The 984,592-nt window shown below is 41.2% G+C and overlaps 4 protein-coding genes across 5 annotated transcripts; 3 read left to right on the plus strand and 1 right to left on the minus strand.

Annotated features, from left to right (window-relative positions):
- Positions 1-56,347: 56,347 nt before the first annotated feature.
- Positions 56,348-319,007, plus strand: LOC124595494 (DNA polymerase alpha catalytic subunit). The gene is made up of 30 exons (XM_047134258.1): positions 56,348-56,475; positions 66,526-66,717; positions 66,873-67,194; positions 75,931-76,008; positions 87,978-88,055; positions 90,506-90,617; positions 92,109-92,225; positions 99,666-99,814; positions 120,666-120,810; positions 121,130-121,294; positions 132,351-132,542; positions 134,286-134,462; positions 137,715-137,922; positions 178,210-178,481; positions 187,989-188,108; positions 192,195-192,378; positions 202,536-202,663; positions 209,965-210,180; positions 231,139-231,276; positions 234,848-234,956; positions 235,041-235,180; positions 241,674-241,879; positions 248,546-248,813; positions 248,988-249,162; positions 260,508-260,625; positions 275,422-275,491; positions 298,560-298,691; positions 306,817-306,933; positions 317,792-317,867; positions 318,165-319,007. The coding sequence occupies exons 1-30, from the start codon at positions 56,460-56,462 to the stop codon at positions 318,344-318,346; spliced, it is 4,602 nt and encodes a 1,533-aa protein (XP_046990214.1). The 5' UTR covers positions 56,348-56,459; the 3' UTR covers positions 318,347-319,007.
- A 21,853-nt stretch (positions 319,008-340,860) lies between these two features.
- On the minus strand, positions 340,861-623,545 carry LOC124595659 (zinc finger protein DZIP1). Its single transcript, XM_047134501.1, has 17 exons — positions 623,204-623,545; positions 622,883-623,118; positions 619,875-620,027; positions 606,280-606,477; positions 598,184-598,318; positions 584,834-584,935; positions 537,026-537,182; positions 506,026-506,366; positions 498,828-499,105; positions 487,994-488,171; positions 469,777-469,993; positions 443,946-444,145; positions 398,860-399,155; positions 389,406-389,554; positions 360,130-360,196; positions 354,537-354,666; positions 340,861-341,694 (listed from the first exon to the last, which is right to left on the minus strand). Exons 1-17 carry the CDS (start codon positions 623,331-623,333, stop codon positions 341,503-341,505), a joined length of 3,159 nt encoding a protein of 1,052 aa, XP_046990457.1. The 5' UTR covers positions 623,334-623,545; the 3' UTR covers positions 340,861-341,502.
- LOC124595660 (dihydrofolate reductase-like) lies at positions 585,969-621,738 on the plus strand. Of its 2 annotated transcripts, XM_047134504.1 has the most exons (3): positions 585,969-586,102; positions 586,493-587,030; positions 621,662-621,738. In XM_047134504.1, exons 2-3 carry the CDS (start codon positions 586,526-586,528, stop codon positions 621,700-621,702), a joined length of 546 nt encoding a protein of 181 aa, XP_046990460.1. In that variant the 5' UTR covers positions 585,969-586,102; positions 586,493-586,525; the 3' UTR covers positions 621,703-621,738. The 2 variants fall into 2 exon arrangements, with proteins under 2 accessions (XP_046990460.1, XP_046990459.1); XM_047134503.1 differs by lacking the exon at positions 621,662-621,738 and having other exon boundaries at positions 586,493-587,160.
- A 679-nt stretch (positions 623,546-624,224) lies between the features above and the next one.
- On the plus strand, positions 624,225-888,867 carry LOC124593823 (EF-hand domain-containing family member C2-like). The gene is made up of 14 exons (XM_047132172.1): positions 624,225-624,266; positions 624,420-624,608; positions 720,359-720,509; positions 737,401-737,624; positions 741,727-741,975; positions 767,202-767,463; positions 815,561-815,741; positions 824,623-824,759; positions 824,872-825,068; positions 844,527-844,666; positions 859,965-860,078; positions 884,674-884,853; positions 888,109-888,211; positions 888,769-888,867. Exons 1-14 carry the CDS (start codon positions 624,225-624,227, stop codon positions 888,865-888,867), a joined length of 2,268 nt encoding a protein of 755 aa, XP_046988128.1.
- Positions 888,868-984,592: the final 95,725 nt, after the last annotated feature.

The following is a 984,592-nucleotide window of genomic DNA, read 5'->3' on the forward strand; positions in this document are numbered from 1 at the left end:
AGTGCTACTGGAAAACTTGTAAAAAATATTCTCAACCAGTGTTACTGTTGTAGCGTGTAAGTTAAAAAGTTTCTCTGCATTGAAATATCAGAGTCAAATTGTATCTCAAGAACTGAACTGCACCTCAGGAACTGAATTGTATCTCAAGAACTGAACCGCATCTCCAAAATCAAATTTTATCTGTGTGAACCGGATAAACGAAAATTTCCATTACCATACGTCATTGTTGTTGTTACTTTCAAAAACATCTATCCCCTATTGCACTGCGTATACAGGGTTTTACAAAAAGGTACGGCTAAACTTTCAGGAAACATTCCTCACACACAAAGAAAGAAAATATGTTATGTGGACATGTGTCCGGAAACGCTTACTTTCCATGTTAGAGCTCATTTTATTACTTCTCTTCAAATCACATTAATCATGGAATGGAAACTTACAGCAACAGAACGTACCAGCGTGACTTCAAACACTTTGTTACAGGAAACGTTCAAAATGTTCTCCGTTAGCGAGGATACATGCATCCACCCTCCGTCGCATGGAATCCCTGATGCGCTGATGCAGCCCTGGACAATGGCGTATTGTATCACAGCCGTCCACAATACGAGCACGAAGAGTCTCTACGTTTGGTACCGGGATTGTGTAGACAAGAGCTTTAAAATGCCCCCATAAATGAAAGTCAAGAGGGTTGAGGTCAGGAGAGCGTGGAGGCCATGGAATTGGTCCGCCTCTACCAATCCATCGGTCACCGAATCTGTTGTTGAGAAGCGTACGAACACTTCGACTGAAATGTGCAGGAGCTCCATCGTGCATGAACCACATGTTGTGTCGTACTTGTAAAGGCACATGTTCTAGCAGCACAGGTAGAGTATCCCGTATGAAATCACGAAAACGTGCTCCATTGAGCGTAGGTGGAAGAACATGGGGCCCAATCAAGACATCACTAAGAATGCCTGCCCAAACGTTCACAGAAAATCTGTGTTGATGACGTGATTGCACAATTGCGTGCGGATTCTCGTCAGCGCACACATGTTGATTGTGAAAATTTACAATTTGATCACGCTGGAATGAAGCCTCATTCGTAAAGAGAACATTTGCACTGAAATGAGGACTGACACATTGTTGGATGAACCATTCGCAGAAGTGTACCCGTGGAGGCCAATCAGCTGCTGATAGTGCCTGCACACGCTCTACATGGTACGGAAACAACTGGTTCTCCCGTAGCACTCTCCATACAGTGACGTGGTAAACTTTACATTGTACAGCAGCAACTTCTCTGACGCTGACATTAGGGTTATCGTCAACTGCACGAAGAATTTCCTCGTCCATTGCAGGTGTCCTCGTCGTTCTAGGTCTTCCACAGTCGCGAGTCATAGGCTGGAATGTTCCGTGCTCCCTAAGACGCCGATCAATTGCTTCGAACGTCTTCCTGTCGGGACACCTTCGTTCTGGAAACCTGTCTCGATACAAACGTACCGCGCCACGGCTATTGCCCCGTGCTAATCCATACATCAAATGGGCATCTGCCAACTCCGCATTTGTAAACGTTGCACTGACTGCAAAACCACGTTCGTGATTAACACTAACCTGTTGATGCTACGTATTGATGTGCTTGATGCTAGTACTGTAGAGCAATGAGTCGCATGTCAACACAAGCACCGAAGTCAACATTACCTTCCTTCAATTGGGTCAACTGGCGGTGAATCGAGGAAGTACAGTACATACTGACGAATCTAAAATGAGCTCTAACATGGAAATTAAGCGTTTCCGGACACATGTCCACATAACATCTTTTCTTTATTTGTGTGTGAGGAATGTTTCCTGAAAGTTTGGCCGTACCTTTTTGTAACACCCTGTATAAAAAGGATGTGCGTGATACAAGTGACATTTGCTTTATGAAGATGAGTGTTATTATGGAGGTGAAGTTTAAGATGGAGGATAACAAAATACGTATATAGAATGGTTGCATTGGATTTCGCATATCGTGCAGTACAAATTGGCTTATGGGAGGAGGAGGCACATGACCCTGTCCACTTCCAAAGACATGTAGCAAACATGTCTAATATTAAATCTCCAGTGCTCGAAGAAAACCACAAACATAGTATCTGCGTAAGATTGTATACTGTCAAAGGAAGAACAGGGTCAAAAAAAGTAGACACAAGTTGTGAGATAAAAAATAATTTAGCTTTCATCCAACTTAAAAGTAATATTACATTTTCATAAGCAGAAACAATAACACTATTTTTACAAATCTTCTTGTGTCGATGGAGAGCAGGATACCCATAGAATTCCAGATCTTGAATAGCAGCAAACTTGATGATTCGATGCATTCATCAGATCTTCTCCTTCCCCTTCTCATAGAAGGTGGTATCTGTGTGATTGAATAACTGAAGCACCATCACCATATCTTTATAGGGTATACCAGGTTTGTACCAATGAATTCCGTGATAGAAATGTATTAACCACTTAGCACTCTTCCGTGTTTTAGCAAACTTCACATCCTTGATAGACCTTGGTAATGCAAAGTTTTCTGAGAAGGTCTCCATTATTCCAGCATCGTGAGTTTACGCTATGAATGCAACATCTTTAAATGTGACCTGTCTATGCTCATCATCATAGAAACCCTGAGCGTCTGGAATGATGTTCCCACCTTGAGACAATATTGCAGTCATGTAGAACTAGAAAATATGTTACAGCGTGTTCTGGGAAATTTGCCAAAGATTGAAATACAATTCGTACATCTATAGGTCCAGATTTAATTAACTCATTCTATTTTGAGAAGTCTATTATGATGATCGGCACCAGTTCCTTGAATTTCCATGGACTAGTAGACATCCCTTCTCTTCATAGTATGATGCATGGAACCTCGCGTACATGTCAGATGCTATATTGTATACATTTTCATTCCACTGCAGGTGTAAGTTATCATATGGGTAGAATGAAGAGTTCAGGTAGACTCTGGCATTATTTAACTTGTAATTATAAAATGTGGTGGAACCATTTGATATATTCTCTCTTCTATTGGTCTGAAACGCAAGTGTGATGAACTGGGCGTCTCCAGCAGAGATGTGGTTTTAATAGACCACGCTTGTCTGCTTGCAGTCGGTAGGACTGGGTACTCAAAAACCTCCCATGAATGGAAAGATAACAGTAGAAATACACCGGCAGTCAGAACTTTTATAAGCTTCAAACGCTACTCATCCGATATTGTAATGTGTGGCATTTTCCATATTATGTTATTGATGGAGATCTCGTTCTCCTCTTGAGCTCCTGTACGTATGAGTTATCCCTTGTGTTCTGTGCCAGAATAAGTTCCTGTTTAGCATTCAAACAATGCGCCACATGTCCTCAAAGTACCCCATAAGCAGATTTAAAGGTATACATGCAGTAAAACTCTTGTGCTGTTCCACTGTTCTATCCGCTGACTCGTCAATGAACCATCCAGCATTTTCTAAATCGTTCAAATCCGAGGGAGAAGCAGAGACATATGTTTTAAGAGTTGATGTTATGCCTACATTGCGTGTATGGTCAACCTCGAACCTATTAAGTTGCCGGCCGCTGTGGACGAGCGGTGTGGTTGAAGCAGTATTGAATAGCATATTTTGTGACAGGTGGATTGGTCGTCGGAGCACCATACCATGGCCCACACGTTCACCGGATCTGACGTCCCTGGATATCTTTCTGTGGGGAAAGTTGAAGGATATTTGCTATCGTGATCCACCGACAACGCCTGACAACATGCGTCAGCGCATTGTCAATGCATGTGCAAACATTACGCAAGGGGAACTACTCACTGTTGAGAGGAATGTCGTTACACGTATTTCCAGATGCATTGAGGTTGACGGACATCATTTTGAGCATTTATTGCATTAATGTAGTATTTACAGGTAATCACGCTGTAACAGCATGCGTTCTCAGAAATGATAAGTTAACAAAGGTACATGTATCACATTGGAACAACCGAAATAAAATGTTCATACATACCTACGTTCTGTATTTCAATTTAAAAAACCTACCTGTTACCAACTGTTCGTCTAAAATTGCGAGCCATATGTTTGTGACTATTACAGCGCCATCTATCACAAAGCGAAAAAAGTGGTCCAACTAAAACATTCATGTTTCTTTACGTACTACACGAATATGTAATAAAAAATGGGGGTACCTATTTAAAAAAAACGCAGTTGATATCCGTTTGACCTACGGCAGCGCCATCTAGCGGTCCAACCATAGCGCCATCTGGTTTCCCCCTTCAACCTAGACAGATTTCGTTCTTTGTAGTTTTTTCGTTTGACGCTTATTTCGTGAGATATTTGGCCCGGTCACGATCAATGGATCACCCTAGGGTCATACTATTACTCTGCAGACACACACACGCTTTCTCTCCCACTCATTCTCTCCCTCTCACTGAATTAGAGTCCCCCGGCCTTTCTCTCGCTACAAGTGAGTAGTTTGAGTATGAGAGAATTTCAGTCCCGTCTATACAAATCAGCCTTTTAGCATCACGAGTCGACAATACGATTTTAGATTGCAGCAAAGTGTACACCTTGTGTTCTCTCGATTGAATACTAGTTTGCAGTAGCATATGTGGCAGCTGCAGTGCAGCACCGTGAACACCACTCTACTCTATGTGCAACGCAAATAGTCTTTGACAAGAAGGGCTCTGCATACCATATGACACACACCTTTAGCCTGCTTCCCGGTCGCATCTTCCAAAGTGCAATATGCATACATTTTTTATCACAGACCGACAAACTCCAAATTCGGCGATCCATTCGCCTCGTCTTTCATTAGACCGATAACCTTCTTGTTCTGTGGAACAATACCATAAGGATTATCGGGAGTGTATAAGGACGTGTCGAATTCATCACCATGGTACCTCATTACTTCATATGGATCGCAGTTCTATACCCAATGGATGAAGCTATATATAGTAATTTAGGATCTGCAAAATGAGATTTTGCAAACTCATAATAGGTCTAGTACGCACATCCCCACATAAATAGGCTTTGTAAACTCTACTGCAGTTTTCGCTATTCCACAGCAACAAAGTTCTTATCAAATATGGAGACCCACTTAAATTTGGTCTGGCAATGCAATTTCTTATGCCATAAGGCCTATCCCATTCAGTTCTAACCAAAATTTCACGTCGGTCCTTCAAATTTTCCATTGTTTTACAGAAAATTGAATTATTCATTAATTTATAAAAATCTTTTTCTAAGTCACACGTTGCGGAAGTTCTCTGTCTCATATTCAAATCAATATACTCCTTCAACCAGGGGGACTGCTTGAAGGAGATAGCCAGCTTGATTCTAACCAGCTCCATCCCCAAGCTGGGACACTGCTGGACATTACTATTATGTATAACGTATCTCCGCTTATTCCCCTAGCGTTTTCATCAGTTTTGGGGTGGAGCCACCTCGAGGAACTATTTGCTCTGGACACAGCAGAAAATCGGATTGTGTATCATGCAGACAAAAAGGGTATGTGAGTTCTGCCTGCACCATATACCCTACATCCGAATCAGCCACCATATCCCCCCTGGTATTTCCACCTAAACCCTTGCATTCGTCTTCAGGCACACATCAAAATTCATCAATCGGCAGTGTTTGCTGCATGGCGTGCCCATATTAGTTATTTACATCCAGGTACATTATACAGGGTGTTACAAAAAGGTACGGCCAAACTTTCAGGAAACAATCCTCACACACAAATAAAGAAAAGATGTTGTGTGGACATGTGTCCGGAAACGCTTAATTTCCATGTTAGAGCTCATTTTAATTTCGTCAGTATGTACCGTACTTCCTCGATTCACCGCCAGTTGGGCCAATTGAAGGAAGGCTGATTGGCCTCCTCGGGTTCACTTCTGCGAATGGTTCATCCAACAATGTGTCAATCCTCATCTCAGTGCAAATGTTCTCTTTACAGATGAAGCTTCATTCCAACGTGATCAAATTGTAAATTTTCACAATCAACGTGTGTGGGCTGACGAGAATCCGCACGCAATTGTGCAATCACGTCATCAACACAGATTTTCTGTGAACGTTTGGGCAGGCATTCTTAGTGATGTCTTGATTGGGCCCCATGTTCTTCCACCTACGCTCAATGGAGCACATTATCATGATTTAGTACGGGATACTCTACCTGTGCTGCTAGAACATGTGCCTATACAAGTATAAGTACAAGTTCATGCACGATGGAGCTCCTGCACATTTCAGTCGAAATGTGCACACTTCTCAACAACAGATTCGGTGACCGATGGATTGGTAGAGGCGGACCAATTCCATGGCCTCCACGCTCTCCTGACCTCAACCCTCTTGACTTTCATTTATGGGGGCATTTTAAAGCTCTTGTCTACGCAACCCCGGTACCAAATGTAGAGACTCTTCGTGCTCGTATTGTGGACGGCTGTGATACAATACGCCACTCTCCAGGGCTGCATCAGCGCATCAGGGATTCCATGCGACGGAGGGTGGATGCATGTATCCTCGCTAACGGAGGACATTTTGAAAATTTCCTGTAACAAAGTGTTTGAAGTCACGCTGGTACGTTCTGTTGCTGTGTGTTTCCATTCCATGATTAATGTGATTTGAAGAGAAGTAATAAAATGAGCTCTAACATGGAAAGTAAGCGTTTCCAGACACATATCCACATAACATATTTTCTTTCTTTGTGTGTGAGGAATGTTTCCTGAAAGTTTGGCCGTACCTTTTTGTAACACCCTGTTATAACTCGAATCAAGGGATGCACTGAACCTGTCACCCATCCGTGGGTTATTTGCCTTTACATGGCTATGGACACATTGGTGAAGTCCATCAAAGATCCCTCACTCAAAGAAAAGAAGCATGTGAGCATCGGCCAATAATTCAACACTTCGTTTTCTTGAGCATTGCATCCCAAGACATCCCAGGTGCCATATAATAAAAGATGGAATCCAGAGAATATGTGGTCATGCATAGACTCCGAAATTACTCAAAAACGTCAGCAAGCAAGCGTATATCTTGTATCCATGTACAGCCATGCATACTTTCGTAACTGGAGATTCCTGCCAGACATTCACAGCATGCTCATTCTCTGCATCCGTTAGGGCACCACCTGAAATGCTGCTGGATAATGCAGTTCTGTAGGGGAGCCTAGTTTCGTTGAGATTTACCATACTGTCCACATACTCACGTGCGAAAACCTCCTCCCTAGTCACAAGCTGAAACTTTTCCTCGTCAGAAAGAGGTAGCTCAAGTGATAGGCATATCCTCTCAATGTAGAGTTTCAACGAGTTTCTGAAGTGGCGCCTATGTGTCAAGAAAGTTGCGTCATTCGTTTGGAGAATGAAACGTATTTCTTGGTGCTCGCAGCCGAAATCAGCCAAATGAGTGTCATACTCGCTTAAATAATGGAAGAAAACGTTTATGTGCCTTAGTAGCTGGTACTTCATATTGTATGTATTGTGAACACCGCCATGGAACCTCCCTATAAAACGACAGTGGTTCCTATGAGGAGTGTCCACTTTTCTATGTAACAGCAGACTACAAATGTGACAGTCAATGGCGTTATTGTACAAATCTTCATTCTCTTTCGATATGGTCATGGAGGTGTTGTTGCTGTAAAGCTTATCAACTTCCCATGAAAGTTTTTCGAGCTCAGTGAGCAGCCAAACTGCAGGATTATCCCCAACATAAGATTTGCAGCGGTTAAAACTTGAATCATAGGACGATACAATTAGGTACTCTGCAGCATATGATACGTGTTTCTCTCTGAAGATGGCATGTGAGGTCGCATGGTCGCCTACAGAGCGGGTCATAGGAGCGTGGAGGCATTCAAAGTCGATGTACACTACAAATGGCCATCGCTCCTGATGGTGAGCATTTTTATGATTTATGAATTTGTTTTCCTCAGTCGGCATAATAACACGTACTGTATCCTTGGAAGCGCGATCTGATAGGTGCGCTGCTAATAACTTATCTGAGGAAAAATAATTGAGGCACCTTAAGCAGATATGCTGTTTATGTTCATCCTCATGTTCATGTTTGGGAGGCGAGAAGGCGGGACACGTCTTTCATCCAAACATAACGCTGATTATCACCTTGAGAGAAGAGCAGCTTGTTTATATGCATCTTTGGCTGAGTGGCAAATTTTGGGAAATGGGGGAGGCCGACGACAATATGCTTGTCCTGCTCATCTGGCTTCCTTTTCTTCTCCAGGCCATAAACATGGACTGATATTCTCGTATTCTGCACTTCAAATTTAGGTATGTCCTGGATCTTGATGGGGAACTCGATATTATCAAAGTTATAACACTTATGAATGTTAAAGTATTTGCCCTATTGATCATTTGTGTAATTTCTTTCGCAAGCCAGGATTGATCATGCAAATCAAGCCTGATCGCTTTTATTTTGAACATTAATACATGCCTGCTTATCAGCTATATCCTTAGGGAGTTTGATGTAGCTGGACGCTCCATTTACTGGATTCACGAAACCACTTGGTGATTGATGTGCTCCATGTCATCACGCCATTTTCCCGCCAAAGGTAATGAAGACCTGTCTCTTCAATACCAGAGGCAACTATGGGGAGGGAGGGGGGTGACGGATGCTCAGCACAACAGTGCATTTAATGGCAGAATGCTGCAGATCATTGACCGCCTCGAGAAGTCCATTTCTATGACATGAAGGCATGCTCTTACAAACTCGACAAGGCTGTAGTGCCCTCCTGCCAGATTCTCCATCTTTGTAATGAGACTCGCTCCTTAAAAGCATCTGAAATCACTGAGCTTTCTAACTGCGGTATGGTGTCCTTCACTAAAAGAATGGGAGAGGGAACTGCCACTAGCCACAGGATTGTTGCTATAACTACAACTAGATGATGAAGCTGCTTGTGGGGAGGTGTTGAGGGGTATGTGTCATAACTTGTGAGATTGGTGAGGACGAGATGGTGGTGGAAGCGGAGGAGGAGATACTGCAGTATCGGCTCAGCGCTAGCAGCCGGGTTGCTGCAGCCCTGACCCACTTGTTAGAGGGAGGGTGGACCATAGACGCCAGAGCAGTGCCAGGGCTGCACCAGGGGTAGGAGCAGCGACAGTGGCAGCGAGACATGCCTCACTGGGCCCCTCTTTGGCGAAGCAAGCTTCTCTGTCCCCAGTACCCGAACCAGGGCATATTGCTTGAATTGTATACTTGATGTTGCTGCTGTAGAAGGGAGACAGAATAATGAACACGATTAAGTACAAAGTTCCAAACATCGCCAGCTGCTGCAAAGAAAGGAAGAGCACAGATTATTTGTAAGGAGAGTGGGTATGTATTACCTATCTTGCTCTGGGCCCTTTGCATCTCCCTCATGCCTTCAAGCCGATGAACGTCTTTCTCCATCTCCTCCACCCAAAGTGGCATTTCGTCCTCACATGAACTGGGGAAAAACCATTTGTCCAGTTCCCCTACAGCAACTGCAACATAATGGTCTAATAATAAAAGTATACACCTGCAATACAAAAAATACGAGAAAAAATGTCCACTTACAGGAGATTTGCAATGTCTCCAGTTTATCCCCAATACATACTCCTCCCTGTTCGCCTCCTTCTATCACAAAATCATCTACAACAAAGAAATAATGAGATATTAAATGTATCTGATAAAATTTTTGTCAAACAGCAACATATTATGTATACACAAGTAGTAGAGCAACAAGGACGTCACACCACTCTCCACCTTTGACTAATTTATTTAAGATGACGGATCCAAGATGGCGGCGATAGATATGGCAACATCACAAAGACGTCATGCTGGGAAGTTCAAATTTTGGCGGGAAAATAGGTCAATTGGGCTACCTTCACTAATCTAACCCCCTTCCACCACCCCCCCCCTTCCCCCAGAAAATGATGGGAAGTTCAAATTCCAGCAGGACAATGCAACACACCGTACTACCTCCACTAACCTAACAAAATGGCGGAAAAATACGTCACTTGGGCTACCTCCACCTACCTAAGTCATCTGACCGCCACCTCTTTCTAGGATTTGGCTAGGAAATGACTCAGCCTGTGCTGTGCTGCTGGATAGGATGGACATAAGTCTTTATTTTGCATGCAGTGTTTATTTAAACATTTGAGGCAGTAGCTCCATCCAGTGTCTTCACCATGAGGTCTGGAGTCCAACTGACTTAGTACACAGTACGGCCACCAGAGGGCATTGTCATCCCTTCTGTGACATAATCCAGTATAACGGTCTGTGGGAAAAATGGCGGGAAAAGAACTCAGCCTGTTCTGGGCTGCTGGAGAGAGGAAGGACTGTACTTTATTTATTTTGAAACAATTTATTTAGGATCGGATTTCAAGTAACTTATTTGTTGCACTGATACAAAACACTAACCTTGGCGTGCTTGGGGTCTCAGTAAATAGTCTGCAGACCTGCAAACTACTCATAAATCACCGAAATAAAGAAGTACACTGATGTACAAACACGCAAACAACTCGTAAATTACCGAATTATTGCATAGCACACCCCAACATCCTGCTAATTACTCTTAGATCACCGAAATAATCCATGTAAAACACTTTGCGGACACGCTTGCTAATTGTGAACCGTCGCAATAATGTATTGCACAGCCTACAGACCTGCAAACTACTCGTAAATCACCGAAATAGTGCAGTTCAATGATGTGCAGACACGAAAACAACCAGTAAATTGTCAAAATAATGCATGTGTAACGCTATGCAAACGCTCACAACGCTTAAACAGCCGAAAATATTGCAGTGCACAAACACTCATTGCACATAAAATCGCTTTAGAAGTATAGTCAACGGCGACGTATCAGTGAACTGCCCCCCCCCCCCCCCCCCCTACAGAACTCCAAGGCGCGCACGCCGGGCAGCGGGCTCATGCCAGTCCCATACGCAAGATGCCTCCAGCCGGTGTGCACATATTTACCATACCTCTCTACCTGTGGATACTGATGTCACAGGTTGCACTACAGAAATCTGTTCCAATGCTTGCTAGACTAGCACAGGGTGCTTAGATCCTAGCAATCCTAATGGGACATGCGATCTGCATCTAGCCATGCACACGCGCTTACCTGCCCAGAGTGGCTGATGCATCACTGCAAACTGTTCGTGCCTCGACCAGGACCTGTTTACAAAAATAGCGCAGAAAATCACCAATGGTATTTTTCTTGATGGTACTAATGAGACATCATGTGTTCCCTTTCTGGAAATTGTGACGTCCTGCTGTCAACATACGTTTCATGAACGTTAAACGTTCTCACCGCTGAAAGCCTTCATCATATCTGTGCATGCTTGTGAAAACAGAGTTATCTGTAAAAGCATTCTTGTTGTTTGGAAAGAGAGCACTGTCTAAGCTCAGACGGGTGGAAATCTGAACAATTACGCAAACAGAATTCGAAGCATTGTCCTACAGAAGACAAAAATGCCTTGAATTTTCGGTATCCTGCAGCTACTGGTCTGGATATGTCGTAATGCCACAGTGGCGGATGAGTGACAGCATTCCCGCCAGAGATGGATGGCGTGCTTCGACTTGCTTTTTCAGAATTTTCTGTAGATAACTTGCCTCCATCTTCTTCGAATCAGTTTGTAGATGCTCCTATGCCCCATCACAATGATGTCTTGTGAATGAATGGAGCATTATGATTGGATCTTACTGAATTTACCCTCCAAATTACTTATAATGCTATTGTGGAAGCACTGTCTGCCTTTTCTTTCTTTCAACAGATGAGACTTTCAGTGGCAAAACTATTTTGTACAGATCATTATATTGCATTGACAATTAAACCCTACCAAGCAGCCTACAGATCGTCAAATACGGAAATACTCTTACTAAATTACACTGCTCTGCTGCTGAGGACGGATGATTGAATATTAGAGCATCAAACCGATCTCCAATAATACCGCATACCATGCCAATGTAGTAAACATACAATTCGTATCCTGCGCCATACAAAATCGCCCCTTTTGCACCTTTCATATAGCTATCGATCGTCAGAAACTCGTACATATACTGCAAAGACAGACAACACAAGCACATGCACTGTAGGTACTTCACGCTACACTAGATATTTCCCATGAGGTCGGGACAAAGACATCACGATTTCTAGCCCCTAACTGCTTGCTTGCTTGCTTTCTACACCAATCTCCGGATTCTGGGATTACAGGACACACATGGTTTACCTGAATGCTATACCATTTACGCGATACTTCTCGATATCAAGCACATAGCAATATCGCTTTCATAACAGTACCGCTTGCACAACATAATTCCGAAGATATGGACAGGAAATTATCTCTCTAGAAACCGGAAACTAAAGAGCGAGGTGGAGCATGCTGTAAACCTCTGAGCAACTAGAAACTTATCCCATCTGTGAAGACCATTAATGATAACTCGAAAAAAATAGAGGACACTGATATTTCCACTTGCCAATACCGATCTCAGTGATGTAACAGATTCCAAATCATCTCCATAATTTACAAAGACAACTAAGAAGCTTCTCATGTCTAGAGAACCAATAAACGTTTCTTCCACCTGGCTTTCACCTACTAGGTGCACCCACCACAATCGATGTTCGCTCGAGTAAGTAAAGATGCGAAATGTGTAGAAGCAGTCAACTGGACAATTTACATGGGAGGGAATAATGGTCCAGCGCAAACACATGTCCATATTGAATCTTCTCAAATTTCCATGTGATTACGAAAGCAGTCCCACACATATTTGGTATAAGTTCGCTATTCGGACGACCAGAGGATGACAACGTAAACTCAGCTACATTCCTACACCCCAACAGGTGTCTCCGTTTGACAAGCTCCTACCATTAGCCGGAAATAGGAATCATCCCTGCCACAGGTCACTGGCGCTGCACGCCAAGCACGCATAGACAGAATCGACCTACGAAAGCCGGCCACATATTTATTTTATCCCTGTACTCACAGTTAAATATTACGCTCGCGGTCTCAATTGCATGACATTCAACAATGAGCGAAGTATCAGAAACACGTCTTGCTGATGGCTGTGGCTCTGCAAGTAGAAATATCTATACCATTCTTATTACCTGATAAACTCTTCCCTTTGCTGTCACAGTATTTCATGTCAAATCCATACCTTCCTTACAACTGGATACAGTGATTTCCTTTGTACATGCCAGAACACAAACACATACTTCACACGCCTGAAGCTCAAGGCAAACCTATCACAAATCCCCTACTACTAAGTATAATACTCTCCCAATATCTGATTGCTGGCGATACGAAATAATACTGAGAGAAAATCAGCGATGGGTGAACATGTCTCATAAGTTTTTCCTGCGATTGCGACCACTGTGTCCTAGAAGGAGAGGCGTAATCGTCTTACAAACCGCCAGATGTTAAAAAACACGATCGCAACTACCATATTATTATCATAAGCGGTCTTAATTCTACAAGAACCCACCTTAAAAGCTATACCCGCTTTATAAACCGACTTATGGCATTACCTCCGAATGAATTGGAGGCAAATACCACGACACTGAATATAGACGTTTATCGCTGGAGTGTATACCATCAGACCAACAGTGCAGTTACACATAATCCATGATGCAACCTCGTGATAAAATCATGGAATTCTGAAAGTAATTCGACTAAGGAACGTGGTATGAAGATGGTATTTTAACTCCCTCACACTGCCGCTACATATTTCTTCAATATTTGTAATGTATTCTGTCTCGATGCCATGTCAGAGGTTCTGCGATATATCCAGTGGGTTTAGGCGAAGGTTGATTGAGAAGGATCACAAACTATACATGGATCGCTGATTGAGGTCGTAAGAAATGTACACAGGCTTTTCAGATCTCTAGTGTTACACTCTCCGGTAGAAATGTTGTCTGGGATTAGGAATCAAGTCTTTCCATTCAAACACATAACTGCATTGGATCCTATGAAGAAGTCCTTTAATGGCTACTGTCATTAATGAATCATATTTCTGGTTCTCTCATATCTTGAAACGAGTCACTTTTTTCAAACCTATCAGTTAAAGCAAAATTTTAGGTAGTCCCTATGCCTCCTACAGCTGCTGCCATTTCTGCAGCTTTGCGCATGTGGCACATTGCAATTTAAGACAGAGCTGAGTAGAAGTCGTAGAGAGCTATATCCACCACCTTCTCCAACCTGTGCAGAAACAGAGTGACCTGAGTTAGTGGGACAGGGCCGTGTTTTGACCATTCAATGGAAATGGGAACATGTGGTCATAGCTCTGCCAACAATGTATGATACGTAATGTCAGTGTCCGAAGCCTGCTCCTGCAACACGAGGTAGCATAAAAGTCAGTATGGGAATTGGGAGTAGGTCGAGGATTTTGCTACTGCATTGTGGTGCGCCACAAAACTACATACCAGTATTGCTGTCCAAAGCAGATCCATGTCCCTCAGGGCCCATTCACATCTATCAGCCCAACATGCTACCATCGATATTCTGTACCATCCAACAGAGAAATATTACGAACCATAAAAGCTCCACTAACTTCATGCAATACCGAAAAAAATGGCTCTGAGCACTATGGAACTTAACATCTGAGGTCATCAGTCCCCTATAACGTAGAACTACTTAAACCTAACTAACCTAAGGTTCAAATGGTTCAAATGGCTCTGAGCACTATGGGACTTAACTGCTGAGGTCATCAGTCCCCTAGAACTTAGAACTACTTAAACCTAACTAACCTAAGAACATCACACACATCCATGCCCGAGGCAGGATTCGAACTAACCTAAGGCCCTCAGGGCCCATTCACATCTATCAGCGCAACATGCTACCTTCGATATTCTGTACCATCCAACAGAGAAATATTACGAACCATAAAAGCTCCACTAATTTCATGCAATACCGAAAAAAATGGCTCTGAGCACTATGGAACTTAACATCTGAGGTCATCAGTCCCCTATAACGTAGAACTACTTAAACCTAACTAACCTAAGGACATTACACACATCCATGCCCGAGGCAGGATTCGAACCTGCGACCGTTGCAGTCGCGCGGTTCCAGACTGAAGCGCCTAAAACCGCTCGGTCACACCGGCCGGCTCCAATACAGAACTCGATAAGACTTTTACCTCATCTTAGGTTAGGTTAGGTTAGTGTTGTTTTAACGTCCCGTCGACAACGAGGTCATTAGAGACGGAGCGCAAGCTCGGGTTAGGGAAGGATGGGGAAGGAAATCGGCCGTGCCCTTTCAAAGGAACCATCCCGGCATTTGCCTGAAACGATTTAGGAAAATCACGGAAAACCTAAATCAGGATGGCTGGAGACGGGATGGAACCGTCGTCCTCCCGAATGCGAGTCCAGTGTGCTAACCACTGCGCCACCTAGCTCGGTTACCTCATCTTTCTCCTGCCATTAGTCGAAAACAAATACTGTCTGCATCCCGGCATCGGGCACATGTGACGATCCAATTAAATATACAGCTATTGATCCATTGTATGGACCAGTGTTAAGTTGCATTGCCTGTGCTGTAGGAAGATGACCATATTCCACAAACTATAAGTCGAAGAGACCCTCCCTGTGATCCTATGTCGTTGTTTGAAACACTGTTTTTTTTCTGCTGTAACACGCTTTGCACACTGCCTTACGTTGTTTTTTCCGCCATGACTTCGAGGCCTGTGCCAGGCTCTAAACTGACATGTTCTGATCCATTGCTTCTCACAGACAACTTAACGTTGCACGGTATAAGTCAAGTTGTTACTCCAGCTACCATAACACACCACACACACACTGGATGATTTTAAATAAAATTAAATTAAAACATACGTGAACTGGAAGGGTTTGGCAGCATTGTGGAGAGTTTCCAAACTGCTGTCCAAACGTTATTGATGACCTCTACATTTAAACTCAACTGTCACAGTGTCAGAATAGCAGATGGCTCTGCATTCCATTTCCATTGATTCCTCATATTGCAGTCATGTACGTGATCACTGTTTCGGTGCTAGCCATCCCCAGAAGGTGTTGCCCCTCCACAAAAACTCTTTCTCCAACTCAATCAAGTGATGTCAGTCAGTCAGTATGTGGTAACTAACAGCGTACCAGTGGATGGATGGGATGGAAAAGACACCCCCGATGTACTGAAATGACAAGCATTACAGTTGGTTGTTTGAACAATTTTACCAATTTTACAGTAATTTCAACACCGACCAATGATGTGAAAGCATGTTTCCCAGTTTCAGTATCACAGCTAAACCTCTCCTTCTTTACTTTGCGAGTATCATTGGGAATGTAGATAGATGACTGTGCAGTACATCCATTCTTTGGAGGTCGGTTAAGATGGAGTTGCAACGAGGTACGATTTAATTGTAGACTGATGATGCATGTAGAGAAAGAGAGGGAGAAGTTGCTGCAGGTCATTTGACAATTTTTTTTCCTGGTGTTCTGTCAGGATGCATCAGTTGTGTGACAGCCTGCGTTCGACTCATATACAACCGCGTGTTTTCTGCGGCTCTTAGAGCAGTGTCTATTTGCGATCGTTAACAGTAAACCTCTCGGTCATCAGAGGAGCCGGCCGGAGTGGCCGTGCGGTTCTAGGCGCTACAGTCTGAAGCCGAGCGACCGCAACGGTCGCAGGTTCGAATCCTGCCTCGGACATGGATGTGTGTGATGTCCTTAGGTTAGTTAGGTTTAATTAGTTCTAAGTTCTAGGCGACTGATGACCTCAGAAGTTAAGTCGCATAGTGCTCAGAGCCATTTGAACCATCAGAGGACCTCCGTCTCATTTGCGATGAAACGTGACACATTCTTCTAAACGTACGAAGGTTTATGCGATGTACTCAATTCCCCTGTCGCATCTTGGGTGTAAGATCGATAATTCAGTTTCATAACTAAGTTAGCGATAGGTGTTTGTGAGACACTGCAATCCCTGTGTATACATATGCTTGACAGATCTGATGTTTACAGAGTTAGTGGCAGCATGACTTGTAATATCACACGTTGGACGCTGCTGCTATGAGTTTATCTGTTTCCTTGTAAGAGGTTTTCTCTGTTACTAACGATCATTTTAGTATAATTTCTGAACCGTGATCGGATGTGAACAGTGGACGCTATACATCTCTGGAAAGCTATATTGTGCATGTATCACACAGAGCTGCTGTTTCAAGGAAGTGGTTTTTTCGTTTTCGGTTTCTTACCATAGTTTATCGAGGGAAACCTGCAAGAAGGATGTACGTCCTTCGCTGGAAATATATTTCTTACAACTGAATATTAACAGCGCTGCATTCCACATGACTGATAGGTCCGAAACTCAAGTGATCTAACATTATAGCCTGCTTTAAGTGCAGAACCGTGTAGCCTTAAGAGTGCGTGTGTTTATGTTCTCTCTTACCAATACTCTCCTGGTACTGATCCTAGACACTAGAACAATACTTTGAACTTGATAGTGTAGTTGATTCACATAAAATGCTTCGAACTCCATCCGTCTGGAGGTCCATCATGCATAAAAATCACCCGTTTCTTGTTCTTCCTAACTGTCTACTATTTCATACAACACTTTCAAATCTGTTACTATACATCGGTAAGGAGTGCTAACCTCCTTGACATGGGCGCATCTGGAGAAATATTATGCACTTCGATGGGCGAGGACTCGGCAAGCTACATTCATTCACATGATATAGAATGTAGCGGTCTACTTCTGGTCGGATGGAGATTAAATCATTAACGGTGCTGCAGGACGGGTTGGTCAAAGACAGTGTGAGGGAGTCTTTCTAATTTTATCCTAAGACTACGAGAATTCTCTGTGACTCCCATCCGCTTAGAGATATACCATAAATTAAGCACTATACTCGAGGTGCTAGTGTAGTGTTGGCAGAAGAGCCAACGTACGTAGATGATGTAATACTTAACTTTAATCCACAATTATAGAACATCTCTCTTGACGGTACATGTTATAACCACAATATACAGGGTGATTCAGAAAGAATACCACAACTTTAAAAATGTGTATTTAATGAAAGAAACATAATATAACCTTCTGTTATACATCATTACAAAGAGTATTTAAAAAGGTTTTTTTTCACTCAAAAACAAGTTCAGAGATGTTCAATATGGCCCCCTCCAGACACACGAGCAATATCAACCCGATACTCCAACTCGTTCCACACTCTCTGTAGCATATCAGGCGTAACAGTTTGGATAGCTGCTGTTATTTCTCGTTTCAAATCATCAATGGTAGCTGGGAGAGGTGGCCGAAACACCATATCCTTAACATACCCCCATAAGAAAAAATTGCAGGGGGTAAGATCAGGGCTTCTTGGAGGCCAGTGATGAAGTGCTCTGTCACGGGCTGCCTGGCGGCCGATCCATCGCCTCAGGTAGTTGACGTTCAGGTAGTTACGGGCAGATAAGTGCCAATGTGGTGGCGCTCCATCCTGCTGAAATATGAATTGTTGTGCTTCTTGTTCGAGCTGAGGGAACAGCCAATTCTCTAACATCTCCAGATACTGTAGTCCAGTTACAGTAGCACCTTCGAAGAAAAAGGAACCAAAAACTTTATTGGTTGAAATGGCGAACAAATGTACAACTAAATGAAACTTTATAGCTCCCTTAATTCGCCGACAGATAGTGCTTAGCTCTGCCTTTTGTCGTTGCAGAGTTTTAAATTCCTAAAGTTGTGGTATTCTTTTTGAATCACCCTGTATATAGCAAAGGATTATGGCGCCTTGCTAGGTCGTAGCAATTGACGTAGCTGAAGGCTATGCTAACTATCGTCTCGGCAAATGAGAGCGTATCAGTCAGTGTAGCTTCGCTAGCAAAGTCGGCTATACAACTGGGACGAGTGCTAGTACGTCTCTCTAGACCTGCCGTGTGATGGCGCTCGGTCTGCGATCACTGACAGTGGCGACACGCGGGTCCGGCGTATACTAATGGACCGCGGCCGATTTAAAGGCTACCACCTAGCAAGTGTGGTGTCTGTCGGTGACACCACACTAGAAATATGTAGAGTGCTGTCTGGTATACTTTGATGACGTATGTGTTCGAGAATTAACAGTGAATGGATGTACTGACAATCATCTATCTACATTCACAGTGACACTCGCAAAGCAAAGAAGGGAGGTTTAGCTATGATACTGAAATTGGGAAATATTCTGTCACATCATTGGTCGGTGTTGAAATTACTGTAAAATTGGTAAAATTGTTCAAACAACCAGCTGTAATGCTTACTATTTCAATACATCGGGGGTGTCTTTTCCATCCCATCCATCCACTGGTACGTAGTTGGTTACCACATACTGATTGACTGACATCGCTTGTTTGAGTTGGAGAAACAGTTTTGGTGGAGGGGCAACACCTTCTGGGGATAGCTAGCACCAAAACAGTGATCGTTTACATAACTGCAATATGAAGAATCAGTGGAAACGGAACGCAGAGCCATCAGCGCTTCGGTCACTGTATCACATGAGTTTAAATGTAGAAGTTGTCAATCACGTTCCAGTAGCAGTTTGGAAACTCTCCACAACACCGCCGAACCCTTCCAGCTTACTTATGTTGTAACTGTCTTTTATTTAAAATCATCCAGTGTGTGTGGTGCGTTATGGTAGAAGCAGTAACAACATGACTTATACTGTGCGAAGTCTAGTTTCCTGTTAGAAGCAATGGTTCAGAATGTGTTAACTCAGTTTATAACTGACACAGACTTCAAAGTCATGGCCAAAAAGCAAAATGTATGGCATTGTTAAAGTATAGTACAGCAGAAAAAAGAACAATGTTTCAAACAACAACATAGAGTCACAGGGAGGGTCTCTTCGATTTCTAGTTTGTGGAATATGGTCATCCTTCTACAGTACAGGCGATGCAACTTTACACTGGTCCGTGCAATTGATCAATAGCTGTATATTTAATAGGATCATCACATGTGCTCAGTGCCAGCACACAGGCGGTATTTGTTTTCGATATATGGGAGGAGAGAGATGAAGTAAAAATCTTATCGAGTTCTCTATTGGATGAAGTTAGTGGAGCTTTTATAGTTCATTATTTTTCTCTGTTGGATGGTACAGAATAGCGAAGATAGCATGTTCGGCTGATAGATGTGAATGGGCCCTGAGGGATATGGATATGCTTTAGACAGCAATACTGGTATGTTTGGCAGTGCACCACAATGCATTAGCAAAATCCTCGTCTTTCCCCCAATTCCCTTACTATACTACCCTGTATTGCAGAAGCAGGCTCTGTTTGGCGCCAACTTTGCACATCCGAAACTGTTGGCGGAGCTATGACAACATGTTCCCATTTCCACAGATTGGTCAAAACACGGCCCTGTCCCACTAACTCAGGTCACTCTGTTCACACATGGCTTGGAGAAGGTGGTGGATATAGCTCTCTCCGACTTCTGCTCAGCTTCGACTTAAGTTGCAACAGCCGGCCGAAGTGGCCGTGCGGTTAAAGGCGCTGCAGTCTGGAACCGCAAGACCGCTACGGTCGCAGGTTCGAATCCTGCCTCGGGCATGGATGTTTGTGATGTCCTTAGGTTAGTTAGGTTTAACTAGTTCTAAGTTCTAGGGGACTAATGACCTCAGCAGTTGAGTCCCATAGTGCTCAGAGCCATTTTTAAGTTGCAACAACCACATGCACAAAGCTGCAGAAGTGGCAGCAGCTGTAGGAGGCATAGGGACTACCTAAAATTTTACTGTACTGATAGGTTCGAAAAAGGTGATGCATTAATGACAGTAATCATTAAAGGACTTCTCCATAGGATCCAATGCAGGTATGTATTTGAATGGAAAGACTTGATTCCTAATCCCAGACAGCATTTCTACTGGAGAGTGTAACACAAGGGATCTGAAAAGCCTGTGTACATTTCTTACGGCCTCAATCAGCACACCATGTACAGTTTGTGATCCTTCTCGATCAACCTTTGCCTGTAACCCACTGGATATATCGCAGAACCTCTAACATGACATTGAGACAAAATACATTACAAATACTGGAGAAATATCTAGCGGCGGCATACGGGAGTTGCAAATACCAGCTTCATACCACGTTCCTTAGCCGAATCATTTTCAGAATTTCGTGATTTTATCACGAGGTTGCACTGTGGGCTATGTGTAATTGCACTGCTGGTCTGATGGTATACACTCCAGCAATAACAGTCTGTATTCAGTGTCGTGGTATTTGCCTACAAAAACCAATTAATTCGGAGGTTTATAAAGCGGGTATAGCTTTTAACAAGGATACTTGTATGCAACTGCAGAATTAAGACCGCTTGTGATAGTAATATGGTTATTACAATCATGTTTTTTAATATCTGGCGGTTTGTAAGACGATTTGCCTCTCTTTCTAAGACACAGTAGTTCCAGTTGCAGATAAAACGTATGAGACGTGTCCACCCATCGCTGATTTTCTCTCAGTATTATTTCGTATCGCCAGCAATCAGTTATTGGCAGAGTATTATACTTAGTAGTAGGGGATGTGTGATAGGTTTGCCTTGAGATCAGGTTTGTAAACTATGTGTTTGTGTTCTGGCATGTGCAAAGGAAATGACTGTGTCCAGTCGTAAGGAAGGTATGTATTTGATGGGGTGTACTGTGACAGCAAAGGGAAGAGTATGTCAAGTCGTAAGAATGGTACAGACATTTCTATTTCCAGAGCCACAGCCGTCAGCAGGGTCAATTTCCTATACTTTTCTCATTGTCAAATGTCATGAAATTGAGACCGCGATCGTAATATTTAATTGTGGGTACAGGGATAAAATAAATATGTGGCCGGTTTTCGTAGGTCGATTCTGTCTATGCGTGCTTGGTGTGCAGCGCCAGTGACCTGTGGCGGGAATGATTCCCGTTTCTGGCTAACTGTAGGAGCAGTCCAAATGGAGAGGCCTGTTGGGGTGCAGGAGTGTAGCTGACTTAACCGTGTCGTCCTCTAGTCGGCCGAATAGCGAACTAACACTTAGTATGCGCTGGACAGCTTTCGTGATCGTATGGAAATTTGAGAAGATTCAACATGGACTTGTGTTTGCCCTGGACCATTATTCCCTCCCACGTAAATTATCCGGTTGACTGCTTCTGCACGTTTCGCGCCTTTATTTAGTTGAGGGAACATAGATTGTGTTGTCTGCATCTAGCAGGTGAAAGACAGGTGGAAGACATGTCTGCTGGTTCTCTAGACATGGGAAACACCATAGTTGACTTTGTAAATTATAGGAATGATTTTGGATCTGTTACATCTCCGAGATAGGTATTCGCGAGTGAAAATATCAGTTTCCTCTTTTTTTTCGGGTTCTCACGTAAAGGTCATCACAGACGGGATAAGTTTCTAGTTACTCCGTGGTTTACAGCATGCTCCACCTCACTAAAGTTCCCGGTTTCTGGAGGAATAATTTCCAGTCTATGTCTTTGGAATCATCTACATCTACATATATACTCCGCTGGCCACCAAGCGGTGTGTGGCAGAGGGCACTATTCGTGCTATAGTTATATTTCATCCCCTCTGTTCCACTCGCGGATCGAGCGAGGGAAAAACGACTGTTTGAACGCCTCAGTACGAGCTCTAATTTTCCTTATCTTTGAGTGGCGATCATTGCGAGATTTGAAAGTTGGTGGTAATAATATATGCTCTATATCCTCGGCGCCGACCGTGGTGGTCTCGCGGTTCTAGGCGCGCAGTCCGGAACCGCGCGACTGCTACGGTCGCAGGTTCGAAGCCTGCCTCGGGCATGGATATGTGTGATGTCCTTAGGTTAGTTAGGTTTAAGTAGTTCTAAGTTCTAGGGGACTGATGACCACAGCTGTTAAGTCCCATAGTGCTCAGAGCCGTTTTTTGTATCCTCGGCGAAGATCAGATTTTGGAATTTAATGAGCAGCCCCTTCTGTTTAGCGCGTCGCCTACCTGCAAGTATGTCCTACTTCAAACTTTCTATGAGATTTGTAAGGCTCTCGCGATGGCTAAATGTACCAGTCACGAATCTTACTGCTCTTCTTTGGACCTTCTCAATCTCTTGAATCAGTCCCAACTGGTAAGGGTCCCATACAGACGAACAATACTGTAAGACTGAACGAACTAAAGTATTGTAAGCAATTTCCTTTGTTGGAGGACTGCATCGCTTCAGGATTCTATCAATAAACCGCACTCTAGAGTTCGCCTTACCCGTTACTTGTGTAATCTCAAAAATGGTTCTGAGCACTATGGGACTTAACATCAGAGGTCATCATTCCCCTAGAACTACTTAAACCTAACTAACCTAAGGACATCACACACATCCACGCCCGAGGCAGGATTCGAACCTGCGACCGTAGCGGTCACGCGGTTCCAGACTGAAGCGCTTAGGACAGCTCTGCCACAGCGACCGGCACTTGTGTAATCTGATCGTTCCATTTGAGATCATTTCGAATAGTCACACCCAGCTACTTGACCGATGTTACCGCTTCCAAAGACTGGGCATTTATTTTGTACTCGTACATTAATGGGGATTTTCGCATTTTTATACGCAGTAGGTTACACTTACTAATATTGAGAGATAACTGCCAGTCATTGCACTGCGCATTTATTTTCTGCAAATTCTCATTTATTTGTTCACACCTTTCGTGTGATACTACAGCATCGCAAACAGTCTAATGCCGCTGTCTGTACCATCACCCAGATCGTTTATGTAAATCGTAAAAAGCAGCGGACCTATTACGCTCCCCTGGGGCACACCTGATGTTATGCTTGTTTCTGTTGAAGTCTCCCCATTCAGGACAACATACTGCTCTCTGTCTGCTAGAAAACTTTCTATCCAACCGCATATGTCATCAGATAGACCATAAGCGTGCACATATTGGAGCAAACGTCAGTGCGGAACTGAGTCGAACGTCTTTCGAAAGCCGAGGAATATGGCATCAACCTGGGAGCCGGTATCTACACCCTGTTGTAGATCATGCACAGAGAGGGCCAGCCGTGTCTCGCATGACCGCTGTTTCCTAAAACCGTGCTGGTTTCTGCAGATGGGCTTCTCAGGGTCTAGAATGGTCATTACGTCTGAAAAATAATATCTTGCATGATGCTACAACAAATCGATGCCAGTGAAATTGGCCAGTAATTATGTGCATCCGATTTTCTACCCCTTTTAAAGTTGCTATGACCTGGGCCATCGTCCAGTGCCGTGTAACTTTCCACTGTTCCAATGATCTCTGATAGATGATGGATAAGAATAGTGCTATATTTGTAGCATAGTCAACATAAAATCTTATGGGGATACCGTTTGGGCCAGATGCCTACCTGGCGTCTAAGGATCTTAACTGTTTTACAATCCCAGATGCACTAAACACTATGTCAGCCATCCTGCGTTTGTTCAATAATTGAGAGGGGGAATGGTACTGCAGTCCTCTACTGTAAACGAGTTTTGAAAGCTAGGTTTAGAATTTCGGCCTTCTGTTTATCATCCATTACAATACCGGTGCTGTCAGCTAGAGAAGGTGTTGAATTATTTGTAGCGTTCATAGATTTTATGTACGACCAAAATTTTTTTGGGTTATTTTTAGAATCTGCAGATAAAATATTCCTCTCAAATTCGTTAAAAGAATCTCTCATTGACCTTTTGACAGCTGCTTTCATTTTCCTTAATTTCACCTTGTCAGCGGGGCAGTGACTATGTTCAAAATGACCGCAAAATTCTCTGTTTTCTCAGCAACTTCCTAATATGTTTGTTGAACAAAAGTTTTTTAATAGGCATATATTTCTCTAGCACATACCTTTAAATTCCGATGAAAGATGCTCAATATCTTTGTGTCCTGGGGTGAATGCTGACTACGAAGATATTCATTAATGACACTTTTATTTGCTTTCCCACACAAGAATCTCTACGTTGTTTCTTTGGTTTTTTTGCAACTTCCACTGGCATAGAAGCCACAACGACACTATGGTCACTAATACCTTCTTGTAGATTAACTTCCTCAAAAAGATCAGGTCTGTTTCTCGCCAAGATATCTAATATGTTCCCATCTCGAGTTGGTTTTCTAACCAATTCCTCGAAGTTGTATGTTGAGAGCGCTCCCAGAATAACTTCACACGAGTCTTTAATTCTGCCCCCTGTGATAAACGTGTAACTTTCCCCAGTCAATGGACGCCAGATTAATGTCTCCATCTATAAGTAATGGATAATTTGGATATTTATTTGCTGTGTACTTAGGGGAAGGTGGGGGAATTACACACATGTGGGTAATCCCACGCAGGCTGATTTACGCAGTTTGAATAGCGCAAGCTGTTCTTAGTTGGTGCTACATCCTGCCGACAGGAGTAACAACTACTACGCAGCTTATGCCAGCCATTTTCCAGTGGCATTGTTGGAGCAGTGAAGTATTGTTTAGTTTCGGCGTGTCTCATGTAATTTTGGTCAGCTGTATTTTGCAAGGTAAGTGCTACCATAAGTTGCTTTAATGTAATTCTTGCGTATCAACTACTAACTTGTAAAGGCACATGTTCTAGCAGCACAGGTAGAGTATCCCGTATGAAACCATGATAACGTGCTCCATTGAGCGTAGGTGGACGAAACTAAAATGAGCTCTAACATGGAAATTAAGAGATTCCGGACACATGTCCACGTAACATCTTTTCTTTATTTGTGTGTGAGGAATGTTTCCTGAAAGTTTGGCCGCACCTTTTTGTAACACCCTATATATGTATACAGGGTAAGTCACCTAACATTACCGCTGGATATATTTCGTAAACCACATCAAATACTGACGAATCGATTCCACAGACCGAACGTGAGGAGAGGGGCTATTGTAATTGGTTAATACAAACCATAAAAAAATGCACGGAAGTATGTTTTTTAACACAAACCTAAGTGTTTTTAAATGGAACCCCGTTAGTTTTGTTAGCACATCTGAACATATAAACAAATACGTAATCAGTGCCGTTTGTTGCATTGTAAAATGTTAATTATATCCGGAGATATTGTAACCTAAGGTTGACGCTTGAGTACCACTCCTCCGCTGTTCGATCGTGTGTATCGGAGAGCACCGAATTACGTAGGGATTCAAAGAGAACGGTGATGGACCTTAGGTACAGAAGAGACTGGAACAGCACATTACGTCCACATGCTAACACCTTTTTATTGGTCTTTTTCACTGACACACATTTACATTACCATGAGGGGTAAGGTACACGTTCGACCGGCGTTTCATAGGACGTGGAGGACGCATAAATTGGCCAGCCCGTTCTCCCGATCTTCCACCTCTGGACTTCTTTCTGTGGGGTACGTTAAAGGAGAATGTGTACCGTGATGTGCCTACAACCCCAGAGGATATGAAACAACGTATTGTGGTAGCCTGCGGCGACATCACACCAGATGTACTGCGGCGTGTACAACATTCATTACGGCAGAGACTGCAATTGTGTGCAGCAAATGATGGCCACCACATTGAACATCTATTGGCCTGACATGTCGGGACACACTCTATTCCACTCCGTAATTGAAAACGGAAACCACGTGTGTACGTGTACCTCACCCCTCATGGTAATGTACATGTGTGTCAGTGAAAAAGACCAATAAAAAGGTGTTAGCATGTGGACGTAATGTGCTGTTCCAGTCTCTTCTGTACCTAAGGTCCATCACCGTTCCCTTTGGATCCCTACGTAATTCGGTGCTCTCCGTTACACACGATCGAACAGCGAAGGAGTGGTATTCTAGCGTCAACTTTAGGTTACAATATCTCCGGATATAATTAACATTTTACAATGCAACGAACAGCACTGATTACGTATTTGTTTATATGTTCAGATACAAAACTAACGGGGTTCCATTTAAAAAAACGTAGGTTTGTGTTAAAAAACATACTTCCGTGCATTTTTTAATGGTTTGTATTAACCAATTACACTAGCCCCTCTCCTCACGTTCGGTCTGTGGAATCGATTCGTCAGTATTTGATGTGGTTTACGAAATATATCCCGCGCTAACGTTAAGTGACTCACCCTGTATGTGCTGCTTTCGGCGATATTGCAGCTGCAACTGCTGCTGCCACTGTTGGACTTATAACTCCAACTGTTCCTAGATTTGGTGAATGAAAAGCTGAAACAACAAGAAACACTATTAACACCTAGATCTGAACACAGATGCTACTAAACTTGTTTCTAACTTCGAAATCTGAACATACAATGGTTTGATATTATGAAGCTTTTTTTTATGAAAATATACTTAGAAATCTGAACTTGATACAGTGAAACTTTTTACGAAAATATACCACGCGAAATCCGGCTTTATGCTATGAAATTAAATATGTGCTTACCTGGTAATTCCCAATGCTTTGGGTGTTTGACGCCACTGGCGTTGCCTCTGCTGATGGTTACCACTGATCGCTTCATTTTAGACAACGACACACTCAACTAAGGAGCAGCCACACTGGCGAACTGATGCTGTCAGAATGAGGGTGATTGCACCACAACGATGGTTTATCTAACCTCCACCTGCTCCACCCACCATTTCACCCAGGGAGCCAATAAGAGTGTGGCATTCTACACCACCTGCTGACGAATCCTGGTCTGAGTATAACGGACAAGTTGGTGCTGGTCTACTGGCCACAGACTTCACGCACTTTTGCATGTGGGTTCTGGCACACTCTGGAAATACCAACTTGTTCCACTAATCCGGCACTTCGTATCGACCAGCGAATGGCTGATTGCGCGTTCGGAAGTTTGTTACAGCATAATTACGTGTGATGAGTGTTTCACGACGGTATTGCTAGCACAATTGGATTAAAAAAAGTGATCGAATTAATTAATTCCTTTCGATGTATTTTACAAGACCTACATCTTCCCAAACACCACTACAAATTGAATTTCTTATGAACAAACAATAAACCCTCTGTTATGAAACTGAATTTCCTGTCGTGAGATCCCTGCTCTCCAGCACAAAGCTGTTAATTTGCAGAAGGAAGGGGGTGGGGTGGAAGGGGAGGGCTGGTGGATTGCCAGAGGAGAGGGGATAATTAATTGATCAATTTAATTAATTAGTCAATCAAACTGATAGAATGGGAAGGGGTTATTCGAATAACTCAGGCCTTGAAGTGTATTTGCATCGGAGTAGGCGAGGGGAGAGGGTTGGAGGTTTCCAGAGTGCTTGGGAGGAACAGGGGAAGTGGTGGGGTTAGTCTTCTCAGAAGAATAGATTGTCCCCAGGGGTCGTAATCCATTTAGCAGAACAATAGATTAGGTACATGTCAGTCAAAAGGGAATAATAGGTTTACCCCTGAATGTATACTTGTCCCTGAGGTAGGCACCTCGCACTCGGCATCCATCAGTGTTGAAGTATGCTATGATTCCAGTTGACTGTACTGTCTTCCGGTACATTTGTTGTTGTTTTGCCGAAAGGCATGGGTTAGGAGTTCATCGTCTGTATATAAATGGCGACGTCTCTCGCTTCCAACTGTGTATGAAAATATTTGATGGATTTATAAGCCAGGTGGTTGGCACTAACAATTCGCGATCAGACACAGTCCATTGTTACTGAGCCCGAAAGAATTTTCGTGCAAGGAACGCGGGGGGCTGTCAGGTCTCGTCTACATACGGTTGCAACGTAGCGCAATTGGCATTTGGCTGGTGTATACTGAGAGTGTGAGAGGTGCTTCTAAAGATAGATGAGCAAGAAGGGCTGCATCTGCTATACATTTCTTAGTTGCTTTGAGCGTGTTTTCCATTCACTCTCTCCAATGCAGTAGCGTTTTATTTTTAATCTTAGAACCAGCTAAAGCTGCGGAAAGAAGCTCTTGGAGTTCTGCTGCATGAGGTAAGTAATGTCAACAAATTTTAGGAACTCCAAGGAATCTTCATTGTTCTTTAGCATTTTCCAGCTGTGGAATACTTAAAATAGCTTCGACTTTCTCCGTTGATGGTGATGGCCTGGCTGAAATATGAGATGGCCTAAAAAAATATTCTCTGCCTGACCAAAAACACACTTTCAGATGTTCAACACTACTCCATATTTGCAAGGTTCTTGAATACTTCAATCAGGTGCTGTTTGTATTCCTCTGGGATTGCTGAAAAAAAACGAGTCTATAATCAAGATATGCAAAGCAATACTGCAAGCATTGTAAAACTGAATTTATAAATATTTTCCATGCCTAGGCAGCATTTCTCAATGCGAATGTCATAAGCAGGTTCTCGAATAGCCAAACGGCATTATAATAGAAGTTTTCGGAATATCTCTTTCAGCTACAGGAATCTGTGTATATGCCAATGGGCAATGTAGTACGCTAAACACCTCTTTTCTAAATAATGCACAATTATAATCTCTCTGTAGAGGAACAGGATAGCAATCCGGTACTGTCCTAGTATTCATGGCGTGGTAATCACAACATGGCCGTCATCTACCGTTCTTTCTGGGTACTAAATGTACGGGTGACGACCAAGGTCCGCTAGACCGGCGAATGATACCTTCCTTCAACATGGTATCAAATTCCGCTTTGGCAACGGCGTATCGATCAGGGGTGAGACGTCTGAGACAACAAGAAGCCAGTGGACCTTCGGTAGCGTTGGTATAACTTACACTGTAGTGAAATACCTTGTGTGGGGCCACAGGAAGCCTTGTGATACCAGGAAAACTTTCTAGAAATTCGGTGTACCCATCGCCCTTCAACTGGATCGATTTGCGTCGTGTACTGCCGCGCTACTACGGCTTCTAACCGCAGGTAAGTCCGGTGAAGTTGTCTATTAGAGGAGCGTTGGAGACGTCCGGCAACAGATGATAATGCGCTAAAAAATCGGCTCCGATATTGGACTCGGTTACATCTACCACAATGAAATTAGACGTCAAGGCGCGTCGTAGTCCCAGGTCCAGCTCAGTGTGTTGCGTTCCACACGTCGCAATGATTGAGTTATTAGCTGCGGAAAGACACAACGATGAGACTGGAAGGTATTTGTGTAACTGGGTTCATTGCAAAACACTTAGGTCGGAACCTGTGTCCAACAAAAACTTGAGTTCTGTCTTTCGATCTGCAATGAAAAGGCAAAAGGATGACGAACGACTATCCAAAACAATTACTTCTGCCTGTCGTTTAACACTTAGGAAGGTACACGGCGAGGACAACTTGTGTGTCTGGTCTCCAAACTTCTTGTGGTACCAACGCAGGTCTGTTTGGGCTGAATCGTCGGGTGCTGGAGAATTCGCTGAGGAACGACTACTTGATCTTCTGTGAAACTGGCCTCGATAGAAGAGTAGGTCGCCCATCTGCTTATTCAGTGCGTCAGCTTAGCTCATGAGACTGTCATAATCCGCTCGAGTTACCACCTAGGCGCTATCACACGCCGTCATAGTACCAGGGCAGGAGGTCGGTACGATTGCGTTCTGAACTCGTCTGCTAGATCCGCTATGGCGTCGAGCACCATGTCCGTTAGCGATGGTATAATGGCGCTCACCTGTGCTGTGCTGACAGCCGGCTGCTCCACAATGTGCACGTAATGCATCAGACACCGTGCATCGGTAAATCTTGCTTCTTAAATGGGTCAAATGGCTCTGTGCACTATGGGACTCAACTGCTGTGGTCATCAGTCCCCTAGAACTTAGAACTACTTAAACCTAATTAACCTAAGGACATCACACACACCCATGCCCGAGGCAGGATTCGAACCTGCGACTGTAGCAGCAGCGCGGCTCCGGACTGGAGCGCCTAGAACCGCACGGCCACCGCGGCCGGCTTGCTTCTTAAATGACAGAGGTACTGGGATGGTTTTCTGTCGCTGAATCCTACTGCGTGAGAACCTGGCGCACTTGTTCCTGCTGTGAACCGGACACACTTCAAATTAACTTCCGCCTTAGCCTCTTGTACGAGTCCGTATCTAGAGATGAAGTTATAGTGTCTTGAACATCGGCTGCGTAGCGGTGGTCTAGCTGACTAACCAACAGCGCGAATTTAGTGGAATCGGTGGTCACTCCGGCACAGAGGCAACTTGCCTCCACCTGTGTGAACCATAGCGCCAGATTGCGCAGCTAAAATGCGTGTAGCCACGCTGCAAGTATTGATATTATTGATGTGTCTGTCATTCCAATAAATTCCGGTTCTCGGAGGTTTGCCACAATACTTCTGTGTTGCTAGTTTATTTTCTCAGGCTGTGATCACGTTAGGCACGCGCACGCACGCGACGCACGCACCGCCACGCCGGTACGCACACGCTGACGATCGGACATGGCCGGACGCAGGAAGAGCAGCAAGATTGCGGCTGCGCTGGAACTCCTGGTCGATGCTATCGGCAATGACCGCGAACGGAGACGGCGCCACACGAGGAAACAGCGCACTGTGCAGCAATGCTTCAAGTGCCAAAGAATGGGGCACATCGCAAAAGTGTGCAGGGGCACATTAGCGTGTCTGAAGTGTGCTGAGGCACACGACACACGCAACTGCACCAAGCCCCGCGACGCGGCTGCCAAGTGCGTGAATTGCGGCGGTGCCCACGCCGCAAACTCGCGCAGCTGCGCCTACGTGCGGGGCTACAGAAGCAAGATGGCCGCCCCATGCCCTGCAGAGGTACGTGGCGTCGAGACGGACGCCCCACCCCCCCGTTCCCACGAGGGTGGTGGATCGTGCCGCCGCGAAGCCGCCACGGACGACGCACTGGCCGCCTTCCACACCGCCCTCGCGGCCGAGAGGGCCGCCATGAGGGAGGAACTCGTGGCTGTTCACCGCCAGCTGCAACAGCTGCGTGAAGAGCTGCGGGTCCTCAGGAAGACACCTACCCCCACCGCCAGCTCCACTGCGAGTCGGACAGCGGGGGTTGACGCCTCCACACAGATGGAGCCACCCGCGCCGCCAGTTGACGTGAAGGGCGGCGTAGCGGCACCCATGGACGTAGAAGTGGAGCAGCCTGCTCTCCCTCCTGACGGGGAGGTCGAGCCGCGGGCACATGACGAGGAGACGCACACCGAGACACCCCCACTTGCTGCGGCCGAGACTGAATGCCTGCCGCTCCCTACGGAGTACAGCGTGCAGCCTGTGCTGCAGAAGGTCGCCGCGTCTCTTCGTGACGGGACATACCCGCACCTGGACAACCCCTATTCATTTACTCCACCCGACAGGACGAAACCGGCCATTCCGCACCAGCCCTACGGACCAGTGAGGAACAACACGGCTCTTAGAGGACTGGTATCGAGGAAGGACCTGACCATCATCAACCAGCACCCCGTCTTCACGCCCACGGACTGGGAACACATTTTTCTGGTCTCAGAACGGGGCGCAGCGGCTGGGAAAGTGCGCCCGGAAGTGCAGCAGCATCCAGCATACCAGCAATTCCTGGAGCTCGGAGAGAACCCTACCAAGGAGAGAACGTACCAATTCATGGCCCAAAATCCGGATTTCTTAGGCGTGTTATGCCGTCGAGACAATCCTGAGGACAATCCAAGCAGTTAGGCCAACAAATACAAAAGAGAGGTCCATGCAGGAACAGCAGCCATGCTGCTTACCCTGCCTTCACACCTGGCAGATGACGCCAGAGATATACAGCGAGCGAGCGAACGTTAGGATCACCACTGTTGCAAATCTGCGGGTTGCTAGACTTGCGAACTCTGTATTGTGTTCCAGTCACAACGAGAATTAGATGCGAACGAATGTGTCGCTTCGAGTAAGACTTTATTTCGTTAAATAGCTTGCCTTCACATTCAAAATGATAACCAGAAAAAATGATGTACTGGCTAACACAAAAGCGTATGCAAATTTTATTTTATTTTATTTTATTTTATTTTTTTTTTTTTTTTTTTTTTTTTTTTTTTTTTTTGCTGGCTAACCAAGCGAACGAAAAAATGAGCAAAGCATAAAACATCGACAGTATTAAAGTCACCGAACTCCGCGATTGCGGCCAGTGCGTGTTGATATCTGCAAATGATCAGCCGATCATCTGACGTCTGCCATGGCTATCGCTCGTCGTCGCAAGATCAGTCTTACATTCCCCAACAGGAAGTAAAGGCCTCGTGTCAAGCAATAGAATTAGCCATTTGCTTGCTTTCGCATTAACCTTAGTCCACTTGGCGAAATCGGTTTCGCAATTTTGTCCACTCTGTTCTGGCTTGAACATTGCATCATTTACGCCGTGAAAGATTTCCCAGGTATCCCAATCTTTTCCGCCACTGACTTTTTCTATTTACTATATTTCGTCGGCCACTGTGTCGTCTTTTGCAGTTCTGTAACGCACAGTTATCGTCGGAATGTCCGCGGCTCGTGGTCTTGCTGTAGCGTTCTCGCTTCCCGCGCACGGGGTGCCGGGTTCGATTCCCGGCGGGGTCAGGGACTTTCTCTGCCTCGAGATGACTGGGTGTTGTGTGTCTTTCATCATCATTTCATCCTCATTCACTCGCAAGTCGCCATAGTGGCGTTAAAGAACTTGTGGAGCGGCGGCCGAACCGCCCCGCGAGGGGTCTCCCGGCCACCAATATCATACGCTCATTAATTAACCGTCGGAATCGGCTGCCACTTTCGGATTTCAAGAAATCTTTGCTAACAGCTCACATCTGCTACCATGCTGATAAACATTAAATGCCGTCAAAAAAAAAAAAAAAGGAACGCAGCAGTTGCTTAAAACTTTACAAAAGTCAAAACTATCAAGGCGCAACCATCATCACTCTGAAGCCAACAGAAAAGGTTTCTATAAAGACAAATTATGAACTTTAAACAAGGATGTCTCTCATTCTTTGCTGCCCCCAATACATGCGAATGATATGTGACTGTCCATCAGCACAAAATGTAATTTCACAATGTTAGCTGATGAAATTTGGAAATTTGTGGTAAGGACTATGGAACCAAACTGCTGAGGTCATCGGTCCCTAGGCTTACACACTAATTAAACTAACTTAAACTTTCGCTAAGGACAACACACACACTCATGCCCGAGGGAGGTCTCGAACCTCTGATGGGGGGAGCCGCGCGAACTGTGACAAGACGCCCAAGATCGCACGGCTACTCCGCGCGGCTTAGCTGATGACACAAGCATTGTGATGGACAACAAATACGTAAGTTTCTAAAATAGATCATGATTGCAAGGACATGCTTGAGAAAATTTTGTCTTAGTTCACTACCAACTCCCTTTCAATTAACCAGATATATACTATTTTCATTAATTTCCACGTAACTCACCAGCACCCTGTATAAGAAGCTGAGAAGCTACAGGTACGAGAGATGGCTACGATACACTGAAGCGCCAAAGAAACTGGTATAGGCATGCTTATTCAAATGCAGAGACATGTAAACAGGCACAATACGACACTGCGGTTGGCAACGCCTATATAAGACAACAAGCGTCTGGCGCAGTTGTTATATCCGTTACTGCAGCTACAATGGCAGGTTATCAAGATTTAAGTGGGTTTGAACGTGGTGTTATAGTCGGCGCACGAGTGATGGGACACATCTCCAATGTAGCGACGAAGTGGGGATTTTTTTGTACGACCGTTTCACGAGTGTACCGTGAATATCAGTAATCTGAGAAAACATCAAATCTCCGACATCGCGGCGGCCGGAAAAAGAACCTGTAAGAACGGGAGCAACGACGACTGAAGTGAATCGTTCAGCGTGACAGAATTTCAACCCTTCAGAAAATTGCTGCAGATTTCAATGCTGGGCCATCAACAAGTGTCAGCTTGCGAATCATTCAATGAAACATCATCAGTATGGGCTTTCGGAGCCGAAGGCCCACTCGTGTGTCCTTGATGACTGCACAGCACAGAGCTGTATGACTCGCCTTGTCCCGTCAACATCGACATTCTACTGTTGATGACTGGAAACATGTTGCCTGGTCAGTCTCGTTTCAAATTGTATCGGGTGGGTGGATATGTACGGGTATGAAGACAATCTCATGAATCCAAGGAACCTGCATGTCAGCAGGGGACTGTTCAAGCTGTTGGAGGCTCTGTAATGGTGTGGGGCGTGAGCAGTTGGAAGGATATGGGACCCCTGATACGTCCAAATTCGACTCTGACAGGTGACACGAACGTAAGCATCCTGCCTGATTACCTGCATCCATTCATATTCATTGTGAATTCCAGCAGGACAATGCGACACCCCACACGTCCAGAATTGCTACAGAATGGCTCCAGGAACACTCTTCTGAGTTTAAACACTTTCGCTGGCCACCAAACTCTCGAGACATGAACATTACTGAGAATATCTGGGATGCCTTGCAACCTACTGTTCAGAAGAGATCTCCATGCCCTGGTTCTCTTACGGATTTATGGACAGCCGTGCAGGATTCGCGGTATCAGTTCCCTCCAGCACTACTTCAGACATTAGTCGAGTCCATGTCACATAATGTTGCGGCACTTCTGCGTGCTCGCGGGGGCCCTACACGATATTAGGCAGGAGTACCAGTTTATTTGGCTCTTCAGTATGTAACAAGTGGACTCATTAAATTTCATGGTATCCTTGTTAATAGCAGGCTGAATTAGGACGCTAAAACGGTTGTCATCAGTAAAATTTTCTCTACTTCTACGTCTATAGTTTACAAACCACTGCGAAGTGCGTTGTAGAGGGTAATTCCCGTTGTACCGTTGTTACTGTGGTGTCGTAAGCACAGCACGCACCACCAGACAGCGCCAAAGGCGTCGATAGGTCAACAACTCACTCCACAGACGGCGTACAGCCCAGCGATTGCTCCCGCAAGACGTAGCAGCGGTGGCGACGCCAGAGAAGTGGCATGCGTCGGCGCCACAGCAGAGCGGGCAGTTCCAAGTCAGCTCACTGCCGAGAAGATCGCCTTCTACTTATGTACTTCGCGTTACATTGTCGACAGGCGTTAGTTAGTAACATGTGCCTCGTACATTTTTGGTCCAGCCAAACCGGTGGCCTTCGCGGTTGATGCTTCTTCTATTGGTCTAGGAGCCTATCTGTTGCTGTGTTTTGGTTCAAAGGCTCATCCAATAGCATGTGCCTCCAAACTTCGGACTGAGACTCCTGCAAATTGGAGTCAGATTGAAAAAGAAGAATTGGCGATCCAACTTGTAACCAAGTTTCATCATTGCTTCTATGGAAGGAAGTTCTATTTGGTCACTGATCATAAGCCACTCACTTCACTCTTCCACCCAATTAAGACTATTCCACCACACACAGCACAGAAATTGCAAGGATGGGCTTTATTGCTGTCTAAGTACAACTACGAAATCTTGTTGCGGTTCAACACTCCAAGGCCGATGTGTTGTCTAGATAGAAGCAACATGTTGTCAGATAGATGCTCTCGACGGTTCTGCATTGCACAATTTTCCCGTGGACTTTCATCACAAAGAACAGGAGACAGCTGCCTATGCAGATATACGCATTGTGCTGAATTACATCCTCACAGGATGGCCAAAGAGAGTGAAAGACAATGTCCAGCCGGAAGTACGTCGATACTTTACTTACCTTCAAGCCTTGTTATTACAGCGTGGTGATTTACTGTCACACACTATGAATGACCAGGCCCGAGTCGTCATTTCACACACCCTTCAGCAGGATGTTTTAAAGTTGTTTCACCAGGGACACTGGGGTATTGTGAGGATTGTGAGGAGAAAGCAGCTTGCTCGACGCCATTCTTCTTGGTCAGGGATGGACGCCCAGATTGAAGACATGACACAGGCTGCACCGCTTCCATGGAGCAACAGGCGGCTCCAACTCAACGATTTTCTGAATGACCGCACCCCAGTGGTTCATGGAAACGCATCCACATTTAATTTGCTCTACTGTTCTGGAACATACGATGACTTGTTGTATTGGATGCCTTCAATCATTTTCTCTTTGCAGTTCCAATGAACTCTAGGACATCGGCCAGTGCTATCAGAACACTTACTTCAATGTTTTGCATTGAGGGTTTGCCGAAAGTGTTAGCGTCTGGTAATAGACTGCAGTTCACCTCATAGAAATTTGAACAGTTTTGCACGACCAGTGGTGCTGAACATGGGACCACAGCACCATTCCACCCACAACCAAATGGCGAAGCTGAATGTTTCGTGCAAACTTTCAAAGTGCAGATGAGTGAATTCTGTGGAACTCACTCACTGTGGCAGGCCTTGCAACTATTCTTGTACACATACTGTGCGATGCCTTGAGATACATCTATTGATACGTAATTAGCATGGTTTCAGAAAACATCGTTCCTGTGCAACACAGCTAGCTCTTTATTCGCACGAAGTAATTGCCGCTATCGACAGGGGATCTCAAGTTGATTCCATATTTCTAGATTTCCGGAAAGCTTTTGACACCGTTCCTCACAAGCGACTTCTAATCAGGCTGCGGGCCTATGGGGTACCGTCTCAGTTGTGTGACTGGATTCGTGATTTCCTGTCAGGAAGGTCGCAGTTCGTAGTAACAGACAGCAAATCATCGAGTACAACTGAAGTGATATCAGGTGTTCCCCTGGGAAGCGTCCTAGGACCTCTGCTGTTCCTGATCTATATAAATGACCTGGGTGACAATCTGAGCAGTTCTCTTAGGTCGTTTGCAGATGATGCTGTAATTTACCATCTAGTAAGGTCATCCGAAGACCAGTATCAGTTGCAAAGCGATTTAGAAAAGATTGCTGTATGGTGTGGCAGGTGGCAGTTGACGCTAAATAACGAAAAGTGTGAGGTGATCCACATGAGTTCCAAAAGAAATCCGTTGGAATTCGGTTACTCGATAAATAGTACAATTCTCAAGGCTATCAATTCAGCTAAGTTCCTGGGTGTTAAAATTACGAACAACTTCAGTTGGAAAGACCACATAGATAATATTGTGGGGAAGGTGAGCCAAAGGTTGCGTTTCATTGTCAGGACACTTAGAAGATGCAACAAGTCCACTAAAGAGACAGCTTACACTACAATCGTTCGTCCTCTGTTAGAATATTGCTGCGCGGCGTGGGATCCTTACCAGGTGGGATTGACGGAGGACATCGAAAGGGTGGAAAAAAAAGGCAGCTCGTTTTGTATTGTCACGTAATAGGGGAGAGAGTGTGGCAGATATGATACGCAAGTTGGGATGGAAGTCATTAAAGCAAAGACGTTTTTCGTCGCGGCGAGATCTATTTACGAAATTTCAGTCACCAACTTTCTCTTCCGATTGCGAAAATATTTTGTTGAGCCCAACCTACGTAGGTAGGAATGATCATCAAAATAAAATAAGAGAAATCAGAGCTAGAACAGAAAGGTTTAGGTGTTCGTTTTTCCCACGCGCTGTTCGGGAGTGAAATGGTAGAGAGATAGTATGATTGTGGTTCGATGAACCCTCTGCCAAGCACTTAAATGTGAATTCCAGAGTAATCATGTAGATGTAGATGTAGATGGACCTTCCCCAGCCAAACACATGCATGGCTGCCAGCATTGCTACCAGCTTCATCTACTGCACCCATCAACTAGTAGTACTGGTCAGTGAGGGGGGGGGGGCGTCCTCCAGTGTACGAGACTCCAATTCTGGGTGTAGGCATGAACCCTCCTGTGGATTTCCAGGCGTTTCCGTGGGGGCTCAGGGCAAATGGCCAGGTGTGAACAGGAGCTGGTCGCTGGCTCCAGTCCCAGTTCCTGTCCCATCTGTCCCCACACCCAGCCGCAAGAAGTTGCAGCGGTGGCACCACCAAAGAAGTGATACTTGCCAGCACCACAGCAGAGAGAGCAGTTCCAAGTCAGCTCAACAACTGAGAAGACCGCCTTTTACTTGTGTACTGCGCGCCATATCACTGCTTGTAGCTAGTCCACACCAGTCAGTCTTCAGTGAACATTCTAATGGGACAAGAACTGTTTGCCAACCAGCCTTCGCTTCTGAATAGTGGTTGAACTTCAGGATCTGCTGTCTGAGCCCATTTATGCAAAGTTCAGTATTCGTCAATAAATGTGGTGCACTTGTCACTAATTATTATCAATGTTTCAGTGTTCTCCTCGTTTTCCTCTTATAGTGTTCCCCATCAACCCACTATAAATAGTTGAGAGAGGTGACGAGTAAAATCTCCTTCTGTGGTTGTATCAGAAGTATGATCCAACCGCTGTGGTTTCTTTACTTTCCATTGACGTATGGTATGTTCGAAGAATTATGGTTTAAAAATGTCTTGGAGTACTGTAATTAGGCCAATTTTGTCCTTGTGATCCATATGGAACCGATAAGTGGAGGCTTGCAGTTTTTCCTAGATTCATCGTTTACAGCTACGTCTTGACATTTTTTATGCAGGCTTTCTCGGAATAGTCTGCTTCTATCTTCAAGCATCTGCCAGAGCAGTTTTTTCAGCTTCTGTTTCGGAGATTGCAGTAGCTCAGAGTCAGCTTGAGTCAGTTCTTTTCATTCAGTTATGTGTTATATCATAATATACTGGGACAATATGGAATAAAAAATCCGCAACGCATATAAGAGCACTTTGAAACATGAGTGTGCCCCTTCCTCCCCATCCTCCTCCCCTGTCTAACCGAAACTCATACTGTAATCTCTCCATACGACTCAGTATAATAGCTACAGCATATCAGCATATATACGCACTGCACTGTTCTATTATAAACAACTCAGCTCAGTATGAAACAGATTGCCAGTATCATGACCATAACACAAGAAGGAAGGACGGTCTCTACTCTTAGCTGAAGAATATGGTACTCATAAGAGCACAAAATGTGCTGGTGCTAAAATTTTCAATTCACTAGAAAATAATATCAATGGTACAAGAAATAACATATCTTTACTTAAAACTGAAGTACCAATATTTTCTGAGATATTTCAATCACATATGTATGGCCAATTAAGCAGCTATTTTCAGGCACATAACCTTCAGAGCAACAGTCAGTCTGGATTCGAACAGGGCAGAAATACCACTGCGGCGTATTGGAAACTATTGGCCAGACATTAACAGCTTCCGAAAATCCGAATATGGTGTCACTTGTCTTACTTGAGCTAAACAAAGCATTTCACTGCATTCCCCTTGACATCCTGACAACAAAACTAGAATTTTATGGGGTATGTAATCCAACATTAGCAATAACAGATTCATATCTTCACAATAGAAGATCTTTTGTCACAATTAAAAATAAACAGCCCCCTATAGCAGTATTTAGTACTGGTGTTTCATAGAGCTCAATTCTTGGACCATTCTTATTCATCGTCACTATCAATTACTTACCTCATTGCATAAATTGTACTGTCATGTGCTGTGCTGATGACACAACACTGCTCACCTTACATCAGAACATATCAGCTTTGGATAACAGTACACAGGAATCACTCATAACTATTCTCCACTGGTTCTCATCAAATAAATTACTCCAGAGAAAACACAACACCTTTTTTTGGGTTGTCCAAAACAATAGAAAGCAAATCTTTAAAACTGCTAGAAATATTTTTGATTCCAAACTCAACTGGGAAGAATATGTAAGTCTGCGAATAACCACTGACCGCTTGTTGGCTCACGCAGGGTGCGTCACGTCAGTAGCGCAGAAGAAGTAACTGACTGTCATCGTTCGTTGTGTGCACTATACAATTGTGATTCTCAATGTATGGTATTATTTCACGACTTCATAAATGCATAACTATGCCGAAACCACAAGATACGCAAAACATAAAGAATTGCAGTACAATAGTTTGCACATTATAATAGACGTAAAACAGGTTTTGACAATATGTAACTTACATTTATTAAGTGTAATAGTTAGCGTATGAAGTTTTAACATTTTTGTGAAATTTCTATTTTTTGCAAATTCATATAACATGGCCGAAAAATATATGTCCATGCGCCAAGATGGCGTAGAATTTCGAGATCGGACAATTGAAGTTCAGGCGCCATGCATGCCTACTGCAGAAAGTTTAAGTAGATCAGAGATGAGTGTGCCAGGAGTGACAAATGATAGCAATGCTCCACAACAGAATAAACTTGATGACACAATGTTTACAATTGACAATACAATGTCACTCATCTCCCAGAGCGACATACCGCTCATGAATGAAAGGTCAGAGAGCGATCTAAATATCAATCTTGACAACTTATTACAAACACCACTTGGTCACAACACAAACATTAACTTGGGAAGTACAACAAGCAGCAACCACGGTAGAAAAACTGACGCACTGCTATGGCAGTTATTACATAACATAAATACCAGTCTCAGTGATATGATACAAGATATGAATACCAAAATTGATAGTTTGACACAAAATCTCAACTCCATCACACAAGATATGAACACAGTAAAACAGCAACAAAACACTGTTACACAAGATCTAAATACAATGATGCAAGAACAAAAACAACTATTCAACGATTTGCAAGACATGGTCTCACAGAAATTCGATGACTTAGCGAAACATTTTTGCACTGAAATCGACGAAAAATGATAAGAAAACACAGGTAAAGCATGAAGTACTTTCTGAAGTTAACAGTAAAATTACAGAAGTAAAACAGAAGGTAGATTCTTTTAATGACCATCACAATATAGCTGAACAACAGATAAAGAAAATCACAGAAGCAAACACAAAGCATGAAGCCACACAAAACCAGTTGTTTTGGACAGTAAAATAGGTAACCACTGTCGTTAACAAACCAAATAATGACTATGAAGGTGTACTTTTAGCTGTAGAAGACCTCACTTTAAGGGTGTTGACATTAGAAGTTGACTCAGCATGTGCTAAGAAGGAGAGAAACAGGAAAAATTTATTTTTGAAGCTATTACTGTTGCATTTTGTTTCATCTGGTAATTTGTCAAAAAATTTTATAGCAGCATCTGTGCGATATCAGTTAGTTAGATTGGTAGTTGGTTGCATGTTCCATTGACCAATCACACAGTATAGAAGCCATTTTGATGTGGAACATGTCAAGTGCACAAGAAATGCATATACGATACAAGATATATATATATATATATATATATATATATATATTACAGTACAGTGTTAAAGATTAATATTTCCATTATTTACCCCATGCCCATAAATGGCGCAACATGCATATACTATACTAATAGATTTATTTATTTCTATTCAAGAATTCTTCTATGACATAGAAGGAGTTGTCAAGGAGATATGATTTGAATTTATTTTTTAAGCTATTACTGCTACAGTTTGTTTCAATGGTAATTTGTCAAAAAAATTTATAGCAGCATATTTTACCCTTTTCTGTGACAAAGATAGGTTGAGTAAGGGATAGTGTAAGTCTTTCTTTTTTCTGGTATTATAATCATGAAAGTCACTGTTTTTTTTTTAAACTGGTCCATGTTATTGAGAACAAATTTCATTAGTGAGTAAATGTACTGCTAGGCTGTTGTAAGAATTCCCAATCTTTTAAAAGATGCCTACAAGATATGTGACTATGTATCCCAAATATTATTCTAACCACTTTCTTTGGAGCAGGGAATACTTTCCGTCTAAGTGTTGAGGTACCCCAAAATATTATTCGTTATGACATCAGAGAGTGAAAGTATGCAAAGTATGTTAGCTTACTAATTTCCACATCCTCAAAATTGGCAGTTATTCTGATTTCAAGAGTTACTGAACCTAATATGAATTTTCCAATTAAGATTCTCATCTATATGTTCACCAAAAAACTTAGTCTGCTCTGGCCTGTCTACTGACTTCTGTTGATATGTTATATTTATTGAGGGAACTGTACTTTTCAATTAGAGTTTCTTTAACTGGATTAATAACGATTCTTGTATCATCAGCAAACAGTGTCAGTTCAGCTTCTTGATTCAGATAAGTAGGGAGATTGTTCACATATATCAAGAACAGAAGGGAACCCATGATTGAACCCTGTGGAACCCCTAATGTAATTTCACCCCAGTTAGATGAAGTGGCAAACTTACTTAAATCACTTGACCTATTGGAAGAAACTTTTTGTTTCCTGTTCTGTAGATATGACTTAAACCACTCACATGCTATTCCATTTATACCACAGAATTGTAGTTTCTGTAACATTGTAAGGTGACTATAATTTCGCACCTTACAAGCACTCATCTACATACTTTGGCGTGATTTGCAACCGGAATTTGGTATCATTTGGTAGGTTGTACATCTAATATAGGAGTATTTAAAGAAGACTGACATTGTCACGTGCACCTTGTAAGTAGTTGTAACACTTATTGCATGAAAGGTGATGGAGTGTATTTATTATCAGAATGGCGTAATGAATGATTACCTATACTAGTAGAGATTGGAACATCAATGGAAATGAAACAGCAGGCGTAACTCAAGCCCCGGGTGGAAAATCCCTCACAGGTGTGTTGGTCCTGCTTCACACAGGAAGTGCCAAGACGGACAATATGGGTACCTGAGCGTGGAAGCACAATACAGCGGCGGCCAGCCGGTATTGTAGTGGGGCTAGAAGGCTAACCAGATAATACTTCAGAAACTCTGAAAATGTTGGAAGCAGCAGAGAGGAACGAGGAAGCATTAACTCGGGAATCACAGGGTGGGTTATTTCCAAGGATTTTTACTCTGAGAAGCATACCATTCTATGCGTATAGGTATTTCCTCGCAAACTTTCAGCACTGGACGACAAAAGACTAAAATATGGTTGGTCTGTGTACGGAAGAATCTGTAGAGAGCGTATGCTGTGGTTTCAGGTACAGGGTTATTACAAATGATTGAAGCGATTTCACAGCTCTACAATAACTTTATTATTTGAGATATTTTCACAATGCTTTGCACACACATACAAAAACTCAAGAAGTTTTTTTAGGCATTCAAAAATGTTCGATATGTGCCCCTTTAGTCATTCGGCAGACATCAAGCCGATAATAAAGTTCCTCCCACACTCGGCGCAGCATGTCCCCATCAATGAGTTCGAAAGCATCGTTGATGCGAGCTCGCAGTTCTGGCACGTTTCTTGGTAGAGGAGGTTTAAACACTGAATCTTTCACATAACCCCACAGAAAGAAATCGCATGGGGTTAAGTCGGGAGAGCGTGGAGGCCATGACATGAATTGCTGATCATGATCTGCACCACAACCGATCCATCGGTTTTCCAATCTCTTGTTTAAGAAATGCCGAACAGCATGATGGAAGTGCGGTGGAGCACCATCCTGTTGAAAGATGAAGTCGGTGCTGTCGGTCTCCAGTTGTGGCATGAGCCAATTTTCCAGCATGTCCAGATACACGTGTCCTGTAACGTTTTTTTCGCAGAAGAAAAAGGGGCCGTAAACTTTAAACCGTGAGATTGCACAAAACATGTTAACTTTTGGTGAATTGCGAATTTGCTGCTCGAATGCGTGAGGATTCTCTACCGCCCAGATTCGCACATTGTGTCTGTTCACTTCACCATTAAGAAAAAGTGTTGCTTCATCACTGAAAACAAGTTTCGCACTGAACGCATCCTCTTCCATGAGCTGTTGCAACCGCGCCGAAAATTCAAAGCGTTTGACTTTGTCATTGGGTGTCAGGGCTTGTAGCAATTGTAAACGGTAAGGCTTCTGCTTTAGCCTTTTCCGTAAGATTTTCCAAACCGACGGCTGTGGTACGTTTAGCTCCCTGCTTGCTTTATTCGTCGACTTCCGCGGGCTACGCGTGAAACTTGCCCGCACGCGTTCAACCGTTTCCTCGCTCACTGCAGGCCGACCCGTTGATTTCCCCTTACAGAGGCATCCAGAAGCTTTAAACTGCGCATACCATCGCCGAATGGAGTTAGCAGTTGGTGGATCTTTGTTGAACTTCGTCCTGAAGTGTCGTTACACTGTTATGACTGACTGATGTGAGTGCATTTCAAGCACGACATACACTTTCTCGGCTCCTGTCGCCATTTTGTCTCACTGCGCTCTCGAGCGCTCTGGCGGCAGAAACCTGAAATGCGGCTTCAGCCGAACAAAACTTTACGAGTTTTTCTACGTATCTGTAGTGTGTCGTGACCATATGTCAATGAATGGAGCTACAGTGAATTTATGAAATCGATTCAATCATTTGTAATAGCCCTGTATTGTTTCCCCTTCTGAGTTACGAGTGAGGGGACCTGAGCTTTGCTGAGAAGCCAGCGGTGGAGAGAAGATGTATTCTGTTTTGAGCGCCCGTGTTTGATGGTCGCTCAGTATCAGCGTTTGTAGGTACAGACGGACTTACTGTCTGCTCTCAGGAGATTTTATAGTTAGAATGGTTAGGCACTGTACTGTTGCGAACTTATACGATTCTGGACTTCGCCTCTGGGCAGGGAGTCGTCGTTGAGTATGCAGCGTTCAGTGTTTGATAGCACTTCTTCTGTTCATACTCATGTACAGACGTTATCTGAATACCATCCTTATGGCTGTGAGTTGGTGTTTCTTGTCTATAGAACACAGAGAGGAGAAGACAGTACTAAATTATAATAGTCAGAGGACCGCCTTCTGCTGACGTAGTGTTTGAAAGAGTTTTATTTTGTGGCTGGGGTCCTTCAATCGTCGCAGACGTGTACAAGAACCATCAGCCCGACACACCGGATGCAGTATATGCGGTGATATTGCTAATTGCTTCACCTTATTAGGGCTATAAAGCTAAACAGCTGTGATCACGTATTTCCACAGTGGTTGCACACCACTGTAGATGATCTTTGAAAGTAGTGTCTTCTAGTGTTTGGTACACAGATGATGTCAGTCGTCTCATGTTATTTATATTAGATCGCGTAGCCATAAAAAGGGGCAGATTTGGGCAATTGGTCAATTGTATTAGTTAGGAAATTCATTTGTATCTCTTTATGCCCATTTGACATTGACATATAATCATTTGTAATATAAAGGGGTTTTAATCTACAATAAATGTATAAGGGGAAACAGCATTTATCATTTAGTGTTTACTAGTTACCTTAAACATTCATTTATGTTTATGTTGTAATTCATATATTAAAGACCAAGAAGGAGATAATCACCATTAACAGATCCTATGATCTGCTTCAGGAGTTGGTCAAACAGGGCCAAATCTTCATTTTCACGTTCAATATTTCCGTTGCTCACATTCATTTTACACCTGCCTGGAGTAGCATCGTGGAACATAATGTCATGTTTCACGCAATCAAATGCTTTGGAGAAGGCACAGAAAATTCCTATTGGTGACATTTTACTGTTTAAAGACTCTATTATGTGGACAGTAAAATTGTATATTGCTGTCTCAGAGGAACAGCATTTTTGAAATCCGAACTGTGATTTACTAAGTTTCCAATTACTGTTGAAGTGGCTAACCACTCTTACATACATCATTTTCTCGAAGATTTTTGAAAATGGTGTAAGCAAGGATACTGGCCGATAATTATTGACATCTGTGGTGTCCCCCTTTTTATAGAGAGGCCTGACAAAGATATATTTGAACCTGTCTGGGAAAATACCTTGAGCTAGTGATGCATTACATATGTGACTCAGAATATCAGCTGTAATTGCTCCACATTGTTTTAATATCTTATTAGAGATGTCATCCACTCCAACAGAACATTTACTTTTCAGAGGTTTAATAATTTTACTTATTTCACAAGAGGATGTTAGGTGAAACTTAAACTGACTAAAATTTTTCAAAACTGACCCTTCCATGTACTGCATTGCTCTTTCTTTTGAACTATTCCCACCAATTTTTTCTCCTGCACTTAATAAATGGTTGCTATTACATTAGCTACTTGTGTACTGTTGGTTACGATATTTTCATTCACTTTAATAGTAATACTTCCTACCCCAGTGGTCACTTTTCCTGTCCCACTTCTAACAACATTCCATACTGATTTGATTTTATTGCCAGAGTTGTTAATTTCTTCTCTGACATAAATATTTCTTGATTTCCTTACAACTTTTCTCGGTATGTTACTATAATTTTTATAGTGTAAAACTACTTCTAGATCTTTACTAGTTCTTGCTGTCTCATAGGTTTTCTTCTTCTTTCTGAAGACACTTTAATACCTGTGATAATCCAAGGTTTCTTTGAAAAATGTGTGGTATTACATTTAATAATTTTCTTTGGGAAACATTGTTCAAAAAAGGGTATAAATTTATCAAGAAATATGTTGCATTTATTATTAGCATTTCGCTCATTACATACATCTCCCCTTTTAGCATTTCTTAAACTTTCTCTGAAGTGCTCTATAGACACTGAACTGTACACCCTGTTAGGTATTGTAAGTTAATCTGTTGTGCATCATGTTCTGACAATCTGCTTACCACAGGCAAAGCATTCTCTTTCTGTACAAATACATTATCTTTTAGACTGCTGTTCTCTTGAGCTATACATGTAGGGAAATTGACCACTGATTCTAAGTTATATGTTGTTAATAACACATCCAGTTCACCTTTCCTATCAGAATTACTTAGAAAGTTTGCATTGAAATCGCCACAGATTAATAACATCTATTTTTTGTCTGACAGATGGCATAATAGGACGTCAAACTTTTTTTATGAATAGCTCCCAGTCTCCTAATGGGGGCCTGGACACTGTTGCTAATATCAATACTGCATTATCTTCAAAGTGCTAATCAACACAAAATTTGCTTACTTCTACAATTTTGTATTTATACCCTTGTTTTATGAAAGTGGCAACTGTCTCTTTACCTATCCTAGATCACAAGTGTAAGATACTAAATTATAGCCATTTATACTGACACTATCCATCTCCACAGTTACATGGTGTTCAGATAGACAGAGTATATCAATCTCATTTTCATTTTTGAGATCATCCAAACACACTAATAGCTCATCTACTTTATTTTTTATGCCCGTGATATTTTGATGAAGTAAGTTGAAACTGTCCTTAGCTTTGCCCTTATTTTCTGCACATGAAGTTTGTTTTATTCTATTTATCTTGATTGTTGTCTGTCTGGACTTTGGCTTTAACCTAAAAAACCTGTCGGCCTGGATCCATTAACCACATTAGTCAAGCTCAAGCTGGTATGCTAGATAAGTGTAACACCAGTGCAGAGAAGTTGGTAAACGATTATAAAAATAGTTCAAATGGCCCTGAGCACTATGGGGCTTAACAGCTGTGGTCATCAGTCCCCTAGAACTTAGAACTACTTAAACCTAACTAACCTAAGGACATCAAACACATCCATGCCCGAGGCAGGATTCGAAACTGCGACTGCAGCAGTGACACGGTCCGGACTGCGCGCCTAGAAACGCGAGACCACCACGGCCGGCGTAACCGATTATAAGTTATACACATATGTAGTAGACAAAGCTATTCAGAAAACGAAAAAGAAATCATGAAGGAGATAAACATTGACATACAACCCATAGAAGATAGGATCTGCAATCTTTTAGAAGAAAATATTACTGGATCTCGAAATATGCATGTAAATAGTAAAAAGCTTACAGTGAACAAACCACAAGTTGTTGGTATCTATTTACAAATTGTCACGAGTCCAACAGCAGGTATCAGTGACAGTTATAGGTTGCAAAATGTAAACATACACACAACTCCAATACCTGAACAAATACTAGCCGGAATTACAGGTAACTACAATAACAACATAAATACGATCAAAAATGCCACGAGACTATCAACTATTTTTGCAGACGAGGCTTTGCTGACACATCGATAGTTTCCTACATTCACTACCTGAGGCAAAAGAATGAATAGGGTAGTATGTATCTGTGCTTTTCGCCATGTATTTCCATGCAACTAGCTGGAAGCACAGAAAATCAAATTTGTCGTGGGGTACAAGCAAGGTGGTGAACTTATATGGGCAACTGAAGTGGCCGAACGTTGCAGCACTTACATCCAATGTGAACGAGCTTTCCTCGACAAATACTGGTCTGAATCAGTTTAAGAATGACTCAGATGCGAGGTTTTCAACCATGCAATGGCAAATATGGTAGTCTACGTGGATACTTTAAAAATACCTGAACCAGACGCGCTACTGGATGAACAGGAAGACGTGTTAAAAATTTTGAAAAGTCGTTTGGCATCGCACATTAGAGAAAATGCCCAAGTATGACACTGAATATTTTTTTGTCAGTACTTGATTCTATCGACTTAATCTATGAGGAAAGTCCTGTACCCCATAGAGCAACAGAAAATCAGGAGCTACGACAATATCACTACATAAATCAGTCAGTAAAACGTGATTTAAACACACAGCAAGGCTGGTACACACAGCAGCAAAATTACATACCCAGAGGAAATGAGTACGGTAACGTGAATGAAGAAAACAAACCATTTAAAGGAAATTTCCAGAACAACAGAGGTAATTTCAAAGCATGAGTGAATTACAATTCACTGTCACAAGGCCCTGCGACGAACATGAATAGAAACAGTCAGCCGCAGCAGTGGCCAACGCGTGGCAACAATGCCATGCCTAACGTTGTACCGGAGCCGACCTTTGGGCAACAATATAACTGCACAGCAGCTACCGACACAAATTGGCGAAGTACACACACAGTGCAACTGACTGAAATTTCTCCAGGTAATGAACTAAGTCACGCTACGCCGTCGGAAAAACACTAACCAGTCGTAGTTAAACCACAGGCTATTGACCTCTCAGGGAGTGGGGGGAGGCGGAACTACAAACATGTTTCATAAGATTTGACAAACGAGGTGACATCAAGGATGATTTGTGTCAGCATGCGTTAGATATAGTAGATAAAGTCAAGGAAGAACAAGAAAAAGCAATTATTAAGGTGAAAATATTTAACATTGACACACAGGTAATTTTAGATACAGGTTCAACTATCAACCTAATGTTAAAGAATTTTTTTTGTGAATTGAAGAAGAGAGGCAAGTTCTCAACATTTCCTGTACAAAAAAGGCAAGGTGGAAACTGCGACAGGCAGTAAGACTAGATTGGTTGAGCGTCAGACACTTATTCCAGTACAAGTTGAACACTTTATAGTGGAGTGCAACTTTCTAATAACTGACAAACTTATTGTTAATTTTGTTATTGGCATGGATACATTTAGAACGTACAAAACACAGATTGACATAGGTAATGGTAAATGCCAGTTTTATGTAAAGGGTCAGATCTTTTCTATTGATTTAGTCAAAACACCTGATGAAAGTAAGAAAAACAAACCAGTGTCAAATGTCGTAGTGCAATATTTTGTGTGTTTCACAAACAAGAAGCGAACTCTGAGGTTAGTTACGAAATGGTAGAGCAGAAACCAAGTGAATTACAGGTAGTAAATGAGATGCAACAACAAGAACTTTCTAACTTGTTGTTTAAGTATGCCAATGTTTTCAGTAAGGAGTCAGGAGTAATCAAAGACTATGAATATAAATTTGAAGTCTATCCACATGAGACATTTTGCGTAATATCATATCCTATTCCATGGGCAAAACGAGAGGCAGTAAGGGAAGAGATCAATCTCATGATGAAGTGGGGAATTATACAACCTTCATTTTCACCCATTTGTAGTCCAATATTACCAGTAAGCAAATTAGAGGGTTCTGTAAGATTGGTTCTCGATGCTAGAGGTGTCAATAAGATTATAGTACCAGCACCCATAAGACCAGACAATTTGGACGAACAGCTTCTAAAGTTTTACAATACAAGATATTTCAGTATACTCGATCTCAAAATGTCCTACTCGCAAATAAAGCTCCACAAGGAAACTCGAAAATATATTGCATTTGTTTGTGGGGGTTGTGGGGCAGAAGTTACGAATTCTGTGTTCTACCTTTAGGACTGAACATTAGCGCAGGAGTGTTTATATCTGCATTGGAGAAGGTTTTAGATCCAGAATTGCTTAGCAAAGTCACTGTCTATGTAGACGACCTGCTAATAGCCACACTTACTAGGTTAGAACATATGAGGCTCTTTGAACAGGTGCTTCAACGATCTGTAGATTACGGAGTAACAGCCAATTAAAAAAAGTCTAGTTTTGGTAAGGAGTAAGTAAAATTTTTAGGACGTGTTGTGTCAGAACAAGGTATATTACCTGATCCGAAAAAACTTGATGCCATACGCAGTTGTCCAGCTCTAGTGAATAAATAACAACTAAAAGCATTTTTAGGACTAGCTCCGTATTCTCGTAAATTCGTACCACAACAACTGATGAACAGTAATGCATTGCTCAACTTGTTATGAAAAAATAGGCTTTGGTTATGGGATGATAAGTATCAAGAGATCTTTAATAACATTAAGCAGGCATTGGTAAATGCAAACATTCTTAGCCACCGTGACACGTCCAAGGGTTTTTGTCTATGCACAGACGCCTCATCTCAAGGGCTGGGGCATGCTTATTCCAGATACGAGAGGAAGATGGTAAGGAAGTATTGGGTCATCAATTTTGCTAGTCGCAAGTTATCAGAAGGAGAAAGTTCTTACTCAGTGTCAGAATTGGAAAGTTTAGCGGTAATATGGCATTTAAAAAGTTTAAATATTTTTTGTAGGGAAAGAATACCAAAGTTTACTGTGATCACCAATCACTGTCATTTCTTTTAACATGTAAACTATTGCACCATAGATTAACTAGGTGGTGTCTATATTTACAAGAATTCAATTTTGAGACAATTTATATTAAAGGAAGTCAGAACATTATTGCAGATGCCTTGTCTAGGTTACCACAGGATTAGATGAATTTAGTGAAATAACAGAGCAAGATGCAGAAATCAAAACGTTATTAATGCAGGGTACAACACAACAGTCTGATTATCATGAGTTTTGTAAGCAAATGAAAATTATACAACAGCAAGGTCACAGATGTAGAAAAGTCATGCAAAACCTTAAGCAGGATGAAGGTGGAAAGGTAAGTAAATGGTATCAGGAGTTCAAGGGCGTTTTGTTTCATAGGAAGCATGAAAAATCTGATCATTGGTGTGTGTGTGCGCGTGTGTGCGTGCTTGTGTGTGTGTGTGTGTGTGTGTGTGTGTGTGTGTGTGTGTGTGTGTGTATTCCTGAAGATTATATCGACGAATTTATAAGACACACACATGAAGTATGGGGGCTTTATGGAGTAGGCAAATGTACTGAAAAAATTGCAACACTTGGTTATTTTCCAAATTTGAGAAGACGATTCCTACAGGTATTACGAAAGTGTGAAATATGTCGAAAGTCAAATCAGTCCAATGTGTCAAAATATACTGAACTACAACCAATACTCAAAAGAACCCTCTAGATATTGTATCCCTGGACATAGCTGGTCCATATCCAAGAAATCAAGGAGGAGTAAGAAACGTAGTAGCAGTATAAGATATTTTTTCGAATCATACGAAAACGTATGTCATTAAAAATGCAACAGCTACAAATATTAGAAAAAGAACTGAGGGAAACTATTTGAGAAGAGTAGGTAAACCAGAGGTACTACTAACTGATAATGCTTCATATTTAATTTATGCAAGAGTAGAAACAATTTATGACCTCAAAGGGCTTAAAGCACATATTAGTAAGCCGTTTTCACCCAGAAGCAATCTCAGTTGATCGAGTCTTTAAAGATTAGGGCACACACCCCTCACAAACACATCCGATGGGTAGAATACGTAACTCCTCTCATGCAAGTTGTAAATAACCTTCCACATTCTTCAACAGGTTTCACACATAATGAATTGATGTTCCACACAAAACAAATGAATGAGTGGGAGCAGCTCATACCAAAGGTACCCACTGCAGGAATGACACTACAAGACAAAATCAAACAAGCCATAGTTACACTAGAAAACTGGGCCGAGTTTAAAAGGAAAATTTATAGCAAGAAACTGAAACATGTTACACAACTTTTTGAAGGCCAACGAGTCCTCTTATGGATGCATCCTAAATCGTCACAAATTGGCAATCTAAATAAGAAATGGCAGTTACTCCAATCAGGACCATATGTAATTTTCAAAATACCATACCCAGGGACGTAGAGATAAGCCTATGAGAAAAGAGGGAGAGACAAGGGTCTCCACCCTCACAAAGATGTAAAAGCCTTTATAAAATGATGAAGCATGGTAACATTTATTTTTTATCGCAAGATAATTGTACATAGTGTACATAATTCTAAGTGTAACTTTTCTTCTGGCGTTTATTTTAAGATAAAGTAATGTGTATGGGCATAAGTAATTCTTTTCATTTGTACATGTAGGCATAAAATTAACCGCAATGAGAAGTGATACAGTGCTTCATGTGAAGCGAAAGTATAAACAGAATTAGCTTATGGTTCAGTTGTCACGCGCTCAACAATACGCACTGACCTCAGTAGCAGGACAGGAGACATTGACCTGTGCACATGCGTGACAGACTGGCAGAAGGTGCAATCATAATAGGAGTGCAATGTGTACTTAACTTAAATACAAAGTAAATGGGAATACTACGCAAATACATCTAGTGTCTAAGAACTAGGGAACCTATTGATATATGTAAACAGAGATTTAATTAAATACCAAGCTATATACAACATATTTACAACTAAACGGAAGCATTATGAAAACCTGTATGAGACATGTGTGCTATGGACTAATGACAAAATACTGTAAGAAATGTCAGATAATTTTCTTTGCGGGGTAAATGATCATAAAGCGTAACATAATAAACGAATGTCTACGAATTTAAACAAAGTATGGATGTATCTGCAGACGAATGTAATGACCAAATGTATCAGTGGCCACCGAGTTATGAAATGCAATTAGTTTTCAGTTTTTTCTTTCAGCGACCAGTGCATCGTCTCGGCACAGAAGAAGAGAATTATGTCGAGAGTAGCTGGTACCAAATGAAGGAACAGGCTGCACCTCCACTAAACAATTTAGTTATAAGGATAATTATACAAAGGTCATAAGGCAAATGAAATATGCATTGTTGCAGTGTGTCTCCCTGACATACCTACTCGCTGCAGAGTACAGATAAGCATTGAAGCATGAGATTATTAAAAAACCGATTAAATTTTTTTATTGTGTCACATGAAAGCTTGAATAATGGCATGTCTAGGTATTTGAGAAAGATAAGTATACACACGTGAACTGAAGTAAACAGCACTAGCACATGAGGAGAGAACATGACACTTCGTTAGTGATTAGTTGGTACGCATTATTTCAATGAACCAAAGTTTCTTAGCAACTAATCCATGATTGTATGAGTAACATTTCCACATAAATCCTTGAACCAGTAGATGAGTATTTCTCTTTTTCCCTCCCAAACAAAAGATATGGCTCCGAGCACAGTTAGGCCAGCCATGCACAATGTTTTAGTCCTATTTCGAATGTTTTTCTTCCTCCTCTACTTAAGATAGAAATGAGCTCCCATAAGTGATAAAGACCTATCTATAAAATGAAGCAAAAATGTATCATATGCTTGTATTGTGTTATAAAAATGTGATATGTAATTAATTTGTGTATGTGATGTGAATGAAGATAAGTTGAAGCTAACGAACAAGGCGCTACAGTCTGGAACCGTGCGACCGCTACGGTCGCAGGTTCGAATCCTGCCTCGGGCATGGATGTGTGTGATGTCCTTAGGTTTACGTAGTTCTAAGTTCTAGGGGACTGATGACCTCAGAAGTCCCATAGTGCTCAGAGCCATTTGAACCATTTTTTTTAACAAACAAACTGTAGTAACAGGACCCAGTTAATGAAAATTGTATTACTTTTTAAAACTTAAGGAATTTACGTTCGTAATATAAACAATGGATGGAATGTCAGCCATAGGTATAAGCTGTCATGTTATGTATACTGTTGTTACTCAACACTTGTATGAATTTTCATTGGAAACCAAACACTATACGAAGAAATGAACTTCAAAGATAAGCAGTTTCTGCAATGTCTTGGACGACTTTATGTGTATTTCAACAAGTGCACTCTCAAGTGTGGTGACATGAACATGTGTGTGCAACGAAATAACTTCTGAGTATCGTGGCTCACAGCACTTGATACATTGACAGGTGAACTATAGCCAGCCGGTGAGGCCAAGCGGTTCTAGGCGCTTCAGTCTGGAACCGCGCGACCGCTACGGTCGCAGGTTCGAATCCTGCCTCGGGCATGGATGTGTGTGATGTCCTTAGGTTAATTAGGTTTAAGTAGTTATAAACTCTAGAGGACTGATGAGCTCAGATGTTAAGTCTCATAGTGCTCAGAGCCATTTTTTTGGTGATCTTTAGTTGTTCTGGCAGGTAATCGCCTCATCGAAGGATGCTGTTGGTCAGGGTTCTCTCTGCTGAAAATGCGAGTACGACGGGTAGTAAAGACTCCTGGACCGTAAAAATGGAGATCTTCTGACACAGCTTCGCATTTTGAACAATAAGCACACACCCATTGCACCCAGCATGAAGACGAACGACACAGCAATTCTTAAGTATGTGACACTCGGGTGAAAGTGTGACACTCAATGTGACATAAACACTAAGAAAACGCACACACCCACTGCACCCAGAATGAAGACAAACGACACAGCAATTCTTTATATGGGAAAACAGTATAAAGTATTTTTTATTTATTGAAGTAAGTGAAGAGGAAAACTACAAGAAGAAGGTCTTCGTAACTACGACAAACACCGGTGTTCCCGGAGTCCGCTGCCGCCTGCAGCTTCAACTAGAAGGTCAGCGAAGTCCGATTGCCAAGAAAAATTAAGATAAGCACAGACATTTTAACAACGTAATTCATTTAAAAATTTTATGGGAGTAGGGGCATTTTCATTAGTGGTTTCCTGATGGTTTTTGCACTTGAAACTCGTGGGGAGCCCATTTTACCCATTGGCAACCCTGCGTATGACTTGCGGCCTTCTCATTTGGGGTCAAACTTCTTACGCTACCAAAACTTTGAAAAGAACATTACACATAATGTCCAAAACAGGCCCCAGGGAGCACTGTCGTCCTCTACTTACCAGGCTCAGAATATTGCCTGTTGTAAACTTGTACATATACGTCAGTGTACTATACGTTAAAAAAAAAAAGTAGCATGAAAACTGCTGTTACGGAAGAAATCCATTCCTATAATACTAGAAAGAAGGAAGTTTGTGACACACCAAGGTGAGTACTTCAAAAATCTTCAACAAACTATGACAAACTGTTCAGACCACGCCATTAGTATTTCGTGGACTATGCAACTGGTTATTTGACAACGAATTTTACTTTAAAAAAGGTTTATGATTTGAGTAGTGCTGAGATCAGTTTCTCTTTATCACATCCTATCATTTAACAAAATGGTGTGTATTGGTTATTAGCATGTAAGATAATAGTTATATTCACTTGTCTAAATAATGTCGTGCATCAGTTATATGAATTACTAATTGTATTTAAACATTGTGTTCACTGTATGAATATACTTTGTTTGTGTTCACCAAGTTAGTAAGTGTAGTGTGGACTAAACACTTTATTCACTGTCTTAATATTATGGAATTTACAAATTTCTTGTACATCAACTCTGTCTGTTCAATATAAGTTGTGTCAGTATGTATTGACTCGTTCCACATCCAAGCGGCTAGCACGCACTTAGTGATTGATGGAAGACGAACAGTACAGCGTAAATAAACTTTATTTCACTTGAAAACCTCTGTCCTGTCATGTGGATGTTTTTACAAAATAATAACTCCATTTATTATTCCGTTGCTAGCAGAATTCTATGGTTTACGGCCACATATCCCAATTCCTATTTGTTAGAAAAAATGTTATGAGAAGTGTGGTGTCGAAATTGCGATTAATCGAATCTTCAATCGATTAATGCATTTTCCCGCCAAATGCAATTCTGGCGCGCGGAGGGTGTGTTTACAACTTGTGTGTGGTGACAGGTTTTGTTGGTGTGTCAGTAAGTGGAGTTTCGCCGAATTTAAATACCACAGTGAAAGTGCGAATGGCAGATACAACACGTAAGAAAGAAAAAGCTATAAGGTTTTACGTTTATTGTGATTTGTTTATGTGTAAACTTTAGTGAGATTCTACGCTAAATGCAACTGGAAGGTTTGCTCTACACTGAAGAATTATTCAAGTGCAAACACGGCGATTGTGATTTTACTTGCAAACTCCACCCCATTCCTTGTCAGTAGACATTTTTCACGCTACTATTTAATGCTATGAAGTGATGATTCAATTTTTCATCCGTTGTCACAGAACGATGATCCACATAATGCCAACTCGTTTCTTAGCCATTTCACGTGCCACGTTTCGTCCTTTCTAATCAAACAGAGCTATTTATTGTAAGGCAGATAGGAACTGATTGTAGTAGATCTGTTGTCAAGTAGAAATGGTACTTCAGTTAATATCAACTAATTTAAATATTCTTTGTTTTTAAAAGTAATATGCAGATGAAAATCATTTGGCGGAGAACTGATGCTAATTCAAAACATTCACTGCCAGCGTGTTTTCAGAGAGAACTCTCGTCAGAACTCTGAAATTTTAGGTACGACATCCTATACATCGAAAGTAGCATATGATAATTTGGCCAGGGCCATGCCTTGGAAGTAGATTTATGTTTCCCCTTATGAGCAGCCTTACAAACTATTAGGCTTTCAAAATGTGGATGGGCCCAAATTCACACTGTCATTTAGTGACTTCCTCATTCTCAAACCCCTATGTGCAGTGATCTCCCACCATTGTAAGTGCAGCCAAGAAACTAGCAGTAGAATAAACTCCCAGATAAAAGTTTCATAGGACTAATAATGAATTGCAAGCAGCCATAATTGCGTTGAATAGTTCATATCTTCCCAAAGGCTTAAGATCTCATGAAAAGTGGTCAAAATAAGTAAGATGTAAGACTTTTTTCTAGTTCTTTTTCTGTGCAATGTGTTAAACATGATACGAGCGCCTAAGTATTGATTTCAGTGATATTTTACCATTGATTATGATAACATTTCTAATTCACATCAATATAAAGTATTGGAAAGAACGTTTTTGTGTGTATTTTGCTTATTGTGGGTTTCCTATATTTACTGGTGGTATGATAGATATTTTTATCATTTAGCTTCTGACAAGAATAAGGAAACATGGACCCTCATCTTTTCCCCAGTCCTCCGCATGTTGCAATATTTTACCTGTCGTGTCCTTTCTCTCTCACCACTATCTTGTGATTTTTTTCCTTGTTTGACTATTTGTCATTGATCTCTTTTACCATCAGCTCGTTGTTAATACTGTTGAAATTAAATTTTTAGATATTAGCCCATTGATAAAGTCTTATTCCTATACTTCTATACTTAACATCTATACTCTGCAAACCATTGTGCAGTATATGGCAGAGCGTATTTCCCAGTGTGCCAGTTGTTAAGGCTCATTTCCATTCTGTTCAGGTATGGAGTGTGGGAAGAATAATTACTTAAACATGTCTGTAAGTGCCGTAATTGCTCTGCTCTCATCTTGGCAATCCCTACAGGAGCTGTAGGTAGGAGGTTGTAGTGTATTCCTTGGTTTCTCACTTACAGATGGTTCTTGATACTTTGTAAGTAGGCTTTCATGGGAAAGTTTGTGTAAATCTTAAGTGTGTGCTGTTCACATTTGTGCTGACCCTCTTAGTGGACATTCAATATCCTGTTTTAGTTCTAGTACAAATCACACACTTCAGCAATATTCTAGGATGGGTCAGATGAGTCTTTTGTAAGCAGTCTCCTGTGCAGATTGACTGCTATTTTCTAGTATCCTACCAGTGAACTGACATCTGCCGTGTGGTTTCTCTCTGGGTGAATGTATATAATATATAAGAACTTTCCAACAGCATTTTTTGTAATAATTCCATTTCACACCACTAAAGACTGTTAAACCCAGATATTAATATGAGTTGACCGATTCCAACTGTGCCTTTTTGATATTCTTGTCATAGGATACTACATTTTACTATGTTGTTAAGTACACTATTTTACACTAACTTAAAACAATTTACCAATTTTTGAACAACTCTGAAATCTTATCAAGATCTGATTGAATATTTGCGTAGCTTTTTTAAAACAGTAGGTCTACGTCATTATAGATAACTATAGCAACTAGAAAAAAAAATTAATGTGTGTGGAAGAAGGTCATTCTGTTTGGGAGATTTTATTATGTTTTAACTGAGAATATGTTATGTAATATTCTATATAATGGAAGGAAACATTCCACGTGGGAAAAATTATACATAAAAACAAAGATGAGGTGACTTACCGAACAAAAGCGCTGGCAGGTCGATAGACACACAAACATACACACAAAATTCAAGCTTTCGCAACAAACTGTTGCCTCATCAGGAAAGAGGGAAGGAGAAGGGAAGACGAAAGGAAGTGGGTTTTAAGGGAGAGGGTAAGGAGTCATTCCAATCCCGGGAGCGGAAAGACTTACCTTAGGGGGAAAAAAGGACGGGTATACACTCGCACACACACATATCCACATATTTAAATATGTCTGCTTGTGTCTGTATGTGTGGATGGATATGTGCGTGTGTGCGAGTGTATACCTGTCCTTTTTTCCCCCTAAGGTAAGTCTTTCCGCTCCCGGGATTGGAATGACTCCTTACCCTCTCCCTTAAAACACACTTCCTTTCGTCTTCCCTTCTCCTTCCCTCTTTCCTGATGAGGCAACAGTTTGTTGCAAAAGCTTGAATTTTGTGTGTATGTTTGTGTGTCTATCGACCTGCCAGCGCTTTTGTTCGGTAAGTCACCTCATCTTTGTTTTTATGTAATATTCTGTTATAGGTGGGTGCCAGGGATATTGGACGGTGATTTAGTGGATCACATCTGCTGCACTACTTATATACAAATGTGACCTGTGCTTTCTTCCAACTACTGGGCACAGCTCTTTTGTTTGTGGGATTTATAGTACATTATACTTAAAATAAGAGCTACTTCGAAGAGTAATTTCTATATAGAGTAAGACAGTAGTTACATCAGTTCCTGGGGCCTGTTAGCTATTTCACACTACCACTGTAACCAATATCTACACCACTCCTCTTTGTAAGGTGTGAGAAGTAACCTAGGGCGGTTCACCTGTATCTTCATAGTAAAGGAGCATTTGAAAATAGAGCTCAGCATTTCATCTTTTGCTTTGCTATTCTCAGTTTCAAGTACTGTGTCATTCGTGAGTGTCCAGTTACTAATTTTGTGGCCACTGTCACCCTTTACTTACGACCAGAATTTCTTTGGGTTTTCTATGTACTTGCAGAGACATTTGAATTTTTGTAGTGATCACTTGATCAGGTCTTTGTTGAACTAGATCAGCAGCTGATGAACAGTTTTCAATCCTATCAATATGTCTCAGAATCATAAGGCATTTAGCAAACAGTACTGCTCCTGCATTAACATGTAAGCATATTCCAGACTCGTGTGCATAAAATGACAGTTGTTTCGCCTACACTGTTTTTGATATATTGCTGTTTGTAAAATGTAACATACCATAACTTTTTTCTCAACTGTTGTGGTGGTGATTCATTAAGCTATTGTCACATTTTATCTTGGCCGCTATCAGTTCGCTGTATGCCTACTACATATTGTTAATGGATTATTATTGAGACAGTCACAACAGTCCATGCATTGTGTGATTTTAGTGTTATACTTCAGACTTCCAATTTTCTCTATCTTTGAGCTTGTTTATGCACGTGTCCTCACTTTCCATCTTGAAGTTTTTTTTCCCCTTTTTTGTAATGTGGCACAATCATATATAGGCTAGATTTTTGTTATGCCTGCAATACTTACTTTTCACATAATATTATTTATGTTCCATTCAGAATCATTAACCTATTGGAAGTAGAATTGTGTGTCAGCAAATAATACCTGAGATACAGTTGAACTTGGATATTAATTATTAAGAGTTGCACAAGCACTGCAGGAACAACATACAAACAGACTGACTGTTCACACAAGTGTAAAACACACATGCACAAACAAAATAGGATCACCAACACAGCACAAATGATATCACTGAATTAATGCTGAAATGAGTTTGTGTTTGTTTCAAATATTTTAACAGTTGTTAAGGCAGTTTCTGACAGCTGCTTCACTTTGGCTCATTCTACATCACTAAAGATCTCCTTTATCGTGGGATCCATGGATTACAGTGATATAAAATGGTTGTGTTCTGTACTGTTCCTTCTGAATTCCTCATAACACATCATAATGTTGTTAGATGGTATGCCACTTCAGAATTCACATAAATATAGGCTGCACCAGCGTAGTGACCCAGATAATGGCACATTATTGAGTGATCCTGGTAGCGCCACATTCTTGAGTGACCCTGATAGTGCTGTGTTCTTGAGGCATGCCCAAACTCCCGAGATCCTTGTCATAGATCACACCATGACCAATCCTTACCACAGATTGTAGTTGATGACGCAAAGGAAGCAGCTCACATCCCACATTTCAACCTTCCTACAAGAAATTGGATATTACTACTTTATTCAAAACACTAATTTTAGTAGTTTTAGTTGTGGATATCATTTCATTTCCCTTAGCATCCTAGTTCTTTGTGTGTGTGTGTGTGGGGGGGGGGGGGGGGGGGTCTCCCTTCATGCTTGCTCCTACTGATCTAACTTTGTCCATGCACATCTTACATTTTATTTTATTGATATTCTCAGTTCACTGTTCTCCATAAGTCATTTCTTCTGTGTTACTGCAAAACTCTTATATTGTCTTGTTGATTGTGAGGTATCACACTGTTGGGTTCTTTGTAAAACTCATTCATCACCTTCATAATTAGAAAACGTTTTGTGTTTCAAATCATAGTCACCTTGTAGGTTAGGGAAGCATATCTGTGAATAAATTCTCAAACAAATCAATGTAATGTATACTTGTGATGTTAGGAAAAGGATAGATTGCTATTACTGTAAAGGTGACCTGCTGAGTTGCAGATGGGCATAGTGGAAAAACTGTTACACATTATATCTTTCAGCCAAAGCCTTCTTCTTGTGTTCTTTGCTGTGCTACTGTGTAAGTGTCTTTTTGTTGTGCTAGTCTGCAACGCGATGGGTCATCTTTATGGTAAGTAGTAGTCGTATCCTAACATTGTTGATATTCCAAACTAAAGTTTCCATTGTTTCATGTAGATTTGTTGTAGAAAAGTTCTGGTAAAATGCAAATGTATATTTGATAGTTGTGACACAGACAGTGGTTTGCACTGCTGCTTGTGAAGCTACTAGGTAAAATGTAAATATACATTTGATAGTTGTGACACAGATGGTGGGTTGCAGTGCTGCTTGTTAAACTATTGGATCCTGCCCCATGCCCTGCAAACATTCGTCTTCGGTCTGTAAACTCTGACTATTTAGAAAAAAACTTCCATATATAATACTTTACCAGGGCATGTGAAGTGCATGCTACCACATATTATGTTAGGATTTCTTCCTATTCCAATTGTGTATGGACTGTGGGAACATGACTGCATAAATGCCTCATCTTCACGGCCCCTGTGGGGACGTTGTTTACGGGGGCAAGGAATATCTCTTAAATTCCTCAGTTAATGCTTGTTCTTGAATCTCAAAGTAGATTTACTCAGGATATTTGGTGACTTTCTTCAAGAGGCCACCAAATCAGGTTTTCCAACATATCTGTGACACACATTCATGAGTCAGACTAACCTGTGATCATTTGTATTGCTCTTCTTTGTATACATTCAGTATCTCCTATTAGTCCTGTGAGGTATGGATCCCTCACGCCTGAGCATCGTTCTGAGGTGGGAAAAACAAGTTAATTATAAACTGTCTCTTTTGTTGACTGCATTTTCCTAGTTGACATCTACATGATTACTCTGCAGTTCACAGTTAAGTGCCAGGCAAAGGGTGCATCGAACTACCTTCAGACTATTTCTCAATGACCCCACTCTCAAACAGTGCTTCGGAAAATGAACAATTAAATCTTTCCTTTCGATCTCTGATTTCTCTTGTTTTATTACAATGATCATTTCTACTTACGTACATGGGTGCGAAAAAAATATTTTTGCGTTCAGAGCGGGAAGTTGGTGATAGAAATTTCATGAGAAGATCATGCTGCAATGAAAAACATCTTTGTTTTAATGATTTCTACCGCAATCTGCATATCATATTCGTGGAACTCAGTCTCCTATATTGCGATAATACAGGGTGACACAGAAAAATGGGAACATTCTGACAATACAGTAAAACTAGAAGTGATGAAGGAAAGAAAATGCATTCATAGTAATTGAAACCTTATAGCTTTGCCATTTACGAAACACTGATGGCATTTATCATTTTAAAAAAATTACATCCTTTAGATGGCATCCTCCTGTACCAATACATTCGTGAAATCTGCTGTTGAGATTCCTCATTGACTACAGCAAGATCTCAGCTGGGATACTGTGAATTGGATCCCAAATTCTCTGTTTTAACTCGTTCAGGGTTCTTGGTTGAGTAATGTAGATTTGATCTTGAGGTAGCTCCCCACAAGAAAAAAATCGCAAATGGATAAATCTGTCGATCTAGGGGCCAGAGAACAATTCTCGCACATATGCCATTGATTGCCCTGGAGTGTGTGATGTTGCTCCATCCTGTTGAAACCAGGCTTTGTGAACATTTGGAAAGTTGTCCAATGCAGGTGTAATGAATGTTCGTAACATCTCCACGTAACAATCGACATTGACAGTTATTGTGTTTCCCTGTCTATTTGCGAAAAAATATGGTTTGATAATCCCATATGATGAAACACCACACCATACTGTCACTTTACTAGCGTGTAAATGGTGCTCATTAATGTCATTAGGATTTGTGTTTGCCCAGTAACAGTAGTTCTGTTTGTCCACATAACCTGTGAGGTGAAAATGTGCCTCATCTGACATACACAACTTGTTTAGAAATTCATTGTCATTGTTTATTTTAGTTATCATCTGTTGACAGAATCCTGGTCATAACCGGTAATCACTGTCCTTCAATTGGTGCACCATCTGTAGTTTGTACAGATGGCATTTTAAATCAAGATGAAGAATTCTGCAAACACTCTCCCGGGACATTCCAACCACTGCTGCTTTCTTACGAATTGAACGCTGTGGGCTCCGTAAGACGGACTCGCGTACAACATCAATGTTCGCTAGAGAACATACACTTCTTGGTTGTCATGTTGGTTTCTTCTTGACGGCAGATCCAGTCTCTTCAATGTTATTAATCCAACATTTTATCGCGTGTTTCGACAGAATATCATGACGTCCTAAATTGTAAAAACATCGAAACTCCCTCTGCGCTGCTACCAAACTATCTTTGTTTTTGTAAAACATTTTTGTGGCTAATGCACACTGTTGCCTGTTCCACTGATCCATGATTACTGAAATGGCGGACTGTTTATTCACGAACTGTCATGAACCTGCAGTGCTGCCACCTGCCCATGGCTGCCACTACTCGTTTCAAACATACCCATTATTCTGTGTCACCCTGTACTAAATGAACTGCCCTTCTTTGACCTTTTATGGTATCCTCCATTAGTTTTACCTGTTGCAGATCCCACACTGTGTAGCAATACTCTAGAAGAGGATGGAATACTGTAGTGTAGGCAGTATGCATCATCTTAGTGTTCTGGCAATAATTCCCAGTCTTTGGTTTGCTTTCTCACAACATTATCTATGGCATCATTCCAATTGAAGTTTTATGTAATTGTTATTTCTTGAGTATTTAGTGGAATTCACAGCCTTTAAATTTATATGATTTATTGTGTAGCTGAAATTTAGCAAACTCCTTTAAGTACTAATGTGACAGTCTTCATACTTCATTTAGAGTCAATAGCCACTTTTTGCACCATGCAGACATTTGTCTAAATCATTTTGCATTTGGTTTTGATCCTCTGATGACTTTATGAGATAAGTGACAGCATCATTTGCAAACACTGTATCCTATCAATGAACAGAAGTATATTACCTACAACTGAGCCTATATCACAAAATATTAAATTTTTTAATTATGTGAAGTGCACAATATTTCATTTCTGAACATTTTAAACAAGTTGCCAGTCTTTGCACCACTTTGGACCATTGTCAAGACCTGACTGGGTATTTGTGTTGTTTTATTCAGATAGTATGGTAGATCATTACAGATACCTGCGTTATCTTAAAAAAAAAGAGGATTACATGTGGCATCCTCCATACCGAGAGATCCTCAATCCAGCCACAAATTTTGTGTGATACCCCCTATAACTGTACTTTTGATAATAAGTGTAGGTGTGGTACTAGCACAAATGCTTTTCGGAAGTCAAGAAATACTGTATCCATATGATTTCTTTGATCCGTAGTTTCTTGGGGAGTTATTTGTAGAAAGTGCAGGTTGGGTTGCACATGACCAATGTTTTTAGAACCCACAATGTTTAGTGTGGAGGAGATAATGCTGTTTGAGATCAGTAAGTTTTGGGATTCTATAATGGGTGTCTGTCAGGGAGATTGGACTATAGTTTTATGGATCCTATCTGCTATCCTCCTTGTACCCAAGTGTGACTGGTACTGTCTTTCAAGTACTGGACACAGATTTTTGTTAGAGGTATCTACAGTATGTTATAATTAAAATGAGAGCTAAATTCAACTGAAATTCTGTATAGAACTATCAGGGAGTTCATCAGGCCCTGGACTCTCATTTAGTGTTTGCTGTTTCTCAATGCAACTATAACCAATATCTGTACCACTCATCCTTACAGTGGTATGGAAAGTAAACTGAGGCAATACACCTGTCCCATGCTTAATAAAGGAACATCTGAAAATGGAGCCCAGCATTCCTGAGTTTTGTTTTTCTACCTTCAGTTTCACTACCTGTTTCATTCTTAAGTCTCTGGTGTCTTTGACATTCATTTGACCAGAATTTCTTTGGGTTTTGTGAGAGATCTTTCAATAAGGTACTGATGGGGTGGCCGTTGAAGGCTTCACATGTTCCTTTTCTGTTAGCCAATCATGTTTCATTCAGCATCTATCTATAGCCCTATGTTTTGGTTTACACCTATTTTACAGAAGTCAGTGTTTCATTAGAAGTTTCCTTATAATGGTTATCTACCTTGGAGTATTTCTCCCATCGTAAATGTGAATTATTGTAGCACCCCCACTGGCAAATGTTTTGAGTTCCTGTATTAGGTAAGACATGATTGCCTCTTTATTTAGCCTATTGAACATGTAAATATTCCTACTAGTTTTAGATATTCCTTGTACTTTAGTAATCAGTATTCCTACTTGTTTTGGATGTTGTGCTTTAGTATCAGCAAGAGAGCTAGTATTCCTAATTGTTTTAGGTGTTCTGTGTGTTTTAGTAATCATTGTTGTGACAACTACCTGTGTCACTGATATCAGTTTCATTAGGGGCATCCTCAGAGGTCTGATCTATTTGTTGCAATTATGTCTGTTATATTCCCATCATGAGCAGGCTTCGTAGCTATATGTTCTAGGTGGTTCCCAGAGAAGGTGTTTAGTAATTCTTTTGTGGAAAGTCATGTCACATCCACAACACAAAACTGTAACAATTGATTATTGAATTATTAATGTCTTCTCCAGTTTGATAGAGAAACATGTGTACTAACAAACTGAGATTTTCTGTAAACTACTTGGTTGTATCTGGGGGTGACTCTGGTGATCGGTAGAAAGACCCAGTTTTAACTTTATGCCCACTCTTGATACTGATTATGGGCCAAACAGTATCACATGCAACTACTCTTTGTTGGTCAATTTGAGTTGATTATCTATTGTGGCAAATCCATCGCCCATTTTGCATAAGCCAATCCTTCCATATGAACTTAGACTTTCCCAAAGAATCTCACTTCTGTTGATTTAGATTTTTAGCCATCTCTCTCTAATTAGTGTTGTATGACCTCCACCTCCTTTTAGGATTGCTTCTAAGTCTGAGACTTCGTTGCATATGCTTAGTAACTGTTGCTTATTCCACTGTGACCATTATTTTGCTTGTGAGAAGCTAGATTAAGAATTAACACAGTCATCTGAATGTTACTAAATGTCTAATCAACTTTAAGTGTTGGACTTACTAATTATATCTTCACTTCTAGCTCACAGGTCCCGGCGACAAAAAGCGGATCGTAATGGTCGTCTCGCTGCACTTGAAAAACTGAAACAGTTGAAAGGAAGCAAAAACAAATATGAAGTGGAGGACTTTGAAAATGTGTATGAGGAAGTGGATGAAAAAGAATATTCGAAGAAAGTGCTGGAACGTCAGGTTGATGACTGGATTGTTGATGACGGTAATATTTATGTAAAAATCTCACGTAAGGACTTCTGAATTTCAGTCATTGTGTTCTACTTCTTAACGAGATTGTTCTTATCACGTATGGTAATGTGTTTTTTTTTTTAATAACGTATGGTATGTTTTTTTTACTTAAAAGCTCTTTCTTTGTAGATGGCAGTGGATATGTTGAGGATGGTCGTGAAATATTTGATGATGACCTTGATGATGAATCAATTACTTCAGCTTCACGACAGAAAAACAGCTACAGTGGGAAACACGTTAAGAAATCAAATAGTAAAAATGATGCGAAGAAAAACGGTGATGGGTCAGCGAGTATTCGCAATATGCTTATGAACATGCCATCACGGAAGAGGAAAAGAGAAGCAAATGTGAAATTGGATGATGATGATATCCTAGGTGACATTATGCAGGAGTTACATGGTAACAACAGCATCAGCAAGAAACAATCATTAGACACAGGATTATCTCCACAGTAAGTAATTTTATTACCGATCATATATTAAAGGTTCTTAAGATATATCTTGTAACTAATTTGATTAAATCCAACGTTTCTTTTATGGTGGCAAAAGAGAGTTCATTACATGTCTTTAGTAATGGGAAGTTGTAATTTTAATAAGAATCCAAATTTTTAAATCAGAATTTCAATCGTTTAGGAGTGAAGGAGACCACTTGCTGAATAGTAGAAGCATTGAGTTGTCAACAGGCACTCCAAGCAAAAAAAGAATAAAAACACGGAACACACAGCAGGAAATCTATTTGCAGACTATAATTTGGGTGATAGTGTCTGCCTGTGAAGATCTATGTGAGACCTTGAGCATACTGGGCAAACTTATAAATCTGTATTCTCGAGTAAACCAGCAGCCTTTTTATATGGTCACGAGAACCTTTTTATATGGTCACCAGAAACTGAATTAGTGACATCTGTTGCATTGGAGAGTAAGTGCTCCTGCCATTGTGGCAAATGAAGTCGTTCAGTATGTTGTGTCTGTGAAACCTTGTACTTCTGTTGTCATTACAGAAGAATGCATCACTACTGGTTTGCAGGCATTGGGTTATTCATGGACATGTGTCAAAGGTGTACTTGCGTGCCTTGATTTGGGGAAACTGCTTCTGCCAGTCTACTGCTCTGGAGAGAGATAGGTATTCTCATGTGGGTGGTGGTGGTGGTGGTGGTGGTGGTGGTGTGGGATGAAATGGATCTGTGATAATGTCTGCCATCACCCCTCACTGGAAAGTCATATGTGAATCCATTGTCTGATTTGCTGTATCCACTTGCTTGCCTACAACATTGTGCAGGTGAGTAGGATGCTTACAAAATTGAATGGTGACAGGATCACCAGATGTGGGGTTACTTTGCTCTTTTCCCTCCCACTCCATCTATGATTCTGTGATCTTGTTCCTAATGAGCTCATCTGGGATGTAATTGAGTAAGTTGTGTGCTCACTGGACCTAGATTTTGCCAGTCCCATTAAGTTGTGGGTGGCAGTTGAATGATGACAGATAAAGATGGGTCCTTATTCCTTACGGTACTTTTGAACCCATGCAGTGATCCATCACCGCTTGTACTAGAGCAAAGGAGTTGGTGTGTGTTATTAGGTAGATGTTTAATTAAATTGGTCATGGGTCCATGCTAACAGCAATTTGAAGACATAATGTAAATTATTCAAATTAGAATATTCCCTTAAATCAACATAAAAATCTTTTATTGTGCACTATTCTTTTCTTTCTTTTAATGTTTGTTTTCCTTGTACCCATTCATATCGACTCACGGTTATCCATATTTTCTCCACCTGTATGTAATTAAGTGTGTATTTATTTATTTTATTTTTACAGTTATCCACCACTTCAAACATCATTCCCACTTTGAGGCAATTATCATGTCTAGAAACAAACAGTTTATGAGTCAGATATAATATTCCCCCACGAATAGTGGACCTTTGTGTGTTGGGATGAGTTGACTTCCCTCAGAGATAGAGATGTCCGTAGCACAGACACAACTTCATAAATCTGTGGAGAGGCCACATTTAATGTGTGTCTTCTGAAGATGAATTGTTATAGGAAAGACAGTATGTAAAATTAATCTATCCAGAAGGGGGGGGGGGGGGGGTTAACATAAGAAAATATGGCCTTGCTACGTCAGTACTATTGAAAGCAAGTGGACTGTAGCCATTATATTTTGCCATGGACATATAGCTCTGTTGTATGATTGTGGGTAAAACATTCCAGAAGTAAAATAGTCCCTCAATTGGGTGTCTGGGCGATGACTACTCACAGCGATTTTATCATTAGTAGAAACAAATATGGCAAACTTCAGGTCAGTGTGTGGTATGTTGCATTCCTTAACCCTTTAACTGCTCTGGACGTGTTAACGTGTGCTCCTTTGTACCTGTCCCTATGTGCTTTGAACGTGTTTATGCGCGCCACCAGTCCTTCTACATGGTACTCTGAACGTGTCTAAACGTAGACACATTCAGAGTACCAGGTAGAAGGACTGGTTGCGTGCGTAAACACATTCAGAGCACACAGGGACAGGTACAAAGGCACACACGTTAACATGTCCATAGCAATTAAAGGGTTAATTGTGTACATGGTTTAGAGAAACTGAAAAGGTAAGTAGGTAGGTTGAAGTTACATTTAATGGGGATTTGTGAAGTGTGATGGTAAGAATACAGGACTTCTATCCAGGTGAGTATAGAATTATCAATACAAAATCAAATAGGAATAATGAAGTATGGAGGTGCTGGTCTAATAACAAACGAGAAAATAGGGCCACAGGTAAACTACTGTGAACAGCATACTGAACAGATCATTCTAGAAAGATAGATTCAAAGACAAGTACCACTACAGTACCCCCCAGGGGGGCTCACGGTTCTTTCATCAGTACGTGCGTGGCGAACATGGGGCCCCGAGCTATTGCAGCCCTCCTTCTTTCCAGGGCTGCATTTCCTTGCCCTTCCCCCTCCTTTCCTCTCCTTGCTCCTTCCCCCTTGCCTTCTCCTCTCCCTCTCTTGGTGTTGGTGTCCTTGCTTATGTTGACCCCGCTGTCCTCCTGGTTATGTTGGTTTTGTAATTTAGTTTTGTTGCGTAATCACCTCCTCCTTTTGGCACTCCCTGGTCTCCCTCTGGGGTTTGACCTCCACTACTAAATTTCTCTTCCGTAGTGTGAGCCATTTGGGGAAGAGCACCTTACCTTGTGTCTCCAACGTGTGCCCTCCTAGTTCATTCCATCTTTTCTTTCACGTCATTGTCTGACAACAGGGTGCATAACCAGCACGTTAGCCAGCCCGTGTGGTGGGGTCGCTATGTACCCTTTTGGTTGAGCCCCCTGAACATATAGGGATCACACTTCTGATACCTGAGCTGTGACCACCTCATGTAAGCCTACGAGTGGTTGCTTGTCATCCTGGAGCATCGGAACTCCTGGCAATGGCCGTCATGCCAGACGACCCTTGCTGTGGCTGGGTGGCGCCCGTGAGGAAAGCCCCTGATCAGAGTGGGTAATATCAGGGCGGACACTATGCAAATGAAACACATATGGGTCCAGAACTCTGGGCGTTCTTCTGTGGCCGTCTCTCTGTGTGGAACTGATTCTTTTAGTGCTACTTCTCCTGCCCCTTCGGCCTTCCCTTCCATGGCTACCCTGGGAGGAGGGTCAGGCCCGTCGGCTAGGGGCGAAACCTTTCCCCCCTATCTGGTTTGCACCAGGACTGATGGGGATACTTTCACCAATACCAAAACCTTTATTCTTTGTGGAACACATTGAAGACAAGTTTGGCGAAGTGGACTCCCTGAGCAAGATGTGGTAGGGTTTGTTGTTGATGAAAACTGCTTCAGCTGCCCAGTCTGCGGCCCTTCGTGCCTGTAACCATCTTGGCACAATTCCTGTGTCCATTACCCCCCACCAGTCTCTAAATATGGTTCAAGGTGTGATTTTTCACAGGGACCTCATCCTTCACACTGATGAGGAACTTCGGGACAATCTCAGACAGTGGGGTGTTCACTTTGTTCGGCGTGTTCAGAAGGGTCCGAAGGACAATCACAGTGATACTGGAGCCTTTATCCTGGCCTTTGAAGGGGATACACTCGCTGAGAAAGTAAAGATTATGGTTTATCGAAGAGATGTGAAGCCATACATCCCACCCCCTATGAGGTGTTTTAAGTGCTTGTGTTTTGGACACGTCTTCCCGCTGTTCCAGGCCACTCCATGAGGGGAGTTCCTGTGTTCCCCCTCCTGTGTGTATTAATTGTCATGGCAATCATCACTCATTCTCCACGTTCACCAGATTGCCCAGTATATAAGAAGGAAAAGAAGATACAGGAGTATGAGTCCCTTGATCCTTTAACCTACACTGAGGCTCGTAAGAAGTATGCAAGTCTTCACCCTGTGTCGATGACGTCTAGTTATGCTTTAGTTACATCTTCACCCCTTCCTCTTCCTTCCTTACCCCAGTCCCAGGCCCCTCTCCTCCCCCCCTTTCCTGCAGCTCCCCCACCTTCTCCTCCTGGTGCTGCTCCCCCTCCCCAGCCAGAGAAGTGTCCCACTCCTTCGGCGTCTGCCTGTCAAGGGCGCCCCTCCCGGGATGCCTCTTCCCGGCGCCTTCCAGACCAAAGGTCTGCTGCCATGCGAGAACCGCGGTCTGTCAGCCCCCAGGTCGCCCAATCTCTTTCTGTTCCCGACCTTGCTGCAGCTGGCTGCTTTATGCCACACAGCCCTCCTCGATCTCAAACAGAAAAGAAGAAAAAACATAAGTCCCGGGACAAGGAACCTCTGGTGTCCCCAGAGGTCCCATCCCCGGCTTCACAACCAGATTCTGACCTGTTGTTCATGGATGTCGCCCCCTCCTTGTCGGTGACGGGTGGTGACCCGGCGGTATGACTGGCTTTAGCCTGTTCAACCCCCATTTGAACCATTGTTCTGTGGTTATCCAGTGGAATTGTAATGGATACTACCTTCACCTTCTGGAATTGAAATCCCTTTATTTCGTCTTACTCAGCAGTTTGTGTGGTTCTACAGGAATCTCATTTTACTGATGATCACTCACTGACCCTCTGTGGGTTCCGTTTTTCTGTTGAAATCGGGTCGGACCCCTGCGGGCTTCTGGTGGCGTTTGTGCGTTGGTTCATACAGACGTTGCTAGCACGTGGATTCCTCTTCAAACTACACTGGAAGTGGTTGCTGTTAGGGTCCACCTGAACTTTGAGGTCACAGTTTGCAATCTTTATCTCCCTCCTGATAGGACACTCTCACCTGCTGCCTTAACTGCCCTTCTTCAGCAACTTCCTCCTCCCTTCCTCCTCCTCGGGGATTTTAATGCTCATCATCCCTTGTGGGGCCTTCTTAATGATGGCTCCCCTCCTCATTTCAGTGCCGGTCATGGTACCTTTTCTGCCATTGATCTTTCTCTTTCTTCTCCCTCCCTCCTCCCTTCATTACACTGGTTGCCACACGACGACCTTTGTGATAGTGACTATTTCCCATTGATTCTCTCGCTCCCATCCCACTCCCCGTTGGACAGGTTACCCCGTTGGTCTTTCCAATGCCCTGATTGGCCTCTATACACTGCACAGGTCGTGTTTCATCCCTCTTTCTCGGGTTGTATTGATGACGTCCTACGTGACGTGTCTGACGTGATTGTTCTCGCTGCTAGCCTTGCTGTACTGCGCTCATCTGGACCATTTCGTCGCCGGCAAGTCCTGTGGTGGAGTACGGCCATTGCCATCTGTGATCGCCGTCGAGCTTTGCAACCCCTTAAGAGGCACCCATCCGTTGCCAACCTTATTACCATTAAACGCCTTCACGCTAAAGCCCGTTATTTAAACAAACAGAGCAAATTGATATGTTGGGAATAATTTGCTTCTTCCCTCGGTTCTACTGTCCCTATGTTACGGGTATGGGCTACACTTCGCTCTCTCCAAGGTTGCCATTGGCAGTCCACCCTTCCAGGCCTTCAACTCCCAGATGGCCTTTTTACGGACCCGTTGATTCTTGCGGAACATCTTGTGATCCATTTTGCAATGGCATCAGCATCAGCCTCCTATCTGGCTGCTTTCCTTCACCAGAAACAGTGGGCCGAAGCTTCCACCTTATGTTTCACCCCTTGTCAGTCAGAATCTTACAACAAACCTTTTACTGAATGGGAATTTCTTTCCGCACTTTATTCTTCTCATGATACAGCCCCTGGCCCAACTCCATTCATAACCAACTGCTTCAACATCTCGGTGCTCCACAACAGCAACATCTTCTCCAGGTGTTTAACTGTATTTGGCTCCAGGGTGACTTCCCTTCTCAGGGGAGGGATAGCATCGTGGTTCCTGTCCTTAAGCCTTGTAAGAACCCCCTATTTGTTGAAAGCTATCAGCCAATTAGTCTGACAAATGTTGTTTGCAAGTTACTTGAATGGATGGTAGCCTGTCGCCTCAATTGGGTCCTCGAATCTTGGGACCTATTGTCCCCTTACCAGTGTGGCTTCTGAGAGGGACAGTCTCTGATCGATCATTTACTTCGCTTGGAATCTGCAGTTCGGCAGGCTTTTTCCCAGTGCCGCTATTTGGTTGCAGTTGTTTTTTGACCTTGGCAAGGCCTATGACACGGCTTGGTGCCATCACATCTTACTTACACTTCATCAGTGGGGTCTTAGAGGCCCACTCCAGATTTTTATCTGCCAGTTCCTGTTCCATCGGTCATCCAGGGTTCGGGTTGGTACTGTTTTTAGTTCTCCACGGACCCAGTAGATGGGCATCCCACAGGGTTCTGTATTGAGTGTACTTCTTTCCCTCATTGCTATCGATGCACTTGTGGCCTCTGTCGGTCCTTTGGTCTCCCCTGCTCTGTATGTGGATGATTTCTGCATTTGGGTTCCTCTTTGATGGCCTCTGCAGAGCGGCAGCTCCAGGGAGCTATACGGTGTGCCTTTGAATGGACCCTCTCACACGGGTTTCAATTCTCTCCTTTAAAATCGCGGGTGGTCCACTTCTGTTGCCATACTACGATCCACCCTGATCTAGAGCTCTATCTCGATGCACAATGATTGCCTGTGGTCCCACAGTTTTGTTTCCTGGGTCTTCTTTTCGACAAGCTCACTTGGCTGCCCCATATCAGACTTCTGAAGGTAGGATGTTTCTGTAAACTCAATGTCCATCGCTTCCTTGCCCACGCCTCTTGGGGTGCGGACCGCTCCCTCCTTTATCGTGCTTTAGTTCTGTCTCGCTTGGACTATGGTTGTCAAGTTTATGGTTCATCTGCTCCTTCCACACTGCATGTGCTGGATCCAGTCCACCATCGTGGTATCCATTTGGCCACCGGTGCCTTCCCTACTAGCCCTGTTGATAGTCTCCTGGTTGAAGCTGGGATCCCCCCCCCCCCCCCCCCCCTTTCTGGTGTCTTATGCAATCACTGTCCGTTCCTCTCCCACTCATCCTTCCTATTCTATCCTTTTCCAAGACCATGGACGTTGCCCACCTGATTCCCACCCTCGGGCGGGTTTACCAGTTGTGCTCCTGCCTTGCATCTCTTCGCTGTGATTTTCAGCTTCCTTCTTTGTCCTGTCTTCCACACTCCCCCCCCCCCCCCCCCGCCCCCCCCCCCCCCCCCCCCCCCCCCCCACACACACACACACACACTCCCCCCAGTTAGTTCCTCAGCCCTGAATTCGGGTGGATCTCCACCGAGGTCCGAAAGATTCCATCCCCCCGATGGTGTTCCGTTCCTTTTTCCACCGAATTTTAATGGCAGTTTCCCAGGCCCTTGCCTTTATTACAGTCCCAACACAACCGCGTTTTGTTATGTATGGACTCAATGAGTGGCCTTTAGGCTATTGACCAGTGTTTTTCGCACCATCCCTTGGTCTCTGCCATCCATGACCATCTCGTTGATATTCACCATGCTGCTTGTTCCATTGACTTCCTTTGGTTCCCTGGCCATGTGGGTATCCCAGGTAATGAGCTCGCTGATCGTTTGGCTGGGGGAACAGTCTTTTACCCCCGTTTTCTGTAACCCCTCCTGCAGCGGATTTACGACTTCACATCAAATCCCACTTCGCACAATCATGGGCCAACTCTTGGGAGGCTACTTCCCTGTCTAATAAACTTCGTGTGATTAAGGTGACACCAGGCCCGTGGCATTCTTCCTTTCACCTCTCCCGAAAGGACTCAACCACACTGTGTCGTCCTCTGCATTGGCCGTACCAGGCTGACCCATGGTTTTCTTTTGCGTGATGAGCCCCCCCCCCCACTTTGTGGTTGTGGAGCCTTCCAGTCAGTAGCGCACATTTTGGTTGAATGCCCCCTTCTTTTGGCTCTGCATGCTGAGTACAGACTCCCCCCCACTTTACCTCTGATGTTGGCTGACAATTCCCAGATGGTCTAACTGGGGTGGTTTTTATTCTCAGTTTTAAGATTTTTAATCTTTCTCTGATGTTGGGGCAGGGCGGTGAGTGTTGGGGTATCTCCCACTGTAAGCCGTGTTTGGAGATTCCCGACTCCCCTCCCTGGCCGAGATCCTCTTTTCTTCCCCTTTTACTCTGTTTTTATCACTTTTTAGGATTGGTTAGTCTTCTTTTCCCATACACACTTCTACATCCTAGCAGTTGCACGCTTTTAAGTCGCAGGTGGTCTTGCCTCTACTGCTTCAGAGGTGGGATATTTCCTGTCTCTAGCATAGCGTGGGGTTCGCTCTCTTGCTGACTTACCTCATTTTGTTTTTACCATTGATGTCATGACTGCACTTATACATTTTTTTAGCCTTTTCCCTTTTGTTGTTCTGACTTGTCTGAGATGTCACACTATTGGAATGGACCACATTTGAAACAAGGGGCTGATGACCTTGCCGTTTGGTCCCTTAAACCCCAATCAACCAACCACTACAGTAGTAAAAGTTTATATGTTTACTAGTCCAGTGCTCTGTCTTGCTTATTGGGCCAGCACTACCATAACTAACTTTCATAATGCAGTTACAGATTGTTACTTTGTGATCTAGTTTCCATTGATCCGATTTTTACTGAATAGTCTCAGTGTGTTAGCTATTTTTAGTTTTTTTGGGAAGATTTTTAGTCTTTTTCCTTATTTTAAACCTTAAATATTGATATGCAGTCTGTATTGTGTTATAAATTATACTTGTGTCCTAAAATGCTTGGTAACTTTCATTTCTGACCCTTATAAATAATCATGGCTTAAGTCATATATATAATTTCAACTTTCTCTCTGCCTGTAGAAGTTACCTGAAATCGTTGGCAGAAGCTGCTCCTGCAAGGTGTTTGAAGGCTCCAGAGGAAAAACAACAGTCCCCTGTGTGAGTATGCATCAAAAGAAGAAACATTTCTTGAAACATTTTTTAATTTTGTATGTTATAGTTAAGAGCTCTAACTGTGTTACTTTTGTAAAGTATAGAAGAAACATTTACCTTATATTGTTATTTCATTCAAGATGCAATTTGAGCCCTAGAGGGTTATTCACCATCAAAGAAGAAGTCTCCTAAGAAACAGGAGCCTGCAGTGGCCCCTGCCCCACCAGTCCCCCACGGCTCTGTGTCCAAGCACGAGGTGGAGATCCTGGCATTCCCTGAGGACCTAGGTCTTGCTGACGCTTCGGATGCAATGGTACTTGATGCCAACACTCAGCGGGTGGCAGCAGATGATGCTGAGGCCTAATTTGTCTCCTTGGTCACTTCATGCCTTCCACATGACAGAAAGTGTCATTTTCCAAGGGAACTGCGGTCGTTTATTCTAAGTGTTACACCTGCTTTTTGCTTTGTCCTTCAGGAAAGCTGGTTTCCCGCAGTACAGACCCCCACCCTTCATAGCTATCGGGGTTACTGCAAAAACTGTCTTGCCTGTGACAGACCATCAGATGGAGTTTGCATCTTTGTCCTTACCTATGTCTGTAGCGAACCTGTGCCCCTTCAGACACCTTTAGAAGCCATGGCTGACAGAGTGAGACAACACAGGAAACTACCATCTGTAACATCCACCTCCTTCCAGATGGTGATGCACCATCCCATGTATTGGCTGCACTCACCTGACAACTCTCCCCACCTTTTCGTCTTCTGGGTGATTTTAACGCTCATAACCTTTGGTGGGGTGGATCTGAGGTTACTGGCTGTGGCAAAGATGTTGAGGATCAACTAACTCAATTTGACCTTTGCCTTCTAAATGCAGGTGCCTACACACATTTCAGCATTCCAGTGTGGCACATGGCACATATTCAGCCATTCATCTCTCTGCCTGCAGTCCTGGCCTTCTCCTATCTATCTACTGGAGAGCACATGACGACATGTGTGGTAGTGACCACTTTGCACTCTTCCTGTCCCTACCCCAGCATCCCTCATCTCGACGCTAGCCCATGCGGGCTCTTCCCAAGCCTGACTGGGACACTTTCACCTCCGTTACCATTGTTGAATCTCTGTTGCATGCCACCATCGACCAGGTGATTCACACCATCACTAATACCATTATTACCACAGCTGAATTGGCAATCCCTTGTTCCTCCGGTTGTGCCCTGCGGAAGTCAGTGGCGTGGGGGTTACCAGAAATTGCTGTGACCATTAGAGACCATAGGTGGGCCCTCCGTCATAAGTGCCACACCTCCCTGGAGAACCTTACTGCCTTCAAATGGCTCCATGTCCAGGTTCGCCTCCTCGTCAAATGAAGGAAGCAGAGTGTTGGGAACGCTATGTCCCCACCAGGTTTGGACCAAGTTCCGCCGAGTTTATGGCTATGAGTCCCCTGCAGGTGTACCTGGAATAGCCAAAAATGAAGCTGTATCTGCTGATCCAGACATAATTGCAGAATGTCTTGCTCAGCATTATGCTCACATCTCTGCGTCTGAGAATTACCACCCCACCATTAGTCTCCTCCAACACCAGGTAGAATGAGAACACCTCTCTTTTGCTTCACGCCACCCTGATTCACATAATGCTCCTTTCAGTGAGTGGGAATTTGTCAGTGCCCTTGCTGACTGTCCTGACAGAGCCCCTGGCCCAGACCACATCCATTTCCAAATGCTCAAACATCTGTCAGCGGATTCCCAGTGCCAGTTCCTTGCCATTTCCAACCGCATCTGGAGTGATGTTGAATTCCTATCGCAATGGCAGGAAAGTATTATCATCCCAGTGCTAAAGCCTGGTAAGAACCCACTAGATGTTGATAGCTATTATCCTATCAGCCTCACCACCATTCTGTGCAAGCTGCTTGAAGGTATGGTGAGCCGGCGGTTGTGTTGACTCCTTGAGTCACAGGGCCTTATGGCTCTGTCCCAGGGCGGTTTTCACCAAGGGTGCTCGACAATCGACAACTTGGTCCACCTGCAGTCTGCCATTCAGTCGGCCTTTTCCCGGCGACAACACCTTATTGGCGTCTTTTTCGACTGACGAAGGCTTACGATACCACTTGGTAACACCATATTCTCACTACTCTGCATGAGTGCGGTCTCCAGGGCCCGCTCCCGATTTTTATACAGAACTTTTTGTCGCTCCGCACTTTCAGATTTCTCGTCGGTGCTTCCCACAGTGCACCCCATGTACAAGAGAATGGGGTACTGCAGGGCTGTGTCCTGAGGATCCCACTCTTTTTAATTGCTGTCGATGGTCTAGCATTAGTAGTTGGGTTGTCAGTCTCTTCTCTCCTACATGCTGACGATTTTTGTATTTCCTTCTGCTCCTCTTCTGTTGGTGTGGCTGAACAGTGGCTGCAGGGAACTATACGGAATGCACAGTCATGGGCCTTCACTCACAGCTTTGTTTTCGGCCACCAAGACTTGAGTCATGCACTTCTGTCGTCGTCGTACTGTCCACCCCCATCCAGAACTTTACCTCAATGACCAACTACTAAATATAGTGGAGGCTTACTGCTTTTCAGGACTGGTCTTTGATGTCCGCTTAACTTGGCTTCCCCATCTTCGTCAGCTTAAGGCCATTTGCTGGTGGCATCTTAATATTATTCAATGCCTGAGCCACACTGACTGGGGTGCTGATTATCCTACACTGCTGCAGCTGTACAAAGCCCTCGTGCAGTCCTTTATTAACTGGGAGCCTGGTGTATGGTTCAGAATCACCTTCACACTGCATCTGCTGGGCCTATCTACCACTGCGGAGTTAGGCTCGCGATGGGAGCCTTCCGAATGAGACCCGTAAACAGCCCCCTTGTGGAGCTGGTGTTACTCCACTGCGGCTCCAGTGGCAATTGCTGCTTGCAAATTATACCACCCACATTCATAATTCGTCTTGTCATCCAAATTAATGTCTCCTTTTTCCTAACATGGCGATCCATCTCCCACAATGGTGGCCCAGAACTGGGAATCCACTCGCTGTCTGTGCCTGGTCCCTTCTTACAGAACTCAAAGCTTCCCTTCTACCATCTTTTCTGAGAGTCCACTTACGTACACCCGTACCTCAGCCACAGCTTCGGCTGGACGTACCACAAGGCCCAAAAGGCTCTGTTTCAACATAGGCCCTCTGCCAGCAATTTCTCTTTCTTCTTGGCGTTTTCGAGGGTTCAGAAATAGTCTACACAAATGGATCAGTGGTCGACAGTCCTGTTGGCTTCGCTTACACTTATGTTGGCCATACTGAACAGTGCTCCTTGTTGGATGGCTCTAGTGTTTTCACTGCAGAGTTAGTGGCCATCTATTGTGTTCTTGAGCGTATCCGCTCCTGCACTGGTGAGTCCTTCGTTATCTGTAGTGACTTCTTAAACAGCCTCCAAGCTCTCGACCAGTGTTTCCCTCGACATCATATCCTTTGGTAATGGCTACCCAGGGATCTCTTTATGTCCTCAGGAACAGTGGACATTCAGTGGCCTTCATTTGGACCCTAGGACATTTCAAGATACTGGACAATGAACTTGCTGACTGCCTACCTAAACAGGCCACCAGTAAACCAACTGTGGAGATTAGCCTGCTGGAGACGGATTTGTGATTGGTCTTCCACCGCAAAGTTTTCGGGATTTGGGATACTGACTGGTGCACCTTTAGTGCACCAAATAAACTACATGTTATCAAGGAGATAATGAATGTATGGTGCTCGTACATGGGTGCCACTCGCAGGGGAGTGTTGTCCTTAGCTGGCTCCGCATGAAGCGTGGGTTTTTTATCATGCAATCAAAGGGTGCTTGTCTGGCCTTCTCTCCAAGGCCTCCACCCTCTCTAAATTTTAACTCGTTTTCACCTTTTCATTGCACTTTGTTTGCCATGGTGTTCATCTTTTCCCTATGTGTGTTCATCTCTCCTTGACTTTTAGGCTAGACATTTTAGTGTGCTGCAGAGTGGCTGGCTCATCCTTTCTTATTCTTGTGAACAGCCGGCCCAGACCATCTGCTCTGTCATTTGCATAACTTCCTGTACTTTTGCTTGTGGTGTACATTTTCCCCCTTTTTGTTTGTTTCTTTCATTTTCTCTTTCGGTGTGGTTCCCCATTCCTTTTATGCCCTTTTACTTTCCCAGACTAATTGCGGTAGTTGTTTTACCTTGAGCCTTGTTTGCGTGAGGAGAAAGGAATTGATGTAGTTTGGTCCCTTTATACCCCCAACCAACCAATCATTCATTTGCAACTTGTGTACCATATATGCCATTATGAAGGAGAGCCAGCTGCTGTTTTTGTTAATATTTCAAACTTCTAAGACACGCGGAACACTCTGGGCTGTCTGTATACTGGAGAGGTAATAACATTGTTTAATGTGAACATTTGTGTTAACTAAAATTCAAATCTCCTATTCCAAACATAGGTCTCCACAAGAGGGACCATTCCCCCCCACCCACCCTCCATCTCCCATAAATGCCCCCCCCCCCCCCCCCCCCAATAATCTGTAGTACAGAGTTTTTGTCACAGAATTCTCACACACTTAAATTAGTAGATAAACATCAGTTCTTTGGGATATTTCGTATCACTTCCTTCGGCATGAATGTCTCGAAATTGACCAACCCATTTATACCAAATAGGGCAGTGTTAGTGTCTTGCCATCTTATCTCCATTCCCCTCCTGCATGAATTTTTGCAGATGTATATGAGACTGAACATTCTGATTAATTATAGAAGGCATCCCCCCTTGAACCATGGACCTTGCTGTTGGTGGGGAGGCTTGCATGCCTCAGCGATACAGATAGCCGTACCGTAGATGCAACCACAACGGAGGGGTATCTGTTGAGAGGCCAGACAAATGTGTGGTTCCTGAAGAGGGGCAGCAGCCTTTTCAGTAGTTGCAGGTGCAACAGTCCAGATGATTGACGATTCTGGTCTTGTAACACTAACCAAAACGGTCTTGCTGTGCTTTTACTGCGAACGGCTGAAAGCAGGGGGAAACTACAGCCATAATTTTTCCCGAGAGCATGCAGCTTTACTGTATGGTTAAATGATGATCTCGTTCTCTTGTGTAAAATATTCTGGTGGTAAAATAGTCCCCCATTCGGATCTCCGGGCGGGGACTCCTCAGGAGAAAGAAAACTGGTGTTCTGCAGATCAGAGCGTGGAATGTCGGATACCTTAATCGGGCAGGTGGGTTAGAAAATTTAAAAAGGGAAATGGATAGGTTAAAGTTAGATATAGTGGGAATTAGCGAAATTCAGTGGCAGGAGGAACAAGACTTCTGGTCAGGTGACTACAGGGCTATAAATACAAAATCAAATAGGGGTGATGCAGGAGTAGGTTTAATAATCAATAAAAAAATAGGAATGCGGGTAAGCTACTACAAACAGCACAGTGCACACATTATTGTGGCCAAGATTGACACGAAGCCCTTGTCCACCACAGTAGTACAAGTTTATATGCCAACTAGGTCCGCAGATGATGAAGAGATTGAAGAAATGTATGATGAGATAAAAGAAATTATTCAGATAGTTAAGGGAGACGAAAATTTAATAGTCATAGGTGACTGGAATTCGATAGTAATAAAAGGAAGAGAAGGAAATGTAGTAGGTGAACATAGAATGGGGGTAAGGAATGAAAGACGAAGCCACCTGGTAGAATTTTCCAGAGCATAACTTTGTCATAGCTAACACTTGGTTCAAGAATCATGTAATGGTAAGGCAGAGATTTAGGAACCAGCTTTTAAATTGTAAGACATTTCCAGGGGCAGATGTGGAATCTGACCAAAATCTGTTGGTTATGAACTGTAGATTAAAACTGAAGAAACTGCAAAAAGGTGGGAATTTTAAGGAGATGGGACGTGGATAAACTGACAGAACCAGAGGTTGCAGGGAGTTTCAGGGAGAGCATTAGAGAACGACAAGAATGAGGGAAAGAAATACAGTAGATGCAGAGTGGGTAGCTTTGAGAGACGAAATAGCGAAGGCAGCAGAGGATCAAGTAGATAAAAAGATGAGGCCTTGTATGAATCCTTGGCTAACAGAATAAATATTGAATTTAATTGATGAAAGGAGAAAATATAAAAATGCAGTAAATGAAGCTGGCAAAAAGGACTACAAACGTCTCAAAAATGAGATCAACAGGAAGTGCAAAATGGCTAAGCAGGGATGGCTAGAGGACAAATGTAAGGATGTAGAGGCTTATCTCACTAGGGGTAAGATAGATACTGCCTACAGGAAAATTAAAGAGACCTTTGGAGAAAAGAGAACCACTTGTATGAATATCAAGAGCTCAGATGGAAACCCAGTAATAAGCAAAGAAGGGGAAGCAGAAGGATGGAAGGAGTATACAGAGGGTCTATACAAGGGCGATGTACTTGAGGACAATATTATTTAAATTTGAGAGCATGTCCTTGCTTTTAAATGTCTCAGTGGTAAGGCTTGTTACATTATTAACCAGAGTAAAAAGGAATAGTGGGGACATATGCCTTTTCATCACAGGTTTGGTTCAAGCTCCGTAGTCTTCTGAGCCACCAGCGTCAGTCAGCTGTCCAGGGTCTTAATCTCCAAGATGCTCTATGCACTGATTCATTGGTCCTTGCAGAACACCTTGCAATACACTTTGTGACGGCCTCAGCGTCCTCTTCCTGTCCTACTACCTTCCTCCAGCAAAAACCCCGAGTTGAGCAGACTCCCCTCTGTTTCACCCCACACCATGCTGAACCATATAATGAACCCTTCACTGAATGGGAATTCTTGCTGGCTCTTACCTCTTGGTGTTACACAGCCCCAGGCCTGGATTTTATCCACGACCAGATGCTCCAACACTTTGACATTCCCCAGAGTCAACATCTCCTCTTCAACTGCATTTGGCTCATGGGTGCTTTTCCGTCACAATGCTGAGATAGTATAGTTATCCCCGTCTTTAAGCCCGATAAAACCCAATGTCTCTCAACAGCTACCGCCCAGTTCGCCTGATGAATGTACTTTCTAAACTGCTCGAGATGGTTAGCTTCAGATTATGTTGGATACTTGAATCTCGAGTCCTTTTGTCCCCATATCAGTGTGGCTTCCGGGAAGGACGATCTCCGACTGACAATGTGTTCAGATTAGAAACAGCAATTCGATAGGCTTTTACTAACTGCCGGCACCTTGTTGCGGTTTTCTTTGATGTGCGTAACATACGTGGCATGGCTTGGTGCCATCACATTTTAATTACCATCTGCGACTGGGGCTTCCATGGTCCCTTTCAGATTTTTGTCCACGAGTTTTCATCTCACCGGCCCTTCTGGGTTCCAGTTGGCACTTTACTCAGCACTCGTCGGATTCAGAAGAATGGTATCTCACAGGGTTCTATGTTAAGTGTCACACTCTTCTTCATAGCCATCAATGGGTTTGTAACCTCTGTTGGGCCTGTGGTTACCCCGGCATTGTATGTCGACAATTTTTGCGTCTTGTGCAGCTCTCCCCCCGTAGCATCTGCTGAGTGCCTGCTCCAAGGTACCATCCGATGGGCCTCTGTGTGGGTCTTCTCCCACGGCTTTCAGTTTTCTCCCTCCATATGTAGGTTATGCATTTTTGTCATCTACCCACTGTATACCCCAATCCAGAACTTCATTTAGGTGACCTGCTTCTCGATGTTTTAGCACAGTCCCATTTCTTGGACCTCATTTTTAATAAAAAGCTGACGTGGCTGCCCCATATTCACCACCTAAAGATTACATCCTTGTGGAAGCTTAATGCTCTGCGCCTCCATGCCCATACATCTTAGGCTGAAGACCATACTCTCTTCTCCATCTTTACCGTGCACAAGTCTTGTCCAGACCTGATTATGGTAGTCAGGTTTATGGCTAGCAGCTCTTTCCACTCTGCAGATACTTGACCCTGTTCACCATTGTGAGGTGTGTCTGGCTATTGGTGCCTTTCGCACTAGTCCCATTGGCAGTCTCTTCGCAGAAGCAGGAATTCCTCCTCTACAAATACGACGCAGCCAACTCCTGGTTTCTTATGCAATCGCCATTCACCAAGTCCCTGACCATCCTGTGTTTGAGAGATGTCTCCCTCCTGACAACCACCAATGGGTGGGATTGCCTGTTGGAATGCGTCTCACTTCCCTCTATCAGGATCTCCATCTCCATTCACTGGAATGCGCCCCATGTGTTTCTTTCCACCCCCACTTCCCCCCTCTCTTGGACACCGCCTAAACCATGGATTAAAGACATTCCAGGGTCCTAAGGTGTTCTATCGCCCCTATAGTTTTCAAGTGTCTCGTACGTGCCATCCTTGCATAGTTCTAGGTTAATACCATATTAAAACTGATGCTTCTAAGACAATAGATAAGGTGGGATACGCTTTCACGTCTCCTACTTTGGTAGAACACCATTTATTGTGGGGGTCATGTAGTGTATTCACAGTAGATCTCCTAGCCATTCATAGAACCCTCCATTTTGTTTCTCAGCCCTCTCTCCACAATGTTTTAATTTGTACCGACTTCATGAGTAGCCTGCAGGCTGTCGAACTGATGCTACTCTCATCACCCTTTGGTCTTTGCTATCCATGACCTCTGCCCTTGGCCGTGCCGCCTGCTCAGTTGTCTTTCTCTCTGTCCCAAGTCTTGGGCATCATGGGGAATAAACTGGCTGACCATTTGGCTAGAGAAGCAGGTACTTAAACCCCATTCCCTTCCATGATTCCAGTTGTGTATATGTGGACCTCTGTCAAATCTCTCTTTGCCCAAAAGTGGAATGACGTCTGGTGCACTACTGCTCACAGTAATAAATGCTGTACAATCACGGAGTCTATTGCAGTGTGGCACGCTTCCTTCCGCTCCTCACAGAAGGACAGAAGGAGTCTACTGTTTTATGCCACTTATGCATTGCTTATATCAGGCTCACCTGTTGTTTCCTTCTGTGTAATGAACCAACCAACCACAATGTGGTTGTAGAGCCAGACTGTGACCGTATCCCACGTATTGGTGGAATGTCCCCTTCTTTTGGCCCTTCGTGCTTCTAGATTCCTTAATTTTAATACTAGCAGACAATTCACGGACAGTTTTACTGGTCCCCAGTTTGCTCGGTGAAAGTGGTTTTTATTTACAGATATAAGGTTTTGCTTTCCTCCTGGACCAGGGCAAGGTGGTTGTGGTTGGGACCTCTCTTCATGTCTTCTCAGTCTGGTCCCCCATGACCACTCCCCCATGAAAGAATGCTCTTTTTTCAGGTTTTTTAATTTGGTCTCACTTTTGTGCCTTTTACTGTGTGTTTTAACTTCATTATTATATAATTTGACTCACCTGACTGGACCCATTCATTTTTAGCCGAAGCTCTTTCTTCTGTTAATAACTTCAGAATTGCGAGACTGATGACCTTGCCATTTGGTCCCATAAACCTTCTCAATTAATCAATCAATCAAAATTTTTATCTTTGCCTAGGCCATTTTGGAAAAGTCACTAAATTCATCACAAAGTTCACCTACCCAGTCTTTAGGCATAGTGAGTTTCACAGAGAGAATATTGTCTTGAATGTGCAAGCCAAACAGATCAAAGGAGTCCATACCAAAATATTTTCACTTCCACATGAGCACAAAACTGGGAACAAAACTGTCTTTGTCATGTTATGAAATGTGACAGGTAGGCTGCAAATGTCCACTGTAACAAGAAAGAGTTGACTATGACTTATGTAGCTTGGGGCTTGGCTGATATTTCTTATGGGCCTCTGTTGAACAAAGTCACTGACACACCACTGCTCATGTGCAAGCATATTTTGTGCTTGGCAATCTGCAGAGTGAAAAACAGCTGGGCAGTGAAACACTAGTCTGTTGCCTAACACACTGATTGTTTACATCACTACCCTTGCTGGGATTTTGGGTGCTGTGTATTCCTGAACTGTTATCCAAGTACTGAAGCTCCACTAATTCCAAAACTTCTTTTACATCCCAAACTCTGCCCGGGACATATTTGCCCCCCTCTTTTTTTCCGTACAATTAGATCACCCTAGCTTGGCAACTGATGTAGATTTTCGTTGACTCGGACAATGACTGATTGAGTATAAGTTATTTCTTTTCTTTTGAATGTTGTTGTTTATATCAGGACAATGGACAAAGCTTTCAGAAAACAACAGGACGACCATTAATTACATGTATTTGTTTACCTTCTTACAAAATTTGAACTAGTTTGCACAAGTTTGAAATGTAGAAATGATTCACATTAAAAAACACTCCAAATGCATTTTTTTGCACTAGAATATGAGTAAAGCTGAATTTTTGAAACCAAGTTTTCAATGTTGTTGTAGTAACCCATATTTTATTTATTTTATTTGATTCATTTTAAATGGTTTTCACGCATTCAATTCACATAAGATGAATTTTATGTGCTACATTTAGCTTGACTTTAAACCATTATATCTCGACAACAGATAAAGATTATTGGATAAAAAGAATTCGTTTTGACTTTATCCATTTATCTACCTTTGTGAAAAGTTTGAACTGATTTCGTACAAGTTTGAAGTATACAAGTGATGTGCTTCAAAAACCTCCCATAAAAAAGGTGTTTTTTAATTGCACGGAAACTCCAAATGCAGCACAGCTTTTTCAAACTGTCAAAACTTATCTTAGACTGTCCACTGAATTTGAACCATCAATCTCGCTTCAGTTCTGAGCTATTTAAGGGTGACTGTTTTTGCGCATAAAATTAGAATATTGCACATACAGTTGATGCCATTAGCTGATCATTAATTTCAATCCAATTAAAATCTTTTGCAAAAGGAAATAATCAATTCACACAGTTTACAAGGGGGTCAGCTCTGGTTTGTCATTCAAATCTTGCTTAGCATTCTGTAACATAGCTACAGTAAGGCAGATGACCTTTTAAGACATGATTACCTCTTTATCTGGTGGGAAACATATAGCAATGGGTATGAAACATGGAAGATGTGGCATGACTCAAAGAAGTTACAGATTAAGTAAAATGTACTGTATGAGCTGGAAAATACCTGCTGTCAAAACACTTATACCCTGTCTGACAAACTGGGCTCTGCAATATCAAAATGAGTATAAAGACAGCTGATCATCATAAGGTGTAAAAATTACAGAAATTGAAGTGCTAGTGTTAGGGGAGTTGCAAATCAACTTTAGTCAAAATAAAACTGGCCCAGATGCTATTTATAAGACTGAGGCAGAACTGATCCTTATTAATGAAAAGAACTGCCCACCACAGAAAAATATGAAAACAGTGATTTTGATACCCCCATTGGTTACCGTCATGTGACAGTGCTGCACACCTCCTCCATGCTCTGCCACGAGTGCTTCACTGTATCATTACATTTGAGTGAGTGAGAGGAGCAGATCTGCATACTGACTAGTAGAAAACTGCACAGAAAAGTCCTAACAATAAAATGACAAGTGTTCCTTGTAAAGTGTTATGCAAAGCACAATTCTTGGAAAACGTGTGTGGGATTTTTTGCACAAACAGAGTAATATGGAAGTGTTTTGGCGATACCTCCAGCAAAGCCTGTAATGCAAAAGTTAGTGGCAAAATGGCATAAAACCAGCTCTGTAGCAAATAAAAATTGTTAACTCTCTGGAAAGTGTTTAAACACCATGTCAGTCTTGTAAATATTTCCTGAGTCAGTTTTATTTGACCCACCTAATACATTTTATATTGAATTTATAGTGAAACTGGTATCTCAGATGGAAACTGTAATATAAATTATTTGGTAGATCATACTGTTTGATGGGGAATAGGGTTAAATTGTTACAGTTTTTATTAATTAAGTCATAGAATAGGTGTGGAGAACTATAGGGTCTTATTACTGCTGTTGATTAGTAGTATTAGGACTTTAGTTGTGTATTTGTAATATTACCTTACTGTCCTTCAAGATGTAACAGTCTGCTTGTTGTAGGCATGAATATGCTAATTTGAACCCATTTAAACATATTTTATGAGTAATCTGAACTTTCTATGTGCCTTTAGGAGCCATTTGAAATCATTTTCTGAAGCTGATTCCACAAGACGCCTGAAGTGTCCAGAGGGAAAAAAGCAATCTCCTAAGTGAGTATCGTTCAAGATCATGAAAACATGTATTTTTTGTGGGTTATCCATATATAAGTGTTTTATATACAAAAATGTCAGTTATTTAGAGAGTAATTTTTTTCGCTTCTGCTTGCTGATACTTCCTCTATAATTACATTTGTGTTAAGATTATTGGTCGTAGGACATGATATTAAATTGTATCCAAACTTTAGGCCCAGATGTTTACTGCATTAACTCCTTGAGTTTACAGTTCTGTTCAAGTGAGTATTTTTTTCACTGAATAAACAGCTGTGATTCATCATAGAACCAACTTGTATGTTACACGTAGGGACCGGAAAAAATCGCATTTTGTGATAAATGCGAAATACATGCGAGTTCTGCCTCAAAATGCGGAGATGTGAAATTACTTAATACATGGTTTCATAGCAAATTGTATCTAGATGAGCTATTTATCAGAGATAGTTTGAAACTGCTTTATTATCTGCGTACAATATTGAAAATGTAAGCATTTACTGGCATCGTACATCATCTGGCGAAGCACAATTTGGAAAGATAATATGTGCCAGAACCTACTTGCAAAATAAAGTGTATGAATGCAATGATGTATCAGTGTGCTCAATGCTATAGTGCCATGCCAATTTGGATGATTGAATGGTCTGTTTAAGTTACATGTCACATGATGCAACTTAGTACTTAACCATGAGACCTAGCATTTTATAAGAAGGAAACACAGATGTTTGTTAGCTAAAGCTCAAAAGATTGTGTAATATGGTCAGTTTTAACGTAGTAAATTAGGTAGTGGATGTTTTGTTCTGCAGTGCATAGAATACGGCTAGAAGTCGGGTCGTAACTGTGTTGTTAACAATACTCTGCTAACTTCAACAAGCAGTTGCACGGCACCTATCCCAGAATGCTTTGTGTTGTGTGTTGCTCGTTGTTTTCTTTTCTTCTTTTGAAATAAGAGAAGTGACTAGTCCTGGTCCGTCAAGGATTTCATTTATGACTTACAACACCAGAAGAGATTGGTGATTCCTGTGACAGTGTGTCAGTTCCTCTCTGGGCTGCTCCCCAGCAAAATGGAGGTGGGGTTTGTTTCCCTGCACTGCATCTTCCTCTGTGCTTGTCAAAATTCTAGTCTGTTTACTCTTGTGGCCACTTGCAACTGTAGCCTATAACGCTAGCTGTCTGTACTATAACGACTGGAAAACAAACTGTGACATTTTTCAACGGTGCCGAAATTCTTCCCCTAACGTTAAAATCTAGTTGCCATATGTTCCGTCCTACTTGTATGCTAAGTGCCACATCAGTTCTGTCTGTAGCGTTGTGAAGCATGTGTCATAGGGCTATGAATGCCCATTAAAGGTTGAAATTAGTAGTCTGCAGGCTTTTTAATCTTCAAATACGGTGGGAAAAGACAAATAATGCTCAGTAACACCTTATATCGGAGACGCAGTCACTTAAATGGAGGGAAAATGCTGCTGCTTTTCAACAGAACAATCATTTTCGAAAGCTGAAATGCAGCCAAAGGAAGAAAAGAAAGGCCATTTTGGAAGAAATAGGTGTTGAAGTTTTTGCAAATGCACACATTCCAGCAAAAAGTTCCCAATCAGCACTTTTTTTAACATTTTCAAAGAACTAGTAATTTGTTTGTCTTCCACTCATCTAGAGTGACAACCTTTTAAATTTGTGCATCTAATCATTTACAAAGAAAGAAAACATGTGAATTTGACAAAAATAGAATTTTGCAAAAAATAGAGACGAATTTTTGTCAAAAATATATGCTATGTTTTCTGGTCCCTAGCCATCTGCAAACCCAGTTTAGAATAAATTGTCCTTTTAAAGTATAGATATTTGCAATAGGTAGTCTTGAAATTTTGTCTGTGGTGCATTTTAATTATAAAAATGTCATTAGGGAAGGCATAATGTGGACAGAGAGTTGGTATGCAAACAAAAATGAATTTCAGTCCTGTAAGCATGTGCTCGACACACACACACACACACACACACACACACACACACACACACACACTTGAGTAAGGGGCAGAGGAGCAGTTTTTAAGTCCACATTTAATAATCCCTATTATAGATGCAGCGTCAAGATGTGTCCCACGCTTTTATCCTGCACATTCTGTTACATTCCAGACATGGTGTACACTGCACCATTTATAGCAGCCCCATGATTACAAAAACCCTGATGTAGCAACTGTGTAATCTTTTATGTGATTATCACCATCAACCTTCTATTTCCTCATTTGGTCATCAGTAAACAATAACACATTTAATGGTCCACTGGCAGAACACGGTGAGCTTCATTGGTCCTGCCTTTCTTCTGACCTCAGTCTCCACTTCTTCCAGACATCACATCTCTGTGAATAATGTTTTACTTGTTGTTCACATTCCAACCAAGAGTATCTGGTAGCATTCTATAAATGCAATTGACTAATAATTTTATTTCCTTTTTTTTCCAGGAAAGCTCGTGTTATAATTCCAGCCACACCTCCTGTGCATGAAAGGACTGACAGGATTAATCCTCAGTTGTTAGAGAAGATGACAGATGAAGAAATTGATGATTTTGATGATGTGAGTGTTTTGTGCTGTTTGAGTTACAAGCTTTACATGAATGAAACTAAAGCAAAATTAAACCTAAAAAAGATATGTATCCATTAAGTGTAACTGGAAAGGGAGAGGGTGGCAGGCTGTTCTGTATATTTGTGAATTCTGGTTAAGACATGGCTTTCTCCAATAGTGTTGAAACCTAGAGTCTGCTAAGTTAATCACGTATCACAAATGCAAATCAATGACATTCTCAGCTGAGTAACCCTTTTGAATTCTTAGCTATGGTTTGCCATGTTGTTGTTGTATTATAAAAACACAGATTCAACACTAAAAAGTTAAAGTTCAATGAATCAGTATTGCATGATACATTCCAGGAATCAATTCATATTTAGTTATTTATTAACTAAGTAATTTGGACTGGTATCTGTCTGAATGTTGTTTTTACTTTGGTTTAGTTATTTTAGTACCTGTTGTATGAAAACTGGAACAGTTGTACAAAAACCATGACAATTGTAGATGTGCCAGTGCTATGGTTAAAATTTAGTGCTACTGCATCAGCTGATACCTTTCCAGTCAAGTTTTCATGTTGGGGTGTGATTGACGTATTCCAAAATCCTTTGAAAATATCTGTGAGTGCCACTGATCAAAATGTTTTACCTTTTCAAAATACAATGTTGGAAATTAGAACACACACACACACACACACACACACACACACACACACACACACTTTTCAAAATACAATGTTGGAAATTAGAACACACACACACACACACACACACACACACACACTTGTGCTGCTACATTGTGTGGGCCGAAAACACTGTGCTGGGATGAGTAGTTCTGTCAGTTGGATGGGATGACGGGACAGAGGAGGCGGTGAGCAGCAGAGAAGGTTGGCTTATGGTTGTGATGACTGATAGATAGTCATTAGGTGCAGGGGATAGAATGTGGCGTGTACACAGGATACGAATGGAACATGGCCCTGGCACTGGTGTGTTCATTTAGCACACGATGAATATGACATGATGATGTGGAAGAGTGAATTGGGAGGGGGTGACGAATGGAAGGGAAGAGGGTATGGGTGCAGGATGAGTGAAGTTAGGGTTCTGGGGCAGGGTAGATGTAGGGCAGGCAGCTAACAAAGCTTGAGCCCAGGAGATTTACAGGAATGTTCCCTCAATCTCTGCTAATAGCCTGCCCAACACCCTCTACTTTGCCCCAAGACCCTAACTTCACTCATCCTGTACTCACACCCCTTCCTAGCAGCCTCTCCTTGCTCTGTTCTGTCATTTTCATGGTTTCTTGTGACAGTGTATTAAAAAATCTACTTATTTGAGCCTGCCTTACAGAATATGATGATGAACTCTGTGCAGTGTTAAGAAGATGCCAAAGACGTCATATGTACGGCCAAAAATTTTAGTGTAAAACATGTACTATGGAGAGGAGTAGAAATCAAAAGATTGCCACAACAGGACTCCACTAAATGGCTAAGTACCTATTAATTTTTTTCAGGACACTACAATTGTTGATGCTTCCCAACTAGAATCACAGCAAGAACAACAAATGCAGTCACAGATTATTGAAGACTTTGATTCAAATGATGGTTTCCCTGACAGCAGTGCACTTGCTGTAAGTATTTTTCACATACAAATATGTGTATAATTTTTGGTTGGATGTGTTGTTGTTGTGGTCTTTGGTCCTGAGACTGGTTTGATGCAGCTCTCCATGCTACTCTATCCTGTGCAAGCTTCTTCATCTCCCAGTACCTACTGCAACCTACATCCTTCTGAATCTGCTTAGTGTATTCATCTCTTGGTCTCGTCCTACGATTTTTACCCTCCACGCTGCCCTCCAATAGTAAATTGGTGATCCCTTGATGCCTCAGAACATGTCCTACCAACCGATCCCTTCTTCTGGTCAAGTTGTTCCACAAACTTCTCTTTTCCCCAATCCTATTCAATACTTCCTCATTAGTTATGTGATCTACCCATCTAATCTTCAGCATTCTTCTGTAGCACCACATTTCGAAAGCTTCGATTCTCTTCTTGTCCAAACTATTTATTGTCCATGTTTCACTTCCATACAAGGCTACACTCCATACAAATACTTTCAGAAATGACTTCCTGACACTTAAATCTATACTCGATGTTAACAAATTTCTCTTCTTCAGAAACGCTTTCCTTGCCATTGCCAGTCTACATTTTATATCCTCTCTACTTCGACCATCATCAGTTATTTTGCTCCCCAAATAGCAAAACTCCTTTACTACTTTAAGTGTCTCATTTCCTAATCTAATACCCTCAACATCACCCAACTTAATTCGACTACATTCCATTATCCTCGTTTTGCTTTTGTTGATGTTCATCTTATATCCTCCCTTCAAGACACCATCCATTCCATTCAACTGCTCTTCCAAGTCCTTTGCTCTCTCTGACAGAATTACAATGTCATTGGCGAACCTCAAAGTTTTTATTTCTTCTCCATGGATTTTAATACCTACTCCGAATTTTTCATTTGTTTCCTTTACTGCTTGCTCAATATACAGATTGAACAACATCGGGGAGAGGCTACAACCCTGTCTTACTCCCTTCCCAACCACTGCTTCCCTTTCATGTCCCTCGACTCTTATAACTGCCATCTGGTTTCTGTACAAATTGTAAATAGCCTTTCGCTCCCTGTATTTTACCCCTGCCACCTTTAGAATTTGAAAGAGAGTATTCCAGTCAACATTGTCAAAAGCTTTCTCTAAGTCTACAAATGCTAGAAACGTAGGTTTGCCTTTCCTTAATCTTTCTTCTAAGATAAGTCGTAAGGTCAGTATTGCCTCACGTGTTCCAGTATTTCTACAGAATCCAAACTGATCTTCCCCGAGGTCGGCTTCTACTAGTTTTTCCATTCGTCTGTAAAGAATTCGTGTTAGTATTTTGCAGCTGTGGCTTATTAAACTGATTGTTAGGTAATTTTCACATCTGTCAACACCTGCTTTCTTTGGGATTGGAATTATTATATTCTTCTTGAAATCTGAGGGTATTTCACCTGTTTCATACATCTTGCTCACCACATGGTAGAGTTTTATCAGGACTGGCTCTCCCAAGGCCGTCAGTAGTTCCAATGGAATGTTGTCTACTCCAGGGGCCTTGTTTCCACTCAGGTCTTTCAGTGCTCTGTCAAACTCTTTACGCAGTATCGTATCTCCCATTTCATCTTCATCTACATCCTCTTCCATTTCCATAATATTGTCCTCAAGTACATCGCCCTTGTATAGACCCTCTATATACTCCTTCCACCTTTCTGCTTTCCCTTCTTTGCTTAGAACTGGGTTTCCATCTGAGCTCTTGATGTTCATACAAGTGGTTCTCTTATCTCCAAAGGTCTCTTTAATTTTCCTGTAGGCAGTATCGATCTTACCCCTAGTGAGATAAGCCTCTACATCCTTACATTTGTCCTCTAGCCATCCCTGCTTAGCCATTTTGCACTTCCTGTTGATCTCATTTTTGAGACGTTTGTATTCCTTTTTGCCTGCTTCATTTACTGCATTTTTATATTTTCTCCTTTCATCAATTAAATTCAATATTTCTTCTGTTACCCAAGGATTTCTACTAGCCCTCGTCTTTTTACCTACTTGATCTTCTGCTGCCTTCACTACTTCATCCCTCAAAGCTACCCATTCTTCTTCTACTGTATTTCTTTCCCCCATTCCTGTCAATTGTTCCCTTACGCTCTCCCTGAAACTCTGTACAACCTCTGGTTCTTTCAGTTTATCCAGGTCCCATCTCCTTAAATTCCCGCCTTTTCACAAGTAATAGACCAAATGTGATTATTAATATAATTTGGTTCGCTAATAAATTCAGATCACCCAAAAAATCACTCTATTCAGACGTTAAATTTTTGAATGTAAGTGGAACGTTCTATTTTGTTATTCAGTGTGTGTACATTGTAGCTCATTGCAGTGATTTTTTTCCCTTTAAATACAGTTGGTAAAATGGAGAATCCGGATTGTATTTTTATTTCCAGCCACTCTAATCTGCTGGAAGGGGATGTGATCTGCAATGTTGACAGGGCACTGAACACCTATTTCCGTTCTCCTACTCTGTTTTCCTTACTTTAATGCTCCTCTTGATGCTTTTCCTCATTCCTTTTGTTCATATTGTTTCATTTAAATAGAAGTGGTGGTAGGGTAACAACCTGCTGCAGTGGCCTTATATAGCCCACAGACGGCACTTGATTGATTAGGAATTAGGTAATGCCATTGCAGATGGTGTCACTGTCTGGGCTGCTGGTACCACCACTTCAGTTGTCGCGTAAACATTGCAACGAATGTCTGTGGCTCTTCTCTACATCGAGAACTTGCTTCCATGCAGCGCCAAGATTATATGTGCTGTCATGGTTGAAAATCTTTTCACACATTCTTATTCTACAGCCTCTTTAATTAATAATTCCAGTTTGTAGAAGCCTGGGACAAAATGACTGTTTCATCAAAAAGTATTTTATATTTGTTAGTGAGCCTATTTCAGCAACTGCAGATTTTTCCAGTTCTCAATTTCTGATAAGCTGCACAGCAGTCAGAAATGGTATTTGTTGACTAACCAGTGTAATTGCATTTGTACTCTTAAGGGATGTTGTGAATCCCAGGGGTCTCAAGGCTGACAACATCACTTGTGAATGTGGAAGCAATTATATCGGTCAGTTCATCCGCACCATTTCTGACTGCTGTGCAGGACATCAACAGCATATCAAAAATTGAGAACTGGAGAAATCTGCAGTTGGTGAGCACAGCCTCACAAACAAACATAAAATACTAATTAATGAAACAAAAGTTTTGTCCCGGGCTTCTACGTACTGGGACTCTGTCGTTAAGAGGCTGTAGAAATAAGATCTTCAACCATAATAGTGGATCAATCTAGTGGTACATGGAAGTGAGCTCCCAATGCAGAGAATAGCCAGAGAAATTAGTTGCAATGTTCACACTATGGCTGGAGTGATGGCACTACCAGCACAGATGTTGATACCATCTGCTACGGCATTACGTAATTACAACCAATCAGAAACCACCTATGGGCTATATAAGCAGTTTTGACAGTCAGTTGCTCGTGACGAAGACGATGGAGGTATTGTTGAAACCTTGAAGTTTACACTGTATTGATGCAGCAAGAAGTCTGAGAATGTGTTATAAAACATTGATATTGCTGCAATCTCTTAAATCAGTCAGTCAGGATCTTAATAATGCTGATAGACACACAGAGGATTACATAGCATAATCCCACTTTTTGAAATTATTATTTCCTTTCTTAATGATTGTAGTTATGCGGGCATTACAGTATAGACTAAGAAATATTTTTGTCTCCTAATACCGAAGATATTGTCAGAGGCTATAAATACCTTTTTTGTTGGTTTTTGAACTTGACGAGCTGACCTGTTTTTATGTAGACATGGAATAGTGGGATCATTAGATTACGGTGTTGGCATTGGCATGTGTTATGGAGCTGGAAGGGTTGCTCTTTGTTATATTTAGTAGTAAAGCCCATATAAGTAAATTCAGTCCAAGGATGTAAATACTGTTCATGAAAGCCTGCAGTTGCATTTGTACTTTACTTGAGGAGGAGAGACAAATAGGTATGGGGACAGGTATATTCTTCCCTTAGGCTTCATTGGGGTAGTGACAAATTCAGAACTGAAAGAGGACTCTGGCAAGGAAATTACTTATCACTAAATCTTTGAGAAAATTATCAAATTATTAAACAAGGCAGTTGTAGGTTGGACCATACATGAACCACTTCCATTTCACTAATGATGTTATAATGTTTGCCTGTAATGGAGATAAACTTAAGCAATAAATGGAAAAACTTAGTAGTGCAAGTTTGCTGAAAGCAGGCCTTAAAACCATTAATAACAAGAATAAATAATGTAGAATGAACACATTAAAAGTGAGATATTACAAATTAATGGTGAAGTCATAGAACCAGTCAATGAATTACGTATTTAAGGCATTTGAAGACAAGCACTAGATGAACTGCAAAAGAAATTAACAGCTGTAGGAAACTGACAGGGAGTTCTTTGTGGTAAACCAAGTCTTTTCAAAACCAAGCTTGTGATCAGTGTGTATTACCACTTTTTATTTATGCAATTTACAAATGTTACCCTCTTATGTGAAAATTAAAATGTATTTCTTTCAATGGTTTATTCTTTATTTCTCTTCTACATGTCCTTGCAAATGTTTCCATGAAGTGTCATTGCCCTATGATCAATTGTTTTTCATGGGTCCCTCTTAGTGAAAGTTTGATTATGACCACGATGTACATTGTGAGAATTACTAGGGCAGACAGCAAAAAACATATTCCACACAATGTAGAACCTAGTTTAATGACCTATCACAAAGCTCATAATATGTGTTTTATGTCTTAATGCCACCCAAACATATGATGGTAGCAACACTTTCAAATGGTAGTGAAAAGATGAAACTACTGACTCAGTCATATTGCTTGCTAGTAGCTGACCTACAGAGGTAGGGGTGGTAATGCTTGTTGCACTCAGGGTGTTTTTGATGAAGCCAAATGCGTGCACCCCTCTCACCCCTGTGACCCCCTCTGACGCCCCCCTCTGACGCGGCCCCACCCCTCTGACGCGGCCCCACCCCTCTGACGCGGCCCCACCCCTCTGACGCGGCCCCACCCCTCTGACGCGGCCCCACCCCTCTGACGCGGCCCCACCCCTCTGACGCGGCCCCACCCCTCTGACGCGGCCCCACCCCTCTGACGCGGCCCCACCCCTCTGACGCGGCCCCACCCCTCTGACGCGGCCCCACCCCTCTGACGCGGCCCCACCCCTCTGACGCGGCCCCACCCCTCTGACGCGGCCCCACCCCTCTGACGCGGCCCCACCCCTCTGACGCGGCCCCACCCCTCTCTGACGCGGCCCCACCCCTCTCTGACGCGGCCCCACCCCTCTCTGACGCGGCCCCACCCCTCTCTGACGCGGCCCCACCCCTCTCTGACGCGGCCCCACCCCTCTCTGACGCGGCCCCACCCCTCTCTGACGCGGCCCCACCCCTCTCTGACGCGGCCCCACCCCTCTCTGACGCGGCCCCACCCCTCTCTGACGCGGCCCCACCCCTCTCTGACGCGGCCCCACCCCTCTCTGACGCGGCCCCACCCCTCTCTGACGCGGCCCCACCCCTCTCTGACGCGGCCCCACCCCTCTCTGACGCGGCCCCCACCCCTCTCTGACGCGGCCCCACCCCTCTCTGACGCGGCCCCACCCCTCTCTGACGCGGCCCCACCCCTCTCTGACGCGGCCCCACCCCTCTCTGACGCGGCCCCACCCCTCTCTGACGCGGCCCCACCCCTCCGACGCGGCCCCACCCCTCCGACGGCCCTCTGTCTTTCTAAATGGCAACCACCCTATGGAGCTAAGCCTTTGTTTGCTGGGGCGTGCTTCAGCGATGATAGTTTGGCGTGGCGGTGAAAAGTTGTATGTCACCAGGTGCAAGAATCTTGGCTTAACCGCTTGGATCATGAGGTTGGCAAAAACCTGTGTTGAGGAGGTGCATGGCTGTTGAGGCTGAACAGTAGTTAGCAGTCAACTTCCGGCGAACCTGCCACATCTCAGTTATATAAGGTGTACCCAAGCAAGTATGGCTCTAAGTGGACCGTTATTTGCCTAGCTGCTCGTGGAACTGAGATGGACCCCTCAAACTTAAACTTACCAACTCCTAGTGATATAGGTGTACTGCTTGTGGGTATCAACAACAAACCTAAAAAGGACTATTGTAGCCAGTTGTCCTGACACAGAGATTCTTCGAATACTTCTGTTAATAGTAATATTTGGTAGAATGTAGAGAGCATTGCTGGAACTTTAAAATCCATAAAGCAATTAAAAATAGGACATTGTTGGTTGGAACTTGTAGTTCCCAACAATCAACAGACCTTAGTTCCCAACAAGCAACAGACCTTCAGACTGCTAAATGCCTCGGGGAATATGCCATTGGAATAGAGCTGCACGACACCTTGAACTACAGCAAAGATGTCTATTGTTCGGAGATCTACAGATAGTACCAAAGAAGAAATGAAAGATGAGTTGACTCAGGAAGAAAATGTCACTGACATGCAACATGTAATGAAATGGGTAGATGATGAACTGAAGTGGTCAAACCAAATTCCTTTATTCTTATGTCAGTAGAACAACAATTTAGAGCATATAAAGGCAGGTTTCTTTCACTTAAATGTGAAGCCTTGTATGCACTGTTTCAAATGCCAGCTCTTTGGGCACACTTTTCTGGTATGTAAGGGAGAAGCCACGTCTGACAAATGTGGTGAGGCAGCCCATGAAGGAGTCATTTGTTCATCTCTGTGCTCTGTGTAAGTGTGTGGGGATCACATGGTCTGGAGTAGAGACAGCAGTATCTACCTCAAAGAAATGAAGATACAAGAGCTAAAAACAACAAAGCATATTCTGTAAGGTGAGGCAAAAATGTAGAGCATGCTACCTCTCACTTTCAATTTTTTTTTTTCCCCCTTGATTCAGATCTCAAAAAGCCTATTGCGGAAGTTGATGCCTCTATTCAAATGGAGGTTAATAGTGATGTGTCCTGTAGCTATGCGTGGGTTCTAAATGCAAAAAGAAGAAATGGGACAACAACAGTTATTTGAAATGCATTTGTGTAACTCAGTGAGCTGTCGCATACAATTTCAGCCAGATTCCAAGTGAATTTTGTAGAGTGTCCTGTTCCATAACCAAGTCCATTATATTGTAGTCACTGATAGAGACAGTAGCAGTGTGAGCTGTGCTGGCATGAATATATATATATCTGTGTGTGTGTGTGTGTGTGTGTGTGTGTGTGTGTGTGTGTGTGTGAGAGAGAGAGAGAGAGAGAGAGAGAGAGAGAGCACGTGCACAATTTCAGGAGAAGGACTTAATTATATGAAAGCTTACATGATTAGTAGTCTTTTTATTGTGCCTGTCTGCAACCTTATGCCTCTTCAAAGTGATTAGCAATCTGTCCTTTTCATATTGTTGTTATTCCATCCTGGACTTTTCATTGTTTGATTAAATTTAACAATTGTTTTGTTACAGATGATTGATGATGGTGATTCCTTTAATATAAAAGAAAATGGCACTGAGAAAGGTTTTGAAGACAATATAACAAGTAATATTGCAGCATGTGAACCTAAAGTCCCTGAGCTACCTTTGGAAAAACCGGATTCAACAGACAGGAATTTCAGGTTTGTGGCTGATGTACCTTTTGTTGCAAAATGGACTTTTGAAACATACAATTAAAGGTATTAATTACATAAAAAACGAAAAGAAGTGTCCGTGTAACTTGTTGTGAACGTGCAATGGAAAAATTGGTAATGATGGAAGATGAGCAACTTACAGCTCATATATGCAGCAGGCTTTGACTGTAATTTGTGTTTAAAATACCATTCATAAGCATGGCTTCACGTTTGTACTCGGTTGTGTTTTATTACGGAATATTTTAACAGTGAAACATGCTGAAGTTAAACAGTGCTTGGTTAGTCAAAATTTATGGCTTTTAATTTATTTCTCACTTTGTTTCTACACGTGGCATGTATTTTACATAAAAAATAATTAGAGTAATTTTTTTTGGAGTTTTGGTTTAAGGGATCTGGTGTGTTAATCCATGCATCTGTGTTGAATGCTTAATATTTATCTGCCTCTACTTCTCCGGATCCCATTTCACGTACCGAAGGGCCCACCTGAAGTTATTTTAACATATGTTGATTACTCTCCATCAAAGGTAACATGTTGTGTCATCCCTACCAAGAAACCCTCAATCCATTTACAGATTTTATCACGCGTCTTTCCTTCTCGTCCGTATGATAAAGTCTCCCTGACATTGGATTCTGGGCCACTTTTCTCATCTCTCCCCATTTCGTAAATCTTATTGATCCTTTTCCTCCTCCTCCTCCTCCTCCTCCTCTTCTTTCTCCTTCAACCCTGCTGCCAGAAGAAGAAGAAGAAGAAGAAGAAGAAGAAGCCACTGTCTTTGGAAGCTTGTTAATTGTAGTTTTTTTTACCCCTCTATCCAGTTACATTATATTTTCTGTCACAAATCTTGTTTGGTACCCCATACAATTATTATTTTGTTAATAAATACTAGTGTGGTACGCAGATTATTTTTGGAAGTCAAGAAATACTGCATCCACTTAATTGCCGTGACCTGTGGTGTTGCCTGAAAAAGAATGAGTTGGTCTTCACATGATTGGTGTTCTTGAAATCCATTCTCGTTGGTGTGAAGGAGGTCATTTTCTGTGAGATATCTTAATGCACTGGAACCCAGAATATTATCTCAGATTTTACACCACATGGATGTCAGTGATGTTGGATAATAGTTTTGTGGATCAATTCTGCTACCCTTATTATAGACAAGTGTGACATGCGCTTTCTTTCAACGGTGGGGCACAGTTTTTTTTTTAAGGGATCTATAGTATATTTGGTTAACTTCTGTGTTGAATTTGATAGGAATTAAGTCAGGACCGTGGCCCATGTTCAATTTTAGTGATTTCAGCTTTTTCTTAGCGCCACTGACAGTAATATCTGTACAGCTTATTTCTTTAATGGTACAAGAATTAAACCAGGGCAGTGGTACTTCTGTATCTTCTTCTGTAAAGGAACATTTGAAAACAGAGTTCAGAATTTCTGCTTTTGCTTTGCTATCGTCATTGTCAGTCTCTGTATAATCCGAGAGTGTCAGGACAATAAGTTTTGTGTCTAGCCTTCACATGTGACCATAATTTCATTGGTTTTTGTGAGATCTCTTTATAAGATTGTGCTATGTTAGTCATCGAAGGATTCGTGCGTTGCCCTTCTGACAACTAAATATGTTCCATTCAGTGTTTCTCTGTTTATAGTCTTGTTTTTTGTTTTACAACTCTTGTTAAGTAATCATTGTTTCTGTAGAAGTTTACTGAACACGCCAATCTTTCAATTTCTTTTAGTTATCCCTTTGTACTGTGATAATCATTGTTGCTACAGCTGCCTCACGGTCACCGATACCAGTTTAAAACATCGAAAGGATCGGGTCTTTTTGCTGCCATTAAGTGTAATATACTTCATTTGTGAGTGGGCTTCTGAACTATTGTTCCAAATAATTTTCAGAGAAAGCATTTAGTTAACTGATTCCACACCACATCTTGGTAGAGCAACTTCTTAATTATAAATGAAAGTCACTCAGTCTTATTTCACAGGATATTGTCGTGCCCACCTCTTACAAACTACAATTATCTTCACTGATCTTTCAACGTTTAAAGTCTCCTACAATAATGGCAATATGATTGAGGAACATACGTCCTAGCAAACTGAGGCATTCTCTAAAGCTTTTGGTTACATTTTTGGAGTGAGCGATGGTCAATAGAAGGACCCAGTCGTATATTTAAGGTCACCATTTCTTGGCCAAAAGGTCTGCATATAGTTTCAATTTGTGTCTCTTGTGTATTTGAGTTACTTGCCCAACACTGCAAATACACCACTTCAGTTTCCCATTTGTATATACTTTGATTTATCCCAAAAATCTCACTACTGTCAATTTGGGTTTTAGCATCATTTTTGAGTTTTATGTGAACTACACTGCTTTTTAGGAGCGCTTTGAACTGGGGCACTCAGCCGTGAATGCTTCAAGAGTTAAGAACTTGGATTTTAATAGTCTCATCTGTGTGTGCCATTACTTTGAGTCTTACTCTGATGCTAATACAAATTCTTATTTTTCATAATGGTTTATAATATAATTGTCTGTAGGTACAGTTTTGTGATTCAATTATGATTCGAGGTTGGTTTATATATAACACAGAGCTTCCCATTTTAACTTTTTCAGAGGAATATCATGAAAAATAAACCTTAGACAAAACTGTTTTTATACTTATTGCAGATTTGGGGGGCATGCAGGTTACTAAATTATTTCATGCTATATGGATCTGTAATGTGTGAAAATGGGTCACATTTATTTTTTTAAAATGGGAAGCCCCTTTTCTATTTCATGTTATGATTCTATGCTAGAAAGCAATTAACTTTTTTGGAAACTTGTTTTTGTTATTACCATATTACTCCATAATCAATAAAAATGGAGTATATTTAAATTTTATATAGAGGCCCATACTTTATGTTGCACATAGTGATTCTGTCAATACAAAATTGTATGGAACTGCACCTCTTTTACACTGATGTTCTTTGGACTTAGCTTTACATGATGATGTCCATTATGAGGAACATCATGGGGACTTTTCTAAAGACATAACTATTTTTGACTATGTGAGCCTTCATCTGCACATTATTACTGGTTATTAAGATGAGTATGTGCTGCAATGACATCAGCAGTGTAGTAAGAAATTGGCAGAAAATTTTGTAGGGGGACTATGTTTGTTCCACATTAAATTATGTGTAATGCAGCAAAATATAGCATTTATTCTGATGAATATGAAACTGAAGTCTTATTTTATCATGGCAGCATGTGTTAAATGTGATTAATTAATTATCCTGACGTTATGATTAAATATTAATAATTGGTGAAACTGTTTGTACTGAGTTATTTTGACCTCCTGCTTTACCTGAGAAATAGCTGTATTACTTCAGGAAGCTGCTTATAGAAAGTGATATTAAGTTTGCAGCGCTTTTGCGTTTTAGGTTTGTTGGGATTTGCTTATGGAAGCTGACTACTACAAACTGTATTACCTTACTTTCAATTAATGGTGGCCTTGACTGTCACTATATAATAGCAATTTCGGGTGTAAATTCAAAAAAGGAACCAGTTAACTGATATTGCATGCATAAGTGGATACCGTATTTACTCGAATCTAAGCCGCACTTTTTTTCCGGTTTTTGTAATCCAAAAAACCGCCTGCGGCTTAGAATCGAGTGCAAAGCAAGCGGGCGTTCTGAAAAATGTTGGTGGATTCCGCCACAACTAACTTCTGCCGTCGAATATATGTAGTGCCACACAGGCATGCTTTGTAGGCACAAGATAAATACTGGCACCAAAATCTCTGCGTCAGTAAATAAATTAAAAAAAAAAAAAAAGTGGAATACGAGCCTTTTTCCTCCGCCCAGAATTTCGACCACTGCATTTTGGTACATTATCCAACAAAGTAAATACAAATTCTGTATTGTTGATCTTCGAATGTAGCAGCATTTCAATGTACTACGAAAATCCGATTGGCAAGACTGTTTGGGATGTTTGTCAATATGGCCAACTCTACGTTCTGAATTTTTTCCTACCTGTGAGAAGAAATGGTTGTTAATAGGAGCTTTTATGAATTGTGAATCACATGTAGTATTCTCTTCGCCATAAGATTAATACGAATATAAACATTTTGCCATGCATTGTTTCGTGTTTGCTACTATCTCATTTAAATCCTGTCTGCCTAATAAACTACGAAACTAGAGTGAGACAACAGCAAAAGCGGAAGAATATACATATCATGTCATGTTTATATTCGTATTATTCTTATGCCTGATAGTGATACAGTCAGAAATGAAGCACGGCAACTGACTAGATTTTTAAATCTAAGATGACTCTAATTTCTGTGCAGAATGTAATGAACTAAAGAGGCGCCTGCAAAGATTTTGGAACGGAGAAAAATTTTCGCTAAATTTTCGCTAAAATTTCGTTCAGAACATCATCTATCATACGCAATCTGTTATTTGGTACTTGTTGATCATTATCAAAGAAAGCAGTAGTGTAAGTAACAACAAATGTTTCGCTAATGAGACGACTCCTCTCTATTTTTTATTTGTAAAAGGCGGTAGCGCGCACAAAAGCAAGCCACGCCGCGAGCGGCAACAGGCCGTAAACACGCACTATCAGAATGCGACAAACAATGCATGACACAGTGCAGTAATGCATTTTCAGCTTGGAGTGACGTAAACACCTATAACAAAGAGAACGGACTTATCAGATCAAAGAAAAATAAGTAATCAATTCAAACCAGACAAAGCACGTAAAAAAGGAAGGATATCCGTATAAATACGGACGGAGCGCGTGACGCGTAGCAATGGCTACCTGGTAAACCGTAACTGCTAAGCTTACGACTCGAACCAAACTACTGCTGCTGTATCGTCATTCATTCGACCTAAATTGTGTCTCATATTACAACTAGACGAGCTTTGTTTCGATTTGGAGGTGCGACCTAAAACTTTTCTCTCCCCTTGAATTTCGAGTCTCAAATTTCAGGTGCGGCTTAGATTCGGGAAAAATTTTTTTCCTTGATTTCGAGTCTCATTTTTCAGGTGCGGCTTAGATTCGAGTGCGGCTTAGATTCGAGTAAATACGGTAATTGTGTAAGTAAATGTATGTTTCGAATAGAAGTTGATTGTATCATACCATACAGTTTCAAGTCATTGACTTAATGTACAGGAGACCACTCAAAAAAAACCTGGTTACCAATTTTCCTTATATCAGTAATGTAATACACAGTTCTGAATAATTAATTAATCAATTATTAATTCTTTGTCAAAAGTAACAAACTTTTTACTAATTAACAATCCTAAGTACTTGCTCATTCCTGCTCAAATTTTCAGATTGTTATTCATGAATTCTTCTACTGAATAGTAACTTTTCTTTGCTAGTTTCTCATACAAGTTTTTTTTCAGTTTTTTCTAAATTTATGCTGAGCAAGTCTCTTCCTTTCACTTTGTTATTAATTTTCATAGCAGTACACTGTGGAGTTTGAGCATGAAGTTTGAAGCGGTGAGTGGGCAGCATAAAATTTTCATTTCTGGTGTTGTAATCCTGTTGAAAATAATGTGCTACAAATAAATTAAGATTACTATGTATAAAGATAATTAGGTCATAGATATGAGGGAACACTTTATATACTTAGATTTTATAGGACTGGGCGACATGATTTTATTTGCCCTACATTGTCCATATTTCCTAGGATGGGTTCCATGAATGGTTTTCTGAAGTTTTATTATTCGACACACATGGTTTGAGTTACCCCAAAATTCAATTCCATGCCTTATTATAAGTCCATATGTGTAGCATTGCACAATATCCTCACTGCAAATGCTAGGCTATTTAATTTATTTGCAAGGTACTGTATATGTGAGCCCCATGATAGATTTTTATCAAATTACATTCTTGGGAATTTCACACAGCTAGCTTCCTGGAAATCCTGGTTTCTGTGACTGATCTGTATACCTTTCAATTTTGCTTGTTTTGTTTTAAGCTGCATTAACTGAGTCATTTCCATTTTTAATTTTTACCTGTTTAAATCAAACTAGGTATCTAATTATTCTATATTATTTAATACAGTTTGGGTAATTTTGTCAGTGCTGTTACTTTCAATGATTACAGATGTCATCTGCAAATAAAACTGAGTGACAGACAATATTAAGTGGTAGATCATTTACGTAAAACAGAAACAGAATGGGACCTAAGACAGAACCTTTTGAAATGATTTTCTGTTTTGAAGCGTAATTTCCTCTTTCTGACGATATAATCACTCTTTGTCTTTGGTTGGTTAGGTAGGACTTGAAACCATTCTAATACTGTGCCCCTAATTTCATACTTTTCCAGTTCACAAATTAGGTAGGAGTGGTTCACACTATCAAGGTCCTTTGATAGGTCACAAAAAATACCTGTGGCTTGCAGTACGTTGTCTAGAGGAGAGTTACTTTTATCTATAAATTGGTGTGTAGCAGATACTGTGGTTTTGTTTTTTGCAATCCATACTGATTTTTTGATATTATTTTAAATTTTTCTGTGAAATTTTGAGTATGTATGGTGACTACCTTTTCAAATAGTTTTGACAGTGATGGAAGAAGAGAGGCTGTTCTTTTGTGCCTTTTTTGAATAGTGGCTTAACTTCTGCCTACTTAAGTGTGTCTGGAAAGTAACCTTCTTGAAGGAACTGGTTAACTATTGTAGATAGTGGCTGTGCAATTATTTTAGAGACTGTTTTTAACACTTTTGTTGGTAACCCATCCCATCGCATCCTGCTGTTGTTTTACATTTTAATGATTGTATTACATTTTCTATATCTTTCACAGTAGCTTTGGTAAATGTACTGGAAAGTTCACCATCAGATTGATCTCTTTTAAAGAAAATTACCCTGTTGGGAAGGTACGTGCAGTCAGGAGGTTAGATGCAGAAGGGGGGCGGGGGGGGGGGGGGGGGGGGGGGGGAACACGGAAAAGGAGAGAAGAAAAAGATGGGTGCATTGGTGTATGGATAAGGATAATGACTAACAAAGGTTGAGGCTAAGCAGTAGACGTGCAACCCACATAAAAAATTATATGTTTTCTTTGACCACTTAGTGGATTCGCACAAATTTCATTTGGTTTTTGCCTTTCACTATCAATCTACTCCGTCAGATTTCATCTCGTTTCCTCTTATTTCATTTGTTTCATCCTTTTCGTGATTTTTCCCATGTATTTGGGTGTATTTTTGTGAATCTTTTCGGATGTAATTCTGTGTTATTTGAGTCCCCCCCCCCCCCCCCTACCACCTTGGATCCTTGAACCTTCCATCTACATCATGGGGGTGGCTAACATTGCTATACGCACCTCTGTCAGCAAAGGGACTTACGGAGTTAATCAGACTCCTTATTTGTTGTGGAGAGTCAAATAACAATTCAGGAAATACAGAAATGTTCCCTTATCCCTAACCATAAACCAGTCCTTCATACTGTTCCTGCATTTTCGTTTGGCTCATGGAGTCCCCCCAAATGGCCATACTGTCAAATACCCATCTCCGGCTGCCACCCTTCCTTCCACGATGACCTCCATCTGTTCAGAATCCATCAGTCCTTAGCCCTCACCAACATGGTCCTGAAAAACCGGATCAGTTCAGTGCAAACCTCCTTGCAGTATCTTCTCTCCATCCATAAAATTCTTCTGCTATGCAATCCCAAATTTCTGGATCCCATAACATACACTGAAACTCTTTCCCTCCTGGAACTAGAGCAACATGCACAATGGCACCTCAAAAAACTCTTCCTAATCCCGCCTCGGACTGAAAGTGTCCACCGCCTCTACAACAACCACTAAACCTCCCCCACATCCCCTCATAACTGACAAATCCTGGCTTGCAGACCTGCTACATTTACCTCACCCTCCAAAACTCACTCCCACCACCACACACAATCCAGAACCTAAACAGACCCGAAACACAGTCAAGAAATTTCCCTCCAAATGTTTTAGCCTTGCAGAAATATCAGTCCTTTCCTAAGGCCTCACCTTTTGCCTCACTCCCAAATTTAATCATACAGGACTTGTTAAAGACCTTCTCTCTTTCTTCTGGCCCCTACAGAGGAAGCTCTTTTTTCGCCACCAACCCTACAAATCAGACTCAAAACCAAAGACCAACCCTGCCTAACTCGGTTGCTCCTTCATCCGAGCATGATCGACCCCCCCCCCTTGCCCTCAAATCACCTTCTGTTAATTTTCCAGAATTTATTAACCTCAAACCTTGCCTCACCGTCATTCACCAAGTCCCTCAACATGCAAACTAACCTTACTTCCGCAGAAAGAACCGTAGTGCACCATCTTAAAGCTGATCCTGGTCTTATAATCCTGCCTGCGAATAAAGGCTCCCACCAATGTTGTTTTGAATCGCAAAGATTATCTGAAAGAAGGACTCTGTCTGCTGTCGGATACATCCACCATACAAACCTTGCCACAGTGACCCCATTCCATAAATCCAGCAGGATCTCCAGTCACTCCTCAAATCCTTAGGCCCTTCCCAGAATCTCTGCCCGGAATCCATCTTTCTCCTCACCCCTACCACTCCCTGCACTCCTACCTGCTACATGCTACATGCTTCCTAAAGTCCATAAATCCAACCACACACCTGCTACATGCTACATGCTTCCTAAAGTCCATAAATCCAACCACACAGGATGCTCCATTGTGGCTGGTTACTGTGCCCCTACTGAGAGAATCTCTACTCTCGTAGACCAACATCTTCAGCCTATTACCCACAACCTGCTCTCCTATATAAAAGATACCAACCATTTCCTCCATTGACTCTCCACAATTCTCCATCTACATCTATACTCTGCAAACCTCTGTGAGGTACATGGTACAGGGTAGCGTAAGGAGTACAGGAATTGTTGGAATACCTCTGTGCATGCAGTAATTATTCTAACCTTATCCTCAAGACCCCTGTATGGGCGATATCTAGGGGGTTATAGCATATCCTTAGGGTAATCATTGAAAGCTGGTTCTTGAAACTTTATTAATAGACTTTCTTGGGATGGTTCAAGAGTCTGCCATTTCAGTTCCTTCAGTACCTCTGTGACACTCTCCCATGGATTAAGCAAACCTGTGACCATTCATGCTCCCCTTCTTGGTATACTTTCAATATCCACTGTTAGTCCTATCTGATTTGGGTCCCAGACACTAAGTAATATTCTAGGATGGGTGACCCTAGTGATTTATAAAGAATCTCTTTTTGCACTTCTCCAGTATTCTACCAATAAACCGAAGTCTACCACCTGCTTTACCCATGACCAAACCTATGTGATCATTCCATTTCATATCCCTACAGACTATCACACTCAGGTATTTGCATGAGCTGCCAGATTCGAACAGCGACTCACTGATATTACATTCATAGGACACTACATTTTTTTCATTTTTTGAAGTGCACAGTTTCACATTTGTGAACATTTAGAGCAAGTTGCCGATATCTGCACCATGTTGAAATCTTCTGATTGAATATTTATGTAGCTTTTCACAGCTAGTACTTCATTATAATACTGCATCATCTGCAAAAAGCCTGACTTTTTACTATTAACGTTGCCTGCGAGGTATTAATACACAACATGAACAGGATGGGTCCTATCACACTTCCCTGGGGCACACCCAAAGTTACTTTTACATCTGACGATGACTCTCCATCCAAGATAACGTGTTGTGTTCTCCATACCAAAACGTCCTCAGTCCAGACACAAATTTCACTTGGTACCCCATATGATTATACTTATGACAATAAGTGTAGGTGCGGTACTGAGTCAAATGCTTTTTGGAAGTCGAGAATCACAGATCTACTTGGTTGCTTTGATCCAAAGCTTTCAGTATGTTATGTAAGAAAACTGCGAGCTGGGTTTCACATGATGGATGTTTTCGAAAACCATGCTGGTTGGCTTTGAGGAGGTCATTCTGTTCCTTTACCTCATGGTGCCCTGCTCATCGCTACTGTTGCCACCTCTCTTTATACTAACATCCCTAATGCTCGTGGCTTTACCTGTATTGCTCACTATCTTTTCCCAATGACCGATAGATTCCTATCCGACAACCGCCTACCTAGTTGCCATGACCAGCTGTATTCTCGCCCACAATTACTTCTCCTATGAAAGCATTACCTACAAACTAATCTGGGGTACGGCTACAGGCAGCCGCATGGCATCATCCTAAGCCAACCTATTCATGGGCCGTGTAGAGGAATCCTTCCTAAACACCCAGAGTCTTAAACCCCTCACCTGGTTCAGATTCATCGATGACATCCTTGTGGTCTGGATCGAGGGTGAGGACACCCTACCTACATTCCTCCAGAACCTCAACCGCTTCTCCCCATTTACTTCACCTGGTCCCACTCTACATCTACATCTATACTCCACAAGCCACCCAACAGTGTGTGGCGGAAGGCACTTTACGTGCCACTGTCATTACCTCCCTTTCCTGTTCCAGTTGCGTATGGTTCGCGGGAAGAAAGACTGCCGGAAAGCCTCCATGCGCGCTCGAATCTCTCTAATTTTACGTACTCAACCCAATAAGCCTCCTTCCTAGATGACCTCCACCTCAAAGATGGCTACATCAATACTTCCGTCCATATCAAATTGACTAACCACCAGCAGTACCTCCACTTCAACAGCTGCCACCCATTCCATACCAAGAAGTCCCTTCCACACCGCCCAGCCACCTGTGGTCATCGCATCTGCAATGACAAGCGGTCCCTCTCAAAATATGCTAAGGCTCTCACTGAGGACTTTACAAACCATAATTACCTTCCCAACCTCATACAAAAACAATTCTTCTGTGCTTTTTCTATCCAGTCACGCACTACCTCCCAAAGTCCAACTATCTGGCCACAGAGGAGCATTCCCCTCGTGACTCAGTACCACCCAGGACTGGAGCAATTGAATCACATTCTCCGCCATGGTTTCAACTACCTTTCATTGTGCCCTGAAATGAAAAATGTCCTACCCCCTATCCTTCCCAGCACTGCGCAGTGCGCAAGTAGCAGCAAGTGGCTTATTTAGCGTTCATGTAAGTGTAGTAGTCAAGTTGTAAATTTGTTTGAGTGTTCTTAGTGAACTTGTTTATTTAAATCCATCAAATCATTGTGTAGTTGTGCAATTAGCAGGGGCAGATTTGCATTTTAATATCTGTGACTTGTAAAGTCGGGTAGTCGTTTGTCATTTGTTTATTTCTTTCAAATAGTCTCTGTACGTTACTGACAGTACAGTTAGCCTTCTGCCGCCGAGCAGTGTATCAGCAGTGCGCAAGTAGCAGCATTACTGCATTTACTAGGCAGTCTTGTATTTTAATAACAGTTTAAATTTTGTGTCGCGTTGTTTGTGCTCTCTGTAGATTAGTTCAGACATTCTTTGCACAACAGTATTTAGCATGGATAAGGACTGCAACTGCTGTGTTCGGATGCGGGCTGAGTTGGCCTCCCTTCGCTCCCAGCTTCAGGCAGTGTTGGCTTCGGTCACACAGCTTGAGGCTGTTGCCAATGGGCATCGCTGTGTGGGTCCGTACGGGGGTTTGTCGGGGACGGCCAGCTCGTCCCACGCATCTCCCGATCGGACTACGGCTGTGGCTGCCCGGGATACTGCCTACATTAAGGCTGACACCTCACCCATGGTAGAGTGGGAGGTCGTCTCGAGGTATGGCAGGAGGCGAAACACATTCCTGAGGGCTCAACGGAAGGCCTCTCCAGTTTTTCTGACGAACCGGTTTCAGCACTGTCTCTGGCTGATACTGATCTTTGGCCGGAAATGGCTGCTTGTCCTGTTCCAGAGGTTGCCCCTCAGTCTGCAAGATTCGGGTGGTCGCAGAGGGTGGGCTTACTGGTAGTCGGGAGTTCCAACGTCAGGTGTGTAATGGGGTCCCTGAGGGATATGCCTGCAAGGGAGGGGAAGAAAACCAATATGCACTCCGTGTACATAGCGGGCGGAGTCATTCCAGATGCGGAAAGGGTCCTTCCGGATGCCATGAAGGGTACAGGGTGCACCCATCTGCAGGTGGTCGCTCATGTCAGCACCAATGATGTGTGTCACTATGGATCGGAGGAAATCCTCTCTGGCTTCTGGCGGCTATCTGATTTGGTGAAGACTGCCAGTCTCACCAGCGGGATGAAAGCAGAGCTCACCATCTGCAGCATCGTTGACAGGACTGACTGCGGGCCTTTGGTACGGAGCCGAGTGGAGGGTCTGAATCAGAGGCTGAGACAGTTCTGCGACCGTGTGGGTTGCAGATTCCTCGACTTGCGCCATAGGGTGGTGGGGTTTCGGGTTCTGCTGGATAGGTCGGAGTCCACTACACACAGCAGGTGGCTACATGGGTAGCTGGGGTTGTGTGGCATGGACTGGTCGGTTTTTTAGGTTAGATGGCCTCGGGCAAATACAGAAAGGGCAACAGCCTCAAAGGGTGCGGGTCAAAGTCAGGACATGCAGGGACCAAACAGCAATCGTTATTGTAATTGTAAACTGTCAAAGCTGCATTGGTAAAGTACTGGAACCTCAAGCGCTGATAGAAAGCACCGAAGCTGAAATCGTTTTAGGTATGGAAAGCTGGCTAGGTACTGGAACCTCAAGCGCTGATAGAAAGCAAAGCTGAAATCGTTTTAGGTATGGAAAGCTGGCTGAAGCCAAAGATAAATTCTGCCAAAATTTTTACAAAGGCACAGACGGTGTTTAGAAAGGATAGATTGCATGCAACCGGTGGTGGCGTGTTTGTCGCTGTTAGTAGTATTGCATGTTTGTCGCTGTTAGTATTAGTTTATCCTGCAGTGAAATAGAGGTGGATAGTTCCTGTGAATTATTATGGGTGGAGGCTATACTCAACAACTGAGCTAGGTTAATAATTGGCTCCTTTTACCAACCTCCCGACTCAGCAGCATTAGTGGCAGAACAACTGAGAGAAAATCTGGAATACATTTCACATAAATTTCCTCAGCATGTTATAGTCTTAGGTGGAGATTTCAATTTACCAGATATAGACTGGGACACTCAGATGTTTAGGACGGGTGGTAGGGACAGAGCATCGAGTGACATTATACTGAGTGCACTATCCGAAAATTACCTCGAGCAATTAAACAGAGAACTGACTCGTGGAGATAACGTCTTGGACCTACTGATAACAAACAGACCTGAACTTTTTGACTCTGTAAGCGCAGAACGGAATCAGTGATCATAAGGCCATTGCAGCATCCCTGAATATGGAAGTAAATAGGAATATAAAAAAAGGGAGGAAGGTTTATCTGTTTAGCAAGAGTAATAGAAGGCAGATTGCAGACTACCTAACAGATTAAAACAAAAATTTCTGTTCCGACGCTGACAATGTTAAGTGTTTCTGGAAAAAGTTCAAGGCAATCATAAAATGCATTTTAGATAGGTATGTGCTGAGTAAAACTGTGAGGGACGGGAAAAACCCACCGTGGTTCAACAACAAAGTTAGGAAACTACTGCGAAAGCAAAGAGAGCTTCACTGCAAATTTAAACGCAGCCGAATCCTCCCAGACAAACAGAAGCTAAATGATGTTAAAGTTGACACAAGGAGGGCTATGCGTGAAGCGTTCAGTGAATTCGAAAGTAAAATTCTATGTACCGACTTGACAGAAAATCCTACGAAGTTCTGGTCTTACGTTAAATCAGTAAGTGGATCAAAGCAGCATATCCAGACACTCTGGGATGATAATGGCATTGAAACAGAGGATGACACGCGTAAAGCTGAAATACTAAACACCTTTTTCCAAAGCTGTTTCACAGAGGAAGACCGCCCTGCAGTTCCTTCTCTAAATCCTCGCTTGAACGAAAAAATGGCTGACATCGAAATAAGTTTCCAAGGAATAGAAAAGCAACTGGAATCACTCAACAGAGGAAAGTCCACTGGACCTGACGGGATACCAATTCGATTCTACGCATAGTACGCGAAAGAACGTGCCGCCCTTCTAACAGCCGTGTACCGCAAGTCTCTAGAGGAACGGAGGGTTTCAGATGATTGGAAAAGAGCACAGGTAGTTCCAGTTTTCAAGAAGGGTCGTCGAGCAGAACGTGCAAAACTATACGGCTATATCTCTGACATCGATCTGTTGTAGAATTTTAGAACATGTTTTTTGCTCACGTATCATGTCATTTCTGGAAACCCAGAATCTACTCTGTAGGAATCCACATGGATCCCGGAAACAGCGAACGTGAGGGACCCAACTTGCTTTATTTGTTCATGAGACCCAGAAAATATTAGATACAGGCTCCCAGGTAGATGCCATTTTCCTTGATTTATGGAAGGCATTTGGTACAGTTCCGCACTGTCGCCTGGTAAACAAAGTAAGAGCCTATGGAATATCAGACCAGCTGTGTGGCTGGATTGAAGAGTTTTTAGCAAACAGAACACAGCATGTTGTTATCAATGGAGAGACGTCTACAGACGTTAAAGTAACCTCTGGCGTGCCACAGGGGAGTGTTATGGGACCATTGCTTTTCACAATATATATAAATGACCTAGTAGATAGTGTCGGAAGTTCCATGTGGCTTTTCGCGGATGATGCTGTAGTATACAGAGAAGTTGGAGCATTAGAAAATTGTAGCGAAATGCAGGAAGATCTGCAGCGGATAGGCACTTGGTGCAGGGAGTGTCAACTGACCCTTAACATAGACAAATGTAATGTATTGTGAATACATAGAAAGAAGGATCCTTTATTGTATGATTATATGATAGCGGAACAAACACTGGTAGCAGTTACTTCTGTAAAATATCTGGGAGTATGCGTACGGAACGATTTGAAGTGGAATGATCATATAAAATAAAATTAATTGTTGGTAAGGTGGGTGCCAGGTTGAGATTCATTGGGAGAGTGCTTAGAAAATGTAGTCCATCAACAATGGAGGTGGCTTACAAAACACTCGTTCGAGCTATACTTGAGTATTGCTCATCAGTGTGGGATCCGTACCAGGTCGGGTTGACAGAGGAGATAGAAAAGATCCGAAGAAGAGCGGCGCATTTCGTCACAGGGTTATTTGGTAAGCGTGATAGCGTTACGGAGATGTTTAGCAAACTCAAGTGGCAGACTCTGCAAGAGAGGCGCTCTGCATCGCAGTGTAGCTTGCTGTCCAGGTTTCGAGAGGGTGCATTTCCGGATGAGGTATCGGATATATTGCTTCCCCCTACTTACCTCCTGAGGAGATCACGAATGTAAAAATTAGAGAGATTCAAACGCACACGGAGGCTTTCCGGCAGATGTTCTTCCTGCGAACCGTACTCAACTGGAGCAGGAAAAGGAAGTAATGACAGTGGCACGTAAAGTGCCCTCTGCCAAACACCGTTGGGTGGCTTGGGGAGTATAAATGTTCATGTACCACAGTGGTATTCTGATGCCCACTGTACCTACACAATAATCTCGTCCATCCGTACACAACCTCTGCTCACAACCCCTTGCTCATATCACTGTAATAGACCTAGATGCAAGGCCTGTCCCATACATCCTCTCACCACCATCTAGTCCATTCCGGTGACAAACATATCCTATCCCATCAAAGGCAGGGGTATCTGTGAAACCAGTCGTGATCTACAAGCTAAGCTGCAATCGCTTAGCTGCTTTCTATTTGGGCATGAGAACCAACAAGCTGTCTGTCTGCATGAATGGCTACCAACAAACTGTGGCCAAAACTGGACCACCCTGTTGCTGAGCACACCGCTCAACACAGCGTTCTACATTTCAATGACTGCTTCACAACATGTGCCATCTGGATCCTTCCCACCAACACCAGCTTTTCTGAATTGTGCAGGTGGAAACTCTCCCTGCAATATTTCCTATCTTCCTGTAACCCTCCTGGCCTCAATCTCTGTTAGTTATTGTTCTTACCCATCTAGCCCCCATTCCTGTTCCCATTCCAGCACTACACGGCCCTCTGTATCTCACTAGTGCACCCAGTCTTTTTGCTTGTCTGCTTTTCCACTAACCCTCCCCCCCCCCCCCACCCCCCCTCCATCTAACCCCCCGACTGCACCTATCTGCCCTACCTTCTTTCTCTCCATTTTATCCCCTTCCTTGCTATCCCTCCCTTTCCCTGTCCCTGCCTCCTTCTTACCCCCATCCGGTTGCCTCTGATCATACACACCTGCTCATAGTGTGACTTCAGGTGCCATAGACTGTGGTCGTTTGTGTGCGAGCTACATATGTATTTGCTTTGTGTGTGTGTGTATTGTCTACTTTCTTTGAAGGCCTTGTTGGGCGGAAGTTTATTTTGTGAGAGTCTTTTTGTTGTGCCAGTCTGCGACTCAGCATCTCCAGTATATGCTGAGCAGCAACTATTCTTTTCATAATAATGTTACTTTCCATCCTGGAGTTTCCTTTGTTTTATTTTACAATAGACTTGTATGTATAGTAATGAAAAGTAGGCAAAACAAAGTTTCCTTTGTTTTATTTTACAATAGACTTATGTGTATAGTAATGAAAAGTAGGCAAAACAAAAACTTTAATGTTATCTTTGACTTTCACGCAGTAATTGTATAGTTCTCTGTTTATCATTGGCGTAAATTTAATTTTAGTTACATGATAGTTTAAGTATATACAAAGAGGGTACTGTTAAAATTTTATTTATATAGTACACCTTTTACTGTGTATCTGCATCCCCTTCGTGGGACATTTTCTTCGTTACAAATACATTGCTGCTTACTTTTGAGCAGATTATTTCCATATGATTTTCCCAAATCATAAGTCTTGTCTGTCTGTCAATGCCAAGAATGTGCTACTGTCAGTTTCTGTTAGAGGCACATTGCGAAGTTTCATGTTTAGTTCTTCTACATGTGTTGTTCTCTTTGCATTTATTTCCATGTAAGTTGTTCTCTTTTCATTTATAAATAGACTGTATTCACTAAAATATTCATTTGCCCTTTCTATGTCCATGATAGTTCTTGTTTCTAAATTGTTTTTTGAGCTACTACTTGCAATGAGGGACAGGCGTATCATCTGCATACATGATGAGTTTTCTTTTACTGAGGCTGCCATGTTATTCACATACTATATAAACATTTGCAGATCAAATATTGAGTCTTGTACTATGCTACACTTTACCACACGAAAATCAGAGTGAAAAAATTTCCTACATATTGTTTCCCGTGTATCTTAATTCTACTTTTTGTTTCCTGCAGATGATTTTAATTCACTGGCTGCATTCCCTTGACACCATATTAGTGCAACTTACTGAACACAATACTATGGCACACACATAGAGATCATGAAATATGGTACAGACATTATTCTGTTCTTCCAAACTCTGACTGTGTGTCATGGAAATTGCTGCTGCTGTTTTTTTTGTACATTTCTCTTTCCTGAACCCATGCTCTGCTTGATCCAGGATAGCTTATTTTTCTATGAATTTTATTACAATGTTTTTAATAGCTGTTTCTACAGTTTTCAGTAAGGTGGGTGCAATTGTTATAGGTCCATAGTATCCAGGATCCCCTTGTCACCATCCTTATAAAGTGACATCAATTTACTCTTTTTCAGTCATGCTGGAGGCAGACCCTTCTCCATTACCAGTTTCGCTGTGAATGTCAGAGGCATAGTTAGATACTGTGTGCAATGTTCGATTATTTTTGGAGATGTTTCACATATGCCATATGTGTCTTGGTTTCATAGTGATCTGATCACATTTGTAAGTTCAATTTAATAGGAGTGCTTATTCTGTTGTTTCTGGCGAAACTATATGTTTTTTGAAGTCAGTGCTTCAATTTATTTTATTGGCTTCTGTACTATATTTACATGATTGTGATTTAAAGTGGAACATACTTCACATGAGCCAGTCAGTTCGTCCCCTTGTGCTTTAAGAACTCTGTTCCTACTTCCTGTCTTATTTGATTCATTCCTATTTGTATATATGTCTTAGAAATATTTGATGAAATTCTAGTTTGATGTTTGTAATATCTAGTTTTTGCATGCATTATCATTTTGCTATATTCTTTTCTCTTGTGTCTGTATATTCTACCATCTGCTTGACTATTACATTTCCTACATCTTTTAAACAAGTCTTTTAATGTTACTCTTCAGGCTTTCCCTGCAAGATCTTGAAATGCGGAGTAATCGGGTCTACTGCCAGATGTTTGTGTCACTTTGGCACCGTATTTTGGTCACATAACTCATTGCCTTCTTCAGGTGCTACCTGAGACTGCCGTATTAGGGGATCTTGTCCAGTATTTATGCCCAGAGAGTGCTGGGCGCTCTGTTTGCCGTCCGTGCCCGCCTGGCACTGCTTGTAAGGTGTTTTCTCTTCCCCAGTGCTCCCTCGGATGTCCGCACCCGACTTGGTCCTCATCTGTGTCAGCTTTCTGAGGCTCGTCCTGTGTTGGGCATTCCGTTTGCGGTCCGTGCCCGCCTAGTGCTGCTCCTGAGGTTTTGGCCCTTCCCTGGTGCTCCCACGGATGTCCGCGCCCGGCTTGTCCACCATCTGTGGTCGTGGCAGCTGTTTTGGGCTGGATCTGCGTTTGGCATTCCATTCGTGGTCCGCGTCCGCTTGGCGCTGTTCCTGAGGTGTTGACACTTCCCTGGTGCTCCGACAGATGTCCGCGCCCCCCTTGTCCACCATCTGCAGGTGTGGCAGCTGTTTGAGGCCCGTCTCGCATCGGGCACTCCGTTCGCGGTCCGCGCCCGCCTGGTGCTGCTTGTAAGGTGTTGTCTCTTCTCTGGTGCTCAGTCAGACGTCTGCGCCCGATTCTGTCATCATCTGTGGTTGTGGCAGCTGTCTGAGGCCTGTGCCGCGTTGGGTGCTCCCTTTGCGGTCCGCACCCGCCTGGCGCTGCTCCTGAGGTGTTGGCACTTCCCTGGTGCTCAGACGGTCATCCGCGCCTGGCACGTCCATCATCTCCAGTCGTGGCGGCTGTCAGAGGCCTGTCCCGTGTTGGGAGTTGTGTTTACAGTCTGCATCCGCCTGGTGCTGCCCCTGCGGTGTTACTACTTCTTGAGGAGTTTCTTGGTTCCTTTCGTTGGGCCCTGATAAGCTCCAGAGCCGGACTCCACGCCGAGCTGAGCTGGTAACCGCTGTCTCGGTTTATTATGTTGTCTGTGACCTTGATCTCGATGGCCTCCTTTATGACACTGTCCCAAAATCTTGGCGTCTGTGTCACAATTTTGGTGTTGTTGTAGTCCATTGAGTGACTGAGCTCCAGACAGTGCTCCGCTATGGCAGATAACGCGGGTCCGGCCCCAGACAGCTTCCACGACCACAGATAGTGGACGAGCTTGGTGTGGACGTCCGTGGGAGCACCAGGAAAGGGCCAAAACCTCAGGAGCAGCACTAGGCGGGCGCGGACCGCGAACGGAATGCCCGATGCAGGACGGGCCTCAGAGAGTTGCTACAGATGACGACCAAGTTGGACGCGGACGTCTGAGGGAGCACCGGGGAAGAGAGAACACCTTACAAGCAGCGCCAGGCGGGCGCGGATGGCAAACAGAGCTCCCAGAACTCTCTGAGCATAAATACTGGACAAGATCCTCCAATACGGCAGTCTCAGGTAGCATCTTAAGAAGGCAACGAGTTATGTGGCCGAAATATTGTTCCAGAGTGACACAAACATCCGGCAGTAGACCCGATTATTCCGTATGTCAAGTCTTTTAATTCTTCTTTGCCATTTACGATTTCTTTCGTGATCCATTTCCTAATATGTATTACATTTATCTCTCTGCGGACCTCTAGACAAGCAGTGTTTAGGTGAGTTAAGGTTGAACTGAAAGTTTTCCTGATATCTTTTCCATCTTTGCTTATCTGAGAAACATTTCCAGTGTGTTAAAATTTTTAGTGTTGTGACCAGACAAAGCTACTTCGTCCGGCCATAATTGTGTGTTCTATGATTCTTGGAGAAGTGCTCATCTAGAACAGATGAAACATTAGTTCACTTTGTTACGTAACTGAATAAAATATTTACTTAATTTTCACACACTTATTTGCCACAGTAGGACTGGATCATTTACAACTGTCATGGGCTAGCAAAGCATCACTTGATGCACTAATTAACAATCTGTTCTCTTGCAGTACAAAATGCGAAATTTACCAAAGTTCGTCAGAAACTTCAACTGTCACTGTCCTACACGATGATGTTGACTGCTATAGTTTAGGTCTTGAACATTGGGGCTGAGCTCCTCCAAGCTCGGCTCTGTACTGACCTCAGTGCAGGGCACTAAAGTGCTGGGGAACAGGCATGGACTTCAGGAGCACTTCCCATACGCCATTGTGGATTGCCGTGAGCCCCATCTAATGCCTGTGGTATCTATGCATTGCTGACTTTTGTGTGGCACTGTGATCTTTGGATGATACCACAGCCAGCATTTGTCAGTCAACAGTCTACAATTACATTTCCAGTTTCAGTATCCTTTTTTTGTGTTTCAGTTAACTGACGTTGGTGATCTGAAGCGAACTACTATTAAGCATGGGAATTCTTTAATATCTTTGCTAGGTAGTGTTTCAAGTTGTATTAGGAAATCTTTTATCCTAGATCTTGGAGAGCAATATATACCTAACACTAAATGTTTCTCCTCCTGAAAATTTGAACTGCTGCTGCTTCAAAACACTTTTTTCTATGGTTCACAACGGCCACAGAACACATTTGCTTGTACTGCTATCCACATACAGTGCTACCCTACCACTTATGTATGTTCAGTTCTATAAAAATATGGCTTTTTATGATAACACTGACAATTGTACGTTTTTATTTCATTTTCAGTCAGTTCATGCTCAATCATTATGAAGATGTTTGGTAACTTTGTATAAGTGTTCAAGACATCAGGGATGAGTCAATAAGCTCACAATTAGTGACACTGTCTTCACTTGTATATGTAGTGATCTTTATAAGCTGTGAATGGACATTCAGTGCGGTTTTTTTCCCCCCCTTCTATTATAGGAATAAGCAATTTGACAACAGAGATGATAACATATTAGCAGCATGGGCATCAATGACAGATAATATAAAACAAGAATCAGAAGCAGCTGCAGTCAGCATTTCAGGCTCTGAATTACCAGTTGTTGGAAATGGCAGCAACAAAGAGGTAAGTTTTGTGAAGTACCAGAGATAAATATCTTTTGAAGAATGTTTATTGTGATGAGATGGGAGTACAAGCTGTGGAGCCTCTGGAGATAACTGTGTTTATTGTTGTAGATCACAGAATTTAAGGAAGAGTTTTTTAAAATATGTTTTACTGGTTTTATATTCCCAAATGTTTATAAACTCACAGCATCTCAAATTCTCTGTCACATTTGCCAGTATTTAGTAAGTCCCTAAGCCCCTTTAAACTATAAAATTTGTTCTTGCATGATAAACTAAATTCTGAAAACGGATTTGTTTTAAATACATTGTTTAATTTGCAGGTACTTCGTTTCTTTTGGCTGGATGCCTATGAAGAACCATTCAAACAACCAGGTGTAGTGTATCTCTTTGGAAAAGTGTTCATACAGTCTGCAAAGACATATGTGAGCTGCTGTGTCAGTGTCAAGAATATAGAAAGAAAAATATATCTCTTACCTCGAGAAGAAGTTAGTAGTATTTATGAATGGCATTTCTGTTTTATTTGTTTAAAAATTCCTCCTCATCACATAAGATACAAGACTGCTTCAGTTTCTAAGGAATTATTTGTTGTAAAATATAAGTGTGGAGCTGCTACCTGAGCTTGAACTGTCATTACATGTGACATGTTTGATTAAAATTTATCAACTCAATGTCAGTTGACAAGCAGCCAGAATGCAGAAACTGCACAGCCCATATGGAGCCCCATGGAAAGGACATTCATAATTGTTTTTGAAAAGTGGGAGGAACAAATGCAGAAGTCTGTGGACTCAAATGATGCTTACTTTGAGGGTAATTGCCACCAACTGAACTGATGTTGTAAGTACACTACTCTAATTTGTGGCACCAGTCTTGTTTCATTTGTCGGATGCTCTAGAGAACATTTTTAAACAGAGCGTGAGACTATCTCCGTAGTAAAATGCCTTGTATTGCCACTGAACTGACTGAGTAGTGTAAAACATGTTAAAGCATAAAGACCGGTTTAAAAAGTGCCTTGACAAACAGTAACTTAATAATGTGAGCAGTCATGTTCCTTTTGTGTTGAGGTGACATCTCATGATGATGCTTAATTTATTTTGTGTGGTAAACTGATTCTGAATTGAACTGTCACAAAAAATTAAATCATTGTGTAACTTTGTGTTTGTGTGGTTGTTAAAATGTAAAAGAAATAATGCATCCGTTATTGAACTTCGATAAGGACATCAATGTTGTGCCACAATATAAAACATTTCTGTGGTCTCAGTGACACTTCATGTTCCATATACCATCATAAATCATCTTTTTACTGGTCTGTGTAGGTAGGAAGGGAGGGCATATGGAACTGGATGTCTTTCAGCTGAAAGGGATGTGACATTTTGGGGAAGTTGTTTCATAATGTATACATAGAACATGTTCATGAACTGATTTAAGTATTCCTCTTCAATTGGTATGCTAACTACATTCACCCTAATTTCTACCAAAACCTCCAAATTAGAAGATGTCTCATTGTCTGTTCCGTACAGATAGCATGCTTTCTGCAAATTTGTACTGATTAAAATTCTGGGCTATTATGCCATGGCTGGTTGAATTTCTTGATGAAACCCAACCTTTCATATTCGTCCATTAGGGAACTCTTGAAGAGTGTACCCATTTTAGAAGATTTAATGCACATCATGGTTTCCAGTACTCCCGCACAGAAGCACAATGTCAAATGTTTTGAATTCTCCAGTGTGCTTGGCCAGTATTGAATGCTGTTGCTGCTACCCCATGGTGAAAGAATGGTACATTTCTTCTTCCGCACCAGTATCCAGATGCCATTTAGTTTCAGACGATGCTTTTGATAGAAATTGTGTAGGTGTTTAGTAATCTCAGGGGCTCTCTGTATCGCTTTTCATAGTGTTCACATACAGCCGCCAGTACCTTAAGTCTTATTGAATCAGATCCCTTGGTCTCCTGGCTGCAAAGCGTGTCCCGTAACAGCTGATCAGTCTGTTTCTCTGTTTCTACAGTTGCTTTTGTGTTCTAAGTCATTTTTTGGCAGTTCTTACAGTAGTACGCAAGTACACCTCCCCCCAGAGGACTCACCATTTTTTGGTGAGTTCATACTTAGCTACCACGGGGCCCCAGCTTTTGCAGCACTTTCTCCTTTTCCATGTGTCTTGTCTCTCCTCCTGCTGTTCTTTCTCCCCTCCCATGGGGAATATGTCTGGGATGTTTCTGGGAATGTGTTCCGCATTTTCAGTAACTGACATTAGAACAGTCTAACCATTGTTTTTGTCCCTTTTTTCTTTCTTTGTTCATCTTCTCCGGTTCTTTCTCCGCTTCAGCATTGAGGTTCCTCATTTTCTTCTTCCTGCCTCTGTGCTCCTGAAGGCAGGCCCATGCGTTTGATGCATGACAGGTGGCTGGGTAACGCATAATTCCCAGCCCAGGCTGACAGGTAGGTAGGGTATAGGGCAGGACCATGGAGGGGTGATTGCCTGAGCTGTTATATCCCTAAATTGGCAATTAGTCCGCTTGTCAGGAGTTCAGGAGGTGTGACCTGAAGCATAAACGATAACCTAAGAAGGGTGGCCCCCCTCTGTGGGGACCCTCAGTTGGAAGGAGCATGCCATCGGATCCACTGGCAATCCTGGGAGATTTTTTCGTAATGAGCTAATCACCATCTCAGTCTACATCTACTAAATGTAAATGGAATGAGGCTAAAGATTCCAAGAATATCCCAGTTGCCCTCGGTTCCTTGTGGTATCATGTACTGAAAAGGTCAGTCCTTTGCCGCATTAATCTGCTTATTATTCAGAAAGGTGTTGAAGGAATTGCAGGCCCTGTGAAATAATGATCTCGTTTACATGATGGCACTTTGCCTTTGGAGACCAGTTGTGATTTTCAAGTCCAGCAACAGCTTGCAACTTTGCTCCACCATGACTGTTTGTCTGTGTTGAGACCCATCGAATGCCGAATTCTTTGCATGGTGTTATTTACACAAGACTGCTCAATGGTCTGACGAGGGAAAAATCCAAACTAACCTCTCTTACCAGGGCGTTGCTTTAGTCCATCGGCTAATGAAAAAGATTGATGCAATCTTAGCGCCTACAGTATTTTTTTTCCCTCATGTTTGACACAGTAGTGCTTCCATCAAATATCAAAGGAGGCTATGAAGTCATCACAGTCTGACCGTACATTCCAAACCCAATGTACTGCCACCAGTATCAGTGTTATGATGACACTCGCATGTCCTGTTGAAACTTGGCCAAATGAGTTAGTTGTGATAGGTATGCTCACGAGGGGGATTGCCTACCTCCTCCTCCCCACAGTATAAATTGCAATAGTGGCTGTGCAGCCTCATCCCGAGAATCTTTCATGTATCTCAATGAGTGGGCTGTCCAGGTGAAGGAAAAAGTGTCTTACCCTGTCGTTCGCAAGTTGTTGGCTGATCGAAAGCCCTGCATTTTACAATCTGGCACATACAGTACTGTTCTTGCTATGCCTCGCTCCACTAAGGAGATGCCTACCCAGACTTGGGACATCAAATTCAGCACTGTAGTTGTAAAATCACAGAGTATCACGGTAACATCCCTGTCTTCTTCTCCTCCAGCTGTGCAACAAGCCAACAAATCTTTGCCTCCAGTGGCAAATCCACCTGCTACACAATTGGCAGGCCAGAAAGAACAGAAGGAGTACTCCTACGAAGACTTTTTAGATCCCTCTAGCCAACAAACATCTGAGTCTTCACCTGCCAATTGCAAAGGCTCTAAGAAATCAAGCAAAGGAAATGGTCTTCTCCTTTCCCAACTTAGAAATGCTCTTCAAGCGTGGCACTGCGTGATCCCCTCACCTGGCTGACCTCCATTTTGCCGGTGCACATCGCCTACCATTTTCCTGCATTGGATTCCGCAGGCTCACCCAGTGAGAATACCGATGCCTCTGTAGATCTTCCAGCCTCTGCGCTCTGTGGCAATGAGTCTTCGAAGGCTGACACTTGGCAGCTGCTGACATGACTACCCTTCCTTTGTTTCCTCCTCCCCAATTGCCTTATGACACCTCTCAAATGGTATGTTTGTGGCATTAGATCCAATAAGGGGAAATTATGGCTGGTCGTGGAATTGCAGTGACCACTTGTTATCTGCCTCCAAGAAACAAATTTGTGCCCTATTGACCGCTTTGACGTCTCATATTTCCTTCTGGTCTACTTTGACCCCTCCCCTCGAGGATGGCATTCCATCTCGTGGTGGAGTCATGCTGCTGATCAGGGATGATGTTCATAGCTAATCCATCTCATTTAACATGCAAGTGCAAGCTATTGCAGTCCGCATTATCCTTCCTCACTTCACCCTCTACGTCCGTCCATCATTCAGTGTTGCCAGGGCAGACTTCTTCCAGCTTAGAGATCAACCCCCTCACCCCTATGCTGCTCGGTGACTTTAACGTCCACCATCCCCTTTGGGGCTCTTTGAGGACCTATCCCAGAGGTATCTTCTTAGCTGACCTTCTCAGTCAACTCAACCCCTTTTGTCGTAACACTGGAACACCCACATTCCTATTTGGACCTCTCATTCTGCACTGCCCAGCTTGCCTGTCGTTTCTAGAGTGGTCCGTTCTCTCTCTCTCTCTCGCTCTCTCTCTCTCTCTCTCTCTCTCTCTCTCTCTCTCTCTCTCTCTCTCTCTCTTGAGTGACAATTTCCTGTGTGCTATACATTTGCTGACCCCACCTATGTGCATACCCAATTGGCAGTTTTCTAAGACTGACGAGATTTTATTCCTCGCTGGTGACCTTCGGCGAACATCATTTCCCCAGTCATGATGACCAGGTAGGATACCTCACAAACGTTATCCTTGCTACCGCAGAATGTTTCATACCTCGCACTTTATCTTTACTGCACTGTGTCCAAGTCCCATAGGAGACTGGGGCTTGCCACGATGCGAATCACGTGAGGGGATGTGTTGTCCACATTTTTAATCGTCTCCCTATGATGGGAAACTGTATTTGTTATAAACAGTTGAGTGCACAGTGTCTTTGTGATAACAAAAAAAAAGTTGGATTTCGTTTACTAGTTCTATCAACAGTTCCACTCCCTCTCTTCCATTGTGTGGGGCAACCCCTGTCAGCTCTCGGGGACCAAGGTCCATTCCCCGATTTCCGGCCTGACCATAGCAGATGATGTCATTGTGGACTCTGTAAATTGTCCAACATCTTGGGCCACAATTTTGCTGAGATTTCAAGCTCCACCCACTATCACTCTGCCTTCCTCCCTCGCAAATGAGTGAAGGAGGCTCGGGTACTACCCTTCTCTCGGAATCGCAAATGCTACAGTGCTGCTTTTACTATGAAGGAACTAGATCATGCTGTCAGTTCATCCCGATCTTCCATTTCAGGGCCAGACAGTGTTCACATTCAGATGTTGCAGAACCTTTCTCTTACAGCAAGCACTTTGTCCTTGATATGTACAATCACTTTTGGACAGATGGTATGTTTCCCAGACTGGTGTGAAGCAACTGTCGTACCTGTACCTAAGCCCAGCCAGGAAAATGTCTTCCTTCTAGCTACTGCGTCATTTTTTTCACTAGCTGTGTTTGCAAGGTGATGGAACATATGATTTATAGCCGGTTGGTATGGTGGCTAGAACCTCTGTCTACTAACCACTGCACAGTGTGGATTTCGAACATGCTGTTCTACAGTTGACCACCTCATCACTTTGTCAACTCATATCATGAATAGTTTTCTGCAGAAATACCAGAATGAGGTCGTGTTTTTTGATTTCTAGAAAGCCTATGACACCTGCTGGAAGACTGGTATCCTCCATACTCTATGTAGGTGAGGCTTCCCAGGTCACGTGCCTCGTTTCATTCAGGAATTTTTAAAAGACTGAGTTTTCAACGTACGTATGTATTCAGCCTTGTTGGACAGCAAGAAAGGGTGTCTCAAGGCTCTGTCCTGAGTGTCATCCTCTTTGCTATAGCCATTAGCCTGTTATGGTCTGTCTCCTGCCAGACATCTCCAGCTCTCTTTTCATGGGCAACTTTGTTATCTGTTGCAGTTCTCCATGGACTTGTGTACTTGAACAGCGTCTTCAGTGATGGGCCGATCATTTGTGTACTGACAATGGCTTTTCCACTGACAAAACAGTTTGTATGAATTTCTGGCCGGGTCAATCAGTTTTTTCCTCCATCTTTACATCTTGGGTCTGTTGCTCTTCCCTTCACTGAAACTGTGAAATTACTGGGGCTCATGTTTGATAGAAAACCTTGTTGGTCCTCTCGCATGTCTTACCCGGCTGCATGCTGTACCCAGTCTCTGTGTCTCCTGCATGTTCTAAGCAGTACTTCCTGGGGAGCGAATCGGATCACCCTCCTCTGTTTGTAATGATCACTTGTCTGTTCAAAACTAGGCTATGGGGTGTTTTGTTTGTGCATCTGCACGTCCATCTTGTGCTGTCTTAATACAATCCTCCATTGTGGAATCCGTTTGGCTACTATCACCTTTTACATTATTCCCATGATAGTCTCTATGCAGAGGCTACAAAAATACCGCTGTTGTACTGGCATGATGTTCTCCTCAGTGGATATGCATGCTGTTTTGTCTGCTATGCCTGCCCACCCATCCTATGCCTCATTCTTCGATGACTCCTTTGACCTCCAGTATGGGGCTCATCCTTCTTCTGTTTTCTCCTGGAGTTCGCTTTCGGTTATTGCTCCAGTGGCCTAACTTCAAGCTACCTGCCACATTCCCGATGGGAACACTTCATAACCATGGCTTTCTTTGGCGGCAAATGTTCGTCTTGGACTTTATTCACTTCCTAGGGAAACTAGTCTGCATTCGATCTATTGCTGCAAGTTTCTCGACCTTCCCATTGAACTTAGCGATAGTACCTTTGTGTACACTGATTGCTCGAAGGCTGACAGTGGTGTCGGGTGTGTTTCCATCATTGGTGCAGACCATTTTTGGTCTCAGTTTCTGGAACACTGCTTAGTATTTACGGCGAAGCTCTTTGCTATCTATCAGACTACCCAGTACATCTGGCAACACAGGTTTTTTAACTGCCATATGCCCCGGTTCTCTCAGTGCTCTTCAGAGCCTCTGTGTGCTGTATCCAGTCCATCCCTTAGCGCAATGGGTCCAAGAAAACTTCAATTTTCTCGCCGTTGAGGAAACCACTGTGATGTTGTCGGTACCTGGTCACTTCAGTTTTATGGGAAATGAGGCTGCTGCCAAGGCTGCAGTCCTCCTACCTTGGTGCACTAGCACTTCCTTCCTTTCAGATGGTCTCTTTGTTGTTGTCTGTAGGCACGTGGCATCACCTGTGGTCTTCTCTTCACGGGAACAAACTCTGCGAAATTAAACCTTTCCCAGTGGCTTGGCCGACCTCATCTCAGCCTTGTCGCTGCGAGGAGATCAGTTTAGCTAGATTTCATACTGGGCGTTGTCGTTTTAACCGTTGCCATTTGGTGGTCTCCTGCTGCCTTGTGTTCATTGTCATCAACCTTTGACTGTTTGTCACTTCCTGACCAAATGCCCTTTTCTTTTAACTACTTAAGTTCTCAGGTATGTTTGCCATCTGAGTTGCTGGGTGTTTTAGAGAACGACACGTGGGCTGTCAACCATGTTTTAATTTTTATCCATCTTAGCAGTATGGCAAAAGGACATTTAATCTTTGATTTGGGAATTCCACTGTCTCTACAGCATATTTCGTGGATCTTCCTCCATGAGGGAGTCCTTGTTCTTTGCTTACTTTCCTTCCATCAGTTTGACTTAACATATAGTCTTTTGGCTTAATGTATAGTTGCTTTTAAGTTCTTTTACTTATTGGTGATCTAAGGTTGTGATATGGGTGCTTATGACCTTAGTTGGTGTTTTGTTTCATCTAGATTTTTGTGTGCAGCCACTAACATCTTTAATGAATGACAGGAAAACCCTTGATTTTGCAGGCACCTGTACATCACCAAGATCTTTTTGTGACTGTCTTCACGTCACTTTTATCTCAGTGGGCAAATATCAATTCTTTAGGAGCACATTGGTGTGGTACTCCAGTTCCATGTTGAGCATCTCCGGTTCATAGATGTTCTTTGTTATATTTGTGTACATTTTTATAATATCTCACTTTTGTTGTTGGTGGTAATATGAACCCGATGTAGGTAATGTTCCTAGCGTGTGGGTCTTTGATATACCATGTAGCCCAAGCCAGCATCTTCAAGGAAATGTTATCTGCTGTGTACTTCCACTTTTGTAGTGAATTATATCATTGGTTTAATCTCACTGAGATATTCATAAAAATGACCTAATTCACCTCTTTCATGTCTCCACAACACAAACATATCATCTGTGTAATAGTTCTTTGTTGGCAGTTCTTAACGCCTGTTTTTTTGAATTTTTCCATTAAAAAAAAATTGCTTTCACTAGGCTTAAGGGGCTCCCCATAGCCATACCATTCACCTGTTTGTGTAAGTCCATTTGAAGCACATGACAGTGAGACAATTTGGCAAGTAGTTCTGCAACATTGACAGAAGGTGTCCTTTGCGGACAACAAGACATTCATTTGACTATGGCATAATAATGAAATATTTTAATGAGTGTAACATTTCCAGGCATGAAAGTTTACTTGTTGATGTTTATTTACCTTTGTGACAATCACTTCAATTGCCTGGCTACTTATGCATTTTTCCACAGCAGTATGATTTTGTAAGTGTTCAAGGTGCATTTAGTATGGCATTAACTTGAATAGATGGAGTTAAGGCCAGAATTTAAATGTGATAATCTTCATGTGAGCTCAAATTATGTAGCCCAGTGTTCAGTTGTTAGAGACCTTTTTCACACCTCTAGGTTTTTCACCTTTTTCGTGACAGTCTCATGAGGTTCAAACAAACATGTCATCATTTGTGTTTCCCTTCTTTGTATATATTCAAAAATCCTGTTAGACCTATTTGTTATGTGTCTCACAGACTTAAGCAATATTCTGGGATGGGTCAGGCCAGTATTTTATAAGCAATCTTCTTTGTAGACCAATTATTTTCTTTATCCTGCTAGTGAACTGTAGTCTATCACCTGCTTTATCTTTACACTAAAGCTAACGAAATCAACCCATTTCATAGTCTTTCCTTCCAGTGCCCAATGTCCAGCCACTGCTGGGTTGGGACTGGTATAGGACTAATCCAGCATCTGCATATAGGCTATTATTATGATAGGGTCACCACTCCAAGGGAATTTTAAAGCTGCTGCCAGCTCTCCCCCACAACACCCCCCCCCCCCCCCCCTTCCTCCCAGGAAGAAGTCAGTGTACCCCTTCTGTGTGCTTCTAGTGTACCCCACATGGTCAAATGTGACATAGTTTTCCAAAATGTTTGCACATTGTTTAACTGAGATTGGTATGTACCTAGATGAATGTGCTTGGCTGTATGGATGGATCAGTCGTTTCATATCGTTATAAGTTGTTACACACAGATATGTCCGCCCCCTGGTAGCTGAATGGTCAGTGTGATGAATTGTCAATCCTCTGGGCCTGGGTTTGATTCCCAGCTGGGCTGGGGATTTTTCTCCGCCCAGGGACTGGGTGTTCTACGGTCATCATCATCATCATCATCATCCTATCATCTTCATCGACTGCAAGTCGCCGAAGTGGTGTCAAATTGTGAGACTGGCACCCGGCGAATGGTCTGCCTGGCAGGGGGCCCTAGCCATACGATTAAATAAATTTACAAATATGAGTTGACTTGTTTCAGTTGTGGTTTGCTGATATTGTAGTCATCAGATACTATGTTTTTGAATTATGTTAAGTGCCCAGCTTTACATTTCTGAACATATAAATCAAATTGCCGATCTTTGCACCACTTTGACTTCATTTGAAGATTTGACTGGATATTCATGCAGCTTTCTTCAGGTAGTAATTAATTGTAGATAACTGTATACTTCAGTAGATATGAGGGTCGTATTAATATTGTCTGACAGATCAGTAATATGCAACGCACTTCTCTGGGGCACACGTGAAGCTACTTCTACATCTGTAGATGAATCCCCATCCAATATAACATTGTCCATCCTCACTAGCAAGAAATCCTCAGTCCAGTCACTAATTTCAACTGATACCACTTTGCAAACTGAAATCCAATTATAATGAAATTCCTGATATTTTAAAATTAGTTCCATTAAATTATTGATAAAGAAAAATATCAGTAATTCACAATCAGTGGGCAGGTCATAGCATCTGGTTAATAAGTTCGAACTCGTGCCAATTTCCACATGCGACAGGATGTCATAGAAAACTTTGCCTTGAGGTCCTAGTGTAAAAATTGATTATATTGTGTTGTTTATAAAAGAGCTGAATTTTGTACAGTTAAAGTTGTCTAGTTATGGATAGCAAAAGAAACAAATTCAGCAGAGGCTGACAGTTACTTGTTATGCTGAAGACAATTGAAATGTTAAACTCTTTGACATAGCAAAGGAATATAATTTGGTGCCATCTCCTTTGTGCAATACATACTGAAAAGTAAACAGGCATTTGCAAATGTTGAAAATCATTATACTTCCGAATTGAAAAGAGAGAACATTTGTGCTTCATTGTGTAAAGACACCTACACACCATCCAATTTAATGCTCAGTTATCCAAACAAGTCAAAATCTGAACAGTTATTTAACTGGAACTGTGTAGGCTATATTCAGTTGTCTTGCCAGGTCTCTTAATTCTGTTATTCCTGAGGATAAAGTGACAATGGGGAACAGAGAAAGTAGATCTGTAGTTTACTATGTGGCAGCAGCTATGTTGGTTCTTTAATTCTCTCAAAAAAGAAAAGTGGATCAAAAATTATTTATTTGCTTCTCTCCATGACAAGTTGTGTCATGCCCCAGAAAGTTTCAGAGATTGAGGGACACAATATTGTGGTATTAAGAAACATTTGCCTTAGCTTATTTGGACGCTCTGCATGTTTCTTAAAACACTTCAACCCCGTTGCTTCCTTATTGGACATAACATTTTCTAGCAGGACAATTATCCAATCCCTATGACTAGAATCATGATCTTCTGTATTGAGGAGTATGACTATGAATTGGATAGTGTCCTGATCACCTGATTTACACAATACCAGCGGTATCAATTGCCTGTTAAGAGTTGAAAAACCACCCTCTTGTAAACTTTTGAAATGTGGTACCTACTGATGGAAACTGGCAACCTCTGCCTCTACATGTATCAAAACTAACAGAATTCATGAAATAACTTAGTAGCAAATTGTGCTGACTTTCAAGTCAGAGATAGCCAAACATACTATTAGGTAAGTAGCAGTGGCTGATTTAATGAAAATCTGTAATTTCCTAATTGCAACGGTCCTTCTAAAATTATTTCTTCCATATTTGGTGCTCGACAAAACCATGTGCTATATATCCAAGTAAAATATACATTTGGTTGCTTGCAGATTTTCACAGTGAATTAGTCTATGTCTTTAATGTACAGGATGTAATTTATCTTCTGCTATACATACGTAAAAGAAAACCTCCTACTCAGTGACATTGTATGGTCCAATTGTCTAAACGATTTGTAGAATAATACTTGTGTTTTGAATATGCAGCGGTGGGACCTTGAAGGAAATGTCAGCACAGGGCAAGAAGTAAAGTTTCCAGATGTTTATGAGGAATTTAACAAGAAAATAGCAGAGAAGAACAAGATTCTGCAGTTTAAATGCCGGAAGGTTGAACGTTCATACTGTTTCAGTGAGCCAGGGGTCCCATTGGTGTCAGAATATTTGGAGGTGAAATATCCTGTAAGTAATTTATGTATTTTGTAACTTTTAATTTACTGTATTTATAATTTCTTAATTAATTTAGTTTTTTTACACAGGTTTTATTGTAATGACGATGTTGATATCGATTAAAGGACAGAAATATTTTTTATAATTCGGAGTAATATCTCTAACAAAGTGAGAAGTATTTCATTATACAGTGCATGTTTTTTAATGATCTCTGTATAGGTCATTGATACACAAGTTGACTCAGAAACTGAACTGAGACCTAATTTCTAGATCTGGCAGTGTAACTTATACTCGTTGACCAGTTGGATACCTGTTGTCTTCAATTTCCATTTTTGTGCTTTTCTTGATACACATTGGGGGAAACAGAACTGTGTGAAATGATGATCCCAAATTGATTCTTGTTTGAAATCTGTTAACTGAACTATCCCCTATACATTTTATTATACATGGGTTTAGGGGTATAAGTGCAGATATTTCTGCTGATAACTGAGAACATTGTACTGAACAACATTGCATTATTATTTACTTCATTTGCAGACCAATAGTTACAGCTATTACGAGTAGTATGTTTTTAGGGGCAGCCTGATTCTGCTCCAGCATGAATGGGCAACCTGACACCATTGGCACCTGCTGGGATTATATGTGGATGCTCAGACCTTCATAATCTCAGTGGTCAAATGTGCTCCTGTCATGTGATTACTGTTTGTGTACTAATATTCTTGTTGTCACTCTGTGACCCAGTAAACCTAACAGTTAGTTATTTAAGACTTTGTGTTTCCTCGTGTCCATAGTTAGAACAACTTGATGGTAGGAAGATTGTCTGTTACTGTAGAATTACCAATGACAGAGAGCAATGTTTATGCAAAGAAGCACTGTGATGCAACTGACACGTCTCCATGGATGACAGCTGATTAACTGAGTCAAGGCTGCGCGGGGTAGCCGCGTGGTCTGAGGCGTCTTGCCACAGAGTGCATGTCTGCACCTATCAGCAGGTTCGAGTCCTCCCTCGGGCGTGTGTGTGTGTGTGTGTGTGTGTGTGTGTGTGTGTGTGTGTGTGTGTGTTGTCCTTAGCATAAATTAGTTTAATTTAGAGTAAGTAGTATGTAAGCTTAGGGACTGATGACCTCAGCAGTTTGGTCCCATAGAACTTACCACCAAACTGATAAAACCATTGTACTAAAAGCATCTCCTTTGCCAGCCGGAAATGACAGTGGTTTTGTATTACTGATTTCAGTAAGATGGGTATACGAAAGAACAGTGCAGTCAAAGATCAGCAAGTCTGTCTTCCAAGAGGATGTTGCTAGCACTTCGATGTCATATGGTGAATCTAAGAAAGAATCAGAAAATTTGGAGAGGAGATTATTGATAGCTTCTAATTAAGATAAAATGTTCTGTTGGAATAAAATGTTCTGTTGGACTAATATTTCTTTGTGAGTGGAATATTTCCTCTTTTAAAGACCAAGAGTGAGTGGCAGTACTCTTTATCCATATGTAGATGAAATTCATGAAATTGCATGATGATCAGTAAATGTAGACATTGTGTGAGGCATTATTTGGGGCAGTGGCGGGGTAATTTTTGGAAAGGAATTAATCTGAGGACAACATCAGTTTCTCTGTATTGTTTGTTCTTATTTATGAAAAATATCTTATTTGGTGGAAGAAATACAAAGCTGGATTATTGCTTTATTTTTATTGTTTGCAAATTGTATATATGCAGTATAATGACAAACTAATTTAGTGGAAGGGAATTTTCAGGCCCAGTATCCACCGCTGCCATCTGATCTGAAAGGTGAAACATTTAGCCATGTATTTGGTACTCGTACATCATCACTGGAACTGCTATTACTAGACAGGAAGATACGAGGACCATGTTGGTTGGATATCCACGAACCACAACCTGTAGCAAACCCAATTAGTTGGTGCAAAATAGAGGTTTGGGAATAAAAATTGTTTTCTTCAATTTGTTAATAGAAAGTATGAATTGCCTTTCAAGGCATGTATGTGCTCACACCCAATTACTAAAATATGCTGGGTTGGTTTACATTTTGAATGAAACAGTTCCTTCGTAGAAGCAAGAATAATGAGGCAAATGGACTTAATTATGTATGGTTGCAGTAGTATGTGGCAGCTAGCACATGTTTTTCAGTCCACAGATATAACTTTTAAATTAAAAAAAATAGAAAAAGAAAAGAAAATGCCTGCATTCAATAAGCTCAGCTCAACATTCATAGTTTCATTCAGAATGTGCCGACAGTCCGATTCCTGGTGTACATGTTTGTCGTAATTGTCCTCTCTCTCTCTCTCTCTCTCTCTCTCTCTCTCTCTCTCTCCACACCTGTGAGTGAAAATTTCATGATCACTGAGACTTGTTTTCAGTGTGCATTCTCAAAGCGCGCGCGCGCGCGCGCGCCCACACACACACACACACACACACACACACACACCCACACCTGCGTGCACATCCTGACAGCATGACAGCACAGCACAATATTCAGGAAATTTCCACCATTGCCAGGAACACATTTCAAACAAAGTACAAGAAAATTAAAAATTCTGCAATGTCATCACTGTATAGGTGACAGATGTACATTTGTGTACTACTCGTGCATAACTATGTACAAAGACTTTGTGATGATTTTATTTTTTTCGATACATACACTTGTAAAGGTGTTCTACTCCATGTGTACGTGGCACTGATGCAAATGCTGATATTCATTGGTAGTGCAGAATAAAATATAAATATATATTCTAGCTCAAAAGCCTTTGTGGATATGATGTCCTGAAAGCTTATTGGCACTGTGGTGTCTGACTGCAAGAAAACAATTAAGCGTAGTCGGAACCCATGTGTAGGTTGTGGTTGAGTTGTTTCAGTCGAGGGTGACATTTAACAGTGAGGATCTGTTCATTTTCAGTTGGTTCATGAGCTGGTTGAAGGATTAGGAGTATCTGTGGATATGGCAATGGAGATCTGTTATGGATTAGGTTTTGTCTTTTAATGCTGTGTGATGTTCGATGGATCACTTGGCATAATCACGCCAATGTCTGGCGAAGTTGTTAGGCGTGACATGGTAGGATGATTGTGCCGGTGCCATTCATGGCAGATTTAAGGACTCACGTGGACTGCCATATTCTCACTTGTCAACCACGCGCTGTTTACATCAAGCTCTCAGGTGCACCTTTCAACAACCACCTTCCAGGATTGTGGTTTGAAATTTATCTGATGACAATATTTGATTTGCACACAGATTTGTTCAAGTGTGATTTGAACTTTGTTGTTACATAATGGCAACATTTGGTTCCTTTCTTATTAATGTGGGGCTGTCTTGATTCAATGTGCAACTGACTGCTGTGTTCCCAGTGAAGTGACTGCATGTGGGATGCACTGAGAGCATGAATTGTATCTACTCTCAGTCGAACCTACAGCAGGGTTTTAACAGTTTGGTAAAGGCCATAATAAAATCGTCAGCTTATTGATCAAGGAATTACTCATCATTGCTAGTGTGCTATGCATAGGTTGTAACTTACCAGGCTTACCTGCACAGATATCCTTGGTAACAGCACCTCCGTTGAAAACTGGCTGAAAGTAGGCTACTGTCAATAATGTAGTCCACACAAAACTGATTTTCAAACACTCTAATTGCACTTGAAGCTTGTCAGAACTCATGTTTATGGCCAGTTTGTCTCTCACATACTTCAGTTTCGTGCAGATAAATGGATAATTACATACTACCTTCAGTTGATGTTCTAAAATGTAGTTCAAGTGTAATAACCTAACATCTGCATAGTCAAACAGTTCAAGTGTGAAAAATAACAGTCACTTAAGATATCACCCAATACACTGTCCTTCCACTTGTATAGAATTATTAATGTTACATGTGCACAGCAATACTCTGTTCTCATTAATCAACTCTGTTATTATAAGTCATTGTTAAGAATTAAGTCTTTTGTGTCATGTATATGATCACACATGTAATTATAAAGAATTGCCTATGAATTATTGACTTATGACCTAAGATGTTGAGTCCCATAGTGCTCAGAGCCATTTGAACCAACCTATGAATTATTGAGTCATAAACACTAGAACATGGAACATGTCACAAACATAGGCTATTTTTGGGGATAATATATCCACAGGATCCTTCATACAGATGGGCTTAGATGTTTCTCCATTGCAATCTCACTGCAGACTTAAGTATTTCATGGTAGAAGTGGATCTCGTAAATGGTGATGCCGACGCAAACTCTTATTTTGAAAACTACATAATGGTGGAAAATTTGGCTTGGCTCGAATTTACTGTTTTTAATGGACTACAAGAACCATTAAAATTGGGTTATAAAAAATGTTGCTAGTTAAAAATTTAGAAAAATGCACAGTTGTGAAGAAGCCCCTTATTTACATGAAAGAGCACCATATTACAGTGAATTATGTATTTTGTCTTCATTGTTTTTTGGCCTGTTTCTTCTGCACTTACAGTGACCACTGAAAATACTTTAGAATAAAGCAAAATGCATTTGAACTTAATATGACTTTCATTGCAGTTGCAAAAGACACTATTTAACCTATGCAACTTAAAGTGAATTACATGTAATTATTAATTAGTGGATTAATGAGTCACTGCTGTATGTCATTTTGTATAGAAAAATTGAACCAACGAAACTTTGTAGTCAGTCTAGAAGCTCACAGTAGTTTTGACAGAATTTACAATGAGAAGTTTCAGCCTCTCTGAACTGGAAAGTCAATTAATACACAACATAATTAATTTCAGATAAAATAAAATGCATTACAATGAAGCTCGATTCTTGTACTGTTGGATAGCATAGGTCCCAGTCTCCTAATCTCATCTCAAATTTGCATGTTCATACTGCATTAATATTTTCAGTAAATGATATTTTCTAATTAACATGCCCTCTAGCCATACTAATTATACTGATGGATTCAGAGTGATTGAAAGAGTGCACTGAGTGAAAATGCTTTGTTAAATCAAATAGTATCTATATGGAAGTTTAATAAAATTTAGTTCCTAATGCACTAAGGATTGTTTCTAAAAAGTCTCTTATTGGTGATTATCATGACTAGTTCCACATTCCGAAATTTTCTCTCATGATGGAATCTATGAAAAAAGATGAAAGTGATTAAATGCATGTGACATTGTTAATAGTAATAACTGTGTTTTGGTATTTGCAGGCTGTATGCAGTAAAATGGGACATTTGGAAGTGAGCCCTGTAGATCAAAAGCCACCACCACCACTTGTTATTCTTGCATTGAATATACGCACAGTGGCTAATGTTCGTACATCTCAGTCAGAAGTGGTAATGGTTGGCTGTCTTGTTCACAATAGCTTTCCCCTTGACCGTGGTGCACCACAACCACCATTCCAGCAACACTTTTGTGGTGAGTATAGTAGAGCTTAAAAATCTGTTACAACAAAATGAAGCTAATTCCAGAGAAGTAAAGAATGATCTATGGGTTCTACTCCCTTTATGCACATCATGCATTTTAATCATAAATGCAATAGTGTGTAGTAGGTCTGTAAGAAAATTACTAGTTGTACCTGGAAATATTGTATTTGGTCTTAATGCAGTTGGTAGTCCTGAAACACACTAGCCCTGTATTAATTCTGTCCTGACAAAGGTAAGTCATTATCATGACAGTAATGGTTTCTTAAGGGAATATTAATGTATTTGGTACATGTATTACTAACTGTAACGGTCAGGCACAACAGAAAGACTGTCACAAAATAAGTGTTGGGCCAAAAGGTCTTTGTCAAAAATAGACCCCCCCCCCCCCCCCCCCCCCCCCCCACACACACACACACACACACACACACACACACTCCAGGTAGTCGGCTTCAGCTGCCAGAAGAGTCTGTGGTCATGTGTGTGCAAGTTGTATTAGTATATATATATATATATATGTGTGTGTGTGTGTGTGTGTGTGTGTGTGTGTGTGTGTGTGTGTGGTCTATTTTTGACAAAGACCTTTTGGCCAAAAGCTTATTTTGTGACTGTCGTTTTGCAGTGTCTGTCTGTGATCAGCATCTCCGCTACATGGTGAGCAGCAACTATCCTTTTCATAATATTGTTACTTCCATCCTGGATTTTCTATCATTTGATTTTAACTATTCCAGACCTCTTTGATTAAATATTTCATGACAGCTTGCTCAAGACCCGAAGTTGTGTAGTCAAGGGATAAATTTGTTTCAGTTTTAGTTAAAACAAACCAGTTCATTACTACTCTAATTCCAAGGTAAGTGAGTAGTCCTTCATCATTTTATGTAGAACAAACAGTAACATGTTTCTTAGGAACGCTACTGCTCCTTGCACTTTTTATTCAGAGACAATAAATTGCAGAACTTAAGAATCCAGCAATAGACAATGGCACCATGCCTCTACAAAAAGCTACAGAACTGATAACTAACAGCAAATCCCAATAGCAAATTGGTACAGAAGATGGATGGCAAGAACAAAATGGGACTAGAAATCGTAATCCTCCTAGCCGGCCAATTTCTGACTCACAGTTATTTCATTTTTGAATACCAAATCTGTAAACAAATTCGTGATACTATCAGGGGTGTTCACTTGGCAGTATCTGACACCAACTTATTTATGGGCCATCTGGAGGAATCCTTCCTATCCACTCATCACCTGTAACACCTTGTCTAGTTGAGATTCATTGACAACATTTTTATGATATGGCCTCATGGCAAGGACAATATTTGCTCTTTCCTCCATAACATCAACACCTACCCCCAAATCCACTTCACCCAGTCCTCCTCAACTCAGTGAGCCACCTTTCTAGATGCCGAACTTCACCTCTCAGATGGTTCCATCAATATGTGTGTTATATTAAGCACACCAATAACCAATAGTACCTCCACTTCGACAAATATTATCTTTTCCATGTCAGGAAGCTACAGTCTCATTTCCAATGGTCGTTGCATGTGCAGTGGAAAGCAGCAATTGTTGAAATATACTTTTAACCTTGCCAGAGCTTTTGTTAACTGACAGAATTCTAACCAGCTCATCCACGAACGGAACTCCCATGCCATCTCATTTTCTGACACCAGTAACCCTTTTAACCAGCTACCAACCAACACTTCTCTAATAACCCAGTATTACCCTGGCCTCTAAAAGTTCAACCACGCCCTTCACCAGGGCGTCAACTATCTCTTGTTGTACCCAGGGGCGAATTTAGCTGTTTGCTGCCCCAAGGCAGAGAAAAATACTTCCACTCCTCATTTTGACGTTAATATACCACCAAGTAACTTACATCTGTACGTAACTGAATACTACAATTGCTGCTGCTAACAGTAGTAGTAGTAGTAGTAGTAGTAGTAATTATTATTATAATTATTATTATGATAAATACATGCATATTGAACGTAGCACACTCAAATCAGGCAGAGCTGTTTACAATGCGGTTTCTTTGTAGCAAATTAATCGATCATATCTTCCTCTAGTTACTTTGTCATATCAGAATTCAGGACTGTTGACTCGGTCCTGCGACGTGGGTGATCTCAAATAGCTCGAGTCTTTCGAGGAGAGGTAAAGAGCACTTGGATGAAAAGTTGGTTGCTGCAATTGACAAAAATATTCATAGTGCAATCTGCAAATTTGGAAACAGTTTTTGAACGATGTTTTCTTGCAACACACTATACAAAATAGTTAGGGAGTAGGTGTTTATTTTGTTGCTCTATATGTATGCTATAAAATCAACAACCTCATCACTAAAAAAAAAAGTTATGTTGCAGTTTTTAGCACATTACAATAGTTCAGTGTTTTCTTGTCCAGGAAAATTGATTTTTTTCTTTTCTCCAATTCAGTTATCGATCTGACCATAAAACCAGAAATGTATTCACCTGAAAATCTTCCTTTCTTTCAAAAGTAATGTCAAGCTTGGCTATTTTGTCCACTTTCAGTTTTCATGACTTTTTACTTTTTGTGACTGTTTTGTACATATTTATCTTCCTCTTTTCAGTGTCAGCTTTTTCATATGTGTCATACATACACTGATTCCTCAAATATATTCAAGTAAAGAATTGTTCAACTTTATTACTGTCTCATTATCATCATCAACTTTTTCCAATAGTTTATTTGTAGCATTAAATCTCTTCAACATCACTAATCACAGAGATGTCAGTATCACAGTTTCCAGACCCTGCAGACTGCTCAGCATTCCAGTCACCTTGCATCTTATTAAAGCCTTTTGAGTTTCATCATCCTGAACAACTTCGAAGCTAATATTATTTCTGCCAAGTGCATATTGAGACTATAGCAGGAACTGTGACACCCTGACCAGTTTGTTTTTGAAGTTCATTTTATGGAATCTGAAGTATTTCATTTTAACGCCAAAATATTCTAACCGCTCATCAAAGCAGAGAAGAAAGCATAAAATTGTTTCAACAAATGGAAAAATAATGCCTGCTGAGGAATTGCGTCACAAGCAGCCTTCAGTTGGCTTGAGGCAACTGACATTGCATACTTCAGCATCGGCTATAACACGACGGCAGCACTTGTATTGAATTTACACACGCCGTGTTGGGAGGTGCTCTGCCCTCCTGCCCACCACCGTTCTTCACCATCTGTTGTACTGCAGTGATGGTTGCCTTGTAGCAGTGAAGTTCGACGAAATTGGCCTGCCATCCAGATAGGGCCTATTCACTCCGCTGGAATGTCAGGTGCACTGGTGTCCTATCCTGGTGGGAAGGAAAGACTTCCACTTCCTCCCACCTGCGACAGAGGTAGACCGGTGTTGAACTCTGCGACTGTTGATTATGGCAAGGAAGCCATCTCTTCCTGTAGCGGTTATTGTTGTGTGTAGCATGCAGGAAACCTACAACAGACTTACGTCAGACGTCACTTCGCTGCAATCACGGAATTAAGTGCGAACGTCATTTTCGCCATTGATCCGTCCGACTGACTGCCTTACGAGCTAAACTGCTGGGGTATTTATGGAGTGAAGTAATAGCTAACATTTACCTGACATCACTTGTCATGACTGCATAGATCTTGCCATTGCAAAGGTATCAGTGGTTTTCCTTTTGCTGTGCTTGCTTAACGAGTTTGTTATAGTGTAGAACTGGTTCGTAAAAGCTGTTGATACTGTTTGTTGCACTTTGCTTTAGCTTTTCTTTTGTCACAGAATGAAGTTGACGTGACCCTGTTTTGGTACTCTCACCCACTACATTGTGCTGAAGTCTGCAGCCTGGCTCAGCAGAAACGCCAATATTGAGTTTTGCTCTGATCCAGTCTCGGTGGCAAGACATTTCCATTGCGGGTGCCTCGTTTCGAAATTGCTGGAATGTAGTGAGATAGCATTGCTCTGGAACATAAAAATTTTTACCCATTTTACTGCACCATATGAGGTTGGTACGCAACATACGTATCTTCTTTAAAAAAATTGGCCTGTATTTTTAGAAAAAACAAACAAACAAAAATCGTAATCTTTAATACAATAATCGTACTCCATTTATAAAATTCTTTATCAACTGTAACTATGTTACTATTTCTACCCCCCACTATATCGTAACGACCTCCTTATACTTTGGTGCATTCATATTTCCCAAGAATAGTTGTATTTCACATGATCAGTTATCCTTTTGAACTACTCATTCAGGACGAATAGTAATACAGTGTTTCAAAAAGGACTGTACAACTTTGAAAATTCGTATAAATTAATTCATAGTATGTACAGAGCATTTGCATTAAAGATGGCTGCCTTCACTGGACCCAAGTGTGCTAGCTGTTTGTTTTGGTTTGAGGAATCAGTCGGTGACAACAGTTCAGTGTAATTTCCGTACTGAGTATGCTAAAGGTCCTGCTAGGAAGAGGAAAATGACTAGAGAGGTCTTCTCCAGTCCTTTTTCCTTCAACCCTCTTCCTTTCCTTCAACCCTTCTGGCTGAAGAAGGAGCCACTGGCTCTGAAAACTTGCCAATTAAACCAAATATTGTGTGTGTTTTCTGCCGCCATTTGATGAGGAGATTTTTTTATCTGTCCAATTAATTAGTGAACCAGATTTATAAAAAGGGTGAAAAGATAATGTAGAAAATTACTGGCCAAATTGTTCACTCCAGCATTTCCAAAAGTTTTTGAGAAAGCATTGTGTAGGAGAGCAGTGGTACATCTCAGTACACACAATTTGCTGTCAAACTCTCCTCTGACTTCAGGAAATGAATATCACAGAAAGGACTATTTGTTCTTTCATGTGAGAGGCAGTAGCAGGGCTAGAAAATGGATTGAGGACAGTAGGTATTTTCCTCGATTTAACCCGCGACAAGCTCATTTCAAAGCTAATGAACTGATGATGTAGAAATGCTTTCTTTCATATCCCGTGCTTCAATTAATCTGTGACTTGACAGTTGATTTCAACAATAGCTTGCTAGTTGTGCCATTATTTGAAGTGATGTGCAGTGTTAGATTTTTTTCTAACACGGGAGTCTTTATATAACAATTACTTCTCCTTCCGTGGAATACCGCCTTGCTTAGTCTTTACGTAACAATTACTTCTCCTTTCATGGAATACCGCCTTGCTTCACTTTTAGTCTGTTTCTTGTACTTGTAATATGCAGCTGTGTTAGTTTGTTTTCTTCTGAAAGTGTTCAGCATATGTTAAATCTTTTGTAAGAAAAGCCAGTATTCTTATTGGGTTTTATGAATTGAATGAAGCAATTGTTTATACAGAGTACATGACATTCTCTGTCGGATATGGAAATATGTAAAACTTTATGTGGCTGGATGAACCACTAGACTAGGGTATTTAAATAAAGGGTCTGTCATCAGATAATGACGCACACTCTGAGCATGAAGTGATCAATACCATAATAGATCAGTCAGACAGCGAATATGATGCTTCTGATACAGCTGTTTCTCAATATACAGATCGTGAAACCTTTCTTGGTAAGGATGGAATAACAGAATGGTTGAAGCAACACACTCCTCCATCAAAAACTGCCTGTCAGAATATTGTAACACAGCCTCCAGATGTGAAGGGTGTTGCAAGAAATTCGAAAACAGTTTTGGAATGCTGAAAATTATTTTTTCCAGGTAGTGTAATGGGTCGCATTGTGGAATACACAAACCAAGAACTTGACAAAATGGCAGTATCTTATGCACGTAGTGTTCATTACTGCCCACAGACATATTTTGAAGATTTTTTTTGCTTTATTTGGTGTATTATATCTCGCAGGAGTGAAAAAGGCACAGCATCTCAATACTGATGAGCTATGGGCCACTGATGGGACTGCACTGCATTTCTTTATTGCATTGATGAGCAAACGGAGGTTCCACACATTTCTCCAAGCTATATGTTTTGATGACAAATCTACGAGAGCTCAGAGAAAGGAAACAGATAATCTGGCACCTATTAGAGAAATATTTGACGAATTTGTGGATGTTTGCTAGAAGAGATATAGTTCTGGTGCATTGACAATGATAGATGAGATGTTAGAACCGTTGTGTATATGTTAAGTCAGGCAGTATATAGCAAACAAGCCTGAAAAATATGGCCTCAAGGTATATGTATTCTGTGATGCCAGAATGTTTTATACGCTAAATGTGGAAATATATGCAGGCAAACAGCTACTGGGCCATATCAAGCAGCCAATGATGCTGAGCATGTGGTGTTAAGATTGATTCGACCGATTGACAAAACAGGCAGAAATTTGACGATGGACAATTATATTTCATATATACCATTGGCTAACCTAATGTATGACATTCATCGACTCACAGTAGTAGGTACTCTATGGAAAAATGAAAGACAGATTCCACCGGGACTTCTGGGCGTAAAGTGTAGGCAACTAAACAGCAGCCTATTCGTATTTTGAGAAAAACCAAGCAACAACTGCCTGATTTACTCATGCACAGTGACGATGCTATTGACGCTGACAGTGGCAAAGTGAACATACCTGAAGTCATTACATTTTACAATGTCACAAAAGGAGGTGTAGATGTTGTCGACTGTTTGAAATCAGAATAGTCTGTTTCAAGAATAAGCAACTGCTGGCCTCTTACACTGTTTTTCAGCTTTTTGAACATCGGAGCAATAAATGCTCAAATAATGTATAAGGTGAACACAGATGACTTAATTCCACGGAGAAGATTCATCACAGAATTGAGTATGATGCTTACAAATGCCCACGTGATCAAATGCCTGTCGATTACGAGGATATCACTTCGCTTGAAGGAGAAAAATAAAAGGTGTTGTACACATTTTTGTAAACTGCCATTAGCAAAAGAAGAAAATGAATCGAGAAAAAACAAGATGTCACTACTGCCCTAAAAGGAAAAACAGATTCACACAGCATCTCTGCCATGGTTGTTCCAACCCTGTCTGTAAAGAACATACAGCATTGAGTGTTCTTAATTTACCAGGAGTGTATGTCACAAGAAGCCATATCTGAATCTGATGAGTAAAAGGAGTGTGGTTAATTCATCACTTGCTATAAATATTACAAACTGCTGTTCTATAAATATTATGAACTGCTATTCACACAGATGTGTGCAGGGACTGCAACTGCTGTGTTCGGATGCAGGCTGAGTTGGCATCCCTTCGCTCCCAGCTTCAGGCAGTGTTGGCTTCGGTCACACAGCTTGAGGCTGTTGCCAATGGGCATCACTGTGGGGGTCCGGATGGGGGTTTGTCGGGGACGGCCAGCTCGTCCCACGCATCCCCTGATCGGACTACGACTGTGGTTGCCCGGGATACTGCCCGCATTGAGGCTGATCCCTCACCTGTGGTAGAGTGGGAGGTCGTTTCAAGGTGTGGCAGGGGGCGAAAGACATTCCGGAGGGCTGAACGGAAAGCCTCTCCAGTTTGTCTGACGAACCGGTTTCAGGCTCTGTCTCAGGCTGATACTGATCTTCGGCCTGACATGGCTGCTTGTCCTGTTCCAGAGGTTGCCCCTCAGTCTGCAAGATCCAGGCAGTTGCAGAGGGTGGGCTTACTGGTAGTTGGGAGCTCCAACGTCAGGCGCGTAATGGGGCCCCTTAGGGAAATGGCAGCAAGAGAGGGGAAGAAAACCAATGTGCACTCCGTGTGCATACCGGGGGGAGTCATTCCAGATGTGGAAAGGGTCCTTCCGGATGCCATGAAGGGTACAGGGTGCACCCATCTGCAGGTGGTCGCTCATGTCGGCACCAATGATGTGTGTCGCTATGGATCGGAGGAAATCCTCTCTGGCTTCCGGCGGCTATCTGATTTGGTGAAGACTGCCAGTCTCGCTAGCGGGATGAAAGCAGAGCTCACCATCTGCAGCATCGTCGACAGGACTGACTGCGGACCTTTGGTACAGAGCCGAGTGGAGGGTCTGAATCAGAGGCTGAGACGGTTCTGCGACCGTGTGGGCTGCAGATTCCTCGACTTGCGCCATAGGGTGGTGGAGTTTCGGGTTCCGCTGGATAGGTCAGGAGTCCACTACACGCAACATGCGGCTACACGGGTAGCAGGGGTGGTGTGGCGTGGGCTGGGCGGTTTTTTAGGTTAGATGGCCTCGGGCAAGTACAGAAAGGGCAACAGCCTCAACGGGTGCGGGGCAAAGTCAGGACATGCGGGGACCAAGCAGCAATCGGTATTGTAATTGTAAACTGTCGAAGCTGCATTGGTAAAGTACCGGAACTTAAAGCGCTGATAGAAAGCACCGAAGCTGAAATCGTTATAGGTACGGAAAGCTGGCCGAAGCCAGAGATAAATTCTGCCGAAATTTTTACGAAGGCACAGATGGTGTTAAGAAAGGATAGATTGCATGCAACCGGTGTTGGCATGTTTGTCGCTGTTAATAGTAGTTTATCCTGTAGTGAAGTAGAAGTGGATAGTTCCTGTGAATTATTATGGGTGGAGGTTACACTAAACAACCGAACTAGGTTAATAATTGGCTCCTTTTACCGACCTCCCGACTCAGCAGCATTAGTGGCAGAACAACTGAGAGAAAATTTGGAATACATTTCACATAAATTTTCTCAGCATGTTATAGTCTTAGGTGGAGATTTCAATTTACCAGATATAGACTGGGACACTCAGATGTTTAGGACGGGTGGTAGGGACAGAGCATCGAGTGACATTATACTGAGTGCACTATCCGAAAATTACCTCGAGCAATTAAACAGAGAACCGACTCGTGGAGATAACATCTTGGACCTACTGATAACAAACAGACCCGAACTTTTCGACTCTGTATGTACAGAACAGGGAATCAGTGTTCATAAGGCCGTTGCAGCATCCCTGAATATGGAAGTTAATAGGAATATAAAAAAAGGGAGGAAGGTTTATCTGTTTACCAAGAGTAATAGAAGGCAGATTTCAGACTACCTAACAGATCAAAACGAAAATTTCTGTTCCGACACTGACAATGTTGAGTGTTTATGGAAAAAGTTCAAGGCAATCGTAAAATGCGTTTTAGACAGGTACGTGCCGAGTAAAACTGTGAGGGACGAGAAAACCCACCGTGGTTCAACAACAAAGTTAGGAAACTACTGCAAAAGCAAAGAGAGCTCCACTCCAAGTTTAAACACAGCCAAAACCTCTCAGACAAACAGAAGCTAAACGATGTCAAAGTTAGCGTAAGGAGGGCTATGCGTGAAGCGTTCATTGAATTCGAAAGTGAAATTCTATGTACCGACTTGACAGAAAATCCTAGGAAGTTCTGGTCTTACGTTAAATCAGTAAGTGGCTCGAAACAGCATATCCAGACACTACGGGATGATGATGGCATTGAAACAGAGGATGACACGCGTAAAGCTGAAATACTAAACACCTTTTTCCAAAGCTGTTTCACAGAGGAAGACCGCACTGCAGTTCCTTCCCTAAATCCTCGCACAAACGAAAAAATGGCTGACATCGAAATAAGTTTCCAAGGAATAGAAAAGCAAGTGGAATCACTCAGTAGAGGAAAGTCCACTGGACCTGACGGGATACCAATTCGATTCTACGCAGAGTACGCGAAAGAACGTGCCCCCCTTCTAACAGCCGTGTACCGCAAGTCTCTAGAGGAACGGAGGGTTCCAAATGATTGGAAAAGAGCACAGATAGTCCCAGTCTTCAAGAAGGGTCGTCGAGCAGATGCGCAAAACTATAGACCTATATCTCTTACGTCGATCTCTTGTAGAATTTTAGAACATGTTTTTTGCTTGCGTATCATGTCATTTCTGGAAACCCAGAATCTACTATGTAGGAATCAACATGGATTCCGGAAACAGCGATCGTGTGAGACCCAACTTGCTTTATTTGTTCATGAGACCCAGAAAATATTAGATACAGGCTCCCAGGTAGATGCTATTTTTCTTGACTTCCGGAAGGCGTTCGATACAGTTCCGCACTGTCGCCTGATAAACAAAGTAAGAGCCTACGGAATATCAGACCAGCTGTGTGGCTGGATTGAAGAGTTTTTAGCAAACAGAACACAGCATGTTGTTATCAATGGAGAGACGTCTACAGACGTTAAAGTAACCTCTGGCGTGCCACAGGGGAGTGTTATGGGACCATTGCTTTTCACAATATATATAAATGACTTAGTAGATAGTGTCGGAAGTTCCATGCGGCTTTTCGCGGATGATGCTGTAGTATACAGAGAAGTTGCAGCATTAGAAAATTGTAGCGAAATGCAGGAAGATCTGCAGCGGATAGGCACTTGGTGCAGGGAGTGTCAACTGACCCTTAACATAGACAAATGTAATGTATTGCGAATACATAGAAAGAAGGATCCTTTATTGTATGATTATATGATAGCGGAACAAACACTGGTAGCAGTTACTTCTGTAAGATATCTGGGAGTATGCGTGCGGAACGATTTGAAGTGGAATGATCATATAAAATTAATTGTTGGTAAGGCGGGTACCAGGTTGAGAGTCATTGGGAGAGTGCTTAGAAAATGTAGTCCATCAACAAAGGAGGTGGCTTACAAAACACTCGTTCGACCTATACTTGAGTATTGCTTATCAGTGTGGGATCTGTACCAGATCGGTCTGACGGAGGAGATAGAGAAGATCCAAAGAAGAGCGGCGCGTTTCGTCACAGGGTTATTTGGTAACCGTGATAGCGTTACGGAGATGTTTAATAAACTCAAGTGGCAGACTCTGCAAGAGAGGCGCTCTGCATCGCGGTGTAGCTTGCTCGCCAGGTTTCGAGAGGGTGCGTTTCTGGATGAGGTATCGAATATATTGCTTCCCCCTACTTATACCTCCCGAGGAGATCACGAATGTAAAATTAAAGAGATTAGAGCGCGCACGGAGGCTTTCAGACAGTCGTTCTTCCCGCGAACCATACGCGACTGGAACAGGAAAGGGAGGTAATGACAGTGGCACGTAAAGTGCCCTCCGCCACACGCCATTGGGTGGCTTGCGGAGTATCAATGTAGATGTAGATGTAGATGTTGTAATTGTAATCAAAAAAGTTTGTGAAATCTTTGCATGTTGAAATATTTTTAAGTTTAGCAAATTACATGTTCCACACCATATTTATACTAATTTATAAGGCTTTGGTAATAATAAAGAAATTATTTGTTGTATAAATGTGTCTTTGTTGGGCATAAAGAGATAAAAAAGGAGCAAGATCTCATTGTTAGAAAAAGTCTAACACCGTAGTTATTGCGTGACAACAATATACCCGAGTGACCGCAGGTTAACACAAGAATTTGACTGTGTGGAACTACAATATTTTTGCATAAGTTGGAACACTATGGGATTAGGGAGAAAGCTCGACCATTGTTCACTTCATATCTGGAAGGTAGAAAGCAGAAGGTTGTCCTCTAGTTCCAATGAACAAGGAAGAGGTTCAAACCTGGCTGGGTTCGTGTAAAGTGAGTGATTGAGTGAGTGTGTGTGTGTGTGTGTGTGTGTGTGTGTGTGTGTGTGTTTTTTGGGGGGGGGGGGGAGAGGGGTGGTTGTTACAGGTTACTGTGCTGGGTCCATTGTGTCCCTTGATGTGTATCAATGATCTGCCACTCAAGATGAGAGAATATTAAAACATTTTTTACTTTGCTGATGGACACAAGGGTTGCTGTGAAAGACATTGGACATATATTAATGATGTCGCTAACAGGATAGTCAGTTACAACAGCATATGGCTTTCAGAAAACAGATAATGCTTAACTGTAACAAAGCACAATATGTATAGTTTTTGAATTGCAACTTGTCCAGAAAGGGAAATTTTATTGGCAAAAATGGTGAAACAGTCAGTGAAGTTAATCATTTCAAGTTCCTATGCCTGAGGGCAGATGGAATGCTTTATTGGGAGTATCATGTGCAACGTCTTGAACAGAAACTGAATGATCTCCACTGTCTGTCACACTGAAACACAGGGGCTTGTTTAGTTTGCTTATTTTCACTCTAAAATTTCATGTGGTGTTATGTCTTGGGCCAACTCTGTTTGCAGTCTAAGAATGTTCTTAGCCCAGAAGCTGGTAGCCAGCCTGATCAGAGGTGCCAGTTTGTGAACTTAATGTAGATCATTGTCAGGTGTGTCTGAATTCTAATTCTGCCACCTTTATACATGTATTTCACCATGGAATTTGTTGTTGACAGTATCAACTCATTTGTAAGAAATTGCAACATTCATTCAATGAACACTAGGCAGAAAAACAACATGCAGTTGGTCAACATTTCCTTGAGCACTGTATGGAAAGGCATGCACTGTTGAGCAGGTAGTGTCAAACCCAAGTTAAAAGGTTCTCTTGTGGCGTTCTGTAGAGGAGTTCCTTGCACTAATTGAGATTTTGTGTTTTATTTCCTTTATATGTTGTTTATAAGTTTTCTATACAACATTCTGTAAACTATGCACAGACTCATTCCATGGCCAAGGAGCTTTGGCTCACATGGTCCCACAGAATCTGATAGATGAAATAAATACATAAATAAATAAATAAATAAAAAATAACTCAGCTGACAAATTTTGAGACTCTGAGATAACATGGTCCCTATGGACCGAGGTACTGAGCACCCTTTCGCTCTAAGCCATATGATGACGACTAACAGCCTGATGTTACAGGTCAGTGTGGATTGGTTTCCTGTAAATTGCATGTTCAACATACCACATTTGCTGCTGACCGTGTCAAGGAAGGGAAAGCAGCCATCCTTTTCCTCCTCCATAGTGAACGAATATTCTGGTGGATTGAATTCAGATGTTCTAAAAAGCTGCTGAAACTTTTGCTTACGAGAAGCCAAACAAAAAAGGTATCATCTAAGAAAGCACACGGGTTTCAGTCGTGCAGACTCCAGGACACATTCCTCAAAATATTCCATAAAAAGATTGGCAATAGTGGTTGACAGAGCACTCCTCATTGCAACTATGTCTGCTAATAGAACTGGTCACTGAATAAAAGTAAGTGAAAGTCAATAGATGTTGGAAGAGGTTAGTTATTTCAGTACCAAAGCTAACCTCAATTTACCATAATGAATCAGACAGTTGAACACTAGGGAGGAATGAGATTACATCAAAAGTTACTAACTTATGAGAATCACTCAAAGGCAGTCACTGTAATTGATGTAAGAAATCTACCAAGTTCCTAGTGTGATGTACACACATACCTACTATTGGGCGCAACAGAGTAACAAAGCGATTCGCTACTGACAATAAGCGTCAGAGGAAGCCCTTCTTGTGGATATTTGGAAGGCTATACAATCTAGGAGGGACAGCACAATAAGAGTTAAGATTCTTAATATTCCCGTGTGAGAGATCTTTTATGCAGAGGATTGTTAGCCTTCTTCTGAACCTTTTATGTTGGATCAGCTCTGTGTCTGTGATACACTGAATCGGATAGTAAACATGGTATCTTTTGAGCATAATCCTGCTTGTCCAACACAGCACTGTCCTTGTCTGCAGGTAAGATAAGAATATCAGAATCTACCCTGAGTGAACACAGAGCAGCCTTTTCATCTGTTGTAATATTACTGTTGGGTGAAAATGTGTAGCTCAGGATGAATGTTGAGAGGCCAACTCCCCCTGCTTTGTATTTTCAGGCTGATAGTTGTCACCATCCAGTTAAGAGTGAAGAGGTACTTTGTACCATGGTTCATAGGACGTATATCAACTTAGATGTGAAAGCTTGTCAGCTGAGTTTGCCCACGTCAAAGTCACGTATCACTAGAAGGGTTACAGTGAAAGGCAGATTGGACACAGGTTGCACAGTCAAGTAAATGCGAATCAAGTGAGTGCCAAAAATAAAGCCTATGGCACTATTTCCTTATGCAGGAAGCGGTTTTAACAGGAGTGGTCATATTCTGCGGAAAACATGATGTGAAGTGTGTATTTTCAACCACCATATAATAACCCTTCTTGGGCCTGTAAAAGATAATCTTGATATGTGTAAAATGGATGTTTAACATAGCCCATGCAGTTGTGGCATGTTGTACATCGCTCAGAGCATCAGGACTATGGAGGGCACACACACACTTACAGCAGCATTACCTTGGTACCAGTCATTCCATAGAATGTAACAACACAGTGATTGTATTGTGTGTTTCCAGCTGTTGGGATAGTATTATTAAGGAAGCGGTTGAGGAGGTTAAATTAATAAGTGTCATTTTAAATACAGCGGGAGATATTTCCTTAAATTCTGCATGGAATCCTGCTCTCTCCCTGGTCAAACAAAGGAGGGGTGGGGTTAATGCTACCTCATCCATTGACTGTTGATATTCACTATTGATAGTTTCTGATGTTGGTCATTTTTGGTTGTTTGATGGTGCTAGTTGTTTACTCTCTCTCTCTCTCTCTCTCTCTCTCTCCCTCTCTCTCGTGTGTGCGGGTGTGTGTTTCTGTATATGATGTATTCTGGTTCTTGGTCTGCTTTGAGCCATTTCCCAAGGGTTCAAATATTCTTGTGCGACGGCATCTATGGCATCTATTTGCATCTGTGCTTAGGAAGTAACAGTGTGTTCATCTGTCAAAACACCAGCAGTTGTGAAAGATATCAGCCAGCTGCTTTTCTCCGTGTAGTTTGAATATTGTGTTTGCTGAGAGATGTCTCAATTTCACAGATAAAGAATGTGTGTAGGATAGGATACCCCTAAACCAATTTAAAATTGTTAGTGATCATAGACTTGTAAGTCACAGACTAAGAAGAGATTAAAACAATGGTAGAATGGGGGGGGATCCTCAAGTGGTGGGAAGTCAGAAACGTAGTTTCCATTATTTAAGAAAATGGGTATGTACCTTATTAAATTCAATAATTCAACAAAAAGTTCAAAAGGAAGTGTATGCAGGCATGGATGCGTGGGATAGTTAGTTAACAGAGGTACCTACACAAACAGACAGAGATGTTGCAGGTATGAAGAAAACAAAATAAAAGATGATCTGGAATGGAGCAAGGTAACTGTTAGAGAGATGGAAGAAGTTACAGTTTGATGATAACTGGAAATGATCGAATATTCTGAATCCATCAAAACTGTTCAAAATTGCTATAGAGAGAATGTGAGAGCAATAAAAGCATGTAGAATATAAAACACGAGCGTAACGTTGCGTAGGCCTTATATTTCATAAGTTAACATGGCATAGTAACTTACAACAGATGAAAAATATTAACAAGCATTAAATGTTTGTGTGGTTGAGGAGGTGAATAAAAAACACAGTAAATAATGATGTTAATGACATTTCAGAAGAATCGCCATTGGATTGGATTGAGATTTTTCTGTGTTTACTTTTGGACATTTAGTTGAGCCTCTGCTCCTGTGGATATACTTACGTTAGTTTTCTTTTCATCTAGAGACACTGGTCGACAGCTTAATCTGGTACCTGAGATTGTATTGTGGTTTGAATAACAAAGAATAACTTTTTGGAATATTTGTTTACTCTTTTCTTCCAGCGTAAGTATAGTATTCCCCCCCCCCCCCCCCCCCCCCCCCCCCCCCCCCCCTCATCAACCATGGACCTTGCCGTTGGTGGGGAGGCTCACATGCCTCAGCGATACAGATAGCTGTACCGTAGGTACAACCACAACGGAGGGATATCTGTTGAGAGGCCAGACAAACGTGTGGTTCCTGAACAGGGGCAGCAGCCTTTTCAGTAGTTGCAAGGGCAACAGTCTGGATGATTGACTGATCTAGCCTTGTAACAATAACCAAAATGGCCTTGCTGTGCTGGTACTGCGAACGGCTGAAAGCAAGGGGAAACTATGGCCGTAATTTTTCCCGAGGGCATGCAGCTTTACTGTATGATTAAATGATGATGGCGTCCTCCTGGGTAAAATATTCCGGAGGTAAAATAGTCCCCCATTCGGATCTCCGGGCGGGGACTACTCAAGAGGATGTCGTTATCAGGAGATAGAAAACTGGCGTTCTACGAATCGGAGCATGGAATGTCAGATCTCTTAATCGGGCAGGTAGGTTAGAAAATTTAAAAAGGGAAATGGATAGGTTAAAGTTAGATATAGTGGGAATTAGTGAAGTTCGGTGGCAGGAGGAACAAGACTTCTGGTCAGGCGAATACAGGGTTATAAATACAAAGTCAAATAGGGGTAATGCAGGAGTAGGTTTAATAATGAACAGGAAAATAGGAATGCGGGTAAGCTACTACAAACAGCATAGTAAACGCATTATTGTGGCCAAGATAGATACGAAGCCCACACCTACTACAGTAGTACAAGTTTATATGCCAACTAGCTCTGCAGATGACGAAGAAATTGAAGAAATTAAAAGAAATTATTCAGATAGTGAAGGGAGACGAAAATTTAATAGTCGTGGGTGACTGGGATTCGAGTGTAGGAAAAGGGAGAGAAGGAAACGTAGTAGGTGAATATGGATTGGGGCTAAGAAATGAAAGAGGAAGCCGCCTGGTAGAATTTTGCACAGAGCACAACTTAATCATAGCTAACACTTGGTTTAAGAATCATGATAGAAGGTTGTATACATGGAAGAACCCTGGAGATACTAAAAGGTATCAGATAGATTATATAATGGTAAGACAGGGATTTAGGAACCAGGTTTTAAATTGTAAGACATTTCCAGGGGCAGATGTGGACTCCGACCACAATCTATTGGTTATGAGCTGTAGATTAAAACTGAAGAAACTGCAAAAAGGTGGGAATTTAAGGAGATGGGACCTGGATAAACTGAAAGAACCAGAGGTTGTACAGAGTTTCAGGGAGAGCATAAGGGAACAATTGACGGGAATGGGGGAAAGAAATACAGTAGAAGCAGAATGGGTAGCTTTGAGGGATGAAGTAGTGAAGGCAGCAGAGGATCAAGTAGGTAAAAAGACGAGGGCTAGTAGAAATCCTTGGGTAACAGAAGAAATATTGAATTTAATTGATGAAAGGAGAAAATATAAAAATGCAGTAAATGAAGCAGGCAAAAAAGAATACAAACATCTCAAAAATGAGATAGACAGGAAGTGCAAAATGGCTAAGCAGGGATGGCTAGAGGACAAATGTAAGGATGTAGAGGCTTATCTCACTAGGGGTAAGATAGATACTGCCTACAGGAAAATTAAAGAGACCTTTGCAGATAAGATAACCACTTGTATGAACATCAAGAGCTCAGATGGAAACCCAGTTCTAAGCAAAGAAGGGAAAGCAGAAAGGTGGAAGGAGTATATAGAGGGTCTATACAAGGGCGATGTACTTGAGGACAATATTATGGAAATGGAAGAGGATGTAGATGAAGATGAAATTGGATATAAGCTACTGCGTGAAGAGTTTGACAGAGCACTGAAAGACCTGAGTCGAAACAAGGCCCCCGGAGTAGACAACATTCCATTGTGATTCTTGAGTTTCTCCCGGCGTATTTAATAATCAAAATATCCAGCTGTTGCGCCACCGTAGATGTTGTTTGCTAAGTACTCTTGCCTTTCTAAAGAGATGTCGTTCCGAGAATGTTGTTCCAAATTTTGCTAAGGTTATGCATCACATCGATTCTGCAGCAGCTAAGAGAATCAAGAAACGAGCCAGCCTCGCATTGGTACGTGAGAGAGTGCAATTCACCCGCCGGAGCCTTGAGTTTATCTCACAGGAATTACTCAAACTACATTTGCAACTGGCTAGTAAGTTCACTTCTTGTTCCTGGGATTGGATTGATGGTGTCACCTGGGTGTCAGCTGATTCCGCCCATAAGAAGGCTACGGGACGTCAAACAGCTAAGTTCTCATGTCTCCTTGACAAACCATCTCTGCAGGTTCTGTGCAAGACTGTCATCAATTTGAGTGACATAGTGTTGAGTGATGATGCGGTCTCGGTTTTGCAGAAAGGTCTCAACTTCGCTCCCACCCCCAAGTTCTCTCCGGTCGCAGAAATTGTTAGTGCTGTTGAACAGGTTGCAGCTCGACTACCGCCAGAATCAGCCGAGGAAATACGTCGTGAAACTTGTCGTGCGTTGACGAAATCCAAGCCGATGAAGTCAAATATCAGCAGTAAAGAGAGGGCGGCCATTCGTGATCTGAGGGAGCGCTCTGAAATTATTGTCTTACCGGCTGACAAAGGCAATGCGACAGTTGTTGTCTCCCATAAAGACTACACTGATAAGATGCAGAGCCTGCTAAATGACGATTCCTACCGTAAGATCAGCGTTGACCCTACAAAGAAGGTGGAGAACAAGATGAGGGCGCTTCTCAAGGACGCAGATTTACCCGAGGGCGACGCTAAGAAATTGTTACCCCAAGGTCCGGTACCGCCTAGACTATATGGACTCCCGAAGGTTCACAAAGAGGGGGTACCATTACGCCCCATTGTCAGCAACATCAGGGCACCTACATATTTGTTGGCCAAATACCTGACGGGAATATTAAGTCCTTATGTAGGTAAATGCCCTCATCACATCCGTAATTCCGTGGATTTTGTTAAACGCCTTGATAGCTTCAGGTTGGATGAGTCAGATATCATGGTGAGTTTTGACGTCGTTTCCTTGTTTACGAGGGTACCCCTGCGAGAGTCACTAGAATTGATTAGTCAGAAGTTTGATGAGAAGACCACTGAACTTTTTAGGCATGTCTTGACTTCCACGTATTTTCTTTTTAATGGAGAATACTACGAACAAACGGAGGGAGTCGCCATGGGTAGCACACTCTCACTGGTGGTAGCGAATTTGTACATGGAGAACTTAGAGGAGGAAGCCGTGTCGTCATCCGTATGGAAACCTACTTGCTTTTTCCGTTACGTGGACGACACGTTCGTCATCTGGCCACATGGTATGGATAAACTCCTTGACTTCCTTACACATCTAAACTCCATACACCCCAACATCAAATTCACTATGGAGACTGAGACAGGGTAAATTACATTTCCTTGACGTCTTGGTCAAGAGAAGGGCTGACGGCACCCTAGGTCATGGGGTGTATCGGAAGACAACGCACACTGATCTGTATTTGCACGCAGACAGCTGCCACCACCCTTCACAGAGGAATGGGGTACTTAAAACTCTAGTACATAGGGCACGCACTATCTCTGACGCAGAGAGTCTACCCCAGGAATTGGAACATCTGAGAACTGTATTTCGAAAAAATGGGTACTCAGAGTGGCAGATTCAACGTGCTCTCCGCCCAACCACTGCAGCGCAACCTGTTGAGATGGATGAAGTCACGAGGGAGGAGGTAGGCACTGCATTTATTCCATACACAGGCGCACTCTCGGGGAAAATTGCCCGCATTCTGAAGAAACACCGGGTCGGAACTGTGTTTTGTCCTCCAAATAAAACTCGTGCACTGGTGGGGAGCGCCAAAGATGACCTCGGTTTGAGGAAGGCCGGCGTGTACCAGATTCCGTGTCAATGTGGCAAGTCGTATATTGGTCAAACGATGCGTACCGTCGAGGATCGATGGCGTGAACACCAGAGGCACACTCGACTGATGTATCCGAGCAAGTCGGCGGTCGCTGAACATTGTTTGTCGGAAAATCACGCCATGGAGTATGACCACACGAGGATTCTGGTACAGACGTCGAGATACTGGGACAGCGTTGTTAGAGAGGCCATCGAAATTCGCACCAGTGACGACCTCATAAACCGTGACTGTGGCTATAATCTTAGCAAGGCTTGGGAACCAGCGATCGGGTTAATCAAGAGTAAATCAAGCAAACGTATAGTTGTGACGACCACGGCAGACAGAGCCATCACACCGAGGTCATCTCAGACGCCGTCGCAATCTGTTCCACCGCGCGACCGTGGCGCGGGGCGCGGACGGCGGAGGGAGCGCGCCGCGACCGAACCCAGTTCCCTCTCAGCAGCTATAGCGTACGGATCTCCGTGCCGGCACGTTCACAGGAGCTCAGTCCGTCAGTTCACCTGATGATGGCGACATGTATGATCGCCGAAATATTGTGCCCGTTGGACACTATAGACCGGCAGCACACCCGTAGATACACTCCTGGAAATTGAAATAAGAACACCGTGAATTCATTGTCCCAGGAAGGGGAATCTTTATTGAGACATTCCTGGGGTCAGATACATCACATGATCACACTGACAGAACCACAGGCACATAGACACAGGCAACAGAGCATGCACAATGTCGGCACTAGTACAGTGTATATCCACCTTTCGCAGCAATGCAGGCTGCTATTCTCCCATGGAGACGATCGTAGAGATGTTGGATGTAGTCCTGTGGAATGGCTTGCCATGCCATTTCCACCTGGCACCTCAGTTGGACCAGCGTTCGTGCTGGACGTGCAGACCGCGTGAGACGACGCTTGATCCAGTCCCAAACATATTCAATGGGGGACAGATCCGGAGATCTTGCTGGCCAGGGTAGTTGACTTACACCTTCTAGAGCACGTTGGGTGGCACGGGATACATGCGGACGTGCATTGTCCTGTTGGAACAGCAAGTTACCTTGCCGGTCTAGGAATGGTAGAACGATGGGTTCGATGACGGTTTGGATGTACCGTGCACTATTCAGTGTCCCCTCGACGATCATCAGTGGTGTACGGCCAGTGTAGGAGATCGCTCCCCACACCATGATGCCGGCTGTTGGCCCTGTGTGCCTCGGTCGTATGCAGTCCTGATTGTGGCGCTCACCTGCACGGCGCCAAACACGCATACGACCATCATTGGCACCAAGGCAGAAGCGACTCTCATCGCTGAAGACGACACGTCTCCATTCTTCCCTCCATTCACGCCTGTCGCGACACCACTGGAGGCGGGCTGCACAATGTTGGGGCGTGAGCGGAAGACGGCCTAACGGTGTGCGGGACCGTAGCCCAGCTTCATGGAGACGGTTGCGAATGGTCCTCGCCGATACTCCAGGAGCAACAGTGTCCCTAATTTGGTGGGAAGTGGCGGTGCGGTCCCCTACGGCACTGCGTAGGATCCTACGGTCTTGGCGTGCATCCGTGCGTCTGCGATGGAGCTCCGTATGCCACGGCAAACTGGCTGACACTGACGGCGGCGGTGCACAAATGCTGCGCAGCTAGCGCCATTCGACGGCCAACACCGCGGTTCCTGGTGTGTCCGCTGTGCCGTGCGTGTGATCATTGCTTGTACAGCCCTCTCGCAGTGTCCGGAGCAAGTATGGTGGATCTGACACACCGGTGTCAATGTGTTCTTTTTTCCATTTCCAGGAGTGTATTTTGATTAACATTCCATTGGGACTACTGACGGCCTTGGGAGAGCCAGTCCTGACAAAACTCTACCATCTGGTGAGCAAGATGTATGAAACAGGCGAAATACCCTCAGACTTCAAGAACAATATAATAATTCCAATCCCAAAGAAAGCAGGTGCTGAGAGATGTGAAAATTATCGAACAATCAGTTTAATAAGCCACAGCTGCAAAATACTAACACGAATTCTTTACAGACGAATGGAAAAACTAGTAGAAGCCGACCTCGGGGAAGATCAGTTTGGATTCCGTAGAAATACTGGAACACCTGAGGCAATACTGACCTTATGACTTATCTTAGAAGAAAGATTAAGGAAAGGCAAACCTACATTTCTAGCATTTGTAGACTTAGAGAAAGCTTTTGAAAATGTTGACTGGAATACTCTCTTTCAAATTCTAAAGGTAGCAGGGGTAAAATACAGCGAGCGAAAGGCTATTTACAATTTGTACAGAAACCAGGTGGCAGTTATAAGAGTCGAGGGACATGAAAGGGAAGCAGTGGTTGGGAAGGGAGTAAGACAGGGTTGTAGCCCATCCCCGATGTTATTCAATCTGTATATTGAACAAACAGTAAAGGAAACAAAAGAAAAATTCGGAGTAGGTATTAAAATCCATGGAGAAGAAATAAAAACTTTGAGGTTCGCCGATGACATTGTAATTCTGTCAGAGACAGCAAAGGACTTGAAAGAGCAGTTGAATGGAATGGATGGTGTCTTGAAGGGAGGATATAAGATGAACATCAACAAAAGCAAAACGAGGATAATGGAATGTAGTCGAATTAAGTCGGGTGATGTTGAGGGTATTAGATTAGGAAATGAGACACTTAAAGTAGAAAAGGAGTTTTGCTATTTGGGGAGCAAAATAACTGATGATGGTCGAAGTAGAGAGGATATAAAATGTAGACTGGCAATGGCAAGGAAAGTGTTTCTGAAGAAGAGAAATATGTTTACATCGAGTATAGATTTAAGTGTCAGGAAGTCATTTCTGAAAGTATTTGTATGGAGTGTAGCCATGTATAGAAGTGAAACATGGACAGTAAATAGTTTGGACAAGAAGAGAATAGAAGCTTTCGAAATGTGGTGCTACAGAAGAATGCTGAAGATTAGATGGGTAGATCACATAACTAATGAGGAAGTATTGAATAGGATTGGGGAGAAGAGAAGTTTGTGGCACAACTTGACCCGAAGAAGGGATCGGTTGGTAGGAGATGTTCTGAGGCATCAAGGGATCACCAATTTAGTATTGGAGGGCAGCGTGGAGGGTAAAAATCGTAGGGGGAGACCAAGAGATGAATACACTAAGCAGATTCAGAAGGATGTAGGTTGCAGTAGGTACTGGGAGATGAAGAAGCTTGCACAGGATAGGGTAGCATGGAGAGCTGCATCAAACCAGTCTCAGGACTGAAGACCACAACAACAACAACAACAACAACAAGTATAGTATATCAAAATAGCTTCAATATGTTTGTCATCAGTGTTGCCACCACACCATTAACCAAAAGGAAAATACAGTGCCCATCCCCTCCCTTAAGTGACACACAGCATGTACATTTTAAGGGGAAAAAAGCGCCATGAAGGAATTATCCCAATGGAATGGAAATTGAAAGATGTCATTTACATTTGCAGACAAACAAATGTTTACAATTTCAGAGAAATTGTATGATTTATTCAAGGGAAGTGCTTCATAAATTGGGCAAGTCAATAAGCCATTGGTCCATCTCTGGCCCTCCATGCAAGCAGTTATTCAGCTTGACACTGATTGACAAAGTTGTTGGTGTCCTCCAGAGGGACATCATCAAAAGCCCAAGCTGGTTGGATGGCCCTGCCCATTATACTCGAAACGTTCTCAATTTGGGGGAGAGCCAGTGACATTGCTGGCCAAAATAGGGTTTACCAAGCACTAAGGCAAGCCGTAGAAACTCTGGCTTTGTGCGAGTAGGCATTATCTTGCTGAAATGTAAGACCTGGATGGCATGCTGTGAAGGCCAACAAAATAGCATAGAATATCGTCGACATACTGCTGTACTGTAAGGGTGCCATCATGACAACCATAGAGGTTCTGCTATAAAATGAAAAGACATCCCAGACCATTACTACTGGTTGTCGCACCATATAGCGGACGACAGTGAGGTTGGTATCCCATTGCTGTCCGGGGCATCTCCAGAAACGTCTGTGGTCTAGAATTTTACTTATTGGAGCAGAATTGTCTGCATTGATGAGTCCCGCTTTGAATTGAGCCCTGAATACCAGCAAAGACGTGTCTGGAGATGCCCTAGACAGAGTGCCATTTCATTTTATAGCTGAACCCCTTTGGTTGTCATCCGTGGAGGTCTTACATAAGAGTCGTATGTCAACGATATTCTGCATCCTGTTTTGTTGTCTTTCGTGGCAAGCCATCCTGGGGTTGCATTTCAGCAAAATAATGCCAGCCCGTGCATGGTCTACTGCTTGTCTTTGTACTTGCCAAACCCTACCTTGGCCAGTAACATTGTCAGATCTCTCCCCAACAGAGAACATTTGGAGCGTAAAGGGTCAGGCCCTGCAACCAGCTCGGGATTTTGATAATCTAATGCACTGGTCAGGAACACATCGGACATTTATATCAACCAATGCCAAGCCGAATAATTGCTTGCATAAGGGCCATAGGTGGGCCAATGATTTGACTTGCACAATTTGTAGACTACTTTCTCTTGAATAAACCATTCAGTGTTTCTGAAATTGTAATTTATCTCTCCTGTTGCTAAGAGACCAATCACATAACCTGTCTGTCGCTGTCTGATACTCTCTCCCCACCTTCAGCTGAGGCAGCTACCATTGTAACGGTGATTGTGATGTCATTGTTATAGCACTGACTAAGCTATATGTCATAACTACGAAAGGTCTTTTAATTAAAAATATTTATAATAAGATTTCAAATTAAGTGAAGACCAATTCTGCGGAATGTCAAAATAAAAGTCTGAGTCCTCTCACAGATAGCTGATTATGATCGTATGCAAATCCTTTTTATCATACGTTAATTGCTCTGGGTTGACATTCAGGTTTAGAACATTTAACAAAATCAAAAATCATAATAAAAATTCAACAGAATGTTTTTGTTATGTTTCAAATGACTGCATTTGATAAGGGGAGTATGTGAAATCGGATTTTGCCAAGGAAAAGTATTTTGGAAGTTATCAGTACATTTTTATCACTGCTTCAATTAATTAACATTAATTACAACAGGGTCTTTGAAGTGAAACTTAAGTCTGATTTAAACTAGTTGGCACAAAACATTTGAGGTCCAAAGTTGCAACGTTGTTGCATGAAGTACTGTCTGGAGGCAGCCACCACAGCACATTGCTATTCGCAGCAATAGAAAATTGCTTTCAACCCCTCTGTCATGCACAAAAACCAAGTAGATATATCTGAAATTAAAATAAGATATAGATCTCTATAATGTGTCTCATAATAAATAAAAAAAATTTTCTTAATTTTAATTAGGGCAGTCTTTTGTTAATTTTAATTAGAGCCAGTGTTATGTTGGTTAATGAAATAGGAGAAATGTTCATGTCCGTAAAAGTTTCCTACTTTATCATTGCATATCTCAAACACTATTACAAACTGAAATAAGATCTTGTGTCTGCACAAAATGAAATATATTTAGAATGCAGTCTAACTTACCATAAGGAGATAATGGGAGCTTACTGAACAGTATTCTCGAGCTGGATCTTGCTGAACAGTATTCTCAAGCTACACAACAGGAAAGTGAAATCGTTTAAAACAAATTCACAAACACAAGATTTAATTGAAGCAAGAGGTCAATTAAAGTGCACTGTACACTAGTCAGACAGTGGGAAAACACTGCGTAATTCAAAGTTGGTGGAACTGTCCGTTTCGCTGCTCACGGTGACAGGTATTATAAAGTCTTCAATACACTGTTGTAACACACTTTCATTATTCCGTGTTTCCTGTATCATTCATTTCACATGATTTGGTAGCTTTTGCCAATCTTATGGTGTCACTTTTTTAATTGCCTCCTTCAAAAGGTGTCCCACTTCACTCAATGTATTTAGTTATTTTTATTTTTTTGGCAGTGTGATGTTTAACTTAGCACAAATCACTTCTGTTGTGTTGAAATTGCAGTGGTGGGGAGGCACTCTGCGCACTTTGTACCTGTATTTTTGATGTTGTTTCATCCACTATGTAAACTGGGTTCTTTGGTTTGTCTTGAGAGACAAGCTGTAATAATTCTGCCCTTGTCAAGCTACTGTCAATACATATCTTAGGTTTCTCTAGACATAAATGTCTCTTTCTTCATTGCCATTGTGGGTGCTTTATCTTGTAAAACAGAATGACATGGCATGTTATCCAGAACAATAGTGGAGTTTTTCATTAAGTTTTGAAGCATAGAGTTTTCAAACCATTTCACAAAAGTATTGTGGTTTGTCTGTCTGTGGTATTTGGAGGTCTTGCTTAAACTGAATAACAGCAGATGATTAGAAACGAAACCTTTTGAATTCCTGGCATTTACTACAATTACTCTTTTCCCAATTGGAGCTGCCAAACTACGGCTTGTCCAGCATTTTTTTTTCCTTCTTCTTCTTCTTTTTTTTTTTTTTACCTATGTCATACACACTCATGTTTCATCAAGCCAAATTATATCATCAAAATTTGCCCTACCAATTCCCTAAGAATGCTGCAATATCTTCATGTTCCGTTAATAATTTGTGACCAGAAATAAATTTATTGCTGAATCTTAACTTTTCACAATTCATGGCAATGATGATTTCCTACCCTGAAACAGGCTGCTGCTACAAAGGTAGCATGTAACTTTTTAAGTGTTGGACACTCCTTCCTGGAGTAATACATTGAGGTGACCAAAATCACGGGATACCTCATAGTACAGCAACTTGACGTGGCATGGACTCAACAAGTCATTGGAAGTCCACTGCCGAAATAACAAGCCATGCAGGCACTGTAGGCATCCATAATTGCAAAGGTGTTAGCAGTGCAGGATTTTGTGCATGAACTGACACCTCAGTTATGTCCCATAAATGTTCGATGAAATTCATGTTAGGTGATCTGGGAGGGTAGATCATTCACTTGTTGTGGCCTGGTGACATGGCATATTGTCATCCATAAAAGTTCCATTGTTATTAGGGAACAAGTAGCTGAACATGGCCATTTCCAGTTAATGATTAGTTCTGTTGTACCAGAGGATCCAGTCCATTCCATGTAAACACAACCAGCTTGCTCAGTGCATTGTTAACAGTTTGGATCCATGTCTTTGTGGGGTCTGTGTCACACTCAAACTCTACCATCAGTTCTTACCAACTGAAACTGGGACTTATCTGTTCAGGCCACAGTTTTCCAGTCGTCTAGGGTCCAACTGATATGATCATGATCTCAGGAGAGGTGCTGCAGTCAATATTATGCTGTTAGCAGAGGCACTTGCATTGGTCACTGCTGACATAGCACATTAATGTAAAATTTCGTTGCACTGCCCTAATGTATACATTTGTTGTTTGGCCCACATTGATTTATGCTGTTATTTCATGCAGTGTTACTCATCCGTTAGCACTGACTGGTCTACGCAATCGTGGTTGCTCTCGGTCATTAAGTGAAGGTCACTCCATTGCCTGTTGTGAGAGGTAATGCCTGAAATTTGGTATTCTCAGCATAGTTTTGACTGTGGATCTCAGAATATTGAATCCTCTAATGATTTCCGAAATGGAGTGTCCCATGTGTCTAACTCCGATTATCATTCCACGTCCAGAGTCTGTTAATTCCCGTCATGCAGCCATAATCAAGTCAGAAATCTTTTCGAACGAATCACCTTGAGTACAAATGACAGCTCCACCAATACACTGCCCTTTAAAAATACCTTGCGTAAGCGATTCTGCCACCTTTTGTATATGTGCTTATTGCTATCCCATGACTTTCGTCACCTCAGTGTATGTTTATAGCTCACACGACAAATCGCATTTCATGAAAAGAGTCAAGTTTTGTGACACTATTGTTGATGTGCCTCCTCTTCCCCAGTGTCACCAGTGTAGATGACTCGCCTGATACCTTCATGAAATTCTCCTTCCAAATTATCATTCACTGGTTTGTTGAGCAGCTGCAGTTCACTCCTCTGCTGTATCCAATCGAAAAAGATGTTCTCCAGCATCTCTCTCTCTCTCTCTCTCTCTCTCTCTCTCTCTCTCTCTCTCTCTCTCTCTCTCTCCCCCTCCCCTGTCCCTCCTTCTCCCCCTCCCCCTCCCCCTCCCCTGTCCCTCCTTCTCCCCCTCCCCCTCCCCTGTCCCTCCTTCTCCCCCTCCCCCTCCCCTGTCCCTCCTTCTCCCCCTCCCCTGTCCCTCCTTCTCCCCCTCCCCTGTCCCTCCTTCTCCCCCTCCCCTCCCCTGTCCCTCCTTCTCCCCCTCCCCTCCCCTCCCCTGTCCGTCCTTCTCCCCCTCCCCTCCCCTGTCCCTCCTTCTCCCCCTCCCCTGTCCCTCCTCCCCCCCTCCCCTGTCCCTCCTCCCCCCCCTCCCCTGTCCCTCCTCCCCCCCTCCCCTGTCCCTCCTCCCCCTCCCCTGTCCCTCCTTCTCCCCCTCCCCTTCCCTGTCCCTCCTTCTCCCCCTCCCCTGTCCCTCCTCCCCCCTCCCCTGTCCCTCCTCCCCCCTCCCCTGTCCTTCCTCCCCCCTCCCCTGTCCCTCCTCCCCCTCCCCTGTCCCTTCTCCCCCTCCCCTGTCCCTCCTTCTCCCCCTCCCCTGTCCCTCCTTCTCCCCCTCCCCTGTCCCTCCTTCTCCCCCTCCCCTCCCCTGTCCCTCCTTCTCCCCCTCCCCTCCCATGTCCCTCCTTCTCCCCCTCCCCTCCCCTGTCCCTCCTTCTCCCCCTCCCCTCCCCTGTCCCTCCTTCTCCCCCTCCCCTCCCCTGTCCCTCCTTCTCCCCCTCCCCTGTCCCTCCTCCCCCCCTCCCCTGTCCCTCCTTCTCCCCCTCCCCTGTCCCTCCTTCTCCCCCTCCCCTCCCCTGTCCCTCCTTCTCCCCCTCCCCTCCCCTGTCCCTCCTCCCCCTCCCCTGTCCCTCCTCCCCCCCTCCCCTGTCCCTCCTTCTCCCCCTCCCCTGTCCCTCCTTCTCCCCCTCCCCTGTCCCTCCTTCTCCCCCTCCCCTGTCCCTCCTTCTCCCCCTCCCCTGTCCCTCCTTCTCCCCCTCCCCTGTCCCTCCCCCTCCCCTGTCCCTCCTCCTCCCACCTCCCCTGTCCCTCCTTCTCCCACCTCCCCTGTCCCTCCTTCTCCCACCTCCCCTGTCCCTCCTTCTCCCACCTCCCCTGTCCCTCCTTCTCCCACCTCCCCTGTCCCTCCTTCTCCCACCTCCCCTGTCCCTCCTTCTCCCACCTCCCCTGTCCCTCCTTCTCCCACCTCCCCTGTCCCTCCTTCTCCCACCTCCCCTGTCCCTCCTTCTCCCACCTCCCCTGTCCCTCCTTCTCCCACCTCCCCTGTCCCTCCTTCTCCCCTCTCCCTCCTCCCCTGTCCCTCCTTCTCCCCTCTCCCTCCTCCCCTGTCCCTCCTTCTCCCCTCTCCCTCCTCCCCTGTCCCTCCTTCTCCCCTCTCCCTCCTCCCCTGTCCCTCCTTCTCCCCTCTCCCTCCTCCCCTGTCCCTCCTTCTCCCCTCTCCCTCCTCCCCTCTCCCTCCTCCCCTCTCCCTGCTCCCCTCTCCCTGCTCCCCTCTCCCTGCTCCCCTCTCCCTGCTCCCCTCTCCCTGCTCCCCTCTCCCTGCTCCCCTCTCCCTGCTCCCCTCTCCCTGCTCCCCTCTCCCTGCTCCCCTCTCCCTGCTCCCCTCTCCCTGCTCCCCTCTCCCTGCTCTCCTCTCCCTGCTCCCCTCTCCCTGCTCCCCTCTCCCTGCTCCCCTCTCCCTGCTCCCCTCTCCCTGCTCCCCTCTCCCTGCTCCCCTCTCCCTGCTCCCCTCTCCCTGCTCCCCTCTCCCTCTTCCCCTCTCCCTCTTCCCCTCTCCCTCTTCCCCTCTCCCTCTTCCCCTCTCCCTCTTCGCCTCTCTCTCTTCCCCTCTCCCTCTTCCCCTCTCTCTCCCCCTCTCCGCCCCTCTCCCCATCTCCTATCCCACCGCCCCTCTCCCCATCTCCTATCCCTCCGCCCCTCCCCCATCACCTCTCCCTCCGCCCCTCCCCCATCTCCTCTCCCTCCGCCCCTCCCCCATCTCCTCTCCCTCCGCCCCTCCCCCATCTCCTCTCCCTCCTCCCCCCATCTCCTCCTCCCCTCCTCCTCTCCCCTCTACCTCCTCCCGTCACCTCTCCCCCTCATATCCCCCTCCCCTCCCCCTTCCCTCCCCTCCTCCTCCTCCTCCTCCTCCTCCTCCTCCCATCCCTCCCTTCTGCCCTGGCCCCTCCCTTCCCTTCTCCCCCTCCCCTCTCCTCTCCCTCCCCTCTCCCACCCCTCTCCCACCCCTCTCCCACCCCTCTCCCGCCCCTCTCCCACCCCTCTCCCCATACCAAATATTCTCCCAAATTCATGCAACTGGCTGTGTATGATCACGCCATGTCTGACCCCTTGTGAAAGTTTCCTAGAAGTGTGCAAGTCTGCTCCTCATTTGTCAACTGTCATCACACATTTTCAGGCATGCAAAGCTAAAATTCACCCAAATGTCACACTATGATGTCTCTCTGAGGACTGGCAGACACATTGCTTTAGGTAGCACAGCACAGCGGAAGTGGCAACACAATTAGAGCCGACTGTGCCAAACTCCCATTGGCATATTGGTGACTGTAGCCATGCAGTCTGCTACCTGTCAAATGACAAGAAGTTTAAATCCAACTATAGTTATCTGGGCCATGTTATGTTGACTTGCTTCAACTGAGGTTTCCTCAGTTGTACAGGGTGTGGTAGATAAGTAATGAGACTGGCCGCCGCGCGGCGGCCCAGTCGCTCGCAGGGCAGTCTCCACCTGTACGTCACGTGGTGGGGGATCTGAGCTAACAATAGAACCGGTTCGCAGTCGCGTCGGAGCTCTGGTGCAGTGAGGGTCGAGCTTCGCGTATTACGTTGTTTGTGTGCCCATGACACTTGTGAAAACGCTGAAGATGGATCGCTCGATAGAACAGCGGTATGCAATCAAATTTTGCTTTCGCTTGGGCAAAACTGCTTCGGAAACTTTTGCTATCATTACGGAGGCCTACAAAGAAGACTCCCTATCAAGAGCTCAAGTGTTCCGGTGGTTTAATGAATTTAAAAACGGGAGGGAATCCGTTGAAGACATGGAACGATCTGGACGCCCTTCAACGAGTTGTGTGGATGAAACGGTGGCCAAAGTGAAAGAACTCCTGGACTCCGACCGTTGTTTAAGTCTCAAAATGATCGCCGATGAGGTCTCCGTGAATAAATTTACGGTTCACCAAATTGTTACGCAAGATTTGATGATGAGGAAAGTTTGCGCAAAATTGGTTCCCCGAGTGCTCACCGCCAAACAAAAGCAACAACGAGTGGACGTTTGCCGTGAGATGTTGAATGATTTGGAAAATAATCCACACTTTTTAGACTACGTAGTAACAGGCGACGAATCGTGGACATTCCAGTACGACCCGGAGACGAAAGCCCAGAGCTCGGAGTGGCACACACCGGCATCCCCGCGGCCAAAGAAAGCAAGAATGTCAAAGTCCCGCATCAAGACAATGCTAATTGTGTTTTTCGACAAGCGGGGGTTAATTCACAAAGAGTTTGTCCCTCAGGGGAAGACTGTCAGTGCCGAATTCTACAAAGAAGTCCTTCAGCGATTGCACAGAGCCGTCAAACGGAAGCGACAGGACCTTGCTCAACGCTGGCGTCTCCACCACGACAACGCTCCGGCGCACCCAGCGTTCCTCGTGACCTCCTACTTGACCCGAATTGGAGTTGAAGTTTTGCCACAGCCACCATACAGCCCTGACTTGAGTCCTCCTGATTTCTTCCTATTTCCGAAGGTCAAAAGATGCCTGAAGGGTCATCGTTTCGACGATATTCCGAACATCCAACGTGCTGTCACGAAGGCACTAACTGGGATAACTCAAACGGACTACAGTGGGGCCTATGAAGCTTGGAAAACGCGCTGGCAACGTTGTGTCGACGCCCAAGGGGAGTACTTTGAAGAATATTAACGTTTTGTACAAATTGGATCAATAAATTTGTTTTTCTAGACTGAGTCTCATTACTTATCTACCACACCCTGTATGACAGGGTGTTCCGAAAGCGTTGAAAAGTAAGTTGACTGGCATTCGTGTCGGGCCCGGTGAGTCCATGAGAGGTGATTCTGTCATTTCAATAAATGTCAGGCATAATTTCCAAATCAGAAACCAAATGCGAATATTTGAATCACTCTTGGAGAGCTGAAAGAATAAATATAATATCAGAAGAGGAGGACAATTTCAAGCCATTTTGTGTCACAGCTGAAAGTCTCTCTTATGTTACATCAGAAGCAAGTTTTAGTAAATGAAAATTTAGGTGATTGTGAAAAAAGAGCTTAACAGTTGAAACAGCCAGTCAGATCTAGATTCAGTGCTTGCTGCCGTATACTGCTACTAGTTTATGTGAATGGGAGTAAGCTCAGTGTACTGTCATTGCGTGCATGTACTTAAATCAACTGCCAGTTGTATCAGAGCAGGCTGGTCAGTAGAGGCTGCCAGTAGGAAGCATGCACAAAGCAAGATCTCCACCACGCCATCCACTGGTGACTCGTGCCTATATACATGCGTAGCAGCGGTGACACACTGCCACTACGTTCTTTTAGTTTGTACCGCTCACATCTGTTGTCCTGTGTATTGCCTATGTTGCACCCTATGTATGATTCTTTTGTCTTGCAATGTGTGAAGTTACGTGAGGCTTATTTCCATTATTGTTCAGTGGTTTATGAATAAAGCCATATTTATGTTACAAGGATTAGTTTCGTGTATTACTCGGTTGCTTCACTTGCAGTTGATCTTAGACTGATGAAAACTGTGGAGAATTCAACAGAATTATATAACAATAAGTCTGCTTCTGTGGTATTTCTGTTTTCTTACAAGATATTGACCATTTGCTTTCCGCTTTCTTCTTTCCCATGCCTCTTCATTAGTCTGCTGGTAACTGTCCACTTTTTATGTCACCCAGAATTCAAAGTCGTTTTCTTCTTCTTCTTCTTCTTCTTCCTCTTCTTCTTCCTGTCCTTCCCTTCCTGCAATCTTTCTTTCAGTGACTCTTCTTGTATGCAATTTGCTTACAGTATACGTCCCAGTGAAGATATTTTCACCCTGTTTGTCATTTGTACTAGTTTTCTTTCTGTTTTTATTTTATTTTTATTTTGGGAACGATTTATTTATTCATCTCACTTTTAATATTTTCCCTCACAAGCTCATTTCAAAACTAGCCGAGTATTTTTATGTCCACTGACACACCTATAGCTTTTAAAAGTGGGATGACCATTACTTCACTTTAGGAAGGTAAACAAGACTCTGCCCATAACTTGGCTGGCTCATACCATAAAATGACACTGTTGTTTTCCGCCAATAAAATCAATCAATTGGAAATTAAAAATCCCATAAGCACATGAGACTCCACATCACGTTTAAAATGAACATGGAGTACTGTAATCACGTGTTCAGTAAAAGGGTAAATCACATGTTCAGTAAAAGGGTAAAATACGTTTCTGCAGTGATATATTTTGGCAGTGTCTCCTGGTACATTGTTGCACTGGGTTTGCCTTCCAGTCATTCTTGGACCAACTATGTCACTTGGCCTCATCTGTTTTGCCTGCTCAAAAAGGAATGAGAATTTACTTTCGTTCCAAATATTTTGCAAAGTAATTTTTATTGTTTTCGCATAGTTGCAAGTGTTGGTAAAGTCCATATAGACCTTCTGCTTTGCTTTGTCTAGTTTCACTAGCTATGAAAAAACTTTTCTTACTCTAACTAGGGACACAATAAAGTGGCTGTTTTCTAAAGTGGTCTGCAGTTGGTATGCTTGAGTGTTGATATAGCAGCGCCTTGAAGAGTCTCAAGTGTTGCTTGTACTACAGGCAGCATTTCTGCAAATTTTTCAACAGCCATAAGCTTTTCTGTCCACCATGTCTCACAAAGGGAGATAAGCATCAAATGATAAGAGTTAATTAGTTCTGCAATTTTCTTCAAAAGGTTGTCCCGAATTGGAAATTTTCAAAAAAGGTTTACTGTAATTTTTATAGTTCTGATCCATTTCCGTATCATAGCTATCTCACATGAAGGCACTAGAACTAAATTAAGAATGTGTGCCACACAGTTTATGGTATCGTTCTGCAATATTTGTTCTCACACCTCGTAACTGGCTGCTCATCACTGCAGCACCATCAGAGCCTTGTCCAATAAATTTATTCATATCCAAATGAGATGCATTATAATTGTTGTTGGCAGTCCTTGAGCTGAAACATCTTCTACACAGATAAATTCAAGAAAATCCTCCCTGATGATTGATTTTCCAGATGACGAATCTACCTATCGTAAAAATAACGTTGGTTGCTCTTGCCATGATATGTCTTCTGTATTGTCAACCAGTACAGTAAAAAAAACCTGCTTCTTTTACTCTTTTAAGTTCTTTCGGTTGAATGGCATTACCACACAGTTTGATAATTTTATTTTGAGTTCTGGAAGAGGTATACATGGCCTTATTGTGACTATTTTGTGTAAGCAAGTGATTCTTACGTGTTTTATGGCTGGATCGAGAACAAAAATGAAGTAGTGCTCTAAAATTACCGTCTTATCTGCAGGTTCTTATAACTTCTCCAGAATCATGGGATCCTCTGAGGGTAGTTTCCTGTCTTCCGCACAAAAGAATTGTTTCCGTAACAGATTTTAATCTTTTTCTGTTCTCTTAAGCAATTTTACTATTTTCCATATTGATTTACTCAGTAAAATCAAATACTGCGCCTTCTGCAACTTTACAAAACTTCCTGTCTGCTCGGCAGCAGATTTATGATATTTCGTATCTGAATGGTGATCAAAGCTCTCTAAAGCTTTCATCCAGTTAGGAAATGGCTTGCTAACAAAGGCCCAGTGTTCTTGATGACCATGACCACCTTGTATTTTTCCAAGGAAAATACATACTTTCCAAAATGCTCCCTGCTTGACATTTGAATACACAAACCACGAGTGCCTGGTAGTCCAATGACGTTGAAAAGAAAGGTTTTGGAAACTTGAAGATACCTGATGGGGTCCAAGGCTCTTTTAGAGCTCTCAGCTTTTCCTCATCGTTGGTTGGAGGATGACCAATATACTTCCCAGTATCATAATCCATGGATGGAGACACAGATAAATTCACCCTGGTTGAGTGAAAGAAAGGTATGAATTAAAATCAAACACTAGAATAACACATCCATTTTTGCCGATGTACAGTTAGCTAGAGGAATGGTCGATAAACCACAGCATGCTGCTTCGTCCTGGATATTTTTGTGTATCGAATATGTCTGCAACACACTTCCTGAAATGCGTGCAGCTCTTTCACAGGATAGTGCATAGCTGTTACAGGATGGCCTGTGTCAAAAATAAAGCCTGTGACTGAGTGGTGACCAGTTGTAAATGTGACGGTCGTACAAGTCCTCCATTAACATCCACCATTAATGTGCTTTTGAGTTTTATTGTGAAGATCACCCAGAGTAATCTCCACAAAACTGATAATGCAAATGGCTGTTGAGCTCCTCTTAAAGAAATAACAATGATGGTATTACGATTTTATATATATATATATATATATATATATATATATATATATATATATATATATATATATAATTTGTGAAACAAATACTAACAAAGAGATAGAGGGGCTGGCCAGTACTTACCTCAGCTCAGTACAGCCGATAGATACACATAAAACAGAACTGAAAATTTACATTCCTAGCTTTCGGAACTTTGTTCCTTCATCAGGGAGGAGAGAGGGGGAAAAAAGGGAAGAAGGGAAAGTGGATTCAGTTACTCACAACCCAGGTTATGAAGCAACAGGGAAAGGTAAACAGGGAGGGTAGCAAGGATGGAGGCATGGTTGTCAGAGGGTATTCATTTTTCTGTAAAGTATTGAAGTAATTTGTTTGAATGAGTGTTATTAATTGTTCATGATTCCCTATTCAACAAAAAAGAGAGAGTCTGCTTTCTTTCTTATGTACAAGGATTGCAACAAAATTATGTGAAAGGGCAACATTAAAATTTTGGTAATGTTGGCTTTAAAAAAAATTTTAATTAGTTTTTATACAGTGTGAATTAAATAAAAATAAAATTTTACACAAACATATCAGAATTTTAGTAACTTCCTCCTACCAATGCTGTAGATTCCTAGATCTCAAAACAGGTATTTTAGAGAGAACATATATGGAGAATCAACGCAAAATCAGTAAATTTTCTTTCTGTGTTGCTTAAGATTAAACTGTGTTAAATACGGTCGTATCATCTACAAGCAGTATTGCTGACGTATTGTGTGATCCATATTTATTAAGGCCTGAGCTCCATAGTACTGCTCAGGCTTCACCAATACAATTCAGAAGCTTTCTTGAGTTCTACTGCTATCAATCTACACTTAGTGGTGCGGTGTAGCCATTATGCAGTGAACTCTTATTGTCTGATTTTTTTACTGTGGCCTTAATTTAATTTAATTCCAGATTTAATCTTCACTGAAACGACTATAGCATGTTGTAGGTGAATGTTCCACTAAGGACTTGTTTGGCTCTGTGCCTGAGGGGTGAATGCCACCTTGCTTCTTGCCCTAGTCACAGCATCTGCTGTTTAATCGATAGGTTTTACAGGCAAGCACCAATCACACGTAAATAAAGTCAGGTAATAAATGGCTCTGAGCACTATGGGACATAACATCTGTGCTCATCAGTCCCCTAGAACTTAGAACTACTTAAACCTAACTAACCTAAGGACATCACACACATCCATGCCCGAGGCAGGATTCGAACCTGCGACTGTAGCGGTCGCGCAGTTCCGGACTGAAGCGCCTAGTACCACTCAGCCACACTGGCTGGCAAAGTCGGATAATAATGCAAATAAATAAATAATTGATAAAACACTTCTAATAAACTTGAAAAAATAAATGGACGCATGTTTGAATAACATAGTCAGCACAATACAGAAATTGATTAAAATTGGAGTACTGTATTGCCAAAAAAAAATTCCACCCTAAGTTGAATGATGAAAGCTGTAGTGAGTGTTGTTATGTCACGTAAGATAGCAAACTATGTGGCAGAGCCCCCATACATTGCAATTCCACTAACCCAGCTGTAATCTCAAAGTCTAGATTCCAGTGAAATGCTACAGGGAACCTGCCTCACTTATCTGCACTACTATTAGTAAATCTTCATTACGATATACAACCCAACATACGAAAGCAGTGTGATAACGACACCATCCAGTGTTGGAAGGGTGCAGCTGTACTGCTTAGGAAAACCAAATCCTACTCCCATCAGAACACTATTCAGACTGTGTGTCAGTGTTCTGCATCTCCATTGTATGCTGACAAACAAAAAGACCCAGAGGCACTCCATTGCTGCCTATTTCAAAGCTTGGAAACCAGATCACACTGGTCATATTCACGATTTGTTACTGAGCTGTTAGAATTATTGTCATCAATTATTACATTGATTTCATTTTCCATAAAACATATCATCGTGGGCATCTTCTCAAGCTTATTACTCTCACCTTGCAGATCAATCTAACATGAACATCATAAGAGTTATCAACGAAAACACTGATGATGGTGGATTCGTGTGGCAACAGCCTTTTGAGTCGTGCCATCATACATTAATTTAGAATGAATAGAACATAAAGAAATATGTGCATGTAAAAGATCATGCCACATCAAAAACGAAGACATTCTGATATTCAATATTGAGATACACTCAATTTGTAGGTAACATACAGATTTGAATTATTCATTGTAAGTTCTCAAAGAGATTCTAGAACAATACGTATCTGAAAATGGTTTTCAGTTTATTTGTCAGTCTGCTCTTTCATTACAGTTGCTGATGTACCTCATTACTTCCAACTTGAGCTGATAGATTTACAGTGTAACACCCCACTCAACGACCAGTTGTCCAGTCCAGGAGTTTACAAGACTTTTATAAAATGATGCCCCAGGAGCAATATCCTAGACTGCACAGACTATCTGCTAAAGTGTATTCAATGTTTCATTCAATACATTTGTTAAAATTTTTTTCTGTTATGAAATTGAGATAGTCCCACCAGCATTTGGGTTTATAGGGGTTAACAGATTTTTAGCTTGCCTAATTCCATGCGTTTGACTTTATCACTAACCACAGTTACTGATGATGTATTGCATATTCCAAAATTGAAAATGTATAAATTAATGAATATCATAACTTTATGTTAAATGCCTGTATGTAAAGCTTTCCACAGCTTGATCTTAAATGCCTGTATGTAAAACTTTTTATAATTTTGCTTACCATATTGGTTAATATTTAGTCACGTAATAAATGTTACTGCTTTGGTAGAAAAATAAAAATATGAAAATAAATACGCATGATAAAATCCTGCTTATAACAGTGTGCTGCAATGTTCACCTCTTAGAAGTAGTGTTGCAAGCACATCTGCCCCAGTTTCCCGCATGCGCAGCCTTCGGCATGTGGGCATCTCAATCACACATCTGCCCAGAATAGTGCAGTGGGGGGAGCTGGGGGTGCTTAGCAGACTCAGCTGCACTTGCAGCTCTTAGAATGAAACACATCCTGATGTCGTGCTACGAGTTTCTGTGAATTACTTTGAGCCTTGATTCTATTTAATCATATTAATTAAAGTCATCTTTATTCTCATATCTTTTGAGTTTCATATAAACCAAGTTATAGTGTATTCACAGGATCTAAGTGTTACAATATGGCTTATCAGGGAAGGCTGTTGCTGTACTGGTTTGCCAGTATGTATTTACAGGATCTAAGTGCTACAATATGGCTTATCAGGGAAGGCTGTTGGTGTACTGGTTTGTCAGTAGTTCAACTTAAAATGTTTGTCAAACCATAGTTTAAAAAAGCTGTGTTACTCGTGAACTAGATGTACAGCTGTGCGATGCTGTAATGAACTTGTGAATTCAAGATGCACAGCTTGTTATGTGTCATGAATGATTCCATACAACTCTTGGCTTCAGTTGTAAAGTTTTTTACCTCTGCAAACTAATGCTGTGGCTGTGGCAGTAAGCCGTCGCACGATTACCCTTTCGTGGAAGGTATAAGATTTTTGTTGCTGAAACAGTGTTGATTACTGTTGCTGTTCTGTCTTTCTCCACCAACTAGCCTCCTCTCAAGCAGGGGTGGCTGTTTTCTCTGTTCTGGCTCTCCTCACCAATCGGGCCAGCCGTTCCCACCTCCCATGCAGGCTGTCCATCCTGATGTCTTACAGTGAACATTGTTGCAATGCACTGTCAAGAAACCTTGTTATTTCCACTCATCATTCTTAACATAGCAAGTGGTCAGGGCGTATCACCAGCTTCAGAACTGAGGAAGATACTCCCTGACCCCACCACAACATTCATAGCTCTAAAATTTCTTATCACTCCCCTCTCCACAAAGTGCACAGCTTATGTGTCATCTCAAGAAAAGTTGAATTGACTCTCACTTAACCAGCCTGTAACTTTGTCACAGATATTTGGCATTCTTGTGCAGAGGCCTTGTCGTAGAAAGCACGGACCTGCTTTAACACGTTCCAGTGTTCACACGATGACTCTTCAATATTACTTTTCACTTCAATATTACTTTTCATGTAATCCGTATCACACTGTACAGTCTTAGTCATTGTAATTTTCAGATTACCACGAAAAAGCGTTTCAAAGCAAAACCATGCCTTCTGTTATACCTTTGTACTGGGCTGGGAAAAGGTTGCTTTAGAAAAATTATAAAAGCTGTTTCAGACGGCCGAAAAAGTCTGTAAGTGAAGATTTGCACTACCAATACATGTGCTTATAACCTATTAAAGTTTCATTGACACCAGACTAATACTTTAGAAGATTTCAGAGTGAGAAGCTACATTCGTAGTTGCCAAAAACCTACACTGTCCTTGCAACAATCATACATTGAATATGAAAATCAGGTTGTCTCATACAGCCTAATGCAGAAGTATAAAAGAAAAATATTGCTGTAACTCATTTGCTCATAATTAAAGCCTAAATTCCAGTGTCCATATCTGTAATACAACAATTCAACAGTAGACAGCAAACCACCTTAACACAACCAAACTGCAAATGCAGAACAACTACCCTGTAAAGCACTCAAAAAATTAGTCACAACTGGCAATACCTATAAACAACAGATCAGATGAAAAGGTAATGGAGAAATAAGCTTTTTTCTTACAAAATTACTGTGCAAAATGAAATAAACCTCTTCTACACTTGATCCTCAGGTTTTCTGGAAGGGCCTGCTGCCACTAATTCTTCATGGTGTGAAATTCTGCACCAAGTAGAACCACACCACAGTCTTCTGAAGCAAGTTCATTAGAATCCAGTCTCTCTCTCTCTCTCTCTCGGAAAAAAAGCCCCAAAGAGATTTCTAACTTGTATGTTTCATAGGTTTTTCAAGTGTGGCTAATCAAACACATGCACACGATGTTTAAGCTTGGTTGATTCATGCCACCCTAAACTCTCACCTTTAATAGTTGACTGCCCAAAGTGAAGCTACACATCTGACTGGCTTTAGTTTGCGACGCGCATAGCAATGGGGATGGCGAGGGGTGTACGGGAGAACGGTAGGGGGGGGGGGGGGGGGGAGACAAACCCCAATTCAGAGCACAGCTATCGATGTTTATGTCCCATTTCAAAATTATGTTGTACAAACTGACAAGGAAGTTGGACACTTTTGTTTAAAGACAGACAAAATTCAGAACAAAGCTTGGTGTTTCAAACCTGAGTGAAGAGTGCACTGTTTCATCTCTCATCCACTGTCAAAGTCAGATATTGGCCTGTAAAACAGCTACGTGTATATGCCTTTAATTTATTTTATAAGTAATTGGGCTGTCCATGATTTGCTGCCGTATAATTACTGTCCAGACAAACGTGATGAATCTATTTCTTATTTCTGCAAATGTAGTATGTGGACATGTTTCACAGAGTTCGTACTTATTTTGAGCATTTAACCTGTTAGTCAGACTTCAGTTCATCCTTAACATTGAAGTTGAGGCTACACGATTTTCTAAGTTCATGTAATTATTTCAGTTTTTTTGTTTTCAACAGTTGTTACGAGACCTTCTGATGGTGCTTTCCCTATGGATGTGAAACAGTCCCTGTCTCGATTCCGAGCCACAAGAGTGGAACACGTTGACTCAGAGCGGGCTTTGCTTTGTTACTTGGTGGCGAAGGTTTCGAAGATTGATCCCGATTTAATTGTTGGGCATGATTTACATGGATTTGCACTGGAGTTATTGGTGCATCGCCTGCAGGTGCACAAAGTTCCACACTGGTCAAAGCTTGGACGACTGCGACGTGCAAATCTCCTATCTATTAAGGTAGATTATTTTTTTATTTTAAGGTGATTATTTTTTTGGTACGAAGTGCCATTACATGTTTTTTGTCTGGGTTCCCAAAACGTAAGAAGTTTGATTGCCTCTGTTAATTTTATTGACAGTATATATGGATTGTTGGCTGTACAGTTATATGGCAGAGTACAGATCAAGAGGTATGAGTTTCAAATTCCCAATTTGTGCTAGGATTTTTCTGCCATTTAACGTATTGTGCACTTTTGGCACTGCTGTGTGTAATAAAATTTGGCGTGGATTCAACATTAAACTGTACGCGAAATTTCTAACGTGGCTAGATGAGAGGGCTACCAGATTAGAGGAATAGTGACTTGGTAAAGTCATCACTTCTATGTAAGAATAAAACTTGACATAGGAGCAGTGTCCCCTAGTTAAATGCTTGGTGTAAACTTGTCTAAGATATGTAATTATAGTCATTGCCTTCAGTAAAATGGGAGGGGGCAGGCAGTTTTGGATAATTAAAATTTAACTTTAGATGGATTAGGGTCCTACGGTATCTTGCAAAAAAAGTGTTCCCACATTAGGTCTTCGCATTTCAGTGTAAATTTGTTCACCATTTGGTGCTGAGTGGTCCATATCTGTGTGTAGTATAGGGTTGTTATAGTTAAACTTTTGCTATTTGAGCCAGTGTAGACAGAAAACTATTTACCATATGGGTATTCAACTTTATATGAATGATGTTCAGACTGTGCACTACAGGATCTGTGTGGTTAGAAATATATGTCACAACTTGCCGTTAAGTGCCAGTACTGGTACAGTGAGGGAGGATTGAAACACAAGCCTCAGCATGCATTACAGTTGCAGAACATCAACATGGGTCTGGACAACATGAGTATGGCTGCACTTGTAATGATGTTTTATCAAAACAACAGCACTAGTGCTGCTGCTCTTCACAAGCACTGTCAGATTGAAGGAACACGGGGAGGTCCTCCTTCTCACATCATTGAAGAATATGATTTAGAAGTTTGAATTAACTAATGTCTTGGAAATTGCTCCTGGGAGAGGTGGACAAACAATGGTGCCACAAATTTTTGAAGAAGTTGCTGTTGCCATGGCTGAGAATGCTAGACGCAATGTGCAATTTTTAAGCAGTGCGTGAACTGTGTGGTGACAGCTGAACATTACATAGTCCACTTTTTGAAAAGTGCTACAAACAGTTGTGAAATGGCATCTTTACTGCGGTTTCAGGCTGTCATGGATGCAGATTGTCTTCTCATTGAGCAGCATTCATAAACTAGAACATAAACGTGATACACAATTTGCAAATATTATCCTCTCATGTGGAAATTAAAATGTGTTTCTTTCAATGGGTTATTCATTATTTCTCTTTTGTATGTCCTTAAAAATGTTTGCACCAAGTTTGTGTCCTATGATCATTTGTTTTTCATGGGATCACTCTCGGTTAGTGAAATTTTAATTATAACCACCCTGTACATGATGAGAATTACTATCTAGGGGAGACAGCACAAAAAACAGAAAGACATTTTGCACCCATTCAAGGCGATTTCACTTGAAATACAATTATTGTTTTTGTATTAGTCTTGTCCAGGTCTGAGTATCTTTTGCATAAACTAAATTCCCTTCTGGAACCTTGTTCATTGAAATATGACAAAACTCATAATATGTGTTTTGTCTCCAAACACCACTAAAACTTATATAGTGCCAACACTTTTTAAAGGTAATGAAAGGCTGAAACTACTGGCTCAGTCACATGTGCTTGGTCAGTCATATTGCTTATTGATAGCTGGCCTTCAGAAGTAGAGGCAGTAATGATTGCTGCACCCATGGGGTTTTCAATAAAGCCACATGTGCTCCTCCTCCCCCCCCCCCCCCCCCACTCTCCCTTTTGTCTTTATAAATGGCATGGAGACAAGCCTTCATTTGCTGGGCTATTCTTCAGCAACCATAGTTTAGTGCAGTGGTGGAAAGTAGTCAACTTCCAACAGTATGGATGTACTTATTTTGGGTATTAACACTGATCCTAAAAAGAGGTATCCTGTAGTCCTCTCAGACAGTGAAGATTTAATTATAATCACCCTGTAGTATTTCCTCAGGCCTTTGTGAAGGGAACATCAAAAACTAAAATATTTCGGGAACAATGGTGCACACTGTGCAAGCAATTATACTCTCTGTAAGTCTGTTAGGCAAATTTCCAACAGTCATATTTTTATTAGAAAAGTCAATGTTTTCAAATATTATGAGACATTTGTGAAATTACTGTTGGTTATTCTATAGACTTGGCATTCTGACTGTCAAAGGAGGCAGAACATGTAAACTCAATTAATACATCAAAATCTGAGCATAGAGCCCATAGAAGAATTTTGGCACAAAATATATATATGTGTGTATGAAACATTTCAGTTTAATACAACAATTAAACATAATTAAAAGTTAACAAACATAGACCTTTCTAATTATTTACAGGTTTAATTAATTACACAACTAATGTTACTCTATCTATTCACTTCCCATCATCAGTAATTACACACATTGCACTCTATGCACACATTACATTCTCATCCTTGTGGCTGAGATCTGGACCATATCTTTGTATGGCAAAATCCTTCCATAATCAAGATGTTGAGCTCAGGAAGGTGAGAGAAGTCCGGCATCTGACATCACAGTTCTAAAAACCTACAGTTGTCCATGCACATGGCATACATACTACAAGTGTATTCTGAAATGATAGAGATTTTTTATTTTGTAATTTTTACCAATCCCAACTTTTTTAATCAATCCCCTGCTTTGCATCATTTAAATAATATTTTGGTGTATAGCATGTAGTATTTAAGAAGTAAACATGTCGATTTTAGTTATATGTTTCATTCCTTGGGCAATTTATTACAGATTTATGATTCCCGGGTAGAAAATACTGTTTCAGTCTTCTGTTTAATTTTTCTTGGTATACAGAAGTAAATCTAGCTCTTGTTCCATGATTATTAATAGATCTGTTAGTAAGATAATTACTAGAGACTGGATTATATGCGTCATAAAAACCCTAAAATATTCATGAATAGTGAAGATCATCCTTTCTCCTAGTATTGTAGTTATGCACACTGCTATTACTTTTGAATTGGGTTTGGTTGTTAACAACAAATTTCATAAGAGACTATATATACTGAGAAGCTACTGTGAATATCCCTAGATCCTTAAATAAATGTCTGCAGGATGATCTTGGGTGGACTCCATCTATTATTCTGATTACACGCTTTTGTGCAATAAATACTTTATTCCTCAGTGATGAATTACCCCAAAATATGATGCCATATGAAAGCAACGAGTGAAAATAGGCGTAGTAAGCTAATTTACTAAGATGTTTATCACCAAAATTTGCAATGACCCTTATTGCATAAGTAGCTGAACTCAAACATTTCAGCAGATCATCAATGTGTTTCTTCCAATTTAATCTCTCATCAATGGACACATCTAAAAATTTGGAATATTCTACCTTAGCTTTATGCTTCTGATTAAGGTCTATATTTATTAATGGCGTCATACCATTCACTGTACGGAACTGTATGTATTGTGTCTTATCAAAATTCAGTGAGAGTCCGTTTACAAGGAACCACTTAGTAATTTTCTGAAAGACAGTATTGACAATTTCATCAGTTAAGTCTTGTTTGTCAGGTGTGATTACTATACTTGTATCATCAGCAAAGAGAACTAACTTTGCCTCTTCATGAATATAGAATGGCAAGTCATTAATATATATTAAGAACAACAAAGGACCCAAGACTGACCCTTGTGGAACCCCATTCTTGATAGTTCCCCAGTTTGAGGAATGTGCTGATCTTTGCATATTATGAGAACTACTTATTTCAACTTTCTGCACTCTTCCAGTTAGGTACGAATTAAACCATTTGTGCACTGTCCCACTCATGCCACAATACTTGAGCTTGTCTAGCAGAATTTCATGATTTACACAATCAAAAGCCTTTGAGAGATCACAAAAAATCCCAATGGGTGGTGTTCGGTTATTCAGATCATTCAAAATTTGATTGGTGAAAGCATATATGGCATTTTCTGTTGAAAAACCTTTCTGGAAACCAAGCTGACATTTTGTTAGTACTTCATTGTTACAGATATGTGAAGCTACTCTTGAATACATTACTTTCTCAAAAATTTTGGATAAAGCTGTTAGAAGGGAGATTGGATGGTAATTGTTGACATCAGATCTATCCCCTTTTTTATGCAAAGGTATAACAATAGCATATTTCAGTCTATCAGGGAAAATGCCCTGTTCCAGAGAGCTATTACACAGGTGGCTGAGAATCTTACTTATCTGTTGAGAACAAGCTTTTAGTATTTTGCTGGAAATGCCATCAATTCCATGTGAGTTTTTGCTTTTAAGCAAGTTTATTATTTTCCTAATTTCAGAGGGAGAAGTGGGTGAGATTTCAATTGTATCAAATTGCATAGGTATGGCCTCTTCCATTAACAGCCTAGCATCTTCTAATGAACACCTGGATCCTACTATATCCACAACATTTAGAAAATGATTATTATTTTCTGACTTTTTGTTCGTAAAGTTTTCATTCAATTTGATGGTAATACTGTCTTCCTGTGCTCTTGGTTGACCTGTTTCTCTTTTAATAATATTCCAAATTGTTTTAATTTTATTATCAGAGTTGCTGATTTCAGACATGATACACATACTTCTGGATTTTTTAATAACTTTTCTTAATATAACACAGTAGTTTTTATAATGTTTGATAGTTTCTGGGTCACTACTCTTTCTTGCTGTCAGATACATTTCCCTTTCCCGGTTACAAGATATTTTTATACCCTTAGTAAGCCATGGTTTGTTACAAGGTTTCTTACGAGTATATTTAACTATTTTCTTGGGGAAGCAGTTTTCAAATGCATTTACCAAAATGTCATGAAATAAATTATATTTTAAATTGGCATCAGGTTCACGGTACACCTCATCCCAGTCTAACTGCTGTTGGCTTTCCCTGAAATTTGCAATTGTTGAATCGTTGACTGAACGTACTACTTTGGAGGACTGTTTAGTATTGCTGAATGGAGCTATGTCATATATTGTAACTAGCTGTGCACCATGATCAGAAAGACCATTCTCAACAGGCTGAGCATTTATCTGGTTAAACTTATCTTGGTCTATAAAGAAATTATCTATCAGTGAGCTGCTATCCTCTATCACCCGAGTAGGAAAATCAATAACGGGTGTCAAATTGAAAGAACCGAGTAATACTTCAAGGTCATTTTTCCTATTACCCTCTTTCACAGAATCTACATTGAAGTCCCCACAAATAATAATTTGCTTCCCCCTGTCTGACAGATAGCACAACAAGGAGTCCAAATTTTTCAGAAATAGATGAAAATTTCCTGATGGGGACCTATATACAGTTACAATTATAAATGTGCCTTTATTTAATTTAACCTCACAGGCACATGCTTCTATATGTTTCTCTACACAAAACTTTTTTGTTTCTATACTTTTTGCACAATGATAACTTTTGACATATATGGCAACTCCTCCTTTCTCCATATTTTCTCTCATTACATGTGCAGAGAGCTTATATCCACTTACATTTACCTTATCCATATCAGTAACAAAGTGATGCTCAGACAGGCATAGTATATCTATTTCATCCTCAGCTTCTAAATCTTCTAAACAAACCAGAAGCTCATCTATTTTATTCTTTAAACTTCCAATATTTTGATGAAATATACTTACATTATTTTTAATTATACTTTTATGAGAACCTTTCCTTATTCTAACATTTGCAGTACTCTCCTGTCTGAGTTTCTCATTGTGCTTAGGCCTAGTTGCTATACCAGTGGTCACATGGTGTTCAGAGAGGCAGATTATATCAACTGGGTTGGGTGACTTTAATTCATCAATGCAATTACCTAGGACTGAGATACAACTTGGTGGAGATAAAATTTCTGGTGATTGGTGAAAATTTATAATTGACAGCTGTGATTGGTGATCCAATGTGCTAGAATTGTGCTGTTTAATTTCTTTCCTAAACTGAAGATTTGTTTCAATCATGACCTCTCGTAGAACTTGACATCTTTCTGTCTTACCTATCCTAAAAAAGGTGCTGCTCCAACACCTGTAACCACTGGTATTTTACCATTCATGGCAGTGCCTCCCCCCCTTAAATTTCCTGCTATTACCCCAGCCAGTTTCCCCTTCCCTTTCCTGTTGAGATGTAGGCCGTGCCTGGTATAGTCCCACCCACTGAGAGAATCAACAGGAACCACACCAATATGAGCCCCCGCACCCGATCCAAGCAGCCGTTCAAACTCCAAATTAACTCTCCCAACAGAAGAGTTCAAATGAGGCCGGTCATGGCGTCTCAGGACAGATACAAACTCAACATTGGTGTGTCTCGATGCCGACGCAATCTTTACCAGGTCACACTCTATACTGTACCCAGGATCTCTGTCGATGCTGTTCCCTGGCTCTCCCACAATAACCACGGTGTCTTCCCTGGTAAAACCTCTACAGAGTGAACCTAAATCCTCTGTCACCTGATCCAGACTAGCACTTGGTTTGAAAAAATTTGTGACCTGGTATTCTGGTCCTAATTCCTCCTGCAGAAGTTGGCCTACACCTCTGGCATGAGAACTGCCTAACAACAAAACTTTCTTCCTTTTCAATGGCTTTCCTACATTCTTTTTCAATTTCCTATTGAAAGTTTGTTGAGTCTTTTCTACACCTACCTCTGCTTGAGGCTCATCAGTTTCTAACTGAAGCAACAGGTCAAACTTATTTTTGACATTCACCACAAAACTGTCAGACTTAGTTCTAGGCCTGTTCCTTCTGCTACCTGTTGCCACTTCCCACCTCTCTTTGCCCTTCTCCCTCCTTAACCTGTCCAGATCTTCCCTAGCCTGATCTAGCTCAGCCTGAAGGGCAGCAATTTTCCCCTCCTGTTCCACTATCTTCCTATCTCTGCTGCAAATCCTACATAACCACTGATGAGCTTGATCCACTTTCCCGACACCCACGCCACTGCAGTCCCCCCCAATGAAAAAAACTACTGCATCCATCACACCAAACCCCGGAACTAACAATTCTACGGCAAGTCAGGCACTTCTCACTCATGGCTAAAATAATATTTTAGCTACAATAAATCAATTAAATTACCGAAAATCAAAAAAGACGTTACAAGAATTAAGCCTATTCACAAATGTATATAAGCAAGTTTCTGATTTAAAATTCCGCTGTTTTTCTGAGATCTGTATTAAAACAATGAAGGTATATGCTATTTATTTTATATTTCACTCGATGGAATGAAAAAAGGACAATTAAACGAGATACTTTAACGTTGATTCTCCAAAAACGTTACGAGAATTAGGCCTATAAACAAATGTATATAAGCAAGCTTCTGATATAAAGTTACGCTGTTTTTCTGAAATCTTTCTTTGTGGATGAAATCATGTGCATGTGGTCAAATGATTCACAAATGTGGAACGTGCTTCTTCAGCAGGGTGATGTACTCCATGAGCAAAGCATGTCACACAAATCAAATTGGGATAAAATACTCAGAGGGCTTTGCCTGCTTTGATCATATAGGATGCAGCATCTGAAATAAACGCAAACATCCTTTCATCTGCAGAACATTCTGGAAATATTTTTCTAATACCCTCATTCACAAATCTGGCGATCATAGAATGATTTACTTTTTTAGGTTCTTTGCAAGCCGTCAAATAGGAAGAAGAAGGCTCTTCTTTTAAAGCACCAACAATTAAATTTGCATCGCATTCGGGAGGACGACGGTTCAATCCCGCGTCCGGCCATCCTGATTTAGGTTTTCCGTGATTTCCCTAAATCACTCCAGGCAATGCCGGGATGGTTCCTCTGAAAGGGCACGGCCGACTTCCTTCCCCATCCTTCCCTAATCCGATGAGACCGATGACCACACTGTCTGGTCTCCTTCCCCAAACCAACCAACCAACCAATTAAATTTGCAGTGTAGCGGCCACTAGAGTGTAGTTTCGTCAACTGAAGTACAGATAACACTGTCCTTGAGTTCATTGCATATTTCTTCCAGAACATTTACGTAAATTGTCGGTTTGTAATTTTTACACATTGTTGATTTGTCTGGTATATTTTGATGTAAGCAATATTTGCACAGGAAGCCTTTGATGATAGGGACTGTTAAGTGTGTAAAGAGGAATATTGCTTGCAATGAATGCTTGACATAGATCCATGCTAAACTGACTTTTTTGGTTACCTTTGGGCAAATTCCTGCTACTGCAACTTGCTGTTGTCAGAAGCTGTGATCCTTTCTTCTGCATTCCTGTGATATGAAGACTTGTCTGGATATACTGGTCTATTTGAAACATTTTTTGCATGAAATGTTTTTCTTGCAAACTTGACAGTATAAAACAATTCCGTCATATGTAAATGTTCCAGGATGGTCAGCTATCCATGAAACATTTCTTTTTTTGGGTGGTATGGCACATGAGACTTTACACACTATACGTCGTAAACATGTTCATACATGTTCAACTGTGTTCAGGTACACAGTTCTCTAGAGAACCCCAATGGCAGTGCGGAGAATTTCAGCGATGTTCCTCCCAAAGTTAGAGAAGCTAAACTCACACATTTTGGAGAAACTAAAGCAATGGATAAACGAATCCTTTGGAAACAAACTATTGACGATAATTCTGACTTGTTCGTTCTAGAACTTTTTGTGTTGTAAAGGAAAATATACTCCATTCTTAACAAAGTTAACTATGGATGGTATTTATGCATGTGTTGTGACTCGCCGATCTTTGAAAGTGCCGCCGCGCAGTTACGCGTGTCCTCTACATGCGGCACTGTCTGCCAGCCATGCAGCAGCAGCGCCACCTAAGCGGCCTGCTAGCCAGCGGCCGCTGGACTTGGACTCAGTTATGATTTGACTGTTAAAGTGACACACGTCTTACTCTGTTTACTTGATCTATGACTTTCATGTATTGCGTCGTCCGTGAAATATATTTGTTCAACTTGAAGCTACAATAGCATGTAAGGCTTTTCTATTTGGCATTGTATGCTTGTCAAAGTTGTTGACATGATTAAGACAGTTTTGTGTATTAAAGACAACATGCAGCATGAGTAACTAAGAGCTCTCTGTTTGAGAGCCAGTTAACAGATTTAAAAACTGTCTGAGGGCATGGAATTTTCTTTCCAATCTTTAAGTGCCCAGGCTTTATATATTTTCATCTTCTTTAATGACATAATTAGCTTATGGTTTGAGTCTCCTTTCCTGTAACTTCAAAAGGGTACAAGTGGTCTATGTCCATGTCCTTTACTGGACAAAGCTGCTAATCCGAAGGTTAACATTCCTGTTAGTAAAACTTGCTATACGTCATCGTGCCTGGCACAACGCAAGCAGTTTACCATAATTGTGTTTTTTGAACTGGGTTGTCTGTTTTGTTCCATTCTCTGATGTTAAATTACTTTAGTTCTTGCCAAGTGTTAATGCTGACTATTAATATGATTTAACTCACGTACAGGGCAAACAAGTAGGGCTTGAGCGGCAAGTAACGAGTGGCCGACTTATATGTGATGTAAAACTGTCAGCAAAGGAACTGATTAGAGCTCGTAGCTATGATCTTGGAACACTGTGCAAGCAGGTAAGTTTTTGCATTTGAATATTTCTTCAGGTTTATTTTACCGATTAGATTCATGTGTATCATTGTTACATAAATGTGTAGGTGGCATGTAACTGTGCTGACCCGTGAACATTTTTGTGTTTTATAGTCATAACTACTTAGAGTATAAAATAGAGGTATGGCAGCATTGGTGTTTCCATCAATCTATGTGCTATTGCACACATGAGAAATAACTTAGTGTAGTCAGTGCCAAAGTCTGTCAGAACTATAACACTGTTAACTGGAAACTTATCCACTTACACAAAAATCCTTAACTTTAAGTTCATATAAATGCAGTAAGGGCACTGTAAGAGTGAAGACAGGATGTTTCACTAATCCTGTTACAGACTTCTAGGGGTTGTAGAGAGGACTTACTGGATGTAGTTTTCATAAGGAACCTATGTCTTGAAATGCGCCGTTTGTATATAAAATAAGTTTGAAGATTAGATCACTTTCAAATCTCCTGCTTCATGGTAAATAGTTAAATTGAGAAGAGGGTGCCATCATCTATATCTGTTGTAGTTATGACATCACATACCATTTTCATTTGACAACAACAACAGCTGCGAGACTCTCATATGCTCACAAGTGGAAGGGTTGGCGGCGGTGCTCCGCAGACATGCCGTACTGTTGACTTGGAGGATAGGACATCCTTTGTCATGTAGAAGAGAAATTGGCAAGTTACTCAAAACAGTGTCCATGCTATGGGCATAGGTTCCTTATCACAACTTCATCTGTTATGTTCCCTTTACAACCTCTAGAAGCCTGTATTAGGAACAGTGAAACACAATTATTTGTATACGTCTTTCAAAGGCAAGTGCTCTACCAACTGAGCTTCCCAAGCATGACTCTTGACCCATCCTCACAGCTTTACTTCTGCCAGTACCTCACCTCCCACCTTCCAGACTTCACAGAAGTTCTCTGCAGAATTTGCGGGGCTAGCACTCCTGCAAGAAAGAATATTGTGAAAACAGGGCTTAGCCACAGTTGAGGGGGGGGATGTTCCCAGAATGAATTTTTTACACCGCAGCTGTGTGTGCACTGATATGAAACTTTTTGCTGGATTAAAACTGTGTGGGAGACTGAGACTCATTCAGCCCTTCAGCCCTTGTGAGGCAAATGAGGAGCTGCTTGAATAAACAAACAATGGCATCATCATGATTCATCTACCAGCAATAACAGCTGGAGGGTTTAGTGACAAGGCCCATGACCGTAGATCGCTCCTTGTACTGCTTTGTAGGCAGCAGCCTGTCAGTCAGAACTGGATTAAGGCCAAAGCTGTGAGTGGTGTTTGTTTTCACATTTTATGTTATCTCGTTGAGGTTTAAGGCTGATTTCAGAATCCCCTTATTCGTCCTTTGGACAATGTTGTAAGTCCTCAGAATTTGAATGCGTACTTCTCATTTCCAGAAAATGGGAGGGTGATTGCTCCATGGGCTAGAAACTTTTACAAAATACATTGCTTTATGTGATCAGAGAAAATTTTCAGCTATACATCTGATGAACAGATATTAACCACTTTGTCTCTTCCTACAGAAGCGAAATGGATTTTGCAGGATCTCTTTTGCCAGCTCTGCCATATTGATGCTCTCCATCTCTGCCTTCATTGCCATTGGGCATCCCACATTATAAGCTAGCTCACTTTCCCTCACCTATTTCAAGGCAGCAAGCAATTCTTCTCTGTCTTTCATTTGGATCACTGGGGTTCTGAGCCACCCTGCCACTGGCAGGCCTAATCCATCATGGTGAGGTGGGGGGTGGGTGGGGGTGGAGGGGGGGGGGGGAGGAGATGCTATTGTGTTGGAAGAACAACAGTTTTTTAAACTGATTTGATAGGGGTTGGTTCTGCTTGCATTTAATCACAGTGACCAAAGGGTTTGCTTGTACGAAGCCTTATTTTGGTGGCAGTCGCAGGATAAAACATAGCAAAATTCATATACTTTTACTGAGAGAATCTGTTATAATAAATCCGATTCCTGTGTGGTTCAAGGTTATATAAGAGAATGCTTAACTTGAAACGAGTGGCACCTGTCAGTTGATGATACGGCTTCTTAAGGGGACATGTATGTCCTATGCCGCCAATGTTAAATTATCGAATTTTGTGACCCATTGTCTTGGAAACTTTTTAAGACACCAATTTACAATTTTCCATAATTTTGAATGTGCCTTTCTGGAGACACTGAGCTGGAATTATTACTAAAATTGCATTGTGGGGCATGTTATCTTTTATTTTTTATTCAAACACTCAATTTTTTGACAGAATTTTGTAAATAAATGTACATAAAAACTAAACAACTCAGGATATTTTAATTATTCTAGTTCCATATGTGTTGAATCTCACACTTGTCATGCTGTGAAAATTTCATGTCTCAACCATCAGTACTTTTTTAGAAATCGAGTCATTTATTGCAAAAAATGTAGTTCAGAATTATTGAGGTTTCAAACTTTTTTATTACAAATTCTTATACAGACTTATATTTCTGCAACTTTTATGAACTAGAATTGCCCTGGCCCATAGTCTGTGTCTTCTTCAGTGTCACAACAGCCCAGTGCTTGCCTCCTCCTTTTCTTTCTTGCGTCTTTTGTCATTTGTTGAGCAGCTAACTCTGCTCATCCAGTTCCTGCAGTCCTTTAGCTGTGTTCTGTCCAGATCTTACCTTTAACTTCTCCAGAACCAGAACGCTTAGTCATTTTATTTATGTATAAAAGGCAATAGAAGTTAGCTTACTACAAAAATAGCTTTCAACGAAAACTATATCGGAAACAAAGGGCTGATTTGTTTATTCATAATGCCAACTTTTGAGACGTAGCAGTAGACACAAAACAAAGCAATTCACAGCCTTCTAGACTGTGTAGTTCCAAGATTGCCAAGATATGACTGCTCAACTGTGGCAGTATAGGTGTGGCTGCAAAATTTGACAGTCACACATCAACATTCAAAATACTATTTGAAGATCTCACATTTGTCTGATTTTAATGTATTATATGCCAAAATGTTCAGGAAAGTCCAAAGTTCATTATGGAGTAGAAAACAGAAAATGTCAAATTTCACGTACAATGTCCCCTTAATGTGTTTAACATGAACATAATTTGATGTGACCAACGTGAGAAATAGTGAGAGATTCGAAGAAAACCTTTGTACAATTAGAAGAGAGGAAGGAATTAGCAGTCTCTGATAATTTAGTAAATAACATTTGTTACGAGTGTAGATGGCAAAGAGGATGATTATGAATGTGAACCACATCTCAGGCCATGATAACTTTAGAAAGCACCGTATAAACTGTCAGTCTGATTCTCATGATTGAAACCTGAAAAGTGAAATAAAATTAGTCAAAATGATGTTGCTTATCATCAAGAAATGTCTTGGGCTTGCTATCAGAGATACATGAGGAAACAGTTACTTGGTAGCAGGCATTCCGTAGCAGGCATTCCATTCTAAAACCAAAGGATAAAACAGTAAAAAGAATGGAGTCATTGACAGGCACACAAAACAGAATGAAAACTTATGGGGGGGGGGGGGGGGGACGTGCACACGGTAGCTCATCAAAGGATTTGAATTTGGGCGAAACCCAGCAAAGTTTACATTCTTTTTGTGTGCCTGTCAGTGACCCAACATGTCAAGTACTCGGCGAGTGTTCTCCTTTACCCTAAATTATTTACATTCTGTCATAACTTTCCTTACCAGATTTGTGCTATTTACTTTGTTATTTGGTTCCCAAGTAGCTGGCCTTTGTCATTGGAGATCAATTTTCATGTGTGCACCAATTCCATAGACAGGTAGCAGAGTGTACATGTCTTTTTGAAATTTATTGACAGGCAACTTGGTATGCATGGTCACAATTTACATATTTTTATGAATTTAGTTATTGCCTATGTGCTATTTTATGTGCATGTGAAACAGTTGTATTTGTATTTGTAATATTTGGCTTGATTTATAAGTAACACACCATATTTTGCCTATGATTAGGAGTTTTGGAAGAATTGTAATTTACAATTAAAGCAGTTGTTATACTATATTTTATTTTTTGCATTTTATGATGTGTTACCAATAACACGATTGAAATACAGGTTCTAAATGTTGATGAAAGTAAACGTTGGGACTTGACTGCTAATGAAGTGCGTAATCAGTATAATTCATCGGAGTCACTGGTACGCCTTATATCTCTCACAATGCAGGATGCTGCTTTCATCCTAAGGCTCATGTGTGACCTAAATGTTTTGCCCTTGGCACTTCAAATAACCAATATTGCTGGTAAGTACTGTGAAAAAAATTATTATATTTTGTGGACTCTGGAACTGAAGTTTTAGTCAGAATAATCCGTGAAATAAATTGTACTTCAAATGCTCAGCTTTATAAGAAAAGTTGTATGTGGCTGTCTTACATCTTACAAATATTCAGCCACAAATATTAGTTGTGAAAATAATCATTAAAAAAGGGATGCTGTTAAACATTGGAAACGCTAATTCAGACTTTTGTTCCTTTATTTATGTCATACACAGTTTCGTTTTATTTGAAATTATTTACAGTGAAACTAGTTCCCTAGTATCATAAGTCAGCAGTTTAATTACCAAAAGTATTTGATTCTGTCTGTCCAAAGGACGTTTTGTTGAAGAGACTTACACTGCTGAAGGAGCTTTCGTGTAACCTTAAAAATCTTTATTTGAAACAACCTTGAACTGGTTCATCTCAATGTTTAGAACACTTGCTACAACTGATGATGATGATCCATGATAGGAATTTTGGGAAGGCAAAGGTTGATCGCTCACTAGACAAATGGGTCTTTGATATTGACAAAATACTGTAAGTGTTCAAAAAAAATTATTGTTGTTTCTTGCCACAACAGTTAGTGCTGTGATTAAAATTAAAATATTTTGCCGTGTGCTATTTGTCGTCTGCGGTGGTGCAGCAGTTGCAGTCACTGGCTGTCAAACAGGCCATAGTTTGATTCCCACCTTATGCAGTTATTTATCATTTGAAATTTATGGTTTAAGGAGGTTTTTGAGACTTTGTTATTCACGGAACATTGGAATTTGCTAGAACTTTCTTCCGTGTGAAGTGTTAGTTCTTGTTGACAGCCCTGGCGTCATAAGTGGTGGTCAGTTCTGGATTCTATGCGAAAATATAAAACATTAAAGGTAAAACTCTAAAGCTAACAAATCTCCATAGATTGGGGGCCAAAGAGCAGTAGCCAGACACATAGTTACAAATGCTAAATCTGCTTTGTGCAGCAGTATACCGCTAAATCCTCAACTAAATGGTGAATGATCATCTTACCTCTTTTCATTTTTTGTGTTCCTCCCACGTTACACTTTACAAATGCTGTGAGCACGCGTAACAGCATAACTGGTAGAACCGGAAGAAAAAAGATTATTTGGTCAGTTCTCTAAATGTTGTGCAAAAATGGAAATAAAAACTTGCCTGAATGCCCGTAAGTACAACAATAATCAATTGCACTGAGAAAACCATGGATTAATGGGTGCCATATCCATGGAATTCGATAAGCCACTTGTGCTCCCCTGGCCGTGCTAAATGGTGAGCACTTCAGGGAGCTCAGTGTTCATTTGCTGGGTATGGGTTTAGCAAACCAGAGTTGCATTACCTGGGGACTGGCAAACCCTGCCAGTCCTCCGTAATCGTGAGCTGTGTGCGTACTTCAGCGACTGCCACGCAGTGCGGCAGTGGAACATTATGCGTCACAGCGATTGAGGATCTCGACTTCACCTCCCAGATCGCGATGATGGTATAATTGTCTTTAATATATGTAAAAATGAACCTCAGTTTCAAGGTGTGCTGCACACTAATGAGATGCATTGCTGTTGAGGAGGAACATTCATTCCTGGGCAAACTCTGGGGATGTGCCTCACCTCTGTTTTGTAAGGCGTACCCTGCCAAGCTGGGCTCTGTCTGGGTGGATCTTCATATCCGTAGATGCTCGTGGGAATACCATGATGAATCCACAACTTAAAAACCTTCCCAACACAATGGGTGCACCATTGGGAGTACTCGCAGTCATTCTTCCAAGAGACTGTGGAAGGCTAGTTCTTCCGATTCTCTGGTTGTCTGTAGTAACAGGGCTCAAGAAGTCATACATCAGTATCTTTTTCTAATGATCAACAGGAAGACGGGGTCATTTAAGAAAGTGCCCCTTTCTATATCCATAAATGTTTAGAAACATTAAGTGGTACCTTAAAATCCATTAAAACGTCACCAAGTGGTTCCTTCTTCATTGAAACCAACAGATCAAAGCAGGTGGAACTCCTAATGAATGGGGGGGGGGGGGGGGGGGAATTGGGTGATTATGATACGGTTGTTGAGATGCACATCTTTCTCACCAAGGATGTAGTCATATGACGTACTGTTGTGGACAGGGATACCTAATCCTATGTGATGGTGCAAGTGCCAGTGATTTGGCCACACAGTACTGAGCTGGAGACGCGAAGCAACTTGTAGGAAATGTAGGAAGGTGTAGCGGGGCTTTGAATTTCGCCGCGCTACATTCGTTCCCTCAGATAAAAAAATATCTCGTCGCAGCGGTATGAGCGCTCGACGACAGAGAAACTACCAAAATTGTTAACTTTTTTTGTTTTTTTATTCCGTTTTCAATTGTCTCTTGATAGCCGTAGCTTAAGGCAGGCGTGATCGGATGCTGACGTAAAAACTTAATGGCTAATCTTGATCTGATTGTAATGTGTAGATATTGTGGAAGTTATTAAGAAATTCGTTGGATGGAAGTAGCAAAGTGAATTAAATTGCATACAGTATCAAGATGATTTTAATTGGTATAAATTAGTGGCCCCTGGACTATTGCAAGATTTCGGAGCAGATTTTTTCACGCTGAAATGAAGGAGATTTTTGAAGACGTGGACGCCGCCCGAAAGAAGATAAGTTAATCTGGTAAAGGATGATCTCTCGTCTACGCCACTTCCCCCTGTCAGTTACATTCTGTTATTCTCTGTTTCTTTTCAATATCTTTTGTAGTGAAAATTGGTTTAACTTTTGCTCAAAAACGCCACAAGGACCACCCCAACAATAGCTTTTTCGAATAACGAAGTCCGATAGCTTTTCCGTAATACAAAGTCCGATCTGCATTTCTTTCATTCTTTCCCTTTTTCACGGTCTCTCTCTTCTCCCATTTTTTTTTTTTATTAACCACTACAAAGGCAACCCATGAATCTGGCACAGACTGCCTGTGCCCAGCTGTATACATCAACTGCTTTGGGAGTCAGTCAGCCTGTGGAGCCAAGCCTGGGCAACATTTGCTGAAGAGCGTAAAATATAGGAAATACAAACTGCCAGCTTAAATGGTTTACCCTTAAAATGTATGGAAATTGCAGCATTTTACGGTTTTACAGATGGACGGTGTCATTTTGCAACTTCACAAACAAAAATATGAAAAGTTAACATTCGATGTCGCCCCACTTCCATAAAATTGAGTATTTGCTTGGGTTAAAGGCAAGTCTACGATAGTTGACAACTCGTTGTTTGTAACGATTGGTACTTATAACTGTGTGATGTTTGTGTCTTCATTGGAAAGGAATTTAAAGCCTGGATAACAGTTCTTCCATGTGAATCTTATGTGTCTACAGGCTCTGCGCTGCAAATTCTTTGTTCCGCTCCATTTGCTTATTGTTATTTAATCCATATTCTTTGACCACATATGGACTAATTACATTCATTTCACGTGTGTGTGTGTGTGTGTCTGTGTGTGTGTGTGTCTGTGTGTGTGTGTGTGTGAGAGAGAGAGAGAGAGAGAGAGAGAGAGAGAGAGGGGGGGGGGGGGGGTACCATGTGCATATTCTTTGTTCACAAGGTTGACGTCACGTTTTAACCTTTTCATGACCAAACTATTTTTTGCTCAGTTTTTTAAATGTTTGTTTTGTATTTTGCTTAAGGAATAGCTTCTAAAGTGAAATGTATAAAAAGTGTATGATTGCTATGACCAGTTTTTTTAAAATATTTTAAGTAGGACTTACATGTCCCATTGGTCATTAGGTGGGAGTATTGCATAGGTTTGAATAAAAACAGAGCATAAGAGAGAACATTTAATTTCAGCTGCAACTTTTACAAAAAAATAATTAATTTTTGTGACAGTTTAAACAAATAGAAGGGTTATATTACAAATGATGTTTGATGTTAATTTTACCAATGCCGATATTAGGAACATTTATTTTCTATGAAATTTTTCGAAGCAGGGATGTGCACGTAGAGGATCTTTGCAGTGTATGCACGTCATGTTGGTTCGTACTTCCTTCTGCTTTGTGCTGCAGAACCTGCAGCGTTTCCTCGTGTCTTTTACTGGGAAATGTTTTACAGCTTGACAACTGACTTGTTTCTTCTTAGAAAATTCGGTCTTCCTCTTCTTTTGATTTCATGACCCGCTGTTAGTTGTCTGATAAGCGAACTGTGAAAGGATAACTGGTTATGACCTCCTCCGTGCTTACAGTTCCACATTATGAAACTGTTAACAATTGCCAGGTCAATTACGAAAAAGAAAAGACGATGCCACCACTTTAGAGATCGTCTTCTAGTTGCATATCTCCCACACATCTGATCAAAGCGATCCACACCTCCCTTAAGTGTATTATACTCGGCAACTGCTTTAGGACAGAATACCTCTGATGAAGTACCATCTCTGTTTTTCCTATTGAGGAAGGTTACAACTTTTGGGCTATGATAAGTGCGTAGTATTGTCACAGTCTTGTCTTGCCATTTTATTGCTGAGACACATCCCTTTGTTTTGAACTTAAACTGCCCCCATTGCAATTTGTCTTGTTTCTTCATCATGCCTGGAAGTCCCTTCCTGTTTGTCCTCTTTTCATTTGGTGACTTCATCAGGTTGTATGATATGAAAAAGCTATCAAACACAGTTAGTCGGTGAGACTGCAGGTGTGATTCAGTAAGATGAAGCACAACATTTTTTCCAAAAATGAACAATAGTCTTGGGTGTGCTTCTTTCCGGTATACACCTCGAACTGGGTTATGAAACCTGTTTTTGAATCGGTGAGACACCAAATTTTGTAACCTCGTTTTACATACTTCATTGGAAGCTACTTCTTTATAGAAAAGTGCCCTTTGAATGGGACCATACTTTCATCAAAAGCCATGATATTTATGGAGTGTGTACTTTTTTCAAATTGTTATTGATAGTGTCACTTATTGGGCGTAATTTGTGTAGTCCATCATAACAAGCTCCACCTCTTGGTACTGCTGTAGCATTGTCATTGCAATGAATCTTTTCAGTCAGTTTTTTTAAACCTAGTTTTACTCATTAGTTGAGAAATTGCACTTACACCTAAAAGTGGTCGGTGGACGGATAGTGACTTGGCTCAGACAGCCTATGTATTCCCATTAGAATGTGAATGGCAATAAAATATTTTATCTCTTCAACATCAGTGTCTTTACAATTGCAGCTGGCCTGTCTTACCCTTTTACCTATAGTAATGTTGTCACAAATTTGAGTTGCATAGAGGTTAGTTTCATCTTTGATCTTCCTCAAACAATCATCAGTAAAAATTGTAAAAAAATAATCTATTTCTTTATCATTTTGTCCAAAATCAAACTTCATGTCTGCACTTCCATCAAGAGATGCTGATAAGTTTTCAAAATAAGTTACGGTGTCAGTCCACTCTGTTTCAGTTTCATTGGCATGTTTGGCCCCATTCTCTTGTTCTGCACACACAATAACTTCCTTTGCAGTGTCATTGGTAACTTTGACGACATTTTCTTTTACTGCACACGCGATACCATCATTTTCTGCCACCTCCAGTCTAGCACTGTCACCATTGTTGTGACGACCATAGCTAGGTGGCTCAGCCAATGTCGTATGCGGTGTAGTATCAATAGATGTACTATTGGATGCATCAAGATGGGTGAGTTCATCTGCAGCTTCATCATCACTTGCTTCGTCTGAAAATTCTTCATTATCAGGAAGCGAAAAGTAATACTCAAGAAGTCCTTCATCTTTCAGACGTGACATTTCTAAAAAGAAAACGGAAGTAAGGTCTGCATTGTTGTTGTTATTTGTATTATTATTGTATGAATACTTTACTGTGCCAAGTGATGTAGCATTGCACAGAGAAAGAAATAAAGCCAAAATGTCGAATGTATAATGAAATTATAAATAATATGTGGGACAAATATGTCCCACTGACCACGTGATTGATATTTCATGCAGTCAAAAACTAAAACCTATTTACCAAGTCACTGAAACACATTTTACACTGAAATTCCATGTAATATTTACAAATAAATGATAAGAAACACAATAATTACAGTTATTATGCTTACCTTGCTTATTTGCAAAAGAAAAGTTGAAAAATATGCAAAAACTTTCACAGAAGTGATCAAACAAGTTCACTGCATCAAACAACTTCCAGCAGAATGCAGCTGTTTGGCGGGAAGAAGTCTATAATGGTTTCAGATAGTAGCGAAGGCTTCCAGTAGATGGTAGCACACCACAGATGTGGGTTTCTGTTGTCCCGTTGGTTATGAAGCACGAAAAAGTGAAGTGGGACACACATGTCCCATGGGTCATGAGAGGGTTAATGGTTTAAGACTTTGTTTGCTTTGACATGTTCCTTTTGATATTAATATTGCACATGGTCGAAGAAACAATTTAAGTAGTCATGTGAAGTGCGGTTAACAAGTAAATTATGTTAATCAAAGAAAGATAACAAGAAAGTCAACACCTCTTTTGCCAGGTCTGGAAACATTGACAGTGATGTAATTAGGACTGAGTGTCTGGTTTTACTTCCTTTTTGATGGAACACAGTGGCCCTCAAGTCGGGTGATCATGCTGGTGCTTTATTTCAGATGATATTTCCCACATAAGAAGTTGTAAAGAAATATAGGTGTGGTTGCATGAAAATTATATGTGTTGTGAATAAAATGACCAAAAAGGCGTCATCTGAAGTTGTTAATTGCCTTCGGAACAGACCATTTTCTTTGGCAGTGGCTGGGAGCAATTATACAAATGCCAAGTTGTATCCTGTTATTACATCCTGTGATATCCCGCGGGACCAAACAGTGAGCACTGTGCTATCCATACCAACATTAGATGGGGCTCAACAAGGCAAAAGATAGGTTACATGATCTTACCACAGCTGATTTCTCATAACATACCAATTGAAAACTTCGGTTTTCTGCTCTGACAATGCTCCTGTTATGATAGGACACAAAAATGGGGTTTCAGCAGTTCTGAAGGGCGTTAAACCAGGTATTGCCATCATAGGTTGCATTTCCCACCTGATTAATCTAGCAGCTGGGAAAGATGCTGGAAGATTACTTGTGAAGTGGATGAGATCCTTGGTGATATATTTTATTTCTTAGAGAAGAGTATCAAGAGGAAAAAACACCTTCAGAAATTTCAGAACTTGCACAATAAAGAGGCAAAGAAAAATCTGAAGTATGTGCATACTAGGTGGTTATCTTTAGGCAGAAGTTTGTATAGACTTTTGGACCACTGTGATCTGCATCTTTGTTTTTTCAAGGAGGAAGTAATATTAAGGACCCAAAACATTTCCACAAGCTTGACGTCTTTCAGAATACCTAGAGTTCAACAAAGTGGGTCCAAAGAGTATCAGAAGAATAGAATTCTTGATTCTGCTACTACTCATGCACCTAAAAGAAAAATATATTCTTCCAAATGTGTCGAACCTATCCTAAAAAGTAAGACTTCTGCTGCAGCATGTGATGAAAAATTATTTATGTTCCTTTACTCAGACTTGGACAAGGCCTTTTGCCCTTTGCTTCTTGTGACTATTCCTGTATTTGACAAATTGAATATTGCCCTTCAGACTTGTTCCCCACAAGATCACTTTTTATTACAGCTCCTAATGGATTTGCTGAAGCAGTTGTTCACCAGGTTTGTGAAGCCCAAAATCGTCAAAATCTCATCATTGCTTGAAGTTGAGTGCAACTTGATTCAAAATGAAAGAACTCATGACATCAAAACATAGTGAATGATCTCCAGGATACAGATATATTCCTTTTCTTTTCATCAGTGAGATACTACTTTTGTACTGCCTGTAACTATGTCATCAACAAGTTTCCACTCAAGGATGATGTGTTAAGCACACTCAAGCTACTTGGTTAGAAAAATTGAAAATGTACAGTTTTCTTCCATTTATGTTTTCTTGGGATAGTTTCCTATCATGTTATGCAAGGAAGAGAATGAAACTGCAGATGAGGTGGTGAATGGGCTTCAAAGGAAGTTACAGCTATTCAGGTAGGTGACAATTTGGTTACTTATCAAGGTGATACAAGTGATTCCAGTTGGGAACTTGGAGAGCGGATGAACTTCATAAGTATAACCAAATTTTTAGAGTAATGCTCTCTATTTTCACCACACTCCATAGCAATGCAAGATCTGGACGCATTTTCAGCCTTGTGAAGAAAAAGAGAACAGAGTTCAGATCACCCATGTCCATTGACTCTCTTGAGTGTATTTCTGTTTTCAAGACCAGGAATTCTGGTCCCTGTTATGATAAATCATTTTCTCAAGACTTTTTGCAAGAAACGAAAAAGGCCACGACTATGACTTAAAAGTCGAACTAGCATGCGATTTGCAGCGTCCATTATATTATTTCTTGCCCATTTTACATTAAACAAGTTTTATTGTGTAAAGCCTCTTTCAGTTTTCATAGATCTGCTTAATTTATAAAGGAAGTTCTGTTGTGTATGCTCCAAACCAATATTCACCATGCCTGCTGCTGTTTAACACGGATTTCTTCTTGATTGTTATGTCCATCTACAAATCATTGGCCTGTGATGTAAGTAAATGTGATTTCATTGAGGTATCCTGTTTAAAACATGAGTTATTGTATTTTGTAGCACAGAACTATTACTATTTTCATCAACCCGGGTATGTCAAAAATCATTAGATTTTTGGCCGTGCGTGAATTTTACTGATAGTCCAAGAAGTTGGCAGGTATGGAAATAAATGTGGCAATGTCCGTCTCTTATGCAGAAGCCAAGAAAAAATACAAGGCATATAAACACCCGGTCTTTGCCACTTATTTTGCTGTTCCACCATGTTCTCTGACTTCGTTCTTAGGATTGGGCTCCCAGAGCAGTTTACAGATTCTTATGCAGAATTGTTCGCTATCAACAGAGCACTGGAGTAGGCGAGAAGCATCATGGCAAGAAATTCCTTATCTGCTCAGATTCCCTAAGTGCCCTTCTTGCTATGCACTCATCAGATAGCTTGTGCAAGAAGTCAAGGACGTTCTCCTCTTTTTGCGGGATGAAAAAGGAAATTATTTGCTGCTGGGTTCCAGGGCACATCGGGATCCGGGGAAATAAACTTGCTGATGCCAAGCACACATGTTCCTTTTTACCTCCTAATCACTGTTCAGTTCTCGTGCAGGCTGTTACCACATATATGACTGAGAAGACAATGAGTTACTGGAAGGCTCAATGACTGGAAGTACAGAGTAATATACTGTGTGCAGCGAAACCTTCAGAGTGACCGTGGTTTACTTCCTTCCATCCATGACGAGCTGAAGAAGTAGCCCTTGCAAGGCTTCAAGTGGAACATTTCCCATTGACACACCTTTCTTTTGCACTGTGAGGGACTACCAGTGTCTCACAGATGTGGAACACAGTTATTGATATTTAACTGCTTGTGCGTGACAACGTTAGGACAAATGTGGGTCTCGCTCAGGATCTGCCCTATAATTTATCTAATAATGAAATGAGTTTGGTTTGTGTTTTAAGTTTCTGTGCGATTCCAGGACTCCTTCCCGAAATATTGGGAGATTTTAATGTGTTGCAGAATGGCTTTGTCATCCATTATTTCTAAGTAGATACCACACCACAATAATCAGGGCCCCTTTTGATGTGCCTGTACTGGAATTTTACCCTTGATCTTATTTTGTTATTCTGGTGTGATTTATCTGCATTTTATGGTTGCTTTTTTATTAATCTCAAAATGTCAGTGTTGTAATTTAAAATCATGCTTGTTGATGTAGCTGGTTTAAAACATAGTGTTCTTTTTTAGTTTATAGTCATCAACTTCATCCCTCTTTATTTCATTTTGGATGCTGGTGACCTTGCCATTAAGGGCCTTACAACACAAATAATGATGATGATAATCCTCATCCTCATCACACCCGCCACTGAGAAAATGTGAGAGATCATGTAGCATTGATAATGCTTTCAATTTAATGCATTAAGAGTGACGCTATTTTCATCAGTTAGAGAATACTGACTACATGAAATTTTGTTGTCTTTTCAGTACAAAGTTTCTGCAGTGAACCACATGCGCTGTGGCCTCCCTACCCACCACTACCTTTTTTATAACTGTTTATTACAGATACTGTAGTTTTATTGTTACATTCTACACAAAACATGATTTTAACACTTTTGTTATGTGCTTGTGTAAATACTTTGGTATTCGCTTGTTGTAGGAAATGTCATGTCTCGAACTTTGCTTGGTGGTCGATCTGAACGGAATGAATTTCTCCTACTCCATGCCTTCTCAGAGAAGGATTACATTGTTCCGGATAAAGAGTATGGCAGGAAAAAGGTTGCACATGTAAGTATTTCACAGTTAAACAAAAACTATAGGAGTTCATTGTTATAAAGTTAATACTCTTATTTGTAATGTGGATTTAGTTAAGAAATCATGTTCGTATAATCATTTGCTCAGAAATTCCCTAGATCTTCTATTTCTGAAACTCTGTTCCAGTTTTCATGTATTTTTGGCTGTGACTTTTCCAATGTGAAATACATGCTAGTCATATTTACATAAAGACTTCTTAACTTCATCCTCTGTTTGAAAGCTGTGTTGACTGATGTGAAAACTTCACCAAAAGTCTCCTCAATTTGGTGTATTCTATAAATTTGATAGTATGTCATTACAGAAAGTAATAAATCTTTGGGTAAATAATTGCATTGTTTTATTTTCTGAAAACATAGATGTTAATTTCTAAATAAATTGTAACTTAGTCACATTCAAGTGAAATTAAACAACTGAATGAAATACACAAAATGAAAAAGAAATCGAGAAGCATAAAATTAACCTGCGACATCCATCCCTCCATATTGTAGAGCCTGGGGTAGATAGCCTCTACAATGGTAGTGTTGATGATCAACAGACACACATTTTATTAGAAAACAAACTGCAGCACTCATGGCATTGTTCCATTGTGCCAATGCCCCTTTGATGTGTGATGACAGCAGTGAGCATGGTGTGCTGCTGCAGCGGATACTCAGTAGCCTGCTGGTAGCTGCTTCGGAATGCTGATACATGGCATGATTCTTCAGTTTCTTATGATGTATTTGTTGATTGAACAGTCCACGGATGTACTGCCATCTCACAGTGTCCAAAGGGCACAATATTTTGGCAGTCAGACATGTTGCCATCATCAGGTGCGCTGATGAACTGAGTTCTTGAGGGCAAGTAGCTGACTCACATCCCCTGCCTCCATGAGCTGCTCCCTCCAGTCTGTGCCCGCGGGTCGCATGTCAGCAGTTGTTGAGACGATTGCATTGCCATCTATGATAGCGTTAATGCCAGTTCTCTGTCCACCGTGGTCACCAGATCATGTTGTTTTCTGAGAGTCTTCTTAATTAAATTCAGTGCTGGTTCCCAAGACTTGCTAAGATCTTAGCTGCGATCATGGTCGATGAGATCATCCCTGGTGTGAATTTCTGACTCCTCTAGAAATTCGCATCAGGGATGATCTCATTAGCCAAGATTGCAGCTATAATCTTAGCAATGCTTGGGAAGCAGCACTGATTTCAATTAAGAAGACTCTCAGCAAACAAAATGATCTGGCGACCATGGTGGACAGAAAACTTTCATAAGTGCTGTCACAGTCATCAACGATAGTGTATCCATGACTCTCCACGTGTGGCCATGGGCACAGACCACCGAGGGACTAGATTTTGGGGCAGGAGATATCAGTTGACCACACACCCTCAGGAGTTGAGTTTGTTAGCGCACTTGACGATGACGACATGTCTGATCACCAAAATATTCTGCACATTTGACACCCATGGCAGTACACCCATGGACTATTCTGATAGGTGATGTCTGTTCGCCAGTGCAACTCAGGGCAGGGCGCCCCAGATGCAGAAGACTGTCATAATTCTTGTAGAGGAAGACAGCTACCAGTGGTGGTGTCCACCTTTGCTAGTAGAGGCATACATCAACAGTTTGCTGCACAAGTGCAGGCGGTGAAATAGCTGCACTGCGCTGATCACAAATGGTTGCTCTCCAGGGTGGGAAGCTGGCTGCAGCTGAAGTAAGCCCAGAGGTTGCCCGCCAGCTGGGAGAACCAGCAATAGGCTTGTCGGTGGTGGAGCCCAAGTCTCGTAGTGGCTGCAGGCAGAACAATGTCACTTGATCATCTGGTGTAGTCCTCCCCTTGTTGGTCGTGCTACCATACTGTGCTGCTTTTGCTGGGCTATTTGTACAGGTTCGGTGCCAACTTGTTGTGCCAGGGCACCGCTTCCAACGACACACACCAAAACATGGCGGTGGCTAGAAGGTTTAGCAATTGCCCTGTTGTTCCTTTGCCTTTTTGCAGTGTTGTCGGCACTGTGGGTGCTGGCCCCTGGTCTGCAAAGTGAAAACAGGCTGGTGGTATTGCTGCATCTGACATGTAAGTGTTTTGCTCAGTTCTGTGCTCAATGACAATCAGGGCCCTTTTGCAACAGCTGTGGCAGCACTGCTATTTCGTTACTTAGTGCTGAAAAATAGTGGCGGTGCTACATATCTCCCCTCTGATAGATCCAATCCTTGGATCATAGCTCAGAGCAATTCTGCAAAGACACAGAATGCATATGTTTGTCAACTGCATGTTAAGTCTTAAGACACTAGGCCAGTATATTTCCATTTATGTATGATCTGCAGTTTCCGTAAGTGACTACTTATCAATGAAATCATATGACTTTTCCCAATTTTTTCCCTCTTTATGACGGGGTATGAGGGTCTAAAAAATATTTATATTTTCTTGGGCATTTCATTTGCTATACCCAGAATGGCAGAATTTGACACTACTGTAATATCTTTTCTGAATACATGTAAATAATCCAACTAAGAGTTGTAAATGATCACCAATCACACAGACTTACTGCTGTCCATTGTTGTGTCCTGTCACTTGCACATTCCAATCTACCAAAGTTTATATCATCAATAGACACTGAAGTGCCAAAGAAACTGGTATAGGCATGTGTGTTCAAATACAGAGATATGTAAATGCGGTGCTGTGTTGGTAGCACCTATATAAGACAGCAAGTGTCTGTTGCAGTTGTTAGATCGGTTACTGCTGCTACAGTGGCAGGTTATCAACATTTAAGGGAATTTGAACGTGGTGTTATAGTCGGCGCACGAGCGATGGGACACGGCATCTCTGAGGTAGCAGTGAAGTTGGGATTTTCCCATACGACAATTTCACAAGTGTACCTGAATATCCGGAATCCGGTAAGACATCAAATCTTTTACATCACTGTGAGTGGAGAAAGATCCTGCAAGAATGGGACCAGCAACAACTGAAGAGAATTGTTCAATGTGACAGAAGTATAACCCTTCCGCAAATTCCTGTGGATTTCAGTGCCAGACCATCAACAAGTGTCGGCATGTGAACCATTCAACGAAATGTGGTCAATATGGGCTTTCGGAGCCGAAGGGCCACTTGTGTACCTTTAATGACTGCACAACACAAAGCTTAATGCCTCGCCTGCGCCCATCAACACAGACATTGGATGCTGATGACTGGATACATATTGCCTGGTTGGACAAGTCTCATTTCAAATTGTATTTGTCAGCAGGGGACTGTTCAAGCTGGTGGAGGCTCTGTAATAGTGTGGGGCATGTGCAGTTGAGTGATATGGGACTCCTGATACATCTAGATATGACTCTTACAGGTGACATGTATGTATGCATCCTGTATAATCATGTACATCCATTCATATCCATTGTGAATTCCGACAGATTTGGCCACTTCCAGCAGAAAAGTGTGTCACCCCACATGTCCAGAATTGCTACAGAGTGGCTCCAGGAACACTCTTCTGAGTTTAAATACTTCAGCTGGCCATTAGATTCAGAAGAACTGCCCCCCCCCTCCCCCCCTCCCTCCTCCTCCGTACTCTTACAGATTTATTGTTTATTGACAGCCCTACAAGGAATCATGGTGTCAGTTCCCTCCAGCACTACTTCAGACATTAGTTGAGTCCATGCCACGTCGTGTTGCGGCAGTACCGCATGCTGGTGGGCGCCTTACATGATATTAGGCAGGTGTACCAGTTCCTTTGGCTCCTCGGTCTAATGTAAATGGATAGATAGAAAAATCTGCTCACCAAGTGGCAGCAGAACACGCACGCAAACAGGTTTAAATTTTATATTCTTTTGGAGCCAGTGGCTCTTTCTTCTGGTAGAAGAATTGAAGGGGAAGGAAGAGGGGTAAGGAAAAGGACTGGAGAGGTTAAGGGAAAGGGGTAAAGTTCAGAAAAGTCACTCAGAACTCCAAGGGAGGCTTGCAGGATGGGATGAGAAGGAAATACTGATTTTCGGGGACTTATTTTCAGTAACGGTTGATAGGCAGTCCGTTTAGTAACACCCAAACCATATGATCTTTCTGTTCATAATGATCACTTCAACTTTCATTATGCACTGTGATGGTAAGCCCAATCTTCAGCCTTTAAGTTCCATGATTCGCAGTCCCGACAAGTTCTTTTTCATCTCAAATCAACAAACGCATGTCTTGCCACATTGTTGTACAAGCACTCACTAACTTTCCCTCACTGTACAAGGAGCGTTTTAATAGTTCATGCAAAGTCCCAGAGACGGCACCACCGGCCCGTATCAAGGTCATGTTTAGTTAGTAGCATCTTTGGAAAGAATGTACACCAAATTTCAGCCATATTGGTCTATTTCTTTGTGTTTGGCATTCGTGTGAATCAAGGAAGTCGAGTGCTTGTCAAAAAATGGATGGAAAAGAATTTCGTGTGGTGATTAAATATTACTTTATGAAAGGCAAAACACCTCAGGAGACTAAAGAGAAGCTTGATAAACATTACAGTGACTCTGCACCTTTGATTAGAACAGTTTATAAGTGGTTTCCAAAATTTCAAAGTGGCCATATGGGCACAAGTGATGCTGAACGTTCTGGACGCCCTGTGGAGGTTAAGACTCCAGAAATCATTGATAAAATCCATAATATGGTTATGGATGACAGAAGAGTTAAGGTGTGTGAGATTGCTAGAGCTGTGGGCATCTCGAATGAATGGGTACATAATATTTTGTATAAACATCTGGACATGAGAAAGCTATCCGCAAGATGGGATCTGCGATTGCTCACGCTTGAGCAAAAACGGAATCGTGTGAAGTGTTGCAAGGATGATTTGCAGCTGTTCAGGAAGAATCTATAGGACTTTAAACGTAGTTTCGTCACTGTGGACGAAACATGGGTACATTACTATACTCCTAAGACCAAACAACAATCTAAACAATAGGTTACCAAGGGACAATCTGCACCAAAAAAGGCGAAGACCATTCCTTTGGCTGGAAAGATTATGGCGACTGTCTTTTGGGATTCACAAGGGATAATCCTCATCGACTATCTGGAAAAGGGTAAAACTATTACAAGTGCATGTTATTCATCGTTATTGGACCATTTGAAAACCGAGCTGCAGGAAAAAACGCCAGCAATTGGACCGCAAAAAATTCCTTTTCCATCATGACAATGCACCAACACACATCTGCAGCTGTGGTCGCAAAATTATTGGAAATAGGATTGCAACTCGTTTCACATCCCCCCTATTCTCCAGACTTGGCTCCCTTGGACTACTATTTGTTCCGTAATTTGAAGAAATGGCTGGCAGGACAAAGATTTTATTCAAATGAGGGGGTGATTGCAGCATTTAATAGATATTTTGCAGACTTGGACAGTTCCTATTATTCGGAAGGGGTCAACAAATTAGAACAGAGTTGGACAAAGTGTATAAGTCTAAAATGAGGCTATGTCGAAAAATAAAAAAAGGTTTACCCCAAACACGTAAGTAGTTTTTATTTTTGCACAGACTTTTCAAACACCCCTTGTATATCACTGCTCAACTGTGTTTCTGATATTGCTGTGTGCGCTTTCATGTCTATGATTTACCTACCAGTTCATCACTTCATGGTTAATATAGCAGATGCAAATAAAATAAGCAAAAAAATTTAAAGCTTTTTCATATTCAGGTAATAATAAGAAAACAGATTTATCCTTTAGAGAAAAAGAAATATGTTTTAACATTATTAGCGATCATAACTATGCTACACCATCTAAGATAAGAATACTAAAATCAAAAAAAGTGAAAGAAATGACAGAAAAAAGACAAAAAATTACCTATCACTAATGGCTTTATCTTAACAAGTTCCATTTTTATCGTCCATGTAATCTCCCTTCCTCATAGTAGTTCAGTGCTACTACTACTTTAGCAATGTTACCATTGTATATGGAGTAGATCCAATGCAGCCTTGCCCACTGAAAATACGGCTGTGACTCAAAGATACCCTTTGAGCATCTCTTACTGTCTGCTTTACCTACAAATAACTGTACCTCACCTGTGTCTGGCAGTCTGGACCACATGGGTTGGGTATATGGGCACTTTTCCCCTCTGACAGTGACAGAATTCTTATGCTGATATTACCATGTATCTTCACTCATCCTCAGAGATTAGCACATATAGGGTGGGACAAATAAGTGTCTCAGAGGGTACAAAAAAATGTAACTTTGGAAAGGAAATACAGTACTAACCTGACTGTAACAGATGTTAAGAGACCGTTCGTCTCTCAGAACTTTTGGGCCCTGGTCAGCAAGTTGCTGAAGGTGGATCAAAGCTGGACTGTTTTAATTGCTGCAACACAATTTTCCAGAGCCCAAAATGATCTTCCCCAAGGTCACCTTCTATCAGTAAATAATTTGAATATACATTTTGTAACTATGACTTATCAATACCGCCCCCCTCTGGAATTGCAATTCTTGAAGTCTGAGGGTAATTCATCTGTCTTAAAAAAATATTTAGTTTGCAGTCAGGACTAATTAATCTGACGATTCTGTAATATTCAATCATCAGCACCTACATTTTTAGAAGATGGAATTATTTAGTTAGAACTCATTACTGTCGTGTATTCCAGAAATATGGCAAAATGTTTTATGTCATTCACATTCTCTATGACAGCTGCAGCCCCATGCAGCAGCTTTTCAGGTTTCTAATAGGTTATTAGCATATCTATTGACATCAGTAAACTCTGTGCCACAATTTATGTATTTCTATGCCAGTAAGAAGGTCCACTGAAAGTAGCCACACTTAACGATGTTTACATGTGGCGCAATGACATGCCACACATCGGGTCTACGGTAGGTGAGTGGTTGCTTTTCCCATAGTTTTGCATAGAGTTCCATCCGAGAGGTTCCAATAATGGTTATGATGGTTATGGCCAATTGTAATGTATCTTACTTCTCATTAGTTTATAGTTCAAGAGCCATTAAGTTCTTAAGCCATCATGAACATCTAACTTTCTCTGTTTCCCTTATGATGCAAAAGTTGGTTCCAAACCTATTGAGAAACTGTTTCAGATCCTTTATGGCAGTGTTATCTTCATCTTTGTACTTTCCTTCCTTTTGTAGGTACAAAAAAGGAGCCAACATTTAGTTAGTAAAAGAATTTTTAGTGGTCAGTTAGACAGAACACAAAAAATCAAAGGAAATAACTTTTGAAACTATGTGCTTCATTTTGAAATACATTTGTTCTAATAGAAGGATACATTACCAGTTTGCTCTGTATATACTTTTTAAGTTTTTGTTTAATCTTACCCTGAATAAATATGAATTAATATCAATACAGGAGGATTTTGATGGTGATAATGAAGAAGATGGAGACGGGACAATTCGTAAAAGCCGAAAGAAGGCACAGTATGCTGGTGGCCTTGTTTTGGAACCCAAAAAGGGCTTTTACGATAAACTGGTGCTTCTGATGGACTTCAACTCCTTGTATCCAAGCATTATACAGGAGTACAATATATGCTTCACAACAGTCAAACATTCCAACTTGAGTCATGAGGTACGGTTATTTATATCCTTGTCAGAAATAAGCACTTATGTGGCACATATACTTTTGATAAAGAAAAAGATATACTTGTGTGCTGAACAGCACACATCATGAATTCTATAACATATTAATGGAAATTTCAGGCTGAAAACAACAAACAAGAAATTGGAAAAATACACTTAAAAATCCCCTCCCCCCATCCAGCACTGCCCCCAACTCACCCCCACCCCCCCCCCCCCCACCCCCGCCACACACACACACACACACACACACACACACACACACACACACACACACACACCTGCGCCTCTGTGGCCAAGAAAGAAGGGCGAATGGGTAGTATATATGTAAGGAAAAGGGATAAAAAAAGTCCTTTTGTCAAAACAGCTTTGTGTTTGTTGTTCTTAATTTTCTCCAGCATATTTGTTGATAGAATGATAGAATAGTCTGCGGAGTGTTGTCGGTTCATGGTGTCCAACAGGCACAATATTTCGGTGGTCAGACATGTTATCATTATTTTTAGGTATTAAGTTGAATTTACAGCCTTTATATTTGTGTGATTTATTGTGTAACCAAAATTTAACGGATTTCATTTAGTATTCATGTGCATGACTTCACATCTTCATAATTATGAGCTCAATTGCCAGTTTTCTTGTGGAATAAAACAACAAATTAGCCAGTGTTTCACCCCAGGCCAGATTCTATCTAACATTGGCAGTTTCTTGGATTCAGTCTCAGAAAAGTAAATTTCTTACTCAACACGGGCAAAGCGAAATGAAACAACACTGCACAACTATGCTTGATGAATAGAGAAACAAGTTGCAGTCATATTGCCACACATCACTGCTAACCAGAAAGGCAGCCATCCTGCACAAATCACGTGTGGTTCATCAGATTGCCTGGATTTCCACGTGACCAGCGATCAGTGACTGACTGCTGTGATTTGTCCATACATGCTATCTATGAAGCGATTGGTTGCCCATATAATGGATTCCTGTGAAGCGATGCTTGTCTGTGGGGCCTTTTGGAAATGTAAACAGTTGCGATTTCACACTCATCAAAACGAGGCCCACAAGAAAGACGCAATAAAATCAAATCAATATGGAATGTTGTTAGAAGGGAGACAGAAAAAGTAACCACTGAGGTAGGTAGTATTACTATTGAAGAGAACGAGACCATCTTAACCAACAGTATACAAGTAGCTAATGTATTTAACAACCATTTCTTAGCTGTAGGAGAAAAAATTGCTGAGAACAGTTCAAAAGAAAAAGCCAGGTACCACATGGAAGGGGGGGGGGGGGGGGGGGAGAAACAGTACATCCAATTTTCTGCTGCAAAAAGTACAGTTCCTTTAATAAATGTAACACATCAACAGAAGTCAGTAGACAGGGTAGAGCATACTAAGTTTTTGGGTGTACATATAGATGAGAATTTTAATTGGAAAATTCATATTTTGGATCTTCTAAAGCGACTAGGTTCAGCAACTTTTGCAATCAGAATAATAATAAGCGGTTAGAATAATGTGTGGGGTTCATAGTCGCACATCTTGTAGGCATCTTTTTAAAAGATTGAGAATTATTACAACAGCCTCACAGTACATTTACTCACTAATGAACTTTGTTCTCAACAACATGGACCAGTTTAAAAACAACAGTGACATTCACGAATATAAATCTATAAATATACTATATGCATTTTGTGCCATTTAAGGGAATGGGATAAATAATAGAAATATTAATCTTTAACTCTGTGTTGTAAGATCTTGTTTCATATGTGCATTTCTTGTGCACTTGACATGTTCCCCATCATAACGGCTACCGTACTGTACAATTGATCAGTGGAACATGCAACCAACTAACTAACTAGAAGTGAATCAGGAACAAAACCACTATAAGAACCTGCGTGGACCACATCTAGCTTCTTTTCCTGTCGGCTGATGACCCCTACTGCTTGGAGTGTCATCCATCCAGCATTTACTGACAACTTTCCTGGCATTAATCCACATTTCATCTAGGTATATTATGGAATGAATTCCCTTGCCCACAATTTCGTACAAGAATATGCTTCGATTCTGTACGGTATGTGCCTTTTCCGACAGGACTTCCCGTCCATCTAGAGCTTCGTAATGGAAAACCATACTTTTGTGTATAATTTTCAGTGATGCTTTCCCACCCATGGAAAGTGCACTTTTTTTAACAACACTAGCAACTTTGCTACAGTAGGATACTCTTTCCTGCAGTAGTAAGCATAATTGTTCCTGCAAATAGCATCACTCTGGAAATAATCTTAAGTCGGTGATGGGGTGAGACTGCTTTTTCTTCTTTCTGGGAGTTGCTAAAATGACATTATCTGATCCAAACACCTCGGAATCATTATGGTTCACATCTACATCTTTCAAATTTTGCAGTAAGACTCCCTTACTTCCTGGTGTTCTTGCACTAAGTCCAAGAATTTTTTATGTGTGTTCCACTACTTTATCGGCAGGAACCGATGGCTCTCCATGAATACTCTTACATTCTTTCTCTTGTTCGTAAAACTCAAGATTTCTCTGTAATAACTCCAGTGCCTGACTGCTTAGCAGCACACGTCGAAGCAGCATTGTCAATAGGCGAACTAACTCTTTTTCTGTGACATTTTTCACGTATCAGAATTTCCAGAAGCACAGAACAATGCAAGTGCATGGTGGAAACTGACCACAAAGCACATTGTTTATGTCAAAAAAAAAAAAAAAAAAAAAAAAAAAAAAAAAAAAAAAAAAAAAAAAAAAAACAAAGCCAGCGATGCAGGAGCTTTGACATCACGACCGGGAGCAATTATTGCACTGTGATTGGTTTGTGCCACACGCTTGGTGCCCCACACTTCTCATTCTTCACTTGTCAAATGGTTCTGCTGCCAACTTGAAACTCATGCATCGAGTACAATGTATTACAGGCCCTTGTATTAGAAGTGTGTGTTGATCAAACCTACGAGTAACAAAATCTAGCAGTCTGCCCCTGTATTGCTTCGATGTCTTCCTTTAATCTGTCCTGGCGGCAATCCCAAACACTAAAGCAGTACTCAAGAATGGGGTAGCACTAGTGTCCTATATGTGATATCCTTTACAGGGGATCCATACTTCCCTAAAATTCTCACAATAAACCAGAGTCGACTATTTGCATATCCTACTACAGTCCTTACATGCGCATTGCATTTCATATCATTTTGCAACGTTATGCCTAGATATTTAATCAATGTGACTGTGTCAAGCTGCAGATTACTAATACCGTATTCGAGCATTATAGGATTGTTTTTCCTCCCTAACCAGGGCATGTGTCACAGTGTTGGCCTGTTGATTTCAAAAGAACTATAATTTCTGTGTAATGCGAAAAGTGATGTATTATCATTACCACATAATATTCCTTGCCGTGTCTTCCCAAAAGGACCTAAGATATCGAAACCAATCTGCTCAAATGATGTGCTGGCCTTTGGTTATCTCTGCAGCGGAATATGCTCGTGACTCAATTTGACTTAAGTGTATGGTACATTCTTCTTTAAAGATTGTTCTATGTCCTGCATATATGTTCACCACCAATATTATTGAGATATGTCATTCTGTTGTTCTACAACTATCAAGCCTTGCTAATGCATGATCAAGCACCTGTTTAAATACTTCATTTTGTAACACAGTTAGTACCACAATTTGAGATACAAGTGCATGACAATTTTTGGTTGTGTTATAAATAGCGTGCAGTATGCATCAGCTGCTAATGCCTTCTGCCACACTGCACAGATGGACCCCACTCATTGCATCACACTAACTTTCTGACTCAGATTGTTGACATTTCTGTTTGACTTGCCAGGGTTTATGAATCACCTCAGAATTGAACTCACTGAATATTAGCACCTAGCATGTTAACCGGATTGTCATCCTGAATTTTCTCTAATGCAAATAACATCAAAAACATGTTATACAATATATGAGACACAGAATTTCTTTCCTTCTCTGTTCAGGTGTGCTGATGCATAGGCAACCAGATGTTTTGCCCCATCCATTTCCTTACTTAATACACAGCTGCGGATAGCTCGCTTCAAATGAAGGACAAATTCCTCCTCCTAATTTATGAAAACTAGTATCAGTTTAGTTGTTAACAATTCTTTCAGCCAAATGAATGAATCGTTGCATTTTGGTGACCAGTGAAACTTCATTGGTGTTTTCAGTAGGTGAGTTAGTGGCTGTGCTGTTTCCACAAATTTTGGATTCAAACTTCCAGTAATAATTCGCCAGGTCCAAGAAATACTGCAATTCTTTTTCCATGCATGGAGCCAGAAAATTCTCTATACTTTTGTTATCCTGGGGTCTGTCTGGATTCCTTTATGACTAATTATATGCCCAGAGTACTGTACTAGTTCTAACACAAAATAGCACGTTTCTAAACTGAATGTTAGGTGTGTGCCACAAGCATCCGATTAAACATCTCCCTTATTCATATTGCATCCTATTCCATGTTCTTCACAAAGATAAGTATATCATTTAAGTACTCCATACGTCCCCACAATACCTTGATGGTGCTGAAATGTGGACAGTGCATTTTTCAATTCAAACAACAAATGCTGATACTGATAATGTTCTTATGCTGTCTTGGGTGATCCTCTGGTGCTACCTGTATCTGGTGGTATTCATTCCATAGATCTGTGGTAGAAAAATATCTGCATTGCCCCAGATTATCCAGAGTATCCGTATATTCAGGGTTGGATAAGCCTGTGATGGTACCGATACAACACAAACAATACTCCTTTGTCCATCTGCACTTATCTTCAGGTTGGTTAACACTGGTGCTCCCCAGGTACCTTCCTCAATAACACTATCTCATAGCTGTTGGTTAATAAATTCTTCCATCACCATTAGCAGGTAATGAGGTATAAATACGGCTTACAATAAACAGGCAGTTTGTTCCCATTTGGGATTCTCTGTCATGTCACTAGCAAAGATGCACAAGAAGTAAACAGTTCAGTATTCTAGCAATATTCTATACTCCTGCAGAGTCGCTACTTTCTCCTGTTATGCAGCTAAACTGGCAGCTTACTTAAGCTTAGGGTGCGAATTTGCTGTGCCTAAATCATCTTCATGCAAGATCTTCAAATTTGCGACTGTCAATCCCTGAGACAGTTCGACATTCGCGGTCCCAAAATTCTTATATAGTTCCTCATTTTCCTTTGGTGGCTCTGCTACGTGCAATAAGTTTATTGGCTAGTTATTTCATATGCTCACTCACAGTAGTTTCCTCATACCTTGTGGCACATTGTAGCACAAATTGATACTTGGTGGCCATGCACACATTCTTAAATGGTTCCTCTTGCACCAATGATGAACCTTGCATTATCTAGCTTTGTCGGCATTTTCACCCAGATGGAAATACGTGCTGTCAAGTTCTATCATGCTCTGATCAAGCTCAATTTTCGCTTGACATTCAAGCAAGAAATCAAACCTTAAGATTGTGCAGGAAGCATCACCTAAATGGAACAACAGTTCCATACAAACCTGAACAGTTTTTGCCCCAACCCGCAAGCTCAACAACACAGCTGAACCTAGCAAACACACATCATTTACACCAACTCCACTTAATCTACGTTGTGGCTTTGGCTAAGTTCTTAGGGAACCCTGATTGTACTTTTCTTAATATGTTGGGTGGCAACATCTATAGGAATGTATGTAATGTACTCTATTCTGCTTCTTGCAGAAGGACCGTGTTGGAATCATTATTTCTGTCATCTTGTTTGTGCCAAAATTTAATTTTCTAACCCTATCCACAAGTTTTCTATAGACACTCTTGAGTTTTTGTGTTACATAAAACCTAGTTAGTTTTTTGTGTGTTTCTGCACCAAGTCCAGCCTCAGAATTTCAAATGTCCATGCATAACTTAACTGCTCATGAACCAACATTGTGTAAGCCTTTCCATCGCCACCAGATGTAATTTGGCCATCAGTATATGCTGTTCACATTTATTGAATTCAGAAAAAGTCCTTTGTTTGTCAAGATCACAATTTATTATTTTACCAATAAAGGATTTCTTCCTGAATCCAAGAAAAGTAAACAATTACAGATCGTGTATCTCCAATTTGACCGTATCAGGTAACAACATAGAAACTGTTTTGCTGACCAACATTCCAGCTTAGAACCTGTTAACAGGTTGTCTATGAATGCTAAGAAATCCTCTTATGTCTTACTAGAAAAAGGAAAGACCAGGGTGGCATCACTACCACCTTGGACACACAGTGACATCCTGATTGAGGATTGATCCCTCCTGTCCTCCCTCAGTGCATCTAACTGCTTGTGTGGCTGTGTGTTATCTTCTTGGATTTACTCAATCTGATTCAATGAGCTCTGCAAAGCCTTTGTTGTCAATAAAAGGAAAAATTCAAAAGGAAAGTCATCAACACAAACACCTCAATTGTATTTCCTGCCACTGGGCACACCTAATTCTTACATCTGAGTGCTAATCATGAGCATTCTTTACATTCCCTGGCGTAATATTCAGGCCTCCCATTCTTGGAGATTTCGGATAGCGGAGCACTTGCCCACAAAAGACAAAGGCCTCAGGTTTGAGTTCCAATCCAGCACACAGTTTTATTGTGCCATGATGTTTCGTGTCAACAGTGGTGAGTGAAGAACTGCGACAAGTGAGATGCTGATTAACCGTATCCCTGTGTAACATAGACTTAATGTGCATATCAGGCAAAAATTTGTACTTGTCATATTTCAAAGAGGGCTAACATTTATCTCTTCCCATGTGGCTGAGCATTGAAAGCTGGCTTCTGTAGTTGTCTTTAAGATGATCAGTATCTTGAGATTTAAAAATTCCCTGATGTTAAATTTGCTGTTCAGTGTTCCCCTCAACACTACGCACTAAGGTAACATGTTCTGTTCGATGCTTCCAAAAACTTATATTTGGCATTCATTTGTTATGCCACTCAAGAATGCAGTCAGTTATATTGCATTATCATGGTACTATGTAACTCATTTATGTCATCATCACCATAAGACAATTTAAAGTAGTATTCATTCGGAAGCACCAGGTATTTCCACTCTGCATTCCAGTGATGATGGTATTCTGTGCTATTTTGCTGCCTGAGGTGTTTATGTAGTTTCTTGGCAAAAGAAGCCAACTAAGTGGTGTACAGTGCACTGTTCCAACCTGTGGCTGACTGCACTAACGGTTTGAGATTTTTGCCCCAGTGTAGATCAAACTGTGTAATCAGTTACGGTCATGCGTACAAGAATTCTGTAATCCTGTGCCATGGTCTCATTGTGTGATCAAGTATTGACTCTTGATTTTCACATCCTTTGGTTCAACGCACACCTGTCTCCCACAACACACTCTATACAAGACAAAATGTCTCAGTGTATCAAACCCATTTCATGGAGACTCATTAGTCTGGTGCATTTGATCTCACAAATTGATATTATGCCCTTTCATGTCAGAAAGTATACTGGCACTTGGTTTTACATTCCACTTTATATGATTTATATGACAGCCCTTTCTTGAGTAAGTTTGGTGTTACATTAAATTTTCCGTGACTTGAGAGGGTTTCGCTGGGACACTACAGTCTTAATTATTTACTCCTGGTACCGAACTGTACATATCCTCCAAAATTAGACTCATTGGGCCATTCTCTTTTGGAATTAAGTATTGGGTACATTGGCACCCTTAAAATGTAAGAGTTTTCCATATAATTCCTAATAAAGCTTTCCCTTGACCATTTCCTAATCAGTACATTTTATTTATCTTCCACTTTTTTGAAGTACATGTAGTGGAAATAAAGTAGCATGCTAAGAGAGAAGGCCTGTTGCAAGTCCTGTTTATTCATTACTGATTGTTAGTAACAAATATGCCATAGGACATGTAGTACCAATTCAGTACTTCCTAAAATGCTTTGTTTCTCTTATCTTATATGTCCTTATTGCTAATACATGCTTGGTTTGGTTGAGTCTGTAAGTTTTTGTGTTCCCTCAGTTCGTCTCAGTGAGCCAAGCCAGTACTAAGCAAGAACACATCACATGCTGTTTGTGCCCAATTCCAGTCAAGTTGTAAGCAACATGGAGTAATGAGTGTGTCTTCCATGTTGTTACTCTTGATGAATTTCTGTACTCTTGTGACTACTCTAGCCATGTGTACACCTTGCCATCAAAATGAGGGTGTTGTATGGGTCAATGTGTTCATGTAATATGGCAAAGTATTGTTCCAAAATTGAATCTCATTTCTTTTCTACACACTGTAAATAGCAACAGTGTTGACACATTAATCATAATGTGGTTTTAAAGAATCAGCAATCTTAATGCAATTGTCAAATTCAACAAGTAATATATGCATTATACATACAGGGTGAAGAAAAAAATGACACACTTGATGACCGGCCTGTGATTCCTCATCCCAGTTCGAAGAACAAAGTGTATCCAGCAAAACTTAGTCCCACCGATAAGTTTAATACAAATGCAATTTAAAAAATGGACTCTGTCAATGCTGTAAATGCCTGCAGCCTGGGCAAGAATAGATAGCGTGAACTTTGCAGTGTTGTGGGGCTGTCTATTTGCTCAATGAGATGAGGCAAGTCCATGGGGAATGGATATCCAGACTCGCTGATGTTTGAGTCACGTTCATGCAAAACGTCCCCCCAGCCAGTTAAAGCATCGAACTGTATCCAGTTTACACCTCGCCGATGTAGTATTTGCATCTTTCTTTCTGTTGTTGTTACCTTTATTTAAAGATTGAGAAGTAACGTGAACGTCTTACACGTGTAAACAATCACTTCGTTTCATCCATGACATAAATAAAGCCATTAGAACATAATGGTGGATACTGTAACGTCACATGCATCCATTGAGGTACAAAAAAACACAATAGGCTACACTAAATTGTACACCATGCCACATATGGTAATTTCATTCTGTACATTTGATGTCCAGGCTTATCTTCACGGAACCGATACATACACCTACGAGCAAAATTCACTTTAGAGATGATGATCAAAGCAACCACCCAGTTGCCTAAGCGGCATGCACGCTGGCTATTAGGTCATGTTTATCCATGAATAGAATACTATAAATTTGTTCCCTTAAATAAAATCTAGCGGGTTAAGGTCTGGGGGCACGTGGAGGCCAGAACAGTGGATGTCCATGACCAATACATTTCCTTGGAAACACTTCATTTAAGTAGTTACATACATTCATTCCAAAGTGTGGCAGTGCACCATCATGCTGAAACCATATCTGTCACCAAAAACCAAGAGGGATATTTTCTATTGCTTCAGGCAAAGTATTGCAAAGAAATGTATGCTAGAGGGCCGCATTCAACTAGTCTGGCAGTAGGTAAAGGGCCCTAAAGCACTCCTCCCACAATTCCAGCCTACAGGTTTATGCGAAAGCATACCTGAAAGCCACATTCATGGTTGATGTGGGTTGTTGGGGAGGGTGAAAATAACTTCACTAGTGAAGCTAGTGCGTAATGTATGCATGCAGTTTTTTATCTTGAAATACTTCAAAACCCAGTTTTTGAGATATGATGAATACTTTGCCAAGGTGATGGTGAACAGTTTCAAGAATTGCGACCTCTGTTTGTGGAGTAAGTCTAGTCCTTGGATGCCTCTGTCCGTTACTTGTGGATGAAGATTACCTGTTTCTCGACGGTGTTGTTCCAGCCAATGAAAAACATTCTTATCAGGATGGCACCTTTGAGAGAACCATACAGCATATGTACGAACCGCAGGAGCAGCTTGATTATCGGATACACCCCGCAAAAAATGCATATTGATGTATTCATCGCATGTGTACTCCATTGGGAAGCCGCCCATACATGAACGTAACAGGATCAGAAATGGTTGTGCAGTGCACGGTTGGTAGACACATGCATGCAATTTAATGGATCCTACTGGGATGTGACAAAATGATGTCCGGCATATAAACAATGAAAACCAGGAAACACGTCTAAAAAATAAAAAAGGAACCCGGTGGTTCGAAAAATAGCTCCATGGTGTGTGTGTGTGTTTCATGTCCCAGCAGTCTATTGAGTGAGCTATGACGGCTGGTATGATAGTGCAGGGTGCTTCTCTGTACATTCCAGTACACTACACGATGTGACAGTGTTGCCATCTCCCCGTCTTCATGCATGTGTTTTTAAAATGCACCCAATCTGATTTTGCTAGATAAACTTTTGTCTTGAAACTGGATGAGGACTTGCATGCTGACTTCCAAATGCGGCATTTTTTTTCCACCGTATGGGAACAGAGGTGTCTAGAATGAAAATATTGGACATTTACACAACAGATGTGAAAGTTAAATTTGATAATATCATTAATGTTTTCCAACAGTATCAGCTATTTACAGGTGGATCTTTGCTTCTGAAGAAAAGAAAAGAGCGTGTAGCTTTGAACCAGTGACAAGAAGTCTGTGAACTACCAATTCATCCTTATTGTAAGAAGTATTAATATAAAAATAATTACACAGAACTATTTGAATGTGTGGTAAAATATAATATACAAAGCAATAGCTTATCTCACATTATAAAATTTAACCCCCAATCTACAGCAGAAGAAATTTTCCATAAATTGAACTGTTATTGAAACTTGACTTAAAACTTTATTGGTTTAATTGCAAATTGAAATACACACCCAACAGGTCACTGATTTTTCTCATTGTTTACATTATGGTAGTACATCCTTAGACGTAACACAATTACTGCTTTAGTCGGAGCACTTTTCACAAGTTTTTGAGAAATCAGGTTCAGAGGTTTACAAGCCTGCCGAATATTATACATGAGCATAAGCCACCAAGCAGTGCTGTTAGCACAGCCAGATAAGACAGCAGGTTAGAAGACTGCCTACGCTATGTTCAAGTCACATCATTTCCTATTCATGACTGATGCTCTTGTGTGGTATTCAAAGTCTTATAAAACTTTTAACCTTGTTTTCTCAAATAATGATGCTGCAGTCACGCAAAAGATGGGTAACATTGGTTAACCCTTGCATATATGCCAGCAGAATGTTGTGCAGACATCACATTATTTTAGGTTTTTTTTCACTGGGCTACACCGCTTGCATCAGTTAGTAGCAGAAGAAATAAAGCTTTGAATTTTGCCTAGTGTAACCACGTAGCATATTAGTTCATACTTGCATAGGCACTTCCTTACAATTCTGGTTTTAATAGAGCCTTGCAATATTTCATGTGTGGCGTACGTCGGCCCAACATAATGCCACCCCCAAAACAGCAGGGAACCTCCACCTTGCTGCACTCGCTGGACAGTGTGTCTAAGGCGTTCAGCCTGGATAGGTTGCCTCCAAACACGTCTCCGATGATTGTCTGGTTGAAGGCATATGCAACACTCATCGGTGAAGAGAATGTGATGCCAATCCTGAGTGGTCCACTCGGCATGTGATTAGGCCCATCTGTATCACGCTGCATGGTGTCGTGGTTGCAAAGATGGACCTCGCCATGGACTTCGGGAGTGAAGCTGCGCATCATGCAGCCTATTGCACTAAGTTTGAGTCGTAATACGACGTCCTGTAGCTGCATGAAAAGCATTATTCAACATGGTGGAGTTGCTGTCAGGATTCCTCAGAGCCATAATCCATAGGTAGTGGTTATCCATTGCAGTTGTAGCCCTTGGGCGGCCTAAGCGAGGCATTTCATCAACAGTTCCTGTCTCTCTGTATCTGCTCCTTGTCCGAGCAGTATCACTTTAGTTCACTCAGAGACGCCTGGACACTTCCCTTGTTGAGAGCCCTTCCTGGCACAAAGTAACAATGCGGATGCGATCGAACTGTGGTATTGACCGTCTAGGCATGGTTGAGCTACAGACAACACGAGCCGTGTTCCTCCTTCCTGGTGGAATGACGAACTGTTTGCTGCCGGACCCCCTCCATCTAATAGGCACTGCTCATGCGTGATTGTTTACATCTTTGGGCGGGTTTAGTGAACAGTCAAAGGGACTGTGTCTGTGATATGATATCCACAGTCAACGTCTATCTCCAGTAGTTCTGGGAACTGGGATGATGCAACTATTTTTGATGTGTGTAAAAAGGGTGAAACTGTCCTCAGCCCAAAGGTTGGTTTGCATACCACAGTGATTCAGTAGACATGGTACTTTTGTAGGTGATGTGCTGTTGCCTTCCTCCAACCTTTGAACTAACTTGCAAAGCCAGTTGAAAGTGGCCCAGCAGTATAGTGTGAACTCCGAATCATGGTGCAGCTTGACATTTCTCACATTAACAGTACATCTGGTGTGATGAAAGGTGTAATAATGAAAAGAGAAAGGAAAACAAAGTGACTAAAAACAGTCTTTGAAAGACAGGTAATGGAAGCCGTGACGTCTGAATTTGTAACCGCACATTTACTCATTAAGCTACTGTGTAACCTAGTGGTATGCATATTATTTTGTGAAATTCTACTGTAACTGTGGTGCAATCCCTAAGATACCACAGTGGAATGTTGTGTATAGAGTCATTTTATTTTAACAAATTGTAGTAAAGAGCCATTGTTTTGATGGTTCAGTAGTGTGTCTGTGGCTAGAAAGATTTATTTATTTATTTATTTATTTATTTTATTTTTTTTTATTTTTTTTATTTTTTTTTTATAATTTCAGGAAATTTTATTAAAAGACCAAAATTAGAACACTTTGTTTTCAGAATATGAAATTAAATATGGAGCATGTACTGTCTGTTCTTCATCAACCAGTCAAAGCACAGTGGTAATGGCTTGTCTGTGGTTAGATGCAATTAGTAATGAATACTTTGTCACGGAAAGGTAGCTCAACAGTTCTGAATATGTAGGTTTTAAATTCACTTTTATAGGACCATAAGAGAATTTGCCATTGTTCTTTTTGTTTTGGCTGTCTGAGGACCACACTAATTTCCCATCAGTTTCACTTCTTCTGGTATTCATCCTTGTCCAGTATTCTTTCATTCTCATACTTTGCAACGTTTCTTTCTCTTCTGTCCAAAATGATAGTGTCCTCGGTCTAAACCTGCCCTGGAAATGTGTGAAAGCCTCAATTTTTTAAATGAAAATCATTGTGTTAGAAATCCTTGGTTTCTGTCTTCCCAGTTCTTCCAACTCTCTTTGTACCTTTTGTATCCAGTGTACTTTGGTTCTCGTACAAGAAACTGTATCATTTGCTGTATCACACTCCCTGGTCCATGCTAAGGTTATGTTTGGGGAACATGCTTCGTCTTTTACTGATTATGTCCATCCTTTATTCAGGTCATGAACAGTTTTTATGCCTTGCATATGTATGATTTTATTGTGTGTTGCAGTTGCATCTGGTTCAACTAACTGACCTATCTTGAATTTTAAAAATAATTTTGTTGTTGACCAATTGTGTGTTCTGTTATACATGGCCTGATATTTGGCTACAATTGGTCAGTGTTAATACATAATATTTCAGTTCACTCTTTTTTAGAAACTCGTACCTATAGTCCATTTTAAACTAGTTTCACCTTGTCAGTGGTAGCAAACTGGAGAGCTCCTGCCACCAATACACCAATGGGTGTCTGGCTCTGTTAGCGCCCACTGTGTTGCCATATCCACTGTGCTATCCTGCATAAAGCATTGTGCTAGCGAGTCCTCTTTGTGCTTGTGAGTCCTCAGAGGTCAGCTGTTGTAAGAAATTCGAGTTACTTTTAGCTTTGCATACTTTATAGTACATGGTGAAAGTAGTTGAAAAATGGGCAGATCAAGGCTGCATACTCCTAGGACACTCAGTGTGACTATACAGTCAGTTGAGTCTGTTCCTTGAGCGAATATTTTGAGGCGGAGAGGAATCCAGGCAGGTTTCTTGTTCCTTTGGACAAAGTGGTGTAAAATGCAGCTGCTCTGCAAATCGGTGATCAGTAATAAGAATTATCAAGGAGAAATTCGCAGAACAGCGATTAGGCAAGTCATCTAAATTGGGGAGACCAAGTAACAAGAAGCGCTGCAACAGGACAGTTACAAATCATGACTCTTTCCAGGAAGATGTGATTGGTTGGGTAATATATGCATATTATTCGAGGAAGGAGAATCTAACACTTAAAAATCTACAAACCACTCTTGTAGAAGTGGACTTGCTCAGCGTAGTAAATCATCCTTGCTACAAGATGTGAAAAGTCATGATTCCACTATAAATCTATTTGAGGCCAAAAGTTATTAATGGCAAGCCAAGCTGTAGCTGTGTAGTGCAACAGTCTTCTGAGGGGATTGTTATGGACAAATTTGATAATACTGTTTGGCTTGATGAAACATGGCTCACTGTGGAACACTGCTTAGAAAAGGCTCGACAGATGATACCGCCACTGGTAATAATGGGATCTACAGTCAGCAGAAAGGAAGATAATAATTGTAGCACAAGGCAGATCTTCAAAAGGATTCATTCCTAATTGTCTGCTCTTATTCATTTTAAAAACAAAGATGAGATGATAATTTTTCCCACGTGGAATGTTTCCTTCCATTATATTGATATCCTTATTCATTTTAAAGGAGATTTGCTACTACCACAAAGAGATGAGCTACAGTACTTAAATGAATTTATGTGTGATTGCAAGCTTTCTCAGCGTATTTCAGCTCTGAAATCTTCACGGGTTATCAGCCGAGTGGCGTCGTCTTCGAGTCACAACATTTCAATGGATTGCGTATCTGTCATCTTTAGGCGAAGTGTCACGATGCCGTCTGTCGTGCGCCTTTGTACACTCTGGACTGTTATCAGATTCTGGCCGCCGACCAATCGCATGCCAGCGGAATCGCACCGGGCACTTGGTGCCACTGGTGGTGGTGGGGGATGCGTGTGCTGCCGTCGATTCCTGGTGTCTGTTCATATCAGCACTGGCCGCAGTCCCCTTCAGACTGGGGCGTTCTTGCTAAATTTTCCTAATTGCGGGATCCCAAGCTGTATTGAGATGGTAACCACTGTCTCGATTAATTAAATTTTGGTGCAAACGAATCTCTACTGCTTCCTTTATCACCGAATCCCAAAATATGCTGGCGCTGCATAACTTCTTTGTTTCTTCAAATTCGAAGGTATGCTTTTCGTTGATGCTGTGTTCCACCACTGCGGACTTGTCAACCTGTACAAATCGCATGTTTCTTATATATCCTGTACGGTGCTGTGTAATGCAACGTTGCGTCAGTCCTATGTATTGCATTCCAAATTTACATCTAATTCTATAAGCACCCTGTGTCATTAGTCCTAGTGGGTCTTTGGTCGATCCAAGAGTATCCTTGATTTTCTTTGGTGCGTGAAAGATGGCCTTCACTTGGTGCTTCTTAAGGATTCTGGCTATCTTCGCCATTGGTGGTCCCGCATACGGCAGGAATGCACAACCTATTGCGTCGTCCTCTTCTGGTCTCTCTCCTCCTCTCTTCTTATTGTTCCTCAAAGCTCTTCCTATTAATTTCTTGCTGTAGCTGTTGCTTCTGAAGGTTTCCTTTAGATGTTGTAATTCACTCAGTAAGCTCTTCTTGTCGCAAATGGACTTCGCCATGTGTACCAAGGTGTTGAGTACAGAGCTGCATTGTGCTGGATGGTGACAGCTCCCAGCATTGACATACAGGTCTGTATGTGTTTCCTTCCTATATACCGAATGTCCCAGCGTGCTCCTGCATTTCTAGTAACCAGGATGTCAAGGAAGGGTAGGCTGCTGTTTTTCTCTATCTCCACAGTAAACTTGATGCTTTCATGTATACTGTTGAGGTGCTGCAGGAACTCAAGTAGTTTATCTTTACCATGTGGCCATACCACAAAGGTGTCATCCACATATCTGTAAAATGCTTTCGGTTTCAGTGGAGCCGTGTCCAATGCTCCCTCCTCAAAGTATTCCATGTACAAGTTAGCCATGCTTAGTGCTAAGGGGGAATCCGTAGCAACTGCATCTATTTGCTCATAGAATTTCCCACCATATTTGAAGTAGGTGGTGGTTAGTACATGCTGAAAGAGTTTGACTAAGTGTACCTCGAGCAGTGCTAGAGAATCTTCAAGTGGCACCCGTGTGATTAATGACGTCACATCAAAGCTGGCTAATAGATCTTCTTCATCCAAGCGCACTTCTTGCAGTGCCTTGACGAATGCACCTAGTTTTTCACAAGGTGGGGACAGTTCCGTATGAGTGGTTTTGGTAGCTGTGCCAGATGTTTGGCAAGGCCGTATGTCAGCTCGTTTATCATGTTTAAAATTGCACGTAATGGAAGCTCTGTCTTGTGAATTTTTGGTAGGCCATACAGGCGTGGTGGTGCTGGTGCCCTCAGATACAGTCTTCTGATAGTGTTCTTTTCTAGTCCTGAGTTATTGAGCAACTCGATGGTCTTGTGTGTCACTGATGCAGTCGCATCTTTTCCCACTTGTTTGTAAGCAGGATCTTGCAGGAGGTGTTGATTTTCTGCCAATAATCTTCTGACTTCATCAGCACCATTGCATTCCTGTTGTCCACTGCTAAGAAGACCACTATATCAGTCCCCTTCATACTGGAGCGTTCTTGCCGAATTTTCCTAATTGCAGGACCCCAAGCTGTACTGAGATGGTAACCACTATCTCGATTAATCAAGAAGAAGGCCACCGAAAAGCAGTCCAACAAGTTCCTTCGCCTTCCAGGTGTGCGACAACAAGAAGATAAACTTGTACTGACAAGGTGGTTATAAATGTGATGGAAAGAGAACTGGATGAGTGAACTGTTTCGGTGCTGTCAAAAGGCGTAAACTTCGCCCTGGTTCCAAAGACGTTGCCAAAACGCGAAATCATCAGTGGTGTGGAACAGGCCATAACAGGACTCCCCTCAGAGGCGGCAGAAGAAGTAAGAAGAGACATTTGTAAAGTACTTGAGAGAAGGCAAAATTGCCGAAGAACATCATTTCGGCTGCAGAGCACAAGGCACTATGGGCACTGTGCTGTGTCTGTCGTCTATTTTCGACAAAGTTCTTGTTGGCCGAAAGCTTATACAGGGTGAAAAGTATTTAAACCGACAAACTCTGGGAGGTTGTAGGGGAAATCAAAACAAATATTTTTTCCTAATGTCATTTTTTTCCTATGAGGAGTATTTAAACCGATAGTGGATGATTTATCTGGTGGCAAATTAATTAAACTAACAAACACTTTTCCATTTTTTTATGACCAAGAGACAACACATTAACGCAACCCAATTTCAATTACAGTAGATTTTCAAAAATGCCTCCGGTGACACGCAAACAAAGGTTACACCGTCGGATCATGTTCTGTCTGACACGGGCAAAAACCCCAGGAGTATCCTGAATTGTTCCTGCTGCTGTTACTATCCGGGCAACCAGATCCTCTTCTGATGCAACAGTAGATGCGTAAACAAGGTTGCACATCTCTCCCCACACAAAAAAGTCCAGAGGTGACACATCTGGGGATCGAGCAGGCCATGGTACAGGACCACCTCTGCCAGTCCACGTTTGTGGGAACCGTCGGTCCAGGAATCGACGCACACAACGACTGAAATGTGCCGGTGCCCTGTCATGTTGGAACCACATGCGTTGTCTTGTAGGGAGTGGGACGTCTTCCAGCAATTCTGGCAATGCTCTGGCGAGAAAATTGTAATAGTGCCTGCCATTTAGTGGCCTAGGTAGCAGATAAGGCCCAGTTAAACAGTCCCCAACAACACTGAGCCACACATTAACGAAGAACCGCAGTTGATGAGCGCTAGTGACTGTGGCATGTGGGTTATCCTCACTCCAAACATGCGAATTGTGCATGTTGAAGGCTCCATCACACCTGAACGTTGCTTCATCGGTAAACAATACAGAGGATGGAAATGTAGGATGCATTTCGCACTGTTCCAGGAACCACTGTGAAAACTGTGCTCTGGGTGGATAATCAACTGGTTCCAGATCGTGGACACACTGTAAGTGAAATGGACGTAACAATTGATCTTGAAGGACTGTTCTTACATTCTACATTCGTCTGATTCGTCCCTATGTTATGTGCAATTGGACGAGTGCTGATTGAAGGATCCTGCTCCATATGCTGCAAGACAGCTTCCTCAAATTGCAGCGTTCTTACTGTGTGACGGCGTCCCTGTCCAGGTAATCTGCTAAATGACCCGGTCTCACGCAGACATTGGTACACAGCAGCAAAGGTCGTATGATGTGGGATACGGCGATTAGGATATTGTTGTTGATAAACCCGCTGTGCAGCTCATCTGTTGTGGTGTGCTACGTAGTACGCACCAGCCATATCAGTGTACTCACTCCAGGTGTATCGATCCATTAGTAAACAGAGACAGTGCACTACTACACTGGTGGACAGCAGTTGTCTACAACTGAAGAGTGTATGTAATACGCCCTCTGAGAACTGAAGAGCATAATATGGCCTCCACTGGTTTAAATAATCCTCATAGGAAAAATGACATAAGGGAAAAATATTTTTTTTTATGTCCCCTACAACCTCCCAGAGTTTGTCGGTTTAAATACTTTTCACCCTGTGTTGTGACAGTCTCTTTGTTGTGCCTATCTGCAACTCAGCATTTCTGCTATATGGTGAGTAGCGGCTTCCCTTGTCATAAGATAGGTAGTATCCTATGACAATAATATCAATAAGTCACTGTTGGAATCAGGCAACTCATATGAATACCTGGGTGTAGCACTTTGTAGGGATATGAAATGGAATGAGTACATAGGCTCCGTCTTAAGTAAAGCAGGTGGTAGACTTAAGTTTATTGGTAGAATACTGAGAAAGTACAATCAGTCTACAAAGGGGATCACTTACAAATCACTCATGTGATCAGTTCTAGAATATTGCTTGAGTCTGTGAGACCCGTATTAAATACGACTAACAGGGGATGTTGAACATATACAGAGAAGGGCAGCATGAATGGTCACAGATTTGTTTGATCCATGGGAGAGTGTCACAGAGATACTGAAGGAACTGAAGTGGTACACTTGGAAATACACACAAACTATCTCGAGGAAGTCTATTAACTAAATTTCGAGAACTGGCTTTAAATGATGACTCTAGGAATATACTACAATCCACTATTGCTCAACAAGGAATCATGAAGATAAGATTAGAATAATTACAGCATGCACAGAGACATTCAAACAATCGTTCTTCCAGCACCCCATGTGTGTATGGAACAGGAAGAAACCATAATAACTGGTACAGTTTGATGTATCCTCTGCCATGCGCCTCATGGTGGTTTGCAGATTATTATTTGCTGATTAAAGAAATGTGATATACTGGTTGAAAGTAATTTGGGAAAAAAAAAAAAAAAAAACAGATTAATTAGACCTTGTGTTACAGTACGAATTAAAGTATACAATTTACTGTACAGATAAAATTGCAAAAAATATGGGCATACAATGCTCAGACTGTATCCTCCCCATTGCCAATTTAATCCAGCAGAAGGCAGTGGAAAAAGTGATGCCAGAAGAGTGTCAAAATGTAGTGAAAAGAGTGACACATGAAGTACACAATAGTGAACGTATATTACCATAAAGTGTTGAGGTCTTGATTGTATCTGTGACTATGAGCTATGACATTGATAGGTACACTGACTCTGGTTCTGAATTAAGTTTTGTTTTCGCACTGTCATAGTACACTTTGATTTCTCTTTCCTGTTTTGATATTAAGAAATACTGTTGAGCCAGCTGGCATATCTCCTTACGGTAAGTTAGATTCCGTTTTAAATATATTTCATTTTGCGTAGACATCAAGATGTTTTTCACTGGATGTAATAGTTTTAGAAATATGAAGTGATAAGGAGGAAACTTTTCTGGCTGCCTAAACTTCACCCTTTCAGTAACAAGCATAAAACTTCTCCTTATAAAAATTGAGAACTATTATTGACACGTTTAGAGGCACTATAATGATCTATACTATTTGTGAATTTGAAACTCTTTTTCTTAATTTTTGTCAGAAATAGAAGCTTATTTTCTATGACCATGGAGAGCAATGTGCTGTAGTGGCTGCCAACGGGTGTAAGTGATGTGGTACTGTCACAGCTTTGGACCTTAAATGTTTGGTGCCAATTAGTTTAAACCAGACTAGAGATGTTAGGTACTTACAGTCTACCTTCCTTGTCTAACAAGGAAAATAAAAGGCAAAAAAATATAAGTATCATAAATTAAAGAACACCACAGAAATCTGAAAAAAAGTGTAATGGAAGGAAGAATTTAAAGGCAGCAGAGAAATCATTAGAACCTACATAGCAGAGATGAATTAAAGAAACAGTAACAATGGGTAACATTGTGACATTTGCATGGCCTCATAATGGTGACTTGGTTATGTCATCACTTTTATGGGGGAGGGGGGGGGGGGGGGGACACAGACATAGATTATGTTTGCCAAAGGAAGGAGAGCAGTGGTGGTTTAATCAGAGTCCATTGTTGGTTGAAGTGAGAGACTGTGTGCAATCATTATTACGCTCATCAGTCCAGTATGAGATAATGCTATGGTCACAGGTTCGAATCCTGCCTCGAGCAGGGATGTGTGTGATGTCCTTAGGTTAGTTAGGTTTAAGTAGTTCTAGGGGACTGATGACCTCAGATGTTAAGTCCCATAGTACTCAGAGCCATTTGAACCAAAGATGAATGCAAATTGTGAAAATATTTGTAACTGGTTAGATCAAGGTTTTTCTTTCACAGTAGGTTAGATTTGCAGCTTTAAATTATTTCGTTTGATTTTCTTGAATTCAGATGAGAACACTGTTTGTTTCTAACTTCATCTAAAGTATAGTAATCCTAAAATTAACTCCCATAGACTGCATAAAATTGATGATGGTAATGATGATGATCATTATGAGACACTGTTTGTCCACTGGAACAAGTTCTGAATAAATTGTTTCAGCTGTACAGAGAAATACTTTTTTTTTTGTTGCTTCTAGTGTTTGACTTACAACTATACTTATAATGTAGCTACAATCTGGTTAACATTTTCTTCTTAAAACATTGGTTAACTATACTTATAATGTAGCTACAATCCGATTAACATTCTCTTCTTAAAGCATTGGTTTCCAATACAGGATATGATGGCTGATGTACCTGATAGCAATCAGAATGCAGGAATACTTCCAACTGAAATCCGCAAACTCGTGGAGAGTAGGCGAGCTGTGAAGAAACTTATGAAAGCCAGTGATCTCTCACCAGATTTGAAGATGCAGGTAATTTTAGTGTTGTGAATATATTTGTTATTTTGAAGTCTTACAATGAAACACAAAAATAATTATTTTCTTAATAACTGTGATTATTGTAATTCACATGAAATGGAAACACCTTTTGTCATTTTAATGTGCTACATGCTAGCCGAAAAGTTTTACAATTGCAATAGAGTCCTTGGGACTGGTTGAACTAATTAGTTCTAATGTCAGTATTTGCAGCAGCAATTATTAATTTCTCCCTAAGCATCTGCATGTATGTATATAGTCATTGCAGGACTGATAAGTGGTGCTGAAATATTGCAGTGTAGTGTTGATCAAATTATTGTCTATCCAAACTGATTTAGGGAGTTCTGTATTTAACCAACTAACTGCAGTTTGCTGGATGATGTTACGTCATACTCCAGGGCCACTTGCTTCCACAGAGTTAAAACATATTTGAGGCACATTGTAAACATGGGCATGCATTTTACACCAAGTTGAACTGTAGGGTATGGCAAATAATGGTGCTGTTCCGAAACTAGTTGGAGCAGAATAAAGGACAATTTAATATCAGATTTTTGCAGTATAAAAATATTTCATACAACATATTGAATCTGTATTTAAAGTGTTTTCTGCTTTTCCTGAAGTACATTTGTAGTTGTACTGTACTTCACTTGTGAAAACTATGTATATCGAAACTATGTAAATCAAATACTAAGTGGCAGCAGGAAAACACACACACAGAAACACACACACACACACACACACACACACACACACACACACACACTCAGGGGCTCATTCTTCTGGCGGAAAGGTTGAAGGAGAAGGAAAAGGACTGGAGTGGTTTAAGAAAAGAGTCCGAGTTTGGAAAAGTCACCCAGAACCTGGGTCAGGGAAGACTTACCAGATGGCATGAAAGGAAAGAGTGATGATTGTGGACTGCATCGGATGAGATGTGAGGATTTGAGAGCTTAAAGGTGGAAAACAGGGTAATATGCAAGACAGAGATTACTGATAAAACCTTGTGCACGAGTTAAAAAGAGTGGAAAGCTAAGTGCATTGTGTGCAACAGAGGTGGCAAGAGTATGGCAAAAAACACGTCAGGAAATAAAAGATGTAGAAAACTGAAACAGAGTCAAGAAAGGAGTCATTATTGTGAAGAAAGTTCCTAGCAATCAGTCATTCCTTCTCATCCCACCTGGTTCGTATCCCCTGACCTGGGTGACTGTTCCACACTCTAAGCCATTTTGTAAATCTCTCCAGTCCTTTTCCTTCACCCCTCTTCCTTTCCCTTCAGTCCTTTTGCTGAAAGGAGGAGCCATTGGATCAGAAAGCTTGCATACGTAAAACATTTTTTTTATATGTGTGTTCTCCTGCTGCCGCTTGGTGAGTAGATTTTTTGTCTATCCAATTACATTATATCGTCAAAAATCCTCCCCCACCTCTCCCCCCTCCCCCAGCACCCCCCCTCCCCCAGCACCCCCCCCTCCCCCAGCACCCCCCCTCCCCCAGCACCCCCCCTCCCCCAGCACCCCCCCTCCCCCAGCACCCCCCCTCCCCCAGCACCCCCCCTCCCCCAGCACGCCCCCCTCCCCCAGCATACCCCCCTCCCCCAGCATACCCCCCTCCCCCAGCATACCCCCCTCCCCCAGCATACCCCCCTCCCCCAGCATACCCCCCTCCCCCAGCATACCCCCCTCCCCCAGCATGCCCCCCTCCCCCAGCTCACCCCCCTCCCCCAGCTCACCCCCCTCCCCCAGCTCACCCCCCTCCCCCAGCTCTCCCCCCTCCCCCAGCTCTCCCCCCTCTCCCAGCTCTCCCCCCTCCCCCAGCTCTCCTCCCTCCCCCAGCTCTCCCCCAGCTCTCCCCCTCCCCCTGCTCTCCCCCCTCCCGCTGCTCATCCCCTCCCCCTGCTCTTCCCCTCCCCCTGCTCACCCCCTTCCCCTGCTCTCCCCCCCTGCTCACGCCCCTCCCCCTACTCTCGCCCCCCCTGCTCCCGACCCTCCCCCTACTCTCGCCCCCCCTGCTCCCGACCCTCCCCCCTGCTCCCGACCCTCCCCCCTGCTCCCGACCCTCCCCCCCTGCTCCCGACCTTCCCCCCCTGCTCCCGACCTTCCCCCCCTGCTCCCGACCTTCCCCCCCTGCTCTCGACCCCCCCCCCCTCCCTGCTCTGGCCCCCCCTCCCTGCTCTCGACCCTCCCCCTTCTCTCGACCCTGACCCTTCTCTCGACCCTCCCCTCCTTCAGCTCTCCACCTCCCCTCCTTCAGCTCTCCACCTCCCCTCCTTCAGCTCTCCACCTCCCCTCCTTCAGCTCTCCACCTCCCCTCCTTCAGCTCTCCACCTCCCCTCCTTCAGCTCTCCACCTCCCCTCCTTCAGCTCTCCACCTCCCCTCCTTCAGCTCTCCCCCTGCTATCCCCCACCCCCTTATCTCCCCCTCTCCCCCCTTCTCTCTCCCTCTCCCCCCTTCTCTCTCCCCCCTCCCTCCCTGTCTTTTTCTGTTCTGGATTTGAAAAATGTCTCAGTGGCAGGATGATAATAAATGGGAAGAATAGGTCTCCTGGACAAAGGAAATGGAAAAAAAACTGTTGTAACAGTGTTTTGAAGGACCTACCATGGTGTTTACCTAAAGAGAATTAAGATAATTAAATTAGGAATGTTGGATAAGGATTTGAAACTCTATGACACATCATTTAGCAAATTGTTTCATACCGATTTAGTTGTCTGACATGTCCGTGTGACAAATTCATCCTATCTTTGTTTCCTAATGTTTCTTTGTTCTCTCACTTTCCTTGGTTCTAACTGCTTCTGTGACCTTCGTTTTATTCTTGCTGTCACTTTATATATTTTTTCCCACACTTCTCTCTCTCTCTCTCTCTCTCTCTCTCTCTCTCTCTCTCTCTCTCTCTCTCTCTCTCTCTCTCTCTCTCTCTGTCTCTCTCTCCTGGACCTACTCTGTATTGCTGTGTATGGACATCTTTGTCCTATTTCTTTTGTTTTTCAATTTTTCTGGGCTTCTTTTGTTCCCCATGAAGCTTGTATCGTTTCGTTTTGTTGGTAGACATGCCTGCATATGTAGAAGAATAATGATGGTAATCATTATTATTAGATAATATATTTCTTTCTATTCCAGCAAATGTATTCTTTAACTTTTCTGATGATTTTTGACAGAAGTGCTAATGTACTCTTTAAGATGTGGAAGTGTCAGCTATATAAGAGTTCCTTCATTTAATGAACATGGCCATGTTTATGGTGTGCATTTAGTAAGTTAAGAGAAGTGCAATTGGTTTGTAAAATTAAGAACCATTTACTCATGTGTGCCTTTGTCTGTAAAATGAAGAGGTGTATTCCATACTGTTTTAAGACTGTGTGACCATTATTGAATTTGATTTTTGTTCCTTTGATTGTGAAGCTATGAGAGACATTTTTTCTATGTGTGCATTCAGTCATCCCCTATTCCTCTCTTCCTCAGCACTACTCCTGCCTTTTCTCAAGCATCTTCTTCACCAACAGGTTTTTATCTTTCTGTTTCTATTACATTGCACTGAGATAATGTGTAGAATTTGTTGACAGTATACTTTGTAACTTTGCAGTATAACATTCGTCAGATGGCTCTGAAGCTGACAGCAAACAGTATGTATGGTTGCCTGGGATTTTCACATTCACGATTCTATGCCAGACCAATAGCAGCACTTGTAACAGGTAACATAGTGTACTGAAAACTATAAACAACTTTATTTATTGTATTGACAGGTGTGTTTACATAGTTACCTTTATTATTTTTAGCTAAAGGGAGAGAGATCTTAATTAACACCAAGGACCTTGTGGAGAAAATGAATTACGAGGTTATTTATGGGGATACAGATTCCTTAATGATCAACACAAAGTGTCTTGATTACGACGAAGTATTTAAAATTGGAAGTAAGGTGAGTAGATGATTAATGATATCAGCCTGTCAACATAATAATAATAATAATAATAATAATAATAATAAGGCAGGGTTTAATTTAAGGAATAAAGGTAATAACTTGCCAAACAGTAGAGGCACTGATTCGTCAACAAAACCCCACCTCCACTAGTCAGTGAGTTGTTGCCTTTCAGACAGTGTTTTTGTTGTGCCTATCTGCAACTCAGCATCTTTGCTGTATGGTGAGTAGCAGCTATCCTCTTCATACATTGTTACTCCTTACTTATTTACATTCCTCTAGGACTTCCCATAATACAGCATTTGGTGTGAAATGGGATCACTGCTAACTACCTTTGAGTGGTGGTTCCCTGGTAAGAAATTAATGCGTTGGTTGTTTATTTTTAGCTCTTAAATGTATAGATTTCTACAGAATAAAACTTGGAGGTTATTGTTGTTGGAAACTGTGTGTGTCAGATTCAAATGACTAAAGAACTACCAAGTCAAAACTCAGTTTTTCTGATAATGTTTAAGCAGACCACCCATATTACAGACTCGTTTATTAGTCAGCACTTTACAAGAAATTGAAAATTTCTCAGATTACATGTTTAATAATTCCAGGCACTTTTAATCCTTCTTTGGCTCCACTTTTTAATCCTTTGTTGGGTGTTTAGCTACTTGATGATACTTAAAGCAACTGAAGGAAAGTTATTTACTAAAGTGGACTTAGTGAACTTCCTTCTTTGTGTATCTGCATTACCTTTTTATCAAAGTGAATATTTACAGATTTATGGTATGTATAATTTTGAGTGAATCTGAATGGAGTCTAGAAGGAATAATGACAATCTTATGAGACTCTGAATTCATAGACAGGCGGTTGCGGGATCTCAGCTGTTCTATATGTTGAATCAAAACTCCTTCAACCCTTTAAATTTCCAGTTGTTATTTTATTGAGCAACCCATTTCAACAATACACTACACCATCTTCAGGCCCCCTGACCGCCATGCAGGAGGAATCCCAACTCTGGTCCAGTCAGAATAGGGGTATCATTCTGTGATTGGTATCCAGAGATTTTTGACACAGTGATCCCATCAATCATATTTTGCCAGCCAAGTGATTATCGAAGGTGTTGCTTTGTCGAAAAATCTGCGCGTACCGGTCACTGAATCCTGGCCCCTATTTTGACTGGACCAGAGGTGGGACTCTTCCTACACAGCTGTCAGGAGGCCTGCAGATGGCGTAATGTAGTGCTGAAATGGGTTGCTCAATAAAACAATAACTGGAAATTTAAGTGGCTGAAGGTGTTTTGAATCAACATTCTCTCTCTCTCTCTCTCTCTCTCTCTCTCTCTCTCTCTCTCTCTCTCTTTCTCTCTTTTTAAATTCCTATAAGATGTTGGCGCTCTTAAGTCATTTTTCAGGCGTGCTTGACTAGCACAATTGTGGACACTGTGTCTGTGTGTACTGCACAATTTGAAGATTTACTCATAAACAGATTGATGCTGATGTTGACTGGGAAGATATTTCAGGGATCAAAAATTCCCCAATTATTGTATATTGTGGTAAAAAAGAAAATTGTAGTAACCATGTAATAAACAAAACCGATTCAAGTAACACAAATATGGCTTTATTCATAAACCTCTGAACAATAACGGAAGTAAGCCTCCTGTAACTCCACACATATCAAGACAAAGAATCATATAAAAGGTGCAACATAAGCGATGCAGAGAACAACTGATGTGAGTGGTGCCAACTAAAAGAACATAGTGAGTGCGAGTCAGAACTGCTCTGTGTGTGTATATAGGTGCAAGTTGTTGGCAGACAGCATGGTGGAGACAGTGTCATGTGCATGTCTCCTACAGGCGGCCTCTAGTGGCCGGCCCGCACTGATCCCGTTAGCAGTTGATTTAAGTACGCTAGTGTGGCGACACTACCTTCAGTACAGTCACCTGCACTAGTATCAGGATACAGCACCCCTCTCCCTCGTGCAAACAGTTTGCCCAGCCAATGGAGTAGACGCCGATAGCCTGACGAGACACACATCCATTTCATTAATCTCACTCCTGCACGTCTGTTGACTTGTACCCAACGTACTTGAAGAAAAACACCTAACTCGGTCTGCTCGGTGCTGGGCCCACATGTTTACTGCCACCATTGCCGTTCTCTCCTGCAAGCTATCTGTTGTCCTAGTGGGCACATCTTGTGACACTACTGTCACATTGCCCCACGCCTCAGTTTGGTCACCTGTTGCCCAAGAAACTTCCAAAGATTGTGCTATTTGCAAAACTTTGCCTACAGGGGTTTTCACAGAGTAAAGCCTTCCGATACAGTTGCTCGTCCAGAGCTAAACAGACAATTGCGTTGTGCATCTTACAGTCTGTATGAGAATAATTAAGGGCATTAGTAATGAACTGGCAATAATGGCTAAGACTGTGAAGTTCAGCAGCCCAGGCCCTGTTGACTGGTTTGCTTTCTTGGGCACCAATAGAGTTCAACTCGTGCTACTATGGCATGCATTTGTTTGCGATGGTAGTTAGACAGTAAACGGCACGTGTAATCAAAAGTAAGAGGTGCTGGTTCTTGTAAAGGGTCAAGCCGACTCGGTAATTGATACCCCTTAGGTGGAAGTCAGGAGAGGAATAAGACTTACCACAAATACAAGTCTTTCACACTGAAATCCAAAAAATGCTATCCGAGCTGAATCATCACACAGAGAAAAAATGGATGGATGGAACTGTGGTACGGTGCCCTGTCTGTTAATGGAAACCAACAAAGTGGTCACTGCCAAAGTAAGCTGTTTAATTAGAGCCGTTAGCATGGTGTCCAAAATGCCTAAAACTGATGAAACCGCACTTAAAGACTGCAGATGCAGAAAACATTCCATCCCCATCGCCAGTTGTGTAACACACGAAACCGATCCAAGTAACACAAATAATGCTTTATTCATAAACCTCTGAACACTAATGGAAATAAGCCTCTTGTGACTCCAAATGTAACAGGAAAAAGAATCGTACAGAAGGTTAACATAAGCGATAAGCAGAACAACTGATGTGAGTGGAACAAACTAAAAGATCGTGGTGAGAGTGAGTCAGTGTTGCTCTGCGCATGTATAGGCACGAGTCGCCAGTAGATGGCTTGGCAGAGACCATGCCTTGTGCACGCTTCCTACAGGCAGCCTCTAGCAGCCGGCCGATGCTGATACAGTTGGCAGTTGATTGTTTGGAAAAAGAGCTTGATTTAAACAACAGTACCCTGCACCCTTGAGGCTAGTGTCCATGACCTTATGTTCCTCATCCTTAGCAAAGGGGACAAGAAAAAGTGATTTTACCACTACCCCAGAAAGGGGAAGTGATGCCTCGTGTACTGAACTTGTGGCATAAAATGTTCTGTTTCACATCATGATGAGATAGGAGCAACCATTTTATCAATTGATCTGTCACCTGTTTTATCTTGTAATGAAAAGAAAGTGGTGCGAGTTTTAAGCTTCTGTGTATCTGATCTGATATATCAATTGTTAGGAGGTGGCATTGTGGTCTTCAGTCTAAAGATAGATTGGATGCAGTTCTCCATGCCCATTTATCACTTATCACTCATCTCTTTATAACTACATCACTCTACATATATTTGAACTTGCTTACTGTGCTCAGACCTCGCTCCCCCTCTGCAATTTTTACCCTCCCACACTTCCGTCCATTAGCAAACTGACTGTACCCTGACGGCTCAAGATGTGTCTTATCAACCAATCTCTTCGTTTAGACAACTTATGTAATAAACTTTGTATCTGTCCAATTTAATTAATTACCTGTTCATTAGTTTCCCCACCTACCCACCTAATTTTCAAGCACCACATTTCCAAAGTTTCTGTTATCTTGCCTGCACTGTTTGCCACCCATGTTTCACTTCTGTATGGGGCTACACTCCAGACAAATACAATCCAAAAAGACTCTAGCACTTAAATTTATGTTAAATATTTCTGAAGTTCTCTTTTTCAGAAGCACATTTCTCACTATTGCCAGTCTGCATTTTATATCCTCTCTACTTGGACCATCATCAGGTTTTTGCTGCCAAATAGCAAAACTCATCTACTACATTTAATCTCTCATTTCCTGATCTAATTCCTTCAGCATTGGCTGATATAATTCAGCTACATTCCATTACCATTGTTCTATTTTTGTTGTTGATTTTATAGACTCTTTTTGAGACTTGTTCCATTCCGTTCAACCGCTCTTCCAAGCAGTTTGCTATCTATGACAGAATTATAGCATTGTCGGCAAATCTGTGAGTTTTTATTTCTTCTCCCTGAAGTTTGATTCCATGTCCAAATTTCTCCATGGTTTCCTTTTCTGGTTTATCAATAAACAGATTGAATAACATTGGGGATAGGCTAGAATCCTGTCTCACTTCGTTCTCAACTACTCCTTACCTTTCATGACCTTCAATTGTGTTTATCTGTGATACGTGAAGAATTTCTAAGAGATTGCTACAGTCTACATTGCAAAAATGTTTCTCTAAATCTTTAACTACTATGAACATAGGTTTACCTTTTTTCATTGTGTCTTCTGAGGTGAGGTGTAGAGTCATTGTTACCCAGATTGTCTCCTGGGAGTCGGCTGCTAGCAGTCTTTCATTCATATCGGTCTCCGTCACTATTAAATTTTCATCTTCCCTAATGTACTGATGATATCTTATATCTCATCATACGTTTTCCCCCGTTATCTCCACCATTTGTAAAGTAGGCATCTTTACTTGTACTAATGTGATGTTTTTTGTACTTGTTTCTATTTTAGCTGTGACAATGTATTCACTGTGCTGTTTATAGTAGTTTGCTGGCATTCCTAATTTCTTATTAATTTTTTGAACTACTACTGCATTACTCCTACCTGATTTTGTGCTGATGGCTCTTTACTCACCTGACCAGAAATACTGTCATCTCCGCCACAACACTTTGCTAATTCTCACCATATTCAGCTTCAGTCTATCCATTTATGTCCCCAAATTCTATAAAGTACATACCCGATTAAGGATCTAACACACCATGCTCCAGTCCACAAAATGCCGGATTTGTTTCTCCTGGAGACAGTATTCTCTTCACCAAGTCCCAGACTGGGGAGATCTGAATGGGTAACTATCGTACCTCCGAAGTATTTTGCAGCGTTAAACCTTGCAGTAGAGCTTCATGTCCTCAGAGAGTATAACATCTGTAGTTTTCCTTTGCTTTGTGCTAGTAGAAGTACCAACATAGCGTGATCATGTGGACTAATGTTACAAGGCCAGAACAATCACCCAAACTGTTTCCTCTTTTGAAAACCACACCAATTCCTCTTCAGAAACCATATATTTGTGTTACTTCTCCACTGATACCACTCTGATATTATTTCACCTATGTTAATTTCTCAAATAAGCCCTGTAATGAGATTATGTCCCTTATACCCTAGCCCTCACCACTCAATGTTGCCTGTAGTGCACTAGGACATTCCCAAACCATTACTCCTATTTATATGTTCCTACACCTGTAGCCCTTTCTGCTGTAAAACTTACCCTATGCACCCACCCATTCACTTAGTCGTCCCACCACTTGTAAAGCCATGCTGTAGGCCATACAGAATGACTCAAGAAATCTTTGTGCCACATTCTTTTGGAAACTCTCACAATGGGAGCTAGGTCTTCAACACATATTTTCATATCCTGCACATGTTATTCATTAGCACTCCCATTTTTCAATGGTAGAAGTTCATTATCTACTCAATTAGTTATTACTATTTTAATTTGTACTCCCTCCATCTCTCACTCCTTCATGATCTTCCCCTCTCTGTTCTTTTTTTATGTACTTATTCATTGCACTTGCTATTCTTCTTCCTTTTTAATCCTTCTTTTAATTTTCACCCTTCCCTTCTGCCATCTCAAAACAGCAACTGGCACAATGCTTACCAGTATACGATCTTTGACCTCCTCCTCTCTCTAATGTCTTTTATCTTCATCCTTTCCTCCGCTTGTCCTCAGGAGTGACGAGCTCCACACCCCCACCCCCACCCCCTCCCCCTCCCCCAAACCACCCCCAAATCCAAAAAAAGAGTGCTTTTTCATTTCCAACTGTCTGTGTCCAATTTCTCTTTCTTCTCGGAAAAAGGAATGTATAAGTTTCTTGATAAAGTATTTTTAGTGGTAATATTGGCCCGCATCTCGTGGTCGTGTGGTAGCGTTCTCGCTTCCCACGCCCGGGTTCCCGGGTTCGATTCCCGGCGGGGTCAGGGATTTTCTCTGCCTCGTGATGGCTGGGTGTTGTGTGTTGTCCTTAGGTTAGTTAGGTTTAAGTAGTTCTAAGTTCTAGGGGACTTATGACCACAGCAGTTGAGTCCCATAGTGCTCAGAGCCATTTGAACCATTTTTTGGTAATATTGAGAATTTCGCCTCCTGAAGGTAAGTTGTGACCATCTGTTAATTCTAATAGTTTTCTCTGTTGAATTTACCTTTCGACATAAAGAATAACTTTTTAAAAAATTGTGTTTTTAATTCAGATCAAACAAGAAATAAACAAGCTGTATAAGCTTATTGAATTGGATGTGGATGGTGTATTCAAGTACCTCTTGCTTCTGAAAAAGAAAAAGTATGCAGCTGTTACACTAACCCGATTACCAAATGGTGAATTATTGGAGCAACAGGAACATAAAGGTCTTGACATTGTTCGTCGAGATTGGTCACAGTTATCTGCTGCGGTGGGAAGGTAGGAGTTTGCTGTTTTACTTTGCTTCCATTTTGGAATACCTTGTAATTGTATATACAATGTAGGAAAAGACAGATTAATACTCACTGTAAAAAAGACATGTCAAGTTGCAGACAGGCACAATTAAAGCCTTCATCAGATGAGAGAGAGAGAGAGAGAGAGAGAGAGAGAGAGACACACGCACACACACACACACACACACACACACACACACACACACACACCAACTCCAACTCCAATGTCTTGGGCTGGAATTTTCATTTTTTGTAATTTCTGTTGTTTTATAATTGTATATATTAACATGTCATTGTACAGTGTCTTCTAGAACCTCTGAAAATTTTCACTTAATAGAATCTGGAAGTTATAATAATTCAGTTTCAAGTCTTTCTTGAATTAAGGGTCTCTTGACATACTTAATCTCTTGGAAATATCAAAATCAAATGTGACATTCTCAGAGAGTGGTAAATCAAATATTCATATTCATCAAACAAACAAAAATTGTAATGTGATGAAGCCCCACCTTCACACTTTTCGAGGGACTTTAAAATAATGGCTTAAAATGTGGGAAATTTCTGTTTAGTGATATAAAGGTATGTGTAGGATTCCCCCTCCCCTTGCATTTTCATAATATATTTCATATATATACATCTAATAAAGGTTATCTGAATTCTATAAAACTTTTAGCTATTGATTTAACTGCAACTGGTAACTATCTGGGAAGCAGAAACATTTGAGTTATTTTCTTTTATCATAACTGATGTTTTTGGAAAGTCAGCAACTGTGCCATTCATTATTTAACTAATGCAGCATTGCACTGGTTACATAATTTTTGATGCCTAGCATGACACATTTTAGAATTTATTCTCTTTGTCAGGCACAAATAATTACATAAGTATTTTGTCATGGTGTTTGCATATGTGTCATTCCACCTCTGTTGCACTGTGTAGTCATCTTTTTGAGATTATACGGTTATGTGCCACCTCCATTATGCAGAAGCCCATGGATGTGCAAACCACCACTCACTTTGTTGGTTTGTTGAACAAAAGAAAAAATATTTGCATACGTATTTGCAGTTGACAACAAGAATAAATTTTCGAAACGCGTCTTGCTCAGCATGAAAAAGTATGTAACTGGTGCAGTGTTTCATTATTAAACCAGAAACATTTGAGCAATGCAAAGAGAGCAAAGCTGACAACTAACACTACAAGTGGCCAAACAGTGAAACACTTGAAATATGCATTTGAGTAACATGAAGGTGTCATGATGATCACAACAATTAAGAATTTGCGCTTGCACAGTAGAAACAAAGTGGTTGTGATTGGTCACAATACCTTTATTCAAACAAACCTGGTTACTCCTATCAGCCACCATGCCAGCGTTGGACAGCAGCAGGAGACAAAACTTGATTTGTTGTCACTTTTGTCAATTCAGATACGTGGAGTAGAGTGCTCTGGTGACAAGAAACTTACCAATATGATGCCTTTAAACATTACTTGAAGGCCAATGCCATACCAGCATTATTTTATGTCAGTTTAGGTCAGTTTTTTTCTCAGCCATAATTGCTTCCTAAAGACTGTATGAAAATTATAAAGATGTTAACACAAAACTGGGTGCAGATTAACATTGTGAACATAGTAAATTTGCTGGAAGTGATAAAAAATGTTGTAAATGGCGGGAAAACATTTATTCTGAGTGGGATTATACTGTATGACAAATGTAAATACAAAACAACTGTTGCAGCTTGATTACTGTTTGATTATGCTGTCAGCAAAAATCACTGGCCACTTCTAGCATCCATCTGGAGTGACCTAAAGTGAAAAAGCCACATTTTTACTATTATTACCCATTACCGTGTACAATTCCTTCTCCTTCCATGAGAGCCGGTTACAGGTCTTTGATTGTTACAGTGGTTAAACTAATCCATCTTAACGACCAATTAATACAAAAAGTTTTTTTTTTTTATGTACATGGAAGGCGACTGACATTTAGTGTTTTTTATTTAAAAAACGGTCTTAGAACTAATGGAGAGTTGAATTCCCATTTTAAAAAATTGATCATAAAATTTGCGATAGGGGTAGGGGCAGACAGTTTTTGTTACACTTTACACTTTAATATAATAGAGGGACACATTCCACGTGGGAAAAATATATCTAAAAACAAAGATGATTAGACTTACCAAACAAAAGCGCTGGCAGGTCTATAGACACACAAACAAACACAAACATACACACAAAATTCAAGCTTTCACAACAAACGGTTGCTTCGTCAGGAAAGAGGGAAGGAGAGGGAAAGACGAAAGGATGTGGGTTTTAAGGGAGAGGGTAAGGAGTCATTCCAATCCCGGGAGCGGAAAGACTTACCTTGTGTCTGTGTATGTGCGGATGGATATGTGTGTGTGTGTGTGTGTGCGCGAGTGTATACCTGTCCTTTTTTCCCCCTAAGGTAAGTCTTTCCGCTCCCGGGATTGGGGGATTGGAATGACTCCTTACCCTCTCCCTTAAAACCCACATCCTTTCGTCTTTCCCTCTCCTTCCCTCTTTCCTGACGAAGCAACCGTTTGTTGCGAAAGCTTGAATTTTGTGTGTATGTTTGTGTTTGTTTTGTGTGTCTATCGACCTGCCAGCGCTTTTGTTTGGTAAGTCTCATCATCTTTGTTTTTAGATATACTTTACATTTTAATAATTTTTTGCCAATTTGGGATAAGAAAAAGTGTTTTATGAAGGGAATTAATCTTTCTGTATACTCTGGTTAGTACCGAAACACGCGTGTGCAGGTCAAACAACACGCGGCCTCTTGGCTGGACAGCTGAGCGCCGTACTATGTCAAAGCGATGGCCGCTGCTTGGTGATCATTTTGAGCGGGAGAATGGTGTCCCTCAAAGCATTGTTTTAAGTGTTGCCCAATTTACCATTGCCCTAAACAGTATCAGATCTATGGTAAGGAATCCTTACAGTGCTCCTCATTTGTGGATGATACTGCTATTCTGTGTTCCTTCTCCAGTGTTGCATCAGTAAGCAGTCAGTTGCAACTTAATGTGCAGAGGTCAGAGGAGTGGGCTGCAAAGAAAGGTTTTCAATTTTCTGCGGATAAGAGTGTGTGTGTGTGTGTGTGTGTGTGTGTGTGTGTGTGTGTTTTAATCATTCTCGTCATGTTTTTAATTTATCTGCCTTGCATATGGGGGACTCTGTGCTACATTTTAAAGACTCACTGCGGTTTCTGGGCCTCATTTTTGACTCCAAATTGCCATGGTTGCCACACCTGAGAGACCTGAAAGCCAGAACCCTGATGGCACTGAATCTCGTAAAGTGCCTTAGCCACAGGTCTTGGGGAGCAGGTAGAGCATGTCTCCTCCAATTTTATGGGACTTTCGTGCATTCGCAGCTGGGTTATTTGTGCACAGTGTATGGATCAGCGAGGCCTACTTATCTGAAGATGATTGACGCTGTTCACCATGAGGGTATTTGACTGGCCACGGGTGCTTACCGGACCAGTCCCATACCCAGCCTCTGTGCTGAGGCTGGGGAACTGCCATTTACCATGTGGTGGCAGCTCCTTGTGGTGCATCAGGCATGAAAGATCCTTGCAGCTCCAACTTCACCCGCACACAATACTGTTGCTCTTCCACCTCTGGAATGCCTTTTCTTCAACCATCCACGAGCAACAATGCTGTTTGAGATCCGCGTACAAAACCCAAATCCAGGGTCTGCCACCCTGGTTACTGCAGAGACCCAGCATCATTTTAGATTTAGTGCAGTACAGGAGAGATTGCACTCCTGCTTCTGTTTTTAATTCAATATTTACAGATATTTTATATGGGCACTGCAGTTATGTAGCTGTCTTTATGGATTGGTCTAAGCAGGGACTCTGGTGATTGCTCTGTCATTTTCCTGGATTGTGTCCTCAAGGCCCAACTGCCTCGAGAATTTACTGTCTTCGACACACAGTTATATATGTTCTTCCGGTGCTAAATTTCTTGTCTGTTCGGATTCTTTGAGCACCCTTTATTCTCTCCAACGTTTGTACCCAGCAGCTAGTCATCCAGAATATCCAGGATGTCCTTCTCCAACTAAAACGACTGAGGAAGGAGATGTATTTCTGCTGGGTACCTGGGAACATGGAAATTGCGGGGAATGAAAGGGCGGACCACGCAACCAAGGAGGCATGTCATCATACTCAGGTATTTCAGTATGCCATCCCCTGCGTGCTATCGTCTCGCTGTTGAGGTGCATCAATGGGAAAAAGAGTGGCTGGAAGTGACTGACAACAAACTCCATGTCGTAAAGCCCACAACTTGCCTGTGGCGTACTTCCTTCCAGCCATGTCGACGGGACGAGGTCTTTCTTACTTGTCTTCACATGGGCCACAGCCCCATGACACACTGATTATTATTCTGGCAAAAGGACCCTCCAATGTGTGATGCTTGTGACATACAGATCACTGTGTGCCACATTTTATTGGACTGCGTTTATTTGCCAACCAGCGAACTGTGGCGGATTTGCTGACAGATTTGCCCTGTGTTTTAAGCAGTATTTAAACGAATGTAGTTCAAGTTTTAAAGGTTTGTGAATTGTCCAACATTTTTAACAAGATTTTAGGGAGATGTTTTTAACTTGTCTATAGGGTGACTGGCTCATTCCAGTTTTTTGTAAGTGGTCAGCCAGTCACATTTCTCTGGGCGTTTCTTTTGGCTCTCCTGTGTTTTGGTTTCTCCATGTTTTAATTTCATGTATAGCTGCTTTCTCTCATAACTGGTTTTGGTGCATGTGAAATAGTGACTGTGTGGTCATTTCAAATGCATGAGTTTCCAACAATTTTAGCTTCTCTGCACATTCGTTTGTTTTGATGTGTGTCCCCCCCCCCCCCTCTCCACCCCCCTCCCCCCACTGCTGATGATGACCTTGACATTGGGTTCCCATAAGATCCAAACACACACACACACACACACACACACACACACACACACACACACACTTAAATTGTTAATTTGTAGTTATATCACGCGCAAAAAAAAAAAAAAAAAAAACTTTTGTCATTTGTCATCCAACTTCAAATTCGAAATTAAAACATTCTTGAAAGTCTTGGAACCCCTGGGACCTATATCTAGACAGCATCAATGTCAATAACAGGTAAAACTTGTCACGATCCTCGATTCCTGGAATGGATGAGCTGTCTATATACATATTTCAGTTTTTACGGAACCCTCAGTGTGTGTGTCTTACTAGCATCTGGCGTATTTTTTAGTTGATTTGTCACTGTGGTAATGTTGTCCACCACTGTATTGAACATAACCCTTGCAGAAATGGAATGTATTGAACTTAAACCTTCTCGAATGTGTGTGAGAGCAGTTTTCCTTGACTGTTGGCATACAGTAGAAGTCCTTTACTGCATACTTATTTCGGAAAGTGAAGTTCTGAAATTTTTTGGTCAATGTTTTTTTGTTTGAATATGTTGGTTGTATTACCACAATCAGAACCTAGTATTGAAAATTTATTTGATTTCAAAGTGTGGGTATGCTAAGAAGAGCATCTGATCGTATTACGCTTATGTTGTCTTTGAGTTAACGAGGTGAAAAAAGGTTTTATTGGTCTGCTAATCCTAATTCCTTACATATTCTAGTCGTATTACTGTAACCTGTTATCAACAGATGACAATCGCTCAGATTCCAAAGGGTGATTGCTTACCAGAATGAAAGTAGCCTGTTGAGACTAATGTTACAACTTAATGTGTATGAAAACATACATATCAGAGGATTTTAAAGTGTTAATAACTTGAGGGTTTTGGATAGCTGTTCATAATGTTATTAGATTGATCTCTGAACTCAGCAGACCAAAAATAATTTAAAATTGTTTTTCTACAGTTTAATGTAATAAAATGTCAGCGAGGTGTGTGGACTGTCTTCTTTTCAAGATTTGCAGTTATGCAAAAATAGGTGCCTCCTTCCCACAGAGCCTCCCAAAGTGTAAAATTAGATCTTTCTGATCTCATACAAAACAGTTTAAGCTACTACAGATTTGATCCAAAAGATACAGGTCACAACTCGAGAAACTCATCAGTTTTCTTCAATACGTTTCCATTAGTATACATTGTAGAAGGTTAATGTTGAACAAAGTTTAAGGATATGTATAAAACTACACCATAAAGCAGAGAAAATGAAAAATCTCCTGCTAAAATATAGTGTAGAGTCATGTGAACTTTTGTTTTTTCTCTATTGTAATATTGTGGAAGCTCGTTTCCCATCTGGGGAAAGAACGATAATTTGTACACAGTCAATTAAAAAATATTCTGGACCATTATTGTGAATTTAAAAATGCAGAAATGTTGTGTAATTTATACATATTGCCTTGTGATATGGTTTTATGAAACCAGTAGACTTAGCTGCAACATTCAGTGTGAGTTCATGTGATACTGTTGAACAGTTGATGACCTGACACAGCTGGAGGCAGCAGTACAAATAAAATTGTGACAATTAGCATAATACTGCCATGTCAACAGATGAGCAAATGTGTATTACCTTCTACAATTGTAACCAAAACTTCCATAAATTATAGTAACCAGATTCTTACTTCTTCAGTAGATAGCAACATGTTGTTTATCACTCTAATATTATACAAAGTTATCAAAATTCTCTAAATTCTCATTTTGACTGGGATTCATTATTTCTTGCAGAAACATATTGGACCAGATTTTATCAGATCAGTCAGCAGATGAACGTGTGGAGAAAATCCACACTCAGTTAATGAAGGTCCGTGATGATCTACATGCTGGAGTTGTTCCACTAGACTTGCTTGCTATTACAAAGCAGCTGACTAAAGCTGTAGATGAATATGCTGACAAGAAAAGTCTTCCTCATGTGCAAGTGGCAATGCGGCTCAACTCACAGTCTGGTGGCAAACATGTAAAGGCAGGGGACACGGTATCATATGTTATATGTGATGTAAGTTTGTGATAGTTATTACATAGTTTTAACAAGAAATGATATTGCTATACAAGAATTTTTGTGTGCTTTGTAAATAAATATATGCATCCATACAGAGAAAGAGAACTGCAATATTGTTGCTGTCCAATAGCATTAAATGCAAGAGTTGTTTTAAGATGCTCTAATTTGCAGGATGGAAGTAGCTTGCCAGCTTCCCAACGAGCTTATCATGTGGATGAACTGAAGGAGAATGATAAACTGAAGGTGGATGTAAATTATTATCTATCACAGCAGATTCATCCTGTTGTTTCACGTCTCTGTGATCCTGTTGAAGGAACAGATGCTGCTCGAATAGCAGAATGCCTCGGTCAGTACTATTTCTTACTCATTCTTTTCAGCCTAAGATTAGTAACAGAATTTTTGTTATAATATAATGACACTGGAGTCAGGGTAGAGGAAGGTGATGGCATTGCTGAACATAGTAAGGCATCACATATGCTAAGACAATGGATTTCCATTCATTGTCTCTTTCTTTTCTCTTGATCTCCTTCCCCCTTCTCAGTTATTTTGTTCACATTATTTCATATTAAGATGTAAATTACTAAAATAGGAAAACTGAATTAAAATTATTATTAAGTCACTAATAATATTTGTTACAAAGAAAGACTGAAGGGCATGCTAAATCACAAGTCATCAGGAACCTCAGCTAGCTTTGCTGGGTTTGGTGTGGATAAGATTTGTACAATTAGAAGTGTCTTTATTTGGACAACTCAACAATTTTTCGCTGCAGAGAATGTCATATAACTGTTCATAATGTTTAGTGGACAGGATGTCCATAATTAGTGTTGCAGTTTCAAAATACTGTAGAAAGATTTATAGAGGTGGATCCCCTCCACGCCCGCACCGGCATAATGGCCAACTCAATAGGTCTACTGCCATCTCTGCATAAGGGTTAGTTTCCACTAAAGTGAGGTGTTGCAGGATGTGGGTACTGCAATGTTTGTGTACGTCTGGTTAAGGTTAACCATTAATACGCACTCATCTGGTGATAGATTGGGTTGAGAGTCGAACGAAGGATAGCGACTTGAAGGACAGGGGGGGAAAAAGTGCCAAGGCAAGAGCCAAGGGGAAGAAACCTCTGCTCTATCGAAAGAGAACCACAGCTCAGAATGATGTCAAATTTGAACTGCATATTATTGATGCAGGGGGAAACATAATGGGAAAAAATTAATGAAAATTTGACCTTAGGTGGAGCTATAAGAGTCAGAATATGCAAATCAGCGGAAGTGCAGCATACAGCTGTTCCATAGTTTGCCTCTGAGATGCCCAACATCATCGTCTCCATGAAGGATCACTCGCTGTTGGCAAAGCACTTTTATAAGAACAGTGATTGTGCACCAGTAGCCGTGCAGGAGTTCTATACACACAAGGGTATGAAAAAAGGCATTGATTTGATGTTTTTGGAGAAAATGTTTACAGAATTCAAAAATACAGATTCTTTTCAAGTGCAGTATGGAAGAGGGAGGAAAACAATTGATCAAATGTCAGTAGATGACGTGGCCGTAGCATTGGAGCAGAAGTTGAGTGATGGTATGTGAACGTGCAGTACATGGAGAATTGCCCAGTGTTTAGACATGCCTGTGAGCACTGTGCATAAAATTATAAAATTCTATGTAACATTCCACATTGCTCTCTACACACAACTACCCATGTTCAAGAGTTTCTTCATGCTGACCTGTCAGTAAGACAAACATGAGCTCTAGAATTTCTTGTTCAGATGGAACATTCTGTGGACGGATGAAGCCCCTTTCCATCTCCAAGGCCATGTCAGTACACAGAATTGCAGAATGTTGGTAACGGAAAAGCTGCACAAACATCAACTGGTACCACTTCATTCTGCAAAGGTGACTGTGTGGAGTGGGTTGATTGCATTGTATTTTTTCGAGGAGATGAGTCATACAGGTCATATAACCTGTTCTGTCAGTGATAAAAGGTGTGAAAGTTTTTTGTGCACCTACATGATTCCTACCCTTCAACAGCTTGGGTGTGTGGGTAGAATCATTTTCATGCAAGATGGCACTCTTTGGTACATAGCACAGTCAGGGAACTGGCTGCAGCAGAGACATTTAGGAAATGCTGGAATCATCAGTCGTCATTTCCCTCCAGTCTGGCTGTGCAGATCACCTGATCTTAATTGGTGTAACTTATGGCTGAAGGGTTTTCTGAAAGATGATGTGTTCAGTGCTTCAGTTATGAACATAGCTGGATTAAATTGAAGGCACACATTGTGCTATGCATTCTGTATGTATTCCCGAGGCACTCCAACCTGTTATCAGATGTGATGTTTCTCGAATCAACTTGTGGCAGAAAACACTGGACAGCACATTGAACATGTCTTGCACCAGTTTCACAATTAGAAACCAATCTCATTTTGCTTTTTATGCAGTTTTTGTCCTGAGTACAATCAAAAACGACTTACCTAATAGAGCCACAACTGGTGACTGCCAAACTTGTGCAATAACGTACGTTGAACAGTGCGAATGGTGTAATGTGCAACTCATACCTTAGTTGTTGTCGTGTTATTCATCTGTCATTTGTAGCCAACCCCATTTACGTAATAAGTTGTTCATATTTGAAATCATTCTGAGCAGTGGTTCTCTTTCTACAGCATTTTGAACTGGAGCTTTAATTGATTGTGAATGCCCTCTACTTGAAGGAGTTTATATTAAAATGGCCAGCTAAAGAAATTTCTCTATTTTTATATTTCCTGTGTACAGTAACAATGATTTTTTGAACATTTTGTTAGAAATCATCAAATTTATTTTTAAGACATCTGTACAGCACTGTAACTAGCTTTATTGCTGATATCTTAGATGCCATTTCTGCGCTCTGTTATGTGATGAAATCTGATTTTGTGCACTGTAGATGATCTTTAATACATATGTTCCTCCTCTGTCTATGTCCTGCTATCTACTAAATTTTTGATTAGTGCATGGTTATCAAAGGTTTATCATTGTAATAGAGTTATTAGAAGAATCATGTTCTGTGAGAAAGATCTCATCAACCTTCTCCTCATTTACTGTATGCTGTGATTGTATGCACTTGTTGCGTAAGTACTGAAAATTTTTATGTGGAACTCTTGAGATATGTTTTATTTTTTTGCTTCTTTGGGACTTTCCTTTTGGGGACTATATTTTCAAAGCTTTTCTGTGATAGGTAAGGTTTCAGTGTATTTACAGTATAACTTAGGTACACAATACTACCAGAGACCACAGTGAATGGGAGTTTAAGTGATATGGATCTTAATTCTGTTCTTCCGATCTTAATTCTGTTCTTCCTTTTCAATATTATGTTCAACAGTTTATCCCTGAAACCAGTTTTTTAAATATTACCATCTTTGCAAGAACAGTGTCCATAATACGTCACAGTCCAGTTCTCCTTATTGATAGTTTTTTTATTTTTATTCTAATTTTCTCAGAGCAGACAAAAAGCTTGCTTTAAGTTCAAGACAAAATAATCTGCAGTTTTTTTCTCTTTCATGTAGTGCACTTTCATATATGCTGAAGTTCAGAGATTTTGCTTTGTTAGGTACTCAACTGAAAGTATTTAACAAAGAGAGGATAATTACCTTAAATGGTTATTATCTAATCAATTAACACTTCAGGAAATTGCAAAATAATCTGTAAAGGAATACAAGCTGTTACTCATCCTGCATTTGAAACCTAATACAGCAAAGATGCTGTGTGGCATGGATTTGACAAGCCCTTGTTAGGTTACTGACAATTTGTGGGCGAGGAACTGATGTGTGGTAGTTTCCAGATGTGTTTGATCCAGTTCAGATTGGGCGGATTTGATGGCAAAACCGGCAGTGGGAGCTTACTATCACACTCTTCAAACAACTCTAACCAAATTCCAAGACGGACAGGTATGCTACTGGAAGATGCCATCAGTCTGAGAAGATTTCAGGCATGAAGGGATGCAGGTGGTCCACAATTATGTTCATGAAATCCACAGCTATCGTGGTGCCTTCAGTTACTACCATATGTCCCATGGAAGCCCAGGTTAATGACCCCCAGAGTGTAGTATTGTCCCCACTGGCTTGCATCCATAGTATGGCGCATGTTTTAGTATCTGTCCACCTGGATGGCAGAGTATCTGCACTCAGATGCATCCACCTGGTATAATAAAAAATGAGATTCATCCGCTGACACATTTTCATTAATCCACAATCCAGTCTGAATGATCTCATACCCACTGCAGTTGTAAAGGTCACTGTCGTTGAATCAGCATGGGAACATGTAGAATTGTCTGCTTACAGAGCCCCATATTCAGCAATGTACACTAAAATGTGTGCTCATTTCGTGATGAGCACGGTTGTGAAACACCTACACATCTTCTAATCCACTACCTATGGTTTCACCATCCTTCGACCACGTTCCATAGAGGATCACTACAGTAGTACATGAACAGTCAACCAACTTCACCATTCCCGAGATGCTGGTTTCCGGGCCCCACTCCATAACAATTTGTCCTTTGTCAAAGTCACTTATGTTACTGGATTTCCCCTTTCATCTCTGCTCTGCTTATATGCTTTCCTTACTGTGTCGCACCACCACCCTGTGGCATTCAGTTCCATGGTGGGCAGTAGTCATAGTGTTTTACTCATCAGCATACATAAGTACACCACAAACTAGTATAGACAACTAAACTTATTTGTGTAATTGATGAGAGGTTAAAACAGAGTGGTTGTGTCTGCAATTCAGTATTTTCATTCTTTTAATTTCAACTTTCATCTTATGGCGTCAGTGAAGGAGTAGTTTAGCCATGAAATACTATGTAATGCTTTTTTTATTGAAAAACTTTCAGAAACAGTGTCACCTTCTTCTGGCAGAAGGGTTGAAGGGGAAGGAGGAGAGGTAACATAAAATGACTTTATATACCTTTGAGTTAAAATTTGTGCATCATGGTCTCATAGGCCATTCACCCTTTTACTAATAGAATGCCCATATAGTAATGAACAATGAATAAAAATATTGTCTATGGCTGTGCTACTGTTCCTATATGCCTGAACAAAACACAGTCTGCATCAGATCATATGAATGTAGGAGATCTTCCAATAGTCTTTTGCTTCATAATCACATACAAAATTATTGTTGAAGTCACCACATATACCGTATTTACTCGAATGTAAGCCGCACTCGAATATAAGCTGCACCTGAAAAATGAGACTCGAAATCAAGGGAAAAAAAATTTCACAAATCTAAGCCGCACCTGATATTTGAGACTCGAAATTCAAGGGGAGAGAAAAGTTTTAGACCACACCTCGAAGTCGAAACAAAGTTGTAACATGAGACACAATTTAGGTTGAATGGATGAAGATAAAGCTACAGTAGTTTGGTTCGAGTCATAATCTTAACAGCTAAGCTTTACCAAATAGCTATTGCTGTGTGTCAGGTGCTCCGTCTGTATTGATATGGGTACCCTTCCTTTTTCAGGTGCTTCTTCTGGTTTGAATCGATTGCTTATTTTGCTTTGATCTGATAAGTGCCGTTCTCTTTGTTATAGGTGTTTACGTCACTCTAAGCTGAAAATGCATTATTGTATTGTGTCATGCATTTTTTGCCACATTCTGTCCGCAGCTCGTGGTCTCACAGTAGCGTTCTCGCTTCCCGAGCATGGGGTCCCGGGTTCGATTCCCGGCGGGGTCAGGGATTTTTCCTGCCTCGAGATGACTGGGTGTTGTGTCATATTTATCATCATCATTCATCCCCATTACGGTCGGAGGAAGTCAATCGCAAACCACCTCCACTAGGACCTTGCCTAGTAAGGCGCCGCGGGTCTCCCGCGTCGCTCCCCTAAGCTCTGTAAAGAAGCATGGGACTCACCATCACCATTCTGATAATGAGTGTTTATGACCTGTCACCGCTCGCGGCATGGCTTGCTTTTGAGTGCACTACTGCCGCTTAAAATTAAAAAGGAGAGGAATTGTCTCATTAGCGAAACAATGGCAAGAGACTGCTATTTGTTGTTACTCGCACTGCTGCTTTCTTTGATAATGATCAACAAGAACCAAATAATAGACTGTGTATGATAGATGATGTTGTGAACGAGAGTTTAGCGAAAATTTTTCTCCATTTGAAAATCTTTGCAGACTCTTCTTTAGTACATTACATTCTGCACAGAAATTAGAGTAACCTTAGATTTAAAAATCTAGTCAGTTGCTGTGCTTCATTTCTGACAGTATGACTATTGAGCATGTCTGCCCCCGGTAGCTGAGCAGTCAGCGCGACAGACTGTCAATCCAATGGGCCCGGGTTAGATTCCTCGCTGGGTCCAGACTTTCTCCGCTTAGGGACAGCGTGTTGTGTTGTCCTAATCCTCATCATTTCATCCTCATCGATGTGCAAGTCGTCGAAGTGGCATTAAATTGAAAGACTTGCACCAGGCGAGTGGTCTACCTGATGGGAGGCCCTCGTCACACGACATTATTATTATTACTATTGAGCATAAGAATAACACGAATATAAACATGACATGATATGTATGTTGTTCCATGTTTGCTGTTGTCTCACTCTAGTTTCGTAGTTTATTAGGCGACAGGATTTAAATGAGATAGCAGCAAACACGAAAGAATACATGGCATAATTTTTACATTCTTCTACCTTTTCTTTTAATTTATTTACTGATGCAGACGGTTTTGGCGCCAGTATTTGTTTTTGTGCCTGCAAAGCATGCCTGTGTAGCGGTGCATATATTCGACGGCAGAAGTTAGTTGTGGCAGCACCTACCAACATTTTTCAGAATTTCCGCTTACTTTGCACTTGATTCTAAGCCGCAGGCTGTTTTTTGGATTACAAAAACCAGAAAAAAAGTGCGGCTTAGATTCGAGTAAATACGGTAACTAATTTTTGGTACTTCCTATAAAGTGAACCAAGAACCCTCTCTAGCTTGTGTTATTAGGAAAGAGACATGTATTAAGTTATAAGGCATCATCCATCTGGGAAATAATTACATGTGGGTCCCACAAGGTTTCGTTTTAGGGTCCTTATTTTTTCTTGTGTATATCAGTGACCTTTCATCAGTAACATTACCAGATGCCGAGTTCGTTTTGTTTGTGTGTAATCTAACTTCTGCACCACTTCAGTGCAGTAATGTGTTCATTGTAAATAAGTATTATAGTAGTTCTATTACATGTTTATTACCTTATATACCAATTATTACCTTATATACCAATTGGAATGAATGTGAATCTAATCTAATCTCTAGCTTGAGAAGAAATACTCTGAAGTCAGAGTAACAACAGTTAGAAGTTAAGTAACATTAAATTCAACTGTCTCTGCACAATATTCAAATACCTGTTCAGTACAGTGCCTAATATGTCTATGGACTCAAATAGAATACTGTTTATTATGTACGTGGCCACTCCCCCACTCTGCAAAGGACTCAAATAGAATACTATTTTTTACATACGTGGCCACTCCCTGACTCTGCAAAGAACTCCTTGAAAATCAGCCATCTAATCTGTATCCTGGTAAAGGAAACCTCTGAATTGTCAAATTATTTAAGTGGTGCTCCAGTATACCAATAATGTCAGAGTGAACATCTATAAGCAGTTCACTAACTTTATCTCTAATATCTCTTATATTTTGATGAAATATGCCAATTCCTTCACTACCTGGGTACCTGACCTCCTTTGATTGGAATTCCTTTGTTGGAGGGACTTCCTTTAAGTAGGGATACCTATCAGCTGACTTCAATCAAAAAAAGGTGCGGCTGTAACACCAACTACTACAGGAATTTTTCCATGAGTGATCCCACCACCACACACTACACAGTCACCTACAAGCTTTGGCAGACACCCATTTCCATATCTATTGAGGCGCAGGCTATGCCTAGATGAGCTACGCTCTCTGAGAGTTCCCTCTGTAAATCAAGGTTGACTATTTGCCTTCCCTACTACCAACCATATGTGCTCATTCTTTTTCATATCACATTACGGTGTTATAGCTATGATATTTAATTGACATGACTGTGTCAAGCAGTGCACCAGTAATACTGTAGTCAAACATTAGAGGATTGTTTTTCCTTCTCCTCTGCATTTAACCTTTTTTCTATATTCCGAGCAAGTTTCCATTCATCACTCACAACAGAAGTTCTTTGTACACCATCCTGTATCCTCCTACAGTCACTTTATGATGACTCATCCAAAGTATATTATGAAATGTTCTCAGATTGGGATGACTTCAGCTATACTATTTGTTGGTGACATATGTCACAAATAAATAGTACATCTGAAGTCAGTCTAGATTTAAAATTTGTGAATAAAATTTTGTAATATTTAGTGAGCAGCTTTGGATCATGCTGCGGTGTCTGAAGGAGCATCACATAACGCGAATTGTCAACACAGACTTTGTATAATAACATAACAAACACTTCCAGTCAGTCACAGATGGCTGCTCACCCTATCCATCAGATAATTTATGTATGTATATAGTGGACAAGAGCAGTTGTATCGCACTTCTGTGGGGCAGCCCGGACGATACCCTTGCCTCCAATGAACATTGACTGTCCAGGACAGTGTCCTGAGTTCTGTTACTTAAACAGTCTGTGAGTGACTCTCATACCTGATAACATATTCCGATTGCTCAGACCTTTGTTAGCAGGCTGCAGTGGGGCACAATGTTGAATACTTTCCTGAAGTCTAGTAATTCACAGGATGTTCACCAAAATAAGGGCAAGCTGAGTTTTACAGGGTGATACTTTCTAAATCCATGCTGAGTTATGGACAGAATTTTCTGTGTAAATTTTTTTTATTTTGTGCATAAAAATATTATTAATTATTATATTATATTTAGAATAAGCTCAAATAATTCTGCAGAAAACCAGTGTAAAGAATACTGGGCTTTAATTTTGTGGGTCCGTTCTTCTACCGCTCTTATACAGGGTGTCCCGGGAGAATGGTCAATATTCAGATATATGATATGAATAGTCATTCAGAGCAAAAAGGCTTTAAAATGCATTCTGTAAGAGATATGAACACTTACTTAACTTTGCTACTGTAAAACAAATCTCTTCTCGTGAACAAGTGCTTATAGCTTTTAAGGTATGGATTTTAGAGCCCAAGTTTACTGTAGTTTTTTCTTTTGTTTTGGTCCATACTACCTTCTCCCATAATACAGAAGGCAAAGACGTAGCTCTAGAAGAGATTTGCTTCACAGTATTGTGTATCACAGTTTCAGCATCAGTATCACAGATCGTGTAGTAGTGCTCACAGCTCTTAAGGTGTGCATTTTAGTGCCCATGTTTATTAGGTTTCTTTGCTTCCAATTTGCTTCCAATGATTGTTTCCATCATGTCCCTGAATATTGACCATTCTTCATGGACACCCAGTATACTGGAGTTGCCTGCACTATTTTCTAGTTCCTTGGGCCTTAGCCAGAATCGAGACATATGTGATAAATTCAGCCTAAGTAAGTGGATAATGTCGAAGAGTACTCCATATGGGAGGCTGTGCGATAGTGTAGATGGTTTGTCTGTACAGTCCTGTTACATGAAAGATTTTTTAAAAGCAAAATTTAAAGCATAAGCTTTTTCTTTTGCTGGCTTCTATTGCAACATCAGACTGCTTGACAAGTGACTGAACAGAAGCTTTCGACCCACTTAAAGTTTTTAATAGGACCAGCATTTTCTTGGGTTCTCAACAAAATCTTTATCTACTGAATGATGGTGGAAGTTGTTGTGTGTGTGGTGTCATCAATGCCTGCACCACGCCACCTGCTGCCACGAAGTCACAAGTAAGACAGTCTCCAAGGCTAGCAGTTTTCGGCTCAGCATAGTACCGCTCAGCCAGACAGTTTTGGTGTAGCCACAGTGCATAGTTGCTGTATCATAGCAACATCGGCTGGTGTTCCCTTCCAAAACAGCTGTATGTCGACAATGCTCTAATCACTCTGTACCATGCCAAAGCAGACTCATTGTTGCCGCCAGTGCTCTGTAAGTGCGTGTAGCACGAAGCTCCAGCAGTCTTGGCTACTACCTTAAAACCACTGCCTTAATGCCTCACCACTCAGATCGATCTCATCTGGATGTCTACTCTGTTAGGTGCTGGACTTTCTTGGTATTTCTACTATACGGCATCCCGTTCTCCCGATTTGTCCGTGGGCTTTGCTGCTCGCCATGCCAGTTGCAGTACTCAGCTGGGCCACTGGAGTTTTCTTTTCCTGTCTTCGCTTGTGGAGAAGTAAACTGTTCTGCTTACTCATGCTTTCTATTATTTGTTGTAACTACATTCACTGATGCAACAGTATGATTTGTGCATCAGTCTTATAGATACATGAAAGTGTCAGCGAGATGAGTGACATCTCAATTGACTGCTGTGAGAATTGTCATTTCCAGGTTGAAGGTAATGAATTTATGGACAGAAATGTTACAGGAGGAAAAACCCTTGACCCACTATCACTAATGTGAAACAAAAAGGTAGCACAGGGGAATAGCTCTTTACCAGCCGAAAAAAATTCTGCACTTTGCCATCAGCAGGAATAGTCCTGCTTGCTCTCTTTGGGTCGCAAAAGGGGTAATTTTGTAGCATTTCTTGTGAAGAGGATTAACAGTGACTAGTAAATCTTACTCAGATCTGTTACAAAACCACCTTCAACTTAAAATTAAAGGATTATGATTTTTGACTGCAGATGTTAGTTGCAGCACGAAAGTACTCATCCCATTACTGCCCATTTAACTGTAGCAACAATACGGACTGTGAATACACACACCTTACCAGACCCTGCCCAGAATGAATCCCATATGTCCAGACATGTCATAGTAGTACTGGGAGGCAAGCATTTCAGAAGCGATAAATAGATGGAAACTGAAGTGCACAAGTTGCTGCAATCACAGCTAAATAAATTCTTCCCATGGGGATGTCGTGCCCTTATGAAGCTGTGGATGTGTAGTTACATGTCAGGGTTACCATGCTGGCAAAAAAACCCTCGTATTATTTGCAGTTGTTTCAGGTTATCATCTGAAATTGAGACTTTCAATAGAAATATTGAAAGACTGAAATATAAGTGTTTTAAAAATGTGGACACTGTTCATGTTGTTTTATGAAAGCACGGATGCATAGCTTAAAAATTCAAGCTTACTGTTTTAAAAATATTGCTATATGTTATTGTTAATGGACAGTATACCACTCACACTATAATTTCAATTAGTTTTTATTATATTTTACATTGTGGAATCGTTTCACATCATACACAGGTTCATGGCTGCGATTATGGCAATGTTGCTGTTCTGCCTTAATCATGTCTTGTTTACAATGGTTGTATTGTAATATGTGATTTATTTAAATCTTCTCACCAGCAGTGTCATTGCCATACTAAGCATTTTTGTAGAAATTGGTGACTAATAATAAGGAGTGATTTTGTAACATAACCTAATTTTATTTACATTTATATCAGTGAGTTTGCAGCTGTTGAATTTTTTTCCATACTTTACTCTCATGGTGTATACCTTAGTTCTAATTTACAGGCTTACTTTCTTACGTACAGAACAAAATTTTACTTACAACAAATCTGGCACACAAAGATTGGCATGTATGTTACGTATATCACTTGCTGATGAAGAAAGAAGTGCTGTTTTATTTCCTAAGGGAATTATTTTGTATAAATAGATTTTCATTACTGAATAACCAATTGCCACAAACAATATGTCTTGCAGGTCTTGATCCTAGTAATTATAAACATATCCAAAGGCAAGAAACCGAATCAAATACACATGATGATTTAGGTGATCAGCCCATACTATCAGATGAAGAAAGGTTTAAGCATTGTGACAGGTATGTATTCTTGTCATTTATTAGGAATATCTAAAATAATGGAAAGACAACCACTTACCTATAGTGGACTGGTGCATGGCACACAGGAACACACAATAGAAAACAGTTAACACTAACTTTCAAGCTTTTTCTCTTTTTCTAATGTACACACACACACACACACACACACACACACACACACCCTTGCGGCAGCCGCGAAGTTGATTACTGAATATTGAAAGCAGTTGCTTTTGTAGATGGAGGTGGGGAGAGAAGGGATGTAGTGGGGTAGTGCGAAGCAGGTCTTTCACCAGATGACTCTGCGACTGCATAACAAGAGAACAAGATGAAAGGGGTTCAGTGGATAGAACATATAAGATATAGGGAGCGGGTGAGGTGAAAAGAAGGGGAAGGTGGTGATGAAAGTGGAGAGAGGGAGGGGTAGGAAAAAAGTGGGAAGGGGGAGAATGCAGGCATGTCTGGAAGGAGAGGAAGAGTGGTGGAAGAAGGCAGTATATGATTTGGATGGGTAAGGAGTGGTGTGGACGGGAGAGGAGGGAGAAGGAGAAGGAGAAGGTGAGGTGAGGCATTGGGAAAAAGTTAGCAGAGGTTTGGATCAAGGGGACTGCAAGATCATGGGAAATGCTGGAGAGACAATTCCCATCTGTGTGTTTCGGAGAAATCAGTCTGTCTCTCCAGCATATCCTGCTCTCTCACAATCCCCTGGCGTAAAGCTCCTCCCCTAACTTCTTTCCCACTGCCTTACCTTTCACCTTTTTTTTCCAGTGGCATCTCTAGGCGAAACCTGAATGTTGGCGGCAAATCAGCTTTGGGAGGCCCCTTTCACTATCCAATCAGAAAGAAAATGTTAAATTAAATGCGGTAAATTATACACTAATAATAATTATACCAAATTTTATTATTATAATGTACAAGGATTAGTGCAATGACAAAAATTACATTAAACAAACTCGTGTTAAAATAAACGAAACTTCGGCTTTTCACCTCACTGAATTTTTTTTTTAAGATTCCATCATAGCTAATACCAGCCGCTATTTCCACTTCAATTGATAGTACTGACAATGCGGGTAGTCTTTCTTGGCACATTGTGCTTCTTAAGTATGTCTTAGTCAATTTTAACTCTGAGAAACTTCTCTCGGTAGAAGCAGTACTGACTGGAACTGTGAGCATTATTCTGGTTGTTATGTAAAGATTTATATATACTTCTTCCAAATTATTTTCTAATATGTACTGAAAAAGTTGTTAAGCATCTTCTCAAAGTATTGTACCTAAATCATTACAATGTTTGTGAAGTTCGTCTTTGGATAAAGATTTCAAATTATTCGTATCGTAAATAAAACCAAATCATTCAAAACATTCGTTGAGCGCTTTGAATTGACATTCGGTATCTGGTATTATAGCATCAATCATTGTGTTAAAAAAAGCTAACTCTGTACTGCATTTCAGCAGATTGTATGGTTCATCAATTTGTATATAACTGAACATTCATTTTGTCTGCGCTATTCTTTTTTTATTTTATTTTATTTTTATTTTTTTTTATAATCAGACTCAATTTTTGCAATTACTTCTTTCTACAAACAATTGAGCCTCTGCAACACTTGTTTCAAATCCTGTGCTACAGAATTCTTGAGTCCAGTCACGAAATGAATGTTAAATGTCAGCACCGGCTTTCAAGTTCGCGTGAACTGATTGCCACAGTTTACTAATATTGTTGACATGTAGCAAAATCTCACACGCAGGATTGCCACAGGTTCTGAAAATCACGGAATTTCAAACATGTCAGGGAGATATAAGGGAAACTTGGAAAAAAAACCTGGTAAAAAAACCTGGAAAAATCTCATTTTCTTTCAGTACATTAAATGGTTTGTTTACTGAGATGTCGTGCATTGTCGCTGATTGGGTGCAGCTGAGAACGTGCTCTGCTTCCATACTCCCTCATTACTACTCCTTCTCCCCTTCCTACCTCACCCCTTAGCTTGCAGTCAGTGCTGCTACCACTTCTTGCCACTAGCCTAGCAGCTGCCGACGAGAAGCAGGGAGGCGTGGGGAGTGGTTTGTTTGTATCTGATTCTCAGAGACTGTAGCTGCAGCGGCAGGAGACAGCAGTCGTGCATGAGTCGTGTCTGAGTGATTGTGTGAATGAGTGTGTGCTCTCATTTTCTCACAAAGGTTATGGCCCAAAATTTAGTTCAGAGAGTGTGACTGTCTTTTCTATGTGCCTGTCTGTGGCTCAGCGATCATCTTCTATGGTGAGTTGCTACCATCCGCATTATTATTGATTCTCAGGATAATTGAACAAGTTATCTGTTACATTGATTGATCACCAGGGTCTCATTCCATCAACGTGCTGTCTGTGGCTCGTGAGTAGCTGGCCACACAAATAGATTTCAGCGACGGACCAAAATGGCAGGCCATTTCTGCGGGTATCCGTAATGGTTTGGGCCTGCCAATTTGAAGGTCATTTGGTTCCCACTAATGTGCAGGAGCTACCCGTCGGATCTAGTCTCACCGATCTGCCCACATACCACGTCTGTTTGTGTGTGGCATAATGCAGTAGATTTTTGTGGTTTATCCATGGACCCAGGACTGCAGTGCTCCTCAGCAAGCCAGAGGCTCTAGGTGATAGATTTCAGGAATTGCGACTGTCTCATTGCAAGTATGTTGTACTGTGTGGTATTTTATAGACATTTTTGTGTGTTCTAGTACATTTTGATACTTCAAAAGTAGTTTATATGTTAGAAAGTATGGATGACAAGAAGGAGAAAATTGTCAACTGCTGGTAGTTTGTACTCTATGTACTCATATACATTGAAGCACCAAAGAAATTGATATAGGCACATGTATTCAAATACAGAGATGTGTAAACAGGCAGAGTACAGCGCTTCAGTCGGCAATACCTATACAAGACAACAACTGTCTGATGCAGTTGTTAGATCAGTTACTACTGCTGCAATGGCAGGTTATCAAGTTTTAAGTGAATTTGAATATGGTGTTATAGTCAGCACAATAGCAATGGGACGCAGCATCTCCAAGGTAGTGATGAAGTGGGGATTTTACCATACAACAATTTCACAAGTGTACTGTGAATATCAGGAATCCGGTAAGACATCAAATCCCTGATATCGTTGTGGCCGGAAAAAAAAATCCTGCAAGAATGGGACCGACGACGACTGCAGAGAATCGCTCAGTGTGACAGAAGTGCAATCCTTCTGCAAATTGCTGCAGATTTCAATGCTGGGTCACCAACACCCTCGATAACTGCATGACGCAAAGCTTTACGCCTCGCCTGGACCCATAAACACCAACATAGGACTGTTGATGACAGGAAAATGTTGCGTGGTCGGACGAGGCTTGTTTCAAATTGCATCGAGCAGATGGACATGGACCATGTACGTCAACAAGGGACTGTTCAAGCTGGTGGAGGCTCTGTAGTGGTGTGGGGCGTGTGCAGTTGGAGTGATGTGGGACCCCTGATATGTCTAGATACGATTCTGACAGGTAACACGTATGTAAGCATCCTGCCTGATGACCTGCATCCATTCATGTCCATTGTGCATTCTGGACTTGTCCGTTGTGAACTTGGGCAATTACAGCAGGACAAGGAGACACTCAACATGTCCAGAATTGCTACAGAGTGGCTCCAGGAACACTCTTCGAGTTTAAACACTTCAGCTGGTCACCAAACTCCTTAAGACATGAACGTTATTGAGCACAAGCAGCAGCATCAGTGACGGCCAGAAGCACCTTATTCTCATCCTCTCCGTTTAGTTATAGCACCTGAAGCCCATTGTTCACAAACTGTGCTATTGTTTGTTGGTTACTTTTTGCAAGCTGTTTTGAGTATACCAAATGAGCCCTGGATGGAGCATCTGGATCTAGCTTGCCAGTAATCAGGTTTGCAATATAACGGCCAAGACTGTCAGTAGTTTCATCCATAGAAATCCATATACAAGATTCTCAAACATCTTCTCGGATTCTGTGCAATGCAGCATTGTAAGCTGAATCCACATAATTCTTACGTAAAGTTTACTCTGCAGGAATAGACTGATGGAAGTACTTCTCAAGAAAACCTCTGAAAATAGGGTTTTTTAGTTTCCGAAAGGGGATGTTAGCTGCCACAAGTGCATGACACAAATCACTGCCGAACTTGTTTCTGTCAGAGGATTCACCAGATTTATTGATTAAAAGAATTTGCTCCAATTTAATCTAAAGATCCGTGATCTATTTTTTACATATGAATAATAATACACCTATAAAGAGTATTTGGTATTAACAGGTATAGCGATATAAAAAAATAAAAAAAGACCGAAGTGTTAGGCAAATACGAAGCATGAGCGCATATCAACTAGCCACCTTGCTGCACACTGGGCAGAAAATATTTATTTTCCATCTGTTGTATAGTGCGGAAAAACTTGAAGCCACTGTCTTGTTATGAAATAGGCACTTTTTAAGATATTAAAGCCGAAATATGCAAAAATAGGCACTAACGTCGAAATAGGCTTTTTTAGGTCATATAGATTTAACGCTATTAAGTGTAAATAGTCATGAAATGCATAAATACAAAATTTTATGCAAATAGGAACTCAAGAACAAAATAGGTTTTTACCTAAAATCTGCGGTCTAGTAATAACCGACAATAATGAACATAGTAGAACCAACATTTTATTTGCAGTCACCTACCCTGTTGGCTTGCATAATTCTTCCCCCCCCCCCCCCCCCCCCCCCCCCCCCCTTTCTACACTTCTTTCAAGAGGCCTAATTCAGGAGGACGACGGTTCAATCCTGCGTCCGGCCATCCTGATTTAGGTTTTCCGTGATTTCCCTAAAATCGATCCAGGCAAATGCCGGGATGATTCCTTTGAAAGGGCACGGCCGACTTCCTTCCCTAATCTGATGAGACCGATGATCTCGCTGTTTGGTCTTTTCCCCCAACTCCACAGGGGGGCAAGGCCATCAGCGGTCACTGATGTCTAACGCTGCCACTGTCCTTCTCTTCTGTCTTTGATCCACTACACTCCTTCCCAATCACGATTGTGTAATGCCTTCTCCCATCACTCTTCCTCCCTCCCCTTCCTCCTATATCATCTCTCTCTCTCTCTCTCTCTCTCTCTCTCTCTCTCTCTCTCTCTCCCCCCCCCCCCCCTCTCCTTCTACCTTTCCCTCACCCTCCCTCCCTTTCCTCCTTCCTACCCCCTCTTTCATTCCACCTCTCTCCCTTACTCGCTCTGCTCCCTTTCTTCCTCTTTATCACCAACTTTCCTTCATTCTGCTCCCTCACCTTTTTCTATCTAAGGCTACCTTCGGAAATCCTGCAGCCACTGACTCATCTGCAAAAGCCATTTCGAAACATCACAACAACCAGACTGGATGAAATTTCCGTATGCTATTTTGGTATAGTGTAGTGTGACATCGAGGGACACAAATATAGTGTCCGGCATGGTTGTGCACATGCGACGGGCCCGTGACGCTGGAGAGGAGGAGGCAGTTGTGTGTTCCATCCATTTGACATGGCAGTGCATGTGAGGACATTATGGATTTACATTGCAAAATTCAACAGTTAAGGAGCAACAAGATGTTAGATTTCTGACTGCAGAAGGGGTTAAACTGGCCAATATTCATCTCTGGATGATGACCGTATACAGGGCAGACTGTCCAGCAAGTTAGTGAAAAAAATGGAGTGCCTGTTTTCTTGAAGGCTGGGAGTTTTTGAGTGATGACCCGAGACCAGGTGGGGCATACTTGGTAATCATGGTCGAACTCGATGACTAGGTGCACAACCTGGTGAAAAGTGTTTGGCATGTCACAGTGCAAAAATTGGCAGTGATGATGGGATCCAGTGTTGGAACAGTGTGGTCAACTGTGCCCGACAGTTTGGGTTACCAAAAGTTTCATGTGCAGTGGGCTCCAAAAAAACTCTGCGAACTGCAAAAGGAACTGTGTATGAGGCTAGCGTTGTAGTACCTGTTACGGTATCACGAAGACACTGCTTTCCAGGAGCGGATGGTCACCGCGGACGAGAGCTGCTGTTATCACTTTGAGCCAGAGTCAAAGCAGGACAGCGTGCAATTGAAGCATGTGTCATAATCTCCCCCTAAAAAATTCAAAGCAGCCCCCTCAGCAGGCAAGGTGATGCTTACCATCTTTTTCAGTGTCTGAGACCCAATACTCACCAAATTACTTGAACACGGAAAAAACATTAACAGTGACGTGTACTTTGAGACGCTCTATAGCCTATGCATGTCCATCAGAAGCAAACGGGCTGGGCTGTTCACAGATGGAATGATTTTGCTTCACAATAAATGAAGTTTACATATCTCCAAGGTCACACATGGTTCAAGTTCAATTGAGAGCAGTTTGAGCATCCAGCCTACAGCCTGGACATGTCACACCACAACTATCAGGTGTTTGGTCTGCTAAAAAACATCTCGAAGGAGAGTGCTTCATCTCTGGCAATGAACTGAAGGACACAGCTACAGGAATTCTGGGATTTGACATCTTCCAGGGGAACACGAACTGTTCCCCTGGAAGATGACAGATTAACGCTCTGCAATCAGCATGATGAAGTATGTGTCGGGATTCATCAGACCATGCAACACTCTGTTACTGCGCCAGCAACCAGTGCCGATGGTCACGTGCCCATTTCAGTTGCAGTTGCTGATGTTGTGGTGTTAACTTTGGCACATACACAGCTTGTCAGCTGTGGAGGCCTATCGTTTGGAGTGTTCGGTGCACTGTGTGTTTAAGGTACACTTGTACTCTGTCCAATATTAAAGTCTGAGGTTAGTTCTTCCACAGTTCACTGCCTGTCCTGCTTTACCAGTCTTCCCAGCCTACGATGTCTGACATCTGTAATGAGTGGTAGTTGCCCAACCTGTACTGTGGGATGGAGACAAGCTGGCAGCAGCTCCATTACGCTCTGAGGGACGTTCATGAAGGAATCCATGGGTCCAGTGGCAATTGTGCAAGGCACCATGATAGCCATGGAGTATCATACACTGGGTGTAGACCACTTACACCCATTCATGACAGTTGTGTTTCCCAACAGCAGTGGCATTTTTCAACAAGATAATGCGCCGTGTCACAAAGCCAGGAGAATGGAGAAGTGGTTCAAGGAACGCAGTGACGAATTTGATGTACTGGCCCCCAACTCACCAGATGTAAACCCAATCGAACACATCCTACCAAGGCCTCATTAATTACATTGCATATAATGGAAGGAAACATTCCACGTGGGAAAAATTATATATAAAAACAAAGATGAGGTGACTTACCGAACAAAAGCGCTGGCAGGTCGATAGACACACAAACAAACACAAACATACACACAAAATTCAAGCTTTCGCAACAAACTGTTGCCTCGTCAGGAAAGAGGGAAGGAGAGGGGAAGACGAAAGGAAGTGGGTTTTAAGGGAGAGGGTAAGGAGTCATTCCAATCCCGGGAGTGGAAAGACTTACCTTAGGGACATATTTAAATATGTCTGCTTGTGTCTGTATGTGTGGATGGATATGTGCGTGTGTGCGAGTGTATACCTGTCCTTTTTTCCCCCTAAGGTAAGTCTTTCCGCTCCCGGGATTGGAATGACTCCTTACCCTCTCCCTTAAAACCCACTTCCTTTCGTCTTCCCCTCTCCTTCCCTCTTTCCTGACGAGGCAACAGTTTGTTGCGAAAGCTTGAATTTTGTGTGTATGTTTGTGTTTGTTTGTGTGTCTATCGACCTGCCAGCGCTTTTGTTCGGTAAGTCACCTCATCTTTGTTTTTATATATAATTACATTGCATGACGCATTGCTGCTGTAATGCATGCCCAAGACTGACATACCAGCTATTATATAGGTGATCATAGTGTTCCGGTTGATCAGTGTAATTCTGCTTGTTGTATATTAGGTGGAAGATAGATTACACGTATGAGGAGCAATAGCGGAACTAAGATTGAGCCTTGGAAACCCCATATGTGATTCCTCTCATCAGAATTATGTCCCTGACTATATTGGTTGAATTATCGAGTGCAACTTTCTGCATTCTTTCTGTTAGCTATTACATCACCCATTGTTTGGCTATACCATAAATCCTATAGAACTTGAGTTTGTCTGGGAGAATACTGTGGTTCACACAGTCCAATGTGTTGGATTGCTCGCAGAAAATACCATCTGGTGCTATTTTATGCTTGCAGAAACTGGTGAGTGGACATGAAAATGGCATTCTCAGTAGAGCAACCCTTCTAAAACTGAAACTGAGATTTGCTGAGGATACTACTGTGTGGGTAATGTTCTAAAAAAATTTGGGAAATGATGTCAGCAGTGAAACAGGTGGTATTTATTGACATCTGTTGAAGTGTTTTATGCTGTTGTTGGCTTGCTCCTTGAATCAGAACACTTCATGAGACCTGTCACCTGATGTAATATCTGACTATTTACCCCTCGTCTTTTTTTAAATCCAGTCGCTGCAGTTCATTCTCTTGAAGTAGAGGTCCTGCTAATTGGTGCCTCTGGAATCCCATGTGTAGCCGAGGAAATGCTTGACTTGTTCACATTCTGCAGCTGTTATTGGAGCAAAATAAGATAACTTCCATTCATGTCACAAAAAAGCCCATCCACTACTTTGCTTTTAGAAACGTATATTTCCTTGAGTGCTGTACAGATCAATAGAGCAGTTCATAAATTAAAGTAGAACACAACGTTTCATGTGGCATATATCTCAAAAGCTCAACATGACATCCAAGATTACAACACATTTTATTTGTTACAAACCATCGTGTCTTTTGTCTTCATTCATGAAGAGTGTGGTTGCTCCTTGACTGTCAAGTCACCACCAAGCCGCGACACCAAAAAGGTCCTGCCCAAAGCAGAAAGCCATTTACTTGTCATGACACCTTGCCATTTTCTCATATTCCATACCTGCTGTTTAATGTCTGCACATGCAAAAACAAACACTCGCATCCAGTGTACGTTCTGCAACTCGCTTCATACTCAGTGTTATTCTGTCAAGACCACTTCCCTTGTACTACACAAGAAATGTGAAATGTCATTTGCCTAAACAGCATGTAACATTTAACTGTCTTATCACCTTTCTGAAAGATGTGTTTGACAACGGCATATTTGAATCTCTCTGGAAAAATGCCACCAGTCAGTGATGCATTGTGTATTTCAGGTAATAAGCGGCTTATTGTATGGGAAAAAATCTTGGGTACTCTGTTGGAAACACCATCAAAACCAAATGAGCTTTTATTTTTGAGAGAATGCATAATTAATTTAAGAACAAGAAGTTGAAGTTGGTGATACTTTCAGATGATTCAATATAATGAGAGTTGTTTTTAAACATACTACTGTGATTTTTTTCTTGAGCTGTTTATCCCTATCCTTTCTACTGTATTTTTATCCTTATGATTCCTACTATATTTAAGCAATGATTATTAAATACATTTGTTTCCTGTGACTCCTCATTTATAGCTCTTCCATTCAGGTCAGTACTGAGATTATCCTGTTCCGTGAGTGATTGGTCTGTCTCATTTCACTACTTTCCATATAGCCTTAAGTGTGTTGTCCATATAGCCTTAAGTGTGTTGTCCATATAGCCTTAAGTGTGTTGTCCATATAGCCTTAAGTGTGTTGTCCATATAGCCTTCAGTTTGTTGTCCATATAGCCTTAAGTGTGTTGTCCATATAGCCTTAAGTGTGTTGTCCATATAGCCTTAAGTGTGTTGTTGAAATGACTGATTTCTGACATGAAATGCATATTCCTTAATTTTTTAATAACATTTCTTAGTCATTTTGAGTACTTTTTGTAGTGTGCAACTACTGCAGGATCTCTACTTGTTCTTGCCAAAAGATATATTCCCCATTTTCATTTCACAAGATTCTGTAATCTCTTTGGCTGTTTAATTTTCTTTCTGATTAGCTTATGTCAAAAGCTATTTTTCAAACAATGATATCAATCTTCTCGTGTAAACTATTCTTAAAATCTGTTGTCCTAGAGTCATTAATTATTCTGATTTCCACTGAGGATTATCCATACTGTAAGGCTCTCTGTTATTTATCCTAATTAATTGCGCATCGTGATCAGAGAGCATTTATTCATGGGTAACACTTATTTTCTTGTTTTGAGCTTCAGCATTTGCTACTTGATAACAGGTATTTTCCTATTTTGAGCTTCAACAAAAGAAAACATTATCAGTGAGGATCCTGCTGTCTTTATCCACCCGTTTAGGAAAGTTAATTTCTGATATCAAATTGTAGGGGCCAAATGAGGTTTCCAGATCATTGTTCCTTTCTGAATCCTTTAGAAAATCTACATTGAAGTCACAAAAGACTGCTTGCTGGTGTGACAGATAGCACAGTAAGGAAACGAGGTTGCTCATAAACATTTCAAAACTTCCCACTGGGGATCTGTACAGGATCACAGTTAAAAGTGAACTATTTTTCAGTATTAATTCAAAAGCACACCGTGCTGTGTTCTTATCACTACAAAATTTACTTGTCTTGATGTTTATGAACTTGTGTTCTGTTTTAATTTATGTAACAACTCCTGCTCTTCCCATATTAATTCTGCATGAGTAAACTGCTAGAGTGTAATCTTTTATATGTAACTAATCTAACCCTGTGGCTAGGTGGTGCTCAAACGGGCACAGGATGTCTTATCTTTAAAGTGCTTTCTAAATTTGCCAAACAGGCAAGAAACTCTTCTACCTTACTACTCAGTTCTCTACTATTGTGATGAAATGAGCTAATCTTACTTTTCTGTGCATTCCTAAGCATTTTGTGGGGCTCTTCTATTATTTTGACTTCTTTTAAAACAAAATCTTGATTCTGACCTAAAAATGTGTGTTTCTGATACTAACCACAGGGATCTTACTGTGTGTGATGGTGGCTGAAAGCAATGAACCTTAGTGCTCACATCTGTTTAAAAGTCTGAGCAGGAAGGAGGACTGTCCATAGCAGCGATCCCAACCAGTTGTCACTGAAAGATACACTTTGTGGTGACTGCAAGCCTAGAACTAATCTTGATGGCTTTACCTGTAGCCAATGTGAGATTTTTTTACATCTGAATACAGTAGTTTTAGCTATAAACAAATCCTTGCTGTTGTCCTGTTGATAAAAAAAAAAAGATAGCATCATTTTATTTTGTTAGTCAAACCTGTAAAATGAATCACCCAGATTGTAGTGAAATGAAGATGTGAAACCACTTGTATTTTGTGAAAATGAAATGGATGTGTGACTGCTGAACTTCAGGTATTATGTGATTGCTGTAGAATGTGTGTGCGATTGATTGAGTCCTATTGCATGGTTCTCCATTGTATCTTTCCAACATGTTCAACTCAAATACTGGTGTGCTTAGCAGCTGCCATAATTTGCACTGTGTATGCCATTGTTCAAAGCCTCTTTTATCCAAATGCTGATGAATTACAACACATTTGGAGTAGTGTAGTTGAGCTGAGCCAATTTAGTTGTTTGTATGTGGAATCCACAGCTGTGATACGTATTATGTAAACTGAAGGTGGAGGGAAAGGAATGGAAGGGACTATCGATGTAAGCTGCATCAGGGCTTTATGTGGGATCAGCAGGTACGAGTGAAAATATATACTGGAGCAGGACCTGAACACGGGATTTCCTGCTTACTAGGCAGTTGTGTTAACCACTGCACCATCCGGACACAGTGTTTATGGCATTTGTGCAGATTATCTTGGCACGTCTCCAGGCCGACCCAAATTCCCATCTAGCATCACCTATCCGCATTCCCCCTCCCTGTCCTCCGTGCTCACTACCTGGACATAATTGTGCATACGCTCTGAAGGTGTTGGATTCATTGCCCACCATGGAGGACATGGACGAGGACTGCGGACAGGTGGTGCTAGACGGGAATGTGAGTCGGACGGAGGTGTGCCGAGATAGTCTGTACAATTGTGATAAACTCTGTGTCTCTATGGTGCAGTGGTTAATGCAAACTGTCTAGTAAACTGGAGCACCCTGGTGTGAGTCCAAGTCCGGCTCATATTTTCATTTGTTCCTGCTGATTCTGCATAAAGTCCTGATGCAAGGACATCAATAGTTCCTCACCTTACCTTTCCTTTCCTTTCTCTCCCCTCTACCTTCAGTTTACATAATAATACAGATACGTTTGTGAGTAGCTGTGTGAAGAAATATGTCCATTTCCCCTTATAAACAAAATTAGTGTCATGTTAGCTAGACCTAATGAAGCACTCCATGGTGCATAGATTATCCTTGGCCAAACTGTGGAGTGCTGTACTTGCAGTGTAGCCCATTCTGTCTGCAAATGTACTCACTCATCCCAAGCCACATGTACAAAAATTGCAGCTTCTGTGTGTACTACTTCACTATTAGTGTCAAGTGTATAGCCTGCTGGCAGATGTTGACCCATGTTTCTCATGTTAGAAATCGTGGGTTGTCATTTGACATTATTGTATGGGGGTTTTACTGACACATGGCCATAATGCTGTTAATTGCACATAATCCAAGAACATATTTGCTGTATCCCTCCTACAAGACAGCAACCTGCAAACTTGTAACACCCTCACATCCCACAGGTGGCGAAGCTTCAGGCATTGTTTGCCACAACAGGCACAAATACCTGCAAGCAAAATACCAATTTGCATCGTCTCACATATTGGTAAGTGTTCCGGACAACGACGACGACGACGCACCCATTTGTTGTCCACCATGTCTCGGGCAGCCGCCAAGAGAGACACCAAGTCTGCTGCCAACAGAGTGCATTTCCATGACCGTGGCACCATTATTACAAACATTATTTTCCTACAGCATGTCATGTGGCCACCAGAAGCTTGCACTGTATCGATGAGCATGACAGCATTTAGGCCAGTGTTCAGCCACAGATCAGCAGATTGGTCTCAGCTATTGAACCAGTTACTTTTTGAGCTCTCCCGGCCAGGCACCAGCTGCATTCACAGCCCATCAATTGGAGATTCACTAAGGAATCATTGTCAGACAGTCATTTTGTAATGTGTATCTCCAAATTTCTACCGAACTCTGCAGTGTTTATCTTCTAATTTCTTCCAAGTTTAGGGCAGTGACTTCCCTTCTTCAGACTTTGACTTTACATCTATTAAGTTCTGATTGTGTGATTGATTTCAGATCATTCCAGATGGTAACTTGTACTGAATTTAAACTTGTTTGTCATGTGTGAATCTAGACTGTACTTTTGGACCAGGTTGTCCTAGGCAAGGTGGAATCATTTCAAAGGAAACCAAGTGAAGTTCAACTATGAGAGGCACCAAATATCGTAAGCAATGAAAGGAAAGATAGTCAAAAGCATTTATAAAATGGTACCCAAAAATTGAAAGGTACAGTTCGAAACATTCATTACAAATGTTGCACTATGTAAAATAAGGCTGTACATATGAGGTCTGTTCAAAAAATTCCAGAACTTTGACCACAAAATTTTTCTACGCTTATCTTTTACTTATTGTGCAAGGTCTCCTTTGAAATACTCTCCTCCACAGTCGATACATCACTCCCAGTGCTGTTTCCACTTCCGGAAGCAGTATTGGTACACCTCTTGCTTGATCGTGTGAAGTGCCGTCTGCGTATTTTCTTTTACCTCATCTACCTTTACAAAGCTTAAGACAAAGCTTTGCAATGGCAGATGAGGTAAAAGAACACAGGAGAGTAGAGAGGATGAGGCAGCATAGTGATTTCATTTTTTGTGCAATAGTCACGTCCCAACAGGGAGGAATGTATGGGTGCAATATCGTAATGCAAGAACCATGAATTGTCTTGGAGCATTCAGGCATTTCCCTACTTACATTTTCTCGCAATTGTCGCAACACATCCTTATAGTCCCGTTGATTAACAGTTGGTCCCTGTGGCATATCAGCATGGCCTTGACATTTTTTGGTCATGGAGACCCTTTCCCAACCCATAGTGAAGACTGAACTTTAGTCTCAACATCATAACCATAAACCCATGTCTCATCAGCATTTATGATTCTCTTAAGGAACACCTCGTTTTCATTTGCGTGATCCAAAAGCTCTTTACAGATTGTGAGGCGAACGTCTTTCTGGTCTTGACTCATGAGCTGTGGGACGAACTTGGCGGCAACTCAATGCATTCCAAGATACTGTGTCAGGATTTCGTGATGTCATCCAACTGAAACTGGCAAACACAATTTCGTTGACGTTCCTTGCTTGAGTGTCATCGGTAGACGTAGAAGGGCATCCTGAACGAGCAGTACCTTTAATTTCCATTCAGCCATTTTTAAACCGTTTGAACTATTCTTAACACCGAGTACAGCTTAAGCATTCACCAGTGTAGGATTCCTGCATCATTTGGTGCGTCTCTGTAAAGGTTTTCTTGAGTTTCACACAAAATTTAACGTTCTACTCCAAAGAGTACTGAATTATAACTGACTGACATACAACAATAAAGCTTCCAGCAGTTACACATTAACCACCGATATGTGCTGGGATGCCAACTGCATTTTGCTCCAACACACCATTGACATGAAATTATGAATGTTCCGGGATTTCTTGAACAGTCCTCGTACACCGGAGGTCAGCTGCTGCTCATTCCCACTACTTTGCTGGTGTTTATCACAGATTACCTCCATGTAACCTCCTCCTCCTCCAACAGTTGTGCAGCATATTGTGATTGCGGCATGTATTTGGCACACACTTTCTCAGGCAGATCTGTGATTTCGTATTTGCAGTTTATCAGGATGCAATAGCTTCCTACCTTCAGTTTGTGCCACCAGACAGAATTCAAATATTTTCTATATTATTTTGTTGCACCATTAATATTTGACATTGTTTCATCATTTTTATTTCCAGATTCAGATTTACATGTATGAATGAGAAGTGTCAACAAGTAATAGTTATGGATGGACCTTACAGGAAAACTGTAAGTATTACTAATAGGGTGTTAAAATATTATTGTTTAGATCATTCAGTTGCTTAATTGTCAACATAAAAGCAGTTAACTGTGAGTGTCCAGCAAGTTGTAGTTAAACTGAGTTTGGTATTTACTAGAAATCCTTAGTGAGTTAATATTGCAATATCCAAACTACATGAGCAGCAATTAATAATAATAATAATAATAATAATAATAATAATAAACCCCGTGGAGGCCCGGGAAAAGAATAGGCCTCCGGTATGTTCTGCCAGTCGTAAAAGGCGACGAAAAGAACAAACCACTAATAGGGCTAACCCCCCTTTTAGTGTGATTACTTTGTTCAGGACAGAACTAAAGAAGCTTCGGACAAGCGCCGTCATGGTCGGGGACGACGCTTGAACCCTATGCCCGCCCACAATGGTAACGACACTGCTAGCCAACTGGAAAATAATTTAAATCCAAATAGAGGCGTTTTGCAGGATATGCTTCCTGCAACCACCCTAGAAGGAAAACAAAGACAGAGGATGAGATGGTCAGATGAAGTTAATCGACACCTCATATTCTGTTATTACCAAGCAACAAACCTAGGAACCAACACAACTGGATACAGATCACAAGTATACACAACATTTATTACCAGATACCCAGAATTAAAATTTTTAACAGAACGACGACTAGCTGATCATATCTGTGTAATAATAAAAAATAACAGGATACCCCAGTCAGAATTAGAAAACATCGAACAACAAGTACAACAAATACAGGAACAAAATAATGTGCAATCAGAAGAAGAAGAAAATACAGTAATGGACTCAAACATCCCAGAGCAAACAAACAAAGACCAACACACATCAATTAAACAATCAGAGGAAAACGAAATCTTAAGACAGCCACCAGAACAAGCACAAATAGAACACGAAGTGACACACATGTTAGATATAGAATAGAAATTTCAGCTGACATATATAGAATACAAAGACACAAATACAGACATTAGACCATTCTTGCATAGACCGCCAAATAACCCACAAGTCGAAACAACAATAAAAACTATCAACACAATCATACACAACAAAGTAAATGAAAACAGAACTATGGAAGAGTTACAACTACTGGTTTATATAGGAGCACTCACTACACTAAATATACACACTAGGCAGAGATCAGAACCAACCAACACACAGAAGAAACCCACAAAACCAGCATGGCAACACAGGCTACAGATCAGAATAGAAAAACTAAGAAAACAGAATAGAAAAACTAAGAAAAGACATTGGACAGCTAACACAATTTATAAGAAATGAAATGTCAGAAAAAAACCGAAAAAGGTTAGGTAAAATCTCACAACAAGAAGCGATACAGCAATTAGATGAAAAGAAGCAGAAATTACAAGCATTGGCATAACGACTTAGAAGATACAAAAAAAGTGAAAATAGAAGGAAACAAAACCAAACATTCAACACGAACCAAAAGAAATTTTACCAGACAATAGATAACACACACATTAAAATAGACAATCCACCAAGCATAACAGACATGGAACACTTCTGGAGCAACATACGGTCAAACCCGGTACAACATAACAGGCATGCACGGTGGATACAAGCAGAAACTGACACATACAAGATGATACTGCGGATGCCTGAAGTGATAATTTTGCAACATGAAGTCAACCAAGCAATTAATTCTACTCACAATTGGAAAACCCCTGGAAAAGATAAAATAGCAAATTTCTGGCTAAAGAAGTTCACCTCAACGCATTCACATCTAACTAAATTATTTAACATATCTAAAAAGAAAGATGATGAAACTTACCAAACAAAAGCGCTGGCAGGTCGATAGACACACAAACAAACACAAACATACACACAAAATTCTAGCTTTCGCAACCAATGGTTGCCTCGTCAGGAAAGAGGGAAGGAGAAGGAAAGACAAAAGGATATGGGTTTTAAGGGAGAGGGTAAGGAGTCATTCCAATCCCGGGAGCGGAAAGACTTACCTTAGGGGGAAAAAAGGACAGGTATACACTCGCACACACACACATATCCATCCACACATACACAGACACAAGCAGACATTTGTAAAGGCAAAGAGTTTTCAACACACACTAACACACACTAACTCTTTGCCTTTACAAATGTCTGCTTGTGTCTGTGTATGTGTGGATGGATATGTGTGTGTGTGCGAGTGTATACCTGTCCTTTTTTCCCCCTAAGGTAAGTCTTTCCGCTCCCGGGATTGGAATGACTCCTTACCCTCTCCCTTAAAACCCATATCCTTTTGTCTTTCCTTCTCCTTCCCTCTTTCCTGACGAGGCAACCATTGGTTGCGAAAGCTAGAATTTTGTGTGTATGTTTGTGTTTGTTTGTGTGTCTATCGACCTGCCAGCGCTTTTGTTTGGTAAGTTTCATCATCTTTCTTTTTAGATATATTTTTCCCACGTGGAATGTTTCCCTCTATTATATTCATAAATTATTTAACAGTTACATTGCAGACCCATACACATTCCCTGATACACTTACACATGGAATAACTTATCTGAAACCTAAAGATCAAGCAGACACAGCAAACCCAGCTAAATATTGCCCCATAACATGCCTACCAACAATATTCAAAATATTAACTTCAGCCATTACACAAAAATTAATAACACATACAACACAGAACAAAATTATAAATGAAGAACAAAAAGGCTGTTGCAAAGGAGCACGAGGATGTAAAGAGCAACTGATAATAGATGCAGAGGTGACATATCAAGCTAAAACTAAACAAAGGTCGCTACACTACGCATACATTGATTACCAAAAAGGTTTTGATAGTGTACCCCACTCATGGTTACTACAGATATTGGAAATATACAAAGTAGATCCTAAATTAATACAGTTCCTAAACATAGTAATAAAAAATTGGAAAACCACACTTAATATCCAAACAAATTCAAATAATATCACATCACAGCCAATACAGATTAAGCGTGGAATATACCAAGGAGACTCATTAAGTCCTTTCTGGTTCTGCCTTGCTCTGAACCCACTATCCAACATGCTAAATAATACAAATTATGGATATAATATTACTGGAACATACCGACACAAAATCACACATTTGCTATACATGGATGATCTAAAACTACTGGTAGCAACAAATCAACAACTCAAACAATTACTAAAGATAACAGAAGTATTCAGCAATGATATAAATATGGCTTTTGGAACAGATAAATGTAAGAAAAATAGCATACTCAAGGGAAAACACACTAAACAAGAAGATTACATATTGGATAACCACAGCGACTGCATAGAAGCGATGGAAAAAACAGGTGCCTATAAATATCTAGGATACAGACAAAAAATAGGAATAGATAATACAAATATTAAAGAAGAACTAAAAGAAAAATATAGACAAAGACTAACAAAAATATTGAAAACAGAATTGACAGCAAGAAACAAGACAAAAGCTATAAATACTTATGCTATACCAATATTGACCTACTCGTTTGAGTAGTGAAATGGAGTAACACAGACCTAGAAGCACTCAATACACTTACACGATCACAGTGCCACAAATATAGAATACATCACATACATTCAGCAACAGAAAGATTCACATTAAGCAGAAAGGAAGGAGGAAGGGGATTTATCGACATAAAAAACCTACATTGTGGACAGGTAGACAATTTAAGAAAATTCTTTCTAGAACGAGCAGAAACTAGCAAAATACACAAAGCAATCACTCATATAAATACGTCGGCTACACCACTGCAATTTCATAACCACTTCTACAACCCTCTACATCTACATCTACATTGATACTCCGCAAGCCACCAAACGGTGTGTGGCGGAGGGCTGTACATATGAGGTCTGTTCAAAAAATTCCAGAACTTTGACCACAAAATTTTTCTACGCTTATCTTTTACTTATTGTGCAAGGTCTCCTTTGAAATACTCTCCTCCACAGTCGATACATCACTCCCAGTGCTGTTTCCACTTCCGGAAGCAGTATTGGTACACCTCTTGCTTGATCGTGTGAAGTGCCGTCTGCGAATTTTCTTTTACCTCATCTACCTTTACAAAGCTTAAGACAAAGCTTTGCAATGGCAGATGAGGTAAAAGAACACAGGAGAGTAGAGAGGATGAGGCAGCATAGTGATTTCTAGTTCACATAACATCAACAGATATGAAGAAAGTAAATTGGAAAAAGAAAACACTACATGGCAAGCACCCGTATCATCTTAACACAGCCACACATCGATCAAGACGCATCCAACACATGGCTAAGGAAAGGCAATATATACAGTGAGACAGAAGGATTCATGATTGCAATACAGGATCAAACAATAAACACCAGATATTACAGCAAGCATATTATTAAAGATCCCAATACCACAACAGATAAATGCAGACTTTGCAAACAACAAATAGAAACAGTAGATCACATCACAAGCGGATGTACAATACTAGCAAATACAGAATACCCCAGAAGACGTGACTGATGTGTTGGCAAATGTGCCAACACCTTGTAGATAGAGGAGGCCGAAAGAAAGGCACGCGTACACACACGCCGACTGGCGTGATTTCTGGAACAGGATAAGTAGTGAATTCTAATAAGAAAAGTATGCAGCTCCTCGAATACTTAACTTTTATTTCTTGTTGGTTTACAACGTTCTTGATGAGACATTTCATACAATAACTATCAAACTATGTAAGGCTAATGGCGCCTTGCTAGGTAGTAGCCATGGACTTAGCTGAAGGCTATTCTAACTGTCTCTCGGCAAATGAGAGCAATGGCTTCGTCCGTATAGTCGCTAGCAATGTCGTCCGTACAACTGGGGCGAGTGCTCGTCCGTATCTCGAGACCTGCCTTGTGGTGGCGCTCGGTCTGCGATCACACAGTGGCGACACGCGGGTCCAACATGTACTAAACGGACCGCGGCCGATTTAAGCTACCACCTAGCAAGTGTGGTGTTTGGCGGTGACACCACATTCCTCCCCCGCAAATCGGCGAACGGTCGTGTTATAAGGGTTCCGCCCGCCGTGGGGAGGACCTCATGTTGACGTATGCGATGAGGTGGGGAGCCTAACAACAGGCGAGGCTGTGCCACCCGCACCCGGCCATTCGGTCGGAGGGAAGCTAGGAAACGCCTGAAAACCTAGTCCAGGGTGCACGTCAACATGCGGTGTATGTGCCTGTAAAGAGACAGGAGGGGCCGAACGGTCGACCTCCATTGCGTCGGGGTACCCGACCCGCGATGACGTCATGTGGTCCTGAGCGGGCAAGAGTTCCATGGCGGAGGACAGCTGGTCACGGGAATAGGTCGGCGGCGCGTGACCCAGGGAGGCGCTTGGCGGCTGCAGCGAAGTGTCGAATGCGGGCGGCGCCGGCTGGAGGACAGGCTGCGGCGTCGCGTCGCCATGGGGCAAAATGGAGGGCATCGTCGGTAACACCTGGGGATGAGGTGAGCCAGTAGATGGGTCCCCAGGGCGCTGACCGGACGGCACCGTCGCTGAAAGCAGACGGGGAGCGGCAGAACCCGTGCGACGACAGAGGCGCAGCTGATTGAGATGCCGACGCACCTCACCAGAGGCCCCCAAAACCATATACATCGCGCGGCCGAGGCAGCGAAGAATGCGCCCTGCGAGCCAACGCCGTGAACCTCGATAGTTGCGATAAAATGCAACGTCGCCTGGAGCAAAAGCAGGAGTCTGCCGCTGCACAGGAACCTGATGCGGCGGATGCAGCAAAGACATCAAGGTTCGATGAGGACGACCGTGGAGCAACTCAGCCGGCGAGCGACCATCTCGGGGCTGAGAGCGATACGAAGACAAAAAGAGCAACAACGCGTCCTCCCGAGAATGCGACTCTTTCAACTTCAACATCTGTGACTTGAAAGTGCGGAACAATCGTTCAGCGGCACTGTTTGACTGAGGCGAAAACGGCGCGGATATCAGATGTTGAATACCATTGGCTTGGCAGAATCAGCAGACGCAGGCGTTATTGGATGCCCTTGGACAGCTCGTCCAGGGTCAACGTGCCATTCAAACCGATGCGGCAGCCACCGCTTCACCGCTACCGCAGCCACAACTCGCAGTTGCACCGCCTTTTAGGCACTACGATCCAGCGCAAGAATCTTGGACTGAATGGTCACGCCAGTTTGGATCCCATCCTCGTCGCCAATTATGTGTTGGCAAATGTGCCTACATCTTGTATGTTGCTAGAAGAGTGCACTGTCCTAACACAGGGATCTGCTTCTCCTGAATATGTAGTGAGCTTAACAGTTGCGGCACGCAACGGAGGTTTGCCCAGTTGTTTGTATGTGTCGTGATTGAGCAATGAAACTGCAGCTCCGGTATCGAGCTAGAATGGTATGACCTTGCTATTAAAGTCCAAATCTACAAAAAGTTTATTGTCCTGCTGGCGACAAGAGCGACTGCCTCGTGCAATTTGAACTGACACTGGTACAGAATCACTTGCTAATTGACGTGATTTCCGGCGACGTCGACGCACACTTTTTGTGGGACGAACACAGTGACTGTTAGAGAAAGTGGCACTGGACGGGGTGGAAGTAACTACATGAATGTCCATGGGCGAAGGTCCACGAGCCTGAGTGTCCTTGGTTCGATTCCGGCGTGAAGCAAAGGGCCTGGAATGGTTGTGATTGTCTGATCTGAGCTTTTTCTGGCAAACACTTTGAACATGTCCTTTCCTATTACAGAAAAAGCAAATAGCTTGGCGTGACGGGCAATGTTCACGCGAATGTCTAGTAGCACACCGCGGGCATGATTTCACTGTATTTGTATGCTGGCGCGGCACACCTGGTTTAGAGCGTGGCGGCAGCTGTGCGGACGTGCGCGAGGGCAGTTGACCGGGCCGCGCAGCGCGCCCGGCGGGCTGGTTAATGTTACACACTGCTGGCGAAGTTGCAAAAGATTCCTGAGCACAGTCAAGTGTGTCTTGTCTATCCAATATGTCTATCACTTGTTGAAGGGAGGGATTAACTAGTTTCAAAATTTGCTCCCGTATGCGAACATCAGAAACGTTCTGTGCAATTGCATCACGTACCATTGTATCTGAATAAGGAAGGCCACAGTCACATTCAAATGCACAGTCCCTTGTAAGGCCTTGCAAAGTTGCGACCCACTCCCTATTAGTTTGACCGGCCGTACGTTTCGTACGAAAGAAAGTATACCTTTTTGCAACTACATTAACTGTTTCCTTGAAATAGGCGTCCAATGCCGACAAAATTTCATCGTAGGACAGAGTCGCTATGTTGCGTCGGGGAAACAATTTCACTATCACACGGTACGTTTGCACGCCGACACAAGACAATAAGTGAGGCTGCCGCTCGTTACCTTGAATTCTGTAGGCGGCGAGATGAAATCCAAACTGGCGTGACCATTCAGTCCAAGATTCTTGCGCTGGATCGTAGTGCCTAAAAGGCGGTGCAACTGCGAGTTGTGGCTGCGGTAGCGGTGAAGCGGTGGCTGCCGCATTGGTTTGAATGGCATGTTGACCCTGGCCGAGCTGTCCAAGGGCATCCAATAACGCCTGCGTCTGCTGATTCTGCAAGCGATAAAATTCGGACAGTACATCTGGCGAAGCCATGACACAAGTAAATGTAAGCAATTAGAAAGAACACGTTTCCCTCGTCGCCAATGATGTGTTGGCAAATGTGCCAACACCTTGTAGATAGAGGAGGCCGAAAGAAAGGCACGCGTACACACACGCCGACTGGCGTGATTTCTGGAACAGGATAAGTAGTGAATTCTAATAAGAAAAGTATGCAGCTCCTCGAATACTTAACTTTTATTCTTGTTGGTTTACAACGTTCTTGATGAGACATTTCATACGATAACTATCAAACTATGTAAGGCTAATGGCGCCTTGCTAGGTAGTAGCCATGGACTTAGCTGAAGGCTATTCTAACTGTCTCTTGGCAAATGAGAGCAAAGGCTTCGTCCGTATAGTCGCTAGCAATGTTGTCCGTACAACTGGGGCGAGTGCTCGTCCGTATCTCGAGACCTGCCTTGTGGTGGCGCTCGGTCTGCGATCACACAGTGGCGACACGCGGGTCCGACATGTACTAAACGGACCGCGGCCGATTTAAGCTACCACCTAGCAAGTGTGGTGTCTGGCGGTGACACCACAGTGACAATGTAGCAAAAATAATACATTAACAGCTTGCCTTACAACATAAACTTATAAAACAACACTTTCCCACATACAAGTATGCACCACAAAATGTTCTGGAGAATGATGAATACAAATTATACTGGAACAGAACCATTATAACAGATAAAACAACACCACATAACAAACCTGACATCATACTCACAAATAAAAAGAAGAAATTAACACAACTAATCGAAATATCCATACCCAATACAACAAATATACAAAAGAAAACAGGAGAAAAAATTGAAAAATACATCCAACTGGCTGAGGAAGTCAAGGACATGTGGCATCAGGATAAAGTTGACATTATACCAATTATACTATCAACTACAGGAGTCGTACCACGCAATATCCACCTGTACATCAATGCAATACAGCTACATCCAAACTTATATATACAACTACAGAAATCCGTAATTATTGATACATGTTCAATCACCCGAAAGTTCCTAAATGCAATATAACATATACTGTACAGTTAAAAGGAAGTCACGTTTGATCAAGGTCCACGTCACTTTCCATTTTTGACCAGACATATTGTCTGAGAAAAGAAAGAATAACAATAATAATAGAGGCAGTAATGAATATATGAAATTTCAGGTATATTGGTCTTACTAACATTGTGTTAAGCAATTTCCTTGTTATGTTCTTGTGCAATCTGGGTAATGATATCTGTCAGAAATATATGACAACCACACAGAAGGTATTGACTTTGGAGAAAAAGTTAACTAATCAGTTGAGGAGTGATGAATAATGTTGTGAGGTTAGTAGATGAGGTAGGAGAAATAAACCAGGAGCAGATAGAAATGTGTGATTATTGTTTACAGTGTAACAGAAATATTAGTTTGCAGTTTAACAAAAGGAAAGCAACTGGAATGTGCCGAAAGCGAAACCACTTTGGTGACAGGTAAAGTTCTGATCTTAAGTGCAATGATTTTGGATAATACAGAATTACTGAGTAGTTTGTTCCAGAGTTGTGTGGCTGAAATGAAGGAGTTGGAGACAGGTTTAACATTAGACAGAGGTATAGCTAACATTCTGGATGTACATGATCTGGCGTTGCAGTTATGGAATGATGATAGATATTTGATATGCAAGGAGAAGTATTGATGACATTAATGACTAAGCACCGATGACAAAAGCTGAGTGTGTGAAAATCAAGTCGCTTGTTTGGTTGCACCCACCCTAAGTGAGAAAAGGAAATAATGAAGTGATCAAACAACCCAATATTACATAAGTATTTATGGCTAGTTAGAGTTATCTGGTGTTTTCACTAGATAAAAGTAGAAGATAGGACTTACTTTTGTTTAATATGTAAGCTGTCTTGTATGCTGTGACAGTTTGTTCTTACCGGTGCTTGTACAAGATTGTGCGACGATATTTTATTTTCTGGTGGTGTAATTAGACGTGATGAAGTATCGGAGGAACTGTTTAATGAAGACGTTTGCTGATCAACTTCAGGTGGGATGTGAGGAAGACATGAGACTTTTTGGAATTTAGTTTAAAACCCACATTTTGTGCCCACTGGAATGTTGAACAGTGGTTGCCATCAGCAGCTTTCTTAGGGCTGGCATTTGAAACTGGATGTCATTAACAGTAATTAAAAGAATGTAGCACATATGAATTATCATTGATATGTAGTGAAAAAATCAGTGGACCCAGGATTGAAGCGTGGGGACTCTAGAGAGCACATGCTTCTGTGATGACTTATCTATATACAGATGACTCGTTGAATTTTTTTGGTACCTCGAACCACAGTACTTCACTGTTTGTGAAATTCAGCTGTTTCATTATCAAAGTAGTACAAAAAATAATTGAGCCTTACTGGGATCAAATAGTATTAAAATGGTTGCTTCACGCCTGTCCATGGCACTTATTGATGTTTTCATTCAATTTGATTAATTCAGCTGCCATTATGTTGTTGTTTTCAAAACCTAATTGATATTTATCATGGATGTTGTAAGATTTCGGATAGTCTATCAGTTGTTCAAGAATAACGTACTCCACTGCTTTTGGCACTGCGTGTAATATGTCGATTGGTCTGTAGTTGCTTGGTGATTTTGGGTGATCATTAACGATTTTTTTGTCCATGCTTCAGAGTATTCCTGCTTTATTTTACTGGTCCTTGAAAACCACAGCAAGTTGTGACAGTATTGTTGGTAATGCATTCATTCTAGCAGTCGAGCAAGATGGAACACGGGAATAGTGTGTGCCATTCACGAAAACCATCCAGGACTAAATGAAATAATTGACAGTCGAGCAAGATGGAACACGAGAATAGTATGTGCCATTTACGAAAACCATCCAGAACTAAATGAAAAAATTGACAGTCGGGACTCTAGTGCAACGACTACAAGAGAAGCCTGTCGTTTTACCCTCCTGCAGGGCTTTGCCTTCGTGCAACCCCTCCCACCCTCCCATTGGACAGGCTTTAGAGGAACAGTGATTGAACTATTGATGCATGTTTGTGGAAAGTGGCATCATTTATATTTGGACAATTACTATAACAGTGTAGAACCTGTGGAGTGTTTGCTTACAGAGAAAATTTGAGTTTGTGGAACACTGCAGCAAAATAGAGGAGTTCTGGAAAAGTTACAGAACACAAAACCAAATGCATTTAAAACTAAATATAACAACAAAAGAGGTGAAATACTCGCAAAATTATGGAGAGCATTTAAGATCGAAATAACACAAATGATTTCTGCCATACATAATTAATTTAGTTGAAACACAGAATTATGTAGAAAAACCAATTACACTATTCAGAAACCTGATAATGTATTGAATTATACTAAATACATGAAGGAAGTGGATTGAGTGCACCAATTCCTTGGTTACCGTCCTTGTATATAGGGCAGTAACTAAGGAATAGGAGAACTATAAAATGGTCAAAAAAAGTGGTCTCACACTTGTTTAATTGTGATTTATAAAGCGCATGCAATTAACGTTGAGTATAGATTTAAGTGTCAAGAAGCCTTTTCTGAAAGTATTTGTGTGGAGTGTAGCAAGGTGCAAGGTATGGAAGTGAAACAAGGATGATAAACAATTTAAACAAGTAGAGAAGTTCTTGAAATGTGATGTTACAGAAGAATGTTAAAGATTAGGTGGGTAGATCACATAACTAATGAGTAGGTACTGAATTGAATTGGGGAGAAAAGAAATTTGTGGCACAACCTGACTAGAAGAATGGATCTCTTGATAGGACACATTCTGAGACATCAAGGGATCACCAATTTAGTACTGGAGGAAGGTGTGGGGGTACAAATCGTAGAGAGAGACCAAGAGACGAATACAGTAAGCAGCTTCAGAAGGACATCGGTTGCAGTAGTTACTTGGAGATGAAAAGGCTTGCACAGAGTATAGTAACATGGGAGCTGCATCAAACCAGTCTTCAGGCTGAAGACCACAAAACATATAATGGATTCATATTGCATCAGCATTATGATGCAGGTAGCAAATATCTTTATTTTCATGACTTTTTACTGAAAATATGTGATACATGGATCAAGGATAATTCACCTGCTACTGAAGAGAAATTCGAGGTCACTACTACATCGCATGCTCCCAATTGTGATTCAATCAACAGATGTACCAGGCAGTTCAAGCTACACCAGCCAACACACATGTCCAAAACCAACCCATGAAGAGGACAAATGTGCCATGTATGTTAAAAAAATAGGACAACAAATTTAATGTGTAAGTCTTGTAGAGTCACATTACACCTCAGAGATTGTTTTGCTTCCTACAATTGAAAGGAGAAATACTAAAGATTCAAGAAAATTTCAGTAAATAAATATACAAACAAATAAATACAAACAAATCTTGCATTTGCTTACGCACAGTGAAACTTGTTTTTGTGCAGTACATTGGGATCACAAAAACATTGGAGTAAAGAAACTATTCAGAAATTTTATAAATAACTATAACAAATAATTGTTTACAGCGTAGTAAAGAAATGCAGCAGGGAGAGACCACATGAAAAAACCTGCACAAAATAAATAGTGCAAAGAAACTAGCATAGAAAAGGACCACTCAAAAACAGTTTTGACTGTATATCTTCCAAATTTTGGGAAAATAGAGGGACAGGTTTGAGATCTAATGGGAACTGATGATGACGTTAGTAAAACTCTCAAGAACTTTGACAAACTGCTGGCGACAAGCAACATGATTGGAGGCAGTCCTACCTGCACCGAACAAAAGAATACCGATGAGACATGCAGATGACACAGTTTTAAAATTTATTTGACTGATGGTTTTGTAATCTACCAACACCCTGATTGTTGGTGGGTTGCAATTCATGAGAATTCTTCATATGAATCTGTCTGAAATGATGCATATTAGCCCTGAATTATTATTAGAAAGTAAATTATTCCTGCCAGTTACAAACAACAGATGTAATGGAATGTGACTATTCAGTTTCAATTTAAAGTGCAAAGTGGAATTGTTCAGATTAATTTCTTCTCCACTTTCCAATGGTCTGCTTTTCCTTCAGTACAGTGTTACATTCCAGATATGCAGTTTCGTTATCATCTTCCATGAGACAACCTTATCCTAGAAAGAAAGTTTTGGAGTAACATGTCGCTTGGCTTTTGACATACTTTTTGCATTGTCAACCCTGAATATATCACGGAGATTATTGAGAAAATTCCCAAAGTTACATGACATGTTGTTGTCTAAGCTCTTCTTGATCAGCATTCCACCACATTCTTTAAAAAATCACAGCCACTCGAAACTGCACTGGCTAAATTTTACACAAAGTGTAATTTGATTTTATAAATTGAAGAACATGCTAGTTGTATGGGTGAGGTGCTGATAATTATACGAGGCGTCTCGCAGCTGTTATTACAGGCTTCTTCTAGGGGTTAAAGATGAGACTTAGTAAGTATTATTGTGGTAAGAGACCCTTGCCCAAAAATGTATCATTTGGATGTAAAGCAAGTTTCCAGATTGGATCACTTCCATATTTCCCACTTCATGATATGCACATAGCAGAGGCAACCATCTCTGACCTGTGTGCTCTACAGGAGCTGCTCCATTGGGCGACTTTGCTGTCTGTTGCACAAAGTGTATGTAAAAGTTTTTTTTGCATGTGGTCCTTGGTGAATAATTTTTGCTGCCGCCAAAACTCGTGCAAGAAGATCTTCCAACTGTACAGGAATCTCATATGCAAGACTCTCCATATGACCCAACAAGAAAAATTCGAGAAGAGTTAAATCTGACGACCACGGTGGCCAAGGAGTTGGTCCACCTCGACCTCTCCACCTTCCACGGGATTTGGCTGAGATGTTCAGATGCCACATGTAAAATGTGTGAGTCCATTGGAACCACATGTTGGAACCACATCTGCTGACAGATTGAGGGTGGCAAACCTTCCAGTAACTCCACCAGTACCTCTTGCAGGAGTGTTGAGTATAAGGGACCTGTCACGCAGTGTGGAAGATCATGGATTGATAAGACGATCTTCTATGATACCATCCCAAACATTGAAACCAAACTGTTTCTGAAATGAGTATGAAATTGTGGCATGAGGATTTTTTACATCCGAAATGTGGCTATTAAGACAACTGAAGAAAGCTTCCCTGATAAAGTGAGCTTAAGGCATAAAAATAGCATGCTTTGGAAATTCAGTTGTGCATATACAGTGATGTAGAAACTACGTAAAAAAAATTGACACTTAGCAGAAAACATTCTGTCGGTGATAAGTGTGGAGTTTCTAGTCACACAGAACATGCCAGATACTTGTTGAGTGATGCAAGTACCCAGCATGGGCAATGTTTTGAGTCCTTGGGCAGATTCTCTTCTGCCTGATGGGGGATGTCCTTCTCAAAGTTGAGAGTGCAGCATGTCTTTGGAAACAGGTTCCTTATTCAAACTTTATATATAAAGTCCCCTCTACAGCTTCTAGAAGTCCATAATATGAATTGTGAAACACTCATGTATAATTTCTTTGTGATTTATGATATCAGTGTGGTAAACATTGCTTTTCTTATGACTCTGATCACTCAGGCAATATTGCTTGGTCTGTCTGAATAAAGTTATATTAATTCCTTGAAAATGTATGTTGCAATTGATTCTCATGTCCAACTGTTTTAAATCTTGCATGACAGTTTTATGTTACGTATGCTGAACATTTTTGTTAATTTATTCTGTATCTTCTGTTTTCATTTCTGTAACATGTCTCACATTTGTGCAAATATCTGTATTTGCACATTTAAAAGTAAGTTTCATCTTGCAAAACATTTCCAGACCACTTTCCCTATCCCACAGTTCTCTCAGTAAAACTTGCACCCACACTACATTTTACTGCATCCCCGTAACCAGACATGCCAAACTAGTCTTCGTCACTTATCAGCTTCCATCAGGTTGTCTATTGGTCATAAAAGTAATGAAAATGAACAGATGGCTATGAAACTAATGAAACCGAGTGAATGGGCTTGAATTTTGTTTTGTGTGTCACTCAGGTATGGTTCTAGAAGGGAATTACGTATTAGTGCTACCCAAGAATTGTTGTATCCAGCAGTCAATTTAATAAAAATTTTATAAAGATCCACCAAAACTCTTAAAAAGTCTTTGTTATCGGTAGGAGCTTTTATATCAATCTCTACAAGTCATGTTAGCACAGTCTCTGCTATTTCAGTGTGGAAGTTTGAGTGGCAGGTGCGGAGGGATAAATTGGAGTTGTGGCATTATTAACAAAGAGCTATAAGAGGTGTATACACATACCGGAAATGACGTGTAAACTGTAGCTCTGCCCAAGACAGTGCTGCCATTTAATGTTGTGCAGGCGTAATGTCAATTAGAACAGCTGTTTCTTTAATTCTATTCACTCTTTCTTCTATTTAAATCTCCTTAGAGGTTTTAGATGGTGAAATTTCAAGTTTTACTAAGAAATTTAACACTGCATCTCTTATTGTTAAATTTAACATTTGACATGACTTTACGAGAGCATGCTGAAAAGGAATGCGTCCGAATTATTTATGTGAAAACTCTTAAAACTTTTTAAATAAAACAATGTTACTAAAATTCAACATCTTTATTCTTCATGTCTGTGTATAAGCGGTCCTGTGCTGCTAGAGGGCTCCAAATTGTAGCGTATAACACGGTGGCATGTAACGTAACTATGTCCATGTGTGAGAAACAGCTTACTGTAATCGAGTTTCGAATTTGAAGAGTTTGTCTACACATGGTGCACCATCTCCTTCACCAGAACAATGCCTGACCCCACACAAGCACTATGACGTGTGCAACAACCCATACAATTTTTATCTGTTTCTAAAACATAAAAAGAACCCCTATCATTTTGATAGTGAAGAAGTGATGCAAAGAGAGATGAGATGTTCCCGTCAACAAAGTCAAACATTGTGCAGTAATGGTGCCAACAAGCTGTCTCTCAATGGGAGAAATGTCTTCATTGCCAGGGTGAGTGTCTTGAGAAATAAATGTAGAGATGTGGAGAATAAGGATGTTTGTAATACTTAAAACTCTTTAAGAGTTTTCAAGTAAAAAGTTCAGAGGCAGTACTTTTCAGCAGGCCCTCAAAGTTTTGTAATTGTTATATTGTCTTGAGAAAAACTGGAAGTTTTCGCTTCATTAGTATATTAAACAACTTATATTTTAAGTGATGCAATGACAAACAGAACAGAATAGAATAGAATAGAAGTTAATTATCTCGTAACATACAATTTCAAGCCATTGACTTAATGTGCAGGAGACTCATCAAAACACTAAAACTGGTTTACAGTTTTCCTTATAATATCAGTTATATAATATATGGTGCTGAATAATTAATTAATTAAGCAATTAATAATTTTTTCAAAAGTAACAAACTTTTACAACTTAACAGTCCTAAGTACTTGCTTTCTCCTGCTCAAATTTTCAGGTTGTCATTTATGAATTCTGCTACTGAATAGTAATATTTTTGCACTAGTTTCTCGTATAAGGGTTTTTTTTGAGTAGTTCTCTTCCTTTCACTTTGTTATAAATTTTCATACCCACAATATGTGGAGTTCGGGCATCAAGTTTTAAACAGTGGGTGGGCAGCATACAGTTGTTTTGCTTTTTCAATGTTGTAATCCTGTTGAAAATGATTTGCTACAAATAAATTAGGATTACTATGAATAAAGATAATCTGGTCATAGATATATACTGAGGAAACACTTAATATACTTAGATTTTATAGGACTGGACGACATGATTTTCTTTGCCCTACATTGTCGATATTTCCAATGATGGTTTTCTGAAGTTTTAATATTCGACACATATGGTATGACTTACCCCAAAATACAATTCCATGCCTTATTACTGACTCGAAAAAGGAGTGATGTAGTGCTTTTCTTAAGTCCATACTTGCAGCATTGCACAATATCCTCTTTGCAAATGCTAGGCTATTTAATTTATTTGCAAGGTATATGTGTATATGTGAATCCCATGATAGATCTTTATCCAATCGCATTCCTGGAAATCCTGGTTTCTGTGACAGACCTGAATATCTTTTAATTTTGCTTGTTTTGTTTTAAAGTGCATTAACTGAGTGTTTTCCATGTTTAATTTTAACCCATTTAAGTCAAACCAGGTATCTAATTTTTCTAAAGTATTTAATGCAGTTTGGGGGATTTGGTCAGTACTGTTATTTTAATGATTACAGATATGCCATCTTCAAATAAAACTGAGTGACACTTACTGTTAAGCGGCAGATTGTTTATGTAAAGCAGAAACAGAATGAGACCTAAGACAGAAGCCGGCCGGAGTGGCCGAGCGGTTCTAGGCGCAGGTTCGAATCCTGCCTCGGGCATTGATGTGTGTGATGTCCTTAGGTTAGTTAGGTTTGAGAGTTCTAAGTTCTAGGGGACTGATGACCTCAGCAGTTAAGTCCCATAATGCTCAGAGCCATTTGAACAATTTTAACCTAAGACAGAACCTTGGGGTACTCAATGTGAAATAGTTTTCCATTCTGAAGTATAAGTTCCTCTCTCTTACGATATAACCACTCTTTGTCTTCGGTTGGTTATATAGGATTAAACTATTCTAATGCCGTGCCCCTAGTTCCATACTTTCCCAGTTTACAGAGTAGCAAGGAGTGATTCACACCATCAAAAGCCTTTGATAGACCACAAAAAATTCCTGTGGCATGCAGTGAGTTGTCCAGGGACCAGCTAATTTTATCAACAAATTGATTTGTAGCAGATACTGTGGTTTTGGCTTTTTGAAATCCATATTGATTTTTTTGAGATTATTTTAAATTTTTCTATAAAATTTTGAATTTGTTTGGTGACTACCTTTTTAAATATTTTTGACAGTGATGGAAGAAGAGAGACTGGGCGATAGTTTGCCGTATGTTCTTTTGTGCCTTTTTTGAATAGTGGATTAACTGTTGTGTACTTCAGTGTGTTTGGAAAATAACCTTCTTGAGACTTTTGTTGGTAGCCCATCCCATCGTTTACTGGAGTAAAATCAGTGAAATTTGCACTGAAACCTGATATTTGAATCAGATCGATGAATTTTGTTGATTTGTTGGCTTCACTGGCTAGATCTCCAGTATGTGATCAAAAGTATCTGGACACCTGGCTGAAAATGACTTAAAAGCTCATGGCACCCTCTGGAATTCAGTATAGTGTTAGCCCACCCTTAGCCTTGCTGACAGCTTCCACTCTCACAGGCATATGTTCAATAAGGTGCTGGAAGGTTTCCTGGGGAATGGCAGCCCATTCCTCATGGAGTGCTGCATTGAGGAGAAGTATTGATGTCGGTTGGTGAGGTGTGGCATGAAGTCAACGTTTCAAAACATCCCAAAGGTGTTCTATAGGATTCAGGTCAGGAGTCCATGCAGGCCAGCCCATTACAGAGATGTTATTGTCATGTAATGACTCTGCCACAGGCCGTGCATCATGAACAGGTGCTCGATCGTGTTGAAAGGTGCAATCGCCATCCCCAAATTGCTCTTCAACAGTGGGAAGCAAGAAGGTGCTTAAAACATCAATGTAGGCCTGTGCTGTAATAGTGCCATGCGAAACAACAAGGGGTGCAAGCCCCCTCCATGAAAATCACGACCAACCATAACTCCACTGCCTCCAAATTTTACTGCTGGCACCACACGGGCTTTCGGATGACATTCACTGGGCATTCACCATACCCACACCCTGGCATCAGATCGCCACAGTGTGTACTGTGATTCGTCATTCCACACAATGTTTTTCCACTGTTCAATCGTCCAATGTTTACACTCCTTACACCAAGCAATGCGTCATTTGGCATTTACTGACATGATGTGTGGCTTATGAGCAGCCGCTCGACCATGAAATCTAAGTTTTCTCACCTCCTGCCTAACTTTCGTAGTACTTGCATTGGATCCTGATGCAGTTTGGAATTCCTGTGTGATGGTCTGGATAGATGTCTGCCTATTAAACATTACGACCCTCTTCAACTGTCGGCAGTCTGTGTCAAGTCAACAGATAAGGTCATCCTGTACGCTTTTGTGCTGTACGTGTCCCTTAATATTTCCACTTCACTATCACATTGGTAACAGTAGATCTAGGAATGATTAGGCGTGTGGAAATCTCGCATACAGATGTATGACTCAAGTGACACCCAATCACCTGACCACGTTCAAAGTCCGTGAGTTCCGAGGAGTGCCCCATTCTGCTCTCTCATGATCAGGTTGCGGATATGGAGTACCTGGCAGTAGCTTGCAGCACAGTGCACCCAATATGAAAAATGTATGTTTTTGGAGGTGTCCGGATAGTTTTGATCACATAGTGTATGGTGAAAGCAGCAGTTGTTATAATTCTCTCTCTCTCTCTCTCTCTCTCTCTCTCTCTCTTTTTTCTTTTTTTTATAGACACTATAATTTTCAACAAAAAAGTTTTGTTATTTGTGCACCTGGAATTCTATACACAGATAAAATTACAATATTTTGCTCCAGCACTATGCAGCAGCTTTGAAATATATATTTTTTTCATTAAGGGAATCAAAATCAAATCTTGCTCTGTATTCCGTTGATCTTTCTACAAGTATTACTCCTACAAAAACTACTGGCAACATAAAAGTTTTCAAGGTTATTTAAGATTTTGATACGACCCTTTGTAAGCCATTGTACATTCAAGCATACAACCTTGATATTTGGTATTTCTGACAAAATGATTTGCAAGTCGTTAAGTTTTGTTTCTCTGGCATTTGTATAGTTTGAAGTTAACCCATTTTTGTTCAAATACATTAAGAATGCATTGTTACTTTTTTGAATATTCCTAATGGCATTTGTTTTGAAATTCTGTTTGTGTATTTTCGTTTGAACTTCGTTATCAATTTTTACAACTCTATCTCTGCATACTAATTTCCCTTACTAAGTATGATCTTACAAATATCACTATACATATTGCTCTATTCCTATCCAAATGAACTCCACCATGGTGAAGTCCTGTACATAGTTACTGAGCGATACTCTTGTCATAACTCAAAGAAATGTAGCATCTGCTGGACCACAGAGCCCAGTTGGATCATCCCAGTAGTGATGAGAACAACTGAATGAAAACAATTGATTCAGCTGGCTGTTGGAAAACAGCTGACTCATCCAGTTGTAATTTTATGTATTGGTTGGACTATTCACTCACTCTTTTGAGTGAAACCAGTCTGTGGGAGCAACTGAATGAAAACGATCAATTCAGTTGGTTGAAGTTTTGCCTATTGGGTGGATTATTACGCATTCATTTCTTTAGAGTGAAATAAGTCTGTGGGAGCAGAAACATTACATTGTTTTGTCATTGTTAATTAATTATTGTTGACTGCACTTTGTCCTCCCATGTTATCACTGTTGTTGTTCTGATATTTGCTTTTTATTGAGTTTTCATTAAGTAGCTTTCAGTTCAGTTTTTAGTCCATGTTTGTGAATAGGTAATTACTTAATACTGGACTTTGTGTCTGGATCAAAATGTCGAAACATTCAGTGTTGAGGGAATGGAAGCATGATTGAATAAAAAATGACCCTCAAGATAAATTCAATGCGATATACAGTATGTGCAGGTATAATTTATGTTCTGAAACAGTGTTAATGAAAGAAGTTCAAAGAAGATTAACAGACAATGGTAAGTATTTCTTCAACAACAACAAAACAAGTGACAATATATGCGTAATAGGCAAATGATTAACCTCCCAACCAGTTAACCCCCCAAGAAATTAAAGAAATGTGTCTTATTTGGTTTCTGTTCATGTCGCTTCAGTGTTTAGTGGAAGAGAATTATCGGTGACAGTGAAAACTAGCCAGAAGAGAGAGACAGATTGACATTGCCTGTCTCTAAAAAAGTTAGCAATGCTAGTCATGGTTCACATATAACTGAAAGGCTGAAACAGTATGTATGAGGGTGGAATGAAAAGTAATGCCTCCACCTTCGATAATTGGATTTGCATGGGGATATTTTAATAAATCAAATGCAGAAATAATCCTCAGAAGGTGATCTTTAATTACCAGTGTTCACTTTCCGACATAATCACCAGCCAAGTGGATACATTTCTGCCAATGATGAACAAGTTTTCTGAAGCCGTCTCAGAAGAAGTTGACTATCTGTTTCTGCATCCACAGTCTCACAGTTCTCTCAGCGTCTTCATCAGAAGCATAATGATGTCCCCGCAGATTGTCTTTTGTTATTGGGAACAGATGGAAGTCAGACAATGCTAAATCTGTACTGTGTGGAGGATGCCATATGGTGGTGAGATTCAGTCTCTGAAGTTCTGCTGTGGTGGCACATGAAGTGTGTGGTGTGGCGTTGTCATGCTGCAGGAAAACATTTCCCTTTTCCTTTCGGACCCTTATTAGCTGTCGTTTCAGCGTTCGCAGCATTGTGATGTGACACTCTGAATTTATTGTTGTTCCATGGTCAAGGAAATCAACATGAATAACACCATCTGCATCACAGAGCACTGTGGCCATGAGTTTTTCAGCTAAGGGCTGCATCTTGAATTTCTTTTTCTGGGCGAGTCTTTGTGTCAATATTCCATGGACTGACATTTCGTCTCTGGGTCGTAATGGTGTACCCACGTTCCGTTATCCTGTCACAGTTGAATGGAGAAAGGCATCACCTTCATTCTCGTAACACAAGAGGAGTTCTTGGCAGATTTCAAGTTGGTGCACTTTCATTTCAGGGGTCTGCATCTGGGGTACCCATCGTGCACAGATCGTCTGATAGCCAAGCAAAGCAATAATGTGACCCACACTTTCTTGTGAAATGCCGATTGTGCTTGCAGTTTCTCTCCGAGTGATATGACGATCGCCCTGAATCAATCTGTCGACATTTTGCTTGTGAAACTCTGTGGTTGCTGTCACAAACCATCCAACTCTTTGTTTGTGACGAAGGTCAGATATTCCTGCGTCAACATCTTTAAACTTACTCACCTAATAATGCACAGTACTCACATCAACACAATCACCATAAACTGCTTTCATTCTCTGATGAATCTCCTTTGGGGTGACACCTTCTGTTGTCAAGAATTCAATGGCTGCATGTTGTTTAAATCGCATTGACTGAGCGTATGCGCAGGGTTCCACACTTTACACTGTAACAACACAACTGTTCAATGGGAAGGCTTCCCGCCAACTGGAGCTGTAGAGAAGACGCTACGGAACAAGCCAGTACCTGCCGCATACCAATGCTGCCAACTGCTGAAGAGTTACGAAGGTGGAGGCATTACTTTTCAGTCAACCCTCATAAGTGAAATCATTCAGACCCAGGGACAGAGTGAAAACATTCATATAACCACCACAGACTGTGTCAGTCAATTGTCTCGCATTAAGTGAAACAAATCAAACCAAGAGAGTGAGTGAAAATCATTCATGTAACAGACATGGCTACAGAGTCTTGTTTCATTTGACTGAAAAAAATGAAGAAATGAAAAAAAATAATTGACTGGCCAAGTGAGTTATCCCATGACTACATCCTGGGCAGCATGAGTTTTGCCAAACTCTGGAAATGGATACTTGCTGTCCAATACATCCTCTCAATTTACAACCTCCCCAGATTTAAAATAATAATTTAGACAACACTACCTTTTGCCGTTAATGTTTGTTAGAAATTTTAAAATGTGAAATTCTACGAAGATTGGTACGGGGAATGCCATTCAGATTAAATGCTGAAAACATTGACAATATTTTATTTGTAATATTGCAGAGCACACATATTGTATACTGATAATATCGAAAATTAAGGAAGTCAACTGTTGGGTAACGCTCAATTCAAAGAATACTAAGTTTGACACAATAAGTTGTCACTCAGACCCAAAGTTCCAACAAATAGTTTATTTCTTCATTTTCCCTTTTTTATTGTATATATTAAACTATACTAATTATATTCTCTCCATTTGTCATTTTTCTTCTGTATCCATCTTCACTTCTCATTCTCATTACATTCTGTGGTATCTGAAATTTAGGTGGCTTCCTTTCTCCTCAAGATAAATATCCCCCCCCCCCCCCCCCCCCCTTTCTGTTCAGACAAATATCTCCCCATCCCACTCCACACTTCTCAAATATGTGTCTTACTAACTGTACTGGGACCTGTCCCCAGTGAATGTAAGCAAGAATGTGTTTAATTTTGTGTAGCTTAGAAAATATAGCTCTAAATTAAATCAGTTGATTGTGTGGCAGTTGCAGACAGGTGCACACTTTAATCAGTTTGCCCATTAAAAGTCTCACATCTTTGAAAGTTTAAAGTTGATTACATTCAGCAAGTAAAAATGATGCCTACATAGCACAATTCTCTTACTATTTTCTTGCATAATAATTATTGTGTCATCTGTAATGGAGCAGTGCAGATTTATAGGAAGATACTCTCGTACCATATAAAAATTTGGTCCCTGAATTGGAAACTTGCCCACATGTATCACATGCAAGAGAACTACATACCATAAAACTGTGTTATGTTTTTCAGGAGGCAGGACCTATTTTACATCTTGAAAAGTGCCCCAACCCACAGTGTGCGGTATCTCCACTCTCCTATCTTGCAAACATACAAAACCGCTTAGCAGTTGCTATTCGTCACTACATACATCTTTATTATTTGGTAAGTGTATTACTAGTCATATTATTAAAATTAGTGTAAGCACAGCACAGTAAGTACATGCTTAAAAGCACACTGATTTTAATTGCACTATATTTAATGTACTCATAATATCTTTTCACAAGTTAAAGTTCATGTATATTGCTCTGTGGCTTTGAGATTGTTTCGGATGATAGTGGTCAGGTAAAGAAAATTATAAATGTGCTTTGAATTAGGCTCTATAATGGGATGGTGGTGCAAACCCCAATTATTTGCCAGGATACATGTCTCTTAACTGAGGGGAACAGGTCAATGGGTTGCATAACATCGACAACTTGGCTGTCGAGGAGTAGAGTTCAAATGGAAAAATACATTCTTTATTTAGGAAGATACTTGCACAGTGGTTGAAGGAGGTAACTCAAAAGTGTGCATTGACCGTAGGCAGCAGAGTCTACCTCAGCAAATCAAAATGTTGCATGTTTGGCTGTGAGTACATGTGGTCACCGTCCAGGCAAGCGGTCTTGACGAAGTCGCAGCATCAGTGCCTTTTTCGACGTGAGACTGCTGTTAGGCATTTCCGTGCGCCAGTCAGCAGGTGGCTGTGGTAGTGGGGTCAGGTGGATGGCATGCTGGAGTGCAGGCCCCAACCCAAACCCTTGGAGATGCCAAGAGACTGGTTGAAGTCACTCCAAAGATGGCTTCCTAGTGTTGGCTCTGGCTAGAGCCCCGAAATCGTCAGGTCTAGCAGTTTAATTTACAGAAGCCAGTATGTTGTCTTCGACAGCAAGCATTTGTCAGAAACAAGTGTATTGTCAGGAGGGCCCCAGAGCAATGTGATAGGACAACTATTATTCTCTTATACATAAATAATCTATCAGACAGTGGGCAGCAATCTGTGGTTGTTTGTTGATAATGCTGTAATGTACGATAAGGTATCGAAGTTGAGTGACTGTAGGAGGATACAAGATCAAGATGATGTAGACAAAATTTCTAGATGGTATGATTAATGGCACCTAGCTCTAAATGTAGAAAAGTGTTAAGTTAATGCAGATGAGTAGTAAGAGGGGAAAAAAAGAAAAAAAAACACAAGCAGCAGCCAACCTGTGATGTTTGATGTTAGGTTACAGCGTTTGTAGTGACCTGCTTGACACAGTCACTTTGTATAAATATCTGATCATAACATTGCACAGTGATGTGAAATGGAACAAGTATGTGAGGATTACGGTAGGGAAGATGAATGGTCAACTTTGGTTTATTGAGAGAACTATAGGAAAGTGTGGTTCATCTGTAAAGGAGACTGCTAGGGTGGTCTTTTCTTGTGTACTGCTTGATTGTTTGGGATCTGTACCAGTTCGGTTTGAAGGAAGACATTGAACAAATTCAGAGAGTAGCTGCTATATTTGTTACTGATAGGTTGAACAACACGCAAGTCTTACAGAGATGCTTCAGGAACTGAAATGGATATCCCAGGAGGGAGTATGACGTTCTTTTTGAGGAACATTATTGAGAAAAATTTAAGAGACCCAGTATTTGAAACTGACTGCAGCATGTAGACTAGCAGCTAGTGGATGAAGCTGCTAGATATAGACAAAGCCAGTTTGTCCACATGGGACCAGTACGTCTGTGTCAGTAGTAGTCAGAAGACAGTATGCTGCGAAACTTGAATTTGAGTAATCAAAATATCCACGGGTGTACTGCCTGTCTACAGTGTCCAACGGGCACAATATTTCAGCGATCATACATGTCGCCATCATCAGGTGAACTGATGGACTGAGCTCCTGTGAACGTGCCGGTATGGAGATACGTATGCTATGGCTGCTCAGGGGGAACTGGGTTCGGTTGCGGCGGCGGCCGATTTAAATACCCTCCGCCTGCGGCGCACTCCCTCCGCCGTCCGCGCCCTGCGCCATGGTCGCGTGGTGGAACAGATTGCGACGGCGTCTGATATGATGTCGGTGTAATGGCTCTGTCCGCCATGGTCGTCACAACTATATGTTTGCTCAATTTACTCTTGATTAACCCAGTCGCTGGTTCCCAAGCCTTGCTAAGATTATAGCCACAGTCACGGTTTATGAGGTCATCATTGGTGCGAATTTCGATGGCCTCTCTAACAACGCTGTCCCAGTATCTCAACGTCTACACCAGAATCCTCGTGTGTTCATACTCCATAGCGTGATTTTCCGACAAACAATTTTCAGTGACCGCCGACTTGCTCGGATACATCAGTCGAGTGTGCCTCTGGTGTTCACAGCATCGATCCTTGACGGTACGCATCGTCTGACCAATATACAACTTGCCACATTGACACGGAATCTGCTACACACCAGCCTTCCTCAAACTGAGGTCATCTTTGGCGCTCCCCACCAGTGCACAAGTTTTATTCGGAGGGCAAAACACAGTTCCGACCCGGTGTTTCTTCGAAATGCAGGTGATTTTCCCCGAGAGTGTGCCTGTATATGGAATAAACGCAGTACCTACCTCCTCCCTCATGATTTCATCCATCTCCACAGGTTGTGAGCTGTAGTGGTTGGGCAGAGAGCACGTTGAATCTGCCATTCTGAGTACCCATTTGTTCGAAATACAGTTCTCAGATGTTCCAATTCCTGGGGTAGTTCCTCTGCGTCAGAGATAGTGCGTGCCCTATGTACTAGAGTTTTAAGTACCCCATTCCTCTGTGAAGGGTGGTGGCAGCTGTCTGCGTGCAAATACAGATCAGTGTGCGTTGTCTTCCGATACACCCCATGACCTAGGGTGCCGTCAGCCCTTCTCTTGACCAAGACGTCAAGGAAAGGTAATTTACCCTCTGTTTCAGTCTCCATAGTGAATTTGATGTTGGGGTGTATGGAGTTTAGATGTGTAAGGAAGTCAAGGAGTTTATCCATACCATGTGGCCAGATGACGAACGTGTTGTCCACGTAACGGAAAAAGCAAGTAGGTTTCCATTCGGATGATGACAGTACTGTACAGTGCCAAGCCTAGGGTGTCATTTGTGTACTGTCGGACACCTTTGGCCCCGTCAGTCTGCAAACAAAGCTTAATTCTGCATTGTACTGTTGGAAACTTTAAAATGAACAAGAGGTGATACCTAACCGAGTTTAAACATCCATCAGTTTCTTTAGTGTTCTCCCTGAATTCACTCAAATCTACCCAAGTCCACTTTCACAAATCGAACATTTAAACTGACTCTCCAATCCAACTATTTTGCTGTCGTCAATCACTTGAATAGAAAGCAGTACAAAACACTTTTTCACTCACCACTTTACGATGCTGATGCTGGATGTTGACCATTGATGTCACTAGTTGTCACGGGCTCTCTTCTGACACCATTGGCTGCCTCCATCGCTGAGTGTGCAGTACAGCAGAATGCCATGCCAGGGGCCCAGGTTTGATTTCTGGCTGGGTTGGAGATTTTCTGTGCTTGGGAACTGGATGTAGTGTTGTCTTCATCATCATTGATATGCAAGTTACCGAAGTGGCATCAACTAAAAAAGACTTACATCAGGTGACTGGTTTACCCTATAGGAGGCAATAGCCACACACACATTTCATTATTGTTATGGGTGGCTGTGCCAAACCCGATTAATTGGCAGGATGGACATCTCTTCCCTCAGGATGCAGGACAATGGACTGCGTAACACAAACATCTCTGTGTCTGTGGAATCGGTGGAATTCAAATGGAAAAATGCATTTTTCATTTAGAAAGATGCTCATACAGTGGTTGAAGGTGGCATCTCAGAGGTGTGCATTGACTCCACGCAGGAGTCTGCCTAAGCAAAGTACAAAACGAAGTGTTTGGCTGTGAGGGCGCATGGTCACCACCCAGACAAGCGGCCTCTGCAAAGTAGCAGCATCAGCGGTCTTGAGGATGCAACACGAGAGTGGCAACAAGTGTTTCTTCAGCAGCAGGATGCTTGTCTGCCAGACAGCCAGTGGTTCTGGCAGTGGGTCAGGTCAGTTGCAATGCTCGCTGGAGTGCAGACCCCAAACCCAAGACCCCTTGGAGATGTAAACAGATGTGAAGTGACCTTATAAGAGCATTCTAAGCAAGAACAGGCTCCTAGATACACATAAAACAAGAAACACGTAATTTAGTATAATGTAAAAGAGAAGCTTCTCATTTCACAATGGCTGCAGCTGTTCAATCACGTGATCACCACAAAAATGTATAGGTTGAAAAGAATCCGGACTACTGTCATCACAGCTTGACGGTCAGTGACAAGCGAGAATCACATGCCCAAAGTGGACTACAATCACTGCGAGTTTAAACAGTATAAATTTTATGTCCAAACGGATCACAATTAAAACGGTGTCTGAAAATCACAGTCATGAAAGTCTGTGAATCAGTGAATACAAAGTCCTGACACCTGCTCCCTGATAGGCCAAAGTTGGTGAGCGTTGCTAATAACAGATGGCTGACGCCTCATAGAAGGCTTCGAAAGTGATGGTGTCCAGGATGGTGCGTCTGCTTCAACTGACTTCGCTGTGGCCATGTGGCGGCCTAAACAAAGTGTCTGTGGAGTAATATGACATTGCAGATGCAAGAAGTGCTGTGATCATCGTGCCACCTAGTGGCAATGTGGTTGCTGGCGGATGGGGAAGCAGGTGCCGCTAGCCACAGCGGCCTACCTTGTTATAATGGTGGACTACGTGTTCCGATACGGCAAGACCAGATGAAGTTACTTCGTACGTGGCTGCAGCATAAGTACCAGAATCATCAGATCTAGCAGCAGCATGTAGACCAGCAGCTAACGGATAAAGTGAAGCCTGTTGAGCTACATGGGTCCATTGGCTCTCGTAAAGTATGTGTTGGTGTTGGCAGTAGTCAGAGGCAGGGTACTGCTAGCTACGAGTGGTGAATATTTATAGCCACTCTGGCTGGCTCTGTTTTTATCACCACCTTTACTAATGTAGGGGAATAAGGCAGTGCAGCATCACGGCATGGCATGCCATGACATAATTTAGCTTGTCACGACAGTGGATTGGTGCCTTGCACCATGCCGCCTGAGAAATTTTCCAGCCCTAGTAACAATATTTCACAGACAGCTTGTTTACCCCCTTGTCACAGGTTGTGAAACCTGCTTGGAAGAGTGTTTCTACAGCAGCTCAAGTAAAGTGCCTGACAAAAAAGTGAAGCCTCCAGAAGAAATGATCAGATGTCAATGGAACTTTGTACAAATACACGCCATTGGCAGGTGTGTAAATTATTAGAGTTTTAATTCTTTGTGACAAATAGAATGGCCGCCAGTGTGCATTAGTATTGTTCATATATAGTATTTTTACCATTCTTAGTAGGGTATATAAGTGGCACGAATTATCATCAAATGTTGAGTGATCACTGTGCAGGACACAGAGGTTCCTCACACTCATGTGATAATTTATCAGCACCAGACAGAGTTTGAAAGGACCCCTGTTATGGGCTGTCCATATGTCCAGATAGTCAAATTGAGAAATACCCGGAGTTGTGGGGCATTCAGATATGACAGTGGCCCGGTGTTCGACTGCGTGGGAAGGTTAGGGCAGGCATACTCATCAGGGTTCCAGGAAACCACATCTGACCACCACAAGGAGAATCCACATGGAGAAGCACATTGTAATCCCTTCAAATCTGCGCTTGCCATCTGACAACAAGCAATGGTCTCCCTGCAACATTCCGTGTCATGATGTAGCAGTGAATAGAAACTAGCAGCAACTGGACTAGGGAATTTCCATCCACGTATTGGTTGCTGTTAACACAATACAAATGGCTGAATATGGAATATTCCAGTGACCAGGAAGCATGGACTGCTGATGAATGGCATTGCATTGTGTGCAGTGATGAATTGTGGTTCTGCACTACCATGCATCATCAGTGAGTATGATGGTGAACTGGGAAGAGGTCCCCTCCTCCTAATGTTTTGGATAGGCACAGCAGTGTTACCGGGCATCATGATGTAGGAAGCCATCAGGTATGACTTCAGATCATAGCTGTTTGCAGTTGAGGGACCTCTTGATGGCACAATGGCACATCTTGAGCATCCTGCGTCCTCATATGTTACCTATAAAATGATGAAAATTCATGGATGGAGCAGTATGAAAATACGGGAAGGTAACCACTCGCCCACAGTGGATCTATTTGTGGATCACTGAAACACACAGTAGAAAATGGCATTCACACTAACTTCCAAGCACTGGCTCTTTTTCTAGTAATACCATACACATTCACATGCACAGACACCCAAATGCACAATCCTGTGGCCAGGGCAAGACTAATTATTGATACTTGATGATTGGAAGCAGTTGCCTGAGCTGATAAGAGATAGGGAGGGTGTAGGCAACGATACAAGGAGGGGTAGTGGAAAAGAGGCAGGTCTCTGGGCAGATGACTTCATGGCTGTGCAACAAGATGAAAAGAGTACGGAGGGCACAACAAAAAGAGATGTAAGGAGAGGGAGAGGGGGTGAATCTGAGAGCAGAAAAGATTGAGGGGAAGGGAAGGAAAAAAGATAAAGAGGGAGAAAGGGAGGGAGAGAGAAGGGAGTGTGGTTAAGGAGGAGGGAGAGGGATGATGATGATGATGATGATGATGATGATGATGATCGGTTTGTGGGGCACTCAGTTGTGCGGTCATCAGTGCCCGTACAAATTCCCAATTGTTACACAGTCCAATCTAGCCACTTCACTAATGATGATGCTGATGATGATGATGAAATGATGAGGACAGCACAAACACCCAGGCCCCGGGCAAATAAAATCCCCAACCCGGCCCCGGGAATCGAACCCTGGGACCCCATCATCTAGAGGCAGCAACGCTAGCCACTACACCATGAGCTGCAGACAGAGGTAGAGGTAGGATGCCTGCATTTTGGGTTATGGAACATGGTAGTACATGATCTGGATGGAGGAGGAGTGGTGTGGACACAGGAGATTAGGAAAAGACAAGAGTGAGACATTGGGAACAGATTAGCGGAGGTATAGGGCGAGGTGGGAGGGGGGGGGGGGGGGGGGGGGGGGGAACTGTGAGAATGCAGGATGTGTTAAAAAGACAATTCCCATCTGTGTAGTTCAGAGAAACTTTTCTGAAGTGTGTTTCCAGGTGCCATGCCTAGTGAAGCAAAGCGAGTTTACGGATGGGGTTGCAGCATATTTAGCAATTGGATTGTTGTCAAGTTTGCAGTTTGCCATAGGCCATTCATGCCAGGATCGATCACAAGGGAACAATACAAAGGATGCAGGATTGGGAGAGGAGTGGAGTAAGGATGGACAAGGATATTCTGTAGGTTTGGTGGGTGGTGGAACACTACTTTGGGGGACATGTGTAGGATGTGAGTCCTGATCATTACGCGGACCACTTGGATACTTCAAGCACAAGTTTCTCTTAACGGTGCCTGTGGGAACTGTCTCTTCACCACATACTGCACTCTCGCAATCCCCTTGGCCTAATTCAATAGTGCCATTTTTCTACAAGACAATGCTCATCCACATGTGGCACGTGTCCCTGTTTACATGATATTGTACTCATTTTTCTATCAGGATCCTCAGATTTGTCGCCGATCAAACGTTTGTAACCAGCTCAGACATCGACTCCACAGTTATGAGCCAGGTACCCTCAGGAGAGGATACAACGGCTTTGACACCCTTCCCAAATGAATTAGTGCATGCATCCAGGCCAGAGGAGGTGTGATATCAGACTGATACGTGAGCTCGTTCTGTTAAATTCTTTGTAAATTCATCTTGATGTTCTTAATCATTGAAATAACATCCCGTACCTTCTTAACTTATGAAATTTCATTTCGTTTCCTTCTCCTCTTCTGGGTGCTTCATTTTTTTCTCTGTCTGCGTAGATAAAAACTTAAACAGCAGCATTAGAAATAGAAAGGCCAACAATAGTAGTTGAAAAAGAATGTGATTGCAAGGACTTAGTTTTTTGTGTTAAAAGCTAAACAGGGAATTGGAGACGAGCATAAATGCAGAAATTGAGCAGAAGATTCACTCTGAATCACAAATGGGGGAGCAAAATGCAAAGTAAGGTAATACTTCCAGATATTTGGCTCCTAATGATCCTCATTTTGATGGGTATATATTTGTTAATGTAACATTTGTATTATTTTTTATTTTATGTTTCATTTTATTATATCCTCATTATAAATACTGTTGTTAATTTGTTTCCTAGAACTGGCTCGTGTGTGAAGATCCTGCGTGCACAAATCGCACTCGCAGGCTGCCACTGTGGTTTGGCCGTGGCTACCCAGTGTGTAACTTGTGTGGCAAAGGACTGATGTATCGTGAGGTGAGTGTATAAAATGTGATACTTCCATGTGTACCAATCCATAGATATAAGTAATAGAATTAATGTTGTTATACACAAACAAATGTTCAAATGTTTTGTAATATTTCAGCTGTAAAAGATTTATTTAAATAATGAAATGTTTGAATGCCCCTGTTTAATATTCAGTACTGGAATTGGGAGCTGACAATATTTGACACATATTCATCCATAGATGCACATCTGGAGTAGGGCTGACACAGACAGTTTCATCTGCTTTTCATATCTTTTATATAAATTCTTCTTAGGAGAAAAATAGGGTTTTATATAAATCCGTCTTAGGAGTAAAACAGGGATACAAAGTTAATGAATGTGAACATGTGCTGTAAAGAATGAAACCCCACTAGATGCTGACTAGAATAGAAAGAGGATGCAGGGCAAGAGAGACAAGTTAGTGCTATGTTTGTCTGATCTCCCTTACTCATATACTCTTAAAATTAAATGTGATATAAAAGAGCTGAAAGGAGTACTGCAAATGAGCGGTGTTGTGGATTAATTCCCTGCAATGAAAGGTCTTGTGGATGCCAGGCAGGTCATTAATATTGCCCTTCCAGAGTGTTATTCAAATCTGGTGGCGATGGACAAATGACTCAATACCAGCTATGAAATACACCACAACCAGAGGATGTGCATATAGCAGACACAAGAACAAGGATGGTGTTGTGGGTGTTTGAGAAAACAATTCCTTTATTCCCACATACATTTAGCAATAACTGAACACTACACACATGAATGAATTGTGTAGACATGAACAGCACGGAATAACTAACTAAAGCTAAGTCAAAGGATAACTATATCACTGCACGTAAATTAACACTTCACGGAATGTTTATGAACCACTGTACACTTGTAGGGATTGATTGTCAGAAATAGGTCACTACATGATTCCCCCCTTTAACGCTAACGATACCACAGATTAAATTTCACACACCGTCCAGCTCTTGTAACTACTTCTTTCTTGAAACCGGGCGGTGCGTCACGCGTGTCAGTGGTTTGAAGGGAATTCAGTGCAGGCAAAATAGTATAGAAGAAACACCGAAAACAACTCGGGATCAGACAGTTGTCACTTTGCCCGTTAACACAGAATGTTAATGTCCCTGGGAGACAGATGTGACTCCGCCCGGATCCCATGGATCTGACATTAACCTCATTCAGTTGCTTACGGACCAATACTTCTCGTTAAGTTTTGTGTGAAAGCCTCCCCACAACTACCACTTTACTAGGTAACACAACATCAGGTAAAATTATTCTATTTTGTAGTGGTTAATAAAAAAGAAAGGAAAAGGTTGTAAATGTGGGAAGAAATGGTGAATAAAAAAGGTTTATTTTTTATTTTTATTTTTTTTTTTTTAAATAGTTAATGATCGTGAAAAAGGGAAAGAATGAAATGCAAATCGGATTTCGTATTACAGAAAAGTTATCGGACTTCGTGATTGGAAAAGCTGTTGCTGGGGTGGTCCTTGTGGCGTTTCTGAGCAAAAGTCAAACCAATTTCCACTACAAAAATTATTGAAAAAGAACAGAGAATAACAAAATGTAACTGACAGGGGGAAATGGCGTAGATAAGAGTTCATCCTTTACCATGTTAACATGTCTTCTTTTTTGCGGCGTCCATGTCTTCAAAAATCTCCTACTTCATTTCTGCGTGAAAAGTCTGCTCCGAAATCTTACAATAAGTTTCATCGTCCAGGAATTTCTAACGTATACAAAACCGTCTTGATATTAAATGCAATTTATTTTATGTTGCTTCCCTCCTCCAAATGTCATAACAACTTCCACAATATGTCTTTACATTAAAATCAGAGCAAGACTAACTAAAAGTTTTTTACGTTTGAATTAAGCTTCTGCTCTCGAGAGACAAAAAAGAAATGGATAGAAAAAAGGAAAACAACAACAAAAAAGAGTTACAATTTTACTATTTTCTCTGCCGTCGAGCGCTCATACTGCTGCGACGGTATAATTTATATCTGAGGGAACGAGTGTAGCGCGGTGAAATTCAGAGTCCCGCTACTATATTCTACTCTGTCATGGACAAGTTGGAATTCTTCGAACAAGTTGTCTAAAACATTGCTATTATCATTAAGTTTCAAAAAAAGCAACTGACAAAATGTTTCCGGAGATTGTCCTCGCGGCAATTTTTCGAGCGTTTTATTTCCTCTACTTGTTCCTCCAGAATACTTATATTTATTAAGTCTGAAGTGACTAGTTTCTCTTTAAAGTGACGGTCCACATTATCTACTCGCGTGTTAACGCCTACAATTTGCGATTGGACTGTAGAAATAGTTTGTCTTGCTTTTAAACATTTTCCTTTAAAGTTTGTAACCTTTGTTTTACAGCATCAAATGCAGCATTACATACACTTTGAAATGATCGTAGTTTTTTCAGTCAGTTCAGACTCTACACTATTACATTTATCTTCGGTATCAAGTTCTAGTTTCTTTACCAATTCCTGGAATTGGTTACTCTGTGTATGACTAGTCAGTGAACAGCTGCTTGACGTGACTACTTAAAGAGCTAGTTAATTCACCTTTCATATCTACCTAAAAAATTTCCACTTTGGTGGTTAAAATATCAAATTCAGTCTTCAAATATCCCATACCTTCACGCAACTGGCTAAATTCCTTGTTTTGTTCTTATACTTTTGCGCTTAACGATCCTAAAGTCTTATTCTGAATGTCCAATTTATCATTTACTTGAATATTTACTGTTTCTACTTCTCTACTTAAATTAGCGCTTGTGCATCTAGCTTTTCACTTAAAGTTACACTTCGTGCTTCTAGTTTTTCACTTAAATTCACACTCAGTTCATCTCTCAAGGAAGCTTTCTGAGCATTTAAAGTTTTACTTAGAGTTGTAATTTGACCATTTGACTCTGTTTTTTTGTTCTTTGATTATTAGACTTAGTTCTTTGATTAAATTTGCTACTTCAGCCCAGTCTGGCGTTTCCTTATTCACTGTCATAGCCATGGCTGGTTCTGCTAGTTGCTGTTCTTGATGCATCACGTTATTGATTTTAAACCTAGTAATCATCTAAAAGAAAATTCACCACTGAGTACAATAACTACACTAACAGTTTATCATTAAACAGTTCTATCAACTTCACCAAACAATTATTGTTTCTCACTCACTCGGCGTAGAGTTCTAGTTGCGTTAGTGAGCGGATGTGCAATCAGCGCCGGTGGACAGCACTGGCGCCACCAACGTCGAATGTTGGTTTCAGCGTCGTCGTCGGCAAGTGGACACGGAGTCAGCACCAGTGAGCAACAGCTGGTGCAGTCGGCGTCAGTCGCTGGTTACTGTGTCGGTGCGATGTCGTGTGTGAAAACGGCTTACTCTCCATGCCCAATCTTCTTAGTTGAAAAGTTGAGGGCCTTCTATCCGGTCCCTCCCCCCACTATTACTTTCTCATGTCTTTTACTGCATTGCACTCGCAACTTTCTTCCATTGGTTTATTGGACTCAATACAATTACTGGAAACAGTCCTCATATCTTGTTAGGCCTGGTTGCTATGGCAACACCTAATATCTTCTTCCCATTTCTGTTGTAGGCGACTTGCCTACAACAAATAATTGCATAGCCGTTCGGTATAATGTGTTAACGAAAAAATATTTATTTGCAAAAACTCACAATGAGAAGAAACTAAAAAAACAACAGAGAAGTAACAAAAACTAGGAGACTCTGTAGTCTTATGGGAAAGACAAAAAAACAACACATGACCAGAAAAAAACTCTGATGACACAGTATGGCCGAGGAAAGTGACTTGGTTCTTGTGCATGACGCATTTATTTTCGTTTAAAACAACTCCGTAGTCAGATAGACGCTTACGAAGTTAACACAGATGCAGTTCATGTGTTTGACCAGCCGGAGAGAAAACAAAGATGTCATCAAGATAAGCAAAGCAAAATGTTAATCCCTTTATCACTTCGATAAAATGCTGGCAAGTCTGTGCTGCATTCTTAAGGCCAAAGGCATAAATAAAAACTCGAATAATCCAAATGGTGTAATCACTGCTGTCTTCTGAACATCTCTTGGAGCCACCAGTATCTGGTTGTATGCTTTCTTGCAATCGAGGACGCTAAAAATTTTCGCGCCGGCCAAAGCACATGTGAAGTCCTGTATATTAGGTACTGGGTATCTATCTGGAATGGTTCTTGAGTTTAATGCTCGGTAATCCCCACACGGTCTCCATGATCCATCTTTCTTACGTACTAAGTGTAGGGGTGAAGACCACGGACTGTCTGACAGGCGAATTATTCCCGACTGTAACATTTCCTCGAATAACGCCTTGTTTCTGTCAATCTCTACATCTACATCTACATCTACATCCATACTCCGCAAGCAACCTGACGGTGTGTGGCGGAGGGTACCCTGAGTACTTCTATCGGTTCTCCCTTCTATTCCAGTCTCGTATTGTTCGTGGAAAGAAGGATTGTCCGGTGCGATTCTACGTCCTCGTCATGAAACGGGTTGTCCTGGCATGGTACGAATATAGTGAACCGTACTGTGTTTAACTTCTTTTGTCTGTCTGTCAGAACATCTCCGATTCTTCTCTTCGTCATGTAGCTCTTTGGCTACAGAGTTGCAAATCGCCTATAGCTTCTCACAAGTTGTATGCCCTTTAGTGCTTGTTATTGCACTGTTGTCTGTCAGATTTAACAAACGCTTTCCTTGTAAGTCGACCGCCAACTCGAAATCAGCGCTCAAAATAGGTTCTGTTATACCAGCTATCACAAAAGACCAAGTAAACTGTTTGGAAAAACCCACATCAATCTTGCACACTTTACATCCGTACATGTTAATCACAGAGTTATTCACTGCCTTCAAACGTGGCTGTATGTCGTTTTCGTTGTGTGGCGCATGGGTGACAGGAAGCGAACTAATGTCTGACCCGGTATCCATCAAAAACCTTGTACCCGTAAGTACGTCTGATACATACAATCTTTTCGAAGCAGGAGGCATATGTATTGATGATTGCTGTCACTGACATGAAAACACTGCACTGTTTCTGTACATACTTTGGTTGTCTGAGTAGGCGCACGGTGATGTACATCTTGTAGCATCTCTCCCAAAATGTTTATGGTACCAACACACCTTAGCTCTTCCTCTTGTTGACTTCGTGTTTCACACCCAGCCCGGTCTCTCTTGCACTTAAAGATAACTTGTGGTCACTGTAGCGTGCGTAGCTGCGTTCGCAAATCCTCTATTGCAGTTTTTAAATCTCTAATTTTGTTTGAACTTTTTGTTGTTCGTCGCGTTTCGACCGCGGCACAGTTTACTGTTATATCGTCAGTTTGGTCTTGCTGGTAATGGTAGTTATCGTACGTGGCATCTGTTGACGTCATTGTGACTGTTGCAGTAGGCTCGTGCGTCTCGTAGATTCTGTCTGTGGCGAGCAGCAGTTCGTCTACTGATCTTTCGTCATATGTAGCTAGTGTAGTTCTTACTTGCGTTGGTAGCTGTTGTTGCCATACGTGGAGTAACAGTCTATCAGAGACTGTCGAGCTATCTACCAGGCTGCGTAAATGACGCCAGTATTCTGACGGGCCCTATCTCCCCCGTTTCTCTTGGTACAGTACTTGTTTGACTCTGATGTCGACTGACTTCACACACCGAGAAATTAATTCTTCTTTCAGACTACAGTATGCCAGACTACAGTATGCTCCTTCTGTAGGCGGGTTCACTATAATGTCAAATATCAAAGCCAAATTACTTATCACCAAGGTCAACTTCTCGTGATCACTGACTATTCTTTGTTGTAGAAATATATTTTTCATTACCGCGAACCATGAGTGTGGCTGAGAAGGCATGAATGGGGGCGCTCGTAATTGCAACCGTTGAGTCGGTGAAGCGTTCAAACCAGTGGGTAGTTCCATTGCTGTTACTTGCTGTGATTGTGATGTAGTAGTCCCAGTTTCCGATGATGTTGCCTTGCTGGTATGTGCCACGGTTGTTGAACCAATGTCATTCCTTTGAATGAAGTTCGTATCTTTCGAAATATGCAACTGTAAAGTTTCTATCTCGTTCTGAAGCCTATGAATTTCTTCTGTTATCGAACTGTATCGTTTGCCATCGTCGTTCATTGCTTTTGCAGTTAATGTTCGACGTAGCTAACGAAAGGTTTAAAGTTCCTTAATCGGAGGTCACCAATTATGTAGGTGACTTGCCTACAGCAAATAATTGCATAGCCGTCCGGTATAATGTGTTACGAAAAAGTATTTATTCACAAAAACTCACAATGAGAAGAAACTAAAAAAACAACAGAGAAGTAACAAAAACTAGGAGACTCTATAGTCTTACGGCAAAGATAAAAAACAACACATGACCAGAAAAAAACTCTTGCGCACTTTTGATATCACTTTGCACCAGACATGAAAAATATCACTGCCACACTGTCTTGAAATTCCCATTTTCTTCGGGTCCTGACTTGGGTGCCACGTTCTTACGTTTTTCACCACAGAAAATAATATCTTCTCATTTCTGTAATCTATTGATCACATATATGAACTTAAGTGTCAATGTACTCGTTGATTAACGATGTACTAGAACTGCTGTGCGAACAAAATTCTCTTCTTAGACATAAATATCTTCATCTTCTCACTCATATCTCGAGCTTTAGAAATAATTAAGTACATTAAGACATAAGAGTTGGTTTAAAAACCATATGAAAATATGAACATGCGTCTTGACTTCTCAGAGTCCAATACGTGAAGTAAGTTAAAAGTATCTAGTGTCAAGCGAGTCCAATACATGAATGTACATAGAAATCCATATTCAATTGTTCATTAGTCTTTTTGCAATCATCACAGACACCAAAGAGCACAGAATATATCATAAACTTTTCTTTTTCTTCTCTACCGTACAAACTCTGTAGAGCATACAGCAGGTACATGTCTACCGCCATTCGGCCACCGGGTCCATCTTTTTCTCATAACTGTTTTTTGACCTGCACATACAAATAGGCGATGCGCAGTAGGGTGTATTCAATTTTCCCACTCACCTCTAAAATATCAGGTATTCGAAACGGTGGAAGGCCAAGTGGTTCTAGAATTTACTTCGATATTCTCAAAGCACTACACAGTGTACCATATGTTTCGTGCCAATTCATGGAACAACGTTTTTAGTAACCATTTGTGCACAATAAAACTGTCTAAGATTGCAACAAAGACACAGGTTTGACAGATATCAATGTTGGAGAAAACCACTAGCTCTGATTCTTACGAGGCGCAGAGTTATGTTTGCTTTAACAGTTCTTCGAAATGAAAGCACTCCTAAAGTAGTTTAAAAGTGTCCTGATTTTGTAGTGGAAGGGAGTAGTATTTTTCTGATTACTAGGTCACCGAGTAAGCTGACATACGAGCAAGGAACTGACGTATGATCAAGGAAGTTTATTGAAGAGACACCATGGTAAATGGTCCTTTGTCTCTTTGAGAGATTGCCTCGAAGTTCAGCCAGCAGGTCTAGTTCAATTAAGAGGGAAAATGGCTGGAAATGAAGGACAGTAAGATGTGGTTGGTGAAATAAACTTCTTTTTCTGTGCATTTGGAGGGAACAAAGTAATAAGTCTCCATTAAGGGCATGGCCATCTTACCTTTGGCTATTTATTCTGTTGAGACGAATTGCATACCTGTCATGATTATGTATGTGTGTTTCAGTATGCCAATGCCACATGTTAATATAATGTGTCTCATATTCTGAAGAAGAGGATTCTGTATGTTTTAAGTAGGAGATCTATCCTCTATTTTAGCTGGCAATGGGAAGACTGTGGTGTGTGTGTGTGTGTGTGTGTGTGTGTGTGTGATTTTGTTAATTGTTTGGGCTGCAATCTAAATTTTATAATATTTTATTTTACTTTAAGCATCATGTCCTGTTCAGATTTAATAGTAGTTAAACTTTAAACAAGAAGTTCATAAGTTAATGCTTTTCCCATCAACCGCCACTAATTCCATGGTATTTATGTTAGTACATTACAGTCATAGCACTGCTCTTTTTTGTAAGGATTAATAGAGCACTATAGAAATATATTCACCAATATTACTGACAATGAACTTGTTAACATGATTTACGTGTGTTTCTTAGTACAATTTGCTGATGGACAGTGGGAGACGACATGTTCCGAGGTGAAAGCTATTCTTATGAACACTAGAACAACGTGAAAAAACTGAGGTCTTAATTCTGAGAATAGGTACTGGATAGACACCACTTTAATAAGACCAACTTAATATAGGGAGCTACAGTGTGATGGAGCAAAATACAATGAAGGTGGCTGCTGAGGAGCTTGGCAAGGTGCAGAGACTGGCCTGCTTAGCCATAACAGGCAGAATTAGCAGCACATCCACTACTGGAATGGAGACCATGCAGGACATTGCACTTGTGGGTTATAATGGAAGCAGAACTAGAGCATATAGGATGATAACTGGAAATATTGGGTATCTTTAGGGTATCCTGAATCCACACCAATATGGGATGTGTTATATATGGGAATGGTCAGGGAAATGCCAGCTACCATATAGCAACTTGCAGTTGCTCCAACAAACCTTCCATGTAACAGTTGGAAGTAGAGAGCAGTGGAAGAACAAACCACAACACCATTAGGAGGCATAATCTGCTTCACTGATGGGGTCAAAATCACAAGGGCCTTGGGATGGGTGTATGGGATGCAGCCTAGACTAGAGAGAACAGTCTCTGTAGGAAAGTTGGCCACATTGTTCCAGGCAGAAATAAATGCTATCAGGGTGTACATGGAGGAGAATCTGCATATCATTCAGACAGTCAAACAGCTGTGAAATCACCATCAGGCACTGCAGTGAGATCAAAGATCATTGCAGAATGCTACAAAGCCCTTTTGGGAAAACAAGAGGGTACACCTGCAGTGGGTTGCTGGTTACTCTGGAATCAGTGGCAATGTGGAAGCTGATAGGCTAGAAAGGACAGCTGTTAAGACTCCATTTATTGGATGGGAACCAGTCCTAAGCACAACTAAAGTGACGATTAAATAGAAAATACAAAACTGGATCAGAAGACAGCATGCTGAATATTGGACTGTGACCCAAAAACAAAAATATGGCAAGCTAATTATACCAGAGCCATGATTTAAGAGTAGTTCTGTAATCGTGGGCTTGAACAGGAAACAGACTAAACTCATGGTAGGACTAATGCCAGGCTGTTGAAACTTTAAGAAACACCTACACATGATAGATGTAAAGAAGCCTCTATGTGCAGGCCATGTGGTGAGGATGATGAAACACAACCTCACCTAATCATCCAGTGCAAAGTGTTGCGTGATCAAAAGAGAGAATATTTGTTTGATAAAGTCCTGAAGAAATTATGCCTAATAAAGAACTAGCAAATGGCCTACTACTGTATAAGGGTACTGGTTGGCTTTACTGGAACCATAGGTAGCAAAATGGTGCAGCAATTGTGGGATAGGATGTTTTTTGTTTTTATCTTCCTGACCAAATAAAATAAAATCAAATAATAAGAAGTATGTAAGTTTATGCTTTTCCCATCAGCCACCACTAACTCCACAATACTACTGTCAGTACATTACAGTCAGAGCACAATTCTTTTGTGTTAGGACTAATAGAATGGTAGAGAAATATATTCACCAATATTAGTGACAGTGAACTGTCAATTTGATGTACATGTATTTCTCAAAACTATTTGCTGATAGAGAATGGGAGACAAGGTGCCTCTTGATATATTTTTTGTATTTAACACTTTCTAAAATATGTGCCCTGATGTAAGATTTAAAGAGTTACATATTTTGGTAAGAAGAGAATAATTTGGGCTAGAAATACAAAAAAAAAGTCAAGAGGCACCTTGTCTCCCATTCTCTATCAGCAAATAGTTTTGAGATATACATGTACATCACATTGACAGTTCACTGTCATTAATATTGGTGAATGTATTTCTCTACTATTTTATTAGTCCTTACACAAAAGAATTGTGCTCTGACTGTAATGTACTGACAGTAGTATTGTGGAGTTAGTGGTGGCTGATGGGAAAAGCATAAACTTACATACTTCTTATTATTTGATTTGATTTTATTTGATCAGGAAGATAAAAACAAAAAGCTGGCTCTGGTCAGTATTCCCGTCCCCTTGTTATTGACAAATAAATGCCTATGCTGTTCATACACTGTTACATTTCACACATTGTTGACTGTGACATTTTGCCTTGGAGAAAGATGGTGAGAGATGGCACAGTGGTTAAGACACTGGACTTTAATTTAATTTGAAGGATGGTGCTTCAAATACTTACCTAGCCATTTAGATTTAGGTGTATGTGGTTTCAGTAAATCACTTAACAGTAAGTTCTAGAATAGTTACTTTGAAAAGAATGGTGCTGATGTCCTTCATTATCCTCCAATCTGAGTTTGTGCTCAGTCTCTTAATGAGATCATCATCATCATCCCCTGCAGATAGTGTTTTTTTCCTGTTTGGCACAGTGAGAGCCTTGTACAATGTCTGGTGAGAGGCAGAGTCAGTCAAGCTTTAGAGATTAAGTGCCCCACTCTGTGGTCTGGAGCATTGTGATCTTGCTCCTAAACCTGTATCATATTGTAATAGTCACAAGCTTATTGCAGTATCAGTTCCCATCAGTTATATGTTGTGTCTACCACCATATGTTTAGCTAACAGTTTCTCTTCAGCATGTGTGCTACAATGGATGCCATCCCCCAATGACATCCAAAAGGCATTTTCACTAATCTCACTGAATCACGTCTGTTATACATTTATATTGCTGTTTAATGAAATATTTACTCATCGTCTTTCTGTAAACAGATGGCAAGAGATTTTATTTTCCTTTTCCTTTTTCTTTCAGTATACCGACAGTGAGCTGTACAATCAGCTGTCGTATTTTCGGCACATATTTGATTTGACAAAAGCTCCCGAGCACAGTAAGTAAACATTATATGAATGCATTTACTTCCAATTAATATTAAAATTTCTAATTAATATACATCTCTCATTCTGGTGATTTGAATGCTGGGGTGCTGGCTTATTTTGCACATTCTGTTTTCTGTCAGTTCAAGAAAGCTAAAATATTTTATAGTGTTGATTTCTGGACGCCTTCTACACTCAGTTTAAAAATAAGGTTATAAGAATTTGTTACTCTCAGTATTTTAGTGATAGCAAACAGTCATGAATAAGTAGTTTGTTTTTAACAGCAAAAAAATAAATTTTATTGTCCACAGAACCAGGTGCTGTACGAGTACAAAATGATGTTGATATGGCATACGTAAAATTACAGAAGCAGGTGGACTTGATACTAAGTTCTAGTGCCTACTGCTCCATAGATCTTCACAGATTATTTGCAGATATGGGTTTTGGGATATCCGAAACTCCAGGAATACAGGAACTTCCCAGCTCAAGCTGATTTCCCATCAAATGTTTTTTACTGTTGCTTTTATATGTATAGATTGTCTTTTATTAGAAAAAAACTTTGTACAAAATTTAGTTGCATGTATTTTCAGGAGTTATTTTAATTTATATTTGTAAATATTTTTAGCTGTACAGTTATTCTGCAGTGTTCATATAACTGTCTTTCTCACTTCTTTATTGTACATACAGAATGAACTATTTACATTTGGCACATACTTTTATATTTCAGACAGTTAAATAAATGTAAAAATTTGGTCCTATATTTCCAAGTGCCTACTTCAAGAATTTATTTTTTGTTAACCAAAATTATACTATATCTGAAAGTTCATTACCTGCTCAAGTAACAGTATCCTTTTATGACAGATAATGCACATTTTTATGACTTTGGACAAACTTAAGGGACACACTTTGGGAAATATTACCAGTAGATAGAATACCAGCACACCTTGCTAATCCAACAAAAAATTATATGACTTATACTAATCCTATGCTTATGCTTCACAATGTACGTTAAAGAAGAACCTCTTGTATAAGTCAATAAGTCAACTTTTTAAGGGAACTCGTGTCATAAGCAGACAGCAGGTAAAGCAGTATACATATGAATCTATGTAAATACAAAGAACAAATGCAAAAATTAAAACTATTTATGACATATTCAGCAGTGTTTTATGTCTCCAGAGTGTGCCCTTACCTTGTTCCATTACTAGACTGGTGTATGTTTATTTGCTATGTAAAATCACTTCTGTGTTGCATGAACTGTGGAACAGAATTTTTAACACCATTTCATATCTAGTTTATCTGTTCAAAGGTTCAGTTTTGAAATGCTTTTTCATTGGCTGGCTTTGGTATGTCACAAATGTTTTTGAGACGGTGGTTTTCTATGTCGGGCACCTCAGATTTGATCTGTGAAGGGGTCTCCCTCCTTCATAAATTACTTTCTGGCACTTCGTCACTGTTGTTGTGTGTGTGTGTGTGTGTGTGTGTGTGTGTGTGTGTGTGTGTGTGTTCGTTCGTGTTCAATTCTCCTCCTCCTTCATACTGCTGAATTTCTGTGTTTGTTTCTTCTCTAAACCTTCAATGCTCGAAGACTGATTCACAGTTAGTGCGTTGTTTCCTTCTTTCTCAGTGTTCATGTCTCGAACAGCCTCACAGTTGTCTTGTAAACACAGTGTTTCGATGTTTTTGTTAGCAGTTTAATACTGAATTGTTTATTAATTTCAGACAAGAATCACTCTCTACAGACTTGATAGGACTCATTATTTCCTGTTCCCTTTTGTTACTCCAATTAACAGTGCTTCCTAGGTGTTTTAAAGATCCATTGTTCTTAAGGTACAAGTTGCTTATCTCCAGTGTTTCCCTGCTTATTATTTGTCTTGTTATTACCATACACTTTGATCAGTTTTCAAATCCACTTCTTGCTTCTCTTATTATTTAGTCTTCCTCTGTTACACTTCAGCTAAAATAACTCAGTGACTGGCAGATTGCAGTGGGGGGAGGCATTATTGGGTGGCATGCAGCTAGCCAAGTTTGTGCATGCTCCTAAAGAACAGGCAATACTGTGAGTCACATAGCACTTGAGAAAGGGCTATAATTGGCTGGCATCTACAACTCAGCTCTTTGAAATGTCAGTCACAATGATATTTCAGTGGAAGTATATAAAAACTATTTTATCTGCAGAGTCTAACAAGTTCACATCTCTGCCAACTGATTATGTCTATTTTAGTGCCTTCTTCAATGTCAGGTACTTTGAAACCTGTCATGAGTGTAAAAAAAAAAAAAAAAAAAAAAAAAAAAAAAAAAAAAAAAAAAAAAAAATGCAGATTCTCTGTCTTCAGTCCTTACTTTACATTTAGCAGCCTCAAAGCACATTCTAGTCAGTCTGGTTGATTTAATAAGATTTCTTTATTATTCCATTATCTTTCATATGCCTTCATAGCCTACATTAAAGTTTGTAAATAGACAGTGGTTTCAGAAGATGATTGTTTGAGAACAAGATATACAGGAAAAAGAAATATCAGTGGGTAGAGCATCTCTCAGTTTCATTTCATGTTTCGCATAATTGCAGAGCACACCACTAGAAGTTTGTCTTCGTCTGCTATACTTTGATTAAAGTAACCTTGTGACTGACTGCCATGGTGGCTGGCAATGTTGCGAAGTGGAGCACTAGGAGGCTGGTGTGTCACAACGTGGTGAATAATGGAGAGACATGTGCATTTTGTACCCTTGAATTCACTAAATGTGAATCGATTGTGACAGTCCAACAATGATTTCACACCAAATACCAGGTAAAAGCTCCATCAGACAAAGGAATCAATGGGGGTCACAACACATTCCGTAAGAGTAGCTGCTTACAAAGTGCAAAGAAAACAAGCCAGCTGGGATCATCACTAGACAATGTGGAGCATGTGAAGGAATCATTTGTGCAGATACTGCAGTCAACTGTCTCGTGCATCCTTTGCAAATGCATGCTTGTAAGATCATATTGGCTGCATTTGTTAAATCTGCAGACTAATCAAGACAATAAACTTCATTATTACTTTTGCTATGACTTGCACTGTCTATAGGAGAAAGATAGTTTTCCATAGAAGTTGGTTTTCAGTGACGAAGCCATGTTTCATGTGTCTGGAAAGGTGAAATGTCATACTGTGCATGTTTAGGGCTCAAAACATCCACATAAGATTGTAGAACACGTTCATAATTTATCTAAAATTAATGTCCTGTCAGTGGAGTCTTCATTTTCAAGAAGACTGTGCTCCACCACACTTTCTTTCTGGCATCTATGATTACCTCTTTGTCTTAGCATTGGATTGAATGTGCTTCCCATCATGACTCGGTTTATCAGGGCCCCATGATCACCTGACTTCACTGCATGTGATTTCTTCTTATTGGGGTTATGTCAGAGACTGTGTTTTCCTGTCTCCACTGCCACGTAATCTGGGAGAGTTGCAAGGAAGGATAATTAATGTGGCCGTGGGTATCAACCATGACGTATTGGTATGTGTATGGGAAGAGTCTTACTATCACAATTACTTTGCCTATATCACAAATAATGCCCATATCAAGTGCGTGTAATACGAGTTAAAACTTTAGAACAAAGCTCCATCCACATATGTGTGTCTGTGTCTATTTTCTGCATGTCTTTCAGTTTTCCATACTGTTGTCTTCTGAAATACTTTGCACAGCTTTCTTTTGAAACACCGGCAGTACTTAATGAATAATGCTGTGTACCTTATTAACAAATTCCTACTTTTTCTCAATCAGTCATTTGTCTGAGTGTGAATATTGGTCTGCCAATGACATGCTACTCCAAAAACAAGCCTGTTGTTCCAAGGTTTTCCTCCATACCAGAAAGTAACTTTTGTAAGACAATGCTAATGAAGATCTTGTATGTACTACATAGTTCACCTCCCTAAAAATCTCATATTTGGACCTTTTCTGTGTGTTATGTATACAGTGAAACTACTATTTTATGTGTTCGTGCAGTCCAGACTTAATGCACAACTGAGAAAAATGTTAAAACCCTTCAAAATACGAGCAAAAAGATGTGGAATTGGCACATATGATGAAAAATCGCAATCCTCTCCAATACATTGTATAAAATATGCATAAGTGAAGGAAATTAAATTACAGTTCTAAGTTTATATAATAATTTGCTGTGATGAATTTCATCAGTGTGTAACAGCAAGTAAAAACTCGTCAAAAAATTGAAAATGGAATTTGGGCACAAGGTAATCGAGCAACTTTCTGACATGCTACGACCACAGATCATACGTCAAAACACACGTTTTTGAGAGATCTTTCCTCTGTGCTCATAAAAAAAAGCAAAAACTGATGAACATGGTAAATTAAAACAAAAATATCACACCAGTTAAGTGGTTAAACCATAGGCATAGATGCAGACATCTGCTTAGTGACAAAATTTGTCAGCATTGCTGTTACTGTTTAATGCTTTTCTTACGAGCCACATTATAGATGCTTGCCACTGTCAAAATGTTATTTTAGGCTCAATGAGAGAAACAGACACAGGAAAGCTCAGTGAATTTGTGTATACTGTGTAAAATGTAAATTTGAAAGAAAGCTCAAGGCGTTACTGTTTTGCTTCATGTCCTCTGTCACTGCTGCCAATCGTTACGGTCTACTGTGTGTGGTGCAAAGCATATGTGTGAGTAGTCTATGTAATTGTTGCAATGGTATTGCATCAGAGTTGAACACAAAAATCTTTAAAATGTGCTATAGCGTGTAGCACATGATCTGCATAAAAAGTAATTTTCAGCATTTCACAAAATGCTTTCACCCCTACCTGCACTCCTGTTGTTGAAGGGCCACTCCCTCTCTCCACACCTCTAGCAGGTGAGCTCATTTTGTGTGTGTTAGTGTGGTGTGATGGATGCACTGGATGTTAAGTGACTTAAACAAGTCACCAGCAAATAAAAGCCCACTAGCTGGAAATAGCCAATGTTTCCTCGAATATGAGAGGATATTCAAGACTTAGTGTTTGGATTTAAAAGGTTAACAATTGATATTGTTGCTGAACACAGTACATCAGAAATACATGTAAAAAGATGAGACTGAATGTAAGTGGAATAAGAAAAGTTGGTGACTGGTCCCCTTTGTCACCTATTGGCTGGGTCTGAAACACTTTGCGTCAACTGTTTTGCTTTTCCATTGTTGCTGCAGTCTAGCAGTAGTTGTATCATAATTTCGTGGTGAAGCTAAACTTTGCAGGTTGTACTGGCAACACTGATTGTGGATTATGTCAGCATTTCCTTTCTCATGTCTCCCCTCTCCACAATGGACTAAAATATTCCCTCAACTCTGCCACCACCTGCGGACCAAACCATCTCTTTGTGCCATTTATAACTTGTTCAGTCACTTTAAATGTCAATAGGAAGAAAACGGTATGAAGTCAAGCAAGACTTCGAGTAAGAACTTACTAGGAGGAAATGTAAAATCAGGGAATTTTTAGTATTCGTCTTACGGGTTTTTTGCAAGTGTTATGAATTATGGTGTAGAATTGCGAAAAACATAAAATCGGAGAATGTAAAATTGAAGTTCCGCTGTATTAAGAATTCCGAGAATTAACAACGTGAATATAAAAGAGTGCACTTGAGTGATAACATACCACAGCAGCATATTTGCAGATGACCGACACAGGGGGATATTAAAGTGAAAGCTGGAACAATGGCCTTCAAGTTATTCTACTGTCAGAAATTTTGAGGCTTTACTTAAGGTATCGAAAGGCTTACATTGCACAGGTGTTTATGTTCCCGAGGGTGTTTTCATTCCGTCATCACACCAACAAGAAAATGTGTGTTTTTGTCACCAGGTGTGTTTGCTTTATTGAGGCAAACCATCATCAGTGGTATGTAGCTAAAGATATTTACAATTTGGTTTTGTTTACAATTTGTTGGATTTGCTTACAGTAATTTCTGCTTGGTTTTTACGTGCTTTTTGGAAACAGCACAATGTATGATTAACTAAAAAGTAGGAATAGATATTTAATAATACTAGTACATAATGAAAGCTGAACCTGTAATATCAACCAATACTGCAGCAAACACAGGCTCCCTAAAATGAAGTTCTTGTAATAGTAGCAGATAGTTCATTTCACTTGGAATTTACTAGTGGGTTACTATCTCTTAAAAAATCCATGATTATTTTGCAAGCTATGTATGATGGGATAAAGTAAATCATTCAGATAGTTAAGGGAGATGAAAATTTAACTGTGGTGGGGGACTGAAATTTGATAGCAAGAAAACAAAACTAATGACAAATAATAGGACAACGACAGGGGCGGGGGTTAGCACACTGGACTCGCATTCGGGAGGACGACGTTTCAATCCCGCGTCCGGCCATCCTGATTTAGGTTTCCCGTGATTTCCCTAAATCGCTTCAGGTAAATGCCGAGATGGTTCCTTTCAAAGGGCACGACCGACTTCCTTCCCTGTCCTTCCCTAATCTGATGAGACCGATGACATCGCTGTCTGGTCTCCTCCCCCAAACAACCAACCAACCAACAAACTGCAGATCAAAACTGAAGAAATTGAAGAAAGGCTAGATACTAAGGAAATAGGACCTGCATAAATTGCAAGAAACAGAGATTATTGGAGTTTCAAAGGGAGCATTAGGAAATGATTAATCGAAATTGGGAAATGAATATAACAGTAGATGAATGGTTAGCTTTGAGAAATCAAAAAGCAGCAAAGGATTAACAGCCAAAATGACAAGGTCCTGAATAAATCCTTGGATGAAACATGAACTACTGACTACTTATTTAATTGACAAAAGGATAATATATAAAATGCTGTAGGCAAAAGGAAATGCAGACGTATACAAAAGTTTGACATAAATTGTGCAATGCCAAACCAAGAATGGTTAGAGGAGAAGTGGAAAGCTTTAGAAGCACGCACTACTGTGAGAAAGATAGATACGGCCTGTAGGAAAATTAAGAACACCTTTCAAGAAAAAAGAAGAATATGAATACCAAGACCTTGGGTAGCAAAGCCACTGTGAAGCAAAGGAGGGAGAACTGAAAAGAGGAAGGAATATACAGAACTACACAAGGAAAACAAATGTGAAACAGAATTGACAAAATTTTAAAAGTAGAGAGAAGAATTGCTAGAACATGCATAAATAAGAAATATCAAAAAGCTGGGCAATGGCGGATAGTTCCAAATGAAGTGGTATACAGAGAACTGGAGCCCACCACTGATACTATACGAAAGAAAAGGATCTCTTTTTGTGGTCACATTCTGAGGACACCAGAAACCAGATTATCAAGGAAAATTATTGAGAAACTCTGGAATTTGAAACAACAAGGAGGATGGCTTAAGGAAATAAGAGAGGATATGGAAGAACTGGAAATAACTCTGGATGATTTGCAGAACAAAACGCCAAATTTAAAGAAGTTGAGGGACACAGAAATAAGATTTGAACCAAAAATTGACAAACGACATACAATGAAGAGGGTATTTACAGATAAGGAACGACGAAAAGCATCGGAACGAATGAAGAGATACTGGGCCACTCGGAAGGGGAAAATACCAAAGAAGAGGACCAGAAATGATTGACTGAAGTGGTCCAATGAGGCCGTAAAAGCAGAAGAAGAAGAAGAAGAAAGGAAAGAGGAAGTGAGATGGGAGATGTGATAACACAAGAAGAATTTGACTGAGTATTGAAGGGGTTAGTCAAGAAAAGTTCCTGGAGTACACAACATTCCCTCAGAATTAATGAGATCCTTGAGAAAAGCAACCATGACAAAACTATTCCAGTTGGTATGCAAGATATATGAATCAAGCCAAATACTCCAAACTTCAGGAAGAAAGACAAAGTGTCGTAGGCAAAAGAGTGAAGTAAAGGAAATATTTGTAGATTTAGAGAAAACATATGACAATTTTGGCGGTACACACCTTTTTTAAGTTCTGAAGACAGTAGGAATAAAATACAAAGAATGAAAAGCTATCTACAACTTGTACAGAAACCAGACTGAAGTTACGGGGAGTAAAGAATTTGAAATGGAAGCAGTAGTTGATAAGGAAGTTAAACAGGTTTGTAACGCGTCTCTGATGTTATTCAATCTGTACATTGAGCAAGCTATGATGAAAACCAAGGAGAAATTTAGAAAGGGAATTAATGTTCAAGGTGATGAAAGAAATCTTTGTGGATTGCTGATGACATTGTAATTCTGTCGACAGTTATGGTCTTGGAAGATTAGTTGAACAGAATGGATAATGTTTGTAAATAGGGTATGAGATCAACATCAACAAAGTAAAATAAAGGTAATGAAATGTAGTCCAGTTATATCAGATGATGTTCAGAGAATTACGTTAGGAAATGAGACACTGAAAGCAGTCAATGAGTAACTTTATTTGGGCAGCAAAATAACTGACAATGTCTGAAGTAAAGAGGATATAAAATGCAGACTTGATAACAAGAAAAGCATTCCTGAAAAAGATAAATTTGGCAACAGAAAATATAAATTTAAATGTTAGAAGATCTTTTCTGAAGGTGTTCGTCTGGAGTCTAATCGTGTACGGAAGTGAAATGTGGACAGTGAACAGGCGGGACAGCAAGAAAACAGAAGTTTTGAAATTTGGTGATGCAGAAGAATGTGGAAGATTACATGGGTAGACCAAGTAACTAATGAGGAGATAAAAAAGAAACTTGTGACAGAACTTGACAAAAAGAAGGGGTGAGTTGAAAAGACACGTCCTGAGGTGTGAAGTAATAGTCAATTTTTTTATAGAAGAGGGGGGGGGGGGGGGGTTGCACGCGTGTGCGGGTGTTGGGGGGTATAGAAGTTCCAGAAAGAGACCATGGCTTGGCTACAATAAGCAGATTCAAAAGGATGTTTCTTGCAGCAGTTACGCAGAGATGAAGGGACTTGCACAGGATAGACTGGTGTGGTGAGCTGCATCAAACCATTCTTCAGACTTAAGAAGACCATGACAAAGATGACATTAGCTCAAGGACAGGACATCTCTGCTTCAGTTTCGTAAATTTGAGTCCATGGTGCTCCTATGTGTCACTGTATGGCATAATATCATGTATAGATTCTTTTTCTTGCCTCCATAAGTCTGGTCACAGTCACAACAGATGCTACCTTTGTATGTGTTTTATGGTAATATGAGAGGGTAATCCTTCACAAATTGTATATGTTGTTCTCACTGTCTACATCTGTGTGCATCCATTTTACATACACTCCTGGAAATGGAAAAAAGAACACATTGACACCGGTGTGTCAGACCCACCATACTTGCTCTGGACACTGCGAGAGGGCTGTACAAGCAATGATCACACGCACGGCACAGCGGACACACCAGGAACCGCGGTGTTGGCCGTCGAATGGCGCTAGCTGCGCAGCATTTGTGCACCGCCGCCGTCAGTGTCAGCCAGTTTGCCGTGGCATACGGAGCTCCATCGCAGTCTTTAACACTGGTAGCATGCCGCGACAGCGTGGACGTGAACCGTATGTGCAGTTGACGGATTTTGAGCGAGGGCGTATAGTGGGCATGCGAGAGGCCGGGTGGACGTACCGCCGAATTGCTCAACACGTGGGGCGTGAGGTCTCCACAGTACATCGATGTTGTCGCCAGTGGTCGGCGGAAGGTGCACGTGCCCGTCGACCTGGGACCGGACCGCAGCGACGCACGGATGCACGCAAAGACCGTAGGATCCTACGCAGTGCCGTAGGGGACCGCACCGCCACTTCCCAGCAAATTAGGGACACTGTTGCCCCTGGGGTATCGGCGAGGACCATTCGCAACCGTCTCCACGAAGCTGGGCTACGGTCCCGCACACCGTTAGGCCGTCTTCCGCTCACGCCCCAACATCGTGCAGCCCGCCTCCAGTGGTGTCGCGACAGGCGTGAATGGAGGGACGAATGGAGACGTGTCATCTTCAGCGATGAGAGTCGCTTCTGCCTTGGTGGCAATGATGGTCGTATGCGTGTTTGGCGCCGTGCAGGTGAGCGCCACAATCAGGACTGCAAACGACCGAGGCACACAGGGCCAACACCCGGCATCATGGTGTGGGGAGCGATCTCCTACACTGGCCGTACACCACTGATGATCGTCGAGGGGACACTGAATAGTGCACGGTACATCCAAACCGTCATCGAACCCATCGTTCTACCATTCCTAGACCGGCAAGCGAACTTGCTGTTCCAACAGGACAATGCACGTCCACATGTATCCCGTGCCACCCAACGTGCTCTAGAAGGTGTAAGTCAACTACCCTGGCCAGCAAGATCTCCGGATCTTTCCCCCATTGAGCATGTTTGGGACTGGATGAAGCGTCGTCTCACGCGGTCTGCACGTCCAGCACGAACGCTGGTCCAACTGAGGCGCCAGGTGGAAATGGCATGGCAAGCCGTTCCACAGGACTACTACATCCAGCGTCTCTACGATCGTCTCCATGGGAGAATAGCAGCCTGCATTGCTGCGAAAGGTGGATATACACTGTACTAGTGCCGACATTGTGCATGCTCTGTTGCCTGTGTCTATGTGCCTGTGGTTCTGTCAGTGTGATCATGTGATGTATCTGACCCCAGGAATGTGTCAATAAAGTTTCCCCTTCCTGGGACAATGAATTCACGGTGTTCTTATTTCAATTTCCAGGAGTGTATAATCCCACAGTGCTTACGATGTTAGATATTTGGCACATGCTTGTTCTGTATTAATAAGTGATGGCATTACAGAACTGCTTCAAAATGGCTGCAGACCGAAACCAATAGTGGAATTTACTGAATTTCATATATCAGACAGTTGCCTGGTGAAAATGTTCTCTTTACGCGAAAGGCAGGTAGTTGGACTTCGCCTGGCTGTAGATATACTTTTCTTGTTGTGGTCTTCAGTCCAGAGATTGGTTTGATGCAGCTCCACATGTTACTCTATCCTGTGCAAGCTTCTTTATCTCCCAGTACCTACTGCAACCTACATCCTTCTGAATCTGCGTAGTGTATTCATCTCTTGGTCTCCCTCTACGATTTTTACCCTCCACGCTGCCCTCCAATACTAAATTGGTGATCCCTTGATGCCTCAGAATATGTCCTACGAACTGATCCCTTGTTCTAGTCAAGTTGTGCCACAAATTCCTCTTCTCCCCAATTCTATTCAGTACCTCCTCATTAGTTACATGATCTAACCGTCTCATCTTTAGCATTCTTCTGTAGCACCACATTTCGAAAGCCTCTATTCTCTTCTTGTCTAAACTATTTATTGTCCACGCTTCACTTCATAGAAATACTTTCAGAAATGACTTCCTGATGCTTAAATCTATACTCGATGTTAACAAATTTCTCTTCTTCAGATTTTTTCCTTGCCATTGCCAGTCTACATTTTGTATCCTCTCTACTTTGACCATCATCAGTTATTTTGCTCCACAAATAGCAAAACTCATCTACTGCCTTAAGTGTCATTTCGTAATCTAATTCCTTCAGCATCACCTGATTTAATTCGAATACATTCCATTATCCTCGTTTTGCTTTTGCGTATGTTCATCTTGTCTCATCCTTTCAAGATACTGTCTATTCCGTTCAACTGTTCTTCAAAATCCTTAGCTATCTCTGACAGAATTACAATGTCATTGGCAAACCTCAAAGTTTTTATTTCTTCTCCATGGATTTTAATTCCTACTAAAAACTTTTCTTTTGTTTCCTTTACTACTTGCTCTATATACAAATCAAATAACATTGGGGATAGGCTACAACCACTGCTTCCCTTTCATGCCCCTCAACTCATATAACTGCCATCTGGTTTCTGAACAAATTGTAAATAGCCTTTCATTCCCTGTATTTGACCCCTGCCACTTTCAGTATTTGAAAGGGAGTATTCCAGTCAACATTGTCAAAAGCCTTCTGTAAGTCTACAAATGCTAAAAACGTAGGTTTGCCTTTCCTTAATTTATCTTCTAAGATAAGTCGTAGGGTCAGTATTGCCTCACATGTTCCAAACTGATCTTCCCCCACGTCGGTTTCTACCAGTTTTTCCATTCGTCTGTAAAGAATTTGTGTTAGTATTTTGCAGCTGTGACTTATTAAACTGATATTTCAATAATTTTCACACCTGTCAACACCTGCTTTCTTTGGGATTGGAATTATTATATTCTTCTTTGAGTCTGAGGGTATTTTGCCTGTCTCATACATCTTGCTCACCAGATGGTAGAGTTTTGTCAGGGTTGGCTCTCCCAAGGCTATTAGTAGTTCTAATGGAATGTTGTCTACTCTCGGGCCCTTGTTTCGACTCAGGTCTTTCAAAGCGCTGTCAAACTTTTCACACAGTATCATATCTCCCATTTCATCTTCGTCTATATCCTCTTTCATTTCCATAATATTGCCCTCCAGTACATAGACCCTCTATGTACTCCTTCCACCTTTCACTTCTTTGCTTAGAAGTGGTTTTCCATCTGAGCTCTTGATATTTATACAAGTGGTTCTCTTTTCTCCAAAGGTCTCTTTAATTTTCCTGTAGGCAGTACCTATCTTACCCCCTAGTGATATATGCCTCTACATCCTTACATTTGTCCTCTAGCCATCCCTTCTTAGCCATTTTGCACTTCCTGTTGATTTCATTTTTGAGACATTTGTATTCCTTTTTGCCTGCTTCATTTGCTGCATTTTTATATTTTCTCCTTTCATCAATTAAATTCAATGTCTCTTCTGTTGCAATACACATTAAGGATCAAATGAAACAGACCCACTTAATAAGTAGCACTTAGCAGTGCCTTAACCCAGACGATAGCAACAACACTTTGTGACATGAACTCCAAGAAAATCCTAGCAGGTATCCATGATTGCTAAGCCACCATTCACATTAACAGATTGATAATAGCAGAGTCCAAGGTGCCATGCCAGATGCGCCCAATATATTCTTAAGAGCCTGACTTAACCCAACCCTCTCTCAAGTTTTCTAATAAAATGTATATTTTTATACAAGGTAAAAATATATTTAAAAAAAATGGTGTGACTTACCAAACGGGAAGTGCTGGTAGAGAGACACAATAAAAAACACACAAACACACACACAAATATCAAGCTTTCGCAACCCACGGTTGCTTCATCAGGAAAGAGGGATGGAGAGGGAAAGACGAAAGGATGTGGGTTTTAAGGGAGAGGGTAAGGAGTCATTCCAATCCCGGGATATGTCTGTATATGTGAGGATGGATATGTGTGTGTGCGAATGTATACCTGTCCCTTTTTCCCCCTAAGGTAACTCTTTCCGCTCCCGGGATTGGGAAGGGAGTAAGACAGGGTTGTAGCCTGTCCCCGATGTTGTTCAATCTGTATATTGAGCAAGCAGTAAAGGAAACAAAAGAAAAATTCGGAATAGGTATTAAATTCCATGGAGAAGAAATAAAAACGTTGAGGTTCGCCAATGACATTGTAATTCTGTCAGAGACAGCAAAGGACTTGGAAGAGCAGTTGAACGGAATGGACAGTGTCGTGAAAGGAGGGTATAAGATGAATATCAACAAAAGCAAAACGAGGATGATGGAATGTAGTCGAATTAAGTCGAGTGATGCTGAGGGTATTAGATTAGGAAATGAAACACTTAAAGTAGTAAAGGAGCTTTGCTATTTGGGGAGCAAAATAACTGATGATGATCGAAGTAGAAAAGAGATAAAATGTAGACTGGCAATGGCAAGGAAAGCGTTTCTGAAGAAGAGAAATTTGTTAACCACCGAGTATAGATTTAAGTGTCAGGAAGTCGTTTCTGAAAGTATTTGTATGGAGTGTAGCCATGTATGGAAGTGATTTAAGTGTCAGGAAGTCGTTTCTGAAAGTATTTGTATGGAGTGTAGCCATGTATGGAAGTGAAACATGGACGATAAATAGTTTAGACAAGAAGAGAATAGAAGCTTTTGAAATGTGGTGCTACAGAAGCATGCTGATGATTAGATGGGTAGATCACATAACTAATGAGGAGGTATTGAACAGAATTGGGGAGAAGAGGAGTTTATGGCACAACTTGACAAGACGAAGGGACCGGTTGGTAGGACATGTTCTGAGGCATCAAGAAATCACAAATTTAGCATTGGAGGACAGCGTGGAGGGTAAAAATCGTAGAGGGAGACCAAGAGATGAATACACTAAGCAGATTCTAAAGGATATAGGCTGCAGTAAGTACTGGGAGATGAAGAAGCTTGCACAGGATAGAGTAGCATGGAGAGCTGCATCAAACCACTCTCAGGACTGAAGACAACGACAACAACATCATGCATTAACAAAATGAAAATGGCGTGTCAACTGATTATAGGAGTCTACAATAAGATATCGATATCTGTAAATACCAAAATTGAGCACTACCTGCCCTGATGCTCTACTGGACGCCCTTTATGTGGCAGAGGCTATTAAAGTGAACAAGAATGTCTAATGGAGAAACTTGAGGCCAAATGAAGGAAGATACTGAGAAAAATCCTGGGCACCATCAAAGAAAGCATCACAACCATGAACTATACAAACACATGGAGAAGATAAGTGAAAGGTAGATTGCCTTTTATGTGAATGTGACACAAACGAGTCAAGGAACAGTATCTAAAAGAATATTAACCTACTTTTGAGATAAGAAAACCAGAGGGGCATGGTTCACAGCAGTGAAGTCAAATAGATCTACGGGAACTGAAATTAATTCTAAGGATATCCGGGAGCATGATCCGCTTAAGGCAAAATTACAAATTCACTGACATTTCCCAGGAAAGCTGAATACAGGGAAGGCATAGACCAAAGAGTGAGAAGAACACCAACGGAGAGAAATGTAGGAGCATTGGGCGGCAGGTAAAGTTTGGGAAAAGAGGCAATTGAACTGACATGAACCCTAGTTTGTAGAGATGAAGACATGTGGAAAATGTTTTATGGTGTTTGAAACTTACTGTCAAGTGCTTTGTGTTTTGAAGCATGCAATAATTTCCACTGTATAAATGTACAATATTCACTTACCTCTCAAATTTTATGTAATTTATTTACAAAAGGGGATTAATAAATATGAGTGAAAGAAAATAATACTTTAAAAACCAATTATTATGTTTGTTATAATAGAAACAATTTATCATAGAATTTAAAATACAAAGAGTTCATATGCCGTTGTTATTCAGAAGTCGATGGATCACAAATTGCAGTACTGAGGAACTTTCACCATTATTTTCCCTGTCTATAACTTGTAAAATTTCATCAATTTGCGAGAGTATTGGGTCCCCGAAGAAGCCTCGAGCTTTTAAATAGCCATCCATGTATCATCCCGAAAATTCAGGCTGTAGTTTTGCAAAGAAACAGTTGATAGCATTAAGCCGTGTTGATTTTAAATTTATTGGCGCAAAGTTTTTTGTTTTAACAATTTTCATTTTGCTGGAACAGAAGCCAATAATTTTTTTTTGTAAAGTGCTCATTTTCTTTCTTGGCTGAATCACTCATTTGAAAAGTACGAAATCTTGCATCATTAAAACATGTGCACTGCTTTGTGCTGTAATTATATAGAGCAATAAGCTCTTGAACCACCTCAGTTTTTTTGCTGATGAGAAATCATCACCACCTGTTCGCGATGCAAAAGTTCTTTTATATGTTCCGTTCTTTGAAAAAATTTTAGGTCGGACTCATCCTTTATTAGAGAAAGCAACAGCGTAATCACAGCCTGTAAATGTGTGAAATTCTGGTAGACTTAGGTACAATGAGTATCATGTAATTGATGTAGTTAAAGGCTTTATTATTTTTTGTCCTAATTGCTGAACGTGGCAACTAAATTTCAGATTCAGAACATTAAGCATATTGGCCAGCAAAATTATTATACATCAGTATAGGATGCTTTTTCTAAATGTTTAAAGTTGATGGCACTTTGCTAACATGACACATACATTGCATATCCATTTCTTCATGTTGACATTCATAATCTTTACATCAGTTGCATTTAGTTAATACGAGTAGCACTGACTCCCAATGGTTATACAGACTTTGTTTGCTAAGTTGATGCCAAAGTGGTCATTCACAATAATCATTAAAGCCTAAATTGTAGAGGGCCTGTAATTCTATACAGAATATCAAACCATTGATGTCATTCAAAATCCTTGACGGTAGACAATAATTAGCTATCAAATATAATATGTATCTCTGCAACATTACTTGAACAAAGTTTAATTAGAACCAATTGAGCTAACTTACCAAAGATTTGCAGCAAGGAAAATCCAATCTGGCATAAGAAGTAAAATCCATTATTATTTCGACATTAATTTCTGTTGGCTGCTAATGTGGACTTGTCTGCTTTTAACATTTCACTCGTACCCCAGGAAAGAGCAGGCAGCATTGGTGCTAGTGTAAATGTCAGTGTTCAACTTGGCTAATTGCGAGTTGCCGACCAAAGACGTCTTGTTCCATTTTTAGTGCTGCTTGTTTATCTTTATTCAGCTTAACTGTGGAGGTGCACTGTGCAAAATTAAGAATTTTGTTTTGTGATATCAGTATCTCAAATATTCCACTAACAAATTCCATTAACTCCTTCTGCTTTCCCACTGACTTAACAATAAGCAGGGAATCAGTAATATTCTGTATTCATGTCAGCTACATAGGGACTTCAAGCAGCACCAGTGGCAATGAGGGAAAAGGTGTGCCAGAATGGGGTTCGAACCCGAGATCTACAGCTTACTAACCGGTTGTGTTAACTACTGTACCACCAGGACACAGGGTTTATTGCAATTCCATGGACTATCTCTGTATCTCCCTTCCCACCCAGTGTCACCTATCCCCAGTCCCCGTCCAAGTCCTCCACGTTCATTACTTTGAGATTTCTGCAGGAGCTCAAACGTAATAGTACATCTGCGCTGAAGTTGGGGAATTAATTATTTTAATGCGTGGTGTCTGTTTTTTCGGATGTAGCCAAAAAAACATTTCGGACGTGTCTGGAAGAACAGTCACCACACATTCAAATACCAAACTGAATCCACATAGAGAAGCAATGTGCCTATCAGTGATCCTTCTAAACAACTCTGCCAACTCCAGTACAGTACTGCGTAACAATGAATTGGAAAGTTACTCCATAGAGTACAATAAAATCAAAACCTTGGCATTCCTGTCATATTGTATTGGAACTCGAGTTATCCAAAAAGATGTGAAAATATGTATGGAAGATGATCTGATTTACCATGGCAATAGATTCTGCCTTAATAAAAGCTAAATTTGGTTTTTAGATACCATGGAAACTGTAACTACTTTGAACACACACACTATTTGTTGCAGACTTTGCAACAAAAGATTGGACTTTTAAGACATTTTTCTCTAATCATTAACAAGCCTGAACTTTTGATATATGTTATCAAACACAGACTCAATGATAGATAATAAAAAGTGAATGCCTATACAACATGGACAGTCATCAGACTCCACCGGTAGATGGCTTCAAAATCCACAGTTGAAATGTTAGTTGATGAAGCCAACTAAATCTTATTGCAGGCCTGAAATATGAGTATTAGTAGCCTGGGGCAATCTGAAAAGCTGTAATTAATGTACTCTAAAGCATATTGTAGTGTTTGTACTGTAAAGGATGAAAAGAAACAAGGCTACAAGTTACTGTATAAAATTTATATTCACTGTACACTCTTCACTCCTAAGTGGCACAGCAGAAACATCTGGTATTTAACGTACTGTGCTGATACACATTCTGACAAATAGAAACTGTACACTTTTATGCCATATTGACAAGCACCAAAACTGTATTGCTATATGATGAAACAAAATTTTACACTTCTGTTTAGGAATAAACAAGTTACGGATGACGTATCTCAAATTTTGACTTGAAGATGAGCCATATTTGTTCCTCAGAGTGACTTTCACTTCATTTGATGTATTGTTGGACACAATACTGGATGAAATAATAAAACCAAAGTTGAACCACCAGTTTTTAGTTTTTTTTTACTTTTATTATTATTTACATGAAATATATAATGCTTCATACAAATTAATTCTTATGCTGTGGACGTAGACTCACATCATTTCCTCTGTTTTGTGTTTGGCATCTCAGATGTGTCGAAGTGGCTCAGTATAAGTGGTCCCAACTGTTTATGACACTGTCTAGATATATCATCAAATTTCAATGCCTATTTTTTTAACTAACAAAAATGATGAAAGGTAACTAGTTGCCTGCAAATAATTGATAGACGACACATATGTGAGTGCACAGAAAGTTGACTAACTTTTGAGGCATCATGGTTTTCCGGGTTAAGTACACACAGACATTCAAATGCATGTAGGAACACACACACTCACAGCCACAGTGGGGTGGCACTGTGTGACAGAATGTAAATTTTAAAAAATAAAAATAAATTAAAAAAAAGAGTGGCAACTTGAAGGTGTGTGTGTGTGTGTGTGTGTGTGTGTGTGTGTGTGTGGTGTGTGTGTGTGTGTGTGTGTGTGTGTGTGTGCAGATGTCAGACACTCATATCAACCAAACCTCCGATTTCGTTCGTGCTATGTGCTCTCATCCAGCATCTGTGAATAATTAATAGATTTGGCTACTGACTGTTTGGAGTTTACAGCAGTGTCCTCTTGGCAGTCTGTTTTTGCTTTGTTTATTTGAAAGTAGTAAATATATAGGGCACATCTGCAGTTTCACAGAATACACAATCGGAACAGAGAAATAAAGAAGCAGTTGCATCACACATGTGGAAGTAATAGTAATACACATAATAAAATTAATAATCGTAATAATAAACAAAATAATAATATGAATAATAAGTACATAATGTTCAAAAACCAAGAACAGTGTCCCCTCACGCTCTCTCACACACAGTGTCATTCATTCAGGAGCAAAGGCTTCACAATAATGGTTGCATATGAAGAAGTGTGACATTTGATGAATCCTACATTTGTGCATCCATCCTATAGATTGCAGAATGATAGCTTGTGTTTAAAACAGAACTTTGTCAAAGGATCTGGGTTCATCAGTAAGTTCAGCCATTATTCACCTGCAATGGTGAGAATTATAGAAACATGGAGAACTCAACTGATTGTATGTGACGGACTGCAGCTTAAGAAGATTATTCTGTTGTTGCAAACTAATCTCTTTCAAAGAATCTCAAGCAGCATCAGATATTTTACATATCATATGCTTGTACATTCTGAAGAAATGAAGATCAAGGGGTTGGCAAATTGAGGTTGTGTTTGCTGCAATTATGTGAGTCATGGTTTTGTCTTCTGGCAAGTTATTCTGTACATGCAGGTCATGCACACTTGCGTCTTTGTGGGGTTCGTAAGAATCTAGTATTAGCACAAGTTTCTCTCCACTGATTTGTTCCACTACGGTTTCTTGTAAAAATGTCCTGAACTGTTCTTTGGTCATTTTGCCAGAAGACTGAGAGTAGATGATTACATTGCCCATCGATGAAAGCAAGGGGATAAATGTATACGTATGGGCTATTGTGTGAACAGACTGTACAAACCCTACAATATCTTTAGAACCTCTAGTTGCAAGAGTGCGACCAACAGGCATCTTATTGAATCTGCTTTCACTGGCATTGTAGATATTTTCTCCTGTGTAGGCTGTCATGAGTGCTCGAGTTGCTCGTTGCCAGTCCTCTACCATTTTCTGGATGTTATTCCTGTTGTGGTACATTTTCACTGTAACAAAAGATTTGTCTTTGTGGTTTACAATATTGTTTTTGCGCTTACTGGTGTCAAATCTTAGGAAATTAAACTGTCTTGCTTTTGTTTTCACCCACAATTGACATTATGAATACATCAACCTGCCTGGTGGTGGTGTTCGAATGTCTCCATCACAAGCATTGTGATATGCTTGTACTTCTCCTTCACAGACATTAACTCTCCACTTTCCCACTCCCGTTTCCGTTCATACAACGTACACTATGCAGAACATCTAGTGTGAAATCTGTTTTTCATTGCAGATGTCATGCGATATGCAAATGTTTGGTTTGGCTTCGGCTGCTTTTTGACATTAAGTCAATATTTGAGGAGTCCAATTTTCTCGTTTCTTGAGTAAAACACTACCCTGTTCTCCTTCTGTGGTATTTCATTATTTACATCACTTGGAAACCCTTCTGGCAACGATATCAAAGAGGTCGACTCTAGTCCATTCACTTGGTAACAAACAAACTATTCCACTCCAACTGTGTTTTCAACAGATTCCATTATTGATCAATTACGTCTAATATGAATGCTGCACACTTTTCTCACCTTCAGTTATTTCTGTTGTTGTACGTACACACCAGTCACTATGCAACAGTTCGATGAGAATGTCATGTCAATAATGTTCCACGGATTCATGTTCCACAACAGCAGTACCTGTACCTTGAAGACTGAACAGCAACTGCAGACCCATTTGTCTGTGTATGCACAAACACAAAACTCTAGCCACAGCTCGCACATTTAATGTACACAGCATTGCCATCTGCAGTCAATAATTATTATTATTGTTAAAATCAAACAGTCGAAAATCCAGGATGGAATGTAACAATATTATGAGAAGGAAAGTTGCTACTCATCATATAGTGGAGATGCTGAGCTGCAAATAGGCACAACAAAAATACTCACAATTAAAGCTTTCGGCCATTAAGGCCTTCGTCAACAATAGACACACAAGCATGTGCACACACACACACACACACACACACACACACACACACACACACACACACACATGACTGCAGTCTATTATTGCTACTATTAATTCCGCAGCTGTGATGTAACTGTTTCTTTATTCTATTCTCTCATTATTTAAGTTTATTCTGTGAAACTAGAAATGCACTAGCTGCTTCATCATGAGTGGTGTCCATTCTGTTGCACATATCTGACTGAACACCACACCTACGTATACAAATGTACTCTATAGGTTTGATATTTCAACTAACGAAGCAAAAGCAGACTGCCAGAAGAACATTCCTACAAATTCCGAAAAACCGTTTTACATGTCAGGAAAATGTTCTCCTATATAACAGTTCCACGCCTAAACAATTAAAAAAAATTGTTATTAGGATTTGAACCCATGAGTGTTGGTACGATGATCTAACACTCTACCAACTCACCCATAGTAGCCACATCTCCCAATGTCTAACAGATGTGCTTTTCCCATGCTCTGGTAGTTCTGGTGTTACTTTTGTCTAAATTGGAGTTTTCATTGATACTCTATCGACATACAATGTTTGATACCGATCTGTGTGTCTGACATTTGGAGGTTTTATTATGGCACCTTGAAGAAGCAGTTTTTAAGAAATATTATCGAACTACCACTATCTTTCCCACAAGTTCTCACACACATCTGTGGTGACAGTGGCTATTTGCAACTGGCAGCCACAGCTAACAAGTACAAAGAGGAAAGGAGTGAGGCAACTTCTTAGAAAAGGCTTGTGACTTGTTACCTTCTATTCAATTGCTCCCCCTCCTTCCCATTAGTCTGGACAACTACTGCGTGCATACATGTATTTGTGCGCGCCCGATTGGGGTGGCAGGGGTGGGTGCGCAGGCACACACATGTGGGTCCATCGCCAAACGTCATTTAGCTGCATATGAGTGGTAGCCTATCCTCATACATAGCCTACCAATGAAACAAGATAATTTCAGAAAGTAACTGTTCTTGAGGAATTATTTCTTATATTTTATTAGGTATAAATTCAAATAACAAGAACAGCTTATGTATAAATTGAAATAACAAGAACAGCTGGTGTACAATACCAAGAAAATTATTTTCTGAACATTGCGTCTGACAAACATACTCCAACGTCAGTAAAGCTTTACCTCTTGCAGCATATGATGGGATTCCACAATCTCATGTACAAAATGTTGTCAGTACACCAGCCTAAAATACTTTTTTTTGTTTTTACACCCAGAACAAAAGTCAGGGAGTTAAATCAGGAGAACAAACAGGGGCCAATGAATATCCACATTGTCAGAAATGACAATTCAGGAACAAAGAATTTATTCAGGTTGGTGTGCCATGGCTTGTAGCCTCATCTTGCTGGAAAATTATGCTCTCATTTGCTGAAAAAATGTCAAGTTATGGTGTGAGAACATTACACATCATTTCACCTCATCACTAACAGTGACTGAATTATGATGAACACACTATACTAAAAAAGAAAAAGAAATATTGCAAGAAGACAGGATTTTTCAAAGAAAAGCAATTGATGTGTGCAGACCTGGTAGATCATCAAAGAAACGGAACAAAATTTGTCACTGTTTCTTTATAGTAGTAAAACCTGGCGAAGACAAAGGAATGAAAGCTCTACAAACACTTTTTCTTAATCTATCATTGAAAAGATATTCATTGCTGGTTAAGACATGAAAGAAAGTAGTAAGGAAAAAGTTAAAAGGGTTCATCATCAATAGAGAAGAGATGACGGAAGAAATTGTACAGAGGGTCTGAATCCTGTTAAGTTTGCCAGTATGTGTCAGTAATGGAAATGTCAGTACTTGTACAGCATTGGAAAGATTAGATTAGATTCAGTTTTCAATCCATAAAACCAAAAAAATGATATGATTCTTGTGGGTGTGGAACATGTCAGAAAGAATAACATAAAATCATAAAACATTTGAATATAATACTTACTACCATGATCATTTGTCAGGAGATAGTCAAAATAGGTTAATACAATGCAGTAAACTGGAACAGCTAACATTTACAGAATTAACACATTATCAGAATGAAACACTGTTATGCTCTATTAATAAATTTATCATACACAAAGTACCTAATCTTCACTGATGTGACCAAGTGTTGTCAAAACCGAAATCTAACAGATTACTTAAGCTGGCTTAACAGTCTCTGCTAAGGTATTCATCTATGGAGTAGAAGGTGTTGCCTATCAAAAAGTCTTTCAAACTCTGTTTAAACCGTGCTTTATGTGAAACTAAGTTTGTAATGGTTGCTGACAATTTATTGAAAATGTGCGTTCCTGAATAGTGGACCCCTTTTTGGACCTAGGTAAGTGATTTTAGGTCTTTATGTAGATTGCTCTTATTCCTAGTATTGATACTATGTATTGAACTATTGGTTGGAAATAAAGAGTATTACTTGCAACAAATTTCATTAGGGAATAAATTTACTGAGAAGCAGTGCTTAGAATACAAAGTTTCTTGAACAGGTTTCTACAATACGTTCTTGAATTCACACCACAAATGATTCATATCAGACACTTTTCCACCCTAAAAACTTTTGCTCAGTTTGCTCATGAGAGTTGGAAGTTCACAGTTAGGAGGACATTAAAATAAAGTCCATATGTTAATGGTCAGTTTGGTATAATGTCACACTCTTTACAAATTTGAGTACAGGGATACACGCATTTATTTCAGTCACTTCATCTCATATATAAAGGCTGCCTGTGTCTAAAATGTTATACAGTTGATAAGAGTTAGCTTGGAGAGAGAGAGAGAGAGAGAGAGAGAGAGAGAGAGAGAGAGAAAGTAAGTCGTCCTATCATTCATTGCCTACAGTATACCACATGAATGTTTCTCTTTTTCTGCCTTGCTCATCCTGACCCCTTCCTTATACCCAAGGAAGGGTGCTCTGTTATGGAACATAAAAAGGTTGTCTTATTTCATTTCATTTTTGCTGCTATTCTGCATTGTTGTAGGTTTCATTTCAAATTTTGTAGTTCTAGTGGCCAGTACTTAATATATAATTACATACTCTGATATAACACTTCAGAGTTTGTACAAAGATTACACTAGTCAAAATCTTCCAAGTCCTCAATGTCCCATTCTGATAAGGGTAACTGCTTCATACTCATTGTACTTGAATGAGTTTGTTGTTTCATCTGTGTATACCCTACGAGAGCTTGAGCAGCAGAAGTAGTGGACACAGGTAAGTAACTCAAAGTATCTACTCCTCCTGTTGGCTTTTCCCCTCTAGCAGATATCTGAAAGGCAGAAAAACAAATCTGTATAACAAGCTTCAGAAGTGAGCTGTCTGTAATAACACATAATCACCATTAATAGTACCATGTAATGCCTACAAAGTGTAACTTACTTAAAAAAGAAACAAACCATTATTTATCATCATGAAAGTAGCCCCATTAATTGTTTTAGAAACATCTTTTAATACTATCAAATCAATACCGTGATGTAACCCTTAAGTACTTGCATGATATTATGATACAAAAACTCACATTTGGTCTATTTGACCTGAATCTAAAAGACAAAGAAGAAGACAATACTCCATCATTCTATGAAAGACTTTAATTATTTTAAATATAAATATGGTGTGGAAAGTTCTGGCAGAATGTAAATAATTAGGAATAAAGGAGACAACTAACTATATAGTAGAAGCATTGAGTCACTGACAGATTCACAATAAACAATAAAAACAGGTGTGTGTGTGTGTGTGTGTGTGTTTATTTAAAATATACATTTTTATTCCCTAATTTGGAAATAACTGACGATGCAGATATCCCTGCTATATTATGACTAATGTCAACCCTTTTTCCAATGGAGTTGCTGCATGATCCATGCTCATGACCCAGTTGTCAGTAGTCACATTTCTGCTAGTACCTACAAGAGGAATAGTAAGGCATTGCACAATTTCTGAAAGCTTTATATATATTTTTTTTCTTCTTCACCTGGCTGTGTGCCAACATAAATTTCAAAGTTCATAAAATAATGTGCTCTGGAGCCCAACAGAGCAAAACCTTTGTGCCGTATTTCCTGGCTTGGCTTTTTTGGCAGGTATTATCAGAAGTAACATTGTGTTCAGAATGGAAAGAGTCAATTGTCAGTTGTCACATACTCTCCAAGAGCATACAACTTCAAATGCATGTCTTGCAATGGAGTGGTAAGGTCATGCACAGAAGCTTTCTAGTCAGTTTTGTTTCCTCTTGTCTCTCAATGTTTTTACCATTGAAGCAAATACAATGATATAAAAACAGGATACAATGATACAAAACCAGGACTCTACTATATGGCATAGTAACTGTGAATACACCATGCTCATGCCCATCTACATAGATGGGAAGCTTTGCAAGTTCTGCATATAGCAGGAGGCTCAGGAAGGCATTCACATCCACATGATCTGTATCGTGTGAAAGATTACTCTCCCTTCATTCACTTACACAGGAACAGAATGTACAGAAAAATGATATATTGGACAGCTTTGATGTAATGTCTCCTTCACAAATGTAACAACAGAAGAGACAATCAACATCATTCAGGACCTGATATCTGTAACCTGGTGCCATTATGTTTATCATCAAACTATTTCACCTAGCATGGTAAATATTGTGTAAATGTTATGAACAAATGAACGGAATGGCAACTGTATACCATCTCCCTCCATCTCTACAGACTACGCTGAGAACACCCGAGAGCACCATGAGAGATATAACTAAAACTATTCAATATTGGAAAGGCAACAGTTCTTGATGGCATACAATAAGGATTCTACAAAGAGTATGTGAACTATTAGGTCACTGGAGGAAAGTTCTTTGAACAGATGCACAAAACTATAATCCTATATCAGTGACATGAATCTGTTGTACAATTTTGAAACATGTTTTAAGGTCCCATATTAAGATTTTTCTAGAAACCAAAGATCTCCTTTGTAGGAATCAATATGGACTCAACACAGGCAGTACAAACCAACACCCAGATTGATGCTGTGCTCCTTGATTTCTGGAATGCAGCTGATACAGTTACGCATGAATTAACAGACCACTTTTGTGACTAAATTATAAAGTTCCTGGCAAAAACAGAACACAGACATACACAGATCTGATAAACAGTGGAGCTGGACAAGCTCATTATTCCACTTCTGAGAGGAAAAGAGAGAGAGAGTTGGTAATTGTCATGTGACAGTAAATATGGTCATAATAAAGCATCCCAGTGTCTGTGAGATTAATCAATGTGCTACACTTTGCTTTGACATTTTGTTTTGAGAAACACAAATTAAAAAGTAATAAAAACACCTATGATTCATTACCAATGATATGACTGAAGAAAATGGGGGAGGGGAGGGATCATTTTTCATTTGATCAAGAAAGTTAAGCTACATATTCTTCTTACAATTTTTTTTTTTTTTTTTTTTTTTTTTTTGTGAAGGTTTCTGGGGTCATTTTGGTTCATGTATTTATCTTAAGGCTAGCATGACGTAAATGTAATTTGACATCCATATTAAATGATGATCTTTCCTCATAAGATTCCTCATTCATTCCACATTTTATCAGTTTTCAATAGTGAAGGCATCCCTGAACACAAGTTTGACTTCCATTGAAAACCTTTACTCTTGGTAATAAATATTTCCCATTAACTAGTTGCAACATTTTGTAAATCAAACTTCCAGGTTCTTCAAACTTCACAGAAATTTTGATGGCACACTACTGCTTAAAATGCTTTTTTGTAATACATTACAAAACCACATTGTCATTTACACTATGTGATTGTCATTTACACTATGTGATCAAAAGTATCCGGCCACCTGGCTGAAAATGACTTGCAAGTTCGTGGTGCCCCTCCATCGGTAATGCTGGAAATCAATATGGTGTTAGCCCACTCTAAGCCTTTATGAAGCTTCCACTCTCGCAGGCATACGTTCAAGCAGGTGCTGGAAAGTTTCTTGGGGAATAGCAGCCCATTCTTCATGGAGTGCTGCACTGAGGAGAGGTATCGATATCAGTCGATGAGGCCTGGCACGAAGTCTGCAGTCCAAAACATCCCAAAGGTGTTCTATAGGATTCAGGTCAGGACTCTGTGCTAGCCAGTTCATTACAGGGATGTTATTGTCTTGTAACCACTCCGCCACAGACCATGCATTATGAACAAGGGCTTGATCGTGTTGAGAGATGCAATCGCTATCCCCGAATTGCTTTTCAACCGTGGGAAGCAAGAAGGTACTTAAACATCAATGTAGGCTTGTGCTGTGATAGTGCTACACAAAACAACAAGGGGTGCAAGCCCCCTCCATTAAAAACATACCGTAATACCACCGCCTCCAAATTTTACTGTTGGCACTGCACATGCTGGCAGATGATGTTCACCCGGCATTTGCCATACCCACACCCTGGGTCTGTGGCGGAGTGGTTACAAGACAATAACATCCCTGTAATGAACTGGCTAGCACAGAGTCCTGACCTGAATCCTATAGAACACCTTTGGGATGTTTTGGAATGCAGACTTCGTGCCAGGCCTCATCGACTGATATCGATACCTCTCCTCAGTGCAGCACTCCATGAAGAATGGGCTGCTATTCCCCAAGAAACTTTCCAGCACCTGCATCGCCACATTGTGTACTGTGCTTCATCACTCCACACAACATTTTCCCACTGTTCAATCGTCCAATGTTTACGCTCCTGACTCCAAGCAGGGCGCCGTTTGGCATTTACTGGCATGATGTTTGGCTTATGAGCAGCTGCTCGACCATGATATCCAAGTTTCCTCACCTCCCACCTAACTGTCATACACTTGCAGTGGATCCTGAAGCAATTTGGAATTCCTGTGTGATCGTCTGGATAGATGTCTGCCTATTACACATTACAACCCTCTTCAACTGTCAGTGGTCTCTGCCAAGTCAACAAGCGACACCCAATCACCTGACTACGTTTGAAGCCTGTGAGTTCTGCGGAGTGCCCCATTCCGCTCTCTCAAGATGTCTAATGACTACTGAGGTCGCTGATATGGAGTATCTGGCAGTAGGTGGTAGCACAATGTGCCTAATATGAAAAATGTATGTTTTTGGGGAGTCTGGATACTTTTGATGCTACACTGTTCTGAAGGAAAAAGATAAATCTTGTACTGCGTAGCATATCAATAAAGGATTGACTTTGAAATGTGTGAAAGGGAAAGTCTGCTGTGCTGCCTCATGTTTCATAACTTTTCTACCATGTAATTTGCACTCCTATAGTTTGGAATCTTAACAAAGAGACTACTTACAGATCTCTGAAGTGACCCATGTTGGAATATGGCTCAAACGTGTGGGATCCATGCCACATAGGACAAACAGGGTGTACTGAACATATAAAAGGAAGGGCAGCTAGTGGTGATGGCATGTTAGACTCAAGGGAGAGTGACACAAAAATGCTATAACACCCGAACTTTGTGCACATTGTGTAACTACAAATTATTTTCATCATTCATGTGCTTAAATAAAGCCCTGACATCCTTTTCTTTTTCTGGTCTCACTATATTAGTGGTAAATTCCACTGTTGATAGTCTCAGGTTTTTCAATACTCCATTACGGTATTTCTGTTTCCAAAGTCAGAATATTGTATACAGATGTTTGTATGTTAGTGAGCCTAGTACTGAACCACGTGGTTTTTCTTTTTATTTCAGAACAAAATAGTTCTAAATTTTATACACACAGTTTCCTCCGTGATACGTTTCTTGAAAACATCTTTGTCATGACCTTGTTTCCACTGCTTTATTAGTTTCTATCCATAAGAACAATAAAGGGTGATGGACAACTTCTGCACATCATCATTACTTGTAAAGAAGGCTTCGTTGCTTTCATGCTGCCCAAAGGAATGTCCCCTAGTTGTGAAAAGATGAGTAACCTCCATGTGGAACACTCATGCTATCCATAGCAAAAATGACACTACCTTCAAGTTCTTATTCGGACCACCTCGTGAACGGAGAGCAGAATAATATGCTTAACGTGTGGAAAGTCTTTCAATTTGATTTCTAGAACATTATGTATGAATGATCCAATTATGTTGGGGACATTTTTAGCTTGCATTTCCATGAAGCATTACATATATGAGGAGTTGTCATGATGTAGATGAGCACTGAAAGCATATGACCATAACAGACATTTGTAAAAGTGGCGGGTCACATTCAGTTTTGGTACAGGCAAGTTCAATGAATAATCAAACTCAATCACAAGATGCGCAGAGTCAGATTTGGCTTCGTGAATAAAGAATTTCTTAAGTGGGAGGTATGTCTAAGCATTACTTTTATGACTTAAGTACTCTGCTAATCTGGGGTCATTTTTATTAGCTTGAAGGTTTTTTTTTCAGAAGCAGTGCAAAAGGCCCAGACATATGCTTTAGGTTTTATGAAGCTGTAGTCACAGTTTAGCTTGAAATACTTAAAATGGGTTACATAACTCATTTTAAGCTTTTCACCCGTAGTTTTAGAGAATCAAGTGAGGGATTTTTTTAAGAAATACATACAAAATATTCCCAGGTGTCTTCCATGAATTGTTCTTGATTTACTGTCAGCTCCTTGTTAAGCAAACTAGATTACTTCACTATACATCGACATGAGATAAGACACCACCTTGTACTGCTTTACCTTGATCTGCGTAGGAATTGTCAAAGAGTTCTTCTTGGTGGCTACCATTACTTGAACATAACACTTTTTTTGACAACATGATGACATAAATGAAGTTTCTTTCCTTTAATGCGAATGCTGCTGGCAGAAATGTAGCTGTCACTTCTCTGCCATTTTATTTTCCTATTGTCTTTCTCCATATTCAACTGTCATAGGATTGTCATTATTCCCTACCCATTACTACTACTTATTGTTGCACAACTTTGAAATGGGTTTCTTCATAATGTAAACACAATACCAACTGCTGGTACTCCAAGCAAGCTCACCTGCAAATAAACCCTCTATACATTAAACTGAATGAGAAGTATTGCACTCATGCATCAATAAAATGCTGCTTTGACCTCAAGCACTGGGATAATGAAACAAAACCTACATAGATTATTCTTCATAATCTGCTCTTTAATTTTAAACAATTTCCCAAAAAAAGGGCACACAGACCAATGGACCGTTCTTTCGGAAAATACCTCAACTGTCTGTATGCATCATACAAACATTACTGCGTTGTTCTTAAAGGCAGATTAATGTGAAATCTGAAATTCATGGTTACTGATCCACTGCCTGAAATGTACGGGAAATGCAGTTGTGAACAAGGCTGATGGTGTATTTCAAGAAGGTGGGGGGGGGGGGGGGGGGGGGGGGGGCAAGCAGGCTGGCTGCACATTTTTGTAGGATACCAGTATACCAAAGCTGTAATGAGAACATATGGAAATGACACCAACAGTTACTGTCTGCTGGTGCATACTTATTGAAGTATACAGCTGGCTATCAAATGATTGTCAACATAAAAAAAGAACACGTTGAAATTTCTTTCTGAAAACGATTGATGTGTTCTAAGAAGTCTATCACTTCATAACCATCATTCCAAACTGAAAATAGAACCATGGGAATCCATAGACACTAGGAGTGTCCTCTTTATGGAACTGACAATAAATATCACATAAGATGGTGCCTTCGTCTTTTCCACAGTTGTACCAATGACTTGTTTGCATGCCTGCCTTTCAAAGATGAAGAAGTTATTACTGAATGGGAAACTAATTTATAGCTTTTTATTCCCTGTCAACAATTAGTGGTTATTTACTAATGTACTATTTTTCATCTTTTACGGTTATGTTTTTATGATTGTGGTAAGCTTTAAACTATCTGCAGAACATGAACAATCCTTATCTCTATATGGAACTGAACCAGCATATATCACCGAGAGCTCTGTGCCATCAGCGCGGTGTAGCAGTTAAAGTCACTGGCTGGTATGCTGCTGGCCGCCAGTTCAAACCTGACCACCAGCAATTGTTATTTTGAATTTATCATTTCTGGACACTTCTTGAAATATTTTATTTTTTAATGTTTGTACATTTGGAACATTTGATGTTTCTTACACATACTAGCTTCCTGGAATACCAGATGTCTGTATAAATAAATGCACTCTACTTCCAGGAGATTATTTCTGTTCTGGCTGTAAACTGGTGTTAAGTGTTCTACAAGAGCTGTTCAATAAGGAATGATGATAATTTTTTTTGACAACATACCTATAATCATCCTCATAATTTTGATGGTCCTTCTCAAAGTAGTCTCCCATGAATGTGATGCACTTGTCCCAGTATTTCTGGCAGTCTTCAAATACATGCTGGAAACCATTTTTTGAAAGGTCCTTCAAAATTGCCTCTGCAGCCATCACCACTGCTTCTGATGATTGATAGTGCCTCCCACAAAGGCATTTCTTCATGTTAGTGAACAGAAAAAAGTCACATGGGGCTTAATTCAGACTATATGGAGGGTGAGGGATGTATTCACTTTGATTTTTGCAAGATATTCAGCAACATCATTGGCAATATGCAGCCGCGCATTATCCAGGCTACTTCACAGAAATGTGGTCTTTTGTGCCAGATATGTTTTCATGACATCCCTGCAATACTGTCCAATTACTGATGTTTGTGCAGGTACTACATGCTAATAAACCACTCCATGAATATCAGAGATTGCGATTACCCAACTTTCTCAGCAGAAGCAGCCACTTTTGCTTCTTTGAGGGTTGGTGATGAAGGAGATTTCCACATTGAGTTTGCTGTTTGCTCTCAGGATCAAAATGTTGTAGCCAAGTTTCATCAGCAGTGATTACATTTGAAAGAAAATCTGGATCTTCCTCTAACATCAATTTTAACTGCATGCAGACCTACACGCGAATGTCCTTTTGTTCGGGAAGCAACAGTCTTGGAACCCATCACGCACAAACACGTGTCATGTGTAATTTTTCTGTCACCAACATGTCGGTGGCACCCAATGAAATGTTCAGTATTTCAGAAGGTGATCTTAAAGTAATTCATCGATCCTCTCTCACAATGACAGCGGCAGTGTTCATGTTTTCTTCCATAACAGCAGTAACTGGAGCACCAGGTCCACCTTCCTTTGAAATTCATTGTCTTCCCTCTTTAAACATTTTAAACCACCTTCGAGCTGTGCTGTAGGGAAGAACAGACTCTCCAGAGGCCTCCTGTAACACTGTATAGGCCTCAACTGAAGATTTGTTGAGACGAAAGCAGAATTTCAAACCCATATATTGTTCCTCGCGTGTTACCTCCATTGCAGCAGTAGGCGATACTGAACATGTATGACCTTGCCTGCCTCTCACAGTTGGGAACCAGGAGTCCCAACAATGAAACTACTATGGCGTGTTTGTTGCACATTAAGCTATTAGAATATCATAAGATTAAATTTTAGTGCGAGAAATTATGACCATAAAAAAATTATGATCATTCCTTACTGAACAGCCCTTGTATTTCACAGATGACCCAGCTTTCAAGTCTGGATGACATAACATTGTTTAGTGGAGACACAGGGTGTTTCAAAACATCTACATCACCGAGTCTCCAATTAGGCAACATAAAAGCCTTCACCTGCAAGGATAGGTACCAGAATACGAACAGTACAGTGTTCCCACAGTCCATATATTCAGGAGGCCAAAAGGTTTCAAGCCAGCAGTAAGTCAGCTCTACATCAGGCATCCATCAGTGTTCTCCAGAGATGCTGGTCAACACACAACAAAATGGCTGAAAAGATTCGACCAAATCACCAAATATAACAGGTGGTATGACATAATGTATTTAGCTAATGTGTACTTCTACTTGGATGGCGCAGCCTAGCAATGGTTTCAGAACAACGAAGAGAAGCTCAATAACTGGGATCAATTCCAGGTCAAATGAAGAAAATGTTTTGTGACCATCAGACAAATATGGTTGAAATTGCATGTGTTTCTCGTAAACCACTTGGCCAAAATGCTACACAAAGACAGATTTGAACGCATGCAAAAAACTGAATCTTTTAACATGAGACATAGTGAAACAAAGTGCAAAATGGGAGAACCCTGGACAGGCACATTATTTTTGCACGTATCTCCTTGTCCAGGGTGGGGACATCCATGCGCCTAAGCACAGTGACCAGTGTGCACAATTCAGAGGCATGCATGACTGCACCGGTGCATGCATCTTCTTGCCTCTTTATGCAGTGGTCACATTCACCTAGTGTGCACAGAAAGTTGCACATGTGAAAATGCACCTTAGCTAATACCAATGACAGAAGCATATACTGCAGTTACCTCTGGAGCATCTGGTACCCATACTGCCTGAAGCAGTGTCATTCCACCAATCAACCTCTCGGGAAGGTTCCCGAAGTCAACAAACAGGAATCAATGGATAATAGTCTGCAATGTCACCTCATCTGCTTTGCTGTCACTAAAGCTGTACCAAATGCTACGGCTCAGGAAATTTCAAAGTTCCTTGTAGAAGACATCATTTTGAAGCACAGAGCACCCTATGTGATGATCTCTGATCATAGAAAAGTTTTCCATTCGATATAGTATCACAGATAATTTCATATTGTGACACCCACAGCGTGACACTTACTATCTACAGACGAATGGTCTCACAGTACACATCAATAAGACATTTGCAGATATGCTCTTGATGTACGATGAAGTCAAACAGAGAGATTGGACATTCACATACAACACAGCAAAGCAAGACAATACAGGCTTCATACCGTTCTTTCTGTCCCACGATCATAAGACCAAAAGGACAATGGATACACAGCTCCCATTTTACCCACGTGATACGCAAGACGAATACATGAAACACCTCATCACAAAGACTGACAATGCCATGCAGCTGGCTCACATACGAACCCTGGACGGCCAGGAGAAAGACTGAGAGCACTATAACACCAAGCACAGCCAGTTAGATTGTAACATTACGTGTATACAAGTGAGCTGATTGGTTGCCTAGAATTGGCATGAGGTAATACGAATTTGTTGAATGGCTGAACATTAGAAGGCCCAGGGCTCTGGGCAAGCTGCAGCCAGCCAGGCTAGTTGATCTTTCTGGCAAGCCAGGTGCCAGAGACGAGCAGCGTCAATGGAAACAGGAAACTCCTGGTATGGCGAATTTGGATGATGTGTCAGTCACTTAAGAGGGCCAACTATGTTCTCAGTAATGGCAGGCTCTGAGACAAACTGAAAGATAGCTTGTTACAGCTCTTCAAGAGTCTATAATAATTCACATGAAGTACTAAAGCAAATTTGATTACATCAGCAATCTGAGATAAATGAGGTGCATCCAATGATACAACAACATTTCAATATCTTTACAATTACAGAAGTTAATGTTTTGCAGTGAATACACATTTACACAATGAACCTCTGAACTAACATCTTTTAACTGATTCATGTGATTACAACAAACAATATCTCAAGGATAGCATTGTACTACACCTATCATCTCTGAAAGCTACTTATCTGTATCTATTTTATTTATTGGTTTACAGCACCTTTTATATCTTTTTCATTATGCAGATGTTTGTCAGAACATTATATTCTTCACATTTACACAGCAAATGAACACAGCATCAACACCTCATATTTTGTCATACTTGTGTGTTTATTTAATGAGCACTTTATTATTTTGCCAGAAATTTTATTCAAATGTTGATTGCAAGTGCCATTAAAAAACTGTGCTAATTTAAAAGTGGTCAACTGCGTGTGTCAGTAGACTCCTCAGTTTTAAAGAGAACCAAAAGATGCCTCTGTCAAAATGTAAATAACTGTTTAAATAATATATAACAAAAATTTGTTATCATTTATAGTGAGTCCACCTGCACAAGAATACTGCCTTATTTATTTATGGTCAAACCTTTATTTATTATCATTGTAAATTATCTGAGGGTGACAGAATATTTATAACATTTCTTCACTTAAATATTGTTATAATATATTAATTTAGTAAGGAAAAGTGGTCATGTTGAATCAAATCATGTCTTTAGAGTTGAAGAAAGATGTATTTTTGGTGAGGATGAAGTAGACACTAGCAGAACACTACGAGAGTCAAGTGGAGCTCAAGGCAGCCATTCTGGACACTTTTCTGTGAGCTCTGGAGGGAGGCAGACCTGCTCGTGATAACAAGTGGTATTCGGTTGTGGAGATGATTAATTCTGGGCAGTGAACGACTGCTACCACACTTTAACTTCTGAAGGGACTTACATTTTGTGAAGTCTGGATGTGCCCCAGCGTAAGACTCTAACTTTTGCCACTTGATTTAGAGAAATGAGAATAGACAAAGTATGAGTTACTACTGTTCATATCACATGCATTAATTTGTGAATCATCATGTTGAACTCTGAGCTCTTTGAGCTGGTGAATATTTCGTGTGTCGTGACTGCAATATGGACTTAGTTTTTGCATATTGTTGGTGACTATTTAGTTTGAGGAATTTGCTACCATTCTTGTAACACTCTCAACATAAGGGTATTTTCTGTCTGTATTTTAAATGAATATTGTAGGACCACTTCTCATTCATTTGGGAAGTGATTTGTCATCTACAGTGGTTACAGATGATAAGATACAACCCTTTCTATTAAATTATTTATTTAACTTTATTTTTTATTTTTGTGTATTTTATTTACTCGCAATTCTAGCCAATGCATAGACTATTTGGCTATACAATCACAGTTGCAAGTTATTTTTGCAGTGAATCAGCTGCAGGGCATGAAAGCAGACACGCGCGGCTCGATTCCGTGAGTACATCGAGTTATTCTTTTTAAACAGAGCCATGCATAGCCCATCTGCCTAGAGTATGAGCAACTGCAGGTAAAGACGCAACTGCTTTGCATGTATGGTCTGCTGTTAGAAAGAGCAACTGCTCAGCAGTAACCATTAGGTACAATTGCAAGACACAGCCTGGGAGACTTGATACAGCTTTTTATGCCTATGTGGGAAGTGGGAATATCAGAAAAGTTACTAAAACATATATCCTTCATCACTTGTCGGATGTAACATACGAAGTCAAGGATTATAATCATCGAGGAGACGAAAGTACAGAAACATCATTGATGTCCTCTGTATGAAACCCTACTTCAATCTAGAGGCTCAGATTGATGATGGGAGCTTCCAGGAAAACGTTGAATCACTCAACTACCGTGAAGCTTCAATAGGAGGACTTGGCTGTGATGGGAGGAGCTCTTTTCAATTCCCGTCATAGCGAAGAGAACATAACAACATAATCAGAAAATGAGTATTCACCTGCATTGCCATACAGAGGATCAGTGACAAGATATACCTGGTTCAGTGCTTGGCTCCAGTGAGGACTTCTGAAACTGCACGTTACTATTTTTACAGGAGAGGGAGCAATGCTGCAAGCTCAGGTGTCATCAGTGTGGTGTAGTGGTTAGCGTTGCTGGCTGGTGTGGTGTGGGTCGCTGGTTCAAACCCGATCACCAGCAATTATTTGTTGTTTTGTATTTATCACTTCTGGAAGGTTTTGTAATGTCTATATGTCAGAATATTTGATAGTTGTATAAATACTAGCTTTCTGCAATACTTGATGTTAGTATAAATAACTGCCCTCTCTGTCCAGGAGTCAGTTCTGTTCTGACTGTAAGTTGGTGTTCTTAATAAACGGACCTTCAGTGCTAAGAGTTCTGTTTCACTGATGAGACAACATCTGGATTTAGACTCGAATGTGGCTACAGTGTGACAATATTCTCTCAATACCCATTTCTTTTGCATCTGAGCTACTATTTTTTTAATACTATAGGCAGGAGGCAAGATATTAAAAATATGATAGTGACAGGTTAAACTCTTAAAAGTATATGGTTAATACACTCATTTTTTGGAGAACAAAGAAAAGTGCCTATGTTGGATCAAAGTTGTTACGATAGTATGACTGAGGATAAAAACAGGAATAAACTTCAAGTATGCTTCTGCTGTCAGTCACTAACTTTGAGTTTTCAGAATTTATTAAATAATACTATGTTTACTGGATGAAAAATGCAAAAAGGAATATGAAAGGATGAAGGAAATATTCATTAGTGATAGAGGAAGAAACTCCACTCTGTCTCATTATCATACTTTCCAGAAGTCCAATATAATAAATAACAAGTGGCTTGTTTGTGTTTCATATCATACCTTTTGTTGTATTTCTCTGCTTTTCTGAGCAACTATGTTTGCAGGAGAATTACCCTTTTGCTTTGCTGTCTGTAGCTCTGTAGCCATTTTTTCCTGAGGTTTCTTAATGAGCTCTAGTGCTTCATCATCACTAAACAAAAGGGAAAAAATGTCAAGTGCCATGCAGTTTTTAAAGCATAGCAGACATTGTTTCATTAGTCTCTTAATTTATCATAGTGGTTTTGCAAGTATTAATTGAAACATACCATTTACTGCGTGCACAATTCATTCAAACTTTTTCAATATTTCCCTTGTCAAATATATAATGAAAATTATAGTTTACCAGGTCATTGCTTCATTCTTTACCATGCAGCAGGGTATCACCAAAAAAACAAAAACTACAAAACTCATAAGGTTTGAGAACTTTGAATTCCCTCACCTGAAAGAAAAAGGCTGCAGGCAGTTTGGAAAGATAATAGAGCTAGGAGGAAATTGGACCTTTTAAAGCATTACAATTCTAGAATGAGATTTTCACTCTGCAGCGGAGTGTGCGCTGATATGAAACTTCCTGGCAGATTAAAACTGTGTGCCTGACCGAGACTCGAACTCGGGACCTTTGCCTTTCATGGGCAAGTGCTCTACCAACTGAGCTACCGAAGCACGACTCACGCCCGGTACTCACAGCTTTACTTCTGCCAGTACCTCGTCTCCTACTTTCCAAACTTTACAGAAGCTCTCCTGCGAATCTTGAAGAACTAGCACTCCTGAAACTAGCACACAGTTTTAATCTGCCAGGAAGTTTCATATCAGCGCACACTCCGCTGCAGAGTGAAAATCTCATTCTGGAAACATCCCCCAGGCTGTGGCTAAGCCATGTCTCCGCTATATCCTTTCTTTCAGGAGTGCTAGTTCTGCAAGGTTCGCAGGAGAGCTTCTGTAAAGTTTGGAAGGTAGGAGACGAGGTACTGGCAGAAGTAAAGCTGTGAGTACCGGGTGTGAGTCGTGCTTCAGTAGCTCAGTTGGTAGAGCACTTGCCCGCGAAAAGCAAAGGTCCCGAGTTCGAGTCTCGGTCGGGCACACAGTTTTAATCTGCCAGGAAGTTTCATATCAGCGCACACTCCGCTGCAGAGTGAAAATCTCATTCTGGAAACATCCCCCAGGCTGTGGCTAAGCCATGTCTCCGCTATATCCTTTCTCTCAGGAGTGCTAGTTCTGCAAGGTTCGCAGGAGAGCTTCTGTAAAGTTTGGAAGGTAGGAGACGAGGTCCTGGCAGAAGTAAAGCTGTGAGTACCGGGCGTGAGTCGTGCTTCGGTAGCTCAGTTGGTAGAGCACTTGCCCGCAAAAGGCAAAGGTCCCGAGTTAGAGTCTCGGTCGGGCACACAGTTTTAATCTGCCAGGAAGTTTCATATCAGCGCACACTCCACTGCAGAGTGAAAATCTCATTCTGGAAACATCCCCCAGGCTGTGGCTAAGCCATGTCTCTGCTATATCCTTTCTTTCAGGAGTGAGTTCTGCAAGGTTCGCAGGAGAGCTTCTGTAAAGTTTGGAAGGTAGGAGATGAGGTACTGGCAGAAGTAAAGCTGTGAGTACCGGACGTGAGTCATGCTTCAGTAACTCAGTTGGTAGAGCACTTGCCCGCAAAAGGCAAAGGTCCCGAGTTCGAGTCTCGGTCGGGCACACAGTTTCAATCTGCCAGGAAGTTTCATATCAGCGCACACTGTGCTGCAGAGTGAAAATCTCATTCTGGAAACATCCCCCAGGCTGCGGCTAAGCCATGTCTCCGCTATATCCTTTCTTTCAGGAGTGCTAGTTCTGCAAGGTTCGCAGGAGAGCTTCTGTAAAGTTTGGAAGGCAGGAGACGAGGTACTGGCAGAAGTAAAGCTGTGAGTACTGGGCATGAGTCGTGCTTCGGTAGCTCAGTGGATAGAGCAGTTGCCCATGAAAGGCAAAGGTCCCGAGTTCGAGTCTCGGTCGGGCACACAGTTTTAATCTGCCAGGAAGTTTCATTACAATTCTGTATAAATTCTGTGCACATTACACTTAGGTGAGAGCTGGCAAATAATGATACATCAATCAACAAAAACACAGTTTGTTTAAAAGACTTTCAGTTTCATGTGTTCGAGTTTGCTACTACCTGTTAAGCAGTTACTCATTCTGTAACTATTTGTTAATTGCTAATACATAAGTAACTATGTTAATTTCAAATTCATACACTACTGGCTATTAAAATTGCTACACCAAGAAGAAATGCAGATGATAAACAGGTATTTATTGGACAAATATATTATACTAGAACTGACATGTGATTACATTTTCACGCAATTTGGGTGCATAGATCCCGAGAAATCAGTACCTAGAATAACCACCTCTGGCCGGCCTTGATGCGCCTGTGCATTGAGTCAAAGAGAGCTTGGATGTCGTGTACAGGTACAGCTGCCCATGCTGCTTCAACACGATACCACAGATCATCAAGAGTAGTGACTGGCGTATTGTGATGAGCCAGTTGCTCGGCCACCATTGACCAGAAGTTTTCAATTGGTGAGAGATCTGGAGAATGTGCTGGCCAGGGCAGCAGTCAAACATTTTCTGCATCCAGAAAGGCCCGTACAGGACCTGCAACATGTGGTCATGCATTATCCTGCTGAAATGTAGGGTTTTGCAGGGATTGAATGAACGGTAGAGCCATGGGTCGTAACAGATCTGAAATGTAACGTCCACTGTTCAAAGTGCCGTCAATGCGAACAAGAGGTGACCGAGACGTGTAACCAATGGGACTCCGTACCATCACGCCGGGTGATACGCCAGTATGGCGATGTCGAATACATGCTTCCAATGTGCGTTCACCGCGATGTTGCCAAACACAGATGCAACCATCTTGATGCTGTAAACGAAACCTGGAATCATCCGAAAAAATGAAGTTTTGCCATTCGTGCACCCACGTTCATCGTTGAGTACACCATCGCAGGCGCTCCTGTCTGTGATGCAGCATCAAGGGTAACCACAGCCATGGTCTCCGTGCTGACAGTCCATGCTGCCGCAAACGTCATCAAACTGTTCGTGCAGATGGTTGTCGTTTTGCAAACGTCCCCATCTGTTGACTCAGGGATTGAGATATGGCTGCACGATCCATCACAGCCATGCAGATAAGATGCCTGTCATCTCAACTGCTAGTGATACGAGGCTGTTAGGATCCAGCACGGTGTTCCGTATTGCCCTCCTGAACCCACCGATTCCATATTCTGCTAACAGTCACTGGATCTCGACAATGCGAGCAGCAAAGTCGCGATACGATAAACCAGAATCGCGACAGGCTACAATCCAACCTTTATCAAAGTCGGAAACGTGGTGGTACGCATTTCTCCTCCTTACACGAGGCATCACAACAATGTTTCACCACGTAACGCCGGTCAACTGCTGTTTGTGTATGAGAAACTGGTTGGAAACTTTCCTCATGTCAGCACGTTATAGGTGTCGCCACCGGTGCCAACCTTGTGTGAATGCTCTGAAAAGCTAATCATTTGCATATCACAGCATCTTCTTCCTGTCGGTTAAATTTCGCATCTGTAGCATGTCATCTTCATGGTGTAGCAATTTTAATGGCCAATAGTGTAAATAACTAAAATACCTTCTAAAATATTATGAACAAATTAGAACAGGCCAAAACATAAATTTCTGCATTATGTTATAACACTGTTAGATGTAGGGCATTGTAAATCAGTATACTTGCTGAGTTTACAAATCTTCTACTTCTATAATGACAATGAAAGTGACACTAGACATGTTAGATGTAACATCACTGGTTATACTGTAAGACTACAACAAACGAAGTAGAGGATTCCTGATATAATGAAAACTAGAGAGCTAGCTACAATGCAATAATCACACCATATATTTCAGTTTAAGAAGTAACAAATGTGTGAATTAAAGCAAACTCTGCTGTTAAACTTTTCCTGGAACAGTTAAACATTATTTTTTTAAAAATTGTATCAGATTAAAATTCTCAAATATCCTTCTTTCAATCAACCAACAAAATAAACTTATTATTTTATTCAAGGCTGTAATTTTCAGTGACTTTAGTATACATTTTTCAGAAAATATTCAGTTGTCAGTTGCAAACATATTTTTATTATACTTTACTAGTTTCAACAAATTAATTTGTCATCTTCAGGCACTTAGTATTGATTTAGCAGGTGTCGATATCTTCTTCATAGGTGCGTAATGCCATAAAATGTCCAGAATCACATAGATTTGATCCAGTTTAGGAAATTATCAATCTGTGTTTACAATAATCACATACAATATGTACATTTCTGGACATATCATGGAATTATGCTTCTATGAAGAAGATACTGACATCTGCTAAATTAATAGGGTTGTGGGTTGTTTTTGGGGAAGGAGACCAGACAGCAAGGTCATTGGTCTCATTGGATTAGGGAAGGATGGAGAAGGAAGTCGGCCGTGCCCTTTCAGAGGAACCATCCCAGCATTTGCCTGGAGTGATTTAGGGAAATCACAGAAAACCTAAATCAGGATGGCCGGACGCGGGATTGAACCGTCGTCCTCCCGAATGCGAGTCCAGTGCCTAATGCTAAATTAATACTCAGCTTCTGAAGATGATGAATTAATTTGCCACAAGTGGTAAAGCATAGTAAAAATACCATCTTATTTTCCGTTTTCTGTTTTTCCTTCAAAATTCACACATATATAAATGCATTATGTAGTAGTTACAAGTATGTTACATTTTCTCTTTTTTTTCTAGTTTCTTATGTTAGAAACACCTTTCGCAGCAAAGTTTTGTGAAGTTAACCAAGTCTATTCTGGAAATCTTGCTCTTTGTGCTACCAAAGGGTTGTTTCTGAATTTTGTGTTAATATAATGTGGAATTACATTATTTATTTGTCAAGACTAATTGAACCTGATATGTTGGATGGTCTTGTCGAGTCTGATGTGGGTAGTCTTGAAACTGTTGCATAACATGATGGGAAATGCCTGTCATGGCTGTATTATCACTATTTTTTCCATTTCCCATCACTTCTTTGCTGCTTCAAAAGTCATGCAGACATGTTCTGCCTTTGCAACTAAATGAAAGGCAGTTTGTTATTTGCATATACATTTCACTTTTTTTCATTTATCAAGCATCTTCAGTGGCCTGTAATACATGTTTAAATCAGTTTTGCAAAATAAATAATGTAATTCAACATTATATTGATGTTAAGGTTAGAAACAACTCTTTGGTAGCATGGAGAACTAAATCATTTGCAGAAAAATAATGGTTATCCTCATGAAATTTGTGCTGCAGAAGTTGTTTCTAACCACAATAAAATGAGAGAAAAACATGAGAAAATGTAATGTAGTAACATATTTGTATGTACTAAATAATGCATTTACTATATACATAGGAACAAACATGTATAATAGGCCACTGAATATGCCTCATAAGTAAAAGAAATGAAACGGATGTTGCAAAAAACAAACTGCCTTTAATTTAGTTACAAAGAGGAAACATAACTCCACGAGCAATAAAAAATATTTGTGTCCGATGACCACATTTTATTCTGGAAAACAAAATAAACCTTAAAATTTTCACATAATGTTATTTCATTTTTTAACATACCTGCTGTCCCAGGTGGCACTATGCCTTTCCTGTTGTTTCTCTGATGGAGTACTGGAGTATTTAACAGCTGAAAGCAGAAGTAGAGAAATTGAGCACTCTGCACATTATCGTACCATTTATATCAATGAAGCTGGCATTCATAAACTTAATATTTTTGTTCAGTGCTCTAACCCAATTGTTTATAAATGGTACTGCACATATTTTTGAATAAGTGCAGTACAATTATCCAAAAATACTAAGTAATAAGGAGAACTTTACAGAACACAACACTGATAAATTATCTTGGTAAAGCATAGTTTGTAAGAGTGAAGTATGGGCATTTGTTTCAGCTTATAGGTTTATAGCTACTTGTAATAAGACATTTTCAGTGATCTGTCTGGTGGTCAATCAAATTTACTCATTTACAGAGGATGGAGAGCTGAGAGGGTAGAAAAAGTATGTAAATACAATACCGGATATAAAACGCAAAAGGCTGTTGATATTTTCACATGAAAATTAAAGAAGGAAGTACATACAAACCAAATTAATAACATGTCGTTATATACTGTATTTATTAGTATTCTGTATTTTGTGCTGTTTTTGGTAGTCACAGGCTCTGAAGCATTGTTCCACAGCCTGACAGACTGAACAAAGCAACCATCCATCAAATACATCACCTAGTATAACTTTACTACTACTCTCACAAGAAGTAATAATCCTATGAAAGAATGACAGATTATTTTCTCGGAACGTCGATCTAGGATTAGCCAAGTTTAGGTCAGACGCACATCATCTCACATTGTCATGTGAACAGCATCAGTGTAAGGCATGTTATTGTGTAACTCAAAACGATAGTAACCACACTAAGGAGGCACTGGATAAAAAAAGCTTACTACATATAATCAGCTATGAACTAAATCTCTCTTCAGATGCAGATCTCTCTCTCTCTCTCTCTCTCTCTCTCTCTCTCTCTCTCACACACACACACACACACACACACACACACACACACACAAACACTTTTGTCTTTGGTTGCTAAAATCCAACTGCAACTGTGTTGGACATTAGTACAGAAGAGGTGGGGGATGGGAAGGGGTAAGGATAGCAAGGTAGGAGTGGAAGAAGATACTAGTGCTGCCTGTGGGAGCATGCTGGTATGTAATAGGGACAGGATAGTGGACTGCTAGGTGCAGCATTGACCATTGGAGAGCTGTTCTGTGGTGGAGGTGGAGGGGAAGGGGAAGGGGAGGGGGGTGGGGTGTCAAATGGGAAAGGAAAGGAAAGAAAGAAATATAGAAGGATAAAGGGCTAATGCAGGTGCTCTGGCAGGAAAGAAGGCATGTTTAGAGCTGAACTGGGAGCAAAGAAGGTGATAGACAGGTGGAGGGCAAAGACTACCAAAGGTTCAGGCTAGGGGTTATGAGAACAAAGGATATGTTGCAAGTGGAGTTCCCACTTCCCCGATATAGAAAAGCTGGTGTTATTGAGAAGAAAATCAAGTTGTGTGGTGAGAAACTGGACTCTTGGCCACAGCTTAGTGATGGCCATTCATGTGGACAAATAGCTTGTTAGATGTCAAGTCCACATAGAATGTGGCACATTGGTTGCAGCCAAGTTGATAGATCACATGCCTGCCTTTGATATGGTAGCAGATGCCTGTGATAGACTGAGTAGGTGGTAGTGGGAGGATATATGGGACAGGTCTTGCATCTATGTCTATAGTGGATTTGAGCCCTGTGACATGGGACTGGGAGCAGAGGTGAAACAGGGACAGACAAAGGTACTGTGTAGGTTGGGTGGGTAGCAGAATACCACTGTGGGAGAGGTGGGGAGGATATTGCTCACTCCAGTGCATGACAAGAGGTGGTGGAACACTGGCAGGGGATTCAGTTTTTCTAGTCCTGGGTGGTGCCTGAGTTATGAGGAGGACGATCCTTTGTGGCCAGACAGTGGGTATGTGGGAAATGGTATGTGACCAGGGAGACAAGCACCACAAATCTGTTTCTGGTCATGATGGGAAGCATAATTTCGGTCTGTGAAGGCCTCAGTGATAGCCTTGGCATATTTGGAAAGATGCAATTGGAGAAGGTGTTATGGTTCTAGAGGAATGTGAGGATAAAGTGTCTTCATCCTCCATCCAGATCTTGAAGATGTCATCAGTGAATCTGAACCAGGTGAGGGGCCTGGGATTGTGGATGTTTAGGGAGAATTACTCTAGATAGTTCATGAATGAATTGGTATAAGAAAGTGCCATACAGGTGTCCATTGTTGTACCATGAATTAGTGACAGGTAATGCCTTCAAAGGAGAAGTAATTGTGGGTGGGCATACAGCTGGTCATGGTGACCAGAAAGGACAAACTTGCGTCCGACCATCCTGATTTAGGTTTTCCATGATTTCCCTAAATGTCTTCCTTTGAAAGGGCATGGCTGACTTCCTTACCCTTCCTGCCCTAATCCAATGGGACCAATGACCTCACTGTTTGGTCCCCACCTCCAAATCAACCAATCAACCATCTAGGAAGGAAGTTGTAAGTCTGGTGTCAGTCAGGTGCTGAGAAAGGCAGTGTTCCATAGCAACAAGAATGGGGATGTTAGTGCAGAGGGAAGTGTGGCATTGATAGTGATCAGCAGGGTGCCAGGTGGTAAAGGGAGAGGAAGTGTGGAGAGTTGGTAGATGAAATGATTGGCGTCTTTTATATAGGAGGGCAAGCAGTTGGTACCAGGCTGAAGGTGCTGGTCTACAAGGGCAGAGATTCTCTCTGTGGGAGTGCAGTAACCACCCACAATGGGCATACTGTGAGGTTGGATTTACATACTTTGGGAATTACGTAGAAGGTAGGAGTACGGGGAGTGGCAGGTGTGAGGAGGAAGACAGATTCAAGGGAGAAGTTCTGGGATGGACCTAGAGATTTGAAACGTTACTGGAGATCCAGCTGGACTTCTGGTATGTATCGCTGTGGTAGGTCTTGTAGATGGACACATATGACCAATGGCAGAGTTCCTGTGTCAGTTAAACCCTTTGGTTCATAACTACCATGGTGGAGCCTATGTAGGCAAATAGGATTATAAGGCTAGGATCAGTTTTTAGATGGAGGGTTGAAAGTTCCCTCTATGCATGTGAGGTTGGTGTCCATTTTGAGGGATTTGGGGATTGATAGTGAGGCAAGGTTTGGGGTTAAGAAATTCTGGGAACTTAACAGGGGATGTTTTGAGGGCAGTGGGAATGGATCAGTGGATCACAGTTAGGTGGAGGAGTAAACTGAGTAACTTTGGGTCTCTCATTCACTAATATTCTTTTATTTGCTGACTCATCATCATCAACATTTATTCTGAGGATTCTCTTCATGTTCTTGTTTTCCCTTTGGACAGAATCACATCTCCATTATTTTTGCTCTGAACCACCACTTTTCTCATATCCTCTTTACTGATTCCACACTACCCTAATCCTTTATTTCTGTTACTCATGGGACTCTTGTCTTTCTAGTTTCCTGGTAAGCCGATATCTTACTTGCAACATTTCTGGTTTCATGCTTTTAATGGATCTATTGACCGGGATCTCATCCCACAAGCAATGATGAGGAGGAGTATGCGGATTGTGAATCTCATTAAAAAAACAGGGCCCAGATGGTCTCACTTTGTTACAGATCCCTGTCTAGAGATACTAATTCAAGATGGTCAATGGTCTCTATGGTGGGGGAGGAAGTATTTCCCTGTGAGTTGAAAGTGCATAGAGAGCAAACCCTGAAGAAACACAATAAAACTAAGTCAGTCTGTTTCCATTTTATGTGACTTCCTAATCAATGGTTGCTCCCATGTAACAAACAGATATTCTTTTACAGCTCCAGGTCTTACAACTCAGTTTATGGGACCTACTGCTATCCCATAAATGCAATCACACACAGTTATCTTGCTGACTATGTAGAAAGAGTTGGATATAATTTTCATTTGGTTAATGAATGACATCTAATTTGGTCTGGGTGCAGAAATGCATTCTCATTCTCAGCACTGGGTGAGTCCATCCCTCTACTCCAAATGGGCATCCACCTCAGTTTGCTGTTGCCTACTGAGCTGTGAGCTTCACCCATTACAAACAAAACATTCTCTACCAGTTTTGGTTACACAACATTATTGGAGGCTTGCACACACTTGCGTTTCTACAGTCTCTCTGAAATGATTTTACAGAAACTATTTGGTAACAAAATTTGATTCTTTTGCCTGTCACAGGCTCTTTCACCAACTTCATGAGGAACTGCCCCCCCCCCCCCTTTTTTTTTTTTTTTTTTTTATCATCAGTCTTTTGACAGGTCTTATGTGGCTCACCACGAATTCCCTCTTGTGCCAACCTCTTCACTCAAAGTAGCACTTGGAACCTACATCCTCAATTATTTGCTGGATGTATTCCAATCTCTGTCTTCCTCTACAGATTTTGTTCTCTACAGCTCCCTCTAGTACCATGGAAGTCATTCCCTGATGCCTTAACAAATGTCATATCATCCTTTCCCTTTTCCTTGTCAGCGTTTTCCACATATTCCTTTCCTCTGCGATACTGCGTAGAACCTCCGTGTTCCTTACCGTATCAGTCCACCTAATTTTCAACATTCATCTGTAGCACCACATCTCAAATGCTTCGATTTACTTCTGTTATGGTTTTCCCACAGTCCTTGTTTCACTACCATACAATGCTGTACTCCAGATGTACATTCTTAGAAATTTCTTCCTCAAATTAAGGCTTATGCCTGATACCAGTAGACTTCTTTTGGCCAGGAATGCCCTTTCTGCCAGTGTTAGTCTGATTTTGATGTCCTCCTTGCTCTGTCCGTCATGTTAAGTTTCTCACTTTTCTCATTTCTGCTACTTCTCATTACTTTCGTCTCTCTTTGATTTACTCTCAGTCCATATTCTGTACTCATTAGATTGTTCATTCCATTCAGTAGACCATATAGTTCTTCTTCACTTTCACTCAGGATAGCAATACCATCAGCAAATCATATCATTGATATTCTTTCACCTTGAATTTTAATTCCATCCTGAAACTTACTTTTATTTCGATCACTGCTTCTTCAATGTACAGATTGAATAGTAGGGCAAAAGACTACAGCCCTGTCTTACAGGCTTTTTAATCTGAGCACTTTGTTCTTGGTCATTCACTCTTATTATTCCTCCCTACAGCTCACCCCCACTTTTCTCAGAATTTCAATCTTCTTGCACCATTTTACATTGCCGAATGCTTTTTCCAGGTCAACAAATGCTATGAACGTGTCTTGATTTTTCTTTAGTCTTGCTTCCATTGTCAACTGCAACATCAGAATTGCCTCTCTGGTGCCTTTACCTTTTCTAACGCCAAACTGATCATCATTTAGCACATCCTCAATTTTCCTTTCCATTCTTCTATACATTATTCTTGTTAGCATCTTGGATGCATGAGCTGTTAAGCTGATGTGCAATAATTGTCAAAATTGTCAGCTCTTGCAGTCTTCAGAATTGTGTGCATATTTTTCCAAAAGTCAGATGGTATGTTGCCAGACAGTCAACACACCAAAGTGAGTAATTGTTTTGTTGCCACTTCCTGCAATGATTTTAGAAATTCTAATGGAATGTTATTCATCCCTTCTGCCTTATTTGACCATAAGTCCTCCAAGCCTCTTTTAAATTCTGATTCTAATACTGGATCCCCCACCTCTTCTAAATCTTCTCCTGTTTCTTTTTCTATCACATCAGGCAAAAATCTTCCCCCTCATAGAAGCTTTCAGTGTATTCTTTCCATGTATCCGCTCTCTCCACTGCATTTAACAGTGGAATTCCCATTGCACTCTTAATGTTACCACCCTTGCTTTTAATGTCACCGAAGATTGTTTTGACTTTCCTGTATACCGAGTCTGTTCTGCCGACGATCATTTCTTTTTCGATTTCTTGACGTTTTTCATGCAGTCATTTCATCTTAGCGTCCCTGCACTTCCTCTTTATTTCATTCCTCAGTGACTTGTATTTGTGCATTCCTCAGTTTCCTGGAACATTTTTGTGCTTCTTCCTTTCATCGATCAACCAAAGTATTTCCTCTGTTACCCATAATTTCTTTGCAGTTAAGTTCTTTGTATCTATGTTTTTCTTTCCAACTTCTATGAAGGTCATTTTTAGAGATGCCCATCCCTCTTCAACTGTACTGACTACTGAGTTATTCCTTATTGTTGTATCTATAGCCTTAGAGACTTCAAGCATATCTCTTAACTCCTTAGTATTTTTATATCCCACTTCTTTGCATATTGATTCTTCCTGACTAATGTCTTAAAACTTCAGCCAACTCTTCATCACTGCTACAGTGTGATCTGAGTCTATATCTACTTATGGGTATGCCTTACAATCCAGTATCTGATTTTGGAATCTCGGTCTGACAATGATGCAATCTAACTGAAATCTTCCCACATCACCCGGTCTTTTCTGAGTATACCTCCTCATGTTGTGATTTCTGAACAGAGTATTCACTATTACTAGCTGACATTTATTACAGAACTCAATTAGTCTTTCTCCTCTCTCATTCCTTGTCCCAAGCCCATATTCCTATATTTTGTTAATGGTCATAGTTATTTTAATATTCTGACATTATTTAAGGTGCTTCAAAAAATACAAATAGTTTGCAATGGAAAATATGGGTCACTATGAATTTGCATTTGGTGCATGTTAGGTCATATATTTCTGTGTACAAAATGGAGTTAATAATTTGAATTTTTCTTAAACTTGAGATGAGATCTGTACCTGTCTCCAGCTTCTAGAACATGGAATGTATGTAGTGAACTCATTTCTGATCACCTGCACAAGTAACAGAGTGAAAGTGAAATATTCGTAACATCTCTCTTATCTCATACACAGGGTAGGATACCAAAACAAATTATTGCCTAACTATCTCCTGTGACAGATGAGTGACTATAGATTTTTTTCCAATTGAATACTGCAATTATTTTCAGGGCCACCAGCAGCTAGTGAGATAACAATTAGTATGTGTTTGTAACAACATAAGTGAAGGATTTTTTTATTTTTATTCCCAGCAAGCGCTTTTCTTAAGCTATTGGCCTTACTTGCCGTCAACTTTTTGTTGAATTGTAGACTGTTTCAGGATCCTGTCGCAACTGCAACTGCATTAGCATGTTAGCAAGGTGAAACTGTGTAAACCCCACAGTGCTTTGACAAAAGAAGCTAATTTTAACATGAGAACAACAAGAAAAAAAGAAGGTGTACAAGAAAGGTGAAAATAAATTGCTGCAGTTTCAGTATAATCCTGTGCACATAACTGGTTGACTTGTCGAATTATTGATTGTACTGGCATAACCTGTTAATAAAATCATTTGCAGATTTTCTAGCTGTAACTTACAAATTCTGCATGGTAGGTGTTTGTGTGTGTCATTCAGCGATAGAACTATGCCTCCCTTACAGTGCTGTCTCATCACAAGGAAGTCCCCACCACTACCATCGTCTCTTCCCCTAACCCATCATCTGGGACACTAGGGACCAAGTAATTTTATACCTACTCTACTAAAAAACTGGGACCCAGCTTGAAGTCCTATGATTAAACATGTCTGTATCTTACCATTTTTGGTTGAGCCCCTTGGGTGTGTCTGCTATATTTTTACTGCTGATATTTACTCATTCCAGTGTTCACATTTACAAAATTCCACATAATCTACCCTCAGAAATTGCATGCCTAGCAGACAGATAAAAAGATATTTAAAATACAGATTAAAGTTGTTTCTTAGGAAAATGAGAGGGTTATTGATATTTGGTAAAGAACATATTTTTTGGGTCATAAGATCTAATGTTTCAACCCCTTGAACACAATTAAATATATGTAGCATTTAAAGATTGCTGTATCAAAACTGCTGCCAACAGAGGGAACAAAATAATTGTCAGAAGAGCAGTGGAAAATAGCAGAAAGTTAATGAAGGCAACTACTGGGTTAGAAAACTGATATATCCAGCTTACATAGTACTGTAGAGCAATGAACCACTCTATACACGCCTGATTTGACACAGCAACAAAAATGTTAAGCCTATTCCACAAAATTTCCATTACTGCTATGCCTCACATCATTTCACCAGTAGAAATGACAGCTCTGTTGTCATAAGCATGCTAACTACACTGCCTGATAAAAAAGTGAGCCACCCAGAAGAGATGGTTGGATGTCAATGCAACTTCATATACATCTAAAAACAAAGATGATGTGACTTACCGAACGAAAGCGCTGGCAGGTCGATAGACACACAAACAAACACAAACACACATACAAAATTCAAGCTTTCGCAACAAACTGTTGCCTCATCAGGAAAGAGGGGAAGGAGAGGGAAAGACGAAAGGATGTAGGTTTTAAGGGAGAGGGTAAGGAGTCATTCCAATCCCGGGAGCAGAAAGACTTACCTTGGGGGAAAAAAGGACAGGTACACACTCGCACACACACACATATCCATCCACACATATACAGACACAAGCAGACTTTCTAGTTCATAAACAGTTCCATGTCTGCTTGTGTCTGTATATGTGTGGATGTGTGTGTGTGTGCGAGTGTGTACCTGTCCTTTTTTCCTCCAAGGTAAGTCTTTCCACTCCCGGGATTGGAATGACTCCTTACCCTCTCCCTTAAAACCTACATCCTTTCGTCTTTCCCTCTCCTTCCCCTCTTTCCTGATGAGGCAACAGTTTGTTGCGAAAGCTTGAATTTTGTGTGTGTGTTTGTGTTTGTTTGTGTGTCTATCGACCTGCCAGCGCTTTCGTTCGGTAAGTCACATCATCTTTGTTTTTAGATATATTTTTCCCACGTGGAATGTTTCCCTCTATTATATTGATATCAGTAATTTGAACCCAACAATTACGTTTTTTATTGTCACTGTTGCATTTCGAATTCTTTTCTGTTGTCTTATTTTCTCTTTCTGTTTTTGCCAGTAGTTTCACTTTGTACTCACCTTCTCCTTTTTACCGTTATCTGCTATACAATTTTATCCCGCCTATATATACTTAATAATACGTAACCCACTTCCAAACCATAACCAAAAAAATTTTTTTACCGCTTTCAACACTACCGCCGCTATAAAATCCACCATTTCTAGTTCACAAACAGTTCCATGTCTGCTTGTGTCTGTATATGTGTGGATGGATATGTGTGTGCGTGCGAGTATGTACCTGTCCTTTTTTCCCCCAAGGTAAGTCTTTCCGCTCCCGGGATTGGAATGACTCCTTACCCTCTCCCTTAAAACCTACATCCTTTCGTCTTTCCCTCTCCTTCCCCTCTTTCCTGATGAGGCAACAGTTTGTTGCGAAAGCTTGAATTTTGTGTGTATGTATGTGTCTGTTTGTGTTTCTATCGACCTGCCAGCGCTTTCGTATGGTAAGTCACACCATCTTTGTTTTTAAATATATTTTTCCCGCGTGGAATGCTTCCCTCTATTATATCAACTTCATATACATACGCACTACCAGTGAGTATGAAATGATTACAGTTGCAATCCTCTGTGACAGGCAGAAAAGCCATCGGAGTGCATTAGTGTTGTTACCAACCATGGTACGGTATACAAGGGATGTGACCAGCATCAGATGTTGAGTGAGATCACTGTGAAGGACACGAAGATGCTGCATATTTGGTGAGACAGCATTATCAGCACCAACCAGAGTTTGGAAGAGGCCTCATTGTGCGTCTCCATTTGGTCGGCCGGTCATATTGTGCAATATCTAAATTTGTGTGGCATTCAGATGTGAAAGTGGCCGAATGTTGGACTGCATTGAAATGTGAATGCAAGCAGGTTCACTTTCATTGTGCCTGCCGTCCAAGAACAAGTAATGGGTTCTGCAATGTTTTGTGTCATCCCGCATCATTGGTCACAAACTAGCAGCACCCTAACTAGGAAATTACTGTCCCATGCATAGATTGTTGTTACTTTCTTCTGTTGTAGTTCTACAACTCATTGTGAGCATTGGCTTCTTCAACAATATTCTGCCATTTATCTCACTCTGTTGCTAAAACTCTCCAATATCTATAACCCATTTTCTAGACATCCTCAATGACTCCATCCACCCATCTGATTCTTGGATGACCATGCCCTCTTGTCCTCCTGGACTTCCTTGTACATAATACCTTTTTGGGTACTTCCGCATCATTCACCCATGCTAGATGCCCAGCCTTCCTCAATAAGTAAGATTTCACTAATCTTGTGAGAGGTGGGTCTTTATAAATGATGTAAAACTCATGACTGTATCTTTTCCTCCACATTTCTCTTTCACAAATTGGGCTGACAACTCTCTGAAGAATCCTCCTTTCAAATGCATCCAGTATTTCATGGTCTTTTGCTATTAGGGCCAAAGTTTCGGAGTGATAACTGGTTCTATAACCGTTATGCAGATAAGTAACTTGGTGGTGCAGGTCAGAAGCCTTGATGATTACAGGCCTGATAGAGCAAAATAGCTTCTATTGGCTGCTATTAGTCTCTGATTTAATACAAAGTGTTGTTTAAGCAGATGACTATCGAACCTAGATACCTGAACTGCTCAGCTCTCTCGAAGGTATAGTTTCCCACTGTTATTGAGGCTGACATGTTCTCCTTGTGTGACTTTCTGGCAGCAATGTATTTTGTTTTTTGTTGGTTAGTGTTTAATCTCATGTTCCTGATAGCCTCTTCAAGAGTGATAAATGTCACTTTCACTGCATTTCAGGTTCTTGCCACTATATCTATGTCATATGCATACATTAGTACTAGGACTGATTTCTGAAAGATCATCCCCCCGCTGAAAAGATTTGCATCCCTCACTGTCTTCTCCAGGCTGACATTAAAAAGGAGGCAAACTAATACATGGCCTTACAGTACCCCATTTTCAATGTTTAGTGTATCAGACACACGTGTCTCGTTCATTCTCATTCTCATGAGACTTACCAATTTTCCAGTGACTCCCAGTTCAGCTAAGGCATGATATAATTACTCTGTATCTATACTACCATATCCTGCTTTTAAACTCTAGAAAGAGGTGATGTGTGCCAATCCTGAATTTGAGTTTCTTCTCTAGAATTTGCCTTAGAGTATAGATCTGGCCCGCAGTTGATTTTCCTGGGAGAAATCCACACTGTTACACTCCTGTCCGTTTTTGAATTATTGGGAGGAGATGGTGAAACAGCACATTGGAGAATAGTTTAAATCCCAAGTTAATTAATACAGTTATCACATCCGTATCACTAAGTGACTGTCTCTGAACCCAGAACGAAGGTTGTCTAATGGCCTCCAGAGGCAACAAAAATTTGATTTTCAATATTTCACTTAATTATTGAACAAATTTAAAATGCTACCACAAACTATTCATTAAATGATATAATCTTAGGTAAAAGTTTAACACAATAAGACAAAGATTACAGTTAGAAACTGTATTTGTCTTGAGGCAGCAAAACTGCAGAGGCCCGGGCTTTATTCACTCAGTATTTCAGAATGAGAGCACTTCATGGCTTAAAACAAAATTTACACATAATTTCAAATCTTTATAAAACTTTTTCTCATTGACACCCCACAAAATGATGAGAGGAAAAAAGTTTGTTGCTTCTATATTTTTGCTGTTCATGCAGTAAAACTTCAGCATCAGACATGACATTTTAATCAGTACTTTTTTTTTACTACCACTATATTTGCAGTGCTGTACCTGCAAAATTATATAGTAGCATGAAAACTGTTCAGGGGATTATGACATCATAGACAATTAGATGAGAGAAAAACAAGCTTTAGTTTAAAATGGCACACAGTAAGACTTCAGCGTCGGGTTGGTTGGTTGATTTTAAAGGGGGGGGGGGGGGGGGGGGGGGGACCAAACTACGAGGTCATTCGATCCCTTGTTCTTCATAAAAAAAATGCCACAAGTGTGAGACTAGAACAGACAAGAGATATAACACAAACCGGAAAGAAAGGAAAAACCACAAGAATGAAGGAAAGGCAACTAACACTAAAAGGAAAAAAGGAGGACAAGAAAACAACAGAGATATGCTAGAAACAGAAGAGAATGAAACAAGAAAGCAGATTACAGTGGCTGGCCAACCATGAGAATAAAAAGGCGAAGCCAGTCACTCTGCAACACATTAAAACCTCCACCCTAAAAGCACTAGAGTGGAGAACACAGAGCGACAAAGGACATGTGCTAAAACTTAGATCAAATGATAAAACTCACCCTCGCGAATAAAACATAGAACTAAATCAGCCAATGAGGCATTGTCAGATAAAATGAGTGGCATTGAATCCGGTAACCCATGATTTCGTTGCTGGGCAGTCAAAGTGGGTCAGTACACCAGAATATGGGCCACTGTCAGCTGGGTGCCACACCAACACAGAGGCAGGTCTTCAAGGCGCAAGAGGTAACCGAGCGTCGCCCAAGCATGGCCAATGCAGAGCCAGCAGAAGAAAACTGATTCCCTGCGAGGGGCCCGCATGGAAGACTTCTACACATTTGAAGTCTCCTTAATGACACGCAGTTTGTTGTGTATACTGTTACGCCATTTCGTCTCCCAAAGCCGAAAAACCCTACGGCGTAGGTCAGAATGCAGGTCAGGTTCAAAGAGGCCCATCTCCAGAAGCGGTTTCCACATAGCCTGTTTGTCCAGCCTGTCGGCAAGTTTGTTGCCTGGGATCCTGACACGTCCTGGGGTCCACACAAACACCACTGAACGGCAGGACCAGTCCAGGGCATAGATGGACTCCTGGATAGACGCCACCAAAGGATGGTGAGGGTAGCACTGGTCGATACCTTGTATGTTGTTCAAGGAGTCAGTACACAGAATAAACGATTCCTCGGGGCATGAACAGATATATTGAAGTGCACAAGATACAGCCACCAGCTCTGCAGTGAATACACTGCAGCCACCAGGCAAGGAATGCTATTCAATATATCCTCCATGGACATACGTGAAGCCGACGTAAGCATCAACCATTGAGCCATTTGTGTAAACCACTTTGTGGCCTCCGTACTTGTCAACAATCTAGAGTAAGAGGCAGCGGAGATCCGCGGGTTAACTGAGTCCTTAGGGCCATGTGAAAGGTCCAGGTGAAGCTGCGGCCCAGGTGTACACCATAGAGGTGTACGTGAATGGACCTCAAGTATAGGTGGTAAAGGCAAGGACTCCAGTTCAGAAAGAAGGGATCGGACATGAACTGCAATTGGAAGCCCTGACCTGGGCCAGCGATTCGGGAGATAAACCGCCGTGGGTGGGAAAAGGAGACGGTAATTTGGATGCTCAGGAGAACTACGAATGTGTGCAACGTAACTGGCGAGCAGTTGTGCATGCCCAACCTTCAATGGAGGGACTCCGGCCTCCACCAGGATGCTGGTCACCAGACTCATTCTAAAAGTTCCAGTCGCTAGGCAAACGGCACAGTGGTGCACTGCGTCGAGTAAACGCAACGCTGAGGATGCCGCCGAACCATAAACCAGACTCCCATAGTCAAGGCGGGATTGAACAAGGTTGCTGCAGAGCTGCAGCAGCGTAGAGCTATCTGCAGTCCAGTTGGTGTTGCTCGGGCTGTGGAGGGTATTGAGGTGCTGCTTAAGTTGACGAAGGTGAGGAAGCTAAGCCAATCTGACATTGGTAACCAGTCCTAAGAAATGATATGTCTCCACTACAGTGAGTAGATCGTCATTAAAGTACAGTTCTGGTTCTGGATGAACGGTATGACACAGACAGAAGTGCATAACAAACGCTTTGCGGTGGGAAACTGGAAACCGTGGGCTAGAGACCATGACTGTGCCTTGTGGATGGCTCCCTGTACATGCTGCTCAGCAACACCAGTACTGGTGGAGCAGTATGAAATGCAGAAGTCCTCTGCATACAGAGAAGGTGAGACGGACGGCCCTACAGCTGCTGCTAGACCATTAATGGCCAGTAAAAATAGAGAGACACTCAATACAGAACCCTGCAGAACCCATTCTCCTGGATATGGGTGGGAACTATGGGATGCACCAACTTGGACACGGAAAGTACGAAGTGACAGGAAATTCTGGATAAAAATATGGAGTGGGCCTCGGAGACCCCACTCGTATAATGTGGCAACGATATGCTGTCGCCAGGTCATGTCATATGCTTTTTATATATCAAAAAAAGATGGCAACCAGGTGTTGGTGTCTGAAAGACACTGTTCAGATGGCAGGCTCTGGGACACAAGATTATCAGTGGTAGAGCGACCCTGGCGGAAGCCGCCCTGACATGGAGCCAGTAGGCCACGTGACTCCAGGACCCAACCCAACTGCCAACTCATACGTTCCAGCAGCTTACAAAGAACATTGGTGAGGCTGATGGGCCGATATCTATCCACATCAAGTGGGTTTTTACTGGGTTTGAGCACTGGAATGATGGTGCTCTCCCACCACTGCGATGGAAAGATGCCATCGCACCACATCTGGTTGAAGATGACGAGGAGATGTTACTTGTAGTCAGATGAGAGATGTTTAATCATCTGACTGTGGATCCGATCTGGTCCAGGAGCTGTGTCGGGGCAATGTGCAAGAGCACTGAGGAGCTCCCACTCTGTAAATGGGGCATTATAGGATTCAATGTGGCATGTAATGAATGAGTGGACTTTCCCTTCCGGCTGGCGTTTGAGAGGGTGAAAGGCTGGGGGGTAATTCTCCAATGCAGAGGCTCGAGCACAGTGCTCAGCAAAGTGCTTGGCAATCACATTTGTGTCAGTAGATAACACACCATTTACGTTAACACCGGGTTCACCTGTTGGGGTCTGGTACCCGAAAACACGTTTGATCTTTGCCCAGACTAGGGAAGGTGACATATGGCACCCAATGGTCGAGACATCTCTCTCCCAACACTCCTGCTTCCATCGTCTGATAAGATGTCAAACGCGAGCACAGAGCCATTTAAAGGCTATGAGGTGCTCCAGGGAAGGGTGCCACTTACGCTGCTGCAGAGCTTGCCGATGCTCCTTATTTGCTTCAGCAACTTCCAGCGGCCACCAAGGAACTGTCTTTTGCCGGGGGCACCCTAAAGAGCGAGGGATCGTGTTTTCTGCCACAGAAATGATTGATGTAGTCACCTGCTCAACCATCACATCGATGTTCCCGTGTGGGGTAGAATAAAAGGTGACAGCAGAGGTGAAAGTTTCCCAGTCCGCCCATCTGGGCAGGAATCCGTAGGCTTGATTCTGGGACAGTGACAGGAAGATGGGGAAGTGGTCACTACCACACAGGTCGTAATGTGCTCTCCAGTGGATAGATGGGAGAAGTCCTAGGCTGCAAATTGATAATCAATGGCTGAGTAACTACCTCAAGCCACACTGAAATGTGTGGCGGCCCCAGTATTTAAGAGACAGCTAGTAACCACAGTGCCACCCCACAAGGAGTTATGGGCATTTAAATCTCCTAAAAGTAAGAAGGGTTTAGGGAGTTGATAAGTCAGTGCAGTTAATACATTCAGGGATACTACACCATCTGGTGGAAGATATACACTGCAGACGGTTATTTATTGTGTTGTCCTTATTCTGACAGCCACAGCTTCAAGAGGGGTTTGAAGGGGCAAAGGTTCATGACAGACTGCGTTTAGGACATAAACGCAAACTCCACCTGACACTCGATTATAGTCGCTATGGTTCCTGTAGTATCCCTTATAGCCATGGAGGCAGAGGTCCATTTCCGGGAACCAGGTTTCCTGGAGGCCAATGCAGAAAGCAGGTGTAAAGCTTAACATTTGCCGCAGCTCAGCCAGGCGGTGTTAATAACTGCTGCAATTCCACTGGAGGATAACATCATTGTGAGACTGGGAAGGCATAGAACATTCAATGAGGCAGTTTACGCCTCAGTGTCCTCTGCTGCCACCGACTTTTTGCCTGAGTAGTCTATATCCATTTTGTCTGAGGGTCCGGCAAGATCTAGGTCCTCATTGGACACCAAAATCTCTACCTCATCCGCAGACGCAGAGCTTGAATGTAGAGGTGGTTTGGGTGCCACCCCAATTCCTTTGGTCTTGGGGACCTTCTTTTTGGATTTCTATTGCTGTTCCTTGGGTTTCCCTGGCTGGGAGGACTTCACTGATTCAGTCTCCAGGACTGAGGATGAGTGTGAAGCCCTGCAACCAGCTGCTTCTGAGCTCTTCTACCACAGGCAGGTGTCATCTTTCACACTAGCAGAAACCTGTGAAGGGAGTGAGCCAAGGGACCCCTTCCTAGCGAGAGCAGCTAGCAGCAGAAGAAGTTGTACTCTTCTCTCGCTCAGAAATGAGGACGGACGTCCTCGATGTTTGATGTTTGGGTGGGGAGGGGGGGGGGGGGGGTTGCTTCTGAAGTAGGTGGTGCAGGAGCAACAGGGAGGGAAGTGCCCCTCACCATCAAAGTGGCAGGTGTAGTCTTCTGTCTCTGAGAGGTGACTGGGGTTGGTGGATCTGATGGGGCTAGAACTGTTGTAGCGGGGGTGTAAGAGGATGTCATGCGTACAGGATGTAGGCGTTCAAATTTCCTCTTAGCCTCAGTGTAGGTCAGTTAGTCCAGGGTCTTGTACTCCATGATTTTCCTTTCTTTCTGGAGAATCCTGCAGTCTGGCAAGCAAGGCGGATGGTGATCTCACAGTTGACACAGATGGGAGGTGGGGCACATGGAGTATTGGGATATGACGGGCATCTGCAATCTCGACATGTGACGCTGGAAGTACAGTGGGAAGACATATGACCGAACTTCCAACATTTAAAGCACCGCATTGGGGGAGAGATATAGGGTTTTACATCACAGCGGTAGACCATCACCTTGACCTTCTTGGGTAATGTATCACCATCGAAGGCCAAGATGAAGGCACTGGTGGTAACCTGATTATCCCTTGGACCCTGTGGTGGACACGCCAAATGAAATGTACACCTCGATGTTCTAAATTGGCACGCAACTCATCGCCGGACTGCAAAAGAAGATCCCTGTGAAACATGATACCCTGGACCATATTTAAGGTCTTATGGGGCACGATGGTTACAGAAACATCCCCCAGCTTGTCACAAGTGAGTAACGCCCGTGACTGGGCAGAGGGTGCTGTTTCAATCAAGACTGACCCTGATCTCATTTTGGACAAGCCCTCCACCTCCCCAAACTTGTCCTCTAAATGCTCAACAAAAAACTGGAGCTTCATCATTGTGAAAGATTCCCCATCAGCTCTCGAACATACAAGGTACTGGGGTGAATAAGAGCCTTCGCCATCCTTAGCCTGTCGTCCTCCCACGATGTGGCCAAGGAGGGAACGATTTAGGGTCGTACTTCTGTGCACTGAATTGAGCCCATGAACGCCTAGAGACTGCTGGTGTTTGGCTCGCTCTTTGGGAAAATTTTGAAAAATGCAGGTCAAACCCTATAGGGGACCATCACATAAAGGCCAAAACGTGTGAGACTCCTTTTAGTCGCCTCTTATGACAGGCCACCTGGCAGGATGGCCATTGCCAGGAGTCCCGATGCCCTAGGGAGATGGGGATCTGTTCCTTGGCATACACGGGGGGTTAACGGTGCAGGTATTAGCAGAGCGATCCCTGTGTGGTCGGGGGCTACAACCAACAGGGTACATGGCAGCCCCACTACAACGGCCTGGCTACCGTGCTGGATATCAGGTGCAACCAAGCAAATAAGTCCATTATCATTGTGAGTGCAGAAAACGATATTGCACAGTTGATGGAAAAATACACACCCAGGAGGGTGACCTCACCCAACAGTTGGAGAATGAGCAGAAGTGCAGATCCGCGTTTACGAAGGATGCAATAGGTCTCGGTGCATGATGGACACAATGCACCATGTAAGGCGCCCTTTCCCAATTGGCTCACTCTTTGGGAACATTTTGAAAAATGCAGGTCAAACCCTATAGGGGACCATCACGTAAAGGCCAAAACGTGAGAGACTCCTTTTAGTCGCCTCTTATGACAGGCAGGAATACCTCGGGCCTATTCTAATCCCTGAACACACAGGGGGCTCTGCGTCAGGCACAATTTTTCAATGCAATACTTCTTTACTACTTACTCTATTTACAGCAAACTTTGCAGACAGTATCTACATATCTCACTGAATGTACCTGAAAAATTATTTCATTGTAAAACATATAGTTCTAGAGATACGACATCATAAACAATGAGATGCTTGAAAGACTTGCTTTTGCTTAAAATGGAGTGAAATTTTCCAGACTCTCTTCAACTAGTGTTCCATAATGATAACACTTAGAGACTTCCAACAAACTTTAAATATTATTTCAAACCTTCTCTAAACTTTTTCTTGCTTAATGTCAAACATTTAACACATTAACTCATTTGTAAAGTAATCAGATGTTTGCAGCTGTTTTATACATGTAAGTTCACATCTTTAAATAATTAGGAGCTTATTGATTCTAACTAACCTTCCTCATATATGGGGCATATTATTTCTTTCCATTGGTGGGCATTTTCCCCCCTTTCCACATCAAAGTAATTGTCTTTAAAGAGATCCCTTGAAGTTCGATCCTCCTGGCTTAAGCAGCTGTGCCGAGATACAGTCTCTTCCTGCTTCCTTGTTGTTTTTTCAGTTTCTTCATGGCAGTTCTCATTTCTTTTAGGTTTGGTGGACCTATCTCCTCCATGTAACCCTGATGAGTCTGTTATTCTGGGGTACAGGTATTTGTCAAAGTGTTGGTGCCATCTTCAACGTATCTCTTTCCCCATACATATTTTATCAGGCTTGTTTTACCACTGAAGGGTTTCAATGTTGCATTCATTCCTCTCTAAAATTTCCTTGCCTCATCCTTACTCTTCAGAAGGCCCATCAATTCATTTTGCTTCCACGCACTCTCTCTTTCTTCTTCAGTTGGCCCTTTTTTCAATCTTCTTTCTTTATAGTCTCTCATCATGCTTCTTGCACACTGTGACTGTAGGATCTTTTTTATGCCTTGTTCTTTTCTATTTCACACTCTGCATCAAACCATGGAGACCTCATATGCCTTAGTTCACTTTCTAGCACTTCATTTGTTGATTTCCCCACTGCTTCTTTAATTATTTCCCACTGGTATTCAATGTTTATGCATTCTCCAGCTTTTTTGAGTAGTTGTGTTATCCTCTCATGGTACTGTTCTCTAATTTTAGTTGATTCTAAACATACTACAGTATATTTAGTCATACTGGGTTGTGTTCCTTGCACTGCACTGGAGATCCTAACCTTCATTCAAACCCAAATCAGAAAATGATCAAAATCTATACTTGGGCCTCTAAGGCTTCTCACACCCAATAGATCTGATCTGTGCCTTGCATGGTCAGTTTGACGATGTCAGTGTTCCTTTGTGTATTTCTTTACATGAGAACAGTGTTGAACCCATCACTATATTTCTGGGTGCTGCAATTTATATAAGCCTTGTTCTGTTATCATTACTTATAATATGTTTCCTCTAAAGTCCTAGTGTTGATCTAAAGATCTGTTCTTTCACCGCTTCAGCATTTGGGGCACCAGCTGTTATTCTAATGCCATAACATATTCTTTCCTTAAGTTCATAGAGTGCTACTTCTCTTCTTCCTCTGATTTTTTCATTAATGCATTGACATCAATTATAGAGTAATGAAAGAATTTCCCCTTTACCCAAAGAGTTAATAATCTTGGATTAGTATGTGTAAAGCCAATTACCAAATGTTTTAGTTGGTGATGTACCATGAACCTGTGACAAACTTGTACTTCCTCTCATTGTAGCTGTAAAATATATTAGCTTATCTCGTTTCGAGAATCCCACTTCCACACCACCTTAGTTCTTGCAGCACTATGACACCATACTTCAATTTTGTTATTTGATCCAGCAGCATTCTCACGGCTCCCAGGCAGTACATAAGTCCCACATTCCAAGTTACAATCAATAAATCTAGCTTACTCTCCATGTTTTCTCCCCCCCCCCCCCCTCCCCCTATTTATTTGTCCATTACCATCAATTATTTCCATGCAAAGTCCATCTTGATTGATCTGTCTGGTATCCCTTTTCTGAAGTTTCACAACAGATGTTTTTCTGTGGGTGGGTTGTCAGCCTTACATACAACCTCTGCTGGAGGACGTGTGATTTTTAAAGTAGGATTTTCTTCCTTAGCCTTCACAGAGCCAACCCAATCAGCTAAAATGCAGCAACTTCCCTCTTAATTAACCCCGAGACAGAGAGAGAGAGAGTGCCTCTTCTACCAGCTATGCCTCCAAAGGACTCGTTTTCTGCCACAGCTGTCACTGTGACCTTTATCATATTCTTGGTTAGGAGCCCTTACATGGTGCTATTACCCAGGCTAGGTGATCTAAGATTTTTTTAACAAGGTGTTACTCCTCTGATTCCTCCTATACCACACCTTGTGGGACCCCAGACTTACCACCAGTTTAGTGGAGTTAGGCTGCTGTTAATACCACAGCACTAACAGCTGTGTTTTAATGAATAATGATGATTCAAGATTCTGCATTATCCCAGATTACCACTGTTGGCAAGTATGGCAGCAAACTGGGCGGAGGTCCCATTCTTCCAATGTTTTGGAGAGGCACTGTGGTGTTACTTCTGGCATCAAGGTGTGGGGGATATCAGGCATGACTTCATGTCATGGTCAGTACTGACTGAGGAAATCTTAAGGCACAACAGTATACATTGTCACCCTGTGTCGCCATGCGTTACCTCTCATGCAACAGATTCATGGTGCCATTTTCCAACAGGATAATGCTTGTCCACAAACTGCACACATATCTATGAACTGGCTGTGTGATGTTGGCATGCACTCAGAAATTCAGGCATACAGATAGGTGGGGTCATACAGTGAAATTATCTGCAAATTTGACTTGATTTTTTAATCACTGAAATAACATCTAAAACAGCCTCTCAACCCATAGAGTTTCATTTTGTTTTCTTCTTCTGTTCTGGAAACTTTACTTCTTTTATGGGGCAGTGTGTATGGTTGATGAAGAAAATGGTGTTTCTGTAGTGAGCCACCACTGTTCCTGCAGTCAACTCCACTCCACTCTGCAACTGCATGTGTGTGTGTTTGGCATCAACAATATAAGGCTAACCGTCCATCGTACCCTGTGTCAACAGTTTGGGTCAGTGACACCAGCAGTCACGGTGTGGTGAGAAGAAATTGAATATCTATAACTACATCTACATCTACATCTATACTCTGCAAACCACCATGAGGTGCATGGCAGAGGATATGTCCCATTGTAACAGTTATTAGGGTTTCTTCCTGCTCCATTCATGCACGCAGCATAGGAAGAATGATTCTTTGATTGCCTCAGAGTGTGCAGTAAGTATTCTAATCTTATCCTCAAGATCCCTAAATGAGCGATACATAGGGGGTTGTAGTATATTCCTAGAATAATAATTTGAAACTAGTTCTTGAAACATTGTTAACAGATTTTCTCGGGATAGTTTATGTCTATCTTCAAGAATCTTCCAGTTCAGTTTCTTTAGTATCTCTGTGACACTCTCCCAATGAGTAAACAAATCTGTGACCATTCATTCTGCCCTTCTCTGTATACGTACAACATGCTCAGTTAGTCCTATCTGGTATGGGTCCCACACACTTGAGCAATATTCTAGAATCAGTGACACGGGTGATTTGTAAGCAATCTCCTCTGTAGACTGATTTCACTTCCCCACTATTCTACCAATAAACCGAAGTCTACCACCTGCTTTGGCCACAACTGAATCTAAGTGATCATTTCATTTCATGTCCCTACAAGGCATTACACCCAGGTATTTATTTATAGCAACGAAAACAAACAATTACTGGCAACATTATTTAATTGGATAGACAAAAAATCTACTCACCAAACAGCAGCAGAACACACACATAAAAGACAGTTGTAATTGGCAAGCTTCCGTAGCCAGTGGCTCTTTCTTCAGGCAGAACAAATGAAGGGGAAGGAAGATAGGTGACGGAAAAGGACCGGAGAGGTCTAGGAAAATGGCTAGATTTCAGGAAAGTCACCCAGAACCATGGGTCAGGAGAGACTTACCGTACGGGAAAGACTGACTGTTGGGGACTGCATTGGATGAGATTTGAAAACCTGAGAGCTTAAAGATGGAAGACAGGGTAATATGCATACAGACATTACTACTTAAATATCACGCATTAATAAGAGTGAAAACCTAAGTGCATTGTACATAACAGAGGTGGAAGGGGGACGGTGAAAAATTGATGGGAAAGACAATGAAAGATGTGGAAAACTAAAACGGAGTGAAGCAAAGAGTAGTTACAGTAAAGAAATGCTGAGACAGAAGAAATTAACATAAATTAAGGTCAGGTGGAAGGTGAGAACCAAGGATATTTTGTAGTGCTAGTTCCCACCTGTGGAGTTTTGAGAAACTGGTGTCTGAGGAAAGAATCCAGATGGCACATGTGGTGAAACAGGTGCCGAGGTCACGAATGTCTTGTTGTAGAGCATGCTCTACAACAGGGTATTGTAAGTTGCCAGTATACACCCCCCTGCCTATGTCTATTCATCTTAATTGATAATTTGGTGGTAGTCATGGCGATATAGAAGGCCAAACAGTGTTTACCTAACAGCTGGTATATGACATGTCATTTCGCAGGTGGCTCTCCTTTAGGTAGTACCTGTTTTGCCAGTTACAGGAGTGTTATAGGTGGTGGTAGGAGGGTGCACGGGCCAAGTCTCACAGTGGGGGCGGTCACAGGGGTAGGAGCCATAGGTTAGGGAGGTGGGTGCAGAAGGAACATAGGGTCTGACAAGCTATTCTAGATGTGGTGAGCAAAATTTCAGACACGATGGATTTCATTTCAGGGGATATTTTAGGAAGTCATGTCGCTGTTGAAGTAGCTGATTAACACATTCCAGACCAGGATAATACTGAGTCACCAATGGTGTGCTCTGAAGTTGTTTTTTGGAGGGATCAGCAGTACCAGGATTGCATGTGATGGCCTAGGAAATCCACTTTTTAACTAGATTGGTGGGGTAATTATGTGCAGTGAAGGCTGAGGTGAGAATGGTGGTGTATTGCTGTAAAGGGTCTGCATCCAACAAATACATTTGCCTTGGATGCCATGGTTGTATGGGTGGGAATGTTTGACATGGAAAGGATGGCAACTGTCAAAATGTAGGTACTGTTGTTTGTTGGTATGCTTAATGTGCATGGAAGAGAGTACGTGGCCTTCAGTGAGGACAAGATTAACATCAAGAAAAGTGGCATGGGACTCAAGTGTAGTACCATCTGAAATTTAATAGGGAGAAGGTATTCAGATATTCTAGGAATTTTAGCAGGTCAGCCGCACCATGAGTCCACATGGTAAAGTCATCATCAATGTATCTAAACCAAACCAGTGACTAAAGACATGGATTCAAGGAAAGCCTCCTCAAAGCAACCCATGAAAAGGTTGTTGGCAAACTGCTCTGATCGACTTTTATCGCTGTCTGTTACGTCACTTTAATTGCCAAGCTAAGTAGTTTACATTTTCTCCTATGACATTCACTTCTGTTTACACAGTTCTTAAAATTACACCTGTTTCATGACTTTCCCAATTGATTTTTCCTTTTTTCTTTTCCAATCACTTTTTTTTTCATATCATGTAGACCACACACTCCTTACCTCTTATTAATGATTTTCATATGAATTTTTCCAATTTTTCCAACTTTTTTCCTGGCTATTCTTCCATTTTTCTATTTTTTCCACCCCCTTGCTTATTTATTTGCCACTCCCAAGATTTCTAACTCTCCAAACTGTCCTCTCTTGCAATGATGAATCCCATCTCATATTACATCTGTTCTTTTTGAAAACATGCTCTTTTACTATCAAAACTAAGATCCCACATTCTGTTTCTTGAAATCTGCCTGTTCCTTGGAGTTACTCCAAAAGACCTAACATTGTAAGTCCATGTTTCTGGATGCAATACTACACTACACCAGGCTCTTTTACAGTTTCAAATATACCAATCTCTTGGTCTTACCTGGCTGATCTGTGACCTATATGCCTCATCTGCCAATTTACATTCTACCAGACTTCTCTCCTTCTACAAAATCCTGCAGTTATCTGCCCCTCATGTTTCCTTGAATGGTATCATCCACCTAGCCAACTTCAAACTGCAACAACACGCCAGACTTTATCTCAAAAAGTTATCTCACCTCCTCCTAAACTATCTGAACTGTAGTGTTTCCCTTCCTGTCCCTCTGCAGCTTCCTATACAGCCACAACATCAACCAACACTTCTCTCCTACAAACTGAGCTTGGCCAACCTCCTTAACATCCCACAGCCTTCACCACTACCTCCCAGACCAAGAATAACCCGTAACCCCAAGAACCAGTCTCAACAGTACATGCCTCTCATCTAAAGCACTCTCCCCTCCTGAATTATGCGTATTATCTAAGGGCTCACTTTCAGCCCTAAACCTGCATTTGAAGATGCTCCTTTGGTGAAGGAGCTACTTTCCTTCACATGTAATATCCATAGGAAATATCACTTTGCAACCCAATCCAAAAACCTTTCCAACAGCAAACCTGGCACTGCACCCTGCCTTGAACAGTTCAGACCACAATCCCAACTTGATCCACCACCACTACCTCAAAATCATCTGTTACATGCCTTCCAAGAATTCCTCACATCCAGCACTGTTTCACAGCCCTTCCACAGATCCCTACAACATGACCCTACCCTGTCCTCTGCAGAACTCCAGGCTCTATGTTCCATAAAAGCTGACAACTCCATCATGAACCTCCCAGCAGACAAAGGATCTACCACTGTAGTACTTGGCCAAAAGGAGTATGTTAGTGAAGGTCTAAGCCAGCTGTCTGACACATACAGTGTCTGCCATCAACATCCCATCTCTGTGATTCAACCTGCCCTGCAGTTCCTTCTTAAAGCCTCAGGCCCCTCACAAGGACTAACACCTCAATCCACAGAACTTCTCACCCCACCCAAAACATGCACCACCATCTTTACCTTCTTCCTTAGACCCACAAACCCAATCATCCTGGCCATCCTATAGCTGCTGGCTTCAAAGCACCCACCGAACGTATATCTGCCTTAGTTGATCAACACCTGCAACCCATAGTATAAATATTCCCCTCCTACATCAAAGATACCAATCATTTCCTAGATCGTCTGAAATCCTTGCCCATCCCACTCCCAAAACACACTTTGCTTGTTACCATTGACGCCAAGTCACTCTATACCAACATCCCCTACATACATGGTCTGTCTGCTGCTGAACATTTCCTAAGTCAGTGCCCACATGATTCAAGACCTGTGCCATCCTTCGTACTCAACTTTGAGAGGCAGACATACAAACAGATCAGGGGCACGGCTGCAGGGATCAGGATGGCTCCTTCCTATGCCAATCATTTCATGGGTCACTCTGAGGGGGCTTTCCTGGGATTCATAAGTCTTAAGCCCCTGGTTTGTTTTAGATACATTGATGACATCTTTAGTATATGGACTCATGATGAGGCTGACCTGCTAAAATTCCTGGAATCTCTGAATACCTTCTCCCTATTAAATTTCACATGGTACTATTCCGAATCCCATGCCACTTTCCTTGATGTTGATCTTGTCCTCACTGAAGGCCACCTATTCTCTTCCATCCACATTAAACCTACCAACAAACAACAGTACCTACATTTTGACAGTTGCCATCCTTTCCATGTCAAATGTTCCCTCCCGTACAGCCTTGGCATCCAAGGCAAACATATTTGTGCGGATGCAGACTCTTTACAACTGTACACCACCATTCTCACCTCAGCCTTCACTGCATGTAATTACCCCACTAGCCTAGTTACAAAGCAGATTTCCCTGGCCATCACACTGAATCCTGCTACTGCTGATTCCTCCAAAAAACCACTTCGGAGCACACCCATTTGTGACACAGTATTATCCTGGTCTGGAATGTGTTAATCAGCTACTTCAACATGGCCATGAATTCCTATAATATGCCCTGAAATGAGATCCATTGTGTCTGAAATTTTGCCCACCACATCTAGAATAGTTTTTCGTTGCCCTCTCAACCTCCGCAATATTCTTGGTCAGAACCTATGCTCTATCTGCAATCATCTCCCTACCCTGTGCTCCTACCCCTGTGAGTGTCCCCACTGCAAGACTTGCCCTATGCACCTACATAACACCACCTATAGCAGCCCTGTAACTGGCAAAACATATACTATTAAAGGGAGAACCATCTGTGAAACAACACGTAATTATACCAGTTGTTATGTAAACATGTTCGGCCTTCTACATCGGCACGACTACCAACAAATTATCAATCAGGATGAATGGGTATAGGCAGGGGGTGTATTATGGCAACTTGCAATATCCTTCCATGTAGGCTTTCACGGCCGGCGTCTTTATCAGTAAACTCTTCCGGGCTAAGTTGCCGTGGTCGATCTGTAGAACTTCTTCTCCCTGACATTTCGTTCTCAACTACGGAGAACATCTTCCGAGGTGAGTCGACGACTGGCTGCTAGGAGCTGGGGCCGCCGCTTATATAGAGATCGTAGGGGGCGCCACCACAATATCCTGTTGCAGAGCACGCTCTACAACATGACATTCATGACATCGGCGCCTGTTTCACCACACACATCTGGATTCTTCCCCCAGACACGTTTCTCAGAACTCCGCAGGTGGTAACTAGCACTACAACGAGTCCTCGGTTCTTGCCACCCACCTCGCCTAAATTTATGTTAATTTCTTTGGTCTCAGTATTTCTTCACTGTAACTACTCTTTGCCTCACTATGTTTTCGTTTTCTACATCTTTCATTGTCCTTCTCAATTTTTCATTGCCCCCTCCCACCTCTGTTATGTTCAATGCACTTAGCTTTTCACTCTCATTAACTCATGATGATGTTTAAGCAGTAATGTCTGTATGCATATTGCCCTTTCTTCCACCTTCAAACTCTCAGCTTTGCAAATCTCGTCCAATGAAGTCTTTGCTGACCTGCAGGTCTGGATGACTTTCCCAAAATCTGCCCCTTTTCTTAGACCTCTCCACTCCTTTTCCTTCACCCATCTTCTCTTCCCTTCAACCTTTCTGCCTGAAGAAGGAGCCACTGGTTCCGAAAGCTTGCCAGCTACAAATGTCTTATGTGTGTGTTCTGCCACTGCTTAGTGAGTAGATTTTTTATCTGTCCAGTTATCTGTTTGTATGAGTTGGCCAATTCCAACAGTGAATCACTGATATGATTGTCATAGGACACCACATTTTTTTCATTTTGTGAAGTGGAAAATTTTACAGTTCTGAACATTAAAACAAGTTGCCAATCTCTGCATCAAGTTGAAATCGTATCAAGATCTGACTGAATATTTATGCAGCTTCTTTCAGACAGTACTTCATTAGAGATAACTGTGTCACCTATAAAAAGCCTGTTTTTAATATAATATTGTCTACAAGGTAATTAATATACAATATGAACAGCAAGGGTTCCATCGTATTTCCCTGGGGCACATCTGATGACTCTCCATCCAAGATAACATGCTGTGTCCTCCCTACCAAGAAGGTCACAATCCAGTCACAAATTTCACTTGATACCCCCATATGATCGCACTTCTGACAGTAAGCATAGGTGCGGTACCGAGTCAAATGCTTTTCGGAAATCAAGACATACTGCATCTACCTGGTTGCCTTGATCCAAAGCTTTCAGTATAGCATGTGAGAATAGTGTGATTTGGGTTTCACATGATTGATGTTTTCAAATCCCATGCTGGTTGGCACTGAGGAGGTCATTCTGTTCAAGGTACCTCATTATGTTTGAGTTCAGAATATGTTCTAAGATTCTACAACAAATTGATATCAAGAATATTGGACAGTAGTTTTGAGGATCGCTTCTACTACCCTTCTTGTAGATAGGTGTGACCTGTGCCTTTTTCCAAGAACTGGGTATGGTTTTTTTGTTTGAGCGATTTACAACAGTATGTAGTTAGAAGAGGGGCTAACTCAGCCGCAAATTTGGTATAGAATCTGATTGGGATTCCATTGGGGCCAGGAGCTTTGTTCAATTTTAATGATTTCAGCTGTTTCTCAACACCACTGTCACTCCTCTCATATGAAAGGAGAGATGTACAAGTGGTTTCTGTTATTGCAGCCTTCTTAAAGTTGAATGAGTTTGTCATGTGTAAGTGGGTGTTAATGATGAGCTTCTGCCAGTTACTGAATAACAGGTTATTGAAAATCCCTGCAGTTCACAGAGAGATGCATCATTTCACACAAACCAAGCATTATGATTTACATATCACAACATAGTAAAATTGCACTTAACAAGGAAAATATTCCCAAAATGTGAGGCACAACAGGACAACTTAAATACAAAAATACTTAAGACTGCTAGCAGTAAGAGTTTTTGATGATAAAAAAGGTGCTATACAATGCAAGCTTTCAGGGCCAGTATTTGTGTCCATGGTGATTTTTATTTTATGGGCATCAATCCATATTCCATAGCATGTTTCTGTCCCTAGCATTTCATCTCTTGATGCTGGAGACATTATCAGAGACTGTAACAGCTCAAATAGCACTTTCAAACTTAAACAAGCTCAGCTTTATTTATTTATTTATTTTTACTTATTTTGTGTTCTTTAGGTCCAGATAGTGAGGAAATCACAAGGATATGAAATGGTTCAAATTGTATATAGCTCAGAGGTAACTTACACAAGTACAATACAAGATATAATGTAAATAAAATATCAGGTTACAAACATACACTCAATTAACGTAAAGTTGTGCCACACTGAGGAAGAATCAGTAATATATACAGGAAGCAAAGTTAAGTATTACAATCAATAAATAAATACATGAATTCCAAAACCCAGATTTTTAATGGCTATGATAGTGCTCAAAATGAGTTTTTGTAAAACAATTGTGAGTTTAGTAGTGGTATTTATTTTATCTCAAAAATTAATGAACTGTATAAAAAGATTTCTCTGTTAGGTACTCTTTCAGAACTTGTTTGAATTTTGGCAATTGTTTATGAAGGCATTTGATATGTGGTGGGAGCGCATTAAACAGCTTACTGCTGGAGTAATAAACTCCTTTTTGAACCACAGACTTCCATTTAATGTGCAAACTGTTTTTCATTCTTGTATTGTGGTCATGATATTTGCTGTTGTCATGGTACAGAGAAAAGTTATTACACACAAAAGTCTGCAAGAAAAAACTTTTATGGGACAAACTAAAGACTGAAATGCCAAAAATTAACAAAAGTGAAAGCTAACAAATATTTATAATTGTAACAAACCACTGTCACTTATATTTTATGCTTGCATTTCAAATGGAAAACAGTAATAAAACTGGTATGGTATGACCTCTCTTTGTTTCATTGTTACAGTAGTCAGTCTATATTTAAAAACACATTTACAACTGTCATACTTACATAAGTCTTGGAAGGCTACATGCTTTTTAGGGAGACTACTGCTGCTGGAAGAATGTTTCAAAAAAGCACTGTTGGGTTTATTGGTGTCTGCTATCTCACACTGATTATCAGTATCATTTATTCTGCTTGGCAGGTGAGAGTTTTCACTCCTGCAAATAATATTCATCATATTCAGTTGCTTCTGAAGAGTTAATCAAATGGACTGAAATAATGAGCCTCTGATGGAATACTTTTTAAAAATATAACAATTTGAGAAACACAAATGTTGCTTTCTCTTTTACCACGTAATTATATAATGGTATTAACATTAATTAAATTTATATTTGTAGTCACAAACACTTCATGATTAAAAAACATAGAATTACATGCCAAAACGAATTGGTGCCAAGGCAATAACAAAAACACAATGGAAATGGTATCAGAGAGTTAGTCCTATTTATGCCTTTCACAGGTACTGAGATACTTGAGGTCTTAGAATCATTTAATAAAAGAAAACTTCTAAGTCAAGTAGCGAATCCATTGAAAGGCATTTTCTATGAATTGTCATGCTCTTTTGCAAATACAGGAAAATATTTTTTATTAAATTTGCAAATTAGTGAATAGAAAAATATTTCTACAGTAAATAAAATGAGTCAAGCTTTTTGCTGTACTTAACCAAAGAAAATAATGGCAGGAGGCCTGAAAGCTATATAATCATTACTTTTCCTCAAAAATCCTATTTAGTTTACTGCCATTTTTGTTCTTCCCTTTGTTTCTTTTGCAGTTCATTGTCATTCTCCTCAACTGTTCTAAATACAAACACTCGTCTACCAGTTCAATAACGATAACGTCAATTTGTACTATTTTATTTTCAGTATGTTGGTTATAAATTACTTTAGTCTCATTGTAGCTGATTTTTTAACTTCTTTCAGATCTACTCTATTACATTCTTCTATTTGTACTTGATGTTTATTGGCACTAGAGGCAAACAGTACAACGTCATCTGCAAAACAAATGTTGTTCAGGTATGTTCCATTAACATTTTTTTTTTTTACTTTCCCAATTCAAGGATTTATCACTATTCTGAAGAAGTCTAGGGTGGTGTGCAGGAAAGAAGGCAGCTGAGCATTGGTTCTGTACACACACACACACACACACACACACACACACACACACACAGAGAGAGAGAGAGAGAGAGAGAGAGAGAGAGAGAGTGTTCTGTTTGCTGTCTGTGTGCTGACATTTCAGCCTAGGCAGATGGCTGCATGGGATGCACATGCTTAGCAATACTATTATACATTAGATTTTAGAGACCCCAATTAAAATGCTGTGCACATAGTAGGCAATAAACTACTGCTTTGGTAGACAGTGCAATTGTCTGGTACCGTGACAGAAATATCATAGGACACAACAAGAAAAATAAGACTTAGAAATGATTTTTGGACATGAAAATTAAGAAATTGATGGACAACCAAAGATGACAACAATGAGATCAAATGTTATTCCATCTTGTAGAAAAATATACATAATTACTTATCATAAAGATGACACACTGAGTTGCAGACAGGCACAATTAAAAGACACTCACATAAAAAGCTTTTGACCAGAGCCTTCATCAGCAAAAGAGAAATACACACTATTCTTACACACAAGCAAGCACACCTCATGCACACATGACCACCAACTCAGCAGCTCAGGCCGGAATTCGTTTTTACTATTATTAGCTGGAGATATTCTTTTGTGTATAATAAATAAATCAACAGCAAAAAAAAGCACACATAATGAAAATTCATCACAGTAGTTATGTCCACAACTGTAATTGTCATCCACAGCAACAAACACAACAGAAGATGTGACCAAGTTCATATTCTGATATGCTACTGCTATGGTAGCTCTTCCGTAGACCTCTACCTGTCAATCACTTTTTTTAATCTGATTAGGGTAAGTGTGTGTGTAGTAACACTGATATATGCCAGGGGCCAAAATAAAAATAATAAACTATGTGCTGCTAAAAGAGGTTTATTTATCTATATAAACACAATCACTGTTCCAAAGATGGAGCCTTGGCTAGTAATAATTTGCAGTCCAACCACAGATTTAACAGCCACAGTTTAATAAATTCACTTCATCATCTTCATAGTTTGATTAAGATTAGTATGTTTCATAAAGATTTATGATGAAAGGCTCCATAACAGAATTCTTGCTAATTTCTCATTATTAATCTTCGAGTTGCATGTCTTTATCAGTCTGCCCAAGCAGAGACTTTTGTACTTTTGAGAGCTTCATTTCTAAGATTCTCAACATCGCCAATTTTAAATATACTGTTTTTCTCTGCAATGTATGATTGTATCAGTGCCTATTTAACCTCTGCAGGACTGTAATGACTTGGTCTCCATGTTGTTTTGCATTCTTGTCTGATTCACAACAAACGGTTGCAGACTTGTGGGCACTGACAAACAGCAGCACCAATCGCACTTTCTGATAAGTTGTGGGAGAAGCCACTGCTCTATAACTGATGATGATATTTGTTTTCCCAGTACTTGCAGTATGGACTTTGCTGGTTTTCACTGAATGGATTATGGCATTGTCCATCAGAGAGACACAACCACACAAACTCACAATTATCAGAGTGTCATGCCCTCAGTTCATTTAAATCATATTGATCTTATGTCAGTCTGATTTACACGTGTTCATCACTGTAACAAATGTGAGAATTTCCATGTTTCGGATATTTTGTGTTGTTCTTTGCAGTCACATGATCGCTCCTATTCACAAATACATCATTGTACAATGACTGAAGTCCACATCCTTTAATATTCATATTACCCATCATGTTTCGTTAACAGCTGCAGCTTCATTCTCACAGAAAACAACATTTTCTGCAATATGGTATCAACCTTTATAATACACATTAAATATTGTGTGAAGGATGATTTTTTTTTTTTTAGTGACAGTATCACTTCCCTCATTATGATATAAAAGATGGGCACCCACCAATTTTAATGCAAACATTTACTTAGCTCAGTATCCACTGCACAGTCCTCACACACTTCAGTTGCTCTCACCCGGGAATTTACAATACATGGGAATATCTTTTCTGTTTGTGACTACTGAAGAAATCCATACATAGCCCTGTATTATAAAAACAGATGTATGTTTGTGTGTTCCATATCTTCTTCTAAACCACTGGACCTATTTCAATCAAACTTGGTACATGTATCCCTTACTGTCGGGCAACAAGTGCTGTGGGGGTAAGAACCACCTACCTATCATAGTTCAGGAGAGAGAAAAATCATAAACAATGAGATGCGTGAAAAACTGCCAAATCATGCATGGCATTTAAATTTATTACTTCTGAGCTACTAACTCTATTTGCAATATATTTCACAGACAGTATACACGTATGCTGCTAAATGCACCTACAAAATTATATCATTGTGTGACATGTATAGCACATAGATTAGGAGATATGATGCCATAAACATTGAGATATTTGAAAAACTGCTGCATTATGCATGACATTTAAATTTATTACTTCTTTGCTACTAATTTTATTAGCAACATATTTCACAGACAGTATCCACATATGCTGCAGAATGTAACTCCAGAATTATATCATTGTATGACATACAGATTGGGAGATATGATGTCGTGAACACTGAGATGCATGAAAAACTGATGTATCACACATGACATTTAAATTTATTACTTCCCTGTTACTAACTTTATTCGCAACTTATTTCACAAACAGTATCCACATATACCGCTGAATGTACCTACAAAATATATCATTGTGTGACCCATAGTTCAAGAGTTATGACACCATAAACACCGAGATGCATGAAAACATGCTGTATCATGCATGCATTTTTAATACATTTATTCTTTACTACTAAATACTTCTACACTGGAGTCAACTTAAGGAAATCCGTGATACCTGGCAGTGCTTTTGACAGCTTTCAACTGCAAAGCACAAATGGCTGTAGGCCAAAACAATAGTTGTCTATAGAGTTACGAAGAAGTGTTGCCATAGAAATGTTTACAAAACTGCATTGCAGACATGTGAAGCAGCTGCACCCAACATACAGAAACTGTCCTGGATCAACTCAAACCAAGTCTACTGCAGGTGTACATATATGGTTTCATTTCTATTAGAAAATTGGTAAAATGAATACGCGATAAATGCGGGATTTGCCAGCTAGTTATACATACAAAATACTATAACTCTAGCCTGCTAGTGTAACAATGGGTTTATTTATTTTCTGTCATTCTAACAAACATTACCAGAATGATATAGCTGTCAACAAAGGTAGACTCAAATGATAATCACCAGTGGCGATTCAAAGCAAACTCAGTCACATCTGAAATTAACAGGAATGGAGGAACAACAATACTGGCTGCAGCATTACATGGTTTACAGTTTCTTGTTACTGTGGATCCTCGCATCACCTGTCCTCTAAAAGAAGCAGTAGCATATAAACTCAGTTACTTTTCTATAGATACAGAAAGTACAGATAATTTGCAGACAAAAATTTCTCTTCCTCTCTCTCTCTTTTTGGCTTGGGCAATGGGTTAGACAGTAGACAATAGTTAATGTAAAAAGTTTTTGTTTATACATGATGTGTCTAAAAAGTTTGGTGAATGGTGCCATAACTGAACGGCAACTTGGAGCATGTGTGCGTGCATGCGCAGTGGTCTTCAGAGACTTGAGGAGAATCGATACACAGCATGCACTGCATGTGATTGGCTCTGTAAACAGATTGCAATCAGCTGACTGTAGTCAGTGTGAGAGGAAGTGTCACGGCACAATAGAGCAATGTGTAAACATCTAGTTCTGTTACAAACTGGGGAAGACTGCAACAGAGGCACATGGAATGTTGGTGCAGGTGTACGGGAGGGCAGCTGGGGCAGAAAATGTGTTTATAAATGGTTTAAACAATTCCATGAAGGGAAGGAAACAACTGAGGATGAGCCACGTTCCAGTCAGCCATCGACAATCAGAACCTCAAAAAAGATCGAGAAAGTGTGACAAATGCTGGCACAAGAACGGCATCGGACTCTCACATTGATTGCGGAGGCATTGGGCATTAGCAAGTACATGATGAACCCCATCAGCCACGATGATTTGAGTAAGCGGAAGATCTGCTCCTGATTTGTGCCACACAAGCTCACAGATGAGAAGAAAGCAAAACGGATGGAAACTGCTGGTGATTTCATTTCCATGTGTGACCAGGATCCATTGCTTCTGAGCACCATCATCACGGGAGATGAGATTTGGTGCTACCAGTTTGATCCAGAATCAAAACGGCAACTGATGTCATGGTGCTCACCATCTTCCTCATGACAAAAAAAAACCTGTCTGCAAAAATCCAACGTGAAAACACTGTTGATCGCCTTCTTCGACAACAACAGCATCATTCACAAGGAATTTGTTGCTGTAGGTCAGACCATTAATGCTGTGTTTTACCAGTCCATTTTGAACTGATTGCTACATATCCAGCGTTTGGTCCGAGTTGCACAGGACCGGAAAATGGATGCTGCTCCATGACAACACACCTGCACACTGCGCGATCCATGTGCGCCAATTCCTGGCGCAGAAGATGGTAACTGTTCTTGAACACCCTCCATAATCCCCTGATCTGGCTCCTGCCAACTTCTGTTTCCCCACTTGAAGGTGGCCATGAAATGTAAACGTTGTGCGGACGTGAATGCCATCAAACGTCTTGTGGCAGCTGTTCTGTGATCGATTCCACAGGAGGCCTTTGCTGATAGATTTCAGAAGCTGTACGAGTGTTGGCAAAAGTGTGTTGTAGTGGGTAGCGACTATTTTGAAGGGCAATAAAGAACATTTGATGTACGAGGGTGATTTGAAAAGTTCTCAGAACTGAACAGAAAAAAAGTACTTACAACACTGAAATTTTTTTAATTTTTCAATGTAGTCTCCTTGTAGATTAATGCACTTGGTCCAACGATGTTCCACTGCCTTGATCCCATCTCGAAAATGAGTTTCCTCCCGGCCTTCAAAAATAGTTGTCAACTCCGGCTATCAATTTTCGTTTGAAGTGAATCTTCATCCAACAAGAAAAATTTTCAGTTTTGGGATGAGATGGAAGTCTGATGGAGCCATATCAGTTGAATAAGGTGGGTGTGGCGACAATTCATACCTTAGTTCGTGTAATTTTGCCAAGGTGACAGGACACGTGTGCATCGCTTCACGTCAAGAGCCATGGCAACCATTTTGCAGACAATTTTTTCCATTTCTAATTCTTCAGTTAAAATGTGATATACCCTTTCAGATGACATTTGGCAAGCGTGAGCAATTTCACACACTTTCAATCGGCAATCCTCCATGACCATTTTGTGCACTTTTGCAATGATTTCTGGAGTAGTGACACACCTGGCCAACCACTATGCGGATCATCATCTAATCTCCCCCAACCAAATTTAAATTCTTTTTTCCACTTGGCAACAGTTGAATATTAAGGAGCAGAGTCCCCCTGTGTATTCTGGGAATCAGCATGAATGTCCTTTACTTTCATACCTTTCTTTACGAAGCACTTAATCACTGATTGAATATTGATTTTTTCCATTTTCGCAAATCACTATGCTGGAACAACAACAGAGCCAGGTCTCCACCACAGCTGTCTTCCAAGAGCACTAACATGGCACATGTTTACACGCAACAGTCCAATGAATATCACGTGAACAACTCATTGTGCTAGCGCTGACCTCTCTTGGCGATTCCGAGAACCTTTCAAACCACCCTCCTATCATTTGTTTCGTTTGTTGTCTGATAGAGTTCACCGGACTTTTTAGACACATCACATATGAATGAGCTTCAGGCACTCCCAGTGGCCAAATAGGAAGCTGTGCACAAATGCCAGAACAAGAAGCTATGGGTGAGACTTCCTGGTTTGGGTTGAAAATATGTAACAGATCTGTACAAGCGAAAGTGTGTCACATTTGCTAGAAGACCCACACCAGTGAATGCCAGAAAAAGTAGGGTTTCCCCAAGTCATGGCCTTCTTTTGCTTCTTGCACATGTTTCATTTAGATAAAGCACCTTGAAATCTTTGTAATGTGTTCATTCTAGATAATTAATTTTATGATCTTACAACTTCTTTTTCATGACCTGCAGAAAAGTAGTGATAGCTCTGTAAATACTGGTTTGTGTTAAAAATAGTACAAACTTTTCAACTGCTTACAGCATTATCTACACACCATTTGATTACCCATATACATAGAAAAGTTAATATATACAGGGAGTTCCCAAGAAACACTGACACACTTTAGGGATCCTTACACCATCACAAGAAAGAAATATCTGGTAAACAAGGGCTCTAAAGTGCATACCTTAAGAGATATGAGCACTTGTTCATCTTAAATACTATGAAACACATCTCTTTTACTGCAAACTATTTGCTTTTCACAAATATCCCCCAGGCTGTGGCTAAGCCATGTCTCTGCAATATCCTTTCTTTCAGGAGTGCTAGTTCTGCATGGTTCGCAGAAGAGCTTCTGTAAAGTTTGGAAGGTAGGAGACGAGATACTGCAGAAGTAAAGCTGTGATGACAGGGCGTGAGTCGTGCTTGGGTAGCTCAGATGGTAGAGCACTTGCCCGCGAAAGGCAAACGTCCCGAGTGTGAGTCTCGGTCCGGCACACAGTTTTAATCTGCCAGGAAGTTTCATATAAGTTTAAGTTTTGTTTTCTTCATACCTTTTTATGTTTCTCTACTCAATTTTTCATTGTACTTTCTCACAGTCTACTGAAAATATCTACAAGCGCAGTTTTATTTAATTCAACACATTTTATCATATTACTATTATGATTTCCTTTAAATTTTCACCCTCTCTTTAACCCTCGAGCAGGTGCATTGTTTTTCACAACACCAGCAAGGGCATGGCACACATTGCACACATGTAAGGAATTGCTGTATTTATATTACCGAGATAAATGTGAATGAGTAAAATTACAGCTTAATCATATTTTAATTAAATTACAATAAAATAAACTAAAATTATTTGAGCTAAATCACTGTTTAATTAAAAATTACAAAATAAACCTTTGATTGTATGACTCTGTTGCTGCACACATCACCCAACCATAATAACATACTCAAAGCATTAAACACTACAGTTGCATCAGATCCCTTATTTGATTCCTAATTATCTCATAGATAATTCCCTCACTGTGAGATTGTGCTGCTAGCTTAGAACCTGGGTTATTTTCTTGCGTGGATCATAAATTTTTTCCTCACTTTATTTGCTGTTTATTTTGTATTACTGTTGATCACTCGGACATCTGAGAACACATTACTGTGGTAACTGAAGCAGTAATGAAGGAATAGGTATGGGCTCACAACTGTAAAACAACTATGAAACTGTACATAACAACATTATTTTTATATATATATATATATATATATATATATATATATATATATAAATGGAAGGAAACATTCCACGTGGGAAAAATTATATATAAAAACAAAGATGAGGTGACTTACCGAACAAAAGTGCTGGCAGGTCGATAGACACACAAACAAACACAAACATACACACAAAATTCAAGCTTTCGCAACAAACTGTTGCCTCATCAGGAAAGAGGGAAGGAGAGGGAAAGACGAAAGGATGTGGGTTTTAAGGGAGAGGGTAAGGAGTCATTCCAATCCTTGGAGCGGAAAGACTTACCTTAGGCGGGGAAAAGGGACAGGTATACACACACACACACATATCCATCCGCACATATACAGACACAAGCAGAGATTTGTAAATGCAAAGAGGTTGGGCAGAGATGTCAGTCGAGGCGGAAGTACAGAGGCAAAGATGTTGTTGAATGAAAGGTGAGGTACAAGCAGCGGCAACTAGAAATTAGCGTAATGTGTTACCCACCAGGCCTCAACCTCCGCTAATTTCTAATTGCCGCTGCTCTTACCTCACCTGTCATTCAACAACATCTTTGCCTCAGTACTTCCGCTTCGACTGACATCTCTGCCCAACCTCTTTGCATTTACAAATATCTACCTGTGTCTGTATATGTGCGGATGGATATGTGTGTGTGTGTGTGTGTGTGTATACCTGTCCCTTTTCCCCGCCTAAGGTAAGTCTTTCCGCTCCCGGAATTGGAATGACTCTTTACCCCTCCCTTAAAACCCACATCCTTTCATCTTTCCCTCTCCTTCCCTCTTTCCTGATGAAGCAACCTTGGGTTGCGAAAGCTTGAAATTTGTGTGTTTATTGACAGCATCTTTGTTTTTAGATATATTTTTCCCACGTGGAATGTTTCCCTCTATTATATTATTAACAACATTATTTGTGAGACTGGCTCACTTTATACACAGGCGAACCCACTCAAGAGTTAATAAATGGGTTTTTAATTTGATATTTAACTAAACAACTTTGAAAGTTTTGAATTTTTCACTATACAGTGTCGTCAAAACATATAAATTGTACAATACATATCGATTTGCATTACTTTTCTTTGGGTACTGTACTCTGGTTTCCAGAGCTTCTGCTGCTGATCACTGTTGAGTCTTGTAACAGGATTCCATTCTGTGAAGTCTGTGACTTCTCCTCATCCCGCGTTGTAGACAAACCAGTTGAAGGAAATGTCAAGCCAGATAAAGAATGCCTCTCCTTGGACCTCCTTGGACTAACAACTGTTGTCACTGATGACTCAGTGCTAGAGTCATCACTCTCACCATTCATGGTAAGTTTTGGCTCTGTTTCTGGCTTTGTCAATTTAGCATTTCCTTCTTTGACACTGGAAGCCTATAAATTAATAGAAACACAGATATGAATTCCAAATACACAGTAAAAATCAAGGTTCTTGCTATTAGTAAGACAAAGAAAAATTTGTGATGAATATACACACTAGTAAAAGAAAAAACAAGCAGTCATCCCAGGAAAGAAGTATAATACACTCATGTTTTTAGAGAGTCTGGGGAACTACATATTTAGCACGGCAACATACAACTCTTCATTCCACAACTATAGCAATTTGAAAAACACTCAAAGGATGTGGGGACATTTGGGTCACTTGATCTCAGTTCTACCGAGCATGTCAAACTCTATGTGAGAGATTGCAATGGCTCATGGGTGGCTGAGGGAAAAAATATGTGAATGTCATTGGGCTGCTAATTACAATCCGTAGGCTCTTCTTGTCATTACTGGGGATGATAAATTTAGATTCCCTTTCCTGCATTAGTAATTATAATGATGAGATAAAACTGCTCCTGATGATATTAACTAGTAAGATAATCACTAGGATTAGCCAATCCAGGTGCAAACTACGTGAAATGATGAACTGCATTACAATGTTTCAAAAGTTTATTGTCTTTAAAATGATCACACAATCTCGAAGAATGGTGACACCAACTATTTCACTGAGTGGTTAAAAGGAACTTGAACCCACAATATTGCGGCTGGTAAGCTCATTATATAAAATTTTATAAATTGAAAAACTGCTGAAAACATTAATGAAGATCACTGCTAATTATTAAAGGAGAATAAATCACAGACTAACTTGCACCTAATTACAGTCAAACTGCACATGACAGGAAATTCTATGTGCTGATAGGTAAAACTGAGACAAAGTTCAAATTTAGTGTTCAGAAATAGTCTGAAACCCACTTAACATAAGAATCACAGTTCCAGACAGTCACCTGGCAGAATATAATCAGACAGCTAACTAGATCCTGAGTTTTCTAAGTTCACCTACTAAACTAACTGTAAAAACTTTTCTCTTCCTAAAGCATATGCAGCAGGAATCACCTCTCAGCCTGACCAAGATCTTGCTTCAATGAGCTCACACCAAACACTCCCTGACCAGCATAGGTCCATCTCCAACCAGGTCGTACAGAACTCTTCCCACGTCATGATGGCCATCACCCTCACATAGCTCAGTCTATGTGCCTCCACAAAATTCTCCTTTATGTCACTTAACGAGGTTCACAGTTTTCACTAGCATCACTTACATCTTTTTATACAGGGTACTTATGAATGATTTGACTGCGCCATTAACTGTGCACTGAAATTCTAGTTTAAAATGATACATAAAGTTGTATGTGTAATAATTCACCCAATAATTAAAGTTGAATAACTGCAAACTTTGTTGCAGTGCTCAAAAAGGGTTCTTTCACCTTGTACCATTAATGTTACTACAATTATTAATTTGGCACCAATTTCATAATGAAATTTTACAGCTCTTTTTGTTGTATTACTCAGAATTTACATATCTTTAATAGCTCACTAGTTACTAATGAAAATACGCAAAACAACAAACAAACATACAATAACAATTATAAATCTTAAGAACTAATGATTGTAAATTATGTTACAATCTCTGCCAATGTGTATTGCATTGCTGTATGTTAACATATTTTGTAGTAGTGTTTATATCAATTTTCAATTAATTCCAATTAAAATGTGCCTCACTCACTGCTGAATTAATTACACTACAAGCCATGTTAATGTAATAGTTGAAGTGCCTCACTGAGAGCTACAAATTGATTGTCTGATCTTCATTGTACATTAATTAGTAAAGAAATTATTATACTTTTGCATGGGAAAATGTCTCACTGCTGTATCTTTTTATATACAATGGTTACAGATAATATTTATTCATTGGCAGAATTTTAATGCTCCCCTCTTTCACATGATGTATCATCCATCATTGTATGACTAACCATTTGCTTCCTATGAGCACAAATGTGAATAATAGTCAGCCGCCATTGTGCAATCAATGACTGAGCTGATGCCACGTCCATAGTATTTCAACTTTGACAGATAAGCATGGCGCAGCCATTTTACAGTTGTCAGCACGCATGGAAATGGGACCAACACAAGTTAGCGCATGGACCAAATACAGCACTGCATCTGACTACGCATACAAGCCCAGCTGGCAACATGGCTGACCTGTAAGTCATGAAGCATGTGCCATTCAAATGCCACTCACAACCAAATGTCTCTTTCATACATAAACACAGAGTCATGTCACAAGATACATCATGACTATCCTCCAATCAGTATCAGAGAACTTTTGTAGTAAACAGCTAAGTGATCATACTTCTGTACAGCTTCCTATTATTGTCATTGTTCTGTGATGATCTAATGATGAGATCAGAGAGAGTTGAAGTTCAGACATGACTAAAGAGAGATCTCTAATTCAGTAGCTCACAGCGTACATAGACAATGTGCAAAATAAAAATGGTCTGTAAAGTGTTTGTAAAGCTGATCTGGGACTGTCCCTTGTTAATGTACAGGTAAACTGCCCATCAGAGAAAATGCTGGAAACCATGATAGCAATGCACCATTCGGTTGCTGCCACGTATCTGTGCATATGCATTTCCTGCATGCTATGTCCTGAGTATTTCACTGTGTCATTATGTATGAATGAGTGAGAGGAGCAGACACGTTTAGTGACTTATTGAATTCAGCACAAAATGATGCTTACCATAAAATAGCTTCCAAATTTTTTTTTTCTTCTCCCCAAAATTATTAGTTTTTTCCTTCAAATTTTATGATATATTCAATCTGTCGATTTTTGTGAAATGTGCACATTCCCTAAAAATTTCAAATATTGACCCGGGCTTATTCAACTTAACATGAATATCTATTACACGCCTTTGATTATTAGGAGTTAATGAGCTAACTAGTTTGCCCAAAAACTGTGCTAACTACATCAGTAATTGCAGATGTCATTATCATACTTCATATGTAAATGTACACTTGATTACTGACTTCCTGATAAAGCATATGGCAAAGATGTAGAACTCAGTAAACCACCCATCCAATGATGAAAATATGTTAGCAATTCTTGGAATCACTTAGTTTCAGAGTAATTAAAATTCTTAGTTAAATCATTGTTACTGAAATAGAATCCCATATTTAGACAAACAAGCCAGTATAATTCAATAGAAATTATTTATGTAAATTGTAATTTATGAAAATCCAGCAAACAACAATAGCTAAATTCAGTTCTAATTAATGTGAACTTATAACTGAGGCATATTGGAAGCTTTCTTAAGTCAGGCTGCAGTGAGTTTGAAAAGAGCAAGTCCTATGTCCACCAATATGGGGAATGTACCACAGTCAATGTGGTATAAATTACAAGTTAGAAAATGTAGGATTTCTTGTCTGAGAGTTTATTCAATAATTCAGTGACCGTTTTAAGTGATTAATCAGACTGTGAATGTGCTAACTAGTATCATGGACTGTATCAGATTTCAATAATGATCATCATCACTGTTACAATAAGGTCAGATTGTGAACTGCTTTGTTTCCAATAGTTATTTACTGTGCACATCGCTTTCCTTTCAAGAAAAATGACTTACGAACTTTAATCAATGATTGTGTTAATTATTTGTTTGCCATCTGTGTACTTTTGTGAATAATCACTTCAGTGTTGGGTTATTGCACTCAAACAATCACATCATGCGATATGAACCGAATGTAGTATATACCTATCTGTTTATCAGTGCGTAAATTAAAATTAGATGCTACACGAACTGGCCATAAACATTAGTTCCTTCAGTGATCAATGTGCAATTATGGTGTCTGAACTGTAATCTCAGTGTAGACTAGTTTATTGACAACAGCCTACTTTCAACACCAACTTTTCAGCCAGTTTCAATGGACGCGCAGTTACCAAGGCCAAATTTCTACAGGTAACAGAAAGGCTACAGGGTCAACCATATATCATTCTTATTGTAAATATTTTCTGGGCCAGTTTTATTCTGCCCATCCCATACAAGAATAAACAGAAATATTTGTATCACATTAATAGAAAAAGAAGGAAACATCGGCACAGGTATTTACAGCAAAATTTTCTCTTTCTATCAAAATTTATGACCATGCCGCTCAAATTTTAAAGGGGAAGCTGAAGCCATCAGATTGTAACAAGTCAGCTAAACAACTTTTCACACACATTCAACAGAGTAGTAATATATTTGGATTACAGAGCAGCAGTATCCACAATTATCAATATACGAGATCAAAGAATAATTAAAACACTACAACAGAAGAACAAGATAACTGAAGTTCAGTGGATACCATCTCACTGTCGCTTAGATGGGAACAAAAAGCACATTTTCTAGCCAATAATAGAACAAAAATCAAACAGATTGAGATAGACCACTATTAACAACATATTTCAAGAAGAATTAAAATGATCCAACAAAATTTTATTTGAGGGAAAGATCTGGAAAAACCTCATGTATGACTTGTTAGTACCAGACCAAGAAGAGAAGCAGTAACCATCTTCCACTAGGCTACTGGACATGATTGTTTGCCCGCCCACCTGCATAAGATGTACAGAATGTTTTCTATGTCACAAGATTGGTTCAATCATGAACAAACAACATTTAAAAGAGCATACAAAATTAAAAGACTGTAATTTAAGCCTCAAGACATTGTATTGCGAATCATAGACCCAAATGACAATAAGTCAAGTGCAGGACACTAAAATAATAATGATGATAATAATAATAATAATAATTATTATTACTACAACAGCTGACAGCTAATATCACATATAGAGAGATCCTTTTATAACGATTGTTGCTGAAATAGTGTCTCTCTATTCCATATCTGCAAAAGTTCTCTTTCATACAACTGAAGTTGGTTGGTACTACAGGCTACTGAGGAACATGGTCTGCTTCCTAACTGCTGTTTATGATAATGTGCTTAAGATATTACTGAAAAATGATAAAGGAGTGCGATGGCGTTAGCATATCAATGTGCTATGTGGCCAATGCTGACTAACAATTAAGCAAAATAACTATGTACCCTTCACATAGCTTCTAATATCTATGAGGCTCCCTGGGTCTTACTCCAGGGCTCCAAATAAGGTAAAATCAAAACACAGGTCTTCTAAGAGGTGAATGATGTGATGTGATGACTTTTTAGTCATGAACACAGGAGAATGGAGGTTTTTCTTCATACTGGGATTTAGAAAATACAATGAGATTGGGAAAAATCTGAATCCAAAGTATCACATGTCACAGTTAGTATGACTAAGAAAAAAGAAAACAGGATCACAGGCGAAGAGAGAGAAGTGAAGAAGAAAGCAGGAATGAATAAATCTACGAGGGACATAATATGAGGTTTTATTTTTTATTTTATTTTACACGTCTAGTTCCTTAGGAACAAATTGAGGAGCAAATCTCGAAGGTCATGGAATATGTCAGTACATGAAATTACAACAAAAAAGTAATAACAGGTAAAATAAAATGTTTATGACCCCAAAAAAGATAAGCCATAAATTTATGCAAACACAATCAACAATACAACACAGGAATCATCTTAATTTTTAAGGACCTCCTCGACAGAATAGAAGGAAGGGGGCTCCTTGACAGAATAGGAGGAATGCATTCAACAGTATAACACAATAATCATCTTAATTTTTCAAGGAACTCCTCGACAGAACAGAAGGAGTGACCCATGAGGAAACATTTCTACTTCAATTTGAAGCACGTGGAATATTGCTAAGATTTTTTAATTCTTGTGGTAGATTATTGAAAATGGGTGCAGCAGTATACTGCACACCTTTCTGCACGAGAGTCAAGGTAGTGCGATCCAAATGCAGACTGGATTTCTGTCTAGTCCTAACTGAGTGAATGCTGCTAATTCTTGGGAATAAGCTGATATCATTAACAAGAAAAAACTGTAAAAAAAATATGTATCGAGAGCTCAATTTCTGAATACCCAGACTAGTGAAGAGGGGTCGACAAGAGGCTCATGAGCCTAAACAGCTTATTGCCCGAACTGCCCATTTCTGAGCCAAAAATATCCTTTCAGAATGGGAAGAGTTACACCAAAATATAATACCGTAAGTCAGAAGCAAATGAAAATAAGCAAAGTGGATTAAATTTTGTGTCAAACTATCACATACTTCAGATACCGTTCCGATAGCAAAAATGGTAGCGTTAAGTCTTTGAACAAGATCCTGAATGTGGGCTTTCCACGACAGTTTACTATCTATCTATTTGAACTGATCAGTTTCACTAATCATATGTCCATCCTGTGATATTAAAATGTCGGTTTTGTTGAATTGTGTGTTTAAAAACGTAAATACTGAGTCTTACTGTGATTTACCATTAACTTATTTTCTACAAGCCGTGAAGTTAAGTCATGAACTGCACTATTTGAAACAGTACCAATGTTGCACACAACATCCTTTACTACCAAGCTAGTGTCATCAGTAAACAGAAATATTTTAGACTCACCTATAATACTAGAGGACATATCAATTACATAAACAAGGAACACGAGAGGCCCCAGCACTGATCCCTGGGGCACATTCTCTCTCTCTCTCTCTCTCTCTCTCTCTCTCTCTCTCTCTCTCTCTCTCTCTCTCTCTCTCTCTCTCCCCCCCCCCCCCCCCCCCCCCCCCCCCCCCCCTCAACCCATGTGACTATGCCCCACTCAGACCCCACATCCCACATCATAGCCATTCACAATGCTGTGTAAATGACCTTTTATTGCTGCCTTGTAACTACTCTCCTTATTCCATAACGGTGCAACCTCTGGATCAATATTTTGTGATCAACACAATCAAATGCCTTAGTTATATAAAAAATTTGCTTAGTGTTTGAAACCTTTTGTTTAATCCATCCACTACCTCACAGGGAAAAGAGAATATAGCATTTTCTGTTGTTAAACCACTTCAAAAACCAAACTGTACATTTGATAGCAAATTATGTGAAATAAAATGATCAATTATTCTTATATACACAGCCTTTCCAATAATTTTCGCAAACACTGATGGCATAGATATAGGTCAACAACTGTCTACATTATCTCTTTCTCCCTTTTTATAAAGTGGCTTTACTATGGAGTACTTTAATCGTTCAGGAAACTAACCATTCTTACAAATATGGCTAAGTAAAGGGCTAACATGTGCAGTGCAGTACTTTAATATTCTGCTAGGTACTCCATCATATCTATGAGAGTCATTAGTCTTCAGTGATTTAATTATTGATTCCATATCCCCCTTGTCAGTATCACAGAGGAGTACATGGTGTATCAAAAAGAACCATCTGATTTGGCACATCTGTATTTCTGAAACTAATAAAAATATTCAATGGATTTTGTTTTTTGATGAATGGGAAACTCAAGAAGTTTTTTTTTTTCGTACCTTTTCATAGGTGTTCAATATGCCCCCCTTGAGATGCACAGCATATATCAATGCAGTATTCAAACTGATCAGTGAGCATGTCTTGAATTACAGCTTCCACAGCTGCTGTTATGCGATGTCTCAATTCATTCGCTGTTTCTGGTAACAGAGGCACATAAACAGAGTTTTTTATAAACCCCCACAAGAAATAATCACATACAGTCAGGTCTGGTAACCTTGGAAGCCAGTAATATAAGGCTGAATCATTTGGTCCAGTGCAAACGATCCATCGTTCAGTAACCCTGTGATTCATAAATTCCTGCACTTCCAGATGCCAGCAGGAACCATGTAAAACTCGAGAGTTTGTTCTTTCCAACAGTATGTTTTTCATGCACATATCTCAAATAACATAATAGTTATGATGTTTTTGAATCAGATGATTCTTTTTGGTACAACCTGTAATACACTCTGTATTTCAGACATCAGTCTTGGTAAGGCATTTTCCAAGAGAGTTATACGATTCCCTGTAGAAACTAAATTTTTATTTAATTCACCAGCAATTCTCAGAAAGTGATTGTTAAATACTATAAATATATCTGACTTATCAGTAACAGAAATATTTTTACTATGAACTGATTTTATATTGTCGACTTTATGCTGCTGACCAGACACCTCCTTCTATTCTATTCTATCACTTGAGCCTTGTCCCGCAGTTACACAGGGTCAGCCATCGTTAATCGGATTTGACATGTTAATGGTTAAGGGGTGGCAGGATGTCCTTCCTGCCGCCACCCCGTACCCCCCAGGACGGAAGTAGTGTACCCCAACTGTCTGTGTCGAGTGTAATCCACGGAATAGTGCGAAAGTGTTCAGATGTCTGCAAGCCACATAACTGAGGCGGAACATGGGGACCAGCCCGGTATTGACCTAGTGGGATGTGGAAAACTGCCTAAAAACCACATCGAGGCTGGTCAGCACATCGGCCCTCATCATTCGATCCAGGGCTGGCGCACCTACTCGAGTCCAGGAAGCAGCGCGTTAGCGCTCTCAGCTACTCTGGCAGGTGACCAGACACTTCCTTTGTGACTGATCATATGGTTTTAACTTTAATTGTACATCAGCTAATCTATTTGTGCACTTCCTAATAATATTTTTAGCACCTTACAATACCTTTTGTAATGGGCTACTGTAGCTTGATTGTAACTACTTGGGACCGATGACCTCAGCAGTTTGGTCCCTTAGAAATTCACACACACACACACACACACACACACACTTTTTTTTAACTAATTCTAAAATTTTGATATAATTCCCACTTTTTTCTACATGATATCCTTATCCCAATAGTCAGCTACCTAGGCTGGCTTTTACTGCTAGTACCCCCGCTTAGAATGTTCTAATGGAAAGCAACTCTCAAAGAGCATGAGAATTGTGTTAAGGAAAGCATTATATTTGTCATCTATGTTACTGGCACTATAAACATACTGCTACTCTTGTTCCTTAACGAGGTTAAAAAAAACTCTCTATTGCCATTGGATAAGCTTTCCTACATAGTTTGTAATTATATGTAACTGTTGTTTGAGTACAAAAGCAAGCATTCTGAAGCAGAGGTGGTAATGGTCTTGATGGTTGTGTAAATCGCCTTCCTCCCTCTTCCCATCCTCAATTGTACAGTGCACTAACTAGTATTCATCCTTTAATACAGAGTCTTAATTGCTTTCACGTTGGTCACTATTTTCAGCAAAGTTTCCTCACAACAAATATTCTCTGCTTCCTACTCTTCTGCACTCAACATGCTTTCCTCAACTTCTTCACTTTTGTGTTAGGCAAACATACCCAAGCTTGAACCTCTCTGCTTTCTCAAGTCTCCGATCTGCCCCCATGGGCCCCTCCCTCCCACCCCTTTCACATCCCATTCCCGTTAGAGATGTGGTTGAAGCTCTCTCTTCCAGCTCTCCAGCTCTGTAAATCTTGGTGGTTATGTTTTTCTGAGACATGACAGATATAACAGATTAGACAGTCGAGTAGCTGTGTGTGTGTGTGTGTGTGTGTGTTTGTGTGTGTGTGTGTGTGTGTGTGTGTGTTTTCACTGAAAGTAAGGCTCTCAACAAAAATTGTCTTATCTGTGTAATATACAATCCACCCAAAGTTGGACTGATCTCCAACTTTGAATCCACACTCTCAGTTGTTTAATCTTTGTATGAGCACACAATTGTACCCAGAGATATAAACATAATTTTTCTAAATAACAGTCCTTCCACAACAAAATTTACTTGTACACTTTCCTGGACAAACCTTACATTGCTTCCAATTGAAAAAACTTGTCATACAACACTCATACCTCTATCAATACAGTTGCAACCAAGTCTCTAAATACAATAATTTGCACTGATCAGATCTCTGTACCTGGCTTGTCTGCTTATGATGTAATATTCATGACTTACTCATTGTGATGTTCAAAGAACAAATCGCAAGTGGTGACTTTTAAAGATTTTAATCACGTGAATATGTCTGAACATACAGCTGCTACTCATGATATTTCTTGGCAGACAATAACTTTGACATGAATTATGGAGTATCTTATTTCACTGAGAGACTCAATAATTTATATGATAAACATGCTCCTATAAAAACTGTAAGAGATAGAACCTGCACCATGGCTTACCAATCAACTCAAATGTCTTATGGGTATCAGGGAAACAGCACACACTAAATATAAATGACACCCCATCTCTGAGAATCATCTTGCTTACAAGCAACTACATTACTCAGTTTGCGAGAAATGCAAAACTCAGGTTCACCTGCTCGTTAACTGAGGACTTTCATAGGCTCTCCATCTTGCGAAAAAATCTAACGAGGTCTTGGGATCACCAGACCCAAATCCACGGCTCACAGCTGCACCTCTATTTCTTATTCAGGATCTAAATGAATATTTCACCAAGCCAACACCTTTACTTGACCAAGACAAAAAGAGTGCAAACCATCAATTCCCTTAAAGAATCGGGGGTTGGTAGAAATGAAAAGTTTATTCTGCATCTGGTAAGCTTTAATATGCCACGAAGTCAATCACACAAATTCATTTGGCAGTGGCAGGACACAACAATACTACAGTGGACATGACCAGTTTCCTCACTGATCCACTTCTGCCCAAGATAACAGACTTTTCAACAATTCTCAGCCTGGTAGCAGGGGCTCATAAAACCAATACCCAAAAAAGAATCTGCCAAAGAACCCTCCGATTACACGTTCAGTTGCATTCTGCCAGCGTTATCTAAGGCTTCAGAATACACAGCTCACAATCGGCTTACAAACTGCTTAACATCAAGTAACCCTCTAGATGAACACCAGTCTGGTTTCTGGAAAGAAATGCAGCTCGATCACTGCTCTTATAAAAGTCACTGTTGACCTGAAGCTAGCTATGGACAAACAAGAGGCAACTGTTATGTGCTTTTCGGATTTCAGCGAATCTTTCAACCCTCTCGACTTTGATATTCAACTTGCTAAACTCAAAATTTTCCTTCAAATGCTGTACAATGGTTTCACTAATACCTTACACATGAAAAACAGTGTGTAATGATTGGAACAGAGGTCACAATGGTGGGGTTTTATTTCAGGGGTCTCACAAGACCAGTATTGGATCTGCTACTTTTCTGATCATATTTGTCATATTATCTTCCACTGAAAAATTATACATACACTGGTGACCTACAGTTATACCTAAGAGCTAGTCCCACAAACCTGTGCACAACCATCCAGCATGTAAATGTTGACTTACTCGCTTTAAACCCATCTAAAATGCAAGAAATCTTCATCACTTACAAAAGACATTACCTGTCAGTGCAGAGAGTCTCTTCCACCTTTAGTTCCAAACAGCACAGAAATAACTTTTTCTTCTTCTGTAAGAAAATTGGGGTAATTTTAGACCATCATTTGGGTTCGACTCAACACAACCCACAGACTGAAAGATGTCAGCGTCACTTCGTTCATTACAGAAATATAAAAAAAGTATTTCCTCTCAAGCTTAAAAAGAAACTTGTACAGTCACTAACACACTCCATTCTTGATTATGATTCTCCGAGTGCCCCCGCCCCCCCAAAACCATGGACCACGCCATTGGTGGGGAGGCTTGCGTGCCTCAGCGATACAGATAGCCCATTGTAGGTACAACCACAACAGAGGGGTATCTCTTGAGAGGCCAGACAAACTTGTGCTTCCTGAAGAGCGGCAGCAGCCTTTTCGGTAATTGCAGGAGCAACAGTCTGGATGATTGACTGATCTGGCTTTGTAACATTAACCAAAACGGCCTTGCTGTGCTGGTACTGCGAGTGGCTGAAAGCAAGGGGAAATGACAGCCATAATTTTTCCTGAGGACATGCAGCTTTACTGTATGGTTAAATGATGATAGGGTCCTCTTGGGTAAAATATTCAAGAGGTAAAATAGTCGTCATTTGGATCACCAGGTGGGGACTACTCAAGAGGATGTCGTTATCAGGAGAAAGAAAACTGCTATTCTACAGATCAGAGCGTGGAATGTCAGATTCCTTAATTGGTTAGGTAGTTTAGAAAATTTAAAAAGGTAAGTAGATAGGTTAAAGTTAGATATAGCGGGAATCGGTGAAGTTCAGTGGCAGGAGGAAGAAGACTTCTGGTCAGGGGAATATAGGGTTATAAATAAAAAAAACAAATAGGGGTAGTGCAGGAGTAGGTTTAGTAATGAATAAAAAAATAGGAGTGTGGTAAGCTACGACAAACAGCTAGTGAACACATTATTGTAGCCAAGTAAGACACGAAGCCGACACCTACCACAGTAGTAAAAGTTTATGTGCCAACTAGCTCCTCAGACAACAAAGAGATTGAAGAAATGTATAATGAGGCAAAAGAAATTATTCAGATAGTGATGATGATGAGGTCTCACACTCCAAGGAGTGTAGGGGACGATGCGGGAGACCCTCACTGCCATACTAGGCAAGGTCCTAGTGGACGTGGTTTGCCATTGCCTTCCTCTGACCGTAATGGGGATGAATAATGATGATGCAGACAACACAACAACACCCAGTCATCTCGAGGCAGGAAAAACCCCTGACCCCACCAGGAATCGAATCCGGGACCCCATGGGCAGGAAGTGAGAACACTACCGCAAGACCATGAGCTGCAGACAGGGAGACAAAAATTTAATAGTCATGGGGGGACTGGAATTCGATAATAGCAAAAAGGAAGAGAAGGAAAAGTTGTAGGTGAATATGGAATGAGGATAAGGAATGAAAGAGGAAGTCACCTGGTAGAATTGTGCACAGAGCATAACTTAATCATAGCTAACACTAGGTTTAAAAATCATGAAAGGAGGTTGTATACATGGAAGAGGCCTGGAAACACTGGAAAGTTTCAGACAGATTATATAATGGTAAGATAGAGATTTAGGAACCAGGTTTTAAATTCCAGGGGCAGATGTGGACCCTGACCACAATATATTGGTTATGAATTGTAGATTAAAATTGAAGGAACTGCTAAAAGGTGGTAATTTAAGGAAATGGGACCTGGGTAAACTGAAAGAACGAGAGGTTGTAGAGAATTTAAGAGAGAGCATTAGGGAACAATTGACAAGAACGGGGAACAATTGACAAGAACGGGGGAAAGAAATAAAGTATAAGAAGAATGGGTAGCTTTGAGAGATCAAATAGTAAAGGCAGCAGAGAATCAAGTAAGTAAAAAGAATAAGGCTAGTAGAAATCCTAGGGTAACAGAAGAAATATTGAATTTAATTGATGAAAGGAGAAAATATAAAAATGCAGCAAATGAAGCAGGCAAAAAGGAATACAATGTCTCAAAAATAAGATCAACAAGAAGTGCAAGATGGCTAAGCAGGGATGGCTAGAGGATAAATTTAAGGATGTAGAGACATCTATCACTAGGGGTAAGATAGATACTGCCTATAGGAAAATTAAAGAGACCTTTGGAGAAATGAGAACCTCGTGTATGGATATCAAGAAATCAGACAGAGAAACAGTTCCAAGCAAAGAAGGGAAAGCAGAAAGGTGGAAGGAGTACATAGAGAGTCTATACATGGGCGATGTACTTGAGGGCAATGTTGTGGAAATGGAAGAGGATGTAGATGAAGATGAAATGGGAGATATGATACTGCGTGACGAGTTTGACAGAACACTGAAAGACCTAAGACAAAACAAGGCCCCAGGAGTAGACAACATTCCATTAGAGCTACTGAGATCTTTGGGAGAGCCAGCCCTGACAAAACTCTACCATCTGGTGAGCAATATGTTTGAGACATGCGAAATACCATCACACTTCAAGAAGAATATAATAATTCCAATCCCAAAGAAAGCAGATGTTGACAGGTGTGAAAATTATCGAAGTATTGGTTTAATAAGTCATGGCTGCAAAATACTAACACGAATTCTTTACACATGAATGGAAAAACTAGTAGAAGGCGACCTCGGGGAAGATCAGTTTGGATTCTATAGAAATGTTGGAACGCGTGAGGCAATATTAACCCTATGACTTATCTTAGAAGATAGATTAAGGAAAGGTAAACCTAAATTTCTAGCATTTGTGGACTTTGAGAAAGTTTTTGATGATGTTGACTGGAATACTCTCTTTCAAATTCTGAAGATGGCAGGGGTAAAATACAGGGAGCGAAAGGCTATTTACAATTTTTACAGAAACCAGATGGCAGTTATAAGAGTCGAGGGGCATGAAAGGAAAGCAGTGGTCAGGAAGGGAGTGAGATAGGGTTGTAGCCTATCCCCAAAGTTATTCAATTTGTATACTGAGCAAGCAGTAAAAGAAACAAGAAATAAAAACTGTGAGGTTCACCGATGACGTTGTAATTCTGTCAGAGACAGCAAAGGATCTGGAAGAGCAGCTGAACGGAATGGACAATGTCTTGAAAGGAGGATATAAGATGAACATCAACAAAAGCAACACGATGGAATGTAGTCGAATTAAATCGGGTGCTGCTCAGGGAATTAGATTAGGAAATGAGACGCTTAAAGTAGTAAATGAGTTTTGCTATTTGGGGAGCAAAATAACTGATGATGATGGTCGAAGTAGAGAGCATATAAAATGTAGACTGGCAATGGCAAGGAAAGCGTTTTTGAAGAAGAAAAATTTGTTAACATCGAGTACAGATTCAAGTGTCAGGAAGTCTTTTCTGAAAGCATTTTTATGGAATGTAGTCGTGTGTGGATGTGAAACATGGATGATAAATAGTTTAGACAAGAAGAGAATAGAAGCTTTCAAAATGTGGTGTTACAGAAGAATGCTGAAGATTAGATGGGAAGATCATGTAACTAATGAGGAGGTCGGGAATGGAATGGGGAGAAGAGAAATTTGTGGCACAACTTGATTAGAGGAACAGATCGGTTGGTATGACATGTTCTGAGGCATCAAGGGGATACCAATTTAGTATTGGAGGGTAGCGTGGAGGGTAAAAATCATAGAGGGAGAGCAAGAGATGAATACACTAAGCAGATTCAGAAGGATGTAGATTGCAGTAGGTACTTGGTGATGAAGAAGCTTGTACAGGATAGAGTAGCATGGAGAGCTGCATCAAACCAGTCTCTGGACTGAAGACCACAACAACAACAAAAACAAACAACAAGAACAACAACAATTCTCCAAGGACTTTGCTACAAAAGCTCACGTCTCATAAACTGCTACTGGTCATGAATGCTTGTGAGATACATTTGGAAGAACAGTGTTGATAAGTGAACAAATTGTCTTCCCTTGTGACAGCTATAATGTCTTCTCAATCATTGCACTCCCTCTTATTTATCTTGAACCTTTACATTACTATCTGAACAGCATACAAGAAATACACCTTCACAACAACGTAAAATCCCCTCTGTGCCTCTACACAACACTGCTATGTCCTCTAAATCATTTTCTTTATCAGGAACTCAACCTTGGAACAATTTTTTTCAAAGTATTAGAGAAAGTAAAATCCTTTCAAACTTCAAAAGACAGCTAATGGTCAACCTTCTATCACAAAGCTGTCTCTTTCGTATACTTGTCTGCAGCTCACTCTCATCAACCATCCCTCCCCCACCATTTTTCCTCCCCCTTATCTACAGAATCCTCTATTGAAATTCTGTTTTTTTCCTAACAGCTGTTGTCAGTTTCACTGCAATCTTCTTTTCTTTCACTATCCCTTCCACTTCTTATAATACTGAAAATGGTTTCACAAGTGCTAAACTAATAAATATCATTCTTAATGCCTTTATTTTATTTTTACTATTATTATAACTGAAAACAGTCTACATTAGCTTTTAACTGCCTGCAGGTATGTATTTTTGTGCACCATGCACCAACCCTCTGTAGGTAAATGGTGCCCTCCTTTTATTTTATTTATTTTTCCATTCAGGAATTTCCATTATTATTATTATTATTATTATTATTATTATTATTTCCAATGATTATTTTTATCAATAAGGCAAATTATCATTACTGTGATTGTGACATAATACTGTTTTGGTATGTATTGTTCCTGGTCAGATGTTAAGAGAGGCTCTTAAAAGTTCTAGCTGGTCTTGGTAAATAACCAATAAATAAATAAAATAATGTGTTCATCAGTATATTTATACAAGACTTTGTTAAAATAAATCTTGACTAGTGTCACTGAAACATAACATTCATATGTCATCATAATAAATTGATATTATAATTAAGAGGGGCAAAGGTAGAAAAATGTGATTGTTGACAACTTCACAAATAAAATGAAAGGGCCAGCCACTCTGAAACGTTAATAAAACCTTATCCCCAGCAACTTAGTAAAGAAAGTACTCATTGACTGCAACCAGGCAACTTGAGCTGTTTTACAGTGACAACGATCAGGCATATAATTATAAAAGTTGCACCACATTAACCATCAGCTAAATCAGAGGACAATACAACATTATGCCTGCCATGTGTCCTCCCAGTCAGCCATAATTCAACAAAAAACTTTGTGATTGACATTCCAATGAGTGGAATGGTGGTGCCAAGCCACCAGTCAGTCACAGTTCTTTTTTAAGTTCCTTGTGTTGAGTGTGCTGCATGTTTTGTAAGCACATGTAGAATCTTGTGAAGTGTGGCTGGCTGCAGATTGGCAACACCGCAGCCCTCCTCTCCCTCCTACTTTGGTCACTACAATCTGTCACTCATTAAATTATTTTATTCGGGCTATATACTAGTAGCATATTACTTGATACGTGCAATACATGAATATGTTACAAAGTCAATAATCTGAGACATCCTTGAGGTACATCTACAAGTATATTCCCAAATTTTTGTACTCCAGCGTCACGAATGCACTGAAGGCAAAACAAGTGGACCGGAAAAACAGATGAAACTCATCTATACCTGAAGTGATAGGTTTCATTAAGACTTGAATGTGAGGATATCAATGCGATAGAATCAGACAACATGTTAGAGAAGATTGTTGTCCACTGGCTTACACATATTTTGAGAAGATATGATGAAACATTGTTTACTGGTGTAACAAGTGGTGGGCAAAGAATATGGTGTTTGAGATTCACAGAAAAACTGTAAAATTTGATGGAATGAAAATAAACATAAATAAAATGAAAATAATAAAAGCAAGAGGAGGTGAAAGGTATACATTCATGCTGGATGGAGAGAAACTGAAAACTGTGCAAGATTTCACGCACCTGGGAAACAGAATGTAAAGCAACTGGAGGTGCATCTCAGACATTAAATTAATAAAAACAATTCAAAAAATGGCCTTCTCTAATAGAATGGGGATTTTCTGCAAGAAATGGATTAAGGTAAAGAATGATGAAACACAGGAAGCAGTAGGAGGCTTCTGAAATATGGTTACTGAGGAGAATAGAAAAAATAAAATGGGTAGAGAGAGTGACAAAGAAAGAAGTTCCAGGAAGGACAGGACAAGAAAGGCATTACTACTTTAAATGCAGAAAAAAGTTGTACAGCACATGTACTGAATAAGAAGGAAGGGATTTAAAAAAAAATGTTTTGAAAACTTATGTAGCAGAGAGACAAGTGAAAGGCAGAAGACATCTCAGATCCTGGGTGACCTACTAAACTGATATCAACAAAAGAACTGAAGAACAAAGTGATTGACTGTGAATAATCAAAACAACAACAACTTTCTCAAAGACCAGAAAGCTGCTGCTCCTGCTGCTGCTGCTGCTGATGATGATGATGATGACATGATATCACAGCTATAGCTTTTTGTCTTATGATTACGATAAACTGAAAAAAAGAGGTAAATACGAAATTTGGGAAACAGTCTGAAAGATGAAATATGAGGTCTGTTCAAAAAATTGTGGAACTCTGTCTACAAAACATTTCCTTGCAATCCCAAAGACATTTTCTCTTCCGGAAGCAGTCTTGGTACGCTTCTTGGTGGATTGTGTGAAGTACCATCTGCGAATTTTCTTTTATCTCATCTACTGTTGCAAATCTTCATCATTTCAATGGTAATTTCAACTTTGGAAATTAAAAAAAAAATCCGCAGGGCCCAGGTCTGGGGAGTATGGAGGCTGAGGCAGGGATGAATGTGCAGGTGCATTATCACAATGCAAATGCCACAAATTGTCTCACCATGTTTCAGGCCGTTTCCTTCTAACATTTTCTTGATGGTGTCACAACATGTCCCGATAGTACCATCAATTAACAGTTTGTTCTTGTCACACTAATCCTTCAAAGTCAAAGAAAACTATCACCATGACTCTGAGATTTGACCTAACCTGATGAACCTCTTTTGGTCCTGGAGAACCTTTCCCAACCCATTGTGAAGACAGAACCTTGATCTCAACATCATAACGTAGACCTACGTCTCATCACCAGTTATGATTCTCTTAAGGAACATCTTGTTCTATTTTGGTTGGTTTGTGGGATTAAAGGGACCAGACTGCTATGGCATTGGTCCCCTTTTCCAAAACTTCAAACACCCACACAGAATAAAAACGAACAATGGACATGACAACAGACGAAATAGGACAAGAAAGACGCAGACTGAGACCAGACAAAAGGAATTAAAATCACACAGAGTGTGACAGTGGTTGGTCGACCATAGAGCCAAAAATGAGAAGCCAACCACCTAGAAACACACTAAAAAATAACCCAGTCAAAAATCGTAGGCCAAAGGCCAGACTCATAACAAAAAAATGACAAACACTCAGATTAAGTGATAAAAACCCCTGCCCGAATAAAAGGCAAAACTAAGCCTGCCATGGCCCAGTGTCATCTGTTAAAAGGGTAGGGAGCATATCAGGCAGCACAAATGTCTGCCTGAGCACAGTTAAAAGCGGACAGGCCAACAAAATGTGGACCACTGTCAAAGCCGCCCCGCAGCGACTGAGATAGGGGTCCTCGCGGTGCAGTAAATATCTGTGCGTCAGCTGCGTGTGGCCAATGAGGAGCTGACAAAGGACAACTGAGTCCCTACGAATGGCTCGCATCGATGACCGCCACACAGTCGTAGTCTCCTTTACAGCACGGAGTTTATTGGGTGTGGTCAAAAGAGACAGCACGGAGTTTATTGGGTGTGGTCAGACTGAGTCCTTCAGGCCCTCTGCCAATTTGAGCCGAAGGCAAGGGCGGGGCACACACCATGGGGGTGTATGCAGGGGGGCCCGGAAAGGAGGTGGAAGAAGGAAAACCCCAAGCCCGGAGCGAAGCTCTCTGACGCGGACCGCGATCGTACAACCCGACCGGGGCCGACATTCTGTGAGATGGACGACCAACTGAGGGAACAGGAGACGTTAATTAGGATGCCCGGGCAAGCTGCAAACATGTGTAGCATAAGTGGCCAGTAAACATTGGCGCCGTAACTGCAGTGGAGGGACACCTGCCTCCACAAGTATGCTGTTCACAGGGCTGGTCCGGAAAGCTCCAGTGGCAAGTTGGATCCCGCTGTGAAGACTTGGGTCCAGCACCTGCAATGCAGAAGGGGATGCTGAACCATAAGCCAGGCTCCCATAATCCAGACGCGACTGGATTAACGTCTGGCAGAGCCGTAAGAGGGTAGATCGGTCGGTGCCCCAGCTGGTGTGGCTCAAGCACCGCAGAGCATTAAGATGCCGCCAACACATCTGTTTAAGCTGCCGAATATGTGGGAGCCAAGTCAACCGGGCATCAAAAACCACACCCAAAAACCGATGTGTCTCCACCACAGCAAGAAGTTTGCCAGCAAGATAAAGCCGTGGCTCAGGGTGAATTGTGCGTCGCCAGCAGAAATGCATAACGCAGGTCTTGGCAGCCGAAAACTGGAAGCCATGTGGTACAGCCCAAGACTCTGCCTTGCGGATAGCGCCCTGCAGCTGACGTTCAGCAGCTGCAATGCCCTTGGAGCTATAGTAGAGGCAGAAGTCGTCAGCATACAACAAAGCTGAGACAGACGTTCCCACCACCGCAGCGAGCCCATTAATTGCAATTAAAAACACGAAGACACTTAGGACAGATCCCTGTGGAATCCCATTCTCCTGAACTCAGGAGGAACTATGGGAGGCTGCAACTTGCACATGGAAGATACGATGTGACAGAAAATTTCGTATGAAAATCGGCAGCAGACCCCGAAGACCACAACCCTGAAGCGTAGAGAGGATGTGATGGCCCCATGTCATATCGTACGCCTTCCGCATGTCAAAAAAGACAGCGACGAGGTGCTGACGGCGGGCAAATGCCGTACGGATGGCTGACTCCAGGCTCACCAGATTGTCGGCGGCAGAGCGGCCTTTACAGAACCCACCCTGAGACGGAGCCAGACTCAAACGCCGGCTCACCATGCATTCGAGCAACTTGCAAAGAACATTGGTGAGGCTAAAGGGGCAGTAGCTGTTCACCTCCAATGGGTTCTTGCCAGGTTTCAAAATGGGAATAACAATGCTTTCCTCCCATTGTGAAGGAAACTCACCCTTGACCCAGATACGGTTGTAAAGGTCGAGGAGGCGTCGCTGACAGACCACTGAGAGGTGTTTCAGCATCTGACAGTGGATGCGATCTGGCCCGGGAGCTGTATCAGGGCAGGTGGCTATGGCACTATGGAATTCCCACTCACTGAATGGAACATTGTAGGATTCAGGATGGCAGGTGTGAAATGAAAGGCTCCAACGTTCCAAGCGCTCTTTAATGGAGCCGAACGCCAGTGGGTAATTCACAGAAGTGGAACTGACCCACCCCACAGAGGGTTATGGGCGTTTAAGTCACCCAGTAACAGGAAAGGCGGCGGCAATTGGGCTATCAGTGCAGCCAGGACATGCAGCGGGGCATCACCATCTGCTGGAAGATACAGACTGCAGACAGCCTGTGGTGTCCACACCCGAACAGCAACAGCCTTTACAGATGTTTGGAGAGGGACAAACTCGCTGTGAAGAGAGTGAAGGACATAGATGCAGACGCCACCAGATACCCTTTCATAAGCTGCCCGGTTCTTATAATAACCCTGATAGCCACGGAGGGCGGGGGTTCGCATCACTGGAAACAAAGTCTCTTGAAGAGCAATGCAGACGAAAGGATGAAGGCTGAGAAGTTGTCGGAGCTCAGCAAGATGATGGAAGAAACCACCGCAGTTCCACGGGAGAATGACATTGTCCATTGCTGAGAAAGGCGTGAAGGGACTGGGGAGGCAGATTACGCCACTGGGTCACTTGCTGCTACCGATTCAGTACCCACGCAAGTGATATCCATTGCATCCGAGGGTCTGGCGAGATCCAGGTCTTCAGCAGACGCCAGAATCTCGACCTCATCCTCAGACGCTGAGCTTGTAGGAAGCGTGGGATGGGTGCCACTGATATGGCTGGATTCTTGGGGACCTTTTTCTTTTTCAGCTTTTTGCGCTGCACCTTCAGTGGTTCTGGCTGGGAGGGCTTCACCGGGTTAGTCTCAGGGACGGACGAGGACAGTGAAGCCCTACGACCAGCACACTGTGGTGGCAAGAGGAGCCAAAGAAGTCTTACGCTTCTCCGACTGGGAAGTGGGAACTGATGTCCCCGATGGTTTGGAGGGGGGGAGGGGGGAGGTGTTGCTCCTGAAGTAGATGGAGCAGAAGCAACAGGGAGTGAAGTACCCCCCACAATCAAGTGGGCAGGTGGATTCTGTCGGATCATACAGCCAACCGTACATGACGACACGGGAGATGGGAGAACCGTTGTTGCAGCAGCGGTGTAGGTTGACGTCATTGGCACAGGATGTAGCCTCTCATATTTCTGCTTAGCCTCAGTGTAGGTCAGGTGGTCCAGGGTCTTATATTCCATGATCTTCCATTCTTTCTGGAATACCCTACAGTCCGCCGAGCAGGTGGAATGGTGTTCTCCACAGTTAACACAGATGGGAGGTGGGGCACATGGAGTATTGGGATGCGAAGGATGTCCACAATCTCAACACGTGATGCTGGAAGTTCATCGGGATGACATGCTCAAACTTCCAGCATTTAAAACACCACATCAGAGGAGGGATATATGGCTTCATATCACAGCGGTAAACCATCACCTTGACATTTTCGGATAAGACATCACCCTCGAAGGCCAAGATGAAGGCACCGGTGACTACCTGATTATCCCGTGGACCCTGATGGACGCGCCGGACGAAGTGAACACCTCGTCATTCTAGGTTGGCGCATAGTTCATCGTCTGATGGCAGAAGAAGATCCCTGTGGAATATATAGAACCCTGGACCTTGTTTAAACTCTTATGGGGCCTGATGGTAACTGAAACATCCCCCAACTTGTCAAAAGCAAGCAACCTTCGTGACTGCGCAGAGGATGCTGTTTTGATTAGAACTGATCCAGAGTGCATTTTGGACAAGTCCTCCACCTCCCCGAACTTGTCCTCTAAATGCTCCACAAAAAACTGAGGCTTCATCGACATAAACGATTCACCATCAACTCGCATACAGACGAGGTACCGGGGTGAATAATCTGCACTGCCATCTTGAGCCATATGTTCCTCACATGGAGTGGCCAGGGAGGGAAATGATCTTGGATCATATTTCTTGCCACTGAGGTTAGACCTTGATCCCTTAGAGACTGCTGGTGGAGGCCCACCAGCGAGAGATGATGTACCATGCTTCATTGCAGGTCATCCGCCCTGATGCCACCCACTCCGACCAGGGGCTCTCCCCACAGGTGCCACCCAGCCACAGCAAAGACCACCTGGCAGGATGGCCTTTGCTGGGAGTCCTGATGCCCCAGAAGGATAGGCATCAACTCCTCAACATACATGGGGAGGTAGCAGCTCAGGCATCAGTAGTGCGATCCCTGTGTAGTCAGAGGGCTACCACCAAGATGGTACATGACGACCCCAGCAACACGGACTGGTTACCGTGCTGGATGTCGGGTGTTGAATATCCATGTATATCACGAGGGCGAAGATGGAAGTGCACAATGGAGGGCATGTATGCTACCTGTAACACACTGCAGCTGATGTGGCCGGAAGCTCAGTGAAAGTCCAACTACAAGACAATATCGGGTGTGCCAGATCTTAGGGCAAGATGGATTTAAGATGCACCACGTAAGGCGTCCTTCCGCAAATGGTATGCACTAATGGAAAATTTAGAAATGTAGTGGTCAAACCCCTTAGGGGACCATCACATTAAAGGCCGAAACAATGAGGCTCCTTTTATTCACCTTTTACGGCAGGCAGGAATACTGCGGGCCTATTCTCACCCCCAAACCTGCAGGGGGGTGTTCTAATTTGTGTGATACAAAAGCTCTTCACAGATTGTGAGACGAAGGTCTTTCTGGTCTTGACTCATGAGCGATGGGGCAAACTTAGTGGCAATATGATGCATTCCAAGATGCTATGTCAGGATTTAGTGACATCATCCAACTGAAATGTTACGTTCTTCTGCAACCTCTCGGACAGTCAATTTTTGATTGGCATGCACAGTTTGATTAATGTTCCTGACATGAACATCGGCGGTAGATGTTGAATGGCAGTAGATGTTGAATGGCATCCTCAACAAGGATCATCTTTAACTTCCATCTGGCCAGTCTTAAACCATATGAACCATTCGTAACACCGAGTATGGCTTAAGTACTCATCACTGTAGGCTTCCTCCATCATTTGGTGTGTCTCTGTAAGAGTTTTCTTGAGTTTCAAGCAAACTTTAATGGTCAGTTGGTTGGTTGATTGATTCAGGGAAGGGGACCAAACAGCAGGGTCATCAGTCACATCAGATTAGGAAAGGAAGTCAGCCGTGGACTTTCAAATGAACCACCCTGGCATTTGCCTGAGGCAATTTAGAGAAAACCTAAATCTGGATGGCCGGACATGGGTTTGAACCGTTCTCCTCCCAAATGCGAGTTGAGTGTTCCAACCACTGTGCCACCTTGCTCGGTGTAAATTTAATGCAGATGCATTGCTCCTCGAATTTAGCCATCTTGAAATTCGCAAACTATGTGACACAATGTTCTATTCAATGTAGTAGTGAAAAATAACTAACAGAGGTGCAACAATGAAACTCCCAGCAGTTACAATTAAACACATGCATGTGCAGGGATGCCAATCACATTTCGCTCCAACACACCACTGGCGCGAAATTACGAATGTTCTGGAATTTTTTGAACAGAGCTCGTATAGAAGACATTGACATAACTAAAGTATAGTTGGTTAGATAGCCAAGTATATACCAGAAAAATCCATGCCATTTCCAATGTTAAAATGCACTAGTGTTAGATTCAGAGAAGCAAATGATAAGGATGTAGCAGTGACTAGTGTTGAACTGAAAATATTAATGTTACTGGACTTAAAGGAAACAGAAGTATGAAGACACAGAAACAGGACTCAACACCAAGGAATGCCATATGAGGTTTAAATAATTTTGCAATAAATTTTACAGAAGGAAAATAATTAAACACTACAACAAATGAGTTCATCCAGCAAAGATGCCATCATAAGCCACTCATAAAATATATTACTGTAAGAGAGAGCCATACACTAATCTTTCGTCATGTTTGGCACCTCTATTGAATCATATTACTTTTTAGTTCTTTTCTTTTCTTATATTTGTGCTATACGTAAACTGAATGAGTTATAAAACACCGACAAAGGTACATTAACGAGTTTTTTGTGGCAAGGATTTTTGTGGTGTCACCGCCAGACACCACACTTGCTAGGTGGTAGCCTTTAAATCGGCCGCAGTCCGCTAGTATACGTCGGACCCGCGTGTCGCCACTGTCAGTGATAGCAGATCGAGCGCCACCACACGGCAGGTCTAGAGAGACCTACTAGCACTCGTCCCAGTTGTACAGCCGACTTTGCCAGAGATGGATGACGGACCAATAAGCTCTCTTTAGCCGAGACGATAGTTAGCCTAGCCTTCAGCTAAGTCATTTGCTACGACCTAGCAAGGCGCCATTATCCTTTGTTATTATTGCTATTATACTTCTGTATCATCAAGAGCGATGTTCTACAATTATGAATTAAAGTTAAGTATTCCAGAAGCTATGTACTATTTTTGGCTACTCTAATTCCTTGTAATGTTCCAGACCTCACGCCAGTCTGCGTGAGCGTAAATGCGTGCATTTCGGCTTCCTCGCATAGTGACTTGGCTGTCTTGCCAAGACACAACATATTTGGCGACGAGTCTCAAAAGAGGCTTTAGCGTTTGTATTGCCCTAATTTCCTTGTGTCATGGCTTCGCCACAATCTCCAGATGTACTGTCCGAATTTTATCGCTTGCAGAATCAGCAGACGCAGGCGTTATTGGATGCCCTTGGACAGCTCGTCCAGGGTCAACGTGCTATGCAAAACGATGCGGCAGCCGCCGCTCCACTACTACAGCAGCCACAACACGCAGCTGCACCACCTTTTCGTTATTTTGATGCGGAAATGGAAAGCTGGACGGAGTGGTCATGCCAATTTGGATTCCATCTCGCTGCCTACAGAATTCAAGGTAACGAGTGGCAGCCTCATCTCCTTTCTTGTGTAGGTGTGTCCACCTACCGTGTGATAGTGAAATTGTTTCCCCGACGCGACGTAGCAACTCTGTCCTACGAAGAAATTTTGTCTGCTTTAGATGCCTATTTCAAAGAATCAGTCAATGTAGTTGCAAAAAGGTATACTTTCTTTCGTACCAAACGTACGGCCGGTCAGACTAATCGGGAGTGGGTTGCAACTTTGCAAGGCCTTACAAGGGATTGTGCTTTTGAGTGTGAATGTGGACTCCCTTATTCAGATACTATGGTGCGTGATGCAATTGCACAGAACATTTCTGATGTTCGCATACGGGAACAGATTTTGAAACTAGTCAATCCCTCCCTTCAACAAGTGATGGACATATTGGATAGGCAAGACACACTTGACTTTGCTCAGGAATCATTTGAAACTTCGCCAGCCGTGTGTCACATTAACCGGCCCGCTGGGCAAGCTGCCCTACCGCGCAGCCACGTGTGCCGCGCAAGCATGCAAACGCAGTGAAATCATGCCCGCGGTGTGCAACTAGACATTCGCGTGAGAATTGCCCGTCACGCCAAGCTATTTGCTTTTTCTGTAATAAAAAAGGACATGTTCAAAGTGTTTGCCAGAAAAAGCTCTGAACGGACACTACCAACCATTCCAGGCCCTTTGCTTCGCGCCGGAATCGAACCAAGGATACTCAGGCTCGTGGACCTTCGCCCATGGAAATTCATGTAGTTAATTCCACTCCGCCCAGTGCCACTCTCTCTAACAGTGACTGTGTTCGTCCCACAAAAAGTGTGCATCGACATCGACGGAAATCACGTCAAGTCGCAAGTGATTGTGTACCAGTGTCAGTCCATGTTGCAAGAGACAGTCGCTCTTGTCATCAACAGGACAATAAACTTTTTGTAGACTTGGACATTAATGGCAACGTGATCCCATTCCAGCTCGATACCAGAGCTGCAGTTTCATTGATCAATAAAGACACGTACAAACAACTGGGCACACCTCCGTTGCGTGCCGCAAATGTTAAGTTACATAGTTATTCCGGACAAGCTATCCCTGTGTTAGGACAGTGCAGCCTTCTTGCAACATACAAGGGACAAACAAAACTTGTGTCATTTTACGTCCTTCGTTCTTCTTCTGCAGTGAACTTGTTTGGTTTAGATTTATTTCAGTTGTTTAAGTTGTCTATCGTAAATCAGGTCCTCTCAGTGAACCAGACTGTGCCTTCAGCCAGTGTTTCTCGTCTATGTGAAGAATTTGCAGACATTTTTGCACCGGGCCTTGGTTGCGCTAAGAACTATGAAGCACATTTGGAACTGAAAGTAAACGCGCAACCGAAATTTTTCAGAGCGCGCAATGTTCCCCACGCATTGCGTGATGAGGTCGCAAGAACATTAAATGATTTGGAATCACAAGGTGTAATTGAACGTGTGCAGGCTTCTCTCTGGGCTTCACCCTTAGTCATTTTGCAAAAACCTTCCGGAAAGTTGAGACTTTGCGTGGACTTCAAGGCAACAGTGAATCCACAACTTGTGACTGCTACTTTTCCTTTACCCTGCCCGGAAGATCTTTTTGACAAACTGTGCCCGGGTAAATATTTTTCGAAGTTGGACCTAGCAGATGCGTACTTGCAAATACCGGTGGACGAAGAATCCCAACGCGTATTGGTGGTTAACACGCATCTTGGATTGTACCGATTCAAAAGACTGTCATTCGGGTGTGCATCCGCCCCTGCATTGTTTCAGCAATATCTGCAAACTGTTTGTGCGTCGGTCCCTACTGCAGCAAACTATCTGGACGATATTGTGATCTCCGGGAAGACGGAAGAAGAACATTTAGCCAACTTCAGAACATTATTTCAGGTCTTGCGACAAAATGGTCTTCGCTTGCGGAAGGAAAAATGTGTGTTTTTTTCTCGTGAATTGCCATATCTGGGACATGTACTCAATGCCCAAGGCATACATCCCAGTCCAGAGCACCTCCGTGCCATACAAGACTTGCCTTCACTGCAGAATTTGAAGCAGCTACTGAGTGTGCTGGGAAAAATTAATTATTACCATAAATATATCCCCCATGCCTCTTCCATTTCAGCTCCGCTTCATCGCTTACGCCGTAAAGGTATTCCGTTCGTCTGGACGACGGAATGCGAATGCGCCTTTCGCCAGTTGAAATCGGCGTTGCTTTCCAATACTTGCCTTACGCCCTTCGATCCCCAGAAACCCCTTTTGTTGATGGTAGATGCATCGGAATTCGGGATCGGTGCTGTGCTTGCGCACAAAGATGGTTCGCATGATCGCCCTATTGCCTTTGCGTCCAAATTGCTCTCGTCAGCACAAAGAAATTATTCACAGATCGAGAAAGAAGCTTTGGCTCTCGTATTTGGTGTTACAAAGTTTCATGATTTCTTGTATGGTTGTCACTTTGCCATCATCACAGACCACAAACCTTTGACATCGCTTTTTCATCTGCCCAAGCCTGTACCTCCACGTACAGCGCAGAAATTCATTCGCTGGTCTATTTTCCTCTCGCAGTACCGCTACGATATCTTGTATCGGTCCACTGCTAAGCACGGAAACGCCCATGCGTTGTCCCGTTTGCCTGTTGCTGAGGATAGAGCATTCGATTCCTCCGAACTTGCTTGCATGTTCATTGATGCGGAAACTGATGACGTGGTCGAATCGTTTCCGATTGATTTTCGTCGTGTAGCTACAGCCACAGCTGCCGACCCTGTCCTTGCTACCGCTTTGCGTTTTGTTGCTACGCAATGGCCCTTGTCAAAGTCACGGATCGAGGATCCGTTGGTTCGCCGATTTTTTGCTCACAAGGAGAGACTTTTTGTACGACGTGGTGTTTTGTTGTTGCGTTCTGATAATGATCAGTCCCGGGTCGTGGTCCCACATTTGTTACAGTCCTCTGTCTTACGGCTTCTCCACCAAGGACATTGGGGTATAGTGCGAACGAAACAACTTGCTCGTCAGCACTGTACTTGGTTCGGAATTGATGCTGCGATTACGCGTATGTGCTCTTCTTGCATGGCGTGTGCCGAACAACAATCCGCACCACCACGGAAATTCTTTGCAGGGCCAAAAGCCACTTCCCCTTGGCAACGCTTACACATCGATTTTGCCGGTCCATTCTGGAATGCTCAATGGTTGGTTGTTGTTGATTCATTCAGTAATTTTCCTTTTGTTGTCCGGATGTCTTCCACTATGTCTTCTGCCACCATCCAAGCGTTGTCCGCTATCTTTTGCATTGAAGGTCTTCCACAGACTATTGTTTCCGACAATGGCCCACAATTCATGTCCGCAGAATTTCAGTCATTCTGCAAGGCCAATGGTATTCAACATCTGACGTCCGCGCCATTTTCGCCACAGTCAAACGGTGCCGCTGAACGTTTGGTCCGGACTTTCAAGTCCCAGATGTTGAAATTGAAAGAGTCGCATTCTCGGGAGGACGCGTTATTGCTCTTTTTGTTTTCGTATCGCTCTCAGCCCCGAGATGGTCGCTCGCCAGCTGAGCTGCTTCACGGTCGCCCTCATCGAACCTTGATGTCTTTGCTACATCCGCCGCATCAGGTTCCTGTGCAGCGGCAGACACCTGCTTTTGCTCCAGGTGACGTTGTATAGTATCGCGGTTCACGGCGTTGGCTCGCAGGGCGCATTCTTCGCTGCCTCGGCCGCACTATGTATCTGGTTTTGGGGGCCTCTGGTGAGGTGCATTGGCATCTCAATCAGCTGCGCCTGTCGTCGCATGGGTTCTGCCGCTCCCCGTCTGCTTTCAGCGACGGTGCCGTCCGGTCAGCGCCCTGGGGACCCATCTACTGGCTCGCCTCATCCCTAGGTGTTACCGACGATGCCTTCCATTTTGCCCCATGGTGACATGCCGCCGCCGCCGGCGGTCCTCCCGCTGGCGCCGCCCTCAGTGGATGCATCGCTGCAGCCGCCAAGCGCCTCCCTGGGCCACGGGCCGCCGATCACTTCCCGTGACCAGCTGTCCTCCGACAGGGACCTCTTGCCCGCTCCGGACCAGATGTCGTCTTCGCCTGTCGGGTACCCCGACGCGATGGAGGTCGACCCTTCGGCCCCTCCTGTCTCTCTACGGGCGCATACACCGCATGTTGGCGTGCACCCTGGACTAGGTTTTCAGGCATTTCCTAGCTCCCCTCGGACCGAATGGCCGGGTGCGGGTGGCACAGCCTCGCCTGTTGTTGAGCTCCCCACCTCGTCGCATACGTCAACATGGGGTCCTCCCCACAGCGGGCGGAAGCCTTATAACACAACCGTTCGCCGATTTGTGGGGGAGGAATGTGGTCTCACCGCCAGACACCACACTTGCTAGGTGGTAGCCTTTAAATCGGCCGCGGTCCGCTAGTATACGTCGGACCCGCGTGTCGCCACTGTCAGTGATAGCAGATCGAGCGCCACCACACGGCAGGTCTAGAGAGACCTACTAGCACTCGCCCCAGTTGTACAGCCGACTTTGCCAGAGATGGATGACGGACCAATAAGCTCTCATTAGCCGAGACGATAGTTAGCATAGCCTTCAGCTAAGTCATTTGCTACGACCTAGCAAGGCGCAATTATCCTTTGTTATTATTGCTATTATACTTCTGTATCATCAAGAGCGATGTTCTACAATTATGAATTAAAGTTAAGTATTCCAGAAGCTATGTACTATTTTTGGCTACTCTAACTCCTTGTAATGTTCCAGACCTCACACCAGTCTGCGTGAGCGTAAACGCGTGCATTTCGGCTTCCTCGCATAGTGACTTGGCTGTCTTGCCAAGTCACAACAGTTTTGATACATCATTAAATATCTGTATGCTTGGGTCAGTTCATTAAAAGTGTTATAAAAAGTTATTGGAAAAGCAATATTTATTCAGATGGTTAAGAGGTCAACTCATATCTGTTCATCATTACACTCGCAGCCGAGATCATACATCATGAGGTTTGGTGCAGAGAAGAAGAATTTACGCGGTATCCGCAGGAGCGTTCCTGCATCGACATTGCCACAATCAATACTAAGCATAATGGAATTAACGTGAAGCAGTACATAATGCAAATTATGTTTATTGACCTTTAATGTATTGATATTAAAGGTCTGTTGATACTGGTATCAGTTGAACTTCACTCTGGTTCATAAATTACCTTCAAATTTCTTTCAACGATTCTGTTGAATCAATTTTTCCATATTATTCAAGCAATTATAAATCAATTTCCATTCCCACATCCCTATTCAATGTCGACAGTTTAATGAACTGTGTTGAGTGAAATATGAACAGACCGTTCAATTGTTGAGATAAAAATTTTCAAGATAAATGACTCATACTATTGTTACAAGAAACTAATGAAACTTTCATCGTATTTGTTATATGCCCACAGAATTGGAAATGTTAAAAACATTGAAGGAGCAAATTAAAATTAAATTCTGCCTAAAAATGAGATGAGCTGGGAATGCTGATTTCAATGGTAAAGGTAGGCAGCTACTACGCTGTATGCTTGTATGGCTGCACTTGGCACCGCCTGTCTGGCAGTAGATAATCTCTTTTCCTTCCAAATAATATCCTTTACAGAAAGTACATTTCTACAGAAAAGACGAAAATTTGTACAAAGTCATCATCAAAGAGCAAGATAAGTCATTCAAATTCCATAAGACTATGTCAGATAATATTCAGGTTCATTAGTAAATACACAGTTAAACCTACTTTAATTTAAAAGTGCCGACACAGACAAAAATTCATTTTTGAAAAATTTTGTCCATTATTTTGTTAAAAACTGTTCACAATGGAATCAAAGGAAATGACCATTGTTGAAAATTCATTACAAAATGCATTATGCCAAGATGTCGGAAATCCAAGCTTGGCAAAAGCTGAATGTAACATGCCAACTTGTAAACTTGCTGATGGCAACCAAAACAATGAGGACGGTGTCCCACTATCAATAAATGATGATGACACTGGTAATATAACTAATTACGATGTCATGAATATAATAGAGGGAAACATTCCACGTGGGAAAAATATATCTAAAAAGAAAGATGATGAAACTTACCAAACAAAAGCGCTGGCAGGTCGATAGACACACAAACAAACACAAACATACACACAAAATTCTAGCTTTCGCAACCAATGGTTGCCTCGTCAGGAAAGAGGGAAGGAGAAGGAAAGACAAAAGGATATGGGTTTTAAGGGAGAGGGTAAGGAGTCATTCCAATCCCGGGAGCGGAAAGACTTACCTTAGGGGGAAAAAAGGACAGGTATACACTCGCACACACACACGTATCCATCCACACATACACAGACACAAGCAGACAATTACGATGTCACTTTTATGAAGGTTGATGAGACAATTTCTCAGTTCTACACTGGTAAACATTCTTTGAATAGTGAAACTGAAGAGCACAACAGAAAAAATTCCTTTGATTACTTGCTCACGACATTGCGAATGCAAGAAAAGGAAAGAGTTCATAAAAACAATGTAAATACTAGTGAGACATACAATACAATACAACTCGTGCAACAAACAACACAACAGTTTACAAAACAACAGGAATTTCAGGAAAGCGTAACACAACTACTTAAGGGTACAGGACAACAGTTTACACAGCAAAACGGGCATTTAATGATTTCCAGAATAATATTAGTCAACAGTGAGGTGAGGTGAGCAAAACTATACGCACTGAATTATCTGATGAACTATCAGGGACGTTGACAGAGCAGGATAAGCAACTGAAACAAGAAATAATTATCGACATATCCCACAATATAAATACATTAACGGACAGAGAGTCAACCGTAGATGATAAACAGGAACAACTAGCAGGTGAGCTACAAAACCTCAGTGAAGCATATTCCCAAATTCAGGAGAGACAATCCCAAGTCCATGTATCGGTATAAAATGTGACAAATGCAGTCAGTGAGCTGCAAGACATAATGCAAAAACTTACTTAGAGAAGTACAAAACTTAAGTCTAAGAGTGAACCAGTTAAGTTTAGAGTCAAAATTTGCCAAAAAAACACAGAGAGGTAAGATATTTGCGGGTGTAAAGGAAATAATGGAAAAGCTGAAGCTGGGTTGCTGGATAAGGGCAACACCCTTGCTAAAAATGTAGCGTCAGAGTGCAGGATTTGTGTAGATATAGTAGAAGCAGCTCTAAGAGAGAAAGAAAGTCAATTTCTAACTACAATAGGTTCCGGTTTAAAAGAAGCAGAGGAAAGGTTACGAGGCAGTATTGTTAAAACTACTGATATTCTGAAACAACATTTGATAGAAAACAAACCCATGCTTTTAGAGAAGTTAGATACTTTCACTGGTTACCCACAATAGCTGGCTAGCCTGCCGAAGGAAAATAGCAAAGGTTTCAGAATGCAGCAACACTTGCTGGCAGCTGTACCTGTCAAGTAAGTGCAATTGACATGCACTACACCACAAGCGAACATAAACATGCCTGTCAATGACAGCGCAGCATTTTTGTCAACATAACTTGCAGACAAGGGATTACTTAGGCATCGACAATTTCCAGTATTTACCTCTGAAGGGAAAGGAATAAACCTCGTGGGTGATCTTCGTCAGAGCATTTCGAAATGTCTTACCTCGTACCTGGATCCAATCCCACAAAATTAGATTTGTTGTTGAATACACACAGGGTGACATTCTGCTATGGGCTACAGACATGACGGAACACAGCCACTACTATGAACAGTTTGAGAAAGCCTTTCTGGAGAAATATTGGACTGAGGCCGTATAAGAGAGGCTCAGATGTGAAGTACTCAATCCAGCTCTGTTCAATAGCAAACATGAAAGCTTAAGGGGTTATTCTGAAAAATATTTGAATAAAACCAGATACTGGACAAACCCGGTATCTCAAGTAGGCGTGCTGAAAATTTTAAAGTGCCGTCTTCCTGCCCACATTAGGGGAAAACTCATCACCATTCCAGAATATGACACAAAATACTTTCTGTCTGTACTGGACTCAATAGATTTGATATATGAAGAGAGACCAGTACAAACCAACCCTGTTAACCTGCAGATAGTGCCACAGAGATTTACGGACCAACAAGTGAACAGTGGATTCATAGTACAACATGGATGGCAACCTTACCCCACACAAACCTAATGTAACAGTACTGGTAATCACAATGACAATGGCAAAAGATGTAAATTCAAGGGCAGATGTAAGAGAAATGGGCAAAAATTTAACAAAAACAACTACAATGGACAAGTAGAGTATGGCCAGCCTGTACAATATGTACGGACACGAGCTACCAGCAATACCCCCAATCGCTTGGCAAACACAAAACAATACCAAACATTCAAATAATCCACAGACAGTGGAATTCGGCCAGCAAAGGAATGCACATATGCTGAATAACATGCCAAGGCAAAGAGAAATTCAGTTGATAGCCTCACAGGATACTAACCGGCATAATCAAACACCAACAGTCCATATAGTTGAAGTTACCCTAACCCACAGACTAATGCAAACACGACGCCGGATAACTTGAACCGGTCATGGTAGGCCCCCATTCTGTGACTTGGGAGGAGAGCTGGGGCATGTGTTTGATCAACTCTTGCTTTATCAGATACAATCAAGGTAGTGATGTGAAAGATGATCTGTATCAAAATAATGAGTGTAAATTGGAAAACAGAACTGTACGTGGCAACTACTACACACCGGACCATACATAATTACTAAAACCCTTACCTGGGAGAATACAGATTGGTACACAAGAACATGGGTAAAGACGAGGGTGTTTACCCACAAAAAGACTTGAGAACGTTTATATATTTTGTAGAAGAGCTATGTAACCTGTAAGTTGTATATATGTATAATTATATTAGATTTAGGATGCTGGAAGGTCACATTCCAGAATTTATCTTTTTAGTTGTTAAGGAAAATTTCTGTTCGTGTTTTTTCTTATATGTAAAATGTGTAAACGATGAGATGAGTGGTTGTAACAAGGAATAATTTTACTTTAATGTGTCTAGAGACGATGATACTCTAAATACAACGCTTTGCCTTGCGTGTAGCCCAGTTGTAAACAAATGAATGAACTTGTGAAACACACGGTAGTAAGCAATGCAATAAGCAACTTGCCGTGATGCAAGTGGTATCAGGACAACACAGCACATGCACAGCTGGATGTGCTACAGCCCGCACTAGCAGTTGTAAAGCCCACTCAATAAACAGGGACATAGAAAATTAAGAGACAGTCTATACTACAACTATGACTATCTACACAATACACAAACACACATAGATATTAGGTAAGGAATTATATACACAGGAAAGGGAAGATAAACTACGAGATATTTATTTAAGGCATGCTACTATATACATTATATCTATATATGTTCAATATTTACAAATTTAAGTGTTGAAAGTGCATGTACTAATTATATTTGATGGACAAGAAAAGTCTTATTGCAGGTAAACAAGCGAGTACAGTATAAGTGGCAAACTGAATAAGAGGTCACACCATGTCTCTAATACATTTTATCTTTCAGATTTATAAAGTAAGTAGCGATGCACATATGACATTAAATAAGTTTTGTGATAGCATGACTGTACATTGAAGTGAATGAGTACATGGTTGACTGCATGAAAGAGGTATTAGTAGCCATCGAGCCAGTATACACGTATCTATGAAGAATTAGTTTTAAGTTAGTATTATGTTTTTTCTTCCAGGGGAACGATGAATCGACACGTCCTAAAGTGAAGAAAAATAAATGCTTGTAGAGTGTTAAGTACCCTATAAACACAAGAAAGGACCGCACTACAAGTAAATACAGTTGTAAGTTTATGATATGTATAAATGTGTTAGTGTGAAAGTATGTGAAGAAGCAAAGAGTTGCAGTAAATCACATATCACGATGATGAACTAAGGTTGAGTACTACCAAATAATAAAGGGGTTGAAACCCAACTACTTTGAGTGTCGACTACCCATGAAAGCGTCAAAAACCTGAATTACGTTGAAATTTTTATGCACATTTGTTACTTACATGCCCATTGTTTACGCTCATTATATGTAACATACCACATTTGTGATACAATTCTGTAAACCTCAGCACATGAAGTGGTTATCCTTTATACAATGAACATAACAAGTAAATACTGAGCTGCCCTTTATACACTGAATAAATATTTGATATGATTGGTATCATCAGATTTGAGTTGTGTTTATAAACAACAAATTATTTTCTTCTTGGGATCACAGTTAAGTCCATTAATGAGACATAACTGAGCACATAAATGCCTTTCCATGGAATTTCCACAACCCTGTAGTGTGTAGGTCCTTTCTAGAGATTGCTATAGAGGCAAGGCCATGTGTAGTTATCTGAGCGGCGCGTAGTATCAATTGTAGTGATTACGGTTTGCTTCTCTGATTCTTTTGAATTTATAAATATGCTCCGACAAGAAGTCACTGTAAATTGAAATGAAATGTATGTCAATTTATGCTATAAATGAAAATAGACTCTATTATTGTATGAATGTTATATGAACCATGTATAACTAAATGAGAATAAAATGTGTACTCATGTAATTGGAATCGAATAATGTAACGAAAAAAAAATCAAACAAAATGACAAGTAATGACCCTACATATAAATAGGAGAGAGCATGTGTTACAGACTATAATGTATATGAGCGACGATAATGGCATGTCAACAAATGAATAGGGTAAATGTATTTTGTAATTGAATTTGTATTTTATTATGTTATGTTATGTGTACAGTATGTGGAAAGGACACTATAGAAACTTTATGTACTGCAACTGTATGAAAGACACTCAAAAACAAAGTGCAAAGACATATGAAACCTGGCTCCAAAGTGTAAGCGTACGTGTGTTACGACAATACATGGATGTGCACGTGGTAAACTTCATGTAGCATGAATTTTTTGTGCTCGGCAACTGCATAAAAGCAACAACGAACTTACCTTGTCGATGGATGTCAGATGTAAAGCTGGTCTCCCCACCGAATAAGTGAGAGCAACAACATGAAATAAATTCCTCAGGCCACTGATACGGAAACCAGTTGGCACGACATCGAAGATTTCACAAAGGATTATGCTGTTGAACACAAGCTTCACGAATCTGTGCAGTGTAAGCTACTGTAAATCCACGTCATGGACACTCTGGCCTTGTACTGATCATGTGTGCACAGACTGTGACAATACTGGACGTTGGACTGCGCATGCATACTTCTCAAGCTAAACACTGTGCAGATGCTGACTGACAATAATGGGACTATGCAGTTACATCAAGCACTTTGTTAGGAGAGAAAACTTTTACATATATGGGTTAAAAGAAGCTAACATACCCATATAAATTGATAACAACTCAGGATAACTCCAACGTCTGAAGATAAAGGCTATGCCCATACCGGCTAGGATTATCAACCTTCAAAAAAGGAAATAAGCTCAGACACTGTGCACCTCCGTATGAAGTCATTGCACAGTGAGGGCAACTGCATTGAATCATATTATTTTTTCATTCTTTTCTTTTCTTATACGTGAGCTATATGTAAAATGCAAGAGTTATAAACACGGCCAAAGGTAAATTAATGAGTTGTTTTGTGGCAAGGATACATAATTAAATATCTGTATGAAACGAAATAAGAAATATGATCTCCAATTTATTATTTCCTGTATCTTCACATTCTCATTTTGAGAAGTGGTAGCGTACGGACGTTGCTTGGATCCGTCATACCAGCATTGTTAAAAATGCGTACTTCAACCGCATTCATTAAATGTGTTATACATAAAAAGTTATTGGAAAAGCTATATTTATTCGCATGTTTAAGAGGTCAACTCCTATCTGTTCATCATTTCACTTGCCGCTGAGATTCTGCATCAAGAGGTTCGGTGCAGACACGAAGAATTTATGCGGTATCCAGAGGAGCATTCCTGCATTGACATTGTCACAATCAAGACTAAACACAATGGAATTAACGCAAAGCAGTTTATTGACCTAGACTGTATTGATATTGGTATCAGTTAAGCTTCACCCAAGATTGTGCACAGATTCATAAATCACCTTCAAATTTCTTTCAACTATTTTTCCCAATCAATTTTTCCAATTATTCAAGCAATTATGAAACAATTTCTATTCCCACATACCCATTCATGCCATAAAAGAGACAATTATTGGTCAGACAAAGGGAACAGGAATCACAGTGAATGAGATCAAGGTCTGAAATCAAAGGAGTGGTAAGCAGTTTACACTCTGTGTGTATGAGTGCAGGCAGATTCGACATCGTATTGATAAGTGTAATGCCTGATGGCATTATGTTTATGTGTGAAGGTTTCAGATCACTGAAAAAGTAAAATAGTGGAGGTGGATTTAGTATGGAACTTAAAATAGCCAACAAAAAAATGGTCCGGTTTAATTTAAGATGAAAGTTTCTCTCTGTAGTAGAATATGTACTGAATAAACCATTATAGCAGATTAAAACTGTACCAACCTAAAGCTTTGCTCTCTATAAGCAGGTCTTTATCAAGGAAAATGAAAGGATCAATTTCCCATCAACAACAAAATCGTCAGAGATAAAGCACAGCCTAGACTGGATAACAATAGCGAAGGAAAGTGGTCCTTTTCAGGAAAACCTACATCTGAATGAGCGGATGGGGATTTTAGCTCCACTGACATCAACTGTGAAGTATTCATATTTCCAACATTGACATAATGTGTTAAGTTATTGATTTCTGTAACTTCAAAGTTGGTGATAATCATTACAACAAAAATATGTAGACCTAAATATTTCAACAGATCTGTGATTTTCATCAATTTATTTGACCAAGATCTTATAACTTTCTACTCTATTTATTCTTTTTGATGGCAGACCACATTGAATGAAGGATAACAAACAATGAAATGAGTAAAGGTAACAACTCATAATATCATGGAGACACATGGTAATTGTATAGCTATATAAAAAAAAAAGAGTTCAGATTGCAATCTTGTGTTCTTCAGACTACACAGACACATACAGCTGTGTTCTTCTGAAAAGGATGTGCTGGCTTATTCTGGGCCTTTAGCATGTATGATATAGCACTTGAGGAGTGGTTGCCCGTGAAAGCAGCCATATTGTAAAAAAATTTGTTCCAATAACTATACGACCACTAACCAGTTAACGAAGGTAAGTTCACTACCAGTGGCAGAGCCTGTTATTAAAGACAGCACGTTGGACTTGAATGGTTGCTTCGCACACACACACACACACACACACACACACACACACACACACTAGCAATTCAGAATTGTGAAGCTGAAAGGTATCCCTCCAACACATTCCATATATGCTTTATTCCCACAGACCATGTTCTAATTCTATGCATGTTTCTACCTGGCTTACACCCCTACACAGCTTTTCTGTTAGCACATGGTCTACACCTATCTACACAGCTCTTCCCATTCCTAATCCCCCCCCCCCCTCCCCTCAATCAACCATCGTATTTTTTGAAAGTGGAAAGTTTTACACTTTTTCTTAGCTTGATAATTATAATTTTAACAAAAGCAGAAAAAGTGCTCCTACCACAACTGTCCAACGAGACTCCTGAACCTTGTTCTGGCCATTGGCTGACAGTTGAGTGCAGGATGGGCATTATATGTGATTTTGGTGCATTTGATGATGGCCAAATCATGGATGGCTTAAGCATGGGACACTCCATCTCTGAGATCATGTAGGTTTTGGGTTCTTTACGTTCTACCATGACAATGTGTATATGGAGTACCTCAATTCAGGGAACATTCTTACCTCCAGAGTTTAACAGCCATGGTAACTGTGGTAACACCATAGCACCTACCACCACATGACCACAAGTCACACGTCACACAGCCTACGGCTGGCTTTTCCTGACTCATGCACAGTGCCACCCAGCTGTACAATGCAGGAGTGGCCCTGCACATAGCTGCCTCCACAGTAACTTAGCAACACCTGGATGGTATACCCACATCAAATAGCTGCACAATGGTACTACACCAATAGCACTATGCCACATCTTTGTAGACTCAGCAAAGGTGAGCATATCTCTCAGCCGCCAGGGCTTTATAAGCGCATGCAGCACACCACTTTGCAGTCTTATCTTGTACTTCATTGTTACTTCACCACTGCTGGTACCTCAATGCCACAACAATTGGTCTTCCCTCATCTAGACTATCGACTACAGCTGGAATTGGACTATTCAGGGATTTCTGCTTCTCGGCACTTAAGTCATAGAGTTCTTCCACCGACTTAGTTGATTGCCGTCCCAGGGACAGTGCTTGCTCAGTTACTAAACTGATGGCAACACAGCAGGTTGAATCTCCAGACTGATGTACAAATTTGCAGTCAGGGTGCACGGGATAACCACAAGCGTGCTCCTGCTGTCACATGCAATCATATCCCAAACCATATTTCCAAGTGTAGGTCCAGTGTGTTTGGCACACAGATAGGTTGATTGCTGGCCCGCAACTGGCCTCCTTGCCAACACATGGCCATCACTGCCATCAAGGCAGAACCAGCTTTCATCAGAATACACAACACACTTTTACTCTACCCTTCAATGAGCTCTCACTTGATGCCACTGAAGTCGCAAATGGCAGTGTTTGGGGGTCAGTGGAATGCATGCTACAGGGCATCTTGCTCAGAGCTATCCTTGAAGTAACCAACCTGTAACAGTTCGTTGTGTCATTGTACTGCCAACTGATGCTCACATTGCTGCTGCATACAAAGTACAATGTGCCATTATGCTGAACACGATGGTCTTCCCTCTCAGTAATGGCACTTGGCCATCCAAAGCTTGGTCTTCTTGTGACCATACGTTCCAGTGATCACCGCTGCCAGCAATCATGTACCATAGCTACATTCCTGCAAATATTTCCGCAGTATTGCAGAAGGAATATCCAGCTTTTCCTGGCCCTATTACATGATCTCATTCGAACTCAGTGAGTTGTTGATAATGGCATCTTTGTGACCTTAGTCATTCTTAAGTTACGTTAACTCACTACATCTCATTTCTAAGGTAACATGCTCACAACCGTAAGAGCATGTATTTAAAACAAACCCGATTTGCAGCCTCATAGGGCACTACTAGTGACACTCTTATGCAACTGGCGCAAAATGTGAACAGTCACCATCTTTCAGGTGTAGAAACATGCCTACCAACTTTTGTTTATGTTGGACAACTCCTCCTTGGTGTAGCAATTTTCTTCCATCTGTGTAGTACTATTTAGGTAGTTGCTGAAGTAATTCATGTATTGGGGGATATTTACACAACACAAAATGAGACCCTTTTATCTGCCATATCTCTCACTGATCGTGTGCCTCCATTTGTTCACATTTTGAACTTCGGGAAAACAATCTACCACCCACTGCTCTCGAATCATGTCAAAATGATCTGAAGAACATAGCTGTAAGTATGCTAGTGTGACCTCATTCAACCCACCCCTCCGCAAAGATGCCTCATCTCAATTCTATTGAACACTGTAATGGACTTTACTACAGAGACCTGGCCACCCCACACCCAGTCACCGGCCTCCTCTGTAGGAGGCACGCATGTGCCAACTGACTGAAGAGTGATCGCCCCATACCAGACATAAACATTATTGTAAGTGAGAATGTTTTTCTGTGTTTTTGAGTAGAAGGAACACATTAACAGATTAAGGTATGGAAGGGACAACTGAATGCCTCTACAGGACATGAGATGCCACTGTGACGATATGCAGTTTTCCGATTGCTATGAATGCCTTTTAACATTTGCGTGTTTTCTGTTGGTGAGAGATGTAGGCGAAAGTTAGATGAGGAAGAGGAGATGGTGACAAATGGATGAGACACAGGATATTTATACTTAACTGGCAACCAAGAGTTTCCCCACTGAAGGAATCCCACCTACAATAAAGTCAGTGTGTGGTCTTCCTGTGTGAACTCACTGAACGCTGATGTCAAACTCATTAATTGGAGCTCGAACTCCCACACTGACTGGCAAGCTGCTGTGCAGTGTCCTTTGAAGACTTACTTGTATCACGTGGCCTGCAGAGGCAAGCTGCTGCTTGCCAACACATGGCCCTGTAATGTTCCCATATACTGCAGTGGCTGACAACCTACGGAGTAGATGATGGACCACTCAGCTCCCCCTTTATGTAGTCAGCAGCTGCAGCATAGGTGACAGCCAAGGATGCAGCATCCCTGATGTCAAACTCATTAATTGGAGCTCGAACTCCCACACTGACTGGCAAGCTGCTGTGCGGTGTCCTTTGAAGACATACTTGTATCACGTGGCCTGCAGAGGCAAGCTGCTGCTTGCCAACACATGGCCCTGTAATGTTCCCATATACTGCAGTGGCTGACAACCTACGGAGTAGATGATGGACCACTCAGCTCCCCCTTTATGTAGTCAGCAGCTGCAGCATAGGTGACAGCCAAGGATGCAGCATCCCTTTCCTCCACAGAGGAGATGGCTCCACCATCCCTCTGGAATTGGTCAGCTATGACAAACATGACACTGCAGATGCAGCAAACCTTCTTTCCCAAGGGAGAGATGACAAAGCCATCACAGGGAAGTGCCTCCTCGAGGAAGGCAGTGTCCCAGTGTGGAACTGCAGAGCCAAAATCATGGCAAAGATCTGGACTGGAAGCAGGGAGAAGAAAATATGAGACACCTGTGTGACAGAAAACAGAGAGTAGCAGACCTAGAAAGTAAGACACACAATTCTGTCATCAAAACAGGGTGACCAGACCACTGAATGTGCTGTGACCTTGCGAGACCATGCTTGCACCAAAACTTCCACGATCGGCACATACTGGCGCACTGGGGAAGTCCAACTGAAGACTCATGGAGAGTGTCCTGAAGAGAATAGACATGCACTCTGCTGAGACTGGAGGATACAGGAGATGACTATGACCGAATATGTCCAAGACAGGAAACCTGAGTGCTGGGATGCAGAGCAGGGCCCAGGAGAAAGTGTGTTGTGTTTCACAAAGGAGGAGAAAACAAGTACCTGAGGCAAATGGGAACCACATGCTGAAGGAAAAAACCCTAGGAGAGGATGCAGGGCTTTGAGGATGTGAACTAAATGTCTGGAACAGGCAGAAGAGGGGGGGGCAAACTAAGGGCAACATGTCCAGAGGGGACAAAGTGTGGTCGGCAGAGTCACCAGTGGACAGAGCATTGTTGCCACCAGATCAAGATGCTGAGGTCACAAAGAGGACAGGACTTGAAGGCACTGGAAGCAGAAGTGCAGGGCCAATGGAGGAAAGCATTTAGTGTGCTGGCAGCATGCAGGACAGTGGCATATGGGCTGGTGGTGCGCAGGACGGCAACGTGTGGGCTGGCAGCAAGGAGGATGCCAGTGGAGCTAGAACAGAAGAGAGGCTTGGACCAGTGGCAAGCGTGGTGGCCATCTTGGAACCAAGAGAGACAATGCTGTGGGTGGTGGTGCCAGGGCTGCAGGGCTGGAGGTCATGGGGTGGGAGATGTCAGAGCTGGAGATGTTGGAGTGGGGCAGCACAAGAGCAGGTGGCACTGGAGTGGGCAGTGCAGCACCAGAATTGGTGACACTGAATTAGGCAGCACCAGAGTGGGTGGCACTGGTATGGGCGGCATTGGAGCATGAGGTGTCAGGAGTTGCAGGCGGAAGGGGGGGGGGGGGGGGCGCGGCACAGGCAGGAACCAGTGGGGGTCGTGGCTCAGAAGCTAGCAGGCACCATGGCAGTACAGGATCTGGTGACACTGAACTGTTGGTGCAGGAACTGGTAGCATTTGAGCAGGAGGTGTCAGAGCAGGAGGGACCCACTGCAGAGGAGCCAGTCGGGCCCTTGACTCAGGAGATAGTGGGACTCATAGCTGAGGAGACAGTGGGGCCCATGGTGCAGGAACAAGCAGGGCTTGTGGCTTAGGGACCAGATAGGCTCATGGTTCAGGATCTGACAGGGCTCATTGTGCAGGAATCTGCAGAGCCCATGCTGCAGGAACCAACAAAGCACTATGTGCAGTAACCAATGGAGTGCTAGGTGCAGGAGCAGGCAGAGCCTGAGGTGCACGAACCAGTAGCCTCAAAAGCAGAGCCTGAGGCACAGAAGTGAGTGCTCGGTGGAACCAGTGGCATGGATCTGGTGGTCCTGGAGCCAGTGGTGCTGGAGCCTGCAGAGGCGCCAGGGCCATCACCGAGTGTGTCAGCAATGTCAGAACCTGAAGAGGTGGTCTCAGTGCAGTGGTGTTGGGGAAGGTCAAGGGAGGCAATGCTGGGGGCAGGTATGCTAAGCAAAGGGAAATAGCAGAAAGATGAAGGAGGTGATCCAGTGCAGCAAGGAAGGCAGGCCATGAAATCAATGTGTTGCTGAACTTCAGAGGGAGTGGGAGCAGCACAGCTGACTCCTGGGCAAGGGTAAATTGAGACAGGCAAGGCACTGTACAAGTAGTTTGGTGGCGTGCAGGAAGTGTTGTGCATGATGTAGAAGCTGTGCTGTTGCATCAGTTGCACATGATGGCAGCACCAGCAAAAAATGCAGTCAAGCAACTGGTGTTGGTGCAACTACTGACATATAACTGCTTCTGAATGAATGCAATAGAAAGATAGTCCAAATCTGATGTCAAACTGGAATACTCAATAACATTTCTTGAAGGTAAAGTTTGAGTACACAGTCTGCACCATAAGGAAACACAACTGTAGATAGTATCTATATCTGCTACGCTACTGACATCCTGGTTCTGACTGGCATGCACTGCACTATGACAAATGGAGCTCAATGAGCATACCGTAACTCGCAGGCTGAATGGCAAGCTGCTAGGCAACATCTTATAAAGCCACCTAGCAGAGGAGTACTGGAAAGTCATACTTGTGTCATGTGGCCCGTGGATATGGGCTGGTACCAGTAACTTCAGTGCTATGGCATCCACTTGATACCACAGCAGCTGTCACAGGTACGATGAGCTGCAGCTCGGTTGTGTGCGTCTTAGCAGCATAGCAACCTGTGGCACTCTGTTATGCGGCTGGTGACTGGATTGTCAGGTGCCAGTCAAGATGCCACATATCTCTTTACTATGGAGGAGATGGCAGTCATCTCACTGCATAGTTCGGAACTGTGATGTAGGTGACAGCTGAGGGAGTGGCAGTCTCAATACTTTATTGTTTCTGCACCCATTTTCAGCAATATACTACTGTTAAAATTTGTATAGTGTACTGCAATTCCAGTACAATTAGGCTTATTTTCCATTAGCAAACAAATGGATATTTTTACATGCAATATTAAGAACAGGACCCACAAAAATTCGTAATGCACTGATACTTTAATTTAATCCAGTGATGCAGTTCAAACACTTGCGGATGTCAAACATGTGCTCATAGATGCATTTTTTTTACTCTAAATATGAATTAAAGTATATGCACAAACACAGAGTGAAACACGTAAAACTCGCACAGAAAATATTTCAGAAATGGGAAGTGCTGTTGATGTGCAGTTTTCACAGAATGAGTTGTTAGTCAGGGGCTTGTACTGTTAGTCGATAAATGGATAGCAATAAAACTTAGAAAGCATATTTTTTGTGCAAACATACACCATATAATGTTATTTATATCAAACATACCCATTGTGCTGGCTCAATGTAGACTTTACTTTGTGAGGGAACATTCGAATTTGTGTGAGAGTTCTTCATAGAAGTTCGTGGGCGATTTCCTAGGAGTGAGGTATTTTTATTATCAAAAGCTCTGGTTTCTAGCCTGTGCTTTGAAGTTGCATTCCTTTCACCAGAAAATCTTTTACCTATGAGAGACTGTGCCAGTAATCCTGCAAACACAAAAATAATTATACATCTCTACAACTCAGTACTCCAAATGCAGCTCATGATGAACAAAATGTGAAAATTTGAGATACTAAATTAACCTCCCATTAATACAGAAAATCTGAAAGTAATCACAGAATTAATACAATGAAAGGATCATTCTACTATTGAAGAGTAAAACTGATAAATGAGATGAAGCAGTCACTTGCATTTAATTGTAACTGTCAGATTTTAAAGTAGCAAAATAAATCCCCCCCTTACAATCTGATTTTTAGAAACTAGCTGTAAAATGGAGAAGTGTGGTTTTTGCTTTCTTCCCAATGACAGGAGTTCTTATTTAAATTAATGAGGAAAATTGGAAAATTCAAAGCTATAAAGTGTAGCATTCCTAATCTCATTGCAGAAAAAACCTGTCCAACATGCTGAGCAACCCAGTGGCCTATGAGAGAAATAGACAATGCAAAGCATTTCTCATATCATTTGTTGATCTAAACATGACAGCACTCAGTGACTTGCAACAAAATTTACATATAATTTCAAGTCTTTATGGAACTTTTTATCACTGACACCAACCACAAAATGCCAAAACAAAAATGAAGTTTATCACTTATTACATTTTCACTGTTCATGCAGTAAAACTGCTGTATCAAACATGACATTTTTTAATTAATTACTTCTTTACTACTCACCATATTTGCCACACAACTTACATACCACTGAATATACCTACAAAATTACGTACCTGTGCGATACATAGTTTACGAGATATGATGTCATGAACTTTGAGATGAGTGAAAAACTAACTTTTACTTAAAATGGTTCACAAATCATGCAGTGTTTGACAATGAGACCACTTGGCGAATTCTGACAAACTTTAAACATATTTTCAAACTTTACATTAGATTTTTCTTGCTTGCATGCTTTATATCAAATATTTGAATACATTAACTTATTCATAAAGTAATCAGGAGTTTGAAGTTGTTTTATACATGGTGTGCTCCGTACACTGGCACCAGCACACCATGTGGCATAGAGGTTACTAGAATATCGAAAGAATCCAACAACAAGACTCGCTGGAAACACACCGCCAATGCCCTCTCAGCTGCCAGTATTTAGGATTACTGCCGTGGACCAGAGGGCTGTTGAGTTACATCAGTTCATTCCAGTTAGTTCGAATCTGTAAGCCATGGAGTTCCAGCATGTCACCAAGACGGAGGCGCAGACTTAGCCTCTAGCACAGAGACACGTAGCACATAGAAACCTCATAGTGAAAGTAGTGGACTTCTATTTCAACAGCATTGAGGCTACATGGACTATACAGAAGAGAGCTTGTACCACAGCACATGGAAACTTATGTTAAGTAACTCTTTGTTTATGAATAAAGAACCCAGTTATTAATTTCATGCTGTTTGTGTTATAGGAGGAGGATACCAGCCACTAACCAACATCCCCTCCTAGCTTCCCAAGGCAGAGCTCCACAGAGACAACAAGACAACATAAAAGTGGCTAATGAGAATACAACACATGGGAGTTAAATTATTAAGGAATTGGGGGTTTAGTGGTAATATTAAATAACAAATATTTGCTGGTGATCAGATCTAAACTGACGATACACGGCACCCCAGCCAGCGATACTAACTGCTGCTTCACCATGTGAGAAGCACAACCTGTAGCATTGCTCCCTCTCATGGAGAAAGTTAGATCCACAGTTTCAGAAGCTTTCATTCGAGCCAACAACAGCATCCTACATCTAGATCTTGTCAATGGTCCTCTGCATGACAACACTGGAGGACCCTTGCATTCAGGTCATTTTGTAATATCTTCATCTTCTTCATTACGATGAGCATCAAGTAGCCCTCCATGACCATCAAGTAGGCCTTCTGTTCCCTTGGACAAGAGGTCTCCATCACCAATCTGCACCTTAGGACTGTAGTAGGGCTACATCAGGGGACATAGACAAGGTATCTGCATGTTTTGTCTTCCTGATGAAGGGCCATAATCCTCAACTTTGTATATGATGTCTGACAAGCCACAAAGGATATGACACAGCCCAAAGTAACATTTTAGAAACCATCTCAACAGTATCTTTTTCCACTCAGGACTAAAAATTCATACCAGGTCTCCCAGGCTGTATCTCATAGGTGGGTGCTTGGTGTTACAGTGGTACTGGTCAGTCTGTTGGGCATCCAGGGGCCGTAAGTGAGCCACCTGTCTTGTTTCATCAGTCCTGGTTATGAGGTGTTGCACATAGTCACTCTGATTACTGTCTGGTGGAAATAGGAAGAATGCATCCACTGTTGTTTCAGCCTTGTGACTGTGGAGTAGAAAGAACACTGTGGAGGCTGTAGTGTGCAGCTTCACGGTGTTATATGTGAATGTCACACAAGACAGTATTGTACCCCAATGTCTTATATTAAAGCATTCAGTGAGGCCATTCGGGTGTGGGCAGTATGCATTTGTCATCCATTGAGAGAAGTCGCAACATTAAATTACCTCTGATACTAGTCTCGACAGGAAAACTTTCCAATGATTAAAGAACATCACATGGAGTGCTCCATGCTTGAGACTGATCTCTTTTACATGGAACCTTGCATTTTCTGGAGCTTCAGCACTTGGCACAGCTCTGGTGGCAGCTTAGTGGGTGGAATAATTTTGATTCCTCAGTGGATGGTGCTGCTGCAGGTGACATTTATATCAGATGCCACAGAAGTAACTGTGCCATATGCTTCTGCTGCTGGCACTCTTTACAGTGGCTCATAAAGCATCTAACAGAACAATAGAGACCTGGTCACTGATACCTAGGTCTGATTCTGTTTGAAATCTTCCAGAATACCAAGTGACCAGATGTTGGAGCATCATCAAAATACTTCAAGATAGTCTGCCGTAGATGGACTGAGGCAAAGCCTGAATACCAAGTGACCAGATGTTGGAGCATCATCAAAATACTTCAAGATAGTCTGCCGTAGATGGACTGAGGCAAAGAGCAACCATTCATGCCCATTAGATCACAGTTACTCTTATCCAATTTCCACTTAATAAGTGGCACTCTCCTTTGGTCAGTTCCTCCTTATTCAGTGTTTGATGATTTTCAGCGGTGTTGAATCTTTCAATATAACACATATGGTGGCGAGCTATCAGCAACCGAAAGTTATTGAAATCTTATAGTTGTCAGTAACAGGTTGGTTAAGGAGCTGAGGCAAGGTATGGAGGTGCTGAGTCGGGCTGCGGCCAGCCACAGTGACGAGGGTCAAGCGGTCGCCAGCCAATTTAGAGGAATGGAAGTGGGCTTTACCAAGGCTTGGAAGGGGTGAGATGAGCATTGGCTTGCGTACCAGCACATGGATGAAAGTACTGGAACTGAAGATGGCGGCTGTTGCAATATGGTAGATTGGGGTTACTTACAATGAATCACATCAGAGTAATCTCGGCACTGAGGTGCACATATTGAGACATTAATATCATGTATACCACAAAAACTACAAAAGTTACATCATAACAGTAAGTGACTACTCTTATGAAAATCATTAAAAATTAATAACAATTACAATGGTTCAAAATAAAAATGCCTTTTACATGTTGCACATTAAGCTTTTTATTTAAATTGTGCACAAGATAAATAAAAAAACTTAATGTGCAGCATCAGAAGGCATTTTTCTTTCAGCCACTGTAATTTATATACAGCTGCTGCGAAAATGGCCAGCAGAAGAAACTTGGAATTAATAATTATTCAACACTTATTGTGATCTTGACAAACAAGGTATTACATAATAGCGGAGGATACCAGCTATACCTTTTTAGTTATATAAATGTGCAAGATCATCGTATTCTCCTCGCTGACAGAACATGAATACAGCACGGCATTCCTCATACCTTACCCTTTGTAACTATGTATTATATGTATGACTTAGTATGTGAGTCCTAGTTTATTTAATTAAATATTAAATTTGGGCTATAATAAAGACTCTCAACACTTTACAGTGCTAATTTTAATGTAATATTTGATACCAACACTGAATAAAGCACAAAGGTATGCTTCTATTGAACAGGCAACCTTTATTTTTGATTATGCTTTAATGACAATTTCTTTGTCATTATCATAAGCACATGTGCACAGATTTCATGTTTTATTTTATAGTACATAAACTATTATACATAGGATAATGTATATGATCTGAGGGGGACTGGGAGAGAAAGACTTTTAACATATATGTTGTAATTGTAGTTCGTATAGCATGTATGTATTTTAAATGATGGTCCCTTTTCCGTACTTTATGTTCGTTGTAAATTTTGGCAGGACAACACAAGACTTGTAAGTGTGAGCTAATGACAGCTCCAGATCATTCTGGCTGGACAGTCATACGATGCAAATCAGTCTTGGAGGTAACATGAATGTTCAGGAGCTTATAGCACGAGTTTAGGACTTGGAAAGTGATAGGTTTAGGGCTGCAAGTGGCCACTTGAATACTTTCAACATTTTGAGTCGAATGGGACTAAGTCAACTGGAACTTTAACCCTTTGTGAATAGTAGGCAGTGTCGAGTGTTGAACTTTGATTATTTTTGGCTGCAAATCTAGAGTTATTATTGAATAGACTGTGGGCATCAACTCATGATCACTAGATTTCTGATATGTTGATTGCCATAATGAACTTTACTTATTTATGGGCTGGTGAATATTTTGTGTTTAGTTTAACGGAATGGGACTGGGCTTTTTTTCACCGATGTTGTTTAAATAGTAATTGGGGGATCTACTACCACTTTAAATACTCAATCAAGAAATCTGATATTTTTTTAAAATTTTGTTTCTTAGTTAAATGGAATGCTCGTATGGCTTTTATTGGCCGGGGTACCCCCTTCGGGGTTCAGCCGCCGTATTGCAAGCCTTTTTAGTTGATGCCACTTCGGCAACTTGCGTGTCAGTGATGATGAAAGACACCATTTCGGCGACTTGCATGTCAATGACGATGAAAATGACGATGGACACACAACACCCAATCCCCTGCCGGGAATCAAACCCAGCCCCTTTGCATGGTTGGTGGTAACGCTACTGCTGCGCTATGGAGGCAGAATGTTTCATGGTCAAACAATATCTGTAGGACCACCATTTTGATATGTGTATTCTTTACCTGATCAAATAAATCATCAGTGTCAACTACATCAATTTTTCTTATTTCTATTAATTTCTGCTTTTACTGCAACTTGTATTTATTTAAATTCACATTACTTGCTGATGCTTGGATAAATCTGAATAAAATATCACAGGATAGTAATATTTCTACAGCAAATTTAGCTACTGGGCATGAAAGCAGACTATGCACAGCTCAACCTTACAATGATAACAAGCCAATATTACAAATACAGCCATGCATTGCCTAACTGTCTCTCGTGTTTAATCACATCACAGCGATTTCTACAGGAAGCAGCATTAGGTGAGTTGGAGTTTCAGCAGAAATGTCATTTAATACTTATACTGATGCTTGTAATGTCATTTAATGCAGTGAGGACCGAGATTTCATCTACACTGCTGTGTTCCACTAGAGGATTCATTGAAAGGCGGAAAATGTCCTTATGTTTGTGTGCACTTTTGTATATCATTGTGACATTATATTCCTGAGCCCTCCACACCCATCTCGCATGTCAACCCGACAGCTCCTAAGTTAGCCAGGATAAGGAATACTGGTCCATCAAAATGATGAATGGTTTTCCAAATAAATAAGGAAGGAACTTGTTGATGGCCCATCAACTGCAAGGCAATTTTTCATGGTTTGCCAAATAAATATGGATGGAACTTGTTAATGGCACATCAACTGCAAGGCAATTTTTCTCGGTTGTCCAGTTGTTCATCTTGGACTTGAAGAATACTCTTTAAGCATTGGTAGTAGAACTGCAACTACCCCATAATCATGTGTGTGTGTGTGTGTGTGTGTGTGTGTGTTATGAGTGCTCAGCGGTGAAGCTGTCTGTACCCTTATAAAAATTAGTAGAAACAAATGTAGCTGTAACTTCAAAAATTTGATAAAAGAAGTGAGAAGCAAGAGGATACAGAACTGCACTCTCTCTTTCCCAATCTCACCTCCGGTCATCAGCGCACTCTCACTGGCTCACATCCTGTAACAGAATGCTAAATGATCAGGTGCTCTAAAAGTGTTAATTAAAACACATGAAACACGAGAAGATACAAAGGAGTATGTGGTTGGCTGATCACTAACAAAAAATATGGATGAGCCAGACACCCGATAGTACATTAAAAACTTCACCCTAAAGTTTTAGGGAAAAGTACAGCATTTCACAAAATATTAAAACATGTACCACATTTGTCTGATTGTCAATTAAAGTAGAGGGAAAACCTGTTGGCAACTAATTTTCTTCCCTACTGTCAGGCTATAAAATAAAGTCCACTAAAATGTAGCACACCATGATCTGTATGTCACAAGCATTACACATCAGAGAGCCCTCTCACCAGAAAAAGAAGGCGTGCGTCATAGGGCTGTGTTGTATGCCAAGAAAAGTGAGAAGAACCTCATGGCTCGGAGCACTATGGGACTTAACATCTATGGTCATCAGTCCCCTAGAACTTAGAACTACTTAAACCTAACTAACCTAAGGACAGCACACAACACCCAGCCATCATGAGGCAGAGAAAATCCCTGACCCCGCTGGGAATCGAACCCGGGAACCCGGGCGTGGGAAGCGAGAACGCTACCGCACGACCACAAGATGCGGAGAAGAACCTCATTCTGTCTGCATGGATGGAAGGAGGTACACCATGAGTGAGTAGTTAACTTAATCATTTGCAGCTAATTGTCAATTCTAGCCATTCTTCTTCCCATCGACACATGACTCTACGCTGCAACACAGAAAGACACCTGCTTCCCCAGTCTTTGTAGGCGGAGAAGGACATCCTGGATAGTCTATATTAACTTTATCTGCTCGGTACAAATGTTGTAGAGAGGTAAGGGCACTCTGAAAGGTGGAACAGACACAGAATTTTGCATGTCATCTGCTGCATTGCCCTCAAGATCAGTACAATTCTGCATCAAACACAGTGGATTCTTGAGGCAATCAGATCTTGAGGAGTCCATCTGTGAAAACAACAGAGCAACCAACAGCGTCCCCCTGTTTCCTCCCATTTGTGAATACAGCTATATAGCTGTGGGACTCTTTTAAAATGTTGCAAAAGATGGTATTAAGAACACATGCGGGAGTGCAGCCTCTCCCGTACTACACTAAACATAAAATTACTCTGGTCAATTGCAGTAACCAAGGTAGCAGTCAGTTAAAACCGTGGATTTGTGTTTGTACTTGCTCCACACTAAGTGACTACTGTACATGCTTCATGCAAATGCGAAATGACCTTGATGCCTTTAGACAACTGGAGATAAGGTGTTCCATACCTGGACAAACAACATTACCATACACTGGGAAAATGGAAGCATTGAGTATCTTATATGCTTTACACACCATGAGGTGTTGCCACCAGATGGTGAGTGACACAGAGAAAGGGGTATGGGGCTGGTCCTGTAAAGCACCTGCATACAGTCTGATACCCTCATAATGGTCTCATTGATCCACACACTGAGCACCCACAGCATCATCACACAAAAGCCCTATAAAACTGGAGCACACACACTCTGACAGAACTCCCCCCCCCCCCCCCCCCCCCCCCCCGACATCTGTGGCTAAGACATTTTAAAGACATTGTGCTTTCTGGGTCCTCACCTTCAAGTTCTTTAGGTGTGGTTACCTCAACAGTTTGGAATCAAAAAATGTGACCCAGAAACATTGATGATGAAATGAAGTCCCATGCTTCTTTACAGAGCGTAGGGGAACTTTAAGAAGTAGAATGGTGTTTCTCATAGGCAAATCAGGAAAATTAAAAATATTATGATGATGGTTAAAATGAACACACTCACACTCACACACACACACACACACACACACACACACACACACACACAGAGAGAGAGAGAGAGAGAGAGAGAGAGAGAGAGGCAGGCTTATCTGCAGAAAATGTAAAACCCTTCTTTGCGGCCCACTCCTCCAACCTCATCACCTTAAGTCGTAACTGACAAGTTACTGTTGCGGAGTTGGAGGAGGAACAAAAGAAACTGCAAAATCATCCACAGATAAGGAGCACTGCACAGGACTCCTTACCACAGGCATTACGCAGTTTATGGCTATAACAAAGAGGGTGACACTATAAACATTTCCCAAGGGGACACCATCCTCCACCTAAAAACTATATGACAGCATGTCACCAACTCAGTACAGAAAAAGTATGTTTAGATAAGAAGGACCAAATAAATATGTGCAGGTGGCTGTGAAAGCCTCATTGGTAGAGCTCTCCCAAAATATTGTCTCTCTAAGTAATGCCGTACATCTTATTGATGTCAAAAAATATCCCTACACAACGCTGTCTATGGTAAGAAAGCCTGCTGGATAGCTGCCTCTAGCAGGATCACATTGTTGATCAGAAACCAACATCTCTAATATCGAAACTGAGAGCAGCTAAGGAGCAGTCTCATCTCTAAAATCCACACCAGATGCTGGTTGACAATTCATGCCAACGTATTTCCTATACAGATCACGAAGGTGATGCTCCATTAACTACTGGGACACATTTGTTCCGTTTTCTTTTGATTTGACGAGAGGTATCAAAATTGCCTCCCTCTATGAAACAATGAATTAAAACATTCCAGTAGGACCGGATTCGATGATGTCTGCAAGTGTTACAGGATGCTGTATCGGATTTGGTCATGACACGCAGAAAGAGCAGTAGTAATACTCAGAATAGTTGACTCTGAAGTTCAACTCATGCTTCCCAATGGTTGCACAGCAGTGGAGGAATGGCTGGTAATGTCAATAATCATCTCAAAATGATCCGCCAGAGTCTGGGAGATGGGCTGTTTGGCACCGCCCCTGCTTCAGTACCACTGCTATAGTTACATGACAGTGTTAAGTATAAAACCTACTGAAGGCTTCCCCAAAATTTTTAGAACAAATGGAGCAGGAATGCATGCAATGATCTTTTCTTACTCTCTCTAAGCATTCATTGAGCTTTGGCTCTTGCAACATGAAAGACTGTGAGGTTTACTGCTGTTGGGCTGCAGCTAAACTGTCAAACAGCTGCATGCCTAACCCAAATTGCTGAGCAGCACTCTTCAGTTCACAATTGCAGGACTTCAGAGTGGATAAGTTTGTGGCATGATGGATTGTACGTGTGATGTCGTCCACCCACTCTTGGACACTGCCTCAGTACTCAAACATAGCCAGGTGGTTGAAAAGCATCAACTTAGCTGTGATTACCATCCATCTTGATAGCTTCCTTTCAAGAATTATGTGGACCTAGAGTGGGACATGATCAATGGAATTGCGTCATTAGTAACCTCTCACTAAGCAAAACCTGTGAGGGCTGAGTAGCAGAAAGAGAGATCTATGGCTGATAATGATCCAGTAACAATACTGAAATAAGTTGGATTGCATGTGTTGAACATGCACAGCCCTTGACACATCATGAGGCTCTCTAAAACTCAACCACTAGGGCATGTAAAGGTTGAGCCCTCTAATACATTATGGGAATTGAAATTTCCCAGTAGGAGAAATGGTTAGCGAAGTTGATCTCTAAGAGCCGTGAAAGCCTCAGGATCTAATGCTTCCTGTAGCAGTCAATACAGGAAGCATATTGTGACCCTGTGACCCACACGAACTTCAATGGCAACTGCTTGCAGGTCAGGAATGAGGATAGAACAGAGGAGTGGTGTGTGTTATTGACAAACACAGCCACCCCTCTCCTGGCCTTTCCCCAGTCAGGTCATCCTTGTGGTGGAGGGCAAAGCACTGTAGCACAGGGGCATCAATAAGCGTAAATCAGTGAGATTTTTCTTTTGCCCTTGCTCTCTGCCTTACTAACCAGTCACTTTTGTTAGTCGATTGCTGGGCTGTGACAAGTCCAAGTTGGCAGAGCCCATTCTTCAGGGCCCATTGAACTGGTGACAAAGATTGGTGCTAAAAATTGATACATCTCTTTTTCAACATTCTCTATTACCTACTGATGTGTGGGTTTAATTCATGGCTGCTAGCTCTCATGTACTCAGTCCAACATTTCTGGCTGCCATAAACTGTTGTATCTCTCCTCATGCCACCCATGTATGAGAAAGGCAAGGTCATGGAGGTTGTCCACAACAGCCCTAGGAAAAACATTCCGGGATAACGCTCTGCTGGCACTGTGAAATTTTCTAAGTCCCTTATCTCTCGCCGCGCCACTGTGCGGCCATAAAAGCGAGCGCTGCCCGCGGAGCGGATCATTCGCGCTGCTGCTGCTGCACAGGCAACTGCATTGAACGCTGCCAAGATGCCATACAGAAGATACAGTCGCCGTCGTCGTGCAAGACAGACTATATATAAAACAATTGAAGACGTTGAAATGACCACATCTGCCGCCGACAAGAAAAAGAATACTATCAAATCTGTCGCTGCACACGCTCTACTGGATGGACCTGCAGTCTTTTGTGGATGCAGACTGAACTTCAGCATCGACATCAATGATTCGTTTACCCACGGAAATGGATGGCTAACAGTCGCTGTTGTACGTGGTGGAACAGGCGTACCCAATGTATCCGGACTGGAAAGCTTTGTTGATCGTGACAAGGACAGGTATACACTCGCACACACACCCATATCCAACCGCACATACACAGACACAAGCAGACATTTGTAAAGGCAAAGAGTTTCCTAATGTCTGCTTGTGTTTGTGTATGTGCGGTTGGATACGGGTGTGTGTGCGAGTGTATACCTGTCCTTTTTCCCCCTAAGGTAAGTCTTTCCGCTCCCGGGATTGGAATGACTCCTTACCCTCTCCCTTAAAACCCGCATCCTTTCGTCTTTTCCTCTCCTTCCCTCTTTCCTGACGAAGCAACCGTTGGTTGCGAAAGCTTGAATTTTGTGTGTATGTTTGTGTTTGTTTGTGTGTCTATCGACCTGCCAGCGCTCTCGTTTGGTAAGTCACATCATCTTTGTTTTTAGATATATTTTTCCCATGTGGAATGTTTCCCTCTATTATATCCATATTTATAAGATCTTCTAGAAATGATAAATACTAGATAACAAATAAATGTCAGCAATCAGATTTGAAATGGACATCTGCAACATACGAGCCAGTGACACCTACTTGTCTATAAAACACTAGTGCAAATAATGCCACGGCAACATTTAGGCAATTTATAATTAGGGTATAGAAAACGCATACAATTTTTCAATTCAATTTTCAGTATATTTGGTATAATCAATCCATGAACTATGAAGAACAGCAAAGCTTTTTTTCATGTTGTCTACTGTACATGCATGTTACCAAATTACTGAGTGAATTAAAATGACACTAGAAAATATGTAGAAAATACTTCATGTGTAAGAACTCCACAGTTTAGTGAAAAAACATAAAGCATATACGGTAGTGCATAAACTATTATTTTTGTGACATTTTACATAAAAATATGATAACATAAATATCTTAATAAAACTTTTAATAGTGCATAATTTCCAAAAGCAGTAGGCAATCACTCAGTGTTGCATGAGAGTGAGTGCCTGATGTGGAGAGACTGGAGAGCACACTTGTCTTACATTCTGAATTCCAAAACTCATAACAACATTAACGTATCAAACACAAACTGACTTTTCAGTACAAAATCAGATGTCAGCTGTCTTTTCACCAATCAGTTTTCAATTCTGATGAGGACAATGCAGTTAATCACCAAAAGCAAAACTGTCAACTGTATAAGGCATGGCAAGGGATGTGAAACCCACACGGTAAGGTAACTTCCCCAAACTTTTTATTTCAAAATTATCATTAACATGCACAGCAAAAATTTCTAAACTGCTGTGTTTCAGAAGATCTGCAAAACTGTATATCTGATTAATCCTTGACTTAAGGAAGGTGATAAAATGGGTTCTAATAACTAATGCTGCATTTAATTGTCTTCATAACATATAAAGTACTATCCAAAGCATGGTGCATGAGGTTAGTGGAGCAGATATATCATCAGCTTGTAGAATACCAAGTGCACTTCAAGAACAAAGATCGCAGAGACTGGAGTGTGACCGAGCGAGGTGGCGCAGTGTTAGCACACTGGACTCGCATTCGGGAGGACGACGGTTCAATCCCGCGTTCGGCCATCCTGATTTAGGTTTTCTGTCATTTTCCTAAATCGCTCCAGGCAAATGCCAGGATGGTTCCTTTGAAAGGGCACGGCCAACCTCCTTCCCCATCCTTCCCTAATCCAATGAGACCGATGACCTCGCTGTTTGGTCTCTTCACCCAAACAACCCAACCCAATCCTGGAGTGTGAAAGTAGCACTGGAAATCAATCTCTGCAAAAATCTAGTAAGAATCTTGATGATGAGGATTGGTGGTGTTGGTGCATGACACCAAGGTCTTTAGCACAATACAAAAAATATTGATAAAAAGCAACTCATGGAATTATAAAATTTCAACTACAATAAAAAAAAAAAAGGATGCAGCAAAACGTGTGTGCGTGCGCACTCACTCTCACACACACACACACACACACACACACACACACACAAAAGTACAAAAATTATGGTGGTATCTAAACCTTAAGACTAAAAAAGGAAAAACTGATGGAAAGCACTAAAATAGCATTAACATATAGTTGTGGTTGGTTAATGCTGGAATAAGAAGGATGAGCCAGCCACTCTGCAAAACACTAAAATGTCCAGTATTAAAAGCTTGACCATAATCATCTCAGCATCAGGTAAAACAGAGGCAGACCTCCACTTAAAACTGCTTCTGCACACTTATCAAAATTTAAAATGCACTCATTTAATATGTGACATACAGTGATTTGCACCAAGCCACAGGTAGCACAGACTGGGAGGGGGGTTCTTCTTGCTGGCATAAAAAGCCATGTTTTAGGAGACAGTGCCCAATTGAGAGACAGGTGAGGGCCATTCATCGAGCCTGAATGATCAACATGTGGAACACCACAGCTGGACGGATGGCTTTACCTGCTGCAGCTATTTGTCCCTCTCTGTTAGTCACTCCTTCTCCCACAACTGCATGGATCTGCAATTCACGAGCAAACTGACAGCCTGCATATTGGACCATTTTCTAAGCTGGGTACATAAGCTGCCATGATTGTAAGGCACTAAGGGAATCAAAGTAGATGAGAAACCTTTTGCCTTGACACCTGAGGTAGTCCCATATTGGGATTCATCAGTGTACACAACTTCCAAACTGAAACGTCTATCTCAAAAGTTAAAAAAACAGAGATTTAAATTTAAATCTGCAGTCCACGCTTTCTTGAATTTTGTCAAGTCTTAAATAACTTTGGGCCTCTTTAGTACCCAAGTTAGAGATCTGCTCCAACCTTGGTGTAAAACAACCAGCCACACCCACCTCTAAAAGTTAGCCCTTCATGCAAAGTCCATAGGGCCTCATCACCTATTGTCAATAACAATAAAGTTCTTCCATTCGTGGTCAAGTAAGGGTATGGTGCATAGGTGTGTATGGCATGAAAAGTGTTTCACACACCTTTCATACCATGAGGAGATGTCACCTGATGTGAATGTTCACTGGCCTCAGTGTAAAGGCTCAATATCTGGCTGTTTCTGAAGGCACCAGTAGCCAGCTGAATTCCTGCATAGTGTACATGTCAGATATTTTCAAATAAGAGGGTTGTGGAGATCCTTAAACTGTACGCCCATAATCAGGCCAAGATCACATGAATGGACTGTGAAACTGGAGCTGAAAAATTCAGTCTAGTCCCCTTGAATTGTGACCAAGACATTTTCAAATACTAAGTGCTTTTAGGAACAGTCTATTAGGTGCCTAAGGAGTGGCAACCATGTAAGTTTAGAGTCAAAGGTGAGGCCCAAAAACCACAGCATGTTTTTAAAATTGGAAACAGTATTCCTCATCCTCAACTCAGGAAAGTTTAAAACAGAAAGTGAATAGTTAAAAATAACATTCACAGATTTCTTGGTGGAGAAATTTAAACTCTTCTTCACTGCCCATTCCTCCAACCATTGAATAGTCAGTTACAACTGACAAGTTGTTGCAAGGCTCAAGGAGGGAAAAAAAGGCAGTGAAGTCCTCAACAAATAAAAATCATTGGACAGGACATTTAACAACTGATGTGACACTATTAACACCTATGACAAAGACAGTCACACTTAAAACACTACCTTCAGGGAGATCGTTGTCCTTCTCAAAGCAATCTGAGAGGACACCACCAGTTCAAAACTAAACTAGTGTGGTAAGAGGAAGGACCATATACAGGAGGGAAGACATCATCTAAAACCCCACTCATGGAGCTGTCTGAGCATAATATGCCTCCAATTATTATCCTCAGCCTTCTTAGTGCCAAAAGATACATCCAGTAAGTGATTCTGGTACAAGAAAGCTTGTTGTATAGTCACTTCCATTAGGGTCACGTTATCGAAGGTGGAGCAATATTCTGGGGATCTACAAGGTGTATGATGAAAGTAATGACACTGAGAAAACTATGAGCAATGTGGCAACATGTGTTGTTGTTCTTGAGTACACTGGTGTGTTCATCCCTTCCAGAGGCTCAGTCCAAGTTTCATCTCCGTACAATTATCACGAGTTTTGAGAGCACCATCAGTGATGCTGTTACGCCATAAAGTTTTGTGTTAAACTTGGGGAATCCATGAGTGTTACCTGTGAAAAGTTTAAACAGGGCTTTGGGGAATGTTTCTTATTAAGAGCACAAGCTTTTTGCTGGAACAGATCATTTTTAGAAGGCCAAGAGCACATTGAAGATGAACCTTGTACAGCAAGATCTTTAACTTCGAAAACCAAGGAAAACATCAACCCTGTGCATGCTCTTGTGAGATCAGACTGATGTATGATGAGTGATTAGTTAAATTTAAACACTTTCACCATACAGCAAATTTTGACCAAAGATTTACACATGTGAAAAGTTTGTGCCAAAATGGTTCCGATAAACTTTACAACTGATTACAAGACTAACTGATGAAACCTGTGCTTTGATCTTCTTAATAAGATTGCCAATGACTACAAAATGTTTTGTCATGTGATCACAGGTGATGAATCCTGGATTTTTGAGTACAATTCTGAGTCAAGGTGACAAAGTGAGGAGTAGTACACTGAGACGTCTCCTTGACCGAAAAAAGCTCAAATGAGAAAATAAAAAATCAAACCAATTCTGATTTGCTTTTGTTTTTGGCAGTACGGGTATCGCACATAAAGAATTTCTTCCTCTAGGACAAACTGTTAATCAAGTGTTTTACACAGATCTTCTTGAAAGGCTCAAGAAAAATATGAACTGTGTGAGACCAGACACTGCAGACAAGTGGATGCTGCATCATGACAATGTCCCACGTCACACAGCCTCTTCCATGACAAAATTCTTGACCTCAAAAGGCATTCCTGTTGTTCCACAGCAGCACCCAATTCACCTGATCTTAGTCGTTGTGACTTTTTTCTTTTCCTAAAATTGAAAAATGTCTTAAAATAACATCAGTTTGAGACCCTGGAGAACATTCAAAGGAATGTGGCCCGTATGTTAAAAGGTCCCACCAGATGAAGCCTTTCCGTGCTGCTACCGAGACTTGGAACAATATCTTCGCTGGTATATAGCTGTTGAAGGGAACTACTTTGAAGAAGATGATGATGACTGGTTTGTGAGGTGCTCAACTGCACAGTCATCAGTGCCTGCAAAAAGTCCCAATTTGTTCAAAGTCCAATTTCTTTCTTTTCACAGTCTAATCTAGCCACTGTCACAAATGAGGATGAAATGATGAGGACAACACAAACAGCCAGTCCTCGAGCAGAGAAAAATCCCCAACACGACAAGGAATCGAACCCAGGACCCCATGATCCAGAGGTAGCAATGCTAGCCACTAGACCACGAGCTGCAGACGGAACTACTTTGAAGGGAACAGTGTTGCTGTCTGAAAAAAATAAAAACTTTTAGATAAAAAAATCAGTTTCAATACCCTTCTCACACGCCTTGAATACTGAAAGTAACAGAAGCTGCCTGGATTCTATGATCCCGACAAGGTGACTGACCATCCACTTCAAGTTCTTTCCCAAGCAGCTAACAAGGTAACACCACAATAACTACTCAGGCATGTGCAGTCCTTCCCAGGTTTTAAAAGTGGAATTAAAATTGCCTCTTGCCATGAGTTGGGAAAGTGTCCTGTAGCCCAAATGACGTTAAAAAGCATGAGGAGGATTTCTTTGCTCCACCCTGTGTGGTGCCATAACATATTACAATGGATCCTGTCATGACAAGGTGATGTGTCACAAGCCACAAATAATGGAGAGTCCACCTCCCACAGGGAGAAGGGACTATTGTATTCTTCATCAGTAGAGGAATTGAAGTCCCTACTGCCTGCCCTCTGCAGCCACTCAGTAGCATCAGAAACCTGAATCCTGATTGGAATTTGTTGTAACTGTGGAAAAATAGGCTGCCATAGTCTGGGCAATGTCTTGTGGGTTGGTCTGTAGTCTTCCACTCCTCACTACAGCAGCCACTGTGTGGTGGTCCCACCTGCTTTATTTATTTCATAGAACATTTGTTGTTCTTGGTGTCGGCATACTGCATTGCTACACTGGCTGAAAAATGGAGTTTGTAATTTGGACAATGACTACTGTAAATAATGTAGCTGACATACGCACAGTTGTGTTTCACTGTCTTTTATTTTCACTGTTTACAACTGCCCCAATATTACACAGTTATATGACCAGTGCACTATTGTTCAACTTTCCATAAGCCTCATTAATAGTGTGCAGGCAAACCTCCACGTACTGCTACAATAGTTTACTATTGAACATCTACAAGCAGTAAAAACCTAACCACATAGTTCACAATTCTTGAAGAATAGAAAGGTACATATGGAACAGACACTGTCATTGTTTTTACACATGGCCTAACTGTTTAACACTTATTCCACTGTTAATCGGAAGCATTGTTGTTGTCCTAACCAACACAGATTTCTCGTCTGAAACTTGGATGTGGACTGACTGTCTTATGACCAAAAATCGGGCCCTTATATATCATCACAATAATAGGCCCAAAAACTACACACTGTTTCAAGATAAATTTAAATAAATTACAATTTAAACTTAACTCATTAAATTAACTGATCACATCAAAAAACTCCGTCTTTTTAACAGTTTCTTCTACAACAAGGTTTAGGCCTAATTATTTGTTTAAATGATGAAATTAACATACATCATTATGTGAACAATGCTTCTGAAAAACTGTTAATTACTTTGGAATTAATGAAGGGCTGGCTTTGCTAACACGTTTTCGAATAGAGACAAATAAATACTTTAAGATTACTAATATTTCGTCTTCCAAATGTTTATAATTAGTACATAGCTTATATTTGTTTATCAGTCAACAATAGAATTTAAGTTATGAAACAATTACTGATTTTGTCCTATAATGAAAGATACTAACTAAGAGTAGTCAAAATAAATTATAAAATCAGTTACAAACATAAAACTAAGTACAAAATTAGGCCTGGTTTTTTAAAACTACGGGCCAATCTTACTCTTTTATGACAATGCAGATTATATTCACATATGTTAATGGTAACTAGTTAAACATGAAAAATGAAATTAAGGAGGCAGAAGGCAAAACAAGAGGGTTATTACAATTATCCCAGCCTGCTTCGTCACAACTGGGCACCTACCTCCTCTTCCAGAAATCTGCCTGATGGTCTCCCATACAATTAATGGAATGATTGATAGGGCTCAGGAACTGTTGCCACAATCTCCCTTTACTGTCCCTAACAATTCAGCAACATTTCGCATCACTACCGAGAGACTACGAGGTTCTCTGCTGTTGCCCAGGGCTTGAAGCTATGCGCAGAGGGCCCTCTTGTTCCTGCTTGCAGAGCAGCATTTGTCCAGCCACCAAGGAACAGGCTGCCTTTTCAACTGACCCGAACACTGCAGAATGGATGCCTCATTGGTGTGGTGGATTATTTTGATAATATAATCCACCCATTCCTGGACACTGTCACAATGATCGAACACAGAATGTGGGCTGCAAAGTGGCCAGTCTATGCTACAGAGCACCCAATGCAGTGGTTTTCTTTCAGGTGCCACTCTGTCTGGCAGGTGAATTCAGATCAGGAACTTATGCCTCACAAAATGATCACAATGACAATATTTGAGAAATCAGAGTTAATACTGAGACTTACCAACTATCATTCTTTCCATGCACCACTCGCAAGTGAAACAGAGAATCAAGGATCAGTCAGTGGTAACAGAAGTACCCCTGCCACACACCATCACGTGCCTTTGCAGTACTGATGTAGATGTAGGAAGTGATCGCTTGAGCAAAAGTCTTCAACCATTTCCCACTGAGCAGCGTGTCCAGTGGCTAGAGAGCATACCGACAGATTGAGTACAATGAACGACCATGTTGCATTGCTGAGGTGTGTGTGCTCTATTCCATCTTCAACAAATACACACACACGAGAACATGAGAATGCTCTCAATTGCTCTGCCCCAGGGGCAGCTGACTTAGAGCACCAAAGCAAATTGTGTGTGTTAAAATTACCACAGAGAAGGAAAGGTCAAGGGAGCTGAGTAAGGAATCCACTGGGAGCCCCTCTGTCAAGCACATCATAACGGAAAGGAAGAGTGAATATAGTGTTAACTTATGAAGCACATGTACTGATACAGTGACTGATTCTGGCTGGTTGTGAGGGAGAGAAGTGAGGAGGGTAGTTGTTTCTTACGAAAAAAGCCTCTCCTCCTTAGCTCTCCTCCACTAAGATCACCCTTTTCTTGGAGAATGTAGCCACATATCTTGCAGGTATCAGAAAATTTTAAATGTGTCTCTTCAAGACAGATACACATTGATTTACTCTGAGCTAATAGATGCAGTTCCTCTAAATGTGTCCTATACCTCTTAACTATAGAAGCCATCTTAATGGTGAGGTTTTCCTCTGTCTTTTCTTCCCCCTGTCGTTTCTCTTTGGTCGAGAGGTTGCAGCAGAGGAGGGAGGGAGGGAGGGAGGGAGGGAGGGAGGGAGGGAGGGAGGGAGGGAGGGAGGGTGGTGTTACTTGAGGGACTTGCTGGTTTTCTCAGGCAGATGTCAATGTTCGTAGCATTGATGATGGTTAGCATCTGATCTGTCAGACAGGACCACGGTCATATGGTCTGATGGCTTCAGACTTCATCATCTTAGCCTGTTGGTTTTTGTCCTCAGTTTGGAGCTGGTGGCAAGGCCATTTTAACAAAGATATTTTGCTGTCTCTCTTTTATTGTCTACCATGAGAGTTTGCTATTCTTTCTGATATTAGATTCATTAGCCATCATTACTTCAGTGGTATGAGAGGTTGGTTGTGGGACTAGTGATGCAGGCTTGCAGCTGCACTGACAGGTTCATGTGCTCTGCTCAGCTGTCAAAGTCTGAGTACCAACACTAGTCTTCTCTACAGTCCGCTTTAATACTGAGGTAACTGGATACATGAAAGCAGGTGACTGTGTGGCCTTAAATGCCCCCCCCCCCTTTTTTTTGCAGGTTAGGAGATTTGTTGGGTGACTTTAATCTAATGTATTTTCTTCTCTTTCATGAAGACAGGACATTCCTTGCTCCAAAGCAGAACAGACTGGGAGCAATTGACATACACACTGGAGGGGCATTACATTAAATACTTGATTTATGGACAACGGGGCAGTGCATCTTTCACATGTGTTACACAGCCTATGGCGGTGTAACCCAGGCATTGAAATGTAAAGCAGCATACTGGATTAGGTACATAGGGCTTGACTTTCCACTTTCCACAATATATACAGGCAACTCTGGTAGATTGAATGTTGAATGACTTTGGTTGCTCATCATAAACACTTTTTACAAAATTCTGTTTTTTGGTGACACATTCGTTTTTCTGTTCCTGTTGGAGTTCCATGGTATCTATATCATTTTATCAAGTTGTAGCAAATCACAACTCTTTTATAACACTTTAGCCCAGCGTGCAGTAACTGTTGCTGTTGATAGCATATTCTCCACGTAGTTTAGCGTTCAAGAATTTGTTCACGTGGGAAACTTTCAGTGTCTCCCGCTGGAGTATATGATTATGCAGCCTCTTGAAGACTTAACTTGTCCTGGAACCCCTTCACGAGCTCTCCTTTTTTGAGTCATCCGTCTTCTGATTGGTTTGATGCAACCTGCCAGAATTCCTCTCCTGTGCCATCCTTTTCATCACAGAGTGGCATTTACAATCTATATCCTCAATTATTTGCTGGATGTATTTCAAATCTCTGTTTGCCTCTACAGTTCATATCCTCTGGAGCTCCCTCTAGTACCAAGGAAGTTTTTCTGTGATGTCTTCACAGATGTCCTACCATCTTGTCCCTTCTTTTTGTCTGTGTTTACCATACAGTTCTTTCCTCCAATTCTCTGGAGGACTTCCTCATTTCTTACTTTAACAGTCCACCTGATTTTCAACATTCTTCTGTAGCATGACATCTCAAATGCTTCAATTCTCTTCTTTTCCAGTTTGTCCACAGTCCATGTTTAACTAACATAGAAGGCTGTGCTCCAAACATACATTCTTAGAAATTTCTTCCTCAAATTAAGGCCTAAGTTTGATACTAGCAGACTCCCCCTGGCCAGGAATGCCCTTTCTGCCAGCATCAGTTTGCCTTTTTTGCCCTCCCCACTCTTACAGTCATGGGATACTTTGCTGTCTAGGTAGCTGAATTCCTTAACTCCATCTACTTCATGATCAATAATTCAGATGTTAACTTTCTTGCTGTTCTCAATACTGCTACTTCTCATTACTTTCATCTTTCTTTGATTTATTCTCAGTCAATATTCTGCACTTATTACCAAATCTGTAATTCTTCTTCACTTCCACTGAGGATAACAATATCACAAGAAAATCTTATCACTGATATCCTTCCACCTCGAATTTTGATTCCACTTTTTAACCTTTATTTTATTTCTGTCATTGCTTCTTTGATGTATATAATTGACAGTAGGGGTGAAAGACTACATCTCTGTCTTACAAACTTTTTAATCTGGGAACTTTACTCTTGGTCTCTCACTCTTATTATTCCCTCTTGGCTCTTGTACATATTGTATATTAGCCATCTTTCCCTACAGCTCATCCCTATTTTTCTCAGAATTTCGAACATCTTGACATTGCCAAATGCTATTTCGAGGTCAACAAATCCTATGAAGATGTTTTGATGTTTCTTTAGTATTACACCCATTATCAATCGCAAAGTCAGAACTGCATCTCTGGTGCCTCTCTCTTTCTTTTCTAAAGTCAAACTGATCATCATTTAACACATCCTCAATTTTCTTTTCCATTTTTCTGTATTTTATTCTTGTCAGCAACTTGGATACATGTGCTGTTAAGCTAAATGTGTGATAATTCTTACACGTGTTGGCTCTTGGAATCTTTGGAATTGTGTGCATAATGTTTTTCCAAAAGTTTGATGCTATATCACCAGTCTCATAGAATCTACACATCAATGTGAATAGTCATTTTGTTGCCACTTCTCCCAATGATTTTAGAAATTCTGATTGCATCACTTCTACCTTATTCATTCTTAAACTCATCCAACGCTCTTTTAAATTCTGATTCTAATACTGGTCACCTATCTCTTTCCTGTTAACTTCTGTTTCTTCTTCTGTCACAGCAGACAAATTTTGCCTCTCACAGAGGCCATAAATATACTCTTTCCAATTATTCACTCTCTCCTCTGCATTTAACAGTGGAATCCCAGTGTTACCACCCTTGCCTTCAGTTTCACCAAAGATTGTTTTGCCTTTTGTATAAGCTGAGTCAATCCTTCCGACGATCATTTCTTTTTCAATTTCTCCACACTTTTCTTGTAGCCATTCTGCTCTAGCTTCCCTACACTTCCTATTTATGTTGTTCCTAAGTGACTTGTATTTCTGTATTCTTGAATTTCCATGAACATTTTTGTGCTTCCTTCTTTCATTGACCAACTGAAATATTTCTTCTGTTACTCATGGTTTCTTTGCAGTGACCATTTTTGTACGTATGTTTTTCTTTCCAGCTTCTGTGGAGGTCCTTCTTAGAGCTGTCTATTCCTCTTCAATTGAACTGCCTACTGAGCTATTTCTTATTGCAGTATGTATAGCCTCAGAGAATGAATCTTCCTTACTAGTCTCTTTCAACATTTGCCTACTCTTCATCATTACTAAATTGTGATCTGAGTCTATAGCTGCTCCTGTGTAGGTTTTACAATCCAGTATCTAATTTTGGAGTCTCTGCCTGGACATGATGTAATCTAACTGAAATCTTCCCATATCTCCTGGTCTTCTCCAAGTATACCTTGTCCTCTTGTGATTCTTGAACAGAGTATTCACTATTATTAGCTGAAATTTATTGCAGAATTCAATTAGTCTTTCTCCTCTGTCACTCCTAGTTGTTGTTGTTGTTGTTGTTGTTGTCTTCAGTCCTGAGACTGGTTTGATGCAGCTCTCCATGCTACACTATCCTGTGCAAGCTTCTTCATCTCCCAGTACTTACTGCCTCCTACATCCTTCTGAATCTGCTGATTGTATTCACCTCTTGGTCTCCCTCTATGATTTTTACCCTCCATGCTGCCCTCCAATGCTAAATTTGTGATCCCTTGATGCCTCAGAACATGTCCTACCAACCAATCCCTTCTTCTTGTCAAGTTGTGCCACAAACTCCTCTTCTCCCCAATTCTATTCAATACCTCCTCATTAGTTATGTGATCTGCCCATCTGATCTTCAGCATTTATCTGTAGCACCACATTTCGAAAGCTTCTATTCTCTTCTTGTCCAAACTATTTATCGTCCATGTTTCACTTCCATACATGGCTACACTCCATACAAATACTTTCAGAAACGACTTCCTGACACTTAAATCTATACTCAATGTTAACAAATTTCTCTTCTTCAGAAACGCTTCCTTGCCATTGCCAGTCTACACTTTATATCCTCTCTACTTCGACCATTATCAGTTATTTTGCTCCCCAAATAGCGAAACTCATTTACTACTTTAAGCGTCTCATTTTTCTAATCTAATTCCCTCAGCATCACCCAATTTAATTCGACTACACTCCATTATCCTCGTTTTGCTTTTGTTGGTGTTCATCTTATATCCTCCTTTCAAGACACTGTCCATTCCATTCAACTGCTCTTCCAAGTCCTTTGCTGTCTCTGACAGAATTGCAATGTCATCGGCAAACCTCAAAGTTTTTATTTCTTCTCCATGGATTTTAATTCCTACTCCAATTTTTTCTTTTGTTTCCTTTACTGCTTGCTCAATATACAGATTGAATAATATCGGGGATAGGCTACAACCCTGTCTCACTCCCTTCCCAACCACTGCTTCCCTTTCATGTCCCTCGACTCTTATAACTGCCATCTGGTTTCTGTACAAATTGTAAATAGCCTTTCACTCCCTGTATTTTACCCCTGCCACCTTCAGAATTTGAAAGAGCGTATTCCAGTCAACATTGTCAGAAGCTTTCTCTAAGTCTACAAACGCTAGAAACATAGGTTTGCCTTTCCTTAATCTAGCTTCTAAGATAAGTCGTAGGGTCAGTATTGCCTCACGTGTTCCGATATTTCTACGGAATCCAAACTGATCTTCCCCGAGGTCAGCTTCTACTCGTAGTACCAAGCCCATATTCTCCCTTAAACGTTTCTTCTACTCCTTCCCCTACAACAATATCCCTGTCCCCCATGACTATTAGATTTTCATCTCCCTTTATGTACTGAATTAACCATTCAATATCCTCACACACTTTCTCTGTCTCTTCATCGTCAGCTTGTAACATTGGCATGTGCACCTGAACTAATGTTGTAGGTGTTGGTTTGCTGTCGATTCTGATGGCAACAGCCATATCACTGAACTGTTCACAGTAACTCACTCTCTGCCCTACCTTCTTATTTATGACAAATCCTACTCCCATAATACTATTTTCTGCTGCTGTTGATATTACCCTATACACATCTAGAAATCCTTGACTTCTTTTCTTTCAGTTCAATGACCCCCCCACCCTACGTCTAGTCTGAGCCTTAGCATTTTCCTTTTCAGATTTTCTGGTTTCCCTACCACATTCAAACTTCTGAGATTCCACACCCCGACTCATAGAATGTTATCTCTTCACTGGGTATTCAATCTTTTTCTCATGATCACCTTCCCCTTTGCAGTCCCTTCCTGGAGATCCAATGAGGGACAAGTCTGGAATCTTTTGCAAATGGAGAGATCATCATGACACTTTTCTATTACAGACCACTTGTCCTGCGGATACACCTTATGCATCTTTAATGCAGTGGTTTCCATTCCTTTCACTATCTCATGCCGTTGATCACTGCTGATTCTTTGGTCTTTAGGGGCAGTTTCCCACCTCAAGGGCAAGAGTGTGCTCTGAACCTCTCTCCACTCCTCTGCTCTCTGTGACAAGCCCATTGGCTGAATGGGGTGACTTCGTATCATGGAAGTCTTTGGCCACCCTTGTAGGTGAATTTTATTCAGAATTTCAGCAGTGGCAGGGTTCAAACCCAGGACCGAGGATGTGTTGATTATTAATCAAAGACACTACCTATAGACCACAGTCGCCAAGAGCTTTGCAAATGTAGAAAGCTGACAACTTTTCAGAGGAACCTTTTACTCATTTAAGAACAGTATGCACATTATCTACCAAAGAGTGTGGTCTGCTTCACTGCTCTGTTGTACATCCACCAACATACCAGGTGGACTAGCGACACATGGTCTTTTAGGAGTTGGGGTGTTAATACTGCCCAACGGACCACCAAAACAACAGGGAGTAGAAAAAATGATTTAGGGTTCATGGAAATCCCACGCGTAACTAGGGAATTAAGTGTATACCCAGACAGAGCCTGTTTCTCTGCGTAGGCCTGGTGTGTGTGTGTGTGTGTGTGTGTGTGTGTGTGTGTGTGTGTGTGTGTGTGTGTGTGTGTGTCCCAGTTTGGCAAAATAGGGACGAAGTGCCAATTTCAATTTCTTCCCATCTTTTCTTTTCTTTTCCTTCAATATTCTTTCACCATTTTATCATGTCTCTTTTTTTCTTTCTTCAGACCACTTCAGACCTATTCCCTAACTGCTCCTGCCCTTAACACTTTCTTTCCAAAAATGTTTTTTTCTGGTGCTTCTGTCTTTACATTGCGTACATCTAAAACTTTTTTAACTTCTCAAATACAGCTTCTTGTTAATTTTTTTTCCCACAGACACTTGAATATATGTTTTATCGGCATATTGTCATTTATACCATATAAATGTCCAAATATTATCAGTCTTCTGTTCCTCATTTTTTTCTATATTTTGTAAATATGTATTACAGTTTATTTTCTTTTCTTTTCTGACATGTTCTACACTAGTAATCTCCTCACTATTGGTCTACAAAATAAACTGTATATCTAAGCTAATTTTATGAGAGGGAAATGGCTAGGAAGATGATAATGATGAATATTTGAGAAAAGTTGGTTTGAAAATGCCATAAATATTAAAAATAAAATTACAGAGTCATCATATATCTACATGAATACTATTTCTTCTGTATGTTTCTATTAATGAAATATTTATTAATAAGAAAACTATACACAAATAAGTCATTAAATTAAAGATAATTTACTTGAATTTCCAATGTCCTCTGATTGGTTCAAACCATGTGCTTTTCTTTTCACACGGTTTATGATGCTGTCAACTTGCAAAGACCTGGGATTCCTCACAGCAGCTGTCTTCTTTGTTGAAATATCATCTCTCAATGTTTTTGTGCCATTAAGGGTAATGAGTCTCTGTCTGACCTTATTTAGTAAAAATTCTCTGACTTTGAAGTAATCCACATACCTCTGTAAAATAAATCATCATTTTCATCAGCATCACAATCATGTAGGCACAGAAACATATACACACAAGGTTAATGAAGCATATTTTGAATTTCTCTTTTCTTGTGATAATATTTAACTATTCAAGAAGTATTTTGATAAAGGTATATACGATAATTCAGTAATTATATTTTGAGTTTGAAGAATGATTCATTCACACATTGCACTCCATATAGCCATATAGAGAGGATCCTCAACTATGAAGAAAGGGACAAAATATACATTATCATAGATGTAGATCATGATGAAGTGTGTCTGTTGATTCCATTAAAAACTACAATGCTTGGAGAAAAATCTATCTATACACTCTCAAAGCCACCTTATGGCAAGTAGTGGACAGTACTTCGAGATTCATTTTTCCTGTCACGATCATCATGTGATATGTTTGTTGGGGGAGTATTGTGCTGCCCGATTCTTCTTGTAGTGTAAATCCTCAGAATATTACAGTAAACCTTTCATAGCACACAATACTTCTCTTGCAGCATCTGCCACTGGAGTTTAATGAACATCTCTGCATTGCTCTGCCGCTGTCTGACAAGACACTGATGAAACATTCTACTAGTCTTTAGATCTTCTCTGTCTCCTTTCCTTCTCTGTTCACTGCTATTCCCACTGCAACTGAAAATGCCAAATGGTTCTTGGTTCTAAAAGCTTTCAGCAGTGATGTACCTTCGATTTATGATTTTTTTCTGGTACTAGCAGTCAATATCAAAAACTACTAGCGGATAGGGGAATGCCTCCTAGATATAGGTGGTACTGAAGAAATGAAATACTCGGGGCGGACCAAAACTACTAGTAGCGTCTGTTCCCACAGTGGGCGGCTACAAAAGGCGTCTGCTCCACATGTCAGTGGCGGCCTCAACCAATCTCCTGATCTGGAAAGTCAGGTTGTAGTCGGCAGCATGCCATACATCCAACTACTAAACATTATGATGGTACAACGAGAAAAATCTCATTACCCCGGGCCCCAGTCAATAGACTGGGATTGTCGTGAGCATCGGATTCCGGGGGCTCACGGACATCATGAGAAGAATCGGAGCTTCTCAAACTCCCTCAAGACCAAATGCAAACACTACATCGGCACACTCAACGTGAACACACTGATGAAGACAGGAAAGATGAAACAACTGACAGACACTCTCGAAAAATTTCAAATCAAAATATGTGCACTGCAAGAAACACGATTCACAGACGAAGACCATTTCAACACGGAGAATTTCAGAATATACAAAGGAAAACCATCGAGACAACTGAAATACCTAAGGCTTTTTGGCACAGGATTTGCAGTACACAGGTCCATCACAGACAGCATAATCGACTTTTCGTCACCAAACGAAAGAATCAGCACCATCACAGTGAAATCAGCCAATAAATCCTACACAATAATCAACGCACATGCACCAACTAATGACTACAACAGGAAAAACCCGGACGAAATTGATGACTTCTGGACGACAATGGAAGAAACTATCAGAAAAATTCCTGCACATAGAGTCAAAATAATACTGGGAGACTTCAACGCCAAACTCGGAAAAGAAAAGATATACAGACATATCACAGGAAAACATACTCCACACAAGGACACCAAAAAGAACAGAAAACATCTGATAGACTTTTGCAAAAGCCACGACCTCGCCATTATGTCAACAAAATTCAAGAAACCAACACGAAAACTTACCACATGGAAATTCCCCAGCGGAAAGCAAGAACTACAAATCAACCTCGTAATAGTGCAGAAAGACTCACAAAAAGAAATTTTGAACATAGACACCCGTAAAGGCTACTTCGACTCAGACCACCACCTACTACAGATCAAGATTCGTCTTTTGCCCAAGAAAAAGCTCCAGAAGAACAAAATTGTTAGACCAGATCCAGAATACGTTACTTTAAACCAGACACAAATATTACACAAAATTAAAATGGAGAAAACGACAGACTGGACACAACTTTCACGAAGAATCCGAGAGGCCATGAAACTAGCACAAGCACCACGCACACGGAAACACTGTTGGTGGAACCACACATGTGACCAAGCTACTGACCAACGAATCCGTGCATGGAAAAACTTTAGTAGCCATAAATCCCAAGAGAATTGGATGAACTTCTTGAAAACACAGAAGCAATCAAGCACAATCATTCGCAGTGAAAAACGACAGTATGACAAACGGCGACTGACAGAGATCGAATCGGACTTCATGAAGAACAATACAAGAAACTTCTACAGAACGTTCAGAGAAAATATGACTGGATATCAACCACCCAACTTGTGCTTCAGAAGACTTGATGGAACCCTAGAAACCAATACCAAAAACAATTGTGACATTCTGGCAAAGTACTTTGAAAAACTGCTCAACACGGACCCCCCCCCCCCCCCCCCCCCCCATGGAAGAAATGATGACAGAAACGAGCACATACAATCATCGCGGAAATCTGGAAGTTACAAGACCCAGAACTCACCAAAGACATCCACAGGATCTTGGAAGACATCAGGAAGACCATGAAAATTCCTGACGACTGGAAAACTGCCCTGATACACCCACTACACAAAAAAGGTGACAAGACTGATCCGAACGACTACAGAGGAATATCCCTACTACCGGTCACATACAAGATCCTCTCTAAAGCTTTACTGAACAGATTAGAATGCCAGACCGACCACTTGATTGGGGAATACCAAGCAGGCTTCCGTAAAGGGCGGTCTTGTGCAGAACAAATTTGGAACCTGAAAATAATTTTACAACACAAACAGAACCTGATCATTACCTTTGTTGACTTCAAAAAGGTGTACGACTCTATCGACCGGAAAACTCTCTTCAAAATTCTAGCAGAATACAAAGTAGACAACAGAACACGGGCTATCATAGAGCAAACTTTAACCAACACAACCTCCAAAGTAAAGTTCTGTGGGGAACTATCAGGGCCCTTTGAAATTCACACAGGTGTCCGACAAGGCGATGGCCTCTCACCTCTCCTTTTCAATCTGGTGTTAGATAAGGTCATAAAAGAATGGGAAACATCACAACAGGGGATAACCTTAGGAAACCTACATATTAAATGCCTGGCTTTTGCAGACGATTTGGCGATTGTCACGAAAGGTATAAAGGAAACAAAAGACGCTATTGAAAAACTGCACGAAATCGCTTCCAAAACTGGACTACAGATCTCTTACGAAAAGACACAGTTTATGAACACAAAGAAACTCTCATCTCGGAACACAAAGTATGGCACGATTTACAAAATGGCAAACTTCAAATACCTCGGTGAAAAACTACAAATGAGTGGACATAACAGAGACTCAAACGAAGAAAGAAAGACTAAACTGGACAAGGCATACAAAGTAGTGTGGAATCATTACAACAAGAAGTCTATCTCACAAAAAGCCAAATTACGCCATTACGACACGTTGGTGCTCCCCGAGGCACTATATGCAGCAGAGACCACACTAATCCTAGGGCATACACGTATCAGACAACTAGAAAAAGTAGAACGGAAAATACTTAGGAAAATATTTGGCGCAACTAACAACAATGGAATTTGGATCAAGAAACCTACAGAGGAACTGTACAAACATACGGAGACAATCACAGAAAAGATTAGAAAACGCAGACTACAATTCTATGGACACCTATACAGAATGCCATCACACAGGCTGACCAAACAGATCTTTGACTGGGTAACCACTAGAAACAACAAATGGGTGGCAGAGGTAGAAATCGACCTGAACCAACTCAACATAACAGCAGACACAATAAACGACAGAATAAAGTTCAGAAACATCATTAAGAAAAGTAAACTACATGAGATACAATGTGACAAACAAACAGGCATTAAATGGACCGAAGAACGCAAGCAAGATCACAGCCAGAAGATGAAAGAAATATGGGCAACCAAAAAGGCAGTCAAGATGAAGCCGAAGACACAAAGCCGACAAGAAGCATGGACAGAGGACCGGAAACAGAAACACAGCAAGAAAATGAGGGAAGTTTGGGCAGCAAGGAAGGCAGCAAAAGGAACTGGCCATGTAGTTTAGTCAAAATGCGCTCTTTAAGGGCAAAACACCAATAATATATATATATAAGGTAAGTCTTTATATATATAAGGTAAGTCTTTCCGCTCCCGGGATTGGAATGACTCCTTACCCTCTCCCTTAAAACCCACATCCTTTCATAGTATGAAGGCTTTCACGACCGAATGACATATCTTCTGGTAAACCTTCTGGGATGTAAGGTCATGGTTCATGAAACTCTTCAGCTCCTAACATTTCGTCCAGAGCTGCGCTGGACATCTTCAGAGGGGTGTTTCTCCTCCGATGAGTCTTGCCGACTGACGGGTCGGATGTCTGAGAGCGACTTATATATCGTAGAAAGTGGGCGTGGCCAGAGTTATACGTGATATGCAGAGATAATCTTTGTCAGAGATAAAACTTAACTATCGATCGTAATCTCGTCACGGATAAAACTGTCTAGCAAGTCTGTAGTGCTACTGTCCAAATATCACTAAGTTTCATGGTCTTTTCTTTCCGATTAAAATTATCCCTATGTTTATCCCTTTATTTACTATGATTCCAGTTAATGAAGTTATGGATTTTATAACGGATATTTTTCCAGAAGATCTGACTACTCTTTTCAGACATTGTCTTACTTCCTGTCAGTTCCAGTGGAATAATGAATTTTATGAGCAACTTAAAGGCGTAGCAATGGGTAACCCATTGGGTCCTGCAGTAGCTAATTTCTACATGGAGAAATTCGAGCAGTCAGCCTTGGAAAAAGCAGATAAGAAACCATCTCGCTGGTATCGGTATGTAGACGATACATTTGTGGTCTGGCCACATGGTAGAGAAGCCTTAAACGAATTTTTTGATTACCTTAATAATATAAATCCAAGAATACAGTTTACCATGGAGAGAGAAAATGACAACAAAATACCGTTTTTGGATGTATTAGTTATGAGACAGACAGATGGAAGATTGAAACAACAGATTTTTAGAAAAATAACGCACACAGACAGATACTTACATAAAAACTCTAACCACCATCCACAACAAAAGAGAGGTGTGATTAAAAGTCTCGTTGACAGAGCCAGACGGATTTGCACGCCGGAGTATCTAGACACCGAATTAAAACATCTGAAGCACGCTTTTGAGAAAAATGGCTACTCAAAGAAAGAAGTAAGCAGAATTCTGCACCCAAACAACAAAAAGCCTAAGGACAAGCCCGAAAAACGATGGAAGAATACAGTCTCTCTCCCTTTTATAAAGAAAGTAACGGATCAGATTGGAAAGATTTTAAGTAAACATGATATTAGACCTGGTTTTAGACCAACGAAGAAAATTTGTGGCCGGTCTGTAAAAGATAAACGTGCTCCTCTGTCAGCCAGAGGCATGTATAAAATTCCGTGTACATGTGGTAAAGTTTATATTGGAACAACAAAAAGAAGCGTAAATACACAGTTAAAAGAACACAGAAGTCTTTGCCGATTAGGAAAAACAGATAAATCGGCTGTAGCAGAACACGCTTTTCAGTCAGGAAATCATCAAGTAAGTTTTCCGAAACAAAAATTTTATCTACGACGATGAACTATTACCCACGGCTTTGTAGAGAAGCAATTGAAATATATATACATAGGGATCATTTTAATCGGAAAGAAGAGACCATGAAGCTTAGTGATATTTGGACAGTAGCACTACAGAATTGCTAGACAGTTTTATCTGTGACGAGATTACGATCGATAGTTAAGTTTCATCTCTGACAAAGATTATCTCTGCATATCACGTGTAACTCTGGCCACGCCCACTTTCTACGCTATATAAGTCGCTCTCAGACGTCCGACCCGTCAGTCGGCAGGACTCACCGGAGGAGAAACACCCCTCTGAAGATTTCCATTGCAGCTCTGGACGAAACGTTAGGAGCTGAAGAGTTTCATGGACCATGACCTTACATCCCAGAAGGTTTACCAGAAGATATACCACATCCTTTCGTCTTTCCCTCTCCTTCCCTCTTTCCTGATGAAGCAACCGTTGGTTGCGAAAGCTTGAATTTTGTGTGTATGTTTGTGTGTCTATCAACCTGCCAGCGCTTTCGTTTGGTAAGTCACATCATCTTTGTTTTTAGATATATATCCCGTGTATCTTCTCCCCTTTCCATGAAACTGAATTGTCCAATCCCACCCTGCTGTTCAGATACTGGATGCAGTTTTGTTGAATCCTCCTTGGAACCAATGCACTGGATCCCGAGTGATATGCAATTACAATATCATTCCCTTTAGCAAAGAAATAGCTCCATTTTTAAGTTTCTTTTTAAAAAATTGTTGAGATGAAATGAATGTGGTTAATGGACTCTTAATAGTTTGTTCATCAGACTACAATACCCTAATTGCACCCAAAACCAGAAGTTACAGAAGCCAGGGTGCAGTTTTATCCGCAAGCTCAGCAAGCTGATATTGAACATTTCAAGCAGTGTGAGTGGAAGCATCATCAACTTGGAAGATGCAGTTCCCAGCTAGGAATTGTTCTCACAGTAATGAATGACATAATGACCGAGTCATGAAAGTTTGCCAGAACAATCAAAAATTGTCTAAGTGCCAATTTTAGCAGTAAGCTTTGTGGCTTTGGTTGAGACTTACAGCACCAAGAGACAAAACCAGTCACTTTCACCAGTTCGGTATGTGACTATATGCATTCAACAACTCCCAATGTTATGATCACTGATTGCAAACTGGACACAATAGGTGACTCAGTCACGAGCCATTTGTAAGGCCAATTATAGCAACAGTAACTGGCTTCTTTCACGATTCATGATTTAAATACCATATTTAGATGTTACTTTGGGTACCCTAATCATTATACAGTATCAGGCCACTGTGGCAATTTGGTCTGGTAATTGGATGAATCATCTATTAATAGCTTGAAGATACAAGCCTCGTCCACCTTTTATACTTATGTTAAGTGGATCCCAGATTCAAGTAATAAACCAGTGTGTGTGTTTTCGGCATAACTGTGTAAACTTGTGAAGAACAAATAAAAGAAACATGTGAAGAACAATTAAAAGCAGACCAGAAGCCAACGCAGAGTCTCAGTTCCATATCAACACCATATCTACCTCACTGGCCTGACATCTAAGTCATTTTGTACTGTCTCTCACCACAGAGACCTAAAACATCTCAGCCTGACCTTTGTCTCCATCCCAACTCTGCATATATCTACTCCCATGCCAAAGATGGCAGACCTAAAATCCTACATCACCTTCAATCTAATTTTGGGATTCAAATTTTGCAAAGCATGTCGGGTTACGAGAATGAAGATGGTATGTTAAAATTCATTTGATATGTACTACAAGTAAATCTTCCTCCCAGTGTAACTACATGACCCAATTTTAGTACTCCTTGTACTATTAATGTCTCTACTTTGTATTACTTTGATTTACAAGAGTTTAGACAGCAGTTTCTCTACCACGAATCTTGTGGCACTGTCACAGCAGACTCAAACAAAATGTTTCCATTGTTTGGCAACAGAGTTTTATGCTCCTTGTCCAACTAAATTCTCCTCTTTTATTTATGTTTTACTAGTGAGCTGACAAGAAAAACCCTATTGTGAATATTTTCTTCATGCAACTCCCATCAAATCATTTACTCAAAAACACATACATTCCTCTGTCACTTCTGTAGCAGTAGTCTTCTAATATTAGAAGTAACAATCATCCCCAATATCCTGTCCTTATCAGCAGGTAATGTTTTCCTTCTATTACTGTATTTAGTAGATCAACTTTACTAATGAACTCTGTAGTCTGATGAATTCTTCAATCAGTTGAATATCTTGTTTGATGTGTAACAATGTTTTGACAAGTTTCGTATTTGCCATCTTCAGGATATGCCTAGTAACAAACTTTGTGCAGCACTGCTGTATGTTGTCCAATTTATCACATTTAATTCTAAAGTGATGAGCCAAAACATTATGACCACTGCCCACCACAAGACTGAATGTCACCTGGTGGAGTTGTGACTATGTAAAGCAGTAAGAAAAGTCTACAAGTGGAGCAGAGAGAAACGGGGAATCATTCTAGTGATGATACGGACCACACATGGGGAAGTCACCCAACATAGCAACTTTGACAAGTGGCTGATTATTGTGGTCCAGTGTCTGGGAATGAGCATTTCAGAAATGTCATACCTGGCTGGCTGCTCATGTGCTGTGGTTGTGAGCATCTGTGGAAACTGGTGGAAGCATGGTGAAATCACAAATAGAAACCAGGTGTTGATTGTCATTACCTCATCACAGACTGTAGAATTCGGAGGCTTGCCGACTTTGTAAAGCAGGGTAGACAGTGATATGTGGCAGATCAGAAGACAGAGTATAATGTTGGTACTGAAGCAAGTGTTCCTTAGCACACTGTTCAGTGCACAGTGTTAAACTACGCAGCAGTCAACCACTATGGGACCCCATGTTGATTCGACATTGTCAATTACAATAGCAGCACACACAGTATCAATGAGATTAGACCATGTATCAATGGAAATGTGTTGCCAGGTCAATAAATCATGTTTTCTATTACATCAGGTCAATGTCTGAGTCTGGATATGCTGTCATCCAGGCGAATGGCTGCTCGACTCTTGCACATTGTCATTGACACAGGTTAGTGGGGGCAATATTATGCTACTGGAACATGAACCTGGTCTTCCATGCAGTCTGTGGTAGTAATCAAAGTCACCACGACAGCTGTGGATCATAAGAGCATTACTGTAGACTGCCTGCATACCTTCATGCTATATGTTTTTCTCAACAGCAAAGGTATCTTATAGCAGGTAAATATCAACGTCACAAGGCCAGAATCGTACTACAGTGGATTGAGGAGCATGCTGTGTATTCATACTATGCCTTTGCCACCAAATTTACCTGATATGAACCCTATGGAAAACATCTGGGATGTTATCATGCACCAGCTCCACACCCACAAACAATCAGCCTGTAATTTACACGATATGCATAATTTGTGTGTAGACATCTGGTGCCACATACCTCTGGAAATCTACCATGGATTTATTGACTCTACGCTATATAAAAACACAGCTGGGTTGCATTCCAAGAAAGCTGACCAACCTACAAGTGGTCATAACATTTTGACTCAGAAGTGTATATGTTGCCATGACTAACAGAGTCTCTGACTGTAACACTTTTTGGTTATGGGTTGTTGTACATTTGAGATACTGGGCAGCACTGATGCTTGCTTGCTTACTTGGTTTAAGGCATTATTAAGCTGGTCAGCACAGTCATGGGTGAGCTGACAGTTCCCTGACGTGCATAAGGGAGAGACCAAAACTGTACACATGTGTCAATGTGTAGGAGTTGGTGCACGAAACACAAATATTATTTATGAAAGGTGAATGCAATGAGGAAGTGTGTTCAGCAAATGAAACATAAAATATAAAAGCAGAATCTGTTTGAATGATCATTAACCATTTAGCGGGTGCACTGGTTTTCATAATCTGAGTGGGCGCATGGTGTGCTTTGTACACATGTAAAGGGTAGCTGTCTTTATGTTACCAAAGTAAACATGTACGAGCAAAATCACAATTTAATCTTGATTTAATTAAATAATGGTAAAATAAACTTATATTGTTTGAGCTATATCATAGTTTAACTAAACAATAATAAAACAAATTTCCATTATATCACTCTTGCAGTCTCTTGCACAGTAATGACCCAATCGGAGCATTAAACCGGGCAGTTACATCAGACCTCCACCAAACATTTATTCCATTACTAATTATCTGATAGGTAACTGATTAATTGGCGATTTGTGCTGCTAGCTCACAATCTGGGTCATTTTCTTACCACGATCGTGAATTTTTTTCTCACCTGGTTCGCTGTTTATTTTATATTACAGCTCCTCACTTGGATGTAGAACAACAAGCTTATCACTGTCTTAGAAGAAGCAATAATGAAGGAATAAAAGCAGGTTTGAAATTGTAAAACAGCAATGTAACAGTGAGAAACAATGTTATTTGTGGTTGGTGCACTTTATACGTAAGTGCACCCCCTCGAGGGTTAATAGTTAAATGGTATGTGTGTGACAATGCCCGTTGTGATTGTTACTGAGTGTGACAGTAACTTGCAAGCTAGATTATTCTAAAGCTGGCTATAACAAATACTATTTATTTTTTAAAGAGACCAGTAATTAATGCAGTAACTTGTTTGGAAGTAAATGTCAGAAAATGTGAATAATCTGTGTGAATTAGACTACAACTTGATAAATACATACCAATGATCTAACTGACAATAAATGCAGGATTCTTTGACCTTTATCACTTGTTTTACATCTGATAACGATTTGTTAATACAAAAGATAACCAAGTTGCACTGTAGTTCAGAGTACGTACTAAACAATAGCTCACACTATAACTGGCCATGAAAGTTACTTCAAAAGGTCAGAGGAAAGTAATGCATATTATTATTAAAATCATTCCTAGTAAAACACTGTGGTGTTCAAATCAACCTTTACGGTGAGCACAGCTTTACTTTACTAACTGAGCTTCATGTTTTCAGTTGCAGCTTTTGCATCTGAAATGCAAAACAAATGTTAGAGGCAGTGAGATATATCAGAGAAAAACAATGAATGACTATTAGAAGGTGACACTAACAGGGGTATATAATGACAATGTTATGAAAAGACTGCTACTCACCATATAGCGGAGATGTTGAATCGCAGACAGTCACAACAAAAAGACTACTACATACGTACAGTGGCAAACCGATCCTTCCAAAAATAGCAGATGCAACTTTACATGTTTAGTAGTCTTCTTGTTGTGCCTGTTTGCAATTTAACGTCTCTGCTATATGGTGAGTAGCAATGCTTTCACAATTTTGTCATTATTCCATCCTGGATTTTCCAGTTCTGATTTTGTCCAACAGCATTATATATGAAAGCAAATGTGGACAGGTGCTATGTGACGTGAACAAACTGAATTACAGTGAAGAATTATAGACCCTGAAAATGGAATGCAAGCTATCAAACTTCAATTTACCATCAGATTCACATTGGAGGAAGTCAACCACTGACCAGCAGAAGATAATGCATCAGTCTACACTTTCAATGTTGCACATGAAGTAAGGGTTGCAAAAATACCACATGCATTTGGAACAGTTTTGATGAAATACCTCCTCTCCACATGAGCAGTGCGCTAGTGCAAAACATGAGAGATGTGAAACAGTTAACAGAAATGAAACAGAATCAAGAAGCCACAGAAAACTGATAAGTACAACTAATAATGGGCATACAAATGCTGGTGTCTTATCACATTCCTGATTGGTCTGGATCCAGAGTTTCATAAAGAGGAATTACTTTGTTTTCACCTAGACATGGAAGTTCAAAATCTTTTTGATGCTGGCTGGACAAACCTTTGGGTCAAGCTTGTCATCCTTTGAGAAATTATTTTGCATTACAAAATCAGGCATTGTTGGGGAAATAGCTCACGTTGTTGCAGCCTGCCCACAGTGTGCCAACTATCAGGTGCCTCCTCGTACTTCTTTGTCACTGTGGCTGGATCCACAGCAGCCTTGGGAATCAACTCTCATAAATATTTGCACCAGAAGGCCTTCCATATATCCTAGTTACTGACAATTGCTCCTAGTTCATATTTCACAAATTTGAAGTTTTTTGTAAAAAAAAAAAAAAAAAATTAAAAAAAAAAATTGTGTTCGTCATGCCATGGTTCCTCCTTTCCGCCCTCAACAAACAGGGATGCAAAATGACTAGTGCGAACATTTAACACTATGCCATCCGGCGACACCACAGTGGAGTCGTGTGGATGGTATTGCTCAGTGGCCGGTGACACCATAGAGGTGTCGTGCGCAAAATAGAGGTCAAGAGCTGGTGACACCACAGTGGTGTCATGTGCATAGTATCGCTCAGTGGCCGGCGACACCACAGTGGTGTCATGAACACAGTATTGCACAGTGGCCGGCGACAACACTTTTGTATCTTTTGCATTCTGTTGGTGTTTTGTTTAGGTAACAGTAAGTTACACACGTCATCAAGTTTTTTGCTTCTATAAGTACTTGTGGCCTTTCATCATGGCAGACGAAAGAGACGATATGATTATTTACGACGAATGCGTGAGCATCTTGTCTGAAGTTCCGGACGACTTGGCCGATTGGGAAGAAAAGACTGGATACAGAAAAAATGAAAGTGAAGCAAAATCATCACAAGATAGTGAAATACATCGAAGAAGAATTTGGTGAACGCCACGGTTGGCAACTGATTTGGATGAATTGGACGAAGAAGACAATACACAGTGGTCGGACTTTGATTTACCGAGGACCAATAATGAATTTGAAGGATCTCCGGGTCCAAACATATTTCCCAAAGATACATAGAGTGTAGAGGATATTGTAGAATTATACATTAGGAACAATCTATCTGAATATATTAGCAACGAAACCAACAAGTACTACAGTCAAAATTGCAATATAAGGAAACTGGATTTAAAAAATGTCAAATTTGTCGATGTTACGGGACCCGAACTTAGAAAATGGTTTGGGCTTGCTATCCTTATTGGAACTGTAAAAAAAGCAAGGATCGATGATTATTGGTCAATGAATTCATTGATAGACACACTGATATTTTGCAAAACGATGTCCCATATCCGATACAGACAAATATTATCACTTTTTACATTTTTCCAACAACAACAATAAACGGGATAATGCCGACTGGCTTTTCAAAGTGCAATTTGTAACTGATTATTTTTCCAAAAAGTTTAAAGAACTTTTAATCTAAGTCAAAACACTGATGAAGGAATGTTACCGTGGCGTGGACGATTAAATTTTAAAGTTTACAATCTGTCAAAAATTACAAAATATGGCATACTCATTCGGATGCTGTGTGATTCGAGAATGGGGTACATCTCCTCATTGAAAATATATTCCGGTGCTGGACAGCCTTTAGCAAAAACAGTGGTGGAATTATTGACACCTTCTTATCGAAAGTGGCATCACCTCTACATGGATAATTATTATAACAGCGTAGAACTTGCAGAGAAGTTACTTGAAAAGAAAATTTGAATTTATGGAACGATATGAAAAAATACAAGATTTCCGAAAAAATTAAAGCGCACAAAAGTCAATGTGTGTGCAGATTGTCATCAATGGAAAGGTGAAGTACTTCCACGGGTATGGAGAGCTTTGAAAACTAAAATGATACAAATGATCTCTACAAAACATAATGCCACTTTGACTGACACTCAAATAAAATGTAGAAAAACCAATTACACAATAAAAAAACCTGAAAGTGTATTTGACTACAACAAATACATGAAGGAGTGGTTCAGGCAAACCAATATTTGAGTTGTTACCCCATATACAGAAAAACTATAAAATGGTCAAAAAAGGTTTGCATGTAACTCTTTACTTGTTCATTATTTAATGCATTCTGTACATGTCAGTATTTCAATACACAACACAAGAGTCTCTCCAATTTCATGATTTTTTATTAAAAGTGTCCGATTCGTGGATAAAACACCATGTACCTGCATCTGAGCAAAACTTTGAGGTTGCCACTACATTGTGTACGTCTCATCATGATCCAGTTGACAGACTTTCCAGCCACATAAACCAACACCAACTAATACTTATTTCCAAAACGAAAACAAAGAAACTGCCATTTATGTTCCAAATACAAAAAAATAAGAACAACAAACTTAATGTGCAAGTCTTGTGGAGTTGCATTACATCTTGGAGACTTTTGCTGCATATTATATGAAACAAAATACTAAGTACCAAAGACAATGGAAATCAACAAAGATATGAAAGAAACAAATTTTGTATTTATTTATATATGTTGTTGTTGTTGTGGTGGTGGTGGTGGTCTTCAGTCCAGAGACTGGTTTGATGCAGCTCTCCAAGCTACTCTACCCTGTGCAAGCGTCTTCATCTCCCAGTACCTACTGCAGCCTACATCCCTCTGAATCTGCTTAGTGTATTCATCTCTTGGTCTCCCTCTACGATTTTTACCCTCCACACTGCCCTCCAATACTAAATTGGTCATCCCTTGATGCCTCAGAACATGTCCTACCAACCAATCCCTTCTTCTAGTCAAGTTGTGCCACAAATTTCTCTTCTCCCTAATTCTATTCAGTACCTCCTCATTAGTTATGTGATCTACCCATCTAATCTTCAGCATTCTTCTGTAGTACCACATTTCGAAAGCTTCTAGTCTCTTGTTGTCCAAGTCTCTTGTTGTCCAAACTATTTATCGTCCACGTTTCACTTCCATACATTGCTACATTCCATACAAATACTTTCAGAAATGACTTGCTGACACTTAAATCTATACCCAGTGTTAACAAATTTCTCTTCTTCAGAAACGATTTCCTTGTCATTGCCAGTCTACATTTTTTATCCTCTCTACTTCGACCATCATCAGTTATTTTGCTCCCCAAATAGCGAAACTCATTTACTACTTTAAGCGTCTCATTTCCTAATCTAATACCCTAAGCATCACCTGATTTAATTCGATTACATTCCATTATCCTCATTTTGCTTTTGTTGGTGTTCATCTTATATCCTCCTTTCAAGACACTGTTCATTCCGTTCAGCTGCTCTTCCAAGTCCTTTGCTGTCTCTGACAGAATTACAATGTCATCGGCGAACCTCAAAGTTTTTATTTCTTCTCCATGGATTTTAATTCCTACTCAGAATTTTTCTTTTGTTTCCTTTACTGCTTGCTCAATATAAAGATTGAGTAACATCGGGGATAGGCTACAACCCTGTCTCACTCCCTTCCCGACCACTGCTTCCCTTTCATGCCCCTCGACTCTTATAACTGCCATCTGGTTTCTGTACAAATTGTAAATAGCCTTTTGTTCCCATATTATACCCCTGCCATCTTCAGAATTTGAAAGAGAGTATTCCAGTCAACATTGTCAAAAGCTTTCTCTAAGTCTACAAATGCTAGAAACGTAAGATTGCCTTTCCTTAATCTATTTTTTTAAGATAAGTCATAGGGTCAGCAGGGCCTCACGTTTTACAACATTTCTACGGAATCCAAACTGATCTTCCCCAAGGTCAGCTTCTGTCAGTTTTTCCATTCATCTGTAAAGAATTCGTGCTAGTATTTTGCAGCTGTGGCTTATTAAACTGACAGTTTGGTAATTTTCACATCTGTCAACACCTGCTTTCTTTGGGATTGTAATTATTATATTCTTCTTGAAGTCTGAGGGTATTTCGCCTGTCTCGTACATCTTGCTCACCATATGGTAGAGTTTTGTCAGGGCTGGCTTTCCCAAGGCTATCAGTAGTTCTAATGAAATGTTGTCTACTCGAGAGGCCTTGTTTTGGCTTAGGTCTTCCAGTGCTCTGTCAAACTCTTCATGCAGTATCATATCTCGCATTTCATCTTCACCTACATCCTCTTCCATTTCCATAATATTGTCCTCAAGTACATCACCCTTGTACAGACCCTCTATATACTGCTTCCAATTTTTCTGCTTTCCCTTCTTTGCTTAGAACTGGGTTTCCATCTGAGCTCTTGATATTCATATAAGTAGTCTCTTTTCTCCAAAAGTCTCTTTAATTTTCCTGTAGGCAGTATCTATCTTACCCCCTAGTGATATATGCCTCTACATCCTTACATTAGTCCTCTAGCCACCCCCACTTAGCCATTTTGCACTTACCTGTCGAGACATTTGTATTCCTTTTTGCCTGCTTCATTTGCTGCATTTTTATATTTTCTCCTTTCATCAATTAAATTCAGTATATCTTCTGTTACCCAAGGATTTCTACTAGCCCTCATCTTTTTACGTCCTTGATCCTCTGCTGCCTTGACTATTTCATCCTTCAAAGCTGTATTTCTTTCCCCCATTCCTGTCAATCGTTCCCTAATGTTCTCCCTGAAACTCTCTACAACCTCCGGTTCTTTCAGTTTATCCAGGTCCCATCTCTTTAAACTCCCACCTTTTTGCAGTTTCTTCAGTTTTAATCTACAGTTCATAACCAATAGATTGTGGTCAGAGTCCACATCTGCCCCTGGAAATGTCTTAGAATTTAAAATGTGGTTTCTAAAACTCTGTCTTACCATTATATAATCTATCTGAAACCTTCGAGTATCTCCAAGCCTCTTCCATGTATACAACCTTATTTTATGATTCTTGAACCAAGTGTTAGCTATGATTAAGTTATGCTCTGTGCAAAATTCTACCAGGTGGCTCCCTCTTTCATTTCTTACCCCCATTCCATTTTCACCTACTACGTCTCTTTCTCTTCCTTTTCCTACTATCAAATTCCAGCCACCCATGATTACATATGTATATCTTCGAAATTTCATGAAAGTAGGGGAACAGGATTGAGAACTTATGAGAACTAATGATGAGATTAGTAAAACTTAACAATTTATAATCTCCTGATGTCCGCCCCGGTAGCTGAGTGGTCAGCGTGACAGACTGTCAATCCTAAGGGCCCGGGTTCGATTCCCGGCTGGGTTGGAGATTTTCTCCGCTCAGGGACTGGGTGTTGTGTTGTCTTAATCATCATCATTTCATCCCCACCGACGCGCAGGTCGCCGAAGTGGCATCAAATCGAAAGCCCTGCACCAAGCGAACGGTCTACCCGAGGGGAGGCCCTAGCCACACGACATTTCCATCTCCTGATTATGTCAAGAATGGCTGACAACAAGCCAAGTAATCTGAATTAGATCTTCTGATGCCAGCAGATAAATTTGTTTGAGACATGTGAACGACAAAGTGTTAAGACTTGGAGCAAAAAATACGTTTTGGTTGTGTCACCAGAAGCAGCTCTTCATCGGTTCCTCAGTTCTTATAGGTTCACCCCTGTTGGTGAAAAGTGTTCAGCAGGGTTGTTGCACAGTCATCAGCCCCAGACTCTGCTGCATCTGCTACCACTGTCCATCAGCACTGGCACCGCGATGTTTCTTGTTTGGCACAGCTGTTTGGGCATCATCCACATGGCTGAGCGGAGAGTGTCGTGACGTGTCAACCAGCTATGACCTCGCAAGGGTGGCTGCATACCAGGTGTGCCTCCGCTGCTCCCACATCCTCCGTCTGCCCAAGAGTCTTCCACATAGTGATTAGTGCCCTCGCCATCTCCACTACTGCTGCTGACATTTTCAAAACTGTCCCCTCTGTTGTGGGTGCCCCCTTCAGTTGCCAGGGGCCATGGCAGTCGCCCAGCTCCTGTGGTGTCGCTGCCATGCCTCCGCTGCAGCTGCCGCCATCATCACAGCCGGTGCCACCAGTACCATCACCTTCACCACAACCTCCTTCCCTGGGGTAAACTTCTTAAGTGATGCATTTAATTAATTATAAATCTCAGGTCAAAGGAAAGAAAGGGTACACCACCTTACATGGCTAGTAACAAACTGTGGTACTCAAACTAACATTTGAGGAAGACCAGTTTTAATTTCGACATATGTATAAGAGAGTGATGTGACTCCCATGATGCCTTGTTGCAAATCATACTATCAGTTTAAGCATGGTTCATAAGGACACTCTGACAGCTGTGTAGTTCGGTGTTGCCACCCACTATGGCTTGTACCACTGGTGGTCACTAGTCCGATGCAGAAGAAATACAAGTCGACAGAAAAATCTAATGCAGGGGGCAGTTGATTATTTGGTTGCTTTTGATGATGATGATTATAGTGAATAAAGAAGTATGGAAGCAATTCATCATCTAATCATTCACAATATAATGGTCAATACGTTTTATATAAATTTATTTGTGCTCAATATTTATATTTAAATTTTTTTTAAATTTGTATGTTTTTATGTCTCTGTAACAGTCCACAGCTGGAAATGGTAGTGAAGCTCACTACTGTTTCCCTCTTCAAGGCAGATTAACCTAAATGGGCCTGTATGATGTTACTTCTTCATGACTTCCTTTGTTCCTTTTCGTATTTAACAAAAATGAATCTTTTAAGTTGAGGCCCATAAAAGTCAATCTATACTTATAGAATGATATACCTTAGCAGCAATATGTTGATGATGTTTCAGAGTTGTCATCTTGTGCTGCAAAGAAGCTCGGGGTAAATGAGACCAGTCTGGATCAACACCCATTTCCCGTAGCCGACGATCTAGAATTAGCTGCAGTTCTTTACGCAGGTCAGCTTGCAATTGTTTGCTTGTAGTATGAAACTTTCTCCTGTGTTAGCAAATGACAAAATTACATTACAATCAAGCAAGTAGCAAAAAAATTATCAACTGTTTTCATTCAGATTAAGAGCTCTTGTCAGATTAAAAAATCAATACACATGACAGGTACAGGGAAAGACCAGCTACAAATAGCAAATAAAATTTTATGCAATTTTTAATGCACATGAAAACGAGTTCCACAAACTGTATCTGTTATCAACCATAACTATGCATTTAGGACTCTACTGAAACGATCTTTCAGTCTTCTTACATTAATTTGATATTCATTGCTTCACATCTTCGTTAGAACACTATCATGTTATAATTCATCAAAACAAAGTTAAATGTCTGCTGTAATTATACGTACATAATTAAGTCTAACGACATTTACCCAGGGTTTTCAAAGTACCAGAAAGACTGGAAACCACTATCACATTTATGGAATTGTGAGCCAGAAAGTGAAAAGGGACCTCTTGTGAGACCTTAGTGTCTCCCAGCATATACACTGTTCAAACAATGTTCAAACAACTTACAGAAATGCAGCCAGGTGACTTCTTCAACAAATGCTGATATTTTGAAGGCAAAATTGCAGCAAGTATGGACTGTGCAACAGAATTTAATACATCAGTTTTCACAGAAACTCTGTAAAGAATACACACGCATGCACGCACGCACGCACACACACACACACACACACACACACACACACACACACACACACAATGTAAACGCTGCCACCATCAACAACCAAAAACAATTATGTCAGAAACTATCAACATTGAAATCAAAAAATCAAAGGGTGAGGTAGCATAAACTCTGTCGCTCTGTTTTTTGACACGCGAAAGAGCAGGATTCCATGCAGAATCTAAAGAAAAACCACCATCTATATTTGTAAAGTTACTTGCTAATTTAATTCCACCATCTTCCTTAATAACACTATCCCAACAGCTGGAAGTGCAGGCCAGAATCTCGATGTTGTTACATTCCATAGGATGACCAGTGCCAAGACAATGTTCTGCAAAGGCAGATTAGCTCGGTTGATGTAAGCATGTGTGTTGCTTATGCTCAGTATACCAGTCTGCCACAGTCCTAATAGTCTGGCCAATATATGCCAAGCCACAACTGCAAGGAATACAATAGACACTCACCTTACGCAAACCAAGATCATCCTTTAAGGAACCTAAAAGGACCCTGATCTTAGATGGTGGTCGAGAAACACACTTCACATTATATTTGCACAAAATACAACCAGTCCTGCTTGAAATGTTCCCTGCGTAAGGCAAGATGGCTATAAACTTTGGTGCTACTTTGGTATTATCATCACTCACCCACTGCATAGCACAACGCATGTCTGACCTGTTTTTCACTATAACCATAATGACGAAAAGTGGTAGTGAGAATTTGAATAACTTTTTAGAACACCTGAATTTAATCCACCTGAATATTTGTTTTACAATGAAGGTGGAAAGGGACAGCTTTCTTCCCTTCCTTGATGTGTTGGTCAGAAGGAAGGTGGATGGCATGTTGTATTTGCAGGCTGACAGTTGTCACCACCTGGCTCAACATGAAGAGGTACTTCATACCTAGGTTCAGAGGGCTCATGTCACTCAGACCCTGCGAGTTTGTCAGCTGACCCAGCCTATTTTGAAGTCACCTTTCATCAGAATGATTATAGTGAAAGACATATTAGTCATGTGCTGCCCTTTCGACCAACTGTGCACCAGGTGAGTAACGATAATACCGAGGTGGCAACAAAGTCTACAGCCTTTTGCCTCACGCAGGGAGCATTTCAAACAGAACTGGTTGTTTTTCAGTTGTGGCATGTCATATATTGGCCAGACTATCAGGACTGTGTAGGACTGGCATATTGAGCATAAGTAACGCACATGCTTACAACAGCTGAGCAAATCTGCCATTGCAGAACATTGTCTTGGCACTGGTCATCCTACGGAATATAACAGACGTTGGTTTTTGTTTAAATTCTGCATGGAATCCTGTTTTCTCACTTGTCAAATAACAGAGGGACCGAGTTTATGGTGACACACCGTTGATTATAATGTCACTTTGGTTTGTGATGGCACTAGTGTTTACAGTGTGTGTGTGTGTGTGTGTGTGTGTGTGTGTGTGTGTGTGCGTGCGTACGTTACCTTTATGAAGTTTCTGTGAAAACCGAGGTATTAAATTTGCTTGCACTGTGCTTGCTTGCTTGAAAAGGCAGGGTCGAAATATCAGCAGTTGTTGACGATATCACCCAGCTGCATTTCCATAAGTGTTTTGAATAAAGGACCTCTTGTCGAAAATTTTGGATTTTGCGCTATTGTAATTTTTACATTCAGGATTAAATTCTGAATAATCTGAAAAAAAACCTCTGACCCTAAATTTGATTGAATTATAACTGGTTGAATATTGATGATGGAAAATAGGTGTATTGAGATAATGTATTTTAAAGTTTCACTATATTGTCATTGTTTAATTTGACATATTTAAGATACAAATTCTGCATATATTACCCTTAAAATGTCTTTTATAAAATGGTACACAGTTTTTTAAATTATAACAACATATTAAGTGGTTAAACCTTTCAGACCTATAGCACACTGTAGTGTACAAAAACTTAAAACCAAATAAATTGGCCTCAAAGTGAGAAAAATTAGCATACCCAGCACAGATTTTTTTAATGTTTGTTTTTAATATTTATTTATTTATTTTGGGAGGAGAGGCAAAGTATTGGTATTTTTACTTTGTGTTATGTCATCTTTCTGACAAAATTTTGATTACTGATAGAGCATATTTTATAGTGGCCACAGGAGTTGATTTTCTACTTCTAAAATACTTGTGTCTGAAGGGGTTCAAGATCGTTCATGAACATTATTTTTGCCTCTTCCTGTTTGTTTCTGGAATATCTGGCTGGTAAGATTCTTCCTCAGGATCCTCATTCTCACTAACTTGAGATTCTGGTTCAGTTTCTGTTTCCACTTCAGGACATACAACATATTTTTATTCCTCTTTGCAATAGGTCATGATGTTTTTAAAAAGATAATCTTTTCATTGTTTTGTCATCCCTGTTTATAATTACTGCACCAGGAAACTCAACAGATCCACTTGCTTCATGAAAAATGTGGTGCACAAATTCATTTCCATCAATGTCTATTTTGCAATGTACACTATCTTTGTAGCTACCAATCAATTCAAAGTGGATACATTTAGTTATGTGAGGCACTTTCTTAGAGTTAGTATTCTTCAAGAGATTTAGCCAGTCATATGTTTCCACAGCAACTTCCCCCTTTTCATTTTTAGCAGCAATAGCAGAGTTAACATGTTGTAGGTGTATGTTTTTGTTACTGCAGTAATGTAAGCTATTAGCTGGTGTTTTGGGGTGGGTGGTGACAGCTTTCCTGTGGCCTATCCTGTGTGTAGGCATCTAGTGGATTAAGCGAGATGACTGATCAAGCACGGAGGAGGTCAGCTTGATGTACTGTCACCCAAACGCGACGGCCAAACGCATTGCTGCCTTGTAGCATAACCAGATGAGTAGTAAGAATAGCAAGAAGAAGAATACTTGGGATAAAAGGAAGAAGGCCCCCTGTCAGCTGAGTTTTCATCTGAAACATGAACTGTGGGCATCCCAGATTAATGTCGAGTGTTTTAGCAGACCCAAAGGAGAAATCCTCACTAGACTGGCTACTGACAAAGATGTTGACATACTGGCTCTCCACGAGACATACCTACAAAATATTAACAGTCAGAAAGCACACGGATTCACTGTAGTTAATTGTATTAACACAAAAAATTTGGAATCGCCATACTTGTAAGAAATGGGTTGGAAAATATGACAGATAATCTAACACAAGTACATGAACATGCAGTTGGAGTAAAAATAAATAGAATAGCTATCTACAAACCAACCATCTACATAGGTGGCTTTAACTCGCGTCATGATAGATGGGCCTATGCAACATGCAGCGAAGATGGCCTGAAACTAATGGACTGTGCAGACTTGAACAACTGCCACTTAGTATACACTGGCAAAGATAAATGAACCTTCCCGTCAAAGACTTATGGCACAACAACATCACCCAAACTGTGCTTTATAACAAAGTCAACATCCGGCATAGCTCAACCAATCACAATAGCTCAACCAATCACAAGAAAAGTCTTAGCTCAATTCCCAAAATGTGCAATCATCTCAAGACTCAAAACTACGGCTACAATTACACATTGTAAGAAGTAAACCACTTCAGAAGTGAAAGCTCAGGAAAGCCAACTGGCAACTATTTTCACAGACTGCTGGGAAAACAGCAGAACTACATATGATTTGTGAACTGATACTAAAATCAGCACAAATGTCCATACCTCGATGATGCCAACTGGCAACTGTTTTCATAGACTGTTGGGAAAACAGCAGAGCTACATATGATTTGTGAACTGATACTAAAATCAGCACAAATGTCCATACCTCGATGATGCTATAAGAAATAAGTTACTTCCCGGACTAAATAATGCACAGCCCTACTGAAATAGAATAACAGAACTCAAGCCACAAAAGTTGGCGACTCCTAAGAAAGCTGGGACAAGCCACCCACCAACCCAGATGAATGGGCAAAGTCACTCCAAACAATATTAGTTCTAACATACTTCGGACCTAAAAAATATCTGTGACTACAAAACAAAAGGAAATAATGGCGGAGAACATGAAAGAAGCAATGAATAACTGTGAAGATGAGAATACGGTGACATAAGGCAGAGAAATAGAAAATGCACTAAAATGCACCAAAAATTGGAAAGCAGCTGGTGTGGATGAATTGCTCCCCGAATTCTTGAAGAATATCTCACATCCCATTTTTAAATTCACAGGTATTTGCATGTGCCAATGACTTTGCAGTAGCTGCACAAGCAATGTTTTTCAAGAGATTAGGAGAACTAGTTAACATGATATGAAAACCCTTGCAAAATACTACAGTGAGTGGCATTTAATCTCCAGCCCAACAAAAACTGTAAGTACCGTGATGCACCTAAACAATAGGGAAGCAAACAGAGAACTAAAGCTAAATGTAATGGGCCAAGCATTAGACATGAGAGAACCCCCAAATACCTGGGAATAAAACTGGACCATATACTAACACACAAGTACCACTTGGAAGAAGAAGCCCAGAAAATGAAAACAAAAAATAATGTAACAGGAAAGCAAGCAGAACAACTTGGGGCAGTTCAGCAGTGGCATTATGCCCTTCAGCACTGGTTCTTGTGTACAGTGTTTGTGACTACTGTGCCTCAGTAAGGGATGGGCCAGGAGCATCCACACAATAAACGTTGACATCCAATTCCATGAAAACACAAGGATAATCTCAGGAACAGTATGATCAATCCCCTTTCCCTGGTTTCCAGTCCTAGTACATATTGAATCTCCACACATCTGAAGATGAGCAGCAGTTCAGCTGTTAGCTGACTCGATCAGACACACCCATCCAACAAAATATTCCCACCAATGACCATCTCAAATCCCAAAAACCCTTCATGATGTATGAAGTAACACCCAAGGATGCAAAGACTACATGGAGAGAAAAATGGCAGCAGATAGTCGTGAAAAACAGCAGCCTGGTGACTGACCTAACAGCGCAAGTGCCAGACTTCGACCTGCCACAGGGGCAGTGGACTGCGGTGAACAGACTGCAAACTGGATCTGGGTGATGCAGACAATTAATGATGGAGTGGGCACTTACCATAGATGCCAAGTATGAATGTGGAATGGAACACACCGAGCACCATATTTTAAGTTGTGATGTGTATGGTTTTCCTGGTGGGTGTCTTAATGACATTCACATACTTACAGACAGCACCAAAGATTTGCAACAAAATTCCATGTTTGTAATGTAATAAAGTATATTTTTGTGCTTTGTTGTTTCTGGTTTAGTTTAAAACTTATTTTAGTAGTCTGAATGTTGAACACAAAATAAATAGTTGGTGTTTTCAGGCTGCCAATTGCAAATTGGAAACATCAATAGCCATTTATAACTCCCACATAAAAAGGGACCACTTACTTGTCTTTTTTAGCATTACTATATTCACAAAACATTCTTCACCTACACAAAGCAACTCTGAGGTCCTCAAAATGCCTGTAAAATTTAGGAGATACTATTCTGATTTCAGGTGTTACGCAGGGAAGTGTCGTAGGACCGTTGCTATTCACAATATATATGAATGACCTTCTGGATAACATCAGAAGTTCACTGAGGCTTTTTCCAAATGATGCTGTAGTATATCATGAGGTTATAACAATGGAAAATTGTACTGAAATGCTGGAGGATCTGCAACGAATTGACCCATGGTGCAGGGAATGGCAATTGAATCTCAATGTAGACAAGTGTAATGTGCTGCGAATACATAGAAAGAAAGATCCTTTATCATTCAGCTACAATATAGCAGGTCAGTAACTGACAGCAGTTAATTCCATAAATTATCTGGGAGTAGGCATTAGGAGTGATTTAAAATGGAATGACCATATAAAATTAACAGTCAGTAAAGCAGATGCCAGACTGAGATTCATTGGAAGAATCCTAAGGAAATGCAATTCGAAAACAAAGGAAGTAGGTTACAGTACACTTGTTCGCCCACTGCTTGAATACTGCTCACCGGTGTGGGTTCCGTACCAGATGGGGTTGATAGAAGAGATAGCACACTTTGTTATAGGATCATTTAGTAATTGCGAAAGCATTATGGAGATAGTGGATAAATTCCAGTGGGAGACTCTGCAAGAGAGACGCTCAGTAGCTTGGTACGGGCTTTTGTTGAAGTTTCGAGAACATACCTTCACCAAGGAGTCAAGCAGTATATTGCCCCCTCCTACGTATATCTCGCAAAGAGACCATAAGGATAAACTCAGAGAGATTAGAGCCCACACAGAGGCTTACCGACAATCTTTCTTTCCACGAACAATACAAGACTGGAATAGAAGGGAGAACCGATAGAGGTACTCAAAGTACCCTCCGCCACACACCGTCGGGTGGCTTGCGAAGTATGGATGTAGATGTAGATGGAGGGATACAGCACGGGAGATCTGTTTTTGTACAAGGTTGGCGGAGGGGGGGGGGGGGGGGGGGGAGGGGGAGAGCTACATTTTGTGAAGGTCTCAGTGAGACGCTCAGCATATTTAAAGAGGGACTGCTCATCAATACGTAAGCAGCAGCCACGGGTGGTTAGGCTGTGTAGAAGGGACTTCTTCAAATGGGACGTGTGGCAGCTGTCAAAATGGAGGTTTTGCTAATGGTTGGTAGGTTTGATGGAGATACTGATGTAGCCACCTTTAAGGTGGAGGTTGACATCGTGAAAGGTGGCTTGTTGTGTTGCATAGGAATGGAAGAGAAGGTAATGAGGTTCTGGAGGAATGTGGATAGAATGCCCTCACCATCGGTCTAGATCATGAAGATGCCATCAATGAATCTGAACCAGATTCCTTTACACTAACATCCCTATGACCATGGTCTTACCTCTATTGAACACTACACCTCCCAACACCTGACAGTTTCCAAACCTACAACCTCCTTCCAAGTCCCCATGACCAATTATAGCCTCACCCAAAATTACTTATCCTTTGGAGGCATTACCTAAAAACAAATCCAGGGTACGGCTATGGGCACCTCATAGCACCATCCTATGCCAACCTATTCATGGGCCATCTAGATGAATCCTTCCTAAACATCCAGAATCCCAAACCCATCAGATACACCGATGACAAATTACAGAGACTGTCTGCTGGCTGGCAGCAATGGGCATGATCTTCTTTGCAAAACATCACAATGTTGTTGGGCATCTTTGCCGGAAATGCTGACAAGTTGTAAGTTTAGCATTGAAGTGACATTGGTGATGGAAGTCCGGACACTTGGTTGTCCTGCTGAGCCTGGGCCTGTTCCAGAAAATCGATAGGTCTTGAAACATTGCTGATGCTTGATAGAGTCAGCCACTACATTATTAATGCTAGAAATGTGTTAAATGTCTGTACTAAATTGGCTTATAAACTCAAGAGGATTGTATGATGGAGGGGAGCAGTTTTGCTATTCTGCTTGAAGGTGTAGATTAGGAGGTTTGTGATCCATGTAGATCATAAATTCTCTCTCTTCTGTCTGTGAGCCGAAGCATTTAACTGTCTCATACACAGCCAGGAGTCCACAGTTGTAGGCACTCCACTTCTGCTGTAACAGTGGCAATTTATATGGGAAGTGTGCAAGCGGTTGCCGTGAACCATCCAACAACTGCTACAAAGCCACACTGATGGCTTGAAATGATTACTAAGATCAAGGGTGCGTCAAGTTAGAGGTGTACAAGCAGTGCTGCATTTGGCAAACTTTGCTTTGAGACATTGGAAGCGAGCACACTGCCTCTGTCCACTGCAGTGGGGTGCTGTCTCTGACCTTTGGGCTGGTGAGTGCCATACTTAATGGTTCCTGCAGGTGGTAGATGGTGGCAGTAAAAGTTCAACATCCCCAGGAACCAGCATAATTCCTTAATTGTTGAAATCCTTGGAATCTGCAGGATGGCTTCGACTTTCTCAGTTAATGGTAGGGAGCCTGCAGATGATATCTGGTGGCCTAGGAATATGAATTCGGATTGTCCAAACATGCACTTGGCCATGTTTAACATCACACCATACTGTTCCAAATGACTGAATACTTTGTTAAGGAGCTGGTGATGTTGCTCCTTGTTGGCTGAAAACACATGGAAGTCATTGAGGTATGCAAACCAAAACGGCAGGCCTTGCAGGACAGCATCGATAAATCTTTGCCAGGTTTGAACAGCATTCTGTGACCAAAATAAATTAAAAAGCTTTCACATATTAAAAACAGAGTAATAATTGCCATTTTCAAGATGTCTTTCTGCATCACAGGAATCTGCGTGTAAGCTTTGGCGCAGTCCAAAATTCTGAATATTGTTGCTCCATGTAATGTGTAATTGTAGTCTAGCAACAAGAGCACAGGATAGAAACTGGGCACAGTTCTAGAGTTGAGCATATAAAAATCACCATATGGAGTGAGGTATAGAGCAGATGACCAAGGGCTAATTGTTGGTTGGATTATTCCTTCTCTAAGCATTGTGTTGAATTCAGCTTTAGCAATGGCCATGTAATTTGGTGCAAACACCTAGGCCTGGAAGACACTGGCAGACCATCTGTGGTTTCTATGTGATGCACCTATTGTGTAGAGCTTTCTCAAGTGCACCTGGAGGTTTGTAATAATTAGGGCATTGTCTTGGCAGAGAGGTGTACTCCTCATCACACACCTGCACCAGTTTAGCACTGTGCACAGTTGCATTGTGATGAAATCCTGCAGCCATCAGTCCAGTAATGCTGTCAACCAGGCGAATGTTGGCTACATTCAGCAAGAGGTGGTAATGTTCCAAGAGATCCGCTGCTATAATTGCCTCTTTGATGTCCACGATAGTAAAGTGCCAGGTGAATGAGCAGCATAATCCCAAATTCAATTTGATCTGCTGTGTTCCATATATCAAGACGGACAAGTTTTAAACAGAATGCTGTCAGTGGTGATGCATCCCTATCGATTTCTCTGTGGGCGCAATTGACGCCATCAACATCGATGGCGGAAAGCTGGAGCAGACATGCTCTGTGGCAAGGAAAAGGCTTCTAAGCAGTGCTCTGGACGAGAGGTGGGGTTGAATAGAGTTGGAGGTTGGTGAGTGGGACACGAAGTGGCGTGGAAGACTTTGGTGCTCACAGTAGCTCTCCATGTGGCAGTCACAAGAGACTGATGTGGATGATGGAACTGAGCAAGCAGTGCAGGCTGAATAAGACACCTCATTTTGACGTGCTGCAATGTGCAGACATCCTGTGGGGTGTGAGGTGTCCAGTAGCAATGTTGGACAGCTGTTTCTATGGTGATCTGGTGCTCTGAACTTTGGAGTACTGTGTTGGCATTGCGAGTCATTAGACATGTTATACAGTACCTGCAGTGCTTTAATTGCTAGTATTAATCTCACCTCTATTCAAGTGGCTGCTTGTATATGTCTTTACTGGAGGTTTAAAATTGCAAAAGAAGCTCTTTTAGATAGTTGACACATTTCACCGCCAAGTAAAACATTTTTCAAAGAACCATTTTGGTTTGCTGTGCTTGTTGATTGTGCACGTTGGTTTGCTGTATTGCCTCTAGGAATTTAATTTTGTGAACGACTCCAGAAGCTTACAGCTAATCATTTAATAAGGACCCTCCTGCACAATTTTTCTGATTTATGGGTATTACCTTGCACTTATCCATTTTGAAAGAGAGCTGATATTCATTACACCAAATGGAAACAATAAATGCATCACTAGTACAGACTATTTTTCCAGATAGATTACAGTAGGACATTGCGAAACCCCTTACAAGAAAAGGTGACATAAGAGGTATCAATTAGTGATGTTTTTCATTGCTTACATGCTTTTATGGAATGTCTTCTATAAAAATCGAAATCTTATGGAGTTAATAATGTAGCACATGTCAGACACACACACACACACACACACACACACACACACACACACACTATTTAACCAAAAGAATGAAGATAGCAGGGCTAAATAACTCAGCAAAAGGAGAAAGGGTAACTTTTTGGACTTGCTTGAGAAAATTGGAATTTCACAGTGTTTTACCTTGGATGGGCTGAAGCATGCACAGATACTCACTTCTGCTGAAGGTCATCAGGATCTGTTGCCTTCTTTACCAATTCAGAGGTAATAGATGTTTCAGAGTTATCACCTTCTTCTTCTTCTTCTTCTTCTTCTTCTTCCTCCTCCTCCTCCTCCTCCTCATCACCATCCACCTCTTCCTTTTTTTGTTCTCCATCTTTCTCTGTTACATATTCCTCTATTGTCTTTTCTTTCTCATGTATTTCATGCCTTTTCTTAAATTTTGTTGCCACAGGGGATGCATTCAATTTGTTATCTTGATCCTTCCCCTTAACCTGGGATGTGTAGGGAAGAAAATGAAGCTGTTGAATGTATACAGTGTTACTACGAAACAAAAGACAGCACATTTCTGTTTAGGTGTAGATCATATTTTAAACTTAATCTGCATGTAACTATATGGCTTTCTAAAATAAAGCACAACATATATGATCTATACAAGACACATATTAATACATTTTGAATGATTACATAGAATATCTGTTACAAGAGAACACTGTGTGTGTGTGTGTGTGTGTGTGTGTGTGTGTGTGTGTGTGTGTCAAACTTGATGAATTCTACATGAAATATTACTATCTTGCCTGATCTATAAATTCTGTAACAATGATGTCTTGCATAATGTTCTGTCAAATCAACTAATTATTCACACAGAGTTGTCTGTGTAAGGAGGAGTTCATTTAATACACTTGACTGTAACTAATCAGTATTAGCTTCTGTGCACCAGCTGTTAGGAAATGATAACAACATTATAAGAGATACAAAATTTCATTTTAATAGTTCTATGATCACCACAGAAAGCAAAAACCTAACTTAAGAATGTTCAACTACAACTTGTCATTGCCAAGTCTTCTTCAGTAAATATGAAACCAACTGTAAGTACCCTACATGAGAGCAATTTGATAACAAGCCTCCATTAGGCTATTTATAAGATACTGGAATTTAAAGCTAATTTATTAGAAAAATATTAAAACTACAGCTTCATATTACCTCTTTACATATCAATCAAATTTTAATATTTATCATATCTCTTTGAAGTTGACAAGCTCCCTCTATATAAATTTCTGCTGTCTGTGACTGCAGACCGCTTGTGACATCATCTTGAAGTTCTTTATCAGAGCAAAAAGTTGGTAACAAAGTAACATTAGCATATGCTCGAACAGGTGGAAATCATTTAGGAACAAGGCCAGGTGATAGTCTAGAAGTTAAAAAATTCTTTTGTTTGCCACACAAAAAGTGACTAAGCACTGCACACAAAACATGACACTGGTAGTCAAAAAGATGCATTGCTTGTTTTGAATGGCTCTTCTCAGTTTTCTAAAAATCTCGCAGGAAGTTACTGAATTGATTGACCTTCAATATTCCATAAAAATTACAAACAAGATTCCTTTAGTGTACCAAGAAACTGAAGCAATAATCTTTCTGGCTGGCATGGTTTGGCATGGTTTTATTATTATTATTATTATTATTATTATTATTACGAGGCAGTTTGACGTCTAAATTTGAGCACCCATTTGTCTCTCCATTAGCATTTGAAACCTACATCTCATTACTGGCCACGATTCTGTTCAGTAAGCCTTCTCCTAGAGCATCATAAAAAAAAAAAAAAAAAGGTCCAGAGAAACAGTAATTTGATACATTTTGGGATATTCATGAAAACCCAACAACCCAGAATTTGTGGAACCCTTCTTAGAAGAAGACTTGCACTCATCACCCATGTGACTCGGCATTGTTGTGTTCAAATGTGGCATGTAGAGTTGCTAAACGGAGAGGGGAGGGCAGTACCTAAAACTTCATTAATGTGATAGTTCATATTCACACTGATTTCAATACATACGAGACAAGATCACATATTCTATCTACTAGCACACCAAAACATCACACTTCAAGTTTGTCTACTGTATCACACAGAAATGTAGGGTGGCAGATTATGGTCATTATGATAGTGTTTAACACAAAATGAACCATCACTGTAGTGAGCATCACATTTTGCCACAAGATACACCAACAATGGCACTCACATGCCAATTGCAGTCAGAAGTGTGTTTGACCAATGGAAACCTATGCAATGACAAAAATTTCACAATTCTGCGGTAGCTGGAGTTGTACAATCAATAGTTTGATCCATCCCCACTGCAGTGCTCCAGTGCCAAGCCACCACTGTGGCAAAAGCTATTTGGTCTGTTACTACTACGTGGACAAGAAAGTGATCATCCAGTGGCTCTGTAACATTACACGGTCCACTATCCATTTGTCACTTCATACAGTCTTCTTCTACGAACTGGTTCTACATGCCCATAGTAGCATGCCCTGTACGGTCAGAGTGTAACATTATACCAAACCCATTTACTGGGGATCTATCATTCTGCCCCAGTAAAACTCACTGATGGTTACATTGGGCCCTTTCATTTCAATGAAGCACCCTGGCATTTGCTGTCAGGTTTGAAATTCATTTGATGCCTCTGCATTGGGTGAGATTGGCATAACACTGACTTTCCTACTCAAACAAGGGGGGAATCACAGGTGACAACTCCATGGGGCCTGAGGGGGCTCGAGCCCCCTCAAAAACTCATTTCAGGTGATGGAGCCCTCCAATAATTTAAGAAAATTATTAGTTATATTATGCTTAGTAAAATCACAAAATTACGTTGGAATTTTTTATTTTCCTTGTTTGACGATAGCTACCTTTTAAAATACATTCAGTAATGAGTTAAAACAAATAATTATTATGGTAGTAAGCAAGTTAACTAAAAATGAGTGGTGCGAATCATGACAGTGTTACGGTGCTGTGGGAAAACTTAGAATTTGTCCCCTTTTGTGAACCTTCGGGTAAAGTCTGGCGCAGGCACGCCAGCACTGCAGCCACAGCATCATCAAAAGGACTGGAGCAGAAGCACCTGGAACCCTCCCCCTCACGTCACCTTGATGCTTCGAGAGATTACGACGACGCGGCAATATAAAGCTCACCCTGCTGTCACAGTCATTCAGTGTGGATAGTTTCATTCAGTTCATGCTGAAGATATGTTTAGTGTTCCAAATTTAGTGTCTAGTGGACTATTTTATATGACTATTTTTATTCATTTACTTTAGTCTCTTAGTGTATTGAGAATTAAGTTTGCAATGGATAAATTTGTTACCAAAAATGCACGCTTGGAAGTTGATGATACTGCAAGTCAACCTCCTACAATTATTCCGTCATCAACTGCTTCGTCATCTTCAGGCGAGAACCATTCACAGCCGAAATCTGGACAATCTGATAAGGGAAGATCATTTCAGAAGTCTTGGTTGATCAAATACACATGGCTAGAATATGAAGCATCTACCGAAAAAGTTTTTTGCATAACCTGCACAGAGGCAAATGCTAAAAATCTATTACAATTTCCTTCAAAAAAAGTAGATGCATTTGTTTTCTAACTGCAAAAAGGCTTTGGAAAAATTCCGTCTTCGTGAAAATATGTTTACGCCTAAAGAAGGTGTTCTGAAACTAAATTCTATCACAAACGAAGTGTGGCCTCCCAATTGAATTAACAGTTAGATAGTGATATGAAGAAAGGCCGTTTAGCTCTTGAGACAATTTTTACAACCGTGCAATTTCTATGCCGACAAGGACTAGCAATTAGAGGACACAAAGATGTAAATTCAAATTTTTTCAATTGTTGGAACTCCGAAAGAATGACATACCTAAGTTTAAAGATTGGTTAGGGCGTTCGGGGTATAAGTAGATGTTCCACGATATTCAAAACGAGATCAATGATCTAATAGGAAAGTCTGTGTTGAGAAAGGTATTGGCTTCAATCAAGAAGACTGAACATTTTTTTATTATGGTTGACGAAACAAGGGATTCTTCGATTCATGAACAAGTGTCATTTTGTATTCGTACTGTCGATGATTCCTTAATCATCAATGAAGAATTTATTGGCTTATACGAGACCCCCAACACTGAATCACAAAATCTGTTTAGTATTTTAAAAGACTTTTTACTCGTCTTCATTTGTCAATGTATAACTTATGAGGACAGTGTCTCAAATATGAGAGGTAAGTTCAAAGGACTAAAAAAGTTAGTTTTGGATATACAACCAAAAGCACGATATGTGCACTGCACTGCTCACAATTTAGACTCAGCAGTTTTAGACAGTCTCCGCCATCTTATGTCTATGAGTAATACTATAGCTTTAGCCAAGAACTTAATAAACACTGAAAGCGAATCCAACAAAAGGATGGGACTTTTCAGAAGCATGCGCCATGACAGCGCCAACAACCAAGCTGGTCTACGACCCCTTTACCCGAATCGATGGACTATGCGAGCTTCTAGTATCTTGAGAATATTGAAAAACTTTGAAGAACTTGTAGAGTTTTTTGGAACATTTTCTGCCGATGACAAAACAGAGCATGCAATGAACCCAGTAGAGGATGTCAATGAAAAAATTCAATGCCCTCATCTAAGTGTTGCTGATTTGGAAAAAATATATGAAGGCTTGAATTGTATATTGAATGGAAGGCGTGATAGTGTTGAACACTTTTGGGAATTGTGTTTAAAAGAAAACCTTCACAAGTTGATGATCCTTCGCTTCCACAGAATCAAAGTATACCAAAGAAGTATGAAAGCAACGAAGCCAGCTCACCGCACACCTTCAAAACCCCAAACTACAAAGCTATTTACATTGAAGCTTGTGAAACAGTGCAATCTTGCATTACTGAGCGGTTTGCTTCAACTGGACTCGCACAGGTCATTGCAGTTGAACAAGGGTGCTTGCTTTTAGTAAACAGAGGTGAACCAAATTTGGAAAAATCAACTGAGTTTTTCAAAAATGACCTAGACATTGAGAGACTGCACTTACACTTGAATATATTAGCCGATATCACTAATAAAAAACAACTGGTCTTAAAAAAAGTGTGTGATGTACAAAAGTACATTACACAAGAGCCTGCAGTTAGAGAAACGTTATGTGAAGTGCATTAAGCTTCTCTAAGTAGTTCCAATCATGACAGCAACAACAGAACAGTCATTTAGAGCCCTTAGATGTCTGAAGTCATGTCTCCAGTCAACAATGGGACAGAAGCGATTGAACAACTTGGCTATTCTTCATGCCCACTGAGATGTTTTGGATGAATTGGATATCCGACCAGTCATCAATGACTTCATATTCAGTAATCCAGTCAGACAGTCAACATTTGCATCTTTCTAAAGACACTCTAGCGCTAATAATGGCGTTTAGAGCAATATTAAAAATCTTTATAAAATAGAGAATTAAATACACACAAAATGTTAAATTTTCATTTTTAAAATATTAGTACTAGTTTAGTACTGTATTACTATGTTACTATAAAACTGTGTTAGTTATTTTCAAATACTTAAATATTCTTAGGGTGTAAGACCCAATTAAAACCCGCTATTTACATACTTTTTGACTGAAAGTATTAGGCATACTGTATTGACTTCATTAACTGTATTAAAGCATTAACTTTGAGATATTGTTTTTATTTAATGAATCCAGGGCCTTATTCAAATGAAGCTTGAATTAGCTATTTCACTTATTAATCAAAGTTCTATTGCTGTGCGACAGCAATATTTTATGTTTTGTTGTTTTAATGATAGTTTACGATTTATTTAAATATAATTTCAGTCTTTTCAGAGCTATACATTCACTGCTTTGTAATAGTCTATAAGCATGATTATTAGTGTAAATTAAATTAGATTTTTATGAAAATATTGTGCATATTTATGTTTTGTTTCTTTTTTCGAAGCCAAAAAATGTGACAGGCTTGTCAAGTTTTCTGGAGTGAGGAGTTATCGAGAGTCCAGTTTTCGGGGTTCTAATGTTGATCATATGACTCTAAAATACTTTTAAAAAACTTTAAAACTCACTATTTTTCATCTAAAATTTAGAAAATTTCCCAGGGCAAGACCCCCAGTATGGGTCCCTCCAATATTTTTTATAAGTCAATGTCCCTGGGGGGAATACATCTAAGACTGTAATTTTGTCTTAATTTCAAGATGCTGATGCACTGTTCTACACATATTCTCCAAGCATGGATTCATTTGGGTCATTATTTTTGGGTACTGCAGTTTCACAGCCATCAGAGTTGTTCAATTGATTCTCAAGACTGATGTTATTGCGACACATTTATATGAGGATAACAAAAGAAAAATTCGGAGTAGGTATTAAAATTCATGGAGAAGAAGTAAAAACTTTGAGGTTCGCCGATGACATTGTAATTCTGTCAGAGACAGCAAAGGACTTGGAAGGGCAGTTGAACGGAATGGACAGTGTCTTGAAAGGAGGATATAAGATGAACATCAACAAAAGCAAAACGAGGATAATGGAATGTAGTCAAATTAAATCGGGTGATTCTGAGGGAATTAGATTAGGAAATGAGACTCTTAAAGTAGTAAAGGAGTTTTTCTATTTAGGGAGTAAAATAACTGATGATGGTCGAAGTAGAGAGGATATAAAATGTAGACTGGCAATGGCAAGAAAATCGTTTCTGAAGAAGAGAAATTTGTTAACATTGAGTATAGATTTAAGTGTCAGGAAGTCGTTTCTGAAAGTATTTGTATGGAGTGTAGCCATGTATGGAAGTGAAACATGGACGATAACTAGTTTGGACAAGAAGAGAATAGAAGCTTTTGAAATGTGGTGCTACAGAAGAATGCTGAAGATAAGGTGGGTAGATCACGTAACTAATGAGGAGGTATTGAATAGGATTGGGGAGAAGAGAAGTTTGTGGCACAACTTGACTAGAAGAAGGGATCGGTTGGTAGGGCATGTTTTGAGGCATCAAGGGATCACAAATTTAGCATTGGAGGGCAGCATGGAGGGTAAAAATCGTAGAGGGAGACCAAGAGATGAATACACTAAGCAGATTCAGAAGGATGTAGGTTGCAGTAGGTACTGGGAGATGAAGAAGCTTGCACAGGATAGAGTAGCATGAAGAGCTGCATCAAACCAGTCTCAGGACTGAAGACCACAACAACAGCAACAACAACAACCACTTCATACATGTCATATAGAATACACTAAAACTACAGCCCAATCTGATCTTGTTGAGGGTGCAGTCTTATGGTGGAAGGTTGTAGATTACTAATTCTATACTTGAAATATTAAGTACATTCATATGGTACAAGATAGAGTTTCATGGCGGTTGAAGAATGCTAGAAGGGATTCTGTAATAGGTAAACATCTGTTTGTATATATATTACCATGTAAATAGATACAGATCTCTCTGGAGAGCTGAGACATGAACCCTTAGATTCTGGAAAACTGGAAAATTTTCCAGGCATGTGAGCGGTATTCAAGGTGGAGCTAGATGATGAACTTGATGATGTACTCATATGCTGCTCAGTGGCAGTATTAACATACATTTGAACATCAGACTCATTAGATTTAACTTTATGCATGGATGTTGCATCTAAAAGAGCCTTTTTCATTAACTCCAGTTCACTAGATTGTTGTTGGAGCTGATTTTCTTGTTGTAAAGATACTTGATGCAACTGGTTAAGACGGGCTTCATAAGTGAGAAAATTTATTTTGTCTGAATGCCCTGCAAATAAAAGAAAACATTGTCTTACTGTATGTCACTATTCAAATGCAAGTGAGGTACAAATACATCAAATTTGGAAGTTCATGTGGAAATTTTAAAGTTCATTAAATAATTTTGAAACAGCAAAACTTGTATCATTTAAAAAATGAGAAAATCACCAAGATATAGTTATAAAGTAACCTGATCATTCAAATCACTTAATATGACTGTGGAAAAATCATATGGAATGTAACAATGTTATGAAAACGATAGTTGCTACTCAGATAGGCACTACAAAAAGACTGTCACAAAGTAAGCTTTTGGCCAACAAGGCCTCTGTCAAAAAAGACCACACACACACACACACACACACACACACACACACACACACAAACGACCACAGTCTCCGGTGCTGAAGCCATACTGTGTTTGTCAGTGAATGTGGCTTCAGCTGCCAGAGACTGTTGTCATGTGTGTGTGAGTTGCATTTGCGTGTGTGTGTGTGTGTGTGTGTGTTTTCGTCCCTGTTGGCCATAAGCTTATTTTGTGACAGTCTTTTTTTGTGCCTATCTGTAACTCAGCATATCCACTATATGGTGAGCGACTATCTTTTTCATAACATTGTAACATGGTGGGATGTATGTAACAGCCATTAAGTTACAACAGACATGTAGAACTTTGGATATGATTTATATGTCTTATACAAACTACGTATTTACACCAGAAAGATGGCAGGTACGATGCTGGGTTCAGTTTCTTACCCCCAGTAAAAATGTCAGGTTTCTTGAGGTATAAAAATGAGTTGAAACCACACTGGTATCTTCATTAACATTCAAAACAAGAAATCAATTACCTTCAGCAATGCATGAAAAAAACCCAGCGATATCACCGAGGTATGAATCTTCTTGGCTCTGTGTTAGATACTCACTTTTGATGCATAGTGAACTGGAGAAAACCTTCATTCAGATTTTGTTAAGGCCGATGGAAATAACAAAATGTAACTTGTGGGCACATGCAATTGCTGCAAATGCTCTTGAAGGAGAGATGCTTCTTAATCATATTCACTGTTAGTTTTATAACAAAAGTGACACTCTGTAAGGTTGTTGGAATACAATTAAAACCACTGTCTGGGTGTCACCATCTGTGTGTCATATATGCACTGCAGACTGGCACTGAAGCAAGTCTTGATGGTACCTGTGATACCATCGCATGGACCTTTATCATTTAATATGGCGAAGAAATGCCACTCTCCACAGACACTGAAATCATTCTGATAAAAAGATATGTTTGCAAAATTTTTGAAGTTTTTATACTGAGCTACAGCATCATCTGAGAAGTAATAAATGTACTTGCATGTTTAATGGAAACAGGATATCATGGAGTTAACCAAGTGACACTGGAAAATACGAATACTCATCATGTCATATTTATGGCATTCTGATAGGATAACAAATAAAATGTGATCTATTCTATAGGTTTCTGGTTGTCTCTAATAAACAACAAAAGGATGAATAGTAATCTGTGCATTGTTCCAGTGAAATCACTGGATCTAATCGTGCAGGCCAAATTCATAATTCTCTGCAAAATCACATATAACCACGTACTCATTGCCAAAAAGTGTCTCTTTCAGATGTTGCAGAAATTCAAACAGTTAGATGGCTATGAAGGAGTGGAGCAAGAACTTTTTTAATTTGTTGATGAGGTTTTCCAAGAAGTATTCCACAGAAGGCAGGTGAGTCTGGAGAGTTGTTCTATTTGTAGACATCCACAGTTTAAATATTATTTCATCAATTCCATTTTTCTGCACAAGGCAGTAAAGTCTGGAGTGCTGTTATGCTTGTAGATGTTCACAGCTTGTAGATGTTCACAGCTTGTAGATGTTCACAGTTTCATCAATTCCATTTTTGTCAAACAACTCTCCCATGTATCTCAAAAAAGACTGTGTACCTAGGCCGTTCTCATGTGCTGACATAATTACAACACTTCAGCTTGGCGAGATTACAAATGATATGAGCAGGACAGTGTTTGTATGTGTTAAGTCGAGAGTTGGATCACATGTTTACTACTTCAGTCTGGAACCTCCTGACATGAGCTTCACATTTTGGAGAATACTGCACACAAATGAACAATTAGAATTGGTTGCATCAGCCAGAACTCAGTTCTTGGCTTGTAACTGGCAGAATTTGAATAATCCTACTTTCAGTCCTGGGTGTTTATCTTTGAATGCTTGATGCAGCTCATTCAGGTTTCCCAACATCACTCATTTCTTTTATGAACCCTGGAACCATTTTCCTTGACAAAAACAGCGGCTTATGAGATATCTTCTCTGTGGAGAATTCTACGACATACTTCACAATATGTTTACTAAGGACACGCCCAGGTCTCGGATTAGGAGTTACTAAGATATCACAATATGTGACTCATTATCTTGCCTTCCTCATTAAATAGTTTGAGGCACCAAATTCATTTGCAGTCTTTCAAATTCTCCAAAATTTTGGAAAAAGTGTCAACATTTGGATCTTATGGTGGTAGATCTAAATTTCCATTTCAGTTACATTATAATTTCAGTTTCCACATTTGTTTCATCCTCAGCATTTTCTCATATTTACTTTGGAATACTTCAAACATTTCCTTGACATTTTTCTGAGCATATGTTTTCTGTGTCTTCTTTTCCACCAACCAATGTCCAAGGGATACAAGATTATCATTTAATGCAACTAAATTGATACCTTAGGCTACAGATGTGCCTGTATTATCCTTTCTCAGCTAAGTGCCTTTTTCACAAAACATAAACTGCTTGTAGATTCACAGCATGGCTTCAGAAAAGAGCTAAGTACAACCACAGCAGTTACTCAGTTCATCCATGAAGTTTACTATCTGTTGGACCAGAAGATGCAGACTGTAGGTATATTTGTGGACCTGACAAGAGCATAGGGTACTTCTGAAAAAGCTAAAATCTTATAGTATTGGGGATCAAGCCATGAATCTTCTAACCACATACCTGCTGAATCGTAAGCAAAGCCCTAAATTGTCATACAAACTACATAATAAAATCATGAACTCCCAGTCCACCAGTGAACCTGTATAACAAGGTGTACCACAGGGCTCAATCCTTGGACCCTTTCTCTTCCTTATATACACTCCTGGAAATTGAAATAAGAACACCGTGAATTCATTGTCCCAGGAAGGGGAAACTTTATTGACACATTCCTGGGGTCAGGTACATCACATGATCACACTGACAGATCCACAGGCACATAGACACAGGCAACAGAGCATGCACAATGTCGGCACTAGTACAGTGTATATCCACCTTTCGCAGCAATGCAGGCTGCTATTCTCCCATGGAGACGATCGTAGAGATGCTGGATGTAGTCCTGTGGAACGGCTTGCCATGCCATTTCCACCTGGCGCCTCAGTTGGACCAGCGTTCGTGCTGGACGTGCAGACCGCGTGAGACGACGCTTCATCCAGTCCCAAACATGCTCAATGGGGGACAGATCCGGAGATCTTGCTGGCCAGGGTAGTTGACTTACACCTTCTAGAGCACGTTGGGTGGCACGGGATACATGCGGACGTGCATTGTCCTGTTGGAACAGCAAGTTCCCTTGCCGGTCTAGGAATGGTAGAACGATGGCTTCGATGACGGTTTGGATGTACCGTGCACTATTCAGTGTCCCCTCGACGATCACCAGTGGTGTACGGCCAGTGTAGGAGATCGCTCCCCACACCATGATGCCGGGTGTTGGCCCTGTTTGCCGCGGTCGTATGCAGTCCTGATTGTGGCGCTCACCTTCACGGCGCCAAACACGCATACGACCATCATTGGCACCAAGGCAGAAGCGACTCTCATCGCTGAAGACGACACGTCTCCATTCGTCCCTCCATTCACGCCTGTCGCGACACCACTGGAGGCGGGCTGCACGATGTTGGGGCGTGAGCGGAAGATGGCCTAACGGTGTGCGGGACCGTAGCCCAGCTTCATGGAGACGGTTGCGAATGGTTCTCGCCGATACCCCAGGAGCAACAGTGTCCCTAATTTGCTGGGAAGTGGCGGTGCGGTCCCCTACGGCACTGCGTAGGATCCTACGGTCTTGGCGTGCATCCGTGCGTCGCTGCGGTCCGGTCCCAGGTCGATGGGCACGTGCACCTTCCGCCGACCACTGGCGACAACATCGATGTACTGTGGAGACCTCACGCCCCACGTGTTGAGCAATTCGGCGGTACGTCCACCCGGCCTCCCGCATGCCCACTATACGCCCTCGCTCAAAGTCCGTCAACTGCACATACGGTTCACGTCCACGCTGTCGCGGCATGCTACCAGTGTTAAAGACTGCGATGGAGCTCCGTATGCCACGGCAAACTGGCTGACACTGACGGCGGCGGTGCACAAATGCTGCGCAGCTAGCGCCATTCGACGGCCAACACCGCGGTTCCTGGTGTGTCCGCTGTGCCGTGCGTGTGATCATTGCTTGTACAGCCCTCTCGCAGTGTCCGGAGCAAGTATGGTGGGTCTGACACACCGGTGTCAATGTGTTCTTTTTTCCATTTCCAGGAGTGTATATTAACGACATTGCACAAACCATTAACTCCTATATTGTAAGCCATGCAGATGACACATCAGTCTTATTCTATGGGAGGGAATCTAATGAGCTAGTATCTCTTGCTACTAGTGGTGTAACAGAAATAACAAAATACCTCAATGATCAGGGACTCTAGGTAAATGTCACCAAATCTCAACTAGTGACATTTAAAACAGGCAGTTCTCACCACAACAATATGAATAGTGTGTGTAATATCTCTGCAACAGAAAATGGTAACTGTAAATTCCTGGGTGTGTATGTTGATGAAAATTTGCGGTGGACATACCACATTAATTTCGTATGTGGAAAAGTCAGTAGTGCCGTATATCTCCACAGCTAGCTCGCAAAGATAGTTCCTAGCCAAGCACTGAAATTAGTATATTATGGAACACTTTAGCCCTTTCTCAAATATAGAATTGAACTAAGGGGCTGTGCAGCTGATGTACATTTGAAAAGGATACTGCTACTACAGAAAAGAGCACTAAGACATACACATGGGATGGGACATAGAGATTCATGTCGTGAAGTGTTTGTGCAGTACAAATATCTAACAATATATTCTCTGTACATCTTCAAAATAGTTGCATTTTTTATAAGTCAACCAACAGAAGCTATCAAGGGCAGTGATGTACATGATTTCAACACTGAAACAAAGTGTATCTATTTCCGTAACAGAACAACGTTAAAGATGACTGGTAGAAGTCCACATATCAGTGGTTTGATTTGGTATAACAAGCTACCAAACGCTCTAACAACGTACACGGGAAATGTTTTTAAAACAAAATTAAAATCTTTTCTAATAGAAAAATGTTTATATTCTTTCAATGAATTTTAAGATAGTGATTGTAACATGAGGCATTAGCATTTCAGTTGTAATGTGATAAATGTAAAAAATAGACATAAGAAGCAACAGCTACAATGTAGTGTATTTTAAAAGTGTAAATATAACCATAGTATTAAGTCTGACATTTGCAAAAGCCATCAATTTCCTACATATATCACATATTTTGTGGTCTGTCATTATGTCACTGATAATATCAATCATCCTCATTTGCACTTTGTATATTACAATTGACTGCTAATGGCCTGTTCATATTGTTACCTTACTGTGAACTGCTATAACACCATCTTTTTAACAGTTTTTCAGTACTTTATGTCATTCTGTTACAGTTTGCATTCAACTGGTATTGCTTTACTGTATCACATTGCTGTAGATATTAATTTATATCTTCTGTTCCAAATGCCATCTCACCTTGATTTTTTACTATGTTATGTAATGTACCATAAAGAAGCAAATATATTTTTTCAGAAATTCTGAAGGTGACATGTTTTGAGATATTCAAGGTAAAAGATCAAGGTCACTGACCTTAATTACACACATTAATGAATATGGCTATGTTGGATGTCTTCTGAAAGCTTGTTATTAATCCTTTCCTAAATTATCTGTTTCACAGCTATATCTCTATTAGAATAGATGTTAAAGCCATTTTTGTCAGCAATGTTTGTCAAATTTTCCGCACATTTTTTAGAACTTTGGGCAGCTATATTTTTGTTTTGCTTGTGCTACAATTCTGAAATTTGGCATTTTCACTCCCTTGACATGTGCAATGAATACATCAAATTTGAGGAAATTTGGACTTGATTGAGTCAAAAATGGTACTTTTCTGTATTGATCTGTCATGGAATGACTCACAAGTATGTACACTTATTCACTTTTATAAGGGACTTTCTTTTCTTTGTTGAAATCCTTACCAATACAACAGCAAAAAGTCTCATATCCTCTCAGTATCCAGAAGATATGGTCAGACATCAATGTAACTTTGTGCACATGCACACCATTGGGAGTATATAAACGATTAGAGCTGCAATTCTCTGTAACAGGTGGAATGGCCACCAAAGTGTGTTACTGTTGTTCACACTTAGTTTTGTTATTAATCTCAGTAGACTGTATAAGGGGCATGAAGAGTCATATCTTGAGTAATCATTGAGTGCTGACTTGTTTTCTCTCTGGCACTTTTGAAATCACTTCACAGCCATTGATTCAGTAGTTCCTCTGCTGCTTCACCTACCATGCATGCACTGCTATCGAGAGGCACTGCTGATGCCTGGAGTGTTCAAGAGGACAGAGTGCTTTCTGGGAGGCTCTGAGTTGCTTGTTGTCAATGATTACAAAAAGAATATTGTTTAAGGACTCTAAGCGTATATGTCGAGTTTTGGTGTTTGCCGTAGTCCTGGTATTCTATTTGGTTCAGCAGAACATGGTTGTAATTCGGATGCCTCGAGATGGTAAAAGGTGTCATTGCTTGTATAGATTAACCACTGCTGATTGGTATGTTTAGTTGCTTGGTCACAGTGAAGGTATGGGCCAGTGTAATCGCCAATAGAGTGGTGCTGTTGGTTCCAAGTGTTCGCTGCCTTGTTTGCAGATCGTTACACTGTTATTGGCAAAGTTGATAATGGTATTTTTAATTTACTGAGTTATGGCTCAGTCACCATTCACATCAATTTACATGAAAGTAAGCAGCAGCCGGCACACAGCCATGAAGGATACCCCTGTTTACATTGCTGCTGTATATTTCAGTAAAACTTGATAGCAACAACAATGTCAGTTTGTGTCAAATAGTTTTTCCTTGCCACAGTGTGTTGATTAATGCTTAATTCATGAAGTTGAGAATCCGAGGCGAGTGTAGCTATGTTTGTGAACACCTACAAGTTAAAATGGCTTTATGCTTTTGACTTCCTTAATCTGGCCATTTTCTGCAATTGATTATTTGAGTAAGTGTTGCGGAGTGTTGACAATTGATCTATGTCTGGTTATGCACCAGCAAACCTTGTAATGAGGAAGGAATGCTGTGGATCTGAATTATGTTGTTGGATGGTCAAGCAATTCCGGGAGCAGACTCATGTTCTGAAATGATTTCATTCTGGCCATTTTTTTATTTAATGGTATGGCTAGGGCCCCCCCGTCAGGCAGACCATTCACAGGGTGGCGGTCTTTCAAATCGCTGCCACTTCAGCTACCTGCAGTCAATGAGGATGATAGGATGATGATGAGGACAGCACAACATCCAGTCCCTGGGCAGAGAAAATTCCCCGACCCAGCCAGGAATCAAACCCGGGCCCAGAGGATTGGCAATCCGTCACGCTGACCATTCAGCTGCTGGGGGCAAACATTCTGGCCATGACTGAGTGTCATACACAGTCTTTATTGACTAAAAAGGATCTTGTGGAAGTTATTCTGTGTGGTACGTTATCAAGAAGTAGTTGTACAATTCCTTGGTTAATCTAGTAGTGGTGAACCACTGTAGTTATCTATTTCATTTAAGTTATTGATTTGACTGTAATTATTGATCTGGGTGCAGTTGCACTGCCTGGTGGTTAACCCATACAACATAGCTAGTCTGATTATTCAAGGGTACACACAGTGGACTGGCATCATACACCTGAAAACGTGTTGTTGTGAGATGTATTTAGTCAAGGCAGCAAAGCCAACCTGTTATCCAGTGGGTCTGCTGTGTGGCCACATTGCACTGACAGAGTGTAGTGTGTCAATTGAGAGATTCTGTGCACCCCTTCTGAAGTTACCATTATCACCTTGATGTTTTGTTATACTCCTATTTTAAAATCACATTGCACTGGCAGTGTGTAGTGTGTCCATTGAGAAATTCTGCACACCCATTCTGAAGTTACCATTATCACCTTGATGTTTTGTTACACTCCTATTTTAAAATACACTTAGCAGGTATATTTGGACAGTATTTCAGTAGAGTTGCATATTTAATTGCTTATTAGGGGCCTTTGTAACTAGTTTGCCAAAGCAGCTTTGGTTATTTTTAAGGTTGTCTAATAACTGACAATTACATAATTCTTTTCTAAATTTCATTGGTAAAGTCTTATTCCAGCTTTAAAATGACTAGTTCTAGTTAAATTTATTGCTGAGATATGATGAGCTTGTTGTATCTGTAATTTTAAGGGTCGCTCTTAAATAGTACTCTTGGTTATACAGATTATTAGATTTAAGATGGGTTGCATAGTTCTCGTTATGCACACACAAAGCAACTGTTTTGACTGAAGGAATGATTTCATTAAATATCCTCAGCTTTGAATGGGAGTGCATTCAAGGGCAAATTAAATTGCTCTTAAAGGATTTTCTTTAATGTCATATTGGTCATCAGAGTCTGTACTAAGCTATCACCAATGCTGCTGTAGTGATTTATGGTGATGGTTTCAGGCTCTACCAGGGCACTACATTGGAAAATTCTGCTGTGCACAAGTCTCTGCAACCAGGGTGCTGAAGATGCCTCCATGCAGCCTGAGTAACAAGTGGACATAATGTGCCAGTCACCGTTGAGAGCTTCAGCTCTTCTGTCTCAATCTTTAATTAATAAAATCAGGATACAATCAACCTCATCAGAATTAATATCCAGCCCTCCACTCCCACTGTGTGATCATATCCCGGTTCAACTGTGAAGGACATGGAGATGCTGCACACCCATGTGAGATAGTGTCATCACACCTGATACTAGTTTGAAAGGGGCCACATTGTGGGTTTCCATTTAGTCAGCTGGATGAATAGTGCAATATCCAGATTTGATGGTCATTTGGATGTGACAGTGACCCAATGTTGTAATGCTTGAGTACAGGCCTACTCATCATCAACATCTGATTAACTATGTCTGGCCACTACAAGAAAGGATCATTACATTGTGCTCTAAACACATTATAACCCCTTCACATCTGCATCTGCCTCAGAACAAGTAATGGACTCCCTGCAACATTCTGTGTCATCTAGCACCATTGGTAATTCATCCAGCACCATTGGTCAAAGACTAGAAACAGCTGCATAAATGAATTACCGTCCCACTCGTAGGCTACCTTTAACACTACAACACAAACGGCTGTGTTTGGAATTGTGCCATAACTGGGGAGCATGGACTGCTGATGAATGGCATCACACTGTGTTCAGTGATGAATTGCAGTTCTGCACTACCCTAGATAACAATAGAGGTCCCATTTTCCTAATGTTTTGGAAAGTCATAGTGAGCTTGCTTACAGTGTCATGGTGTGGGAGCCAACTGGGTATTACTTAAGGTCACGACTGCTAGTTATTGAGGGAACTTTGATGCCAACAACTGTCTGTTAAGGACATCCTGTGACCATATATGTTACCTTTCATGCAACAGTATCGTGGTGCCATTTTTCAACAGGACAGTGCTTGGTCACTCCTGGCAGGTGTCCCTGTGACCTGTCTGCATAATGTTTAGGCACTCTCAAGACAATCAAGTTTACCAGATCTGTCCCCAGTGTGTGGGACCAGCTCAGATGCCGACTCTATCCCAGTTGCAGTATTTGTGATATTAAGGACCAATTACAACAGTTGTGGACCAGCTTACTTCAGGAGAGCATACTATGGTTTTACGTCATCCTTCTCAACCAAATCAGTGTGTTAAACCAGGTCAGAGGGGGTGCAACATCATACTGACAAGCAGACTCATATTGACAAGTTCTTGGTAAATTTGCATCGATTTTGTAATCACTGAAATAACATCACATACCCTCTTCAATGGTGAAGTTTCATTTTGTTTTCTCCTCCTCTTCTGGGTGATTTTTTTCCAGGCAGTGGAGATACAGCATAACCTCCTAGGGAACCAATGATCAGAATATCCACACAGACTTAAAAAAAGTCGACCTGTCTGGCATAGTGGTAATTTTGTTTACAGGCCATTGTGTAGAGTTTTGCATAAAATTCAGAGAACAATGTTAGGTAACTGAATATCATCACTTACATACAACTCAAAAAAAAAATTCAAGCAGTCCATGACAGGAAAGTTTTTAGGAACCAGGATTGTTATCTCTTCCATATTTAATTGGTGTTTGGTGTGACATCTCATGGCAATGACTGGAGCTAATCATGATTTTATTAACACTTAGGCGCCGACGCCCATAAAAATACGGGCGTGCGCGACCTGCCCAAAAGTCCGGCACCTGTAATTTTATGGGCGCGTGTTCTCATTCTTCCCCTTCTGTCCTTTGTGTGTTCTTACGGCTCCCGCTTGTCTGGGAGGCGCTGCATGGACTGTAGTTCGAGTATTGGTCACTAGATAGTGTGGGCATGCTGTGAAAGGTGTGCTTCCCTTTTTATTTGTCGGGTTTTGTGAGCGGCGATCTTTTCCCGCGCGGTGTCAGTAGCGTCGACATGGTGAAGCGTGGCTTGACGGTCGAAGAAATTGCTCGCGAGTTATATCGTGATTTAGAAGAAATTGACGTTGATTTGTCAGAGGAAAATATTGTAGATGACTCTGATGATGATGATGTGGACTATGTTCAAGAAGAAGATTCTGGCAGTTCAGGTAAAGAATTCTGACAACAAAACATCTATAATTTTTGTTCAGATTTTCACTGAAAAAACTCTCAGTACATAATTATGATTTTATTTGCAAATACTACTCTTCTGATAGACTCAGAAGAGGAGAGCAGGTGTCCAAGCACTTCAGCAGCAAGTAATCCCGTCGATATTGTGCCTGAAGAAAGAGTGAGACTTAACAGCGAGAAAGAGTGAGACTAACAGCGAGGGGGAAGCCGAGACATGCGCGCCAAACCGATTCTGAGGAAGGTTGGACGACTACTGATTGTGCACCAGATATCAATCTATTCTCAGGACAATTTGGAATTTGCAATGTTGTCAGTTTAGACCAGAACAGTGCACCTCTAGAATTTTTTTTTATATTTCCTGACAGACAGTATGATGAAACAGATAAAGGAACAAACTAATCTGTATGCTCAACAATGCATCAGGAAATTATGAAGCACAAATTCCCTTTCACCCACCTGCTCATTATCAAACTGGAAAGGAGTTACACTTATGAAAATAAGGAAGTTTCTGGCAAAGTGTGGCGAAAAGACACAAGCTACCAGTGTAGTGAATGTAAAGTAGCATAGTGCAAAATGCCGCGCATCAAAATTTACCACACAAAGAGCAAAATTGCATCCTAAAAGAGTTACAGGAGGTTACTGTAGATAAGACATACTGTATCCATCATAATTACAATTTTTGTGTAAGAAAAAAAAAAATTCCTTCTAGAAAATACAGTGAATATACCATTGATCAATTTTTCCTTTTTTCAAAAACAATGTTATAATAATAACACTTGTCAAAAGTATGTATTAATTCAAGAGAAAGGTATTATATATGGTTTTAAACAAGAAAGTCTAGGTTTTTCATTAAGAGTAATTTTATTGCTATAACTGAAACCTTTAATGAGTTGTAGTAGTTTAAAATACGTTAAAATCAGGCAGTCTTTATGGTAGACAGCCGCGCGCAATGGCTCAGGACCCAAAGTGTTAATATGTTTACAAACAATGTGAACATTCTATGCAAAGAGTGTGTGTGTGTGTGTGTGTGTGTGTGTGTGTGTGTGTGTGGGCGCATGCGCGCGTGTGTGCGTGTGAGAGAGAGAGAGAGAGAGAGAGAGAGAGAGAGAGAGAGAGGGAGGGAGGGAGAGTGTGTGTGTGTGTGTGTGTGTGTGTGTGTGTGGGCGCGCACGTGAGAGAGAGAGAGAGAGAGAGAGAGAGAGAGAGAGTTTAATTTATAGCATATTATGTATTGGAGGCACGTGCGCGTGAGAGAGAGAGAGAGAGAGAGAGAGAGAGAGAGTGTTTAATTTATAGCATATCATGTATTGGAGGCTGGGTGAGTAGGTCATGCCTGAGAACCACAAATAAGACAAAATAAAAATGAAAAAAATCATGCTCGATCTAAATGTTTAGCATATGACAACACTCCCCTCGTAAAACTTGGTAAGCATTAATTCATTGTTCAGACTCACTGCTGCAATTCTTTGTCATGTATGTTTTGTGGTAGACTTTTTCACTTTGCCACATAAAGAACTGAGTCCACATTCAGGTTTGATTCAAGGAAATCAGAAAGCTGAAAGCTTAGTCATCTGCTGCACCACTGAAAACACTTCCTTTATGAAAATGAAGCAAAGTAGCATCACAAAAGTTTTACTTTTTCCATAAAAAATTAAAAACCATAAATTTTGGATTCATGTGTATTTCACCATGCAATTGTTCTCATATGATAGCTTATAATGCTTTAAGATTAAGTAATTCACTGCCCACTGTTCAAAAAACGTGCAGTGAATTGGGTGTGCAAAGTGTGATTGCTAATCTGAGAGAATTATAAATCAACAGTCTGAAATTGTCACCTTTTTTCGAAATGCATCCTCCAAAAATACACAAAAATTTTTCAAAATCGTCTGTAGTCAACCACAAGGAATTTCTGAATCCCATTATAACCTCTATATTTGAGGTGTCGAGAATATCATGCCCATGTCTGTTTCTTCTTTAAGCAGATCACGAATTCACCAACATTTATGAGCATGCTGCTACTTTTTGGTTGCCGCACTTTAGGTTATAAAGTACACTGCTGTTCATAAAATGTAGCTAAAACACTTTTTTTTTAAAAAAAAAAAAAAAAAAAAAAAAAAAAAAGGATCATAAAATGCTTATAATTTGTTCTCGCTAGTGGAGATTTGTTTACTGGTCTTATGCATAACTTCACAGCATCCAAACAGCTAGTATCTGAATATGTTAACGTATGTCCACACTGATTGCACAGAGTCGAACATATTCTGCCTGTTGTTGGTACCTCAAAGGGAGTGGAGCATTTGCTGGTTTTCAGTTAGGCTGGAGCTGCACAGAGCTGTGCTTACAAGGAGTTCTGTCAGTCACTGTTAAATCAGCAAGGGCAACATTTTCAAACCAGCAATGTACTTTTATTCATCTTAGCCCCAATCAATTTGCATGAAATATGTATAAATAATATACACAAACTTTCCTTGAGAATCAGTCTATCTGCTAGTAAAAAATGTATTAAAATCCCTACAGTAGTTTCTGAGATTAGCCTGAACATACAGACAGAAAATGTGGTAGGGGATTTTTATTTAAATATATATAGATCAATGTATGATGGATTTAATTGAAATATGTATGGATGGATGGATGGAAGTAGCAAGAGAATTCACTGCATTACATTGTTTACAGCTATTGGACTCTTGATAAGTCCATGTGAATACATCTTGCAAGCAGTTATCCACAGAAAGAAAAACATTGTTCAGTATACACCGAACACGTCTCCTCTACAGATGAGCATTGAACAGATCCAGCCACCACAACAAAAACAAAAACCCAGATTAGTTTACTACATAAGGGAATTAAAAAACAACCAACTTCCACAACTGACCGAAAATAATGGAGAAACACCCTAAAAAATTATCTGTTAGAAAAGAATTTTTGTAATAATATTGTGAAATGGGAAGTTGTCACTCAACATATAGCAAAGATGCTGAGCCACACATAGGCACAATAAAAAATCTGTCCCAAAAGTTTTCGGTCAGTAAGGCCCTCGTCAGAATTAGACGGCAAACACACACATACACACTCACGCAAACACAACTCACACACACGACTGCAGTCTCAGGCAACTGAGGCCACACTGCAAGCAGTAGCACTGGTGCATGATTGGAGTGGCGACTGGTTGGAAGTAAGGAGGAGGCTGAGGTGGGGCGGGGAGAGGGGGACAGTAGGGTAGGCATGGCAGACAGTGACGTGCTGTTGGGGAGCACGGAAGAACGAGCTGGAAAGAGGGTAGAGCAGCTACATGCAGTTGGGAGGTTACACAGAGGGAGCAGAGAGGTGGGGAGGTGGGGGTGAGGGATAGCAGAAAAGGAGAGAAGTAAAAAGACTGGGTGTGAGGGAGGAATGAGGACTGTGTAGTGCTGGAATGGGAATGGAGAAAGGGCTGGATGGAAGAGGACAATGACTAACGAAGGTTGAGACCAGAAGGTTCAAAATGTTCAAATGTGTGTGAAATCTTATGGGACTTAACTGCTAAGGTCATCAGTCCCTAAGCTTACACACTATTTAACCTAAATTATCCTAAGGACAAACACACACACCCATGCCCGAGGGAGTACTCGAACCTCCGCCGGGACCAGCCGCATAGTCCATGACTGTAGCACCTTAGACCGCTTGGCTAATCCCGCATGGCAGACCAGAAGGGTTGTGAGGATGTAGGACATATTGCACGGAAAGTCCCCCACCTGTGCAATTCAGAAAAGTTGGTGTGGTGGGAAGGATCCATATGGCACAGGTTGTGAAGAGTCATTGAAATGAAGGATGTATGTTTGGCAGCGTGATCAGCAACAGGGAGGTCCACTTGTTTCTTGGTCACAGTTTGTCGGTGGCCATTCATGCGGACAGACAGCTTGTTGAATGTCATGCCCACATAGAATGCAGCACATTGGTTGCAGCTTAGTTTTAGCATCACATGACTGGTCTCACGGGTAGCCCTCCCTTTGATGGCATACGTGATGTTTGTGACTGGACTGCAGTAGGTGGTGGTGGGAGGATGTATAGGACAGGTCTTGCACCTAGGTCTTATACAGAGGTATGAGCCATGAGCTAAGGACTTGGGAGCAGGGGTTGTGATGATGAAGTTTGGTTTGTGGGGCACTCAACAGCGCAGTCATCAGCGCCCATACAAAGTCCCAGTTTTTACACAGTCCATTTTCTTTTCACAATCCAATCTAGTCACTCTCACAAACGATGATGATGAAGATATGATGAGGACAACACAAACATCCAGTCCCCAGGCAGAGAAAATCGCCAACTCAGCAAGTAGGGGTTGTGTAGGGATGGATGACTGTATTGTATCAATTCAGTGGATGGCGGAATACCACTGTGGGAGGGGTGGGTAGGATAGTAGGCAGGACATTTCTCATTTCAGGGCACAATGAGAGGTAGTCAAAACCCTGGCAGAGAATGTAATTCAGTTGCTCCAGTCCTCAGTGGTAGTGGGTTACGAGGGGAATGCTCCTCTGTGGCCATACAGTGGGACTTTGTGAGGTGGTGGGAGACCGGAAAGATAAGGCATGGGAGATTTGTTTTTGTACAAGGTTGGGAGGATAATTACTGTTTGTAAAGGCTTCAGTGAGACCTCAGTATATTTCAAAATGGACCGCTCGTCGCTGCAGGTGCAAGGACCATGGGTGGCTAGGCTGTATGGATGGGACTTCTTGGTATGGAATGGGTGGCAGCTATCAAAGTGGACACACAGAATCCAGAACCTAAACAGACCTGAAACACAATCAAGAACCTTTGTAGCAGAAGCCTTAGCCCCACAGAAATATCAGTTCTGTCCAAAGATTGCACTTTTTGCCCCACTCCCAAATTCAATCCCTTTACACTAACATCCCTAATGGCCATGGCCTTACTACTACTGAACACTGCCTTTCCCAATGCCTGACAGATTCCAAACCAACTACTTCCTCCCTAGTCACCATGACCAGCTATATCCTCAACCACAATTACTTCTCCTTTGAAGGCTTAACTACAAACAACTCCACAGTAGGGACAAGGGCACCAGCATGGCACCAACCTATGCCAACCCATTCATGGGCCATCTAGAGGAATCATTCCTGAACATCCAGAATCCTAAACCCCTCGCCTGGTTCAGATTCACTGATGATATCTTCGTGATTTGGATCGAGGATGAGGACACTTTACCCACATTCCTCCAGAACCTCAACAACTTTCCCTCCATTTACTTCACCTGGTCCTACTCAACCTAACAAGCCACCTTCCTAGATGTTGACCTCCACCTGAAAGATAGCTACATCAGTACCTCAATCCATATCATACATACTAACCACCAACAATACCTCCACTTTGACAGCCGCTACCCATTCCATAGTTCCATAGCAAGAAGTCCCTTCCATACAGCCTAGCCACCCATGGTCATCACATCTGCAGTGACGAGCGATCTCTCTCGAAATATACTGAGGGTCTCACTAAAGCCTTCACAAACCGTAATTATCCTCCCAACCTTCTACAAAAACAAATCTCCTGCGGCTTATCTTTCCAGTCTCCCACCAACTCACAAAGCCCCACCAGCCGGCCACAGAGAAGCATTTTCCTTGTAACTTAGTACCATCCAAGCCTGTAGCATGAGAAATGTCCTGCCCACTATCCTTCCCACCCCTCCCACAGTGGTATTCCGCTGTCCACCGAATCTACTCAGTATACTCACCCATCCCTACACAACCCCTGCTCCCAACCCCTTACCTCATGGCTCATACCCCTGTAATAGACCTAGATGCAAGACCTGTCCTATACCTCCTCCCACCACCTTCTACCCCAGTCCACTCACAAACATCACCTATCCCACCAAAAGCAGAGCTGCCAGTGAAGCCAGTCAAGTGATCTACAAGCGAAGCTGCAACTACTGTGCTGCATTCTATGTGGGCACGACAGCCAACAAGCTGTCTGTCCGCATGAATGGCCACCGACAAACTGTGGCCAAGAAACAAGTGGACCACCCTGTTGCTAAGCACGCTGTCAAACATGACATCCTTCATTTCACTGACTGCTTCACCGCCTGTGCCATATGGATCCTTCCAACCACACCAGCTTTTCTGAGCTGCACAGGTGGGAACTTTACCTGCAATATATTCTACGCTTCCGTAACAATCCTGGTTTCAAGCTTCGTTTGTCATTGTCCTCTCCCATGTAGCCCCTTCTCCATTCCCATTCCAGCACTACACAGTCCTCATTCCTCCATCACACCCAGTCTTTTTACTTCTCTCCTTTTCTGCTATCCCTCTCCCCCACCTCCCCACCTCTCTGGTCCTTCCGTCTAACCTCCTGACTGCACATAGCTGCCCTACCCTCTTTCCAGCTCATCCCTCAGTGCTCCCCAACAGCATGTCACTGTCTGCCACGCCTACCCTACTGTCCCTCCCTCTCCCCACCCCAGCCTCCTCCTTACTTCCACCCAGTCGCCACTCCCATCATGCACCAGTGCTACTGCTCGCAGTGTGGCTTCAGTTGCCTGAGACTGCAGTCATGTGTGAGTGTGCTGAATTTTCGTGAGTGTGTATGTGTGTGTTTGCCATCTAATGCTGATGAAGGCCTTACTGGCTGAAAGCTATATTTGTGACAGTCTATCTGTGACTTAGCATCTCCGCTGTATTGTGAGTAGCAACTTTTCATTTAACAATATTGTTACATTCCATCCTGGATTTTCCTTTGTTTGAGAAAATCATTTCTGTACTGTCAAGGTTTACCTGAAATGATATTAAAATATGTTGACAATAATGCTAATGATTAACTGCTATTATTAAGAGCAATTTTACAATATGTTCAATAGAATAGTGAAGTAAGTGTGTAAACATGTATTAACATATTAAGCACATAACTCAAATAGCTGTACATGTATGCATTGAAGTATTTATACCTTAGTGTTGAATACATTTATTTTTTAACAATATGCTTCAACAATACTGTCTATGAATGGCTAAATTAATAAATAAATAAAATTATTGGTATATGAGGGGTAGTAAAAAAACCACTGCTGTGGGTGGAGCTTGTGTAGTATGCATTTCTGCCATTAGGCATATCTAGTACAACTCACTGCCAGTTAAGAAATACCTGTCCCTTTTTCCCCCTAATGTTAGTCTTTCCGCTCCCTGGATTGGAATGACTCCTTACCCTCTCCCTTAAAACCCACATCCTTTCGTCTTTCCCTCTCCTTCCCTCTTTCCTGATGAAGCAACCATTGGTACAGAAGCAAATAACCAGAGCCACTTCCTCATCCCCCCAAACCCAGAGCCTCCCACAGAAGAATCCCAAAAGTGCCCCACTTGTGACAGGATACTTTCCGGGACTGGATCAGACTCTGAATGTGGCTCTCCAGCAGGGATACGACTTCCTCAAATCCTGCCCTGAAATGAGATCCATCCTTCACGAAATCCTCCCCACTCCACCAAGAGTGTCTTTCCGCCATCCACCTAACCTTCGTAACCTCTTGGTTCATCCCTATGAAATCCCCAAACCACCTTCCCTACCCTCTGGCTCCTACCCTTGTAACTGCCCCCCGGTGTAAAACCTGTCCCGTGCACCCTCCCACCACCACCTTCTCCAGTCCTTTAACCCGGAAGGTATACACAATCAAAGGCAGAGCCACGTGTGACAGCACCCACGTGATTTACCAACTGGCCTGCCTACACTGTGAAGCTTTCTATGTGGGAATGACCAGCAACAAACTGTCCATTCGCATGAACGGACACAGGCAGACAGTGTTTGTTGGTAATGAGGATCACCCTATGGCTAAACATGCCTTGGTGCACAGCGAGCACATCTGGGCACAGTGCTACACCGTCCAGGTTATCTGGATACTTCCCACTGACACCAACCTATGAGAACTCCGGAGATGGGAACTTGCTCTTCAGTATATCCTCTCTTCTCATTACCCACCAGGCCTCAATCTCCGCTAATTTCAAGTTGCCGCCGCTCATACCTCACCTGTCATTCAACATCTTTGCCTCTGTACTTCCGCCTCGACTGACATCTCTACCCAAACTCTTTGCCTTTACATTTGTCTGCTTGTGTCTGTTATGTGCAGATGGATGTGTGTGTGTGTGTGTGTGTGTGTGTGCGCGCAAGTGTATACCTGTCCCTTTTCCCCCCCAAGGTAAGTCTTTCCGCTCCTGGGATTGGAATGACTCCTTATCCTCTCCCTTAAAACCCACATCCTTTCATCTTTCCCTCTCCTTCCCTCTTTCCTGATGAGGCAACAGTGTATACCCGTCCTTTTTTCCCCCTAAGGTAAGTCTTTCCACTCCCGGGATTGGAATGACTCCTTACCCTCTCCCTTAAAACCCACATCCTTTCGTCTTTCCCTCTCCTTCCCTCTTTCCTGATGAGGCAACAGTTTGTTGCGAAAGCTTGAATTTTGTGTGTATGTTTGTGTGTCTGTCGACCTGCCAGCACTTTCATTTGGTAAGTCACATCATCTTTGTTTTTTTATATATATATATATATATATATATATATATATATATATATATATATATATATATATATATATATATATATATATATATATATAGAAGGAAACATTCCACGTGGGAAAAAATATGCCTTTTAATATGTCTGCTTGTGTCTGTATATGTGTGGATGGATATGTGTGTGTGTGCGAGTGTATACCCGTCCTTTTTTCCCCCTAAGGTAAGTCTTTCCGCTCCCGGGATTGGAATGACTCCTTACCCTCTCCCTTAAAACCCACATCCTTTCGTCTTTCCCTCTCCTTCCCTCTTTCCTGACGAAGCAGCCGTTGGTTGCGAAAGCTAGAATTTTGTGTGTATGTTTGTGTGTCTATCGACCTGCCACAAACTGAGCTGCTAGTTTGAAAAAGTGATATATTTTTAATGACAAATTTCATTAAGGTATAAATATATTGGGAAGCAGTAGTTAGTATCCCTAGTTCCTTAAACAGGCTTCTGCAGGATGTTCTTGAGTTCACACCACATATAACTCTCACTGCACGTTTTTGTGCCCGGAAAATTTTAGCTTGGCTTGATGAATTACTCCAAAAAATAATCCCATTCGACATTATGGAATGAAAGTAAGCATAGTATGCCAGCTTTTTCATTTTTATATCCCCTATATCTGACAAAATTTGCATTGCAAATAGAGATTTGTTAAGACGCTTCAGCAGTTCTGTGGTGTGCTCCTCCCAGTTGAATTTATTATCAACTGTAATCCCAAGTATTTAACACTGTCCACTTCTTCTATCTGCTTGTCATTGTATGTTTGGCATATACTCGTGGGACACCCCTTACAAGTTCTGAACTGCGTGTAGTGTGTTTTTTCAATTTTTAGTGACAAAGAATTGGCTAGGAACCAGGGATTAATATTCACAAATATTTTATTAGCTGATATTTCTAAGACTACACTTGATTTGCTATTTATTACAATGTTTGTATCATCGGCAAACAAAACGAACTTTGCATCTGGTAATGTTACTGATGAAAGGTCACTGATATACACAAGAAAGAGTAAGGGCCCCAAAATGTAACCTTGTGGGACCCCAGATGTAATTAATTCCCAGTTGGATGATGCCTGATAGCTTGATACATGTCTCTTTCCTAATAACATCCTTTGTCTCCTGCCAGAGATATAAGATGTGAACCATTTTGCAGCATTTCCTGTTACACTATAATATTCTAATTTATTCAAAAGGATATTGAGATTTACACAGTCAAATGCCTTTGACAGATCACAAAATACACCAGTTGCCTGCAATTTTTTGTCTAATGAATTAAGCACATTTTCACGGTAAGTGTAGATAGCCTTCTCAATATCAGAACCATTTAGAAATCCAAACTGTGACTTTGACAGTATGTTATTTGAGATAAGATGGTTATAAAGCCGACTGTACATTACTTTTTCTAAATTTTTTGAGAACGGTGGTAACAGTGAAATTGGACAGAAATTTGATGCTATTTCTTTATCTACCTTCTTAAACAGTGGCTTAACTTCAACATATTTCAACCATTCAGGAAATATTCCACTGATAAACGACTGGTTACACAGATAGCTTAATATGTTAGTTAGTTCAGAATCACATTCTTTAATTAACTTTATTGATATTTCATCATACCCACTAGACGTTTTTGATTTTAAATATTTTATGATGGACATTATTTCTGATGGGGTAGTGAGGGTCAAATTCATATTATGGAAGTTTCTTGAAATGTCTGGTCTGAGGTATTCTATAGCAGCATCTACCAAACCTGACAACCCCATCTTTTCAGTAACAGTTATAAAATGTTTGTTAAAAACTTCTGCAACACTATACACATCTGTCACCAATGTATCATTTACTCTTAATGCTATTTGTTCCTCTTCGTGTCTGGTTCTACCGGTCTCCTCCTTCACTATATCCCATACTGTCTTTATTTTGTTATCTGATATTACTATCTTTTCCTTGTAATATATTTGCTTTGATGTCTGTATTACAGTATTTAATATTTTGCAGTATTTCTTGTAATGTGCTGTAGCATCAACATCAGAACTTTTTCGGATTGACAGATACAGTTTTCTTTTTGTTTTACAAGATATTCCTATTCCTTAAGTAATCCAGGGCTTCTTTGTAGACTTTGCTCTAACCTTGGTAAGTTTTGGGGGAAAAACAGTGTTCGAATAAGGTAAGCACTTTATTAGCAAAAGTGTTATATTTTTCATTCATGCTGTGAGCACTGTAAACATCAGTCCAGTTAATGTCTCTGAGGAGTGTCCTAAAATAATCAATTTTTGGCTTATTGATTACCCTCTTGAGCTCAGATTTAACAGATTTTATATCCTGTTTAGTATTAACATTTAACAGAAGGAACTGCATGTCATGGTCTGAGAGGCCATTGACTATTGGTTTTGTAATATAATTTTGTTCATTGGACTTTTCTATAAAGATATTATCAATGACTGTTTGTGAGCATTTGGCTACCCTAGTGGGAACTTTACAGTGGGAATTAAGTTGAATAATAGTGTTACTACCTCAAATAAGTCCTTATTGGGAGAGTCTTTAAGGAAATCTACACTGAAATCACCAGCAACCACTGTTTCTTTGTTTTTGGTTGTTAAATGGGCCAGTACAGCGTCAAGGTGGTTTACGAAGAGATTAAAGTTACCTGCATGTGCTCGATATACACATAATATTATGAAGGATTTTTTGTGAAATTCTACTTCTGTTGCGCATGCTTCCATATGCTGTTCTAGGCAAAATTTATGAATGTCTATGTTCTTAAATTTATGACAGTTCCTGATGAATGTGTCAACTCCTCCTTTCTCCATTTCTGATCTACAAAAGTGAGATGCTAACCTAAACCCTGTAACACTTAAAGTTCTATACCAGTGGTCACATGATGTTCAGAGAGGCAGAGTATGTCAGCTGGGTTTTAAGACTCTAATTCATCTATACAGATGCATCTACATCTACATCCATACTCCGCAATCCACCATACGGTGTGTGGCGGAGGGTACCTCGTACCATAACTAGCATCTTCTCTCCCTGTTCCACTCCCAAACATAACGAGGGAAAAATGACTGCCTATATGCCTCTGTACGAGCCTTAATCTCAGTTATCTTATCTTTGTGGTCTTTCCACGAAATGTAAGTTGGCGGCAGTAAAATTGTACTGTAGTCAGGTTCAAATGCTGGTTCTCCAAATTTCCTCAGTACCGATTCACGAAAAGAACGCCTCCTTTCCTCTAGAGACTCCCACCCGAGTTCCTGAAGCATTTCCGTAACACTCACGTGATGATCAAACCTACCAGTAACAAATCTAGCAGCCTGCCTCTGAATTGCTTCTATGTCCTCCCTCAATCCGACCAGATAGGGATCCCAAATGCTCGAGCAGTACTCAAGAATAGGTCGTATTAGTGTTTTATAAGCGGTCTCCTTTACAGATGAACCAAATCTTCCCAAAATTCTACCAATGAACCGAAGACGACTATCCACCTTTCCCACAACTGCCATTACATGCTTGTCCCACTTCATATCGCTTTGCAATGTTACGCCCAAATATTTAATAGACGTGACTGTGTCAAGCGCTACACTACTAATGGAGTATTCAAACATTAAGGGATTCTTTTTCCTATTCATCTGCATTAATTTACATTAATCTATATTTAGAGTTAGCTGCCATTCTTTACACCAATCACAAATCCTGTCCAAGTCATCTTGTATAATCCTACAGTCACTCAATGACGACATCTTCCCGTACACCACAGCATCATCAGCAAACAGCCGCACATTGCTATCCACCCTATCCGAAAGATCATTTATGTAGATAGAAACAACAGCGGACCTACCACACTTCCCTGGGGCACTCCAGATGATACCCTCACCTCCAATGAACACTCACCATCGAGGACAACGTACTGGGTTCTATTACTTAAGAAGTCTTCGAGTCACTCACATACTTGGGAACCAATCCCATACACTCGTACCTTAGTTAGCAGTCTGCAGTGGGGCACCAAGTCAAACCCTTTCCAGAAGTCATGGAATATGGCATCCGTGTGATACCCTTCATCCATGGTTCGCAAGATATCATGTGAAAAGAGGGCGAGTTGTGTTTCACAGGAGCGATGCTTTCTAAAGCTGTGTTGATGCATGGACAGCAACTTCTCTGTCTCAAGGAAATTCATTATATTCAAACTGAGAATATGTTCGATAATCCTGCAACAAACTGATGTTAAGGATACTAGTCTGTAATTTTGAGGATCCGTCCTTCTACTCTTCTGATATACAGGCGTCACCTGCGCTTTTTTTCCAGTCGCTTGGGACTTTATGTTGGGCAAGAGATTCACGATAAATGCAAGCTAAGTAAGGAGCCAATGCAGTAGAGTACTCTCTGTAAAACCGAATTGGAATCCCATCAGGACCTGGCGATTTATTTACTTTCAACCCATTCAGCTGCTTCACAACCCCAGGGATGTCTATCACTATGTCCTCCATACGGGAATCTGTACAAGACTCGAACGGCGGTATGTTTGTACGATCCCCCTGCGTGAAAGATTTCTCAAATGCTAAATTTAAAATTTCAGCTTTCGTTCTGCTGTCTTCCATTGCCAGGCCAGACTGATCAGTGAGTGACCGGATGGAAGCCTTCGGCCCCTCTTATCGATTTTACGTAGGACCAGAAATTCCTTCGGTTTTCAGCAACATCTTCTGCTAAGGTATGACGGTGGTAGTGGTTGAATGCTTCGCGCATCACTCTTTTTACAGCAGCAAGAATCTCTACTAACTTTTGCCTGTCCTTATTCTCCTGATCTTTCTTGTACTGTCAGTGCAACTGCCTTTGCTTCCTGAGCATTCTCCGAATTGCGCTGTTAAACCACAGTGGGTCTTTTCCGGCCGTAACCCACTTTTTCGGCACATACTTGTCCAATGCGTGATTTACAATGCGTTTAAAATTTGCCCATAATTCTTCCACATCCCTCATACCGGAAGTAAATGAAGTCGATTCATGTACTAAGTGGGATGCTAACAACTGCTTATCTGCTCTTTCTAGTAAGAATACTCTCCTAACCTTCTTGACTGACTTTTCAACTCACATAACCATAGTCATAATGACAACATCATGATCACTAATCCCTGTCTCAACACTGACACCGTCGACGAGGTCTGGTCTGTTCATGGCTACCAGATCTAAAATATTTCCATTACGCGTTGGCTGTCGATTTAGGTGCTCAAGACAGTTTTCGAATTATGTGTTCAAAAGTAATTCACACAACGGCTTGTCTGTACCACCTGTAATGAATCCATAGACATCCCAGTCTAATACTAGGTAGGTTGAAGTCGCCTCCGACTAATATAGCATGATCCGGGTACTTCTGCGATACAGAATGTAGACTCCCTTTGAATGATTCTAGAACTGTCATGGTGGAACCTGGTGGCCGGTAATAACACCCAACAATTAACTTTATTTCCCCTAGCCTTATTAAACGTGTCCAGATAACTTCACAATCACACTCTACTTTGACCTCAGTAGACACAATATTTTTGTCAACTGCAATGAAGACACCACCCCTACGGTGTCTAATCTGTCTTTCCGATACACGTTCCAACCCTCACTAAATATTTTAGAACTTCCTGTCTCAGGGTTCAGCCAGGTCTCAGTCCCGAGAATAATTTGCGCACCACATGCTTCCTGCAGGGCAGTAAATTCAGGAACTTTATTCCGAACACTCTGAAAATTTACTGCGAATATCTTGATAGCTGAAGTGTCTTTACACTGAGCACGTCCTGATTTCCCTGCATGCACGTCGACTGGTGAGTGTTCATCAGAACACCTCGCACTACTGCCTAGCCTAAAAAGCTCCCATGTGCATGCCACAAGTACTCTGCTACCCGAGTAGCCACTTCCTTTGTGAAGTGCACCCCTGACCTATCTAGGGGCATCCTCAAATTCCCCACCCAATAGCGCAAGTCTAGAAATCTGCAGCCAAGACCGTCACAAGAGTCGACGAAGCCATTAGACCCTCCACTCGGCTCCAAACCAAAGGACCGCGATCCACTCTTGGAACAATGCTGCATATAGAGAGCTCTGCTTGCACCCCGAGTTTAAGGTCAGCGGTCTTCACCAAATCCGCCAGCCGCCTGTACGAACTGAGGATCGCCTCAGAACCCAAGGCATCACTGGTGCCGACGTAAGCAACTACTTGCAGACGACTGCACCCTGTACGCTCGATAGCCACAGACAAGGCCACCTCCACATCTTGGAATGAGGCCCCCCGGCAGACAAACCGAGTGCACGTTGGAATTCTTTCCAGCCCTGTATGCTATTTCCCTAAGGGGCTCCATCACCCACCTAACGTTGGATCTCCCAATAACCAGCAAGCCTTTGCCCCTGTGTGCCTGCTCAGGTCCTGCTGAATGAGTGGCCACCTGCCCACTGACAGGACAAACGGGCGAGGCCAGCCGGCCAGCCTCCACATTGACCCTCCGCCTCGAGCGACGTGAACGCATTGCAGTCCACCACTCACCCTGAGGTGAGGGCGGCCCTAATGCACCAGGTACACTAGAAGGTGTCAGCAGACACAGCAAGCGACACCTGGGGTGTCTCAAGCGACGCGCCACATCCTCCGCCGTCGCTGAACCTTGAGGCAGCAGCCTGAAGGCGGCTGACCATGGCCAACAGCACGCTCAGCTGCTCGCGAACTGCAGCCAGTTCCTCCTGTGCCTGCACACAGCACGCACACACCCTATCCATCCTACTGCTAATACCTAAGGACTCCGCGAATTTATACTCTATGGCTATAAATAAGCAATATTACTCCTCTCAAATACGAGAATACACAAGGACTTTATGTAATTAAATATGCAAGCACACAAATAGTTAATTCATTAATTTTATTTCTCAGTCCTTGAATATTTTGATGCAATAAAGACAAGTGACATTTCACACCGACTGAGTTAAAATTGGGTAGAGTTAAAATATCTGCTGACTTGAAAATTCTTAACCAATAGCTGTTTATGCTGACGTAATAAGCTAGAATTATGTTTTTTTTGTTTCTTTCTCAAACTGAAGGTTTGACTCAATTCTAACCTCTCTTAAAATTTGGTTTCTTTCTGTCCTCCCTACCCTAAAAAAGGGTCTTTTCTGAACCCTATAACCACTGGTATTTTACCACTCATGACAGTGCCTCCCCCTTTAACTTTCCTGCTATTTTCCCAGGCAATCTACCCTTCCCCTTCCTGTTGAGGTGAAGGCCATGCCTAGTATAATCCCACCTATTGAGAGAATCAACAGGAACCACACCAATGTGTGACCCTGCACCTGACATAAGCAGCCGTTCCAGCTCCAAATTAACTCTCTTAACAGAAGAGTTCAAATGAGGTCGGTCATGGTGCCCAAGAACAGATACAAACTCAACACTAGTATGCTTCGATGCTGATGTAATCTTTGCCAGGTCACACACTATACTGTACCCAGGATCTCTGTCAATACTGTTACCTGCCCCATCTACTATAATCATGGTGTCTTCCTTAGTGAAATCTTTGCAAAGTGATCCTAAATCCTCTGTCACCTGCTCCAGACCAGCACTAGGTTTAAAAAAAATGGTGACCTGGTATTCTGATCCTAGTTCATCCTGCAAAAGTTGGCCAACACCTCTTCCATTGGAACTACCTAACAACAACACTTTCTTTCTCTTGACTGATTTCCCTACATTCTTACTTTTCAATTTGCTGCTGAAAGTTTGTTGTGCCCTGTCTACACCTGCAACTGCTTGAGGCTCACCAGCTTCTAACTGAAGCAACAGGTCAAATCTGTTTTCCACGATCATCACGAAGCTGTCAGACAAAGTTCTAGGCCTGTTCCCCCTGTTGCCTGTTGCCACTTCCCACCTCTCTTTACCCTTCTCCCTCTTTAACCTGTCAAGATCTCCCCTGGCCTTGTCTAACTCAGCCTGAAGGGCAGCAATTTTCCCCTCCTGTTCTAGTATCTTCCTATCTCTACTGCAAATCCTACAAAACCACTGATGAGTCTCATTTACTTCCCCTATTCCCACGCCACTACAGTCACCCACATGGAAAAACCACAGCACCCATCACACCAAAGCCCCGACCTAACAATCCTATGGCAAGTCACGCACTTTTCACTCATGATAAATGTAACAGTTTATTAAGAATAAGTCAGTTAAATTACAGATAAACACGAAAATATGGTTCCATGAATTTGGCCTACACTCAAATGTGTGTAAACAAAAACAACAGTGCAAAGTTTGTGAAACAACAACTTAAACTTTACGCTACTATCTGGAAATGCTAGTTCTACATCTACATCTCCATCCATACTCCGCAAGCCACCTGGCGGTGTGTAGCGGAGGGTACCTTGAGTACCTCTATCGCTTCACCCTTCTATTCCAGTCTCGTATTGTTTGTGGAAAGAAGGATTGTCGGTATGCCTCTGTGTGGGCTCTAATCTCTCTGATTTTATCCTCATGGTCTCTTCTTGAGATACACGTAGGAGGGAGCAATACACTGCTTGACTCCTCGGTGAAGGTATGTCCTTGAAACTTCAACAAAAGCCCGTACCGAGCTACTGAGCGTCTCTCCTGCAGAGTCTTCCACTGGAGTTTATCTACCATCACCGTAACGCTTTCACGATTACTAAATGATCCTGTAATGAAGCGGGCTGCTCTCCGTTGTATCGGCTCTATCTCTTCTATCAACCCTATCTGGTACGCATCCCACACTGGTGAGCAGTATTCAAGCAGTGGGCGAACAAGTGTACCGTAACCTACTTCCTTTGTTTTCGAATTGCATTTCCTTATGATTCTTCCAATGAATCTCGGTCGGGCATCAGCTTTACCAACGATCAACTTTATATGATCATTCCATTCTAAATCACTCCTAATGTGTACTCACAGATAATTTATGGAATTAACTGCTTCCAGTTGCTGACCTACTATATTGTAACTAAATGATAAGGGATCTTTCTTTCTATGTATTCGCAGCACATTACACTTGTCTACATTGAGATTCAATTGCCATACCCTGCACCATGCGTCAATTTGCTGCAGATCCTCCTGCATTTCAGTACAATTTTCCATTGTTACAACCTCTCGATACACCACAGCATCATTTGCAAAAAGCCTCAGTGAACTTCTGATGTCATCCACAAGGTCATTTATGTATATTGTGAATAGCAATGGTCCTACGACACTCCCCTGCGGCACACCTGAAATCACTCTTACTTCGGAAGACATCTCTCCATTGAGAATGACATGCATTCTGTTATCTAGGAACTCTTCAATCCAATCAATCTAGGAACTCTTCAATCCAATCACACAATTAGTCTGATAGTCCATATGCTCTTACTTTGTTCATTAAATGGCTGTGGGGAACTGTACGAACACCTTGCGCAAGTAAAGAAACACGGCATCTACCTGGGAACCCGTGTCTATTGCCCTCTGAGTCTCGTGGACAAATAGCGCGAGCTGGGTTTCACACGATCGTATTTTTTGAAACCCATGCTGATTCCTGCAGAGTAGATTTCTAGTCTCCAGAAAAGTCATTATACTCGAACATAATACGTGTTCCAAAATTCTATAACTGATCGACGTTAGAGATATTGGTCTATAGGTCTGCAGATCTGTTCGACGTCCCATCTTGAAAACGGGGATGACCTGTGCCCTTTTCCAATCTTCTGGAACGCTATGTTCTTCTAGAGACCTACGGTACACTGCTGCAAGAAGGGGGCAAGTCCCTTTGCGTACTTTGGGTAAATTCAAACTAGTATTCCACCAGGTCCAGCAGCCTTTCCCCTTTTGAGCAATTTTAATTGTTTCTCTATCCCTCTGTCATCTATTTCGATATCTACCATTTTGTCATCTGTGCAACAATCTAGAGAAGGAACTACAGTGAAGTCTTCTTCTGTGAAACAGCTTTGGAGAAAAAGACATTTAGTATTTCGGCCTTTAGTCTGTCACCCTCTGTTTCAGTAACATTTTGATCACAGAGTGTCTGGACATTTTGTTTTGATCCACCTACCGCTTTGACATAAGACCAAAATTTCTTAGGATTTTCTGCCAAGTCAGTACATAGAACTTTGCTTTTGAATCCATTGAACGCCTCTAGCATAGCCCTCCTCACACTACATTTTGCTTCGCGTAATTTTTGTTTGTCTGCAAGGCTTTGGCTACATTTATGTTTGCAGTGAAGTTCCCTTTGCTTCTGCAGCAGTTTTCTAATTAGGTTGTTGTACCACGGTGGGTCTTTTCCATATCTTACGATCTTGCTTGGCACATACTCATCTAATGCATATTGTACGATGGTTTTGAACTTTGTCCACTGATCCTCAACACTATCTGTACTTGAGACAAAACTTTTGTGTTGAGCCGTCAAGTACTCAGAAATCTGCTTTTTGTCACTTTTGCTAAACAGAAAAATCTTCCTACCTTTTTTAATATTTCTATTTACGGCTGAAATCATCGATGCAGTAACTGCTTTATGATCGCTGATTCCCTGTTCTGCGTTAACTGTTTCAAATAGTTCGGGTCTGTTTGTCACGAGAAGGTCTAATATGTTATTGCCACGAGTCGGTTCTCTGTTTAACTGCTCAAGGTAGTTTTCAGATAAAGTTAAATAATGAAGAGGTACGCTAAGTTAAATTTCTGGAGAGAGCAAAGAACAACTAAACGAAAATCTATAAATTTGCTGTGGCAAAATGTAAACAGAAAATACGTCTGTACGATCTTTTCGCGTTTTCTGCTATATTACGTAAAGAAAAATGAAACCTTTAATGGTACACTTAAAAGGCACACTAATGCACCTATTTACCACGTAATCAATACTAAACTATATGTTTTATAATCTAAAATGACTTATCTTTACGAGAACACCAAAACTCGTGCTAGTCGCCTGGCTGCAGGGTGTATCTGGTTCAGTCGAAATTGCTGAAGGCATTCCAGAGTTATACCGGAATGTACACATACATTTTCACACAGTAATATGGTATGGAAAGTTCTGCCAGCATGTAAACAGACCATTAGACCTGTGCAAGTTGACAACCTACTGTCTCTGCTATTTGGTGAGTTGTTACTTCTTACCTTTACCTCTAAATTATTCTCACACATTAATATACACAAATTTCCTGCGACTGTATCAGCTGTGGAGAGCTGCATTACAGGAACAGTTATGAATACAGTCAGTATTTCAACGGAACTAGCACTGCTGAAGTGTTTATACCTTCTAAAGCCCCTGTACGATTCATCAATTGCTGCGTTAACTCCTCCACCTTTTTAAGAGCTACAGCGTGTTGTTGCTCTAACTCTTGCAAATGGTTCTGCCATTCTTTTTCTTGTGAATCCAACTGTTCTTTGACCGTTTTTTGTGCATTCTCTGCCTGGAAAAAAGTAAGACATTTTAGTGATAGGGAGCTTCTAGTGCAGAAAGAACTGTATCATCATAAAAATAACTGCTAAATCCTTTGTCTTTTCTAGGACAAGTGAGTCAGATGCAAACAATTGTTTTTGGGCTGAAAATTAACATAAATGCATCAAATACAGTACATAGACTCATGACAAGTCCATGACAGTTTTCTGCTTAGGCCTCTGCATAGTAAGATAATACTATCTACACAATACTGTGATGCTAACTCAACCATTAGTTCTTTTTCCTGGAAGAACTGTGATACAAAGTGCTGTGTTAGTATGGGTAATATTTTTAACCAGGCATTAGTCTACAGTCTTCCAGTTAATCTTGCTGGTTCCCCTTTTCTTAGATGTAGTGGTTCTCTAAGCATAGGCTGGTTTGATGTTTTTTAAAGGTTTATTTCTAATCATTTTTCTGCAAATCATGATGATCCAACACATCACATATATCTCTCTAATCAGCAACACTTCTGTGGAAAATATTTTGGGAGTTGCCCACATATTATGCTACCCGTAAAAGAGTGCACCTACCTCTGCTTATTGCTCTGATTTAGAATTATTGGATGACTGATATTCCAGCCTCGATTACCTCCAAATCATTGAACACGAAAATCATCAACTAGAGAATCAATGGGTGAAAAGTACTGGCAGTCACTGCTAGTGGGTTTCATTCATAAATGTGTTGTTCTGAAGTACATGCAGTCTCACAATGGCATTAGTGAATTACCACCATTAAAAAACATTAGTCAATTCTGGCAGAACATTTGTAGGAATCTGATCTCTTGTAACTTACCAGATTCTTCAAACACTCATGTGAATGTATTAGTGCTCCATGAGTTATTTCCTCAAGCTAGAAAATTAATTGCAATTTCCAACTGACTAAGTGCATTGAACTCCTGTTAATCAGAAAAATGTAGCAGTAACAATTTTTGATATTTTTACATTCTGCTGCAGTAGCATTCTGATGCAGTTATTCAGTGTATTTGACAGAAGGGGCTGCAACACATAACAGCCTTACATTCACAGCAACTACTAATAACAAGCCTTTGAAATCTATTCATCATCAGCTACCATATATTAAAGTCTACCACCCTGCTTTCCTCCAGAATATTTTTAGCTCACAGCAATACTTTTGTATCAGTCCTCAATTATGGTAAGTGAAATATCAAGAATGGCTCTACCTATTCTGTTCTCCTCACCATCCCTTTTATTTTGCGAGTTAATAATCTGAAACTAAGAATCAAGTAGACATGATAGTATAGATTTCTCTTGATAATGTAGTGGTCCGAGACAAAAATATTCAGGCAAAACTATTTAAATTTAAACATTCAAATAGAAAATATGTTGTCATAACTGAAAATCTGTGCTAGGCAAGGTCTCAAATGCAAATTTCTGCTTTTTACAATCATTAGAATATCTGAATATGCCACTAACCAGACTCAAACTATTACTGTCATTAGTGTTCAACATAACTAAACTGTTTTATGTAAAATGAAGGTGGGGAGGTGGGAGGGGGGGGGGGAGGAGGGGACGAGGAGGAGGGGGGGGGGAGGAGGGGGAAGGGGGGAAGTGGGAAAGTGGGAAGGAAAGGGAAGGGAAGAAACTATTGACGTCAGCCGTATTGGCACTTCATGCAGAATCAGCAGCGATGAGATTTGAACCTGGGTTATCCTGCTTACTATGCAGTTGCGTTAACCACTGCGCCACCCGACATAGTATTTATTGCAATTGCGCAGACCTTCTCAGCTTGCTTGCCAGTCACCTCAAATTACCACCTATGCCACCCACCCATAGCCCCAGTCTCCGTCCTTCATGCTCGCTGCTTTGAGGTTCCCACAGGAGGTTGAACATGTTATGCATCCACACTGAAAGCAGTGGGTTCATTACTCGTGGAGGCAAATTAATTATATGAATATGCAGTGTCTGTTCATTTGGACATGTCCAGAAGAACAGACAACATGCATGCATATAAAAACTGAACTGATTCCACTAATATTACATGTGTCACTGTACTTACTTCAATTTTTTTTTCATTTATTTATATTTATCTTCAAATGTATGTATCTTTTATTATGAAAAATTCAATACTTGTCGGTTCTGTTCAGTAGTTTCCTTAAAGCTCAGTTAATATCAAAGAAAATAGTACAGCAATCTTAAGTTTATAACTGCTCCTCTTCCCTATCAGATTTTCCTTTAATTCTGAACTTTCCTTTCACTTCTTTATAAGAACTGAAATGTTGTTCAACATGCATCAGCAAAATTAGAAGGGAAAGAATTAGTAAGGTCCAGTAGGCTATCTAATACTTTATCATGAATGAATTGCCTACAGAACTAGAAATGACTAATATAGTCCTCCCAAAGGAGAGTGTAAAACTAATCAGAGAGGATTCCTGAAGCAGCAGAAATAAAAATAATATTTCAGGGAGAGTAAAGGACTAAACTAACACTAAACTGATCACTCTCTCTAATATAAATAGTTTACAATAGGAATTGGGAGTAATTTTACGTTAAATAATCAAGATATTCTGACACACAGTGGCAGGTGATCTAAATATATGTACACTGAAAGACAATTGTCATATAAAAACCATTTGTAGTTTAATCAGTTCTTACAATCTGATATTTGCAGTACAAAGCCTCATAAGAATTAATGTGCCTCAGAGTAGGCAATCCGCAAGTTAAAAATAAAGCGTAGAAAGATGAGCTTGCAAAAAATATTCGTGAAGTTTAGGCAAACAAAACCAGAAAATTTAAATGAGCTACACACCTCACTGAAGTTAGAAGGCTGGAGAGCAATTGACTCATGTGAGAATATAGAGAACAGATGGGAAGATTTATGCTCAACAATAAGTTGTTATTTAAATCTAGCATGCCCCATTGAACACAAGAATAAAAAGTTAACAAATTAGCATACAAATACTGACAGGCAGACAAAATCCAGGATGATTCTGACATCTAAGAGAAAAAGAAATCAATACAGTAAATTAATAAGGGATACCAAATTTAGAGTTCATCAAAAAATACTTACAGTTTCAAATAGTTTTCTGAAAACTATATCGCAAATACAAATAAAAGCAAGATAAAAATCAAACAATGAAAAATCCAGGATGGAATGTGACAATATTATGAGATGGAAAGTTGCTACTCACCATATAGCGGAGATGTGGTAGGCACAACAAAAAGATTTTCGCACTCAAAGTTTGCGGCCAATGGCCTTTGTCAAAAATAGGCACACATGCGCAGGCACACACATGCATGCAAACGCAACTCACACACACGACTGCAGTCTCAGGCAACTGAAACCACACTGTGTCTCAGCTATATGGTGAGTAGCAACTTTACTTCTCATAATATTGTTAAAAACAAGATAAGTTTTCATATCAAATTTTCTCAGTGTTCATGCCATGTCAAATGAGTCAAAGCTGCAGCTTTCAACAGTAACCTCTGTTCACGTTGTCAGGAGCAATTGAAACTCCTCAGCTGTTTTTCTCCTGTATGACAGAGTTGGATCATGTTTTGGAACCTGTATGTATTGTTCTCCAACAGCAATTACATTTTGCTATGATACTCTGCAACATTAAGAAAGACAATGACATTTTTCCCCTCAGCTGGCTGAAACAATTATATCTTTATCTAATCTGAGGTTTTCCTGGTGTATTTCTAATTTATAGAAAACTTGAGTGTCCAGCAGGATCACATCATAATTCCTCTACAATATTTTGGCAAACAGACACGTTGCAATTATCAGGTGGTCCCTGATGAAAGCTGCACTCCTCCCCTCAGCATCCTCAATATGCTGGCCATTACCCCCTCCCCCACCTTGCTTTGCTTGTCGCTGACATGACGGATTGTGGGGGAAGCAGTGTCTCAGTTCGTGCTCAGGTCGGCAGTGTCCGCACTATCTTGGAAAGCGAGCACAGCGAGGTGGTGGAGCGTACAAAAGCCAGCACATATAGGAAGCAGAGAGGAGCAGCGCAGCATTCATCAGGGACCACCTGAAGATGGCAACATGTCTGATTGCCAAAATATTGTAGAGGAGTTACATGACCCAGCCAGACACTTGAGAATTATATAAATATCTTCATCCTTCCACAAAGCACCGAGATGTTCTCTCTCTGCTCTGCTGAAGTTCAACTTGGGAGGAGAGGCTTGACTGCAACTAAAATGTGACATGTGACAAGCCTTATCTCATTGGTAATGTCCTGTGAGTGCCATCGCATCACCTGGTCCACTCCACTAGTAATGTCCACAGTAGACTCTGTAAGTAATGTAAAAGTGATATTCAAACATGTATTCTTGGCAGAAAGGTTCTTTCATGAAGATTTCTAGCTGACTGATTGATGACTTACATAGGTCTTACTAAATCATCCCAGGCCTAGGGTAGTACAGGGTAAATTTTTGCATTAATTTTGCTGAGGTGTAGCTAACAGTAACTCTGCTGCTGCTATTGCCTTATTCTTCTTCTTCTTCTTCTTCTACTACTACTACTGCTACTACCACTACTATTATTATTAATATTAGTGAATATGCCCAATTGGAGTACACAAAGTACTTCCTTTGTGCCCATATATATTTTTTTTTTTTTTTTTTGCATTCTCTTCCTGTGGGCTTCCTTCTTCTTCTCAGACCACATTGTTCAAATCTTCTTTTGCTTTTCCTGTTGGTCAACTTACCATGTGTGAATTTTGGAACTGTACGCTTAAGCTTCTGGACAAAAAAGTGCTTCTTCAAAAATAGAAAAACAAACACACATTTACACAAGCACAACTCACACACACACAGCCACTGTCTTTACATATTCAGGTAATAGTAGCTGGAGACAGTGGCTGTGTGTGTGTGTGTGTGTGTGTGTGTGTGTGTGTGTGTGTTGTGCTTGCATAAATGAGTGTGTTTTCTACTTACAAAAAACTATTTTGCCCAAAAGCTTAAATGTTTAGCAGTCTTTTTCATTATGCCTGTCTGGAACTCAATGCCTCCTCCATGTGATGAGTAGCAGTCTATCCTTCTCATAACATCATTGTTATTCCAGCCTGGACCTTCCACTGTTTGATTTTGGACCTGAAGGTTTTGCGGTTATGGACCATTTCTGGAGTAACTACTGCCAATTTCATATCAGTTTTGATCTTGGCAACCAATCCATCATGTCCATTTTGGCTGTACACTTATTGTCAAAACAATAAATAACTGTTCTACAACTGGTGGCGCTACTGTATCCTGATGTCATGGTGCCAGAAATGACTTTGGTGTTAATGATGCCACTGCTTCTGTGAATTTCTCAGTAATCTCTCGGTGTTAAGAACTCACTTTCATGCACCACTAATGTTACAGCCATAGTCTTGATTACAGCATTTGTTGCAAATCCTGTTCGCTACAGGTTTTTGCTGGCAGACACCCATTAGAGGGCAGCTGTAAGGAAATTGTCCAAATGTGATGTTCAAAATAAACATCAAATAAGATCTCATGAAAGCAACAAGATTACGGAGGACAAGACCAGTCATCATTAAAGAAGGGATAGGGCATATCAGTTATAAATGGGATACTAATTGTCTATGTTCTTGAAATAAATTAAAACAAACTCCAATCCCCCCCCCAGTTACAATCCAGGTTTTTGGGAGTGTTCCCTTAGTTGTAAGGCATATGCAAGTTCTCGTTATCCCTTCCCAAACATTACCAATGAATATCCCCATTTTCCCACTATCATCTACCCTGGTATTTGGCTGAGAACTGGATTCTACAATAAGTCTGATCTCAAACAACCTGCTCTAGCCTTTAGGGAATACAATGAAATGTTAAAAACAGAAAGATCTGCTTTGTAGAATTGAATAACCTAGTACTTTAATCAAATTTCGGAATCTGCCTAGACAGCCACCATACAGTCAATTTTGTAATTCTTTGGTTTTTAACATTTCAAAATTAAACAAGAAATACAAAGTTTGCTAAACGGAATCTTGCTGTACATCATGTAAAAATATTTAACTGCTAGGCCAGTATTTGGACAGTATTGCAGTAGCATTACTTATGTCTATATCAAGTAACATGTCTCTTTATGATGTCAAAATTGATGTGGGCCTCTTGGTATGCAGGTTGTCATGTGTACACAGTCTGTCAAATGCTAAATGGCCAACTTCTTTGTCGTATTGAACACTACTGTCACTAGTAGAAAATATGGATACAAAGTTACCTAAATAAATTTATTAAAGTATAAATTTTCACACAGTGTTTACCACAAAAAGTGGATAACATGAAGAATAATCCGCAGGATACCACAGTACTCTAATTGGAAATTCAGTATAAATTGATATGATTTTTAATATTGTATAGGTTCTTTAAACGGGAAGTGTAAACCTAATTAAAATTATATTACAAATTCCTGAATAATAACAGCTTTCCAATCTTTCAAACTAGGAGTAGGTTGATATTACCACATCATTTCACCAAAGACCTACTCTCAGCTACACCACAGCAAAATGAACATTTCAGGCTCAGCTTTTTCAGTAACATTTACTTAATACCGAAAGACTGAAATCTAAATTTAACATCAAAAAAAGATTATGCCCTTGGACCTGGAGGTAGATACTTCCACAAGTAGCAGTGGGCCCCCACTCCTTCCTTTATAGATTTTGTTTTCTATCCAGACAATTTCCCTTTCCCATTCCTATCAAGACATAGGCTTGTCTCGTAAAATCTCCTGTAAAACTTCACCTGTCGATGTCATCAACAGAACCCAAATCTATTTTGAACTCTGCAACTGACAGTAGCAATCAATCCAACTCCATATTTACCTGATTTTCAAAGATCTTCAACAGGGGCTAATCACAACTGATTTTTACAGGAACATATTCAATGTTTGCTTGGTTCATTTCCAAAGCTATCTTTATCAGGCTACACTCAATAACATAGGGTTGATACCTCTCAATACTGTTTCCTATCTACCCATTATCACACAATTTTCATTTCCAAAATCCTTGTACAAAGAACCTGTATCCTCTGTCCCTTGGCGAAGACGTGGAGCTGGTTGAAAACATTTGCAACCCTGTACTTGTTTCCCAATTCTTTCTGCAACAACTGGCCCACATCTCTTACATGAACACAGTGTAATAGCAGGACCTCATTAGTTGCTTTGTTCCCTATTGAATGTTTGCCTTTACTTCAGTACACTTGTATCTACTAAAAACTATATACTGATTGTACCTTCACTCTGTGTCTATGACACAATCCTAATCTTGAAGAATAACGACTAAGTTTAGTTCAATAGAGGCTTATATAATAATAATAATAATAATAATAATAATAATAAAAGAAATATGGGTGATCATCATCTTTAAATGCAATGGCTTAAATTAACCAAAAATGATCCTACAGTTGCTGAACCAAGGGTATTAATGACAATTTATGTAACGGGGGTCGGGGGTGTGGGAAGATTCTAAAATTGCAATTGTTTATATAACTGGTTGGTATTTTACAAAATGTGTTGTGCCCCATGAAATAACTTTAAAAGAAAATACATATTTCCAGAATGAGACTTTCACTCTGCAGCAGAGTGTGCGCTGCCAGGAAGTTTCGAAATACATATTGTATCACAAATGTCTGATGATTATCCAACAACATTTTTTTGAAGGTAGATATCTAGAAGGTAACTATATTCCATTAGTATGAGGGCTGTTCAATAAAGAACGATTTTTTTTTTTTTGACAGTCTTCAAAAATATGCTGGAAACCATTTTTTGAGAGGTCCAAAATCGCCTCTGCAGCCTTCACCACTGCTTCTGATGATTGATAATGCCTCTTACGAAGGCATTTCTTCATGTTAGGTAACAGAAAAAAGTCAGATGGGGCTAAATCTGGACTATAGGGAGGGTGTGGGATGCACTTCATGTTGATTTTTGCAAGATATTCAGCAACAACATCGGCAATATATGGCCATGCATTATTGTGGTGCATCATCCAGCCTGCTTCACAGAAATGTGGTTTTGTGCCTGATATGGACTTGCAATGTTTTCAGAACATCCCTATAGTATTGTCCAGATATTGATGTGTGTGCAGGTACAACGTGCTGATAAACCATTCCATGAATATCGAAGAATGAGATGACTATAACTTTCTCAGTAGAAGCAACCACTTTTGCTTTTTTGGGGGTTGGTTATGAATGAGATTACCACACTGAGCTTTGCTGTTTGCTCTCAGGATCAAAATGATGTAACCAAGTTTCATCACGAGTGATTACATTTGAAAGAAACTCCGGATCTTCCTCTAACATCAACTTTAACTGCATGCAGAACTGCACACGAATGTCCTTTTGTTCGGGAATCAACAGCCTTGGAAACCATCGCGCACAAACACATGTCATGTGTAATTTTTCTCTCACCAACGGGTTGGTGGCACCCAATGAAATGTTCAGTATTTCAGAAAGTGATCTTAAGGTAATTCGTTGATCCTCTCTCACAATGACAGCAGCAGTTTTGATGTTTTCTTCCCTGACAGCAGTAACTGGAGCACCGGGTCCACCTTCCATTGAAACTGATTGTCTCCCCTCTTTAAACATTTTAAACCAGCTTCGAGCTGAGCTGTAGGGAAGAACAGACTCTCCATAGGCCTCATAACATTATATAGGCCTCAACTGGAGAATTTCAAAGCTGCATATTGTTCCTCATGCATTACCTCCATTGCAGCAGTAGGCGATACTGAATATGCCTGACCTCGCCTGCCTCTCACAGGCAGCAACCACGAGTCCCAACAATGAAACTACAACGGCGTGTTTGTTGCATATTAAGCTAACAGACTACCATAAGATTAAATTTTAGTGCAAGAAACTATGTCCACGTAAAAATTATGATCATTCTTTATTGAATAGGCCTCATATTATTATGCAAAACAGATCTTCCTATCTTTCTTTGTTATTAATATGAATATGGATGTAATCTTTTGGTTTAAGAATCAATATCCTCATATGCTGCAAGGAGTTCACTGTGAAAGAGAGGAGTTGCCACTTATGACTCGTGTAAAGTTTCACTCAAAAGAATTGATGTACCAAAACATTGTGAAGAACAAATATCTGTGTTGTGCAGTAGGGAAAATAATTTCAGTATAGACCTCTACAGACCCCCAGTTAAGAACACTGGGTTTTACTTTCCATTTCTGGTGCTGTGCTACATTCGGTTCTCAAGAAAGATGTGTGAAGTTGACTCTGTGTGAGGATTTAATACTCATTTTCTGACCGATTCTCCAAATATAAAAATGTTAATGCATTTATTTAAGTCTTTCAACCTGGTACAGACGGTGTGCTTTCCACAAAATGCAAGGAAACAGCAGCACAACACACACAAATATTCGCGTATTATGATTTTTATTATTACTTATATTGGTCCCATGTATTACCTTTTGTGCAGTTATGTACTTGTAACATAGGCCACAAAATCATTCTTACAATCTAGACAATGTATACATATAATAATATATATAAAAAGTACAATGATTTATAATAATGATGTTACCCAATAAAAATGATTTACATTACCAGAGTTTAAACAATATAATTTTTGGATAAAATATTATCTTTGATAGTACATGATAAGTATAAGACAACACTGGGTCTAATGCTAGTTCATTTTCTCTTATAATAATATATATAAAAAGTACAATGATTTATAATAATGATGTTACCCAATAAAAATGATTTACATTACCAGAGTTTAAACAATATAATTTTTGGATAAAATATTATCTTTGATAGTACATGATAAGTATAAGACAACACTGGGTCTAATGCTAGTTCATTTTCTCTTAATATGGCACATAAAATTTATTATTCACAGAATGAGCATGTAACTTTAGGTCACTACCTATTCATCTCCTCTGCTATCCTATTTTTGTTTTTTTTTATATATATATATATATGTGTGTGGATGGATATGTGCGTGTGTGCGAGTGTATACCTGTCCTTTTTACCCCCTAAGGTAAGTCTTTCCGCTCCCGGGATTGGAATGACTCCTTACCCTCTCCCTTAAAACCCACTTCCTTTCGTCTTCCCCTCTCCTTCCCTCTTTCCTGATGAGGCAACAGTTTGTTGCGAAAGCTTGAATTTTGTGTGTATGTTTGTGTTTGTTTGTGTGTCTATCGACCTGCCAGCGCTTTTGTTCGGTAAGTCACCTCATCTTTGTTTTTTTTATATATATATATATGTCCTTTTTTCCCCCTAAGGTAAGTCTTTCCGCTCCCGGGATTGGAATGACTCCTTACCCTCTCCCTTAAAAACCCACATCCTTTTGTCTTTCCCTCTCCTTCCCTCTTTCCTGACGAAGCAACCGTTTGTTGCGAAAGCTTGAATTTTGTGTTTATGTTTGTGTTTGTTGGTGTGTCTATCGACCTGCCAGTGCTTTTGTTTGGTCGATAGACACACAAACAAACACAAACATACACGCAAAATTCGAGCTTTCGCAACCCCTGGTTGCTTCGTCAGGAAAGAGGGAAGGAGAAGGAAAGATGAAAGGATGTGAGTTTTAAGGGAGAGGGTAAGGAGTCATTCCAGTCCCGGGAGCAGAAAGACTTACCTTAGGGGGAAAAAAGGACAGGTATACACTCGCACACACACACATATCCATCCGCACATACACAGACACAAGCAGACATTTGTAAAGGCAAAGAGTTTGGGCAGAGATGTCAGTCGAGGTGGAAGTAAAGAGGCAAAGATGTTGAAAGACAGGTGAGGTATGAGTGGCGGCAACTTGAAATTAGGGGAGGTTGAGGCCTGGCGGATAACGAGAAGAGAGGATATACTGAAGAGCAAGTTCCCATCTTCGGAGTTCTGACAGGTTGGTGTTTGTGGGAAGTATCCAGATCACCCGGACGGTTTAACACTGTGCCAAGATGTGCTGGCCGTGCACCAAGGCATGTTTAGCCACAGGGTGATCCCCATTACCAACAAACACTGTCTGCCTGTGTCCATTCATGTGAATGGACAGTTTGTTGCTGGTCATTCCCACATAGAACACTTCACAGTGTAGGCACGTCAGTTGGTAAATCACGTGGGTGCTTTCACACGTGGCTCTGCCTTTGATCGTGTACACCTTCCGGGTTACAGGACTGGAGTAGGTGGTGGTGGGAGGGTGCATGGGACAGGTTTTACACCGGGAGCAGTTACAAGGGTAGGAGCCAGAGGGTAGGGAAGGCGGTTTGGGGATTTCATAGGGATGAACTAAGAGGTTACGAAGGTTAGGTGGACGGCGGAAAGACACTCTTGGTGGAGTGGGGAGGATTTCATGAAGGATGGATCTCATTTCAGGGCAGGATTTGAGGAAGTCGTATCCCTGCTGGAGAGCCACATTCAGAGTCTGGTCCAGTCCCGGAAAGTATCCTATCACAAGTGGGGCACTTTTGGGGTTCTTCTGTGGGAGGTTCTGGGTTTGAAGGAATGAGGAAGTGCCTCTGGTTATTTGCTTCTGTACCAGGTCGAGAGGGTAGTTGCGGGATGCGAAAGCTGTTTTCAGGTTGTTGGTGTAATGGTTCAGGGATTCCGGACTGGAGCAGATTCGTTTGCCACGAAGACCTAGGCTGTAGGGAAGGGACCGTTTGATGTGGAATGGGTGGCAGCTGTCATAATGGAGGTACTGTTGCTTGTTGGTGGGTTTGATGTGGACGGACGTGTGAAGCTGGCCATTGGACAGACGGAGGTCAACGTCAAGGAAAGTGGCATGGGATTTAGAGTAGGACCAGGTGAATCTGATGGAACCAAAGGAGTTGAGGTTGGCAAGGAAATTCTGGAGTTCTTCTTCACTGTGAGTCCAGATCATGAAGATGTCATCAATAAATCTGTACCAAACTTTGGGTTTGCAGGCCTGGGTAACCAACAAGGCTTCCTCTAAGCGACCCATGTATAGGTATGCGTGCGAGGGTGCCATCCTGGTACCCATGGCTGTTCCCTTTAATTGTTGGTAGGTCTGGCCTTCAAAAGTGAAGAAGTTGTGGGTCAGGATGGAGCTGGGTAAGGTAATGAGGAAAGAGGTTTTAGGTAGGGTGGCAGGTGATCGGCGTGAAAGGAAGTGCTCCATCGCAGCAAGGCCCTGGATGTGTGGAATATTTGTGTATAAGGAAGTGGCATCAATGGTTACAAGGATGGTTTCCGGGGGTAACAGACTGGGTAAGGAGTCCAGGCGTTTGAGAAAGTGGTTGGTGTCTTTGATGAAGGCTGGGAGACTGCATGTAATAGGTTGAAGGTGTTGATCTACGTAGGCAGAGATACGTTCTGTGGGGGCTTGGTAACCAGCTACAATGGGGCGGCCGGGATGATTGGGTTTGTGAATTTTAGGAAGAAGGTAGAAGGTAGGGGTGTGGGGTGTCGGTGGGGTCAGGAGGTTGATGGAGTCAGGTGAAAGGTTTTGTAGGGGGCCTAAGGTTCTGAGGATTCCTTGAAGCTCCGCCTGGACATCAGGAATGGGATTACCTTGGCAAACTTTGTATGTGGTGTTGTCTGAAAGCTGATGCAGTCCCTCAGCCACACACTCCCGGCGATCAAGTACCACTGTCGTGGAACCCTTGTCCGTCGGAAGAATGACGATGGAATGGTCAGCCTACAGATCACGGATAGCTTGGGCTTCAGCAGTGGTGATGTTGGGAGTCCCAACTCCTTTGGTTCCATCAGATTCACCTGGTCCTACTCTAAATCCCATGCCACTTTCCTTGACGTTGACCTCCATCTGTCCAATGGCCAGCTTCACACGTCCGTCCACATCAAACCCACCAACAAGCAACAGTACCTCCATTATGACAGCTTCCACCCATTCCACATCAAACGGTCCCTTCCCTACAGCCTAGGTCTTCGTGGCAAACGATTCTGCTCCAGTCCGGAATCCCTGAACCATTACACCAACAACCTGAAAACAGCTTTCGCATCCTGCAACTACCCTCCCGACCTGGTACAGAAGCAAATAACCAGAGGCACTTCCTCATCCCTTCAAATTCAGAACCTCCCACAGAAGAACCCCAAAAGTGCCCCACTTGTGACAGGATACTTTCCGGGACTGGATCAGACTCTGAATGTGGCTCTCCAGCAGGGATACGACTTCCTCAAATCCTGCCCTGAGATGAGATCCATCCTTCATGAAATCCTCCCCACTCCACCAAGAGTGTCTTTCCGCCATCCACCTAACCTTCGTAACCTCTTAGTTCATCCCTATGAAATCCCCAAACCTACTTCCCTACCCTCTGGCTCCTACCATTGTAACTGCCCCCGGTGTAAAACCTGTCCCATGCACCCTCCCACCACCACCTACTCCAGTCCTGTAACCCGGAAGGTGTACACTATCAAAGGCAGAGCCACGTGTGAAAGCATCCACGTGATTTACCAACTGACCTGCCTACACTGTGAAGCGTTCTATGTGGGAATGACCAGCAACAAACTGTCCATTCGCACGAATGGACACAGGCAGACAGTGTTTGTTGGTAATGGGGATCACCCTGTGGCTAAACATGCCTTGGTGCACGGCCAGCACATCTTGGCACAGTGTTACACCATCCGGGTTATCTGGATACTTCCCACTAACACCAACCTGTCAGGACTCCGGAGATGGGAACTTGCCCTTCAGTATATCCTCTCTTCTCATTATCCGCCAGGCCTCAACCTCCGCTAATTTCAAGTTGCCGCCACTCATACCTCACCTGTCTTTCAACATCTCTGCCTCTTTACTTCCACCTCGACTGACATCTCTGCCCAAACTCTTTGCCTTTACAAATGTCTGCTTGTGTCTGTGTATGTGCGGATGGATATGTGTGTGTGTGCGAGTGTATACCTGTCCTTTTTTCCCCCTAAGGTAAGTCTTTCTGCTCCCGGGACTGGAATGACTCCTTACCCTCTCCCTTAAAACTCACATCCTTTCATCTTTCCTTCTCCTTCCCTCTTTCCTGACGAAGCAACCAGGGGTTGCGAAAGCTCGAATTTTGTGTGTATGTTTGTGTGTCTATCGACCTGCCAGTGCTTTTGTTTGGTAAGTCTCATTATCTTTGTTTTTAGATATATTTTTCCCACGTGGAATGTTTCCCTCTATTATATATATATAACAAATTTTTCACAGTTGCAGGGAAAGTTTTCTCAGTTTCAAGGTGTTGTAAAGCTCTTTGCATTGCTTTCATCAATCCAATACTGGAGTGCTGAGATCCTTTTTAAAAAATCTATAGGCTGTATGAAAGGCACCATAATTGTTGTGTGTTTCTTGTTTTGCACGGATGAACTGGTTCATTAGTTTCCAGTTTTGTGATATCTTATAATGCAGTCAAAATGAACTTGAATATACATAGCAAAGGAAATGTTAAAATATTACAGTCTTTGAAACAACTTTTACAAGGGTCTCTTCGCTCTTTTTTCAATATGGCTTTTTTCTTTATACTGGTATCAATATTCTTTTCATTCCTATGATGGTAGGGTTTCTCCACACTGTGATTCCATATTACACATATGGCTCAAAAAGTCCATGACAGTGCACAAGAGGTCTTAATGTGCATACTGAGCCAGTTGTTTCATTACAATTGTTATTATGCCTAACTTACTGTTTATCTGCCATTTCCAGTTTAGCTCGCTGTCTATCAATATATGAGCGTTGGAACTTAAATAGTGGTAACTGTTTATTCACAACTGATACAAAAGAGTTACATGTTTGCATCTGTTACTGTCTTTGAAAGTAGTCATGAGCGTTTTGTAGAACCCATTGCTAGCGATGTGGAAGGTGTAGTATATCGTTAGCAGACCCTGTTCTGTTGATTGTGCGAATGGAGCGGTCTAAAGTTAAGGTGAGTCTTCTTTATTACTGTGACGGTGTTATCCTAACGCATTACGTTCCTGCACGGCAGACCATCAGTGCACAGTATTACTGTTCGTTTTTGGAGCATCACCTGTCACCAGCTTTGCAAAAGAAGCAGCGACACTTCCTGCGCAACCCACCCTTACACAACAATGCGTGGGCGCATACAGTGCAAGCTGTGGCTGCTCTGTTCAGTCAATGGGACTGAGAAGTACTGTACCATCCACCATACTCTCCGAACTTATGTCCTTGTGACTAAGATTTGATTCTGAAGATGAAGGAACCTCTTCGTGGCATTCGCTTCAGAACTGTTCCAGAGATTCAACAGGCAGCAGACCACTCCATTCACACCCTCAACAGAACAGGCTCTACTAACAGTATACTACGCCTTCCACATCGCTGACAATGGGTTCTACAAAACACTGGTGACTACTTTGAAGGACAGTAACAGGTGCAAATATTTAACTCTTTTGTATCGGTTGTGAATAAATAGTTGCCGCTATTTAAGTTCTAACCCTCATATATAGCTAAAAATTTAGCTGAAGCTATTTCTTCCAGTCCTTTTTCACCTACAGGTATATCCATGTGTTCCTCTATTTATTTATTTATTTATTGTTGAAAACCACATAAATAGTTCATTTTTTTCAGGTTAATAATCAGCTCATTTTCCTTTAACTACTGTGCTGTATTAATGACAGGTATTAAAATATTTTTCTCAAGTACCTCAAAATTGCTGGCCATGTTCAGACAATCATCTTATTTTCATTTTCATGTGTTTGTACACTGTTTACACGTAAACTGAACAGGATCATATCCAACAGATTCTCTGCCTTTAGCTTTTTTATTTACTCATCTATTACGTTCTGTGAAACCACAAGCACCAAAGCAACATGGTCAGGGAATGAGTCATTACATAGTTTGTGGAATGCTCATTAAAAAATTTATAAACAAAATAATACAACATGAAAAAACTTTTAAGGGTCTACATGAATTAACAACACATCGCATAGAAAAGGTCTCAACTACTGTGAGGAGCTCCTGAACAGAATAGAAATAGTGTGCCACAAAGAAACCCTTCAATCCTGATTCGAATAACTGGGGTTTATTCACTCAGTTTTTTCTGTTCTGGTGCCTATTGAAAATGAAACTGGCTCAATAGTGTATTATGTTTAAGGAAATGTTATCCAGCTGCAAATCATTTTTTCGTCTAGTTTCCAGTGATGAATGTTGCAGTTTCTACCAAAAATGTCAATATTGTTAACTGATGGTATATATGTACAGGGATGTCAGATCAGAATTCCAAGACACATATAAAAACAGCCTACACAAAATTATGAACTGACACTGAAAATCAATCTGCCTGCCTTTTTCTGAGCTAAGAATGCAATTGTGAGAGCACAAATCACCATACAAGGTAAAAGAGTGAAAGTAAGCAAAGAAATGCAGCATTTGCATTTCAGTGTCAGAGACAGTCGAGGCCATCCTTACATTTAAGATAGCAGTGTTCAGTTTCTGTACAAGTCTTCCACCTACCCTCTCTGACTGCCTTGAGACAGTAAAATTTTACTTTTCCAAGATTTTCATGACAGAAACTGTGTCCATTGTAGTTTGTTGCTGTTAAACATTAATCTGTTGCCTGAAAGTCGTGTGCGGACGTTAGACACTATCCTGTCAGATATATCATTTACATTGCCTTCCATGTCTTTGACAGTAACATTTGTTTCACCTTCAAAAGAGAAATATTTTTGAGTCATTGGTCGTGATTAGTGGCAAATCACTGATACATGTCCAGAAAAGCCACGGACACAATAGAAACTCATGGCACCCAACACCCAGATAGATTCAAACCTCTTCCCTCTTTCTTTGTGTCATTACAAAAATGTTATAAACAATTTAGTTCATTTTGAGTAAATACTGCCATAACTATAAGATCCTCCACAGATATATAATTATTATTAGCATGAATATCTCTTACCAATCCAACAATTTTGACGAACTCAAACAATCGAAAATCCAGAATGGAATGTAACAATATAATGAAAAGGATAGTTGCTACTCACCTTATAGCAGAGATGCTGAGTCGCAAAGGCACAACAAAAAGACTGTTAACGAGTTAGCTTTCGGCCTACAAGGCCTTTGTCAAAAGTAGACAAAACACACACACACACACACACACACACACACACACACACACACACACACAGTCTCTGGAAGCAGACCAGACAGATGTGGCAAAATATATATTTAAGAGCTGTCTGAAATTACTGAAATGATGCACAAATGGTTTTTTTAAAAGGTAGCAAACTGACTGCAAAGATTTATAAAATGTTGTATCATATGTATTAGACTGGTGCATAAGTTCATATCATTTTTCTGTAAGTTTAATAAACACAACAGATACACATAACAGAGACCTAGTCATGAATAATATATTCTCTTTCACTATTTACAACAGTCTGCCAATGCTGGGGTAACTTTTTGAGTGTGCAATTGTAGAAATAATTATGCTTTTGAGGCGAAGAACTTGTCAAACCATGTTCAGAGCAGATTTTGATCTGGAAAGGAAGTTCCCTGAAGGTTGTTTGATAGAGAGCTGGAAAGGTAGAATCTGACAGCACAAGAACAGGTGAATAAGGTGGATGCAGAACGACTTCCCAACCCAACTCCTGTACAGCATTTTTTGTCAGTCTAGCAGAGTGTGGAGTAGCATCGCTTCGCGCAGCCTTCCTGGTGGTTGTTCTTGTATTGTGTCTGCAAGACATCTCAGCCGTTGACAATAAATCTCAGCAGTAATGGTTACAAGTTGGGAAAGGAATTTGTAGTACACCACATCATTGCTGTTCCACCACATGCATAACATTATCATTTGTGGATGCACACAGGTCTTTGTATGGAGAGTTGCTGCTTTGTTTGGGCTCAATCATTCCTTTCTTTTCCTTATGTTAGTGTAAAGATACCATTTCTTGTCACCATTAATGATACAGGATAGGAATGCTCAGCGCTGTTCATAAACCAGTCGACAATGAGCTAGTGGAGATACACATATGGCCACCCACTGATTTTTGTGATTTAGGCTTAGAGTTTGCCATTTCCGTACACCCCATTGTAAAATCTTCCTCACTGCATACAAATGTTGCATGATGGTGGAACGATCATAGTTCATCACCAGTTCTAGATTACACTGATGTGGACTGCTGTGGGTTAATGCATTTAAACAATCTTCATCAAACCCCAAAAATATTCCTGAATGTAGAGAGTCACTTAAGTCAAAACGATCCTCCTTAAAATGAGGAAACCATTTTCTTGCTGTGCTCTGTCCCACAGAATCCACCCCCCCCACCACCCCCCCACCACCCCCCCCACCCCCACACACACACACAGCGCAAATGTTTCTGGCTGCCTCCACTGCCGTCATCCCTTTATTGAACTCAAACAGAAGAATATGTCGGGAATTTTCCGATTTCTCCACTTGGCACACCATTTTCTAGACTCCACAGCTCCACTCAGTGTCTCCAAATGACAATATGCAAACTCAAATAGCATCAGTGAATTACAAATAAAAAATGACAATCAATACACAAACCAGAATGCCAACATGCAAAACACGAATGCTACAAACCTATGTACCAACCTAATACCATTTTGTCAGGATTCTTTTTCTACTTCATTTTTCCTACACCAGCTCCTCACAATGAAGAATAAATTGGGCCATCTGGCCATAACGCCAGAGCTCTTAGAACAAAATTAAAACTATATTGTCAATTATAAAAGAGCTATTAGAGCAGAATGTGGATACTCCAACATATCACAACTCTCTTATGTGAGAATGAAACTGTCAGCTATCCACCAAAGGTGTGTACAATAAATAACAATCACTTCTTGTCAGTATTCAGGGGTGAAGATAGCCTGAAGACCCTGCACCAAAATATCATACCAGCAAGTTACTGACATCCAGCAGTTCTGAAATTTTTTTGAACAATTCTTCTCCACAGTTGGCAAGTTAAATCAAAATTTTACTGATGTAGATAAATACGCAGAACTCTTGAAACTGGTGTTATGATGCAACTACGTCACATCCAACAACTCAAAAACAAGCAACAATGAAACTGAGTCAACAATTACATCATTAAAGAGTGAAGATTCTCATGGCCATGACCAGATTTCAAGTACAATTATGAAGACCAATGCACCATATATCAGTTCTGTATTTGTTCAACTTTGCAATTTGTCTTTCAGGAGTGGTCAGCTTCCTAACTGACTGAAATACTAGTTAGTAAAACAATTTTATAAAAATGATGAGAGTGAGGATGTGCACAATTAACGGCAGTTTCTCTGTTACCAGAGTTTTCACACATTTTTGACAAAGCAATGTGCAGGAGAGCAGTGGCAGATCTCAATACACATAACTTGTTGTCAGAATTGAATCACAGTTTGGTTTCAGGAAAGAGATTGACATCGAAAATGCAATTTATTCATTTGTGTGTAAGACACTAGGAGGACTAAACAAGAGGCTGAGGACAATAGGCATTTTCCCTAACAAAGGTATTTGGTCATGTGGACCATGCAGCGCTTTTGCCAGTGTTGGAACATCATGGAATTATGGGAAAAGCTCAATAATGGTTCACTTCGTATCTAGAAAACAGGAAACAGAAGGTTGTACTCCAGTGTTAACAAACAAGGAAGAGGTTTGCAACTGACAAGACTTACTGTGAAAGACAAAGAACATAATATAACAGATGTAGCTAATAGGATAGTCATTAACATCAGCATGTGGCATTCAGAGAACAGATTAACATTTAATTGTAACAAAATATATGCATACAGTTTCTGACAGGCAACTCTTGTAGAAGCAAAACTTTATTGTCCCAAGGTGATTAGCCAATGAAATTGTCCATTTTAAATTCACAAGACTGAGGGGAGATGGTTGGCTTTCTTGGAAGTATAACATTCAAGGTATTTTTCAGAAACTAAATGCTACTATTGTCATTATGAAAATGATCTCCACTGTGTCTGATACTGAAATGTAAAGTATTGTTTACTTTGCTTACTTTTACTCATTATCTCATACGATGTTATATTTTGGGATAACTCTGTATACTCACCAAGAATGTTCTTAGCCCACAAAAGGGCAGCCGGACTGATTTGTGGCTGTAGTTCGCAAACTTCCTGTAGGCAGGTGTTCAGGTGTTTCAGAATTCTAACTTTGTCATCCGTGTACATACACTGCTCTGTAAAACTTAACACAGTAACTACTTGGTGGAAATGAGCAAGATTATGGGAGCTTGTTGTTAGAGGTCTCCCAGTCACATACAGAAAGCTTGTCATCACATGACACGAGGTCAGCATGACTAGTAGTGCCAAAAGGGGCTGGCCCTGAGGCATAAGGCAGTTGAAGGAACAGGAAAGAGATAGTGTATCATCAACGAGCAGTTACCATGCACTGTGGTGGTGGTCTTCGTTCTGGCCTGGGGACATCATTCAGATGACTTCACACTGGGGAAAATTGGGAAACTGAAAGGAGGACAAAGTGTAGAAAACTGTAGCCCAACAGTTTGGTGCTACTCAGAGCAATGATCCACATGCATGGGGAACTTTCCAAACAACAGTTACTGCTGCCTGAGAGAGAGGTGGTGGTCAGCCACAGTCAGCTACAGCAGTAGATGATCGAGATGATGGCTACATTTTGGAAAGGCAAGAAGGGACACACATCAAACAGCGGGTACAATTGAAATCAAAACAGGACTGTAAGGCAGTTAATCTCACGATCCACAGTGACGCAGCAACTACATTGTAGTGGTCCCTCTGCCCAACAACCAGTATGTTGCATTCTGCTGACACCCGCACATCACTGCAATGTGGCAAGGGACTGGATCAACGAGGAGTGGTGCCACTTGCCCTTCTCATATGAAAGCAGTTGCAGTTTGAGTAATTATTCTGGTTGCACACTCAAAGGACGAGAGTTGGGTATAAATAATGCACACAAGAACATTGTTGAACATGACTGTTTTGGTGGTCCATGTATTATAGTGTAGGGGGGGGGGGGGGGGCGGGGTACAATGCCACATGGGCATACTGACCTCCAAATCTTTCATCATGGTACACTCACTGCTCAATGTATTGCAAAACTGTATCTCCCCACATAGCTCTTTTCAGGGGTGCATTCAGCCCTGACTTCATTTTTATGGATGGTAACACATGACCGCATCAAATACCACAGATAGTGAGGCACTTGGAAGCACAGCATATTTAGCAAACAGACTGGCCTATCTGTTTCTTCCTGACTTAAATCCCACTGAGCACCTGTGGGAGGCATGGGGGTGGGGGGGGGGGCATATTGCAGCACACCCACACACACCAACAACCATCCAGCCACATTACCAACTTTGTAGCCAGTGAGGAAGCACATTGGAGAGCATGCACTGCTTGTATGGTGATCACACACACTGTTGAGAAGCTTTTTTAATGTCCAGGGGACCATCATAAATTTCATTGATTTCAGTGTAATTACTGTCTTCAAATAAAAGTGTCATTCTTGTTCATCTGCATCTTTGGTTACCTTCTGTGTTATAACTTAGCAGTTCTTTCTATGTATGGTCCAAGTTTCATCAAGCTATGTTACTTGACAATAACACATCATGCAAAAGTTACTTTCATCCTAAAGTATTGCACATCAGTGTATATACCATAATGTGATTTGTTACAGACAATATTGACTTATTCAGGAGAAACTGCAACATTCATTCTCTGAACACTAAACAGAAAAACAATGTGCATTTGGACAACAATTACTTAAGCACTGTACAGAAAGGTGTGCACTATTCAGCAAGTTTAATCTTCAGTAGATGTCCAGCAGAACTTAAAAAATTGAGTCTTAAACCTCAAGTATTCAAATATAAGCCGAAAGTTTTACTTGTGGCATTCTCCTATTCGGTATCCTTGCAGTTGTTCAAAACTTTGCTCTTTAATGTGTTATTTAGTTGCATGTCCTGTAATGCCGGAAATGCATATCCTCCTATTTCCATCTATTGTGCTATAATTTTTTTTCCTTGTTTTGGTACCTCAAGATATGACATTTCTGTGTTTTTATATATTGTAATTGTTTTACTATTTGTATACATATGCATTTATGTCGATGTATAATTGGTTTGTTTTGTGAATATTATTTGTATTTATACGCTGGGTCTGGCCTAGGGAAAACTATGCTATCGAACGAATACATCGATAGGTTGTGTAGAGAACCAAAGTGTTTAGCATCTTTGGTAGGGTTAACTCTGTCGCGTGGAGCGCGGGCAGAGCAGAGGGAGTTTGGCTGGAGTAGTGCAGTGGAGCAGGTGTGTTGTGTGACGCTCCCGCGAGTTGCTGCGCTTTCGGGGTTTGGCAGCATGTAATTGCGCTCGACTTGCTATGTTAGTTTCTGACATGGTGTCGCGGACGGGAAGCATTAGCTGGCGCACATCAAAAGCCTGTTTCGCCTGGTGACCGTGTCGAGAAGAAGGCGCGCCAACATCCAGCTTCTGCAACAGCGACGGCCGACAATGAGTGACTGTCGCCACCTCCTCAATCGACGGCTTCAAACCTTCAATCAACCAACAAGGAAGACTGGAAGCACGTAAAGTTTTAGAACTGTATGGCAGACCTCAGCTTTTCAAACTGTTCCATTTGCATCACAAAAATACAGCAACGTAGCATGAACCTTTGTTGTTTATTGTCCAAATTGCATTACCAAGCAGGGTCCCTTCCTTTTCCGGAACGAACCCGAGTGTCGTTGAAATTCAAATGCCAGCATCATTCGATTTCACTGCTTTAATTTCAAAGTTCAGTTAAGGTAATCATAGCTGGCTACAATATTTAGATTACACAAGCACAAATTAAGAGTGCGAGTTTTGTTACTGTGTTTTAGCTTACCTGTGACTGCAGCTCAGCTTGGTACATACTAAATTTTACTATTGTTAATTGTTCAGAATCATTTAATTCAAGTTCAAAGTTAAATCTCTTATTTCTAAATTGCGTAGATTCAAGTAGCTTTTGAAATGATTGTTGAGGTAGTCCAAGACTAACCGTATTTTACTGAATTTCGATGTGCTTCAAAAAGAAAGCTCACTATTAACTTTAGTCACTAAATTAACTTTCGATTTTCCGGTTTTATTAATTCTTTTGCTAAATTAAGTCAGAGTGTAGCGAAATTTATTACTTCTGACAAACTTTCAGTTTTCACACTACACGTGTCAACCTTCAGTTGCCACGCTTCTAGTCCTAATTATATGTGTAATAACCTTTCCTTTTCAGTTACTATAGTAATTGTCCTTAGGACTGGCGACCGTAATTTCCCCAAATCTCAAATATCTAATTACCGCTAGTTAACTGTTAACGTAACGGCCGAACATTTACTTTCTTTATTAACTTTACCCCTTTTCAAAATTAATTTCCACCAGTTTCATTTGCATTTTTCCTTTCATTTAGATGTAACCCTTTCCTCCCTCTTTACCGACAAATTAACTTCGGTGACGATTGCTTTTTCCCAAATTTCCATTAGGTACACGCGGTTTAATTTTTCACTGTCATTAAGGTCGTTAAGTGAGGGGGAGGTTACAGTCCTCTCACAATTTACTTTGTGTTTTTTTTAATTCTTTTGTCCATAAATATTTTAATCTGCATTTTGAGAACTAAGTTCTGAATATTCCATGATTACGTAGCTTTTGGCACCATGACACCTGATTAATGAAAGAATGACTGAATGAATAAGTAAACAAATAAATAAATCCAACAAGCTTACCGTGTGAGGTGGCACGGTGATAAGAGACTCTTAATTGTTAACTGCGAGGACAGTGGCTCAAATCCCCATTCAGCCACCTAGATTTGTATTTAGTATTATTTCTCGTAATGGATTAAGGTGAGTGCCCACATGGTTCCTTTGAAAGGGAGAGCTTATTTCCATTCTCCATCTTTCCACCTGTCTCTAATGACCTTATTATTGACCTCATATAAAATCCTAATATCTGTTCCTTCTTATTTTCTCAGAAAAGGAAGCTTACCATCCAGACTGTTCCACTCTTATAGGAGCTTGATACACTAAGCTTCCTTCATTTCTACCTTAAGAGTTACACAAAATGAAGCCAAAAATTTATGTCAGCCAATTATGTTTGGTTGACACTAAAATTAAAAATATGAAATAGAAAAAATAAAATAATTCTGATAATTGAGGAAATTGTTTTTCATATCAACAAAAATAACCAGCAAAACATGTCACTAATTAATATTGCTCAAATGGGAGAAATGAAATAAACCTTAAAATACAACTGTAACACATTTTTTCTAGATTAGATTAGATTCAGTTTTCGTTCAATAGACCCAAATAATGAGATGATTGGTGTGGGTGTGGAACATGTCAGAAAGTATAACATAAAACATTGAATATAAATACTTACTACCCTGTCAGGAGATAGTCGAAATAGGTTAATACAATGCAGTAAACTGGAACAGCCAATATTTACAGAATTAACATGCTGTCAGAATGAAACACCGTTATGCACTATTAATAAATTTATCATACACAAAATACCTAATCTTGAATGTCATGACCAAGTGTTGTCAAAACTGAAATCTAACAGATATTTTTACTTCAGCTGGCTTAACAGTCTCTGTTAAGATATTCATCTATTGAGTAGAAGGAGTTGCCTATCAAGAAGTCTTTCAAACTCTGTTTCAACCGTGCTCTATCTGAAACCAAGTTTTTAATGGTTGCTGGCAATTTGTTGAAAATGTGTGTTCCTGAATATTGGACCCCTTTTTGGACCAAGGTAAGTGATGTTAGGTCTTTAAGTAGATTATTCTTATTCTTAGTACTGACTCTACATATTGAGCTATTGGTTGGAAACAGAGATGTATTGTATTACTTGCAATAAATTTCATTAAGGAATAAATATGCTGAGAAGCAGTGGTTATAATATAAAGTTCCTTGAACAGGTTTCTACAAGATGTTCTTGAATTTAAACCACAAATGATTTTTATCACACGCTTTTGCACCCTTAGATTTTTTCTCAGTTTTATGAGTTGCCCCAGAACATGATCCCATATGACATAACAGAATGAAAGTAAGCAAAGTATGCAAGTTTTTTTATATTTATATCTCCTACATCTGACATCATTCTCACGGCAAATACAGACTTGTTTAGGTGCTTAAGCAATTCTGTGGTATGCCCTTCCCAAATGAATTTTTTACCGAGTTGTAATCCCAGAAATTTAACACTGTCAACCTCTTCAATCTGCATGTCTTCATATGTTATACTCATGCTGGAAGGAAATCTCTTACAGGTTCTGAACTGCATATAGTGGGTCTTCTCAAAGTTAATGACAGTGAATTAGCTTTAAACCACTTACTAATGTCAGTGAAAATTTGATTAGCAGCTATTTCTAAATCTGTACTTGACTTGCTAGTTATTGCAAAGTTTTTATCATCTGAAAACAAAACAAACTTAGCATCTGGCAATGTAACAGATGAGAGGTCATTAATATACACAAGAAACAGCAATGGAACCTTGAGGAACACCACATGTTATTAATTCCCAGTCAGATGAAGACTGGCTGCTTACTGCACAGGTATTTCCAACAACACCCTTTGTTTCCTGTTGGATAGATAACATTCAAACCATTTCGCAGCACTGCCGGTGACACTATGACAGAATTTCAGATCTGATCAACTTCATTAATATATTTCATTACTTTAATGCTTATCATTTACAATGTTGATTAATATAACAAAAGCTGAACAAAAGTGTTGAAAACTTTTGGGTAGGCCCTAATGCAGGGCCAGTATTCCACAAGATGAACACTGGTAACCAGCCAAAGCAACACTCAAATCGACTGGTACTATTGACTGAACAGCCAAGGACTGATTGTTGTCATTCAGTGTTTGACACACAATTGTGCAGTTATACTAACAGGAAAGTAGAATTCATTTGTATACTACATGTCAATTTAATTGTGCAGCAGGGAAAGAGACTGTCTGTATGAGTATTGGGGACGAAAGTCAGGCAGGTATTACTCAACAAAATGAACTGTAGACCTGGCAATAGCAGGAACCAGGTTCATGATGTGACCAGGCACAGACCCATTTCTGAACAAAGTGTAAGTGTTGTAACCTTGCCGTGAAAACAAGGAAGGAGATTATGTACAATACTTTTGCAGGCAGCCATGGTGGTTTGCTGTTAATGTTATTACACTTATTAATAATAAGAAGGAGAAAGGAGAGTAAGTGCTGATGGAAAATGTGATGGAACTTCAAACCTCCCTACTTATTTCTCAAGATTAAATTTACTGTAAAAGTGGCAAACCCTTCTTTGTGTCTGTTTGTATGATGATTGTTGTGCCACTTAGAACAAATATGAGTGGAAGATGACTTATTTATAAAATTATGTTTGTGTACTTTGACATCTTTGTTGGCTTGTCCAATGGAATGATATCTGCCTGCACTACAACATTTAGGTTTAGCTTTAAAATTAGTACAAAAAATGAGCTGTTGCAGGCAATATGAAATCTTGAGATGGTACAGCTTCAATTTCCCAATGTAACAAAACTCCACAGTAAAATATTTCCAACAGTACAGCACAGACTCCGGACTACTACTTATAATAACACATGCCAAAAAACATGTTAGATAAAGAAGGACAAAGATATAAAAATGAGTCAAGATGCAAATTTCACAGTACAGAGATGATGATGTCTGCTTATTGATTTTTTAGTCACAGAATGCAAACATAACACATCATTTACTTTACAAACATTTTCATGTTGTTAGCTAGGGTAAAATACAGAAACAACAATAACGTCAATAATTTCAAATGTAATTAAAATTTTGAGTTATTTCAAAAATATGAAAATTAATTATAGTATCATCATTTTTTCTATTTATATTATTTGGAAAAAAATCATGTCCATGTATGTGTCACATACATTGTTTGAACATCAATTTTTTAATTAATGTCACTTCCATTGTTAGAACACCAATTTTTTAATTTGGATATCAATAAAATAATACGCTCCTGTCTCAGGTTCTTCGGCCGACGTTCATCTGACGATTTTACTGGCATTTTTCCAGCACGAGTGGCTGGCATTGTCAAAGCTTCACCTCCACTGCCGGTGGTGAACTGGAGCCGAGCTTGTGGACACAGACTATATGTACCTGGCACGCCAATGTCTGAGGGCTTCTCCGCGGTCATTTACGGTGCAGTCCTGCTCTTGCTACCAGCAATGGTCATCGCTGCAGTATGTTTACATTAAGGCTTTCTTCTTTCTTGTTGAAGCTATTCCCATGTTTGTGTATTTCTACAGCTTCTCTGAACAAGCGGGTGTGATAGTGTTTCTCTAGAGCCAGCACTTCCGTGTTGGTGAATTTTATTACATGGTTGGTCTCATTCAGCATGTGCTCTGCCACAGCGAATTTCTCCACCGGCCCCAACCTGCAATGTCACTTATGTTCTTTGATCTTGGTGTGGACTGATTGTCCAGTCATTCGGACATAAACTTTTCCGCATGTGCATGGTATACAGTATATTCTTGACATTACAAGTGGGCCCCTTTTATCCATTGATGATCTAAGACATTGTTTGATCTTCCTTGTTGGTTTGAAAATTGTCTGTACGCCATGTTTGTGCAATATTCGGCTGATTCTGTCCGTCACTCTGGAAATGTATGGCACAAAGGCCATACCCGACATTTCTTTTTCCAATTTCTTACTTCGTCGAGTGTTTGGCTCCGTTACACTTCTAATATAATTTGTAGAGTACCCACTGCTCCTCAAAACACCTTCCTGGTGTTGCATTTCAGGTGCTGCAGCTCCCATATTCACCCTGATCACGTTATGAGCGTATGAATCATGGCTCTTTTCTGGCTTGGGTGGTGCTTTGATAGTTTGTGCAGGTATTAGTCCGTGTGTGTCAGTTTTCAGTACATATTACGTCCCAAGTTTTCGCCATCCCTTGTGACCAGCACATCTAGAAACAGTAGTTTTTTGTCCTTTTCTACTTCTATGGAAATATTTATGTTGGCATGGAGGCTGTTCAAGTGGTTGGCATGTTCAAGTGTCTTAGGAAGTCACTGAGCTGTTCTTCACCATGGCTCCACACAACAAAGTATCATCGACGTATGTGTACCACACCTTAGGTTTACAAGTAGCTGAATCCAGTGCCTGTGCTTCGAAATGTTCCATGAAGAAGTTGGCCACCACTGGACTAAGAGGATTACCCATACCAACGCCTTCCAGCTGTTCACAGAAATTGCCATTCCATGTGAAATAGCTTGTGGTGTGACATGCATGGAAGAGCTTTATGATGTCTTGCGGGAAAATGGAACCAATGTGCTCCAGAGCATCACTGAGTGGCACTTTCATAAACAAAGAAACAATATCCGAGCTGCCCAGGATGTTGTTTGATGCAAGTTTTAGTTTCTTCAGCTTCTCAATGAAATGTCCTGAGTCCTTTATGTATGTGTCAGTCTTCCCCACATGCGGTTGGAGCACAGAGGCCATGTGTTTTGCCAGTTTATACTTCAGTGTGCCAGGAGCGCTAACAATCGGTAGTAGTGGAACATAGTTCTTATGGACCTTAGGTAATCCACACAGCTGAGGTGGTAGGGCTTCTGTGTTGTGCAGGTTTCTCTGTATGTCCGCCGGCAGAAAAGACCCCTTGATTAACTGATTTGTATTCTGTGTGATACACAGCATTGGATCTATGCTTAGTTTTTGGTATGTCATTGGATCTAATAGGTATCAGATCTTTTGCTCACAATCTTCGGTCTTCATTCAGGGTGTATATGAGGACAAGAAAAAAAATTCCCGGATTTTCCCCGGATTTCCTGTTTAAAATTACACTTTCTCCCGGGTGAAAATACACTTTTTAAGTGACAGTGTACTTTTCCTCGGAACTGTAAAACTTATCAATCCTTTGAATGGTTATGGTTTTATACACCAGCATAGTACTTCTCGACCCTTTAGAAAACAAAACTCAGAAAAAAAAAACCGTTTAGGAAACATGTACGCTGCATACTTTCGTATTATGAAAGTGTAAATTTAAATTCCACCAAACGCCACATGTCACTTTCCGAAGCATTGAAATCAAGATTGCAAATGCGCTTTTGTACCCAGTCATAGTTCATGTCACGTGATCTCACCAGCGGATATTCGAGCATAGGACACGTGATGTAGTCAGCCAATAGCAATGTCACTGTTAAGTAGCGCGTACACACAAATAGGAAACGTTAATGGTTTAAATTAATGTACCTACTGTTACTACAGGAAAAGCAGAGCATTCACATATAATATTGGTCTCTAAGATTAATAAGCTGCAAGAGAAGCAAAGCTTTCACCTGTAATGTTGATCTTTTTTGCGTGTGTTACACTTTAAGATACGTCCCACAAATGTGACAGTAAAATTTTTAATAAAGACATAAATGTCTGATCTTCTGGGCTTGAAAGTTTTCTAAATGTTCATACTCAAAGACTTGATTTTTAAATGAGTGCCAAACGCTCTGTGATTTAAGAAATTCATCCTACATTCTCAAACATAGTTCATCTTACATAAAAGGAAATTTACTTTGAAAGTAACGCTTTTCAAACAACCATTCCCAATATTATCCCGTGACCTGTTAGAAATAGGCTCGTTTCAGTAGTTGGATAACAGGCGTCACCGCACTTGCGCAGCTACTAGGATGCTGGAAGCGCGTATGTTTGTAGGTGTAAGACATTAGAAGATCTTACAGTGTCATAAAAGAAACAAGACATCAGAGGATACTCCAAGAGCATCGAAATTTCGTGGCCCATACTAAGTACACATTCATAAGTCCAGATTTGGATGTAAATTTTATTGGAGTACCAGTACTGTATTATCTCGTGTTTGGTTCTTAATAATGCCATAATGTCATACGTGCTAGAAGATGAAAAACATGCACTTTTGAAATGCGTCGAACAGTTGAAACTAGCCAATAGTGTGGAATTAAACACTTCGTTTCAAATAAATTGACTGCCTCAGCGGAAAAGATTAACAAAAGCCAAATTTCTTTAGCAAATTGACAAAAAGAACTTCATTGTTGTGCAAGGTGATTAATGCTTGACTGTCAGAAAGGTGGAAATAAAATAAAATCTGAAACTAATAACATATTTTAGCCTTCCGTACTCACGTCAATGCATGTTAATTCACTTGATAGCTCCCAGCCACAGAAATCCATTTTGTTTTCACTCGACGTGAGAGCAATAAACGAAGTGGAAACAGCAAAATCACTAAACGTGAACGCTAGTCACATGGAGATTATCCACTTTCCCACTATAACTCAGACTGCTCTGTGCATCAGGGGGGGAAAAAAAAAAAAAAAAAAAAAAAAAAAAAAAAAAAAAAAAAAAAAAAAAAAAAAAAACACTCGCAATCAATATTGGATGGGACAATTTGTAACCAGGAGAACAAGAGAACAAGAACTCTTCAGAAAATTTGCATTATTTACTGCCTACAGCTAATAACCTGCTTTTTTGTGTGACATAAACTTAAATATAGGATACATGAAACCAGCAGAAGAGACAAGCAAGACAGTACACATTCCTTCAATCCTTAAGTCCTAGCATTTTTTCTCTCCGTTCCAGCTTTACATGATGTGCTTTCCTTTCTGGGAAAGAATCTATTACCTCATCAAAGATCATCAAATGTTTTGCTACACAAAAAAAGAAATGTCTTCGTCTAATACTGAAACAGCTAGAATCAAATTTTCACTCTTCAGCGGAGTGTGCGCTGACATGAAACTTCCTGGCAGATTAAAACTGTGTGCTGGACTGAGATTCGAACTCAGGACCTTTGCCTTTCGCGGGCAAGTGCTCTACCAACTGAGCTACCCAAGCATGACTCCGCTCTATCCTCACGGTTTTAATTCCACCAGTACTTCATCTCCTACCTTCCAAACTTTGCAGAAGCTCTCCTGCATACTTTGCAGAATGAGCACTCCTGGAAGAAAGGATATTGCGGAGACATGGCTTAGCCACAGCCTAGGGGATGTTTCCAGAATGAAATTTTCACTCTGTAGTGGAGTCTGAGCTGATATGAAACATCCTGGCAGATTAAAACTGTGTGCCGGACTGAGACTCGAACTCAGCACCTTTGCCTTTTGCGGGCAAGTGCTCTACCAACTAAGCTACCCAAGCACGACTCACGCCCCACCTCACAGCTTTAATTCCACCAGTACCTCGTCTCCTACCTTCCAAACTTCGCAGAAGCTCTCCTGCATACCTTGCAGAACTAGCACTCCTGGAAGAAAGGATATTGCGGAGACATGGCTTAGCCACAGCTTAGGGGATGTTGCCAGAATGAGTCGTGCTTGGGTAGCTCAGTTGGTAGAGCACTTGCCCCGAAAGGCAAAGGTCCCCGGTTCGAGTTTCGGTTCGTCACACAATTTTAATCTGCCCGGAAGTTTCACTGAAAAAGCTGTTAATGCAGACAGTACCCAAGACTTGTGTGGTTTCTCAATCTGATTACATGTTTTTGTCACTGTCTGCTATGTAAAACAAAATAGGCCTGTCTAATATTGCAGCTATTGTAACAAACACCAAATAAACGAGACTGTTTTGGCACAAATGGTCATTTTTATAACACGAGAAAATATAATTCATGAAGTACCAATATCAAATGCTTATCAGGCCTACTACAAGCAAAAGGTTTTATGTTCGGAAATAGTTTCATACTTCATTCATACGCTCCAGCTTCTCAAGCATGAGATCGAAAAGTATTACTATGAAATTTTTATATAAATTTGGAATCGTCTTATTCTTCCCTAATTTGTGTGATGTCCCTGTTTCTTCTCCTTCCTCATTCTAACAAACAATCTTGTCATCACTAATTACGTAACTTATTCTCCAGTTAACTTCACTAACCCTGCCACAATCAACGGTTCAGTTATCCCGCGTTTATTCTCCGGTTAGGCGTTATTACTTAATCATACAATGCGTTTTCTGCGCTACTCCCAGAATAGAACTCGGGCAGCTGCTACCGGGGACGGTAGAACTGGTTCTTACTAGTGTAGCGGTCTGGCCTAAAATTTTCTATCAAAATTTCATTTTCTTGGATACACCAAGAAGAAAATACGAAATCTTTCTTACCTATCAATCCTGTGTCGTTTACTTCCACTCTGGCAATCTGAATCTATGGATTCTGCTGGTAATTATAACAACGCTGATCATTTGCAAACCCAGTCAACCACATAAACAAACAGCGATAGCCATTCACCCGTTCGGGTTTATTTTGCTCAGTTCGTATCTCCCCGTCCCCTTCTGTCTGCAGGAAAGTTTATTTCTAGATGCAAAGGGGATACCCCTGGCAGATACATGACGTACAGTATACACACATTCAAAATTCGTCTTGTGATTCACTCAGAAATAAACTTAGAATATGCTCAAAAATGTTTAAAAACCAACAGGGATGCGTTTCAAAATCATATGACTAATCAACAGACCAATGTGCGCTGGATATAGGCGCTTTGTGAAACAAGGGTTTTTTCCTCTATGAATTTGGCGGCCCCCTCCCATTCCCTGAAATTGCTGCCCGGGGTAGATTCCCCGGTTTGCCCCCAGTGAATGTGGCAACTTGCACGCGCCAGTAAAATTTTGCCAGGTAACATCTTGCTGCTTGTTGCTGCTGCTGCTTATACAGCTAACAGCCACACTTCTGCAGCCAGAAGCGGGGAGAAAGTACTACACATGCGCGACTCAACAGCGCATGCGCATGAGACCACCCACAACTGCTCAAATGAATCTAAAGTAAACAATTGTGACATCATGTTCATTGGAGACGGAGGCAATTTGTTGTTACGAAGCATTGCACAGTCTTCCTAAGGCCTTTAACACCTTTTGCTGTTGGCAGACGCTTGTATGAGCACCGTGTTTTGTTGTTTTATATGGCGCATTTCCTTTGCAACATAGGATTTTTTTTTTTTCTCATTCATGTTTCATTGCTGAAGTATTATTCTGCAGAAGTGGGATACATAATATCTTTTGTTAGAGTACTGTTTCTTACCAGTCAAAATTACAAAAATTTAACTGAAAGCCAAAACAAAAAAAATTCCTGAAATTCCAAAAAATTTACTGGTTTATCCCAGTTTTTTCCCAGATGAAAAAATTCCCGGGTTTTCCCCGGATCTCCAGGTAGTCCTGGGTCACAGACACATAATTACGACGGTCGCATTCCCCTCATTGGCAGGCAGTACCAATATACTCTTGTCAATGTTAAGATTCTTAATAGCTTGTACCTCTTCTTTCTTCAGATTACAAGCTGGTGGTTTAGCACAGCGCAGTATCCTGGATGTTTCAGTGTGTATTTCCTCAGCCCTTTCATAAGGAAGGGTCCGAATCACTGCTTCAGTGTTAGCAATGATGTCCTCAATAGGTATAGTTCACAGGATGATATCGAAATTCCCTCCTTTTTGAAGGACAGAAACTTCCTTGTGATAGTGCACAGGAAGTACCAACAAACAGCCAGGATACAGCACTGATCTAAGCCACCAACTTGCAATCTGAAGAAAGAAGAGGTACAAGCTTTTAAGAATCTTAACGCTGACATGAGTATATTAGTACTGCCTGCCGATGAGGGGAATGTGACTGTCGTAATGAAGACCGAAGATTATGCGCAGAAGATCCTAGACCTATTAGATCCGACGGCATACGGAAAACTAAGCGCAGATCTGGCGCAGCATATCGTATGGAATACGAATCAGTTAATCAAGGTGTCTTCTCTGCCGGCAGACATACAGAGAAACCTGCGCAACACAGAAGCCGTAACACCTCAGCTGTATGGATTACCTAAGATCCATAAGAACTGTGTTCCAATACTACCGATTGTTAGCGCTCCTAGCACGCTGAAGTATAAACTGGCAAAACACTTGGCCTCTGTACTCCAACCACACATGTGGAAGATCAACTCATACACAAAGAACTCAGGACATTTCATTGAGAAGCTGAAGAAACTAAAACTTGCACCAAACGACATCCTGGTCAGCTCGGATATTGTTTCTTTGTTTATGAAAGTGCCACTCAGTGACGCTCTGAAGCACATTAGTTCCATTTTCCCGCAAGACATCACAAAGCTCTTCCATGCATGTCACACCACTAGCTATTTCACGTGGAATGGCGATTTCTACGAACAGCTCAAAGGCGTCACCATGGGTAGTCCTCTTAGTCCAGTGGTGGCCAACTTCTTCATGGAACAATTCGAAGCACAGGCACTGGACTTGGCGACTTGCAAACCTAAGGTGTGGTATAGATACGTCGATGATACTTTCGTTGTGTGGAGCCATGGTGAAGAACAGCTCGCTGACTTCCTAAGACACTTGAACAGCGTCCATACAAATATAAAATTTACCATGGAAGTAGAAAAGGACAAAAAACTGCCATTTCTAGATGTGCTGGTCACAAGGGATGGCAAAAACCTGGGACACAGCGTGTGTAGAAAACTGATACACACGGACCGATACCTGCACAAATTACCAAACCACCACCCAAGCCAGAAAAGAGGCATGATTAATACGCTCGTAACGCAAGCAGGACGAATATGTGAGCCGCAACACCTCAGATGCGAAATTCAACACCTGGGAAGTGTTCTGAGGAGCAATGGGTACTCCACAAATTCTATTAGAAGTGTAACAGAGCCAAACACTCAGAGAAGTACCGAATCAGAAAAAGAAATGTCGGGTATGGCCTTTCTGCCATACATTCCCAGAGTGACGTACAGAATCGGCCGTATATTGAGCAAACGTGGCGTAAAGACAATTTTCAAACCGACAAGAAAGATCAAAGAGTGTCTTAGATCGGCAAAGGAGGAAAGGGACCCACTTGCAATGTCGGGAATATACCGTATACCACGCACAAGCGGAAAAATTTGTCGGAATGACTGGACGATCAATCAACACCAGGATCAAAGAACATAAGCCACATTGCAGGCTGGGGCAGGTGGAGAAATCGGCCGTGGCAGAGCACGCACTGAATGAGACTGACCACGTAATAAAATTCGCCAACACAGAAGTTCTGGCTGTACAGAAACACTATCACACCTGCTTGTTCAGAGAAGCTGTAGAAATACACAAACACGGGAATAGCTTCACCAAGAAAGAAGAAAGCTTTAAGGTAAACGGATCCTGGCTTCCCGTACTGCAGCGAACAACCATCGCAGGTAGCAAGAGGAGAACCACACTGGAAATGACCGCGGAGAAGCCCTCTGACATTGGCGTGCCAGGTAAATATAGTCTGCGTCCACGAGCTCGGCTCCAGTTCATCACCAGCAATGGAGGGTGAAGCTTTGACAATGCCAGCCACTCGTGCTGGCGAAACGTCAGCAAAATCATCAGATGAATGTCGGCCAAAGAACTCGAGACAGATGCAAATAGGTAGTTTGTCAACAATTTTGTTATAAAATAATATTTCACTATTTGTTTCTTCAACAGCTAAAATTTACATTATTTCAGGAAAATTTCTCTGTACTGTGTGATCCAGCTGTTTTACTGTATCGGGTACTCCAGGTATTTGTACTTACCAAGTATTCAGCTTGTTTGTGGGTATCATAAAATACAAAACATTTCAAAAATGGCCACAAATCAGTTCCATCACAAACTTATAAGCAACATGTTAATGTTAAGTAAGTTGATGGTGCGCAGATTGTTGGAAGAGGAACACAATGCTGGAAGGAGCAGGATTCAAGTGTGTACCCCAAAGAAGAAGAGGCAAAAAGAAAACATCTCATTAATGATGCGGATACATGTGTTTCTGGATGAAAGTAGCTACAGTACTATGGACAGTACAAATAAATATGAACTATACGAAAAATTAACAAGTTTTGTCACACAGAATTTGTCTTCAAGACTTCCAAGAAAGTTGCGTGAAAAAATTTCCTGTCAGTGGGATATGGTTTTACAAGTGCTGGAATAAATGACTGATTATGTGCAAATGAGATGACATAATTTTAAAAATGGCCAGATTACATCAGAATTTCATGAAAAAATATTCAGAATCATGGGGGCCAGTGGTTTATTCAGGAAAAACATTGATTCATACACATCAGATAGTGAATAAATGTTTTCGAAATTACAGTTTGCAGGAAGTTTAGTTAAACAAAAGCGTCAGGCAATATTTAATTTTTGGGCTTTGCAGTGCAAAGACGTGTGACTGTGCTTCAGTTGTAAGAATACTGGGGTGTAACTGTTGCTAACATCCTCCCCCCTTGTCTCCCTCCTTATTTCTCTGACAGAAACACAATGATCCTGTCATTCTGATCTTCAGTTCACTGCTGGATATTATATTGTAGCCAAGCTTTACTTCACACTGGCTACTGAAACTACAGCTTGATAATGGCTATACTACAAAGCAACAAACGAAAGACTGGGGACTCCATTTTAGCAATGTTAACACCTGTCGTGACTGTGAACTGTGATATAGTACCAAAATTACTGACTTGCCCCAGAAGCAGCATAATTTACTTTCATCAAGCTCACAACAAAATGAACCCATGCTATGTACTGGTTGTTAAGGCCCACTGCATTCAGCAGTGCTAAATATGCAGTTTAGGTAGTCATTCTTTGGGGTGAGTGGGAAGTCTGTAATGAGTAAACAGTCTGTACTCTATGTTCTAGGATAATTTAATCCCCCCCCCCCCCTTCCTCTCACAAGTCCTGCATATTTTTTTTTTCTATTTAACTTTACACATTTAGTTCTGCAGGACTAAACTGAGGAGCAAAATTCCATGACCATGTAACGAGTCAGTACTTGAAAATAACACCAGAAAAGTTAATAACATGTAAAATACGTATTTTCTGTTTCCCAGCATTGACCCCCGAGACACTGACAACTTAACTGTAGCCCAGTCAGACACCATGTCATATCCCTTCTCATTACATTTACTGTCTTATCTTAAACTAGTTTTATCTAATATGGGAAAAGGAGGAATCAATCAGACACAACACAAGTTCAAAAACATTGAGACAAGTAGATTTGTAGTGATTAGTGATGAGCACACAGAAGTGTGCACTTGTGAATTAATACTGAAAACTAGCTCACTTGCAATAGTAACTGTATACAGATCCCCACTAGGAAATTTTGAACTGTCTATGATGAGTCTGGATTCTTTATTATGCAATCTAAATTAATTGGATAGACAAAAAGACTACTCACCAAGTGGCGGCAGATCACACATACAAAAGGAGGTTATAATTAGGCTCATTTTAACCTTATTTTATGTGTGTTCCGCCACCACTTGGTGAGTAGATTTTTTATCTATCCAATTAATTTATTTAGTCAAAAATTGATTGTTTTTGTTGTTTTACTATGCTATCTGTCAAACACCAGCAAGCATTTAAGGGTCTGTGGTGCCTTCAATATAGATTATCTAAAGGACTCTGATAGGAAAAATGATCTGGGAACCTTATTTGGATCCTACAATTTAATCTCAGTAATTAACTTTCCAATATGGGTGGATAAAGATAGTTGGACCCTAATAGATAATGTTTTCTTTGGTGATACACAAAGTAAGAAAACATATGTCTACCCAGTGACAAATGCTCTCTCTAACCATGATACACAATTAATTAGGACAGATAAGATAGGGTCTTACATTATGGATACTCCTCAGTGGAAATCAGTCAGAATAATTGATGACTCCAGGACAAATGATTTTGAGAGCAGTTTACATGAGATGACCTGGGATGAAATTTATAATGAACCAAATGCTAACATAAAATTTAATCTATCTCGTGTTGTTATTGTGGTGCAGAGACTGGTTTGATGCAACTCTCCATACTACTCTATACTGTGCAAGCTTCTCCATCTCCAAGTAACTACTGCAACCTACATCCTTCTGAATCTGCTTAGTGTTTTCATCTCTTTGTCTCTCTCTACGATTTTTACCCTCTATGCTGTCCTCCAATACTAAATTGGTGATCCCTTGATGCCTCAGAACATGTCTTACCTACTGATCCCTTCTTCTAATCAAGTTGTGCCACAAATTTCTCTTCTCCCTAATTCTATTCAATACCTCCTCATTAGTTATGTGATCTACCCATCTAATCTTCAGCAATCCTCTGTAGCACCACATTTCGAAAGCTTCTATTCTCTTCTTGTCCAAACTATTTATCGTCCATGTTTCACTTCCACGCATGGCTACACTCCACACAAATAATTTCAGAAAAGACTTCCTGACACTTGCATCTATACTCAATGTCAACAAATTTCTGTTCTTCAGAAGCACTTTCCTTGCCATTGCCAGTCTACATTTTATATCTTCTCTACTTCAACCATCATCAGTTTTTTTGCTTCCCAAATAGCAAAACTCATTTACCACTTTAAATGTCTCATTTCCTAATCTAATGCCCTCAGCATCACTTGATTTAATTTGACTGCATTCCATTCTCCTCATTTTGCTTTTGTTAATGTTCATCTTATATCCTCCTTTCAAGACACCATCAATGCCATTCAACTGCTCTCCCAGGTCCTTTACTGTCTCTGACAGAATTACAATGCCATCGGCGAACCTCAAAGTTTTTATTTCTTCTCCATGGATTTTAATTCCTACTCCAAATTTTTCTTCTGTTTCCTTTACTGCTTGCTCAATATACAGATTGAATAACATTGGGGATACGCTACAACCCCGTCTCACTCCCTTCCCAACCACTGCTTCCCTTTCATGCACTAGACTCTTGCAACTGCCATCTGGTTTCTGCACAAATTGTAAATAGCCTTACGCTCCCTGTATTTTACCCCTGCCACCATCAGAATTTGAAAGAGATCCCATGATAAATTTATATAATTATCTGAAAATAGCTTTCTGTGTAAGCTAATCAGAAAAGACATCAAAAACAGCCATGCAAAAAACTATTGATCACTAGAAGGGATTAAAGTATTGTGAAAGAAAAGGGGAAATGTATCTGTTCTCAAGAACAAGTAGAGATCCTGGAGTAGCTGCATGCTACAAAAACTTCTCCAAATTGCTAAGAAAACTTATCAAAAAAAGCAAGAAACAAGCAGTAATGTCAGAAATCAGTAATCAAGACAACAGACTTAAAAGACTATATGGAATGTAGTGAATCAAGATACACGATAACTAGCCACAGAGCAAGACAACATCACTACTGAACTGAATTGAAGGGCTACAAACGATGAGTCACAGGTAGCAAACATATTTAATAATCATTTCTCAAATATAACAGAGAGGATAAGGATGAACAGTTCTTGAGAAAAATCCCAGCAATAAGTTGAAGAAACAAATCTCATAAAATTCAATTACATGACTGTATCACCAACTTCTTGTATGGCTAACGGAGTCAAATGCCTTTTCAAAGTCAACAAAGGCAATGCAGAGAGGCAGTTGGTATTCATTTGCTCTGCTTATCACTTCACTAATGGTCAGAATGTGGTCAATAGCGCTAAAATTGCTTCGGAATCCTGCTTGTTCTATAGGTTGGGCTGAGTCTAGGGTGGAACTAATTCGGTTTAACAAGATCTTTGTGAAAATTTTGTACAAAATTGAGAGCAAGCTGACAGGACGGTAGTTTTTAATATTGTGAATACTTCCTTTCTTGTGTATCAATATAATCTTAGCCTTGTTCCACGATAATGGGATTGAAGCATAGTGCAGGCAGGAAGTAAATACTTTTGCCAAGTGATTTATTGTTACCTCTCCTGCCAGTTTGAAGATGTCAACACTGAGCTCATCATCACCCGGCACTGTTCCCTTCTTCATGGTATCTAGAGCACACTTGACTTCCGATGGGAGTATATCTGTAACACTAGGTACATCATTTAATTTAGATACACTCAAATTTTCCCTTGGATTGCTATACAAATTGCTATAAAAGTCTCTGATGAACTTCAAAACCTCCTCCTTTTCAGTGATTCGACTGTCATTTCCATCGAGTGCGATGATCTGCTTATTACCGATTGTAAGTTTGCATTTGGCTGACTTTAAACTTGTGTTGTTCTCCAAGCTTGCTCGTAAGGTGTCTTCAGTGAATTTCTGTATGTCAGTTTTCATTTCTCTTCTCACTGCCTTACATAGTTCAGAATACGATACCATGTCACGATCGGTTTGGATTTTCATTTCTCTCCTCTGTTGTAAAAGGGTTTCAGTTTTGGCACTGAATTTCTTTGGTTGTTTATTTTTTTGGCATAGGCCACCGACTTCTTGTGCACTTGAAACAATCATTTCCACCAAATCACCATCTTTAGTTATGTGGAACTTGCTTTGGAGGACTTCTTGGAATTTCGAGGAACGTTCTTCCAGATTTTTGAGGTTGATTACCCTTCTCTTCCCCTTTCATAAGTTTATTCCTTTCATTTCTTACATTGAGTTCGACCCTTGCTCTCACAAGACAGTGATCACTGCCAGTGTTGAACTGATTTAGCACTGATACGTCTTTTACAATCTGTGGAATGTTTGACAGAATAAAGTCTATCTCATGAAATTTGGGCTCCTCCAAGTCCATTTTCGGTCAGGGTGCTTCTTAAAGAACGTGTTCATGATGGACACACTGGTGTACTCAGCGTACTGGACTAATCTCTCACCTCTATCATTTCAGTCGCCAATCCCATAGTTGCCCACCACTGTGTCGCCTTGTTTCTTGGTGCCAACTTTTGCATTGAAATCGCCAATGACCATCTGGAAGTGACAATCGCTACCTTTTTTACAGGTGCTATCCAGACTTTCATAAAAGGATTCAATTTCTTCGTCATGGTGACTTGAGGTGGGAGCATACACCTGAACAATCTGTATTTTGTACCTATTCGACACCTTCAGGACCATTCGAGCTGTCCTGCTGGAAGTTCCTTCTAAGACAGATACTCTATCAGCAATATTCTTGTTGATTAAGAACCCAACTCCATTGAGTTTTCCTTCTGGGTCGCCACAAAAGTAAAACAAGTTGCCAGACTGCAAACTGAGACAGTCTTCCCCTTTTCGGCGTACTTCGCTTAAACCGACAATACTCCAGTTGATTTTTGTAAGCTCTTTGTCAATCTCTTCTAGTCTGTCGTTGCCTATTAGAGAGCGATAGTTATATGTACAGACTTGAAGAGTCTGTATCTTCTTCTCAGCACCACTGAGATCCGACTGTGGGGCTATTACTTTGGAAAATTTAACATTAATGTCACACAACATAACTCGAAGGTGAGAAGGGAAACTTAGGACAGCACAGAGAACCATGGAGAGATCAATGCTGGGCTATACAAGAAAGGACAGGAAAAGGGCAGATGACATCCGGTCTGTGACGAAGGTTAATGACATCTTAGAGACAGTAGGTTCCTTGAAATGGCAGTGGGCTGGGCACGTCGCAAGAAGAAAAGACAACAGATGGACGAAGCTAGTACTGGAGTGGAGTCCGAGAGAGCACCGGAGGCCTAGAGGAAGACCACCAGACAGATGGGACAAAGACATCAAGAAGATCGCTGGCAACACCTGGCAGAGAACTGCCCAAGACCGTCCCACTTGGAGAAGACTGCTGAAAGCCTACCTGAATCCACGACTCGAAGAGGCCACATTATTTAATGATCGAATTGGCTGCTGCTGCTGCTGCTGCTGATGATGATGATGATGATGATGATGATCACCAACTTCTCCTGCTGAAATTAAGAATATATATATCCTCTCAAAATAAAAACTCATCTGATTTTGTCAGTGTTTCCAATTTATGACTTTGATCTGTTACACTGCTGACATCATTTTCGAACGTTTTTGAGAGAGTTAAGCATTCTATAATAGTAGCTCACCTGAGCAACAATAATATTCTCAGCAAATCACAATTTGGATTTCAGAAGATTTACTCCACTGAAAATGTCATTTACACGTTAACTCACCAATTTTTACAAGCTTTAAATTATGAAATAGTGCTGGTTCATACTTTCTGTGATTTACCTAAGGCAGATAACTGTGTGAATAACAGCATTCTCCCACATAAACTGAAGTTTTATTGGACTGATTGTATAGCCAACCAATGAATAACATCATATCTAACAAAAAGAATGCAGAAAGTTGTTCTTAGTAACTCAACCAATGAAGACATTATTGTCACTTGTGAGAAATCACATATGGGGTTCCCCAAATAATCTTCCATCTAACATACAACAATCAAAATTAGTTATTTTTGCAGATGAGATGGCATTGTAATCAATCCAAGCATACATACAGAAATGGAAGAAATGGTAAACAAAGTTCTTAAAAGTATCATTGAGTGGCATTCTGCAAATGGTATCCCCCTCAATTTTAAAATGAAAGAACATATTCAATTCTGCACATAAAGAGATACTACACCAATGATAAGTATAACACAGAGTGAGGAAATAATAAAATGGTAAAAGCTTTAAAAAATTCTTGTGTGTCCATATTGATGATAATTTAAACTGGAAAAAGTGCATTCTGGAACTCCTAAAACAACTTAGTTCAGTCACATTTGCACTTAGGATCATTGCAAATCTTGGGATGAGTGTTGGGCTAACATGCTATCACAGTGCTTTAGTACCTTACTAGATACCCTGTCATATCCACGAGTCTTTAGTCTTCAACAATTTAATTACTGACTCAATCTCCCCCTTGTACAACAGTTTATCACAATGAATAAAAAACATGTGTGTGTGTGTGTGTGTGTGTGTGTGTGTGTGTGTGTGTGTGTGTGTGAGCGCGCGCGCGCGCGCGCGCACAGGACTATTGCTGTAAAATATTTTACTTCTAAATTATACATATTTAATTATTGTCATCCTCAATACACTCTCCTCCTCTATCCATACGGAACTCCATGCAAATCTTCCATTGATAGAAAAAGTATTGGAAGTCTCTATCCGTGTGCTCCTGGAAGACACATGCCGCTGTTTCTTTCAATGCTTCAATGGACTGATATTCTGTTTAATGCGGTACACGCAAGTGCGTTGTCTTGATGCAGAACCCAAGACTTATTCTTACACAATTCAAGTCTTTTTTTCTTATTTTCTCAGAGTTGAGCACGGACCTCAAGGCAGTAATGTTGGTTAATAGTTTGATCTTCAGGAACCCAGTGAAGATACACAAATCCATAAAAAAAATCTTCATTGCTTTGAATCTTGGATTGCCTCATTCAAACTTTTTTCGCTCTTGGTGAAGTTGAGCACTTCCAATGCATGAATTGGCACTCAAAACATGGATCATATATGAAAAACCAAGATCAATCATGTTTTCAATTTTTCCAAGGAATTAGGATCATTTCTGATGGTAATCGAAGTGTCAGTACAATAATTTTCACAAGGTTCATTTTGTTCAACCTTGAGAATTTTTGGCACCAGTTTCACATCCAATTTTCTCATGTTACACTGGTTATGTAAAATATGCTTTATGTATTCTTTCTCAATTCCTACAGTTTCAGCATTTGACTTAATACTCAATCATTGGTCAGATCGAACCACGTTACCTTTTCTATACTTTTCATATGTTTTGATTTTAAGGGCATCCAGAGTGTAAGCCATTTTCAATGTATTCTCAGCTGTATTGGAAACCCATGAGACAGTCAAAAACTTGTGTGCGTGATAAACAGTCTTTGCCACGCACTTCTTTTAGTAAAATATAGTTTTCAGTAGCAGTTTTTAAAAGTTTCATATGAAACTTCATGACAATTCATTGATCTATTATTACACTTATCATTTTCCTGGTAAAAGGAAACAACAGCTCTTACACAAATGAAAGCTATGGCCACACTGATTTGTCTACAGAAACCAGAGTTACTGCATTCAACTGAGAAAGCTTCATGCTTCACAGCTACTGGTTGTTCATTTTTGGTGCAAGCATACTACTTCTGTGACAGCATCAATCCCATCATTTTATAGCCGCACTTTGTACACTGATCAGCTAAAACATAATGAACATTTGCTTAGTAGCATACTGATTCCACTTTGGAATGCAAGACAGCAGTGATTCTAGCTAATATGGATTTGACAAGCCCTTGGTAGATTTCCAAGGGCATCAGATGTCTACACACAGGTCACACAAGTCACGTAATTTATGGACTGAAGGTCAGTTGGTGCAGAGTTGATCCCCAATATATGCCACGTTTTCCAATCAGTTTCAAATGATTGAAAGTTGGTGGCCAAGAAATCAATGTGAGTTTATTATCACATCACTCAAACCACTTTAGCACAATTCTGGCTTATGTGGAGTTATCTTGCTGGACGATGCTGTTGCTGTTGGGGAAGAATCCTTCATGAATGCATGCAGGTGGTCCATAATGTCCATGCAATCCACAGTTGTCATGGTGCCTTTGATTACCACAACAAGTCCAATGGAACCCCACGTCAATCTCCCACACACTCTAATACTGCTTCCACTTGCCTATGTGCATGGCAGGCATTTACCTAGATGATGACTTAACCACACAAAACCAGTTAACTGGTGTAACAAGTAATGGTATTCACCCGACCAGACATGTTTCCACTGATGCACAGTCCAATCTTGATAATTCTGTATCCTCTACAATCATCACTGACAGTGTCATAAGGTCAACATGGGAACACTTAGGAGCCAATGTTGAACTTGAGCCTGCATCAGCACTGTGCCTGCACCATCATTATACTCAGCCACAAGTCATTGCCTATCCTTCTTCCAGAGCTCGCAAATGCCCGACCTCTACGATATGTGACAAGGTGTGGATGCCCAATAATGTGTCAACCACTCGTGGTTTCACCACCCTTTAATCACTTACAAGACTCTTTCCCTCTTGTTCGTGCGGTAAGTCTCCCCTGAACTGCGGTTCTGGGTGACTTTCCCCTAATCTACCCCTCTTTTTAGACCTCTGCAGTCCCTTTCCTTTACCCCTCTTCCTTCCCCTTCAACCCTTCTGCCTGACGAAGGAGCCACTGGCTACGAAAGCTTGCCTAATTACAACCCTCTTTTATGTGTGTTTTCTGCCACCATTTGGTGAGCAGACCTTTTATCTATCCAATTAAATTATTTTGCAATTATATTGTAGAAAATTGATTAATAGAGTTGACAGCATAGTCATGTTACCAAATTTTATCAGTACCTACTCACCTCTAATGTAGATGCTGTCTTACAGTTAGAGATACAACATACAAATGTGATGATGACAAGCATATTATGTTACATTATTTTTAGGGTTTGACATGTATTAAAGCACAATTAGTTCCATTTTATAATAGCCAAATTGTCAAAACTGCAATAGTGGGTTGTTAAAATAAAGAATTTTACCATCAAAGGTAAATGTGATGTTATTTTACAAAGTTTTGCTTGACTGTGAAACCCAGCTATGAGAAGCTAATATTTCTATTAACATTAATTGCTGTGTAGGATAGCCCACTATCCTACATCCATTCATACACTAGGTCCTTTCTTGCCCTAACTAAAGCAAAACATATGTGGTCAGTGAGAATTTTAATAGAAATGTAGATCTCTCATACAACGCCAACAAGTTTATAGGACTTATATCTTTTGTGTTCCCTTTCCTATTAGTAATTAAAGGTATTACAATCTTTTTTACAATCACATACAATTTTCTTAAACAAACACTATGTAAATAATTCTCCAAGTATTACATTCACCATATTATACTGTCTTTCTTGTTATTCCATTTTTCCGAGATGTTTCCATTGTTCGGTGTTCTGAACTGGGGGAACTATGCAGAAGTTTTTAGATTCTTTTAATTTCTTTATGTCTTCCATAGGATCACTGGCACCATCTGCCTTCCTCCAACCTATGAACTGTCTTACCCAGACAGTTATAGAGGGAGTTGCAGTTTATTAGACTGCAAATAATGATACAACTTCAGATTTTTCACATACAGAGAGAAATAATAACAGACAAAATCCTGGAACTGATTGATACTGAACCTTCAACCTCTAGGTTTGTAGTCCAGTACTGAGCAAACAACATTAATGTTCTTATTTTTACATGCTTTTGGAAGTAGAAGTACAGTATAAAATCACAGAATAAAACGTAGTTCCCCGTAATACCAATTTTGTACAAAATCTGGTTATAAACAAAGTTTTAAGCTACCCCTCCAGCAGCAAGACTAAAAAACTATCAAATGAAACCAGTCCCCTGAGTGTGCCACAAAAAGCTGTCTGTGGGAGAAACTTAGTGATCTCAAATCCACACCACAGTATTTAAGAACAGGTTAGTTTGTAAGAAAAAAAATTACTACATCAAGAAAGGGTTTAAAGTCATGAGCTGGACAGTACAGATATTTTAAATGACAAAAAAGAACCTATCTGGGAGGGTTAGCCACTAACAACTTTCATACTTATATGACATTAGTACTGCATAATTCTGAGGAACGTGATGCAGATAGCCAAGCAAGTTTATTATGATAGACACACCAGGCTACAAAAGAAAATAGCATGTGGTATATTGAAAGAGGAGACAGGTAAAACCGAAATGGAGAAGCAGCACACCACTTCAAGAATAAATCACTCACTGACAACATGTGTAGTGGAAAAATTAATTTTAATAAATACTTTATCTCTGGTACTAATAACACAAAGTTGCCAACTTCAATAAATAATGCTGAGAAAATCTCAACTCACCATTACAATAACTTTATCACCATCAGTATGACACACTTCATGAGAAAAAGAAAAATCTGCCTTCAAATCTTTTGATCTTAACTACTGTAGCTATTCTGATAAATATTAACAAAATTAATTAAAGGGTGTGCCTGTGAGTTTAATAAGATCTTAAGTTATTTATGTAACCAATCATTTATATAAGCAGAACATTACCTGATAAGCCAAGTCACACAGCAGTTAAGCTTCTGTAAAAGGAAAGATATATACCACTAAACTTTTGCCTGCATCTCAAAAATTTTAGAAAAGATTATGCCAAAGTAGTTTCTTAAGCACCTGAAAAGAGGTACTGTACTTTCAATTTCATATTTTGGATTTTGAAGAGTTCTTATATTGAGAACACTATTTCATGAAATGAGAATTTTTTCAACTCATCAAATAAAAAATTAAAAGCTATCAGTATTTTCTGTGACTTGTCAAAGGTGTTTGACTGCATAATTACAAAAAATAATTCATTTTTACTATATTAGAATAGCATGCCATGATAGACATTTTGCAGAATGGTTCAAGATTTTTCTAACAAAAAAAGGGCATTAATATGAAAGAGCAATAAGTATGTTATGTTGTCATCTGACTGAAACGTAATTGTGTGTGGTGCACCCATGCTTCAATCTTGGTACCTCTAACCATTGTGTCTATTAATGATCTTTCAAAAATTGCTCCGCAAAATTTCAAATTTGGTTTACCTGAAGACAACAAATGTATCCTCAGAAACATTAAGTGAAATGCAGATTTAAAAAGGACAGCTTATTAAATTTCAAAAAGAATTAGATCCTGCAAGAGATCTCCAACCAATGTAAGCACCACATGGAAAGAGATCCAAAGTATTCACATCATGGGATTACAGCTTGACAATAAATTCAGTTCCCAGATCTCCCCATTATTGGTTTATGGAATAACGCAAACATCTAACGTCTTGAAGTGTTGGTGAAAATAGCACACCTTTATCAGCAGGCAAGGTTGCAGTAATTATAGAAAATAATTAATTTGCTAGTAAAAACACACTGCTGACAGCTTGTTCAAAATTTTTAAGTCTTTAAATGACATATTTTTTTCTTAACAATAATCAAGGAGCAAATGGGTAAACAAGTCCCTTGTAAAGTTAGGGTTAATTGCAGCTTTTTTAAGTGGATGGTGTTCAAACAGAAAAGTATAATTTATACGCTCTAATAATAAAACAAGCTGAAAAAATATAGGTAATAACACCTTTGATAAGAAGTTGTAATGCAGTAAAAAAAGGCACACACCTGTGCATTAAGTAAATCTTCCAGATATTTAATTTTTTTCTCTTGTTCCTGTGTTACCTCATGAAGTGCCTTAATTTCCATAGGAGATGCTGCAGTTGTTTTCTGTGAACAACAAAAGTTTTACATGAGACTAATTCCAAGTCAAGAAGGTTGCTATCTAACCAACACATGTCTATCTATTGCAGCAGCAGTCTGGGGAAAAAAAAAACTTCAGTAACTTTGATATCCTATTTTGTGTTGGGCTTCTATCATTATCAAACTGCGCATCTCCGCAACAAAGTGTTTTGTAAAATAAACAGTTGCTAGATAAAATAAAGTTATGTCAAAATAATGAATATTATTTAGTCCAGGAAAGTAAAAGAGAGGTAGAGGAAAGGCAATTTGTGAGGTGTCAAAAAGCAGCTCATGTAATTAAAGTTATACTGTTCTGATTTAATGAATCTAAAAGTATAAAACAGAATATAATTATTTTTTGTTATTTTTTATTACAGCTTATCATATCTATTCCATTTCAACTGTAGCTTCCTACAATTATATTCTAGTGTTCATGCAAACAGATAATTTGACACACATTTCACAGAAATGACACTAATACTCAAGAGACACCTATACAAACAAACAAAAAACACCATTACTAATACTACCGAAAACACTTAAGTTGGCAATCTGGAGGAAATCAATGTTTTTATGCAGGGCAATACACTGATACTTTCACCAGATGTTGGCCACTGCTCCAAGCTGTGAAGCAGTCAGAGGAGTCTCCTTAACTGTACAAGCAATGGAAATTTCCTCAAGCTTGAGAAAAATTTTTTCTTCCAGTATATTAAGTTAGAAGTAAATACAAGAAATCATAACCTCTGTATGACAAAATTCATAGCAAGCTACAAATCTGGATTAATGAACACTCCACACCTAAAATAATGTTTACTGTGCTCACATACCTCTAAGAATAGTATCTATTCAAACAGCAAACCTGGGTAAATAACTTCAAAAGTAATTTCAAAGGCATTAGAATTAGGTATTAAACAGCCTAACTGAACTCAATGTTTTTAAGATGAGTAGTACACCAGGACTTTGCCACATAGTAAATGTGAGAAACCAGTTATGTAACTGATTCACATGGCAGTCCCAAACAGGCTGGAAGTGTAGATTCTCAACAAGATTTGGAAGCCTTTATATCAACTGAGAAACATTTATTCCCAGCTGAAGAAAGTAACAGAAAATTAACTGGAAAAAATTACAGATTAAGAAGAGAGAAAATTAGAGCAGGTAAGCATCCTGTATAAAAATAATATTTGCCAAAAGTAAATAACTAATTTTGGAATGAAAACAAATTAATTATAAGATTATTAACAATAATTAAACTACTTGGCTTGTTTATCATACAACTCTATTAATAAATACAATGAAATAATTTATCAGTACAAGTGAGGCCTCTGAATAAATAATGAAATTTGTATTTTTGTTAACAATGACATTTAAATAACTGTGAATTCTCAAATATAGTGTTACATATTAAGTGAGATGCTGTGAGTCATAAAAATTTGACTGAACACAATGACAGAAATACTTTCACAAGTATAATAAACTAAGTACATATTACACATTTCCTATGCCTACAGGATATTACATTAATATTTTGTCACATGTTTTTCACAGACATACAGAAGTTTTGTCACCATCAGCATCAATATGGAGAAATCTGTTAAGTTAGACCTTATAGCAGCTGCTGATAGAAATATGGGTATTGGACAAAAGAATATGCTTCCATGGAAGCTCACTTCTGAGTTCAAGTATTTTCTCAAAATTACAAAACCACCACAAGGACAAAGGAATGTCATAATAGTTGGGCACAGAACATGGGAAACAATGGGAGAAGTGGCTACACGTCCCTTTCCTGGTGCAATGAACATAGTTATTAGCAGGTCCATGACTACTGTTCCTTCTGATATATCTGACACAGTAGTGTGCAGTTCATTGGACAATGCAATTAATTTCATCAAGAACCTCCAGCCTCAACCATACAGAGTGTGGGTATTGGGTGGAGCTCAGATATACAAACTTTGCTTGCTGTCACCTTATTTTCATCGTCTGTATCTCACACGAATCAATCGAGTACATCATTGTGATGCATTTTTCCCTGAAGAATTCAAAGTGGAAGAATATGTGAGGGTTCAGGATCCAGATGTCCCACAAGGTATGCAGACTGATGAGTTTGATGGAACACAGTTTGAAATTTATGTTTATGAAAGACGTATACAAGAACATCTAGCAAAAAAGAAATTGTGACAGAAATAACAACGTGAAAAGTAAAATCACAGCCTCTATCAACCAAAAACCACAAATAAATTTACTTTCTCACATTATATGTGCATTTTTGATTATCAAACAGAAAAACTGAAAGAAATAACACTTTCTGTCAGAATATACTTCATAATTATTGTATAAGTTTGTATTATATCATAATTATTGTGTAAGTTTGTATTATAGTTTTCCAGTATAATATGTTGTATCCACCTGTTAGTGCTTAAGATGTTATAAGTACCAACAATAGAAACACCAAGAACACAGTCTTTAATTCTGGTTGGAGTATTTTGCATCTTTACAACTGATTACTACTCGCCAAATAGTAGAGGCACTCAGCAACAGACAGACATGTAGGAATGTTGAGAAATTGTCCTCCTCCTGACATAACTAAAACAAACACACACACACACACACACACAACTTTGAAATGTTAGAAATTTATTGTTCTTTCTACACATCTGTTCACTGGTCAGCATTTCCTCCTATATTTGAGGAGTGTAATCTAGCCTTGCACAAGCATTTATTCTATCCTCGATTTCTTATCAATATACACTTTTAATTTAGGAATGTAACATCAAATGTAGTGCACATTTTTATACACAATGGTTAAAACAGTCTTGTCCAAACAAATATTTTGTTCTTTCCTAGAGAACAATTGGTGATTGCTGTAGTACAATTGGAAATAATCTATGCTTTTTAACCACAAATCATATACTGGTACGTATACCGTGACAGTAGAGATAGAATTCTGACAAAAAGGTTGCAAATGGATGCCCCAAAATTTTTCAGTTTATTATTATCTAGATAAGAATATCTTTAAATTTCATGTTTAAAAAAAAATGATTCAATAGTTCTATTCCTGGCACTCCCTAAACCCATATTCCTGGTACAGTACAATGAAATGTGTTACTTCTCCTTACAGCACACACAGTCTGCATTACATACAGAAAGTTGGCTGAAATTGATAGCAGCATAATTTTTGGGTAAAATGTAAGTGTGCTGAAATGATACACTAATGGCAAATGGAGGTGGTGTATTTGTCACAGCAGACAAGACGCTCAAATCCACCAAAACAGAAATTGAAGCAGCATGCAAGATTGTTTCAAGTGTATCAGGTGTGGACATAAAATGGTAATTGGATCCTTCTATCACCCACAAGACTACCCTCCTAATGTAACTGGAAACTTTAGAGAAAACCTCAGTTCACTTGCATGTAAATTTCCCAATCATACTGTAATCATCAGTGGAAACTTAAATAATCCAAAAATCAAATGGGAAAACTACAGTTTTGTTAGTGGCATGCTTGACAAGACATCCTGTGAAACATTACTAAATGCTTTCTCTGAAAACTAACTAGAACAGATAGTTCAGAGCCCCACTCATCATGAAAATACAGTGGCCCTAACAGCAACAGACAGACCTGACCTTTCCAAGGATGTCCTTATCAAAGTGACCATGACACAATTGTGGCAACAATGATTACCAAAGCACAAAGGACAAACAGAAGGGACAGACATATAAAAACAGATCAGGGGTACGGCCATGGAAATCAGGATGACTCCTTCCTATGCCAAACCTTTTCATGGGTTACTAGGAGAGGGCTTTCCTGGGATCCATAAGTCTTCAGCCCCTGGTTTGGTTTAGATACATCAATGACATTTTTACCATATGGACTCATGCTGAGTCTGAACTGTTAAAATTCCTCGACACTCTGAATACCATCTCCCAATTAAATTTCACATGGTCCTATTCCGAATCCCATGCTACTTTCCTTGATGTTGATCTCGTTTTCACCAAAGCCCAACTACACACTTCCGTCCACATAAAACTTACCAACAAACAACAGTGCTTACATTGTGACAGTTGCCATACTTTCCATGTCAGACATTCCCTCCCATACAGCCTTGGCAATCTAGGTAAACATATTTGTTCGGATGCAGATTCTTTACAGCAATACACCACCATTCTCATCTCAGCCTTCACTGCACGTAATTAGCACATCAGCCTAGTACAAAAACAGAATTCCTGGGCCATTACATCCAATCCTGGTAATACTGATCCCAACAAAAACCATCTTCAGAGCACACTGCTGGTAACTCAGTATTATCCTGGTATGGAATGTATTGATCAGTTACTTTGACAGGTCCATGACTTCCTAAAATCATGCGTTGAAATGAGATCCATTCTATCTGAAATTTTGCCCACAAAACCTAGAACAGCTTTTTGTTGCCCTTCCAATCTTTGCAATATTGTTGTCAAACCCTATACTCCTCGTTCACCCATCTCCCTACCCTATGGCTCCTACCCCTGCGACCATCCCCGCTGCAACACTTGACGTACGCACCCTCCTACCACCGCTTATAGGAGCCCTGTAACTGGCAAAACATATACTATCAAAGGAAGGGCCATCTGTGAAACAACACGTCATACTAGCTGATATGTAAACACTGTTCAGCCTTTTACATTGGCATGACTACCACCAAATTGTCAATTAGGATGAATGGACATAGGCAGAGGGTGTATACTAGCAACACACAATATCCAGTTGCAGAGCGTGCTCTACAACATAAGAATCATCATCTCAGCACCTGATTCACCACACATGCCGTCTGGATTCTTCCCCCAGACACCAGTTTCTCAGAACTTTGCAGGGGGGAGCTAGTGCTACAACATGTCCTTGGTTCTCGTCACCCACCTGGCCTTAATTTATGTTAATTTCTTCTGTCTCAGCATTTCTTCACATTAACTACTCTTTGCTTCACTCCCTTTTTTGTTTTCTACATCTTTCATTGTCTTACCCACCCATGTTTTACTGCCCCTCTCCCACCTCTGTTACATAGAATGCACTCTGCTTTTAACTTCTAGTAATTCATGCATGATGTTTAAGCAGTAATCTCTGTGTTGAATATTACCCTGTCTTCCACCTTTAAGCTCCCAGGTTTTCAAATCTTGTCTGATGCAGTCCCCAACAATCAGTTTTTCACTTCTCATACTGGGTGGTAAGTCTCCCCTGACCCACAGTTCTGAGTGACTTTCCCAAAACTTACCCCTTTTCCTAGACCTCTCCAGTCCATTTCCTTACCCCTCTTCCTTCCCCTTCAACCCTTTTGCCTGAAGATGGAGCCACTAGCTCCGAATACTTGCCTAGTTACAACCTTCTTTTACATGTGTGTTCTGCTGCTGCTTGGTGAGTAGCTTTTTATCTATCCAATTAAATTATTTTGTCAAAACAAGAAGAAAGATGTATATATTCAGTAAACTAGATAAAAAAGCAGTACTGTCATATCTCAACACAAAACTTGAGACTTTCAGTACAGGACATGAGCATATACTGGAACTATGGCTCAAGTTCAAATAAGTAGTCGTCCATGCATGGAGAGATAATTGCCCAGTAGAACAGCTCATGTTGGGAAGAACCCTCCACATGGTATACAATCACAATAAAAAGCTTCTAAAGAAAGAGAGACTACTGCATAATAGGTGTAGGACAAAGCATAGAGCTGTAGATAGAGAGATGCTGAATGAAATGTGTTTGGCTGTCAAGAGAGCAATGTATAAGGCCTTAAATGACAACAATAGCAGAATATAATCAAATGATCTCTCACAAAACCCAAGAAATTCTGGTCATGTGTAAAGGCTGTTAGTGGCACCAAAGTTAGTGGCCAGTCACTCATGAACCAGACAGAAATGAACTTCAGGGTAACAAAGCAAATGCAGAAATGTTTAACTCTGTTTTCAAATGTTTCTGTACACAGGAAAAAAACAGGAGAATTGCCCCAATTTAATTCCTCATACCACTGAAGACATGAGTGAAATCAATATTAGTGTCAGTGTGTTGAGAAACAATTGAATTCATTAAAATTGAACAGAGCTCTCCAGGATATAATGGGATCCCTATCAGATTCTACACCCAACTCGAGGCTGAATTAGCCACTGTTCTAACTGTAATCTAACATACATCCCTTGAACAAGAAACAATGCCCACTAGAAGAAGGATGAAAGCACATGTCTCACCAGTTTACAAGAAGGACAGTAGAAGTGATCCACAAAATTATCATCCAATATTCTTGACACTGATTTATTGTAGAATCTTAAAACATATTCTGAACTCAAACATAATGAGGCATCTTGAAGAGAATTACCTCCTCCATGCTAACCAGCATGGATTCTGAAAACATCAATCATGCAGAAGTCAACTCACACTTTTCTCACATGACATACTGAAAGCTTTGGATCAAGGCAACAGGTAGATGCTGAATTTCTTGTTTTATGAAAACATTTGACACAGTACCACAACTATGCTTATTGCAATCAAGCAAAATTTGTGACGGGATTGAGAACTTTTTGGTAGGGAGAATGCAGCATGTTTATCTTGGTTGCAGAGTCATCATCAGATGCAGAAGTAACTTCGCGTGTGCCCCAGGGAAGTGTGTTGGGACCCTTGCCATTCATTTTTTACATTACTGACCTAGGAGATAATATTAATAGTAACCTCACACTTTTGCAGATAATGCAGTTATCTACAGTGAAGTACTGTCTCAAAAAAAGGTGCATAAATGTTGTCCAATCTTGATAAGATTTCAAAATGGTGCAAAGACTGACAACTTGCTTAAAATGTTCAGAAATGTTACACTGTGCACTTCACAAAATGAAGAACAGTACCATCTGATTATAATATCAACCTGTCACCGATGGAATTGGCCAACTCCCACAAATGCCTGGGTGTAACACTTTCTAGGGATATGAAACACAATGATCACATAGAGTCAGTTGTGGGCAAAGCAGGTGATAGACTTTGGTTTTCGGTAGAATCCTGGAGAAGTGCAATCAGTTTACAAATGAGATTGCTTACATGTCACTCGTGTGACCTGTTCTGGAATATTGCTCAATGTATGGGACTCAAACCAAATAGGACTAACAGGGGATACTGAACATATACAAAGAAGGGCAGCACGGATGGTCACAGGTTTGTTTGACACAGGGCAGAGTGTCACAGAGATTCCGAAGAAACTGAACTGACAGACTCTTGAAGATAGATGTAAACTATCTCGAGAAAGCTACTTACAAAGTTTCAAGAACTGACTTTAAATGATGATTCTATGAATACACTGCAACGCCTGACTTATCACTCACACGGGCTCTGTGAGGACAAGATTTGATTAATTAGAGCATGCAAAGAGGCATTTAAAGAATCATTCTTTCTGCACTCAATACATGAATGGAACAGGAAGAAACCCTAATAACTGGTACAATGTGGCGTATCCTCCGTCAAGCACTTCACAGTAGTTTGCAGAGTACAGATATAGGTGTAGAAACCTTTAAACTAGGAAGAAAATGGGTTTTTTATTGTTTACATATTTTCTTTGTTTTCAAACTATTTTAGTTTCACAAATAACAGCATCTGATAGACACATTGTACTGGTGAGTTGCTGGGACCCTGATGTATGGTACACACACATATTCATAAACATATTTAATATTTCATCAAGCTCATGTGAGTTTTTACAAATAGTATTTCCTTTGTGTGTATGTGTGTGTGTCTATATTACATATAGTATCCATCAAGCTTTTGTTTATCACCTTCACACAGCAAAGGAAGCACAAAAATTGCAATTTAATACTGCAGAGTCACTGTTATGATTTCTTCCCAGGTCAATGCAGTTGTTTCACTGTGTAGATGTGTGAAAATTCATTGCCTGGCATACATTATAAAAGGGCAAGTCTATTGATTACCCTCTTGTTTTAAAAGAAATCTGATTAATTATGATAAGGTTAAAAGACATTCCATCAGGAGCAGCTTTCTTGAACTGAAATCACAACTCCATTAATTAGCAGTAACAACTGTCCAGCCACCTGTTTCAAATTGTTCTTAGAACAATATGTAAATGGATGACTACGCAGAATATTTGGCATTTGCGATATTAAACAGATGGCTTAAGCTAAGACAGAGCATTTCTCTGAAAGTCAAATGTAGCTACTACTGTGTTGTAACCTGACACAAAAGAAGCAGGTAGTTACTGTGAATCACAGCATGTCGAAAACAATGTCATTGCTAAATCAATGGTTAAAGAAACAGACAAGAGAAAATGTTATGACTGCAAGTAACATGAACTCAATTTATTACAGGTAACAAAACCAGAATTGCCTTAAACAGCAACACAATCACACATATCTCAAAGTCAGAATCCAGGTTCAGAAAAGTGAGTTCTCTGATACGAGATACAAACTGCAACAGCATCCACAGGGCTGGGTATTTATTTCCTGAAGAGGGTCAACGACCACCCCATATGATGTATTTGCTATAAACCCTGGAGGTTTGTCAGTCGTAAGCAGAACTTTGTGCTACACAAATAACACCACTACCACTCTCCAAATCTGTCTCCATATCGCTGGGGTGGTGGGATATTAGAACAACAACCACAAAAATGTTCCTTACTTCATAGCATACATCCCAAATTTCACTTTATCCATTTTATAACACAGTGGCGTACACCATTTAAAATTTTAACATGTGTAACTGTCTATGAAGAAATCAATCTCAAAATTAAAATGAAACCAAATACCTAATTACACACTTGTGAACTGATCGGCACAATTGCTCAACAAATATCATAGAAATGAATGGGAAGTTCAGTCTGCTTTCCCAACAACACAATGAGGACCACAGATCCAAATGCAGTGCCATCAACTTGACAGCAAGAGAGACACTGGTGCCATTTTGGCAATTAATAAACGAGTTAATCGTACACCTTTGCTGCTGGACTTCCCTCTCTTTGAACTGATATGTGGCATTAAATGAGCAGTTCACAAGTTAACCAGAAAAACAGTGGACAAAATACATGTGAAACAAGTCATATTCCCACTTAAACAAAACCACCAATACCCAAAGTGAACAGGGGTAAGCATAATAACCTGATTGCACTATGCAATGAACAACATAGTGTGGTTCTTTCTGCTGATGAGGGTAGTGCAGTTGTAGTTACAGAACACAATATGAAGATCTGCACGCTACTGGATGAGGATGCCTACCACATGCTTCCATGTGACCCAACACTGTGAATAATGAAAATGACATCCAAATTTCGTGCTAATCACGGGAAGAAAGTATCGTCAAGAACCTTCTTTCTCAGTATCTACAACCTAATATGGCTTACACTTTACTTAAGATCCACGAGGATTTTACATCCTTCCACCACCAATGGTTCACCAATGTACAAATTTGTGAAATACTTCACTAGCCTTCTCATTCACATGTGGATTTCTTCATGCATAATATAAATAACTCTGAGGAATTACCAATCTTTGGCAAAGTAGTACATTTCATTTAGTCTGCCATTGCTAATGAGATCACTCATTACACACACTTGGTACAAGTTAAAGAGAGAATCAGGTATTACTTTATAAGGTTCAATTTGAATTTGGATGAACTACGGGGTGTTTATAAATTATATATACAAAAGTGGCCTTTAACTGTGACAAGGGTAAATCACTTACAGACAAGTTTGATACAGCATTGAATGCAATATATGTTGAAGTTTTACTCCAACCAAACATTGTTATGTCCTGACATTCCCACTAGGCAACATGTGCAATTGAGTTATTTCAGTGGTCATAATGGAGTCATATAATGGTGCAGACAGTGTGCTGTGGTATTTATGGCTGCATGGACCAAATCTGCTACTACAGCTCAGGGACAATTCAGGACTAATATCGCAAGCCACCACTTCAAAAACAAACTGTTATTAATTGGTACAACTGTTTCACAACAATGGGCCATGTAGCACATAGGATGCTGGGTCTGCATCAGCCAGCAGTCAAGTTTGGCAGTCTTACATTCTTAGTCCAGGTAAATCAATGAGATGTGCTGCTTAGAACTGAATATGCCTAGTGTTACAGTGTGGGAGGTATTATGGAAACACTTGTCATTCAAACCTTACAACTGGAACAGCTGCAAGCTTTAACAGAAAGTGACAAAGGAAAACAACCTGAGTTTTGTGTAGAAATGTTTAACAAAATGCAGACTGAAGATGATTTTCTTAATAAAACTGTGTTCAGTGATGAAGCCATCTTTCAATATCTGTGGTAAAGTGAATCGGCATAATGTTCGAATATGGAGTGGGAAGAAACCGCATCACATAACTGAACACGTACAGGACTCACTAAGGTAATCGTTTTTTGTGTAGTAAACTGTAACAAGGTCACAGTCCTCTCTCTCTCTCTCTTTCTCTCTCTCTCTCTTTGCCAAGTCAAGTTCTGTAAATAGCATGCCGTACCTGGACAAGCTAGAACATTATCTGATGCCTCAATTACAACAGGATATGGGCATAGAATTTATTTTCCAGCAAGATGGCATGCCACCACATTATCATCATGTAGTTGTCACGAATCTCAGTAGGAATGTGTCAGGTTGGATTGTATGTGGTGAAACAATGTCCCGGGCACCATGATCACCTGATTTAACCGCATTGGGCTTCTGTGTATGAAGTTACATTAAAGACGGAATGTTTGTCCCTCTGCTTCCATGAAACGTTGACAAGCTACAAGAACAGACAACAAACAATTGCCATCATATATCTAGACTCGTTTCATAGAGTTTGGAAGCAAACTGATTACAGATGGGACATTTGTCGTGTTCCAAATGGTGGCCACACTGAACATTTGTAAATAAAACTTGAGGATATTCTGCAGTCAGTGCGGTATCAAACATTTCTATAAGTTATTTACCTTTCTCACAATTAAATGTTACTTTTGTATAACTAATTTATAAACACCCTGTATATTACTTATATCTCAAATAGCAATTAGGTTCCCTTCTATTTCCTGGGAGTGGCCTGGTGGTATAACTTAACCATGCACTGTTATTGTATAGTGTATATTGTTTATCCTATGTAGCTTTTGCCAAACTGATGAGAAATTTCATAAATATCTGCTTTCTGTGAAAGTAGCTCATGTTTCAGAGATCCCAAAAGAGCTGCCACCCTGTTTGGTGTGTGGAAGATGCACAGCTCAGTGCATTATTTAAGCATGCACCAACTTCCACCAAGTTCAGTATTATAAACATATTGAAGGTGTCATCAAGGATTATAAACATATATTGCTATGAAGAGACATTTACATAGAAAAGAGGTACAATTTGCTTGAGGATATGACATATTGTAAGGCTGGCAAACATCCCACCAAAGAAAAACTGCTTCAGTTCTGTACTCCAGCTCTCTATCCAAGGAATTTACCAACAGACTGAAGGAACACAGCTCTGGGACTCATAAATTATACAGTCCTCCCAAGGTCGACAAAGTTATACAAAAAAGTGGCTCAGAGAAAAAATCACATCAATATCTCAGCAGATTTTATTAGTGGGTTCAGTATTTTGAAACTTAAATGGCTCTGATTTTCTGGTTAGCTTTGATGTCTCCTTGCTTACTAAAGTACCCTTTGTTGACTCTTTATCATCAATTAGCAGCAAGTCTGAGGCAGACACATCAGCATTATTTAAGCATGCACTAACTTCCACCAAGTTCAGTATTATAAACATATTGAAGGTGTCATCAAGGATAGCCCTATCTCTCTCACACTGTAGCTAATTTATTTATGCAGGATTTTGAAGAAAAAGCTCTCAACTCTGCAATTTTAAAACCATCAGTGTCGTGGAGATTTGTCGATGGTACAGTCATAGTTTGATCTCACTGTGAGGATAAATTAGTGGTGTTTCTTGACCATCACAAGTCCACCCATAAGAACATCAGGTTTGCCATGGAATGGTTTTGGGTGCATCAGTTCGCCATAAGGAGGACAGGTTTTTAAAGCACTGTGTGTACTTTAAGTCCACCCATACCAGTTTGCATTTGGAGGTGTCCAGCTGCTACCATCCCTCACAAATTACGAGGGTACTTAAAACTTCATCCGTTAAGGCCCACATAGTGTCCAATATTAACAGCCTACAGGATGTACCAGTACAAATGGAAGAGGTATTTAGTAAAAATGGATATACAAAACATCAGATTAAGAGAGCTATGCATGCAAAAATGCCACATCAACCAAAGGGAGAGCAGGAAGAAAGAAATTTCAAGACTGCAGCCTTTCTACCATATGTGGGAAATGTTTCTTCAAATATTGCAAGAATAACAAAGAAGCACATAACAGATGTGATCTTCCACACACCAGACAGGGTGGCAGCTCTTTTGGGATCTCTGAAACATGAGCTACTTTCACAGAAAGCAGATATTTATGAAATTTCTCATCAGTTTGGCAAAAGCTACATAGGATAAACAATATACACTATACAATAATAGTGCATCGAACACCAGTGACACAGTGGCCTTCTACAGCTCAACAGATCTGGAGTGGCTGAAAATTACATTTCCACAGGCTAGTCCTTGGATTACGGAAAAGTCAAAATTGTGGCCACAGCCTTATCCTATTGGGATTCATTGGTCAAGGAAGCAGTGAAATTACAAACAGAGGACAACCTGCTCAACCAAGGCGAGGGTTTCCTCTTCAACAAATCATGGAAAACACTCATTTCACATCTGCACTCCCAGGGGAATTATTGTTCTGCATCTTTGGTGTCAAGCATTCCAACATCTTCCCTCCATTTTAATAATCAATCACATAATTTGTAAGCACTATGGATTTGCTGACTTGGCACTTGCTGTTTTATTCTTAGATGCATAAAGTTTCATGGATGACTTATGCTCTTGTGACAGTTGTCTTATCTATGACACAAACACATTAACTCCACACTATGTTTGCATCAAGTGTTTTTAATTCAGACACCAACACACATTTAAAATAGCTGTATGTGTATCAGCTAAAATATTGGAAAAAGAAACAATTATGTCTCAGATGCATGCCCACAAGATGATGATATATTCAGTCAACTGGGAAAATAGCATGAAACACATCTTATTATCAATTTACTTATTAAATGCAAACATACACTGTCTCCACAAATTTTTAATGATAAAAGTGCTCATTTATGTGTCATATAGCCGGAAAACTATTAAGAAGGAAACCAGAGCAAAACTTATGTTTTGTTATTGGTACCTCAATTTCAGCTTGCAAAATTTGTTGCAATTTTGCAAGTTCTTGTTTCTTGCTAGTTTGGTTAACTTCTGCTAATTTATCTTCAATTGCTTTTTCAAACTGTTTCACCATTCCATGGTACAAGACATTTTCTTCCTGTAAAAATAAAAAAAAAATACTTTGTATATTTATGGAAAAGACACACACACACACACACACACACACACACACACACACACACACACAGAGAGAGAGAGAGAGAGAGAGAGAGAGAGAGAGAGAGAGAGAGAGTGTCTGGCTGCTGAGGCCACACTGCAAGCAGCAGTGCGTGATAGGAGAAGCACTCAGGTGTTAGAAGATGGGGCAGCGAGGGGAAGGGATAGCAGTGTAGGGGTGGGGAATGGTAAAGTGCTGGTTGTGGGAGCACACAGAAACGAGGTGAAGAGAGTGCAGGGTAGCTAAGTGCAGTCACGAGTTTAGATGGAGGTTGGGATAGTTAGTAGAAAATGAGAGAAGTAAAAAGACTGTGGGTGCATTGGTGGGAAGGATCCAGATGGAACAGGCTGTAAGGCATCCACAGAAATGAAGAACATCATGCTGGGTGCCATGCTAAGCAACTGTGTGATCCAGGTGTTTCTTGTTGGTGACCATTCATCCAGACAAACAGCTTGTTAGTTGTCATGCCCACATAGTATGTACCGAGTGGTTGCAGCTTAGCTTGTAGATCATGACTGCCATCACAGGCAGCCCTGTCTTTGATGGGATTGGTGACGCTTGTGACCAGACTGAAGAATTATTACAGGGATGTGAGCTGTGAGGCAAGGGGTTGGCAGCAGGGGTTGTGAAGGGAGGGACTAGAACATTGTCTAGGTTCAGTAGATGACAGAATACCACTATGAGAGCGGTGGAAAGAATAGTGGGTAGGACATTTCTCATTTCAGGGGATGACGAGAGGTAGTCAAAACCCTGGCGGAGAATGTGACTCAGTTGCTCCAGTCCTGGGTGGTAGAGTGTGGGAATTTGGGAGGTGGCAGGTGGCTGTAAAGATAAGGCAAGGGAGATCTCTTTTTTACAAGGCTGGGAGGGTAATTATGGTCTGTAAAGGCCTCAGTGAGACACTCTGTATATTTTGAGTGGGACTGCTCATCACTGCAGATGCAACAGACACAGGTGGCTAGGCTGTATGGAAGGGAAGGGAATTCTTGGTATGGAAAAGGGGGCAGCTGCCATAGTGGAGATATTGCTGATGGTTGGTAGGTTTGATATGAATAGAGGTACTGATGTAGCCATCAAGGAAGGTGGCTTGTTAGGTTGAATAGGACCAGGTGAAGCAAATGTCGGAGAAGACTCTGAGGTTCTGGAGGAATGTGGATATGGTATCTTCACCCTCGATCGAGATCACAAAGATGACATCATTGAATTTCAGCCAGGTGAGGGGTTTAGGAAGAATGTAGAAGGTAAGAGTGTGGGGAGTGTTAAGGGTGAGGAGAGAGATGTAGGTTCTGGGATGGGCCAAAGGATTTGAGAAGAGACTGCAGATCCTCCTTGATTTCTGGAATGGGGTCACTGTTGTAGCATTTGTAGGTAGATGAATCTGACAGCTGGCAGAGTCCTTCTGCCAGATAATTGCTGTGGTTCAAAACAACAGTATTGGAGATTCAATGATGACATTTTTGTGATCTGGATCGAGGGTGAGGGCATCCTATCCACACTGCTCCAGAACCTTCTGCCCCATTGCTTCACATGGTCGTGTTTAACCCAACAAACACCTTCCTTGATGTTAAACTCCACTTCAAAGATGGCTACATCAGTACCTAGTCCATATCAAACCTACCAACCACCAGCAATATCTCCACTTCAACACCTACCACCCATTCCATAGCAAGAAGTCCCTTCTATAAAGCCTAGCCAACCATGGCCGTCACATCTGTAGTGGTGAGCAGTCCCTCTCGAAATGTACCAAGGGTCACACTGATGCCTTCCCAGACTGTAATTACCCCCCCCCCCCCCCCCCTCCACAACCTCATACAAAAACAGATTTCCTGTGCCTCGACTCTCCAGTCACCTGCCACCTCCCAAAGCCTCACCATCCGACCACAGAGGAAAATTCTCCTCGTGACTCAGTACCACCCAGAACGGGAACAGCTGAATCATACTCTCCACCAAGATTTCGACTGCCTCTTGTCATGCCCTGAAATGAGGAATGTCCTACCCACTATCCTTCTAACCCATCCAACAGCAGTATTCTTGTCACCCACTGAACCTACACAATATCCTCGCCCATTTCTACACAACCCCTGCTGTCAACCCCTTGCCTCACAGCTCATATCCCTATAACTGGCCTAGATGCAAGACCCGTCCCATACATTCTCCCACCATCACCTACTTCAGTCTCGTCAGTAACATCACCTATCCCATCAAAGACAGGGCTACCTGTGAAGCCAGTCATGTGATCTACAAACTCGCATGAATGGGCATCGACAAACTGTGGCCAAGAAACAACAGGACCACCCTGTTGCTTAGCAGGCACCCGACACAATGTTCTTCATTTCAGTGACTGCTTCACAGCCTGTGCCATATGGATGCTTCCCACCAACACCAGCTTTTCTAAATTGTGCAGGTGAGAACTCTCCCTGCAATATACCCTATATTCCCATAACCCTCCTGATATCAGCCTTCGTTAGGCATTGTCCTTATCCATCAGCCCTTTCCCTGTTCCCATTCCAGCAATGCACAGCCCTCTATTCCACCAACACACCCACAGTATTCTTACTTCTCTCGTTTTCCACTAACCACCCCACCCTCCGTCTAACCTCTTGACTGCACCTAGCTGTCCTACCCTTTCTCCACCTAGCTTCTGTGTGCTCCCACAAGCAGCACTTTACCATCCCCACCCCTACCCTGAGATCCCTCCCCCTCATTGCCCCAGCCACCTCCTTATTCCCATTAACCAAGTGCTTCTCTCATCATGCACTGCTGTTCACAGTCTGGCCTCAGCAGCCTCATGTATATGAGAGGTGCATTTGCATGTGCATGAGTGGGTGTACGTTTTCTGTTTCCCTTGAAGAACTTGTTAGCCGAAAGCTTACTTTCTGACAGTCTTTTTGTTGTGCCTATCTCTGCTACATGGTGAGTAACAACTATCCTTTTCATAATATTGTTTTATAGGATTTATACTGTTGTTGTTGTTGTGGTCTTCAGTCCAGAGACTGGTTTGATGCAGCTCTCCATGCTACTCTATCCTGTGCAAGCTTCTTCATCTCTCAGTACCTACTGCAACCTACATCCTTATGAATCTGTTTACTGTAGTCATTTCTTAGTCTCCCTCTACAATTTTTACCCTCCACACTGCCCTCCAATACTAAACTGGTGATCCCTTGATGCCTCAGAATACGCCCTATCAAGCGATCCCTTCTTCTAGTCAAGTTGTGCCACAAATTTCTCTTCTCTCCAATTCTACTCAATACCTCCTCATTAGTTATGTGATCTACCCATCTAATCTTCATCAATCTTCTGTAGCACCACATTTCGAAAGCTTCTATTCTCTTCTTGTCCAAACTATTTATTGTCCACGTTTCACTTCCATACATGGCTACACTCCATACAAATACTTTCAGAAACTACTTCCTGACACTTAAATCTATACTCGATGTTAACAAATTTCTCTTCTTCAAAAATGCTTTCCTTGCCATTGCCAGTCTACATGTTATATCCTCTCTACTTCGACCATCATCAGTTATTTTGCTACCCAAATAGCAAAACTCCTTTACTACTTTAAGTGTCTCATTCCCTAATCTAATTCCCTCAGCGTCACCCGACTTAATTCGACTACATTCCATTATCCTTGTTTTGCTTTTGTTGATGTTCATCTTATATCCTACTTTCAAGACACTGTCCATTCCGTTCAACTGCTCTTCCAGGTCCTTTGCTGTCTCTGACAGAATTACAATGCCATCGGCGAACCTCAAAGTTTTTATTTCTTCTCCATGGATTTTAATACCTACTCCGAATTTTTCTTTTGTTTCCTTTACTGCTTGCTCAATATACTGATTGAATAACATTGGGGAGAGGCTACAACCCTGTCTCACTCCCTTCCCAACCGCTGCTTCCCTTTCATGCCCCTCGACTCTTATAACTGCCATCTGGTTTCTGTACAAATTGTAAATAGCCTTTCGCTCCATGTATTTTACCCCTGCCACCTTCAGAATTTGAAAGAGAGTATTCCAAAAGCTTTCTCTAAGTCTACAAATGCTAGAAACATAAGTTTGCCTTTCCTTAATCTAGCTTCCAAGATAAGTCGCAGGGTCAGTATTGCCTCACGTCTTCCAACATTTCTACGGAATCCAAACTGATCTTCCCCAAGGTCGGCTTCTACCAGGTTTTCCATTCGTCTGTAACGAATTCGCAGTAGTATTTTCCAGCTGTGACTTATTAAATTGATAGTTCGATAATTTTCACATCTATCAACACCTGCTTTCTTTGAGATTGGAATTATTATATTCTTCTTGAAGTCTGAGGGTATTGCACCTGTCTCATACATCTTGCTCACCAGATAGTAGAGTTTTGTCAGGACTTGCTCTCCCAAGGCCGTCTGTAGTTCTAATGGAATGTTGTCTACTCCCGGGGCCTTGTTTCGACTCAGGTCTTTCAGTGCTCTATCAAACTCTTTACACAGTATCATATCTCCCAATTCATCCTCATCTACATCCTCTTCCATTTCCATAATATTGTCCTCAAGTACATCGCCCTTGTTAGACCCTCTATATACTCCTTCCACCTTTCTGCTCTCCCTTCTTTGCTTAGAACTGGGTTTCCATCTGAGCTCTTGATATTCATACAAGTGGCTCTCTTTTCTCCAAAGGTCTCTTTAATTTTCCTGTAGGCAGTCTATCTTACCCCTAGTGAGATAAACCTCTACATCCTTACATTTATCCTCTAGCCATGCCTGCTTAGTCATTTTGCACTTCCTGTCGATCTCATTTTTGAGACGTTTGTATCCCTTTTTTGCCTGCTTCATCTGCTTCATTTACAGCATTTTTATATTTTCTCCTTTCATCAATTAAATTCAATATTTCTTCTGTTACCCAAGGATTTCTACTAGCCCTCGTCTTTTTACCTACTTGATCCTCTGCTGCCTTCACTACTTCATCCCTCAGAGCTACCCATTCTTCTTCTACTGTATTTCTTTCCCCCATTCGTAACAATTGTTCCCTTATGCTCTCCCTGAAACTCTCTACAACCTCTGGTTTAGTCAGTTTATCCAGTTCCCATCTCCTTAAATTCCCACCTTTTTGCAGTTTCTTCAGTTTTAATCTACAGTTCATAACCAATAGATTGTGGTCAAAGTCCACATCTGCCCCTGGAAATGTCTTACAATTTAAAACCTGGTTCCTAAATCTCTGTCTTACCATTATATAATCCATCTGATACCTTCTAGTATCTCCAGGATTCTTCCATGTATACAACCTTCTTTTATGATTTTTGAACCAAGTGTTAGCTATGATTAAGTTATGCTCTGTGCAAAATTCTATCAGACGGCTTCCTCTTTCATTTCTTACCCCCAATCCATATTCACCTACTATGTTTCCTTCTCTCCCTTTTCCTATTCTCGAATTCCAGTCACCCATGACTATTAAATTTTTGCCTCCCTTCACTATCTGAATAATTTCTTTTATCTCATCATACATTTCATCAATTTCTTCATCATCTGCAGAGCTAGTTGGCATATAAACTTGTACTATTGTAGTAGGCATGGGCTTCATGTCTATCTTGGTCACAATAATGCGTTCACTATGCTGTTTGTAGTAGCTAACCCGCACTCCTATTTTTTTTATTCATTATTAAACCTGCTCCTGCATTACCCCTATTTGATTATGTATTTATAACCCTGTATTCACCTGACCAAAAGCCTTGTTCCTCCTGCCACCGAATTTCACTAATTCCCACTATATCTAACTTTAACCTACCCATTTCCCTTTTTAAATTTTCTTACCTACCTGCCCAATTAAGGGATCTGACATTACATGCTCCGATCCGTAGGATGCCAGTTTTCTTTCTCCTGATGACGACGACCTCTTGAGTAGTCCCCACCTGGAGATCCAAATGGGGGACTATTTTACCTCCAGAATATTTCACCCAAGAGGACGCCATCATCATTTAACCATACAGTAAAGCTGCATGCCCTCGGGAAAATTTACGGCTGTAGTTTCCCCTTGCTTTCAGCTGTTCACAGTACCAGCACAGCAAGGCCGTTTTGGTTAGTGTTACAAGGCCAGATCAGTCAATCATCCAGACTGTTGCCCCTGCAACTACTGAAAAGGCTCTGCCCCTCTTCAGGAACCACACGTTTGTCTGGCCTCTCAACAGCTACCCCTCCATTGTGGCTGCACCTATGGTACGGCTATCTGTATCGCTGAGGCACGAAAGCCTCCCCACCAACGGCAAGGTCCATGGTTCATCATCTAAAATATTTACTATGTGAATTTATGTATTCTATTTGAGGCAGATACTTCAGTCCTGCTCCACTTGGCATTGTGCTCATCCTTCCATAATTTGCACACCAGTGACTTACTTAACTTCTGATTTAAATTTCTGTCAAACTTTTTATCAGCACCATTGCACCTTTCTCATTCTCACTGTTAATACCAATAAAATTAATGATGTTAATAGCAAGTTTTTTTTTTGCCATCCATGATCACTTTCTGTGCTTGTGCTGCGAGGTAACAATGCACATTACTTTGAATTGAATCGTAATTATCCCTAGACATGTGACCAGATTAGTTCCCACTTTGGCTGGTAACCTCACCAAGTTATACATTCAGAGTTAGTAGCAGTAGTAGTAGTAGTAGTAGTTGTTGTTGTTGTTGTTGTTGTTGTGGTCTTCAGTCCTGAGACTGGTTTGATGCAGCTCTCCATGCTACCCTATCCTGTGCAAGTTTCTTCATCTCCCAGTACCTACTGCAACCTACATCCTTATGAATGTGCGTAGTGTATTCATCTCTTGGTCTCCCTCTACGATTTTTACCCTCCACGCTGCCCTCCAATGCTAAATTTGTGATCCCTTGGTGCCTCAGAACATGTCCTACCAACCGGTCTCTTCTTCTCGTCAAGTTGTGCCACAGGATCCTCTTCTTCCCAATTCTATTCAATACCTCTTCATTAGTTATGTGATCTACCCATCTAATCTTCAGCATTCTTCTGTAGCACCACATTTCGAAAGCTTCTATTCTCTTCTTGTCTAAACTATTTGTCGTCCATGTTTCACTTCCATACATGGCTACACTCCATACAAATACTTTCAGAAATGACTTCCTGACACTTAAATCTATACTCGATGTTAACAAATTTCTCTTCTTCAGAAACGCTTTCCCTGTCATTGCCATTCTACATTTTATATCCTCTCTACTTCGACCATCATCAGTTATTTTGCTCCCCAAATAGCAAAACTCCTTTACTACTTTAAGAGTCTCATTTCCTAATCTAATTCCCTCAGCATCACCCGATTTAATTCGACTACATTCCATTATTCTCGTTTTGCTTTTGTTGATGTTCATCTTATATCCTCCTTTCAAGACACTGTCCATTCCGTTCAACTGCTCTTCCAGGTCCTTTGCTGTCTCTGACAGAATTACAATGTCATCGGCGAACCTCAAAGTTTTTATTTCTTCTCCATGGATTTTAATACCTACTCCGAATTTTTCTTTTGTTTCCTTTACTGCTTGCTCAATATACAGATTGAACAACATCGGGGAGAGGCTACAACCCTGTCTTACTCCCTTCCCAACCACTGCTTCCCTTTCATGTCCCTCGACTCTTATAACTGCCATCTGGTTTCTGTACAAATTGTAAATAGCCTTTAGCTCCCTGTATTTTACCCCTGCCACCTTTAGAATTTGAAAGAGAGTGTTCCAGTCAACATTGTCAAAAGCTTTCTCTAAGTCTACAAATGCTAAAAATGTAGGTTTGCCTTTCCTTAATCTTTCTTCTAAGATAAGTCGTAAGGTCAGTATTGCCTCACGTGTTCCAATATTTCTACGGAATCCAAACTGATCTTCCCCGACGTCGGCTTCTACTGGTAGAAGTAGAAGTAGAAGTAGTAGTAGTAGTAATGGTAGTACCTCAGCCTTATGTAGAAGTTGTTCAGCAGCTTGCAGACGGTCCTTCAGTTCATGGATTTCAGTAAACAATGCCACCGTTTCCCTATTATCTTCTTTAGATTGTTTTTGTACTTGTTGTTCAGGGTCTTTAGGATGACGACGAGCAAGATGTGCATCCAAGAATGTCCCATTCAAGAAAGATTTGTCACAATACATGCACTGTAACAAAAATTTGCACTATTTAGATACATACATCACATAAATAATGTCCAAATGCATATAAGGTATAAGCAATAAGAAGGAACACAGGGTAAGAACTAAATTAAAAGTACTCGCAAACACACAGCTCATCAGAGAAACTGATACAATACCCTTTGCATTTAACAATGACCAGCATGTATACTTAATGAAAGCACACTAAAGTTTTACATCATTCAGTGAATGTAGGTGATATCTTCTTTACTTTTATTTACTTCCCGTCTCCTTGCCCCTCCCGCCACCACCACCACCCTCCCTATGGATAAGTCATTACTGAAGGCCAGAAAACTGACTAAGGTCCAGTATCAATTATCATACATATCACGAGTTAAAACAGCCCTAATGTAGCTCATTCACTGTAGCAATTGAGGTATTCAGTGTAACATTTTAACACCTTCCTTTCATAAGGACTGCTAAATGAAATTTAGCCAGATGTCAGTGGCTTGATGCAACTATACTCAGTACAGAGCATTCTGGCAATATTCACTTATATACTGGCAAAAGTGCTAATCACACACTTTAACTTGGCTCCCATGCAGACGATTTTGAGAGTCAAAAATTGCGATCAGCTCATAGCCTGGCTCATAGTGCAATGGCTGCTAGGATAAGTGCTGCCTCTGCCTCCTCCTCCATGCCACAACTTGTGAAGAAAATGAACAAGCAATGGGCTAATGCATCACAGATGTGACTCAAAATTACGCATCACGTAAACAGAAAATGGGTCTTACTGCTATGTAAATGTGGTTGGCAGAGGTCCCTTTGGCTGATGGCCTTGCATGGGATGTATGCAGAGTTCACAATCTGTAGAATTGTTTCCAAAGTTGATACGGGTCCTGTGATTTCGAACTCAGTGGAGGGTCTCAACAAAAAGCTTCATCAACTTTGACGATCTTGGATGGGTTATGATTTGGGAAATTATGGACTCCCCTTGATAGGGGTCAATCCATACCAAGCGGTCCAAGAAAAAAATAACTGGTTGCTTGACCATCTCAGAAAAATTTTATATTTTCTGGGTGAATTCCCCAATGTTTAGTAGTCACAAAAACATTTTTTTAAAATTTATTGTTTATTATTTTGAAATGGAGGCCATATTTGTTCCAGGCCGCATGCATTTTTTTTTCTTATTTGCAAGCATCTACATTTTTTACAATTATTCAGTAGTGGATTGTCCTAAGCCTTTCAGATAAAATGCATTTAGTTCAACACACTCTGGGCTACAAATTAACACCATTATCACTTAGCTGAATGTATTCTTTAATACATTTTTTAATAGTTCCAAGTTATCAGCCACAAATTAAAAAAAACTCAATTCTTGAACAGTAGTTTTCCAAAGAAAGATTAATTTCTCAGCTTCAATATGTTTTCTGCTATTACACTGTATAGTATATTTACTTTTTAAAGAATATCAATGGTGAGCAGCTTACACTTAAAAAATACACTATTTTAAAAAATGGATTTTTTTTTAATTTTTCCATTTTGTGGCCTGCAATATCTTTTTTGAGGGACCAGATAAAAATCTGAAAATTTCACAGTTTATAGACCTTTATGATATCAAACTTCAGTATAAATTTCAACTTTGAGATTCAGTTGGAAGTTACGGAAAAAAATTACAAACATGAGTCAAAAATACGTTTTTTAACATCTGCAATATCTAAGCTTATGGAATAAAATATATCAGTTACAGTATATAATTTAACCAAACCTATGATTACTTACTTTTTTTATTGAAAATAAGCTTACTAATTACATTATTTGTTCTCTTGTTATTTGTTTTTAGTAAATCGCTCACTGAACATCTGAGACATTTGTTCACTCAGTTTGGGTGTTAGATTATAAGTTCGCCCAGTCAACGTTGTAAATTCCATGAGAGACAGTTTCCTTAGTACATTTTTAAGCGGCATCCAAACTTGATCCTTCTCAATTTTTTTAAAAGATGTCCTCGGTCCTGGAGGGTGATAAAATACATCATGTACATCTTGGTTTTGACTCTCAATATTATCAACTTCGCCAATCCACCACTGTTGATCACAAACACAAGCCACTATGTTTTTATTTTGAAGAAATAGTTGTACAAGTTTTCCACACTGACAAAGTTCACTATCAGGAGAAGCTGATGTGATCTTACACTTTAGTAAGTTGTGTAAATACGGAACAAAACAATGAAAAGATCGAGTGCCTTTAATCTTCTGAGAAGAGTTGTACCTTTCCTTCAAGACACTGTCATAGACTTCTTGTATTTCCTCTCATTGTACAAAAACATAGGTAACTCCTTTGATATGTTTTTTTTTTTACAGAATTCAAACATTTCTTGAGGTGTTATGATATGATTGTCATCGGTCCACTGCAGACTTGCTTTTATGACAGCTCGCTTTGTTGTACCCCCGACACCATCATAAGCATTCTTCCCATGGGATGAAGTGAAAAAGTGTCATTCTACATCAAACCCAAAATCTTCTTTATGATGTTAATAACTTTTTTTTTATTGACTTGCCGCCCCATCTGAAAAGTACATCAGTTTTTTTATGGAAGGGTGGTGCTGTTTAATGTAGTTTGTTAATTTTAGTTGAAAAATGTGCACTGCTGTAGTGTTGTGTTCAAGGAAGTCACTTATGACACAAAAGCTGTGGCTCATTAGTTTATCTTCATATTTATAATAGAATACAAATGGATGAACTGTGGCCTGTTTGTTTACCCACTGGTGCCCTTGTACTTCATCTTGAACAACGAAGGAATAATTTTCCGAAAAGTCAGCAAGAACTATGCATTCATCAGCTGCAAAGGTTTGATTTTTGTCTTTCAAAAATTTACTTTGAGCTTTTGCAATAAAATGATACATTTTGAGATTTTCTAAGGTTAGCCACCAACACTTCAAAAAACTCTTCTTGTGATTTTATGACTGTCACCATTTCAGTTCTGTCTTGTGTCACCCATTGTTTGTATTTTATATTGTCAGGCATCAAATCGTCTTCTTCGGATTCTTCAAACGTGTCAAGTAACACTTGTTTGCCTGGACAATCTTCACATTTTCCCTTGATCATACAATTTTAACCGTCAATATTGCATACCATAACTTCCAAAAGGTCTTTATAGTCAATTGTAAGATTGGCCCCACCTATCATCAACTTTACGTTGTGATGATACAAACAAACACAAATATTATGGGTGCCAGATGCCCCTGCAACAATACACCATCTTGGTCTCAACTCACAAAACTTTGATCTTCCAATTTTAATGTTAGGATTTTCTTTTTTAAAATTCAGTGAATATTTCATTTAAATTACACAATATTAACTTTTTTTGTCTTTGAATCTCATAACCATTTTCTTTCACAGAAACATAGTCTTTTTTGCCAGACATCAAACAGCTGTTATTGTCATCGTCATAATACTTAATAACTTTATTGTGTTTTCATCGACCAAATTAGATGCACTTTTCTTAGTAATGCTGGAAAAATTCCCTGTTTTTTTACTAATTGTCTTGTTAACTTAACAAGACATTCTGACATATTACATTCATCACTAACTTTTGCTCGACTCCAAGAATTTGACAGTAAACTGATAATCTTAATTTTATCCTCTCTGTTTGAAGTACTGCACTGAGTTTTTAGTTTTTCTATCAAATCATCATATTCGGTTGGTGAAGTTTTAGAACTTCCATCTGTTTTAGTACAAATTGTATTTTGAAATGAAACTTCCAAATTCTTTCTGACTGTAGCTGCCACTTTCTCAATTTTTGTATTCAAGCACTTGGTCTTTTACCTTGACTTAGTTTCCTAATTTTACTCGCAGGCAATACACTCAGGATTTCACAAGCTGTATCTACTTTTTTAATGGTTGCTGATAAGTCACAAAATTCTGTATCTGAGGTTTCACTATCCTCTCTCTTGTGATTTTATGAGACTGACAAAAGGGCTTTTATTTTTAGAATAATGATCAAATGTTATTTCTCGCAAACCTTTTGTTATAGTTTTCTTATGTTTCTCAAAAGGGTCTGTGCAAGACTGACCAAACAGGTGATGAAATTGTTTTAAGTATTTCATTTCATGGTACTTGCATGTTGATTTGACCATTGGGCCGACTTGTAAGTAAAACAACCCTTTTTCTTCTTCACTGTGATCTTCGATTAAAGTAATGTCTTTAGGATACACTCTATACTCACTTTTATGACATGTTTCATTAATAATAACACCAACAGAACACAGACACCATTTTTCAACTGCACACTTCAAGAACTTCCTGCTAAATAAGTGTGAGTAGACAATTGTTGGTGTAAGGGGTAAGACAATAATCAGACTTGTATAGGCTTGCAGATGCAATTGTTAGCCTGCTGAAACAATTACCAGAGCATTGTTTCGACAAAAAATCATTACCTAGTGTAACATGGTGTGTTACATTATGCAATTGGTATACTTTATTTGATTAGCCTACCAGGTATCGCAGATGTTAAAAAACGTATTTTTGACTCATGTTTGTAATCTTTTTTTCCATAACTTCCAATTGAATCTCAAAGTTGAAATTTATACTGAAGTTTGATATCATAAAGGTCTATTAACTGTGAAATTTTCAGATATTTATCTGGTCCTCCAACAAAGTATTGCAGGCCACAAAATGGAAAAACTAAAAAACATTTTTTAAAATAGTGCTTTTTTACGTGTAAGCTGCTCACCATTGACACTCTATAAAAAGTAGCTATACCATACAGCATAACAGCAAAACAAATATTAAAGCTGATAAATTAATCTTTCTTTGGAAAGCTACTGTTCAAAAATTGTGTTTCTTAATTAGACTGATAGCTTTGAACTATTAAAAATATATTAAAGAATACATTCAGCTAAGCAATAATGATGTTAATTTGTAGCCCAGAGTGAGTTGTAATAAATGCATTTTATCTGAAAGGGTTACGACAATCCATTTCTGAATAATTGTGAAAAATGTAGATGCTTGCAAATACAAAAAAACAGCATGTGGCCTGGAACAAATATGGCCGCCATTTCAAAATAATAAACAATAATTTTTTTAAAAAAATATTTGTATGATTACTAAACATTGGGGAATTCAGCCAGCAAATATAAAATTTTTCTGAGATGGTCAAGCAACCACTGCTGGACCACTTGGTATGGATTGACCCATAGGTCAGTCATGCACTACAAAAAAGGAAACAGCTACCCAGGTAGCAGAGCACTTTTGGAGTGCACATGGGAGCTTTTCAGCAAGTAGAAAGCTCTGAGATATTTGGCGAGACATGGAACCTATATTGGAAAAACAGAACAGGCACCATAAATGGGAGAGTGTTCATTGTAGTTGACAGAAATACTGTCTCTATTGATGCTGAATCTGAGTGTGACACTGAAGTTATCTGGTCGTATACAATGAGGTCCAGGTGGAAATCAAATTAATTGTTGGATGTTTTTACCAGTCATCCGTTTCCACAGTGGCAGTTTTAGTCATTCGAAGAAAGTCTACGGTTAGTAATGTAGAATACCCAGATCATACAATATTAGTTGGAGGTGACTTTAACCTACCAAGTATAAACTGGGACATTCATTGATTCAGTGCATGGAGTAGAGAAAAATGGTACTGCCAAGTACTTACGAACACTTTTTCTGAAAATTGTCTTGAGCAGCTAGTCAACAGCACACGTGCAGTGGAAATATTTTAGACCTTGCTGCTTTAGCAGGTATGACATTATTGACAATGTCAGTAGAGGGACAGGATTAGTGAGCATGATATCATAGTGACTATTGTTACTAAAGTTAATAAATCAGTCAAAAAGGACAGGAGAGTATCTCTTCTAGAGAGAACAGATAAGCAGCAGTTAACATCTCACTTGGACAGTGAATTGGCATTATTTAGTTCTAGTATGTTGCATGTAGAGGAATTATGATCAAATTTTAAATGGATTATCAATTGTGCTCTGGAGAAGTATGTGCCTAGTAAGTGGATTACAGACAGGAAAGATTCGTGAATCTGTGAAAAGATCTATGTTCGAAGCATACAGCTACAGCTGTCATATCTTATGAAAGATCTGTCAAAGAAGTCGAGAAAATTCTGGTCCTGTCCCACGTCAAATTGCTAAGCAGGTCTAAAATTTCTATTCAATCACTCGTTGTCAAGTCTGTTGTGTCAGTAGAAGATAGCAAAAGGAAAGTTGAAGTTTTAAATTAAGTATTTAAGAAATTTGAGCAGGGGAATCATATAAATATGCCATCATTTGACCATCACTCAGACTCAGTTACAGATGACATAGTAATAGGTAGCGTTGACATAGAGAAACAACTGAAAGAGTTGAAAACAAATAAATCATCAGGTCCGGACAGAAACCCAGTTTCGTTTTACAAAGAATACTCTGTAGCATTTGCCTCCTACTTAGCTTGCATTTATTGTGAATCACTCATCCACTACAAAGTTCCAAGTGACTGGGAAAAAGTGCAGGTGAGACCTATATATAAGAAGGGTAAAAGAACAGACCTGTAGAATTACAGACCAATATCCTTAGCACTGGTGTGCTGCAGAACTCTTGGACTTATTTTCAATTCAAATACAATAAATTTCCTTCAGACAGAAAAGCTGTTCATGAATCAGCACTGCTTTAGAAACTTGGCTTGCCCTTTTCTCACAATATACTATGAACTATGGATTAAGTTCAACAGACAGATTCTATATTTATTGATTTCCAAAATGCGTTTGACCTGATGCCCCACTGCAGACCGTTCTCAAAGGTGGAATAGGTTTCCAGATACGTAAGTGGCTCAAAGACTTCTTAAGTAGCAGAACCTAATATGTTGTCATCGATGGTAAATGTTTATCAGGGACAAGGGTACCATCAGGAGTACCCCAGGGATGTGTGACAGGACCATTATTATTTTCTATATACATAAATGATCTGGCAGGTAGGTTGGGCAGCAATTCACAGCTGTTTGCTGATGACGCTGTGGTGTACAGGAAAGTGTCATCGTCGAGTGTTTGTGGAAAGATACAAAATGACTTGGACAAAATTTTTAGTGGTTGTGATGAATGACAGCTAGTTTTAAATGTAGAGAAATGTAAGTTAATGCAGATGAGTAGGAAAAACAAACCTGTAATGTTCGAATATAGCATTAGGACTGTTCTCCTTGACACAGTCATGTCGTTCAAACATCTGGGCATGATGTTGCAAAGTGATATGAAATGGAACAAGCTTGTAAGGACTATACAAGAGAAGGGGAATTGCTCAACTTTAGTTTATGGGCAGAATTTTGGGAAAGTGTGGTTCAGCTGTAAAGGAGACCACATACAGAACACTACAGTGCAACCTATTCTTGAGTACTGCTTGAGTGTTTGGGATCCCCACCAGGTAGGATTAAAGGAAGACACCAATGCATTTCAGACACAGGGTTCTAGTTTTGTTACTGGTAGATTTGAACAGCATTCAGGTATCAGGGAGATGCTTCGGGAACTGAAATGGGAATCTCTGGAGGGAAGGTGATATTCTTTTTGAGCAACACTATTGAAAAACTTTAGAGAACCGTCATTGGAAGCTGACTGCAGGATACTCCTACTGCCAACGTACATTTCGCACAAGGATCATGAAGATATGATAAGATAAATTAGGGCTCATACGGAGGCATTTAGACAGTAGTTTTTCTCTTGTTCCATTTTGAGTGAAGCTGGAAAGTAGTGGTACAGGGTACCCTCCAACACACAATGTACAGTGGCTTGCAGGGTATGTTCATTTAGATGTAGATTTTATGCTGAGGTATTTGAAATTAAATTTCTAATAAGCTTTCACAGACTGTCCATCGTAGTGCTACAAATATTGATGGTAACACTGATGTCTTCCCCACATTAATTCTGTCAGGTAAATATTTATAAATCTTTCCTTCAATATATTTACATTAGCTTTATTCCAAAATAGTCACCCAGTTTTGTTTGTTTTCTGTTTCATGTAGAGTTTGTGAGATTATGACTGCATAGTATTTCTCTTTAGACAGTGACTTGCTGTGCTGGTCATCGTGACATACTAGCTTACAGCCAGCGACCATGAGAAAATGGGATTTGTGTTGTCTCGAGCCTTGATGCACACTGTTGTACTGTTGTTGTGGTCTTCAGTCCAGCAACTGGTTTGATGCAGCTCTCCATGCTACTCTATCCTGTGCACACCCCTTCATATTCGAGTAACTGCTGCAACCTCCTTTCTTTCTGTATCTGTTTACTCTATTCATCTCTTGGTCTCCCTCTACAATTTTTACCCTCCATGCCTCCAATATCAAATTGATGATCCCTTGATACCTCAGAATGTGCCCTACCAACCGATCCCTTCTTGTAGTCAAGTTGTGCCACCAATTCCTCTTCTCCCCAGTTCTATTCAGTACCTCCTCAATAGTTACATGATCTATCCATCTAATCTTCAGCATTCTTCTGTAGCACCACATTTCGAAAGCTTCTATTCTCTTCTTGTCTAAAATATTTCACTTCCGTACATGGATATACTCCATACAAATACTTTCAGAAAAGACTTCCTGACACTTAAAGCAATACTCAATGTTAACAAATTTCTCTTCTTCAGAAACACTTTTCTTGCCATTGCCAGTCTACATTTTATATCCTCTCTACTTCGACCATCATCAGTTATTTTGCTCCCCAAATAGCAAAACTCCTTTACTACTTTAAGTGTCTCATTTCCTAATCTAATTCCCTCAGCATCACCTGATTTACCGGTAATTCGCCTACATTCGATTATCCTTGTTTTGCTTTTGTTGATATTCATCTTATATCCTCCTTTCAAGACACTGTCCATTCCGTTCAGCTGCTCTTCCAGGTCGTTTGCTGCCTCTGACAGTATTACAATGTCATCAGCAAACCTCAAAGTTTTTATTTCTTCATCATGGATTTTAATTCCAACTACAAATTTTTCTTCTGTTTCCTTTACTACTTGCTCAATATATACGCTGAATAATGTAAGGGATAGGCTACAACACTGTCTCACTCCCTTCTCAACCACTGCTTCCCTTTCACACTCCTTGACTCTTATAACTACCATCTGGTTTCTGTACAAACTATAGATAGCCTTTCGCTCCCTGTATTTTACCCATGCCACAGTCAGAATTTGAAAGAAAGTATTCCAGTCAGAATCATCGAAAAGCTTTCTCTAAGTCTACAAACCCTAGAAATGTAAGTGTGCCTTTACTTAACCTATCTTCTAAGATAAGTCCTAGAGCAGTATTGCCTCGTGTGTTCCCAACATTTATATGGAATCCAAACTGATCCTCCCCAAGATCGGCTTCTACCAGTTTTTCCATTAGTCTGTAAAGAACTCGTGTTAGTATTGTGCAACAATGACTTATTAAACTGACAGCTCAGTAATTTTCACACCTGTCAACACCTGCTTTCTTTGGGATTGGAATTATCATATTCTTCTTGAAGTCTGAGGGTATTTCGCCTGTCTCATACATTTTGCTCACCACGTGGTAGAGTTTTGTCAGGACTGGCTCTCCCAAGGCTATCAGTAGTTCTAATGGAATGTTGTCTACTCCTGGGGCCTTGTTTCGACTGAGGTCTTTCAGTGCCCTGTCAAATTCTTAATGTAGTATCATATCTGCCATTTCATCTTCATCTACATCCTCTGCCATTTCCATAATATTGCCCTCAAGTACATCACTATCGTATGGACCCTCTATATACTCCTTCCACCTTTCTGCTTTCCTTTCTATGCTTAGGACTGGTTTTCGATCTGAGCTCTTGATATTCATACAGGTGGTTCTCTTTCCTCCAAAGGTTTCTAATTTTCCTGTAGGCAGTAACTATCTAACCCCTAGTGATATATGCCTCTACATCCTCACACTTGTCCTCTAGCCGTCCCTGCTTAGCCATTTTGCACTTCCTATCACTCTCATTTTTGAGACTTTGTTGTGCTAATAAGATAAATAACTAAATGAAAACACTGTAATAAAGCTAAGTATTTAATGCTGGTTAAGTGCCCAGTAAAATTATGAGCTGGCTGACAGCAGACATGGTCTGTTCATATTGATGATATTTTTATTGTTTACTGTTGTAGATACCCTTAGCACCATGTGTGTAACACATAGCACTTTCTACAAATAAATGGTGTTTTAAGCATTAAACAAAGTGTTTTGTATTCAGCCCACTCAAGATCAAATTATTAACTCAAGCATTACCGATTAGAGAAATTAAACCAATGGAGGTGTTACTTCGGATTCCATTGGCAAAATGCGAAAACCATGAACTTCAAATCTGAAAAATACACACCATGAATATAATGAAGTAAATTAATTACTATGAGAGTAAAATCAACATTAATCATTATTTTAAATGATGGTTTTGGTATCATTCACCTCTTATTTGTGTTATGCAATAATGCAGCAGTATTCTACTATAATAAGAATAAACATAAGTATCTCATAACCTCACTTACAACAAAAAGACTCGATACCCTTCTTGCTTTGAACTTTCTTTTATTATCTTTGGGGCACGAGCATTATAATCAATCCTGATAGACATACAGCATCAGAAGAAATTGTAAATATGATATTTAACACAAAAGTGCAAAATTTTTATGGTCAAGATAGAGCGATCCAGATGCTTGAAGCTGAAGAATTTATACTAGTCATTGATAACACCTGGATAGCAATAATTTCTAGATGAACAAACTGACAACAATTTGAAATGGAAAGAAAAAATTCTCGAGTTGTTCAATCAACTCAGCTTCCAAAATTTCAGAGGGAAATAATATTTTAAGTTAACATAGTTTATTTCCCCTCAATAATATCCTGCAATATTATATTCTGGGCAAACTTATTTTTATGATCAGTCATTTCTATTTGGTGTGTTCTGGATGTTAATGGGTGTCACAGCAACGTCAATCTATTACTGGTCACTAGATGTTTTCATTACTGGATTATTGCTTTGAACTTAAATGTGCACAAAGGTAGGCTGTTTTTCAGTTTACAGTAATATGGAAGAAGTGACCCATACGTTGAGGCAGAGAACAGTTTGGCTAAAATGCTCTTACAGTGTTCCATGGATTTTCCATTGTGTGCTGCTGTCGGCAATTCATTGTTGTTGTTGTTTGTAGCCAATCAGGTGGTAGTACATGGCAGCCAACGAGAATCTCTCAATCTAATGACTTGTTTCAGCGGAAGATATGAATTGATTACTTTTGTTTTCAACATGAAGAGTGCAAGATCAACAATTATTGATTCAGTTGTTCTGTATTATAAGACTTGTTGGTGATTTTTGTATTTACTTCTTGCATTGTATATTTCTTGGCATCTGACATGATTCCTTGGCCTAGTATTTCGTATTCCAATGTTATAGTTTTGTTGAAACTTGGTGACGCCAATTAACATGACTACATGACTGAAGTAAAATTGGCTGTGGTGACTGACTGATGCACAGAGTACCCTGATGATCCTTACACAAACTTCATTGCGTGTTTTCAGAAGGCCCCAATTTCCATGGTGGTGGCTATACCGGAACCTAAGAGGACAGTTTAGATTTTACAGAACATTCTGTTTCATACAACAGCATTCTGCACAATTATTCCATTAACGTGCCACATACTTTCATACATTTGACAGCACGACATTTATTGAAAGCTATTTGCTCATTGGGTCCACCATCTTGTCTTATCATTCATCTCTTGATCCGTCATGTCCATTTCCCCTCATTCACCACACCAATAGGCATCAACTGCAGTATGCAAGAGAAAAGCTGTGGTACACTGTAAGGTGCACTTTTACTGATATTTTGATTCCCTCTGTAAAAGGGTGATTAGAAACATGAGCTATCGCCACCTGTGTGTTGACTGAAGTAACGTGTGGTATTCTTTCCCAATATTGATTGGTGCTTGTTAGCTACATAGAAATGATGATGCTCCCAGAAAACAAGTGAGGACAGATATGTCAGTATGCAAGAAATATGATAGAGAGAAAGATAATAGCATATGTGAAAGGAAGCTACTGTTGATGTAGAGCTGCAGACTGCTTGGTGTTCAATGTTCTCTGGTTTGAAAGAAGCACTAATCGTGTATTAGTCAGCGAGAAAAGGTTTAACTAGAAACACAGCAACATCTGCAAAATTACTGAATAATACAGTACTTGAAAGCCAGCAAGTGTGACAGTAAGCAGACTAACTTGGAGACACTGCTGAAGAATGTGTGAAATTCTGTGAATGGGCGGTAGTGTGATCAGGCAGAACAAAGGGATACAAGTTGGTGAATTTAAAGTAAGATGAGGACTTTTTTGTAGAAATAAGCATTTTTAAGTCTGTTGCTTTGCATGAGCAAGTATGTCGAGTTGATTATTTAAATATATTTAAATATGGAGGGCCACATAATAAGAGCACGACTCTGAAAATGTACAGCTGTCAGTTAAAGTATTTTGCCCATTTTATGATGAATAACATAACAACTGACTGAGCAACCACCACCTTTGATCTATATGAAGGATGACTGAAATACATATCCACTTGCTTTATTAAACTAAACATTATTTAGCACCAAACACCCATTTTGTAAATGGTCAGCAAGCAATCATATTTAAATATGAATCACTCTGGACAGCGCTTATTCCAATTCACTTCTCACGTTTACTGTACAAATGATACATGGAACACTGTACACTAAACTGAAAACTTCATAAAATGACATAGCCTTCCTGATTTGTCAGATCATGACAGACCTGAGCTTTCTAAGAACAGCTTCTGGGTCATTTGAAAGCTTCTTTCTTCTCTTCCAAATTGTAGAGACGCTGCTGTTAAATCAAACAGAGCTCTCTACGAACTACTTACGGGTCACTTGGAAGCTTCTATTACTATCTATGTGATTTCTTCTCTTGCAAACTGCAAAGACTCTCCTGCTACCTCCTTTGGAGAAAAGCCTCATTGGATTGGATTCAATAAAGAAAGATTACTGATATACAAGTGTTTGAATTATGGCACAGCAACTCCAATAACTTACGAGATGTTTTAAAAATCATACTGCAGTGGACATTTCACAAAGATATAGTCCTTTTTTGAGAACTAAAAGCACCAGTTAGTAGAGCTAGCACAGGTGAAGTTTGAGTTTCTCACTACTTCATACAAGAGTCTCTCAAAGCATACAATTAGTGGCACATCTTGTGTGAATGAACAGCACAAATCTGGAAAAGCTCTTACAGCCACCAATTAAGAGACTAATTCTGAGAAAGTATATGGTACAAGGAAATAGCAAACAAATAATGAAACATGCTGTTCAAAGCAGTTGTCAGACAAACCTGTGGCTAGCATGAGGCAGACATCCAACCGGAACTAAAACATAGCTTGCATATAGACTCAACTGCAACTTTACAAGTCACGTTTAAGGATGGTTGGTAACTTACCTACCTTGAAACATTGCGAAATAAAATTCATATAGTACTGAGTCTTGTGGTACTGATCCAGAACTTTTTTCATATTTTCCCTCTCTTTCAAGCTTTTCTTCATATACTTTAATTCTTCATTTCTTCTCCTGCATTCATTCTTAAGCTTCTCATTTTCCTGTAACACAATACAATGGTACATCTGTTACACTCCTACTGGTACTTAGAACACACTCGTTAAGCATTTTCATAGTAGCAAGCTAAAGAGACTAGTGTCTTCCTCTTCTTCTTAGTGGCTTTATTCCCATATCTTCACAGGGTTGGCACATTACTCTGGATCTGTCAGCGTCAGGGGCAGGGTACTCTCAAGTGCCGAAAGATGGTCAGGTGCCAAACTAAGAGACTAGTTTATCACCTGGCAACTACATGAAAGACACAGTTACGCTTCACCAGCTCTCAACCAAACTGCCACCTTTCAGCCTAAGCTTGAGCTAGACTAGACAGCAGTCTGTCACCCTACATGCATTGCAAAAAATATAAACACAGAAAAAGAGATTGTCAGTTTTCTGTTCTCCTCCTGTTAGCACATGTATGATGTCACATGCCTCATCATCGTGTCATGATACAAAATGTACATCTGGTATCAATTGACTCACATAATTTGTAAAAGGCTAACAAGGAAATAACAAATTAACAATGCCTACTGAAGGAATCAGCACAAATGACAAAACATCCACTCTGCTGTGGACCATTACCTTAAATAACCTTTCCTGACACGAAGCTTCACACCACGAATTGAACCCTGATCATCTTTCTTCTGATAGCTGTAATCAACCAAGAATTTTTTTAACAGAGCATGTGTGGAATTTGGAGATTTAGGAGCAAGCTCTAAAAAAAAAATGAAGCTTTGTGTCAGAGTGTTAAAATGTTCCCTGAAAACAGAAATTGTCCTGATCTGAGTTCCCGCCCAGCACATTGTTTTAATACAGTATGTCAAGAATACCATAAACTTCCATAAGCACATTACTTGATGAATGTTGAAGACCTATGTTCAGTTCCTTATCATATTGTTAGTCATTGTGTGTTGGCAGTTCATTTTTTTCTTTTTTTTTTTTGCATTTATAACATGTTTAATTTAAACAATATGTTTGAGATTGCATTCATAATTATTTCTCAACCACTCATTCAAATATCTTTACCTACATCTACACAAATAATCAGCAAGCCACGATACGGTGAATAGCAGAGTGTACCCTGACAACTGCTAATCGTTCCCTTTCCGTTTCAAATAGCAAATGGACTGAGGGGAAAGCTACTTTCTATAACATAGGGCAGTACGTGAAAGTAAAAATAAGTTAGCCTATGTCTACTATCTTAGTGAATTGTATAATTGTCATCAACATAATGAAGAAAGAGATTATGATTACTTTAGGAAAATACATACAATTTCTATCCTTCGGTTTTCCTGTATCAATTAACTGCTAGTATAGATATTATTTCTATACCTCTTAACTGTCATTACAAAACAGCGACAACGATAAACCAATGTGTATTCATTTGTCCTTTACACTTTACTCGAGGAGTGACAGGCCGTGTTTACGTCAATCACAATCCATTTAGCCACAGACATCAGTTGGTCTGATACACAGGTTTTTTGACCAATTGAGATATACAAAATTCAATAATAGTTACACTATGGGACCTCCCCTCCATTACTTCTTGTAGCTTTTGTATAATATTTGTACAGAATATGTATCAAACTAGTGATTAGAGTCTTGTCCTTTATCTAATATATGTTTTTTGTTGTTTTAGCTCTTACAGCAAAAACTGGGTTAAGTGTGGGACAAAAGTAGCCTGATGGCTATGCTACAAATCATTGTTACTACAGCAAACACAGTTTACAGATCTGTCTAAAATCTCCAAGGAACTCTGAAACAACAGAGCAGAATCAGTTCATAACATTACTTGGCTGACAGACTAACAGCAGCATTTCGCTATTCCACGTCTTTTACTGTTAAATAACACTGCTGTACAGTGTATTTCTATTCTTCTGGCTGCATTACAATCTGAAGTGATGTGTTGCAGGTCTAAACCCATTGACTATTACTATTTTGAAGCAAGCTCCACTTTCTAACTGTCTGCATAGGAACTGTGGTTTAGGCCTACTGTATGAAACACTGTTTTATTGTTACTGCGACCTCTGTCTACATGTGGAATGAGTCACTTTTACAATACTCATATACTTTCTCACTGGAAAAATTGGCAACAGGCTGAACATTTACAGAAGTTTTTAAGTTGCAGCTCTTTGCTCTCAGACACTGCTACTGTGTTACATTTATTTTTTCACATATTAAATTGTTCACATCACTGGATATGAGACCAAAGATTTTTATGGCTCAATACCCTCACTCTTTTCTATGCTACACTAAGGGTGAGTAATTGACAGTGTACATCATTTCTCCTTCTGGTGTTATGCTTATGAATATTACTTTGGTTTCCTAATTGTGACTCATTATTAACAATAAGGTTTACATTGGTGTAGATGCACTGTGAAGATGTCAATACTGTCAACTGTTTAATGAGCTGTCCACAAGAGCTTATAGTGGGCACACCACCTATTATTCATATTACATACTTGTGTGTAATTAAGAAAACGTTATTTCCCTTAATTGTTAAAACATAAATCATGCTCTCTCTTTCTATATGACAATTCCTACAATATGTAAATGATAAAATGGATGATAATAAATTGAAGTGTGTGACAATTTTTTTCCTTCAGTGACAAATTGCCCTAGAATATGAAATCATAAGACATTAATGAATGAAAACTGCAAAAGTGCACGTTACTGGTAGGCATTTAAGTCAACAATCACGAATACCCAGTAGCTACTATGAACTATCTGCCATCTGGTGCTCTGCTAATCCTCGATATTTTCGTATCAATCTTTTACAACTAGGACCTTTCCAGCTCTGGAAACGATATGTGGAGACAAATACCGACAAACCAACTACTGCTAAATGCCTTTAACTTACCTCCAACGCCGTATTCAGTTGAGCTTGAATTTTAATCATTTGCTTACTCGTATATTCTTCCATAAACCCGAGATAATCAACTGACAGCTGCGCCAATTTAAAAAGCTTCACAAAACTCGGATCCAATACCCTAACATCATATTCTGTTTCCAAACTGTAATTCGTTATGTTGAAAAGATTGGCTCGTATTGTAACTATATCTCTCTCTTGTACTACTCGGTCGATGTCGATCGCATCTGTAAAGAAGTATGAGCAAAACAGGCATAATTTGGAATCTAAATCATCAACTCCATTCATCTGATTATGTCACAAGACCCTTACTTATTTTATTCCAGTCAATACGTCCTTGCTTCAGACAAAAGTAAAAACCTGCGTCTCTTGCGATTTTGGCATAATATTCAGGTGTCCTAGAAACCTCATCCATCGTCAGTATTTCAGCTTTTAATATCATCTCTCTTATTTTGGCCTTTACGAAAGACGAAATAACCTTGCCATTATACAAAAGAGGTACATATCTATTCAATTGTACTGGTATATCATTGGTTTGTATCTTTTCTATTACGCTGAATAACACCTCAGCTATTAAATTATCTACAGCATACAACTTATTTAGTTATTAGACAATACACATTGAGTTCCTAACTTCATTCAAATTGGCGTCCACCTCGAAATGCCACTAATCGATATAACTCGATTACCGACGTGTGTGTCCCACTTGAAATATCCATCTGGTGCTGACTGAAGACGCGAAGAATGCGTTGTACACATATCTTTGTAGTCGTTGATATATTTAATTTTATTTTAAACATTAATACAGTTCAGTGACCGACTTGAATATTATGAATACTTTTGTACTGCCTAATTTGATGTTTATCTTAAGAAGTGCACTCACTGTGAGTGCCAAACAACAGACACAGGTTTACATCGACTGTAATATTTGAAATGACGTTGTCACTACGAAAAATTTTCTAGCTTCAAAAGAAAGATGATTACTTCTTTAATGGATCAGTCTGGTCCCAATTCTTTTAAGATTTTTTTTCATATTCGTAGACGTCATTCACTTCAATAATGTTGCGGTGGAGAACAATTAATGAACAAGATTGTTACTTTACGTGACACAGTAAGGTGTTGTTTATTGATGTGACATCTCTTCGCTCCACTAGAGATATGTTTCCGCCTTTGTATATTTACAGTTTGGTTGTTATGGCAACAGTAGTAATATCGTAGCTACAGCAAACTAAGCACTAAATTACGCCGCTTCGGGAAACTGATATTCCGGTTGTTTCACAAAACTCACTTTTATATACATTATAACATTTCGTCTTTCAAAATGCTAAGGAGTATGCCTCTACCCTTCCTTCCAGGATTTACATTCACTAACACGGTAAGTCATATTACGTACAATTTTCACGATTGGTCTCGTCAGTTGCATCTAGAACGATCACTGCTACTACCGATACTAGTAGTAGTAGTAGCAGTAGTTGCGTTTACTTTGAAAACGTAATCTACGCACTCATTCGAAACAAAATATTTTCAGATTGGGCAGACTAGATTTCATAAACCACATCATTTCGAACTCTACAACAAACTCCCGATTTTATCGGTTAGAGAAAAGCCTGGAATAGGAGGAGAATCTGTAACAAAATCAGAATCAGAAAAGCGCATAAATCTACCAAAGCCAGCTGAAGCTCCAGAACTTCCGGCATGGATTGCATATGACAAACAGGTAACGTAGTTTAAGATATTTCCAATTTTCCTTGCACTTGATATGTAATGTTATTTCTTACTGAATCATCCGACTTGACACGAGCAACGTTTGCCACCCTCTACTACGGAAACAGCGGGGAAAGGGTACTAAAGATCTTACCGCTTGACTTAAAACAGTTTTAATATTTGATATTTACCAAGTGTGGTAAGTAACAGTGACGAAATCCCTCCCTCATGGCAAGTGGTATGTAGTATTTACTGTAAATTTGTAGTGATTCAGTTGGTCCACAGCTTAAGAAATCAGCGAGTATTCTTGATAATACGAAGTTATCCAGATTGTGAAAAATCCTAAGACATGCTATGGTACTAACGATATCCTTACGCAAGAATTCAGTGTTGTTCTGGAAGAGGTCCAGTGCTTTACCGAGTGGCTGGCGAGAGGCCCCCATGAAGGGTGCACGCACAATAGGAGCGCAAAAGCTGACCAAAAAACAAACAAGTCAGAAAGTCGATTTAAGAATCAATCGGGAGAGGTACCCGATGTTCGTCTATTCTGTGTGCAACAATAGCGGGTTGATTCGTGCAAACAGCACCCTAAGAAATCTACTTACATAGCTCGCTCAGGTGCAATAGCGGAGTTCTTGCTACTGCCTCGTTACGGTATTACAGGATCTCAATGGCTTGTGACTGGAGCGAGACGCGACGATGGCAGAAACAAGAAAAATAGGTAAAAGGGGTATGTAATTTATCCTCCTCCAGACAATATATTTGTTGCCCCTGAGTTGTAGGTGGTACGATCTACTGGATAAATAAAGAAAGATCGAAGAATAAATCTTCTGTGACTGACAATAACGTTACAGGAGCTGTTATACTTTGATTACAATAATCAAATAATTTTGCGATTGATGTTTCAGCGAGTGAAGTGGCACCAACGTCGCCGTCACCGAATTATTATTACTGCTTTCTTCTATTCTTTTTATGCCAGTATGGTAGTGATTCTGTTATATGAGGTGGTTTGCAGATGTGATGTATGTATTTACACTTTTCAGTGCTTTGAGTGCTCACAGTAGCTTATTCTACAAATTTACAGGTATTCTAACCTCCTCCCCTCAACCCCTCCAGAGCCATGAGGTCGATTTTTTTCTAATTTTTTTGTTTTTTTTTTGGGGGGGGGGAGGGGGGGAGAGCGAGAAGTGGGCATGATGTCTTAAGGTTCGTTCGAGTGAGGTTATCACAACCGAGTGCGATAGTTTTCAAAACTGCCTCTATTGCGCATGCGCAGTCTCGCGATCGTTTCGACAGTTCGATCCCTTAAGGTTTCCACGGACGCGTATTTCGCGTTTTTTGTTGCCTGACTACCAGTAGCGCTAGTTGACACCTGTGCTGTCTTGGCATTGCACAAATGTTTATGCTTTAAATAATGATACAGTGCACCGGGTACATATTTTTTTCATACTTAGCCTTACGCATTTCGAGAATTCATTCTCATCGTCAATCGAAAATATTTGCGTAAGTATTTTGTGTGCTTATGTTTTTGGATGGGGTCCGCCTTAAGCAAAACACAATTTTGTTTTTTGTCCCAAACATGTTTCAGTGCAGTTGCAGCATCATCAGTGGGTTTTTTTATTTTATGGCTGTTAAACATAAGGAATGTTCTTTACTGTTTATATACATGTCAGTAGTACTTTTTAAATTGTAGTTACAGATTTTTGAAGAGCACGTAGAATTATGTACTTTTACCTTCTTACCACATAGTGTGGTTTTCCCGCTGTACTACATTTTTACGATGTCTGTTTTTCTTTAAAGTTTGTCATCTGCAACCATATACAACTTAATATAGACAAAACATTTACGCAAAAATTACGATTTCTAAATTGTTGTGGCTATCTCTGAAATTAATTAATTTTATGTGAATAATTTTGTGTGTGTGTGTCTACTTATTGTTTTTATTTGTGTTTCTGTGATTTTTTTACTGTATTCATTATAACATGAAATATATCATAGATTTGGGACCAAAAACAAAATTGTGCTTTGCTAAAGGCGGACCCCATCCAAAAACGTGTGTATGGTTGAAGCAAACACAGACAAAAGAGCTTCAACCTCAAGATGATTTTGTGGGCTGTTTGTCAATTTTGCCAATTTATTTGTTTCCCAATTAGATCCTTTTTTTTAAAAAAAAAAAAAAAGGCCATCTGGTTGGGAAATTTAAGATCTGCTTGCTAGTGGGAGATTTAGTCTTTTTAAAACATTATCTGGCTGAATTCTAGTCTTTCTAATATTATATTCTTCGAAAAGTTTATTTTGTTCGTTCTAGTTCATTTCAGTATGCTCAACAGGTTATAGAAGAAATTACTTTCTTGTAACTGCTTATACTATAAAATCTGTTAAACATAAAACGTTCGTTCGAAAGGCTGCTTTCTGGCTACCGCGCATGCGCAGAGCGGAAGTCTCGTTCGAAGCGCGTCTGGTCCCAAATTTGGCTACTTGAAGTGGGGCGCCAGCTGTTTGAAGAGCAACTGGCAAGTAGCATCAAGTAGCCAAATGCTACCTGAGGAAAATTTTCTGGTTCTGTCAAGCTGTCAGTTTCGCGCATGCGTGTAATTAAGTGGTTTGTAGTCAGGGTACGTGGCAGCGTTTTTCCAATTGTTTTTCAATTGCCGAACTATTTCTGTATCTACGATAATTGCAAGGTAAGCACTTTATTTGTTCTTATGTTTTATTTTTATTTATTGTTATAAAGTCACCTGTAGAAGTTCAGCTGTTCGTCACTCGGTGACAGTCGATCAGTAAAATGCGTTTGAAAAGGCCAGACGCGAAGCACGGGCTCTTGACGTCAACGTTGATCCGTATGCGCAGTAGCGCCTGTTTGCTGGTTCTTCAAGTAGGTTCCTGGCAACTCTTCGAACGAACCTAAGCTTAATTGCTACAGTTACTCGGCAATGTAAATAACGAGTGCAAGAAGTATTTAAGTACAGAACTCTCATACTTTATTTTTGTAAAATTATTTTAAATGTAAGAAAAACTGAAGTGGTAATGCATGATACGTTATAATATTTCTATTATATATTCCTACTGTCGAGGACCGAGCAGCTGGACGAAACGCAAACTGCTTGTTATTATCCAGTTATTGTCGAGTTCGAGTCAGAAGTGGCTGTGCTTAGTGCTTGTTCTTCTCGTCATAGTGATTGATTATAGTCCTGTTAAAATGGGTAAACTTAAACCTCAATGCACCCAAAAGTTTAGGGAAGAATGGTTAAAAAAACCGAAATTTGTGCAATGGTTATCACAATCTTTAGGAGATAACACAAAGGCATTCTGTAAAGAGCGTCACTGTTATGTAAGAGCTCGGTTAGCAGATATAGAAAATCATGCAGAAAAAAAACATAAATCTGCAGTTTCTTCCTTTTCCTCCCAAAGACAGACAAAAAGTTCATTTTAAACCAGTTCAGGATTCCATACAACGTTACGAAGCTGAAGGGTCACTCGCCCTCTGTATGTCTGCACATTGTGCTATAATGTCCTGTGATGAGTTAGGAGAAATGTGTAAAAAAAGGTTCAAAGAAAGTCTTATTGCAAGTCAGATTAAGTTACGTCGTACAACGTGTAGTGCTAATGTCAAGAATGTTCTTGGGCCCTATTTTACGAACGGTCTGAGAAGTGATGTTGATGGTGGTATGTTCAGTACTTTAGTGTCACTAAACTTCTAGCAATGGCTATAATTTATCATAGTAAAACATCTCACAAGAAGATAATTTAGATTTAAAGAAATTGCAGGAAATAGGAACAGAAGCACTTTAGAGGGAGATTCTGCATTTGGTACTTATAAGGTGTGTCTCTCGTTCTATGCAGTTGGCAACCTCTGCAGCAACTGCTGAATGTCTCCCAAGAAATTTGGACTTTTTGATTAGGGAAACTTACAACTGATTTTCTCGATCTTCTTCATGACAGCTCTTTTACCACCAGATTTTCTCAGTCCTAAATGATGGGGAGGAGCCACTGAAAATCTCCCACACTTGTGACTCAATATGGTTATCTATTGAACATTCAGTATGTGGAATAATTCATCAATGGCTCGAGTTAAAAACTCGTTTTGAAATTGTTAGGCAAAGAGAAAAATGCTACACAGCTGGACTGCTCTATTTGATGTTCAGTGACAAACTTAATTTAGTAAATTCGCTATTTTTGAAACCTATCCTTTCAAGTCTTCAGAGAGTCAATAAGGAGTTCGAGTCAAATGTTATGGATCCATGCAAGTTATTAGATGACCTGGTAATTCTTATTCAATCTCTTCTTAAGCAAGTTGTCATTCCCAACTATCCAATTCAGAGAAAATATTTTGACAATGATTTCGAAAATCTAGATCCAATGCCATACCTTGGATACCTGTTTGAAAAAAAATTCAGAAATTAGAAACAAAATAACCGAAGGTGAAGAAAAAAAATATTAGAGAAAGATGTGTAAAATTTGTTTCTTCACTTGTTAAACAATTACAGCAAAGATTGCCTGATAATATTGAAGTATTGAGGAAATTATCTCTTCTTGCAGTTTCAAAGAGGCTTGTAGCGGTAAAAGAACCCTTAAATCCCCTGTTAGAAAGCTCTCACTTGGATAATGATACAATTACAGCAATTGAATTACAGTGGCAAAAAATGACCGTCGGCCAATGGGATAATGTTAACAGTTCTGTCGTTTCTGGCGTGAGGCTTTCAGTTACCATGATGCCAGTGCTGAAAATCCTTTTAGAACTTGCAGAATTTGCGTTATCTAGGCTCATATTTTCTTGGTCCAACGGCGAGGTCGTAAGAATATTCAGCCATTTGAATCTCGTCAAAACGAAGATAAGGAATCGAATGCGTACAGATATGGTAAATGCCATATTAGAGATTCATGCAAGTCTTCGCGGAAAGAATCAGTGCAGCCATAATTACAAATTTCCTGAGTCAGTTCTCAGAACAATTGGGACAACTGAAGCATATAAATCGAGACCATCAGCTTCTACTGCACCTTCTCTTTTCCATAAGGACGATGGCGATAATGATGTAGACGATGTTCTTATCCAGATTTAGGTAAGTTTAGTAAGAAATATGTTATTTGTGTAGTGTATATCTCGAGTGAGTGGCGTTTCATTGTCATTTCTATGCTTCTGAATAAAAATTTAAACTCTAGTTCTTTTAAGGCATTTTTTAGTCTTTTTTACTCTCAATCTGGTTGGAAAAGGTTGTATACTGTTGGCAACACTGCTGTTTGTATGTGTGTTGTGCTCTCTTACACTGTATTGTACCGTCTTTTTGAAGTTAAGATACCGTACTGTGCCAATTGTATTAAGCAGAAAAACGAACTTTGTGAAATTTCACAAACAGTATGAATGATGGTTTTCGTGTGTCTTTTTTCTGCTTGATGGAGATGGCACAGTGTCTTATATCGACAAAGAGACGGCTACAGTGGAAGACAGGCAGCACAACACACACGTACATATGTAAATATTTGATCATGACGATGAGAAATTCTCGAAATGCGTCGTGCAGAGCACGAAAAAACACGTAAGTGGTGCAATGTTTCATTACCATATTTAAAGAATTAACGACAATTGAAGGATTTCCAAAAACATCGATTATGACGAACGAAATTGAATCAAACGTTTCCGCTTTTCACTTGTGGTCGGCACTTCTTGGAGAACCAGTGATATAAAGTGTTAACTGATGACGTTCTTCATTATTCCTGACACCACTTTCCTCATCAACATCCTGTTTTCCTTCACATATTTTGCTTATATGCATATGGTGAAAAAATTTGATCAGCTTGCCTCATTGGTTTTGGTAACACAAATTTTATTGCTGATTCGCAATACATAGCAGATAATTAGTATCAGTGTTAATAAACAACAAGATAGTAAGTGCCGAAGCATTAAAAGTGTCAGACATTATCTAACTCGAAGAAAAATTATCATTGGTGGGGAGTGACCGCAATGTGTTCACTGATGAGGAATGTGGTATACAGCTTAATTTCACAGGATGCTTATCTCTACTTATTCCACCTCCCCTCTAAATGAGCCACACTAATGTGTGCGTGTCATTTATAGCAATGAGTATAGTATGTGACCCCCCATTTCGCCTCTTATGATCGGATCTTTGTATGCAAGAAAATAATTTGCTCGTTTTCAAAGTGACATTAAAAGATAGTGAGATCCTTTTGCTTTTGACTCCCCAGGCTTTATATATGCAACACATTTCTACAGAAAAACTCCTCAAAGGAATAACATTACACGAGGATGTACGGTATTAAATTTTACGAAGTTTGAGATATACAGTTGCTTTAAAAGTGTAGCAGTAATTTGAAACTTCTTATCTTCAACGTGAATACTACGAGACTGAACAGTAAAAAGCTCTGCACATGCGGGCGCTGATATCTTTGCAGCAGGCTCAGTAAAAGCTTTGGAGCCAATCAGAAGAATTTCCTATGATCGGTCGAAATTGTTTGCAACTGTGCATTGCCCACAATTCGAACAGCTTTCACTCAGTCACAAACCATGGGACCTTGGAGAATGCCTGCGTCAGCCGCATTCGCGTAGTTGCAACGATTGCAGCTGTATCTGGAACGAACCAATTTTTTAAGTTGTCGATTCTAAGTTGACCTTTGGCTCCAAACCTGTTGCCGGTACATGTTGATATATTATGTGTCGACTATCTTAAGTTTATTACTGCTGCGAACTGCAGTGATCTAACAGCTATAGCATCGTAGAAGAACGACAAAGAAGTGTTGTGTGTGTCAACTGTAAAATAAATAGCGTGACGAACGTGTTCGAACAAGAAAAACTTAACGATATTCTTTCACATAACATTATAACTTCCGTGTGTAATTTACATCATAGCTGCTGATTATCAGTGCACATGCAAGCCTAAAGATGCATCATTGTGCAGCAGACATTTCCCCTCTCTTACGCCCCTCCACAAGTTGCGACGAAGTTCTCCTTCCACCTCACACATTACGTTTATGTACGACACATCTTCCGAACGACTAAAACCGAATTTCGGGAACCGTTTTGCGCTGTCGTGCTTACATGTTAAGGTCTGAAGCGGATTTGCTAGCCCAGTTATATATGGCTCCCGGGAAACAGCTGTTGCAGTTTATGATTTAGTCAGCACAATCGCTACCTCTCTTCAATTAGACGAGGTGCAAAGAGCTTCAGTCTAATATCCTGCTTCTCCTTCACTGTACAAAAGCCACTCCGTCCATATTAGCCAAAAATTTGGTTACGAAATCTGGTTTTGGGAGCCCCATGCACCCCACTTTATATGGGGCCCGCAACACCAGATTACGGAAACCGGTTTCCCAATACCGCTTCTGGGTGGTCATATAAACACTTCAGAATCAGTTCTCGAAATCCGCTTCTAGCTGCATGCGTTCAAATTTCGCAATCGATTTTTTTCTTGACATGCTTTGGTTCTCAAGCTACATCTTGTTTTCAGAATGTTCGGTTAATATGGACTAATCGTGAGGTGAAGTAGGATCAGAAATATCAAACTGAGCATGAAGCTGTCTACCTATAATATTTAAGTGAAGAAAAATAACGATTGTGTCGTGTGATCGGAGGCTTTCCAGCATACGTGTTGTTTCCAAGGCTCTCGGGTGTCCAGCCGGATGTGATAGTTGAAGTCCCATGATATTTCGGCGAATAACCTTTCCGCCATCATCATGTGGTTCAGATGGACTGGTCTGTCTGCTCCTTCCTTGTTCTCTGTAAATGACAGCCTCCCAGAGGTTGCCTAAAATGTGAAGTCTTTGTCATTTGACATTTACTCCAAAAATAATGGGGTGGAGATTGTATCTGGGACAAGAGGAAAGACTGGACTTGCCTGAGCAAGTCAGGATTAAATAACTGGTATGTGCTAGTAGGACTAGCGGTTTTTTTCCTTAATCCTCGCTCTTGGTACCACATCGATGATGCATTGCCAATCACAGGGCGTGAAGATGGGACGAGAATTGATCAAGGCTAGGTCTTTTTTGGAGACGAAGTTGTGCAGGTTTGCGGCTGCCCAACCAAAGACATATGGTTGGTGGGTAAATGGAGGTTTGAGAACACTGGGAGGGGTAAAAGGGATATGGATGGTATAGGTACAAATATGTACCATCTCACAGCGAATATGCTAGCATGTCCATCACCATCTTAGCAGCTTGCGGGTTGTCTAGCAGTGATAGGTGGTTGTGTTAGGCAGCCTCTTCTTGAACCACAGCAGTGATGGGAGCGACTTGTGCTGCTTCTTCCGGCTTCTGTGCCGCCTCCGCCACCTCCTCGACCACCTCTCCAGAAACTTGCGTTTCTGCGTCAGCCAGAGAGGCGGTCGTCTGGGTTTCCACATCTACCCCCATCCTAGTGGGGTTCAGCGCCTCTTCTTTGTGAGTTACAAGGATCAAGGCATTGGTCAGTTGCCACATCTGATGCCGCGCCTCTTCCGGTTCCGCCCTCAGGGACGCCCTATCCTCCGCCATGGCGGATTTGAGTGCAGCGATGGTTACATCCGTGGCTTTCTGTAACGATTCATGGAAATTATCATAGTTGTCTTCTTCGCGGCGGGGCGGCACGCTTTCCATTCTTGGATAGGGGGGTGGGGTGGCTGCCTTGTCTTGTTGGGCCACTTCTTCAGATTTAGCGGCCTCAGTTTTCTTATTCTGCTTGCTCCAATTCTTGATATAGCTGCAGCGACGATGATTTGCAGCATGTGCGCCACCGCAGTTGATGCACTTCAGAGCAGCATCTCATGGCTTTTTGCACTTGGGTGTATCATGCGCCTTTACACACGTCATGTACCTGACCGTGTTGCCACAGGACTCTGCTACATGGCCAAACTGTTGGCACTTGTAGCACTGCTGTGTCTTCTTCTTCTCGCTCTTCTTTCTGCTTCACACTTCATCGGCCAGGTGCTCCAGTAGGATGGCAAGAAGGCGGCATCTTGACTTCTCCTTGGCTTTGCTTCCCTTGCCACGACCAGCCATGTCTGCAACGTACACCAATGGCAACAGCGACAGTGACAGTGACGAAGTGAACTGCATTGAGTCCAGCAGCTGAGTCCCAGTCTGTCTGCTCTCTCTCTCTCTCTCTCTCTCTCTCACCTTTTACTTTTCCCTCCTTGGGGAAGTGTATGGAGGAGTTTATAGTCTGTTGGCTTTTACTCCATAATGTATGTTGTGTATATGTGATTATCTTTGATTGTTTTGGTTGTCTGTGTATTGTGGTGGTGTTCGGGTGGTGTCTTGTACTTGCCTAAGGTTGGCGAGATGTTGGGTATCTTAAGGATTAAGGATTGGTATTAGGGATTGGAGATTTTGGGATTTTTCTCTTCGGAAAGACAGATTAGACACCGTAGGAGGTGGTGTCTTCATTGCAGTTGACAAAAATATTGTGTCTACTGAGGTCGAAGTAGAGTGTGATTGTGAAGTTATCTGGACACGTTTAACAGGGCTAGGAGAAATAAAGTTAATTGTTGGATGTTATTACCGGCCACCAGGTTCCACCGTGACAGTTCTAGAATCATTCAAAGGGAGTCTACACTCTGTATCGCAGAAGTACCCAGATCATGCTATATTAGTCGGAGGCGACTTCAACTTACCTAGTATAGACTGGGATGTCTATGGATTCATTACAGGTGGTACAGGCAAGACGTCGTGTGGATTACTTTTGAACACATTATCCGAAAACTGTCTTGAGCAGCTAAATCGACAGCCAACGCGTAATGGAAATATTTTAGATCTGGTAGCCATGAACAGACCAGACCTCATCGACGGCGTAAGTGTTGAGACAGGGATTAGTGATCATGATGTTGTCATTACGTCTATGGTTACGAAAGTTAAAAAGTCGGTCAAGAAGGCTAGGAGAGTATTACCAGAAGGAGCAGATAAGCAGTTGTTAGCATCCGACTTAGTAAATGAATCGACTTCATTTACTTCCGGTACGATGGTCGTGGAAGAATTATGGGCAAATTTTAAACACATTGTAAATCACGCATTGGACAAGTATGTGCCGAAAAAGTGGGTTACGGCCGGAAAAGACCCACCGTGGTTTAACAGCGCAATTCCGAGGATGCTTAGGAAGCAAAGACAGTTGCACTCGCGATACAAGAAAGATCGGGAGAATGAGGACAGGCAAAAGTTAGTAGAGATTCGTGCTGCTGTAAAAAGAGCGATGCGCGAAGCATACAACCACTACCACCATCATACCTTAGCAAAAGATCTTCCTGAAAACCCAAGGAAATTCTGATCTTAAGTAAAATCGGCAAGCGGGTCGAAGGCTTCCATCCAGTCACTCACTGATCAGTCTGGCCTGACAACGGAAGACAGCAAAACGAAAGCTGAAATTTTAAATTTAGCATTTGAGAAATCTTTCACGCAGGAAGATCGTACAAACATACCGCCGTTTGAGTGTCGTACAGATTCCCGTATGGAGGACATAGTGATAGACATCCTTGGGGTTGTGAAGCAGCTGAATGGGTTGAAAATAAATAAATCGCCAGGTCCTGATGGGATTCCAATTCGGTTTGACAGAGAGTACTCTACTGAATTGGCTTCTTACTTAGCTTGCATTTATCGCGGGACAGATCCTCAAAATTACAGACCAATATCCTTAACATTGGTTTGTTGCAGGATTCTCGAACATATTCTCAGTTCGAATATAATTAATTTCCTTGAGACAGAGAAGTTGCTGTCCATGCATCAGCACGGCTTTAGAAAGCATCGCTCCTGCGAAACGTAACTCGCCCTTTTTCACATGATATCTTGCGAACCATGGATGAAGAGTATCAGACGGATGCCATATTCCTTGACTTCCGGAAAGCGTTTGACTCGATGACCCACTGCAGACTCCTAACTAAGGTATGAGCATATGGAATTGGTTCCCAAATATGTGAGTGGCTCGAAGACTTCTTAAGTAATAGAATCCAGTACCTTGTCCTCGATGGTGAGTGTTCATCGGCGGTGAGGGTATCATCTGGAGTGCCCCAGGGAAGTGTGGTAGGTCCGCTGTTGTTTTCTATCTACATAAATGATCTTTCGGATGGGGTGGATAGCAATGTGCGGCTGTTCGCTGATGATGCTGTGGCGTACGGGAAGGTGTCGTCGTTGAGTGACTGTAGGAGGATACAAGATAACTTGGACAGGATTTGTGATTTGTGTAAAGAATGGCAGCTAACTCTAAATATAGATAAATGTAAATTAATACAGATGAGTAGGAAAAAGAATCCCGTAATGTTCGAATACTCCATTAGTAGTGTAGCACTTGACACAGTCACGTCGATTAAATATTTGCACGTAACATTGCAGAGCGATATGAAGCGGGTCAAGCATGTAATGGCAGTTGTGGGGAAGGCGGATAGTCGTCTTCGGTTCATTGGTAGAATTTTGGGAAGATGTGGTTCATCTGTAAAGGAGACCGCTTATAAAACACTAATACGACCTATTCTTGAGTACTGCTCGAGCGTTTGGTATCCCTATCAGGTCGGATTGAGGGAGGACATAGAAGCAATTCAGAGGCAGGCTGCTAGATTTGTTACTGGTAGGTTTGATCATCACGCGAGTGTTACGGAAATGCTTCAGGAGCTCCGGTGGGAGTCTCTTGAAGGAAAGGAGGCGTTCTTTTCGTGAATCGGTACTGAGGAAATTTAGAGAACCAGCATTTGAGGCTGACTGCAGTACAATTTTACTGCCGCCAACTTACATTTCGCGGAAAGAGCACAAAGATAAGATAAGAGAGATTAGGGCTCATACAGATGTTTATAGGCAGTTCCCTCTTTTTGTTTAGGAGTGGAACAGGGAGTGAAGATGCTAGTTATGGTATGAGGTACCCTCCGCCACGCACCGTATGGTGGATTGCGGAGTATGTATGTAGATGTAGATGTAGACTTAGCTGTCGGAGATCGTCATAGGGCGTTTGTGCTTATCATGGGACATGTCATACCGACCTAAGGAGTGGTTGAGCTTACTTACAGATCTGGAAGAGCTCATGTAGTAAGCCCTTGCTAGATCTTGGAATCTATCCTTGAGGAGGAGGATTTCGGCAGCAGCGTGCAGATTGTTGGTGGGGAATCCCATGGGTAGATGCAGAGCTCCCCTGAGGGTGCGGTTCTGCAGCCTCTGGAGTTTGTTCAGATGCTGCTTCGCCGCATATCCCGAGACAGGACACACATACTCCATTACTTTCCGTATAAGGGCCTGATAGACATTTACTCCTACAGAGCAGGGAAGGGAGCTGGTTGTGTTGAGGACTGGGTATAGGATGGACATTCTGGCACAGACCGTCCTGTGGACATCGTATATGTGGGGTTTCCACGTTAGTCTTGAGTCCAAGGTTTGCTGAGATACTTGGTGGATCTGTGCCAGGGGAATCGGGATCCATGTAGGTGTAACTGAAAGGGGGGGGGGGGTTGAGGGAGTCCACATCTCCTGAGAGTCTGGGTGATCAACATAGCTTGTGTCTTTTCAGGGTTGATGGTGATGCGCCAGCGACAGGCTCAGGAGGCGCTCATAGATCTTGCTGAAAGTTGGCAAGAGGCTAATCAGCCTATAATGCTGTGGGAATAAAGGGTCTTTCCCTGGTTTGTGTATCGTGACCACTTCCGTGTGTTTCCGGTAAGCTGGGAACTCACAGGTAAGAGTAATCTCGTTGAAGACGTTCGTGAGGTGTTCGATAGCCGAGGGTGGGAGGTTTTTGACTATCTGGTTGGTGACGCTGTTGTGTCCTGGCTCCCTTTTTGTATGGAGGGACCTAATTACTTTTGCCACGTTTTTCGGGGCGAAAAGTGGTGGTCTGTCCTCTGGGTCCTCCTCAGCATTGAGGAAGACAACCATCTGACGACAGACTACCTCTTCGTGTCGTTATCCTGGGGTTCTGCCGCTTGAAACTGCTTCTCAGAGGTGTCGGCGAGAGCGTTGGCCTTTTCAGTATGGCTGTAGGCCAGATCCCGGTCGCCGTGCAGTGGCGGCATCCTAATGCGTCTTTTGGTGAATTGCTTGGTTGCTTGCCATAGTGGGTGATCGTCCACTTTGAGGGCTATGAGGTAGTTTTGCCATTGCTGGTTTCTGTGCTTGTTGAGCGCTACCTTCAGCTCTCTCTGTAGACGATTGAGAAGCCTCCTGGTGGCCTGATTTCTGGTGATCTTCCACTCTTTTGCCACCCTGTTCTTGTGTCAGATTCGAGCTAACAAATGGTCTGGGAGTTGTACTTGCGGGGGTGGACCGTCCCTTTGTGGGGGAGTGGCATCTTCCACTACCTACAAGATGGTACCTGTTAGGTCTTGTAGCGCTTGTTCTACTGTTTCGGCAGTGGGTGGTGGAGCACGAGCGATATCAGAGGCGACAGTTTCTCGGTATCGCTCCCAGTTTGTACGTTTGTAAGACGTCTGGTACCGTGGGAGTGCTACCTATTCTCCCACATCGACCTCTAGAATCGCTGGGTTGTGGTTAGAGGACATTCTGTTGATTGTCCATGCAGCCACAAACACCGCGATCCTCCTAGTGAGGTCTATGTCTAACATGTCGAGCCTACCTCTATTTTTTGGAAAATGTGTGGGCTCGACCGGACTCCATGTTTCGTAGTGGTGGTTGCATGCTAGTTGTTGCAGTTTGGCGCCGACTCTGGAGATTACTCTAGAGTTCCAATTGCGGTATTTGGCATTGAAGTCTCCTTCTGTTATGAGTTTGCCTTCAACTTGCCCTAGAGCATCTATGTCTCCCTCGTCTATCTCGACTTGTGGGAGATCAGTAGATTGCAACAATTGTTAGGGGTCCTGTGGCAGTGGTTACTTCCATCGCCCCTGCTTCGATTTTATTGGCAGCTGGTAAGAATACCTGGAGGTGAGGGATCTCTCTTTTTAAGTATATGGCCACTCCTCCACCTTGGGTTGACCTGTCTTTACGGTAGCTAACGTAGTTTGGAACTGTCGCTTTTATTCCCAGTTTTAGGTGGGTTTCCCCCATCAAGCATATGTCGATGGAGAACTCCTTCATGAGTTCTCTGAACTTGACCTGTTGATTAACAATGCCATTTACGTTAAAGACGCACATTGTCAGGTCTCGGATATTTGGTCGTCTATCCATGATGGAGTTTTGAAACTACTGAGGAAGTCACAGAGGGGAGCGACTGCTGGACTGCTGCCTGAAGGACAACGAGGATCTGAGTGTTCTGCTTCTGGGCCTTCCTGAATTCCTTCATCATTTCCATGACGAGGTTCATGGTTATGGGGTGGACTGAGTGTGGGGTTCCGTAGAGCTTCCTCTGTCTTGGTGGACCTGGTCTTTGTTGTATTTTCCCACTCTGCCAACGCACCAGAGCTCTTCCAGCCTCCATCCAACTTCCACTCGATAGGACAGTAACAGAAAATTCCCCCCCCCCCCCCCTCCCAGAACCGATAGGTACATTCTTCCGAAAACGACGCCTGCACCAAGACGACAGACATCAGACAGGGGTCAGGTACCACTACATCAATCCCTAGACAGAGGAGAAGGTTCCCTCAAACGAAACAGGTATGTTAGGGAATCGGAAGAGATAGCCAAGGGCTTGCTAAGAAACGTGGGGTCGGAAGACTCACTAGAGAAGTCCCCTGCAGCTAAGCGAGGCGCCCAAGAAACAGCCCCCACAAAAGCACCCTTGGACATTCCGATAATCGACGACACGGTTCCAGAGACGAACATTAGTCTACCATTCGACAGCGAGCAAGCCAACGAGAAGGGCGACGAGCCGCCCTTCGAAATGGCCAGAAGAACGGCTCACTGTGAGTCACATCCAGGAACAATCCACACCCACCTTCCCACCGAAAACAGGTTCGATGCAATTGCGCCATCTTCCGTGCTGGCAACAGGCGCACCAACACGCCCGCCACCACCAGCTAGAAAGTACAAGATCCCAGCCATAGTTGCAGGATTTCCGACCACATACTCGGACCTCAATAACATGATCAAAGAGGCCCTAGGGAACAGAGACTTTCAAGCGAAGTAAGCAGGGGGTGGGGGGGGGGGGGGGGACAGGATCAAAATCACCCTGTCAAACAGAGAGGGCTACCTCACAGTCAAAAACGCGTTAAAAGAGCGGAACAGCTCTCTTTACACGTTTAGTATAATCAGAGAAAAGCCACTAAAGCCAGTCTTCAGGGGAACACATATCAAAACAGCCACTGAAGACATCAGGAAAGACCTCATCTCCCAAGGCTTTGAAGTACGCTTTGTTGGGCTACTCAGAAAACCAGGGAGGAGGAAAACAATGCCACTGTTCCTAGCGACACTCCCTGACACCCCTCAGAATAGGAGAATCTTTCAAGTCACCAGAGTAATGGCTGTAGATGTGGCTGTAGAGACACTCAGACAAAAAACAGGCTTCAGGCAGAGCTACAAATGCCAAGGGCTTTCACAAGTTGCAAAAGACTGCGACATGCCCCCCAAATACGTGCGCTGTGCAGAACACCTCCCACCACGAGACTGCCCCACGAAAGAAATGGAGATAAAGTAAAATGTGTCAGTTGCAAACAGACAGACACCCCGCTAGCTACTAAGGCTGTGAGGTAATAAATTGGGCAACAGACCGCACGAGAGGAAAAAAACAACAAAACACCTACAAACCAAACAACCGAACAGCACACGCCCAAACAAGGACAGGGAACAACACAGCTAGGCAGGCATCCACTATACAAGCTCCAACTACCACCACAAGCGCACCAGCACGGAACAGGCAGGGAATCGCCGATCTTCGTCGAAATAATGTCCCCCAGAGCCAGAACCGATCAGCCAGGAGAGGACAACAGATTAGGCGACAAACACCATTCCGTGTTCCCTGCGTCTGAACCAGTACGACAGTCTAAGGAAGCAAAAGGCATGCAAGCACGACCGCCCAGGAACGACACAATTTGTGACCTGCAACGAATAGCTGCAGTCCGTCCTGCAGCATGCAGCAGCCATTCCGACCTCCAACAGGACACGCAGGTTGCATAGTTGCCCAGTTCAATGAACACAATCATTTTAGCAGTCACCAAGACTCTCGGCATGCTGCAGGAACTAGCAAAGCAACTTGTGCAAATTTCAGCCTCTATGGCAGTCATGTCTTCGCACTTCGCTGCGACAACCCCAATAAACACCACCTTCCACAAAAATGAATAGAACACACATCCAAGGCCTAACCTTTTGCATCTTCAATGTAAACGGTCATCAGGTTCAGGAATTCAGACAATTCCTAAAAGATGAAGACATCGACGTATGTTTGGTATCGGAAACTCACATGAAGCCAGGCATTAAAGCCTCGGTGCCAGACTAATCTAGTTACCGACAAGATAGGCCACCAAGTCCACTCCCCAGCCACTCAGCTAGAGTCAGTTGCCATAGAGATAGCCACAGCCGCAGGGCCACTGACCACCATAGCAGTATATAACAAACCCTCCTAGAGCATACGAGATGAAGACATCGCGGCACTGGGTCAGCTAAGAGGCAAACTCCTCATTGGAGGAGACCTCAATGCTAAACACCCGAACTGGCACTCCAGAACCACCAACAGAGCTGGCCGCCAGCTCCGCCGACTTGCGCGCGCACACCACTTCTATGTGTGGGTCCCAGAGGAACCCACACATTTCCCCCTCAACGGAAATCGTGAGGGCACCCTAGACATAGCCATGACAAAGGGGGTACCGGGTTTTGTGGCCACAAGTTCACTGAACAGAATGTCAACCTACCACAACCCCGTAGTCCTCGAACTCGACGTAGGCGAATTGCTCCCCATAATGCAGCGTCAGTACCCATGCAAACACACCAACTGGGAGCAATTCCGTGATGACTTGGCCACGGGCACCTCTGACACACCGCTTCCCACAGCAGGAACCACAGAACAGGCGCTGCACCACCTCACCAGAGCGATCCTACAAGCAGCTCAGGAAGTCACACCCAGGCCTCCAGAAAGCGACGTCCCCTCTAAATAGCTCCCACCGCACCTGCTTGCTCAGATTAGGAACAAAAACAGGATCGTGAAGGAATTGAAACTAACAAGAAATCCAGGCACCAGAAGACTGCTTAACAGGCTCCAGAGAGAGCTGAAAGCAGCCCTCATAGAACACAGAAACCAGGAATGATCCGCACGTCTCTCCACTCTTTAAAGTGGAAGACAACCAAACAGTCTACCAAAAGACGCGCAAAAATGCCCCCTCTGCACGATGAGCGAGGCCACGCGTTCAGTGCTGCTGACAAGGCTAAAGCGCTCGCGGACGTTTTCGAAAAACAACCGGCAGAGTCACAGGATAGGGGACACGACGCCATCGTCAGGAGGCAGTTGGCCGCCTTCCTCACTATAGAAGACGACGAAGTTGACGCACTAACGCTCTTCACCGCAGAAGACGTAGTAGCAGTCATAAAATCGCTACCAACTAGCAAGGCGCCTGGCCACGACAAAGTCACAAACGAACTGGTGAAACAACTCCCCCCCCTGTAGCGATTACGCACATTGCGAACATCTTCAATGAGATCACGCAGTCACGCAAGTTCCCTAAGGAATGGGAACATGCAGAAGTGATCGCGATCGCGAAACCAGGCAAAGATCCAATCTTTCCATGACATTACAGGCCAATAAGTTTGCTAACATCACTAAGCAAACTATACGGACGCCTCCTGCTTCTCCCCATACAGCAGCACATAGCAGGAGAGCAGGTACTCCCAAGGACGCAGTTTGGCTTTCAGAGAGGCCATTCTGCCCCACAACAACTAATGAGGGTGACAGAGGCCGTCACCCAAGCCCTTAACCACTGAGGCTACTTTGGAATGGTCCTACTAGACGTAGCCAAAGCTTTTGATACGATCTGGCACGAGGGACTACTAAAAACTGTACACGCAGGGTTTCCCAGGGCCCATAGTCAAACTCATAAAAAGCTACCTCTCAGGTTTAAGTTTCACAATAAAGTCGACAACACACAGTCAACAAAAAGACGCATCCGAGCGGAAGTACCGCAAGGTAGCGTCATAGGACCCATCCTACACAATTTATACACAGCAGACACCCCCACCAAACTGGCAGTAGAAACAGCGCAATACGCTGATGACACTGCCTACTTCGCACAGTGCTCAAATAGAAACCTAGTCACAAGACGATGACAAAATGTACTTCACAAAAAAGACAGATGGGCCAAGAAATCGCGCATAACCCCGAACAGTGAAAAAACTTACACAGTTATGTTTACACATAGAAAAGGAAAGAGATCTCCACGCCGCCGCCCACACCCCATCCTCCATCTCCACAGGCGCAACGTCGAGTGGTGGCCCGACGTAAAGTATCTCGGGGTGACTATGGACCAATGCCTCGCATGGCGTAGGCACATAGAAGCACTGAGGATAGAAGAAAGCGAAAGGCTCTACGTACTATACCCCATTCTAAACAGAGAAAGCAGCCTAGCAGCCAGCGTAGGAGTTAGGGTGTGCTGCAATCTAGTGCGTCCTATCCTCGAATACGCCTGCCCTGTATGGGGCTACGCTGCAAAAACCCACATAAAAAGATTGCAAGCAATATAGAACAGAGCCTTGAAAAGAGCCATACATGTAGACTCACGTTTGCCCACTGCAGACTTGCAGGCTGCCGTCAACATAGAACCACTTAAAATACATTTTAAAAATCTCGCCCAAGCATTCTACGATAGATCCAGGCAATCCCCAAATGCGCTGATACGTTTCCTTGGTAACTACAACTCAAGAGAATTCAGGATCAAAACCTCCAAATTACTACTAACATGAAAATTCACAAACTCACTACCTAGTCCCAGATAACCCAGGAAAATAAAACACATCTCTCACAAACGACAGGACCCCACAAAAAAAGCCAGGACCATTACCCTTCCCCTCCAAAAAGCAGAAACAAATGTCGCAAAGACAAAACACTTCTACAAATTCAGCCTTCAAGTAAGGCTTATAGTAAGACAGAGGGAGACAGACAGACAGACAGGCAGACCATTTCATCAGAACCACCTCATGATGGCGGAAAGATTATTCGCCGAAATATCGTGGGACTTCAAAGATCGTATCCGGCTGGACACCCGAGAGCCCTGGGAACAACGATTATGTTGACTGAATCAGAAACTGGATTAGCTATTTTCCAGACGCCATATTACCTGAGGTAGCAAATCCACTTCAGACCTTAACATGTAAACACGACAGAGAAAAACAGTTTCCGAAATTCGGTTTTCATCTTTCGGATGATGTATCGCATGTAAACATTGTGATGCAAACAAGGTGACACTCCACTGAGGTCGAAGCTTAACTTAGCAACGATAACTTATACCGACTTCTATCGATATATACAGAGTGGAACTATGGCGCCTGAGATCATTAAAATTTCAAATAAAAGAAACATGGCTTAAACAATGCAGCAAACACCAAAAACCTGAAGGCTTTTAAAACTTTTAGAGTACCTCAAAGTTTAATTTATAGTGATGTAATTACAGTGCACCTAATACTTAAGTTGGACCTGTTTCCAATAGCCCAACACCACCCAGTGGCTGTGTCCTAGGGTCACTGACCAATCACCCAACATGTGTTTCTTTGCATGAGGGTGAAAAGGCGAATAGAGACTAGGAGTGCAAACAGAGACTGTTGGAGTTGAAAGGAACAATGGAGTTGTAGTACTTGGTATGATTGAAATTCTGTTGATTGTTCAGTTCGCCTGAAGTGGTATTTCATAGGAAGATTCTTTATTTATATTTTGGAAGAGTAAAGTGTTACTAAGCCAGTTGGCGCAAAATGGTTCAAATGGTTCTGAGCACTATGGGACTCAACGTCTTAGGTCATAAGTCCCCTAGAACTTAGAACTACTTAAACGTAACTAACCTAAGGACATCACACACACCCATGCCCGAGGCAGGATTCGAACCTGCGACCGTAGCAGTCCCGCGGTTCCGGACTGCAGCGCCAGAACCGCACGGCCACCGCGGCCGGCCCAGTTGGCGCACAAAAAAGGCAAATATGCACCTCTTGACAAATCTCTAACAGACAGACAGAGTACCACCAGCCTCAAGTCTCATTCTGCCGCCTCACCATAAACATTCCGACATTTTCGAGCTCTTTTAATATAGAACATTCTACATCTTTTTACCCAGTCTCCTTTCCTGTAGTAAAACCTTCATACTTAGCATCTCCCTCTCACTGCCACTGTCTGCATACGTCTCTCTCTGTCTCCTTTTTCTCCCATTGTTTTCCAGTATAACCAACTGTCACTGTCTCCTACTGTCTCCTCTCTCATCACTTGCACTGTCTCGCTTTGTCTTCTTTTCACACTGCCACTGTTTCCAACATATCTCGGCAGCTCAAAAATTCTTGGGGTTTAACTTTTTTTGTACTCTATTCACCTGATTAAAATCTCAGTCCAAAATGCCCCCCCCCCCTGTACCCATATATAAAAATTCGCCGGTCTGGGATGGTTCAGAACCCCCCTCCCCCTCCTTCCCCCCAATCCTCTCACCTATATTTCATTTTGACTGTCTCCTCTCTTTTTTGTTCCCACTGCTTCTATCTCCATCTATCTCTCTATCTCTTTTACTACCTCTGACCGTATTCTCACTGAACATCAGTATATCCCCTCCCTTGCACTCTCACAGATATTGTCTTTATTTCTTCTTCTCTTTCACTGCCACTCTCTCTCTCTCTCTCTTATCATCACTGTGGCGTCTCCCTTTCTGTCCCACTAGCACTGTCTTCTCTCTCTTCCACAATCACTGTACCTGCTTCTCTCCTTCAGCACAAAAAGCTTGAATATGTTCCCATGCTAAAATTCTTGGTGAGGAGGATGGAATGAGGAGTGAGGCAGCTAGTTACTTTTCTGTTTTAAAGAGGAACAGATTCGCATCTTTCCCTGCTACAACAGGGTGCACTGTTTATACAAAACGAATTCTATAAATCAGTAAAGATTGGACTGTTTATTTATCTACTTCTATACATTTATATTCTTTGACACATACAAGCAACAAACGAGTATGCATAATATAATTTTAACACAAAACTGTTTGCTTTGCACTTTTCCTGGATACTTTGCTCATCGCTTGCCATTTAGTCAAATTGTATCTTAGAAGAGAAGGAATGTTATTAGAAATAGTTTGCTGAATTTGCAGTCTTTCCAGTTTTACAAAATATCTGGTGATCATTTTAACTTCTTTTCAGGCATGTTAAGACACTTCTTAGCCCATTTTTGTCCCACTTTGGGCATATTTGTACAGGTCTGAAACGTCCATCATACGGAGACGGCGTATCAAAAAGATTAGTTGGTAAAAAAATGCTGACTAAAAACATAGTTTGGTGACCTCAGAACCGTTGCGATGACCCTAGAAGTAGTAGGACAAAGTTCGTGTCACCCCACTCTCCATTGTTTCCAAATTTATTTAAGATGTCTGATCCAAGAAGGTGACAGTAGATATGGCAATGTTGCAATGATGTCTTGATGGGAAGTTCAAATTTTGGCGGGAAAATAGGTCAATTGGGCTAATTCCATTAACCTAATCCCCTCCCCTCCTCTCTTTCCTCCTCTCCCCCAGAAAATGGCGGGAAGTTCAAATTTTGGCAGGAAAAAGGTCACTTGGGCTACTCCACTAACCTACGAAAATGGCAGGAAAAAAGATCACTTGCGCTACCTCCACTAACCTAAGTCATCTCACCGCCACCTCTTCCTAGGAATTGGCAGGAATAGGACTCTGTGCTGGGCTGCTGGATAAGATGGACATACGTCTTTATTTTGTAGGCAGTTTGTATTTAAGCAATTTGAGTTGCCATGGGCAGTGTGTTCACCATGAGGTCCAGAGTCCAACTGACATAGTACACATACTGCCACCAGAGGGTGCTGTTGTCCCTCCTGTGACATAATCCAAGATGGCGGTCTGGAGGAAAAATGGTAGGAACCAATAGGAATCCATAATCTAGTCACAAGTTAGACTTCAGCCAGTGGGATGGCTGTGTCTGGTAACGTCACTGGAGGGGGTATAGGGCAGGCACAGTAGGTCTGGGACTTCAGCCTCGCTTAGTTAGCCAGCAGCAGGAGGAGAAGAAGAACCATGAAGTGTCAACAGCAGTCGAAATCCAACACATACATGGAGAACGGGAAAAAACGGAAAAGTAAGTATTCCCTATCACGTCTTTGTCTGTGGTTAGCAGTATTATTATTATTGTTATTGGTTGTTTTGGCGTCTTGGTCCACATGTAATGCTTAATCATCTTTGTTCAGCAGTAGCCTTAGACGTGTCCAAGCCTGCAGGGTCGAGTGCCAACTTACTGACCTCTGCCACATCCAAATCTGTAGCAACCTCAGCTGCCATTTTGTCGAGACCTGCACCGACCTCTGGACCTGTGGCAGCAACAGCCTCCAGCATGTCTGAACCTGTGGCGACCACGTTGGATCCTGTAGCGCACATAGTCCATTTGCTGGAGTAGGACAAGGTGCTGTTGTTTTCTGTCCCACTCATCTATTAGTGTGATGAGGACACGTGATCTGCTCCTAACACATCGAACACTTCTGGTGGTCCTAAACAACAGCAAGATGGAGGACAGTACAGCTCACCAACATATGACCCATTCCAGCAGAAAATTCCTGTGCTAGTGCAGGCACAGAGTGCAGATGCTGCGGATAAGAAGGCATCGAGTGTACCCATACTTTTCAGTCCTACATACAATTTAAATCCCAGTGGAACGAAAAGTGTAAACGATGGTATAGAAGCATATCATATCTGGGGCTTGCATGCGAGAATAGAAATTGAAAATGCATTGAAGGGTGTTAAAGTGCCAATTTCTGAGGTTCACTGGGACGAAATATGTCGTGCAGAACACTACATCAATCAGCAGGTAACTACAGAGTATTATCCAACTCGTTCCCCCCCAGAATTCGTCTTACAGGTGTGACACTATCTATTACAACAGTATATGATAACTCTGCACTATGTGTGATATCAGGTGACAAGTGTGTTTATCTATGGCAAGCCTCAGTTATGAACTTATATCATCTGAATACTGTGCTACGTATTGCATTGTAGAGAGTGAATCGTTGGTTCTGAGCATAGACTCTGCATACAGTGATGCTGTAAACTCCCTACGTGTGCGTAGTGTGCATGTTGATGATTTGGAGCAGTCCTTTGTTTGCACATGAATGCTGAACTCAAAGAGAAACAGATTAAACATGTGTGTGAAATACCCAAGTACTGTGAGGTATCCATTGGCTTGAGGGAGATACACATGGAATTTATTGCATATCAAAAAGCTTTGTTTGGGAAATACTGTACAGGTGTGAAGAACAAGTTAAAGAAAGAGTCAGACGATTTTTTTAAATACTGCTTCCGATGTATGATATTTACATAAACAGTGTATGTATATATAATCTCAAACTGTGTTTGTGTTTTATTTCATCCCTCTCTCATTATAGTCCAAGTATTATGCCTATTAACATCATTATTTTCAGTGCTACACGTATAATGATGCAGCATCAGCAGCAGACAGTTACCCCAAAATCTCCTCACTGGTCATTGACAAAATGAGTGATCAAATTACTCTATATAGCTGATACGTCTGTGTAGCCAGTATAGCTCAGTTGGTTAAATGATGGAGTTATAGTGGCTGCACATATTTGTACAGTCCCTACAAGTGTATCTTTCTATATATGCCAACTACTTGTCTATACCTGGCGTAGTTAGCATCATGGCAGTGTGGGCGAAGCATCCTCACCATAAGGACTTTGTTGTTGGTGATTGGTCCTGTGAACATGCAAAACAAAACACGAAGAAGTCGAACGGAATTCTCCTTCCTGATAATATACAAGCAATTATTGTAGATCCACCCAATTGTGGCAAGACTTGTGTTCTCATAACGCTGCTAACACATGTAGATGGAGTCTGACATGAACATGTTTCTGTATTCTCAAAAACAGCCTAAGTATCAGCTGTTACGGGAGATATTGCGCGGTGTAGATGGTGTTACATACACGACATTCAGTGAAACTGGTGATATCCCCCCACCTGAAAAAGCAAAGCCAAACACCGGCTTCATATTTGATGATGTTGCTGTGGAAAACCGAGACCAAATTCGAAAATATTTCTTTTTCGGTCGTCACATGGGTGCTGATGTATTTTATCTAAGCCAAACATATTCCAGAATCCCGAAACAATTGGTTAGGGTTAATGCAAACCTCATTATAGGCTTTAAACAAGACAATCTGAATTTAAAACACATGTACCAGGCACATGTAGGAACTGACATGTCGTTCAATGATTTTGTAAAGATACGTGCTGATTGCTGGAATCATTCACAGTATGGGTTTCTCGTTACTGATAAAACAAGAAAACTGAATTATGGTAGGTACAGGCGAAATTTTCAAGAGTTTCGGTATACATAGCCGGATAGCCTTATAAAAGAGGTTTGTACATCAGTATACGCTGCTCTATTGACAAATTCATGCGCATGTCTAGCTCTCACCCCAAGAGAATGGGTGTACACAGACAGAACATTCGCCTGTACATGGATGCGAAAATTCAGGCTTTTGTGCATGAAGTTGGAGGTATGCTCAGGGAACTAGAGGCATATTACCAGACTCCTCTGAGAATGGTCAATGCGTTAAATGAGTTAGTTAATAAAATCGGTAAGAAAGTAACCGACTTAACTGAAAAGGTCGAGCCTATTGAGGGGAAAATAGACGTAGAGTTCCTTGTTGAGAAGGGAGGGAGCAGGCACGTAGTAAGTGAAAGAAGAGCGGATATATAAAGCCTCACGCTGCGGAGACGTCTGATTAATATACACTGAGATATCAACGAAGCAGTAAGTCATTCAAGCGCGGAAAGCAGTTCGAGAGAAACTACGGTTGCTAATGTTAGAGCATATGGATCGATAATAAACACAAAGAGAGACCTTTAAGCCGGTTACTAAATCTCTCAGGCAGCTCTTAGCAAAAACAAATTCACACGACAACGATGGTGTTGCCATTGACGAATTCATTATCCGTCACGCCTCTGGTCAGATAGATAGAACATCCGGCGTTAGCAGGGGGAGACCGTACATGTTAGGCATGCATCCTATAAATTTAACTGATGACACAATACAAGTTGTTGACAGGCGATTTGAGAGAACACCTGACTTAATGAATCTTATTTTCCTAAGACCTACCAAAAGACCTATAAATTATTCAGTTAATGATAGGGGAATGGGTCATGAAATACTGCATTTAACTCATGTACATAAGATCGCAAAAAGCCTGAGCAACAAGAAATATAAAACCATTATAAAAACAATACTTTATGACGAAAACAGCAACAACAACAGCAGCAGCAGCGGCGTTGGTATTGATATTGAGCGTAAAGCAGTGAACAATAGAATCCCGCAGTATATATATTATGATGACCCCAACGAGCTAATAGATCGACTACGGCTGCTCATGGCATCAGCTGCTGCAGGTAATACGGCTCATTCGAATAAGGCTGTTTCAGTAATCTCTGAGCTAAGAGAGACAGATATCGTCGAATAAGTATGGAGACAGTAGTTCGAGAACTGCACAAACCAGCACGCAAAACATACCCCTGTAGGCATGTTATGATTAAAGGTTTGGATAACTTACGACAAGCTGATCTTATAGATATGAGGGAATATTCACATGAGAATAATGAATTCAAATATATTTTAATGGTTATTGATACATACTCCAAATTTGCCTGGGCATTACCTGTTAAAACAAAAACGGGTAGAAATGTCGAGGATGTGTTTGAGCGTTTGCTACAGACAGGGACGAATCGATACCCAGACAACCTTCAAGCCGATCACGGTGGAGAGTTTTGTAATAGGTATTTCAAGACCGTGATTCAGCGGTATGGAATACATCAGCACTCAATATTCACTCACTTGAAGGCAAGTGTTGTGGAGCGTTTGAACAGAACAATAAAAGGTCGAATGTGAATGCGTTTTAACCTTCGCGGCGCATACAAATGGACAGATGTCCTGCCTGAAATAATTGCTCAGTATAATCGAACCGAACATAGCAGAATAAAAATAGATCAATCGACGTCCACGATAATGGACTCATGGATACTGTGTGCTATCGCATTTAAATGCTGGATCCACGCAGACAGAAATTTAATGTAAGTGATTTGGTACGCATCTCAAAACAGAAGACGGCATTTGAGAAATTATACCTACCGAAATGGTCAACAGAGATATTTGCAGTTTCAAAGGTGCAAAGAACGAATCCTAGAACTTATATATTGAAGGATAGTAAAGGCGAAGAGATTGCAGGCTGCTTCTACACCGAGGGATTGCAGAAAAGCTCAGAACAGGATGTGTTTCTCGTGGAGAGAATCATAAGACGTTGGGGAAATAAAGTACTAGTCAAATGACTTGGTTTTCATGGTGCACAAAACAGCTGGATTGATGCTAACGATTTGCTATATAATGGGGGTGCACAGTCCTCAGCCACCGCAGTAGCACAGTACGCGTGCTAGGAGACGCATTAGAGAAGGTGGTGGTATTCTAGACAAACTACCAGTGGAATTACACATCCCAAACAAGGCCCCCGGAGTAGACAATATTCCATTGGAACTACTGACGGCCGTGGGAGAGCCAGTCCTGACAAAACTCTACCATCTGGTGAGCAAGATGTATGAAACAGGCGAAATACCCTCAGACTTCAAGAAGAATATAATAATTCCAATCCCAAAGAAAGCAGGTGTTGACAGATGTGAAAATTACCGAACTATCAGCTTAATAAGCCACAGCTGCAAAATACTAACACGAATTCTTTACAGACGAATGGAAAAACTAGTAGAAGCCAACCTCGGGGAAGATCAGTTTGGATTCCGTAGAAATATTGGAACACGTGAGGCAATACTGACCTTACGACTTATCTTAGAAGAAAGATTAAGGAAAGGCAAACCTACGTTTCTAGCATTTGTAGACTTAGAGAAAGCTTTTGACAATGTTGACTGGAATACTCTCTTTCAAATTCTAAAGGTGGCAGGGGTAAAATACAGGGAGCGAAAGGCTATTTACAATTTGTACAGAAACCAGATGGCAGTTATAAGAGTCGAGGGACATGAAAGGGAAGCAGTGGTTGGGAAGGGAGTAAGACAGGGTTGTAGCCTCTCCCCGATGTTGTTCAATCTGTATATTGAGCAAGCAGTAAAGGAAACAAAAGAGAAATTCGGAGTAGGTATTAAAATTCATGGAGAAGAAATAAAAACTTTGAGGTTCGCCGATGACATTGTAATTCTGTCAGAGACAGCAAAGGACTTGGAAGAGCAGTTGAATGGAATGGACAGTGTCTTGAAAGGAGGATATAAGATGAACATCAACAAAAGCAAAACAAGGGTAATGGAATGTAGTCTAATTAAGTCGGGTGATGCTGAGGGAATTAGATTAGGAAATGAGGCACTTAAAGTAGTAAAGGAGTTTTGCTATTTGGGGAGCAAAATAACTGATGATGGTCGAAGTAGAGAAGATATAAAATGTAGGCTGGCAATGGCAAGGAAAGCGTTTCTGAAGAAGAGAAATTTGTTAACATCGAGTATAGATTTAAGTGTCAGGAAGTCATTTCTGAAAGTATTCGTATGGAGTGTAGCCATGTATGGAAGTGAAACATGGACGATAAATAGTTTGGACAAGAAGAGAATAGAAGCTTTCGAAATGTGGTGCTACAGAAGAATGCTGAAGATTAGATGGGTAGATCACATAACTAATGAGGAAGTATTGAATAGGATTGGGGAGAAGAGAAGTTTGTGGCACAACTTGACCAGAAGAAGGGATCGGTTGGTAGGACATGTTCTGAGGCATCAGGGGATCACCAATTTAGTATTGGAGGGCAGCGTGGAGGGTAAAAATCGTAGAGGGAGACCAAGAGATGAATACACTAAGCAGATTCAGAAGGATGTAGGTTGCAGTAGGTACTGGGAGATGAAAAAGCTTGCACAGGATAGAGTAGCATGGAGAGCTGCATCAAACCAGTCTCAGGACTGAAGACCACAACAACAACAGGGTATGACTACTGTGGACCTGGAACAAAGCTTCAGAAACACTTGGCACGAGGTGATAAGGGGGTTAATCTGATCGACAAAGCATGTATGGAACTTGACATTGTATAAGCTGCAAATAAAGATCACTCAAGTCGTCACATTGTTGATAGAAGTTTAGCCGATAAGGCTAAGGCGATACGGAGAAGAAAGGATATTGGTATAGGTTAACGCATCGCAGCATTTGCAGTTGATAAAACCATGGTGGGATAATTAAGCTGGGTTTAGGAGTGATGAATTTCAAACGAGTTATGAATGCTGCCACGTTGTGCACTAAACAAGAAGGACAAGAGCGGGAAGCAGTGCTGTTTGAAGAACTGTATCCTGACAGCGATGTATGCAGCTAAAAACGTACTGAAGCAGAAAGGTGCGGGAAGAAGAAGAAGAGGATCGGTTAAAGCACCTCGAGTTCTACCAATACGCAAGACATCTGACAGTTTTCTTCCATTTCTCATCCCGGCCCTCTCCGCGCTCTCGGCGGTAGGGTCCCTCGCTGTTGGTACTGTAGCTATTGCTCGAACGGTCAAGAACGTGCAAAACCCTCAAGCGCAGTTAGAAGAGGCAGCCTTCGGGAAAGGACTTGATCTATTCCTAAATTTAAAAAAAAGCCCATTAATGGTCCTACCAGATGACCACTCAAAATACTGATCATCTTAAGTTTGTTAGAAAAAAAAATTCAACACTCCAAGATTCCTTGGTGTGTTTGTGCGGGATACATTACCGAAGACTGTGCGGAAAACTGGTGAATGTGATATTTAGAGTTCAGATGTTGCTGCAGGCTCCGGCACCCACTGGATATCATAGATATGAAAAATGCGGACACCGTCTACTACTTTGACTCATTTGGTGACCAGCAACTGCCAGAAGAATTACGATATTTCACTCACAGAAGACGTGTGTTCTACAGTTTTTGGAGCTATCAGGGCTTTAATACATACCTCTGCGGACATCAATGCCTTATGTTTCTCTTGACGTTTACAAAGAAGAAGAAGCATGCTATATAAGGAGGAGCTTTAAACATTCCTTCATCAGTTGAGGTTCAGGTGCAATGTTGTACACCTTGACGTTAAAAGAACGATCGTCTGTATTGTGTGAAAATTACTTCCAACCAATTAATTTGAGCATTGGTGAATGGAGTATTGCATTCATTGGACTGGAGACGTACAACAGCACCCCAAATATCACCGAGAATAACAGCAAACTTCACCTGGATATTAATGGTGAAAAAGATATTGTGTAAATAGAAATGGGTGCATACGATATCGACGATTTAAACGAAGCCTTAAAACAGTCTAGAAAAGACATTGAGCTACGCGCAAACATCATTACGCTTAAATCTGAAATAAGGACTGTCAATGCAACGATTGACTTTAACCAGAAAGGTTCAGTAGGGCGCCTACTGGGTTTCACAAACGGCAGGTTTTGAAGAAGGATCCTAGTAAATTTTAGAAGTCAGATCAGACTGTGGACATACTGCCTGTCAGCACAATCCGAGTCGAGTGTAAAATTGCAACGAACTCCTATCTCAACGGCAGTCTGATTCATACTATTTACAAATTCTTCCCAGTTGCAACGGGGTATAAGATTGTTGAGGCCCCCACCAATGCAATATACCTTCCAGTGACAGCTCAGACACTGGACTATTTCGAGCTGCGTATTGTGAACCAGAATAACCAGCTTGTTGACTTTCGTGATGAGTAAATCATTTTATAATTACATGTAAGACAGGATGGGCGTACGGTATAAAACCAGTGTACGCGATCCACAGCACATCACCTAGCTGCTGAACCCCTAAGTGATAACATGTGCGAACTACGAATTTCTTAAATCACTTGGCTTGAAGCCTCGCAATGATGTCCTCTCCCAATATTACACTTCAACCACATTTAACAAGAATGATGAAATTATAATTGTCATCCAGCAACAAGACACACTGACGCTTCCATGCAAGAGTTTCATAAAGCTAGAGGGATCATTCAAGAAAACCGACGGAAGTGATACAACGGGATCCAAGCTTACATGTAATGCTATAGCATTCTTGTTCCAAGAGATATGCTGTGAACTCAATGGGTCTGAGATCGGCCGTACATGCAATGTCAGCATAACATTAACCCTTAAAACATATGTATCTGCATCACCCGCGGATCTGCATAGTTTAGAAAATGCGGGATGGTTCATAGACGACCCGGAAGATAGAACAGTTGCAGAGTACAAGCGATTTACTGCGTCCATACCTCTAAAAGTGCTTCTGGGCTACTTTGAGGACATGAAGGAACATTATTATGAAGGCTAAAGAGGAACTCATTCTGGTACGGAGTGCGACGGATACTAACTCATACATTCAAGGAGCTGAAGAGGCGCATATGATCACAATCAGCAGGATAATATGGAAAACACCTCACATCAGTGTATCAGACGAGGAGCGTTTGAAGCTCTTAAAAGTCCTGAATTCCTGTACATTTCTATCACTGACATTTCACTCGTGGGAGGTTTTCGACTACCTAGTGTTACCGACTGCAAGCAGACAAACATGGGCTATTAAAACCTCTTCGCAGCTAGACACACTTAGATTCATCATACTTGCTTTTCAGACTTATAGAAGAGGGAATATAAAAAAAATGATTCCACCATGTTCGACAACTGCAAGTTAACTAATGCCAAAGTCTACATGAATTCAGAATTCTACATACACTCCTGGAAATTGAAATAAGAACACCGTGAATTCATTGTCCCAGGAAGGGGAAACTTTATTGACACATTCCTGGGGTCAGATGCATCACATGATCACATTGACAGAACCACAGGCACATAGACACAGGCAACAGAGCATGCACAATGTCGTCACTAGTACAGTGTATATCCACCTTTCGTAGCAATGCAGGCTGCTATTCTCCCATGGAGACGATCGTAGAGATGCTGGATGTAGTCCTGTGGAACGGCTGGCCATGCCATTTCTACCTGGCGCCTCAGTTGGACCAGCGTTCGTGCTGGACGTGCAGACCGCTTGAGACGACGCTTCATCCAGTCCCAAACATGCTCAATGGGGGACAGATCCGGAGATCTTGCTGGCCAGGGTAGTTGACTTACACCTTCTAGAGCACGTTGGGTGGCACGGGATACATGCGGACGTGCATTGTCCTGTTGGAACAGCAAGTTCCCTTGCCGGTCTAGGAATGGTAGAACGATGGGTTCGATTACGGTTTGGATGTACCGTGCACTATTCAGTGTCCCCTCGACGATCACGAGTGGTGTACGGCCAGTGTAGGAGATCGCTCCCCACACCATGATGCCGGGTGTTGGCCCTGTGTGCCTCGGTCGTATGCAGTCCTGATTGTGGCGCTCACCTGCACGGCCCCAAACACGCATACGACCATCATTGGCACCAAGGCAGAAGCGACTCTCATCGCTGAAGACGACACGTCTCCATTCGTCCCTCCATTCACGCCTGTCGTGACACCACTGGAGGCGGGCTGCACGATGTTGGGGCGTGAGCGGAAGACGGCCTAACGGTGTGCGGGACCGTAGCCCAGCTTCATGCAGACGGTTGCGAATGGTCCTTGCCGATACCCCAGGAGCAACAGTGTCCCTAATTTGCTGGGAAGTGGCGGTGCGGTACCCTACGGCACTGCGTAGGATCCTACGGTCTTGGCGTGCATCCGTGCGTCGCTGTGGTCCGGTCCCAGGTCGACGGGCACGTGCACCTTCCGCCGACCACTGGCGACAACATCGATGTACTGTGGAGACCACACGCCCCACGTGTTGAGCAATCCGGCGGTACGTCCACCCGGCCTCCCGCATGCCCACTATACGCCCTCGCTCAAAGTTCGTCAACTGCACATACGGTTCACGTCCACGCTGTCGTGGCATGGTACCAGTGTTAAAGACTACGATGGAGCTCCGTATGCCACGGCAAACTGGCTGACACTGACGGCGGCGGTGCACAAATGCTGCGCAGCTAGCGCCATTCGACGGCCAACACCGCGGTTCCTGGTGTGTCCGCTGTGCCGTGCGTGTGATCATTGCTTGTACAGCCCTCTCGCAGTGTCCGGAGCAAGCATGGTGGGTCTGACACACCGGTGTCAATGTGTTCTTTTTTCCATTTCCAGGAGTGTATATGACGATTTACACCTGCAGTGGAAAGAAGATGTATACAGTCTAGCATATGACATGTATGCAAGGTTTCGTGCTTCTTCCTATGAAAGTCCATGGAAGTTCAAGGAGCTACCACTGATCATCGTAATAGATTGCTCGAAACAGAATGAGATAATTAAGTCTGGACCTATAGATGTGCGAATTGAATTTGAATCTTCGACAAAGTTCCGAGATCACACTGCAGTGTATGCCCTAGTTCTACATGAGCATGTGATCAACTACTGCTCACTCACTGGTGTTGTGCAGCGAGCTGTATAAATGGACAGGTGCTGCACCATACCTAGAGGATTCCACAATGGCATCTCAAGGTGTGAACATCATTGCAGTCGCTCAGGGTTTCTATGATTGTAAGCGTAGACAGTTTATATTTAAAGATGTTCCATTCGTAGCATACACATATGATGAAGGAATAATAGAGACGTTCTCAGCAAACACTGCATCACCAAGGTCTTTCAAGTATGTGAAGTGTGCTAAGACACAGAAGAATGCAAAGTTGTTAACACATTTCTACCATGGAATTCACTGGGATTATCCTGGCATACCCTATAAAGATATGATGATGTCGCTTCAACTATTCGACCACATGGATACCACCATCTATGTGAAGGGGAAGGAGAAGACCACATGGATGCATCGAATCTTTAAGTTTGCTGCTATTCAGGAGCTGGAATTCTACAGTTGTTCTTCTCCTCATCGACTCAAGAACATGTGTGAAAATTGTGTTGCTGTGTCTGCTTATGAAAATGTAAAATTACTTTTAAGTTGGATGAGAAATAAATGAATTTTTACCTCACAATCTCTGTGTTCTTTTTTTTTTTCAATCCTGTTCCCGCTTTGACATTGTACAGTTTTAACGACATGCTATTTCTGTGGTTTTCTTCAAGCACAGGAGATACAATTTTAGGCATGTCTGCTATATATCTGTGGAAGCAGACACAGTCATGTGCCTCCTGCTCCCATAACCCAATTTGTGCTGCATGATAGGTGTAATTCCATCCAACCATTCTATATATTTTGTTGTCTTCCATCTTAAACTTTACCTCTTTAATAGCACTCATCTTCAGCAAAACTAATGTCTTTTGTGAACTGCACATACTTTATATACATACTTAATGCAACAGGGGATAGGTTTCTTTTTTGTAAATAACAACAACAAAGACGTAAGACAAAGGATTATTTTTTCTTCATTCATTCAGTTGACACAAATACAATATAATTCTTGAGGTACAATATAGAATTTAAGGTACAATGCAGTTTTTGAGGCTCAATATAGTATTCTTGAGGTATAAATTGAGTATGCTATTCCAATGCAGAAATACTTTTAACTTACTCACTACAACAGTAACACTGATTGGATTTTTTTTTTACAAATCTACGCTAAAAACTTATGCGGAGTTACTTTCTTTACTACAACTAAATTCTACAGCCCCTGTAATTCTGATGGACTTGCACACTTAGAATCCGATTTCAACAGCCCCGATAATAAAGGTTTTTACAATAACAATTCTGATGGACTGTGAGGTATATATACACACTTAAAAACTATTCTGACTTGAATGGCTAGCGGCAGGTGAAAAACTTAAAAGCTATTCTATTTACAAGATGCACATGGAGCATAGACATATACACTCCTGGAAATGGAAAAAAGAACACATTGACACCGGTGTGTCAGACCCACCATACTTGCTCCGGACACTGCGAGAGGGCTGTACAAGCAATGATCACACGCACGGCACAGCGGACACACCAGGAACCGCGGTGTTGGCCGTCGAATGGCGCTAGCTGCGCAGCATTTGTGCACCGCCGCCGTCAGTGTCAGCCAGTTTGCCGTGGCATACGGAGCTCCATCGCAGTCCTTAACACTGGTAGCATGCCGCGACAGCGTGGACGTGAACCGTATGTGCAGTTGACGGACTTTGAGCGAGGGCGTATAGTGGGCATGCGGGAGGCCGGGTGGACGTACCGCCGAATTGCTCAACACGCGGGGCGTGAGGTCTCCACAGTACATCGATGTTGTCGCCAGTGGTCGGCGGAAGGTGCACGTGCCCGTCGACCTGGGACCGGACCGCAGCGACGCACGGATGCACGCCAAGACCGTAGGATCCTACGCAGTGCCGTAGGGGACCGCACCGCCACTTCCCAGCAAATTAGGGACACTGTTGCTCCTGGGGTATCGGCGAGGACCATTCGCAACCGTCTCCATGAAGCTGGGCTACGGTCCCGCACACCGATAGGCCGTCTTCCGCTCACGCTCCAACATCGTGCAGCCCGCCTCCAGTGGTGTCGCGACAGGCGTGAATGGAGGGACGAATGGAGACGTGTCGTCTTCAGCGATGAGAGTCGCTTCTGCCTTGGTGCCAATGATGGTCGTATGCGTGTTTGGCGCCGTGCAGGTGAGCGCCACAATCAGGACTGCATACGACCGAGGCACACAGGGCCAACACCCGGCATCATGGTGTGGGGAGCGATCTCCTACACTGGCCGTACACCACTGGTGATCGTCGAGGGGACACTGAATAGTGCACGGTACATCCAAACCGTAATCGAACCCATCGTTCTACCATTCCTAGACCGGCAAGGGAACTTGCTGTTCCAACAGGACAATGCACGTCCGCATGTATCCCGTGCCACCCAACGTGCTCTAGAAGGTGTAAGTCAACTACCCTGGCCAGCAAGATCTCCGGATCTGTCCCCCATTGAGCATGTTTGGGACTGGATGAAGCGTCGTGTCACGCGGTCTGCACGTCCAGCACGAACGCTGGTCCAACTGAGGCGCCAGGTGGAAATGGCATGGCAAGCCGTTCCACAGGACTACATCCAGCATCTCTACGATCGTCTCCATGGGAGAATAGCAGCCTGCATTGCTGCGAAAGGTGGATATACACTGTACTAGTGCCGACATTGTGCATGCTCTGTTGCCTGTGCCTATGTGCCTGTGGTTCTGTCAGTGTGATCATGTGATGTATCTGACCCCAGGAATGTGTCAATAAAGTTTCCCCTTCCTGGGACAATGAATTCACGGTGTTCTTATTTCAATTTCCAGGAGTGTATATTTACAGGCTACACATACGTTGCGTATGAACAAATAAATAAATATACAACTTTTTTCTGTTTATGATTTTTAATATATATGTATATATATATATATCATTTTTTATCCTTTTTTCTGCACTTGCTCTCTAAGTGTGTATATACATGTGTACATAGTACACATAAATATTTACATGATACACACACTTACAAACTACTTACACTATGATAAAAGAGTCATACTACTACTCTGCAGGTGCACTCTCACTCTCTCTCTCTCTCTCTCTCTCTCTCTCTCTCTCTCTCTTGTCATTAGGCGACAGGCCGATTTTAGACTGCAGCACAGTGTACACCTTATGTCCTATCGATTGGATACTGGTCTCTCATACCATATGCAGTGAATGCGGTGCAGCACTGCGAACACCACTGTACAGGCACCACAAATAGTCTTCGATAGAGAGGGCTCTCGATGCCATATGATGCACACCCTTAGCCCACCTCTGGGTGGTACCTTCCAATGTGCGATACACATAGATTTTTTTAGTGTAGACCTAAAAACTTCACAATCGGCAATCCATTTGCCTCGTCCCTCATAAGACTGATAACCTTTTTGTTCTGTGGAATAAAGCCATAAGGATTATTGGCCGTGTATGAGGACGTGTCGAAATCATTACTGTGCCACCTCATTACTTCATAGGGATCGCAGTTCTTCACCCAATAGTTGAAGCTATCTGTATCCATATAAAGTAATTTAGGATCTGCGAAATGAGTATTCACAAACTCACAATGAAAGCGCTACATGTGGAGTTTGGATAGGTCTAGTATGCACATCCCCACATAAATAGGTTTCATAAACTCTATTGCAGTCTTCGCCATCCCCACAGCAACAAAGTTCTTATTCAGTATGGTGACACGCTTGAAATTTGGTCTGGCAATGCACTTTCTTACGCCATAATGCCCATCCCATTCAGTTCTAATCAAAATTTCATGTCATTCCATCAAATTCTTCATTGTTTTACCAAAAATTGAATTATTAATTAATTTGTAAAAATCTTTCTCAAAGTCATACGTTGCGGAAGCTCTCTGTCTCGTATTCAAATCAATATACTCCTTCAATCAGGGCGACTGCTTGAAGGAGATAGCCCGGGTGATTCTAACCAGCTCCATACAGAAGCTGAGACACTGCTGGAGATTATGGTAATGAATACTGTATCTCCGCTTATCCCCCAGCGTTTTCATCAGTTTTGTCGTGGAGCCACCTCATGGAACTAGTTGCTCTGGACACAGTGGCAAATCAGCGTGCACATCATTCAAACTAATAGGGTGTGTGAGTTCTGCCTCCACCACATACCCTATGTCAGAATCAGCTGCCATATCCCCCATGATTTTTCCATCTAATCCCTTGCATTTGTCTTCAGGCACTCATCAAAACTCGCCAATCGGCGGTGATTGCTTCATGGCATGCCCGTATAAGTTATTTACAACCAGGTACATTGTGTAACTCGGATCAAGGGATGCACTGAACCTGTCACCCATCCGCAGGTTATTTGCCTTTGCGTGCCTATGGACACATTGGCAGTCCTCCACAGATGCCTCACTCAAAGGAAAGAAGCATTGGTCAACAATTCAATGCTGCACTTCGTTTTCTTGAGCATTGCGTCCCAAGACAACCCAGGTGCCATGTAATAAAAGGCAGGATCCAGAGAATATGTGGTCATGCATAGACTCCAGAATTTCTCGAAAATGTCCGCAAGCAAGCACACATCTGTGACCATGTAAAACCCTGCATACTCTCCTAAAATGGAGATGTTAAATTCCCACCAGACATTCACGGCATGCTCATACTGTGCATATGGCATCGCCTGTAAGGTTGCTGAAGTATGCAGTTATGGTGGGTAGCCTGGTTTCGTTGAGTTTTGCCATACTATCCGCATACTCATATGTGGAAAAACCCCTTCCTAGTCACAAGTTGAAATTTTTCCTCGTCGGGAAATGCAGCTCGAGTGATATGCATATCCTCCCAAGGTAGGGTTTCAATGAGTTTCTGGAGTGACGCCTGCAAAAATGTAGCGTATCAAGGAAGCAGAACATAATTCTTGGCATCATTCGTTTGGAGAATGAAATGTATTTCTCGACGCTTTCAGGTAGGGCATTGACGATTTTTCTCCCAATGGAAATCAGCCAAGTGCTCAACCAGAAAGTGAGCGTCATACCCGCTTAAATTATGGAAGAAAATGGGGGTAATAATACATACAGGGTCCTTGGAAACACAGCCTACTTCAAATTGCACGCATTGTGAGCTGCACCACAGAACTTCCCCGTAAGATGACAGTGGTCCCTACGAGGAGTTTCCGCTTTTCTGTCTAATGGCAGCCCACAAATATGACAATCAACCGTATTGTTATACAAATCTTCATTCTCCTTCGATTTAGTAATGGGAACGTCGTTGCTGTAAAGCTTATCAACCTCACATGAAAGTTTTTTGAGCTCAGTGAGCAGCCAAACCACAGGATTATCCCTGACATAAGATTTTTAGCGGTTAAGACTGGAATCATAGGACAACACAATTTGGTACACTGCTGCATATGGTACATGCTTTTCTGTAAATGTGATATGTGGGGCCGCGGGTTCACCTTCACAGCGGGTCAAGGAGCGAGGAGGCACTCAAAGTCGGCATACACTACGAACAGGCATTGCTCCTGGTGGTGAGCATTCTTAAACTTTATGAATTTGTTTTCCTCTGTAGGCGTAAGAACACATACAGGGTCCTTGGAAACACAGTCTACTACATGCGCTTGTCTGAGGAGAAATAATTCAGACACCTTAAGCAAATATTTTTAACACAATGATTAGTCAATAGTTGGTAGGAAAGGAGTCGGGACATGTCTTTGATCCAAACATAGTGATAATTATCACCTTCAGAGAAGAGCAGCATGTTTACATGCAGCTCACGCTCACCGGCAAATTTTGAGAAATGGAGGGGCCCGCCAACAATATGCTTGGCTTGCTCATTTGAATTGCTTTTCTTCTCTAGGCCATAAACATGAACCAATACTCTGGTATTCTGTACCTCAAACTTAGATACGTCCTGGATCTTGCCAGGGAAATCTATACCATCGAAGGTAAAAGACCCACGAATATTATCACATATGTGGTATGTACTGGGACGCTCAGGATGATCTCTGTAATTGTAATTTCTCTCGCTACCCAGGACTGACCATGCAAAACAAGCCTGATCAGTCTTATTTTCGACATTAATGCGTGCCCTCTTGTTAGCTATATCTTTAGGGAGCTTCATATAGCTTGACCCTCCATTTACCGGATCATAGACATGTGTATGGATGTCCAGGTGTAGTATTCAGCTGAGTGCTTTAGCTGACCCTCTGACCTCCATCTCAGAAAACCGGGCCAGTATAGCACTCAAGGTGGATTTTCGAAACCACTCAGCGGTTGACGAGCTCCGTGTTATCACGCCATTCCCCCCCCCCCCCCCTCCACCACCCCCTACCAAGATAATGAAGCGTTGTCTCTTCAACACCAGAATCAACTTTGGGGGTGCTATAGTTTGATGCAGAGCACCACACTGCATTTAATGGCGGGATACTGCGGATCATTGACTACTTTGAGAAGCTCCATTTCCATGACAGGAAGGCATGCCCTTAGAAAAACAGCAAGATCGCCGTACCCTCCAGCCAGGTTCTCGATCTTCGTGAATGAGATTCGCTCCTCAAAGGCGTTTGCAATCACCGAGTATTCTAACTGCGGTATGGTATCACTGACCTTACTTCCTTCTCTAAAAGGATGGGAGAGAGAACTGCCACTAGCCACAGGATCATCTCTATCACTATCAATGCTATTCTGAGTCCATCCCATTGATGATGGTGCTGGGGAGGGGAAAGTCGGCATGCTCCGTAGCACACACGTCTTGCATTTACACCGATTCTGACGAGGCTGATACGATGATGATGACGGAGGAGGATACTGCGATGATATTGGATCAGAGCAGTGGAACAGCCGGGCTTCAGTGATGGTTCCCGATGCTGTTGTTGCTGCTACTGTAGACCCGACCCAGTAACTTGAGGTGTGGTGGTTTGTTGCTCGGCCCACAGACGCCAGAGTTGTGGTGTCGGGGCGGCTGCGGCGGCGGCGGCGGCAGACGGCGCCCTTATAGGCGATGCATACCTTAACAGGCTCCACTTTGTGTTGTGACTGCGGTGACCCCTACAGAAGAAGAGATAAAAAATAATAGTTAAGTACACTGCTTACCGCTGCTGGTGCGGTGAAAGAAAGAATTCTCACAATCACAAGATTATAAGCAGAGTGAGTAATTACCTTTTTGGTTCTGGCTCCAAGACATTAACACTTCATCGGGCAACTTCATTACACCCAAAGAGAAGTCATCATCATCATCTTCATCTAATAGGGCCATATCACAGCGGCTTTCCTCCTCTAATTCAGTGGCCCTTTGTATGACCCACTCAGGCATGTCATTGTCCCTGTCAGAATCGACATCTGGCAGTTGGTCTGCCTCGTCTACAACAACAACAGCAAACCAATTACATAAACCTAAAAAACAAGTATGAAAAAAAATTTGAATCGCTACTATACAAGAAAAAATTACAATAAAAATTATACTCACATGGCAATTCTGGCTGTGAACCCAACACAGGATGGTGGACTTCGAGAGTCTGCCACGGTCCTGCCCTCTCCTCACTCTCCAAGTTAAAATCCTGGAGTTGTACTATAACAAGGAGACGGAATTAATAAGGCGAATTTAACATACACACGAAAATTTACACTCAAAATACAAATTATTTACTCACTTAGTACTCCTGTCTCCAGAACGCTATGCCTCTTGCCACTACACTCTGAAGCATTGCTGCAGCAACCTCTCTTCATCTTGGGGAGAGAAAACAACAAGTACACACAGAGACAACAAGATGGGTAGTAGCGGACTGAGGACAATTGAGGTTGGTTGTGGGTTTATATATAGACCGAGGCAACCAATGGAAGAGCTTCATTTGAATGTACAGCCAATGAGAAGCTTTTATGGAAAGTCACTATTTCTGGAATGGCTTGATGCGACCATCGTCTTTCTCTCTCCAAATAACAATAATGCTGTTATGATTAATGGTGTGTTTGCAAGCGTGCACATAGTTGATAAAGGCTTTTAGCGCTGAGAAGTTTACCATTTCTGAGGCGTATGTTGAAAGCAGGACATACGATTTCTGGGAAGGGTAACACATGATGCCTCGTTAGGACCATCAGGAAGAATGCAATCGGTGTTATTTTGGGCTATTTTCGCGAACAGGTCCTGTTAGGACAAAAATTTCCATGCAGACAAGCTGAGACGTCACGAAAGCTCCAACAAAAGCGATGGTTAACTATTTCTGTGACACTTTACTGGACTTGGCTCTTATTTACATAGACATGTGACATCAGTATAACATTGAGAAACTTTTAACTGCACCTGTGCAGGTGAGTTGCTATGCAAACATCTTGCACATCGCAATTAGGTCTGCACTGGACTGGCAGATATGCGTGGTGGCTGAGTAAACATGTACATGGCCAGAGGCATCTTGCATGTCCAGTTAGGATTGCTAGGGAGAATTCTGGGAAGCATTGCAACACATTTCTATAGTGCGCCCAGAGAAAGACTTGCCTGTTATTTACATAGACATGTGATGTCAATATAGCATTGAGAACCTTTTAGCTGGGTCTGTGAGGGTGAAACATTATGCAAACATCTCTCTTGACTCTGGACCAGCAGGTATGCCTCAGCTATGGTGGTTAGCTAAATATGTGCATGTCCAGAGGGTGACTTGGCTGTTATTTACATAGACATGTGATGTCATTATAATACTCAAAAAATTATAACTGTATACCCAAAAATACATGGACTTTCACCTGCTTGCTGTAGGTGGCAGCAGCCTGAGACCAATGGCTCACACCCCTGCATTCGTCTCTCCGGTGGTGGCTCATGTCCAGAGTTGGCAGTGTCGGTGCGTGCGCGAGTTGGACCTCTCATATGTCACGGTCGAATTCTTAATGATAGGCTGAAAGCGATTTTACGTGCAATTAGTGTTTGTGCACTACATTATTTTCGGCTGTTTAAGCGTTGTGAGCGTGTTGGCAGAGTGTTATATATGCATTATTTTGACAATTTTACTTGTAGTGGACATGTCTGTTGCATTATTTTGTGAATAGGTATGTAGGCTGTGCTATGCATTATTTCGGTAATTTACGAGTTGTTTGCATGTCTGTACATCAGTGTACTGCATTATTTCTATAATTTACAAGTAGTTTGCAGGTCTGTAGGCTGTGTATTGTGACCCCTGGCACGTCAGAGCAAGTGTTTTCTATCAGTGTAATAAATGAAGTATGTGAAATCCGTCCCTAAATAAATTGTTCCAAAATAAATAAAGTACATTTCTTCCTCTCTCCAGCAGCCCAGAACAGGCTGAGTCCTTTTCCCCTCATTTCTCCCACAGACCGCCATGTTAGATTATGTCACGGAAGGGATGACAGCACCCCTCTGGTGGCAGTACTGTGTACTAGGTCAGTAGGGCTCTGGACTTCATGATGAACACACTGGATGGAGCTACTGCCTCAAATTGTTTAAATAAAGACTGCCTGCAAAATAAAGACTAACATCCACCCCATCCAGCAGCCCAGCACAGGCTGAGTCCTTTCCCTGCCAATTCCTAGGAAGAGGTGGCGGTAGCCCAGGTGACCTTTTTTCCGCCATTTTCTTAGGTTAGTGGAGGTAGCCCAAGTGACCTTTTTCCGCCAAAATTAGAACTTCCCACCATTTTATGCGGGAGGGATTGGTTACGTTAGTTGAGGCAGCCCAATTCACCTATTTTCCCGCCAAAATTTGAACTTCCCGCCATGACGTCTTGCGACGTTGCCATATCTACCGCCGCTGTCTTGGATCCGACATCTTGAATAAATTTGGCGACAATGCAGTGTGGGGTGACTCGAACTTTGTCTTACTACTCCTAGAACCCCTGACATCTGTGTGATACATCAGTTAGAACTACATTTACACCTCAGACCAGATGTTATGTGGATATTAATGTGCATAAGTATGGTAACTTTGAACCTCTGGACATTGGTAATGGATAATCGTATCATAAAATTTTTGGAGTTCCCTGAGAATATTGTCTGGAACATATCATAAAAAGTTCGACGATCTACCATGAATGAAAATTACAGAAATAACCATCCCCACAATTTTTACTTTGTGTACCCAAAAATCATGGTTTTTCTGGCTTTTCTCAGGAGTGGCTTGTGAACAAATGGTGCTTTCACAAGGCGCCTAAGGCCCACCCTAGGCCATACCTAATGCAATAGAACTGACAGATTTGTTCAATTTGCGTGGGGTGGAAGAAGTGTGTAATGTTTCAGTTTCAACTCTGTGCTGTAGGATAGCTACAGTATACTCGTTTTTCCTATAGGTTTACGAGTGATCACTATGTCAAGGACTACCCAAAGCAGTTGCCCCTTATCTCTGTGGTCAATAGAACCTGAGATATGACCCCATCAATAATCACGTTTTCGTGCAAAGATTTTTTGTACTTATTTGTACCATGCACAGACTGATAATTGTGAGTTTAATCATGCTAACATTACACGACAGTAAATGCAACTTTGTAACAGCCATTCAATATTAGTGTTAGGGGGCTGCCATTTAAACAAACCACAAATACCGGTAACTTATTTTTAGTGGACTTTTAAATGCATTAAAAAATAAGGGTAATGCTCCAGAAGACATATTCGTTAGGGTCAAAACACTTTAAGAATGGAAATGTGACTTCATGAGTACTGTAAAGTACAGAATAATATTCGCAAACTAACGGAAAATGCTTCATTATTCACCAAATACATGGACATAATTACCATGACCACAAGACCTGTCGTGTGTGAGAAGAGGGGTGCTATATAGCGATCCTCTAGTTTTGTATACCTAAATACATACTTTTGTTTTTTTATTCGTATTTCATTATGGTAATAGTTCCAAAGAGTTGCCGATCCTTTCCTTGATATGACATCTACAAATTGTATGTGAGTGCAGGCTTTCTCGGCGAATTTCATATATGAAGTCTTCATGGGTTGTCAGCCGGGAAGCGCCGAATGTAGGATGCAATGTATAGGACAGACACAACGTTGCATCTCACAGAGCCGCAATGAACACATCAGGTATGTATGCTTGGGTCTGACCAACAAATCTGCTGTGGCGGAACATAGTATTGACGAGAAGCACACCTTCGAATTCGAGGACACAAAGAAAATATGCAGTACAAACGGATTTTGGGACTCAGTAATCAAAGAGTCCATAGAAATACGGTTACACGACAACCTAATCAGTATTACAGTAACTGTGGAAAGAGCGTACAATACTTACTACATTTGAATAGATTTTGTCCTCCTTGGCACAATAGACTCCAACCACCCAAGCACTCTAAAAACTGATGTAGGGGATCGGACGTACTGTGACAGAGCTGTTGGCCATTGTTATTGGACGACATCTAGCAACAATGTCTAGTGACCATTGCTACTGCTTTTTCGGGCACTGCAGAATCTTGCCCGGTGAGACAGGTACACGAAGTGAAGGGGTAAATGGCAAAATGTTTCATCCAGCATAGCTATGAAATATATGTCAGTACGTACTCTTTTGGAATAGTCACCAATAAAACTGCTCAACTTACTAAGCATTTCGAAGTTCACCCTGAGTTATGGAGTGATAAATATTCATACTAATGAATCAACTGCAAAAAATCTTTTCTGAAAAAGACTGAAAACATCTGCAGGAAATTAGTAATGTCAATTTCTCTTCGTAAATACACTCCTGGAAATTGAAATAAGAACACCGTGAATTCATTGTCCCAGGAAGGGGAAACTTTATTGAGACATTCCTGGGGTCAGATACATCACATGATCACACTGACAGAACCACAGGCACATAGACACAGGCAACAGAGCATGCACAATGTCGGCACTAGTACAGTGTATATCCACCTTTCGCAGCAATGCAGGCTGCTATTCTCCCATGGAGATGATCGTAGAGATGCTGGATGTAGTCCTGTGGAACGGCTTGCCATGCCATTTCCACCTGGCGCCTCAGTTGGACCAGCGTTCGTGCTGGACGTGCAGACCGCGTGAGACGACGCTTCATCCAGTCCCAAACATGCTCAATGGGGGACAGATCCGGAGATCTTGCTGGTCAGGGTAGTTGACTTACACCTTCTAGAGCACGTTGGGTGGCACGGGATACATGCGGACGTGCATTGTCCTGTTGGAACAGCAAGTTCCCTTGCCGGTCTAGGAATGGTAGAACGATGGGTTCGATGACGGTTTGGATGTACCGTGCACTATTCAGTGTCCCCTCGACGATCACCAGTGGTGTACGGCCAGTGTAGGAGATCGCTCCCCACACCATGATGCCGGGTGTTGGCCCTGTGTGCCTCGGTCGTATGCAGTCCTGATTGTGGCGCTCACCTGCACGGCGCCAAACACGCATACGACCATCATTGGCACCAAGGCAGAAGCGACTCTCATCGCTGAAGACGACACGTCTCCATTCGTCCCTCCATTCACGCCTGTCGCGACACCACTGGAGGCGGGCTGCACGATGTTGGGGCGTGAGCGGAAGACGGCCTATCGGTGTGCGGGACCGTAGCCCAGCTTCATGGAGACGGTTGCGAATGGTCCTCGCCGATACCCCAGGAGCAACAGTGTCCCTAATTTGCTGGGAAGTGGCGGTGCGGTCCCCTACGGCACTGCGTAGGATCCTACGGTCTTGGCGTGCATCCGTGCGTCGCTGCGGTCCGGTCCCAGGTCGACGGGCACGTGCACCTTCCGCCGACCACTGGCGACAACATCGATGAACTGTGGAGACCTCACGCCCCACGTGTTGAGCAATTCGGCGGTACGTCCACCCGGCCTCCCGCATGCCCACTATACGCCCTCGCTTAAAGTCCGTCAACTGCACATACGGTTCACGTCCACGCTGTCGCGGCATGCTACCAGTGTTAAAGACTTGCGATGGAGCTCCGTATGCCACGGCAAACTGGCTGACACTGACGGCGGCGGTGCACAAATGCTGCGCAGCTAGCGCCATTCGACGGCCAACACCGCGGTTCCTGGTGTGTCCGCTGTGCCGTGCGTGTTATCATTGCTTGTACAGCCCTCTCGCAGTGTCCGGAGCAAGTATGGTGGGTCTGACACACCGGTGTCAATGTGTTCTTTTTTCCATTTCCAGGAGTGTATATGTCATCAGGAGGAAGAAGTTTCCCAAAGGACTGGGATTTACAACCAGATTAAGATCATGCTCATAAATCTACATTTGCAGCCACTTCAGCATCAAGTAATTTTCAAGACTTACGAAATGTTTCCTCAAGCACAAGCAAGCAGTCTACTACAGCTGTTGCGACTGTACTAGACCTTTTACGCAATGATCCACTTGGCTCGTGTTATCTAGACTACCATCATTTACTGTAATTATGTTTGAGACAGTAGAAATACAGTCACAGCTTCTGCATCTGAATCTCCTCTAAATTCTGGCTCTTCTTTGTGTTCTTTGCAGAAGTTCATTACACAATCAACCAGAACCTCATCTACCATGCAACTATGCCACCTCCATTAAGTCGTTCTTACAGATCTAAAACAAATATACATGAATGTTAGTATGACACCTCTAAATATACAAATCAACAAAAAATAACTGAATAATATTCCTATTACATTCAAGTGTTTGCATAAACTGTTTTCGTCATGTTGCTTATTTTCAGTAATCATCCTAAATGTACACTGTCAGAGAAAAAAATTTATATTATCTCAGCAGCTAACTTTTTCGAGTTAATTTTTAAAATATTACTATATGCAATGATAATTCTTCAGAAGGAAAAGGTTTTCACAGCATAAAAACAGTAAAATTGGTTGTAACTAGGAACAGGACTCACAGCTAAAATGGTTCAAATGGCTCTGAGCACTATGGGACTCAACTTCTGAGGTCATTAGTCCCCTAGAACTTAGAACTAGTTAAACCTAACTAACCCAAGGACATCACACACATCCATGCCCGAGGCAGGATTCGAACCTGCGACCGTAGCGGTCTCGCGGTTTCAGACTGCAGCGCCTAGAACCGCACGGCCACTTCGGCCGGCGGACTCACAGCCATCTGTTTGTTTCCACATACGGCGCAGAAGAAAACTGGATGTAAATGTGCTTTGGGGGCTTTCAAAATACTAAAATGATTGAAACGAGGTGGTGGTGGCCCCCAACTACGTACCCTCCGACTCAGAGTTGCGATATTAAAAGTTTTGTCTGGTTTCGTTGTCTAGGGGCTGGGATACGAAGTTACATCTACATCTACATTGATACTCCGCAAGCCACCCAACGGTGTGTGGCGGAGGGCACTTTACGTGCCACTGTCATTACCTCCCTTTCCTGTTCCAGTCGCGTATGGTTCGCGGGAAGAACGACTGTCTGAAAGCCTCCGTGCGCGCTCTAATCTCTCTAATTTTACATTCGTGATCTCCTCGGGAGGTATAAGTAGGGGGAAGCAATATATTCGATACCTCATCCAGAAACGCACCCTCTCGAAACCTGGCGAGCAAGTTACACTGCGATGCAGAGCGCCTCTCTTGCAGAGTCTGCCACTTGAGTTTATTAAACATCTCCGTAACGCTATCACGGTTACCAAATAACCCGGTAACGATTACCGCGTTACAGGCCACATACTGTATACGATAAGAATACACACGTGAATCGAATGGTCGAAGGTTTCTATAACTCGGCAATTGTGAATTATGAATGCAACATATAAATTTATAAATGATAGATTGCAATTAAATAAAATCTGCAGTTACTTTCTTAACGACTTCAAATGATGAGTACGACAGTAGAAGTACTTTTGAGAATGCGGTATATTTCTGCAAAACACTTATTGGTGTCGATGGTCCAGCAATTAAATAAAATACAAGTTGAATAACAGGGAAACGATAGACTCCTACTTCCCGTAACTGGTTATGAACAACAACATAGCTTGTGAGATATTCACTTCCAAACGCGTACTACGTCTTCACTGCAAAAGCCACGGAAATCTCACAAGAACAGAAGTCAGCATTACGAAATGTTTCTATCTCCTACGATCACGTGCAAACTGCTCCACCCCAAGTCTTTCCCGCGTCTGCCTGTCGCGCCTTTACGTCCAACACTTCCCGCGTCCTGTGCGACTGTCCCTCGCGCTGCACTCCCAAACTGCCCTCTCCCGAGCTCGCTTCCATCCGGTCTCCCCATTCACGAGCGCTGTGATTGGCTAGAACGCTCGCGCCATGTCTTCAAGCCAACGTACACTCACAAACATATTTAAGCACCTACGAAATACTGGATTTACATTTAAATACTTGGAATTAAATAAATTGTCCTACGGCTGGACCATAAACACGCTCTAACTCACATTATTAGATACATAAACAAATTAAATAAACATACATCAATGGAATAGAACAAAAGGTAGCCAATAGCCTAATGTCTCTGTGTTTTTTCTAAAACACAGTAAATATTTAACCAATCTCTACGTTAATAGTAAATATCGGCTATAAACAAAGACATAGATGAATAAATATATTTATAAGCATGCTGCTACCGTTTTTTCGCGTAATTGTGGAGTACTTATGGCCTGACGTGATCGATAGTAATCGGCCACTTTGACTTCCAATAACTCATGTACTATTCAAGTTACATGCCTGTAATTCATACTAATTTAGGTTTACACTAATAGCTTTCTAAAGACACAGTGATCGACAAAATCGGATGAAGCGTTTATATTTTGGAAATTCGTTGCTGGGTGTTACTTGTATAATTTACCGTCTGATTGTTGTTGTTGTCGTGGTCTTCATTCCTGAGACTGGTGTGATGCAGTTCTCCATGGTACTCTATCCTGTGCAAGCTTCTTCATCTCCGAGTACTTACTGAAACCTACATCCTTCTAAATGAGCTTAGTGTATTCATCTCTTGGTCTCCCTCTACGATTTTTACCCTCCACGCTGCCCTCCAATGCTAAATTTGTGATCCCTTGATGCCTCAGAACATGTCCTACCAACCGGTCCCTTCTTCTTCTCAAGTTGTGCCACAAACTCCTCTTCTCCCCAGTTCTATTCAGTACCTCCTCATTAGTTATGTGATCTCATCTAATCTTCAGCATTCTTCTGTAGCACCACATTTCGAAAGCTTCTATTCTCTTCTTGTACAAACTATTTATCGTCAATGTTTCACTTCCATACATGGCTACACTCCATACAAATACTTTCAGAAACGACTTCCTGACACTTAAATCTATACTCGATGTTAACCTATTTCTCTTCTTCAGAAACGCTTTCCTTGCCATTACCAGTCTACATTTTATATCCTCTCTACTTCGACCATCATCAGTTATTTTGCTCCCCAAATAGCAAAACTCCTTTACTACTTTAAGTGTCTCATTTCCTAATCTAATTCCCTCAGCATCACCGTCAAATACTAAACTTTAAACTAATAAAGATATTGAAAATCTGATTACACCATCAGAATCGTCGAGGAAATAATAGTAATGTACATGTTTCTTTTTGAGCTATCATGATTCATCTGGCTACTATTAATTTCTATACGAACTGTGAAATGTCTGCCATTAAGGCTTCACAAAGTCCGCCATCTTTGGCTCTCCCGGCATGTCTCCCTCATTGACACAGCGTCATCATGGAATCTCCAGCCACGTGGCTGGAGCGGCAGTTGTGGGGCATCACGCGGTTGCTAAGCTAAAGTTCAGCACTACGTGGTCGCTACCGGGTCGCGGCTTTGACGAGTGTCCTGTGCGGCCGCCCCAGCTCTGAGCATATTTCCAGGGCGCCACAACTCGCCCATTACCTCACAGCTTACTAACGGCTTCCATACTGATTTTATACTTTACAATATAGGAAATGTAGCTGTGAACTGAATTTATCGTCTTTTAGATCGGAAGTGTAAATCCACATGTAGCAAATACTAACTGAACACAAAAACAGCTCTGAAGATGAGTGCTTCAAAGGCCATCGGCAGATATTCATACCATTACTCACTCATCCACTGCTATCTCAAGACTACTGACTTAGACACGTAAAGATGGTATGCATGCTTATCACAGAAACTATTGTGAATACGCCAATATCAATAGAATAGACTGTTTACAGTAAATGAAATAAGAAAAATAGTATTTAAGACCAGTGGTATATACAGTATATTTGCCAATGTCACTCAAAAGGTCAATCACAAATTTACTTTATTCAAGGTGAAGACGTTTTACCTATTGATAGTTTTACTTTCGGCATCTAAGTTGAACACTCGTCTAAACAAACATAACGCTCTGGTACTGGTGATGATTAGTCATGTGGCTGAAAAGTGACACGACCTAGGTTTGCTGCCATTCCACTTCGGTGCTTCAAAAACTCTAATGAGGTACCTTCACTATTAAGCATCCACGAACAAGGCGCCAAACACTTTTAGACCCAAGGGGAAAGTCATGGGGACCATGATCCACCCCAAAAAACAGTTTATTAAAAGTATTTATATTTTTTGGTATATTAATAATTTCCAAATTATGGCAGGATTGCAGTCCGTTTTGCCTCCTCTACTTAAGAAGGCACCTACGAAAGACACCTGGTGAGCAACTAGCAGCAAGTTTTAATAAACTGTTTTATGGGGTGGATCATGATCCCCATGACTTCCTCCTTGGGTCTAAAAGTGTTTGACGCCTTGTTCTTGGATGCTTAATAGTGAAGGTACCTCATTAGAATTTTTGGCAACAATGTACTGCAACTTTAAGTACTACTAAAGATGCGAGCATAGTTTGCAAACATGCAATATTTCCGTAATCTTCGAGACTTTTACATTCAATAGAACAATTCCTTTGGCCATATGCATAATTTTTAAGCAGGATATCAGTGTCAGATGAGGTCCTCACTGGACCACAAGTGCAGTTCCTGGAGAAAACCTTGTGCATGCGGAAATGATTAAGGAATTATTCCCAAATAAGTTTTAGGAGGAATGATCCTTGAACATCGAAGCACTGCAAACTTTCACTAATCCTTCATACACACGTATTCTTATAAGAAAATTCTGCCTCCTTTAGGTGTCACATCTCACAGACATTCACAAAGATGGAGTGGGAAAGGGGGCCACATGCCACATCTTGAAATCTAGGGTACACACTTATCTACATCCACAGCTATACTCTGCAAACCACTGTGAATTACATGATAGAGGGTACTTGCTATTGTACTGCTTACTAAAACTTCCTCCTGATTCACACATTGAGCTTAAACCTCTCTATGCATCCTGTAATTAGTCTAAACTTGTCTTCACAATTCTTGTGGAAGTGATATGTAGGGGGTCGAAGTACATTCCTAGCCTCCTCACTCAAAGCTGATTCTTGAAACTTTGTAAGTAGGCTTTCACGGAATAGTTTGTGCCTATCTTCAAGAGTCAGCCAGTCCATGTTTTCCAGCACTGCTGCGACACTCTGGCCTGTGATCATTTGTGTTGCCCTTCTAGTACACATTCAACATCCACTGTTAATCCTGTCTTGTAAGTGTCACACACACACACACACACACACACACACACAAACATATACACATGCACACTTGAACAATATTTCAGAATGTATCACATGAGTGTTTTGCTAGCAATCCCATTTGTAGACTGCTTGCATTTTCCTAATAGGCTGTCAGTCAACTGAAGTCTGCCACTTGCTTTAGCTACTCCTGAGCCTATGTGATCATTCCATTTCATATCCCCACAAATTGTTACATCCGGGGATTCGACTGAGCTGACTGATGCCAACTGTGAATCATTGAGATTGTATTTTTTATTAACTACAGAATTTTCGTGAATTTCTATACATGATTTTGAGTTTATTAAATGTTGGATTTGGAGTTCTCAAGCACAGTGCGTGATACTATGGCCTTTGCAATCACTACATAACTTGAGTTTATTTGGTTTGAAGGCTATTCATGGGAAACTATCGTTTCCTTGGCGCAGCAGTGGTTTCAGTGATGCCCTGCAGTGAAGTCAGATCTGAACAGAGCTGAAACAAGAGGCTCCAATATTTTCTTTGTAACTTCGTCACACAACTCTTATATAGCTGCAGAAAACCACAGGTTCAGCACCAAGGGAGTGCCATGTATCTAGGGCAGCAGAGAAGAGGGGGTGGGATGGGCTTCAGGGATGAATGCCAACACAGTTTTCATGCCAAATGATTCTAGGTTCACACTACTACTAACTAATAGTCAGTGTTCATTAACATACTGTCTTTCTTGAAACTGATGCCGAACTGATATATTTTTATGTGTGACAGGCCAGGATTCGACTTTGGTTTGTGATGATCACTTTTCGTAATTGGGAGGGGGGACGAGAAGTAGTACCCCCACACCCAATTGGATACAAAAAGTAATGGGTCAGTGGGCACATGAGATAATCTTAACCACAACCTAGAGGCCACTCTGGGGCTCAGCCAATTGTGCTTGTTATGTTTTGCTCACATCAGCACTTTCTTATCATCAAGGCCATTCCAAAGATTATGCCAGCATCACATCTGACCATGTGTACCAAGGCCATTCTGGATATCCTAACATAAGCATCAGCACCTTTTTATTACTGAGGTCACTCCCCTCCCTCCCCAGATCCACACTCACCTTTCTGCATTCCCAACCCATGCACCCCTACCACTGCATACCCGCCCTCAGTGCCCCCGCTATCCAGCTCATCAACGACGTCATGCTGTCAGCCAGTGCATGCAAAGCAGTTTTCCTGCTGCTTATTGTAGAGAAACTGTGATCTGGTGAAGCATGCAACTGCAAAATCACGAGAATGGCTTAATATGTAAAACGCATAGCCCCAACGTAAACGCCATCATATCATTGTCTGTAAGTATGTGTAGGTCTCGAGTTCAATTGACAAGACGCTTGTGTTGAGCAAAGAGTAGTTTGAGAAGTCGAATGGTTGAAAACACCCTTCAGAGAAAGGCACATACAGTTTTCTGCATCAAGAATGAAAATGCATGATAGCGGAGGAGTGTATGACTGTAGACAAGAGATATTTTGTTCGACAAATAATGACAATGCAACAGAATGGCAAGACGACTCATTACTTGACTGGAACCACCAACCTGTCGTGGTGCATGTGCTGGAATTTAAAACATCTATCCAGTCTCCTACCATACAAGAAGAGCCAGCAATCGCAGTAAGTATTCATCCATCTATAATTAACATTAATATGTTTGTATGACGGTATATTTAGGAGTTCATTATTATTACAGTGTTAGCAGAGCTACTACGGGACCAATGCAGGTGTTGACAGCAGCAGCAGTCCACAATCAGATGGAATATTGTAAAAATGTGTTGCCATGTAAACAAATATATCCTAAGAATATTTTGTTTTGCACCCAACCCGCCACATGCATGAAATTTATAAAGGGGGGGGGGTGTTCACTGATAGCCATGCTTATAATGGTGTAACAATGCCATGCAGAGTGATATTCAGTACTCAGTGTACATAGTCACAACAACCGCAGCTGCGACTGCAACACACAAACCACCTAGAATAATTTCCTAAATGTTTTTAATATTTGTATTTTAACTACTTGTACCTAGACAAGGGTAACTGCAAATTTAGTATGAAAGATAGTCATAACCTTGGTGAACTGGCAGTAGAGGTCGCGAATAGTAATATGTTTACTCTGATCGATAAAGAGTTTACCCAGTTGTGAGACGATTGTCCAAGGTTAAGGATGATGAGATGTATATCAACACTCTCTGCTGTGAGGCACTGTAAATAATAACGCAGTGGTGATGAATAGGAATGTAGTCCAATAAAGAAACAAATATGCTTAACTAATAACTCCTTTTCCTCGCGGGCGAAGTGAAGTCATTCCAGCAACAGCCATCCCTGACATGGAAATAATGGATTCAGTCAAACCTACTGTTTGGAACACCCGTGGCTGTAAGCATGCCAATGTCAGTATGAGTTCGAATTGGTAGTTCTGTCTTATGGTAGTATTTGAAAACCCTCGATTTAATGACATCAACATAATATTATTCATGGATGAGTGGCATTGACCACGCGACATGTCAAAGCAGATTTTAGCCTTCTTTCACGGAATGTTCACTGTCCATCAGTGACACTGGATGATCACACAATCTCTATAAGGGACTCCACTGGGACAGTTAAAATATTTAACGACAGTGAGTGCATACATCTACAGGAGCAGACTTTTAAAAATTTAATGAATACCAGTTACGCAATACAGCATGAATTAGAGGGTCGACTGAGGTGACAACATGTGTCCACAGATTCTGATTGTGGAGTAATCTACACTCTCAGAAGGAATCATAGCTCAACGCTATAACGCTTGTTGTGTGTCAATGGAGGTGCAGATGTATGATTCAACTTTGACAGATGTGGGCATAAACTATGATCTTATTTAAGTTTGTTTGTATACTCAACTACATGCAAGTGTTTAGGTATTAAAATAAAAGTTTAAGGGCCATGTGTGAGTTATCTATTTTCCTATAAAACTTCCTCCATCCTAATGTAAATGAACAGTTACCACCAAGACTGAGTAGATGAAACGACCTTGCCATAAGGGTCTTGCAGGAAGCGACTGATCCTGCAATGATGACTCTGGAAGCTGTAGGAAGGGCAGTGGGTCGTTACTTTCTGATAACATAAGTGCTTTAATTATCGAACCTTGTGTTTGTGGGAAGATTAATCATGCTTTAATACTGTTAACATATCCTGAGGGAGTCCTTTTGAGTATGGTTCAGCTAAAATAACGGCTATTGCAAGAGATTTTGTTCAGCATTGAAAGAGTAACATACCAAACGTTCAGCAAAAGTAGTGATACTCCACCACCTGAAAAAGTAAAGCCAGACAACATATTCATATCTAATGCATCTCATTGGAAAATCAGGCTGAGATTCAGAGATATTTCTACTTTGTCTGCTGTATACAAGTCAATATATTTTTATTTGAGCCAGACACACTCGAGGATCCTGAGGCAGTTGGTCTGGGATAATGCAAACCTTATTATCGCTTTCAAACAGGACAATATGAATTTAAACGTATTTACCAAGCATCAGTATACTGTAGACTACAGAGCAATTCACACATGTGTTGCACTGTCGTTCGTAGTGTGCAAAGCACATGCATCTATATGTCGACAAAAATCGAGGCATTTACGCTAAATTAAAGGAACTGGAATGTCTTATCGAGTCGGTGGCTGGAAATGGTGACGTGTTGGAGCACTTTAATGATAGAATCCAGCAATGTGGTCTATATGTCAATGAGAAAATTGAAGAAATCGACTCAGAACTAATGGACATGTGTGGATATATGAATGTGATAAGTGATAACTAACCAGCTGACTCCCATCTTCATCATCAGTAGTCTCAGAGTATATATAAGTTGTACACTATCTCAGACACGACTTATTGTACAGCAGCACGTCGTCAACTAAGTTACTGAAGCATGGAAGGCTATTCAGCAGAGATTATGATTGCTGAAATTAGGGCAGTTGCAATGAGATCAGTCGCTGACACAAACGTTTAACCAGTAGCTGACAGTCTGAAAAGCCTGTCACACACTATGGACAGAGGAAGGAAATAAGAGCAAGAAGAAGAGGAAGGAGATGAAGATGGTGTATAAGCTACCACTGATTTCATTAACTGATAGACAGAGCACATGGGGCCAGCAGGAAGAAGCCATATATCAGATATTGACCCAGTGTGTTTAAATGAGAATGGAATACGAGTTGGCGATAAGGAATATGAAAGAATGTCTGGTTTAGTAGAGCAACGTCATTAAGTATTTCCCAAAAGAACTAAAATATTACACATGAACAGGAAGCATATGAAGAGCAGCACCTCAAAAGGACGAATGAAAGCGTCAAAGAGTGAAAAATACAAGAATATAATTAAACCAGGGTTAGTAGATGCACATAAGCAGGCACAGGGGTCGAAGTTCAGCATAAAAGAATGGACACTCTACCTGTGGAGTATATATATTAAGATGATCTTAATGAAATCATAGAACACTTATGACTACCTGCCTACTTGCAGCATCAGCTGCTGCAGGAAATACAGATCACATGAAGGAAATCATACCAATCATTTCAGGGCTTTGACAAAGATGCATCATCCAGTAATTATGGAGACAGTTGTCCTTTTGATCTCGACGGGCCAGCACCGAAAATATTGCTATGCAGACATTTTAATATGAGGGCTGGATGATTTATGGCAGCCTGATCTCATAGACATGTGAGAATAGTCACAATCGAATAAAGGTTTTAGGTATCCTAATGGTCATAGATACGTATTCCAAATTCACTTGAGCTCTACTGTGAAGGTAAAGCTGGAGAAGAGTGTTGCAGAGTTGTTTGAACAATTGCTGCAAACTGGAATGAATCAATATCCTGACAATCTTCAAACCAACCACAGAGGCTAATTTTACAATAGGTATTTCAAAGCAGTAATGGAACGATACAGAATAAACAACTGCTCAACATTTCCTCATTTGAAAGCTGGTATTGTTGAATGGTTGAACAGGATGATCAAAACCCATGGGGATGCAATTTAATCTTAGAGGGTCATACAAATGGCTAGACATTTTACCACAATTCATTGACATGTATAATCAGACTACTTGTCGTGCACTTAAGACAAGACCTATTGATGTCCATGATAATGGGCTTCTAAATACAGTATACAGTGGTATTAAGATGGTGGATCCATGGAAGTAGAAGTTCAATGTACGTGATTTGGTTTGTATTTGGAAAAAACAAAATTGTGTTGGAAAAGTCCTACCTATTGACCTGGTCAACGGAGATATTGACAATTTCCAAAGTGCAACACACAAACCCAAGCACTTACTAAAGGACAGCGATGGTGAAAATTTTGCAAAGAGTTTTTACATGGAGGCATTACAGAAAAGACGTGAACTGGACTAGTTCCTTGTAGAGTGGGTTATAAGACATTAAGTGAGCTTGACATTAGTCAAATGGCTGGGCTTCCCCATCAAAGCACAACAGTTGAGAGAACACTTATGATTCGTTGTGTAATATGACACACAAACCTCAAACCACGCAGTAGCAGGACATGAGTGCTAAGGAATGCATAACCAGAGGTGATGATTCTATTCTCAATATCCTACCAGTTGAACTTCATATTCCTGGATAGAACTTTTGTGGACCTGGTACGAAACTGTAAAAGCTCCTAGCTCGAGTGGATAAGGACGTTGATATAGTAGATGATGCGTAAAGGTGCACGGTATTGTGTAAACTGTAAATAAAGATCGTCACATTGCGGACCAAATATTAGCTGATAAAACTGAGCAGACACAAGAAAGAAGAGACCCTGGTACAGGATAACGTATTGCTACACTCGTGGTTGATAAGGCAATGCATGCTAAATTGGTTGCTGGAATGATTGTCAGCCAAATTATGAATGTAGTTCATGGCACACTAAAGAATAAGATATGACCTATGAGATGTTTAAAAATAACGTCTAATCAGCAGTGGCATCGTACCGTATTGGTGATAGAGTGGCGTATGGAGATGTGGTGTCATCGTAGAGACAGCATAGTTTACATCAAAGGTCATGACAAGATGTCCTGGTTTAAGAAAGTGCATTTATTCAGAATCTGAAGACACAAGTGTGTTCTGCATTCAAGCAGCTGAAGCACAGACATGGACAACATGAGTTTATGAAAGCCTCAGAAAAAGTACAATTGCTATTGAATTGGTTTGCCAATAGATTGTTTCTTTTTTTTAAGTCTTTGTATTTATTTCTTCAGTTCCTATTTCCACCTCCTCGCTTACAGGCTTGATGTAAGTATTTCAAATATGCTCTCTGTACTCCTCTTCAAGAACAGGAGAAATAATTTTGGAGACATCCTCAATACAATGATGGAAGCACCAGTGCTGATTACTGCTTTTATCCAGGGGCATTTGCGGGCCTCTCCATATGTAGTAAAATACCAGCCATTCAATATGTGAATTGACGTACACACATTGTGCAGAAAGTTAACTCTTTTTCCAACTTCCATGTCTGAACATGGTACAGTCTTGACTGATAACGAGAAGAGGCTTATCGACTCCTCAGTTCTGAGGTTGCTCCAGCGGGCTTGGTACAGTCTTGGCAGATAATGAGAAGAACCTAACAGACCCAGCTGTTGTCAGGCTGCGCCAGCAGACTCTTCTATTCTTCACCGTAGGTGTCCACACTTAGTTTGCCACACTTTTCGGAAAAATGTATTTTTTTTTACCAGAGTCACTTTCTGCATGAATGTGAGAATGAATGACATCTCCTAGCCACAGAAGGATCGCAGAAATATGCATGACAATATTGTTTTTGTCATTAGGATGAGTGACAGTCCTGGACACAGCAGGAACGACTCGCGTCAGAAAAAAACCACAAAGTTATTTATGTGGAAGCGGTAGCTTGCCTGACGATTTCCGTCAGTACACATATACCCACAACTGTGTGATTGCACATCCTGCCCACCACATATAGATAGGGTGGTCCATTGATAGTGACCGGGCCAAATATCTCACGAAATAAGCATCAAACGAAAAAACTGCAAAGAACGAAACTCGTCTAGCTTGAAGGGGAAACCAAATGGCGCTAAGGGTTGGCCCGCTAGATGGCGCTGCCATAGGTCAAACGGATATCAATTGCATTTTTTTAAATAGGAGCCCCCATTATTATTACATATTCGTGTAGTACGTAAAGAAATATGAATGTTTTAGTTGGACCACTTTTTTCGCTTTATTCATATATAAAAAAAAGAGAAAGAAAGAAACTGCGTAGAGTTTTCTTGTGTGGGAAAGCAAATAAAAGTGTCATTAATGAATATCTTAATAGTCAGCTTCAAGCATTCACCGCAGGACACAAAGATATTGAGCATCTTTGGTCGGAATTTAAAGATATTGTCCACCACATGCTAGAGAAGTATGTGCCTAGCAAAGATATAGGGGAGGGAAAGAATCCACCTTCCTACAACAAACATGTTAGGAAGTTGCTGAGAAAGGAGAGAATTTTGCACAGTCGTTTTAAATGTAGTCACTGCCCCACTGACAAACAGAAATTATGCGACATGAAAGCAGCTGTCAAAAGGTCAATGAGAGATTCTTTTAACGAATTTGAAAGCAATATTTTATCTGCAGTTTCTAAAAAACACCAGAAAATTTCGGTCGTACGTAAAATCTATGAACGCTACAAATAATTCAATACATTCTCTTGCTGACATTACAGTGTGTTAACTGTAAGACGGCTGAGTTGTGAAGGGAGTGCGGGGAGAGGAGGAAGCAAGCATTGGCTGGCGAGGGGAGAGGAGCCGTTGGCGGGGGGACAAGGCACGCCTACCAGCTGCAGTGCAGGTGCGCGTCATGCTTACACGAAAGCAGACGAAAGGCTGGGAAGTAAAACTCGCTTTAAATGTTGTTCGTAAACGAAACTGAAATCGTCATATATATATATATATATATATATATATATATATATATATATATATATATATATATATGGTGAGTCACCTAACATTACCGCTGGATAGATTTCGTAAACCACATCAAATACTGACCAACCGATTCCACAGACCGAACGTGAGGAGAGGGGCTAGTGTAACTGGTTAATACAAACCATAAAAAAATGCACGGAAGTATGTTTTTTAACACAAACCTACGTTTCTTTAAATAGAACCCCGTTAGTTTTGTTAGCACATCTGAACATAGAAACAAATACATAATCAGTGCCGTTTGTTGCATTGTAAAATGTTAATTACATCCGGAGATATTGTAACCTAAAGTTGACGCTTGAGTACCACTCCTCCGCTGTTCGATCGTGTGTATCGGAGAGCACCGAATTACGTAGGGATCCAAAGGGAACGGTGATGGACCTTAGGTACAGAAGAGACTGGAACAGCACATTACGTCCACGTGCTAACACCTTTTTATTGGCCTTTTTCACTGACGCACATGTACATTACCATGAGGGGTGAGGTACACGTACACACGTGGTTTCCGTTTTCAATTACGGAGTGGAATAGAGTGTGTCCCGACATGTCAGGCCAATAGATGTTCAATGTGGTGGCCATCATTTGCTGCACACAATTGCAATCTCTGGCGTAATGAATGTCGCACACGCCGCAGTACATCTGGTGTAATGTCGCCGCAGGCTGCCACAATACGTTGTTTCATATCCTCTGGGGTTGTAGGCACATCACGGTACACATTCTCCTTTAACGTACCACACAGAAAGAAGTCCAGAGGTGTAATATCAGGAGAACGGGCTGGCCAATTTATGCGTCCTCCACGTCCTATGAAACGCCCGTCGAACATCCTGTCAAGGGTCAGCCTAGTGTTAATTGCGGAATGTGCAGGAGCACCATCATGCTGATACCACATACGTCGACGCGTTTCCAGTGGGACATTTTCGAGCAACGTTGGCAGATCATTCTGTAGAAACGCGATGTATATTGCAGCTGTTTGGGCCCCTGCAATGAAGTGAGGACCAATGAGGTGGTCGCCAATGATTCCGCACCATACATTTACAGTCCACGGTCGATGTCGCTCTACCTGTCTGAGCCAGCAAGGATTGTCCACGGACCAGTAATGCATGTTCCGTAGATTCACTGCCCCGTGGTTTGTGAAACCCGCTTCATCGGTAAACAGGTAGAACTGCAACGCATTCTCTGTTAATGCCCATTGACAGAATTGTACTCGATGATTAAAGTCATCACCATGTAATTGCTGATGTAGCGACACATGAAACGGGTGAAAGCGGTGACGATGCAGTATGCGCATGACACTACTTTGACTCAGTCCACCGGCTCTCGCAATGTCCCGTGTACTCATGTGTGGGTTCATGGCAACAGCAGCTAACACACCAACTGCACCCGCTTCTCCTGTGACGGGCCTGTTACGGACCCTTTTGCGTGCTACGACCGTACCTGTTGCATACAGTTGGCGGTAGATGTTTTGCAATGTGCGGCACGTCGGATGCTCTCTGTCCGGATACCGTTCTGCATACACCCTGCGGGCTTCAGCTGCATTTCGTCGACACTCGCCATAGATGAGTATCATCTCCGCCTTTTCAGAGTTCGAATACACCATGGTCACAGTTCCTACAACACTACACTATCACAGACGTCTGGTAACCCGGTGTACTACAGTTGGTCTGCGTGCGGAGACGAATGCAGAATAAAAATAGCAGCAAGCGCTACATGCGGACACTGCGACAGCTAGACCAAACCACAACAGTGCACTACAGCCACACTCGTGAACACGGTCGTCATCGTAAACATGTCCCTGCAGATGCTGCTCGCCGACCGAGCCCCGTGTTTGTTACAACACGCAACTGAACGTCGGAGGTTTCAAGCGTCAACTTTAGGTTACAATGTCTCCGGATGTAATGAACATTTTACAATGCAACAAACGGCACTGATTACGTATTTGTTTATATGTTCAGATGTGCTAACAAAACTAACGTGGTTCCATTTGAAAAAACGTAGGTTTGTGTTAAAAAACATACTTCCGTGCATTTTTGTATGGTTTGTATTAACCAATTACACTAGCCCCTCTCCTCACGTTCGGTCTGTGGAATCGGTTCGTCAGTATTTGATGTGGTTTACGAAATATATCCAGCGGTAACGTTAGGTGACTCACCCTATATATATATATATATTACAGGGGCCGTGTGGCCGAGTTTACATGGGCCTTTAACACAGGGAGATAACGCCTTATACACAGGCCTGCAGACTCCGCCACAGCGTGTTACTGAGTTCTGCAGCGCCTGGCGTTATATAAGCGAGCGATAAGCGCCTTAGCGTCATTCGCGCTGCTGCTGTCGCACACGCAACTGCATTGGACCGCTGCCAACATGCCGTATAGAAGACGCTTTTCCTTTACACCAAATAAATACAGTTTCATTTACATTAATTTTAGCTCTCTTACGGGTATACAGGACAAAGGGTGAAGGAGACATATATGATGATTTGCCAAAGTCTTTATTAGCATTTTCGGTGACATGATATGTTTTGTAGGCTATGATGTCTCTGTCGACGAAGCTTTCCAGTCCAGATACATTGGGTACACCTGTACCACCTCGTACAATTGCAACAGTTAGCCAGCCGTTCCCATGGGAAAATGTATCATTCAGATCAATACTGAAGTTCAGTCTACATCCACAAAAGACGGCGGGTCCATCTAGTAGTGAATGTGCAGCAACAGATTTTATAGTATTCTTCTTCTTGTCAGCGGCAGATGTTGTCATTTCGACGTCTTCAATTGTTTTATATACTGTCTGTCTTGCACGGCGTCTCCAGCGTCTTCTATACGGCATGTTGGCAGCGATCCAATGCAGTTGCGTGTGCGACAGCAGCAGCGCGAATACATTTTCCCATGGGAACGGCTGGCTAACTGTTGCAATTGTACGAGGTGGTACAGGTGTACCCAATGTATCTGGACTGGAAAGCTTCGTCGACAGAGACATCAAACACCTTTTCCTTTACACCAAATAAATACAGTTTCATTTACATTAATTTTAGCTCTCTTACGGGTATACAGGACAAAGGGTGAAGGAGACGTATATGATGATTTGCCAAAGTCTTTATTAGCATTTGCTGTATATATATATATATACAGGACAATGAAACTGTGGTGTGTTGTTCTCCGAACGCCCGAAAAGAGTAATGGACAATGTTTCAACAGTTAGGTCACTGTAGCATGCTTTGTTCAAATGGCTCTGAGCACTATGGGACTCAACTGCTGAGGTCATTAGTCCCCTAGAACTTAGAACTAGTTAAACCTAACTAACCTAAGGACATCACAAACATCCATGCCCGAGGCAGGATTCGAACCTGCGACCGTAGCGGTCTTGCGGTTCCAGACTGCAGCGCCTTTAACCGCACGGCCACTTCGGCCGGCAGCATGCTTTGTCCTGTGTATGTAGCAGCTTTCACTGAAGATTTGTAAATGGGGTGAAGCAATTTTCTCTGCTCCCTTTCCCTTTCGCAGCGTTCAATCACACGCAGTACAATTTTGCGAGCATCGCTACGTAATACTGGTTTCCTTCTAACCGTAGGCCTACCGGTAGGGGTTGTTGGCGACTCCCGAGATTTTGATAATGTTTAGCACAACTGCACAATAAAAACACGCAGAACAGTACAGCGCAAAACAATAACGAAGCAGACGACAATGGCTACCTTGTACAACACAGTCAGTCAGGTACGTAATGTTGTCAGCAGTCGAAACTGCGTGCCTACCGAAGCCTCCCGACGTTTACCGACTTCTACCGATTCAGGACTAGGGAGAGGTCTGCCATCTAAAAGTTTACACACTGTACAGGTAATGTAATGGATGATGATAAACAGAAGGCCGGAATTCTAAATCTAGCTTTCAGAAACTCGTTTACGGTAGAGGACTGCAGCACCATTCCCGCTATCAATTATCGAACAAACTCAAGGATGGCTGACTTAGTGTTTAGTGTATCTGGGATTGTAAAACAGTTAAGATCGTTAGATGCCAGGAAGGCATCTGGCCCAGACGGTATCCCCGTAAGATTATACGTTGACTATGCTACAAATATAGCACCATTCTTATCCATCATCTATCAGAGATCACTGGAACAGCGGAAAATTCCACGGGACTGGGAGGAGGTCCAGGTCATAGCAATCTATAAAAAGGGTAAAAATCGGATGCACATAATTACTGGCCAATTTCACTGACGTCGATTTGTTGTAGAGTCATGGAACATATTTTGTGTTCAGACATAATGACCTTTCTAGACTCTGAGAAGCTCATCTGCAGAAACCAGTACGGTTTTATGAAACAGAGGTCATGCGAGACATAGCTGGCCCTCTTTGAGCATGATATACAAGAGGCTCTAGATACCGATTCATAGGTTGATGCCACGGTCTATCCGATGACATATGCCGTCGGATAGGAAGTTTTCTAACAGACACAGAGCAGTATGTCGTCCTGAATGGGGTGACTTCAACAGAAACAAGCGTAACTTCAGGTGTGCCCCAGGGCAGCGTAATAGGTCCGCTGCTTTTTAAGATTTACGTAAACGATCTGGTTGATGGTATTGACAGCGGCGTTAGACTGTTTGCCGGTGATGCTGTAGTCTCCAGGAAAGTAGTATCACACGAAAGTTGTGAACGAATCAGTGAGGATTTGCAGAAAATAAATGTGTGGTATAATGACTGGCAGTTATCTCTCAATATTAGTAAGTGTAACCTACTGTGTATAACAAGGCGAAAATCCCCATTGATGTACGAGTACAAAATAAATTCCCAGTCTTTGGAAGCAGTAGCATCCGTCAAGTATCTGGGTATGACTATTCGAAATGATCTCAAATGGAATGATCAGATTACACAAGTAACGGGCAAGGCGAACGCTAGATAGCGGTTTATTGGTAGAATCCTGAAGCGATGCAGTCCTCCAACAAAGGGAATTGCTTATAATACATTAGTTCGTCCAGTCTTATTGTTCGTCTGTATGGGACCCTTACCAGTTGAGTCCGATTCAGGAGATTGAGAAGGTCCAAAGAAGAGCGGTAAGATTCGTGACTGGTACATTTAGCCATCGCGAGAGCCTTACAATTCTCACAGAAAGTTTGAAGTGGGACCCACTTGCAGATAGACGACGCGCTAAACGGAAGGGGCTGCTCACTAAATTCCAAAATCCGATCTTCGCCGAGGATTTAGAGCATATATTATTACCACCAACTTTCAAATCGAGCAATGATCACCATTCAAAGATAAGGGAAATTAGAGCTCGTACTGAGGCGTTCAGACAGTCGTTTTTCCCTCGCTCGATCCGCAAGTGGAACAGAGGGGGTGGGGGGGGGGGAATATGACTTTGGCGCGAATTGTGCCCTCCGCCACACATCGCTTGGTGGCTAGCGGAGTATAGATGTAGATGCCAATTGCTGTGCAGTACTAAAGTGGTACCGTCGTGACCCTGCGGCCAAATAACAGTCGTCTCTTTTTGATGTCACAGATGGTCGGCCCTGCCCTGCTCTTCAGGATACTGTTTAAGTCTCTATAAATTGTCACCACATCCGAGAAACAATAGAACGATTCACATTAAGCCTTCGGGCCACATCAGTTTGCGACTGTCCTGCTTCTATTCTTCTTATGGCCCTCCACTGCAGAGAGTCTGGTAGGCGTGTTCTTTTTGCTATACTGCACCGTCTGTGACTATATACACAGCGATTGTGGATGTGGGACTATCTGGCAAACACTACACCGTTTGATAGGTGTCCTGACGTCGTCACTAACTGGTCCATTTACCAGAATGTCATCTTTCATGCTGAACACGATTGTACGGACATCTGTTTACATTTTGTATGATTATACAATGCATTAGACCCAACACAGGGAAACAGCGGTTTGTTGCTTTAATTTTTGACACAAGTGTATTTTTCCCTCTACTTCACTAGTTTTTTTTTTTTCAAATTTCAGAATCCGTCGGTCTTAATCCACCATTCCTGATACTGTGAATCAGAGGGACAGTGTGTGGAGATAACTCCACATGTTGATATGTTAGCCATACCATCTCAGATATCTACCAATAATGATGAAATCATCATCACCACCTCATCTGGGCCCATTTGGCCACCATCCCCAACCTAGAAGTAGCAGGACAGACCTATTATTGATTCAGCTACTGAATTCTCCCTCGTGATCATCATCTCGTCCAGGCCCATGTGGCAATTGTCCTACACCTAGCTGTAGCAGGGCAGACCCATTGTTGATACAGCCATTGACATATACATTACTGTCATGTATCGTCTGGACCTGTCTGGCTACCACCACGAATATAGCATTAGCAGAATGGAACTGTTGTTGCTGCGGCTAATGACATGTATGTCATTGTCATCACCTCGTCCCCAGTCTAACAATAGAAGCCCACAGCCCGCCTTGTTCACCAACGCCCGGTAAATCACACTGCCATATTAGACTACTCATTGGTTGTTGGGGCTTTCATCGATAGGATCTCGCAATCCTGCTTTCATAATGCCAACGTGGGGTATCGAGATCCAGCTACAGTTCTTTATGCATGCCAAGCAGCGTTGGAAAGGGAGATCCTTGAAATCATCAACACTCAGTGGCATCCTGCCATCAGTTTCAAAGCAGTTCTTTGTTGCAAGCTGAGGCACCTTCCTAAAGAAGACAGTAACTATACTGCAGAGAATAGTATCGTCAGACTTTGGGGGCAGGATGACCTGATATTGTGAGGCTAGTCAATTCCAGAGTGGTGTGGAACTTTTCCCGAGAACGTCATCCTGAGGTGTTTTTTCGATACGAATGGAAGAGGCTCTGATTAGGCGCCCAGATGTGCACTCCATCTTGATGTGTACTCACATGTTTGAGATCCAGTCAATGCGGGCTCCAATTTCCTCCCTCTTGCAGACGATATAGCCGTTAAACAGTCATGTATTAATGTCCAGGCTCTAGATCAGAAGGATGAATGCTGCTTCGAATGGTCACTTCTGACTTGTGACATAAATTACTCAGAAAATGCAAGTACATGCATGTACATACAAGACATCCAACGCCTTTGGACGTTATAAATTCGAAGGTATCTCATTCCCCATCACAATCATATATCTGCCAAAATTCGAGAAGCAGAACCCTAATTATTCCGTTCATATTTGTAGTCTGTGTTTAGATGAAAAAAGATGCAAGCCAGGCGATGTGAAGCGTAATGTAGCTGTCCCCTCTACTTTTTCAACGTAGCATGTCATTATCCTAAACACGTAGAATTACTGCTATTCTTTAAAGGTATGGAGCATCACTACTTCTGAAGCAAGAACACGCCTTGCCTACTTTCCACTCAATTGTCCAAACATCATGAGGCAAAAGCATCTGCCAGGAAGTTTCATATCAGCGCACACTCCGCTGCAGAGTGAAAATCTCATTCTGGAAACATCCCCCATGCTGTGGCTGAGCCATGTCTCCGCAATACCCTTTCTTCCAGGAGTGCTAGTTCTGCAAGGTTCCTAGGAGAGCTTCTGAGAAGTTTGGAAAGTAGTAGTATGTGTGTGGAATAGGTTGACGAAGCATTTGTCATGGTTGTGTATGTCTGTGTGTGTGTCAATGATTGCATATGACGTTTGCTTGCAAATTGTATATTATTACGTGTACCATGTACACCTTTTTCCTTGCACACTTTGTATGTGGGGTTCTTCATTGCGGCTGCTAGCTGAAATACACTACAAATATGGTATACAAGACAATTCTGTGGTAGTTGATCAGTTGCCGATATGTAAATATTGTGAGTTTTGTCAATAAAAACTCACTCTCCTCCTCTCTCAGTATAACGCATGTTTGCTAGTCATGTATAGTGTATGGAATATTGTATATAAAAAATCGATAGTAGTTGGTCAGTTACTGTTACGCACATATTGTGTATAAAATCATTTTCCTCGTCTCTTAGCATGATGTACCTCTGCAATTATGATGTGTCTCTCCAATTATTTCTTTGAGAAATGTACTGTTACCGATAATAAACCAGAAGTTAATTTGCTAAATCTGTGTTATTATTTGAGCCTCCCACCAATTAAAGTTATTGTAGAGAAATAGCAAATACACTGCAAGAAAAAGATTAGTACATCCTTTTAGAAGTTTCCAGTCTACTCAAGATTTATTGTTGCAACAGTGCATAAGGAGTAAATGAAATGATAACATTTACAGATCAATAACATGAGTGGTTCTGAGGTAGCAGGTATTGACTCATACTGAAACACACATATCGGTATGTGGTGCAGCCTCCACATTCAGCAATGCAGGGGCTGACTCTGGTATCCAGTTAATCATATGATAGCGGATAATGTCCTGGAGTATGTTTGCCACCCCTGCTCGACCTATTCATGTAGTTCTGTAAGACATGTTGGTTGACAAGTCGCATGAGTCACTTATCGTCCCTTCATATCCCACACATGCCTGACTGGAGACAAGAACGGAGATGGTGTTGGCCAGGGAAGTTGCTGCATATCTTGCAGAGTGTGTTCAGTTTTACAGGCAATGTGTGGGCTAGCATTATCCTCTTGGAAAAACACATCACCTTCCTGTAGCAAGAATGGAAAAAGAATGGATCTAACATCATTCAGCATATACCGTGCAGTGGTTAGCATCCCTTCCAGAAACACCAAAGGTGAACAAGAGTTGAAGTTCGTCACATCCCAGACCATTAGATCTGGTTGGGATCAGTGTGTCTTGCATGAATTCCTCTATGAGACAGAACTCACTAGGTCTACATCGTACACGCAAATGACCATCACTTGCATGCAGGTAGAATCTGCTTTCATCTCTGAGGATCACAGCGCACCATTCCAGCTCCAGGGGATCGTCTATTGGCACAAGTTGAGTCATGCACGTCGATGCTGTGGCGTGAGTGGAAGACGGGCTAGAGGTGTGTGCGCCCGCAGTCCCACTGCTAATAACCAGTTTGCAACAGTTCGTGTGGACACATCTGGTCTCACAAGCCCAGTTCTCCGTGTTGTGGTAGCTGTACAATCTGCCACTGCTGTCCTTACAACACGACGATCCTGGCGGGCATCTGTGCTGTGTTGACGTCTAGAACCTAATTTATGGATGTGAGAATGTTCACGTGACCGTTGATACCACCTTTGTTACACAACCGACGCAGCACGTCCAACTGTGTGGCAGTTCTCCGAAAGGACCGTCCCACCACTCGTAAAGCCACAATTTTACCCCTTTAAAACTTGCTCATTTGGCTGTAGGAAGCACGAGTGCATCTTCATGGCATGGTTGCCTGCTTCCTTCACACGTTTGCACCACATTGAGCCTTCTGACTGTGAGCATTCCCTGTGAGCATTCTCTATTAAAGGGTAGACACAGATGGTGCTGTCTTAGCTATACCACTTCGCCATCTGCTGACATGCGATGCTGATACTATTACCAGCACATCTCCTATCTCCAGGTGGCATATGCTGTCACCAGATAAAACTGATGTCGTCTTTCCAGGCGTAATACTTTTTTATCTGGCAGTATAAAAACAATTTTTCAGAACTTTTTTATTTACACAAATATATACATACACACAATCGCTTGGTTTTAAAATACTGTCAAAATAATTGTTTTCTATAGCCCCTAAATTCGGCCTGAATCATACACAAGCCTATAGGCGCAATCATGTATACATGGGCATTCCTTCAGTAAATTCAGACTACACTGATTTTGTAGTTACAGTTTCAACACTTACACACTTTGGTACAGAGGGAATATAGGCACTGATGCATTACTTCACTTGGTCTATATTTACGCTGTTGCTGCGCAAATACTTAACAAATTCATAGTATGTATGAGGAGGGATGGGGTAGGAGTGGGGAGGGGGGTGACCTTGATGACAAAAAGGTTCAGACCATGATGTCAGGATTCCTGGAATGGCCTTAGTGCACATTACCAGACGTGATGATGGTGGACTTCTGGGAAAGGCTTTGATGATAAATGGTTTTTGCTGTCAGCGAACTATAGCAAGCACAACTGCCTGACCACTGGAATGACCTGTATGTTGGGATCAAGCTTATTTCCTGTGCCCACTGACCCACTAACAGCCCATGTTCAACACTCTGACACACCAAACCTGGTGCTAACTCCCATCACACCATAAACTTCACTCCTGTATACCTCCTTAATATGTGTTGTGATTCCAGAAGCCCCCTTCCCAATAGTTACCATCATTTATTGCACAGTATAATCACATAACTGAAATACTTTTTTGTATGTGGACAAAGGAGGTCCACTTCCTGAGATTACATTCAGTTTTGTGTAGTAGAGCTATTGTTACTGTAAGCTATGATGAACATGACCATGTCATACTGTAGGTGTGATCATCTATATTTCATTTATGGATTTAAATTCATATGACAAAATGAAATATTAGCATTGAAAATAAGTTTTGTCTAACTCTATGATAGTCAACAATTAAATAATCCATCTCATTTTCGTGTCTGTTTAGATTTTTCGATTTCATTGTCAATTTAACATTTTTGGTACATGACTACAAATATTGTTAGTATTTGGATTTAACAGTATATGATGATGATAATTTCAGACTGTGCAAAGAAAAATAATCATTTACATGGCTGGCTGGCTCTGAGCACTATGGGACTTAACATCTGTGGTCATCAGTCCCCTAGAACTTAGAACTACTTAAACCTAACTAAGCTAAGGACATCACACACATCCATGCCCGAGGCAGGATTCGAACCTGCGACCGTAGCAGTCCCGCGGTTCCGGACTGAGCGCCGGAACCGCTAGACCACCGCGGCCGGCAATAATCATTTACAGATATGTAGAGTATAGCGGGATATATAAACATAAATATAAACTTAGCAAATGTGGATGAAAAATGGTTACCTTTTACGTATCAAAATCGTGTATCTTTTAAAAACGTGTTGAGTGGATAATAATCAATCATTCGATATATAATAAGATTTGCGTGTTTCCTGTCAAATTGCAGTGTACAATACATCGTCACTGGTAGTGGACGTTTTTACCTATCAGTTTTTGTTATAGTCTTCAGTCCAAAGAGTGGTTTGTACGGCTTTCCCCAGGCCAGTTTAAGGTGGCACGAGGTCCGTGGCACCAACCATCTGCAGGGTCTTCTATTCATTAATATGTATAGTTTGTTCATAAAGTTCTGAACGAGGGCTCCCTAGTTCTGGATCGTTTGAAGCTGGTAGAAGTCGGTCGACTTCGGGCCACGTTGCCAGCACTGGCAATCGAACAATGCAGTAGTTGTGTCTAGCGTAGCTCTGGGGAACTTAGTAACCAGTGAGCAGAACCAAACACATTTCTGCTATTGCGCACTTGACATCACTGAGTAACCCTGGGGCACCCAAACTGGTAGTTGGTTGCTGTATGATTTCAATATGCTCACAATCGTAGCACGAAAGGAACTGAAGTAATGCTTCCCCTTGCGATACAAGTTCACAAAATATTTTGATGTTGAAATGCTATAGGAAAGGCCCTGCGAATGTTGCAAGCGCTAGACTGTCTTACAATGTATTTATCGACAATGGTTTCAATCACTGATCGTATCCACAGTGGAAAAATATTGTGAGAACTTCACGTGTTGTACATGCTATTTAACCAGAAAAGCTGCCATAGCTGACTTGCAAACACCAGAAAATATATAAGACAGCTCAGTGTTTACCATGCATTTCTCCAAGTATGTCGATGCTGTTGGCAGTCACCTGAAAAAATTTTTGAGCTAGACTGTGCTATCGACATTTCGAAGAAACTGACTGTGTGGGAGACTTGCGTCGGGAACTGCCAAATTCACGGAAACGAGTGCTTAAGGCTGATGCATTACCGTCGTCTTATTTGCCTTGTAGCAGCACGAGTGACAGCACACCATGTGCAACAGAAGAAACTTAGATTACTGCCAGAGGCTAACCGTCAGCAGTTCAAACATATGGCGAGTGATGGTACCCCTTATGAAAATGGCAGCAAGGGACAGGAAAGCATAACAGGTGCACTGAGTTGAAGAGGCTATTCCGGCAGCCACTGAGGGAACAGGATGCAAGCAGCTGCAGATCGTGGCGCACATTTAAACAAATGATGCCTGTCGTCTGGGCTCCGAGGTCATATTTGGATCATTCTAGTGACTGGCAGAGAAGATTAAGAAGACCAGCCTCGCACACCGAGTTTCAACGAAGCTTACAATTTTCAGCAATGTCACCAAAAGTGATCGTGACCCTTTGGTTCTGAATCGAGTGGAAGAACTGAACCAGAGACTTCGGAAGTTCTGTGACAAGCTAGGCTGCGAATTCCTGGATTTGAGCTATATGGTTGAAAACTGTAGGGTGCCCCTAAATGGGTTAGGTGTGCACTACACATCAGAGGCTGCTACCTAGATGGTTGATTTTGTGTGTGTGGGGGGGGGGGGGGGGGGATATTAGGCACAGAAAGTTGGTTGAAACCTGAAATTGGTTACAGTGACATTTTTGGGAAAAGGATAGACTGATGGGAAATGGAGGTGGAGTATTTGTCGCCATAGACAAGAAACTCGGATCCACTGGGATAGAAATTGAAGCTACATGTAGGATTGTTTGGGCAAGACTCTGTATCAGGGGTTGGCATAAAGTGATAATTGCATTCTTCTGTCGCCCACCAGACTCATCTCCTAATGTAACGGAGAACCTTAGAGAAACCCCAGTTCGCTTGTATGTAAGTACCCAGTCATACTGTAATCATCGGTGGAGACTTCAATCATCCAACTATCAACTGAGAAAGTCACAGTTTTGTTAGTAGCGAGCATGATAAGACATCCTGTGAAACGTTACTAAAAGCCATCTTTGAAATCTACCTGGAAAAAATACCACTTATGATGGAAACATATTGGATCTAATAGCAACAAACAGACCTGACCTCTTTGAAGGTGTCCACATCGAAACTGGTATCAGTGATCATGACGCAGTTGTGGCAACAATGATTACCAAAGTACAAAGGGCAACTAAAACAAGCAGTAAATACATATGTTCAGTAAACTAGATAAAAAATCAGTAGTGTTACATCTCAGTAAAGAACTTGAAACTTTCAGCACAGGGCAGGAGCATGTTGAGGAACTATGGTTTAAGTTTAAAGGAATAGTTGACCATACACTGGATGGAATGAACCCAGCAGAACAGTTCAAAATGGAAGGGACGCCCAGTGGTATACACTGACTGTAAAGAAGCTTCTAAAGAAACAGAGATTACTGCATACTAGATGTAAAACAAAGCATAAGGCTATAGATAGTGAGCCAAATGATCTTTCGCAAAACTAAAATAAATTCTGCTCACATGTAAAGGCTGCTAGTGGCACCTTAGTTAGTGCCCAGTCCATAGCGAATAGAACAGAAACTGAAATGGTGGGTAGCAGAGCAAATGCATAAACGTGTAACTCCGTTTTCAAATGTTCCTTTACAAAGGAAAACCCCAGAGAAATGTCACAATTGGATCCTCATACCACTGAAAAGATGGATGAAATGAATATTGTATTGTATAGGAGAGGCTCTGTCCCCGTTGCAGCCACAGTGGTCCACAACCCCACGACGACTACCACAGTCCACTTCACCCCTCCGCCGCCCCACACCGAACCCATGGTTATTGTGCGGTTCGGCCCCTGGTGGACCCCCCAGGGAATGTCTCACACCAGACGAGTGTAGCCCTTATGTTTGCGTGGTAGAGTAATGATTGTGTACGCGTACGTGGAGAACTTGTTTGCGCAGCAATCGCCGACATAGTGTAACTGAGGCGGAATAAGGGGAACCAGCCCGCATTCCCCGGATCAGATGGAAAACCGCCTAAAAACCATCCACAGACTGGCCGGTTCACCAGACCTCGACACAAATCCGCCGGGCGGATTCGTGCCGGGGACCAGGCGCTCCTTCCCGCCCGGAAAGCCGTGCGTTAGACCGCACGGCCAACCGGGCGGGCGAAATGAATATTAGTGTCAGTGGTGTTGAGAAACAGCTGAAATCGTTAAAACTGAACATAGCTCAAGGGCCTGACTGAATTCCGATCAGCTTCTCATTGAATCTAGGGCTGAGGTAGCCCCTCTTATAAATACAATCTACCGTAGATCCCTCGAACAAAAAACCGTGCCTCGTTTTTCGGAAAAAGGCACAGGTCACACCCGTCTACTAGAAGGGTAATATCCAATATCTTTGACACAGATTTGCTGTAGAATCTTAGAACATATTCTAAGTTCAGACATAATGAGGTATGTTGAACAGAATAACCTTATCATTGCCAACCAGCGTGGATTCCGAAAACATCGATCATGTGAAACCCAACTCGCATAATTCTAACACGACATACTGAAAGCTTTGGATCAAGGCAGTCAAGTAAATGCAGTATTTCTTTACTTTCGAAAAGCATTTTACTCAGTACAACGCCTAAACTTACTGTAAAAAATTCGATCATATGGGGTATCAAGTGAAATTTGTGACGGGACTGAAGATTTTTTGGTAGGGAGGACACAGCATGTTATCTTGAATGGTGAGTCATTGTCAGATAAGTAAGTAACTTCGGGTGTGCCCCAGGTAAGTGTGTTGGGACCCTTGTTGTTTATGTTCTCTATAAATGACCTTGCGGACAATATTAATAATAACTTCAGACGTTTTACAGATAATGCAGTTATCTATAATGAAATACTGTCTGAAAGAAGCTACATAAATATTTAGTAAAATCTTGTTAAGATTTCGAAGTGCTGCGAAGACTGGCAGCTTTCTTTGCATCTTCATAAATGTAAAATTGTGCATTTCATAAAATGAAAAAAACGTAGTATCCTATGACTATAATATCAATGAGTCACAAGTAGAATCGGCCAACTCATACAAATACCTCGGTGTAACACTGTGTGAATGTGAAATGGAATAATCATATAGGCTCAGTTGTGAGTAAAGCAGATGGCAGACTTCGGTTTATTGGTAGAATACTGAGAGAGTGCAATCACTACAAACGAGATTGCTTACAAAGAACTCATGTGACCGATTCTGGAACATTGCTCAAGTGTGTGGGACTCATACCAGATGTGAAAAAAATGGTTCAAATGGCTCTGAGCACTATGGGACTCAACTGCTGTGGTCATAAGTCCCCTAGAACTTAGAACTACTTAAACCTAACTAACCTAAGGACAGCACACAACACCCAGCCATCACGAGGCAGAGAAAATCCCTGACCCCGCCGGGAATCGAACCCGGGAACCCGGGCGTGGGAAGCGAGAACGCTACCGCACGACCACGAGATGCGGGCCAGATGTGACTAGCAGGGGATATTGAACGTATACAGAGAAGGGCACCACGAATCGTCACAGGCTTGTTTGTCCCATGGGAGAGTGTCACAAAGATACAGAAGCAACTGAACTAGAAGACTCTTGAAGATAGACGTAAACTATTCCGAGAAAGTCTATTAACAAAGTTTCAAGAAGAGGCTTTAAATGACGACTGTAGGAATATACTACAACCTCCTACGTATCACTCACATACGGATCAGGAGGGTAAGATTAGAATAATTACTGCACGCACAGAGACATCAAACAATCATTCTTCCCGCGGTCCATAAGGGAATGGAACAGGAAGCAACCCTAATAAATGGTGCAGTGGGACGTCCACTCTGCCATGCACTTGCAGACTATGGATGTAGATGTAGATGTAGAATTGAAGCCCCTGACAATGTTTGTGTGACGACATTGGAACTCCAACTACCTAGCAAGATTCCAAGATAAAAAGTGTCAAGGTCCGGCTAATTTTTCACATCCCATCCCAGTGCTGTGCAGAAGAGAAGGCATAGCAAGTGAACTCGGTTATTTTTCCTGTAAATCATATTTTGCTGCGGTGGTTTTCGACCTAATGTCGTTTTTGTGGATGAATTTCGACAACATTCCCACTTTGACAGAAAATCCAAAGGGCTGTGGTGTGACTGAAAGTGTAAAAATCTATGCAGCAGGTAGATTAGCTGATAGAAATGCTTTCCAGAACTAAGGCATTTGAAGAATAACCTGAGTGAAAGCGGCGGCGTCTATAAGTTGAAGGTTTTTTTCCCTACTTATGATGCATACAAAATGAAAATAGTGTCCTGCTTAAATCTTGTTTTCTCATTAAAACTTTCCTCAGGGCCAACTTAGAAAATTGCATGCCTATTTCCAACTTTGACAGAAAACTGCACAGACAGGCTATGTTTTGCGATTTCTGAGAGCTATACGTGTTCCCAAGGGCCAGTTGCATGAACGTTTTTAAGTCAACTGTGTCTGTTTAAAGGCAGAGTACATTACAGAATGTAGCACTAAGGTTTTAGCAATAGCAGAATAGGGATTTACGTTTCATTATTTCAGTAGAATCTGAAGCATTTCATAAAAACAGGGTGAGCCTGGGGCTGTTCCTCAGTGACGTCACAGTGTCAGGTAATAGTATCTCAGAACGCTTATTGCTAAGCCTTATTTTTTCTATGGACCCTGTAGTAGCCGTTACGAAGGGATTGACGTACCGTGCCGTGCCGAACCAGTAAGCAAACATGCAATGCCAGAACTGCTAGAGGAAAGTACGGCCTGTTTCCCCTGTACCGCCACTCTCTCCGCAACAGTCAATGTACATCTACATCTGCGTGATTACTCTGCTATTCACAATAAATTGCCTGCCAGAGGGTTCAATGATCCACCTTCAAGCTGTCTACTACCGTTCCACTCACGAACGACGCGCGGGAAAAACGAGCACTTACGCGAAGCTTGCTTCCTGTGATACTCGCACTCAACTGAAAACTCGATCAGTACGTCATGAATAAAGTATACTTATTTGAAATGTTTTATTTTACTGCCGCATAATAGGCGAAGATAAGGTGAAGATGAGAAGATAACATTTTAGCTCGCTAATAACGGTACTAATAATTGGTATACAACTTGATTTTTTATTACACTGCACAATACATTTAAAGCATCACTTTTTGAATCGTCGTAATCGTTTCCCGTTGCGACGTGTAATGCTGAAATTTAGCTCAAAGGTCCCTGCAACCCTCCTCTGTTATGATGCAAACCGTGACGCCCTGCGACGTCATCATCGGGCTTCAAATAGCTAGATCTCAATACATGTGAAAAAAAAGGTCAGAGTTCAGAAGTACATGTGAACTGCAAGGTTGGTTAATGGCGTCACATTGGCACCAAATTTCACCACAACTCTGCCCAACGCCACCACGGACGTGTCACACGATTGGAAGGCCGTCACATCCCCTCTTAAAATTATTTTACCGCTTTTTTTAACGTCTCTACGATGGAGATCAGAACCGCGACGCCCATCGTTGGAATCACGTGGTCTTCTTACGTGTGGACGAGGAAAGCTTATCAGACACACCGTTGCTCAGAATCGACAAGAAAAGGCCTAAGAGGGTGGCATAAAGAGCGTCAATGAAACCACCCCTTCCCTTGACGCTTGAATTCCCACACATGTTGCGGTCTAAAACCACAGTCCACACTGCGATCAGCAACAACACGACGTTGTTGACAATTTTTGACACTGATGACACTCCCACTTCGAGTCAACCCTTCTCTAATTGCATCATGGTCTAGCAACCCCACTAAATGTGATCGCACCCATTTGGAATGCAGCACGACTGCAGTACACTCTGGTGTACTGTATATTTAACCACAAGCGACCGTTCCAAACCAGTCAACGAAACCTGAATGCGATCAGAAGTAGTAAAGGTTGCTTACACCTTCCCAGCCCTCCTGTGTCATGATCACAGAGGGGTCGGCAGTGACACAAGCGTGAATAAAACGGCAGAGGGTCCCTCTAAGATCCCTCAGTTCGGCAATACTGTCAGTGCAATCCGTCCACATTGGTTTAGCACTTTGAAAATATAACTGCACAGAGAAAGCCCATGGGAGAGTCCCAGCCTCCTGCTAGTAGACATGCCAAAATGGAGATGTGTCAAGTGGTTGCACACCTGCAGGCGCCTAAAACTCTCATCACGACTTTTCTCTATACACTTACATTTTTAAAGTGTTCAACAAAAGTAGACAGGTGACACTGAGGGTGCTGCTAAACTCGGGGGTTTTCGAGCAATCCTTTACCGTTTTATTCACTCACATGACAATGTCACACCCCTTCATGATCGCGGCACTGGACAGTGTAAAGCAGGAGGGCTAAAAAAGCACATTAAACCTTTGCTGCTTCGGATCACGTTCAGATTTTGTCGAATGGTTTTGAACTGTTGCCGGCCGGAGTGGCCGATCGGTTCTAAGTGCTTCACTCTGGAATCGCGCGACCGCTGCGGTCGCAGGTTCGAATCCTGCCTCGGGCATGGATGTGTGTGATGTCTTTAGGTTAGTTAGGTTTAAGTAGTTCTAAGTTCTAGGGGACTGATGACCTCACCTGTTAAGTCCCATAGTCCTCAGACCCATTTGAACCATTTTTTGAACTGTTGCTTGCAGTTCATAATGTACACCAGAGTGAAAAATGCTATCGCACTGCACACTAAAGGGGTGTGATCACATTGAGTGGGGTTCATGGCCTGCGATGTCTTTAGAAAAGGGTTGAAGCGTCCATGGGATATATGCAGTATCGAAGATTGTCCAGAACGTCGTCCTGTTGCACATCGCACTGTGAACTGTTGTTTTAGACGGCAAGATGTTTAGGAATCAACGCCTCAAAGTGGTTTCATTCACACCCTTTATGCCACCCGTTGAGGCTTTTCGTACCCATTCTGAGCAGTGGTGTGTTTGAAGTGTTTTCCTCTGCCGCACATAGCAAAACTGCGTGATTTCAAAGGTAGGCGTCGCCATTATAACCTCTATCGCGAAGGCGTCAAAAGAAGGGGCGAAATCTAAGAGGGGGTGCGATGACCTTCCAATCATGTGACACGTCCAGAGTGCCGGTGGACAAAATTGTGATGAAGTTTGGTGGCAATGTGACATCATTAACCCACCTTACACCTCACATGAACTTCTGCACTCTGGCCTTTTCTGCATGTGTCGAAACCTTGCTGTTTGAGGTGTCGCCACGCTTTTGCATCGTTACAGAGAAAGGCTGCAGACACCTCTGAGCCAAATTTCAAATTTATACGTCGCAATGGTAAATAATTACGGGGTTTAGAAAAGTGATCCTTTTAATTTTGTTGCACAGTGTATTATCTGACCATTATGATCATCGAAAGACAGCTAAATGACATTCTTTGGCTATTATCTACTTAGTCCAGAATTAAATTGACTACATGGGGAAGGTGCTGTTACTCTTGTATTTTCTAAGTGAGGAGAATACAGTAACCACTTTAGAAATGCCATTACATAATACCTTAACCTGCTGTGTAAGTTATTCCTTAATTTAAACAACAACTTACAGTAGTATACAGGGTGAACATTAATAAAACTGACAAACTGCAGGGACGGTTTCCTGACTGGAAATGGAGGAAAAAAGGTCCTATGAACATGTGTCTGGAAATGGACGGTGTACGTGCAAGGATAACAAATCAACCCAGATACAGTACAGTGCTGCATCACATCCACGTCATAACAGATATTTCAAAGTGGGCTCAATGGGATTGCAGATGATACGGATAGTAGAAGTTGTCATGCAGGATACACATAATCGTACTTTGTCTTACATCACGTTGGTGGGCCATGTGCCTGGAGCTTGTACTAGTGTAGTCTCGGTATCATGTAGAACCCGGTCCTCCAAATTAGGTGTATGTGAAGTCCGCTGCCTCTCTGCATGTTCGTCTGTTTGGAAGAATCCATGATCGCAAACTCCCAAAAAGAGCTTGAAATGCTGTGTGATGTGGTTGGCGTCTGTGAGGGTACTTGTTGTTTTGGCATAACCGTGCTGCCTCTCGACCGTGTCCATCTACTCGGCTGTACACCATCTCGGCTTGTTCCCGACATGAATACCGGACCATTTTGCTGCTTTACAGTACGCTGTGTCAATCACACGACTGCAACACGCAAAGAACACACGGCACGTGGTCAGAGGAACTGTCATTCGTCAGTGCCGTCTACTGTGGCCACCGTCCATTTCCAGACACATGTCCATAGAATGTTTTTCCTCCATTTCCTATAATGTCATTTCTAAAGTTTATCGAAGCAGTGGAACACACAAGGTGACCAGTGTTCCAGGTTTTTACCATCTCTCGAATTACCAGCACGCAGAACTGACTTTGGACACCTATGATGGTGCCGGCCTGTGCATACTGTGTCGAAATGGATTACACATTACTACAGCTCACGTGGTGAGGGGGTTAAGAGATACAGTAAGCTGTATTATAAATTATGTAGAGTATAGCTCTGGACAGAACAAAATTTTGACAAAACTCCATAATTCTGTGCTACAAAGCAAAACATGGCGACACACTGACTTAGTGGTGGAAGGTGAAGACGTTTATCAGAAGAGAATGAGAACACTAGCGTATCTGAATAGGTTAAACATTAGAGCAAGCATGGAAACTTAAAAAAAAAAAAATCATTCAGACTTGGGAGACAAATGCGGTCTAAAGGCACATTGCGGCTGAATTAAAAAGTAGAGAACGGAAGGTAAAACACAGTAGCTGAAACAGCACCACGTGAGGTAATTTACCACTAACCTACTGGCAAAATTTAAAACGAAAAAAATGGGGCGCTTGCAATGGGTAATATTAGGGAGGTGAACTACTCATGAAACAAGAATGTTTTGCATGCATTCCACGTTTTTTTTTTTCGTTTTAAATCTTACAAATATTTTCGCAGCTGTCAATAACTAACAATCACAAATTTTCCCAAGAATGTGTAGGGCGTTAGGAAATTGCATGGGGCTAGGAGAAATTGTGCTATGCTTTGAAGCCAATTCTAAAGCATGGCATATTAAAAACAAATTTTTTATTAAAATAACTATTTTCTGCTTTTTAGTCGTGTGTGTATGAAATTTCTTAATCGAATTCGAACATTTTGATGAGGTTGCTGTAGCGATATGTGATGAATTCCTGTATTATTTCAGTTTCTCTTCACTTGAATCAGTCAATATATTTTTTCCTCATGTGTATCTTTCGTGAAAATACCATTTTTATTTCACACAACGGTTTATCAGCAATCGTTCTTCCTGCGAACCATCTGTGACTGGAACAGAAAACGGTTGACATGGCAGTCCTACGCAAATCACCCTCTGACACACGCCAGACAAGAAAGCGAATTAACATTACTATGTTACTTTGTCGTCCAATTTTGAGCTATATTGAAGGTTTCAATTCTTTAGCTCATAGGGAAGGTAGTTTAAAATCAACAGCGGATTTCTACCTAAGAGTCAAACAGACAGACAAGAAAGCAATCTAATAAAAACATGTTTGTAAGAAGTAAGCTGCAGAATGGGGTCAGCTGAACCTACCGACCTGGATCTTTGTTTTGTACCCAATGGTAGTAGTAGATCAATGTATGTCGTACAAAATTTATGGGATAACTAGCTGGGGTACCAGGCTTCACTCAGGGAGTTGATATGAGATTGTGTAGTAGTTGGAACAAAAGCATAAACTTTAAAGTATAAGAGGTAAAAAAAATATTGAGAACACATTCTAACTATTTACAATACTTGTTAGAGTATAAGAGGTAAAAATTTTTATTGAAAACATATTCTAACTATTTACAATACTTGTTTATAAACAACATCTTTCATTTTGTTATCTGGGGTATACATGTACAATTTTTCGAATTTCCTACTCGAGAGCAAGCTAAATATAGCTGACTGTGAGAGAAGCAGGAGTCTTTGAGGTTGATGCTGCAGTATTGCAGCTTTGTTAGTTATAAGACTTCAGGCTAATTTGATTGTAAATTGCAATCCTTTGAATTGGAATGACAGTTCAGTAGAGATCAGTGGTGCTCTGTCGATAAATAATGCATGTCCTAGGTACTTTCCACTCATAATTTTAGCTTCGATGATGTTATTTGATAGCTGTTTGAAGATTATCCTTGTTCCATTAAATAATTTTGGTGAGCTGTGATTTCTGCGTAGTGTGATCGGAGATCCAATTTTAAGTCAAAGGCAGCTTAATGACTTCCCTGGTACTTAAAAGAGTTTAGAAGCACTGTAGGGAAGTTCACACTTTCTTCAATGTGTACCATCGTCTTGATCGACTTGCATATCATTTCTTCACAGGGAATTTTCTTTTGAATATTAAAGTCGATATCGTCGACAATATTATTTTTAGTTGCCAATACTGCCCTTTCAAATAGCCAGTCCAGATTGGTACAGTCGTGAACAATGTTTGGATAAATTTGGTTGATGAGTTCATTTTCAACAGTGGCAAAATTGCTGTTGAGGTTACTGAGGCCGGTCGTCTGTTCAGTAGGATATGTGCCTTCGGCTATTTGTAAAAGTTGTTGAGCAAAATGTGGTGTTGTTTCGTCTTTCGATAGTGCAACTCTCATATTTTTTGTTAGTCGCAGTATTTGTATGTGTGGACAGAGATGTGATTGAGCATACATTGATCTCGTCTGCTGGTATTGACTTGGGGGTAACTGTAAGTGTCCGTCGAAAATCTGCTGAGAGTATGAGTAGGGTTTCCTCGTAAGTCTTGTAACGTTTTGTCCATGGTTTCGAGTGGTTTTTTTATGTGTCATTGTGCATTCGTCCCAGAAGATAATTTTATCTTGCTTTAGCAGTTCACCCCGTCCAGATGCTGTTGAGATTTTACATAGCGGGTCAGTGCTAGGTGTAGGGCGGAATGGGCAGTTCGTCCTCCTTCCACAACTGTGGATGCAATGACGGATGGTGCCAGTGCAAGAGCGATGTGTTGTTTAGCACGTATTTCCGCCAGCAATAGATTTATCAGAAACGTTTTTCCGGTACCGCGTAGTGCGACCAAGTAAATAATTCCACCAGTGTTGTCCACGGTGATGTAAATTTGCTTGTGAGTGTTGTTGAGGAGTGTTTTTTGTGAGCAAGTATTGAAGTAGTAGTTTGTTGATGTTATAGCATTTTTCCTTTGTAATTTCGAAGTTCAGCACACTGATAGCATCTTCCAAAGTTGTACTTAAGTCTGGTTTTTTATTGTTAAACATTTTGCTTCTAGCCAAATGAGTGTTTCATTGAAGATGACGTCGTTAAATTCAACGGTCAGTTCAGGATGAGCCTCTAGGGTTTGGTACAGTATTTCAACACTCATACTCTCTTTGAAGGAGTCCCGTAGCTGTTTTGGAATCGATGGGTTACATGTTGTTAGAATTATGGCGAGTAAATCTCTCATTTGTTCAGCTGAGGCTGTGAGTGAGGCTTCGTGTAGTGTTAATTCCCAGTGGTTGTTGTTTTCCAGTAGTCCTAAGTGTTGACATGGTTATCTGTATGTCTGACATACAACCTAGGTAACCACAAACAGTCTTGAGATCTGTGAAACTTGTTGGTCCCAGCATTTCGTGTAGCAACATCCGGAGATAGAAACATTCGGGGTTGTTCGGATGTACGGTGTATGCTCGGACTAGTGCGCCAGTTTTCATGATTCCTGGGTGATTTTCTAGTGGAATAACTTGTTTGCGTCGTTGTAAAATTTTTCTTCCTGTGTTCCATGTATAATAGGTAGGGACGTCGACAGTCAGTAATGTTTTCGAGAATTGATCGTTTGGAACAGTCGGCAAAACAGCTGTTAATATTGTGTTCTGAGGTGGCTCGCATGCAATTTTTCTGGTGGTGATTTTTGTGAAGTACACTGTCTATCCAATCTCCAAATGTACTGCTAGACGTTGCACAGCTAGTTCGCGTTAGTGTATGGAAAAACTGAAAATCCGTTACGCTGCTTCGTTAGTGTTGATGTTTCTTCCCATTTGGTACATGAAGATGTCGTCGTTTCTGTTTTATTGTTCGCTGTCTTTGGCTATTTGAAATACTACCATGTCACTGCCTTTGTTCACATACTTACAGACATATTTGATGGATTTCACTGAACTGCAGTATTCTAAGTTTATGTGTGCCTGAAACATTTTGGAAAGCAGTCTGTTATATGGCGCTACTCATTAATTATCTATTTCCAGGTCGTCGCTGGCTCGTATTCGTATTTTTGCTGTGAAGCCACCGTTTTTAGGTGATCGTCTTCTGTATTTGGGATAGCCATCAACTGCGGTTTGTGTGTCGTCCAGGTATGGTTTTGGATATTTTTGACATTTTTCTTCCATCAGTCATAAATGGTGAATTCCGGTTTAATGGCCTCATGGTCCGTGAATCATGTTTTGCACTACTATGTCGTACAGTTCCGGATCTCCTTGTCCATTGAGAAGTTCAGCTTGGATGATTTTGTCGATATCCGCGGGGTGAATTCTGGCGTGTAGCCAATGAGACTGTGTGAGTGTTGCAGCCTTCGTTTGTGCCATTTGATTGCGTGCATCCAGCATCTAACGGTTTCAAAAATGTGGTATTTTGTGATGGCTTCAATAAATCTCATTTCTTTTCGTGAGAAAACTCGGGCCATTAGGTCGTGTCGATGCGTGGGGGCTTGTCCGTATCTTAGTTGTTCTCTGATTTCTGGTCATGACGTGTTGCATGTGAACATTACGAAGAGATCGTGTCATCCATATTTTCTTACATAGATCATGGCATTTTGAGTGCATTCGTGCTTATGTCTCGGACTTCCTATTATGATGATGGTAAGATTACCATTGTTCCAATGTCCTCATTATGATGGCGTCCCGAAGGTCGATGTTTTCTTCTGTGGGTAGTTTCTTCTGGTTCAGTCTTATGTAAGGTGCCCGTTCCGCCTCTAGTTTTGCATACAAATCTATCAGGAATTGGAATAAACGGCGAGTGCTGCCGAGGTGATTGTATATTTCATTGTCTCTGATCATTAAGCGGTAAGCGTAGAACTCCTTGGAAGTGAGTTTTTTGTTTGTTTCTACGCCTTTTTCAGGTTTAATTTGTTTTCACATTAAAATTATTTCCATCCTCTCCGTGCAGAAATATTAATGGCTATTGGAGGGCATCATATAAACGCAAAGCGCTATAGTCCTTCTTTCTCCGCTGTACAGTTATTTCACAGCTTGCGTTTTCGCTGTCCACAATTACGATGGTGATTTCGTGTATCTGAGGTGCATTAAATCGACGTTCGTCTTCTCCAGCGGTCCTTTGTCGGCTCGAGTCATAACTTTACAGTCGTCGGAAGTGCTGTTTTGTACATGTGAATCAGTTGACTATATTTGTGTAGGATCCTCTGTACATCCTGGACTACTACTAGTCGCCTGCGTTCGAGAAGACCACCAACAAGAGATGGCATGAATTTCAAGAACAGCAACTACAAAACTACCATTGAATGGCAGAAGAGACTTAACGACAAATGCTGCCCAACAATGCCTCCTGTGAAGAAGACGCCGCCACCTGGTTTCAATCTCCTTCGCAGACAATGGTCCACACTAAACAGAATCCAAACCAACCATAGGAATTGTGAAGCCTCCCACTTCCAGTGGAACATAACTTCAACCCTTGAGTGTGACTGTGGTGCTACACAACAAACGATCCAGCACATCATCGACTGTAGGACGAGAAAGTATAATGGCAGTGCTAGTGACTTTTCTATCGCGACTCCACAAACTATAGACAACATTCGTTATCTAGACATACAAATGTAAATTTCAGTCATAATAGATGTCGTATCTCTAGACATACGCTAGATAAATAATTGGTAATAATGATCCCATGTTGTGACAGATTTGTCCATGGACAGAAAAAAACATAATCGATTTCATCTATGTTAATGTTGATCGAAGTGACAACGAAAGAAGACATTTGGAAGCAGGCGTTGTACACTCTTATATATACTATGTGATCAAAAGTATCTGGACACCCACAAAAAATACATTTTTTATATTGAGTGCTCTGTGCTGCCACCTACTGCCAGGTACTCCACATCAGCGACCTCAGTAGTCAGACATCGTGAGAGAGCAGAATGGGGTGCTCCGCGGAACTCATGGACTTCGAACGTGGTCAGGTGATTGGGTGTCACTTGCGTCATACGTCTGTACGTGAGATTTCCACACTTCTAAACACCCCTGTGTCCACTTTTTCCGATATGATAGTGAAGTGGAAATGTGGAGGGACACGTACAGCACAAAAGCGTACAGGCCGACTTCGTCTTTTGACTGACAGAGACCGCCGACAGTTGAAGAGGGTCGTAATGTGTAATAGGCAGACATCTATCCAGACCATCGCACGGGTAGTCCAAACTGCATCGGAATGCACTGCAAGTACTATGACAATTAGGCGGTAGGTGAGAAAACTTGGATTTCATGGTCGAGCGGCTCCTCATAAGCCACACATCACGCCAGTAAATGCCAAACGACGCCTCGCTTGGTGTAAGGAGCGTAAACATTGGACGAACGAACAATGGTTAAACGTTGTGTGGGGTGACGAATCACGGTACACAATGTGGCGATCCGATGGCAGGGTGTGGGTATGGCTAATGCCCGGTGAACGTCATCTGCCAGCGTGTGTAGTGCCAACAGTAAAATTCAGAAACGGTGGTGTTATGGTGTGGTCGTGTTTTCCATGGAGGGGGCTTGCACTTCTTGTTGTTTTGCGTAGCACTATCAACAGCACAGACCTACATTGATGTTTTAAGCACCTTCTTGCTTCTCACTGTTGAAGGGCAATTCGGCGATGGCGATTGCATCTTTCAGCACGATCGAGCACCTGTTAATAATGCACGGCCTGTGGTGGAGTGGCTACACGACAATAACATCCCTGTAATGGACTGACCTGCACAGAGTCCTGACCTGAATCCTATAGAACACCTTTGGCATGTTTTGGAATGCCGACTTCATGCCAGGCCTCACCGATCCACATCGATACCTCTCCTCAGTACAGCACTCCGTGAAGAATGGGCTGCCATTCCCCAAGAAACATTCCAGCACCTGACGGAACGCATGCCTGCGAGAGTGGAAGCTGTCATCAAGGCTAAGGGTGGGCCAACACCATACCGAATTCCTGTATTAGCGAAGGAGGGCGCCACAAACTTGTAAGTCCCCGGATACTTTTAATCACTTAGTGTAAGTGTTTTGATTCTGGAGTTTCCCCGGTTACGTAATGTAAAAATTCCTGCGGAGGTGCTTCTAGTGGAGGTAATCGAATTTTTCCATTCATGTAACAGAGTACTTCGTTTCTCTACTGAATTTTTTCGTGTTGCAAAATTGGCAGATGTTATCCATTTTTCCGATTACGACGTGTTTGTGTTTGTTATTTTCTTTCGTCGGGTCGTAGTGGAATACTTCTTTTGTTAGGTTGTACTGTTTACTTGTCCTCGTCCGTGCTTCTCGGAATGTGGTATTTTCATGGCTGGCTTGATTTCGCAGTCTTTTATTCTAACATTGTGTCGCAGTTATTGATTCTTCAATCCGTTCACTTCGTTGTCCTTCGGTTTCTCTGCCTCTCAGAGTACTCATTCTCGTTCGTTGGGAATTTAAACATGCTTCGCGCTCTTTGTCTGTTTCGTTTTTTCGCTGTTCTTTTTGTTTTCGCCGTTTTGCTTCAGAACTGACAAGATCTCTGCTTTTACGTTTGGGCCTAGTCTAAAATATAAATCAAATCAACTTTTTATAAATAAACACGTTAAGTACATCTACATACATACTACGCAATCCACCATACGGTGCGTGGCGGGGGTTACCTCGTACCACAACTAGCATCTTCTCTCCCTGTTCCACTCCCAAACAGTACGAGGGAAAAATGACTGCCTATGTGCCTCCGTACGAACCCTAATATCTCTTATCTTATCTTTGTTGTCTTTCCGCGAAATGTAAGTTGGCGGCAGTAAAATTGTACTGCAGTCAGCCTCAAATGCTGGTTCTCTAAATTTCCTCAGTAGCGATTCACGAAAAGAACGCCTCCTTTCCTCTAGAGACTCCCACCCGAGTTCCAGAAGCATTTCCGTAACACTCGCATGATGATCAAACCTACCAGTAACAAATCTGGCAGCCCGCCTCTGAATTGCTTCTATATCCTCCCTCAATCCGACCTGATAGGGATCCCAAACGCTCGAGCAGTACTCAAGAATAGGACGTATTAGTGTTTTATAAGCGGTCTCCTTTACAGATGAACCACATCTTCCCAAAATTCTACCAATGAACCGAAGACGACTATCCGCCTTCCCCACAACTGCCATTACATGCTTGTCCCACTTCGTATCGCTCTGCAATATTACACCCAAATATTTAATCGACGTGACTGTGTCAAGCGTTACACTACTAATGGAGTATTCAAACATGACGGGATTATTTTTCCTATTCATCTGCATTAATTTACATTTATCTATATTTAGAGTTAGCTGCCATTCTTTACACCAATCACAAATCCTGTCCAACTCATCTTGTATCCTCCTACAGTCACTCAACGACGACACCTTCCCGTACACCACAGAATCATCAGCAAACAGCCGCATATTGCTATCCACCCTATCCAAAAGATCATTTATGTAGACAGAAAACAACAGCGGACCTACCACACTTCCCTGGGGCTCTCCAGATGATACCCTCACCTCCGATGAACACTCACCACCGAGGACAACGTACACTTTATACACTTTTGACACTTTATTTTAGATTTATATTCAGCCACTGTATCACTTTGACAACTCACGCGTCTCTGTTCGTTTTTATTCACTCACTGCACTATCTTTTCGGTTTCTCACTTCGTCACTGTTAAGAAATTGACATTCGAATCCACGACGGGTCTTGCTTTATACATACCTACCAATGGGTAGCCCAACCAGAGTCGAATTCGAGAACGTACCAGAAAGGCTTAAAATGGTCCACAATGTTCCAGAACATTCCACAACATTTGAGAGTGTTCTGGAATGTTCTACAATGATCTGGGATGCTCTGGGATGTTCTTGAACATTCTGGAATCTTTCCGAATGTTCGAGACAATTCCCGAATATTCCAGAACATCCCGTATCATTGTGGAATGTTCTAGAAACTTCTAGAGGGCGAAACTTCCCAGCCCTTACATCTTCAAAAGCACACCTTTCAGGTAAATCCCGCCATTTCGTGGGTGTGGGATCTAGGGATACCACACCATATAACTCCCTTGAGTGTACCGAAACTCGTTTCTGAGTTCTAGCAGCATGCACACTGTACACTTACTTTATAATATATATTGATACTGATTACGCAAATGAGGTTTTACTTTCAGGAGAGAGAGAGTCGTACTGCAACACATGGTTAGCGCAACATTCACCCACCCCTCCCCAGTACTTGATATGCAGCAAGAAAAACACGCCACTCACGTTGATTCAATTTTCGTCAGAAGCTGATAGCCTACAGCTCAGGGACGCAGATGCGGATTGTGGCCGCAGATGGCAGCCTGTGTATGGTAGCCTTGAATCAGTTATCACAAGTATGCCAGCCACAGTCAGACATTACTCTGGACACGTTCAAGGGAGGCAGGGACCCCAAAGTGTACCTTAATTCAACTAACACATTGCCATCATCCTGCAAGCAGATGGCAGGGCATTGCGCTGTCACCTGGAAGCACTGCGGCATGTTGGAATGGATAAAATAGCATCACTATTTGAGGGTGAGCTCCGTCGGATTTAAGACCTAAAAAAGTCTGAATTCCCTCCAAAATAGTTGTTCAAATTTCCGTAAACAATGGGAAATTCAAAAATGGTGGGAAAATCTATGATATCTGGATTATTCCAAGAGAAAATTCAAAAATCTCACTTAAGCTTGCTTGTTCCAAGTGCTGCATCCCAGAAAAGTTCAGCGTGTGCAGTGTGAATTTTTACAGTTTTATCTTTACCACGACCGGGCAGTAGAGGCCAGCCCAGCCAATGTGCTAATTAGGTACGTCACTGGACAGTATTTTTGGCATTATGATAAAACACTCTGGCAGGTGGGGGTTTGTGACATCGGTCACAGGTCGAGTGTGTGGAACAGCTAACAAAGACCAAGAGTGAAGTATTATTTTGTAATTCAGGCACTTGTATGCTAGAAAGAGCCTCACTCGTTGAAAATTTAACTGCACCTGGCGACGCATGCTCTGTGCCAAACGAGCCAAGAAAAGCTGACACGACAAGCAATATAAAGCAGATGTACTCATCCCATTTCAGAACAGCTGCTTCAGAAGCATAGCTACAAGGGTATAAATAATCGAGCTTAGAGACTGAATGCATTCAATCGTCCTGTCATTCTGTCTGTGTCTTGAACTGGAGAGGATGATGGGCTCTTGAATTTCAGAGAAACCATGACTCACCCTTAGTGCTGAAGATCGGCTGACTACCTACTCACTGAATGACTCATCAAGTTCTGGTGAGGCATGCCTACATGTTGCTTAGCGGCAGCGGAAGTTGGGAAACTTCACCAATGCATGGAGCTGGGGTGCAGGGATTTTGGCCAGTGGACTGCAAACTGTTTATGATCCAACTTGAGGAGGTGTGCCCTCACAGCCCACCTAGATGTCATCATCGACCATCGTTCTGACCGGTCCCTGGAGGGGAAGGGGGTTGACCATGGCACCACCGTTCACCAGTGTGCATGTGGTATTGACTACTGCATTCGAGCACACGACATGGGGACCATGAGTAGGTGTGGAGGTGTGTAGCTGGCAAGACTCGAGAGGAACTGGGCAGGTCACACTCATTCTTCACCACTGTTTGCACACATGGTGTCGCCTGCTTGTGGGCTGCTTGGCATTGCAGGAGCTGCTGTCAATGACCCACGCCAACAGGTCACTGATGCATTGGGGCGTCAGCGCATTCTGCAGTCGTCTGCATTTGCAAGCACCCAGTGCAGCCATGAGGACGGCCATAAAGCTGTACAAGGCTGCTTGAATAAGCACCTGTCAATACTATGACTGTTTAACTGTATGCCCTAGTGTAAATCGTCCCTCTCCCTCACCATTTCTCTTCCCCATACTGATGCTTAGTGCGCTGATATACGCTGGGTCTTTACAGTTGGTGTCAGTGAATGGTCCTTATTCTCCACAACACAGGTTGTGTCGGGAAGTGTTTATCCAACGTCCAAACGCTAAGGTATGCTGAGAGAAGTGCTTGTATGGTAATTTTTGATGTATTGTTTATAACACAAGAACCGACTGCGACAGCTTTTCTCAGCCACTCAATTTCGTGAAAGACGTAGGGGTGGAGGAGGGCTGTGGGGAGAGTGTAGTCGGATTACAGGGGAGCACGGGAGAAGGTAATCACGAAAGTGGCAGCTCACATGCATAAACTGTGCCATGACATAAATTGCTCCACTATTGATGATGCTGTGGTGTGATGTAATACATGCACTTGCAAAAAGACAACAGAACACTGCGGATATTTGTTTTACGTGTGTATTATTTTTTTGGGATATGTAGGTTATGGTGACAGAGTGGCTTGTAGTGTAGCCTAAAGTCTTGGCTAGGTTGAAAGGTGACAGACTGGTTGAGGTGAAAATGAAATCTTAGTGGGGTCACGAGCAGATCTCGGCTTGGGTTTTGAAATGTGAGGTGTCATAGTTTCTTAGTTTATTCTTCCTGACCCCTCCCCCAAATATAATTTACTGTCATCCTCATTTCTAACGGACCACAGATAACTACGATTTTAATAATAACAATAAATATATAAAATGTTTTAATATAATAATAATTTCTTTATATTAGTACTCAATACATCACTTTAGTACGGTTTGCAGTTCTGAAAATTACACTATTTTAAAAATATTTGACCGAAAATTTTGGAACTTACTAGGTCATGCACTTAAGTTAAGAATTATAATAGCAACAAACTCTCACAAGTTTGACAGTGTCGTAATTTACACAACACTACATCGTAGTATGCACTCCCATTATAAGTATTTCACTTAACACTACGACTGCCTACACATTGTGGCTATGTGAGAGTGTAGACGGGGCGGGGGGAATATCGTCCCTCTCTTCATCTTCTCCACTTACTTTCGGGAAAGGCAGTCTTCCTGATGTATATTTTTTTCTTTCTGATGTACAGGCGTAAGAGAAGAGGAGCCTGGTCAGGATGGAAGAGGGGCCGTGGGAAGGGAGGTGGCTTGAAATTAAAGAGCGAAGTTTACTGTACCCTCTGTACACTGTGCAGAAGAACTTAAGGGTCACTTTTATGAAACCCTGTCATTTTCACTCACAGCGAGGCAGAAGTATAAAATTTGGGTCAAAGGTCACTGCAATGGTCCTCTGAAATAGTGCAAACGTATGGCAGCCTGCGACCTCACCACATGGCACAGCGACGTTTCAGACTACAAGGTGTCGATACACACGAAAAAAAGGCCAGAGCTGAGAAGTCTATCTGAGATGTACAATGGGTTAATGATGGCACACTGACATCAAATTTCACGTCAGTTTTGCTCTACACTACCGTGAACGCTTCTCACGATTGGTAAGTCGTCACCTCCTACACTCCATTATCCACATCTCACCCTTCCTCTTGACCCCTCTGCGATGGAGATCAGAACCGCGGCGCTCAGTGTTGAAGTGAGGTGGTTTTCTTATGAGTGGCAGAGGAAAACGTTTCACACACAGTGCCGTTCAGAAGCAACACGAAAAGGCCTCAAGAGGCAGCATAAATGGTGTCAATGAAACCATCCCTTCCCTTGAGGCGTTCATTTACACACATTTCGCGGTCAAAAACGGCAATTTGCCGTACGACGTGGAACAGAATGACGTTTTTGACAACATTTGACGCTGTTGACATTCCCTGTACGATTCACCCATTCTCTGTGGCCATAGTAAGGCTGTAGCCTCATTAAACCCATATTGAAGTGTAACGCGACCGCAGTTTTCACTCTGGTATAGAGGGTGGAATCACTAGGGAGCGCTCAAAATTATTCGACCAAAGTTGGACGTGATGCGAAGCAGAAAAGGATGTTTATGGATGTGCAATCCTCCTGTTTCGCGTCCTCCGATGCAGTCATCACTAGGGGTTGCGATATTGACATGTGCATGAATAAAACGGTAAGGAGTCCCTCTAAGACCCCTACTTCGGCAACACCCCCTTGGTGGCACCTTTGGCACTCTACACCTTAGTGACACTCCACTGCTGCCCTAGTGCCTGCTCGTGGTCATGCAGAATGTGAATGACACCCTCTATGCCCCCTTCTGGTGCCTCTTCGGGTCGTATCTGAACGGTGTGTCAGAAATGTTTTGCTTGGACACCCACAATAAAGTCGCATGATTTCAATGCTGACCGACGGCGTTCTGATCTCCATCGCAGGTGCATTAAGGGAAGGGGTGGAACATGGGTAAGCACACATCCACCGTGGCGGTGGGCAGAATTCTCTGAAATTTGGTGCCAGTGTGATATCATTAACTTATTTTACACCTCACATGAACTGAGCCGTATCATTTGATTTTCATTGTCGACACCTTGCTGTTTGAAGCGTCGCCGAGCCCGACGTTGACGTCGCACGGCGACTCTCCTTTGTGCTATTACTAAGGAAGGATGAGCCAGATTTCACACTTCTGTGACGCATTGGGGGAAAATGACGGGATTTCCAAAAAGTGACCCTTTAATTCTCTTGCAAAGGGTATATTCTGAAATTACGGTATACAGAAGGGCTCACTTGGGGCGGCAGTGAAGCATAACTGCCAGTCTACGTGTAGAAAGGGAGCTTGAGAGGAGGCTGTGCACGTTCCTCTGGCTAGTAGGTGGTCCCGGTGAACAGGACCGGAGATAAACGCTGTGAGCTTTCCGCTCTAGCGGAAAGCTGAAGTACAAAAGAGCGGCTTCGCTGCTCCCTGCCCTTCAAGACATTCCGCCAACTACACAATTGATTCGTCTCCCATGTTTCCTGTTTGTCGTCTGGGTAGCGCATGTAGATAGTTTTGTCAGCACGGAAAGGGTGGCACGGTGTTTACGTATACAGCAACAACAAAAAGAGTGATATGGTGCTGACGTTTACACATTCCACCAGGTATGTACGCCACTGAGAAAGTGTTTGAAAGACGCTGCTGGTAACTTTTGACATAAACATTTTGTAACCAATTCCCAAAATATTCCCAACTGGCTGGCGATCCTGTGCAGTGTCTTTCCTTATGCAACTTCAAATGGTTTGCAGGTCCTACCTATGTACTGCCAGCTTGTGAATGGGGGTCTTTTGCTGGATGGAATATCTTCCTCATCCAGACGAACCACAACTTGATACGTGTTCAGAGCCTCATGCAAGCAACTGAAACACATGCCGCATAGAGTAAAGATTGTAGTTCCATGCGATTTTCGAGATTCGGTTTTCTGATGTTAACTGAGATACTTAGAAACTGATACATGTAAAAATATAAATGCGTATAGGAAAATTGTCTTGTTTTGGGACGGGCGGAGTCATGGGCCCTATGACCTCCAATGGGAATTTAAAATTAACAAGCATGGAGAACATGGGCGGGGACTGTGAACAGGTGGCGCTAGGAGGGAATGTGAGTCGGACAGGGAGCGAGCCGGGGTAGTTCTCGCATTTGCGATAAACCATGTGTGCAGTTGCCGCAGTGGGTAATGCAACTGCCTATTAAGCACGAGGTTCTGCATTCGAGTCCCGGTACGGCAAGCATTTTCACTCGTCACCGCTGATTCCGCACCAAGTCTCGATGCAGCTGCCGTCATTAGTTCCTTTCCTTTCCTTTCTTCTCTCTCCCCCTTCAATTTACCTAGTAAAATGATTCGGTTACTTAATTATCTCTACGACCTTCCTGTGCAGCCTTTCATAGTATCAGCTTGTGGTTGCTATTGTAAGTCTTATCAACTCGAATCCGGTGATCTGTCTGCAAAGTGTGTTTGGTAAATCTGAGCTCTCCGTTTTTCCCATTTTACAGTTGATCTTGTGTTCTTTTAGTCATTTTTCGACCTTTCTTTTAGAAGTAGCCACGTACACGTCTCCACTACAACACGGAATCCCGTAAATTGCTGCGTTTTTCAGCGCTTTCTTACTCTAGGTAGCGCCTTTATTGAACATCAGGAAAATCCTGTATTTTACACACTTTCATTTTCGTGGTTTTCTTAATGCTCTCCCTGTCTAACAGACTAATACCCATTCTTCAGCAACCCCTCGGTAAGATATTCAATTCCGCGCCGAGCAGCTGCATTTCACAAATGTTCCTCGCTCTGTCCTCTGTTGTTATTATAGCACCTCGTTTTGTCGTGGGTCGTGATTGGTATCCAGTTGTGGGTAACGGCCCATGTGCCCGGGCGGACACAGAAACAGAATTTTGCTTCAGTCAGTAAGTCAGTTGCAACCCAAGGTGTGCATTGGACCTCCGAAAAAGGTACCACTGCCCCCCTCCCCCCCTCTTTGAAGATGTTCTCCGCGGGAGGCGACGAAACGTTGGGTTGCAAGAAGGTTTTCATCCTACATCGGAATAATAGCGCGGAATATTTTAATACGTCCGATACTTGCTACTGAATTAACACGTGCTCTTGCCGAGGCAAGCTGCGAGATATGCGTTCGGTTTGGCAACTCATTGGGCACACCCTTGGCTCCTTGTCTTTTATTACATACGCTGAAGTGACAAAAGTCATGGGATACCTCCTAATATCGTGTTGGATCTCCTTTTTCCCGGCGTAGTGTAGCAACTCGGCGTGGCATGGACTCAGCAAGTCGTTGGAAGTCCCCTGCAGAAATATTGAGTCATGCTGCCCCTGTAGCCGTCCATAATTGCCAAAGCTTGATGATGCAGAATTTTCTGCATGAACTGACCTCGTGATTATGTCCCTTGAATGTCTGATGATATTCCTATCGGGAGATCTGGGTCGGCAGTTCACTCACGCGAACTGTCCAGAATGTTCTTCAAGCCAATTGGGAAAAATTGTAGTCTGCTGACGTGGCGCATTGTCACCCCTAAAAACTTCGTCGTTGTTTGGAAACATAATGTCTATGAATGGCTGCAAATGGTCTCCAAGCAGCCGAACATAACAATTTTCTGATAACCATTTTCAGTCAACGATCACTTCAGTTGGACCAGACACCCAGCCCAAACGATTCTGGCGCCACCACCAGCTTGAACAGCCCATTGTTGACAACCTTGGTCCATGGATATGTGGGGTCTCCGATTAGTTGTTGCCAACCGAAATCTGGACTCATGTGACCAGCCCACGATTTTCCAGTCGTCTAGGCTCCAACCGATCTGGCCAGGAAACAAGGAGAAGCACTGTAGAATATGGTTTGCCGTTAGCAAAGGCACTCGCATAGGTTGTCTGCTGCCATAGCCCATTAACGCCAGATTTCGCCGTACTGTCCTAACGGATACGTTCGTCACACGTTCCACATTGATTTCTGCGGTTATTTCACGCGTTGTTGCTTGTCTGTTAGCACTGACATTTCTACGCAATGCCGCTGCTCTCTGTTGTTAAGTGAAGGTCGTCGGCCACTGCGTTGTAGATGATTAAGAGGTAACACCTTAACACCTGATACTTGGTATTCATTAGAGGCTCTTGACACTGTGGATCACGGTATATTGAATTTCCTATTTCCGAAATGGAAAGCCCCATGCGTCTAGCTCCAACTATTATCCCCCGTTCAAAGTCTGTTAATTTCCATTGTGCGGCCACAATGACGTCGGAATCGTTTTCACATGAATCACCTGAGTACAAATGACAGCTACACCAACGCACTGTCCTTTTATACTTTGTGTACGCGATACTACCGCCATCTGTATATATTCATATCGCTAACGAATGACTTTTGTCACTTCCGTGTATTAAGAAGCTTACAGATGTGCAAGTAGAACAAATATTTGTTACAGTTCATAACTGCATTCTTGTCTTTTTTCATTCAATTACCATTCATCAGGTGGAAAGTGGTAGAAATTGCAAGAGACTACCCTGTAGCAACACTTTTGATAACTATAATATTCAACCAAATTCGTCAGGGATATGGTAACTGGCCACTGTGTCACGCGTGTAGAGGAAATTTACGTTGGCTATAAATATGAAACATGGTGCAGTGTAAATTATTCACTGTAAATATATACTAATAGTAACTGTTTTCTGTACTGATCGGTAAAATCGGATGTAGTAGTGGCATTTGTTCTCGAAACTGTTTAAAAAACTACAGCGATCCTGTTATTTTTCAGGTTCTCTGTTTCGATGGCTTCTTTCAAGAGTCTGTTGAAGAAACGAAAGGATACGCCTACCAAATACGAAAGTGCAGAATATATTTTTATCTTGAAGATGGTACTGTGCAAGTTATTGAGCCAAAAGTGGTCAACAGTGGAATTCCGCAAGGTAAGTGCGTCTCTACGCCTTTGAGAACTTCAAACACATCTCATCATCGCTCAGTACATCAGTATGCCACTTCTTGCCACATTGATTCATCCTGGACGATACTCTTGAACTTCAGTCTGCCCTTCATCGTTACTAAATTGTGAGCTGATACTGTATATGCTCCTGGATACACCTTATGATCCAGTACAAGATTCGGAATGTCTATCTGAGCATGATTTCTCCCAGTTGGTATCTACTTTTGTGTCCAGATCTTTTCCAAGTATATGTCCTCCTCTTTTGATTTTTATACAGTGTATTCGCCATTACTAGCTGAAATTTATTGCGTCCTAATAACGTGCTGTAACTCATCAGGTGTCATGTCTGTCTTTTGTCATCATGGTATTAACTTAGCAAGAAATCAGAATCATTGGGAAACCGTTTAAAACAATAATTGACTATGCATTTGATAGATATGAGTGGTACAGCTGAGTGAGTTTGATCGCTGGGGCAAGGTAGGTGGCCAACCTGCTCTATGCATTGACAGGGACTTCAGATAGAAGTATAGCTGTGCAGGTTCTGAAACAAAGGGACCACCACCACTCTGTCCCACCCCCAATGACGACATCGATGATGTTGTGCATTGTTGCCAGCTTCCTCCCTCTCTGACAATGACCTGTGTATAAAATGGTGTAAAATTCAAAAAATTCAGAGAAATTCAAAACAACCCAATTGTTTTACATGTTGACTCCCCCCTCCCCCCTCTCTCCTTATGATTTCACGCAGGAATAGGACTGTTGTCTTAACTATAAATCGGGAGGAAATCCAAGATAGTGCATTTTTCTGTTGGTATGAAATTCAAGAACAGTTTGTATGACGTCAGAGTCTAAAATGGCGATCCAAAAACGCGACCTTTGCATGCTAAGACAGTCTGTACGACGCCAGAATGCAATGTATCAATCTAACATAGCACCAGCCGCTTACCAGTACAGCCTGTATCATGTCAGAATCCAAGATAGCGATCCAAGATGATGGACAAAACATTGAAAATGTCAGTCATGACCACACAGTGCTCTGTGTAGTTATGAGTGCATTATGCTGGAGCTAAGTGACTTCGAACATGGGTAAATTCTTGGTACTCATATGCTGGTGCTTCCATAACCAAGATAGATAAAGTGTTTGGTGTTTCTAGAGCCACTATTTCGAAAATTTATACCGCGCACAAGGAAAACTGAAAAACGTCATCTGCTAAGTCGCATTGTGTACGAAAGTGTGTACTGAGTGTTTGTGACCGACGGTTATTGAAGGAAATTGTGACGAAAAGAAAAAGGACAACTGCTGTAAAAGTCACTACAGAACTGCGTGTTGCACTCACGAAACCTACCAGCACCAAAACCATACGACTGGAACTCCATAAACAGGGAACTACAGGGCAAGCTAGAATTCAAAAGCATAAATCTGTGATGCGAATGTCCGTCGGAGGTAAATGTGATGCCAGAGCCATAAAACTTGGGCTGTGGAGCAATAGAAGAAAATCATTTGGTTGGATGAGCCTTGTTGCACAGTATTTCCAATTACGAGTGAGTTTACGTCCCAGGAGAGAAACATTGCGGAGGTTCAGTAATGATCGAGGCAGCCACATCGCGGTATTCCATGTGCCCCATGGTTATTCTGCAAGGCGTCATTACTGTCAAGGATTGTGTGATTATGTGATAATTTTGGCTAGTCTGGTCCATCCCACAGTACAATGTTCGTTCCCCTATGGTGATGCTGTGTTCCAAGACGACAAGGTTCCTGATCATACATACATCGTCCACAATAGTTTTATGAGCACGACGAAGAACTGTCACATCTCCCCTGGCCACCTAAGCCCCCAAATACAGCATTTGCTATACCCTCCCTATGTGTTTCACTATTTTGTTTAGAACCTGTAGATGAAATAAATTATATTAAAAGACTTGACAACTGCTGTCGATAAAGCAGAAACCACTTTAAAATCATTGACTTGCTGGCTGGTTATATTAGAAGACATTTTGATAGTTGTAACTTTCACTGTTTTAACAGACAGCGGTAACCTTTTTTCTTTTTTAAAAAAAAGAGCCACACTCAGTGGGCGTATATCACTCACGAACTGTGGTTTGCCGACCATTGATCTAGAGGAACTATTCAGTGCCAAGCATAAAATGACCTGAAAGAGGCCAGAGTGTTTCCAGCATAACATAGCTCTCTACAAGTTATGCTAACTTACCGATGTGCAGAGACATTTTTGCTTCTCTCACAATCGGTCTCTCTAGTACTGGGATGTCTTGATGCACATGATCTGCTGCACATTGCCAATAAACTTGGAGTCTTGTGTCAGCTTGCTCTGACTGTTTGGCATGTGAAGTCTTTGTGTGAACAAGCTCTCTCCTGGTGGTCGCTGAAGTATGAGGACCTGTCTCACAGGAGCGGATCCAGTGGGAGTCATGACGCTTCCCCTCAAAATACACTTAAATAGAAGCATTTACATTTTGGCATAGGCCAGTTACCTAATAAAGGTTTCTCGGGCTTCCAGTCGCGTCAAGTGGTTTAAAATGCACCAGCTTTCGGCCGAGTACTCCTCGGCCGTTGTCAAGTGGTGTTATCTTCTTGTTGCTGCTGCCATCCTTATATAGCCGCGCTGACTTCTGTGACGTCACTGGTACCCGCTCCGGCACCATTGGAACTTCCCCTTTGAACATTTCTACATGACTGTGCTTAACCTGACACACAATATTTTGTTAGCGCAACGCAATCTGACTTTCAATAATTCGTACAAAAGAATGGGCCCTGACTAACATTAACCTATACCTTTCACAAATCACTTACCTCACAAAAATCTTTGCTGCTCAAGCTACTGCAATACAGCGAGCGCCACTACTGCCAGCTAAATAAAAGATTCAAACTACTGAAGGCACTAACTACTGATAGGGATAGTTAGCAAATGAAAGATATTAATAGAGAACAAACAATGTATTTACCTTAATATCATCACAAGTCATAATATATATATCAGTTCATGACAAATTACAAATCTCCGCCATCTCTCTCCCCACATCCACCACTGCTGGCGGCTCACCTCCAACTGCGCAACGCTACGCGCTGTTCACAGCCAGCTGCCTAACACTACAATGGCGAGTATTACAACAATGCAAAGCAGCCACAGACTGCACACAGCACAGCCAGTGATTTTCATATTGAGCGCTACGTAACATTGCCAATAAGAAAACATAAACAGCCTACTTACATAGAGAAAACATAAACAGCCTACTTACATAGCCCCCATGCTCCCCACAAAAAATTTTACAAAATTTTTTTGGGCAGTGGCCAATAATGATTTGATAAAATTTTTCATAATTACAATAACAAAGAAATCAAATGCACACACTTATTGATATTATGTTGGTCAAAAGCTCAAATTTTCTCACAGTCCATAAAGACAGTCCTAATCGTACATAACAGGAGAATAGCAGTGTTTTTCTCAAAGTCTGAGCAGTAAAAGAAAATGCACACAGAAGTAGTGGATTTCCATGCAGTCTTGAAGAAGTAGTGTTGTCCTTCCAACGGAAAGACAGTGCTGACTCTCGACATGCAGACAAGTATTGGTCCACAACAGAGCAAACCCACAGCAGAGTCAGTCGAAGTTTTGATGAATATTGGTAGGTAGGTCATCACAGAGCAGACCCACTGTAGTCCTGGTAGAGATTACGGTATTGGTGGGCCATCAAAGATGTAGACCCACTGTAGTCCTTGTAGAGACAGCCAGCAGCCATCTGTTGCAAATGTGCAGGTGCACAATCACCATCGAAGAGTCTTGCAGAGAATATAGCAAGTCCATAAACCACCACTTGTGCACTCACAACGTTTTTGGAATTGTCCTTAGAACCAGCAATGCTGTTATCCAGTCCCTTGCTGAATTATTAACACACGTGCAAACACTATCAGTCCCTACTTCTCACATATTGTCCATGTACTATGACCAACAGAAACGTGTGCAGTGAAATGTTACTTAATTTGAAGAACTGGTAACAATTACAATTTTATAACATGAGAATACAATAACAAAGGTACACAATACATCATTAAAAACATAACAATATAGATAACATTTGTAGTACAGGCTTTACAAAAGAATCGAACTAACATATACATCAGTGGAATTATGACATGAGTACATACATAAAAGATCACAATAACTTTTGAAACATCAACTTTACACATGAGCATTAAAACAAAACAGAATTAATAATGTCTAACATCTTTACAAAGTAAATAACATATTATTAACGCAAATTATATTTGAGGATAACAGTATTCCTCATCATAGTTCATGTAGCTGAGTATGAGAAAAATTCTACAACAAAAGTCTGATGAGGTAAACATATAAAGACAGGAAGAACATATATACACAAGGGTACCCAAACACATAGTGGGATAACACAAAAGGAAAGGACAGGGTTTGTTTCATTGCAGTATTTTGCAAACAAAACTTTCTTTGCTCCTTGGAGATCTCCCTTCATTCATCATTATTCCCAAAAGTCCTATCTAAGCCTGCCTTCTGTATTTCGTTCACATCCTCTGTCAAAAATAGTTTTTCTCTCTGCTTTCTGTATTCTGTTCACATCCTCTGTCAATAATAGTTTTTCTCCACTGTACAGTATCCTTTTTATTTTGCCAGACCATTTTCTGATAGCTTCTCAATGCATTTCTTATAAATTTATAATAGTTAGTTTCTTATATAGTCTCCTCTTAAGCTAACTTAAATCTACTGAGCTCAGATGCTAAACTAAGGGACGAGGCAATGCAGCAGCACAAAATAAGTAACACAAACAGCAATGACCAAAAAATTGGAAAATTGCAAAGCAAGCTACAGTAAATCTAAATTAACAGATAAAATGCAAAATTACAACTAATATGAGCCAATGAGCAGCAACAAAAAAAAAATCAGTTGTAAAACTGGCTTAACAGAGTAATGTAATGTGAAATTTAGTAGCACTATGCCTGGCAAACAGCAACAGCAAATGCAATAACTTATATCTAAACATGACATAGCTCAAGCAGAAAAAATAATACAGTAAAAACAACAATGCAGATAAGGGAAATGTATATTCACATCTTAATATCTATGTGATTAAAGTGGTGCACCACAACAACTTATTGTAAAAGAAATATTACCATGTACTTGAAAAGAATATTATGTATGCAGTTACTAGTTCCTTCTTATTGTTCTTTCCTTTCCAAGTGCTCCTTTTTTAAAGAATGTGGATCATAAAATAATTATTTAATAGATCTGTTGACAGAAAGTGTTCACATTAGCAAATGCATTTTATTTTATAAAAGCAATGCTGCAACACAGCTGGAAACCAGATATCAAGTGAAATAAGCAATTACGCAAACCAAAGCATAAAAATATCATTCAATAGTCATGTGGCATTTCGTAAGTCAGTAGCTCTCAACTCTCATAGAAAGACACTTGTCATAATCAGGTGTGCAGATGTACAAATATTTCCCATCAATTCATAAGCATTTCAGCAATTAGCACAAAGTGCGAGTAATCATATGTTTTCAAGTAACGAGGGTGTCGCATTAGCGATGAAAGGCACACCCTAATGGCTTGTTCTCCAGGTGTTTTCCTGTGCTCTGAAAGGCACGCGCTAATGGCTTTTTCTCCAGGCGTCTGACACAGCTGGGTGCCCACGACGCATTATGTGTAGGTGGTCCGTTAACTTTCTTACGGAAATATTTACGACAGCAGTTTCCGCTACAGAGACAGTCGCATATAAAAATATTTCACAGGTCAAGAATTTGCGTTACAAATCTGTAGAAACAAAATGCTATTGATATAACAGTGTCCAAAAAAAATTTTCGTCTGCATTGTAATACATTCATGAATATACACACACATTTCATAACTCTTAAAGTACGTTTCTTGGTTTCCAACATCCTTTTCATAAATCAGAGTCCCTAAACACTACTCATTATTCCTTACCTCATTATACATATACATATTCGTCGACACTTCTTCAATATTTCATCATGAGAAATACGTAGCATAATAAACATTCCTCAACAACATAATACACATCGTCGTCGTAATAATAACATCATAACACCTCAGTCAAATCTCAAAATCGTCGTAACTTCCTCCAATAATTTCTAAGCCTAAAAAAATTCTCTGCTCATGTCAAAAGTGTCAGCTGCCTCAAACGTGCTTTAAAAATCATGATCTCATACCAAATACATCATTCAAAGCTCTCATAGTATCACAATGATTCCGAAAAAATATGAACAGTTTACAAAGTACAGACAAAATACAGTTTCATAAGTGTGAAGTTATCCAACTGTATAATTGCGTAAACATGTGTCACTGATGTAGTAAAATAAATGTTTGTCTCTCTCAGTTAAATAATCAGATAGCTGTGTAATTTGTGTGTTAGAGAAATATGGTACCGATGTGTAAAGTTGTATAAGCAAATACCATATTAGCTAGGGTTCCTTGTGGTTGCCACACACATGGTACACAAAGTAGGCGTGTACCCCCCTGAGGATTAATGTAATTATACCCTCAGGTGTTACAGATTACACCAATGGAATGAAATATATCACGGAAAACTTTCTTTGTAATTCAAAAATCTTTAAAAATAAATGTTTTAAGTATAAAATTGATCACTCAAATGCGTGTCCTGTAGCGCTAAATGCGCGTCTTGCTGTAAGATAATTCTGTGGAACTGTCGTAGTTATCGTCCTCTGCAAGCAAAGTTCTGCTAAAGTCAATGTACTTACCTCATGATAAACAAAAGTAAAATGCTTTGTGTATAGATATCGTAGTTATTACGCTTATTGTTGTGATGAAGAAAGTACTGTGCTGTAACGTATTGTTGTGCTACAGAAAAGGCTGTCTCCTTGTAGCTACACCATAAAAGTTACTACTAAAACATGTTTTACTTTCCGGAATAATACAGAAAAACTGTGCAGATATAAAACAGAAACACCGCAAAATCAACATTGTAAATTGTCACTCATTAGTAGCGTCGTGATAAAAATCGTGTAGCTGTCACATAAACTAATCACTCTGTCGTCTGGTATCTCACAGAAAGTACTTTAAACCCAGAATGTATTTTCAAGTAAACCAAAATGTTGCATTAAAATCTCATTAGCAGTACCAATATAGTATGTGTCCTAAGTATGTAAGCCTGATAGTCGTTACGTAATCGTGCAACTAACAAGCAAGAATGTACAAATACAGCACTGTGTCGTCTGTTCACTATAACAATGCATTCGTAATTTCTGTTTAAAAATGTTCCCTAGGTTCTAGACTGGATATTTAACTTCAAACATAGTTGTATGTTAACAGTTTCTTAAGTCTGACACAGCATACTAGTAATGTAAAGCGAAAAGTTTTATGGCAATGACAAAGTTAAAAAGCAGATTATCTTTCAATAAACGGTTTTACATTTGAAATGTGGTACAATCTTTTACTCTTCATAGTACTCAGAATTTCAACGTCAACCCAGTTATCGTGCGGTATACGTCGGTAAAGAATACTGGGATATTTCTCAAGGTTAGCGTCTTATGTTATTTTTCTCGGAGCCAGCGGGCGCACGCGGCTGCCTGCTGTGCGAGTCATTGTCTGTTCCTTTGTTGGCGCGCGTCGTTATTGGGATTTGGAGACCTAACTTCTACGAATTTACCGTGACGAGAGGGCCCTGCTCTGTTTGAATCCCGCCAGTTCTGATGCAATTCAGGTCTGTCGTTACGATCATATCGTCTGTCGTCATGTCGGTAGATTCCATAGTTTCTTTCTTGTCGGTCACATGGTGGAGAATCTCTCCCTGAATCGTAACTGCGCGCCGAACTGTTGCGTCTGAAGTTATTCTGCCTCCCTTGATAATAATTGTTTTGGTTCCCATATTGTCTGTTTCTCTGATTGTCTCTGTGATAGTCATTACTACGGAAATGCGATCTTTCTCTGTAACTATTATTACCTTGCCAGTGGTTGTCATATGGGTGGTGTCTGTTTTGGTCACGATTTGCGTTGTAAGAATAGACTTGTCGTGTCCAGTTATTGTTTCTGTCGTCACGGAATTGTGACGGATGTGATCTGTAGTGATTGTTTTCCTGTTTTCGCATTCCGCGACTGCCTGTGTCGATTTCTAATTCTTGTAGCAGTCCCTGAAAAGCTTCAATGTCGTCTTTGCAACGTCCTGCTAAAATAATATGTCGTAAATGTTCGGGCAATTTGAGTAAGCAAATGCGGATGAGTTCTGAGGGGCTGTATGGGTTTGAAAGATACTGATTCTTATGCAACATGTCTTCAAAATATTTGGCAAGACTGGAAAATTCAGATTGTTCAAAGTGTTTCATCATCATGATGCCATGTTTTACGCGGTCTTGTGTGGCTTGAGACCAATATGCTGAGAGGAAGGCATGGTAAAATTCTCCTTCACTGTGGCAATCGTGAATGACCGATCGCATTCTTACAGCTGGTTCATTCTCTAAGTAGCCACACATAAATTCTAATCTGTGCTCCAATGACCAGTTGGGAGGAAAACAATGAGAGAATTGATGGAGCCATGCATGTGGATGAATGTCGTTGCCAGAATTCTTAAATGTTTTGAATTTACGTGTAGTAATGAACAGCTTATAGTCAAAATCATCATGTCGGCGAGTCGCATATCGGTCATTGTTAGGTCGTGTCGGCCGTTCCATCTCAAAATTCGGTGCACATTCCCAATTTCTTTCATTACTTCCGAAATGCCCTGTGTTATTATTTTGCAGCTTTTCCGTGTTTCTAAGTCCCTCTTCCCGTGTTGGAGCGCGAGTGTCCTCTGAAATGCGTAATTCTTGTATTACCTGTGTCAGCTGATCTTGTACTTCCCGGATTTCTCTTTGGTGTTGTGTATTAATTTGATTCTGATTTTGTTTGAATTTTCTTATTTGTTCATACTCTTCTGTGTCAGTGAAGGCTACGGGTCTTGTGTCATTCAGATCATCATCTACCTTTGTAGATAAGTTAGTGAATTGATCCGAAAGTTCGGCTACTTTCTCCGATAGTGTACTTATTTCCTCAGCGTGTTTTTCTGAACCAAGTTTCAGAGTATCTACTTTGTCCTTTAAGTTTTCTTGAGCTTTTGCAAGTTGCGTAACCGAATCGGTAGATGCAACTGAGTCAACTTTAGCCCACAAGGTCTCATGATTTTCATGAACAATGGTTTGCAGCTCTTTTATGGCTGCTTCGTGATTCTGTAATGCATTTTCATGCCGCGAAAAAATAGGTTGAAAATGCTCACAAATTTGTGTTTTTACGTCATTACAGACTTTTTGACATTTCGATTCAATGTTATGTAACTCAGTAGTTAAATCTTCACGCGTTTGTTCAAGAGTTTGTTCCAATGAGTCTAACTTTTGAAGCTGTTGCTGTGTTTGTCTCTGGTGTTGTTCCATTGTGTCTAACTTTTTAAGATTTTGTTCCACTGTGTCTAACTTTTTAAGATTTTGTCCCATTTGTTTCTGATTTTGTTCAAGTGTTGTGTCTAACTTTTGTAGCTTTTGTCCCATTTGTTGCATTAACTGTAATAACAATGCACTGGTGTCTGAAACATGTTCCTCAGTGCTTTTCGGCAGTGAATTTGCACCGGCAACATTGACATTTTGACATGCAGAAAATGTGTCTTGACTTATTTGAGAAAACGGCGAGAACCCAAAACCTGAGTCTACAGTATTCGCAAAATTGTGTCCTGACATTCCCGATTCCTGAGGCAAGCTGTTGCCGACCGATCGATCGATAATGCGTCCCTCTTCACTAATTGTTTCACTGTCCACGCCATTGTTTGCCGCCTGCTCCATTTCCCTATGAACAGTTACCAAATTACTACTTTGAACATCAGCTAATTCATTACTCGGTGGCGCTAACACACTGCTTTCATTTTCACTGTCATTTCTCAGTTTACTTTGGAGCCTAGTATTACGTTTTTCACACGCCATTATTGTCACAGTATTTCACACGACAACACAGAAAAACACAATTTGAAGATCAAAAATAAGAGAACACATTAACATAGCACTGAAAATAATATCTAGTTAATTGCAAGCGCAGCTGCGAAATACTTGGTGCAAATCTACATGCATGCCACAACTGTTTTACTGTACAACAATGAAAAACTACAACTACAAAGGAAATTCTCTCTATGATTACGCGCTACCAATAAACAATAGCTACACCAATTACACAAACTACAAGAAAAAATCAGAAGATTCCAGTGAGGTATCCTAGGCTAAGGGTCGACATATGAAACTTCCCCTTTGAACATTTCTACATGACTGTGCTTAACCTGACACACAATATTTTGTTAGCGCAACGCAATCTGACTTTCAATAATTCGTACAAAAGAATGGGCCCTGACTAACATTAACCTATACCTTTCACAAATCACCTACCTCACAAAAATCTTCGCTGCTCAAGCTACTGCAATACAGCGAGCGCCACTACTGCCAGCTAAATAAAAGATTCAAACTACTGAAGGCACTAACTACTGATAGGGATAGTTAGCAAATGAAAGATATTAATAGAGAACAAACAATGTATTTACCTTAATATCATCACAAGTCATAATATATATATCAGTTCATGACAAATTACAAATCTCCGCCATCTCTCTCCCCACATCCACCACTGCTGGCGGCTCACCTCCAACTGCGCAACGCTACGCGCTGTTCACAGCCAGCTGCCTAACACTACAATGGCGAGTATTACAACAATGCAAAGCAGCCACAGACTGCACACAGCACAGCCAGTGATTTTCATATTGAGCGCTACGTAACATTGCCAATAAGAAAACATAAACAGCCTACTTACATAGAGAAAACATAAACAGCCTACTTACACCATATATGGTAATGTTTGCGTGTTGCGGCCGCTGCGCCCGCTTCAACCGTCCGATGGCCGAGTCCCGCGCTGTGCTTAGCTGCAGGCCGCCGCCTTTATTGAGCGTGTTGTCACAAATTTTTATTTCGATCGCTTCTTTTATTATGCTATCCCAAAAGCTGTTAGTCCGTGTGATAATAGATGTCTCGTCGAATGCAACACGCCGGCCGCGGTGGCCGTGCGGTTGTAGGCGCTCCAGTCCGGAGCCGCGCTGTTGCTACGGTCGCAGGTTCGAATCCTGCCTCGGGCATGGGTGTATGTGATGTCCTTAGGTTAGTTAGGTTTAAGTAGTTCTAAGTTCTAGGGGACTGATGACCACAGCAGTTGAGTCCCATAGTGCTCAGAGCCATTTGAACAATTTTTGAATGCAACATGATAACCGTTTCCTAATGCATGCTCTGCTACCGCTGATTTCTCTGGGTACCGTGGTCAAGAACATCTCTCGTGTTATACATAGCGCTCTTCAATGGTACGCACAGTCTGGCCGATATAGAACCGTCCACATCCACATGGTATTTTATATACTCCTGGCGTTCTGAGGCCTACGTCGTGTTTCACAGGCCTCAAGAGTTGTCGAATTTTTGCTGGAGCCCTGAAGAACGAATCGATTTTATGCCTCTTTAGGAGCCAGCTTATCTTTCCTGTTATTGAACCACAGAACGGCAAGAACGCAAACTTCTTAAAGTCTTTCTTAGAGTCTTTTTGCTTACGTATTTTCGGAAAGATAGCTTGCGAAATCTGGTGGTTGTTGTAGCCGTTTTCCTTGAATACTTTCCGCATGTGGCTCTGTTCCTTCTGCAAGTTTTCAGAGTATGAGACGGTTTCGGCTCGATACACTAAGGTCTTCCGAACAGAACTTTTCTGCGACGGATAGTATAGCTGTTAGCGTGCAGATATCAGTTTGTGTGGGTGGGTTTCCGGTAAACGCTGTGGCTGAGACACCCATTTGTTTTGCTGCGGACGAGGACATTAAGGAATGGCAACGCACCATCTGTCTCTATCTCCATCGTGAAATTAATGTTGTCATGGATGTTGTTGATGTGGTCCAAGAATTCTACCAGCTTTTCACGTCCATGAGACCAGACCACGAACGTGTCGGCGACGTAACGATAGAAACAACTAGGCTTTTCAGGAACCGTGTCCATGGCGATGTTATCAAAGTACTGCATGAACAGATTGGCTACAACTGGAGCTAATGTGCTCCCATCGCAACACCGTCCGTCTGGTTGAAATTTTCACCATATGGAGAAACCTTTGTTAGTACATATCGCCGTGAAACTATGCACTTCTATGCCAGTTACCTTTCGGAGAATAAACTACCACGAAAACTTAGAATCTAGAAAATGGCAAGGAAGTCTATAAATTAGAAGCACTAATAACTTTTTATAATACTTTTAATGACGGTGAAAATACAAATTTCTTACAATGCTGGTACGACAGATCCAAACATACATCCGTACGCTACCACTTCCCGAAAGAAAAGGGTGAAGATACATGAATTAATAAATTGAAGAGCGAATTTCTTACTTTGTTTCATACAGAAATTTAACGATGTATCAAAACATTATCCTTGCCAAAAAGCAACTCCTTTTGCGGTGTCCTTGGTTTATAGTTCATTCAGTTTACATATATCTTATATATCATGAAAAAAGAAAAGAAAGAAAAATAATGTGATTCAATACACGGTGTAACATATATGATTGTCAAATACTTGTCTATGTTATGTAGTAGATAGGATCGAGAGAGATGTGCATTATCATAATTATGTAATCACCATGTTGTGCCATGCCAGGGGATTGTAGAACTCCTCGTGATGACTGGGTGTTGTGTGATGTCCTTAGGTTAGTTAGGTTTAAGTAGTTCTAAGTTCTAGGGGACTGATGACCATAGATGTTAAGTCCCATAGTGCTCAGAGCCATTTGAACCATTTTTTTGATTGTAGAACTGACACCACATCACACTAAGTCCATCAGCTACTTTGTCTGCAAAGAGCTGTCGCCATTAGGAGTGGCCCCCATGTTAGTAACTGGATGCTCAATAGGTTGCCGGCCGACCACACGCAAGGGAGCCTAGTGTGGAATAACTGCAAGGATACAAGAGCAGCTGACACATCATTTGATGTCATACAGTGTTTCTGTACCCACCCATCTGGCCAGAGCCTGCCTCTACTGACATGTCTATATGATGTTTGGAGTGCAGGTAAACATCCAGTGTTTGGAACAGTCTGTGTTCCCCACTATAGCCAGCTACATGATTTCACACTTTAGAATGGCGTTGTCTTGTGATGCACGCTGGTCCTCCTCATCTACTGCGACTACAACACACGCACTGCACCTCTTTCTCTTCCCGAGTTCATCGAGCATAATAACACAATGTTTATCTTAGCCGTATTGAAGCATAAAGTACATTTCATCACAGGGCCCCACATAACAGGTGTTCACACAGGGGCATTCCTAAGGTCTTAATCAAAATGGCTCTGAGCACTATGGAACTTAACTGCGCCCGCATCTCGTGGTCGTGCGGTAGCGTTCTCGCTTCCCACGCCCGGGTTCCCGGGTTCGATTCCCGGCGGGGTCAGGGATTTTCTCTGCCTCGTGATGGCTGGGTGGTGTGTGCTGTCCTTAGGTTAGTTAGGTTTAAGTAGTTCTAAGTTCTAGGGGACTTATGACCACAGCAGTTGAGTCCCATAGTGCTCAGAGCCATTTTTTTGAACTTAACTGCTGAGGTCATCAGTCCCCTAGAACTTAGAACTACTTAAACCTAACTAACCTAAGGACATCACAAACATCCATGCCCGAGGCAGGATTCGAACCTGCGACCGTAGCGGTCGCGCGATTCCAGACTGTAGCACCTAGAACCGCTCGGCCACTCCGGCCGGCTAGGTCTTAATCAATCCTTAATTTTAGAACTGAACAGTACCCTATTATGTCGACGAGCGTCCATCCTGAACACTCAATAAAATTGCCTCGGTTTCAACTGTTGGGGAGAAAAGTATGACCAGCGTGAGAAATAGGTCTGATGCTTTTAAAAAAAAAAAAAAAAAAAAAAAAAAAAAACATGAGATAGTTACTTCCCATTGCTTTGTGTGCACACGTTTCCAGAAGAAATTCGCAAAGTCATGAAGTTGGTGATGAAGATTGTTAACTCCGTAATAACTAAAGCTGTTAATCATCGCTAATTTAAAGAATTTTTAACTGAAATGGAGAGTGAGTACATAGCTCTTCTGCTGCATAAGAAGGTATAAGGGGCTTTCAAAAAGAAACGAGCCGGAGTCTGGAATGCGCAAACCGGTGACAGGAGGGTAATATCGTGGCGTGTGTAACGAGGAGTGGTTCCAACCAGAGCGTGGAAGCTCACAGCCCATCGCTAGAGGGCACACGTGCACGTCAAGTGACTATACAGAGCTAGCAGCGGCATGCATCAATCGTCCAATGCTGCCGGTCGCATTGCAAACAGTGGCATCGAGGCGTCAAAATATGAACAGAGAGGTGCTGTTCGTTTTCTGACAGCGGAAGGAGTAGGAGGAACAGACATTCATCGACGAATGTCACAAGTGTACAGCGAACACTGCATGTCCCTTGCAAGGGTTAAGGTTTGGCACAACCGCTTCAGGGAAGGACCGGTGTCGTTATCCGATGATGCACGGTGGATGCACTGATTACCCAGGACCGCCGAATGACAGTGAAAGCCATAGCCGCCATGGTCGGATTGAGCGTCGGAAGTGTTCACACCATCATGAAGGAACGACTGTACATGCGCAAAGTGTGTGCCAAGTGGGTGCCCCACAGTCTTCAACCACACGAGGAAGCATGTCGAATGGTCCACTGTATTGTTCATCTGCAGCGCTACGCTCGGGAAGGGAATGCGTTCCTGGCACGAGTGGTGGCTGGAGATGAGTCATGGTGTCATCACTTCGAACCAGAATCAAAACGACAAAGTCTCCAGTGGAAGCATCCAGGGTCACCACCACCAAAAAAGCCAAGGCCATCCACACGAGTGCAGGAAAGGTTATTCTGACGATCTTCTTTGACCAAATGGCCCCCTACTGATTCACTTCTTGCGGCACGGGACAACAGTGAATGCCCAGCGTTACTCGCAAACATTGATCACCCTTCGGCAAACGATCAAATCAAAAAGACCAGGCAATCTCACCCACTGGGTCATTCTGCTCCATGACAATGCAAAGCCCTCATACGGCCAACACAGTCGCAGCACTCCTGCAGAAATTCAAATGGGAGGTTCTCGGCCACCCTCCATACAGTCCGGACCTCTCTCCCTGGGATTAAGCCATTTCTGGTCCCCTTAAAAAGGCTCTAAGGGGCAAACGATTCATCTCGGACGACGACGTCCAGCTGTACATGCGGAACTGGTTAACATCACAGCCCCGAAAATTTTATGAGACAGCCATTCTCCGCCTTGTGTCACAGTGGGCCTAGAGTCTCAACAGCCAGGGTCAGTACTTCTAACATACAGGTACTGGTTTCTGTAATTATACCTCCGGCTGATTTCTTTTTGAACGCCCCTTATAATTGATCATCAAGAGGACATGTTTTGAAACGTTTCGTTTCCTTATTTAAAAAATTAAAGCATTTCTCCTTGGGAACAATCTTCATTATCCGATACTAATGAACGATCACTGCAACCAAAAAGTTTATTTCATGGTAGAAACTACGTCTGATTTAAATCGACTAAATCGTAAACTACACGGGAATTTTTAAATGTTAGAACAAGCTGTTTCATTTGAAAACTTATTATCTCTTTTTGTTTAAGACTGTGAAAGAGAAACTTTGATTCACTTTCGAAGCCTGTTGAAACATCGCCAAGAAAACAATTCTGATATCGACATTTGCACTTTTAAATAGGAGGGAAGCTTTTTCTCAACAGATTTCAGCACTGTAGAAATAACAAAGCAACATTAGCCTTTGTTAGAAAACGTTTAATGCTGTTGTAACGGAATTCAATTTTTCTCCTTTTAATAATGGCAATGGCAACTTTGAAATGCAATTGCTCCATATAAAAAAAACTAATTCTGTAGCTCGAAATTTGAACGACTTCGTTATGATATAGAAATACTGGAGAAAAAAAAAGTGGACTTACTTCACAGCCTTGGTGGTCTGCTTTGAAAGACCTGGAGAAGGAAAATACATTGATTTTTAACATCTGGAATAATATTATTGTCACATATAGTCAAGAAAACAGTCATGTAAAAGAATGAACCTTATCTAGAGTAAACTGAGGAATCGAGTTATTCGTGAGAACATAGAATCATGTGTAAAAAAAGAAAAAGAGAAAAAGACACACATACACAAACACACACACACACATACACACACACACACACACACACACACACACACACACACACACACAGCATACACATTTGACCTTCGCACACTTTTCCAGGAGATACAAGACCATTGTTCACATAAATGTTTCTATCAGTGTCATGATTTAATTGTATGGATACCTCTGAATTTAATTTTATCAATCATTAATAAGTACGATATCGAGTTTTATTCACCGTAACTTCAGTTTAATGAAGACTTAAAACATTAAGTAAACGTTATTACTTTAATTTTAGGGATTGTTGTGGAATGAAAGAAGAGGTAGCATCGAGTTCTGAGAAAGGTATGTTGAGGTGGGTTGGACATATAGGGAGGATGAACGAAAGGAGATAGACGAAACAAGTATACAATGTGAGTGTGGATGGGAGAGTTGGAGAGGGTGGACCTCAGCTAACCTAAGTCAGTCAGACTGAGGGCACTGCTAGCAAAGGCCGGTTGAAGAATACTCTAATTAAGTTAATAACAATGTACCTACCTGTATACTTTAAATCTAAAAATTTAGGCTATCAAAATAAATTTCAATCTTTCTACTGTGAAATTTGACTCAACTGACTAATGGATCTATGTATCGAATTCGAAGTAAGTAAGCTGACAACAACCTTCACGCCACGTGAACTTAATGCTCCAGGGACGCTCATCAACCGACAGCGCATCCCGCGGCCGCCGCCGCACAGCGACGAGTTCTACGACATTCTCGACTTCAACGTCGGCCGCGAAATTGAGCTGTTCGGGCGCGTCTTCAAGCTCACCAGCTGCGACGCCTTCACCCGCGCCTTCCTCAGCCGAATGGGCGTTCCCGTTCCAGACGCCATCGCTCAACCCATTGATCCGTACACCAACATCAGAGAGCAGGTCAGTAACACGTAAGGAATGAGTCACCTCCACTCAAACATAGAGGAAATGATTATCAAGTACTTATCAGAATGGAACAGTGACCCATTTCCTTTTAATTGGTGTAGTGCTGGCAACTTCCCAGTACAGACAGTAAAGAAACGCTCATAGCTAAAGAGCAGAGGAGTTAAAGGAAAAGTATTTATGACTAAGTTTTAGCAGAAAGAAATTAAAAAAAGTAGTCCAAATAATTCATACACCAATACTCTATCCGTAAAACCTTATTCTTTTAAGTGAGACATAGTTACTGGAGCAAGTGTACACCTTTACACCTTTACTTGGTATAATAGGGTCCATACGTACACTACTGTTTGGAAAAAGTGAAACACAAAGATCGAGAGATGTGATCGCAATGAAATTTGTTCCACCGATTAGGGACATGACACTACACAAATGATTACCATTACAGACCTGTATGTGCACTGTGACTCGAAATTCAATATGGAGTAGCGCCACTACGTGCTGCAATCAGAGTCGCTACACTTCATGTCGTGGAATCAAAGAGTGCCCTAATGTGCTGCTGAGGAATACTCTGCCATGTGGTTTGTAAGCGTGTCCACAGAACATCAACTGTGGCTGCAGAAGGACCTGAAGGAAAAAGTTGCTGACCGACCGTATCCCAGACATGTTCGATGGGTGACATGTCAGGCGAATGGGCAAGGCGAGGAATGCAGTGCTACCATCATTCTTTGAAGGAGGCTTGCACATCCCTCACCACATGCAACTGGGCGTTGTCTTGCTGAAATATGGCATTGGAACAGCCTGCAGGAGGGGTAGTTGTAGAACCTCCCTGATGTAGCGGCAGCTGTTCAGATTGCTCTCAAGACGTAAAGGCGAGATGTGTGCTACAGGCAATGGTACCCCAACCAACACACTTCGCATTTGTCCGCCATATCGCCCAGCTATACAGTCTACTGGATTGCGTCTACAACGACGGCGGTGAATAATTATGTGGCCATCACTGTGGGACAAGTTGAAGGAAGACACACCCGAAAACGTTACTTTTTTCCACTCAACACGGCAGTGTCGGCGTTCACTTGCCCATCGTAGTCTGCAATGTTGGTGGGTTCTGGTCATCGGAAGCCGCCGCAATCGCATGCATGCAACCAGTCCAGCCCACAGAAGGCGGCGTCTAACCATCAATGCAGACTTGTCCACACCAGCTGCAGTGCCCCACTGTCACACCAACACTGTGGATGAAGCTGTCTGTCTGTTACCCAGGATGACAAGATGGCCTTCATCTCGGGCTGTGGTCATATTGTGTCGTCCAATACCCTGTTGGCGCTATGTACGTCCTTCTTCTATCCATTGGTTCCACGTACGGCTCGCTGTTGAAGCAGCATGCCCTGCACAAGCTGCAGCGATCTTGGAACGACAGATCCACTTCCCAGAGACCAATCATCCCGCCCCGTTCAAAAGCACTCACATGCCGATATTCCACCCTGTGATGTCTGCGAGGCACAGTGGCACCTGGTTACACGTTTGCACTACGTACGAGGGTGCTGTTGGACCGAGGTGCACGCCACCACTCTGCTGTTTCAGTCACTTATTATGGCTGCGCTGTTCTACTTGTTCTCTAATCATGGTGTAGTGCAGACCATTGGTTCTGAGTGTTTCACATTCTGCAAAAAGCAGTGTATCGTGAAACTGGATGTGTCTATATTGCACATCTCCTAAACCATTGGACCAATTTCAACCAAAGTCGGTACACATATCCCTTACTGTCAGGCAACAGTCGCTGTGGGGGTAAGAAACACCTACCTGTCATAGTTCATAAGATATGACGTCATAAACAATGAGATGGGTTAAAAACTGTCTCATCATGCATGACTGTTAAATTGATTACCTCTGTTCTATTAATACTATTCGCAATAAATTTCGCTGACAGTATCCACATTAGCCGATAAATGCACCTACAAAATTGTATCATGACCCCACGCATAGTTCAGGAAATATGACGCCATAAACGCTGAGATGCGTGAAAAATTGCCAGATTGTGATGAAGTTTAAATTTATTACTTCTTTGCTACTAAATCTGTTCGCAACGCATTTTTCAGACACTATTCACATATGCCGCTGAATGTACCTACACAACTATACCACTGTACGACAACACATAGTTCCAGAGGTATGACGTCATAAATAATGAGATACATGAAAAAAATTACATTGCATTTATTTTTAAACTAACGAAGAGAACACGGCAAGTGTCATAGCCCGATTTTCCAGAAACTTCGCTCGGTGAAAGAGGGGCCAAAATAAGAGAACATATGTCTCGGCTTATCAATAGATAATTGACCGTTTCTGAGAAAACGACGGTCAAAGTTTCCGAGGTATTTTCCAAGTAGTTTATGTGCCTTTTTTCAGCCATATTCTCAGAGGAAACGGTGGCACAGTGATAAGTGTCGCAGCTTATTAATTTTGCGCCCCTTGTTTGAAACGCGATTGCTACTTTTATTTTTGTTTTTCATTTATATGTCCATGTCTCTAGAAAATTATTAAACGAATGTTTTCCAGTATATACTGATTAACATTGTCATTCTTCTGCTAACTGTATGTCAGATGAATGAATTTAAAAAACAAGAATGAGAAATTATTTGTAATTGTTTTTGGTGAAATTCCTGTTATATATCTTGAATCATAATCAGTTGTAAGCGCGTTTTCAGAAAAAATGCATGGTTTGCCGCTAAATTATTTCGAGTGTGCGAAATCTTCACCAATTTTAACGACATATCTTTCCCGACTAAGAATCGTATGAAGAAATGTCACTGCGGGGAAACTGCCTTCGCACGATGATCGAGGTGTTCGGAATATCTATGTTTCGAATGTTTCTAGGACCGCTATTATCCAAGGAAATGCACCAAATCTCCCTGAACAACAAACGTGTGAATAAAAATACAAAAATTAATTTAAGAATTTATATGAGTATGAAATATCGTAATATGAGACTTTAAAAAGATTGTAGCCCCTCAACATACTATACACAGACATGTATAATATAATAAATGTGTGACACTGTGAAATCCAGTTGTATCCTCTAATTTGATAAGAAACATTCGTGTAGCTATCTTTTACCGACGTGGGTAGATAACTGAAAACAATAACCGCTGAGCCACCATTTCGTCTATGGATATCGTGCGGTAAAACGCATACTTAGAAAACCCTGACCGTCATTTTCTTTTTAGAAATGGTCGAGTATCTACGGATAAGCCGAAACAAGCGTTCGCTTATTTCGACTGCTCTTCCACGGAGCGAATTTCCTGGGAAACTGGCTGATGGCACTAGCCGCCTTCTCCTCTAAGACACTCCAATAGTCAACTTAAGAAAATCCCTGACACCCGGAAGCGCTTTTGAGAGCTTTCAGCTGCTCAGAGCAAACGGCCGTAGGTGAAAACACTAGCCGCCCGCCTCTGTATTTGCACTGTCAGCGCAGCTGGATTGTTATCCTAAGGGGCTTCGGTTCGGTTCCAGGCCGGATCGGAGGTTTTCTCCGCTCCTGGACTGGGTGTTGTGATGTCCTTACGTTCGTATCGTCGTAACTGCTATTCCACCGTTGAAAGGGCTGTGTAGGCACGTCCAGAAAGCCACTAAATAAATTATAAAAAAGCTGTACTCGATGCTTAGGGTAAATGGGATACCCTGATACTATGGAAAATGATTAATGATTTTCTTAATTTTTTCCAGCTTTTGAAGTACTGTTCGTTAGAGCAGTCTTTTTTTTCATGGCCGGCCGTTGTGGCCGAGCGGTTCTAGGCGCTTCAGTCTGGAACCGCGCTGCTGCTACGGTCGCAGGTTCGAATCCTGCCTCAGGCATGGATATGTGTGATGTCCTTAGGTTAGTTAGGTTTAAGTAGTTCTAAGTTCTAGGCGACTGATGACGTCAGATGTTAAGTCCCATAGTGCTCAGAGCCATTTGAACCATTTTTTTGTAGGGGACTGATGACCTCAGATGTTAAATCCCATAGTGCTCAGAGCCATTTGAACCTTTTTTTTTTTCATGGCTCAGGAGGCTCTATTCTGTGAAGCTTACGTTTTTGACGTGGCGCTGTGCTGTTGCTTGCAGACGGACACGCGGCTGGCGAAGAAACCGAACCGCACGATAGACACTCGCGGGCAGTTCCTGTCCCTGGACCGCAAGGTGCTGCGCTTCTACGGCTACTGGGACGACAGAGAGAGCGAGCACGGCATGCTACACCGGCTCGAGCTGCAGTACTTCCTGGCGGACGACACGATCGCCATCAAGGAGCACGTGCCGCCCAACTCCGGCCGCGACTCGGGCTTCATGTTCTGCCGCCGGGGGAAGCTGCCCAAGGTGTGTACAGCTCTCTGCGCTACACGCCATTAGTTTGTCCCTTGCCGTACCGTTTAATTCGACGTTATCCGTGCCCCAGCACTTAGAGACAACTCAGTACAAGCTGACATGTAGATGCTATGACGTAGCTGTACGATATTTTTTCACAGGATACTACTCTTGTGGCTGTATATACATAGGGCGATTCAGCTGCCACTACCGCTGGATTTTATGCAACTCACAGCGCCATCAAAATACCAACTCACTCATTGCGCACGAACTGTTAGGCCTAGAGACAAAATGAAGAGATTCTTTTAGTAGGAAATTTAATGTAGTTAAATTCTGTACTGGGATGCGTTTTCCTAGAGGCCATAGTTTTCGAACTATTCAAGAACAACGTGTTTGAAGGTTACTGTTGTACGTTTTTCATGAATATTTCGAAAGCTATGGCCTCTAGCGAAAACACATCCCAGTAGAAAATTTAACTAAAATTTCCTACAAAAAAGATCGTGATCATTTTTCTGTATGAGAATAGCTTGTGCTTCGTGAGCGAGAGAATATGAAAATCTTGCACGTGGTATCTGAAGGCGTAGCAGGTTGTATAAAACCCAGCAGTAGGCACATCTCTACACATATTAATACAATTTTCAAACAGTACCTGTTCTATAAATATAAAAAGTTATACAAAAACACTACTTTAACAGAAATTATAGTTTTCTCGGGCATCTTCAGGTGTGACTTCTGCAGAAGGAATGTAATAGCACGACTCCTCAACGTATATACTGTCAATATAAATGTAATTACGGGAAGAAATACTCAACTAGAACGAATTTCTATTAGGAAAATACCTACAACTCTACAAATTAGTACTCCTGCATGGTGTGGTATTTTCGGTAGGGTAGCATTGTTGTAGACATAAAGCCACTTTACGCCCAGTGCAATCCCATGTTGTTTCGCTTCGTACTTCGTGTTTCATGCGAACTTCGCACATTCTTGTTGAGTGCTTTTTCTTCTTAGGCGCTGGATAGACATGTTTGGGGAACGGGCCCAATACTGTGCTTGGAATTGAAGAAGGTTTTCCACGTTTTTCGCAGTCCGGTAGTTCGACATATTTTTTAAATTACCTCTACTATATTTATTCGGTAATCAACATGTTTTTCCTTTCTTTGACAGTGTATTGTTTTACAGATAATATAAATAATAATGTTGACAATCAATTCTACCCATTCCCCTATTGTATTCGTGGACGCATTTGGGCTTCACTGGTTTCCTAAACTGTTCGTCTATGTTGTAAGTAGGCTGTTTAGGTTTTTTCATTGGTAACGCCACCTCTGTATGAAAATCACTGGCTGTGCTGTGGGCAGTCTGTGTCTGCTTTGCATTGTTGTAATACTCGCCATTGTAGTGTTGGGCAGCGGCAGCTGGCTGTGAACAGCGCGTAGCGTTGCGCAGTTGGAGGTGAGCCGCCAGCAGTGGCGAATGTGGGGAGAGAGATGGCGGAGATTTGTAATTTGTCATGAACTGATATATATATTAAGACTTATGATGATATCAAGGTAAATACATTGTTCGTTCTCTATTAATATCTTTCATTTGCTAACTATCCCTATCAGTAGTTAGTGCCTTCCATAGTTTGAATCTTTTATTTAGCTGGCAGTAGTGGCGCTCGCTGTATTGCAGTAGCTTGAGCAGCGAAGATTTTTGTGAGGTAAGTGATTTGTGAGAGGTATAGTTTAATGTTAGTCAGGGCCATTCTTTTGCAGGGATCTTTGATAGTCAGATTGCGTTGCGCTAAAAATATTGTGTGTCAGTTTAAGCACAGTCATGCATAAATTGTTCAAAGGGGAAGTTTCAATGTGTTGAACCCTATCTGCCTTCTTGTTTCGTTAATGTCATGTATACGTCACGATTGTCTTTCCATCTTAGAGCCAACAAATTATTACAGCTACTCAATAAATATTTTCCTTTCGTTAAAATTTGTTTTTGAATATTTTTGGTATATTTTGCTTATCGCTTTGTACTATCCAGATAACATCTGTGTTTTCCTGCTGTAATATTAAAAAAAGGTCGGGGGAGGAGTCCACTTGTCAAGAAACAAAGTATATTGTTCAGTATGGATTTTGACAAGTCCATGACAACATTCAATATGCTCTATTATTCCGATCAGTTCTATCCTGGCCAGTATATAGTTTGAAACCGTAACAATAATCGCGTTCTTTGCGACCGCTTAAGTTGTTTGTATGCTAAACATCCTTTGTATTTCAGTAAGGATTCGTCTATACTGACATTTTCATCTGGTATGTAAATCTATTATTCCAAAAGTTCATGAAATGTCTTGCCTCTCGAAGTCGGTCAGTACTATTAGCAGTTTTCTTATTACCAGTATGTAAGATTCTGGAAATTTGTTAAATCTTTTACGACGGATTTGGATATTTGGTTTTCTGACTTACGCCATTAAAATGCACAGTGCATAGTAGGTCTTCATTTCGTCAAAAGTAACAGGATTCCAAGTGTCGCCTACTCTCCGTTTCTTCCCTTCGATGTCTGTTATCTGACATGCGAAGAGATTTGTTTCCATAACAAGCATTTCCCACAATTTGTCGTCAAACATAATAGAAAAGAACTCTAATAATCCTGGGTGATCACTTAAATAATTTGAAACAGGTACTTTTACGCCACGAGTGTCAGAATACATCCAAATGATTGGTGTGTTTTTCGCTTCCTGCTAAATGCTTGATTTAGGTATTGCATTTCCCTCTTCACTTGCGTCGTCTGTATTTAAATGTTTTGCACGCTTTCCCCTTCGTACAGTCACATAACTATTTTGACGTAAACGCCCGTCTCCTGACGGTATGTAAGTGTTTATTAAATATTTCTTCAAAAACGAAGGTCCAAAGCCACTAGCACGCTTGCTTTGCAACATAGATTTAACGAGTTGTGGCCAATTCTTGGGGCTCAATGGTAAGAACTAAAGCAGAATTATAAGTAACAAGTGTTTGTTTCTTCGGTTACACTTGTGATGTTTGCGTTTGGCCCGACTTTCGTTCCTGCAACTGTGACTCGTGATGTTTGCGTTTTTGGGGCTCAATGGTAAGAACTAAAGCAGAATTATAAGTAACAAGTGTTTGTTTCTTCGGTTACACTTGTGATGTTTGCGTTTGACCCGACTTTCGTTCCTGCAACTGTGACTCGTGATGTTTGCGTTTGGCCCAAATTTGTTTCCGCGAATCGAACTCGTCATGTTCATGTTTGGCCCAAAACTGTTATCACGAGTCAGACTCGTCAAAATATGGGAAGGTTTTAATTAAGCGCCTACAAGCGAGAAAATCGGAAATGGGCGAGTGCACTTTCACACGCAGTTTGGTGCTCAGTATCGACTGCTGTTTGGTGTGTACTGCAGACAGTTCTGAAGAACGTCTGCATAAGGTGAGGTGGAGAGCAAGGAAACACCCCTTCCCACTGCTCTCTTCCGTCCCGTGGATGCCTATGGTGTATGATATTTTCCATCTGGAAAACCTTATTATCAGGTTTCCAGTAGGCCTACTGTGTTTCACTGTTCGATATTTGTTCTCTAAATTTTGTTCTCTAAATTTGGCGTTGCAGAAGGCTCTTACGAAGTCTCAATGTACTGGAAAAATTTGACTATTTAACACACTGGCTGACAAAAACGGTGAAGCAGCCAGAAATGGAGGAGAAACTAAATGAAATTTTGTGAGGTGAGAGGGTATTTGATGTTATTTCAGTGATTACAATATCGAGTCAAATATACAAAAAAACTTGGCAGTTTGAGGCTGCCTATCAACATGATGTTTACACCCCCTAGCCTATTCCCACACATATTCTATGAGGGGGCAGATAGGGGTATCTTGCTGGCCATAAGAGTACCTCAACATGATGCAAACCAAACAGCTGCCATATATGGACGAGGATTGTCCTTTCGAAAAATAGTACCACGATACTGTTGCATGAGTCGTAACACATTAGGACACATTATGCCCGTGGCGTTATGTCATCAGAGTCCTCTCAATCAGTAACAACCGTGACCTGAAGTCACAGGATGGCTCCCGAAGGAATGGCGCCAGGAGCAACACCTCTGTGCACCTCCATAACATTAACGGGAGGTATACTATCTTTTGGTTTAAAAAAAAGTGATTTTTTAAAATTGCATTTTTGGATCCATAAAAGTGTTTAGAATCCACCTCTGAAACGGTTTTTCCGAATACGGAACGAAAATGTTTGTTATTCGCGGTTGAACAAAAAAATGCACCTGCCTGAAATCAGCCTTTTTCAAGCACCAGTTTTTTTCTTCCGAGGACGAGTTGTTGTACCCGTGCTTGGAAGAAAACACACAAAATTCAAATGAACGTTTCAACGCGTGTGTTTTGAAGTTAGCCCCCCAAGCATTTACATTTTGGTGCGAAGACTGTGGAGATTGCGACTTTCCTGGCAGTGAGCAGCTTCAACGAAGGGTATTCAGCAATTCTGAAGACCGTGACAACGATGGACGTCACCCTGGGACTCTATTCGACGCAGTTCGCCAAGCATTCGGACGACCACCGGATTCAAGGGGCCGAAAACCGCTTGTCACCGGCCGTACGAGCGGCTCTGGAGCAGCGCAGGATGGCCCAGATCGAGCAGAACGCCCTCTGTGAGGAAGGGGAAGGTCTAGTTTATGGACCCGGAATAGCAGATTGAACGCACATTGCATAATATTGCATTTATATGTAGTCAAAACCTCAAACGCTTTTTTCTCGAAATGACTTTTCTTTATCGCGCGGTACGGTAACTTCTAATCTACTGAACCGATTGGCATGATTCTTTGTTTCCGACGAAGCCAAAAAATTGTCTAGGAGTTGTACCACTTTTATTCCGATCCATCAACTATAAATATTTTTGCTTGGGCGACGAAGTCAGAAAATCGATGAAAAAACCCTATTTTTTTTAAATGACCGCCATTTTTTTCCTATGGTCCAAATAACTTAAGCGAGGTACAACTCCTAAAGAATCTTATACACTTTCCTAACGTCAACTCAATTTTGATTTCAGACGAGCCGGCTGACCTGTGACATACCGCGCGTGGAGGTCTACATCGAAATCTTGTTTCGTTCCGACGGCATTTCCGCCTTTGCTCTTCGACAGATCCGGTCGAAAAAATTCCGGTTTGTAGAGGAAATATCAATAAACATTTTGACCAAATGTGACACTGATATCTAAAATAAATTCCGAGAAAAAAATTCTCAAAGAACATGCTTTTTTCGAGCCAAAGATAGTAAACCTCCCCTTAAAAGAATGTGATCTCTTCCCAGGTCGGCACCATACCCCCTGACGATGGTCATCCAGACTAACGCAGAGCGGTGATTCATGACAACACAATGGGATACCATTCATCAGCAATCAAAGCTTTCCAGTCAAGACACCACTCACTATGTTCTGCAAAACATAAGGACGAGGACGTAGTAGATGAAATAACATAACGCATTCACAAACGAATCAACGTGTGGGAGCATGTTGCCAGAGATCTCCCAGTGCACAGAAAGATGGACGTCAAATGGCGCGAGGTCAGCGTGACTATAGCACCCATCCGAGCTGGCTCCGCAACACGAGGCGGTTGAAGGAACGTGAAAGGCAACGTGTGTCAATTAGTGAGCAGTTGTGATGTACTGTGGTGGTGGTTTTCATTACAACATGGACCGCAGACAACATTTGAATGACTCCACACAGGGACGAATCATCGGGAAACTGGAAGAAGGACGAATTGTGACGAGTGTAGCCCAGGAGCTTTGCATTGCTCACAGCATTGTTTCACATGCGTGGAGAGCGTTCGGAACCACAGCCACTGCTGCCCGAAGAAGAGGAGGAGGTCAGCTACACCAGCAGATGACCACCACATTGAGCAACTCGCAAGGAGGGACCCACGTCAAATAGCGGGAGCAATTGCAACCACATTTAACACGACTGCAAGGCACGCTGCCTCACACTCCATCGTGGCCCGGCGACTGCATCGGGATGGTCTCTTTTCGCAGTGCGTTGTGTTCCGCTACATCCGCACATCGGCGACATCATTTGCGAAGATGGCGAGAGCATACGGAATGGACCAGCCTACCCGTTCCTTCGACTTAAAACCCATCGAGCACATGTGGAATGCGCTGGAGAGACGTACTGACATGCATGAACGGCTATCCAATAACCGTCAACCGTGCTGGAGGATGAACGGAACGCTTTACAACAACTTCTTAGCAACCTTATGACCTGCATAGGAGCACGTTACAGAGCATGCACTGGCATCTGTGGTGGTCACACACGCTATTAAGAACCACGTCCCACCTTCTGTAATGTGCAGGGGGCCATCACAAACCTCGGTGACTTCACTGTAATTATGATCTTCGAATAAAAGTATCATTTTTGTTCGTCTCATTGTGTATTTCTTTCAGTTGTCATGTGTACTATACTGTAGCAGTTCTTTCTATGTGTGCTCCAAGTTTCATCAAGTTATACTTCCCTTCTTACGTTTAGCACACTAGTATACCTTGCAGCGAAGTTATGACGCATCTAGTAATATAACTAGCCGCAAATCTTATCCTGGGAGAGGTAGAGAAACAGATTACGTAGAATAGAAAATGAGTACAATAATGAATTAGTTGAGCAGACTTGCATCGAGCATCCAACGTGCTTCTGACAGAACTCGGAGTTGAAAACCCAAAATAATACTTTTCGAAAGAAAGTTAATTTAGCTTCCTGTCAGAAAAAGAACTATGTAAATCCCAGCACAGAAATAACAATGTAAGAGAAGCCATGGGTATAGCAACAACACTGCCGGCGGGGTTGTACCTTCTTGCTACTGGGTACCATTTAAGGAACCTCTCACACCTCTTTCGACTTGAGAAAACAATTGTTTCTGTGTTCCTAACCTGATATTTTAATATTCTGTTTAATCGCCCTAGTATTCCCATCAGCTTTCCAATGCAGCGATTGCAGCAGCATTGGTTGCTTTATTTTTCTATTGTGGGCTTTTCACATTGTACGTTCAAAGCGGCTGTACGTGACAGTCGTACCATCGCTGCGACAAACCACATTGATGATCCGAGAGAAAGAGGTGATTGGAAAGGGAGAGATATACGAAGACAGGCTTCTAATGCACTGTAATAAACACATGGTGCTCACACTAGTCCAGACACGCAGGGTTTAAGTGACTTGGAGTGGGGGGAGCTGCTTGACGGGCTACTACCTAACTTACAGGATCGATTCCACTAAACTGTTTTACTAAACTACTCGACTAAACACTGTTGTCCAAACTTTAATTACTTCATCATTCGGCAATTCACTAAGCTGCTAGCCTAGCGTGACTAAGCTTTACATTGAGGTGCCAAAGTCATGGGATACCTATATGCACATACACAGAGGGCCGTAGTATCGTATACACAAGGTATAAATGAGCAGTTCATTTGCAGAGTTCTCATTTGTGCTCAGGTGCTTCATGTGAAAAGATTTTTGACGTTATTATGGCAGCACGACGGGAATTAACGGACTTTGAACGTGAAATGTTAGTTGGCGCTAGACACGTGGGATATTCCATATCGGAAATCGTTTGGGACTTCAGTATTCCGAGATCCACAGTGTCAAGAGCTTGCCGAGAATACCAGATTACAGGCAATAACTTTCACCGCGGACATCGCAATGGCCGACGGCCTTCACTTAACGACCGAGAGCAGCGGTGTTTGCGTAGAGTTGTCAGCGCTAACAGAAAAGCAACACTGCATGTGCTAACCGCAGAAATCCGGGTGGGACGTATAGCGAACGTATCCGCTAGGGCAATGCGGCGAAATCTGGCGTTAATGGGATATGGCGGGTTGGTAAGAGCTGATGGCAGGGTTCGAGTGTGGTGGAGACCCCACGAAGCCATGGACCCAGTCTGTCAACAAGGCACTGCGTAATCTGTTGGTAGCTTCATAATGGTGTGGGCTGTGTTTATATGAAATGGACTGGGTCCTCTGGTCCGGCTACTTGAAGACCATTTGCAGCTATTCATGATGCAGTTTTTATGGCTGACAATGCGCCATGACACTGCGCCACAATTGTTCGCAATTGGTTTGAAGAACATTCTGGACCGTTCGAGTGAATGTTATGGCCACCCAGATCGCCCGATATGAATCCCATCGTACATTTGTGGGACATAACCGAGAGGTCAGTTGGTGTACAAAATCCTGCACTAGCAAGACTTCTGCTGTTATGGACGGCTATAGAGGCAGCGTGGCTCCTTCCAACGATTTGTTGAGCCCATGGTACGTCGAGCTGCTGCACTACGTCGGGAAAAAGGAGATCCGACACGATATTAGGAGGTGTCCCACGACTTTTGTCACCTCACTATATGTTGACCTTATCCGCCTTTAGGTTAAAATGGCGCGGGAGCAGGAGGAAGTATAGTCCAGGAAGAAAGAAAGGGGCTTAACTTTCTGTCGACGACAAGGTCATTCCAGACGGAGCACAAGCACGCTGCGGACAAGCGTGTGTTTGCTAGCATTTGAGGCATTGTACATCTTGCTATTTAATTTGAATTTTTTACATGTTGCTTCACGTACAGTTTGTCGTATATTTTAAGACTCCTGTTTCCCGTACTGTGTTACAGCGGATGAGAATTACTCATTGAATCATACCTTTCTGAATTTTTGTCGTTTCGTCGCAATAACGTTCCAACATACAAAGCAAAAAGTTGTGCTGTTGTAACAAGTTTAAATATTTCTTCGCTACCCAGCTTCCTTTTCACTTCTTGCAATATGTCATTTTGCCTCTTTCGAGAAGTAATGAATTGGTAAAAAGGTGCAATTTTCTGTGGCTGAAGAGTTCCTGAAGACATAGCACATTAATTATGCCATTTAGTTGTTCCAAAATATGAATAAAGGATTGAGTGTAGTGTAATTACTTTGCAAAAGAAATGATACGATTGGAGATATAACGGAAAATTTTCACACTTTCGTCACTAGGCAGCTCTATAATGGAAGTTAAATATATGTTCTTATTCCTCCTCATTCCATTTTTTTTGAAATTATGCTATTCACTTCTAAAGTGCTGCTTTTTCTGGAATTGTAAAAATTACTTAGAAAAATTAAGTTTTGCAAATGTAAAAACATGCTCCAAGGGAGAACATAATCATGTACCTAGGAACAAGTACACTCTAAAAATTTGAAAGCGTCGCAGTCAAACCGCTGCACTCGAGAAAATCTTTCTAATACTTTATTTAGTCGTCTGCCTGTATTTTTACTCTATTACACACCAATAATCAGTATGTGACAAATTCAGCAGAAGTATTATCAAAACCAATTACACGTTAAATACGTATTGAAATTGAAGCTATTGGAAACCAACCCAAATTTTCATTTTCAAGGCAGGTAAAATTATTACGACATTAACAGAACTCATTTAATTTGTCAATATCCCAAATTCTATGTTAAAAGACCTCCTTCGGTATGAAGGTACAAGATGGTGTACGACCGACGAATTATATTTGTACCGTCCATACGTTATGCAGCTAGTTTTAAAAACACAGAAAATTTTACTTGCCATAAAATTCGGTAACTGAAGAAGTAACAAAATATTGCAACTAGCTTCAGTATAGGCGATGTTCGAAAATTCCCGTTACAGACTTCTAGGTGTTGTAGAGGGGAGTGAGTACGTAACATTTTGAATAGGAATCCATCTCCGAAAACATACGTATTTGTTCTACGACGGCTTCGGTTCAGATATTTAAGTCATCCACCTCTACTTCAAGAACTGAATTAGGCATGATGTAGTACAACTATTAGGTAACAGTTCGAAAGGAAACATAACAAAACATCTATTTGTCGCTTAAGCACATTTGTTTGTATTAATATTTAAACATTACGTGTTTACATTACTAAAAAACAAAAAAGAACCCAGCACATTGTACGTGCAGAATAGTACTGAAGCCTTTCAACAGTGGCTCGACGTGGCGACCACCAACCTTGTTACAGACATTGTATTTACGAAGTATGTGCTGGTACACTCTCTTAATCCCACCTCGCGTCTTCAGTTTCTAGTGCAGCGGCCAGAACTCGTGCCAGCAGATCTTCTTAAGTAGTCCACAGGACTTAAATCTGACGGTCGCGGCGGCCACGCGGTTGGATCACCTCGGCCTATCCAGCTTTCACCATATCGTCTGTTGAGAAGTGAGATGGTGCACCATCATGCTGTAACCACTGTTCCTGACGGACATTCAGTGGCACAGTTTACAAGAACGCGAAACAGGTGTGTGTCGATGCAGCGGTGCGGGAACCACGTACGGTAGGCAATGCGTTCTTGGAAAATCGGTTGGACCCATAGTGTAAGTGGTACGGTTGTAATTTTTGCTCACGCACAACGTCCCAGACGATACTATGAGTAATACCCATTGCATTCACAATTGTTCAAGTACTCGTTGACGGGTTCTCTTCAACGTGGTGCAGTGCATCTTCTTCAAACTCGGGCGTGCGGCGTTGCCGTGCAGTACCACAGCCCTGCCTCCTCAGGTGAAGGTCCCTGTTTCTCGGAGCCGCTGCGTAACTTGAACAAAAGGTTTGTGCGATGACATGTTACGTTGCGGAAAAAGTCCGTGACAAGGCCGACTAGCAGCTCTTCTGTTACCTCGAGCTTCGTCTAACACAAGGAACATGTGTCTGTATTCCGAAATCGTGTACCGAACCGCGTTTACCGTATCGGAGACGCGTAGGCATTGAAAAGGCCTCGCATCAAGGCAGACCCCTTAACTGACATTAGGTGAGCGTGTGACGTAGTACATGTCATCGTGTTATCCTCCTGCATACCAGGACAAGCAGCTCTGAGATTTTACCCTTTCCCTCAGGAGACGTAGACACGTTACACATCTGAACTGAAACCGTCGTAGAACGGAAAAGTTACGTTTCCGGACATGGGCTCCTATTCAAAACACTTTGTACTCACTCGCCTCTACATGTCCTGAAGTCTGTAACGGAAATTTCCGAACATCCTGTATTATACAGCACCAAATGTGTAGACCTAGAAACGCTAACAAATGCTGCCCAAAGCGCAACATCATGTCCAGCAACAAGAAAACTGTGGAAAATGACGCAAACTGCTCAGCGCTGTCTCTAGTGTTCATTCCTCCGTGCACTGAGATGGTCATAAGTACACTGTACAAAAAATAGCTATCTCCGGAAGATATTACGCTGATACCGCGAAACGCAACTTCTAGCCTCAGTAACGGCCTTAATTTGGTGAGGAAGAGAGCCTACAAGTTCTTCAGGTATGACATATCCAGCTGAAGCCACTCATTGGTGGTTTAGTTCGTTATTTGTGTGTTTCGTGGATTATATGAAACGAATCATATTTACAATTAAATTACGTCATCTCAACGAAAAATAGGGCAACATGCTGACTATTTAGAAAATTTCTTAACGTGTGCTTTTCCGATGCAGACAGTGTTTTATACATGACTATACACACCCACACACAAAATCATCCTACTGTATAGAGTGTAACGGGTCTAAGAGTAGATATTTCTGAAGTGACTGAGGATGGTATTCTGAATAACATTACATCGGCATTTACATCATCTGCAAACTAAGAATTATAGCTATCACAAAGTCATATGTTTTAAGGTTGGTTAGTAGCGTAGACAGCCGCGGTGGCCGAGCGGTTCTAGGCGCTTCAGTCCGGAACCGCGCGACTGCTACGGTCGCAGATTCGAAGCCTGCCTCGTGCATGGATATGTGTGATGTCCTTAGGTTAGTTAGGTTTAAGTAGTTCTAAGTTCTAGGGGACTGATGACCTCAGAAGTTAAGTCCCATAGTGCTCAGAGCCATTTGGTTAGTAGTCCCAAGTATATGTGGTAAGAGCAAGCCATTAATGTTTATTTTCCCCTGGGCAGCAGGTCAGATGTTGAAGAGTGGACGGTTGGATGCAAAATGGTTAGTCGGTACTGACAGCCGTAGTCCATTTAATGGTGCAGCTACGGCCCTGCAGAAAACATCGGGCCGTAAAGTTTGTGCTATGTTTATGGGAAGACAATTTGACACAGAGAAAAAACAAACAATAAGTAATCTCAGTCATTTTGTATGGGATTAAGATCAGGTGATTTAGCAGGCTAGTGTAAGTGGCGGTAGGATGCCTGAGAGTTCGTCAAATCAGAAACGTATGCTTGGAGCCCTGTGAAATGACTGCTTTTACCCTGGAAGACGGGACTGTCTACAGCTTACTTATCATGAAGATGTCTAAGAAGGGCAACATTTAGTCACCAACGATTTTGAAATAAAAGTCCTGGTACTTGATCACGGTAACCTGAATTAGTGGACTCAAGTCATGGTCCAAAAACCATTACCAAAACATCACTTAACCACCCCAACCTGACCTACACCATCCACATACTTCAGATTGAAGGCCTGAGTGGGCCTTCAGTGTTCTCTACACGTCGCATCATCTGAAAAGAGGCAAAATCGCGACTTGCCTCAACCCACGGTACATACTTGAAGTCAACTTCTATCTAGTTTCTATGCTGTTGGGCCCATCGAGGCGTGCAGCTTGCCATTTTTCGTGCTTTTTGTCAGAGAAAAGATAAATGCTAGATTGCATTGTGCCTCAGAATGCTATTGTTCTCAGATGGAGAAAATCGCAAGGCAGTGAAAATGATTCTGTTTAATTTTGAATTAAGGTATTATTTGAAAAGCTCCCTCTATAGCTGACTCTCCGTGCATTACTATTATTTTTCCTGCTCTGATGAAACCATGTGCCGAAATCGCTGTAGGAGAGCAGTAATTTGTGTGATGGCTAACAGTGTTGAAATGCAGTACCTTGCAATGAAATATATCGCAGAGCGCAGCAAGAGTATTCGGACTTCGAATAACAAACAATTTATTTATTTATTTATTTATTTATTTAACCTGATCAGATTAGGGCCATCAGGCCCTCTCTTACATCGGACCAGTGTTCCACACATGCAGCATTTCACACATCAGAGTAACATCATGAACATAGTTTAAATGAGAAAATTAGCTTACTCTAGTGACAATATGAATAAAGACTAGTGACTAAGACCTAATAAAGTAAATGCGGAAGTATTTTTACAACAGTTGCTATACATACAGATTATGATAAAAGCAATAATAATAACAGTAAAACAAAAAATCAAATAATAATGATAAACATGACTAAGACCTAATAAAGTAAATGCTGGCAGTATTTTTACATCAGGTGCTATACATACAGATTATGGTGAAAGCAATAATAATAACAGTAAAAAAACAAATAATAATGACAAACATGAGAAAGATTCGCAATAGTAATGAAGGTTTGTGCAGATGTACATTAATATTTTGGTGTGTAAAGTAGATGTTTACTAGTATAGCGAGTTTTGGGTAAGGGAGGTTTAAGGAGGGGGAGAGAGGGAAGTAATGAGGTGAAGTGCACTCATGTACAGAGGAAGGCATTACTGTTGCTTAAGTAGATACGTCATTAATTGTTTTTTGAAGCCGGTCATGTTTTTAAGTTCTCTAACATAACGAGGGAGGTTATTCCAGAGTCGGGTTCCCGCTACTGTAAAGGACTTGGAGAAGGTGACTGAGCGATGCAGTGGAACGGAGAGGATTTTATTATGATGGGAACGTGTGTTTCTGTCATGTTGTTCCGACATGAGTGTTAGGGACGAGGAGAGATATGAGGGACAGTGTACATTTATAAGGCAGTAGATGAGACAGAGTGTATGGAAATCTCTGCGTTTGTCTGCACGCAGCCAGGACAATTTTGCATATGCTGGTGAAATGTGATCAAAAAGTCGAACGTCACAGATATATCGGACGCATGCATTCGTGACCAGTTCTAGACGTCGGGAATTTTCCTGAGAGAGGCCTTGTAGGATAATATCGCTGTAGTCAATGATTGGGAGTATAAGCGTTTGTACTAATTTCTTTTTCAGATCGAAAGGGAAGAGTTTTTTATATTTTTGTAGGACATGAAGGGATGCTGATGCTTTTTTGCACACTGCAGTTACGTGCTCTGTCCAGTTTAGATTTTCATCTATTATTACTCCCAAACTCTTTGCTGAGGGCGAGAAGTTAATAATTGTTCCATTTAGGATAAGAAGTGGTACGGATTCCCGATGTTTTGGGCTAATAAGCTTAGAGTGACCAACAAGTACCGCTTGGGTTTTAGATGGGTTTAGTTTTAGACCTATGTCCTGTGCCCATTTTGACAGTGCGTTGAGGTCAGTATTGAAATTTTCAATAGCTTTCTTGAGATTGCTTGGTTTCGCACTTAGATACAACTGAAGGTCATCAGCATACATATGGTATTTGCAATAGGTCAGGACCGATGACACATCATTGACATAAAGAGAGAAGAGTATAGGACCTAATACTGAGCCTTGGGGAACGCCTGACACTACCTGCCGCCATTGTGATTTTATATCCCCAGACAGGACGCGTTGCTGACGAGACGTCATGTATGAGCGAAACCATTGCACTGCGCTTGGTGAGAAATTTAGACCGCTAAGTTTGGCTAGTAAGATGTCGAAGTCGACAGTATCAAATGCTTTGCTGAAATCTAAGAAGCAAATGATAGTCGCTTCTTGTCTGTCCATGGCAAGTTTCAGGTCATCTGTTACCTTTATCAGAGCGGATGTTGTGCTTCGATGTTTACGGAAACCTGATTGGTATTCGTCTAATAGGTTGTTAGTAGTTAGGTAGTTGGTGAGCTGGTCATGAACTATATATTCTAAGGCCTTTGATAGTGCAGGAAGAAGGCAGATGGGGCGGTAGTCAGAGGCTGCAGTGGCGATGTCCTTTTTAGGCAGTGGTTTAATTTGTCCCAGTTTCCAGGCCTCAGGGAAAACACTTGTGATTAATGAATCGTTGAAAATGTCTGTTATAGAGGGCAGTAGTTGGTCAATAATAAGTTTTACCATCTGGATAGTGATACCATCATGTCCAGTAGATGCTGATCTAATCCGCATTATGGCTTTCTTGACAGTACTGCAAGTGACGTGCTGTAGATAGAATTTTTCTTTGCTGCAGTCGTTCATCCCAATGAAGTAATCAATGATTCTCTGTTTTTTTTGCGGATCAATTTTTGTTGCAGGTAATGTGAAGAGTCGGTTTAGTTCTTCAGCTGGGACCATGGGATTTTCTGCAACTTTTATTTTGCCTAAACCGAGACTACGGAGATTTTTCCACAGGATAGCTGGTCTACATCTATTGTCAGCTAATGTACGGGCATGTCTGAGCTTAGCGTTTCTCACCGCTTGACTGACTTTGTTTCGTTTCTGCTTGTATACAGCGTGATTTTCAGGTGTAGGGTGTATCTTGTATGCTCGATGTGCAGCATCTCTGAGATTCATGAGCTGTTTTAGTTCATCAGTCAGCCAAGGTGCAGGTTGCCTTTTTGCTTTTCTGTTCTTTATTGGAGCATATTTGTCACACAGTTGAGTAATTTTGTTAGTGAAATCGTGGAGTTTGTCGTTTATGTCCATGAGGGGAGTAGAGGTCATCCCCCAAACTATTTCTTGTGCCCCAGTTTCGAGTTCAGGCAAATTTATGCGTTTGAGGTCTCGGTATGTAGACAGTTTTTGTTTCTTTCTAGGGCATTCTAGTGAATACGTCATGGAAATGATGTCATGGGCAGACATGCCAGGCGCAGAGATTTGAGAGGTGCGGATTATTCTGTTCGGGGATTTCGTTGCGAATATATCTATAAAAGTGTGACTGGTAGTCGTGTGATGAGTAGGTGCCAGCTGAAGTAGCGTCATATTTGAGGAAGAAAGCATCCTCTTAAATTTCCCAGTGGAAGGACTATTGCACAGAAAATTAATGTTAGTGTCACCAGCTATAATTACATGTTCATATGACGATTCGAGACTAGAGAGGGCAGTTTCGAAGCAGGCGAACCCACCTACTTTAGGAGGTTTGTAAAGGACACATATTAAGCACTTTCTGTTAAGTGATTTGATCTCTATGAACATATATTCCACTTGTTTATCTACATTGTTGTCGGATGTGTGTAGAACTGTAGGTGACAAATCAGAGCGTATGTACGCCCCTACTCCGCCCCCTCGTCTGTTGCATCTGTCGTTCCTGAGAAAGATATAGCCATCTAGGTTTACGGAAGTTGTAGGAATACTTGGTTTGAGCCAAGTCTCTGACAAAAGTATTACGTGTACATCAGCAGTTTGAAATATATATTTGAACTCGTCGAAGTGAGCTGGCAGAGACTGGACATTTGCATGTACAATATGCAGCTTGGTGCGTTCGGGTGTTGATTGCCCGAGGAGGCTGCCGACCGATGTTTGCGGGTCATGGTTGGCGGTGACAAGAGGGTCTGGCATGAGGAATGCGGAAGGCGTGTGAAGGAGGGGGGTGAGGGAGTGTCCTCCCAGTTCTGTGCAGTGAAAGCGGCCGGGAGGGGGAGGGGGTAGGTCCCCGGGGAGGCAACAGGATCTGCAGCCAAGGTCAGCGAGGTCTGCAACGGTTATGGAAGTAGCCGTGGGCTGGCAGGGGAAGGAATTTCGCTAAATACAACGGGAGTAATCTGCACGTTATGACTGCAGATTGTAAGATAAAGGCTGCAGATATGCATATGATAGCAAGCTGATGGCGTGTAATAGTCATATTACCGAACTCAGGCCTCCCAGCGGAATTAGATAGTTGTGACGTATACGGTGTAACATGTATGAGTGCAGATACTTTTATTTGTGGTGTCTTAATACGTACACACATTACTGTGTTGGTTCTTTTTTCTCTGCATTGAACAGCCTTTCCACAAACGAGGCACAAGCTTTTCGGCCTAATGATTTCTGCTCGATCGTATATGTAGCAGTAAATGCACTACGCCTGTCAGTATAGACTAACCAATTTGCGTCCAACACCTGACCTGCTGTTCAAGGGAAAACAGGCACTAATGGCTTGCTCTTGCCACATGTACTTGGAGGCACTAACCAACGTAAAAACATACGACTTGTAATGGATCTAATTATTACTCTGTAAATGCCGTAAATACTGATCTAATGTTGTTCAGTATAGCGTCCTCAGTCACCAACAGAAATCTCTTCGCTTATACCCATCACGCTATGTATAAGAAACTTGCACAGACGATTAGTGACATTTAAAATATATAATCAATAAATAATAAGTCACTTTTAGCTCAAAAATAGGATTATTCTTCACAATTACCTGAAAGACATTCTGCCGGCCGGAGTGGCCGTGCGGTTCTGGGCGCTACAGTCTGGAGCTGAGCGACCGCTACGGTCGCAGGTTCGAATCCTGCCTCGGGCATGGATGTGTGTGATGTCCTTAGGTTAGTTAGGTTTGATTAGTTCTCTAAGTTCTAGGCGACTAATGACTTCAGAAGTTAAGTCGCATAGTGCTCAGAGCCAACCTTAAAGACATAAAAATGGCGTTCCTACACGTATCAATATAAAAGTTGGAGCGGGAAGTACGTAGGACTCTAGTGAACTTCGTTTGTTTCATACAGAAGAAGAAAGAAAATAATCTATTGACACTAATAGATAAAAATAAAGGATAATCACATATCTCTTCATAGTACTTAATTAAACGACAAAAATTAATGTACACTGAAGCACCACAGAAACTGGTATAGGTGTGCTTATTCAAATACAGAGATACATAAACAAGCAGAATACGGCGCTGCGGTCGGCAACGCCTATGTAAGACAACAAGTGTCTGACGCAGTTGTTAGATCGGTTACTGCTGCTACAATGGCAGGTTATCAAGTGGTTTTATGATCGGCGCACGAGCGTTGGGACACAGCATTTCCGAGGTAGCGATGGAGTGGCAATTTTCCCTTACGACCACTTCACGAATGTACCGTGAATATCAGGAATCCTGTAAAACATGAAATCTCTAACATCGCTGCGGCTGGAAAAAGATCCTGCAACAACGGGGCCAAAGAGGATTGAACAGAATCGTTCAACGTAACAGACGTGCAACCCTTCCGCAAATTGCTGCAGATTTCAATGCTGGGCCATCAATAAGTGTCAGCGTACGAACCATTCAACGAAACATTTTCGATATGGGCTTTCGGAGCCGAAGGCCCAGTCGTGTACCTTTGATGACTGCACGACACAAAGCTTTACGCCTCGCCTGGGCCCATCAACACCGACACTGAACTGTTGATGACTGGAAACATGTTGCCTGGTCGGACGAGTCTCGTTTCAAATTGTATCGGGCGGATGGACGTGTATGTGTATGGAGACAACCTCATGAATCCATGGACCCTGCATGTCAGCAGGGGACTGTTCAAGCTGGTGGAGCTCTGTAATGGTATGGGACGTGTGCAGTTGGAGTGATATGGACCCCTGACACATTTAGATACGACTCTGACAGGTGAAGCGTCTGATCACCTGCATCCATTCATGTCCATAGTGCATTCCGACGGACTTTGGCAATTCCAGCAGGACAATGCGACACCCTACACGTCCAGAATTGCTACAGAGTGGCTCCAGGAACACTCTTCTGAGTTTAAACACTTCCGCTGGTCACCAAGCTCCCCAGACATGAACATTATTGAGTATATCTGGCATGCCTTGCAACGTGCAGTTCAGAAGAGATCTCCGCCCCCTCGTACTCTAACGGATTTGTGGACAGTCCTTCACGATTCATCGTGTCAGTTCCCTCCAGCACGACTTCAGACTCTAGTCGAGTCCACGCCACCTCGTGTTGCGGCACTTCTGCGTGCTCGCTGGGACCGTACACGATATTAGATAGGTGTACCAGTTTCTTTGGCTCTTCAGTGTATTACAAGCTTTATATGGCCGTGTGAGAAATGGCCTTTCACGAATCCGCACAATTCAATCGGAGAATGGATGAGATGGACCTGGATTCATTGACAATTCCTGTAGAGTTTGAAACCGATTCTCATTGACTAGGCATGGCACTCGTATCCTGCCGCTGCAGATTTTCATGCCACTGTTTGTATACTGTGTTATAGGCGTACGAATAGTACACAATTCCTTCTAAACACGTTGGTTAGCGCATTGATAAACCAGCGAATGGGGTAACTTCTTTCATGGTGTGATCACAGACACGTTGAAACACGATGGCTCCTTTCTGCCATTCTGTCACCTGTCCATGGCGACTTGTCTTACTGCACCGATTCCTCACAGTCGAATGGCACATACACATCACATCAATGGCATGACACCGAGGGAAGTGCAGCACACTGGACTCGCATTCGGGTCGAACACTGTTCAAATTCGTGTACAGCCATCTAGATTTAAGTTTTCCGTTTTTCCTTAAATTGCTCCAAGCAAATACTAGGATGCTTCCTTCGAAAGGGCACGGCCGATCTCCGTCCCCATCCTTCAATCAGTGCGAGCTTGTGCTCCGTCTCTAACGGCCTCTATGTCGATGGGACGTTAAGGGGACGCGGTCGTGAGCGAATATCCTTTGATTCACCATACTAACGTTAGTCATTTATCTCAAAAACTATTTGTTCAAACCAAACCAAATTTGAAACATACTTAAGTTTTCGTATTTTTTTTTCAAGTTGTTTTACTTCTATGACAGTAGCATTGCTATCACAGCAGATATTCGAAAATATCTTTGTTACCTAAAAAACTGGCATTTAAAAAAATAATTTCTAAATATTTGTCAAACCGTTTACTCGAATGCCGTAACTCTATTACATTTTATTTAAAGTGATGTAGTTAATCTCTGTACCAAGTTCCATGAATAAAGATGTATTACTTTCAGAGAAAATTGTACCTATGTCATACCTCAAGGAAAATGCACTTAAAGTTTTTGATACAAATCTTTTCAGCCTACATTCAAAGTTTAGACTAGACAGGTCCATAGTTGTCATCGTTGAGGGTTTCTGTATCCTGCAATTTACGTCTGGAGGTCCTCGTTTGAATTCTGGCCTCTTTTATTATTTGTAGTGCACTTTTCTCAGCCTCCTGCACTCTCAGCTGCTCAATTGACAGAAGCGCATTCTTCATGTTCACCCTAGGTTCTATGCCCATATGAATGAAAACTTTCAGCCTGCTGTCTGACTCATCACTGAAACTCAACACTGCATCCATGACACCAGTTTTTAGCGGCTTGAGGCTCACAAATACAGTTTTAGGCAAGCGTTCGCACACACAGTTATTGAAACATTCGATGGGATTTTGTGTTCTCCCGTGGATGCATTTAGCAAGCAAGGTTTTGCTAGCTAACTCTCTCTAGATAGGTGTCAGAACATTTGCTACTGACATTGGTACGGAATTGTTATGTTCATATACATCACCAGTTACACTAGCTCTCTGATACTTACACCATGACTCGTAGCCCGTTGAACCGAAAGAATGATAGGGATCGTCTTTTACCTTTAACCTTATTTCTACTGTTGAAATTCCTATTCTGCCAATATTTACGATCTGCATAGATAAAACAAAACTATCAACACAGGAAGATTCCCTTCTAAAATCAAGTACTATTTCAAATCACGACTACGAGTGTAACGAAAACAGAACGGTGAACTGATTTTAGCTGTTACCTACATTCGCTTAGCGCCAAGTTGACCAACTTCCGACGTAGTGGTTACAGAATAAAGGCAAGGAACGTCTGCTCCAGCTGGGATAAACACAACTCAATTGACAGCCGACGGAAGGGAGAAGGGGCATGTTGTTTAGAAAATGCTCTTTCTGTCCTGTTAATACAACGTATAAAAGCCATACACATTCTGGTTCAGGAAGGAGTGGAGTGTAACTTATCAGTAAAAAAGAATTCATTTTATCCATTGTTTTTCAGTGTGTCGTCCGCGACTGTTTTACTTTCGTAAAATGAAGAACAAACCGCCTTCAGTCACAAGTTGTGTTTATTTACTGCACTATGCATTTCGAGCCCTCGAGGCTCATCTTCAGGTGCTTTTTAGTGATTTACATCAGGTTTTTTAGTTGTTTGCCTGTTGATATTACATTTTTGTGTTACAACATGGTATATTGTAGATGATGGCACTAAAGATGAACTTGAAGAACTCCTCACATCATTCAACTCACTCCACAACAAAATAAAGTTCACAAAAGAACATGAAACAAATCAATCCATAAATTTCTTAGACCTCAAAATTGTGAATGAACAACAAGAGCATAACTTGTACATTTACCGAAAACCAACCTACAATGACATCACAATACATGAATCTTCACACCACCCGAACACGCATAAGTATGCTGCATGTAGATCAATGTTGAACAGGGCACATACATTACCTTTAAAACCCAAAGCACTAACACAAGAAATAGATACTATCAAAACAATTTCAGTAAATAATGGTTACTCTGTAAAATCAATTGATAAACTATCTAGAAAAATGCAGACCAACATCACTCACAAAAACACTGAAAAGAAAACTACCGACACAAAACAAATCTTCACAAGCATTCCATACTTAGGCACAGTATCACAAAAAATAGCTAACTTATTAAAAAAAACGAGTATTAAAATATCTTTCTCCACAAACAGCAAACTTGGATACCACTTACCTCACACAGTGAACACAAACAAGCCAATAACACAACACAGTGGAATATATAAATTACAATGTAACAGTTGCCCTGCATTTTACATAGGAAAAACTGGAAGAACCTTCCACACACGGTATAAAGAACACACCGACGCCTTTCGACTAAACCATTTTCAAAAATCTACAATAGCTAACCACATGTATATTAATAAACACATACTTGACGACATCCACAACAGCCTAACTGTACTTCACACATAACCCAACAGTAAAAAACTTAATCTACTAGAACAGTTAGAAATAATGCTACACAAAGAAAAATATTCCGAAAACTTGTTGACTGAACAAACAGAGTTTAACAGCCACAATTTTTTCTACACCTTTAAAAGTTTATTTTTTCCTGAGGAATCAAATCTATAATAATACAAACAGCTGACAACCTACAACATGTTGCCAAATAATTATTTTAATAATACCTGTGTGCTAGTAATACTATATCATATTATCTTCTGTGAAACAAGAAAATCGATTATATTTAGAAGTAGAACATCTATATGAACGAGAATCTTTGGCATGTTTACGTTCTGCTACTACAATGTGCGAAAAAGTGTGTGACGTTATATATATCCCAGTATGTACTGCAAAATTAAAGAAGTGTATTATGTATACCAACTGCACAACAGAAGCAGACATCATACAATGTTAAACTGTAAGTTAGTTTCATATTATTAACGCTGTTAAACTTATATCTACAATATACCATGTTGTAACACAAAAATGTAATATCAACAGGCAAACAACTAAAAAACCTGATGTAAATCACTAAAATGCACCTGAAGATGAGCCTCGAGGGCTCGAAATGCATAGTGCAGTAAATAAACGCAACTTGTGACTAAAGGCGGTTTGTCCTTCATTTTTAAAAAAGAATTCCTTATTTCAATGGATTTTTAATTCCTGTTACCCTTAAACTGCAATCTTCCTCTCTTTCTTCACTGCATGACCTATGCCAGTGGAAGAGGCGTTATGGCAGTCTGGTTACAGATCTATGCTATCTACAACGCTCCGCGACCAGTGTGCTCTGTTAACGAGGTAAATAATATTTTGTCCGGTGTGGCTCCTTGTTACTCAGAGTGGGGTATCTTATTAAGGTTAATTCGTTCCACGGTGAACGCCAGTTCAGAGAAACATTGTGCATACCTCACATGTTGTTGTTGTGGTCTTCAGTCCTGAGACTGGTTTGATGCAGCTCTCCATGCTACTCTATCCTGCGCAAGCTTCTTCATCTCCCAGTACCTACTGCAACCTACATCCTTCTGAATCCGCTTGGTGTATTCATCTCTCGGTCTCCCTCTACGATTTTTACCCTCCACGCTGCCCTCCAATACTAAATTGGTGATCCCTTGATGCCTCAGAACATGTCCTACCAACCGATCCCTTCTTCTAGTCAAGTCGTGCCACAAACATCTCTTCTCCCCAATCCTATTCAACACCTTCTCATTAGTTATGTGATATACCCATGTAATTTTCAGCATTCTACTGTAGCACCACATTTCGAAAGCTTCTATTCTCTTCTTGTCTAAACCATTTATCGTCCATGTTTCACTTCCATACATGGCTACACTCCATACAAATACTTTCAGAAACGACTTCCTGACACTTAAATCTATACTCGATGTTAACAAATTTCTCTTCTTCAGAAACGCTTTCCTTGCCATTGCCAGCCTACATTTTATATCCTCTCTACTTCGACCATCATCAGTTATTTTGCTCCCCAAACAGCAAAACTCCTTTACTACTTTAAGTGTCTCATTTCCTAATCTAATACCCTCAACATCACCCGACTTAATTCGACTACATTCCATTATCCTCGTTTTGCTTTTGTTGATGTTCATCGTATTCCTCCCTTCAAGACACTATCCAGTCCGTTTAATCGCTCTTCCAAGTCCTTTGCTGTCTCTGACAGAATTACAATGTCATCGGCGAACCTCAAAGTTTTTATTTCTTCTTTTTGTTTCCTTCACTGCTCGCTCAGTATACAGATTGAATAACATCGGGGATAGGCTACAACCCTGTCTCCCTCCCATCCCTTTCATGCTTCCCTTTCATGCCCCTCAACTCTTATAACTGCCATTTGGTTTCTATACAAATTGTAAATAGCCTTTCGCTCCCTGTATGTTACCCCTGCCACCTTCAGAATTTGAAAGAGAGCATTCCAATCAACATTGTCAAAAGCTTTCTCTAAGTCTACAAATGCTAGAAACGTAGGTTTGCCTTTCCTTAATCTAGCCTCTGAGATAAGTCGTAGGGTCAGTATTGCCTCACGTGTTCCAATATTTCTACGGAATCCAAACTGATCTTCACCAAGGCCAGCTTCTACTAGTTTTTCCATTCGTCTGTAAAGAATTCGCGTTAGTATTTTGCAGCCGTGATTTATTAAACCGATAGTTCGGTAATTTTCACATCTGTCAACACCTGCTTTCTTTGGGATTGGGATTATTATATTCTTCTTGAAGTCTGAGGGTATTTCGCCTGTCTCATACATCTTGCTCACCCGATGGTAGAGTTTTGTCAGGACTGACTCTCCAAAGGCCGTCAGTAGTTCTAATGGAATGTTGTCTACTCCCGGGGCCTTGTTTCGACTCAGGTCTTTCAGTGCTCTGTCAAACTCTTCACGCAATATCATATCTCCCATTTCATCTTCATCTACATCCTCTTCCATTTCAATAATATTATCCTCAAGTACATCGCCCTTGTATAGACCCTCTATCTACTCTTTCCACCTTCCTGCTTTCCCTTCTTTGCTTGGAACTGGGTTTCCATCTCAGCTCTTGATATTCATACAAGTGGCTCTCTTTTCTCCAAAGGTCTCTTTAATTTTCCTGTAGGCAGTATCTATCTTACCACTAGTGAGATAAGCCTCTACATCCTTACATTTATCCTCTAGCCATCCCTGCTTAGCCATTTTGCACTTCCTGTCGATCTCATTTTTGAGACGTTTGTATTCCTTTTTGCCTGCTTCATTTACTGCATTTTTGTATTTTCTCCTTTCATCAATTAAATTCAATATTTCTTCTGTTACCTAAGGATTTCTACTAGCCCTCGTCTTTTTACCTACTTGATCCTCTGCTGCCTTCACTACTTCGTCCCTCAACGCTACCCATTCTTCTTCTACTGTATTTCTTTCCCCCATTCCTGCCATTTGTTCCCTTACGCTCTCCCTGAAACTCTGTACAACCTCTGGTTTAGTCAGTTTATCCAGGTCCCATCTCCTTAAATTCTCACTTTTTTGCAGTTTCTTCAGTTTCAATCTACAGTTCATAACCAATAGATTGTGGTCAGAGTCCACATCTGCCCCTGGAAATGTCTTACAATTTAAAACCTGGTTCCTAAATCTCTGTCTTACCATTATATAATCTATCTGAAATCTGTCAGTATCTCCAGGCTTCTTCCATGTATAAAACCTTCTTTTATGATTCTTGAACCAAGTGTTAGCTATGATTAAGTTGTGCTCTGTGCAAAATTCTACCAGGCGGCTTCCTCTTTCATTTCTTAGCCCCAGTCCATATTCATCTACTACGTTTCCTTCTCTCCCTTTTCCTACTACCGAATTCCAGTCACCCATACCTCACATAAGCTGTTAAATTTTGAAGAGTGTGATTTGTGACTTACTGAACTATTTTTTTTAATTACTGTGCCGCTTTTGCATGTGCGTGATTAATAGTGAACCCAGTAGGTGAGTAAGTGGTAGAAGCAAACTGTGTGGTGTGAAGACGTTCGAGGCGCTGCCGCCGGTGGGGTCGGAGTCTCCGCTGACGCTGCTGAACGTGCTGTCGAGCGCGGGCAAGGGCGAGGGGCCGACCAACTACCGCTACGTGGCCGACGCCCTCGGCTGCGCCGCCGCCAGGCCGCACAACTTCTACCGCGACTCCGACCTGGCCATCGGCGCCTGCATCAACTGCTTCGGCCGCAAGGTCGTGCTCACCGACTGCGACGACTTCACCAAGGCCTACTACCACGCCAAGTACGGAGTCGGTAAGAACTGCGGCCGGGCCATTTCTGTCCGTCAGTGCTGCATCGTAAAGTCTTGGCAGTAAGTCGAGAGATCCTCGAGGTCTACGAAACAATGTTAAGCCGTAGGCACAGGGGCTGTGCATCCGAACGTTGAGCGTTGAGCGTGCCGAGTTTCTGACGTCAAAGCGTGGAAACAGCACGTTGGGGAATCTTTACGAACGTGCAGAGCAAAATCTAGTATGTCAGATATTCTGAACGTGCTTTTGAACGTAGTCCAATGAGGTGGCAGGACGCCATCTACGTCACATGCGTGTCATCTCCCTTCGGTACAGAGTTGTGAGGCGCCATATTGGCTCCCAGTTGAAGCCCGTAAGTATGAGCACAAACAAACTGCAGAGCTCTCGAAAACCCTCCGTTAATTGTGTCATTCGTTGTGATAAAATGACGAGAAACGACATATTCGTGTAAAAGAATTATTGTAACTGGCGTATTATAGGAGTATCCCATTTGAAATCAACAACATGTTGAGAATTCATTAACAGCGCATTGTTCATGGTACAATTCGTTATTATTAAATCTCTATTAGTAATGTAACTGTAATTAAAGTATTCTACAAATAGTAACCTTTTTGTCTCTTATCATCCGCCGTTGTGTAGCGCAAGTTTCGTAACGAAATTCTGAAGTGATGGTGGTTCCCGTCCAACTGCACCTAATTTTTTTTCCTAATCTTCGCGTTTTTAACAGGTTCTGATACCTTCTTATTAGTTTAATACGAGAATATACTATAATATTCAATGTTATATAAATATAAGTGCGTTCTTTCTGAGGGGTGAGTTTGTTCTATTGTCTTAATCTACAGGACACCTTACACAACTTGCAGTAAGATATTTTGCCCTTTTCTCCCTTTAAGTTTTGCAACTCACATGTAGATATTCTGCTGCTGGGCATGCATTGTAATCAAGTAAGAATGACCTTAGGGTTTTACTAAAAAGTGAGCATGATGAAATAATTTTTATCTTATGTGAAGAACTATTGTAAATTTGTATTGCACTGTTTGTAATGGAACTTTTATAAGCCGATCTCCTTACTGACCGGATATGGTACTTTCCTTTTTACCTTACAATATTTTCACGGACATAGAACTTTTTATTTTTGTATACTACAGACAGATCAACCTAATTAGCATATGGACAAGGAAGTAAAAAGTACATTTTAACAGAGCTAATATGGCAATTCTGCGCTCGTCCATTTCGTTAAGAGCGTGATCTAAGAGCCAGATGCAGCCGACGACTGCCATTGGAGCGTGTTGCGATCACGTATACCACGTTGGGGCCCACGTACCGTCTGCACAAGTCGCATCATTTCTGAGCGTTCACCGGCACGTTGAACTCGCCACGCCGGCCGGTGTGGCCGAGCGGTTCTAGGCGCTTCAGTCTGGAACCGCGCGACCGCTACGGTCGCAGGTTCGAATCCTGCCTCGGGCATGGATGTGTGTGATGTCCTTAGGTTAGTTAGGTTTAAGTAGTTCTAAGTTCTAGGGGATTGGTGACCTCAGTTGTCAAGTCCCATAGTGCTCAGAGCCATTTGAACCATTTTTGAACTCGACACGCTCAACGTTAACGTTCGACAGCACGGTCCGTGTGCCAACGGGTTTAGGTACGATAGTAGTGTTTACACTAAATGGTGCCCTAGCAATATAGTGACACGTGATACAGTCACAAAGAGACTAGATATACTGGAAAACCGACCATTAAGCGTGAGTGGAAATTAATACGTGTTGTATTCACTGACGCATTTTTTCTCGGCCAATTTCGATTGGAAAAATACGGAATTTGTTGTGGGACATCATGGAATATTCCCTCTTCAGCCCCTATAGTTTCATGAAGTTCCGATAGGTTGCGACGCTATACGTGGCCTTCAAAATGGCGTCTGTAGTGTAGACGCGTTCCAAGCAGTTAGCTGTCATTTGAGTTCCTTTTGGCGGAAAACCGGGGTATCTCAGGTATTCATAGACGCTTGCAGAATGTCTACGGAGACCTGGCAGTGAACAAAACACGGTACGTTGTTTGGCGAGGCGTCTGTCATCATCGCAACAAGGTCGTGCAAACCAGTCCAATCTCCCGCGTGTCGGCTGGCCGCACACAGCTGTATCTCCTGCAGAGTTGACACGTGCCACAAAAATGCAAACGAACTTCTCTGTGACAATGCACGGCCTCATACATGTCTGTGTAGCAGCGAGGAGCTCACTAAACTTCATTGGACTGTTCATCCTTATCCTCCCTGTAGCCCGGATCTCTTATCTTCCGATTTCCATCTCTTTGGCGCAATGAAAGATGTACTCCACGGAGAACAGTACGTGTATGATGGGTAGGTTATCGACAAAGCAAGACGTTGGCTCCGATATCGCCCAGTAGAGTGGTACCATGCGGGCATTGCGAGCTTTCAAAATAATAAAATGAAATGATGAGTGTGGTGGGGTGGCCCTGAACTACGTACCCTCCGACTCACAGTTGAAATATTAAAAGTTTTGACTGGTTTCGGTGTCTAGGGGCTGGGATACGTAGATGCCGCATTACAAGCCAAATACTGCTGAGTCTACAGTATATAATATGAATATACACATGAATCGAATGGTCGAAGCTTCCTATCACTCGGCAATTGCGAATGTAACGTAGAAATTTATAAATGAAAGATTCCAATTACATAAAATCTGTAGGTACTATCTTAACGACCTTAAATGATGAGTACGATAGCAGAAGTACTTTTGAGAATGTGGTATATTTCTGCAAAACACTTATTGGTGTCGATGGTCCAGCAATTAAATAAATTGTAACTTGAATAACAGGGAAACAAGAGATTCCTACTGCACGTAATTAGTTATGAACAACAATACAGCTCGTGAGATATTCACTTCTAAACGCACACTACGTCTTCACTTGCAGAAGCCACGGATATCTCACAAGTGCACCCGTCGGCACTCCGAAGTATTTCTATCTCTCGCGACCACGTGCAAATCACTCCACTCTCCAAGTCTTTGCGTGCGTCCGAGGCCCCGTCACGTCCAGCGCCTCACTTGTCCTGTGCTGTGCCCTTCCCCTACTTCCATCCAGTCTCCCGATTCACGAGCGCTGTGATTGGCTAAAGCGCTCCCCCCATGTCTTCAAGCCAACGCACATTCGTAAACATAATGAAACACATACGAAATACTGGAGTTACATTTACATAACTAGAAATTAAATAAATATTCCTACGGCTGGACCATAAACACGCTCTAACACACATCATTAAATACATAAACAAATTAAATAAAATATATCAAAGGAATAGCAGCAAAAGGTGGCCAGCAGCCTAATGTCTCTGTGCTTTCTAAAACACAGTAAATAGTTAACCAATTTCTTCATGAATAGCATATATCGGATATTAACAAAGACGTAGATGAATGAATATATTTATAAGCATGCTGCTATCGTTTTTTTCGTGTAACTGTGGAGTACTTATGGCCTGACGCGATTGATAGTAATCCACCACTTTGACCTCCAATAACTCATGTACTATTCAAGTTAAATGCCTGTAATTTATACCAATTTATTACAATTACAGTAATAGCTTGCTAAAGACTAGTCGATCGAGAAAATCGGATTAAGCGTTTAGATTTTGGAAATTCGTTGCTGGGTATTACTTGTATAATTTACAGTCAGATACTAAACTTTGCCGGCCTGTGTGGCCGTGCGGTTCTAGGCGCTTGAGTCTGGAACTGCGTGACCGCTACGGTCGCAGGTTCGAATCCTGCCTCGGGCATGGATGTGTGTGATGTCCTTAGGTTAATTAGGTTTAAGTAGTTCTAAGTTCTAGGGGACTGATGACCTTAGATGTTAAGTCCCATAGTGCTCAGAGCCATTTGAACCATTTGAACTAAACTTTAAACTAATAAAGATATTGAAAATCTGATTACACCATCAGAACCATCGTGCAAATAATAGTAATGTACATGTTTCTTTTTGAGGTATCATGATTCCTCTGGCTACTATTAATTTAAGGTTCCACAAAGTCCGCCATCTTTGGCCCTCCCGATGCACAAGTCTCTTTCATCGACACAGCATCACCAAGGAATTCCCAGCCACGTGCTCAATGGGCCACACGCTGGGGCTCCCCTCATGCTCAGCTTACGTCCGTCACCGCGCGGTTGCTGCCGGGCCGCGGCTTTGACGAGCGACCTGTGCGGCCGCCCCAACAATGAACACAGAATATTTCCAGGGCGCCACAACTCGCCCGTCACCTCACAGCATACAGGTCCCCCCAGTTAGGTGGTGTGAGACAGTCGCATTGAACAGAGACTATGTTTAAAAATAAGATTTTGCAGCCAGAGGAGTAGGGAATAATATTGTGTATTAGAATCCTCAATACAACAAACTTTCAGAAAAAACATGTTGCATTACTTACAGAACATCCCTTGTACTTTACATCAGCTCATCCAGCATGACCAGAGATAGCGCCTTCCTTTGCTAGCGAAGTGTTCTCCAGAGATTACCAGTGATTCCTGATGGCCGTATTAGAGCTTCTGTATTTTGATCTAGAGTGTTCCATATATTTTCAGTCATAGGTAAGTCTGCTCCCCAGAATGAGGTGGTCACTACAGATCTGTGATGTCCTTTGGTTGGATTGTCATCCATCGATTCCAAAAAAGGTACTCGTACTTGGTGATTAATCAAACCTACATCAGCTGTACAATTATACTTTTGTTACGATTAGTTTCATTGTTAGAACATCTCCAGGTTGCCCGAAGTTAAATAAAACAGAAAATTAGCTAAAGCAACAGCATCTTAACGAATTAAATAAGCAACTCACACTGACAGCAGTATTATGCTAAATTCTCTCTGCATTGCGCCAAAACAATGATAAAGTGGTCCGATTGTCGAAGGGCCAAATCCAGAAACAATGATCACAATCATTTTGCCGACTGCCTGGCGGAAGTAGGCGAACAGCCACGGCATGCTGTGTACAGTAAACTGCGCAGACAGAGCAGCTCCACGAGAGAGAGAAACGTCTCAACGTAGTACGTTACTTGGCCTCTGTAGAGTGGTATAGTAGATCGTGCGATCATAATACGTTACAAGCAATGAAAAAACCGTGTAATAGCAATAAGAAAACCAAAAATCTGAAAGCTTTAAGTACAGAATTGATATTGGAGAGTAAAAAGCCACCACATATTTAATGAAAACAATTAAAAAATAGATGCGAATGAAGGTTAAAAAAGGTGCTACATAAGTAAGATAAAAAGTGTTTAAATGATTAACAGTAATGTATACCAGCCATACATACCATAAAATAATCCGATGTAGTATCAACGTCAAACCAAACATGTAAGACATAGTAAGTGCTGACGATGATCGGAATGCGTCTGGTATTTATACAAAAAGCGTTATGTCTTCAATTGATAAGTCTACCATGTAGCCACAATAATGGCCGTTTACGGCAACAGGGAGTGGGTCGGCAGGTAGGCAATGGTGAGCACAGCATGAGGCTACGGAGCGTAGTTGAACTGGTTAGTCGACAAGTAACTGACAACAGTGCTACAATGCTAGTGGTACTGATACAAATCAGAGCAATGGCAACGATAGGCAAAACAAACATTGCATTATGTCTACGACAACTGTTGTCGAAGTTCATGTTTAGTCATAAAGAAACCCAAGGAATTTCGCACAGGAGAAAGAAGTGGCAGATGAAATATTAGCATTACTGCAAGATCAGTCAGTGGAATGTATGGTGTCGTACACGCTCGACTGTGCGGACAACGTACATGAGATTTACAATGATGACGATACGTGCTTAACAACCGAAAGCGATATTGAAACAGCTGTCGAGTCATGTAGTTCATCGTCCTTGTCGGACAGGAAGCCACAAATCTCATCTACAGTAAAACGTAGTAAAGGACAATTGTTGTCGGAGGGGAGGATACTAAACATAATTACGTACATAAAAGATCATCCACAGCACAGTTTTAAAAAAGAAAAAAAAAACAGTTATGAACAGATGTCGAATAAGTCCACAGCAATATGACGTGTAATGCATAAGAAAAACTACGGATATTCAAGGGAGGACAAGGTACACTTGTTACAGAAACTGGTGTTTGTGGATTTCAAGGATGTTAGATACAGTTTACAGATGCGCATGGTAGTGACCTACTACGTTATATTCATCAAAATGCGCACGACATATATTACAGTGATTTCAAAGGATGCACAGAATGGCTGCATAATTTCAAACAGTGCTACAGAATTGGAAGACGTAAAATAACGGAATTTCACCCAAAACGTCAATTTAACGATACATAGCAAACTACGGAATAGGGCTGAAAATTTGTAGATGAGACAAACAAATTTATCGCATCGTTCAGTATGGAATTTGCTTTCAACTCCCACCGCTCGGGATCTGAAGAGGAAATGCAAATTAAAGGAACCCTGGAAATTAGAGGTATAGAGAGTTGTAACAAGATCAACGAACATCAATGCCTTAACGCATTCGTATACAATTATGCCGACTGGATGGTAAATTGGCTGGGAAGTTATTTATTGTGCTGCGAGAAGTTGGAGATGCCCTGCTGCCTTCGATTCTTTCATGTGTGCGTAGTCTTGCAAGGACAGTAGGGAATATTTATGTCACAACAAGCAAGAGTGTGAAAATGAGTGTAAGAGAACTACGACTATGGTATGAGTGGTGCTTTTGGCCAACAGCTGGTCAAAATAATTTTCTTTTGCTGATTCGTGGTCTGTGTGTAAAAATCGTACTCCTTTAGAGCAAAATATCCTTCCCGAAAAGTGTGTGAATTGCAGTTCATACCCTCTGGAACTACTGGACCAATTCAGCTTCTGGATGTTTGTTTGGTTGTTTTTTCTGTGCCTATAAAACATATTATCTCACTATCTGCAGCTACGCCTTTAAGACAAGCCAGTTTCACGATAAGCTCCACAACAAACTGTTTCGCATTCGATTGCATGCCATCACATTCCATCAGTTCTCATCACGCATTACACCAATATGATTCTATATGCATTCTTTAAGAGTGAATACCTAACTGAACGTCCTGCACGATTTGTAACTCCCAACGAATTCGCCTTCATCTTGATGATCACTGTGGCGCACCGCTTTTCGTTCGGTGTTCCTGGTGTAAGTTAACAGTTTGTTTTGAACATATCTTGAATATCGAAGATGTCCTTTTTTGTGAAGGATAATACACAAGGCTCATATGAGACTAAACTCTGCTCCTTCCAGACATTCATTTTCTGTCGCTCTCCTGATGCACTTGGTGAGTCACTAGCAGCTAATATTTTTCCTATCACAATTGTTAACACAACATTTTGAAATGAGACTTACTAATGATTGAATTTGCGACCTTGCACTCCAGTGAGATATCGGATCACGCAGTTCGTCTGAAGTGACTAGCTGTAGCCACTGACGATGTGTTACATCAAGGTTATCGTCAATATAGTGACCTGAGGGTAGAAGGCGGCCGGGGCGAGGGAGGACCCTAGGGAGGCCCACCCCTCCGTCTCGTCGTAGTACCGCAGTGGATAGAAGGGCTGTAGTCAGACAGATGGTCTGGCAGGTCTGGCTTTACCTTACCTTGCCCTGTCAGGCATTCTGAGCGGTCTCTTGCCGGTATGCTGTATGTCTTAAATATATTAAATACACTACTGGCCATTAAAATTGCTACACCAAGAAGAAATGCAGATGATAAACGGATATTCATTGGACAAATATACTAGAACTGACATGTGATTATGCAATTTGCGTGCATAGATCCTGAGAAATCAGTACCCAGAACAACCACCTCAGCCGTAATAACGGCCTTGATACGCCTGGGAATTGGGTCAAACAGAGCTTGGATGGCGTGTACAGCTACAGCTGCCCATGCAGCTTCAACACGATACCACAGTTCATCAAGTGTAGAGACTGGCGTATTGTGACGAGCCAGTTGCTCGGTCACCATTGACCAGACGTTTTCACTTGGTGAGAGGTCTGGAGAATGTGCTGGCCAGGGCAGCAGTCGAACATTTTCTGTACCTAGAAAGGCCCGTACAGGACATGCAACATGCGGTCGTGCATTATCTTGCTGAAATGTAGGGTTTCGCAGGGATCGAATGAAGGGTAGAGCCACAGGTCGTAACACATCTGAAATGTATCGTCCACTGTTCAAAGTGCCATCAATGGGAACAAGAGGTGACCGAGACGTGTAAGCAATGTCACCCCATACCATCACGCCGAGTGATACGCCAGCATGGCGATGACGAATACACGCTTCCAATGTGCGTTCACCGCGATGTCGCCAAACACGAATGCGACCATCATCATGCTGTAAACAGGACCTGGATTCATCCGAAAAAATTCGTGCACCCAGGTTCGTCGTTGAGTACACCATCGCAGGCGCTCCTGGCTGTGATGCAGCGTCAAGGGTAACTGCAGCCGTGGTCTCCGAGCTGATAGTCCATTCCGCTGCAAACGTAGTAGAACTGTTCGTGCAGATCGTTGTTGTCTTGCAAACGTCCCCCTCTATTGACTCAGGGATCGAGACGTGACTGCACGATCCGTTACAGCCATGCGGATAAGATTCCTGTCATTTCGACTGCTAGTGAAAGGAGGCCGTTGCTCCTGAACCCACCGATTCCATATTCTGCTAACAGTCATTGGATCTCGACCACAGCGAGCAGAAATGTCGCGATACGATAAAACGGAATAACGATAGGCTACAATCCGACCTTTATCAAAGTCGGAAACGTGATGGTACGCATTTCTTCTCCTCCTTGCACGAGGCATCACAACAACGTATCACCAGGCAACGCCGGTCAACTGCTGTTTGTGTATGAGAAATCGGTTGGAAACTTTCCTCATGTCAGCACGTTGTAGGTGTCGCCACCGGCGCCAACCTTGTGTGAATGCTCTGAAAAGCTAATCATTTGCATATCACAGCATCTTCTTCCTGTCGGTTAAATTTCGCGTCTGTAGCACGTCATCTTTGTGGTGTAGCAATTTTAATGGCCAGTAGTGTACTTGTTAAATGGACTATGAAAATCTCTTAACTTACGAACAACAGTGCCATTGCTGTCGTCATAAAGTTCTGAAATTATTGCTATGACATTGGTTAATTCTTTTGTGCCAGTTTGATTTTGTCTTAATTTTACGTTTCCTTGTACTGCCTTATCCCAACTTCTAGTCGGAGGTGGCTAATGCGCACTGGTATAGTGGTTCTTGGTTTGCGGATAAATATTTCGAATCCGGTCATCAAAAGAATTTGGCCAACATACAACAAACACATCGGTTACACAGTGATCGACGGAAGGCACTGCTTTAAAATCTGGAACTGAGCAACTCTTTACTTTTTAAGTCGACGGGGCATAGTGATCCCACAAACAATGTTTATTTTATCACTGGCAGGCACAGTGCCCACCATTCAGCCCTTCCCGATTTTTTTTTTCATTCATTTTAGTTCGTAACATGGCGATGTGCTGACAGCATCTACGTTGCTACTCAGCACCCTGTAATAAGTTAATATAGAAAAACAGGTTGCTACAGCACAATCGTTGAAGTCCATCAGATTAAAACACAATACAGAATGCACTACATTAAAGAAATATGATGGTGAGACGTTGATAATATGGAATCCTTAGATAATTTCAGTTTCAGCGAGCTGCTCTTTCCCTAAAGCCGACACATCTCTCTGTCGTGCTTCGGGCAAACTATCTTGTTTAATGGCCAATTTAGACGAGCTCTAGTGTAATTAGTTTGTGCAGGGAAATTACAGTAACTGATGCTAGACTTTTTCAAATGTTTGTAATACCCCCTAATACTTCCAAATTCGTAGACCACGTTCAAAGAGTGCCACAGCAAGACGATTTATATCATCATTTGAATTTTGAGGACTCATCTGTTGATTAAGAACAGAACCACTACGGAATAAATATATGGTCTTTTATTAAACTTTTTCGTTACACATGTCCGTATCATGTACCTCTAACAACTGCTTCAGAGAAAAACAATTTTCATGCGAATATTTGCAAGCAGCAAGCTACAGAAAGCTATTCAAACCTTAAATCTTGAGCATACCAGGCCAAGAAAACATTCGACGGAAGTTCACACAAACGGCCTCGAAATGAAAAGTGCCGCTAGTATGTACCGCCAGTTGCCACCTGTACACTATTTGCCGGCCGGAGTGGCCGAGCGGTTCTAGGCGCTACAGTCTGGAACCGCGCGGCCGCTACGGTCACAAGTTCGAATCCTGCCTCGGGCATGGATGTAAGTGATGTCCTTAGGGTAGTTATGTGTAAGTAGTTCTAAGTTCTAGGGGACTGATGACCACAGCAGTTAAGTCCCATAGTGCTCAGAGCCATTTGAACCATTTGTACACTATCTGACCAGAAGTGTCTGGACAACTGTTAGTGGACATTAATAACCCTTTACAACATCTTTAATTCTGTTGGGGACCCTGTCAGCGAGGTATCTGCAGAGGAATGACAGTCCATTATTCCTCGACAGACGAAACCACAGAAGCTAATGATCTTTGACGATGAGTGCTGGAGCAAAGTCGACTTTCTAACTCATCCGAAACGTTAATCAGTCACGCTGAGAAAATCTGGGATATCACAACAACCCAGAGGTGTTCTACTGGGTACAGGTTGGGACTCGAAACAGGCCAGTCCATTTCAGGAATGTTATTGTCCACAAGCCATTACCTCACAGATAACATGGAGCACTGTAATGCTGAAACAATCAGCATGAGCGAGCTGTTCCTCTACCGTACGCAGCACACAATGTTGTAAAATGTGTTAGTATCCTTCAGCATCTAGGATTTTCTTAAGCGCAATAAGAGAACCACACTCTAATCAAGAAAAACACCCCGATACCATAATACCACCTCCTCTGTATTTTACTGTTGACACCACGCGTGATGTGTAAGTTCTCTCTTCCATCGGACTGCCACAGAGTATACCGCAATGCATCACTACAATTCACTCGTTTTTAGTCACCGACTGTCCAATGGCGTCGCTCTTTGCAACCTCTCAAATGTCACTTAGCAGTGACTATAGAAATGTGGAGTTTATGAGGAGCTGCTCGACCATGGTAGCCCTTATTTTTAACTCTCTAAGTACAATCATTGTACTAACTGGCCTGCTGATAGCACAAGCGGTTCCTTTCGTTAATTTCAACCGATTTTTTAAAACTACCCTCCCCAATGTTCGACGGTTCTAGTCCGTGAGGTCTTCCTGGTCTTAATTTAGCTGTAATTCTTCCTTTCGCGTTTCCACTTCATATTCACATCATCAACAGTTATCTTGGGCAGCTCCTGAACGGCTGGAATTTTCCTGATGGATTTGTTACTGATGAGGTATCCAGTCACTGAGTGGCCCGTTCTGCTGTTATTGCTTTTCTAATTACGACATAATACTCGCCACCTCCTTTTATACATGTTGGTCCACCTCCCGTGACATCTAGTGGTCAGTTTCGTATTACATAGGGTATCCGGATACCTTTGATTAGAGAGTGTATATTTCAATGTTAACACAGTCAGTTAGTTCCAAAATCGCTCATACAACTGAATATGCCCTCCTGTAGTATAATACGACTATGGAGATTAAGCTACACTACTGGCCACTAAAATTGCTACATCTACAGACGCGAAATTTAACCGACAGGAAGAAGATGCTGTGATATGCAAATGATTAGCTTTTCAGAGCATTCACACAAGGTTGGCGCTGGAGGCGACACCTACAACTAGAGTTGTACATGTCTCGCTTTTAACCCGCCCATGCTTGCCCGGTGGCCAGGCGGGCAGGCCGCCGCTCGTTGTCAACAGAACGGGCAGGCTGCTTCACTCCCAGCCAAGCCAAGCAGAACCCAACCCGGGCAGGCTGCGGGAAACTTGCTTGCCTGCCCATATTACTGCTTAGCTGCGCTACGCAGCCGTTTAGTCTGCGCGCGTCATTGTCGTATTATGAACGTTAATCAAAAGTTTTTATTTTACCTGAGCACCAAAAGACAAACCCCAACATTATATATATATGTATGTATTAATTTCAGGTAAAAAAAATATTGGTTTTATTTGTATATTCTTCCTTTACGCGTATATTTCGGGCTTCTTATCTATATAAATAAAAATTAATTGCCAAATGTGTTGATAAGCGTAAAACTCGAGAACGCCTGGACCAGTTCGGCTAAATTTTTTTGCTGTGTTCGTGATTCTCAGGACAAGGTTTTTATGAAATAAAATTTTTCGAAAATCGACCGAAAAATTGGAAAATTTGACAAAAACTGAAAGTGCGTTTTCATTGTGTCCGTGTGTTTGTATTGCATACAATCTTGATGAAATTTTGCACACTATACCTTGAAACCAAGAGGAAGGTCACAGTCTACATAAAATTTAATATGGTGCATGGCAGAGGTTCCTTTACATAACGGAACTCGACAAATTGTACGTATTTATTCCGATCTTGATGAAATTTGGCACACTTGATATTCAAAGCAGGATGAAGGGCGCTGCCTGCTTAAAATTCTGAATGGTGCATGGCGGAGGGTACTTTACGTACACACTTCTACACCAACCTACAATTTTATTCCGATCTTGAAGAAATTTTGCACACTTGACCATCAAGAGGAACATCACTGTCTACATAATATTTCGGACAGTACATTGAAGAGAGTACCTTACAAAAGATTTTGACATCGTTTGCAGGTTACCATGAAAGTTCACTATGTACGCATGTTTCCATGGAGAAGGTTTTTGAATATTTACATGTGCATGTATATATATATATATATATATATATATATATATATATATATATATATATATATATATATGTATATGTATATATGTTTATGTATATATATGTATATGTATATGCGTATATATATGTATGTATATGTATATATATATGTATTTGTCCATGAGTATAGACATTTCGTTTAAAAGAAATGTGTATATATATATATATATATATATATATATATATATATATATTTCTTTTAAACGAAATGTGACGTTTCGTTTAAAAGAAATGTATATATATATATATATATATATATATATATATATATATACACATTTCTTTTAAACGAAATGTCTATGATCTTTTTGAAATTTGAGAGCTGTCTGACACATTCACAGTCATTGTGTTGGACAATTCGCGCACAGCAAATGTCATTTAACAGTTGCAAACCATTTTTGGTTGAGTGAACGTGTTATATTGGCTGCAAAAAACCTTGATGTTAACGAAATGAATTTTCAGATCCAAAATATGACACCTGGCGAATTGCTGACATACAAGTCGGTTTATTCCGTTACTAACCAAGATGATGTAGTCAACTATCCTACGGAATTTTTAAATTCGCTGGATTTCCCCGGATTACCGCCTCCCAATCTGTAATTAAGTCGGATCGGCAATCATGTTGCGAAAGGTAAACCAGCCACGTCTTTGTAATGGCACCCGGCTTGCGGGGAAGAAGTTAAAGAACAACGTAATCGAAGCCACAATTTTAAAAGGAAAGTACAAAGGTGAGGACAGTTTGATTCCAATATCACTAAGATTCCGACCGACGTGCCATTCGACTTTAAACGGTTATAATTTCCAGTGCAGCTTACATTTGCCATGTCGATAGATAAATCGCAGGGGCAGTTGTTATATGTTTGTGGCATCAATCTTGAAAATCATGTTTTTCACATGGCTATTTGTATGTCGCATATTGCCCTGTCGGGACACCTTCAACTTCATTTGTTTACGCACCAGAAAACAAAACTATCAACGCTGCGTATCAAAAAGTACTACAATAAATGCTACCTAGCAATAAACTTTGACACTGATTCACTGATCACCACAAAAGTTGACAGATATATATGAGTTTTCATAGATAGGTGAAGAGGAGATGAACTGAGGTGGCGGAATCCAACAGAGAGAGGACGAGGAGAAGGATAGAGGGTGGGGGGGGGGGGAGATGGGCCAAGGGATGGGTTCAAAAATGGTTCAAATGGCCCTGAGCAATATGGGACTTAACTTCTGAGGTCATCAGTCCCCTAGAACTTAGAACTACTTAAACCTAACTAACCTAAGGACATCACACACATCCATGCCCGAGGCAGGATTCGAACCTGCAACCGTAGCGGTCGCGCGGTTCCAGACTGTAGCGCCTAGAACTGCTTGGCGACTTCGGCCGGCCAAGGGATGGGGAGTGGGGGGGGGGGGGGGGTGGAGGTGATCAAAGAGATAGTGGGAGAGGACTAAATGGATAGAGAGAAAATACGGGAGGGAAGATGGACTAAGAGAGTATGGAATAAATAAATGCCCAGGCAACGCAATGCAGTCTGTGCTGCACTTTTCAACACCGAAACGGATGGATATTTGTACTAAAGAAGTGAACCTCCACCCCCCAAAAAGAAGATTGGTCACCTCCCCAGAAGAATAAATTATATACGCCCCTATCAACCACTGTACTGCAATGAGAACCAAATTAAGATTTTGGAAGTCTAGATTCTTTAACTTTAGTATGTTTCAGCCAAGTATGACACCAATTATATAAATATTTAACTACGTTTCCAGGATGTATTTTACTGGTTCTGTGAATTCATTCGAAGTTGGAAAAATCATTCTAAATTGCCAAAATGCATTTTAACAAAATCGAAGGACTTGTTTCGTATCCAGTTCGTCTAAAAACTATAGTACTGGGAATACAATGGCGACCCTGAGCCATTTTTCGCGGCTCCTACGTTTGCGTCATGAGAGTCCACACTTGTAGTCTAGGTCTGCATCATGAGGGACCATATTTCGGCCCATCATGATGCAGACTAAGACGACGAGTGTTTACTTGCATGATGCAAATCTAAACAACGACTCTAGACCCTCATAACACAGACCTAAACGACGAGTCTGAATCCTCATGACGCAGATATAGACGCTGTGGAGAGTGGCTCAGAGTTTCCATTATATTCCTACTACAATACATTCATGGAAAAAGACGCTCTTCATTTTAGGAGTATTTGTAGTGTCTAGGTCCTCAGCATTTTGACTCTGCATGTGGGATTCCCCTTAATATAGAAATACAAAAATAAAATTACATTTTGCAATGTGTGTGGAACTCAACAAAATAAATTGTAATTTAAACTCATAATGTGTATTGCCTTACTCCACAAATGAATATTTTATTTTGCAGAACACTTTTCAACATAAAATCTTCACAAATTTTCCTTCAGTTCCCCTGAAAGTATTATTTAGGCCAAACCAGATACTCCTAAAAATATTTGGCTACTTTTGCAAACCCAAGTAACAGAAAATGGTTTACAAACAATAATTAATGTCACTTGGAAGGATTGAAATCAAAAAGTTTAGTCTAAAATAAAAATGAACTGTATGCATTACAAAATTTCTATCTCAGAAATTGACGCCCAGAAAGCACAAGAAAGAAATCTGCACTCTTAATTAGTAAATTTGCGCTCAAACTCATAGTTTCCCGTTTAATGTTCTACTGTATTTTCAATGTGTCTGCTGATTAGTGTTTGAATTAATTATGACGAGATCGTTAAGTCTGTCTGCATTAAGACGTGATCGTTTTTCGCTAATTAGGTTTCCAGCGCAACTAAAAATTCTCTCACTAGACGCACTAGTGGCTGGTATATTTAATATTTTTCTTGCCACACACGCAAGTCGAGGAAGTCGTTGAGAGTTATTTTTCCACCACTGTAGAATATCTCCCTTGTTCACACAGTGTTCTTGCAAGTATCTGTTGACTTCATCGTGTAGGAGAGGAGGCTCTTCTGCCCAGTCCTCAAATTTCGCCATTTTGTACGGCCCTGGATTTGTTTCTTGGTTGCTGTGATTGGGCACTTGTACTGAAACTGTACAGGTTCCAATTAATATTTGCAGAATAATGTGAAGATCGTACTACACATAGTTGAAATTATAATAGGTTTTAGATGATGCTATCATTTATCGTCCTGTAAAGTCACCAGAAGATCAAAACTAACTGCAGGACGATTTAAATAAGGTATATATTTTTGGTGTGAAAATTAGCACTTGGCAATAAATAATGACAAGAGCGAGGTTATCCCTGTGTGTACTAAACTAAGTCCGTTAAACTTCGTTTACAAGATCAACCAGTCAAATCTAAAGGCTGTAGATTCTACTTAATACCTCTGATTACAATTACGACCTACTTAAATAGGAATGGACACACAGAAAATGCTGTAGGCGTTTTAATGACAAAACACTCTTTTGGAGCATTGCTACGAAGTTGGAGAGCCTTACTATTGACGGAAGAGGTCGAAAGAGTCTAAATAAGGGCAGCTGGTTTGGTATTATCGTAAAACAGGGGAAAGAGTGTCGCGGAAATTACACAAGAGTTGGGGTGGTAATCATTTCAACAATGGCGTTTTTTGACGTGGCGCGATCTATATATGAAATTTCGATCACCAACTTACACCTCCGAATTCGAAGAGATATTGTTGAGTCCCATATACATTGGAAGAAATGATCATCAGAATAAAATACAAAAAAGCAGCGCTCAGACGGAGAGCTGTAGGTGTTCTATCCCGCGCGAAATTCGAGAAAAGGAGACAAATAAGTTGAAAGTGGTTCGATGAACCCTCAACTAAGCACCTGCGTGTGTCTTGTACATGTAGATGAAGAATATATGCATTATCTTAGGAGCTTACCTTCAGCACACATCTGTCGTGCTGCTTGGTAAATTTCAATTTTTTCATCCTCGGTTAACTTTCTTAATGTGCGGTAGTTAGCCACCATAAACGTTGCAATTTTATGCAACATACTAACGCACATTTTCTGTTCTAGGAAGGCATCAGCGGCTTGTTTCAAAGGTTTAATGTCCTGAAAATACATTTTCTCAACATACATATTTCACAAGTGGTTCTATAATATTCAGATGGAATAAAATTACAAACCTCTTCATCGTTATCCCGTACGGTACAGTGAGTTTTTAAGGCATAAAACCACGGTAGAACTAAATGTAGGGTTGGATCCTTGTCACTCTCTAGATCAACTGTGGCTTCTTTAAACGGCTTAAGAAATTCTATAAGCTGGCCAGTTATATGGTGGTCATAACCCAGCATCTTATCAGAGGCACCTTCATTATGTAAAACAGCCTTCACTGAATCAATCTGAGAATGGACTGATACAAGCATGTCAAAATAACTATTCCAACGGGTTGAAACCCACTGCTTTAAAGATGAGTTCAGTCTCACACAGAGACCTCTTCTCTTGAAGTACGAAATCGTAGCCCGCACTGTATTAAGAATGGCTAATATACACTCCTGGAAATTGAAATAAGAACACCGTGAATTCATTGTCCCAGGAAGGGGAAACTTTATTGACACATTCCTGGGGTCAGATACATCACATGATCACACTGACAGAACCACAGGCACATAGACACAGGCAATAGAGCATGCACAATGTCGGCACTAGTACAGTGTATATCCACCTTTCGCAGCAATGCAGGCTGCTATTCTCCCATGGAGACGATCGTAGAGATGCTGGATGTAGTCCTGTGGAACGGCTTGCCATGCCATTTCCACCTGGCGCCTCAGTTGGACCAGCGTTCGTGCTGGACGTGCAGACCGCGTGAGACGACGCTTCATCCAGTCCCAAACATGCTCAATGGGGGACAGATCCGGAGATCTTGCTGGCCAGGGTAGTTGACTTACACCTTCTAGAGCACGTTGAGTGGCACGGGATACATGCGGACGTGCATTGTCCTGTTGGAACAGCAAGTTCCCTTGCCGGTCTAGGAATGGTAGAACGATGGGTTCGATGACGGTTTGGATGTACCGTGCACTATTCAGTGTCCCCTCGACGATCACCAGTGGTGTACGGCCAGTGTAGGAGATCGCTCCCCACACCATGATGCCGGGTGTTGGCCCTGTGTGCCCCGGTCGTATGCAGTCCTGATTGTGGCGCTCACCTGCACGGCGCCAAACACGCATACGACCATCATTGGCACCAAGGCAGAAGCGACTCTCATCGATGAAGACGACACGTCTCCATTCGTCCCTCCATTCACGCCTGTCGCGACACCACTGGAGGCGGGCTGCACGATGTTGGGGCGTGAGCGGAAGACGGCCTAACGGTGTGCGGGACCGTAGCCCAGCTTCATGGAGACGGTTGCGAATGGTCCTCACCGATACCCCAGGAGCAACAGTGTCCCTTATTTGCTGGGAAGTGGCGGTGCGGCCCCCTACGGCACTGCGCAGGATCCTACGGTCTTGGCGTGCATCCGTGCGTCGCTGTGGTCCGGTCCCAGGTCGACGGGCACGTGCACCTTCCGCCGACCACTGGCGACAACATCGATGTACTGTGGAGACCTCACGCCCCACGGGTTGAGCAATTCGGCGGTACGTCCACCCGGCTTCCCGCATGCCCACTATACGCCCTCGCTCAAAGTCCGTCAACTGCACATACGGTTCCCGTCCACGCTGTCGCGGCATGCTACCAGTGTTAAAGACTGCGATGGAGCTCCGTATGCCACGGCAAACTGGCTGACACTGACGGCGGCGGTGCACAAATGCTGCGCAGCTAGCGCCATTCGACGGCCAACACCGCGGTTCCTGGTGTGTCCGCTGTGCCGTGCGTGTGATCATTGCTTGTACAGCCCTCTCGCAGTGTCCGGAGCAAGTATGGTGGGTCTGACACACCGGTGTCAATGTGTTCTTTTTTCCATTTCCAGGAGAGTATTTGGAACATTTTCTTTCAAAAACTGTTCGCTCAGAACATGTTTCAAGACTGTGTTTATACTATGAGCCATGCATGGAAGACGCTGATATACTTCGAGAGCTTTGACAATGTTACTGCCCTGGTCTGTGACAAACGTAATTTTGGCAATGTCTTCACGAGAAACACCCATAGTTTCTAAGCCATCTTCCAACTCGTTTCGAATATTCGAGCCAGTTTTTGGGCAGTTAGGAAACGCAGAGCACATTAGTACATATTTATTCAAACGCCAGTCTGAATTTATGTAATGCATTGTCACGGACATGTAATGCACCCCTTTGTAATTGTCTGTCCATAGATCAATTGTACTGGCACATATACCAGAACGAATCGCATGCACTATATCTGGGAGCATTTTGCTGCGCACTTTATCAGCTAAGGTTTGAACTTTCCTAGCTACTGTCACTCGGGAAGGCATAACATTTTTAATATCAACTGAGCCATATTTTTTACCTATGTCGATCAGTGTCTGCCCTAAATTAAGAAATCCTTCTCCCTCTATACTGCTAAATGGTCTCAGGTCCTTAGCACACATATCGACGCACTTTTCGGCCACTAAATCTTTGTCCTCTTTCAAGATATTTACGGAGTGAGGGAACTGCTTGTCAAATTTGCACACATGTCGTAACATACTCGAGGTTCCCGAATAAGTACTTAAGAGCTTTTTACATAGTTTGCATTGAGACACACCTACCGATTTACTTGAAGCGGCCTCATAAACACACGAAAACGTTTCCCATGCGGCACTTGTGCTCTGTTTCGTTACCAGCATGTATTCGCCAGTTGTCAATTTTTTTTCAATCTCACTAAAGTTCGACCTATTCATTGTGCTGCCTCCACCGTTGCGATAAATGAACTGCAGGCTAACTACCTGGCTACTCTAGTCACGGTAGCTTGACAGCGCAACCTGTTGTCAGGCGCAGCAAGCTGAGCGGGTCCCGTGAAGCTTGGCAGGCTTGCGGGAACCCAGGTAGCCCGGGCTTGCGGGAGCCCGTATCGCCCGCATTGCCCACTATGCCTCAGTACACGCGCACTCTTGTGTTTACATCGCGGCAGGCTGACCTGCATGAATGGTTGCAGAGGTGCTAGGGGCAAGCAGGCTGCAAGGGGAATTTGTACACCTCTGCCTACAACGTGCTGTCATGAGGAAAGTTTCCAACCGATTTCTCATACACAAACAGCAGTTGATCGGCGTTGCCTGGTGAAACGTTGTTGTGATGCCTCGTGTAAGGAGGAGAAATGCGTACCATCACGTTTCCGACTTTGATAAAGGTCGGATTGTAGCCAATCGCGATTGCGATTTATCGTATCGGGACATTGCTGCTCCCGTGGTCAATATCCAATGACTGTTAGCAGAATATGGAATCGGTGGGTTCAGGAGGGTAATACGGAACGCCGTGCTGGATCCCAACGGCCTCGTATCACTAGCTGTCGAGATGACAGATATCTTATCCGCATGGCTGTAATGGATCGTGCAGCCACATCTCGATCCCTGAGTCAACAGATGGGAACGTTTGCAAGACAACAACCATCCGCACGAACAGTTAGACGACGTCTGCAGCGGAATTGACTATCAGCTCGGAGACCTTGACGCTGCATCACAGACAGGAGCGCCTGCGATGGTGTACTCGACGGCGACGAACCTGGGTGCACGAATGGCAAAACGTCATTTTTTCGGATGAATTCAAGTTCTATTTACAGCATCATGATGGTCGCATCCGTGTTTGGCAACATCGCGGTGAACGCACATTGGAAGCGTGTATTCGTCATCGCCATACTGGCGTATCACCCGGCGTGATGGTATGGGGTGACATTGCTTACACGTCTCGGTCACCTCTTGTTCGCGTTGACGTCACTTTCAACAGTGGACGTTACGTTTCAGATGTGTTACGACCCGTGGCTCTACCCTTCATTCGATCCCTGCGAAACCTCACATTTCAGCAGGATAATGTACGACAGCATGTTGCAGGTGCTGTACGGGCCTTTCTGGGTAAAGAAAATGTTCGACTGCTGCCCTGGCCAGCACATTCTCCAGATCTCTCACCAATTGAAAACGTCTGGTCAATGGTGGCCGAGCAACTGGCTCGTCACAATACGCCAGTCACTACTCTTGATAAACTGTGGTATCGTGTTGAAGCTGCATGGGCAGCTGTACCTGTACACGCCATCCAAGCTCTGTTTGACTCAATGCCCAGGTGTATCAAGGCCGTTATTATGGCCAGAGGTAGTTGTTCTGGGTACTGATTTTTCAGGATCTATGCACCCAAATTGTGTGAAAAAATAATCACAAGTCAGTTCTAGTATAATATATTTGTCCAATGAATAGCCGTTTATCATCTGCATTTCTTCTTGGTGTAGCAATTTTAATGGCCAGTAGTGTACATACCTTACACAATCATATTAGATTCTCTGAAAGGTTGCCACTGGGACATAGTCGAGAATAATCAAATGCGGGATAACAAAGCTACATTTATTATATCGATACTCATCAAACAATTGTTGGATATAAGAAGCCACAGTGGAATAAATCGTCACAGGTAGAGCAGATCACGCTTATGCTTTATTTGTCCCGTGATCTTAATTGTTCAAATCAGATGGTTCAAATGGCTCTGAGCACTATAGGACTTAACAGCTATGGTCATCAGTCCCCTCGAACTTAGAACTACTTAAACCTAACTAACCTAAGGACAGCACACAACACCCAGCCATCACGAGGCAGAGAAAATCCCTGACACCGCTGGGAATCGAACCCGGGAACCCGGGCGTGGGAAGCGAGAACGCTACCGCACGACCACGAGATGCGGGCGATCTTAATTGTTATAATTATTAATAGAGTGCTTATATCAAGGAAACCACATATCAGTGTGGGAATCCATCAGCTTTGACTGCCAAAATGACTAAGTTAGAGCCTACACTTTACGCTTTCGTCCTGAATCTGGGAAACGCTCCTCTGCTTCCAGATCAGCTGGCCAAGTGGTTGCACCACTGCTTGAAACTGGCCTCTCTCTCTCTCTCTCTGTCTCTCTCTCTCTCTCTCTCTCTCTCTCCCAAAAAAAGGTGGCACTAACTGACCAGCCACGCGGCTTCACTTCTCTCACTAATTCACCTTCCTGTCCTTACTTCGATACTTATTACGACTTTTGCGATTAAATTCAGATACTTGTGGCAACTTCCGAGTTAAATGTGTGAAAACAACAGTGTCTCGTTCCACTATTGCCTTTTATCCATTTTATTAATCACGACTTTACCTTTGATTGCAGCCTCGTCCTCAGAGACAGCTGCTCAGGTTGTTGTTACCTACTGTTTCCTGCGCTTGGATGACCTCGCTTGGTGCCAGCAAGCTATGGTACCGTTACAAATATGAAAGCGAATGCAGTCTCGCCCTCCGGCTGAACAGCACCTCTCACTTCCTCTATGAAAGCATCGAGATCCCTTCTCTATCCCGACAGAATACAACCTCCAATGCCTTGAATATTATCCTGATATTTTTTGATGAAAAAGGTGAAAACAATGATCCCCAAGGCTCAAAGTCCTGTAACAGACCAATTTGCCTTCTCAATATCTTAAGGAAAGTGCTGTAAAAGTTGCTATCCGTAAATACGAGAGAAAAGATTTATTTATGAAATCAAGTCCCAACAATATGCGCTTCAGAAGTGGGAAGTCAACAGAAGGCGTTGTAAATGGGGCGGAAGGCACAAAGAAAACGCTCTGTATAATTGTGTTGCAGTCATAATGGTTGATATCGCAAAGCCCTTTCGATCACTTATGGTGGTCAGCTCTTTTTTTACCGTCAGAGGACGTGGACTGCCCATCAGCGTATGCAGTTGTTTTAGAACCGCCGTCAAAACAGAGAAGCAACTCCGTCGTGCCCAGGAGAGACCATTACAAATACTTTCCAAAAGGCTGTCCATAGGGATGTGTAAGTCTCCCTGCGTTCTGGTACTAGACCTAGTATTTGGAAAAATGCAGGACAATGAAGCGCTCGTGTGAGTAGAGACACATGCCAGCACCATGACGGTCTCTGTGAAGGGGAGTTCCAGATTAATCTGAAAGAAGTGTGTGAAACAGTCCTTCAAGAATTACATCAGTGGTGCCAAGAAGTTAAAATTGTCTGTTGCACCTAATAAGAACATGTACATGTTATTAAAAGGAAATTCCTTAAGAGAGCCGGCCGCGGTGGCCGTGCGGTTCTAGGCGCTCCAGTCCGGAGCCGCGCTGCTGGTACGGTCGCAGGTTCGAATCCTGCCTCGGGCATGGGTGTGTGTGATGTCCTTAGGTTAGTTAGGTTTAAGTAGTTCTAAGTTCTAGGGGACTGATGACCACAGCAGTTGAGTCCCATAGTGCTCAGAGCCATTTGAACCAGCCTTAGGAGATCTGAACACGAAATTAAGCAACAGATCTATAAAGAGAAAGACCGTCACCTGCAGTATCCAGAAATTTGTATATCGATTGAGTTGCGCGGACTAGGTTATTCTATATGCTCCAGACAAAGAAGTTAGGTCCTTCCTCGGAAGAAGAGCCTAGAATTGCAGAAGGCTTAGAATACACTTCAAAAACTGCAGCACCTTGACAAGCATACTCTAAGGTTTCCGCCTTTTGTACGGCAGAGAGGGATAAACAAACGGTACGTCAGGCAAGGAAGCAGGCTAAAGCAAAGAATAGTTCTTGTGAACAACCAAGGTCACGAATGTGCGCTCCCGTGGAGCAAAAGAGGCAAGTAACTTCCTCACACTGTAGTTTAAGTTCAGAATCTCCATCAAGCAACTGTAGTCAGAATTCAGTGTTACGTAATTCCCGAGGTTCGTTACTTTCTTGCCTTAAGCTAAGATGGTTGTTTCTGTAGTAGAAAACGAGGACACACTAGCAGTATTTCTAATTGTCGCGCTTCTCGGAAAACAAAGACGTCATGTGACCGTCTGACAGTGCATAAAATTCAAACTCTAGTTAATCCTTAATCGGAGAAACGACTCAAACTGTTGACTGATCACGTGTTTAGATAAACCGTAGTTCTTCGAGTGGATTCGAGAAATTCAGCCTCCTTTGTTAACTGGAATGCATTTACAGAACTTGGTTCACCCAATTGCTAAGAGGGTGACAACATATACACTCCTGGAAATGGAAAAAAGAACACATTGACACCGGTGTGTCAGACCCACCATACTTGCTCCGGACACTGCGAGAGGGCTGTACAAGCAATGATCACACGCACGGCACAGCGGACACACCAGGAACCGCGGTGTTGGCCGTCGAATGGCGCTAGCTGCGCAGCATTTGTGCACCGCCGCCGTCAGTGTCAGCCAGTTTGCCGTGGCATACGGAGCTCCATCGCAGTCTTTAACACTGATAGCATGCCGCGACAGCGTGGACGTGAACCGTATGTGCAGTTGACGGACTTTGAGCGAGGGCGTATAGTGGGCATGCGGGAGGCCGGGTGGACGTACCGCCGAATTGCTCAACACGTGGGGCGTGAGGTCTCCACAGTACATCGATGTTGTCGCCAGTGGTCGGCGGAAGGTGCACGTGCCCGTCGACCTGGGACCGGACCACAGCGACGCACGGATGCACGCCAAGACCGTAGGATCCTACGCAGTGCCGTAGGGGGCCGCACCGCCACTTCCCAGCAAATAAGGGACACTGTTGCTCCTGGGGTATCGGCGAGGACCATTCGCAACCGTCTCCATGAAGCTGGGCTACGGTCCCGCACACCTTTAGGCCGTCTTCCGCTCACGCCCCAACATCGTGCAGCCCGCCTCCAGTGGTGTCGCGACAGGCGTGAATGGAGGGACGAATGGAGACGTGTCGTCTTCATCGATGAGAGTCGCTTCTGCCTTGGTGCCAATGATGGTCGTATGCGTGTTTGGCGCCGTGCAGGTGAGCGCCACAATCAGGACTGCATACGATCGAGGCACACAGGGCCAACACCCGGCATCATGGTGTGGGGAGCGATCTCCTACACTGGCCGTACACCACTGGTGATCGTCGAGGGGACACTGAATAGTGCACGGTACATCCAAACCGTCATCGAACCCATCGTTCTACCATTCCTAGACCGGCAAGGGAACTTGCTGTTCCAACAGGACAATGCACGTCCGCATGTATCCCGTGCCACCCAACGTGCTCTAGAGGGTGTAAGTCAACTACCCTGGCCAGCAAGATCTCCGGATCTGTCCCCCATCGAGCATGTTTGGGACTGGATGAAGCGTCGTCTCACGCGGTCTGCACGTCCAGCACGAACGCTGGTCCAACTGAGGCGCCAGGTGGAAATGGCATGGCAAGCCGTTCCACAGGACTACATCCAGCATCTCTACGATCGTCTCCATGGGAGAATAGCAGCCTGCATTGCTGCGAAAGGTGGATATACACTGTACTAGTGCCGACATTGTGCATGCTCTGTTGCCTGTGTCTATGTGCCTGTGGTTCTGTCAGTGTGATCATGTGATGTATCTGACCCCAGGAATGTGTCAATAAAGTTTCCCCTTCCTGGGACAATGAATTCACGGTGTTCTTATTTCAATTTCCAGGAGTGTAGTAGTCATAACTTACATAAGAAACGATTTTTTCAGACTGAAGTTTTTATAAGTGTGTAGTCAGACGAATTTCTTTATTGAGGACGGCTCATGAGTCGTGGTTGGGTAGTTCAGATGGTACAGTCCCTGCCTGGGAAAGGCAAAGGTGCTATGTTCGAGCTTAGGTCCTGGACACAATTTCAATTTGCCAGAAGGTTTCATATCAACGCACGCTCTGCAACAGAGTGAAAATTTAATTCTGGAAATTTCTTTCTTGGTTATCAGTTCAATAAACACTGACGATATCTTTGTCTTATTCGTTTTCTCGAATTCAGTTTCTCAGTTAATGAAAAAATCCACTTAGTTTTCCCTGAGATTCGATCTTAAGATGTCGATGAACTATGCACAAAGTTTCCCAATCTCTGTTCTCTGGGTCTAGGCTATGCGAGGGACATATAGGCTCAGATTCTGCCTATTTTTCAGCACCTACAACCATTGACAACATGCCTCCTGCTCACAGTCTAAAAGTACTGTATCCGGTTTGTTGTTGTGTTGTTGTGGTCTTCAGTCCTGAGTCTGGTTTGATGCAGCTCTCCATGCTACTCTATCCTGTGCAAGCCTCTTCATCTCCCAGTACCTACTGCAACCTACATCCTTCTGAATCTGCTTAGTGTATTCATCTCTTGGTCTCCCTCTACGATTTTTACCCTCCACGCTGCTCTCCAATGCTAAATTTGTGATTCCTTGATGCCTCAAAACATGTCCTACCAACCGATCCCTTCTTCTAGTCAAGTTGTGCCACAAACTTCTCTTCTCGGCAATCCTATTCAATACCTCCTCATTAGTTACGTGATCTACCCACCTTATCTTCAGCATTCTTCTGTAGCACCACATTTCGAAAGCTTCTATTCTCTTCTTGTCCAAACTAGTTATCGTCCATGTTTCACTTCCATACATGGCTACACTCCATACAAATACTTTCAGAAACGACTTCCTGACATTTAAATCTATACTCGATGTTAACAAATTTCTCTTCTTCAGAAACGATTTCCTTGCCATTGCCAGTCTACATTTTATATCCTCTCTACTTCGACCATCGTCAGTTATTTTACTCCCTAAATAGCAAAACTCCTTTACTACTTTAAGTGTCATTTCCTAATCCAATTCCCTCAGCATCACCCGATTTAATTTGACTACATTCCATTATCCTTGTTTTGCTTTTGTTGATGTTCATCTTATATCCTCCTTTCAAGACACTGTCCATTCCGTTCAACTGCTCTTCCAAGTCCTTTGCTGTCTCTGACAGAATTACAATGTCATCGGCAAACCTCAAAGTTTTTATTTCTTCTCCATGAATTTTAATACCTACTCCGAATTTTTCTTTTGTTTCCTTTACTGCTTGCTCAATATACAAATTGAATAACATCGGGGAGAGGCTACAACCCTGTCTCACTCCTTTCCCAACCACTGCTTCCCTTTCATGCCCCTCGACTCTTATAACTGCCATCTGGTTTCTGTACAAATTGTAAATAGCCTTTCGCTCCCTGTATTTTACCCCTGCCACCTTCAGAATTTGAAAGAGAGTATTCCAGTTAACATTGTCAAAAGCTTTCTCTAAGTCTACAAATGCTAGAAACGTAGGTTTGCCGTTTCTTAATCTTTCTTCTAAGGTAAGTCGTAAGGTTAGTATTGCCTCACGTGTTCCAACATTTCTACGGAATCCAAACTGATCTTCCCCGAGGTCCGCTTCTACCAGTTTTTCCATTCGTCTGTAAAGAATTCGCGTTAGTATTTTGTAGCTGTGTCTTATTAAACTGATAGTTCGGTAATTTTCACATCTGTCAACACCTGCTTTCTTTGGGATTGGAATTATTATATTCTTCTTGAAGTCGGAGGGTATTTCGCCTGTCACATACATCTTGCTCACCAGATGGTAGAGTTTTGTCATGACTGGCTCTCCCAAGGCCGTCAGTAGTTCTAATGGAATGTTGTCTACTCCCGGGGCCTTGTTTCGACTCAAGTCTTTCAGTGCTCTGTCAAACTCTTCACGCAGTATCGTATCTCCCATTTCGTCTTCATCTACATCCTCTTCCATTTCCATAATATTGTCCTCAAGTACATCGCCCTTGTATAAACCCTCCATATACTCCTTCCACCTTTCTGCCTTCCCTTCTTTGCTTAGAACTGGGTTGCCATCTGAGCTCTTGATATTCATACAAGTGGTTCTCTCCTCTCCAAAGGTCTCTTTAATTTTCCTGTAGGCAGTATCTATCTTACCCCTAGTGAGACAAGCCTCTACATCCTTACATTTGTCCTCTAGCCATCCCTGCTTAGCCAATTTGCACTTCCTGTCGATCTCATTTTTGAGATCGACAGGATCTCCGGTTTACCACTAACATAACCCAACTTTTGCATACTCTAAATGCACTGCAAAAGATGGGAGCTAAATTTATCTGGTCTTCAGAGCGCAATAAGACGTTCTGCACCCTTAAACAGGCACTCAACTCAGCACTTTCCTTAGTCCTGTACTCCTCAGGGAAACCATTAATACTAGCAACGGATGCCTTGCAGTATGAATAAAACTGGACTAAGACAGATCCGAATACCATGTCACGTTTTCTCTCGAAGAATCTGAACTCCTCTCAGCAGAACTATCGTCTGATAGAAAAGGGGGCTCTTCCTGTTGTACAAGCTGTTCACAAGTTCCATACATATCTGTAGGCCGTGAAGTTTCGTCTGGTGATTGATCACAAATACCTGCTGGCTTTGTTGGTCCCCAGTAGTCACTACCAGCCGAATCACGCAACACTTACAGTGGTGGACCCTGTTCATGTCATTGTACAATTATCACACTGAATACTAACCTATTAGTCACCATGCCTACACAGATGCATTATTCAGGCTCATGCCTGGTCCAGATCCTGAGTTCGACCAACAGAACGCCATTTGTTTTAAGACACATGCTGAGACATGTCACTCTGTATAAGATTTCCCGTTTACTGCATCAGTGACTTTGCCAATGAGATTAGGCTGACCTAACGACCTACCCAGTACTGAGAATGTGCAGGCATGAATTATGTTCTAACAGCTCAGGATTTCGTGTGATTTCTTGATATGAGGAATGAGTCTCATCAGGTAGTCTTTCCATCTACACTCTGTAGCGAAGCGCATTTGATGCTTTGTGTAGGGCAATGGGATTTCACCTGCATGAAAACCTTGGCTCGCTGTCACGTGTTCTGACCAGTAGTGGACACGAAAATCGGGCACCTGGCCTACGCATGTTCAGAATGTACACCTCACTAGGCTGCCCCTCCCAGCCTTCTTAACTGATTTATTGGCTTTCGTAACCGTATTTGCTGTAATGACATCATGATCGCTAACCCACGTTTCTATACTGACATTGTCGATAAAGTGCGGCCCATTTGTAGCTACAAGATCTAATAATTTCCGTTACGAATGGGCTGCCGAGCTAGCTCCTCAACACAGTTTTCAGAAGTATTTCGCATGACTGACTGTTTAACCCCCCCACTCCCGGCAATGAATCCATATACATCCCAGTCTATAGTTGGTAGGTTGAAGTCGCCTCCATGATCTGTGTATTTACACGCTAGTGGCCATAGTCTTTCTTTGAATGACTCTACAACTGTCACAGCGAAACAGGGTGGCCAGCAAAAACGTCCAACAATTTACTTGGTCTCACCTACACCTGTTACACGCGACCAGATAACTCCAATATCACACTCAAATTAGATCGCAATAGAGACAATAATTTTGTCAAGAGCAGTGAACACTCCACCTCCTGTGGCCTCTAATCTGTCTTTTCGATGTAGTTCCACGGCTTGATTAATATCTCAGAGCTTTCCACCTCGGATTTCAGCCAGTTTTCGGTCCAAAGAATAATGTGATTGAAAGAACTTTCCTGCAGGGCAGTAAATTCGGGAACTTCATTACGAATACTTCGACAGTTTATTGATAACATGTTGACGGTGGAAGTGTCTTTATTCTGAACTTCGTCGAACTTTTCTTGTTGTCAACCGACTGGCGAATGTTTATCAGAGCACCTCAAACTACTGTCTGTCCTAAAATACCCTCATGTGCACTCCAAAGTACTCTGCTACCCTAGTAGCTGCTTCCTTTGTGTAGTGCACCCCTGACCTATCAAGGGCAGTCCTACGAATCCCCACACTATAACGCAGATCTAGAGATCTGCAGCCAAGAACGTTACAGAGTCGACGAAGCTTGTGGTTGTGGCCCTCCACTCGGCTCCAACACAAAGGACCCTGATCAACTGTGGAAACAATGCTGAAAATTGCGGGCTCTGCTTGCGCCCAACATCCGAAGCCACTAGTCTTCACCATCTCCGCCAGCCGCCTGTATGAACTGAGGATGGCCTTAGAACAATGCGACACGCGTCGTTGAAACCGACATGAGCCACAACTTGCAGATGACTGCATCCTGCACACTGGATAGCCCCAGGCATGGCCGCCTCCACATATCGGATGAGGCCCTCCAGCAGACATACCGAGTGCACATTGGCTTTCTTTACAGCTCTGAACGCTATCTGGCTAAGGGGCTCCATAACGCGCCTAACGTTGGCGTTGCCGATAACTAGTAAACCCCTCTCCCCGTGTGCCTGCTCGGACTCTGCTGAAAGAGCCGCCACCTGTCCACTGACAGAGTGAATGGACGAGACCACGCTGCCTGTCTCCACATTGGCCCTCCACCTCGAGCGACGCAAAAGCGTTACCACCCGCCACTCACCCTGCTCTGAGGGCGGATCCACCACATCAGTTGCACTAGGACAGGGCTTCACAACATACGTGCTCGCGGAGCAAGCCGTGAGCAGCAAGGCGCGAGCACGGAGCAACGGGGAGCACGCTACCCCCACTACCGGACCAGAGCGGAAAGTGGGGAGAGTCACGTGGGGCACACAACAGCTGCCGCCAGTCAATGTAAATCCGCGGCCACCTTGCAGGGATATCACTCACGAATTGTTACTGCGACAAATGAAACAAATAAAGGAGAATGTACACGTGTCACATAATTTTATTAGCTTAGTGTCTGCCTCTACATTCGTATTAATTTGTGAACTGTTACACAATAAAAGGTGTCACTGAAGTGTGGGATTCTCGGTTATCTTGTACTTTTTGTCCTTTACAATTGCGTTTATGTTCGGAGTAATTGTTCTTGTGCATTGTAGGCGCAGCGTGTAGTTTAAATTTCGATCAGACAATGCCTTTCTCAGGCGCGTCTTGTTACATTTCATTGCAGAGAACAGTTGTTCACAAACATACGTGGAACCGAACATTGATATTATTGTAGCCGCCAGTTTGTGCAAACGAGGAAATCTATCCTGAGGGAAGTGTCTGTAGAATTACAAAATGTTTTTCCTGTTCTGAAATTTGTCTCTATTCTCTGTCACACTGCAGGTCAATAATTTCTAGTTGCAGCTCAGGACGAATCTTTTCAATATTTGCTGAATATGGAGAGGCGAACAGATCAAAATCTCTGTCTAGTGCTGTCAGATCTTGAAAGTGTTGATCAAATTCTTCCTTAAAGGCAACTAAACTATGTGAATGACGTTCACAGTCTTTGTGAACATCTTTCATGGATGATAATTTAGGAAAATGAGCTAGATTTCCTGTTTCCAGCTGACTCACACGAAGTGTCAATTTCATTTTAAAAGCTCGTATTCGATCTATGAAATGAGTAATTAGCAGATCTTTACCTTGTAGTGAAATGTTCAAAGCATTCAGATGGCTAGTTAAATCTGCTTAGGACGCGAGATCACATTTCCATGAAGGCTCTTTCAATTCAGGAACACACATGTTATTAAACTTCCTGGCAGATTAAAACTGTGTGCCCGACCGAGACTCTAACTCGGGACCTTTGCCTTTCGCGGGCAAGTGCTCTACCAACTGAGCACACAGTTTTAATCTGCCAGGAAGTTTCATATCAGCGCACACTCCGCTGCAGAGTGAAAATCTCAGTCTGGAAACATCCCCCAGGCTGTGGCTAAGCCATGTCTCCGCAGTATCCTTTCTTTCAGGAGTGCTAGTTCTGCAAGGTTCGCAGGAGAGCTTCTGTAAAGTTTGGAAGGTAGGAGACGAGGTACTGGCAGAAGTGAAGCTGTGAGTACCGGCCGTGAGTCGTGCTTCGGTGGCTCAGTTGGTAGAGCACTTGCCCGCGAAAGGCAAAGGTCCCGAGTTCGAGTCTCGGTCGGGCACACAGTTTTAATCTGCCGGGAAGTTTCATATCAGCGCACACTCCGCTGCAGAGTGAAAATCTCATTCTGGACACACGTTATTTATTTCCATGAACATATTTATCTCATCTAATAGGCAAAAAAATCGATTTAATAATTCGCCACGACTAAGCCAGCGGACCTCGCTGTAATAAGGCAGGCTACCATACTGGCTTTCTACACCCTCAAGAAAGCTTTTAAATTGCCTGTGTTGTAGTCCATGCTTCCTTATATAATTGGTTGTACGAACAACAACAACCATCACATTTTTAAGAGTGATACTCTTTGCACAAAAGTTTTCCTGGTGGATCACACAGTTAACGCCCCTTATTTCATTCAGCACGGTCAGTTTTTGCTTTTTCTCCTTCAACAGCGCAACGAAACCTGATTTTTTCCCTGCATTCGGCATGGTCAGTTTTTGCATTTTCTCCTTCAACAGCGCAACGAAACCTGATATTTTCTCTGTCATCGCTGGTGCACCGTTTGTAGACACTGCTACTAACGAATTCCACGACAATCCTATATTTTCAACATTTTCTTCAACACTACTTAATATATCACCTTCGGTTGTAGTGTTCTTCATGGCTACTAAATCGAGGAGCTCTTCTCTCACCTGAAGATCTCTATTAACACCTCTAATAAATATGGCAAGCTGCGCTGTTCCAGTGATAACAACACTTTCGTCCAGAGCTAGAGAATACGCCATAAAATCTTTACAGATATTTGCAAGCTGGCTCTGGACTTCGTCTGCCATGTCCTGTATGCGACGCATAATGGTCATGTTAGATAATGGCACAATCCGAAACTGTTCAATTTGAGATGGACACATATGTTCCGCTGCAACTACCAAACATTCTTTTATTAAATCGCTAAATTGCTAAAAGCAAAGCAATTTTGTAACTCACTCTGAGAGCTGCCTCAGTTGATTTTTCTTCGTCGTCCAGATCTTCTTCAGGTAGCTTCCTTTAAAGTTTAATAACTTCCTGTGCACGATCTCGTCCATCACATTTTCCACTTCCGTAGTCTTTCGCGTGGTACGACATATAATGTCGGTGCAAATTAAATTTCCTGAAAGAATTCAGCGTTTTGTGACATACTAAACATTTTGCAAATCCATCTTTTTCTGTGAACAGATACAATTCCTCCCAATGGGGGTTGAACTGCGAAAGCATGGTTGGGGTTACACAACGGCGACTTGACATGATTCTTAACCAGCACAATGACTGTTAAGAGCTGATCGTAGTGCTTTAAACGTTACACAGTCGGCGCAAATTCAATAGGCACGCTGCGGCCCTATTTAAACGTGCGCGCGCATTTGCCCTCCCTCCCCTCCCTCCTTACTCTGCGACCTTGCACCTGCTCGCGAGCACGTGCCTGAGCAGACGCGAGTACTCGCGCTCAAAACCGGCCAGTTGTTAAGGCCTGCACTAGGAGGTGCCTCAGAAGCAGAACCCTTGGGCAGAACAAGCGCCAAGTGAGGTGCCCATGCGACGCGGTAGATTCTCCGCCATCGCTATACTCCGAGGCAGCAGCCTGAACGTGACTGACTGTAGCCCAAAGCACATTCAGCTGTTCGCGAACTGCGGTCAGTTCCTCCTGCATCTGCAAACAGCAGGCACACATCCTAACCATCCTAGAGAGACTAACTGAAGAGGTAAACTATAAAAGCAGACAGAATCCTAGATATGCAACTTGCTGCCCTCCTGATGCATGCTGATGCATTAGTGAGTTACGTAGCTGGCTATTCAGCGAGAAACTTCTGCATTACAGAGTGAATGAATTTACACTTACAAAAACACGAGATTCAATCTCCTAAACAGAAAAACACGCACGAAATTTAATAAATATAGCACCAGAAAAACACAGAAAAAGATAGCCGCTTAATTTCGCTCTGTAGATATGTATCAGCCGAGAGCAGGAACCTTTGGCCGTATCGCGCCACCCAAGGAAATAGACCTGGATTGACATGGGCTGGTCCACTCACCGACAACAGTTATGATCCTTCGAAACAAGGCCTCATCCCTTGCAACCAGGCAGCCAGCAGACAACGGGAGAGGCATATTCCACCACACGAACCCTGCAGTGCCCAAGCAATCGTCAGGATGGGCCTATGAACTAGTGAGCGACGGATGCGTTGTGAAATGTGGCAGACAGAAAAACTGGTGTCATTACATTCATAATTAGTTAATAGTGCATATGAATGACAAATAATAGGGAAACAAACTATGAGACAGTAGTAGTAATAGTAGTAGTAGGTATAGTCAGGTATAGCAGTACCTGTAGTCTTCATTACCTGAAGAAAAAGTTATTATAAGGGAAACAGTATTATGTTAGCTTCAATAATATATTTTGTATCATTAGATGCTAATGTATTGCAAAAAATTTAACTGTTGATAGTAATAGTCTGAATACGAATGAATACAGCTTGTTTTATACTTATAGGTAACATGCTACAGTGTAATAGATAAATAAATAAATATTGTGTAATATATCACCTCGCGTAAAGTCCAAAGCACACGAGAAATGAACGAAAGAACAAGCGGTCAGACCTCCGTATGGCCTGTAAACTGACTGGTCTACGAGAAAGCTGAAGCAGAACATTCTGTGGGGCTATTAGCTACACCCGTAACAGTGCCCAACATCGAAGTCTCACGGCCCGGTCAAGTGCTCGTTCGTAGGACATTTCGGGCTTCAGGGGGTGCTTTTGCGGATATGATCGGCAGAATTAAATGATGTCATGAAACGTGATAACTACATTCTCGTAGGAAATGTAGTTGCAAATGGCGAATAAAGCACCACAACAGCTATAAAATTTACTGGAAAAAAAAGAAAAGTTGTGCCAAACTGGAGCCCGAGATCGCATTTTCCGCTTTACACTAACAGTCATCTTAACAACTTCGGGTATCCGAGCACGCTTCACGAACGGACCTAACTTCCATATGTCTCATGTCTACTTCTCATAGAGCTAGCACAACTATGTTAATAACGCACACGGCGAGACTTTTTCGTCAGGTTTCCTTGTTTCTGCATGAAATACCTTAGTGCAGTGTCCGTTCACTGCTCGTCAGCATCTGTTGCTGGTTAAGACAATGAATTTATATTAAAATACCTATTCTTCCGTTCAACACTATTGTAGTTCCAACACTCGAACCAAAATTTCCCTCTTATCACGAGTACCCGCCACAACATCGTACATCTGAGCACGTCTCCAGATCTTACTCAAACTTTCATTGCCACTAACGTTCCCGTCTATGATTTCCGAGTGAGACATATACGCTCATATTGCACCGCAGGTTTACTCTTAAACGTTTATTGCGAACCTAGCTAAATTCTCTGTACTGATACATTATTAAATTAGTCTAAATAAGGGCAGCCAACCTCGCATAGATCCGTGAGACTGGGTAAAACTTCTTACTACACCAAAATAAGTAACTGAAAGCACTATAGGTATCTTAGCAACATTCAGAAAGAATCCGAGATCTGACCACTGGAGCGAAAAATGACACCGTTAACAGATCATACCCCACCTCATCATCATCATCATCATCATCATCATCATTTAAGACTGATTATGCCTTTCAGCGTTCAGTCTGGAGCATAGCCCCCCTTATAAAATTCCTCCATGATCCCCTATTCAGTGCTAACATTGGTGCCTCTTCTGATGTTAAACCTATCACCTCAAAATAATTCTTAATCGAATCCAGGTACTTTCTCCTTGGTCTGCCCCGATTCCTCATACCCTCTACTGCTGAACCCATGAGTCTCTTGGGTAACCTTGTTTCTCCCATGCGTGTAACATGACCCCACCATCTAAGCCTGTTCGCCCTGACTGCTACATCGATAGAGTTCATTCCCAGTTTTTCTTTGATTTCCTCATTGTGGACACCCTCCTGTCATTGTTCGCATCTACAGGTACCTGCAATCATCCTAGCTACTTTCATATCCGTAACCTCAACCTTGTTGATAAGGTAACCTGAATCCACCCAGCTTTCGCTCCCATACAACAAAGTTTGTCGAAAGATTGAACGGTGCACAGATAACTTAGTCTTGGTACTGACTTCCTTCTTGCAGAAGAGAGTAGATCGTAGCTGAGCGCTCACTGCATTAGCTTTGCTACACCTCGCTTCCAGTTCTTTCACTATGTTGCCATCCTGTGAGAATATGCATCCTAAGTACTTGAAACCGTCCACCTGTTCTAACTTTGTTCCTCCTATTTGGCACTCAACCGGTTTATATTTCTTTCCCACTGACATTACTTTCGTTTTGGAGATGCTAATCTTCATACCGTAGTCCTTACATTTCTGATCTAGCTCTGAATATTATTTTGCAAACTTTCAATCGAATCTGCCATCACAACTAAGTCATCCGCATATGCAAGACTGCCTATTTTGTGTTCACATATCTTAATCTCACCCAGCCAGTCTATTGTTTTCAACATATGATCCATAAATAATATGAACAACAGTGGAGACAGGTTGCAGCCTTGTCTCACCCCTGAAACTATTCTGAACCATGAACTCAATTTACCGTCAACTCTAACTGTTGCCTGACTATCCATGCAAAGACCTTTAATTGCTTGCAAAAGTTTGCCTCCTATTCCATAATCTCGTAGAACAGACAATAACTTCTTCCTAGGAACCCGGTCATATGCCTTTTCTAGATCTATAAAGCATAGATACAATTCCCTGTTCCACTCATAACACTTCTCCATTATTTGCCGTAAGCTAAAGATCTGGTCCTGACAACCTCTAAGAGGCCTAAACCCACACTGATTTTCATCCAATTGGTCCTCAACTAATACTCGCACTTTCCTTTCAACAATACCTGAGAAGATTTTACCCACAACGCTGATTAAAGAGATACCTCTGTAGTTGTTACAATCTTTTCTGTTTCCATGTTTAAAGATTGGTGTGATTACTGCTTTTGTCCAGTCTGATGGAACCTGTCCCGACTCCCAGGCCATTTCAGTTATCCTGTGTAGCCATTTAAGACCTGACATTCCACTGTATTTGATGAGTTCCGACTTAATTTCGTCCACCCTAACTGCTTTATTGCACTGCAATCTATTGACCATTTTCTCCACTTCCTCAAAGGTGATCCTATTTCCATCATCATTCCTATGCCATTCTACCTCTAAATCTGAAACATTACTGATCGCATTTTCACCTACATTGAGCAACTCTTCAAAATATTCCCTCCATCTGTCCAAGGCATCCACAGGATTCACCAGCAGTTTTCCTGACCTATCCAAAATACTTGTCATTTCCTTCTTACCTCCCTTTCGAAGACTGCTAATTACACTCCAGAATGGTTTTCCAGCAGCTTGACCCAAAGTCTCGAACCTGTTTCCAAAGTCTTCCCAAGATTTCTTCTTGGATGCTGCGATTATCTGTTTGGCTTTGTTTCTTTCTTCAACATAACTTTCTCTGTCTACCTGAGTTCTAGTATGTAGCCATTTTTGATACGCTTTCTTTTCCCTTTTACTGGCTGCCTTGACTGTGTCATTCCACCAAGCTGTTTGCTTCATCCTACTTTTACACACTACTGTTCCAAGACATTCTTAGCCACTTCTAGCACTGTGTCCCTGTACCTTGTCCATTCCTTTTCCAATGACTGTAATTGACTACATTCAACTAACTGGTACCTTTCTGAGATCGCTGTTATGTACTTGTGCCTGATTTCCTTATCCTGAAGTTTCTCCACTCTTATCCTCCCACATATGGACCTGACCTCCTGCACTTTCGGCCTCACAATCCAATTTCACTGCAGATTAAATAATGACCAGTGTCATCAAAGAATCCCCAGAATACACGTGTGTCCCTCACAGCCTTCCTAAATTCCTAATCTGTTATTATATAGTCAATGACAGATCTGGTTCCCCTGCCTTCCCAAGTATACCGGTGAATCATACCCCACCTGCATCTGGATAATAGAAACTTAAGCCAGTAACCGCCTGTACAACAAGAAAGGAGGTACACCACCTGACAAGGAAAACTGAAACACCCGCAAGGGGTCTGATAGGGTATGTGATGTCCTTTCATTGATTACAAAATCGACTCAGATTCACAAAGAACTTGGCAGTGTGAGCCCACTTACCAGTGCGAGGTTGCATCCTTTCTCGCCTGGATGCATGCACTGATTATGCTGGCAGGGTGTCATAAGACGGCTGTGTCTTCTCCTATACAATCTGGGCCACAAACGTTATAACTCCACCTTACTATCCCAGGTACTGGCCCTGGGACGGAGTTGATACCCGATCTGGCCCCACACATGTTCTATCGCGGACAGACCTGGGGATCTTGCTGGCCACAGGGGTACCCCGACATCATCCAGACAGATTATAGAGACACGCGTTATGTGTGGAAGAGCACTGTCGTGTTGAAAAATATTGTTTTGTTGTGTTAACGGCAGCCTACGAGTGGGATTGTGGTTCCCTAGTCCGGCTGCGGCTAGGCTTCCATCAGATAGTGCGGAATGTCACAGAGTATTGGAAGGGTCCAGTACCTGTTTTCATACGGCAGGCACAGATATAGGTGTTAAAAAGTACTTCGAGCACAAAACGATGATCCTGCCTTGTGGTGGTCAGACGTGGTCGACCGGAACGACGAATCTGCCATGCAGTCCAACTTCTGATCACCGTTATATGTGAATGTCCGAAAATTCAGGATATTGTACGATTGGACCAGCCGACCAAATGGAGGCTCTTGATTTAACCTCCATTCTAACTCTGTCAGGTGCTATCAACGCTGTCTCACATTACTAAGGGGCGTCTCCTTGTCCTTGACAGTGATCACTCAACACCTGACTTTGTTCATACCCGTTGTATTATATATCCTAGCAGGTCTGGTAACAACACGAAAAATTTTCACACCTGCCGATGGTATGTACGGTTAAGAAGTTACATTGATGTCCGACTATGTCTTCAGGTTGCTCCTTTTTTTTTTTTTTTTTTTTTTTTTTTTTTTTTTTTTTTTTTTTTTTTGAGTGGCCGTTGGTGCGGAGGCTTGCATGCCTCAGCGATACAGATAACCGTACCGTAGGTGCAACCACAACGGAGGAGTATCTGTCGACAGGCCAGACAAACGAGTGTTTCCTGAAGAGGAGCAGCAGCCTTTTCAGTAGTTGCAGGGGCAACAGTCTGGATGATTGACTGATCTGGCCTTGTAACACTAACCAAAACGGCCTTGCTGTGCTGGTACTGCGAACGGCTGAAAGCAAGGGGCAACTACAGCAGTAATTTTTTCCGAGGGCATACAGCTTTACTGTATGGTTAAATGATGATGGCTTCCTTTTGGATAAAATATTCTGCAGGTAAAATAGTCCCCCATTCGGGTCTTCTATCGGGGGCTACTCACGAGGGCGTAATTATCAGGAGAAACAAAACTGGCGTTGTACGGATCCGAGCGTGGAATGTCAGATCCCTGAATCAGGCAGGTAGGTTATAATATTTAAAAAGGGAAACGGATAGGTTGAAGGTAGAAATAGTGGAATTAGTGAAGTTCGGTGGCGTAAGGAACAGGAGTTCTGGTCAGTTGAAGGGTTATAAATACAAAATCAAATATGGGTAATGCAGGAGCAGGTTTAATAATGAATAAAAAAAATAGGAGTACGGGTAAGCTACTACGAACAGCATAGTGAATGCATTATTGTAGCCAAGATAGACACGAAGCCCACTCCTACCACAGAAGTACAAGTTTATATGCCAACTAGCTCCGCAGATGATGAAGAGACTGAAGAAATGTATGATGCAATAAAAGAAATTATCCAGATAGTTAAGGGAGACGAAAAATTAATAGTCATGGGGAACTGGAAGTCGGTAGTAGGGAAAGGAAGGGAACGAAAATAGTAAGTGAATATGGACTGGGGGTAAGGAGTGAAAGAGGTAGCCGCCTGTTATAATTTTGCACAGAGCATAACTTAATCAAATCTAACACTTGACTTAAGAATCATGAAAGAAGTTTGTCTACGTGGAAGGAGTGTAGAGACACCACATAGGTTATACACTCCTGGAAATGGAAAAAAGAACACATTGACACCGGTGTGTCAGACCCACCATACTTGCTCCGGACACTGCGAGAGGGCTGTACAAGCAATGATCACACGCACGGCACAGCGGACACACCAGGAACGGCGGTGTTGGCCGTCGAATGGCGCTAGCTGCGCAGCATTTGTGCACCGCCGCCGTCAGTGTCAGCCAGTTTGCCGTGGCATACGGAGCCCCATCGCAGTCTTTAACACTGGTAGCATGCCGCGACAGCGTGGACGGGAACCGTATGTGCAGTTGACGGACTTTGAGCGAGGGCGTATAGTGGGCATGCGGGAGGCCGGGTGGACGTACCGCCGAATTGCTCAACACGTGGGGCGTGAGGTCTCCACAGTACATCGATGTTGTCGCCAGTGGTCGGCGGAAGGTGCACGTGCCCGTCGACCTGGGACCGGACCGCAGCGACGCACGGATGCACGCCAAGACCGTAGGATCCTACGCAGTGCCGTAGGGGACCGCACCGCCACTTCCCAGCAAATTAGGGACACTGTTGCTCCTGGGGTATCGGCGAGGACCATTCGCAACCGTCTCCATGAAGCTGGGCTACGGTCCCGCACACCGTTAGGCCGTCTTCCGCTCACGCCCCAACATCGTGCAGCCCGCCTCCAGTGGTGTCGCGACAGGCGTGAATGGAGGGACGAATGGAGACGTGTCGTCTTCAGCGATGAGAGTCGCTTCTGCCTTGGTGCCAATGATGGTCGTATGCGTGTTTGGCGCCGTGCAGGTGAGCGCCACAATCAGGACTGCATACGACCGAGGCGCACAGGGCCAACACCCGGCATCATGGTGTGGGGAGCGATCTCCTACACTGGCCGTACACCACTGGTGATCGTCGAGGGGACACTGAATAGTGCACGGTACATCCAAACCGTCATCGAACCCATCGTTCTACCATTCCTAGACCGGCAAGGGAACTTGCTGTTCCAACAGGACAATGCACGTCCGCATGTATCCCGTGCCACCCAACGTGCTCTAGAAGGTGTAAGTCAACTACCCTGGCCAGCAAGATCTCCGGATCTGTCCCCCATTGAGCATGTTTGGGACTGGATGAAGCGTCGTCTCACGCGGTCTGCACGTCCAGCACGAACGCTGGTCCAACTGAGGCGCCAGGTGGAAATGGCATGGCAAGCCGTTCCACAGGACTACATCCAGCATCTCTACGATCGTCTCCATGGGAGAGTAGCAGCCTGCATTGCTGCGAAAGGTGGATATACACTGTACTAGTGCCGACATTGTGCATGCTCTGTTGCCTGTGTCTATGTGCCTGTGGTTCTGTCAGTGTGATCATGTGATGTATCTGACCCCAGGAATGTGTCAATAAAGTTTCCCCTTCCTGGGACAATGAATTCACGGTGTTCTTATTTCAATTTCCAGGAGTGTATAATGGTAACACAGAGATTTAGGAACCAGGTTTTAAACTGTGAGACAGTTCCAGGGGTAGATGTGGACTCTGACCACAATTTATTGGTTATTAACTGCAGATTAAAATAGAAGAAACTGCAAAAAGGTAGGAATTTAAGGAGCTGGGACCTGGACAAATTGAAAGAACCAGAGTGTTTCAGAGAGAGCATTAAGGAACGATCGACAAGAACAGGGAAAAGAAATACAGTAGAAGAAGAATGGGTAGCTTTGAGAGATAAAATAGTGAAGGCAGCAGAGGATCCAGTAGTTAAAAGACGAAAGCTAGTAGAAATCCTTGCGTATCGGAAGTGATATCGAATTTAATTGATGAAAGGACAAAATATAAAAATGCGGCAAATGAACCAGGTGAAAAGGAATACAAACGTCTCAAAAATGAGATCAACAGGAAGTGCAAAATGGTTGAGCAGGAATGGATAGAGGACAAATGTAAGGATGTAGAAGCACACATCACTAAGGATAAGATAGATACTGCCCATAGGAAGATAAAAGGGCCTTTGGAGAAAAGAGAACCACCTGTATAAATATCACGAGCTCAGATGGAAAACCAATCCTAAGCAAAGAAAAGAAAGCAGAAAAGTAGAAGGAGTATACCTATACAGGGTCTGTATAAGGACGATGTACTTGAGGGCAATACTATGAAAATAGAAGAGGACGTAGATGAAATGAGAGATATGATACTCCATTAAGAATTGTACAGAGTACCGAAAGACTTAAGTCGAAACAAGACCCTGCGAGTAGACAACATTCCATTAGAACTACTGATAGCCTTGGGATAGCCAGCTGTGACAAGAGCAAGATGTATAAGACAGGCGAAATACCCTCAGAAACCCCAAAGGAAGCAGGTGTTGGTTTGTCTGAAAACTACCGAACCATCAGTTTAATAAGTCACAGCTGCAAAATACTAACGCGAATTCTGTACAGACGAATGGAAAAACTAGTAGAAGCCGACCTCGGGGAAGATCAGTTTGGATTCCGTAGAAATATTGGAACACGTGAGGCAATACTCACTCTACGACTTATCTTAGAAGCTAGATTAAGGAAAGGCAAAGCTACGTTCCTAGCATTTGTAGACTTAGAGAAAGCTTTTGACAATGTTGACTGGAATACTCTCTTTCAAATTCTGAAGGTGGCAGGGGTAAAATACAGGGAGCGAAAAGCTATTTACAATTTGTTCAGAAACCAGATGGCAGTTACAAGAGTCGAGGGGCGCGAAAGGGAGGTAGTGATGAGAAGGGAGTGAGACAGGATTGTAGCCCATTCCCGAATTTATTCAATCTGTATATTGGGCAAGCAGTATAGGTAACAAAAGAAAAAATTGGAGAAGGAATTAAAATCCGTGGAGAAGAAACAAAAACTTTGAGGTTTGCCGACGACATTTTAATTCTGCCAGAGACAGCAGAGGACCTGGAAGAGCAGGTGAACGGAATGGATAATGTCTTGAGAGGAGGATTTAAGATGAACATGAACAAAGCAAAACGAGAATAGTGGAATATAGGCGAATTAAATCAGGTGATGCTGAGGAAATTGGATTAAGAAATGAGACGCTTAAAGTAGTAGGTCGGTTTTGCTATTTGGGAAGAAAAGTAAGTGATGATGGTCGAAGTAGAGAGGATATAAAATGTAGACAAGGAAAGCGTTTCTGAAGGATAGAAATTTGTTAACATCAAGTATAGTTTTATGCGCCAGGAAGTCGAGTCGTTTCTGAAAGTATTTGTATATATTGTATCCATGTATGGAAGTGAAACACGGACGATAAATAGTTCAGACAGGAAGAGAATAGAAGCTTTCGAAATGCCGTGCTACAGAAAAATGCTGAAGAGCAGATGGGTAGATCACGTAACTAATGAGGAGGTACTGAATAGAATTGGAGGAAAGAGGAGTTTGTGGCACAACTTGACTGGAAGAATGGAGCGGTTAGTAGGACATACTCTGAGGCATCAAGGGATCACCAATTTAGTACTGGGGGGAAGCGTAGAGGGTAAAAGTCGTAGAAGGAGACTAAGAGATGAATACACTAAACGGATTCAGAAGGATGTAGATTGCAGTAGTTACTCGGAGATGAAGAGGCTTACTCAGGATATAGTAGCATGGAGAGCTGCATCAACCTAGTCTCTAGATTGAAGACCACAGCCGGCCGAAGTGGCCGTGCGGTTAAAGGCGCTGCAGTCTGGAGCCGCAAGACCGCTACGGTCGCAGGTTCGAATCCTGCCTCGGGCATAGATGTTTGTGATGTCCTTAGGTTAGTTAGGTTTAACTAGCTCTAAGTTCTAGGGGACTAATGACCTCAGCAGTTGAGTCCCATAGTGCTCAGAGCCATTTGAACCATTTTTTTGAAGACCACAACAACAACAACCTACTCTCCCTCTCTGATTTGCGTTTTCTGTGGTTTCTACAAAACACTTGAGGCGAATGCAGTGGTAGCTCCTCAAACAAGTCACTACCGCCGCTTTTCTTTATCTTTCTGCAAATGAACTAGTGTCCCGCCCCTCAGAACTCGACGATGACGAGACGGTAAACTCGAACTCTCCATTTCTCTTCTTTTTGCTGTTGCTGGTGACACTTATGTCATTAATTCAGCGTTGAAAAAATGATTTTGCCCGTAGTTTACCATCTTTAACACGTCTGCAATAAAGTATTGACTCTGATACCAACTTGAAATGTGAGCACACGCCTTTCTTTTTACTGATTTGGCAATGATAACGCTGCACTCCAGTTTTATAAGAAGCAGCTCTTTCCCGTCTTATTAAATCTGCGTCATCAGACTCTGTTAGATCAGACTCTCTAGTGGAGGTGGTTTGCCATTGCCTTCCTCCGACCGTAATGGGGATGAATGATGCTGATGTTGAAGACGACACAACAACACCCGGTCATCTCGAGGCAGGTGAAAATCCCTGACCCCGCCGGGAATCGAACCCGGGACGCCGTTCGCGGGAAACGAGAACGTTACCGCGAGACCACGAGCTGCGGACATCTCTGGATTGTGTCCCATAAATGTTCGATGGGATTCATGTCGAGCGATCTGGGTGGCCAAATATTAAGCTCAAGCTCGAATTGTCCAGAACGTTCTTCAAACCAATCGCGAACAATTGTGACCTGGTGACATGATCCATAAAAATTCCATCGTTGTTTGGGAACATGAAGTCCATGAATGACTGTAGATGGTCTCCAAGTAGCCGAATATAACCATTTACTGTCAATGATCGATTCAGTTGGAACAGAGGACTCAGTGCATTCCTTGTAAACAGAGCCCACACCATTATGGAGCCACCACCAGCTTCCACAGAGCCTTGTTGACAACCTAGGACAATGGCGTCGTGGCGGGAACCCTAAACATCAACTCTTACCAACTGAAATCGGGACTCATCTGACCAGGCCACGGGTTCCCAGTCGTCTAGGATCCAGCTGGTAAGATCACGAGCCCAGGAGAAGCGCTGCAGGCGATGTCGTGCTGTTAGGAAAGGCACTAGCGTCGGTCGTCTGCTGTCACAGCCCATTAACGCCAAATTCCTCCACACTGGCCTAATGGACACGTTCGTCGTCCGTCCAACATCGATTTCTGCCGTTATTTCAAACATTGTTGCTTGCCTGTTTCCACTGACAACTGTACGCAATCCTTGATGCTCTCGGTCGTTAAGTGAAGGCCGCCGACTACAGCGTTGTTCTTAGAGAGAGGTTAACACTTGAAAGTGGGTACTCTCGGCATACTCTTGACGCTGTGGATCTCGCAATTTTGAATTACCTAAAGATTTACGAAATGGAATCTCTAATGCGCCTAGCTCCAAATACCATTCCGCGTTCAAAGTCTGTTCATTTCCGTCATACGGCCATAATCACGTCGGAAACCTTTTCACATGACTCGCCTGAGTAGAAATGACAGTTCCGCCAATGCACTGCCCTTTTTTATACCTTATGTACGCGTTACTACCGCCGTCTGTACATGTGGACATTTCTGTTCCATGACTTTTGTCACCTCAGTGTGTCAGTTAAATACAAACTGGGGCTATGGCATAGTAATATTAACTCTTTGTTGTTGTTGTTGTTGTTGTTGTTGTGGTCTTCAGTCCTGAGACTGGTTTGATGCAGCTCTCCATACTACTCTATCCTGTGCCAGCTTCTTCTTCTCCCAGTACCTACTGCAACCTATATCCTTCTGAATCTGCTTAGTGTATTCATCTCTTGGTCTCCCTCTACGATTTTTACCCTCCACGCTGCCCTCCAATACTAAATTGGTGATCCCTTAATGCCTTAGAACATGTCATACCAACCGATCCCTTCTTCTAGTCAAGTTGTGCCATAAACTCCTCTTCTCCCCAATTCTATTCGATACCTCCTCATTAGTTATGTGTTCAACCCATCTAACCATCAGCATTCTTCTGCAGCACCACATTTCGAAAGCTTCTATTCTCTTCTTGTCCAAACTATTTATCGTCCATGTTTCACTTCCATACATGGATGGCTACACTCCATACAAATACTTTCAGAAACGACTTCCTGACGCTTAAATCTATACTCGATGTTAACAAATTTCTCTTCTTCAGTAACGCTTTCCTTGCCATTGCCAGTCTACATTTTATATCCTCTCTACTTCGACCATCATCAGTTATTTTGCTACCCAAATAGCAAAACTCCTTTACTACTTTAAGTGTCTCATTTCCTAATCTAATTCCCTCAGCATCACCCGATTTAATTCGACTACATTCAATTATCCTCGTTTTGCTTTTGTTGATGTTCATCTTATATCCTCCTTTCAAGACACTGTCCATTCCGTTCAACTGCTTTTACAAGTCCTTTGCTGTCTCTGAAAGAATTACAATGTCATCGGCGAACCTCAAAGTTTTTATTTCTTCTCCTTGGATTTTAATACCTACTCCGAATTTTTCTTTTGTTTCCTTTACTGCTTGCTCAATATACAGATTGAATAACATCGGGGATAGGCTACAACCCTGTCTCACTCCCTTCCCAACCACTGCTTCCCTTTCATGTCCCTCGACTCTTATAACTGCCATCTGGTTTCTGCACAAATTGTAAATAACCTTCCGCTCCCTGTATTTTACCCCTGCCACCTTCAGAATTTGAAAGAGAGTATTCCAGTCAACATTGTCAAAAGCTTTCTCTAAGTCTACAGATGCTAGAAACGTAAGTTTGGCTTTCCTTAATCTTTCTTCTAAGATAAGTCATATGGTCAGTATTGACTCACGTGTTCCTACATTTCTACGGAATCCAAACTGATCTTCCCGGAAGTCGGCTTCTACGAGTTTTTTTCATTCGTCTGTAAGGAATTCGCGTTAGTATTTTGTAGCTGTGACTTATTAAGCTGATAGTTCGGTAATCTTCATATCTGTCAACACCTGCTTTCTTTGGGATTGGAATTATTATATTCTTCTTGAAGTCTCTTTAACAACATCATATTGATAATATATGTTTGTATGAATCTTCTGTGAATAAGATTCCTCTTGTTTTGTCACTGTCCGCTGTTAATGCTTTTCTTGACCCAAATCTCCAGAGGCCTCCGTGAGACACTTCGGAGACGTTTGGAATTTGAACCACTGTATTGATGCAAAGCCTGTTGATCAGAACTTAACGCTACCGCCTATCCTCCCTTTACTATTGGCACATATTTCTTTCACCGCCAGGTTTCGAACTGTCTACCTCCGAGTCGAGCGCCAGGCCAAAGGCGTGCGTTAGCGACCTCAACTGCGAAGGCTGGTGAAACCAGTGTGCGACGCTTGATTGATAGCAATCCCTAACTGCACGTCATCTCCTCTTCAAAGCCTCTCAGATATATCAATCGTACATTCCACATGTAACAATTCCTTAAATGAATAAATTATATCATTATATTATGAAAAGGATAGATTGCTGTCCGCCTCGTTTGCTGAGGGGTCAGCGCGGCGGTCTGTCACGCCCAAGGGGCCCGGATTCGATTCCAGGCTGGGTCGGAGATTCTTCTCCGCTCAGCGACTGAATGTTGTGTTGCCCTCATTATCATTTCACCATCATCAGTGTAAGGCAACGGGAAACCACCACTGGGATCGCTTCTCTAGACGCTCATGCGGTGGACCTCTCTGTCGAGGCTTTCCCCATGACAAGACCTGCCGTAAGGCAGAGCACAAAAGTTATAGATTGCTACTCACCATACAGAGGAGACGCTGAGTCGCAGACAAGAACAACAGAAAGACTGTTATACATATCAGATTCCGACCATCAGCCGTTCTTGTGTAGTAGAAAACACACACACACACACACATTCACTCAAGCTTGCCTATTTATTGTGCACGTCTGTGACTCAGTGTCGCCTCTATATGGTGAGTAGCAGTTTGTCCTTTTCATACTATTTTTGTTCTTCCATCCTGGACTTTCCATTGTTCAAATTAAGTATATGTTTTTTATAATTCCACCTTTGTCATTATGTATCTATACAGGATGTAACTGATATAAGTGCAGACATTTCTATTGGTGACTGAGGACGGTGTACTGAACGTCATTACATCAATATTTACGTTATTAGCTGACTAATAAATATAAGTGTTACAAGTTATGTTTTTAGGGCAGAAAGTACCTCCACATAAGCGTGGCACAAGCCGGCCATTAATTCTTATTTTACCCTGGGCAGCAGGTTGAGTGTTGAAGAGTGGAGGCGTGGACACAAAACGGTTAGTTTACACTGACAGTAAAGTTTGTGACGTCTTTTTGGAAAGACTCTTCGATACAGCGAATAAACAACCAACATACTGATAAGTGTACATTTTAAGTTACCCGTTACACTCTATATATTTTATGGATTTTGGCTTACTTCGCTCGATTGTACACAACCATGACTTCATAGCTCTGGCACTGACGATGTTTTGTATTATGTCCTATTCTGTAGCCCACTACCTCTGCTTCATTTACATTGTCCATTTAATTTACCTTGAAAAATGCTAAATGCTTCTCGTAGTTTTGCTATGCTAGGCGTTATTGTTATTTTCTTCTCGTGCCTTCATCCTTTCAGTCACTTTTTTTTATTTCCTTGAAGGTGACTGTATTTAGTTTATATTGCTAACTTTTCTGTTTACTGATCAGGAAATATCTTTAAGAAACTTAAGCAGAAATTTTCAAATTCGTTACGAATCATTTTATATTTTCTTTTGCTCTGTTGCAGGAGACATTAAGCCCATTGAACAGCCAATTTCGCTGGAGGACGCCCCGTGTGAGAAGCCACCACCACGAGAGCTACCGCCTTATAACGGTTACGGATCTTACGAAGATTCCGCTGGAAACTGCCGTACTGTCTTGCCGACTCCACCAAGACGCGACTTCGTCAAGTTCCTGCACAAAGACAGGTCCTAACACTAGTACAATAAAAAATAGAAAAACTACTGACTGTTTTGGCATTGCTGTCGTTGTACATATAGAATGTACCTGAAATTTATAACGCATCACCATCAGGTATTTTCATACTTCAGTAGGAAATAACAGCTTCCTATGATGAAGGGAACCCTTGCCGACTCGGCTTCAGAGTTTTGCGTGGAAATGTACATATCTTTCCTGCTGTAAACTGGTGACTAAATTTTGAAATAGTGAGAGAAATGTGTAAATAACCATAAATATCAACACAATAACACTTATCTTTACTGGTATTAATTAAAAACATAAAATAATTTTGAAGACTTCTGTGCTCTTGCATACAAAGGTGAAAAAATTATTTCTGGACGTCCTCAAAGACGATCAATCCTTGAAATTTTTGCATTACTTTCACTCCTCTTTTTGTTGTATTATTTACACTTTATTTTGTGTTATTTACACTTTCAGAGACGAAAATTTTCTTTAGGGGAGGAGGAACCTTCAGTCGGTCAGCAAGAGCTGAAACAGATTTTTCTCTTTCTCGACTGGAAGTCATCCAAAGATATTCCTGAAACTAAGAATTAAATATCTAAGCTTGGTTAAGGCAAGATTATGTATTGTAATTATTAATTACAATAACTCTTTCCCGTATTAAGGGTTTGATAGTTTTTCCTTATGAAATATAGCTCTTCCCAAGATCAAAAATTTCTCACGTTGTAAGTCTGAAACTATTCTCATTTTCGTGTGTTTATCTGGAAGTGCTAAAGCAGGAATTTCATCAGACATACCACAAGTGTTGACAGAATTTACTCGAAACTGCTTTTGAAACTGACTTCCCAAGTTCCTCATGCTTCTTGAACGCTATCAAGACAAGCACAGACATTTCTACGGTGCTCTTACTCCCAAATTGCATTAAAGCTAGGCTTTATAGGATGACGCAATCAGTGAGGAAACATCTTGCAGTTCTCATCTTTCCTTTGCACTGAATAAACTGAAGTTGCAGAAAATATTTTCGTAGATTAAATGGCCCTTGCACTCGTTTCGCTTGATGAATGATTTATTTTAGTGATGTAGTTTCAACGATATTAAAAGCAGTTTGATAATTTGACTGTATTCCTCTTTCACATTACGTATGCTCAGTGTGCCCCAGCAGAACGTAACGAATTTGTTGATTTCTATATCCACTAACTGTATTTTCTCAGAATCAGTGAATATTTGGATATAATCCATATTAACATTTCTAGTTCTCTTTAAAGTTTCTGAAAAGCAGAAAATCTGGGAAGCTAGTGACTTCACGAATTTGCGCATGAGAGGCTACTCAAAACTAGTTCGTCAAGAGGATAGTGATACGCAAAGAGTAACAGCACTACTTTCAATTTTTGTTCTACGATCGCACAATATCCCTAAAACGAGCTGAACTGGAAGCCTTCATGTAGCAGTACGTCGTTTATACCACGCCCTCTAAAGTCCCAATTTTGGAGCACTTTAAAAATGTAGAGAACTTGCTATATTGCGGGGTAGAAACTAAAGTTTTCACTCATAAGAACACATTGGCGGAAAACTATGTAAGTATGCAGTTCTGTGTACGAGAGCGTAAGTTGATCTAGATGCACTTGTTTTTGCCCGCCAACTCACCCTCTAGCCAAACAATTTGTTAGCCTCCTGTAGTGAATGGTTCTCGTTGTGCTATCAATGATATGATGTAAACCTTCTATTTAGAAACGAGCTCATCTAGATCTACTTATGCACTCGCTCGCAGAATTACGGTCTTAGAAATTATCCCGCCAGCGTATTTTTTATGGGTGAAAACTTTAACTTTCGTTGCTTAATCTCCAAGTTGTTCTTTGTTTTTATACGCAATAAGTTCTTCCTACGAGCTTCTTACGTCCATGCCAGGTAAAGTTATGCCGACTCAATGGATGGTCGCCATACCGCGAATATTATTCTGAAAATTTGTTTATTATAGCCTCATTGCTCCCTTCCAGGTGAACTGACGAGATGTTTGTAGAAAATTCTTCAATAGTGAGGCGTAATGCTTTTGTTACAACCTAAAAAATGTAAATATAATCTCTTATGCTCATCTGACATCTGTCTAAACCTGCAACTTACTTCGGCGTGACAAAAGTACTCCTGCTTCGCTTCGTAGAAGTTTAGGACGGTGTCGGCGTGGATTCATCCGAAAAATGCTCACTTACGTCAGCCTTCCGGTACAACTGCTAGACATTTTACAACACATTAGATTCTGCCTGCCACAGCATGAGCACTGCTTTGTCTAACAGGATTGTACCATGAGCGACACATGATGTTTATGTTCACATATGGATATTACATGGTACGAGTTTCTATTGTGGAACAGGCATATCATTCCATGGAGTCCATAACAGTAACTGCTTCTGACGTTACTTTAGAATAAGTGATATGCAAGCATAGTCTCAGTGTTCACATATGTAAACTGGCTGATTTTGTCAGTGTGCGTTACACATGACGACCTTTTATTCTGACATAATTTACAAGAAGAATATAATAATTCCAATCCCAAAGAAAGCAGGTGTTGACAGATGTGAAAATTACCGAACTATCAGTTTAATAAGTCACAGCTGTAAAATACTAACGCGAATTCTTTACAGACGAATGGAAAAACTGGTAGAAGCGGACCTCGGGGAAGATCAGTTTGGATTCCGTAGAAATGTTGGAACACGTGAGGCAATACTAACCTTACGACTTATCTTAGAAGAAAGATTAAGAAAAGGCAAACCTACGTTTCTAGCATTTGTAGACTTAGAGAAAGCTTTTGACAATGTTAATTGGAATACTCTCTTTCAAATTCTGAAGGTGGCAGGGGTAAAATACAGGGAGCGAAAGGCTATTTACAATTTGTACAGAAACCAGATGGCAGTTATAAGAGTCGAGGGGCATGAAAGGGAAGCAGTGGTTGGGAAAGGAGTGAGACAGGGTTGTAGCCTCTCCCCGATGTTATTCAATCTGTATATTGAGCAAGCAGTAAAGGAAACAAAAGAAAAATTCGGAGTAGGTATTAAAATTCATGGAGAAGAAGTAAAAACTTTGAGGTTCGCCGATGACATTGTAATTCTGTCAGAGACAGCAAAGAACTTGGAAGAGCAGTTGAACGGAATGGACAGTTTCTTGAAAGGAGGCTATAAGATGAACATCAACAAAAGCAAAACGAGGATAATGGAATGTAGTCAAATTAAATCGGGTGATGCTGAGGGAATTAGATTAGGAAATGAGACACTTAAAGTAGTAAAGGAGTTTTGCTATTTAGGGAGTAAAATAACTGATGATGGTCGAAGTAGAGAGGATATAAAATGTAGACTGGCAATGGCAAGGAAATCGTTTCTGAAGAAGAGAAATTTGTTAACATCGGGTATAGATTTAAGTGTCAGGAAGTCGTTTCTGAAAGTATTTGTATGGAGTGTAGCCATGTATGGAAGTGAAACATGGACGATAACTAGTTTGGACAAGAAGAGAATAGAAGCTTTCGAAATGTGGTGCTACAGAAGAATGCTGAAGATAAGGTGGGTAGATCACGTAACTAATGAGGAGGTATTGAATAGGATTGGGGAGAAGAGAAGTTTGTGGCACAACTTGACTAGAAGAAGGGATCAGTTGGTAGGACATGTTTTGAGGCATCAAGGGATCACAAATTTAGCATTGGAGGGCAGTGTGGAGGGTAAAAATCGTAGAGGTAGACCACGAGATGAATACACTAAGCAGATTCAGAAGGATGTAGGCTGCAGTAGGTACTGGGAGATGAAGAAGATTGCACAGGATAGAGTAGCATGGAGAGCTGCATCAAACCAGTCTCAGGACTGAAGACCACAACAACAACAACAACAATTTACAACATTTTCGCACTGGACTGTATAACAAACTATCCTGCTCAAACCATTTGTGACTGTGCGTCCTGCGATTTGGCCATTGTAAACTTGTTATGCAGACATATCGCAGGTAGCGATACTGCAGATGGAATGATGGAGACCTTAAATGCCAAGTACACTATGTGATCAAAAGCATCCGGACACCTCCAAAAACATACCTTTTCATATCAGGTGCATTGTTCTACCACCTACTGCCAGGTACTCCATATCAGCGACCTCAGTAGTCATTAGATGTCGTGAGAGAGCAGAAAGGGGCGATCCGCGGAACTCACGACTTCGAACGTGGTCAGGTGATTGGGTGTCACTTGTGTCATACGTCTGTACGCGACATTTCCACACTCCTAAACATCCCTAGATCCACTGTTTCCAGTGTGAGAGTGAAGTGGAAACGTGAAGGGACACGTACAGCACAAATGCGCACAGGCCGACCTCGTCTGTTGACTGACAGAGACCAGCGACAGTTGAAGTGGGTCGTAATATGTAATAGGCATACATCTATCCAGACGATCAGGATCCACTGCAAGTACTATGACAGTTAGGCGGGAGGTTACATAATGTGGCGATCCGATGGCAGGGTGTGGGTATTGCGAATGCCCGGTGAACGTTATCTGCCAACACGTGTAGGGCCAACTGTAAAATTCGGAGGCGGTGGTGTTATGGTGTGGTCGTGTTTTTCATGGAGGGGACTTGCATGCCTTGTTGGTTTGCGTGGCACTATCACAGCACAGGCCCACATTGATGTTTTAAGCACCTTCTTGCTTCCCACTGTTGAAGAGAAATTCGGGGATGCGACTGCATCTTTCAACACGATCGAGCACCTGTTCATAATGCACGGCCTGTGGCGGAATGGTTATACGACAATAACATCCCTGTAATGGACTGGCCTGCACAGAGTTCTGACCTGAATCCTACAGAACACATTTGGGATGTTTTGGAGCGCGACATCGTGCCAGACCTCACCGACCGACATCGATACATCTCCTCAGTGCAGAACTGTGTGAAGAATGGACTGCCATTCCCCAACGTATGCCTCCGAGAGTGGAAGTTGTCATCAAGGCTAAGGGCGGGCCAACACAATATTGAATTCCAGCATTACCGATGGAGGGCGCCACGAACTTGTAAGTCATTTTCATCCAAGTATCCGGATACTTTTGATTACATAGTGTATCTATGGTTTATAAACAGATCGAGATACACACAAAACACATGTGCTCATAAATCTAAAGCGCCCGTCAGCAGCTGAAGGTATTAATATATAATTCCAATTTCGAGTCAGAGATTGTTGCTACTCTGTAGTTGCAGTGCTGTCCAGACAACTTCCTCGTTGGAACACTCGCTGCCATGTCGTCACAGAGCCCCCCCCCCCCCACCCCTCTTGGGAGTGCAGAGCATAAGGGAGGGGAGGATGCTGTGGCTCAACTTCACACAGGTGTGCGCGACCACCCATGCTGTGGCTGGCTGCATACACAGATGCATGGATGAACTGTTTCTCGCTTCAATAAATGCAATAAGCAGGTGGAACAAGCGTGGTCGGTAGCAGCCAAAAGAGGTGGTACTGCGCGAGATGAAATGGAAGCTGATGAGGTCGTCCAAAACGAGAATGACGATTGTGGTAGGAAAGTTATGGTGGCTGAGGTGAGGGTGCGACGGGGGCGATGCAGTGGATGTGTTTTGCTCTTATGCCGGAATTGGGGCTGGGGATGACTTATAGCTACAATGACTATGAGAAACGCGTCTACAGTAAACGTGAAAGTGACAGAATCCAGATCGACCTCCGAGGAGAGGCAGTGCTGTTGGAAATGTGCAATCGTGGACATGTTGCACATCTTGTAGTCGTCAGGTAGTTTGTCTGAAATCTCCTCAGGTCAGAACTGATGTAAGTTCACTAACTCTGTAATTACTTTGTCGTTTAGGTTAACTGCAGAATACTTTGTACGTGATTCTCCAGGTGGGTTGGTGATGTCACGCAGGGTCTACGTCAGTTTAAGTCTATTGAAAGTAACAGTGATCACTTTACCATGCAGCAAAATGTCAACAGTATTGTTGTCCTGTCTAATTACTTTATAAGGTCCTAAGTAGAGTGGGTGTAATGTTGGTCAGGCGGCATCATTGTGCAACATTACATGATCACAGTCCTCCAGAGCTTTGTGGCGGAAGATTTTCTGGGGTCTATGTGCTTTTACTGGCGGTATCTTTACGTGTGCAATATGTTCCCTGATTTTCCAAACAAGTTGCAGCAGTGTTTTGTCTGTAGGCAGTTGCAGCATTCCATGAAAGAGTGAGGTTTTCTCTATAAATTAATTCACAAGAGATGTATGGAGATCATCTTTATAATCTGCACACATGCCTGGAAGATTCCATGGGAGGGTGTGTATCCATTCCCCTCCATGGCACATGAGAGCAGTTTTTAGAATGTGTTGCCATCATTCTATAGGGCCATTAGTTTGTGATTGGTAAGCTGTTGTTCGAAAGTGTTGGATGCAGTACATGTGACAGAGTTCAGTAGAAAGTGCTGACTTGAATTGCCTACTGTGGTCTGTTGTTATTGTGATAGGGCAACCGAAACAAGATATACGTTGGCTGATTAATGCTTTTGGAGTTGTTTCAGTAGTGATGTCCAGAATTTGTCGCCTCAGCCCACTGCATTACTCTGTCAATCACTGAAAGAATATATCTATACCCATTTGGATCAGGGAGGGGCCAAAGGGGGCTAGATGAATGTGCTGAAAACAGCTCTTAGGAACTGAGTAACGACCAAGTCATAGTTGTGTGTGCCATTCTATTTTTTAACACTGGCAAGCAATACATGCTTGTGTCCAAGACTTAGAGTCTGCCTTGATATTTGGCCAGATGAAGCGGTCAGTGACAAGCTTTCTAGTTGGGCGAATTCCAGGGTGTGAAAGTCTGTACAGTTTATCGAAAATAGGTCATCTCGAGGTGCATTGTAACATCTGATGAAGGAGGTTTTGGGACACAGAACATAGTACTTGTTTTGAAGAACCGAGGACGTCACAGCTTTCGATGGGCAATCCTGTTGTGTTGTTGTACAGAAATTCCTGTAACTGTGAGTTCTCTAGTTGTGATATTGTAAGTTTATCAATATCAGTATCTATTGAAATGGTTTTATACGCAAAAGGATATTATCTGCGCCATGCTGCTGTCAGATATCTATTTTGAATTGTGCAATAAAATCCACATGACCGAAGTGCCAAGGACAATTAACTTTTATGGGTTAGAATCAGCTGGGAGGGGGACGATGATTTGTATAAACTGTGACAGATCTGCCATCATGGTAACCTTTTAAGTATCGCATTGCTTCATATACTGCCAACAGTTCTCTGTTGTAGGCTGATCACTTACATTGTGAGTCTGTCAGCTTTTTGGAAAAGAAATGTAATGGTTGTTGTGTGTCTGCTATTGAAATAAGCACAATTGTGAAATAGCCATAAGTAAATTATGATCCAAATTGTTAAGGTAAATAACCTCTGTACAAAAGGATATCATACTCTGTGGAAGACCTATAAAGTCAACTCTGTTGACTACTTATAGGAACATCTGTGTAACTGTATTGTTTATGTAAAATGTTTTCTATGTTTAAAAGTGTACAACAAGTTGTGTGAGAGATGTTTAGTGTGTGTGAGACTCTGTAGAAATCGACCATAAGGAAACTGTAAGGACAAATTCTTCTAAATTTCACCGCTAAGTTCACAAAAAGATCGACAACCAACTAAAAATCGCGTGTTTTGTTATATATTGCAGTAAAGTCAACGAAATGAAGCAGAATCTCACACATCGGAAACATCACATAGGAATGACATAACAAACACAAAAGCCCACTTGAAAATAGGAATCATTTCCCGAAACGCGTCGTGTGAAAAATAAAACAAAGAAAATCGTGACTGGTATCAGATGAGTTATCTATAAACAAACCTATTGTTTTCACAGTCGCAGGCTTTCAGAACCGTTTATAATGGATCAAATCAGATTTGCGTAATTGTGTTATGTAACAGTATCTAAATAATGAAGTCAGTAGCTATTCTTAAGCGTCAAAAATACATTAAAAAATCACATCTAAACTAGCCACATCGCTCCTTAAGAGTAGATAGAAACAAGAATTAATTTCTATTTATTTTCTTAATCTGGAATCTGCTGGATGTTGCAGTACTACAGACCATTAACCATGAGAGTATAGCATTATTTGAATCACATATCATTGATAATATAGAAACAATAGACATGCATTTTTAAAATGCAAACCGCTCGAAATGTGAAACTATACATGTTAATTTAAACATTAATGCCGCGCGAGATTAGCCGTGCGGTCTAGGAGGCTGCAGTCATGGACTGTGCGGCTGGTCCCGGCGGAGGTTCGAGTCCTCCCTCGCGCATGGGTGTGTGTGTTTGTCCTTAGGATAATTTAGGTTAAGTAGTGTGTAAGCTTAGGGACTGACGACCTTAGCAGTTAAGTCCCATAAGATTTCACACACATTTGAACAAACATTAATGTGTACTCACGAAACACATATTAGTAGAGCCTGCTGTGTAGCTGATTGCATTTCTTGAGGAATTTGAAGTAAAATACTAGTCAAAATAATAACATAGGTAATTAGGAGATTCAGAATACTATAAGCGCATTTTGGAATGATTTCTGTCAAATATACGTTAGCTGCGGGAACGCAGAAATGAATCACACCAGATACGCATATGGTGACGATGGAACAGACATAGCGATAGGCAGTTAGGTGCTCCCGTAGAATCTTCTAAGTGTTGTCATTTAAATTATTAGCCTTTGCCGCAAGAAGATATCAGTTGTGCTCATCAACAGCAAACAATTCGATCGCAGTAGAAGTGACGACAGAAACAGCGCTTCATTTCAAATTCTTCTCGCTGAATGACATTTATACAGTTATGTGCTGCCATATGTTATATTGCATTGCGTTTTATCCTGTCTCGTGTTCTATGATAATTGTGTCTTCTACAGGCAGGGACTCGATAGTTTCGTGCTGAGATTCAAAGCCGAAATGATCAGCAAAATACCAGAAAACCGAGGACGAATATTCATCATCAGTTATTTTTTATCTGATGACACAATTTCGGTATTTGAAGCCCAACAGACAGGTGAGTGACAAAACAAAGCCTCATACTACATACATTATGATACTGTACAATACATTTACAATATAACATGTGAGTAATGTTTAATTTTAAGACATTGTTTAATTTTTGGCAGGTTTTAAGGGAGGTATGTTTTATGCACGTGACAAGATGTACAAACCTGGGCAAGATTTTTTTACAAATAAAGAACCAGACGCCTACACTACCCAGGATTTGTTCGTTGGGAACGTTCTCAATATCCACGAATTTCTTTTCCGACTAGTCGCCGCCGACGAATATGCTCTGCGATATATGGAGATTAATTCTAACGAGGTTAGTGATTGCTGATGATTATGTAGCTTTCGTTCGTTTTATTTCTGTCTTTGATCTTAACAGATATGGAGCTAAAAAATAAATCTGCCATTTATAGAACGTAGAAGTATAACACTCGGTTTGTCCACAGCTAAATTGTAAATTATAGGTTACTGTGCTTGTACAGCTCTCAAGTTCATAACATAAATTTACCATGAGGGTAAGACTGTTATTCCAATTAATCACCGTTCTACTGAGTAATCGTCACTGTTAAATCTGTAATTGCCACAACTGAGTCTGAATTACATTCGTTTTCTTGTTTACCATTAGCTGTAGTTGATGTTTAGTCGAGACCATCCTCTGCCTGAGATATGACCAAGAAAACGCCTTTAATTAATGAGCAAGCATCACACCTAATTCGAGGTAATAACTGACTCAACCAGGAGTTTGCCGTAATCAGAACTTGCGCGCTAATGGCAGTCATTCAAGTAACTGTACTAACCGAGAAAATCAAAGTTGAATCATAAATTTATTATGTTCGTAACAGTTATTTGTCATTGTGTGTACGAAGTAGTATTTTTTATTTTCCTAAAAAGGTATACATTTTATACTCAGTCTATAGTTCAGCGGAAGATTAGAAATCCGTGTTATGGTACCATGAAATTATTCACTTTGAACGACGGCGGTGGATATTATGTGTTATTTTACTTGATGTGGCGGGAACGCACATCATAAAGCAAGTAACCGAAATTAAAAAATACGTGACTGGTATTTTTTATGTCAGTGGCTGAAACTACTTCACTCTGCAGCGCCGTCACGCTCAATACCAGGCATTTCGTGCATGGATAATAGCTAACAGTCATTCAGTTACTACTGTTTGCTGATGAACCCATTTTCACCTTGACAGCATATCGATGACACAACGGAAGTAACATACATTATAGAGGCACATTGTTCAACATCGCTTGTCTTTAAATGTGTGGTTTTCTGATATCGACAGTCGAATAAGAAGGTCTTGCCCAATCGTCCGTCTATCACAGTCCATGTGAGGATTAATTCAGCAAACCGAGTTGACACAGTAGAACCATTGTAAAAGTTCCCTTGGATTAATGGCTGGGCATGAACTTTCAGCGTCTAGGTCAGCTAACAAATCTCCTATGGATCGCCCTGTTCATTGGCCACAAGAGCCGACATTATGTTACGTTATTCACTGGCTGGTGGATGAACTTCTTATTCTTACTTCTAGGCACAATCACAGAACACGTTTTTATTCGTGTCTCATTTCGATCCTGCATGGGCTATTTTTAGAAACTTCAGTGGAAAAAGGAAGAAACATTTACTTTAAAAACTTCAATATTATGTCAGCTCAACTTACAAGTGACGCAAAGTAAATTTCAGAATCTGTCCAGCGCATGCCGATAGGTGTTAACTGGTATACGGCAAACAAATGATTTGTCATGCTAAACCAGTGAATGAAAACTGGGAATCATTTAGGCATACCAAGCGCTACCTTACTTTCTTCACTCCTTGTGCTAGGTGGACGTTGTCTTCTCTATGCCAGTGCTGAATTTGGCATTAAGATACCACCCTCATAATGATACGACAGAATCTCATCAGCAGAATTGCACTTAATAATGCATAAAGAGCCGACAATAACACTAAACTTTGTATCGGATGTTTTAAAAAGTAAGGTAAATAGTTGCTGATTACTTTTCATAAATTTCTTTTACGCCTAAATTCTAGTATATGTTACTGTACATCCATTCGAAACTGACTCTAAGTATATATAAGTTTTTAAAAACGCAGCTTTTCGCTCTTCGATTTCCTGAAATATTCATCATTCCGCCTTCGACATTGTAAGTTAGCTGTCTGAGCTTTTGGCTTTTTTTGCATTTCGCTGATCGGTATAAACATATCTGACATGGAGGTAATAAGCTTGGAAAACACAGACGCGACTTGGATTATGCCACATAGAAAACGTATTCTGCTACTTCAGTATAGTTGGATGTTGGTTGAACAACTATTCAGTAACGTCGTTTCTCACTGTTGCGCTGTTGATGTTAACATGGCCATATTTATGCATTAGTTCACGGTTAACAATTTTCAGATTATTTCTTACATTCCTAAATGGCTAAAACTGATCATAAATGCTAGAAACAAGTAGAGTGATATGCTACGGCGCCCATACGATAATCTATAGGAGGGGGGGGGGGCGGAAGAGGGGGAAGCTCGACTTCGGGGTATCGAGTATTTTTAATATTTTACAAGACGTTCACTGAGAGCAAAGTGGGGGGTGGGGGGGGGGCGGGGGGAGGGGGAGACGCCCACCTGCCTCGGGTATGCTCGCCCTTGGCGATATGGAGCAGAAGTGAATAGTTATAGTTCGTGCTGCAATCTGCTGGTGATTGCTAAGATTAACTCCTCAGTGCCTGCTTTGACGTCATAGCATGGCTGTTGATTGGAAGAGTTTGTTGTGTAACAATGAGAACTGGAAATCCTTATCGCAGGGATTCAAAATTTGTGGAGATAAAAAACTTTTATTTGATATTCAGCAGTCTGTTATAGTGGCGCGACACTTCGCCTCGATTTTCTTGCGCAATCGTCAACACTAGAACCACCGGAACTAGTACTATACTTAGAACCGCCTATGTGGTCAAAGTGGCCTCTTTCTTTGTAAGTACATGCTGTTCTGTTTACTGTAAATATTAATGACCTTGATAACAATGTATCACTTTAATTACGTTTAGTAACAGTTTCATTGTATTTTACAACAACAATGGGAACATAATACTACTAATATTTAAGAACATAGTTCACAATATTCATCTGTAACCATACTAATTGTATTGCAGTAGTTCTAAAATTAATAGAAATTAATCTTACTGGATAAACTAAGTACCCATGACTATGTTAAGAGAAAGACCAACCATAAAATATGACCATGTATAGTGCCTAATCCTACTTACAAGCATTACAAACTACTGTCTTTATTACTTTATATGTACACGGCCCACAAACATATCTCTTGCATTTACTGCACACTTCATTTGTCTTGTTTCTGCATTTCCTCGTTTGGCATATTTTTCTTACTTTCGCAGGAATTTCCGCTTCTTCTCTTTCTTCAACACCATCGTCCTTTTCTTCCTTTTCTTTTCCATCCCTTGGCATCCTTTCCTGATTTTTGGTTTCCATATAGGCTCTACGTAATTATTCTGCTAGATTTAAGATGAAATTCCGCCTACTTATTTTGATCCCTGTCACTAGCTTATGCGTTGATGGCTGCTAAATCAAGGATATTGTGAAATACGTGTACAGGCATCGAAGAGTACCAGAGCGGACAAAATATTTCCTCGTCATCTGGTCCAAGACATCTACAGCAAATTTTGTGCTATTGAAGAAGGTCACTGTTTCGGGAAGGTGTTTCGAATTATTTTGTATTTCAACATCTGTGTGCATGGTGCTATACAGAAGAACATTTTTGTTCTTTTTCCCTTGGTAAACAGTCAGAGTAGCACCTCCCCTTTTCAAGAGAACAGACGTATAAAGAGGAGTTTTCATTTTTTTTATAGTGTTCGGAATTTCTTTTCTTGCACGGTTGATAGTGCCGACAAGGCTAGTTTTCTCTTTTTCCAGTATCTCCCCAAGTGTGACCATAGTGAAAAAATTATCAGTAGTCACATTTCGCCCCTTATTGCGATATGGAGCTACCATCTTCATTTCTACTTGTTCTGGAAGTTTCCCATTAGGTGCCCTCTGTTCGTTCTTTCCTACATAAGGGAACCCATTACAAAGATATTTTGTTTCTACATCCGGTAGAAGCCAGAATTTGATTCCGAATTTATCAGGTTTATTCGGCATATATTGCAAATACGGACACCTGGTTCTGCTGGGGAAAAGTTGTTCGTCCACAGTGACATTTGATCCTGGTATGTAATTCAGCTGACAGTTTTCTATAAAATGGTTCCAAGTACTTGATATAAGTGCAAATTTGTCACTTTTCAAACTTTCCGACCGTTATTTTTTTCATCAAAACGCAGATATTTCAAAATTTCTCGGAAACTGTTTCTGCTCATTGTGTCAGTGAAAAATGGGGCTCCCCACATTTTCGACCACAACTCATCTACTTCAATACATCTGGCACCTAGTGCACCACGAACATATAATGAAGCAACAAATGCATCTAATTCTTCTAAATGCAAACCCCAGGAATCATTTCCAAGAAGCTGTTGTGCCTCTACTTCTGTGCATTTCTTTATGTGTTTCAACATTGATTGATCAACTAAAAGGCGCCAGGCACTCGAAACATTATCATTTGAGACGTGCTGCTTTGCGTGTGGAGTAGGTCCCCGTGTTTCTTTCAATATATTCTGTTGACCTATCCTACCTGGAGTAGTAACACCGAAGTCTGCTACAGTCCACTCCGTGATCCCGTCCTTCCCCAGGAGTTTTGAGCCACGTTCTGGAAGTGAACCCTCACTTCATTCTCCTCTTCTACGTCGATTCTGTATTAGTCCACTTACAGGAGGTGCAGATCCTTTTTTTACCCAGGGTAGGTCCTTCTCTAGCATTGTTTATACTACTGCTTGGTACTGGTTGAGCAACTGCGCGAGGAAAGAGACAATTAGAAAGCTACAACTCATTATAAAGATAACATACCACAAAATAAAATAGCAGAAACAGAAGAAGCAGTAGAAGTGTCAGCTCTATTATAATAGTGATCATTATTCATATAGTAACAATAATAATAACAACAATAATAATATAAGTGAATGTAAACTACCTTCATCTTCAGTCTCGGAGCTGTCACTCTCCACATTAGCTACAGGTTGGTAATCTTCATCTGTAGAATCTTCCACAAGGTCCTCAACTTCAGGATCATTTTCAGCATCTGATTCATACAAAAGTGTGACAATTTCTTCATCTGAAAGTGGCCGTGGCCGTGGTTTGTATCGCTGTGACATCTGAACCATGTCTACTGCTCTGAGATCAGTACTCAAATAATCATTCTTCTTTATGCAAAACCCAATAGCAAACAATAAATGACATATTGCATTGTTGAGCTTTTAAATTCAAACAATGCGAATGAACTTCAGTAACCAGCATATTTCGTATATTGTTCACGGGAGCTAAGAATAAATCCGGGGAGTGACGCACTACAATCTTTAAATAATCTGTTTTCAAATATACATGTAATGTGGTCAAAGTGACCACTCGGCGGTTTTAAGTATAAGTGGCCATTCAAAGAAAACTGATGAAGATAAAATAAATATTGGACTATTTATATGATGTACATAAACATTTAGGAAAAGTCATTAACTCACAACAGCATAGATTAGAAATTGAGCGAATAATAACATGTTAAAATACAAATAGTGGTCAAATTGACCACTCGGCGGTCCTAGTGTTACGGCGAGTAGTAGTTGTTTATCTTGATTTCTACAATGGGTTTTACGAGTGGGAGCGCTTGTAACGCAATAAAATTGTAGCAACAACAGGAAGAAGACACTACAGCTGTCTTTTTTTAGGTTTCATAAGGACCCCGAGACGTATATTCCATCATGTTACTAAACTGTATTGTCAGGATTCGTTTGCAAACTACATTTGTATTAATGATTGATGTTTCATTGTAGGAGCAGAAAATGGCTAGTTAACAGCAGACGAGACGACCTCATGAAAAAAGTCCCAGTTTACCTTTACAATAATATTAAGTTTTGTTTGCTACATTTCGAACAAAACCGGTCCATGAACGTAGACAATAATAATCTCGTGTGGAATGCAGTACCCACACTGTTTGACATCCCAAATACGCCACCTCAACTGACGATGAAGAGGAAACTGCCACAAAGGTTCGACAATCCATCTAAAGTTGTAAAACAGTCCACAAACCTTTACATTCCAAAAATCTGGAAACCATTATTGAGATGTCCGCTCTGGAAACCAGATAAACCACCAACAGATGCTAGAAACTATATCATTATTGCGTCTTCCACGTAAGATCTTTGAAAAAATGTTACTGCATCGCTTGTAGCGCATGATGGAGCCAGCGTTAATTCATCAACAAGCAAGTTTCAAACTAGGAAGGAATTGTACATCTCAAATTATTAATCTGGTCTAGTATATAGGAGATGGGTTAGAAACACACACTATTGCAGGTTTGCCTATCATCTACCTGACAGCTGTTTATGATGCTGTTAATGATTATACATTGTTAAATAAGGTCAATGAAATGGAAAAACTTTTTGTAAAAGAGTTCTGTGTAGACTTTCAGGAACAACAGCAGTCGATTGTGACGTCTGAAAAACGGTGTACCACAGGACAATGTATTTGCCTCTAATGTTTTTAACATCTATACTAATGGCTAGCCACTCCGAGACCGCACCACTAGTCTTCTTTGCGCAGATGATCAGGGTTTGGCAACTCAGGCTAAGCTGTGGATGTTCACCTGGGAGATGCTTTGAAGAAGGTGAGCATTTATGACAATAAGAATGAGCTTCACCCAAACTCATTTTAAACCCAACTGTTTGTTTTCCGTCTCAAACACAGATAGGCGAATCGTAAACCCAGTGTCTCATGGAAGGAGTGAGATGCTGTACCATATCCTAACACGTAACTGTGACACTTGTCATAAATAACATCCTTAAGAAAATACTTGGTAGTACATTGGGATCTCAGCCAAGAGCTTAAGAATGATAACGTTATCAGTGCTGCTCCGCAACAAAATACCTATGCGCCGTCGGGGCACGCCAGACATGTTGACAAGACACTGAATACACGTGGAGAATACGGAATGTTGGTGGCATACGTTTGCGAAATTATATAACCTGGCAGTATTGCTACCATAGAGATCCGTCGATATATCGCTGCCACTGTGCAATGAAAAAAACCTTGTTACCAAACGTAGCCTTCTATTACGTGAACCAACCGTTCGAATATTGACATTCAGGAAAAAACAATGAAAAATAGCAACATTCTGCTAACGAGTACATCCGAAGCAAGAATGCAAATGCGGAAAAAAGCTGATCCTCATTGGCCTCAGATATCTGAAAATCTCTTTCCTGGCCTCAAAGAGAAATGAACTCATGCTGTCAATCGTCTATTCTCTGGAGTCACAAGATCCAGACCCTTCAAAAATGGGGATTTCAGTCGTTACAGTCAATTGCAATGCCGAAGACATACTCACTTACTCCACAGAATGTATTACAGAAACGTGGGTGTTGTGAACGTTTTCAACATATATTAGTGTTAAATCCAGCCTAGTCGTCAAATGTGGGGTATCTAGGAAACCTGCTTTCTCGGATCGCTAGACAACATTCGAACAAATTGCATTAATGAGTTTTATTACAAAGAGAAAAGGTTAGAATACTTAAATTTGTGTTTCAAAGATGTGTCGCAAGCAAAGGGCAACATGCAAAATAAGCAATGTTCTTCACTATACACAATCCTAAGTCGCTGCTATAGGAGTGCCTAATCTTGAAGTTACTATGGTCGCGGCGTTTATGTCCTTTTCACATAGGGGCCGTTGCTGTCGCGTTGTCGTCCTGGAGAGGGGTCGGTCAGCGTGCAAGTGGCTGACGTCTTTATATTTATTTATTTGCGCGTCCAGTTCCGTAAGACCAAAAAATGGTTCAAATGGCTCTGAGCACTATGGGACTTAACATCTGAGGCCATCAGTCCCCTAGAACTTAGACCTACTTAAACCTAACTAACCTAAGGACATCACACACATCCATGCCCGATGCACGATTCGAACCTGCGACCTTAGCCGTCGCGCGGTTCCAGACTGAAGCGCCTAGAACCGCTCGGCCACACTGGCCGGCCCGTAAGACCAAATTGAGCAGGAAATCTCCGCGGTCATGGAACGTATCAGTACATGAAATTACAAGACAAAAGTAATAACAGATAAAAATAAAATGTTTATGAAGCCAAAACAAAGTCAAGTAATAAATTTAAGTAAACGCGATCAACAATATAATATAAAAATGAGCTTAAGTTTTCAAGGATCTCCTCAACAGAATAGATGGAGTGACTCACGAGGAAACTATTCAGTTTGGATTTGAAAGCGCTTTGATTACTGCTAAGATTTTTGATTTCTTGTGGTAGCTTATCGAAAATGGATGCAGCAGTATACAGTACACCTTTCTGCACAAGAATTAAGGAAGTCCGATCTAAATGCTGGTTGAATTTCTGCCGAGTATTAACTGAGGGAAAGCTGCTTATTCTTGGGAATAAGCTGATATTGTTAACAAGGAACTACAGTAAAGAAAACATATATATTGAGAGGCCAATGTGAAAATACCCAGACTACTGAGTAGGGGTCGACGAGAAGTTCGCGAACTTACACCACGTATTGCCCGAACCGCCCGTTTCTGAGCCAAAAATATCCTTTTAGAATGGGAAGAGTTCCCCCAAAATATAATACCACACGACATAAGCGAATGAATATAAGCAAAGTAGACTAATTTACATGTCGAACGATCACTCACTTCAGATACCGTTCTAATAGTAAAAACGGCAGCAAAGTTTCTGAACAAGATCCTGAACGTGGGCTTTACGTGACAGCTTACTATCGATCTGAACACCTTGAAATTTGAACTGTTCGGTTTCACTAATCATCCCAATTCTGTGAAATTAAAACGTCGGGTTTGGTCGAATAGTGTGTTAGAAATTGTAAAAACTGAGTCTTACTGTGATTTTTCTACAAGCCATGAACTTATGTCATGAACTACACTATTTGAAACCGAGCCAATGTTGCACACAACATATTTTACTACCAAGCTAGTGTCATCAGCGAACATGAATATTTTAAAATTACCTGTAATATCAGAGGACATATCATTTATATAAAAAAGAAACAGGTGTGGCTCCAGCACTGATGCCTGCCACCCCTCCCCCACTTGACCATACCCCACTCAGACCCCACACCGCAGCCATTCTAACACTGTGAATATTGACCTTTTGCTGTCTGTTGCTAAAGTAGGAGGTGAACCAATTGTGAGCTACTCCCCATATTCCGTAATGGTCCAACTTCTGGAACAATATTTTGTGATCAACACAATCAAACGCCTTAGTTGAATAAAAAAAAAATTGCCTAGCGTTCGAAACCTTTTGTTTAATCCATCCAGTACCTCACAGGGAAAAGAAAATATAGCATTTTCATTTGTTAAACTACTTCTAAAGCCGAACTGTACATTTGATAGTAAATTATGTGATATAAAATGATCAATTATCCTTATATACACAGCCTTTTCAATAACTTTAGCAAACACTGATCGCATAGAAATAGGTCTAAAATTGTCTACATTACCCCTTTCCCCTTTTTATAAAGAGGCTTTACTACTGAGTGTAGTGGACTGACCCGACAGCCAATCCACTAGGACGGGTAGCCGAAAGGCACGCGTTTAAGCTCACGCAGACAGGCGTGAGGTCTGGAACAGGACAATGTCTTGAGAATTGCAAATAAAGGACGTGGATGATATAATACTTAACTTTATTCCATAATTGGAGAACATAGGTCTGACGGTACAGGCTTTATAAGATAACCAGCAATAGATAATTGGCGCCTTGCTAGGTCGTAGCAATTGACGTAGCTGAAGGCTATGCTAACTATAGTCTCGGCAAATGAGAGCGTAATTGTCAGTGAACCATGGCTAGCAACGTCGGCTGTACAACTGGGGCGAGTGCCAGGACGTCTCTCTAGACCTGCCGTGTGGCGGCGCTCGGTCTGCTATCACTGACAGTGGCGACACGCGGGTCCGACGTATACTACCGGACCGCGGCCGATTTAAAGGCTACCACCTAGCAAGTGTGGTGTCTGGCGGTGACACCACACTGAGTACTTTAAACGTTCAGAAAACTGACTATTCCTGAAGGAAAAATTACAAATATGGCTCAGTACAGGGCTAACATGTGCAGCACAGTACTTTAATATTCTGCTAGGCGCTGCTTCATAACCATGAGAGTCCTTAGTCTTCCCTGTCGTTCCCGGCTGGCGTGCCGGCGGTTGATTTTACGCCGTAACAGTGAGCAACAGACATGAGCTATCGGCGAGAAGAAAAAAGGCTCTTCTCATTAATGATATCGTTTGTCGAAGACTTTATAACCATGTATAACAATGTAATTACTGTCGCCCATAAGTCGTCAAAGCACATACACAAACATTGCTCATTCATACGGACGGATGTCAAGCGCGGTACCACTTGCAAAATGTAAGCGGCACTTATTATCATTTTTGAACCACGTGTTTGTTTACCCTTCGTTTGTTTTTCACCTACATAATCACTGATCGTCATGTTAACCTATCTTTCCGTCTCTTCGTGGTAGAACGACTTCGTAATGGTACATAAAAAACACAGTATTGTGAGTATTCTGCAGTATACGTACTGTAGAACACACACAAGAATACAGACCGTAGAACGGACACAACTGTGCGCTTTGCCACACAAAAGTTTGCAAAGCGAATCGACACCACGGACAGTAGCGAGGGCTCTCTGCAATCCGCTCCTGAAGACCTCGCCTCCTCTCTTGGCATACCAGCGCCCTCACGCTCAGCTAGCAGGAGCTCTGCCCAGTTCGTGACCTCTTCTGAAGGAATCAGCATGTAGTACAGGGCCAACGTGATACTTAAAGTTTCTGACGGAACATTGTACCTCAAGAGAACAGTTTGTTCATTAGTGCATCAAGTGATACTGTGCTACTCCATGACAGTCGTCAGCTATCCAGTACTCCTGGGGCACAAAACAGTGTCAAAGCTATGTAAGTCTTTTATTCATTTATGTAATAACATGAACTAATATTTCATGTGTTATAGTCTGAAGGGCCTACTCCCAGAGCAACCAAAGAACCCACAGTTGTGGCTGGACGAAAGTAATTTTGCCTGGTAACAACAACAATATTGTGCTTTTCATTTATAACTAATCGACATATTTACTCTATTTCTTTTCTCACAGCTGTACATTTAAGTCACAAGTGAATTAGTTCGCAGAGAGGAAGTTAGATATGGAGCATCAGGCATCATAAAGGATACCGAGGAGGTTCTCAGATTTATGTTGTAAGGTGTCAGGCAAATCCAACACCTTCCATGAAAACCCTGACATGATAGTAAATCCGGCAATATGTCACATAGCTCCAAATAAATCCTGACATTAAATTAACCAAAGTAATACGATCAACGAGTGAGCAAATGGAATACCCCAGACTAACACAAGAACGCCTAAATGCGTGTCATACCTTCCCACCGTGAAACAGGCGCAGTTCCGAGGGGAGAAACGAGAACAGAAGCCGAGAGCAGAGCCGTGTAGGCTAGAAGGCCCTACGATAAGGGACGGACACCCACGTTTCCAGCCGACCGCCAGGACCACCACCCCCCCCCCCCCCCCCAGCCCATGTTACAAGATAGAGCCCTCCAGAAGAACAGTATAGATCTTACGATAACACTAAAAGGACCACACCAGCTGAAAGTTTTAGCGTGAGATTATACGCGTCTCTGTTACGTTGCAAACATTAAAAACATTGCCCTACCACGAAAAGTCAACGTTTCTCATTGGATAGACAGAATTTCTGTAGGCGGAGCTTAAGGTTAACATTGAGACGCTGATTGGTCAGTTGAAAACACAGCCAGATACCTTTTTTTTAAACCAACTTCGGTAAACAGTAGTAAGGATAAGTTTGAGAGAGTTGCTACCGAGATGGTGAGGTGTATAGAGCTCCGCCGCCCGCTGCCCCTGACGCTGCCTAACCACTGACAAGGTAATGAACGCATGCGTAAGAGCGCATAAGGCTTCACTCAGAACTGCAGAAGTCTCATCTGTTACATCCCCTTTTTACGTAATACTGGTGTCGATTGTCAATTTAACTTCGTGGTATTCACATTTGCTACTTGAAGTTAAAATCTGAAACGCGATGATTTTTCTGTCATATAATTACTGAGAAGCCACATCAGCCACTGTAATTTATGGCAAGTTAAATAAGTAATTAAAGATAATTGAGGGTCACTGTAGACCATTTTTGATAATTTTCTCTTTTATGAAACTTAACTTAAATCTAGAATATAGATGTGATATGGCATAGGTCAACCTTCAATCCATTATAGAACTTGGTAACCCATTCAGGGAATATTCGTTCACATTTTTGTTGAACGCAGTTGGTTTTTATCATCCTGTATTAAAATATTGCCTTTCATCAATAGTGCAATTTATAAACAATGTTTTGTGAGTAGAATAAAAATTCCAATGGTAAACTTAACTGCTTTTTCGACGTTATTTTACCAGCTAACTAAAAATAGGAAAACCTTGAACCCCTTCCACTAAATTTAGTTAGTATTAAGAGTCTTTTACAGGGAGTGCAGTGGAGCTGACGCTGAAATCATTAAGTATTTGATTATACCATAGCTAGTCTCTCTGAACTCTTCTGAACTCTACATGTCATGTGTGGTCTGGCGTCTCCTTACCAGCAACAGGTCCCAAGTTCAAACTAGTCAATTCTCTAAAAAACACGCTCAGAGCGTCGTTGCGGGAAAGTGGTAGGGAGACACGACTTAGAACAGACCCCGCGCAGAATGTTAGAATGTCTGTGAGACACCCCGCCAGCACCAGTACTGATGGTAACTCGATCTTGTTCCATCGTTCCAGCCCTTAAACTCCTTTGCTGGCTCAGTGCATTTTTTAAAATCTAACCAGATCACGCAGATACCAGCGATTGCGAGCGTTGTCGTCTGTTCTCTGCAGCTCTGTGTCTCTGAAACAATGCCAATTTAACATCTTTCCTACCTTCCCTTCATTTTCTACGATGTCGAATATCTTCAAAAGCGCATTCCATATTTGGTAGGCAAATGACAGTCACCATTGAAAACCTTAAATTCTAAATCAGACGAATCTCTCAGATGCATCCCGTGTGGGAAACTGAGAAGCGATCACATCTGGCCCTAAACCCTTCCGCCTTTTGCTCTCTAGAAGGGTCCATGACCGACTTCCAGATTTTCTAAAAAACTCCAAAAAATGTTTAATATTTGTCACTTTAGCTAGTCAGCTCTGTGGTTGCCAGTTCATTAACCTTTGTTTGTTATGGGGTTTCCATTGGTCTTCTAGCCTCTTTCAATAATTACATCTGGTGCTGCATTCTGAGAGGACCTAAGTAGTGGATGAAGGTAGTTCCCAGTACAGTGTTGGGCCAATCTATATCAGCGTCAAAGACTAACCCCTCCCCTCCCCTTCAAGAACATACCTCATAGTCACCTTCTCCCTTTTCTAGATCTTCCCCTCATTCTCAATGTTACCCCGATCCCTACCCCCACAATTACTTCTTCCCTTCTCCTCATTACGCCACAATTGCCCCACCCATCCATTCTCTCTCCACTGTCTTCGTGTGCTGAGGTTTATTATATAAAAAGTTCAAAGTGATATAGCTGCAAACCTGTTGTTATTATTGTTATTTTCTTATTGTGGTCTTCTGTCCAAAGATTTGTTTCATGCGGCTTTCCATGTTACTCTATCCTGTGCAAGCCTCTTCACCTCCGAGTAACAACTGCAACCTACATCATTTTCAATCTGCTCTTGGTCTGCCTCTACGATTTTTACCCTGCACGCGTCCCTCCAGTACTAAATTGGTGATCCCTTGATGCCTCAAAATGTGCCCTACCAACAGATCCTTTCTTTTAGTCAGGTTGTACCACAAAGTTCTCTTCTCCTCAATTCTGTTCAATACCTCCTCATTACTTATGTGATCTACTCATCCAGTCCTCAGCATTGTTCTATAACACCACACTTTAAAATATTCTATTCTCTTTTTGTGTAAACTGTTTATCGTCCATGTTTCACTTCCATTCATGGCGAACTTCCATAAAAATACTTTCAGAAACGACTTCCTGACACTTAAATCTACACTCGATGTTAAAAAATTTCTCTTCTTCACAAACGCTTTTCTTACCATGGCCAGTCTACATTTTATGTCCTCCCTACTTCGACCATCATCATTTATTTTGCTCCCCAAATAGCAGAATTCTTCTACTACTGTAAGCGTTTCATTTCATAATTTAATTCCCTAGCATCACCTGATTTAATTCGACGAAATTCCATTATTCTCGTTTTGCTTTTGTTGATGTTCATCTTATACCCTCTTTCAAGACATTGTCCATTCCGTTCAACTGCTCTTCCTAGTATTTTGCTGTCTCTGACAGAATTACAATATCATCGGCAAACCTCAAAACTTTTTATTTCTTCTCCCTGTACTTTAATTCCTAATCCACATTTTTCTTTTGTTTCCTTTACTGCTTGCTCGATATACAGACTGAATAACATCGGGGTACCCTACAACCCTGTCTCACTCCCTTCCCAACCACTGCTTCCCTTTCATGCCCCTCGACTCTTATAACGGCCATCTGGTTTCTGTACAAATTGTAAATAGCCTTTCGCTCCCTTTATTTTACCCCTGCCACCTTCAGAATTTGAAAGAGAGTATTCCAGTCAACATTGTTGGTTTGCCTTTCCTTAATTTATCTTCTATGAGAAGTCGTAGGGTCAGTATTGCCTCCCGTGTTCCTACATTTCTTTGGAATCCAAATTGATCTTCCCTGACGTAGGTTTCTATCAGTTTTTCCATTCTTCTGTAAAGAATTCGTGTTGATATTTTGCAACCGTGACTTATTAGACTGATAGTAGCTTAATTTCCATATCTTTCCTTGGAATTGCTATTAATATATTCTTCTTAAAGTCTGGGGGTATTTCGCTTGTCTCATACATCTTGCTCACCAGATGGAAGAGGTTTGTCATGGCTGGCTCTCCCAAGGCAATCAGTAGCTCTAATGGAATGTTGTCTACTCTCGGGGCCTTGTTTCGACTTAAGAATTTCAGTGCTTTGTCAAATTCTTCACGCATTATCCTATCTCCCTTCTTATCTTCATCTACGTCTTCTTCCACCTTTCTGCTTTCCCTTCTTTGCTTAGGACCAGTTTTTCATCTGAGCCCTTGATATTCATACAGGTGGTTATCTTTCTTCTAAAGGCTTTTTTCACTTTCCTCTAGGCCCTAGTGATATATGCTTCTACTCCTTACATTTGTCCTCCAGCCATTCCTGCTTAGCCATTTTGCACCTCCTATCGATTTCATTTTTTAGACGTTTGTATTCCCTTTCGCCTATGTCATGTATTGTATTTTTATATTTTCTCCTTTCATCGATTAAATTCAGTATCTCTTGTGTTACCCAAGGATTTGTAATAGCCCTAGTCTTTTTACCTACTTGTTCCTCTGCTGCCTTCACTGTTTCATTTCTCAAAGGTACCCATTATTCTTCTACTGTATTCCTTCCCTCTGTTCTTGTTAATCGTGTTCCCTAATGCTCACTTTGGGTTTTTCAGTTTATCCAGGTTCCCATCTCCTTAAATTCCTGCCGTTTTGTAGTTTCTGCAGTTTTAATCTACAGTTCATAAGCAATAAATCGTGGCCAGAGTCCACATCTGCCCCTGGAAATGTTTTACAATTTAAAAACTGGTTCCTAAATCTCTGCTACCATTATGTAACCTATGTGAAACCTTCCAGTGTCTTCAGCCATCTTTCACTCATACAAATGTCTTTCATGATTCTTAAACCAAGTGTTAGCTATGACTGAGTTATGCTCTGAGGAAAATTCTACCAGGCGGCTTCCTCTTTCATTCCTTACCCCAAGTCCATATTAAACAACTATTTTTCCTTCTCTTCATTTCCCCACTATCGAATTCCAGTCCCCCAAAACCATTAAATTTTCGTCTCCCTTAACTATCTGAATAATTTCTTTTATCGCGTCATATGTTTATTCAATCTCTTCATCATCTGCGGAGCTAGTTGGCATATACACTTGTACTACGGTGATAGCCGTGGGCTTCGTGTCTATCTTGGCTCTAGTAATGCGTTCACAACGCTACTCGTAGTAGCTTATCCGCGCTCCTATTTCTTTTATTCATTATCAAACCTATTTCTGCATTACCCCTATTTGATTTTGTATTTGTAAACCTGTATTCACCTGACCAGAAGTCCTGCTCCTTACGCCACCGAACTTCACTAATTCCCACTATATCTAAATTTAACCTATTCATTTCCCTTTTTAAATTTTGTAAGCTACCTGCCCGATTAAGTGATCTGACATTCCACACTCCGATCCATAGAACGCCAGTTTTGTTTCTCCTAATGACTACGTCGTCCTGAGTAGTCCCCGCACGGAGATCTTAATGGGGGGCTATTTTACCTCCGGAATACTTTACCCAAGAGGTGCCCAAGCGGATGCCATCATCATTTAACCATGCAGTAGAGCTGCATGCGCTCGGGGAAAGTTACAACTATAGTTTCGCCTTGCTTTCAGCCATTCGCAGTTCTAGCACAGCAATGTCATTTTGGTTGATTTTATAAAGCCAAATCAGTCAGTCATCAAGACTGTTGACCGTGCAACTAACGAAAAGGCCGCTTCCCCTCTTCAGGAACCAAATGCTTGTCTAGCCTCTCAACAGATACCGGTCCATCTGTATCGCTGAGGCACGTAGCCTCCCCACCAATGTCAAAGCCCTTAGTTCATGGGGAGGGGGGGGGGTGATATTGTTATTTATTTATAAAGAATTTCCGAGTGAGCGTTGAGTGTCCATGAACCAAACGCTACGAGAGATGGTTCTTGACTGCACCTGTGTTTGGGGTGAGCAGAGCCACCAACTAGGGATGCTATCTGGCTGTTTTGAACAAGATTTACACTTATGCGCCAAAGAAACTGGTATAGGCATGCGTATTCAAATGCAGAGATATAAACGAGCAGAATACGGCGCTGCGGCCGACAACGCCTATATAAGACAACAAGTGTGTGCCACAGTTGTTAGATCGGTTACTGCTGCTGAAATGACAGGTTATCAAGATATAAGTGAGTTTGTACTTGGTGTTATAGTCGGGCAAGAGCGATGTGACACAGCATCTACGAGGTAGCGATGAAGTGGGGTTTTTTCCGTACGACCATTTCACGAGTGTACCGTGAATATCAGGACTCCGGTAAAACTTCAGATCTCCAACATCGCTATGGCCGTGAAAAGATCCTGCAAGAACAGGACCGACAACAACTGAAGAGAATCGTTGAACGTGATAGAACTGCAACCCTTCCGCAAATTGTTGCATATTTCAATACTGGGCCATCACCAAGTGTCGGCGTGCGAACCATTCAATGAAACATCATCGATATGGGCTTTTGGAGCCGAAGGCCCACTCCTTTACCCTTGCTGACAGCACGACACAAAGCTTTACGCCTCGCATGGGCCCATCAACAGCGACATGAGACTGCTGATGACTGAAACATCTTGCCTGGTCGGTCGAGTCTCGTTTCAAATTGTATCGAGCGATGGACGTGTACAGGTATGGAGACAACCTCATGAATCCATGGACCCTTCATCTCAGCAGGGGACGCTTCAAGCTGGTGGAGCTCTGTAATGGTGTGGGGCATGTGCAGTTGGAGTGATATGGGACCCCTGGTACGTCTAGATACGACTCTGACAGGTGACACGTACGTAAACATCCTATGTGGTCAACTGCATCCATTTGTGTTCATTGTGCATTCCGATGGCCTAGCGGTCGCGCGGTTCCAGACTGTAGCGCCTAGAACCGCTCGGCCACCCCGGCCGGCATTTATGGACAGACCTGCAGGATTCATGGTGTCAGTTCCCTCCATCACTACTTCAGACTTTAGTCAAGTCCATGCCCTGTCGTGTTGTGGCACTTCTGCGTGCTCGAGGGTGCCCTACACGATATTAGGCAGGTGTATCAGCTTCTTTGGCCCTTCAGTGTAGGTACATGTTGCAGAACTGAATTGCGAATTGCGAATGTTGTGAGAGGTGTCGGATGACTGACATGCAAGAACCTATCACCAAAATAACAGTAAGAGACGCGAAGAATCAAGATGAACTCAGCTGGGGACAATGAAGTTCTCCTAGATTTATAATAAATATTCAGTAGCGTAAATTAAGGTAATTTAAGTAACTGCAGAAGGAGGTGTGTTTACGACTGCCGAATAAATCGATAGCCTACTAGCACCTTAAACAATTCTGCTTGAGGAATTGTTACCAATGCTAATTGCCAAAAACTTTCAAATTTAAGGTGAAGTATGGAAATTTTCGTAGGGCTTAGGTAAATTCTTCAGTATCATTAAGAAGATTAGTTATCTATCAGACACATCCATCAGCAATTAGAACGAAGTATAGTTGAAACGACCAGTAGACATGACTAAAAGATAGAAGACTAGGGAATTCACTCTGTTAAAAAATTATGAACGCGTTTGAGTTCGTCATAAACAGCAGATGCATGTGGTGGACAGAATCTTAGAATTTTTTCAATGTGTCTATACCTACATGCTGTAAATACTCCATAAATGTCAAATTCATGATCTGTTCTTCAAACCAGGGCGCCGCCAGATGGAATGTGCTTTCGTTCATGCACATGAGGCAGCGAGTAATAATACTTAAATATATGATCCATCAGTATTAATGGGTTGTCTTCTAAATATGTGTAAGAGAAATGGGAGGTTTTATAACAGTAAGAACAGAAAGAGAGATACTAATGGTCATCTGGTACCATGGTTCAGTACAGTTTGGTACCAGTTCAGAAAATGATGTTACATTTCATGTATGTATCAAATATGACTACAATGAAAAGAACTTCCGCAGTTTGGTAAATTTGTCAAAGAGAGCTCAGGCACTTCGGTTTGGAGCCATGAAGCTGAAACAGGCCTACAATGTATCTTTAAAAATTCAAAAAGAAAAATTAAAAAATCTACTACATATTTGCCGATTAGTTACCATGAAGCAGCAAAATCAACAGGTTTGCGAGTCCCTCAGGTGATCAGAGGCATCACAACTGCAAATAGGTGACCTGATTGATAAATATACCAGCAAGAAAAGACTGCACATTGCAGCCCATAGAAAAGAGTTTATCTTTGACCTCGTTTAATGGCCCTCATAACTGCAAAAATCAACAGAGATTCAGAAACTGTCAACTGTGAGTCAGCAAGCCATGTAATCTCTTTAGAATGAAACATAAATATGTCATCAACATATTTTAAAAACTGTTTAAAATCTCTTGTTTACTTATGCATTCTAAGAAAAAAAGTAAATTAATTGTCACTGATACTTTAAAATTATATGTATATTCAATAAAACTTAATCATTCCATGCTGCTAATTATTTTGTAAACACAGTTCTCTGCAATTTTTTGATTCTGCTGGAAATTGTAAGTTATACAGTAGATACGATCCTTTAACATTACACCGTCACAGCATATGTGTGATTAGGGATAAATAATATTTTTATTAATTGGTTAACGACATAAAAGCTTATGTTTCTCTGCATACTACTTTTTTAAGGAGTGCACGCTGATAATAAGAATTAGTATGTAGAGAAATGTTTATCTGTGTACATATTATTAAAATTAAACAATTTACAGTGCTGTCTCCTAAGCTGTAAGACGTTTTTAATAACAGATTTCACATTTTCAGTTTCCATGGAGCAATATTCACTTTGTCATGGGAAAAGTTCGGGAAGCATTGAAACCTGTGTACAAGGACTTCGTATGTAAACACCTAATTTCCAAAGAGGATAGCGCACAGTCTCGATTAATAACGTTTAATGAACTGAGGTAGGTTCATTGTAAGTCTTCAGTGACATAATCTGTACGAGTTTCATTGGATGTAATGTTGGCTTGATACAACATACTTCTTATCATGTGCCATCACAGATAGACACATTTACAAAGCATTATGCCGCCATAATTAATGAGCTTGTTAAGTTTGCTGTAACAAAGTACTGGAGCCTGATATCGCTGTGTACCATGTCCCACATTAGTTGAATGGCTTGTGAATCGGGCTAATTGAGTAGAATATTAACAGGTGAACTCAGGAAGAATAATGTCAGACTCAGAACATTAACAACACTAACATTCTTAAAAAACACAACATCAGAAATAATGTTCCCAGAGAATCCAACTCATGGGATGTAGAACGGTGTGCCAGTAATAAGTCATTAAGGGATACACGGAAGCTAAGTGGTACCATCTCTTGCATGACCGAAAGGGTCCTTGTTGCCGCAAGATCACTGAGTAAAAGGCCACCAAACCAAGTGGAAACTTTAAAGCATGTGTCATTATGATTCTTCGACCTTAAAGAAGGTAACAACATCAGTTGAGTGAGTTTGAATATGGCAGAACAATTGGTCTATCCATAGCTTGTATCGAAGTCATTCCAAGCCTCACGTCTTCGTCTTTAATATGTTTTTCTTACAACAGGCGTACACTTCATGTTTGCAGTGGATCAAAATGGCTTCTGGATCAATAGAGACCATTGTTCTCCTTATCTCTAAGGTCAAAAGTCAGTGTCCTTATCTCCAAGGTCAGTGTCCTCCATTCTAAGGAAGTTGTGTGGCTTATCTCCTAGCTCAATATCCTCCCCTTCCCCCTCTGTTCTGGGATAGTTGTATGACCTTAAATTTTAAAAATTGCGAGAGATTTAAAAAATGGCAGAGGACTCACTTGACACTTTTATCAATGATGAATTATTTTACTACTGTAATTTATGAGTGCCACCATTAGTTATTACCCAATTATAATGATTTCATGAGGCACTTGTGTTTTCTCTCTCATCCTATTTACAATCCTGTCATCCAATAGAACTGCGTTTTACATTTAGATGATGGTGTTCTATGGTTGAAAGTATGGTTGTAAATAATAAGAAAGAAACAGAGTAACAAAGTTTCTTGACTTATTCATAATATTTTTTGACAGCATTTTAGCACGTTTTTATTAGAACTCTTTCTTGTCTATTTGTTCAGTGCATATTTTGAAGTTGATTTTGAACTAACTTGTGAATGAGATAAAGGCTTGAAACTTCCAACATAGCTATGAACTCGACGACAATGCAATATTATCTCATTTTCTTGTCTGGTGTATGGTGGAGGGTAGTATGTTTTTCTTTCTGTCTGTTCAGTACAAATTGTGCAATTAATTTTAAGCCAACTTCCCAATGAGCTACAGACTTGAAACTTTCAACATAGCTAATAAAAGTTCAGAAGCACAAATTTTCAGTACTGTCTGTATCGGGTTAGGAATCTTTAATTGACTAGGAAAAATTATTTTAATTTTTAGTAAATTTTAAAAATGTGATATGTTAAATCACCTTTTATTTAAGTAATTATTTTTTGTACAGTGTCCTTTTGGTTACGATATATAATACTTTTCGACATCTCTTTTCTTTAGTAGCAACATGGTCAGAGGTATTTTGATAATAATGACTAGAAACACACACACACACACATATCTATTTACTCTATGACAAAGAGTCCATAATATTCTGTGCACAAACGTACATTTTCACTTTATTTACATCAAATAAACACATCCACTATTTTTTCTCTATCATCTGAGTGAATACTGTGAGTATGAAAGGGTTCTCAGTGCCGTTCTCAAAATTTACCTGTTTGGCACCATGGGACGACAGACCGACTTTCAGTTCTGATACAATGCACTACATCCACATCTATATCTTCATCAGTAATCCACGAGCCACCTGACAGTGTGTGGCGGAGGGTACTTCTGGCGCCAATAACCCCCTTCCCTTTTCGACTCGCGAATGGCGCGTGGTAAGAATGATTGTCGGTAAACCACTGTTGTTGTTGTTGTGGTCTTCAGTCCTGAGACTGGTTTGATGCAGCTCTCCATGCTACTCTATTCTGTGCAAGCTTCTTCATCTCCCAGTACCTACTGCAACCTACATCCTTCTGAATCTGCTTAGTGTATTCATCTCTTGGTCTCCCTCTACGACTTTTACCCTCCACGCTGCCCTCCAATGCTAAATTTGTGATCCCTTGATGCCTCAAAACATGTCCTACCAACCGATCCCTTCTTCTAGTCAAGTTGTGCCACAAACTTCTCTTCTCCCCACTCCTATTCAATGCTTCCTCATTAGTTACGTGATCTACCCACCTTATCCTCAGCATTCTTCTGTAGCACCACATTTCGAAAGCTTCTATTCTCTTCTTGTCCAAACTAGTTATCGTCCATGTTTCACTCCCATACATGGCTACACTCCATACAAATACTTTCAGAAACGACTTCCTGACACTTAAATCTATACTCGATGTTAACAAATTTCTCTTCTTCAGAAACGATTTCCTTGCCATTGCCAGTCTACATTTTATATCCTCTCTACTTCGACCATCATCAGTTATTTTACTCCCTAAATAGCAAAACTCCTTTACTACTTTAAGTGTCTCATTTCCTAATCTAATTCCCTCAGCATCACCCGATTTAATTTGACTACATTCCATTATCCTTGTTTTGCTTTTGTTGATGTTCATCTTATATCCTCCTTTCAAGACACTGTCCATTCCATTCAACTGCTCTTCCAAGTCCTTTGCTGTCTCTGACAGAATTATAATGTCATCGGCGAACCTCAAAGTTTTTACTTCTTCTCCATGAATTTTAATACCTACTCCGAATTTTTCTTTTGTTTCCTTTACTGCTTGCTCAATATACAGATTGAACAACATCGGGGAGAGGCTACAACCCTGTCTTACTCCCTTCCCAACCACTGCTTCCCTTTCATGTCCCTCGACTCTTATAACTGCCATCTGGTTTCTGTACAAATTGTAAATAGACTTTCGCTCCCTGTATTTTACCCCTGCCACCTTTAGAATTTGAAAGAGAGTATTCCAGTCAACATTGTCAAAAGCTTTCTCTAAGTCTACAAATGCTAGAAACGTAGGTTTGCCTTTCCTTAACCTTTCTTCTAAGATAAGTCGTAAGGTCAGTATTGCCTCACGTGTTCCAGTGTTTCTACGGAATCCAAACTGGTCTTCCCCGAGGTTGGCTTCTACTAGCTTTTCCATTCGTCTGTAAAGAATTCGCGTTAGTATTTTGTAGCTGTGACTTATTAAACCGATAGTTCGGTAATTTTCACATCTGTCGACACCTGCTTTCTTTGGGATTGGAATTATTATATTCTTCTTGAAGTCTGAGGGTATTTCGCCTGTCTCATACATCTTGCTCACCAGATGGTAGAGTTTTGTCATGACTGGCTCTCCCAAGGCCATCAGTAGTTCTAATGGAATGTTATCTATTCCCGGGGCCTTGTTTCGACTCAGGTCTTTCAGCGCTCTGTCAAACTCTTCACGCAGTATCTTATCTCCCATTTCGTCTTCATCTACATCCTCTTCCATTTCCAAAATATTGTCCTCAAGTACATCGCCCTTGTATAAACCCTCTATATACTCCTTCCACCTTTCTGCCTTCCCTTCTTGGCTTAGAACTGGGTTGCCATCTGAGCTCTTGATATTCATACAAGTGGTTCTCTTCTCTCCAAAGGTCTCTTTAATTTTCCTGTAGGCAGTATCTATCTTACCCCTAGTGAGACAAGCCTCTACATCCTTACATTTGTCCTCTAGCCATCCCTGCTTAGTCATTTTGCACTTCCTCTCAATCTCATTTTTGAGACGTTTGTATTGTATTCCTTTTTGCCTGCTTCATTTACTGTATCAGACCACTGTATCAGCTTTAATTTTTCGAATTTTCTCATCGTGGTCATTTCGTGAGACGTATGTGGAAGGAAATAATATGTTAGCGGACTCTTCCCAGCAAGCGCTGACTCGAAATTTCAACAGCAGACATCTCTTTAATGCACAACACCTCTCTTTAGTGTCTGCCACTGGAGTTTGTTGAGCATTTCTATAACGCTCTCGCTCCGATTAAACGATTCACAAGGGCAGGCCACAACGCTTGGAACGCGGGTTTTTTTTTTTAATGGTTGGCGTTCAAACTGCTGGATCGCTGGATCGAGTTCAATTCGTCAGTTTTTTTTATTTTCAACACAGTCATTTTCTTTGCTATTTATATTACAATTAGAATAATGGGAAAATACGTGTAATCAGATGTACTTTTATCAAATTTACAATTTTATTTGGCAGTCTACTAATTTTTATTATCACAAATAATATAATATTCATAACTATCGACTAGTAAACGATCAAACGCATAAAGTGATACTGAAAATGTATGCTTGTCCGAGTCTTCAAAACTGTTCGTATTTAATTGAAAGAGAAATTGCTTCTTGGAAGACGCTATTGAAATACACTCGATACTGCATAACCAATTATTAACGCCGACTTTTAAGGAAATACTGCGTTATGCATGGTTTGCTTCCAAATTATCGTCTGAAACAGAGGTTTCTGAAAATGTTAACGAGGTTTGTTTTTCTACGGAAAACGTCAAAAGACCTTGCGTATACGGAAACATAGCATTTATTCATTGCAGCTGGTGCCGTTTAACTTTAAGTTTTCCATGTTTTTACGAAAAATACCATCCTGCAACTTGTACTCGTAATGTCGAAAGCGACGATTAACTGTACATCTTTCGAAAACCGTCTGTGCCGGTCAAAACTTGGAGGTAACAAGTTGTTTCGGGCTCCTTCCAGGTACAAGGGATTTTTCAAATCACGGACAAGCACACATTTTCAGTATCACTTTATGCGTTTGGTCGTTTACTAGTCGATAGTTATGAATATTACATTATTTGTGATAATAAAAATTAGTATACTGCCAAATAACGTGGTAAATTTAATAAAAGTTCATCCGATTACACGTATTTTCCCCATTATATTAATTGTAATATAAATAGTAAAGAAAATGACTGTGTCGAAAATAAAAAAAAAAACGAACGGGACTCGATCCAGTTACTACGCGGTAGCGGAAAAGACAATGGTGTTTCTTATCAGGAAAATTAGGAAGACTCCACATCACTGCATTGCAGAGCATCTCCAAGCTACATACAGGTACTGCAGTCTGAAGATGATCTGCATCTCTCAGGGTGTAGTCATGTCTATCACCCAAACATTCTATTCCTCATTATTTTGTACCATCCAACAGAGGAACTATAAAAGCTCTACTAACGTCACCCAGTAGAGAACTTGATAAGATATTACCACATCCCAGTCTTCCAATATATATTAAAAAACAAATACCATCTGATTCTGCCATCGATCATCTGTGGTGATCCTATTAGATACACAGGTATTGCTCTACTGGAGCAGGTGGCCTGTGATCGAAGTTGCTTCCACAGACCAGTGTATAGTTTCGTCATATGTACTGTAGGACTACTACATCCCACAAACTGTCAATCACAAGAGAGGGTCCCTATGTTTATCTTTCATAAACAATGTGATGTATTGTTTTTTTATGCTGTAACATATCCAAGCAATGTGTGACTGCAGCTTTGTACACTGCCTTCATTTTGTTTTTTTCCACCACAACTTGGACATCGCATGATGTAAACAATGCTGCTCTCATAACACAGGATGCTTGAAATAAAAGACAGAGGCAGCGTTTCTTATTGACAAAAAATGTGGAAAATATCGCAACATATGGAAACTGGACGAGTGGGGCATTTCCAAACAGCTGCCCAAAGGTGACTGATGAACTCTACATTTAAAATCATCTTCCACAGTGACGTGGTAGCAGATGTCTAGGTGTTGCATTTCGATTGATTTCTCATATTGCAATCATGTACATGATCACTGTTTCGTGCAGGCCATCCTTAGGAGGTACTGCTCCCACCAAGACTTCCTCCATATCAAAGAAGTGGCATCACTCAATCATTGTGTGGTAATCAACAGCATATCAGTGGACAGATAAGATGGAAAAGCCATTGTTGATATGGGGTGATGTACGGTAACAAGCACCACATTTGATAGTGCAATCAATTTTAGCTATTTTACCAATTTTTCTGCAGTTTCAACGCCGACCAGTGGCACAACAGCATGCTTCTCAGTTTCTGTATCATTGCTAAACCACCCATCCACTACTTTGCGTGAGCCATATAGTAGATTGCCAATGTAGATAGATGGCTGTGCAGTATGTCCATTTATTGTTAATTCTCTAACAAGTACACCAAAATATACCAGACAGCACCCTGTTATGATGCACATAGGTTATTTACATATTTCTAGCACTTCGATTATAGTGCGTAATTTATGAATACTATTGCCCATCTTTCCATGTGTGGATGGGAGTCACAGAGCATTCTCCTATTCTTCAGATAAAATTGGGCATTGAAAGATCTCTCCACATTGTCTTCAACCAACCCTCCCTACAACGATGTCCTCGATTTAATTTGCAACTGATCAGAAGTAGGAAAGTGCTATACCCACTACGTTCCACATCTTGAGAAGGAACAGAGCCAAATCCAAAACTTTGTTTAGGGTGGACTGTTCTTACTCATGGTTCCCATCCATTTGCACAAGATCTTTCGAAATGAGTACATGTCGAGGAGGTTAGCACACATTATTGGTGTGTAGTAGATATAAGAGTGTTGTGATGATGGGGCTCCAGACGCGTGCAGTTTGAAACAGTTTACATAAATCAACTGTGCTATCAGTTCTGAAGTATTGTTCCAGTGTTTGGTGTCCACACCAAGAAGATATAGGAAACAGAGAAATGATTGTGAAACATAAACACATTTTAAAGGCTAAATGGTTCTGCACTTAAACATGCTATAACGTTAGAACTGTGCGGTTTCTGACCTATTAGTCATGTGGAATGCAACGCTGTCAGTATTCCAATAAAAGAAACATATTTCCAGCGTATGACATACATTCTCCCTGCAAGTTTCTCTATAATAAACTATGGTGACAAACTGTAAAGTGATAGAACTAGTACCCAGGACACCAAAGAAAACATCGATTCTTTGTAACACAAGCACATCATAGGTTTCTATGGGCATATGATGCCTGCTGTTTACAAAGCTCTTACCTGATTACGGTTAAGAAAGTACGATATGTTCACAACAGTCCTATAAAATGATCGGCGGCAGCCGAAAATGCATACAAAGAAATAGTGACGTCTTACAAGGAAAATAAACACCATGATCAGTAGCCAGAGGAGATGTAAGAGTCTTATCACAGTTTACCACCGCTCCTGGTAACCTGCCTCTTGCACACAGAAGTCATGGTCTGGTGTTATGTTATATTGCTCATGTGCAGGATAATGTTACTGTTTTGCCTTGACACCACATTTCTAGAAGCCTTTTCTTTCCACTATTAAGCTATGTATATATAGCATCAGTCTACTCTCCTTCTCAAGAACACGCAGTTTTATTGATTTTGCTCGCACTCATTTTATGGTATTTCTCTCTAATTTTATGCATTCTCAGTCAATTTCCATAATTTTACTAGGATTATATATATTTCATTGTTTGTCTCCCAATTTTTACGTATTTCAGATCAATTTTTCGTGGTTATACCATGTTTTCCTCGAATTTTATCGATTTTATGTCATTTTTCATATTTTTTCCGCAGTTTTCCATATGTATATGGTTATGTTGCTGACATACCCGTATACTCTATGATTTTCTACAAGAATATTTACACATATGATACACTAACCTACTAAAAATCCTAAGACTTGCCCTCTCCCCGATGATCCACATACATGTATTTTCGATAGGACAGACATGAAAAGTATAGTAACAGTAACTTTGTACCTATATGAAACTGAAGGCACGATTTGTGTCTAAGATGTGACAGAGAAATGGAGTACTTCACATACGTCTTCGTTGGTCTAGAAGAGGGTTTTGAAACAGGTTTTCCATTGATGAACATGATTCATCACACATGCTTTGGATGCTCTCTGCTCACATTGGTGTGGAGACATTTGCTGTTATCGATTGCAGGTAGATTGCGCTCTAAGTCACACACAGAATACACCATTGTATACAAGTCGACCGCAAGTTGTACTACACAACCGGTGAATCCCGAGAGATCAACGGAAAAAATGGTTAAGTGTGTGATAAATGACCTGGAGCAGCATCTCCCTGTTTTTACAATGCATCACCAGTCTCTCATTAAGTCATACCTCGTTACAACCCCTCTCATCCGATCACTCCATCTACTTTCTATCATCCTTTAATGTAGATACATGTCAAATTACAGGCAGTTCGTTCTCTTTTCCAGGAAATAATCAAAGACAGCAGTCAGCTTGTATGTATCACTATTAACTCAATAGAAATGGATCTGCATTGGATCTGCATTGAAGGATGATAGAAAGTAGATGGAGTGATCGGCTGAGAGGGGTTGTAACAGGGCATGACTTACTGGTAAATTGTGATGCATTCTAGGAGATGTTGCAGCAGGTCATTTGTCATGCATTTAACCATTTTTTCTGCTGTTTTCTTGGGGTGCACAAGTTGCGTGGTAAAACTTGCGGTCGACTTGTATACAATTGCGTGTTCTGTGTGTGGCTTAGCGCTATCTACCTGTAATCGTTAACAGTAAACATCCCCACATCAATGGGACCGATGGCCTTTGTAGTCTGGTCCCTTCAACCCACCACAAACAAACAAACCACCCACACCACTGTCAGCAGAGCGCTACCAATGTGTGTGTGATGAATCATGTTCATCAATGGAAAACCCATTTCAAAACCGTCCTCTAGATGAACGAACATGTACGTGAAGCACTCCATTTCTCTGCCATATCCTTCATGTATCACCATTACCTCAATAGACATACAGTAAAATGTTGTTAAAACCATACAGCAGCTGTTCTGTAAAGTATTTGTTAGCTGACACAGTATGATGGTGAACCAAGTGCTGAAAAAAAAATTACTCGCCATGCAAAGTGGTGGCTCTCATGATCAGTTTAATTTATTGGCTTATGAATTTGATATTAATGATGTGCCACCTGCAGGTACAAGCGATGACTGGGGTACCACGGATATGATTCTTGAGTTGGAGTGGTAATAAGGCCTTTTTTATTGTGATGATATCTTTCAACAAAATTTCAGAATCTCAGCTACACAGGGTGAGATGACCATCGTAATAAAATCAGATATAATTCCGAATTTATGTAGTGATATGTAGTATAAACCTCATATTTACAATTTCTCTCTTCTGTTACCTTAAGAGACTTCATATGCGGTCAGGCATTTGTTTACATCAAGGGAGGTCGTAAGTGAGGGGGCATCCTGTGACAGAGGTCTTAACACTCCGTCATGAGTCAAAAATGAGTTTAATGTTGTAGTCTGCGATACATTACGTAACAGATATTAAGCCGATTAGGACAGATGTCTTTCTACCTGATGAGAAAATACTTAGAGGAAATATAGCCTATGTCATATTGCTACAGGATTTCTACAACGAGTAACGATACTTTAGCGATGTGAAAATGCGTGCACACCCCAATTTCTGCTGTCTTCGAAAATAACTTGTATAAAAGGGAGAAATCCACATTTTGCATGAGAATTTCGAGGTGTACAGTCAACAACATCGTTATCTTGGATTGGATAAAGTGGACGTTTTTAAATTGGAGTATTCGTCGGTGTGAAATTGGTTAGAACTACTGTGTATATCCAAGCTCCAGCTGTTTGTTTTGCAGTGTACCGCGGCTGGCGGCATGGGAGTTCATGAGGAGTCGGCGACCACAAGTAACAGATTAGTTCGGCCTGTGACGGGCAGTTGGGTACAAAGAATGAACTGACGTGTCTACTGTTGCCTGTGGCAGCAGGGGCTAGTGAAGTTACCAGCGTGCTGCATGAGCGGCGATAGAAGGAGACGTGTGTGTTGCGTGAGAAGATTGAAAATGATGGGTGTTTACGCTGGACGGTTATTCCACCCATCTAAATTGATCAATTGACTGCTTGGTGACAGTCTATCTCCAATCTCTGAGCATTCGGTACAGGGGTGCGTGGATGCCGTGGTATGGGCGTGCGGCTACTGTCATTCCCGATATTTGTGAGGGTCTCTCCTCACCTGTGCTCGCGAGACGATACGATGCCCCCTGTTGGTGGAGGATGGCGCGACCACGGCTCCTGGCAGTCGGTGGACGCACTCTTCGCGATCGCGACTTTATGTGATCAGCTGGATTTTTTTCGCCTGATATGTTTAAAGAAAACGTTGTGGAGGCGGAGGGTGTTTGTTTTCTCAGATGTTAGTGCATACAAGACCTCGGATATATTTAGTGCTACGATCTATTTGTGGCGAAAATTTCATTACTTGATGTGTGTGATACTCAAACACTGAAAATATTTTTTACTACGAAGCAGGATCATTGTAAGATGGAGGTGAATGTTTTAAGCGATCTATTTGACTTCTGTAAATTGTTAAACAATTAATTTGATAGAGTAGTGCAAATGGATTATTTAACTCTATTTTTGATATCGAAATTGCGTCAGCTCTCAGCTTGTGTCCAGCATTAGCCAGCAGGATCACAGTATTCTGAGGATAATGCATGTTTAGAGACGTTGGTTCACACAGACAAACAGGAAGTGGGCTCTTGAGAGAGACAGAAACAGGAAGCAGGTCTGGAATTTTCCGATCAACAGAATGCCGTCACTTGACGCTTTGTTTTTGTTTGGGGGGGGGGGGGGGGATGAGATCAAAGGAGGCCGATATGCGGTCCCTGTTCGGTGGTCTTTAGTAACGTGATCCGTAATTAGGACATTGAGCGGTTTTTATCTTCATGTTAGCGCCCTGACGATAGACACTGACGCGAGAGACCCCCAAACGCTACTATACTGCACATCATTCCATTCATGATCTGTAGACCACTTTTGCAGAGTTTAATTGTCAGTGCAATATGACTGCTGTATGTTTCTTGAGCTGTACAAAATAGTATGGTGCTGAAATTCTCACAATTTTTGTGTCTGCAGAAAGTACTTTCACACCAGCAGCAGCAATTTGGTAGGTAAATTCAGAAAGAACCAATTAGAATGCTACCATCTCAGGAAGTTCCATGATGTCAGAGAGTCACAAGACATCCTTTGTGGGAGGGCATAGGAGTCTCTAGAGACTGGTTCGACAAGATGGGGGCAGAGCAATGATGCATCTACAGGAAGTTTAGTGACGTTGGAGACAGGTAGAATTCTGTCCGCCCCCCCCCCCCCTCCCCGACGGCCAACTGCCATTGTGGCTTTAGAGCATCTCTGGACCAGTATATGTAGGACATCGAAAATTCACCGAAATTCCTGCCATTTTTCTCGTATGCGGGACAGCATTTCGAATTCTGTTCTTTTTTCTTTCTTTCGCATTCTGTTGTGGGTTTCCAAACATGCCATGATTTTTTAGATATGTAATTGTTCTGATTTTCCTGTCTGTGCTTAGATACCAGTGAGCTTCGAAAAGTGAGGAAAATAAAAAGTAAATGCCTCAACATCCCTGACTGCAGCAGCCCACTCTGCGTTTCTATGTGCGATCAGAATAAAAAAAGCGCCAAAATTGTTTAAGTATTCCTTATTGCCTACTCATCCACAAACTGTTTAAATAAACAGTATTCCATACACTGCGGTCAATTTCCTGACAAATTCTTTATTTAACTAAATAAACTATATCCAGAATGAGATTTTCACTCTGCAGCGGAGTGTGCGCTGATATGAAACTTCCTGGCAGATTAAAACTGTGTGCCCAACCTAGACTCGAACTCGGGACCTTTGCCTTTCGCGGGCAAGTGCTCTACCAACTGAGCTACCAAAGCACGACTCACGCCCGGTACTCACAGCTTTACTTCTGCCAGTACCTCGTCTCCTACTTTCCAAACTTTACAGAAGCTCTCCTGCGAATCTTGAAGAACTAGCACTCCTGAAACTAGCACACAGTTTTAATCTGCCAGGAAGTTTCATATCAGCGCACACTCCACTGCAGAGTGAAAATCTCATTCTGGAAACATCCCCCAGGCTGTGGCTAAGCCATGTCTCCGCAATATCCTTTCGTTCAGGAGTGCTAGTTCTGCAAGGTTCGCAGGAGAGCTTCTGTAAAGTTTGGAAGGTAGGAGACGAGGAACTGGCAGAAGTAAAGCTGTGAGTACCGGGCGTGAGTCGTGCTTCGGTAGCTCAGTTGGTAGAGCACTTGCCCGCGAAAGGCAAAGGTCCCGAGTTCGAGTCTCGGTCGGGCACACAGTTTTAATCTGCCAGGAAGTTTCATATCAGCGCACACTCCGCTGCAGAGTGAAAATCTCATTCTGGAAACATCCCCCAGGCTGTGGCTAAGCCATGTCTCCGCAATATCCTTTCGTTCAGGAGTGCTAGTTCTGCAAGGTTCGCAGGAGAGCTTCTGTAAAGTTTGGAAGGTAGGAGACGAGGAACTGGCAGAAGTAAAGCTGTGAGTACCGGGCGTGAGTCGTGCTTCGGTAGCTCAGTTGGTAGAGCACTTGCCCGCGAAAGGCAAAGGTCCCGAATTCGAGTCTCGGTCGGGCACACAGTTTTAATCTGCCAGGAAGTTTCAAATAAACTATACTTCAAACACTGCCGTGTATCCCATAAATTGTTTAAATAAACAACATGCCACAAATTGCATTGTCTACCAGAAATTGTTTAAACAATATTCCATACACTGCAATCGATTTCCTGGCAAATGGCTAATGAGCTGATCCTCTTTTCCGCCAATTTCTAGGTGAGGTATGGGTGGGGATGGGCTAGGAGGTTTCCCAGAGAGGAAGGAGTTAAGTAATTGATCAATATAATTAATTAGTCACTTAATTTGATATCAAAAGTGTGCTTGTATCAGCGAGGGGAATTCCCAGAGGGGTGCAGAGAGGAGGAGGGGGAGGGAGGAGGAGTGGAAGGGGAGGGTGGGGAGGTTTCTTGGAAGGACAGATTAGTCTTAATCCACTTAGCAGAACAATACGTTAAGGATCTGTCAATCAAAAGAGAAAATAGGTGTGGCCCAGAATGTATGTTTGCCCCTGATACAGGCAATCCACACTAGCAAAATGTGCTCGTAGCACCCTTACCTTACTACTTTCGAATCTTGCGTCCAGCAGACTGTCCTATTTTTCATTATGTTAAACACTTATGTGTTTAAAAGTAGGATTTACTATCTTATTTAAATGTCTCACGTCCTTCTCTGGTTTATTGCAAAGCACATTACTTACCATATTGCAACACAGGTAAATGAGTATTAGCTTCCGAATTTCGTTGTTACCAATAAAAGACCTCATTTTCTTTATTAAATAACGTCTGTAAACAAAAAAAAGAAAGAAGAAAAGAAAAGAAACACAAAATAAGAACAGATTTTACTTGGTTACAGCGAGGATAAAAATTTTGTAGCTTTTGTGTTTACAAAAGGCTACATTTAAAACAGGTGTTCGAAAATTGTATCGTTTGCTTGAATACAAGTATTGCATCACTCAATCGTCCCTTCACACCCATGCCCAACCGCTTCATTCATGTGTGGCGAGGTACGTCATCTGGTGACATCACATGTTCAACATTTCTTATCCTCTTATCCGTTTTCGGTGTATTTCCCGACATTTGCGACTCCATGTGTCTTATATTAAATTAATTGTCTCAGCGTCATCTACGTGGCTGCGAAGGTCTTTAAAACTTAGTAAGAACCACCCTGTATGTTTCATACTTTCACTAGGATTCGTGGGGTCTGTAGCCCCACTACTAAGCATTTCGTTTCATAAGAATGTCGGTGGATCGAATATCGCTGCCGGTACTTTTTTTTTCATTACCACGTACTCAGTCAACAGATACGCGGGATAAACCATGAAATTGTGTGATGACCGACGACAACCGTTTATTAATGTAAACCAAGTCTGTTTTTCATTAGACCCTCTGTGTACTGATGTAAGCTGTCGCCAGCACACCAGTCGGCAAAGATGTAGCACGAAATCGATAATAGGCGCACGTACAAGTTCGCCTATCACAAGACAGGCCAGAGAGAGTCTCACAAGCAACAAGCCGCCAACGTCCTCTTGACAGCAAGTATTCAGGCCGCCGCCACTGACCAGAGGAGTTTAGTCACTAGTCACTCAGTCACTAACTCGCACCCCAGTTGCCATCTGTCAGTTCACATCACTGGCTACAACAGTAAATACCATCAGATTATAGTAAGATTACCGAGATTGTCTGCAAGAGGATTATTTCTGACGAGCTTGTACCACAACACATGGACTCTATTCCAGTTAAGTACAATCGCCAGCTCCTGTAAATAAAAAACCATATTAATCCACATGTGCATTTGTGTTGTAGAAAGAGGATACTGGCCTGAAATAATAACATCCTCTTCCTTGCGTCCTCGGTACAAGACTCTACAGTGGCGACGAGTACACTACAGTGGCGGCAGGGACACTGCACTCTGAAAAAACCATACAGATGCAAAAATTCGGCGTTCGTTGAGAACAGTTTGTGAATGTAAACCAAGTCTGTTTTTCAATAGACACACTGAAAAAAAACCATACACATGCAATAATTCGGCATGCATTACAAGTGCTGTATGTTGCAATAACTGTTTTTTATGTTTCTGAGATCATTATCATCCTGATTCGTGCAGTGCTCCATAGGTTACACATTATACTTGTCACAAAACTAGGTAAAATAATATAAATAAAATAATAACACTTATTTGAGTGAAAGTTTGGGTATCCTTTTTCCAGTCTCCTTAAGACATATTAAAAATTTGCTTGGTCATAATAAATCTGTTACTAGAATTACGTGCGAATGGAAAAAAAAGCGAAGTGTCGGTAGGGAGATTCGATCCAAAGACCTTGCACTTCTGAAACTAAGCGCTAACTCGCTCAGCTGAGATCTCTTTATAACACTAGCGACAGTTTAAAACTTGATTTTCTCGAAAATGTTTGAGAGTTGGCTCTTCCTGATTGCATATGCTGAAAGTCCTTAGTCACGCCCTACACATCCTATCAGTATGAATCTAATTGGTGAGGGCAAGTTCGTACGGTTCCGTAGTTAGCATCGTATAAACGGAAATTTCTGAAACTTCTTAATCAACACAAATAGGAACTCTGACCACTGTCTCAATCAGGTGCTACTATGAAATATTTCCTATGATCAATTTTTAGAGCATCTGTTCTCATATGAGTTAAAATAATTTTTAACATAATTATTTGTGTGCTTGTAGTTTCTCAGTAAGTTCTTAATTTTTTATGTTTCCTTTTCAACAGAAGCGCTATTAAGGAAGTACTGGGTGATACCATCAAAGAACATGAAATAATAACTCTGGCGCGTCATTACGGCGTGCGATGCAAACGAGAAAAAATAACAAAAGATCAATTAAGGTAAGCTGATCTGCTTCTTAGTAAGCTCAGTGTGTTCTTAACTTTCCAATAGACGGAAAATTACATATGACTCCTGCTGTTGCGAATGCTGTTTTCCTCATAGAATGGCACGCATACTGTTCATCGTATGATCAATAAGAATACCAAGTTCCATATCTGTTCCAGATTATGCTCGTTATTTATTTTCTTTGTGTTGTAAAACAGAATTTGAACTAATTCTTCATACGAGGAATCATTCTGCACTTTTGACAAGTTATTATGCTATCTTTGAAAAATGAGCCACCATATTTACCATTACTTATATTTATTGACACCTAATGTACTATTTTTTAGAGTTCCGTACCTCAGCCGGTAAAAACAGAATCACTTAATTATCCACCAGTCTATGCATCTGTTTAAGACCCCTTTTTCTCAGGGATAGATAGAGGTAACTAGCTGAAATTTCTGTCAAATACTAATTTTAAGCTCTACAGTATTATGGTGGTATAAAAAATTTAAGCTTATGAGTCAGTACATTCAGAATATACGGATATTTATCTCACATATTTTAATTCTAGCCAACTCACTCATCAAAACCCATAGATGAAATATCTACATACATTAACTAAGTTCGTACTGAATCCTTAGACGACGAGTCGCGCTTACACTTCTTTTTTTCCTCTTGTTAACTGGCTTTCAGATCTGGAACGTTCCTCGACAGAGAAATGGCACACCAAGACACTGCTGTTAGTCTCTTGAAAGTTTACTTATCGTTAGGGACAACTCGCCCCGAAACGAGAATAACCAGTAGCATTTCAGGGTAGCGGGAGCCAATAGGATTTCTTCATTTTGGAAGAGCCTGTGTGCGGTCTGGCGTTGCACCTTTTATGTTCGGTGTTCTGTGGGCGCTGTGGCAGGCATTACGAAAGGACAATGTTTTCATGTGAAATATTTCTGGAATAATTTGTAGCAAATGATTCATGGAATAGTGTATTTTGTCACTGCGGTTATCTTCGGGAAAAAGGGAAGGAAATAAAACTTGGTCCATATTTTCAATACATTATTGGCTTCTGCCTCAGGTACATTCACGTATTGTACAGATTTACCGAAAACTATATTGTAATTTGTAGCAGTCAGTGTATTGAATTGTTGTCTTGGCGAATAGTGTTGCTTGTTATAGTGAGAGTATAGTTTACCCTTAAACATTTAGCGAGAACTGAAATGGGGAGTACGGAATTTGTGGTACAAAACACAGTTGGACACCATAACATCAACCAGATGAAGAGGAATATTCGACAGGAGTCGTTGGCTTTGAACTAGTGGCCTAGGAAAAATGCGACAAACGTCATAAACAATATGGTGACTATAGCGTGATGTTATTGGCGATTTTTTTCAAACGAGATAAGCTGCAGATCAGTCTGTCACCAAAACTACATTTTTTTTTCAATATGACATTCGTTGGCCTCTCCAACTCACAACCAAACTGTCACCTTCGAACCTAACCGAGACCTCGGGTGTAGCTACACATCATTCTGTCACTACAACTAGGTGTATGCAGTTTCACAATCAAACAATCAAATTGCCATCTTCCCACCTAGTGTATACCTCGGGTAAAGCTCCAGATTAATTTGTCACCACAACCAACTTTTTTTTTCCTTTCTTTCAAATTCGTGGGTTTACTCAACTAACAACAAAACTGTGAATAAACTCTATACAAAACAAAAGCGACGCACCACAAATGAATTATCCGAATGGGACGGAAGTCGGTAGAACCCATGTACATTTACAGACAAATAAATGATTACAATTTCATAAAAAATAGGATGATTTATTCAGGAGAGAGCGCTTCACAAACCGAGCTAGTCAATAACGCTTTGGTCCACCTATGGGCCTTACGCAAGCAGTTATTCGACTTGGCAAACATTGACAGCGTTTCTGGATGTCATGCTGAGAGATATTGTGCCAAATTCTGTCCAATTAGCGCATTAGATCGGCAAAATCCCGAGCTGGTTGGAGGCCCTGCCCAGAATGCTCCAAACGTTCTCAGTTGAGGAGAGATTCGGCAACCTTGCTGGCCAAGGTAGAATTTGGCAAGCGCGAAGACAAGTAGTAGAAACTATTGCTGTGTGTGGATGGGCATTACCTTACCGAAGTGTGAGCCCAGGATGGGTTGCCATGAAAGGCAACAAAACAGGGCGTGGAATATCGCTGTAAGGGTGCCGCAGATGACCATTGAAGGGGTCCTGCTGTGAAATGAATTGGCACCCCAGCCTGTCACTCACGACTGTTGGGCTGTGTAGTGGGCTTGTATTCCACCTCTGTCTGGGGCATCTCCAGACACGTCTTCGCGGTCATCGGCGCTCGGTTCGAAGCGGGACTCATCACGAAAGACATTTCTACTCATGTCAATGAGATTCCAGGCCGAAGATGTGTATGATCTGGTGTACCATTTCTTTTCACAGTAGGGCCCCTTTGGTTGTCATTCAGTGCTCCCTTACAGCAATTCTATCCCCCATTTTGTTCCCCTTCACGGAAAGCCACCCCGGGTCCACATTTCAGCAAGATAATGCCCGCCCGCACACAGCAAGAGTTTCTATTACTTCTCTTCGTGCTTGCCAAACCGTACCTTGGCAAGCAAGGTCGCCGGATCTCTACCCAATTGAGAACGTTTAGAGCATTACGGGCTGGGCTCTCCAAATAGCTCCGGATTCTGACCATATAACCGGCCATTTGGACATAATTTGGCAAATCCCTCAGCAAGACATCCAGTAACTCTATCAACGAATACCAAGTGTATAACTGCTTGCATAAGTGCCAGAAGTGGACCAACATATTATTGACTTGCTCAATTTGTGAAGGTGTTTCTCTTGAATAAATCATCCAATTTTTCTGAAATTGTAATCATTTGTTTGTCTGTATACGTGTACCACACCTACCGATTTCCATTGTATTCGGAAATGCCTTCTTGGCGCGTCGATTTTTTTGGTCTTAAGAGAGTATATGCACCAAAAGGTAACGTGACAGCAGCCATTAACATTACGTCACTGGCCAAAACCGACGACTCGTATCGAACACTCCTTTTGAACCACTTCAGTGTCTATTCTCTTTTTTGGTATAAAGTTCATTTTCAATCGCCGTGTGGTGCGACCTTTGTCTTGATCGCTGAATTCACGAAAGTGAATTTAACAATTCGATCGGCGCAATTTAAGCTGTGCGCTTAGGTTCGTGCCTCATCACACCCTCAGAAGTCCCAACATATTCGGAATAAACAGCAAAGTATTTCTGACAAACAAGGTTAGAAATATGAATTCTGCTTGTTTCAAACGCAGCAATTTAAGCTGTCCTCTTAGATTCCTGCCCATCCACATCATCAGATATTGCGACGTATTCGGATTAAACAGAAAAATTATTAGTAACAAGCTAGAGTACAAATGTTACTGCTGATCGTTACACTTGCAAGAGTTTCGTCTCTCTGTTAAATCAGACTGACGTCAAAAAATCGAAGAAACTCGTTCCTGGGAGAGCACACTCTTATATGTAAATAACGTCTAATATTACAGAACATGCTTCTATTAGGTGAATAGGAAAGAAACAGAATTCCTTACGAATGCGAAAATGGAAAAGAAAGTTAGCATGTAACAGGACACGAAAGTGCTTCCTCTGATACCATAACCACATGTTTCTAGGTCTAATCACAGGACCACGCCCTTCACATACAGCTCTGTCCATTAGTAGCGTATATCTTAGGATCTCATAAAGGATTTTTTTTTCGCTAGTGTGCTGTTAACTGACAGCTGCTTGTAATAAATCGTCCCATGAGTGACGCTTGTGATAAATCTTCAATGCGCTATTGCCTTGAAACGGCTTGCTGTCATAACACGCATGTTATAATACGAAAACAACAGAAGGCAATGAAATCCAATATCGAGTCTCCAAAGTAGCAAGCGAGGTACATCACGTGACCCAACCAGAATGCCGTGAAATGCTATTAGTTATTGTTGTTTCGGACCGAACTGTCCCTAACAATAAGTGAAAGTGTCAGTTTTCTTTAGTGTCGTTCCAGCTGGTTTCATACGCCCCACAAAAATGTCCTGTCGTACATAATTCTCTTCATTACATAATAGCACTTACACTCTACAGCACTGATTATTTGTTATACTTACTTACTTACTTATCGCGAATGGACCCAGAAGGATCACGCAAAGCTTTCTGACGTCGTTTCTTCCATACTTCTTTCATTCGTTCTCCATGTTTTCTTTTTCTTTCTTCTGTCCATTTTGTTCCTGGTCTCTTTAGTGCTTCCTTCTCCGACAATACAATCCAATTTTCCACATTATTTCTAAAAGTTTTTCTATCTTTGACATCTTTAAGTTCAATATTTGCTTTTTGTAAATCTAATTTTACTTGGCTAATCCATGGTGTTGTTGATTTGACTTTTCCTATGTAAGTGAGAATTCTGTTGGTGAGTCGTGTGGGGGGAAGTCTAGTGACATGTCCATAAAATTTTATTCTTCGCCTTCTTATGTCTGCTGCCAGGTTTGATATACTTTCTGTGGTTCTTCTTGATTGTATCCGGTATCCTTCTTCTGTTAATTTTGGACCTAAAATCTTTCTCATAATTTTGCGTTCTTCTTTTAGTATTTTTTCTAAATCACATTTTGTGTGGAGTGTGAGCGTTTCACTAGCATATAGTGCTGCTGGCTTAATTACTGCGCAGTAGTGTCTGATTTTTGTGTTCGAGGAGATGCATTTTTTATTGTATATTTCATGTGTCATACCATATGCTCTCTTCATTTTCTGTTGTCTGATCTTCTGTGCAACTTTCTCTCCTCCGGTTGGCTCCAAAATTTCACCTAGGTATTTAAAATGTTTTACTCTATTTATTTTTCCATATTTTGTGTTCAAACTGTGTATATGGAATTTCGTACAGAAAAATTCTGTCTTTTGAAACGAAATTTGTAAACCTACTTTATCCGCGCATTCCTTAAGGATCTCTATTTGTTTGGTGGCGATTTCTTCATCATCTGCAAGTATGGCCAAGTCGTCCGCGAATGCTAAACACGATATCTCCACGTTGTCTTTGGTTCTACCAAGATGGATTGGTTTCCAGTAGGATTGATTTTTTAATTCTTTTTCCCATTCCTTAATGACTTTATCCAGGACTATATTAAACAGAAGTGGAGATAGCCCGTCACCTTGACGTACTCCAGTTTTTATGAGAAAAGGTTCAGAGATTTCTCCCCTGAATTTAACTTTAGATACAGTGTCTGTCAGTGATTCTTTGATAAGCCTTAGTGTTTTGGAGTCAAGTCCAAGTTCCTCTAAAATGTTAAACAAAGATTGCCGGTCAATTGAGTCATAGGCTTTCTTAAAATCTACAAATGTACAAATTATGGGGGCATTTCTAATTGCTTTGTGTTTTAATATTGTCTTTAAATTAAATATTTGTTCTATGCATGAGCGACCGGGGCGGAAGCCTGCTTGATAATCACCAATTTGGCGTTCCAGCTGCTCTTGTGTTCTTTTCAGCAGGCATGTTGAGAGAATTTTGTAGGTGACTTGTAAAAGTGAGATTCCCCTGTAGTTATTGACATTTGTTCTGTCTCCTTTTTTATGTAACGGGTGAATAAGGGCACATTTCCAATCCTCTGGTAATTTTTCTGTTTCCCATATTTTTGTTATTATTTTTGTGAGCTCTTGCAACGTCTTTGGTCCTAGGTTTTTTAATAGCTCTGCAACAATGCCATCTTCGCCAGATGTTCTATTATTTTTTAAGTTTTTAATGTGACATTTGATTTCTTCCTGTGTTGGTGGTAATGAATCCGGTTGAGCGTTGGCACTGATTTCTTTGGGAAACCTTAAACTAGGTTCTGGGCAATTTAGTAGGTTAGAAAAATATTGAGCCAATACTTGACAGTTTTCCTGGTTTGTTAGGGCTAATTTACCATCTGGTTTTCTGAAACATAAATTTTGAGGGATATATCCTCGTATTTTATCTGCGAAAGTTCTGTAGAAGTCTCTTGTATTATAGTTTTGGAAATTTTCTTCTATGGCATCCAGTTGTGCCTTTGTGTACTTCCTTTTTGCTTGCCTAATAGATTTTGAAACCTGTTTTCTAACCTCGTTAAATAAATGTAGACTTTCTTGTGATTTTTTACTGTTATATTCTTGAAATGCCTTTTTTCTCCTTTCCAATGCATTTTCACAGTCTGAATCCCACCAAGGGTGTTTGAATATCTTTTTCAAGGGAATAGTTTCCTTAGCTATTCGCGTGATTTTAGAATGAAATTCTTCCCATGTGTTTGCCTTTTCCTTCTCCCATTCTTCTTTTACTTTAGATTCTTTAATCTTCTTGGTGTCATATTTCTGTATTTCTGTTTTCTTCTGATGACTTCTTTGTGCTGTAAACTTGATTTTAATTCTAGTTAGGTAATGGTCTGAATCAATGTTTGCTCCTCTGCGTACTTGGACGTCGTAAATTTCTTTTTGTACTTGGTATGAAATCGCCACATGATCTATTTGAAACTCGCCAATTTGTTGTATAGGAGATCTCCATGTCTTTTGTTTTCTTGGACATTTTCTTAGAGATGTTGACATTATCTTCAGGTTATTCTGCTTACATAGTTCGACGAGCCTTGTACCATTTTTATTGGTAAATTTATGTGCAGGATATTTGCCTACGGTTTTTTGGTGGATTTTCTCTCTACCAATTTGGGCATTAAAATCGCCGAGTAGAACTTTTGTATCATCTTTTGGAATCTTGGCCATTATATTCTCCAAATTTTCCCAGAACTTTTCTGTTTCTATGGGGTTTTTCTTGTTGTCTCCGTTTGTGGGAGCATGAACATTAACCATTGTGTATGTTTTGTTGGCACATTGTAAGCGCATCGTCATTATCCTATTATTTACGGGAGTAACTTCCTTGATGGAGCTGAGCACGCTCTTGTGTATGATAAACGCCATCCCGAGATGGGGGGCTCCTCTTCCGATTCGTTTATCCGTCTTGCTCTTAAAGATGCGATAGTTGCCATAATCTGATGTTTCTTCATCTGTAAAACGTGTCTCCTGTAAAGCTAGTATTACTATCTTTTGCTTTTCAAGTTCTGTTGTAAGGTTTAGAAGTTTTCCTGGTTGGATTAATGTATTTATGTTAAAGGTTCCAATGTATGTAGGTGTTTTAAGTGGAAGTTTGCCAGAGAGCTCCGACTTTCTCTGATGTAATCGTGGAAGTCCAGGTTCCCCAGAATCCGAATTCCTGGTTGCCATCTGTTGATGGGTGGATTGGTTACCACCTGGGGTAATGTTGTTATTACTTGCACGAGTCATACTTGCTTGTAATCAAGTTGGTCCAGTGTTTCCACTGGGTGTTTAGAACCAGGGATTGTTAGTTCCTGGCGCATTATGACCAGCCGCACATTGTGTGAACAGACGCTGACCAGGATGCCGATGGTTCCCACTTCAGACGCGTCCTGGATTTGGGTGTTGACAGTGCTTATTGTAATGGCGGCACTTACTCGCCATGACACAGCAACGTCTTCGGGTTCTGTGGTTTTTGAATGAGTGTGACCCTTGCCAAAAGTCACCCTCCCACACCCTCGTGATGCTGCCGCCTCGGTCCGGGACTGCTTATTTGGGTTTCCCCTTATTCGCAGCTGTCCACCATATCTGATGGATCGTTCGCTATCCGCCACCTGCGACCCGCCCTGTACCAATCTCTGACTTTGCCTAAGGTTCTGATCTCTACGATTCCCTCTAGTAGTCTATTATGAAAGTTAATCCCTGCAGACCCGGTTTGAGGCCACGCGGAACCTGTGTCACTGATGCCCTGCCGCCCGCCTTTCATATTATCCTAAACGTATTGTCTTACTTCCCTATGAAATGCGGAGATAACGTCTAACAAAATTTTATTTCACCAACTTAAGCACCAGCGTGCTTTTTACTAACAAATCTAAATCAAAAACCGAATAAAATTTTTGGACCACCATTTACTTCTTTTATACATTGACGCTGGTAAAATGTTATAGGTCTTACTTTCACAAGACGGAAAGACAGCCTTCCACTGTTGCAGGTTCTTACCATCGCTCGAATTACCAACGCGGCGACGAGTACAGGCTGTCTTGAAATTGATTATAAATTATTACAGCTTATGTTAAACAGTGAAATGCGGCGTATTATAAGGCCTAGACTTCTCGCTTCTGGTACAACAATATTCCACGACACGCTCCACAGGAATACGCCACACAGTAAATTATCTTGACACACCGTATGGGAAAGCCTGACCTTCATTCGTGTTTAACGGTCGATACCGCTACATATGGTGGGAGAGAATGAACACACTGGCATACCTGAATGAATTAAATATTAAAACAAGTATGAAAACTTTATAAAATTGCACTGAAACACAGCAGACAAAATTTCTGTAAAGGAATAGTGGCTGCACAAATTAATGGAAGGAACGTGGAACAGGATCAAAAAAGCAGCACTATGTGAGCTACATTATCACTAATCTTAATACAAATGAATTTTTGTCATCCCACTGTTTTGCTTAGTGGCCGACGACGTTTGGTGTGATGATATGATTTGTTAACTGTTTAGAACAAACAATCTCTGCTGACAGTTTTGTGACACTATTTCATAACAATGCGCAGAAGACTAGAGCGGAACAAAACAAACATTTTTGATAATTTGTGATACATAAAATGGGGTTTAATAAAGCAGGAGTATGACGATTTTATTGTTAAATATACGGACTGGGTTATGCCGATTATATATTATTTCCATTGCTGCACAACCGCAAACCACATGCACGTAATTAGCTCCTAGTTCAAAACTATGCGAGCCCCTGACAGCGCACGTGCTATTACGATAGAGCACCTCAGAAGTCTTACAAGTCACTTGTTCTAGACAGTGTGTTCCACGTACACAGAGTGTCACAGATAAAAGGAACACGTGCAAGAATGAAGGAAAAAACGAGGTAACTACAGAAACAAAGGGCTGAAATGGACCTACCATTTATTTACAGTGAAAAATACAGTGAAAAACACATGTATAGAAGATGTTGAAAAATGACACCCTGCAACATCAGTACACACCTGCGTACGTCTAAGCATATTCAGATACATCCAGAGTAAAGTTCCGACATCGATGTGTAACTTCTCCCTTCCTAATCGGTCTACTGGACTGCGATATAATTGACCGCGATCGCATACGCCTAATAAAATGTTACAGTGAGTAATGCTATTGCTACCGAAGGAAAATAATACGGGTTAGTAGGAGGAAAGTGTACAACAGACCCTTCTGGAGGAATAATCTGTTATAAACTTAGTCTAAACACTGATGATAATTTTGAAGTGGGTGGAATATAGTGCAATCGCTCACGAACCACACTGGGAGGAAATAGGTACCACGTGATATTTAATACAAAAAATGGTTTAGCTGAAAAGGGAATAATTAAAAGGTCGCCAGACCGCCAGGGCAATGAAACCCTAGACTCTTGAGAAAGGTAATGGCAAAGATATTTAACAAACTAATGACTGGCGCGGCAACAAAAGGTAATCACGCTTTTCCACAACACAACAGTTCACGAGAAAACAACTGAATCAGAAAGCACTGAGTTTGCGGTAACTTATTCTGAAATACTAAATTTTGAAAGTAAAGTTTCATCAAGTTACCGATTAAATATTCGTAATTAAAACTTTGTTATGTAAAAAATGACTTTCAGTAACCTCCGTGTAACGTAAAGCAAAACTTTGAAAAAAGCAAGGAATTTATTTTTGATTATTGAAAGACTGAATTGAATTTACTTTAAGCAAATAAGCAACTGACTTTACTTTTAAAATAACGACAATAAAATGCATAGCAAGCCAGCAGAAGTCACTCGCTAAGCTCCATAATGAATAAATGACATTGCCCACTCTTTTAATTTGTGCTGTATCTTTAGTTATTAGTTTTGCCAGTGAAATTTTACGTTACTTTAAGTGAATGAAGCTAATACTCAAAACTGCAAATTCGTTAAACCTGTTATGGAATACAAGAATGAATAGTTACTGAGGCAGAAAATTTAGACTGAAACTGGACATTACCAAACAAAACTGGTAGTAAATTATTAATCAATTTTCATATTCTTACGACACTCGGTGACTGTATGGAAATGAAAGGGACCCTGCTTAGTAATAAGAGGACTGGTTCCAATGGCTCTGAGCACTATGGGACTTAACATCTGAGGTCATCAGTCCCCTAGACTTATAACTACTTCAACCTAACTAACCTAAGGACATCACACACATCCATGAGCGAGGCAGGATTCGAACCTGCGACCGTAGCTGCAGCGCGGTTCCGGACTGAAGCGCCTAAAACCGCTCAGTCACAGCGGCCGGCAATAAGCGGACAATGACAACGCAGGTGCCCTAGAAGTTTTAACTATTGCAGGTTATTATTCAAGTTAACTCATACCCTGTGAAAGAAATGTCTCCTGGCAATGCTTCTACAATACTATATCAGTCACTTTACGGTCTTACGATGTTATAGCTGCGCGAGCGACTAAGAACGTAGCCAACGACAATTCTGAACTGCCGCTATTGCTGTTGCTGCTGGATGAGAACCCGAGTGGTCTGCAGAACCACGCACAATTATGAGACTGGCAACAGTCAGAATTGCAGCTTCCTCCGCCTGTCCACTCTTACCGTGTTCTCAGTGCTCGCGAGTTAACGGACTTGGTGCGCCTACACTGGCGCTGTCTTAGCTGCACATCACGTCTGCGGGAGCGCCCAACAAACACTACCGCACTCTTTCGTGACTCTAGCTACTCTGCTTCCTCTGCTGGCAGCGCGACAGACGCTCCATACGCAAAGATAAACAATGACACAGCTACTGCCATTTCGTCGTTGCTATCGATACATTAAAAATAAACTGTCCTTGGCTATTACCCAGCAATTTACAATGTTGTTGTTGTTGTGGTCTTCAGTCCTGAGACTGGTTTGATGCAGCTCTCCATGCTACTCTATCCTGTGCAAGCTGCTTCATCTCCCAGTACCTACTGCAACCTACATCCTTCTGAATCTGTTTAGTGTATTCATCTCTTGGTCTCCCTCTACGATTTTTACCCTCCACGCTGCCCTCCAATACTAAATTGGTGATCCCTTGATGCCTCAGAACATGTCCTACCAACCGATCCCTTCTTCTGGTCAAGTTGTGCCACAAACTTCTCTTCTCCCCAATCCTATTCAATACTTCCTCATTAGTTATGTGATCTACCCATCTAATCTTCAGCATTCTTCTGTAGCACCACATTTCGAAAGCTTCTATTCTCTTCTTGTCCAAACTGCTTATCGTCCATGTTTCACTTCCATACATGGCTACACTCCATACAAATACTTTCAGAAATGACTTCCTGACACTTAAATCTATACACGATGTTAACAAATTTCTCTTCTTCAGAAACGCTTTCCTTGCCTTGCCAGTCTACATTTTATATCCTCTCTACTTCGACCATCATCAGTTATTTTGTTCCCCAAATAGCAAAACTCCTTTACTACTTTAAGTGTCTCATTTCCTAATCTAATTCCCTCAGCATCACCCGACTTAATTCGACTACATTCCATTATCCTTGTTTTGCTTTTGTTGATGTTCATCTTATATCCTCCTTTCAAGACACTGTCCATTCCATTCAACTGCTCTTCCAAGTCCTTTGCTGTCTCTGACAGAATTATAATGTCATCGGCGAACCTCAAAGTTTTTACTTCTTCTCCATGAATTTTAATACCTAATCCGAATTTTTCTTTTGTTTCCTTTACTGCTTGCTCAGTATACAGATCGAACAACATCGGGGAGAGGCTACAACCCTGTCTTACTCCCTTCCCAACCACTGCTTCCCTTTCATGTCCCTCGACTCTTATAACTGCCATCTGGTTTCTGTACAAATTGTAAATAGACTTTCGCTCCCTGTATTTTACCCCTGCCACCTTTAGAATTTGAAAGAGAGTATTCCAGTCAACATTGTCAAAAGCTTTCTCTAAGTCTACAAATGCTAGAAACGTAGGTTTGCCTTTCCTTAACCTTTCTTCTAAGATAAGTCGTAAGGTCAGTATTGCCTCACGTGTTCCAGTGTTTCTACGGAATCCAAACTGGTCTTCCCCGAGGTTGGCTTCTACTAGCTTTTCCATTCGTTTGTAAAGAATTCGTGTTAGTATTTTGCAGCTGTGACTTATTAAACTGATAGTTCAGTAATTTTCACATCTGTCAACACCTGCTTTCTTTGGGATTGGAATTATTATATTCTTCTTGAAGTCTGAGGGTATTTCGCCTGTTTCATACATCTTGCTCACCAGATGGTAGAGTTTTGTCAGCACTGGCTCTCCTAAGGCCGTCAGTAGTTCCAATGGAATGTTGTCTACTCCGGGGGCCTTGTTTCGACTCAGGTCTTTCAGTGCTCTGTCAAACTCTTCACGCAGTATCATATCTCCCATTTCATCTTCATCTACATCCTCTTCCATTTCCATAATATTGTCCTCAGGTACATCGCCCTTGTATAGACCCTCTATATACTCCTTCCACCTTTCTGCTTTCCCTTCTTTGCTTACAACTGGGTTTCCATCTGAGCTCTTGATATTCATACAAGTCGTTCTCTTATCTCTAAAGGTGTCTTTAATTTTTCTGTAGGCAGTATCTATATTACCCCTAGTGAGATAGGCCTCTACATTCTTACATTTGTCCTCTAGCCATCCCTGCTTAGCCATTTTGCACTTCCTGTCGATCTCATTTTTGAGACGTTTGTATTCCTTTTTGCCTGCTTCATTTCCTGCATTTTTATATTTTCTCCTTTCATCAGTTAAATTCAATATTTCTTCTGTTACCCTAGGATTTCTACTAGCCCTCGTCTTTTTACCTACTTGATCCTCTGCTGCCTTCACTACTTCATCCCTCAAAGCTACCCATTCTTCTTCTACTGTATTTATTTCCCCCATTCCTGTCAATTGCTCCCTTATGCTCTCCCTGAATCTCTGTACAACCTCTGGTTCTTTTAGTTTATCCAGGTCCCACCTCCTTAAATTCCCACCTTTTTGCGGTTTCTTCAGTTTTAATCTACAGGTCATAACCAATAGATTGTGGTCAGAGTCCACATCTGCCCTTGGAAATGTCTTACAATTTAAAACCTGGTTCCTAAATCTCTGTCTTACCATTATATAATCTATCTGATACCTTTTAGTATCTCCAGGGTTCTTCCATGTATACAACCTTCATTCATGATTCTTAAACCAAGTGTTAGCTGTGATTATGTTGTGCTCTGTGCAAAATTCTACCAGGCGGCTTCCTCTTTCATTTCTTAGCCCCAAACCATATTCACCTACTATGTTTCCTTCTCTCCCTTTTCCTACACTCGAATTCCAGTCACCCATGACTATTAAATTTTCGTCTCCCTTCACAATCTGAACAATTTCTTTTATGTCATCATACATTTCTTCTATTTCTTCGTCATCTGCAGAGCTAGTTGGCATATAAACTTGTACTACTGTAGTAGGTGTGGGCTTCGTATCTATCTTGGCCACAATAATGCGTTCACTATGCTGTTTGTAGTAGCTTACCCGCATTCCTATTTTCCTGTTCATTATTAAACCTACTCCTGCATTACCCCTAATTGATTTTGTGTTTATAACCCTGTAGTCACCTGACCAGAAGTCTTGTTCCTCCTGCCACCGAACTTCACTAATTCCCACTATATCTAACTTCAACCTATCCATTTCCCTTTTTAAATTTTCTAACCTACCTGCCCGATTAAGGGATCTAACATTCCACGCTCCGATCCGTAGAACGCCAGTTTTCTTTCTCCTGATAACGACATCCTCTTGAGTAGTCCCCGCCCGGAGATCCGAATGGGGGACTGTTTTACCTCCGGAATATTTTACCCAAGAGGACGCCATCATCATTTAATCATACAGTAAAGCTGCATGCTCTCGGGAAAAATTACGGCTGTAGTTTCCCCTTGCTTTCAGCCGTTCGCAGTACCAGCACAGCAAGGCCGTTTTGGTTATTGTTACAAGGCCAGATCAGTCAATCATCCAGACTGTTGCCCTTGCAACTATTGAAAAGGCTGCTGCCCCTCTTCAGGAACCACACGTTTGTCTGGCCTCGCAACAGATACCCCTCCGTTGTGGTTGCACCTACGGTACGGCTATCTGTATCGCTGAGGCACGCAAGCCTCCCCACCAACGGCAAGGTCCATCGTTCATGGGGGGGGGGGGGGGGGGGCAATTTACAATATTATAATATTTACAATATATATAATTTTACAATATATATAATATTATAATATTTACAATATTATAATGTAAATCAATTTACAATATTTACATTATAATTACAATCAATTATATACAGTCAGAAATAAATACACAATTACATCCGTTACATATTATCTACAGTTTCTGTAAGAGAGCTTACATATTCAGAATCAGAAGTTCACTACAAGTTATCAACAGATATTAAACGCCGAAAAATTTTGGATGATGCAAAAGGTATTTTATCTGCCTTTTCGGTGTTACAAAAGTCGACGACTTCACGGCTGATGTTGTCTTTCATTTCCCGTATTGGTCCAAAAAAATGGCTCTGAGCACTATGGGACTTAACATCTGAGTTCATCAGTCCCCTAGAACTTAGAACTACTTAAACCTAACTAACCTAAGGACATCACACACACCCATGCCCGAGGCAGGATTCGAGCCTGCGATCGTAGCGATCGCGCGGTTCCGGACTGAAGCACCTAGAACCACGTGGCCACACCGGCCGGCTTCCCGTATTGTGTGTGGATTTGTTTCATAGACCTCGCCCTTCAAGTACCCCACAGGAAAAAATGCATGTTGTTAGATCCGGCGAACGTAGTGGTCATAAATGTTGCCGACAGTTCGTCCCTCAGTGAGGACATCGTGGAGTCATTCCAGGGATGCCTCAGAAGTGTGGCACGTTGCTCCATCTTGCTGGAAGAAGCAGTATTGTCTTTCATATTCAGTGAGCTGAATACAAAACGTATCAAAAATTTACATGTATGCAACCGTGTTAAGGGTAGCCTAAAAAAATATCGGTCCAATGACGCAGGTTCCTGTAACGCTGCAATAAACGCCGATTTTTTCATCATGGAGTGGTTGCTGGCACACAGGGTTCTCAGTTGGCCAGTGGTTCGTGTTCTGTAATTCACATGGCCGGAAAGATGAAACCATGCTTCATCACTCATGATGTAATGGAAAGGGTCTACCCAACCATCGTTGATGTTATTCAAAAGACACGTGCAGTAATCTACACGTTTCTGACTGTCATCCTCCCGTAAAAATTGGCTATTTGTGGTAAGATCTTATGGGACCAAACAGCTGAGGTCATCGGTCCCTAAGCTTACGCACTACTTGAACTAACGTAAACTATAAACTAACTTACGCTAGGGACAACATACACACCCGTGCCCGAGGGAGGACTCGAACCTACGACGAAGGGAGCCGCGAGGGGTCGCGACCAGGCGCCTTAGACCGCGCGGCCCTCCACCGGCAATTGCAGCAGAACCGTCACACGATATGGCTTCAGATTAATACTTTTCAATATCCGCTGGAATTTTCTACTACTTACGTGCGCCTGTTGGGCCAATTTATGTATAGTCTTCCTTGCGCCCCGAATAATTCTTCTGCGAATGTCTGCAACAAATTCGGGTGTGCGAACTTCAGGAATTCTTTGTGGTTTTACATTTTGCACAGATCCGTAGATGCGCCAGTTTTTATACAGACTCTGTATTGCTCTCTTTGCAAGAAGTCTTCTATCCAGATACCTGACCCAGAAAATTTCGTGAGTTTCCTTAATCGAAGCTATTTGCACCTATGCTTCCACAATTTCACTTCTTTCTACTATCGAAAGTAATTTTGCAAACCGCAAAGAGAAGCGTCTAATTTCGCTAATGAAATAAACTGAAATGCTGAAAGAGGAATGCTAACAATGGATTTTAGCATAAAACTGTCCATTGTTGTAGCCGTTTATTCAAGAAGTCGAAATATTGCATTCCCTTTCAAAGGGGAGGTGGCCTACTTTTGACTGCGCCACCCTTTACTTTCTCTCACCGATTCTGAAGAGAAACTCCACATTTTTTATCTTATCAGGTCAAGTCGAAGCAGTGACAACACTCAGGAAACGAGCGCATTGCAGCAGATACAGGAATCCTGCATCCTGCTCCTGGCGAGAACCAAGTTGAGATGGTTTGCCGTTGTCTTGCACAGACCTATTATTGTCAGCTGTGTATCTGTGTCGTGTAAATGACTGTGGTGAATGCACACACAGACAGTGTAGAGTATGTGTTGCTATAAATGAAGGACAGGGAGAACGTGAAAGCCGGTGCCGACGCATAGTTTACTCATCTACATCTACCTGGATACTCTGCAAATCACACTTAAGTGCCTGGCAGAGGGTCCATCGACCTACCTTCACAATAATTCTCTGTTATTTCATTCTCGAAAAGGGCGCGGAAAAAACGAACACCTATACCTTTCCGTACGAGCTCCGATTTACCTGATTTTATTATGATGATCGTTTCTCCCTATGTAGGTCGGCCTCAACAAAATATTATCGCATACGTAGGAGAAAGTTGGTGATTGAAAATTTGTGAGAAGATCCCGTCGCCAGGAAACTCCTTTGTTTTAATGATGTCCACCCCAAACCCGGTATCATGTCAGTGACTCTCTTCCCTATTTCTCGATAATACAAAAGTGCTGCTCCTCTTTGAACTTTCTCGATGTACGCCGTTAATCCTATCTGGTAAGGATCCCACAATGCACAGCAGTATTCCAAAAGAGGACGGGCATGCGTAGTAAAGGCAGTCTCTTTAGTAGATCTGTTGCATCGTCCATGTGTTCTACAAATAAACCGCAGTCTTTGGTTCGCCTTCCCCCCCCCCCCCCCACCCCCACAACATTTTTTATGTGTTCTTTCCGACTGATGTTGCTCGTAATTTTTATTCCCAAGTACTTTGTAGAATTTACGACCCTTAGATTTGATTTATCGTGTAACTGGAGTTTAACGGATTCCTTTTAGCACTGCCGTGGATGACCTCACACTTTTCATTATTTAGGGTCAACTTCCAATTGTCGCACCGTAGAGATACCTTTGTTTTGATCTTCTGATGACTTTACTAGACAATAAACGACAGCGTCATCCGCAAACAACCTAAGGCGACTGCTCAGGATTGTTTCCTAAGTCGTGTACACGACTAAGAAAAACCAGAGGGCCTATAATACTACCTTGCGGAACCTTAAACAAAGCGACATCGTAATAAAGGGGGCTTCTAATAAAGGCACTATATAACATTGTTTAGAGGTGGCAGTGAACACGTGCGCATGCGTGAGTCAGCTATCCACATCTTTCCAACAAGTGGTGTAGTTTCAGGCTATAATGAATTAGTGAGCGAGGAAAGTAGCACAATGAGCGTCACGAAGAGAGCAGAAGTACATGGAAAAGAATTTTCATGTTGCTCAGAGCTGACAACACACGGACGGTTTGCATTCGAAGGCCAAATTATCATGTGGTATGGTAGAGGTGATAAAGTGAGTTCAGTGTTTTACCTATCTTCGACAGCTGTGGTAATAGTAACTTGGGGGGAAGGAAGCAGCGTTGACGTCGCAAGGAACCATCCCGCCATTCTCCTAGATTGAACTGGAAGACCACGGAATATCCGAATCTGGGATTGAACTCGGGTCTTCCTAATGCTAGGGCATTAGGCACTAAGCCGTCCCTCTCAGTGCTGTGTTAGAAATAACAGACGAAAATTGTAACGTTTCGCGATAGCGCAGAATAGGAACGTGTATCTGTGGTACCTGTCACTAGTAATGGATTTAAAATTAAGCATGTTGTAACATAAGGTCGCTAACGTTTGCAATAGCTGGCTATTGCAAGAAGTTTACCGACTTTTGCCGACACATAGTCCTACTGATCTCACTACAGCTTGTAAAAGTTTTCTTTTCAGTTCCACCCCCTTTTTCTCATCGAAACTTGTCTGTGGAAGTCTGAAGTCGTCGTACCGTTTGTGTTCTGTTTGAGGTTGCGTTGTGTTCTGTTTGAGGTTGCTGCCAAACTTAGCGATTAACTGAATAAATGTGTTGGAACACTATTAATTTAATTCCATCCTCATTAATACAAATAAGCACTACATTTCAATGTGAACGTATCTATAGCGTGCTTTCATGAAACATTGTTACTACCTCACTTGTTCAGAAAACGCTAGTTTATCAACTTTCGATAAACACTTGTTTCGTCGCCATAAAAGTGCAGTATCTGAGAGTTCGCCAATTTGACGAAAAAACTTCCAGAAGGAAAGTTGTGGAGCAATAAGATGTTTTCAGAAAGTCAAACAGAGTGTCGGAAAACCTTGTTGGTTAGTAAATATCACTATTTATCAGTTTTCTGGACATCATTTGGTAAATGAAATCAATTTTTAGTTTCCATTCAGTGGTTTCTTCCAGTATTCACTCCTGTTTCATTTAGTTGCCAGTACAATAATTCTCTGTAGTTTGTTGTCCCTCTGTTGGAAACCTGTGCTTTCTGCCGGGTCTTTTACTGGGCTCTGCTAAATCTGGCAGTGGAGATGGCGTCAGTTAGTTACGTTCGTCAGAGGAAGCCACTGTGACATCTGAATGTCTTATTTGTAGTGAAAGTGTTGTGTCTAGGAATCCTACCTACTCGGTTCGCCACACAACCAATCAAACAACTTGTATTAATGAATTTTATTACAATTAATCAAATACAATGGGAGGTCGGTCAGCGTGCGATTGGCTGACTTCTTCTCACAGCCTTCTCTTCCCTGTCGTTCCCGACTGGCGTGCCAGCGCTGACGTTATGCCATAACAGAAAGCGTTTTGGATGGGGCAGATCTGACACGGTGAGGAAACAAGGCATACAAACGTTTATTGAGATGATTAAGACAAGAAAGGATAGTAAACATATTCTGTTGTTCATGAGAAGTGCAAGAAATCGTATTAAAAGGACCAATGCTGGAATGGATACAATGTAAAACGAATCCCACATTTATCGATCGTCAGTTCAAAATGTTGAGCTTAAACCATTCTGCTTATTTGTGGGGAAGGCGTATCACAGGATTATGTGAAAAATAAGTTGATGAAACCGATTTTTGTTTAATATTGTTCATGACCATTACAAAGAGATTCTCAAAATCGACACTGGAAATAGTGACAGAACGGAATAATGACTGGGGAACTCAAATAAAATGCCGAGTAGGGCATATTGAAGATCTTCTTGTAGCTGAAGGTAAATAACGTAGTAATTGTGCGATTAGGTCTTTCAAATCTGATGCTGCAATTCACAGCAGCGGTGGGCGACCAAAAGATGATGTCTGCCTGGGTGAACTTCATATGTGAACGTTTGGAACCAAATGAAGATGAAGGACATTTCGCACTCCAAGACGTTCTGAAGGATTATTAATTCATATTTCCCAAAGACCGAGGTGATACAAAATCGGGTGTTCTATAAGGTATATAAAGATCTGTTATTCGTTGGGACAATAGATCAGCACAAGGAAATCACGATATGTTTTCGGAACACGATAGACCATCCTATTGACTTGCAGTACTAGTCCAGAAGCAAAGACTAAAAAGAGGAACCAACTGAATCGGTGAAAGTGCTGCTATAATTATGGAGGACATTAGATCATGAGTTTATGAAGTGGAGACGTTCGTCCCTTCAGATATGTCCCTGGATGAAGTTTAAAGTGATATCCAGAGTCACCGGAATTGCTTCTTACTTGTTAGAATGACAGTTTGTCCAAAGAAGAAAGGAGACCGTTCAAAGGTAAAAAGAACAAACAACTGCATTTTACCTTCTGTTGTTTCAACTGCAAGATCGAGATCCTTTGTTTTTAATACATAATTAGGACTTGGGAAAATTTTATATAAATATATTAAAAAATAACTCACCACGATAGTAAAAATTTGTTCAATTTCCAGGAAGCGCGGCCACGACGGTACTTATAAGCTGTTCCCACGTGAATGGATGTTTTCTCACTACACCCAGCCTCAGCATCTGTGATAATTGGTATATGTGGTGTATGGGCTTTGGGTACGTCCAGAAGAACAGACACCATTTTGATCTCATAGCCACTATGAAGTAAGACACAAAGGAATTAATGACATTAGCCGCCAGTGGGAATTAATTTAACCAGTGGCGGAGCTTGAAAATTTGTGCTGGACTGGGATTTGAACCCGGGTCTCCTGCTTGCTAGCCAGGTGCGCAGACCTCTCCGAGATCAGGACACAGTGCTCTTCGCAACTGCATGGAGTGTCCTAGCACTCCTCCTGTCAGACCCAAATTCTCAACTTACCCACACACTACTGATGATGTGCCCACTGCCTCGCGACGTTTTGCGATTCCCGTAAGAGTTCGAGCATGGTATGCATTCGCATTGATAATTGGCTGTCCTCGCCATAATTATATTAGTGATGTCTTTTCTATCTGACTTTAGGCGTCCTCGCCATAATTATATATGTGGTGACATGTCCGAAAGAACAGGCACCACATATATAATTAAGGCGAAGGCGGCCAAGGAACACTTCAGTGCGGATGCACATCACACTGTAACTGTATCATGCATTTTATCTGGTTACAACCGGAACATGAGGTCTCACTTATCTAGTACCCTAGTTGTGCCCACATGTAAAGCAAAAACATTCGCAAATTCCTCCTCTGTTGCTACCGTTCTCTTGTGCAATAAACTTCCCTGCTCTGTGCTCACAATCCGATGTCCTGTTGCATTTAAGAAAAAACTGAAGAACATCCTTTTCTCAGTCTCATAAAGTTTCCCCAAAAATGGGTGGATTACCCTCTGCCAAACAGTAAAACAAATGCTCCCATCTTCTCCCAGTTACGCTTCTTCATATTTTAATTTTTCAGTCACGCTACTTTCTTTTCCCATATTCTCATTAATCATGTTTTATCACATTCCTTTTTCTCTCCCACGCCACCTCTCATGTCCATTGCTGTCAGCTCTCATAGACGAACTCGACTTTCCTGTAATTTGTTCGTGTTGTTATAATTTTCATGAACGAATATAAACTGTATTTTTCTCTGCTACAGCTACTACTGTTTCCAATATTTATATGACATTTATTTCTAAATGCTGAATTCTATATGCGAGATGTAAGATAATGGATGCAATGTGAAACATGTAGCTTGTTAGCTGTAAGAGAAAGCTTGATGGCTCTAATCATGCCACAATAAGTAATCAATATTAAATAAATAAATCAAATCAAGTAGTGCCATTGATATCCATAAAATTTTACACGAAACGTTTTTACACTGAGGTAACAAAATTCATGGGATAGCGATATGTACATACACAAATGGCGGTTGTATCGCTTACACAAGGTATGAAAGGGCAGCACACAGCGGAGCTGTCATTTATACTCAGTGATTATGGCCGCACGAGGGGAGTTAAACAGAGTTTGAACGAGGAATTGTAGTTGGAAGTTGACGCATGGGACATTCCATTTCGGAAATCGTTATAGAATTCAATATTCCGAAATCCGCAGTGTCAGGAGAGTGCAGAGAATACCAAATTTCAGGCACTATCTCTCGCCACGGACAACGCAGCGACGGCTTTCACTTAACGACCGAGAACAGTGGCGTTTCCGTAGGCTTCCGGTGCTAACAGAGAAACAACACTGCTTGAAATAACCACAGAAATCAATGTGGGACGTATGACTAACGTATCTTTTAGGACAGTGCGACGAAATTTGGCGTAAATGGGCTATGGCAGCAGACGACCGACGTGAGTGCCTTTGCTAACAGCGTGACATCGCCTGTAGCGCCGCTCCTAGGCTCGTGACCATATCGGCTGGGCCCTAGACGAACGGAAAACACAGATGAGTCCTGATTTCACTTGATAAGAGCTCATGGTAGGGTTCGAGTGTGTCGCAGTCCCCACGAAGCCATGGACCCAAGTTATGGACAAGGTACTGTGCAAGCTGCTGGTGGCTGCATAATGTGTGGGCTATGTTTACGTGGAATGGATTTTGTCCTCTGGTCCAACTGAACCTATCATTGACAGGAAATGGTTATGTTCGATTACTTGGAGATCATTTCCAGCCATTTAGAGATTTCATGTTCCTAAACAACGAAGGAATTTTTATGAATGACAATGTGCCATGTCACCAGGCCACAACGGTTCACAACTGGTTTGGAGAACATTTTGGACAGTTCGAGCGAATCATCTGACCAATCAGATCGCCCGACATGAATCCCATCGAACATTTATGGGACATAATCGAGAGGTCGTTTCGTGTATAACATCCTGCACCGCCTACACTTTAGCAATTATTCACGGCTATAGAGGCAGCATGGCTCAATATTTCTGAAGGTGACTTCAAACGACTTGTTGACTCCATGCGCCGCGCGGGATTAGCCGAGCGGTCTAAGGCGTTGCAGTCATGGACTGTGCGGTTGGTCCCGGCGGAGGTTCGAGGCCTCCCTCGGGGCCGGCTGGAGTGACCGAGCGGTTCTAGGCGCTACAGTCTAGAGCTGCGCGACCGCTACGGTCGCAGGTTCGAATCCTGCCTCGGGCATGGATGTGTGTGATGTCCTTAGGTTAGTTAGGTTTAAGTAGTTCTAAGTTCTAGGGGACTGATGACCTCATAAGTTAAGTCCCATAGTGCTCAGAGCCATTTGAACCATTTTGAACCTCCCTCGGGCATGGGTGTGTGTGTTTGTTCTTAGGGTAATTTAGGTTAAGTAGTGTGTAAGCTTAGGGACTGATGACCTTAGCAATTAAGTGCCATAAGATTTCACACACATTGAACATTTGACTCCATGCCACATCGAGTTGCTGTACTATGCCGGGCTAAAGAAGACCGACACGATGTTAGGAGGTACCCACTGACTTCTGCCACATTAGTGTATGAAGATTGCGATTTATAACGACTTTCAGCGCAATCTCTACGTCTGTAGTATCTGAACTATATATTCTCAGCTGGTCCTTTAATTAGACTGTTAATAACTAAGTTCGATAATTTCATTTAAATCACCATCCTGTCAGCAACAAAATTATTTCCCTATGAAGTGGAGTATGCAATCTTCACAGAATTTCAAGGAACCACACATGATGCAAACCTCCTGAAACCATATCACCAATGCACTCTGGAAAGTCGGGGTTTCATGATCTCCTGGAGAAAAGCACAACGCAGAATAAGGACTGACCGCCTGGTCTTGCATAATTGACATCATTGGAGTGGATTTTGTAATTGGACGATATTATGCTCAATTGCAGCTATTCTGATCTCATTCCCGTGGAGCTGCCTCCTATCTTAACCCAAGACTTGCACCATCCTATGAGTCCCACAAGTAGGTAGGTATTCCTTCGACAATAGTATGCAGAACAGTTAGACTCCTGCTGAATGACTCACGGTACTTCCCAATATCACTTCGCAACTTTTTATAACGACGATACGGTTCCTGTAGTAGTAGGAAAATGTAATCACCTCTATATCCATAAAACTCCCGAAACAAGTAAATCTGTCTACGGGAAAGCTGGTAAACTGCTTTAATATGATTTTAGCCTTGCTAAGGGATGGATCTTAATTCTTGAAAGCCCTTTATTTATTCCTAAAAGCGTTCTAACATCACCAGAAACACAGTTTTCGTTATACAGGATGACCCAAGAGTAATGGTCGGTACTCACTGATATGACAGAAACGCTCTTAAGCAGAAAATATCATTTGGACATGTGGCCTAATCCGAATGGTTTCCGAGACAGAACGCATTTAATGTAGGAACATTTGTTTTTGGGCCAGTGGTGCGCACACATGTGTCTTTTCCAGCCAACCTCTTAAACCTTTCACTGTGTATCAACCTGCCTCGTTGCTTTCAGTTTCTTTGCTCGGGATGTGTTACTGCCATTAAACTAGTCCCTTGAACGTGTAATTGTCCATGGTGCGTTGTGAATGTAGTAGTGCGAGGGATTGGGAGTGTATCAAAGATAAGCATCGTTTAACTGTGTTTCTACACGAGCTACTGAAAATGTCACACATCTACACTAACGAAGAACATTCAGATACGGTGTATGTTTACAGCTTTTGCGATTGTGGTGCTCCTGCTGCTGGCGAAGAATACCGTCGACCCTTTCCGACGTGTCGAATTCCTAATCGTAGGATGTTTACCAGAGTTTTCAGCACATTGCAGGATACTTTGTAAAATGCATGTTGTAATGTTTGCAACTTTTGCACTAGTGCACACGTGTCAACCAGACAACGTATTGAACAATACAGAAAATAAAAAAACAGTGTACATTAAATGTGGTGGATCTTGGAAACCATTCGGAATAGGGCATATGTCCGTATGAAGTTTTTGGCTTCAACTGATCGTTTCTGGCACATTCGTGGATATTGAACACTCCTCTAGAGACACCCTGTATGTAATGCTGAACGTGAGAGTGGTCTTTATCGCCTTATTTGGAGAAAGCCCGCAGCTGTCAAAGTGCTCTGCATCATGAGCAAAACATTTTTATTTTTAATGAAACGTAGAATTTTTTTCGTTACAGTAATGGAGCAAACGAGAAGACTTTCTGAATTATCCTAACAGTCTTCATTTTTTACAGGTCCATAGTCCATACGGAACTTCGCCGGTATCTCTTCTGTGCACTTGACAGAATGATGGAAACATTTCGCCACCTGGATGTAGAACGGACTGGTTTTCTGCCCAAAGATAAAGTTTACCTCACGTGTCGCGCGAGCTGCGTCCCTCTCGACAAGGACGTGTTAGCGGCTGTGTTGGAAAGGTGAGAGAAAGCTCGAAGTACCCAGCCTTATTCTGAAAATCTCGGCAGTAACTAAGCTAACAGTCCGAAGATGAATACAACTCATTCACATTTACGGTTAGGAACTGGCATTCCACAACATATACAGATGTTTTTAATTAATATAGTATCAAAAGTCACTGTATGAAGCGAGAAATTATTCCCATGGTTGAAAGCTTCCCGAGCACTCTCAATTTATCCTTTTCCAATTAAATTATCTCGTAAAATGTTGAACAGAGTCTCTTGTCTTCATATTTCAGAAAACTGACCACACTCTGCACATAGATATTTCACTCGTTCTTAAGGATGGTCCACATACTACAATAGCGCACATCATGTGCGTAGACAGATCGTAGCGTGTACATCGTAAATCGGCGCAAATCTGGTGCCCGACATGTGTCTGAGTAAGCAGTTTATTCAATCTAGTGCTTCTCGTCTGTGCATGCAAACTGAAATATAAAGTGGTTGTACGTTTCAGTGCTCTAGATAGTTTATTGCCAAGTTTATTGAATTATATAGAGGCCTTATATTTTTGCTTAAAGTTAAGAGCGAGGAATATAACGATCGAGATGAGAAGGCAGCTGCTTATAATTCTAAAAGTCATTAACAGGTTGTTAGTGCATTTAACTCAGGGAATTGAAAATATCCAGCTACTCAGAAACAAAGTATAAGACATCTCACTGACCACTCCAATAATTTATTACAATAATATATGAACTTCCAAATACATCTAAAAATAACAAATTTGTTTGCGTGGCCATCCTCCGCAGCAAGCATAGAAATACTTGTTAACAAGTACATCGAAAAATATTAAAAGCACCTGGAACCTTTCACAAATGATATAATAAAAATTTAGTTACTTTATTTCATGAAATATGCATATAGCTTCGCATATGTTATACATCATTTTGCTCAATACTTGCTTGGACATTGCAGTCTGAATTTTTAATCTTTATAACGTCTTCCTGTTTATAGCAATCGTAATGGCTGTGTAAGCCGTTCATGACCTGAATTACTTCTCTCATGTAAGAATGTTGTCGTACAATGTGTCGAGTACAAGCGACAATAGGTATTTGTATGTATCCATGCCCACCCACAAATAATTTCACCAGTCTTCGACGTTGGCTCGCTACTCGCAAAGTAACTTAATGTATGAAAACTGCAGTGGCGTAAGGAGCCACTGTGTTGACCATTTAGATCGTTTCTCCGCCTGACGCTTTGTTTCAATCGTTTTTACAAGAGAAGATGCGATGAATGTTTTTCTGTTGCGAGTCTGTGTTCTGAAGTGAAATGTTCTTTATAGAGCGTAGCAGCTAGCCACTGAATTTTCTTTCGTAAGCCAACAGATGTCAGGCCAGCAGCAGATTGAAATTGTGTCGTGAGGACGCACGGTATTTGCATCGATTTATTGCAAGCATGGGTATCAACGAAGACAGATGAAAATTAACTGAATCTCTCTTCAACCATATGAAAAACGATTCGATACACAGCAATAAACAGAGTAATTGCGGGGAGTAAAGATTAACAATTTGCACTTTCTCAATAGTGTGTTCAGAGAGCGAAATAACGGTGTAGTTATTGATTGAATGTGGTACACTTATATCGATAGTACCGCCTGTGTCGAGAGTGCTCTCACCAGTGAGTGTAGCTATATGTTCGTACAATAAAGTCAGTCAATTCCGTGCTGTGAATGTGTTCACTGTGTAAATAGAGATATAAACTGTATTTAACTTCCCATTAATAAACATTCTTCACAGCAGTATAATTGTGAAATTCCTGTATTCTTTATTAATGAATGTCTGTCAGTCCAAGACAATAATTTGTAATCATTAAATTTTACCTGACTAAGTGGGTCTGGTTTTCTGGTTATAATGATATGAGTAGGATTGAAACCTAAGTTATCTTAGGTGGTTGGATTACATTAAAAGGCATAAATCAGACCAGAACTTTGGACAATAAGTTCTTTATCTTAAAAATAAACAGTAATAATAATAACTAGTTACTGATTCACAGAATATGTTGAAATTTTCGAAACTCGTAGAAGGTTAATGGCAAAAGCCTGAGAATGAGTTGAAAGTATTTTACACTGTTGCATCTTGCATAGTATCCCAACTGTTAATTGTGCATAAGGAATAGCTTCTATGAGTCAAACCTACAAACCTGTTCTTGGTGTGTGTTTAGAAAGATTGTATATGACACATGACAGTAGTCTTTGGTTGTTGATCGTATGTGGCAGTGAAACAATAACTACCAAACTTTCATTATGTATCATAGAATACAATTTAAGAAATTGGTACTGGTGCCATAGGTACAGTCAACTGTAGAAGATCATACAAACAAATGTAGTAAAACTGATGGTTTCTCAAGTACCTAACGGTACTTGAAACTATTAGAAGCATGAATGATACAAGTGACAATAATTTAACAGATCCCAACTCGCTGAGTATTGTTCCCAATTTTCCCTTTATGAATAAGAAAACCTCGAATCAGTCCATATATTATGAAACAGATGTTATGTTACCAACTGGAACCAATGCCTGTCAACTACTTTAACATATTCATAAGTACTTACAATTCGAGAGGATGGCTCCTTCTGTCTCTGTATCTTTTGCCTGTTATTTAATCTAAGGCTAAACCCATAAAAAAGTCCAGTGGAGAAAACTTAAACAATGTTGGTGGTCTTTCATCAACATTACCATGTCTTATCCAGCGGCTTGGATAGGTTTTATTCAGGCACTGACAGATGACTATAAGGTGTACTGCACTGAATTAAAATTATTAATCCAGAATTAACAGAAAAAAGCAACTATCTATGAAATTCATGGTGGTTATTGTGAATGACTCTTGTGTTTGTGTAATTTTTGCTATGGAGTGGTCCAAATTATCATCTTTTAACATAAATATTTTCCCTACTGAAACACTCTGTATAGTTAACAACAACATGGTGATAGATTTAGACACATGTGAATACTGAAAATAACAGTGAGAACGAAATTGATTGGGGATATTGATCCTCTTATGCTTGTTTGAACATTATTAACTATAAAGCAAGACATTAGTTCTGTTTTTCTTTTTTGTTCACAAATTCATGTCAAAATATGAGTACAAGACCCACAGCAATATTCCAGAATAGAAAGGTAAACTTATTTCATTAATTAAAAAAACATATAACTTTAACTTCATATTAGTACTTCACTTACATTTCTCTGGTTCATTTCGTTGTTTCACTGGTTACAGGATGGAGCATAATGAACGTGGTCACATTTCTTATCTAGAACTGGGTGATTTTCTGAACACAAAGAAGGAGAAAGCGGCTCCTTGTTTACCAGATGACTATAGGGTAAGAAGAGTATTGGAAATAATATAGTTCAGTAACTAAATGTAGTGTGATGTAGTAAGTGATAGAGTATGTAGCATGTATGTGGTATATTTGAGACCTAAACAAAAATAAGACATAAAAATGAAGACCAATGAATAGTCATCATCAGTTGTAAATACCTTTTCACACAGTTGTGTCACTGTAAGAGACTGTTGAAATAATTCTAGGACAGAGACTGTCTTGAGAACTCTAGAACAGAGACTGCCTTGAGTCTGCGTTGCTCATATTAGTTTGTCAATGCATGATTGAGACAGATAGCATCCATGCATTTTCAGATGAGTGCATGTGTGAAAAATATCTTAAAAACAGGGAAGATATTGTGACCATTATGAGCAACATCTGGATAGATATCATTCTGTTGAAATACCAAGTCACAATGATGTTGAGAGTTAGGCATGATCAGTGGCAGTGAAAGAGTTGCACTATATTAACTGAGACTGAGAGGTCTGGAGCTGCAACCTTAAATGATCAGAAGAGACACACTTTGACAGTGATAAATATGTTCTTTAAACTTGTAGGTACTTCTGTGTGTCTTTTATGTTGTAAAACTGGATCATATGAATGAGCTACTTCGTTCTGATAACTCACAAGGTAGCCATTCATTAGACACATTCTGAATTTTGTTCTCAGAAAGCATGACTGGACATGCATAAAAATGAACATGCATGGCTGGGCACATAGAGGAATAATGTTGTTTGAAGCTGGATATGAAGGTAGTGCTTTTGATTCGAAGTAAACCATCAGATCTCTTAATCTTTCTGAAATTCAAACAAATGTTGCTTATCTTGTTCACCATGTGAGTAGTTCATTTATATGGTAGTAATTACCATACAATTTCATAAAAATATTTAGAGGGGACTTACATCATGAAAAGTATTTTTACTACCATAGTATTCCTGCTGTAAGACTGGCCTGAGAAACGGTACACAATGTTTTATTTTGATTAATTATGTAATAGGAAGCAGAATAACAAAAAAATTCACCTAAACTGATGTTTGAAGTGTTTGATATGTGGTGCATAAAACTGTGGTCCAACTAGAATCTAATAAGGGGAATAAGAAAAGAAACTATGCCTGCAGCTGTTGCTAATATAGCTATATAAATATAAACAAGGAGAAGAAAGAATAACTCTGAATAGTTAATCAGATTGGAGTACTGATAATAAAATTAAGATTGGAGCTAGTAATGCACTAACAGAAACAGTGGTATTCATCAGTATATGTTCTACTAGGCTGTTAATTATTGTAAAAACGTATCCACGAATTAACTGTTATGCAACAGTAATTTGTTTTAGTCACTCCCATCAGTCCTTTCATTTCTCAACATTATTAATCTATATTTGTCAGGTGCAGGAACTGTTTAATTAAAAATGTTTTATCTTGCAGAGAGACCTGAGTTTCGTGTACGCCAAACTCGAGCCAGCAGTTTCTGTTATTGATTTTGATTCTTTTCTGAAGGACCTTGACCTCGAGAAGACTATTGTCGATCAGAGCAGTTGAAAACTTCCATTATGAATGATTATATATAAATCTAATGTACAACTTTGAATCACATACTTTGTATTCCAATGTTAGTTATGTACTAACTTGAGTTAAGCTGCAAAATTATTGTAATTTCAAGTAAGTAATGTGTTTGGATAAGGTGCTGAATTTTTTATTATTTTTTTGAGGTTTGTTAATTTTTTAGTGTTTTTGATACTTCTATATCCTTGGAATTAAATTTACCTTTTGGGCATATGATCTACAGTTATTTTAAACACTGAGCAGGCTACTTTTTTTAGCTGTGTAAACGTTCATACTAAAGATTATATCATTTACATTTGTGGAATACGTCCATCAAAACAATTATATAATTTGTATAAGGTGACCATTTATGTTATTTAAATAAATAATTCATTATTATGTCCCTACTTCTTCTGTTTCTTTATTTTGCACTCTAAGTGTTATATTACTGTTTCTCCTGTTTCTTTATTTGATGCTCTCAACTTTAAAGAAGAAAAAAATATGGTTTCCTTTTTCATCTCATCATTTGCTGAGAAAAGTGAAACTTTTATTCTGGTGAGTGGCAGTATGTACTGTGAAGTTTGTACAAGAAAACTGTAGAAGTGGTGTACTGTTCTCATTCTTCTGTTTTGATGATCCATTTTGTTCATCCAGTTCCTTATTTTTATATTTTGGATGACCAGTGACAAACATGCAGATCTGTGATGGTGTGTTCACTTCTAGTGTTTAAGTCAAACTAAGTCAGATGGCAACAAATATCATATGCCATTATAATATTTTTGTTTATTTGGTCATCACGAATCAAATGAGATGTCTTCCTGATCAGGAATATCAGTTTTGACTTCAAGAAGCGGAATGGGCAATTTCAGAACCTCATATGATTATTTTCAGCTCTGTATATGCTATAACTATTAAATTCTTGACTTTCTCTTTATATGTTGATGTGATCTGATTTGTACTTAGTTATCAGTTCATCAGTTCTTAAACACACAGTGAAAAATGAAATGATCGTATAACATTGTTAGCCGGGAGGCTCCATTCATGTTTGGCCACCGAGTGCAACTCTTATTTCAGTTGACACCACATTGGGCGACTTGCTTGCCGGTGATGAGGATGTAATGATGATGAGGACAACTCAACACACAGTTCACGAGCAGAGAAAATCTCAAACCCCATCTGGGAATCGAACACAGGCCTGCTGTATGTGAGGCAAGCATATTACCACTCAGCTAAGTAGGCAGACGTAAGATTATAACAGGAAATGGTAAACCTTAATTGAAAGCTATTTGATATTTGACAGTGACCAAAATACATAAGTTCTCAAATTAAAGATACATACTCAAAGATAAATTAAGAAAGCTGATAAAAATTTTCCACTATGATAAGGAATAAGGTTAATTTTATTCCCCACAAATGCTTGACAGTTATGTTGTATGCTTATTATGGAGATGCCATTGCTGAAGAAGAGCTTCTAATAGTAAGGCAAACCCTTGACAGATATTGACAACCTGCTGTTTGTCTTATAAATGTATTTCAGATATGTCAAATGAGCCTTAGATCCAGATGCCTCCTTCGCCAGTCCAGAGACATCACTTCCACCAGAAAAGCTGGAAGTGGTTGGGCTGTATCACCATTGAAAAGGAATTCTGGCTGAGCCGCATCTTTTTAAAGTTGTACATATGACCTAATATCTTATCTCTCTGCTATGGCTGTTAACAGTGTTTCTTTGACTACCAACGAAGATATGAACTTCCTTAGGCCTGTCCAACATAATGCCTCCCCACAGAAGGGCTCTTTGCATAATTTTTCTGTGGTTTTACCACTTATCATATTCCCTCCTTGCGAATGTGCAAGCTGCAAACTCAAATGGAGTACGTGTGTCTAGAGGTAGCTCCATCATTTATTCATGGTCCAATGTTTAGTCTGCCACGATAAAGACAGGAAGTTCCAGATGTATGGGACGAAGACCAACTGCTCTGATCCATCACTACATAATTAGTCAAGGTGCTATAACTTGTAAGGCAGTTGCTACGTCTACAGGAATTTCTCTTGAAGAAGCATCCTAATTTCACCATGGAATTAAGGTCGGATACTGGTACAGGAATACATTTCCAAGTTGCCTAAGTCTTGAAAGGTAGGTATATTCAACACTGCTGTGACTGTGCGGTATGTATGGACCTACTTCAAGGTATCTGATAATGCTACCCTGAATAATTTAGCGAAAATGGCCCCTTTCTAGTATTATGTTGAAATTTTCTCAATAATATACACATTGCCCACAACATAGCGTATAAGAATAGCTGTCACATCAAATTTGTTGCACTACTCTTCATTGTCGTCGAATCACGTGAATCTCTGAAGCAGGCATCACTCCTTTCCTTTACTGGTAGGACAATGCCAGTTTTTGGACAACTCTTCTAGCTGGTTGGTGGGTGTTTCATCAGTTTTCATTGTCAGTCTTATTCTGTGGTGGTATAAAATGATGGTTCTTAGGGGACAGACTGCAGACCAGTGAAACTGAAATTATAAGTGGCATTATCCAAGGAAGTGTGATTTAGTAGGCAATCTGAGCAGCCCCATTCAGTCAATCGACTTTCTAGTCTCATTTGGTTTACGTTATATTTGGAAAACCATATTTCTAAAAGACTAGCAGTAAAACACTTATCGGATCCGAAATATATTAATAAAGGCGTCCCCCAGGGACATTCGTCTTGAAGTCTGAAGGTATTTCGCCTGTCTCATACGTCTTGCTCACTAGATGGTAGAGTTTTGTTAGGCCTGGGTCTCCCAAGGATGTCAGTAGTTCTAATGGAATGTTGTCTACTCCCAGGGCCTTGTTTCGACTTAGGTCTTTCAGTGCTTTGTCAAACTCTTCACGCAGTATCATATCGCCTATTTCATCTTCATCTACATTCTCTTCCACTTCTATAATATTGTACTCAAGGACATCGCCCTTGTATAGACCCTCTATATACTCCTACCACCTTTCTGCTTTCCCCTCTTTGCTTAGAACTGGATTTCCACCTGAGCTCTTGATATTCATGCAAGTGGTTCTCTCTTCTCCAAAGGTCTCTTTAATTTTCCTGTAGGCAGTATCTATCTTACCCCTAGCGATATGCGCCTCTACATTCTTACATTTGTCCTCTAGCCATCCCTGCTTAGTCATTTTGCACTTTCCGTCGATCTCATTTTTGAGACGTTTGTATTCCTCTTTGCTTGCTTCATTTACTACATTTTTATATTTTCTCCTTTCATCAACTAAATTCAATATCTCTTCTGTTACCCAAGGATTTCTATTAGGCCTCGCCTTTTTACCTACTTGATCCTCTGCTACCTTCACTATTTCATCTCTCAAAGCTACCCATTCTTCTTCTACTGTATTTCTTTCCCCCATTCTTGTCAATCGTTCCCTAATGCTCTCCCTGAAGCTCTCTACAACCTCTGGTTCTTTCAGTTTATCCAGGTCCCATCTCCTCAAATTCCCACCTTTTTGCAGTTTCTTCAGTTTTAATCTACAGTTCATAACCAGTAGATTGTGGTCAGAGTCCACATCTGCCCCTGGAAATGTCTTACAATTTAAAACCTGGTTCCTGAATCTCTGTCATACCATTATATAATCTAACTGATACCTTCCAGTATCTTCAGGCATCTTCCATGTATACAGCCTTCTTTTATGATTCTTGAACCAAGTGTTAGCTACAATTAAGTTATGCTCTGTGCAAAATTCTACCAGGTGGCTTTCTCTGTCATTCTTTACTCCCATTCCATATTCACCTACTACGTTTCCTTCTCTTCCTTTTCCTACTATCGAGTTCCAGTCACCCATGAATATTAAATTTTCGTCTCCCTTCACTACCTGAATAATTTCTTTTATCTCATCATACGTTTCATCAAGCTCTTCGTCATCTGCAGAGCTAGTTGGCATATAAACTTGTAGCACTGTGGTAGGTGTGGGCTTCGTATCTATCTTGGCCTCAATAAGGCGTTCACTAAGCTGTTTCTAGTAGCTTACCCGCATTCCTATTTTCCTATTCATTATTAACCCTACTCCTGTATTAACCCTATTTGATTTTGTATTTATAACCCTGTATTCACCTGACCAAAAGTCTTTTTCCTCCTGCAACCGAACTTCACTAATTCCCACCATATCTAACTTTAACTATCCATTTCCCTTTTTAAATTTTCTGACCTACCTGCCCAATTAAGGGATCTGACATTACACACTCTGATCCATAGAACACCAGTTTTCTTTCTCCTGATAACAATGTCCTCCTGAGTAGTCCCCACCCGGAGATCCGAATGGGGGACTATTTTACCTAGAATATTTCACCCAAGAGGATGCCATCATGATTTAACCATACGGTAAAGCTGCATGCCCCCGGGAAAAGTTACGGGTGCTGTCTCCCCTTGCTTTCAGCCATTTGCAGTACCAGCACAGCAAGGCCATTTTGGTTAGTGCTACAAGGCCAGATGCCAATCATCCAGACTGTTGTCCCTGCAACTACTAAAAATGTTGCTGCCCCTCTTCAGAAACCGCATGTTTGTCTCACCTCTTAACAGATACCCCTCCACTGTGGTTGCACCTATGCTACGGCTTTCTGTATCGCTGAGGCACGCAAGCCTCCCCACCAATGGCAAGGTCCATGGCTCATGGGGGTGGGGGGGGGGGAGAATTATATTATATTAAAAGTAAATAATGATATACTAGATTGTGTAACTGATACCAAATTCTTGGGGATGAATGACGACTTTCAGTTGAAATGGACAGAACATGTGAGAATTTTGACAGAGAAGCTCTCCTCAGCATGTTATACACTGCGAATTCTTGCACCTGTGTGCAGTATTTCCCTCGCCAAACAAGCCTACTTTGGATACATGCATTCAATCCTTACTTATGGGGATAACGTTTTGGGGAATAAGTGCTGGGAACATACAGACTACGTTCAACATACAGAGAAGAGCCATATAAATAGTAACAAATAGCTGTAACAGGGCACACTGTAAAGTTTTATTCAAAAAACCAGAAATTCTGACCGTTCTGTCTGAATACATCTTTCAAAACATCATGTATATAAGAAAAATCTTAATCTGTATACCACAAACAGCACAATACATGACCATGGAACCAAATCCAGATAGTGTTTACATCCAAACAGAAGAAACAAGTCAAAAACGCAATATTGTGTATTATACTATGGAATAAAATTGTACAACAGACTGCCACAAGAAATAAAAGATGTAGATGATCCCCACACCTTTATCCAAAGCCTAAAAAACTATATACTAAATAACAGCCACTACACTTTAAATGAATATTTAAAATAATTATAGATTGTAACTTAATGTCATAAACATTGTACTATGTAACAATTTTGTGACTTGATTAGAAAAGGAGAACTAAGTAAAATATTGTAAGAGAATTGTTTACATTAATAAGCAATATTGTACAAACATTTGACGACATCCATACAAGAATCAACAAATCAATAAGAGACAAGTGAGTCTACTGCAGCGCCCCTGGTGTTTCATTCCTGTACTGAGTCTCGTCTGTTTCGAGTGGTCATTTTCGTTTACACGTCAGTGCAAAAACTTTGTATGCATCTGAATAGTGCAAGGTGCAAGTGAGGTTTTGAGGGACTGTCCACTTTATGAAACACAGTAACAAAATACAGGAACAAGCAATGATGATATGGTACAATTTTTTAATGACCAAAGCAGCATTCATAGTGGAAGTTTTCATCAGAATTCTTGTGGTAAATTCTTTATGTCCATGATAACTGAAAAAATAGGAAAAGTGTCATCCAGACATTTCAGAACTCATGGGGCCACATTTATGTGCTCGAAAAAATATATGTGGTATTTGCAAATACGTGAAACAATGTCTACAACGCAGTTAATAGCACTTTTTCTTTATACTTTTTGTCTTGTTTCCATGCTAAGCGCTAAGTAACATCGAAAATTATTTTTCTCATCACATAATTCTGCCATTTTCGCTGCTGAAATAATTTTCATTAAAACACATGAGTTTATTTATGTTTTTATTTATGCATAATGTAGACTTGTCTCTATAAAACTAAAAACTTGTTTGTTTTTAGATATTTCGCCTCTTGTGTATGAGAACACTAGTAGGAAAAATACTGGGAACTTGAGTACCTTTCCAGTGTGTCACAAAAACAAAACAAACAACATAATAAAGATTAAGAAGACACAACAACTTAATATCCATTTTTACAATAGATATGAGCTCAGCCAGAATAGGTTAATTTCGGATCATTGTTGGCAATTCAGCCGATTTTCTGATGATTCTGGCAGATTTGTATTCCTTAAAGCCAGAAAATGTTATTCACAGCCAACAGCTGAAAATCTACCATACTTCACATACTAATTAATTAAATACAATTATATAATTTAGTTAAGTAATTAACTCATGTTGTTATTAAAATATTAACGTTGAAAGAAGAAATTCCATATAGTTAATAATGGTATTAGTATTTTGGATGGACTTCCAGAATAGATAGCGTAATACACAGTTAAATAATCAGTATTCTGCTTATTATTGCCCACTCTGTGACGTCTGATGCAATAACAGACTGCAGCGGGATCGCAGTGGGTTGGTTGAATAAACAATCACACTTCTCAATACAGATTGCAGTGTTATTACAGTCATTATTATTATCCCGGATACACAGACATCAGACTAATAGTTGTTATGCATTTACTTAATTCTTTCACTTTGAATAAGAAGTCAGTTTTATTGGTTGTATATACATTTTTAAAAGATGCCAAAGAAACTCCCACATATGCAAAAATTTTGAAAAGAGTGGTTAAAAGGTGAGGAGTTAAAATACTTGACTCGAAAGGTGCCAACAATAATGCAAAAGAGCGAAGTCATTTTTGTCAATGTCTTCTCAACTGCAAGTATCTAAGACTGAGAGGTCATTCAATCCGACAAACATGTGAAAGCGGCTAAACCATTTTCTGGTGCTAGACAGACTAAACTGAATTTTCAGCCTAAAGTTTTATTGCATGCCAGCTTTGTATAGGCAATAAAACAGGTAAAATTTTTAATGTCCCAGAGAGGAGCTATCGCACTTCGTTATGGTAATGTGAACATAAGTCGGCCACAATGCACACATTTCGCCGCCGAGAGTGGATCAGGGCAAAACACAATACTGGCGTTTCTGTCGTGCCAGGCAGCAGACTTCAGCAGAATGTAGTGGGTCAGGGCAGCCAAACAGGGTCATGCCACCTTCGTTATGTGACTAAAGAAAGATAAGGCGAATACAACAAAGAGTACCAAGAGCTTTTACGAACCATTTCTGTAGTATGACAAACTCTTTAAGCAAGCACAACAGAAGGAAAACCGCTGATACCTTCATAATAGTAAGCCCTATTCTGTCATCACAAATGACTTCAGGTAAACATTAGCCCCTACTTTGCTTCATAAATACTCTAGCAGTTTAACTCCTGAGGGAGTTGGTCAGGCGGATCGATGGCATACATGATGTTCACACTTGATTCCCTGATTTCGCAAAGTGAGATCTGGTACAAGTCTATTGTAGATTATCTGCATGCTACCGACAACAACAGCCGCTACTGGGAGAATGGCTACCTCACCATAATCACCAGTCGTAGAGTTCAACACCATAATCTGCCTCTGTCGATGATGGGAGGAGCTGGAGGTCTCTCTTTTCCACCAGGATTAGGACACCATCGTTCCTGATATTCTGGCGGACTGAATAGGGCCTACCTGTACGGCAGGCCAATATCGTCGATCTTCACGGCTGTAAGGCAAGCAGCATCGTAATACGACGGATGATGAAGAAGGGCAGTGAGCTGGAGGGGACGGAGCACCTCCCAAGTCGGCGTTTGTAAGTTCAGTACAAGTATTACCTTCACTCCTGCTGCAGCATCACGTTAAACCCGTACTGGGGCCACCACAAACCACGAATCGCCAGTGCAGCAGCTAGCTGGAACAAAGTATGCAGCGTCAGCTGCCTTGAACGGACTGAAGGCCGCTTTCGACGTGATTCCTTAGCGGGAATTGACAGACAATGCCAACTTCGAGTCAAGATGCTACCTGTATTTTTATGGAAATAAATAACTAATTCTGAATCCTCTTTCACTCTGCCTGCCGGCGACCACAGATCACTACCATCATTCCGTGGAAAACTGACAAGGAGCGGACTGGGAGACAGCCTCCTGACACAAAACCAATTCTACTTAAGACCTCCCAATAGTCGCCTCTTGCAAAATTGGCGTCAAGAAGTGATCGTGCTTCTGACACTTACAGAACCTACATCAGAAGACTATATGAAGCGTTTCGTACAGAGCCACACCAGAAGTTAACAACAGTTGTGGGGTGAGTCGCTGAAAAGCTTTGTTCCTCGCACAAATAAGTTTTTGTGGTGATCATGTCCAGAATAACACACAGTGGGTTTAGAGTTACTTTTTGCAAAGCCTAGTATCTGAATTTAAGGGGAATCATGGTAAAGTGTATTTTGTACCAGTAGACTGTAAAATTTGTAATTTATTTATGCACAGGCCGCTTTGTGATAGGTTTATTCCCATACTATACTCGACTTGCAGTATGGTCCTGCAAAAGAGAGCTTTGTTAAGTGTCACAGGGTGCCGATGAGACGAAGAAATAAGTAAATTTTGATACTCATTATGGTGTATATTGTGAGTGATGTTTAAGGATTACTGTGACAGGAAAGGAAACTGCACAAATACAACACAAACGCGAGCTGCTACTACAGCGAACACGGTATCAGCTCTGACAACAGGTTAAATTATTAAAAGAACAGCAGTTACACTGTCAAAATGGAGATCCTTCACAAACAGGCCCTAGTGAAGTTAAATTAATATTTGGCAGACCTACCCCATTCGTGGAACCACATGTCTTGTTTCGTTTTTTTCTGACATAACGTCGGAAGATGTCACTATTTTTATTCAGGTTGTGTTACCCGCAGCCAACTTGTGCAACTGGTCGGAACAAACATCATTGCAAATGACCACAGTGAGCTTGTCGGGTGAGACTAAGACGAACAACATGTACCATGAGGTTTTGAGTAAAGCAACTACATTTACAGAGATGGCAAATGCCTTAAAGCAACGGTATACAGAAAACAAAATAGTGTCCGCTTCTTTTGAGAAAAGTTAACTAATTTGAGGCAGTTGCCAAATGAGACTGTCGAAACGTTTTTGAGCAGGGTATGCAAGTCGAATGGCAAAACTTATGAGATGACTAATAAAGCGGACACTGATGCAGAGGGTGAGGACAGGGAACTGGACGTGTTCCTAAGAGGCATTTCTCCAGAATTTTCTCACAGAATGAGAATGTAAAATCCACAAGATTTAGCAGCAGCGATACAGGTAGCCAATTATCTGAAAGAGATAAATAGTGCTAGTAAGTATCGGAATGACCAGAAAATGTTTGTGTCGAACAAAGATTGTTATCACTGCAGAAGAAAGGTTCATTTTAAAGCACAGTGTCGCCAAACACAGTGTTTTAATTGTCAACAGACTGGGAATAAGGTACAGGAGTGTAGGTCAAAGAAACAGAGTAACTACATTATAATGGGAAAAGACAATGAGAACCTTCCATCCATCGAGAAGCGCTCTCATCAAACTGAAGTGCATTCAGTGCACATACAGAGACGTATTGTTCGTTGGTGGCTTGTTTGAAATGGAAACAATATCAGTTTTTGGTAGATAGAGGGGCACACGTATCGTTTGTCAATCTGAACCTCGTGGATAAGAGCAGACTAAAACGGCAAAGGTATAGGTTGCATGCAATAGGCAGCACTGCAGTTGATTCAATCAGGACAACACGGCTCAGGTTTAAAACATAAAACACAAGGTTTCATGAGCAAATGGAAGTGTTGCCAGCTGTGGGACAAGATTTCGCTGCGACACTAGGGGTACATTTTCTGGTTAGCCATCGGACGATTAAACTCGACGGTAAGTTATTTCTGTTCGGTACAATGGTTACAAATGTTTCTATATCACAAGAAGTACCCATTGCACAGGAGGCATCGAATAAACTGTGTAAAAGAACATTAAAAGTTGTTTTGCATAACAGAGTACCAGCAGGTACAGGAAAACTGATCTGGGTACCAGCAGATAGTAACATTCCATACGGTATTGTGTGTTTGGTAGAACCACTAACAAGTAATGACATGTTTATGAGCAACATTGTTTTGTGCATAAGTGTAGAAAGCATACGAGCAAAGTTTATGGTCAGGTTATGGTGCCCATAAGTCTGAATAATTTTGGGGGAGACGAAGCGAGTCTTCCAAAGGGATTACTGATATCCACATTAGAGGTTCTCAAAGAGGAAGATATTGAGGATTCTAAGGCACAAGGTAGAACAGAGTGAGCCATCGACAAACCTGCATTGCGAGGAAAATTTGAACACCTTCAGGGTGAAGATAGGTCATTAATGGAATCATTGTTAATAAATACAAGGTTTTTTTAAATGCAGAAGAAGTGTTACCTGTTACATCAATCAAACAACATAGAATACTAACAGACACTTATCTGCCAGTATTTAGAAAGTAGTATCGGCTACCTAAGCATTTACGGCCTTTAGTAGAGGAAATGGTGAATCAGCCTTATCAGATGGGATTGTAGAACATAGTGATAGTCCATGGTCAACGAGTACCATGACTGTGGATAATAAATCACCAGAGGGACAAAGAAATATTGGTTTTGTTGCGACTACAGATTCTTAAATGAAAAAACAGTAAGACACGAATACCCAATCCCTAACATTACTGACACGTTAGATAATTTGGGTCAGCGCAAGTTCTTTTCAGTCCTAGATTTAAAAAGTGGTTATCATCAAACTGAGGCACACCCTGAGCATAGAATTAAAACAGCTTTTACCATGACTTCTAGTAATTACCAATATTTTAGTATACCTTTTGGGCTGAAAAACGCACCAACTACATTTCAAAGTTTATTAGATGGATTCCTCAGAGGTTTAAAACCAAACAAACGGCATGCTGTATCTCGATTCGCAAAAAGCCTGGAAGAGCATGTGCAGCATTTGGAGATGGTATTTGACAGGTTGAGAAAGGCTCGACTTACGCTTAACGCTGATAAGTGTTACTTTGCACAATCACAGGTAAACTATACGGCGCACACAAATAGCCAAGATGGAGTAAGGACAGACCTGTGCCTTACATCAGGAGCACATGACTGTCCAGTGCCTCAGACAGTTAAACAATTATAATTTGTTCTTGGATTAGCAAACTGCTGTAGAAAATTCGTGAAGGGACGGCACAACCAGTGACAAAATTATTGCAGAAAGGTCTTATGCTTAGCTGAATACCTGAGAGTCAGACAACATTTCAAAATTTAAATGTATATAAACTTCAAACCCAGTTTTGATTTTTCCAGGTATTATAATTCACAACATCATGAGATGCAAGTGGTACAGCCTTGTGAGAGATTTTAAGACAAATCATTAATGGGAAAGAACACCCAATTGAATATGCATCTTGTCAGCCTAATAAGGCTAAACAAAATTATTCTACCACAAAAAGGAGATATTAGCATTAATGTACGGAATTTTTATTTTATATGTTATCGAGATAGAAGTAAGTGGATTTGAAATTAAGAGAATTTCAATACAATGTGATTCAGAAACCGAGTGCTAAACAAACAAATGCAGATACGCCCAGCAGGAAGATTGGGACATTGCAAGTCTCTCGATTTTATCTGTGTATGAACTTTGAAAGATCTGAAGAAAGCACAGACAAAGGATAAAGAGTGTCAGGTGTATTTCAAACAGCCATAGTTTGTCATATGAGATGGGGTTTGTTTAGATCAACCAAATGTGGACGACATGTTGTAGTTCTAGCAGATTTGCAGACAGAAGCACAATGGCAAGTGCATGATCATATGTTTTCAGGTCATGGGGATAAGAGAACAACAGATACAGGAGTGGCAGAAAGGTTCTTGAGGAGAACAAGATACACTGATATTCAACAGTACATCAAGAACTGTATTCTGTGTGCACAATGTGCTGACTTTTGCCATCAAAATATACAATTACAAAGATTATCAGGGTCTCACTACCCATTCTAAATGATAGGAGCAAACATTTTGGGACCGTTTCACAAGAGTCAATCAGGTAACGAGTACTGTTAACAACTGTCAATCACTTCTCAACATATCCAGTAACGGTAGCAATACTCGATAAGAAAGCAAGTGCAGTAGCTCACGCTATTCATTGGATACTTAAATCTGGAGTGCTAAAAGCGACAGTTGTGTCACTTACTGAAAATTAAGAAATTACATACATCTCCATTCCACCCAAGGCAAATGGTCTTACAGAAAGAGTTAATAGGACTATATCTAAGACGCTAAGCCATTATGTGAATTCTCAACACTTAGACTAGGATGTATATTTACATTTTGTAATTTGGGCCTACAATTCAAAAACTCACACAGGAACAGGGTTATCACCTTAGGAGGTGGTATATGGATGCAAAATGCCTACTCTGTTTGATCTGATTGAACCAAAGTTGCGAAAAGAAGGTGAACACATTATGGTATTCGAAAAAAACTCAAAAGGAAGCCTGGCAAAAGGTCAAATGGGCTATCACAAAAGAGCCACAATATCAAGAGCCTGTGGACTTAAGTAAAAGGACCTTACCACGGTATCGGATAGGTCAATGGTTATTACTTGAAAGCCTTACACTCCCAAGGGTAAGACAAGGACGTTTTTGACGATGTTTCAGGGCACTTACCGGGTGATCGAGGTAAAGTCGCCTGTAAATGTAAAGTTACAGTTACCAGGACGAACTTCAGTAATACATATCAGTAGAATCTAATCAAGGGGACAAAGATACCTTTCCTCAAGTACCAGCAGAGATGCCACATGCTATAATTAAGAAGCAAAAGAGTAAAGAAATACCACAGAACAGGCCATATGTATTGAGACCAAGGAATATGTAGTTGTGGATGTAGAGATACATGGGTAGCAGTAGGATTTTTTCTCTGTTTTCATTGATTCATATAATTTACATAGGAACATAGGTATTTTGTTGTATTCCCACTTTTTCGAAGGAGGAAGGGAGTCCATATAAATTATTTCTCCTAGGTGATGGCGCGGATGACGCCTAGATGGAGTACAGCGAGTGTTATAATCTTGCTCTTCGTTGGAGTAAAAGGACTTGTCAGCTAGCCTTTACAGAATGGAGTTTTCTTTGGGCAGCAGCCAGATGTAGTCCTCACGAATCACAGACTGTCGTTGAGACTGATATTCGACATCTTGAAGGTGAGAGACGAAGTGAGACGATAGCAAGATATGTTCTTAGAAATACTAGAGAAGCAAAATGTGGCAGTGTGATAGGGGATACACGAAATGAATATTATGGACTCCAGTTCTACGTGACAGTCTGAGAGAGCAGTTCTAGCAAGTGACAGGTACCATTCCACATTCTCTTGTAAAGAGAAAGCTGAATGCTGGTGGGAAACTACTAAAAACCGTGTCTAGCACAGCAGATAGATAGTGATGATATTTGAAGTTTCAATAGTACAATAGGCCAAGTGCAAGAAGCAGCGAGACACACAGAAATAATAGTGGGTTGGCATACAATGGAAATTATGGGTATGGAACAAGGATTTTTAATCATAACTAGAACAATGCATAAAATAACAATGGAATTATATCAGTATGCGAATGATAGAATGATTACTGTAAATAAGGATTTAGGTGTAATACTGAATCATCTAAGAACATTAGACAGCAAAATAGGCATAGTTAGGCTATTGAGGAAATTAGCAAACTGTGTAAGTGATGCTAGAATAGAACTGGGAAGAATTCAAAAAGCTATCTATCATGCTATGCATAAACAATTAAGCACTGCTGACACCGCAAAAGTTTTTGCAGGGGCTATTGCAAGTGAAAAAGGAATTTCCCACAGGTATGCAGCATGTTATTTTCACAAATGAAAGCAGTATAGCAGTTCACTATCAACTTTTCATAGTTGAAGCTTATGCTGATGAAGCACGTATGTATATTAACATCCAGTTCCCTATAACCAGCTTTAAGTCACAATTTGAGTGTTATTCATGCATATCCAATTGGATGGAGTCTTATTAACAGACGGATTAAATTTTCAGTTAATGAAATATTAATTACATCTAAAAAAAACGTGAAGTGCATGTAGTTCTATCAATAGAAGAGCTCGATAAGTGTATTAATGAAATTATTCTTCAGATGGATAACCAATCATGTGAAATACAACTATTCTTGGGGAATATGAATGCACTAGAGTGTAAGAAAGTAGTTATGAAACCATGGACAAATTTTCCGCGAGTCAGGAAACATTGGATTTATTCTGTATACAAGCAACAAACAGTAATAGTGAATTGTTATAAAAACAAGACTTTTACAGGAATGGCAAGAGTAAAATTACAGCTTAGCGGTATATTAATCAATGGAACTGAATGTGATATAGTGGGAGCAGACTTTCATCTACCAGTAACCATCTTGGATACTACAGTAATTGTTAATGTACGACTGACATTGTATTGGCCAGAAAATCCCTTCACCATTTTACCAATTCGGAATATTTCCTTTCTAAATTACACACTAGTTGCTATGGTACTACAGAGCATAGATAAATTGATTGTTGCAGAAAAGAGGCAAATAGCTGTCGATTAAATGTTAAGATATATTCAGGAATATCACTGTGGGCGAATGGAGAACACAGTTATCGTCATTGTACCAACCACTAGTATAACTGCAGTACTAGCAGTCTTTTGTGCACTATATCTTTTCTTAAGGAGTAAAATAACGAAAACAGATTTAAAGCCCAACACAAAATCCCTCTTGAATGGGTTGGAGAAGAGAAATTGTAACATAGGTTAACTTGATAAAGAATTTTATAAGTGGAGAAAGATTTTTATATTAAAGATTATGTTTTTTTGCTTTTCCTAAAAATTAGAGATTTATTATTATTATTTAGAAAAGAGGGGTATGTTGTCTGCCAGCCTTGTTCAGCAGCAAAACAGGTAAGATCTCCAAAGTCCCAGAGTGAAGCTATCTTGATACATTATGGCAACATTGGCACGAGGCAGTTGCAATGAAAACATTAATGTCACCACCAGGACTGGGTCAGGGCAAGACAAAAGTTCGGCATTTCTGGCAAAGCAGGCAGCAGACTTCAGCAGAAGGTAGTGGGTCAGAGCAGCCAAACAGGGTCACGTCATCTTCGTTATGTGATGAAAGAAAGGCTAAAGCGAATACAATAAACACTACCAAGAGCCTTTATGAACCAGTTCTATACTATAATAAACTCATTAAGCAAGCACAGCAGAATAAAAACCGCTGATACCTTCGTCATGACAAATGATGTCAGGTAAATATTAGCCACTACTTCAATTTATAAATACTTCAGCAGTTTAGCTCATAAGGCAGTTGGTCGGATGGGTCGATGACATACACGATGTACACATTCGATTCCCTGATTCCACAAAGTGACATTGGACACAAGTCCATTGTGTAGGAGGACCTGGAGATCTTTTGTTCACACCAGGATCAGGACCCAAGCGTTCCTGGCACTCTGGCTGACCTACTTGGAAGGCAGGCCAATATCATCGTACTCCACAGCCATACAACAACCATACAACTTCCTTAACACTGAGCTTTGTTTTTTTCCAGTTTAACATGAATTCACGTATGCTATAGTATTACTAAAAACAGATTATCTTACACATTCATACAGTTTCAGTTAACGTTATTTCCATCATCGGATCTTTTTAGCGTTAGAATTGGGCATACTGCCAGTGTAAAGATTAAGGTCACTTGCTCCTGAATCTGCTTCAAAAATTCGAATTTTTCTTCATCTTAAATCAATATTTAGAGTTTTTTGAACAAAATGCTGGTTAAATGAATCGATTCGGACATCAGGAATATATTGAAAAACAAATTTAAATATATGTTGGTATGTGAAATACCTTGGAGATGGAGACTCCAAAGGGTCTGAAAATGCGTTGGAAAATATGCATTATGGAAGAACTGTAAAAAGTGAAAAGTTAGAGTGTGTTGGTCATGTCCAAAAGAGGATGGGCACACGTTTACATAAGTTAATAAAAGATATGAAGGGGAAAAAGCTCAGTGATGGCAAACCAATTGGTGGTCGGGGTCATCTTATTAAGGAAGAGGTGGACAAACTGCAGCTCTATTATGGTTTAGCCACAAGAAGGAATCGAGACAATATTGAGCCACGAAGAAAGCCATATGGGCTACCTTTTTCCATAAAGCTTCTACAGATGACCATCCACAGCATGCTCTTTACGACAGTGGTGTAGACACAAGGTGTGGATACAAAAAAGCAATAGCAAATGGTGAGACTTATGCACACCATCACTCCCTGCCATTTGAGGTATTGGAAGCAATTAAGCCCATATACAGGGACCTAAGTGACACTAAACTATTGTCATGGTGCTTACATATAGCGACACAAAATGTTAATGAATGTTTCAACCTTGTGTTATGGCAAAACCTGCCTAAAGCTGTGTTTATTGGTTTAAATACCATGCGATTAGGTGTATTAGATGCAGATATTTGCTTTAATGATGGGGCAGTTGGCAGATGTGATGTTTTAGAGTTGTTCGGACTAACTCCTGTTTTCAATATGAGACAAGCACCGATGGCAATTGATTCCTTGAGAGTGGTCGAAGGCGAAAAATGGGTCCTTGAGGCAACTAAAGAGGCCAGAATAGCAAAGAGGAGCAAGAAAAGGAAGGGAGAAGATGAGGAACACACAAACCAAGAATATTATGCAACTGGAGGGTTTTAAGAACAACAGAGGTGAGTGACAGATGAAATGTACCCTTAAACTGAATTTCCCAAGAATCAAATTTTCTGACATGTTTACTTTATGGAAAAAAACTATTTGAGATAGAAGTTTGAAACTTTTTGTGATATTTCAGGCTAACATTTGGAGAAAAGTAGACTACAGAACCAGCTTACTATCATCAGGAGGAAAAATATACCCTTATTAATTATAAAAAAATACCTTAATTTTGACTGTCTAATTTATGTATTTATAGTATAAAAACTATTGATTGAAATCATTTTATTGTGACCTACTTTTTAGATAGAAAACGTCATAAATGTGTTCACAAAGTTTTAAGCATCTAAGAAAAGTAGTTAATAAGTCTATAGACTCCAAACGTAGACTGGCAGGAAAAATTTTAATTACAGAGCGACATAAATGTTTACATAATAATGTTTATATCAAAGCTATTCAGATTATTCTTCTACCAAAATCTTCATCCTTAAAACACTTTCATTGTCCTAAAATTTCTTTGTATTCAGGTTTCACATTATGTAGTTAGAGCCTCATAAGCTTTATGAAAATTCTTACTGTTTTTCCAACCATTCACTGGCAAGTTACCTTAAAAACTTGTCGATAACACAGAGTCCTGCAACAGCCCTTCATTCAGCCTTCGAGGAACAACTAGAACCGCTGTTGCTAAATGTACTATTCATTAGATTAATAAGTATTTTGCATGTTATGATTTCTGAAAATTTAAGTAGCAGACCATGGCACCATATGGTGTCAAATGTACTCATAAGATCAACAAATGCAGTCTTTAGTTTATGCTGGCACTCTGTCTTTATAAAAGATGTTAACGTCATTACCTGATAACAGCAACTGCGATTCTTTCTGAAACAAGTTTGCTGGAGTAGAGGAACAATTAATGGTTGGATTAGATTTAGCAACATTCTTTCTAGCAGTTTATAAGCTGCACTAAGTCATGATAGAGGTCTATAATATGATACTTTGTTGTCGTCTTTACCAAGGTTTTTTGGCAGCTATTGCTTTTGCAACTCTAAATTTAATTGGTGGTTTTCCAGGAAGTAGGGCCATGTTAAACAGTTGTAAGAACCACTGCTTAGTTTCCAGTACTTTGTTTTTCAGGAACCGGTGGGAGGCGCCGGTATTTCAAGCAGCAAAAACTCAGAATAGAAATTCCTGTGAGAATGTAGATTAGATATATGAAACGTCCCCTTTGAACAATTATACAGGACTGTGCTTAAACTGACATACAATATTTTATTAGCGCAACGCAATCTGACTTTCAAAATTCCCTACAAAAGAATGGCCCTGACTAACATTAAATTATACCTTTCACAAATCACTTACCTCACAAAAATCTTCGCTGCTCAAGCTACTGCAATACAGCGAGCGCCACTACTGCCAGCTAAATAAAAGATTCAAACTATGTAAGGCACTAACTACTGATAGGGATAGTTAGCAAATGAAAGATATTAATAGAGAACAAACCATGTATTTACCTTGATATCATCATATATAAATATAGCAGTTCATGACAAATTACAAATCTCCGCCATCTCTCTCCCCACATCCACCACTGCTGGCGGCTCACCTCCAACTGCGCAACGCTACGCGCTGTTCACAGCCAGCTGCCTAACACTACAATGGCGAGTATTACAACAATGCAAAGCAGACACAGACTGCCCACAGCACAGCCAGTGATTTTCATACTGAGCGCTACGTAACGTTGCCAATAAGAAAACATAAACAGCCTACTTGTAACGTTGCCAATAAGAAAACATAAACAGCCTACTTACATAGAGAAAACATAAACAGCCTACTTACATAGAGAAAACATAAACAGCCTACTTACATAGCCCCCATGCTCCCCACAAAAAATTTTACAAAATATTTTTGGGCAGTGGCCAATACATATTTGTTAAAATTTTTCACCATCGTAATTACAATAACAAAGAAATCAAATGCACACACTTATTGATATTATGTTGGTCAAAAGCTCAAATTTTCTCACAGTCTGTAAAGACAGTCTTGATCATTCATCACAGTGAAACTGCCGTTTCTTTTCTCAAAGTCTGAGCAGTAAAAGACAATGCACACAGAAGTAGTGGATTTCCATGCAGTCTTGAAGAAGTAGTGTTGTCCTTCCAACGGAAAGACAGTGCTGACTCTTGACATGCTGACAGGTAATGGGCCACAACAGAGCAAACCCACAGCAGAGTTCATTCGACGTTTTGAAGAATATTGTAGGTAGGTCATCACAGAGCAGACCCACTGTAGTCCTGGTAGAGATTACGGTATTGGTGGGCCACCAGAGGTGCAGACCCACTGTAGTCCTTGTAGAGATAATGGTAATGGTGGGCCATCAAAGATGCAGACCCACTGTAGTCCTTGTAGAGATGATGGTAATGGTGGGCCATCAAAGATGCAGACCCACTGTAGTCCTTGTAGAGATGGCCAGCAGCCATCTGTTGCGATTGTGCAGGTGCACAATCACCATCAAAGAGTCTTGCAGAGAATATAGCAAGTCCATAAACCACCACTTGTGCACTCACAACGTTTTTGGAATTGTCCTTAGAACCAGCAATGCTGTTATCCAGTCCCTTGCAGAATTATTAACACATGTGCAAACACGAACAGTCCCTACTTCTCACATATTGTCCATATAATATGACCAACAGAAACGTGTGCAGTGAAATGTAACTTAATTTGAAGAACTGGTGTCTGTACAATTATAAATTTACAACACGAAAATACAATTACAAAGGTACAAAATACATCATTAAAGAACATAACAATACAGATAACATTTGTAGTAACACAGGCTTTACAAAAGAATAGAAATAAACACATACATCAGTGGAATTATGACATGAGTACATACATAAAGGATCACAATAACTTTTGAAACATCAACTTCACACATGAGCATTGAACAGAACAGAATTAATAATGTCTAACATCTTTACAAAGTAAATAACATATTATTAATGCCAATTATATTCGAGGATAACAGTATTCCTCATCATAGTGAATGTAGCTTAATATTAAAAGAAGAAAAAATTCTATGAAACTACACAGAGACAGGAAGAAAACAAATACTCAAGGGTACACAAACACATAGTGGGATAACACCAATAGGAAAGGACAGGGTTCGTTTTCAGTGTAACATTTGGTACTGCAGTCCAACCCAAAACTTCATTTATCTTTCCTCTTATTTCATCCTTTGTTTCCACCAAAAAAATTCTATCTAAGCATGCTTTCTGTATTTATATGTTCACACATTTCTTACCTCAACATTTATTTCCAAGAAAATCCTACCTAAACCTGTTTTCTCAATGCATTTCTTCCAATTCATCGCAACTCATTCTCTTAGAGGCTACCCCCTCTTAAGCTAACTTAAATCTACTGAGCTCAGATGCTAAACTAAGGGACGAGGCAATGCAGCAGCACAAAATAAGTAACACAAACAGCAATGACCAAAAAATTGGAAAATTGCAAAGCAAGCTACAGTAAATCTAAATTACCAAGCAATGTAACATTACAACTAATATGAGCCAATGTGCAGCAACAAAAAAATAAATCTGGATTAGCAGAGTAACACAAATTAAAGTTCAGTAGCACTCAACTCTCGGAGAAAGACACTTGTCATAATCAGGTGTGCAGATGTACGAATATTTCCCATCAATTCATAAGCATTTCAATAATTAGCACAAAGTGCGAGTAATCATATGGTTTCAAGTAACAAGGGTGTCGCATTAGCGATGAAAGGCACACCCTAATGGCTTGTTCTCCAGGTGTTTGACACAGCTGTGTGCCCACAACGCATTACAAAAATCATATGTTTTCAAGTAACGAGCGTGTCGCATTAGCGATGCCCTCTACAAAGGAATGTCATTAGCGGGGGTATAGGCTTCCGGAAAGGCACACCCTAATGGCTAGTTCTCCAGGTGTCTGACACAGCTGTGTGCCGACGACGCACGTGCAGGTGGTCACTTTCTTACGGAAATATTTACGACAGCAGTTTCCGCTACAGAGACAGTCTCATATACAAAATTTCACGGGTCGAGAATTTGCGTTGCAAGTGTGTAGAAACAAAATCCTATGAATATAACAGTGTCCAAAAAAATTTTCGCCGGCGTTGTGATACATTCACGCATTTACACACACATTTCATAACTCTTAAAGTACGATTCTCGGTTTCCAACATCCTTTTTCAAAAGTCAAGAGTCCCTAACCACTATTCATTACTCCTTACCTTATTCGTCGACACTTCTTCAATATTGCATCATAACAGATAAGTAGCATAATCAAATAACTCATATAGCATCAGTCTATTAATCATAAACATACCTCAGCAGCATAATACACATCGTCGTCGTAATAATAACATCATAACACCTCAGTCAAATCTCAAAATCGTCGTAGCTTTCTGCAATAATTTCAAAACCTAAAGAAAATTCTCTGCTCATTTCAGTAGTGTCATCTACCTCAAACGTACTTTAAAAATCATGATCCCATACCAAATACATCATTCAAAGCTCTCATAGTATCACAATGGTTCTGAAAAAATATGAACAGTTCACAAAGTACAGACAAAATACAATTTCTTAAGTGTGAAGTTATCCAACGGTGTAATCACGTAAACATCTGTCACTGCCGTAGTAAAAAGTTTGTCTCTCTCAGTTCAATGATCAGATAGCTGTGTAATTATGTGTTAAGAGAAATATGGTACCGATGTGTAAAGTTGTGTAAGCAAATACCATATTAGCTAGGGCTCCTTGCGCTTGCCAAACACATGGTACACAAAGTAAGCGTGCACCCCCCTGAGGTTTATTGTAATTGTACCCTCAGGTATTACAGATTACAGCAATGGAATGAAATGTATCACGAAAAACTTTCTTTGTAATTCAAAAATCTCTAAAAATAAATGTTTTAAGTACAAAATTAATCACTCAAATACATGTCCTGTAGCGCTAAATGTGCGTCTTGCTGTAAGATAATCTCTGGGAAGTGTCGTAGTTATTGTCCTCCGAAAGCTGTGTTTTATGGCAAAGACAAAGTTAAAAGGCAGATTATCTGTCAATAAATGGTTTTACATGAGAAATGTGGTGTAAACCTTTACTCTTCTTAGTACGCAGAGTTTCAACTTCAACGCAATTATCATGTGGTATACGTCGGATTCTGTAAGGTCCATTGTAAACTAGAAAGAATTTGTGACTCAAGTGTTTCTTCTTATGTGACAATGAATGAGCTTTAATGAGAACTTTCTGACCAATACATAATTTCTTAGCATTTGCTTTACCGTGTAGTTTTCTCCTTTTGTCTGCTGCAGATATTATATTTTTAAGAGCCAAATCAATTATGTCTTTGTGTCGAAGTTTACGTGTATTCGGGAAAGGTGCAAGCTCTCTGATTCTGTTCGGAGGTTCTACATTCTTCAGTACAAGAGTAGGTGGTAAAGCAGTGGAATAATGAGGCATTTCATTCAGCACATTTTGAAATAAGTGTAAATATCTGTCCCAATGCTGATGCTTTCTGTGACAATAAAGTCTGCAAAGCTTATTGATTTCTTTCATAATCCATTCAGACGGGTTACAATGTGGTGAATACAATGAAATAAAAACAGGCTTGATTTTATGATTCCGAAGCATGCGTGACCAAATAGCAGATCTGAATTGCGGTCCGTTATCTGAAATGACTTTACTAACGTGTCCAACTTCACGTAAGAAATTTTTAACAAAGGCGTTGGATACAGACCGTCCAGTGGCTTTACGTAACGGAGTGAAAGAAACAAATTTTGAAGTAAGTTCAACAGCGACTAGAACATACGAAAATCCATTCGATGTTCTGACAAGGGGTCCCAAAAGATCAACAGCAGCAAATTCTTTTAATTTAGAAGGAATAATAGGAAACAACGGAGCACGATGTGAGATAGTAGACGGTTTCGCCTTTTGACAAAGTTTACAAATAGACAAGACTCTTCGAATTCGCTTTTCCATATTGTTAAAATAACAAGTCGTTCGAAGAATATGATAACATATTCGTGGGCCAAAATGTGCGTAGCTGAAATGAATGTACCAAATGAGCTTATTAACAAAATCGTCTGGAATGCAAAGTACCCATAGCTTGTCATCAACAGTGCAGCGTTTGAACAGTATGTTGTTTCTAACGAGGTAATAATGCCGAATCTGAGTGTGTGTCTTTTCATGCCATTTACTTTTGATGTCTTTCCAAATCGGATCTTTATCTTGTTCATGAGCAATATCCTGTAAAGATGTGGTGATGAAGTTTTCAAAGGCGACTTTCTGAATGTAAAGAATACTGAAATTTTTCTCGAGGTTGCCTTCTGTGTTACTTTTCTCAAGCCCAGCCGGTGCGCGTGACAGCGCGTCCGCAACAATGTTCTCCTTGCCGGGAATGTAGACTATTGTGAAGCGGAATTCTTGCAGAAACAATGCCCAACGTTTTAGCCTGTCATGATTTAATTTTGAAGACATAAGAAATTATAATGCACGATGATCACTGTATACTTTTACGTGCTTACCAGAAAGAAAGAAACGGAATTTGTTAAATGCCCAAACGATTGCTAAAGCTTCTAATTCAGTAACGGAATAATTTTTTTCAGATTTTGTTAGCACTCGGCTAGCAAAAGCAATGGTTTTCTGAATGGTAGTGTCATTTTCTATGGCTTCTTGAAATAAATGGGCACCAAGACCGACTTTAGAAGAATCCGTGCTAAGGCAGAAATCTTGTGACAGATCTGGATGAGCTAGTATTGGCGCGTTAAGTAGCGATTCTTTCAAAGAATTGAATTCCAACTGTGCTTGTTCGTCCCAGTTCCAAATAGTATTTTTTCCAGTGAGAGAACAAAGTTTTGGTGTAACAAGAATTTGCATATTCAGAAAACGACGGTAAAAATTTACGAGACCTAGAAAACTGCGGACTTGTCTTTTTGTAGATGGAACTGGAATGGCTCTGATTGCTTCTAACTTTTCAGGATCCGGCTGAATGCCTTCAGAAGAAATAATATGTCCCAAAAACTTCACTTTTGTCCTACCGAATTCAGACTTTTCCAAGTTAACTGTAATTCCAGATTCTGCAAAAATATGTAACACGCTGTTGAGGATGCGATTGTGTTGTTCCCATGAGGCTTCTGCTATCAGAATATCGTCTACATATAAGGTGATGTGACGTTTTAAGAATTCAGGTAATATGGAATTTAGCCCGTGAATGAATGCTGCTGAAGAAATGTTCAAACCAAAAGGAAGTTTCCGAAACTGATAACAAACGCCGAAACAAAGGAAAGCTGTGTATTTTCTACATTCTGGATGAAGTTCGATCTGATAAAAGCTGGATCTGAGATCAATGGAAGACAACACTTTTACACCATTAAAATTTTGAAGAAGTTCTTCCATCGTCTGCGGCCTATCTGTTTCAGGAATAATGATAGTATTGATTTGTCTCGAATCTAAGACAAGCCTGATCGATCCATTTTTCTTCTCAACAACATGTAACGGATTGTTGTATGAGCTTACTGCAGGCTCAATAATGCCCTCGTCAAGCATAGATTGTATTTCTGTTCTAACACGGTCCCTATAATGTGCTGGAATTACGTATGGTCTAACACAAAATTTAGTATGCTCACGAACAAGAAATTGGTATTGAAATCCCTTGATTGTTCCTGTTTTGTGAGCAAAAACTGTGGAATGTGCTTGTAAAATCTCAAAGAGGTCCTGCCTATCAGTGTCATTACAATTCTCAATTGTTTGAATTTTATTCTGAATTAACTTATTAGTGTCAAATGCGCCGTCGATATCATCCCTGTCAGTACTTGCAGAATGATTGTTAGCGTCAAGTTCCGTCGAAAATTCCGAATTGTTGTCTAACAGGAGGTAAAGCCGATTAATTTCTTCGTCATGGTTTGAGAGCCAATCTTCAAATTTCAAAGCTACTGACTTACCTTCTTTTTCTAAAGTTATTTCAGCATCGTGAAAGTTTAAGATTGCTTTGTATTCATTCAAAAAGTCTACTCCCAGTATAATTTCCGTCGACAATAATGGAACAATAAGAAAGTTCATAGAGAAGCTGTGGCTTTGACAAAAGAATTCTAAGTTGGTTTGTTGGCGTTCATCTACACTTTTTCCAAAGATTGCACCTTGTAATTTAATCTTACGTAACGGAAGTGTGGGGCAATCGTTCGATTTGTTGCATTTGCTAAAGGCTGTTTCACTGATTACTGAAATGGGACTGCCAGAGTCAAGTACTGCCGTAAATTTTACATCATTTACTGTAATGTGAATCACAGGATATGCAATGTTGTTATGTTTTACGTCGTGTTCCTGGAGTAAGATGTCCCTAATGTCTTCCATTTTTACGTAATTACTAGCTACGGCAGCTGCGTCGTCAGTTTCATAGGTACATATTGTGGCTGCCAGCGGAGTGAGTCATTGCCTATTGTCTCTTTGTTGGCGCGCGTCGTTATTGGGATTTGGAGACCTAATTTCTACAAATTCACGTTGCCCAGATGGCCCAGCTCTGTTAGAAACCCGCCAGTTCTGATGAAATTCACGTCTGTCGTTTTGTCGGTAGTTTACATAGTTTCTTTCTTGTCTGTCACGTGGTGGAGAATTTCTCCCTGAGTCGTAACTGCGTGCTGGACCATTGCGTCTAAAGTTATTCTGTCTCCCTTGATAATAATTGTTTTGGTTCCCATATTGTCTGTTTCTCTGATTGTCTCTGTGATAGTCATTATTGCGGAGAGGTGATCTTTCCCTGTAATTATTACTACTCTGCCAACGGTTGTCATACGGGTGGTGTCTATTTTGGTCACGATTTGTGTGGTGAGAATAGCCTTGTCGCGTCCAGTTATCGTTTCTGTCGTCACGGAATTGTGACGGATGTGAGCTGTAGTGATTGTTTTCCTGTTTTCGCATCCCGCGACTGTCTGTGTCAATTTCTAATTCTTGTAACAGTCCCTGAAAAGCTTCAATGTCGTCTTTGCAACGTCCTGCTAAAATAATATGTCTCAAATGTTCGGGCAGTTTGATTAAGCAAATGCGGATGAGTTCTGAGGGGCTGTATGGGTTTGACAGGTACTGATTCTTGTGCAACATGTTTTCAAAATATTTGACAAGACTGGAAAATTCAGATTGTTCGAAATGTTTCATCATTATGATGTTATGTTTTACGCGGTCTTGTGTGGCTTGAGACCAATATGCTGAGAGGAAGGCATGGTAAAATTCTCCTTCACTGTGGCAATCGTGAATGACCGATCGCATTCTTACAGCTGGTTCATTCTCTAAGTAGCCACACATAAATTCTAACCTATGCTCCAATGACCAGTTGGGAGGGAAACAATGAGAAAATTGATGGAGCCACGCTTGTGGATGAATGTCGTTGGCAGAATTCTTAAACGTTTTGAATTTACGTGTAGTAATGAACAGGTTATAGTCAAAATCATCGTGTCGGCGAGTAGCATATCGGTCATTGTTACGTCGTGTCGGCGGTTCCATCTCAAAATTCGGTGTACCTTGCCAATTTCTTTCATAATTACCGAAATGCCCTGTGTTATTATTTTGTGGCTTTTGCGTATTTCTAAGTTCCTCTTCCCGTGTTGGAGCGCGAGTGTCCTTTGAAATACGTAATTCTTGTATTACCTGTGTCAGCTGTTCTTGTACTTCCCGGATTTCTCTTTGGTGTTGCGTATTAATTTGATTCAGATTTTGTTTCAGTTTCCTAATTCGTTCGCACTCTTCTGTGTCATTAAAGACTACCGGTTTTGTGTCATTCAGATTATCATCTACCTTCGTAGATAAGTTAGTGACCTGATCCGAAAGTTCGGCTACTTTCTCTGATAATGAACTAATTTCCTCCATGTGTCTTTCTGAACCAATTTTCAGAGTATCTACTGTGTCCCTTAAGTTTTCCTGAGTTTTTGCAAGTTGCGTAACTGAATCGGTAGATGCAACTGAGTCCATTTTAGTTTGCAAGGTCTCATGATTTTCATGAACAATAGTTTGCAGTTCTTTTATGGCTGCTTCGTGATTCTGTAATGCATTTTCATGCCGCGAAAAAATAGGCTGAAAATGCTCACAAATTTGTGTTTTTACGTCATTACACACTTTTTGACATTTCGATTCAATGTTATGTAACTCAGTAGTTAAATCTTCACGTGTTTGTTCAAGTGTGGTGTCTAACTTCCGAAGATTTTTTTCCATTGTGTCTAACTGTTGCAGCTTTTGCTGTGTTTGTCTCTGATTTTGTTCCATTGTGTCTAACTTTTTAAGATTTTGTTCCACTGTGTCTAACTTTTTAAGATTTTGTTCCACTGTGTCTAACTTTTGAAGCTTTTGCTGTGTTTGTCTCTGATTTTGTTCCATTGTGTCTAACTTTTGAAGCTTTTGCTGTGTTTGTCCCATTTGTTGTATTAATTGTAATAACAATGCATTGGTGTCTGAAACATGTTCCTCAGTGCTTTTCGGCAGTGAATTTGCACCGGAAACATTCACATTTTGACAAGCAGAAAATGTGTCTTGACTTATTTGAGACAACGGTGAGGATCCAAAACCTGAATCTACAGTATTTGCGAAATCGTGTCGTGTCATTTCGGCTTCCTGAGGCGAGCTATTGCCGACCGATCGATCGATAATGCTTCCCTCTTCACTAATTGTTTCACTGCTTACGCCATTGTTTGACGCCCGCTCCATTTCCCTGTGCACAGTTACCAAATTACTACTTTGAACATTAGTTAATTCATTACTCTGCGGCGCTGATAAGCTACGCTCGTCGTCACTATTATTTCTCAGTCTAGTTTGGAGCCTAGTGTTACGTTTTTCACACGCCATAATTGTCACAATATTTCACACGGTAACACAGAAAAGCACAATTTGAAGTGCAAAAATAGGAGAACACATTAACATAGCACTGAAAATAATATCTAGTTAATTGCAAGCGTAGCTGCGAAATACTTGGTGCAAATCTACATGCATGCCACAACTGTTTCACTGTACAACTACAAAGGAGATTCTCTCTACAATTACGCGCTAGCAATAAACAAAATCTACACTAATTACACAAACTACAAGAAAAATCAGAAGATTCCAGTGAGGTATCCTCGGCTAAGGGTCGCCATATGAAACGTCCCCTTTGAACAATTATACAGGACTGTGCTTAAACTGACATACAATATTTTATTAGCGCAACGCAATCTGACTTTCAAAATTCCCTACAAAAGAATGGCCCTGACTAACATTAAATTATACCTTTCACAAATCACTTACCTCACAAAAATCTTCGCTGCTCAAGCTACTGCAATACAGCGAGCGCCACTACTGCCAGCTAAATAAAAGATTCAAACTATGTAAGGCACTAACTACTGATAGGGATAGTTAGCAAATGAAAGATATTAATAGAGAACAAACCATGTATTTACCTTGATATCATCATATATAAATATAGCAGTTCATGACAAATTACAAATCTCCGCCATCTCTCTCCCCACATCCACCACTGCTGGCGGCTCACCTCCAACTGCGCAACGCTACGCGCTGTTCACAGCCAGCTGCCTAACACTACAATGGCGAGTATTACAACAATGCAAAGCAGACACAGACTGCCCACAGCACAGCCAGTGATTTTCATACTGAGCGCTACGTAACGTTGCCAATAAGAAAACATAAACAGCCTACTTGTAACGTTGCCAATAAGAAAACATAAACAGCCTACTTACATAGAGAAAACATAAACAGCCTACTTACATAGAGAAAACATAAACAGCCTACTTACAGATATAAGTGGATTCCATGAACTGCCTAAATAATATACCTGGTCCTAACCGATTAGGTTGTCTGCCAGATGGTAGATCATTCTCTAGCATATTGCTGTAGCCTCAAGAAATAAATATGATGAATTTATGCTCAAAAGTATGTCACAGCACTTGGAATGTATCAGATTAATTATCCAAAATAGAGTTAACTTTGTCACAGTTAGATGCCCATAAAGGAATACAAAAAAGATAGATGATATTTTGTGGAGTTGTGGTGAATGACAAATAACGACTGGGGAAAAAACATTTCAATCAGTAAACATATTGTGACACAGCTGAGGCAATTCTTTGGTGTTACTAAGAGGTTCATACACAAGCATAGAGACTCGAAGAACTACCGTATACCAACAGAAATCAGTGATGAATATGAAAATGACAATTTATATGGAGAACTAATTGGATCCTCCGCAACAGAAAATCGGTGGAGCACAGCACAGGCTGAAAGGATTCATCCTGGAGGGAAAAGTAATGGATATTTTATGAAAAGTTCACAGCTAAGATGAGAGAGGAGATATCTGTAGATGTACAACAGGAAAGGGAAAATTTACCATTAGAGATAAATAACGTTAAATATATTTCGACGACTATGGTTTCAGAAACACACAAGTTATTGCTTTTTTCTTCATTCATAAATGTTTCGGTGATTTTACCTTGTTATCATTGTGTTATCCTTTACTTTTACTTAACATCACATTTTGTTGTTCATGTCGGTCTGTATCCTGCAATACACGTGCTGTTTCAGTACAGTTAGTCATTTGCAATTTTATTATTGGTGGTTATAGTTCCCATATTGTTAAAGTTTTATGAATTGTATTCACAACATATACAGCCCATTGAAACTGCACTGAGGTGACAAAAGCAATGGGATAGCGAAATGCACATATATAGATGGCACTAGTATTGCGTGCATAAGGTATAAAAGGGCAGTGCATCGGTGGAGCTGTCATTTCGACGCAGGTGATCCATGTGAAAAGGTGTCCGACGTGATTACAGCCGCACTATGGGAATTAACAGACTTCGAACGCACAATGGTAGTAGGAACTAGACACATGTGAATTCCATTTCGGAAACCGTTACGGAATTCAGTATTCTGCGATCCACAGTGAGAACACTGTCCCGAGAATACTGTATTTTAAGCGTTACCATTCATCTCGAACAACGCAGCGGCCGACGGCAGAGATCAGCGGGGTTTGCGTAGAGTTGTCACTTCTAACAGACAAGTTACACTGGGTGAATAACCGCAGAACTCAATGTTTGACGTATGAAGAATTTTCCGTTAGAAGGGTGTAGCAAAATTCGGCATTAATGGGCTGTAGAAGCAGACGACTGATGCAGGTAAGTCGGATTATATCAGTGTGAGGTATTTTGGTTGGTCAATATTGGGGAAGGGACCTAACAGTGAGGCCATTGGTCCCATTGGATGAGGGAAGGATGGGGAAGAAAATCGGCCATGTCCTTTCAAAGGAGCCGTCCCGGCATTTGCCTGAAGCGATTTAGGGAAATCATGGGAAACCTAAATCAGGATGGCCGGATGTGGGTTTGAACCGTGCCCCCCCCCCCCCCCCCTCCCGAATCAGAGTCCAATGTGCTGTTCACTACGCCACCTCGCCCGTTGTGTGTTATTTTAATGAATTTTATGTACACAACAGTATAATGAAATAAAGAACCCTCATGGCTGCTTTGAAAATTTTATTGATGTTATTTACTTCTAAAACGAATTCTGCAAAATAAAAAGCCATTAAGCAAATGGCACCATTGAAAGGTAACTGCAATGGATTTCAAATGTTACCTTTCTCTGTCTAAGTGAACTATATAGACGATAAGTAACTTACTTGTGCATATGAGATAACGTGCTATAATAGACACTTATTTCCTCACACATCATTTTCAACAATCTGAACATTCACACTCACTACTTTACCTTTACTGTGCTGCCTACATACCTACATCTTTGAGTGCTACATTTTCTACAAATACGGTAATGGAACATCTTTAATTTTTTGTAGTCCTCTCTTCCTCAGTTACGTCTAATATTACGGCGTACTGATAATTTTTACTTTATGGACCGTCTAACTACAACTGAATCAAACATAGTTTTCATGCCATACACATTACAGCTTGCAGAAAATAAAGGCAAAACGCGTATGGCACGAAAACTGTGTTTCATTCAGTGGTGGTCAAACGGTCCATAAAGCAAAAATTATCAGTATACCGTAACGATAATGGAATTATGGTAGGCAACTCCCAAAATACTGAAGCTATTACTTCCTATCAAAATTTAAAATCACTAAACAGCCTAGACAGACCCGACAGTACCGTAACACACAAAAATAGCCAGGGAAAGTCAACATTATCTCATATACATTAACAGGAGAATCATACCACTTCCATTACAGCCAGAGACTACTTCACAATACTGGCACTATCTTTGACTCTATGCAGAGATGACATATCAATGTTGGTGAATTTAGTCAACAACCTATATAAACGACACAGACAAGCCAAGGCAATGCCATATTTGAAGCCAATTGAAAATTTAGCCGCCATGTTTTGTAATGTCGATTTGGGAAATACTAGTCACCTGCTAGCACAGAACCATGTGTTTGTTTTTGTTATACCAAAAGCATTTGCAGCTGCTAGTTAACAGAAACGATGTGTTTCGAGAGACGATCCTGATACTGAAGTATGTTTGCCGTACACAATGTCACCTTATGAGTGATATTTGCGATGTGTGAACTGCTGCATTATTTTGGTAACTTCACTATAATTTAAACAAGCATATATTTGTAATTGCTGATATATCTTTCTGTGCAGATACAGGCGCATATGTTTGTAGCTTTTACATTTGGTTTTCTTACTTGTACTCAGTGATATTTCACCCTTAGAAATGGGCCTCCTGCCTTGCATATTTATCAGAAATACATTCACCAGATCGTTTGTACTGGTATTTACAGTGAAAGCGAATGATGAGTACACAAAAATTACAAACGTGATTCGAATGTTTAATTATCGTTGCTCTTGAGGAGAATTAGACATATGCAGATAGGACTTGTTGTTGTTGTTGTTGTTGTTGTAGAATTAAGACCAATTCACACTGGCCGTCATGTTGCATCCCGTCCCATCAATACATTCTGCAACGCCTTTCAAATGGCAGCTTCCATCACATCATCGCACTGTCAAGTTTTCTTGGGAAAGGAAGTTTTGCCGGCTGATGCCATTTGTCTATTGTTGATCACATGACCCCCACCCCATTCTTCTCAATACATGGCCATTCACAGATCTCCATATTTCATTTCGATGAGATTTTCTTGGTTAACATCAGTTTTTTGTTCGTTGTTTGCTATAAATTGTTTCGTCTCATTATTTGTTTAATTGAAATTTTGCCCTCTACCACATTTAAATTGGATTTTTTTAATACATATCAGTATAATATTTAACATCTTACAATGAAATGCACTGCAATATGGCTCCAGCTTGGAAGTGGAAAAAGTACTCTGGGTAGAATCTAATTGATTAATAGGTGGAATTTAGTTATATGTTTTCAGGCTTTTGTACCATTTCATAAGGAAATGGACTGAAACATTTAGACTCTGCAAGTTATTTGTTTCAATATATGTTTGTGGCAAGCTTATCTATCATGAAGTAGCTCTCTGGATTGCGTGTGAAACAATTTAGCAAGCGTCAGTGACCTACATTTATGTGGTTCCACTAGCTAACCTCAGTACAAATAAGGCACTTGAACTATTAAAGACAAGGCGAAAAGGAAACCTACAAATCTTGAAGGGAAAGCTAGTGAGACAGAATGCGTAACTAAACTTAGTCTTAAACAAACCAGTTTTTCGTGAGATGTGATGGCAGCTCACAACACTGTGTTCCTTTTAGTAATTTTGGTTCCAATTTGACATAGCAAATGAAAAAACTAATGTTTCGACTTCCTAAAATATAAAATGAAGATTCCTCTTTCTCGAACTCTTTGCATAGAGTGTGAAATTCCACTTCTCTACCACTTGACGACTTTTATTTTGGACCAACATTCTTTTTTGTGTTGTTTTGCACTTGTCTTCCATCTCTAATATACACGCTATCCCTGCAAGGTGTAAATCATTTGAGACCAAAATATGCCATTTTCGTGCACATGTGGACTCCTGCGTCCATGTACAAGAGCTACAATGTTGTGTATGTGTATTTCGGGTCTAAAAACTGTTCAAAACCACCTTGCAAAGATAGCAATTCCCGCGAAAAGAACAGTTGAGGACAGTCATGCGAGTTGAGATCATGTGACTTGAACTGACTTCACGTGCCGTGACGTGACAGACAGTGTGAACACATCTTCACGCGATGGTCCCATGACGTGACAGTGCTGTGACACCCAGTGTGAATTGGTCTTTATAATGTTTTTGGGTGGCTTTGAACTGTTGCAATGGAAGCCAGGACTGTCATGTTTTATGCCATACTGCATTAGGACATTCCTTTCTCAAAAAAGGGCACTAATGGAAGCCCCTTTGATCAAGGCATTGAGGTTGAATATTCATACAGTTGTGTAACCTGCTGCATGTTTTAACATCCAACTGGCCACCATAAATCTATTTTCTACATGCTGCTGTCATCGTATAAAAGCACATATTACTGTTTAACAAACAATAGCATTGATATTTTAGTGGTAGGTTTGAAGGACCATTTGATAATGGATAAAATGAAACTGAATCATTTTATTGTATGTATGAGCTAAAAAACGGATCTCTACTGACAAACTAATCTTGCTGTTGTAAGGATAATAGGGAAAAACGAAATGAAATAAAACATGTTTATGGTGTACACTAATTGACAAGTACAATAAAAAATAGTGCTTTGTTTAGGTCTACAGATATTTGATACAGAAATGCACCTGAGATTTATATTTCTACATTAAGTAAGCCAATCTACAAGAAAGACCTATCATTGCCCTTTAAATAATATTAGCTTCATGTACAGTCGTACTCAAAAGTATCCGAACGACCTGAATTGCATTTCGCCTGATTCACATACAACCCTCACAACGCAGCTGTCTAGCAGGTTCTCTAATCGCTCCTCGCTACATTCGTTTGACTATTGAAAATGGTTCCAACGAATAACAACTAGAAAACACTGCTCTGTATCGCAATAACTCAAGATGTAAAGTAGTAACACGATACTACAAATGTTATGGAACACCTTATCACAGATAAGACTGTCCTTAAGGCTTGTAAGCCCACATTTATTACAATAAATGACGTACCCGAAATGTTACCACTGTCATTTTTATATTGGATAGGTAGTGCACGTAATAAGTTCGTCATATTCATGATTTTCTCTTCAAAGTAACATACCGTACTTATTATTTAACACAAAATTACATCAAAAATTTAAGTTATTCACGAGCTGCTAGTTGAGAATATGTATGAACTTCAAATGACACGATGAACCGCACGTTCTGCATATGGACTCTAACCCAGGTCATGCAGACTAAGCAAAGATTTCGTGACTGACGGAAACTAACAGTCATTCCTGACTAGGCATACAGAGAGTGATATACTTCGATGTTAGACAGTATCAGTTAGGAAATATCAACTTTAAATTACATAACGTAAACATTTTTAACGGACGCGAATTCCTACCCAGCATCAATTGTCCCAGTTAACGAACTACGAGAGATGTTAAATATTGCTTCTTCACAAGTAACTTACTTGAAACGCCGTGAGGTAAAGCTTTATGTTGGACAGGGTTTCGAACCCAGAGCATAATCGGTATTTTATCGAAGCACAATCAACTGTGACATATAGGATTTTCTCGGCAATAGCCAATTGTTTTAACTGAAATGACGAGACGAAACACAAATTTTTTTCTGTGCAGGACTCCAACCCGGCACCTATCGCTGTTACATTCTAGAGAAAACGAACGTTAAATATGGGTTTTGTGACATTACAGCCTTTATCACTGCGATTTTTAATATGTAAAAGTTTTTTTTTCTGTATTTGCGTCAGTATGTGCGAACTTCTAACGTATACCAATGAATGTTGTAACCAGATATCTTTGCCGCGCTCCTGAAAAGCGCAGAATATCACGATAGCTATAAACTGTTATACGCTGCTATCGATCAGCAAAAAAAAAAAAACCGATGCACCTATGTTTCAAAATAACAATTGCCAGTTTTTACTTCTTCAGGGAGCCGCGCCGCTGTCTAGCTGTTCTGTGAATGTGTTGCGAGTCGGACGCAAAAGTACTGTGCTCCATACTGATATAATCATTGTATTGTAAATTTAAGAGTTTAAGTGATTAAAAATATATGTAGCCACAAACAAGCGAGAATGTGTATCGTGAAAATTCGCTCCATCGCCACAATGGGTGGCCATGTTAATGTAAGTTTCCGTTTCATAATATAATACTTGAAGCCTTGAAGTTTATTTAATTTCAAAGAAAATCTCTCAACCTTATTTTCATTAATTATACTTGTGATAATCTTTTCTGTTTAAAAGATTTATGCAGCTTATGATCCAGCGTGTGTTCTGTCGGAACAGGAGGCTGTCGTGACGACATCGTTATAGTATTTATTCCAAGTTCTTTCAGTTCCGTTTATATGTTCGTACAAATCCAATTAGTTGGTCCCTTAGGTTTCTTTCATGTAACTTCCGTCTGTTTTCTCCGCGCGATCTTCCTCCGAAAAAAAATTTCTGTTCATTTTTTTTAGTAATTTTCGATATCGCGAAGGAGAAAAGACAGCCGCCTCCTGCTCCGAACGGAACACCACGACTTTTCTAACGTCGGAGAGTACCGCACAAATTTTCCGCTAAAAGGTAATAGAATTTCTTAAAGCTGGGTCAATTACACATGTTGCTGCTGTTCTCCGACAAATCTGGTGTGATTAATAGTAATTTATTCTGTCACGACAAAAAGAACCAATTTTATTTTTACCAAAGCAATAAAACTTTCAATTAAATTACTAAAAATCATACCAGATCTGGCGCCCGAACAGGGACTTGACTAAAATATTGAAAGTGTCACGGTACTAATATATGATTGTCTTATTTCATGTATCGCTCTTTGGAACCCAATGCTGCATAAAATTACGGATGAGCAATAAATGTACGCAATCTTGAAGGACGCGGTATGTACACAAATATCTTGGGATTTAATAAGACGCAGATTTGCAGTTTTGAAGACAACGCCGAGTGAGTACCAAATTTTCGTTCGCCATAGTTCTGTCTAAAGAGTAGCTCATTGACCTTCAAATTCGACCTCACTCTATCCTTTCTGTAGCTTAACGTAAAAAACCATTTTTTTTTCTATGTAAATATTTGAACATTTTCTGTAACCTTTTGCTTGGCCTATTTGTTTTATACTGTAGTTAGTATTCTTGTGTAAGTTCAAGATGGATGCCATTTCAGTCTTTTCTGTGTAACAGCGTTGGCAATCAATTGTTTCAACGGCGTTGACTCCATCTTGTCTTTTTGCTACGGACGTGTGTCAGTTATTACCCACGTAACATTAGACATTTGACGAACGCGCCGCGACTTTAACTTGCGCGGCAAGAATAATTGACAATCAGAATTTCAGTTGGAAGTACCCATTTTAAGTTGGCAATAGTTGAATTTTATTATGGCGGACGGACAATCGAGCGCGAACTCTGCAGACGAAAGCGACGGCACTGTTAACAAACATTACCGACTCCGCTCACTCGGAACGACGGCCAGGACAGACGACAGACAAGAGGTAGCTAACGTGGACGACACTCAGCAGGAAACACCCACCTCCCCGATAACGGTATCAGTTGACATTGTCAAAATGTTACAGGAATTGATACTAGACAGACAGGAGAGGGGACAGCGCGAACGTGATCGCGAACAACGTGAGAAAGACAGAGACAAGTTTTTATCAGAGCTGAAAACGGATATGACAACACAGATTGACTCAGTTAGGAATGACGTAAATACCATAATTGATGCGAAAGTAGGTACCCTCACTACGCAAGTAGGCTCTCTCACAGCACAGATAGATTCGGTTAAGGGTGATGTCACGGCACAGATAGATTCGGTTAAGGGTGACGTCACGGAGCAAGTAACCACTTTGACAACCCAGATAAGCACTCTGAATAACAAAATTGATAACATTGGTCAGAATCTCACAACTCAAATCGAAGCGTGTCGCAAAGAAACCGATTCGGTAAAACTTGCGTATAAAACAGTTGCACGACAGGTAGACGAGATAGCGACAGCGGTAGCCACTGTAGAATCAAAAGTAAGTGCAATGGCGAATGACATTTCGGACCGAACTATTGACGAAAGAGTTAACAGTAGTGTTGCTTCGCACACTAAAGCACTTACCGAACATTACAAAGAATGGATTGATGTACAAGAGAAGCTAGTTGAGGAGAAGGTTACACGTGACTTGAAAGATGTTGTTAAATCCGCAACCTTAGACATATTATCTGCACCCGGAGACACTGTTTGTACTGAACTAGGCCAAATTAGACGAGTGTTTACCCGGGATTTGCCGGAATGGCGGAAGCAAGTAACAGATGAGATATCCGACCTGAAACAGCAAATTCAAACACTACAGTATGATAACCAGAGCGACGGGAAACACTCACTACCTTCTGAGCCAGATGAACATCAATACCAGACAACACAACAACACAACACACCACAGTACATTCCGCGACCGAAAAATGAATTTAACGATCCACACAACAACAACACTGAACAATTGACACTCACAACCCTCATGAAAGAGGAGAGTGTATTGAAACACAGAGTTTTTCAACCATTCCAACCGGAAAAGCGAAATATTCATCCAGTCGTTTTCCTAAAGAACTTTTCAGGAGTCTTTCCAGCTGCGTGGAATGGCAAACAGAGAATACAATTCATTACCGGATATATACAAGGAGAAAGTGCTATATGGGGAACCGAGATGGTTGATAAGTGCAAAACATTTAGCGAGTTTGAGAAGAACTTTTTAAGCAAATTTTGGAGCGCAGGTGTTCAGCAACGCCTACGCAAAGAGGTCTACAACGCCGAACCTTTCTATTCGAACAGTGGCGGACTTCGCCGGTACTTTGAAAAGTACTTGAGAAAGATACAATATTGGGACACTCCCATAACAACAAAAGATGTTATTATGATTCTTAAGTCAAAACTACCCATTTCCATACGCGAAAAATTAGTGAACGTGTCAGAGGAAGATCGGGACGCATTTTTATCCGTCCTTGATTCGCTCGATCATATACACGAAGACGCGCGTGCGAATGCTAACCGTAAGAACAACAACGCAGGCACGTATTCGAATGGAAACGGTAGTAATGGAAATGGTTCACACGAAACACAATACGGAAACAAACAGTACAATAACCGCAATAGAGGCCGAAACAATGGTTACCGTAATGGTAAACCCAAAAACAAGCATTACGGCAACCAACGGTACAATCCAATATACAACACGCAACAACAGTATTACGGGAATGCCCCATACCAATCAAACAATAACGGTAGTAACTTCTACGAGAATGGGAACAAATACAAGGGTACACGTTGCAACAATCAAAATTGCGGAGGTCAGCTATCTCCACCACAACCCTATGGGCAGCCACAACACCAGCAACAACAGCAATACACGCCTCAGCAACAACCATTCATGCAACAACAACAGTACACGCCATCAAAACAGGACTTTAGATACAATAACAATAAACCAAGGAAACAATACAATCCACCGGTATATTTTACGCAGGCAAGTAATGTACCGATTTTTCAGCCTGGTAATCAAGTGCATTACCAACAAGAGTTTGATACAAATCAACACACACAATGGGTAAAAAACCAGCGAGAATGGTCAAGTGATGTGACAGAAGAATCAAATCAGTCGCATCACAAGAAAGTGGAAAACTAAAGGTGCTTTTACGGACACATTTTAAGCCATCGAAGTTGTTGAAAAGAAATCGAAAATGGAGGCTATTGTACGACGGACCATTTGTAGTAATTAGAAAACCACATACAGGATGTTATCTAATAGCGGATCCAGCATCTGGCAGAATTAAAGGATTGTATCACCACCAGGATCTCAAGAAGTATAACGAGGCAAAGTAACAAGCAAAGGAACATTAGCCTAAGGTTTAACCTGTGAAACACCTCGGTATTCAAACACACCAATACGAGTACTCACACTTTGGCGAAAAAAAAAAAACTATGGAGGTAATTGAAGATTTGATTTATTATGGCGTACGAAAAAGAAAGCACATTCCATTTGAGAGGACAGATTCTCAGTTAGTTTTAAGTTAGTCATAGGTGTAAGCAGTCCAAGTTGGCTGTCGGCATTGAGAAATGCCGTTATCGGTGAAAGGAGATACGGAAGGAAGTAGCAGATTGCCACCTTCCAACTCCAATGAATATATATGTATGTGAAATATTAGGTTAAGCAATTTCTTTTTCAGCCCTCAAGATGGAATGTTAGTCTTTAAGTGTACAGAGTACAGCCTATTGCGTGTAAATTGTGCGTTATTGTAACACCGCCATGAACTATACCTTTTGTTAGCGCGATCTTTAGAATTAAACAGATTTGTGTAGCCAAGTGTTTGAACTGTCAAAAGCAGTAAATAACAGAGAGAGTATCACGTAGTATTTGATAGTTTTCAGGAGATTCAATCTCAGATTCAAAGTATCATCTACGAACAGTAAGCCTCATAAAGATTTAATAGCTAAGCAACAAAGCATTTCCTTTATTGTGTTTTACAACAGCTGTTAGGTCATGTAGTCGAGAGTGCCACTACATCGAAACATATACGTCGTACTGACAAGCCTGAAGTATTCCTGATGGTAAACGTTTCTTCTTTAAACATGTACAGGTGCACTAAAGTAATTAGTTATTTCACAGCCAAGCCCGACAAGCGCCCAGAAGGAAGCGTGATAAACTAGAAAGCTGTCACCAGATATGACTCACATTATAATAATAAAACTAAGATCTGATATTAGATTAAAGAATAGCCACTTGAAGGCACACGTGACGCATGTCATGCATCTAAGGTCAACAAAAAAATATATATATATATCCTAGTGTAGTTGTGCTACAATTTGTATATGTATATAGTATATTTATGTTCATATTTGATCCTCTCCTCTTCCACTTCCCCATCCTATCCCATTAAAAAAAAGTGAGGATTAGAATTTGACAGGCTCATCTGAGTGCTCTTAAGACGGTTGAAGTGGAAACGAAATTTGTGGGAGAGATCCGTTAGCAAAAGTTTTGTTCTAATCGCGTATCGCGAGTAGCAATGTTGAGAGATTATAATACATTCCGCGAGTAGTACTTGCAGCCAGTAACTTTATGAAGCATGAATCTTCCGGAGAGAAATGCATGAGTATGCTCGACCAGTAGAGACAGAATTTGTTCAATCTGTGCTCTACATAAACAGTGACACTAAATTTTGAAGAGAAACGAAATAACAAGCTGCTTAAAAGATTTGTTTAAAAAAATTTTTTTTTTACCTTTGTAAAAGGGAGAGAGAATAACCGAAATAATCGCGCCTTGATGCACAAGTAGTGGTATTCAGTACGCTAATCCGGCGTGGCGTGACTGAAAAGGTTAACAGAATTTTGTGACTGTAAGCAAACTTCAGAAATGTATGTATGTATGTATGTAATTTATGGACATTGTTTAATCTTGTAATGTATTTACCTGTGAGTAACTTGAACTGTGAACTTTGAAATCACAATGTGAGATGGGAGATGTGAATTTGCAGACACTAAGGCGTTCTAAACAAAATGCGAGTGATAAAGTGTACAAAATACGTGTGCAGTGACATGTGTACACGCAAGTGCAGGTAGTGACAGCGATCACAGCAAAATTATTTTGCAAACTATATGTAAAACGTTGGCTTCACTGACCTGTGTGTAAGCAGCATGGCAAGTCGCAGGGACTGTCGTGTGAAATCCTCGATACAGACGGTGGTATTTTCTACCCAAGTTTTCGATACGCCGATCGACGATGGAGAAAGGACACTAGACGTGTGTTTTCCGCGTGTTCTCATTTTAGCAGAGCGCGAGTGACGCACGTTAAACTTCACACGAGCATACACGAGCGCGTGTTGCACTGGACTAGTAACCGGCAACAGCGCGGAGCTGCTTGCAGTTGGACTCAACAATTAACATTTGAAACACAACCGACGCGCGCGCTGTGCAGGCGTGTCATTGACCTTAGAATGTTTTCCGTCTCACAACTACGCAAGAGACATTGCTAAAGCTATCACAGTGAAACTTAATTATGAACTTTATTTATTCTGTAAAAAGAGAAGTCTTAGCTTCAAATTAATTTCCATTTAATCAGTCACGTCGGATATTTTGCGATAGATAGTTAAATAAAGACAAGGCATTACTGAGCACTGAAACGTTAACTGAAGGGGAAGGTTATCAATCCTGTCCAGAATCCTATAAAACCTTTACCTGTAAGTCTACATTATAGCACGAACCTAACACAGGTTTCTTTCTGTTATTTGCATGTAAACGACATGACGCTTGATGCGAGACACTAGAGAGGCAGCACGAGCGAACACAAAAAAGACGCTACCCAGGGTCGTGACCTCTCGGACGACGCCGCTCACCGAACGAGAATAGACGTTGCAGACTCCGGTTAAGTGAGCGTGTGACAAATAAAAGTGTACAGTGTAGTGTCAAGTGAAACGTCCTGATTAACAACGACATTCTAAAAGAATCTAATGAAACGGATAAAAAAAAACATTCCGAGACCAAACAGGTCACAGACAATTTTAGAGGACTGTTTAAATAATTATTTCAATGTATCTGTGTATGTTTGTCTACTGACATGTTTTGTTTCCTATATAGAGTATTATTCATTTATCTTTGTGTGTTAGACTTAAGATTGTTTTTTGTCATATTTTGTTTCACAGTAACAGCAATTAAGATAACAGTGCAAGGACACCTTACAATGAACTGAGAGAAGTGCCAAAGTGCACAAAAGACACTGAAAGACTTTATTTGTTTTCATAACTGTACTGAAAGCATAAAATAACTAGATGACAAACTCATTCCAATTTTATGTTAGAACGAAAGTAAACAGATGATAAAACACAGTAATGTCTTGAAACTACATGTGAGTCCTGATGATCCTTCCGGAATCATCATGCCTCACATGGGAGGCATTGTGACATTACAGCCTTTATCACTGCGATTTTTAATATGTAAAAGTTTTTTTTCTGTATTTGCGTCAGTATGTGCGAACTTCTAACATATACCAATGAATGTTGTAACCAGATATCTTTGCCGCGCTCCTGAAAAGCGCAGAATATCACGATAGCTATAAACTGTTATACGCTGCTATCGATCAGTAAAAAAAAAAAAACCGATGCACCTATGTTTCAAAATAACAATTGCCAGTTTTTACTTCTTCAGGGAGCCGCGCCGCTGTCTAGCTGTTCTGTGAATGTGTTGCGAGTCGGACGCAAAAGTACTGTGCTCCATACTGATATAATCATTGTATTGTAAATTTAAGAGTTTAAGTGATTAAAAATATATGTAGCCACAAACAAGCGAGAATGTGTATCGTGAAAATTCGCTCCATCGCCACAATGGGTGGCCATGTTAATGTAAGTTTCCGTTTCATAATATAATACTTGAAGCCTTGAAGTTTATTTAATTTCAAAGAAAATCTCTCAACCTTATTTTCATTAATTATACTTGTGAAAATCTTTTCTGTTTAAAAGATTTATGCAGCTTATGATCCAGCGTGTGTTCTGTCGGAACAGGAGGCTGTCGTGACGACATCGTTATAGTATTTATTCCAAGTTCTTTCAGTTCCGTTTATATGTTCGTACAAATCCAATTAGTTGGTCCCTTAGGTTTCTTTCATGTAACTTCCGTCTGTTTTCTCCGCGCGATCTTCCTCCGAAAAAAAATTTCTGTTCATTTTTTTTAGTAATTTTCGATATCGCGAAGGAGAAAAGACAGCCGCCTCCTGCTCCGAACGGAACACCACGACTTTTCTAACGTCGGAGAGTACCGCACAAATTTTCCGCTAAAAGGTAATAGAATTTCTTAAAGCTGGGTCAATTACACATGTTGCTGCTGTTCTCCGACAAATCTGGTGTGATTAATAGTAATTTATTCTGTCACGACAAAAAGAACCAATTTTATTTTTACCAAAGCAATAAAACTTTCAATTAAATTACTAGAAAAAAAAAATCATACCAGAGTTTGTTACACCAGCAGCGACATGGGAGCATGTTTGAACTAGAAATAATACAACGAAGAGTTCAGTGCTGACTGGCAATCGAACCCCACACATATCGTTGTTGACTACACACAAAGACACGTCAGCTACCAAATTTTTCTCCACCAGCAGCACGGAATAACATCCTTGAACTTACAGTGATCTCGCAAATAGTTCTGTCTCACTGGGAGTCAAAAACAACTGATACCGTTAGTGTTGACAAGAATGACAATACACTAAAAATCAATATTATTATCCACCAGCAGATAGCTGTTCTCATACCAGAGCTTGATAATACATAATGAAAACTTTGGTGTCGGGCCAGGATTCGAATCCATTCAGGCGCAATATGTGGAGATGTTGAGGAATCTGCATTTTTGAACAAACAACAAATTGTAGTCGAGCTGTATTGTCACAAAGGAATCAAATTCCGTGTTAAGGGCGGTCTGAGTTGCATTCCCAGTTCAGAACCAATTTTATCGACATACAGAAGCTCAAATAAAAGATGGAATAAGTGTCCTGTGACCCCAAAAGCGTTTGTTTCGTCACTAGAAATAAATAACTAGTATAAGAAAAGTTACTGGTGATAGAGTTTCTACATGTCGCCACTCCTTACTTTATTGTGGTTCAACCTAATGTCTACTTGGTAAAGAGGGAATATCATGTTTAATGTGAATTTCAGACCACAATGCCATTATACCTTCTTCACTTGGCGTAGCCAGAAGACAATAGAATCTGTCTCTCGTTATCAAAAATCATCAGCAGAAGTTGGAATTGAACACAGACTGTGAATATACGGACCTCTCAGCAACCCAACAGTCCACCAGACACTCATCTCTGTGACTCATTTTTCTATTGTAAGGCCGTTGCGACATACTGGATGAGAATTCTGAGACACAGGCTCCCTGAGGTGGTTTGCAGCATGTTCAGTTCATTCATTAACTTGCTTGACCAAATTGCCATGAACTAGCTGCCTCGGCTACCCAGTGCATACATTCGACTCTACTTTTTAATCACCAAAACTAAATCACGTAACTGCCACTTACAGAGAACTGCCAACAGTGTAGGATACAGAAATTTAAATAGGAAGTGTTCCTCTCTATTTGAGCAACTCTATTGCGCTATCTGTTTGTTGAAAGCGTCGTGCAGTGCAAAAGAAAAGCTTTAACTGTCTATCTCTCACAAGTCTACATCCGCCCATATCCATTATCTCACAACACTGTGGAATGCGGAAGTTCTGTAGGGTTTGTTGTTGACTTCTTGAGCAGGTGTAGCTACGATTCAGCTAGTAGTGTAGCAGTAAGTATAATGCACTGTAGACAAATCGTCGCGAGTTCAAATACATTCACTGCCACATTTTTAAAACAGAATTCTGCTGTCTGCTGAAGTTATCAGTCTAATGGAACTTTGAACATAATTCCCTTCACTTCTCAACTCAAAACATTCGCATTTGGAAAAAGGGCTAACTACTGCGACATTTTGTTCTTTTCAGGTTTAGTAGACAGCCAGGCCGCAGATGCATCTCGAAACTTTCGTATTATGTTTGTGGAGAGCGCATCGTGCCAAAATATGTCAGAAAAGTATTTTATACATTAGCTGTCGTGTGGTAGTGGCATTTTATTCTTCATGAAACCTTGTTTGACAGTTTTAATTCAGAACAAGTTTTCTAGATGCATGTAATCAATAAACTGCATGTGCATTGTCAGACTGTTATACCTGATGTCAGAGAATTCGCATATATCGTTGACGATTAATTTCTCTCTCATATTTACTATTGTTTAAACAACACTAAAAAAACCCTACGAAAATTGTGCACTGTAATATAAGAAATGAAATAAAACTGCCCACCGTAACCGTGCGACAAAAGTCTGTTTTAATAAAGCTGAGTATCTGTACACAAGCGTGCCTCTATCGAACCGAATTAGTAAAATACTACTCACTTTGATTTCGACTGAGTCTGTGTTTAATTGGTATGCTGCGTCATACTCAAGAGGTATGCAAATAAAGCATTCATGAATAAAGTTATGTATCCCTAGAAACCCAAAATTTGCTTGTCAGCAACGGAAGAGGCATTACCTGTTGTGCAGCATTGTAAGTTTTTCATCATTGCACTACGAGCCGAAAGTATTTTCTTGCGTTTTTTTATCGATGTTTATCTGACTGCTCTTAGCTCTTTCACAGAAGGGAGAAAAACTTCGCAGTCAGCGAGACTGTAACCACGACCCAGGACAGACGCTTTTTTAGAGAGCAACATGTTACCACAGAGCTAGCAAAGAGGTATACATTTGGGATTCCTATTACGAGGCCAATAGTGACTAGAACTCGTAAATCGCTATTTAAAGGACAAGATTAGTTGCGATTTCCACGTGCAACGACTTTCCTGGGCTGAAACCGTAAATGTACAGACTTTTGTTACACCTCAAGCGATAATAACTCAGATTATGGAAATGACAGAAAAAATCAAGTGAACTTTGGGGTTTAATTCCGTGCACACCAGGAAGTAACTCGTCGATCACAGAGTTGCCAAACATACCTTGCCTTGTTGCCAAATCTCGGTTACATTACCAGCAGCAAAAGACGAACCATTTTGTTCCTACAGAGGGCTGGGAAGTGAACATAGCTGGCATCTCAAGGACGCGGCTGGCACGGCCTGGATAGCGTCTGATTTGCATTTCTGTAACTAGGTTTAGGGACTGGAGCGTAGTTACTAATAATAATCAGAACTGACTGTAAACTAAGCACCATAAATCAGTAACTCTCATAGTTGTTTATATATTACTTTCCTAAGTGTACTCAAAACTAAGATATTCATTCATGGACGTTTTCGTGCCTGGCCGATAGCCGAGCACAACAAACAAGAAAAATAAAAAACAATGTGTGTGTGAGAGAGAGAGAGAAAGAGAGAGAGAGATAAATACAAAAAAGAATGAGAGAGAGAGTAAATATTGTTGTAAAGAAATTGCATCATGGTATGTAAAGAAATCTTTCATTAAAATGACATGTTCCGCATTATTACGATATTTCGTATTCATGATCTATGGAACAAATATTAATCGAATCAAATCAAATCTAATCTTATCATATTGCTGACTAGTCATGAAGAATCATGAATTACCGAAATATTCGCCAATATCGGTAACCAAATCTAAACATGAAAATAAAAGACCACATTTTTTGTAATAAATCGGGACGCCTATCAAGACCATTTCGTCTCTGTTAACTAACCACGAAAGATGTCTGATATACCTCCATTCAGAAGTCACAAAATGTGCATGCATTTAAAGACGAGCGCATGATGTGAAGTTCTGTGACGAAGATACCAAATCTACACGTAATCGGATTGTTAAATAAGTAAAATCAAATGTTATGTATCGGTTTTTCTTACCAGCAGCTAGGTGTTTGAATCTGAAATAAGGATACAAATTTTTGTACTTGAGCGACAATCGAACTGCACACCTACCGTCCTTCTTTATCATCCACGAATATGGCTTAAGTATCAATTGGTTAGTCACCAACAGTAAGATGTGTGCGTGTCTGACCAGAAATAACGATACTGGTTGCGAATGTTGGCAACACACGAACAGACATTAAAAGTGCATATTAATTTTCACTAGCAGGCCGGTATGCACGTGATAGGGCTTGAAATGAAATTATGAATATTTTTGTACTGGATCAGTATTCAGACCCACATACTTACCTTTGGAGTAGACCTAGAGGAGACTGCAGTCTTGGGGAAAGGAACGATATGACTGAACTATACTGTTCCGAGAAATTCAGATCCTCGAGAAAGGAGATACGAATTCAAATCACAGTCCAGCACCAAATTTTTCTACGTCTGCAGTTGAATCAAGTAGAAGTGATATAAGAGCCCTGTCCCCTTGAATGGCTATCGGTTCATCAAATAAAATAAAATTTTCTAACGTAAGTAAGTTTACTGGCGGCAGTGTTACTGTTTACCATTTCTTCCGCCTATGCCATTTCCCAACGTAAACTGGCTCTGTCCAGTTGGTAATGAAGGAACGTGATGTTTAATGTGGATTATGAATTATAACGTCTTTCTCTTGAGGTTACCGGAGGTAAAGTAAATCTGTTTGTGCTTCTTAAAAGTAAATGCCTGAACCCACGCATTGCACCTGAGATAGTTCCTTCCACCAGACCATTGTGGCCTCATTTCCCAGCCCCAGGAGTGTGCTGGAACGGATGATATGCTTAGCTTACAAAATTAGTCACGGTGGAAAACATACGAGTCTATTAAAAGGTTATGTAGAAGCAATCTTCTGACACAGAGATTATGCTATTCTCATGTCAGCAGGATGTAAAGACTCTTCTAGGCATCATATCCTCGATGTGAAGCCATTTTGTAATTTTCAGTAATTCAGCAAATTTCATAGTTCGAGAAAATCCACTGTGATGTGCGAAGATACCGGATAATTCGAATATTACCGTCATTATTACTATCATTTTCTTCATACCGCTGCTGGAATACACGCGCTTGAACATCATTTAATGCCTTTTGGTCATTATAGAAGTAGTTGCCAGGAACAGATTCTTTTCCTGTCTACGGAATTCTATTCATGGCTCTGAGCACTGTGGGACCTAACTTCTGAAGTCATAAGTCGTCTAGAACTTAGACCAACTTAAACCTAACTAACCTAAAGACGTCACAAACATCCATGCCCGAGGCAGGATTCGAACATGCGACCGTAGCGGTCGCGTGGTTCCAATCTGAAGCGCCTAAAACCGCTCGGCCACTTCGGCCGGCTATTCTTTTCATGTTAATATCAAATATCAGCAATTACTCGTAGATTACATAAAAACTGAAGTAATTGCTAAAGACGTCACTTGATAACACAAACGCACTGTCTCTCTTCATTTACTTGCGCCTAGAAATGGCTGTCGAATACTGCCAAACCAAAAGCCAAGGGATCTTACTGCCTTCCGATATACGCCGCTGTCAGTTCTTCCATATGATTTGGTCGACGTGACCTGTTTCAAGATTTGTATGACAGAGAATGTTGTAGAAAATCAATTATTTTCTTTTGCAATAAACAAAAAGATTTTCAGTCTAAACTACCGAAGTTCAAAATTGTCGCAATATCAGTTCAAATTTAATATTCGCTTCTGTAATGTGGGAAAGTATTTCACAGTTGCAAAACCTGCATCCGACCCATTGACCTTACACTTAGTCGCTGACCATAAATTCTAGCTCAGAGTGACACCAGTTTAAGTAACCTAATGTAGCGAAGACTGTTTGCCGGTGCTTTTTCTCACCGGAAAATACGCAATTAACCCATTGGGCTCCATAAGTACACTGTAACAGTAATTTCTGTGTGTGTGCAATGCATACGGATTGTAAAATTTAGTGGTGCTCTCTCTTCCACTTCTATATACAATATGCCTGATCCAGATGGGCCTTTTATCATCACAGGCCCTGGGCAGTGCAACATTATACTGAAAACAGTAATGTGAAACTTCCTGGCAGATTAAAACTGTGTGCCGGACCGAGACTCGAACTCGGGACCTTTGCCTTTCGCGGGCAAGTGCTCTACCAGCTGAGCTACCCAAGCACGACAGTAAAGTGCTTTTACTGACAACCTCACTGTTCGTTTTACCTGATTTTGTAATCTTTTAAATAAAACAACATGACCTTCCAGTGGGAGACATTTCGTCCCCCTTTTCCTGCTGTGAAATTTGTCAGTAAGCTTTTTGCCTTCCAACCAGCGAAATGCGGCAGAGTACGGTTGGTAGACGATTCACAAACCACGAGTTAGTGCCGTTAAGACGATTTCTTTAAACATTGTCGTAGCTGAAGGAATTTAGTTTCTTCTTAAATCGTCCTATGCAGCTACGTTCACAGATATCTCAAATAGGAAAAGCTCTTTATCCATGTACGAAGGTTGTAAAACAAACTTCCCACAGTTTGTGTCAGGTTGATCTTTTCGTCTGATAGCACTGTGTAAGTATTTTGTCTAAGAGGTATCACAAGCAGTGTTCATGTAGCTGTGGGAACCATTGGTTGAAAACGAGTTTAACACCAATGGGTGAAAAATGCCGAGTTGCACTGTGGTCCGAAAGCCACGTTAAACTGTTAGTTCCCCTATTAACTGTCTAGGCAAGTCGACTCAAAGGTCGGAGGAAAGCTACGGCATACCACCTCCAACAGGTCTGTGCCTATTAAAGCCCTGTGGTGTTTAAACCAATCTTCTAACTGATGACCACTTTACTTTACTATGGGTTCCAAAGTTAATTATCTTCAGGCTATTAACATTTTTGTGTTTTCATGCTGTAGCTTTGATACCAGTAAAAGTAAGTAACTGACCAAGCTCTGTCACCGTTCGAGTTGTCATGGTGGTAGACGTCGATGCTGTCGACCCCTGTTACAATCTTGTTCATGGCTGTGTTTCAGTCGAATACCCTTTGTGCCTTTCTGTGTATTTCAAAGTATACTTTTATACGCTTGGTACGCATCCACATTGATATCTGATAGAGCTGTATTTAGCAACATGAATCAGATATGTTTTCCAAGCAATACATCAGACAACACGTCAGAACAGCGAGATTTCGTTTGTGTGTTGCGCATGGTGCAAGAAATATTTGTGTTTTGCTTGCTTTTGTCACCTTAAATCCAAATGAATATTTTAAATATCACTTTTGAACAGCGTTCACTTCTTCATTAATTAATGTATGGACCTCAAAACAAGTAATTTGCCTGAGTAGCTATAGAGCATGTTCTGAAAGGTATTGACACAATGTTTTGCATCCATTTACCATAGGGAATCAAAGGAACTAACCAAACGCATTACATTGCGTTTACTCTCTGTGTCTTGACTAACACATATGAATCCATGACAAAAATAAATTATCTGAAGAATCTCCTGTGAAAGGAAAAAGAACAGGATATGACACTTTAATTATAGCACACTGGATCAGGAACAATGAAATTAATTCTGTGCCTCATTCATGTATTGCATACCAGTGAAATAAAATACTCATCAAATAAAAACGGTTTTGTACCTCCGTTGCTATCGAGTGTGAGACACAAATCGTAGAGAGATTTTATGGGTCACCACTCAACAACATTAAAGCATGTTGCACTGTCCAGAGTGAGGAGTGGAGCAGACGTTGTCAGCAGAAGGCGAGGCAGCGCAGTGCCTCAGGCCCCATCGGTAGGCAGCAAATGGGCTCCAGAGAACTCAGACGCATGCGGTGTTCAGAGGCAGATGGCCAGCCAAGAAATCTCTCCCTAAAATAGTGTTGAACCTAACTGTTATTACCAATGTGACAGAAAGCGAAATATATTATAGATTCGCTTGAATTAAACTCATAGCTTCAGCACCGAGAGGAAAGGGTCAGTGAAAGTTTTGTTGCCGTATGCTTTCTGTTGCCAGATGTCGTATTACCTAGTCTCGTGTTTTACCTCAAGACGACGGTTGTAGTCAAGAATGATGTACTCAGACTGCAGTCAAGACTTCCTCTGGGAAGTGCTGCAGTCTTCAATGTTGGCAGACCGAGCATATTGCCGGACATAGAGTTCTGAGGGGAACACGACTGTATTGTTTACCTTACGTGAATGACACGGCGGTCACTTTCTTTGCCTAAGACTGTATCTGCAACACATATTGCACATTGAAGACCCAGAAGAATTAAAAAAACAAAATTAGTTTGAGAGCAACGTTAACTATAGCGTTGGCAGTATTCATAGTATTGTATACGTGTGTGTAAATGTCTTCCAATGCCTACTCAAGGAAGACAAGGATACTCATTCTAGCTGCAATATTACAAATACGCCACAGTTTCTGAATGAACTAAGTCTTAGATTGATAATCATTTTGAATATGTAGCAGTATCGTACCATTTGGTGTTAAACTCGTTTTTAACCAATGGTTCCCACAGCTACATGAACACTACTTGTGATAATTCTTAGACAAAATACTTACACAGTGCTATCAGACGAAAAGATCAACCTGACACAAACTGTGGGAAGTTTGTTTTACAACCTCCGTACCTGGATAAAGAGCTTTTCCTATTTGAGATATCTGTGAACGTAGCTGCATAGGACGATTTAAGAAGAAACTAAATTCCTTCAGCTACCACAAAGTTTAAAGAAATCGTCTTAACGGCACTAAATCGTGGTTTGTGAATCGTTTACCAACCGTACTCTGCCGCATTTCGCTGGTTGGAAGACAAAAAGCTTACTGACAAATTTCACAGAAGGGAAAGGGGGACGAAATGTCTCCCACTGGAAGGTCATGTTGTTTTATTTAAAAGATTACAAAATCAGGTAAAACGAACATTGAGGTTGTGAGTAAAAGCACATTACTGTTGTCAGTATAATGTTGCACTGCCCAGGGCCTGTGATGATAAAAGGCCTGTTTAGATCAGGCATATTGTATATAGAAGTGGAAGAGAGAGCACCACTAAATTTTACAATCTGTATGCATTGCATACACACAGAAATTACTGTTATAGTGTACTGATGGAGCCCAATGAGTTAATTGCGTATTTTCCGGTGAGAAAAAGCACCGGCAAACAGTCTTCGCTACATTAGGTTACTTAAACTGGTGTCACTCTGAGCTAGAATTTATGGTCAGCAACTAAGCGTAAGGTCAATGGGTCGGACGCGGGTTTTGCAACTGTGAAATACTTTCCCACATTACAGAAGCGAATATTAAATTTGAACTGATATTGCGAAAATTTTGAACTTCGGTGGATTAGAATGAAAATCTTTCTGTTTATTGCAAAGGAAAATAATTGATTTTCTACAATCAAAATATCCACGGGTGCACTGCCGGTCTACAGTCTCCAACTGATGATGCCGACATGTATGATCGCCGAAATATTGTGCCCGTTGGAGACTGTAGACCGGCAGTACACCCGTAGATATTTTGATCATCAAATACGCCGGGAGAAACTCAAGAATCACTTCTACAACATACTCTGTCAGACACAACTTACAACAGGTCACGTCGACCAAATCATATGGAAGAACTGACAGCGACGTATATCGGAAGGCAGTAAGATCCCTTGGCTTTTGGTTTGGCACTATTCGACAGCCGTTTCTGTAAATGCAGAGTCTTTACATCCACCTGACATGAGAATAGTCTCTGTGTCAGAAGATTGCTTCTACTTACCCATTTAATAGACTCGCATGTTTTCCACTGTGATTAATTTTGTAAGCTAAGCATATCATCCGTTACAGCACACTCCTGGGGCTGGAAAAAGTGGCCACAATGGTCTGGTGGAACGAACTATCTCAAGGGCAATGCACGGGTTCAGGCATTTACTTTTAAGAGGCACAAACAGATTTACTTTACATCTGGTAACCTCAAGAGAAAGACGTTATAATTCATAATCCACATTAAACATCACGTTCCTTCATTACCAACTGGGCAGAGTCAGTTTACGTTGGGAAATGACATAGGCGTGGGTTCAGGCATTTACTTTTAAGAGGCACAAACAGATTTACTTTAGCTCTGGTAACCTCAAGAGAAAGACGTTATAATTCATAATCCACATTAAACATCACGTTCCTTCATTATCAACTGGGCAGAGCCAGTTTACGTTGGGAAATGACATAGGTGTGGGTTCAGGCATTTACTTTTAAGAGGCACAAACAGATTTACTTTACCTCCGGTAACCTCAAGAGAAAGACGTTATAATTCATAATCCACATTAAACATCACGTTCCTTCATTACCAACCGGACAGAGCCAGTTTACGTTGGGAAATGACATAGGCGGAAGAAATGGTAAACAGTAACACTGCCGCCAGTAAACTTACTTACGTTAGAAAATTTTATTTTATTTGATGAACCGATAGCCATTCAAAGGGACAGGGCTCTTATATCACTTCTACTTGATTCAACTGCAGACGTAGAAAAATTTGGTGCTGGACTGTGATTTGAATTCGTATCTCCTCTCTCGAGGATCTGAATCTCTCGGAACAGTATAGTTCAGTCATATCGTTCCTTTCCCCAAGACTGCAGTCTCCTCTAGGTCTACTCCAAAGGTAAGTATGTGGGTCTGAATACTGATCCAGTACAAAAATATTCATAATTTCATTTCAAGCCCTATCACGTGCATACCGGCCTGCTAGTGAAAATTAATATGCACTTTTAATGTCTGTTCATGTGTTGCCAACATTCGCAACAGGTGTCGATATTTTTGGTCAGACACACACGCATCTTGCTGTCGGTAAGTAACCAATTGATACTTAAGCCATATTCGTGGATGATAAAGAAGGACGGTAGGTGTGCAGTTCGATTGTCGCTCAGGTACAAAAATTTGTCTCCTTATTTCAGATTCAAACACCTAGCAGCTGGTAAGAAAAACCGATACATAACATTTGATTTTACTTAGTTAACAATCCGATTACGTGTTGGTTTCGTATCTCCGTCACAGAACTTCTCATCATGCGCTCCACCTTTAAATGCATGCACACTTTGTTACTTCTGAATGAAGGTATATCAGACATCTTTCGTGGTTAGTTAACAGAGACGAAAGGGTCTTGATAGGCGTCCCGGTTTATTACAAAAATGTGGTCTTTTATTTTCACGTTTTGATTTGGTTACCGATATTGGCGAATATTTCGGTAATTCATGACTCTTCATGGCTAGTCAGCAATATGATTAGATTTGATTAGATCTGATTTGATTCAATTAATATTTGTTCCATGGATCATGAATACGAAATATCGTAATAATGTGGAACATGTCATTTTAATGAAAGATTTCTTTACGTACCATCATGCAATTTCTTTACATACCATGATGCGATTTCTTTACAACAATATTTACTCTCTCATTTTTTTAAATATTTCTCTCTCTCTCTTTCCTTCCTCTCTCTCCCTCTCTCTGTCTCTCTCTCTTTCACACACACACACACACACACACACACACACACACACACACATTGTTTTTTATTTTTCTTGTTTGTTGTGCTCGGCTATCGGCCAGGCACGAAAACGTCCATGAATGAATATCTTAGTTTTGAGTACACTTAGGAAAGGAATATATAAACAACTATGAGAGTTACTGATTTATGATGCTTAGTTTACAGTCAGTTCTGATTATTATTAGTAACTACGCTCCAGTCCCTAACCCTAGTTACAGAAATGCAAATCAGATGCATTCCAGACCGTGCCAGTCGTGTCGTTGAGATGCCAGCTATGGTCACTTCCCAGCCCTCTGTAGGAACAAATTGGTTCGTCTTTTGCTGCTGGTAATGTAACTGAGATTTGGCAACAAGGCAAGGTATGTTTGGCAACTCTGTGATCGACTAGCTACTTCCTGGTGTGCACGGAATTAAGCCTCAAAGTTCACTTGATTTTTTTCTGTCATTTCCATTGATTAATCTGAGTTATTATCGCTTGAGGTGTAACAAGAGTCTGTACATTTACGGTTTCAGCCCAGGAAAGTCGTTGCACGTGGAAATCGCAACTAATCTTGTCCTTTAAATAGCGATTTACGAGTTCTAGTCACTATTGGCCTCGTAATAGGAATCCCAAACGTGTATCTCTTTGCTAGCTCGGTGGTAACATGCTGCTCTCTAAAAAAGCGTCTGTCCTGGGTCGCGGTTACAGTCTTGCTGACTGCGAAGTTTTTATCCCTCCTGTGAAAGAGCTAAGAGCAGTCAGATCAAATATCGATAAGGAAAACGCAAAAAAATACTTTCGGCTCATAGTGCAATGGCGAAAAACTTACAATGCTGCACAACAGGTAATGCCTCTTCCGTTGCTGACAAGCAAATTTTGGGTTTCTAGGGATACATAACTTTATTCATGAATTCTTTATTTGCATACCTCTTGAGTATGACACAGCATACCAATTAAACACAGACCCAATCGAAATCAAAGTGAGTAGAATTTTACTATTTCGGTTCGATAGAGGCACGCATGTGTACAGATACACAGCTTTATTAAAACAGACTTTCGTCGTAAGGTTATCGTGGGCTGTTTTATTTCATTTATTATATTACAGCGCACAATTTTCGTAGGGTTTCTTTTAGTGTTGTTTAAACAATAGTAAATATGAGAGAGAAATTAATCGTCAACAATATATGCGAATTCTCAAGGTTTGAAGAAGTATAAAATGGCACTACCACACGACAGATAATGTAGAAAATACTTTTCTGACGTATTTTGGCAGAATGCGCTCTCCCCAAACATAATACGAAAGTTTCGAGATGCATCTGCTGCCTGGCCGTCTATTAACCTGAAAAGCACAAAATGTTGCAGTAGTTAGCCCTTTTTCCACATGCGAATATTTTGAGTTGAGAAGTGAAGGGAATTATGTTCAAAGTTCCATTAGACTGATAACTTCAGCAGACAAGAGAACTGCGTTTTGAAAAATTTAGCAGTGGATGTATTTGAACTCGCGACATCTTTTCTACAGTGCATTATACTTACCGCTACACTACTAGCTAACCATAGCTACAACTCCTCAAGAAGTCAGTAACAAATCCTACAGAACTTCCGCATTCCACAGTGTTGTGAGATAATGGATATGGGCGGATGTAGACTTGTGAGAGATAGACAGTTACAGCTTTTCTTTTGCACTGCACGACGCTTTCAACAAACAGATAGCGCAATAGAGTTGCTCAAATGGAGAGGAACACTTCCTATTTAAATTTCTGTATCCTACACTGTTGGCAGTTCTCTGTAAGTGGCAGTTACGTGATTTAGTTTCGGTGATTAGAAAATAGAGTCGAATGTATGCACTGGGTAGCCGAGGCAGCTAGTTCATGGCGATTCAGTCAAGCAAGTTAATGAATGTACTGAACATGCTGCAAACCACCTCAGGGAGCCTGTGTCTCAGAATTCTCATCCGGTGTGACGCAAGGGCGTTACAATAGAAAAATGAGCCACAAAGATGCTTGTCTGGTGAACTGTTGGGTTGCTGAGAAGTTCATATACTCATGGTCTGGGTTCGATTCGAACTTCTGCCGATGATTTTTGATAGGGAGAGACAGATTCTATTGTCTTCTGGCTACGCCAAGTGAAGAAGGTATAATGGCATTGTGGTCTGAAATTCACATTAAACATGATATTCCTTCTCTACCAAGTAGACATTAGGTTGAACCACAATAAAGTCAGGAGGGCGACATGTAGAAACTCTTATCACCAGTAACCTTTCTAGTTATTGATTTCTAGTGACGAAACAAACGCTTTTAGGGTCACAGGACACTTATTCCATCTTTTATTTGAGCTTCTGTATGTCGATAAAATTGGTTCTGAACTGGGAATGCAACTCAGACCGCCCTTAACACGGAATTTGATTCCTTTGTGACAATACAGCTCGACTACAATTTGTTGTTTGTTCAAAACTGCAGATTCCTCAACATCTCCACATATTGCGCCTGAATGGATTCGAATCCTGGCCCGACACCAAAGTTTTCATTATGTATTATCAAGCTCTGGTATGAGAACAGCTATCTGCTGGTGGATAGTAATATTGATTTTTAGTGTATTGTCATTCTTGTCAACACTAACGGTATCAGTTGTTTTTGACTCCCAGTGAGACAGAACTATTTGCGAGATCACTGTAAGTTCAAGGATGTTATTCCGTGCTGCTGGTGGAGAAAAATTCGGTAGCTGACGTCTCTTTGTGTGTAGTCAACAACGATATGTGTGGGGTTCGATTCCCAGTCAGCACTGAACTCTTCGTCATATTATTTCTAGTTCAAACATGCTCCCATGTCGCTGCTGGTGTAACAAACCCATATTTAACGTTCGTTTTCTCTAGAATGTAACAGCGATAGGTGCCGGGTTGGAGCCCTGGGCAGGAAAAAATTAATGTTTCGTCTCGTCATTTCAGTTAAAACATCTGGCTATTGCCGAGCAAATCCTGTATGTCACAGTTGATTGTGCTTCGATAAAATACCGATTATGTTCTGGGTTCGAATCCCTGTCCAACACAAAGCTTTACCTCACGGCATTTCATGTAAGTTACTTGTGAAGAAGCAATATGTGGTGTCACCGCCAGACACCACACTTGCTAGGTGGTAGTTTAAATCGGCCGCGGTCCATGTAGTACATGTCGGACCCGCGTGTCGCCACTGTGATCGCAGACCTAGCGCCACCACCAAGGCAGGTCTCGTGATACGAGAGTGGACTCGACCCCAGTTGTACGAGAACCTAGCTACCGCCCAGTTGTACGAGAACCAAGCTACCGCCCAGTTGTACGCGAACCTAGCTATCGCCCAGTTGTACGAAGCCTTTCTCTCTCATTAGCCGAGAGACAGAATAGCCATCAGCTAAGTACTGGCTACGAACTAGCAAGGAGCCATTTGTATCAGTGCCTATAGCGTACGAGTATTCAAGAGAGATGTATTCCAAGGAATCAATAAAAGTTAAGTAAAAAGCATCTACATACTTTTCTTCTTATTCATTCATAAGTTCTCATGTTCCAGACTTCACGCCCGTCTGCGTTATGCCGAGCGTGCACTATCGGCCACAGCGTTAGTTTAGCATTCCTTTTCAGCAATCCACATCACGGTGTCGGTCCAGCTACCGACACTACAATTATTGGCGACGAGAAAAAGAGTTTGTATTAATTCATTTGCCACGTTGGCGACGCTTTAAAGTGTTCTGATTGCTTACGTTTCATTGTGTCATGGCTTCGCCACATTCTCCAGATGTACTGTCCGAATTTTATCGCTTGCAGAATCAGCAGACGCAGGCGTTACTGGATGCCCTTGGACAGCTCGTCCAGGGTCAACGTGCGCTGCACACCGATGCGGCCGCAGCCGCTTCACCGCTACCGCAGCCACAACCTGCCGTTGCACCGCCTTTTAGGCACTACGACCCGAACCACGAGACCTGGCAAGAGTGGTCTCGTCAGTTCGCCTTCCACCTTGCTGCCTACAGAATTCAAGGTAATGAGCGGCAGCCGTTTTTGCTTTCTTGTGTCGGTGTGTCCACATACCGTGTGATAGTGAAATTGTTTCCCCGCCGCGACGTAGCAACTTTGTCATACGAGGAAATTTTGTCTGCATTAGATGCCTATTTCAAAGAAACAGTTAATGTGGTTGCAAAACGGTATACGTTTTTTCGTACAAAACGTACGGCCGGTCAAACTAATAGGGAGTGGGTAGCAACATTGCAAGGACTTACTAGGGACTGTGCCTTTGAATGTGACTGTGGTCTTTCTTATTCAGATACAATGGTGCGTGATGCAATTGCACAGAACGTTTCTGATGTTCGCATACGGGAGCAAATTTTGAAACTAGTCAATCCCTCCCTTCAACAAGTAATAGACATATTGGATAGACAGGACACACTTGACTGTGCTCAGGAATCTTTTGAAACTTCGCCAGCTGTGTGTAACATTAACCGGCCCGCCGGGCGCGCTCGCGCAACGCGGCCCGGTCAACTGCCCTCGCGGCCGTCCGCACAGCTGACGCCGCGCGCTAAGCCAGGTGTGCCGCGCCAGCCCACAAATGCAGTGAAATCATGCCCGCGGTGTGCTACTAGACATTCGCGTGAACATTGCCCGTCACGCCAAGCTATTTGCTTTTTCTGCAATAAGAAAGGACATGTTCAAAGTGTTTGCCAGAAAAAGCTCAGATCAGACAATCACAATCATTCCAGGCCCTTTGCTTCGCGCCGGAATCGAACCAAGGACACTCAGGCTCGTGGACCTTCGCCTATGGACATTCATGTCGTTAATTCCACTTCGTCCAGTGACACTTTCTCTAACAGTGACTGTGATCGTCCCACAAAAACTGTGCGCCGACGTCGCCGGAAATCACGTCAATTAGCAAGTGATTCTGTACCAGTGTCTGTTCCAATTGTCCAAAACAGTCGCTCTTGTCGTCAGCAGGACAATAAACTTTTTGTGGACTTAGACTTTGACGGCCAAGTGATACCATTCCAGCTCGATACCGGAGCTGCAGTTTCATTGCTCAATCACGACACATACAAACAACTGGGCGCACCTCCGTTGCGTTCCGCAAATGTTAAGCTAACTACATATTCCGGACAGAAAATTCCTGTGTTAGGACAGTGCAGCCTTCTTGCAACATACAAGGGACAAACAAAACTTGTGTCATTTTACGTTCTTCGTTCTTCTTCTGCAGTGAACTTGTTTGGTCTAGATTTATTTAAGTTGTTTAACATGTCTATTGTAAATCAGGTCCTATCAGTGAATCAGACTGTGCCTACAGACAGTGTTTCTCGGCTGTGTGACGAATTTGCAGACATTTTTGCACCGGGCTTAGGTTGCGCTAAAAACTATGAAGCACATTTAGAACTGAAGGTCAACGCGCAACCGAAATTTTTCAGAGCGCGCAATGTTCCCCACGCATTGCGTCAGGGGGTCGCAAGAACATTGAACAATGTAGAATCACAAGGTGTGAGTGAATGCGCGCACTGCCTCTTTCATTTCAGCTCCGCTTCATCGCTTACGCCGTAAAGGTGTTCCGTTCGTCTGGACGCCGGAATGTGAACGCGCCTTTCGCCGGTTGAAATCGGCGTTGCTTTCTAATACTTGCCTTACGCCATTCGATCCCCAGAAACCCCTTTTGTTGATGGTAGATGCATCGGATTTCGGGATCGGTGCTGTGCTTGCGCACAAAGTTGGCTCACATGATCGCCCTATTGCCTTTGCGTCCAAATTGCTCTCGTCTGCGCAAAGAAATTATTCACAGATAGAGAAAGAAGCTTTGGCTCTCGTGTTTGGTGTTACTAAGTTCCATGATTTCTTGTATGGTCGTCACTTTACCATCATCACAGACCACAAACCTTTGACATCGCTTTTTCATCCGTCCAAGCCTGTACCTCCACGTACAGCGCAGAAATTCATTCGCTGGTCTATTTTCCTCTCGCAGTACCGCTACGATATCTTGTATCGGTCCACTGCTAAGCACGGAAACGCCGATGCGTTGTCCCGTTTGCCTGTTGCTGAGGATAAAGCATTCGATTCTTCCGAACTTGCTTGCATGTTCATTGATTCGGAAACCGATGAAGTGGTCGAATCGTTTCCGATTGATTTTCGTCGTGTCGCTACAGCCACAGCTGCTGACCCTGTCCTTGCTACTGTTTTACGTTTTGTTGCTACGCAATGGCCTTTGTCAAAGTCTCGGATCGAGGATCCGTTGGTTCGCCGATTTTTTGTTCACAAGGAGAGACTTTTTGTTCGACGTGGTGTTTTGTTGTTGCGTTCTGATAATGATCAGTCCAGAGTCGTGGTCCCACGTTCGTTACAGTCCTCTGTTTTACGGCTTCTTCACCAAGGACATTGGGGTATAGTGCGAACGAAACAACTTGCTCGTCAGCACTGTACTTGGTTCGGAATCGATGCTGCGATTACGAATATGTGTTCTTCGTGCCCGGCGTGTGCCGCACAACAATCCGCACCGCCGCGGAAAGTCTTTGCGAGGCCAAAAGCCACTTCCCCTTGGCAACGCTTGCACATTGATTTTGCTGGTCCATTCTGGAATGCTCGATGGTTGGTTCTGGTCGACGCCTTCAGTAATTTTCCTTTTGTTGTCCGGATGTCTTCCACGATGTCCTCCGCCACCATCCAAGCGTTGTCTGCTATCTTTTGCATTGAAGGTCTTCCGCAGACTATTGTTTCCGACAATGGCCCACAATTCATGTCCGCAGAATTCCAGTCTTTCTGCCAGGCCAATGGTATTCAACATCTGACATCCGCGCCGTTTTCGCCTCAGTCCAACGGTGCCGCTGAACGATTGGTCCGGACTTTCAAGTCACAGATGTTGAAATTGAAAGAGTCGCATTCTCGGGAGGACGCATTGTTGCTCTTTTTGTCTTCGTATCGCTCTCAGCCCCGAGATGGTCGCTCGCCGGCTGAGTTGCTCCACGGTCGTCCTCATCGCACCTTGATGTCTTTGCTGCATCCGCCGCATCAGGTTCCTGCGCAGCGGCAGACTCCTGCTTTTGCTCCAGGCGACGTTGTATTTTATCGCAACTATCGAGGTTCACGGCGTTGGCTCGCAGGGCGCATTCTTCGCTGCCTCGGCCGCGCGATGTATTTGGTTTTGGGGGCCTCTGGTGAGGTGCGTCGGCATCTCAATCAGCTGCGCCTCTGTCGTCGCTCGGGTTCTGCCGCTCCCCGTCTGCTTTCAGCGACGGTGCCGTCCGGTCAGCGCCCTGGGGACCCATCTACTGGCTCGCCTCATCCCCAGGTGTTACCGACGATGCCTTCCATTTTGCCCCATGGCGACGCGCCGCCGCCGCCGCAGCAGCAGCAGCAGCAGCAGCCGCCGCCGCCGCCGACCGCATTCGACGCTTCGTTGCAGCCGCCAAGCGCCTCCCAGGGTCACGCGCCGCCGATCGCTTCCCGTGACCAGCTGTCCTCCGCCATGGAACGCCCGCCCGCTCCGGACCACATGACGTCATCGCGCGTCGGCTACCCCGACGCAATGGAGGTCGACACTTCGGCCCCTCATGTTTCTTTACGGGCGCATACACCGCCTGTTGACGTGCACCCTGGACTAGTTTTGCAGGCGTTTCCTAGCTCCCCTCGGACCGGATGGCCGGGTGCGGGTGGCACAGCCTCGCCTGTTGTTAGGCTCCCCACCTCATCGCATACGTCAACATGTGGTCCTCCCCACGGCGGGCGGAAGCCTTATTATACGACCGTTCGCCGATTTGCGGGGGAGGAATGTGGTGTCACCGCCAGACACCACACTTGCTAGGTGGTAGTTTAAATCGGCCGCGGTCCATGTAGTACATGTCGGACCCGCGTGTCGCCACTGTGATCGCAGACCTAGCGCCACCACCAAGGCAGGTCTCGTGATACGAGAGTGGACTCGACCCCAGTTGTACGAGAACCTAGCTACCGCCCAGTTGTACGAGAACCAAGCTACCGCCCAGTTGTACGCGAACCTAGCTATCGCCCAGTTGTACGAAGCCTTTCTCTCTCATTAGCCGAGAGACAGAATAGCCATCAGCTAAGTACTGGCTACGAACTAGCAAGGAGCCATTTGTATCAGTGCCTATAGCGTACGAGTATTCAAGAGAGATGTATTCCAAGGAATCAATAAAAGTTAAGTAAAAAGCATCTACATACTTTTCTTCTTATTCATTCATAAGTTCTCATGTTCCAGACTTCACGCCCGTCTGCGTTATGCCGAGCGTGCACTATCGGCCACAGCGTTAGTTTAGCATTCCTTTTCAGCAATCCACATCACGGTGTCGGTCCAGCTACCGACACTACACAATATTTAATATCTCTCGTAGTTCGTTAACAGGGACATCTGTTGCTGGGTAGGAATTCGCGTCCGTTAAAAATGTTTACGTTATGTAATTTAAAGTTGATATTTCCTAACTGATACTGTCTAAAATAGAGGTATATCACTTTCTGTATGCCTAGTCAGGAATTAGTTTCCGTCAGTCACGAAATCTTTGCTTAGTCTGCGTGACCTGGGTTTGAGTCCATATGCAAAACGAGAAGGTTCGTCGTGTCATTTGAAGTTCATACATATTCTCAACTAGCAGCTCGTGAAAAACTTAAATTTTTTATGTAATTTTGTGTTAAATAATAAGTACGGTATGTTACTTTGAAGAGGAAATCATGAATATGACGAACTAATTACATTCGTTACCTATCTGATGTAATAATGACAGTGGTAACATTTCAGGCACGCCATTTATTGTAATAAATGTGAGCTTAAAAGCCTTAAGGACAGTCTTATCTGTGATAAGGTGTTCCATAATATTTGTAGTATCGTGTTACTACTTTACATCTTGAGTTATTGCGATACAGAGCAGTGTTTTCTATTGGTTATTTGTTGAAACCATTTTCAGTAGTCAAACGACTGTACCGAGGAGCGTTTAGAGAACCTGCTAGACAGCTGCGTTATGAGGGTTGTATGCGAATCAGGCGAAATGGAATTCAGGTCGTTCGGATGCTTTTGAGCACGACTGTACCTCGATCAACACTGCATCGTGTAGTTCACCAGCGTCTTCGTATGTGTGCTTACAAAGTGCAAATTCTGCAACATCTGACGCTAAACGACAAACCACGCCGACAACAATTTGCTGTGGATAAGTTGCAGCGTATTGATGAAGATGCCAGGTTCATGGAAATATGTTTATTCTCAGATGAGGTAACCTTTCATCTATCAGGAAGGGTTAATAGGCATAATGTTCGGATTTGGGGTTCGCAAAATCCCTACATTGTCATTGAACATGTTCGTGATAGCCCTAAACTAAATGTGTGGTGTGGGCTAATGCATGACAGGAGTTTTGGACCGTTCTTCATTGCGGAACAAACATTGAATGGGTCAGTGTAGCTGCACGTGTTGGAGCAGTTTGTGTGCCCTCAGATACAAGACTTCCAACACAACATTATTTTTCAACAAGATGGAGCTTCGCCACATTGGTCAATAGCTGTTCGCAAGTTCCTGGATAGGAAATTTCCCAGTCGTTGGATCTGACGCGGTGGACCCATTGCCTGGCCACCACGTTCGTGAAGAACCGACTGTATGCGACCAAAGTGGACGATATTCCTACGTTGCGACATCGTATCACTAATGGGATTGCAACAATAACAGAGGAAATAATGTTACAAAGAACTTGGCAAGAAATTGAATATAGACTCGATATTCTTTGTGCTACAGATGGTTTACACGTAGAAGTGTATTGATGATAAATAAATAAATTCTTTGCGATGCTCTACAATGTGGCACATTTTTCATTGTCGTATCTACTGTGATTTTTTTTCCTAGATCTTTGAAATCAAGGCGGTTTGAGTGGTACACCCTGTACTTTATAGAGGCGTGGAGGGCTAACAATTCGCTCCCACGCGCCTGTATTGTTGCTGCCTTGCCATCAGCTTCAAGGAGAAAAGGGCGAGAGGCAGCCAAGCATCGTTTACGTATTGTAGTAGTAGGGCGCCGTTTACTGATTGGCTCGCGTCAACGACAGTGGCTCGCGTCAACAACAAGCGCGAGAGGAGCGTCCAAAGCAGGAAGTGCTAGTAGTACCGCCTCAACTACGACCACATAAAACAAATAGTGGGACAAGCAGATGCCATACTCAGATTCATAGGAAGAATCTTAAGGAAATGTAACTCATCCACGAAAGAAGTGGCTTATAGGGCGCTTGTTCGACACATTCTTGAGTATTGTTCATGTATCTGTGTTACGTGTCAGATAGGACTGATAGAAGAGATAGAGAAGATCCGACGAAGAGCGGCAGGTTTCGTCACGGGATCGTTTAGTCGGCACGAGAGCGTTACGGAGATGCTCAACGAACTCCATTGGCAGACGTTACAAGAGAGGCGTTGTACACCACAGAGAGACTTACTATTGAAATTTCGAGAGAGCACTTTCCGGGAAGAGTCAGACAATACATTACTTTCCCCCACACGCGTCTCGCAAAAGGAGAAAATTCGAGAAATTAGAGCCAATACTGAGGCTTACCGACTGTCATTCTTCTCACACGCTATTCGCTAGTGGAACAGGGTTGGAGGGGTCAATTAGTGGTACAAAAAGTACCCTCCGCCACAGACCATTAGGTGGCTTGCGGAATATGATGTAGATGTAGATGCTTCGCTTCGCTGTTAGAGTTTTTAGATCCCTGCTGCATGGGGCAAGTGGCAACGATAAAAGTTGAGGATCCCTAAGAACCGGCGCAATTCCATGGCTATTTCTGATCGAGCTATGCTGGGGATAGCCTCTATCTTTTCTGGCAGCGAGCGTGAGCTCTCGAAGGAAATAAAGTATCCCAAGAATGTAATTTCTGCCCTACCGAACACGCACTTCGATATATTCAAAACGATTCCAAACTCGCCCTTGTCAAAACCGTTCAAACTTCTTAACTGATACAGATCCCATACCGCGCTGCAGTACGGAGCTTTACCGACGATCATTTCTTTCACGTACGTTTTGTCAATGGAACAGAAAAAAGGAGAGGGGAGAGGCAGTGGCAGTGGTGCAAAAAGTACCCTCCACCACGTACCGCAAGACGTATTGTGGTATGTCGACGTGGGTGGATATGTAGTCTGTTGAACAAGCTTTCGTATTAGTTTTATATCGTGGTGATCGCGAACCAGCATAATATTCTTCTAAACTGGTTGAGAAACTTCCAGGTTCGGTACGCGGCTTAGTTGAAATGCAACGATCAATAATACTACGTTCTTATTCGATTCAAGATAGTGTCATTTTCTTGTTTTGCATGGCAAATTTTTTACTCTATAAGAGCAACGGATTCTGTAACTGAACAGCAGTGGCTCACGATAGTGAGCTCATTTTGTCGTCTTGGTACTGCACACTGTAGCTGGGCTCTGACTATGTTACACATGTCGCAGTAAGTGTTTTTTTTTTCTTTTAGCTGTTATAAGTAAATGTAAGATGCATACATAATACATAACATAGAGTATTGTACTGAGACAATGAATGTAGGGGAGTAGATGTAGCATCGCCGTCCCGGACAAGCTTCTAATGGTGGTGGTTTGCCAATGCCTTCCTCTGACCTGTTATGAAGTGCCAAGTGTGCAGCTCTACAGCGTTGATGACTGTGATGGGTACTTATACAGTGCGGTGTTGGGTTTGTGTTGTTAAGGACGAAGGGAAGGGAGAGAGGCTCAAACTCCACGGCGTCACGTAGCCTACTCCTCCCGAAGAGCATGAAGGGGGGCCTCTGACTCTTTATGACCCTACGGCGGACTGATCACAACAGTGCCACATGCCCTCACTTCATCAGACACTGCGGAGAGTTTTGGAATTTAATTCAGGACACTGGCGCAAAGACTGGTGATTCGGGAACTTCACGCCGCCACCTCTCCTCTCCGCCGGCCAAATATTAGCTGTGAAAATATTCTAACAGGATTCTAACACAACAGCTTGGCCCGAGTCGAGCGCCATCACATTCTAACACAACAGCTTGGCCCGAGTCGAGCGCCATCACAGAAGCATGCGTTAGCGATCTCTGTTACGGTGAACACTAAGCTAAATGGAGAGATTGCGGTTTTTCGAAGCATCCAAATTAATTGGTTTACGGAGACTGAATAAGGTGGTGGTGGTTGTTAGTGTTCAACGTCCCGTCGACAACGAGGTCATTAAAGACGGAGCGCAAGCTCGGGTTAGGGAAGGATTGGGAAGGAAATCGGCCGTGCCCTTTCAAAGGAACCATGCCGGCATTTGCCTGAAACGATTTAGGGAAATCACGGAAAACCTAAATCAGGATGGCCGGAGACACTGAATAAGGCTTACCGGCTCCACCGGGAACATAGTTTACTGTGTTCACAATGGAGACACACGTTTGCTTAGCTCCAGTGGGAATCTGCACGTACCGTCAGCATAACACGTTCTGAAACAGAAAATGCTTGCTGTCGTCTGTACATTAAGACACAACGCAAAGTTTTTTCTGGTGCGGCATCTCACCAGTAAAAACCGGACTGTCAGAGATTGTTATAAATAGGTTACACTTGAAGCTTCTATACGCTCTGAACAGTGGAGTATTACGAAACTGTTATCACTGTTCGTTAAGAAAGCAGAGTCGTATGTCTCTCAATGCTACGCTGACGTTACGTTGGCGAGGAAGATAGTAAGTGGCAATCAATTTTAAGACATAGTAATTTTGCTGCACTTTTCTCTCTCTCGCTCTCGTGCGATTTGTATGTGTGTGTCTTTCGAAAGCTGTTTGCTCCCCTATTGTGGCGTCGACGATCTCTCTTCGTGTACCACAGCTTCATGCAATGCTGTCGGATAGCCATTCACCGTAATCACAGGCGCAGTAATGGGACTGTCATGTCAAAATTCAGTAAAAAAAAAACAAGGCAAAGTAAGGTCGTAGTATTTATTTTGCAATTTGTTCTGTACATGATTTATCTCTGTATCGATGGGAGGGGGTAAGCAGTTCCGGCATTTGCCTTACAACCAAGGAAAACCTCCCGAAAACCCTGGTCGGAACTGAGTGTCCGTAGTCAGCTGGACGCACTGGATGGGGCGGCGACGCTGAGCATCTGTCACGTAGAGGCGTCTTGCGTGACACAGGCGCGAAGAGTCGGTAGAGTCCCTCTCTGCGTAGTGTGGCCGACACGTAGCAGAACATCACCGGCCCGCAGCGTAGTGTCGCACTGTCCATGGAAAACAGTCCGGTTCGTTCCAGCAGGAGAGGGCAGCACGGAGCGACGGCAGCTTTACACAGCAAGAATTTTTCACGTGAGTGCAGATGAGTTCGTGACACCACAGACCTGCCGACGAATATGCCACTGCGACTCACGTCTGCGGCTCTTACATCTGCGAATCACACGCCTGCTCGACTACACATTGGCAGGTATACGCTTCTGTGGTTGAGCACGTCTGGAACTACTCTTCTGTGATTCCTACATGTATGGGGCAGTACATCTGGAACACACAATTTTTGCACGCAGAATTGTGACTCACGTATTTAGGACTACATACCTGACCCTCCTACGTGTCTGTACTGTTACATCTGCGAATCGAGTTGTCGGGGACGCTAAGCTGCGCATCTGAGAATCTTCGCAATGAGTCCGCGCTCTGCGAGTCTATACTAGGCATCCAAGAGTCTAAGCGTCAGCGACTCTACATTGCACGGCCAAGAATCTACGCTAAGCAGGCTACGCTACACGTACACGAGACTACACTTTCGCTCACTCGCCAACGGTCAGCCCCGACAGTCTGAAGCACTAACCGTAAAGACCCTCCTGCGAAAGACCGACGAACGGTCCAGCAAGGCAGCGCATGGCCTAGAAGGTCCAGTGCAAGGTCTTCTGGGTATTACACGTGGTAGCAACAGGACTGGCATCGCGGCTATAAGGCGTTTGCCATTGCCCTTGCAGTGTTCTTCTCCTGACCGAAGCATCGCGTAAGCTCGAGGACACAGTGTAGGCTCGTGGACGTTTAGTGTAGATGCATAGCGTAGATTCACGGGCGCGTAACTACTTAAGAGTAGCAGATGCGTAGACTTGTGGAGGCACAGCACAGACTCGCAGACCGCGTACTGCTGGAAAGATTCTCAGACGCGCAGCGTGGAGTCGTCGACGGCTTCGTTCACAGACGAGCAACGTACAAAAACGCAGCAGTCCTAGATGTGGAGTCCCAAATTCGTCAGAGTCACAGTCCTGTACGCACAAATGGTGAAGAGTCCCAGACGTACTTTCACACACATGTAGGTGTCACAGAAGAGTAGTCCCGCACAGATATGGTAAACCACAGAAGCGTACAGTCGCCAGCGCGTATCGTGCAGGCGTGTAACTCGCAGATGTGAAGAGCCGCAGTCGCGAAGACCTGTAGACGCGTAGTCGCCGAACAACCTGTCGAGTCACAGACTTGGCTACACTCAGGTGAAAACTCGCAGCTGCCGTCACCCCGTGTTGCACTCACCTGCTGCTGAACTGGACTGAATTTCATGCACAGGGAGCCTCCTTATATAGCCATTGCGGCTCTGTTGAGCTGCTGTTTCCGAGGAAACCCGTAGCGACATTGTTGCCTCGCCGCCCTGGTTCTAATGTTACAACAATCGGTAGCATATTTCACGTGTATACTCCTTATAATACCTATTAAGACACAGTGAGCCAGATCTTTCCGAGAATGTTGCTTTTAGCAGTTCTGGCGTATATTATTACTGGTTCCGATTTGGAACCTCTAAGCAACTGAAGAAACGTGTTCTCTAATCTCGATCTCCACCAACATCTGTTAGGATTTTCACTCCGAAAACAGCAGACTTCTGTCCGAGCTTCTTTTTTTAGGTCATCGGTCTTCTGACTGGTTTGACGCGGCCTGCTACGAATTCCTATCCTGTGCCAAATTCTTCATCTCAGAGTAGCACTTGTAACCTACGTCCTCATTTATTTGTTGAATGTATTCCAATCTCTGTCTTCCTCTACAGTTTTTGTCTTCCACAGCTGCGTCCAGCCCCTTCTCCTTCTCAGTATCTTCCACATATTCCTTTCTTCTCCGATAAAGACGCCATTGTCTGCACCTCAGTGGGTTTGAACAAAGTCGTATAATAAGGTATGAGAAGCTGGATGTTCCTTCTGCAATATTGCAGACAGACATAGCCACTGTACATGATTGCTAGCAGTGGTAGCCACAGGAACGTATGGTCGCAGGATGACCGGCCTCTGGACGGCCACGCAGCACTTTTTTTTCTGAGTGGTTAGATGCGACCTCCCACGAATTCCTCTCCTGTGCCAACCTCTTCATCTCAGAGTAGCACTTGAAACATACGTCCTCAATTATTTGCTGGACATATACCAGTCTCTCTCTTCTTCTACAGTTTTAGCTCTCTACAGCTCCCGCTAGTCCCATGGAAGTTATTCCCTGTTGTCTTAACAGATGATCTTATCATCTTGCCCCTTATCCTTGTCAGTGTTTCCCACACAGTCCTATCCTGTGCGATTCTGCGCAGAACCTCCTCATACCTCACCTTATCAGTCCAGCTAATTTTCAACATTCGCCAGTAGCACCACATCTCAAATGCTTCGATTCTCTTCTGTTCCGATTTTCCCACAGTCCATGTTTCACTACCATACAATGCTCTGCTCCAAACGTACATTCTCAGAAATTTCTTCCTCAAATTAAGACCTATGTTTGATACTAGTAGACTTCTCTTGGCCAGGAATGCACTTTTTGCCAGTGCTAGTCTTTTTTTTATGCCCTTCTTGCTCCGTCCGTCATTGGTTACTTTGCTGCATGGGTAGTAGAATTCCTTAATTACATCTACTTTGTGGCCATCAATCCTAATGTTAAGTTTCTTTCTGTTCTCATTTCTGCTACTTCTCATTACTTTTGTCTTTCTTCGATTTACTCTCAGTCCATATTCTGTACTCTTTAGATTGTTCATTCCATTCAGCATATCAAGTGATTCTTCTTCACTTTCATTCAGGATACCAGTGTAATCAACGAATTGTATCACTGATATCTTTCCCCTTGAGTTTTAATTCCACTCCTGAAACTTTCTTTTATTTCCATCATTGCTTCTTCGATGTACAGGTTGAACAGTGTTGGTGTCTTACACACTTTTTAATGCGAACACCTAGCTCTTGGTCGTCACAGAGCGAGGTGGGCCAGTGGTTAGCACACTGCACTCGCATTCGGGAGGACGATGGTTCAAACCGGCTTCCGACCATCCAGATTTAGGTTTTCCGTGATTTCCGTAAATCGGTTCAGGCAAATACCGGGATGGTTCCTTCCGCAATTCGAGCTTGTGCTCCGTATGTAATAACCACGATGTCGACGGAACGTTAAACACTGATCTCCTCCTCCTCTTGGTCGTCCACTCTTATTATTCCATCTTGGCTCTTGTACGTATTGTATGTTACCCCTCTCTCCCTATAGCTTACCCCTATTTTTCTCAGAATTTCAAACATCTTGCACCATTTCACATTTCCGAATGCTTTTTCCAGGTCGACAAGTCCTATGAACGTATCTTGATTTTTCTTTAGTCGTTCTTCCATTATCAACCACAACGTCAGAATTCCGCCTCTAGTGCCATTACCATTTCTAAATTCAAACTAATCGTCATCTAGCACATCCTCAATTTTCTTTTCCATTATCATGTATATTATTATTGACAGCAACTTGGATGCAAGAGCTTGTTAATTCTCGTTATAATTCTCGCACTTGTCAGCTCTTGCAGCCTTCAATTTGTATGGATGATATTTTCTCCGAAAGTCAGATAGTATGTCACCAAACTCATACATTCTACACAACAACGTGAATAATCGTTTTGTTGCTGCTTCAATGTACTCTTTCCACCTATACGCTCTCTCCTCTGCATTTAACAGTGGAACTCCCGTTGCAGTCTTTAATGTTACCTCCCTGGCTTTTAATGTCACCGAAGGTTGTTTTGACTCTACTATATGCTGAGTCAGTCCTTCCGACAATCATTTCTATTTCGATTTTTTCACATTTTTCATGCAGCCACTTCGTCTTAGCTTCTCTACACTTCCTGTTTATTTCATTGCTCAGCGACTTATATTTCTGTAGTACTGAATTTCCCTGAAAATTTTTGTACTTCCTTCTCTCATCGATCAGCAAACGTATTTCTTCTGTTACCCATGGTTTCTTCGCAGTTACCTTCTTTGTACCTATGCTTTTCTTCCCAATTTCTGTGATTGCTCTTTTTTGAGACGTCCATTCCTCTTCAAATGTACTGCCTACCGAGCTATTCCTTATCACTCTACTATGGCATTAGCGAACTTCAAGGGTGTCTCGTCATCCCTTAGTACTTCTCTATCCCACTTCTTTGCGTATTGATTCTTCCTGACTAATGTCTTAAACTTCAGCCCACTCTTCATCACTACTATGTTGTGATCTGAGTCAGTATGTGCTCCTGGGTACGCCTTACAATCCAGTATCTGATTTCGGAATCTCTGTTCGACCTGATGTAATCTAACTGAAATCTTCCCGAATCACCTGGTCTTTTCCAAGTATCCTTTCTCCTCTTGTGATTCTTGAACAGAGTATTCGCTATTACTAGCTGAAATTTATTACAGAACTCAATCAGTCTTTCTCCTCTCTCATTCCTTGTCCCAGTTCCACATTCTCCTGTAACCTTTTCTTCCACTCCTTTCCTTACAACTACATTCTAGTCCCCCATGACTATTAGATTTTCATCTCCCTTTACGTCCTGTATTATCCTTTCAATGCCCTCATATACTTTCTCTGTCTCTAAAAAAATCCTTATTATTTGGATGTTTTAAATGAAAAAGAAATACATCATTCGATCTGCAATCTTTTTGAAGTGAAATACCCCATCTTAATTAAGAATGTTTGCACCTGCTTTCATTTCGTTACACACGAAAAAATGAATACTTTTTTAGACACTTAGAAATTCATCAATAGTTACATAGCGAACACAAAGCCAATATAAACACGTATTTCTGTCAAATCTTCGGGAACCTTTATAGATATTTCGGTGTGTGAGATGATGACTGTGTAACACGTCAGAACACGGAGTCCAACGCTCTACCACAAAAATGAATTCCTGTAGACAATGTACAGGGAATGTGACGGGGTACAACATCAATACAACAACGCCGAAGCTACAGACCAATCATTGGACAGATAACAGGAGCAGAGAGTGGCAGAAGATGTTGTTCTTCGTAACTTTTGTCTTAGGACTTGATGTTGTGATGGCTCTTAGGAGTACCATAGAAACCGCGATGGAGTTCTGATATTGTCAGCTGTTTCCTGTAGCGCCTTACGAAAGTGGTGGAATATCTGTGAAATAACTAATGTCGAAAAGGTGTTACATGTCCGCAACACATCGATGAAAATGGAGTCGTAGTTGTTACCGTTGTGTGATGCAGAACATGTAGCAATTTGAGGCTGAACTGATAGAGAGTTACAATTCTAGAGGCAGAAAATTCGGTTTTGGATAGTGAATCATGGAATCTGTTACACCAGTAACTGGCCGTGTCGGAATACCACGGCTTCTACGACGTTGCCTATTCGAGAAATGTATCTTGGGGCAAACTCCGATGGCTGCAGTGTTACCCTATTGGAAACATTGAAATGTGATACTATCAGAATGCAGCATAGAAGACATAGACAGAAGTAATATTATCTCTAACCTTTTGAATCCATTAATGAATTATGTCGTTCCCCGAGGGCGCTGCATTTTCCAGAAACTACTGTGATTATTTTTGTTTCCGAATTTGAGGAGCGTCTACAGAATCCAATACGTCCAGGACGCCACAAGATTCTAAAGGCTATGCCAAACGGCTTTCAGTTCTTTTGAACACCAGAGGTAGGGCAACATACATTGGGTATCTGATAACATCGTGGCAAAACACCGTAAAGAGTTTTTCTATTTACAGCAAGTACTTGAAGTTAGGCCAGCCTTCCGATAGTCACCCACAAGGACAGAATAACCGTAACCGTATTCTGAATAAGTCTGAAAAGTAGTCGAGAAGTACTGGCAGAAATGAAGCTCTGGTGCTTGTTGTGAAACGTACCAGGATAGCTAATTTAGGAAGAAAACTGGCCACGAAATGGAAGGTTCCGTTTGGAGATCTGGACCAGCACATAGTTTCAATCCGTAAGCAAGTTTCGTAACAGTGCTCTGAAATGTAGGCATATTTCCTAAGGTTGCAAGACAGGTGTCACTGTAATTAACGGATTACAAAGGAAGGTAAATTACCGTTTTCACCTCACTGACTTTACGACTCATACATCTCGACAAATGTTCTAATTTTAACAAGAACAGGCTTGACAAACATTTATAGATAGTCACATCTCTTAGGAAAGGTATCTATTCAGATGGCAGGTAAGGTAGTTTCCTTTGCTTTCTTATTGACTTTTTATTTTTACTGTCACGACAATTCATTGACAGTAACCAGGATTAGGATTTAACGGCTTTGTTGAAGAAGCACCAGCTTGCACAGGGCATGGACTGGTCAGTGTCTTTACATCTGCGCCAGTGTAGTTGTCCTCAGAGTTACCTATCCGTATTTTCCTTATCACAAAATCATGTAGTTGTCCTCAGAGTTACCTATCCGTATTTTCCTTATCACAAAATCATGTAAGAAAAGCAATAAATAGTTTTCAATTCATGATTATTTCTGATTTCCTTACTCAACTTGGCTCTACAGCTTTACCAAATAATATTTCTCCGAAAAAGTTTTAGACAATTCATGACAATGACGTTATCATAAAAGACATTATTATAAAAGACGTTATTACAAATCTTTCCGATACGACTACGAACACAGGAAAATATTACTCAGGTGTGAGACAGTTTTGCAAAAAATTCCAGCAAAATCGAAACCCCGGTTTACAGAGCAAGTGGGAATTGAATGATCATCATGTCAGAACGTTATCAAATAGGATCTGGGCATTTACTCCCACATGTTTCCTGCTGCACATGAGCTAATGTTCCACACCAACAGTGCGTGTTTAGTTCTCACCGTGGTTTCTGAATGGAAAGCTATCGAGGCATCTCGACCCTTATGCTTTCATTTCTTTAGATAAGGATGGGTTCAGTGCGTTCGGGTATGTGAACTCACCGATTACATTCCTCCATGCAAATCCTCGTGAAGACTTTGATAAACCGCTGCATAGTGTTTGTAGCGCAACATTCCGGTCAGTTTCAGTTTGCCCGTTAAGTATCTATTGTAATAATAATTTTAAAAACTTTGATACATCGTATTACCGTAAGCTACTTTCTTCTGGATTTATCTACGGCTCAGACATTACCAGTTTACATCAATTTCGGCGGTTCTCTCAGTTACGAGGGGACCAAATCCCCGTCTTCTCTGGTCAACCGCATTGAGATTCTGTTTTTTTGTGTCGAGTAGGGGTCGCCAGTTTAGAGAGCATCAGTCCACACCAGGCATGTGGATGTGGTCTTAATTGAGTCAGACCGCTTGGTTATGGAATGCCTATCACCAACTCCAATCCCAAAGATCTATCCCTTGACTGGTATTGCACCTCCTCCTGTAAGACGCGGAGTGATTCGTAACGCGAGTGCTGCAAATTAGTCTGAAAGTCACTTCAGGTTCGTGTATGGTCGTTCAAGAGAGCAGTGATAAGAGCTGAATGAGAGGATCACTTATCTAGTGACACGGCTTCACCACAAGGCACTAATTCATTTTACAAGCTACGGCGAAATTACGAGTATTTCGGTAAAAAACCTATCAGTCGAATAACATTTCCCAGGTTCTCTTCTCACACCGTCAGTATTGTAACGACAAGAGTAAATCCACACGCGCAAGAAAGATTCCTATGTAGTACTTATAAATAATACTTTATTACAAAAAGTAGAAAATGAACTCATTCACAACCAATGTCTTCGGGGACGCAACTCCATACGGCGTGAACGCACAATTTGTAATCTCCCTGATTTTTTTGATACAAAAGAAATTGTAAATCTCTGAGGTTGTCGTTCGCTAACGCTAAGTAATAACTCTGAAATTATTGTTTGGTCGGAAGTCTATCACTGATGAACCACTATCACAAAATCAAAACTCCACCGCCGTATACCGTCCAAGGAACACGCTTTCACACTGAGGCCGAGATCAGTAGAGGAGATGGTGTAACACCGATAGGTTAATGTATAATCTATGCAAGGTCTCTGCTGACATTGTAGTCTAGTGTATCGGCATAGTCAAGATTATTGGTTGTGTAAATACACTGAAGAGCCAAAGAAACTGGTACACCTGCCTAATATTGTGTAAGGCCACCGCGAGCACTCAAAAAAGCCGCAACACGAAGTGGCAAGGACTCGACTCAGGTTTAAAGTAGCACTGGAGGGAATTGACACCATGAATCCTGCAGAGCTGTCCATAAATCCATAAGGGTACGAACGGGTGGAGATCTCTTCTGTACAGCACGTTGCAAGGCATCCCAGATATCCTCAATAACGTTCGTGTCTGTCGAGTTTGGTGGTCAGCGGAAGTGTTTAAAGTCAGAAGGGTGCTCCTGGAGCCACTCTGTAGCAATTCTGGATGTGTGGGGTGTCACAGTGTCCTGCTGGAGTTGCCCAAGTCCATCGAAATGCACAACGGACATGAATGGATGCAGGTGACCAGACAGGATGCTTACGTACGTGTCACCTGTCACAGTCGTATCTAGACGTACCCGGGGTCCAATATCACTCCAACTGCACACGCCCCGCCCCATATCATTACAGAGCCTCCACCAGCTTGAACAGCCCCTGATGACAGACGGGGTCCATAGATTCATGAAGTTGTCTCCATACCCATACATGTCCATCCGCTTGATACAATTTGAAACGAGACTCGTCCGACCAGGCAACATGTTTCCAGTCATAAACAGTAAAATGTCGGTGTTCACGGGCCCAGGCGAGATGTAAAGCTTTGTGTTGTGAAGTCATCAAGTACATGACTGGGCATTCGGTTCCGGAAGCCCATATCGATGATGTTTCGTTGAAAGGTCCGCGCGCTGACTCTTGTTAATGGCCCAGCATTGAACTCTGCAGCGATTTGCAGAAGGCTTACACTTCTGTCACGTTAAACGCTTCTCTGCAGTCGTCGTTGGTCCCGTACTTGCAGGATCTTTTTCCTACCGGAGCGATGTCGGAGATCTGATGTTTTATCGGATTTCTAATTTTCAAGATACACTCGTGAAATGGTCGTACGGAAAAATCACCACTTCATCACTACCTCGTTGATGCTGTGTTCCATTGCTCGTGCTCCGACTATAGCACCACGTTCAAACTCATTTACATCTTGATAACCTGCCACTGTAACAGCAGGAACCGATCCAACAATTGCGCCAGACACTTGCTGTCCTATATAGGCGTTGCCGACCGCAACGCCGTATTCTGCCTGTTTCATATCTCTGTATTTGAATACGCATGTCTATACCAGTTTCTTTGGCGCTTCAATGTATGTAATAATCATGATAATTATTTTGGCGTTTTAAGAAATTATGTTGCAATTGCACCTCTGGTTTTATGTGTAATAGTCTGTGAACGTAATAATTTGTAAAAACTCTGTATATTTTACTGGTCCATAAGTAGGGAAGCTAAATAAAAAACCTGTAGCAAAGCCCCGCCGCTACGGAAGTAGTTCGACGAGACTGGAAAAGGTGGACTTGACGAGCAAGGCTTTGATATCTTTGTGGCGAGTTAGTCGAGTTCTGACTGTGTTACCGAGTGGTCAGAGACAGTCTTGGTCAGCTATTGTGGCATAAATTGAGGTATGAAGAGCTTGCGAGCATGTAAATTAGTCTCGGATGGAACGTAAAGAGGTCTATCGACCATGGTTTCATTGTTTACCACGTTTGGTTAAATTTACGGTGCCAAGAAGAGCTATATCGCCTTGGCTAACATCAAGACCCATGGTTGCTATACCGACAATTTGATAGCCACTGTAGTTTGCCACAAGCGCTGCCAGTTCCAGCAGAATTGTCATCTAATTATGTACAGTCGTGCTCAAAAGTATCTGAACGACTTGAATTGCATTTCGCCTGATTCGCATGCAACCCACATAACGCAGCTGTCTAGCAGGTCCTCTAATCGCTCCTCGGTACAGTCGTTCGACTATTGAAAATGGTTCCAACAAGTCACCACTGGAAAACACTGCTCTGTATCGCAATAACTCAAGATGTAAAGTAATACCAAGGTACTATAAATATCAGAGAACTCCTTATCACAGATAAGATTGCCCTTAAGGCTTGTAAGCCCACATTTATTACAATAAATGACATACCTGAAATGTTACCACTCTCATTATTACGTCAGATACGTAATGCACGTATTAAGCTCGTCGTATTCATGATTTCCTCTTCAAAGTAACATACCGTACTTATTGATTAACACAAAATGACATTAAAAATTTAAGTTATTCACGAGCAGCTAGTTGAGAATATGTATGAACTTCAAATGACACGGCATATGGATTCAAACCCAGGACACGCAGACTAAGCAGAGACTTCGTGACTGACGGAAACTAACAGTCATTCCTGACTAGGCATACAGAGAGTGATATACTTCGATTTTAGACAGTATCAGATAGCAAATATCAACTTTAAATTACATAACATAAACATTTTTAACGGACGCGAATTCCTACCCAGCATCAATTGTACCAGTTAACGAACTACGAGAGATGTTAAATATTGCTTCTTTATAAGTAACGTGCCGTGAGATACAGCTTTGTGTTGGACAGGGATTCGAACCCAGAATCTAATAGGATTGTTATCAAAGCACAATCAACTGTGACATATCGGATTTTCTCGGCAGTAGCCAGATGTTTTAACTGAAATGACGAGACGAAACATTAATTTCTTCCTTCCCAGAACTCCAACCTGGCACCTATCGCTGTTATATTCTAGAGAAAACGAACGTTAAATATGGGTTTGTTACACCATCAGAGACATGTGAGCATGTTTGAACTAGAAATAATATGATGAAGAGTTCAGTGCTGACTGGGCATCGAACCCCACACATATCGTTGTTGGCTGCACACAAAGAGACGTCAGCTGCCGAATTTTTCTCCACCAGCAGCTCGGAATAACATCCTTGAGCTTACAGTGATCTCGCAAATAGTTCTGTGTCTCACTGGGCATCAAAAACGTCAGATATCGTTAGTGTTGACAACGAATGAAAATACATTAAAAATCTAAATTATTATCCACCAGCAGATATGTGTTCTCACGCTAGAGCTTGAAAATACATAATGAAAACTTTAGTGCCGGGCCAGGATTCGACCCCTTCACGCGCAGTATGTGGAGATGTTGAGGAATCTGCAGTTTTGAACAAACAACAAATTGTAGCCGAGCTCTATTGTCACGAAGGGATCGAATTCCGCGTTAAGGGCGGTCTGAGATGCATTCCTAGTTCAGAACCAATTTTATCGACATACAGAAGCTCAAATAAAAGATAGCTTAGTGTCCTGTGACCCTACATAGCGTTTGCTTCGTTTCTAGAAATAAATAACTAGTATAAGAAAGATTACTGCTGATAGAGTTTCAACGTGACGCGACTCCTGGCTTCATTGTGGTTCAACGTAACGTCTACTTGCTGGAGAAAGAATATGATGTTTAACGTGAATTTCAGACCACAATGCCATTATACTTTCTTCACTTGGCGTAGCCAGAAGAGAGTAGAATCAGTCTCTCGTTATCAAAAATCATCAGCAGAAGTTGGAATCGAACCCAGACCATAAGTATATGAACCTATCTTCAAGCCAATAGACCACCAAATCCTCTTCTCTGTGACTCATCTTTCTATCATAACAACGTTGCGTCAGACTGGATGAGAATTCTGACACACAGGGTCCCTGAGGTGGTTTGCAGCATGTTCAGTACATCATTTACTTGGTTGACCGAATCGCGATGAACTAGCTGCCTCGGCTACCCCGTGCATACATTCGACTCTATTTTGTAATCACCGAAATAAAATCACGTAACTGCCACCTACACAGAACTGCCAACAGTGTAGAATGCAGAAATTTAAATAGGAAGTGTTCCTTTCCTTTGAGCTACTATGTTGTGCTATCTGTTTGTTGAAAACGTCGTGCAATGCATGAGAAAAGCTGTAACTGTCTGTCTCTCAGAAGTTATCAATCTAATGGAACTTTGAACATAATTCCCTTCACTTCTCACCCCAAAATATTCTCATGTGGAAAAAGGGCTAACTTCTGCGACATTTTGTTCTTTTCAGGTTTAATAGACGGCCAGGCAGTAGATGCATCTCGAAACTTTTGTTTTATGTATGGGGAGGGAGCATCATGCCAAAATATGTCAGAAAGGTATTTTCTACACTAACTGTGGTGTGGTAGTGGCACTTTATTCTTCATCAAAACTTGTTTGACAGATTTAATTCAGAACAAGTTTTCTACGTGCACGTAATCAATAAATCGCATGTGCATTGTCAAACTGTTATAGATAACATCAGAGGATTCGCATATATCGTTGATGATTAATTTCTCTCTCATCTTTACTATTGTTTTAACAACACTGATAGAAACCTTACGAAAATTATGCACTGTATTATAAGAAATGAAATAAAACTGCCCACGATAACTGTACGACGAAACTCTGTTTCAATAAAACTGAGAATCTGTATACAAGCGTGCCTCTATCGGCACGAATTAGTAAAAAACTATTCACTTGGATTTCGATTGGGTCTTCGTTTGATTCGTATTCTGTGTCATACTCAAGTAGTATGCAAATGTGGCATTTCATAGATAAAGTAATGTATCCCTAGAAACCCAAAATTTGCTTGTTAGCAGCAGAAAGTGGCGTTACCTGTTGGGCAGCATTGTAAGTTTTTCACCATTGCACTATGAGCCGAAAGTATTTTCTTACGATTTCCTTATCGATGTTTGATCTGACTGCTTGTATCTCTTTCACAGAAGCGATAAAAACGTTACAGTCAGCAAGAATGGAACAGCAAACTATAACAGAAGCTTTTTCACAGGTGAGCACGTTACCACAGGGCTAGGGAAGATGCATGTGTCTTCATATCCATTTAAGGGGCCAATAAAAGCTAAAACTCGTAAACCGCTATTTAAAGGACGAGATCAGTTGCGATTTTCACGTGCAACGACTTTCCTGGGCTGAAAACCATAAATTTACAATCTTTTGTTACACCTCAAGCGATAATAACTCAGATTATTCAATGGAAATGACAGGAAAAATCAAGTGAACTTTGAGGCTTAATTCCTTGCACAGCAGGAAGTAACTCGTCGATCACAGAGTTGCCAAGCATACCTTGCCTTGTTGTCAAATCTCAGTTACATTACCAGCAGGAAGAAAACGAACCGATGTGATCCTACAGCAGGCTGGGAAGTGACCATAGCTGGATTCGCAAAGATGTGGCTGCTACGGCCTTGAAAACGTAATCTGTCTGATTCACATTTCTGTAACTAGTTTTAGGGACTGGAGCGTAGTTACTAATAATACTCAGAACTGACTGAAAATTAAGCTTCATAAATCAGTAACTCTCATAGTTGTTTTCATATTCCGTAAGTGTACTCAAAACTGAGAAACTCATTGATGGACGTTTTCGTGCCTCGCCGATAGTCGAGCACAACATTCAAATAAAAATACAAAAAGAATGTGTGTGTGTGTGTGTGTGTGTGTGTGTGTGTGTGTGTGTGTGTGTGTGTGTGTGTGTATGTGAGGGGGGGGGGAGAGAGAGAGAGAGAGAGAGAGAGAGAGAGAGAGAGAGAGAGAGAAATAAAAAAGAAAGAGAGAGAGAGAGTAAAATATTGTTGTAAAGAAATTGAATCATGGTATGTAAAGAAATCTTTCATTAAAATGACACTTTCATAATCTGTGGAACAAGTACTAATCTATTCAAATCTAATCATATCATATTGCTGACTAGCCACGAAGAGGCATGAACTACCGAAATTTTCGCCAATATCAGTAACGAAATCTGAACTTGAAATTACAGACGACAGTTTTTGTAATAAACCGGGACTCCTATCAAGACCCTTTCGTCCCTGTTAACTGACCACGAAAGATGTCTGATATACCTCCATTCACAAATAACAAAGTGTGCATGCATTTAAAGATGAAGTGCATGATGTGAAGTTCTGTGACAGAGATACGGACCCAACACATAATGGGATTGTTAACTAAGTAAAATCAAATGTCATGTATCGGTTTTTCTTACCATCTGATAGGTTTTTCAGTCTAAAATAAGGATACAAATTTCTGTGCCTGAGCGACAATCGTTCTTCTTTATCATCCACGAATGAAGCTTAAGTATCAATTGCTTATTCAGCAACAGTTAGATATGTGTGTGTATGACCAGAAATAACGACACCTATTGCGATTGTTGGCAACACATGAACAGACATTAAAAATGCACGTCAATTTTCACTAGCAGGCCGGTGTTCACGTGATAGGGCTTGAAATGATATTATGAATATTTTTGCACTGGATCAGGATTCGGACCTACGTACTTACTTTTGGAGAAGACCTAGAGAAGACTGCAGTCTTGGGAAAAGGAACGAAATGATTGAACTGTACTGTTCCGAGATATTCAGATCCTCGAAAGAGGAGATACGAATTCGATTCACAGTCCAGCACCAAATTTTTCAGCGTCTCTAGTTCAATCAAGTACAAGTAAAATAAGAGCCCTGTTCCTTTAAATGGCTATCAGTTCATCAAATAAAATAAAATTTTCTAATGTAAGTAAGTTTACTGGCGAAAGTAGTTTTGTTTATCATCAAATAAAATAAAATTTTCTAATGTAAGTAAGTTTACTGGCGACAGTAGTTTTGTTTACTGTGACTTCTGCCTATGTCATTTCCCTACGTAAACCGGCTCTGTCCAGTTGGTAATGAAGGAACGTTATGTTTAATGCGGATTCTGGATTATAACGTCATTCTTTTGAGGTTACCAGAGGTAAAGGAAATCTGTTTGTGCCTCTTAAAAGTAAATGTCTGAGCCCACGCGTTGCACCTGTGATAGTTCGTTCCACCACACCATTGTGGTCACATTTGCCAGCCCCAGGAGTGTGCTGTAATGGATGATGCGCTTAGCTTACAAAATTAGTCACTGTGGAAAAAATGCGAGTCTATTAAATGGTTAATTAGAAGCAAGCTTCTGATGCGGAGATTATGCTACTCTCATGTCAGCAGGATCTAAAGACTCTTCTAGACATCACAGCCTCGATGTGAAGCAATTTTGAAATTTTCACTAATTCAGCAAATTTCATAGTTCGAGAAAGTCCACTATGAAGTGTGAAGTTACCGGATAATTCAGTTATTACCGTCATAATTACTATGCCTTTTTGTCATTGTAGAATTAGTTGCCCAAAAGAGTTTCTTTCCCTGTCTACAGAATCCTTTTCATGTTAATATCAAACATCAGCAATTACTCGTAGATTACATTAAAACTAAAGTAATTGATGAAGACGTCACTTGATAACAAAAACGCGCTGACTTTCTTCATTTACTTGCGCCTATAAATGGCTGGCGAATACTGACAAACCAAAAGGCAACTGATCTTACTGCCTTTCGATATACGTCGCTGTCAGTTCTTCCATATGATTTGGTCGACGTGACCTGTTTCATGTTGTGTATGTAATGTAGCGAAGACTATTTGCCAGTGCTCTTTCTCACCGAAAAATATGCAATTCACTCTTTGGGCTCCATTAGTACACTGTAACAGTAATTTCTGTGTGTATGCAATGCATACGGATTGTAGAATTTAGTGGTGCTCTGTCTTCTCTTCTGTATACAATATGCCTGACATAACGGGCCCTTTATCATTACAGGCCCTGGACAGTGCAACAGCATACTGACAACTGTATGATGTTGCACGCTGACAACCTAACTGTTCGTTTTAGCTGATTTTGTAATCATGTAAATAAAACAACATGACCTTCCAGTGGGAGACATTTCGTCCCCCTCTTCCTTCTGTGAAATTTGTCAGTAAGCTTTTTGTCTTCCAACCAGCGAAATGCGGCAGAGTACGGTTGGTAAACGATTCACAAACCACGATTTAGTGCCGTTAAGACGATTTCTTTAAACATTGTCGTAGCCGAAGGAATTTAGTTTCTTCGTAAATCGTCCTATGCAGCAACGTTCACAGATATCTAAAGCAGGAAAAGCTTTTTATCCAGGTACAAAGGTTATTAATCAAACTTCCCACATTTTGTGTCGGGTTGATCTTTTCTTCTGATAGCACTGCGTAAGTATTTTGAGTAAGAGGTATCACAGGTAGCGTTCCTGTAGCTGTGGCAGTCATTGGTTGAAAACGAGTTTAACACCAATGGGTACAGTACTGCCAAATATTCAAAATGATTATCCCCCTAAGTCTGAGTTCATCTACAAACTGAGGCGTATTTGTAATACCGAAGCTAGACTGTGTATCCTTGTCTTCCTTGAGTGGGCATTGGAAGACATTTACATACATGTATACAATACTATGAATACTTCGAATTATATAGTTAAAGTTGCTCTCATAAACTAATTTTGTTTTGTTAATTCCTCTGGATCTTCAGCGTGCAATATGTGTTGTAGATACAGACTCAGACAAAAAAATTGACCCCCGAGTCGTTCTCGTAAAGTGGACAATACAGTCGTGCTCCCCTAAGAATTCTGTGTCCAGCAATATGCTCGATCTGGCAATATTGTAGACTGTGGAACTTCTACCATTCCACTCCCGAACAGCGCGCGGGAAAAACGAACACCTATACCTTTCTGTTCGAGATCTGATTTCTCTTATTTTATTTTGATGATCATTCCTACCTATGTAGGTTGGGCTCTTCGTGGCTAATCAACAATATGATATGATTAGATTAGTACTTGTTCCATATATTATGAATACAACATTTCGTAATGATGTGGAAAGTGTCATTTTAATGAAAGATTTCTTTACATACCATGATTCAATATCTTTACAACAATATTTTACTCTCTCTCTCTCTCTCTTTCTTTTTTTTCTCTCTCTCTTTCTCTCTCTCTCTCTCTCTCTCTCTCTCTCTCTCTCTCTCTCTCACTCCCCCCCTCACACACACACACACACACACACACACACACACACACATTCTATTTGTATTTTTATTTGTTTGTTGTGCTCGACTATCGGCGAGGCACGAAACCGTCCATCAATGAGTTTCTTAGTTTTGAGTACACTTACGGAATATGAAAACAACTATGAGAGTTACTGATTTATGAAGCTTAATTTTCAGTCAGTTCTGAGTATTATTAGTAACTACGCTCCAGTCCCTAAAACTAGTTACATAAACGTGAATCAGACGGATTATGTTTTCCAGACCATAGCAGCCGTGTCTTTGAGAATCCAGTTATGGTCACTTCCCAGCCTGCTGTAGGATCACATCGGTTCGTCTTCTTCGTGCTGGTAATGTAACTGAGATTTGGCAACAAGGCAAGGTGTGTTTGGCAACTCTGTGATCGACGAGTTACTTCCTGGTGTGCACGGAATTAAGCCTCAAAGTTCACTTGATTTTTCCTGCCATTTCCATTGAATAATCTGAGTTATTATCGCTTGAGTGTAACAAAAGATTGTAAATTTACGGTTTTCAGCCCAGGAAAGTCGTTGCACGTGAAAATTGCAACTAATCTCGTCCTTTAAATAGCGGTTAACGAGTTCCAGCTTTTATTGGCCTCGTAAAAGGATGTGAAGACACATGCATCTTCCCTAGCTCTGTGGTAATGTGGTGACCTCTGAAAAAGCGTCTGTTATGGTTTGCTGTTCCATTCTTGCTGACTGTAACGTTTTTATCGCTTCTGTGAAAGAGATACAAGCAGTCAGATCAAACATCGATAAGGAAATCGTAAGAAAATACTTTCGGCTCATAGTGCAATGGTGAAAAACTTACAATGCTGCCCAACAGGTAACGCCACTTTCCGTTGCTAACAAGCAAATTTTGGGTTTCTAGGGATACATTACTTTATCTATGAAATGCCACATTTGCATACTACTTGAGTATGACACAGCATATGAATCAAACACAGACCCAATCGAAATGCAAGTGAATAGTATTTTACTAATTCGTGCCGATAGAGGCACGCTTGTATACAGATTCTCAGGTTTATTGAAACAGAGTTTCATTGTATGGTTATCGTGGGCAGTTTTATTTCATTTCTTATAATACAGTGCATAATTTTCGTAAGGTTCCTATTAGTGTTGTTAAAACAATAGTAAAGATGAGAGAGAAATTAATCATCAACGATATATACGAATTCTCTGATGTTATCTATAACAGGTTGACAATGCACATGCGGTTTATTGATTACGTGCACGTAGAAAACTTGTTCTGAATTAAATCTGTCAAACAAGTTTTGATGAAGAATAAAGTGCCACTACCACACCACAGTTAGTGTAGAAAATACCTTTCTGACATATTTTGGCATGATGCTCCCTCCCCATACATAAAACAAAAGTTTCGAGATGCATCTACTGCCTGGCCGTCTATTAAACCTGAAAAGAACAAAATGTCGCAGAAGTTAGCCCTTTTTCCACATGAGAATATTTTGGGGTGAGAAGTGAAGGGAATTATGTTCAAAGTTCCATTAGACTGACAACTTCTGAGAGACAGACAGTTACAGCTTTTCTTATGCATTGCACGACGTTTTCAACAAACAGATAGCACAACAGAGTAGCTCAAATGGAAAGGAACACTTCCTATTTAAATTTCTGCATTCTACACTGTTGGCAGTTCTGTGTAGGTGGCAGTTACGTGATTTTATTTCGGTGATTATAAAATAGAGTCGAATGTATGCACTGGGTAGCTAAGGCAGCTAGTTCATCGCGATATGGTCAACCAAGTGAATGAATGTACTGAACATGCTGCAAACCACCTCAGGGACCCTGTGTGTCAGAATTCTCATCCAGTTTGGCGCAACGTTGTTATGATTGAAAGATGAGTCACAGAGAAGAGGATTTGGTGGTCTATTGGCTTGAAGATAGGTTCATATACTTATGGTCTGGGTTCGATTCCTACTTCTGCTGATGATTTTTGATAACGAGAGACAAATTCTACTCTCTTCTGGCTATGCCAAGTGAAGAAAGTATAATGGCATGGTGGTCTGAAATTCACGTTAGACATGATATTCCTTCTCCAGCAAGTAGACGTTGGGTTGAACCACAATGAAGTCAGGAGTCACGTCACATTGAAAGTCTATCAGTAGTAATCTTTCTTATACTAGTTATTTATTTCTAGAAACGAAACAAACGCTATGTAGTGTCACAGGACACTTATTCCCTCTTCTATCTGAGATTCTGTATGTCAATAAAATTGGTTCTGAACTAGGAATGCAACTCAGACCGCCCTTAACGCGGAATTCGATCCCTTCGTGACAATACAGCTCGACTACAATTTGTTGTTTGTTCAAAACTGCAGATTCCTCAACATCTCCACATACTGCGTGTGAATGGGTTGAATCCTGGCCCGGCACTAAATTATTCATTATGTATTATCAAGCTCTAGCATGAGAACGGCTATCTGCTGGTGGATAATAATTTAGATTTTTAATGTATTTTCACTCGTTGTCAACACTAACGATATCAGACGTTTTGATGCCCAGTGAGACACAGAACTATTTGCGAGATCACTGTAAGCTCAAGGATGTTATTCCGAGCTGCTGGTGGAGAAAACTTCGGTAGCTGACGTCTCTTTGTGTGTAGTCAACAACGATATGTGTGGGGTTCGATTCCCAGTCAGCACTGAACTCTTCATCATATTATTTCTAGTTCAAACATGCTCACATGTCGCTGCTGGTGTAATAAACCCATATTTAACGTTCGTTTTCTCTAGAATATAACAGCGATAGGTGCCAGGTTGGAGTTCTGGGAAGGAAAAAATTAATGTTTCGTCTCGTCATTTCAGTTAAAACATCTGGCTACTGCCGAGAAAATCCGATATGTCACAGTTGATTGTGCTTCGATAGCAATCCGATTAGGTTCTGGGTTCGAATCCCTGTCCAACACAAAGCTGTACCTCCCGGCACGTTACTTGTGAACGAGCAATATTTAACATCTCTCGTAGTTCGTTAACAAGGACAATAGATGCCGGGTAGGAATTCGAGTCCGTTAAAAATGTTTACGTTATGTAATTTAAAGTTGATATTTGCTAACTGATACTGTCTAACATCGAAGTATATCACTCGCTGTATGCCTGGTCAGGAATGACTGTTAATTTCCGTCAATTACGATGTCTTTGCTTAGTCTGCATGTCCTGGGTTTGAATCCATATGCAGAACGAGACGGTTCGCCATGTCATTTGAAGTTCATACATAATCTCAGCTAGCGTCTCGTGAATATCTTAAATTTTTAATGTCATTTTGTGTTAAATAATAAGTACGGTATGTTACTTTGAAGATGAAATCATGAATACGACGAACTTAATACGTGCATTACGTATCTGACGTAATAATTAGAGTGGTAACATTTCAGGTATGTCATTTATTGTTATAAATGTGAGCTTACAAGCCTTAAGGACAGGCTTATGTGTGATAAGGGGTTCCCTGGTATTTATAGTACCTTGGTATTACTTTACGTCTCGAGTTATTGCGATACAGAGCAGTGTTTTCTAGTAGTGAATGTTGGAACCATTTTCAATAGTCAAACGACTGTACCGAAGAGCGATTACAGGACCTACTAGGCAGTTGCATTATGTGGGTTGTATGCGAATCAGGCGAAATCCAATGTGGGTCGTTCGGATACTTTTGAGAATGACTGTACATTTGCCTGATCTATTTTCCTCCATCCTTCATTGATTTAGTTTTGCACAAATGATGTAACCTACAAGTGAAAGTACTGTTTTAACAGCAGTATTATCGGCATACACTAATAGTACTGAATTTTATTTTATCCTGTAGGATTACATGGTGTACAGTGAATGTGCATATAATATAGGACACATCAAAAATAGAAAACATGCGTTGTCACATACTTCCTAACGATTTTTCTAACATTCTAACATCACTGATTATGAATTACAATAGGAGACTGATGACCTGAGATGTTAAGTCCCATAGTGCTCAGAGCCATTTTGAATTACAATGTATACAAATTCAATTACATTCCTCTCCAAATTCTGAGGAAACTATTAGGTGATCAAACCCAGTAAACAAACTTGGTCTGTGTCTCAACGTTCTGAATAGATCGAGATATAAACTTATGAGAAAATTGTTCTATTCTACTGATATTTGACAATTCCTAAATACCTTTTCTGTAACTTTGAACACACACTGCGCATGATTTGTGATTCAGAAAAAATACTTTTTGTATTTGTTTTCGATCACAAAACAGAACTTCTGTTGCATGAAGGAGATATAAATGTTTGTGTAGGTTGTTGTGTGACATCCACCTCGCCGATACGCCATGTGTGTTGATGTTACAAAATATGGTGGCCAGTGTTGCTTGTTGGTGCCATCCAGAGCGTTGTTCACGCATAGATATTCTCTATACGTTGATTACACACCTCTTTGGATTTAGCTGTTTTGTATTATAACTTCCAGTATGCTGTTTCAAGGCAATAGCGCACTGAAGATTTATTATGTGTAAATTCAGTTACAATTAAATATCAGTTAATGATGCATCAACAATATAAGCCTTCAAAGATACTACGATAGCTGACACAAAAGCCGAAATTTGCTTGTTTTCAGTGTAACATAACAGATGTGGACCTGGACTACAGAGTTGAAGGAAGTAGGTAAACATTCTGTTATATGCTAAATATTTATCTTGTTAGCGTTTCCAATACATTCTTTGACTTCCTTACAAATGTAATACAAGGGTCAGCTGCAATTTGCATGAAAATGCTTTGAGACGACAAGGTAATTTGGATAAATTCTCTTATGTTTTAACCACACTTCTATTTTTCCAACAACACCTTACAGTTTTCGAATTTCCATCATTTTCTAATGCAAAACTGGTTTAAGAAGATATGAAAGTATGATACATTTCACCACTGATAAGATACATAATACAACAACTAAAATATGATATGTCAGCCATATAGAATTGGTCATTAGATACATTTATCATGTCAGCATTCTCAATCACAATACAAGTGAAAACTGCTACCAAGGGAAAATTTTGGAAGGCAAGTGAACTAAGCTGCTAGGTGGTGCTGGTTACTTGGTACACTCTGCAACATTGCATCAGATAAGACAATTTCACCAGCAAATGTGGATCACTTTACAATGTTTTACAAGAAGGTATTACTTTACAATACAATGTGTAACAGATCTTTTTCTCTCTTTTTTTTTGAGTGGTCGAAACTAATAGAGGAGAAGGCACTGATTGGCGCTGGACCAACTGCCTATTAACAAACTAATCTCACTTTTTTGGACAACTTACAGCACATAAATTACTATCATCAGTAAAAGTTCATAAAAATTTGATAAAAGTTAAAATTATAGAGATTACTAGAGTGTTGGTTAAAGTTGGCACACATGAGATAACGTACATTAAGATCTTCTGTAGTTGTGTGACAATATAATTGTTTTCTGTGAATAACAAACATTGCAGAGCGCCATGACGCAATTAAAGACGGGTGGGAGGGGTGAAGGGGTACACAATATTATTCTTGACATATTAAAATAACCTGTAAAACTGTTTGTAATGCTGTGACTACGAATGTTTATGAAATGACAACATTTAATACAATAATGCGAAAGCATTGTGGAACAGTTAGCCGTTGTCAACAGTTTTCAACTTTTGTCATGCAGTGTGAGGCGTGAAGCGCTGAGTGACCACTTATGAATATGATGATGTTGATGTTTGGTATGTGAGGCTCTCAACTGCTCAGTCATCAGCACCCGTACAAAGCACCAATTTTTCCACAGTCCAAATTTTTTACACAGTCCAGTCTAGCAACTGCACGAATGATGATGATGATCATGGAATGATGGGAACAATACAAACACGTAGTTCCTGGGCAGAGAAAATCCCCAACCCAGCCGGGAATTGAACCCAGGACCCCATGATCCAGAGGCAGCAATGCTAGCCATTAGACCACCAGTTGCAGGTGCACTTATGAATACTCTGGTGGCCTATGACCAATCTGTGCGAAAGACATTCTAAAATAATTAAACTTATACTCATCTTGTGCTCAAAACAAATCAAAGGAGAAATCCACACAAAGGTGCATAGTCGGAGGAAAAATATAGAATTGTACACCATTTATCGCAAAAAGAATACTGTGTAGCGGAGAACTGTAGCACATCACAATCTACCGAAGCCCCAGGATGGTGGAAGAACTGTAAGTGCTGCATAAATAGACTGAAAAACTAGTTCTTTGTGAAATTATTGTTTGTTTAGTATATCTGAAGAAAATTTTGTTTTACTCTGAAAAATCTCCAATTCATAGAGCGCATTTAATAGCAACCCTTTTGGGGTGTTGTGCAGAATTTTAAGATTAATTTGAATTTCGCCCAAGAAAATTTTATTTCTTTGGAAAAGATCCCCTTTGCTGCCATACATATGCTCTCTAAAACGTTTTTCGGGGTACCTACCAGTCTGTCCTATATAAAATATTTCACAGTCACCATATTTAACCTCTGCTCTCATAATTATCAAGCTTGACATCAGTCAAGTGTCACAATTTGTTCCCTATTTTACTGTTAGTTTTGTGCCCTAAACTAATATTATGGTTCCTGAATCTATTTACTACTCGCTCAGTGAATGTTCTGTTATATGGAATACTCATCCTTATTCCTTGCTGTTTTTTTTACTGTTGAATGCTTCTGTTATTTATAAGCTTAATATACAGAGACCTAACTTCTTTACTGTTACAACGATTCGACCTTGCTATCTGTTCTAAAACATGCAGTTCTTTCTCAACGCCATTCTCATTTAAGGGCAGCTTTATTAACTACGTAGCATAGCCCAAAAATAGGCCCATTTATGCACTTTTGGGAGGCATGAGTCCTCTGGTAAAATGACGTCTGTAAATGTTGGCTTCCTAAAAATGCCAAATGTCAGTTCGTCAGTGGATCTATTTATAGAAAAATGGAGAAAATTTATAGTTTGTTCAGTTTCATGTTCAACTGTAAAGACTATGTTGGAGTGCACACTATTAAATTAATAAAGTTGTCATTTTATACACATTTGTAGTCACAGCATTAAAACAGTTTTACAGGATTTTCGAATATCTCAAAAGTAATTTTGTGTACCCCTTCACCACTCCTGCTCTTCTTTCATTGCGTCAAGGTGCTCCATAATGTTTGTTATGCATAGAAAACAGTTGTTGTAATATGACTACAGAAGATCTTAAGTACATTATCTTCAGTGAGCCGACTTTAAACAATTCCAACCCTCTAGTAATCTCTATAATTTTAACTTTTATTAAATATTGTAACCTCCCCACAAAAATTTAAAAGAAAATGAATGACAATACTTAATACAAATGGGAGCCGAGTGTAACCTTCCCACCGAAATTTTAAAGTAATGACAATATTATTTAGGAATGCTAATGGACATTGCGCTAAGTGTAACTTTCCCACAATGGAATCTACTGACAATGACAATTAAACAAAAATTAGCAATCTGACTCAAATATAAATTCCTCACGAAAAATTAAAGTCCATTCAGTGATAAGAAAATTCAATTAAACCGAAATATCGGTCTTTGGCCCTGTATAAAACAATCAGAATTAAATTCTTACCTCAGTATAACTGGGTGTCAAATTTCTGCTCTTATTCGTGCGCACGGCTTGGAGGAACTGCATTGCAAATAATAATATTCCTTTTTTTCTGTGATTTTACTGAAATTTTTCTTTAACGGAAGTGGAATGAAAAGGGAAGTGCAATTAAATAAATTTTGTTTTGTAAAAACTGCTTTAGAATAAAAATTATTATTGGGGGACTTGTTGGAGATTAATTACAATAAATAAACTTTACACTATCTATTGATTACCTTAATTTACAATATACCTCATTTATCCTCTTAACCAGAATGCCATGTCGATGCTCGCCGACTGCTCACACACACAACTCCGCTCGACTGCTATTGCCGACATACTCCACACAACTGAACAGAGCTACTGCTCGCAACGACTACTTACAGAGTAGAGCTCTGCATAGCGACAACTAGCGAACTGCACTGCACGACTACTACTCGCGAACTGCTCGCAACTAAATCGAGCTACAGACTGAGAACCGCTCGCAACACTCGCGCGGTCAAGCGCAGGCTCTCTGGTCAGAGACGCTGCAATGCCTCGCCATCGCTGCTGCGTTACATACGTGTTTCAATATTTATAAACCTTTACTTATGATAGTAATTGATACACTGTAAGTTTTCAAAGAAAAAGAGAGGTTTGTTTGTTAATGAACATTTGGCCCCAGTACCAATCAGTGCCTTCTTCCAATGAATTAGTTTTGCCCACTCAAAAAAAAAAGGATAATTAGATATGCTACACATTGTATTGTAAAGTAACACCTTTTTGTAAAGCATCATAAAGTGATTTTCATGTTTACTGATGAAATTGTCTTATACGATGTAATGATGAAAATTGTTGATTCAAACACTAACAGACTGAAGCGTGTACCACTTAACCTGCATTGCCTAGCGGTTTAGCCCACCTGGCATCCAAAATTTTCCCTTGGTAGTAATTTTCACTTGTCTTGTGATTGAGAAAGCTGACACTATACAATGTATCTAATGAACAATTTTATATGACTGACATACCACTGGTAAGCTAGGAAGCCATATTTTAGTCATTGTACTACATCTCTTGTCAGTGGTGAAATGCACCATATTTTCAGGTCTTCTGATATTAGTTTTGTATCGTATTTTGTTGCCTTTGAAAATGACGGAAAGCCAAAAAGTGTAAAGTGCTGTTGGAAGAATGGAAGTCTGTCAAAACGTAAGAAAAGTTATTAAAAGTAATACAAGTATGTTCTGCAGTATTCAATGTTATTTAAATTACCGTCTGATTAGAAATCAAGAATGAAATAAACATCTTGCAGTTTTCGAGTGTGTGGTTAGTCAAGATCCTATGAGGACATTTTAAGTTCCTGCAAGTGAAATGAGCAGTAATAAAATTCATATTTCTCCTTGTCGCAAATATTTGGCTCTTGATTTCGGAATACGTAGTGACTTCTGAGTCTGTCATTAGGTGGGACCCTAAGAGGACAGCTTAAATTCCTGTGAGTGAAACGAGTAGCACCAAATTCGTGGTCCTCCTTGTCACAAATACGAGGCTGTTTATTTTCTAGAGTAGACAAAGATCATGAAGAGACAGATAGTTCACATGTTACAACCAATTGGACTTCCAGCTAACACAATTCTGCCACTAACTACAGGCCAATTTCCCTTTATTACCAGAAAGCTGTTGATCTATCATGTAAGTTAATTATGTGATCCAAAGGACTGATAAGGCATACGTCATGCACTTAGTTTCATACTTATATGACTTGCATTTGTATAAAAAAAAGACGTTGAAAATTTGTAGGTATGTATATTACTACTTAGTTTTATACGAATGTTCTTATCAAACAGAAAAAATTGTCACTGGTAAATGACTTGATCAGTTTTATGCATATTTGTGCGATGTATTCACTACTTAAATTGCTTGGGGTAATAACCAAAAAGTCTTGATATTCTTCGAATACAATGACAGTTCAGAAGAGGGGAGCAGAATTTATTGTTCCTTCTAGTAACCTATTTGCATATTTGTCTGGCTTTTGGGTGAAATGGACTACTGATTTCCATTTCTGTTGGAGAAGAAATGTGATATAAGACTGTTGTTAGTATTTTTCCTTAAAATAAGCACAGAATCTATAAGCTGTGACTACGTTAGCAAAACAGGTACTAGTAGCTTTTTTCCCATAGTTAATTTTGCCTGAGTCTAGATTTATTACAAAATACTACTTTAGAGTACATCATTGAAATCAAATATGCAAAATATGGTTTAGGTAGCCTATATTCCACAGTGGGTACTATAACTTTGACTAAAGCAAATAAACTTTTCAATGATAAACAAATTTATTTGTTGAGCCCTTCAGCACATGTCCATCAAAACTTGCAACTTTCTAACCTGTTTACTGTATGAACAGTCCAGAAGAACATTTGAGGAAATCTCATGAGAAAATAATTTAGTAATATATATATATATATATATATATATATATATATATATATATATATACACATTAATGTTCATCTATTAGGTTAATAACTATAACATAATGACAATTCGATAAAAAATCTAGCTCTGTCGTTTGCTTAAATAAGAATAATATGTCAGTTATTCGCAGTTCGAACATCAGAAGACCCTTAGTTGAACCTGGCACATTTGTCCATATAAATACTTCAACTTCTTTTCAAAAAATTATTTAGTCTCATGATCTTTACGCTTAATGAAGAATTATCATCTCAAAATACGTTATACCTTAGTGTATCAATAAATAGTAATATACTGCCTAACAAAGAAAGTATAGCACCCAAAATATATGGCTGAATGTCAGTGTAACTTTGTACATGTTCACACCATCAGTCGATATGTAAGAGATCCCAGTGCTATTATCTGTGACAGGTAGAAGAGCCACCAACAAGCGATAGTGTTGTTCATATTAAGTGTTGTTACCAGGCCTTGAAGGGTAAGTAAGGTATACCACGGGCATAAACAGTGTCAGTTATTGTGTGAGCACTATGAAGGACACAGAGGTACTGCATAGTTGTTTGGTATAGCATTATTAGCATCTCACAGAGTTTGAAAGTGGCCTCCATTGTGTATCCCCATTTAGCTGGTTGGTACAGATCGTGCAATGATCTTATTTGTTACATGTAATAGTGGCCTGATGTCAGAGTGCATGAGAATGTGTGGGCAGGCACACTCATCTTCAAGATTCTTGCCAACCATGCCTGTGAACAACAAGGAGAGATAGCCATATTGTGCACCAAGCACAATGCAGTCCTTTCACATTTGTGCTTGCCATCTGAGAAAAGTAATGGACTCCCTGCAATATTCTGTGTCATGCAGCACCATTGGACAGAGACTAGCAGCAGCTCGACTAGGGAATTACTGTCCCATGTATATTAGCCCTACAACATAAACAGCTGCATCTGGAGTGGTGCCACAACTGAGAAACATGAATTGCGCGACATTGTGTTCAATGG

This window comes from Schistocerca americana, chromosome 2 (genome assembly GCF_021461395.2).
Source record: "Schistocerca americana isolate TAMUIC-IGC-003095 chromosome 2, iqSchAmer2.1, whole genome shotgun sequence".
NCBI lineage: Eukaryota > Metazoa > Arthropoda > Insecta > Orthoptera > Acrididae > Schistocerca > Schistocerca americana.

Bases quoted from the DNA above. Each gene is read 5' to 3' on its own strand.
- LOC124595494 (XM_047134258.1), top strand. The intron at 188,109-192,194 runs GTAAGTTTTTGC...ATTGAAATACAG, and splicing joins TTGGAACACTGTGCAAGCAG to GTTCTAAATGTTGATGAAAG. The intron at 241,880-248,545 runs GTAGGAGTTTGC...TATTTCTTGCAG, and splicing joins TTATCTGCTGCGGTGGGAAG to AAACATATTGGACCAGATTT.
- LOC124595660 (XM_047134503.1), top strand. From the start codon at position 586,526: ATGGAGAAATCTGTTAAGTTAGACCTTATAGCAGCTGCTGATAGAAAT.
- LOC124595659 (XM_047134501.1), bottom strand. From the start codon at position 623,333: ATGATATTAAAAGCTGAAATACTGACGATGGATGAGGTTTCTAGGACA. The intron at 623,119-623,203 runs GTAAGGGTCTTG...ACTTCTTTACAG, and splicing joins TATTGACTGGAATAAAATAA to ATGCGATCGACATCGACCGA. The intron at 499,106-506,025 runs GTAATATATATA...TACACATCCCAG, and splicing joins GATCTGTATCTATTTACATG to GTTAAGGGGAAGGATCAAGA.
- LOC124593823 (XM_047132172.1), top strand. From the start codon at position 624,225: ATGCCTCTACCCTTCCTTCCAGGATTTACATTCACTAACACG. The intron at 624,267-624,419 runs GTAAGTCATATT...AAATATTTTCAG, and splicing joins GATTTACATTCACTAACACG to ATTGGGCAGACTAGATTTCA. The intron at 720,510-737,400 runs GTAAGTGCGTCT...TTAATGCTCCAG, and splicing joins CAACAGTGGAATTCCGCAAG to GGACGCTCATCAACCGACAG.